The 1,153,433-nt window shown below is 38.0% G+C and overlaps 1 protein-coding gene and 2 pseudogenes across 1 annotated transcript; 2 read left to right on the top strand and 1 right to left on the bottom strand.

Moving 5' to 3' along the window:
* The first annotated feature begins 221,861 nt into the window (after window positions 1–221,861).
* On the top strand, window positions 221,862–844,727 carry ROBO2 (roundabout guidance receptor 2). Its single transcript, XM_062175939.1, has 29 exons — window positions 221,862–221,922; window positions 285,136–285,462; window positions 672,548–672,705; window positions 676,048–676,168; window positions 691,097–691,235; window positions 719,195–719,322; window positions 724,399–724,410; window positions 739,860–739,984; window positions 744,622–744,793; window positions 750,341–750,546; window positions 755,399–755,480; window positions 756,607–756,769; window positions 758,357–758,523; window positions 761,957–762,078; window positions 770,002–770,233; window positions 773,597–773,721; window positions 776,025–776,196; window positions 787,234–787,416; window positions 795,467–795,509; window positions 796,956–797,083; window positions 802,092–802,373; window positions 802,794–802,919; window positions 808,240–808,396; window positions 816,167–816,427; window positions 819,456–819,661; window positions 830,677–830,850; window positions 836,675–836,947; window positions 839,110–839,310; window positions 843,315–844,727. Coding segments are annotated over exons 1-29 (4,548 nt in total). The 3' UTR covers window positions 843,317–844,727.
* On the top strand, window positions 278,673–278,773 carry LOC133752769 (U6 spliceosomal RNA; annotated as a pseudogene).
* LOC133752352 (U2 spliceosomal RNA) lies at window positions 564,430–564,586 on the bottom strand (annotated as a pseudogene).
* Window positions 844,728–1,153,433: the final 308,706 nt, after the last annotated feature.

A 1,153,433-nucleotide genomic window follows, 5' to 3' on the forward strand; every position in this document is an offset into this window, starting at 1 on the left:
ACATCTAAAGTCAGGACAGGAGCTGATCAGTTCATTGTTGCTTATAGTGTCCATTTCACTTAACAGGTTTCCCCTTTGGCGCTCAGTTGTCACCGATCAGGGAAAACAAATGATATTTTTCTCTTTGGGACTGGCTTAATTCACTCAGCATGATGTTTTCCAGATTGCTCCATCTTGTTGCAAATGACTGGGTTTCGTTGTTTCTTACTGCTGTATAGTATTCTATGGAGTACATGTCCCATAATTTCTTTATCCAGTCTACTGTTGATGGGCATTTGGGTTGGTTCCAGGTCTTAGCTATTGTGAATTGAGCTGCAATAAACATTAATGTGCAGATGGCTTTTTTATTTGCCAAATTAATTTCCTTTGGGTAAATTCCAAGGAGTGGAATGGCTGGGTTGTATGGTAGGGTTATGTTCAGGTTTCTGAGGAATCTCCAGACTGACTTCCATAGTGGCTTAACCAGTTTGCATTCCCACCAACAGTGGGTTAGTGTCCCTTTTTCCCCACATCCTCTCCAGCATCTGTTGTTGGTAGATTTCTGAATGTGAGCCATTCTCACCGGGGTGAGATGGAACCTCATTGTGGTTTTGATTTGCATTTCTCTGATTGCCAGTGATTTTGAACATTTTTTCATGTGTCTGTTGGCCATTTGGATTTCCTCTTTCGAAAAATGTCTATTGAGGTCCTTGGCCCATCTCTTAAGTGGGTTGTTTGTTTTGTTGTTGTGGATTTTCTTGATTTCTTTGTAGATTCTGGTTATCAATCCTTTATCTGTAGTATAGTTTGCGAATATTTTTTCCCATTCTGTTGGTTGCCTCTTCACTTTCCTGACTGTTTCTTTTGAAGTACAGAAACTTCTCAATTTGATGCAATCCCAAATGTTAATTTTGGTTTTGACTGCCTGTGCTGTTGGAGTATTTTCCAGGAAGTCTTTGCCTGTGCCTATATCTTGCAGGGTTTCTCCAATGCTCTCTAATAATTTGATGGTTTCGGGTCGTAGATTTAAGTCTTTAATCCATGTTGAGTGAATTTTTGTGTAAGGTGATAGGTATGGGTCTTGCTTCAAGCTTCTGCACGTGGAAATCCAATTTTCCCAGCACCATTTATTGAATAGACTGTCTTTATTCCAGGGATTAGATTTGGATCTTTGGTCAAATATAAGTTGGCTGTAGATGTTTGGATTGATTTCTGGTGTTTCTATTCTGTTCCATTGGTCTATCCATCTGTTTCTATACCAGTACCATGCTGTTTTGATAACAACTGCTTGTAGTATGTCCTAAAATCAGGTATTGTGATGCCTCCGGCTTTGTTTTTGTTGTACAGGATTGCTTTGGCTATTCGAGGTCTTCTGTGTCTCCATATGAATTTCAGCATCATTTTTTCCAGATCTGAGAAGAAGGTCTTCGGGATCTTGATGGGTATTGCATTGAATGTATAAATTGCTTTTGGGAGAATAGACATTTTGATGATATTGATTCTTCCAATCCATGAGCATGGAAGATTTCTCCATTTTTTGGTATCCTCTTCTATTTCTTTCTGTAAGGTTTTGTAGTTTTCATCGTAGAGATCTTTAACGTCTTTGGTTAAGTTTATTCCAAGGTATTTGATTGTTTTTGTAGCTATTGTGAATGGGATTGATTTTAGAAGTTCTTCCTCAGCCGTGGCATTGCCTGTGTATACAAAGGCTGTTGATTTTTGTGCATTGATTTTATATCCTGCTACTTTGCCAAACTCTTCGATGAGTTCCAGCAGTCTCTTAGTAGAGTTCTTTGGGTCCCCTAAATAAAGAATCATATCATCTGCAAAGAGGGATAGTTTGAGTTCGTCCTTCCCAATTTGTATCCCTTTAATTTCTTTTTCTTGCCTAATAGCTCTGGCCAAAACTTCCAGAACTATATCGAATAGCAGTGGTGAGAGAGGGCATCCCTGTCTGGTACCAGATTTCAGTGGAAATGCTTCCAACTTTTCCCCATTCAATAGGATGTTGGCCGTGGGTTTTTCATATATTGCTTTGATTGTATTAAGGAATGTTCCTTCCATACCCAGTTTGCTTAGAGTTTTCATCATGAAAGGGTGTTGTATTTTATCAAATGCTTTCTCTGCGTCTATTGAGAGAATCATATGGTTTTTCTTCTGCAGTCTGTTAATGTAGTGTATTACGTTGATTGTTTTGCGAATGTTGAACCATCCCTGCATACCGGGGATGAATCCCACTTGGTCTGGGTGGATGATCTTTCTGATGTGTTGTTGCAATCTATTGGCCAGAATTTTATTGAGGATTTTTGCATCTATGTTCATCAGGGATATTGGTCTGTAATTCTCTTTCAATGTTGCATCTCTTTCTGGCTTAGGAATTAAGGTGATGGTGGCTTCATAGAAAGAATTTGGGAGGATTCCCTCTTTTTCGATTGCTCTGAATAGTTTGAGAAGAATTGGAGTTAGTTCTTCTCTAAATGTCTGGTAGAACTCAGCAGTGAATCCATCTGGCCCTGGGCTTTTCTTTGTTGGGAGGGCCTTTATTACTGTTTCAATTTCTGTGTCAGTTATTGGTCTGTTTAGGTTTTCTATGTCTTCCTGGCTCAATTTAGGGAGGTTGTATGTGTCCAAGAATCTGTCCATTTCTGATAGATTTCCCTGTTTGCTGGCATACAAGTCCTTGTAGTAATTTCTGATGATTCTTTTTATTTCTGTGGCGTCTGTTGTTACGTTTCCCATTTCATCTCTGATCCTATTGATTTGGGTCTTTTCTCTTCTTTTTTTAGTTAGTTGGGCCAATGGGGTGTCAATTTTGTTTATTTTTTCAAAAAACCAGCTCCTCGTTTGGCTGATTTTTTGTAATGTTTTTTTGGATTCAATCCTGTTGATTTCTTCTCTGATTTTAATTATTTCTCTTCTCCTACTGGGTTTGGGTTTGGTTTGCTGCAGATTTTCTAGATCCTTGAGATGACTTGAAAGCTCATCTATTTGGTGCCTCTCCAATTTCTTGATGTAGGCACCTATTGATATAAACTTTCCTCTTAACACTGCTTTTGTTGTATCCCATAGGTTTTGGTATGTTGTGCTGTTATCCTCATTTACTTCCAGAAAATTTTTGATTTCTCTTTTAATTTCTTCTATGACCCATTGTTCATTCAGGAGCATGTTGTTCAATCTCCATGTGTTTGCACGTGCTCTAGGGATTCCTGGGTTGCCAATTTCCAATTTCATTCCTTTGTGGTCTGAGAAGCTGCATGGTATGATTCTAATTCTTTTGAATTTGCTGAGACTTGCTTTATGGCCTAGTATGTGGTCAATCCTAGAGAGGGTTCCATGTACTGCTGAGAAGAATGTAAAGTCCTTAGATGTAGGATGAAATGTTCTGTAGATATCTGTTAGATCCATTTGGGCTATAGTGTCGTTTAAATCTACTGTCTCCTTGTTGATCTTCTGTCCTGTTGATCTGTCTATCTCTGAGAGTGGAGTATTGAAGTCCCCCAGTACTATTGTATTGGGGTCTAAGTCTCCCTTTAAGTCCCTTAACAAGTCTTTTAAATAAGCTGGTGCCCTGTAATTAGGTGCATATACGTTGATAATCGTTATATCTTCCTGTTGAATGGATCCCTTAATCATTAAATAGTGCCCCTCTTTGTCTCTCCTAACAGTTTTTGTGGTAAAGTTTATGTTGTCCGATATTAAGATGGCTACGCCCGCTCTCTTTTCATTTCTGTTGGTGTGGTATATCTTTTTCCAGCCTTTCACTCTCAGCCTGTATGGATCATTGTTGGATAGATGGGTTTCTTGTAAGCAGCAAAAGGATGGGTTTTGTTCCTTAACCCAATCAGCCAATCGGTGTCTTTTAACTGGACAGTTCAAGCCATTAACATTCAATGTGACTATTGAGAAGGAGTAACTTTGCCCTGCCATTAGCCAAAGATACTTTCTAATATATGGATTGAGATTCCTGTGATCTTTTGGTGTGAGGTTTCCTACCTTTACCTTCTTTCATATTGGTGACCGTGTTTCTGTGTTTCTGTGTGTAAGACATCTTTAAGCATCTTTTGCAGGGCTGGACGAGTGGCGACAAATTCTTTCAGTTTCTGTTTGCTTTGAAAGGTCTTTATTTCACCTTCATTCATAAATGAGAGCTTTGCAGGATATAATATTCTGGGCTGGCAGTTTTTCTCTCTTAGCACCTGGGCTATGTCTCGCCATTCTCTCCTAGCTTGCAGGGTTTCTGAAGAGAAGTCAGCTGTGAGTCTAATTGGAGATCCTCTGAGAGTAATCTGGCGTTTCTCTCTTGCACATTTTAGGATCTTTTCTTTGTGTTTCACTGTGGTGAGTTTGATTACGACGTGTCGTGGTGAGGATCTCTTTTGGTCATGTTTATTAGGGGTTCTATGAGCTTCCTGTATTAGGATGTCTCTGTCTTTCTCCAAACCTGGGAAATTTTCTGCTAGTATCTCACTAAAAAGGCCTTCTAATCCTTTCTCTCTCTCCATGCCTTCAGGTACTCCTAGCACCCGAATGTTGGGTTTTTTAAGAGTATCCTGTAGATTCCTGACAGTATTTTTTAGATTTCTGATTTCTTCTTCTTTTCTTTGATTTGATTGTTTCCTTTCCTGTTCTCTGTCTTCTAAGTCTGATATTCTCTCTTCTGCTTCGTCCATTCTGTTTTTAAGACTCTCTAATGTGTTTGTCATTTGATCTATTGAATTCTTCATTTCATTATGATTTCTCATCACTATCACCATTTCTTGTTCCACTAGTTGTTTCAATTCATTTTGATTCCTCCTTAATATTTCATTTTCACGAGAGAGATTTTCTATCTTGTCCATGAAGGATTTCTGTAGTTCAAGAATTTGTTTTTGAGAACTTCTTAATGTTCTTAGCAATTTTTTGAGATCTGCTTCTTGCATTTCTTCAATCTCCTCATCTTCATAATCTTGAATTTGGGTGTCTTTTTCATTTGGGGGCGTCATAGTGTCTTCCTTATTCTTGTTAGCTTGGTTTTTGTGTTTGTTGTTTGGCATGTTGGAGATATTTGGTTTCTTCACTGTGGTGTTTTTTCTTGTTACACTATGGCTCTATATTAAGTGGACTGTCTGCTTTCAGTGGAGCCTTAGAGGCTTGAGATGAGTGTGGACTGAGAGCTGTGTTTGGTTCCTCAGGGCTGAGGGTGTGTCAAAGATGACACTCCCAGGTTAGGTGTGGTAAATCTCTCTCTTTTTTGATTCAAAAGGGAAGTAATTCCGCACAGCTGAACGTAATTGGAGGTAGTTAGCAGGCAAATGATATACCCACAGGAGCCAGAGATCGGAAGCTCTTTCCCAAGGACCACACAGGGAATCTCTGCTGCCCTCAGTGTGGGCTCCAATTCTCCTGCAATCTCCCACTGGGTTGCCAAGTTAGATGCTAATCTCCTGTTATTTCACCCCTCCCCCCAGAGTCAGGTTTTTCTGCTTGGCTCAGGGCCAGTGCAGACCTGAGGTCGCCCAGCTTATGACTTATGTCCAAAATGGCGCCTGCTCTGTCTTGCTCGCCTTTGAGAGGTGAGCGGAGAGAGAGAAACTTGTGTCCGTATCAGTCACTTTTTTTATTTTTATTTTTTCTCTCTCTTCTAGTTAGCCTGGTGAACTTTTCCCCACGGAGTTTCAAGCCTCGTTCCCTCTAGCCTCCTCTTTCCGCTTGCCTGCTGGTATCTCGGGCTATGGAGGTTCGGCTCACCTCGCGTTCCAGCGCTGGTGTGTTGATTCTGCCGCTGGTGTCCCGAACTTGGGCTCCCACGCTCTCCACGCAGGTCCACTGTGAATCACTAGTTCCGGAAGAGTTTCCTCTGCTGTTTCATCCCCTACTCTTCCTTGACCCTGCAGTATCTCCACTTATATTAAACTTTCTCTCCCCCCGGACTAAGTGTGCTTCTGCCTATTCCGCCATCTTGCCCGGAACCCTATATTTCATATTTGTTAGAAAAATTCAAGTCAATCTAGGCTTTCACAATTTTACACAAGCAAAAGGAATTATATTTTGTAAATAATGAATAATTTTTCTAAATTTATTTGGCAGGTAGAGTAATAGACAGTGAGAGAGACAGAGAGAAAGGTCTTCCTTCCGTTGGTTCACCCCCCAAAATGGCCGCCACAGCCGGCGCAGTGCTGATCTGAAACCAGGAGCCAGGTTCCTCCTGGTCTCCCATGCAGGTGCAGGGCCTAAGCACTTAGGCCATCCTCCACTGCCTTCTTGGGCCACAGCAGAGAGCTGGACTGGAAGAGGAGCAACCAGGACTAGAATCCGGCACCCATATGGGATGCTGGTGCCACAGGCAGAGGATTAACCAAGTGAGCCACGGCGCTGGCCCCAAATAATGAATAATTTTTCAAATCACTGTCAATATAGAATGCAAGATTTTGGCATAAAAGAATACTCAATAAGCATATAATTGAATCAACCACCATAAAATGCTTTCTTGCAAATAAAAAGTCCTTTAAATGATCTCTTTTAAATATTTAAAACTGACACAAAATAATGAAAATTGAGAGTTTTTATGATAAAAAAACTGAAACTCAAAGTTTTTTCCCATAGTGCTATGCTATTGGCGAATGTTAGTGAATTGCCATATATGTATGTCCACACACATACATACACATACATAGAAATACATGTAGGCACAAATGTCACAAATTTATGCTCCAAAATAAATTTCTTACTTTAGCTTTTAAAAATGCATTTCTTAATCCCATTTTCATTTATTACAAAGGGTCATTGATGTTTGTCAAATACCGCATGGAGTCTTAATTGTAATTTCTCCCAAAATCTCATGATTTGCATCCAACCTGTTAGTATTCATTTTCCCTGACCTGTGTCTGCATTCAACGCAGGATTTTTCATATTATCAGTCCTTTTTCAAGTGGGCTAATATATTTTTTAAACAGAGCTCTTTTGTTTTTGTCATTCCCACTTTGTTCATTTAAAGTAGTTTCTGAAAATTCATGGTTCCTAATTTAAAGAATAAATTATGTTTCATCTGGAGTTTACATTCAACAACCCTGTGCCACATGTAATACACATAACACACACAGCATTTTGTGTGTCTGCTTATGAGAATTCTTATTGCAATGGGATAAATAGACATGTTAGATTGCTGATTTTAATACTAAAGTGTGTATGCAATTTAGGACCATGTTTTAGCTCTATCCCCACTGACAGATGGGTTCTGGGAAGAATCCAATTACACACTATACTTTGTAATGATGATACCATAGGAAGATTTGTATTAAATTATTAGCTGTGTATGATATTTATTTGAATAGAGCTTCTGGTCACTCAAAATGTATTTGTTATATTCACAAATGAATGTGTGAATTTGAAGATATAATAATTAATAAATTACTTAAGAACAGGTATTGATGAATTATAGAACTATACTTCAGGTCTACCTAGTCTACAGTTTGATAACTACTGTTTTTTTTTGTTCTAATATGTTCTTTTTTAAAGAAGATCTTATTTATTTATTTGCGAGGTAGAGTTACAGACAGAGAAGGGGAGAGACAGAGAGAAAGGTCTTCCATCCGCTGGTTCACTCCCCAAATGGTCACAATGACCAAAGCTAGGCTGATCTGAAGCCAGGAGCCTGGAAATTCTTCTGGGTCTCCCACATGGGTGCAGGGGCTCAAACACTTGGGCCATCTTCCACTGCTTTCCCAGGCCATAGCAAAGAGCTAAATGGTAAGTGGAGCAGCCGGGAATCAAACCAGTGCTCACATGAGATGCTGGAGTGGCAGGCAGAGGCTTAACCTACTCCGCCACAGTGTCATCCCCTTTAATACATTCTTATAAGTTGAATATTTTATAGAATTCCTCTATGTGTAAGAAATTGAATTTATTTCCAGTGCCTTATTCAATTAAAATTAACATTCTTAATTTGGGTCATTTTATAAGTGAATTCTTATCCTCTTAACTGACTGTTTTGCTCATTACTTCCCAAATATGGGTTCCTTTTTGGTTGTTTTATATCTTGAAATAAAAAGAAATTGAGAGAAGGGGATAATAATTGACTTTTAAACATAGCTTTATTTTGTTAAGCTATTTACTTCTGTGCTCTGTTTTCATTTTTACTCAGCCTATACACTTCCTAAGTTCTTCTTGAGAGTCCAAATACTTTCTAATTTCTCCCTTTGATTTTATTTCACACAGATGTTTAGAAATGTATTATTTGATTTCCAAATATTTGAGATGTTCTAAACGTCTTTCTCTTGTTTGTTTCTAATTTAATTTAATTATGGTTGGAAAAGTATGTTGTAAGTCTTGAATCTTTTTAAATGTATTCAGTCTTACTTGAGGGTGCAGGATACATTCTTTCTGAATAAATGGTTCTTGTGCACTTGAAATGAACTGTATTCTGCTGTTGAATGGAATGTTCTACAGATTCCAATTAGCTCTATTTAGTCGATAGTGTTATTCAAATAATCCATATCCTTAGTCATTTTCTATCAATTATGAATTATGAATTATTACAAAAGGGGTGTTGAACTCTCTAATTTGAATTGTACATTACAAATGATTTTATGCTATTTTTGTTATGCTGCTTTATATATACTTTTTATATTTTTATTTTATTTCATGCTTTTCCATGTTATGACATTTGCATATTAATGCTACCATCTATATATATATTGTATTTTCATATTGATTTTTTACAATGTTTTCCTATAGATTGTCATGATATAGCTTGCAATTGAAGCAATTTTACAGAACCAAGGAAAAGTGAGTTGAAAAATATGGACGATGTTTTACACTAAATATTTCATTTGCTACATAATTCAACTATTTTAGATTTATAGAATATTTAAGGCATTACATAATGCACACACTGAAAATCATTCACTAATGTGCTAACCCACTTCAAATTAAACATTAAGGAATTTATAAGGAAATGCCACAATAATCAACTGACTATGTAATATAGGTATTTTATTAATATAAGTGAAGTGTTTTTATGTATTAAAGAAATTGCACTTTTAAACAATTTCCTATTTCTCATAGTTGAACCATTTTTTACAACTATAACTTAACTATTTAAAGTTTTAAAAGCTTCCAAACTTATAGGAAGTTTACAATAGTGTTGAGAGCTCACATTCAACTTTAGCTTGGATTCATAGGTTAACATTGACCATATTTTTTATAGTATCCTAGGATCTAACTCTATCCTTTGAAGTGATTTCAGGTACAACAGCTCTTTCTATTATGATTAATATTATTATTAATATTACTATTGCTGTTTACTCTTTTGCAAACTGCAGACACAGCATATCCCCTGGTATAGGGAACTCGGTGTCTATCTCCTAAGACTAAATGTAATCTTTTTTCATAACCACAGAGTAGTTATCAAATTCAGTGGTTTGCTATATATGCCATACTATCTAATATACAGTCCATACCTAGAATTTACAAGTTTTCCAAATAGCATTTGGAATGCTATTTGGAATGGCATTTTATTTTCATGTAGAATCCACTTGGGGATCAGATTGGATTTGGTGGTCTTGTCTCTTCAATGTTTAATTTGTAGCCTTTTGTTAACTTCTATATGCAATGGTCTAAAAGCTAAAGAGGCAACACTATGAAGTCTAATATTTATGTGCTTGGGATACTGTCTGAAAAGGAAGAGTTTAGTGGGGTCCTTAGTATTTGATCATGGACCTGCATTTGTGTCTTAGGAGAAGTCAGACTTTCTAACTCCTTTCAAAGTTATTTGGTATAGGTAAACACATAAACTAATGTTTTTATGGAGTCATTAAGGGTAATAGTAGCTTTATTTCATGATGTATTTTTAAAAAAATTTCTTTGTGTTCTGTATTTATAAACTGCAACACTGCTACCATGATATTGACATTCCATTTTGGAACACTGGAGATAAAACTCTGGTTTATAGCCTCTTCTATCAATTGGAGATATGAATAGGCTCTTCAAATTCAATTTCATTGTCTTCATCAGTAAAATATGGTGAATAAACATAGTACCTTCCAAGAAGGATGCTGTGAGAATGTAATGGGGTCATTGCATTTAATCCATATGAAACTAATAGACTCTTTTCGGCACTTGTATGTGCTTAATAAAAATTAACTACTGTTGGTCGTAAAAGTACCAAGGTGTGGTCATTTCTTAAATATCTGAATAGTCTTTATCACAAGTGGAAGTCACCAATTAAACGCTTTAGGTGTTTCTCAAAATAAAACCTTTTATGAAGGCAAGCAACATCAGTACAGAGATGACCAAGCAAAGGAAAGAAGTCATTCAAATGATTACTTTCTACAATAGAAGAAGGAAAAAGACTCACAGCAAGAATTCTTCAAAAATAAGAAGAAATTAGTATTGAGACACAAGATGCAAATTTAGTAATTAAAATATTTCATAAGGCCAGTGCCGCGGCTCACTAGGCTAATTCTCCGCCTGTGGCGCCGGCACCCCAGGTTCTAGTCCCGGTCAGGGCGCCACATTCTGTTCCGGTTGCTCCTCTTCCAGTCCAGCTCTCTGCTGTGGCCCGGGAGGGCAGTGGGAGATGGCCCAAGTGCTTGGGCCCTGCACCCACATGAGAGACCAGGAGGAAGCACCTGGCTCCTGGTTTAGGATCGGTGCAGCGTGCTGGCCGTGGCAGCCATTTGGGGGGTAAACCAACAGAAGGAAGACCTTTCTCTCTGTCTCTCACTCTCTCATTGTCTAACTCTGCCTGTCAAAAAAAAATATTTCATAAGATAACATGTTAAGCACTGGAGGAGTTCAATAAGATATGTGCCATCAACCCAACCACAATAGTTTCAAATACAGTTGGTGAAGGAGGCAAACAAGAAAATACATAAAAAAAATGCATTGAATTCACAATGCTCAGAATCCTATTGAATATTAGGACTACAAAGTAATAATTATCAAAGCTCAAAGAGGAGATACCATCATAGGTTAGTATTGAATAAAAAAAGACCCTGCAAGAGACTTGGAAAATTGGCTTGGGCATTGAAAATAGTTTAAGATTCGAATTAGCAGAGAAAGAGGTAGTTTAGGCTGGCACAGGGTCTGTGTGTTCCATTCAGGTGAGTAAAGATAAGTCAACACACACACACACACACACATACATACACACACGGAAGCATTCACGAATGTGTTAGTTCAGCTTGAGGAATATGTTTGCTTGGATAAAACACCTGGCAATATTGCAGAGTAGAAATGATCCAGATTCTAAGGAGTTGATATTCCATTCTGTAGACAATTGCTCTAATTATAAACCTCAAAGTAAGTGCATGTTATCATGTAGAGTTTTTTAGTTGCAAATACCCAAAGTTTTTGTTAAACTCTTACTAAACTAAGTGGAGGAAAAATATTGTAATTATAGCCAGAGCTCAAATATGCAAAGGGAAGCCAGGATAGAAGTGGCAGGATTTGGGCAGCCCCAGGAAAAGGAAGGGAAGAATTTGTGAGAGAGGGCTCATGGGAAAAATGCTCTAGATGGGGCTCTCCTTTTACTGGGAACCTCTAAAGAAGAAGAAAAACTATTTCTCCAACACTTGGGACACTCCTTCAAGATTCTTAGGTCCTCAAAGGAATGTCTTAAGGGGTTAATTATAAACCACATGTCCCCTCCCTGACTTGGTCTGGGTGGTGAGTGGAAGGCTCTTCTGAGCTTTTCCATTGTTGCAATAAATGTAAATACCTGGATATCCACAATACCAAGAGTATACACTGAGGCAGAGCTTATTCTCCCGGCAGAAATAGGAGTGCATTTAGGAATACAGGCCTAGAATATGCTGAAAAAATCCATCATTTTAAAGAACTAAAATTGGAAGCTAGTAGCACTATACCAGAGCCGTTGAGTTAGAGAGGCACCACAATTGCATCATTAGTCTTGTAGCATCCCAGGTAGGTGTCCATACTTTCTGGTCTCCAGGATAGATGTGGTCAGGAGACCACTGACAGAGCTTCTGACTTCCATAGATGGAGTGTTAGCGTTCCAGTGCTGCAGCTGAATAGAAGCCTCTGCTCTTTCCAACGACCCCAATATTTGGTTTATAGAATTCGTATAAGCTAAAACCACAAATATAAAAGAGGATACAAGATGAAGATATACAATGCATAGTGCTAGAAACACTTTGTACTGAACCGGCCAGCCTTTGTGGAATTTGCTTGGGTGAGGGCTGATAAGTCGCATTTTAGTTTGGGAAAGAGGCAGACAGCATTAGCTTGCCTTCTCTTTTTTGATGTACACATAGTGAATCAAATTTCATCAACTCTAAAGCTTTTAATAAAAGATAAACAGCAGACTTATAAAAATCACCAGTATTAGTAACCTACTACAGAAAGGGCCATTGGTGTTTTCCTCATGCCATCCAATTCAACACCTACGAGAAAAAAGGGGAAATATTAATTAGACATTTCTAAATACTCCAAGAAGGACAGACATCTTTCATATCTCAGTCTAAAAATACTCTCTCAAGGAGAATTGAAAGTACCATTTAATACAGATTTGCGTCTGGCAGCTCGCTGGAGCAGAAGTTGTCTATTTGCAGCAGCTGACGCCTATCAGACTCCCAAGACGCGCTGTGTACCAGCTGAAGTCTGTCAACAGGGAGATCAGTGTAAGGGCAACACGATAGTCAAAACAGGATGAGGCCACAGTCTAAACAAGATGACATGAGCATTTGTGCAATTAACAGCATCAGCAAAAGCAAAGTTGCGTTTGGAATGCTCCGCCTGGAATCCGGAAAAAAAAAGGCAGAATGCTTATTTTGCCACAATAGTGTCATGTTATAGTCAGCTAAATAGAATCAATGGCATGATGGAAGACACCACACAGACACTATTAATGGATGGAGTAGAAGCTGGTGACAAAGTCATCAGATTGAAAGCCTCACCATGGCCGCTGCAGTTAAGCAGAGCCTACCCTGAGTCCAGTATTCAATTTTATACCCACCCATGTATGCATTCGGGAACTGTCGTCAATTAACTTCGTGCAAGGCATTGGGCTGACTTTTTATTACTCATTATTTGCTTTAATTTTCAAAATAAGAGTGTTTGGGCCACAGTATTAATCCCATGTCACAGATGACAGAAACACAAAGAGAATTTCTAATTGCCTTATAGTAGCAAAACTAAATACTGTAAGGTTAGACAAATCTAAACTGAAATACAGTTCTGTTCTTTATAAACTTGTAGAGACCTTAGGCAAGTAACATATATTTTTTCATCTTGATTATTATAGAAGGTGTAAACTTCAGACATGTCTGATGATTCAGTGAGATTATTCACTGCTTATTACATGATGCTTGGCATAAATTTAATAAAGGGCAGATTCAATATGCCTATCAGCATTCTCAGGAGTTACATGGTGAGTGTTATTTGGTACGTATTTTATTATTTATGTGACTTTTACTGTAATTCAAATTACTTAGTTTCAGCTAATGATTACTGGCTGCTAACCAGAGGCAGGCCCTATTCATTTCCATTCATTTCCCTATTCATTTCATTCATCACCCAGTTCTACACCAGTTGGGATCCTCATTTCTCCCCTCACAAAACAGAGGCTTATCAAGGTTTCGATCACACGGGTAATCATTGTACTTCAGAACTTCGTTTCCAAATCTGATGCCACTTCACTGTTTCTTATAGAAGCAAGAATTTTTAAGTCTCATTGTGTATTAACAGCCCAAGAAGCAGAAGGTGGATCAATCTTTTCATTAGTGCTTTATAGATCTTATAATTAGTGTTATTTGTTCTTTGAATGCCATCAATCACAGCATCTGCTCACAATTTAGTCCTTTAGGATGGTTGGTTTTCTAAACATAATAGGATTTTATTTTAAAATATATTGAGTATAATTATATAAAATAAAAATTATATAATTGATATATATCAATAACAAAATCAAAATCTGTCCCTTGAGGTAGGTTTGAAAGGATCATGTAATTAAAGATAGAATACTAGTGAATGTATAGTACATTACATTTTTGGTAATATTTTACCAAAATATTGGTCATATTTTATGACCGTGATGAGAAATTTACAGGATTACTGCCTTTTGACAAGAATGCAGGGTGCTATCTTTTGTGATTGGTGCCATTTTCATTAATTTTCCTCAGCTACTTCTTCATGGTATCCTCAATGAGTTGTCATAATGTGCACTACACTATATTTATTACTTCGTCGAGCTATTAGATTTGCATGATTTCACATCAAAATTTTGGTGGTAATTTAAGTATTTGGTGACATAGCCCTTCTCAGTGTTTTCCAGGACCTTAGAGTAGTAGAAGGGTTGTTACCCAGTGACTTATATGGAAATCTGGGGCTCCCCCACCAGACCTGCTTAAATAGATCTGCAGTTTTACAAGATCTCCAGGTGACTTGCTTATCATTAATTTTGTATTAAAAAGCTAAGATTTTGCTGGACATAGCACCTATTTCTAGTGAGAACAAAAGATGAAGATTATTCTAATCTCATGGGAAGCAAATTGGAATCACAGCAGCCAAAAAGTAAATAAAAGCTGATTTTTTTTTAGATGTAGAAAATAAGGTGTAATTTTTTTTTAACTTTTATTTAATGAATATAAATTTCCAGTGTACAGCTTATGGATTACAATGGCTTCCCCCCCCCCATAACTTCCCTCCCACCCGCAACCCTCCCCTCTCCCGCTCCCTCTCCCCTTCCATTTGCATCAAGATTCATTTTCAATTCTCTTTATATACAGAAGATCAATTTAGTATAAAGATTTCAACAGTTTGCACCCACATAGAAACACAAAGTGAAACATACTGTTTGAGTACTAGTTATAGCATTAAATCACAATGGACAGCACATTAAGGACAGAGATCCCACATGAGGAGCAAGTGCACAGTGGCTCCTGTTGTTGACCCAACAAATTGACACTCTAGTTTATGGCGCCAGTAACCATCCTAGGCTGTTGTCATGAGTTGCCAAGGCTATGGAAGCCTTCCAAGTTTGCCGACTCTGATCATATTTAGACAAGGTCATAAAAGACAGAGTGAGGATAGTAACCAATGATCCTAAGAGTGGCATTTACCAGGTTTGAACAATTATACAGCATTAAGTGGGGAAGAGGACCATCAGTACACACAGGTTGGGAGTAGAGCCATTGGTGGTAGAGTAGAGGTTATGATTACAAAGAAATGAGGCCCAAGTGCACTAGACAGGGCCTAGAACAGAGTCATTATTAGAGGAGCTAAGAAAGGTGCTGTCTAAGCTACAATGAAGTTTTCTGATTGAGAGGCAAATAGAACCTGATAGAAGGGGCTTGATAATAATCTGGTGGGCTTTAGGCCTTGTAAATTCAGAGGCCCAGACCTATCTATCTCTTCACATGGGGTATATCCTAAGGGAGGTGTGAACCTCCTAGGGGAAGGCACTCTGTTGACTTTCATTACTTGGCTGGCCTGGGAGGAGAGCTGGCCAGGTAAAGGCAGGTGGCATCTCTAACAAGAAATTTACAGTTCTGCCTGCAATGTTGCTGACCCTACTTGACCATCCCCTCAGCTGCAGTGGTCACTTTGGAAGTTGGGCTGAGTGAAGGGCTTTTCAGCTTAGAGCCAATAAGATCTGTGGCTCTGACCTGGGCATCCTTCGACTCCAGGGCAGGTCCATTTCCAGTGATCCAACTCTTGGCAGAGCTGCCAGGGCTCTTCACAAGCTGACTTCTGCTGAAGCCCAGGCTTACCACATTGAAAGCCACTGCAGTGGACTGGCCTGTTGGGTCTCCTTGAGGGCAGATCACTGTACAGATCAGCCATTAATAGGCCTGCCACCCATTGCTTCTGATGCCGAGCTTTCTTTTCCTCCTGGTTTGTGTTAAAGCAGACCAGAGGATGCAAGTCAAGGGAGTGCCCGTTTCCCATCTCTAATCTTCGGTGGCCTGAACTACAAGTCTAGAGTCACAGGCATGTTCTGTAGTAGTTTTTCTAAGGTAGACAATGCCCATGAGGAAAATTATATTCTCACTTTAAAACTTTCTTTCCCTTTGGTCTGAAAGGGAGGTTTTTTCTACTTACTGTATACTTCGCTGATGGCGAAGTGAATCTAGCTATGAGATTATTATTAGCACATATTTAAATAACCCATAGCTCTTAATAAAAGTTCAGCTGTTTTTGAACAATTAGAATTTAACAGATATCAAGAGAACATAATAGATTACTTTAACACATTGCTTTAACAGAGCATCAGAGTTTAATTCTATGTCAAAGAGAAATTGAGCTTCCTGTGATCTTTTGCTGTGAGGTTTCCTTCCTTTACCTTCTTTCATATTGGTGACCATGTTTCTGTGTTTCTGTGTGTAAGACATCTTTAAGCATCTTTTGCAGGGCAGGATGAGTGGCAACAAATTCTTTCAGTTTCTGTTTGCTATGAAAAGTCTTAATTTCACCTTCATTCATAAATGAGAGCTTTGCAGGATATAGTATTCTGGGCTGGCAGTTTTTCTCTCTTAGTACCTGGGCTATGTCTCGCCATTCCCTTCTAGCTTGTAGGGTTTCTGATGAGAAGTCTGCTGTGAGTCTAATTGGAGATCCTCTAAGAGTGATCTGACGTTTCTCTCTTGCACCTTTTAGGATCTTTTCTTTATGTTTCACTGTGGTGAGTTTGATTACAACATGTCGTGGTGAGGATCTCTTTTGGTCATGTTTATTAGGGGTTCTATAAGCTTCCTGTACTAAGATGCCTCTGTCCTTCTCCAAACCTGGGAAATTTTCTGCTAGTATCTCACTGAAAATGCCTTCTAATCCTTTCTCCCTCTCCATGCCTTCAGGAACTCCTAGAACCCGAATGTTGGGTTTTTTAAGAGTATCCTGTAGATTCCTGACAGTATTTTTTAGATTTCTGATTTCTTCTTCTTTTCTTTGATTTGATTGTTTCCTTTCCTGTTCTCTGTCTTCTAAGTCTGATATTCTCTCTTCTGCTTCGCCCATTCTGTTTTTAAGGCTCTCTAATGTGTTTGTCATTTGATCTATTGAACTCTTCATTTCATTATGATTTCTAGTCACTATCAGAGTTTCTTGTTCCACTAGTTGTTTCATTTCATTTTGATTCCTCCTTAATATTTCACTTTCACGAGAGAGATTTTCTATCTTGTCCATGAAGGATTTCTGTAGTTCAAGAATTTGTTTTTGAGAACTTCTTAATATTCTTATCAATTTTTTGAGATCTGCTTCTTGCATTTCTTCGATCTCATCATCTTCATAATCTTGAATTTGGGTGTCTTTTTCATTTGGGGGCGTCATAGTTTCTTCCTTGTTCTTGTTAGCTTGGTTTTTGCGTTTGTTGTTTGGCATGTTGGAGATATTTGGTTTCTTCACTGTGGTGCTTTTTCTTGTTACACTATGGCTCTATATTAAGTGGACTGTCTGCTTTCAGTGGAGCCTTAGAGGCTTGAGATGAGTGTGGACTGAGAGCTGTGTTTGGTTCCTCGGGGTTGAGGGTGTGTCAAAGATGACACTCCCAGGTTAGGTGTGGTAAATCTCTCTTTCTTTTTTTGATTTAAAAGGGAAGTAATTCCGCACAGCTGAACGTAATTGGAGGTAGTTAGCAGGCAAATGATATACCCACAGGAGCCAGAGATCGGAAGCTCTTTCCCAAGGACCACACAGGGAATCTCTGCTGCCCTCAGTGTGGGCTCCAATTCTCCTGCAGTCTCCCACTGGGTTGCCAAGTTAGATGCTAATCTCCTGTTATTTCACCCCTCCCCCCAGAGTCAGGTTTTTCTGCTAGGCTCAGGGCCGGTGCAGACCTGAGGTCGCCCAGCTTATGACTTATGTCCAAAATGGCGCCTGCTCTGTCTTGCTCGCCTTTGAGAGGTGAGCGGAGAGAGAGAAACTTGTGTCCGTATCAGTCACTTTTTTTATTTTTTTTCTCTCTTCTAGTTAGCCTGGTGAACTTTTCCCCACGGAGTTTCAAGCCTCGTTCCCTCTAGCCTCCTCTTTCCGCTTGCCTGCTGGTATCTCGGGCTATGGAGGTTTGGCTCACCTCGCGTTCCAGCGCTGGTGCGTTGAGTCTGCCGCTGGTGTCCCGAACTTGGGCTCCCACGCTCTCCACGCAGGTCCACTGTGAATCACTAGTTCCGGAAGAGTTTCCTCTGCTGTTTCATCCCCTACTCTTCCTTGACCCTGCAGTATCTCCACTTATATTATACTTTCTCTCGCCCCGGACTAAGTGTGCTCCCTGCCTATTCCGCCATCTTGCCGCCTTCCCATGGTAGAATCAAAAATAAGGTGTAATTTTGAAATTATATCATCATTAAATACCTGTGTTCTAACTGTAATGTATCTAGGTTATTTTAGTGATGTAAGGGATGTCAGTCTCCTTAGAAGCATTTTGGTTCCTTGTTGCTAAGGGACTTTGGCATCAGTTCTTTTGTTTCCCCAACACTTACATTATTTGACTAAATAGAATGTTTATTTGGGGTTAAGATGCAAAGAGTTGGTTTTCAGGCACCTGTTACAAATAATGGTATATAGAGAATAGAACATGATTTTCCAATCATCCTGGACAAATTTCACATTACTAGCCAATCTTAAAACAAATTGCTCTGGATCAGTGAGGACTTCTTAATCAATTAGAATAAAAAGAACTATATTTGTAGCAAATCACACATTCTAATTAAATTATTGCATCAGAAGTGTTTTTTCAGATCATGGAGCCTAGTAGATGAATACCTTGACCAGTTTGTTTTACAGTACTTTTGATCCACAAAGAAAAATGTAATGGACAGGCTGAAGGAGAGCCTTAATTCTACATTTGGAGTTCAATCACAAATAGTATTTTAGAGAAAATACCATTTTAAATATTGTATGCTTGAGCTCTTGCATTCACCTCCATGATTCTCACCTCTCCCAGCCTCATTTCTACCCTAACCCCATCAAAGCATAATTCCAGGGCCATTGTTGTGGCAGAGCAGGTATAGCTGCCTCTTGCCATGCCAGTATCCCATATCAGAACTGGTTTGTGCCCTGGCTGCTCCACTTCTGATCCAACTCCCTGCTAATAGCCTTGGAGAAGCATCATAAGATGGCCCAGTACCTGGACCTCTGCACCCATGTGGGAAACCCAGATGAAGGTCCTGGTTCCTGGCTTTGGCCAGTCCCTGCTCTTGTGGCCATCTGGGGAGTGAACCAGCAAATGAGGATCTCTGCCTCTCCCTCTCTCACTGTAACTCTGAGTTTCAAAATAAACAAAGTAAATCTGTAAGAAGTAAAAAATAAAAGAAAGGCTTAATTCCATAAATGCTGTATTCAAATACAATTTTGTGTGCATAGTTTCTATACTTTCAAAGTTCTCTGTTTCTATGGGAAGCAGAAATAGCCATAGATTTGTGTAGGATTCTGTTTTCCTATTCTAGAGGTTGATCTGGAAGTTTTCCTTTCAATTCCTGTTTCTATCTAAGGCCAAAAGGAGTAAAAACTCAAGTCTTTATAAGATAGAGAAATAAAAATCAACAAAGTAGTAGAGACTTCAGATTAGTAAAATAAACAATTGAGGTTTCGTGGCTAGCAAATTTAACAGGGAAAAAAAGGACCCAGTAAATCAAGGATGCCCTCTTCAAGATGTTTTGGTCAATATTACCTAAACTATTTTTATCCTGGACCTTATTTGAACACTCTCAGATCAAAATGTGGTTATACTTCTCTTTTTGAGAATTAAAGGTGGGAGTTTGGCACAATGGTTAAGATGCCATTTGACAGCTGTGTTTTTGTTTTTGTTTTTTTAGATTTATTTACTAAGAGGTAGAGTTACAGAGAGAGGGAGACAGAGAGTGAGGTCTTCTATCTGCTGGTTCACTCTCCAAATGGCCACAATGGCCAGAGCTGGGCTGACCCAAAGCCAGGAGCTAGGAGTTTCTTCCAGGTCTCCCACAATGTTCCCCAGCTGAATCAGAAGCAGAGAGCTGGATCAGAAGAGGAGCGTCTGGGACTTCACCCAGCATTCATATGGAATGCTGGCGCTGCTGGTAGCAGCTTTATCCACTACACCACAGCGCCAGCCCCCAACCACTTGGCATCACACACTGGGATGATATCCCTGTTCTTCCAATTCCAGCTTCCTGCTAATGTGTACCCTGGGAGGCAGCAGATGATGGCTCAGCAGTTGGGTTCTTGCCATCCATGTAGGAAAGCTGGATTGAGTTCCTGGTCTCTGGCTTTGGCCTAGACCAGCCCCAGCTCTTACAAGTATTTGGGGAGTGAACCAGCCAGTAAAAGACATATGTGTGTCTGTCTCTGCCTCTCTCTCTGCTTCTCAAAGAAAATGAGAATAACTGATTTTTTAGCAAATTAAAAAGATTTCACAAACTCCTAGAACCTTCAGTTTTTGGATTAAATCAAGATTTTTTTTTTTTATTTGACAGAGTTAGACAGTGAGAGAGAGATAGAGAGAAAGGTCTTCCTTCCGTCGGTTCACTCCTCAAGTGGCTGCTACAGCTGGTGCTGCGCCGTTCCAAAGCCAGGAGCCAGGTGCTTCCTCCTGGTCTCCCATGCGGGTGCAGGGGTCCAAGCACGTGGGCCATCCTCCACTGCCTTCCTGGGCCACAGCAGAGAGCTGGACAGGAAGAGGAGCAGCGAGAACTAGAACCGGCTCCCATATGGGATGCCAGCACCGCAAGCATGGGATTAACCAAGATTTAAATCTCAAAATACCATAGTTATATGGCTTATAGTTATATTTGCTATATGTACATATAATTTTAGATTAATGAGGGATTTTTAAATGCTTCCTTCCCATTCATATTCTAGTAATGTGTTCTTCCTACTTTATGGTTAATAAATTTTAAAAAAATTGATATGATTTAACATCTTCTATGAGATGTCGCCCATGTCCTTTGTATTGTTTTTAAACTCTTAACACACATTTTGAAATGAGAATAAATTATGTGTAAATTGAAACTCATCAGATTTTAAAAGTTATTTTCAATGGCTCTCACAACTTTAGTGATTTAAGATTCACTGTATATTTTGATATAAGCTACCCCCATTATTTTTATTCAGTTGACTTGGGAGCTCCACCTTTCCAGAGAAACAGAGAATGAGTGTGATTAAGCCCAAGTCTCAAGGTTGGGAAGAAAGGAACATGATTTTAGTCATAGGCCTCCTGTTCCGAAGGCATTGTTTATGACGCCACACTATCATGAACTCATTCCAGTAACTCGGACTCTGTCTGTCTGCAGGCCTAGCAGGACATTTTGTGCCCATATTTGACTTCTCTGCCCCTCTCTCTGTAATGCTTCCCATTTTCTTACATCGTGATCACAGCATTTTCCCAGTTTTATACTCCCTTTTTTTAAATAATTAGCATGGCAACCTTCATTTGTCCTTCTTAAATTTAATCATAATTAAGACCAACAATTTGTGGAATATTTGAAGCTTGTTTTATATTCTCATTCTTTTCCTCTGGGGTGCTGGCATGTCACTCTCCACAACTTATTTGCAAAATTAATGATCATGTTCACAATTCAATCATCAAAGTCCCTGATTAAAATGCTCAACAATAGGTCTGGAACTAACCGCTGTGGAACATTACTTATGTCACCTGAACTTGGCAGTGGCCCATCAAATACAAGTCATTCTATAATCCTGTGCCTCTGTGCTACACCCTAATGGTGGCTGAAACAAAGCAATACATCCCAATTTATTGATGACTTTTGGCATGCGGTAGAGAACCAAAATCTGTGTGAAATAAAACCGTATTGGGTCTATTGCTTTTCCCTCAATTTGTCATGTCTGTCATTTGATCATAAATGTAATTGATCATAAAGGATATATATGTGACTTAGTGGTAATTAACAAAGTAGTTACCCTTCTGCACTGATAATTAGCAGAAGAGTTATTCTTCTTTGCATATATATCCTAGTCTTTGAAAGATATTGTAGATACTTGCAGTGAAATAAAATATTCTGCCAAAATTTCATTATGTAGACAGTGTTATCAATTATAATAACTGAATTATGTTCACAATGTGCATATGATAAACATCAAAATATTTAAGTAATCTAAAAACCTAGAAGATGAGTGGATTTCTTATTTTCCTACCTTTGTATATGTAAAGGATAGTTTTCATGTTAATAATTGTTGATACATTGTTATTCTTCATATTTAATACTTGTTGTCTAAGTTAGAAACAAGAGGAACTTCCCTCTTTTTCATTTGTATCAATTTGCTGGCTTTTCAGAGTTCACATAAGCTAAAATAGCTATGATTCCTTATCCTTGTCTAAAAATATTTTAATTGAGAAATCCAAAGTTGTGCACATTTTCATTTATCAGTAATAGGTGACAAAGAGAGTTAATCTATATGAGTATTAAGCACTCATTGATCATTGTAGTCTGCTTTTTGACCAATATGGGTCTATTTCTATAATTCAGTTCAGATGCTGGCTGACCTTGTGATTCACATCTTTCCTGGAACTTAATTAGATAATTGAACAACAATCAACTTATTCACTCTCATAGCCCTTCAAGCTGGAAATGTCAATAACAATCCCCTCTTACAGAAGCAAACTCTGAGTTGATTTAGAGCTATTGGTCTGCTTTGTTAAATATGCCAAATGCACAGAGCCTACTTTGTTGATTTGCTACTGTACAAGAGTTTTACAGGTTTTTTTGCTCATACATTTTGATTAGAAGGTAAGGTGACATAACACTGCCAATGCTACATTTTTATAAGTAGAAAAACACATTTAAATATATTTGAAACAATATTGCAGAAGTAGTTATATAAAACTTAATATCTAGTCTCATTTTAGAAGATGTATGCAATGTTCAAACCAATTGAAATGATATTTGTTAAAAATTGATAGGACATGGAATAATGTTTATCCTCAAGCTGCTGTCAGAGAAGTTTTAATCAGGTCAGGCCGAAACTAGTTTAGTTGTCTCTGGGACCTTTTGTTTATTTGCTCATTCTGGAACTATGCTATCAATAGCTAGGAATTACCATGATAAGTGAAATATACAGGAAGCTAATTGGTAAGTCGGAGTGGCACATTATTAATTTTAATGAGTGGCAACTAGTAAGAAAACCACATCCTTGTGTTTGAAGATCAGCATATATTCTTTTGAGAAAAGTAATATTGAAAAAAAGAACTCTTGAAAGACATTTACTCATGATCATGGAGAAGGAAGCCAAGAATTTAGATAATCTGAAAAAGTCAGCCTCAGCTAAAAGAGCAGTAGATACTCTACAGCCTTTGCCAGAATCACTGGATGTTCTCCACTCCCTCAGCACTGCAGAGAGGAAATTATTACTTTTTCTCGGTACATGCTTCTGTCTTCTTCTAACGATTTCTTTGTTAAGAAAAGCTAATGTAGCATCTGTTCAGCAGATCCAAGGTGCCTGTCCAGCTGGTGGCAAAGCTTTTACTGAGCCACTATAAAATGGTGATGTAAGGATGTAGATTTTTATTTCCTAGAAAGGACTGTAATTTTTTTCTGAGATTTAGTAATTTTAGAGGGTTCAAATATTCTTAGTCATGAAATTAAGATAAGAAGAGATGAGAAAAATATGTTAAGGATTTTATCATCAAAATAAAATTAGAAACATTTAGATGACCCTGAAAGTAAAAGAAACGTTTTAGTTGCAATTAAAAAAAAAAAAAAAAAAACCTCAGGATGGAAATTGTCAGTCTTTATCAGTGCTTTCTCATAAGGCAGATCAAGTGTTTGTGTAAAATGCCACCTCATCTAATCGTGCTGTTTGTTCTAGAAACAATTAGTCTGCTGATTGCAATATATTTCATAGGTAATGTGCTTTCATAACTAAATCTTGAATTAAATGAATTGTAAGTTCCAGGATTTCTCATACTCTTTTCTATACTGGAACAGTGATAATTGATGCTGATAAATGTTTAGCAAGAGGGTAGAGGAACAACTTGTTTCGTAACGTTTCTGATCTCTGTGTTATAAATACTCATGCACTGATGGATTTCTAGCCATCAACATGAAATTTCTTCTGAGCTTTGGGATAGTGCTGAATGTAGACATTCCATTGAACAGACCAAGCTGATCCAAGCTTTGGCCATCCACTACCCCACTATATCTTTCTACTTGTCTTAATCCATCCAGGCTTCAATAACAAAATCCCATACACCAGGTAGCTTATAAGCACTAGCAATTCGCTGATTACAGTTCTGAAGGCTGAGAGGTCTGAGATCAAGGTGCCAGCAGACCCAGAGCCTAGTGGGGATTGATGTTCTGGTTGGTGGTTCATAGATGGTAACTTCTTGCTCTGTCTTCACATGGTGAAAGGGGGAAGGTAGCTCTCCCAGGTCACTTTTATAAGAAGAACAATGTCATTCATGAAGCCCTGCCCTCCTGACCCAGTCACCTCCCACTATTGCAACCTCCTAATACCCTCACATGGGGGGTTAGGTTTGAAGAAGAATACAAACATTCACAACATTGTGCTACATTAGCTTTATTAGAAGCATGTCATGCCCTACAAAAAAAACCCACAAATTTCTTTATTTGTTAATGTGTTTTATGATGGACGTCCACAAATGAATGTAAATTAACTGTAAGAAAATTATAGAAAGTGATTTGAATGGCTACATTAGAAAATGTTTTTGCCCAAGTTTCACCTTATCTGTTTTCTAATGCTTCTATACTTAAGGCCATAGAATTGACGAAGATACTTGCAGTTTTGCTCCTTTCTGATTAGTCTCACTAAACTATAATGTAGACATTAGATATGCTCTATGTAACATTAAATCTTAAGGGTTCATTTTTATTTATTCCAAAGGCAGAGTTACAGAGAGATAGAAAGAGAGAAAGAGAGAAAGAGAGAGAGAGAGAGAAAGAGAGAAAGAGAGAAAGAGAGAAGTGGTGGTGGCAGTGGAGGTAGAGGTAGATTTAGAGGTAGAGGTAGAGGTAGAGGTAGAGGTAGAGGTAGAGGTAGAGGTAGAGAAATGCTCCATCCACTGGTTTACTTCCCAAATGGCTATAACATCCAGGGCTGCAACTGGCTGATGCCTGGAGCCAAGAACTTCATCTGGGTCTCCCATATAGGGGAGAGGAGTCCAAGCACTTGGGCCATCCTCTACTGGCTTTCCAGGTGCCTTAGCAGGGAGCTGGATTGGAAGTAGAGTAGCTGGCACTAGAACCTGCATGCATATGAGATGCCAGGACCACAGGTGGCAGCTTAAGCTGCAGCACCTGAACACCAGCCCCACATTAGTTTTTCATAGGGAAATAACTTAGAAACCTTTTCTAAAGCCAAAGAAACAAGTTCTCTTACACAGTGCATGTAATACAGCTAAATAAAAAATGATTCCAGGGGCCAGCACTGTGGCATATCAGGTAAAGCCGCTGTCTGCAGTGATGGCATCCCATATGGGCACTGGTTCGAGTCCTGGCTGCTCCACTTCCGATCCGACTCTCTGCTATGGCCTAAGAAAGCAGTAGAAGATGGCCCACCCGAGTCCTTGGGCCCCTGCACCTGTGTGGGAGACCCAGAAGAAGCTCCTGGCTCCTGGCTTCAAATCAGCACAGTCCTGAGCATTGCAGCCATCTGGGGAATGAGCCAGTGGATGAAAGATCTCTCTCTCTCTCTCTCTCTGCCTCTGCTTCTCTGTAACTCTGCCTTCAAATAAATAAATAAATAAATAAATCTTTTTTAAAAAAAGATTTGGATATAAATGATCTCTCAATTACAAATAATACATTAAATTATAAATGCTAATTTATAAATATCATAATTCTTTATGTCTTTTTCCCAAAGAAAACTGAAAAAACAACTTTTTCTGCTTTGATTTAGTGTGATTTTATGGTAACAAGTAGTTCACAGAGTGTAGTAGTATAATGAGGAATAATGTGAACATATTTAGAAGCAGATAATTGACCCTCGATTCGTATGTATTGCTAAGAGGAATAGGATTAGCACACTATCAAACCAATATGTACTTTATTCTACCGTCTTGAGACGATTGTATTAGATTTATGTTTTGAAATTTTCTCATTCTGTGCTAGGCATTGTGCTATCTTCTGGAATACAGAGATAAATAAGGATTTTAAATAAAGTGCTGAATCTAATACCCTGAGCCGTTAAAACCTAAGTCCTGACCCCTTGGTAGCAGAGATTCTCCATGGATGAGGGATCTCAGTATTTTCTAGCTCCATGGTAATTATGTTGATTTGCCCAAAGGAGTGCCCTTGAAATCATGATGTCACCTCAACTGTAATAGATGTAATAGATGCTTGAGGGTGGCTGAATATTTAATTTGTCAGAAGGGGTCAAAGAGAAGAGATGGTGTGCTACTTTTCAAATGTTTTAAGTGAAAGATAATTAGACGCTCAAACAATCACATAAAAATAACAGGAAACTCACAGATACACAACCCCAATCTGAAAGGAGAACAGCATTTTCATGTTAAGGATGATATATATATAAGGCAAAGAAACATCTTTCACCATTTTGTAGTATATGAAATTTACATTAGCACATACATTGTCCATGCATGCTAACTTCTCAGCAGTTGATATTGTATTCGCTACTATTTTTAACATTATGACAATTATTGTAAATATAGTAAAAAAGAGAAAATTTATATACATTTACATGAAAGCATTATCAAACATCTTCTAGGAAAATATATATATATATATAATTGTTTTTAGGAATTGAATACAAAGACATGTTATGTAAGTGACTACTCTTATGGGTGATATTGTCTAATTTTTAATGGATATATGTTGAGATTTACAACATAAAGTAGCATCAGGCTTTATTACACACCTGGAATAAGTATTAAGTAGTTTTCTAAAGCATGTAATCCTGATACTGTTCCAATTTAACTCTTGGATTATAACCGAGATTTCCTTATACTTCTTTTTTAACCCACAGGCTAATATTTTTTTTCAAAAAAATACATTCCAGTGATGATGGAAATGCTGCCAAAATACAAAATAATTAAGCAGGAGTTGGTACAATTGCCACTTGGGATTCTTAATGTATTGCTTTTCCAAGAGTTACTCAGGCTTAGAAAATAATCACAAATTTCAATCTAGCACATGTATTTATTTTAAAAGTCCTGTTCAAAGTGATGATTAAGAGTTTTTCTTCATACATGGTTTAAGGTTGAGAATGAATGGTTATTTAGTTTCTACATTTATGTCACAATATAAATCATATTTTTTATTCTGAGATTCAGGGAACACTAGGGATCCCTGGATGACCTTGGACTGTATGGAATAAATGAGACTCCTGGGTTTATTGCAAATCTGTGGGCCTGTGTGTGTGTGTGCCGTGGGGAAAACCTCTGAACTTCATCAACATTTGAAAGTGTGGCATTGGACCCACAATTTTAAAACATAGATGAAGCACAGATGATTGCATAAGCCACAAACAATTTCAAAGACCACCAGAAGAACATTCTCTAACTGTGCCTAGGATATATAATCTTTAAGCCATGGTCATTTATTCTATGTCTATATTAACCCATAATTTTCATAAAGTAGCATAATTTTGAAACAGTTATTTACAATTAAAATTTCATTTATAGAGTTTCTTCATATGATATAATTCATAAAAAATAAAAATGGCTTAAAATGAAAAGTGTGCTGTGTTCTTAGCCCAGTCTTCTGGCAAATGTCATCACTGTTTTTTCTCTTTCTGTTCCTCTGGACAGATGCATAGATGAATGGATAATGAGAAATATAGATTGTAGACTCTCTCTCTCTCTCCTTCATTGTCTCTCATATCAAAATTATAGAATGCTGTCTTGCTTTTTAAATTGAGTATGGTCAATTAAAAAAAAAGTTTGAGCAAGCAACGAAAACATTTAAAGATCATTCCACATCAGTACATATAGAAATATTATACCTCACTCATAATATCTCCAAGTAATCTATTATAGGGATGAACCATGATGAACTTACTCTCTTAATAGACCTTTAAAGTGCTTTCAGTAATTTGGTCTACAGTGATGCAATGAATACTTTTGAACATGGTGAAATTATGAAGGTTCAACTCCTAAAGGTAGAATTGGTGGTTTAAATGGTACGTGCATTTTTATTTTCATAGATACTTGCAAATGAACTTGTATAAGCAACACCAAGTTACACTTCCAGTGAATGGTGATGTAAATGTAAGTGATTATGTAAATTTTTGAGTACTCACTATTGCTTACTTTAGTTTGTCACTATGACTCAATGGGTAGGGGGTATATTTAGATAAATCTTCTGATTTAACTTGTGGGCATGAATGAGGAGCAGTTAGTTCCTTGTTTCTGACTTCTGAAAACCTCCTCCAATTTTGTTGTAAAAAATAATGCATACATTGCCAAGTATACAGTTGAAGTCTTAAGATTGTTGAGTGTAATTAAACCCTAATTATAGGGCCGGCGCCGTGGTTCACTTGACTAATCCTCCGCCTGTGGCGCCGGCATCCCATATGGAAGCGGTTCTAGTGCCGGTTCCTCCTCTTCCAGTCCAGCTCTCTGCTATGGCCCGGGAAGGCAGTCGAAGACCAGGAAGAAGCACCTGTCTCCTGGCTTCGGATCGGTGCAGCACTGGCTGTGGCGGCCATTTGTGGGGTGAACCAATGGAAGGAAGACCTTTCTCTCTCTCTCTTGCATGTCTGTAACTCTACCTGTCAAATAAATTAGAAAAAAAAAAAAAACCTAATTATTCTTGGCCTAACAGTTCCACTACTATATCACTCAATTAGATAGCATAGAAATGTTCATTATTATTTAATATGTATTTACTTGAACTATACTTTAAAAGAGGAAACTCCTATACCTATTTAAAAGAACAAAGATAATACCTATTGTTGAAGTCTAAAATGTAAGCCAAAAAGATCTGAATCAAACCAGAAGCATATTGTATTCACATATGTGAGAATAATCAAGTATTATAAGTGTAGTTTTTGTTTTTTAGATTTATTTATTTATTTATTTGAAAGGTAGAGTTACAGAGAGGCAGAGAGAGAGAGAGGTCTTCCATCCACTGATTCACTTCCCAAATCGCCATAACAGCCAGAGCTGGGCCAATCCAAAGCCAGGAGCCTCTTCTGGATCCCCCATGCATGTGCAGGGGCCCAAGAATTATGACCATCTGCCACTGTTTTTCTAGGCCAAAGGAGAGAGCTGGATCAGAAGTGGAGCATCCGGGACTCGAACAGGCGCCCATACGGGATGGCAGCACTGCAGGTGGCAGCTTTACCTGCTACACAGCATAAGGCCCCATAAGAGTAGTTTTTATTGCTTTTGTGCATTTTTCCCTTGCCTATAAACTAAAATGCTGAACTGCTGCAGGAAATGTTTCTGTAGCATTCCAATCCTAGTAGTAATCAGGAAGCACTAAGAATTATTGCTCGTGAAAGCCATTTTCCTTTTGCACAAAATGAAGTTCAGAGATGGATAGACAAGTAGCCTATCATGCCTGAGTGAACATTCTGCATGGCTTCTCATGACTACATCTTCAGAGCATATCTGTTGGAGCAGTTTTTTACCCATTCAAATTATACCCTCACATCTAAACACATATTTTTGTTAGGGAAATAGTCCAATGTGGATGTTGATATAAGTGATGCGTAAGGAGTGGGGCAGACCTTTCCCTTATTACTCTTAATGAGTTTCCTTACAGGTGGCTTTACCATTGACAAGGTGATAGATATCTGGTTATCTGACCTCCATACCCATGCTACTGGTTGCTGAGTTCAAATTTCCGATCTTTGCAATCTGCATGCCTGAAACAAATGTTTTCACAATATAAAGGAAATGGTTCTTTTTTGGTAAAGTTGCATAATTCCAAGATCAGCATCCATCTGTGTATATACTTTTTCTTTTAGCTTATGTTAATGGCTTTATTTGGCAACTTAATGTTTTCCTTTTTCCTCCTAACAGCAGGTGAAAAATTCATAAATCTGCCATGAACAGTTGCCAATGAATATTCATATCTAGAATGTCTGATTGCAGCAGTTTGACATTTTTATTTGATTTCCATCAAGAAATAGAAATGCTTTGTTTCTTAATTCATAATGAATTCTAATTGGTTTCTGCACATTATATGACTGTTAAGTTATTGCAATTGTCATTATCAAACAACTAATTTTATAAACTAAGAATATTTGGTATTATCTTAAAAAAACACAACTAAGATTTAGTCTCATAAGCTCATTAAAATCTTTGTGTTCTGTTGCAGAATTTGTAAAAACTAAAAATAATCCACACACAGCACCTTTATTTCCTGTCCCAAATGTGTGGTGCTGATTCTATGGTATGTGATGGATGTTGGATGAGCTGATCAGGTTCCTGCAGATGCAGAAACTTCATGAACAGAAAACATAAGCTTCCTGGGATAGATTTCCAATAGATAAGTTACATGAAAAAGATCTAAGTAGTTCAGCCATAATCAACATAGGTTCAGCACAATTTTAGTGGATATTTGTTGTTATTTGTCCAATGTCCAAGGCATTCACAGCAGCAAAATTAACTCTTCATGCATGAAAATCTACCTTTAGATTCTTTTGCCTTTTGATTGGTCATTTACTATGTTCTTCTTAAATTAGGGATACATAAAAATCAGCTGCAAAGCTTCTAAAATTCAGACTCTTGGGCCACATACCCACAGAGTCCCATTCAGTATTGTTTGAAGTAGGTCCTAACAATTTTCATTTGTAGTAAGTTCCTAGGTAGAGATGCGGTTGCTCTGTCACACTATACTACATTGTGCAGACTATCTATAGAAGACCTTCTATAAAATATATACAAATCTAGATGAAAATGGCTTGGAAAATCATTAAGAAACTGATACTGTTAGACAAATTGCAAGAATTATATAGGGAGGAGGGGATTCAGTACAGTATACACATTCAATGAAATGCAACAATAAGTATTTTCTCTAACCCTATTTCTAAACAAGTTATATGAATGATATGAATTAGATCATTATGATATGAATTATATGACTTTTTCCTCCATTTTCTCATACCTTATTCACTCTTTCAAATAATTTATCTGTTTATTTATTTATCTACCTATTTATTTATGTATAGATTATGTGAAAAGTAGAGACAAAGCCAGTGAGAGAGCTCTTCCTTCTGAAAGGAGCTGAAAACTAACCAAGAATGTATGTTTTTTTTAATCCTCTTATGAAGTAAAATCAGCATATCTTAGCTTCACCGTTTCTATTTAACAACTAAACATAACATAAAGGTGAATTCATGCATTTCTATTTTTAATCACATATAAGCAAATACTGAAGAAAAATATATAACAGATTAGAAAATCATTGGAACTAAAGGTCATTTTCCTAATCTGTTCCTGAATTCAAAACATTTACTTTTAGCAACTATTTATGAAATGCTGATTTCCATGTTCTTGCAGAGTGAGCACATATTTTCCTTAAATATTTTGTATTTTAATATATTTGCATGAGCAAAAACAATGTTGATGACTCCTTGGGCTTGTGGTGGTGATGCTCAGAGATGCTTTTCAGCAGTAACTGCTCTTCTAACTCCTTGTGAGTGACCAAACATTTCCTAACTTGTTTCCTCTACTTCACACTTACTCCCTTCCAAGCATTTTCAGTTTTGCTGCCAGGCATCTTTCTGAAACACCAATATGATCATGCAGCTCATTATCTTAATTAAAATATTTCTACAACTTCCCAATATGTTTAGCCTAAAACAAGCATTTCTTAGTCGTGTTCACAAACCGCTTCATTATCTGACCCTAGACTACCCTTTAGCTTTACAGCTATCTATCGTTTTTACTCCAGTCAGTAAAATGCCTTCATTCCTACCTTTCTTAGTGAATTAATTCCATTTTACCCTTCAAGAATCAGCTCCTTCTTACCTTTCTTTTGGAAATTCTTCCAGTGGCCCTGGTCTCTTTTAAATTCTTCTTCTCTACATCCCAATTGTACACCTTACATAGCTTAGCTCTAGCTACACTATTCATCTGCCTCTCCAGTAAGTCACAGGTTCCTAGAGGATAGGATTGTGCCATTTATGTTTATATTTAGCACAGTGCCAACGCATCCTAGGAACTCAATAAGTAAATTTTTAAAATTCAAATGTGAATTCAATAAGTTACTACTTAAAAATTACTTTACTAAATATGTCTTGGGTAATGCGTGGGAAGATTTGCTAAGTCCAGTTATAAAAGATTTGCTAAAACAAAGAGGGGGGGAACTTGATTTTTAACATGTTGAGTAGAAAACTTTTGTGATGGATTGATTGGATGAGAAAATGACACAAGGGAACGGTTCAGGAAAATTAGGCAAATATCTCCAAGCTGTCACAAGTGTTCTGGTATGGAGTAAAGAAGACCTTCATGTGTGTTCTGTCAATGTTGATAGAGCAGTGAGAGAGATGTTGAATGTGGGCCTTGATCCCTCTAAGACTGCTATTCTGAGTTGAAAACAGCGTGATGAGAAGGTGAGCTATTGTCATAGGAAGGGTGACAGGAATATTGTAAGATCATTTTAGGTAAAGGTCAGCAGAAAATAAAAACCTGCAAGCAATTAACACAAGAGTCCATCCTGTACTGGGGTTATGGGGCCGGCATTTTGCATGTGGGTTTTGGTAGAGTAAACGTGAAGGTTGACTTTCTGAATGCCCAATATCCACTTTGTCCGAGAGAGAACCAGAGCAGGAGTCGGGGGGGGGGGGGGGAGTGTGACAGAGAAGGAATGTAAGTGAGAGGAGGCGTGGCTTCAAAGAGAGGAATGGTCAAGAGTACCAACGCAGGAGCTAATCCAAAGCCTCTGCACCTCTAGTCATGCAGAAGGGAACTATCGCTGTGAACCGGCCACAGGGTCACCGCGGAGGATGGGGTATTGAATGATTTGTCAGTTGTTCTATCTGGGCTTTCCATCAAGTCTGCCAGCCCGGGAGCAGCATGTGCGGCAGCATCCTCTGATGACCAGCTTCTGTCTCCATCTCTGTCCCTTGTTTCAGACCTTGTCCTTGTCCTCTTCATCTTTCTGTCTGCCTCCCACCTCTGCTCATCGCCTTCCATCTCTCCCTGAGAACCCCAGCCTAGAGGACCGTGAGAATGTGGTGAGACCACACCAGGAGAGCAAAAGATTTCCCATAACTAGACTGCACCTCCTCTGCCACAACCTCCAGCAACATCTTTTCCTCCTCCGGCCAGTGGTGGCCACAACTCATCTCTGCGGGAGAGCACATGACAGTGAACCATTCTCTTCCCACCAAAGTCATGCTCCCCCTAGGCGTCTTCCATTGTTCATAGGACTGCCTTGCTGTTTAAGATTAAGTGTGACTCACAGGAACACTAGGGAAACCAGATGTGACATCTGGAGCAAGTGTACCTCTCTCCACTGCTGAGCAATTCGACCATGAATGCTGTTCCTTACCTGTTGGTGCTGTTATTATCGTCAGTTGCAAATGATATTTCATGATGCCCAAAAGAATTTCTTGTCTTTGTGTCATGATTTGCATTATAAAATGGTTTCATATAAGTCATTTAGTGTGACCCTTAAAGGAGTCTTTGATCTAAGGACAATTAGCGTCATTTTACAAAGGAAGTGATAAAGATTCAGGACAAACTGAGTGATTTACAACAAGTGACAGGGCACAGTTGACTCATGTCTGATACAATTCCCACTGCACGACATGATGGCTTTCAGCTTCTTCAAGTTTCTTCGGATAATGATAAATTCATGGAACAAACCCTTTTCTCAAAGACCTTTTTATCTCCATTTTGTCACCAAAAAATATTGTTTCAACAGGGCCCTTTGCACACAAAAGTAAAAATATTGGCATTCTAAAGAATACACTTTCTCTCAACTAATTTGTGGCAGACCTGATAGTAGGAGTCAGCCTGTGTGCCAATTATTTCCGTATCAGTCTTCGAGCAAATGCTCTTTTATGATCCTTTTGTTTTTGTTTCTTTTCTTTGCTCTCAGATGATACAGGCGAGTGCATGGCTTTCGAATTTTCTTTATTTTACACTAATTTCTACTAAAACGTGAGGAAATCTGCCTTCCTTTGTGGTTGCCATCACCGGCCAGCTTTTCTTGTAATTTTGCCCAGCAATTTTAGGTTGCCTTCTTGTATTTGCACACAGTACATTTATTGTCTTCTTCATTACAGTATGTGATAAATTGCACCTATAGCTAACTACAAACAAAACACTCTTACGTATGTCCCTAGGTGCTTCACAAGCTTACACATTTTATTCACAAACAATATAATTTTTCCTCCACTTCCTCATACCTTATTTACTTTTTCAAATAATTTATCTATTTATTTATTTATCTACTAGTTATTTATTTGTGGATTATGTGAAAGGTAGAGAGATAAAGCCAGAGAGGGAGTTCTTCCTTCTGCTACTTTTTCCCCCAAGAAACCTGCAACAACTGGGGCTGGGTCAGGCTGAAGCCAGGAGCCTGGAACTCAATCTTGTGTCTCCCACATGGATGACATGTACTCAAGTACTTTGAGCCATCACTGCTGCCTCCCAGGGTGCACATTAGTAGGAAGCTAGAAATGGAGGAGGAGGAGGAGGAAGGGGAGGAGGAGGAGGAGGAGGAAAGGAGAGTGGGGAAGAGATTAAGGAAGGGAGGGAGGGACAGAGGGAAGGAGGAAACACGTCTCTGTCTTGCAGATAGGAGCGCTTTCCTAAAGCTACTATACAATGCACTTTATTTTACATTTTATTAAGCAGAAAATAATCGATCATATGGTGACAAATAACTGCAAAGACTGGAAAATGACTTCATCATTCCGAACCTCTTTTCTCATCTCAAAATTGCAGGAGAGGAAAAGATCTTTCTCCACCCTTTCCGGATGCCTAACTGATTCTGAAAAGAAAGGTTACAATGACAAATTAACAGGAGAAAAGAACACAAATACATTTAGCAAGTATTTTTTGATAGGAGAAATTTCATAAAGAAATGGCCACCCAAATAAAAACAGTTAAATTTGTGAGTTTTATCTAGATTTGATGAAGAGCCAGATAGGTTTGTTTTGTTTGGAAAGTATGACTGGGCAAAGGGGTGAGGTCTAATGGCAGCAAACGGGGAAGGGGAGTTAACAAGGCCTGTGTTTCTTCTGAGTTCCTTTGTCTTCAGAGATGAAGGTACTGAATTCCTTCTGGTAAAGCAAATGCAGTCTTCTGACCGGTTTAAGGGAAAGTCAGAAAACTTCCTAATTTTTGTGATCTGCTACAGGGGCGATGTTTGGAGAATTCTTTCTATGTTTTATAACCTGCTTCAAGGAAGAAAGGGCCAAGGAAGGAGAAAGTGAATTTCCTGATTCTGCTGTTTTCTCAATTGCCAAGGTGCCAAATTATGTGCTAGTGTTTCCTGGACTTCATCAAAATCACTATAGATGAAGACAATATTTTAGGGAATTTAATAATTGGTTTCTAATATCTATTATTAATTCTAATGTTCTCAATTTCACATCCTTTTCCTCTTATTCATTGTCATTGGCCACTATTAGTTTAATGTGCTGTATGTAATTCCAAAAGCAAACGCAAAGAAACTCTTCATATTGCTGATAAAGAACAAATACCGGATTATTTAACTTCTCGCATTATAATTCTTTCTTAATGCTCCCATCCTGTACTATCACCGATTCTTGGTGTAACACAGAGAGCAATAATTATATAGCACTAACTCCCAACAGCATCTTTGTTTGTTGTCTTCCAGCCACATCAAATTCTAGGCGATTTCTTGAAGTCGTTGTTCACTTCTTTGTCCTTGTGGATTTGTATGTGCCATCACCTTTGCTTGAAGTATTTTCCATCCTTTTCAATCTGATGAATTCTTATACATCTTTCAAGAACCATTTCAGAATAAATATTATCCTGTTCAGTGTTTGTTTCTGTTTATGTTCATTGGCTTTTGTTGATCACTTGTTCCTTGACACCCCCATAGAATACTGTATCATATATACATCATACATTCCAGAATATTCTGTGGTCCTGTAAGTAGAATTTTATTTATCTGTCTTTTCTATGAATGCCATGGGAGCTTGTTGGACAAATCTGTTTCTCTTCAGTACAGATAGAAATAGTGTAAATTAATGTCTAACATTCAATCAGTGTTCATTGAATTGCTAACTATATGAAATTAAATATTTAACCTATGTATGAATTGATATGAGAATTAGTACTATAAAGACACTACAGCTAATAGTCAATATATTATAAAATAGAAGTCTTGGGACTAGCATTGTGTCATAGTGGGTAAAGCTGCCACCTACAATGTCAGTATCCCATATGGATTCTGTTTCCAGTCCCAGCTGCTCCACTTCTGGTCCAGCTTCCTGCTTGTGGGGCTGAGAAAACAGTGGAAGATGCCCAATTGCTTGGGCTTCTGTACCCACATGGGAGACCCAGAAGAAGCTCTTGGCTCCTGGCCTTGGCCTGGCACAGCCTTGGCAGTTGCAGCCATTCGCAGAATGAATCAGAGGATGGAAGACCTCTCTCTGTCTCTGTCTCTCTCTCTCTCTCTCTCTCTCTCTCTAAATATCTGCCTTTCAAATAAATAAGTCTTTAAAAATAAAGAAATAAATAAACAAAATACTAAAATTTATAGAATGTGTAAGTTAATCTAAAATTCCAGAGTATAAGTTATCTAATTTATCTTCAATTTCCTAAATAATTGCCTTTTCTTAGTTCTTAACAAGATGTTTTTCTTTAAATACTGACAATCCTGATGAGAATTAAGGGATTTTACTGCCATGAAATATAAAGTTTTCTTATTAAAACACAATAGCACCATTTTTGGTGAGTGAGCATTTCTCAGAGGCAGCCCCATGTAGTCCTGCAGCCATCTGCTACTAAGTCAAACATGGTCCTACTCCAGGATCACTTCTCTTGTTTAATAGGACCTGGGAGGTAGGTTTTTCAAGAGAATTAAACTCTTATAATTCCTAAAGTGTTTTTCTTAAATTCATATACCTCTATAGATTTGTTGAAAATCTAATTTTTACAATGATGATATTTTCCTCAGTTTGTATTGTCAGTAAAATATTCAACCCTATATGCAAGAAAGTGGGTTGAATAATTTCTCACTTCATTTCATTTTGTTGCAGAATATCAGTTCAGGTACCACTTCCTTCACTTTTCTTGATGAATAGGAAGATTATTCCATAGACATCACAGAACTAATCATGAGAAACCTTCAGTTTCTGAATTGCATATCCCATGTTCAGTTTTTCCTCAACCGTTAAGTCTCTAGGGTAGAATTGCCAGAAACTCAAGTTGACATCATGGCATTTCTTGCTGCAAGTATGAGATTTTATTTTGACATTCATCAAAAAACTTTGTCACTGTTTGTCTGTTGGTATATGGAGGTCTTTTTGGATGAGCATCAATTTGTCATAAAGAAAAAGTGTTTTATCCATCCCTTGATAGCAGTTGTGTTTAAATATGACATCTGCAGCCAGAAAGATAATGCTTTGTTGTCTAACAATTAGTTGAATAGATTATCAGTGGTTTGTGTATGTGGGATACAAACAACTAAATAAAATCTTTATGATGATTTAAATGTCAGAAACACTATTTTCCAGTTGTAAAAGTGAGATAAGAATAGATTTGTAGTAACATAATTAAAAACAACAAATGACACATTGTGGGACTACGCAGTTTTTTGAAGGTCAAGACAAATTTCAATAATGCTCAATCATACTTGTCTAACTTGCAGATTTAGTGTTGCTAAATTGAAAGCTCTGTTAAAATGGAAGAAAATAAGAATTTAAATTATTGAGCAATAAAGTTGCCATTAAAAATGTCAAGCATGAAGTTTATTTTCCCTTGGGACATCTCAGGGAATAGTCTAGTTTCACCTTATGTCTTTTCTTTATGCTGTGTTTCACATATCCAAAAGAGTATGCAAGCCCATCACATATCTATTGGTTATCAAACTACCAGTGGTGAAGGATTATGTTTTAGTTTGTAATTTCATCTTTCATTCACATTATATTGTGGCCCAATAATTTTTTATAAAATACAGGAAAATGAATTACTAGAAAAATAAAAAGCCATACAAGATTAGGAAGTTTGATAATTATTATTGGATTTAACAGCATTAACTAACTGTCCAATTGTTCGTAATGCTTACTCTCCTGTTTCGTTCTTAGCACTGCGTAGACAGGTAGCAAGTGATTTGTGGATGAGCACTCAACTCTGCACCACACTTTGAGTAGTATGGCCTTACACTGTCACTAGTGCAGAACACATCTTTCTGGCCTGTACCAGAAAACATTTTTAGGCAGTCTTTATTCTCCCACAGTCCAGGTTGACTTAAAAGTGAAGATCACCAAGGCATAGCTAGATTTGTTGCACTAACCTCACCATTCACTCCAGGTTGTAAAGCTAGATTTACCGCCCTATGTGTCACTAACGATATTGGTTGGCCTGGCCACATGGTGGGCAAACAAAACCCTCTTTAATTATAGGTATTGAGTGAAGTTTTAAGAGCTGGGAGGAATATACTGCTTTAACCACCGAGATTCTATTAAAAGAGCTGATCGCCCCCATTCTCTGTTGAAATGCTGTATTGGATTTTGAATGGCACATTTCATTTCTGCAGATAGAGTTTTAGGATCAATTATATCTGGCTGCTATTTTAGTAGGTACTTCAGCGTGATTATATTCACTTAAACATAAAAATCGGGCTACTTAGGCAGGACTTGAAATACGAGAGAGCTCCTCAATCGTTCCTTAGTTTAAGCCTTACCAACCAAATTATAGGGTAATTGCTTTTATTTGATCTTTTCCTATCTAAAAACCGCCTAGAGGGTGCATGTTTCAGTCCATTTAATTTGATCAAAGAAAGAGAAGTCCATGAGTTTTTCAAAGAACTTCCAGATTTGAAGTGCCAAAGAATATACTATGTATTTTTACTACCCCACTAGACAAGTAACACAAACTGGTTTTAAAGGAAAGAAAGGAAGAGAAGAAAAGAAAGTGCATAATGATAAGATTTGCAATAGTTGTTTTTGTATCCTAAAGAGAAAACATAATATTTGGAACAATACCACTTACATTTGTCATGGCTCTGTTATTATCAACCACTTAGAGAATTTACCTTATGACTTAGTCTATCTATAAAAATACCATCTTTGTTCCTATTTTTATTCTAGACCTATTATTTTGAAATTGTATTGCTTTCAAATTATATATTAGTTATTTGGTTTTATTAATTTATGTGAAAACAAAATCAATCTATTTGAAAACTAATACTGATAACTGTAACACTGTTTAAGACTCCAAGCTCAGAGACATACACACTTATGCCTCCTTTTGTAAATTAATTATTCTAAGTACATCCTCTACAATAGTTCTTTACATTTAATTTTCAAAAATTGTTTTTAAGTGTTTAAGCTCCAAATCAGCATTCCTTTTCTTTGGTGCTATAAATCTGTCATTGTATGTATTTTATTTTATATTATTTTATTTCATTATTTCGTCTCTGGCAAAGAAGAAGCAAGTGGAAAACCAGGATGACTGTTTACACGTAATCAGGTTGGCTAAGAGAAGAGTAGGATAATTTTCGTAATCCACACCAGCTGTAAGTAGTCACACCTGCACATCTCAACCACTACTTCCCAGTGCCCTGGGATTTTTCTCAAGGGTCTGCTCTTACTCATTTAATAACCTACATGTTAATTGTTCAGCCATTTCTAGTGTAGGGTGAAATCACTGAGTGACATGGAATATATTAGTAAGCTGTCTCATGACCAGATAGTAGCTACATTTTAACTCAAAAGCATTAACATCACTTATTTTTGAGCAAACAAAGGGGAGGGCTTTGGTTCAAGTTAGTGGCATTTATTAAATGCTGCATGTTGTAGAGTATTAACAATAGCCTAGATCACTATTATTTTCTAGGACAGGATAAAATGGCATATAATGAAGTGACAACTTGAACTTTGTTCTCCAAGGAAGTCTTAAATAATAATAATAATAAAAAAAACCTATTTACTTATTTATTTGAAAGTCGAGTTACACAGAGAGAGATGCAGAGGCAGAGAGGGAGAGAGGAGAGGTCTTCCATCAGCTGCTTCACTCCCCAAATGGCCACAAGGTCTGGGGCTTTGCCGATCTGAAGCCAGGATCCAGGAGATTCTTCCATGTCTCCCATGTGGGTGCAGGGGCCCAAGGACTTGGGCCATGTTCTGCTGCTTTCCCAGGCCACAGAAGAGAGCTGGATCAGAAGTGGAGTAGCTGGGGCACCAGCCGGTGCCCATATGGGATGCCAGCACGACAGGTGGCAGCTTTACCTGCTACACCAGAGCACTGGTTCCTCCAAGGAAGTCATTCCATGAAAAACTTGTCATCTAGGCTCTGATACCCACTTATTCTTTTAGTAAGGAATATAGGTTAATTGAGCCTTTATATATTATATAGTCACCAGTCTTGGTCTCGATCTTGTGCAATTGAAGTGTGCATACTCAGGGATCATCTTCAAGATAATATTATGTGTGTAAATATATGTGTATATTTATATATATGCCTTAAACTTAAACACAGTCCAGGTCTCTGCGTGGGAGGCAGGATCACAATTACTTGAGCCATCACTGCTGTCTCCTGAGGTCAGCTTATCAGGAAGCTGGACACAGAAAACCAGAGCTGGAGCTGAACCCAAACATTCCAATGTAGGATGCAGACATGTTAATTGCTAATCTAAATTCCTTCTCCCAATAAGACTATTTTATGTTTATATGATGCTTTCTGTGATGTTGTACACTAATTTTCCTTGTATTTTTTATTTATTTTAATTGCCAAAGCTTAGATTACAAAAAATAGCCCATAGAAATTTTTACCTCAAAAGGCCACTATTACTAAAATTGAGTTTGAGGGTACATTGACTTAACACTCCTCAATGGGAAAAAAAGACATCTAAGATGAACTCTAGTATATAGATTTCCTTAATAGAACATGTTAGCATCATTTGCCAATGGACTCCATCAGCAGGTTCATTCTTGTATGCAAACTGTTTCAATTCAGAAAAGATTTCCAAAATTAAATGTTTCTTTAGGGAAAATGCTATTTCTGTTCTCCAAAACCATTCTGTTTTTGTTGGGAAATTCTAACTCATTGCATGAGTCTCGGAATGGTAAATGTACAAGTGCTTTCTACATCATTTGTTCTATAGAATCTTGGATGCGGCAGCAGGGCTGCGGGTAATTCTTGAGGCTAATGATCAAGATACCAGTTGTGCATTTCATACTAGGGCCTCTGCTAAACATGCCCCCAATGGTTTATGATGTCTCATGACCCTAGAGGCGTGATAATATCATCCCTTGTTCTCTAATATGAAATCATTTTTTCATTATAAGTCATCCAATGACATACATTAGTCCCATTTCATTTTTGGAATGTCCTGGGCAAATACAATAGTCCACATTTCATAGTCAATGGGAAGAATTTTTGGAATTAAGACCTTTTTCAGACATGATAAATGCGCACCTGCCTCAGTGTTGTAAGTTATAATTAATTTTTTATGAAATATTCTACTCAGCCTCCTGCTTAATTTCAAAAATTTTCCTGCTTCCCGTAAACACATATAGTTCTTCTGGAGTTTTACATTACAAATTTACAGTCTGTCTATTCAAGAACTCTGGTTTTCTAAGTAGTTGTTTCTATTCCTCTGGTTTTCGAGTTCTTTCTTTGTTTGTCTTGATTCCTTGCTCCTAAAGGAACAAAAACTGGCCAAATAGTTCATTGGAGATACAGCACCATGATCAAGTATGCATTTATTACATTCATTAATGCACTGAAATTTATACACAGTCATCTCTTTAAACAATCTCACAGATTTCCGTATTAAAATAGCATAAATTGCATCTGTATGTTTTTGATGGCGTCTTATCAAACTATATTAGACTTTGATCAGATGGTACTCTAAGTTGTTTCTGTTGATAAAAATCACTTACATATCAGTAAGTAAATTGAATATAAATTAACCATAAAATCACCTTGTAAAGTGAATGTAAAATCACTAAGTAAATTGATTACAATAAGGAATCATTGGAATTAAAGTATATTTTGTAACAATAAATAAACAATCACAATACAAGAATAAAGAGAAAGTACTTAGATTCTCTTTAAATGTAATATTATTATTAAGAGACAGCTAAAATTACTCACTGATTTTGCATCACAGAGTAGTAGGAACTCAAAAAAAAAGCATTTGTCAGTTGAAATGACATGTATTGTGCTAATATGAATTTCTTAGGTATATCAACAAATGGCATTAGAAATAATTATCCATATCAGTGTATGATGTCATGAAAATTTTGACTTCAAGCAAGACTGTCTTAGACAAATAGGTGTTCTGCTAAAAAATAGGTTTCAGGAAAAAGTGGTTACTTGGTGCTTACAAAGGACTTACTCTGTCCATGGCATTTCCCAACCCCTTGGGTGTTCTACATTCCTTAAAAATTTAATTGTTACCAAGCCTTATGCTTATTTTAAGGTGAAGAAATGGAGACATGTAGAACTTATGTAAGCTGCTAAAAGTGACACAAATCATAGAGTTAGAATTTGAAACAAAGAATTGTATACAATGCCTCTCAGTGGAAATGTAAATCTATAAACCCACATTGTTATGAAACAACATTTTTTTTGCAACAAATGAATATGTATAGTATTTGCTGGATATTTGATGGGACTGGTTTCTACTCGTGTTTTTTATTATCCTGCATTTTATCACTGAAACCAAGAATATCAGTTAGAAAAATCCTTTAAAAATTATTACACTGCCTGCATTCATATAGGAAAATGCAAGAGTCTCTTTATAACCGTTTGTCACTTTCTAGGGCTCTTTATCTCTTTAAGCCTCTAATTATACTTCTACACCTGAAGCTAATAGTAAGGAGATTAATGGGGGAGGGGTGGGACATTGGTTTCAGTTTGGCTGATTCTAGTGTACACGTATCCTTAATTTTTTTCTGTTCCTCTCATTTGGTCTTCATGCTCTGTGCCAAATAGTCAAGACCTATAAGACTTCCTGCCTATTAATTTACTATACTCTCATAGGGATTAAAAATATCTCAAACAATCCATCCAATTCCCTAAGAATCTAATGGATTAGGATAAATTTGGGTGGAACTTTGACCACTTGGATTAGGACATGAAATGCTGACCTCCAGGCTAAAGAATGTGGTAATGGCCCTCAACATCCCTAGATACTAAAGGTTTCTACTAGAATTTGCTAGTTCTTACGACATTTTCAGTGTCGTGGGTTGAACAGACGTAATACACCCCTAAACAAACTGAAAGTTGAGTGTAGCCTTTTGCACAGACAGATTAGGGGAAAGATGGACCTAAAATATACCTGTAACTGGTTATCCACCACAAAAAGTATTTATTTGATGTGTTAAAGACATTTTTGTGTGGAAAGTTTATCATATACATACACATTTAACAAGAGAAAAGATTTTGTTGAGGATATTACTGATTGGTTGTGACAGGTCCTAATGACTATAATGATGAAAGGAGGAAGATGTTAATTTTTGATGGAAATAAAACACTAAACTCAATAATTTCTTTTTGATTGGAATTCTTTGGTACTAAGCAAACTTAGTATTCTTTGGTACTAACTTTTAACCTGTACACGGAATTTGTACAGGTTAAGCAGTGAGCAGCAGTCAGGATAGATTTAATCAGTAATGACAAATGCCAGTTTTTCATCCCAGTTTGTACAGAAAACTTGTCCTTCCTCACATTTTATAGCTCACAGACAAGATTAACAATTCCCTGTTTGGATACCCAGCAAGACACAGTTAAGAAACTGTGAGAAAAAAATCATATATATATAGTTATTAAGTATCATATTATGCTTTTCAAACACCTAAAATCCCAAACTGATTTTGCAACATAGAGTGGCAGGAATTTAAAAAGCTTTTCTTGGGTTAATAATTTGTATTCTGTTAATGTGTACTTCTTGCCCAGCCCTGGCTCTTGTAGTCATTTGGGGTACTGAACCAGTAGATGGAAGATTCTCTCTCTCTCTCCCTCGTTCTCTCTCTCTCTCTCTCTCTCTCTCTCTCCCTCCCTCCCTTACTCTCTCTCTTTCCCTCACTCTGTCTGTGTGTGCCTATGTCCTTCTCTCTCCCTGTCTCTCTAACTTTGCCTTTCAAATAAATAAATAAATATTGTAATAAATCAATTAAATTACTAACAAATCAATATAACTTTGTAAATTAAGAAAAATGTTATCTCTTCTCATATCCCCAAATTAAGAGGAATGCTCAAACAAAAACATTTTGTGAAGATGAAAATGAATCTTGTTTATTTTGTGAAATGTCAGTTATTTTGAGAATAAGACAAAATGACCTAGATATACAACATCTTAAAAGTCTATATACTGTGTCCAAATCTTCAACTTGGGTATCTATTTTTCCTCTCCTATACTTTGTTGTATCCTTCAATCACCTGCCTAGTGATTGCGAGTTTTTTCTTTCTTTAAGTTTAGAGACTTAATATAAGAGAAAATTTCTTTTGGCATTTAACTGATTAAATATTAAAGAAACTCCATCAAATGCTTCCTTCTCACCTACCACATTAAGAAATAAAATATGTTCAGTTCTTTAGTTTTCACTTTATTAAGTGTGGAAATTAATGAAATTAACTAAGGAATGTTGCTAAAGGATTGCTAAATCAGACATTTCTTTTTAAGATTTCTTTTTATTTATTTGAAAGGTACAGTTACAGAGAGAGAGAGAGAAAGAGAGAGAGAGAGAGAGAGAGAGAGAGAGAGAGAGAGAGAGATGGCCATAAGGATGGGGCTGGGCCAGGCTGAAGCCAGGAGCCAGGATCTTCTTCCAGGTCTCCCACTTGGTTGCAGGGGTCCCCAAACCTGGGCCATCCTTCACTGTTTTCCCAGGAGCATTAGCAGGGAGCTGGAGCAGAAGTGGAGCATCGGGGACTTGTGCTAGCATGAGTTTGTCAACACTCACCGCTTTTGTACAATTATTTATTAATTAATTTGAAAGGCAGAGAGGCAGGCTCTCTCCTATCTGCTGATTCACTCCCCTGCCACCCACAAGAGCTGAATAAGGAATTCAATCCAGGTCTCCCACGTGGGTGAGTGGGACCCAACTACTTGAGCCAATATTGCTGATTGACAGGGTGTGCACTAGCAGGAAGTTGGAACAAGGAACAGAGTCAGAACTTGAACTCAGCCATTCTTTTAAGGGATGCAAGTATCACAAGTGATGTCTTGATTTTTACCCCAAATGTTCGTCCCCTTACTTTTTTGAATTTTCTAGATAACTATAACCTTCAGTTTAGTTTTTCATTTCTCTGTGTTTCATGGAAAGTTATTGAACTCAATCCACTATTTTGTCTTTGAAAAATATCTGTTAAACTAAAGATCCAATTAGCCACTGAGTCACCTTAAGAAACAATTAGAGGGGCCGGAGCTATGGCACAGCTGGGAAAGCCTCAGCCTACAGTTCCGGCATCCCTTATGGGCGCCAGTTCGAGTCCCGGCTGCTCTACTTCTGACCCAGCTCTCTGCTATTACCAAGCAGTAGAAGATGGCCCAAGTCCTTGGGCCCCCGCACCCACATGGGAGACCCAGAAAAAGCGCCTGGCTCCTGGCTTCAGATCGGCCCAGCTCCAGCCGTTGCGGCCATCTGGGGAGTGAACCAGCGGATGGAAGACCTCTCTCTCTCTCTCTCTCTCTCTGCCTCTCTGTGACTCTGCATTTCAAATTAATAAATAAATCTTTAAAAAAAAAAAAAAGAAAGTGGAATCCATAAAGAGAAAACACACAGTTTTCACGGAAATGAACTCGATTGATTGGGAGCCGAGAAACATGTCTGTGACTGTTACCTATTATCTGAAGGTTTGTGACCGTGAGTAGCAGCCAACTGGTTTCACAGAAAGTCTGGCTAACGGGGACAACAGCGGTTCTGAGAGCGCCTTGTGGAGACCAGCTCTTGCTCTGCATCAGAGCTGGGCTGACCATGGATGCAACTGGCATGGAAGGGCTGTGGCTACAGATGGCTGTAGGGACATAAACCTGGCGGAAATAATGACAGGGCTGCACTCAGCAGTGAGTCTTCAATTTTTTTTTTTTAATTTTATTTTGTTCTTTTTTTAGTGAATGCTCTAAACTTAGAAAATTGGAACACCTGGAGATTTCTCATCAATGTTACTGACATATTATTCTAGGCACCAACCCAGCATAATGACTTTTGATTTTCTTTTATTTTACAAAGATTTTCTCTCTTAGCTTTTAGGCACATAAACTTCCCCCTGCTCCTCCACCTCCCAAAACGGTGTTTATCAAGTGAGCAATAAACTCTGCCAAACTAAAACGCTCTTGTGAAGTTTTTTTTTTTTTTTTTCAATTATCTTCCAGACCAGAAGCCAGTCTGTTATTAGAGGAAACATTATAATATGACTAAAATAGGATGCTTGCTTCACACCTGGAAAATTTGTATTACACACACACACACACAAATCAGATTTGTTGCAGAAAATGTAAAAAAAAAAAAAAAAAAAACCAGAAAATACAATGAAACTATTTGTTACCTATAACTCGAATACTCAGGGGAAAATATTCCTTTATAATTATATTTTTATGCATTAAAAGTCTTTTACTTCCATTTTAGGTATTAGAAAAGGGACCCCATACATTAGAGATATAAAAATGATGAAATCAATACTTTTAAAATTCTTATGTTTTCAAGTATTTTATTGCAGTCCAAGAAATTGAGTAGTCAACCTCTTCAGAAGGTGAAATAGAAGACCAGCAAGGCAGCAATTCTGTGTGAGCTTTAATGAGACAGAAACTATGACTCAGGGTCTATTTTTTCTATATGTCGTACAAATCTTACATTAGATCTAAGTGCCATTTCATCACCAAGTTTGTTTGCATCAAAATACTCATCCTTGTATACCTGAGGTTTGAAGTTATATATATTTCTGCTTCTGTAAAACAGGAACATTTTCTCCTGAGACTTTTTACATGCCTTCTTTTGCATCTGTCAAATATTTTATGCTTATGTAGGTCAGAGTCATTCCCTGAGGCTGGGTAGAAAAAAAAAAGAAGAAGAGAAAAGAAAAGAAAAAGAAAGAAAAAAAGAAAACTGATAAAAAAAAAAAACCCACATTCATTATAGTAAAGTGGACAATGGCACATGAAGGTCTACCTAGGATGATGACAATTTTCAAGAATGTTGTATGAAAGCAGGGTCCTGTTCCAAGAATTCATATATTTTGATATTTTAGAAATCTTGTATAGGAAAAACAATTCTTGTAGTTTTAACTCTTGCTTAACAAAAAAATCTCCAGTAACTTTTTATTCTTCAGAAGAATAAGGTTAAACCAAGATTACATTTGGTGCACATTAAACATTACAAAGGTTAATAAATGTCACATTGCAATGGATCGGTCAATGTTTAAGCCTCTTCTAAGGCAAAGTTCATGTGCTCAAGGGCAAAGAAAAGGGCTTCATAAATATTGAAATTATTTCAGATCTGGTGCAAGGGTGGATTGAGTGACTTGTAAACCATAGGAATTATTTTATTGTTTATGTACTGTCTAGAACTGATAGAGACTGCTGAGAGAGAGCATTCAGCTTAGAAATAGCAAATCAGTAATCAGCAAGGAAAAGTTTCCACTTGACTGTAATTTCTTTTACACCAAGTCCTTCGAATTCTGGATTGAGCTGGAACCCTGTGGCATTTCTCTTGCATAGCTGTGTCTAGCAGCTGCAGAGACGGAAGGAGAGGACAGAAGGAGCAGCAGCATCAGCACAGCCTGTAGATGTCCACTGGGCTCTGAACTCACACAGTGTGCTCACTGGACTGCAGAGCTGCTCAAGCTACGAACAGTGTCTCTTTCCCTTCCTTCTTTCCTAACGCCACAGGCAGACAGGTATCCTGATGTTTACCGCCCAGGAAGACGAGCCTTGGGTCTCCTCCTAATTTGATTATTGACCTGGTGGCCCTGAAATAGAGAATGGCACTTGCTAAGATAAATAGAATGGAGAGAGAACCAAACAGAAGCATAACAGAAATAAGCTAAAGAATGTAAATTTCTCTCAGACTTCCAAGTTAAAGAGGGGAGCAGGTTAGTAGGCCAGCCACACTTGATTGGCTGAAGAGATAAGTCACCCTGGGAATTTTCGAAAAGGAATTTAAGTACCATTAGGTTAAACAAAGGCTTTAGGTTAAACACTTTATGTAAAAGTTGGTTGTTTGTTTTCAGACCAATAAAAAAAGTGCCTTTGACTTCCAAAAACCATTAACTCTGTTTCTGTCAGCCCATACTTCATCTCAACCACTCAGAGTCTTCCAAAACCAAACAGCGGATTAGCTTTTCCTCTTGAGGCTACCATAAAGTTTCTTGATTCTTTTTCCCTTTCAGCCCAGAAAGTGCCCTAACACATCCTAAACATGCTCCTGTTTGCATCTCAAACTTCCTAAGAAAAATTCCAGGGGTTGATTCCATAGTTTTGTTTGGAATCACAAATTTTCAAAGCAAGAGGGTCCTTCCAATTTGGAGGGGCCCCTAAGTGCTCCACAGCCTATCACACAAGTTCATGGAAACCTAGATAGCTGAATAGCCACGGAATTCATAAAGAAAATTCGAGAGATCATCCCGTTTAACCCCTTTACAGTTCATGGAAGAAGAGGGTGCCTGGTCCAGACAGGTCAAGAGATTTGCTAAATCAAAACACGGTGGGTCAGCATCAGAGCTAAAGACTAAACCCGGGTCACCTGACACAGCGGGAGTTCGTGGTTGAGATGATCCACGCGTCAGGGAAATCAGCCTGTGAGTTAACTCCAGAACCCTTCCTTGATGCGATGGTTGGAAGGGTCAGGTGTTGAAGCTTAATGGCCATGCCAACAGCACTGAGGCGAGGCTACCACGGGATGAGGGCACGAGGACTCGTGCTTCCGGATGGCCGTTATATAAGGAGACGCCGTGAGGCCGTGAGTCCTCTCCCCTGGTCCTTCCCTGCCTCTACGTGGGGACGCCGCTACCTTCCACTCCCGAGGAAGCAGCCACATTGCGCCGAGTTTGCAAGCAGAGAGCAGCCCTCGCCAGGCCACCGAACCCGCCGGCGCCTTGCTCTTCGGCCTTCCCAGCGTCCAGAACTGTAAGCAATCGAGTTCTGTTCTTTACTAACTCCCCTGCCTCGCATAGTTTGTTATGGCGGCCCAGATACACAACGACGCTGTGCACACCTAGTGTTTTGGTTTCTTATGGCTGCTGTGACAAATGACCATAGCCTGGTGGTTTAGGACAAGAGAAACTGAACATATTAGTGTTCCGGCGTCCAGAAGTTGGAATGGATTCCGTGGTGCTAAAATCCAGGTGTCAGCCGAGGAGCATGCCTTCTGGCGGCTTTGGGGGGATGCGTTCTTCGCTTCTAGCGGCTTCTAGGGACCCCCTGCTTTCCTTGGCTGGCGACTGCTTTACCTTGAGCTCTACCTCGGTCCTCAAGTTTCTGTCTGGGTCTCTGGCTGTCCCATCACCCTCCTAGGAGGACATGTCTAATTACCTTGGGCCCAGGAGGCTAATCCATTGAAATCCACCCACTTGAAGATACTTAATTTAATCATGCATGCAAAAATCGTGACATGCCAGTTTAAGTTATTCACAGGTTTGGGCAGTTAGGTCGTGGGCATGTCTTCGGGCCTTACCTGTGTGTCATCTGTTGTTGTCAACAAAAAACTAATGTGAAGCTGAAAAACATGAACTTGGCCAAAAGTTTTTCACTATAATTTTAACTGATACCATTTTCACTACATTTACACAAAAACTAAGAGTAACAGAAATTTTCTAAGAACATGGTCAGTTATCAAGTGAACCTGTTCCAATTAATGGGCAAATGAGAGATTCCTGCGAGTCATTTTTTGCAGTTGCTTTGTGCCGTATAAGAGCATTGTAAGAGTTTATTCTGAGATTTCAAAGGCTCTATACAAAAGAAAGCTTATATAATATTGCAAAATCAATGCCTACCTGTTTACTAGAATGAGATCCTAACTGGACAATGTACATACAAAGATAAAATTTAAAAAGAAAAAAAGAAATTGCTATTCACTGAAATAGAAACTGCTAGCACTTTGTTCTAGAATAACAAACTTGGCATAATCAAAGTATGGAAAGTTACTTTCTAAACATTCTAAAATGTTAATACATGTGTTCTTAGAGCATCCTATTTTTGGAACACAATTGAGTTTAGATAAATATATATTTACAGATTATATGTGTGTATATGTATGTATGTATAAAACTCCCAAGACCAGGTAAGAGGATATTTTATGCCTTCCATAAAAGTTTAAAAAAAATTGTCCATCTTTTCCAGAAATACACTAATGTTTTATGCAGGCACATGTAAAATAAAATAGTATTATTTTACTAGAATTTGAAAGATAGAACTTCTAATACCAGCAGGAAATATCATAAAAATTTCTCTGTACAGACCTGTTTAATGTTAGTTTAAAGGTTTTTTGTTTTGTTTTTAACATTCTGGTTCTGGTCAAAGGATGACAGTCTGAACCTCACATACCTGAGCTCATTTTTTCTTTCGGAATAGCTTAAGTCCTGCAACCAAGCCTAGTTAGTTTTCATTGTATATTTCAAAATCGTAGAACTTCTAGAATTCTAAGCAGCCAAGAAAGGAAGAAAACAAATGTTTTGGCACTGTGAGATTGGGGGAAGTTGATAAGGAAAGTGATAAATGGGACCTAGTGTTTTATACACAACTTTTATATCCATTTTTCTCCTAGGATAAGGTAACACAGGACACATTTCTTTAACCACTGTTTTCCAAAGTTCCAAGATGTGCTGTAGATACTGTGTATAACCTGTTGTCTTACAAACAACCTACAGTCTTGTCTCTAGCTCCATAGCAAATGACCCTAGACTAAGTGGCTCACCAACCAGAACTGTGAACAAGGTTCTAAGATGGGGAGGCCAAGATCGTGGTGCCACTCAGACACTTTAAAAAGTAGGGCTAACAAAGAAAAAAGGCTTAAAGGGGTTGCAACATAGCAGTCCAAAATCCTATGTTCAACTTTAATGTTGTAAAAACCTACAGGATAAATGTTTTAATCTGCTGAAAAGCTATTGCATGTTTCTTCCTTCTTGGGTGCTTACAAGTAGAAATAATATTAAAGTTTTAAAATCAAAGGAAAAATTAATATATTCAGCTTGCATAAGAGAACTATGGGTAGATTGAAGTTTTAATAATGTTTATAAATATGTTAATTCATTTTGAATGCAAATACCAGTTAAGCAAAACCAGCTGTGTATTCAGCAAAAAGATCCATCAGGCGATTTCTGTAATTGTGCTTTTATGTAAACTTTGTTCTACTGAGCTTCTGTGCTATTTCTAATTGACCCTTTATAGGAAAAGTGCAGCCCAAGGAAATTTGTAGGCAGTTTTTCCTAATCCCCACTTTCCATGAACTTTTGAAGACCACTCCTAGAGCAATGTCATTGTATATACCATGTTTATTCATAACTTGGATTATAGGTATCAAAAATTTGAACCCTACTGTTTTAAATTGTGCAACTTCTATATCTCTCCCTCTCCACACAAATTAATACTAATAAAAAGATGATATGATGTCTTTCATATTTGAGTAAGCAGTGTAGTAGGATATAAATACCTTGGGATTCTGGTACAAATTACTCATAAGGCAAAGAAAAATAATAGAAGTAGTTCTTAAAGTAATGATGTGGCACTTGAATTTCCATTTTTTTCCAAGAGCCTTTATGACTATACATAATTCATGGATTTGTGTTTCTCTAATGTTTGAAATTTTCCCCTCCAAGTGTGTTTTTAATGATTAGGTCACATGGCCAGCGCAGTCTTTTAATATCTTTAATGTCTCTTTTTCTCGGCTTATCATTTTGCTCAGGAATGTATTAGGCTTTTTTTTTTTTTTTTTAAGCCTTTGCTACATACCCTCAAAACATCTGTGTTCATAGCAGCTTGAACCAGAAGATGAATGGCGGGACCTAATGGAATATTATGTATTTGAAATGGCTAAAATGAATATAATTTTGAAATGTGTATGTGTATACAAAATGAAGATGAAAAGCTGATCAGCCCAAACAGGAATGTATTGTAGCTGGGCATATTTCCATGCATGGGCACAAGGACTTTACTGAATACCAAAAAAAAAAAAAAAAAAAAAACAAAACTGTCCATAAGATAGAAATGTTTATTTGAAGAGCGAAGTAGTTTCACATGTTAAACATTCTCATTTATAAATATAGTTCATTAGACGTGCATGGTTCTTAACTTTAAAATCTTGATTTGGGGGCGGTATTCTTAAAATTCTGTGAAGTGCGATGTGACTTCAATGATGATGGCCTTTGTTTTGCCTGCTAAAGCATTCCTGATAGTTCTGCCTGATGATCGCTGGTCCCAAAGTACTTGATACTCAGTTGGCAAATGCTGTAACACGGTCATTCTTGATTATGCTCAATAAAAACAGGAGTATAGTGAGTTGGCAAGAATATGCTACAAAAAGAAAACCTAATAGGCATTTTAATGTGTTCTTGAAAGTTTGGACTTCGTGAAACTGCATTAACGCGGACTTCTAAAAACGGGGATTTGCAAAGAGTCTTGTGTTTATGATTCGGCTTCTTCTCTCCTGGGAGAGTGTTCCTGTATTAATTGCTTCTGTGCTCAGATGCTACTAATTATTAACCTGCAGGTGTCTCTAATCACGGTGTTCCAGCAGAGTTTTGTTCGAGGGCCGTTAGCTGTGATGCTTAATTACAACACACTGTACCTAGTTTTGTGTGCTGTTTGATCTTTCAGATGGCTTCCCAGATCTCAGAAAACAGTTATTGGCAATCATTTTCTTCAATTAACCACTGGGCCCAGAGTCTCTTCGGCCAATATAAAGTTGTATCAGAGTATCCAGAATTATGCAAGAGCTGATCTTTAAAACTGAAGATCCTAAGCTCTTAAGATACACATAATGATACTTGGACTTTAGAACATCATCACCGAAGGGTGGAAACTTATTCTGCTATTTCAGAATTGGAAATCTAAGCTACATATAAAGGTGTAGAAAGTCCAGAATCTTAAAGTGCATAGGGTCCCTCAAAATTCTCTTAATTCTTCCATTGTAAAGTGAGAAAAGCAAAGTCGTAATGGATGGTAGCCGAAAAGACACTTTTCTTTTGGGGGTCTCTTTGGTTGCATTGCACTGTGTGGCTACTCACTTTCACACTATTTTTCAAGCATTTCAGGAATACAAAAAAAAAAAAAAAAAAGAAATAATTGGAATAGTAACTTAGGACATATTCCTGTAGCGAAATTACTCTTGAGCTGTAAACCATGTGTTTTTTTTTTTTTTTAATCTCAACTTATGTGCTGCATAAGAATCGGCATGCAAGATGCCCATAGATGAGTAGTTTTCTGACTTGCAGTGCTGATTTGGATCTGGGAATGTCTTCTGACCCAGACGTGGCATCTAAAATGGGGCACTGTGATTGTGGCTTGACTGTGGCAGCGAGCTTGCAGGCATGGGCTGATGCTGTGATCCGACAGAATTCAGTCTGGTGCTTTCTCTGCCTGACCTCATAATTTCTCTTGGCCTTGGCTCAGCCAGCCCACCAGAGCATTTTCTGGGTGGTAGGTTTGAAATTTTAGGAAGTGATGCTTATTTTGTTTTTGATTTGTTGTAGGTCTGGAGTTTGTTACTGCTTTGTTGTTAGTCAGAATCCTGGATCAGGTGAAAACAAGTATCTAGTGTCTGTTAAGGGCACATTCAAAATGAGAATTATTGGACAGATTATATAGCCTCATTTGTCTTAGCTGTACCTATTACTATAAAGTTAATCTTGCATATATTTGGAAATACAATGTCATCACTCCATCCCAGGAATAACTCCTTTTCCCACCTCCAGTCCTGTATTACAAACACTTTTTTTTTTTTGAGTATTGAAATAGCTTTTAAACACACCTTGGATTTCTTTTTCTTGAAAATAGCATTAGTGATTTTAGCACTTTGAGCATGTGTTACCTATATTCGTCAGTGTACTCAGCAAAAACTCTTAAGTAGCAACCAAATTAGGAAAAACATACAGTTCTAATATAAATAAAGTTTAAGGATAGGGTTTTATGATTTTTAAAGTCTATCAATACCTTACTGGGAAAATAAGTCACTTCTGTTTATTTATTTGATAATCTTTATTCATTATTCAATTCTTCTGCCCACCTATGAGATTGAAAGAAATTTGTGTCTGTACTTCTTTGCCAGGAAACTAAAATTCTTATACTGGAAACTCAGTTCTTTTTAAATATAAATTTTTATTTACTTAGGTTTGAAAGAGAGGGATGGGGAAGACAAAAGGACATCCAGAAAGATCTGCCATCCACTGGTTCACTTGCCAAATGTCCACAAAAGACAAGGCTGGGCCAGCCTGAAGCAAAGAGCTGAGAATTCAGTCTTGCTCTCCCCTGTAGATGACAAGGACCCAACTGCATGGCCATATCCTGTTGCCTGTCAGGGAGAATGTTAGGGTGTTGCAAACAGAAGTGGAGCCAGTGGTTTAACCCAGGCAGTTACAGAAGAAGCAGGTGTCCCAAGTGATATCTTACGCTGTGCCAAATGCCCATCCCTGGCAACTCAACTTTTGTAGAAGCATATGCTTAGTTATTAATTAGGTATTTTAGGATTGTTAACTTGGTAAGGCATTTATCAAACAATGATTTAATAGGAATTTCATTAATGCTTGAAATAATTGCCTGCAATCATGACAGATAACTATATACTTTATTCCATTATATGCATAAGATATAAATTTCCATTAAACACATAAGAAATTTCAATCCTCATTGAAAAAATTCTCATATTTTGCTTTAACTCACTATAAAAGTCCACAGCACCAAAGCCTACTTAGCCTGCAGAAGGAAACTATAATTATGTAAGAAATTTTAAAATGTGATTGCAACATTCTTAATTACTTTGCATTTCTATCATGTTCACATTTTGTGATTTATGTAAGTGATCCTAAATTAACGAAGTCCTATAAAATGCTGGGAAAACAGTCTACAGACCTGTTATCTCAGTTCTTTATTCTAATCTTCCTGAATAATGAGGGGTCTTCAGGATATTAATGGTGTCATTTTCTGGTTTTTATCCTCAACAGAAGCATATGATGGAAACCATTTATCTCAAACCAATTTAGTATCTCACTGTAGAAGACAGTAAATGGAAGAGGTCTTGTATTATGATTTATAATTTCATGCCACATGATCTAAGGTTGCTAACTATCCATTTGCCTTATCTGCTGTCCAATACAAGATTGTCTAATTAAATTCTGATGTCCAAGGAATAGCTATTATCAAAGAAATGGTTTCCTATGGTTGCTAAAAATATTCAAGTAGAGTTTATGCTTGAACTTGTTGTTCAACAGTATTCTCTTTAGAGATTCCATTAGACAGTTTTGCTTTGGAGTGTTCTCAATTTAATTATTCAGGTTGAAACTGTATTCAGCAAAATTCAGCCCTGGAATGATACCACATGATTTAAAATGACCATTTATATTTTGCCCTTTGTTATCTATTGCACATCCATAATAATAAGCATTTATCAACCCTCTATGTAAGCACACTAGGGAGTTTAATTATCTTTCCTTGCTTAGTCTGGGCATAAACATTATTATGAGTCATCTAAGTACACATCTTGCTTTATTGCTGATATGTAACAAGCTTGTTAGGATTACGTTTAAATGAAGCATCTGTTTTGCAATATAGCAGTTACAAACAAAAAATGTGTAGAAATGATCCCCATTGTCAGTTAATGAACTCTAATTTACTTGAGATTATGAGTTAATAAGATTTTGTGTGTAAACATAGGTAACTTAAAATTTGTCATTCTTCAAAAATTGAAGTTGTATTTTCTTTTTTTTCTTATTAAAAACTTTTATTTAATGAATATAAATTTCCAAAGTACAGCTTATGAATTACATTGGCTTCCCCTCTCCCATATCTTCCCTCCCACCCGCAACCCTCCCCTTTCCCGCTCCCTCTCCCCTTCCATTCACATCAAGATTCATTTTCAATTCTCTTTATATACAGAAGATCAGTATATATCGAGTAAAGATTTCTTTATGAAGTTGTATTTTCTAAAGTGTGCTATCATCTAAGGGTACAGAGCAAACAAGAAATGGTTCCTGTTCTTCTGGAACCGGCTTTTTGTAGGGGACCTAGTGTGGAGAGAGCCAAAGGGAGCTCTGTGACAGCTGTAGGGTAGGGTAACTGAGAAGCCCTTTGCAGAGGCTGGCTGCATTCACTCAGCAGGAGCCCACTAGGTCTGTGGCCACCAATGGGCTCTGTTTACAGCTCTGCAATCACAGGATACTTAGCAACAACCAAAAGCTCAAATCAAGGAACTAGATCTTGCTTAGCTAATTACTGGAAAACTAGGTCTTTTCAGCTTTTCTTTATGTTATTCCTTAAACTTTCCAGATTATGTATTAATTGTTCTAATAGTGGTGCATCTGCAAGGGGACAGAGCATGATAACTCAAATAGAAGCCTGTGCTGGGTGAAAGCTCTTTTGTCACATCTTTCCAAGTAGAAGTGACTAATACAAATATAGTAAGCTTCTTGCTAATAGCATAAAGATAGTGAAAAAGACACAGAGGTGAGATTGTTCATCTTTTTGAATGGGTCTGGGTAAGGAACCTTGACTCTTATTCCTACTTGCATTCTGTTAAATAAACAATGGATACGAATAAGCCTAAAGAGGTCAAGAGGAAAAATGATGGAAGGAGTGAGACTTGGAACTGAATAGAAGATACGGACTAGCCAAGACACAGGATTCTGTACAGATTTGTACAAACTATGTATATATAATAGTATTTCTGATGGAAGATTTAAATGACATAGGTAATTTTTGGGTTGCGCTTAGGTTTTGCCTTATGAAATAACTTAAAAAAGATTCCACTGTAGAACACAATCTTCAGAGAAAAGGTGACTTTTTAGCAGAACCTTGAGAATCTATAAGATTTTATCAGATGGAAAAGGCAAAGGGGCACTTCAGGTTGACAAACCACACACTTATCAGATAGAAAAAGGATTTACGTAGGGATAAGACTTCAATTTCAAGCTGTGATATAGTAAAGCTGGTATGGCCATCTCATGATTTATTAATATTAGAGTTAGTGAGCCAGACCACTATCCCTGTGCAAAGTATTCCAGAATATGTGTTATCTAAAAATATCGATGTTCATACCCATGAACATTCATTATCCATAATTACCCCATCACAAAAATAGAATTCAAATTAGAGGCTATAATGCAAACCACCCTTAAGTGCTAAGGTCAGAGAAGACAGGGTGAAGTGAGAGGTGCTTGCAAACTGTATCAGATACCTCTTATTGCTAAGAACCTCTCAGCAGGCTCACTTTCTGGGGTCCTGAGACACATCTCATTCCAGAAAATTCACCCACTGTTCTCTCATGGGCCAATGCTGCTGTATCTTTCTTAGTCCCTGTGTGACACAATTTGCCTTCTTCCTTGCTGTTTTCCTATTTTTCCTGAGATATTAGATAACAAGGGATACATTAAGACCTGTGCTACACTGTGAAAGTGGGGGGAGTGGAGAGGAGGGCTATGCTAATAGGCTGTGGAGCAAATCTGCAATGATGGATATGGGAAAAGATCAACTCTGTTTCTTTCCCTTAAAATAGATGGACATCTAGTAGTTCATAATGTCTCTTATAGATGGAGTAACTGATTTAAAAAAAAATAGGGGCCAGCGCCATGGCACAGTAGGTTAATCCTCCGCCTGCGGCACAGGCGTCTTTTATGGGCATCGGTTCTAGTCCTGACTGCTCCTCTTCCAATCCTGCTCTCTACTATGGTCTGGGAAAGCAATAGAAGATGGCCCAGGTGCTTGGGCACCTGCACCCACGAGGGAGACCTGGGAAGAGGCTCCTGGTTTCGGATCAGCACAGCTCTGGCTGTTGTGGCCATTTGGAGAGTAAACCAATGTAAGGAAAACCTTTGTCTCTTCTTCTCACTGTCTGTAACTTTACCTCTCAAATAAAAAATCTTAAAAAAAAATCTTTAAAAAAAAGCAAATTGGTAATACACTTCCCTGGTTTTTCTCTAATTTCTTCATTTTGACTTCCTTGGGAGAGCATTTCATAATAAAGTGTTAAAGTGTACATTTTCGCTTGAGCTTCTATACCTTTGGCTAATACAATAACCTGTCTCTTTCTCTCTCTATATATATATATAGAGAGAGACTCCTTGGGCTATGGACCCCTTTTAATTACCCATAGCTTTGGAAAACAATGACAAATATTTGTAATTCCATCCAAATTATTGGTAATAAGACTTAAGAAGTAAACATGTAGCAGACTTCAGCAGACTCCAGACCACTAACTGTTTTTTTTTTTTAATCACAAAGATCAAGACTACTTTAATAGCTATTTTTTTGGATGGAAATCTAGTCAGACTTACCTGCGCTATTGCATACACCATCACGTGGACATTCATACTTCACGGGGAATTTGACAAATTACAAAAGAAGAGAGGGACTTTTAAAACCACATCTCGGCCGGCGCCGTGGCTCAACAGGCTAATCCTCCGCCTAGCGGCACTGGCACACCGGGTTCTAGTCCCAGTCGGGGTGCCGGATTCTGTCCCGGTTGCCCCTCTTCCAGGCCAGCTCTCTGCTATGGCCCGGGTCCTTGGGCCCCGCACCCACATGGGACACCAGGAGAAGCACCTGGTTCCTGGCTTCGGATCAGCGCGGTGCGCCGGCCTCGGCGGCCAATGGAGGGTGAACCAATGGCAAAGGAAGACCTTTCTCTCTGTCTCTCTCTCTCTGTCCACTCTGCCTGTCAAAAAAAAGTAAAAAACAAACAAACAAAAAATCTCCTTTTTAATACAAAATCTGGTGCACTCTTACCTAGTGACTCCTCCTCACAGTTTAGTATCTTCCATGAGGGAAGGGTAAACCTGTATTTTCATTGTTCGCTCAAAATATTGCAGACCACTAACTTAAAAAGAAAGAGACCAGCTTTCTGATGCCAAACAAAATAAGAAACAGACTAGTCTCGCAGTTTCTGCTCTGTCTTTAACACAATCCACTGGGTACTTGAGAGGAATGGGAATGTCAGCGTTTGTTCTCTGCATATCTGTAAAAGACCAGAGAAAGAGCTTTGTCACAGGTCACTCACAAAGAGGCTTTCCATCTAAACTTCATTTTTCTTTCTTTCCAATAGGCTGTCTGCAAAGTCCGTACTTTTAATTAACCCTGTCCCCCTTCTTTGAACATTTTTATTTTTCTCATACTTTTAGAGAGTTTGCTGGCATTTTTCACTTTGGTTTGGCACCTAATTTAGATATATTAAAGACTGGTGTCACCGGTTTATTTTCTTAGGCTCATTCCCACCAAAAGGTCAACCAATCATATGCCTCTATCCCCTATCTGCTACAATCAGCCCGACTGCTCATGAACTCCCTCCGTGGGCATGCATTGTGCTTTTACTTCACTCCTTTTCCATTGCACTATCAGAATTGTCGATCAGTTTTGTCATTCTTTTTATTTTACTTAATTTGAGGGAGTTATAGACAGAGGTCTTCCATCCACTGGTTCACTTTCCCAGTGACTGCCATGGCCAGAGCTGTGCTGATTGGAAGTCGGGAGCCAGGAGCTTCCTCCTGGTCTCCCATGCAGGTGCATGGCCCAAGCACTTAGGCCATCTTCCATTGCTTTCCCAGGCCATTAACAGAGAGCTGGATCGGAAGTGGAGCAGCTGGGACTTGTCCCAGCACCCATATGCAATGCCGGTGCCCACAGACAAAGGCTTAGCCTACTATGCCACAGCACTGGTCCCAATTTTGTCATTTCCAACATCCCAAAACTTTTTAACCCCCAAATATAGTATGTTTATTTCTAATTACCATTACCTATATTTCTTGTAAAGGACAGCTGGAAGTTGTTCCAGATTACTCAGTTTGTTTTCAGCTCTGTTCACCCAGTGTTCCGTGTCTTTTAGATAGGAAACTTTGTTTCCACATCTACTTCAATAACCCTAGTCAAAACCATCATCACATCCTAAGGATCAGAAGGGAATTTAAGCAATATTGCATCTAAGCAGTTCACCACATTGCTGTCAGACTAAAGTTTGGAATTCTCTGACCTGACAGCCATTCTGTATGTTGTATCTGTATTTTACTGGGTAATTTTCATGAGCATTTAATGCAATTAGCTAGACATTTGGCCATTCACTTATTTAATCATTTGTTCAAAATAGATGTATCTTATCCCTGGCATAGTGGTTTTTGTTTTTTGTTTTTGTTTGTTTTGACAGAGAAAGGTCTTACCTCCATTGGTTTACCCCCCAAATGGTCGCTACAGCCAGAGCTGCACCGATCCGAAGCCAGGAGCCAAGTGCTTTCTCCTGGTCTGCCATGCGGGTGCAGGTGCCCAAGTACTTGGGCCATCCTCCACTGCTCTGCCGGGCCTCAGCAGAGAGCTGGACTGGAAGAGGAGCAACCGGGACAGACCCAGGTGCCCATATGGGATGCCGGCATCACAGGTGGAGGTTCAACCAAATGAACCACGGCGCCAGCCCATGGCATAGTGTTTTACCACAGATTTTTTGCAGTTTCACAGATAGAGATCAGTACAAATAGAATTGCAATAGGGTGGGCTATGTGCTGTCTACCAGAAGTAGATGTCCTCTACACAGGATTAAGATAGAAGCTGGAGGAAAAGGAAACCTTCTCTGAGCAAGGCGTTAGCCAATCAAAACACAAAAGTTGAGTAGAAATTGACAGGAGTTAGGAGAGCGCAGTTGTATTACCAGCACTGTTATTCAGTATGGTCAGGACATAACAAGAGAAAGGTCTGGTGGGAGGTGAAGCTGGAGGGGAAAGGATTAGGTCTGGGTGGTTTGAAGTGTTAGCATTCAACCACTTGTGGCTACAGAAGTGTAAAGTAACCACACTGAAACAAAATGAGGCATTTCATTCCCAGTCACATTAGCCCATATTTGAAGCACTCCGCCTCCAGGTATAGTAGCCACCATATTGGACATAGTAGAAACATCAGAAGGATTGAGCAATACCAAGATAAATTTTGGACAGTGTACTAAGGTTGCTCCTATTTTTTTGTAATAGGATAACTTTTTGCACTTATTGATGGTGTTTAGTTTAGTTTTATTCTTGTTTATTTGAAAGGCAGAGCAACAGATCCATCTATCAGTTCACTCCGTGAATGCCTGTAACAGCCAGCAGTAGGACAGGGGTGACTGGCAGTCTGGAGCTCCTTCCAGGTTTCCCACATGGGTGGCAGGGACTTGGACACTCAAGCATCATCTGTTTCCCGGCAATGTGCATTAACAGGAATCTGAATGGGAAATGGCAGCAGGACTCCATCCAGTGCACTCCAGCAGTGGGATGCGGGCATGTCAAGCCCTCTATACCACATGCTGTTGGTAGGTATTAATGTAGTGTTACTTTGAAAAGGAAAAATATTTTTTTTAGTAGTAGTGGGACTCTCTACCCTTTGTTCAAGAAGCATTTTTTTCTTGTTTTTAAGGATTGGCATAGATTGATATAGTAAGAAACACACTGGAGAAGATTCTAGACCAGAATTAGTCAGTCATGTGATCTTAGGGAAACACCTGACTTAAACATTTGTATGAGTGAAGTTGAAAATCTTTTCTTTTTATGTGATTATTGTTGAAAGCTCTTGCCTATTTTCCTGCTCAAATTTTTATTTGTTGAACTCTTTATTGTAGACCATTAAGCTTTTGACAAATACAAATATAAACAATGTTATCTCAAAAAAGAAACTTGCATTATGAAATTCAGATTTTTAATATTGCTGAATTGAAAACTCTTCTGTTGATAAACCATGGACCATTGTTGCCTCCACAATATTTCCTTTCTGTGATTCAACAGAAGTTGAATTTTAACACCAACAATTGCCTACAGTAACATGGCTGAAATCAAGTATGTGGTATCTCTGGTGTGCTTTCACTTCTCAAACCTCAGGAAGGCATATTAGAAACATACTCTCAAGCAAGATCCTTATATGCCTGCTCTGGTTGCTACCTGCCTGAAGTGGAATCTAGATAGTGGTTTAAGGGATACACTTTATTAGAGAATACAACTAATACATAACCATCTCTCAAATTCTGTAAATGTAAATTTGTATCTATCCAACTGTAGGGAGTTTGAAAGATTTTAGTGACTTTATCTACATTCAAATTAAAATAGCATTGTTAATGGATAATAAGATCCAAAAAGAAGCCTTCTAAATTAATTCATTAAAATGATCCTGACCATCAGTAGAACGTGTTACCAATTATTCTCTAACATGCTTTGTGTGCATTTAGAAAATGGGTATGAAAATTAAATATGAATAAGAATTAAATGGAATTTCATAGCTACTTTGATGAATCCAGTATGTATACTGCATCAAGATATGACTTAAACAGTATATGGGAAGGATGGCATTGCCTAGGTTGTGTTTGCCATATGACATCACAGTTTAACCGTTCATAAATCACCAGCTACCCATCACTCTAAAGAAAATCCTTTGGATTATCTCATGCCACTGGAAGACTTTGTGCTCCAGGTTGTAATCAGTGTCAGCAAGACTTAAGGATGCTGATATATTGATTTATTGTCTGGTGTGACTGTTCACATGTATGTAATGCTTAAAGGCCTCTAATCTCTACACCCTCTTGTTCATGCTTCCTCAGGAAGTGGTATTTGTTATGGATTAATAACCCTTACCAATAAAGCCAGTTTCTCCTGGAGCTTGTGGGCCTTTCAAAAGTTGACAGATTGCTTGCTTCAAATTTTGAGAAAGTTCATTTTTATTCTTGCTCCACACTATTTTTACACGACAGTGGTTCTTCTGTTGGAACCTGGCCTACACAACTTCCTCTGAGTGTCTCCAAATTATAGCTGTGCCCCCGGAGCTTGACTGATGATGGGTGTTGAGAATCAGATTTGTGTTTGCAGTGAAGAAAGAAGACCTTTCTTTCCCAAGCCAAATTGAGTACTGAGGTGAACTGGATTCACTTGCACAGTGCAGGTGCTGTCTATAATTCTTACTGTTGGCATTTGCTTCCCAAAGTAACTTGTGAGAAGGAAATTGGAAACATAGGCATTATTTCTTAACATTGTTAAGGTGTGAGATCTTAGAAGAAACATATATCAGTAAGTGTTGGAGGTAAATAAGCCTGGGATACCAATAAAATCATAGCTCAGGATAATCAAGGCATTTCACTTATGGAAGATAGCTTCTCTGTATAACGAATTAAGGCAAGCAAAATAATACCATACTGATCCTATTTAATATGTAAATATAAGCAATTGAGTATGTGAAAATAAATTCTGTAGCTTTATTTTATAGTGGTCATGTTGGGATGATAATAGTTAGACTCATGTCGAGAGTGAACAGTTGACCCAGGGGTTAAGATGACTGTGTCGTATATCAGAGTGCCCGTGTTGATACTCTCATTTGTCTCTAGACTCCAGTTCTTGCAAATGCATGTTCTAGAAGGCAGCAGTGATGGCGGAAGTAATTGATTTCCTACCACTCTCCTGGGAGACCTAGATTGTGCTTCTGGTGCTAGCCCAGTCCCAGCCATTTGGAACCTGTCTCTCTCTCCAGTTTACCCACACTGCCCCAATGAAGTTCAAAACAATTAAAGTTGTCATCATGTAAGAAAATATTTTTTGAATGTAGTCTACTTTATTGTTCTAGGTACTAGGAGAAAGAAAACAGCCAAAAATGCCAGTATAGTTAATGCTGTGTTGAAGGAATTATAATACATATTTGTGTGACTTATAATGCCTGTTACGTAGTTATAATGGAAAGACATTTTTAAAAGGAAATGAGACTAGCAGGGCTCAAGGTAAGTGTTGTGTGTATTTCAATTCTAGATAGATGTTCGAAGAGATGTGTTGTCTCTGTTTAGACAATAGTCAGCATACATGGATAGAAACATCACAATGAGGTTTTAAATTTAAGAAAATGACATTTGAGCAGAGAAAGGAAGGGGTTGTGGTAGCAAGATCAGTGCAGAGTGCTCAGAGTGGAGCAAACAATTTTTGCAAGGACTTCAGAGAGAAGCAGAAGCAGAATGGGGATAGAGAGGAAACTTTGGATCAAAGAGAAAAGGAGCATTTTAGCCACTGCGAAGATTTTGCTTCTACTCTGCATATAATGTGATGTCATTGAAGGATACTGAGCCAAATATTCTTATCTTGGATTTTTCTGCACTGGGAGCATACTGTACAGAATCACAATTGTAGTAGGGAGGTGAATTAGGAAGATACTGCAATACTCCAGGAGAGACATGATGGGGGATTGTGGAACTAGCACCATGTGCCAGACATTGCACCAAGAAATTTACAAAGTGTAATATTTAAATTTCCATTATATTCTTAATATTTATGAATACTTTTATGTACTTATAAAGATAATAAATTCTTTTACAGAAATTACATTTAATGTAATCTAGTTATGCTGTTTTGCAATAGAACACCAGAACTTCTTACTCCTTTTTTTTTTTTTCTTTTGACAGGCAGAGTAGATAGAGAGAGACAGAGAGAAAGGTCTTCCTTTTTGCCATTGGTTCACCCTCCAATGGCCGCTGCGGCCGGCGCACCACGCTGATCCGAAGCCAGGAGCCAGGTGCTTCTCCTGGTCTCCCATGCGGGTGCAGGGCCCAAGGACCTGAGCCATCCTTCACTGCCTTCCCGGGCCATAGCAGAGAGCTGGCCTGGAAGAGGGGCAACCGGGATAGAATCCGGCGCCCCGACCGGGACTAGAACCCGGTGTGCCATCGCCGCAAGGTGGAGAATTAGCCTGTTAAGCCACGGCGCCGGCCCTTCCTACTCCTAACTATAAGTTGGTACCCATTAATGCATCTTTATCCCTCCCTCCTCCTTCTCCCCACCTTCTGATAATCACCATTATACACTTGTTATGAGATCAGCTTTCTTGTGTTACACATGAGTGAGAGATTATGCAGTACTCCTCTTGCTGTCACTGACTTATTTCACTTACCATAATGGCCGCTTGTCCCACCCATCTTGTTGCAAATGATAAGATTTTATCCCCCTTAGGGCTGAATAGTACTCCATTGTGTATATGTAACACGTTTTTTAATCGTTTTAGCCATCAGTGAACACTTAGGTTGTGTCCATTTCTTGGCTGTTAATAGTGCTTCAACAAGCAAGGGAGGGCAGATGTCTCTTTGACAGATGGACTTCAGTTCTCTTTGAAGTATATCAAGTAATGAGGTTGCTAGATCATATTGTAGTTCTATTTTAAGTCTTTTGAGGAAACCATGATATCTTCTACAAAGAACTGTACTTCAAAGATTCATATTTTTGTAAAGATTTGAGGCGCAGAGTTACAGAGGGAGGGGGAGAGAGAGATCTTTCATCTGCTAGCCCAGTCCCCAAATGGCCACAACTGCCAGGGCAGGGCTAATCTGGAGCCAGGAGCTCTCTAGGTCTTGCACATGGGTGCAGGGACCCAAGTTGGGCCATCTTCCACTGCTGAGCCAGGTTCATTAGCAGAGAGCTGGATTGAAAGTGAAGCAGCTGGGGATTGAATACACACCCATATGGGATGCCAGCACTGCAGATTAAAGCTTAATTTACTGGGCCAGCACCACGGCTCAATAGGCTAATCCTCCTCCTGTGGCGCCAGCACCCCAGGTTCTACTCCCAGTTGGGGCACTGGGTACAAGTCCCGGTTGTTCCTCTTCCACTCCAGCTCTCTGCTGTGGCCCGGGAGGGCAGCAGAGGATGGCCCAAAAGTGTTTGGGTCCCTGCACCAGCATGGGAGACCGGGAGGAAGCACCTGGCTCCTGGCTTCAGATCGGCGCAATGCGCTGGCTGTGGTGGCCATTGGGGGAGTGAACCAGCAGAAGGAAGACCTTTCTCTCTGTCTCTATTTCTGTCTATAACTCTACCTATCAAATAAAAAAGCTTAACCTACTGTGCCATAGCACCAGCCCTTAAGATGACTATACTAACTGGCATATCTCATTTAATTGAAATAATAGTCCAGTAAAGATAGGTGTTATTATTAGCCACTACTAAGAACTTGCAGTTAAGGCTCAGAGTGAAATCAACAAACATTTAATGTTGCAGTCAAGATTTGAACCCAGTGTGCTGCTTCAGGAATTCTCATTATATTATTCATCATCTTATTTTATTACTTAAAATAAGGTCAAAACTAGTAGTAGACAAAGTATCTAGAGTGGAAGTATCAGTTATGCAACAGGTTATGCTGCTGCTTGGGATGCCCATATCCCAGATCGCAGTGCCACCTCCACTTCCAATCCAGCTTCCTGCTCATGCACCTGGGAGGCAGCAGATAATGACCCAAGTAATTGGTTTCCTGCCACCCACATGGGAGACCCAGGTGCATTTCCTGGCTCCCGGCTTTGACCTGATCCAGCCCTGGCCTTTGCAGCGATTTGAGGAGTGAACCTGCAAATGAGAGTGAACTCTATCTCTCTTTTTCTTTCTTTTTTACTCTGCCTTTCAAATAAATAAATGAACTTAAAGAAGTGGGAATACCAAGGGTGTTCAACTCCAAGAGCAAATGCCTTCCCTTAAGATCTTGTACTTCAGGTTCTAGGTTAGCTGTTTCCAAGGTGCTGCTACGAAGCTTACAGTTTTCTTAGGACGATTTCTATTCATTTCATGTGTGTTTATGCGCCTTGCTATAGTGAATTAAATATTTCATCATTACAGTTCATTTTTTGGATCCTTTATAACAATGATACTTTTTCTGTATTAATCTTGTAACTTTACCATGTACTGGACACTCCAGACAGTTTTGATAATAAGAATCTTTAATTGGTTGTATTTTGTTATTCAGTTGGCCGCTATCTTTAAATAATGACAATTTTTGTGTCTGCCCTTTTGTGACTTGCTACTCATTTACTCTTGCCGGTTGCAGTGGGGGATTAGTGACAGGGGCATCCTTATCTCGTTCACCTTAGCTGTAATGCTCCTAATCCTTCACCATTAAATATGATGTTTGCTAAAGGTTTCTGGTGACTCCCCTTATTGAATCAAGATAACTCTCTCTCTTCCAAGCCCATAGAGCAATTTGAAAGTCTGGTATGGGTTTGAAGTTATCTAATGCTTTTCAGCATCAATCAAAATCTCATGGTTTATTGTTTGACTTTTGACATTTATATAATTGAAGGAATTTCCATAATTCCTGGTATTTAATTACTTTTCAATGACTCAAAATAGATTTTGTCGTATGTTTGAATTCTACTTGCCAGTATTGTGTTTACAATTTTGCACGTGTCTTCATTTCTGAGACAGTTTGGTTTGTGCCAGTACTAGTCTGAATCTTAAGAATATTATGGTGCTATTAAAAACAAAGAGGCCAGTGCCGTGGCTTAACAGGCTAATCCTCCGCCTTGCAGCGCCTGCACACCAGGTTCTAGTCCCGGTTGGGGCGCTGGATTCTATCCCGGTTGCCCCTCTTCCAGGCCAGCTCTCTGCTATGGCCCGGGAGTGCAGTGGAGGATGGCCCAAGTGCTTGGGCCCTGCACCCACATGGGAGACCAAGAGAAGCACCTGGCTCCTGGCTTTGGATCAGCGTGGTGCGCCGGCCGCAGCGGCCATTGGAGGGTGAACCAATGGCAAAAAGGAAGACCTTTCTCTCTGTCTCTCTCTCACTATCCACTCTGCCTATCAAAAATAAAAACAAACAAACAAAACCCAAAAAGTCTCCTACTGGAGTTAGTGAAATACTTAGCACAGGCTTTCTTTATAAAGTGGGTGGAGGACTGTTCATAATGTTTTTTTTTTTATTTTTACCCTTTGTTTTCATTTCAACTATAATAGTGTTTTAAAAGTTAAATGAAGAGGGGACAGTGCTGTGGCACAGTAGGTTAAAGCCCTGGCCTGAAGCATCCATATCCCATATGGGCGCCAGTTCTAGTCCTGGCTGCTCCTCTTCCCATCTATCTCTCTGCTGTGGCCTGGGAAAGCAGTTCCAAATGGCCCAAGTGCTTGGGCCCCTGCACCAGTGTGGAAGACCCAGAAGAAGCTCCTGGTGCCTGGCTTAGGATCGGTGCAGCTCTGGCTGTTGCGGCCAATTGGGGAGTGAACCAATGGATGGAAGACCTCTCTGTCTCTACCTCTCTCTGTAACTCTTTCAAATAAATAAGTATTTTTAAAAAGTTAAAATAAGAATCAATACAACTGAAATAGTTCAACAAATATTACCCTGTAGAAGAGATTGGAGGGATTTTTATATTTTCCGATGCTCTGAAGAAGTTTAACCTGGGAATTAATAGGTTTTATTTTAATAAAAATCCACATGAATAAATCAGAACCTAATGCTTTTTATGAGACTTCCTTCCATTGACTGATTCATTCTGCAAATGTCCACAGTAGTCAAAGCTGGGCGGACTGAAGTGAGGAGCCAGGAATCCCATCCACATCTCCCAGGGAGGAGGAACCCAAGTGTGTGGATCATCATCTGCTGCCACCAGGCATGTGAGCAGGAATCTGCTTTAGCACTGATATGGATTGCTAGTATCCCAAGTGAACTGGCATCCCTGTAGCACTCCAGCAACTGCCCCTCAGGTTACATTTTTGCTATTTTCTGGGGTGATGAATCTGTTGGTTTTTTTCATCTCTTCTTGAGTTATTATGGATTTGACATCCAAGCTTTGTGAAAGATGTGGTATTGAAGGGAGAGAGGGTACTTGTGTGGGCCCTAGGTAATACTATTTAAAGGCACAGATACAGTATTCTAAAAGTCTAAAACCAAGGACTCTTGGGTGGGTGATCCTAATGTGTTAAACTTTTTAAAACTGAAAGAAATTGGGGGAGAAGACAATGGTTTCAGTCTCCATGAAAATGAAGATCTTTGCCAGTTGGGGCCCCAAAGGGGATGAAATTTCCCCCCATTTAGGAAAGCATCACAAGTAGCAATATTCTAATCAGATAGAGCAATTGTTCTGTAACATCCAGAGAAGAAAGTGATGAACCAAGAGTGCAGTAATAGAAGGCACTGTGAATCAGGAGAGGTGGTTTATTAGGTGAGTTTGAAGACAGTGTATAGAAGAGTTAAAATCTATGGATAAGCAGTGACCTGGCAGTTAACAGGAATGGACGACATTGATCTGATGAGAAATGGATTCCTAGGAATACGGTGACAAGGAAGCTGTATATAATGACATTTGTATAGGGAATAGGGAGACATGGGATGTCTTGAAGGAGTATTCAGGTCTCTGCTTCAGTCTCTGGTTCACTCCCACAGTGGCTGTGTGGACATCATGCAAGTGACAGGGTACAAGAGATTTCACCAGAAGCGCTCATGACTGTCTTCAACCTCTAATAATAATATTCACAAATAAAACACACCTGGAGCTGTAGAGTCATGGTTTTGGATGTTTTGGCTCCAATTATTGTGATTTTTTTTTCATCCCCATGATTACTACTATAATCTCAAAATCAAATATTCCATTCTTAAGTATCATTTTCTATCTGTCCCATTCAACCAATCCAGTCAGTGCAGATGCCAACACCTGAAAGGCTTTTGGATTTCCCATTCATGGACACAGTACTACCATCTTCATTTAATCTCCTCACTAGACTGAAGATCTCTGATCCAACATAATTGTCACCTCCTGGAATATGCCCTCTATCTTGTTTGCCATGTCTCGCATCTCTGCATCTGCCTTACTTATCCAACTGAAAATGCAACTCTGTCCTTCACTTGCAGAGTTGGAAAGAAGCATGCAACCAGTCTGACTGGCTTCCTTTTAGATTCATGACTAATGACTTCCAGCAGAGCCAGGAACCTGCAGTGGAGCCGGGAACTCCTCTTTCATTTCTCTGGTTAGTTGATTTTCTCTCTTGCAAAGCCAGACATTTCACACTACCTCTCCTTTCCTGGGACTGAAGCATCCTCTCTATCCCTTCTCTAAGCTGCTTATTTTCTTGTAATTTCACTGGAGAAATAGAAACAATTAGAATTTTCACATGCTTTAGCAACTCTTCAATCTATCTTCCTTTCTGCCTGCATATTTTGATCAACTTTAGACTTTAAAGGTTAAATAACAGTTTTTGTTTTTTACCCAAGACCATCTCATCCATTTAGAAGTGTGGATAACATCCTATCTCCTGTAATATCTCACAGTTTTATCAGTTAATTTTTGACTACAATTTTGAAAATGTTAAGCACATCTTGTGAAATTTTCAATGATCATTTCTCCCCCCTTTGACGAGACATGTGTGTATGCGTGCACGCGCACACACATACACACAAACACTTCTCCACATGCGTCGTGGTAGCTAACTGAAAGTGAATGGAGAAAAATGCACAGCCTAGCTGAATTCCTTTGGTTCAAGTCTGGAAAAGATGGCCACAGATATTTTGGAGCTGACAAACAAGAAATCCTTAAGTCATGATGTCTAATTGAGTATATTGATTATTTCCTATGGGAAGCAATTATACTTCATTTTTTATTTTTATAAGTGAAAAGTAATTATCCCTATAAATGAAGCCCACAAGATGATAGATGATTTTATGTACCTGATTTGAAATGGTTTTACTTTTTCAGTAGTAGGAATGTATGATTTCTCTAAAAGCAATGGTATTTCTTTTTGAACTCTAGGTCTATCCTTTTTTATTTAAACAATATTGTCAATTATCTCTGGACGAAAAATCTGCTTCAGTAAAACTATCGCCTGTATTTTTTTTTTTTTTAAGATTTTTATTTGAGAGGTAGAGTTACAGAGGAAGAGACAGAGAAAGGTCTTTTTTTCCATTGGTTCACTCCCTAAATGGTCGCAATGGCCAGAGCTGTACAGATCTGAAGCCAAGAGCCAGGAGCTTCTTTCTGGTCTCCCACGTGGATACTGGGGCCCAAGTCTTGGGCCATCTTCTACTACTTTCCCAGGCCATAGCAGAGAGCAGGAAGATGAGCAGCCAGGACTAGAACCAGCGCCCATATGGGATGCAGGCGCTGCAGGAGGAGGATTAACTTGTGCCATGGCGCTGGCCGCTGCCTGTACTTCTAGAACTTGTTAATTAAATTCATTGTGGATTCCACTAGGCTTTTGGTGTACATAATATGACTTCATGTTTTGATTAACTGAAATATCATCTTGTATCAAAAAATTACTAAATTACCTATCATGGATACTGTGGTAGATTTAGTCGTCGTTCTCTTCTAAAATGGATAAATGCCTATTAAAAGTGTAGGCACCTCTGATTTGGTGCGTCTTTCTATGTGAAGTTAAAAAGTATAATATAACTTCATTGTGAAGGTAAAATTTTCTGTGGTTATTATGTGATTTTGTTTCCATTAAATGAAATATAGCATCTTTGAAAACGGGTAACTTTAATTTGCCTGTTATTAACAGTGTTATCAGATGAAGAAAAATCTGAGAATAAAATATTTTACAACTTGTACTACAATAATCTTAGTAAATTACCATGGTCAATTTCCATTTTGATAGTGCAAGGCTTTTGAATTTCTAACTGAAAAGATTGTGTAGCCTTTTTTAAAAAAAAAAAAAAGTTGTCTGTGGACATGAAAATTATTTCCTCTGCATGTGAGAGTCAGAGTTCATGCACAAAACATTTGTCTGATTCTAGTCACTTTACTTTGTTCTCAATTACATAACAGCTTTCACTCAATCCAAGTGCATGAACTCTGAGAAACCTAATTTTTCATTTCAACAAAAAATAAATGGAATTGAATTTCTAGAGCCAGCGTGGTTTTCTTTTAGGTAATCTTTAGTTTTGATTTTGTCGTTTTAGAAAATATATTGGAGAATTATTTGTAGTCCCCCTACCCCGGGAAGTCCATTAGTAAAATTAAAATATTAAAATCAGATTTTTTAAACTTCAAATTTAGTAATATCTAATCCTGTAAATTTTTTTTCTCATTTATATTTTGCTTCTCCATTTTCTCTTATTCATCTTCTCTTATTTCTTCTTCTGTCCCTGAAGTAGCTAGCGATGAATTAATTCTTCTCTAATTTGACTTTAAAGAAAAGCATATAAAATAACCAAGCAGCCCCCTCAAACAAAACATGTATGTGCTGCTTGTTACCATGCTCAATATCTTGCTGACTTTTTTTACTTGAGTTGTAATATACCCACATCATAATAAATTTTTAAATGAATTGAAATTCATGATAAGTCAAAGAGGCCAGAACATTACAGGTTTGATGCCATAAAATATGTGTATATAATACTTGAAATTATTTGTTAGTAAGTTTTCTCATAGTATATGTTGGTTACTCAGTGCTATTTAGTATCTTAGTAATTATTGGGTGAAGTCTATATTATTAGAACCAAGACTCAAACATTTATATGATAATCTTTTAAAAATAGTTTGGGAACATTAGGATAAGCTTTCAGAAAAAGGAAACCATTTGTCCCTTGGATTCATAAGTGTCAAAGCTAAGTTCTTGGTATTAAGCTCAAAACTGCTAAAACAATTTCAATATTACCTTATAAGCTTAAGAAAAATTTTCATGGTCCTGTTTAGAAAGAATATTCATATATTCTTGTTAGGATATCTTATAGTTTATTCATTTTGAATTGGAGTAAGTCTTTTTTTCATTTCATTGGGCAGTTTTCAATCTCGTCTGTGCTTTGTATTCTACCCTGCACTTTTTGCTTATTTGATCTTTTGCCCTTGAGATAAATGGAATCATTCTTTTTGCTCCGTGGATGTTTGACTTGCCTTCTAATCTGTCATAACCACACATGGGACGTCTGACCTCGGTTTGGAATCTTGTACCTGACCTGCCCCAGGAGCTCTGTGCTTGGCTTGCAAGGTCACTGCCAATTTGGTGTGTTTGAGTTGGCTGTCTCTTCCATCTCTGAGAGAGAGAGAATCCCATTCCTAACCTTGCACGTATATGTTAACCTATTTTTCCTACTATAAACATTGTGTAGCCTCTCAATATCTGAGGATGATACATCAACATATTAACTCAATCCTTAAACATAAGAGATTAAACTATAATATCCACCTGCAAATCCAAATGCAGTATCTTTTCAGAGAAAATATTAAACTAGGCTGTCTTTGAACTTTTAATCTTTTTAATTTTGATTTTTAATTTTATTATCTTGATTTGGATCTTTAGAATTTTGCTTCTTGAGGTTGTGAGGGCCTATTGACTAAATTCTGCAGTGAATATAAAGATTATGCACATATTAATACAAATAATAATAAAAGGAGATATATTTCAAATGATTTTGTGAATAGAAACAATAAAGTTGATGAAGTTCTTTTACATATTTAGATGATATTATCTTCAATTCATAAGTCTTAGAACGAGAACCATTTAGTTGATAAAATTATCAGATTTTTTCCAGGCCCATGAGTTACAATTAAAATGTTAAGATATGGCCACATATTTCTTACTTGATAAAATTCTCTTCATCTAATAATATTGGGGTGACCAAGAATTCTTCATATTTTCATTAGACAAGAATGATCATGATACAGTTATTTCTGGTAATGAGGTCCAATGATTTTGATGGTAAATAATTGAACAGTCAAATTCTTAAAATTTTGGTGAACTTCTGAGTGCTTTTACAATAATATTTTAGCCTCTGAATTTTGAAGTATATTATCTTGTTTTTCTAAATCCAGTACCTGTAGTGACTGGGACAGTGAAGGGATAAAGTTTGCTTAGGACTTACTGCATGAATGTCCATGGAAAGAGTTGTCAGCACTGTATGTGACAACTAAGCACTCTGCCACTTGGGTCCTTTTCAGAGTCTTTAGTTACAGGAGGGTCTTAAAAATATGGACTAAATGTCCAATATATGAGTACCTAGTTTGCATAATATACGTAAAATATGCAAAGCAGTTTTCTTTTTCACTTTACATTTATGATGGGTCTATCAGTAGTTGCAATAGGATTGAAATTTAAATTCACATTAAAAATGCTGATTATATTCTTGTAAAACTGCATAACAACATCAGGAACCAGCTGTTTTCACAAAAAAAAAAAATCTAGCTTAAACTTCCATTAAAGAGAGTTTCAGCAGTTTTGTAAAACTTTGGAACATCCCAGTGCATTTTATGATGATTTGTATGAGGCCTGGAAAATTTATCCATGAAAATGTCTTAAGGCACAGGAGGCTCATCTCGAGAAAGCCAAACAGAGGGGTAGATATCGACAGCAATACCAAACACAGAAAATCACGCTGGAGAGCGAGTGCAGCTGTCCACACAAAGTGCAGACACAGTAAACCAACCTACATGACGCGATTGCAAAGTGACAAGTGCTGGAAGAGAAGTGCCTCAGTTAGACACAGAGGACCATGTTGAATAGCAAATGGATCTTTGAGCTTTCCCCTCGTGAATGCTATCCCAAGTCACCTCTCTAGAATGCAATTTCATTAAGGATTGAAAGACTTTTTAAAGAGTTGAATATGAAATGTTTGTATTTGAATGTTGATAAATTAATAATTACGACAGGGAAGCTTCCTGTTAAGAATCCACTGGATATACCCAATATCAGTACTGAGTTTCATGTATTTTCTTCCAGTTACTGGAACACTTAATCGTCACCAACAGAAACTGATCCTAACCGATTCACTGTTAATAGACTTTTCCTCTGTAGTTATTCTGTCTTCATTACACTTGGTTTTCTGAGGCATATTTTCTTTTTTTTTTTTATTTTTTTTTATTATTTTTTTTATTTTATTATTTTTTTAACTTTTATTTAATGAATATAAATTTCCAGTATACAGCTTATGGATTACAATATTTTCATGTCGGCACACTTCTCATGGTGAGACATATATGTAATTATTGGAAAGTATGAGTAGAAGTTTGTGCTTGTACCTATTAGTGGACTAGAGGATTAATTCATTTTACCCATGGAATTAACAAGAGAAGGTACTATGTATTGTCTCTTTTGGTATAGTATATAATTTAATTCAAAATACTACATCATGAAAACAAATAGAACAGCCGGCAGGCACCTTGGCTCAACAGGCTAATCCTCTGCCTAGCGGGGCCGGCACCCCAGGTTCTAGTCCCGGTCGGGGCGCCAGATTCTGTCCCGGTTTCCCATCTTCCAGGCCAGCTCTCTGCTATGGACCGGGAGTGCAGTGGAGGATGGCCCAAGTGCTTGGGCCCTGCACCTCATGGGAGACCAGGAGAAGCACCTGGCTCCTGCCTTTAAATCAGCATGGTGCGCCGGCTGCAGCGCACCAGCCGCAGCGGCCATTGGAGGGTGAACCAAAGGCAAAAGGAAGACCTTTGTCTCTGTTTCTCTCTCTCACTGTCCACTCTGCCTGTCCAAAAAAAAAAAAAAAAAAATTCATGAAATAAACATAACCTTGACAGTTAAATGTAGATCTTTAAGAAAAGACTATTTTAAAAGTGTTTTTCTACAATTTTAATTACTTCTATACATTTAAAACAGTTTAAATGCAATTATGTCACATAAGCCATCCCAAAATTCAAGCAAGCAATACCACTATGTCAATTCAATAAACCCAACTAATAATAAGTATTAAATTTTTATGGTAAACCCATACTTAAGAGCTGGTATATAGAATTTGCAAATATGCACAAATACCAAAAATTTTACACATATGAAGTCTAACCTGTAATATATATATTCAGTTATGGTGTTCATAGAGCACATTATGAAGCACTAATAGCTTACATGATAAGATTATAATAGTCAGAATTTTGCTTTATCAATGAATGCTATGAATTCTCCATTTAAGATCTCAAAAACAAAGGACTACCAGTTGACAGACCCTCAGTTCGTTTTTCGGAGGAATTTTACTTAGTCTTAATTACTTTAGTGACCATTCCTATGTTTGAGGACAGCAAGTGTTCATCCTCTGTTATGGTGGTGTGAAGAATCATTACATTAAATTTCTCTGTATTTAAGCTTTGAAGTTTTTTCTTGTATATACTTAAGTTTTCTCTGTGTATTTAAATTTCTCTAGTTTTTTAGCCATATTAATACTTAAGTGTACATGCTACTCTTGATACAATCCAGAAAAGTGTATTTCTAGCTGATAGTTATTTTATCCCAGTTATGGAGGGGAACTCGAGGCAGGAACTGTGCCATTGAGACAGAGTCCTTCTCTCCAGGTATTTGATGCTAGAGAAGAGTGGGTCACAGGACACTCTCAGAAGTGGAAGAAGAGTAATTGGACACCTGAACTGTGTGTTTCCAGAATCACGAAGGCCATTGCTCAGCTTTATCCGAAAGGGAAATTTTTTTATAGCCTATCTAATGTAAAGCTGAGTTTTCCCTGAAGGGGAGAGAAGGAAGCTTTGATAAGAGCTCTTGATCTGGGATTTTAAATCCTGTTCACAATTTTTTTTCAGGTGTCCCTAAGAAAAATTGCAGTACTTGAAAACTCAAAACCTAATCCATTTTGATGTGAAAAGGATGCGAGTTCATATATGTTGAGATGATTATTAAGTAGCTGACGAAAATATCACAGCATAATATTGTAAAGCATGAATCTGGATTTAAATAATGCATCTCTGGGATCTGGAAACTGTTTATTTAGCTTATGCCTTATTTTGCAAACATTTGATAATGCTCTTACTGTATAGCACTAACATTTTTAAGGTAAATCATTCAATTTCTTTGATAGTTATTTTCTTGCTATAGAAAGGCTAATCCTTTAATGTACAAGGACGTGACCTTAATCTACAAGTTTAACAGGACAAGAACATTTTTGATTTATGAATTAAGTATTGAATACATTTTGAGTGTCGGAGGTTGTCGGTGGTCAATGACTCGGACAAAATCCCACCTCCTATCAAGTTCTCATTCTGTTCCTTTCTCTTACACTGGTTTTCACTTTAAGTCTCATTGTGTTAAAGTCACGTGCCCCAAATTATTCAGAATGAGATGAGTCTTATTTCCTGTCCTCCTGGGTATATATTTTGTGCTCTTTTAGTGTTCATATTTTAACCTCCTAGGAGAATGTATATTCCTTTAGGAAGCATTTATTGGGAGCATCTTGTCACCCTCTGTCACAAAGCCGAAGCGTCGTCTTTGCCAAATTTCCCCAAAGTTTGACTCTGCTTGTTAGTTGGGGAAAGTCACTGGCCTGGCAGTTCGAGCTAGAATTCAGGACCATTGCTGCTGACCTCCATGTAAAAACATAAAAACACACACTAGGAGAAGCTGCTATTAATTAATAGGAAGTAAGCATTCCTGTGGTTCATTTGAAGGCAAATCTGTTGGAGTCAGCAGCGGCTGCCTGTGACCACATCTGAGGCCTGGGATTTTCGAGTTCCTGTGTGCGATGAGAAACGGAGTGGCACAGCGACGCTGATGACGAAAAGAGGGTGTTAAACTGCTTCCTTCCCATCTGGTGTTTTACAGCAGCTACACTCACAGTTATGCTCCAAGGAAAATAGAAGGAAGAAAAATAAATTCTCAGTCTTGTGGTGTTCGGGCTGAATAATCTAAGCCTAATTATTGCTCAGGAATAAACTAAACACTGAATAAAGCTAAGGCCAAGAATAAATAAAATGGACTCAAGGTAAACCTCTCAGTTTAATAAGATTCTGAGCTAATTTGACTTGCCCAAAAGCAAGCGCGTAAGGATTCCAGTTCCAGATGTGACTATTAGTATGTGTGTTGTCATTTCCATTGTCTACCTTGTATTAAAGCATAACATTCCGACTATTCTGTACTGCTCTCTCTATTTTTATCTACAGAATGTACCCCCAAAGAACATACTTGGTGACATCAAAAAGTTTGTGGAATGAGAAATGGAATGAAAAGATAATTTTATTTTGGTGCAAACAATTTTTGAAATCCATGCACAGTTTTCCATAATAAACATTCTTGTGAACTATTCAAAGACCCCCTGTGTTCTGAGATTTCAATTTTTTTACACCAAAATAAACATCGTTTGATTCCGCTTTTCACAAACTTTTGAAGTCTATGGTATTACGTTGTATTTTTAACTTTTTATCTTTATTCTTTCTCTGATGCTGGAGGATAAGCTCCACAAGGGCAGGCTTTGTGCCATTTAAAGTCCTTGGCCAGGGCAGGCACCCAACAGTATCTATTAAACAGATGATGGGTCACTTTTTTATCTTCAAATCTGATACAGGAGGCTCATAGCTACGGGTAATAATGTGACATATATTCATTAAACACACCTTGGGGTACCAAGACATTTTTAAGTCTTAAGAAGTCTGTTTTTCTTTTTTTAACTAGATGCTTAAGAATTATGACTATATTATTAAAACATTTTTTTCATCCAATTTAATTTCTTTTTTTTTTTTGAACCATAGCAAGAAGGTTTATTTCTTTTTTTTTTTTAACTTTTATTTAATGAATATAAATTTCCAGTGTACAGCTTATGGATTACAATGGCTTCCCCCCCCCCCCAATAACTTCCCTCCCACCCGCAACCCTCCCCTCTCCCGCTCCCTCTCCCCTTCCATTTGCATCAAGATTCATTTTCAATTCTCTTTATATACAGAAAATCAATTTAGTATAAAGATTTCAACAGTTTGCACCCACATAGAAACACAAAGTGAAACATACTGTTTGAGTACTAGTTATAGCATTAAATCACAATGTACAGCACATTAAGGACAGCGATCCCACATGAGGAGCAAGTGCACAGTGGCTCCTGTTGTTGACCCAACAAATTGACACTCTAGTTTATGGCGCCAGTAACCATCCTAGGCTGTCGTCATGAGTTGCCAAGGCTATGGAAGCCTTCCAAGTTCACCGACTCTGATCATATTTAGACAAGGTCATAAAAGACAGAGTGAGGATAGTAACCAATGATCCTAAGAGTGGCATTTACCAGGTTTGAACAATTATACAGCATTAAGTGGGGAAGAGGACCATCAGTACACACATGTTGGGAGTAGAGCCATTGGTGGTAGAGTAGAGGTTATGATTACAAAGGAATGAGGCCCAAATGCGCTAGACAGGGTCTAGAACAAAGGACAGAGTCATTATTAGAGGAGCTAAGAAAGGTGCTGTCTAAGCTACAATTAAGTTTTCTGATTGAGAGGCAAATAGAACCTGATAGAAGGGGCTTGATAATAATCTGGTGGGCTTTAGGCCTTGTAAATTCAGAGGCCCAGACCTATCTATCTCTTCACATGGGGTATATCCTAAGGGAGGTGTGAACCTCCTAGGGGAAGGCACTCTGTTGACTTTCATTACTTGGCTGGCCTGGGAGGAGAGTTGGCCAGGTAAAGGCAGGTGGCATCTCTAACAAGAAATGTACAGTTCTGCCTGCAATGTTGCTGACCCTACTTGACCATCCCCTCAGCTGCAGTGGTCACTTTGGAAGTTGGGCTGAGTGAAGGGCTTTTCAGCTTAGAGCCAATAAGATCTGTGGCTCTGACCTGGGCATCCTTCGACTCCAGGGCAGGTCCATTTCCAGTGATCCAACTCTTGGCAGAGCTGCCAGGGCTCTTCACAAGCTGACTTCTGCTGAAGCCCAGGCTTACCACATTGAAAGCCACTGCAGTGGACTGGCCTGTTGGGTCTCCTTGAGGGCAGATCACTGTACAGATCAGCCATTAATAGGCCTGCCACCCATTGCTTCTGATGCCGAGCTTTCTTTTCCTCCTGGTTTGTGTTAAAGCAGACCAGAGGATGCAAGTCAAGGGAGTGCCCGTTTCCCATCTCTAATCTTCGGTGGCCTGAACTACAAGTCTATAGTCACAGGCATGTTCTGTAGTAGTTTTTCTAAGGTAGACAATGCCCATGAGGAAAATTATATTCTCACTTTAAAACTTTCTTTCCCTTTGGTCTGAAAGGGAGGTTTTTTCTACTTACTGTATACTTCGCTGATGGCGAAGTGAATCAAGCTATGAGATTATTATTTGAGTTCTTATTTTGGCTATGCTATTGCAGAAAAATGTTAGCCATCTCTTTTATAAGGTCTAGAGATTAAATTGTGCATCCTACAGATTCCTTCATAATAGAATTAGTTTCCTACCTTGAAGAGAATAGAGAAATGAAAGAACAAGTTGGGCTTAGAATAGAGAAATGAGGGAGCAAGTCCTAGATCGCTTGCTGACAATAGCAATATCACATGAATACTTAGCAAACCGTTTCAACCATTAGATAACAACTTAAGAAAACATTTAAATTTACAATTTAATTTCTTAAGAGTCCAGTCTGTGTATGTAATTTACACACATACATACATGCATTTGCTCACTTCAAGTTTTTAGTACAGATTTTTATTTTTCTTCCAATTTGGTTGACTCAACCCTTAACTTCCTCTTCCTGCTCCATGGTCCCCAGTATCATACACACCCAAGGCCATCCATGTTTCAAACCTAAAACATGTCCTGCCACATAGTCTTTAAATACACATTAATCCTCTGCGTTAAACATTTCTTTCATAAAAATGGAGGACTAGGAAGCCTACATTTTGCAAATTGTGTGTCTCACTCAGCAGTCACAAGTCTACACAATCTCTTGATGTAGATTAATTTTATTTAAAATCTTTAATATACTTAGTAGAGGTATTAAAATCATTTCATGATTGTTAGACATTTCTATATACCTGCTTCTTCCTTGTATGCACAATAATGTGATAGATCTCTGTATTGATATCGATGTATAAGAGAAAGCGAGATCCTTCTTGGATCTGCTGGCTCATTCCCTGAATGAGCAACACAGCTGGAAGCTGGGATCCAGGAACTCCATCCAGGCCTCCCATGTGGTGGTAGGGGCCCAAACACGTGGGTCATGTTTTGCTGCTTTCCTAGGCACATTAGCAAGATTGGAAGCAGAGTAACCAGCACTCAAAAGGGATGCTGACATTGGAAATGGTGACTCCCTCTGCTGTGCCACAATGCGAGGGCCTGAACTCTTGTTTTAATTGCTGTGTTTTTTAGCACTTCATCACTGAAGATATTTTCTGTTGAACTTTGATAGACTATTCATATGATTCCTATGCTTATTTTATAAATATTATCAACAGAAGTTCAATTTGATCACATGATTTTTAATATTATAACTTGTTAAAAATGTCATTTGTAAAAAAATACTTGCTACTGAACAAACTTTGCATTTCCAAAATTAACTGATATTTCTCATTATGTTAAACTTTTTGCATTCACGTGCAAAGTTTTTCCTTTTTTATAGTGCCAACTTTATGACATTTGATGGTATACCAATATGATAAAATAATTAAGAGGTTTTTCATTCTAATATTTTTTAAAGATTTATTTGAGAGGCAGAGTTAGAGGAAGAGAGAGAGAGAAAGGTCTTTGCATCTGTTGGTTCACTCCCCAAATGGCTGCAATAGCCAGAGCTAGGCCGATCTGGAGCCAGGAGCTTTTTCCAGGTTTCCCATGGGGATACAAGGGGCCAAGGACTTGGGTCATCCTCCCTGTGCTCCCAGACCATTAGCCAGGAGTTGGATCTGAAGACTAGGAGCAGGGACTCAAACTGGTGCCCATATGAGATGCCGGCGCTATCTGTGGAGCTTAACTTCCTATGCCACAGCGCAGGCTCTCTGTATAATTCTAGTAAGTCTTTGCATGCCCCACCTTTGTTGGCTTACAAGGTTTTCACCTGTCTCATCAGCTCCATTCTTCAGAGCCAGTTGTCTTAGACCATTGCTTCTGACTGCCAAGTGCATGGAAATTTTCGGATTTATTTCTTTGATGTTTCAGTGAAACTCAGATATGACTCTGAGTACCCTTCAGCAGTTCTCTCCGTGGTACCATTCCAATGTCAGTAGTTGCTAAGTGAACAGGTTCCTTCCTCCTTCCTACCTCCCACTCTTGTCAGTCTTCCCCATTTGCCATGCCCCAGTGGTGGGTAGAATTTACTCAATTCACTTCATCTTTTATTCCTTGGGAACCGGGAAGACTAACCATTGCCAGGGGATCAGCATAGAACAGATCTGGTGGAATATGGCACAAAACAGGAGTGAAATTGACATGTTGGGGTTTGATGGCTGTGGGTTGCCCTAGTCTATACTCCTGCTGAACAGGGCTCTTCCCACTTCTTAGCTGCTCAGCTCTTTAATTAGTGCGGCATTAGGACTGTGACTATAAAGTAAATTAAAAATGTCTCAAACTAGAGGGAAGTATCATTAAATTCTTAGAATTATATCTGAAATACATAAAATTTGTCCTTTATATAAATAAAATATTTTAAAATTCCTCTATACCTCTGTTCTTTTGCATTTTTGCCCTCATTTCCCCATTACTTCCTCACTCTGCTTTTTCTGGAGAGAATAAATCCATTATCCTTTGAGACCACTTCACTTAAGACACGAAAGTGCTTGTACTTGGAGAAGAAAAAAGATGACAAGGAGAAAACAAGCAACGTGTTCTTAGATTTTATCACATTTCCAGAGTTCTCTACTTCACTTCCAAAAGTCTGTGACTTTAAAAAGGCCTTAAATCTTTTTTTTCTGATCATTTCCTAAAATTCTTTCGACCATCCCCATTGGCCCCAAATACAGTATTTTTATGGAGAATATCCATGTAGTTTTTATTAAATTTCTTAAGGTTTGCCTTTTTTTAAAAAAGATTTATTTTTTTATTTATTTGAAAGAGTTTTGGAGAGGAGAGGCAGAGAGAGGACATCTGTTGGTTCACTCCCCAGATGGCCGCAAGGGCCGAAGCTGTGCCAATCCAAAGCCAGGAGCCAGGAGCTTCTTCCAGGTCACTCACGCAGGTGCTGGGGCCCAAGGACCTGGGCCATCTTCTGTTTTCCCAGGCCATACCAGCGAGCTGGATTGGAAGTGGAGCAGCTGGGACTCCAACTGACATCCATATGGGATGCCAGCACTTCAGGCCAGGGTGTTAACCCGCTGCGCCACAGGGCCAGCCCCAAGGTTTGCCTCTTAAATGAATTTGCTGTACAAAAAGAAGCACTGTTAATTTTATCCCTAAAGTTATTTGCATATCTGTACAAGGAAAAGACATGACTCAGTAATGGAAGTATGGAAATGGTCTGTAATACCAAGACCACAACATGTCTAGGTTATGGAGAGAACTGTTCCTCAATTTTTTATTTTTCAATCTCTCTCCACATGATAATATCACTTCATATAGCAATTCATTTTACTTGTAAATTAAAAACCTATTGAGCCAGTACCGGCACCGTGGCGCACTAGGTTAATCCTCCGCTTGTGCCACCGGCATCCCAAATGGGCGCCAGGTTCTAGTCCTGGTTGCCCCTCTTCCAGTCCAGCTCTCTGCTGTGGCCTGGGAAAGCAGTGGAGTATGGCCCAGGAGCTTGGGCCCCTGTACTCACGTGGGAGACCAGGGAGAAGTACCTGGCTCCTGGCTTCAAATCAGCACAGCTCCATCTGTCATGGCCATCTGGAGAGTGAACCAACGGAAGGAAGACCTCTCTCTCTGTTTCTCTCACTGTCTATAATTCTGTCAAATAAATGAATCTTTAAAAAAGAAAAACCCATTGAGCCAAAATAATTGAAATAATTTGCTCTATTCCTAATGCACTTAGGTAGATGTTATAGAATACATGATGATTATCAGTTGTGGTACCAGCCTGTGTCTAATGATTAAGAGTAGAATAGAATGGGGTGATTCCATTCCTTTTCACTGCCTCCACCACCTGCTGTCAGATGATCTGGCTCCGAGAGATTCATTGAATCTCAAGATACAGGAGTTTGATCCAGAATTGTTATATTCATGAATTAAATATATAGAAAATGATATGAGTATTTAAATCATGAATATTTATATTTTATATATAATATTTAACTCACACCCTTCATGGTCAGAGTGCATCTTATTTTCTATCCCTGAAAGATGAATAGTTTGACTAGATGTTCTATTTATTCTAATGCCAGCGACTTTTATTTCTTTTTAAAATTAATTGATTGGAGAGGGAGGGAGGGCAGGCAGGCAGGCAGGTGTCAGCAACAGCATACTCCCATCTCCTGGCTCACTCCTGAAATGCTGGCAGTGTCTAGATGGGCTGATATCAGAGCCAGCAAAATCCCCCATGAATGGCAGCCGTAGCTGCTGCCTGAGGAAGCTGGGGTCAGGAGCTAGCACCCAAATCGGATCCAGGCATTGTCATATGGATGTGGGTGTCTTAACCGGGTCTTGACTGCTAGGCCAAATGCTCCCCCCCCCTGCTATAACTTCTCTTGTCCATGATTAAATTTTTTTTACCCTCTTTTCTTTCAAATTGCTAAAGACTGCTTCTATAAGTGATAAACAATTTTTAGAAAACCTGCAAGCTACCTCCAAAGGTTGACTTGCTCTTTATTGAGAATATGACTAGAAGAAGGATAACGTTGCAGAGTGAGTTCTCCTAGGTATGTTGCAAGGACTGAGATGAATGGCGTGGGAGTGTGCAGCAGGACGTGCGTGTTTGTCCAGCCACTGGGTGTGTAGGAGGACAATTGAGCAGGTGGGATGTCTACGTTGTTCTTAGCACCTATCACGGGGCCTACAGGCTGAAGTGGAGGCACCATGCTTGAGAAGAAGGAAGGAGAGTGAAAAAGCAGGACAGCCAAGTCGTGGACACAGAGGAGAAGGGAGCCGGGCGGTATCGGAGAAGGATCAAGTAGAGTTCCAGGCGGTTCTGTGATCTGACATTTTAATATAAAATACGTATCTTCAGCACTTATGTCTTCAAATGTTAAACTATCTTGAAAATGGTAGGATTCATTCCCACTTGTCCATATACTAAAACCTCATCTTACAGTAAAAGCACAGCCAGGCCACCACCAAACTAGAACAAGTGCCAGCATCCAAACCAGTATTTTCAGACTTCCATTGATGCCTTTGTATTGTCCTGACCCCTGCTGAGTATTCTCCAACTAAAAGCCATCATCATTATCTGTGCTCCAGGGTACTGCCGTCACTGAAAAACCATAACTCGCATGAAAGGTTTCCAGAAAGTTCATAAAGTGCAAGTTAGGAAAACCTGGCCATGGATTTCAAAATTTTTTTGCACCCAAGTAACTTTTAATTCAACTTTTCCAGAGACTTTTTGAAGTCTCTTTGTATATAAAAATCCAAAGTTTTATTTGGAACTTTTTAAAATATTATTTGAAAGGCAGAGTTACACATAGTGAGACAGAGCCAGAGAGAGAGAGAGCTCAATCTTTTGTCTGCTGGGTTAGGTAAGACCTAACCAAGATGGCCACAGCAGCTGAGGCTGGGGCAGGCTGAAGCCAGGAGTGAGGAACTTCATCAAGGTCTCTGACTTCAGTGGTAGAGGTGTCAAGCACTTGGACCATCTTCTGCTGTTTTTCCCAGGCCATTAGGCGGGAGCTCGATTGGAAGTAGAACATTGGGGACTTGAACTGATGCCCTATGGGATGGCAGCATTGCATGCTGCATCTGTGCCCACTATGCCACAACACCAGCCCCAGGACTCTCTGGTTCTCCACATGAGTTGCTGTGGTTGATTGCCATGCTTCTTAGATTCCTCATTCAGTGTTCATTTATGAGTTCGGAGTCGTCAGAATGTTTCTGCAAAGACTCGTGTGGAATTATTCGCAAGTATCAATGCAGAAAAGATCCGGCATCCACATCTCCCAAATAGTTTCTGGAGTTAAGTCAAAATTGTTAAATTAAAAAAATTTTTTTATTAAACTTTTATTTAATGAATATAAACTTCCAAAGTATAGCTTATGGGTTACAATGGCTTCCCCCCTCCCATAACTTCCCTCCCGCCCGCAACCCTCCCCTTTCCCGCTCCCTTTCCCCTTCCATTCATGTAAAGATTCATTTTCAATTCTCTTTGTATACAGAAGATCAGTTTAGTATATATTAGGTAAAGATTTCAACATTTTGCCCATATAGCAACATCAAGTGAAAAAACTACCATTGGATTACTAATTATAGCATTAAATAGCAATGTACAGCACATTAAAGACAGAGATCCTACATAATTTTTTTTCAAATTAATTAATTTTCTATGCCATTTCCATTTTAACACCAGGTTGTTTTTTTTTTTCATTTCCAATTCTCTTTATATACAGAAGATCACTTCAGTATATAATTAGTAAAGACCTCATCAGTTTGTGCCCACACAGAAACGCAAAGTATAAAAATACTGTTTCAGTACTAGTTATAGCATCACTTGGCTTTAGATGACACATTAGGGACAGATCCCACATGGGGTGTGAGTACACAGTGACTCCTGTTGCTGACTTAACAATTTGACACTCCTGTTCATGGCGTCAGTAATCTCCCTAGGCTCTAGTCATGAGTTGCCAGGGCTATGGAAGCCTTTAGAGTTCGCTGACTTTGATCTTATTCCGCTAGGGTCATAGTCAAAGTGGAAGTCCTCTCCTCTCTTCGGAGAAGGGTACCTCCTTCTTTGATGGCCCCGTTCTTTCCACTGGGATCTCACTCACAGAGATCATTCATTTAGGTCTTTTTTTTTTTTTTCCATGATATCTTGGCTTTCCATGCCTGCTATACTCTCATGGGCTCTTCCGCCAGATCCGAATGCCTTGAGGGCTGATTCTGAGGCCAGAGTGTTGTTTAGGACATCTGCCATTCTATGAGTCTGCTGTGTATCCCACTTCCCATGTTGGATCTTTCTCTCCCTTTTTGATTCTATCAGTTAGTATTAGCAGATACTTGTCTTGTTTGTGTGATCTCTTTGACTCTTAGACCTATCAGAGCTATCAATTGTGAGCTGAAATTGATCACTTGGACTAGTGCGATGGCATTGGTACATGCCATCTTGATGGGATTGTGTTGGAATCCCCTGGCACATTTCTAACTCCACCATTTGCGGCCAGTCCGATTGAGCATGTTCCAAATTGTTCATCTCCTCCCTCTCTTTTTCCACTCTTAGATTTAACAGGGATCACTTTTCAGTTAAAATTTAAACACCTAAGAATAATTGTGTGTTAATTACTGAGTTCAACCAATAGTACTAGAACAACAACAACAACAACAACAAATAATGATGTAGGCCATTGCTTGTGAGGCTACCATCCCAAATGGGCGCCAGTTTGTATCCCAGCTGCTCTACTTCCAATTTAGTTCCCAGCTTGTGGCCTGGGAAAAGCAGCAGAAGATGACCAAGTATTTGGGCCCTATTACCCATGTGGGAGACTTGTATTAAGCTCTTGGCCCTGGCTTCAGTCTGGCCCAAGTGCTGGGAATTCTGATCATATGAACCAGCAGGTAGAAGAATGATTCTCTCTGACTCTGTCTCTCCCACTCTCTCTGTGTTCTTGACTTTCAAAGTGGGTAAATAAATATTTTTTAAAAAGCATTTTTTACAATAAAAAGTCATTGAAGCTAGTATGAAGAGCAAAAATTCACTATGTCTACTATAATGGAGCAGTCAAGTGGGAAGCAAAGCATTAATTAGATGACTAAAGCAAATGAACCTCACAGATATTGTACACAGTGTCTGTATTTTTATATCATGTTGCAAATAAGTCAAACAGCAAAGAAAAATTGTCCATCCTAAATTTTGAAGTTTTCAACTGTTTCTTTGTCTCATTAATTCCTTTCTGGAATTCAGTTTAGTGTTTATGGACAGGAATCAATATTGAAAATTTAATATGTAATTCTGACATGTAAGCACAAACACTTTGGTCATGTTCCAACTTTATTCTTGACTAAAATGATAAAATGTACTTCACCTACAAAACAGCATTCTCGGCAGAGAACCAGATACATCATTCATTAAAGTGACACCATGTAGTAGAAAAATCTTGGTGATTGGTTTGATTAAATGTCAGAGTAGAAGGATTCTCAAACTACAGTCCTGCCAAGTTTGTCAGCACAAAACCACACTTTTTTTTTTCTCTTGCAGCAGGTCCTCTCCACACTGTGCATTAGGCAATTTACTTAGATAATCCTTTCATGAGCATCTGCCTCTTCAAGAAGCAAGGAGAAATCGCTTCTAGAGGTGAGAGATGAATTGTGGAAAAGAACACCAGAGAAATCATGAACCCAAGTTCATGATTAAGTGTAGTTACAATTAACAAAAGCTGTTCTGAGCCGAGTTGGTGGTTCTGTTTTAGATATACTTTCTTGAGTGAAAGTTGATGAGAATTGTGCCTTCCAACATAGTGTTGAGATGAAGGATTTGACACATAGTCTCCTGCAATTTGAGAATACTAATGTCAATTCTAGGAATCCTTAAGGAACTTTCCAGTTTAATTTTCCTTAATTTTGAAATAGGAACCATGAATTATTTTGACCTCAAAACCTTTGAGACATTAGCATTGCATCATGTTCTACCTAAGCAAACAGAAATCAACCAACAGGATTTTCATTCGTTAAAACATTGTGCATGCATACACATACACAGAAACACTCAAAGTGATGGTTGTATGTTAGGGCAAGATGTCACTGGTTAATGCCCAGAAGTCTTTATTTTGACTTTATTCTGCTTCAGGCAGCTGTTTTCCGAATTTTTTTGTTATTTAGGTTTTTATTTATGTTCCCAGGAGAGATACAGTCACCAGCCACCCTGATTTAGTCCAGGCCTCCTGCAAGTGTGACGCCAGCAAAGAAGGATCAAAAAGTGTCTAGAGGCCATCCTTTGTTTCATTTCAAAACTTGGATCCCCACTGCAGGAGGTTAAGCCTTTTTGCATGTGTACATGTTTTTACACTGTACCTTCATGATCTTGTGCTCATCACTAAAATATTTCTCTTAAAAGATGCCCATTTCCCTTTTCTTAGGGAGCCTAGGTTTTGGAAATAATTTCCTGTGATCTCCTTGTTTGCCACAGATAAATTACTTTATGTGACAATACTTTCTGATATGTTTGACTGAACTTACTAGGAAGTGGGCCTACAGGTTTTGCTGGTTGACAAAGGAAAATTTGGTAGAATAACAGAACCTCACCTCAGCAAAATGAATTCTCCTTGCAGTGACCCTAACTGTTCAGTAATTTGTCAAGGATTATTTTTATCATAGATATTTTTAAACCATCTTCAGAACCATTTTAAAACTTGAAGTCTTTTATTTAAAATTGTCTCCAAAATTGCCCCAAATGGTGGAGTTAGAAATGTGCCAGGGGATTCCAATACAATCCCATCAAGGTGGCATGTACCAATGCCATCTCACTAGTCCAAGTGATCAATTTCAGTTCACAGTTGATCACACTGATAGATCTAAGAGTCAAAGAGATCACACAAACAAGACTAGTGTCTGCTAATACTAACTGATAGAATCAAAAAGGGAGAGAACGATCCAAAATGGGAAGTGGGAGATACAGAAGATTCATAGAATGGCAGATGTCCTAAACAGCACTCTAGCCTCAAAATCAGCCCTTAAGGCATTCGGATCTGGCGGAAGAGCCCATGAGAGTATTGTAGGCATGGAAAGCCAAGACACTCTGGCAAAAAAAAAAAACAACTCTAAATGAAAGATCTCTGCAAATGAGATCCCAGTAGAAAGAACAGGGCCATCAAAGAAGGAGGTACCTTTCTCTGAAGGGAGGAGAGAACTTCCACTTTGACTATGACCTTGTCTAAATAAGATAGAAGTCCATGAACTAAAAAGGCTTCCATGGCCTTGGCAACTCATAACTAGAGCCTAGGGAGATTACTGACGCCATAAACAAGAGTGTCAATTTGTTAAATCAACAACAGGAGTCACTGTATACTTACTCCTCATGTAGGATCTCTGTCCTTAATGTGTTGTACAATGTGAATTAATGCTATAACTAGTACTCAAACAGTATTTTTCACTTTATGATCTGTGTGGGTGCAAACTGTTGAAATCTTAATATACACTAAATTGATCTTCTGTATATAAAGATAATTGAAAATGAATCTTGATGTGAATGGAATGGGAGAGGGAGCGGGAGATGGGAGGTTTGTGGGTGGAAGTTATGGGGGGGAAAAAGCCATTTTAATCCATAAACTGTACTTTGCAAATTTATATTTACTAAATAAGTTTAAAAAACAAATATTTCCCCCAATTGGACAAGTGACCTTAACATTAGTAATAATAAAAATATATGAGAAGTGGCCGGCGCCGCGGCTCACTAGGCTAATCCTCCGCCTTGCGGCGCCGGCACACCGGGTTCTAGTCCCGGTCGGGGCACCGGATTCTGTCCCGGTTTCCCATCTTCCAGGCCAGCTCTCTGCTGTGGCTAGGGAGTGCAGTGGAGGATAGCCCAAGTGCTTGGGCCCTGCACCCCATGGGAGACCAGGAGAAGCACCTGGCTCCTGCCATTGGATCAGCGCAGTGCGCCGGCCACAGCGTGCTACCACGGCGGCCATTGGAGGGTGGACCAACGGCAAAAAGGAAGACCTTCCTCTCTGTCTCTCTCTCACTGTCCACTCTGCCTGTCAAAAAAAAAAAATATATATATATATATATATATGAGAAGTAATAAAAAAATTCTCAAGTCTAGTCATTACACTCAAAAATTTAAGGAATATTTCATCTTAAATAAAATTTCCATCCTTTCTAGGAGACTAGTAAAGAAGACTCAGGGAGGGAAAATGTCTATATATTTCTTCTAATTCTCATACAATTAGGAGAATGGATGAGAAAAGGAGTGCTGGACTTGAAATTAAAATATTGGATTCCAGGTTCTCCCTTCAAGGGATGTGTAATCTTGAGGAAGTTAATTAATGTCTTTGAACATCATTTTTCCAATTATTTATGTGAAGACCTAAAATCGGCATGGAATCATGTTTACAAAGATGTGAAACTAACATGTATTCAGTACTATTAGTATTAGTAAAATGTATCCAAGCATAGTTGAAAGTTATTGTAAACTTTCCTTATCTGAGGTACTCATTGGTCATCTCAGAGAAGCATTATTTCATTGCCCTATTCAAGGTCTCCTTGTTGGGAAACTCTTCTAAAAAATTTGCTAACTCATTCTTACTACAATAAGCATTTAATGTGAAGAGACGAGTACATCCTCAATAACTAATGTGTCTTGAACTTGATAAGCATGAGCCTATTTAACTATTTAAGTTGTATTTATTTAAATATTTAAAAAGCATGGTGCAGGGCCTGTGTTGTAGTATGGCAGGTAAAGCTGCTCCCTGGAATATCAGCATCGCATACGGGCACTGCTTCATGTCCCAGCTGCTCCATTTCTGATCTAGCTCCCTGCTAATGGCCTGGAAAAACAGCAGAAGATGTCCCAAGGGCTTGGGCCCCTGATGCCCACATGGCAGACCTGGATGAAGCTATTGGCTCTAGTGTACCCCAGTCCCAGTTGTTGTGGCTGCCTGCGGGGAGTTAACCAGTGGGTGAGAGATTGTGCTCTCATGTGTACTCTCCCCCCCACCCCGCCGCCATCTCTCTGTCTCCCTCTCCCTCTCCCTCTGTCTCCTCCTCTTTCAGTATAACTCTGTCTTTCAAATAAAAAGCAAAGTGACCAAGATCTACTCATAGAAGTTTCCAAATGCCTACAACAACCAGAGCTTGGCCAGCTAGGAGCCAGGAACTCCATCAAGGTTTATCATGTGAATTATGCTAAACAAAGTATGTAGGCCATCATCTGGCGCCTCCCAGGTGCATTCGCAGGAAACTGGATTGGAAACAGAGTTGGGACTCATTCTTGGTACATCTTGGGATGCGGGCATCAGAAATGGTAGCGTACCCTGCTATGGCACAATACCCACTGCTATTTAAATTATTTTTATACATTTAAGAAATGAGAATATACAACAATTTTGGTTTAAATGGACTGTGGAAAGAGTAACATTTAGAAATTGTATACAATTATTATGAGTCAATAAAATATACATTAAATACACTTCCCAGGCATCAGTAAAATACCTTTCATGATATGTCCTTTTGAGAAAGGGCAAGTGCCATGTATTTATTTCAAAAAGTGACCTTGAGAAAGAAGCTCTCTTTTCATTGCTTCCTAATGCTTTAAGTAATCTATTTAAATATTCTCTACAAAACTGTTTCCTAAATGATCCTGAGAAAAATACATGGTTTTAATAGAGTCTGTGTTGGCGGGCATTTGGAAAGGTTCTGTGAAGTACCATCTGTACTTCTGAGATAAACAAATGAGAGAGATTGGTTTAGCAACTAAACAAGAACAGATTTTGAGAAATGAAAAGGTGTAGTGCTTGCTGATTATCTTATTTTCAGGTTCAAAAACACAGTTGTGGCAAACAACAGGGGATCCTTTCCAAAGAAATGGAAATGACTATCAACAAGTGTTATGGATTTGTTGCTAAGCACAAGTTTTACTGATCTGTAACCTTTTCTTTTTATCATAATGATTTATTTGAGCTTTTGTAAAATGCAACATAACTTTGTGTTTTCAAAGAGAATTGGAAATCTTTTTGTGAAAATATTTCTACATTTGTGTTTGTGTCCCATAAAACCATGAGAAAAGCATGTTAGTGTCTTTGATTCTAAACAAGAACAGGAAAATTAGGACAAAAACTGAATTAGAATTGTGTCACGCAAATCTAATGAAAAAATAACAAAGGAGGCTACAAAACTAAGGACAACTACTGTTTTATACAGGGATTAACTTTTAAGGTTTATAAAATTGAACTTTTTTTTTCATTTTCAATTCTCTTTATATACAGAAGATCAGTTTAGTATATGTTACGTAAAGATTTCAACAGTTTGCCCCCATATAGCAACACAAAGTGAAAAAAATACCGTTGGAGTACTAGTTATAGAATTAAATAACAGTGTACATTAAAGACAGATATTGTACATAATATTTTTTTAAAATTTTCTATGCCATTTCCAATTTAACACCAGGTTTTTTTTTTTCATTTCCAATTATCTTTATATACAGAAGATCAATTCAGTATATAATTAGTAAAGACCTCATCAGCTTGTACCCACACAGAAACACAAAGTGTAAAAATACTGTTTCAGTACTAGTTATAGCATCACTGCACATTAGACAACACATTAAGGACAGATCCCACATGGGATGTAAGTACATCCCATAAAATTGAACTTTGATACAGCCATTCTGAAACTCAATGAAGGATGACAGCAATCCTTACTACTCTAAAAGTACTTTTTCCAGTTTCTTCTATGTCCTCAAAATATGTGCTTTTATGGTCAGGTCCAGGCCTAGCTGTTATAGGTACTTGGAGAGTGAACCAGTAGATGGAAGATCTGTCTGTCCCTATCTCTCCTTCCTTCTCTGTTACTTTGTCTTTCAAGTAAATAAATATTTTTTTAAAGAATATGTGCTGTTAGTTTCCAATTTTGAAAGACTTTAATTCTCAGAATTGAAGGATTATTTAAATATCTATTAACTTTTTTAAACTTTTATTTAACAAATATAAATCTCCAAAGTACAGCTTATGGATTACAATGCTTTTTCCCTCCCCATGACTTCCCTCCCACCCACAACCCTCCCATCTCCCGCTCCCTCTCCCCTTCCATTCACATCAAGATTCATTTTCAATTACCTTTATATACAGAAGATCAATTTAGCATATATTAAGTAAGGCTTTCAACAATGTGAACCCACACAGAAACACAAAGTAAAAAATACTGTTTGAGTACTAGTTATAGCATTACTTCACATTGGACAACATATTAAGGACAGAGATCCTACATGAGGAGTAAGTGCACAGTGACTGCTGTTGTTGACTTAACAAATTGACACTCTTGTTTATGATGTCAGTCATCACCCTAGGCTCTAGTCATGAGCTGCCAAGGCTATGGAGGCCTTTTGAATTCTCCAACTCCGATCATATTTAAGACAAGGTCATAGTCAAAGTGGAAGTTCTCTCCTCCCTTCAGAGAAAGGTACCTCCTTCTTTGATGGCCCATTCTTTCTACTGGGATCTCATTTGCAGAGATCTTTCATTTAGGGCTGTTTTTGTGTGTGTGTGTTTTTGTTTTTTTTTTTTTTTTTCCCAGAGTGTCTTGGCTTTCCATGCCTATAATACTCTCATTGGCTCTTTAGCCACATCCGAATGCCTTAAGGGCTGATTCTGAGGCTAGAGTGCTGTTTAGGACATCTGCCATTCTATGAGTCTGCTGTGTATCCTGCTTCCCATGTTGGATTGTTCTCTGCTTTTTAATTCTATCAGTTAGTATTAGCAGACACTAGTCTTGTTTATGTGATCCCTTTGACTCTTAGACCTATCAGTGTGATCAATTGTGACCTGAAATTGATCACTTGGACTAGTGAGATGGCATTGGTACATGCCACCTTGATGGGATTGTATTGGAATCCCCTGGCACGTTTCTAACTCTACCATTTGGGGTAAGTCCTATTGAGCATGTGCCAAACTACATCTCCTCCCTCTCTTATTCCCACTCTTATATTTAACAGGGATCACTTTTCAGTTAATTTAAACACCTAAGAATAATTGTGTGTTAATTAAAGAGTTCAACCAATAGTATTAAGTAGAACAAAAAAAAATACTAAAAGGGATAAAGTATTGAGTTCATTTACATTCTTTTTTTTTTAAGGAACAGATTTATTTTTATTTTTCTAAAAATACCAGGAGTTATGAAAAACAAGCTGAATATTTGGCCATACCAAAAGCAAAATATAAGTAAAAATCATGGTTAGCCCTGGAAAAACATGTTTCGAAGACCAAGTTTAACACTGTTTCCTACATAGAGCAACGCAAGTATACTAAACCAAAACATTTTGTTTTGTTAACTTTTCACTTTTTAAAATAAACAACTGAACAACAACCAGAAAAAAGCACTCAGTTCCTACCCTGGAATCTTGTAATTTATAAAGTAATACACTGAGACGTCAATGAAAAGAAATAGTTGACAAAGCCAAGAACAATCTTTCAGTGAATAAAGTTGTTCATTAACATTCTAAGCCAATCCCAAAGGAACAAATATCATATGTTCTCCCTGATCGGTGACAACCGAGCACCAAAAAGGAAACCTGTTGAAGTGAAATGGACACAATGAGAAACAATGACTGGATCAGCCCTTGTCCTGAATATATATTAACTCTGACAATATATGTATAATGCATATATGTAGGTTTTGAAAAAGGGCAACAAAAACACCCAATAGAATTTTCAAGCATAGGAAGATGTATCATGTAAATTGCACTTAAGAAGCCAAAAGCTGGGCTGATATTGTAGTGCCCCAAGTTAAGCTGCCATCTGCAATACCAGCATTCCATTTAGGAGCCCCAGTTCAAATCCCGGCTGCTCTGATTCTGATCTAGCTCCCTGCTAATGTGCCTAGAATAACAGTGGAAAATGGCACAAGTGCTGGGGTCCCACATGGGAGACCCAAATGGAGTTCCAGGCCATTAGGGGAGTGAACCAGTGGATGGAAGATCTCTCTAACTCAGCCTTTCAAATAAATTTTTCTAAAAAGCTGAAAGCCAATTCTGAAAGCCTAGTGAATATGATATTCAGCAGTAGACATAAAACTGTTTTCTAACATGTATACTGTACTGATCAACTTGGATTAATTACCATATTCATCACCTTATTCATTAATTAGTATCCCATAAGTATATACAATTACTATGTGTCAATTAGATAGGAAATAAAAAAAAGTCCATTTTCATATGCTGATCCAGTCACTAGTTCTGTTATCTTGAGCAGGTTTCTTTATTATTTGCTTTTTTCTGTTAGGGAATAGCTGAATTAGCTACTGCCCCAAATCCCTTAAATTAACAGGGTTTGCAATTCAATAGTCCCACCTGCAAATCACAGGAGGAATTATTTTAGTTACAGTGTGTCAATAAGGTTTATAGTCAAAAATGAAATGGAAATGAACATTAAATTTATTTCTGTTGCATACCAAGGCTCCTCGTTCTCGTGGTTTTCTGAAATGCTAGTCTCAGATCCAAACCAGCACAAATTGTTCCATACTCCTCAAGGACCGTACATGGTTTAGAAAGGTAAAATTCCATTTTGTAGATAAAACACTTTAAAAACCTGTCAAGTTTATCAACACAAAATAATCAGCAGCCAATTAACTTCCTGCCTGTTCTTATAATTCTCAATCGATAACAACTAATTGCTCCATTGTCCAATTAATGACTCCCCAACTAATAAGCCAAATAAAACTTGAAAAAGAAGTGAAAATTATCATATCAGAAACAAATCCCATAATCATTTCATAAGAGGGTAATGTTCTAGATAAAATTTTAATGTCGCTGAAGTAAAGTTAATTAGGTTGCGTTCTACTTGGGGCAATGACATCATTTAAACAAAGTATTTTTTTTCTAAAATGGGAGAAGGGGATGGTCCTGATGAATTACTATGTACCCTGTTCACTCTGATTTGAAGTAGAGAAATACAGTGATATAATCCAGAACGCTGTCAGTTAAGATTACATTCTTTGTATGGAGGGAGTTGTTTTTTTTTTTCTTTTTTTTTCTAAATAGGTCTTATATATCCAAAGAGCACACAAATAGCTTCGGAGTAATTCAAAAATAAACAAGAAAGAAATTTGATAGCAAAGCTTGATGGAGGTCCAGGTCAAGTCTACTTACAACTCTTTCTTGTGAAATTTTTTGAATTATTAAGGTTGGGAGGACAGCAGGAAGGTGAGGCATGATGAGCCTTCCGACTTTAAAACCTGAAACCTTGACCCTCTCTCAAGTTGTGTGTCTGCCGTGAAACTGCCTCAGCTGATGTATGAACGAGTATTAGGCAGTGGGAGAGGTCTTGCAGAGGCAGTTCTTTGGTTACTTCCCTGTGCTGAAGATCATCCTTAGGAAGGGAGTCCCGCTCTCCCCACTTGGGAGAACATGCAAGATGTTCTCGGGACACAGCATTCAATTCCTCTTTGTTACTAATTGAACTAAAAAAAAAACAAAACACTCCACATCTGTTGTTTAGCATCAACCAGGGACATTATTCCTCCTGTATTTGTATTTTATCTGTGAATATTTCCATGGAAGCTATTTTTGTATGTTATCAGTACTACCATAAAATCCAGAATTGTTTGACTCAACGTCTTAGGAGCATTTTTTTTTTCTTTTTTTGTTACAAAGCTAGTTTCTTAGATGTATTCAGTCTAGAAATCCTGTGGCAATTACTTCAATTCTGCCACATGCTTCTTGGGTCCATTCCAAGCTCTTGTGGGTGAATGATGTTAGTACCTGCAAAATGTAGATTGAAATTCTGTTGGGTTCCTGATGGGGGTTTGCAAATTAAAGTAATAGCTTAAAAGAGAGAAATAGCAAACCAATTTGTGTTGGGATTTAGTAATAATTACTTCTGAATATGTATATGTAATCATGAAATCTCTAAAACATATCCTCAGTTGTATGGAAAGAGTACGCCTTATGGATAAAACACTGCACACAGCTCCAAGGTTATCAGCATTACAAAAATTTCCCATTAACTGCCTACCGAATTTACCACCAAGAAGAAAAGCCTTCTGTGTTAACTAATCCTTTAGCATTAAAGCACAAACATAGTATGTAATCTCAGAATCCCCCAGCTCAAATATATATGAGAGAGAGAAATAGTGAAAGTTAAAAGGTCCTTTTCTAGTATATCAGAATCCACAAGCATATTAACATTTTTTAGGCTCATGAATAACCACTACCTATATGTACTACATCCAAAATGTTCACTTTTCTCTAATGCCACAGTAGTAATATTTCTTAAAACTTGGTGCTAGGTAAATCTGCCATTTATCAGTAGTTTGTATACTTTTTACTTAATTTTTGCTCACTATTTTTCTTTACCAGGGTTGCTAAATAGCTGGAGCAGTTATTGGATCAAATGTATTTAATATTTCAGTAACTTTGTTATGCATTTCAATGTGCTGATATTACAGTGGTTACATCAAGATCAAGAGAAAATACAGACAGTGTTACAAGTCGTCCACAGATATGGGATTAAAAGATAAGTTTATTTTGGTGCAGATTCATGCATGATCTTTTCATAATACATATTTCCCATGAAGTTTTTTAGATTCCCTATATGCAGGGATTTCGGCATATCTTGTACCAAAATAAGCTTTTTAATCAAGTTCCTCAATTTGGTTAGAAAATACCAAGCTAGTAGTTGCATGTGTTGGAGAAAAGAGGAAGCAAAAATCAAGAATTTCGAAGAAGACCGTTGTCTTCAAGTTAAAAGGAAAGTAGGTTCAGAATTGCATTCTGATTGGGGCAGTTTTCTCTTGAGTACATCAGACTTGACCACAACCAAGTTGAGGTGATTCTGAGTGGAAAAGAAATGTATTCCTTCTAAACTTCAGTAGAAACTTAGCAGATAAATTGTACCTCTCATCCACATATAAAATACTTATTTATAGTCTTGTGACTGTGGCCCCTTAGGCTCTGTTTTGATAGTATTCATTTCAGGTTGTAGTCTTACTCTTTAGGTGGTGGTAGTGGTGGTGGTACTGTTGGTTTCCCTGCCAGAGGGTATGTTCTATGGAGTCTGAGACTGGGCCTGGTTGGTTGCTTTGCTTTTTTGTAAGATTTATTTTATTTGAAAGGCAGAGTTACATAGAGGCAGAGGGAGGGAAGGAGAGAGAGGTGTCTTCCGTTTGCTGATTGACTTCCCAAATGGCTGCAAAGGCCAGAGCTGCACAGATCTGGAGCCACGAACTTCATCCGGGCTTCCATGTAGGTGCAGGGTCCCAAGGACTTGGGCCATCTTAAACTGCTTTCCCACGCCATAGCAGAAGTGGAGCAGCTGGGATTGGAACCTGCATCCATATGGGATGCCGGCACTGCAGGTGGTGGCTTTACCCACTACGCCATAGCGGCTGCCCCAAGACTGGGCCTGTTTGATTCACTCTACTCTCAGTTCTTAGCAGTGTCCAGCAATGAGCTTGCCATGAAATGAATGAATTAAATACAAAAGTGATATGCTTTCTTCTTATAAAAGTAACCCATTGAAGCTTGATGATAGAACATGAACTGGGGAACTGGCATTGGCACACCAGTGAAGACACTGCTTGAGCTGCCCACATCCCGTATCTGAGCGTCTGCTACTATTCCTAGCTCTGCTCACCATCCAGCTTCTTGCTGATGTGCAGCCTGGGAAGACAGCAGATGATAACTTAAGCGCTTGTGTCCCTGCTACCCAAGTGGGAGACCTGGAATGATTTTGGGACTCCTGGCTTCAGTTTGTTGTGGCCATTTGGGGAGTAGAGAAGTGGATGGCATATTTCTCTCTATCACTCTGTCTCTCAGCCTTTCCAGTAAAATGATAATAAACAAAAGTCTAAGACTGTGAAATGGTTCCAGTATTAATCCTGTTGTGAACAAAGCTTAAAGAATAAGCAGAATAAATGGAGTAGAAAACATTTTGCTGTCCAAGCATATGAAGGGTCTCTAAAAAAATCATTGAAAAATGTGTATTATTGGAAAAACCAGGCATAGACTTAAAAAATTATACTGAAATGAACTTCTCTCTGCCATTTTCCCATGGGGTGTTTGAAGTACTTTCATATAACAAAAATACTATAGACTGTGTTTCTTAAACAGCAGCCACTTCTCAGTTGTGGAGGAGGAAGCCCCAGATGAAGGGGCTGGTGATTCCAATGTCTCCTGTGGGTCAACTTCATGTTTTGTAGACAGCCCCCTTCTTGTGGCTGTGTCCACTGGTACAGAGCAGAGAGAAAATGCAAGTTCTTTTGTATCTTCTTTTAGGGCCATTATTCCATTCCCCCACATACCATTATATTGAAATTTAGACTTTCAACATTTAAACTTGGTGTCGGGAGCAAAGTCCGTCCCCAGTGGATACAGAATAAGTGAGAAATGTTATGAAAATTAGTTCATATTAAAGCAACCCTGTTAAAGTGTTCCTCTTTTGCTTTTTTTTATGTGAATAACATGGACATCTGTACTTGAATGAGATGTGCTTTGCAGCCATCTTCATTTTGGCTAATGATATCTGTGAGAAGATAAAATAGTTAGAAAATGGAAGGGCACCTAAAAGGTAATCTAGAGAAGTGAAATTGACACTTTGGGATGTGATGACTTTAAACAGCCTTTGTCTGAACTGTTGAGGAACAGGTTTCTTTTTTTTTTTTTTTTCCATACTATTTGTTGAACTCTTAGTATAGGGTTAATCTTACATGTATAAAGCTAATTGAAAATAGATCTTAGTAGAAAATAAGAATAGCATAGGAGAGGGAGAGGGAAGAAGAGTAGGAGGGCGGGTAGGGTGGGATGAATCACTATGTTCCTGAAGTAGTATTTATGAAATGCATGAAGTTTATATACCTTAAATAAAAGGTTAAAAGGTAAAAACTTTATAGACAGACACACTCTATGCATAAACAACTTTTGTGAGTCTTATTATCTTGAGACATATGTGAGAGAGTAGTCAGAGTAATGTTATTAAATATGAAGAATAAATCATCTACAACCATGACAGTTCCTTCTAAAGGTTTTTCCAAAGGGAAAAGAAATTATGGAATTCTTTGGGTGTACCCAAAGATGTAAGAACAAGTGCTTTGGTCTGCTTCATTGTTATTGTAGGCAGCTAGGTACGTACTTTGTTAATTACTGGTGATTACAATGAGGAAATTGGTGATCCATTTCAAGAGCTGGAGAGATGTTTACCTAGAAAATCTTTTATAGTTAACTGTCAATCCATCCTGTCTCCAGGAAGACACTTTGGCCAAAAGAGAAGGCAGATTTAGGTTGCAAAGAGGTCCGTCTATTTGCTGTTAAAGGCAGGCATGGATTCTGCTAACTGACAAACCAAGATTGAGCTCAGGGGACAGGGTGGCATTCATCCCCAGAGGGTAAGCGCAGCGCAACTTGGCGTCAGTGCAGTACCGTCTCTGCTTCATTTTTATGGCCTGCGTATGGTAATCAAGAGTCCCATTAACAACAAGAATGAAGTCTGCTAGTCTGTTGCTTTTATGCACTGGGATCATTGCTGTTTGCTGTTTCAGTAGGAGCGGCTTCTTTTCTGTTGAATTAAAGACTTTTCCATGGAAATTCTTATTTGAGAGGATTCAGAAATGGCAGTACCTTCGGGCAACACTTAACGGGGACACACACACACACACACACACAAATGAGGTTCATAGTGACAAGAAAAATGATTGATAAGTGTATGCTGAGAAAACTGCAAAAACATTAGGAAACCCAAGAAAACTATTCAGTGGAATCAGCTCTATGCAGATGAGTATCAACATTTGCATATTTCCTTTTCCTGCTTCGTACATTAAGAGGCCCCAGGTGGTGCTGAAAGAAGGGTGCAGTGCGGTTTTGGAATCTGTAACAATTTGTGTCTTGTGCTCATCTACCAGCTGTGTCGACTATGGCAGTAAATGGTTGAGACCTTTCCGTTGAAGGAAAAAGAAAGTTATTTTTAAATCTACTTTTGAACCGTCATATGTAAGTAGATAATACCTGGTGGACTAGAACTATGGCTATGGTCTTAAATTGAGGGTTTTACATACATATACACATATGTATATGTGTATATGTATGTATATAAATATATATGTATGTATATATGTATATAGAAATATGTATGTATATATGTGTATATGTTACATATACATATATGTATATGTGTGTATGCATGTATATGTATGTATATATGGTTGCTTATCTCTGAAAAACATGTCCTCAGACAAAACATGTTATCTGAGGACAGTTATCTGGCCAAGGAGAACCAGAACACTAGGCAAGGGCAGAGAATGATCAGATGAAAACAATATGTTTTCTATACATCATAATGAACAAAAAGAAAATCTTCCCTCTTTAACATGTTTTAGCTAAGAAAACTTGGTATAAATGACAGTGATGAGGGGTTGGTAAACAATTTGCCCAGTACAGAATGAAAGTGTGAATATCTTGTTCAAAAACTAAAAAAAAAAAAAATAGCAAAAGGAACTAAAATATGAAGTATCTTCCTTTAGATATTTTCTTTCATTTCTGTATCATAAGGGCTACTATGAAAAATAATTGGCTTTCATTAATTTTATAATACAGCGACACTTTAATATGATGTCTTGATTGTGAGGCTTTTCTTATTTTTCTCCAAATTTATCAAGGCATCAAGTGTATACCTTTAACAACTTCATTTTCAAAAAGCATAGTTGAAAGTTATGTCAGGGGCCAGCACTGTGACGCAGCGGGTTAATGCCCTGGCCTGAAGCGCCAGCATCCCATTTGGGCACTGGTTCTAGTTGCTGCTGCTCTGCTTCTGATCCAGCTCTCTGCTGTGGCCTGGGAAAGCAGTGGAAGATGGCCCAACTCCTTGGCCCCTGCACCCTTGTGGGAAACCTGGAGGAGGCTCCTGGCTCCTGGCTTCAGATTGGCACAGCTCCAGCCATTGCGGGCAATTGGGGAGTGAACCAGTGGATGGAAGACCTCTCTCTCTCTCTCTGCCTCTCCTCTCTATGTGTAATTCTGACTTTCAAATAAAAATAAATAAATCTTCAAAAAAAAAGTCATGTCAGTCCTTCTTGGCCAACAGTTGACAGCAAACAGTTTTAAATTTTTACTGTAAGATTTTATAGGCCATGATAATATTGAGAAATTCCTGATAAACTGTCTGAAAATATATTTTAATACATTTATAGCTAATGATCCTTATGGAAAACTTTTCTAAAAAATTAATCACTTCATATAAATATATTTCATATTGGTCATAATTTATCCTAAAATGCAAATTTAATGACATTTTCATGTTTCCTTTGACATTTCCTGTTACTTGTGGGACAATTGCACAAAAACCAAAGAGGCTTCATGGTTTGTACATAATTAAAAGCCCTTGTTTATGTAACTGTATCTTTAATTGCAAGGAGGAAAAAAAAAGCTTTCCTATAATTGATTCATCCAAAATAATATTCTTTTCCACTGATGCATGAATCTTCAAATTTAATTTGTATTTCTAAACCTGCAGCTATTTGCTTTGAATGTGGCAGCAGTTATAAAAACCAGAGATTATAAACTCTTTGAAGAATTCTAATAACTCCCAGATATGCTTTATTGCAGTATCAAGTATAAGTTTTGTTTTTGTAATAACTTACTGAAAAAGTTTATTGCCTAAACAGTTATCTTCTAAATATAAACAGGAAAAAAAATACCCTTCCCACTTGTTTATTTCAGTTTAAAAAAATTAAACATGCTAGACTTTGATCAGGGATGATATAATTTGTAAAGCCCAGTGCAAAATTAAAATATGGAGCACCTTTTTCAAATAGCAGAGAAAAAGGTGCAATAACTCCAAATTTAGTAAATCTGGGTAACTATTACCCATAAATATATCATTTGGATTTTTTGCTGTTTTATTTTCTGATTTAATTTTTTGAGAGAAACCAACTTCACCAACAAAGGATGCCACATTATTCGAAAATCACATAGAAATAAAAACTCACTTCTGTTCATTTATAAAACTTTCCCAGAAGGAGACAGTTTAGAAGAAACATCATTAATGAATATGCTGTCATCATGTATACAAGATTTTACCTAGGAAGAAAAGTTAACTGTTAGACACTTTAGGATCAATAGAACAGCTAAGTTTTGATTGTCTGTGTAACGGGGGAAATATGAAAGTTCACCTTTTTCTGGTCTGAATTTGAAGTTTTACTGTTTAAGGTTTTCTGGCTTATAGAATAAACCAAATTCATGATATCTACACAAAACTATTCATTTGCTTCTATGGATACTGCACCAAGTTAATGCTTTTGAAACTTGACTCGATGTCTTAAACACTTCATCTTTCAAAATTGTCTTGCTTAAACACATTATGTAGGAAAGCAACATGCTCTTTGGCATTAACATGAATACAATTTTCAAAGTTTATATATTACATATGTTCAACATTAGTGTCAATTAATTGGACTACTTCAGTCCAAACCCTTTGAGCAGAAGATGCAAAATGACTTAACATGTATTTCCAAATCAAAACTCAAGATAAACTGTGATTACATAAGTTAGACAAATTTAAATAGAATGAGTTTTTTAAAAATGCAATGGATGCAGTGAAAACTAAAACAGAGCAATGGTTTTAATAAAGCCTCATTAAAATGTGCGATTCTTGGCAAGCATATGCATTACTAAGTTAAACTATAAAATCTGTATGTTCAGAGGGCAAACAGTATTCTCTTTGTTGAGCCAGAGAATAGAAGGGGAAAAAAACTATGTCAAGCTCCACTAATAAAATTTTTAGTGAGTCCTTTCAAGTATCTTGCCAAGACATTAGACAGGTTTAGGAGAATGCTTGACTGCAAATTGATCTGTAATAAATTGATTGATGTCATCATTCGAATGTATGCTTTCCATGGTTGGTGATTTAGGATGCATTACAGCAGGATATATGTGTGACCCATCAAGAATTTCTCTTGTGAATTTAGTTTAATTATAACAAATAAATGAAAAAGATGTAAATGAGAAATATCCATTAGAGGAGTACTCAGTCTTTGCAATGTACCAACTCAAATATTTGCAAAGATAATTTGTAAAACATTGCAGGATTTTTACATGCCAAGCTTCAATTTCTGGGCATGTCAATGGACAAAACAGACAATAAGTGAATCATAAGAGTCATATTTCTGCTGTAGATGTAAATGGAAATGAAGGCTTTAACAGGGTTGTTTAGAATCATATGTAACTTTCTAGGACTAGGTGAGCTAATTACCCAAAATTTCTCTCTTGAAATGTATTGAGATGTGAATATCCTAGAAGAATCCTGAAACCTCATGATTTCATACAAAGCTGAAGGAAATGAAGTCAGATACTTTACTGTTAGTAGATAATAATATGAATGGAACTGAGCCCCAAGAAATTACTCATCCACTACTGAATGCCTGTGTTGCAGGGGAAGATGATGCTATAGTGACCTATAAAATAGAACAGGATCCTAACATTCAGGTCATTGAGAATTTACTCTTCTACCAAAAATGGGGAAATAATCAAAGCTTTAGGTAGTTTCCTGGTATAAGCAGTAAAAATCAAAGCCCAGCTCAAAGCATTCAACAGGAAGAGTTTCATGTCTTTGATCTTCAAGTACGGGAAGGGCAGGGAGGCAGCCCGGTGTTGAAATGGAAGCTTCTCTATTTCAGGAGCACAGACAGTGTTCGAGGGCAGCCTAACTAAAATTAAAAAGAGAAAAAAACCTGTGTTACTGGTACTAGCCTACTTCAAATAGGAAAGTATCCACCTGTCTCAGCATCTCATGGATCAGGAGGCAAAGCTGACAATCATTCTCCATTATTCCTCCCACCCCCAGATTCTGATGGCTTGGCTTTGGGTCAGGAGCCTTCCAGAGTCCCAAGATACATTCGAAAGGGCTTCACACTCCATGCATGGTCCTTTGTTGCCTTAGAAGCCTTGGATGGGTCAGCACTGTGCACTGGGCTGCATTGTTTCATTTAGTCACTGACGGAAGTCTTCCAAATTTTCCCGACAAGGTGCAAAAGTAGCATGTCTTCAGTCTCTCCTAATTGGAAGTTCATTTTATTCTTTGTCAAAAGAACTTGGTGAAATAAAGTTTGTTTCCTGAACAGTACAACATTAGTGGAGATAGTTACGTTTACTTCCAACTGTTATACAGTTGCCTCTGCCATAAAGGGTAGAGTGTATGGGCTCCAGTCCTCCTGGTGCCTCAGGGTTTATATATTCCTCCAGGTATAAAAAGGCTGCTGTGTCAGAAACAAAGCTTAACTCACCCAGAGCTACCAGGATGATGAGCCATTGCTGGCAATGGCACCCTGCTGTCATTCAGCTTTTGAACACCATTACGGTCCTTTCTGAAAATCCTGGATGTTGTTCCCTTATAAATGTCAGCTTTGCAAAGTCGATGTCTTTCTGTATTTTAAATGTTACTATGATTTGCTTTAGTAAGATACACATGTATATAAACAGACATTTAATAAAAGTAAATAGAGCTAAAATAGCATGTGGATGCATATGTATATAGGATTATGATTAGCAATGATACAGTCTCTTTTTCATCAAATAGGTTCTATTCAAACTCAGTGAACTGAAGGAAATGACCATACCAAGAGAAGGGAAATGCTAATAGCTCTAGCCCATTTTGGGTTTTCAATCAAAGTTCTTCTGGCTCATTGGCCGAACTCATTGGCCAGGAATGAGGGGAAAAAAGCAAGTAACTACTGGTAATCGTTCTGTTCTGCAAAGTATCATTGGTACATCAGAAAGATTAATTGCAGAATCACTGTGTCCTGTCTCCTACTGTGCCGAAAGCCTGAAATAAAGCAGTTGTGCTACTGAATCACACTGAACGTATTTCTGGCTGCCTAGCCCTTCTTTTTGTGCTTTGCTTGAGTTCAGATTTAAAAGATGAATGAGAAAATACTACAGCAGGGAGGACTTAAAAATGTGAGCATGCATGTGTGTGACCTGAATGTGGTCCATTTTTCTTTTTAAAGATTTATTTATTTATTTGCAAGAATGTTACAGAGCAGGAGAAGCAAAGGCAGAGAGAGAGAGGAGCTTCCATCTGCTTGTTCACGCCCCAAATAGCCTCAATGGCCAGAGCTGGGCTGATCCGAAGCCAGGAGCCAGGAACTTCCTCTTGGTCTCCCAAGTGGGTACAGGGACCCAAGCAGTTGGGCCATCTTCCACAGCCTTTGCAGGCCATGAGCAGGGAGCTGGATTGGAAGTAGAGGAGCTGGGACTTGAACCAGCACCGATATGGGATGCTGGCACCACAGGCAGCAGCTTTATCTGCTGCAACACACTGGCAGCTCCCAAGTTCCATTTTTATAATGCACTGCTCAGAAACAGAAATGAAGAAATGATAGAGTACTTTATATCATAAATAGTATCTGATTTGGAAAGCAACTTATTGTCACCTTTAAGGTTCAGTCATCATTTTTAAGAGTTAACTATTTTTAAATTTGGACAAATATATTTGGACTTTCAAGCTATAACTTTATCTAATTTATTTTATACAAACTGTAATGGATCTATATCTATTCTTGTTCCATAACATTCTGCCTTGTGCTAATATATCCAAGGGGACTTCAAGAAGTTCATAGAAAAGTAGAATTAAAAAAATAACTGTATTGTGGTTAAAAGTTTTAAACCTATGCACTTTTAAAAATTCATGTATATCCATTTTGCATTAAATTTTTGAAGATCCCCTCATTTGCATGAACTTGAAAATTTTTGCACAAAAATAAACATCTTTTAATTCCGTTTTTCACAAACGTTTTGAATTGTCCTTGTAGATGTTATGCACTGCTCTGGTTTGAATGCTTATGTGCCCCCAGGATTCATCTGATAAGATTCTAAGGCAGTGTGGCTTTTGGAGATGACCGGGTCATAAGGGGAGAGCTTTCATGAATATGGGTGCCAGGTTCTAGTCCTGGTTGCTCCTCTTCGAGCCCAGCTCTCTGCTGTGGCCCGGGAAAGCAGTGGAGGATGGCCCAGGTGCTTGGGTCCCTGTACCCACGTGGGAGACCAGGAAAGAAACTCCTGAGTTCGGATTGGCACAGCTCTAGCCGTGGCAACCATTTGGAGGGTGAACCAATGGAAGGAAGACATTTCTCGGTCTCTCTCTCTCACTGTCTGTAACTCTGCCTGTCAAATGAAAATCTTAAAAAAAATTCTGGTTTTTTTCTCATTTTCTAAATCTCAAATTTTTGCATAGAAGGATATGAGGTCTTTCAAAAGTACATGGAAGATTCATATTAAGAAAAAAAACATGCACGTATTTCCACTGCCATGTTTTTGCACCAAGAATATATTTTTCTTTAGTTTTCATGAACTTCTTGGGCTCCCTCATAAGTGAAGGGCGAAGAAGGCTTATAGGTTCTGATTAATCCTTGAGTTGGTTCATGTATTTGCCTAATAATAGTCTATGAATGTTGAGTTTTGGAAAAGGTTCTTTCAAATCTTGACTTCAGGAAAGCCATAAATATTTTTGTAACTTAATCTTACTAAAATTAAAGGATATTAAATGTCATCCAAACTTAACGCTACCAAAATATTAAAGCTATCTTGTACTTCTAGAAGACATACTAAAGCAGCACAGCCTAGGTGTCTATAATTGAATAAAAAGTATTTTCATATTTACAATGTGTTGAGCATTCTCACATGAGCTCTTAAGAGAAGCTAGGGTGGTGCTAAATCCGGCAAATAGAACCTCAGAAAACTGAGCCATCTAAGAAAAAGAACTAACTGAAAATACAAAGATAACTGTGACTGAAGCAAGTACCATCAGATTAGAGTGGATTCATTTGTTCAAAAACTACCAGATGACTGCCGACTATGTTCCATTGACTCACATGGATAAAGCCAGTTCAGAAAGAGTCTATGATCCTTGGGATAAAAGAAAGATTGCACTGTGCTTCCGTTCCCAGATGGAGCCAAGAGCATTTAAAACAGGCCTGATCTGAATGGCCGTGCGGTTCTATCCAGCAGTGATTATCTTTAAAACTATGCCGTGCAGCCAGCTGGTTGCAAGACGGAATCCGTCTCTCCATTTGAATCTGTCTCTTCATTTCCATCTCTAAAATACAGCGATGTTCGCTAATTTTTGAAAGTTTTAAGTTTCTCCAGTTAGATTCAAATCGTTTTCCCTTCTGTGTTGTCCCAGAGTTACTGTCCTATGGATTGATGACCATCTCTAAATGATACGGAATTCCCAGCCAATATGACTGCAGTTTTGGACTACTGTTTCTGATGTCCGTTGGTTGTACTAAAATGTGAGCTGTTTGTTAAGCCTGGGAACACTTAGGCAAATAGTCTAACATGAAAGGTTAATAGCATTTTAATGGTGTGTGAATCATCAGAGAAAACTGATCCTAGGAAAGAATTACAGAAACAGATATTCACTGGAAAGAAGATACTCGGGTCTTTTTGGAGATTTTTATCTTTGCCTTGGTTTTCTTCAGAAGAATTATCAGGACACTGTATCTGAAGAACTTTTTTGAAGTACATGGTCACCAGTAGCTTCCCTAATCATTTAAGAAAACTCATTTTCTCTTATCCATCTCATACTTGGGAATAAATTCCCTTCACTGACATCATCATCCTTTAGATGAGATTATCAGGTTTAGTGACTCATTGTGCACACAAGATAGAGAGGTTTCCTAAAGAGATAGTATTCCTGAAAAGATGGGGCTAAATCACATCAGAGTGCAAAAAGTTTGATTAATTTGACTATTAAGGAACAGTTTCCCCTTTTTTATTATGTTTTTTTGGTATTTTTTCTTATACTATTTGTTAAACTCTTTATTTAACAAAGTTAATCATGTGTGTATAATGTCAATTGAAAATAGATCTCAGTGAATCATAAGAGTGAGAATAAGGGAGGAGGAAGTTTGTAAAGCTGCATAGCTCTGCATACATTCCTACAGACTTCTAAGGGTACAATTTAAAAACTTGTCATGGGACTTCAAATCCCATTAAGTTTGGTAAAAATGCCACTTTGATTATTAAAGTGATCATACTAAATTTTAAAGTGAACATATAGATAGGATGAAGTGTTAAAAAGATCATATAAATATGATCAAGGGCTTAGTAATAATAGATTGAATTAAAAAGGAGAGAATGTCCAACTTGGGAAGTTGTCCACACAGCAGACTCAAAGAATTAAAATTGCTTTAAGTAACACTGTGACCTCAGAATCAGCCCTTAAGGCTTCCTGATCAGGCTGAAAAGCCTGTGAGAGCATTTCAGGCATGAAAAGCCAAGACACCATTGCAAAAAATGTTCTACATTAAGGATCTCTGCGAGTGAGACCCCAGTGGAAAGAAGTGGCCATCATAGAAGGAGGTACTTTTCTCTAAAGGGAGGACAGAACTTCCACTTTGCTAGTGGCCTTGTCCAAATACTGATGGAGTTTGTGGACTCAAAAGGCTTCCATAGCCTAGGCAGCTCATGTCAAGAGCCTCAGGTGATCATTGACGTCATACATAATATTCAATTAACAACAGGAATCACTGTGCACCAACTCCCCATGCAGGACCTGTTTTCAATGAGTTGTATTATGAGAGTTAATCATAAAACTAGTTCTCAAACAGTTTTGTGTGTGTGTGCATGTGCACACACAAATTCTTAATCTTTATTTAGCATAGAGTTCTGTGTACAAAGTTAATTGAAAATGAGTTAATGGAGACTGGGACTGGGAAGAGGAGAGGGAGGAGGAGGGCAGGTATGGTGGGAAGAATAACTATATTCCTAAAGTTGTACTTATGAAATTTGTATTTTTTAGAAAAAGTTTGGGCTGGCACTGCGGCTCAATAGGCTAATCCTCCGCCTGTGGCACCAGCACCCCGGGTTCTAGTCCCGGTCAGGGCGCCGGATTCTGTCCTGGTTGCCCCTCTTCCAGGCCAGCTCTCTGCTGTGGCCCAGGAGTGCAGTGGAGGATGGCCCAAGTCCTTGGGCTCTGCGCCCGCATAGGAGACCAGGAGAGGCACCTGGCTCTTGGCTTCGGATCAGCGCAATGTGCCGGCCGCAGCGGGCCAGCCGCAGCGGCCATTACAGGGTGAACCAATGGCAAAAGGAAGATGTCTCTGTCTGTCTGTCTGTCTGTCTCTCTCTCTCTCTCTCTCCACTCTGCCTGTCAAAAAAAAGAAGAAAGAAAAACAAAGTTTGAACTAAGCCTAAGATCTGCAGAGGAGGCCTAATTCCTATGTCAGGGTAGGCATTTGGCATAGTGGTTAATATGTCTGTGTCTCCTGTCAGAGCACTTGAGTACAAGTCCTGGCTCCACTACCCAATTCCAGTCTCCAGCTAATGCACATCCTGGGAACAGCATGTGGTAGCTCGTGGAACTGGGTATCTGAATGTGGGAGACCTAAATTGAGTTCTAGGCCCCTGACTTGGGCCTGGCCCACCTATGGTGGTTGAAGGCATTTGGGGAGTGAAATAATGGTTCTGAGTTTTCTCTCTGCCTTTCAAATAAGTAAACTTTGAAAATCTTAAGTAAAATAAGTGTTTATGTACTTATCAGTAGTACTTTCCCAAATAATCAACTGTTGAGGATGACTCAACTCAAGCTCAAAGAAACATTATAGTGAGCTATTTGTTAATTCCTTTCAAAACCAAACGAGATGAATTTTTTCAAGTATTTGTGCAGCAGCAAATAATAGAAACAAGTAATTAGTTTTTATCCTAAATTCACTGTAACAAGATCTGTCACTCCAATATCACATTTAACTAAATCTTTACAATATTATGGAATGATCTGTGAGTTCATTCCTTAGCTCTTATATTATGGAATGATTTGTGAGTTCATTCCTTAGCTCTTGATGGGTTATTCCAGTTTTTTTTCTTATTCTATTCATAGATGGAGATTTACTCATAATAGTCAACCTATTTCCAATTGATTAAATGAGTACAACTCTGTGTATTTACTATTAGCATTGTTGAATATATCTCCATTAAATTTGTTAGAAAAAACTATTATGCTCTGTCCTATGAAAGAGATTTTTGGGCTCAGATAATTTTTTTCCAGGGAATTTTCCCAAGTGTATACGGAACTGCTGTGGAAATTCCCATACAATGTAAGTTCTTCTAGGGTACACATAGTTTTCTTCCAAATGTTTACTGTTCCAAACAGCATTGTAATAGACACCCTTAAACATAAATCCTTAAAATCTCTGATTATTTAATAAGGGATTTCTAGAAGTGGGATTACTATGACAACATCTATAAATAATTTTTAAGGTTCTTGCAACATACTGTCAAGTTGTTGTCCAGGAAGGAAATACCATTCTGACTCAACACTGGCTAAGAATGCATTTTTCCATCAAACCTCAACTTGGTCAAGAAATATAGTACTCTTTATAAACATTTCTCAAAAACCTATAAAAATGTAAAAGAAAATGTATCAAAGTTAGTGATTATCATTGAATTGTGAAATTACATAACTTATTTGTTTTTAAAGGAATGCAAATTTCATAAGTACAACTTCACAGTTCTTCTTCCCACCATACTAGCCCTCCCACCCACACTTCCATCCCTACTCCTCTTCGCTCTCCCCACCCCAATACCATTCTCCATTAAGACTCATTTTCAATTAACTTTGTACACAGAAGACCAACTCTATACTAAGTAAAGATTTCAACAATTTGCACACACACAAACTGAGAACAAGTTTTACAGTTAGCTCTCATAATACAACTCATTGAGGACAGAGGTCCTGCAGGGGGAATTAGTGCACAGTGACTCCTGTTGTTAATTTAACAATTAACACTCGTATATATGACATCAGTGACTACTTCTTATTTTTGAATCTTGAATGAGAGCAAGCTTATTATATGATAAATAGCATCCTGTCTCTGTGCAGCCAGTTCACCTCACCCACCACAACTCCATAATTGTTTCTCTATTTAATTTTTTTGGTTACGTTTTTACATGTCCTCACATTCACCATCCAGATGTCAAGTTTGAATATCACTATTCAATTTTATCCTTTATGTATTTAGACATATTCAGTTACCAGATTCTCTTATTGTTTTCAGTTCATACTCTCTAGTGTTCCTTTAGTTCTGTCTGTTGCTTGAATTCTTTTAAACTGAGTGATTCTCTTTAAATTATCATCTTGAATGATTGAAATTTTACCGATCTTTCTTACTTTATTCTATTTTTTGTACGATGTACTTTATTTACTCCAGTGAATTAATCTCCTTCCAAATAATACTTTCATAAAATGACAATTGTATGTATGGGATATTATAATTTATTACATGTATACATTGTATAATATGTAGAGTGAATATATTTATCTTTTCAAGTATTTGACATTTCTTTATAGTGAAAGCATCAGAAATCCTATCTAGGTATTTTTCAAGGGAGAATTATACAATGTGTTAACATTATTTTTGTCACACTACGATACAATAGAAGCCTAGAATTTCTTACTCCTAACTGTAAAATTGTACTTTCAATCAACTTTTCCCCATACCTCCCACCCCACTGCCTTCCCAAGGCTCTGATAATCACCATTATATTTTTAATTCCTATCATATCACCTTTTTAAGACTCTGATTAAGAATGTGATATTTGTCTTTCTGTACTTGGAATATTTCATGATCTTAGTGACCTCTTGTTCTCTCTGTGTTGTTGCAAAAGTCAAGATTTTTTTTATGGCTGAGTAGTATTTCATTGTATACATGTATCACATTTTCTTTATCCACTCACCAGTGGCAGGACCCATAGGATGTTTGTTTCTTGGCTATTGTAACTAGTGATTCAGTAAACTGGATTACATTTTCCTTAGTTATATATTCAGGAGTGGTAATCCAGGATCATATTGTAGTTCTGTTTTTAGTTTCATGACGAAACTTCATACTGTTTTCCACAATGACTACTAATTTATGTTCCCACCATCACTGTATCATGATGCCTTTTTCTCCATATCCCTGCCATTCCTTATAATTTCTTGTCCTTTTGATAATAGCCAAATAACACTTTAATCATCTCATTTGCCCTTAAAAACTCATAATGACTCACTCTTACAGAGTCCATACTCAGACTTAAGCTTTTTTGTCCAGTATAAACCTGATTTTCATTGAAGTTTCCCAGTATGATCCTGTATATGAATTTGCATATGCATTTTGTTAATGTGTTACTGTTCGGCATTTGCCTATTTAGTATTTTCATCTGTTTATGCTATTTCAACACACAAGCTGAGAACTGCTGAAAAGCAGCATGTTTATAATGTGATACAACCTACCATTTTACATTTTATTTGAAAGCCAAAGGATATTCCTAGAAATTGGAAGCATAGACTTTCTATGGTGTAATTCCAAGCTGCAGTTGGAAGTGCTAGACAATTGTTAAAAACATGACAAATTGTCAACACCACAATATACAACAAAGCGACAGCCCCTGCTTTCTTGGGTCTCTGTGATAGCTTCTTGGTTGTTTTGCTTACTCCCATTATTGCCCTCTGCTCTTTCAAAATGGTAGACAAGCGTGTGGATGTTTGGCAGAACAGTTAAGATGTTGCTTGGGTCACCCACTTGCAATATTGGGATGCCTGGATTGGAGTTCAAACACCATCTCCACTATAGCCTTCTGCTAATGCGCACCCTGGAAAGTACCACATGAACCTAAGTATTTGTGTCCCTACAATCCACATGGGAGTCCAGGCTTGAATTCCAGTCTTCTGGTTTCAGCCTGGCCCAGTCTTAGTTGTTGCAGACATTTGAGGAGTTAACCAGTGGATGGAAGATCCCTCTCTCCATCTCTGTCTCTCGCTGTGCTTTTCAAATATAAAAACTCTTCAAAATCAGCAGCTAAGTTAACACCTTATAAATGTGCATCAATACAAAACACTGCCCAGAATACTCTAGTCACCTCACATCTCACGTGGAGTAAAAGCAGAATCCTTTGTCATAGCCTCCCTTCCATCCTCCATACCCTTCTCACATCAACTGCCTCTCACTCCCTCCACACTGGCCTATTTACTGTTCTTTAAATATGTCGGGCACTCTTCAGTCACAGCAGGTAAAACTGTGGAATTTTCTCTACTGCTCTTTGTGCACAGCTGTCTCTTCCTTCCCTCAAAACTGTTCTTAGACACCCACAATGTCTTGCCTACCTTCCACAAGTACAGTTCTAATTGCTGTTTCCAAAACACTTCTTATCCACCTTCCCTGCTGAACAATTTTTTGAATCACCCTCTATCTCTCTTCAATTTTCCTAATTATCAAACTTATAATCTGTGTTAGTGTTCTCCAGAGAAATGGAAATGGGAGGAAATGTAGAGATATATGCCAAGAGATTTATCATGAGAGATTGACTTACACAATGAGGGAGGCTGAAAAATGCCAGGATGTGCCATCTGCAAGCTGCAGGCCCAAAAGAGCCAGTGGTGTGTTTTCATTCAAAACAGGAGGATTTGAGGACCAGAAGAGCCCACGGTGCAAGTGCTAGTCCAAGTCTAAAGGCCTAAGAAAAAGGAGCTTCTGTGTCAGTGAACAGCTCAAACAGGGAGAACACTCACTGTCCCTCTACCTTTTCATTCGATGCAGGCCCTCAAGAGATTGGGTGAAAGATGCCCACAATGGTGAAGATGCTCTTCTATACTCAGTCTATGAATTCCAATGTTAATCTCATCCAGAAACACCCTCATAGATACATCCAGAAATAATATGTTCCAGCACCTGAGCCTGGTCAAGTTGAAATATGAACCCCACCATCTTATAGTCCACTAGAATATCAGCTCTAGACGTGTCGGGGTCTTATCATGGGTGAACGAGAGCAAGGGCAAGGACTGCATGAAGGAATACAGAGTGGACAAGTTTCGTTGCTGTTTTACAGAGCTCACAGTTTCTAGTTTTTGCACTAGCCTATTTTTTTTTTGTTTAAAGATAAAATGTTTGAAATTAAAATTCACTGGTTTATTCTTAGTTTTTTTAAATTTTAACTGTAAATCAGTTATGCACAAATTTTGTGGTTGGTAAAATGGATAAGTAGAACTGGAGTCAATTTGTCTGTATTTAGAAAAATACAGGCCAAATTTGCAGGTTCAACATACTCAGAGCGGAAAAACATGAAAGCGATCAGTTTTCGTTTGATTTACGTTCAATGCATATTTACTGTAGGTCAAGGCTGTGCCTCTTTCCCACCCAAGAAAACATGTAAAATTTTTGATTCTTTTAAATGTGCATAATTTACTTAAATATTTGTATTACATTAAAAATAGTATGCCATTTCTTTTTATGCCTCATAAAACACACATAAACACATATAAGAACATTTAATATTAAGCTTATTATGTTGTCAGTGTCGTCAGCAATATTTTCAAGTATTTTTATCAGCCTAGTTCTCTGTTTATAGGAATGTTAAACACATAGTTTAAGCTACATATAAATGCCCAGGACTCGATTTGGAATCATCTCGCTGAATTTAAGATTGTTTATGTGGCTAGACTGACTCTCAGCACCAATTTAGTCAACTTTTCTCAGAACTTCTAAACATAGGCTGTAAATAAAAACTTTAAAACATATAAAAATGTAAAGTCTAGCAGCACTCTGACTTTCAATTAGTATTGTTCTAGAACACATGGGAAAAAATAACTTTCGCCATGACAAAAGATTTCAGAATTATTTTATTCATTCACTCATATTTAAAACATCTTAAAATTAATTTAAGAATTTTATGCTATTAAAAGTTATGTAAAATTAATAGAAATAATACATCACCACTTAAAGGAAATATCTTTTTTATTGGTATGCTTATGTTCAGGAACACACACAAACACACAACATTCAAAGAGAAATGTCAGAGTCTATGTTGTAACTATAATACCCAGTGTATTTATATAATACCTTTTTAAAAATTATTTATTTATTTGACAGAGTTAGTGAAAAAGGGAGAAAGGTCTTCCCTCCATTGGTTTACTCCCCAAATGGCCGGGACGGCCGGAGCTACACTGATCTGAAGCCAGGCGCTTCCTCCTCCCATGTGGGTGCAGGGCCCAAGCACTTGGGCCATCCTCCACTGCCTTCCTGGGCCACAGCAGAGAGCTGGAGTGAAACAGGAGCAGCCGGGACTAGAACCTGGTGCCCATATGGGATGCTGGCACCGCAGGCAGAGGATTAGCCAAGTGAGCCACAGCTCCAGCCCCATAATACCTCTTTATATACAGTAGTTATTTCTTATTTTGGCCAAAGAAAGGACCACTTAGTCTTGATTGTTGTAGAAAATCACAACCATGAAATCATCAATTCAAAAGAAAACGGACCTCTGCACACAGAAAGAGTTCTTAAAAGAGCTACTTAAACAAAATTACCAAATTTTCAGTGAAGTAAATACTTCTATATTGTTCTGTGCACAAGAAATGGAAAAATTAACCTTTTACATTTTACCATTCCCAGAAAGCTGAAACCTAGACATTTTTCTGAGAACAACCTTCTAGGGTTCCTCCCTTCTGAAACTTGGCTACACTCAAATGTTCACAGAAAGAAGGCTCGTAGAGAATGAATCCAACACCCTGAAAACCCTGTTATCACTGTCCTTGTTATTTACAACTTGGTGAGAGATCTTGAAAGACTTTTCATAAGGGTGTTTTACACTTTGCTGAGTGAAGATACCCTTTTTTTTTAAACCTCTATTGTTGAGGCCAAGTTTGAGAAATTGGATGCAACATGAAACATCAAATGCTATTTATTCAAACACAAAAAGTGTTAAGAATGATCTCATAGTATCAGCATAACCACCAAGTATGCCACAATTCTTTCTAAGTCTCGTGAATTTCTTCTTCTGCACTATAGCCAAACGTGTTAATCTAAAATGGGGAATATGTAGTTCCACTAATGTATTACTTGTGATTTAGTACTACAGCAAACTTACCACTTATCCTGGCATTCCAGATACTAAGTTTAAAACATTTTTAAATTTTATAAAGTAATTTACTGATATCAGTTCTCATGGTGAACATTACAGTCAAAATTGTAAATACCACTGCTCAAAACAAAATACGTAAGTAACGCTATAATTGATAGATGGTCATATGTGATCCTGGCTTGATTTTGATTAAATTTCAGAAGTCATATTTGTAGCAATGATTTCACAGTTGGCTAAAAAGCCTTTCCACCTCTAACTTTGGATTGTCGGACTCATACATTATGTATTTCCTTTAATGATCCACAGAGCCAACGGATGGCACTTTAAATTGATGAGGGTTATATATTCATGTGTAGAACAAATTAGTTTAGGGACAAATGAAGAATAGATATGCAGTTGTGCTAGCATGAACTGTTACAATTATAGTGATTATTATACCCACAGTCTAATACCTTCCAGACATCAGCTCTCATTACATGTGTGTCTATCGTAGAAACACAGTCTTCTCCTAAGAAGATTATTTCATTATAGGGCTTCTATTTGTATAAAAATAGTTTAGATACTGCCAGAATTTCCATGTCAAACCACTGTTTGCAGGAGTTTAATATTCAGTGATTACAATTCATCTCTTCAAAAGCTTCTTCTGTGTTCTGGAAACTTTGTTTGGATGAAGATTATTGAACGTAATGACAGGTTTCTTCATAGTTGACAGAAATTGCTTTCTCACTGTTGTGTTTTCATATTCCAAGCAAGTGACCGGTATATGCCATGAGACCAAAAATAGGGAAAAAGAAACTACATATTAAACTGTATTTTAAACAGTTATGGCCAAGAACTTATAGACTTTTAAAGACTTTAAGGAAGTTTTCTTTCAACATGTGATGATTATATACATTTTATACTTTATGAAGGTTTAGAGTATCTTGCAGTTTTTGTATTTGTATGAAAATACACATAAATAACATATTAATCAGGCTCCCATTGACAAAATGGTAAGGAGAACTTCAATTTAGAAGTAACAGGATTACAAAATTTCATTAGTTAAAAATTCCAGGAGTTGTAGGAATTCTTAGTCCTCTTTTTCATAATTATAAAATGAATATTTGGTATGTTGGGCCCAGAATATAGAATCTACTTTCTTACTGTATTTGGAAATAACTTATGTTTACAAAAGCTTTCTAAATTAGTTTTCTTGTGCTTTTCACCCACTCGCCCCTTCTTTCCCTAATATGCTTGCCTAATGACTTACAAAGAACAGATCGGCAGAAGTAATTTAAATTGTGCCAGTTGTACTGCTAATGTCTTTGTGGTCCAGGATCTAATCCAGTACTAGCTTCATGAGATCTCATGTCTTCCAGTCTAGGGTAGTCCCTCAGCCTTTCCTAGGCTTTCATTACCATGTCACTTTCTTTTTATTCATGATTTTTCTTTTTAAAGATTTGTTTATTCATGCGAAAGCCAGAATTAAAGGGAGAGACAGAGAGGGATCTTCCATCTGCTGTTTCACTCTCCAAATGGCCGCCACAGCTGGGACCGAGCTAGCCTGAATCCAGACCTGGAGTTCCAACAGGTCACCTATGTTGGTGCAGGGGCTCAAGTACTTGGGCCATTTCTGCTGCATTCCCAGGTGCATTAGCAGGGAACTGGATCAGAAGTGGAGCAGCTGGGACAAGTGGAGCAGCTGAGACTCAAACTGGGACTTATGTGGTATATGGAATGTTGGAGTCACAGGTGTGCATTAACGTGCTACCCCACAATGCTGGCCCCAAACCTGTCACCACTGGTTGTTTTAGTTCATTTTTTGCTTCTATAACAGTACTATTTGGACAGCACACGTATTTCCTATTGTTCAAGAGGTTAGGCAGTCAAAGATCAGGATGCAGGCAGATTTAGTGTATGGTGAGTGCCACTTTCTTATCCCTAGATAGGGCCTTCTAGCTGTGTCCTCACATGGTAGGAGGGTGAGGCATCTCTCTGGAATATCTTGTGTAACAGCACCAGTCCCACTTCCTGGATCATATATGGCAGTTATTTGGCTGTGTCCTCACATAAAGAAAAAGTGTGGGGATATTCTCTAGTGTGCGTCTTATAAGACCACCAGTTCCATTCACGAAGGCAGAACATGCCAATGGCCCCACTTCCCGAAACCATGGCATCGGGGATTAGGTGTCACTTGTGAATTTTGTGGGGAGGGACACTAAAATAAACATTCTGTCACACCAGACAATTATTTTGTTCACTATTCTTTAATTTGAGCTGAAATTCTCTCATGATGAGATCTAGGTAATGTATTTTTCAGCAAGAACATCACAAAAGTGATTTTGTGCCCTTTATCATTACACCCTATGAGAAGGTACAAGATGACCATATGGGGAAAAATGTTAAATGTGTAGAAACTATAGAGACAAAACATTTAAGTGACTTTGTTAAAGAAATACACATATTTTCCAAGACACAAATTGAAGCTTATGGAATCATAGATGTATTTTACCTTTGCAAACTAATGTGAAAACCTCTTTCATACAAAAACAGTGTTTATCTTCTTCATCCCTGATTTATATACTTATTATAAATCTCCATTGGATTTTTAATTACATCTAGATTTTGAAAATAAAGTACAAATTGCATTTGAAATTGACAGTAACTTTGAGGATTTCAAATGTAGCAACTTTGAGGCAGAAAATGAAAATATCTGAATAGTGTTGCTGCTCCAAGTCAGTGGAGCTGTGGTTTGAGAATTTATGAACTATTAAAAGCTGGGACTGATAAATTAATTCTTGGCTGGAGCCAACACACTATAATTAGCAGCAACATGTTGACACTGGTAGCCTTTCTTTATAAATGCAAACGCCTATTAAACATTATTATATCAGTTGTGAAAATGGGATCATTCTTTTACCACCAGTCAAGAAATGGTTCTGGGAATTCATTCTGTTGACTGCAGCAGGGAAATTTTTTTTTTTTTTTACTATATAGTAACTACATTTTTGGTGTTTAACTTAATGTTAGTATTTTATATTTTTTCTTTAGCCTTAGTTCTTTTTGTCAAACTATAATATCTCGTTAAATGGAAACCTCTTAGGAGTGCATTTGATCCTGAGCTGGTTGTTGAAAACATTATTCCAAGACAGTTCCTTAGGATGCCATTGAGTGTGGCAATGACGGCTAGCACCTAGATGAGCCAGCATCTGCAACGTTCATTGACTATAAACCAGAAGTCATTATTGACCTCCCCGTGTTATCCTCAACCCACTTGAGTTGATTGATCCTCTACTTCTTTGCTTAGTAAATAGCAAAAGTAAAGGTAGGCATGAAATGAGCTATTTTTGTCATACTTAATCTTTATAACAAAATAAAACTTAGTGGCAGCCGAAATATACAAGTATGGCAGTGCATCAAAGGGCTGAGTGATTTTACCATAACATAATCACAAATGTCTGATCCAAAGTCTACAGTTTATGGACCAGATCTGTGGCGGATAATGCTGCCTGTTCAATGTTATGAGAGAAGCTTTGTAAAACAGTGGACTACCAAATAAACAAAAAACCTTGATCTGTCACCATCAAAATGTACTAGAATCAGGATAAGTTTTTGGCACAGCAGTTGAACCAGGAGTGCTGGTTTACTTTCTACCTATACACCTCTGATCTAGCTTCCTGGGAAGCATTTGGAAGGCAGCAGATGATGAGTCAAATACTTGGGTCCCTGTCACCCATGTGGGCTTTGAGAATTCCTGAGCTTAGGACTGACCCAGTCCTGGTTGGCTGTTGCAAGCATTTGGGGACTGAAACAGCTAATAGAGGATCTCTGTCTCTGTCTTGCAGCCTTTCAAATAAAAAAAACTTCAAAAATTAATGAAAAATTAACTGAAATACATTAAAATATGTACTTCTAGGTGTTTAACCAAGTATTCTTACCATAGGCACTATTCTACGTTCACTGTAATCTGTCCTTTGGACTTGAGAACATTTTACTTTTTAAGATTCTGTTTATCTGAAAGACAGAGTTATAGAGCAAGGGAGAGAGAAAGAGATATCTTCCATCCTCCCAAATGGCCACAATGTCCAGAACTGGGCCAGACCAAAGCCAGGAGCTTCATCCAAATCTCCTACAGGAATATCAAGGGGCCAACCATTTGGGCCATCTTCCACTGGTTTCCTAGACTCATTAACGAAACTGGATCAGAAGTGGAGCAGCTAGGACATGAGCCAGTGCCCATGTAGGATTATGGTTTTGCAGGTGGTGCCTTAACCCACTGCATCACAGTGCTGTGCCCTAAGATACATTCTTTTTCACATGTGGCTTATTATTCTGATTAGAAAAATAATATGTGCTTATTTTGGGTAATTAAAAAGTAAAGATAAAACAGTAGCTTAGAATCCTATCAATCAAAAAACCACTTTGCACTTTTGATCTCAAAGAGATACACAGCTTTATATTTGGAACCTAAAGATGTTTAGCCTTTATTTGAAACACAATGCACATATGAGCAGTGCATATACAGATGTTTTACTTTGTAACTTGTAAGAGTGATTTATACTGACTTCAATTTCTCAGTATAACATATAGAACTGGAATACCTTACACAACATTACCCAACCCTCTATTCACTCCACACATTTGGGAACATTTGTTTGTGGGAGTTTATTGTCCTGTTTGAAAATCTTAAACTCTGGAGGGTTCAACTAAAAACTCAGGATGGTCCTAGCTGCTGTTGCTTGTATCATAGAACCCGTAGGTGGGAAGCAGAGGCAGGCCTCATAGAACAGATGACTAGAAAGAGGGGAGTAATGGAGGTAGCTTTCCTTGAGCCCACACACTATCCCGTGTCCCTCTTTCTCTCTGCTTTTATTTCCCTACTTCATCCATCACCTGATGATTCTGCTTGTTCTTTTAGGGAAGAATTCTACAAATCCCAGTCGCCTACATTCTGCTTCTCTCAGCTAAGCTACTGTGTCTAAGTGTTCAGTCTATAAATGAGTAGATGGCCAACTCACACGAGTCAGACCACATGTACCACAAGTGGCTGGCTGGCTAATCCCTTTGGAACTGTTGGTTATACTTTGAAGTTCCATCAGTGGTCACCTTTAAATGCAAAATAGCCCTGTGGTCTTTCTCTTCATAGCAGGTAATACAGAACTGCTTAAGCCAGGAGGGGTGTGGTAAGACAGAAAATTGAAAGAGGATACCCATTTTTGACTTGCTATAAGAAGTTGCAAACCTCTGTTTTAGATATGAGAAAAACATCAAAAAGGGAATGGAATCACCCTGTGTTTAGCAATAATTGGGCTTTTTTTAAAAAAGCTTTTATTAATAAAAGAGAACAGACTTCATGTCTTTCATAGGCACAGTCCTAAGATGGTAACCATATTTATTTTCTGTGAACTTTTCTTGATATTTATTGATCTTTAAAATTGTTTTAATTGCATTCAGTGTAGTAGAATAATGCTTGCTTGTCATTTACACTGACTCTAGTTTACTCCCCATTACGACAACAGGCGTCAATCTGTGAAGTTCTAATACTTCAGATTTGAAAGGAGATGGATATCTTCTATAACATACGAAACAGACGTCAACTTTGTAGCTGATCTCAGTAATTCAGTACCTCCTTTCTCTCTCCTCAGGCAACCTCCTCCCTCCAGTGGCTTTCAATCCCATGAATAGGCTGATGATGCCCAAATGGTCAGCTTCCATCCAAACCTGTTCTGGTTTCAGATTTGTATGTCCAACTTCCTCCTTGACCTTGAATTTGACGTTGGATTTTTCAAAAGGCACCGCAAGTTTAATGCAGTGAAACTGAAGCCCTGATATTCCCCTCCCCCAAATATTTTCCATTCTTTATCTCTACTCTGCCATTCCTATGCTACCTTCTCTGCAGTTCCTGCAGTGTCTCTTTTCCCAAGGCTCAAGCTTCGGTGTCGCCTTCAAAATGTCCTTCTCCCCCATCACTAAAGCCTATCCATTCGTACTCCAAACTCTCTGCATTAAAGGCATTTTTCCTTGATTTTATTTTGCCACTACCTACTTCAAGTCAGCCTGCTGTTTCACTTGAATTATTCCCAGAGCGGTGTAGTTGGTTTCCTTGCTTCTAGTCTTGAACTGCTCCACTACTTTCTTTTCTGAGCCAATAAAGGGAGAATATTTTAAATTGAGACCCATTGTCATTGCAGCATTTTAAATGCATCTTGTTTCCCATTTATATTAACTGCTGAGAATATACTCTCATTATAATAGAAATGCTTCCATGGAATTCGCCAAGCCCTCCATGCCCTGACCGATGCCTTCCTGTCCAGGACACTGCTATGTCATTGTCCCTATCCTCTAAAGTCTTAAAGTCGTACATCCTGCTCCCTCGACTACAAAGGCTCCTTCCTTACCTGGCTAACTCCTGAATTTTGTTATAACTGTGTAATAAAAATAATCACGCCTGAGACCCTGCAGCTTCCCCGTCAAACCACTTATCTCTGCATGATAACTGTGTCTCTCTTCCTCATTTGTCTGTAATTTTTATGAGACTTTTGCTATAGCATAAGAACTTAATCACTGCTGAAATATTGGAGCATAAGCCAATGCTGGATACATAATAATTGGCTGAATTATACAGCGTAGCTCAGCAGGGAGTCAGTTGAACTGGAATGTTTGCCAGCCCTCAATGTAATGTGATCGTTCGTCAATCTAAAATGCCCACCTTCCCAGGATACTCTTCTGTTCTATCTGGGACCAAGGGGAGGATGCACCATGATGACCACATGGACTTGAAATCCTCCATGGAGGTGTCATGAAAATCCCAGAGAGCTTCACGAGTGCTAGCAGCCCATCCTGTTTATTCAATTAAGGCACCACCCCTAGTTCATAAAACAGGCTAGCAGGGAAGGTGGATGCCTTTCTTTGCCCCTTTCCATGGGTGGGGATTGTGCTCCGTATGTCTCTATCTCCAAGCGACCCTCTGGCTCCTTCATGACAGTTATTTCTCTGTGTGGAGTGGCCTGAAGGTCTGTTTACTCGCCCATTCAACTAAGTCCTGTGTCCTTTCTATGTGCCTCTGCCTAGTTTCCTTACCTCTGTGAGGGGAAGGGACCTGGATTAAAAGTTCAGGTACACAGGCCCATGTCATAAGCAGCTTCTTTTGACTTACTAGCAAAACTTAAAAATACATAATTTTTAATTGGAAAATAGGATTGTAGATAATTTAACAAATGGACCATCAGGTTTAGGATGTAATCTATCCGTGACTAATGATTAAGCACTAGATTAATGATATCATCACTAAAAGTTATCTACAGAAAACATTTCCTTGACTTATTTAATAAAAGTTACAAGGCCATCTATTAGAAATGTCCTGCCGCCTATTTTTATTTCTTGAAGTTATACCAAGTCACGATGATATGAAAGAATTCCGTACATAGGAAGAGTTATTTAGACCATTGTATAGCAAAATTTAGGAATGGGAGCTTTTCAACTACTTAGTTTCTGCTTTAAACTTTTTCCTGTTGAAAATCATTGATTTGTTTTCCTTTTCATCTTTCAACCCAGCAGCTCGAAGTTTGACATTTTTATCACTCCAATGGAATGCCTGGTTTTCATTTGCAAAACACAACTTACTTTTACAAGTGAAACATGATGAGTTAAGACATACATGCAAAGCTCACCATTAGCTCCTCATTGCTGGGCTTCCTCTGTGTTTCCACAGACCTGGATTTCTCATAAGCTAAATCTGCTCTGTAAGTGAAATCCTTTTCACTTTAGAAAGTGAAGACTGTCTACTACACTTGCTCATGATTTTTTGCATGGGAGAAGCCAACAACATTTGATGAGTGATCAGGAAACGCAACCATTTATCAACATGCTGATGACAGCCATCCAGGGAAGAGCAGATGCTCGTGGGTGCCTGGGGATGCTTTTCCACACTTGGCTACATGGGCTGTAGACAGCCATATCCCTGACCCTGGATAAGAGACAAACTAGAAACACAGCAATGTGGTTTAGAGAGAACACTGGCCAAGTCTGGTTTTAGTTCTGATTGCCACTCTGGTTTCATCTTTAACATTGAACAGTTCAGTTAATTTTCCATTTTAGTCCTGTTAGCTGTAAAATACGGAGTTGATTTAGATGAACTCTAAAATACTACTCTTGCATCTCTGTTGCTCTAATTTTCTACCTTGAATGAAAAAAAAAACATAATTGAAATATTATGTTTTATTAACATGTTACACACCGAATTGTAGCTAAAAGATCGTATTCTTTATTCATTTAGATCCCAAAGATTTATACCTTTTTATCATGTATACCTTTGTGATAGTATGAGGGGATTTCAAATGATTCATGGAAAAAATGAAATTAAAAGATGAATTTGTTTTGGTCCAAAAATCTTGATCTGTGCATAGTTTTTTTCATAAAATGTACTTCCTATGAACTTGTTTGAAGATTCCTTTTATTCTTAGCTGACTACTCATGTTATAGACATAGACTTTAAAGCAGTGGTTTCCCTTCCATGTTTTTTTAACCTCATGTGAATAACTCACTTGTGTATGGAGAGCTAGAGAATATATTTTAAAATGTTAGTAACAAAATACACCTTCAAATGTATTTTATATTTTCTTGGTAGATTGGGTTATGAGTTGGTCATCTATGGGAAATCAGTATCAAGGCGAACTGAAAGTATTAGCTCAGAGGACTGGCATCTTTGGGGAATTCCCTTGCTTGCTCCTTCGACCTCCTTTATCTTGAGCTATTGCATACCACTCATTGCTATCTGTGTTAGTAGCTGTGTCTACAGACCTGGCAAGAACATTGAGAAACTTCTTGTTTATTATTAAGGTTGTCATCCAACTATAATTGTTCTCCTGGTATTACCATCCTACTTGCTAGAACTCCCAAAATTCCCAGAGACTGATCTTATGAATTAGATCTTTAAAGAAGGTTGAAAAATACATATTTTTTGGAAGCACTGCTTAAAATGACTGATTCTCTAAAGTTAATTAACAAATCAGAAAATATTGATGATACTGTATACATGGGCTTTGCGTAATAAATTTTGATAGCTAAGCTAGATATTCACAGTTAAGCTAAAGGAGAGAAGTCATTTTTTATATCAGTCCTTTTTTTCTACTGATTCCTTAAGATGTTTTAAGTTTACCAGGGCTTGAATTATTTTTCTTTCTTTAACTTTATAATACATGTTGTCCAACTGTGTACTGACTGTTGGTAGGTGATATACGTAGACTGCCATTTCATTCTGATAGTCACATGAGAACAAGTCTAGCTCCTCTTTTGGAAATTAGGAGAAAACTGAAATTGGAGTTGTATGATTGAAGCTGAGCTTATTTATCTAATTCACAGTTGATTATTTTTCTCTTTAAATAGTAGTTTGGCCAAATGTGAGAAACACCTCAGAGAATTTACAGAGTCAAAGTTAGTAATTTTAAAGGTTTAAAGTTTCAAATTCACAGAATTAACCTAGCAGTTAAAGAACTTTCCCAACCAAGAAAAAAAAAAGAAAACATGTTAAATCCCCCAAGTGTCTCGGTGTGAACAGTTATTTCTATGGTCTAGGTCAGTAAAAAATAATACTTTTCTAAGCATTTTGTGGATATACTGCAGAGTTCTGTTTTACTTTATTTACCAATATGTTTTTATAGCTGACAAAAACATAAATGCTAGCTTGGCCCTGAAGAAATTATCACAACTTTTAAAAGTCCTAACAAAAATAATTATTCTCAAAATTAAATACTTTGTAATTAATCCACAAAGAAAAATATTTGGTATTTTCAAATAAATTTTCTTAAACAGTTAATCTGTACTCCCAGCAGTACAAATCACACTGAATTTTCTTCGTTCTCTGAGGAAAAAAGTTTTATGAATGCATAGACATTTTCCTAATCAAGCCCCAAACCATTTTATTTATCAAAACCATTATGTTTTAAGAAACTGTACTAGCTGGCACCGTGGCTCAATAGGCTAATCCTCCACCTGTGGCGCCGGCACACCGGGTTCTAGTCCCTGTCCAGGCACCAGTTCTGTCCCGGTTGCTCCTCTTCCAGGCCAGCTCTCTGCTGTGGCCTGGGAAGACAATGGAGGATGGCCCAAGTCCTTGGGCCCTGCACCTGCATGGGAGACCAGGAGGAAGCACCTGGCTCCTGGCTTCGAATCCGCGCAGCATGCAGGCCGTAGCGGCCATTTGGGGGGTGAACCAACGGAAAAAGGAAGACCTTTCTCTCTGTCTCTCTCTCTCTCACTGTCTACTTTGCATGTCAAAAAAAAAGAAAAACTGAAAACAGAAAAGGAAAGTATAAGTCTTAGTAACACAATCTTTTTGTTGTCTTTCCTATGGATTTTATAAAACCCAGCAAATAAAATGAATATTCCAAAGGCGCTATGAAATCAGAGGTACAGGCACTAATGTTTTTGAGAACCAGTGATAAAGTTGGACATGATTATAGAATAGAAGAAATTATTTTGTGCTGATTAACTATATATAGCAAATTCCAGAACTTAGAAATGATGAGGATTCTAATAGCCGCTGTGACTCTTAAAAGGTAATGTAGACAGACAGATTAAAGATGGCCGTGTGCTCTTTTCCCACCAGGAGGTGAGAGCTTAAGTCTCCATCCTCGAATCTGGGTGGAAGCTGTGAGGGGTGAGTCCAATCTCCATGGTCCTTTAGGAATCATTTCTGTGTTTTTATTTCTATCCAGAGTCTACTCATTGTGGTTTGAGTCTTTTCATGTGCCTTAGTTGTGGGTTAAATTTATCAGAATCCTGCAAGGCCTATGTTGAGTGTTTTTCCTGGGGATTCAAGCCATTCCCTTTCTCCAGCCCACACTAACAATGAAGACCATTTCATATTAATGGATTTGACTTGTCCTGAATGAAGCAGAAGGAGTAAATTTGAATTCCAAGCTAGAATATAGTAATCTATTTAGGAGTTCTCAGAGGTGTTTTGCCTTTGTTTTTAATCTAGAGGTTAGGCTAAATGTGATAAACTTCCAACCTATTTCTGACTTTTTTCTATGTTGGCTGTGCTTCTAGTATGTATTTTTTAAAATTTTTTTAAGGAATACAAATTTCATAAGTACAACTTCAGGAATATCTAAATACTTTTTCACTGAGGGTATAGGTCCTTAAGTGGTTGAGAAAGTTTTGTAACCAAGTTGTTTACCTTGTAAAATCCACCACTGCTTTGTAATGTCTCCATAATGTTTGTTATGTTAGCTGTAGCTCCTATGAATAGATTTTTAATTGACTTTTCTGCTATTACATTGTTTTTGGTTTTGGAGAACTTCCCTTGGCTCTGATAGGCATTTAAAACCACCATAATTATATTATTTCAGCACATATTTCCCAAGCTTTTATAATGGGAAAGTTTTTCAGGTTTGCTAGCCAGAAGTATTGTCCTATTTTCCATAACATCTTTCAGGTTAATTGGGAATGTACTTACTGTGACAAAAATAAAAATAAAGTACTATATAGCAATTAAGAATTCTCTACTGCTTATCAGTAATTATATTGAATTAAAATGGGATTAAATTGATTTAAAAATTTAAATAGGTCCATTCTGTTGGTTTCCTGTTCATGTAATTGTTTTTACATTCAACTAACGTTATGTCATCTCTTCACAAAATATAAGCAAATGAATTACTGATGTTCAGATGCACTGGGTGTAAATCCAGGATTCTATCAATTTAATGATAGAACCCCAAATCTAATTATATTCAGCCAGGAATTGAACTTTACTGAATTGAAAAGACCAGAAGCTAAAATAGCCATTCCAGGTGGGCTAATGATGTCATCAGAATCCTCTTTGTGTCATTCTTCCCCGAGTGGCAGAAGGTCACTCAACTTCTCACAAGCCTGGCAATCTTGCCAGAACTGGATTCTCTTTTCTAGAAAAGAATTTTCTATCATTCCAGCAAGTAATTTCACTTTCCTTTCTCAGTTGTTTGAATAAAATAGTCAACCTTGAATCCAGAATGTCATTTTCTCTTAAAAATGATAGGAATTACAAATGAGTGAAGGGCAGCCTCCCAGCAGGGGTGGGGAAACTGTTCTGCCAGAGGCCATTTGGGTATTTATAACGCCCTTCACAGGCCATACAGAATGATCCGCTGAAAAATTAGCCTGCCACATATTTAGCACATTTTGAGTCCCCCTGAGGATGCCTTGAGGAGGCCAGACTAAATGATTTCACAGGTCTTCTGTGGCCTGCAGGCAAGACATTCCCCAACCCTGTGAGAAATGAATAATATTTCCTGAGTAAGAAATACTACGCAGTCAAAAACAACAGGTTCCCATTGCATCTCGTAGTCTAGTCATCTAAAACACATTGAAAAACAAGAAATTCAATAAAATTGTTTCTTATTGAATCATGCTGATACAGAGTAACCATTGCCTTTTCAATAAGTTCATAAACCACCTCATATGACTAGCTGGACCTATTCGTTATTAAATCAGAATGACACATCCATTTTCGGCAGTCCTGTTTTTGTTATGAATTCTCCAAATTCTCTCAATTTGGCTTGGTAATCATCTTTCAGTATCCTGAGATACAATCACAAAGACTCAAGAATTGAATTAACTTCTACTGATTGGTGCTTTCTTTATGATTTCATAATTTGAGGATGGGGGAGGTATTAAAATCCCTAATGTGAACATTTGTTCTACAGTGCTCATTTTGACCGGATATTTCACAGAGGTAGGAACGTAATTGAGAAACTTTTTCCATCAGCGTTCTTTATCTCTTATTCAAGGAGACTGACAGCGTTTTCCTTGCTGCTTTCTCGAACGGAATCAAATCAGTGGTGATATCAGTTTGTCACTTTGTAAACCTCAATTCGCACACGAATGACAAACTTGGGCACAAAACCCTCATTTTCTAGGATAATGATTCTCATTCCAATGCTGTCTTTGATGAAGTTTTATTATTTTTTCTTAATTTATCACAGATTTTATAAGATATTTTAACAGTGGATCATTGGTAAAATGCTAACATGTTAGGAACTCACAGCTGTTTCAGTTGCCATGAACATTGCTAAGGATTCTTACTTCCTGTACTGTCTCAATAGGCAGTGGTACACTGTCTACACTTCTGATAGCAATGATCTAGAATGTCCATCTGACTTTACCTGGTTACATACATATATAAAAACTTGAGGATATGGTTTAGTTTTCCTCATTGCCATTATCTGAAGGATCTGACTTTACATTGGGCCTGGATTTATTTCATTACCTCTGATAATGGAATTATCATTAAGGTAGTGAAAAATCAAGACATCAAGATTTTGTAGGTATTTGGAAAGTTAAAATCACTCTTACATGTGGGCCTCAGTTCTCTATTGTGATCTAAACTTTACTGCTAAAACTTACATTGTCTTTTCAATGCGTTTCCACTCAGCTTTTCGTGACCACTGTTTATACTGTCTGCCAACACAGCAGATCTTTCTTTCTCTTAAAGTGGTACGACCGTCAATCATTTCATTCTAGTCTTTAGGTTCATTCAACATTGTCTCAGTGATATATTTGAAATTATTTTTACTTCCATGCATTGTATATACAACCTTGCAGTAAAAGTAAATATAAGAGAAGTGAAGTTGAAGTTATGTGTGCATGTATGTGTGTTTGTGTTTGGATTTATATAAAGATGAGAGAAAAGAAATGAAGATAAAAGTGTTTCCATTGCTTTCTTGACTTTCTTAAATGACTTATTTTTAAGATTTATATAACAGCAAGCATGTTCTCTGTGTTTTCTTTGTTCTTGTTAAATAAAAATTTCTTAGTAAGCATAGCCCCTTAAAATAGGTTCTTTTTACTTTTCGATGAGATTTGAGCCATTCCCAGGCTAACGTAAACTATATTACCGTGAAACATCTCCAGTCTCACTCTTTATGTAGCAGCTTTTGTGTGTGTGTGTGTGTGTGTGTGTTTTAATGAAACTCTCAAAGTTTCAAACTATTTCAGATTTTCACTGACAGCCTTCCCCAAATCTGTCATGTAAGATAAGAAAGGTATTCTTTGGTACACATTGTCCGTGATTACATGTCTTTGCCATCTTTGGTGAATTATGTAGCTTGTTTTGTAAGTAATGTATTCTTGTGTATCAGCATAAATCAATGGCTTGTGAAATTAATGACCATTAGCAGGTTTCTCATCCCATAATAGACATGTTCTTTGGAAAGTCAGCCTATGTCCTGATTGATTGTGTCTACTGATTCCTAAGATTATTTAAAAATCTACTGTGTCAGTGGACACAAATCCTGTATTCTAGGCTGCTTTTGTATCTAAACTTTTGTACAATCAGGTACTTCTATCATGTGGCATAATTTCCTCTCTTCGATATCTTTAGTAACCGTGTTTCTGTTTATTTTATATGTATAAAATATTCAGTAGTTATACTTGTAATAATGATGCAATTCATACACATTTGTTTCTCATTCCTGGCATATTCAGCAGAGAGAATTTTAGTTAAACTGAATCTTCAGGTTTTATCTTAATTGTACAGATGTTAATTATTGTTAATTGCTAAAGTTTACACACATAAGTCTATCAAATGGTAGTTGGTGACATTTTAATGCCACCAAACACCAAGAACTTTTGACAGTATTCATCACCAAACCTGTGGGAAAAATTGCCATTCTGTGCACTCTGACAAAAATTGTGACAATGTACTAAGCTAAAATTTTCAGTGTCATGATAGGAAATTAAATAAAAATGTTAGCCACTCCTTTATTTATTTATTTCAACATCAGAGGTGAGAGAGAGAGAGAGATTTCATCTGTTGGTTCACTCCTCAGATGGCAACAATGGCTGAAGCCAGTAGTTTCATCGGGGACTTCCACATGGGTGGCTGGGGTCCATGTACTAAGTCCATCCTCTACTGCTTTTCCCAGGCCATTGGCAAGGAGTTGGATCTGAAGTGGAGCATCCAGCACACGGACCCCTGGCCATATAGGATGCTGGCATCACGGGAGGTGGCATTACCTGATGCAACACAATGCTAGCCCTTAGCCAGCCTCTTAAAAAGCAGTTATAAATTAGTATCTTACCACTTTTGAAAAAAAATGTCATCTTAGTATCCACAATCTCATCTAGTCTGGTAGTACTAACAAAAGCTATCTACGGCTTATGAATGCCTCCTTTTCCAGAAGGTACCTATGATGTTTTAGTAGATAGTTTCATTTGACGAAAAAAGATACCCTGTCATCAAGAAAACTTGAATGATCTAATTGATTACAGTAAGCGGCACACGCACACACACATGCACACACACAAAACTTAGTTAAGGGACAAGTCTGATTACTGATGGGAAGCAATGGATACAATATGCCAATGCTATTATAGCATAACTGGAAAGCCCCAAGGAAAGCCAGGAACTGAGGACATTGAACATGAACTTAATTTTGTCCTGAACAACAAGAACCAGACCCAAAAAGATAACAGTCTATTCTATATACTCAAGGACCCCAGTGTTTTGCTGGTATTCATGTAATTTAATATACTTCCAATTCAAGAAGCACTCTGTCCTGATGAAATGCTGAATTGCGCTTTGGAGATGAACTTTTACAACCAAATGGTCCTTTTGATCTATAGTTCTGGTTGAGCAAGTATCGAATATACCAAACATCACTTTGTGTTATGTTTCAGAGCACATGACTAGCTGTGAATGGAATCTGTCCCTAGAAGTGTGCATACACACACACACACACACACACTGCTGACTCAGCCTTAAATTTGTAGGTCAACATAGAAACCCACCTGCTCCATTTTTTAATTTGTATGGATTTGTGTGTTCACACAGGTGAGCCTGTGTGTGGATTCTACATTTAAAGGCTGGCAGCTTCTGTTCCACCAGACTAAGTCTATAATTTTGTTACAGGGAGTTTTCAAATGCCATATAGCTGTGGTCTTAACCTTGAGTGTCTTTCATTCTCAAATATCTATTCAGTTGCATGTGCTGAGTGACTTAACAGGGAAGAGAGGAAATTCAGTGACTTGATATTTTCAGGTCCCAGCTGATTCATTTATTTATTCAACAGAGTAAATATTTAGTCGACAGAATTAAATTGGAAAATGTTTATCAAGTTGGAAACCACCTTTCTTTCAATATATAAAACATAAACCAAAGGCATAGGTGAAGGCAAATTTCCCTACCGATGTGTCCTACAGAGAAGGGCACATTTCAATGTCCCAGTAGGCTTTCTTAAACCACTAGTTTGGTTTGAAATTTTCTCCAAATGTTTTAGGACACTGCCACGGAAACAACACCTGTTAAACTGTAACTAATTTTTCACTATGCTCTACTAGCCATTTTGTATATCCTATAATACAAGCAGCCTTCTCCATCTGCTTTCATGTTCTATTTCAGTTCAAAATTCTGAAGCATTTTGTCACTCAAATGGTGTATAATTCTCTCATCAGCTGCAATACTTTGTGTCTACACACAGGAGCAGATCAGCTCACAAACTTATGACTTGGGGTAGACATTTGGCATAGTGAGCGAGATACCAGTGATAACACCTGTAGCCCTATACTGGAGTGCCTGGGTTCACGTTCTAGCTCTACACCCAATTCCAAGCTTCATGCTAACTTAGACCCTAGGCAGCAGTAGCGATGGCACGAGTGCTCACTTATATGGGAAACCTTTATTGAGCTCCCAGTGACCAGGTTTGGCCTGGCTTGGCCCCTGTCACAGCAGGCATTTGGAGAATGAACCAACCAGTAGATGGAAGTAACGTCCTCCCTCAAATAAATAAAAATATCAGTACCGCCCCTATGACCACAGCAGGAGGACAGACTGGCAGCAGTGTGTCAGCACAAAAGCCTCTGAAAACAGAAACAGAGGCTCAGAGTTCTTGCTTACAACAACATGGCTTCGAGAAACTAACAAAAAAGAATTATCCAGAAAATAATTTCCAGTGGCTCTCAGAATGCTTATATTGTCACAGGACAGGAAACAAAATTACGTAACCAACTGACCTTTGGAATGGGCAAGGTAGTGATATTACATTGTCACAGTGAGTAAGAGTTACAAGCCTAGCCCTTGCATCAGTCTAGGAAATCACATAATCCCAGTATCTGTGTAAATATGCAAAATTTATATATAAAATTTACCATTTCAGTCACTTTCATATGTACATTTCAGCAGCATTAACTATATTCACAATGTTCATTGTGTACCACTGTTTGCAAATGCTTATTTTACTTAGAAACTATGTACCTGTACCCATTAACGATAACTCCCTATTCTCTCCTCCCAAAGCTCCTGATTCCCTCTAATCCCCCCATCATTTTGGACATTTTGGCCATTTTAGTTACTTCCTATAAGTGGAATCCTAACAATAAATGCTGCATCATGTCTGGATTATTTCCCTTAGATGACGTTTTCAGGGTGCATGTTACTCTAGCATGGTTCCCCTTTATGCCTGGTTTCACTAACTGCAGGTTCAGGTACCCATGGTCAACTGAAAATATTAAATGGGAAATTTTATAAATGGCTTAGGCATTTCGAGTTGTGCTCTATTCTGAGCCGTGTGGTGGGATTTCCCAGCATGTGGCTCTGTCTCACTCAGAGCCTGAATCTTCCTTTTGTCTGGTGTGATTATGCTGTGTATGCAACCCATCCATGAGTCATTTTTGTAAAGGAACTATTTCAACTGTTAGAAAAGATGTCAGGGAATCCCAATGCTTATATTCAAGTAACCCTTATTTTATCCAGTAGCCCCAAAGCACAAGAGTAGTTATGCTGGAAATTTGGATATGCCATAAAGAAGTCACAGTGTTCTTCCTTTCAGTAGAAAGGTGAAACACAAGAAAATATTTAGAGAGAGAGAGACCACATCCATATAACTTTCATTACAAAATGTTGTAATGATTATATTATCAGTTATTTTTAATCTCCTGTGTCTAATTTATAAATTAAACTTTATCATAGGTAGGTAATAAATGGAAAAAAAATTCTCCATGGTGCTTGGTACTACATTCAGTTCTGAGCATCCACTGGAGTCTGGGAATATACTCCTGTGTTTGAGGTGGAGCTGCTCTCTGACTATGCCATTGTGTGTGTGTACCACATTTTGTCTCTCCCTTCACTGCTTGGGTTGTTCCTGCTTTTTGGCTCTTATGAATAATGCTGATCACAGGTGAATGAATGCTTGCGTGAAGCTTTTTTATTTTATTTTATTTTCAAAGTACCTGGGGAGAAAAATGGCTGGGTCTTTTTGTGTTGAGCCTTTTGAGGAACTACCAAGTTAGTTTCCACAGTGGCTGCACTGTTTTACATTCCAGCAATGTAGCAAAATTCTAGTTTTTCAGATCTTTGCCAAAACGTGTTATTTTCTGGTCTTTTTTTTTTCCATTCCAGTCAACATGAGGTGGTATTTACTTTAGTTTGATTTGATTTTTCCCAGTGATTAATGATGTTGACCATATTTTGGAGTTGTTAATGAAAAACATTCAGAAATATTTGATGCATCAAGACATAAAATTTGTATCCTGATACCCTTATATAATAGAAGGAAGTCTAATTGTTTATTTTAGCTGGGAATATTACAATGTAAAAATATTTGGAAAACATACTTTGATATATAGGCATTTTGTTTTGTTTTGATTTCTACTGATTGAAACGTGGCTTTAACTTGAGAAAATGATTCATTTAACAAATAAGCTTTGGTATATACCTAACCTAAAAGGAAAATCCCTCCCCAATATTTGTGCTTTATGATCTTATGTTTTAAGTGTTCAACATCAATAACCAACATGAAAATCACAGGAGTTTCATTTATGCATTACTTATTCTCTGCCAATATTAATACACCACCTAAGATCAGTGGCAACTGGAGAAAGTAAAAATATATTTAGTACTTTCTATTGAGATTTCAATTGCCTTTACATTAGAATATGTTAATAAATCTAATGAATCAACATTTCACTCATGTTGGAATTTTCCTTGAAGAATCATGCAAATCCATGGAATTATTGTGGAGGTAAAGTATATTAGCATATTGTATACATCTATGCATCTACCTAACTCTACATGGGTATTCGGTATATATCTGTGTTATATCTATGGACATATCTAGGCCAATGTTTTCCAGACTTGCCTTCTAGATATCACTTGGAGCACTTGTTAAAAGTGCTGATTCTTGGCCGGCACCACAGCTCACTAGGCTAATCCTCTGCCTGTGGCGCAGGTACTCTGGGTTCTAGTCCCGGTTGTGGCGCTGGATTCTGTCCCAGTTGCCCCTCTTCCAGTCCAGCTCTCTGCTGTGGCCTGGGAAGGCAGTGGAGGATGGCCCAAGTGCTTGGGCCCTGCACCCGCATGGGAGTCCAGGAGGAAGCATCTGGCTCCTGGCTTTGGATCGGCGCAGCACGCTGGCCGTGGTGGCCATTTGGGGGTGAACCAACGGAAAAGGAAGACCTTTCTCTCTCTCTCTCACTGTCTAACTCTGTCAAAAAAAAAAAAAAGTGCTGATCCAAGAACTTGACCCCAGGACCACTCAATGAAGACTTACATAACATCACCAGAGAAGACGTAAATGGTAAAAAGCACCACAGAACATTCCAATAAGTTTAGGAAACAGAAATGGATTAGCCTGCACAAGCATCTCACAACCTAACTGATATTTATGTAATTCCCATGTCATAGATTTAAAAACAAAGTCTTCACAAGATTAGCAAGAGTGCCCTGAAAACAGACTAGGTTTTATTGCAACCTTCTGATGTTGAAATACATCTATATTTAACATCTAAATCTAAATACACCACCTCCTTGCAAATGATGATATTTTTGTAAAGAAACTTGTTGAAATATTTTATTCTGTTATTATGGGGATTTTTGTTTCCATAGAAGTGAAAATTTATATTTAGCAAATAACTAGTGGAATAGTCCATCTGTGTCATGGTTTTTGCTTATGATATCAAATTTTTTTCCAATACCCTCTGAGTCAATTAAGTTCCCTTCATATTCTGTTTCTGTGACTCTCCTTGCTTTGCCATAGTCTTATCAGTGTTATGTAGAATAACTCTTAGATGTTGTGCTAGTCCTTGGCATATTTCTGTAATATTTAGGTTAGCACTGTTTTTCTAAATCACAAAAAAATCAATAGTAGTTCATGTATGTGAGTATTTAATGCCTCTCATAGATTCAATTATTTTGACTAAGAAAGTAGTAAAAGTAAACTGTAAGTGAACTTGAAATGAGCCTGAGGATGTTAAAGTCATGACCACAGATTAGCTTGAAGAGCAGAATGTATCCATGGAAGTTCTCTGGGAGGATCTGAAATCCAAATGGAAAATTTTTTTTCCTTTTACTTTTCTTCCCTCTCTTTTTGAGAGCCTTTATTGAGATGTGGAATTATAGATGAAATGTTTCTCCTTAGATTAGGATAAAAACTGAAAGAATAAGTTGATATATGAGTAAAATAAGCTTTCAACAATAAAAGGCACCTCAGCTTATTGCATGTTCTAAGGTCTTGAGTCACTTCACAAACTTTCTTTGTCACCTGCTAAATGAATAGGGGTGGCCTGGGGTTCTGAATTATAATCTGTTCTCTATCGCTGTACCTCTTTTCATATTAAAACAGAAATCATGGTCTAGAGGTAAAGACACAAGGTTGATTGCTTTCATCCCACATGAGAGTACCTTGATTCAAGTCCTGTCTCTGGCTCCTGATCTGAGTTTCTTACTGGGGTGGACCCTAAGAGGCAGCAGTGATGGCTCAAGTAATCAGATTCCTGACAACCTCGTGGGAGGCCTGATTGAGTTCCAGGCTCCCAGCTTCAGCACAACTCTGTCCTGGTTTTCGTAGGCATTTGGGGAATGAGCCAGTGGATAGAATCAATCTCTCTCCAAAACAAATAGATAAATACATAAAAGCAAAGTTGAAAATTTACAGAGAAAAAAATAAGAAGAAATTCATCTTTGTTTGGGATATAGTATGTGATTTTTACCTATCCTTCAAGTTAAATCTAGTCATCAAATTGAATGAAGACTATACACATTTAATTCCTGTCCAAATGAGGCAATGGTACTATAGTAATTCAGTCTGTAGTGCTGTTTAACTAGCTTTTTTTTTTTATTTTTTTACTTGACAGAGTTATAGACAGAGAGAGAGAGAGAGAGAGAGAAAGATCTTCGTTCTGTTGGTTCACCCCCCAAATGGCCGCTACGGCCGGCACTGAGCTGATCCGAAGCCAGGAGCCAAGTGTTTCTTTCTGGTCTCCCATGCGGGTGCAGGGGCCCAAGCACTTGGGCCATCCTCCACTGCCCTCCCGGGCCACAGCAGAGAGCTGGACTGGAAGAGGGGCAACCAACCAGGACTAGAACCTGGTGCCCATATGGGATGCCGGCGCCCCAAGGCGGAGGAACAACCAAGTGAGCCATGGCGCAGGCCCCTTGACTTCTTACCATGAGTATGTACACTGTGAACTCTCAGCTGTCTGTTTTAAGAAGGGCATGTTTCATTACTACAACTTTCTGAGGTTGCATTTGATCACATCCCTAATATGAGGCAGTTGCTCCACTGTAGCTTAGTAGTTGGGAGTGATTTTTGAAGCTATGTGTTCAATTTACTTCCAATTCACATTACAATGGGAGTGGTCAGAATTTGTCCACATGGTTACTTCATGAAATGTGAATATAAAGCCAATGCAAGTGGTAAAGCCAACATTCTTTTTGTGTATCATGTGTTCATATGATTTTTTTTTTCAGAAGTAGCTGTGGATAAGTTGTTTACCTTTTTTGCTACCTTTTCAATTATTGGCATAATTGATATTCTCCCTCCCTTTGATGCAGTTCCCTCCCCATCTCATCTCCTAGGTCAGACTTTTACAGTTATCTCCATAGCAACATTCACATCTAATAGGAAGATACATCTTCTGAATGGCTAGCAATACAACATTAACTGTTAGAACAAAACATTTTTCATGTTGGAAACATCTGGAATTCACAACCAGCCAAGATGGATAAAAATGTCTGCGACTCTTTAATAGTCACCCAAGGCTGAGCTTGCTTTCTTTATTAGAATTCATTTACAAACAACTTGCATTATGCTATGTAGCATGATAAAAACCTAGCTTTATTTCAACATCAAAAAAAAAAGTTTAATTTACAAGTGAAGTTGCTTATAAAGGCTCCAATTGCCCTTTGTAGAAAAGAGTTTATGGTAGATTTGGGCCATATTACCAACCTATTACTAGGGCACTAATACCTCTATTTACTGGCTGATTATGTCCTCTGGCAAAATTCGGAACTGTCTACTACTCTGGTGCAAACTAATCAGTTTTCAAAATTAGTTATTGATCTCAGACCCATTGTAGAGGACCAATTTAGTGGCTGGTTCATTGAGTACTGAAGTGATGCCGTTTGTGTGAGTAACAGAGAAGTCAGAGCAAATTTAGTGTTTAAGGACGGTGCTTGAAGGTAGTTTTCTATTGCAAAGTGTTGACAAATCCAAGTATTTAGGGATGCCAAGCTCCCTCATTAGTTTAGTGACACAGGTGCATCCCAGCCAGTCAAATGAACTTAGGCTTCAAAAATGTGCACGTTTTGTTATTCATATCTTAAATAAGTGGATTTTAAATAATTAAACATTTTACCCTCTGTTCTTCAAGCTCAGTTTTTTAATTTGAACTTAGGAGTAGAGGAAGTCACTACCTTATATAAAATCTAAATCCAAAATTTCTATAAAGTGCTCCTTTGCTCATCAGCATAGGAAGGAAATGCTAGAAAAAAGTAATCCAGAAATGATGAGATCATCATGTACTCCTCTTTTGTTTGTTTCATTCTCTTTTGTATATTTGTCAATGATTTTTAAAATAAAATTATCTGGTAGGCACAGTAATGGGAGGGGGGGAGAGAAAATCTTCCGTCCTCTGCTTTACTCTCCAAATGCCCACAATGGCCAGGGCTGGTCCAGGTTGAAGCCAGGAGATGAGAACTCCATTCTCGACTCCCACCTGGCCGGCAGGGATTCAAGCACCAAGGCGCTTCACTGCTTTCCCAGGGAGCTTGATCAGAAGCAGAGCAGCTGGGACAATGACTTGTTTTCTATATTTTGTTTCAGGAAATATTAGGGACAGCTTAGATATGACATTTCTGCAGATCTTGGGAAAAGAATTACAAATTATACCTCTTAGCTACCTATGAATTATTATTCAAAAACTGTCATCGGGTTTTCTGATCAACTTGACATTTCAGAGAAAATATTAGAAATGCACCAGTATTCACACGCAACCAAAGTAAAATTTGCTTATTCTTAAATTACCTTAAAAGTATATTGCAAGTAGGAAAGATAAAAATTGACATCTACACTGTGAACCCAGTTCAATATTGAGAAAAAACTTGGAAGTGGCTATGGCAGAAATATATTTTTGTATTTCTTATTGCTGAGGTTGTTAATCATTTTCTACTCAACAATCATCAACACTGATATTTTTCCTTCTCTCAAGCCCCGTATAAACATGCGTATACTTGTGTGTATCATGTAAAATTAAAATATAACCTTTAGTGATTAAGTATTTTATGTATCATTTTTAAAGTCTCTAGTTTCAAGAGTTAAGATTCTTTCAAGTGAGAAAAAGAAAAAAGGCACTCGAATATATATTTGGAGGTGAAATCTCACACCCCACTAAAGACAACCTCATATAGTGTTCCTGTGAATTAAGAAGGCGTGAATAACTCTCTAAGGTGTAAAAGTGATAAAAAGTGTGTTGGCTTATACGTTGTCATAGAATTCTGTTACTCAAGAAATCCACTTAAAGTTCTCTCCTTATAATTACATTTTTTAATACCTAACATGTAATAAAACAATGGTAGTTCTGTTTACATTGTAAAAACATAAAACAATACCATAATCCTGGAGCAAGGGAGGATGACAAAGAGAACTAAAATGAAGTATTGTGAATTTATTCAGGACTTCATATTAAAATCAAAACTTCCCTGCACATAATAAAAGGTATAGCACTTGTTAGACAACCTGTAGGTTCTCTAAAAGCACAATTTGAGCATCCAATTTTATTTCACATTATTTTAAAGGCCATGGATACCAGGACCCATGAACAAATCTATGAACATTCATTCAGTACAATTTTAACTTGGGCCAGAGTTAGGTTCCATTTTCAATTGGATCATTTCATGAGGCTGTGGTTTTTAACTGTGGAGAATCAATGGCATTGGCTCCAAGGTTATTAAGAAACACAGGCCCCATGGAATCAGTATTTCCATGGATAGTTCTAAACATTTATGAAGCTAATATGCCACAAAGAAAAACCAAGAGTTTAGGTTTTGTTAACGCTTCAAAGAAAAAATGTCCTAAAAGTTCAAGTATAGGATAGCTAAAATGGTACCCACATTACAATTTTTCATGGACTTCACACAGGCTTCTTGGAGCACCTACTGCCTTGCCTGTGACTAAGAAGACATCAGCATGCAAGGCTGTCAACCATCAACTTAGAAATTAACAAAGCATTTTCATATGTTTTGCCTCACATTGATCTAGAAGGTCAATCTCACTGCTATTTGCAGTTTATTTCAAAGTGGTTACGTGGAGGTGAACACATCAAGGAGTGAACATGAGCTATATGTTCACATAAACCGTGGTTTGAACCCAGCTTGGCCATTTTCTAGTTATGTGGCCTGGGTAATTACACCTCCAGAACCTCATATGAAAAAGCAAAAAGCTATTCCCTCCTGGTAGATTTAAAGTAAATACAGCTCAAATTTTCCCAGTCCTCCCCAGTCAACCGGTTATATATATAAATACACACACACACACACACATACACAATTTTATGTAACCTACAGGTTCTTTACTTTTTTAATGACATTAGTGAAATTCAGTTCATGTTGTGTTGGTCAAACTTGTCTAGCTGTGACAATATAGGAAATAATTATTTATTAGTATAACTCCATTTAAATTGTAAAATCCATACCTTATCCCTATTCCTATCTGTGATCTTGAACTTCTGCATGGTTCAATGCATTGTACTATGTGCTTTAGTCTCCAAAACAAGTATGTCATTGATATACCAAATGAGTCTTAAAAATAATTTACTTTTTAATTTGGTAGGAATGATTGTTAAAAATTAAGTTCCTTTCTGAGTAGCTAACAAAGAGTAACTTTAAACAAATATGTCAAAAGAAGAATTAAGGGAAGGATGAGAAAGTGAGAAGAAAGGAAAGAAGAGATAAAAGAAAGAAGTAATTTAAAACGTTAAATTCTATAGGTTGAAGTCACAACAAAATGTTCTGGCCCCTTTAAAACAGATTATTTAGAATTAAAATATACACTGTCAGTAAAATGATAAAACACATAAAGAGCAGGAATAGAGGACTATCATTAATAGTTCTCTTCCTGTGTATATATCTTCAAAATACCTTTGATTAATTTTATACTTTCAGCTAACGATTATGAGATTTTATGTAAAATAAGTGAAGAAATAGTTTCAGATGACAGTTTCAGAAAATACCTAGATACACAGTAGTTCACATTAGAGGTACTCTTCTCCCACAATGGAGACACAAAGGTGTCCTTGACACTGTATGAGTCTGAATAAAAAAGTTAAGTTGTGTGGAGCACGGTCTTCCTCTTTACATCTGTTCTGATTCAGATATTGTAGAGAATTTACAAACTCTGTCACTTGATGTTTTATCTCCATTCCCATGTTAGTACCACTTAGACTTTTACAGTGAAGCAGTGGATTTTATCCAAAGCATGAATAAAATTGTCTTGGTAAATTTTTATTCTGCCCATATTTGTTTCCTTTGTGTATACAACTGGTCACTAGAGGGAGAGCCTGCCAGTCAGACCCAAATTATCAAAGTGATATCAAAAGTTATAAAGAGATACACTACTGGAAAACTGGAAAATGGCCAGCTCTAAGCAGAAAGTGTATGGGAAGCAGCCAAGGAAATGGAATGGGTTTCTGATTTTATCAAGTGACTCTTTTCTCTTCCTGGCCTCAGGACCAACTTAAGTCTAATTATAATACAGAGAAAAAAGGAGTAGTCACTTCGCATGGAGGGAAAAGGGCAGAACAAGCAAATATAATTGAAAGTTCAACCTGAAGGATGAGCCGCAGATTCAACAACTCCCCTACATGGGAACTAAACAGGGAGGTGAGCATTGTGAAAGGTTCTCAAGAGTGTTGAGAAAGCTTGAATCCTTGAAAAGAATAGAGAAATGAAAGAACAAGTTGGGCTTAGAATACAGAAATGAGGGAGCAAGTCCTAGATCGCTTGCTGACAATAGCAATATCACATGAATACTTAGCAAACAGTTTCAACCATTAGATAACAACTTAAGAAAACATTTACCAGAAGGTCCAATGCCTTCTATAAATTTTAAGAATAATGTATTTGAAAACACCTCTTAAATATCTAACATGGTGTAGTTTGTTTAACCAGTAAACTTAAGCACAACCATATAAAATGTTTTTAGTTTCTTTCTACAAACATGTTTAAAACATATGATACACAGATTCAGGTCACACAAAATGTATCTTTGCTAAAGCAGCTTAAATTTATGGACAATCTTATCTATAAGTCATTTAAAATAAAACTCTTAATAAAATTTCCCCATGTGGACATACAATATGTACACACATATAACATAGCATAATAGACCAATATAGCAATTTTAATAATAGCTTTTAAAATCTTTAACTCTTCTTGTAGATTGCCAATTGATTTGAATTGCTTTTTTGTTTTTAGTAACCTCAGTTAACCATACTTTCTCTCAGTTGGTACTGTTAATACATTATTGGCTTCATCTGTTTACAGAGCCATCCCAAAGTACTGAATACAATAGAAGTGGCTGGAAAAAGTCCATAGGAACCTATAGGAGGACAGCTAAACACAGAACCAACAACGCTTTAGTTTTATGAGCAGCAAATCATTTATAACTGTGGATGACAAAAGACTTTAAGTCGCCATGTTTAAAATTATAAACTCATCAACCAACAAGAGGCATTTGCTTACTTCACAGTATTTTTGAAAGCACCTGCAGGATTTTACAAGTATTTAACCCTTTAGGCCTCTGGGGCTTTCTCATTAAGATAACTATCATGTCTAGTAACACAAGACCATTAGACTTTTTAATTCTCAACAATTTGTATTAATAGCATTTTCCATTATAGAAACTTAAAGTTTGGTACCACATCACATCTTGACAGTACTTCTAATATAATCCAAATAGCCTGATTAGTTGGTGTCTCTATAAGATGAGAGACATAGGTCCTTCGATTTTTTCAGTTGGGCCCAAACTGGAAAAACCAAAGTCCAGGATTTACTGGAAATTTTAGAGACCAGACTGTTTGAAACTTTTATTTTTTGAATGCCTGTCAAGAATGCCAAGAAGGCTCAAAATCCAAAATATCTGGTTGAAAGAAGATTCCTTAAAACCATGACATAACATAGACCAAATTTGATCATTGTTACAAGGTGATTATTCAAATCTTTGAAAATAAGCACATATTTAAATAACCCATAGCTCTTAATAAAAATTCAGCTGTTTTTGAACAATTAGAGTTTAACAGACATCAAGAGAACATCATAGATTACTTTAACACATTGCTTTAACAGAGCATCAGAGTTTAATTCTATGTCAAAGAGAAATTGAGCTTCCTGTGATCTTTTGCTGTGAGGTTTCCTTCCTTTACCTTCTTTCATATTGGTGACCATGTTTCTGTGTGTAACACATCTTTAAGCATCTTTTGCAGGGCAGGATGAGTGGCAACAAATTCTTTCAGTTTCTGTTTGCTATGAAAAGTCTTAATTTCACCTTCATTCACAAATGAGAGCTTTGCAGGGTATAGTATTCTGGGCTGGCAGTTTTTCTCTCTTAGTACCTGGGCTATGTCTCGCCATTCCCTTCTAGCTTGTAGGGTTTCTGATGAGAAGTCTGCTGTGAGTCTAATTGGAGATCCTCTGAGAGTAATCTGACGTTTCTCTTGCACCTTTTAGGATCTTTTCTTTATGTTTCACTGTGGTGAGTTTGATTACAACATGTCGTGGTGAGGATCTCTTTTGGTCATGTTTATTAGGGGTTCTATAAGCTTCCTGTACTAAGATGCCTCTGTCCTTCTCCAAACCTGGGAAATTTTCTCCTAGTATCTCACTGAAAAGGCCTTCTAATCCTTTCTCCCTCTCCATGCCTTCAGGAACTCCTAGAACCCGAATGTTGGGTTTTTTAATAGTATCCTGTAGATTCCTGACAATATTTTTTAGATTTCTAATTTCTTCTTCTTTTCTTAGGTTTGCCTGTTTCCTTTCCTGTTCTCTGTCTTCTAAGTCCGATATTCTCTCTTCTGCTCGTGCATTCTGTTTTTAAGATTTTTTATTTTTAATAAGATTTTATTATTTATTTGACAGGTAGAGTTACAGACAGTGAGGGAGAGACAGAGAGGTCTTCCTTCCATTGGTTCACTCTCCAACTGGCTACAACGGATGGAGCTGCACTGATCTGAGGCCAGGAGCCAGGTGCTTCTTCCTGGTCACTGATGCGGGTGCAGGGCCCAAGCACTTGGGCCATCCTCTACTGCACTCCCCGGCCACAGCAGAGAACTGGCCTGGAAGAGGAGTAACCAGGACTCGAACCCGCACACATATGGGATGCTGGCACCATAGGCGGATGATTAACCTACTGCGCCACAGCGCCGGCCCCAGCACATTGGTTTTAGTTCATGTTCAGGTTTAAACAATCAAATTATGTGATGACGTTTTAAATTACAACCACTTCTCAACATATGCCAAATATTTCATCTGCATTGCCTTCGTTGTTACCTAAGTAAAATCATCAAGTTTGGACAACTGATCTAGGACATTCTAAGTCTCAGATTTTCTGTTGCGCTGACTTGACACTCCGAATGTGCATTAACACAGGTTCTAGTATTTCCAGGGTTGTTTTTGTGCTCTTGGAAGTAAAACACTGGATACCACCTAAACTCATGGGTATCAAGTGGGTCAGACTTACTGCCTTTTTTTTTTTAACTTATTTTTTTTTTTTTGATAGGCAGAGTTAGAGACAGAGAGAAAGATCTTCCTTTTTCCGTTGGTTCACCCCCGAAGTGGCCGCTATGGCTGGCGCGTTGCGCTGATCCGAAGCCAGGATCCAGGTGCTTCCTCCTAGTCTCCCATGCGAGTGCAGGCCCCAAGCACTTGAGCCATCCTCCACTGCACTCCTGGGCCACAGCAGAGAGCTGGACTGGAAGAGGGGCAACCGGGACAGAACCTGGCGCCCCGACCGGGACTAGAACCCAGGGTTCTGGCGCCGCATGCAGAGGATTAGCCAAGTGAGACGTGGCGCAAGCAGACTTACTGCTTTTAATAACTTAGGGTTTTCATGTTAACTTAGAAATTGAGGCTTGCCACCTCAATGACTGGAAGCATTTCCATGGGGCAGTTTGTAGCTAATTTTGGATTCTTCAGGAGTTTCCTCCGTTGTGCACAGCTCAAGTGTCACATGAGAGGCAAGAGTAAGGAAACAGGATCACTGCATCAGCAAAAGGCAGGAACTGACAGTGTCCTTGGGAGAGAATAGGGGGCCAGGAATAGAAAAGAGAATTGCCAGCAAATTAGGAGGGAACCACGTATCTTCAGCGTTATGGCTGGAAATCTCTGACTCACTGCTAAGCGAATCCTCACATTACAGCCATGGATGGAGAAGACTTGTGTTGAGGCAAGCTGTCCTCTGCAACTGCTGTTAGAATATGCATGGGTAAAGTCACAGTTTGGCAAGTGGTAGGCGCTGGCTTTCCAACTTCCTGCCTTAGCATTTGAATTGCTTCTAAAGACAACTGCAAATGCTACAGTTTCTATTACCCATGATGCCTTCGGATTGTACAGGAGAGCCAGTGTCCTACTGAGGGGAAGGATTGTGGATCTGTATCTTTGCCAGGACAAAGGTTGGAGCAGTAGAAAGGACATAAGTTTCCTGCATTCAAATCTAAACTTTTATGCTCAATATCTACAATATCTATAGAATCTTAGGCAATCAAATTAATTTATGTCTTTGATACCTATAAGAAGTGAAACAAAAACAATATTTTGTAAGTTGTTGTAAGAACTAAAGATATCTGTAAAGACAGTTTCATAAGGTCATTAATCAAAAGGGAGTTGCCATGTCATTACATATGAAATATACACATATAATTATTTTATAGTGATTATTCTTTTGTGGAAACTGTTGAAGGACCTTCTATATTTATAAATTTTTCCTATTTGTCCTTTTTTACATTTATTTAACAATACAAATCTTTTATTTGACTCATGAAGTTGACTTAAAATGCAGACACTCATGGTTTATTCATATATTGCTATAAATGATACATACATAACATTTATTGAGCCACCAACATGTTCTAAGCACTGTGCTCAGACTGTTTTTTCACTTTTTCCCTTATTTTACTCAGTCACGGTGTAGTTAAATAAACTTCCTAAGATCAGAAATGTATAATAGCAGAGCCCAAACTTGAGACCAGGTATGCGTTCAGTTTCTCATCAAGAATGCCTCTATGTCTAATACTGGGATTTTAATAACTGAGCAAGATTGCAGAGAAGGGAGAATATGAGCAATTGCGTAGCTGATGAATCAGGGCACACGAGGTAGAAGAGTTTGTGCTCTAATAGGAAGAGCTTAATCACTGCTCTTAGACTGGGTTCAAATCCTAACTTTTCCCTGCTGGTTCTGTGACTTCAAGCTAAACTTTCCACCTCTACTCAGCCCTTGTTGCCCTTGTCTTTAAAATGAAGCTAATGATAGAACTGCTGTCTTGGGATTCTTAGGAGAATTCAATGGAATAACATGCCTGGTAATCAGTAAGCATTTAACCAATATAGAATATGTTCCAATGGCCCTAAAAGAGGAAGTTTAACACAAAGTGGGGAAATTGAATATGCACATCACGATTTTGCTTGAGATTCATTGGCAATAAGCTTTGAATTAAGTGAGAAGTTCTCATATCGGCCAGCATACTCAAACATAGCCAGCAAGTAAAAATGTTATCTGATAACTACCGTTTATGAAGCATCTATCATAGTTCAGTTTTGCTCGTCACTTCACATACAATCCTTGGAATCCTCACATCAAACTGCCCATTTTACAGATGGGGATACTGATTGTTGTAAAGGTTAAAGGAATGCATTAAGAATTATATAAGCACAGTATATTGGCAAAACCGAGACGTTGAGGAATGCCTCAATTTAAAATGTACATCTTTTTCACAGTACTTTTTCCCTATTGATAAGACGGCTTATTTCCATTACAGACACTGAAAGTTTATAGAAAAATAAAAGGACTTCAAGAGTCTTACTTTATTATAGGAGTCACAGATTGTGCCAGGATTCTCCCAAGTCTTGACTTTGGAAGGTTTACATATTTTGTTTCTTGGCTTGTTTTTTATGTTGTGTGTGTGTGTGTGTGTGTGAGATATTTGGAGTGCATTAGAATGTACTTGAGAGAAAATGAGTAACAAAATTTCTTATGCACTCAGGCATCATGTATAAATTTCAGGGTATTTCCACATGAAATGATTATCCAGCAAGAACCTGTCACAAACTGATTTAAGGTAAATCTTTCTAGAATATACGTGAGGATTAGTTGTAGATTGGCCGTGTAACTGCCTTATATTTATGAAATATCTCACATTGTCACAAGTAACTATATGTCCTTAGAACCTCTATAATGTTTTCAATTTAACCTTAGCTTATGTTACTAACATGTATTGCTAAACATATATAGCATATATTAAGATAATGAGAGATTCACACAATGGTCTAACCAGCATCTCTTTTTAGGGAGTTTATGTGAATACAATATGCATGATCCCAATAGTTATTATTTATGAAGTTGTTATGGATCTTATATATGTGTATGTATGGAATTTGAGCAGCAAAATAACTAATATTTTAGTTGATTACCCTAATAATTTAAATTTGTACAATTCCTAGAAGTTTTTCTTGTTGTACTAGCTTCTTTGAAGGGTAAATGACGATTATTTCAATTTTTAAAATTTGGGGTAATAGGCTATTACATGCAGGCTTGTATTGTTTGCCAGAAAACCATCATAAATATTATAATTTCATCAATGATTGATGGGTACTTTCAGCATAAGGTGACATTCTCTGTTGCGTAGGTCACTTTTTATGATGAGGTTTATATTTTGGGATGTTGTTTCAGTGGTTTACATTTCTCAAGATTATTCTTTAGTCGTTTTTAAAAGTAAATTTAGTGACAGCTGCATATGTATGCAAACAGTCTCATTTAATTCCACTCAGCTTAACCTGGGTGATACTGTCTTGATTCTACAGCATTTGGAGACATAGATATTTATTAAATAAAGACTTGAAGGAAGTGAAAGACATTTCTTTAACTGTCTGTAGGGAGGAGCTCTCACCTGGTTCAATGAGCTTTGAAAATCAGGGAAAATTGAGAATTCAATCAGGTGGCTGGGAGATTTGACCTTAGCTTTTGCAGATTTCAGAATCAATATGTTAAATGTGTTAATATAGAAAAAATGCTAAAGTATCCCTTATGGGAAGTAATGAAGCTTTAAAATTTAATGACTAATTGAAATACCAGGCCCCTTTTGTGTGACTATGGCTTCTCTCATTATACTAAACCAGAAATTGAACTAGACTGCAAGACACAGAGAGGGTCTTTGAGAGACTGATCTTTGCTGCAAGAGACTATTTGCTCCAATAACTTAATTTTATTATTTCTAGAGCATCTCATGTACTCAGATTTCCTAAGTACCAAAGAGTCACAAAACCCATGAAACAGTACATTTGCTGAATCATATCAAACCGAGAAGAGATTTGTTAAAAATAATTCTTTTGAAAAATATATTCAGCCTCCATTGTATATCCTCAGCTGGCCACATGCTGTTTTTCTCTCTTGATTTCTTCCCTTTTAGCTTTCCCTTTATGTCTTTTTCCTAGTTACAAAGAAAGCATTCCAGCCTCCCATAATGACTTACAAGCTTTATTATAAATTATTGGTGCTTTGGAGGTATAACAAAGAGGTTATTTTTTTTTCTTAAGCTGTGATACAACCAATCATATCAGAAGGGTTTTTGTGTATGTGTGTTTGCGACTTCTAGAATTTTTTTTGAAGCAGACATTTTTTCTTTGAAAATCATTGTATCATTAATTTTTAAGATGAGAATTATAGCGAGTGACATAAGAGTACCTTGCCAATCTCTCCAAAGGGACAAGATAAAGCCAACATGGTTCAAAAGTTCAGAATTCAAAGCATCAAAGTGTGAGGCTGGACGAAAGGACATTCCTCTGGGATCACTGTCATTTTCTTACATTGCCACCAGTGCTTTGCTGGTTTGTTCTGAAGAACCGTGCTCCACAGACCCCTCATTACAATTTCTGCTGTGACTAGCCACAGTCACTTGAAACTGGAGTTAAAAGGCATGGCGTTTATCCACATTGTCATTTTGCTGCTCTGTGGCCAGGGGATTAATCACTTTCTCAAGGGTCCAACTCTACCATTTCCTTCACTTTCGGGAAAGGAGATTTTAAGAGAATGCCACCGTGTGACCACAGCCGATTCTCTAAAAAGAAACACAATATATCATTTAAAGAAGGAAAATTACTAGGAGATAATTTTAGACAGAATGCTGTTATTGAATGCATATTTGAGAGGTGACCTCACTTCATGGCCAAATCAGCTCCACAAATACCCTTTCTAAACACGATGCAAACTAATGTCTTCATACAAGTGAGCCTTGTGGGCTGGCGTGGTGACAGGCACTTGGTTGGCTTCCATTTTTACCAGCTTAAATCTACAAGCTGGTTAAGGGATAAATGGAAAGTGACAGAAGAGTCTTTCCAGGAAACAAAACTGGTTAGGATACATGACAACTGAAGCTCAGGCAATGTATCAATGCCTTGAATGTGGGAATTAGCATTTTAAATGACTCGGAGAGAATGTTTAATATACCAGTAGTGTTGCACTAAAATATAGAAATGTCAAGTGAGTATTTAGGACCAGATCGTTTTTAAGAAAAACTCAGCACTTGCAACCTGTGTGTTCCTTTCTTTAAATTCATTTTTGTCTGAGTCCCTTCCGTTCATCACAGCATCACATATATCACTTTGTTCATTTCCATATAAAACTTGGAAATACAATTTTTTATTTTCATTTTACAGATCAGAAAAACAGAAAAGAATGAAAGATCTTTGACTCATATTACATGTTTCTCAAATTTATGACTCAAAAATCAAGTTCACATCTTGATCCATACCTTCCCTATTACACTTTGAAGTTCTGCCTTCAATTTCTATATATAAAATTAATGTGTGTGCATTTATTTGGTTATAATGACTTATAAGCTACTCAAAAAATTACATTTGAACATTTTCTATGCCTTCAAACTAGTAACAAAACCTTTTTTATTCTAAACTTAATTTTCTGTGATAATTGCTTACCATTTTCTCAGGGGCTTCCCTGTCTCTCAAACTGACATGGATGTGTTACTTCTAATAATATGGAGATGATTGCAATAGGATATAGAGCCTTTCTGTAAAAGAAAATCATGCTAAGCATTCTAGAATGTTTTTATCTAAACATACAGAATTTGTAAAAGCTTCGATTGCCCAACACCTGTATAAACTAAATGTACCCAGGTTTATTAATTTAGGTACAGTTGAATTAACATAGGTTAGATTTTATATGTGGGGTGTATACGAAAACATGAAGCACAAACACATATATTTGAGGATAAACATCTCCATTTCTTCTAGGAAAAACAAGCAAAACTGAAAGCCCACATGTTGTGAACCTACCAATTTGTCTTTAGTTGTCAAAATAGTGTTTCATCAAGTGTGTGGTGTTTGCTTTAGATTGATAGACACATACTAGTTCAGACGATTCAAAGGAAAACCATAACATTGACATTTTTTGTATGTGGTTTATAGTTCAAAAGAATACTACTTTAGAAGCAAATTATTGAGCAAAATGAGGAGATGTCAGTTTGAGTCAGGAACCTTTGAACTTGCTTCAACTCGACCAATAATTGTGTACCACTACTTCTGCTTAGAGTGTGCAGCAGGGTAGCCCATGTGGCAGATGGTGTACAGGTGAACAAGGCTTATTCTGGCAGTGAAGTTACAATGATTTACTTGTTCAGATAACACCCTTACTTAGTTCACTTTGATCTGTCTAAATACAAGCTCTGCAAATTCTCTGCTTAGGATCTGATATGTGTGCTTGCCAAATAATTTTGTTAGAGACTACATTTTTCTTCTTGTAGTCTTGAGCTCATTGGTCTTAGAAAAATCATAACAATACCTTGGCAAATTCTGTAAAAAAAAAAAAAATTCTAAGAGTTTTGTTCCCAGTGGTCTATCCACATCTCCCTCCAAACCTCTTAGCTGATTGGTTGGGCCCTACTCCACAAAGCATTTTGTTTGGGAATGAGCCAAATTGCCCTACCTGCCAAGAAGAATCTATATTCCTTTGTGGGAAGTGGTTGTTAGTTCAGAACTTTTGTTGTTCAAGATCACAGTAATATGAAACCTTCTTTGATTGGCTAGTTCTTGTTGACTTCAACATTTTTTTGAATATATAAGAAGGTGTTGATAACATTTTACTGCTAGTAAGGAGCAATAGGAGCTCTTTGAACAGATTTACTATCACATTTGCATATATGGTTACATATCATGTATATAAATGTGGGTGATATATTCTTGCATTAAGGATGAATTGTTTAGCAAAACAATGTTCTTGACTGAACAAGACTTTTTTTTATGTTTTCTTTTGCTTGAAGTTTTTTTCAGGGTTTCTTAGTACTGCTAAATATAGAAGCTATGTTTGTAATTCACAAGATACAGCCCAAATACCCTGATAAGTAAAGTTGGCACATGGCCCTACAAAGACTCTGTGAATAGAGTGTATTTGTCTGCTCAGATCAGAAGATAAGCTCAGATTCAAGTTCAGCTGTTAAAGTCTAAAATTTGCATCTCCTCAAGCTTCGATTTTCTTTCCTCCTCTATTTGCTTTTCCATTTGTAACTAAATTTGGCTTGGCCAGTCCTACTGGCTATTTCTCCAGCCAAATCCTAGCAGTTCAATGGGCAACATGCTTCAGTTTTCCACTAATTATTACCCTTTTACCTACTACCTGCTTCTATATAAAATTTTTGCTGTAGATCTTGAAAGAAGGAAAGAAGTGTTAAAAATTCTTGGAAAAGAATAAATTGAAGTAGGCAGGCAATCAGGCTAAAATTGATTAGGTTTGTGAGCTGGAAGACCATGCCTTTGCCATGCCCCTGTGTGATTTCACACCCTACCGGATACCTTGGCCACGCCCCCACGTGACATCAGGCTCTACCTGACCATACCTGAGCCACCCACCTGCCTACAAGCCACTCTCCTGTGGAAAATACATAAAAAGGCAAGGAGTGTCCCAAAATGCTCTCTGCCTCTGCTTTGCTGCTGATGATAAGCAGTGGATAGCAGCTCAAGGAGCTGGCTGCACGTGGCTTTTGGCCTGCTCTCTGCTTGGTATGGACGCTACCCTAGTTCCCAGACTTTCCCCTCTCTCCAACCTGAACTAAAGCCTTCACTTTCCTAGATACCTTTCACACTAAATAAAAGCTTTAAATGTACCATGCTGCCTCGTTTATCTGTGCCGGTATTTAGAATTCTTCTCTAAATATTAGGCAAGAACCCTCTCAAGCTTATTAATATTGGGGATTTAGTAATAAGCCCATGGTGAAATCATATGGCACCCAAATTCCGGTAGCATATGTGGCATCCCAGATGGTGCTACTGGGGAACTTTAAAGGACCACATTTTTGTGTAGATTTTAGGGGGTCATGTTCGATTTCAAAATCATTACCTACACTAGTGATAAGAGTGTGATATGAATAATGATTAAAACAGTTCACAGAATGTAAGGACTCATGTAATCAAACACTAATGTAAAAGAAAAAAATCTCCCAATGTTTTATTTTTTTAAGATTGATTTATTTACTTGAAAGGCAGAGTTACAGAGAGGAAGAGGCAGAGAGAAAGAGGTCTTCCATACACTGGTTAACCCCCCAGATGGCCGCCACAGCTGGAGCTGTGCTAATCCGAAGCCAGGAGCTTCTTCTGGGTCTCCCACATGGTTGCAATTCCCAGACCATAGCAGAGAGCTGGGTTGGAAGTGGAGCAGCCAGGACTCGAACCGGTACCTATATGGGATGCTAGCACTACAGGCGGTGGCTTTACCCACTACACCTCAGTGCCTGCTCCTCCAATGTCTTATAACTTATTCTCCATGTCATTGTTTCCATATATGACGGATGCCATATTCAAGCATGCCATGGATAATTAACACCTTATCAACTGACTATACATGTAAGGGACATGACATGATTTTTCTGAACATAAATCTCCACTTTCAATGTTACAATGAACATTCACTAAGCTCTGATGTCTGAGATCTTACAGAAAGAAAGAGTAAGGTAAATGGCAAAGTAGACTCATCACCCCAACCCATCCCAAATAGCTTAAGCACTAGTTAAAAACACAATAGACAGCATCACCATTTGAAAGGGTTTGGACCACATTGGACATCTCTGAGTAAAGAGGGGTGAGGGTAGGAATGAGTGATAAACCTTAGGAGAAAAGAACATGCCAGAATGATGAATTTTCAATGAGCAATGGCAGTACAAGTGGTTCTGAGGCTCTGTTGATCAGATAAGAGACTGACCACATTCTATAATATTTCTTGTACAGATTAACCTTTTCAAACTTGCACATCAATAGGAAAATTTTGTTATGTGGAAGACAAAATTCATAGTAATCGTGAACACTCAAACATCTATTTTTGATACAAGTGAAACAAAAATTCACAGTCTTGAAAACATGAAAACTTTAATAAACAAGCCACTTTGGATATAGGCAAAATTTTTGGAACTTTAGCCTTTCCAGCTCCCTTTCCACTTTTTAATTTTTTTCTTCTGAAATTCCATTATTTAGAAATGGAAAGAGTGCTGCATAACTAACCAAACGCTGTCCTGATTGGATCAACTCTCATCAATAATTGTATCTTTACAAAATAGAAATTGTTTTACCCTGCATTTACAAATGAGGAAAGTACCTTGCCCAATGTCAATAACTTTACAGGTGGAGCCTGACGGATTGTAGCCCAGATGCTCTGGTTACCCAGTTCATGTTTCTCAAATACTTGGTGGTGTGTTCCCTATGTATTCTTCTCTAACATGACTTTTTTTTTTTTTTTTTTTTTTTTTGACAGGCAGAGTGGACAGTGAGAGAGAGAGAGAGAAAGGTCTTCCTTTAGCCGTTGGTTCACCCTCCAGTGGCGGCCGCGGCCGGCGTGCTGCGGCTGGCGCACCACGCTGATCCTAAGGCAGGAGCCAGGTGCTTATCCTGGTCTCCCATGGGGTGCAGGGCCAAGCACTTGGGCCATCCTCCACTGCACTCCCGAGCCACAGCAGAGAGCTGGCCTGGAAGAGGGGCAACCAGGACAGAATCCGGTGCCCCGACCGGGACTAGAACCCGGTGTGCCGGTGCCGCAGGCGGAGGATTAGCCTAGTGAGCCGTGGCGCAGGCCTGACATGACTCTTGCAGGGTTAGGGACCTCCTGCTACTGCATTGGTCTTTTCTGACCTACTCTGTAGACATCACTTGCTAAATCTCTACAAAATGTGTTGCTTGAAATGTGCATTTTGGAGTTTGTGAAACCATCTATTCTTAGAAATGCTTTTGGCCTCTCTTCTCCAGCTATTGGTAGCCCTCCCAGGGTTTTGTGGGATGGTAATTGTTTACTTCAGTTGGCTGAATAATACACTCAAAAAAGCAGACATAGTTCATGGCTCATCATCAATTAGGAAATGGCCTCATTTCCCTATTTTCCATATTGGCCCATCCTCACTCTGTATGAGGATTCCATTTTTAATTAAGATTAAGTTAAATTAGCCCTCCATTTATTGCAATAGTACTTTTTACAAAGTAACAAGACACTAGGAATACAGACACACTTTAATATGAATTTATCATGTACATCTGGACACAATTGAAAAACAGTGAGGAAAATACATTGCACTTTCAGTACCAGTCAATGTTATGCCTTTCTTCTTTTTTCATTTTTTTTCAGATTTTTCTTTAAATTTTTTTATTAATATAAAGAGAACAGATTTCATGCACTTCACAAGTACGATTCTGAGAAGTAACCATACTTGCTCCTTCTCTCCCTCCCTTAATCTCCCTCCTTCCTGGATCTTTCCAAAGCTTCTCAGCACTTCTGCAATAGGGCTCTCACGCAGTATGTGAGGAAGGACACTTGCAGACAGCTATTACTTAATCACGTGTTAACATGCTTGACAATCCATACAACAGTGACATTAAGATTGCTTCCTTTATTTCCTTCAAACTTTTTCTTCCTAACTTAGTTTTGGAGGAAATTATTAATCTTAACCTTGCAAAAGTGTCCTCTAGTTTATATTAATTTCCGCCATTTAACTTTATGTTGCTCTAGGACTCTCATTGTGAAAACATGATTTTTTTTTTAAAGCATCATTGTGTTTTAATTGTTTTGTATTTATTTCAAAGTCAGAGACAGAGTGATCCCACATCCACTAATTTACGTACCAAATCCCTGGAACAAGAGAAAGGCCAGGCCAAGGCCAGAAGCCAGGTGCTCAATCCAGGGCTCCCACGTGGATGACAGGGACCCAAGTACTTGATGTTTCCCAGGATGTGCGTTAGCAGGAAGGTGGAAGTGGAACCAGTACTGGAATTGGAACCAGAACTGAGGCACTCGGATACGGGTTGCAGGCATCTCAACCTTCATCGTAACAGCTACACCAAATGCCTGCCCCCTCGAGCATAATTTTTTGATTGTTAGTTTTCTTTACCTTCTTTTAATATTTCCAAATTATATTCCTCCAAAACTTTGACAGATGGGCTTCAACTTATGTGTATTGATTATGAAGATGAAGATGAAAGTATGATTTAATGGTGATACAGCTACGTGTCAAATATGCTAGAATGACAATGGAATGGAATGACTATTAAGAATTTAGGAATGACAGTATTCCTAAAGTGGGCAGGAAATAAGTAGGCTTATAGTCTTTTTGGCTGCTAAATTTAACCCTTAGGAAAGAAACTCAACCTGCTCAAAGGTGTTATTTTTTTTCTTGATGCTTTACATAGAAGTGCATAGAGAATATAAACTGACACTCTCTTCAGTATCTACACGGAAGTCAGTTCATAGCATGTGAAGAAAAGGAGCATAAACTGAAAGAAGCAGTTAGACTGCTCGACAGATAACATGCAGGACAGACGTTGCTTTCCAGATCGATGAAATATTGAACTGGCAATTTATCTGTTATTTCTGAGGCTGTGGCCCTATATCTCATAATGTTAGGTTGTCATGTTATAATATTATAAAAGAATCTTGTAAAACTGAGTAACATTTCCACAGAAGCATACAGATGTTCTGTGATATCTTTGTGATTTTTATTTGTTTTAATCATGGGAAAAGTGTAGCTTTCCCAAACCATACTGGATGGCATAGCAGTGACGGTAATCATGTACTTAATCTTTGGGTTGTGTTTTCAGAGTTTCTGCTGAAATGTTACTGAGAATAGGAGATGTGTAGGTTCAGTGTGACTTGAATGGGGACATTGTGTAGCAATTAGTAACATTATCTATATTATGAAGCCCTCTGGCCCCAGACAGGACGCATCATGGTTCTCTTTATATTGATTTTGGTTGAGTCACATTGTGCCTTACCACCTGGCAAGCTGTTCAAATTAATGATTCCTCTGAAAACATGGGAAATATACTCATTTTAAAAAGTTAATATATGAAAACAAATAATTTTTGTTTTGTAAATCCTATTGCTAAGAGGAATTCCATGTTAGGAGATGCAAAATATGTGAATATTATGTTGAAGATTCTGTTGCAAAAGAATTAATGACTATATCTCGTGGTATCACTGAAAAAATAACAAATTATGACACTGATATAAATTCAACATTGGCTTTAATAATATATGATTCACACTTAGATCAGCATTTGCTGAACAACACAATTTCTTTTCCAGAGTTTGCGCTGTATTTTGATACCTTCATTTGCTATTCATGCTGGAAATGACATCCCTATGTAAATGCCTTCATGCAAATTTGAAACTGGAGCCAGCAGCAGAAGGGAGAGTAAGCAGCACATGAATTAATAAGAGTTAAACTACCCCAGTTAATTTCATACAATGCAGCCCTGTGTGCCTCAGCAATTTTGGCAGCCTATAGCATAGACTTGGTGCCACACCAGTTTCAAGTTCACTGCCCATCATGGATTGCATTTTAACCATCATTTTAAATGAGAAAAAAAAATTCATGGAGTAATAGAGATTGAGTCATAGTGAACAAACGTGTTATTTTTCAAAATCTTAACTGATCTTGTAAGCGGATGATTGGTCAACATTTTTTTTTTTTGTCTGCAAAAACTTATCAGTAAATTGTAAGGAATTTGAGGTTCTTTTCATTATAACTAAGTAAAAATTGGAAAATGATTCTACATATAAAAAGCTACATTACCCTGGAGGCTGGTGCGACAAAAAACTTGGTAAGGGATTGATAGGTATTCTTGAGGAATATTTGGAAAATGGGAAAGATGTTAATTGGGAGCAAGCTTTGTTTCATCAGAAAGTCAAGACAACGAACCTCATTAATTTTTAAAAATTCATTATAAAACTTCCAATAAAAGGAAAGCTTTAATGTGACTAGGTTTCAGCAAGATATCTGAAATTTTCTCCTGCACTGGAAAATTAACTTTCAGATAATATTTCTTCATGAGAGCGTATGTGCAATAATTAACAACTTGAGCATATACTTGTTCACACTTACAAGTTATCCTGAGATTCATTGATTACCTCCTAACATGTGTGAATTTCTACATTTCCATGCACAGTCCAAGATTCCAATGTTTCATTTGACTATGAACTTGCAAGTATGAATTATAGATGACCCTGAGAACACTCTCGGTGTTTCTTATGGTTATTTGTGCACACTTTTAAGAAGTTAGACATGAATGAAAATACACTTATTTGAAACAAAGCACTCTGCTGTATTTTCCTATCCAGATACATGTTGACATTCTTTTCATGTGAAAGAAAATGTATGAAGGGTGCCCTTAGTGACTTGAGATCTAGAAGAATGTACTTGGGTATCTTTTAACAATGAATGAATGCTATGGGTTCCTCTAAGTAGCTCAGTTTAGTTCTCTGTTGCCAGATAAGATCTATGTTGCAAAATGAATAACCAGAGAAATCAATACTTCTTGGACTTAAAAAACAAAAGCCTCATTATAAAAGATACTGTTAAGGTTCAGAAAACATAAGTTGTCTATGCCTCAGAAAAATAAAATAGGTAGGCAGATACCGCATTTTGGGAAGACACTGCCTGATAATCAGTAATGAAAATAAAGTATGTTGTTATCATGCTGCCATTTCACACACAAATATATCCAGTGAGCACATCGAGTTTTTAAACAAAATTGTCCAGGCAAAGGCTTGGAAGGATATCTCCATTATGAATGATTTGTTCAGTTGTTCCAATTTTTTTTTTAAAAAAGATTTATTTATTTATTTGAAAGGCAGAGTTACAGAGAGAGAGGTCTTCTATCTTATAGTTCACTTCCCAAATAGCCAAAACAGCCAGAGCTGAGCCATTCTGAAGCCAGGAGCTTATTCTGGGTCTCCCATGCCGGTACAGGGGCCTAAGCACTTGGGCCATGTTCCACTGATTTCCCAGGCCATAGCAGAGAGCTGGATCAGAAGAGGAGCAGCCAGGACTAGAACCAGCATACATATGGTATCCTGGCACTGCAGCACTACTGACTTTCATACCTTGGCCAACAGTAGCGATGCTAGCTGTGTGATTCTATACAAATAGCCCAAGATGAAAACTCAGAAACCATCAGCTGCTATATGATGTTAAAGCTGCACTAGAAAGGAGAAAACTGAACAATGAACCATTCCATCCTAGTTTTTAATGCCCTGTACCAAACTGATTCCCAAAATAGGAAAGGGATTCATGGTAAGACAATCAAAATACTGTCTCACAGATAACATTAATATGATAATGTAAATCACACAAAATTGTTTACAATATATATTTAAAAGAAAGTGCCTGTTCTTGTAGTATGCAAGTAACTTGCGCTACACTAACTTGGAAATGGGTTTAGTTAACAGCATCATTAAAGCACTGTTTCCAGTATAAGTGATTGGTGCAGTGGCTAAGATGTCACTTGGGTTGCCCGTGTTCTCTATCTGAGGCCCTGGTTTTGCATCAAGCCTTCATTTCCAATTCAGCTTCCTGTTAATGCAAACCCTGAGAGGTAACAGATGATGGCTCAAGTACTTGGGTCCCTGCTACCCACATGGGAGACCCATTATGAGGTCTGGTTACCTGACTTCAGCCTGGCGCCGCCCTGACTTCTGTGGGCAGTTGGGGAGTTGAAGCAGTTGATGGAATAAATCTGTCAATGTCCTTTTGTCTGTCTGCTGTTGCTTTGCCTTTCAAGTTAAAATTAGTTACTTTACATAAAATCACTAAATTGAAGGAGGATAACAGTTGTTATTGAGATATAATTCACATGCCATAAAATTGACCTATGGAAGTATATAATTCAATGTTTCTGAGTATACTGTACAAGATTATTTCAATATTAGACCGTTCTCACCATATCTCCAGTGGAAGCCATCATCCTTCCTAGCCCCAAATAACTTCCAGTATTCTTACTCTATATATAGATTTTTCATTTCTGAACATTTCATGTAAATTCATATAATGTTTTGTCCTTTGTGACTGGATTATTTCACTAAGAATTTCTGAGAGCCATCCATATTGTCTCATATTTCTGTACTCCATTTAAAAAAAATTTTTAAGGTTTATTTATTTGACAGGCAGAGTTAGAGGGAGAGACAGAGACATCTTCCATCCATTGGTTCACTACCCAGATGGCCATAATGGCTAGGGCTGGGCCAGGCTGAAGCCAGGAGCTTCATGTGGACCTCCCATGTGGGTGACTTGGGCCCAAACATTTGGGACGTCTTCCGCTGCTATTAGCAGGGAGTTGGATCAGAAGTGAAGCAGCCAGGACTCGAACTTCCTTTTTATTGACTAATAGTGATTTCTTCACATTCTTAACAATTTTTAGTACAGCCATCCTAGTGGATTGGACATGGTGTCTCCTTGTGATTTTAGATGCATTTTTCTGGTAGTTATCATGTTAAGCAGGTTTGCATGTGCTTATTGATTGCTTGTATATGTTTAGAGAAAACCTATTGAGATATTCCGGTTGCTTCTCAAGGGTTGATCTATCTTTTTATTATTGTTATATACTCGAGATATGCCACTTAACACATTTTTTGATTTTGAAAAATTTTCTCCTTTTCACCTTCTTGATAATACAGTTTGAGTAAACAACTTCTTAGTTAAAATCTACTCCAGCCAGCGCTGCGGCTCACTAGGCTAATCCTCTACCTGCGGCATCAGCACCCTGGGTTCTAGTCCTGGTTGGGGCGCCAGATTCTGTCTTGGTTGCTCCTCTTCCAGTCCAGCTCTCTGCTATGGCAGAGAGCAGTGGAGGATGGCCCAGGTCCTTGGGCCCTCCATGCGCATGGGAGACCAGGAGGAAGCTCCTTGCTTCGGATTGGTGCAGCGCACCGGCCGCATCGCACGGGCTGTAGCGGCCACTTGGGGGGTGAGCCAACGGAAAAAGGAAGACCTTTCTCTCTGTCTCATTCTCTCACTGTCTAACTCTGCCTGTCAAAAAAAAATCTACTCCATGTACATTTTGTTACCATTCTTTGACTTTACCTAACAAACTACTGCCAAATTAAAGGCCACTCAGATTTGCCTCTTTTTTTTTTTTTAGAGAGTTGTGTAGTCTTAAATTTGGATTTTTAAACAATTTTGAGTTGGCTTTTGTATATGGCATGAGGTAAGGATCCATCTTGTTCTTGGCTATGTATATATAGTTCTCCAAGCATCATTTCTTCTGAAAAGGCAGTATTTTTTTCAGTAAATAATAATAAAGTACCATTGTTGAAAATTAGTTGACTACAAATATGAAGGCTTACCCTCAGACTGTGAAATATGTCCATTGATTTATATGCTTATCCTTATGCCAGTACCACAGTGTCTTGACTAGTTTAACTGTGTAGTAAGTTTTGAAGTTGGGAAATGTGAGCCTTTTAATTTTGTTCTTTTTCAAGATGTATATGCCTATTCTGGGTTCCTTGAATTTCAATATGAATTTTCAGAATAATTTGACCATTTTGGCTAGAGTATATTTTTATTACATGAAGGTATATTGCATTGTGAAATTAGATAAAACAAATAGTGGGTCAAGGCTCTACCCACTTAATTTATATCTGTATATTTTGTGATTGTATATGAAAAATACAGAATTTTTAAGCATGGTCATTATATAAAACCTATTATCAATTATTTTAAAAATGATGTCTTATATTATGTGAACCAATAAATGAGTTTTTATTTTGTTCATTTCATTATTCATCATTAGGAGAGTCTCTAATAGTTTCCACTATAATTTTATTTATTTTAATTAAATTAAAATTAATTAAATTAATTAAATTAATTAAAAGCATTCAGGGTCAATAATTCTTAAGTAATGAAAGAAACTGCAGCTCTGCTGTTTATCTCAACTCAGTATTTAAGCAATGTACATGTTTAATATTTAGAAAAGAGATTAAAAAGGAATAGGTAAACAATTGACACTTCTCAAGGATTTGAAATTCAGCTTTTTTTTTTAATAGAAAGCATGATTTAGTAACTACATTTATCTAAAACAAAAAGTATAAACTCAACGTATTTATGTACTTCATTGTTCTTTTTTTCACAAAATCTGGAACCTGATCTTTTGTTGGGAACTTAGTTCCTCTGAGTTCAAGCAACTTAATCAAAATCAACTAAATAACTGATACAGTTAGGATTTGAACTCAGGTCATACTATTGCATTTGTAGTTACCTTTGCATGTACCATTTTGTCTCTCCAATCATTGTATTTCTTTTCTCATTTTAAATTAGTAAATTAGAACTTATCATTTGTTTTAGGCCATTACTTACTGCTGGATCACACCCTTCTGCTAACACCTAATCAGATAAGATACCAAACTGTTTAAAAAAGAGACTTGAAGAAAGATTAGAAAATACTAAAAAAACAAAATCAGACCCACAACCTCAGCAAAGGTTACTGTTCTCCAGGGACACAATCACAGGTATATTTGCATTCTGTCAGACTCACAAGTATGATTTCACTCCGGGTAAGATAGAAGCTTTCACTGTAAACCAAAAGAGAATGTTGGCTATGAAAATTATAAAAATAATGTAGAAATGTAAGCATTACGTTTTCCTCCAGGGGCACATAATCAATTTGATGATTATGGCCCATGATAGCTAATGTACTTTAGACATCATTGCATTGCCTATTCAACTTTAACTCAACAGGTGGGATATAACTCAAGCAACAGTGAAGGAAGAGAGCAGAACTCTTGCCAATATACAGTTTCAACAATAACACGTGAGATGCCAGTGTTTCTTGAGGATTAATGATCAACTGGAAGAGCCTGTAGTCGGGGCCATTAACTCCATGCAGCCATTAATTCTGTTAGAAATATCTTAGAAGAAGGATATTTGTAACAGTTACTTCCTCTCTTTTAATAAAATTTTTGGACAGGAGTTGTATCATTGCTTCATTTTTGAAGAATTGAAAAAATGTAATGAAAATATAGAAATAAAAAATTACATACCTACAACAAAATCAGTGACTTTATAAAAAGCATCTGATGCAGATTGATTATGGTATTTTATATGTCGTGTGCTTTGGCACTGTTTTCTTTCATGTAACATACCACTGGAAGAGATGTTTTGTATCCTTTGGTTCCTAGTAATATAAAGTCAAAACTCCCATTGAAATGGCTGGCAGCTTACTTTACATTGCAATTATGAAATTTATAAAATCCAAGTTGCAGAATGTCGAGTATTTATCTTCAGGACTATATCATAGATCAAATTTCTAAGGAGTTGCCACTGCTGTGAGATTGATTAACATTGAGATGGATTACTTACATTGATGTTCTTAAGATGCAGCTCAGGTTTACAGTGCAATTGTGAAACTTTATTTGGGTTCTATAAAACATGATTTCTAACCAAAATATATACTTTAGTTATTCACAAGCAGGAAACTGTCTCTTAGTTTCATCTAACTCATTGCCATAATGCCCAGGAGAGAATTAGTGTTCTACTATAAATTAAATTTCCTAATTCTCAGCAGAAAAAAATTTTACTTATCACTAAAAGGAATTAAGAATACCAGCAATTCTTTAAAATAGAGAACTTAAATAAAATTGTAAAATTTGTATGGACATGTATGAAAATCCTGATCATTATCAATAAAAATATGAATATAAAAGTGTGTAAGTGTACTTACAGTACTTATAATTTTGAGCTTGGTATTAGCAAATTTAATATTACACATTTATAGATAATTAATGCCCATACTTAATTGACATAGATTGAAACCAAAAGGAACTAAAATAAGCAAACCTCTAGCTGGGATTAGATGCAGCAAGCAACTAAAAGCCCAGTGCCAGATTAAGGCAGGATGAATCCCACATTGCCCAGAATGCACATGACGATGTAAAACAACCAGTGTCACATCTTATTGACAATAAAAGTGCCAAAAGCATGCATATTAGATTAGAGTTAACCTAATTGGAGGATGTGGGATGCTTGAAGTACAGTAATAGAGGCAGGCGCTAATCTCTGCCGTGATACGCCATGTCACCACTGCTCGAAATTCCATTGGGCAATATTAATTCAAGCAGAAGTCTGAGCTACTAATAAATGAGGCAAATTGAGTCAATTACTAATTTCATGCTTTTATGATTTGGGGTTTAGCTAGATAATATGTGCAATTTAATCCACTGCCCTCTGGAGATCTTGACCATTTACAAAGAACATGCTTTTACCGACCTATTTGCACTGTTCATTTGGTTTCAATTCCTCCCTTCCAGTTGGTGGGGGAAGGGAAATTAGGCCACAATGTTACTCGCCTTCTCAGCGCTCCATGTGTGGCTTCCCTTTGATTGAAATCTTCATCAGGGCTTAGAGCTGAATTCCTTGCCTTCTATCAGTATTTATTTGGCCCTATTTCTCTTGAGGGAATACTAATCATAGAAGAGAGACCAAAACCTGAGTATTAATATTTCCCTGGGATGCTACAAAGGGTTTTATGCTATCAAGAATGCATGTGTTTTTTTAAAAACTAACCTGGTCCTCCACTTGCAGTATTAAATGAATCTGTAAAAATCATTTGCAAGCCTGCAAGCCTTTGTTTTTGAAAATTATTTTTTGAAATGTATGTAAGTTATACTTTAATTGGCTACAAGGTAATTAAAAGATGAAGTGAAATTTTCTGCCGTGTTTATTGATATGATCATTCCAGCATTGCTTATCTTAATTCCTGTTAGAAAAGCTTTTTTAAAAAAATCCTGTGAAGCACTCATTTGTGTCCACAAGAAGATAAGGCTGTAAGCTTGCTTTGCCCTGTTTCACCAAGGACCAGCTGAAGCCACACTTTAAATCATGTCTTCCCAGCTGTGGCTAACCTGATTAGGAAGAGGGCAGTAGGGAAATGGATGGTTGCCAAAAATCCTCTTTGGCCGGGTCCCTACCACCAAAGTGAAGTAGTAAATTGAGAATTGAGCCAATTATGTGAATAAGTCGGGATAGAAAGCACTTTCCATGGAACTCTGTCAGTAATTCACCTGACTCGTATTGTTGGAGATTGGGCCAGAACCAAGGGCAGAAAACCATGAAAGCGTATGCTTTCCCTTCCTCCTTTTTCTCCCTTCTTCCCTTTATCCCTTCTTCCCTCTCTCCTTCCCTCTTTCCCTTTCATTTCTTTAGTCTGTCTTTCCTTTCCTTTCCTTTGAGTCATTTCAAGAAGTGTATTTATTTCCCAAGTCACCCAGCTAGTATAGGCCTGGCTTCCAGTACCATTGTTATTCCCAATGGAGTAATTTTCTTTGTTTTCAGCAGAACTAAGACATGCATGCGTCTGAGCCTTTGTTCTGACAACAAAGCATAAAACAACTTCCTCCCTCAACTGCAGTTTGTGCTCTGAGAGGTTTAGATCAAGAAGTGAATAGATATTGGCAAAACCCAGCCTCACACTACATTTCAATGGATTTAGTGTGGAAAAGAAGTGATTAGCCCAGCCTTGCCCTGATGTTGCACTCAGAGAGACATTCCAAAGAGAAGCTTAAATTTCCCCACTGTGCTATTTAGAAAATTAATGTGTATAGTACAAAATAATACGCCATAACTCATAGAAGAGATGTTAGTCCTGGCTCTTTGTATTATTTCCCTAAAGTCCTTATTAACATGATAATTAAACACTTTCTGAATATCTACCTTTCCATTTTCACTTGCAGTGAAGAATTGGTAGTTTAGTGATAGAGAAAGGAAGTCATTTAACATGAAAGTGATAACATTATTACGGAGATAAGTTGCAAAGAACAGATACTAATAGGACATGTTTCTTGAGAACGTACTGATGCCATTTTTGAAGCACCCTCTGCGAGATATATTGTAAAACCTATTTTATGGCTTTGTAAATTTAGGCACCAAAAAGTTACATGAATTGACCAATGAAACAGGGCTGATGAAGAATTGCTTTCGAATCAGACTGATTCTATTCGTCACCACTCCATTGTGGTCTGTTGTATAGAAATAATATGTCATAAGCTAAGACTAAACATTGTAAATTCCTATTGTGGTCTTAGTAGTTCGGGAGTTATTTTGTTTGACTTAATTTACCTATTAAGCATCCACATAGCTGAAATGTCTGTTAAAATGCCACTTTTCTAAGGTTGATATTTTTTAAAATACAGACAAACCTAGTGTCATTTTATAGAAACAAAATTTAATCATTATACCTCCAGTATAGAGTGTTTCTTGTTACATAATTTTCACCTTGCTACAGTTTAGTTAACTAGGTATTTGGACGAGGCGCGTTCAGGGTGGTATGGCCGTAGACATAAACTAGGTATTTAGTACAAGAACGCTAAAAGAAGACTGAAGTGAAATCTGGTAGGATGTTTGGGACAAGGCATTTCACCCAATCGTAACAATAGATGAAATCAAATCTCCTTACATCATTTCTGTGTGTATATATAGATGGGGGAGGGGTGTCCACAGGCAGATGGGCAAGAGGGCCTGTGAGAACAAGGACATGCTTGTGTTTCCTTTATACCTAACAGATTTATTATTTGCCTGAATCCTGTTATTAGCATTAACCCATGGATTTAAATTAATGAGTGGTTTAAATGTATGCTGTTATCTTTAGAAATCTATTAGGGCTCCGACTGTTACTTTCCTTCCAACTTCAGTAACATTTTATAAAGCTTATTGAAAAAAATCTTGTTTTATTTCCTTTTCTCTCCTCCTTTTATTTAAAAAGTAAAATAAAATGTAAAAGGTAATCAGTGCAATAAGAAATTTTAGAACCCCTCTTACAAACTCTGTGGTACATTTCCACTTATTTTCTTAATCTCTGTTAACGTTACTGTTCTGAAAGCCTTAGATAATCTTTCTTCCACTTAAACAGGTAGCTTTCTTGCCTACTTATTTTCAGTTAGAAAATATGGTCACAGGAATATAGTACATAATGTCTACAATAGTTTCAAGTAACCTAGTGTTTAAAACATTTTGTGAATGTAATGATTTCAGAAATAAGCATAAAGGTAATAATTAGTAGCTCTACTCAGTGTTGACAATTTTTTAAAGCCATGATACTTGGTGTAGAATTCAATGCTTCTACATTTTCCAAATCGGAGTCAGTGAAACTTACGGTTTTTTATTTCGTGTGAGAGAAAATGGCTAAGATTTATCTCAAACTGTTGTATAATTTGCTGTTGCCTCATTCTCAATCATGTATGTAATTAATGTAAATACAATATCATCACACAGTTTGCATGGTTTCTAGTTTCCACTTTCTGTGTGCAGTTGGAAATCATCAATACCAATTACAGTGGGATGTTGTTGATATTTTTAAAGCCACTTGCAGCTAGAAATCTGTTCAAGGAAGCTATGTAAAATCATGGTTCCACAACATCAGTGAATTTAGAGGACTTTGAAGAGATAATAAATTGGCAATCCGAGAAAAAAGAAACAACATTCTTTACTACGATAAGTATAGATAAAACCCTAATGTTAGAATAACATGCAATGAACATGCAATGCTTTAGTGTATTAATATGCACAGTGTGAGTATCTGGACATTTATTGATTTACAATAAGAAACCAAGTGAATAGATCATTAGTATGAGTAGGAAGGCTTCAACTCACAGAGAAAAGAGTACAGCAGAGTTCAAAATGCCCTGAATTCATATTTTTCATTTGAGTAAGGCTATGGACCCCAATTTGGAGAACACACATCCTCAAGTGAAAGGTAATATGAAAAGCTCTTAATAAGATAGAAATTCTGCTGCACCTGTGGGAAGTTGTATAAATGTAAAAGCATTTCCTCTCAACAAGCAGACCCTCTAGGTCTTCCTTGCTGTTGTTTTGTGATTTTGTTGTTGTTCTGAGTGGGAAATTCAGGCCACCCGGAACATAGACCTTGTTCCAAGAAAATCCATTTACCATCGTGCAGTGTAAGCAAAAACATCTTGTTAGCAACTTCTTCACCTTCCCACGGAATGATTCATTTTAGGCTAAAAGTAAGTCAGATAAGGGGCAAAGGGGTGGACTCCATGGAATTAGTGCATTTAAACTCAAGTATTATTAACCTCTTTTTTTTTAACTTTTATTTAATAAATATAAATTTCCAAAGTACAGCTTTTGTATTACAGTGGCTTTTTCCCCCCATAACCTCCCTTCCACCCGCAACCCTCCCATTTCCCGTTCCCTCTCCCATTCCATTCACATCAAGATTCATTTTCAATTATCTTTATATACAGAAGATCAATTTAGTATATACTAAGTAAAGATTTCAACAGACTGCACCCACAAAGACACACAAAGTGTAAAGTACTGTTTGAGTATTAGTTATACTGTTAATTCACATTGGACAACACATTAAGGACAGAGATCCTACATGGGGAGTAAGTGCACAGTGACTCCTGTTGTTGACTTAACAATTGACACTCTTTTTTATGGTTTCAGTAATCACCTGAGGCCCTTGTCATGAGTTGTCAAGGCTATGGAAGCCTTTTGAGTTCGCCAACTCTGATCTTATTTAGAAAAGGTCATGGTGTTATTAACTTCTAATGCCCTTGCATCCTTTTTCATTTATTCTAAAGAAGCTATTAATATCTGTGTATTACTAAATACATGTAAAATCCAATCTTTGTAAAAAAAAATATTAAAAGCACATTCAAATCTACTCTTTGAAATGACCGTTACGTATCACCTTTGTGAGACTTATCATTTTTGAGGAAGACTTAATGCCACCTGTAAAAATAGCAGTGGGTTATTGAAGATCACACATTCTGAATTCTCACTCCATAATTTGATGAGAAAAAATGCTGTGCCTGGACCAATTTTTTATGAGAGAGAATTGTATGAAATATTGGCACAACATTAAATTTTTCCTACGAGTAAGGAAAATCTTTTTTTTTCCCCTTTCGTAGGGTCTGATGACCTCATTGCTGAACAGAAATTTATCTTCCCCTGACAAAAAATAGTATCTGAGTCACAGGAAATGATATTGCCTTACAGGTATAGACTATCAGTTTTAAAGAGACCTATTTTCTACGATGATCTTTCCAAAACACTATGAATGCAAATATTTACTAGCTAGAGAAAAGTTTTAAGAAAAATAAAAATCTTCCTTGATTTTAAAAGTTCTGACTTATGTTCAATCTCTTGTTTATCAGTTTTTGTTCATTTTTTTTAAACGAGCTATCAGTATAACTTAATTTGGAGTGTTGTTTTAAGATATGATAAATCTAACAAATTGAAGCTTTTTGCAACTCTATCTTGAAAAGAGAAAAATAGGGATTCATGAAATTCAGAGTTAGAGGCAGTGATCCCTAAAGTCACAAGTAATCCATTCAAAATAAACCCTTAGGAGTTCTCAGTCACTACACCATAAATACCTTCATCCTATTGTCCAATGTGGTTGTAACACTACTTTCACATAGAAATTCTTCTAACTAGAGCACAGTTTTTACTGACCTCCTTAAAAACAAATATCTCTCTTGAATCTTGTTTAAAATCTTTATCATTCGTACCTCAGTGTGAATTGGTTTAATTAGCATGTTTGCATTCACAGCATTGCCCTATGTAAACAAACAGGAAGAGGAAATAAAGATAACCCCTTTGATGGGAAGAGTTCCTGAGGCTTCTTGGGTCCCTAAATTGGGAGAAAGTTGTTTTTTTTGTTTTGTTTTGTTTTGTTTTGTTTTGTTTTTTGAAAGGAAGCTGATAAATGAGCCCATGGGTAATCCATGTATATTTTTAAATGTAAACATGGGGTAGCTCTGTGCATGAAAAGGAAAATACGTCTACTTGTTTTGCTGTGGATTCAAGAATTGAAATTGAGAGTTGTCCCATTATTTAGCTACACTAATAGTCAAATAGGAATGTGTGTTCTGGCCTGCAAACCTAATTATTTCTAATGTTATTTCTGTGGAAAACCATAAGTTTAATTCCCAGATACAAACTTTAATTTTTTTGAAGGTTCATGTAAACTGAACAGTGCTTCCATTGGCTACTCTCTTCTTCCCTAAATGGCTCTGAAATGACTACAATGGGAAATAGTTCAGTAGTAAAACATCTCTTATAATTACCCCTGGAAATCTAATCAGAAGCAAGACTAATGACTTAAAAGAAAAGAGCTAGTAAGAAATTCTTTCTTTTAGCAAATTTTTAAAAGATTGATTTATTTTGAGGCAGAGGCATAGAGAGAGTGTCCATCTGTTGGTTCACTCCCAAAATGGCCACAACAGCTGGGGCTGGACCAGTCCGAAGCCAGGAGCTTCTTCTGGGTCTCCCATGTGAGTGCAGTGGTCCAAGCACTTGGGCAGTCCTCAGCTGCTTTCCCAGGCATGTGAGCAGGGAGTTGGATCAGAAGTAGAGGAGCTGAGACTTGAGCTGGCACCCATATGAGATGCCAGAGCTGCAGGGAACTGCTTAACCCACTATGCCACCACAATTCCAGTCCCTAGGAAACCTTTTTTTTTTTTTTTTAGGTTTATTTATTTATTTGAAAGTTAGAGTTACACAGAGAAGGAGAGGCAGAGAGAGGTCTTCCATCCACTGCTTCACTACCCGGTTGGCCTCAATGGCTGGAGCCAAGCTGATTAGGAGCTAGGAGCTTCTTCTGGATCTCCCACGTGGGTGCAGAGGCACAAGCACTTGGGTCATGTTCTACTGCTTTCCCGGGCCATAGCAGAGAGCTGGATTGGAAGTGGAACAGCCAGAACACGAACTGGCACCCGTATGGGATGCCGGCACTGCAGGCAGTGGCTTTACCTGCTATGCCACAGCGCTGGCCCCCCTTGGAAATTCTGATCAAGGACATATTAAATGCAAGATAGTGTGCAAAGTTCTGGGGACAAAAAATACTAAGAAATAGGTAAACTTGACACCTGGACTTAGAGGTGTTACTGTCTTATGAAAATATACCGTGAGTTTTCCTGGAGAAACCCAGGTTAATACTTAATCACCTATATAACCAAAGAAATATGCTAGAAATTTTTGACACTTCACCAACTAAATAAAGTGTTATGGTGAGCAATGTAATAAAAATATTCTTAAGTTGGCAAGACCCTATGTTAATCAGTGAATTCCATTTTTCCCCCATTTAAAACCATTGTTGGCAGTGCTGGTGTTGCAGAGCGGATTAAGCTACTGCCTGTGGTGCTGGCATTCCCAGTGGGTACTGGTTCAAGTCCTGGGTGCTCTGCTTCCGATTCAGCTGCCTGCTAATGGGCCTAGGAAAGCAGTGGAAGATGACCCAAACCCTTGGCCCTCTGCACCCACAAGAGAGACCTGGATAGAGTTCAGGCTCCTGACTTCAGCCTGGCCCAGCCACAGCTGTTGTGGCCATTTGGGGAATGAACCAGTGTGTCTATGTGGCTCCCTCACTCTGGCTTAAAAAAAAAAAATTGTCAATTCTCTCCCAGATACAAATTTCTTCATTAGTTTTAGAATGAAGAATAATTTGAATGTAAAGCTGAGGTTTATTTATTTATTTTTTAATTTTTGACAGGCAGAGTGGACAGTGAGAGAGAGAGAGAAAGGTCTTCCTTTTGCCGTTGGTTCACCCTCCAATGGCCGCCACGGTAGGCGCGCTGCGGCCAGCTCATCGTGCTGATCCGATGGCAGGAGCCAGGTGCTTCTCCTGGTCTCCCATGGGGTACAGGGCCCAAGCACTTGGGCCATCCTCCACTGCACTCCCTGGCCACAGCAGAGAGCTGGCCTGGAAGAGGGGCAACCGGGACAGGATCGGTGCCCCGACCGGGACTAGAACCCGGTGTGCTGGCACCACAAGGCGGAGGATTAGCCTAGTGAGCCGCGGCGCCGGCTGAGGTTTATTTTTTACACTAGGAATAAAGCAATGGACAAAGTAAGTGAAAAAGCACATGTTTACAACTATCTTTGAAGGAGGATTTGTAAATTATATTTGGCCTCATTCTGGACTGTTAAAAGCATGTGAAAATAACCTCTGACAATAATTTATAAAATCAGCCATTGATCATTCAGACTAATCATTCCTTGATGTCAAATTTTTATTTTTATTCTGTTTTTATACTATGTTGAGTTATGAAGGAGAGTTTAACAAAATAATTATTTTATTCTAAGCATGCAAAAAAACTTTCCCCCAAAAACCTTCTATTTAAGGAATACAAACTCCATGCATTTCAGAAATATAACTTTAGGAACATAGTGATTCTTCCTACCATACCTTCCCTCCCACCCACACTCCCACCCCTCTTCCTCTTCCCTCTCCTATTCCCATTCTTATTTTTACTAAGATCAATTTTCAATTAACTTTATACACACTGTATGGGAAAAAAAAAAAAAAAAAAAAAAACCTTGTTCCTTAACAGTAGAGACAAGGGCTGTTCAAAGTCATTGCATCTCAAAGTGTCAATTTCACTTTTATAGATTACCTTTTAGGTGCTCTATTAATTATTATGGATCAGGGAGAATATAGTGGTATTTATCCTCTTGGGACTGGCTTATTTTGCTAAGTATGATGAAGTATGATGTTTTCCACTTTCATCCATTTTGTTGCAAATGACTGTATTTTATAGCTGTATAGTATTCCATGGTATACATATCCCATAATTTCTTTATCTAGTCTTTAGCTGATAGACATTTGGGTTGATTCCATATCTTAGCTATTGTGGATTGAGCTACAGTAACCTGTGGTACAGATAACTGTTTCATGTGCTGATTTCATTTCCCATGGGTAAATTCCCAGCAGTGGGATGGCTGAGTCTTATGGTAGGTCTATATTCAGATTTCTGAGGTATCTCCATACTGTCTTTCACAGTGGCTGCACCAGTTTACATTCCCACCAACAGTGGATTAAGGTACCTTTTTCACCACATCCTCACCAACATTTGTTGTTTGTTGATTTTCATATGAAAGCCATTCTAAAGGGGGTGAGGTGAAACCTCATTGTGGTTTTGCTTTGCATTTCCCAGACAGCTAGTGATCCTAAATATTTTTTCATGTGTCTGTTGGTCATTTTGATTTCCTCTTTTGAAAAATGTGTTAATGTCATTTGCCGATTTCTTAACTGGGTTGTTTGTTTTATTGTTGAGTTTCTTGATTTCTTTATATATTCTGGTTATTAGTCCTTTATTAGTTGCACAGTTTGCAAATAATTTCTCCCATTCTGTTGGTTGCCTCTTCATTTTTCTGATTATTTCTTTTGCAGTGCAGAAGCTTCTCAGCTTGATATAATTCCATTTGTCAATGTTGGCTTTGATTGCTGTGCCTCTGGGTCTTTTCCAAGAACACTTTACTTATACCAATGTCTTGCAGGGTTTCCCCAATGTTCTCTAATAATTCGATGGTATTGGGTCAGAGATTTAGGTCTTTAATCCATTTTGAGTGGATTTTTGTATGAGGTGTAAGGTAGGGGTCTTGCTTCATACTTCTGCATGTGGAGATCCAGTTTTCCCAGATCATGCAAAATTATCCGTTTTGGGGCTTTTTTATTTGATGGTATTGTATGATTAAAGAAAGCATTGCTTCTGCTCTGTATTATAATTATTAACTTATAAAATGGCTGTCACATTAGATTTTTATCTACCCCACAGTACTGATCTACTTTCTGTCTTTCTGTGAATAAGTCAACAAGATGAGTAGAAACAAGTATGAAAATACAATTGGTATGTTCAAGCCATTTGTGTAATATACATTCTTCTTATTGTGAGATAGCTATTTCAAAAATCGTTAATTGTATGGTTTAAATCCTGTGGTTATATGTGTCATATTTTATAGAAAGTTGTTAACATACAAAATAGGAGTTGTTTCCTTTTTCTAAGCAAGCATGGAAAAATTTTTTCATATGTATTTCTTTAAATGTGGAAACTGTTTTAAATTTTCATTATTTTTAAAAAAGTTGCTTGAAAGGTAGAGAGATAGGCAGATGGACAGATTTCCCATGTACTGGATCAGTCCCCAGACGCCTGCATTAGCCAGGACTGGACCAGGCCAAAGGCTGGTGCCTGGAACTCTATCCAAGTCTGCTTTGTGGGTGACGGGGAATGAAGCACTTGGGCTGAATCCCTAGGTCTGTTGAATTGGAAGCAGAAGAAGGACTCAAATCCAGGAACTCTGATATGAGATGTGGGCATACCAACCAAAATCTTAACTGCTGTGTTAATGTAAAGACCTGTCCCACAAATGTGAATACTCTCTACATAAGTATTATATATCTAGATACACATGTATATCTGAATTATAATATAGATACATGTTATACACATGTAGACATAATGCATGTGTGCATTAAGGCATGTAAAAATTTTGATGTGGATCTGATAATAGAGTTGATAATATTATACCTTATGATACATTTTTTAGTTTTCCTATTACGACAGTTTTCCTGTTAAATAATGCTATTTATTGAGTAGCTCAATATATGAGGTCAATCGTGGAGTGTGATGTTCTTGAATATTTGGATGAAGGCTTTTGCTCAGCAGTTGAGGACATGTACATTCTAGAGGAGCTTACATCAGAAGAGTTTCCTACTACTGTAGAGGACATACAGAGCATTCAAAATCTCTTCAAAGACTAGAGAAATGTTTCACGAAAGCAGTGTACCTTGTAACTATAAAGGGACAAGTGAGAAAGTGGTACCGATAGTGTAAAACGTAAAAGAAGGTTACCAAATACGTTGAACTTTTGATGTCTCAGTTGTGTGCAATGTATCATCAGTAGGCCTATCAGTTTTGCTGCATACCTCTTGGCAACAAAACGTAGTGGCTTACAACAATAGTAATCATCCTACATTCATTCTGAGGATCACCAAGTTGGTTTTTCTGGTCTAGGCTGAGTTTTCTCAGATCGTAAAGGCAGCTTCCAAGTCAGCTGGGAAATGGCTTCCAGTGGCCTCAGGTGGAAGGACCTATCTTGGTCCCATGTGTTTTCTGAGCCATGAGATGAGCCAGGGCTTGTTTGCATTTTGGTTGAGGATTCAAGAGGGAGCAGAAAAGAATGTAAAGAATTTGAGTACTGGGCTCCAAATTGAACATAACTTCCATCATATAATGTTGGTCCAAGCTAATCACGAGATCAGCTCAGAATGAAAGCCTGGAAGATTCCTTCTGTCCATGGGTAACTGCCAAAGAGTGATGATTACTTAAAAAAAAATTATTTATTTGAAAGGCAGAGCTACAGAGAGGCAGAGAGCGAGCGAGCTAGGTCTTCCATCCACTGGTTCACTCCCCCAAATGGCCACAATGGCCCAAGCTTCGCCAATCTGAAGCCAGGAGCCTGGAGCTTCTTCCAGATCTCCCATGCGGGTACAGGGACCCGAGACCTTGGGCCATCTTCTGCTGCCTTCCTAGGCCATAGCAGAGAGCTGGATCGGAAGTGGAGCAACTGGGACTAGAACCGGCATCCATATGGGATGCCGTCACTGCAGGGGGTGGCTTTACTCTCTATGCCATGGCACCAGTGCCACATGATGATTACTTTTATACTCTGACACACAAACTTTTATTACACTTGGCTACATGTTAGGGACTATTGAGCATTGCTTACTTAAGGGGGGCAATTTGCATTCATTTACCACCATACATAATGAAGATGACAAGGACATGGAAAAGAAAAGAAAAACTAAATCATATAAAACATTAACCTAAGAGAGTGAGAATGAAAGAAACTGAGGGTATTTCCAGGCAATCTGCACTGAAAATTTAAAAACAAAGGTCCTAGACTTAACTAATACTAACAGTGCTTAACATGCATGTGGTACTTGTAGAATTTCCAAAAACTGCCACACAGTCTAAATTGTCACAAAGACAAGAATAGCAAGCATGTGACCCTTATAGTTATTAGTAAAACAAATATAAATAGTCATCATTTGTAAGTGTGGAAACTGAAGGCCATAACATACTGTGCATAGTAGTTATTTTAAACCTGGTTGTACTTCTTTCAGGGAGAAACCCTTACCTCTTGATATTCTCAAGTGAGTGCACAACTAGCCTCTGACTGGTTTTCATGCTTGGGGAATTTGGTGATTAATGAAGCCAGTGTGCTGGCAGTTGGCTGGAAGGGTTGAATTAAGTGCACCTTCTCACGCACCACACGATTTACCAAGAATATCGAAGGTGTGAACCTAACTGTAGGAAAACTTTAATTTGCTTAATAAAACAGCTTTTAATGGATCTTAATAACCGTATCTATTTATTGAAGCAGTCCCAGCAAGGTTTTAACATGTAAGCATTTTATTAGCTGTTAGCTCAAATTAATATCTATATTCAAAATCAATGGGACTGCATTGCAGTTCATACTGGCCTTCTCCCAAGTTAGTACAAATCCGCAAACGTTTCTGTGTTTTGGAGTCAGGAACACTGCTCTGAGGGATGTGATGGCATTGGTTGTAGCATGCACTTCCCATCCTCTGATGGGAAGATGATGATTTTGTTTTATTGCAGAATGAGAAATGATCCCACACACCCATTTATTTATCAGAGACTACCCCTGTTTCTTTACTCAGACCCTGGCTTGGCACTTTTACCTGCAGCCTGGGTTGCTCTGAATCTGCCCATAAGAATAAAGCGCACTCAAGGTTATCACAAATAAAGGCAATAACCCTCTTGTAGATAAGAGGGGGTTTCTATAAGACCTGTATTCCAGATAAGAGCTTCCTTTAACTTAAAGTGGAAAATGTCCAGCAGGCGCACTGTTGACACATGTTTTAAGCGTATGTCCTTACAACTCAACAGAGTTGAATGCTTTTGTCTCATGACTCCTTGTTAAAATAACATTACACAGTTTAGAACTGTCAGTCATGTTTTATCCCCTAGAGAAATTATCTTCTGGTTAAAGGTACTCACTCCAGTAATGATTACAGGAATTCCAGTTCTTGACTACGTACAGAAATACCCACATTTAGTAAGAAATGTGTGTCAAGACTGATAACGCACATGAAAAGCCTTTGAGATTTGTGAAAATACATTTTTTTTTTTTAAAGTTGAATGCTGTCTGCCACTGTTAAGGCTCCTGATGCCAGCTCCTTTCCCAGGCCTGAGTTTTGGCATTGTTGAGTGTGTGTTTTTCAGTTCGGTACTGAAACATACACATCTTTGTGTTTTCTGTTTCAGAGGTTACAAAAAGTTGAAGATGTGGATTCATGTTCATTGCTTTGTCTCCTCCACTGCAACTTGCATAATACATGATATATTGTAGGTTGGTCAACATATATATCCTGATAAATTTCTGGCCATTTATTACTCCCAGCCCTGACGAAGTGATTACTGTCCACTGAGAACACGAAAACTGACCCTGGACTTTGATCACAGACACCACCCGAGATCTTCCAAAACCCTTCCACTAGACACAGTCCAGGAAGGAATTTGTTTCAGAAATGACATGTGGTCAGACATGGATACACTTTGGAAACCTGAGTGACTCATTTCCACACTAGGCTTGATTCAGAAAGGTGCCTGGTAGGTCACTGAGAGCTTTTGGCTTCTATAAAAATCATTTAACCAGCAGATATTAAATGCACATAACTTGCTTTTAGGTTTCCTCCATTATCAGATACTCTGGCATGCTCCTTCTCTTTGTACTGATTCTACATCTCCTGTTAAGTCCAACTGAGCCAAGTGTTTGTTGATTTCATGCAGAGTGCTCTCTTCCTCTTCTGAACCGTTTGCAAGCAACCATTAGGAAATTATTTATGGATAGATGGTATTTTTTGGTCTTTTTTCTATGTAAGCCTTCTGTAAATATCTTAAATGGATTAGAATAAAGTAACAAAATCATAGCTCTCACACCTGAGTACTTTTTCATTTAGAAATTTCGTCAGAAATACTATCTCAGTTGTTATGTATACTTAAGAAATCTGAATAAAGAATTGCATTACATGCAGGGGAATTTCCAAAACATGGCCATGACACGTTATGGGGCTTAATTTATCCAATTTAGCACCATGCATTTAAAAGCCAGGACTAAGTCTGACAAGTTTACCCAACAGACGTTGTTTGAAGCCTGCTAAATCTCTAGAAACAAAAACAACATCTGAAACAGTGAATGCTGGTTTCACCTAATAACAACGAAGAAATAGTGCGGTCCTGCTTTTTCCCTCTAAAACTCTGCTCTGTAAATGAAATCTGAGACTGCACTTTGAGCAAAAGTAGGGCAGGAGTGGAGCTGTTGCTTTAAAACAGACTCATTTTCCAGCAGAAATCCAAATTGGAATGTCGGCCAATGCCAGTAGTAACAGAGCTCTGGCTACAAAACAATCAGTTTATGGACTTATTAACAGTTCATAAAATGTATGGCATTCTTCTGGTTCTTGTCACTGGTGAACATATGCTCTGAATTTGCAACAGACTGAACCACCATTCCATAAATATTAAAAATAGTTTGTGAGAATCACAATGGAAATACCTCAAACCGCTGTAGAAACATGATGCTTATTCAAAGAACAGCAGAACATCTCAGATATGATCAGCGGTGGTCAGTGCTGCCAGTGCGTACAGAGAAGGTTTTGAGAAGGGATTTTCACTGGAGATTTTCAAGGTCTTCTAAGTGGTGAAAATTGTTAACTTTTCCATTTCATAAGGACATGATAAACGCCATCCTGTTGCAAGCTATGATTCTTTTGTTCTGTAATTCAAAATGGGTTTGTGATGCCAAGATTCTTTATGTGTGGGCAAGGTCGTACTCACATCAAACTCAAATGATAATATCATTATAACCATCTTTCTAATCATTGATGAACTAAGTTTTAGAAGGAGACAGTTACTGTTTTCTTTCTTGTTCCAAAAGTAGGTATACTTTATGTATATTGTTGTACACATGTGGTTGTCTTTCTGTTGAGAATGTGAGCTAATCAGCATTGGAGATCCAGTCTTCCACTTTGCATTTCCTCTCCTTAGCTACTTAACTGATCTCCATAGGCACCTGGCATCATATCTAGGCTAAATACATACACAGTGAATATTTATTAAGTGATTGAAAAGATTTTTAAACCTATTTCATCATTACTACAAATAGGTAAATACACTTGTAGAAATGTGCCTGTATAAGGAATTTCTTTTACTGAATATCATTTATCATAAGTTTATCTTCTAAAATAAATCATACTTTTCAACAATATCAACATCATGATTAGGAAATGCCTTGGTGATCCAATTGCTACTTTATTTGTCCTTTGATTTCTTTCGAGCTCTTGGAATGACCTTATATTGCCTATCATAGGATTGATGCAAAATAATTCTAAGTTTATGAATGTAGTCAGCATTTACATCATTTTTTGACAAAGTAATATATTTTTCTGAACATTTTATTAAAACACATTCTTTAAAAATCTAAATCTTAAGTACTGTGTCTATATTTAAAGGCATGCATTTTATTGATAAAGCATTATTTTATATTAAAATGTGTACCATATTTGGTTATCATCTGTTTTATAACCAGTTATTTGAAATTCAGATTTTTGCTCTGTTAAAGTAGCTTAAAACTATTCAAAAGTGAAATAAATATTAAAAAGGTTGTCACAATTTTTTTTTGACAGGCAAGTGGATAGTGAGAGAGAGAGAGAGAGACAGACAGGTCTTCCTTTTTGCCACGTCACAATTTTTATAGTGTTAAAAGGTATCTCTTTAATTAGACCTAACACAAATATAAGAATTCATTTAAGCTTTGAAGTTTCTAGTCTTGTTTAAACACTGGCAAAGGATTCCAAGTTGGATTTTTATCTTCAATGATATCTTTTTGTCTGTTTCAAAATTAAATCCATAAATAATTATTAATTTAGTTGTGGTTTATGTTCCCTTCTTATGTTTTTCTTTTGATCTGGCACACCGTGAAAGTCAGAAAGGAACAGTACAATGTTTATTTAGTACATATTCTGAAAACATACTAAAGGAGGAGGAAAATGGCTCCTCAAACAATCATGGATAAAGACAAGAACAAAGCTTTCTGAGGAGTGGCCAGGGAGCCAGAAATAGACCTAATTATGGTAGGTACACAGAAATACACTTGATGAACTTCTTATATAACCGCATGGAACTATAAAAGAGGTAATTTATCTCTTATATAAATTGATTATATTATTCTCTACTTTCTGTCTCCATATAGAGGGTGTCTAGTTGTCCCTGTGAATCTAGGGATTTTAAATGGCTCATGAATGCTCTTTGTTCTTAGTTCCTTCACTTACTTAGAAGCAATAACCTCTTGAAAATAAGAATCAGCACATGGTATCTGATGTTCCAGAGGCACAGCGATCCCTTGCTAATCACTGTCCCTATAGCTGGAGAACATTGAGAAGCAATAGACCTTCATATCCAGGAAGAATCCACAACAGGCAATAAGATACAACAATAAGATACGCAATTCCATTCAGGGACCGCTTTAAAGATCTTACCAAGCTCGTAGTGGTTGTAATGATAAATGAGATAGTATGGGCCACATAGTAATGCTCAAGAAAAGGAAAAATTACCATCAGTCTTTGTTTCCTGTTTTTTTTTTTTTTTAAGATTTTATTTATTTGAGAGGTAGAGTTATAGATGGTGAGAGGGAGAGACAGAAGGGTCTTCCATCCACTGGTTCACTCCCCAAGTGGCTGCAGTAGCCATATCAGAATCAGTGGATCAGAAGCCAGGAGCTTCTTCTGGGTCTCCCAAGTGGGTACAGGGGCCCAAGCGCTCGGACCACCTTTCACTGCTTTCCCAGGCCATAGCAGAGAGCTGGATCGGAAGAGCAGCAGCCAGAACTAGAAACAGTGCCCATGTAGGATGCCAGTACTGCAGGTGGAGAATTAGCCTACTGTGCCACCGTGCCAGCCCCCAGTCTTCGTTTCTTTTCAAGCCTTTATTCACAGCCACTTCTTTGCCCAGTTAGAGGTTTTCCAAAGATGGAGATTCTTTAATCAGATCCAGTGGATCTTTTCTTAAAAAATTGTGAAGTACATCTTTTTCTCTCTTAACCTAGAATGTATCTAGCTGGCTAGCCCACTAGCCATTCATGAGCTTGATAGACTCAGAATATAGCCAATGGGGCAGGTGTTTGCTGCAGAAGTTAAGCTATTTCTTGGCATTCCTGCATAGGAATGTACCTGGTAGGTACATTAGAGTACCTGGTTCAAGTCCAGGCTTTTGTCTCTCTGATCCAGCATCCTATTAATGCATTCCTTGGGAGGTAGCAGACAATGGATCTTGCCAACCCCATGGTAGACCCAAATTGTGTTCAGGAACTATTGTCTTAGTCTTCTCACAGGCCCAGACCTGACTGTTGTGGGCATTTAGGGAGTGGACCAGCACCCTGTTGCACACTAGTTCTTTCTGCCTTTCAAATAAAGTGAAAATAAATAAATACAATTTTTCAAAAAATTAAAAATTAAAAAAATAGATAGCCAGGCTTGTTTTTATATAGAAATTCATGCTTAATTATGTTTAAATTTAAAAATTTTGGAAAATTTTTCTTATCTGAGTCAGATGATTTGAGTGTGCTTATAAGAAATATCAGTATAATAAACCCTGAGAACTTTTAAAAAATATTCATCCATGGAAGAAATATTTTGTTATCATGCGAATCTTTTTTAAAAACCTAAGATTTAGTGGCTATTGACAAATCTTAATAGCTCTTTTGATTTTGTTCGAAAGTCTAGGAACATGCAACGTGAATTGTAGTTCTGACAAAGGTATGAGCAGCAGAAAAACATGCAAAGAAAAGCCATAGGCAGCCATGGTTCCTGCTTTTAGTTCTTTGTGCCTTGCTGGCAACACAGTTGGGCTGGAATGAACGTGGAAGTGGGAATGAAAACAAAAGGAGAGGCTGTAATTGATGCTACACGTATTCCCAGTTTCCTCTCTCTGAAAGCAGGAATCACCATTAGGTCGTTCACTTGCCTTGAGCTGTACAACACCCATGGTGTTTCTAACTTAGCCAGGGAAGCACACTGAACCAAATGTCTAACTGCAGTTGACAGCTGTTTATCATCAAAATCCTCATTCACGCCATGGGGACCAGACTGATTATCGAGAGATTTGTGGCAGAGTCAGAAGAAAGCTGATTTTCTAGAAATTGTGCTTTCAGTAAAATGCTTTGGTGCTGATACTTGTTTCCTCCAATACTTCACAGATAGCCGCCTAGAGTAATATCATGGTGGTGACACAAACCCTGCCTTGTGTGAAGTTAGGCTCCATCCACCTTGACAGCCTTACCAGGCTTATCTCTATGCAAGCCCCATCACGCAGACCTCAGATGCGACTTCCCCAGAAACAACAGGCCTTTTGCTTAGGCCTTTCCCTTTGCCTGTGTTCTTTTCACTGCCCAGATCTTTTCGGCCCTATCCCCACTCAAAGGGCAACAGCACTGGGCAGCTCTTTTTAACTCCCTAACCAGTGACTCTTTTAGGTATCTGATAACTTGGTTTGTCTCCGGTCTCTCTGGGAGTTTGTTGAGGAATGCAGAACTCGGGGCTTTACGTTTGGGAAGGCAGCAACAGCAACAGCAAGCAGAGTTTCTGGCGTGCATTTAACCCTATTCATCTGTTAAGTTATCAGTGGCTACGAAGGACCCTTTGACTTGGGGTGTCATCAGATCATCAGCCTCAAGCAGAAGTAGCTCCATGGATAGCTTTGTTTACTTGTGACAAGTAGACAGTGGGAAGAATTAGTTCCCTAAAGAAATTAGCTCTTGGTTAGTGTTTGGCTCAGCAGTTAAGATGCCACTTGTGACGCTCACGCCCCATGTGGGGTGCCCGATTGAAGTATTGGCTCTGCTTCCCAACCAGCTTCCTACCGATGCACATCCTGGGGGGCAGCAGGTGATGACTCAAGTCCTTGGGTCCCTGCCACCCATCTGGGAGATCCATATGGAGTTCCTCCTTCCTGGCTTTGGCCTGGCCCAGCCCTGGCCAGTGTAGCTACTTGAGGAGTGAACCAATGGATGAGGGATTCTTTCTCTGTATGTTTGTCCCTTTCTCTGTCTCTCCACTAGTTAGCTAGCTAAATAAATAAATTTTAAAAATTAAACTCAAGCTAGTAATTGTAGCTTTGACTGTTCCATAATTTCTGGTGCTTGGGCTGCTCTGAGTACAGTAGAGGAGATGTTTCCTTCTTTCCAAGAACATCCTCTGAAAAAGCAGCTCAAGCCAGTGAAAGGCTTTAGTGTTTGTGTGTTCCTTCTTGGCTAAGTCTTGCAGTCTTGGTTGCAAAGTGACAAGAGTGTACTACTTGTTTGGCATATGAGTCCTTATAATCATTGTTAAGTATGTTGTATATGTCATGAGCTTAGGTTATAAAGTCAGCTATTATTCAGTATAAATGGACTAATTTCATCTGAGATGTATTCTATATTTTGAAAAGCGATAAGCAACATAGAAGAGAAATGTCTCCTGAAGGTAGCAGGTACACATAGGGATCCTCTGAGGACTACCAAGAATGCTATGAGTGTGCTGCCACATGTTCATGGGAAATGGAATTGAAACATAAGTTTATTCTGGTACAGAAATGTTGGACTTCCATGCATAGCTTTATCATAATATGCATTTTCCTTGAAATTTTTGAGGACCCTTCCTCATTTAGCAATAATCTGCCATTGTTTATTTTATATGAAAGAATATTCTTACTTGGGCTATAAGTAGATTTGATTGCAAACTCTTCTCAGATTCTTTTGATTACCACATGAAGGGTATGGATAGTGACTCATGTGGTCACCCACATGGGAGTAGTCTGAGCAGTCTGCTCTGATTGTTGGTTTATGAGTCACTGTACCTTTAAGACTTGAGCATTATCCAACAAGGATTATGTATATACGTAATAGGAATATAGAAAACACATATGTTATATATGATGGCCAAATATTGATGATAGAAATTTAATGAGGCTCTATGGGTATGTGTTCAAGATAACTATACTTTAAAATTTAGAATATTGCAAAGAACTGATATGTGTGTGAATTTGGAGAAAACCAAAGGAAAAAGAAGGAAGTGAGAGAATTGCCATAGTAGATTAAGACTTTCTAAAAAGTTATTTTAGAAGAATATCTGTGAAAGTGATCAAAAGGGACAAGTGCTGTAAACATTAATCAAATCTTAAAATGTCGATTTTGCTCATCCACATTAATGTTGAATTCTTAATGGAGGGTTAAGCTTATGGTTATAAAATAAAGTATGCCATTATAAAAATCGAGAAAGAATAAGGAAAGAGGGGGTATGAAAAATTAAATCTGAGTATAAACCTGTATATAAATGTTCCTAAATATGTATATAAATCTGTATATGTGAAATACATGAAATTTATTCACCTTATAAAAATAAAAAAAATTAAAAAGTGATAAAAAGAACAGGAGGTACAATATAATGGGGGCAAAGAAAGTGATTCAGCTGAAAATAAGCTGAGTTTTCTACTTACTGACTAATTAGATAAAAGTCTTTATTTCTGAGTCTCGAGTCTCATTTTTATTTTTGATTTATTTATTTGTTTTGTTAGAGCACGCAGAGAGCTTCCATCCATTAGTTCCCTTCCCAAGTGGCCTCAATAGCCAGGGCTGGGCCAGACTAAAGCCAGGAGCTTCATTCAGCTCTCCCACTTGGGTGCAAGGCCATTTTTGCTGCTTTCCCAAGCACATTAGCAGGGAACTGGATCAGAAATGGAGCAGCTGGAGCCGGCGCCGTGGCTCACTAGGCTAATCCTCTGCCTTGCGGCACCGGCACACGGGGTTCTAGTCCCGGTCGGGGCACCTGATTCTGTCCCGGTTGCCCTTCTTCCAGGCCAGCTCTCTGCTGTGGCCAGGGAGTGCAGTGGAGGATGGCCCAGGTGCTTGGCCCCTGCACCCCATGGGAGACCAGGAGAAGCACCTGGCTCCTGCCATCGGATCAGCGCGGTGCGCCGGTCATTGGAGGGTGAACCAACAGCAAAGGAAGACCTTTCTGTCTGTCTTTCTCACTGTCCACTCTGCCTGTCAAAACGAAAAAAAAAGAAATGGAGCAGCTGGGACTCTAAATGGCACCCATAAATGATGCCAGTGGAAGTTTAGCTGCTGTGCCACGGCACTGGCCCCATGACTCTGGGTCATCTGATAGGCCTTGTACAAATATTTCATGTAAAAATATCTAGAAATGGAGACTCCCAGGTCAGTGGCAGAAACTGCTACTTGAGCCATCACCACTGCCCCTTCTGGAGGCTTCATTAGCAGGAAACTGGGGTCAGCAGCTGGAGCCTCAGGTACTATAAGTTGGGAAACAGGTATGTTAACCACCAGGCTAAATTCTCTCTTGTCCCTTGTCTGTATTTTGACTGGCTTCCTTTCAGGTTATCATTTTTGTATTTATTTATAATGCAGACACATATACACACAATGACATGGTTTACAACAAAATAGAAATTTTACTATAGACATTATTCCACACTTTTGATTTGCTTAAAGGAATTTTCTATATTTAAAATATTTTCATGAATACATATACACATATATGCCAATTTGATTTTAAGTACCTGCGTAGCATTCTGTATCATGTATATATAATATTTACTCATTGTCATGCATCTTAATATTTTAATCCAGTATTCTATTCTGCAAAGAATCCTTAAGCATCTTTGTACACACCACTTTGAGCATATCTGAGAGAGAATTTCTGTAAGATACATTCCTAGAAGGAGAAATTCTTGGGTCTGAAACTAGGCACTTCTTTCAAAATTTCTTGGATCCTAAAATTACTCTTAAAAAGTGCTTTACGAATTTACTTTAGAATGTTTATGTTTACTTAAAGAATTATTCAAAATATTATTATAAATGAATTTCAACACTGCATGAGTTCATCAGATCTGATATGTATCATTATCTAAATATATGGTTTATGCTAAAATTACATAATTTGAAAATGTTCAATTCATAGCTCATTATTTCCCATTAGATACCATCAGAAACCTCAAGTTCAAGTTCCTGGTATTTCATGCATACTTATAAAATTGTATTAATCACAATGTTTTAAAAATAATATTTTCTTGAGGATTCTAGGTAAAAGTGATAAAATATAATTTGACTAATTTATTTTAAATTTGGGTAGATTTTTAACAATAAATTCCAATTTTAATCCATGTTTTAAGAAATTAGAACTTCAACCTAATGTTGTTGATACTCTTGACAGTTGTCATTCTTCTCTGCATAAAAATCATATTTAATATACCAAGCTATTTCAGCGATAACATTTAAGTACTATATGATGTTTATAACATTTGGTCATGGCTACTACTCACAATTCTGTATGTTTGAAAGTATAAAACCATTACATGAGGCCGGCACCGTGGCTTAACAGGCTAATCCTCCGCCTTGCGGTGCCGGCACACCGGGTTCTAGTCCCGGTCGGGGCGCCAGATTCTATCCCGGTTGCCCCTCTTCCAGGCCAGCTCTCTGCTATGGCCCGGGAAGGCAGTGGAGGATGGCCCAAGTCCTTGGGCCCTGCACCCGCATGGGAGACCAGGAGAAGCACCTGGCTCCTGGCTTCGGATCAGCGCGATGCGCAGGCCGCAGCGGCCATTGGAGGGTGAACCAGCAACAAAATGGAAGACCTTTCTCTCTCTCTCTCTCTCTCTCTCTCTCTCTCTCTCTCTCTCACACACACACTATCCACTCTGCCTGTCAAAAAAAAAAAACAAAAAAAAAAAAACAAAAACAAAAACCATTACATGATAGGATTCATAATGTACCATTAAAAATGACGCTTTTGTAATCAAGTTAGATCTTAGTTTGATCTTAGTTTATAGACATATTCAGCTTTTACATTTAATTGGTAACAATTCAGAATTCTATAACTTAATTGCCACAAACTGTTTATCCAAGCACAATCAGAAAGCTTACTTAAAGCAAGCTGTAAGATTGGGTTTTTTTGTGGTTTTCTTTGAACTTGGTTGATTTTGGAAGGAGAACTGACAATTCACAATTCGTGTTAGTTTGATTTCAATAAATGGAAATATACACAGAGCATTGACCTTCGGTGCAGCGTTTGTATCTCATTCTCCTCATGCTGTCTCCCTGCTGCCAACCCTCACCGCAGTGAGAGTTGGCGGACAGTGACTACTTCTATACTTTCTTTCAGCTTCTGCTGTTGACGGAAGAGTGGCCAGAGTGCTCGAACCCTCCTGCTTCACACTCTCCAAAGACATCTCTATTTTTACAATAAACGATGATCACTCCCCATGTCATTAGGCTGGATCTTGCCATCCCTGGCTCAGCGTCCAGCAGATTCCCTCAGCTCGCTGGCTCTTTGTGACCCTCTGTCTTCCTCCTTGAACACGCTGATCCTGCTCGCTGATCTTTCTTGCTGAGCTGCCCTTCACAGTGTCCCATGGCCAGGAACGGTCAGTTCATGTGATTATCAGGGAGGCTTTTCTGAAATCTGTAACCACAACAACCACTCACTCCTACATACTTTGTCTCCATGCTGCCTTGATTTCTTCATGAAAGCTATAGCCGCTGAAATTATTTTTCTCTCTCTACCATTTAAATACAGAGGATAAGCCCTCTAAGTATAGCAGTCTGTTGTGTTTTGTTCATTGTTGTATCGTTAGTACCTATTACAGGATCTTCCCCACAAAAGGCATTCAATAAAGATTTGTCAAAGGAATGAATGTCTGTATTTACATGGAACTCAATAGGTACACACACGCACATTTATCAGTAACATCAAAAAGACTTATTTCTGGTTTTATCTTCTGCATGCTTCTCTCAAATCCACCCTGGGGAAATAGATACGTGTGGTCAGTTCAAGAAGTTGGCTTCTGCTTGAGTGTGCCCACTGCTAAGCACTTGCAAATGATTGTAAGGCAAGGGGAAGTTTAGTCTGGGAATTGTCCCTTGTGTTCTTTTTCAGCCTGATTGATCCATGTTGGCAGCATGGCCACAGCCCTTTACAGAGACCTCCTTCCTATCGGAGAGACATGTCTGTAGCTCTCTTTTTCAGGCATAGTAATGGTAACAGCTCTTCCCTGTGACTGGCCTTAGGGTAGTTTCATTTACACCTTGTGTGAGTTTTTGTATCTAGCCCCTTTATAAAACTTGTCTCAGAATATCAACACATGCTATCTAGGTCCTGCTAGGTCCCTTATTTTGAAACTTCATGGAAAAGATTTTTCCACCCAGATTTCAAAAAATAGTTGATTCATTATTTGGGGTGGCATGAGTGAAAACAAGAGATGAGAACCTGACATAAAGCATTTTATGAATACTCAAGCATTCTCTGAAATGGATTCATTCTTAATCATCTAAGAATATTAATATAAATGTGACTGAGAAATTAATGCACACAGTATCTTACACTATAACATTTGTGAACATTAAAATGTAAATAAATATAAATACATTTGAGACTTCAGGAATTTGTACAAAGTTTTCTATACCCTTGGGTCCACCACTGCAGTTTGAAATAATTGACTTCAGAGCATACAGGCTCCAGAAGATGGGAATGTGCAAGCTTGTCTTTGGGATCTTACCTCCTTTGTTGGCTTTTTAGTTCAAGGCTTCTTGAAACTCCCGGCATAAAGGATATTTCCCCAGATAGAAAAAGTCAGTGCTAATAAACATCAAAAGTTAGATGATTCCATGACACTGTCAAACCAATTAGAGTAACGTGCAATTTACTCTCCTGGAAACAGTATATATACTTTCTAAGGAGTCACCTTTTAATGGGAATTTTAGTTACATGATAAATAGAAAAATAACCACTAGATGAAAATTTTATCATCAAAGTTTGTCTAATGGGATTTTGCAAATCATAGTTTCCAAATTTGGCTGATTGTCAGATTATTTTAAAATTTAACCTGTCAAGCACAGGCCCAGAACTACGAAGTCAAATATCTAGCAATTATGCTATAGTGATCTTTGTTTCAACCATTTCAGGTTGTGTTGATGATCAGTTGCTAAGAATTACTCTTTGTGGCATCTTCCTGAATCTAGTTCAGTTCTTTTTTTTTCCTTACATGTGAAATATGCATGAATTCCCTTTGCATTTTCAGATTTGTTACTATTCCATTTCACCACATAGTCTCAGTTTCTTTAATAGCACCAATTTTTGTTGGAGAGAAGTGTTTCTGTTTTGATCTTGGGCGTTAAAACTAGAATCAGAAAATATAGTTGACTCATGACAGATTAGCTTTAAGACACGGAAATATAAATTTCTATAAACCTTTTTATCTTTAAGCATTAGCTAATATTAGTGTCTTAGTACAATTTGCAATCACTAGGCATCGCATCCTGAATCCAATAAGAATTAAGATATTTTTAAAAGAAAGTAGAAAAATAATGATAAAATAAATTAAATTATAGGTGAAGTTTAATTTATAAGATAGATGTGTTTCTGAGAGATTGGCTGTTGAGGTAATTTCTATTAACTAAATTATATTTTCCCATTGACTGGAGCTTATAATTGGAAAGGCATGACTCTTAACAGTGGAATACAAAGGAAAACATGGACTACAGCTTTTATTTTAAGAGAAAGATCCTAAGGTTATAACACTGTTCTGATGCCTTGATCATTTTCTCTTGCTGTTAATATGCAAGATTATCGATACTTAAGAGGTATCGTTAAAAACCGTGCTTCTATGTGCTAGACTTTTAAAAATGTACTTTCAGGAACCTGGAACACTTTGTAAGTTGTCCAGATTAAGTATTCTGACAAGCATTACTTTCACCATGGTTAATTTCCTCTTAGCAAGGTCTGCCCAAATACTTTCAGGATAATTACAGTTGTGTGAAATCTCGTTTTCTTCATTTTTTAACCAAAACTTTAGAGAGTATAAACATTGAGTCTCGCAGCTTCTAAACTCTTAATGCACTCCAGTTTTTAATGGCTGCTACATTTGCCCTCTTGGTTTTCATTCCCCACGCTACCACCTAATGGATTCCTGCTTCATTTGCCATTCCTCTAACCAAGCAATATAGATAATATGTCCACTGGAAGACTCGAGTAAAACTGAGTAAGCTCACAGCAGCAGACAGTGGAATTCAGTCTTTGCTCAGCTAGCGTTGGGCTTATGGGGTATCTGACTGGGAGGTTCCCAAGGTGGACTGCTGAGCCCTGCATGCCTGTGAATGGGGCTGAAACCCTGTGTTGGAGAACCCAGCGCTTTGCACACTCACTTTCTCAGATGTGAAACCTCTGAGAACATGGCACTGGGTGGGACGTCCTCACTTTCAATATCCTGTATCTCTAGTGAAATGGTAGAGCTGTCTCTTGAATTACAATGCAAGATGCTGCCTCAGAAAAGACCTGGTTTTGTTGAGGCAGTGAACTATCCCAGGCAGCTGGAGACTGGCGGGGGTGAGGGGTGGTCCAAAGACCACCTAAGTTTTATTCTGTTCTAATAAAGAGAGAAACAAAGGAGCTGCTGGTTGATGGTGGCCATTCAAAAGAAATAGGGAGAAAGCAAGCTAGCCTTAAGGAACAAAGGGAGCAACATGTACATCCTTGCTCTCTTAGACTAGTGCTGAATAATGAATGCTTCACTCTAGTAATTGTTTTTATTATTAAATATGTCATATTTCCATTATTTAGAACCATATATTATACCTAATAAATTCTGATAAGCTTACCTTTAAAGATAATAATTTGTTTTTGAAATAGTATCATTCCTACATGTGCATATTCCAACATGTTGAAAGTACAACTTTAAAAAGTTTCTTTAAGAAAGTACTAATTAAAGAAAAAAAAAACTAAAACATTAATTCTAGCCAGTGGTTCAGAAGTCTTGTCATTTCCCTCCAGTGCAGCTCATCATAAAAGCTCTAAGGAAATAGTGTTTAAAATCAATTAACCAAGAAGGCCAAAATCAATTTAACAAGAGTTAGCTAATGTTTTACTAAAGTGAACTCTTTTCTTTAAACATGATTAATATCATTTAGGGGTTGTTATTAGTGGTGTCACTTCTAAAAAGTGTGCCCAATTTGTAATGAAAGGACCTTTGTGTACACATTGCGATTTATGGGAAGTACAGAAATGTAACACGGTATTAGTGATTACATCTTTTCCTTGCCTTTGATATTTTAAGAGAACACTCCATTTTTACTCTGTCTCCTTGGAATGTCTCTTGAAAGGTCACAGAAGGATCAAGAAATATTTAACCTGTAACCATGCAAATTAGAGGTGTGTTATGCATATTATGTTCCAGGATGACATTTAACCATGTGGGTATGGGATAGAGCCATAAAAATCAATAGATGTTACCGTTGGACGGGGCTAGACAATATTGGCCAATACTTTTCAAACTACTTTTACAATTTCTTGTCTTGTAAGAACCCCAGTATATCCTAGTGTTTTAAAATGTCTGTGCTGTGACTGAAAGGAGAAGCTAACGAACTGGGGCCCACTGGATTTCTCCAGCATCATAGTTCCTGGCTGCAGCTCAAGGGCCACAGTGAGAGAACCAGACACCTCCATACTGCTTTATCACAAGAGGGAACTGAAACCCGGCATTTGAATGACTTGTCTATGTTAGCCCAGCATATCCATACATTTGAAACCCGGGTCAAGCCATACCTTATTAACATTATAGTCTCTTTTTTTCCTTTTCACAACCCCCATGCTAATATGATATACTATACTACAGAATTTCAGAATTTTGTGCTTTCTTTTGCTTTTTCAGATCATGGTTCTACCACAAATTGGATCCATACATAAATCCATGTCTCCCCATTATAAAAAAATTAAAATACTCTATTGTTCCTGAGTAACAAAGTTCATTGTATTCATGTGCATCAAAGACCCACCAAAAACTGTACTATATTTGTCTTTGTAAGTCCAGCTCCTGCCAATGTGAAGCTAATACTGGTAGTAGTCCATTCATGTAAATTAGAATCATATGCAACTGCTAATATTTGAACTTTTTATCAATGAAAACAGTTTCATGCAGCTTAACATAACTTGGAATCCTTTTCAGTGGCTCTTACCACCATTCTATAGGTGAGGAACCTGCAGTTCAGAGAACTTTACCCAAGACCATAATGACAGGTGTGCTAGGATAAGGATTTGATCCTACACATCTCTATAAAACCCATGCCTTTTCTCTTGAACCATGATGTACTACCATATGTTAAGATTGTTTGAAAATTTGAAGAGTGATGTTGCACAAAACAGAACTTACTTCCATATGTACATGAAAATAGACAACATGTATGTCGGAATCCATTTCTTCATGAAGTAAGCTGTATGTATTAAATTTACAAAAATTGTGGCCAGATGCTTTCAGTATGGATTGTTTGAGACTTTTCTGCTACCTTTAAAGCCCTCAGTAATGTCAGCAGTCAATCTTACTTAATGTAGTATAAACCTCATACCCCCGAGACAGTAATCTCACCACTAGTTCTTATCAAACCAGGAGATTTTGATTTTGTCTAGAATTGTGAATGAAAATAAAAACATGAGGCCAAACACAACAAAAGAATGTTATTAGGTAGTAACTATGTTGCCTTGAGTTTTGTTTCTAATTTCAGAAACTCTGAGGTGGAAGTCATTAGCCTTTGTGGCTGTAATTTTCCATCTTGTAAATTCAAAGAAAATCACTTAAAACCATACACACACACACACACACCTTGTATTGTAAAAGGAAGATAAACTAAAATGATGGGGGAAGTAATAGTGATTTATGAAGAGATGATTTGACCCATCAGAGATATACTCAAATACCTATCAGGACCTTAGAAATTAAGTGTATGTGAAATAAATTGGATATGATTTTGTTTCACAATCAGTCCAGAGTATTAACTCAGAAAAGGTATACTAGAGTTTCTTAAGGTGAAACAAAATGAGAAAATGTTAATATTGCATTTGTTTCTAGTCCTTGAAAAAGACTTTAAGCATCTAGTATGTTACTCATTTTAGAAAATGAAAAATCAAAAATGAGAATAATCAGATAGGAAAATAGATCTGTTAAGATGCCCATAATATGTACTATACTTTTTGCATAATTTTATTAAATATCTAGATATTTTCCAAATCTTAACACATTTTTTAAAATTTTTCTCACTTTTTCTTGTGCCACAATTTATAACCCAAAATACTTTCAGCAAAAGGCTTTATATTGTAATATTTTGTTTTGTTTTAATTTATGTTGATAGTTAGAAAAATATGGTTCAAGTTCTATGATATTGCCTTCATAGACAAAAACTTAATGAACATGATGTAGGATGTAAGAGTATCTCACCATATCTCCTGTCACCCAGAATTGTCAGGGTTGATTCTACTGTCATGGATTACCAATTCCAAGTAGCTCCACCTGTCTGAAACTCCAAGAAGTTAAGTGCCAATGATTTGTCTTATAGACCATCACATTGTTATAACAAAATACTGTAAGCTGGGTAGCCTATAAATAACAGAAATGCATTGCTTAGAGTTCTGAAGGCTAAGAAGTTCAAGATCAAGGCACAAGCAGATTTAGGGCCATTTCCCTTTTTATGGATGGTATCTTCTACTTACATCATCATCATGGTAGAAGATATAAGGCAACACTCTGTGGCCAGTCTAATGACCTAATAACCTCCCCAAGTCCAGCCTCCTGATACTGCCACCTTGAGTTGAGGATTTCAACATAGGAACATGGGAGAGACAAAACAAAATGCTCAGACCATAGCATGAGTGATACTCCAAATAAGTATTTTTTTAAAGTTTATACATTATTCAATTCAAATATAATTTATCTGAATTTTTAAAAAGATATTTGTTTATTTAAAAGGCAGAGTGACAGAGACAGAGGGGCCTGTGTTGTGGCACAGCATGTTAAGGCATCGCCTATGACACTGGTATCCTATATGGGTGCCAGTTCAAGCCCTGACTGATCCAGTTCTGATCTACTGTCCCACTAAAATATCTGGGAAGGCAGCAGAAGATGACCCAAGTACTTGGGCTCCTGACATCCATGTGGGGGACCCGGATGAAGATCCTAGCTTCAGCCTGGCCCAGTCCAGACCATTGCTACTGTTTGGGGAGTGTGGACTAGCAGATGGAAGATCTCCTCTCTCCTCCCCTCTACCCTACACCCTTTCCTCTCTCCCCTCTCGTTCACTCCCCAAATGGCTACAAAAGCCAGTTCTAGTCCAGGCCAGTGCTGGGAGCCAGGAACACCATTCTGGTCTCCTACATGGGTGGCAGAGCCCAAGCTCTAAGGCCATCTACCACTAATGTCTACCACAGACATTAGCAGGAAGCTGGAAGGGAAGCAGAGCAGCCAGAGCTTGAATTGGCACTCCCATATGGGATGCTGGTGTTATAAACAGCAGCCTGTCCTGCTGTATCACATTGCTGCCCTCCTTCCACTATTAAAGAGGAGAGTCCTTGGCCGGCACTGTGGCTCAATAGGCTAATCCTCCGCCTAGCGGCACCGGCACCCTGAGTTCTAGTCCCGGTTGGGGCGCCGGTTCTGTCCTGGTTGCTCCTCTTCCAGTCCAGCTCTCTGCTGTGGCCCGGGAGTACAGTGGAGGATGGCCCAAGTCCTTGGGTCCTGCACCCACATGGGAGACTGGGAGAGGCGCCTGGCTCCAAGCTTCGGATCAGCGCTGTGCACCAGCCACAGCACGCCAGCCGCAGCGGCCATTGGGTGGTGAACCAACGGCAAAGGAAGACCTTTCTCTCTGTCTCTTTCTCTCACTGTCCACTCTGCCTGTCAAAAAAATAAATAAAAATAAAAAAGAGGAGAGTCCTCTGAGTCTAAGGACATGAGGAAATTCTTTACCAGCTGTAGGCCTTGAAGGGAGCAGAGGGGAGAAGGTATATGGAAAGGGTGAGAAGGGAATTCCAGGAGTGGACAGGTGTCCCATGGATGAAAGCAGAGTTAGAAATTCTCAAAGTAATAGATACTTGGTTTTCAGGATTTTATCATTTTAAGTGACTTTTAATTGATCTTTTCATCTGTAGGCAATGCAATTTAGAAATTGGAAACCAATTTGCTCCAAAACATCTACAGAAACATTTGAAAAAGATACATAAAGAGACTACTGGTTACTACTGGTTACAATAATGGCTCCACATTGTCTCTGAAGTTTAAAACTGGATCCTAGATTTAGACAGATTTGGGTGTGAACCACAGCGCCACTACTTGTAACTGGTTGACTTGGTGATGGATTAACTATAATAGGGACTTGGTTATCAGGTGGCAAAGGTTATCAAAGCCAAATGAGACATTATATGTAAAATGCTTAACACTGTATACATAGAGCTCAATCTCATTGATCCTAGTCTTTGTGATATCCAGTGTGGGTTGATTTCATGTCTTAGCTATTGTGAATTATGCTGCAGTGAACATGGTGTTAGAGATAAATCTCTCATGTGCTGATTTCTTTTGGTTTGGGTAATTCCCTAGGAATGGGATGGCTGGATCATATGGTAGGTCTATATTCGGATTCCTGAGCTATCTCCATACTGTCTTCCACAGTGGCTGCACCAGTATACAATCCCACCAGTAGTGGACCAGGGTAACTTTTTCCCCACATCCTCTCCAGCATTTGTTGTATGTTGATATCTGTATGGCAGCCTTGATAACTGGAATGAATGCAACCTCACTGTGATTTTGATTTGCATTTCCCTGATGGTTAGTGATCCTGAATATTTTTTTTTCAAGTGTCTGTTGGCCATTTCAATTTCCTCTCTTGAAAAAAGCCTGTTGAAGTCATTTGCCCATTTCTTAACTGGATTGTTTGTTTTGTTGTTTTTGAATTTCTTGAACTCTTTATAGATACCAGATGTTAACCCTTTATCAGTTGAGTAGTTTGCAGATATTTTCTCCCATTCTGTAGGTTGCCTCTTCACTTTGCTGAGTATTTCTGTTGCAGTACTGAAGCTTCTTAGCTTGATGCAATCCCAATTGTCAATTTTGGCTTTGCTTGTCTATGCTTCTGGGATCTATTCCAAGGAGTCTTTGCCTATTCAAGTGTCTTTCAGGGTTTCCCTAATGTTCTGTAGTAATTTGATAGTATCTGGTACTAGATTTAGGTGTTTGATCCATTTTGAGTGGATTTTTGTGTAAGGTGAGAGGTAGGGGTCTAGTTTCATACTCTGTACAACAAGATCCAGTCTATGAGTCTGTTTTTGTGCCAGTATCAGACTGTTTTGATTATAATGGCTCTGTAATATGTCTTGAAATGTCTGTAATATGTCTTGAAATCAGGTATTATGCTTCTGGCTTTGTTTTTGTTGTGTAAGATTGTTTTAGCTCTTCAGGGTCTCCTGTGTTTCCAAATGAATTTTAGCCTGGTTTTCTCTAGATTTGCTAAGAATATCATTGGTATTTTGATTGGGATTGCATTGAATCTGTAAATTGCTTTTGGTAGTATCGACATTTTGATGATGTTTATTCTAATCCATGAGCATGGAAGATTTTTCCATTTTTTAATGTTTTCTTCTATTTTGTTCTTTAGTGTTTAATAATTCTCATTATAGAGATCTTTGACCTCCTTGGTTAAATTTATTTCAAGGTATTTAATTATTTTTGAAGCTATTGTGAATGGGACTGATCTTAAAAGTTTTATGCTCCTCTTCCAATCCAGCTCTCTGCTGTGTCCTGGGAAAGCAGTAGATGACCCAAGTCCTTGGGCCTCTGCACCCACATGGGAGACCAGGAGGAAACACCTGGCTCTTGGCTTCGGATCAGCATAGCGCTGGCCATTTGCAGCCAACTGGGGAGTGAACCAACAGATGGAAGACTTTTCTCTCTCTCTCCCTCTCTCTCTTTGTAACGCTACCTCTCAAATAAATAAAATTAAAGAAAGTTTTTATCAACTTTGGCATTGTCTGTATATACAAAGGCTATTGATTTTTCTGTGTTGATTTTATATCCTGCCACTTTCCCAAATTCTTTTATGAGTTCCAATAATTTCTCAGTGGAGACTGTTGGATCCCCTAAATATAGAATCATGTCATTTGCAAATAGGGATAATTTGATTTCCTCCTTTCCAATTTTTATCCCCTTGATTGCTTTTTCTTGCCGAATGGCTCTGGCTAAAACTTCCAGGACTATATTAAATAGCAGTGGTGAGAATGGGAATCCTTATCTGGTCCTGGATATTAGGGGGTGTGCTTCCAGCTTTTCTCCATTCAGTAGGATACTGGCATGGGTTTGTCATGAATTGCTTCAATTGTGTTGAGGAATGTTCCTTCTATACCCAATTTGCTAAAGGTTTCATCATGAAAGGAAGTTGTATTTTAGCATTTGATAAAATGCTTTTTCTGCATCTATGGAGATAACCATATCAGTTTTGTTCTTCAGTTTGTTAATGTGATATATCACATTTTTTATGACCATTCCTGCATACCAGAGATAAACCTCACTTGGTCTGGGTGAAAGATCTTTCTGATGTGTTGTGGGATTCCATTAGCTAATATTTTGTTGAGGATTTCAGATCTATGTTCAGCAGGGATATTGATCTATAGTTTTTTTTCTCTGCATCTTTTTGTAGCTAGGAATTAAGGTGATCCAGACATCACAGAATAAGTTTGGGAGGAGTCCCTCCTTTTCAATTGTTTTGAATAGCTTGAGAAGAATTGGAATGTCTGGTCCTGGGCTTTTCTTTGTTGGCAGGGTCTTTATTACTGATTTGATTTCCATCATGGTTATTAGTCTGCTAAAGTTTTCTGTCTTCATGACTCAATCTTGGTAGATTGTATGTATCTAGGAATCTATCCACTTCTTGTAGGCTTCCCAATTTGTTGGCATACAGCTCTTTGTAGTAATTCCTGGTGATTCTTTTTATTTCTGTGGTATTTGTTAAATTTCCTTTTTCATCTCTGATTTTATTGATTTGGGTCTTCTCTCATTTTTTTTTTGGTTAGTTGGGCCAATGTTGCATCAGTTGTGTTTATTTTTCTTCAAAAACTAGCTCTTCATTTCACAGATCTTTCACTTTTTTTGTTTCAATTTTGTTTATTCTCTAATTTTAATTATTTCTTTTCTCCTAATTTTGGAATTGGTTTGTTTTTGTTTTTCTAGGTCCTTGAGATGTATTGATAGCTCATTTATTTGGTACTTTTCCCATTTCTTCATGTAGGCACTGATTGCTATAGATTTCCCTCATAACACTGCTTTTGCTGTATCCCATAAGTTTTCATATGATGTGTTGTCTTCATTTGTTTCCAGAAATTTTTTTGATTTCTCTTTTGATTTCTTCTGTGACTCACTGTTCATTCAGGAACATGTTGTGCAGTTTCCATGTGTTTTCATATGATCTAGAGATTCCTGAATTGTTGATTTCCAGCTTTATTCCATTATGAGAGAATATGCATGGTACAATTTTAATTTATTTGAATTTGCTGAGACTTGCTTTATGGACTAGCATATAGTCTATCTTAGAGAAATTCCATACACTGATGAGAAGAATATGTATTCTGCAACTGTGGGGTGAAAAGTTCTGTGGATATCAGGTACATTTGGTCCCTAATGTCGATTAGCTCTGTTGTTTCTCTGTTTTCTGTCTAGTTAATTTGTCCATTGGTGAAAGTGGGTGTTGAAATCCCTTGTTACTATTATATTGGAGTCTATGTTTCCCTTTAGATCAATTAACAATTTTTAAATGCCAGGCACCCTGTAATTGGGTGCTTATGCATTTATTACAGTCACAACTTCCTGTTGAATTTATCCTTTAATCATTACATAGTGCCCTTCTTTGTCTCCTTCAACAGTTTTTGTGTTAGTCTATTTTGTCTGATATTAGGATGGCAACACCTGCCCTTTAATGCTTTTCATTAGCATAGAATATCTTTTTCCATCCTTTCACTTTGAGTCTGTGTGTATCTTTGTTGGTGAAATGTGTTTTTTGTAGGCAGCAAATAGATGGGCCTCATTTTTTAATCCATTTGGCCGTCTGTATCTCTTAATTGGAGAGTTGAGGCCATTTATATTCAAGTGACTTTTGATAAGTAATGACTTCGCCCTGCCACTTTTCCATTAATATTCCTGTTGTTCACTGTGTATTTCTTTAGTACTTTTACTAGGTGATTTTCTGCCTTCACATTCTTTCATCATGGTGGCTATCTTTCTGTGTTTCTCTGTGTAGCACATCCTTAAGCATCTTTTGTAAGCCTGGACGAGTGGCAACTAATTCTTTCAATTTCTGTTAGTTATGGAAAGTCTTTATTTCATCTTCATTCATAAATGGGAGCTTTGCAGGATACAGTATTCTGGTTGACAGCTTTTTTTCTTTTAAGACTTGGACTGTATCTTGCCATTCCTGTCTAGCCTGTAGGGTTTCTGATAAGATGTCAGCAATGAGTCTAATTGGAGATCCTCTGAAAATAATCTGGCATTTCTCTTGTGCACATTTAGAATCTTTTCTTTATGTTTTACTGTGTAAAGTTTAACACGTGTCATGGTGAAGATCTTTTCTGCTCTTGTCTGTTAGGAGTTCTATGTGCTTCCTCTACTTGGATGCCCAATTCTTTCTCCAAATTGGGGAAGTTTTCTGTAATTATTTCACTAAATAGGCCTTCTTGTCTATTCTGTCTTTCTATACCTTCAGGAATTTCTAAGACCTGATAGTATCCATAGATTTCCAATACTGTTTTAAAGTTTTCTAATTTCTTCTCCCCCTCCTCCTCGTCCCTCTCCTCCCTTTTCTCCTCCTCCTCCTTCCCTCTCTCTCTCTCTCTCTCTTTTTTTTTTTTGGTCTAACTGTAATATTTCCAAAGATTTGTCTTCTAATTTGGATATTCTTTCTTTTGCCTCACCAAGTCTGCAATTATGACTTTCCACCACATTTTTATTTGATCTATTAAATTCTTCACTTCTAATATTTCATTTTGATTTCTCTTTAAAATCTCAATTTCATGGGAAAAATGTTTATTCTTGCTTTTAGGCACTTGTGGAGTTCATTTTTTCTTTCTCTGATGGCTTTTATCTTTGAGCTATGCCTCTCTGGCTTAGTAGAATGTACTTGCAGTGAATGAAGAGAGATGTGGTGGGTGTCACCAGGGAGCTGTGGTCAGTGCTCCAGAGTGGGACAGGTATCCATGATAGCACTCAAATTGGGCATGGCAGATCTCAATGCTCAGGTGTTATCCCCCAGTGTGTTCAGCGCCATCGTATGAAATGCACAAATGTTCTGTGCAGTCTTCGCTGTGAGCACAGTTCCCACTGCAATGACCTGCACTAGGCAACCAAGGAGCTCCGCACATGTGGAGCTGTACCCAGTGATTGCCCAAACCCAAAATGGCACCTTCCGTTTCTCAGCCGGGCAGCAGGTGCTATTTTGGGGAAGCTGGGGCGAGAAAAATGTGCCCTCTCTTCTTCCACTGGGTCTGCAGGCAACCACTAGCAATTGCTAGCTCCCAGGGCTCAAGTTTGGCCACATCTCCTTCTGGCTATATCGCAATGGGTTGCTGCAGTCCGGTCTTACCTATGTTTCCAAGCTGCTGCCCACTCTGGCTCTCAGTTGCTGCAGTTGTGTGTTGGGGAGATTCCAAGACATAGGAAGTGCACTCTCAGCGGGGAATTGGAGAGAGAACTGCATTGGAAATCCTACACGAGAAAAGAGAATGCTTGTGGACTGTGTGGAGGGTGTGGACGTGCAGCACAATCATCTTGATTTTATAGTTAAATGTAAAAATAAAGCCACAAATGAAGTGGTGAAATCTGAGCAGTGACTAATTTATCAAGTACCTAGATAGGGAGACATGTCTAAATACAGAGGCATTAGTGAAATAGAAGCTTATTCACAGCTGGTGAGAATGTAAACATTTTCTGTTTTTCCCAAATAATTTTGCAGTGCAGTTAAGCAACTTATATCTTTTGTGTCAGTCTATCAATCAATTTAAGAAAATTTGAATTCTGGTGAAGCAATGAAAAATTTGCACAGTGGCTCAAGGAAAAAGATGTTTAAGCCAGTGTTATTCATTTAGGGAAATAAAGAATAATCCTGCAAATAACCAAAATGTCCAACCATTTGGGAATATTAAATGTGGCATGTCCACACTTTGTAATATCACAAACCATATAAAATTGTGCTTATAGGTTTAGTGACATAGGAAAGGTTTATTTATCAACACTGAATGAATGAGAAATGGGATACAGACTCAGAGTAAGCTTGCAACTGTAAAGCAATATGTAGAAATACTTGAATATTGATTAAGTAATATGCTTATTTCTTGACTAGTGAGACATGAGTTGTATGGATTCTGTACACTTTTAAGCACTTCAGCATTGTTCTATATTAAATGTGGTAAAAGGGACTTAACAAATGACAGAATTTTTTAATACTTATATAACAAAATTTACATTTTTACAATTTTAACTATGCAATTCGTTAGTATCAAATGCACTCACATTGCTGTGCAACCAACATTCCCTTCCACCTCCAGAATGTTTTTCATGTTCCCAAATCAAAATTTTATACCCACTGGGGCCAGCGTTGTGCCACAGAGGATTAAGCTGCTGCCTGCAATGCCAGTATCCCATATGAACAGTGCTTCATGTCCTGGTGGCTCCACTTCCAATCCAGCTTCCTGCTAATGTGCTTGAGAAAGCAGCAGAAGCTAGCCCAACTACTTGGGCCCCTGTACCAGATGAAGACGAGACTCCTGGCTTCAGTCTAGCCCAGCCCTGGTCATTGCGGCCTTTAGTGAACCCGCAGATGGAAGATCTCTCTGTGTCTGTCTCTGTCTTTGTCTCTCCTGTGCCTCTACCTATGTCTTTCAAATAAATAAATAAATCCTAAAAACCTCTGTACCCACTAACTAGTAAGTTTCCTTCTCCCCTCTGTTTATCCCTGGGCAGCCACCATTCTGTTTTCTGTGCTGTAAATTTGACTGTTCTCAGAATCTCAAGCAGTAGAATCCTATAGTTTTTTTTTTTTTTTTAATTTTGTGGCTGTCTTGAGAATTACAAATTTTGTAAGCCTTTTTCTTTTGCTTGAAAATACTGGAAAGCTAGGGCTGGCATTGTGGTATAGTTGGAAAATCCCCATACTGGGGCCAGTTCCTATACAAGCTGTTCCACTTCTGATCCAGCTTCCTGTTAATGGCCTTTGAAAAGCAACAGGAGATGGCTCAAGTTCTTTCCACAAGGGAGACCTAGAAGAAGCTCTTGGCTTCACCTTGCCAAGATGGCCATTTGGGGGAGTGAACCAAAGGATGGGAGATTCTCTCTCTGCCTTTCAAATAAATAAATAAATCTTTAAAAACATGTAAACCTAGACAGAAAAATTGAGAATCTACCTGTAATAATAAAATTCTAATGTGTAAATATGAGTCTCTAATTTTAATGAATCTGTTGGTATCCTATATCTACAGTCAAAGCAGTATTTAGACATTTTCTGATTATGTTAAAGCCAAAATAAATGACACAATAAAGGAATCATGTATAGTTTTGAAAACCAAAAGTATCTACAGTGTGTTGTATGATGACAGCAGCCTTAATTGAAGTACTGGAAGTATCACAATGTGGTATTAGCATTAATATAACATTTTCTTCAGTGCTAATAATTCAGATTCTCCTTATATCATGTACATGCCTTCAAACTTATGCACAGGAAGTCAAACGTACATGGAAGGAACACGCAAACCATCCTGGATTTACTGAGCTATTATGTGTTCTTAGCATGACCTCTGAATGTGGCATTGTGGGTTGATTTAGTATCTTCCTGTCCAGTTAAACTTTAGAATTTACAATTTGTGCTAATATCCCATCGTAGATTGAATGGTCATCTTAAAAACTGTTAAAGAGGCATCAAATTGAAGAAGACACTGGGCAATCATGAACAGCAGGTGAGAAGACCCTAAGTGTCTAGGGTTTACTGTTCTGAACTTAGTTCCCATTCAGAAACAGGTCTGGCACTGAACTAAACTGTGTCAAAAGTGAGGCGGTGAAATGTAGAGCCTGCATAGTTGATGGACAGGAGTCAAAAAAAAAAAAAATGATCATCTCAGCTGCAGCAGGAAACTAACTGTACTCTGTTAACCTCAATCGAGATCCGCTCTTCAGGAAAGTGATGTGCTTACAGTGGATGCTTGAGTTGGGAATCTGTAGACTAAACTGTACTGAGAGAAAGGAGGAAGAGTTAGATTTTGAACTCCACAATGAGAGCAGTAACTAAGGGTTCAAGATTTGGAGAATGTAGAAGTCAGTTGTTTTGGATTGTATTTTAAGAAGCCATGAAATAATTGAGGAGAAGAGCGAAATTTGCTGTTTGCTATCATAAAATGAATCTTGGTATCATCATTTTTGGAGTATTTCATGTGTTAACTTTTATCTCCAAAATCTGTGTCTGTCTGTTGAATGGGTGACTTAATTGGAGGGAAGGGGGAAGAAAGACATGTTTTGGAATAGATAAGTAACATAAGTGAAGGCATTGAAATATTAGTGAAGTGACCACTTGTTTGACCTTTTTCTGTTTTTTTTTAAGCTTTTTTTTTTTTTTTTGGAAGACAGAAGGGCTGTCGCTTGGCAATAAATTAATTAGTATGCCTTCTTTAAAAAGGCAAGAGATCAGGAGACAGGGTGGCTAGCTCCTCCCTTCAGCATGTGTGGTGGCTGAATCTAAAGGAAGTGGCCATAAACTTCTAACACAAAAATGTTTCATTATAAGGGGAAAGTCATATCTTTCCATTTTGCTATTAGACATTTAAGGTCGATTAATGTCACTTGCATTCCAACTCAGTCACTGCTTTAGACTTTGTCTACTAAGGGCAGCTTTAACTGGCCATCAGCTCATGAGACTCCTCTAAAATTGTTTCTTTTTGTTAGGGTTTAGTTAGCATGTTGAACCTTGAAAACAAAATATAATAGAACCTGTCCCAAGTGGCATGAATAATTAAATTTCTGAAAGCTTTCCAGGTTCTTTGGTGTAACAAATTCAAATATAAATTTATTGCTCAGGGCAAAACCAAAGTAATGTCCTACAGTGACTTGGAAATTTAGTTAACATGGAAACTAACAAAAGTTTCTGAAAGAATAGACAAATTGCTCCCAAGAGAACATAAAGGAGGATGACATAAGGTTAGACAAAAGATTCATGTTTTAAGTGAATTTCTTTTGAAATGCAAACGACCTCAAAGAATCTTTACAGCTCTCTTAGGAAAAAATCTCCTGGGTGGTATCATTTGTGCTGAAGGATTTTAGAATGGGTTGGTAGGGTGCTAATGGGAAAGCCTAGCATCTTGGCATTTGGGGATTTACATGAACAAATCTCCAGAGCACTTGCTGAAGATGTTCACATAAATCTGTGCACCCCTGCTGGAGAGGCTTTTTCCTTATGGCTGTCTTTAGCTCAGTGTTTCACACAGCTTTGCTTCTGAAGAGATCCTGATAAGGAAACAGCCTCAGTGCTATCTGCAGGCAGACACAGTTCTGCTATGAGCACCTCTGTGTTTCAATACATTTGATTTTAGCAGCTGCGTGCACCATGAGTGTCCCTGCCACCATGAAACCAAGGGTCCACATTAAATGTTCACAGCCAGGCCATACTCAAATCACAGAAAAGTATGAGTATCTTCAAAAGATGCATGGGAGAAATCTAGTATAAAAATCTATGGGTGGATTTCAAAGTTTCTTGGTGTCAAACTCAACGTATCTTTTAATTGCAATTTTCCATGAAATTTTTGAAGGCCCCATATATTTACGTTTTGATGGTTAGTACTAAGCATCTGTATTAAGTCTATTTCTTGTTTAATTACGAAAACCTATGATAGTTTCCTTAAGTCCTATTGGTTTTTGATAATATACTGTAAAATTCCTATAGAGCATTTACTATCCAGGGATACATTGTGACCTTTATGATAGCCGTGTGTGTATCATTATAAGCTGTGGTGTCAGGGAAGCAAGAATGCAATTTATTTTAAGAGGATTGTGATATTAGAATAAGACAGGCACATAATTCCTATGGAATATATGGTTGAACTGGCATCAGTGATGACCACAACTTATAGTTTACACTTGCCCAAGAATACTTACTAACATTACTCACTGCAAGGCTATCAAAAATACACACACACACACACACACACACACATATATATATATATATATATATATGGCACTTCACATAATAACTCTTCAGTGTTAGTTTACAGAATCTGAACTTGCAGCAGTGATTCCTTTTATTATTTTTTAAAAATTTGAGAGTCAGAGGCAGACAAAGAGAAGGTCTTCCATGTGCTGGTTCACTCCTCAAATGTCCAAAACAGCCAAATCTGGGCCTGGCTGAAGCGGGGAGCCTGGAACCCAATCTAGGCCTCTAAGGTGAGTGGCTGGGAACCAAATACTTGGCTCATTACCTGCTGCCTCCCACTTTCAGTATTAGTAGGAAGTTGGCAGAGCTGGAAGTGAACCCAGTCATGCCAGTATGTGTCATGGGCATCCCAAATTGCAGCTTAACCACTGTGCCAAATGCCTGCCTCATGAAACAGTAAGTGTTTATCTTTTGCAAAGACCTATTATTATTACAAAAGGTGAATAATTATTATTACAAAGGGTGAATTCTTGGAAATGTCTTGTACCTTTGCAAAATAAGAAATAGGATTTTGTTCTTGAGGGGACTATACCTTAGAATTCACTAGTCTAATTCCATCATTTTGCAAAAGAAGAAAATAAAAAACAGAAAGTCAGGATGTAGGGGCAGGCATTGTGTCACAACAAGTTGGTCTGCTGTGTGTGACACCGGCATCCGATATTTTAATGATAGCGTGAGTCACAGTTATCCACTTCCTATCCAGCTTCCTGCTAGTGTGCCTGGGAAGTCAGGAGATGATGGTCCAAGTACTTGGGCCCCTGCCACCCATGATGGAGACAGGGATGCAGTTCATGGCCCCTGGTGAGAGCCTTGCCAGCCCTGGCTGTTGTGACCATTTGGATAGTAAATGAGCAGAGGGAGGATTTCTTTCTGTCTTTCCCTCATTCTGTCACTTTCAAACAGACCAATAAATCTTTCTAAAAAGAAAATCAAGATGTGTTTATAAGACAAGTGTTACTCATGTAATAGCCTGGCATTCACGATCACTCAATAAAAATTTGTTGAGTGAATTTAATAATTCAGCCATTATTCCCTGATATTTTTTTTATTCTAGCTACTGTAGCTTCTCATATCTAGGAGTCAGATCCACACATAAGTACAGGCATTTTGACTGAGACAATATATTTTGGTGTTGGTCTTTGGCATAACAAAGCTGGTGTTATTAAGGCAACAGGTTTTTTTTAGGGGGAGGTTAATGGATTTGTAACTAGAGGAACAGAGGCATAAGGCTACTTATTGAACATTCAGATAAAAAACAAAATTACATCAGCAGTGAAAAGTCATGTAGCTCAAACATCAATTCTAATTTAAAAGCATTTCTGGAGAGGGGCAAAATATAATTCCATTCTACAGTTGAAGAAATACTATTTCAAGGAAGATTAATATAAATCTGACAAACAGTATCATTAATAATCCCCTTATATGTTTTTCTGATGACAACAGTGATGACAACATCATATCAGAAAAAGAAATCTGGGTCTGAGAGCAGTAAGTCAAAAGATTCCTCTTGAAGCCACTAATGCAGTTAGGTCTCTTATTAAGCTGATGACCCAAACACCCATAAAGCGACATCTGGTCTTGTGTATGTGAGAGAGACTGCTATTTGGATTGCTTTCAAAGTTCACGCAAAAGCATTAATAGACATCAGAACAACAGAGTCTATGTATACCAAGAAAATTAATTTGACATTAAATATAAAAATCAATTTTTTTTAGAACATGCCAATTGCTAAGTTCCTTTTAATTTTTCAAATATTAACAGATAGGAAGTTTTAAACGTCTTTGACATATGCATGTCAGCATGGTGCTTTATTGAGCTAGAGCAGTTAGTAGAGTCCTCTTGGCATTGAGAGCTAACCTAAGGACCACGAAGGGTCCAATTCAGAACTCTGTCTAGTGAACGCAGGTACTCCAGCACTGCTCTCAAACACTCTTAGCATCTTCAATTGATGGGGGTGGGGAAATCCATCGCTTAGCTGACACTAGGATGTGAACTAATGAGGCCACATTGTCCTACGTCCTAGATGCAGACCCTAAGACTGTTGAATGCCATGGTTTTCTCTAGCGTTTGTTTCAAGGACACCAAGCGTAGCCAACACTCCTCGCCAGTCTTCACCCTCCTCCTGTTCCATCGCCCTCACCTTTGTTACCCCTTCCTCTGTTTTAGTTCCTTACTCCCATCCACAACCCGTTGTGGCAAATAAACCAGGACTTGCTCCTAAAATCCTAAGTTCAATAACTGCCAATTGTTCTCTGAAGCTAAAATGGTGCTGCACATCCTTTCTATAGCCAGAAAAGGATGACTCATATTAAATCAGTCCGCACAGAGTTGTGGAAGGAAATGGACTTCAAAGTGATTCATGTCTCAGTGCACTTGTTTATTTTTTATTCTCCCAATGTCACTTAATTTCTCAACTTTTAGTATTAATAATGAATATTTCTTTAATCTCTGATCTAAGGCCTCAAAATTAACATCTTTTGTCTACTTTTTTCCCTGATTTTGTAGATGTGAGTCTTCACTTTCTTGTTTGACTTCAAGTCGCCATGGACATGGCTGTGTATTTGTGGGATGTGCTCTTCACACTCAATATCTTTTCATATCTACCTTCTTTGAACCCTATTTTGGTGACTACAGTGGCATTGGTGATTCCATTCTTCTTCACAACACCTGCCTTTTTTGGGGGCGGGGGGCAGGTGGCAGATAGGACTGAATACAGTGTACAGTGTATTTGATCAGCATATTGGTGAATTTTGTTCAAGATGTTGCTCTGGATTTCTTTTTTTTTTTTTTTTTTTTGACAGAGTGGATAGAGAGAGAGAGACAGAGAGAAAGGTCTTCCTTTTTGCCATTGGTTCACCCTCCAATGGCCGCTGCCGCCGGCGCATCGCGCTGATCTGAATCCAGGAGCCGGGTGCTTCTCCTGGTCTCCCATGCCATGGGGTGCAGGGCCCAAGGACTTGGGCCATCCTCCACTGCACTCCCGGGCCATAGCAGAGAGCTGGCCTGGAAGAGGGGCAACCGGGATAGAATCCGGTGCCCTGACCGGGACTAGAACCCGGTATGCCGGCGCCACAAGGCGGAGGATTAGCCTGTTAAGCCACGGTGCCGGCCTGCTCTGGATTTCTTGTTTCTCTTTTTATTATGAATGTTGCTTTAGACTGAAAGTCATAGATTGTGTAGACTATAGTCCTTTAACTCTATTTAAAAGGATGTATGTGTGTGTGTTTGTATTTATAAAAGATTATGGTATTGATGACCTCAGTTTAGGCTTAATACACATATGAAAAGTTACCAAGAAAGCATATATTGTATATTTAGGGAAGCATCCCAGTTTGGAGAGAGTTTTAATTTATTATTTAATAGAACATAGAAGAAGACTGATGGTTAAATTGGAGCAGTGATACAGAAGTTGAAATTTGGCTAATTCTTTTTATTTTAAAAGAGGAAAGCTGTAAAGATGAGAGTTAAGACTTCTTCCTCTCTAAGACTTTATAAATTAAATCAACAGAGGAAGCAACTTAAATCTTCTGTTTGCTGCCACAGGCAGTTGTGTAAATCTGGTTCTATGATAACCTTTACTACATTTTGCAAGAGGCAGTCTGTAATAAACATCCATAAAACAGGGGCTGAGTATTAACAGTTCTGCACAGAGATTATGGTTTCTTGTATTTCTTCTAACACTTTAATGGTATAGAATTATTTTAAAATTTTGATGATTCTAATTACATAAAGAATTAAAAATGTGCTTAAATGTAAAGAATTAAATTTTAATCAGAAACCACTGATAATTGCAGTCGCTATTAACAAAAGACAATATATAATTACTAAAGTTGTCTTGGTTAAATTAATATAAAAATTTAAATGGCTAATTTATGAATAAGGAGCCTATTATTAATTTAAATTGGCCTCTTATCCTTAAGCGATATTATGACAAAATTATAATGGATGATCTTCAAGATATCATTCAGTACTAAAATTCTCACATGAATCTCTTAAATTTTTTAAATTTAAATTTTTCTTCTACTTTAGCTTTCTTTGTGTTGCTATATGTATATTTGTATGTACACATATGATAAACTTTTAATTTAAACAGATATGGGAAACACATTTTGATTTCCCAGGACTTGTACTAATTTATCTTTCATCCACTTGGCTTTTAGTCAGTAAAAAGTTATTTTCCCATTTACAATTTATCAAAACACATAATGGCTTTAAAAGTTTCCCAGAACCACTATTAACAGAGTGTCACAAATTTAGTTCTTTGAAACCAGTGAAATTTATGTTGTCACCATTCTAGAAACAAGAAGTCCAAAATCAAATTTGGCTGGGCAATGCTCCTGTAGAGGGTCCCAGAGAATCTTTTTTGCCTCCTTCCGAGTCCCGATGGCCTCCCCACATTTCGGCTTGAGGCAGGCTACCTCCAGACTCTGCTGCCGTCCTTACATACCTAACTTCGCTCCGTGGTTTCCTTATCTCTGTGTACAAATTCCCTTCTTCTTGTAAGGATGCTAGTCTTTGGATGGCAGCCCATCCTCATCCTGTATGAACTCATCTTAATGTGATTACACAGGAAAAGACCCTATTTCTAATAATAGCACATTCTGACATTCTAAATAAACATGAATTGGGGGAATTTTACTCAGCTCATTATAAAACACATAATAGTGAGTCATTGCTCTTTAGCCTTCAGTAACCCATATATTCACAATATATTTGCATAATTCCTTCCAAAAGTAAAGAAGTTTGCAATAGGAGAATGTGTGTGATAGTAGATACACCTGATAACAAAGATATCCAGTTTTCTGCTACCATGACAGGTGGGTAGTGAGGTGGGGCTTGTATCTTGCATAAACAATGAACTGTATGAAACTATCGTTTCCACTCATAAAATTTTACAGCCATAGTCTGCCTCTCCATTTGCTTAGAAAAAATAAATGAGTGCCCCATCAGCCTGGATCCTGGAATAAGAATGATGTGGAGGGGTCTGCAGCTAATTCAAAATATAACAAGAAATAATATTTGTTGCTTGAGATCTTGAAATTGTATTTATTTGTAGAATGTTTATTCTCAATGGAAGTGATGGGAAAATAGCTTTTGGGAGCAAAAAATATTTTTATGTGGAATTATAATGTAGTATATAGTTCTATAAATTATATATATGTAGGGGGAGAGAGAGAGAACATAAACATACTACAGTTTACAGTCGCATTGAAATTCCATGGGGAAGTGATTAGGAGGAAGTCTGAAAATGCTCCCGTCTTAATTCCTTTGAATCATAAACTGGGTGGCTTGCAACATAAATTTATTTTTCACAGTTTTGGAGGCTGCAAGTCTCAGGTCAAGGCACTTGGAAGATTCAGTGTTTGACAAGGGATCTCTTTATTTTTTAAGATTTATTTATTTATTTGAAAGTCAGAGTTACACAGAGAAGGAGAGGCATAGTGAGAGAGAGAGGTCTTCCATCCGTTGGTACATTCACCAACTGTTCGCAGTGGATGAAGCTGTGCCAATCCAAAACCAGGAGCCAGGAGCTTCCTTCAGGTCTCCCGTGCAGGTGCAGGGTCCTTGTGCCATCTTCTTCTGCTTTCCCAGGCCACAGCAGAGAGCTGGATAAGAAGTGGAGCAGCCAGGACGTAAACCAGTGCCCAAATTGGATGCTGGCACAGCAGGTGGCGGCTCTACCCACCATGCCACAGCACCACCCCCCAATTTATGGTTTTTATATATTTATATAGTTCTTTCTCACTGTGTCCTCACATTAGAAGGGACTGTATAAATCTCTGGGGTCTCTTTTATAAGGGGACTCATCCCAATCATTGCCCCTATGATACCATCACTGCCCTGAGGCTCTACCCTCTAATGTCAGCACCTTGGAGGTTAGGATTTCAATACATGGATTTCAGGAAGACAAAAACATTCAGGCCAGGACAGCAAATGACAATCAAAGCAAAATGCTGAGAGGCTCTGTTGTCAAGTATCTGAGCTCATCCTGGGTCTACTGTAGGCCTTGTTGGAATGAAATACAAGTCTCAGCTACGAATTCTGACACGTTCAAGGTTTCTTCACTAATTTGAGTTTTTTTATAATTACTCTAAATGATGGGGCTAATGACATCACCATCCTATGTTTTGTGAGAAATAAGAATCAGTATAGAAGATATATTCCAGTACTTGCCATCTTGTAATTGCTTCCAATTGGAGGCATCATAATTTGTTGCAATATTAATCAAAGTTTAATAGCATCTGAAGAAATATCACATTGTCATTAAAATTCTAGGCAATATTCGAAGCAGTTGGCTGGGCTGTGTTGCATAAGGCCTGTGAAACCATTTGGTCTGGTCCTACCAAGGCATACTGCAGGTAGGCCTTGAAACTCAATAAACCTATAGTGGGCTAACTTCTAAACTGATAATTTTTTATGGCCCAAACATGATGTTATAAATATCCAAATGGACCTTAGCAGAAAGAAGGTTTCCCGCTCCCAATACTAAGAATAATAGAACTTCAATAATTGAACATAATGTTCTCAATTGATAGCCCAAAATATTCAAGAGAGTGAGATAGTGTGAGTTCGCCCTCACTCACTGTGGGACTCATTTATTGCATCCAGTAGCTCAGTGGTTTCCACAGGATTTGGCCATCCAGTGACTGAAGAAAGACAGCATTCAGGATGATGGTTTGGGAGAGACTTTAGAGCCAGATCTGGAAGCATCTGCATTCCACCTGCCATAACTCAGTCAAATGGTTCAGTCTAATGGCAAGAAGGGCTGGGCATTTTGTCCAACCTCTGTGTGGAAGAAGGAAAGGAAGTTTCTCCTGGTTAACAAATAGTATGGTCTTGGCCATCATCATGGAGGCTTGTTAGAACGTTGCAGTGACCCTCAGTATTAAGAACCAGTTACAGTGTACACTGTATCAAGTTATTTAAATGTAATATACAAATGCCCTTATGAGTTGCTACTCTTGTTTTGTTGAAGAAGTTGTTAAGATCACACTGTAAATGGTAGAACCAACATTAGAGCATAGATCTCCTTTCCAGGTCTGAGTCCAGAGCTCTAGGTTTTAGCCAGCATACTTTATCATTTTGTTATATTGGAACACATTCATTGCCCCTTTTCCTTGCAAAGGTAATGGAGGGGCAATATGGCCTCCATGTTAGAGAAGACTACAATTATCCTGGCTATAAGGAAATGGTTTACTTAAGACTGTAAAAAAAAAATTTTTCTGGCAGTCTTTAAAATAAACATTTCTTTTTGCTAGTTTCAATATGATCCAGCTTGAAGGCAGGGAAATAGACTACCAGAATCCCTATAAATATTCCTTTACCTTTCGCATTTAAATTTTTTTTTTTACCATGAATGCATGGTGGGGAGTAGAGAAGAAATAAATTAAAAAGTAAGGAACACCTGGAATTTAGACAGCTATAGAGACAGACAACAACCACAACGCAACCAGAACCAAAGCTGGCACCACCATAAAAAACCCTCAGTTCTCATCAGGCTATATCTTTGTCATGGACTTTGTCCACACTAATTCTACTTCAGTAATGTTTGCCAGAGTGCTGCCAAAAATGACTGTGTGAGGGTACATGAAAAAGTTCATGGAAAATGGAATCAAAAGATACATTTGTTTTAGTACAAAAAAATTGAAATCGGCCGGCACCGCGGCTCAATAGGCTAATCCTCCGCCTTGCGGCACCGGCATACCGGGTTCTAGTCCGAGTTGGGGTGCTAGATTCTGTCCCGGTTGCCCCTCTTCCAGGCCAGCTCTCTGCTGTGGCCAGGGAGTGCAGTGGAGGATGGCCCAGGTGCTTGGGCCCTGCACCCCATGGGAGACCAGGAGAAGCACCTGGCTCCTGGCTTCGGATCAGCGCGGTGCGCCAGCCACGGCGGCCATTGTAGGGTGAACCAACGGCAAAAGGAAGACCTTGCTCTCTGTCTCTCTCTCTCACTGTCTACTCTGCCTGTCAAAAAAATAAAATAAAGTGAAATCTGTATAGAGATCTTCAAAAAGCTCATGAAAAAAAATTTATATTATGGAAAAGTTGGATCAATTTCAATTTTTTATATGAAAATAACTTATCTTTTTACAAATTATTAAGGCAAGTGAGCAAGCGAGCAAGAGAACTCTCATCTGCTGGTTCAGTACCCCAGAACCAATATTTCTCATTGTCTGCTCTCCCCAGATGCCTGCAATGGCCGGGGCCAGGCTTAAAGCAGGCTCTGGGAAATCAATCCAGGTCTCCCACATCGATGACAATAATTCAGTTACAGGAGGTATCACAGCTGCCTCACGAGGTCTGCATTAGCAAGAAGCTGGAGTCAAGAGCTGAAGCTGAGCATCAGACCCAGGCAGTTCAGTATGGGAATTGGGAGTCTCAGTTGGCATCTTAACAAGCTGGCCAAATGCCTGCCTCTCATATTTTTTAGCAAAATTATACTATCAGGATACCTTGCTAGTATCCAACAACTAAAACCCTGGCATTCTTTGTAAAAAGAACTTTGGGTACTCTACAGCAGTCAATTTCAATCTCAGAATTTATTTGATCAGGCATGTTAAAATAATCTGGATATTGGAAAAGAATCAGAATGTGTTTCCAAACAGATTAGTTCTTTAGTATGGTAGAACCATAGGCAGTTCAATTGGATTACATGTGCCATTGGATTAATGCCATGGTATTATTGTAAGAAGGAAAAAGCAACTTTTTTTTTTAATTTGAACTAGCCATTATGAAATGTGTCTAATAGATGCTTGAGTGAGCAGAGAACCATAAATTCTAGGACCTCTGAAAATAAGGAACCTTTCCTCAAATCTGTGACAACCCATTGTTTTTAAGAACAATAAAAATTCTGTTTTGGGTTTACAATATTTTTTCCTATTAGGATTACAGATATGTGCTGCTAAAATTCAATTATACAAAGTCCAGATTGGAACAGATGGACTTGGAAGAGTTTGGCAAACAATCAAAGGGATTTTCTTGGTTTCAAGATATTATGGTACAAAAATAGCAAAAACTGTAGTATTTTTATGTCATTGAAGTTAGGCTATAAACAAAAACAAAAGCTTGAGGTCTTTAAAGAAGAAATGATAAAATAATGAGCAGGAAAAAAATAAAAATCCCTGCACACATACATGGCCTAGGCCTTCCAGATAATGACTGAAGTTGCACTTTTGGTTGATTTGCACTTTTTTTGTTTGGCAATTTTGCTTATTTTGTGAAAACATTAGCCTAACCTATATGAGAGGTTATCATCTCTGTTACTGAAGAGTTACTTTTTAACTTTTCTTGGGGGTTTGGGTTTTGCATTTGATTAAGATGCATGTGTGTGTTGATGAATGACTTGTCCTAAAATGATGAAGATACAGAAAATATCAGTGGCTGAGATACTTTTGATTTGAAAAATTTCAAATTCTAAGATGTACACATTTGGAGGAATTATGCTTCAGTGTTAAATACAACTATTGTGGTATTTCTTCAAAAGCTATGTTAAGTTTGGAGCTGTCACTAAACTTTTCAATCAAAACAAAATTATTTTCCAAATTGATTTTAATAAAGAAAAATATTTTTCTCAAAAGCAGGTGACTTTTGACAGACAGATTTTTAATGAAATATTACTAAATTTAAGTCAATTTCAACCTCAGATTTTTAAAGATGGAATTTCAAAATATATCTAGGTAATATACCAAAAATATTTTTTACAAATAGATACATATTTATAGGTAAATTGTAGAAAATACTTATATTATCTGTAATAGAGAAGTATTAGTGAATACTTCAAAGCGAGTTGGTTGATGTTTGGAAAATATTTTGAAAGAATAATATTCACTTTATTGTGGCTCCTAAAAATTGTTTTTGGAACAAGGTGGGGTATAGTGAAAAAATAATGTAGGAATGAATGAGTCATCCTTCTCTGATCAGGATTTTTAATGCTTCACTTATTTTAATTGTTGTGCTCTTTTGTAGATAATAACTCATGCATTTATTAAAAAGTGGTATCTCTATAAAACATGGTAAAAACATAAATAGAAATATTTGAGTTGAGCAGGTAATAGATGCTTATCTTTTAGGTTTGAAAAGATTATTTAATTTTTGGAAAAAAGGCCACATATTTATGTTTTGATGCACAAATCTATGTGCTTTGGTGCAAGTATTTTCTTAAATTGATCAATGAAAGCAAATTATTAAAGTGTTAGAATATTTTTTCAGGGTAGAAGATATCTTAAGTCAGTTGCAAGAAGTACTACCTCATCTGGAGAATGTGGGTTTTGTAGTCAGATCTGAGTTTCAAAGACAATTTTGCCATTTATCAACTTGAGTTAGATATCTTCAATGTTCTCTGTGCAATGCAAATAATATCAGCAACATAAAGCTGTTAGAGCAGTTTAACAATACAATAAAGTTTTAAAAAATAAAGGATTCTTTAAAGTGGCAGATATTAGAATAATCATTGTGGATCAAAAATTTTTTTAGATTCATTTATTTATTTATTTATTTATTTGAATATAAGTTTCCTTTTATTTTGAAATTGAAACAGCGGAATGCAGTGGTTTGTCACGGGGAAGAGAAGCGGAGGGTGTGCCCTGCGAAGGTCAGAGCCAGCGGCCCCAACCCCCAGACAAGCACAGAACAGACTCAAGGCTGGGAAGAGAGGTACAATCAGAATTGGGGTGGCGATGGCTGGCAGATTTCCAGCCATGTACAGTTTTCAAAGTTATCGCGATTACAGAGTAAGGTAGCGCTTGTTCTGAGAATCACAAGTCACAAGAGGGAGTGCTCAGCCCTCCCCTCCCCCCACATTCATAAAAATACACCTGCCGCTCTCCCGCGTCAGGAGGAGATGCACACCAACCCCCCGACATCAGGAAAGGGGCTCTTGTGACACATTCTGGCTTCAGATTCTGGAAAAAGAGCGAGAACTCACAGAGAAACAGAGGTGGTTCATTCATGCCAACTCATGAGCTGCTGAAATTCATTCCGAACACCCTCCCGGAGCAGTGGCTTCCAGGAAATCCACACAGAAATGTTACAAGGGGTCCCCCAGCCCCTCCGGAGGCAGTGCAGGGTCCAGACGTCAGCGCCCACGACACACACATACACACACGCCTTCGTCCCTGGAGAGGCCCCGGGAAGTCACCTGGCTGGGAGGGGGAGGAGGTGAGGGGTCCAGGTAGGGCTCCTTGGAACGGGGTACCGGTGAGAAGCCAGGAATCAAGAGCTTCTTCCGGTCTCCCACATGGGTGGCAGGTGCCCAAGCACTTGGGTCATGTTCCGCTGCTTTTTTATAAGCCATTACCAGGGATCCGGATTGGAAGTAGAGCAGCCAGGACTCAAACCAGTGCCCATCTGGGATGCTGGCATTGCAGGCAGCTGCTTTATCCAGTATGCCACAACGCCAGCCTTCAAAATTTTGATTTTTCTATGTATGCTGGCTTATCACAAAGGGCATACTGGGAGGAGTGAAAAAGGGATTAGAGTTTTGCAGTTTATACCACATTCTTGTGAAACCTAGTATAAAAATAAGTCTTAATACTTTATATACTCCTTTGTGCAGGTTGCCTTCCTGTGGCTATGTCATAATTCTCCCAGAATGCCATGTCAGAAGTTCAGTCACAAAGAAGACCATCTGATCAGCTTACTCAAATTAGAGTTAATTATAGTCTGTTACACACCATTATCTTTAGATGGAGTAAAATATATATTTATCTGGTAGGCTCGTTTTGAGTACATAATAATACTATTCCACGTTTTACATGAAAGAACCTAGATTTCTATGTTCAGTCCTGTATTCAACTGCCTATTTAGCTAAGAAAATTCTTATCTGAATACATGTGAAAACCAGATCCCCATTTGATTTCCTGTATACTTAAACCCTCTGATTTGGTGGAGGGAAGCCTCATTGTTCACAATCATTTCTGGCTTCTTAATGAAAACCTAAGAAAAACTTTTTTTTTTTTTTTTTTTTTTTTTTTTTTTTGCTAAAGCCCTACTAACATTGAATTTCCGGCTTCTACTAGGTTAAGGTTTCAACACATCCCTTTAATTAAAACAAAAATTAGAGTGAGGAATTCCTGTCTTAGACCAACAGTGTTAACTAAAAATGTGTTAAATAAATTGAAATACACATATTAAGTACAGATCTTAGCAAATCTGTCACAAGTTGGTGTCTCTATTCTTCTTGAACTTAATGTTTTTCATATCAAATTTCCCATTGATGGCTGATTATTGTTGGAGTTTTAGTATTACTGATTTGGTTATAGTCCTAAATTATCCTATGGGATGAGATTATTTAAAAAAATATTCATTTATTTTATCAGTTTGAAAGGCAGAGACAGAGAGGAGACAGATATATCTGCCACGTGCTTTTTCACTCTCCAAATGCATGATAACAGCCAGCGTTGGGCCAGGCGGAAGCCACAAGTCAGAATCTCAATCCAGATGTGGCAGGGAACAGACCCTTTTGGCCATCACCTCCTGCTTCCAGGGTATGCATTAACAGGAAGCTGAAACCGGGAGTGGCACTAGGACTCAATCCCAAGCACTCCCAGATGGGATGCAGGCATCCCAACAGCCGCTTAACCACTACACAAAAATGCCTGCCCCTGGGATGAGATTCTTAGGAAATCATGTTTTCCTTGGTCATATTTCATATTAAATGAGATACTGACAGAACATTCTCTTTTAAAAAAATCATTTATAAGCTCGTTTTCATGAAAAGCAGAAAACAGAAACTCAAACTCCTTCCTTGCAGACACGATTGTATAATGTAATAGCTGATTGCAAAAGGAGATGGTAGCAGTCTGAAATCACTGACTTGCTTTGTCACTTTCAATAGGTAATCATGAATATAAAAATGATTTTTTGGCCAAAAAAAGGCAATTAAATGTAACAACAGATTTCCTTTATATGAACCACTTCTCTGTGAGATCATTTATCATAGTCCACATAAAGAATCTTCGGGGAGATAAGCAGCAGCATGTTCCCAGCTCTAGAGCATGACAACAATTGGTGGGTCAGTGGCCAGCTGATTCTTCCAGCTCCCCACACACAAAGGCTTTCTGGCTCTGTGAGCGACTTCATAGGTTACCCAAGAGCAGGCAGTATAGGTGGTGAATTTACCAAGTATAAAACTGAACCTCTCCCCTGCTTGATTAATGAATGGCCATAAGAAAACTCTTCCAGGTGAAATATTCCAGTATGTTCCTTTTTGAGATCAATCCTAAGATTAAAGGTCTGGGAAGTCTATAGGATTTGCTAATTCCTGCAGTATTGGAGACAATTTTCGGAACACCTTTTACTGCACCCATGTAAGGAAATTTGAGATGGGGGGGGGAGTATATAATTGAGAAGAGTGAGGTAGATTTTGCAATTGCTGAATTTTGACCTAGTCCAAATGTTTTAAATCAAAGTTTTAAGAATTATCTATTATCTTTCAGTATTCTAGAGGTATGAAATAGATGCTAATCCAATGAATTTGGGGGTTTTTCTAGACCGCAGAATTACATAATTTAGACTTCTTGACCCTTTGTCGTAATGCGTGGCAGTGGGGAGTATGAAAACTTGTTTCCTTTTGACGGTGTAGCCAGTTATTTTAATATGATGCTCAAATAATACCTCATTGAGAATATTGTCCGATTTGAAATGGTTTAACTTGAACACACTAATGCACCTTTTCCCCACCAGCTACATACTGTAGATTCGAAGTGTGCTGAGATTGCTCTCAATGCTTGTTAAGAAGAGTGGTGTGTTCATGTCATTATCTTAATTGTCAAGCACGCCAATGCGTCCTAAGAACTCTAACTGCTGGAAGACGACACAGGGCATCATGCCCGGGATTGTTCAGGGTGAACTAAGTTAAGTAGCCGCACCACTCGTTTATCCAGCCGAACAAAAGGCTCTCAAACTGAGAATCTTTCCCAGTATTTTCCAGTAGGGGGAACTAAAGACTCACCATCCAGCGTTTGGCCAGGAGCAGGGACGCGCGCCGAGTCCCTCTCTAAGCCGCCTTCTAATCAGCCGAGGCAGCATCAAACAGCTCCCTGCGAGCCTGTGATCACACGTGGGCCGGCCACACCGGCCAGGCCGGGGCGCCCAGCCACTGGCATCCCTTTGATCTAACGTGGGCTTCCTCCACCGTCCCGGGTCCCGAATGGAATCCGCTTGGCAGCTTTTGCCTTTACGCTTGGGGGAAGGGGGGGGGGGGGAGGCTGTCCTCTTTGGGCGGAAATCTGACTCTTTCTGAGCGTTTATGAGTCCAGTTGTGTTATCGGTTTCCGGGATCAGAGCCTTTCTGCATTTCCTTGCAATGGTGCTGCTCCCTGGAGGGCGAAGGCTTGGGACATCCCCCCTCCCCAGGGGTCCTGGATCCCGGCTCCCCACTTTCCCCATCCTGTGCCTAGATCCCTGAGCCCCTCCTCTCCAAAGTCACCTTTGAGTGGTCAACAGGCAACTGCGCAACGGAGGAGGGGATGCCCCTTCCCTCCAGCCCTCCTGCCCAGGGGGGTCCTAGGGGAGGGGAGGGTGGCGCAGAGCTGGGCTGCACCGCGCAGGGAGAACTTGGACATTCCGGTCCGACCCCCAGCTTTTATTTATTTATTTTTAAAGCCCATAGGAAGCACCACAGGCAGGCTTTCCGCTCCACAGGGCGGTTTTATCCCGTTCCCTTTCCTTTCCCGGCTCCCGCCCAGCCTCTCCTTTTGCTAAGAGGTGAAGACTGAGTGTTGGTGTGATTTTAACGGGTAATGAGGCTGCGCCCCGGGAGCTGGAGGATGATCTTTTTCCAGAAAGCGCGTGCAGCTCCGGCAGACGGATGGATGAATAATTAGGAAGGGCTTCCATGAAATCACTCACCAAGAAAATTACCTGCCCATTAAACGGGCCGCGGCGAGGAGCTGGAGGCTAGAGCCCACCTATCCCCTCCGGAGGCGGGAAGGAGCTGGGGAAGCCAAGGAGGGGCTGGAGGTGACCAGTGGCTTCGGCCTCCGGGCAAAGCCGGTGGGGGGCTCCCGGATTCGTTCTGACTGGTGCTCTGGGGCTGGCGCCCCCTGCCCGGCAGGGTGGAGGCGTGGGGAGGTGCAGGGCTCAGCGCACCCCCTGCAGCCCCCGCCCCCTCTCCAGGGCCGACTGGGAGCAGCTTTCGTTCCTCCCCTCCCTGCCCGCCTCTTCGCCGCCTTCACTCTTGCAAGTCCTGCCACCCGCGGCAGCTGCAGGAGGAGGCACACGCTGCACTGCTGGGCTGCCAGAGCCGCGGCCGCCGCTTGCACCCGGGCGAGCGGCTGGAGCGCGCTCCAAAGCTGCCCCGCTCGTGGCTGCCGGGCTCCCGCGGAGGCTCCGCTCCGGCCGGCAGGCGCGGGGCGCCCCATCCCCGAGAGGCGGCACCGCGGGGGTGGCCGCCAGCCTCCGCCCGGCCCCTCCCTCGCTCCCTCCTCCTCCTCCTCCTCCTCCTCCTCTCCTCCCTCCCCGCAGCCTCACCACGTAGGAGTTCGGATTCTCCACCCGAGTCGTCCTGATTTCTCTTTTCCTCTCTCTTTGGAGGGAGGCTGCCACACAGAGGCCCCGCCGCCGACGGGGCTGCCCGCCTGCAAAAGTGTGGCTTTGACACATGCTGCTTAGGGAAGTTCAGTGAGAAATAATCCCCATAAAATTCCCAAACTCGGGACGGAGAGCTGCTACGGAAGCGACCGGGGGAAGCCACAACCCGTAGGCAGGCCAATGGTTTTTCGGCAGCGCGCTGGCAAGTTTGGGGAACACTTTCTAGGAATTAGGTCTTTTTTCTCCCCCTTCATCATCTTGACTTGTGAAGGAAGATCTTGGCTTTGGATTGCCATGGAGCCCGAGGAGAGAGGGTTAGACACACTTGAATAGTCCCTCCGGCTGGGTTGAGTTTGTGGGAATTGAAGAAGAGTTGGAAGCGCAGCGGCCTTTTGAAGTGCCCTCCGGGACTCCGGCTGGATCTCCATGTGCCCCGCGGAAGACCTGTCTCCACCAGCCCTTCTGCTCCGGGGATCTGCGCATCTTGACGTCGGTCCCCATCTAGGAAAGTCTCAACTTTGGACCTACCTCTTTTTTTGATACTTATTTTTGTACTTTTTTGCTCTCTGGGATTGGTTTCTTAAACGATCTGGATCCTTTTTAATGTGTCAAAATGAGTCCGCTGATGTTTACACAAGTACTGCTCTGTGGATTTTTATACTTTCGGGTGGACGGTAAGTTAAAGATGCTTTTATCCTTTGTGTCCCCCTCAAACCTCTCCCCCCCCCAAAAAAAAATCCACCTCATTTCTTTCTGAGTCCAGAGTGCATTGTAAATAAAATGTCATTACGTCTGTCAGTCTGTCTTGGACAGGCGCTGGGTCTTCCAGGATAGAGGATTTGAGGCTTTTGTTTCCTAAACTGCTGCAAGGGGAACATGTTAGTAATCACCTATTGTTATTGCTGTTGTAATTTAATTAATTGAGTTGGGTAATAAATGATGGGCTTCCAGCTTTGTTAGAAATGCTAAAGTGAAAAAAAATTTTTTTTTGAAAGAGCCCAGTACTCTGATGCCTGCTCTCTATTTGATGTTTGCTGCTGTGTTTGAACTTTGGCTTTGAAGAAATACAGTCAACAGACACTCCAAGGAAGATTCAGTGGGTTAGGGATGTGAGACTGGGTATCCTTGGGATCAATATCTATCACCTGTGTGCCAGAGACAGCGTCCTAGCGTGAAATCAGAAGGAAGACTTCAGGTCATAGGGAGAAAACTGCCCAAAGTGAGACTGGGCGAGGCTCCAGAAGGTGGTGGCAGCCGCTCTGGGATGGCTGCAGGCATAGAGCACTCAGCTCTGTCCCCAGTGGACGAACAATAACGGGACCTGAAACAGGTGCTGTAGGTATCTCCCTCCAGGTTGAGTCTGTATGTCAGGCAGACAGCGTTCAGACTCTTCTTCTCCTGTCTTTTGTTTGGATTTGGTTTCCCAGGATATTTTCACAGGATCTTTCTTAGTTGCTAGTGAGATGATTTCAAAATCCTTGTGGGGAGCTCTTTTGGTGGAAGAATGGAAATAATCATTAACACGCTTTTTTTGTTTCAAAAGAAGAATGTCAAAGGGATGTTGGTATTAGTCTCGAAGAGACTTAGAATTTTTAGTCTAAAGAAAGGATTAGTAAAAAGAAAACTAGCAGTTCCCCACCCCCAAAATTTGGATTATAGTGTGTCAGATTTGTAATTTCTTTACTTACAAAGAATCTGAGGTATATGGGTCTGCATATTTGAGCCATCACAATAGCTTGTGGCTACATAAACTTTGCTCCAGCATTTGCATTGTGGACAAATTCATTATTTGGGACACTGCCTGTTTTCGCCCATCTGTGGGAGCTAACTTTGTTCTTGGCAGCTGCTGCTGTGTAGAGCCCAATGTATGGGACTCAGGAAGCTTCTCTATAAACATGAGGCAATCCAGATGAGTTTACCTACTGTCAAGTGGCTGTTTTCAATCACGGATACATGAGAATCCTTGCCCCCTGGTGACAGTAGGCAAGGGACGCATCTGTGTGCCCTGCTTCTGTCTTCCTTCTAAGTAAGTAGATGTTGAGGAATCAACCTTTGTGAATTATACCATGGAGATGTCTATAATCATATCGATTATCATTCCCCACATATTTTCTTCTACAGTATAGGGTACATGTAGCTTACCATAAGCAAAAGGTTTGCATATTTGTCTCAACTGTGTTTGGTTATCATGATAAGCAGACTTTGGCATTAACTCTTAAAATAATAGGTTTTCATCAACCGTGAATTTACATATCTTAATGACAGAAATGCATGTATAAACTCTTTATTAGAATACAGAGTTATTGAGATTTGCTTTTCTTTTTTAAAAATAACTGTCACTAGGAGGAATACAATTAAATTGCTCAGTGGCAGTGACAGAGGGAATCAGAAGAGCTTGGTGTTACAGAATGTAATTAATGTACTAGGGTGGTTGGAGATCTTTGAAACAAATGCAATTAACCAGCTTGCTGGGACAGCAATAGCAAGATATCATTTCTCTCTTCATTCCATCCCTTCTCTTCTCCCGTCCCTCCCTCCTCCCTCCCTCCTCCCTCCCTCTCTCTCCCTCTCCCTCCCTCTCTCTCTCTCTCTCTCTCCCTCCCTCTCTCTCTCTCCCTCTGCCTCTCTCTCCCTCTCTCCCTCACTCTCTCTCTCTCCCCCTCTCTCCCTCTCTCCCTGTCTCTTCTCTTCCAGATCACCATTCTTCTGCCCAAAAGACACACTTAGGACCTTTGTTCTAATTGAATGTTAGTGTAGGGGAGAAATTTGTGTCTGGACCACAGTTATGAAGCAGAATTCATAATTACATAGTGAAAAATACCTGCGATTTAAGGAATTGAGGCTGAAAGGGCAGTCCTAAATTTTATGTGTGAAATGAGTTGTGTAGTTAGCATCTACTGTGTCTTGCCAAAGGCTTAGGAAATTGAGGATGGTCTTCCTGAATCAGTGTGGTGATCATACCTTTGACATTGGGTTGCCTTTGGATATTTCAGAATGATGACAGCCTCTTCATGGGAATTGTTGAAAATTTGGGATGTGAACAACACTGCCCTCTAGGCTGCTTCAACACATTGGGGCTGAGCACTCAATGTACATGATAAGTGGGCTGGTTTGTAGGATCTCTAAGCTTTGTTACCCTTCCAGGAATCTGTGATTTCTATTTACTTATTACCTTTCTTGGAGGTGTGTGCCTACTCTCCATATGAATTTCAAATTTAGAGAAGCTTGTACCATTTCAAAGATATACTGACTATCCTTGTGCTAGACACAGAAATTAATTTTATTCAGTGACAAATGATACATAGATTTGCATTGAAATTTGCTTGGTGGGTTATTTATATGTGCATTTTTATGGTGTATGAAAAAAAGCTAGAGTTTGGCCTCCTCGTAGAAGATACATGCTAATATTATTTATGATTTTTCAGTATCCTGCCCTTGTAGCAACCCATAGAGAATAAATGTTAAGTTGGTGAAGAACTACAGGCAAACTTTTCTGTTTGGGATGTAAATAGAGATATTCTCATCTGGCACAGATTGATTAACCACATACATATTTTTCTCTACAATTATGAAAGAGGATACATATTGAGTTTAGCCTTTGCTTTCCAAAATTCTCTACTTTAAAATAGGAATAGGGCTTTTCAATCATTTATAAAGAGCTAATCAGAGCTATCACAGCTGTATTCCATACAGTATGTCAGTCTGATAATTTTATAATACTGTAAAGAGATGTCTTAAAAATGGGGATGGTTTTCTTGCTTGTTAACAGTTCTGAAGTGAAAATGGCACATAAGGTATTTGGAGAGAGGAAGATAATGCATGTGCATAGTGCAGATGTATAATCTTCCATAGGTTTATACATTTTGCTAAAGTGCTTCTTTCAGTAATGGGCTCATTATTGTAGCCATATGTAGTCTATTTCAGATCGTAAATTGCATATAAGTAACCTGAAATTTGTTCTTGGAGTTATGCAGTAATATCATGTCTGAATTGGCTGTGTTTGAATAACCTTTGATTCTGTGCAACATGTGAACCATAAAACAAAAGGATTTCTTAGGACATTAAGCAGGAATATCTTAAAGCAAATGAAAGTCACAGAACAGTTCTGGTCATCTTATCCCCGAGCAGCCTATGCAGCACAGCATCTTTGCTAAGAAGAATAGGGATGTATAAGCGCATTGCTGTAATTTGGGTACATATAAATAAAAGGGTGTGTGTGTGTGCCTGTGCACGTGTGTGTGTGCAGTAATGTCTGGTAAGTAAGTTTCTGCATTCTCTAGGAGATATTTACTTGCCATGTGCAATCTGGTCTTGAGCATTTTCTCCTTCTCTGTTTCCTTCTCTTCTCCATCTCTTCCTTTCCTCCTTTTTCTCCTCCACTTTCTCCTCTTTCTTGTTCTTTTTTTCTGGGGGGAGGGTGAGGAGCTCATGAAAGGAAATAGAGAAATATTTGAAGAGGGAAGAAGATAGGTGATGATGTTTCTTTAATATTTATAAAATCAGCAGTTAAAGGAGATATGTTAATACTTATAATGTTTCACCTTTTGATTATATCCAATTGGGGTGTTTTACTTCTTCACTTTTTTAAAAAAAAAAGATTGATTTGTTCATTTGAAAGAGCTACAGAGAGAAAGGGACAGAGATCTTTTATCTGCTGGTTCGCACTGCAAATGGCTGCAATGGCTAGGGCTGGACCAGGACAAAATTAGGAGCCTGGAGGTCCATCTTGGTTTCACAAGTGGGTGGCAGGGGCCCAAGCACTTGTGCCATCCTCAGTGGCCTTCCCAGGTGGATTAGCAGGGAGCTGGATCAGAACCAGTGCCCATATGGGCTGCTGGCATTGCAGCTGGTGGCTTAGCCCACTGAACTACAACATTGCCCCCACAATGCATTTTCTTTTAAAAAAAGGGTCATAATTTTATGAGGACTTGCTTTGTGTAGGTCCCATCTGTCTCTAGTTTAGATAAACAGAAGTCTTAAGTTTTATGTTCAAGAAGTGGAAACTTAGAGTACCATTTCATAGATTTATTTTTAAAGTATTGTTTCTTATAGTATCTTCAGATATAGACCTCTTAACCTAAATCAATACATTTACATGGATATTGGATTTTTAATTTAAAAATTAAAAAAACCTTTTCTGTTTAGTTAAAGACAGGGAGACAGAGAAAAGCAGAAACAATCACAGATGCAGACCTACAGAGCTCCCGTCTCCTGGTTCATTTTGCAAATGCCCACAGAATCCAGGGCTGCCCTGGGGTTGGAATCAGAGCCGGGAGCCAGGAATGCAATCTAGATCTCCCACATGTTTAGGAGGCACCTATTTCAATCATCACCATTACTTCCCAGTGTCTGAATTGGCAGGAAGCTTGAGTCGGGAGTCAGAGCTGGGAACTGAACCCCAGCAATTCTGTTGTGGGAGGCAGATGTCTTAACTGCCAAGCCAAACACCTTCTCCCAATTGTGTGTGTGTGTGTGTGTAATGTTGATTAAAGAAGGACTGAGGGATTACATAAAGTCTTTCAAGGAGGAGTTAATAAAAACTCCTTCAGTGTTTTGACATTGTATTGTACCATAACAGAGATGTTGTGCAATATGTAAAGAACAACACCCTCACCCAAAATAACTACCTCTAACTCAAAAGAGTGTGAGTAACATGGACTCATTCCTTAGCGTTTTCCCCAACATTTGCAGCTAGTCCTTGGGATCATTCATCTAATCCCATTGGTCATAGTATCTGTTTATGAAAGTACTTCTCACAGTGCCCCAGTTGCCTGGGGAGATATAAAATCCACCAGGGCACAACTAGTGACTACCCAACATCTTAGGTTGTCTAAAAAGAATATATTAAACTCAAGCCCTGGATAGAATCTACTCCTTGTTCCAACCATTTCTATCTGTTAAACCACATCATTCTTTTTCATGCCCCCAGATTAAGAATCTTTCTTGTTCCTGAAGCCTATATCCAACTTGTTAATAAACTCTTTGTAATCTATCCTGATATTAACCATTTTGTGTGTGTGTGTACGATCCTTCCTCCCTCACCCCAATGTTGTATTATGCACACTTGCAAACATGCAGTAAAGCTGAAAGAATGTTACAGTGAAAGTCCCACCCGCATTCATTATTTTGCTATACTGACTACTAAATATTTATCCATATTTCTGTTCCTCTATGCATGAATTAACTCATCCTTTTATTCTGATAGTTTAAAAATAATTAAATGACAAGTTTCTTGTTAATTTAACCACTCCTGTCTTGGTTATACCCTGAAGTATTATAACAGACTGATTAATGATCATCCTACATCCATTCCTGTTCCTTTTCTCACACTTTACCCTGATCCTAGCTCTCCTAACAGTAGCTAGAGGGACTTTTAAAAACTATGTAACTAGCATGCACGTTTTCTGGTAGCCCGGAACTCTTCACGTTGGTTCGCAAGACTCTGCAAGGTGAGGTTTCCCTAGCTCTCTGACTTCACCTGCTCCTACTCGCTACCTAGGACCTGAATTTATAACTTTTGATGTGCTGCTGACCCTGACCTTTACATCTGCTCTGTGCTCTACCAGAGGTGCACTTTCCCAGATCTTTCAATCGATTGAATAAGTCCCTCTTCCAATATACAATATTTTCAGAAACATGGGCCACCCTATCTAAAATTTCTCCTCTTGATGCACATTACCAGGCCACCTCATTTTATGGTCTTAAAGTTGTTGTCATAGCACTTATAATCTTATGGAAAGGGTGTGTGTGTGTGTGTGTGTTTGAAGAAGTATAAAGGAATTGACATTTTTTTTTTAACTTGAGAGGCAGAGAGACCGAGACAGAGAGCTCCCATTTGTGGCCAGGGTGACATCAAGCCAAAGCTGGGAACTCAATTCAAGTCTCCCATGTGTGTGGCAGGGACTCAGCTTCTCTGAGTCTTCATAACAGGGAACTGGAGTGACAAGCTATAGCCTAGTATGTGTGTCAGGCACTCCAGTGTGGGACATGAGCATTTTAACTGCTAGGCGAAACGCCTGCCCCAGGAATTGTCATCATACTAGCAAGTGGAATAGAGAGACTGTCGCAACTACATGAGTAGTAGAAGAAAACATGAGATTCTTGGGTGCGAGATGAAGAATTTCTTCAGCCATGCCACAATAAACAGCACAAGTTATGTTTGTATTGATTTATGTAGCTCTGAGAGTCCCATAACGGCCACGAGGCGGGGCCCAGGTATATGAAATACTTGTGGTGGGTTAGTGCCATAGCGCAGGGACCCTGATCTTGAGACCTGGATATTTTATAATGGGTAATAAGATAACTTGCCTAACCTTTGCCCTAGAAGAAGACATTATCTTTATTATATTCGACACTAAGCAAATTTGCCTTCTGCTCTCAAGGGATATTACCTATATTTTCTAAGGCTGTTGTGCTGTATAAATATCCTTGGAAAGATAGTTTAGAATAAAGGAGTAGTTAGTGCCTCTGCTAGCATGATGCACAGAAACAAGAGAGACGTGCAGAATGTTCTGCCAACAATAGATAGATAGAGACATTGTCTTGTTTATTGTCTGTCTCCTTCACTAAACTCCTATGGCAGGGACTTAGCTTTGGCTCTGGTGTTTACCAGTGTACTGCCAATGCCTAGAACACCGAATGACATGGAGTAGATAAGCAAATATTTATGAAATAAATAAAAATGTGCTTACGGAGTCCTTTTGAGATGTTGATTTTCATGCCCTAGCCCAATGTATGAAACTCACCGTGTAAACTAGATTATGAATGTGTATGTTTGTTTATAGGGAGACAGAGACAATATCAGTCATGCTTTTTGTTTGTTTGTTTGTTTGTTTGTTTTTTTGACAGGCAGAATTAGAGAGAGAGACAGAGAGAAAGGTCTTCCTATCCGTTGGTTCACCCCCCAATGGCTGCTGTGGCCGGTGTGCTGCACTGATCTGAAGCCAGGAGCCAGGTGCTTCTCCTGGTCACCCATTTTGGTGCAGGGCCCAAGGACTTGGGCCATCCTCCACTGCACTCCTGGGCCACAGCAGAGAGCTGGACTGGAAGAGAAGCAACTGGGACAGAATCTGGCACCCCATCTGGGACTAGAACCCGGAGTGCCTGCACCGTAGGCAGAGGATTAGCCTAGTGAGCCGCGGTGCCGGCTCATGCTATTTTTTTTTAAAAGATTTTTATCTATTTATGTGAAAGAGCTACAGATAGGGAGACACACATAGAGAGAGGTCTTCCATCCACTGGTTCAGTCCCCAGATGGCTGCAAAGGCCAGGACTAAGTGAGACTGGAGAAAAGAGCTTCATCCAGGTCTCCCACATGAGTGGCAGGGGCCCAAACACTTGGGCCACTATCTACTGCTTTCTCCATGCATCAGCAAGGAGCTGGATCAGAAATGAAAAAGCTGGGCCACACACCAGTGTTTATATGGGATACTGGTATCACAAGCAGCAGCTGTACCTGCTGTGCTACAACTCTGCCGCCTTCCAGTCATGCATATTTTTACTCAAATGACATCATGGGTACTAGTCATTTTTTTAAAAAAGTTTGTTTTTTATTTATTTGAAAGAAAGAGTTACAGAGAGGAAGAGGCAGAGAGAGAGAGAGAGAGGTCTTCCATCTGCTGGTTCGCTCCCCATATAGACACAACGGACGGGGTTGTACTGATCTGAGCCAGGAGCTAGGGGCTTCCTCTGGATCTCCCAAGTGGGTGCAGGGGTCCAAGGACTTGGGCCATCTTCTACTGCTTTCCCAGGCCATAGCATAGAGCTTGATTGGAAGTGGAGCAGCCGGAACTCAAACCGGTGTCCATATGGGATGCCTGCACAGCTCTGGCCCCGGGGGGGTACTAGTCATTTAATATTCTGCCTTTCACCTGGGAAGAAACACAAACTAGACCATTTGCTCTGATATAGCCCTTTTCCGTTTAAGAAAGAACAATTTATCTAATGTTGATTTTCAGTCACTCGCACCTGATCCTCACCCCGCCCTAGGGCACACCGTTGAGTGGGGTGTAAAGTTTTGACAGGGCGCTTCCTCGAATAATTAATAGAATCATTGACCCTCCCCCACACTGAGGAACATTGACTTCTAGCGTGATATCTCGTCCAGGAATTGTGACTTTTCTGTATATTTAGGGCAGTTTTCACTTTCCGTTTACACATTAACAACAAACTAAGGTGATGACTCTGTCTCCCTCAGAGATAGAATAAAATAATTCTACAGTGGTCCTCTAATCTCCAGCTGCCTAAAACTTGAAAAAGAAAAGGTAGATTCAAAGGAATAGCCCTAGTATCAGGCACTGTCCTGCCCTACCTGCTGTCGCAATCGGCACAGCCATTGCCTTGTTTACCATCACTGACACTTACCTGACATAAAGTCAAGAATTTGACAGGTGGGACTTCTCTGTAGACTGACTTTTGTTTGTAAGAAAATAGGTTGGAGAAGTCTTAAGTGAAAAACTAATTTTTCAAAGTTGACAGGGTGGTATTTGGCACAGCACTTCAGTCGCACAAACGTCAGTCTGTGACCCACCTTGCTTATGGGTTGGACCGTGGAGAACTGAAGCGGGCAGATTTCATATGCCTTCCAACAAGCCCCATTGCCACTTGGAGCAGTAGAGCTGAAACCAGGGTCTGGGGGTCCTTTACTTTTGTTTTAGGCTTCTTCCTATGTCCCCGACTCTTGTTACTAAAAGCAGCCAGTAACATGTTTCCTGATCTTGTCCATGAGAGAATTCACTTGCGTATTCTGATGTTACCCATTTGATTCAACACATGGTTACTGAGCACCTGTTTATAGGCAAGGCACTTGCTAGGCTTTGTGAGGTATATAATGACCTTTTACATGGCTCCCACTGTTCAGGAGATTACAGCTTGGTAGGGAAGGGAGCCCTGGTTCTAGTCACTGAAATAAAAGTAATGTCTGGAAGAAGGGGAACTTGAAAGTATGTACAACAAAGTCTGGGCCCTCAGAGGAGAGAGAGCTGGTACAATCCGAGAAGAATCATCCCAAAATGGATCACTTAACCCAGACCTCAGTGGGACAGGCAGAAAGATGGGAAAATGCGTTCCCACAGAGGCGATAACTTGAGAAGTGGCACTGAGATGAACAAGGTGTGCAAAGAGAAAGGCAACACATCTCATTTGATTACAACTGTAGTTTGTCCCCAGGGAAGAAGTGGAAGGTAGTTACTGAAGGACAGTCAGTAAACAGTACCGAGTGAGTCTGCCCAAGTACTTGAACTTAGTGCCTCAGCGACCTTTGCTCTAAAATGGGACTGATAAGAATATCTATTACATACAGCTGGCATGGGGATAAATGAATATCTGTATAATATAGATATAGAAATATATGTATGGAACCAGTCAGTCTGTCTACCTAATTCTCTGAACAATGCCTAGTACTTTATAAGCACTGTGGAAGTACTACTTAGTAGTAGTAGTAGTATTTTTGTTGTATGCTTATTCCCTGCCTAATATGAATAAGGGAAAGGACTAGAAGGGGGCTTTGGCTATCAGACTAATGATGAACCACATTTAAAATGCCTTTTACGACAATGTTCATGTGATTTCATAAGCGTGAGTCTTCAGGTGACTGAGAATTTTATTGCCTCCTAAGGGGCCTCATGTGTGGCCACACCTTTGCAGCTGTGACAAACATGCTATGACATGTGTGTTTCCATTGCATCATATGCTGATTACAGAACAAATGCGATTCTCAAGTGAGCAGTGTTGTGAATGAAAGCAATAAACAAGAAAGACATACTGCAAATGGCAGCTTGTTAACAAATACACCGTCCTTGTCAATCCTGCATTTAAGTTCATTTTGAATGACCTAAATTTATCTAGAATGTTCTTTACTTGGTACTTTTGATATCAAGTACCATGAAAATAAATCATGTCTGACGAACTTCCTAAGTTCTGAAAATACTCTTAGTACAGTTTGCATTCAGTTTATTTTTCTAGATATCCTGCTTATCTTTTTCTCATCTAATGTAGATACTGACTCTAATAACTTTTTATAATTATTCATTAATCAGGTATGTGTAATAAGGGATTATATATATATATATGAATATATATATATACACACACACACACACCAGAAAAGATAATCTGATTAAAACTGTGTCATGACTTTTGTGAAATGGACAAACCTTGGGTGCTCAGAAACCAGTTCCCAGGTTTGGTTTTTCTACTTATTTATTGTATGATTTTAGATCTTTACCGAAGAAAGAAGAAAAATCGTAGTGGCTTCTAACCTGGCAGTTAAGATACACACTTATATCCTGAATCACTATATCCTGTAGCAGAATATAGGATGATTTTGATGTATAACTCCAATGCAGAACCTGGGAGCAGCTGTTTTAACTCAAGTACTTGATTTCCTGCCACTCAGATTAGAGATCTGGAGTGAGTTGCTGGCAGCTGGCTTTGGCCCCAGTCTATCCTGAGCTGTGTGGCCTTCTGAACTAGTGAAAGGGAACTCTCTGTATAACTCTTTTTCTCTCTGTCCTTCAAATGATAAATAAAAATTTAAAAATAAAAGGGAGAACTTTTGACTCTTAAGCATTTAATAAAAAGTTTCTTTGTAAATAAAATTTTATAAATCTTTATTACAAAGTTAGAGCCTCATTTTAAAGTTTTACAATAAATGTAAATATTAGTAAATGCTACAATAGTATTAGACTAATTTACTTAGATATATGATAACTATAGAATATATGAATATACTTTTCAGGATTTTATGGGATTCAGTGAAATTTACAAAAACCTAGCAACAGATACTGGAAGTTGTATTGATATCTTTATGTTAAAATGAACTTTATTGTATTGCCAATTAACAGTGTAGTTGTTGAAAACCAAGTCCTTTGTAATCCGTTCAAGTATAGAAGGTACTTCACAGCCTGTATCCTCTGAAATGTTTTGGCTGTCAGTAATAGCACAAGGCCATTTGTATTACAAATTAATACAAATGCCATTTGTATTACCCTGGCCCCTGCCTTTTATGTCTGTCAAGGATTGGAGCAGAAATAGAAAGTAACTTATTTTTATTTTAAAATCAGAGAGACAGGCATAGAGTTCACTCCAGGTCTCCCGCTTATGTGGCAGGAACCCAGTTATTTGAACCATCAGTTACTATCTCGCATAGTCTGAATTAGCAGGAAGCGAGAGTCAGGAGCCAGAGCTAGGAATTGAACCATGATACTCAGATGTGGGACACAGGTGTCCTGACCAGTCGCCAGACCAAATGCATGCCCCAGATAGTTACCTTTTAAAAAGGAAATGCCAGGGCCAGTGTTGTGGCACAGAGGATTAAACTGACGCTTGTGATGCTGCCATACTGTATTGAAATGCATGTTCAAATCTTGGCTTTTCTACTTAAAATCCAAGTCCATGCTTATGTTCCTGAGAAGGCAATGGAAGATGACCCAAGTCATTGGGCCACTGTTACCCATATGGGAAACCAGGATGGAGTTGCTGACTCCTGGCTTTAGCCTACAGCAGCTTGGGCTATTGGTTGTAAGCATTTTGGGCATGAACCAGCACATGGAACACCCCTGCTTCTCTGGTGCTCTGCTTTTATAATAAACACATGCATCTTAAGAAAATAAAAGTCAATGAGCATAAAAGAAAAAGTAAAGGCCAGGTACAATGTTCTTCAATATTTTAAAAATGCAAAACGGATTTTGAAGACTTAGAACATTTAATTTGATGGGCTCAAAACCAATTCTTACTACCTTTTTTTTTTTTTTTTTTTTGGTTAGTCTCAAGTGAAAAGCTAACTCTTCCACTTTATCTCAATGGTACATGAGCCCTGCACTCATGCATCTTCAAGCTGTCATTCAGTTGAGGTTTGCAGCCAGCCTCCTTTTCTGCAGACAGCATGGCCAGGGCTGTTTAATAACTTCACCGGAAAAGAAGTGCTAACAGATTTAACTGGGATGTTCCTCCCGGGCTCTCATGGAAACCTGTAAGTGATTCTGTTGCTAAGTGCTTTTTTAAGGGTTTCAATCCCACCATTGTGATTTTTGAAAGCCTGGATAGTGTCAACTTTTAGTGCAGAAGGCAAGAGAAAAGAATCATGAAAATATGTTCAACGTGTGGGTACATATTTATCCCCTCCATACACATGGCAATAAGATATAAATAAACAGTTGTTTGATGAGTCTCCTCTGCTCACAATCCAACAGACAACTTGTATTTCAAGAGCCCTTCCCAGGTTATCAGTCCTTATTTTATTTTTCTGTTAAACTCTCATGTTAGTGATGGTCATCAGTTAGAGCTTATGAAAGTATAGATTTTTGATGCTCTGAATAACTGTGTCTCATCATGTATCAATTTAAATTCTATGTTTGTTCAGCTTTTCTTTTCAAAAGGAATTTTTATCTTTCCAAGCAAGGCTAAAGATAGTATGCAAATAAGCAATTGCTTTTATAGTCTTAACTCCATCAGGATTCAATTCTAAGCTTTCTGAATGTGGAGCTCTATAGGAGTTTCTGCATAATCTTTGCATTTGAAATGGTCCAGAGATGCAGAGGTACACCTGGGAGGGGCCATTTCTATGTACTAGAAAGGGGTGTGTTACAAAAGTAGAAAACTAATCTTTTGAATGAAGTGGTTTGGACCAGCACTTGACACTCAACTATATAGCAAGCGAACAAGCTGATATTTAGTTCTATGGATTGTTAACATTCACATAAAACAGAATTATTTAGCATTTACTGAATCCTTTTTGATAATCAATTTGGGATCAAATGCAAAAGAACATGTGTCTGCTTTGTATGACCCCAAATTCTTCCGTTTTTCCCTTTGAGCAGATGACATGCCTTCTTTGCTGACTGACATTGGTTGCTAGGCGAAGTGCACTGGTCTGGTGGCGCCTCAGCCAGCAGTAAAACTAAAGAGTGTATTGAGTAAGAGAAAGAAGCCGAACACAGCACAGGCCATGAATCATGACTTGTCTTCAATATGTCCACTTTGCTCCCCGTTTTTTCCCCCTTTACAAACTTTTGTTTTTACCAATGATGCTTTCTCTCAGCCATTATCTCTAATCCTTTTGGAGCCTGAGGGGACGAGGACTGCTAAAAGAGGCTGGGCTGCTAAGAGTCCACTCAGAGCGGTAATAAAAGCCTGAGAGTTATTCATGGGGCCACATGAGTGAGAATGTCCTCCTCGGTGAATAGCATCAGTCAGCTTGCCTTTGAGACTGGGTGATTAATACCTTCTGTTTTTAATGGGGGGAAAAGGCAGACAAGAAAGGTCTTCATACTACTTGGGCTATTTTGCAAATTAGGTCTTATACATTGTCAAAGATGTGGACAAAGAAGTTGCTAGATTTCCAAATCCCCCCCCCCCCCACTCTGTTTTTCTAATAGTGCTTGATGATCTCTTCCTTGTGGCTATCATCAAATACCATTGAAGTGATAAAAACACCCTAAATGATTGCTTTTTTAAAAAGTCGGTCAGCCATTGGTGCATTTTGGTGATGTTTCTGATGGCTTCAAACTCAAGTCCGGTTGTTGGTGATCGTAATCTGAATGTTGTCTAGGCAGATCTGTTTCACAAGATTCAAATAGGATTTTTGTTTGTTTGATAAAGAACCTAATTACAATACTCTTGAGAGTTTGGAGAAGCATCTAATGAGAAAGTGTTAAGGGTGGCAGGTGTTCGTTTCCCATGAGCACTTGGATGTGAGGGGATGTCTGAGATTTACAAAGAGGTTGGTGTGTGTGTGTGTGTGTGTGTGTGTTTGTATCTATAGGCTAGTTTAACAGGAGGGGTTAGGTGCCATATCATTACAATGGGCATTACCTCTCTTTATGTCTTTTGGTGACTTTGGTACATGGCACAGTTCTAATAAAATTGCCCAAGCTTTAGGAATCTCATCAGTCACGTGAGAGGTCCAGGTAGTGATCTCCTGGTATGGGTAGCTCCAGTGTGGCCTTTAGGAAGGGTGAGGTTGTGGTCTTCTTCGGTGCTTCACTTTGTGAATATTTACATGATAACGAGGTGAACCGGAGTGATTTTTTTTTAAAAAAGAAAAATCTCGTTTTTACTCTGTATTCTGCATTTTAACCTTGTTTTTGTTGCAGCAGCCTGGGTTGGTCCCTCTATATATACTCATGTTCATTCAGAAGTCTGACTGTGGGAGCAAGCAGCATTCTAAAGCCTCTGCGTGGTGCTTCCTATAGCCTGTTTTTCACTCTGTGGAAGTGAAATATCTTGTTAAGAGGTGGCAATACCCAAGAGCCAAGAGCAATCAGAGATAAAAATGTAACGATTCCGTGAGTGATGTCTAGAGATTGGCTTTAAGTGAGGTCTGATTTAACATCTTTATTAGTGGTACAAAGGAGAGAACAAAATGATGGAGAATTGCCCATCTCAACACTGGAAGACCATCAGCGCCTCTTCCCTCCCCTGAAACTGCATAGAATGACTTAGAGAAAATTTTAGGCAGGGAAAAAAAAATTCACAGAGTAAGAATGAGTGCTTTATTTAGTATATAAATGTAAACGAATTCTTAAGGGAAATGACCAGAAATCTAGATATCTAACTAGTGGTGGGGCAGAGGAGGGGAAGCCAGCAAAGCACAACTCTGAAAGGGCTCCAGGAAAATAACAGAAGGCGGGGCCAGGAGAGCATGGGATTCAGGGTAGGATTGGTTTATCCCAGTTGAAAGGTTCTGAGATTATGGTGCCCATTCAGGGGGTATTGTGTCACCTACCGGAGAGGGATTAAGTGCATTAGAAATCCTTCCTTCATTTTGTACTTTATTGTCAGAACATGAGAGAAACTTTGCTAACAAAAAGCAATTGAGTACAATACAGGTTGTATGAGAAGATGCCTGTCTACTTCAAACTAAAGTAGGATGTGTTTCCAATCTCGTAATCTGCCCTACAAAGATGAGCAACTATATTAAGATGGTGCCAGTGGCCGGCACCGCGGCTCACTAGGCTAATCCTCTGCCTGTGATACCTGCACCCCCAGTTCTAGTCCCAGTCGGAGCACCGGATTCTGTCTTGGTTGCTCCTCTTCCAGTCCAGCTCTTGCCTGTGGCCTGGGAAGGCATTGGAGGATGGCCCAAGTGCTTGGGCCCTGTACCCACATGGGAGAGCAGGAGGAAGCTCCTGGCTTAGGATTGGCGCAGAGCACTGGCCACAACACGCAGGCCGTAGTAGACACTTGGGGGGTGAACCAACGGAAAAAGGAAGACCTTTCTCTCTGTCTCTCTCTCACTGTCTAACTCTGCCTGTCCAAAAAAAAAAAAAAAAAAAAAAGAAAAAGGATGGCACCACTGAGACCTTTTTCAATATTGAAGGAAAAGAGTGGCAAAAATGTTCCCATTGCGACATTTCACCAATTTTCATGAATATACACCAGATAAACTTGGAAGCAGTGACCTGCATTTAGGTTGAAAATACTCTTATTTCAAAATTATTGTTACTTTACATTATGGGACATACTTAATATAAGATTAGTTTATATTTCAAAGGAAAAGTAATGCACACGATGAGCTCACCATAAAAATAGACAAGAATTGTAATCAGACACATTGAACAGAATGCAGAACAAAATCCTTTTACTACTTTCAACATTAACAAGATCCTGTTAGACAGACATGTGCCCTTTGGGGCTATACAGTTTAAGAGAAATGTGAATAATTTGATAGTCTCTGTTCTATGGGGAGCTGCAAGATGATAACAAGAGTGGAAAATAATTCCTATGGTTGGCTATATGAGTTGGAGTCCTTTTTTGTGTTTTTCTCCTTGTCCCCTTATTTTGAATAAATTAATAGTGGGCAGAACAAAGTTTTACAATTTCATTTTAAAATCATCTTTGTTTTAAAGCATGTTTGATAGGCATTGTATGCTCCCTGGTATCTGAGCTTTGGCTATTATTCTGTACCATTGATGATAAGCCCAAGAGAACAGGAGGAATGTGGAGCTAACTGCCAAAGCTCATCAACTCCATCCTGTACCTGTGGTCTCCAGGTCCCTCCGCTAGTCCGTAAGCGAAGTGTAACACCACAGACAGAGTTTCTCGGAACTTTTCCATAGAGAGAAAAAGCAGAAACTAGTTTTGACTTTGTCAGTCATAATCATTCTGTCACATTTACTTATCTTTGTTTTCAAAAGGACAGAGCAGCCATAGACAATACGAAAATGAACAAGGATGTGCAATAATAAAATACTTATATACATAAAAATTGGAATTAAATTTTTTTTCATGCCCCTTTTAAAAATGAGGAAACCTTTTTTGAGCCATATTGGGCCTGGGGGTTGTAGTTTGCTAGACAGAACATCAGCTAGTTCGTTTCCTTAGGAGAACTGAAGGAAATGTGTGCTGGGTTGAGCTCAGTGGCAGAAGAAGGTGGAATCCTCCCATAGTATTGCTCCAGTGTCTTCGCTGTTCTTCCATTCTTTAAGCAAATGTTGATGTCATTTGCTTGAGCTCTTTAAGTCCTGAGCTGACTTTGCAGAGGTCACCTCTCTCAAAGCTCACTGCAGTTGAGGCACTTGCACAGTGCATTGCGGACCTGTAAGTCTGCCTAGGGTGTGTGAGAAAGCTTCACCTGGTGGGTAACTTGAGCACAGTGTCAAGAAGAAAACCCGGGTTGCAACTGCGGTTGAAACAAGCCATTGTGTTGTGGAGGATAAAGTGGGAAAGGATGTTTGAGGTGTGAGGCTGATAGATGGGCTGTTAGGTTGAAGCACGGGGCAGAGAGGATGTTCCTGGAAATGGAGTTGGAGATTGTCTTGAGAAGGACTCGGGCATGGGAGGAAAGCAATGAAAATCCTTAAGAGGTTTTTAAAAGTCGGCTAATTGAATTAAAAGTTAGAATATGTGACCTCTAAGATGGTGCTATTCACAGTGAAAAGGCCAAAGGCAGAGAAAACCCTTCAGGGGTAAAAATTATGAGGTCAAGAGAAGACAAATTATCAGTAGTGTGATGGTAGAGAGACTGATTAAAAAACTATAACAGAGGTAGAGTGGAGAGGATTGGAATGGATGCTGCCAGTGAATGAGTGTGTGCAGAGCGTATTTCGGTGAGTTTAGGTTGACATTAGGCATGTGGCAAAGTGACTTGTGATTCAGACACCTGCAGATATATTTGCCTTTTTACATTTCAGACTGTACCGGGGTCTTCCCGTGATGTTCCTCTAAAGCTGGAGGTACTGGCAGTTCTGGTGCTGGGTGAGATTTCACCTCTCTCCATCTCTATGGGCTAGTGCAAATCTGAACCCAGCTTTCAATTTGCATATTTTTAAAGTATAACTTCAATTCCTGTATACATATCTTCCATTGCAAAGTTTAATTTTTTTCAAGAAAATATGATATCTTCAGTTTTCCAAGAGAAACTCCTACTTGCTGTCAGTGTCTGTTTATGTCTTAATCCATTTTATATAATTGAATCAAGCAGGATCAATTCAGATGGGATAACTTTATCCATTATTAATAGTTTTCATGCGAAAACCTATACAGTTTATATCGTATGGCCCCAAGTAAGTTCAAGAGTAAAACTCCTGTTGAAGTGAACTGCTGAGTGTTGGCTCCTTTTCTAGATTCCACAGATAGAATTCTTCAATTTTTCGTATTTTTTCCCTGATGTAAGAGAGTGATAGGTAGAATGCAGGAGCAAAAATCAGTAGGATGGCAGTGAGAAGGAATCGAGGCTAATTCCTAGAGTTTCTGATTGGTTTTATTTTGTCATTGTTAAGTTGACTGTCATTCTGTGGGGCCACCTTGTTGTCACCAATGAAAGCATGTGGGCACAGAGCCGTATCATCATTCAGCTGGGGACTGAGTGGAGCCTGGACTTACCAACTGCCATCATTTTGTATCTGTGTGTGTGTGTTTAGAATATGTTTAAGATTTAATAAATCAGTAACAAGACTAGGACAACAATAATTCGGTTATTTTATTTGTTTTTAAAAAATTTATCTTTCTGGGCCAGCGCCGTGGCTCACTTGATTAATCTTCCACCTGCAGCGCCGGCATCCCATATGGGTGCCGGGTTCTAGTCCTGGTTGCTCCTCTTCCAGTCCAGCTCTCTGTTGTGGCCTGGGAGTGCAGTGGAGAATGGCCCAAGTGCTTGGGCCCTGCACCCTCATGGGAGACCAGGAAGAGGCACCTGGCTCTTGGCTTCGGATCTGCATGGCGCCAGCCGTAGCGGCATTTTGGGGAGTGAACCAGCAGAAGGAAGACCTTTCTCTCTGTCTCTCTCTCTGTCTATAACTCTACCTGTCAAATAAAAAAAAATTATCTATTTGAAAGGCAGAGTGATAGAGACAGAGAAATGGATCTTCCTTCTGCTGGTTTACTTCCCAAATGACAGAAACAGCCAGGTCTGGACCAGGCCACAACTAGGAGCCACCAGCTCCATCCTGATCTCCTATTTGGGTGGCAGGGCCACAAGCACTTGGGTCATTTCAACTTATTTCCCAGGCATATTAGCAGGAAGCTAGGTCGAAAGTGGAGTGTATGGGACACCAACCAACACTACAATATGGGATGCCAGCATTGCAAGCAGTACCTTAAGCTACTGTGCCATGCCTTCCCCTCTTGTTCATTTTAGTTATAGTACTGGAATAAGTAGAGAAGCAGTCATTCTTTTTTTAAGAATAGAATTAGTATTTTTAAAAATAGCAGGTATAAAGTGTACTCACCTGGACCTTACCCACCTATGATTTCTGTATATTACTTTTATAATTCAAAATTATGTTAGATTTTTCTCTTTAATTCAGTATCCAGTGCATCTTCGCACTGACATCAAACTCTTTTGCATGTAGTGTTCTTCATTCTGTAGCAAAGGGTGTACAAGTATTGAAAAGGATGGCCCTGATATTAAGAGTCTGTGCATAAAAACCATTCTCTTGGCTTGGAGATTAGGCCAGTAAATTTTATACAGTATTGGTGAAGGGGCTTTCATTCTCATAATTGTCTGTGAACTCAGAGGGGACTACTTCGCTGACAAGGCATATATAAATGACTGGAACCATATAGAACCTCATAATGCATCTCTAACAGAAATGTAGAAAGAAAATGTTTGACTCGTTCTTTGTTTTCTTCATGGTGATTCCCTAACACCTGAGCCTTTCATAACATTTCTGAGTACCTTCAGTATCCATTTCACATAAGCATTTTAAGGGGTTTGAGAAACATATGTATTTGGAGAACTCATTTAAGTATAATATATCCACATATAAGCCTACAGCAATTGATTGGACTGTAATTTGTGTGATGGAAATATAAACAAGCTTTGTTTTTGTACCCAGAGGAGCTAATCAAAATCGGCAGGGTAACTTCATCACACCCCATTTTGATAAGTTTATTTTTGTAAATGAATATAATTGCCGTAACGCTTTTTTTTTTCTCCTTCTAATTTTATGTTTCAAGTTAACCCCTCCAAAATGTTTATAACATGAACAATTTTTCTTTTTTTTTGGCAAAATGATGATTGTGCTAGAACATAGCTTTTTAAGTGGTTAGGAGACGCATTACATTTAAAAGGCAAATACAGAAGTTGAACCGTTCTTATAAATGACTGTAAAGTACTAATATGACTTTGGAGAAAGGATTTAGGACATACTTTGTAGGTATTTATCTCACACAAAGAGAAACGTTTTCCTTCCGTGGGAAAACATGAGATCAGAGGGAGGCCTGAAACATTTGAATAGCAATTTTGTGAGGCCACACTCAGGCTGAGCAAGTTCCAACAAGATCAAGTCCTTAGAGTAAGAAAAAGGGATGATGGCCACAATGATCTGCCACTGTGTTTCCCAGCTTGTCTGTTTAATGCAGCTGAGATTGTCTTTGATTAAGGCATCCTTTCTTGGACCATTTGTGTAAGGGCTTGTCCTTTCTCCCACTTCCTGCTTCTCCTCACCTCCCCAGCCTTCTTTTTTTCTTCTTTTTTTTTTTTTTCAAGAGAGGCAGTATTTCATAAATTCGGTAACTCTTACAAAGACCAGATTTTGATGAGATTTTCTGGAATTTGATAATAACAACAATAAAAAGACAAGACATATTTGTAAATGCAAGACTCATTGCTTATTAATATTTAGATTCATGTGTTTTCACAAGATGCAAATATTGTATAATAGTTCATTTTGCATGGCGAGAGACTAGTGACTTTTCATTTCTACAAAATTAAGTGGGGAATTAAAAATTGACTAATTCTAGGACCTGAGCATTGAGAAAAAAATTAAATATTTGGCATAAATTTCACAGCATCAAAATTACAGAAAAGTCCAAACTCAGGAACAAAGTACCTATTTATTTTGGCAATTTGTGTCAAGGCCTACCATTCTAATAATCAAACAGTATTTGTGTTTTTCTAATATATTGATTAGTATTTCTAACATGAAACCTAAGACAGATGAAGTGAGGAGATAAACATAATCCACATAACATGTTTTATAGATAAGGAGTATACATATACAAACACATGTATGTATACATGCTCATGTTAGAATGTGTGCACACATATACTTTTGAACTATTCAAAGACTTTGAAATTCAAAGAGTTTGACACTACTATCCTTTTATCTTACTCTTGTGAGGTACTCATATGAAAACTATACTTTTTGGATGATATGAGATAGTTAAATATATATAAATGTGTATTTTTGGAATTTGATTATATTTGGTGTTATTAAGGGTGTATGTACTTACCATCAAAAGTATATATTCCTAATTTTCTGTTAAAATCATAGAATATTGGAATAAAAAGGGTCTTCAGAGTCTTTTAGTAATCTTTCAAATAGCACCTGAGTGAAATAAGTGAATTAAAAATGCTGTGATTAGATGTTTTCAGCATGGTAACTACCTAGCTATATTCATTTACATTAAATCAAAGCACAAACATTACAAGTACAATATTTTGATGCTTTTTTACCTGGGAGATTCCAACTAAATGTAGGTAAAATTCACCATGGCCTCATGTTGTGAATGGAAATAAAAGATTTTTTTTTTTTAATTTATCTGGTGTAGCCTGTCAAATTCTTCCTTAACATCCTTAGAAGTTTCCCATCCATTTCAAAGTTAGTGAAAGTCTCAAGTGATATTGTTAGCTATTGAGTTGGTTCATTGCCCAATAGTACAAAGCTGAATCTGTGACATTGGACTTTAGGGAAGAGAAAAGCCTTATTTGTATAGCCTACCATCAAAGGCGACAGGAAGCATTGCTCGAATCTGTCCCCCTATCCGAAGTTTGGAACAAGTTTTATGGGTTAGTTAGGAAGAGCTGGTTTGTGGAAACACTGGTGAGGCAAGCCCTGAATGGAGGGGCTTGGAACCAGGCCATTTATGTTAAAGGTTAGAGGGATTCCAGCACTGCGGTTCCCTGGTCTGTGGACCTCTCACTTCTGAACAGGCTTTAGCATTCAAGTCCTGCTCCTGCTTTGGTCTCTTTGTTCCATGAGTCATGTTGTTTTCTTCGGCATCTGTCTAGGTTGCCTGGCTTGCACTTGGGGCTCTGTATTCCTTTTGTGATTGCATAACTAAGTCTTAAGCAGCTCTCCTAAGAAATCAGGAATTTAATAAAGATATGATCAAACCTATTGTTGATGCACAAGGTGGTGACATACAGGAAGAGCCTTTTGAATGTGAGGATATCAAAAGGAAATTCGGTAAATGGGTGCTCCATATCAGTATTGTTGTTAATCTTGAGAAAGTAATGGCCAAAATTTAATTGTGTAATATGGCACTAAAGGAATGTTGCTTTTAAAATGGTTTAGCTATTTCAAAGTTTATGATGGTTAATATGAGCCTAGAGGGCCGGCACTGTGGCGCAGTAGGTTAATCCTCTGCCTGCGTTGCTGGTGTCCCATGTGGGCTCTGGTTCTAGTCTCGGCTGCTCCTCTTCCCATCCAACTCTCTGCTATGGCTTGGGAAAGCAGTGGAGGATAGCCCAAGTCCTTAGGCCCCTGTACCCACAAGGGAGACTCAGAAAAAGCTCCTGGCTTCAGATTGGTGCAGCTCCGGCCATTGAGGCCGTTTGGGGAGTGAACCAGCGGATGGAAGACCTTTCTCTCTGTTTCTCCCTCTTGCTATCTGTAACTCTACCTCTCAAATAAATAATAAAAAAAAAAACTTACACAAATTTGTGTAATTTATTAGTTCATTAACATAACTGAACATCTGTGTTATGCTAAGTTCTTGTAATAGTGTGGTAAGCATTTAGTTTGGTGGGAAGATAGATAATAAATAATTGCATCCTGTAATTTAAGTGTTATGAAAGAAATGTTCAGGGTTATAAATAGCTATACAGATTTTTATTTTTTTATAATATGTATTTATTCATTTTTATTCAGAAGGCAGAGAGAGAGAGAGAGAGAGAGAGAGAGAGATACCTTCTATTCACTGGTTCACTACCCAAATGCCATAACAGCTGGGGCAGGCCAGGCTGAAGCCAAGAGCCAGGAGCCTCATCTGAATCTCCTATGTGGGTGATAGGAACTTAAGTACTTCAGCCACCATCTGCTGCCTCCCCGGTGCCTTGGCAGGAAGCTGGATGGGAAGCAGAGCAGAATGGGACTCAATCGGGATGTGGGTATCCCGAGCAGTTACTTAACCCATTGAGCTATGATGTCTTAAGCCCTGAAAACTAGACTTTTAAATCTACAAACATTAGTCTGTTGAGTCTGGAGGCCTCGTAGGGAAGTGCCATTTATGTTGAAGCTTTGAGGATTAGAGATAGCTCTCAGAGGGTGGGAGTGAGGAAGGGCCTGCCTGGCAGATAGAACAACCCAGCACCTTTGAAGACCTGGAAGAAAGATCTAGCAGCTGGGAATGGTGTGAACTAGCTAGGTCTGGGTGATGGATTATGTATGATGGAATTTGGAATTTATACCAGAGGTGATGGAAAGACATTGCAGGATTGTTAGGTTCCTAAGGGAGTGTTTAGGCTGATAGAACCCACAGATGTGTGAGACTCCTGTAGAGCACAATCAGTTGTTAGCAGAGAGGTGGCGTTGGGGGCATAAAAACATATTGCATGGGACTCAAAACCATTCTGGGCATGAGGAAAGGATCCAGAAGAGGAAATCTTGGATTGAGCTCCTGCAAGTGGTTCTTGATGTGCACCCCAGGTCGGCATTGAGAGGATGGTAAGGAATAAAATAAGAGGTTGCAAAGGAAGTGGAAGTCAGTTAAGACTGGAGCGAACGTGGGTGAAGAGAGGCTGAGTTGAGAAAGACATGCCCAGGAGTGTGATCAATCAATCAAAAGTTTCACATGCACATTGCAAGACAGGGAGGCTCGTCAAAGTCTGACAGGCTCTCTTAACATCATCAACCCCTGCAAACTCCTCTTCTGCCCTGGATTAGATCTTACTTGACTTGTCCGTAGCAATTGATGCATATGCTTTATGAATCATGCTTCGTGTCTGGTGCTGTTTCCTCCTTACTTGTTATTGCATGTAGTGGTTTGCAAAGCATAAAAAGTAAAAACGTAAAAGGCTGTTTGATGACTACCTATTGATTTACAGTAAGATGATCCAGGAATTTAGCCCTACTTTGTCCCTGCCTGTTCTGTGCTGAGCAGAATTTGCTCTTTTGCCTTGGTTTAACCAGATACATTGGTAGTCTATACACATTGTTTAGTCTGTTTCTCATTTTCTAAATTTACACAACTTAAGTATTCTGAATCATGATTGGGCTTGCTCCTATCTGTACTTCTGTGCTTAAAAAAAAACCTCTCACTTAAGAATATTCACCATATATACTCTGCATCATATTTATTAGTTTTCTTATTCTGATGGAAGGGCCACCCTATTTTCTTTACGTTAACTTTTAAGCCTGCAAAAACAATGAATATGCTCATGTTGCTATTTTTGAACTTTCTATTCTGTAATGTCCTAAAAGAAAAGTACTTGGGTTCATTGTTTTCATGTAATTATCACATTCATCCTCACAAATAGTTGACTTCACTGTGGCATAGTGGGTAAAGCTGCCACCTGCAGTGCCAGTATCCCATATGAGCACTGGTTCAGGTTGCAGCTGCTCCACTTCCGATCCAGCTCTCTGCTGTGGCCTGGGAAAGCAGTGGAAAATGGCTCAAGTCTTTGGGCCCCTGCACCCACGTGGGAGACCTGGAAGAAGCTCCATGCTTTCGATGGGCACAGCTCTGGCCATTGCAGCCAATTGGGGAGTGAACCAGAGGATGGAAGATTCTCTCTCTGCCTCTCCTTCTCTGTGTAGCTCTGAATTGCAAATGAATAAATAAGACTTTAAAAAAATAGAAAAATAATTGGTGGAGAGAAAGAAGAGCAAGCTCCCAATTGCTGATTCGCCCCTCAACTGTCTGCAGTAGCTTCAGCTTGGCCAGGCCAAAGCCAGGAGCTAGGAACTCAACCCAGTTCGCTCCCATGAATGGCAAGGACCCAACAGTTTGAGCCATCTCCTCCTGTCTCCCAGTGTCTGCGTTAATGAGAAGTTAGAAGGGGGAGCTGAAGCTGAGTATTGAACCCAGGCACTGTCATATTGGTCTCAACATCTTAACTTCTGAACTGTTAGACTAAAAACCCCCCACCCACATATTTTAATGTAACTTTAAAAGGGAAATAATTTATATCATTTATTCCTTTCAAATAAAGGAAACTAAAATGTAAAAATTAGTTTATAATATGGGCTCTGGCATTTGAATTGGCACCCATATGGGATAATGGCACAGGCAGCTGCTTTACCCACTACAGCACAGTACCAGCCCCATGTTTTATACCTAACACCTGCAGTGCCGGCATCCCATATGGGCGCCGATTGGAGACCTGGCTGCACCACTTCCGATCCAGCCCTCTACTATGGTCTGGGAAAGTAGTGGAAGATGGCTTAAGTCCTTGGGCCCTTGAATCCACGTGGGAGACCCAGAAGAAGCTCCGGGCTCCTGGCTTCAGATCAGCCCATCCCCAGCCCTTGCATCCATTTGAAGAGTGAACCAGTGGATGGAAGACCTTTCTCTCTGCCTCTCTAACTCTGCCTTTCAAATAAATAAATAAATCTTTTTTAAAAAGTGTGTAAAACAAGCTTCCAGCATATGAAATTTAGTTGTAAAGTATATGTAAATTCTGGTTTCATAGTATAAGCAAAATTAAATAATTGGATGCTAGTTAAATTTAAAACAATAACAACCTGTTTCTGGGTAGGTGTTGGTTTAGTGGTTAAAGACAGGGTCTGGGCTCCCACATACTGTGTTGAGTTGCCTAGGTTCAAGTCCCAGCTCCACTGTCTATTCCAGGTTCCTGTGGATGTGCAGTCTGGGAGGCAGCAATGATGGCTCAAGAAGCTGGGTCCCTGCCACCCACATGGTATTCCAGGATTGAGCTCCTGGCTTCCAGCTTCAACCCGGTCCACCATTGGCTATTGTAGGCATTTGGAGAGTAAACCCATGGGTGCAAACTCTGTCTGCCTCTTAAATAATAAAAACACATTTAAAAAATTAAAGTTAAAATGTTATCAGTATAAAATATGTGGATGTTTGTAACAATTTAGAAATTTGGTGCAGATAAGTACTTGTATCTGAAGTCAGTCTATATAGTAAGGATTTGTGCTTTCTCACATATTCTAAATTTTTCCTGGGGGGAAAAAACAATGAATTATTTTTCATGATAAAATATTTGCAGTAATGATTCCCTGGTGTTCTTAGTCTCATTATTCCCATAAAGTTGATGACCACTAGAAGGATATAGATTCTAAACTTCATGGCATTAATTCAGCTGAAGGCAAGAAATGGATTTCTGGAAATTGACCAGAATTGTGTCACTCTGCAGATTTGGAAGAGAAGGATGCTTGCCAAGTGTTTTTATTCTGTGATTCTGAAGTAAGGTGGGTCTGGCTTAATCAAGGCTACTAACCAAATCTGTTTAAAAAAAGGATTCAAGGAACTTGCATAGGAAATAATAATAACCACAGTAGCATTTAGGGATATTATCACAGTCTTTCCCCAAGGAGATTCAAGCGCTTAGCAATCATCTCATTAATTCTCAGAAGCTCCCTAGGAAGGAGTAGAGCAATAAATCACATACTGAAGAGATGTTTTAAATAGAAGAGTCAATTGAGTTCCTCATAAAAACAGGCTGGTCAACGAAGGTTGCAACTCACTTTTAGGGAAATGAACTTATTGTTTTTCTTGGCAAGAAATGAATGCCCAAGGAAAAACTTCTATCCAAGTTAATTGGGAAAGATAGCTCATTGTTTGCCTCTGTATTTTCATCTGGACCCAATTACCTGTCATTCCTATGACATATTTTCAAAATTCCATTAAAGTCAGCAAGTAACAAGATTCTTAGTAATCTTTAGTCAGGTGTCATTTGACTATTGGTGACCAAGATTGAGAGTACCTTAAATGAGGAGTTTCGATCAATGGCCATCATCCATACTATTGATTGAATATTTTGTTACCTTAGTAATGGCCCAAATTTTTAACATTACTTAGAATCAGTTAATTTTAAGGAACAATTAAATCATAAAATAATATCCCTGTTTGCATAATTGGAAAACTAAAGGAATATGAGGGTAAATATGTATGTTTCTCTTTGAAAATAGTGCCTTGTGCTGTTATTGGGTATACAGATGACCTTTCCCCTTTGAGGTCAGAGTTCAAATTAAGCCTCCATCCTAAGTAAATTGAGATGAATGGTTTGGAGTTTGTCCCTGGTGTAAAATAGTCCATATCACAAAATCACCATACATCTGTTTTTGCGAAATTGGCATAATTGGCATTCTCCTAGGACTTTGTTGGCATCAAAGCTAAAGCTATTTCTTACTACAAAGGAAGATTCTTTTCTAGGTCAGGGGTTTTTCAAAAGAATGTGTGTGAAAGTGGTCCAGAATATATCTGTTCACTTGTGACAAGGGAGAATTATGTCGCATCATAATCAATTTGGTAATTGATAATAGCATAGTAAAAACCCAGTGTGTTACTAAGATGAGTGCACCTACGGGGAATGGCGAGATAAACAGTTGTAGTGACCTTTGTATCCACCTTCAGTCATTTATATTGAGAAACTCAAAACGCTAATGAATTATATTCTAATTGTTATTTATATTTACTATATGCTTTTATTTTTAAACTCATTGTTATGAAATTAGATGTGAAAAGATAATTTGGCAGTGATGACACTGACAGTATTACCAGGAAGTAGTAAACTGATTTCAACTTTTTTTCTTAAATTCCTTTGTTAATATAATTTATATAATCTCTCAAATATTGATAGTGATATCTGTTTGAAAGAGTTCCTTTATCAGAAAAACTCCATGTGATAAAGCACTTGGATGTAGTGCTGCCCAGGAAATCATACAACAGTGTGGGTGCAATACATCAAAGGAATAAGTTTGGGGAGCTAGGTAAATGAAGGAGGTACACACAGTACAGGCCACAGACCTCCAGAAAATAGGTCGGAAACCCAGGGCTGCTGTTGGCATGGATGAGTCTTCCCAGAAAGGAACCTATCTTTCAGATTACCAGGTTAGCCTCAGTTTTTAACGAGGGTGCAGAGGATACTCAAAAGACTTTTCTCCTTTTTTCCATTTGTGATGACTACTTCATATATTGATTTTTAAAATCATTGTTTCTTATAAGGTCTTCCTGCTGAAGGTATAATCTTCAGCTCTGAACAACGTGCCTAAACTTTGGTTTGTGCGTGTTTATATGTGTTATCTTTTTTTTTTTCTTGGTGCATTTTTAGTTTTCCAAATAACTGTTAATTTGCAATATTCTAAAAAATACTGTTAACCAGCCCTTTCTCATTCTTGCTGGGAAGTCTTCCCTAGAGGAGCGTTATTTTGGGGGGTTGGTTCCCTCTCATTACTGGAGTTCTCAGGCTTTTGGCTAATGTGTATGTCAGGGGTGTGAACCTTAATTTGATATGAAAAAACATTTTTGTGATGAAAGAAAGCTGGAAGTCTTACATGTTGGAAACAAAGAGTGCAATTAAAACTGCTTTTGCAGTGTTGTTTCCTTCTGTTTTGCTATCATTTTCCCAGTGGGAGTGATACATGCCATTTTGTTTTGACTCTTTTATATGAGGATGAACAAATCACCATGGTGAGAACAGTCTTTTCTTAAATGAACATGGTATAGAATTAAGCATAATCAGGTTTTATTTCCATTGCAGATTTCTGAAACTTCCTAACCACTAGTCAGTTTACAGTCAAGTGCAAAAGTCTAAAGGGAAATATATCTTGAGAGTGCAATTGAAGCACATGATGCATTTATGGGAAAGGGTGAATGGCATAAAGCAGTGTGAGGGGACATGAAATTGGAAGTGGAATATGTGAATGAGGACCTGCATGTTTTTATGAACATTAAATTCAGTGTAATTCAACAGCATGCTGCACATTCTACTTCCACATGCTCCTCCATATCTAGACTCAAAGAATAGACTCATTATCTAAAATTGGTGGGCACTTGGCAGCCCCTGGGCCACATTCAGCCCATTGCCTGTTTTGTGTGGTCCACAAACTATAAAAATTGTTTATTAAAATATTTATTTATTTATTTATTTATTTGAAAGTCAGAGAGGGAGAGACACAGGGAGAGCTTCTATCTGCTGGTTCACTTCCTGGATAGGTTCAATGGCCAACGCTGGGCCAGGTTGAAGCCAGGAGTCAGGATCTTCATCTGCGTCTCCTACATGGATGGCCAGGGCCCAATCAATGGGGCCAACTTCTGCTGCTTTTATCAGGCTATGAGCAGGAAGCTGGATCAGAAATGGAGTACCTGATCACAAGCAGGCACCCGTGTGGGATGCCAGCATCGCAGGTGGCGGCTTGATCCTCAATGCCACAACGCCAGCCATAATAATACCTTTTTAACATTTTAAAACAGCTGACTATAAATCGAGGAGAATAATATTCCAGGATGCGGAGGTTTTATAAAACTGAATTTTGTTGTCCATACAAGTTCACTGGAACACAGCCCTGCTGATTCATTAATGCATAGCCTCTGGCTACCTGTCTGCTGCAAAGGCAGAGCTGAGGAGCTGCCACAGATACGGTGTGGCTCACAAAGCCCAGAAGTTTGCTATCCTGCTCTTGCAAACAAGCTTGGATGATCTCTGATCTCAAGGAACAGGATAATACTGTGCTTTTGTGTGTGCTGTCAGGTCGTGTGTGAAAATGTTAAGATTTAAGACATAAATAGATAAATAGATGTTGATTCCCAACATCTATGTGAAAAATGCAGATGGAGTTCCTGGCTCCCAGCTTCGGCCTGGCTGAGCTCCAGCTGTTGCAGGCATTTGAGGAGTCAACCAGGGGATGGAAGAACCCTCTCTCTCTCCTCCTCCCACTCCCTCTTTTAAATAAATAAATAAATAGGCTGCTTTACCAGGCAAATAACTTGAGTAGGATCGGGATACTCTTCAGATTCCCTCTATCATGCGGCAGAATGATTGGTCATGTTATATTTAACATGGGGGGGGGGGCTCAACTAAAACATAGGCTGATCCATGGCTCAAAATAGGAGTCGATGAATAAAATTGTATTGCAATAACATCTTTTCTTAAAAGTTTGGAACTTCAAGTAATTGATTCAAGCATAGATCTTTTTTTTTTTTTTTAAGCAATCTGGTAGATTGAATTACTTTCTTATTCTTTAATTCATTCAGTAAATATGTATGCTGCACCTCCTTTGTTTAAAGTGGTTTTATTTATTTATTTGAGAGAGAATCTTCCATCTGCTGGTTCACTCCCTAAATGGGCTTACTGGCCAGAGGTGGGCCAAGCTGAAGCCAGGAGCTTCTTCTGGGTCTCCCACATGGGTGGAAGGGCCTAGGAATTTGGGCCATCTTTACTGCTTTCTCAGGTGCATTAGCAGGGAGCTCGATCAGAAGTGGAGCAGCCAGGGCTCAAACTGGTGTCCATATGGGATGCCGTTGTTGCAGATGGCAGCTTTACCTGTTATGCCACAGTGCTGGCCCCTGAAGTGTTTAAACCCTGGGATTAGAGTGGTGAGTAGCATAGACCAAGTGCCTATTTCTGTCAAATGGACTTGCTGGAGTGTTTGAGGTGGAGAGAGGCAACACCCAAGGGGGAAAAAAAATCAAGATGTCAGCAGGGCCACTCTAACTCTCAAGATGTTGAGGAACAATTATTTGCATATGAATTGAAATGGGTTTCCCCAAAAACCACTTGTTGAAATCTTAACCTCTAGTTCCTCATGATATGATCTTATTTGGAACTAGGATCTTTATAGTGATAGTCAAATTAAGATGAGATCAGTAGGGTGGAGCCTGATCTATGTTGATTAGTGTCCTTATAAAAAAGGGGGAAACTTAGACACAGAGGCACAGATACTGAAGAACGCTTAGGAAGATGTGGCGGATCTTGGAATAATGCATTTGTAAGTCAAAAGATTGGCCAAAGATGGCCAGCAAAGCGCTTAAATTGGGGAGAAATGCTCAGAACAAAGTCTCCCTCCCAGCCTGTAGAAGGAACCGGTTCTCTCAACACCTTGGATTTGAGCTTGGAGCATCCAGTCCTGTGAAATAATAAATTCCCGTTGTTTATGCCGTACAATTTGTACTGCTTTGTTGAGACAACCCTAGGCAATTAGTCCATGCACAACTTGCCTGCTTCTTCCAGTGTCTGGTGGCCCCAGGTGTTCCTTGTCAAGTGACACCATAACTCCAGTCCCTGCCTCCTCCTTGGCAAGGACAGAAAGTCCCCTGTTTTGTGTGTAATTTTCTGTCTCATGAGAAGAGTGAATTCTAAACTCTAAAACCAGGATTAAGTTACATTGAAGTATAAATGTTCCTTATGATTGTTGAATAATGAATAGCTGTGAAGTTAGCTAAAACTGCAATGGCCTAGGGTTTTTGTTTTGTTTTTCTTGCATTGAAAAATAAGAAAGGCCTCTCCTCCCCTATTGGCAAAATTCATAAATGAAAAATGGGATGGAGTCTGTCATTCATTGTTTCCCTTCTCTCTCCTTTGAAATGAGTGATGGTGTTTTGGAAAGCACGGTCATTAAGCAGCTTGCCCGAGGGACACGGAAACCCTTGTAGAGCAGAGTCCATTGAGGTGAAAGCTGGGGTTGGAGGGCTCTGTAGATGCTCCCTCCTGTGACCCACTGCTGTTTTTGTGCAAGGTCTTTGTAGGCCATTTAAAAAGCAATTAGGAAATTATTAGCTTCCTGTGACAAAATGATTGAACATAACAGTGCATGAAGCCGACCTATGTCCTGTGTAGTAGTCTACCTCCCCACGCCCCAAAATAACAAATCTACCCACTCGTCCCATAAGTGCCAGTGCAGAACTATCTGGTGCCTGCACTTCCACCTGAAGCTTCCAAGGGAAAGTAAGGTGGTTTTGGACAATGTGAGTCAGATCATGTTAAGTGTTTAAAACACTCCAGTGCTTTCTATTGCATTTATTATGGGGTTGTAATCATTAACCTGGCCTTATAAATTGCTACGTAGTCTTGTCTGTTGCTACTTCCTTGTATGCTTTATTCTACCATTCTTCCCCTTTTTCTCTACTCCCGTTCACTGATGTTACTTCAGTTTCTAGAACATGCCAAAGTCTTTCCCACTTGAGGGCTACTTTTGCTGGATACTCTGCCGAGAACTTTCTCATCCAGTTCTTACCTTGGCTAAATCCAATTATATTTCAGGACTCTGTACAGGTCACATTACTGGAGAACACTTTCTTGCCTGATAATTCACGTTAGTTCGTCCTGTGTTGCACTCTTTTGTTGCACTTATCAGAGTTTTTAGACACATATGCTACACAAAATACATATATGTGAGAATATACACACACATAATACTAGCTGATAGTAGGTGCTCAATCTATGTGTTCATGAATGAATATATGTTATGTCTAATATGTAGTAGAGATCGTAAAGTTTAGTCACGCTTAATATTAGTGTCCTTTGAATTTTCTGTCATGTATTAATCTCTATTTAAATTCAAGGTGGCTTGCTCTTATATTCAGTTATCAAAGCTATAGCACAATGAAGTTTCTATATTTCTTTGGAATTTTCAAACTGACATTCAGTTCAGTGCAATGATTAGCAGAAGTGGAAATAATTTTAAGAACATGAATAGGAAATGAATCTGCTAAACCTTCATTATGTTTCTAATAATACAGTTTTTTGAGTGGTTTGTAGGTAGGTTTTAAGGAAAATGCATAATAGATATGAAAACAATTGCTCTATAAAAATTAAAGCAAGCAAGTATTTAATCCAAAGGAGGTTAATAAATTGCTCAAGAGAAGGGAGTTGTAATTATATGCAATCACTATCATTAAAAATAGTATTTAACAGGTTGAATGCTTTTAACTCAGTATTCTGAATACCAGGTAAACATCCACCAGTATTTTTCTGATGTTTTCCATAAGAGGAGCACAGTGAGGGGAACACATTTTTTAAGGGGAAATTCTCTTGATAATTGTGTAAAATTCATCAGAAAGATTGTTTTCCGTACAAAAGAAGGGAGAAGGATGTGTGGAGCACATTACAGGAAACAAAGATCAATGGACAATATGATTAATCTGAAGTTAAAGTTGGAAAGGTCTCCCATTTGTCACCCGTTGCCAATTTGCAGTAAACCTTGGCGTTCATCAGAGGTTTGCTGTGAACTACTTTAAAGCAATCAGCTTTGCTGGAACTGGAACCTAGGCCCTCCCTGAGTCTGCCGTGAGAGCCCAGAGTCCCTGCGATTAATCTTGTCTTCTTTTCTGTCAGCATGAATATTAAGCGATTTCCTCCCTGGTGCATTATTAAGTTGTCTTATTTAATGTTGCTTTCTGGGGACTACACAGCTTGACCTTCTTCCCGAAGGTGAACAGATAGCATTGTCCTGTGGGCCTGGGCAATTGTCCATCCTTCAGTGAGAACTTAACACTGAGCCATGAAGCTTTAGGTCTTGGATATTATGGTCTAGATTATTATGACCTAAAAACATACTCAAGATGGGAAGTGAATGAAGTTTTTTAACTAAAACAAAACAAAACAAATACACCCAACATTAAAAAAAAAAACTAAATGAAGTGTCAACTAGACGATTTGTTTTAATTAAAAAAAATATATTTTGCTAACCATTTTTGCTACATGTTGCTTAATACAAGTCTAAGAATATGTAATATTTTACAAATCAAAAGTGAACACACATCATATTGTAATGTTAATGTTTCATTTTTGTCACCAGCACTGTGAATGTTTATGAATTAGAGACTCAGATTTAAATTTAGAATTAGCATAAATATTCAGATATATTTTGATGGTTTCACAGATATCTGTATGTGATGCAATTGCATATTCTGTTCTCCATACTTGTGAGGACTACTCTTAAAATGTTACAGTGTCATCCTAATCTATATTCTGTCATCTTCCTTTGCTCTCAGGTTCAGTGTTAAAATAGATACAGTTCTACTTGTGCTGTAACTTTAGTACAGAAAAGAAGTCGTTTTGAACAGATGAGTTTTTCTTGCAAGTGCCTCTTAATGCAATTAGGTGTATTCCTGAGGAGGTCTTGTATTTATCTATTGTATTTGGGGCAGATCAAGGCTTAGTCTTTTTTAACACAATGCATGTTTATTAGTTCAGCTGGTTTGCTGACAGATGTTTCCCTAGGATGGAATAACTAATTCAGCTAGTACAATGAAAAAAAGTCACATCCTGGGTGAATTCACCGCCTTGTATTCCTTTCCCATTTTTGGAGTTACCCTTCCTAGAGAAAGCACCACCTTTATTTTTTTTTGTCCCCTTCTGTGATGTATATTAGTCATTGGCACATTTCCTATGAATCAGTAAATGATGAATGAATGAATGAATGAATGAGTGAGTGCCATCCTTTGGAGAAATAATCTTATTTGAGCACAGCGTGACTATCCCTAAGGCCGGGGTAGGATGACAGTGTGACAACCTTGCCCTCCAAAACTTCAGGAGTGTTTAAAGTGCTTATGTAGGATGTTGCCTTTTTTAATTTTTAATTTTATTTATTTTATTTTTTGACAGTGTTAGTGAGAGAGAGAGAGAGAGTTATAGAGAAACAAAGAGAAAGGTCTTCCTTCCATTGGTTCACTCCCCTAATGACCGCTGCGGCCGGTGCTGCGCTAATCCAAAGCCAGGAGCCAGGTGCTTCTCCTGGTCTCCCATGCAGGTGCAGGGACTCAAGCACTTGGGTCATTCTCCACTGCCCTCCTGGGCCACAGCAGAGAGCTGGATTGGAAGAGGAACAACTGGGACTAGAACCCGGGGTGCCAGCGCCACAGGCGGAGGATTAACCAAGTGAGCCACGGCGCCGGGGCAAATGTTGCCTTCTTTTTATTTATACAGTCTTGAGAGGGAAGAGTTGAAAATGTCACATTTCATATTCCACCGTTTTCAAATAAAGATTTTATGGTTCAAAATTTCCTAGTTGGAAAGTCTGATACACAACAAGCTGGCTTGTAGAAAATGAGCCATAAACTGAAGGGGACTTTCTCCTTCCTTCTGGTGAGTGGAATGTGTAAACACATACACATAACCTGCCTCCTTTTAGATAATAGCATTATACTTTGTTGGCATTCGATGTTAGCATTATAGAATGGCCAGGCGGGCCTATTAGGGGTCCTAGCTTTTCTGCAAATTTCACTTGAGAAGGTGTTTTATTTGTCTTTATATCTGTATGTGAAGATACAATATGGTAGGGTTCTGTATAGAAATAGGAAGACCACAGAGGAAGATACTGGTGAATTTCAGTAAGAACTTGAGAACATCAGTAAGGCTCTAAAGTTACAGAGTAATAGTTTCCCTCTCCACTGAGGTTGGGCACTCTGCTATAATTTTGTGTTCTTGTCCCTCTGTATTAGCAACTTGGAAGTGGGGGAGATTGGGTGCTTTAAGATACTGTGGTAGGATTGGCCTTTCTTCTTTCCTTTAATCAGTAACTTCCTGATAAGAAGAACTAAGTAACTATTTTTGGATTTTTATATTATGTACAACAAAGTGTGGTCTGTGTCTTTTCAAAAGATTTTATTTATTTACTTGAAAGTCAGTGTTACAGAAAGAAGGGGGAGAGGGAGGAAAGGAGAGAGGGAGAGAGAGAATGAATCAGAATCTTCTACCCACTGGACCACTCCCCAGATGGCCACAGTGGCCAGTGCTGGGCCAGGTGAAGACAGGAGCCAGGAGTTTCCTCAGAGTCTCCCATTTGGGTATCAGGGGTCCAAGGACCTAGTCCATCCTCTGCTGCTTTCCCAGGCGCATTAGCAGGGAGATGGATCAGAAGTGGGCTTGAACCGGCACCCATATGGGATGCTGATTCTGCAGGCAGTAGCTTAACCCACTACACCTTAGGGCTGTCCCTAAGGGGTTATGTATTTTGTACAGGAGAAATGCATTCGTTACATTCTATTTCTATAGTATCCTTGTATGATTTATTGATTTAAAAAATATTTTTTTCTTTTTATTTATTTGAAAGACAAAGGAGAGAGACGGAGATTTCTCATGTGCTGGTTCACTCCCAAAATGCCTGCAACACCTGGGCCTGAGCCAGGCTGTGGCCAGGATCCTGGGACTCAATCCAGGTCTTCCACATGAGTAGCAGAGACCCGACTGCTTGAGCCATTACCTGCTGCCTCTCATAGTACACATTAGCAGAGAGCTGGAATCAGGAGTGGAACCAAGCCTCAAATCTGGGTATTCTGATTTGGTGTCCCAAATATTTCCAAATATATGCTTCTTCCTGCTACACTAGGGTGGGTTTAAAATGACAGTATTCTTTCCTGAAGTCAGGAATTTAATGGACATGAGTGACATTGACATCTTGGGAGTTGATTATTGTTTATAGCCCTTGTCTAGACACCTGCTGAACAGTGATGTTTCCATTTTTTTTTTTAAATTGTTGAACTCTGTAGTGAACTGTTAAGCCTTTGACTATAAAGTGAGTTAAAAATATGTTATTGCAAAAATTGAAGAAAAAAGGAAGAAGTAGGGAGGGAGAGAATATAGTGATATTCTTAGAATTGTACCTGTGAATTACATAAAACCTGTTCTCTTTATATTAATACAAATTAATTGAAAATGTTTGAAAACAGTTTAAAAATCTCAGACACGTTTCATTATCTTGTAGTTTTATTTACAAGGAGCCACCATCTTTTCCTAATTTTTTACTCTAATATGTTATATACAAATCTTGTATTATTTTATCTTGTATTGATAACTATTTGACACATTTTTCTTGTGGCTTTTTTTATTATCCTAATTTTGTCTTTTAAAGACTTTAATTTTGGGGGCTGAAGATGCGGCATAGTAGGCTAAGCCTCTGCCTGCTGGCACCCCATATGGTTGCTGGTTCGAGACCTGGCTGCTCCTCTTCCGATCCAGCTGCCTGCTAATGGCCTGGGAAAGCAGTGGAAGATGACCCAAGTGCTTGAGCCCCTGTACCCATGTGGGAGACCTGGAAGAATTTCCTAGCTCCTGGCTTCAGATCAGCCCAGCTCTGGCCATTGCAACCGTTTAGGGGGTGAACCAGTGGATGGAAGATCTTTCTGTCTCTGTCTGTATCTCTATGTATCAAATAAATAAAATCTTAGAATTAAAAAAAAAGATTTTTTAAGTTTTTTTAGGCAGTGTCCGTGTGTGTGTGTGTGTGCGCGCACGTGTGGAGAGAGAGAGAGAGAGATCAATCTTGCTGTTTCACTACCCAGGTGGCTTCAATGGCTAGGTCTGGACCAGGCCCCTGGAACTCCATCCAGTTTCCCACATTGGTGACAGGGGTCCAAGTACTTGGGCCATCCTCTGCTGCCTTCCCAGGTAAACTAGTAGGGAGCTGGATTAGAATTGAAGCAGGCAGGACTTGGAAAGGCACTGCAGGTGGCAGCTTAACCTGCTGTACCACAATGCTTGCCCCAGACTTCAATTTTTTAAAATTAAGAGTGACTCTTAAATTATCAACTGGATTTTCCAGTCTTGTCTAGATTTTCAAAACTTTGATTCTTCAGACTAGTGTCTGGTCCTCTTTTTAAAATAAGCATGGCCTGGATAGGATAGTCTTTGGGGGAACTGGTAGTTCAACCAAGAACAGGTTCATCTGTGAATGTTCTAGAATCTACCAATTTCTATTTTTATTTTCTTCTTGAGGATAGGATTTTGAAAGTATAAATATAGTGTATGTTCTCTCTGATATGTGGAAGCAAAAAATTTTAACTCCATAGAAGAAGAGAGTTGACTAGTTGTTACCAAAGCTAGGAATAGTGGTTACCAGAGTTAAGGAGTAGAAGGGATGGACAGAGAATGGTTAACTGGTGCCAAAATACGGTTAGAAGAGGAGGAAGTTCTCTCATTCCAAAGCACAATACGGTGACTATACCTTATAACAATTTGTTATATACTTTCAAAGTACTATAAGAAGGGTGTTCAAAGGCTCCAAATAGGACAAAATGATAAATGTTCAAGGATCTGGAAGTGTTAATTAATCTGATTGGATCACTATGTGTTCTACACATGTATTCATTTATTGCAATGTACCCCATAAATATATACAATTGTATGTTGATTAAAATTAAAAAAGGAAAATGGATTGTTAATCAGTACTTTCACAATTCTAAGTCACTTTTATGAGCCTCCTCAGCATTCAAGAAGGTACATGGCAGCTCTGTTTCAAATGTTTTACTGCTCAGAGGGGACAAGGGTTTAATCAAAGTGGAGAGCCTGGGATTCTGAACTCTGTGAGGTTGGGACTCCTTCCTCCTATGACACTGCTGTGTGGTATATAGTATTACAATAAGTGTCTAAGTAATTAATAAAGTTAATATCATTGAGGTCACTGGTGAATGGTCAATTAAAAGTAGTTTATAGACTATATTTTCTTTGCACTCAAATAACTAGCGCCCCTTGTGTTATGCGCATAGTGTCTTAATTTGTATTCTGAGTTCTTGCCCCCACAGAGATCAAAATTCAAAGCAGTGGCATACATAGAGTGCACAAGTGAGAACTGAGCTTATTTCAAAGAAAGAGTTAGGCCACACTGAAAGATACCCATCATCAGCGGGTCCGAGAGTTGCATGTGAGGAGAGAGGGAGGAGGCCAGAGGAGGACCCGTAAGCATGGTCCAGAAGCCAAGAGCAAAAGGACGGACCGCTGTCACAGGGTTCAGTTTTTTATGAGATAGAGGATGGTGCCTTAACTGAATGTGTAAATAGGGTGGAGTTTAAGGTGTGTGAGGCTTTTTGGGAGTTTCCCAGAGACTCCACAAGGAGCTTAACTTCCCGTGGCTAACTTCCCCCATATCAATTGCAATACCTCAAATCATGATATTTTACAGCTTTGTTTGCTTTAATTATTGAAAAGTAAAAGATCATTGAGAAAATATAGCTACTCTTTAGCTACTGAAGGGTTAATGCACATCAGACATATTTGAGAACTCATAGCACAAAGATAAAACTTTGTCAGCTATTATCCATTGTCTGACACTTAGGTTTTCCTCAGACACTTTGTCCCAGGACAGGCACTCAATAATACTAATTTATTTTCTTCATATAATGGGATAGGAAACATTATCATAATAGCATTTTATACCAAGGAAGCAAGGACCTTAGTGATTTGTCCACAACTATCCAGCTCCTGTTTATGGATCTCAAATTTGAGTTCAGAATCCATGCTCTTCAACGTTGATAAAATATTTTGGCATTCAAAGACATGATTTTTTTTTTTTTTTTTTTGACAGGCAGAGTGGATAGTGAGAGAGAGAGACAGAGAGAAAGGTCTTCCTTTTTGCCGTTGGTTCACCCTCCAATGGCCGCTGCGGCCGGCGCATCTTGCTGATCTGAAGCCAGGAGCCAGGTGCTTCTCCTGGTCTCCCATGGGGTACAGGGCCCAAGGACTTGGGCCATCCTCCACTGCCTTCCCGGGCCATAGCAGAGAGCTGGCCTGGAAGAGGGGCAACGGGGACAGAATCTGGTGCCCCAACCGGGTCTAGAACCCGGTGTGCCGGCACCGCAAGGCGGAGGATTAGCCTGTTAAGCCACGGCGCCAGCCCAAAGACATGATTTTTAATGTCTGATCTTATGACATCCTTAAAATGGGTAGGGAAAAGCAGATAAACTTTTCAGTCCATTTTACAGATGAAATAACTGAGGCTCAGGAATGTGTGTTAGCAGCAAATGCGAGGACCAGTGTGGTCCAGGGGTAGTTAGCCTTCCTCACCGAGCACTGTGTGCCACTCGTGTCTTAGCCTGAGCTAGAGATTGCTGCCGCCACGGTTGGCTCCCCAGTTACCAGTGATCCACCACTCTGATTTCTTCCACTGAGTCTGCGGCTGTCTGGCACACTTAGAGACACCACCACCCACAGATTTTGTCTTCTCTATCGTACTCTAGTCACAATTGTAGAAATAGATTCTCCATTCAGTTGTTTGAATCCATCCCTCATTATCCTCTGCTCTGCATTATGAAGGCATCTTGCTGTTCTTCCGTGTTGTAATGAGACGGACTTACATAAGCACTGTTCATTCTAAGACAGACTATGTTCTAGATTTAGTGCTTTTCGTGGCTAAGTTTTAAAGATTTTCTAACAGCAAAAGCTTAACTGAGATTAATTTCTCGTGTGGCCTCATCAAATATTTTAAGATTCCTATTTCTGGTGCCTCTAAATTAAAAAGCCACAAAACAATTAAAAATATTATAAAGCGTACTGTATAAAGCCATGAAAACAATTAAAATATTATGAAGACATACTATATAAGAATTATGGCTATAAATTGATAAGAGCCATCTTATAAATCTCCTGAGAAAAATAATTTACATTTAATTTTGTCTTGATTTGTCCTGAATAGTTTATTTACTAATTTTTCCTAATTACCGTGCTTCCAGAATGCTGTTTATTCCACAGGTAATGCTGTCCAGTGTGCTCATAGGGGGACATTCAATCTGTGACCCTAATTATGGGTCACAGTGCAACTTCCTTGGGTGTGAATGTCAGTGCTAGCCTGGGGCCTTATTGTTGATATCACCTATGCTCCAGTGAATTAATTGGTGCACAGTTCTGAAATTCAGAAGCCAACTTGAAGAATATGTGAGTTAACCAAAATGGGTCTCCATCCGACTTTGTGGTTATTAACCGGACTCCTCTCGTGGCGTGGAGTACAGAGGGTAGCTCTTTAGATGAGAATCGGATGATGTTCTCACTCTGTGTGTGTTAACCTAAACAAATGACAGATTGAATTATAAAGCTCACTTGACAAATGAGCACATTTTGCTCTTGGACTGTAGTTTTCTTCCCTTGGCTTTTGTGTCCTGTGTTTCTGCTCAAGCAGTGTTATGCAAATGAGCCAATTAATGGTAGATAAAATGGTCTTCCCACCTTGCAGTGTTGGTAACTGGACGGGCGACACTGTAAGTCACGTACCTATTCAGCAGCTTCTATGGGCCACTGCGAGGGTCTGATTAGCTTGACTGTGGAAGACAATCGCCGAGGCATCTGCTCGGTTAATTTTGAGAGAAAATTTACCAGATGGAGGCTGAAGATTTAAGTGATTAGAAGGTAGTAGATTGGAATACAAATTGGATTAAAAGAAATTAGATTGATATAAATCGAATTGAGTCACAACAGTTTGTGTTGTTGGTACCAAGGGCCAGTGGATTATGGGAGAAGCAGATGCTCCAATGAGATAGGAATGAATGTGGCTGTGACAGTCCATCTGCGAAGGTCTGCAGATCGAGTACATCCCTAATCTCTCTCTCCATTTATCAATGCCATAATGTTAATTAGGACTTCATTCATTAAGTTACTTACAGGAGAAAAAAATCTCACCCCTAGCCCCTCTCCGCTCGAGAATTTGTTATTCTGCCAAGAACTGGAAGGCTCTTTTCAGCTGAGCTAGCTACAGTTGACGGTGGGGTGGACCTGGTCCTTACCCTCACACATACACCTGCCTTTGGTGTGCGTCTAGGACGCTTGGAAACATTTGCTCATGTATTTCTCTCTATAAATATGTAGTAATTTTGAGCCTTGGACTAATGTCTAGTACAGCTCCACCAAAAAAAAGACTGGATATGTTAAGCTGAAAATACAATTTTACCTTTTAGACTTTCTACTTTTATAATCACTGGGATTACAGATTTTAAGAGCTCAACTGTTTGTTATGAAAATTAACTGGCAGATACTTCCTTGTAGGAAAGAAGTGAGAACAATTTTGTTCTTAGGATTTTGTGAGTGTATTTGCACTCGTGTGTGTGTGTGTGTGTTTGCTGTCTACGTATAGCTTATTCTTTTATAGAAACTCAGAGGTTACAGACACTATCATATATTTTGATGTATACAGCGTGTGACCCTGATTGTCAAAGGAAAAATTGAAATGAAAAGCGAAACATCCATTTAAATGTTTGTGCTTGTATTGGGAATATGATTCTTCGAAACCCAAGAGTCATTGACACGCAAGCCTCATTATTACACCTTTGACAGTGACATTCAGCACAAAGAAGGTCTGTCTTGGATCCCATCCAGGAGAACCGAGCCAGTGGAGATCTGTAGGTGATCTCACCTCTAAGGCAGCCTGAGACCGTGGACTCGGAAGATAGCCAGGCAGAAATGCCCCTGGGTATTATTAATAACCAGGCACATAGAACCTCTGCAGACTACAGCGGTGAGATGGGCAAGACTGCAGGATGGCATTCTGTGATGCAAGAAGCATGGTGTTAAAGGTTGTGCCAAGTCATTCAGAAACAATCATGCTTGCAAACATTCGCCATCCGCCAGCCAGCGCCTAAGCTGCAAGCAGTTCTGCTTTTGTTCTGTGAAGAAAGGCAGTGGCTTGTGCAAACACATATTAAGTGTTGTAAAACTTTGCATTCATTCAAGCAAATTCTATGGATCATGAGCTCTTCCCATGAGGTGCTCAATGTAGGAATAATACCTGTCTATTTCACACTCAAGCTGATAGGGGGTTTTGGTGCAAACTCCCAGGTCTCTAACACTAAGGAGGTTTTGTAATCACTCTTACCGCTTGTAAAAAAAATTTGTTGCTTTTAAAATCCCTACTTTGGGAGGTGGGGGTGGGAGAGAGGTTGCAGGCATTGTGGTATAGCAGGTGAAGCCATGTGCAGTGCTGGCGTCCCACGGGGATGCTGGTTTAAGTCCGGACTGCTCCGCTTCCTATCCAGCTCCTTGCTAATGGCCTGGGAAAAGCAGCAAAAGATAGCCCCGGTGCTTGGGCCCCTCCCACACAAGTGGGAGACCCCGATGAAGTTCCTAACTTCTGGCTTCAGCCTGGCCAGCCCTGGCTATTGTGGCCATCTGGGGAGTGAACCAGCAGATGGAAGATCTCTCCTTTGGTGTTTCTCCCTCTCTCTTTCTTTAACTCTGACTTTCAGATAAATCAATAAATAATTCTTCCAAAAAAAAAAAAAATCCCTACTTTTTCTATTTCAAGAATTACCAGCCATTTAAGACTCAAGACTGACCCTAAGGTTTTCTGAATCCAGAATCTATGCATATTCTCTGCTTAGGCCCTCTATTTACCATTAGATGTGGCTCATTTATCCAGTTGTACACTCATACCCCTTAGTTGATCAGAATGAGTGTATCGAGCTAGAATGAAAGTGGGGGGGGAGGGGAAGCTAACATATAAGTCTGTAAAACAGCAATACTCATCATAGTTAAGAATAATCACAGAAAATTGGTCTTTTGCTCTTGTGGGAGTAATTGTCACCTAAGATAATTTGGTATTCAGGGGTCAGTCCCTTGATTGTGTTTTGACACTTCAGGTTCCAACCCAATTGTCAGTTTTCTGATTGGTTGTGGTTGACTTCCTTAAGAAGCATCAATACGTCAAGGTGGTGCTGATTGAACCTGGCCAAGTCATACCCTGTGCTCTTGTTCGTGCCTTTATTTCTATGCCTGGTCATTGGGTGTTTAATGTCTTTTTGAGTCCCACTGAGAATAATTAAAGTGATCACTTGCTTGCAAACCAATGACAACAGGAATACAGGCTCTTCCTTTGCTGATTGCGGACAGAGTTAAAACAGTTGATGTATTTTCCCTGTGAAATGTGTTTTCATTCTTTTTGATTGTGTATGTGTGTGCTCACATGGGAGCATGTAGGTTCAAATTCTGCATAGCAGTCATGTAAACAATGAGGCTGGTGAATACATGTCAATTTCATAGGTGCTACTACACTTTTTTTAAAAAAAATATTTGCTAATGAACTTAGCAAGAATGCTTAGAGATTGTATTAAGGCCCCTGTTTGATAGGTGATAATTCTTTATTTATATTAAAACTACTCAGAAGTCAAATGGTGAAAAAAAAAAGAAAAAGCATCCAGATTGTATCAACACTTGCATTGTGTATCGGGGTTCTTATCAGAGGCAGTTGACCCATGGTCTTGATTTCAATATGGGCAATTTAGATAAATATATCAGGCACAAGTTACCTCAAACAGAAGGTTCTGCATCTCATTTTTCCCCTGCTGTCGATGTGTGTGTGTTTTCATATTTTCCTTGAATGCAGAAAATGAGAAATACTGCCAAATCTTGATACAGGGAGTGATACTCCAGTAGCTTTCATTATCAATCCGTGTCACAAGGGCAGCATGGCAGCAGGAGGAAATGCTGTCCAAAGACATGCTCAGTCTTGGCACGGTGGTTGCGGGCTGTGTGTACCATCATAAGACACTCAAGGCAATTTGCTTCATCCTTGCCGCATAACCTAGATTTACAGAAGTCCAATCTGTAACTCAGCTAGCCGAATACGTGGATTTCTTGTGGACAATGAAGTGGGAATTTAGATCATCCCATGAATGCTTGAGAAGATACGCTTGGCTTATATGCTCCTTTGTTTCAAGAAAAGCTATACCTAGTTGTCCTAAAATCCTTATATATTTTGCTAGAAATAGATGAGGAAAAGGAACGAACACATTTGGAAGGGAGAAATTCTGAGGCTTTTGGAATCCTAACAATACAAAGTTGTAGTTAGAGAAATGGTGCCTGTGGAACTGAGACAGACAGATGTGGAGGAGGAAGGAAGAAGCCACAGCAACCTCTGCCTCAGTGGATATCAAGGAAATCGAAGAGTTAAGTGATACAAATAGGCTTTCAGCTTTAGGAACCTGAAGACAGAAGAAAATGAAGTCTGCCAGAAGGAAGAGTGAGGTCTGGGAGGAGGAGAGTGGTGAAGGATCCAGTCTGAGATACTTTCTAGCACCTGGAGTGATGACTGGAGCATTCTGTTGGGCACTGAAACAATACCTATGACTTTCATTAACTGAAGATACTAAACTAGTGATTTTGACTGTTGTCCTCAGAGGGAGAATACCTGACAGGGAGAGGGAATGAGCTTTCTGTGGGAAGCATTGAAGGAAGAGACAAGGCAAAAGCACACACACTCTGAAAGGCATGAGATACTGGTTTGGAAATTATTAGACTGGATTTTAACTTTTAGTTCAATAGTTGACATACAACTCAAAGAATTTTACATTTGTGTTTTCTAGTATTTATAATGGAAATTTACAACACAATTTAACTGCTAACAATGCTCTGTTTTATTAAAAAAAAAAAAAGTCTACAGCAGTGTATATAGCTCAAAAAAAAAAAAAAAAAGTTAAACCCAAAGCATAGTTTTTATTACCTCCTTTGAGAGCAAGATACCTGCATGGAATATGAAGCAAACATCATTAACTCGTTTACAATTTATACACTTTACATTTTCTCCCAGATTTTTTCTTTGCTGCTTGTTTATCAAATACAAGTTGTCAGAGTTTGATGTATTGAATACTTGACTGTAAAAGGAACTACTTGCATTTTAAAACACCACGCTCTTCTATGCTACTGTTATTCTTGTCTTTCACAATTACCATACTGCTATACATTTTTATTCGCCCTCCTGTCAGCGTTATTATTTTCTTTTCCTTTCAGCATAATCCAGAATAATTTTGTGTGTTCCAGTCCTTTTGCTTTGTGGCAAGAAAGCGTTGCCTTTTGAGAGTGGCTAGAAGGAGGTTAATTCCATGTCCACATGGTAATAACCTGGGGAAACCTGGTGATGATCGGTTTCATTTGATCCCCCATCTGATAAGACTTCAAAAGAAATGGACTGAGTGGAAAATAATGTTTTTCATAAGTTTTTGAGAAGGTGCAGATGTTTTTGAGAGATCCAAGGAAGTGATGCTCATATATTTTAGTGAAACATAATTCAAGCAGAAAAAGCACATTTTAAACCATTTATGGCATTCCCATTTACTGCTATTCTCCATTCAGCAGAAAACTAAGCTCTTTTTTTTTCCTGTGTACACAGAATCTTTTAACTGAAAGCTACACTCAGTATTTTTGTTGCAGCCGTGATGTTATCTGGTGGTCATTTTACTCTGAAACAGAAGACATCTCTTGAAAGAAAATGTAAAGTTTTATTACATTGCCCACTTTTAAAAGACATCATAGATATCACAAACAGACAAAAATGAAGAGAAACTAGATATCTGAAGGAGAACAGCTAATGATTTGGGTAACTCATATTCCGTATCTGCTCGAGTCACTCCAATTTGCCATTGAATTTTTTTTTTTTTTTTACAGGCAGAGTGGATAGTGAGAGAGAGAGGCAGAGAGAAAGGTCTTCCTTTTGCCGTTGGTTTACCCTCCAGTGGCCGCTGCGGCCGGCGCATCTCCCCGATCCGAAGCCAGGAGCCAGGTGCTTCTCCTGGTCTCCCATGAGAGTGCAGGGCCCAAGGACTTGGGCCATCCTCCACTGCCTTCCCAGGCCATAGCAGAGAGCTGGCCTGGAAGAGGGGCAACCGGGACAGAATCTGGTGCCCCAACCGGGACTAGAGCCCAGTGTGCCGGCGCCGCAAGGCGGAGGATTAGCCTGTTGAGCCACGGCGCCGGCCTTGCCATTGAAATTTTACCAGCCATTTGGGTAGCCTTGTGAATGTCATATCAAAATCACCACAATTTATCAAAGAAAAGTAGAAGGAAATTTACTTTAAAATTAAATTTATATTTATTTTTAACTGTAATGTATAAGATAAGGGCAAAATTCACTCAGAATGTATCCATAGGATCCTGAAAATTTGGAGACAGCATTTATTCCAAGCTATTTACAGCCAATTAAATATGGGTTCCTTTTCAGCCTACTTTGTGTTAGAGCACTTGTCTACAGTGTTTAGAAGTGAACACTTTACTCTCTTGTATAAAGGGAAAGTGAATTCAGGTGTGTATTCTACAAATACCGCAGCAGAAACGTGATGCTATTGCCTCCTTGGAGTTTGGTCAACTGTGAAAACCTATTCATTCTGAGTGTGATAGTCAAAGACAAAGCAGTAAGTACAAGTTGTATTCAACTACCTTTATAAACCTTCTTTGCTCCCTGTGTTCAGCTTCAGAAAAGGATTCCAACAGAAAGAAAATTAAATCTAATATGACTGCTCCTACCATGCAGGAGAAAAGCCTTTCTTTTCATCTTTAAGATCACTGCACTCATCTGTGACTTGGATATTTTCCAGCCTTATTTTAATGATGAACAATCTAATACAATTGTGATCTGTAGATTTCAAGGAAAAGTGTATTGGTTAAAAGGGAGAAAATGATTTTGTTTTGAGCCACCCCCCACCCCACCCCCTTTTGTATCAGGGAATAACAACTCCAACTCTGCTCTTTTTAAGATTTATTTGAAGGTTAGAGATACAATAGCAATATTACATGAATACTTAGCAAACCGTTTCAACCCTTAGATAAGAACTTAATAAAACATTTACCAGAAGGTCCAATGCCTTCTATAAATTTTAAGAATCATGTATTTGAAAACACCTCTTAAATATCTAAGATGGTGTAGATCTAAGATTGTTTAACCAGTAAACTTAAGCACAACCATATAAAATGTTTTTAGTTTCTTTCTACCAACAAGTTTAAAACATATGATACACAGATTCAGGTCACTCAAATTAAAATGTATCTTTGATTGATTTTAGCAGCTTAAATTTATGGACAATCTTATCTAAAAGCCATTTAAAATAAAACTCTTAATAAAATTTCCCCATGTGGACATACAATATGTACGCACATATAACATAGCATAATAGACCAATATCAAAATCCAAAATATCTGGTTGAACTAAGATTCCTTAAAATCATGACATAACATAGACCAAATTTGATCATTGTTACAAGGTGATTATTCAAGTCTTTGAAAATAAGCACATAATTATATAACCCATAGCTCTTAATAAAAATTCAGCTGTTTTTGAACAATTAGAATTTAACAGACATCAAGAGAACATAATAGATTACTTTAACACATTGCTCTAACAGTGCATCAGAGTTTAATTCTATGTCAAAGAGAAATTGAGCTTCCTGTGATCTTTTGCTGTGAGGTTTCCTTCCTTTACCTTCTTTCATATTGGTGACCATGTTTCTGTGTTTCTGTGTGTAACACATCTTTAAGCATCTTTTGCAGGGCAGGATGAGTGGCAACAAATTCTTTCAGTTTCTGTTTGCTATAAAAAGTCTTAATTTCACCTTCATTCACAAAATACAAAGAGATAATGGGAGAGAGAGACAGAGATCAAGGGAGCTGGATTGGAAATGGAACAACTGGGACTCGAACCAGAGCTAATATGGGATACCAGCATTGCAGGCAGAGGCTTAACTTTATATACATGCCATAACACCAGCCCTCTTGATTTCCCCTTAAAGCTACTAATATGAAGTAATTACAGTCAATATTCTGATAATATTCCTGCTCCTGTCATGACATTTACCTTATGTCATGTTATTGTGATGTCACAAAATTTCATTTGCTATTCTTTAACCCCCTTTAAATTTGTAATGAAAAGGCAAATGGAAAATACATATAGATACTTCCTATGTATTTATTGTGCCATGATATCAAAATTTTTATTAGGTTCTATAAACACTGATACTTTTTACTATTTTTTAAATAATTATTTATTGATTTTTGAAAGGCAGTGTGACAGGGAGATAGGGAGAGATAAGATCTAACTTTTATCTGCTGGCTCTGTTGACAAAATACCTGTAGTAGTCAATGCTAGGCCAGGTGAAAGCCAAGAGCCAAGAACTGCATCCAGGTCTGCCACATGGGTGGCAGGAGCCCAGCTACTTGGGCCATCATCTGTTGCCTCCCAGGGACATTATTAGGAAGATAAATCGGAAGTTCACAATAACCAGGACTTGAATCAAGCATTTGGTTATGGGATGTGGATGTCCCAAGTGGTGGGCATGCATTGCTACACCACAATGCATGCCCTCTTATTAAGAATTTCAATACAATATTTTAGAGGAGCTAAACAAGTGATTAGACATCAATATTTACTTAAATTTCTATGAATGTAATTTAGAAGTTATTTCTTCAATGTGCCTAGGCAATAATGCCTCTTACTAAAGTCCTATGTAACCAATTTGTCAGGAAATGTGATAGAAGTGTTTAGTTGTGATGGACTTTTTATAGGAAATTTTTTTGAGAGGCAGGAAGTGAAAGGTAGAGAGAGGTCTCCCATCTGCTGATTCACCAACAAAATGCCTACCATAGCTGGGACTGGGCCAGGACAAAGCTGGGAGCTAAGAACTCAATCCAAGTTTCCCATGTGGGTGAGAGGAACCCAATTCCTTGAGCTGTCATCAGTCTGGAGTCGGTGCCAGGGTTGGGTAATGAAACCATGTACTCTGGTTTGGGGTTCCGACACCTTCACTGTCATCTTAACTGCTAAGCCAAACACCCAGTGCTGATTAGATTTTTTATCAAAAGGTAACTACTCGTAGCTCCATTGTCAGAATAACAGAAGTGATATGTTTATCCATGCATTTATATAACATTGAACAGCATATATTTCTAGTGCTACAACTTAATATGGCAAAACTGAGTAAGGTGCAGAGCTATGAAAAACTCGGACCCTTGGGGTGGGTATTTGGCATAGTGGTTAAGATACTGTTTAGACAGCTTGCATTCCATACTGGAGGGCTTGCTGATGTGTGTTCTAGTCTCAGCTATGTTCTCCACTCCAGTTTCTTGCTAATACATATCCTGGGGGTGGGTGGGAGGGAAGCAGCAGGTGATGACTCAAGTGGTTTGGTCCCACCCACGTGGGAGACCTGGATTGAGTTCCTGGCATCTGGTTTCAGCCTGCCTAAGCCTCATATGTTGCAGGCATTTGGAGAGTGAACCCATGGATGAGAGATCTCTGTCTCTCTATGTGCCTTTCAAATAAATAAGTAAATGAGAATTTAAAAAGCTTAGACCCTTCAGATACAGATAAAGTCCTTTAATTTGCTCCACAGGAACAGGCAACAGCAAAAAATCAGAGATAAGCAGAAACTATTTTGAATTCTCTGTTGTCAAAAATGGCCCATACCTTGTAGAATGGTGGTACGTTGTCTTCATGGGGTCATAGACTCCTTTCAGTATAATGATAGAACCTATACTGGCCGGTGCCGTGGCTTAACAGGCTAATCCTCCGCCTTGCGGCACTGGCACACTGGGTTCTAGTCCCGGTTGGGGTGCCGGATTCTGTCCTGGTTGCCCCTCTTCCAGGCCAGCTCTCTGCTGTGGCCCAGGAAGGCAGTGGAGGATGGCCCAAGTCCTTGGGCCCTGCACCCACTTGGGAGACGAGGAGATGCACCTGGCTCCTGGCTTCGGATCGGCGAGATGCACAGGCCGCAGCGGCCATTGGAGGGTGAACCAACAGCAAAAAGGAAGACCTTCCTCTCTGTCTCTCTCTCACTCTCACTATCCACTCTGCCTGTCAAAAAAACAAAACAAAACAAAACAAAAAAACCTATACTAAAAAATTATGCATTATCACAATGCTAATAATAGTAACACTTTCTTAGTGCATATTGTATGTTTGGCACACGAAGGAATCTCATTCTGTTTTTCCAGCCGTGTTACTGGGTTGATACTGCTATACTTTATAGATAAGGGAGTCATTATATGGAGAGGGTGAGAAACTTGCTTGAGTTCATACTCCTCTCCAGCATTTGAATAAGAGCAATTTCGAGTCAGACTCCCTGGACTGATGGAGAATCTATATTAACTCTCAAAGATATGCCTTATCATTTCCTAGGAACTTTCAGGCATATGAACACAATTTTGCATACAACTTCTGAGGTATCATCCCTTGCTTCCTTTCTTCATAAGGCGATCCATGGTTTCAGAACCATGATAAAGAAGATAATGGAGTGGTGCTGTGAGAATCAAGGTAGCCCTACTTGCTCAAGAGTTGACTGCTAATTAGAAGTGAACTGGATTCAGTCATTGTGTGTGTCACTTGTAAATGATGTGATTAATGCCCTTGACACATGACACTTTTAATTTGTTTTGGTAGTGAATTGGCCATTATTCCTTTAACAGACTACTTGGATTGTACTAATATTTTCAATACCCTCAATATGCTATTTAGCAAAAGAGCTTTGCCTAGAATTTTAACTAGGGTCATTGAGCCTTTCTTTAATTTTATAACACCACATTTTGGATTAGAGGAAAAGTTTCAGGCAAATTTATCAAAAGTTAAACATTTAACAAAGCTTAGCACATGTGTTAAAGTCTCAGTGTAGATGGGAGTGGTATTTTCTAGACATTGACACTGGGGCCTTTGGCATTTACAATTACTAAGATGAATGCCACTGCTACCGAATTTTCAGAATATGTGAATACTCCTTAAGAAGAATAGAAGGCCAAATGTTATCACTCGATCAGGAATTTATCTAAGTAGGATTCCATTTTCTGGAGACTTGTTCATAGATTTGACCAAATAAATGTCAAATGGTTTTTAGAAAATGATACATTATTAAACAATTCAATGAATTTGGAGATTATTTCATTGCATCATCGTTTGTAAAACTAAATAGAACTTTAAACCATATCAAAGTATTATGAATATGATAATATGAAGTTAAATTTCAAAGATACCATTCCAGGAATAGCGATTGTTTTTGTTACTGTGAAGCAAATCTACATAACCCATGAAAACCTCTGATTTGGTGGCAAATCACCCTTTAAAGAATGCCTTCAACCATGGAAGACGTAGCAAATTGATTTGAAATAGTATTGGATGAATGTCCAGGTTAATACATTCTCTCCTCACTGAATTCTTGTGAAATGAATTTATAAACTAGGGGATTAATTTGATATTGCTTAGAAGGAAAATCATCCCTAAAAATTATCAGAAAAGTTCTCAGTGGTTTCAGACTTTGTTTTCAATGTTCTGTGTATGTTCCCACCCTTGTGCCCCTGGATTCCTTAGCCTTCAGCTACTGATCTGACTTCAGAAGCCAGTCCTGCGTTTTCCCTGGAGTCTGGAGCTTTGTCAGCAGGGCACACCAGTTCAGGGAACATCAGTGACTCAGTGCCTTGGATAAGGGTGGCAAGAAAATAGAATATTTTCAGAAGCCATAAAGCTCATTTGGTGAAGGCACTTGAATAATCTAGAGCCGTACAGAAAAAGAAGAGGGAAGAGTATTCCAGTGTTAATGTTTTCAGTAATTTCCATTAACAATAGAAAGTTAAAAGTGTAAAGTACAATTGTGAAATTCAGAGGAAAGTTTTGTGACTCTTAGTTACCTTCTCCTAAAATTATAACCAGTAATCCTGAATCAGGAAGGGAATTTTGAAGACCTCTGGTGAAGATTTATTTGCAGTATTGGATCAAATATTTACCTTTAGCAATCCATATTTGCCAGTTGGTGTTTAGTTAAAATCATTTAAAGAGTAGTGTATTTAGTGGCAATGTGATAAGTTTCATAGACATTGAAGAATAAATTCCAGGAGTTACCTTGCTGCTTAATGTCTTTTAGAGGCTGGTGCTGTATCATAGTGGGTAAAGCCACCACCTACAGTGCCAGCATCCCATATGCCGTCTACTCCTCTTCCAGTCCAGCTCTTTGCTCTGGCTTGAGAAAGCAGTGGAAGACGGCCCAAGTCCTTGGGCTCTTACACTCACGTGGGAGACCTTGGAAGAAGGTTCCTGGTTCCTGGCTTTGGATTAGTTCAGCTCCGGTTGTTGCGGCCATTTGGGGAGTGAACCAGTGGATGGAAGACCTCTCTGTTTCTCCCTCTCACTGTGTGTAACTCTACCTCTCAAATAAGTCAATAAAAATCTTAAAAGTCTTTTAGAGGCTGGCACTGTGGCACAGTGGGTTAAAGCCCCAGCCTGAGTGCCAGCATCCCATATGGGCACCAGTTTGAGTCCTGGCTGCTCCACTTCCAATCCCGCTCTCTGCTATGGCCTGGGAAAGCTGTGGAAGATGGCACAAGACCTTGGGGCCCTGCACTCGCATGGGAGACCCAAAAGAAGCTCCTGACTCTGGTGGTTGCAGCCAACTGGGGAGTAAACCAGTGGATGGAAAACTAACACTCACACACACACTCTCTCTCTCTCTCTGGCTCTACCTCTCTCTGTAACTCTTTCAAATAAATAAAATAATTCTTTTTTAAAAAAATAAAGTCTTTTAATTCATTCCCTTTTTGGAGATGTGTTGATACTTGCCACTTCTGCTAGCTGGCACAAAACTTTGAAGAGCAACCATTATGAAAGTATAGTTTTTTTTTTTATTAAAAGTATGAGCATTACTCTAAAGTGTGTGCCATTAAAAATTTTACTTTATATTCACAGATTTAAATTGCTATTCATTATCTTTTCTTTGAGATGTGTCCTTTACTACATCTTTGACGTGACTTAAAGAGAGCCTTAAAGAGTGAAAGGGTATTATGGAGTTAGTAGCAACTTACTTTTCCATCTGCCTCAATTTTCTGATGATGAAATACTACTACTAATTTTTTTTATTCAGAAATAAAATCAACTCCTGTCATTTAGTGCACGTGGATGGTGCTGGAGGACATTATGTTAAATGAAATAAGCCAGGCATAGAAAGAGAAATACCACATATTCTTTCTCATATGAGGAAGATGTGAGAAAAGAAAGTTGATTTCATAGTAGAGAGAATAGTTATTACCAGAGGCTGGGAAGGTTAGGGAAGAAAGGCAATTTAGTGAAGTTGGGTAATGGATACCCACATAAAATTACATGAGAGGAATAAATACTATGTTCAATAGCATAGCAGAGTGACTACAATTTACAGTAGTCCATTGTATGTTTCATAAAGGCCTAGAAGAAAGGAGTTTGATGACTCTCAACTAAAATAAGTGTTTAAGGAGATGGAAACACTCATTCTGATTTAGATCATTACATATTACATGCAAGTAAGGAGTTATCACATAGATCGCCATAAACATGTACAAGTATGTGAATAAAGTGGGTGATTGCTAAAGGTCTTATAATTAATCATACAATGGTTTAGGGAAAAAACAACCCAAAGAGCAAAAATTCCTATTGCTTAGGACTTTCTATTTCAGAATTCCCAAATATGAGTCAGAAGGTGGGATGACAGTAAGAAAAGACACCATGAAAACAAGGCTTGGACCTGTGTTCAAAACTGAGAGAGAAACTTCAGTTCATGGATAATCTGCTTTTTCCCTCATTCCAAAAATGGGGCCCTGGGAGAAGATGATCTTGTGTACTTCAGTTTTATGTCTGTTGAATCTTGGAAACTAAGTAATAGGGACCTGCTGAATGCTGTGTTGTATAACCAGATTTCAGGATCAGGGCAGTCTTTTGAATTTGACAAGAATCCTCTTTTACCCATATGAATTCCCTTTCATAATCTTAAGGTTTTGGGGCTAGGACATGGAAAAGCTATATTTACATTTTATAATAAGTAGTATTTCTAGGCCTTAATTTTTTTTGTCATTTCTAATTTGAACATACTTTTGATAACACTACACTGCTGTGCTTCTGAAAATTTGGGAGTTTTATAAATTTGTTTAGGCCATTGGCAAATCAGAAAATCTCTTGAGAATGTTTTACCAATGCTCAAATAAGTTTTCCAAATGTTGACCTTCTTACCACATCTAATCACATTGTAGGAGTTATAGGATAATCCAAATAATGATCTCATAGCCCTTTCCTGTTCTTCCTTCTTCATAAGCAGTGTACACAGGAATTTCATAATCATAAAGAGTTCAATGATGGGAAACTTGTAGAGACAGATTTGATGGAGTGATGAGTCCTCCCTTGATTCTACTCCGTTTAAAATTGTCTTAGCTTACTGATACCTGTGGTCAGCATTTGCCGAGCCCTGACACAGGTTTCTTTGGGTGGAGGAAATTTTGAGAAAGATTTTTTATGACAAAAGGGAAAGCAGTAACAAATTTTAATTATTTTGAAATCTAATGATAAGCTCTCAGCCTGGTGTAGGTTAATCTACCAACCAGTGAAACATCAAGAAAAATGACCCTCAGGAAAAGTAAACACTTGTCAATGTGTCTAGAGTTTTACCAGCTACATTTCAGAAAGAATATTTGTAATAGTTTACAGAAAGGGGGGGAAAAAGCTGTAGTAAATGTTTATTACCTACCATGGTAATCTCTATATTTTAATATTGTAACATTGTTATTTGATTTATGCCTGATGTAAGTCCGATTCACTAGTTAATAATAATGATATTGATAAAATAAACTACAGTACTACAAAGTGCTTCCTCTTACTGTGGCATGTTAGGGAGTCTTTAGCTCTTTATATAGTACCTTTGTATGTCTTAAACTAGTACATGAAAATGTCACGCAGTCTCTCTGGGTGCTTTTGGGACTGGAGCGATCAGAATCTTCTGGAATTAATTTGACTAGGATAACTTGTGGAGAAATATTTCTTTTTTTACAAACTTTTATTTAGTAAATATAAATTTCCAAAGTACAGTTTATGGATTACAATGGATCCCCCCCACCAACTTCCGTCCCACTCGCACCCCTCCCATCTCCCGCTCCCTCTCCCATTCCATTCACATCAAGATTCATTTTCAATTATCTTTATATACAGAAGATCGATTTAGTATATATTAAGTAAAGATTTCATCAGTTTGCACCCACACAGAAACACAAAGTGTAAAATACTGTTTTAGTACTAGTTATAGCATTACTTCACATTGGACAACACATTAAGGACAGATCCCACGTGAGGAGTAAGTATACAGTGACTCCTGTTGTTGACTTAACAATGTGACATTCTTGTTTATGGTGTCAGTAATCTCCCTAGGCTCTAGTCATGAGTTGCCAAGGCTATGGAAGCCTTTTGAGTTCGCTGATTTCAATCTTATTCCGACAGGGTCATAGTCAAAGTGGAAGTTCTCTCCTCCCTTCAGAGAAAGGTACCTCCTTCTTTGATGGCCCTGTTCTTTCCACTGGGATCTCCCTCACAGAGATCTTTCATTTAGGTCTTCTTTTCTTTTTTTTTTTTTTTTTTTTTTTTTCCCCAGAGTGTCTTGGCTTTCCATGCTTACAATACTCTCATGGGCTCTTCAGCCAGATCTGAATGCCTTAAGTGCTGATTCTGAGGCCAGAGTGCTATTTCTTTAAAAACACCTACTTTATTATGAAATGGGACTCACTATGATATACAGTTTTAAGAAATAAAAGCAGACCCTGCATAGAGGTTTTGCTGAAGAAAGTGAACTTTACATTTTGTCTCTGATTTGTTAAGGATTTTTTTTTTTTTATTTGATAGGTAGAGTTAAAGACAGTGAGAGAGAGAGAGAAAGGTCTTCCTTCTGTTGGTTCACTCCCCAAATGGCTGCTATGGCTGGCGCTGAGCCAATCCAAAGCCAGGAGCCAGGAGCTTCTTCTGGTCTCCCATGCGGATGCAGGTGCCCAAGCACTTGGGCCATTCTCCACTGCCCTCCCAGGCCACAGCAGAGAGCTGGACTGGAAGAGGAGCAACTAAGACTAGAACCTGGTGCCCATACGGGATGCTGGTGCCACAGGCAGAGGATTAACCAAGTGAGCCAGGGCACCGACCCCATGTTAAGGATTTTTTGTGCCATCAGAGAAGTCTGAAATACATTGCTTGACTTGTGGAGAAACTGAAAGTTGATAGGGCTATCTAATTTGGGAACGAAAGGCAAATCTTAGTTTAAGGAAATGCTATCTTCCAGTTGAGCCATGAAGCAGGAGCATGTCACTTCGAAACACACGAACTGAAATCAACAAGTGTCCTTCTAGGTGCCTTAGCTTCCTTTACTATACTATGTAATTGAAATCACTTCTTGAAAACCAAAGTTTTGTGGCACTCTGCAGATGAATGATTATTGGCCCAACAAAACTGCATGTAACTGTGTTCATGCATTATGACTTACATTGCAACTTCAAAAAATTTGAAGTGCTAATAAACCATTCAGCATTTTGAAAATTAAATATTTTACCAAAAGTCATTACAAAGTCATTGTTCGAGGATCCCTGAGAAGCAGAAATAATCCATTATGTAAATGTGAGTGCTTAGAACATTATTCAAAGATGCATCTGCATCCGGCTGACTAATTGGATGTTGCTGTGGAATGCCTACATCTAGCCAAGTCCAAGTGTGTGATGATCTCTGGAGAAGCGTGATAGAATGCAGCTTTGTTTCTGATGTAACCTGTTCAATATGAAGACTAAGAAGCCATATTAAAAATATCCCAATGCTTTGACAGCATAGATATTAAATTTAGAACAATGCAGAGATTGGTATGGCCCTTGGGCAAGGATGACAGTACAAATTTGTGAAGTATTCTATATTTTTTTTTTAAAAAAAGTGACAGGCAATTCTGACATAGTCTGAGAATCATACTTTGAGAAGCAGAGAAGATGGTTTCTTATAATTACTGGCATTCATTTAATACATTTTACAGAAATCAACATTAGAAGTGGGGTTTGGGGGATTAGCCTAGATACTTTGTACTTTTCCATTTGTTTTTGGAGAAGTATGGCACATTCTGGATTAAAGATAATGAGTTTTAATTCTACCTTAATTAACTATGCTAGAGAAGTCATGTGATTATTTCATAGCTTACTTTCTTCAGCAATCAAAATAAGCATTTGAATGGCATCTTTAGTGTCCTTTAATTTCCATTATCTTTCTTTTATAATAGATAAGAAAAGTTGAATAAAATGTTTTTAATTAAAAGCGGACCAATTCCAATTAATACTTGAATATAAAAAGATGCCAAGCTTTTTTGTTTTTTTTGCTATCATCTACAAGTGAAGTTAGAAATTGTAGTTTTTCTGAGACATTGTTCTATCTGTTCGTATTGGGGTCCTGATTATCATTGCATGTTTGATATTAATATTACCATCAAAGTAGTTCTTTATTGGAGAAAAGAGTTTTGCGATCCTAATAAAATAAATATAAATTGAAATGAGGTGAGCATTGGAATGTCATTGAACAGGTGCTCTAGAGTAGGGATGGCAAATTTTTTGTGTAAAAACTTAGATAAGGATCTCAGACTTTCTAAGCCCCAGAAGATCTCTCTTCCTCTAGTTCCTCTTCCTCTCTTTCCTCTTCCTGTCCTCCACTGCCTTCCTTTTTCTTCTTTGCTCCATTTTCTTTCTTTGTCCTCCTCCTTCACTTTTTCTAAAAAATATTAGAAATCTAAAAGTATTCTTAGCTCAGTCTCAGGCCAAAACTAGTTAGAGCTGTAGCAGTGTTCACAGAATTCAGTGTGCACACCCATCCCTGGTATGAAGTGAGTCTTGTTAAAACTCAGATGCAGATTTCACAGGTCTTGGGGTGAACCTCAGAGCCTACATTTCTAACTGTATTTGGATGAAATGGGTGTTGCAAGTTGGGAACCACACTTTAACCATCAAAACTTTTCAGGTTCAATGGTTTTATGGCACTCTGTGTGATGAATAGCCCTCTCTTCTGCTTGGAATTTGAATCCCCCAATGAATTCGACTGACAACTCAGCTTTGTGTTTTTTGACCAAATAATGGAATTAATTTGAACAATTTTGTAGAATTCCCAGTAGTTTAGTGGCCCCCTGATAATTTTAAAGGCTTAGACCTCTTTAGACATTTGCTGAAAGCTATTCCACCTCCCTTCCTATTCCACCTCCCCTCCTACACAAAAACTAAATTTCAAGGAATTCATAGACTGATCTAAGGCTTATCCATTGGCTCCCGTCCTAATCATCACTGTGTAATATCTAAATTTAAGGAGGTACAGAATTAATTCCCATGTCTTTAATTGCATTTTAAAATTTAGATTGGGGCTGTATTTTTGTACACATATGTCTTTCTGTCTATCTGGGTGATGAGACCTTTCAGTTTTATTTTAAACATTAATTAGCTCTTGTAGGCCTGATGATGACATTTCACAATCTTTATAGTTAGAAATGAACTGCTGTTAGGAATGAACACACATTTACTTGGTTGTGGTGTCTTTTTCCTTGTTACCTTTTAAAAACGTTATTGAGATATAATTCATACTACAAAATTAACTTCTTTAAAGTACATAATAGTTATTATATCAACAGAGTTGTGCAACCATCACTGCAATCAGTTTTATTTTCATCACCCCCTAAAGAAATCCCATCCTCTTTAGCAGTAACTTCCCAATTCTCTTTCTCCCTCCAAGCTGTTTCCATTCTCCAGTCCTAGGCATCCACCAGTCCACTTTTTATCTCTATTCTAGACATTTCGTAGAATTGGAATCATAAAATAAGTGGCATTTTTTTGACTGGCTGCTTTTGTCTTCAATGTTCTTTCATGTTGTTGCATATATATTAGTACTTTATCCCTTTTTATCACCAAGTAATATTCCATTATATGGTTATATCTCATGTGTCTTCATCATGGACATTTTATTCAGTAGATGGACTTTTGGAATTTTTCTACTTTTATGAACACTGAATAATATTGTTTGAACTTTCTTGTAAAAATTGTGTGTGAATATATGATTTCATTCTCTTGAGGATATAAATAGAATTGCTGGATCAGAAGATAAGTATTTTGAGAAACTTCCAGATTGCATGCCAGTGTGACTGTCTAGCATTCCTTGAGGCTTTCAGTTTCTCCATATCCCTGACAATATTTGTTATTTAATATATATATATATATATATTTGAATTTCACTATAACCATTTCAGAAGACTGAAGTGAAAATCAGTGTGGTTTTTTATTTGCATTTTTCTCATAGCTAATGATACTGAGCATCTTCAATTCTTTTTTTATTTATTTGAAAGAAGGAGGTAGAGATTGAGGCTGAGACAGACAAAGATTTTCTGTTTGCTGGTTCACTGCCTTAAATGCCTACAACAGCCAAAGCTGGACCTGGCAATTCAATCCCAGTCTGCTGTTGTGGGTGACAGGGACCCAACTTCTTGCGCAATCCTCTACTGGCTCTCAGGGTATGCATTAATTAGCAGAAAGCTGGAAATGGGAGCCCACACTTGAACCCATGCACTCTAATATGGGATGTTGGCATCCCAAGCTGCATCTTATCTGCTTTGCTAACTCATCCTGTTGTTAAGTGTCTTTTAATGTGTTTATTGATTGTCTAACTCCTTTGTCTATTAAAATCCTTTATTCATTGAAAAATTTTGTGTGTAATTGATTATTGAGTTCTTTATTCTAAATACGAGATTACATCAAAACGTTTGTGGAAATTGGAATTAAAGATGAGTTTCTTTTGGTGCAAAGAATTTTTGAAATCTATGCATTTTTTTGGTAGTATTCATTTTCCATGAATATTTTGGAGACATTTCTTTGCCTGGATTACAGAAATTTTTGTACTGAAACAAGGTTACCTTTAATTCTGTTTGCCATACCCTCATATATAAGAACAATTATCTGAGTGCTTATTGCGTATGTGTGTTTTTCTTTTTTTTTTAAAGTTGATTTCCATGTATTTGAAAGACTAAGAGAAAGAGAGGGAGATCTTCCATCTGCTGTTTCACTTTGGAAATGCATGTAATAGCCAGGCCTGGGCAAGGTAGAAGCCAGGAGCACAGAACTCCATCCTGGCCTTCATGTAGGTGGCAGGGGCCCATGCACTGTAGCCATCATCTGCTGTCACTCAGGAGGCATCAGCTGGCAGCTGGTTTGAAAGCGGAGTAGCCAGATTTGAATGGTTCTCTGAAATGGGATGTGAGCATCACAAGTGGTTGCTTAACTGCTGTGCAACAATGCTGCCCCCTAAATCTTATTGCTAAATTGTTTATGTACTTTGTCTCTTTTTCTCTTCTAAGGCTCTTATTTTACATTTTATTTAATGAATATTAGTGCATTTCAAGTAGCATTTTGTCCTTATCCAGGCCCACTTCCAAATAAGGTAGGGTACTATAAGATATAATAAGTAGCATCTGAGTTGGATAGGACAGTTGATATCCTTCCTTTTTATAATGAAGCAATTGCTTTTTTTCAGTAGAGCAATGCAGATCACTCATCTAGGAGTTTAGACAGAAATGAGATGGATGTCTAAATCAGATAGCCGTTCCATGAAAGGTGACATATAACTCTGGATGGATTTTAGGATGAAGTTCTATGGTGTGTTCAGACCTCTACATTTGAGAATACCACATTTCAGATCATGATGAGCCATTCATGTGTAAATAACTTTGGAATATGTTTTATGATGTCTTTTAACAACAGTGGTTACTTTCTATATGCTGTAAATTCATGCTGTTTTAGGGACCCAGTGCATATGATCTGTCACCTCCATGACACTGATGCTCAGTGTGAATGCCCATCATTTTGCTTTGGTTCACTTCTGTTCATTTGAAAATGTTGACCTTTGTACTGCAGATGACTCTGGCTTTGGCACCTAACACTTGTAATGTGTATGGTTTTTTTGTTTGTTTGTTTGTTTGTTTGTTTTTTGTATCAGAAGTGATTAAAAAATGGAAGTTGGCAACCTTTAAAAGTTAATCATCATCAGAAAACAGAAGATTCGTTCACAAGCAAATTAGCTTCCTTTTATTAAAATAGCATTTTCAATTAGTAGCGAAAGTGAACTGAAGTAACATAGAGGAGTAAATATTACTGCTGTTTATTGAGCAGAAATGTGCTAATATTAGTTGATTGGTTTGGAAATTGGAAGACATTCTTGTTCTGCTCATCATCCTACCCCCAGTGAAGGGGATTTTTCTCAGCAGTATTTGCCAGGGTATTTCCAGAAATAACGAGCGCTGATACTGTAATATGTTGCTTGGGATATTTTTAACTTATAAATGTAATTTTGATCTTGGTATACAAACAGGCTCTGCTCTCCCCATATCTTATACCCTTCATGGGCCTCTCTATCTTTGTAATCACCTGAAAGTCATTGCTCCCTGTCAGGCTTCCTCACAGTATGGTGTGAATCTGAATCCTGTCAAACATTTGTACTATGATTTGCTTTAGGGTTCCCTCTATTTTCCTATCTTCAGTGCTGTTTCTCCAAATTAGATTCTTTTTAATCTTCTCTTGATCCATTTAAGGTCCTCTCAACTGTCTTTTTGTCTCTATTGCTATACATCTTGTGTACTGCAGACCAAAATTTCTTGCAGTGCAGATAGTGGTGTCAGCACCTTGTCAAAACTCTTGGAGTCTTACAGTATGAAGGCTCCACTCCTCAGCGTGGTATTGAAGTGCTTGGATACCAGACCAGTCTCGGGCCCTGAGACTCCATTGCATCTGTACCACTGGAGCTTCCTCCCTGACTGTGGGTGACCATGCACCTATTCTTATTTCTCTGCCCTTTTACCCATCATGTCCTTGCAGTCTCAGTACCTCTCCCTCAGTTGTTGTCTTCTCATTTTCTTCATGTCCACTCACATCTACAGCTTATGGGTTACAATGGCTTCCCCCTCCCAAAACTTCCCTCCCACCCACAACCCTCCCCTTTCCCGCTCCCTCTCCCCTTCCAATCACATCATGATTCATTTTCAATTCTCTTTATATACAGAAGATCAGTTTAGTATATATTATGTAACGATTTCAACAGTTTGCCCCCATATAGTAACACAAAGTGAAAAAAATACTGTTGGAGTACTAGTTATAGCATTAAATAAGAGTGTACAGTACATTAAAGACAGAGATCTTACATAATATTTTTTTTAAAAAAAATTAATTAATTTTCTATGCCATTTCCAATTTAACACCAGGTTTTTCCTTTTTTCATTTCCAATTATGTTTATATACAGAAGATCGATTCAGTATATAATTAGTAAAGATCTCATCAGTTTGTACCCACGCAGAAACACAAAGTGTAAAAATACTGTTTCAGTACTAGTTATAGCATCACTGCACATTAGACAACACATTAGGGACAGATCCCACATGGGATGTAAGTACACAGTGACTCCTGTTGCTGACTTAACAATTTGACACTCCTGTTCATGGCGTCAGTAATCTCCCTAGGCTCTAGTCATGAGTTGCCAGGGCTATGGAAGCCTTTAGGGTTCGCTGACTTTGATCTTATTCCGATAGGGTCATAGTCAAAGTGGAAGTTCTCTCCTCCCTTCAGAGAAAGGTTATGCTGAAAGTAGAGTTCACTTTTTCTTTTTTTTATGCATATTTTATAACTCTTTGTGGCACTCATTGCATTTTAACATAGTGACTTATACTTTGACCCACACCTTGGTTCAAATTCCATTTCCAATGCTTACTTCTTCTGCATTCCTGGGCATGCAGATCTGATATCCTAAGCTTTGTCTTCATCCATTATATTGGGACGATACGTGTACATAGTTTGCAGGTCTTTTACACTGTATAACACAGTGCCAGCTTGGTAAGTGGAATCTATGTTTTCTGAGTTCTTGCCTACTAGACTTTATTCCTCAGTAGGTTAAAGTTAAAGGTAGGAAATTAGTCTATCACATCTTGGTATCCATCCCAATACGTTGGTCCCAGATGAAAATCTCTTTTACTTTGGCTTGGCATGAATCATGGAACATGCTAAACTCCTGTGAGTTAATATATTAATACGTTGCTATAATGCATCATTCCACAGAGAAGTTGGAATGGCTTATGGGGTGCACAAAAAAGAAAATAAGATATAAATGAAATTAATAGCATTCAATTAAATAATTGAAGCACTTCATTTCACCGTTAGAAACCAAAGTGAAACAGTAGATATAGGAAGGAAATGTTAACGCTTGTCTTCATTCTGTCCTGTTGTAGGATCTCGTCTTCGCCAGGAGGACTTTCCCCCACGAATTGTGGAACACCCTTCAGATGTCATCGTCTCTAAGGGTGAACCAACCACTCTGAACTGTAAGGCGGAGGGCCGACCAACACCCACCATTGAGTGGTACAAGGATGGGGAGCGCGTGGAGACAGACAAAGATGATCCCCGATCGCATAGGATGCTTCTGCCCAGTGGATCGTTATTCTTCTTGCGCATTGTGCATGGACGCAGAAGTAAACCCGATGAAGGAAGCTACGTGTGTGTTGCAAGGAACTATCTCGGCGAAGCAGTGAGTCGAAATGCATCTCTGGAAGTGGCATGTAAGTCAGATCCTCGTTTGCACGCTCACTTTTATTTATTTTTAGGAGGCTTTTGTTCTCATAGATACTTCACATGGAAAGACAAAAAAGCATACTGCCCAGTTTTACTTTGCCCTTTCTGAGGCAATCTGGTCAAACTAAGGTCAAGCTACGTGTTGCAGCCAATCTGTTGGTAATAAATTAATGTGAGGATTATGTTAAATTAAAGCAGGATGATGCTGTTCATATTTAAAATTTGAATTATTAATGAGAGATATAATCAAATATTAAAGTTTGATGTTAAATGAAAATATGTGTAGCTCATCTTCACATACAAGGGATGAATTTAATATTGTACTTCTCTCTGACAGCTATTTATAAATAACAGTGTGTGACAATTACGTGTATGTGTGTGTATGTGTTGTGTAATTTGCTTGTAAAGCTTTTATCAGACAACTATAAAAAGAACCTGTTCTCTTATTCTTTAGATTATTTTCATTCTTACTTCCTAGATGAATTCAGGAATCATTTCCCTAGACATGAAGGGTTGACTATAACAGCAACAATAGCCACTACTTTTTTTTTTTTTTTTTTTTTTTTTTTTTTTTTTTGGGGTGGTAAAACTTAGAAGAGATCTGCTTTCTGTGAGGACAGAGTGTTGATACTTAGGAGGGTTTCTCATTTGTTCTCAGTCCTGGAAATCGGCAATAGCTAATGATGTGCTCTGATTGTGGTGTTTTTCATCAACTCATTTACTCATTGGATATCCAAATAGCAGTGGTACATCAACATATCAGTGTGTTGCATCTGTTTGAACTTTGGCTCCATATATCCATGGATTGTTTCTAGCACAAATATAAAAATATGATATTTTTTTCTGATGGATTGGTGAAGATTTGGGATCATAATTTAAATACCATACAATGCTGGTTTTAAATGGTCTATTTTGAGGATATATTCTATGTGGAGTGAATTGTAAACATAGTGAATAATTTCATTTGTACCTAAAATTATTTTTACTCTTTAAATTTCTAGTTGCAGATTAGGTCTTGGTAGAGAACATAATTTAAGGACATCAGGATGCCTGGAGTTTATTTTTATAGCTGGGAGGGAAAATGATAAACATTAGCTCATGGTCTCATGTCTTCAGTTGAAGTTGATATTTATCACATGCTACATGATATCATACTAGATTACAAAACTTTTATAGAGGTGTAGAGAAATCCTCAACAACATAACATTGCCATTTTATATACAAGCCTCTTTTGGTAAAAAAAATTATACTATTTCTTATGCTGAAACCCCAGTGAAAGCTGGTTCTTAAGCAGCCAGTCTTCTGATTTCTGATTTCTGTCAGGAAATTGGGAACTCAATGATGCACGTAAAGAGTAACTTCAATAGAGAAAGACTAGATAAATCCTAAGGATCCACATTTTTTGTGAACCTTGAGATAAGGACATTCTGATGTTAACTAGCATTGGCAATTTGGAACCAGTTAACTTCATTTTTATAAAATGATACTTCAGATAACACTTAAGTGCAGTTTTGTGAGATTTTTAAATACATTCAAAAAACCTCTCGAATGGAAATATTCCTAATTATTCCATTTTTATTTTGAAATATCTTATTTCTGGAACCATTTAAACATATTGAAACATTTCGATGCCATATTCTATTGATTTTTTTCCTACAACAAATCTCTTTGTGGTGAATAATGGCAGGCATTAGTCTCCAATTTTGTAGATGAGGAAAATGAAGTCCATGGTATTTAAATGAGCAGGATTTTGATAACAAAAGGGAATGTAAGACTGATCCTGATTCTTCCAATGTTTAGTTTTAGAGAGTTTCTTTTTATTAAGAGAAATGATGTAAAATGAAATCTTTTCTGTTTGCTAATAAACTTTTTTATCTACTCAACAAAGAAGTACTTGAAATCTAACAAATTTTACTTTATAAAATTAGAGTTTATCTAAGTTGGTCAGTGATTTTAATCTTTAGTCGTTATAAACTTATTTTTCCCTGAGTCTTAGATTTAAGTTTCTCCCAACACATCTTTTATTTTATTTCATCTAAAAGGAGTGCTGTATTTCCTAATTGCATCATTAATACTGAATCAGACTGTTTCAGGGGGAAATTTACATCATGGTATTTTTTCATGTAATGCAACAGAAGCATTTTTTTTATTTTGAAATAAATGAGCTTTAAGAAATGCATGACCTATTGAGGGAAAACAAGAAAGGTTCCAAATTGGATTTAGCTGGTGAATAAAATTCTTCTAATGCTATGTCAACAGTTCATGCCATTTGAGGCAATACAAGATTAAATAATACTCACTTACATGTTGCTCATCTTTTTCCATTAACTCATCTGTCTTCGTTTTCCTTATGTATTCCATAAAACATTAATATGGAAATTTGTATCTAAGCATTGGGATTGTCCAGTATTTATTGGTTACTAAGGTACATTTAAAAAGTTATAAAGGAGCAACTGCAGATTACACAGTTGTTTGGCCTTCATATTTTAGAACAGTGAACATATATGCTCAATCATGGTGTCATGTCTTCACATACTAACAAATGGAAAACGGGAATCTACTGGAAGAGCTGTTAAAATACAGTAATGAGGAAGGCACACTGTAATCTCAAAGAGCTCTGCCTGTCAGAATGATGCATATGTAAGCAAATAATTTTAATCATAAATTAAAGAGACAAGCAGTACAGCCCATTATAGAGACCTCTAAAAGATAGTAAGAAACTCAGGAGGGAGAATATTTGATGATCTCTACAGAGATGAATATGACAAGGTTCTAAGGGGTACATTATTTGAGCTCTAATATGAAGGTGAAATGAGAATTCTCATGTGGAAATTGAAGTGAAATATCACTCTGGTAGAGAGACTAGAAATCTAACTGAACACTGTGTATTTGCAGAACTGTGGGTACCTCAATATGAGATTGGTGGATAGAATATGTTAGGAAATTAAGCATGTGCAGAATGATAAAATTTGGACATTTCTTATGGGATAAGAAAATCTTTGAAAAAGAATTGCAGATTGTGTTAAAGGGATGATCATTGAAGTCAGAAGTAAAGAATTTGTCAAAAATTCAGTATGAGATCGATGCTGGATTGTGAGCTGAAAACAGCAATGAAGATTGACAGGAAATAATTTGAGACATATTTATGAATTGTAAGGAATATTATTTTGGTATCAATTTTGGGAGATAGAAGGTGATTTATGGTTTTTTTTAGCTGAGTAACTGGTATATATTGCTAACACCCATAAAATGAAAGGTGAGAAGAAATAAATATAGTGGGAATAGGAGAGTGTGGTCAGCTTTGACTGTACTGTTGACTTATCAGCAAGATATCAAGATTAGGATGTCTCAAAATTCTCAGATTGATGTCACGAGAATACATTGAAGTAGAGGTTTGGGAAGAATTAGCAATGGAAGAGGCTAAGGCTTAGAAGGTATCAAACTAATAAGATATGGCTAGCTATGTGGTAAGAAGAGCAAAGAAATATTTTTGCTACAGGTTTATGTATGTATGTACGCACGTATGCATGTGTTTGAAAGACAGTGATAGCATGCGTGTATGAGAGAGACATAGCAAGAGATCTTCCATCTGCTGGTTAACTCCCCAAATGACTACAATAGCTGGGGGTGGGCCAGGCCAAAGCCAGGTGCCTGGAACCCCATCTGGGTCTGCAACATGGGTAGCAGGGTTTCAAGCATATGGACCACCTTTTGCTCTCTTCTAAGGCCCATTAACATGGAGCTGGATTGCAAGTAGAGAGCCAGAGTTCGAATGGGTGTTCATATGGGATGCTGAAGTCAAAGGCAGAGACTTAACGCACTGCATCCCAATGCTAGCCCCAATAAATATCTTTAAGAAAGAAAATATGATTGGCACAATGTAAATGCAACAAAATAGTCAGATAAAGGAGCCGGCATTGTGGCTTAGTGGGTAAAGTCACTGCCTGAATGACGGCATCCCATGTGGGCACCAGTTTATGTCCAGGCTGCTCCACTTCTGATCCAGCTCCCTACTGGTGGCCTGGGAAAAAAAGCAGCAGAGGATGGCCCAAGTGTTTGGGCCTCTACACCTACATGGGAGACCAGGAGGAAACTCTTGTTTCCTGGCTTTGGCCTGGCCCAGCCCTTAGCATTTCTGCCATCTGGGGAGTGAACCATCAGATGGAAGATCTCCCTCTCTCTCGTGTCTGTCCCTTTCTCTCTCTTTCAAATAAATAAATAAAAATCTTTTAATAAATGGTCAAATAAAAGGTTCAGACATCCCTTCATATTCATAGGGGTATTGATTCACCAGCTACAGATCATGTGCTACATAGTTAGTCCAATGATGGTTGTATCTGTACTGAACATGTACAGATTTTTCATGTTATTCCATAAAAAATACAGTATAGCACCTATGTACATAACATTTACATTGTGTTAACTACTATAAGTACATAGAGATGACTTCAAGTGTTTAAGAGGATGTGCATGGGTTATATGGAAATACTACACTGTTTTATGTAAGGGACTTTAGCACTGTAGATTTGGATATCTTTGGGATGGTCCTAGAACAGATCCCCCAGGCATACCAAGGGATGACAATACCTGCGGTCTCCAGTGATAGAGGGCACAACAGCTAAAAAGGTGGATAGGTACACCATCTGGTGTAGTCAGCATGGCAAATGCTATCTGTTCTTTCACTGACATAGATGAGTGGCGGTGGTGGTAGGGTGGTTGGTGGGAGGGGACAGGGGAGATGAGGACAATCTGGAAGCCCATGCCCTTGTACTGTATGGGATTAGCTAATTCTTCACTGTGGAGAACTTGTGCTGCATGCTATAAGGTGTTCGGAATCCTCTCTGGCCTTTGTCTAGGCTATCCCAATCCAATTGTGACAACCAAAAATGTCTACAGATGTTGTCAGTTGTCCCATGGAGGATAGTCATGTGAGGACCACACCGGATCTGGGCTTATCTAAGCCATCGAGACTGTGTCAATCTGATAAGTAGGAAATAAATTTGCTAGGACTTTTATAGTGAAATAATAATTGATTAAGATTTGCTTCATCCAGGCTTTCATTTTCTTTTATTTACTTAATTTTTATTTATTTTTTGACAGGCAGAGTTAGACAGTGAGAGAGAAAGAGAGAGAGAGACAGAGAGAAAGGTCTTCCTTTTTCTGTTGTTTCACCCCCAAAGTGGCCGCTATGGCCGGTGCGCTGTGCCAATCTGAAGCCAGGAGCCAGGTGCTTCTCCTGGTCTCCCATGCAGGTGCAGGGCCCCAGCACGTGGGCCATCCTCCACTGCACTCTCGGGCCACAGTAGAGAGCTGGACTGGAACAGGAGCAACTGGGACAGATTCCGGTGCCTCAACCGGGACTAGAACCTGGGGTGCCAGCGCCACAGGCGGAGGATTAGCCAAGTGAGCTGCGGCACCGGCCCAGGCTTTCGTTTTCACTTGAAAAATCTCAGATTTTGCTGTAGTATGCCATATGAAATTTAATTTCCTGCTGCCTTGGCTGGTTGTGTGGAAGTCAGCCTCTTCTTTACCCTACCATTATTCTCTTTTTCTGTAGTTCTTGTTCCTGTAACACTCCCACATTATCCAGTGGAACAGCACAGTGAAGTGGGGGAAAACATTCAGGACCAGTCACTGCAATGGAGATTGAATCCCTTATCACATACTTGATATTTTTTTTTCCTTCTTGATTTGGGAGAAATTAACAATCCAGAAAGTAGTGGTTCTGGAGACATTTGAAGTTATGAATGGTCTTTAGACAAAAAGTGGTGTTTAATAGTTAGGGAACAGGATTGCCAGGCACTTGCCTAGCACTCAAAGTTAATAGGTAGTCCGATGGGACCACCAAGGGAGCAGCAGAAGAGCTGGTGTGGATCGGGTTTCAGTTCTGAACACCAGTGCACCCTGGGTCTGGAGCAGCAGGAGTAGTGCAAGGGGTCCTCACGCAGACTGGCGGCTGGGCTGCAACCAGCATCAATGGCAGCCTCTAGGGATAGCAGCTGTAGCCCCAGGTGGTAAATATATGACAGCAGCTTGATCTATCGACCAGGCTAAGAGGGGGGTTCTGGCCTAAATGAAAATTCATGAAAAATTGATGAAGTCCCCAGATTATTTTTTCCGTTTCCTTTTCTCCTCACTGTGCCAGTGCAGAGAGAGGAGATTAAATGAGGTGCTGAACGCTGTAGGGGCAAGGAGGTTGTGGTTCAAAGGTCAGAGGTCACAACGAAACCGATCCTTGTGTTTCTTGCCTTACTTCTAAAGCAAAACACAAGAACTTTTCAGATTAGCTGTGGTTTACTTTGGCTTTGATAAAGAAAATAGCGACATGTTCGAAAGTTGGCTTTTGATGCAACTACAAAAGACAGAACAGATGTGATTCAGAATTCAATGGGTGTCTAAAAATAGATTGAATTCCATAAATGCAGGGTGATTTCGTTTCTTTTTCTTTTTTTCCCCCTTTCCATGTATTAAGACTCAAGCTATAAGGAAGTCATTTAGAGAAAGAAAAGGTCTTGCATTATTTATAGGTCACAGATTGCTAGAGTAGCAAAGCTATGGAACACTCTACAAACATAATGATCCTGTTTGCTTTAAATCCAAAACTAAATTGGTGTTTTATCTGTACAAGGAAGAGAGGTTACAGGCGCAGACTGACTTTAGTGGGAGAGGGCACGAGTGCCATTAAAAATGAACACAAGGTAAATAGTTTTCTTGCTATCTTCAAGTTAATAAATATGTAAATTTTTGTGTTTTGGTTTTACTGTATGTTGGCAATCAATGAGTCTTATCCAGACAAAATATATTTATCCTTCAAAAGAGATACAAGATGAATTAAATTTCAAAATATCTTAAGCCATGGAAAGCTTTTATTTGTAAAGCTTTATTGAGATACAGTTTGCATTAACATATAATTTGCCCATTTAGGATACACAGTTTGGTGTTTTTGAGTCTATTCACGAGGTTGTATAACCAATGCCACACTTTATTTTAGGGCCTTTTTATCACTCCTCAAAGAGACCCTGAATCCATTAGCAGTTGATTCCCATTCTTCCTGGATTCTCCAGTCCCTGTCCTAAGTAAACGCTAACCTACTTTCTGTCTCTACACATTTTGCACATTCAGGGTATTTCATAAAATGGAATCATAGAATGTACAGTCTTTTGTAATTGGGTTTTTTCTCCCTTAGTACGGTTTTCGCGGATCACCTTTGTAGCAGTTATAAATACTTATTCCTTTTTATTGCTGGATAATATTCCATGGCATTGATATACAAAATTTTAATTCACTTATCAGTTGATTGACATGTGGGCAGTTTCCACTCTTTGCCTATTACAGGTAATGCTTCTATGACTACTTTTTTATGTGGACATACATTTTCATTTGGATGTTTTCTTGTGTATATACCTAAGAGCAGAACTGCTAAGTCATATAGTTACTCATTTTGAAGAGCTTATATATGCTTTTAGAGTATAGATTAAGTGATATTTATTAGTGCTACTCTTAGCTGAATCCAATTCCCCTGTTAGTATAAAGCACAATCAAGAAATGTTTTTAGTATTTAATAAATATTAATGAGTATCATGTTAGCCTTCTTCTATCATGTATCCATACACAGTTAAAATATGATTAGTTATATTACAGCATTGAAGAGTCACAGAAGTTATGTGTGTGTGTGTGTGTGTGTGTTTTCTTTGACCAATTCATTTGATTTAAGTAGATATGAATTGGTGGAATGAATCCTTGAGTAACTCAGCTATTTTAACTCTGGACCTAATTACGTTGATTGATCTTGCTCTTTGAGCATTTACTTAATTCTCTATCCAGTTTTTATTTATCCTGGCACCAGGCAGTTTTCTGTCTTAGGAGACTATGTCACCTTTTCTCAGCATAACTGATGCTACCTTTCCTGCCTCCAGATGACTTTTTCCTCTAAACCTCTGAAAGATTTTGTCCTTTGTTTGGAAGGTTCAGAATAGGAAATGAATGCATGATTATAATAGAACTTGGTTAAGTTACTCCAAGAATGGAACAGCAAAGAACAGCCATTCCCATCCTGTGTCCTTTTATTTTTTTTTAAAGATCTATTTATTTATTTGAAATAGTTACACACACAGAGAGAGAGAGAGGTCTTCCATCCGCTGGTTCACTCCCCAAATAGCTGCAACAGCCAGAGCTGGACCGATCCAAAGCCAGGAGCCAGGAGCTTCTTCTGGGTCTCCCATAACGGTGCAGGGGCCCAAGAACATGGGCTATCTTCTACTGCTTTCCCAGGCCATAGCAGAGAGCTGGATCGGAAGTAGAGCGGCTGAGACTCGAACCAGTGCCCATATGGAATGCTGGCACTATAGGTGGTGGCTTTACCCACTTCGCCACAGTGCAGGGCCTCCTATGTCTTTTTATAAGCAAGTGTGCAAACAAATACATCTACTTAAAGGCATAAATGATAATGAATTGGACTAGAATGGATATCTACAAATTTTGTTCAAAATATGTAACAACTAACTTTTTCACAATGTCTACCACTTGTATTTCTACAAATGTCAGGAGAGATATCAAATTTGTTTTGGTGGCATTGTGAGGGGGTTAGGAAGCCTACAAAAAGAACTAAGAAACACTTAGAGTTCAAGGTACTCTGTGTAATAATTTGTATTATTTGTGCTTGTTTGTGTGATTTTAAATTTTGTGATACTCTCAAATACACAAATTAAAGTGTGCAATTGCAATTAATGGGGAACATATTTGAGCTTATGACATTTAAATGTATATAATTAGATACATACATATATATTATTTTTTATGTGAAAGGCAGAATTACAGGGAGAGACAGATTGAAAGTGGAGCAGCCAAGAATCAAACCTGCGCCCCTATGGGATGTCGGTGCTGCAGGCAGCCGCTTAACCCACAGAGCTACAGCGCTTGCTCCATAAACGTGCATAATGATGTATTTTGATATCAGGTTTCTTTCTGTTGATTGAATTAACTGTATCCAAACCCTCAGTGTACATCTCCAGTTGCCATTCATCAAGAGCCTGAGCTAACTCTGATTATAGGGAAAGCACATAAATGAAGAACAAACTGTTGATATCCTCTATTTTTTCCAAAGATTGTTCCCATAAATGGTGTAATCTTGCACGTGATTGTGAGATCTGCAATTGCATAAATCTTAAAAGAATGACAGGAAATGTATTTATGGGTGGTAACAAGACACACGGTGTGGTGTTGGAGTCTGCTTTGGTTTTCAATTCCGAGAGCCTTTATTTTTCAAAAATACAAAGTTAAGAAAAAATACTTAGTGTGTTGAAGGGTTTTCCTGCAATAAGCCTTCAATTGATTCTGTTCCAGCTGCTTTGCAGATGCAAGCTGATTTCCCTGCGAATGTATGTAGGTTGACACTACTGAGGCAATATGGTTTTACAGAGCAACGTGTGTGCTTTTCTCTCAAGATTTATATTTCAGCAGAATGACAGGCCTTTAATTTTCCTGTTGCAGATTGAATTTGTTTCTGATAATTATAATACACAGCTCTCAGTTCTGAAGCAGCTCCCACAAGGTTTCGACAGGAGCTGTGCTGCTTTTATGCATCACTCAGTGCATAGGGCAAGTCCTTCCCACAAGTGCCGCAGAGAACACAGGTGGGGAGATGCTTCTGCATGGAGGTGGGCAGCCATCTGAGGCCTGCTTGCTAAGTGAGGGTCAGGGGAGTATTGGCACTGTCTTTCCTCTGTCACCCATTCAAATTGATTTTTCCCCTTAGGAAAATTTTCAAAAGCAAAAATAAACTCCGGTCTCCCATTTCTTAATTAAGTGACAGTCACATTTTTGTGATAGGAGATATTCATACGCTTTTGTGTCAATATAAGAAATAATGCTTCCCAGTACCCAGTAGTTCCTGTAAATTCTCTGAGCTAGCCCAGCACTTCCCTCTGGGAGCTGCTTAGGTGTCTGGGTATCATAGTCTGTTTAGGCTGATATAAGAAAGTACTATAAAGTGGGTGACTAAGAAACAACAGAAATGTATTCCATACAGTTCTGGAAGACGGAAGTTCGAGATCAGGGGGCTGGAATTGTTGGGTTTTGGTGAGGCGCCACTTCCCGGTTCATAGAGGATGCTACCTTGCTTTGTTCCCTCACAGTGGAAGGTTGCTATTGCCATTCAGGAGGGCTCCCCCTTGTTAACTAATCACCTCACAAAGGCCTCATCTCCTAAAATCATGACCTTGAACCTTAGGATTTCAAAAAAAATTTTGAGGTGATGCCTTCAGACTTTAGCTCTGTCCCTTAAAGAGAATTCAGCTGAGAGTTTTTAAAAAGGCAGGTGCTTTGGTGGTGTGACAGACCATGGTGATTCTGTGTTTGCTTTCTTTTGTGCTTTTGTGTTTTCAGAAACTACCACCTAAGATAGTTGTTGATTGCTTACTTGTTGGCTGGTGTAAGAGGGTCACAAAACTGACCCTCTAAAAAGGCAGACAACCAAGGCTGTCAGACTGTGTTGTGGGTGGCAAGCAGAGTCTGGCTGACTTCTGCCATTGGTCTAGTGAGTCATGTCCCAAGTAGGGCCTGTAAATTGAGCGTAAATTAACATCAAAGTAGACAGAAGGGATTCTTGTTTATCACTCATACTTCTTTCTGAGAAATCTGTCTGTTGCCCTGTGAAGGAAGTATTTCTTATATACAAGGCGAGCCTTGTGTTGTTTTGTGTGGTTGTCTTAACATTTAAGTATGCACAAATATTTTGGGATGAATTTTTGAGTTTGTTATATGAATGAATGAAAACATAATGCATTGATTTCTTTCTATAACATAAGGTATATCTGCTATAAACTTACCTATATCTACCTACCTTGTATTCCTTTTTGCTTTTTCTGGGTATTCATTTTGAATGAAGAAATTCAGTATTTTTTCTTAAATTGATTTGAAAGTCTTTGTTGAGTTTCCTATTTACTTAAAGGGAATTCTGAAGTCTGTGGCACAGGTATTGTGTTGTACATGGGCAGCCTCATCAAGTGACAGCAAGAAGTCCACTGTGGCTCAGGGTAATGGCTTTCAACAGGACATGCCAAGGAGCTGAAAGGAGTGACCACTAAATGTGTCTGGATGAGTATGAATAAAAGATGGCCTTAGTAACCTGGAAGGCAGTCCAGAAGCACAGACTTTGGATTTCGCTTGCCCAGGATTGGATTGGAGAGAGAATGATAGATTAGTTCAGTTGGAGAATCAATGTAGGAGAGCATTGGTAATCATTTAAATAGGAAGTAGAGCTTGATAATTCCTAAATAGCTCACACCGTAGGGTAGAAGACCTCAGGGGATCATTTTTTGCTTGTTCGGAAGAGAGGTTTGAAAGCAGATACGTTGAATACAATGTGAGGTGGGTAAGAGCTTTGAGGGGTTGAAGGGAGAAGACCCACTACAAATGAAGATGTGGTAGAATGAGAGCTTAATTAAAATCAGAATTCAGTCACTATTAGGAAAAGAAGAGATGATATTTCAGAGGAGGGTTGTCAGAATTTTTTTTTAAATTTTATTTAAGGTACACAAATTTGATGTGTACAGATTTAGGAACATAGTGATACGATACTTCCCACCCTACCCTCCCTCAACATAAATTTAGGTTGCTATATTTTGTACAGTATTTTCTAAATGCTCAGCTGGTTGTTGATATTTGTTAGAAACTTAGAACACAAGTTGTTATTCATTGAGTGTAGCATTTTAGTTTTGCAAGATGACAAAGTTATACTAGGAATCTGTTACACTAATGACCTGTGCACTTACACATTGTTAAAATGCTAAATTTTATGTAATATATTTTTTAAAAGATTTATTTTACTTGTTTGAAAGGCAGAATTACAGAAACAGATGGAGTGACAGATAGAAATTGTACATCTGCTGGTACATTCCTCAAACGGCTACAATGGCCAGGGCTGCGACAGACCAAAACCAGGAGCCTGGAACTCCATCTGGATCCCCAATATGGGTGACAGGGGCCCAAGAACGTGGGCCATTTTCTGCTGCTTTTTTAGATGCATTGGCAGGGAGCTGAATCAGAGGTGGGGCAGCCAGGCTTCTAACTGGCAGTCATCCAGGATGCTGGCATTCAAGGCATTGGCTTAACCTGCAGCACCACAACCCCAGTTTCTTTGAAATGTATTTTTTTAAACCACAATTAAAATCAAAACCAAGAGGAGACATGGCTCATACTATCAAAGAGTGTTCAACATGAAGATGTAGAATGTGATAACTATAAGAGCAAGCCAAGAGGAGCTTCCATGTTGTTAGAAATTCAGAGGAAGAGGAGGCTAATTCTGACAGGACAGGTGTAGAGCAGGTGAAATTATTTTTCTATGCAGAAAATGAGTCATAATAACCACTGGTGCTTAAGTGCCAGGCTTCTTTGTAAGTGTTTTACACATGGTTTATTCAATCCTCAAAATAATCCACAGATTTACATATGATTGATTTGGTTTATCTGAGGCACAAAAAGTTAGCATCGTAATTTGTATGCAGACAATAGCTTCAGGATTTCAAGTCAGGCAGTCCTGACTCTCAAACCTGATTTCTTAACCACTATGCTAAGCATTTTCATAGTTTAAACAAACAAAATCATTTGATGTTTAGGAGAAATAATCAGTGTTTGTTTTAGGTATTTTACTCCAAGATAATGAATCATTTGTGGACAATTTTCTTTTGTTATTTAAGGTATACAGATTTCATGCATTTCATATTTACAGATTTAGGGACATAGTGATACTTCCCCACCCTACCCTCCTTCAACATAAATGTAGTTTGCTATATTTTTGTACAATATTTTCTAAATGCTCAGCTAGTTGTTGATACTTAGATGAAAGACATTTAGAATACAAGTTGTTATTGGGCGGTCAGTGATGTTGCTGAACTAGTTGAAATCTAAAGCATCATTTTGATGTTAAATTCTGTGATTCATGGGATATTACAGGAAAGAAACAGCAAGTGTAATCTTTTCTGTTTTTAAAATCTAGCTAGATATTGACATTCAAGAGCTCATTAGTTTATTCAAGTAATTTGATTTTCTCTGTACAGTTCCTAGTTGTCAAATATCAGCATCAGGAAAATCTATCACTTTCACTTCTTATTGATATGCTTGCAGGCCAAAGCAGCTTAGAGATTAAGAATCCAATTTATGAGATGAGTCATCTATCATTTAATATCTAAAGATAACTTGGCTAAGTTTGCCGAAAAAGGAAGATGATAGTATCAAAGGTACTTTATAATACTTTAGAGAGTTTTTTTGACAGTGATTAGCATATGTGCATGTATTATTTCATTGCTGTATGTATTTGTAGACATTTTCTTTCTGAGTTAAACCTATGGTATCATTGATGTTGGTCAAATTTGACTTTCATATTTCTATATATATTTTGTAATTTTTTAAAAAAGATTTATTTATTTGAAAAGTAGAATTACCCCAGAGGCAGAGAGAGGTCTTCCATCTGCTGGCTCACTCCCTACATGGCCTCAATGGCAGGAGCTGGGCCATCCGAAGCCAGAAGCCTGGAGCTTCCTCCAGGTCTCCCATGTGGGTGCAGGGGACAAGCTCTTAGACCATCCTCTACTGCCCTCCACGGCCATCAGTAGAGAGCTGGACTGGAAGTGGAGCAGCCTGGACTAGAATTGGAAACCGCATGGGATACTGGCACCGCAGAAGGAGACTTCACCCTCTGTACCACAGCACCAGCCCCTATTTTAGTAATTTTAAAAACAAAAGAGGAGGATAATCTCTTTAATAAATTATGATGAATCAATTATGTATCTGTAGGCGAAAAAAGATGAACCTTGACATTAACCTCACAAATTATACAAAAATTAATTAAAAATGGATCATGGACTGGCTGGCGCCATGGCTCAATAGGCTAATCCTCCGCCTGTGGCACCGGCACACCGGGTTCTAGTCCCGGTTGCCTCTCTTCCAGGCCAGCTCTCTGCTATGGCCCAAGTCCTTGGGCCCTGCACCTGCATGGGAGACCAGGAGAAGCACCTGGCTCCTGCCTTCGGATCAGCGTGGTGCACTGACCACAGTGCGCCGGCCATAGTGGCCACTGGGGGCTGAACCAACAGTAAAGGAAGACCTTTCTCTCTGTCTCTCTCTCTCTCACTATCCACTCTGCCTGTCCAAAAAAAAAAAAAAAAAAAAAAAAAAAAAAAAAAAAAAGCCAAAAAAAAAAAAAAAAAGACACTACTGCATACTGGTAAGGATGTGGAGAAACTGGATCTCTTGAAGATTGCTGATGAGAACGTGAAATAGTATCACAGCTTCTAGAGTACTAGCTGTACACTTTTCGCTTACGTGTGTTCCTTTACTGATCTCAGAGAAATGACGGCATACGTGTACACACACACAAAAATCCTGAGTATAGTTTTCCCCAAATGGCCACAACTTCCAGAACTGAGCTGGTCTGAAGCCAGGAGCTTCTTCTGGGTCTCCCATGTGGGTGCAGGGGCCCAAGGACTTGGACCATCCTCTCCTTCTTTCTCAGGCACACTAGCAGGGAGCTGGATTGGTGGCAGGGTGCTGCAGGCTGGGGTTTTAACCCACTGCGCCACAACTCCAGCCCCCCCAAGTATAATTTTTAATAGCAATTGTATTTGTAGTAGTCAACAGTTGGAAACAACTGAAATGTCCCTCAGCAGGTGAATGGTTGAAAAAACTATACTGTATCCATACTATGGAATACTGTTGAAGAATGTAAAGAACAAATTATTGAAATATATAGTAACAGGGGTGGATCTCGGAGGCACAATGCTGCATGCAAAAGGTCATTTTAATAAACATTGCAAAATTTTTCATTCTCATGACATTCTCCAAATGATAAAATTATAGTGAAAAAAATAGGTTAAAGGTTGCCAAGGATTTAGGGACCCAGGGAAAGAGAAATGATTTTGATTATGAAGGGGTAGCATGAGGTGATGAAATAGGAGGGGTCTTCAAAACATTCATGGAATGATGGAATTAAAAGATAAGTTCATTTTGGCACAAAATGTTTGAAACCCAAGCATAGTTTTTTCATAATACATACTCCTTGAACTTTTGGGAGACCTCTGTAATTATGTAATTAAAATTTTTTTTTATTTGAAAGCCAGAACAACAGAGAAGCAGGTAGGGGGTGGAGAGAGAGAGAGAGAGAGAGAGAGATGTTGATTGAGAGAGAGAGATTGAGATTGAGATCTACCATCTGCTGGTTCACTCCCCAAATGGCTTGCAACAGCCAAGGCTGGACCAGGCTGAAGCCAGGAGCCAGGAACTCCATCTTGGTCATCCACATAGGTGGCAGGGGCCCCAGCATTTTGGCCATCTTCCACTGCCTTGTCAGGCCATCCTCTGGATCTGAAATAAGGAAGACAGGACTTGAACATGCACTCCAGTTAGGGATACTGGCATTGCAAGTGGTAGATTAATCTGCTGCCCCACAAGCCAGCCCCTAATACTTCATCTTGATTATGATGATAGTTACATAAATATACATGTGATAAAATGAAGTAGAACTACATACCTGCGCATTGTACCAGTGTAGAGTTGTTGGTTTTGATATTGTACTGTAATTATCTAAAGTGTAACCATTTGGGAGCAGTGGGGTAATGGGTAGACATCTCTGTATTATCTTAATTCCTGTGAATCTGTAACTATTTCAAAATAAAAAAAAATCAGTTATCAGACTATCTTGGGAAGACATTCACAGTATCAATAAAAATGACCTTACTAGGAACTGGATAGTTTATTTGGGTATTATGTAGTGTTTTTCTTTAACATTGATGAATTTGATGTTTTATTAAATGTCCATGATCTCTTTAAGATCCATTTATTCAGATTTATCAGTTCAGTTTCAAATTAAGCTTGTGATACATTCTCCATCCAGTTCTGTGAATTTATCTCCTTGTCTGTGACTTTTGATCTATTATGTATTTTTCAGTTTAATGACTTTTTTTTTTTTTGAGAGGAACAGGAAGTTGAAGTGAAGTGGGGTGGTTGTTCATGGAAGTTAAGACACAGTGCTCCATACATGACTTGATGAATATGGTGCATTATATACCTGCCAAAAAGCATCTGACTGTAAACTACCTCTAACACTTTGCTTTAGGAAAAGCAATTCAACCTGATTCTTTGTTGCTAAAATTTGCCTGGAATATTGTTTGTAGTTCTGGGTTTCAGGTTAAATTCATCATTAAAACTGGAATGCCAGTGAAAGAGAAGAATCAAGGACTGAATACTGTAAGTTGGAAAACCTGAAAAAATTGGAGTTACCCAGGAGCAATAAAAACATTGATAAGTTCTATACTTCCAGCCAAGCACTTCAAGAACTGTCATACTAAAGTCAAATCGGGTGTTCCATCTGACTCTATGAGAAAAGCAAAGGACCAAGGGATGGAAGCTGTAGGTTTTGCCTGAGCTTTTCAGATGGTTGTGTGTGTGTGTCTGTGTACATTCATGGGCTCTTAAGGAATTGTAGGCAAACCAGAGCTAATGGGTTATTGTGGTCAGAAATGCAAACAAAATGTTAGACAAATTTGGCATAGACTTGTCTTACGTTTTCTATCAAAGGGAAATTTCATCTCCAAGATACTGAAACAAGGTAACACAGCTTTGTATTGGTACCTTTTTCAGTTGTAAAATAATTTGCATCACTTTTCTGTTCACAAGGAACCCCATAAAATAGAAATAATTTCCTTACATTTAGTATTACCATGCTGTGTGAAAAGTCCTTGGAAAAATTTGTGCATACATCTTATACACCTTATTTGGAAATCCTTTGAGATTATAAGCAATTAAATTAATTGCATTTTGTAGGCCAACCCCTCATTTATAACAAATAATTCCCCAGGACCCACATGTCCAGACTGATAGCAAGGCTGATTTATTTTTGTTTTCTTGCTGAATCTATTTTGAATATTCTTAAAAGGAGGAAGGAAATGCTGTGTTTAATATTCATACAGGATTTTCTTTTAAAAGCAGCTTCTCTCAAAAGCCTGTTGTTAAACAGGACTACCTATAAACGGGTCAACTTCCTTAAAGCCTTCCTAAGTACTTATTTGGTTCTTTGGGATTGATGGATAAGCTGATGGGAGTCTAATCTTCCAATGTGGACGTTGTTAATGGAGATGTAAGAATCTCAATTTGCTTTGTCTTTTCCTTTTCTGACACATCCTAAGGAAAAGCCTTACTAATGAAGTACCCAATGGTAATAACCCATTATATGCTAGACTCTTTTTCTATCAGATGACATGCAAATGAACTGTTCTATTTCTGTGGAGAAGGAGAGACAAGGAGTGGTCTAGTTAATCATACTTGAGGGCTGCCATGGTTGTCTTCTGGGAAATATTATCATTATTCATTCTTATTTAAGGGTCCTTACTCTGTGCATAAGAGAATCTCCCATTCATTCCGTTTGAGTTTGATGTTAATTACAGGGGCATTAATGGAAGCTTTCTCATCAGAAATGAATGTAGGATTAAATCAGGGCTGGGGAAGGAGGCACCTTTGGGTGAATCAGGTCATCGTAATCTGCACATGTGGAAGCTTCCAGGGTGCAGGAACTTTAAGATTGTTAGCAATCGTGTTCTTCATATAGGGAAACTGAGGCCAGACAAATGAGTTAATCAGAGCCAACAGATGATGAGAGGCAAGCATGAGATGATAAATGAGGTAGCCACAGGGAGAAGAAAATCCTGGAAATTTAAGAGACCAGGTCTGACTTGCTCTGTTCTGAAATTGACTAGTTCTGTGACTTTTGGTGAGCCTTCATCCTTCTGGATCTGTTTTTTCAAGTTGAAGGTGAAGGGATGAGATAAGAGGAAATCTAAGTGAGCTCTCAAGGGCATGTGTACAATTAGACTAATTTCATTGGAAGAAAGATATTTCTTTTTTTTAAAAAAGAATATGTATATGAAAGGCAAATTGAGTGAGTGAGTGAGAGAAAGAGAGAGATCTTCCATCACCTGATTCACTTTCCAGTGGCTGAAAACTGAAACAGCAGGGGCTTGGCCAGGCTGAAGCCAGGAGCCCCGAACTCCTGCCAGGTCTTCTGTGTGGGTGGCAGAGAAACATAAATTCTTAGTACATATTTGAATTAAATGTATATATTATGTATAAAATATATGTATATATATAATTATATTTGTTTCTCTGCAAAAGGCAAAATTAAAAAAGAAAACCAAAGGAAGAAGTTGATTTTTTTTCTTTTTTAAAAAAGGTATTCCTTGTTATTAAATTTTTTTAGAGTCAGAGAGATAGTTCACTCCCCAGATGCCTACATGGCTGGGGGCTGGGTTGGGCTAGGCTAGGCTGAAGCTAGGAGCCTGGGACCCAGTCCAGGTCTCCCACATTGGAAACTGGAACCTAACCACTTGAGCCATCACTGCTGCCTCCCAGTTTGCCTTAGCAGGAACTTGAAGTGAGGCATGGAGCTGGGATTCAAACCGAGGCACTGTGATGTGGGCTATGGGTGTTTCAGCTGGTGTCTTCATCACTATATTACATGTGTACCCTAGAGGTTAACTTTTGACACACTGCTTTGTGTGTTAAATATTTCTTGGGTAAAATGCACTCTGTGTATTTTCACCTAAATAACACAGTTTTACAAAAGCAGAAAAAAGACTGCTACCACATTTCTCCTCATTGGACCCATGTCATCTGAACTACTGGAAAGACTTTCCCACTGTGTTTTTTTTTTATCATTTTAATTTTTTTATTTTGTATATTTTATGTATTTTCCTGATTATATGTAACACTTAGAAATGTTGCAAACTACAGAAAAGTTAAAAATTATCAGAAATAAACATTTTTCACTAAAAATTTCCACATTTTTTCCAACAAAAATTTATTTAAATTTTTGTCACCATCATGACAATAATAGATGATCTGTGAAATGAAGCATTTCAGTACTTCAATAAAAATCAAAGATGAAAATACTGCACATGTAGATCAATAACGCTACAATTATTAAGTATACAAGTAAACTTGGAAAAGCTCCTGGTATATGGAATTAAACAAAAGGTTTATTTTGGTACAAAACATTTTTTGAAATACATACATACTATGGGGTGTTCAAAAGTGCATGGAAATGCATATTGCAGGCAAAACTATTCATGGATTTCAAAATTTTTTGTTTTGAAGTTACCTTTTAATTCCATTTGTACATGAACTTTTTGAAGTATCTTCCTATAATTAACATTTGTTTAAATTAAGTCAAGCTAGATAAACTAACAGAATTAATTTCCTTTAAGAACAATTAGAAGGGGCAAATAATTATCTTGCACATATACTCAGACAAAAAAATCTGAATTGCAAAGTTATTTAGTAATTTCTGCTAAATTTGAAAATTGTAATATCTCAAATTTTTGTGTAATGATCTTAGTGCCAGATAATTTATAACATCTCTGTGAAATAATTTGAAATAATCATTTTTATAGCAGAAAAAGGTCATCTGTTACCTTTGTAGTTTTGTGATACCTTGTATGAATACTAGCTATTTCCTCCAGCTTTATAAAGTAGTTAACGTATACACAAGTTAGGATAGTAACTTAGGATAGTAAAAATCGGCAGTGTGATCACTAATTTATGGACAAACTAGAATTTTTGGTCCAGTTTAGTATTTTTTTCCTTGAGAATTTTGAGGTAGCTTATTCTACATTCCATAAATTTATTTATTTCAATAAATAGACATTTGAAACTAAAAAGCAAGTTTAGAATAGTTTTATTTTCATATGTGATGTCAGTTCTAAGAAAACAATTGCTTTATTTCTCCCGGTCAGTATTCCTTTACCCATCCCAGAATTCTCAGCTGGAATGACCTTTAGAAAGACTGGTGTCTTGAGTGATGTAGTTAATGAGATCTAACGACATGGTGACCCTGACCTCTCCATGGCCCTGGCCCCTCTCATCCATCTTCTGAACCCCACAGGCTGTGAGTCAGTATGTAGAATCAGGATTAAACAAGTGTGAATAAACAAGTTCAAGAGTTGTCTGTCATGGTTGCTGGCACACGGTAGTGGCAAAGGAAGAGACAGAGAACTTCATCGTGAAATGCTCTCTGTGCACCTTGGAACCACGACTGTTTGTGGACAGTTCAGTGCATCTAAACCCCCACCCCCACCACCCACTGGTGCGGGACAGTGATGGTGGTTGGTCTTTATTATCACAGAGCTGTTGGCACATTCACAGAAAGGATGGCCGATCTATCACTTACACAGTGTCACACGTCGCTAAAGCTTTTATCTCTTAAACTATGATTAATGTTTGTGTGGCGTAGGCTTGTCTTGTAACTGTGTTCAGCAGTTTTGAATCCCTTAAGCTTACTTGGGGAGTGAAGGGTATATCGCTCTGGAGAGGAGAATGGTATTTTAGGGGCTGATTGACCTTACTTGCAAATCACCATTGCCACGTGGCTTGATTACTGTGTGTTGCTGCTCTTCTTTGGCTCGTTCCCTGTCATTGGCCTTGAGAACATGTGTTACTGAATGTGGAAAAATCTTTATATAACTGTAGTCTCCTGGAACTCATCTAATGGCTCATCTAGAAAAAGAAGTAATACAATAGAACTTTAAGGAAGCATTTGATGGACTTTCTTCATCTAAAAGTTGCTTCCCTAATATGATATCCACTGACATGGGTTTCCCCAAAGTTAATGGAAAGGTGTTAGAGATAATGGATAGTTTCTCGCCTGTGGCCATGGTTCTTGCTTTATCTGTTCTACATTTGACAAGTCCTTCCCTTTAGCCCAGGGCACCATTTGATAAGTTGACCAGTCAGTGATTAAACATACTTATTTAGTTCAATGGGTCAGAGCTTTAGCGACAGATAGAAAATTACTGATGGATTATCAATTTCAGCACCTCTGACATCTGGCCTCAGTGTAGTTCATCATCTGAGGAACCGTAACACATTTGTTTGGACAATAACATGCTCAGCTACCTGTGTGATCACAGAGCTGGCTACTGGAAATGTTTTGTTCAAAATTAATGAGATAGAGATTGCGAAAATTACGAGAATCCTACACCTACACGTGGCAACCTGAAAACATCTGTTGGTTACACCATTTAAAGCTGGAGTGGGAACTGATTTGTGCTTTGCTGGGTTTGGTCATGTTTTTACCATTTATTTGACAGGCACATTTTGGATTTTAGGAAATAATTACTTGGACATACTTAGAAAGCATTGTTACGTAGAGTGACTATGTGTGTCAAAATGCTATGTTTAAAATTTTTAATGAATGAAATTATTATGCTTAAGTTTTTGGCTTCCTGAAGTTGGAATTTCCAAAATAAAAGCCCAATTCAAATAACTTACTATCCTAATTATTTTAAATGTAATGGCTAAGTTTTAAAATGGTATTGGTAAAACTTTTTTTCTTTTTATTGTTACTGTTAAGTAATTCTCTTACACTGAGTTCTAATAATAAGTAATGAAAGATTTATAAAAATGTTAACCCAGCATAGAGGTATGCTCTTCTATTTGACTAAAATTTATTCTAATGGATCTGCTTCATAACCTCATTTCAATGTTTAAAATTTAAGGCGCTGGCCCTGTGGTGTATAGCCCATGGGTGCTGGCATCTCATATGGGCACCAGTTGGAGCCCCAGCTGCTCCACTTCCAATCCAGCTCCCTGATAATGTGCCTGGGAAAGCAGGGGAGGATGCCCAAGTCCTTGGGCCCCTGCACCCACATGGGAGACCCAGAAGAGGCTCCTGGCTCCTGACTTTGGATTGGACCAGCTCTGACCATTGAAGCCACTGAGGAGTGAATCAGTGGATAGATCTCTCTCTCTCTTTCAAATAAATAAATAAATCTTTCAAATTTCAGAATAATTTTATTAATTTTTCAAGCATGTATTATTCAAGTTAGTGGTTTATTTTTAAGATACTTCATGTCTTTTTTTTATTTTTTAAAGATTTATTTATTTATTTTAAAGGCAGATTGCCAGAGAAGGGAGAGAGATGGTGGTAAGGGGAGGAAAAAGAGTGAGACATTCCATTCCATTCCATTCCATTCCATTCCATTCCATTCCATTCCATGGTGCACTCCAGAAATGACTGCAACTGCCAGGTCTGGGCCAGGAGCCATCCTGGTCTCCAAATGGGTGGTATGGGTCCACGCTCGGGCCATCTTCTGCTGCCTTCCCTGGCATATTAGCTAGAAGCTGGATTGGAAGCATAGCAGATGGAACTCAAAGCAGCAGCTCTCTCCAATATGGGATACTGTTGTTGCAAGAGACAACTTAACCCACTGTTCCAGAATACCGGCCTGTGTTCATGGCTTTTAACAGTTGTTCATATTAATAAAATTGTGACTGAAAATAATTATTTTTATTTGTAGATCTTCTTTGTAATTATTCTTCCATCTTTGTTTTCCACAAAATTAATAGCTTACTTCATGATGTGCTGATATAAAAATATTTGTGAAGCTGAAAATAACTCTCAATCTTCAGCAGGCTTATTTTCCCACATTCTCTTGGATTCTCTGGTAAGACCTAAGCAATGTTACCTTTGTTTACCATGTGAAGATCAAGTTCTTTGACATTAGAGTTTACTTGTACATTAGCATTATGTGCCGTGAAATTGCCAGGTGATTTGGAATGCCCAGTGTTTTTATCTGTTTGTTTACTTTTGCTGTGTGACATAACTTGACAAAAGCAGTTCATTGTGGGTCATTGTTTTGAAGACCTCCTGACTTATCTTAAAATTCAGTGACATTTCTGTGGTAATTCTGCAGAAATCTTCAGCAGCTGTCTGCATAGCATTTTTTCAGTTCAGCTCTCCTTAGACACCTGTGAGTTAGCTTGGAAAATTTTGGGGATGAATCCTCATCAAGATTTCTCTCTGAAATCTAGATGTATTGATTGGAGAACCTGCTATGAGTGATCAGAGGAGACACAATTGAAAACTCTGGGAAGGTCGAATTAGGACAGAGATTGATTTGCAAAATTTTGCAAAATTATTTTAAGCAGTCATAGGGATGCTGTTGGAGCCATTTCTTTCTTTCTTTCTTTCTTTCTTTTTTTTTTTTTTTTGACAGGTAGAGTTATAGACAGAGAGAAAGAGAAAGGTCTTCCTTCCGTTAGTTCACCCCCCAAATGGCCTCTATGACTGACGCTGCGCCGATCTGAAGCCAGGAGCTACGTGCTTCCTCCCAGTCTCCCATGCAGGTGCAGGGACCCAAGCACTTGGGCCATCCTCCATTGCCCTCTCAGGCCACAGCAGAGAGCTGGACTGGAAGAGGAGCACCTGGGACAGAACCCTGGGCTGCTGGCGCCACAGGTGGAGGATTAACCAAGGGAGCCATGGCGCTGGTGAAGCCATTCTTTAAAGACCAACCCCTCTATTGAAGTGTTACACATTTGTCATTAACTTTCAATCCTTCACTGTGATTCCTGGCACTTTATTGCTTTCTCAGATGTGTCATGTGCTTGCTGTGCACTTTATTAACAGTTAAATGCCTAAACTTTACTTTTCCTTTTACTCTAGACTATTTGCTTTTGACTGCAACAATGTGTGTGTGTGTGTGTGTGTGTATCTTTATAGTTGTTGTTTGCAAGTTCTGGCGGCCATCAAAAGCTTTATATGACATGCTGGGAGTATGTGACCTGATAATTCTGTATAAAATAACAGTGACAGCTTAAAAATGTTATTTTGGAGTAATGATCCCATGGACCAAACCACTAGCACAGAATGTTATCCCATCAAAATGATTGCGGAGATGGCTACATTTGTTAACGTAGCTTGATGTGTGTCAAGTTTGTTTTGATAGAAGAGCATGGTTATGTTAAGTGGCCAGGTGCTTTCACATGGATAGGGACCTTATCTGTTACCTCACTGGGAGAGTGAGAAAGGAAACAGTAATACATAGGCACTGTAAAGTGCACTAACAGCTTGAAATACTTGAATGCTGTGTGAGTTTGTTGGCATCGACATAGAAAGGTAGAATACAGACCAATCCATTTTTAGAGGTTCCTGTGCTGACAGTTAAGAATTACAGTTTCACAGAATTCATACTGACATGTAATGATTTTTCACGTGAGCACATTATCATTGACTGAAATGTAATACGGGAAGATGCTAAGAACTATAGTTTTAAGACACCATTTTCTTTCTACATTGTCCTTTAGAACACACAGTTCAGTAATTTTGAATGACTTTTATGCTAGACTACTTTTAAAAAATAAATGCTACTAAACATCAGTTTTTTTTTTTAATTATGCTGTTTGGATTGGTGTTTGAAAAGTCTTTAACCCTGATTTGTGCACTTAAGTTCCATTTTTAAGTGTTGTGATGAACACTTGAGTTGAAGTTACAGTTTAGCTTTCATTTCCCAGTCCTTTGTCATGGGTTGAAATAATTAGTAGGTAAACTCTCTACTAGTTTTTATATTGAAAGAGTATATAGAAATGAATAAAGTTAGCTAAATTAAAGTCCAATTATTACTACGCTAGTTGTAAGCTCATGAGAACGTCCACTCAAAAGGCTGAAGTCTAGTCGAATGTCTTCTTTATGGGAGATGGCAACATAAAAAATGGACCCAAGGCTTCCTGCTCAGATTCATTCCACATGTGGTGGTGTGGTTATAGCGTGAGCACTGACGTATTAAAACAGTTTTGTCTTGTGTTCTTTCACTCTGACAGGCCAATGACATAATGCCGACCAGCCGTGTCTGACAGATTCCAAACTAAAAGTGCACGCCCTGCCTTTTTTCCCTAGCTCACAACTCCTGAACTTGGAGGCCGTGCACGGTTTCTCAGCTTCTGACACCCAGCCTTCCCTGGCTAAGTCTGCAAGCAGCTTGTGAGGGCCTGTCTTGAAACTGCAAGGGATGGTTTGGTCAAAACCATACTCCTTTGTTGTGAAAGGAGAGAGAGGGAGAGGGATCAACAGCAGTGAAGGCCATCTCTGAATATGTCCCTGAAATGCACTTCAATTAAAATACTGCTTGGGACACTGTATGTATCACATGCAGTGATACATACATATTGGGACACAATATGTATCACATATTGGAGTACCGAGGATCCAGTTCCAGCTCTGCTTCCAATTCTAGCTTCCTGCTGATCCCTACTCTGGGAAGTAGCAGGAGGTGGCCTGAGTATTGGAGTTCCTGCCACCTACCTGGGAGACCTGAACTGAATTCTTGGCTCCTGAGGTTGGGGGAATGAACCATGGATGGGAACTCCCTCTGTGTGTGTGTGTGTGTGTCTGTCTGTCTCTCTCTCTCTCTCTCTCTCTGTCGTCTCCTTACCTTCTTCTCCATGTCAGTAACAAATAAATACATCAGTAACTGTTTTCATAGTTTGTTTTTGGGGAGATGGATTTTAAGTTGAACAAAATTTGAAAAATTGGAAGAGAAGAAAATCGGGCATATCAAGAAGGAAGAACACGGAGAAGGCAAAACTGAGCTGGGAAAGAGGAATTCTTTTTTTGCAGGATTGTGAGAGGAACAGTGAAAGGAGTCATAGACTGTACTAGTTTTTTAAATTATTATACATGTTAAGCTCTGAAATAATAAGTTTATATCATCAAGATACAGGGCCAACAGACTTGAAAAGAGGGAGGAGAATACAGACAGTTTGTAGACATCTAATTTAACGAACAGCAGGTCTCTGCTTTTGCTCAATTTCCAGGTGGTGCTAAGATACAACCTTTATTTGCTATGAAAACTGAAACTGTAATAAAAATTCAGGCCAGATATCCACACTTAGTGGAGAAACCAGATTAATGGTAACAGCTGTGGGCTGTCTGTACCGTGTTACAATCACAGTTACACAAATGTTTCTGGATTTCTACTTTTTTTTTTTTTAAGATTTATTTTACTTGAAAGGCAGAGTTGCAGAGAGAGAGAGAGAATCTGTTTTCCTTCCATCTGCTGGTTCATGGGCCAACCCGAAGCCAGGAGTTTCACCAGGTCTCCCATGAGGATGCAAGGGCCCAAGCACTTGGGCTGTCCTCCACTGCATCCCCAAGCACATTAGCAAGGAGTTGGAGTGGAAGTGGAGTAGCTGGAACTTGAGCTGGCCCCTGTATGGCATGCCAGTGGTGCAGGAGGTGGCTTTACTTGCTATACAGTGGTGCCTCTGGATTTCTGATTCTAACAGTGCTGGGGAGGTAGGTCTAGGTGATCATGCTGAAGGAATGTATTTCCCTTTGAAGTGCAAATCACTGCACATTTTTGAGCTTTTTAGTGACTTTTATCATCTTGTGCTTGTTGGTGTTGTAACTTGCATTTCATTTGCTATAGTACTGTTGCTTTAGTAGGATAATATTAATTATACTGAATTTAGGGGCTTAAATCTCTATCTGGTGCTTCCATGAAAGGTGGTCACCACTCTCCTTTTTTTCTTTTAATGTTTTTAAGAATTTATTTGACATAAAGATATATACTGACCAAGCTGCAGTGTGCTTGATCAAAGGTGTAATCTGAATGAATCTAAAAATATGATATAAGAAATTTGGATGAAGAAGGAATTTATTCACCATAATTATGCTTTTTGAAAATATGCAGTCACTACTTAGTGCATAACATTTAGATGAAATTTTTCTGAACTATGTTAGTAACATTTCATAGAATGTATTTATTCATAGTTCATGTCATAGAAGGAAATATACATGATTGTCATAAAAACAGACCTGTTTGTAGTTCATTCTGTTCCTGAAGTACTGTTAGTTGTTTCATTTATGTAATTAGGGAAAGAAAAACATCGTTGCAGAATCTACAGCCTACAAATTCAAACCAAGTTATTATTATTTATTCAGCTCCCAACGATCGCACACATTTGACCCTAAATGACAAAGTAAATGAAAGCCCTTTTTCAAAGTAATACAATCAGTTCAAAAAATATTGTGCTAATAAAGTTATACATTCTAATTGAAAGATTGATGGCAATCCATTTAGTTGTTACTAGGTTATTTGTGACAGATAGATGCAGAGTAACCTCATTACAGTCAGAATTGTGATGACTTGTAGCTGAAGAGAGAAATAAAGCTTTAAACCATTGTCACAGTCCATTTCCAAAATGTATTCAGAAGTAATTTAAAAGAAAATATATGACCAGTAAATATGAGTTTGACTTGGTTACCTGGGACTGCTATTATAGATGCAATGAAGTAATCATCTGTTTGATCCCTAATTGGCCTACTTAAAATTCACAAATCAGATTTACAGATTCCAATTTATGTTAGAGGAATACAACAGCAAGCAGTGGATTAAAGAGATTATCCCTTGAGGTTTGATATTTTCTGTTCATATTTTTAGTTGTTTTCCTTTTGATCATTAAGTCTATCATCAGTTTATTTTAGACGTTTCTGTCCACAGTCGCCGGGTCGTGATAAATTATTCAGCACGATTCATTTGTCTGTTCCCTCGTAGTACAGTGGCAGGCTTTCAACACAAGCACTCCAGGGGCTGCTAGCAACATCTGAAAGTTGTGGACTTGAGGCAGAGGAGGGATATGGATACACGTGGTTATTTTTTCCCTTTGAAAGATAGTAAAATCTTTGTAAGATAGGTTCTTGGATATTTGATTTGAAACTTGTTTTTCTAGATAGATAACAATAATGTAGAACTACTGACCTACAGAAAACTAACTTCTCATCGTCTTCGTATTTATTGCAATGTTTATATGTTCCCTTAAAACTTGCTTACATTCACAAGTGTCCCCTCCAGACCCTCTCTTTGTTTCAAGTGGCACCATTGGGTGTAACGTCTTGCACCTAATGCCCATTTCACGTCATTTCTCGTTTGTGGAGAAATCTCTTTAACAGTTGTCCTTGCTTCTTGCCTCGCTTGGCATGTGTACTTTCTTTGATTCTTTTACATCTTGAACTTGTTCTCTGATCCTCATAATCACTGCTGTAGCCTTCACCATGGCTTGTATTTTCATCATGAATTCTGAAATTCTCTTATGTTGACAGAGGCAATCTTCTCAAATGATGTAAGGCAAGCCCTAATGGTTTTTTTAAAAGGTGCATTTTGGAATAGGTTTTTGTTATGTGGCTAAGTCAATTAAATATCTGCTGGATAGCTCTTATCTGCTTGTAAGTTTAGCATACTGTTTGTCCTATGAGAGTTTTCCCTCATAACGGTGATATTATGTGAGGTTTGGTGTGGTGCCCTCTTATAGGTGTATTACCAGCTAAGGCTAACGATTCGATTTGTTGGGGCCAGCATTGTATTGCAGGGGGTTAAGCTGCTACCTGTAATGCTGGCATCTCATCAGAGTGCTGATTTGAGCCTGGCTACTCCACTTCCCATCCAGCTCCCTGCAAAGGCATCTGGGACAGCAGCGGAAGATGGTCTGTGTGCCTGGCCCCCTGCCACCCATGTGGAGACCCCGATGGAGTTCCGTTTTCCTGGCTTTGGCCTGGCTCTGTCATGGTCCAGCTCTGGTGGTTGAAGCTGTTTGGGGAGTAAACCAGTGAATGGAAACTCGCTCACTCTGTCTCTCCCTCTCTCTATAAATCTGCCTTTTGCTTGCTTGCATGCATGCATGGCTAAATAAATAGTTTTTTAAAAGATTTGTCCAAGAAAGTAAATAAAAAAAAATATAGAATCCCAACCAATAGAAAACCAGTCAATTGAAGGATTGTGTGTTGGAGCTGGTGTTGTAGTACAGCAGGTAAAGCCACTGCCTGTGAGGTCGGCATCCAAGTACCAGCTGCTCCGCTTCTGACCCAGCTCTGTGCTGATATGCCTGGGACAGCAGCAGAAGATGGCCTAAGTTCTTGTTTGTGAATGAAGCATAATTAACATATTCAGTCTAGATACTTGAAAAATATATGAATGTAAATATGCAAAAACAGAATTACTCAAAATTTTGTCATTAACAATTTGAGGGAGCTTAGTTTTCGTCATGTTTGTGTGTTTGCAAGTTTTTTCAAACAGTCATTATAGCCATTTTGGTTTATTTAGATATCATATTCCTGTTCAGCATAATGTTTAGTAGTTCACATTTCATCTCATTTTAACTTTCTTAATTTTTGGTTGTTGGATATTTATTTGTTGTCAGTTTTTTAGGATTATATATTAATAGTTCAACAATACATAAAATATATTATGAAAGGAATCCTTTACCGCTTCTCTATATAAATTCACACATGGAATTTATGAGTCAATGAATTTGTGTGTATATAGACATAAACACATACACACACACTAGGTTATTGTGACCTAAAGTCACACAACACTAGGAAGTTATTCCTTGTATATAATTCTGATTTGGTACCTGTTTTCCAAGCCCCCCTTCTCTCACCTCAATCCCTCCCAGCATCTTCTGTCTGCACCTTGAGTTTTTTTGTTGTTGTTGTTTTTAGCTTCTACCAATAGGGGAGAATGTACAACATTTGTCTTAACACGACTATGTTTATTTTGCATCTTTTTAAAAATATTTATTTATGCATTTATCTATATATTTACTTGAAAGGCAGAGAAAAGAAGAGAAGGCAAGAAGAGAAACAAAGAGATTTTTCCATCTGTTGGTTCACTCCCCAGGTGGCTGCAACCACCAGGACTGGGACAGGCTGAAGCTGGCAGCCACACCTTCATCCAGGTTTCCCACGTGGGTGGCAGGGGCCCAAGCACTTGGACCATCTTTCACTGCTTTCCCAGGTGCATTAGCGGGGACCTGTTTCTGAAGTGGAGTATCTGGGACTTGAGCGAGAGCCCATATGGCTTTGCAGGTGATAGCTTAACCCACTAAGCCCCAGTGCCAGCCCTGTTTTGATCCTTACTCTGGTTTAATTGACAAAAATTATATTTTATTTAAAAGATTTATTTATTTATTTGAAAGTCAGAGCTAGAGAGAGAGAGAGAGAGCCTCCATCGACTTCTTCATTCATCAGATGGCTACAATGACTGAGGCTGGAACATTACTCAAGTCAGAAGTGGAGCAGCTAGGACATGAAGTGGTATCTGTATGCAGTGCAGGCATTGCAAGCGCTGACTTTAATTGCTACACCACAACACTGGCCTCAAAATTTGTGTATTTTTGTGGTGGATGACATAATTTTTTGATATGTGTGTATGTGTGTAGTGTAACGATTAAATCAAGCTGATTGGTATATACCTTATATACTTAATATTTTGTGGTGAGAATATTTGAGATTTACTCTCAGCAGCATTCAGGTGTACATTACATTGGTATTAACTAATATTATTAATTATTAACTAGACTATACACTGCTGTATGGGATGATCTCTTTTTACTGATATTAAGTTCTTGTTATAAAATACATTGTCCTCTTTTCACGTACCTGTGTGTGCAACATAAAAATCTTCTATCTTTCATAGGAGAAGAGAAAATGGCACTAATGGGACACAGATGTACAGATCTAGTATACTGTTTACTTGGCTGTTGTTTCTACCTTTCTAATTCTGTTAATCTGATGGAACCTTAGACCAACACTGTATCTTTGACACATGATGCCTTCTACACTGGCACCACCACTACACATACATTTTCCTCAGAGAGGTGGACTTTGTCTTATTTTTCATATTTTGGAGCAGGCAGCCATAAAGGCTAAATAGAGGTGGGCTCTGTTAAGATTCACAGTGTTTTATTATCGTGTTCTGATGACATTTACTGCTTTCATGTGGGTCTTGTTCTCTCCAGAGCTCCATATGCCCTACAGAGCATCCTTTGTAACAACTAGGATGCTTTATTCATGCAAATTACTTGGCTGAATTCAGTTGACATGTAAGTTTAAGTTAGCTGCATAAGTGGTTAAAGACTCTTGGACAAAAAAGCATCAATAGTCAAAAGGGATTTAAAGCCTTATGATTTAGGAGCTATTACAACTGTCAATAACAGGAGGGGAAATATATGACCTTGAAGATCCATAACTGTGAAAAATAAATTTTGGGTTTGATCTAAGTCAGTGAGGGATGAACTACATATTTCTTTAAAATTTTTTTTAATCTGTAACATGTATCAAAGTGCCCAACATGACTGTGAATGCTCAATAAAATTTGCTGAGTGAGTGTAATTATAATGTAGCTTCCATGCTCCTTATAATAATTTATGTGACACCAGGGAATTTAGGGGAGATTTTATAGTTTATCAGATTTGACAGGTTAGTAAAGGAAGTGCTAAATTAATTGGAAAACAATTGCTCTCCCTTTCTAGTGACATACTTATTTATATGTTTCTATATGTGGCTATGTTTTTAGAATAATATTCTAAAATTTGGCCATTGAACATAGAGGGCATACACTGTTAACTTATTAGGAGAATTTATTTGAGATCAATCATGTAAAATGTATTTAAATTGGATTCATCTGAGTACATGGTTTCCTTTGGGATAGGACCTAAGATACTGCTGTGACTCACTTGTAAAGTTATAAAAGTTGGAGTAAGAATATTGTAAAGTTTCCCTACACAATACTCACACATTTGATTTATTATAGAATTCTGGTTTTCATCTAGCACCCTAGTGTTGAGTGATGATGTTTAATAATACTGCAATACTGTATGTCAGAGATTTATTGTAGTTTTAATTTCTCTCAGCCAAGAGACAGAGAACTTGAGTGTGCTTTGGTGATTGTTGACTGATAAGCAATCAAATGGTCCCACATAGAGCTCAGTGGCCAATGTTGTTCCAACTCTGTCTGATTAATAGGGTCGTCTGGGGATAGAAAGTGTCAATTTTATCAGATTCAAATTTATCATCAAACAAGCTGTAGTAGTTTCAACTCACAGAAGAGCTATTGTGACTTACCTATCATTATATTCGTATGTACAGTTGTTTATACCTCAGGAAGGCCCTTGTGAATAAGGTACTCTTGGTGACTATTTGATCAGTCAGAAATACTTATATGCAAGTTTTAATGATCTGTGATTATTTTAAAACTTGCTGTATATATGTGTGAAATTGTCATTTTTGCATTCAGTTATTGTTTATAGCCAGTTTCAATATTCCTTTTGCTTTCTACTTGTTAAACTTTTTATTCGGTGAACTATTAAGTCTTTTTACTATAATGCCAATTTAAAATATATTATATCAAAAACTAAAAAAAGGGGGAGAAGTGAGGGGGGAGGGATAGAGGAAGGGATTAGCATCGTGTTCTTAGAATTTTACCTACAAATCACATTGCATCTGTAATGAACTAATTAAAAATTAAAAAGTTTTTAAAAATCATACATCATTATATGAAATAATTAGCTATATCTGTAGAATTTGAAACTTGTAAACATTGCTAACAGACTGGTAGGCATTTTCATCAGGTCACTGGCCATCTTTGGACCGCAGACTTTTGAAGTATAGGAGGCTTTATTCTCCAGCATAGGGAAAGGTTTCCAAGAGTTAAGAGCACTAGAAAAATTAGGACAACAGACAGAGATATAAACCATCTTTGGTATGTTTATAGTATATCTATTACAATTCATCCAGCAAATGTCTTTTGAACATCTATGTACTAGGTGGTATGCTAGGTTGTTGAGGTTATGAAAATAAATATATCTTAAGAGAGAGATGAATGGATGGATGTGTATAAATCTTTTCTCAAATTTTGCATAGGAAAAAATCAAAGATGGGAGCTTATAAATAACTTTTAACTCCCTGCTTTCTTCTAATTTTGTGATGCATCTCTGTGCTTATTTAGTTAGACTGTAAAATGCATCGTTGGGATGTTGTGCAGCAATTATGGTTTTTAAGTGCAGTGTCATTTTTCTGGGCCACTGAGACTGAAGAACCATTAAAATGAGAGTTAAAAGGTGAGGGAAGATTGTGAGATAAAGATTTGCCTTCTTATTTCAAGTAATGGTTTGAGGAGGATACTAGTGTTGAAGCTGAGAGACTGGGAGAATTTAAGACATATGATTTTCAAGGTAACACAACATTATGGAATCCAGACTGTCCTATTTTTAAGGTTTTAATTTTTCCTTTGCTAAAAATAATTGTTCTAATGGTAAGATTTTACGCAGAGAAATCATATAACTCTAGTAAGAACTTTGAAGCCATCAAAACATATCTCAACTTCATATTTCTCAAACACTTGAAATCTATGTGTGAAACACAAATGTACGATTATCAAAGGAATTGTGTGTGCATCTAATGGTTGTTGTATTTTGCAAAAGGAAAAGAAAAAGTTGTTTGGGGCTCTGCTCTGTGAACAAGTATTCTGTCCTAGGATTCCTTTGTGTTTGTTACGTTTGTTCCTAGCAAACATCCAACCAATAATTTCACTTGACATTTTGCAATACTACTGCTGAGAAAATGTGTACACATTTGGTTGCACACATGGTGAATGACTAAAATACAACTATTTACAACTGATGGGAATTTTTATGATTGTGCCATTGTTAGCTCTCATATGTTAGAGGAGAAATCGCTTCCTCAGTTTTGTTGTATTCAGAGGGAAAGAAATCCGATCCTGCTCTTGGGTTTGCAATATTCCCACCAAAACTGCTCAGAAAAGCAGAGTGATAGCAACTGAGGTCTCTTCTGTTTTGGTTCCCAAACTTTGCTTCCTGGAAACAAGAAGGCAAGGACAGGTGATTCTTGCCGGAAAAATGCCCAAAAGTTTTTTCCATTAAAACTTTTACATCTTTTGTCTATGTAAAAACAGAGTTAAAAAATAGGCCACATTTGACTGTTTTCTCTACTACTTATTTCAGCCAAAGCATTTTTTAACTTTTATTTAAAAATATACATTTCCAAAGTACAGTTTTTGGATTACAGTGGCTTTCCCCCCGCCCCATAACTTCCCTCCCACCCACACCCCTCCCATCTCCCGCTCCCTCTCACATCCCATTCACAAAAAGATTCATTTTCAATTATCTTTATATATAGAAGACCAATTTAGTATATACTAATTAAATATTTCAACAGTTTGCACCCACACAGAAACACAAAGTATAAAGTATTGTTTGAGTACTAGTTATAGCATTAATTCACATTGGACAACACATTAAGGACAGGGATCCTACATGGGGAGTAAGTGCACAGTGACTCCTGTTGTTGACTTAACAATGTGACACTCTTGTTTATGGTGTCAGTAATCTCCCTAGGCTCTTGTCATGAGTTGCCAAGGCTATGGAAGCCTTTTGAGTTTTCTGACTCCGATCTTATTTAGACAAGGTCATAGTCAAAGTGGAGGTTCTTGCCTCCCTTCAGAGAAAGGCACCTCCTTCTTTGATGGCCTGTTCTTTCTACTGGGATCTCACTTACAAAGATTTTTCATTTAGGTGTTTTGTTTCTTTTTTTTTTTTTCTTTTTTGCCAGAGTGTCTTGGCTTTCCATGCCTGAAATACTCTCATGGGCTCTTCAGCCGGATCCAAATGCCTTAAGGGCTGATTCTGAGGCCAGAGTGCTGTTTAGGACATCTGCCATTCTATGAGTCTGCTGTGTATCCCATAGCCAAAGCATTTTTTAAAGATCAATATCTCCTATGTGACATTTACCTATGGATCTATTCCTCCCAGCCAGCACAGCCCAACAAGGTACCTTGCTTTTCAGGTGTCTGGGACTATGGTGTCCGGGAACAGGAAAGAGAAACTGAAGAACAGGTGTTGACTTAGGATAGAATTCCTTCAAGAAGTTTCCAATGCTGGCAGGGAGATGTGCTTTATCTCTGCCCTTTCAATTATAAACAAACAGTTCTGCAGTGAAGATATTGTGAATGTTCACATCTCTTCCTGTCAACACTTCTGAAACCCTTTCAGCACCCTATTTCTCAGTCTCTTTCTGATCAAAGCCTTATCTCTCTACAGCTTCCATAAGATAATAATTTAATCACAAACCCCAAGCCAGGAGACAAACAAAAGGATTGTGTAGGAGGAGGCCACCGCTAATTTCCCTCTCAACGTAATCAAATCAGTACAGCTATCCAGCCAGGACTCATAACCCTTAATAAGTCACTCTACTCGATTAAGAGAAATTGATTTTCCTCTACCGTGGATCATGGTGATTATGATAAATTTGGTATCTGCCTTTCTCTGTGCTCCCCACTTGGCTGCCAGTGTCCATTTGTTTGGAGGGCAGCAGGTAAACCAGGGAGAGGGATGGTGCTCTGTCCTTGTCCGCAGTTGGTCTCAGTGCTATGACAGCTGTGGAACCGAGTGGTTTCCTAGGTGAGCTTTGAAGCCAGCTCCAAGATCCCTGCCCAGCAATCACAGCCTCCTGACAACACTGCCCACAGCTTTCAGCATGCAAAACTCTGGCTTGTGATTTTTAATTGGAAAAACGGGACCAAGCACAATTGGTGGGGTGACTGTGGTTTGAACTCTTGTTTTATAATATGATGAGTGCTATGGTAGATGAATGGCAACAGGGTGCCCTTCCTAGGTTATAGCTTCATCCTGAAGTCGTTTGAGAACTATGGTGGGTGTGTCTTCTTGCGATCTGTAGAATCAAATCAAGATTTCCAGAAGAAGCAATGTGTTAAAATAACAGTGCTAGGGGCCAGTGCCACGACTCACTTGGCTAATCCTCCGCCTGCAGTGCCAGCATCCCATATGGGCGCTGGGTTCTAGTCCCAGTTGCTCCTCTTCCAGTCCAGCTCTCTGCTGTGGCCTGGGAGGGCAGTGGAGGATGGCCCAAGTGCTTGGGCTCCTGCATCCCCTTGGGAGACCGAGAGGAGGCACCTGGCTCCTGGCTTTGGATCAGCGCAGCTCTGGCCATAGCAGCCATTTTGGGGAGTGAACCAATGGAAGGAAGACCTTTCTTTCTCTCTCTCTCTCTCTCTCTCTGTCTGTAACTCTGTTTGCCAAATAAATTTAAAAAATATATGAAGCAGATGCTTAAAAAAAAAAAACAGTGATGGTTATGAATGCTTTTGGCTCCTCTACCCTTCTGCCGTCTCTTGTTTGCATAAGCAATCTTGAAGAGGTTGGTTCAAATGTTGAGTTATTCTTCATTGCTTTACCGCATTCAATGGCTCTTGATAGTCTATTTTACCATTAGTGTAAAACAAGGAAAGGCAAAGCAAATATTTGTCAGGGCAAAATTATTAGAATTACTGAAAAGTTTTCATATAAACTTTGTGTTATGCAATTTGAACGTGTGTTTCTATAGTTCAAAGCACCCGCCTTAAGGGTGATCATTTAGCCTAGCAATCAAGATGCCCATATCTGTTGGAGCTGCTGGATTTGATTCCTGCCTCGGCTTGCTGACACCCATTTCTGGTACTGTGGACTCTGGGAGGCAGTGGTGATGACTCAGGTAGCTGGGTTCCAGTCACCTATTTGTGAGATCTCTGTTGACTTCCGATTCCTGGCTTCTGTCCAATGCAGTCACACATGATTGTGGGCATCTGAGGTGGGAAATGATGGCTGGGAGCTCACTGTATGTCTCTCTCTCTCTCTCAAAAAATTAAAAATTAAAAAAAAAACACAAGGCATTAAAAAGATGTTAGTGTCTGGAAGAAGTTTGATATAATATGGTACACAAAGACATTAGCAGAAATAAAAAAAAATGGCTTTTTTACTAATTTTCACCTTTAAAATGCTTTGAGTTTGGGACTTTGGGGACACTGTTAGCTTGTAAGAAATCCCTTATTTCTATGTTCGAAATAGAATCCAGGGTGATGGATTACACAAAGATATACTATTTTTTTTTTTTTGACAGGCAGAGTTAGACAGTGAGAGAGAGACAGAGAGAAAGGTCTTCCTTCCATTGGTTCACCCCCCAAATGGCCACTACGGCCAGCGTGCTACGCCGATCCGAAGCCAGGAGCCAGGTGCCTCCTCTCGGTCTCCCACACGGGCTCAGGGCCCAAGCACCTGGGTCATCCTCCACTGCCTTCCTGGGCCACAGCAGAGAGCTGGACTGGAAGAGGAGCAACCAGGACAGGATCTGGTGCCCCAACCGGGACTAGAACCCGGGGTGCCAGCGCCACAGGTGGAGGATTAGCCCAGTGAGTCTACTCTTAACTGTGGTGGGATTATGATGATATGGGCTTCATATTTAATATATATTATGTACTGTTTTCTATTAGAGTACACGAAATTTTTTTTTTTAGATTTTTTTTTTTTGAAAGGCAGATTTAAGAGAACAGAGATTGATCTTTTTTCCATGGGTCCACTCCTCAAATGGCTGCAATGGCTGGAGTTGAGCCAGACCAAAGCCAGGTGCTTTATCTGGGTCTTCCATGTTGGTAGCAAGGGCCAAGTACATGGGCCATATTCTGTTGCCCTTCCAAGCACATTAACAGGGAGCTGGATCAAAATTGGAGCGATATGGGATGCCAACATTGAGAATTGTGAGTTAATCTGCTATGCTACAGTGCCAACTTCAAGTTTTTATTGCTTAATTGTTGCTCCTTTTGAGTATATATTCTTAATGGTTTTAGGCAAAATTAGTCCTTTTAATTGATATCTTGATACTTTCCGTTTTTTTTTTTTAATGATAAAAAAGGATCAATTCCTCCCCCTCTTTGCTTTTAAAATGAATTTGAATTCTCACTAGCATTTCTGTTTTTAGGGTGTCATTTGTGTTTGTTTACGTTTTAGCTTTTCCCAAGCAAAGAAATCCATCACAGTGCAGTTTAATATTTTTCTATACGTAATGTCTCGGCTTATGTAGCTTCCCTCTTACTTGCATTTAACTTTTGTCATTGGAGAAACAACACACACAAGGATGATGGAAGTTGTTAAGGCTCTGGCTCTGCTCCCGCTGCTTTGGAGAGAAATCCTCCTCTGGTTCTGCAGGGGATTCTAATTGTGCAGTCCTCTGAGCACAGCAAGCCTGTGCAGGAGAGAAAACTCTGACTGCCCGTCCCTAAGAGCCCTCCCTGGCCAGCCAGGAAATGCCAGGGAAGAGATGTGTTTTGCTCAGTGCTATCTGCCCAAGCTGGAAAGTTAATGAAGATGGCCCTATGTATTCATAACCTGCTCTCTCTCCGAGCTGGATCTACAGTTCCGTGACCTTGGATCTATGGTTCTGTGTCCTCGACACAGAAAGTCCCTGCTGCTGCCCTTTCAAGCAAAAGCAGTTAAATTTTCCCCATTTTTTTAAAATTACACAATATTGCCGACATCAGAGAAAACTTGGAACACCATGATGGCTGGGACAGCAGTTTAAATCTTGTCATCATTCAAAGAATTTCCTTTGTAATTTGCAGTCTCTCCACTTTCATAATAGTAGGTTATGGGGCCAGCCCTGTGGTATTTAGTAACCATTTGTAAATAAACAAAGGATTCTGCTAAAGAATGAATGCTTTGTCCCTCCAAAATTCATACATTGCAGCCCTAATTCCCCATGCGGTGGTAGCTGGAGGTGAAACACCTGGCAGGTAGTTAGGTTTAGACCAGGTCATGATGGGAAGACACCTTGCTCTTGGCTGCATACTCCAAGGATACAACCAGGTAGCGGGCTCCTTCCATGACCCTCACTTTGCTGCTATCCTAATAGACTTCCAGGCGAGGACTGTGAAGAGTAAACACTTGTTATTTAAGCCACCCAGTCTACGGTAATTTGTTTAGCACCTCAAACTTATGGGGACAAATTCCATTTGGTGAATTAGTGAATTGAGGGCTGGCACTGTGGGGTAGTGGGTAAAGCTGCCAGTGCAGCACTGGCATCCCAAATAGGTGCTGCTTCGAGTCCTGGCTGCTCCACTTCCAATCCAGCTTTCTGCTGTGACCTAGGAAAGCAGTAGAAGATGGCCCAAGTCCTTGGGCCCCTGCACCCGCGTAGGAGACTTGGAAGAAGCTCCTGGCTCCTGGTTTTGGATCCAGTCAACTGCGGCCATTGCAACCATCTGGGGAGTGACCCAGCAGATGGAAGACCTCTGCCTCTGCCTCTTTATAGATCTGCTTTTCAAAGAAATAAATCTTTAAAAAAATAGTTGGTTATTTGACAGTCCGGTCCATTTTGCAGACCACCACTATGAGCACTGCTAGTTTCTTCCTGCTCTTCATTGCTCCTGATTTTTGCCGTGACACAGGGTCTATGACCAGTCCATATCCATCATGATTCTGTGTTGTGAAAATTCACTTAAGTGCTCAGACTGCCTGTGATAGTACTGTATTTAAAATCCTCTGGAGTCTCTTACTAATAGTTTAAGGGCTCTGGTACTTTCAAGATAGGAGATTCATGAAGAAAAAGTTCTTTTCAAATTAAAAATATAACTGTCACAGAATCTCTTGTGTGTCCAGTTTAGAATATTCAAAAAGATGATAAAATATTAGCATGAAAGAGAAATACTTGTCATGCTAAATAAATGAAAGAACCAACATTTGTCTAAAAGCTTTTTCCAAAGTATATATAGTGAATGTTTAAACTGTTTTTTTTTTTTCTTGTTTATCCTTTAACTTAAAGTTCTGTTTAAGGTCTAAGTCCACATGATAATCATGATACAGGATGAAAAGACTTTGTGTCCTGTTTTGTGCTATCATTTAAAGCAGCCAAAAGCAAGCAAGTAGAATGTGAAATTCACAGTTGATAGAGAATTAGGCTGACTTCAGGCTTTCACACTTAGGAGAAAAACATATTCATGGATATAAAATTGGAAGTGCCTGGCTGTGAAAAATGAAAGAAAAAAAAAAATAAAGACCTTGTCTGTTTTGAAAAAATACAATGGTTTCTAGGTGAGACCATGAGGTAGTGATCTAGCTGTATTAAAAAGGATGTGTGATATGAGAATTTATTATAAAATTATATTTTTAAAGATTTATTTATTTGAAAGGTGGAGTTACAGAAAGAAAGGGAGAGACAGAGAAATCCTCTATCCACTGATTTACCCCTGGGTGTCCACAATGGCTGGAGCTGGGCTAGGCTGGAACCAGGAGTTTCCTCCAGGTCTCCCACATGGGTGCAGGGGCCCAAGCCCTTGGATATCCTTCACTGCTTTCCCAGACACATCAGCTGGGATCTGGATTGGATGTGGAGCATCTAGGACATGAACAAACCCCATGTGGGATTCTGGCATCGCAGGGAGTGGCCTAACCCACTATGCCACGTGCTGGCCCCTATAAAATTATATTTTGTTAAAGGGAAGAAGATCAGGAGCAATCTGAGTGATTCTGTCTCTGAATCTACAGAAAAATGTGAGTAGAGATTATACATTAAGGATAACATGGAAAATGGTAAAGTTCACATTCAAAGTGTTACTGAGAGTTCTTAAACTGCTTCTTGTTTTAAAAACATTAAAATTTTAAAATGACTAATTATTTTAAGTTACTAAAACTTATTAAATATTTTGGGATAATTGCATAATGAGTAAATTTCAGATGTTTATTAGATGCCTATTTTTGTTTCATACCAATAATTTCCTGCTGATGAACACCTGGTATTACATAGGAATATTCTCTGAGGTTTTTTTTTTTTTTTTTTAGGTTATTTAAAAGTCACAGAGGAGGAGATCTTCCATCTACTGGTTCACTCCCCACATGGCCCAATGGCCAGGGTTGGGCCAGGAGCCTGGAACTCCATAGGTTTTACACATGTGGGTGGCAGGGGCACAAGCACTGAGGTTATCTTCTGGTTTCCCAGGCTCATTATCAGGAAGATGGATTTGAAGTGGAGCAGCCAGATCTTGGACTGGTGCCCATATGGAATACTAGCCTTGTAGGTGGTGACTGAACCTGCTGTGTGACACTGTTTGCCCCTATAAATATTTTAATAGAATCAAAACTCTCCTGTGTAATTCTATTTTCTTAGTATACTCCATATTTTTGAAACTATTGAATTTCAAGTGCAGTAATGGCTTATAATTGGGACAGTGCTTGATTCTATAAATTACCTGGGGAACATTAATGCTTAGCAGTCTTATGGCCACTAGCATTCTGAGAGTCTAACAGTGAAAATCCAATTTGCGGCTTCAACTTTGGTTTAGAATCCTGCGTCACTTATTTAGTATATGCCGCAGATAAAAAACCGGTCCAGTAAGTTAACCTTTCCTAGCAATAAAGATCAGTACATCCTCATAGCAGAACTGTTTTCAGAGTGCATTGGTACTGTTACTGTTTAGCACTTTCCAACAAAGCTTCATGTTAATGTAGGCTGTGTCTGCTGCTTTCAGGCTTTACAAAGACCTTTGGACCCACTTTCTCTGAAGTTGGACAGCAGCCGCGGTGGCAGCTGCCTCTCTAGTCACTTTTGGTCCCCTTGTTTTGATAATTATGAGCAAAGGTCAATCATTTTCCCATCAAGGCAAATCCTGACAACCGCACGTGTCAGAGCCGAAGCTAGAGATGATATGCTTGTCAACAGCAAAGGACTGGTGGTGTATCCTTCCTTCCTCATAAGCAGCTGAGAGTCCAGACCCTGCTGAAAACCAGAGGCAGGAGGGCGTGAGGGAAGGGTGGCTGCTTGCCCTGCCTTTGTCAACTGCAGATAAATAGTTCTAGGGAGATTTTTGTAATGTTAAGCTCTACGAAGGGACAATTTCATTCCGCTTGTTAAACATGGACTATGAGCATCCTGATATCATGCAAATGCTTCTGTTAATGACATGACCTTGTACTGCCGTGGACAGAGATTTTAGTTTTATTGTGGCTTTTTTTGTTGTTGTCCTTGAACTCAGCTTAGTGTTTTACATGAAGATGAAATGTTTTAAAGCTGAGAGGGGGACACATTATGCTTTATTTTTTTTTTTTTTTAAGAAAACTAAATTCTGCATACACTGAAATCCTGGCTAGGACCATTATAGGGATAAAGACACTCAATCCTGTTCCCTAAATAGCGAAGGGCAATGATAGAGATGTTTAATTTACATTATGAAATGCGATATTCAGTTTGTGCTGCTCAGTTTATGTCAGGTATGTATTACATTTAATTACATAGTACCTCCCAGTGCCCCTGGAATCAGTATTCATGGAAGTATGCACTACTGAGTTTGCTGATAACTGGACACTGAAAGCAAAGTGGGGGCAAAATGCTCAACTGCCTGCAGTGAAGAGCTTATGCTCCAGTGCTCTCTGGTAGTTAGCGTCCCCACCTTTTCTGAGCATTGCAACCACTGTGCCTTCCTTCATCCCAGCATCATTACCTAAGAGAATAGGGTATGGAGGTCAAAGTTAGTCCCGGGTCCCAGTTTAGTTTCTGCTCATGGTGTATCTTCTTAGATCTAATCATTTTCCTGAAATTCTTTGGATAATTTTATTGTTTTTCCTTTCTTGTTAATTGATGCATAACAATGGAATATACTTTTGGAGTAGAATATTTCAGTACCTGTATTGGTGTGTAATGACTAAGACAGTTGGCTTATTTATAACCTCACACAGTGGTCATTTCTTTATATTGGCAACATTCAAAATCCTCTCTGTTATTTTGAAATAAACAACTAATTGCTGGAGAACATTACAAGTTACTCATCCGATCCAAGGGCTGCCCTGTATCCCTTACCCAACTGTGTTTTCCTGCCCTCATCTTCCCGGCATCTAGTAACCACTATTCAGTCTATTTCTGTTGGCTTTTTCAGTTTCTCCATGTAGGTGAGAATGCGTGGCATTTGTTTTTGTGTGGCTGACTTATTTCTTTTAGCATCATGTTCTCCAGACACAGCCATGTTGCCACAAATAACAGGATTCCATTCCGTACATAAACCACAGCTTCTTTTTCTGTGCATTCTATAGGAGGTCACATAGGTTGATTCTATATCTTGGCAATTGTGTTTAGTGCTACGATAAATATTGGGGTGAAGCTCTCTCTTCAACCTACTGATTTCCTTTTTAATGTACAATTGTATTATAAATACTTCAACAGCTTTCTGTTTCAAGGAACCTTTAGTATTCTTCTAGTCCTCTTGGAATGATAACAAATCCTTCTACTCTATATATCATTACTTCCTCACTTTCACTTGTTTAAATCAATTTTCTTTATTTACTGCATTTTAGGAGTTTCAGTGGGGTTACAGAGATAGGTATGCTGTGATAAACTGATATTTATCAGATATTGATTCTCAGAATGAAAGAAAATATTACTTCCCAAGAGAGTTAGGACCCAATAGTATAATTCAGGATTAAAAGGAGGGTATGTGATGAGAGAGGCCTCAAGGCAGAGTGGGTTAAGTCACTAATTGTGATGCTGGCCTCTCCTATTGGAGTGCTAATTCAAGCCCAGCGTCTCCACTTCTGATCCAGTGCACTGCTAATGCACTTCTGGAGGCAGCAGATGATGGCACAAGTGCTTAGGCCTCTTCCCACATGGAATTCCTGGCTCCTGGCTTCGACCTTGCACAGTCCTGGCTGTTGTGGCCATCTGGAAGGTGAACCTCTAGATGCAAGATTTCTGTCTCAATTCCCACTTTCCTCTCTCTCTCTCTCTCCCCCCACTTCCTTTTCCTTTCTCTGATGCTCTGCCTTTCAAATAAATAAATAAATAAATCTTTTTTTTTAAGTATATGAATTTTTTTTTTGAAATGACCAAATCTAACCTGGCCATAGGATAAGTATCCCAAATTTTTAAGCATTAAAGTTTGCATAGTATTGTGATGAGTTGTGGATATACAGTGCTGTGTTCTGGCCAAGCACGCCTTGCGCACTGCTTTATAATGTAAAATGAAATCTATAAATCCTTGTCATCCTCTCATGAGAGGCGTCCTTGTTTATACAGTCAGTCCTTCCCTTGAAGACCATTGCTGTGCTCAGCTTCTGTTCTTGTCCATTGCTGTGTTGCCTCCATTCCAGTTGTTAACCTCTTGTGGGATTTACAAGAAGGGAGTTCAAGGGCTGGCAAATATACAGGTGTTTTTTTTTTTTTTCATTAAAAAAAAATCCCCCACCCCAGTTATTCATTATGGTAATGGCACTTTGTGATGTGTAGTTTCTGGATTTATGACCCATTCTTGATAACTGTGAATCTGGACTGCATGTGCATCTTTGATAAGGTTCTAATTGGATAGCGGTGACCTTTCTCGATGTAATTCAGGGAGGAAGATTAAAAAGCAGTCCAGGAAGTGACAGGTTTGGGACAATAACATATGAATTCGCCTCTGCTGGCAGGCAAGAGATGTAAGCTGTGATAAATAGAGGGAGACCAAACAGGCTTACTGAATGATTTTTCATTTTTGCTTCATCCTTGGGTAAGAATCTATTTATAAATTGTGCTAATACTACCGTATCCCCCTTGCCTTGTGTTACACTACTTGTTTTTCGGTTGGGGAAGCTGGCAAGTTTTTTCAGCTAATGTAATTCCAGAGCGAGTGAGGACTGAATTCCGAATTAAACATGCCGACTCCAGTTAACACTCCTGTTAAGTGTTCAGATAACAAGTTAGTAAGTGTTTGGAAAAGTTAAAAAATGTGGAAGAACCTCTCTTTCTCTCTTCCCTCCATTTTTCATATTGGTGTGAAAAGCCTGTTTGACATATCCATGGGTATTTGCACACCCAGATTCTCAGAACAGCTTTGTCCAATTTTAGAGATTTAAAGATGGATTTTTTTTAAAAAATCAGTATAATAAGGAAGCGCATCATTAAAAATCGGTACGTGGTGAAGTCTTAAACTCTCATTCTAGCTTTCATTTTGAGAATATATTCTTGTGCATCCATGTATTCTCTTTGCTGGCGGGGGGGGGCTGTTGCTTATACACATGGAATAAAATACATCTTCCAAGTAGCAGGCAAGTTGACTCCGATGTACCCATGAAGATTAATCAAGGGGTAGGTTCTGTCCTCTCTCAGTCCCTTCTCACACATGGGTGCATTTCAAGGAGAACGGGACTGTAGAGGACTCCCTGTCCACACATGGAGTCCTCTACATGGGTTTGGAAAACTGGGAAGCCTTATGCACTGTTGGAAAGAGTGTGCACTTGTGCAACCATTCTGGAAAATGGTCTGAAGTTTCCTCAAAACGTTTAAAATAGGACTAGCATACGATCCAGCAGTCCCACTAAGTAAATTTGTGAAGGAACTGAAGTCGTCATATTGAAGACATACCTGCACTCCAGTGTGTGTCACAGAGCTTTTCACAGTAGACAAGACATGGGATCAGCCCAGGTATCCTTCAGCAGACGGAAGGGATAAAGAAAATGTGATATGTAAACAGAATAGAAGACTCTTCAGCCATGGAAAAGAATGACACGTTGTCATTTGTAGCAGCAAATGAGCTGGGAGAATATCATGTTCAGTGAAAAAAGTCGGGCATCGAAAGACAGTGCCACATGATTTCCCTCATTTGTAGAATCTAAAAAAGTTAATCTCATAAAAGTACAGAGACAATATGTACCAGAAGCTAGGGAGTGTAGAGGGAGAGGTGAGGATGAGGAGAGATTGGTCAACAGGTACAAGATGACAGCTGGATTCGAGGAGTAAGTTCTGATGCTGTGGTGCACAGTCGGATGACTGTAATTTACTATTCTTATATTTTGTTTTTCAAAATAACTGGAAGAAAGGAGTTTGAGTCTTCCCACCACGAAGAGATGGTAAATGTGGGAGGTAAGGAATATACTAAAGAACCCCTTTGATTATTACATGAAATATACATTTATTGAAATATCTCACTGTATCCCATCAATAAATATAGTTATGTGTAAATTACAAATCAAAATGATACTTAAGGAAGATCTGTGGAACTTGCCATCATAGGGGGAGGAAGGCAGCTGCCTTTTCGAGGGCCTGCGGTAAGTCAGACTCCATGCTAGGCATGTGCACAGGTAGAATGTATTCTGGGATGTGTTGCCATTAGCCCTGTTGTTACAGGCAAGAAGTGTGTTTCCCCAACAGTCATTCAGCACAGGGCCTGGCCTCCAGCAATTCCTACATAAATGGAAAACAAAATGAGTAAAACCTGCAGAAGTGAAGTAACCGGCCCACCATTCCGCTAACTGAAACCCAGCAAAACCAGATTTGAGCCTGGGCTCTGTGTGTCCTCCCACAACAGGCAAACCCACAAACAATAGCAGGCTTCAGCTGTGTTGCTTCATGGCAGTTTTGCAATCCCCTTACCAGACAACGTGTTAGATTTGTTTTAAAGATTTATTTATTTATTTGAAAGGCAGAGTTACAAATAGAGATACAGAGAATGAGAAAGAGCATCTGTTTGCTGGTTTATTCCCTAGATGGTCACAATGTCTGGTTTTTAATCTAACTAAAGTAAATGAGAGGTCCAGAATATTTCCCCTTTTGAATTCAGTAGTACACAATTTTGACAAAGTTTTGGAGACCTAAATATTGATATTCTTCCAGAATTTCCCTGACATTCATCGTGTCCTGACCATTTTTTCATCTTTGCCTTTCTGGTCCTGTTCCAGGCATTTGACTTATTTCTAGCAGCACTTGGTTCTCCTCTTTCTAGATTTCTTGCTATTCCATCCTGTAAACACATGGACAATATAATTATTCTACAAAAGGTACTTTCTACAAAATACTTGACTATTCTTAAAAGCACACTGTCTATCAGTTTGATAAGAAAGACTACACTTGTCTGGGTGACTGTCAGTTGGGTCATCATCTACTGCTGTTTCCAGGTCATAAGCAGAAAGCTGGATCGCAAGGGGAGCAGCAGGGACATGAACTGGTGCCCATATGGGATGCTGGTGTCTCAGTGGCTTTACCTGCTATGCCACATCATTAATTTTTAGGATTATAAAATTACATTACTAATTAATAAAATTGCATTATAAAATAGTTTTTAAATTATAAAATTAACTTTTAGGAATATAAAAACCTAATGGGGGAAAGCAGTAGAATAAGTACAAAAGGACTTTAAAAAGCTTGTGGAAATTGGGATTAAAACTATCAGTTTATTTTGGTGCAAGAAATTTTATAATACGTAGTTAGAAAAAATATACAATGTTTTCAGTTTTTTTCAGAAAAATAAACACTTTTAGTTCCATTTGTACACAGACATTTTGAAGTTTTCCTATAGAGTTTTCTTCAATGCCTAGATGTCTGCTTTTGTGATAAACATAATTTGGCTCTCAGTCAGGCCTCAATATCACAGATAGTTGTGAGCCTTGTGAAATAATCATTAATGCCTTGCTCAGTGAAGAGTGATGAGAAAAATTGGCAGTAGTTACTTCTCTGATCATTTGTCTTGTTGTATTTTAATCTCTTTAAATTAAGAATGTGGATCGTGATAGGAAACTGTCAGTGGCTCTGTTACATTTATCTTTGGCTATTTGCTTTCAAAAGTTATTATCATATATAATGAAGGTGCTTTGATTCAAACTGAAAATGAGGAAGTTCACTGTCTTAATAGTTTAGGATCCAAAGTGTCTATAGTAGGATACTATATATAGCAGCAAATGGCCAGCGTACCCTAGCTAGGAGTCCATGGGCAACTTGGGATGCAGTACAGGTACCATTTCTGCAAGAGCTATAGGGAGTCAAACAGTGAAGTTCTAAAAAAAACATGGTTCATGAGCTTTTTTTTTTTTTAAAGTATTTAGTTATTTATTTAAAAAGAGAGGAGAGACAGAGATCTCAGTCCACTAGTTCCCTCCACAAATGGCTGCAACAATGGGGCTAGGCCAGGCCAAAGCCAGGAGCTGTCTCCAGGTCTCACACGTGGGTGCAGGAACCCAAGGACATGGGTAATCTGCTGCTGCTTTTCCAGGCGCATTAGCAGGGAGCTGGATGGAAAATGGAGCAGCTGGGACTTGAACCAGCTTGGTACTGCAGACTGTGGCATTATCCCGCTATACCACAATGTCAGCCTGGTTCATTAGATTTTCAAAAGTATTTTAAAAGAATAGGAATACTGACTCCAGAGCAATATGTTTGTGAATGGGATATTCTGCCTCACCCCTTAAGGTTTTACAAAACGTCTGTTTACATTGTCATGGATATAATGATGATTTGTTGTAGCTAATTTTCTGATAGAACTTCCATGTTTTAGTTCATGTACATGTGGGGTTTTTTAGATAGAGAACATTTTATAACAGCTTTATAAAGTTGAGAGATGGTTAACATTAATAAAATATTGCTTAAGCATATGTATGTCACAATTTTCCCACATATTCTAAAAATTAGACCAATTATAGAACCATGATGGATTTTTAAAATTAAGCATAAAGCAGTGGCACTTCTCTTGGTTTAAGTCTGTCATTGTTTTTTGTTTGCATCACTCATCAAGTTGACAGCATGAAGTCTGACATAAACCTGTGTTTGGATGTTGATGGAACAAAATGACTTTTTCTATCACAATAAACGGCATGATTCTACTCTAAGTTTCTCAGTTGCTCTCAGTCACTGCTCCAAACTTTAAAATTGAATAGCATGTTTGCCCATTGTGTTTATGTCTTCAGCACAGAGATTGGTGTTTGTTCCTTGAGGGTTCTGATGAAGAGCAGGGACTTGGGGCTCTTGATGGCTTGAGTTTCTAAGGCAATGCTCTCAAGCACCTACCTGCTGAAGGTGGTGTTTGGAAAGCACAGCCCCTGCTGCTACTCTAACCCTCTAAACATTTCATTCTTGCTACTTACATGTTACAGAGTGGAGGACATTAGCTCTCGTTCAAGCTCCCAGCCTGCTGCCATGTCAGGGAGCTGGAGAAATCAAAGAGACACCTCCTGACCCTCCCTATTGTCTGGGCTTGTCGTCTTCTATCAGTAGTGTGCCACAGTCAGCAAGATACACATGTACCTCCTGCCTGCTCTGGATTTGGCAGCCCGGATCCCTGCACCTGTTTGCTTATACATGAGCTGTGTGTGTTTGAATTTAAATAGGCACAAAGGGGTGGAGGAAGGGGGGAAGGGCGATGCCTCTGTCAGAAGTGGTTCATTACTGTGTGCAGAAGAGCCAAACCCAGCTTGTAGGCAAATAGGGAGGCATCCTCATACAGAATTGGTTGAGAAAAGATGAGTTTTCTCCGTGCGAAACGTTTTCCTCCTTTTAAAGTTGGATGGGAGAGGGGTTCAGTTAATAATTATTTTGATCATCCTATCAGTAAGCAATGTCTTCAGTTTTATAGGGAATTATAAATAAGATAATGAAGTATTATCTGGAGTCTTTTCTAATGTTGTTGTTCCCTGAAGTCCTCAAATGATGTCATTGCCCTAAGAAGTCAGTCTAATTCTTCACAGAAATAACATGAAACTCAAGCCTATGTGTGGATGAATTAGAGCTAGTATTTCGTAAGTTTACATATGAGGGATCCTCAAAAAGGTCATGGAAAATGTGCATTAAGAAAAAAGTATGCATGGATTTCAGAATTTTTGCACCAAAATACTCATCTATCAATGCCCTTTTTCTGTGAACTTCTTGAAGGTATCATTGTACTGGAGGCCCACATCTAGAGAATATGCAGTATGTACCTGTTTGTATTAGGAAGTGATTTTTTACAATTTTTTTAACTTAACCAGAAACTATGTTGTTAGTTTTCCTTTCCAGGCTCAGTTTTGGTTCAGTATCTTTGCACCAGCTGTGGCATCCAGCATCCAGTCTACTACTAGACCCTGGGCTTGCTTTCTGCCTTGGGTGTGGATTGGTCTTGTGACCTTAGGTGGCTTATTTGAGCAGCCTGAGGCTCAGTATCTTCATCTGTAGAGAGAGAGTACAGCCCCTGCTTGAGAGGTCTCTAAATGGAAATGTAATGACTTAGTAACTGTGTGTGCTTTTCCAAATTACATATGGTATATACACATTGGATATTGTTACTATTCCTGTTGATGTTGTATCAGAGTTGCTATGGCCTCTCTAAGATAATTATTCCAACTCTCATTACTAAGAAACTTGTGTGGATGTCATATTATTTCTTACATAGTTACAAATAGTGCCTCACTGAATCACACCATGTAAATGGCAATGTACTCTACTTTCCCATGTTAAAAAAAAAAAACCAACAACACGGAGGTGGGGGTGAGGTCTCTTGGGGTACTAGTAGTATTGCGTTCTTAATTTGGATGTTGAGAATGAGTGTGATCAGAGCACTGAAATCTTCATTGTGTGCATTTCTTGGTATGTATATTGCATTTCAATAAAATGTTTGAAACAAGCAGAATTCAGTATAGCTATGCTAGTGGTTGATAAATATTTATTTAAAAACTAACCCTTTAAAAGGATAGAGTACTTTCAAAAACATTTTATCACCATGATACTAAAGCTATCTTAGAAACATTTCCTGTGTACAGCACGGCTTTGTGTGTATAAGTATTTTCCAACCATTTATAATTGATAATTCTAGAGCATCAGAATGGTATCTTAAGATGATATTATTTCCTAACATCACATTTTCATCAAATTTTATTGTTCCAGTAGGACAAAAGTTATACAGCCTGATTTATCCTTTTTATAGCATTTAGTCTAAGGGCGGAAGGAAAGACAGACTTGGGGGAGGGGCTGACATTTATAAATGCATGTTCCCTGTGTCTTCCGCATACTTCCCTAAAAGTTACAGAAGATCTGTTGAAGTTGGGGGCTACTTTGAAAGACTTCAGCTGTCACCATTTCACTACCCCATGCCGCTTGAGCAAACGAGCAGCCTTGAACTTTGCATGCAGAGTTCCAGGGCCTGGGCAGAAGGCAGTGCATCTGCAGGTCCTTGCATGACTAATTTCCTGTCAGCAAGTGATTTTATTATCATTTAAATAAGAATTTATAATAATAGCAGTAAACTTGCCAGATGGCTGAATTCGTAAATTTTAAAGGATATAGGTTTAAGACACTTCTGTGCTTCCTCCTCCAGTGCTTTCTGCTGCTCCTCACCCCAGTCACAATCGACTCTTTGGGTTACCACTCTTGAATTAGCCACTTTCACTGCCGCTGTGCAGTCAGTGGATTTTAATAACACAATACTTTGTGTTGTTTTAGCTGGGGACATATTGAGTTTCACTGCTCCTTGTTTACATTGGAAATGGGGGATTCGACCGGAGGTTTCTTGTATCTCTTGATAATTTCTGCATGAGAAATTTTGTTTTCCTCTCAGTCACCCAACAGGAAAGACAAAAAAAAAACCTACCTGAAATTTAGTTCTTACTCCTCCTACAAAGTTAAAATAGTGCATAAAAAGAGCTTGTGTGTATTTTTCTCTCTTGTTCTGTCTTTTCAATCAACACAATATTTTAAAAGTGGCAATAAATGAACACAAATTGAACACAGATAAGAGATTGCTAAAATTGAAGCATTTTCTATTTTTCTAAATGAGTATAGGAACAAAAATAATGTATATCAAATAATATCTTATACCTATTAAATATAATTTTGTCAAATGCCCCAAATATGAAACAAAACACTAACTGTATTTGATAATATGGTTAACAAAATAAATCCAATAGAGAATTTTAAACTACCAATTTGCCTTAATTAAAAGGTACAATTTCCTCATCCTTGATTAAATAACAGTAAAAGCATGATATTGAATTCTCTTCATCTGAGGTTTTCGAAAGAATGAGAAAGTCTAGTGTTGGAGTTAAAATTACACAACAGTGATTCTCTGGACTCCTTTTGATGTACAGTGTTAAGATCAGTACCAACCAAAATTCATTAACTGAAAGTTTGGAGACAGCGTGAATTTTAATGGTATCTTCCAAATATATGTATGTAGAAAGTAGTATTTAATGTAGACTAAAAATATTAGCTTGGGAATTAGTATCCATGCATAAAATCATTGTTTTCTTCACATTTAACAAGTTAACTTGCAACCTTTAAGACAACACAATTGTCAAGACTTCCTGACTTGTCAGGGTAAATTCTATTGATTATATTTGCACATGTCAGTAGTGGCTTATATAATGTTTTTATTTGTTAATTTTATTTGAAAGGCAGAGAGAAAGAATGAGAGCAAGAGCAAGAGACAGACAAATCTTAACAACTCCTGGTGCATTTGGCAAATGCCTGTAACAGCTGTTCCTGGGCCAGTCCAAAGCTGGGGACTGGGAACTCAATGCAGGTCTCTTTTGGGGGGCGGGGCAGGAATCCAACTACCAACTACTTAAGTCATCACCCATTGCCTCCCAAGGTGGACATCAGTAAGAAGCTGGAATAAGGACTCTAGCTGTGACTTGAACCAGGCACTCTGATCCCAAATGCAGATGTTCCAAATGGAATCTTAAATGCTGTGCTAAACACGGGCCCCAGTAGTGGCTCATATATGGGACACTTAGATACTACTGGTGACATTAGTCAGCTTCAATCATCCCTCCTGTACAGATCACAGCTTGAAGTTCTTTCCCTACCAATGTCTGAAAAGCAAACTGTTGAGCAACAGCTTTGGAAAGAATAGAGTATTGACCCGGTTCCATTGAGCCTTGCCCCTGATGTGATCTACATGAAATATTTTGGTGACTAAACCTTACGCCACTTTGCTTTTTCTCCTGCTTTTGTGATTCTGCTGTCAATTAGTGTTGTGGTTCTCATTTCCCTTTTCTTTAAATTCTGCATGTTTACTTCTGAACTGTGTACTGTTTAGGTGAGGTTACAGTTAATTTGTGAAATAACTGGAAAATCGATGAAAAAAGCAAAGCAAAAGAAAATGCTTCATCAGGAAAAATGTCACACTTGGATGACAATTTTATTTTTTTGTTCTTGATTATTTTCTTTTCAGTGGTTGTATAATTACATCATTGTTTCAGTGATGTGAAACAAAAATTAGATGTGGAGGAAAACTCAAATAGGGAACTGTAATGTCCTTATAAAATGAGGAATTTTACTATACCACTCTGAGCTCCCCTGCTGGGCTCAGGCAAGCTGAAATTAATTCAAGACGGCAGATAAAATTTTTAACCAGGCCGAGTGGAGATGACGGATGTGACAGCTCTCAGTTAAAATGTCTTTTAGTGGCAAATGCATGCGTATTAGTCAAGAGATGTGACATAACTGTCCCCGGTGAGAGAAAATGAACCAATGACCATTTGCATTGAGAACAAAAGAAAAATTTTTTATGGTAAAATGTGGAAAAAGATGGACCAGTAACTTGAGGTCTCAAGTTTATTCATTCATGTTTAGAATTTTTTTGTAATCTTTTTTTCAAGCTTCTGGAAGTTTGGAGAAAGAGTTTATCTTAAAAGCAGTGATGTGTTTCTTTTCTATTTATCAAAAAAGAGAGGATTATTGAATGAATTGTTTATGCCCAGGAAAGCCTGGTAACTGTTTCCATTTTTCCTGCCAAAAACAGCAGAAATGTGTTTGGAGAGTCAAATTTCAAAATCTGGGCTAACATTTATGCATTGAAAATTCAGGTTTTGCTACATAAGTGAAATCTTGCTATCAGAATCTTGTTCCCCCTGAAGGATGCTGACTCCTTACTGCTCCATTTCCCAATTTGGTTTGTATAATATGAAGCTAAGCAAACAAAACAAGCATTCAAGTGATTCTTTTGAAGAATGTTATGGGGAAGGAAAATTATTTGGAAACTCCAGTTGGCAAGGATTCGACGATATAAAAGTCAAGTTTAATTAACGTTAGGAACAGATGCTTCCAAGACATAGTAGTTACCAGTTAGAGCTGCAAGTGTAATTGAGTTTCTAGTATAGAGTTTATTTTTACAATTAAAATCAAATTGTATTATCATAATTTTGTTATTGGAACATGTGACACTCTGCTTTAAAGGGGCATTCAAGTATGAATGTCAAATTTGTCCTCTTTTAATCAAAAGGAAAGAATGGGCAAATCCATGTTTTAGTCTCAAACCTAAAACTAATTTCCAGTTAGAAGTTCATTGCTTTTTCTTTCACTAACCTGTTAATCTCCTAAGGATATGTAAGAGTATAAAAGTTTGCCACAATATTACATGGGAAAAATGGAATTGAGAATACAAATATGAAACAATGCCGTATGGATTAAGAAAATTGCCACAGAAATGAAGTGGTAATTTCTGTGGGCCATCAAGATAAATACAAATTTCCCATTGAAACAAAGTGAGTTTTCATCTAGATGAGGTGAATGGAGATAGCCATTTTTCTCTTTTATCTCTGGCCTTTCCTTGTCTCTCTCACTTCCAGGCTTGTCAAGGTTTCATTCATTCATTTTGCCAAAAATGAATGCATTTGAATCTTCTCTTTCTGATCCGTAGCATAATTTTCTGTGGACAGCTATCTGTCAACATACACTATTTTGACAGATTACAAGTGATTTTCTGTTCAAGCTGTCTTTGACTAAATTTGTGACATCACTGGAATGTTTTTCTTTTATACTCATTTACTGATACATGTGGCAACACAACTTTAAGTCAGAGTAAAACACACAACAAACTCAATCTGTCTGCTATGCCCAGCCCAACATGTAACAATGCTGTTCTCATCTCCGAATGACACACTTGGGTGAGGTTGAAGAGATTGAACAATATAAATTGTACTTTCCAAAAAATAAATAAATTGTACCTTTCCATATTGTATATGTAAAATTTCTCACAGCATAAATGCATTCTTTATTTTCATGGAATTTCTGCCATTTAGTTTCCATTTACATTTTTTTTTTCAGTGCAGTGTCTTTGTTGTTCTTTAGTGTACGCTGTCTGCTATTCTTTAGCACAAACCTCAACAAGTTTACATCTTTTTTTTAAAATTTATTTATTGTTACGTAGAAACCTTTTATTTAAGGTATACAAACTTCATGAATTTCATAAATACAAATTTAGGAACATAGAGATTCTTCCCACCCTACCATCATTTGAAGACATGCAATTGTGTAACTATTTCTTCTGCTCTACTCTTGATAGCACTTCTTAGTATCCCTTACCTATAATATTCTGGACATACATATGACATCGACCTATTATATTGAATTAAGGCACATTTGTGCTGCAAGTGTGGACACACCTTTTTACAACTGTAGACAATACAGAATCTTCCTTATATTGATAATATCATTATAAAGCCACACAGTGTGCTAGTGATACTAGAGAAGTACATTGGAATAACTCTAACCAAGTTATAATATAAATCACATAATTAATAAAAATAATTTCTAGGAGCTGGCGTAGGCTTTCAGCACAGTGATGAAGACAATGCATGGGATGCCCACCTCCCATATCTGAGTACCTGGGGTCCAGTCCTGATTCCTCTTCTAATTCCAGCTTCTTAGTAATGTGTACCAGTAGAGGCAGCCAAATATGGCTCAAGTGGTTGAGTCCCTGCTACCCATAGAGGAAGCATGGGTTGACTTCCCGGCTCCCAGGCATCTGGGGAGTAAACTAACAGCTGCAAGATATCTCTGTCTGACTCTCAAATGAATAATAAAAAAATTTTCTAGGAACCATATGAAAAAATGTAAAAAGTGAAATCAATTCAATATTATATTTAACATGGTTTCTAAGATTTTCTGTCCATTATGTAACACATATAATATGTTGCTATGATAGTTTAATTTTTAGCTTTAAAATCCAGTGCATACTTTTATACTTGTGACACTAATTTTAACTATTCACATTGCAACACATAATAGCCACATGTGGCTGTCAATACCATACTGGACAGTGCCCTTCAGTGGCCTTCTCAAGTGTGCTTAATGAGCCAGCAGCCCTTGAATAACCTGTGTGCATACTACAGGTACAGAATCTCTGGTCCCATCAAAGACCTTCTGGATCCAAATCTTCATTTGACCAACATCCTCATGTTAGTGTCTGCATTAAGGATTGACAAGCACAATAGAACATTGATGGGTTTCTGTTTTCTCAGAAGTATAGAAAATTAGTATCAACGTTAAAAGTTAACTATCGCTTGCTCATCTGAAATGCCTGGGACTAGAATGCTCTCTGATCTCTGAGTTTTTTTGATTTGGGAATATTTGCTTGGCCTTTACTGTATGTTGAGCATCCCCAGGGCTGCAAAATGGGTTGACATAGTGCTCCCGCAGTTCCTGGTTTCAGAGCTCCTCATATCTTGAATTTTTGCACTAAGAGTTCTATCTACTCTCCCTGTGCTTCTTTAGTAGCTTTGTCAAGATAGTGTTCAAACACCAAAAAAAAAAAATTGCCTTGAAATATATAAAAAAATTCAGGGTTTTTCAGTGCGTTCACACTTGTGCAACCACTGCCGTTATCTAATTGTGCAAGATTTTCTTCACCCTAGAAGGAGAACCTGTAGTCATTAACAGTGAGTACACTATTCACCATTCCCCCTGTCCCCAGCCACTGGCAACCTTTAGGGTACTTTCCATATCTATGGAATTGCCTCTTCTAAATATCTCCTGTAAAAGGAATTGGTCAACATATGGCCCTTTCAGACTGGTTTACCTTATCAGCAATGATTTGTAAATATTTTCTCCTATTCTGAGCATTGCCTTTTAGCTTTATTGGTGGAATTATTCAAAACGCATCACCTTTTAGCTTGAAGTCCTATCCATCTTTCTGCCTGTCTCCCCCGTCTACCTCCATCCATGTCTACCTGTCTATGCATCTGTCCCATCAACCCTCTGGTGCATTTGATGTCAGGTCTAAGAACCATCGTGAAATTGAAGGTCAAGACAATTTACTTACATGTTTTCTTCTAAGAGATTTATAATTCGGTTTTTACATTTGGACTGTGATTATTTTTTTATTTTTTTAAATAATTTTTTGCTTATTTTCATTTTGCTTGAAAGACAAAGGGTAGAGAAGAGAGATCTTCCATATGCTGTTTTACTATGCCTACAGCTTCTGGAGTTGGGCCAGCTGAAGCCAAGATTCCAGAACCTAATTTGGGTCTAGTAGGTGGGTGTCAGGGACTCAAGCCATCATCTGTTGCCTCCAAGGGTGTACATTATTAGGAAGCTGGAATTGGAAGCAGAGCAAGAACTTGAACCCAGGCACTCCAAGAAGGGATGTAGGTATTCCAAGTGGTGTCTTAACTGCTGTTCTTAAATGCCAGTCCCGTGATGCATGTTGAGTCAACTTTTGCATAAGGTGTGAAGTAAAGCCCCAAATTCACTCTTGTAGATGTAATATCCAACTGTAGTGCCACCATTTGTTGAAAACACCATTGTTTGCTTTAAGGTTTTTCAGATTTTTTTTACTGGGGCCAGTGCTGTGGCGTAGTGGGTAAAGCTGCCACCTTCACTGCTGGCATCCCATATGGGCACTGGTTTGAGTCCCAGCAGCTCCACTATTGATCCAGTTCTCTGCTATGGCCTAGGAAAGCAGTAGAGGATGGCCCAAGTCCTTGGGCTCCTGCACCCACTTGGGAGACCCAGAAGAGGCTCCTGGCTCCTGGCTTCGGATCAGCGCAGCTCTGGCCATTGTGGCCAATTGAGGAGTGAACCTGCTGATGGAAGATCTCTTTGTCTCTCCTTCTCTCTGTGCAACTCAGACTTTTAAGTAAATAAATCTTTAACAAAAGATAAATAAACAAATAAAAAAAGATAAAATAAATCTTTTGTTAAAGATTTATTTACTTATTTGAGAGGTAGAATTATAGACAGAGGGAGATATAGAGAGGTCTTCCATCCACTGGTTCATGCCTCAAATGACCAGAACCGCTGGAGCTGTGCTGATCTGAAGCCAGGAGCCAAGAGCTTCTTCTGGGTCTCCATGTGGGTGCAGGGGCCCATGGATTTGGGTCATCTCCCACTACTTTCCCAGGCCTTAGCAGAGAGCTGGATTGGAAGAGGAGCAGCTGGGACATGAACTGGCACCCTTATAGGATGCAGGTGCTGCAGCATGAGGTTTAGCCTACTATGCCACAGCACCAGCCCCTCCCATATTGAGTTTTCTTCTCATTAGTGTATATTATCAGATAACTGTTAGTATAAAGGTTTATTTATGGACTTTGAACTGTACATGTCTGGTTTTTGTACCAGGGCCATACTGTTTTGATTATTGAAGCCTTTTGATTGAGATGTCTGAATCATACATCTTTGCCCTTTTACAAGATTGTTTTGGCTTTTCTCAGTGCCTTACATTTGCATATGAGTTTTAGGATCAGCTCATCAATTTCTAAAAAAAAAAGTTGGTAATGTTACAGAGATTGTGTTGCATCTATAGGTCAAGTTGGGGAGTATTTTCATTTAAAAATATTCCAATTCGTGAATTAAATATCTTTACATTTATTTAGATCATCTCATATTTCATTCGGTGATGTTTTTGTATTTTTGACATACATGTCTTATGTGTCTTTTGTTAAGTGTATTACTATGTATTTTAATATTTTTGATAGAATTGTAAATGGAGTTTTGTTTTATATTCTGATTTTTAAAAAAGATTTTGTGTATTAATTTGAAAAGCAGAGGGAGGGAAAGGAGAGGAGAGGAGGGGAGAGAAAGAGGGAGAGAAAGAGGGAAAGATAGAAAGATTGAGATCACGTGTATACTGGTACACTCCCCAGATGACCACAATAGCCAGCACTGGGAGAGGCTGAAGTCAGGGAATTCTTGGAGGTTTCTTTTTTTTTTTTTTTTTTTTTTAACTTTTATTTAATGAATATAAATTTCCAGTGTACAGCTCATGGATTACAATGGCTTCCCCCCCCCCCCCATAACTTCCCTCCCACCCGCAACCCTCCCCTCTCCCGCTCCCTCTCCCCTTCCATTTGCATCAAGATTCATTTTCAATTCTCTTTATATACAGAAGATCAATTTAGTATAAAGATTTCAACAGTTTGCCCTCACATAGAAACACAAAGTGAAACATACTGTTTGAGTACTAGTTATAGCATTAAATCACAATGTACAGCACATTAAGGACAGAGATCCCACATGAGGAGCAAGTGCACAGTGGCTCCTGTTGTTGACCCAACAAATTGACACTCTAGTTTATGGCGCCAGTAACAATCCTAGGCTGTCATCATGAGTTGCCAAGGCTATGGAAGCCTTCCAAGTTTGCCGACTCTGATCATATTTAGACAAGGTCATAAAAGACAGAGTGAGGATAGTAACCAATGATCCTAAGAGTGGCATTTACCAGGTTTGAACAATTATACAGCATTAAGTGGGGAAGAGGACCATCAGTACACACAGGTTGGGAGTAGAGCCATTGGTGGTAGAGTAGAGGTTATGATTACAAAGGAATGAGGCCCAAGTGCACTAGACAGGGCCTAGAACAAAGGACAGAGTCATTATTAGAGGAGCTAAGAAAGGTGCTGTCTAAGCTACAATTAAGTTTTCTGATTGAGAGGCAAATAGAACCTGATAGAAGGGGCTTGATAATAATCTGGTGGGCTTTAGGCCTTGTAAATTCAGAGGCCCAGACCTATATATCTCTTCACATGGGGTATATCCTAAGGGAGGTGTGAACCTCCTAGGGGAAGGCACTCTGTTGACTTTCATTACTTGGCTCGCCTGGGAGGAGAGCTGGCCAGGTAAAGGCAGGTGGCATCACTAACAAGAAATTTACAGTTCTGCCTGCAATGTTGCTGACCCTACTTGACCATCCCCTCAGCTGCAGTGGTCACTTTGGAAGTTGGGCTGAGTGAAGGGCTTTTCAGCTTAGAGCCAATAAGATCTGTGGCTCTGACCTGGGCATCCTTCGACTCCAGGGCAGGTCCATTTCCAGTGATCCAACTCTTGGCAGAGCTGCCAGGGCTCTTCACAAGCTGACTTCTGCTGAAGCCCAGGCTTACCACTTTGAAAGCCACTGCAGTGGACTGGCCTGTTGGGTCTCCTTGAGGGCAGATCACTGTACAGATCAGCCATTAATAGGCCTGCCACCCATTGCTTCTGATGCCTAGCTTTCTTTTCCTCCTGGTTTGTGTTAAAGCAGACCAGAGGATGCAAGTCAAGGGAGTGCCCGTTTCCCATCTCTAATCTTCGGTGGCCTGAACTACAAGTCTATAGTCACAGGCATGTTCTGTAGTAGTTTTTCTAAGGTAGACAATGCCCATGAGGAAAATTATATTCTCACTTTAAAACTTTCTTTCCCTTTGGTCTGAAAGGGAGGTTTTTTCTACTTACTGTATACTTCGCTGATGGCGAAGTGAATCTAGCTATGAGATTATTATTTGAGTTCTTATTTTGGCTATGCTATTACAGAAAAATGTTAGCCATGTCTTTTATAAGGTCTAAAGATTAAATTGTGCATCCTACAGATTCCTTCATAATAGAATTAGTTTCCTACCTTGAAGAGAATAGAGAAATGAAAGAACAAGTTGGGCTTAGAATAGAGAAATGAGGGAGCGAGTCCTAGATCGCTTGCTGACAATAGCAATATCACATGAATACTTAGCAAACCGTTTCAACCATTAGATAACAACTTAAGAAAACATTTACCAGAAGGTCCAATACCTTCTATAAATTTTAAGAATCATGTATTTGAAAACACCTCTTAAATATCTAACATGGTGTAGTTTGTTTAGCCAGTAAACTTAAGCACAACCATCTAAAATGTTTTTAGTTTCTTTCTACCAACAAGTCTAAAACATATGATACACAGATTCAGGTCCCACAAATTAAAATGTATCTTTGATTGATTTTAGCAGCTTAAATTTATGGACAATCTTATCTATAAGCCATTTAAAATAAAACTCTTAATAAAATTTCCCCATGTGGACATACAATATGTACACACATATAATATAGCATAATAGACCAATATAGCAATTTTAATAATAGCTTTTAAAATCTTTAACTCTTTTTGTCGATTGCCAATTGATTTGAATTGCTTTTTCTTTTTAGTAACCTCAGTTAACCATACTTTCTCTCAGTTGGTACTGTTAATACATTATTGGCTTCATCTGTTTACAGAGCCATCCCAAAGTACTGAATACAATAAACGTGGCTGGAAAAAGTCCATAGGAACCTAGAGGAGGACAGCTAAACACAGAACCAACAACGCTTTAGTTTCATGAGCAGCAGATCATATATAACTGTGGATGACAAAAGACTTTAAGTCGCCATGTTTAAAATTATAAACTCATCAACCAACAAGAGGCACTTGCTTACTTCACAGTATTTTTGAAAGCACCTGTAGGATTTTACAAGTATTTAACCCTTTAAGCCTCTGGGGCTTTCTCATTAAGATAACTATCATGTCTAGTAACACAAGATCATTAGACTTTTTAATTCTCAAACATTTGTATTAATAGCATTTTTCTTATCTTATGTGGGTGGCAAGGTTCCAAGCACTTGGGCCATCTTCTGCTGTTTTCCCTGGCACATGAGCAAGGAGCTGTATAAGAAGTGGAGCAGCTGGGACATGAACTAGTACCCATATGAGATGTCAGTGTTGCAGGCAGCACATTAACCCACTGTGCCACAGTGCCAGCTCCCATTCTTTGCTTATTTTTATCTTGTATCCTGCAGACTTGCTGAAAACTTCTGTTAGAATTGTTAATCTTGTGTGTATGTGTAGTGTGTGTCTTCCTTAATATTTTTTATATGTAGGATCATATTATATAATTGTTACTTTTGACTTGTGTTTGTATATAGTGTGTGTGTATTCCTTAAAATTTTCTATACAGAGTGTCATGTTTTATATATATATATATATATGAGTAGAGATGCACTTTTTTCTTCCAATATCTATGCCTTTTATTTCATTTTCTCATCAGTTGTCCTAGCTTGAACATCTAGTACATTATTGAATAGAAGTTACAAAACTGGAATCTTTGTCTTATTTCTGATTTTTTAGGAGAAAGTGATTGATTTTTTGTTATTAAGTTGATGTAAGTTGTGGGATTTTCCTAGATGGCTTTATCAGATTAAGTTAATTTTTCTTCCTTATTTATTGAGGGTTTTTAACATGAAAAGGTATTGGATTTTGTAAAACTCTTTCTCTGCACAAAACAATCATGTGGTTATTGTTCTTTATTCTGTTAATTAGTGCATTACATTAATTGACTTGTATATATTAAACTTAACTCTTGGATTCCTGAAATCAATTGTACTTGGTAATGATATGTAATTCTTTTAGAGTGTATTGTTGGATTCAGTTTGCTAGTATTTTGTTGAGGATATTTTCATCTGTATTTGTAAGAGATATTGGTCTGTTTTTATTTTTTGTGATTTTTTTGTTTTAATGTTAGATTAATATTTGCCTGTTAAATAAATTGGGAAATATTCCTTGCTTTTCTAGTTTGGAAGATTTGGGGAAGAATTGGTGTCCAGTCTCCTTTAAACATTTGGTATATTTCTCTTTTTTTAAAAAAATAGTTTTATTTATTTATTTTAGAGGTAGAGTTATTGACAGTGAGAGCGAGAGACAGAGAAGGATCTTCCATCCTCTGGTTCACTCCCCAAATGGCTGCAACAGCCGGAGCCAATCGGAAGCCAGGATCCAGGAGCTTATTTCATGTCTTTCATATAGGTGCAGGGGCCCAAGCACTTTGGCCATTTTCTACTGCTTTCTCAGGCAATAGCAGAGAGCTGGATTGGAAGAGGAGCAGCCGGGACTAGAACTGGTGCCCATATGGGATGCTGGCGCTGCAGGCAGGATTAACTTACTACACCACAGCTCTGAGCCTGGTAGATTTCTTTAATGATGGTTCAATGACTGGGATTTTATTATTATTTTTTTTTTTTTAAATTTTTGACAGGCAGAGTGGACAGTGAGAGAGAGAGAGACAGAGAGAAAGGTCTTCCTTTGCCGTTGGTTCACCCTCTAATGGCCGCCGCGGTAGCGCGCTGCGGCCGGCGCACCGCGCTGTTCCGATGGCAGGAGCCAGGTGCTTATCCTGGTCTCCCATGGGGTGCAGAGCCCAAACACTTGGGCCATCCTCCACTGCACTCCCTGGCCACAGCAGAGAGCTGGCCTGGAAGAGGGGCAACCGGGACAGGATCGGTGCCCCGACCGGGACTAGAACCCGGTGTGCCGGCGCCGCAAGGCGGAGGATTAGCCTGTTGAGCCACGGCGCCGGCGGGATTTTATTATTTTTTAAAAATTTTTCTGAAATTATTTTTTAATTTATTTATATTTTTACAATTTTTTACTTATATAAGGTGAATAAACTTCATGTATTTCATATGTATAGATTTAGGACATAGTGATACTTCTCTCTCTACCTTCCCTCTTCCATTCTTAATCTTTTAATTTTATCATGACAGACTCCCAGTTTATTTTATAATCATAAGATTAACCCTCCACTAAGTAAAGAATATGTGATTTTCTTTGTGAGAAGTTTTTTGGAGTATAAATTAAATCTCTTTACCCATTTTTTTATCTATTCAGATCTTTAATTTTTTCTTGAATCAAGTTCAATGGATTATCTTTCTAAGAAAATGTTCTGTGAATTAAACATATTTCCCTGAATGAAATGTGGGCATTAAGTGATTTAAGAAGTCAAACATGTTTCTGTTCCAAGTTTTCCATGTATTTAGCAGTAAAGATCATTCCCTGTAGCTACTAACCTGACAGTTTAACCAAAATGAGCCTTGAGAAGGTGTAGAGCTTCTGACGTTTAGTTCATCTTGATGAATTTTCAAGCAGGGTCATTTATTTTGCCATCATTAACTTCCGAGTCCCTTACAGTAAACACAGAACTTTTAGCTAAGGAGCCAGGAGCAAGATAGAAAAATGATGATCAAAGTTGTAAAATAGTAAACATTAATTGTCCCTCCCAACTCCTAAAAAATTAAATTTAGCAATTTATAAAATGCTACATGTGCATTTCATTGTATACATCACATCTATGTTAAATTCACATATGTTGTATTGGAAGGAACTTGGTATGATTCAATCCAGCCCTCCACTCAATCTGATTCTTTCAGATTCTTGTCTAATAGGTTGATAGCCCTTAACCCTTTGACTGAATACTGGTGGTAACAAGAATGTCACCTCTCAAGAAGTAATCCATTGTATTTTTCGACCTGTCTAACATTTATGAAGATACTCCTTATTTCCAGAAAACAGTGTTCTAATCTATTCACATTTGTCTTGTCAACATGAGCCTTAGGCAGCAAGTTTACCTCATCTTCTGTTTGAGATCCCCTCAGATATCAGAAAGCAGCAAAGAATTTTCTTTTTGGTTGATTGTAACAATAGTGTGATGGAATCAAACTGAAATGTGTGAGAAAATAATTGACACTTATAATAATTCCCTATGAAGTTTCACTTGAATCAATACACAGAATTAAAAGCATCTCCTATAATTTTCTAAACACAAGTCTTTTATCTCGTTTTTATAATATGAAATAGTCAAGAAATTTAAGTATCTTCAGAGAAAAAGCAGATAATGCAGTATGCCTAGCAACATAGTGCCTCAAAGTATTTGTTTTAAATGACCTGATTTTGAAACTGTAGGGGAGATTCCTAGGCATATGGTCAGTGGTTACTGTATTGTGGATGACTGCCGTGTGGAAGATAGACTAAGGTCCCTCAAAGATATTTATGTCCTCATTCCCTGAACTTGTGAATCTGGCAAAAGGGAATTACATTGGTAGATCATATTCAAGTTGAAAACCTGCAGAGTTTAAGATATGGAGTGTATGCCTAGGGCTTAGGGTCCAAAGAACTAGCAGATCCAGATTCCCACAGGTCGGATAACAGCTCAGAGCGGTTTGTAGTTTTATATCTCCTTTACTCACAGTGGCAGTGAGAAATGCACAAGGAGCAGCCACTTACCCTGACCACAGTGGAGCCACAGGAGATACCTGCATGTCCATGGCGGCAGTCTGTTTCTCCCTCCCTTCCTCCCTCCCTCCCTTTGTCTCTCTCTCTCTCTCACACACACACACACACACACCCCTACTTATAGCCACACCTTTGTACATCCACAAACAGTCACACCTCGCCATGGCCCCTAGTTGCTTACATCAACCTACAAACAAAAGGAGCCCAAAGCCGAACCATTACATAACAAGACCATGGGCAGCTAACCAAGCAGGTGAATCTATCAGTAACTAAGACACCAGTTACCAGAGAGGCACAGAAATATGGGAGCAGAGAGATCAGGACGCAAGGGCGAAAGGCATGGGAACTTGATGTCTTCACGTTCACAAGTTCATCTCCTCCTATAGGAGATTATCTTGCATCATCTCTTTGGACTCAATGTAATCAGAATTTAATCTTAACGGAAGAGGAAGAGAGAGGAGGGACTCAGACTTATCTAAGAAGGACTTTACTTGTTACTGCCAGCTTTGAAGATGGAGGGTTGCGGTCACCAGCCATGGACTGCAAGTGGTTTTGGGAAGCTAAGGCAAAGGAATAGGAACTCCAGAGATTCTCCAGCAACCTTTCTCCCTTCTGGATTCTAAACTGGTGAGACTCATGAAGATGTCTACAGATTTCCACCACAATATATTTGTGTCATTGTAAGCCAGTGATCACAATAGAAAACTAGTTTAAAAACATTTATCGTTTCATAGGAAACTAACACACATATTTGGATCTGGATTCGGGTCTCACTGCTCTGTAACACTGTTCTGCCTTCATTTTATTTAACCTCTCAGATTGTTCATCATTTCCCATTTCACTCCTTAAAACGCTTGTTTTCTTTTCCTCTCATCACCTGGCTGTGTTTTCTTTCCAACTGCCTGACTTCTTTTTCTTGGCCTCTTGTTCAGTTCATTCTAGTCTACCTTAATAAGTTTTGAGACTTCTCTTTCTTGTCGCTCAGGAGCTGTCACCTCTCTCCACTGATTCACTTGCCTCTCCTTTTAGGTATCCTACAAATTTCTATTGCCAGTGCAGGCCTTCTTTGTGATCTCCATCAATGTAACCCATTGTCTGTGTGAATGTTGGCTTTGTTTCAAAAGCATTTCACCTCAACATCCTCTAAATCTTAAACATTTCCTGTCCACATGTCACCATTCTCCTGCTTTCATATCCATGATGTTCCTGCAACCTGCTAATGTTACTGGTTTAGGTATTTCTCCAGCTGGCCCTCTCATTCCCATTCCACTTGGATCACCCTAATCCAGCTATTAACATCTGGACTACTCCAGGGGCCCACCTGCACCCATTCTGGACTGTGGTCATTGTATTTTCCACAGGTTAGCCAGAGTTATTGTAAAGTATCAATCTCACTATGTTACAGCTGCATCACACACTGTTGAGTGGTTTCTACCATCTTTAGGACGAAGACAGACCTCTTCCAAATGCAATATGTAATATTGCAGTTTGCTAAAACATTTCAGTAGCCCTAATGGCAAGTGAAGCAATCCTCCAGTATCATTTTAGAATAATTGCAGTCTTAATCATTATTTTTTTTTTACTTCAGAGCATAGATATTAGGAATCAGGGACTTGAAAACATAGAAAACAAACAATATAGAATGAATAACTCCTAGTTTTTTCTCCTGCTTTTCTCCTTTGGTCTTGTCATAAATCGCATATCCTTCTGACTGGTTGAGAAGGTGGTGGATAAGATTCAGTTGGGAATGATTCATAGAAGGGATGCAGAGTAACAATGTTTTAGAAATGCATTCAAGCTTTATTTAACTTCACATTGTATAATATAACATTGTATGTTTATGCATATATATCATTTTAAATACTTTTAACAATTAGAGTTGAAGTCCGTGCCAATTTAATTGAACCCTAGCATTTGGGAGGTTCTGCATTCACTGAACTATTAGTGTAATGATCTACCACAACATTAGAAAAGTATTATTAGTTAATGCAAGTATCACACATACCAGGTATTTGAAATTCAGTAGAAAGAGTATTTTATCTGTTCCAGGTTGCTGTGAGCAATTAAACCATTGGTTTTCAAGGATTTCAATAATATCTATGAAATAAATTATTAACATTGGTAAAGTATTGCAGATCATAAAATGGTAAATAAACCTCATGTAATCTTAACCAATTTATGTTGGTGTTTAGTATCTCATTTTATAGATTCATTAGAAGTCAAAAGGATTAAGCTAAGAAGTGAGTAAAAGCCCTGGGATTTGAACAGTTATTCTGTCTCTAAAGTTCGCACTCTTTCTTTTCTTTGAGTGGTTCCCAAAGAGTAGTCCTCATACCAGCACTGTCTACATCACTTTGGAACTTATTAAAAATACAAATTATCAGACTCCATTCCAGACAGACCTACTTAGTCAGAAACTCTGTGATAGAGCTCAGTAATAGGTGTTAATAGCCCCTGTAGGTGATTCTGTTGCACACTAAATATTGTAAACCACAGAGTTAAACCACTCAGAATCACAGATGTGACAAGACAGCTTGCTTTCTTTCTTTCTTTTTTTTTTTTTTTTGTTTTGACAGGCAGAGTGGATAGTGAGAGAGAGAGAGACAGAGAGAAAGGTCTTCCTTTTTGCCGTTGGTTCACCCTCCAATGGCCACCGCGGCAGGCGCATCTCGCTGATCCGAAGCCAGGAGCCAGGTGCTTCTCCTGATCTGCCATGGGGTGCAGGGCCCAAGGACTTGGGCCATCCTCCTCTGCCTTCCTGGGCCATAGCAGAGAGCTGGCCTAGAAGAGGGGCAACCAGGATAGAATCCGGCGCCCCAACCGGGACTAGAACCCAGTGTGCCGGCACCGCAAGGTGGAGGATTAGCCTGTTAAACCACAGCGCCGGCCAAAGACAGCTTTCTTATTCTTGTTTAACTCAATAATTTCAGCCACCACTGCAGCAGAATAGGCAAATAATTCTTGATTCCAGCTTACTATGAGATTATGTACTGAAGAATTAGACTATGTATATATAGGTTAGTATATAACTAAAAAGTCATATTTCTAAAAAGTAATCAGATGTCCTAAAAAACTATCTGGGTACTCAAAAATTTAGTGGAAAATGGCATTAAAACGTGTAGTTATTTTGAGGCAAATTTTTTTTTAAATTCATAGGGTTTTTTTCCTCCAGAATATACATTCTCCATGAATTTTTGAAGACCCCCTTACATTTAATTTCATTATCCTGTGCTGAAAATTTTATTTTACCTCATTATGGGAACTTAGTGATTCTCCAAGGGTGAATTTCCAATTAAAGAAACTTACAGCAAATTTATACTTGGGAAAGTCTTCTACTTTCTGTGTGGGAGCAGAGTGCTTGTTCATCTACCTCTACTCCTGTTTCGAAGTGGATAAGATAATCCTAATGGGTAGGAGAGTCCATGGGTAGGGAGAGTTAGCAGTTAGTAAGATGAAGATGCTGTATATTCCCTGCTTTTTCACATGCTGATCATGAATTGACTTGAACACCCTAGCTTCACTGTATTGTAGGTGGAAAGGAGCTTTTTGCTCATGAAGAAATTCATTCTGTGTTCTCAAACCAATCCACAGTGAGCTTTTGGGACACATTTTATTTCTGTATGAGACATTCTGTATATTTGATTGTGGGGTAAAACATTACTACTAAATATTAAATTTCAGCTCATTCATATTTACTAAAATTCTCATGGGACCTGTGGGAAATAGGCAGTAACAGTATACAGTAGATGTGGCCCTGTTTGCCCCTACAGTTAGCCTAGGGCTTTGTAATTTGGTTGCTCACTTTTTAAAAAGTAGAAAGGAAATATGACAATTCTCACTCCAAATGTTCCCATGAAATGAGTCTCATTAAAGCTGCTCATCCCTACGTACAGTCACTGAGAGTGACTGTAGGTGCTGTTCTCCCGCGGCCTGGCCCAGGGATGGAAAAGATTTGTAGTGAAAACTTTTGAGACCTAAGTTGCTAGTATACAATACGTGAATGAGACGCAGGTCAGGGCTCAGGAAAACCCTCATGCTAATATCGGATAGAACATGCTGACAGCCAAAAATTCTTAGCAGAACCTCTTCCAATAAATGTGTTGGTCAATAGACTTGATAGGAATGGCCCTGGCTGTTGTTTTCTGAAGGCTATTACTTGCACTTCAACAGCTATGATTTACAAAACTACCCACTGAGGCACTCATGTAGTTCAGTGTGTGAAACACAGGCCGCCTTCCATGTGAGGTAAGTTAATATATTGGAGACATGGAGGAGAGAGTTGAATCCTTTGGAGGAAGAGTGGTTTACAAATTGAATATATTAATAATGGATATCATTACTGGTCTGCTCATGACATAAAGAATGGGGCAAAGCAATAAAATGCATCTGGAGCATTTGTGAGAGACATCACGAGGTGTTTTTCTAATCTCTGATAATAAATACTTGTAGTAGGTATTAGGTTATAACTAAAAGTATGTGCTAAGAGACTCCCCCAGAAGAGTTTGTCTTCTGACATGCTGAATTACCCCAGGGTTGGTGGCAGCTTAATAAAATATAGGAGGTTCCAGTGTGGAGCTGTGAAGTTATTTATTCCACTTGGATACTGCATGCATGAACTGCCACTGTTTGATGAATCACTGAAGAGAATGGGAACTGACAAACAGCTCTTCCTTTTGCGTCTGGTCACACTGACAGCATCAATAGAAAAACACATCATGGGTTCTAAAATGCCACATTTTCAGCATTTACTCTGAATAAGACATGAAGCTTTTTAAGGAAAGCAGTAGTACGTTATCATTAAGGGCCAGCTGACAGAGAGGCGAGTGTGCGTTGAACTCTCTCAAGTCATCATTCTTAATTTCTTCTCTTCTCAGATGGAAGGCCCACCCACATGGGCTGTGTGCAAGGCAGGGACTATTGCACCTTTTAAAACCTCATTGATAGATTGGTTTCATCAACACCCATCCTGGCTCCTGCCCGTTGGAGAGAAGCTCCTGTTCTCATTAGGGTCCTGTAAATGTCTGTGTCTAACATTGTTCTCATGCAAATAGCATGACACAGAAGATAAGTGCCATGAAAATTCAATTTCCCTCGACCATCATTACCCTTTTTCTTTTAGTTATTCCCACTTCAATCTGCAGGAGGTAATGTGTGCAATCTGCTGGTGCTTCGGCAAAATGATTACTACGTTTTAGTAATGAATTTCCCAGCACCGGGGGTGTGTTAGCAGGTTCCCTGGTTTACCTACTGTAGACTTGGCAACAGTTCTTATGTGGCTCTTCTGAATGCCTCATTAGCAGAACTTGTCTCCAATACTTTTCCTTCTTTGGTCTCCAATGGCATTTGTGGAAGCAGAACAGGTGATTTGTTTAATGTTTAGAAAACAAAAATAAGATTTATATGTTTGCCTATCCAAAGTAATCCTTTTCTGTATTCTCTGACACAACTTGGATAATTTCTTAAGGTTGTAAAATTCAGAGTAGCTCATATAAATACATTGAAGTCATAAAAGTATATAAGCTTAAAAGAACCCGGTTTTAGAACTGTGGAGAATTCTTACTGGTAGTTACCTAAAAAAATCTACATGTCAAATTCCCATATTTGTAATACTCTCCTTTATATATTTTAAATTTCTCAACAATACGATTCAATATGTAAACATTTTATTTTGAAGATTTATGTTTTAGAGGTACTTTGCTTCTTAAGAAGTTAACTCTCTACCCTTGCATTGGTTTGGGTATTAGCTATGAGAAAGGGCTTAAAGAGGGAGGAAAAAGGAGAGAAGGAGAGAAGAGAAAATTGTAGATTTACCAGATACTTTATATTTGTACATATGCATGTACAAATTCACCACAGAAAATGGAAATTTTGCTTTCCCCGATGATTTTTATTCTAATAGTAATTGTGAGGGAACAGCTGCATCAGCACAGATTTTCAATGTTGTTTATGTAAAAATTGTTTCCTAAACAAGTGGGGATGATCTTTCCCAGCAGATAAGAAAAGCACTTTACGTATGGTAGCATTTTATGTATGAAGGGAACTAAAGGAATTCAGAGTTCTTAACACCTATTTGAAAGTAAAATTGATAATTATTTTCTATGAAGTTTTTCTTGGGGAAAATACTTTTTTACAAGTGTGAAACATATTTTTATAGAGTTTAATGCATTTATGCAATTGCATGTATATGAACTTGAGATATTTTCATTGTGTTGATGCACTGAATATATTAGAATATTTTTAATTAACTGAAATTTACTCATTTTACAATGTTCCCCCCCCAAGTTGGAGATGTTGATGTAATGAAAAAAGTGAAATTTTTTTGTTATCTGAATTGTTTCATTGTATAAACTGATACATGTCATGGAGTTCGGTAATTATGAAGAAACATTTTAGAATGGGACACACCATGCAGTTTCCATGTGACTGTTTGCCAACTTGCAGTACAAAAAATCATATTTGAACTACTGTTTGAGTTCTCTTGCTTCCAGTTTGATACCGAGCATATAATTACTGCCTTCTTGGCATGTGATTACCCAGGAGTTACAGTACACATTGACCTCGAGAAATACTGATATTATAATTTTAACTAAGAAGTAGAACTTGAGTGTGGAATTGTATGTTGATTGTGAACTGCCTGCATTGTGTTTGCCCTCCTGAAGAAGCATCTATTACTATGATAATTTCTTCAATTTCCTATGGTATTAGAATGTGTAAAATATTATGAAAGCATCTTTTAAGTATGAATGGGTAGCTGGTGACTCAAAAGAAGGAGGACTCCAATAGGTTGGAAGAAGCTGCTCATTGCAACCCTCCCTCCCAGGAAGCTTCATGATGGGCACTCCTCAGAGAGAGAGCCAGTGAAGTGTGACTGCCCAAGGCACTGGGTCTCAGGGGGGTTAGTTGTTTGTTTAGGTGTTGAAAAAAACACATTATGACTGTAATAATAATTATGTATTTGGAATTGGATTTTTGCATCTGTAACACAAAGTTCTGTCTTGCATAAAATGCAACCTCAGCACCATTTAAATGATGCTTCATTTGCATGTGGAGTAGTGTGGGACTATTCAGATACAGGGTTCATTTGACTGTGGCACCACCATTGTGAATTTAGTGTTGTAGTAAATGTTTCTAGTGACCAATCTTAAACCATGTTTGGACTCTTCATTAAGGACAAATGATTGTATACACTCTGCAGTTGATTTTAAAACTAAAGCTACACGATATTAAATTATTTTCAGTCCTGGGTTAAGAGCATGTAATTTTGCTTAACATAAGGAAAGTAAAGCTGCTGATTTTTAGATCACGATTTCATAGCAGTTTGTTTTTATTTTCTTAAATATAACTCAAAGGTATTCTATCTTTGGCTCCTTTTAAGAAATCAGATTTGGAAATACAGAATTCATTTTGAAAATTATTAAGTTGCCTTTTGTCTGCTTCCAGGTACTTTCTGAAAATGGTCTTCGATTTGTCTCTGAAACCACAAGCAGCAATCATTTGATTTCCCTTGTTGTGTCCTACGTCCTTCCTCTTTCTTGTTTCTTGCTTCATTCTCTACCGTCCTGGTTCTTTACTGAAATACATCATTTACTTCCTGGACAAGAATACCTCATATAATTTTACTAGGATACCTCATAATTTTCAAATTAGGAACTGCATACAAATTACATATGATGTTGTGGTCTGATAACAATACAGGGATGAAACTTCGCTGATGCAAATTCAACTGCACTAATAATGCACTCAAAAGAATATCTTTGTAAAGGAGACACGAGCATAGTCCATCTCTTCTTGAATCCAATCTGTTAAAACTTGAAAGTTAGCGTACCCAATTTTAACTTGAGATATTTGCCATCTTGCTTAAGTCACAGCTTGCCAGTATGAAATAAAGGACATGTGATAAAAAAGAATTTGTGAAACATAGCTAAAATGAAAAATAAAAACCACTTGGAAATGAATAAAAGAAAACAACTTCAGAAAAATCGTATGTCCATACTTGTATTAGCAATATACTACATGTTTGTACTATGCTTTAACTTTCACCTAAATTTTGTAATCGTTAAATGCTTTAAATACATAATTCTGATTGGAAGATGGATATTAAGATGATACTTGGTTGAACAAGTATGGACCTAGCACCCGTACATGTCCTCCTTACAAAGAATGAATATAAAGGTATTGTGCTAGGAAAAGAGTGACTATTGTGTTCTGTACTTAATTAAAATGCATTTCAAGTAGATAAAAGACTGTTTCCATGGGCAAGATCCAAGATACACTGTTTTGTGTTTGCCAAGTTCAGTGTCCTAATGAGTTCTTGAAACTTGGCTAATGGAAACAGTATACACCTGCCTCTGTGTCAGTCTCTCCCTTATTAAAGGTGATATGTCAAAGATCATTGAGAACACTCTCTCCTATATGACTTAGTTAGCATATCCTTGATAAATGGTATGTGCTTAGTTTCTTCTATTATAAGCATGCAAAGCATTGAGGAGCTTGGTACTAGTGGCAGGAGACACACTCTGAATCCCACAGTTCAGGTTTAGGATAGTACTTTAGAAGTTTCAGTGAAGTTAGTGTTACAAACTATAATGTTTCTTTTCTTTTTTTAAAGGATTTATTTATTCTTTACTTAGGAGTCAGAGTTACACAGAGAGAGGAGAGGCAGAGAGAGAGGTCTTCCATTCCCTGGTTCACTCCCCAACTGGCCTCAATGACCGGAGCTGTGCCGATCCGAAGCCAGGAGCCAGGCGCCTCCTCCAGGTCTCATACGCAGGTGCAGGGGCCCAAAGACTTGGGCCATTTTCTGCTATCCCAGGCCACAGCAGAGAGCTGGATTGGAAGTGGAGCAGCCAGGAGTAGAACCGGTGCCCATATGGGATGTCAGCGCTTCAGGCCAGGGTGTTAACCCGCTGCACCACAGTGCTGGCCCCACAAACTATTTACAATGTTTCAATATTTCCTGACATCATGATGTGATGTATACCTCCTTTTTGAAAGTACACAATGAACATCTTGCCATCTCGACACACGTCAGGAATAAGGCATCTATACACAGATTTTGCATGTGTTATTTTACATCATATAAGTCATCCACAAATTTCTAATGTTTGTAATAAGGCAGAGGACTAGCTGATTCTGACAGTATCCCTGCATTTCATTCAAATAGTAAAGAGATTGAATAATTCAATGATCTATATTGTGTTCTGGGCCATTCATTTTACCACAGTGTTTATTTTTTTTTCTTTATTTTTTTTTTTACTTTTATTTAATGAATATAAATTTCCAATGTACAGCTTATGCATTACAATGGCTTCCCCCTCCCATAACTTCCCTCCCACCTGCAACCCTCCCCTCTCCCGCTCCCTCTCGCCTTCCATTCGCATCAAGATTCATTTTCAATTCTCTTTATAAACAGAATCAATTTAGCATATATTAAGTAAAGATTTCAACAGTTTACACCCACATAAAAACACAAAGTGAAACATACTGTTTGAGTACTAGTTGTAGCATTAAATCACAATGAACAGCACATTAAGGACAGAGATCCCACATGAGGAGCAACTGCACAGTGAATCCTGTTGTTGACCCAACAAATTGACACTCTAGTTTATGGCACCAGTAACCACCCTAGGCTGTCGTCATGAGTTGCCAAGGCTATGGAAGCCTTCCAAGTTTGCCGACTCTGATCATATTTAGACAAGGTCATAAAACACAGGGTGAGGATAGTAACCAATGATCCTAAGAATGGCATTGACCAGGTCTGAACAGTTATACAGCATTAAGTGGGGAAGAGGACCATCAGTACACACAGGTTGGGAGTAGAGCCATTGGGGGTAGAGTAGAGGTCATGATTACAAAGGAATGAGGCCCAAGTGTGCTAGACAGGGTCTAGAACAAAGGACAGAGTCATTATTAGAGGAGCTAAGAAAGGTGCTGTCTAAGCTACAATTAAGTTTTCTGATTGAGAGGCAAATAGAAGCTGACAGAAGGGGCTTGATAATAATCTGGTGGGCTTTAGGCCTTGTAAGTTAAGGTGCCCAGACCTATCTATCTCTTCACATGGGGTACATCCTAAGGGAGGTGTGAACCTCCTAGGGGAAGGCACTCTGTAGACTTTTCATTACTTGGCTGGCCTGGGAGGAGAGCTGGCCAGGTAAAGGCAGGTGGCATCTCTAACAAGAAATTTACAGCCGGTGCCGTGGCTCGACAGGCTAATCCTCCGCCTTGCGGCGCCGGCACACCGGGTTCTAGTCCCGGTCGGGGCACCGATCCTGTCCCGGTTGCCCCTCTTCCAGGCCAGCTCTCTGATGTGGCCAAGGGAGTGCAGTGGAGGATGGCCCAAGTGCTTGGGCTCTGCACCCCATGGGAGACCAGGATAAGCACCTGGCTCCTGCCATCGGAACAGCGCGGTGCGCCGGCCGCAGCGCGCTACCGCGGCGGCCATTAGAGGGTGAACCAACGGCAAAGGAAGACCTTTCTCTCTGTCTCTCTCTCTCTCACTGTCCACTCTGCCTGCAAAAAAAAAAAAAAAAGAAATTTACAGTTCTGCCTGCAATGTTGCTGACCCTACTTGACTATACCCTCATCTGCAGTGGTCACTTTGGAAGCTGGGCTGAGTGAAGGGCTTTTCAGCTTAGAGCCAATACGATCTGTGGCTCTAACCTGGGCATCCTTCGACTCCAGGGCAGGTCCATTTCCAGTGATCCAACTCTTGGCAGAGCTGCCAGGGCTCTTCACAAGCTGACTTCTGCTGAAGCCCAGGCTTACCACATTGAAAGCCACTGCAGTGGACTGGCCTGTTGGGTCTCCTTGAGGGCAGATCACTGTACAGATCAGCCATTAATAGGCCTGCCACCCATTGCTTCTGATGCCGAGCTTTCTTTTCCTCCTGGTTTGTGTTAAAGCAGACCAGAGGATGCAAGTCAAGGGAGTGCCCAAGTCCCATCTCTAAACTTCGGTGGCCTGAACTACAAGTCTATAGTCACAGGCACGTTCTGTAGTAGTTTTTCTAAGGTAGACAATGTCCATGAGGAAAATTATATTCTCACTTTAAAACTTTCTTTCCCTTTGGTCTGAAAGGGAGGTTTTTTCTACTTACTGTATACTTCGCTGATGGCGAAGTGAATCTAGCTATGAGATTATTATTTAAGTTCTTATTTTGGCTATGCTATTACAGAAAAATGTTAGCCATGTCTTTTATAAGGTCTAAAGATTAAATTGTGCGTCCTACAGATTCCTTCATAATAGAATTAGTTTCCTACCTTGAAGAGAATAGAGAAATGAAAGAACAAGTTAGGCTTAGAATAGAGAAATGAGGGAGCAAGTCCTAGATCGCTTGCTGACAATAGCAATATCACATGAATACTTAGCAAACAGATTCAACCATTAGATAACAACTTAAGAAAACATTTACCAGAAGGTCCAATGCCTTCTATAAATGGTAAGAATCATGTATTTGTAAATACCTCTTAAATATCTAACATGGTGTAGTTTGTTGAACCAGTAAACCTAAGCACAACCATATAAAATGTTTTTAATTTCTTTCTACCGACAAGTATAAAACATATGGTACAGAGATTCAGGTCACACAAATTAAAATGTATCTTTGATTGATTTTAGCAGCTTAAATTTATGGACAATCTTATCTATAAGCCATTTAAAATAAAATTCTTAATAAAATTTCCCCATGTGGACATACAATATGTACACACATATAACATAACATAATAGACCAATATAGCAATTTTAATAATAGCTTTTAAAATCTTTAACTCTTTTTGTAGATTGCCAATTGATTTGAATTGCTTTTTGTTTTTAGTAACCTCAGTTAACCATATTTTCTCTCAGTTGGTACTGTTAATACATTATTGGCTTCATCTGTTTACAAAGCCATCCCAAAGTACTGAATACAATAAAAGTGGCTGGAAAAAGTCCATAGGAACCTAGAGGAGGACAGCTAAACACAGAACCAACAACGCTTTAGTTTTATAAGCAGCAAATCATATATAACTGTGGATGACAAAAGACTTTAAGTTGCCATGTTTAAAATTATAAACTCATCAGCCAACAAGAGGCACTTGCTTACTTCACAGTATTTTTGAAAGCACCTGTAGGATTTTACAAGTATTTAACCCTTTAGGCCTCTGGGGCTTTCTCATTAAGATAACTATCATGTCTAGTAACACAAGATCATTAGACTTTTTAATTCTCAAACATTTGTATTAATAGCATTTTCCATTATAGAAACTTAAAATTTAGTACCACATCACATCTTGACAGTACTTCTAATATAAATCAAATAGCCTGATTAGTTGGTGTCTCTATAAGATGAGAGACATAGGTTCTTCAATTTTTTCGGTTGGGCCCAAACTGGAAAAAACAAAGTCCAAGATTTACTGGAAATTTTAGAGTCCAGACTGTTTGAAACTTTGATTTTTTGAATGCCTGTCAAGAATGCCAAGAAGGCTCAAAATCCAAAATATCTGGTTGAAATAAGATTCCTTAAAATCATGACATAACATAGACCAAATTTGATCATTGTTTCAAGATGATTATTCAAATCTTTGAAAATAAGCACATATTTAAATAACCCATAGCTCTTAATAAAAATTCAGCTGTTTTTGAGCAATTAGAATTTAACAGACATCCAGAGAACATAATAGATTATTGTAACACATTGCTTTAACAGAGAATCAGATTTTAATTCTATGTCAAAGAGAAATTGAGCTTCCTGTGATCTTTTGCTGTGAGGTTTCCTTCCTTTATCTTCTTTCATATGGATGACCATGTTTCTGTGTTTCTGTGTGTAACACATCTTTAAGCATCTTTTGCAGGGCAGGACGAGTTGCAACAAATTCTTTCAATTTCTGTTTGCTATGAAAAGTCTTTATTTCACCTTCATTCACAAATGAGAGCTTTGCAGGATATAATATTCTGGGCTGGCAGTTTTTCTCTCTTAGTACCTGGGCTATGTCTCGCCATTCCCTTCTAGCTTGTAGGGTTTCTGATGAGAAGTCTGCTATGAGTCTAATTGGAGATCCTCTGAGAGTAATCTGACGTTTCTCTCTTTCACATTTTAGGATCTTTTCTTTATGTTTCACTGTGGTGAGTTTGATTACAACATGTCATGGTGAGGATCTCTTTTTGTCATGTTTACTAGGGGTTCTATGAGCTTCCTATACTAGGATGTCTCTGTCCTTCTCCAGACCTGGGAAGTTCTCTGCTAGTATCTCTCTAAAAAGGCCTTCTAATCCTTTCTCTCTCTCCATGCCTTCAGGAACTCCTAGAACCCGAATGTTGGGTTTTTTAATAGTATCCTGTAGATTCCCAACAATATTTTTTAGATCTCTAATTTCCTCTTCTTTTCTTTGGTTTGGCTGTATACTTTCCTGTTCTCTGTCTGCTAAGTCTGATATTCTCTCTTCTGCTTCGCCCATTCTGTTTTTAAGGCTCTCTAATGTGGTTGTCATTTGCTCTATTGAACTCTTCATTTCATTATGATTTCTCGTCACTATCACAGTTTCTTGTTCTAGTTGTTTCATTTCATTTTGATTCCTCCTTAATATTTCATTTTTGCAAGAGAGATTTTCTGTCTTGTCCATTAAGGATTTCTGTAGTTCAAGAATTTGTTTTTGAGAACTTCTTAATGTTCTTATCAATTTTTTGAGATCTGCTTCTTGCATTTCTTCTATCTCATCATCTTCATAATCTTGAATTGGGGTGTCTTTTTCATTTGGGGGCATCATAGTGTCTTCCTTGTTCTTGTTACCTCGGTTTTTGCGTTTGTTGTTTGGCATGTTGGAGATATTTGGTTTCTTCACTGTGGTGTTTTTTTTGTTATACTATGAGTCTAGATTAAGTGGACTGTCTGCTTTTGATGGAGCCTTAGAGGCTTGAGATGGGTGTGGCCTGAGAGCTGTGTTTGGTTCCTCAGGGTTGAGAGTGTGCCAAAAGTGACACTCCCAGGTTAGGCGTGGTAAATCTCTCTCTCTCTCTCTCTCTCTCTTTCTTTCTTTCTTTTTTTTTTTGATTCAAAAGGGAAGTACTTCTGCACAGCTGATCAGAATTGGAGGTAGTTAGCATGCGAATGATATACCCACAGGAGCCAGAGATCGGAAGCTCTTTCCCAAGGACCACACAGGGAATCTCTGCTGCCCTCAGTGTGGGCTCCAATTCTCCTGCAGTCTCTCACTGGGTTGCCAAGTTAGATCCTAATCTCCTGTTATTTCACCCCCCCAGAGTCAGGTTTTTCTGCTAGGCTCAGGGCCGGTGCAGATCTGAGGTCGCCCCGCTTATGACGTATGTCCAAAATGGTGCCTGCTCTTTGTCTTGCTCGCCTTTGAGAGGTGAGTGGAGAGAGAGAAACTCGTGTCCGTATCGGTCACTTTTTTTTTTTTCTCTCTCTCTCTCCTAGTTAGCCTGGTGAACTTTTCCCCATGGAGTTTCAAGCCTCGTTCCCTCTAGTCTCCTCTTTTTGCTTGCCCACTGGTGTCTCTGGCTATTGAGGTTCGGCTCACCTCGCATTCCAGCGCTGGTGTGTTGAGTCTGCCGCTGGTGTCCCGAACTTGGGCTCCCACGCTCTCCACGCAGGTCCACTGTGAATCACTAGTTCCGGAAGAGTTTCCTCTGCTGTTTCTTCCCCTACTCTTCCTTGAACCTGCAGTATTTCCACTTTTATTAAACTGTCTCTCCCCGGACTATCAGTGTGCTCCCTTCCTATTCTGCCATCTTGCCACTCCCCATAGTGTTTATTTTAAAACTCTGTAATCAACAGAAGTTAGCTAGAATTGCTGGCATCCTTAGATCTTCAGATTTTTTTTTCATAGTGCCCTGTCATATTAAAAAACACTAGAGTATAATCATTTGAAATTATATGTTCATTTCTTTAATCTGTGTGTTCTCAACTAACAGCTCTGTTTTATTCACCAATTAATTTTTTAAAAAGATTTACTTATTTATTTGAAAGTCAGAATTACAGGAGGAGAGGCAGAGAGAGAGGTCTTCCACCTGCTGGTTCACTTCCCAGTTGGCCACAGTGGCTGGAACTGTGCCAATCTGAAGCTTCTTCTGGGTCTCCCACGTGCGTGCAGGGGCCCAAGGACTTGGGCCATAGTAAAGAGCTGGATATTAAGTGGAGCAGCCGGAATTCTAACTGGTGCCCACATGGGATGCCAGCACTGCAGGCAGAGGCTTTACCCACTGCACCACAGCGCCGGCCCCATCATTCACTAATTTAGAGTTGATATGCCCATGTGGATATAGGACACATGCTGTGAGCACAAGAAAAGCATGTTAAATGCCTGTGGGTTATAGTCATTTCACTAAATATCTCACTTTCTTTTTCTTTTAAAGATTTATTTACTCTATGGAGTTACAGAGAGAGAAGGAGAGACAGGGAGGGAATATCTTCAATCCACTGATTTACTCACCAAATGGCTGCAATGCTCAGGGCTGGGCCAGGCCAAAGCTGCGAACTGCAACTGGGTCTCCCACATGAGTGATAGTAGCCTAAGCAGTTGGGCCATCTTCCACTGCTTTCCCAGGTGTGTCAGCAGGGAGCTGGACCAGAAGTGGAGCAGCCAGGTCTGTAATCAGCATACATAAGGGATTCCTGCTTCACAGGTAGCAGTTTGACCTTCTGTGCCACAAAGCTGGCCCCTTACTGTTACTTTCTTTTTTTTTTTTTTTTTTGACAGGCAGAGTGGATAGTGAGAGAGAGAGAGACAGAGAGAAAGGTCTTCCTTTTTGCCGTTGGTTCACCCTCCAATGGCCGCTGTGGCCGGCACATCGCGCTGATCTGAAGCCAGGAGCCAGGTGCTTCTCTTGGTCTCCCATGCGGGCGCAGGGCCCAAGCACTTGGGCCATCCTCCACTGCCTCCCTGGGCCACAGCAGAGAGCTGGCCTGGAAGAGGGGCCACCGGGACAGGATCGGTGCCCCGACCGGGACTAGAACCCGGTGTGCCGGCGCCGCAAGGCGGAGGATTAGCCTGTTGAGCCATGGCGCTGGCCAGCTTACTGTTACTTTCTTACAAAATAGTTCTATGCATATTTTAAACTTATTTTTAACACAGCAAAAATGGTTTATTTTGGAGGATAAACTACTATACAGACTCTCAACATAGATAAATATAAATACACTCACATGTTTATAGAGTTCTGATTTTTTTTCATGTTTCAATTTTTTTTTTTTTTACTGTACTGCTATTGTTCACTTTGGTAAATTTCCATGCCATTTTTTTAAAGATTTTATTTATTTATTTTAGAGTGTTACACACAGAGAGATGGAGACACAGAGAGAAAGGTCTTCTATCTGTTGGTTCACTCGCCAAATGGCCGATCTGAAGCCAGGAGCTTTATCCAGGTCTCCTAAGTGCAGGGGCCCAAACTCTTGGGACATCTTCCACTGCTTTTTCGGGCCATTAAGCAGAAGCAGAGAGCTGGATTAGAAGGGGGGCAGCCCAAATACAAACAGTGCCCATATGGGATGCCACACTGGCCCCTCCATCCCAATTTAAAATGCCTCTAAACAAATAAAACCTTGTTACAAATTCAATTACAATATTTTAAAATGTGCATTTTATGCACAGAACAGCTACACAGTAGAGTTACTGTAAAAAATGGAAATATTCCTGATGCCCGGTGCTAAGTTTTTAGCCTTGCAATAGATTGAAAGAGACATACTCTTGATCAATCACTTGGGGATTGTGTTTTCAAAGTAATTTTGTTAGTAATTTGTTAGTAATTTCTGTTATAATGGCTGAATAGACAGACCAGTTAATCACATCTTCATATTTTTAATCTTAAAAAATTAATTTATCACTACCCTTATTTTAAGACAGCATATAATAAAATATATTCAATGGTATTTGTGTCAGAATATATTTACAAGTGGAAATCCATTCAAATTTAATGATGCTTCAGGTTTTGGAGCTACCATCTGTGCATTCCTTGCTGAGAAGTACAGAGGTTATTGGAGGCTCCGGTGGTAATGGTTCAGTCTGACAACTGAAACAGCAATACTGGTGACATTTACACATCACAGAGAACTAAGTTCTCCTGAAAGTTTTAAAAAACATTTATTTATTTAATTCATTCATTTATTTGAAACTCACTGTTACAGAGAGATCTTCCATTCACTGGTCACTCCTCAAATGTCTGAAATAGCAGGCACTGGGCCAGGCCAAAAACAGGAACGTCTTCTTGGTCTCCCACTTGGACAAGCCCAAGCACTTGGGTATCTTCTGCTGTTTTTGTGAGGCCATTAGCTGGGAGCTGGATCAGAACCAGTACCCTTATGAGATGCTGGCAATGTAGTGGCAGCTTTACCTGCTGTGTCACAATGCTGGCCCCAAGATGCTCTTTAAGATACTTTCTAAAAAATTATTTAAAAAAATTTTTTTAATTCTTTTTAAAAATTATACTAATAAAAAGAGAACAGATTTTATGTATTCCATAGGTACCATTCTAAGATACCTATACTCCCTACCTCCATCTCTGCCTCCCTCAATCCCTCTCTTTCCCTCCTTGATAGTTCTTACACTATTATGTGCATTAACTACTTATTTAATCAAGTATTCAATGTGGACAGAGAGTTTGGTAACAAGACATATTGTCATACAGAAAGTACAAATAGATGAAATTCTGGGTGAATGTCATTCTGGTAGTGATACTGTACTATAGTCTTGCAAGGTGTACCAGTTGGTGAAAGGGTACAGTAGTATATTTCTTTTTTTTTTTTTTTTTGACAGGCAGAGTGGACAGTAGAGGGAGACAGAGAGAAAGGTCTTCCTTTTTGCCGCTGGTTCACCCTCCAATGGCCGCCGCAGTAGGCGCGCTGCGGCTGGCGCACCGCGCTGTTCCGATGGCAGGAGCCAGGTGCTTATCCTGGCCTCCCATGGGGTGCAGAGCCCAAGAACTCAGGCCATCCTCCACTGCACTCCCTGGCCGCAGCAGAGAGCTGGCCTGGAAGAGGGGCAACCAGGACAGGATCGGTGCCCCGACCGGGACTAGAACCCGGTGTGCCGGCGCCGCAAGGCGGAGGATTAGCCTACTGAGCCACGGCGCCGGCTTTTTTTTTTTTAAAGATTGATTTATTTATTTGAAAGGCAGAGTTACAGAGAAGCAGAGAGGTCTTCTATCCACTTATTCACTTCCCAAATGGCCACAACAACTGGAGCTGAGCTGATCTGAAGCCAGAAGCCAGAAGCTTCTTCTGGGTCTCCCACGTGGCTGCAGGGGTGCAAGGAGTTGGACCATCTTCTACTGCTTTTCCAGGCCATAGCAGACAGCTCAATCGGAAGTGGAGCAGCCTAGACTCAAACCAGCACCTGTATGAGATGCTGGCACAGCAGGCAACGGCTTTACCCACTACGCCACAGCACCATCCCACTGTATTCTTTCTTATAACTATATGTGAATCTAAAATTATCCCCAAAAGTTTAACTTTTTTAAAAAAGATATTTGGTATTTGTGTAAGAACTGAATCACATGTAACAGGTGAAATATTTCTTTGATATTATGCATATTGAAAGTGTGCATGTTTAAAGAGTTGAGCATTTCTAGAACATTTTTAAAAATCAGTAATGATCTGTTGACACATTTTCTACATTGCCTTATTGTATTTTTGTAACTTTTAATTGAAGTATATTGTACATACAGAAATGTAAAACAAAACAAAACAAAACAAAAACCCACTTAAGTATCCAGCCTCATGAACATTTACAAACTCTAACCATCTATGTCCCCAGCAGTGAGAACATGAAGTCGACCATAACAGGTCTGCAGAAACCTTCTAGGGCCATCGGAATCCCTATCTCCCGAGTACCTCCCAAGAATGCCCCATCTCTTCAAACTCTATAGACTGAGCCTTCCTTCATCTGTATTTTGAAAAATTGAAATTCCTAGAAAAATTCAAATGCTAGTGGAATGTAAGTAGTGGCAAGCATTGCCATTCGTCTAGATGCAATATTCGTTAATATCTTGCTGAAGTCCCCTTATTTCTTTCTTTGCATATTCACAGACTATTAAATGTTTGTCACAGGTGGTGACACTTTACTTCTAAGTACCCCAGCATGTATTTCCTAGGAGCTTGAGCATCTCTTGTACAATAACAATTTCACAATTAGGAAATTTAACATTGCATAATGTTATTTAATTTTAAAAGTCCATATCTGCAGTGTTGAGGTATTGTGAGTTATGCCATTGCCTGCAACACTGGATCCCATATAGGCGCCAGTTCAGGTCCTGGATGCTTCACTTCCATCCAGCTCCCTGCCATTGCACCTGGGAAAGCACTGGAAAATGAAAAATGGCCCAAGTCCTTGGACCCCTGCACTAATGTGGGAGACCTGGAAGAGGTCCCTGGCTTCTGCCTGAGCTGGCTCTGGCCATTGTAGCCATTTGGGAATGGAAGATCTCCCTCTGTCTGCATGTCTGTGTCTGTGTCTGTCTGTCTGTCTGTCTCCTCTCCCTCTCTCTTTCAAATAAATAAGTCTTAAGTCTATATCCAAATGTTTAATTGTTCTGATAATATGCTTTGTAGTTTTGACACAAGATCTAGTTCAAAATCATGCGTTTGGTTATTCAGTACTTCAGCTTCCCTCTGTCTCTATTTAATTTGGAGAATTCTCTAGAATATTTTTGTCTTTCATGGCACAGAAGTTTTAAGCAGTTTAAGTCCATTGTTTTATACAATGATGTTTCATATAGAGTTATATCATAAAAAATTACAAATTTGGGCTGATTACAACATATGACACTTATTTTGAATAACTGACATATCTTAGGAAGTAGAAGTTTGTTGGACTTCAAGTTAAAAAGCTGTGCCCCACCTCTGTGGTAAATGGCATAGATTTCGACAACTCTGTTGTCTTGAGGACTTAAATACTCACCTGTGATAGAAACTGACTGAATTCTTTTCCATTGCTAAAATGATTCATGTAATTTAAACATTATATTTGACCACATTACAATATTTGAAGTTGATATTTCTGCCATGGAATGTGATATCATACTGATACATCATCACCTACCACTCTGAGTAGGCTAGCAACTCATCAGCCAGTGTTTAAATGTGATGCATGATTACCATGAAATTTCAGAGCATTCTTGGTTGAAAGAAAACTACTAAAATTCTATGCAACTTGCCTAATTTAAACTTCCAAACTGTTGGTGCTATCCCTCATAGCCTATTTCAGAGATGTTCTTCTTTGCTTTAATTCTAAGTGTAAGAGGGAGTGGCTGGGGGCCAGCGTTGTGCTGCAATACTGGCCACCTATTTAGGCACTGGCTTGAGTCCCAGCTCCTCTATTTCCAATCCAGCCCCCTGCTAGTACTCCTGGGAAAGTAGCAGAAGACAGGAATCCCTGATACAGTTCCTGGCCTTGGCCCTGCCCAGCCCCTGCTCTTGTGGCCATTTGGGGAGTGAACCAGTGGATGGAAGATCCCCAACCCCTCTCTAACTGTGCCCTTTCAAATAAATAACAACATCTTTAAAAAAAAAAAAAAAAGGAGTGGAGGCCAGCACTGTGGTGCAGTAGGTTAATCCTCTACCTGTGGCGCCGGCATCCCATAAGGGCACCAGTTCTAGTCTTGGCTATTCCTCTTCCGATCCAGCTCTCTGCTATGGCCTGGGCAAGCAGTAGAAGATGGCCCAAGTCCTTGGGCCTCTGCACCCTCGTGGGAGATGCTGGAAGCTCCTAGCTCCGATCAGTCCAGCACCGGCCGTTGTGGCCATTTGTGGAGTGAACCAGCAGATGAAAGACCTCTCTGTCTCTTGCTCTCACAGTCTGTAACTCTATCAAATAATAAATAAAATCTAAAAAAAGAGAAGTGTTTGTTAAACCTACATATGTTTTCCTATGTATTTCACTATGTGAATTAGTATTTTTCTTCCAGAACATTCAGTTTTCTTATCATCCAGGAAACTTCCTTAAAATTTTGAGAAAATCATGAAGCAATAAGATCCAAGGGCTAACAGCATAGTTTTGAAAGACTGTGTTTGCCATTATTTCAGTGCTAGTGAACTCCACGAAAGAGCTAACTTTTGTCTGACACTACCCTAGGTTCTTAAACCATAAACACTTAAACCAGGAGGAATATGAAATCTCAAATCTGTTTGGAAAATTTTGTCTACCTTTTCTTCTTTCCGTTACCCAAGGGACCAAGACAGTGGAGCTAGTTTTTGGAAGTAGCCACGATTCTTAACATAAGTCTGGCAGTCCTTGGTTTCCATCTCTCATTATATTGTAATTATGTTGGCCTTTTGCTTTCTTGTCCTCTTACTGGAGCATGTTTATAGCACATAGCATTCCAGTTTTAGTTTTTTGTCTCAGCTCCTGGTAACCCATAGTAGGGAATTTAAAACAAACAAAACATCTGCTTAGTCAAGGAATAGTTCAGTGATTTGAATGAACAAACTAGTGTTATTTGCCCTTCATAGAAAGGTGGTTCTGCTTTCTACCACTTGTGAATTCCTCCCCTGCCATCTCCAGTCCACCTCCAGGAAGGACCCACGAGAGGCTGCAGAGGGCAGAATTGGCCGTCTTTATCTTCTCTCCGCTATGGAAATGTTTGCTCCAGGCTTGAGTAGCTGTGTTTCTGTGCAAAGGTTATTTTTATCTTTAAGTGCCAACAGGAAGTGAGAGCAACTGTCATTCTATTTCCAGAGTTCAAAAAAGCCTAAAGTGAATACAGAATGAGATTCTTCCCCTCCGTTTTTGCAATGTTCTGATTGTGTCTACACATATATAAATGGAAAACCTCTCGATTCCCCCTTCTGAAATATGTGAATAAACAACATATGTGTCTGTGATTTTCTTTCTTTTTTTTTTAAAGATTTATTTTTTCTTTATTTGAAAGGCAGAATTAGGGAGAGACAGATCTTCCATCTGCTGGGTCACTCCCCAAGTGGCTGCAACAGCTGGGACTGGGCCAGGCTGAAACCAAGAACCAGGGTCTTCATCTGGGTCTCCCGCATGTGTGAAGGGCCCAAGGACGTGGGCCATCTACTCCTGCTTTCCCAGGTACATTAGGGAGCTGGATCAGAAGGAGAGCAGCCAGGACTTGAACCAGTGCCCATATGGGATGCCAGGGAAGCAGGCGGTGGCTGAACCCAGTACACCACAATGCTGGTCCCTGTGATTTTATTTTCTAAGCGAGTTTAGGATTAGATCATTAGAATGTGTAATAAGTACAGTTGTTATTTTATATTAGTGTGAAATCTCTTGGATACATGGATTCTTTTTGTAAATTATCATAATGGGTGTGTTAGATACCTATGACTAACATAGCCCTATGAACCTGGGTTCCAGCTCTGGCTCCATTCCTAATCCCAGTTTTATGCTAATATACACCCTGGGGAGGAGCAGATGAAGGCTCAAGTAATGGGATCTTTGCAACCCCTATGGGATACCCAGATTGAGTTCAAGACTCCAGGCATCAGCCTTGTCCAGCCCTGGTTCTTATAGGCATTTGGGCAGTGAACCAAAAGATCTCTGTTTCTCACCACCTCCACCTTTTCAAACAAATAAAATAGTACCCTATTTCAGTTTAAATTTGTCAAACTTTAATAAACATTCATCATTATCTGTCAGGCTAAACTTCTGAATTTCAATAGGATAGAAAGCGATGGAAAACCCTGACCTGACAGTGTTTGTGATTCACCCTAGTCAGGTACTAGAATTGGATTAAGCTCCTCGGAGTGCTTCCATTGCTGTCCACACAGTTTCCGTATCCTGCATAGAATTCAGCTGCGAAGAGTTCTGCTAACGGAAAGTGCAGTTCGTGGGAGAAGGATGCATGGATTTAAAAATTTTTTTTGCCCTAACATATCTTTTAAATCCATTTTCCATGAACATTTTGAAGGCCCCTTCTATATATAGTCTGGGAATTTTATGAACATTGTTTCCGAAAATCACTTTCCTCCTTTAAACCTACTTCCTATACTGTTTGGTGAAAACTTTCCTCTAGCTATGAGTGCTTACGCTGGAAATCTGCTTTGGTTGTGGCTGCCTTGATGATCGCCTTTTTTCTCCTTTTTTTTTTTTTTTTCTTTTTTACTTTTTCATTTGAAAGATAAAGGGCACTCTAACAGGGTAGTTCCCGAGTTCAAAGTGTTCTGGAAGGTTGGGGATTACAATGGACACAGACATGGTTCCCCACAAAGTGGACAGTAGTAGGGCCTGAGCCTTCCCACTGTGGTTCCCCTGGGGTCTCCGGGGGTTGTGATGGGATCTGACAGTGATGGGCTTCCCTTGACTGCTTCCTTTCTTTGTACCTAACTCTGGTCTGTAAATAGAGTCGCACATCATGCTTGGAGACTGACACTGGGGAAGCTCCATAAATCAGCAAGTGAGTGTTCCCGCATGATCCTGTGGCCGCTGCCTTCCCTCCAGAGCTGACACCTGTCACCTTGTAAAGAGTGTGCATTCTCTGTCACTGTAGTGGAGGCCTGTCTTTTTTTTTTTTTTTTTTAAAGCCACTCATGCATTCTGCCTAGGTGGTATTAACTGGGTGGCTGCCTGTATACTATTAAATCACTGCTGTTATAGTTTAGGTAGGTTCTTATTTGAGCCTAAAAAATTAGGAATTTTCAGATAGTCATTGAGTACACAACTAAGAACATGATAGAAAAGACATTTCAGTTTAAATGAATGAAAGGTTTAAAGAATGTAAGTATATGTATGAAAGTAGTCTAATAATGTGCCTTTATAACACCTGATAGAATATTGCATTTATTAGGCATCTGTGATAATTAATACTTCAAAGGACATGAAATGATAAGAATTAGGGAGGTAAGTAAAAGGGTTTTAGACATCATCAAGCTATAACCTTCTTCATTAAGTCAGTAACCATTGGCTATTTGTTTTTCTTAAAATAAGTGTGGTGTCTATGATAGTTCTGTCGTTACTAGAAAGCTATATGTGAATCAACTGTATGATTAGTTGCTTGTGTTTTTTTTTTCCTACTTGTAGTTTCTATTTAAATAGTATTATACAGTCCCTTTACTTAGAAAGTGGTAATGGAAAAGATTTGTAAAATTTAGGTAGGCACTGATCTATATGAGTAGAAATTCATGTCAGTTTAATGTGCACATATTAACGGCATTGTAAATACACTAATCAGCATATATTGGGGGTTCTCTACTCCCCCAAATGAATGTTTCATGGCTCATTCTGAGTCCTATTGAAGCAAATGAGTGCCACAAGGTGTTTGTAATTGGAGGATATTAAGTGCAAAATACAAGCAGAGGGTGCTTAAATGGGACAGAAAAAGTCAGCTTCCTATTGATTGGACTGAGGTGGGATAAATGTGTGGCTTTTGCCCTTAATGGAAGCTGATTGTTCAGGGATGTGCCGGCGAGACTGGTCGATTCCTGAGCTGTTGTTTACTGGGAAGGACAATATCAATTTTCCAGAAGGATGATTGGTGGGATGTCAAGGCTGTCACCCCTTTCTCCTCGTCACTGACAGACAGCCCAGTGACAATTACCAGTGATGGGACATTGCCTGCCGTGGCATATACACTAGAGGATATAACTGGCAAACAAAAAGAGGGAGACACTCTTGTAAAAAAAGATATAATCAGCAGTTGTCAGGAGTGGTTACATATATGATGTCTGAATAACAGAGCCCCAGCATATTACCTTTGCCACTGAGGTGACATGTAGCCTGCTTAGAACACTAATCTTGGATTTTTTTTTTTTTTTCAGGGGAAGAGGAGTAGCATTAATTGTTGGCCTTGTTTTCACTTGAGAGTTAGTATCAGAGCAAAAGCCTTTTAACCTATATATTGTTTTGTAATTGAAACAGACGAGAATTTGAGTGGGTACTTTGATTCTGAAGAAATGATTACACTTATGGGATGTTTCCTCATGAGGCATAATAACTTTTTTGAAATTTCCACCTGGATTTGTATTCTTGGCAAAAGTACAAATGCACAGCTAATGAACTGCATTTGAATGGGAGACTAAATTCCAGAATATTCCCAGAAAAACATCACTTAAACTGTGGAATCTGTTCTGTGCGGCCTAAGTACACATGCGTATCTACCAGATTTTATATCAACTTTCCTCTGTTGGTCTCATGTTTTCCATTTCCAATGCTTAATAATTTCAAATACATTTAAAGAAAAAGATCAGTATCTACAATGCCTACCTTGATGTGTAGTGAAATTAGTTACACCACCTGCAGGGACAGAATTGTCACGTAGCTGTATTTCTTTCTCAGCAAGAGACAAATCTTTGTGTTAATTTGTAAGTGTAATTTAAATTCATTATATTCAGCCTAATAACTTCTTAGAGTCACTATTATCTGCTGGAAATGTACTGTTTGGGAAAATCCAAAGCGATGTTAGTTTTACATAGTCAAACTTACTATGTTTGTTTTGTAGGAATTAGACATCTCTCTCTACTTAGAATTTCTTAAGCCTCAAAGTGAAAATGTTTGCTCATGCTGAGAGAAAAATTCTGGTCAGCCTCTCAACAACAAGCATGCATTGGGAATATTTTCCAGGCTCATATTCAAATGCTTGGATGAGGATTGATTTCTATAGAATTGGTCGCTGTAGAGATGAAAATAATTGGATATGTTAATTATCTCATTTTTGTGTCACACAGAACAAGGTCCAACATATTTATTTTTATGCAAAGATTTTTTGAGGAAAACATTTAAAAAGGCATATCAATTTATTGCAGAATTTGGCCAACCTATTATTAGAAGAATAACATTTTCACATTTGTCCACTTTGACTTTTGTTAGAAGATATTAAGTGTTATCTGAATATGTTCTCTCAGGTGTTTGTCTTACTATCTTCCAGTTTGATAAATATACAGGGAAACCAAATGGTTTTAGTGCATGTATTTTGATTTTGGCTAAGTAGGTTTCAATGCTGCCAAGTGATTACATATGGACATTATTTGTGATTGCGCTTGTAAGATGTCATACAAAAGTTATCATTAATTTCCTCCCATAAACCATGGGCTAATTGATTTTCCATTGAACTCATTAAAAATAGATTCTTAGCTTTTCAGAAGATTGTCTCAGAAACCCAAGGCAGGACCCAGGTCCTCTGGGAAGTCATCAACTGACCAGTGTGTCAGGCCTAGGAGAGTGGTCCTCCTACTTGTCAGAACTGAAGTATTTATCTCATTTCCCAGCAGATGAACATTTGCAAGGCAAATAATAAATTAGCCATTAATCTGAAGAATGTTTGCATTCGATGAACTCTGAATGGAGTGGAGATGTCAGGTAGATAGACAAGGTAAATCAACAAGGCAGAAGCAATTACCAGGAAGAGACACCCATAATTTAGAAAACATTGGCCCTTATTTTCATAGGCTTTGGAAGAAAAGCTGTTTAGAAAAAGAAGTAGGTAAATTTTCAGAGTAGTCAGCAAAGCAAATATGTTTACATATTTAAGATTGCAACATAATGTTATGTCATTTAGAAATTTGGAGAAGAAAAGGCTGTCAGGTATTTCTTTTTAAAAGCTATATGTATTTAAAATATGAAAGGGACACTATGAGAAACAGTGACTTGATCAGTCCTTGTCCTGACTGTTGATGTATAATTTAATACTTTATCTCTTTTAGTATTTTTTTTGTTCTTGTTAATACTATTGATTGAACTCTGTAATTAACACACATTTATTCTTGTGTTAAAATTTAACTGAAAAGTGATCCCTGTTAAATATAAGAGTGGGAATAAGAGAGGGAGGAGATGTACAATTTGGGACATGCTCAATCGGACTTGCCCCAAATGGTGGAGTTAGAAACGAGCCAGGGGATTCCAATACAATCCCATCAAGGTGGCATGTACCAATGCCATCTCACTAGTCCAAGTGATCAATTTCAGTTCACAGTTGATCACACTGATAGGTCTAAGAATCAAAGGGATCACACAAACAAGACTGGTGTCTGCGAATACTAACTGATAGAATCAAAAAGGGAAAGAACGATCCAACATGGGAAGTGGGATACAAAGCAGACTCAGAATGGCAGATGTCCTAAATAGCACTCTGGCCTCAGAATCAGCCCTTAAGGCATTTGGATTTAGCTGAAGAGCCCATGAGAGTATTCTAGGCATGGAAAGCCAAGACACTCTGAGAAAAAAAAAAAAAGGACCTAAATGAAAGGTCTCTGGGAGTGAGATCCCAGTAGAAAGAATGGGCCATCAAAGAAGGAGGTACCTTTCTCTGAAGGGAGGAGAGAACTTCCACTTTGACTATGACCTTGTCTAAATAAGATCGGAGTCAGCAAACTCAAGAGGCTTCCATAGCCTTGGAAACTCATGACTAGAGCCTAGAGAGATTACTGATGCCATAAACAAGAGTGTCAAATTGTTAAGTCAACAACAGGAGTCACTGTGTACTTACTCCTCATGTGGGATCTGTGTCCTTAATGTGCTGTCCAATGTGAATTAATGCTATAACTAGTACTGAAACAGTATTTTACACTTTGTGTTTCTGTGTGGGTGCAAACTGATGAAATCTTTACTTAATATATACTAAATCAATCTTCTGTATATAAAGATAATTGAAAATGAATCTTGATGTGAATGGAATGTGAGAGGGAGCAGGAGATAGGAGGGGTGTGGGCGGGAGGGAATATATGGGGGGGAAGCCATTGTAATCCATAAACTGTACTTTGGAAAATTATATTTACTAAATAAAAGTTTAAAAAAATAGAAAATAAAATATTTCTAAACCTTGGAAGAGCCATCCTGAAAAGTTTCCACACCACCATACTTTGAAACTTGCAATTCAGCGACAGGTGTACTGTTTTAAAAATAACAAGTGACCTTGATATTTTAATGTTCTTTTTGTTCTAATTGAGTTTACCCTTTTAACGGTATGATGGAAAGGCTTTCAGATTTGGAGACTGAGAGGTGTATGTACCTTAGTATTGCTTGGCCAGTTACTGCAGTTGTTATAACCTACCGTTTCCTCATTGGTAAAATAAGGCCTGGTACTGTTCCTTTTCTTTTTAACATACAAAGAGTATGTATGCATATTAATTTATTCTAAAGCATTATATATATATTTCATAATTTCACCAAGTCATTTATCATTACATATCTTGTTTGTGAAGATTACACCTAGTCACTAAGCCATGCCTATCTTGTTTATGAAATGTTATGTATAAAGGGACTAAAAGGCACAGTGGTTTAAAGAAGCAATATTATCCTCTCTAATTCTCTTGAGGTCAGAAACTACAATCTTTGTTTTTCTTAGAATTGACCACTAGGGAAATTGTTCTTGATTCCAAACACCTACCATCTGGCTATCTAGTCTGTCTTCATATTGTGATGTACCATGCATTAGGCATTCTAAAAGTTAAATTTATCATGTATCCTGAATTCTCCAAGTATATGTTGTTCATTAATTTAACCAAAAGTCCAATAAAGAACCAAAGTATATGGAATAATGATAATCTTCAGCATTATGTTTTTAACTCTCTTTTTTTCTCATTTATTCTCTGACTTCCCTTGGGTATAATTCTATCCTTAAATTAGGTTTCCTAGACTTGGTATCTTATAACATAATGACAGTTTTTAACCAAGGTATTAACTGAGTCAGAGGCATCCCATTTCCATAGTTTTGCTTAACTAAGAAAATATTAATAATCAGGAATTTTAGGTGAATACCTGTGGTATTGATTAATATTGTCTTAAACATAGAAAATAAATTTTATATGTTTTAGCATATATAAGTAACTCTTGCAAAGGAAAAAATTTGTTTATATAATTCAAAAATTATTAGATTTACTAATCTCCATTAATAGATCTAAAAATAAAAACATTCAAACCAATACATTTTAGCTAGGCTTTAAATCACTTGCTATAATTTTTGTTTTATAAAACTCATCTTTAATTAAACCCCCTAGCTCTGTGCAACATTTGCTTTTCATTCTTGGTGGTAAAGTGGACTGATTTGTATGAAGAAATCTGAAGTTATTATATGTGAGTTATTTGTTTTCCTCAAATCTTCATGAATCCTTTGTTTTTATTCTGTACTCACATCTGAGACTATTTGCTTATGATCATATTTTTCATTTACTTCCAATCTATATGTATCAAATATCTACTCTTTTGATCTAGTTTGTTACTAAATCTTTCTTAAAGTGAAAGCATACTCACCTCTCCTCCATCATAAACACAGAATAAGTAGAAAATCCTATAGTATTTCTTAAGGGAGAGCAATTCCATTTAGATTTTAATCCAAAAGATTTCCTAAAATCAATGGTATTTCATGATATCCTTAAATAGTAAAATTGTAAAGCCTATCACAGCAAATTCTACTGATAATCATTATGAAGTATTTTTCTTAAGATATAATTTACTTTTTTAAAAAAGATTTATTTATTCATTTATTGGAGAGGTAGAGTTACAGAGAGAAGGAGAGACAGAGAAAAGTCTTTCATCTGCTGGTTCACTCCCCAAGTGGCCACAACAGCTGTAACTGAGCCAATCAGAAGCCAGGAACAAGGAGCTTCTTCCAGGTCTCCCTTGTGGGTGCAGGGGCCCAAGCACTTGGGCCACAGCAGAGAGCTGGATCGGAAGAGGAGCAGCTGAGACACAAGCTGGCACCCATATAGGATTCTGGCGCTGCAGGTGAAGGCTTAGTTCACTACACCGCAGTGCAGGCCCCTATAATTCACTTTTAATGGCTTATGCTATGAGTTGAATAGTTTTAATGGCTTCAACTGACAACTCAAACTTTTCATGACAATTCTGTGAGCTAAGTCCTACTGCTGTTTTCCTGTAGATATGGAAACTGGGTCGATAAGAGATGAAATAACTTGTCCGCAGTAATCCACCCAGTAGCAATGGTTAGAGCCAGAGTTTGGACTTAGTTGGCTCTGCATTCTGTGCCTAACCAATCTACTCCCTGGCTCTCTACATAGTACTTGTACATATTATTCATTATAAAACTGATGGCTCCATAAGCTTTACAGATGTGTTTTCAAAATTAGTGGTGTTTTGTCCATTTAAAGGAAGTAACATGAGATAGGAAGAGAACTGTTGATTAGATTCTATACTGAGGACTTCTAGACTGAAGAATTCTGATGTGATTTAAGTGGTACACATTGAATCAGTAATCCAGAGGTCTGAGCTTGGTGTGACAGTCTAGAAGCTGCACACATTAGCAACTGTGGGATAAACTGAAGCAGGAAACACGGATGAAATGGATGATCACTTGGGAGGTCTTGCAGCAGTAGGGCTGAGGAACCATGATGCCTACACCAGGAACACGACTGAGAAGAAGAGAAATTTGTGAAAAGGGTTAGGTAGACTTTAGAGGACTTGGCAAGTTATAGTAGCCATAGTTATCAGGTCAACAGCAAGAGTGGAGGCAAGCAACTCCAAGACTTTACAGCCATGACAAAGAACTTAGAAGAGGGACTGGTGCTGTGGCATAGCAGGTAAAAGCCATCACCTGAAGTGCCGGCACCCCATATGGGTGCCCGTTTGAGTCCCAGCTGTTCCACATCTGATCCAGCTCTCTGCTATGGCCTGGGAAAGCAGGAGATGGCTCAAGTCCTTGGGCCCCTGCACCCACATGGGAGACCTGAAGAAGCTCCTGGCTCCTGGCTTCAGATCAGCCCAGCTCCAGCCATTGCGGCCAGTTGGGAAGTGAACCAGTGGATGGAAGACCTCTCTCTTTCTCTGCCTCTCCTCCTCTCAATGTGTAATTCTGACTTTCAAATAAATAAATAAATCTTAAAAAAAATAAAAAGAACTTAGAAGAAACACTATTAAAAATTGAATCAAATCAGAATGAATATGTACCTTGGCAAATATTTGATTTGATATGTTCTGAATTTGATGCATTAATAGAAAATATGATAAAGCAGGGAGAAAATTCAGAGAAACAGAATTTTCAAAATTATCTGAAGGAAGGTGAAGCCACTTAAGTAGATGAATTCATTAAAGAAAACAGTACAGAAATGACAGAAAGGAGTGGACAGGGATGGTTGTGGTGTTACTGTGCGACAGCACCCACAATTAAGAAGCTAGTGGCAGGAACAGAAGGAAGAGACTAGCTAAGGAGAGCTTGAAAACCTTGGTTAAGAATGGCGAGTCAAAAATAATGGAATAATAGAGAGTCAGAAACAGTGAGAGCCAGGAGAGCTTCAAGAAGTCAGGGATGGTCAAAAGTCATACACTTCACACTGTACTGAGAAAAAGATACTTCATCCAGAGTTTCTAGAGTGTTTTCTGTTGATCTCTACTGGGAACAGTGAGCAGAGTAACTGCTTAACTGTGAATGAGCCAATTAAAATGCCCAGTAAAACAGATATGTATATGATGTTCATGTGGGTGGCTATTCATTTGTATACTTCCAGGGATTGTGTGGGAGAAATACTGCTTTTTGACTGTTCATAAACACACACTGTCTAAATTTTGGGGTTTGTATGGATATTTTCAAATGTATCTAATATTTTAATGGGAGTCAGTATATAAATATGACTTGCTATGCTATGGAAGGGAACCTCAAAAAGGTTCATGGAAATAGAATCTTACATTTATTTTGGCACAAAAGTTGGGAAATCCATGCATATGAAGGGTATGCAGAAAGTTCATGAAATGTCCATGCTATGAAAAAACTATGGATTTTAACATTTTTGTAAGAAAATAACCTGGGGCTGGCGCAGTGGCATAGCAGGTAAAGTCGCTGCCTGCAATGTAGTCATCTTATATAGGTGCAGTTTGAGTCCTGGCTGATCCACTTCTGATCCAGCTCTCTGCTAATGGCCTGAGAAGGCAGCAGAATATGGCTCAAGTGTTTGGGCCCCTAAACACATGTGGGAGACCTGATGGCTCCTGGCTTCGGGTTGGCTCAGCTCTGGTCATTGTGGCTGTTGAGGGGAGTGAACCAGTGGATGGAAGATCCTTCTCTCTCTCTGCCTCTAACTCTTTGTAACTCTGCCTTTCAAATAAATAAATAAAGCTTAAAAAAAAAATCTTGTCTTTTAATTCCTTTTCCATTCAATTTTGAAAGCACACTAGATTTTTATTTACAAAACATTTGATTTTTTTTCTTTGAATCTGTAGATAATTTGTGTATTCATTAATTTTTTTGTGAAAAATGTGGAAAATGTAAAAGCTGTATACATACACAGATCTCTAAAGGGGTATTGTAGCCTCTGGTTATTGTTAACTTCTTTTTCTTTGTACTTGAATTTTGGATGTAGTTCATTAATTAGAATTTTGAAAATGTAAAAATGCAGGAAGAACATTTTTAGTTTTATATTAAACAAAACTTCAAGTCCCAATTCTCAGAACAATTTTCTCATCAACATCAACAGGTTAGAAACTTGCTTCTTTGTCATTGTACTCTAAGAATCTATCTCCTTTAAATACCAAACAATATGTCATTGTGTTCTATGATTTTTATTATTGGTAGTAGTTTAAAGGGCCAGCTTTTTGTTTTTCCAATGAAATAAATATGAAAATTAGAGTTTTAATCAATAAGAAACAAGAGAAATGCCACATTCCCTACAAAGAACTTAGTAATGTTTCCTGTTTTATGTTTCCAAAGGAATCAGCACAAATCTCCCTTCCATTCGTTAATACTATAGATACTTGTGTCATGTGCATTTGAGAAAATAAATGTGCTTACTATCCCATACTTCTCCATCTCCTTCAGTGTTTTCTAATTTCCTTATCCAGCTAGCATTTATTGAACCTTTTTGTGCTCAGAAATATTTGGATTCCTAGACTGAGCAATGGACAATGGAGAAAAACACATGTCCATGGAATTTCCATGTGAAAGAGGCAGACAGGTGGTAAGCCTATATAAACAACATAAAATTTAATGTCAGGTGGATAGAACATTCCATCGATGTGGAGACATTAACCTAGATAGGCTAGGTGGAGACAACTATTAGAAAAGACAAACTGGTGCCGGCCGCGGCAGCCATTGGAGGGTGAACCAACAGCAAAAGGAAGACCTTTCTCTCTGTCTCTCTCTCTCATTGTCCACTCTGCCTGTCAAAAAAAAAAAAAAAAAAAAAAGACAAACTGTTACACACTCTTTCACACACACAAAAAACAAAACAAAAACCTCTAGTTATGTCTCCCATCTTCCAGTAATTTTGCCCTGTAGAGCTGGAGATCTGAATGCACAAAGATTTGGGGTACAAGGGCACAATTCCTGAAAAGCTCTCTGCCATTTAGAACTAGATGTTGAGACCCACGTGGTTGTTTTGATTGTTAAGAGGGAAAAGTTCTCTTTCAGTGTGTTTGCCTTCAGCTCAAGCTCCACAGCATTGATCTAAAATCCCCAGCATTCTTTTGGCCACAGATTATGAGCTTGCAAATAGATTTCAGTGCTTTAGGTTAGTGCAAGGATACTCCTGTATACTGAAAAACTGAATAGGTAAGCTCAAGAGAACTAGCAAAAAGTAAATTTTGAAAAGTCTAATGCATGAATAATAGCACTTTGAATAAATGCCATTTTAAATATTTGAAATAAATTTATGCCCTCAATTTGTATGCAATTATATATCGCCGTACATATCTCACAAATGATACAGAATCTGTTCTTCTCGTGATCATATTTATGTTTTATTTAAAATGCTCTTTTTAAGACATCAATATTATTTTTTTTCCTTTAGTGCTTGACAGGAGTTCCATGAAAATAGGAAGGCTGCTCAAGTAACAGCACAGCGCTTTTTTCAAAGTGTCAAGTTCGAGTTTGAGTTGGAACAGAAATACTTAGGTTGTTTTCACTGTTCCTACTATTGTTTAGACACTACCATGATGAAAATCAGCTGAACACTGATATGAATGCAGATACCTTGGGCATCTGCCAGTGGTTCCGAGGTAATCCTTTGTGATGTGGTTAGTGTATTTTGGTATATGGTTACATATTATAATACATGGCTGCTTCCTGTATGTCTGCTTTTTAATTCTAAATTAGTTATTCTCATTGCCAACTACAGAATACTCTAGAAACACTAAAATATGGTTTTTAATCTATCTTTTGCTTAATGAAAATCCAAAGCACTTCAGAATTTAGTAACTGCTTTTAGATAGAGTTTATCAGTGTCCCTTCCACAGTTAATAATAAGTTCAGAACTCCAGGTCACTTGTGTATAACTATTTCTTAGGAGATTCAATTGCTATAGGCTAGTTTACTTACTAAATATGCTAAGAAATGAGTTAAATTAGAAGACTCGTGCACATGTCTTCTCAATTATTTTGCTACAGCATGGTGGAAGTATATTTTGTTTTTCATGTGGTTTATGAATATGTGCAGATGCATGCACATGTATCTATTTTTTTTTATTTCATAAATGTGAATTTACAAAGTGCAACTTTTGTATTGTTGTGGCTTCCCCCCCCCCCAACCTCCCTTCCTCCCGTGGCCCTCCCCTCTTCCTCTCCCTCTCCCATCCCACCCTTTATCGAGTTTCATTTTCAATTACCTTCATATACTGAAGATTAACTTAGTATATACTAAGCAAGGATTTCAACAGGCTGCACTCACACAACCGCACAAGGTATAGGGTATTGTTCGACTAGTAGTGTTTTTAAGTTTCATAGTAAAACACATTAAGGACAGAGATCCTACATGGGGAGCATGTATCCAGTGACTCCCATTGTTGATTTAACAATTGGCACTCTTATTTATGACATCAAAATTTATCTTCTGTGGTAGATAAATATTGTAAATGTTTTGCATGAAAATTTAAGGAACAGGACAATATTTGTCAAATGTAGAAGTTGAGGAGGAAAGTCATACTTTGTATATCATCAAGATAAAAAAAATAGCATTAAAAGCAGTGTACTAATAACTTTTTCTGTTGCTAACTGCACCCAGTCTTATAAAACTCTGGTCATAACACATACTATTAAGTCACCTATAAAATTTTAGTTGCTTTCCACTAAAACACATTTGGGCAAACATAACAAAAAAGATTGACTCTTCTTGAAGAATTATATGCAACTGTAAGAAGGGACTTTCAACTGTAGAGTTGGGTTAAATAGACGCTTACAAGTTGCAGCCCAGAGAGTAGTCCATTGAGATAGTTTGATGAGAAAGACTCCGTTTGTAATTAGATAAGGAAAACTGACAGCCGCAGTTGAGTTAGTGGCTCCCGTGGAATGGCAGGTATTGACTGGACCCTGGGTTGTGTTTGAGATGGGGAAGGAGTCGATAAAAGCATCAGGACTTGTTTGGGGTAACACTGCCAGCGATGCTTTAATTTGCTGTCTGGGAAAGAGCCACAGACATTCTCCCCCCGTGTTCAGTGTTGATGAGATCTAACACATGTAATCTTCTGTTTACCACTAAGAACGCTTGTAAGTGGTATATGGCATCACAAAGAGGATATAGAAGAGGGGAGTATATTTGGTAGGAGCTCCAGGCCATAGCCCAAGTCTAGAAAAGTGAACTTCTTTTGAATTATTTAACTAAATGTTTAAGAAAACTTTGAACAAATGAAAAAATACCAATTAAGAATAGAAGTATTAACTGATCTTCAGGTAGAGATAAAGAGTAAAAAAATATTTTAAGCTATTTTTTAGGAATCTTAAATGTATTTTTCTCTGTTCTATCTCAGTCAAATGAAAGAAAATGAATTTTTAAAGATATGAAGTTCATAGACATATATATGAGGGATGTATTATCACTCTATAACTCAAAGATCCTATCTCATACTTCTGTTTAAAAGCTAAACATATCCCTTTTATAATATTTCTCAGATATTTTCAAAACTTGTTGAAATATCAAATATAGAAGTATAGAATATAGAAATATATTCTATGTATATAGAATATAGAAATATCTGTCTATATGTATATATAGAGATATTTATATGAGCTATGCAACATACAATGACTTTTTCTTTCAGCGATGAACCACATATATAAAGGTGGATCCATTAAGATTATGTCACCAACCATTATTGTAGCCATCTGAGCTTGTGCAGGTACACTCTGATATTTACACCATGATCAAATTATCTGACATTGCTGTTCTTAGAATAAATCTCTTTTGTTATTAGATACATGTCTGTATATAAATTTTTTGATAAAACATTTTAACGCACGTGGCATGTATTTTGACCTATGATTTCCATGCATAAAAATCCGCACAATCATTGGGATCTTTATACTCCATTGAGCACTGAAGTAAAATGATTACTGAAAAAAAGGTATTTCTGGTCAGGAGTCAATGAAGATATATTTTGCTTGTTTTGAAGTTACTGCCAAGACTGGATGGACATATACCACTCTTGAAAATGGTTCCTACTTACAGCTACAAGTTTATCTGATCTCCTAAATGTGATCTTTTGTACCTAATTAGATTAGGGTAGTATTTAAAAATGCTAGATTATTTAAATTTCGCTTGGTTGCTAGTATTTAATGTTTCACACCTGTGGTAACTTAGGAGATGCCAAAGATCACTGACCTGCCTTTTGATTGTATTGGGAAATTTCAGCACCTTAGGATGTCATAGTGAATCCATCCTAAGCTCTGTTATGCTTGATTAGATGACCCACCAAAATTATCTGACATGCTCAAGGAGGGGGACTCTTTCCTCACTTCCGTATATGCTGCAATGTTGGTTTTCTGTCTCAGAAATGAATTTAGCAGCAGCTGAAGATGTGGGTTGGATTTGCTATGGCTAGTCACAGTTAGCATTTTATCTCAACATATAATGCTAAGCATATGAAAAGAAAAAAAATCAAGAGATGTTCAGCAAACACCATCTCCCACATGCCTGGGTATGCAAAATGCATCTCCTTTCTAGATATTTTACAGAAATTAAAGAGAAAAAGATTGATAACGTAATCATATAGCAAAACATAAGATGTTTTGAATCATAAGATAAACTGGAAGTGCATTGCTGAATATGCTAACTAATAAGTAGAATGATGCACAAGTGAGCTGGGTTTTTATGACTTTGGGGATGTATGAATACTGTGTAATTTTAGTATTTGAGTACACATACATTGTCAAATGTTTGATTATACTGCAAATGTTTAAAATGCAGTCCCATCTAAATTTCGTAACAGAATTTTGTGGGAAGCCCAACATTTGATTCAATCAGGCATCATCAAAGTAGGAGCAGTGACATCACTCTTACTGGTGCAGTGATTGACCTTAGAATCACCTTGAGTCTCAGATTAGCCTTGCTTGTATGTACGCTGCTGTTATGAAGATTGTCAGTCATTTTCTGATTTTTGAGCATGGTTATTTCTTTGCAGATGATTATTCCATGCACAACAGTCTGATTCCTGTGAAAAGACTTAATTTCTATTTGGCAGCTCTTGTAACTATCCTTAACCAGACTAATTGAGATTAAACTACTGCCTATCGAGAAATTTCCAACAGCTGGGACCAAGTATGTGGCCATTTCATATTGGTATCATACAGCACTAGACACTTACATGTATCACAGTGGGAAGAGCCAAGCAATCTAGAGTTCACTTACTCATTCTACTTTGAGAACTGTGGTTAGATCGGAAGTGGAACCGTGAAGGTATGCACAGTGTTAGGATCTGTGTTGTCACGCAGCGGGTTTTAACATATGTTCAGTGTCTGTGTTAAAGGTGTCCTCGGGTCCAAGAAAGGGAGAATGACATGTAAATAAATGATTGTCATGTGGTAAAGTACAGTGTGATCAGCACACTAATAGAGGTATGGACAAGCCTGAACAGTAATTCTGAAGGAGGGCGTGATTAATTTTATCCGAGGTGGGATAGGAGAGGGATTGAATCTGAGCCCCTTCTAGTGAATAATACATGAGAGAGCACCAGTCCAGCCTCCTAAATTGAGTAGTTTAGCCAAAGAGAGCTGCCAGCCAATCGATCAGCTGACAAGAAGACAGAACTTAGACCTCACAGGCCTAAATGAATAGTGGGCTGACAGCAACAGGGCTCAGTGCCATTTGTAGCTTTATCCCTGGAAGGACAATGAGTTGTGTGCAGAGCAGTCTCTCCATGAAGAAGGGTCTGGTCCCACACCTGGAGAAACTTGTAAAAAGGTATTGGTAAAGAGTAGCCAGAGGAAACACTCAGTAAGTCACTGTTGAGTTGATGAACTTTCTCTTCTTGTTTTGAAGTGAAATAGAATTCATAAAAATCTCTGCTATTAGTGTTGATTTGTACTATGCTGTTTATCAGATGAGTATAAGTGCTAATTTTTTGATGTATTTAACTATCATATATTTCACATTAGATTGAGGTTTAGTGGCTCTTCCCTTTTGGCTCTGGATTTCACCAGATCCCATTAAGCACAAACTGAAGCTCCAGCATCAAAGTATTTATGGCTGTGTTCGTTAAATGATTCAGAGCATGTTTGTAAGATGGATGCAATGAATGAAGCTCTAGAGAATTTCCCCTGCTGGACAACATAACCCCAATCTCCAGAGTTGGTTTGTATTAATTATAAAGTGCGTCTGTTTTCTCCTTATAAATCTTGCATCAGCTTCAAGTGTAAATCCTGCAGTTTGTGGAATATTGGGTCTTTTGGTCAGGAATGCAAAACTAAAAATACAGTCATTTAGTGGCGAAAAAAAAAAAAAAGCAAACTGGATGCATCCAGGCAGGTGGTACTGTGGGATATGAGAAGATGAATTTGTTATAGACTTTGCTGTTAATGCTCTGACATTTTAGTAAAGCAGTATTATGTAAGGCTAAGGAACTATGATAGAGTGGGAAAATATGTGGCCTGGAAGTGAATCAGATAGAGTGTTAAGAGTTCAAAGCATTGCTTCAGCCTGTGGGAACCAAATAATGACTCAGGAAAAACTGAACATTGATTGTGGCCTGTCTACAAAAGAGGATGAGGTTTGGGTTTACACATCAAGGAGATGGTAAGGGGAGGGCCTTTCCGGCTGATGGGACAAAGCAAGTCAAAGGAAATATATGAAAATCCCATTTATCTCACTTAAAAGACAAGATGGAAACACATTTACTCTATATTAGGTATTCCTGCAAGGTTAGTTCAAAGAAGACTTGGATTGGAAGTAGGTCTATGTCTACCATTGCTAAGTATGGATTTCATATAAAACTATTAAGATTCTCTTATATGAAGGCACTTCAGAAAGTTCATGCAAAAATGAAATTATGAGATGAATTTATTTTAGTAGAAAAATTTGTGACATCCAAGCCTAGATTCTTTTTTTCATAATGTGCATTTTCCATGAACATTCTGATGACTTCTGTATACAAAGGACCTCAGGGGAAAAGCCTTGAGGGGTATTTCAGGATCTTTAATTGGGTACACAAGAGTGAGATAATATAATGCTTGTTTTACATCCTCAGATTCTATCTTAATGCCTGCAATGTAGTATTTTACAGAACTTGTTGATGGATTTATTTGTAATCATAGCCTGTGAATAGTTAAGTGGCCATAGAAAATAGGCAAGATGAATGGAAGAGATATTTGAAAACACAGCCTGCAAAATTTCACAAGTTTTTGAGTGAGTGCAGGGTGGCCATAGAGAATATTCTCAAATATGACTTTCAGGCTTGGGACTGAGATGAGGGGGTAGAGTGATGTTCCTTCAAAAAGAATGAGCACAGGCCAATTTGATCAGAAGAGATCCTTTTCATTTGGAAACTCGCCATTGGGAAATACATGAGATTTAGATAGAGAAAAAGTAGAAGAGTTATCTTTTTGGAATGGTAATTAAAGACATGATTATTAAGGGAAAAATTGTAGGAAGACATAGACACATCGAATAATAGGTTTTTAGGGAGTACATACTTTTGGAAGAAAGAAGAAATAGAACCCACTAAAGTCAACAAGGGAGTAGTCAGACAAGTGACACCTGCTTGTCACTTTCGCAGAGATTAAGGAGGTAACAAGTAGACTATTAACATTAGGCAATATTAATTATTAATGTTAATTGATTATATTGTGAAGATGAAATTAATGCCATGAGGAGATAGAATTAAAGATAAGGGACAAAAGGCCAGTAAGTTTGAGGGCTACAAGCTTGATTGGTGGTCTCGTAAAGTGTAGAATTGAGGTTAATAATTTTTGAGGCTAACTTCCAAAGGGAGTAGGAATAAATGAATGGCTACTTGTTGACTAAGCACTGATGGTTTGAAAGTCCAGTTGGATAAGAGGAAGAAACCTTTAAGAACAAGGAGAGGATGAGGGTGAAACTGAGAAATTACAGAAAAAAGAAAACTGTCTAGTGGAGCCAAGAGCTAATGCAGATGTCAGTGGCTTTATCCAGAGAATAAAGGGCAGTCTAGGACTTTTGTAAATTGAGAGATTTGGGTTTTTTGCCCCTGTATGATAGAATGACTTGTAATCGTGATTTATTTATCTACTTATTTATTTGAAAGGCAGAGCAACTAAGAGAGAGATCTTCATCCACTGGCTAACTCCTCAAATGGCCTCAGTAGTCAGGGTTGGGCCAGGATGGAGAAATTCCACATAGGTCCCTTACCTGGATGACAGGGGCCTATGCACTTGTGTCATCATCTGTTGCCTCTCTAAGCACGTTAGCAGGAAACTGGATATGAAACAGAGCATTTTATTGGTGATTATCTGAGACTTCTAAAACATAAATGAGTGGGTATTGTGCCTATTAATGTAGAAACTTTCAAAGAAGAGCCACCTCCTATGTATAGGGTGTGTACTTGGTACACATTTAGCTGAACCTAGGAGAACTATGAAATAAATCTTTTGTTGTACTCTTTCCTGTAGCAGCTCATGTATACAGAGATGCTAAAACTCACTCCAGGTTCTGTGGGCAGTGGAGGTCCTTTTTCTCTCCAGGGGTCCTACATGCTCCGCAGCTGAGTTCAGTGTTCTTAATGCTGTGAGCTGTTTCGGTCTCAGTGGCGACAGCCTTTGGAACCATGGATATTGTAAAAACCAAGAACTCTTGGTAATTGCACAAGGCAACCTGCTGGAAGACTACATTAGCTCTCTGGTTTTCCTGCTGTAACTCTGAGAAAGAGAACCTGCCAGCCATGTGGCCACTCTGGTCACTGACTCAGGTTATTTTCAGGGAAGGCAGGGAGAAGTGGTTTGGTTAGTTTCATCACTAGGAAGTGTAAGATCAAGACATAAACCAAATCCCTTTGGTTATATAACTCTCTGTACGTTAACTTTGGCAACACTAGAGTACAGTGGTCTTGAGGGTCTGCACTAGCGAGAAATGCCAGGAAGGGTTGGTGTTCCATAAGCCTGTCCCACTGTCGAAGGTGTTATGTGGCCCACTAGTGTTTATCATAAGCAGGTACAAGCTTTGTGAACTTTGCTTACCAAAAGTAGAATGACAAAGGTGTTTTAATAGCAGGTGAGACAATTTTTGGGTGAATTCTCCACTGTTGATTTCACTTCAAGACATATAGCAAGAGAAGGCTTTTTCTTTTAAACATTTATTTATTTACTTGAAAGAGTTACACAGAGAAAAAAGAGAGAGAGAGAGGTCTTCCATTCACTGATTGACTCCCCAGATGGCCGCAGCAATTGGAGCTGCACCAATATGAAGCCAGGAGCCAGGACCTTCTTCCGAGTCTCCCATATGGGTACAGAGGCCCAAAGACTTGGGCCATCTTCTATTGCTGTCCCAGGCCATAGCAGAGAGCTGGATCGGAAGTGGAGCAGCCAGGACTCGAACCGGTGCCCATATGGGATGTTGGCACTGCAGGCCATGGTTTTAACCACTACGCCACAGTGCCAGCCCTAAAAGGTTTTTTCAACACAAGGTTCTAAACTGGCATGACACACGCTTCATTGACTTCTAAAGAGGCACAAGCAGCCTGCCTGGGGTTCCACCGCATGCTTTGTTTCACGTTGTGGGTGAGAACCTACATTTCTTTTTAAACCTTCCTCCAGTAAGGCCAATGTTGTCTTCACTAAGAGTTAGTGCCTGCATGCTCACGCTGTGGCATAGCATCTAAAGCTGCTGCCCGCAGTGCCAGCATCCCACATGGGCGCCGGTTCAAGTCTCGGATGCTCCACTTCAGATTCAGCTCTCTGCTGTGGCCTGGGAAAGCAGTAGAAGATTGCCCAAGTCCTTGGACCCGTGCATGCTCATGGGAGACCTGGAAGAAGCTCCAGGCTCCTGGCTTTGGATCAGCACAGCTGCGGCCACCTGGGGAGTGAACCACAGATGGAAGACCTCTCTCTTTCAATCTCTGTAACTCTACCTTTCAAATAAATAAATAAATATTTTAAAAAAAGTTATGCTTGATATTTTCTTTTGGGAAGAGGTAGGAGTGAATGTATCCAGGATGGGAGGGAAGCAGAAGAAACTGGGTGCATGAGTGTGCACCTGTCTGAAGCTCACCATGACCCCAACCTGTATCTTGCAGAGAGCAGGTGGTGGGTGTATTTGCCCATGACTGCGATGTACCTGTATATTGTTTTCTTCCTTGGTGTTTTTTACACTCCCACTAAAAGGATCCATCCAATCATCCTGTTCATATGGCTCAGGATTCTATTTCTTTGGCTTACCCTGTGCTCTTGGTTTCAGCAGTGTTTCTGTAATTGTGTAACAAGAATAGTGTTGCACTGTAACCTATCACATAGACCTCTAGGAATGGAAATTTTGATCAGTTTTTTAAGAAATATATCCTGTTTGCAAAGGCACAATAAAGTTGCCTATTGTAGACCATAGACAGTAAAGCTAACAAAAAAACCTTATTTCTCTCTCTCTCTCTCTCTTTCATACACACAGAAGCAGAGCTGTGGGGATTCAAATCAGCACTCCTTTATAAGAAACTAGTGTCAGAAACAGTGGCTTAACCCACTCTACCATAGTGTCAGCCCCTGAGAACAATCCTTGAAGGCCATTTTACAGACAATGAAACTGAGATTTTGTGACATGAAGTAATGTGATTCAAATCATACAGTTACTTCTGGCAAGTTAGACTTCTTTTTTATTTTAATTTATTTGACAGAGTTATAGACAGTGAGAAAGAGACAGAGAGAAATGTCTTCCTTCCATTAGTTCACTTCCCTAATGGCCACTATGGTTGGTGCTGCGCCAATCCGAAGCGAGGAGTCCCGGTCTCCCTTGTGGGTGCAGGGACCCAAGCACTTGGGCCATCCTCCACTGCCTTCCTGGGCCACAGCAGAGAGCTGGACTGGAAGAGGAGCAACCGGGACAGACCCTGGCGCCCCAACCGGGACTAGAACCCGGGGTGCCGGTGCTGCAGACAGAGGATTAGCCAAATGAGCCACAGCGACGGCTGGCAAGTTAGAATTCTAACTTCAATCCATCTGGCTTCAAATCCTACAGCCTTGCTATTATTGCCATGCTGCATTTTTAATCATTTTCCCTACTAAAAAATTTTCTTAAATGCTTCAGCCTTCTTTTGATTGGGCACTACTGTTTATAGGTTCAGCTGGCCCACTGAATCGTCATACCTGTGTAATGTAATATGAACCATGTCACTGTCAGCAGATTGGAAACCTGGACGTTTAATGTTTATGAGACAGGAAGTAAAACCTAGAAATTCTGATCATCATCATAAATGAAATCATAGCTATTGTTTCTTTTACAAAATTCTCATGGAAGTAAATGAAAATGAAGACAATAAGGCCCATCCTTCATTATAAATAAATAAATAAATAAATAAATAAATAAATTCTTAGCAACTAGGATTAAATAGGCCATCCACATTAAACTATTTCTTGCTTAGAAGAAGAACCTAAAATTATTTGTCTTACTAAGTTAGCTTGTCTATTTATATTAACTTTGTACATTTAGCAGAGTGTAAACTACTACAAAATGAAATATGTGTAAGAGTTTTTTTTGTTTTGTTTTTGTTGTCTTAGACATCGGGAAGTGATGGTTGGTGTCCAAAGAGCCCATTTAATCAACATCCCAATCACATACAAAGTTATGCACCCCATGGGAGACCAGGAGAAGCACCTGGCTCCTGCCTTCGGATCAGCACGGTGCACCGGCCACAGCGTGCCAGCCGCGGTGGCCATTGGAGGGTGAACCAACAGCAAAGGAAGACCTTTCTCTCTGTCCACTCTACCTGTCAAAAAAAAAAAAAGTTATGAGGATAGCTTAATGTAAATATTCTTAAAACTCACAAAATCAATTTCAGAATAATTAGGAAAAAGTCCATATGTGAATGACGATTGCTGCTTCTTACAGTTGATCTTGGTGTTGATTGGACAGACAAATGGATACAGTGAGTGTCGCACTTTACAAGTAATTGAGTCTCATTTTGCAGGCTGTGGATCATTTCCTTCACTGCCTCAGGAACAACTCTATGTATTAATATTTTAATTACTTTGTTTATTTAAAATTAAATAAAACTCACCCCACTGTTTCACTTCCCAAATGCCCCCAGTGACTCCGCAGTCAAAGCTGGGATCAAGGTCATCAGTGTGGAAGGCAAGAAGCCTGTAACTTTGTCTATCACTGCTGCCTCCCAGGGTCTGCCTTAGAAGGAGGCTGGAACCAGGAGCTGGGGCTAAGAGTGGAACCCAAGGACTCCAGTGTGGACTGCAGATGTCGGAGCCAGCAGCCTAATCTCCAGGTCAAATGCCTACCACAATTTTTTAAAAAATATCTTGGCTCATCTCTTCAGTTCTGTTTATTTCTGCATTTGACATTTCTCTTTACAGTAGAATGCAGAAAAAGCAGCTCTGTAACTTTTTTTTTTTTTTTGACATGCAGAGTAGACAGAGAGAAAGGTCTTCCTTTGTGCAGTTGGTTCACCCTCTAGTGGCTGCCGCGGCTGGAGCATCTCGCTGATCCGAAGCCAGGAGCCAGGTGCTTCTCCTGGTCTCCCATGGGGTGCAGGGCCCAAGCACTTGGGCCATCCTCCACTGCCTTCCCGGGCCACAGCAGTGAGCTGGCCTGGAAGAGGGCAACCAGGACAGAATCCGGCGCCCCGTCCGGGACTAGAACCCTGTGTGCTGGAGCCGCAGGCGGAGGATTAGCCTATTGAGCCGCGGCGCCGGCCTGTAACGCTTTTAAGTTACGAAAATCTCAGTTGTTTCGAGAATAAAAAAAGAGTGTTATATTTTCATTTATGAATTTATAATTTGTGTGTTTGTGTATTTTTGCATCATAACCCATTAAAACATACTATAGGATGACTTGACTTCATTTTAAAATCAAAGGGTAAAGTTAGTAATAAAGTGCTAAATGTAATGAATTGCCTGATCTAACTACAATAGTAATACTGACTGAATCAAATGTATATTACTATAAAATATTGCTATAGCATTTTCCAGTGGATAAAATGACTAACAGTATACTTTTTATATCATTGAACATGAGAAGTTCCAGGTCAGTTATGTCTTATTTGCATGTCAGTTCTCTCCAAGATTGTATGAAGTCTTCCTTTGAATTATCAGTATCCCTTAAAAAAAAAGCAAAGAGAGACAAAGATTTAAAAGGAAGTGGACTTAAAGTATTCACATACCTGTGTTGTACTCTGAAAGGTAAAAGTCAGCTAAGTGGACTGCCAGGGATATGGGAAAGTTAGTGTATGTGATGTTTATTCCAATGAAAGCATTCGTATGAGAGGAAACTAATAGTTGTCAAAGCAGAGTCACATTTGCCGTAGAGAGTTGTTGACGCTTAGATGTATAAAAATGGCCTTATCAGGATTATGGGGGAAAAATCTGATGCCTGTTCATCATCAGTGCTCTGGAAACAAAGGTGAAGAAATGGGTTTCTGGGGACCAGTGCTGTGGCATAGTGGGTGAAGCTGCTGCCTATGGTGCTGACATTCAATATAGTACAAGTCCTGGCTGTTCTACTTTCAAGCCAGCTCCTTTCTAATGGGCCTAGGAGAGCAGTAGAAGTTGGTCCAAGTCCTTGGGTCCCTGTACCCACGTAAGAGACCCAGATGGAGTTTTTGGTTCCTAGCTTCAGCCTGGCCAAACCCTGGCCATTGCAGCCATTTGGGGAGTGAACCAGTAGATGCAAGTTCTCTTTCTTTCTCTCTCTCTCTCTTTTTTAAAGATTTATTTATTTGAAAAGTCTGAGTTACACAGAGAGAGGAGAGGCAAAGAGAGAAAGGTCTTCCATCCACTGGTTCACTCCCCAAATGGCTGCAAGGGTCAGAGTTGCACTGATCCGAAGTCAGGAGTCAGGATCCTCCTCCAGGTCTCCCATGCGGGTTCAGGGGCCCACAGACTTGGGCCATCTTCTGCTGCTTTCCCAAGCCACAGCAGAGAGCTGGATTGGAAGTAGAGTAGCCAGGACTTGAACTGGCACCCATGTGGGATGTTGGCACTGCAGGCCGTGGTTTTACCCATTACGCCACAGCGCCGGCCTCAGTTCTTTATCTTTCTCTCCCTCCCTCTCTCTGTAACTCTGTTTTTCAAGTGAATAAAAATAAAACTTTAAATAAATAATAAGAAATGGATTTCTAAGCATGGAGTTGCATTGCTTCCTGAGTCTATCTGAAAATACATGTGCTTCTCCACCATGTCTTCTTTCTCATCTCTTACTGCTTGGTCACTTGAAGCCAAAAGGGTATCATTAAGAATAATGTGTAGTGCTAAAACAAAATTTCAAAAAATGCACTTGATTTGGGATAAAATTGGTAATTAGTATTTTGTAAGGTTGTAAAAGAACATGTAAACCATGTATCTTTACAGCAGATAACATCCCTATATTCTATATGGATAGCATTTTGTATTCATCAAAAATATGCTAGCTTTGAAATATTTCTGTTACAACGATACCAGTATTTTACTAATGTATTTTTAGTGCTGTAGTCTTATTGAGAGCCAAATAGCTGACTAGAAAAAAGAAGGATTCTTTTAATGCCTTTTTAAACAAATGCATAGTTTGAAATAATGTTTCTTGTACAAGAACAAATATTTAATACTTGAAGCCAGATTTTATTCATATGTATAATCTTGTATATGTGTGTGTGTAGGAGACAGAAACTTGGCTTTCTGATTCAAATTCAGAAAATTTCCTTATAGAAAATATTGAAGTGAAAATTACCTTTAAAAGGTTGGTGTGGGTTATTGTAGCTGGATTAAAGTACTTCTCACTGGTTTTCACATTCATCTGGCCTCCTAAGGAAATGTATGAGATTTCATTTTTCTGGTTATGATAAGTTTTATGAATTCTGATTGAGCTCATTTGTTTGAGTTTGATATTGTGAACTCTTGCAACTGGATTTGCAAGGGTTAAATTGTGCTGGGTCTTAAAGACTATAGGGAAACTTAGGGAGTTACAGGTTTGGGAGACTAGAACACAAGAAGATAAGATTGGTAGCAAACCTCTTAGAAGTGACCATGGAAAGATGACAAATGATATTTACCTCATGTGTCATGATAACTGTTTTTTAAAGAAGATATCTGTGCCCTCTTTTATCAGGGGTATGGGGAAATGCATCACCTTCAAGTACTCAATCACCATGACATAAAGAAATAGCAAACCTTGAACATGTCAAAACACTGCCTGTCCAATGTGCTTCTTTCTCCTGAGTACTGAGTTGATTATTAATATTGTATTCCACAAGTGACTGGTCTTAAAAATACGATGTTTGTTTTCCTGCTGAGATTCTTGTAAGACATACAAGTGGCCATGTGAGTATGCAGAATACAAAGCAATTTAATACAAAATAGAGTGATGTCTGTTACCTGTGTCTTTTTAAAAAATTATAAATACTTAATGATTTCCATATGCCTAATTTCTCTTCTGAGTGCTCAGAGCAAACTCACAATGGTACTATCATTCTTCCCGTTTTATGGGTAAGAAAATGGAGGCGTGAAGAGATAATGTAAGGTGTTACAGGCAGTTTTATTTCAAGAAAAATATAAAGCCATTTGTTTAAAATGATAATTATCTGCGTTTTGTGATACTAAAATTGGGTTTGGTCACAGGCCTCTAGTGCATGTTCTTTGTCAACTATACGTTTTAGAGCTCTGTGAAGAGGAAGAAATAGTTTGGCTTCTTTTAAAGTATCCTATGTGTTTTCTGTAGTCCTGAACTAGTTTTTGAGGTATGTGTGTGTGTGTGAGAAATTTGGCCTTTTATTCTGAAGACTGCATGAAACGTTTGCAAAGAAGATCCCTATCTACATTAAACATTGATTCTATTCCAGACGTTCATGGAAGAGTAGAATAGAATTTAAGCTGGACCACTAACTTAAACATGCTGGCAAATTCCAGCCATGCTAGGAAGTTGTGCGGTCATCTGCAGCTTTCTCATGGTGGCATTATCTGTGTATAACATAGTAGGCAGGAATTCTGACCTGCACTGTTGAACTGCCTCTCCAGATGTTTCTCGAAATCAGATGCTGTCTCGGAGAACTCCATAAACAAATCCTGACTGCATGCCTCTGTTAGCATTCCTCCCGCTTTATCAGATTAAAAAAAAAAAAAAGTGAGCTCTCTTTTCTTTTCAGACAAACCTTTGTAACTTATTTTAAAAGGAAACAGTGGAGTGCAGCATTGCAATCTATGAAACACACACAGGATCTTGGCAAGCAGAGAATAGTGAGCAAGCATTCGAGTTTGGCTGAACATGCGTTGGACTTTTATCTTGACCAAAGCTTTACAAAAGGAACACGGCTTAGAAGAATTTGTTTCTGCTGTTTCTGTGCTTGATTTCCAAAAAGAAGAGTTCCATTCAGTGGCAGAACTCTTTAAGGAATGCGACGTTTGTGCACAATCCCATTATGTTGATGAACCTTTAAGGAACTTCTGAAATGGTAATAAATCTGTGTTCTTCACAAAATTTATAGAATTGTGTACAAACATGCTAAAGTAGTCCCTCTTTAAGCCCTCCTAGTAAAAAGTATAAATATGAAGGTATTTTAAAAAGATTGTGGAAAGAGGATCAATATATAACTTGATTTTGGTACAAAAAGAATTTTGAAATCCATGGGTAGCTTTTCCATAGCACACATTTTTCGTAAACTTTTTGAAGATTACTTGTGAGTCTGGATATGAACCTTTTTTTGCACCAAAATAAACTTATCATTTAATTCAGTTTTCCACGAACTTTTTGAAGTACTCTATGAACCTCTGAAAAATGCATCTGAGAAGTACGTTTTGTATAAGTGCCCCTGGAAATATTTCAAATGCTGTAAGCAAAAAATCAAAACCAAGACACAGAACTCCAGGAAAATATAAACAGTTCAACCTTGCTTTTCCCTGTACTATCTCATTAAATATTAAACAAACCTATTATACTTGTGTGGTTTCTTTGTTGAAGTTCATGTGATCAGTTATTAGTAATAGAAGATAAAAAATATGGCATAGAAAATTCTTTAATATTAACTGCCGGTATTTATGAACTTCCTAGGTGACCAGCATTGTGCTTTGGGTGGATTTTTCATTTAATTCTTAAATAGTCTCCATAGGTAATGTAAGTTTACAGTAGGAATAAGTTAGCAGGAGCGCCTTAATTTTTTGACCTGTTGGCATTGGCTGGTCCAGTTGAGAGCCATAAATTGAGCAGAGAGTCTTAATTGTTCAGGGACTCAGTGATAGGGCTAAATACTCATGAGGGATTTTGCTAGATCATTCAACTCTTTAAAATTGTGACCTAAGACTGATAGGCACCATGATCCCCAGGGAGAAGAGGCTAATGCATTAAACTTGTGTGCCATCTTGCTTTTGTTATTTACCATTTTGCCCTCCTTTCCTTTTTCCCTAATACAATTTAGTATGGTAGAAATGTTTTTAAACAAATACTGCCGAAAGCTTAATCTAACTGGGCAGAGCCTACAATTTATGATTTGCTTGTTAATTAGACTTGAAGAACAAAGCTAATGCTGTTCCATTTAGTGAGAAGGGCCTCTGAGGACTGGAGGACTGACCAATATTGGTTCTCCTGCTGGGAAAACACTATGCACAAACCAGTCCCCAGGGCTTCATTACTGAGCCTTTTAGACAAACACAAGATGCATCTTAGTTTATTTGAAAATCCTTACAATGAGCCTTTATTGTATATCTATAAATTTTTCACGTTGATGTGTCAAAGCCTTGTAAAAGTATACTGGCAAGAATGATAAACGTTATAAATAGCACTCTTCCCTTAAATGTAAGATGACTGTAGGTTGTACACAGCATAGTCACAAAAGAGAGATGATTGGGGAGGCCACTGTGGGAATAAGAGGTAAAATGTGAACAGAATGACAAACTGTATTAAAAAGTAAGCAGTTCAGTATTTATTTAATGAAGCTGAGTATTCAATAGTTGATGTTTAGCAGAGATGGGTTATTCAGGTTTGGTCATCATTGGAAAGCTAACATTTCGGGTTACTGGTCAACTAATTTGAAACACTGGGTGCATGTCCTAAGCTAATAATTTTCCACAGTATTGTAGACAATACTCAAATAGATCACAAATGTGTTTCTCTAAACTCAGCTATTTCTCAAGAAATTTGAATAAAATTATTTTGCTCTTTCTGAAATAATATCCATTTTTGATGGATACACTGCTTTACCAGTATTAGAATATGTTTTCACAATATGTTCCCAGAAATGCCTGGTTTGTGAGTGGCATGCCAACATTAAAAGTGTCCATTGTGGTAGGATGAATGGCTATAAGGAGAAAAGTTGTGGTGGTCTAGTTTCTTGTTGACATCAGAGAAGAGACCAACTCCCAGGCAGAGTCCTATCTGATGCTGTGAGAAAGTTGTGAAGAAGGAATCCTTAACTTGAGGGTCACCTTAGAAAGGGGACCAAGGAAATTCTGAGGACTGTGTAGACCTTCTGTGTGTTCCCTACACTTTTAACCAAATAATTTTATAGACAAATTGCTTTCATTTTGCTAATCGGACCGTGACCTTAGAGTAGCAGAAGGTGAGGACACATCATGGCCTGATCAGCAAGAGGAATAAAATTATGTCATCACCCTGACCTAAGCATTTGCACCACAGGGGATTCTTCCCCTAGGGGTTTCGTGCATTGACTGATGCAAAACCCCATATATTTCTTTAAATTTATGAAAACTTTCAACGATGGAAAAATTCAGGAATGAGTGTGCAGTACCTCCTCCTCCTTTCCGTAGTTCTGATTTCTGAGTATATCTGTTCCAGGAGTTATCTGACCAGTGTGTGTGTATGTGCTTGCTTTTCTGAAAATGAGGACCTTAGGTTTTCAGAAATTAGATTAGTTTTCTATCGTTTTGTTGGTTCCTGGGAGCTGTGAAAATCAAAGGCAAATAAAAACCGAAGGCAAAGTAACTTGGGTGAGATGATGGCTTATGACATGTACCCAAGGGTATAAAATTCTGATTGAAAGGTTGCATTTTAATTATTTCATATCCATCCTAGAAAAGTTTCCTAAATATTATGGCTAGTTCATAAAGTAATGATTGATGGTAACATCAGTGGCAGCTTAATCCAGTGAATCAATTGACAGCCTTCTCTTGGGGACGTTGCATTTACCCTGTCTTCTTGATATTGGCCACATTTATGTTAGTATCAGACTGTCCCTGAACCTGCTGCTCGTGATATAAGCTCACTTGTCCCAAATATAACATGGTTAATATTTACCTTTGGCAGCTCTTTTCTCAAGATGTTGATCTCATCTTCACATTTTGTAGGCATTCAAGCCTTCAGACTCCTTTTACGTTAACACATTCTAGTTGGATGCAACTGAATATATTTAAAATATCTTTCACTGATTATATTAGGCAGGTTTTCATTGCTACAGTGAAATATCTGAGACAGACTACTTGTAAAGGAAGGAGTTGTATTTTGGCTCATGGTTCTGGAAATCCATAGTCCAAGATAAAGGGCCTTCAGTGGTTTGGCATCTGATGGCATTCTTGCTAGCAAAATCCCAAGCATCACTTCACAAGAAGGAGCGATTGTGCCCTTCTTTCTATATAAAGCAACCATGGTGTGATCATAGGTGCTATACTCTAACAACCTACTTCAATTTAGTCACTTCCCAAAGGTTCTACTTGTCCATTCCATAATTGGATGAAGTTTCCACCCTGTTAATACCATATTAAGACTTTGAGGACCAACATGTAACACATGGGAATAAAAGGAACACCCAAACTCCTATCCAAACTATGGCACTGATTGCAGAAAATTGAGTTCATTTGTTCAACTGAGCATTTTTGATGAGAATTTTTAATTGCCACATCAATGTGGCAAATTGAGTATATTATGCTTACATTTTTTTAAATAAAAAAATTTTGTAGTTATCAGCATTAGGCTAACTATAAATATTAATTTCTATTGTCTGTGACCTGCATCCTGTATAATTTCTGATACAATGACAAAATTTCATCTATCAAGCCAAAGATAGAGTAAAACTGTGCTATAGGGTTGTTAGAAACTTGGTATTTGGTGAAGGGATAATTTTTGTTTAAAACTTGAGTTGCAGTATTTGATATCAGAAAATAGTTTTATAGTGATCTTTACAATTGCTTGGAAGTTGAATATTAGGTACCTCTTGGATGAAAGAATGTTGGAAAGTAGGGGCAGTGTTATGATATCCCATTGTTGGAAATACTAACATCTATCAGCATCTTTCTCTCCCTGTACTCTTACGAGATGTTTGGTAGGGTGTTTTCTTTTCCTCCCTCAGTGCCTAACTACTTTTTTGCCAATTTCATTAAATTCTCATAAGCACTATATTATATAAGATACACATACAATCTCCTTTTTTCCCTATTTTATTTCCCAAACTAGCAAACTGTCATTGTAGCATTTTATATACTTGGCTTAGTTACAAAACATAGAGCAGTTTCTACAGACTTTGTTTTTTTTTTTTTTTTTTTTTTGTTGTTGTTGTTTTTGTCTTCCAACTGGAAATAAATACCCTGATGATCAAGTTCAAGAAAAATTCTAAACTTACTGTAAAATTATATAAGAAATCAAGGAAAAGTTTCAAAGAACATAAAATAGTTTTAAAGCTTATATCTACTTCATTTGGGCAATCAGGCATTTAATGTTTCTGGAGATACTCATAACAAACACTTTAAATCTGTTGTATCTATATTAATAAAGCATTCTAGGCTTGTTTTATAAGTAAATGTTTTAGAATGAATATAGGCAATTTTAGACTTCCAAACATAGCTTATAATAATTGCTTGCACTTGCCTTGCAAAATTACATTACAAAAAGTAACACACTTGGTAAAGAAGTGCTAAAATATATAGTGCCTAAATTTCCCAAGTTAACTGTCTTCAGTGTCTCTCGCCTCACCTACCAGGCCTCATTAAATTAATCTGAGAAGAACACTATCTCTTTAAGGCTGGGAAAGTATTGCGCTGATGAGCCAGGGGCGGCCCACCAATTGGCAGACCCATTGGGTGATAAATGTCCAAGGACCTCTGGGCTGACGACACATTTTTCATCATTAATCCAGCCCATTGTAACTGGGCCGCTCACATTGATTCGTACTAGGGGGCATCATCTGTTGTTAAGAGGGTGATGACTCGCTAAAAATGAAGGGCTGAAACTAATCAAATATATTTAGAGCTGCCTCTGGCAACTTGCTGGGAGGGCTGCAGTAGCGAGCTAATAGGGGGATGACAGCCAGGTAGTGGGATGCCTTGTTTACTTTGTATGGGAATGTGAGAAACTCCTTTGGAAGCCTGTTATGTAATTCCAACTGCTAGCCATGTGACAACTGGTGTATGGTGGTTAATCCGATAGCACCTGAAGATTTCATTAACAATGTGGTTGGCAAATACCGTGCTTTTATCTGGAAAATGGAAGAATTTAGTTACAAAGAAAAGAATTGTTAAGCCCAGATCTCTTTGGAATTGCTAAATTATTCTTGTGCTTTTATACATTCGTAATAGAAAGTTTGCAAAGGATGCTTAATATTTATTTTACTGAATTAGAAAAGTTTCATGGGGAAGAGATCCTTTTTCCCCCTGCAAATCTCAGCAAATAAGCTTGACTCCTTTGTACTTTTTTGCCTAATACTTTATTATGTACTTTTATATAATATAGTTACATAAGTATAGTCGTTCAAGGGTATGCATGCATATTATGTGTCAACATTATACTATTCATATGTGCATGTATATATACATGTGCATATATATACATTCTGTTATTGTAATTTATATAGATGAAAGATAGCTCCAGTTAAGTCATAACTAGAAATCCTAAAGGTAATAGTTCGGCAAATTTGTATGCTTCAGGTAAACACAGAAAATCACTTTATTAATTTCCTGCTTGCACCCGAGTAAGCAAAATCAGATACAAGCAGAAATAAATGGAAATGATCAGACTTATTCCTTGGAAAAAAATTAAATACAGAGCAAAATAAATTTTATATAGTAGATTCCAAAAAGGGCAGAATTTGGGATAAATGTGGCTTACCTATGAAAGAAAAGAGAGATCTAATGGAATTCCTTTTCAAATTGAATACTGCAGAGGGAATTGTGAAAGATAGGAAAAAGACAAAGTCAGGTGAATCATGCAAACTCTCCAATTGTTCAGGTTGTTCCATTGTTCTCTCATGTGTCACCATTGGTTATATCCTAAAACATTTTATGATACCCGGAGAAAATATTTCTGCTGGACAGAAAGGCTTCCAAAGGTTTCCTCCGGAGGAATATCATCAAGCCCGTTTTGAAATCTTATTTCTTCCAAGTTCCAAAGCTGAAATTTCACACTTCCCACATTTGCAAATTTTAATGAGGATTGTATATGTAGTTAGCAACTGCTACTAGTGTTGGCTGAACTTCTGTGGAGAACTTCATTAATAAGCAACAGACGGCCTGGCTCTATCTACCTTGTGATGAATATTTATAATCTGGAGTTAATCTTAACTGGATCTCTGTGACATAGTGCCCCAAAGCAACTTGTTTTTAAGGATTATGCAGGAACAGGGAAGAGAATGGTTAAATACTTTCCTTCTTTGAAAACCAAGTTTGATTACAGAATCCATCTAGGGACTGTTGCTTCCGGTGAAGCCAAGTGGTCACCAATCAGAAGATGGCTGGGGGATGGCCAGCCTTGTGGCACAGTAGGTAAAGTTGCCACTTACAATACCTCTATTCCCATATTCATGCTTCTTGCTAATGCACCTGGGAAATCAGCAGAAGATGATGGAGCACGTGCCCCTGCCACCCATGTGGGAGATCAAGATGATATATCAGGCTCCAGGCTTCAGTCTGGCCCAGCCCTGGCTGCTGCAGCCATATGGGAGGTGAACCCTCAGGTGGGAGATACATCCTATGTCTGTCTGTCTTTGCCTTTCAAAAAAATGTAAATCTTTGAAAAAAGAAAGTTGGTGGGGAAAAGAGGAATTGGTCTGAACACTACTGACCTTTGTGTCACTGTGTGTGTGTGTGTGTGTGTGTGTATATATATATATATATATATATATATATATATATATATGGTGAAAGTAGTCAAGCATCCGAACATCCAATGAGAAGTAATTTAGCTTCCACTGGCAGGCAGAATAACAGTCTGTAACTATGTCCTCATTTTGCAAGTCCCAGCAACTGTTAGTCTATATGGTGAAAGGGTGTTAATAGATGCAATTAAATAAGGATGTTGGGTGAAGAAATGATCTCAGACAATCCAGGTAGGGCAAGTCCAGCCACATCAGTCCTTAAGAGTGAAGACCACTTGCTTTCTTTACTGAGAGGCAGGTGTGACTGTGGAAGATGGGTTAGCAAGGTGCTGCATAGTTGACTGTGAAGATGAATGGGCTTGAATGAATGGGCTCTGAGCTAACTCTGTTGCTTTATCATCTGGCTCCCAAAAAACCAAACATCACAGAGGCCAGCAGCTTGTCTTGGTCACCAGGACAGCACCTGACACGTAGCAGGCACTTAATAAACTTGGGTACTTTGTGGAATGAGTAAACTAGTGAACAAATGAGCCAGTGCTAGAATACATGCCTTTTAAAATTGGATAACTCAGTGTGAAAGATACTTGGATCTCCTAGCTATTACCCTTATTTACTTAGAAATAATATGTATTCATTCAACATTAAAGTGATGAGAAAACAACATTTGTTTCACCCTTTGTAAACTCTTCTGAAACCAATCAAGGATTATCCCTTGTTTACCTATGTGCAACCGTTTGCCCTTATGTTGCATGCAGAGTCTAGCTGATAAGGAAAGAGAGAGATAAGAATACATCAGAAAGTTCCTGGGAAAATGGAATTACAAGACAAATCGACTTTGATGCAGATATTTTTAAATCCATGCATAATTTCTTGACAAAATATATTTTACATGAACTTTTTGAAGTTCCCTTCTATAGACCATTCATTTGGAGAGTACATATTCTACCCATTGATTGAGTCAAGGCCTCAAAATTGGAAGTACTGAATTCGAGCCTACAGTTGATTATAGCTAAACGTTCAACAAGGCACTTAAAGTCCATTCCCTCACGGGGTTTGCTTGAATTCTTCTGGAGGAGACACAGAACAAAAACAGTCCATCTCCAGAAGAGAGGTTAGGGTAAGTGCTAGGAAGAAATTAACAGCATCCTGTGGTGGAGAATAGTGTGGAGACATGGTCGGAGCAGTCAGCTCTAAGGAGGGAACATTAAAATTGAAACTTGAGGATCAGAAGGAATCAGTCTCCTAATGACTCAGGGAAAGAGAATTCTAGAGAGAGGGAACCACCAGCCTGAAAAAGAACATGGGCAACTTAATAGGCAGAAAGAAAACCCATGGCTGGAGAGGAATGAACAAAGGCTGGAGACTTCTTAAAAAAGATTGATTTATTTGAAAGAGTGACACAGAGGGAGAGAGGAAGGCAAAGAGTGAGGGGGGGGGGTGACAGATATTTTCCATCTTCTGGTTTACTCCCTAAAGGCCTGCAATACCCAGGGCTGAGCCAGACCAAAGCCAGTGTCCAGGAACTCCATCCAGGTCTCCCACATGAGTGATGAGAACGCAACTGCTTGGGTTGTCACCTGCTGCCTCCCAAGTGCATTAGCAGGAAGTTGGATCAGAAGGTGGGTAGCTGAGACTGACACCTGTACTTCAGTATGGGATGTGGGAGTGCAGTATCACAGCTTAATCACCTGTGTCACCACACCCACCCCAGACTAGAGATATTTAAAGGGAGGGCGTCTGATTCTGTAGTGGAATATTTGAGAATCAAAATGTAGTTTAGATTGCCTATGGCTTCTTTTGATCAGAGCCCACAATATTTCTTTAAAAAAAAAAACTTATTATTTGAAATTCAGAACTGCAGAGAGGCAGAGAGAGAGAGAGGTCTTCCATCTGCTGGTTCACTCTCCAGATGGCCACAATGGCCAGAGCTGCGCTGATCTGAAGCCAAGAACCAGGAGCTTCCTCTAGGTCTCCCGAGAGGGTGCAGGGGTCCAAGGACTTGGGCCATCTTCCAGTGCTTTCCCAGGCCATAGCAGAGAGCTGGATCAGAAGTGGAGCAGCCAGGACCCTAACCGGTGCCCTATGGGACGCCGGCACCTCAGGCGGTCACCTCAACTGCTTTGCCACAGCGCTGGCCCCCACAATATTTCTTAAGCATTTCATTTTAGCAGGTGTTTCGTAAAAACATGTTCTATGCTTAAGTGCTTCACATTCAATGATAAACTTTAAATGGTCCTTACTTTTAAAGAATCCAGACTCAAGGGAGATAGATGTGTAAACAGTTAGAATACAGCACAATACATATAAATGGCATGATAATCAATAGTAAGGATTCCCAGCAGGGTAATAGTCAGTGGTGGATAAAGTGTCTGTCCTTCTGGGAAGAGGTACTTTATAATATCTTTGAAGATTTCAACTTGTGTTTTCATCTCTGTGGCAATGCCCATCTCTCGATTCTTCTTTTATGGAAATCTTTGCCCTTTTGTTTGTTGTGTGTTGCGTTTTTAATATAACAACGTGAATTGTCAGAACTGTGCCTAACTTCTTTGGAAACATGTGTAAAGAAAATGGTCGATCACTAGTCAGGGAGCCAAAACGTCAGCTGAGTTTGTTGATGGTGTGGGGCACTCTGTCCTTGGCTTCTGAATGCAATTGCCTAGGTGGGGCAAAGGCAGACACAAGAGCATGGGGGTCTGGGGACTGGACTTAGAAAGGCTAAGTCACCTGTTTCCAATACAGGGCACTGGTTCCTTCACCAAACGGTTAACCCTTTGTTTCCCAGCCATTTCATCTATTCACAGAGGGCAGTCAGTGACTCTGGCTATTCCCATTGAGATAACTCAACTGCTGTTTACATCCCATTAAATATTTGGTGTACTTTTATTAGAGATTTATGAATTGATGTGAAAATGTTCCCATTACTTTTTGCTAAATTTAAAGAGTAAGTAGAAAAAGAGCATGGGATTTTATGGATTTAGATTTTAAAATTCTGTATTTTTAGATAGATATGTGTATATAAAAAGGTATGGAAGGACACACTTTTAAAGGGGATTGCATTTAGAGGTTATTATACATGGCTTTCATTTTAACACTATTATTTTTATATTTTACCATGAGATAATGATAATGAAATATATGCAAATAATTAATTTGTGTGTATTTGATATAATGTATTATTGCATGTCATAATTTATTACAATCTACATTATCCAATGTATGAATATTTGATTAATGTTGGGTAGAGGTATTAAGTGGAAACATTTCCAAGATCCTAGACATGATCTCTTTGGGTGGAGTTCCTAATTGTTAGATCAGTTTCAAAGTCATGAAGAACAACAAAATACTACAACTTTAAAAAATGAGGAAAGTCGGTATTATTCCTTCAGGGATTATAAAAAAAAATTCAGAACCAGTGTTGTACTGTGCTGTGCTGTAGGCAAGTTGAAGGTTATACTAGGTTTTTAGTTTGAGTGAAGATGAGGATCTCAGTTATCAAATGAATGGGAGCCAGTGTTTGGCTTAGAGGTTCAGATGCTGTTTAAGAGACCTGGGTCTCACATTGGAATACCTGAGTTTGATAGCCACCTCCAGATCCTGAAACCAACTCCCTGTTAATGCAGACCCTGGGAGGCATCAGGTGATGGGCTCAAACACTTGAGTCACTGACATCCACATGGGCTACCTACATGAGTTTTAGCCCAGCCCTGGCTATTGTAGGTATTCGGGGCGTGAAACCAGTGAGTGGAAGATCTCTGATTGCTTTGTCTCTGTCTTCCTAATAAGTAAAACAAAATAAATAATAAACATATAAAGGGGAAAAAGTAGTTTTGCTTGCTGCCTTTCACCTGTGTGTGGCAAGGGAACAGAACATTTATTTTTGTATTTTCTAACCTGTGTATATTGAACTGAACACATGTACAGTCCCTGCATCTGTTCCCTAAAATTTACCTAATAGCTGGATCTTGATTTTGGACTCTGCAATTTTATTTCTTTAATTGAAAAAAAAAAGCATTGTATTCTAAAATTTATGGTAAGAAACAATGAGGTGTAACTGCCCACAGCCAGTTTCCTAAATAGTGTTTATCTTGAGGTTGTGCCTTGATGTTCCAGGGCAAAACAAATTATGGATGGTCTAATGGATTTTATTAACTTAAAAACGGTACATCTAGATTACTCACCAATTCCTAGGATTAAAACAAATTACATATGCAAGCTATTTAGAGCTAATTGACGAGTGTATTTGGGTCCCACTTAATCTACATTTTTAATTAAAGCTGTAGCTTTAATTCTTGCATACCCAGAGAGGTATGCAGTGTATTTAGAAAGCATAGAAACAAGTCAAGAATAATGTCAGAGATCAGAGGGAAGCCAGCTGACTGTGAAATTACTGGTCACTGGGCTCTTTCTCTGAGTTTTGACCATATGTTACAACTGCTCCAGACACTTGTTCTGCAGTGCCCAATACTTCTATCTTGTGATACTTTATTCTAATTTGCTCCATCTGATTACACCTATTGCCAGTCATAAAGAAATGAAAGGTGGTTTGAAAACAGATACACAGTGCTGTTTAAGAAGGGATGAGACAGTAACAACTGCTGATCGTTTTTAGGTACCCTCTGGATCCTTTTCTTCATAATTTAGGAAAATAAGCTTCTCGGGGAGCTTTTCTGGAATGCAGATATTCCAGTCTTTGTAAGTTCATCATTGCTGTAAAAAGGATTCTTCATGGCCAGTTTGATTTTCCCTTGCAAGAGTCACAGGATGGAGCCAGTGTTGTGGTGTAGCAGGTAAAGCTGCCACCTGCAATGCCGGCATCTCACATGGCCAACAGTTCGAGACCCAGCACCTCCACTTCTGATCCAGCTCCCTGCTAATGGCCTGGGAGTGCAGCAGAGGATAGCCTGAGTGTTTGGACCTCTGTACCTGCATGGGAGACCTGAAGCTCCTGGCTTTGGACTGGACCAGCCTCTGACCATGACAGCCATCTCGGGAGTCAACCAGCAGATGGAATATCTCTCTTTTTGTCTCACTCGTTCTCTCTGTAACTCTTTCAAATAAATAAATAAATCTCAAAAAATACCATGGGATCATTACATAAGAAATCCCCCAATGTACTACTTGACTTACTTCTTCCCCTCTTTCTATTCTTCCTTCCTTCTCTTGTGCTCCCCATCTCTCCCTCCTTCCCTCCCTCCCTCCCTCCTTCCTTCCTCTCTCTCACCCTCCTCTCTCTCTCCCCCCTCCATCAACTTCTTTCATTCATTAAATATTTATATTAGTGCCAATCAAGTGCCTCCTTGGGTGACTGTGGCAGCCCCAGGAAATCAGATGAGCCCCCTTCTGTGGAGCCCACCATCACATTTAAGACAAAGGCTTTGCGATCAAAAAGTGTTAAGCAACGATGATGGTGAGCAAAGCTGTGGTTCAGAACTTCCCCAGCAGAAATGTTTTCACACACAGTGCCTTTTTGCATGGAGGGCAACGTAACCTCAGCTGGTTGCTGACAGGAGTGGAGCTGGAGTGGTTGGCAGTAGTTTCGAAGGCCGAGTCAGGTGGGATTTGGAGGAACTTATGTCCCCCTTCTGTGGCATTGCAGAGTGTAGCATTGTGTCCAGGGAGTTAAATACTGACAGTAATTTATTTTTCTGTTCAGTATTTGCTGAAAGATAAAGCAATATACATAGAGGTGCTACCCTAGGTATAGGAACTGTTTATGTGATTTGTAGAATATCTTCTCTGAGAAGGTCACCTTGTTTACTTTTCTGATTATGTTAATGAACAGGATGAAATTATCTTTGTGCGTATGTGTCATAAAAATAATTGTTCACATTCATTGCTTGAGGGTGGATACTAACAGTTTATGGCATTTTGAGAGTTTCAAAGAATCTTAGGTTAGCAGTCTATTTTTCCTATAATGCTTATGATGTAAAAATAAATCAGATTCTACATCTCTTGGGAGGGAAAATCAGAGTAAGTAAGATTGATGTGTAAGTAAGGAATTGGAAACCAGTGATGGTGCTGACATTTTAAATGTCAACTTTGAAGTGTTTCTATATACTTTCCTTATAAAATTTAGTGAATCAAATTTGTCTTTTTTAAGAAACCAAATGTCATTTTATTGTTTACATCTACTTCTTTTTTTCTCTTACTACTTCATGCTTTATTGATAGAAGATCATCTGCTTCTCATTCTGATGTTGTTTACACATTTGCAAATGGGGAGAAAAATACTAAATTATAAAAAGTGCTGTCAACTGGATCACTGGATATCAATTAGAGCTCAAAAATGAAAAATAAAATTTCATATTTTTGCAAAATTAACATTGCTTCTACTTTTTATAATAATTGAAAGGACTTCTCATGAGTTACTTTGGTGGTGGTTATGTTGGTAGAGGCAGTTGGAATTGCCACACTGAAACTGACCACAAGTATTTTCTTATTCAGTCCTCATAGCAACTCTGTGAGGTACAAACTGTGATCATCCCTATTTTGTAGATGAAAAAACTGAGGCCTGAATAAACTATTAATGTCTTCAAGAGCATACAGCTTCCAAAGCCTGTGCCTTTAACTGCAATGGAATGCTGTCTCTGCTCAAAATTAAAAAAATGGCTTAAGTAAAAGAACAGTGATCTGTTGACCAATCTCTTTCTTAGGACAAAATATGATCCACAATTTGGCCTATCTTCAATCTCAAAATGTGTATATAAAGGGTGAACCAGTCTTAAAATACAAGCTAAATAAGAGTTATTCACAGCCCTAGTTATGGTGGCCAGATGAACCTGGCTTAATTCTGCAGGATCCCAGTAAGATGTAGGACCACCAGCCAAGCCACTCTGCCTTTAATCCTGTACCTGCTTCATAACAATTCAATAATAATTTCCAAGGTTACTTTGATTTTAACATTGCATTCAGTGGATGCAATCAAATCTACATTTTATTCAGAAAAAAATATTTCTCCACTTTATCCAGACTCTGAGGATTTTTTTCCTTCAGATAAATTATCTTTCACAGTGAGCTGATAAAATAGCATTGATTTAAATAGAAACTGGTTTTCTTCTAATAGATACATGACATCTTTAGAATTCATTTGTGACAAGAGCTAGCTTTGTAGCATTCAGTACAAAGTTGTTATGGAGTTTGTAATTTAAAAAGATCTATATGTTTAAATCTGAATTTCAACTTTTATAGACTGCTAGTCCTTTCAATTATTATAAAAATAGAATCAATGTTAATTTTGCAAAAATATGAAATTTTATTTTTCATTTTTGAGCTCTAGTTGACTATCCAGTGGTCCAGTTGACAGCACTTTTTATACTTTAGTATTTTTCTCCCCATTTGCAAATGTGTATACAACAACAGCAACAACAAAGGCAAAAGAAGCTGCAAAGCAAATTATCCACAGTGACCCTCCTGAAGAAAAGTCTGATACTGGTCATTTGAACTAACTAGATTTAGGTAAGAATTCTCATGGCAGCAATTCAGTTGCATGGAGTCTTTTTTTTTTTTTTTTTTTAAGATTCACTTTATTTATTTGAAAGAGTTGCAGAGAGAGAGTGAGAAGTCTTCTATCCCCTGGTTCACTCCCCAAATGTCTGCAACAGCCAGAGCTGAGCTGACCCAGAGCCAGGTGTCAGGAGCTTCTTCCGGGTCTCCTTCACAGGTACTGGGGCCGAAGGACTTGGGCCATCTCTACTGCTTTCGCAGGCCATCGCAGAGAGCTGGATCGGAGGTGGAACACCTGGGTCTCAAAGCAGCGCACATATGGGATGCTGGTATTATAAGCTGGGGCTTTAATGCACTTTCCCACAGTGCCAGGCCCTGCATGTTGTCTTAAAAGTAGCTTAAAACAAGTTTGATATGGAGAAATTCTTTTACTTTTTCAGTGTATAAGCAAAAAATATATTGCTAGTGATAACAAACACTTTGAAGATAAGGCAAATATGGAAATAACTTTTTTTTTTTGACAGGCAAAGTTAGACAGTGAGAGAAAGAGACAGAGAGAAAGGTCTTCCTTCTGTTGGTTCACTCCCTAAATGGCCTCTACGACTGGCGTGCGCCCATCTGAAGCCAGGAGCCAGGTTCTTTCTCCTGATCTCCCATGAGTGTGCAGGGCCCAAGCAGTTGGGCCATCCTCTATTGCCTTCCCAGGCCACAGCAGAGAGCTGGACTGGAAGAGGAGCAACTGGGACAGAATCCGGTGCCGCAACTGGGACTAGAACCTGGTGTGCTGGCATCGCAGGCAGAGGATTAGCCTAGTGAGCCACAGCGCCAGCTGGAAATAACTTATATAGATGGGATACAACTTAAGATACAGAGTATGGGGAATGTGTGCATTGGTTCCCCAGGGTACCCATAATCCATTACTACAAAATGGGTGGCTTAAAACAACAGAAATGTATTTTCCCTACCAGTTTTGGTGACTGGGAATTTGCAATGAAAATATTGCAGGGACACATGCTGTCTGACCCTTCACGGGACGGTGCTGCTTTCTCGCTCCAGTGTCTGGTCATGGTGGGTGTTCCTTGACTTGGCTGCAGGAATCTCACTGTTGTGCTCTCTTTCCATCTGTCTGCTCAGGAGTTCCATCCTGGGCATCTCTCTGGGAATACATCATCTCTGGGAATATAGGCCCACCCTACTGCAGTGTGACCTCATCTTAACCTGATTATATTTTCAAAGCCCTGTTCCAGATGAAGCTGCATTTACAGATACGTGGGGATAGAACTTCAAGCTAGTCCTTATTGAGGAACTCAGTTCAACACATAGTTGAGAGAGAGAGAGAGAGATGTTGGCCCATATGCTGCTTCACTCCCTACACGCCTGCAGTGCCTGGAACTGGGCCAGGGTGAAGCCTGGAGCCAGGAACTCATTCTAGGTCTTCTTATACGGTGGCAGGGACCCAGCTTTAGCCATCATTGTTGCCTCTCGGGTCTGAATTTTCAAGAAGCTAGACTCCCAGGGTGTTAAACCTAGGGACTGATATGTGGATGTCAAATGCCCACCCCAAGGATACACATGTTTAAGATAGTGATATTATTTCCCTTGTGAAATTAGATAATACTAGTGCTTGTCTTTTACATGGAAATGCTTAGTGTAGCAGTACTCTCATCACAGTATATTTATTTAATCCTTTTCCTTTCTCATGGACGTGTTAAACACCCTGAAATACTCTTAGGCTGGTTCATGATTTGCACAATTCGCTGGTGATTTGCTCATAAACCATAGCAGTTGGTTGGGCTGTTCATTTTTTTTTCCTTTCGTCCATGGATTGGTGATTTGAAGTACTCTAATGCTTACATAGCAGACACTTTGTTCCTGCAAACTACAAATATAGCACATAGTTAAAAATCTTATTTGAGTGTGAATATTATATTTAGTCACACAAACTACAGTTAGAAATAATGTAAGGAATACTTCTTACCTGTGTCTTATTTTTCTCTCTCCAGAAGTTTGAGGTTCAGTAGGCATTTGGGATATGATTAATGGGATGATTATTACTTTTTCCATCATTTTAGTAAGATTCACTCTAAATGAAAAGCTTTACATGATACAAATATTAATCCATGTGGGTCGTCACACTATTTGTAGAATGAATAAATTTTAAGTAAAATCTTAATAAATCAGCATTAGAGGTTGATGTAAATGTTTATATCTTTAAATAAAGTACCCATTAATTACTAATTTAACTACTATTTCTCCTTTTTGTTTACCCTTGCCATTGTTGCAGCTTTAAAGCATGCTTTTAGAAATGTCCACAAGTGAGTTACTGTCTCATCATTTTCAGGTAAAGGGAAGGTTAAGAAATGTACATAGGACTTAGGTTTGAAATTCCTGTGTGTTGTGCCTGTACAAAATCTCTACAATTTTCACTGTACACTATGGGTGATGAGCAGCTCCCAAAATGCAATGAGAACTATGGTTCCAGTGATCTAAAAAAGGACACTCATAGATCTCAGTGTGCAGCAGTGTTAAGGGTATCCTCAGTTAATGTAGGCAATTAGAGATTCATTGGCTTGGCGTTTAAACCTTTAACTACATGGAGTGAAGTCTATTAATGATATGCCTTACATGCAGCTGGCATTTTAAAATCCTTGCTGCTTTTCAAAAAGTGCGGATACCAAGGATGTCGTTTTGCTCACGAGAATTGATCTCATACGCAACAGGAGCTTGTGATGGATTTGCTCCCACTGTGGGAATTGTCCATGAATATCCCAAGGCACGCATTGGTTTAAGGAATCTATCAGAAGCTCTCTCCAGTGAAGAGGAAGCTTTGTATAGTAGAACTAGGTGCTGTGTGTTTAATTCCTAGGTACTTTTGTGATTCTAAACCAATTTAAAGACACTACCTAGTGTGGGCAGACTGGTCAGGAAAAGTATTAATTTTATCCTTGCCCACTCATTTATAGCTCTTAAGAAAGTACCATACTTGGAAATTAACACTCCAGAAGAAATTAGAAGTTGTGACTATAAATATATTTCTCTCAAATTATAAAAGTAGGTTTTGCATTAGATATCTAGCACTTGGGGGAAATTTTGTTTTTATATAATTGTTCAAACTCCAGGTTATATCCACAGACACATTCATAAATTCATAAATTGTTCTTATCATAACATTTTGTTTTAAGGGATGTGTAGATTGAATTGAAACCAATAGACATAGTCCCATAGGCTGCCATGATGTACTGAATGTTGATGATTGATTGTGAATGGTGTTAGAATTGTCAATATGTTTTCATTGACTTCTGACCTAATACAGCTTAGCTCCTGAGAACCTGTTAGATTGGAGGAAATTAATAGTAACAGCAGACACTGTTATTTTCTTAGGAGATTTATTCATTTATTCATACATAAGGCAGAGTTACAGAGAGTGAGAGAGAAAGAGAGAATGACCTTCTATCACTTGGTTCACTTCCCACATAACTGGGATACCTGGGTCTGAGCCAGGACAAACCTAGAATCCAGAAACTCCACCTGAGTTTCCCACATGGGTGACAGGTTCCCACAAAATTGCTTGGGCCACTTCACAGGCGGAGAGCTTTTTCTGTGGGTGAAACAGCCAAGGCTTGAACTGGCATTCTGAGAGGGGTTATGGGTGTCTTAAATAGTGGTGTAACCTGCTATGCCAACTTGCCCTCGCCAGACATACTGTTATTATACAGCCATAAACGAACAGCCCTTCTCATGTTTGTTTAAAGATGGATCACAAAGATTATGGCCCTATGGTTTATGATGCAGTTGCTGACTTATTTCTGTAATCAAAATTTTGGGTTTTGTTTAACCAAATAGTATTTTCATGTATTATATGGAATAGGTATGTCTTGGATAACTATTGCATTTCTTCTTAGTACAGATTTAAATAATATATTTCTTGGGGCCAGTGTTATGGCATAGTGATTAAACCTGCCACCTACAGTGCCAGTATCCCATATGGCCACCAGTTAATGTCCTGGCTGCTCCACTTCCAATCCAGTTCCCTGCTAATGGCCTGGGAAAAGCAGTGGAAGATGGCCCAAGTCCTTGGGCCCCTGCACCCCCATGTAGGAGACCCAGATGTAGTTCCTGGTTCCTGGCTTCTACCTGACCCAGCTCTGGGGAGTGTATCAACAGATGAAAGATCTCTCTCTCTCTCTCTCTCTCTCTCTCTCTCTCTCTCTCTAACTAACTCTGACTTTCAAATAAATAATCCTTAAATAATAATAACAATAGTATATTTCTTTCACATAGTGAAAATATTTAAAAATACAGTATTGGATACAACACTTTGTCAAATCTTTATTTGAATGCAGACTAATTTATTCATTCTTCCCAACAACTATTTATGCAAGCCCAAGTGTGAATAATCATTAGATTATGAAAACTATTATGGAGAGAGTTCATAATTGCTACAACCGATGGTCACTGGTGACTAGTTAGAGATGGTTCTCAGGCAAGGTCTCTCTGAAGGGAGAGCAGCAGGCAGAGAGAACCAAGTAGGTTGTTGGTACAAGAGCAGATACTATAGCTTGCTTCAGGAACCTGGCAGACTTGAGGAGGAGAAAGAAATGATTATTTGGTCAGTGAGTAAAGACAAAAACTGAAGAAGATAGGTTCTGACAGAAAGGCAGGTACAGACAGCACCAAGTGTAAGCTAGGAAGGCCCTTGGGTTTCACTTGAAGTGCACAAAGAAGCCACTGAACCCCAGTAAATAATAGACTGATTTTTTTCATGTACTTTGAGAGCTCATTATGGTTGATGTATTATAAAACATTCTATTTTTGGTGAATTTTTTTCTTAGAGAAGCAGGCATGACCTTGTAACGTTAATAAGGATTTTCATATGGACATTCATCTATTATTTATAAACAACTTTATTCCAGAAATATTAAGTAATGTTAGTTTTATGTGGTAAATATGAGTAGTACTGAAGAGGATAGAACTCAATATTTTTATTTCATGGTGTATGAATCTAAGACCAGATACATTATAGAAAAATAGATATTTTTTGCCTTAGACAGTAGATGCAAAGTGATGATCTAAGCAGAAATGACAGACTGACCTCCTCAAAACCAATTCTGTGTCTTTCAAATATCATCGTGGCGATTCCACACTCAGAAATACTAACTTACTAATGTCCAGAGTGGGGCTAAGGGATGGGCATTTTTAATATCACCTTGGGTGATACTGATGTGTGGGTATCTTTTAAACATCTGGAATAAATGACTCTCCTTTCAAGAACCTCCTTTTAAAAGAAGGAAAAAACTCAAGTCTGAATTCTGAATTCTTTGCTCCTCTAAGCTGTTTTCAAAAATCGTTACAGGTAAGTTAGGCCACCTTTACAGATATGCTCCCCAGGTTCACAGGACTCAAGCTTTGACCTTCCTGTAGGTGAACAGCATCCCATGCAGATGTTTCCACCAAGATCTCAAAATATCACGTTCCCCCTTCAATCTGGAAAAGGCCATACATTTTGCTTGTTCATGTCTAGCCATTTTCTTCGAGTAATTGATCCTAAATTTTAAAAAATTATGTACAAGGGTGTTCTTCCCAATATCCTTTGTAATAGAAATTCATCTAAAGATCACAAACATCCCAAGGCTTGTTAAAATAATTTTGGTATAATCCTACAATATTATATTATACAAGTGCTAAAATTTCTGTTCTAGGGATGGGTCTTTAGCCTAGCAATTAAGACATCTGCATCCTACATCAGAGCTCTTGGGTTCAATTCTGGGCTGCAGCCCCGGACTCCAGCTTCATGCTGTTGCAGATCCTAGAAGACTGTGTTGATATCTTATGTAGTTGGGTCCCTGCTGCTCACGTGGGAGACCTAGATGGAGTTCCTGCTTATTGCCTCCAACCAGGACCCAACCCCAGACACCGTGGACCTTTCAAGAGGAAACCAGTGGATGGATTCTCAGTCTTTCTCTGTCCCCACCACCCCATCTTTCTCTCTAAAATAAATACACAAATAAGTAAAATATCTAACCTCGAACTGTATTTTTTGACAACATAACTATTCAACATATACTGCGTAGTAAAAGAAAAATTACCCAATAGTATCAGGCAATGTTGGTAAGCAAGCAAAAGATGAAAAATAAAGTCTCACATATGCAAGGCTTTTTTCCCATTTGCCTCTACTGTGGAAATACCTGAATATTGAGTTTTATTTCTAATTCTAAAAAGATAGGATGACAAAAGATTATTTTGTGGTTTGCTTTGTTTAGACTGATACACATTTATTCAACGTGTATATTTATTACATGGTATTATTTAAAAAAAAATCATTCCTACCTGGTGAGAGATAGAATGGGAAGACCTTGCTACGTAGGCAGATTTATTTTTAGCCCAAAAATCTAAAAATCTGTTTCAGGACACTATGCAACCAACTTTGGAGCTCCATGATGTAGGATATAAGCTTGTCAAGGACAATCTAGGGCAATCAAGCTGTTAGTCATATATCCATATGTGCGTGGTCCACTTCATATGCCCACACTCACCTTAAGGGTGAGCACACTTAATAGTCAATGTGCCCTGATTTAGCTCTGCATCACATGGCCGATGGAAAAGTATGCTGAAGTTTTTCTGATCATCTTTTGCCAATAACTATTTTGCACAAGTTTCATGTTGTAAATCACAGAATTATATTTGAAGAGCTGAAAACTAAATGCTTAATTATATCCCACTTCAATTACAGTTATTAATTGACCCAAACTTATTAGCATGATACCTGAAGGGAACCAATTCCAGAAAAATTGTAGGAGGCAATACTATGGGTATTATACTCACATGAGCTAGCAATCTAGATGAATTTTCTTTTGTTAATTTAATTAGGTGTCATATATTTGGAGATTCATACTGGAAACCTAGGGTTTGGATGAAACCCTTATTTTATAAACAATGATAACCAAACCTGAGAAAATAAATATTACATACAGAAATAGTTTCCACTCTAAATGAGTTTATGTCTCAGTAGTTTGAAGTTAGATAATTTAGGCCACTTTGGATAGATTGTAAACTCCTCACTATCCATGCCAAAGATAGCCTTAATTTTTTTTTTTAAAGAAAAGATTATTTATTTGAAAGGCAGAGAGAGAGCGGGAGAGAGAGATTTCATTCACTGTTTCACTCCCCAGATGGCTCCAATGGCCTGGTGAGCCAAGCCAAAGCCAGGAGTTTCAGCCGGGACGCATACATGGGTGCAGGGTCCAAGGACTTGGGCCATCTTCTGCTTTCCCATTCACCTTAGCAGGGAGCTGGAGCAGAAGCGGAGCAGCCAGGACTTGAACTGGTACCCATGTGTGATGCTGGCATCACAGACGGTGGCTTTATCCTCTGCCACAATACCAGTCCCTTTAGTCTCTTCAGCATTATACTTTGTCATCTTTTTAGAAAGTCTGACCATTATTGCTCTTTTTTTTTTTTTTTTGGTTTCTTTATTTTGATCTTCCAACTTCATTATCTATTTTTTTTTCAAGTTGGTCAGCTGATTATGATCAATTCAACAGTCTTTATTTTGGAAGTAAAATATTTGGAGAATCATCTTGTCTACTGAAGTGTATGCATACACACATCACATTGAATGCTTCCTGTTTGAGGTGCTGAACTTGAGGGAGACTCTAAAGATCTGAGGTGTGGTTCTGTGATTGTCTAATGAATCTGAGCCCTGAAGAAGTCACTTAGCTCCTGTGAGCATCCATTTGCTGTTTTATAAAATGGTTAAACAGTATCACTTGCCTTCTGGAAATCATAGAGCTATTGTTAAGATGGAATTACATGCAGCATTCAAACATACTTTATAAATGTTAAAGAAGCTAACTAAATTCCTGCCATCTTAAAAAAAAAAAAGAACTCTAAATTTTGTAGGATTTTTTTTTTTGCATCTTTGAAGCTAAATAACTTTTAAAATGTTTGTGAAAGACAGCTGAATTATAGGTTTGGATTACTTTAAGACAATGTCCTTAAGTAATATGGGAACTAAGACATATTCAGTTAGAAGTATAAATAACAATAGAACATGTTCAGAATGTGATTTCAGGAAGCATGCTCATATTTGCTCACAAATTGACATCTTCATATACAAAAATTACATTCCAACATCAATTGAAAAAATATAACTTCTAGAGCATTTACAGCAGTAGGATTGCCATAATGCTATTAGTTAATTCAAAATTAATCATTTAACTCAATGCTTTACATAGGTTAAAAAGTGTTCATGTGTATATCATTTTCCTTTCAGTGTAAAGTATTAAAATATTATTGTCTCTACTGTTTTAGTGTAGTTCAATTAGATTCTTCATAGAAATTATAAATGATTCTTTAAAAATAAAGGCATTATTCTGTCAAGATGATTAAAGGGTTATTTTTCCTAATCTTCTAGTTGAGCCATCGACTCTTCCAGTGATATATTCTTAAAATCATTTAAGTTATGAATAAACTTTCATAGTAGGTGTAACTAACATCACCTGACTAATGAAGAGAGATTAGTATCTCTTTTATCATTTAGACATTAATGAACTTTCAGTCTTACACAGCAGATTTCCCCATTCATCTTTTCAAAAAAGATTAATTATTGTTTAACTTGCCTCCTGAGTATTACTGTGTTGTGTAGTGGCAGAAATCACACATTTTCTATTACAAAAACAAATAGATTAAGTAGATTCATGGAAAATGCAGTCTGAGTGATGGAGTCCAAGTTGGCTTTGGGCATTCTATACAATTTTCAGAAGATGATAAAGCTGTCCTGTGTACCTCTGGTTATGGGATCTAATCATTTTTGGCAATGAAAACATCAATTACATGAGCACTGCAGACTCAACAAAGCTGGTGCATACCTTGTCATCCCGTGGCTGTACTGGTTCTCACCTGTGCTGTGCTTGTTCTTGGCTCGGCTCCCCTGCTCCTTCTGCTACAGGAGGTCCCCCCAGCTCTGCTGTTCAGCACTACTTGGCTCTCCTGAGCAGCAGGTGTTCACGCTTTCAAAATGCATATTATTAGATTGTCTTACATTATTTGATAGACTTTTGGACTATATCATCAAACAGTTTAAACTAAAGAGGGTCTTTGGCTTTGAAGCTAGAACTGGTCTTGGTACATTGAAAGAATGCTGATCTGAACACCAGGGTCTGATGCCATATTTTTTTTCTCTCATATCTACGCCCCAGCATTTGTTCATATTTCTTGCTGTCTTTCTTGCTCAACCTCAGATTGGTCACCTTATATGTCTTTTTGTAGTTATGTCTACAGAATGCTCTCAAATGAAAAAATACTCACTGTCCAATTTATATTGAGAGCTTATCCATGCCACAGTCTACTAAAACATGTGAAAAGGCCACGTGGACAAGATTTGAAGACCAGAAATGCCCAAAAGATGGCGAGTCCTGTGAAGATAGACCTTCCTTGTCCCTCCGTTTGTGTAAAAAATGGCTATCTTCTTAGTATTGCATCTATTAAATACATGAAATCTATTCTCTTTATGCTGACAAAAATTTTAAAAGGACATGTTGAAAAAATTGATGTCCCAGTGAAATCTTAATATGCTACTCCAGTCAGGCCTCATATCCAAAATTTTAACTGAAAAATAAAAGTTATATTTATTTTAAAATGTGTAGACATATTTAGATATAAATATAGGCATAGCTATAGATTGTATTCAAAACCTATATAGAATTGTACTGAGTCTCAGTGCCAGTGTGAAGAATTAAGTATGGTCCCTATATAAGTATCTTTAATCTAATTGATTTTGTGTAGGTATTTTCTCACTGGGTTGTAGGTTACAAATAGCCTATCAGAAAATCTGAATATTGCAGAGAACTTGCCAAGTAAGAAGTACTGAATAATAAAAGATTTTTCCAGGAGATTTTAAAACAATGGACATTTTTCAATATAAAAAAATATAACAATTTGCAAGTAAGATTCCCTCATGTCGTCTTTATTGGTTTATTCTCTTCAATTATTTTCTATGGTGTTTTTAAACAACTGCTACTTGAAAAGTCTGTCTTTGTATATATGCATTTACTATAAAATTTTGATGCTTTTGAAACACTTATTAAACTTTTTTTTTTTCATGTTAAGATGATGATGAGAAAGAATAGTGAAATGTCCATTTGCTTCCTGTGATGTGCACATTTGTTCTATGGGAAAATGTGGTCTACTCCTAATTTCATTTTCATTTCCTAAATCAGAAGACCCATTAAAAGCAGACATCTGGTGTACAAAGCACTTAAAGCTGTAGCTCCCAAGGAGTGCTTTCTTTCCTCTTTAAATATGTATGAGCTGTTGTTTTGGTAATCCACTTCACCCTGTCAAAATAGAATCAAATAGAATGTATGTGTGACCTCTTCCCCTTCTACCCTGGGAAAATGAGTTCCAAGATCATTGAGGTGTACGAAATTCAGAAACCTTCACTTTCTTTTTTATATACTGTCAAAGCTCTTACAGTTTCAGAAGCTGAAAGTTTAGCTGGATCTACTTGATTGGTAACTATATGGGTTTACTAATAAAGAATGGCTCTATGAGCTTTAAGTAGGTTAACTATAAAGAATAAATTTTCAGACCTAAGCCTTTGAAGAGTTTCCAAATATCTCTGCCTTCGTTGATATTTCATATCAGGAAGGATTAAGTCAGTTACCTGAACACTTCTATCTGTTAAACACTCAAATGTAATAGAAACTAAGACTAGGTATTGCCAACTTCTAACCCGCCAAGAAGATATCAAGTATATTGCTCATGTGTGCACCATTTTCTTTCTCATGTGCTACACATTTGATGTCATTTTACTTCCTCAAGCTTTCAACTCACTTTTCCTAAGATAGAGTCCTGCACAATAGCAGTTGTCTGTACCTCACTCCTTTCTTACATGGTCAAATGCCACACCCACCTTCAGCTGTAGATTCCTGATTGAAATTTACATATTGCACTCTCTAACAAAGCCTACAGCAAGGATATCTGTGCACTTGCTTCAAGTGAGTTGTCCAAGTTTCTTTAGCTATGCTTCAACTGACTTGTCTGAGTTTCTTTAAATATTTTATAAAAAAATCACTTTGGGAAACTAACTTAGACCATGTTTATGTGTAGATCATATGTAAGGTCAGAATTAGGACCAGAAAAGAGAAAAACTCCATTTTGCCTTCTTTCAAGTTTTGTTTGTTTCAGTGTAATTATATGACTTGGTAAACTTTGAATTTTGTTGTTCTATGAATAGCTGGGTTTTCTGTAGCAGTTCATATATAACAGCATCTTCTTTGCTGTTCAAATATTTTCAGGAGGGAAAAGTATAGGTTCACTAATAAAATATATTTATAATTTATCTTTCTTGAAACTTGTATAAGTGAAGCTGTGCCACTCCTGATTTAAGATCTTCTGTTCTAGAGTACTTCTAAGCAGTGATCTTAAAAATAACAGAACTGTTTGCCTACTCATTGTGAACCATATTCTCTGACTTTCTATTAGCATGTTTTCCACCAATGTGATGCCTGGCAGAAAACAACTCCTTTGCTAGAGGAAAATAAGAAGAATTTTGAATCCTCTTATAAATTTATAAATAAATTTCTCTATTTATTTACCCTAGAGCCCCAATCCAAAAGTGCTGAATGTGACATTTCATAAACCACATTGTTTGAACATGAGAGCTGAAAGATTGCCTAATTACGTAAAATACAGTGCATATAGGATGCATGGGGAAAAGATACCTGATTAATTTAAGACTGTAACAAATAGAATTTTTTCTTATCCATTTTCAAATAAATTGCCTTTAGAAATAAATTACGGAGAACAACATTGGACATTTTTTCTTAAGATCTTACAGTGTTTCAATACTATTACTATGGATATTAATGGTCATTATATCCTATATTAAAACTAAGATTTATCTTAAAATTTCTTGTGATATTTGAATGCTATGGCAGGGTGTTTTATGTTTTCAACTAAATGTCTCTTAGGAATTTATTTACTGGTTATATGTCTGTTTTTCCTAGAACAATGGTGAGAGTCATAGTCAGGGAATGGGTAGCATAATACTGATGGTTTGAAATTCTTAGCTATATGGATTATAGATAAGATACACTTCATGTTATTAGACATTTATTTCTCCCTTGGGAAGACTGCTGATTGTGGACAAAGATTGAGGAATAATTTTTCATGGGAAAGGTTTGTGTCAAATAGAGAAAGATTTAAATTTTAGCTACAGATTTAACATAAATAATCTAATTTATTACCATAGGGTTTTTATCTGCTTTTTTGTATTACAATTTACATGTATAAAATTAAAGAAAACAGCAATCATGAGTATATGCAACATTAGAGAAAATAGCATAATCATCGAATTCGTAATTGTGACATACATTCAACCATCAGAAATATTTTGCTACAATTTTCTTCCCTATCCTTTTTTTCCTTCTGAAGTATAGTAAAGCATTTTAGTTCAGCACTACATACTGTATCTCTTGAAATACATATGTACTTTTCCTTATAACATTAATAGAATTTATTTTAGGCATTTGGTTTCTTTGTTGGAAATTATAAAATAATTGAGGTTCCCAAGCTCATATTGTTTCATTACTGAAAACAAAAAGTGATGAATTTTTACAAGGATATTTCTCCTTATTTTGCTATCATGAATACATTCTAATTCAGTTAATGTTGCATAATCGACCATGATGAAAAATCCCCTTTTCATTCATTCTAGCAGCTTTTGGAGTCCATGGCTAAGAGCAAACATATATCCAACAATATGCCAGGGTTGTGTGAAGTCTTGTAGTATTTTTTTCCCTCTTGTTCTTCAAAGTGCAATTTCTTTAATATACCAGCAGCCATGCATTACCAGAAAATATACTTTATAAATTATATAATAAATTAAAGCAAGCCCTGTGTGGGTCATTTCTGATTAACCTGATTTAAAATAAAATGATTTACTAGAGATAAAGGGAGAAGACACTGTGCTTCTAAATCAGTTATTAGCTTATTCATTGTCAAGCAATTGTGTGTAACAGTGTATTAAAATGCACTTAATAGTGTAAAAAATGACTCTTTCATTGAAGTTGTATTGATGTAATAGTGTTTAAAGTCTATAAACATTTAAAGAAAATTCTTTGTTTTCAGCTAGATATATAATTTCCATATATGATTTCATGCTGTGCAAATTCCATCACAGGCTTAGAATTCTGCCTATGAAATACATGAAATTTATTATCTTTAAATGAATAAAAAGTAAAAGTATCATCACAGGAAGATATTCAAGATTTAAGACAACACTTCTTGTGAAGTTCAGATTTCAGGGAGAAAAATTTTAATTAGAATAGTGTCATGGGGTCAGTGCTGTGGCGCAGCAGGTTAAAGTCCTGGCCTGCAGTGCTGGCATCCCATATGGGCTCCAGTTCAAGTCCCAGCTGCTCCACTTCTGACCCAACTCTCTGCTATGGCCTGGGAAGGTGTACAAGATGGCCCTACGTCCTTGAGCTCCTATAGCCACGTGGGAGACCCGGAAGAAGCTCCTGGCTCTTGGCTGTGGATCAGCGCGGCTCCAGCCATTGCAGCCATTTGGGGAGTGAACCAGCAGATTCTTTGTCTACCTCTTTCTGTAACTCTTTCAAATAAATAAAATAATCTAAAAAAATAGTCACGATATTCAGTTAGTCATATGATATACATGTTGCTACTGCCCTTCTCATCTGGAAAATGAATGAAATGAAATCTGGAGATACGGAAGTTCTCCAGTTTATGCAAGAAATAATACTGCATGGATTCTAATTGTAAGAATATTAGCCCCAACAAAATATTGGCATACGTTTATATCAAACAACCACCAACACATTCAGTTATGGCTTTTTGACTAAAATAGTTTACATTCTCTTAAAAAACTGCTAAGCAAGCAAGCAAGCAAATGAAAAGCAAGAAATGACTATCACTGTAGATGCTGTATTAGGACAGGTGAAGGTGTTTCCTTTTAGCTTTCAGATTTTTCAGTATAATGAACATTTCAATCCAGTTGTGGAATTCATTTGAGATCGTTTTTCTCATTGCCCATTTCCTGACCATTTTCCCCTATTCTTTTTTCCTCTTTTCAGCTATGTACTTTTCAGCTATGTAGTCTATTTTTAATTTTGTTTTTGTTTGACAGATGAGTTTGAGAGAGAGAGAGAGAGAAAGAGAAAAGTCTTCCTTCCTTTGTTTCAGCCCCAAATGGCCACCAAGGCTGGAGCTACCCCAATTCAAAGCAAGGAGCTAGGTGCTTCTTCCTGGTCTCCCATGGGGTGCAGGGCCCAAGGACTTGGGCCATCCTCCACTGCCCTCCTGGGCCACAACAGAGAGCTGGACTGGAAGAGGAGCAACCAGCACTAGAACCAGTGCCCATATGGGATGCCAGTGCTGCAGGCGGAGGATAAGCCAAGTGAGCCACGGCGCCGACCTTCAGCTATGTACTCTTTAGCGCTTCTTTGTAGCTAACAGTTGCATAGAAGTAACCCTCCACTTCTCATCTAGCTTCCTGCTAATGCTCCTGAGAGGCAGCAGATCATGGCCCAAGTGCATGGCTTTGGGCCACCCATGTGGGAGACATGGATGGTTTTCCTGGCTCCTGGCTTCAGTCTGGCCCAGGGCAGGCTGTTAAGGTAATGGGCATTTGGGAAGTGAGCCAGTGAGTGGTTGGAAGACATCTCTCTCTTTCTCTCTCTCTCTCTTTCTCTCTCTTTCTCTCTCTCTCTCTCTCTCTCTCTCTCTATTTCTCTCTTTTCCTCTCCTCTCTCCCCTCCTTCCCCTCTTCTCATTCTTTCTCTTTTCCTCTCCTCTCTCCCCTCCTTTCCCCTCTTTCCCCTCTTCTCTCTCATTCTCTCTCTCATTGTCTCTCTTCTCTCCCCTTTTCTCCCCTCCTTCCCCTCTTCTCTCTCACTCTCACTTTTTTTCTTCCCTTCCCTTCCCCTCCCCTCTCCTATCCTCTCCTCTCCATCACTCTGCCTTTCAAATAAATAAAACTTAAAAATATCTTTAAGGTTATTCATATAAGATACCTATCACTGTACAATTTTGTTACTTTGCCTTATGTCTCTGATTCCATTTAGGACAGCCAGGAAAAAAAAAAAAACTTTCACATAGATTATTTATCTGACAAATGAGCTTGAACAGATTTTCTAAAAGATAAATATTGAAAAAGCATGATGTTACATTTTTGTGATGTTGATTCTCTCTTCCATAAGAACAGCACTCAATAATTCTGCTGTAGCCAGTGCCTGAATACAAACTTCCTTGCATGTAAAGACCTTGACAGGTTGGATCCAATTGACATGCGTGGTTGAGGGGAAGAGGGAAGGAACAGGTTATACTATCCACTGATGTCAATCAATAACCTGATTGTTCTTTCTACTTCCTTACCCTGTCGTGAACTGCCAAGTCAGTCAAAATTGTGAAACTAGTTTTGCTTGTTTACTGGGCTTTATTTTATGAGCACTATTATGTAACCCTTGTAAATACAGACATAGCAAATACTGCATTGTTGAAAACTGTGTACAAATATTGCTGATGTTTAGGGATTTGGATGTGTGTAGGAGAAAAGCCATAATGAAGTAAACTTCAACACTGTGTATTCTTAATATTTAATTTATTATTTGACAAGGACTTAATTGGTAAAGTGAATGCTAAGATGCTTCTGAAAACATTCAACATTTTTTCTGTATTATTTGATCTAAACTAGCCACAATTCCAGGAATTTGATTTGAGGGTATGCATTAAATAACAAGATGAGCAGATAATATATTACATACATATGACACACAATTTTTGATATATATATTTAAAGTGAAAATATTCATTGAAATATTAAAAAAGACAATCTTATCAAAATCCAGTAACACTGAAGTTAATACGAGGATCTAATTATTTCTATTCTCTTAAAGAAGTTCCTTTGTTGAAATACTCAAATCTTGATTAAGCACATCAGTCTAAACAGATTAGCTGATGGAACACATATTCAAAAATAATTGGGCTTACCATTTTGGTTCACTTGCAATTTATGTGGCTAAACATCAGATCAATATGCTAGGTTCATTTGGAATATTTTGTAAGATATCTGCTAAAAACAATGAAATTAATCTGTAATAAAGTATTTGTAATCTTAAGAACTTATTTTGATTTCTAAACCTTCGCTGTGGTTTTAGTATCATATTTTTCAAAAATGACATGGGTGTGCCTATTCTTGAGGGAGAGATGGAATTCAATACTAATCTATATATTATAGCTGTATATAGTGTTGAGGTTACTATATGTATATCACAGAACTTGCTCTTCAGAGACATTCCCAGGGAAAAGAGTCATGGGTATTGTTAAAGCTATTGAACAGGTAAATAAATGGGTGCTTTAGAAAGTTAATTGGGGGCAGGTATTAGGCCTGGTGGTTAAGATGCCGGTTGAAATGCCTGTATCCCATATTGTAGTGCCTTGGTTTCATTCCTGGCTCTAATGTGGGCCCCAGAAGGCAGCAGACGATTACTCAATGAGGTAGATGCCTGCAATCCATGTCAGATACTGGGCTTCAGTTCTTGGCTCAGCTTTGTCCTGGTTCAGCCCTGGCTGTTGTGGACATCTAGGGAGTGAACCACTGAATGGGCGTGCACTCTATCGTGCTTGCTCACTCGCTCTCTTTTGCTGTATCTTTGCCTCTGCCTTTATGTCTCTTTCTCTGTATCATTGCCTCTTAAATAATGACAAGATGAATGAATGAGCCAATCTAGGCTTTCCTGGTGCTATAGATCTTTATTTCTTTGGGTTGATATATATATTTCAAAGTGTTAAAATCAACAGAACAGTACTTTTTCTAACAATTTGAATTAAGAATTCTCTCTGTTAAGGAAGATCTTTTTTTAAATTTTAGAGGTATCGTTTAACCCAGTTGTCATAAACTTAATAGTAAAAATATAAAGTAGTTTATATAAAAGTAAAGTCATTGCTTTATCTGGTGAACAAAAAGCTTGAACTTTATTAAATGATTTTCCTCTGATGTCAGAAACTATGTTTTTTGGCTGTGTCAAACAGTTCTGGAATTGTCACTTGAGTTGTCCATGCTAGACTATTACTAAAATCCAATAGTGATAACATAAACAAAAGCTGCTTTTCAAATGTATTATTAACCTGGATTTCCTTGAGTGTAAAAGTGAATGCAGGCCTTTCACTTGGCTAATCCTCCTCCTGCAGTGCTGGCACCCCTGGGTTCTAGTCCCAGTTGGGGCGCTGGATTCTGTCCTGGTTGCTCCTTTTCCAGTCCAGCTCTCTGCTGTGGCCTGGGAGTGCAGTGGAGGATGGCCCAAGTGCTTGGGCCCTGCACCCGCATGGGAGACCAGGAGAAGCACCTGGCTCCTGGCTTTGGATCGGTGCTGTGCGCCGGCCGGCCATCGCGGCCATTTGGGGGGTAAACCAACAGAAGGAAGACCTTTCTCCTCTCTGTCTCTCTCACTAACTCTGCCTGTCAAAAAAAAAAAAAAAAAAGTGAATGCCTAGCATCTGCCAAAGGCAATGAGAGAAAGAAAATTCAAAGAATATTTTTGCTAGTTTTCTTTTCTGTTAGAATCCTTCAAGGAAATTCTAAAGTACTTATGTGAAAATTGTTTCATGTAAAGTTCTTTTCTTTCCTTGTTAAGATTATTGATTTGAGAGAGAGAGACACACACATACACACACAGAGAGAGAAAGCTTCCATCTGCTGGTACACTGTACACTCCACAGATGCACCTGTTGGGAGCCTTGATGCCCTAATTCTGGTCTTCTGCTTGAGTGGCAGGGACCCAACCACTTGAGCTGTGACCAGCATCTCCAAGGTATACATTACGGGGAAGCTGAAACCAGGAGCAAACCAGGGCTGGGAAGTGGAGCATTCCTGATATGGCATATGAGCATCCTAATCAGTGTCTTAAGAGCTAGACCAAATTCCTTCCCCTTTCATTTTGTTTTTGATGAAAATCACCAAGTTAGATGAGCTTTTACAGTATCTAGATTTTAATAGTTTATTTTAAGCATGTTTCTAAAATATTTGCTTAATATGAAATTATTTCTCTGTTAATAAAATAGCTTGTGTGATTGAACACATGCTTGAAAGTTTACTAAAATATTACTTACAATTCTGCATTACTTTCTTAAGGGTTAAGAATGATTCTGAGGACTGGCATCATGGCATAACTGGTTCAGCTACCACCTGCAATGCCGACAACCCACAAGGGTGCTGGTTCAAGTTCTGGCTTCCCCACTTCCAGTCCAGCTCCCTGCTGATGCGCCTAGGAAAGCAGTGGAGGCTGGCCTAGGTCCTTTGGCCCCAGCACCCATGTGGGAGACCAGGATGAAGTTCCTGGCTCCTGGCTTCAGTCTAGCTCTGTTTTGGCCATGATGACCAATTGGGGAGTGAATTGATAGATAGAACTCTCTCCCTCTCTCTCACTCTTCTTCACTCCCTCCCTCTCCCTCTCCCCTCCCTCTCCTTCTCCCCTCCCTCTCTTTGCCCCTCCCTTTCCCTGTCCCTCTATCCCTCTCTCTGCCTTTCAAATAAATAAATTAACCAAATTAATCCTTAAAAACCCTAATTATAAGAATGATTCTGTTCAATAGGATCAGGTTATTTGTTTGATGATGGTAAGGACTGTAGCGTGAGGTAAATGCCTTCTAATGAAGGAAAAAAAAAGGGAGGGGGATTGAAAGTATTTAGGATCTCTGATCAAATTTTCTTTATTGAGTGCTTTTGCCCTATGTCCTGCTGTATTATGTATCTTTTTATAACCCTATGTCCCACTTAATGAAAACAATAGAAGCACTCATGCTGGAATCGTATCTTTTTTTTACCCATATATTCTTTATTTTTAAAATATCTATTTATTGGAAAGGCTGAGTTGCAGAGAGAAAGGGAGAGACAGAGACAGAGAAATCTTCCATCGACTGGTTCACTCCTCAAATGGCCACCATGGCCAGAGCTGGGCTGGACTTGGTGGAAGCCTGGAGCCAGGAGTTTATTCTAGATCTCCCATGTGGGTGTAGGGATCCGTGCACTTGGTCCATCCTCTTCTGCTTTCCCAGATGCCTTAGCAGAGAACTGGATCAGAAGTGGAGCAGCCACAGCCCATATGCAGTGCCACTTTGCAGGTGGCAGCTTAATCTGCTATCCCGCAGTGTTGGCCCCAGTTTGCTATTCTTAATGATATCTTAATTTTTTTCTCATTCCTTAAAATATCAGGACAGACTTTTGCTCCTTTCTGAGACTCAAGTCCTGAATTGATGTTTTAATTTCTCATCCTGTCAGTCTTCTCTGGAGTGTTTGCCCTTTGCAACTTACTGTCATATCTCCACTTGTTTTCTCTGCACTGATGCTTTGTCTCCACGTACTATCTTTCATCAACAAAATCTGTAGGTAGGTTGTCCCAATCCTCTCTTTACCATGGAGTCTAGGCTTTATCTTTGTGTATCTCTTGTGGAGACTACTCTATCCAAAGTCTTTTAATTCTTCACCCAGTTTTTGTTTTATGCAACTTTCAAATGATTGAGTGCTTTTTCCTCCCTTGGTATTCTCTCTCGAATTCAGTAATATTGTACCCAGTTTTCTTTCTGTCATCAACCTTGCCTTATGGATTCTCCTTCCCCCAATTCATCGGTGTTGTCTTCCCATCACTACTTACTGTGTGCCTGCTATGAGTCACATAGTCACATAGCTTTATAGTCAGTAAGGTACAATAGTGATGAAGAAAAATGTTGTCCAGCTCTTCTGGAGCTGCATGCTGGTGGAAAAAGAAAGAAAATGCATTAGAAGACATATAAACAGTAGGATTTGAAGTGGTGGTTAAGTCCAGTGGAAAAATAGAACACAGCAAGGATGTAGAGAGAAGCTGAGGCAGAGAGAACGATTTAGCTGGCTCAGTTCTATCCTCTGTAGTGGTGGTGTATAAACTGAGACCCTTTTGGCCTGTTTTCATGCTGTGCTACAGAGACCAGAATAGGAGCATTCCAGGGACTGGAAAGAGCAAGTGGAAAGGCTCAGAGTGAAAAGTGGTGAATCTGACTGGTGACTCTGTTGTGTTGGAACGTGGACTGAAGCAATGGGAAATCAAAAAGATGCAGACAAGGAGTGTGAGTTCTTTCCAAAATTTGACACTACCCTGTGGAGCTAAGAGACACGTTGTGACACATTTGTATGCTTCAGAGAATTTTCCAGGACTAAGGGAATCCCTGCTGGTGCAGGAGGGAGTGGGAACTATTGGAGTAAAATCCAGCCATCTAAGTGCTCTTGGTTCCGTGCTCTCTCTTGCTTAGCATGTGCGTCATTCTCTTGGGGCCTCTATCTTGGGAGCTGTCTTCTGGACAAATGCTAAAGCATCATTTTTTCCTTTGTTGTTTGAGTCAACATTTCCAATTAGATTGCCTGCTAGATTACTACGTGTCTTAGTCTACTTTGTGCTGTGTACAGAACATGCAGTCTGGAGAGTTTATAGTAGAAATGTACTGACTTATGATTCTGGAGGCTGGGAAATGCGGTCAAGGCGCCGGTGGGTTCGGTGTACTGTGAAGTCATCCTCTTCTTCCAGGATGGTGCCTTGAATGCTGCATTGTCATGTGGTGAAAGGTGGAAGGGAAGAGCTGAAGAGAGTAGACCTCCTCCACTGAGTCCCTTTTAAAATGTCGTGGATCTGTTCATGAGGGCAGAGTCCAGATGACCTGAAGACCTTCCATTCCATTCTCCCTCCCTCCACAGTCACATTGGGGTTTAAGGTTCCAACATGTGAATTCTGGAGGACACATTAAACCCTTAACACTATCTTGCCTTCCCTTCTAAACATTTTCCATTGTGTGGGATCCATTTCATATTGTACTATCATTGTCCCTTTTGTTCATGATCCAAACTCCATGAAGATATTTGGTTTTTCCCTTGCATTCAACATTCAGTCAGGGTTCCTTGCCTCTTCGAGGTGCACATACTCAGTAGCCAAGGCCTCTGTCCTTTATCTCACATCTCTCTTCTTCCTGGTTTTGCCACCTCTTCCTTAGTCATGCTTTCATTAACTGTGGCCTGGACTGCTGTACACATGGCTTTCCCTTTCTCCAGATTTCATTCTTCCAATCTATTTATGTCCTGATAGTAGATGTCTTAGTCAAAATCATTCACCAGCTTCAAGTTGACTTGAGACTCACAGACTTCCTAACCTGGCAGCTGAGATTCTCCATGCTGTTCCCACCAGTCTCCAAGTACAACTGAACCTCGTAACATATTTTCTGTTTCTGAGTTTCTGTTTAACCTATTCTTATGCACCCTTACTTTTCCCTCTCTGGATGTTGCTCCCTCCTACTTAAGGAATTTTATCACTCTCATCCCCTTAGTGTGTTAACTTATCACATGTCATTTTCTTCCTCATAGTTTTGATCATTATTGACATGTACTTAACTTTGCCTGTAGTGCCTGAGGATAGGGCCTATATGTTTATCTTTGTAGCCTAAATAATAAACATAATGATGTGATTTGTTGATTGGACCATCCTATTCACAGTCCTTTCTTCCAATGTCTGATTGCTTTATACATATACAAATTTCAATTGGCTATCTCTGCATACATATGCTATAAATATTTAATCAGTATATAGACATTTAATGAACATTCATGAACTCAGCACTGTTCTTCATAGCTGTTCTTTATAAGATTATCACTGTAATTGATGACATTGCCATCCCTTCTGCAACCTAAACTAAAACGTTCAGGAAATCCTTACATTGAGTCAATTACCAAATGTGGTTTATTTTTTACAATTCTCTGGAGTCTGCTTTTTTTCTTTTTCTTCCTTCTGCCATTACCATAGCAAGCATATTTTTTTTCACCCTTTTTTGATCTGGTAAGTTTTTTGTTGTGTTTTGTCAGTAATGCACCATACACAGTACATGTATACTTCATGACTTCCAGAAGATTATTAGTGTTTCTTCTTTGTCCAGCCCTGTCCTCCTTCTCTAGTCTGTGGATTTGAATTGCCTCACAGTGCTTCTGAATATCTGTCATTATCGAATTATATTATTTCCTTTAAATTAAATAATGGGTTTTATGTTAGCAGCACCAGTTGCATTTGACACCTATTGTACACTTTCTAGATCCTAGTTACTGCATGATTTGCAATTGCTTGCAATATGAACAGTCAGAATACATTTATTCTACTTATATGAGAACTCTAAAGGGGAAACACGTCTTGACTAATACCATATAATAGTTTTATGCTATCTTCCTTATCACTTTTGATCTCTGCATAGCTAATCTGATCGATTGCTACCTCATCAATTAAGATGTCTGAAAAACCCAAGTCAATAATACCATGAAGAGTTCAGCAATAAGCATGAGATGAAACCTACTCATATTGTTTTCGAGTGTGGTTTTAGACACGTGAAAGAAGTAATCCTTGATTTTTGTGTATGACTTCAGCAGTTCTGTGTATACAGGTAACAAATCTCGAGCAGTTACGCATTGTTGAAAGCAGTACAGATTACAAGTCTACACTCTTAGCCCTGGTGATTTTTGACAAAGGCGACATCTGCTTTGTAGGCTTTGTGTGTCACAGGAGAGAATCCCCACCTATCACTATATGCAAAAGGACATTATCCAATGCATGGAATGCCCATATTAATGTCTCAAAATTAATGGAGATTTAACTGGCTTTTAAATTTTAATATAAGACTCATGTAATATGTGTTTGTCACTGTCTTAGGTTAACTATATGTACATCTATTTCACATATTTAAGAATTAAAATCAAGTTTTATTTAAATGTTTAGATTTTTGTTTCAAATTTGTTATTTATAAAAAGGTATTTATAACAAATTTTGAAAGGAAAATGTGATCAGTGAATTCTTATCATTGAGTTTGTTTTTCTTTCAAGAAAGTGATATTTAAAGGAAACTAAAATTCACTGAGCCCTTAAAGACAATAAAAAATAAGATTTGCAGTAGTGAATCCTCCTCGTGTATAAATATATGTATATGTTAATATTTACAGATTTTTAAAAATATGCATACTATATGCTTCTTTTAAAAAAAAAAAAACCTTGGAATTATAATATTCTTGATGAAATACCCCGTGTTTTATAGCCAAATTAATCTGTAGTTTGTCATTTGCTTTTCCTAGGTTAACTAGAGAGAGGACTGTTAGCTTTCCTGGAGCTTGGGGACCTTGGGTTTTTGCCTTTGGAAATTAAATATTTAATATTGCTTTGTCTGGGCTGGCTTAAAACAGGATCCTTCCTTCATTCCAGGGCCATGTCAAAATTCATAGATAAGCAACAGCTCATAATGTCCATTGAAATCAAACTTGATTCTCTCCTCTCGCCTGTCCCACGTCTGCCCTTGGGATTGTGACATCATTACCATCTCCAGAAACCCTAGGGTTGATGTTCCTGTTAAAATGAAGTGAGATTAGGGTTCTAGGGGAGAGCGGTCAAATATTTGAGCACTAATCATGCCTAGATGTCTTTTATTACTTTTCAGGCAGTGGAATTCGTTTGGCTTGAAGAATTATACAACACAGCTATTTAATATGAATGTGGAAGTAAAAGAATACGATTAGACATATCACAGAGATAATTTATGTCTTGAAGAATTTTTGACATGAAAGATGCATGTATTTAAAGGTTATCTGTTATATGAAGATGATATTTATCCCCCAAGGAGAGAAGGGAATTGCTTAATAAAAGGAATACGGCTTTAATTAATATTTTTCAATTAAATGTTGCAGTCTCTTTATCCTTTTTCCTTTTGTAATCTTCATGTTGATCTGAGTCAGTGCTTTGTCCATACAGCAGCCATCCTTTTGGGCAAGTCATCAGATGGGATGAGTTTATTGAAAAAGAAACAGAATTAAAAATTCAGTGACACAAATTCAAATATTGTCTGTTTAGAGCTTATCTTCTTAATGTTGAGGCTTTTGTGGTTATTGGTTGGGGACTTTTGGGATTGATTCATTGATGCTCGGGTGGGTGATATCAGTATCAAGGGAGGCAAGAATCTTACTTTAATTCTGGTAGTTTCTGGTAATTGCAACAGGAGCATTGTGGTTATGTATTTTTTTTTTCATTGTAACATTCACAGTGGCACAATTTGATTGTTGAAATATTTGAATTACAAAAGATAGAAAAACTCTAATCAGAAAAAATAGAAAGGGCTGTTACGTATTGTTCCAAAAAAATAACTAATGGAAAAACAATGACTTTTTGGCATATTGGGAGATATTTTCTAATTTTATTAAGCTAAATAATATACAGTAAGCTTCTTTAAAATATATAATGTATGTTGGAGAAAAAATATTATAGAAAAAGCAGTGACTAACCCAGAAAAAAGAATATCCTAAACACTATTTTTAATCTAAAAAATGAAGAAATATTACTTGACCTGGAATTTGTTTCTTCTGGGTCTCCCATGTGGGTGCAGGGGTCCAAGGACTTAGGCCATCTTCTGCTTTCCCAGGCCATAGCAGAGAGCTGGAATGGAAGAGGGGCAGCTGGGACTAGAACCGGTGTCCATATGGGATGCCCGCGCCACAGGCAGAGGATTAACCTGCTGTGCCACAGTGCAGGCCCCAGTTTGTGTAGTTTTTAAACATTTCAGGCAAACAGGACACGTTGGCCAGCACAAGTTACTTCCTGCCACTGTATATTCAGTATCTACTATGTGCAAGGTGCAGATCTTATGACATAGACCTTTAGACTGGAGTAATCCTTTTTTCTCTTCTACTTATAGATGAAGAAGTGACTGAAATCCTGTGAGATTCTGTGATTTTCCTAGTATCCCCATAACAGAGTTACTTGACTACATTTTGTGTTTATTTTCTGACCTTAGTAAATGTTGCTTTCTGGTGAATATGGGGCATTTTCTTTACCTTCAGAGAACTGGGAATAAAGGACCTGAATGGACAAGTTTAGGGAAAGTGCATAGTCTGACTTTTCCAAGCTACCCAGAGCTCAAGAGAAATTGAAATCAAACCAACTAAAATAAAATAATGCCAGACTCCTTAAAGTTTCAACTACAGTATTCAGTAATTCACAACTTTGCCTTGATTTTTCTTTATATCTTGTTAGCTGAGGGACCCGGGATGATTGACAAGTATAACAATACAAATGAAAATATTCATAAAACCCCTCCTCCTAAGCATCTCTTGATAAACAATAACGTTGAGTAGATAGTTCTTATTTTTTATATATAAACTTCTGTACTTTGTACATATATAATCATTTCTTCATCAGCTGACATTCTGTAGACAGATGAATTCACCAGACTTACTGTTGGATGCCAAGATAGTAATAGCAAAATGTCAAAGGATACCAGAGAGGAATTATTCAAATAGGTGTATATACTTATAAATCAAGTTTGACCAGGCCACTGCCCCTAGGCTTTTAAAAGTAGAAAGACTGTTGTGAAAATCACACTTTTTTGGGAGGATGATCACGAATAGCCTCATCTTTCTATTTGTAATTTTGAGTCAACCCTTAAAGCACATAAATAAAGTAAAATAATGATAGTAAGGAAGTAGCCACATTTTATTTTAGTGTTCTTGTTTCATTCAAATTCCGTCTATGCTACTCAGTGATAACACTTTTCAATAAATATTCAAATGCTTTTCTATAGTTCACCTGCCTGACAAAAAAATGGCACTAATTCATTTTAGCACTATCCATGAGACTTCCATAGAATATAGGTAGATCGATAAGAGCCCCAGCTGACAGAGGAGGAAATGGGGGTGCAGACCAGTCATGTCAGGTGGCAGGCTCACACAGGAAATAAATAGTGGCTAAAGGTAGCAGGAAAACATTAATCTTCTGACCTCTAACTCAGGGCTTTTCCGCCACAGCAGTATGATTAATCAATACCAGAAAGCCAACTAGGTATCAAGAAAAGATCATCCATTTCTATCAGTCTTTCATCTGTGTGGGCAGAATCTAAAATACCAAGTGGATCAGGGATCAAAAGTGGAAGCTGTGGCCATCTTAGTGACTATTGAGTAGTCTTTTAGTTATTATCGAGAAATTTGATGATAAACAGACGTTTTCCAAGCCCAAATTGTGAAGTGCACTACTTTGTAGACATTTTGCTAACGTGTAGAAAATACTCCCTTCTTTTAGCAACTTTGATTTTCTTTTATTTTTGTGCTGCTAAGAAAGCACTCAGATACATGCTGAAATATGTATTGCCTCACGGATTGCAGTTGGCAGGAGCTGTTAGTGGTAAAGATTCACACGTTTCAAGTAAGATTAGATACATTTATATTTGTGGCAGGAGAAAAAAAAGAAAATCGACTTAGAATCTAAGAACCTAAAATATAACCAAAAAAGGTGAAATGATGGCATTTGGATGAAGAGATAGTAGGATCTTTCTTTGTTGAGTTGCCTTTTTTCTTTAAGACTTTTTATTATTATCATTTATTTATTTGAAAGCCAGAGTTACAAAGAGGGAGGAGAGATGAGAGAGAGGGAGAGAGAGAGATCTTCATCTGCTGGTTAATTCCAAAAATGGCTGCAACAGCCAGGGCTGGGCCAGACCTAAGCCAGGAGCTAGGAGCTTCATCCGGGTCTCCCATGTAGGTGGCAGGGGCCCAAGCACTGGGGCCATCCTCAGCTGCTTTCCCAGGCAAATTAGCAGGGAGCTGGATCTAAAGTGGAGCAGCCCGGATTTGAACCAGCACCCATATGGGATGCTGGCATCATAGGTGGTACTTTTCCCTGCTATGCTATAATACCATGAGTTACCTTTAAAAAAAAAAAAAAAACTAAAGCTTTTTAAATTAAGTTTTCCTCTTAGAAAAGCTTAGGTGGCCGGTGCCGCGGCTCACCTGGCTAATCCTCCCCCTTGCGGCGCTGACACCCCGGGTTCTAGTCCCAGTTGGGGCGCTGGATTCTGTCCCGGTTGCTCCTCTTCAAGTCCAGCTCTCTGCTGTGGCCCCGGAGTGCAGTGGAGGATGGCCCAAGTGCTTGGGCCCTGCACATGCATGGGAGACCAGGAGGAAGTACTTGGTTCCTGGTTTCTGATTGGCGCAGCACTGGCCGTAGTGGCCTTTTTGGGGGTGAACCAACGGAAGGAAGAGCTTTCTCTCTGTGTCTCTCTCTCTCACTGTCTAACTCTGCCTGTCAAAAAAAAAAAAAAAAAAAAGCTTAGGTAAATTTTGGCAAATAAAAATTCTTTTTGGGGGGATGTATTCTTTAATGTGTTTGCATGAGAGGAAAATATAATGAATAAAGTGATTTAGATTGAGGCTAAGGTATCTAATGAAGAAGCAAATGGTCCTTTACTGCTGCTGTTATCCAAAGTCCATTCTCTTATCGAGTTACTGAAGCAATTTATTCAATGTGTGGGAATTTCCTTTGCAGCTAGCTTCTATAGACATGGCATCACATCAACAGTGACATGACTTGTTTGTAAGAGGGTGGTATAAACAGCAAATGTTCTCCTTTAAGCCAGATTTCCTGTTGGACTTCAGAAGCAAAGAGAGAATAAATGTAGAAGGGAGAACAGGAGATAACATATAGGGTAAAATGCTATTTCAGCAGAGGAGAAAGACTGATGCTGTCTTGATGTGTTTGCTTGTTTATTTAATTTTGATTCCTACATTTGATTTGAAAGGGGAGAGAGTGAGAGAGAGAGAATGAATCTCCTATCACTGCCCAAGTGGCTGCAACAACCAGGTCTGGAGCTGAGAAGTAAATCTGTTTCTCCCACATGGGTGGCAGAGACCTATCTACTTGAGGTGTTACCTGCTGCCCAAGCCAGGGTGCGCATTAGCAGGGAGCTAGAGCTGAGACTAGAACCCTGGCCCTCTGGTGTGGCATATGGACCTGTCATCCCAAGCAGCATCCTAACCTTTGTACCACACATTCACCTCCACCCCCCCCTTATTTATGTTTTTATTTTTTAGCAATAATTCTACTTTTCCATATCCAATCAAAGATTTTATTTAAATAAAGATTGATAAATCTTGAGATTACACATGGTCTTCATATGGAACTTATAAATGACTTATTGTTGTGTGCCTTAATAGTTGAAGGTATGCTCTGGTTTGATATGAATAAAATGAAAGATGGAAGACCATAAAAGTAGAGAGAACCTATCTCAGTGACCTAGAACATTGTTGCAACAGCCACTCTCTGAAGCAATTCTGCTGTAGCAACGCCTCTCCCATCTTTTTGATCTGTGTTAGCCTTATTTCTTTCCCTAGAAGTGATAGTTTTCATAACACAGTTCAAATCCTTGTTGACTATATTACCAAATATTCATTTGTCTCTTGGATGAGAAACATTATTTAGAAAAACAGTACTAGGCAAAAGTAAAATAAGCTAAATTTTAGCTATGGAATCATCATTTATATGAGGATTACTAATTGAACCCTGCTAGTGACTAACCACCTACACATGATTAATTTGGGGGCTTGGGAAACCTTCAGAGTTAACTTCACACTCCTGTCTGAAAGAGGAAGCCTCTCCCAGGGTTTCCTGGAGCTGAGGGTGAAGGATGTCCATAAAAGAAAATCACTGGGGTTAGCATTTTGGCATAGCAGATTAAGCTGCCTCTTGTGACACTGGTTCCAGCTGTCCCACTTCCAATACAGCTCCCTGCTAATGTGCCTTGGAAAGCAGCAGAAGATGGCCCAATTGCTTAGACCTCTGTCGCGGATGGGAGACCCAGATGGAGTTCCAGTCTCTTGGCTTCAATCTCACCCAGTGCCAACCATTGAGGCCATTTGCAGAATGAACCAGTGGATGGAAGAACTCCAATTCCGCCTTTCCTATAAATAAATCTCTAAAAATAAGAAATTATCTGGGTAAATTCATGAGAATATTCTTGATAGAGTCATGGCTCTGCTATTCCACCTCCTCCAGTTTCCTTGGGAGGTAATACGGGTCTTTTGTGAACCTGTAGTGTAGTTGAAGGTATACAATACTGTTTTTGACATTAAAATACCTAAAGCTTGAACCTTAGTGCTGGCACTTATTGACATGTGACCTTATGCAAGTTATTTAACCTCCTTGAGTTTTAGTTTTCTGATCTATAGCACAGGCTAATACTGACACCTTTATAGGAATGTTGATTAAATTCTATTTTAAAAGCATTTTAGATAGCATTAATATATTATGTTCCATTGTCCTATATAGGACACTGCAACACTGAGTAATAACGCACCTGCCAGGGTAACTTTGAAGTAAAATTTATGTCACTGAAATATTTGCAGAATTGAAAACTTGGGACTTAATAGGCAAATCCAAGGCAACTGTTGCTTCTTACTCTTACGTGGTTTGAGGCAGAGAAGTCTCCCCAGCATCTCCTCTAACTCTAGACCCCACACGCCACCTTAGAGTTCCTTGAAGACAAAGACTAGATCATGAAATTTGCTTGTGTTTTCATAGTCCAGAATCTATACATTTTGGGACTGAAAAATTGCATTTATTCTTGGTAGCAAGTATCCAAACTCCTCAGATTTATGATAGTGAAGAAACGATAGTGATGGTGACTGCTGGCTAGCTGTGATAGGTTGTGTAAGGGTAAATAAAAGCTATTTTCCTTAAGAAAGAAACCTGCTGGAAAAAAGTGTGTGTTTCCAGAAGAGCAAATTTACTATGGAAACTAAGTGAATTAAGTGGTGAATAAAAGAGCAAGAGACATACTGTAAGAAATCAGGAGACCTGGTTACTTACAATGATAGTGTGATTAGAAGAGGGTGTTTGCCAAGACAAGTTGGTGAAAATCAAACTGTTGGACCTCAGTAAGATTTAAATAGTTCCAGAGACAGAAACAAGGCAGGAAAACGTATTGCATGCATAAAGTCAGGTCTCCATAAATACCATTTGGTTTGTCTATGGAACTGTTAGTAGTTGGGTGGAGGATGTTAAAATAAGTGAGAAATCATGTGTAAGTCTTTTTCCTCCATAGCCTGACTTCCAAATGTTGATGGAGATGTTTTAGAAAATCTCAAGTAATTGTGAACAAATGAATAGCTATTTTTTGTATCAAAAAAGCCAACATCTTTGAGCTAATGTTACTAAGTTTATGCTAATGAATATTATATTTCTGTTTTGATTTTAAAAATGATGAGGATGATGGCTAAAAATAAAATGAACCAAGTTTTATTCATGTTGCATTTTAACAAGTTAGATGTCTCATTGGAATGCTCTGCCTCCTTGTTCCACATTTATTTTTGGAATTTAATAAGGCGCCTGTCATATCTGCCTCAAGGCTAAAAAACATCATGGGGGAGATATCCAAAAGTCCTGTCATGTTTGAGTGACATGGGGCCAATTTTATTTTATTTCCTTTTCATGGAGGGGGGGTGGCCAAAATTAGCCAGTCTCACTTCTGAGCATGCATCACTATAGCATCTGTTCTAAAGGAATTGTGCTGGTTAACTGATAATGACATTGCCCAGTGACATTTGTCAGGTGGATTTGACTCAGCCAATGGAAGACTTTCATTAAAAAATTAATTCTGTTCTTTTTACTGCAGAGCTCATTCTCATGATAGATTCTGGTACAGTGCCACATATTTCTAGAAGTGGGTCTCATTACCTGAGAAACTTGGGAAGGTAACAACTTCTTGATTTCTTCTTTGTGCTCCCAGAGCACATAATTAACATACTGACTCATTGAGTGCAACTCTCCATGGGATGAGTCTGTATATACAGTGGAGATGCAGATAGACTGTGGCAAACAAGGATGGTTTCTGACTCTCATCCAGGGCGAAGGCAAAACTCATCCATTTTCTGCTTTCTTTTATGTTTATGTTTAGTACGTTGCAACTATTTTTCAAATGAATCATAGTATGTTTAGATTTACATAGAGCCATAATCCTTGAAGGTATTTTCAGAAATATGGGATGTGTGTGTGTGTGTGTGTGTGAGGGGGGATTGTTAATCATAGAATCAGTTTGCCATTGCTGAGTTATTCATGAAATTAGAAATCAGAGCTGAAAGGTCTGAGGCATAAAAATTGTGTACCATCCAGTGAACATGTTATTATAATAACTAGGATACGGTGATTGTATTAAACTAATTTTACTAATCAACCTTTAACATTTTGATAATTCAGATTATGATCTATTTTTTTTTTACTAGTAGTGACTGTTGGGAAGTAAGTAGCTTAGCCACTGCTTGAGATGCTCACATCCCATATCAGAGTAACTGGGTTCATGTCCTCACTCTGCTGCCAAATCCAGCTTCTTGATAAAGTGCACAAAGGAGGAAGCAGAGGATGGCTCAGTTACTTGGGTCCCGCCAGCCACATTGGAGACTTAGATTGTGTTCCTAGGTCCTGTCCTTGGCTTGGTCCATCCTGGCTGTTTTGAGAACTTACACAGTGAACCAGTGGATGGAAGCTCTCTTTAGCTCCCTTCCCTTTCTCTCTCTGCATTTCAAATAAAAAGCATTTAAAAACATGTAGTATGAACTGAAAGTTGTAAACATAGCACTGTGATGTTAACTAATGTACACTATGAGCAGGATCAGCAATTTGTAGCTAAAAACCTTTATTTTCACTATTTTTTGGGGTTTTCAGCTCTGTGGGTAAATGGAAAAATAACAAGTCTAAACCACTTTTTAATGACTTTGCACCTTCTTGGGCACCAAGAGTTATCCATGAGCTCCTCCTTGCTTTCCCCTGAACTGGAACTGAGAATAGAAAGTTGGCATTATCCTGCTTTGCACACACGTGTTTGTGTGTGTGTTGTGTTGTGTTGCTGCATAACAGGAAAGAGACAAACTGTAGGAAAGTTAAATTGTAAGTTTGTGTACCTGCAGCCGCTTTAACATACTGTATGAAAGATGACTTGGTGGTAATGCTAGATCTAAACCATTAGGTCTTAAGCCACTATGTATCAAATAAATGTGAAATATAAAATAGCAAAATTAACTCTGCCCCAAGTCAAAGACGTTTAGCATTGGTTAGCATTCTTAAGGAAACATGAGTCATAAGTATTCAGTGAGGGGCCAGCACTGTGGCTCACTTGGTTAATTCTCCACCTGTGGCACCGGCATCCCATATGGGCGCTGGGTTCTAGTCCCGGTTGCTCCTCTTCCAGTCCAGCTCTCTGCTGTGGTCTGGGAGGGCAGTGGAGGATGGCCCAAGTGCTTGGGCCCTTTCACCCACATGGGAAACCAGGAAGAAATTCCTGGCTCCTGGCTTCAGATTGGCACAGGGCTTTGTCAGCCATTTGGGGAGTGAACCAATGGAGGGAAGACCTCTCTCTCTCTCTCTCTCTCTCTCACTCTCTCTCTCTCTCTCTCTCTCTCTCTCTCTTTTTCTCATTAACTCTGTCAAAAAAAATTCAGTGGACTTTGGATGTGTTGGTACTCATCATTTTATTTTCCTTTCTTGTGGAACTCCAAAGTAATACAGTTGAAGTTCCTTACTTAATATTACTCCAAAAGCTGTCCCAGAATCAATTTAGCACTTTTTTAAAATAGAAAATGATTTAAGTTAAATAAATACCCTTCCTTGGAGAGAATGTATCTCTTAATTACAGCTGGACTCAGCCTTATTTTACACAGGATTTCTCTTGGGGGCATAATTTCTCAAACTGGAAGATCTATTGACTGTTTAAGTGTTTATTGGGCTCCTCAAACATTTGATTGCTTAACTGGTCATTGACAATTAGTGCAGAAAGTAGAAGAGGCGTGTGTACAATATTCATGTTGCAAGATTTAAGGTAAATTCCCCTGAAGGGGAATTTTTTATTTTTACTTTCTGTAAACAATTGCACATATCATTTTGGTAACTATCTCCTGAGAGATGAATCATTCCAAACAGATTGAAGTCTTTAGTCCATGTCTGGTGAAGTATTCCATGCCTAGGACTGCTATATTTAACTTAAATGCATCACTAATGATCCGGCTATGGAATTGTGCAATGCTATTCCCATGAGCAGCTCAGAATAACTCCCAAGCATTGAGTCTAATCTTTATTCCTGGAGTGGCAAGAGTAGGTTGTCATGGAGCTAGGAGAGAAATCAGCAGACTCTATTTATGGTGGAAGTGAGAGGATATTCTCTCTCTCTCTCCTGTAAAATTTTAGAATTAGGCTATTCTGCATGGGCATTAGTCTGGGTGCTTAACATAGTGAACTCCACACGTGTTGTCTCAAGAACATTTCTTGATAGTGATGAGGGAAAGTCCATATTTATGTCTTGAAGAAGAGTCCAGTTGTCATTTTTTTGTTATTCTTTCATGAATACACTGGTTCATAGTCTTTTGATTAATAATAATTATGCTACATTTATAGTATATTTTTCCTACTACCAGGAATTTTGGGTACTGGAATCTTCTTCCTTGACGAAAGGCATGGTATTGCAGACTTTGCAAATACAGAGGCTCCATGTTTTCCTTTGGGTTTCTACTGTTTGTGGACCATTCCCCTTAATGTCTCACAGCATTGAAGTGATATAAATTTGAATCTTAGGTCTGCCACTCACGTTTTTGAAGTTAGGCAAGGAAATGTACATTGTTAAATTCCTGATATCACTTCATTCAATTTTCTGTGAAAGACAAAATTACACGATAGCATGAGTTTGGGAGATCACTTAAGGATACTGGTGGGTATTTCTACAACTTCAGTCCACCCAATTTTTTCCTATAGGTTTAAACATTCATTAACAGATTTTTCTAAGTTTGGAATTTTGTCTAAATAAAAGTGAGGGGGGAAAGGAACTTTTGGTGACCCACCTGGAAATCTCCTCTGACTTTATATTCTACTGGGACTTTCTGTGTCTGATGTTTCATTGCAGTTGTTTTTATTCCAGATAATGTTTATTGTTTGTGGCTCACAGAGAAATAAGCAAAGATAATAACCCTATGAGGCATTCATGAAATGCTCAAAGATGGTATAACATCATGACATGCTGTAAGAACAAAGCTTTTGCAGGAGTTTGCATAGAGAAAGGTGATTGGCCCTCACAGGGTACTTGACAGTTCCTTTAGAAGTTCCTTAGCGATGGTGGTAGCTTTGTCTTCATATTGAAATTGCTATTTAATCTCAGCTGAATGTTATCACCTGTCACATTAAAATGAGCTTCTTAATATAAATTTTAGAAGTTTCAGAATTTAATATTTTTGTTTAAAAATTTTATCATTGCCCAGAGACATAAACATATGTAACCGAGAGCTAGTTTTACATTTATGTATTCATATTTTCATTTAGGTAATAGAAATATGATCACTATTAGGAGTCAGAGTGCTGCTTAAATCTTTCTTGAACATAGCTACCTTGTATTATTATATGTAGGACCTATATTCATAACCACAAAAAATGAAGAGCTGACTGTGAAACGTCTAAGTATTACATTCAGTGGTTTTTATGATTTTCTGTATGACTAAATTTTAGATGAGGAGTCCTTCAATTATGAAAGCATCCCAAAGACTTTTTTTCTCTACAAATGCAGAGAAACTATTCTGCGGCACACTAACATTATGTGAGGGCATTTCAGAGAGCTCATGGAAAATGGAATAAAAGTTAAATCGATTTTGGTGCCAAAAGTTTTTGAAATCCATACATATGAGATGTCTTCAAGAAGCTCATGGAAAATACATTTTATGCCAAAAACTATGCATGTATTTTAAAAATTTTTATCCCAAGTAAACTTGTCTTTTAATTCCATTTTTCCACAAACTTTTAAGACTGTTACTATACCAGTAGAAAATTATGTTATATGTTTACACTATTGCTATTATATTTTTAATAAAGTCATAAGTAAAATGGCTAGCCTACTTCATAACTTAATATCTAATTTAGTTCCCAGTTCAACTATAATTCAGCTCCTCCAGTGAAATTCAGAGTAGCATCTTAATTTTAGTTCTAAAAAGGCCTAGAACTGGTTCTGCTCAGCTTTTGATTGATGCACATTATAATCTTGCTGTAGTTCTTTAACTTGAGTGAATTTTGTGTCTCCTCATCAGTGAAGTAGAAGCTCTAAGCTCCTAACTTTGAACATTCTCTGTAGCAAATGTCAAAGATGTTTTCTCTGGGTTGTTCAATATTGGCCTTTCAGACAATGCCCAGCTTCTTCTCTATCTCCATTACTCTAGAGGGAGAAATGCCTTCTTCCTTAGACTTCCTGCTGGTGGTAAGATATTGCTGGGTGTCATATACCTTGCCAGTCACCATACCATCTTTGTGTACCACACTTGAACTGTGCACATAGAACAGCTGCAGGAGCAGACACCAAGTGTTTTCCTTCAGAATCTGACATGAAACAGGTACTTTCTCTGATCTCATCCACCTTGTGGTCCGTTCACTTCGCGATACACCTGGGTCAAGTCTTCACCACCACTGAGTACAGATGCCTCTGAGCAGTTGTTGATTTTGCAGCTGGGATTCATAAGCAGTGGGAGACTGCTCTTTGAAGACAACAAGACCTCTAAATAGGGACGACAAATGCAGCCTGTTAAGCATGCAGAGCTTATTGACAAATCCATTCATTTTAAATGATGCTTCTTTTGAAACAACAAGCACTTTATGTCTTAATTTTAAGCTCGGAATAATAGAAAGTTTTCATCAATGAACGTCTACTGGTTTCCTATTTAGAAGGACTCAGCTTTTAAGGTTTAAAGATCATCCAGGTTAAGTAAGTTGACCAATAGTACTATGTGAGTCAATGAAAAGCTGAGAGTTTAAAAGGAGTTTGGCATTAAAGATGTGTGCAGAAGATCCAATCTAAAGAGAACCAGGAAGTGTGTGAAATAAATTTCTGAGAAGCAGCACAGGGTGGGTGCTCTTAGCTGACCTCTCTGTATCTCTAAGATGGATTATTGATGTATTTGATGCTGTAAGAAGTGGATTGCCTCGGAAGTACATGACAGCAACACTAAAATTTTGTCTTTTATGAGATTATTTGAGAGATAGTTGTGGTTCACAGCAGACTTTTTAAAAGCAAAAATTTATATATTAACAGTAAAAGTGCATGGAAGCCAAGCACGTGTTTGTACAAGTTCAATATTTAGACTTATTTGGGAATGGATATTTAAAGTAAATTGGAGAAAGATGGTTTCTCTAGGAGCGGTTCACATAATGAGCTATGTGATATAAACTTCAGAAATGTTTAATATTTAATTTGAATATCTGTACTCCAAAAACAATCTTAAAATTGGTCTTTTTAGGCCAGCACTGCGGCTCACTAGGCTAATCCTCCACCTGCAGCGCCGGCACCCCAGGTTCTAGTCCCGGTTGCTCCTCTTCCAATCCAGCTCTCTGCTGTGGCCCGAGAGTGTAGTGGAGGATGGCCCAGGTCCTTGGGGCCTGCACCCGCATGGGAGACCAGGAGGAAGCTCCTGACTCCTGGCTTCAGATTGGCACAGCGCACCAGCCACAGTGCGCTGGCCATAGCAGCCACTTGGAGGGTGAACCAATGGAAAAAGGAAGACCTTTCTCTCTGTCACTAACTCTGCCTGTCAAATAAATAAATAAATGGTCTTTTTGAACATCAATATCCAGTTTTCTCAAATTGTTTTCCAAGCTGGGAAGAATCTACATCTAATTGAGCAGTGACAATCATCCAATGTGAGTAGTGAGTCTGGATGCATTTGAAATGGTGAAGGCCAGAATTATTTTCTTTTTGCAAATGAAAATAGCAACTTATGCCCTCAGAAGAGCAATGGCATATTCTTCCCTCCAAACATTTGGATCGGGGCAGTACCTGATACACTGCTTGGGATGCCCACACTTTGTGTCAGAGTGCCTGGGTTTCTAGCTTCCTACTGGTATACACCCTCAGTCAGAAGGTGATGGCTGAAATACATGAGTCCCTGCCACTCACATGAGGGACCTGGGTTGAGATTTTGGTTCCTGTCTTCAGTCTCGCCAAGTCCTACTAGAATTTGTGAGCATTTGGGGGAGTGACTCAGTGGATGGGACATTCTCTCTCTCTCTGCTGATCTGTCTCTGTCTTTCATATGTAAAGGGATACATACATACATAAGTTAAATATTTGGGTTATTTCCATAAAACATTGTGGTTTTCAGAGGCGAATGTGGGCTCTGAGATGTAGATCTCAATATGATAAACTAATCGTGAATAGAAACTAATATTTTTTTAAAAATCAACTGATTCATAATATTTGCAATTTTTAGGTGACAATAATAAAAATGACACATATAGGACACATATAGGATATGATTTTTCAAGTTTGATTTTTATACTTTGTATTCACTGTATTTGGGGTAATACAATACAGTAGTTTTGGATTTTGCTTGAGAAGTGAATGAAATATTGCCTTGCGTTTTTTCTGAAAGACATAACTTTTTGCTCTTGGAGTGAATAAAGTTTCTGTGTTATGTCAATGTATTCATATTTTAATCAAACTGATACAAAAATATAATTTCTCTAATAGGGTAGACATTTATCAGAGTGGAAATGGAGGGTTAAACCTTACAGGAAGTTTTTTGATGTATTAGTGAATAATTTTTTTTTTTTTTTTTTTTTTTTTTTTTTTTACTTTTTGAGAGAATGATGATTTTGGCCCCCTTCTCCAGCTGGGCTTAAAACCTGAGAAGTAAATTATTGCATATTCTGACTCGGGACTTCTGATGTTGGAGTTGAGTACCATTCAGAGTTGTTAGGAAAAGAGGCAAAAAATTTACCTACTTTTTACAGTTAGTTTTTCTTTTAAGTTCTTTTTATTCTCAATAAACTTTGCTTCTTGCCAAATGAGAATGAGAAGTCAAAGCAGTCTGCTATAACTTTGTTAAAGACCCAGTCTGTCCTAGGCGCTTATTTCACTTACCTTTATTTAACTCTTATTTCTGTATTGAACCTGCATTTCCAGTTGACGAAAGCGGCAACCAAGGGTGAAAAAGGTTAAGTGTCTCGCTCCAAGTTACCTAATGTAAAGGAGGCAGAATAAGAACAAGGTTCCAGGTCTTCTGAAACAAGGACTAATGACTTTTCGTTTAAATTCCAGTTGCCAGCATCGTGTGTAAACAGGACAGATTACTATAACATTCCTTAGAAAAAGTATTCTTAAATGCAAAGTATAACCTGTATTGTTTAAGGAAGAACTGAAATAAGGAAGAATTTTCACCAAGATCTAAAACATCCATGACAGCAACATTTATAGTAAAATTAAGAATATTGGATCTTCTCTTGGTAGAGAAATATAGAAGTGGGACATTACCTACTGAAATAGGAATTGGGGGGAACAAAAATCTTTTTGCAATCTAAGTTCCCTGACTCTAAAATGTTGAGGAAACACCTGTAAATTTAAAGAAATGAGTCATTAACTTAAAATGTATATGAATTCTTAAAACAAGTCTTGTGTAAAATGTTTCATGTTTTACAAACAATTCATCTAGTAAATATAGGTAATAGAGAAAGTGAACACATTTAAACTCACTCTTCGGAGTTGCTAACCATGTGACCACAAATCTCTCCTGCCACCTTGTGGTCATATGAGTATTTCAGATTGGCTCTATGAGAAAAATTAACCTCTGAAGTGCTGAGTACAATGAAAGATGTCTGGTGGTAACTAACCTCCAATTTCTCAACTGATGAACAAACAGATTTATTTATCATGGTATACCTCTTCTGGAATTACTCTCAAAATTCTTGTAGTAGCAATTAAGGAATACCACATATTTGGAGAACTATTATACACAGTGTGAAAACCATGAGCAAGATCAGGAATTGAATTTCACTTCAATTTTTTTTTAAAAGATTTATTTATTTATTAGAGAGAGAGAGGGAGAGAGGGAGAGAGAGAGAGATTGATCTTTTATCTGCTGGTTCATTCCCCAGATGGCCACAATGGCCAGACCCAAGCCAGGAGCCAGGAGCTTCATTGTAGTCTCCCATGTAGGTGGCACAAGCCCAAACACTTGGGCCATCTTCTGCTGAGTTTACCAGGCCATTAGCGGGCAGCTGGTCTGGAAGTGGAGCAACCAGAACACAAACCGGTGCTGCAAGTGGTGGCTTTATCCACTACACTACAGCACTGGTCCCTCATTTCAAATTCCTTCGTGTTCGTGGTAGAAGACGACACTCAGTTTTTAAGAGGATTGTAAATGCCAACATAATTTTCATCTGGAAAATACAATCGATTCTGAATAAAGCAGTGAGAAAAAAATCATGTTTCCAAAGGAAATCCTCTGGGTGAATGAGAAGGAAAGACTTGTAGTTCTTCTTTGCATTCGGCTGCCTCTGTGAACCTGGCCGATGGGGTTTCTGTCTGGAGGCTGAGTAGTCACCTCAAGTAGTAAAGCAGCTTTCTTTTTCAGTCCTGAGTCCTCAGTCCTTTTATCATATCAAAAATGCCGATTCCAAAATGATTAATTAGGGAAACTCTGTATCTACTACTTACTGGGTCTGTAAAGTTACTAGCTAAGGAGGCTAATTCCTTATCAGCAGTTGATCATAGTTTTGTTTGTCTTTAGGTGTCAATGATCCTCCTGGTTAAATTCCATTAATAGAAATGCAATTAATAGATGAAATTAGACAACAACCAAACATAAATGTAGAATAATTTCTACTTTATCCTTATATAAGTGTTTTTAAAAATTAATACCAGAGTGTTATGACATTTTATGTTTTGCAATGCTCAAGAATATTTTTGAAATGTGTCCTTGTGATAATAACCAGTCTCTGCCAATAACTTGGAATTTGATTTGTTCAAGTTAATTAACCTCTATCCTTGTATGCGTGAAGAAGATAGCATCATTATAAAAATTAAATAGGGGACATTGGAGTAAAATGTTTAGTTTTCAGTAAGTGTGCATGTTTCTAAAAATAAAACAATAAACAAAATGTGAAAACAAAATAAAAACATCTTGCTCAACAGAAACATGTTGACATCTTATGCTTAACTTAAATCTGGTGAGGGTGCTCAGGCGTTAGCACAAAAACCTATTATAAATGTGTTGTTTGTGGAGCACATTGATGGAGAAAGGAGTATGTTGGACAAAACCTGGTCCCTGGAGAGGCTTTGGCTAAGAGCAGAGTATGAAACCAAAGCTCTCAAGGAAGAGCAAAACAAACAAACCCTGGCAATGTCTGGGTAAGCCGGCCATCTCTACCTCAATAATTTTCACGGTGCACCTAGTGATTTCTCAGGCATTCTTTAGAGCCTTTGGAAAATGCCCTCTGAATTATGCACTAAGGCAACACTGCTAATGAAAGCCCTCATAGAATACAACTCATTAGATCTCACGTTTTGCTAATCCACGAATTCTATCCTCCCGCCTGGCACCTGGTGGCCCACTGCCCACCTGCCACCCCCAAATCTCAGCAGAGATGAGACTGCCAAGGATGGAGTGAGGCTTCATGTTACCTAGATGTGTGGCTTGTGCAGGCTCTTCCATGCCACTGTTGTCAATAATTAAGAGCTATCAAAACACGTGGCTCATTTACCCTTGATAATCTGAAGTGAGGGTCTCTGTGATCACTGGCTTCTGTTTTATTATTTAAATACATAAAGTGCCAAAAGCACACCAGGGCCTGAGAAAACCTTATCAGGAAAAAAGACTGGCTTTTTGGCAAACAGGGTGTAGCCCAGAGGTTAAGAGAAAGTATCACACAAGGCGGAGAACAAACACCGCCCATGAATGGACTTTATGGCAGAGAAGCTTCCCAGAGCAGGTGGGATTTCAGAAGAGCCTTTGAACGCTGAGACAAGGGGACTAGATTTAATTGGCAAGCTGTCACAGTCCAAAGCAGAGACTGTGAAAATGGATATCCATATTGAACTTGAGTAGGGGACTAGAACAATATTTCAAAAGACTGATTGCTGGGAACAATAGGGAATCGCTGTGTATTGACTGAAAAGAAATAAAAAAGTGTTAATTTTTAGAAAATGTATGTTGGTGAAAATAAAGACAATGGAGTCTGTATATAGGCATTAAAAACCAAATGGCAAAACAATGGTTGAGCTGGGATTTTTGACAACATTAGTTTAGCAAAAGATTGACTACGTACCTAATCTATTCATAAAGAATTCAGAGAAGTTGTAATTTTGTGATTTCTATTTACAAGATGAGAGATTACAGTTATAATGAAAAATATTGTATCATTGTGATATTCAAGTTATGATATGGAGTAAGATCAGAGGTATGTGTTGAGAAGAGAAATAGGATGTTATAACAACAATGCTATGAAAACTTTTTATTGTTTTTTTTTATTATTATTAGAAAGGCAGAGTGAAGGGGAGAGAGAGAGAGACAGACAGACAGGCAGGCAGGCAGACAGACAGACTTGTCTGGTGGTTCACTCCCCAAATGATTGAAATAGGCAGGGCTAGGTCAGCTTGAAGCCAGGAACCAGGAGTTCCATGCAGGTCTCCTATGTGGTGCAGGAATCCAAGTACTTAGGCTATCAGCTGCTGCCTCCCATGTACATAAGAAGCTGAATCGGAAGCATGGAGTAGCCAGAATTGAAGCAAGTACTCCAATATGGGATGCAGGAGTCCTACACATGGCCTTATCTTGCTGTGCTACAAAGCCCACCCTTGTGCAAACTTTTTGATAGTGATATATAAAGATAAGCGATTTGAACTTGCCTCATAAAATACTTTGTTACATGCCATTTAAAAATTTCTTTAGTGAAATTACTCAGTGGGGGCCGGCGTAATGGGTGCCGGCATCCCATATGGGTGCCAGTTCCTGTCCCCGCTGCTCCACTTCAGAGCCAGCTCCCTGCTGATGGTCTGAGAAAAGCAGCAGAAAATGGCCCAAGTACTTGGGCCCATGCACCCATGCCGGAGACCCATGGTCCAGCCCTGGCCACTGTGGCCATCTTGGGAGTGAACCAGCAGATAGAAGATCTTTTTCTCTCTATAACTCTGACTTTTGAAATAAATAAATGTTTAAAAAACAAGCAAGCAAAAAGCTCAAATCTTATGACGCAGTGGAACCTCAGGGAAAAAATGTGTATGAGACTCTTCTATGCAGGAAAGACATTGATTTCATAACTTATCGATGAGACACATTCTCCTGTGAATGAAAATCCATGAGCCAGAAAGTTTCGCATAATGTGTTGGCATGTCAAAAGCAGTTCACCATATTGTGGAAAGCGTGCATGAGAGCTTAGAAAGTAAATGTAGTTCGAATTCACTTGCAATGAATTTCAAGTTAAAATTTAACTGGATATTTTTGTCAACCCTAAAGTTAAAAGCAGAATTACTGCTGGTTGAAGGTGAAACAAAAATAACTGCTTGTGAAAGGGGAAAACATGGGTGGTTTTCAAATTCAAAATCTGAGTTACTTCTGACCCAGTCATCTCGTCTTCCTCAATTTTGTTAATTTCTGGAGTTGAGGAATTATACTCAGGTTTTCTCCGAGGGCCAGATTATTTGAATGGTCCAAGTAAGAGTCTCAGATGCTGCACTGTTCCCCTCTGCTGGGTGGCCTATGATCCTCTTCTTAGCCTTAACTTGACCAGCACAGTGTCTCCTCAGAGACCCTTATGTTATCAATAAGCTCAAGTTCTCTTTTCAACTTCCCAGTGTATCATTGTTTGGGCTTTAATCGCTTGTTATTGATATACAGATGTTTATAATCTCCCCAGTCAGGTTGCTTTAAGGATTTAAGTTTCTTTGTTTTTTCTTTTTAAAGGATGACATTTCTTTTAATTCCTGGGTGATTCGCAAGGTGGTTCTTCATACAAAGATCTTCTCATTGGCCACTGCTGCCCACCCTACCTTTATTTCTTTTGAGTTTCTCCTTCCACTTTGCACTCCAACTCTGCTCAACCATTGGCTGAGTTCGGCATACTCATCCTCTTTTCTCTGGTTGTTCTTTCTCTACATATTCCATTGGCAAATTTCTTCTAAGCCTTCTCAGTTGAGGCCTCACTTCCTTGTGAAAATTCTCCGATATTGTCCTCATGTTCACAGACAATTTAATGACCCTTCTCCGTGTTCCCAGAAAAGTATTATCTAGGGTTGTAGTCAGCATCGCACATGGCTTTTTGTTGTCTGTTTCCTTACTGGCTCCTTGAATAGAATTTCTTCTCTCCTTGAGGTGAGAATTGTATACATAGGAATGTGCAGTAGTAGAATGTTAACATTGTGAAAGTTGGAACTTGGTTTGGTATGGCCCTGTAACTCTATGCTTGGAAAAATACTCACCCCATAGTAAATCTTCAATAAAACCATGTTTAAATGAGTAAGTGCATAAACACATTATGCATTTTAAAAATGAAACAATCGCTATTAAGAGATTGGTATCTTAAATAACTATACCTGAATGTAAATGGTAGCAAAAATAGATGCGAATAATTCTTAATATTTGAAAGTAAAATAAAGAGCAGAAACACAAAAGATTGTGTACTGACTGCTCTTGTTGAGGAATCTGTATTCTCTGAAAGTTTACCTTAGCATTTCAGCAGCTGACTATAATAAAAGGAGTAAGGGGTATGAAAAATCACATGCCATTTCACAGTCACTTCCGTGCTTTGTCTGTTTGCTCCATTGTGATGGTTCAGATGGTTCCATTTGACCCCAACCTCTAGCTGTTTCAACCTCAGAACCAATATTTATTGCCACATATGGGCTAGGCATGGCAGCTGCAAAATCCAGATGCCAAGCTTTGGAATGTATTTTTACAGCGGCACCATCTGGGGCTCTGGCCAGCACTCTTTATTGTCTCTTGAATGCTTACACTAATAGCTTTGCTGGGCCATGGCACTACCTGTGGGACATGCTGAGGGTCAGGCCGTTTATGAGATCCTCTTGTCTTTCCAGTTAGAATTTCCCTTTAAATGGCTCTCACATGTTACCAGCTTATTCCTCAATGTATCTGCAGTGTCCCACAGAAGTAATAAAACAGGTGGTCATCGAGACTAGGAAAGAAAAGGACTATTTTCCTAGCAGTAGGTTAGGATGTCATGCATGGATACGCAGTAGACCATTGGTGTATTGTGGGTGGGGGTGGGGATCAGAAGAGTATTCCAATTTACTGAATATATTAGTTTGCATATATAGCATTGAAATGAAAGACATACCCCATTATATCCCTTTGTTAAAATAGCATATTGATCTCTAATTAAGGTGATCATTTCCCAGAGCATTTTAATTCCTGTGATTTTTGTTTTGTTTTGTTTTGTTTTTGTTTGAAAGGCAGAGAGAGATCTTCCATCTGCTAGTTCATTTACCAAATGACTGTAACAGCCAGGACAGGGTCAGGCTGAAGCCAGGAGCCTGGAACTACATCTGGGCCTGGGATGTGGCTGTCAGAGGCCCAAATGCCTGGGTCGCCTTCTGCTTTCCCAGAAATATTAGCAAGGAGCTGGATCAGAAGTGGAGCAGCCAAGACTCTAACTGCTGCTCCAATATGGGATGCCAGCGTAGCCAGTTAATCCACTGCACTACAACACTGGAGCCTGAATTATTTTTGTGTTTGAAAGGTTTATTCTCAGCAGTCAATGAGCTGAGTGGTTTGCAGATTCACTCACAATTTAGAATGAACAAAGTGACTATTTCTGATTCTTAGGACAGTGATTTAAGGAATTCCTCAAAGGCGAGCCAAGTTGATTCACTGCTTCGACTTGCCGTTGATTCATTTTAAATGAAGTAATACAGCTCAAGGAAGAGACCAGAGTTAGTGATGAAAGGAGGGACTCCTGGCTCCTGCCCCCTTTCTGAGGGGGCATGGCAGGGTGATGCTCGTGCACGGTGAAGCAGTTTCCTTGGATATCTGCCTCTGCTGGCTTTGCTGCAATGGGTGCTTCATTTTAAATAGAGCCAAGTACAGAGACAGACACAACTTTCATGTGTATCTGTACAAAAATGGCTAATGTGCGCTTGGGGAAGATACAGGAGGTTCACAGAAGCAGCCTGACAACTTATGTAGCCACTTAACAAAACAGCCACAGTTACGTCCGGGGAAGAATGATATTCTCTCTGAAGACACTTTAAATAGGAATGAGCTGTTAAAGCTTTTCTGTAGACTGAGGATAGACCCTTTTAAAGGATGTTTAGTCTTGGAAAGAATAAGACATATTGCTACATGGTGTTGCAGTTCTCTAAGGAAATGACATAAAAGAGAGCTTTTATTGAAGCTCAATCCTTCGTTCTACAGTCTTGGCTTCTATATGTGCTTCTAGAAACAATATTTGCTTCTATCTGTAAGAATGTATTTCAATCAAAAAAATTTTTATTAAACTTATATTTAATGAATATAAATTTCCAAAGTACAGCTTATGGGTTACAATGGCTTCCCCCTCCCATAACTTCAATCCCACCCGCAACCCTCCCCTTTCCCGCTCCCTCTCCCCTTCCATTCACATCAAGATTCATTTTCAATTCTCTTTATATACAGAAGATCAGTTTAGTATATACTAAGTAAAGATTTCAACAGTTTGCAAAATTTTAGTACTCAAATGTGGATGGTGAAATACAAGAGTACTTCAAAAAGTCCATGGATAGTGGAACTGGAACATAATTTTATTTTGGTGCAAAATTTTAAAATCCAATCATAGATTCTTTATAATATGCATTTTTTTACAAACTCCTTGAAGATCTGTTATACATGAATTTCAAAAAAATAGTGGCTTTGAGCTTACCACCTACTATTTTTTGCTATTTAATATTTGTGCATTCTTTTTTTGTTGGAAAATAAGTCTTTCAAGAAACTATTGTAGTTGAACATACATGTGTCACCAACTCTGTCATTTAAACCGATACCTAGAGGATATCTTAGAGAAGAAACTCAAAAATTCTCAAATGAAACAATAGTTTATATATTGTAGATAATGTCCAGAGATTGAAAAACACATCATAGGATGCTACTATTTTGTGTTGATTTTGAAACTCAGATTTCCCAAATTGAAAAATAACAACATTGGGGTACTTAAATTGCTAGAGATTTGTAAGTGGTCAAAAAAAAAAAGTTAAATGATCAAACCAAGCTAGCTCTGTATTGAATAGAGCACTCACAAATGGGTATTTGTGCTGATAGGTGCACTGGGAGTTGTGCATTCACCATAGAGAGTGTTCCCTCCATAAAATCTGGATGGACTTTGCGCATCCTTATAAGTAATGAGTTACTACTGAAGGAACTCCTGAGGGCATTCATGTTGAACCTGGAAGTGGAGAGCAGGCATGCTCTTCTTCTACACCTGCACACACAAAATCTAGAAATAGGAGGGATGTTCAAAATGTCCACAGAAAATGCATACTATTAATAAACTATGCACATATTTGAAATATTTTGCACCAAAACAAACATTTTTGATTCTATTTTCTACAAACTTTTTGAATTATCCTAGTGTATAGCAATAGCTTTCCTAGAAAAAACATTGTTTTAAATACTTACAAACTATCTAGAAAGTCAGGTATTTGTTTATCCTTGTCATTTAATATCATAAATCAGAGGTGAAACAGAATAAAATAGACAAGTCTGATTCTCTCTCACCCTTTATATAATAGTAAATCTTTGAGGAGCAGATGAGGTTGATGGTGATAATGATGATGTGATTATGAAAGGATAGAAAAGTTTTATTGAGTGTTTGCTATGAACCAGTACCATTCCAAATTCTTTAGTTATCGATTCATTTAATCTTCCCAGCAGTTCTATATATCCCCACTTTACACCTGAGAACATTGACACACAGTGCTTAGAGTGTGTAAGATCACATAGTAAATAAATAGAGGATTTTGTTTTCTGTGTTGTAATGGAATACCATGGAACCCAGTTGAACAGGTTGCAAAATGAGTTGTAGGGTAATCAAATCAGGTACAGAAATTTACAATTCTGAATTATGGTGGTTTTAAAAAAGCCATTGTAATCCATAAGCTGTACACTGGAAATTTATATTCATTAAATAAAAGTTAAAAATAAAACAGTAAAAAAAAAAAAAAGAAAAATCCCCATTCCAAATACACATGGCTTGAAATAGGCAAAGCTAAAATAGAAGTGATTTACCAGCCATTTTTAACAATTTAATTTCTTCATTTTCAAATTTAGTGCTTAGAACAAATGTGAAGAAGTGCCATAAATTATTTCTAAAAGATTGTAAAAACAAAATTATATAAAACATATGTAAAAGAGAGAAGATTGTTTATGTGATCTAGATATAAACTGAAAAGTAAAAGATTCAGGGCAGTTGCACTTCTCAGATTTATTAGTTGATCTCTAACACTGTTTACTCTTGATCAGTCCATCCCCAGCTGCTCTTATTCCACGTCAAATTGGTTTTGCACAACTGCTGTTTCACAGGAACTTCTAGATTATTTTCTTCTGCTTTGTACATTTGAAGAAAAGTTGTTGTCATTTCTACCCAGATTCATTAAGCTCTACTCAGGTTTATTCCCAGCCAGAATATTACCTGTATAATTTTTATTATACATGCAATATAAAATTTACATATATGTAATATAATGTAAATATTATATATGTTTTCCCCTGTTTTGGAAACAGGCTGTCTGCTTGGAATAGAAGTGTCCATCAGTTTCTCAAGTTGGTCCTTCTAGAAGATTGTATGATATTTTAGTTTGTTTTCCTCCTCATCATTTTTTTATGATTTATTTATTTATTTGAAAGAGTTAGAGAGAGAGAGAGAGAGATCTTACATCTACTTGTTCACTCCCCAAATGGTTGCAGTGGTTAGAGCTGGGCTTGGCCAAAGCCAGGAGCCCGGAGCTTCATCTTTGTCTCCCACAAGGGAAGTAGGGACCCAAATTATTGGACCATTTTCTGCAGCTTTTCCCAGGCCATTAGCAGGGAATGGATTGGAAGTGGAACAGCCAGGACTTGAACCGACGCCCATATAGGATGCCAGTGTCACAGGCTGCAGCTTTACCCGCTATTCTGCAATGTCAGTAGCCCCATATCTTTTCCCCATCTTCAATCACCATTCACAATCTTATAGAATCACAGTCTTTTTTTTAAAGACTTATTTATTTATTTGATAGCTAGAATTATGGGGAGGGGTAAGGGGTGGTGGAGAGGAAAAGAGAGAGAGAGACCTTTATCTGCTGATTCATTCCCCCAAAATGGTCACTACAGCTGGGGCTAGGACAGGGTGAAGCTAGGAACTAGGAGCTTCATCCAGGTCTCCCACATGGGTGTCAGGGGTCCAAGTACTTGAGCCATCTTCTGTTAGTCTCCCAGGGACATTAGCAAAGAGCTGGATAGGAAATAGTGTAGCCGGGACTCAATCCAGAGATCGTATTAGAATCCAGCACTGCAGTACCGACTCCTAGAATCAAAGCTCAGTACTATGGTTATTCGTGGTACATAGTCAATATGGCTTTTCTCTCTTTGTCCCTTTATTGCTGCTGCTTTGCTGTTTTTCTTACTCACTGCAGTACTTCTGACTATGAAATAAATGGAGAATGTAATTAACATATTCCAACATTTTAAAAATTAAAATGGCATACAAGACAGACTATTACTTCAGGTATATCACTGTATAAAAATCCCCTTGTCCTTTTCCTCTCAAAATACCTTGAACAATTAGGAAACTGTCTAGAATGATGATTGCCTATTTGACTCCTTAAAGACAGAATTTGGTCACTTAATCAGATGGAACTGGAATAAGACGTCATTAAATAATTATTGTAACTCAAAAACCAATTTCTTCTAATGTGCTGCAGAAGCTTCATCTCTATTATCCGATTCATTCCTATGTCCCTGCGGCATAAAAGAAGGGCATGCATCACGTTATCCACATTTTCCAGCTGAAAAACTTGAGAGAAGGAAACGGAAGCACTTGCCTTTGATTACCCACCATGAGAGAGGCAGGAGTAGTTGAGGATGCTCTGTCTGCTGCCAGTGCTCCTTTCTATCCATTAGTTCCCAACTCCTTATTCCTTAAGGTGTAGGCCATTAGGGGATTGATCTCATGGGGAAAATAACATCTCCTTTAAGATTGGATCTCTCTTACAAGTTTATGTGCTTTGATATAATTTTAATAAGTATATCATTGCCTGCTTTTCATTATGAGAGATGATGTAAAAGTGAAAAAATACACTTACAGAAATGAAATGAAAATAATAAATAAAGCCCTCTTCCACTTCCATTATTCTAAGTCATGCTCCTTGAGACTTCAATCTCAATATGATGTTAATAGAACCATTAGATATGATTCATACCGTACATAAGACACTTCTATTGACAATTCCATCTTGACCAGGGGTCAATGGATCCATTACAATGCAAATCTTACTGTATACTTTCCATCTAAATCAAAAGAATTTGGGCTTGTGTCCACTCTAATATGTTTCACAAACCAGAGTCCAATCTCAGATGTGAAGTACACATCTGTGTTTCTCATACTAAATCATGACTGTGCCTACTTGCTCTCAATTTAAAAGGTAATTAATTAAGTTTTACATCGACAGACTACTTAGGAGTGTTTAAAGAAATACATAGGGTTATGGGGATCCAAGTCTGCACTTTAAATACATACTAATGTGTAAGAAACATTCCTCTGAGGATTTTTCTCTCAAATATTCTTGATACATGTGGTTACTACATATATGAGAGTACTTCAAAAGACTTATGGAAAAATAAATTTAAAAGATAAGTTTATTTTTGTGTGTGTGTGTGTGTGTGTGTGGTTTTTTTTTTTTTTTTTTTTTTTTTTTTTTTTTTTTTTTGACAGGCAGAGTGGATAGTGAGAGAGACAGATAGAAAGGTCTTCCTTTTTGCCGTTGGTTCACCCTCCAATGGCCGCGGCGGCCAGCTCATCGCGCTGATCCGAAGCCAGGAGCCAGGTGCTTCTCCTGGTTTCCCATGCAGGTGCAGGGCCCAAGGACTTGGGCCATCCTCCACTGCCTTCCCGGGCCATAGCAGAGAGCTGGCCTGGAAGAGGGGCAACCGGGATAGAATCCGGCGCCCCAACCGGGACTCGAACCCAGTGTGCCGGCGCCGCAAGGTGGAGGATTAGCCTGTTAAGCCACGGCGCCGGCCAAGATAAGTTTATTTTTGTGCAAGATACTTTGAAATCATGCATAGGAGGGATCTCTAAAAGTTCATGGAAATGTGCATTATGAAAACAAAATAGATGTCCAAAATTTTTTTACCCCCCAAAAAGCTTACCTTTCCATTTTCCCACAAACTTATTGAAATACACTCAAATGTGTTACATATGTAGGATCAGGAAAGTTTCCAAAAATATATCCAACCCAGCTTTTTAATCTGTAAGAAAAACTCATTTTTCAACCTGTTTTTCAGGTAAGCTGAACAATACCTCATTAGGCACAAGAATTTCTCATAATGTCCTGTGTTCCCTCCAAGCTATTTGTTTCTAAGCCCTTCTATCTTTGTCTCTTTGGCCCAGATCTCCTGGGGGTCCCTCAGAATCCTTCTGTATTTAGCACTCTCCAGCACATGTGAGTTGAAAGCAGTCCTTGGCGTGGGCAATCACTCAGCCTGGTCTTGACTGCACCCAAGCTCCTGGGTTCTCCTGACATCCAGGATTCTCTTTGCTTTGCTTGCCTGTATTATTTTTCTTCCTGAAGTGTGCTGCTGCTTTTCTCCTTTTTGGCAGCCTTCAGAAGGAAGCACTGCTCACAGAGGCTCCCATGACAGAGGAGTGTTTGGGCAGATCTGTCCTAGGACTGCTGATCACACAGCTCTTCCCACCTTCCTTCCTCGCAAAGTTGGGTGAAGTGAACAGTGGACCCTTCAGAGCTCTGTAGAAATTCCCCTTCTGTCTGTTCACACTGTGTGATCTTAGGCACATACCTTGGTCTTTTGCAATCTTTAATTTTGGCATCTATAAAACAATGATAGTGGTTACCCACATCGGATGATTGTTGCAAGAAAGAAAGTAATTATTTTACATGAGGATTACAATGTCTGGCCTAAATTGGCTTCCAAACATTTTATTGCCTTACCCTCGCTTCACTTTCTTTTCCATTTTTCCCCTCATGGCCTGTTTTTGTGGGAAAAAGGTTGACTTTTCCTCTCTACTGCCACTGACCACATGGCTGCTAAATGCCAAACATTTCCAGTGTTTATTCTGTTTCAGAAGTTTTTGTTTATTTGGGGGAACCAAGAGCTGTGTATTTTTAAAAATCTTTTATGAAAAAGATACTCCAATTCACAAATCTTTAACATTTTGTGCAAAAAAAAAACCCCACTGAAACATAAAAATTTGTAGATCATACAGTAATAATGAATTCATAAAAGAAGCATCTTGGATGAGATCTGTTTTATACACTGCTTCAAATATGCCCAGACTACCAACATCAGAGAACCTCTCTAGTTATAAGAGGTAGTCTGAAATACTAGTTTCTGCGGCAGGCATCAGTGGGTGGCTATCACCAGGGGCGCGTCAAGGTCCAGTGGGTTAAGCTGCCACTTGGGACTCCTCAATACTTCCACGTCTCATGGTGGAGTACCTGGTCTCATTGCTGGTTACTCCATGCTTCCAATCCAGCATTTCTGCTCATATTGCTGGGATGATGGCTCAAGTTCTCAGGTCCCTAAGATCTATATGGGAGACTCAGATGGAGTTCCTGGCTCCCTGAGCCTGGCCTAGCCCTGGCTATGATAGATTTTTTTGGGCTGACCCAATGGATGAAGGATATCTCTGTCTCTCCCTCTCTGTCATTCTAATTGTAAATAATTAAATCTTAAAAGAAAAAAAAAAACTAGTTCCTTTAGTGAGAATAATCTTAATTTGTAAATGGACAGCATCTAAAAATGCAGATTGCAATATACTAGAAAAATTTCCTTAGCAATCCAGCTATTGGATATCACAGGGAAACTCGGCAGAAAGAAGTGATAAATTAATAAGATCAAATGTTTCGTGTTCCCAGGTTCAGTTTCTCATAGGCATTCTGACCTGCTTCACCTGCCCCTCAGCTACTATCTAGAATAGATTCTATTAGTCCAGAAAAGGCAAATGTATATTGTTAGTGTGTTGACTTGAGTATGGCAGGAAATTCTAGTGTGGAAAGGATGGGTCGCAGGATGGGGCAGAAGTGAACAAGAATAAATAAAACAGTTTATTTGTAAGTGGGGCTGATCCCTCTTGCTCATGCATTAGTGCTCAGCTACAGGAGAGTAGTAATTTATTGATGCAGATGGCTATGTAAAGTGCATGCAATTTGTGAGGGGGCTTGACCCTTGACTGATGGGCCATATGTTGTAAAGCCCTAGGGGCGTCATTTGCCTCAGCTCTCTTCCTCTCTCTGTCTCTGCACCCATGGTCCTTGTTCAATCACCACATATTGAACTATAGACTTACTAACTCCCCCAATAAATCTCCAACTAATGGTTCAAAAAGGCCATAACTTAACCCTTTCTACATAACAGAGCACATTATTTTGCATGATGATCACACTCAGTGAAATAAAAGATAAATATTATATGACCTGCCTAGAATAGGAAAGAAAATTGTTGTAAAATGCCATTCCCTTCTGGGTATTCACCGTGTGTGCATGCTGTAGAATTGCTTGGAGCTTACTGAATTCTATTGTTGTTATTGTACCATGTTATAATTACAGTTTAACTGTTGTAATTCTTAAATACTGTTAATATACCACACTAGAGAAACATTTAATGTGTTTTAATTAGCTTCTTTTGTCTAGGTCTTCTTTTTTTCTAATAAAATATGAAACATGTGCTTAATGAAAAATGCATGTATTTTAATTTTCATGTAGTGTCAGGTTTTAAAATATCATCAGGCATTTTTATGGAATCTCAGAAAAAAACCACTAGTGGATGTCTGAAATCCTTAGTGTGCTTTGATTTTTCAACAGTCATTGCCAGTACAAAGACTTCATACCATAAAATTTTCAATTATTACCTGCAGCACTGGGATTTCCTTGTCATGTAGATTATTATTATTTCCTTATAATGTAGGATTTCCTTATAATGTAGACTTCCTGGGTCCTATATGTTACCTGAAAAAGAGCTTACAAGACTAAACCTAGATAAATTTCTACCTTTTAGCTTGTGTTACCTGTTATTTCTCTTTAAATAGAGAAAAACTGAAGAAATGATACTCTTCAATGCTAGGTAGATAGCACAGGTTCCTCAATATTAGGAAAAACGGTCATTTCTTACACACTCTTTTCAATCACTTGTGAAGGGAGGAGAGGCTGTCTTTCCTGGGTAGACAGCAGGCAAGAAAGATTCCCTTTGCTCGCCTAGAGTCTCAAGTCACATTTTCACTATCTACTCTTCTGGTCACAGCTATTGGTAGATTTGACCATGACTAAGAGAGCCTGAAAGTGTCTAGAAATTATGGAAAGAGCCCCATGCACTTTGCTGGCCCTTTAATTTCTCCCAGGGCATAGGCCATGTATAAAGCTAGTAAAAGATATGAGTATACCTGGCTATATTTTGTGCTTGTAATAATAGACTTTCCCATAAAACAGTTCATCTTCTGGATAGATTAGTATGATAGCATTCATGATACGTGCATAACATGTTTTATATAATAGCTCTGACCACATATAGGTTAATATATAATGTTTCATGTTAACCAGATATGGTTTCATTTCTTTTATTAATATTTTAAAAAGTTTCATAATTTTCCCTATTCCAACTAATGAACACTTTTTCTCATACACCTCTGGAAATCCAGCTCCCTGAGTCAATTAAAAGGAAGATGAGAGGAAAGTTGATTCTCATTTAGACACACGCTGTGTTAGAATTTTTCATTTTTGAATCACTGGTCTTATCAACGTGGACAACTGATGTAGAAAAAATATTAAAATATTCAGAGAAGTCATTGTCTTCCATCTTAAGCCTGGTAGACTTAGCACATACAGGGCAGCAGGAAGTAAATCAGCATAAAGAAGCTATGCATCTACAATTGAATTTCAATAATTTAAACATAAATCCTTTCGGCTTGGATACATCTTTTCACACATGGACTTTGCTTTTGCATCTTGGCACTCCTAGCATTCATTTAGCATTCATCTGTAAGTCACAAGTTAAAAACATGCACAGAAACTTCTAATAAGCAATTCTCTTTGAGGTTATTCTATATTTTTCAGAGGGTCCAAGGAAATCATGGATAGCAAGAGATTTCCCAAGATGGGAGTCAATCTATCTGGCTAGAAAAGGAACCAACATTTAAAGCATAAACTGCCAACTTTCCTACATGTAGTATGTGCATGGGATGACTGTATATTATATACATTTCTGAGATTTGGAGCAAGCAGGGATGAATTGCTGATATTCTGATTCTGGCTTATCATGAAAAAGTATTGTTAGTTTTCAAAAAATGTGTTGAGAGAATGTTTTCCAGAATGATGCAGTTTATCCTTAATTATAATTTCACAGCTAGAATTCATTGTTTTTTTGAAAAATAAAACTGCATGGCAAATTCTAGTAATTTTTGATTTTAACATTTTAAGCCCCTTAATTAAGATTTAAACTTAATAGCCAATCACACATGAAACATTTCCACATAGAAAATTACGGGGCAAGTTGAATGTGTCAACTGGAGTTGGTGCAAATGAAGCTGAAGGCAACAGTTACACTCATTTCTCCTGTGCTTCAGAGTTCTTCACTTAGGTAATATAGCCATAATATCAATTCTTTCGAAGCAGTGAATAGACTAACATTTTCACTTGATCTTAGCCAAAAGGCCGAGAAACGATAGACTAACATTTTTTAAAGACCATTCTAGTAGGCTCAAATTAATAACATTTCTTAAACTTTCTTGGCTCCCATTAAGTAGATCTGTGGCTGTTAGCATCATTTTTGTTTGTTTGTTTGTTTTTAATTTTTATTTTTGATGAGCCGGACACAGAGGAGAGGGAGTGACTTCTATAGAGATCTGCCACTTATAGGTTCACTCCCCAAATGCCTGCATCAGCCATGACTATGCCAGGCCCACATTCTGTGTGTAAACAGTGTACATTATGGTAATTATTTAATATCTCTTGTTTCATATATATAATAACCCAACAGATGTTTATTGAGAACCTGTTCTGTTCTAGGTGTTGGAATGAGAATATTGAACACAATTATTTCCTCTGACATAATAAAATTTATAGTGTAGACTACAGTGATATTTACCTGAACATTTTCAGTGTTTCTGTAACAGTTTCTAAGAATTCTGTAGTTAGAGGATCTCTAGAAAAAGAAAGAAAGTTGCTGTGAAATAATGATAGAAGAGCATACTATTTTTGTGGGGGTGAAATATTTATGTTGTTGTGTTTGCTTTTTGTGATTTTTTTAAAATCATGGCCACACAGCCTGACAGAAGTGAATTTGTCAAGCATTAACATTGTATGTGAAAGTAACAGCTGAAAGATTCAAGAAGTATCAGCATTGAGTGACTGAGTGAGCATAAACTGTGATTAGATCCTCCACAGTGTTCTATTCTTAGCTGATCACTCAATACAAAATCACATCCATAATTTTTAGTGACATTTTCATTGTCCTTATACAAAGGATAGTAAAGTAGAAGAAAATAAAATCCTAAGTGAAAAAAATCCAACTCCTCCTCAGTTGTGCTCTGGTCGTCTTTGGCTTTTCGTTTTGGTTGCCCTAATTACATATTAGCATAGAACTGCCTTGTAGCAAAATTAGATGCCCCCACGGGCCCTGACTACTTTTTCCATGTTTCGTCATTTTCAGAATCTTGTCTTATGGTTAGCCAACAGCTCTTCTAATCAAATTGATACAGAGAGAGGGTGCACGGACTGTTTTTAGCATACCTCTGTGAGTGTGAGAGAGTAGCTGAGAATTTCTTTGCCTGCTGCACGAGTATCCTCTCCGGCATAGTGGACAAAGAAGCACTTAATGTCCAGTTTTTCATTTCGGTGAGCAACGCTGTGAACAGTGTAGGTGGTTATAGCATCACATCATGTAAGTGAAAACATTTCTTTTATTTCCCCTTCAACCTTCTCGTTTGGTCATCTTAAAGCAACAAGATGGAGAATGATAGAAATGGATGCTCTCAGGCAATGACCTAGTTTAAAAGACTCTGAAAAGGAACCAAATATTTTATAATTAAATTGTAAAGTTGTTAGTGATGGGGAAAGTTTTATAAAAGAAGAGTTCCCAAGTTAATGTAAAAGTAGTCGCAATCTCCAATAGTGACTGTTTATTGAAACTGTATGCATATGTTTATCACAGTTATCATAGTGATAAATGTGCCTTATATTTGTAAAAATGCATTTCCAATTAAGTTATAAGATTTTGCAAGCTGGAAATTTAAATTATACGTAGGGATGTGTGTGTGTGTAAAGTTTTGGGAGGCAGATACACACACAGGGCGAGAGGGAGAGGGAGAGGGAGAGGGAGACAGAGCCATTTATCTACATGTTCACTCTCCAAATGCATACAGTGGCTGCAGCTAGGCTGGAAAGAAGTTGAGGCTGGTGCTGCGGCTCAATATGCTAATCCTCCGCCTAGCAGCGCCGGCACACGGGGTTCTAGTCCCGGTTGGGGCGCCGGATTCTGTCCTGGTTGCCCCTCTTCCAGGCCAGCTCTCTGCTGTGGCCCTGGAGTGCAGTGGAGGATGGCTCAAGTGCTTGGGCCCTGCACCCCATGGGAGACCAAGATAAGCACCAGGCTCCTGCCTTCGGATCAGCGCGATGTGCCGGCCGCAGCGGCCATTGGAGGGTGAACCAACGGCAAAGGAAGACCTTTCTCTCTGTCTCTCTCTCACTGTCCACTCTGCCTGTCAAAAAAAAAAAAAAAAAAAAAAAAGGAATGAAGTTGAGAGCTGGGAACTAAAATCAGGTCTTTCACATGGGTGGTAGGAACCCAGTTAGTTAAACATCACTGTTGCCTCCCAGGGTCTGGATTAGTAGGAAGCTTAGGGTCAGGTACTGAATCCAGGTAATGAATTTAAGCATTCTAATGTAGGATGTGGGAATCTTCACTGCTAGGCTAACAGCCCCAATAGGGAAATTCTGAAGTCTTTTCCTGTAGGTACAAGGCGTCTTTGAATGGCTTTTCAGAAATAATCAATCATAGATCTTTACTGAAGTTCCAGAATCTTCACTAGCTACAGCTGAAGAGTGGTTATGAATCTGAATCTTAGATACAGAAAGATAAAAAGAAACCTGGCAGTTATATTAAGCTGTTACCAAAGTGTAGATAATACAAGTGCATGAAATTATAGCAAATAATATAATTTTCTCTTGGCTGTTTGGCTTTTCTTTTTCTATTTATTGTTTCTATTCTTGTTCAGGCTTTTCTGCCAGTTTTTAATCTGCCCTAACAGTGTTTATATCTATTCTTACATAAGTCTTGTTTCCAGATTTCTATTGTTAATTGCTGTGGCTGTTTTGTCTAAAATCCTCAATGTGGGCATAGAACCGACTTTCTGTAGGACATAATGTTTAACTTATTTTTCTTCATAAATGTGTATGGCTGCCTAATGGAAAATTTTAAATACATGATTGGGAAACAGCAAAGTAAATTATCTTTTTCAATAAAGCATAATAAAAATTTCAAGGTAAAATTTTTAAGATTTATTTATTTGTTTGAAAGAGTTACAACAGAGAGAGGAAAAGACTTGAGAGAGAGGTCTTCCATCCATTGGTTCACTCCCCCCAAGTGGCCCCAATGAGATTAAGCAAGGTTGAAGCTAATAGACAGGATCTTCATCCAGGTCTCTCTTGTGGGTGGCAGAGGCCCAAACACTTGGGCCATCTTCCACTGCTTTTTCAAGAGTATGAGCAGGGAGCTGGATCAGAAATGGTGAATCTGTTACCTGAACCAGTGCCCATATAGGATGCTAGCATTGCAGGCAGCAACTTAAGCTGCTGTGCTATAATGGTGTCTCATAGATAGTTCTTAACTACTGAATGAAACAATTCTTCATTAAAATAACAAGCACAATTAGGAAGTAATATTATCTAATGATTTAAGGTATGTGAAGTGGTAGTATATAAAAATTCATCTCACTAAGTCTGCCAGAATAATGGTTCAGATTTATCTTTCTACCTTATACAACTAGAAAATCAGACAAACTATATATGAGAGCATGGTTTGTAAGCATTGAATAGCAGGCAGTTCAAGGCAGTAATTTGTGAGAACAGGTAAGCAAAATACATGAGTCTTAACATTTGGTTCAGCGTGCTTCTCAGAGACGTTCCAATCTGTTCTGTAAGAAGGCTGAGACTAAATTGAGCCTGGTGGCCCCATAGTGTGGACAGACTGGCTAGTATATCAAGAATGTGCAGGGTAAGAACTGGAAAAGAAGATGGAGAGAGGGAGAGAAGGAGGGAGCGAGAATGAATGAATGATATAGTTCTCTGGAGACCTGCAGAGAGACCACTCAAGTCTTGAGCTGAGTATTGATCAGTTCATAAGGCAAGCAAACTACCCAAAACTGGAATATCAGTGCTCACACAGGGCTGAAGAAGTTCATATTCCCATCCGTGAAGACAATCCTTAGAAAGCTGTAGTCTTGTTACTGGAGCTAAGTTAGCCCACACTAACAACTCTTTCAGATTTTCTCTAACAGAGTTTAGAAGCACACCTCAAACGGATCTAGGAGATTCTCCGCCATTGAACTGTCAGCACAATAACGTGCAGTGTTAGTTCAAGAAATGCAATGAAACTTTAGCAGTACACAATGCAAGTTCATAATGATCATCAGTCCGCCAAGAATTATCTGACCTGATAAGTGAAACAGAAAATATGAACATTATCCAGGGTAAATATGACTCATTAGAAGTAACAGGAGAGATAGCACAGCTGATGGAACTAACAGGTAATTGAAACAGTTATTGTAAACAGACTCCATATCTTCAGAAAGGTAAGCAACACATAAGCATGACGAGGAAATTCTTGAAACATATAAAAAGTCATGGCTGTTAGGAAAAATATATCTGACCTGAAAAGTACACTGAATGAGGTTACAGCAGATTAGACAAAGAAGTAGAAAAGATCAGCAAATAGAAACACCTGGGATATGAGACTATCCAGAATTAACCATAGAGAGAAAATACTGGAATAAATGAAAAATGAACAGGTCACTTGACAGTAGGAAAATATCAAATAATCTAACATGTAGATATGTAACTAGAGCCCAACATGTATGTGCAATTGGGGTCTCAGAAGTAGAGGAGAGAGAACAGTAGAAGACATATTTGAGAAAATAGCTGGAAATTATCCTAATTTAATGAAAACCAGAAACTAACAAACTGAAGGGAGTTCAACAAACCTAAAACACAATAGAACCAAAAGGAATTATGGCAAGCCACTTATGCATAATCAGATCGCAGCAAATCAAGGTTGAAGACAAATATTCTTTAAAAAAACAAAAGAAATAACAATATGTAATACTTTTAAAAAAAGATCATTGATAGGAATGAGAGTAAATTCTCTCTAGAAATTCTGCAAGCTATGTGATTATAGAATGAGTTTATTCAAACCAAGAAATAAAGTCAATGAAGGATGATATACCCGGCCAATGTTTAAAAAATATAAAGATGGAGGGGCCAGCACTGTGGCACAGCAGGTTAAAGCCTTGGCCTGAAGCGCTGGCATCCCATATGGGTGCCGGTTCTAGTCCCGGCTGCTTCTCTTCCAATCCAGCTCTCTGCTATGGCCTGGGATAGCAGTGGAAGATGGTCCAAGTCTTTGGGCCCCTGAACCCATGTGGGAGACACGGAAGAAGCTCCTTGCTCCTGGCTTTGGATTGGCGCAGCTCCGGCCATTGCGGCCGTCTGTGGAGTGAACCATTGGATGGAAGACTCTCTCTCTCTCTCTCTCTCTCTCTGCCTCTCCTCTCTGCCTCTCCTCTCTCTGTATAACTCTGACTTTCAAGTAAATAAACAAACATATATATATAAAGATGGAAACACATACCTAATTTAAAATTATATGAAAACTGTAATATAAAAATTATATGAAAACTATAATAATCAAGATTATGTAGTATTGATATAATTGCCATAAAGATATGAAATAGAAAAGAATCCAGTAATTTATCCATGTACATAAGGTCAATTGCACTTATTTAAATTTCTTTGAGAGGCAGAGCTGGAGGGAGAGAGAGAGAGAGAGGTCTTCCATCCACTTTTTCACTCCTCAAATGGCCACAATGACCAGAGCTGGGCTGATCCAAAGCCAGGAGCCAGGAGCTTTGTCCAGGTCTCCCACGTGGGTGCAGGGACTCAAGCACTTGGGCAATCTTCCACTCCTTTCCCTGGCCGTCAACAAGGAGCTGGATTGGAAAAGGAGCATCTGGGACAGGAACCTGCACCTCTATGGGATACCAGTGTGGCAAGTAGACTCTTAACCTACTATGCCAACCAGTCAATTGAGTTTTGACAAGCATGTGAAGGCAATGAAATGCAGGAAAGAATAGTACTTTCAACAGATGGTTCTGTCATGTATGAACAAACTTAGAAACAATTGAATGAACCTTTACCATAAGTGCCATACACAAGTATTAACTGACAATGAATCACAGATTTAAATGAGAGAGCATAGTACTCTAACTCTTCCCAGAAACATAGGAGAGAAGCAACTTTGGCATAAATGACAATTCCTAGTAAGCCAAAAAAATATAGATTGGATTTCATCATTTAAAAACCTTTGTTCTTCAAATAGCTATTTAAAAGAATATATTGAATAAAAGACAAATGAGTGTACTTAATATGTAAAGAACTCCTATGTCTCAAGAAGACCTAAAATTCAATTTTTTACATTAAAAGTAATTTCAGTAAAAACCAATTTCTGTACAAATGAACAATAAATACAAGTAAATAGAAATTAAACTAAATTGATATAGTCTCTGTTCTCACTAAATTGGCTAAAATACTGACAATGATAAGAGTTGAAGATTTGGAGCAACTGGAATGCTGATACTTTGTTAATGGAAAGGCAAAATGATACAATAAGTCTGAAAATTTTCTAGTTACTTATTAAAGTTAAACATGCCAACCATGTAATTCAACGTTCTACTATTCATTTCTAATGGATAGATATCTATGTGTCTATACAAATACTTGTTTGTGAAAGTTACAATAACAGTTTCAAACATCATAGTAAGAAACTAGAATTAACCTTCTGTAAATGGGTGAGAAAATAACTGGTAGCATATCTAAACAGTAAAATATTACCTAGCAATAAAAAGAATGAACACCTGACATAGGATGATAATGTGGATGACTCTTAAAAATTTATTACTAAATAGAGAAGCCAGACTCAAAAAAAGCAATGTGTGCTATGGTTCGATTTATGACTTTGTGAAAAGGTAAACTTTACTGATAGAATGGTGGCCTGTGGATTCCAGTGGCTGGGTTTATAGAAGGAATTAATTGCAAAGGCCGGAAGGAGCCTCTGGGTGAAATGTTCACCCGAAGTTGAATCATGACAGTGGTGGTGATGATTACTTGACTGCACACATTAAATGCTTAGCCAGTCCTTTTTTTATGATTTATTTATTTATTATTTTGAAACACAGAATACAGAGAGAGTTAGAAGGGGAAAAGGAGAGAGAGAGCTTCCAATCCTGGTTCACTCACCAAATGGCTGCAATGGCTGGAGCTGCACCTGTCAGAAGCTAGGAGTTTCATAAGGGATGCTGGCCAAAGCAGCTTTACCCACTGTGCCACAGCATTGGCCCCTGCCAATACGTTTTTGAGCTGATGAATTTTATTGCATAAAAATTAAATACAAAAAAGTTTCTAAACTTTTTAACTTTGATATGATTCTAAATAAGTTGACTTTTTCCCCAATTTTTCCATAAATTAAAGCTATGTTAAAAGCTTATTAATGCACTTACCTATTGAATCATTGGTAATGCTAATATGTTCCTAGTTATCTAAAAGTTGACTCTACCTCTAGTTGCTGTGTAGGCATTTGAGTAAAATAAATGGATGTATACATTTCTAACCAAAATAAACACTTCTCCCTTGCCCTCATCCCAAGGAACATTCATCACACAAGTGCATATAAAATATATGCATTTTATATCCAAATTTGCATATAAAGTGTTGTGGGAAAATTAGAAAGCATATGGTCTTTTTTTCTTTTTTATTGTCTAAGAAGCACTAAAGCCAAATAACTTGGCATGATTCTTTTAGTTTGACTCTTTTTAAATGGCTTTATTGTCAAGCAGATGGGGAGTGCTAGCCACTTATTAAAATTGTACTTGTATATATTGTTAGAATGTTTTATATTTATTCTTGGAAATAAAATTTTTAGGATTGGCATTTAAGACCAACAAAACCTATCTGTCAAAGGGTTGAGTAATAACTGCATTTGTCATTTCAAAAATACTTTGAAATATGTTGCAGCATGGATTTCTGTCTAATGAATATTCTGAGATTTAGGTTCATTTTAACAATGCTTTTGAAACATCTCTAGCCTCGAAAGTAAGAGAGCATCATGGACTACAGGTTGAATTACAAAAAGTAGAGAATAAGCTTTATGTTGGAGTATGTCTTCCAAACTATTTTGAGAAATAGATGTGGGAAAACATTATCATATTTTATTGTATTTTTATTAACATAGAGAACAGAGTTCATGAATTTTATAGATACAATTCCAAGAATACAATGATACTTTACTTTTCAATAAGTACTTTGTTATCTGTGTGAAGAATTTACAAATCAGAAGTTATAGTGCATAGTCTTCAAGCATCATATTTTCGATTACTGAAGTGAGTTGCTAGATTGATTTAGGGCTACATGTTGCAGTCTTTGAACATTGAGAGTTAAAATATTCTATTTTAGATTAGAATTAAGAAAAGATTGACTCAGGAATAAAAACTGGATATTTGTATTTATCTCTCAGAATTTGGTAAAAAAGAATTTGGAGAAGTGAAGGAGGCTTTCCTTTTATACATTAAAGAAAAAAAAGTTCACCAAGACATGGCTATTATTGAACTATCTGAATTGCTGTTCGATGTTTTAGATTCATCTTTCAGCAAGAAAACTGATTGTAAATCATTAGGACTCCCATGTTCCACATTGTAGTGCTCATGTTTGAATCCCGACTCCAGATCCTGACTCTGGCTTCCTGCTAATGCAGACCCTAGTAAGCAGTGGTGATGGCTCAGGTGGCTGGAGTCCTGCTCCCCACATGAGAGACCTCAGTGGAGTCCCTGGCTCCTGGTTTTGGCATTAACCCCTTTCCCCTCTCCTTTCCTCTCCTTTTCTCCACTTCCCTCCCCTCCCTCTCTCAAATTAAATACATATACATGTAATTGAATATATTGATGTACTTCAGTAAATAGACATCTAGACAAAAGGCAGCCTACATACTTAACTAAAAATTTGAAAACCAAACTTTTGGCAGTTTTCAAGAAACACTGTTAAAAGGCAAATTTTATGAAGTTGAAACTAAGCTTTTTCAATCAAAAGTGTCTTGTGTCAAAGTTTTTCTGGAAAAACTTTAATAGAACTTTAGCATCTCATAATGTCAGCTCCCTGAGAAACTTAAGTGTATGCAGAAAACCTGCCAAAACATGAGCACATTTCTGAATGATTACTTTGGGACTAAAGATACTCATCTCTCATTTCTCACCACAATATGGCTTGCTGTGGCCTATAGCATATCCTTACAATATGTGCAGCAAGTAAAGAAATAGCTTGGAAAACAAATCAACTGGCATATAAATGTAAGTAACTTCCATTATTTAAAAAGCTCTTCTTTAGCCTGATTTATTCTTGTCTTATTAAACAAGACAATATTAAACAATAGAATTTTTCTTTCTGTGGTTGCAGCATTGAAATAGTGGTTGTTAAACCATATCTCAAATAATAATAGATTGTTTTAAGGTATACATTTCAAAACAAAAAAAGGATATAAGAGTTTTTCTAAGGTTGTCACAGTTTGGTGTAAAATATGATGAAAAAGATGTCTTAAGATTATTTTCTCTTGAGTTCTAAATGAAATACCAGAAGCTATGTGGTGCTAGAAGGGCTGTTTAAATCATCTTGGTTCATTGAAAACTTTACCTTTGAATGAAGCTATTAAAGCTAACTGAAGTATTTCCTAAAGGATATCTAATTGGCTTTCCTTTGTATATGGTGCTATGAAAATAGCCCATAAGACTTGCAAATATAACTGTGCAATGTTTATGCATTCAATAACTTGGATTTATTTCATAATCTATGGAGAGACTGCAGACTCTCTAACCATACTACATAAAATTTATGTATTTGCCCCTCAGCTCCTCTACTTAATGTAGTTGTGACCCTACATTTTTTGTTGTGTACCTTCATGTTACTAGTTAATGAATTGTAAAAGACAAAAACAACAATCAAATTGGAAGATGTCCATTTCATTCCTGTTCTTTTTTTGTATTCTATATTGACTTTTGCTTGTCAGAGGAAACATATCTGTCTTTTTGGTACTGGATTATTTCACTAAGCATAATGGTTTCTAGTTGCATCCATTTTGTTCCTAAAAGCAGGATTTCATTCTTTTTTATGGCTGAGTTGTCTTCCATAGTATATGTATATACCACATTTTCTTTATCTGGTCACCAGTTGATGAACATCTGGGTTGATACCATATCTTAGCTATTGTGAATTGAGTTGTGATAAACTCGGGGGTACAGATAACTCTTTCATATGCTGATTTCATTTCTTTTGTATAAACCTGTGATTACAGAGTAGATAGAAAATATGCTTTTGTAAAAATTGTCAAAAAACTAGAAAAGAGGGAGGGAGGGAGGAGGAAGGGTAATACGGCTATTTCCTTAGAATTGTACCTATGAAATACATGAAGATTTTTCTGTTAATAAAAAAAATTTTAAATGATATAGGGTTCACTGTTCCCTGTTGCCTATAGCCTAGCATTTCTCAGCCACGTCGCATTACTACTTCTTCCCCATGAAATGTTAATGCTATAAACTGTGTGTCTCTTTACGTCTTGTGTCTGTATTCTCATACATAAAGAGAGCTGACTTTTTTTTTTTTTGTTTAAGGGAAAGAGTTTATTGGGGGAAACCCAATAGACTGGAGGGAAGGGGCAAAGAAGGAAAAAGAGGGAGAAAGAGAGGGTAAGAGAGACAGAGACAGACAAAGTCAGGAGACGGAGAGAAAGAGAGAGCGAGCCACATGCTCTGGAACATAGGTTCTTTTAAAACTTTGCAAGGGGGAAGAGAGGGAAGTAGGAGCAGTGAATCCCATTAGGCTGGGGGTAGGGCTGACACCAGTGGTTGGGCCATGTGGCCACCTGGCCTGCAGCAGTGACAGTGGGGGCTAGAGCCTGGGATGATGTCAGGGTGTAGATCACTCCATAGATAAGGCTGTGCCGTTTTACTAACATTCCCCCCTTTTGTTTTTTATGAAGCAGGAGTTGTACGGGATTACAGTAGTCCCAAAGTCCAGGAGGGGTAGAGGGACGATGATCTGTCTTTAGAGCTGCTTCCTGCTGACGTGGGGTGACGAGGTACTCCTTACTGCATGGGGCAATGTCTCAAGCCGCTCTCTCCTGGGTTGGGGCGTCGAGTATATCAGCATGCCAGGTTGCTGAAGGTCTTAGTTCATTCCATTATCAACTCTTTTAAACGCTTGAACAGACACTGTAGTATAAATGACAGTGTGAGAATAGCAACCAATGATCCTAAGAGTGGCATTAACCAGGTAAAGGATTTCATAGAGGAGAGGAAATGGGGGAGGGCAGACGGCTTTTGCGGGTAGAGGGGTTTGTAGAGAAATTGTAAATAATCATACAACATTAAGTGTGGGAGAGGACCATCAATACACACAGATTGGGAGTAGAACCATTGATGTTAGAGTAGAGGCTAGATTACAAAGGAATGAGAGCTGATTTTGCCTCTCCTTTCCCATGTCTGTTTTTGCCTGCTTGAAGCTGGCAGTGACTCTACTCTTCTCCCTTGAGAATGATGCTGAGGTAGTATCAGGATGTCAGCTGTACATAGGGCAGATTCTCGTGCTTTGGGCTTGTTTGGCTACTCTGTGCTTCCTCTCCTGATCTCCACCTGGAAAAGCCTTAACAGTTACATAAAGGAAAAGAGTGCAGTCGTCTTTGTCCACTTTAGAAAAAGCGTGGAAGATAGAAAAAAGAGAATACACCCTTTCCCTTTAAATAGAGAGCTGTCTTTCAGTTCTTATAATTAACACACACAGAGTTCATATTTGTTCTATGAATGAAAAGCCAAGTAAATCGATTTGAGAAGCCATGCCAAAAGTCTAAGGTTACCTTTCATTTTCAACTTCAGTAGCTCCCCTCAACTTGCACTGTTTATGATAATTTGAGTATTCTGTATTGAACCTGGGCTCTAGCCTGCCCAATACACTAATAGTACTCAAGTAATTTAAATAGATGCTTATGCAGGTGTTATATTCTGGATTGAGGAATAGTTTTATTAGAAAATAAATATAACCCAAAGCTACAAATCTTAATTTTATAAATGTATGAAAGATGTTGACACATGATTGGTTAGAAATTACCAATTTTATACATATATGTTAAGTGGTTACTAGAACACAGGTACGGCGCTATGAACTTTACAGAGATTTTCTAATTTTATCTACCTATAGGTATTTATACCTATTTTGTGTATAAATAAAATAATATCCAGGCTACACTTGACAATGTGTTGATTTATTATTATTTGAGAGAGAAAGCTCCTGTCTGCTGGTTCACTCCTCAGATACCAGCCACAGCCTGGAATCTGGGAGTGGAGCTGGGACTTGAACCGAGGCACACAAATATGGGATGTGAGTGTCTTAACTGAGAGGCCGCATGGCTGACCCTAAACTGCATTTTGAGAACTGACTTGAATGGCTACTTTTATTCATGGTTATATTGGAGATTATAAAAGTAAGAGTTAATTATTTTGTGGTTTACTTTTTTTGTGATGCGTTTCTACCTTTCCAGTTGTGGAGATGTGAGCAATCAGTACAAAAACAAAACAGCATCAGGACTGGAAAAATCACACAAGAAACGTGACTTAATCTCAGAACTTCGTTATTTTGAAATTAACTGCTATCACATAATCATGAATACAGCTGGCAGTAGTTAACCACTTACTAAATCACCATCACCTTCACACAGTAGCACTTTTATCTGACTGAAGAGGAGACAAAGGTTCAGGGATGGTAATTATATCCTTAGACTCTAGACTCCAATATTTTGTTCATGAGGCTGTTGATTATTTGTTGGTGTGAGATGTGTTAAGGATAATTAAATATTCCTCCATGGAAGCTGAAAATGCCTTATGCACATAAATAAGGATCACAACATAAAAGGAGTAGAGTGTACTGTTTATGATTTTAAATGCTTACATTTTCAGAACCTTATATATATTGTAAGTATAATTGCCCATCACCATGAACTTAATTCTTTTCAGTTTAAAAAAAATGTATCTTTACATTTGAAAATTCTCACTTAATGATGGCTTTGCTTGTACCGGGAACATATTATGCAAATGGCTCACAATGAGGTCTATGAGTTTAGTTAAGCTTGAGAAAAAGTTTGTAATTAACAAATTAGCATTTGAAAAAGACATTTTGAATTTGCATAGTAGAAAATTCTGCTTAACTTGTGGGGTGTGTTCATAATGATTATTTCAGAATTCATGCATATGCATCTTTGAACATGCAAGTATTTGAAACCTTAATGGACTGGTCCAGATCTGGCTCTTTCTGTTTTGGGGAGTTTTTTTTTTTTTTTAAAGTTAGATGACTAAAATTATACATTAAATCTTTATGTACACGTAATAGCATGTAGTCTTCTACAATTTTCTTCAATATGGTATCTTCTCAAGTATTAACAACACAAAATTTAGAATATGCATAAAATGTTTCTAAAAAAAATTTTGGTACTGCTCTTTCCTGTTAGAATGCTATAATTGTGGCTTAATTTACTTTTATATTAAATTGTACTATTGGGAGTTGTTTAGATTTTGGTCTCTCACACACATGCACACACAGACGTGATTATTAATGGAAAGTAGACAGAATTATCTGATGATAACATTTAACTATCTTACATATTTGCTTCAGTGTAGAGGATAATTTCTTAACCATTACTTACATATGTCATACTGCTCTTTTTTTTTCTAAGGAAATCTAATTCTTGATTAATTATCACATATGATCCCAAATCTTTAGCTTTGAGGTCTGTTCCTCAATACAAATCATGTCTTTCACTACTCCGCACATTCTCCATTATCATCTGATTTATATATAAGATTTCTTCCCATAAATTCATTGATTATTCTCTCCCCCTGCCCAAATATTTAAATGAATCATTGAGGTGCCAGTATCTCTTACCTAGTCTGCTTTGACCACATGATATTTTCCATTGCTAAACTCTTACATTATTTATGGTTGATTTATTTGATGTTCTCTACCAAAAAATGATTATGTAGAAAGGTATAACTAATGTAAATATGTAGCTGATAGATATGTGAATGCTTTGTTTTTCCAGCTAGAGGAGAAAAATCATGTCTTCTATTGGCTTGGTTAATTCCATGATAGCTAGTAAGTGGCTAAGTACATAAGAGTTGGCTTGACTTAGCCTATGAGAAGATGCACACTTCTTTCCAATAAACATTTAATTCTTGCCCTGTCTTGCAACTGAAAGCAATCCTCAGCCTATAATTCCCCCCAGCAAATGAGTGGAATTTCATTTTTCACACTGGTACAATCGTAATCCTATGTTAGAAAATAAGATGATTTTTCCTAACCCTATGAGTTCAACTATTTTAATTTTTTTTTTCCATTTCTTCATAAGCGGGTTGTGGTTCTTAGACACTAGTACTTAACTTTGCTTTCAAAGTTCATCTTTGAGGTAGTTCATCTTCTTTTCAATGTCACTTCTTATTTTTTTATGTTATTAACAATCTACCTTGTCCCAGGCACTCATTCGAGTACCAGCGACTCAAAGCATTAATATATACATTAGGAAAGAGGAGTAAGAATAAAAATGAGGGTGTACCTGATATTAGCTTCAAGGACTAGGCAAGTGACATGTGAACTCTTGTAGACAGAGTGGAGCATGGTTGATGGGAAGTATTTCAGGCTTAGGAGTTTAGGGGACAGAATATTCAAGAGCATAAGAGAGTAAATGTCTCTAAGAAATGAAATGAAACATAAATCTAGCTTCATTACTAGGTGTCAGAAAAGCCTTATGGGCCATACTTACCCTTTCCAACCTACTAGAAAAAGCAGTCATTTGATAGTTGAAGACACACACTTGCAAATGTTCATTTTCCTACAAACATCATCTCAACATACAGTGATTAAGTCCCAGAGTTATGCTCTGTGGCCTGAGTTGTACAGATTAGATTTGCTGTTTAGGAATTTTTCAACAAGTAAAACTAATCTCCTGTTCTTTGGTAACATGACAAACTTTGACTTGTTAAAAAATGATGTTTGCACAAGAACAAAAGGACAAAGATTTCATTATAGATAGTTTTAGTGTAATCTTTTTTTTGACCTCAATATAACAAGTTTACAGTTAGGCAACCAATTTCCTCAGTCATTATATTAAGTTTTTATTTTGCTAAGTATAAAACAAGTGTGATTTGTATTTTATTAGCTCTTTCAGTTTAGTGGTTTCAGTTTAGTATTTCCCGTGTCTTTTCCCTCTCTTTAGGACTAAATCTATTTTTTTAAATAACTGAATGATTGCATGAAAGTATAATTATTTTTGTAACTTACAAGGGTTTGTGGACTACAATATGGCCATTGAATGACTGCTAACTATATAGATGAAGTTTGACTAAGTGACCAAAATGGCAAGACTATAATTCTATAAGCCACTTTAGAGATTTTATTCTATTTTTCAACATTTATCATAGTTATTAATATAAATAGAAAATAGATATAATAGATGCAATGAGGACAGATTGCATCTTGCAAAGCAGAAGTGAAAGATTTGTATTAAAGGCCATGTATATACTATAAGATATGTTTATTAAATAAATGGATTATATATGCTTATACTATACTATATATACTTATATACTATAAGCATATATACCTGAAAAACTTATAAACTAAAAGAATTTTGATATCCTTATTATAAACATACCTTGATCTTAAGTCATTATTGGCCTCAAATCATAATATGATAATAAGAAAAATTTGAAGTCTCATCAACTAATTTACAATTTGAAATTATAATTTAAGCACATCGAATGCTTTGCCAGTATATTAAGGGCAATTTTATATATGAAATAACATTGTAAATATCTAACTATTTGGCATTTTTCCACTAAACATTTGATAGTTGGGAAACGCCTCCTGCTTTTTAAAAAAGTTTCACTTGCTGTTTTAAACTTGAGTATTTAAGTAACAATTATGGAGATTGAAATGTGTTTCTGATAGCTTTTTTTAATATTTGATTTAAGTTATATGAATTTCATGTATTTCCTATATACATATTTAGGAACACAGAAGTACTTTCCAGTGTACTCTCCTTCCTGCCCAGGATCCAACCTTTCTTCCTTCCTTATCCCTCAAAGTTTAAGGCATCATTAACACAGTATCTACCAATCTTAATACTTTTATCCATCATGCAAATCATTGATGAGTTTTTTTTGGTCTGCATATAGACCAACCAGAAAAACATGTAGAATATATGTATCTAAAAGGGAAATGAAAACGCATGAAAATATCTAATTGTGAATACTGTTAAGCTGAGAATTAAAGATGATAACCCCTTTTCACCATTCAGCAGAGCGTGAAAGAGCAAAAGAGATTCAGAGTTCATTAACTGCGCTCACACAATGTTACAGGCCACCTGCACTTGAAGGAATTTACATTGGAGCAGATGGATTGCTGAATACGGTATCAAAGATTTGAGAATGTTTATTTTAAAAATAAACTGGATTCTAAGGCAGGGATAAGCAATGCATACAATTTGCAAAGAACAGAGAGCTTTGATTAGTGGAGAATTTTAAAAATATGAATAAAGGCATATTTTTATTTTAAAATAAAATTATATACAACTACTCTTTAAAAATGATGAAATTTACAAATTTAAATTTATCGATGACAATATATTCATGTATTTTAATTTTGCTGTGTTTTTAAATGGGCTTTGGCTCCATGTGGCTGGTTTAGTAACTCCTAGGTTAATGAAATCCAGCCTTTGCCCAACTTAACTGTTTTCACAATTCTCTGATTATGAAACCCTTGAATAATGACTGTTCCAGAAATGAACTACATTTTTAAAAAAGGGTTAAGTTTAACTTATGTTAAGGAAACCATTTTCACTCTGATTCTGACTCAAGCTCTTGCATTGTTCATCCAAGATCCAAGCTCTTGCATTGTTCAGGTCCAAGTCATCCATTGTGGAAAAGCTAGTAAAAATGGAACAGAACAAACCTAAATGCTTTTGGGTGCAGATATATCATGCTTCCCTTTGGCAACATATTTTCATTTTTATGTCCTACAGGTGTTTCTGTGGCTTCACCCATAAATTAAGTTGTACTTGGAATTTTTGTTATTTTTCAAGCATCCTAAAAACACTGATTTGCCAAGGGTCAGAAATCTGCAGCCAGGAGACTGAATCTGACTTGTCCACTCCCACTGGTTTTTTTTGTTTATTTGTTTATTTTTTGAAAAAAGGTTTTAGTTTAACACACTGAAGCTCATTCACTTACTTACTGTCTTTTGGCTGCTTTTGTACCACTTTGGTAGAGCTGAGTCATTACAACTGTGGATGGCTTACAAAGCCTCAAATGCTTGCTATCTGGCTCTTTACAGGAGCTTGCTAACCCTGACGTGTAAGCATACTGTGTGAGCTTGGATATTAGTTTCTGAGCATTCGTTTTTTCATCTGCAAAATCGGGATAGTGGTGGTGTCGGCCCATACCTGCTGAAATAATGACACACCTCTCTTTGGTGCCAGGATTATCAAACATAAGAGGGATAATGATGGTGCCCTATAACGATGATTAGATGAGATAATATAAGCCTTTGGGAGAAGGCCTGGCCCGCAATGGGTACAGTCAGTGTTTCTCAGCATCAGCATCATTTTCTGAGGAAAATTCTGGGTCAAGGAGACAGAGAAACATTTTAAATTACCTTGCTTATTCTGCATGCGTTCCCTATTCAAATAATGTAGATAGTATGGTTTTATATTATGAACATGTACTTGGGAGGTAAAAGCCCTGAGGGTGTGTGATGATTTACCCTCTTTCTGCTGGAATAAGACCTCCAGCCAGTCATGCTGTAGCACCCTCTTCTTTTTTTTTTTTTTTTTTTTTTGAGACAGGCAGAGTGGATAGTGAGAGAGAGAGACAGAGAGAAAGGTCCTCCTTTTTGCCGTTGGTTCACCCTCCAATGGCCGCTGCGGCCGACGCATCATGCTGATCCGAAGCCAGGAGCCAGGTGCTTCTCCTGGTCTCCCATGCAGGTGCAGGGCCCAAGGACTTGGGCCATCCTCCACTGCCTTCCCGGGCCAGAGCAGAGAGCTGGCCTGGAAGAGGGGCAACCGGGACAGAATCCGGTGCCCCGACCGGGACTAGAACCCGGTGTGCCGGCGCCGCAAGGCGGAGGATTAGCCTGTTAAGCCACGGCGCCGGCCAGCACCCTCTTCTTTAGCTGTAAATTTATAATAATCAGTTCTCCAAACAGCCTGCAGACTGTGCGGCGCAAATGAAATAAAAAGCCTGCATCTGAAGCAGAGTAACTGTGAAGTGTAACACAAGTCAAAGGTTTTAATGCTAATCAATTGCCTTACCTTGGGTCCACACTTTAGACTTTGGGTTGATGGATATGCACAATTGTGTAGCCAGGGTGGCTCGAGATTATGCCTTTTGGTCAAATATTGCCACCCACATGAACATAGACGAAAGCTGCAGACATAATGAAAGAAGCCAGACTCCAAGAGCACCCCAGTGTGCTTCGCTCTTCCCGACTTTCCACAGTCAGAAAAACCAATCTTTTACAAGGAAAAGGAATGTTGGTTACTTGTAGGATGTGTTTCTGTGTGTGTGGAGGGGGAGAGGCTAGGGTATTGATAGTGACGCTAGCAGACTGGGAATATTGTGGATCTTCATCATCGAATAGGTTATACAGATGTGTTCATTTTGTGTAAGTTCAGCGACTCACACATTTAGCATTGTGCACCCCACCATGGGTGTATTCATCCATGCATCTAAGTAGATTACAAGAACAAGGAAAGAACAAGAAGAGAGAGAGAGAACAAGAAAAAGAAATAAATGCAGCCACCTACCCTGCTTACAAAATCATTAAAAAAACTAAAACAAAAAACTTCTACCATCTGATCTGTTTACCTCATTCTAGCACTTCCACCCACATCTCTCTCCAGTGCCAGACAATCCACCAACACACACACACACACACACACGGCCCTATAATAAAATGGAACTCTGTTTTGGTCTGTATTGAAAATATGACTTTTGAAAGAACTGATCTTATGGTTTTTTTTTATTACATGAGTCCTATGATCTCCACCTTCAACTGAAACATTTTCTTAATTACTTTAAGACAGTATGGCTTTCATGAGACTTGTAGATCTCATTCCCTCTTTATCATACACTTATGCTATTTTCCAATGATGTGTTCAAATTTAATATATGTATCCCTCATTTTCCCAAACTATATGCATGTTCAAGGAAGACAAGGCAAAAAAAAAAGGCCTTGGAGAGGTAGGTTTATAAAAACAAATATCTTTTTTAAACTAAATTTTATGTAGTTCTTTAAACATAACACAAAATGTATAAAAACGATGAAGGGAAAATCACATCTCTAATATCACTTTAACCTTTCCTTTCTCAGAAGTGACAAATGTTGCTACTTTTCTTATGGGAACTTGAATTAATACCTTTGAATAATCTGTGCACATGCATATTACTTTACAAAAATGGTAGCTGGCTATAGGCTTTATTTTTTGTTTTTTCTTTCCTGAAATGAATCACATTTCTTGAACATTTTTCATGTTGTTAAATTAAAAATATCCAAAGAAGTTATGAAGCATTGAAACATGAAATTATGGAATAACGTATTTTTAACTGAATAACTATGCAAATATTATGAAATTGCCTTGCTCACTTCTCCCATGTAACCTCTTGTGATAATCACTTTTGCAACCTTGAGAAGGATTAGAATAAACAAAACCATGTTTATATATTAGATGATCCTGGAACTGTCTTCCGCTTTGTCCGTATGTCTTTCCTTTTTTCTTCATATAAATGTATTGATAAATATTTAGTCTATTCTTCTTGATGCCTGCACTTAAAATATATGAAGCATACCTATTTCTTCCTATTTGTTTGTTGCATTCTGGCCATGAGTTTATATAAGTTATGGTCCAGAACTTTGGACTATGCCAGATGTTGGGTAATATGCTGCTAAGATGTTAAGTGCAAATGGTTTCACTCTTGATTTCTTTGTACAAGTGAAAGACAACTTGGAATTCTAAACAGATTAAAAATAGAGGTTGCCATTCATTTGGGCTCTTAGAAAAGAAGGGTCTCTTTGACAAATCCCTGTGCTTATTAGACACAGTGCAAAAGCATTACATCTGGAGTTCATAAGCCATTGTTTGATGGAATTGATCCATCATGCAATCCCTTCTCCTCTTGAAATAACCCCATGAGAATTTAAGATGCTACATGCACACTAGCACACATGCACTTGTGTGTGTTCATGTGCACACACACGGCGATGTGTACACACATGTGCACATTAGAGACTCGGCTTCCCAAAGATCTTCTACAGTGGAATTACCATGTGGTTTCAAATTATTGAACAGTAGTTATTTGAACCTTACTAATTTCTGAATCCATTTGAAGGAATCATTTATTCAGACTGATAGTTTTTATTATTTTATTCAAAAGGCTGTTATGATACATCATTTCTTTTTTGATTGAAAAAAAAAAACTGAAATTATCTATGAAACATACCACCCCCAAATATGTCTGAATTTATTTTCTTTCCTCAAGTCTTGAAGCACATGTTATTTCTTTCACATTTTTATGCTGTCAGAATCCAAATTGTTCATTCTGTGAAAATAAAATTTACAGAAACACTGAGCAAACGGCTATGTAATCAGGAGATGGGTTTTGCTAGGTTTCTAGTTATTTGAGAGGAGTTGCTCATAGATTCTGCTGCTTCCAGAATTCCTTAGGAGGCCGTTGTAAAGAATGACTGCAGTTCAAACCACTGAAGTGCTTTGATGTCTTATTTTTTCCTTTGCAGACTGGAATCCACACGTTCAGAAGGCCTCTCCCTAGAGTATAATTTAATATAATTGACCATCATTGTTCCTGGAAAAGTTTGAATTAAATTAACATAAGCATGAATGAAATTGGAAAAATAACTACCTACAGACTTCATTTTTTTTTTCCTTTAGGTTCAGTAACAATATTAGGAAGAAAATTGGCGTTTCCTATTAGAACCTCATTGAATCACTCCAAATTTGATTAAAAGTGGATATCTCAGTGTACAGTAATTTAGGTTCCTGAAAAATTCTGAGGTTTCCCATTTAAGTCTTAGGTTTGTTGAGGAACATGGTAGTTTTTGTGTGTAGTGATGAATTTCATTCTTTTTCTTTTTACACGAGGATCAAATACAGACTGCCAAACTGACCGAGCATGAAATTGTTTTTAGAAATTGCGAGAGCTACTGTACATGGCAAGAATCAGAGGAACCGTTGTTAGTAAAAATGTGTATGGAAAGGACAATGGTAATGGGTCAGGGGGAATACACATAGGGAAATATTAGGGTAGGGCAAAAACATTTGACTGGCAAACACATCTCTATATAGTATTTTGTATGCTAAGATAGCACCCATAAAAGCATACAAGTTTGGGGGTAAAAATCTCTGCTCTTCTGACTTTGTTTTCCTGGACATATACATGGGAGGTAGACTGGTGTGGGTTTTGTGTCTTATAGGAACTGCTTTTGCAAAGCAATTAGACTTCATTATGGCTGTGCTTATGCAATACTAATTAACATGCCTATTGTGCTGTTTTCCTTAGTTGAACATGTGACAGCCCACAGGTCTGACACCCTCTGGGAACCAACAGCTGAGAAAATTTTCAACATGGCAGATTTTTTAAATAAAATACACCCAAACAAAAAAATGTAATCACACTTTGCCTGAACAACTGCATTAACAGAATGTGTTATAGTGCATATACAATGAGAGCATTGCTTTCATTTGCACCGGGGAGAGAATAAAGGAGACTAGAGACTATTCAAGTTTGTGCATACCAATGATTGTGCCTTGAGTCTAGTTACATAAGTGTAATTATGTATTATCATGACGAATATCATTTTGCCAGTTCAACCAGATCTAGTAAAATGATCATTAAAAATAAGATGCCAAGTTACCAATATATTTATGGACCTTTGTGTTGACAGGCTAATTTATCAGGTCTTACATGTTCGGAATATAAGAGGCTGGACGTTGGTGACTTTTGTTTCTGTTTGTTTGGTTTTGTTGTGAGTGAGACTGGGGAATACCATGCTTGGCAAAATCCGATACAATCAGTGTTTTCATGAATTGTCCTAGTAGGTTAGGTTGAAACCAACATGTAAAATCAACACTATGAAATGAGGCAGTGTGCTTGGTGCTGTGAGATCATCAGTAGAGGTTTTAGCCAGATTGAGCATTGAGGAACATTTGCTTTGGGAAGTTGGAACTGAGCAGACACACAAAGTAGCATCAGAGGTTAAGCAGACAGATGAGGCTGCTAGAACCCCAGGTTACACACATTGCTCTATAGGGAAAACCCCTAAGGAGTTGTTTTTGTGTGTTTGACATTTTTGTTATGTATTCTCCTTACTAATGCCTGGGTTCTAGCACCAGAAAACCAGATTTAAATGCTCACTGTGTGTCCTGGGCCTTGAGAGCTTTGGGATATCCTCAGATAAGTTCAATGTGCTGTACAGTTTTTTTTTTCCATTTAATTTATGATTGTCACATAATAATTGTGGGAAGGCCCAATATTTACACACACGTGTGGAATAAACTAATCAAACTAGTAGGCAACTCAAACCTTTCAACTTTCTTCCCCTCCCCCCCCCTTTGGAGCCTACCAGCTCACCTGCTCCAGTTGTTTGTATAGGATATTATATATTATTATTGTGGTCTGTAGTCACCTCACTGTGTTGTGGTATCTTGTGACTCTGCTTTGGTGCCTGTTTTCTTGAGCTCCCTCAAGCTCCTCCCCCACTCTTCCCAGCCTCTGATTGTTCTAATTTCAGAGTGACTGTGTATGTATGTGTGTGTGTGTATTTTTAAGTTCCAAACTAAGAAGCTTCTTCACAGGAAACAGTCAACAGAGTAGAGATCAGTGGCAGAATAGAAGGAAATATTTGCAAGCTATTTATCTGAATATCCAAATATATAAGAAACTAAAAAAAAAAAAAATCCTCAGCAACAATAACAAAGAAACCAGTTATCCAGTTAAGGAATAGATGAAGGATCTGATAGACATTTGTCAAAAGAAGAAATACAATTGGGCAGTGAAGTTTGAGGCAGGTGGGCCTGGTCTTGTGAGAAGACGAGGTGCCGTCAAAATCCTTGGAAGGCTGAGAGGCCAGTTGCCAGACCTGCAAGGAAGGCCGAGAGGGCTGGAGGGAGGCAAGTACAGGTTGAGGCAGAGGGACTGTGAGAGAGGCCGTGGCGGCCATGATACAGATTGGGAATTTTGCTGAGTAGTAAAGGCAGCCATTCAGATCTTCAAGTTACCTTCAGATCTGTGTTTCCCATGAAGAACATGGGGCGTGTTGATTTTGCTTTCTGCATATATGAGGCTTCATCTAAAATGTAGTGGTGAGAATAGAATCTTAAGATAACCTTTTTGGGGTGCAATTTTTTTAATTCCACAAGTAGTTTTTTTAATAATGCTAAGTTTCCATGAACTTTTTTTTTTTGAAGACTTCATATTTTGTTGGATTGACATCTATGTGCCTTTAAATCAACAGGTGTTTTTGGAGATCAAATGGTCCCTGGATAAGCCAAAAGCCTTTCTCTTCTTTTTCCAAGTTGGAAGTTATTGAAAAATTGGAAAATGTATAAAAATCAAGATAGTTCTTAAAAAGCCATCAGATCAACCACCAACTCTTCTGATCTCCCAGCCACCAAAGGTGGATCTGAACTGGACTTTCAAATTCAGATGCACATGGTCTCCTAGGAAAATTTTCCCAAATATTGATGCCCAGCCCCAAATCGGTCAATTTAGGGTGTTATCCCTGGGGTTTCCTTCTTGGTTCTAATGTTTTCCCTAAGTTAAAAGCCACTGATCTACTGGATATATCTCTTGAGTTCATTAAATGTGGGCACATTGATGTTAGTACTAAACTTGAATCCCTTGATTTTTGCAAATGAGAGGACATGAAAATGAAAACCCTGACTGCCCAAGTGTGCTTTGTTCACAGAATAGAGATGAGTCTTTTCCATGCACTTAAAAGAAACAGCCTCCAGAAAGTTGGATGATGAGGTGACAGAATCCTTGCCGCCTCTGGAAGTTTGCCATGGTCTGTGTCACATTCCCCACGGTGCTTTTTCAGTAGTCTGTCATCTAGGATCTAACTTTAAACATCTGTACTTCTATCCCTTGGTTTTGATGATTTTCCCACAATTGTGTCAAGTCCACACAATACTTCTGCATGTCTAGACTGAAGTTAGCATGCGGAGTTTGTACATTTAAGGCAAGACAAAGGAATTGGCACACCAAAGAAGTAAAGGCAGTTTGTGCGGGATAGAAAGGGAAGGAAGCAGGCCTTGAAAATGGGTGGAGAGGAGAAAGACCACGTCTGGGATAGGAGGCCCATTGACGTGAGGAGACACATTTAAAGAAGTCCGAAAGGGGGAGAAGACGATCTGGATCAGTGCCAAGAATGTTGAAAACCAGGCAGCAGATGAATGAGTTTGTGAATGAACGGGCCGCCTAAGGAGACAGGGCATTAAGCTGGTGGGATATTCAGCACAGCCCCCTCATCCAAATAATGAATGGCATTAGAACCATCAAAAGATTCAGTGATAGGGAAATGAAACCTTCTGGGTGAAGAATGGTGAGGAAATGCTGAGGGCTGTGACACAGATGGAGGAAAATTCTCAGCATGAATTGCATAATATTCCAACAAATTTTCCAAGTTAGAGCTTTGAGTATTAGAGACATACAAACCATAAGCAGGGGAGACAAAGGGCCATTAAATTATAAGGATCTCTGTCCTTAATGTGCTGTACATTGTGATTTAATGCTATAGCTAGTACTCAAACAGTATTTTTCACTTTGTGTTTCTATGTGGGTACAAACTGTTGAAATCTTCACTCAATATATACTAAACTGATCTTCTATATATAAAGAGAATTGAAAATGAATCTTGATGTGAATGAAAGGGGAGAGGGAGAGGGAAAGGGGAGGGTTGCGGGTGGGAGGGAAGTTATGGGGGGGGGGGAAGCCATTGTAATCCATAAGCTGTACTTTGGAAAAATAAATGTTAAAAAAAAATTATCACTCTTAGCAACTCAAGTATGCAAAATGATTTTCTAAAGGTTGAAGATAAAGATTATAAAACACCCCAGAAATCTGTATAATTGTATGTGTCAATTAAAGATGAAATTGATACATGATTAAGTTATGCACTAAGGGAACCAAATTTTTGTTATTTCTCTTATTCAAACACAGATTGTGCCTAGGATATTATCATTTGCTATGCTGCTTTACACATTCCAAAATTTTTTCTAAGAAAGATATAGAGAGTTGATTTTGTCTGAAGAGTAACCACTTGGAATTTAAAATAATCGATAGTATATTAAGATTCAGGCTTTGGAGGGCCATTTAGAGACCAAAAATATGTTATTCCTTGTAGCTGAATTTAGTTAGATGTAGGGAGCATAAATGGCAGTAGCCCTACCCAACTGTTCTTTCTTTCTAAATTTGAAGAGGTGGTTTTTGGAATTCTTAGTGGTTTGTTTTTTCTGTTATGCTACAAAAATATCGATACAATTGGGTTGAAGTGGGAAAATTGATAAGAGGAAGAGGAAATTGTGGTATATTAAGCCTAGTCATTTTCCCACTTAGATAATATTCCTTACTTTTTATATAAACAGAAAGTATGTCAATGTGAGAATTAAAAAATAAGAATGGAGGGAGGAAGGAGGATGGGAGCATGACCAGGACAGAGGATAGCATGGGAAGTACCATACTCTTAAATCTGTATGCAAAATACATGAGAGCTGTTTGCCTTACATAAATAAAAAAAATTTAATTTCCAGAATTGCTATTGGAGAGGTTTTGGTGCTGTAGTTTGGCTAAAATAAAGGAATTGGGAGACCTACTTCAAACATAAGTTGTAATACTAGATGCATTTTTAAATATACTTATTGTTTATTTATGTTCTTTTTATTTATATGAGGTGAACAAAGTTCATTTGTTTCATGTACCCAGATTTGGGAGCACAGGGATACTTCACAACTTCCCTCCCTCCCCCCCATCCTCCCACCCTCCTTCCTCCTTCCTTTTAAAATAACATGTAAGTACTTTAAAACAGTGAAAGTTTTTTAAAAAAGATTTGATTCTTATTTTTATAAGATTTTTAATGAGTTAAATTTTCAAACATGATTATTACTACAGGATAATTATTGATAGAGATTGAAAGACTAGTGTTAAACTAAGTTCCACCAGTGTTGGTAATATAATAAATTGCACTGGCAAATTGTAGTTTCCGAAACAATACTTGGCGGTGGCTTCGCCCACCTGCCTGCAGCCTGCCAATCCATCTTCTGTGACTGCATGTGCATGTAGGCAAGGCTTGCAAAATTCAATGAATAGAATTCAAAGATAAGTGTATTTTAACCATTAAAAATTTTGAAATCCATGCATAATTTTCTTGTAACACACATTTTGCATGAGCTTTGGGAAGACCTCCAGGATTGCTCCAAAACTGATATAATAATATAAATATTTTATATAGGATCCACGTGTGCACTCACATATTAACTCATTCATTTGTCAAATATTTATTTAATGAGTTCGTATCATGTTCATAGTTATAGGTACCTAATTTTCTACATAAATAAAAAAATCAGATTTATGTGCCATTCATTTGCAAACTAAGAGCATAAACACTCTAGTAAAATAAAAACTGTTTAATTCTCCTTTTCCCCTTACTGATAACTAAAATGATGCCCTCCTTTTAGTTTACAAGCCAGCCTTCAAATTATAACCCTTTTTGCTAAAGAAACAGCTAATTTGGTAGTTAACTATATGACCCTGGAGCGAAACTACTCGATTTTGTAAAATACTTGCTGTGTGTGAACAGGTAAGTTACTTGACCTCTCTGAGTCACCAATTTCTCATTAATAGAGCCAGGATAATAACAATACCTACCTCTAAGGTTGTTGTAAAGTTTTGTGGAACTGATACATGTAAATTATTTAGAACAATGCCTGTTCAGAATGAGCACTTAATGTAGGTTTTACTATAGTTCTTCCAACTAAAGCCTTATTCTCTTCCATTCTATCTACATAAGCATTATGCTTTCTTTTTAAAAAAAGTTTGATGTGTTTATTGATTTCAAAGGTGGAGTGACAAAAACAATCAAGTCTTCCACTTTTTGGTTCACTCCCCAAAGGCCCACAATAGGCTGGGCTGGGCCTGGCCCAAGTCAGGAGCCAGAATCTCCATCCAGGTCTCCCACATGGGTGGTAGGAACCCAAGTACTTGGGTCATCATCTCTGCCTTCCCGTGACCATTAGCTGAAAACTGGATTGGACGTGGACATGGGACTCCATCCCAGGCATACTGATATGGGACTTAGGGCTCATAAGCACGCCTTATTGTAGCACAGCACTTGCTCCGAACATTAGGCTTTTGTACTATATCAAATCGTCCCTGATTAACTGTGGGCTATACTAGCTACGCAAATAAAATTTATGTTTATCTCTAAATATTTAATGTGTATTCTTGGACTAGAAATACTTAGTATTGTCTTGATGTGGATACCAAATCTAGATGATAATGCAAATTTCCAAATCTGTCCTCTGCCATATTCTAGCTCAGTTATTATTATAAAAGATTTTAAAATAAACTTTTAAAAAAATGTTAAGTTATACAACTTTCATGTATTTCATATATACAGATTTAGGAACATTGTGACACTCCCAGCTCCCCGCCATCTGCCCACCTGCCAACCCTTACTCCTCCTCCCTCTCACATTCCCACTCTTAAGTTTTGCAAAGATCTATTTTCGGTTTACTTAATGATCATATAGTTACCCTACACTAAGTAAAAGAGTTCACCAAACAGTATGAAGAAAAAAAAAAAAAAAACACACACACACACACACTGTTCCTCAATGGAAGAGATAAGGGCTGTAAACAATCATCAAGTCTTAAAATGTCTATTTCACTCTAATAGACTACATTCCAGGTACTCTATTGGTTAATTGCAAGTTTCCTTTGGAAACTATATTAAACATTGTCTAAATGATAAAGAGAAAGAAGAATACTTGAATATAGCAGTAATATATACTTGGAGGGCAGCAACAGCAGCTCACCGTGACCTTTTTATTGAGAAAGTGACCCAGAAAATGGCCAAGGAAATTTCATCACGTGTTTTCTATTTATAGACCAAGTCTCAGATGCCTATAAATCCCCATAGGATACGGTTGGCTTTAGGTTGTATACAAAATACAAATTGAATAAGGGGCAGTTTCATCTTTACCGCTCAGATTTTTTCTCATTAGCTTCTAATAGAAAACTACACTACTATTCTTAAAGTGTGCAAATCACCTTTAATTATAATCCCTCCATAGCTAGAGGGATTATAGCTAGCAACCAAATGCAAAGATACTTTGCTGATTCCCTAAAACTACGTATTTGTTTCTAGGAATATATATACCATAGCACCTCTGTGCCATGTTCTTTCTCTGTTGCGACAAAGCAGTATGGATGAAATTTTATTTATGCAATATCATATTTACTTTAGAAATTAGAACTGTTACAGTGTATCCCATGTTTGAATATGGATTGCACAGAAATGGCACTCCTTGAATGAGGTGTTGAATGTGTGAAAAAGGACAAGATAAATTAAGCTCTTTGATAAATTGTGGAAGGTAAAATAGCCAATCAATTTAAGTATGTGATGATATGATTCTTTTGATATCACATTTATTCCAATGGAAATGTAAATATTCTGTGTTTAAATCAGAATGAAAATGTGTATATTTGGCCAGCGCCGTGGCTCAGCAGGCTAATCCTCCGCCTTGCGGCGCCAGCACACCGGGTTCTCGTCCCGGTCGGGGTGCCGGATTCTGTCCCTGTTGCCCCTCTTCCAGGCCAGCTCTCTGCTATGGCCCGGGAGTGCAGTGGAGGATGGCCCAAGTGCTTGGGCCCTGCACCCCATGGGAGACCAGGATAAGCACCTGGCTCCTGGCTTTGGATCAGCACGGTGCGCTGGCTGCGGTGGCCATTGGAGGGTGAACCAACAGCAAAGGAAGACCTTACTCTCTGTCTCTCTCACTGTCCACTCTGCCTGTCAAAAAATAAATAAATAAATAAAAAAGAAAATGTGTATATTTACTCATGCAACTGGTATTAAAAAACATCTATTATGTGGATTTCTGAAATAATCTATGTCTTCGTTACCTAATGCTTATATTTGAGTAAAAAGGCAATTAAAATATAGGGACATCGTATTACTGAAATATAGGTAACCTTTGACCCTATCTTATAGATGATGATGGTGATGGTTGTATTAATTTGAGGTAGATATTACTAAATATATACATATGTATATATAGACCCACATGTGCATGTATCTCATATCATGTGTTACACACCTTAAATATATTCTATCTTTATTTGACAATTAAATATCTCAAATACACGCACACACAAACATGAAAGAACTTCAGAAAGTTCATGGAAAATGCATATTATGAAAAAACTCATGCTTGAATTTCAAAGGTGTTTTGCACCAAAACACACTTATCTTTTAATTTCATTTTTACATAAGTTATTTTGAAATACCCTCTTAGATATGGACAAGTGCTAGGGACAAGGAATAAGCAGAAGTTTCTCTGGGGACACTGTGGGGGACACTGTTTTGAGAGACACTGAAGTTGGACTTGATCTTTGTAAGGAGTTGTAGAGTGTGGCTTCCTTTGCAGGTAAAAGGTGGGCTGTCAGAACATAGACGGGATTAGCTGTCTTTAGTGGAGTAGCTTTCCCTCTCCACATCAAGAAACATGTCTCCTAGGTGTCCTTAAAGTTTCACCCTATAAATATTCTAGCTCATTAAGCATAAGGACCAGCTATGGACATATGCCACCAGTGTCCACTTTCCTTCAGAGATTCAGGGTGATGAGCAGATAAAGGGTTGGTTTACCAGATGGAGCTTGTCAGATTAGCAATTGGAACAGCGTAAATATCGCTGTCATATTGTTGTTTTTTTTTTTTAAAGCACAAATAATCCCCTTTGTGTAACGCATGTGCATTTTTAATAGTTTAAAACAAAAAAAAGCCCAGCAGAAGGTTGGCCGGTGGTTGTACCTCTAGCCGAGTGGCTATTGCCTGAAGGCATGTTTCTGCTTTCCTCATAATAAGGAACATTAGCAACCAGTAGCTTGAGAAAGGCAGAGCCCAATAAGTCTCTTGGGGGCCCAGTGGGCCACATGAAGTGAGCAATGAGATTACTGCTCCAGAAAGGGTTTAGCACATATATTACCACGTGGACTTCGCCGGGCTGCCAGCTCACTCAACTTACCAGTGTCAAACATGATTTAAAAGGTTATTATACAATCCAGAGGAAGGAAGATGATTTTCCATCACTGAAATTTCTATTTCATTCTGTTGCACATACTGCGTCCCATGAAGTCCAATATTGGTAAATAACCTGCTTTTATCTTTAATAAGTGTTTTATGGACCTTAAATTGGAAGAACCATTTTCACTTTATTTCTAGTAGAAAATCTGATCTCTTCTAGTTGAGAAGCAGTATGATAAATATAGTATGCCTGTCTGGGTATTGTGTTTAGCAGATTGTGCTTTGAGGGGAATGCTTTGTTTATAATGTGTTAGGGAGGAAATCCAAAGGTGAATTGTGAGTCTGTACGTCTGCAGTCTTTCATGCTAAAATGATCAGATACAGTTGTGTATATTGCATTATTTATTTCTCTTTGAGTTTTCTGGTAACTGATCTTTACAAGAATTCACGTTCCCAGCTCTGTAAGCCCTGCGGTAATGTTTACTTCTCTGAGAACTCCATTGGTTGTCCTCAATCCTAAGTTCATGGAGCACAGTTATACTTGAAGAGTTGCTCAATAAAAGTAGATGACGATTTTTCTTTGATTTTAAGGAGATTTTGACTCTTGCTTTGCCTCATTTGGAAAATGAACAGTCATCAAATGTAGCCATTGAAGTATACAACAAACATCACATTGCTAATGTATAATTTCTGTACATTGCAATTGCATTCAAAAGACAGGGTCAGGAAAAGGATTTCAGCTCCCCATTCTGTAGCTTTCTTTGCTGGATTTCCTAGCAAATGTCCCCGGTTGTTTTTTGCTGAGGGTGAGATGATAGGACTGCAGCTTGCCTAAGTGTCTGTGTCCTGGAATGTGCCGTGCACAGCGAGACATCAGTATTCTAAGCTGACACATGCGGGGAAGGTGTTCTCAGGTGGGATATTAGGAAGGATCGTAGAGTCTATGGGCTTGAAATATTGTTTGTTTCCCCTTTTTCTGCAACTCTGAAACACTAAATTAAAACCTGTGAATCCCCCGTGCTCGCATGGGCATTGTCAAAATTAAATGGAGTTTATGAAAGAAAGTATTTTGGCCTAAAGGATAATGTTTGCTCCAAGTTTTGCAACAAGTTTGATCATGTGCTAAAAATACACTATTGTGACTGTTTTTTGACAATTTACCACACTTCTCTATGAAAAAAAAATATTAAACCTTAATTATATTTTTCATAATTCTCCAGATAGAGAATAAAATTAACTTTATAACATTCAGACAAAAATGAACCTGAGTATCTATGTAAGGATTAATGTGTGTGTATGTGTGTGTATATGTCTATACCTTTTTTATTTTGAAGGTAGTACGTAGTATGCATTTATTTCAGATAATTTCTTTACTCACATACAAATAAATTCATAAGATACAGAACTATTTTAGACTTGGGAAATAATTAGATCATCTTTTCCCTTTCACACAGTTATAAGAGAAATAGATGAATCATTTAAATATTGACTGAACATAAATGCTTTTGTTATAGTTTTTAAATTTGCTCAAATAGTATATCTACAGTAATTGTTCATTTATTCAGTTACTAATGATATATTTATGTAAGTATTGGATTTTAAAAGACATTAAAATTTCAGAGAATTATCATTTTTCTATATGAATAAAAACTCAATCTCTCTTGTTGTTTCGTTTATTTTTTAAAATAATGTGACTTCCCAGGCACATTAGCAGAGAGTTGGATTGGAAGTGGAGCAGCTGGGCCTTGAACCAAGAGCCCATGTGGGATGCCGACACTGCAGACTGCAGTTTAACCCACTACACCACAGTGCTGGCCACTCTCATGGATTCTCTTAACTGAATATTCTAATGCATATGAAATGCACTTTATTAAAATATAAATTCATGTACAGCTTTTAAAGGATTCAATTATTTGAGCAAGGCGAATGATTCAGGGACACGTCAAAAAGTTCATGGAAAAAGATTAAAAGGTTTATTTTTGGTGCAAAAACATTTTGAAATCTATGCATATAAGATGATCTTTAAAAAGTTCATGGAAAATGTGTATTATGAAAAAGTTATGCATAGATTTCAAAGTTTTTTATGCTAAAATAGACATCTTCTAATTCCATCTTCTATTAACTTTTTGAAGGACCCTGATACATGTAATCTCAGTTATAAGTATAATTGTTAATATTACAAAATATGTCACACATTAAATTGTAATATGCAGTGTGTTCCTTTGATAGCAAAATCCTCTTTTAGAAGCACATATTTATAAAATGGTAGGTGATACTATCTCAAGAGGCAAGTTCACTAAAAACCAATAAACTATACCTGAAAACCAAATTGAGTTTTGAAAATAGATCAATCTCATAAAAGGATGAAGTTGTAAGTCACCTAAGATAAAACATTTGTATGTCAGTATGTGAATGGCAGGAATTATCTTCCTGCTGTGGTTGCATAGTAATTCACATTATGAATGATATCTCACTGTTCAGTACAGGTATCAGAAGAACGAGTAATCCTAGAACCTTTGTTTTCAAAAGTTGTCAGAAATCTTTGCTTGAAAATCAGATGTCATGCCGATATTGTTTTGCTTCCATCAGAAACAGAAATGTATGAAAGGTAGGATCTTGGCATTTGACAAAATAACACTTTTCATTGTAGTTATCTTTGAAAAATATTCAATAATGCATACTTGCCATCATCTCCTCAGTACCAAAATGTCTGGTACTTCAAAATACCTTCTTTCACAAACTAATTGCAGCCTTGAACGTGTGTAACAAAGCTGTCCAGAAAATAGAGCATTACTAGTGTTTTGAATCTAAGCTTCATTTGATGAGGAACTAAGTTCTCCCAGTCTTCTCCTGGCCCCCTGGCTCTATTTTGTTAATTTGATGGGTGGTATGAAAGTGATGCAAAGATGCCAAGCTGGGGAATTCTGGGTTTCCAGATAGAATTAAGTAAGTACTACTCCTTTGTATTGAAAAAATGAAAGATTAGAAAATGTCCTAAAGAATTTGTCAACTATTTCAAAATAGACTTTATCGTCTTGCCGAAGGGGTTGCAAATTTGAAAGCATGTTTTGTCAGGTGAATAAAGTAAGTGCAGATGGATTTCATGCCATCACCAAAGATACATTTTATTCATATGTTTTTTAAAGATTTGTTTTATTTATTTGAAAGAGTTACAGAAAGAGGTAGAGACCGAGAGAAAGAGAGGTCTTCCATCCACTGGTTCACTCCCCAAATGGTCACAACAGCTGGAGCTGGGCTAATTGGAAGCCAGAAGCCTGGAGCTTCTTCTGGGTCTACCACGTGGGTGCAGAGGCCCAAGGACTTGGACCATCTTCTACTGCTTTCCCAGGCCACAGCACAGAGCTGGATCTGAAATACAGCAGTCGGGTCTTGAACCGGTGCCCCTCTGGGATGCCAGCACTGCAGTACAGGGCTTTAACCTACTGAGCCACGGTGTGGCCCCAGACACATTTTCTTTAAATATTCTTGGCAACTTTACCCATGGCTCCCACTCCTGACTTTGACATGAAGGCATAACCACTTTGTATACTAAATAACAAACTTTTTAAACTGGTAGGGATGATGATAGCATTGTCAACTCTGGTACCCATGAAATTTCTTGGTGAAATAACCTGAGTAAAATTAAAAAATAGTTTCCCTATAAGACTATATTTTTTATGTGGTGAAAGGAAAATAATTTTTAACTGAATTACTGTGGCACAAATATGCATATTCAGTATGTTTACAAGAAGTGTTGAAAACAAATATTAATCGAAAGTTTTCAAAGTAAATGTGGTATTCATGCTTTCCAGGCTAAACAAGTATAAGTCAAATACTAAGGCATGTTCTATTTGGCCAGGGAAATCTTACATAAATTCCCAGGCCATTATGAGTCTCCTTGGGACCCAAATCAAAGTGTCTAGGACTCCAAAAGTTGTGCCAGTGACACTGGACACATTCAGATAGACTGAACTGAAGAAGACCCAAGACAGCTAAATGAGAAGCATGGATTCTGGATCCCAGATACAGAAACCATTTGTTTGAATCTTCAGATGCATAAACTGCAAATAGGATGGTAATTCCATTCTAACCATTCCTGTGGTGTCATAACTTTATGGAACTGCAGCATGCTAGGAAGGATATCCTCTTGTCAACTTCAGAGCAATGGGTAGGAGCAGGGGATTCTATGTTAATATTTAAATGTCTTCATTTATATATAAATGCATTATTTCACTCCTGATGAAAATTTATAGGTAATTTGCAAATACTCTATTCTCAGATTAAGAAAGACATACCTAGAATGGTAAAAGGAGCAATACATACAGAAAATGGCTGACAGCAGATTTGATCCAAGATTTTAGACTTTTCGAGCAGTAGTTTTTGCTCCGTAAATCAGAAGATTAAATGAACACTGAATCCTAATTCAATACCCGCATTATGGAACTGGCATTAAATCACCAACTGCTTTTCTTTGTTTTATATATTTTTCTATCTCAAGTAATTCCGATTTGGGGCTAGGGATGATAACCACTGACTTTACATCTAACATGCCAAACTTTCTTTTCCTTTTCCTTTAGTTTCATGCGTATTCTAATGGATGCTGGTTGCTATTAAGACACACATCTGTGTTTTCTCAAGATGTAAATGCGTATATAATATCATTGACTGAACTGTAGTTTCTGTGGTTAATTATCCATCCCTGAAACGGATATAGAGAATTCAGGGAAAGGCAGAATGTGATACCAGTCAGAAGAAAAAGTTGGAAGGATGTTTCTTTTGCTGTTTTTTTTACTAGGTGTGGGGGCTTTTCTGTAGAGGAAACACACAGAGCTACTATAGATTATCTGTTATGTGCCTTCTTGCTTAAGGAGTTTCCTTCATTCAAATAATCCTAGAGAAAGCTACTGAAGGATGATGAAAGGGTTGTAGTTAGGATCACCAAGTTTGTATTCGGTGTGGGTACCTGGCAACCCTCCTAAGAACTGAGCCATCAGGTACATCTCTGGGCCAATGTCTTGAAATTCCTTTGCAGGTAAAGGAAGGGAACTGCCTACCCTGCAAATGACAAAATATCATCCTCTCTTCCATGCTGAAGGTTGGAAGACTTCGAGTTTGCTTTCTTGTACTGGCTAAGATGGCCAGAAAACCAGAGATTCTTCACTCACAGCAAGATGGCATCTCATAATTCTAGTAACTGAAAGAGGACATTTTCCTCTTTAAATTTCTTCCAATGGGTCGCATACCAGATTTTACGTCCATGTATATTCAGTTCTAGAGTCTATTTATATCACATTAACTGTCTTTTTAGAAATCAAATATTAATAAGACTGAGTCCTAATTATAGCCTGAGAGTCTCTGAGAAAAGTCTGAAGTGTTATTCTCCACAACTCTAAATAAGTAGAGTGCTGCCGCCAATTGACAATCTATGAGAGAGTAAATCGAGAACGATGCTTTCCGAGACCCTTTTCAAGAGATGGAAATTTCTTTTTTGTACCTTCAGAACACTAAAGCAGTTAAGAGAGCAAGGCAGTGGCTTTAATTTTGTTTGGAGTATAAAATCTCTGCAGTTGAGGATAGAGGAAAAGAAAGGATTTGTCTTTACTTGTTTTACCATCAGTTCAAATCTGGTTGTAGAAAAAAATGACAAATATTGATATCTAGAAAGAGAGCGAGAGAGCACAAGTGCCCGTGTATCTTTCAGAAAAATTGTACTTTTCTGGAAAATAGAGATGTCCCAAATTAAATGATAGCAGTGGGCATTTGGAACAGTGAGTAAATTACTGCTTGGGATGGTTGTGTCCCATATTAGAATGTGTGGTTCTGGTCCAGCTCCTCTTCTGGTCCAGCCTCCTGCTTTTGAACATCGTGGCAGCAGAAGATGGCTCATTGCTTGGGGCCTTACTACTGGCATGGGAGACCCAGTTGGAGTTCCTGGTCCCTTGCTTTGGCCTGGCACAGCCCTGTCTATTGTGGGCATCTGGGGAGTACACCAGTCAATGGAAGATCTCTCTCCATCTGTCTCCCCCTTTGAAATAAAACAAAAATAAATAAAAATTTAAAAATGATATGAAAATTTACATAACCTCACCTCCCATAAGACTCAAACTCTATTTTTTCAGAATAGTTAGATGTTATCCTGATAGAGCAAAAAAATGTAAAACAATCTTATGAGTATGACCACAATTTCCAAAGTCGATGTCATACTATTTAAATATGGAATTCAGTGTGGAAAGTAATGATGAGCTTTCTGGAGTGGGGGAGCCCATAATGGATTAGGCCTGATAGAGCCTTTTTCTCTTGAGTGAAGAGGCTAATGTAATAGAAGCACTCGTGAGTAATCAGATGTCTTCTGGTGAGTGAATTGAAATGTCATAGCAGAAGTAATCCACTACACGTTTATTATGAATTTTTGTGGGCAGATTTAAAATCATCTTCTGATTCATTTAATTTATTTAATCAAAACAATTTAAGATGCATGAGAAAGATCAATTTTGGTAATAAAAGATTTACTCTGATGTATTTATTCATTTTTAATTTTTCCTGTTCCTCATCAGTTGGATGGCCTACAATGTGTGCAATCATTCTTTGCAGCTTTATTCCTGTTTGTCTTTTTTTTTTTTTTTTTTGCCAAAGGCCACACAACTGGAAACATCAAGAGTTTCCTACATTACTGTATGTATAGCAGAAATACCTTGATATTTTCAGTAGCTCTGATCAAGTGTGTCTTGGCCATGGTATATCACATTCTACAGATGAGCTTTGTTTTTGTAAAACTGTTTTTTTTTTTTTTTTTTTTGACAGGCAGAGTGGATAGTGAGAGAGAGAGAGACAGAGAGAAAGGTCTTCCTTTGCCGTTGGTTCACCCTCCAATGGCCGCTGCAGCCAGCGCATCTCGCTGATCTGAAGCCAGGAGCCAGGTACTTCTGGTCTCCCATGCGGGTGCAGGGCCCAAGCACTTGGGCCATCCTCCACTGCCTTCCCGGGCCATAGCAGAGAGCTGGCCTGGAAGAGGGGCAACCGGGATAGAATCCGGCGCCCTGACCGGGACTAGAACCCGGTGTGCCGGCGCCGCAAGGTGGAGGATTAGCCTGTTAAGCCATGGCGCCGGCCTGTAAAACTATTTTATAGGGAACAGTCAGCTAGAAATGTATGTGGCTACATAACTGACTTCTGTTGTTGTGTTTCTTGCTTATGTAAGATCTCAGGCTATGATCATCATGGATTTAGTGAAAAACTAGTTGCTGAGAATATCTTGAAGCCGCTGGGTCATGATTAAGAACAAGAGAGACAGCATTTAATGAAAGTCATCTTAGAGCAGTCATCATGACTGTTATTATTGCCTACAGGAAATTAGACTTCAAGTGAATTCACTTGCAAAAAACAGAACTACTTAATTTCTCAGGGTTATTATTCTATGTTAGGAAGTAGGATATTCTTTCATTTATAAGACTAATTTAACTTCTGTAATCAATTGTTCTTACAAAGAACTACTCATTCCAGGGTCCTGGCTTTGGCCTGGTCCAGCCCTAGCCTTTGCCACCATTTGGGGAGTGAACCATTGGATACATCTTGATTCATTCTCTGTCTGTCTGTCTCTCTCTCTCTCTCTGTCTCCCCCCCCCCCCATCATATCTCCCTTTAAAATGGATAAGGAAAAAATTTTAAAGATTTCTTTATTTATTTGAAAGACATACAGAGAGATAAGGAGGGAGGGAGGGAGAAAGAGAGAGAGAGAGAGAGAGAGAGAGAGAGAGAGAGAGAGACACCTCCATCTGTGGATCACTCCCCAAATGGCCACAGTGGCTGGAGCTAGGGCAGGCTGAAGCCAGGAGCCAAGAGATTCCTCTATGTCTCTCATGTGAGTGCAGGGGCCCAAGCTCTTGGGCCGTCCACTGCTGCTTCCCAGGTGCATCACATGAAGCTGGATCAGAAGCAAAGCAGTCAGGACCCAAACCAGCCCCCATATTGGATGCTGGCACTGCATGAAGAGGCTTAAACGTCTATATCACAGTGTTGGCCCCAGAAATCTTTTAAAAAGAACTACCATTCTCTCCTTTTCATGCCATCAAATAATGAACAGAAAACTGTTTTAGCTTGAATAGCTCTTACCCTCCTTAGCGTTTATTCATACATATGAAAACCAATTGAATTGTGGATTATTTTCACATTATTTCTGTAATGAACATTTGATATTTCATAAATTTTTTAAAAAGGCACAGAACTGTTTGTTCACTGAGTATTTTATTATTATATACATAGGTGATTTGTAAATGTATATATTTACTTAGTTATTTATTTGAGAGACAGAGCGTGAGCTCCCACGTGTTGGCTCACTCCCCGGATGCCCATGACTGCCAGGACTGGAGTGGGCGAAAGCTGGGAGTTGGAACTCAGTCCAAGTTTCCTGTGTGGGTATCAGGGACCAAATTACTTGAGCCGTCACTTCGGCCTGTCAGGGTCTACAGTAGCAGGACGCTGAAGTCAGGAGCCCGAGCAGGGTAGGAAACACAGCTACTCCAAATGTAAGAAGGGAGTCACTGGTTCCAGGTATGTTTTGGTCTTCATCTGGTTTCATTCATGTATTGTTAGCAAATGATAAGCCTTACCTATATTATCCAGACACATCTTATGAAGCCTGTTTTAGAAATGCCTTTAGAATCATTTTAGAAACTAAAGAATAAAACAAAAAGCCTCACATTCCCTTCTGTAACTCTGACCGAACAGAAAGTTGAATGAGTTCCTTCTGTCTTACCTTTCAATTCACACATAAACCAATATGGAAGTTGAAATACCTTATGTAGTAAAATGGAAATGTGTATCTCTTTTTTAAGATTTTTCTGTGAGTGTGACTTAGACATGTCAGATAATTCATCATTTTTCCCTCAGACCATAAAATATGAGATAGATTCCTCTCACAAGTTGACTCCATATTTTCTTAGCTTTAAACTTTCACTGTCTTGAGTGAAAGGTATGTAGCTTGTAGGAATAGTGAGAGAAATCTCTACAATGAACAAGACAAGATGGTAGTTCTTCCTTATCAGGACACTACAGTAGAAAATCTGTACATCAGAATTAAATATGCCAGTTACTCATGAGAATGATTCAGCATACACATTTTTTTAAATTCAGAAGTCTTAATGATCATGAAATTTATTAACGCATGACCTTTATCCACTGAATCTGATGGCTTTCTGTGTCGTGCTCACTTTCATAGCCAAAAAGACCAAGCGTGTCTTCATTTTTCAACATGTCGAGTTGTAATTGGAACCTAATTAGCAGCTGTATTCCATAAAAGAAAATGCATTTTTTGTGAAAATGGTGTAGTCTCCTCTGCCATCCATCAGGTAAAGATTAAAGGGACAGGACAAAGCCTACATGCACACACATGACTTCAAGTACCAGTTAGTGACTGAGATAAGATAGGTTAGGGATCATGTGGTAACAAAATCACAAAATGTTAATGATTTTGAAAGAAAAACAACAAAACAAATGGCTGTCACTCCTTGAGCTTCATACCTGTTGTGGGTGCCATATTCTCCCACATGTGCCATATTCTCCTACAGCACATCTGTGACAGTAAGCCGAGTGGCCACACAAAACCACAAAGAAGTCAGATGGCCCTCTATGTATGCTTCTGGAACGAGAAGACAACCACACCCATTCGACAAGTAGTGGTAATGACTATACAGATATTAGCTTCAAATACATGACACCTGTGTGGGCTATAATTCCTACCAGCCTTATTTACACTGGATGCTCATCTGATTCCGTATTTTGCGTGTTGATCTTCTAAGAAAACCTCATCTAGCTTTGGCCCCCCTTTCTTTTAACATTCTCTTGTATGTATTATTGATGTGTTTTTGTTTTAAAGTACTTTGTCTTAAGTCAAAACAAACACTGGTGACTAGGCCATGAATAGCTAAGCCTAATAATTATAACATTGATTTCACAGGATTAAAATTTATGCATGAGATTGTTATCCAAGAGTTCAGAGATTTTTCTGACAATTCGTGGTTATGTACATATATTAGATTTCAATAAGATCGTGCATACGGCATTGTATATCAAGCCATTTAGGGTGGGAGGGTAGACAGAAAATGTGTGCTCGGAATTGTTTTGTTCAGTTCAATGGCAGGCAAGACTATCACATAACACTGTGGTAGGGGATGAGAGTGGATTTATTTTTTAAAAAATAAGCCAATAATTTGGCCTCCTTTCTGGCTAAATTTCAGCTGCATATTTTCTCCTCTACAATAATTTTGAAATGAATCTGCTTGAAAGTTAATATATTTATCTGATCGGCAAATGATTGTTTTGCATGCTCATGGATAGTCTGAACAATAATGAAATAGCAGGGAAGAGTTTTGTTCCACATAACTGTGGCTCCTGAAGTCTGTTCATGTCCTCAAGGCCTCAGTTTCCTTATTTATACAATGGGGAAAACAAGATCGACCTTTGAGAAACCAGTAATGTGAACTTGGAATTGCACAGAGGTCTTCTTTGCAAAACATGCTTAGCATGACTACATAAACAGAAGCATAATAGATGTGACTGTATATGAACAAGCACACAATTTTAAATGGAAATTAAATTTCATTATTCAGACCTCATTGATTTTATCTGATCAAAATGCTCTCACGTAGTTGAGTTACGAGGTCTAAGAATGAATGCCATTTTGTCATGAATTCCAACAAGTCTGTGCTCTACTTAATCAAATTGTGCAGAGTTGGACCAAACAGTACAATGTTTATGAAGGTGATTTGTTCTTCTATCCTTATCTTTGAGATGTTTAATCAAAATAATAAAATTTAAGAGCTAGAACTACCTTTGGGTATATATCATGGAATTCCTTCACTTACATTAAAAAAAAAAAAAACTGATGTTTTATCAGATTTTACTCAACTGCTAGTTAAAATCTTTCTAGAAGTTAGTGAAGTATACAAATTGTAGATTTATGCAGTTGATGTTTTCACAATTTTCTTGAAATTCCTCTCCTAATTGCTTACCTGGTTTGCAATAAGGCCTGCATCTCTTCTCATTTGTATAATATTAAGTAGGATAAAAGGCAAAAGGAGAAGTGGCTGTTGAGTCTGTCCCCTTTTAAAAAGAGATGATGATTTTTTAGTTATAATTTGTTGCCAGCATTTTATATCAAGGTGCCACATTGCAAGGAAGGTTGCACAGGGTAGTGTTGAGGCTGATCGCATGATCACTCCCTTCCTCCCACCCCAGTAGATAAGTTCTGTTACTTACATTTGCTGTTGTATATGGACTGCAATCTCAGCAAGCCAGAGTTGTAATTATCCAGGGAGCGTATAGATGAAAATCACTTTCTAAACTAAAAGTGGTTGCCTAACGCACTGACCATCTTCAAACCTTGGTGCTCTCACCTGTAAAATAAGGATGACAACATTGTCACAGGGTCAGATGATACACAGAAAATACAAAGCTATTGACACAGTTTTTGTCCCTGTAAATGTTGCCATGAACCAGGCAATGGTCTTCCCTATGCTTTTCTAATTGACTAGAAATGAACGATGATTGACAGTTTCCTGTAAATCGATGTCAAGATGATATTATTTACCAATTTATTTTGCTTTAGGGCATCAGAATTTCTTTAGTGCCTTTGAGGTACTTTTCTCAGATGATAATGGTTATTGTTTGTCTTCTGTCAGACTTTGTTTTCAAAACTGGAAGATCCATCTTTTAGAGATAATACCAAGTCAATGATTTGGATTAGCCTACAGTGTTTATCCAATATTGTAGTGATGGTTCTATTTTTCTTTTTAATCCACTTTTACCATATTGACAATAGGGGCAATATCTAATACCATGATGATCCTAGTTGCTTATGTGCCAGGTGATCTGAAGTCAATTCTTTGAATCTAAAGGAATCAAAAGATGAAACCATGAACCTCTGATATACTGTATGCATTCATTGTTCTAATTATGTGTAGAGAAATAACTATTATATATTTTAAATTTCTCCAGTCTGGAATGAAATCTATTACAGTGACTTTAGTCATTGACCAAGTGCACCTATAGTATGTTTTAATTATTTATCTTTTGGCCAGCCTGGAGTCACTGCAGTCTGATAATCTAATTGCCCAAGTTGGTTGACAGAACAAGCATTTAATGTCTAAGTAGTGCAGATCTTTGTTCAGTCATTGATATTTGTCCATTTGAGGTCTATTGCCTGCTAAATTTATACTACAACTGATTGTGCTGTGGGTCATACAGATTCTAATGAGGAAAGAAAAACAGAAAAGAAGACACTCAAGTAGATTTTTCCATTATCAGTAATACCTGGAGTTGATAGTGGTAGTGAATGACAATATTGAACATGGCTTTTTTTAATCATGTAAAATTGCAACATGAAATTATTAAAATTATGCTCTGAGTGTATCACTGTGTCATCATTCTCCAGGTAAAACTGAAATAGATTCAAATGGAATTGAGTGACTTTCTTTCAGCCATTCATATTTTTAAGAGCACTTAGGAAATATATTGAGATTGTTATTCTGTTGTTTATCTTTTCTTGTTGCTGTTCAGTCTGCCCCCAGGTGGTGAAAAGGCTAAGAACCCAAAAGATAATGGGATCTGGCCATGACTTACTGCTGTACTTGGGTGTCGGATTGATTTTTGGTGATATACAGCAGCTGAAAAATTCGTAATTTATTATACGTATTATGCATTCACCTCTTCAAATCAGAGCAGTATGTCAACTATATGTGTTAATTCAATACACTGAGTGAGTAAACATCAACACATAACAGCTACTCTTCATGAAATAGATTTCTGAAGGTTTATTTTGAATACATTCTGTTGGCTTCCCTGCATGTTTTTAAATCCCTCTTCATGCCATGGGCCTATATTGGAAAAAAAATTCTTCTCTTGATTTCCACAATTTGCTAGCTGGTATTGTTCAGTTTTAGTATTTCAGTGTGTTTCAGAACTCTTTATCGTTTCCAAGTTCTTAGGAGCTCTCTCTCGTCTCATTTTTAAACATGGCCTTTGGGGAATGACAGCGATTGTGACAGATGGTAAAGGAATAAGATTGCACTTTGGCGCTGTTTCTGTCTTTGCCTCTCGATCTCTTTCCACTTTCTCAAGGCAAATTATAGATTTCCTTTTGCCTCTAGAGGGACGCAAATTGCAGTTGCCAGTTACATGGTCCTTTGTTTCTAGCTCATGGAGAAAAAAGGGACTCTTAGTTAATTACACATTACCATTACAGCTACTGTTTATGAAGGGTACTGGTTAGTATGCTGACCGAATACCTGAGTGGACAATGGAGGGCACCTGTTGCATCACACACAAAAAGGAAGTTTTTCTTCTTTGTTGAGTTTGAAGGTAGATTCCCTCTAGTGGCCAAAAATGGTACTTCACTTACAGACTATAATTCAAACTTACTTTTGAGAAAAATTCCTTTTATTATCTTTTTTAACATTCTCTGATATGTGTAGCTTTTTTTTATCATACATATTAATGACTGTCTCTTGCAACTAAGATTGAAGATATTTCAAAATATTTTATGGAGCTCAATTATTAAACTCATAATTTCAAGATGTTGGCAAGGTGCTTTACTGTGCATTTTGTTTTCAGTAACCCACACAAACACATCACATATTTCCAAACAAGAGGATTCTAGTTGACTGATAAGATCATTAATAACAGGGGTCTGGAATTTTTCACATTTTTTAAAGTCTGTGTAAATTTGAATGATGGATGTTTTTCCTGTACTTCTCTATGTGTTAGAAATATTTCAAAGCAGGAAAAATGTAAAGAGAAATAGTGGAATCACTACGTTGTTATAATTAAAGTATTGGAATTTGAATGGCACTAGAGGGGACTTAAGTTTTATAACTTTACCTTGAGCTTATTTGCTCACATGCATTTATCCATTTGGAAAGAATCTAGGCAATTGCAAAACCAGGCAAGACATGAAGAGTAGAGGGAATAGACAACTAAACAATGAGACGAGTTTCACTAGAAATCTAAGTAACGAACTTGGGGACCACACCAAAGACTGAGTGACTGTCTGCAAGAGTATAGAGGACAGTGAAATGCAAAAGATTGTAAAGATCAAGAGATTTGGCACAGTGCATAGGTACACATGTGCACACTATACTATGAAAAATGGTTCTGGACAGTTAGGGTATTCAAGTACAGTGGACTCACTTGGGCCAAACTGAGGGGACCTTATTGCATAGTGATATTCTGAGCGCAAATTCAAGCAGGCATTTATTCTTACCATGATGAATTCTCACATGAAGAAAGATGAGATTTTGATTCTTCAGTCACACATGTGAAGGCGAATAATCATCCAGAATAAAAGGTTGATTTTCATATTGCCAGGTAGCTCAGATTTATCAAATGAAATGGTGTTTTTATGCTTAAATTTCATTTATTACCATAGTGTTCCTTTCAAGAATTATGTTGGGCAGTCTTTTGTGGACTTTAAGGAAATACATAATGAAGTGCTGATCAAATTTGAAAGTATCACTGAAAAATAATTGATTCAGTAGAGGTTGTAGTGATGGTCGAATTAACCATAGTCAAAAGCTGTGGTTTCATTCTGAAGGCAGTAGAAGTTGTCAATTCTAGTTGGAAATGCTGTTTGCCTAACATGCTTAAGAAACTTTTGGGTGGCACAATTTCCTAGTATCTTGAAGCACCATGAGCTCTGAAGATGAACAGAACAAATTTAGCAAACTAATGATCAACACCTACACAATCATAAATAAGGGAATAAGGATTCCAGGAGAAACATTAACACTTGTTTAGAAAATAACTGGTTGAAGAAGGCATTGTGGTGATGTTTAGCAATGAAACTGAAGCAAGGAAAATATAAAGTTAGTTTAGTGAAAATTTTAGTAAAACTTTTGCTATCTATGTAAAATGAATTCTGTAAGTAATGCTATTGATCTGTTTAAGAGAAATAAGGGTGTAATTTTCCAGTTCAATTGATCTTCAAAAGATCATGAAGGGGATTGCTGGGTCTCCTAGAGTGGTGAACATTTAAGAAGTGCAGGGTGGGAAGTGGGGTTGGGGCCATGGTATGGCCTCTGCATTACAAAATAAAGCCCTGGGTATCCTCATTTCTCACTGTGAATCTGTAGGGTCCTGAACTGTCATTGTTGCCACCCTGAAGTTGCTTCTGTTTGTTCATGTCCTTTATCCGAGTGTGAAAGGCAGATCTTCCATCCTTGTAACCGTAACACTGAACAGTCTCAGCAAATATTAATAGTAGATAAATGACAAGAGCAATGCAATTTACAATGTTTCCAATGGTATGATAGGGATGGGCATTTGGTCCCCACTGTAGGCTATTGGCCATCTGTAAAAAACTAATCTTTGGTGTCCTGTACCTTCAGAAAATAAAACTGATTTGAAGGATGGCATGCAAACAAACAAGAAAAAATAACTGGTTGAGTGGCCATTTTTAAAATTTTATTTTGTTATCAAGAAATAATAATTATATATGTCCATGTATTTGAGGGTCCTACAAAAAGTTCATGAAAATGTATATTATTCAAAAAATGTATGCATGGATTTCAAAATTGTTTGCACCAAAATAATGTCCTTTTAATTCCAGTTTTCCACAAACTCTTTAAAGTTCCTTTGTGTATATGAGTTACATATTAAATATATACAATTACAGTTATAAAGGTAAGTATACTTCTACCAAAGGATGTCTTATCCCTCATGTCCATAAACACATTCCCTACTGTGGCTATCAATCATTCTCACTCCCACCTTCATATACAGAAACGCCTCCAACTTCCCAGCACCATGGCCTTCATACTCCAAGCTCATCTACTCTTCCTTGGCAACGCCCTCATGCCACTGACATGCTCTCCGGAGTTGAGACCTAATTGTATCTAAGAGTTGTTATCATAAACCCCTGATGTCAAGTCTGAGATGAGATCAAGTATATAATCTGAAAAACTACTCTGTTAATAGAGTCCCTTGTGTGAGTTTTATCCTGGAATTGAACCCAATTCCAAAATTGACAGAAAGGAAAAGCTTTTCTATGGAAGATGTGACATTTGCTAGAGAAAACATATGTTAAATAGTTTTTGCAAGACTGAATTACACCAAATACTTGCCTTTGAACTCAACTGTAGAGGAGAACTAGAACTTATTTTGGGGAGTTTCATGTAGAAACTATTTATTATTTACAGAGCACATTGCTTAATCATACACACACACACACACACACAACACAACCACACACTATTTCAAGCTCTGAAAGGCTCATGTGCTGGACGACATTGTGAGTAGGCTTAGAAATCATTTGGCATTTTTGAGATTTGCCAAACAGCTTGAGATATTTTAAAATATTTTTATTTGATCAAATCTCAAACATGTTTTTTTTTTTCCCAAGTACGTTTTTTAAGGTCAATTTTTATAACCATGTGTAATTTCAAGGAAATTTAACCCATATGTTTGTTTCTGTTACTGTATATTCAAACTGATTTATAGCACAGATGTAAGTATTTCCTTTGACACTGGTATATGAAGAGGGTGAGAGAGAGACTCGAAATTTGCTGCTCGGGGAAGTCCGCAGTGATACTTTAGATTAATGATCGTGGACTGTAATCCAGTCCTAACCCCAACACAGTCTTCATGATAAAAGTCACAGGGGACTGCCTATAAGTGTCAGCGAAGGATGAGATCCAGGTATTGAGGTTGTTGATGAATGTGTGTTCCTAGCCCGGATCCAAAAGCTGGAACTCCGGTGATTGTATAGCAGTGTGGGATTGAAGCCCTTAAAGGCTACTAAAGGTCTTAGCCAACTGTGATGAAAAACTGGATCTCTGAGCAATGATACTTACTGGCAAAATAGGACTGAGAACTGCCAATGTATTCTATTACCTTTTGTGGCCCGGAGCAGAAAAGTGGGCTGGTTGTTCAGAAAGTTGAAACACATGTCAGGGTACTACTATACTATGGGGGGGATAGCAAAAAAAAAAAAAAAAAAGGCACATTTAAACCAGCATCTGTGTTACCTGAAAGCTATTCTTGAAATTAGATGGAAATAGAAAATCTGTGACAAGACCCTTGGATTCAGCCACAGTGCCCCCTTAGAAGTGGGAGATTCCAGCCATGGCAAAGATGCTGTGGGTGAGAATGGGTCATAGCAGGATGTCAGAGTAAGTGCCAGGTGGGAGCGGTTGTGATGTCACAGGAAGACTTAAGTCATTCTGAAACTCAGAGCCAAAACAAAAAGTAAATAAGAAATGATTAATAAGCAGTCCTTGAAAATGCAAACCCGAAGTCAGTGAGCATTTGCAGAGTGATGTCTACTCCTAAACAAACAGCACTAGCACCCTCAGGGAAAAAGAAATATGCTCTCTGATCCTAAATGTTGTGCCTGCTAACACGGGAGAGGAAACGAACGCCCCTAGTGTAGGGAGAAATCCCAGTGATGGAAGAAGTCAAACAACTTATTGAACTCCAAGAGCCACCTTAGCTGTTCTGCTTCAGGGTTTGGGGGAACATAACAGTGTCTTTATGAATGTTCCCTTATACAGTGTTAGTTATGCCAGGGCAGACACAACTGGGGATTTGACAAACCCTCACACTTTGACTGGACTGACATTTCCTTAGCAGTAACAAGCTGCTACTGTCTGGTGCCGTGGGGGCCCTTGGGCTTGATTTAGGAGCTGACATTGACTGCTTGTTATTTCATATCTTAGAGCTGTCAGGAGGCAACTGATGTCAGCATAAAATTATTTGATAGCTGTACATCTTGGGCAAAATGCCAATCTATTGACACCAATAAAATAAACATCAACATGGTAGATTTGAGAGAAGCGGATTGAGAATATGAACTTGCCTGGTTTGTTATTATGTGATCCTTTGTTTTAAATTTATTTGCCTAAATATAAATTGTATCTTTTGGGTATATGCTGGGCAGCACTCATTAGAATACATGCTCATCTTATCATAACAACCGTCTTCCAAGAGGAACCATATTTTGTTGATCTTCATTTACAGTACAGATGCGGTACGTGGAAGGTGATAGACCTGGAATTCACATGTGGACAGTCTCATTCCAAGGTCATGCTTTCACCTTGAGTTACACTGGTTCTTCCATGAAAGTGTGGGTTCCCAATTGATGGACTTTTTATTGAACTCAATTTTTTTCTTTTGTTTTGACTCTAGACAATTTTTCATTTTATTGAAGAAACAAATAACAATTGACACCTTGTACTATCTGACAATGAATGAATGTTGGGATTTTTTTTTTATCACCCCTGCGGTTTTGCTAGAGGGAGTATGTTTATCTAATGGAATGATTCTAATAGATGAAGTTGGTCATTGACAAGTTCTTTCATTACTGACTTTGGGTTTTTTGTGTTCAAGCAATGCTTATTAAACATTTCTCAGGATTCTTTCATTAGTTAGATTAACATGTTCTTTGAGAATGCTTTGAAAATTTGTAGAGCAGTAGATTAATTTAGGGAAATTTTGTGGTTAATAAAGAACCTCAGTAGCTTGCAAAGAAAGCAATATGTAATCATCTAACTTATAAACTGTTCTTCAGTTTACCAGTCTATATATTAGATCACTTTTTAAAGATTTATTTATTTATTTGAAAGACACAGTTACGGAGAGAGAGGAAGAGACAGAGAGAGACATCTTCTATCCACTGGTTCACTCACTAAATGGCTGCAGTGGTCAGGGCTGGGCCAAGCCAAAGCCAGGAGCCAGGAACTTCATCTGAGTCTCTCACGTGGGTGCAGGGGCCCAAGCACTTGGGCCATCTTCTACTGCTTTCCCAGGCTGTTATCAGAGAGCTGGATTGGAAATGGAGCCACAGGGCTTCAAACAGGTATTCATATGTGATTCTGGCAACACAGGCAGCAGCTTCCCCTGCTGTGCCACAGTGCCAGCCCCAGGTCACTAATTTTTAAACCGTAGTTATCTTAAAGGGTAGCCGTGTTCTGAAGAATGTTTGCCTACTTCAGAAAATCACCTGCAAATTCTCAAGTGCTGTGTTTTGACTTCTAATATTTTATACGTAGATTTATATTGTTTTGTGTTATTTAAAAATACAACCCTTTTAAATTTCCTAGTTAATCTGAACTTGTGAAGATGACAGTTTAATTTTTAGAATGCATATTTATATGTGAATGGTGCTTGGTTCCCACCCCCCTCCCCATCAAATCACAGAGATCTGGGGGAATTCTGATTCTCTAATTCTAGCTCAGTGTATAGCAATTGAAAGCATTTAGTTGTGATTAAAACAGATTGAAGGAGATAATCCCTCTGAGAAAGCAGCTTCAAATAGCTTAGCAGTGCTGCTTCAGGGATCAGAACTAACACAACACAAGCTAATTCCTGCAAAGTCTCCCTGGTGGTGCTGTAGACATACCCTTCATCTGTTGTTTTTCCTCCTTGTAGGGTTCTATTTGAATTCCTCCTCAACATGAATTCTGCTTTGAAGATGCATTACTCATTTTGTTTTCTAAGAACCAATGTTTAGCTTTTTGCTTTCACTGATGCAGTGAAACACACTTCATATCATGCAGGAATTGAGCGCAGGCAATTTCACAGTTTACAATTCAATGATGCTCTGAAAGTCCGTTGATATATCAGACAATTTTGGAACTTGGGATGCAATTCACCATATACACGTTGTTCTGTAAGAAGGTTAGGTTACCTGGTCGAGTGCACTGTAATGAGGGCTATCAGATGTGAAGCCTCTTTGTGCCGTAAGAGTTCCATGACAGCCGTTGTAATCCATGTTCTGGGTTCAATATTGGTTAGAAAAGCACCTTTGCTTGGAAATGTCCCCAGACTTAATTCATTCACAGTGAGTCTCTCCTAGGATAAGAGAAACAGGAAGGTCTATACCTTATGGGGTTAGGGTACTGGAGACACACGGAAACAGGGCTTAATAACTAGTTACATGTTAAGATTTTCTTTATTTCAGAATCCCCTTCCCATTGCTGTAATTCCATTTTACAGTTTAACGCCATACCCTTGAGAAGAGGAAGCATGTTTGGGGGTGGTAAGTTTAAAGTACAAGAGTGGACCCCAGTTTTCACAGCTTAGGAGAGGGGAAAGTGGGAAGGAAATTTCTGGTTACCATAGAAAAGAATAGCTCCTTTAGCCCATCCCATTTGCTGATAAATTGTTATAAATCCAAAGTTCCTGGGTATTGGATGCCCAGGGTGCAATGGCATTTCTGAAACCATTCTTAGTATCTATCCTTAATTGTTATATTAAAAAGGTAAAATAAATGTTCCTGCTATCCTACCTCCTTCTCTGCCTTCTCCACTCTTTCCATATCCTTCCGCCTCCCACACTCACCCTCCCCTGCCAAAGCCAGCTGGACCATTCTGCTCTTGGTGCACCCGTAATGCTGTGATGGTGAGACCATAGTGAGTTATGCTAAGTACCTACATGAGAGTTGAGTAATTAGCCAAATGCTACTACTAAACTTAATAATAAAGTTTAGGTCCCATTTTGAAGGGAATTAAAATTGGAGACACAAAATACATTTTTCTATGTAGATTTTTATAAGCTTTCGCGTGCACAAGGCTGAATGCAGCGACTGCCATCAGCTCGCCAAATCTAAACTTTTAATCCAGCTTTTCTATATGGATCACCTGCCAGCATTTCATCATTTTTCCGTATAGCCTCTGCTATGCCATTATGTGGTGATTGATCGGCTGTTGAATTTATAGTAATGATGATGAGCCGGCTTTAACAATAATGGCATATGTTAAAAATGTAACAGGGCACCTCATTGCAATAAAAGAGATAGATATATAGTTTGAAACCTTTTAACATTGTGTTGCCCCTGCTAGTGTTTCACAACATTTTATACTCTGGAAAAAAAAAAGAAAGCTGCATAAAAATAGCATGTAAAGTGTTATTCCCACATGCTGTTCTTGGTCTTGGCATGCCTGTTTTCTCCACGTTTTCCAAAAATGACAAGAATGCATCCCATCCTGTGAAAAATTTAAGAGCTTATTTGAAAACACAAAATACTGTTTTCATAAACTGCAGAAATCTGTGATAGTTTGGCAGTAATCGCAGGAACAATGCCGGCACTCAACTCTATTTTTTTTTCTTTCCCTTGCATTCTCTTGTCAAACCTACTGAATTTCCCTATGCTGAATTATTGCTTTTGGGTGTGTTGATGCAAGTCTCTCTAACACACGCACGTGAGTGCCTAAGCAGAGATCTGCAGTGAGGTTTTTCCCTCCTTAATTATCAAATGTTGATATTGATGTCATGTCTTTTAAGGATAAAATAATCTGAAGGTAATTTAACATTGTGTAAATTAAAACAAAGCTTTTTGGAAGAAGAGAAAAGTTAGGATTTGGTGATACCAGATGTGGGATTCTCTAGATGTATAGTTCTTTGAAACCAGGATTGCTGTAACTCTGGAAACTTGATCGTACCCTCACCTTGCCTCTATGCCAGCAGAATCTGAGATCCACTCCTTGTTCTGCATGGCAGAACAGAAGAAGTGCTGTCCAGCATCCTTTCCAGACTAATAGAATGACATTTTCACTTGTGATCAGTGATTGACTTTACCTTAAGGATGACCTGGTATCGTTTACGAATCAAAACCATCCTTCCTGGTTGCTTTTTGGCAACAGATATAGCAAAATCCATTCAAAAAGAAAGAGTTAAAGAGTTCAGTGAGTGAGAGAGAGAACTGTGGTGACTTCTTCAACCATTCTCTCCTAGGATATTCACTTCAGTTCTCATTTTATTTCCCTCTGTGTCTTAGTGGATGCACATTTCCCACAATGCACAAGAGAGATGTATTCATTGTGTCCTCAACCTAAGGACACACAGAGACCACATGGTTGTTGATGTGTACTGGCTGAATTAACCATATCATAACATAAAGAAGCGATAGAGGGTCAAAAGGAACGGTGGATACTGTACTTGTCACAAGAACTCCCTTAATTCTCAAAGCCCTGAAGCTTGAGAAGCAAGGATTCATAGAGATGATAAAAGTTCAGTAAGGCCAGCCAACGCCATGGCTCAATAGGCTAATCCTCTGCCTAGTGGCGCCGGCACACGAGGTTCTAGTCCCAGTTGGGGCGCCGGATTCTGTCCCGGTTGCTCCTCTTCCAGTTCAGCTCTCTGCTGTGGCCCAGGAGTGCAGTGGAGGATGGCCCAAGTGCTTGGGCCCTGCACCCGCATGGGAGACCAGGAGGAAGTGCCTGGCTTCTGGCTTTGGATCTGCACAGTGCGCAGGCTGTGGCAGCCACTGGGGGGTGAACCAACAGAAAAGGAGGACCTTTCTCTCTGTCTCTCTCTCTCTCTCACTGTCTAACTCTGCCTATCAAAAAAAAAAAAAAAAAAAGAAGAAGAAGTTAAGTTCAGTAAGGCCAAAGACTTTAGCATTAGACGAACTCAAAATCAGTACCGTTGAAAAATTATTTTCTACCACTCAACATAAATTAAACCATTTGCTCCCTCACTTTTTCCCCAAAACCAATGGTAAAGCATAATTCTAGGTGTTGCTTAGTCTTGATTCAGTGAGTATACTCAGTCAGATAATGGCCTTGAACTCGATGTGCTTTGTCTCCAATAATCCCTCAATACATTGTTAGGATCATATTTATGCTTGAGTGGCAGCCAGTTGTGAGTGAGTTCTTCATGTGGGGTCATGAAGCTATGTAGACAGACGAAGAGGGGTGAACATTTGTTATTTGTGTTTAGGGCACTGTTAGAAACTGGATTTAGGGTAGAAGATTCAAGGTGGAGAATAAAGAATGAAGAATTTCATGGGAGTTTATGCAAAATCTTGAATGGTAGCAGAAGAGGTATGGGCTTTTATGTGATCATACATTGTATGTTATACTTTCTTTTGAGGTATATTATCAAATACTGTATTGTCCCTCTTAGTAATATCCTTTGTTCATTTGGTAAAGTCTTGGGCTTTTTTCTCTTCTGGTATACAGAAAAAGAGAGAAACAGAAAGAGAGAGAAAGAAAGAAAGAAAGAGAAAAGAGAGAAAAGAGAGAAATAGAGCCATCATCTGGTTCATTCCCCAAATACTCACCGTAAGTCTGGGACTGAGCCAGAATCAAAGCCAGGAGCTGGGAGCCCAATTGGGGTCACCCTTGTCAGTGGCAGGGACCCAGTTCCTTGAGCCCTTGCTGCTGCCTCCCAGAATGCACTAACAGGATGCTGGAGTCAGGAGATGCAGTCAGAAATCCAACCCAGAGACAATGATGTGGTACCTGGGTGTCTTAACTGCCAGGCTAAGCAATCAACCCAAGTCTTAGTGTTTTTAAAAATGTGCAACTGATTCTGATTTTCGACGTGAATTAAACATCATGCCAGACTTGTTTCTCAATATTTGATTGACCAGCTATTTTAAAGAACACATAAATCATAGAATATTTATGATGTACACTATGTCACTCAATATGATAACGTTAGCTTTGTCTTCCATCACATGAGGGTTTGCTGTTGAATCTGACAAGAGTGCCAGGGCCTCAGAGATACATATTTTCCAATTCAGATTTTAAAATGTACGGTAGATATTTCTGGTATGACAGAAAAATATTAAGCCTCTTACTATAATTTTCCAGCGTATTTCTTTGCTTTCATACTGCCTGCACTACTACATAAACAGGACTCAAAATGTGAACTTTTGTGTTTAGCCAAAGTGCCAATATCTGTGGCTGAATTCATAATCGCCATTTGAGGAACCTGGCAATTTCTGTTTACAGCCTAGTGCCTTAGGGAGACTGTTTAATGAGGAGATGTGAAGCCTTTTACAGTTTATTGTTGATGACATTTTGAGGACACTTGCAGTTGGGTTGACTGCAAAACAATAAAGCTGGATATTTTCTTGGATGTGCTTTATGTGCCCCAGAGTGTGATATCAAATTCTATCAGTAATCAAATTTCTACTTGATAGCAAAGAAAAAAAAAAGAAAAACAACCGCCCATTTAGCCACTAAATTACATATATTTAAGACAAAGCAAAAAAACAATACTATTGAAAATATGACATGGGTGTTCTGAGACTCAAAGAATCTCAATTTTGCTAGTTAATCGAACTACCACTTGGCTGTTTTTCTAGTTTGACATTATATTGACATAACTGTGGACATTGTCTGTATTTAAAACCTCTGAAATGGCATGAACACTCCTAAGATAGCAATTAAATGGGCATTGGTATTCAGATAACAACTCTGATGTTGTATATTGTATTCCTAGACATTTTCTCTTCTGTTTGAAATCTTTGTGGCCCATCTGTAGTCATTAAAATTGTAAGAATACAATGTGGATGTTGCCATGAGGTGGGTTAAGTCATCACTTGAGATGCTTCTATCCTATATCCTATATCAGAGTGCCTGAGAGCAAGTCCCACCTCCACCTTCAGATTCAGCCTCCTGCTAATGCATACCCTGTGATGCAGCAGGTGTTGGCTCAAGTATTTGGATCCCTGACACTCATGTGGGAGACCTGAATAGACTTCCTGGCCCTTGGCCCAGCCCCAGTTGTTGTGTGCATTTGTGAGTGTGTAGATAGAAGGTTGGTTGGTCTCTCTCTCTCTCTCTCTCTCTCTCTCTTTCACTCTCTCTCTTTCACTGTGCCTTTGAAAAAACTAAAATAAATAAACCTTAAAGTATAGTAGGAATATGGCACAAATACAAAATAGGAAGAGGAGCCAGCCGAGTCCATTGCTGTGTGCTTATGATATCCACTGGTCCTTAGCTGTGCAAATGCCTTTTCATGAGGGGCTGCTACAGAGTGTGTGGGTAAAGACTCTAGAATCGAGGCTGGCATTTTGGCACAGTGGGTTAAGCCACCCCCTGCAACGCCAGCATCTCATATGGGTGTTAGTTCAAGTCCTGGCTGCTCTACTTCTTGTTCAGCTCCCTGCTAATGCACCTGGGAAGGCTGTGAAAGTTGGTCCAAGTGTTTGGGCCCCTGCCCTCCCATGGGAGACCTGAATGAAGCTCCTGGGTCTAGGCTTTAGCCTTGCCCAGCGCTGGTCATTATGGCCATCTGGGAAGTGAATCAACAGATGGAAATTATCTGTCTCTGCTACTCTGCCTTTCAAATAAGTAAAATCTTTTAAAAACAAATTTTGGAAGTGAACATTGTGGCCTTGAATCTGACCTTGAGATTTATATCTTAGTTTGTATTTTGATACAATTAGGTAGCCTCCTTAGACTTTAAAATGAGCAGTGAATTTTGTACCTTTTTGAGTTATAAAGACAGATAATATGTTGGGGGCGGCATTGGGGTATAGCAGGTAAAAGCCCAGAGCTTGAAAAGACAGAGCCAGAACAGTAGGTGGGAGGAGGGTAAAGTGATTGCAGTTGCGTGATTCTGCTATGTACACAGATGACCCTCATCAAGCTAACCAATATGATCTCCATTAACATTTTTTTCCTTAAGCAATCCAATCCATTAAAAAAAAATGCCATCTGTCTTTTCCAGGTCTAAAAAAGGATTTTTTCATTGTTTAATTGGCCCTGGCCTAGAATAAAAGGAAACATTAGCTGCTGTCATTCATTCATACTTCACAGGGATGCTTTTCTCCAGCCCCCTCTCCCTCACTCCCCATCATACACCAGCATTTGTAAAATTCTGGACCATTCCTTCCTATCCAGCAGAAGAAGAGGTCGTAACTCTGGTAGTGCTCAGAGGAATGACAGAAGATTCTTAGCCTGATGAGGGAAAAGAATGACACAAGCTGTTTTTCAGGAATTCTTTTTTGATGGTCCATGTCTTAGTGAGACACAAAACTGTAGCTAAGGTGGCAGTTACTAGCTCAGGTTACCACATGGTCCAGAAGACTCTCTACAACCTGTAAGAGAATACACCTTAACTGTATTATAAGCTCATCTTTTCCATTACATTGGACATTTTCAAGTGTGTGGCAATAGATAAGAAAAGTTGAACTGCAGGAAGATACTGGTCACACAAATGAAAAGGAGTTAACACTTGAGCTAAGAGGCCAGTGTTGTGGCATAGCAGGTAAAACCACTTCCTACAATGCCGGCATCCCATGTGGGTGCTGGTTTGTGTCAGGCTGCTCCACTTCTGATCCAACTCTCTGCTAATGGGCCTGGGTAAGCTGCAAAGGATGGCCCAACTGTTTGGGCCCTTGCCGCCCACGTGGGAGACTCAGATAAAACTCCTGGCTCCTGCCTTTGGCCTGGCCCAATGTTGGCCTTTGCAGCCATCTGTGGAATGAACCAGTGGATGGAAGATTTCTCTCTTTCTCTCTCCCTCTGTCTATGTGACTCTGACTTTGAAAAATAAATAAGTAGATCTTACCAAAAAAAGGCAAAGTTATAATTTATTGTTCTCTTCAATAGTTGTTTATACATGTGAAGTCTTAGAAAATGTGTATTATAAAAAATGCTCAAAATTTAATAAATTTTGGCACAATAAACTCATCTTTAGTTCCATTTTTCACAAACTTTTTTTTTTAAAAATAAGGATTTATTTATTTATTTATTTAAAAGTCTGCATTACACAGAAAGAGAAGGAGAGGCATATAGAGAGAAGTCTTCCATCCGCTGGTTCTCTCCCCAATTGACTACAATAGCCAGAGCTATGCTGATCCTGAAGCCAGGAGCCAGGAGCTTCTTCTGGCTCTCCCATGTGGGCGCAGGGGCCCAAAGACTTGGGCCATCTTCTGCTGCTTTCCCAGACCATAGCAGAGAGCTGGGTCAGAAGTGAAGCAGCCGGGACTTGAAGCGGCGCCCACATGGGATGCCGGCACTTCAGGCACTGGTTTTACCTATTAAGCCACAGCGCCAGTCCTTCCACAAACTTTTGAAGCCCCTTTATATTTACTAATATTCTCCCAGCTTACAGAGATACTGTGGATGATAGCTGACAGGGGCCAATGTTGCAGCACAGCTTGTTAAGCTGCTAGTTGGGGTTGGCGTTCAGTATTGGAGTGCTGGTTCAAGTCCCAGCTGCTCTGCTTCCAGTTAGTCCACCGTCCTGCTACTGTGTCTGGGAAGGCAGCCGAGGCTGCCTCAAGTTCTTGGGCTTTGCCACTCATGTGAGAGACCCAGATGGAGTTTCTCCCTCCTGACTTGAACCTGGTCTGTACCTAGCAGTTGTGGTCATTTGGAAAGTGAACCAACAGGTAGAAAATCTCTCTCTTCTCACTCTACCTTTGAAATAAATAAACAAATAACTAAATAAATTTTAAGTGTAAAAAAAGAGATAAAAACATTTCTATCCTTTCATATAGCTAGATCTACAGAAGAAGTTTATGAAAAGTTTTGTTTGGTATCAGAATATAAATGAATGGCTTAATAGGCTAATCCTCCGCCTTGCGGTGCCGGCACATCGGGTTCTAGTCCTGGTTGCCTCTCTTCCAGGGCAGCTCTCTGCTATGGCCCGGGAAGGCAGTGGAGGATGGCCCAAGTGCTTGGGCCCTGCACCCCATGGGAGACCAGGAGAAGCACCTGGCTCCTGGCTTCAGATCAGCGAGATGCGCCAGCCGCAGCGGCCATTGGAGGGTGAACCAACGGCAAAAAGGAAGACCTTTCTCTCTCTCTCTCTCACTATCCACTCTGCCTATCAAAAAAATAAATAAAATAAAAGAAAGAACATAAATGAAAACCTTAAAGTTACGTGTCAGTGTATTCATTGGTATGATGATTTAGGAGATCCCAAGGAAGCAAGAATATTGTCATTCTCACAACAAATTATGTTACTAATGTAGACAACTTAACTCTAACACTATCTGCTAAAATAAGCTTTATGACCTATAACTTAAAATCTGTTTTTATGTGTGCCTGTGGGAATGTGTGCCTGCGGGAGTGTAAACCTCAAAATGTTCTTGGAAATGGAATTACAGGATAAGCTTACTTTAGTGAAAAAAATTTTCACTGTCATCAGCTGCCTCCCAGGCACAGTAGCAGGAAGCTGTAGAGGAAGTGGGGCAGCTGGGTTTCCACCCAGGCACTCCATTTGATTTGTGGCCACCCTAAGTAATGGCTTAGCTTGATGTATCACAATGCCTACCCCAGAGTTTATATTTTTAAACCTTACTCAGTATCAAACATTTGTGAATTTTATTCCTTAAAATTCATTTTTGCATTGAATATATTATGTGAATTGAATTTAAATTCATTGTAATTTCAAAAAAAGTATTATAGCACAACAAAACATTGTCTGTAAGATAGCAGTACTCATCATTTTTCCAGTATTTTTGCTTTATTTTCTTCGACCCTACAAATGAACTCACAAGTTGCATATCCTTCCCAAATAAGCTATTGCTTTAGGCCCACACAAAACTTAAATTAGAACAATACAAAGCTAATTGATTCTTGGATCACATAAGCATTCACTCATCTTAGGACTGAATTCATTTCTTTTAAGAACACATTGTAAAAATTAGGAAAGAAAATCTTTTGAATTACCTTGCCATATGAAATGGTAGTCTTTTAAGTGTGCATATAATCAATAAAAGGCATTTATCCCAAATCATTTTATTAGTCAAGTTTCTGTTTCCTTGGCAGAAAACCTTGACACTTGGCTCCATAAACCAAAATAATCAAATTTGTTGTGCTAAATAACAAATCGATAGGTATCAGTTGAAGTCTAATCCCAGTATCCTTGAAACATTCCACTGAGCTAGCTTGTTTCCAGTGAACAACTAGAATCAGTAATAACCTGCCCAGGGAAAACCAAGAAAGCATGTTATTTTTTTTCAAATTCTAAAGCTGAGTTTGAGAAAGCAGGCTTCAGAGAAAATAAATCATAGACCTGTTTTAAGTTTCATGTAAGCCCGAACTTATATTTGTTTTTGATCAGGGGGATTTAGAACAAAACTTTGGAGGAAGCGGTTTACTTTTGGAGTTTGCATGTTGGATTTCTTTCTGTTTCCCCTTCTTGGAGATATTTTTATGGAAAGTTCACTTTGTTTTGTAGATAATGTCAGCTCCTCCCTTGTTTAGGCCAGACCCCTACCATCTGGTAGCTCTGGAACTGTTTGTGGCAGCTAGGGCAGGATCACCATGACCTCACTTGAGAACGGTTACAAAAGGAGCGGGTAACCATCATGAGAACCAAGCTCATGTTTCTCTGACAAAATACTTCAAAAAAAAGTTGCAGAAAGCAAAATATGTGAGCGTGGTTGATACAGAGCAATCAGACACCATCATTCTGATAAGTTTTAAGAAAGTTGTTATATAAAATGAGAGGAGGAAAAAATGGCAAAATTTTGAAGGAACCACAGAATGCAGCTGTTGAACTAAAAATGGATTTGAACATACCTGAATGACTAAGTATCGGCAATCACATTCACTACTCTTATAAACATGTTTAGGTCAAAACAATTAGGCATTGGATAGCAAGAAATGCCATTTTTTTCCCTGTTTGCTTTTCTATTGAATGAATTGTTTAAATAATTGCTTTATTCCATAGTTCGTAAATAAGGCTAAAATAATAAAGCCAGTGCGCTGACAAAATTGTTTTCTTTAGGACTGTGTGTATTAATAGAAACAGCTATGGGAGTGAATCCGTACTCCCATCCTGATGGCATGACTGTCTATATTAGCGAAGTATCCTGGCAGAAAAAATAAGACAAAGAACATTTTGTTTAAGTTATTGGTTACTCAATTGCTGTTAATGTACCCACCATTTCTGAGTGCACAGTGGTTGGGAAGGATGAGGACTTGGAGATTGCTTTTGTTCCCCTTGTTCAGTAGCAAATGATGAAAACCAAACCTAATTTGTTTGCTTTTTTATATCACTTTTCTGTAACATAGGTGTGGTCTGTGTTGTTAGAGTAGCCACCTTCAGGATAAGGTTAGAATTAGAAGTTTCTTGCAGTCGGTCTAATAAATGCTGACTGTGATTAAATTAACAAGGAGAATTTGACCAGGGACCCATTATCCAGCTCATTTCAACCAAAGATATGGTGAAATGCTCAGATAATAAAGAACCATGTTGTGAGCTTGAATGTTCCAGTTATTTCTTATTATCCTCTATTACATGGGAAAACACATTTTAGGTGCTTGAATCCCAGCCTTCTCAATATTACGACTTGGGAACAGCGTTGATGTGTGCAGTAGGAAATCTGTGCACAGAATCAGTGTGCCTCAAGATGCAAGGAACGATCTTGGTCAGTTTAGCATTAAAGGGACCCATTGAAATGAAGGAAAAGTCATTCCTCAGTAGTCTTGTGTCTCTGGGTAGCCTTTTAAAATCTATGTCATTTTTAGATCTGCAGGAGGAAGCCATTATTACCATGGCCTTTTCATAGAACTAAAACATATATTTAGGGGGAATGTTGACCTCATGAATTACTGGCTTTAGGCATCACAATATAAATTAAAGAAGGAGTTGGAGAGACAAGCAAACAACATGCAAACACTTTGTAGGGCTTTTTTCTTTCTTTCCACTTCAATGCATTTATTTGAAAACTGCTTATTTGCCTGAATTTGCCCTGCTGGCAAAATTTTTATACCAGACAGCTACTTTTTATTGTTGCTGCACATCATGAATAACAGCTTTATTTGATGGCAAATGAGATGCCCCAAGTCGCAAGCTTTCCATAAACCTATCTGAATTGTTCAATTTCCTTCTCATTGTATAATTTCCACCCTGGCCCTTTGCCTGCTGATATTCAGATAAAGATTTCATTCAAGTCATTTTCAAAACTGTCCTGTGTTCCTTGCTATCATGAGTGGTAAGAGTGCTCAATTCATATTAGCTATAATACAAGTGCTATACAGATTTTTATCAGATATTTGTAATATCATTTCTTTATAATGAGTGGTAATAAGAAATACAAAAAAAGAGCTCCAGTTGGGGCTTCCAAATACTGGCAGTTTATTAGCAATAGAGCTAGCCATATAACTGCAATGTCACTTTTTAAAAGAAAATAGCTTAATGAATTTTTTTCTCCTTTTCTTTCATGTCTTCTAAAATGGACTTGGAAATTATGATTCACGTTTAATTCCAAATGACTTGGTCCTCTGTTTCTCAATTAGGTAAGTGATTCTGATTCTTTGAAACTCTTATATGTCATTGGTTGTATTGTAAAATCTTTTTTGATCGCCAATTTGTACTATTGAATTCTCTGGCATAATAACATCAGAATTAGAACTAGGAAGACAAAGCATCCTTTTAGAAATATGAACGGTCTAGTTCATCAGTTGGCTTAGGACGTGTACTAACCCCGTTGAGGTTGTTGTTCATAGGAATCATGTGTTCACGTTGACTGAAATGCTGTTGTTTTTCAACCAGTTCTGCCAATCTTGCCCCAAAAGTTCCAGGTCACTCTGGACTAGTTAGTAATCATTATAGTACTTACTTGGCTGTAAGAATGTGTTCTATGCAGCAGCCTGGGACAGTCTGATATGACATCAACAGTGAACAATGTGGGTTCTCCCAATGATATGCAGGTGGGGAAAATTTCAGCATCCTCTTCTGTTGTATTGGAGCACAGCTATGCTGATTACTTATATCATCTATAATTACTTTCATGCTACAGCTATGAGGCCCACAAGTCATAAAATACTTAGATTCCTGCCCTTTGACAGAGTAAGTTTGCATTTCCCATTGCTTGTGCACCAGTACACAAGGGGTTTATTCCGCAAACCTTCCTCTCTGGATATACTGATGAGAACAGAGGGGAAATCATTATGTATCTGGCCTTTTCGTCAATCACCAGGGAATCTGTTGTATCTAAGATGACCAGATCAGACCACATGGAAGAATAAAGCTGGAGTGTAGATTTAAATTTTCCTGAAACAGCCTTTTACAGAGTTATATTTCTCATACATTTTAAGCTCAACATTCAACCCATTAAGTCTCATTTATTTTACTGCTGATGGGTCTTTGAGCTTGCCCACAGACATTCAAAGTTTGGTGACCGATGGGAAATGGGGAAGTGGCATTTTGTGGCCTGCGAAGCAGAAACACATCCTTTAATGAATAATAATTTCCTGAAACTTTTAAATAGTTTTTAAGACCTTGTTTCCCTTAAGAGAATACTATCATTCCATAGAAATTGGCTTTTCTTCACTTCATGTAGCAATGTTGGAAAAGTAAAATATTAATCATTGAAACCTACCTTAGCACCTTGAACAAAACAGGTAAGCATGGCTGTGCTTTGTGAAATGGATTTTGCAGGATTTTTCAGAGACAAGGTGGAATATGAGTGGTTACATGCATATTCTGATTTTAAAATTCTTAAATAATAAATATGCTTAGTTCTCTTTAACTTTGCATTCATCAGAAAAGGGTGCATTTGTTCTAAGAAAAGAATAAAAGGGAACAAAGAAAGCTTGTTCTAGGAATACTGCAAGAGAGAGCAATGTAGAAATTGCTGGATATTAAGAATATGCATTATCTTCTAGGTTTAGGCCACTGGGAAATAAAGCTTCCGTGCGTGTATTTGATATATAATGACAGGCACAAAGCAAAAGGCAAACGTACTATGGATGTTCCAGTATGGTACAGTTATAAAGTGTGTTTTCTAACCCTGTTCATGAAAATTTGACATTACTGTACCTCAGATAGAGGCAGCGGGAATCACCAGGGAAAGAACAGCTGGATACTTTATTAGGTTTTATGTTGTACATAAGGAGACCATGTTTTCCATTGTCAGTGTGTAAAAGAAAATGAAAGCTCGGGGCATCATTAAAGTCTCGAAAGCGTAGGATGTGTCAGCTCTGTTCTCTCAACACCTGGATTGAAAGCACAGTGTGAGGTCACTGTAAAACAAAAGCAGCCTGTCCTCTCCGAAATTTCGAGAGTGGGTTTTAATGCCAGAGAGTGCAGGATTGCTGCAGAGAGAACTATTCCTTTGTAACTAGACAGTTATGTGGATGGACAAAAACATGCCTCTCCTTGCGCCCATGTGCTGCACCTGAGTATCCTTGCGCGCGTTTGCTGCACCTGAGTATCCTTGCGCGCGTTTGCTGCACCTGAGTATCCTTTTCCTGCCCCTGAAAAGGCAGCAGAAGGCGCCTTGGGGGTCCACAGCTGGAGGACTCCACTTGCTGGCTCTAACAATGCTGCAGTTTTGAGAGACAGGTCTATAGCTTCCCACTTGTCCTCTTTTGATGAGACATTTTTGTTGATCCCCAACCGCCACCCAAACACACAAATTATTCTGACTGATGGATTTGTTAGCTTGTCTTTATGTTGGGGATCCTTTTACCATGTTTGCTGTTTTGCCCATAACCTCTCTCTGTGTTTCTCATCATACAGTGGTTGCCTTTAAAGTGATGGATTAGTCTGATTGGGCTGCCTTAACAAAATACCATAGACAGAATGGATTCAAAAAGAGACAGTTCTAGAGCTGGAGGTCCGAGATGAGGGTGCCAGCACGGGCAGGTTCTTCCGTGTCTCTTCTGAGCTTTCAGAAGGTTACCTTCTCTCTGTGTCCTCAGGAGGCAGGTGAGGGCAGGGAGAGGAGGACAGGTAAATGAGGGAGGGCAAGAAAGAGGCAGAGATGGAGAGGTGTCTTCTCTTTAGGCCATAATCCTATTAGATGACTGTCCCACCTTTATGCCATTTAACTGTCATGACCACCTAAAGATCCCATCTCAGTATGTGGTCACATGAAGGCTTTTAATATATGAATTTTAGGGGAACACAGTTCAGTTCAGAACAAGTACCTTTGATACAAATTGATAGGAGAGAGGATTTACTTTTTTCTCTTCCCATTACCCTGTAAGAGTTCTTTGTCTATAGATTCAGGCCAGCTGTGTCTATTGTACAGTTTTTTTTTTTTTAATTTGCATCATACAATAGTACTAAGTATTGTAACTTGCAGAATGTGAAATGATACTCTGTTATGGTGGTAACCTCTCTGTTTTTATTGTTTTTAAATAAGCATACAACAAACTGAGTGCCAAATCCACTGATCATTTATGAACCCAGTTATTTATATGTTTAATATTAATAAGTTGTCCAGCCATATGCAGGCAGGGTACAGACCAGGAGGCATAGGTTCTACAAAATAACCTGCCAAGGCTCTGTCCTTTAGAAACTCACAGTTGGCAAGAAAGACAGCTTCAAAACACTATGTGAAGTAATGATAATAATTTTCTGTTGCAATGAAAACAAAGCAATACCTAAGGTCCTTTATAAATTGGGAACTTTTTTGATGATAACATCTGATCTTGATCTTGACAGCTGGGGAGAAAGAGAGTAAACACCAGGCAAAAGGAATGTCAAGTTTGAAGCAAACATAACAATGGGTCAAAGAGCTGTACCCTTTTTGGCAAACTATTGCATTAAACAAAATGAGACAATGAAATGCTCTTAAGATTTTGTTGTGTTTTTCTGTAGTAAACTTCTAATGTGTGTTAGATTTCAGGTTACATGAGTCTCCATAGAGTGATAAGCAAGAATAAAATCCCTATTTTTGAGCTTATTTTCTAGGGTAAGAAGATAATTCATAAATAAGTAAGTAAATCACCAAGGGATATAATTGCAAAAAATGATATAAAATGGGAAATAATGACTATTTTGGGGTTCGGTGAAATCAAAAGGCTCTCCCCAGGAAGATGATGAGAAGGTGATATATAACTTGAATTTAGAATAGAGGAAAAGAGTTAGCCATGGAAAGATCCAGGTAGATATAAAAAAATTCCTTCATGTATTAAAGTTATTCTCTTAAAAATATTAATTAATTTTATTTATTTAAGAGGCAGAGAGACTATGAGAGAGAACTCATCTCCTTGTTCACTCTCCAAATGTCCACAATGAGGGACCAGGGGCCAGGGCTGGAGCCAGGAGCTAGGAATGCAATCCAGGTCTCCATATGAATGGCAGGAACCCAGTGACTTGAGCCATCACTCCTGCCTCCCATGGTCTGCATTGGTAGGAAGCTGAAGTCAGGAGCTAGAGCCCAGAATCACATCCAGGCATGCCAATATTAGACACAGGTGTCTTAACTGCTACACTAAACACTACTCCCAAATATTTATTTATTTGAAAGGCAGAGAGAGAGATGGGGGGGGGGGGACAGAGAGATCTTCCATCCACTGGTTCGCTCCCCAAATAACTGCAATAGCAGAAGCTGGGCCAGTCTGAAGTCAGGAGCCAGGAGCTGCTTCTGTGTCTCCCATGTAGGTGCAGGGGCTCAAGGCCTTGGGCCATCTTCAGCTGCTTTCCCAGGCACATTAGCAGGGAGCTGTCTGGAAAGTGGAGCAGCTGGGGCTTGACCCAGTGCTCAAGTTGGATGCCAGTACCCTTTACTTGCTATGCCACAGCACCGTCCCCTGCTGTAAGTTTGCTTTAAAACATGCATAATTGGAACAAGGTTTTGGTGTAGTGGTTAAGATGCCTACATATCACTTCAGAGTACCTGGGTTCAATTCTTGGCTCCAGCTCCTGACTCTAGCTCTCTGCTAATTCAGACCCTTTGAAGTACTGATAATGGATCAAGTGATTGGTTTCCTGCCACCCTCTTAAGAGACTTGAATTCCTAGCTTCTGGCTTTGGTTCTGGCAAAGCATAGACCTTTGCTGGCCATTAGGGACTAAATTAGTTCATGGGAGCACATGTGGTCTCTCATTCTCTTGGTGTATGTCTGCCACTCAAAAAATAGAAAATTAAAATTAAAAAATAAATGAGTAAATGTACATAAAATGTGCATAAAATATAGGAGGATGTGATTTACTGAATATTTTTGTTCCTCAAAATTCATACTTCATACATTGAAATCTTAACCTCCAGATTGATGCTGTTTTGAGTCTTCGACAGATTATTGAGCCATGGGACAGAGAACCCATGAATGGCATTGATACCCTTATAAAAGAGACCAAGGAAAGCTCTCTAATCTCCTGGCCTCAGTTGAGGACACAGTGAAAGACACCCATCTGTGAATCAGACCACTGGTCCTCATCACACTCTAAATATGCCAGTGTCTTCATCTTGTGCTTCCTAGTGTTCAGAACAGTGAAAAATAAATTTTTATTATTTATAAACCACATTGTATAAACAGTCTCGGTTATAATAGCCCAAATGGACTAAGATAGGGAATAAAGGAAATGAAATAAATCAATAAATGAGAAGTGGAGGAGTAGCAGATCAATAGTAAATTAGATGGCTATTAAAGATGGGTGATAGGTAATCAGGAAACCATTATAGGATTTTCTCTAATTTCACGAACATTTGAAATTATACATATTAAAAGCCTTTTTTTTCCCCTTGCAAGTGCTTCTCCACTAACTCTATTTTTGGTATTATTCCTTACTCATTAAACTAATATTCTAAGAACATTATGATCAACTATCTTTGAGAGAATTGCATTCATTACCTATTGCAGCATGACAGATTATCCCAACTAGAATAAACATTCATTATTCTTCACAGCTTATTGTGTCATGAATTTGGGGTTCTGGCTTGGGAACCCCCACTCCACATATACACACACAAAAAAACCATAAAAAGTCTTTTGAGATTTGAGTATAGATGTCAGGACCGTAACCATCTAAACGGACTTGACATAGTGCTTCTGCATCCAGGGAGGTTGACTTACAGGACTGATAAGTCAGCACTGCTTGTTGGCCACAGGCTTTGATTCCTGCCTGCTGGGTCTCTCTGCAGGGCCGTTCCTGGGTCCTCACAATACAGCATGGATTCTGCTGGACCAATCCAAGAGAGGCAGAGAAAGCAATGACATTTATGGCAGGCTTTGAAGTTGCATGCCTTTACATTACATTGCTATGTTGGTCACAGAGGTCAGCCCTACTCAGTGTGGAATGGGCTGCGCAAGGACATAAGTGCTGGTGATGAAGATAATTGGTGGCCATTTTGTACTTAAACAGATAATCTGTTTTGTGTGTCATTGAATCTATGACCAAAAAAAAAAAAAAATCCAGTTAATTTGTTGTTTCCAACTAGTAATTGGCATAATTATCTTTGAACCTTAATATTCATATTTGGTTTTTCTAGAGTGTACACTTATATAATGATGTCTTTCTTCTGATCATTTACCTAAATTAGCTCCATTTAATGGAATAATCATATTAAATAATGTTGTGAATCAAAAGGTGAAAATATCAGCCTAGAATAAATTATCAAGACTTTGTCCAGCATAATTGATGGTGATTATTTTCCAGTGTACTCTTCAGTTCATTACTATAATCTTTCAACTAATTCACAGACAAAATGTCTGTTATGTTAAAATGTTAGTCACATTATGTGTTAGTGTAGGTTAAATGTTAATTATGCTGCCATCCAGTAGGTAAAATGGCACATCCTGAAATCACACGTTATTGATCAGTTCTTTGGCTGTTGTGTATTAAAATGCATCGTTATTATTGTGCTAATTTTAGTCACAAGAACATCACCTTCTGCATTGCTGAAATAAAATCCTCCATCTTTTATTGCCTTAGCCAAATATTAGGCACTTTGGGCTGTATGAGTTAGGAGTAGTTTACATGAAAAATAGCTAATGGTATTTAACTCTTCAGCTTGCATTTGATATTTTTAGGCAGTATTGTTTGATATATTTTAATACTTGTAGGTCAAAGAATAATCCTCTTTGCAAATGTAAGTCATGATTTTAGTTAAATGCATGCAGCTTCAAGGGTGCTATGATTATAAATATGATTATGATCATTCTGCCAATTGTACTCTTAATATAGTGGCATAGCAGCTTCCTTCCCCATTCCAATTTCATTACCCCTTATTCCAGTCTTTCAACATCAGCCATTGTTTTGTGCCAGTGAGCAGCATTTAGCAAACAGGGATTGCTGTTTCTATTGTTTTCTATTGTGTAACCTCTTACCACACAGGTACTGACTTAAAACAGCACTCACTCATTATCCTACAGTTCTGTCGCTGACAAGTCCAGGCTCAGCTGTTTTTCCACTCTGGATTTATGTGGGTAAAATCAGGATGTTGGCCTTTCTGCAGGTTCTAGGGGTGAATCTGCATTTTAGCTCACCGTGATTGTTGGCAGAATTCAGTCCCTTGCAGTTGCCGGACTGCGATTGTCCTTTCCTTGGTAGCTGTTGGCCAGGGGTCTTGTCATCTTGGAGAGGCTGCCTGCATTCCTTGTCTTGTGTCCCGCTTGGGACATTTCCAAGTCCCCCCATAGGAGTCAAGTCCTTTTTAAGCTTAACTCGCTCTGAATTCTCTCCCTCCTTTTCTTTCCCCCCTCTGTAAAGGGAAGGATCTCTCCTCTTTAGGGCCTCTTAGAATGAATTGGGCCTACCTAAGAAATTCCGAGTAATCTCCCTACTTTAAAGTCAACTGATCAGTAATCTCAATTCCATCTGGAAAGTCCATCCGTGGTAATACCTGACTGAACAACCAGTTCCTGGTTGAAGAGAATCACTTAGGGATATCTGGAATTCTGCCTCCCCCAAGGCTTTTTCATGGATTAGAAGTTAGAGTGATGTGAGTTGAGTGAGCCCTTTCAGGAAAAGTTACATTTCAGTCCTCTTTAGCTATAGAAGAGACCATAAGAGAGAAAATCCAGGAAAAGACTGCTATAATTCCAAGAACACCACACAGCCTCAAAATTCATGTTTGACTTATCCCATGACCTATCAAGAAAAACAGACACTAACTCAAACCAAAATGACAGCAATATAATTGTCTTGTGTTTCAGACTTTCATATATTTCCGAGCATATATTTTTAAATAGTCATCTTAATTCCACTCCCCACTGTGTTTTAAAAGTCCTTGTTATGGCAGTGTTCCCTCTATCTTTTCTTCTTGTCTAAATCTGAATAAATCTGATGAGCACCCTCTTGTTGTACCACATCATTGTGGAAAGCATCACATATCAGAGAACACGTGCGAGAGGGAGGGAGCAACGGAATCCTGCAGAGCAAGTGCTTGCTTCTAGAACAAGGCCATCTCCCTTCACCTCACCACCGTAATTAACCCACTCTGGAGATCACATCGTTAATCCATGCAAGGGGATGGGGCTCTCATGGCCTAAACATGTCTTAACAGCCTCACTTCCCAACTCTGCCACAAAACCAATTGCATTTCAACATGAGTTTGGGAGGGTACATTCAAACCTTTGTACCAGTATCTCACGATCTGTCTTTTCTACCTTCAGTTTCTTTCTGTGTTTGTGTTTGTTTAATTGAACTCATGTAAAATTGAGACTTTCTCTCATTTTACCAAACATACACCTATCATGAACATGGATGACTTTCACATCTCTATAATATGGGAACCGTACCTGAGCAGTTGTCTTGATAGACCAAAAATCAGCGTTTCACGCAAATGAACACTCTCTTAGCCTTGATACAGTTTCTGCAACAGGACTCTAGAAAGCTATCCTTGCCTTGTTTTTTTCCTATGTGCCAGGCCACTGTTTCTCTGATATGTGCCATTTCTGTGTTCCTATATTCATTTCACCTGCAGATAAACATAAAATTTCTGTTTGAATCCTGCACATCTCCCTTGAACTTGGAAAATTCAATATATTGAGAATGTACTAAAGGAATCTGAAATTGAACATGCTCCAAACTGAACTCCCTAAAACCTGCTTCTCCTGCAGTATTCTATTCCATTAGACCTAAGGTCTTTGATTCCTTTGGTACACCTACCTTTCTCTAATCCCTTAACTATGTTGAAAACCTGTTTCTTCCAACTTTCAGAAGATAGCCAGATTACAGTCTCTTCCTTTGCCACTGTGCAAGGTACAGAGATCACTATCTCTCACTTGAATTATGGCAAAATCCTTCTTAAAAGCTTCTTCTCACTCCAGCATCAGTGCCCACTACCTCTGATCCCTCTCCTGTTAGTGCCCCCATTGCTAAGTCTTCTTTGTGTCTGCTTTTTCTGGCAAGTGCACTGGACATTGGCTGTGCCTCAGTAGCTTTTCTATTACATACTCATTTTTCTACCTATCCCACTTTCTTCATTTTTTTCCCTTAAAATTCTTCTCAGAGAGACTTTCCCTTGTCACCCTAGTTTAAATTTTAATCCTCCCCCATTCCCACCTGATGTTTCTATTTCTTTTCCCTGCCTGCTTTCTTTTTCTTACTTTCCTGTTGCTATAGTTTGAATGTGTCCTCCAGAAGTTCAAGTGTTGGAAGTTTAGGTCCCAAAGTCTCCTATTAATGGTGTTTGGAGATTGGGAGGTCACTAGGTATAGATGAGGTCATGAGGATAGGGCTCTCTGGATGGCACTAGAGACTTAATAAGATGAGATATCTGAGCTAGCTCCCTGGCTCTGCCTGGCCATGTGATGCCCTCTGCCTTCTGTGGTGCAGCAAGAAGCTCTTGCCAGATACTAAGCAGATGCTGGTAGGCTCTTGGGCACCCCAGGGTCCAGAAGTATGAGCCACTTGTATTTCCATTCTTTATACATTTTCTATAAAAATAGAAAACAGACACCTATCATCACCCTAGACTATCAACTCTCTGTGGTAGGTATTTTTGTCTGCATTTTTTTCCCTCATTGGATCAGGCCAAGATCAAGGCCAGGATATAGTTTAAGGTCAATGAATATTTAATAGTGGGGAAAAGAAGGATAAATACATGAAAGTACAGACATGCATTTCTTAGTGACCAGGATACTTTCTGAGGAATCCATGGCTGGACAATTATGCAAACATAATGGAATGAGCACTACACAAATGTAGACGGTATAACTTACTACACACTTTGGCTTTAGGATAACAAACATCCCTGAACTCGGTAGAGGAGGTGCAGTGAACACCAAAACGACTAATATGGTGGTGGTGGAAAGATGTAGTAATGTTTATTGCTAAGTGTAGAATAGGGAGTCTTCTTGTAAGGAATGCTCAACTTCCAGACTCCTCCAGGGATTTCAGGAAGTAAATTGTATAGTTCAAAGCTGAGGATGAGAAGTGAATGATCGGCTCACATGTGGGCCTCTCATTGGGCCACAGTCTGTGAGGCCCTCCTTTGATTGGCCAACATGTTTTCTGGGGTATGGCAAAGGTGGGCTCCAGGCTGTCTGGTTCCAAGGTAGATTGGATATTACCCTTTTTTTTTTTTTTGTCTTAAGCTTGTTAAAAAAATTTCTTATTAATATAAAGAGAATAAATTTCAAGTAGTTCATAGATATAGTTCTAAGGATAAAATGAAATTCCTTCCCTGCCCCTCCTTCCTTTCCTTATTTCTTCACTTTTGATTTTTGCGATAATGTATTCTTAATTTACCTTATAAATTCTATAAACTCAGGCTTAATGGTCCACTAAATTAAGAGTTCAACAAGTAATAGTGTATTGCTTTCTTAGACCTGGGAGTTCCTCCAAAACTCTTAGAATAGGCAAGAGCATTGAGATGTTAATTATGTGAGCTAAAAGGGCCATTGGAGTCTTTATAATTCAGGGTCTCTTACTCTAGGGTTACTGCCTTAATTTAATGGGTTAATCTCTACAGAGAAACTGCAAGTTAGGGAAGAGATATTGGGTCTTGACAGAGTACACATCAAGGGCAAAAGGGGATTGGTTTCAATATAACCCATTACTCCTAGGCCAACAAAGCTGAAGAGCATTTTATTGTACTCAATGCTGTAGACAGTTGGGGACCAATCGTAATTATTGATGTATCTGTAATAGTAGTATTTATGTATGTAAAATAAAGATTTTAAAATAGAAAAGATGCAGTAAAAATACTACATAAAGGATAAAAGTAATGATACATTGGTGTAGGGCATTTACCATGCGTGGAGCTTGAAGGCTTGGAAATTACTCTGGGTGAGTCTGTGAGTGAGTGGTGAGGGAATGTGAAGACCTAGAACATCACTATATACCACTGTAGGCGTCATAAACACTACATGTAGGCTATAATGCATTCATTTTAAAAAAATATCTTCCCACTAATGAATTTTACTAATTTATTGTAAATTTTTATGTTATGTGCTTTTTAAACTCTTTAAAAGTTACGAGAGTTTAGACTCACGTATGAACACTTTAAGTTTTAGTTTTTATCTACACAGGGTCAGAATCATCAATGTCGATGTCTCCCACCTGTATCTGTTGACCCAACTGGGAGGCCTGTCTTGAGAACAGTGCCTTCTGTTGGAATAACTCCTGAAGGTTCTGCCTGAGCCTGTTTTACAGTTAGCTTTAATTTAAAAAAAAAAAAAAAAAAAAGGCAGGTAGAAGGAGTACTCTCTAAAATAACCATAAAAAATATATAGGATAGTAAGTATGTCAACCAGTAACAATTGTTTTGTCACTATCAAGTCGTAAATTCTGTATATAATCATATGTACCACACTTTTATTTGACTGACCATACAGTTGGCTCATTTATGCCAGTATCACCACAAACATATGAGTAATGTATTGTGCTACAATACTAGTGTTAGGGGTATATGTTTCTTGGTTTCTATTGAAGTTTTGACCCTGCATGAGATAAGAATTCAGAGCATAGGTAGCATGCAAAAATGACAGCAGGATTTATTTCAGTGGAGAGAGAGTGTGAGTATACATTCACACATGAGTGTGGGCAGCACCACCAAGAGAGATAGCTGTTATTAGAGGGCCAGAGAGAAGCATGAGAGGAGAGAACAAGAGAAAAGGGGAGAGAGGACCGAAAGTAAAGACAAAAAGCCAATAAGGGCAGATCCCATGTGCAGTAGTTCCCTTTTTTAGGGTAGGGGGCCATCCCCTAACTGAATACAGACAAGCAATGGAATTCAGTCATCTTTCAATGTGTGTGAGGTTTTCTGTGAGTTTTATAGTTCTTCCACATGGAATTTAACTTCCATATGTTCTGCATGGTGTCTCTTCCTACCCAGTCTTTGATGAGACCAAGATGCATCATGGGAAAGTGAGTGTACTGGATTGACATATTGATGGGATGGAGCTACAGTACAGGGCTGCAGAAACAAAAGTAGTGGGAAAATGCATTTATATCTGTGTAACTTCCTGCCTAGTTCCTTCCATCCCTAGGAGCACAGGGAAGTCACTGGGCAATCGGAATGTTCAGCTTCATTATTTTCTGATAGGACCATAGTCTATCAACTAAACTGGTTTCATGCAGCACATGACTATACATTGATATTTAGTATACTTTGCAATGGCTATAATCCTTTGAAGTAGAGAGTACAGGTTATTATTTTCTTTATTTTTCAAATGAAGGCAATTATATGCCTTGCCCAAGGTCACAAAACTAGTTAAGTGTCAGAGATTAAACCCAAACTCAACTCTCCTGATTCCTAACCCGGTTTTTGTCCCTCTACAATAGGTGCTAAAAATATAGTGTTGTCTGTTCTTGGGAGCTACAGGGCAGAGTCCCCCAAGAACCTGGAAATAAAGAAATAAGATTGCCTTCTGAGAGTTAACACCGTGAAATCCAGGAATAATGAATCAGGTACCTTAAAGAATTGGAATTGCTTTTAAGCCAAAGGGACCATTACTGATTAAATGGTTTTATGTTTCTAAAGGAAGAAAATCTTAATAAGAAAAGGGAGACTTAGGGGCACTTTAGAAGGCTACTGAAAATCCAGAGATGGGCAAGGGCATCCCAAGTGCTGGAACCTCAGCCCAGGACTGAGAGTTCCAGAACCTCTTGTGTCCATAGATGCATGGGACTGTCCTTATTGATGCCAGTGAACATTGGCTATATCTCAGGTTTTTTTTTTCTAATTGATGATCACCAAACAGCCTTGTGATTAATCATTGGCTTTCCATGCAGGTTTGCCTCCTTATAGAAGAAAAGGCCCTGGCAATGTTTACTTTCAGCAGGCTGGTCCCCATGCTATTTCTTATTCAAAATCAATACATTGACCTTATGATTATCACTTGATTCTGTATAGCATACTTTTGGATGAGAAGACAGCTGATTTTGTCACCGGAGAAAAGAGCTGTGAAAGCATTGGGAGATTTACTAAGCCGAGTGGGCACAAATTGTGTTTTATGTTTTTATATTAATTGTATTTGTTTCAAATGGGGAGAGAGAGAAAATGATATCCCATCTGTTGGTTCCATTCCCAAATGCTCACAACAATGAGGGCTGGGCCAGGCTAAAGTCAGGAGCGAGGAACTCCATCTCCAGGCTCTGTGTTGAAAGTGTAGTTAGAACATGTGAGTGGCAGTTAGTGACCCAACTAGTTGAGCCATTGCCTGCCTGCTGCCTCTAGTGCACATATTAACAGAAGCAGAAGTATCAAGCCTCACACCAGGCACTCTGCTATGGGCCATAAGCATCCCCATGGCATTCCAACCCCTGAGCAGATGCCTGCCCCACACAGTGGTGTGTGAATACTCACAGTTATGCCTTTGCATATGCTTCAGTTTGTTATGTTTTGCTGGCTTCTTCATTTTGAAGCATTGAATAGTAGCAAACAAAGTGCTCAGGGCAAAGATTTTATTTCGAGCAAGACAGCCTCCTTTCTCTTCTTTGGTTTACTCCTGATTTGCTTTTTTAATTTATTTCACCTCAGAAGACAAATGTAAGGGAGGTTTATTGTGACAACTTCACATTTCTATTGTGCTATAGTCAGATCTTGAATAAATAATTAATTTTAGGGAACAAAAGAGCAATGTACATGTACCACAACATTACTGGCATGTTGATTAAATAAAAACACCTGAATTTTAGTTCTTAGAGCTAAAAATTACTCTTTAAAATCAAGATTCCACTCAATTACCACAAAAATGTAAAATAAGTAGCTGAAGGTAGGTAGGAAAAGAGTAACACTGATTTTACAGAGGGAGCACAAAGCAAATCGTGAGGGCAGGTGGAAGGATTAACGATAAGAAGGGAAGCTGTCCCCCACCTAGGGACTGGGATGGGGGTGAAAGAGGGGAGCAATCTCTCATAAAGTAGTCTGTGGTTGAGAGTATTTAAATTGCCTCACCATTTTAATATTTCTTTCAACAGCATGGTAGGATTGTCAGTTTGAATACATACGAGTACTTTGGGCATCAAAGAGGTGTTGGTGATCAGCATGTAGAACTGAGGTTCACCATTGTTTTCTAATCAGCCTCCAGCTGTTGAGCTGATTCAGGAAGGGACCTGCTATGTCAACATTGTGAGTGGAGGGGTCCCCACATGGTCTGGAGTCCCCAGTATTAACTGTTGGAGCTTTCAGCATGTCATACCAGCATGTTGGATGAGCTTGTTTTAAACTCAGTCCAAACACACTACAAAGCTGTTTAATAAGAAAAAAAAAAATCTGGGCCATTTTTTGTTTGTATTTCTTTTCTGAAAAATCTATCAAAGGCAGACTGGGTTTTGAACATTTAGATAGGCTTGACTGTACAATGTTGTCAAGCTTCTTGACACGTAGGGTAATGACAAGGGCATGTTTACAAGTTGTACATCATTTTTCTTTGTGTCTTGCCTTGCAGTATCATCAAAAGAAGGAATAACAATTATAAAAAAAAGTGCTTTTTTTTTTTTTTTGCTAACTCAATGACATCCTGATGGTAGGGATTGCAAGGTTATAAGTGCTTTCCTCATTTTTATTCAATAAACCATAAAAATTTAGGGCATGTTTTTCAAATTATTTATTTGGAAGGCAGAGTGACCGTGAAGGTGATAGAGAGGGAGATAAAGAGAGATTTAGAGAGATCAATCTTCCCCGTGCTGGTTCACTCCCCAAATGGCTGCAGTGGCTAGGACTGGGCCAGGCCAAAGGTAGGGCCAAAAACTGAGTCTGGGCCTGAGGACTAAAGTATTTGCGCCATCATTCACAGCTTCCCAGGTGCATTAGCAGGGAGCTGGATTGAAAGCACTGATATGAGATGTGGGCTTCCTAAGTGGTGACTTAACCTGCTGAGCCACAAAACCCACCCAGGACATGATTTATTTTATTCATTTTTTTTTTTTTTTTTGAGGGCTCAACATTAGCGCCAAAGTCAGCCAGGAAGTATCCAACGGGAATGACAACTTTTTCCTGAATGGATTTCTGCGTTCACTCTAGACACTGGGTGGGAATTTCTTTCTGTGACATGATGACCACATAAGGAGGTCAGAAAAATGCATGGACTATGTGGTTCTGGCTTTATATGACTCATTTGATGTGGTCCCTTTCAAAATCCTTGTATATGAAATAGTTTGCATTTGTCTCAATAGACTTATTAATCACCTGGGCCAGCCGTGGCTTGTGTTCGATTGACACTCAGTCTTCAGCAGTCAGTAACACGCTGCTCAGAGCTGCTGCTTTGAATTCTGTGATGAAGGAAGAAATGCTCCCGGGCTCAGACCTTTTCATAGGGCATTATCAGTTTACTGTTACTTGGAAAGAACTCTTAAGAGCCTATTTTTGAGCTGTCTGCTCAAGTTCTCATTGTAACTGTGCATTCTCTCTAACAAATTCCTGGAAATGAGGGTCAAGCCAGAAAATACAGTACTGCAGTGAGTGCCACAGAAACCTTGTGAGGTTCTGCTGATGACATAAATGACTTGAGAAAATGGCAGTATCTCAGGTCCTCATTTTAAGTTGGAAGAGAGCATATTTCTGGATACGATTGAGGGCAATGAAAAGCATGATACACTTCCAGTTCAGGTGTATACCTTTAGTTTGGCAGTTCTAGACCTGGGTAATTAGGCCACATCAGAGGGCCTGAGTTTAATTTCCATTTCTGGCTTCTGACTTCAGGTTCCTGCTAATGCATACCCCTTGAAAGCCATTTTAAAATAATTGGATTTCTGCCACTCACATAGGAGAGCTGGGTTGAGTTCCCATCTCTCAGCTTTTGCCCAGGCCCATCCTTAGCCATTGCAAGCATTTAGGGAGTAAACCAACAGATAAATATGCTCTCTCCCTCTCTCCCTCTCTCCCTCTCTCCCTCTCTCCCTCTCTCCCTCTCTCTCTTTCTCTCTTTCTCATTCTCTCTGTCTTGCAAATAAATAAGCAAACGATAACAGAAAGATTAATAGTTCTGGAGCAAAAATGTTTAAAGAAAGAAGAGGTTTGGTAACAAATTTTCAATATGCCTCAAAAGAGCATTTTCAAGCATAAGGAACCATTTTCCCCTTTAATTCAGTAAGAATTAAGTCTGTCCAGACTTTACAATGGAAAATATTCCTCTAGATATTTTGAAATCACTTCTTGGGCTAAACTGGAAGTCTACAGAAATGTGTAAATGAATTGCATTAATCACCGCCTGTTCCTGCCACCCCCTCTCCAAGCAACTCCATGCCCTGAACTGTCTTTACTGAATTAGGCTTTGGAATTGTGCCCTTGGGCCACATGGAAGATCATTAAAAGAAACAGCCCTGAGAAACTCATTACTTTATTTACTGTGAGAATTGTGTTGAGGATGTTGTTTTCTGCATTGCCCAGTGGACACCTCATGAGAACCCCTAGGAGAAATAGATCTCAAGGGGCAGTGCCAGAAATAGTATTCTCTGTGCTCAGCCCACTGGAGCCTCATGGATACACAGAATTGCAACAATGATTGCTGTTCAGTTTTACACTGCAGACTAGAAAATGAAAAACAATTTAGGGCACCTCTCTATGAGTCCTACAGAGTACTGGAGTTTTTCTTTTTGTCTGTTTTTTGTTTTCCTGTTCTCACTGCAGGTTTCATTTTATATTTTCAATATAAATTTCTCTTCATCTTAATGTATCTGTTCAATTTCTTTTTTAATAAATATTTATTTGAAAGGCAGAGAGGTAGAGAAAGAGAGAGAGAGAGAGAGAGAGCGAGCTTCCATCTGCTGGTTCACTCCCCAGATGGCTGCAACAGTCAGGGCTGGATCAGGCTGAACTCAGGTGCCAGAAGCTTCTTCTGGATTTCCAACATGGGTGCAGGGGCCCAAGTACTGAGGCCATCTTCCACTGCTTTCCCAAGTGCATTAGCAGGGAGCTAGATTGGAAGTGGAGCACCCAGAACTCAAATTGGCGCCCATATGGGATGCCGACACTGTAGAAGGAGTCTTAATCTTCTAGCCACAGCGCTGGCACCTAGTTTCTTTGTTTAGAGTATTTATTTTATGTTTTGAATCACAGAGTTACAGAGAGAGGAAGAAATAGACATTTCTCCGATTCATTGGTTCACTCCCCAAGTGGGCCAGCCCAAAGCTGGGAGCTTCATCTGGGTCTTCCACTTGGGTGCAGGGACCCAAGCATGTGAGTCAACTTCTGCTGCTCTCCCAGATGCATGAGCAGGGAACTAGATCAGAAATGCAGCTGCTGGGTCTCCAACCAGTACCCTATGGCCCTCAAGTGACTTAACCTCAAGTGGCACAATGCACGCCCCATCTATTTAGTTTCAATCCTGCTGATTGCTAACCTGGGTAGCTGCAAGTCATGGCTCGAATATTTGGCCACAGCCACACACCTGGTCGACCTGGATTGAGTTCTGGGGTCCTGTCTTCAGATGCCATTCGGATTAGTGTGCAACCCTGACTGTTGCAGCCATTTGGGGAGTGAACCAGCAGATGAAAGATCTCTCCAGGCCAGGAGAAGACCAGCAGATCGGAGCTCTCTCTGTCTCTCTGCCTTTCAAATAATTAAACTGAAAATGGGTGTTGTGTGAGTCAGAATCTCTGGAGTCAACACTTGAACAGAAGCACTTTTTAGAAATTCTGAAATGGACCCTTCTACTCAGAAGAATGGCATTTGTGGTATAGAGAAGAGCAAGTGCAAATGCCCTGGAAACGTAACAAGTTTGGCATCGTCCTGAGTGAGCAAAATGCCCTGCATGGCTGGGTTCCCAGGGAAGGCAAGGGAAAGGCCAGCAGATAAAGCTGAGAAGTGCATGGACCAGATTTCAAGCAGAGTCTTTTATTTTTAATTTTTTTAAAAAATTTATTTATTCTTTGAAAGGCAGAATTAGAGTGAGTGAGTGAATGAGCAAGCAAGCTTCCTTCCTCTGGTTTACTCCATAAATGGCTGCAACAGCCAGGGCTGGGCCAGGCCAAAGCCAGGAGCCAGGAACTAGGAGCTTCTTCCTGGTCTCCTACATGGGTACAGGGGCCCAATTGCTTGGGCCACCTTCCGCTGCTTTCCCGGGTGCATTAACAGGGAGCTAGATTGGAAGTGGAGCAGCCAGGAATTGAATTGATGCTCATATGGGATGCCTGGTATCACTGGCGGTGGCTTAACCCTCTATGCCACAACACTGGCCCCTAAGCAGAGCCATTTAACATGATGAGAAGTTGCGTTTCATTCCATATATAATAGATGCACCGGAAAGTTTTTGTTAAGTTTCTTGAGATAAAATTGGCATATATTAAAATTCAGTTTTTTGTGTGTTCTATGAGTTTGGACATGCATGTAGAACCCTGCGACTTGGCCATCAGCACACAGAAATTTTGTATCACTCTAAAAGTTTCCGTTACATCCCTTTGAAGTCCACCCTTGTTCCCACCAATTTTCCATAACTCTGCTCGGGCCCCTGTAGTTTTCCCTTTTCCAGAGTATCTTCTAAATGGTCCTGTGCTAAGATAGCTTTTTGAGCCTGGCTTCTTTCACTTAGCAAAACGCATTGACCATTCATTAACACTGGTGTATATCTACTGAGAGCTTTGAACAGGGAAGTAAGTGATAGTCTCATGTGCTGTGGTGTCAAGAGGTGATGATGGTGGCTTTCATAGGCAGAAACAGTAGATGCTGCTTTTTAACACAGTTTAGGAAAAAAGTTTGAATATAAAACAGTAAAGGGTGAATGCTTTAACTAGTTGCTTGAGATGGTTGCCTGGTTGTTTAAGATTCCCACATCCCATCCTGGAGTTCTTGGGTTCAAGTCCTGGTTTTGCCGAAGCTGGCACTGCAAAAACTCAAATGACATTTCCCAAAGGAGTGGCACACAACTAACTGAGCCATAAGCTGCTACTTCCCACTTGCCTTTATTTCAAACTTATGGTGTTCCAAACACTTTGCAAATGACTGCCATCTATTTCATCATCTAATTTCCACAAAAGCTCTACTAACCCATGTGACAGATGTGGAAACAGACCGAGATGGGCTTAGAACCCAATCCATGGTCATGCAGCAATCACCTGATAGAATCAAGATGTTAATAATAGTTTTCTGATTCCTTCCAAAGTCCTTACTCTTATCCCTCCATATGCCATCACTAACTGACATTTTTCTGTTGGGAAAAGAAATGTGGAGAAGCCCAGTACTAACCCTTAACTCAGGTGAGCTATTTGGAAATGAGACAGGGATATGGAAACATGAGTTGAAAAATAGCCAAGAAGAGGTTCAGGCCAAAAGCTGCCTTCCCTATGAGAATAAAATAACTAGAGAAGGATCCATAGACTATCGTATGAAACTCTTGTCTTTCTACTTTTGAACTGTTCATTCAAGCATAAGAAATGTCAGCAAAAATCCACTAGAAAAGAATGAAGATGAAAGACAGGCTGTATTTCTAAAGACAGTTTGCAGACTGGGGAGAGGCAGCTTTCAGTAGGAACCAGAGGTGCAGTGTGTTCTTCAGGGACTGAGGGGCTGTCTCCTACAGCTCACACCCAGGTTCCCACTTGGATCCTCTATGCACATGAGGGCTATGAGCTTGCAGGAAGGCACCCAGTCCTGATTCATTGATTTGTCAAGTTGACCACAGACCACAGTTCGTTGGCCAGGTCCAGGTGGCGAAATGGGACTTTCCATCTGCTGTTCATCTCAGCGGTGGAAACAGGAACATGCCCTGGCTAGGGTGCAAAGTGGTTTTTCCAGGAACACAGGGCGTAACTGAGTGCATGTGTAACCTCAAGTCCGCAGAGGGCTGCTTGGCTCGGATTTTTGGGCTTTCAGGTCCAATGAGCTGCTTAGGAGCCATCTTGAACATTCTGCTTCCTCCCAGAGTTCGCAGAAAAAGACAACAGTGTATGCTCAGAAAAATTCTGTTTGAAATGCTATCACTTTTGGAAGGGGGGGAGGGGATACAGGTGTGTTAGTTTCCACGGACTGTCTGTCGTAACCAAGTACCAGAAACTGGTGGTTTGAAACACATGTCTTCTCTCACCATTCTAGAATCTAGGGGTCTGAAATCAAGGTGCAAAGCCATCCTGCCTCTGAGGCTCTGGTAGAGCCCCCTCTGCCGCTGCCGCGATACGGCCATGGCTGTATTCCTTGTTCCCTGGCGTGTGCTACAGAACTTCGATCCCTGCCTCCAATTTCCCATGACCCTCTTTCCTTGCATCTTCACATTGTCTGCTGACAAGGACACTGGCCATATTAGGGTAGGAATCCACCCTCGTACAACACAACAGTATCTTAATTAACTGCATCTGCAACAAACTTATTTCCAAATAAGGACACATTCTCAGTTACTGACAGGACGTCAACAGTATCTGTTGTGGGACACTCTTCAACCCATAACAATAGGAAAACAAAAGACTGCAGTCATTATTAAGTTTTAGGCTTCATTTTTGAATGTGGTAGATATTGAGAATTTTTAAAAGGCTAAACATAGGAGATTTATAAATAATTGTGTTTCTACAAGAGTGCCTCAGAAAGGCCATGGAAAATGGAATTAAATATTTTTTGTACAAAATTTTTGAAACCATGCAGTTTTTTCCACTGTATGCATTTTTCATGAACTTTTTGACTTTGCATGTCCATATGTGTGGATAGGTACTGTTTTATTTCTGATAAGTACACAATTTAAGTAATTACTAGTTACTGTTATATACATAGACTGTCTTTAGAAAAAGAGATTTCCGATTATTGCCACAATAAAGAAAGCAGTTGTGTAAAAGTACTGGGTCCTATATTATCTTTCCTGAAACTCCCAATTCAGGATAGCTTTTGGTGTTAGAATCCAACGCGTTATTGCATAAAATGGACCTTTTGGAAAGGTTAATCCTTAGAGAAGTTCTGCAAGACAAGGAAAATCATCCTAGGAGAAGCTGCTGCCCAGTATGCTCCATGTTATTTTTATGTAATTGTTCTGTTGTGTTTTGTTTTATTCGTTGGCTGAAAGCCTTAATGGAACCAGAATTGTTTTTCTCATGCGAAATGATTAGCAGTCTTTCTCACCCTGACTTCCTGCCCCATCATGAATAGAAAGCAGTGCAGGAGTATCTAAGAATCAAATATTCTCGGGAAAAGATGCAAAAGAAACAAGAAAACAACTGGATTTTATTCACTTCTCAGGGACATGTGCATTGAACTGCAAAAGCCAAAGCACCTGGGAAAATCTGCCTAGGCAGGCAGGGGCCTGAACAGTAATGGAAAATGCATTTCCCTGTCAGCTTAGAGAGGGCTGGAAACCAGTACACACTGTGGTTGGAGTGTACTCAAGTGAAATTCTAAAGAGAGATTATTTCAGAACCATGTAGCATAAAAATAATATATAGAAAATATAAATGTGTATGTCTATCTTTTCAGGCAGAAAGCATCTGTATTAGAAAAATGAAATTTACCTATGCTTGATTTAAGGACCTCAAAAACTCTCTCTCTGCAATGCTTACAGGGATTATTGTCCAGCGAGCCTCCAGAAATCAGCATTACCTGTAAGACAACATCAGCAAAGAGCACCATTACCTATAAGAGTATGAATGTGCCATGGGTTTGCTTGTCTACCATAGGATGTAGTGTGGAAAAAATGGTACCTATATAAGCTACTGGAGGAGAGAATATTTTCAGTAGTTTTTATAATTTAGTCTTTTAAAACTTTTTTTTTTTCTGTTTTGAGAAGAGATATAGCTACACGCATGCACACACATACACACACACAGATCTCATTTGCTGGGTCACTCCCAAATACCTGTAACAGTTAGGCCTAGTTTGGGAACTTGGGACTCCATACTCCCTTCTTCCATGGGTGGCAGGAACTGAGATACTTGAACCATCACCATTGCCTCCCAGGGTCTGCACCAACTGGAAGCTCGAGTCAGGAGCCCCAGCCAGGAATTGAACCCAACGTGTGGGATAGGGGCCTTTTAACAACTAGGTTAAACATCTACTCCCTTCTATTCAGTCCTGTAATAAAAGAAATCCTAAGCTGTGCAAGTCCTAAGTGTAGAAATCAAACTACTGGATGCCTGCTGCATACTCCACGTTGCTAAATATGAATCTCCCAGTTTCCCATTTGCACTTAAGGTATTGCCCACTGGCATCCAATGGTCTGACCAACTCTTCATTAGTTATCATTGTGCAGAGAACAGGATGCTGAGAGAAAGGAGGTGCCGAACTATTCTGGTTGCCAATGTAGTAAAATGCAATAATTAGAATGTCATTAAACTCTCCAAAGTTTAGAAGATCTGTTCGATGAATTTTACGTGTAAGTGATGATGAACTTGACACCTGAAGAAAATTATTTTGTGTAAAACAAAACCTCACTGATCACAGATTTGGACTTTTTGAAATGGAGAGTGGAAAGGGAGGTGAGGAGTAGATAAAAATAAATCTACCTTGGTAATTAAAGTGAATGAATTTTGTCAGAATCTATTATCATCAAATGCTAGAAAGGTTACCTTGGATTTGTACAGGATAATGACAACTATCTGGATTTTATCAAAAAATTCTTTGTGATAATTTAACACAAGTCTTGTATGCATTGAAGATGCTGAAAATCTTTTTTATTTTTCTTTACTTTTTTTAAAAGTTATAAACTTAAAACTATTACCTGTGGTGTGCCGTGTGCTTTCATTTCAAGCTAAACATATATTCTAAAAAGCAGAGTGATTTTTGTGCACACATAATTTTGTGCCCCTGTCATCTCCCTTTTATTCCAAGGGAATTGTCAGGACTGCCTCCCCCCAACCCATCCTCTCTCCTTAATCTTAGCACTTTCATATTACTAGGGACTCTGAGCTAATTGCTAAAATGTTTTAATACACATGTTCCTTGGATTTGTTTTGGTTTGTTTTCTGATTAGATTAATTTGGTTTTGGCAGTAGCTTCTTTTCAGTACTGGTGACTTTAAAAAATTTATTTTTATTTATTTTAAAGACAGAGTTGAGGGGGAGGACAGAGAGAGAGAGCGACAGAGAGAGAGAGAGAGAGAGAGAGAGAGAGAGAGAGAGAGAGAGAGAAATCTTCTACCCATTGGTTCCCTCCCCAAATGGCCATGGGACTAGACCAAAACCAGGAGCTGCTTCTGGGTCTCCTGCGTGGGACCCAAGCACTGGCTTGTCTTCAGCTGCTTTCCCAGGTGCATTAGCAGGGAGCTGGATGTGAAGTGGAGCAGCCAGGACTTGAACAGGCACCCTTATGGAATGCTGGCATTGCAGGCAGCGGTTTTACCTACTACTCCACAACGCCAGCCCCCAGTTCTGATGACTTTTCCTTTCAAATATTATGACCCTCTTATTTGCATAGGCAAATATCATTAGTTTAAAATGCTTTATTCTTTCATTTCTGGCAGGTATCTTCTTTGATAATTTTAGAAATATTTATGCTAATGCATGGTTAGAACTTGAACAACAAAAACAAATTTACTTCTCACTACAGGTACCCTTTAAAGTAGGGTTCCCAGATTAAATGTGAGTTTAAATCTGCATTTCAGATTAGCAGCAAGATTTTTTTTTTTTTTTACTTTTTTTTGGCATGAAACATACCTATACTAAAAGTGTTTGTTGTTAACCTAAAATTCAAATTCAGCCACTCAATATCATTTGTTGGTATATATGGCAATACTGCTTTAAAGGAAAACTGCTGGAGAAAGCATTGGTTAAGAAATATTGTTGGGGCAGGCGTGTGACTCAGTGGGAGAGATGCTGCCTGGGACACCTACATCCCATGTTAGAATGCCTGGGTTTGAGTCCTAACCCCGAGTGTTAATTCTGGTTACCTACTAATGCACGCCCTGGGAGGTGGCAGTGATGGCTAGCATAGGTAGATTCTTGGCACTCGTGTCAAAGACCCAGACTAAGTTCCTGGCTCCTGGCTTGAAGTTGGCTCATTCCTGGCTATTGTGGGTATTTGAGGAAGATTCTCTCTCTCTCCCCCTCCCTCCTCCCTCCCTCCCTCTCCCCCCGCCCTCCCTCTCTCTCTCTCTCTCTCTTCTGCCTTTAAAATAAATAAATTTTAAACTATTTGTCTTAGCATGCTTGAACTTCTATAACAAAATATGCCTCCTTGCATGGTAGAAAGGAATACCATGTTCCTTTGAAGCTGTTTCACAATGACATTAACCTATTCTTGAGAGTGGAGCCCTAAAAACCCAATCACCTCCTAAATGCCTACCTCTTAATACAGCATCATTGGGGATTAAGATTTTAATATGTGAATTTTGGGTGTACTCTAATGTTCAGACCATGGTGCTATATTTAAAAATTCAATTTATTGACATAATTATTCTTTAATGATCAGGGGTAAATATAAATTTAGGATCTTGTTCATGTTAGTTAATTTGACAGATGTTCTCTGAGGGCCTAAGATGCCTTAGAAATAAGCAAAATACACATAACCATTGCCTTCATGAAATTTCTCACTTCATGGAGAACATTAATCTGGTAATATTATCAATGTATAGTGAACTGTAATAATCATGACAAAGAAAAAAAGCATCCTCTTCACTAATAAGGGGAGCTGCTAATGTTAAAGAAAAGTAGAATCAGAAAAAATATCCATGGAGATATGAAAGTTGTTCTGTTTGAGAAAGAAGTCATTTGCTAACACTTGTTTAAGTATGGTAAGGATCATCGTAATAGATATGAGAATAGTAAAATGGGAATTTGCAGTGGGAAAGAGATTGAGCTGAACTCTAGTTACAGCATGGGCGAGTGGGAATTCATTGCCATGGGACATGGTCGGGGCCAGTACATAGAAAATTACTTAGATGCAACATCATGGATAAAGGGGAACCCTGGCTAAGCCAACCTAACAGGATTCTTACAAAGATAGACCAGGGTGATGAGGTACCCATTGGAATGGTGGAGAATGGGGGAACTGAGCAGATATGGGAGTGGGTGTTGCTAAACTGACTTCTTTATCAGAGTTGTTACTAAAACTAGATTTTTGCAAGAATATGCACACATGGGCTTAAGAGAGAGACTGGCCGGCGCTGTGACTTACTTGGCTAATCCTCTGCCTGCGGCGCTGGCACCCGGGTTCTAGTCCTGGTTAGGGTGCTGGGTACTAGTCCTGGTTGCTCCTTTTCCAGTCCAGCTCTCTGCTGTGGCCTGGGAGGGCAGTGGAGGATGGCCCAAGTGCTTGGGTTTCTGCACCTGCATGGGAGAGACAGAGAGGAAGTACCTGGCTTCTGGCTTCGCATTGGCACAGTACTGGCCGTAGTGGCCATTAGGGGAATGAACCAATGGAAGGAAGACCTTTCTCTCTATTTCTCTCTCTCTAATTCTGCCTGTCCAAAAAAAAAAAAAAAAAGTGACTAAACTGGGACCAGACTAGGCAAGGGTCACACATAGAGGAAAGGAAGAAGCTTTCCAAATTGATGAGGCATCAGGAGCGTAGGAATTGAAAACACGTGTGTGTCTGTGGCTGAATCCAGACAGCAGTAAAAGTGGGACTAAAAAGGCTAACAAGGAAGTCTGTAACCAAAGTGGGACCAGGCAGGGCATTCTGATTATTGTGAACAAACAAAAACAATGGGATGATCTTGCAAGGTTTTAAGAGAATAGTAAGATTTTCGTTTGAAAAGATGAACCCTGTTGTTCCCAGAGAATGATTAGTGCTGCCTGTGAACCATTTCTTGGGAAACCTGTCCATTCCTTTAGCAAAACATCCTGATAGATCAGTGCACACCACAGGCTGGCAGACTTTTTCTGTAAAAAATCAGATGGTGGGGCTGGGGCTGTGGTGCTGCGGATAAAGGTGCCTCCTGCGGCTCCAGCATCCCATGTGGGCACAGGATCTAGTCCCAGAAAAGCCCTCCGTCCCTGTCTCTCCCTCTCTCTCTCTCTGTAGCTCTGCCTTTCAAATAAATAAATAAATCTTAAAAAAGAAATTATTTTGTTTCAAGATAAACTTACCTTTTAGTTCCATCTTAAATGCTTCCATATTCTCAAACTAATCATTTGCAAAGATTATCATTCCCTTCCTGCAAACCAGGAAACAGAAGCATGCTGGCCCCTGGAAGCTTAGGGAAATTGTTTGCCCACAGTCATATCAACCAGTATGTGGTGGAAGCAGAGTTCTGACCCTAAAATGGTTCTCCTTGAAATACTTACTTCTTCATCTACAGAGTCTCTGTTATGATTCTTATTGACTGTCTCCCTTTTATGCTTTCTAGATTTTCTGAGTTAAGGCACAGAAACAAAGTGATAATACATTGAACCTACCAAGAAAAGTGAGAGAGACCACTTGTATCCCTAGGTGATGAATTCAGCCAGCTCACATGAAGCCTCTTCAGACCTTTCCCCTGGTATCCCAAGGCTAACAACACCCATTCGTGAGGTCATGCACTAGACTAGGTCGTATTGAATATTATAGGTGCTGCAGTCCAATTAGAGGTAACAGAGAGCAATGCTGAGAACCTCCCAAAGATATACAAATATACTATAAAATGAGGTTGTTTACCTGAGAAGAAAAAGAGTATTTAAGATCTACCCTAAATGGGGAGGTATTGGAAGATTTCCAAAAGTAAGTATGACAGAAGTCAGCTACTGCATATTTCCAGTGTCTAAAACTACCCTACTGATTCTTATTTTTTTTAAAGATTTTTAATTTATTTATTTGAGATTCAGAGCTACAGACAGAGGGAGAGACAGAGAGAAAGTTCTTCCATCTGCTGATTCACTCCCAAAGTGGCCACAATGGCCAGAGCTGAGCCAGTTTGAAGCTTCCGGGTCTTTCAAGCAGGTGCAAAGGCCCAAACACTTGTGCCTTTTTCTACTGCTTTCCCAGGCCATAGGCAGACAGGGAGATCAGAAGAGGAGCAGCTGGGTCATAAATTGGAACCCGTATGGGATGCCAGCACTGCAGGCAGAGGCTTAGCCTACTATGCCATAGTGCCAGCCCACAAAATAATTTCAAAATACATGCAATTGAAGGGTTTTCAAAAAAAAAAAAAAAAACCAAAAAAAAAAACCCTGTGTATTATGGAAAACTGCATGCATTTCAGGATATTGAAATATCCAGTAGTGAACGGTTTGTTGTATCATAGGTTTTTTATGCCACCCTAACAAAATTGGAGGGCAGTGTAAATTCTCATGGTAAAATATAGAAAGTTCTGTTGGGTCTTTTAACCCTGATGCTAATGTGCAATTCCTTCCTGGTTGAAAGCCTCCTCTGGAGGAAGGTGAATTCATATCCCTTGGTGGTAAGGGTCAGTTGTCTCCCAAGCAGGAAACTCCCGTTGTGGGGAGGAGGGGATTAATGGCAGCTATATTACTGGGAGCTCTGTTGAAATTTAGATAAGATTTTTTTTTTCCCCTGCAGCTGCAGTTTGTTCAGATGTTTTCAGTTTAAAGTAAGCTCTATACCAGTGTGGTGGTCTGTTTGTCCCTTCAGTGACTAGAATATGCCTTCGTCTAAGTAGTTTTCCCATCCATGCACGTAGACTGGAGAGGATTATATTATCTTCTTAGAGAGATTTATTGCTTTATGTAACATTCACTTTGCATAACACCAATGAAATTCAGCAGATGAGTTAAGTATGGAAAGATATTCCAGATTTCCTGACTATATGCAAACAGTGCATAGGCGCAGTCACAAAATTCATGATAAGTTAGGAGTCATCTGCGCTGATAGGAGCATACTTTCATGGTGTGGGTCAGAGTCAATTAAAATATCTTTAATGGGTTTTTCTAGCATACAAAAGGGAAGGGAGATGTAGATAGAAGTTATAGACCAAAGATTAGACAACAATCTTATTGGGAAGGAATGAAAAGCATTGACCATTGACATTTTACGTGTCTAAAATTCGGAGTTGTTTTCAGGGAAAAAAAAATACTTTTGAGTGAAAAGAAAATTCTCCCTCCCTCCTTCCCTCTCTCCCTCCCTTCTTTATCTCTCCACCTCTTTTTTTTTTTTAACTTTTATTTAATGAATATAAATTTCCAAAGTACAGCTCATGGGTTACAATGGCTTCCCCCTCCCAAAACTTCCCTCCCACCCACAACCCTCCCCTTTCCCGCTCCCTCTCCCCTTCCAATCACATCATGATTCATTTTCAATTCTCTTTATATACAAAAGATCAGTTTAGTATAAATTAGGTAACGATTTCAACAGTTTGCCTCCATATAGCAACACAAAGTGAAAAAAAAAAATACTGTTGGAGTACTAGTTATAGCATTAAATAAGAGTGTACAGCACATTAAAGGCAGAGATCCTACATATTATTTTTTTAAAAATTAATTAATTTTCTATGCCATTTCCAATTTAACACCAGGTTTTTTTTTTTTTTTTCATTTCCAATTATCTTTATATACAGGAGATCGATTCAGTATATAATTAGTAAAGATCTCATCAGTTTGTACCCACGCAGAAACACAAAGTGTAAAAATACTGTTTCAGTACTAGTCTCCACCTCTTTTTAAAAATAGCTCAGCATAAAATAATCAGATAGACAGTCAAAACAGTCCAGGTGATTATATTCTATTGTTATGATAACTGAAATGAGAGTAAAACCAAGGTAATTTTTTTTTCCATTGAGTTTGTGAAGAGAAGTCTGCAGCGTGATAAATTCAGTCATACACCCATGCAACTTTAGAAAGGAAGAGTTTGTAGAGTTGCATGTATTCTAGAAAATGTAGTCTGGCTTACTGCTATGGGTAGGATGTTTGTGTCTAGTCAACATCTATTTGTTGAAATCTAATTTCCAGTATGATTAGGGGTGGAGTTTGGGGAGGTGATAATTTCATTAAGGTGAAGCCCTCATGAGTGGGATTAATGTTCTTTTAAAAGAGGCCCCAGAAAGGTCCTCTACCCTGTTATGCCAAATGAGGACACAGTGAGAAGATGGCCATCTGTGAACCAAGAAGGGCACCTCCCTCCAGACTCCAAATCTGCCTACATCATAGTCTTGGGCTTCTCAGCCTCCAGAATTGTGAGAAATGAATTTCTGTTGTTACAAAACCACCTTGCATATGATACATTGATTTAGCTGCCAAACAGACAGATAGTTATCTTGAAACTCTACACTCATGCCCTGCTGATCTTTATGCTTTTACCCATTGTTTATTCCATATACACTGCACTTTGGGGTTGAAAGGTGACCAGGGTACTGAGTGATCATGCTGCACTGTGAATATATACATGAAAAAAAAATTGCAAGATAGAAAGCTGTGTGTAGTTCTTGAAATAGTGATTAACCAAAGTGAAAAGGTGATCAGTTGCAAGTGTCCAGTAAGTGGTGTGTTCTTGTATATTTGTAGTTTTGTGAGTGTTCCTGGAGTGCAGCAGCTATTCCCCATCCCCTACCCCTCTCCCACCCAATAATGCATGGTAGTTTCTAGAACATACGCTGAGAGCTGTCTCTCACTTTGGAAATGGTGATAACTCAGTAAGGCTAATAACTGAGATCTTGATAGTTTTCTTAGGTAACTAATAAAAAAAGACATTCAACATGAAAAATTTAAGGTGTTAAGAAGATTCCAGGAGACATATTCTTCATTTAACTATAGAATTGTCAGGAGAAGATGAACAGTCCCAACCTTCCAAAACAGGCAATAGTAATTTTGTGTGATTCTGTGGGACACACTATGCTTAGCAACGCAACTGTGTAATAAACTCTGTGGTTGAAATATTACCTCGAGCTTCCAGAACTTTATTCTGTTTATCCTCTCAAAGGCATTCTGCTCCCATATTAACTCTTAAAATGCTAAGGTTTACCAGTGTCTGACACATCCTGTATATTACTTATGGTTCTTTATTGTGACTGTTTGACTAGTGAGCTTCAGAACTTTATAAAATGCCTTCATGGAAATGGAACATGAATTAGTGAAAAGTATGGCCTTTATAGTGTTATTTGTCTTGTCTGAATTTTCTCTTCATTGAACATTTTCTTAGAGTGTTCATGTTAATTATGACAATTAACAGAGTTTAGTTATAATTATAAAGGATTCGCTATATAATTCTTAAGTACCTTGATTCCCTTTGTTTTATCTGTACTAAATTTCCATTATTCTTTTCCCTTAGTCTTGTTGCAATCTCTGTGGGGTTCAATACGTTTTCATTGTTTGTCATTTTTAAAAAGATAAAAACATCCAAGAGTACACATAAGGCGTATTGTTCATGCCTATGCATTTATGTATGCGCAATGTAGACACTTAATATGTGCCTCTATCTTTGAAAGCTTTGTTCATATGATATTAGGCTTGGGAATCTGAGGTGAATTTGTTCCTGATATGAGGTTGAAACAAAAAGGAAAAACTTGAGCATCAAATCTGCTTACTGGGGGTCAGCAGCTTTGTAGAGTTCCGCTGAGTTTTCCTCGTTAGCTGATACTTCTCCGAATATATTACACTCAATGTTATACCTTGCTAGACATACTAGTGTTTGAGAAGTACAAGAAAATATACCCAATTAAGGTCCAAACACATCTTTATATGTATGTGCCTACTCCCCACGTTGATGGGCGCATGGTAATGCTTGTTTATAATTTACGTCCTGCTTGTATCTTTTGTAATCATTTCAATACATTTAGGTATTTATATGGAAAATGCGTCTCTATCCATCCTCAATTTATTATTTAAGTTTCTCAGTGCTCAGTATAATTTTTTTAAGAATTATTTGAAAGAGTTACTGAGATATGGAAAGGGGTTGGGGGGGAGAGGAAAAGGGGGAGGGGGAGAGGGAGGGAGGGAACATAGCGAGATCTTCAATCTGCATGTTCACTTCCTCCAAATGGCCTAAACAGCTGGGACTGGGCTAGGCTGCAGCCAGGAGCCTGGAATTCCATCCCTGTCATGCATCCCTCACATGCATGTGCAGACCCAAACGCTCCAACCATCTTGTACTGCTTTCCCAGGCACATTATCAGTGAGCTGGATCAGAACTAGAGCAGCTGGGACATGAACCGGCGCTTAAATGGGTTGCTGGTGTTACAGGAGACAGTTTAGCCCGCTGTGCCACAGCAGTAGCCCCACTATAGATGTTAAACTGTGTCTTGATCTTATCCAGTTGCCCCTTGGTATCTAGAGGGGATGGGTTCCAGGACTTGCACAGATAGCAAACTCTGTGGGTGCTCAAGGCTTTCATGTATACTGTGTAGAATGTACACATTATTTACATACATCATCTGGTACAGTTTAAATTATCCATAGATCACATTTAATAGCTAGTACAGTGTGAATATGAAGAAACGAGTGGTTACATTGTATTGTTTTGGGGATACTAACAAAAATACATGTTCAGTGCAGATGTAACTTGTAGTTTTATTGAATAGTTTTGATCAGTGCTGGTTCAGTCTAATGGTGCTGAACTTGGAGATATGGAGGGAAGACTTTTTTTGAGTTTTTGTTTTTTAAATTTTATTTAAGGTTTACAAATTTCATGAATTTCATGTATATAGATTTAGGAACATAGAGATTGTCCCCATCCTATCTTCCCCCTGCCCACACTCCAACCTTTTTTCCTATTCTCACTTTCAATTTTTACAGAGATCTATTTCTCACTTTACTTTATACTTATAAGGTTAACACTACACTGAAAGTACAACAAATAGTGGACTATATTTAACAATTCATATATACAGATGTGACATGTGTATTGTATCTTTTTCCCAGAGAACACCCATAAAATCACCTTATATTAGTTGATTAATTAAAAGCTATATATTTAGTACCTATAGGGAATTTTAAAAAAACTTAATCTTGTGGCTTTATGATGCAGCATGCAATGCCAGCATCCCATATGGGAGCCCATTGGACTCCTAACTGCTTCACTTCCAATCTAGCACCCCGAGAAAGGAACAGAAGATGACTCAAAGCCACCACCCACATGGGAGACCCGCCTTGAGTTCCAGCATTGACTATTAAAGGCATTTTGTGAATGAACCAGTGGATAGAAAATCAATCAATCAATCTCTCTCCCCGCTCCTTTCCTCCCTCTCTTTCCTCACTCTCTTCCCCCCCCTCCATCCCTCCCTCTCTCTCTTTTCCCTCCCTCTCTTCCTTCCTCTCTATTCCCTTCTGTCACTCTACCTTTCAAATAAATAAATATAAAAATTTGGAAAAAATGTATCTTGTTGTGCAGTGAAGCTCTAGCTACAAATCCTTAAACACTGGCTTAATTTCATTTTAACATGTAAAGAAGATTGTTGACATCCAGCTTCTTGATGAAGACATCAGAAAAAATGATAGCACTATTGTCTAAGGTTGCCCTGGAATGTGGCCTGGAAATGCTGTCACTGGAATGAGGCATGCGCAGTGTCTGCGATCATTTCACACTTGTTCTTGGTCTGACCTGAGAGTGAGCACCCACTGAAGAATGAAATGTTTAGTACTAATTTTAATGCAGTCCACATTCTCAAGGTCCCTGGACTTTTCCCCCTCAGTGCCTCACTTGCCACACGCATCCAAGTCCTGGACTGCAGCAGGTTTTCACAAAACGTGTACCAGGGTGTCCCGCTTGGAGTTGCTGAGCTGTAGTCTGAGCTGAAGAGTCCTGGCAATGAATGAGAGCCTATTGAAAACCAAGTTATAGACAAGCGAAGCCATAAGTGATGCCAGCAGAGATGCAGATAAAAGGTCATGAATGAGCACTTTTTTTTAAGATTTATTTATTTATTTGAAAGTCAGAGTTACACAGAGAGGAAAGAGAGGTTTTCCATCCGCTGGTTCACTCCCCAATTGGCTGCAACAGCCAGAGCTGTGCCCATCCAAAGCCAGGAGCCAGGAACTTCTTCTGGGTCTCCCACATGGGTGCAGGGGCCCAAGGACTTAAGCCATCTTCCACTGCTTTTCCAGGCCACAGCAGAGAGCTAGATCAGAAGTGGAGCAGCCAAGACTTGAACTGGAGCCCATATGGGATGCCTGTACTGCAGGCAGTGGCTTTACTCACTATGCCACAGTGCTGGCCCCTGTGAGTGAATGCTTCAAAGTGGGGGGGCCCTTTTGTCATACCTTTCCAGGGATAACTATGAACAAATTTAGAGGTTGAAAGTAGTGCAGAGGAGGATGGCCCAAGTGCTTGGGCCCTGCACCCCATGGGAGACCAGGAGAAGCACCTGGCTCCTGGCATCGGATCAGTGCGGTGCGCCGGGTGCAGCACGCCGGCCGTGGCGGCCATTGGAGGGTGAACCAACGGCAAAGGAAGACCTTTCTCTCTGTTTCTCTCTCTCACTGTCCACTCTGCCTGTCAAAAAAAAAAAAAAAAAAGTAGAGAATTCAAAAAGCTCAGGGACCGCAAAACCAGAAAACTATGCTTCAGAAATAATTTACACAGGAGAGTCAATTCTGTGAGGCCACAGACATGCTGCGCATTTATGACAGTTGGATCCCCTACCAGAGCCATGCTCACATATAGGCGGTGAGAGAATTATTTATTCTCTCAAGTTTTTTTGAAACATGGTGTGTGAATCCCTATAGGAAGATACTGGGTTGTTCAATGGAGAGGCTGACTTACGATTCTCTGGACTCAAATCAAAGGAAGGATGAGATTGTCCAGTTACTAATAGTGTAGTGTTTGCTTTGTCCCAACAATTAAATTACTACATTGGGTTGATCACTGGCAAATATATAAGGATAAAATGATGGGCATCAGTGGCTGAGATACTGAATGTTACTACTAGGAAATGGTGATATTTAACAAGGGTCATCTGCACATCATGAAACCATTAATAACTGATACCTAATAAAGAAACTTGGCATTCTGCAGAGCCTCCTAAAACATGATGTTTAACTCCACTGTGGATGTAGCAGAGTGATGAGTGTCAGATAAAGACCACACTGTTTCCTAGAAAGCCCAAATGTTCTCCAATGTATCATAACATTTCAGAGGTAATGCGTTATCATAACAGAAATGTGGTGTCTGGAAAAGACACACAAAGGAGAGTCAAACTGTTGAATTGTTAGCACCTATCCATGAAATAGCAAGGGTTTTGATTCTAGGTCTGGATAATGGCTTTGTTGTCTTTGGCTCGTTCTAGCCTTCGTATATCAATGGTAGTAATCATACTGCATTGCTCAAAACTGAGTTCAAATATCTTTTATATCTCATGCTACACTGAAGTCTCTAGCAATATGAAAGAACCTGGTCACCTTGAGCAGAAGGTTCTGACCTTGAGCTACCAAGGCATGAAAGCCATTTCTGAGTTGCCACACTCTTTTTTGTACTGTTTCTGTCACTGCAGCATTTTTTTTTAATTGTTCTTACTGCTTTTCTCCTTGGGTGCCCGTCAGCTTGATATTTTACAGGCTCGTTCTCCTGGGTTGTCTAGTGGGCATCTTCCATCATTCCAAGTGCAACATTACAGATTAGATCAGGAGTCAATAAACTGTGTCCCCCTGCCAAGTCTGCCCTCTCCCCAGCCCTGCCATTTTTTTTTTTTTTTGCTATGGCGTATGCATTAAGCATAGTTTTTGCAGTTTTAAATCACTGAATAAAAAACTTTAGAGGGAATAATATTGTTAGACAAAGGAAAATGTGCTGAAAGTCTAGTGCCAAGGTCCATAAATAAAGATCTATCACTCATTTCTCTCTGACTTTGGAGTACAGCAACAGAGCTGAGCAGAGACAGGGTCAACAAGAGACTGGATGATGCACAAAATCTCCAATATTTGCTGGTCCACCTTTGTGGGACCTCTGCCTTAAATACTGAATGGAGTAGCCTGAAAAATATTTGGCAAGTATCTGACGTATTTGCTTTTTTTTTTTTAAAGATTTATTTATTTATTTGAAAGGCGGAGCCACAAAAATGTAGATGTAGAGGCAGAGAGAGAGAGAGAGAGGTCTTCCATCTGATGGTTCACTCCCCAGATAGCCACAACGCTGCGTGGATCTGAAGCCAGGAGCTTCTTCTGGGTCTCCCACGTGGGTGCAGGGGCCCAAGGACTTGGCCCATCTTACAGTGCTTTCCCAGGCCCTGACAGAGAGCTGGATCAGAAATGGAGCAGCCATGACTCGAAACAGCACCCATATGGGATGCTGGCACTGAGCACTGCAGGCAGAGACCTCACCTGCTACACCACAGCACCGGCCCCCATGTTTGCTCTTGTAGTGTATTTCAGCCATCAGCAGGTTGATGCTGTGCTGTGGCAGTGAGTCTTAGGACAAGGAGATGTTATAAAAAAAAAAGTAAAGGAGTAAAATAAGAGGTATTATGAGGTTTTATTTGTGGGGGAGGGATCAATATTGATCGTTAAGTTGAGAATTAAGGTTCTTTAAAATGTATCATGTTCCAGATGTCAAACTTGGTGAATTCACATCTGTGGTCACTTTATGAGAAAACTCTTGAGGACATTCATTCACAAATGTCATCTCAAAATGTAAACATACTTTTCTTAATGATATGTTTAATGGTTGTCATAAATGTTTTTTTACAATTACTTTTTAAGAGACTATAGTATAAAACCTACGTACAAAATCCTTATCTGTCCTCTCTCTGTCTCCTTTTCTCTCATTCTCTCTATCTTTATCTCTAATTGTATACAGATAATATGAGTATTGCATGATGTTCAAAATATATACATTGAAAGCAGATAGTCTTAAATCTATTTCAATTCTGCTTTTGCCTCATATCAGATGTGAAAAATTGGAAAGATTATTTTTATAATATTTTTATTTCTGGCACTTCCATGCTAGGACTGTTTATTTTAATGATGTGTTTATTTGAAAGATGGAATGACCTGGAGAGAGTGAAGCAGGAGGAAGGGGAGATATCAACCCATCTGTCTGCCAGTTTACCCCCAAATGGCCACAACAGCCAGGGCTGGGCCTGACTGGAACCAGAGTCAGGAGCGAGGAGCCAGGTCTCTACATGTGTGTATGGGGCCCAAGTACTTGGGCCATCTTCTACTGCTTTCCCAGGTGCCTTGGTGGGAAGCTGAGTTGGAATCATAGCAGCTAGGACTTGAACTGGTGCTCCAGTGTGGGATACTAGCATCATAATGGCAGCTTAACTTGTGTCAGAATGCTGGCTTCCGCTAGGGCTTTTTAGATCCATAGTTGCAGTGTATATATAACAGGCTATACTGGAAAACTTTGTTTCCTGCAGTGGACGTCCTTTTATGAAACTAACCAAAATGAAAGTGATTTAAAAGTACTATTTCAACAAAGAACAAAAAAGTTCAAAGTATAATTTCTGTTCTATGACCACGTAGTGTTTATAAATAACCTGGTAACTATTTTGGCTAACAAACCTACCATCTGCTTATCCATTTGGGTGGTAGTTTGTATTCTGGGGCATATATGATCTACCATCAAACATTTTCATTAATCTCTTACGAGCTTCAAGGCTGATCTGGTTACTTCATGCAGAACCACCAAATTTGTGTGGTAGTTATTTTTAATAAATAATAGGATACAGCACTAATAATAACTACAGATGATTAATATGTTAAGTCCCCATTCCAGGATCTGAGTTGAATGGGTAACTGGAGTGTTTCACCTTCTATGAACAGGAAAATCTGAATCCATGTCACAGGTACTGTATTGTCCTTCTGTGCACATCCATTGGTATAGGAAGAATTTAGACTCAACAGACTGTGCTAAAGGGGATGGGACAAAAGAGAACTGACAAAGGAAAGGATAGAAGGAGCAATAGAGTAAAAGCAGGAGGAGAGGAAGGAGGAAGAATGAAAGGAAAGGAAATAATTATTTAAAAGTATCTGATTCATGCGTAGTCAATACACAAAGAAGTGAATTCAGGCAGAAAAGAAATGCACAAGTCAACGTTGTCTGTGTTCTGAGAGTTACTAAAAGAAATCTAAAATTTCTATCTCTGGGCTTAATGATAAGATTCTTCCTCAAATACTGTATTTTATATGAACAGATACTACACTTGATCTTAGCCAAAAGCCCTAGAAGCAATCAAATACTGTATTTTAAGTACATTAATAGTTTGTAAGAGAAGGAAACAAGTGGTGAGACCCTGTAATAAAGCTGAAAAGTTTTAATTTTGTGGACAGCACATAAAAGTGTCATGGTGAATGAAATATAACAGTTAGCAGTCAATTTATAAAACTTTCTCAAAACTACAGGATGTTTCTCCAAACTTTGTAGAGAGCAATGCACTAGTTGTACACAAAATGGAAATTGAAGTTGAAATTTTGTCTGCCTTAAATGGAAATACACAATTCTATCTCAGTAGAAGGATATCATTCTGGTTTCTTGTGGTTTGGGTGAAAACAGTTATCATTGAATTTGCATTAAATGCTGTCTCTTCCTCTTCAGATAGGATGATTGGCAGGGATTAAGGCTGTATTACTAAGAGTTCTAAGCCAAGCTTGCCTTTTTCATGAATAATACCTACTCCCTTATTTTTAATGGTGTTTTAGCTGACAGTTCAAGAAATATATGTCCTGCTGTGTTAGCAATTAAAGTTCACTGTTAAAAAAAAGATCGGGGTGCCATAAACATTTGCCAGTTACCTAATTATGTTAAAGCACAAGGTGGAATAATTGGGAAAATATTCAAAGATTTTCAAATCATGTAATTACACCTTTTCCAGGATTATTATATCAGAATGGTTGCCTTATATGTTAATGGCAAATCAGTTAAACAGAAATGAGATTACCTCTGAATTTAATTCTCTGTTGAATTTAAATAGTTCATGTAAATATATGTCTGTACTTTTTGGCTTAGTTTTAGGGGAAAAAGGCTTTGCTTTTGTTTTCCATTCATTTAGGTGTATCCTAGCATAAAAAGAAATTACCGTCCTCAAAAATAATAGCTCTCATATCAAAATTGCAAGTGAATTCAGAGAGTGTCATGTCCAGTGAATTATTTCTCCCCAGAATGGCTGCCTTCTGGTGAAAAGGGTGCCTGAAAAAAATGTATATTTTGATTGTCTGGATCAGAGAAATTATAGCCGCCAGCAGCTTTCTCTACGGGGAGACAGTCACAGTATGGGTTTACTCATTGGAAGGAGGAAGGGTCATCAGCCCTGCCTTGCTCTTGTCTGGGCCTGTACTTGGCATTCTCTCATTCACTCTCACAGGAGTGATATTAGAGAAGGTTAAAAAAGATTAATTTTTAAAATATCAGAATACCTCCTTCCATATTATGAAGACACACATGCTTCTGTCTGTTCTTGTAGTGCATTTTCAGGAAACAAATATTATAATCCTCCAAGTTGGAATCAGTAATGAAATATTAACTTGGAGGGACTAGAATAAATTCAGTGAAAGAAGGGAACTGAGATACTTCTTGTTGGGAAATTGATTATGACTGAAAAGTTAAATAGTTATTAAAATGCATCTGATAGATTAGGGGATTTGGCCTAGCAATTAGGATGTCCATGTACCACTTGGTAATAGTTGGGTTTGATTCTTGCTCTGGCTTTTGCCACCAGCTTCCTGCTTATGTAGACCCTGGAAGGCGGCAGATGGTAGCTCAGGTAATTAGGTTCCTGCTACCCACTTGTGAGTCCTGGATTGAGTTCCTGGTTCCTGGCCTTTGACAGGCCCAGCCCTGGATATTTTAGGCATTTGGGGAGTGAAACGGCAGGTGGAAGATCTCTCAATCCCTCACTCACTCCATGAGTCAGTCAGTCAATCTAATCTCCCCCCCCCCCAACTTCTGCCCCTCAAATGAAATTTTAAAAAATTAAGCAATGTATCTGATTGAATTATCAGTAATTTATTTACTTTTAATTAAGGATCTATTAACCTTTTTGAATCCTTTAAAAAATGTGTCCATTGGAAACATTTATACCTCTATAGGTTACTGTTGGTATCCTGGATTGTTCTGGATTGGGCTTCCTTAAAGTATCTATGTGTTTAATCTATGGGTGTGTTCTTCATGCTTTGATTCTCAAGTTGGTCTACTGTTATTTCTTGTTTTGCTTACAGATTTTACTCTGTTGATTTAGAATGTTCTTTGCTGCCAATTAACCAAAGGGTGGCTGAAATGCGTAGAATTGAATTACCTTTAATATCTTTTTAAGATTTTATTTATTTATTTGACAGAGTTACAGACAATCAGAGAGAGAGAGAGTCAGAGAGGAAGGTCTTTTTTTCCGTTGGTTCACTCCCCAAATGGCAGCAGCTGCCGAAGCTAACAGATCTGAAACCAGGAACCAGGTGCCTCCTCCTGGTCTCCCATGCGGGTGCAGGGACCCAAGCACTTGGGCCATCCTCCACTGCCTTCCCAGGCCACAGCAGAGAGCTGGACTGAAAGAGGAACTAGAACCTGGTGCCCATATGGGATGCTGGTGCCACAGGCAGAGGATTAACCTAGTGCACCACAGCACCGGCCCCCCTTTAATATCATTTTTTAAATAAGATTTTTTTAGAAAATTTTGACAGGTAGAGTTATAGACAGAGAGACAGACAGAACGATCTTCCTTCCATTGGTTCACTCCCCAAATGGTCGCTATGGCTTGCGCTGCACCAATCCAAAGCCAGGAGCCAGGGGCTTCTTCCTGGTCTCCCATGCGGGTGCAGGGCCCAGGCACTTGGGCCGTCCTCCACTTCTCTTCCAGGGCACAGCAGAGAGCTGGACTGGAAGAGGAGCAACTGGGACTAGAACCCTGCGCTCATATGGGATGCTGGCGCCACAGGTGGAGGGTTAACCAAGTGAGCCACAGCGCTGGCCCCCCCCCTTTAATATCTTTAAACTTTAAATGTTGTTTGTATCCTAATGATACTATCCTCTACTAATACAAAAATAATTTAGCAACAATATTGGACTCACTAACTTATGGATTGTTGTTTTAAATATTGTATTTTACTATATTTTTGTTTCCACAAATTATCCTTGCTCTCAGGAAGAATGGTGCATGAATCGAACTAAAATGTTTTTTGGGTGTCCTCTTTGAGTAGATCTTTTCTTTAAAAAAATTATTTGAGAAGCAGAGTTACAGAGAGAGAGAGGGAGAGACAGAGAGAGAGGTCTTCCATCTGTTGGTTCACTCCCAAAATGGCTGCAATGGCCGGAGCCGAGCTGATCCGAAGCCAGGAGCTTCCCTCCGGGTCCCCCACATGGGTGTAGGGGCCCAAGTACTTGGACCATCTTCTGCTGCTTTCCCAGGTAATAGCAGAGAGCTGGGTGGGAAGAAGAGTAGCTGGTACTAGAACTGGCACCCCTATGGGATGCTGGCATCACACGGTGCTGTGGGCTAAGCAGATTTATTTAACCTCTGTTCACTTGTGATAGGCTATCTTTTTCTTTTTCTCTTTGTATTTTGCCTATAACACCAAGCAACTATCATATGAATAATAGGAAGAACCTTGAAAGGATACATGTTTTAATTTAAAAAGTTTATAATTTGGTGCCAGCATTGTGTTGCAGTGGGTTAAACCACCAACTGAAATGCTAACATCCCTTAAGAGAACCCATTGCTGCTCCACTTCTGATCCAACTCCCTGCTAATGTGCCTGGGAAAGCAGTGGAAAAAAAAAAAAAAACATTTAAAATACACTAGAATTGCACCTTTAGTGCTTGCTAGATGATAGAGCTGATCTCATTTGAGTTTCTCTCTTTACACGTGATGACTTCATTCATGATGACTAGCAATTTTTGGCTTAATCTTTCCCATTAGAATTTCTTCATTGTGAGGATGTCTGAGCTATGAACATTTTTGAGATAGCCACAATGAAGTGTTACCAGGTTATTAAATGAGCATCATTAGTATGCAAAACATAAATTCTCAACTATTTCTTCTTTTCTCTCAGAGACACGCATTTATATGTGAGCCATCCCTATGCAATTCTTATTGAAAGGCAGAGTGTCAGAGAAGATGAGTGAGAGAAGGGAGAGGGGGAAGATAGGGAAGTGAGGAGGGAGGGAGGAAGGGAGAGAGAGACAGAGAATGAATTCTCTTCTATTCTACTTTCCTCTGGTTCACTCTACAATATCCACATAAACCAGCCAGGGATCTGCCAGGCCAAAGCCAGGAACCTGGAACTCAATCCAGATCTCCCGCTATGGGCAGAAGGGACCCAGGTATTTCAGACTTTGCTGCCGCTCAGGTGCATGAGGAGGAAGCTGGATTGGAAGCAGTGGTGAGACTCAGCCTCAGGCATTCCAATGTGGGCCCCAGGCACCCTGAGCTGCAGTTTAACAGGCTGCACCACAAAGCCTGCTCTCATTCCCATGCATTCATGCAGACAACTGGCGTTGGACTGTGCTGAAACCCTGTTCCTTTCCTGCTTAGATTCCCTCACCTCTCAGAACACCTAGAGTAGTAGTATTGAAGTGCTCAGTAGTAGCTAAGAGCACTTAGCAAGTGCCTGATGAACCAGCTAGTATTATAATACCTTTTCCAGCCAGGAAGGCCTAAAGACAGCCTGGGAAGCCAGCTTCCACCACGTGAGACCTTTTGTAAATAGGCCATCTTTGTCTCAGAATCCTAAGGCTCTTTATTTTGTTGAGTTGATGTGCACCAGCTAAAATTCCTCATGCTTTTTTTGAGTAAAGCTAAAATATCGCAAGGCTTCATTCCAGACATGTAGGTGTTCAGTTCCTGAAGACTGATACAGATCCACTTCCCCAGAAAACCTTTAATTTTCTCCTTTGACTGGTTACATACCCTGCTGTGTATGCCCAGAAAGTCCAGCACTTCACCTGCCTTGGTCTTGCTAAATTTCTCTTACTTGTGTATTTATGAATCTCTTACTGCCCCATCCCACTAAGTGCTTGAGGATGCACACTCAACACAAGCATAGTGCTAGGCCTATCCCTCAAATCCCATAAACATACTGACTTCAATATCATAATACCCAAAGATCATCCACTTGCCAATTTTACCGTTCTGTCATTCAATTAGTCTGATCCTACTTGACAGCCAGTATTTTAACTTAAATGTCATTTCTTCCTGAAAATAATCATACTATATCTCTGAGAAAATGTCACTCAAAATGATTCCCTATTCTCTTTAAGCAAGAATTCCTAGGCCATGTTTGTTCACTTGTAAATCTAATCTATTTAGGATAAAAGTTCTTAGTTACTAAAATTATTTTTATAGTGATTTATGAAGCTGGTTTCCTACATTATTTTAGAAAATATATCATAAGTTAATATGTTTTTGGATATAACAAAAATTGGTATGATTCAAACTTCCAAAATGTGAAAGAGTAAACAATAAAAATCATCTTGTGTTATGTAGCCTATCCAGTGGGAACCCATGTTTTAATTTCTTCATTATTCGTCCTAAAATAGTTTTTAAATATGCACACACACACACACATATATATATATATAATGTTGATTTGCTTCTCCCTTTTATAAGCAAATGTTAAGTGTCATGCATGACACTGTTGATCCTCAAAGTCTACGCTTAGTACATTACAGTGTTTCCCCTGTAGCCACACCAGAGAGGAGTCTCTTTCATTTTTAATGCTATATAAGTGTTCCATTAATGTTGTATACAAGCTGAGTTTTGTTGGTTGCATTTCACTATGGAATACAAATCCAGCAGACATTTGCACCCAGGTCAATAATGTCCCCAAGACCATATGAAAGATACAAGACCATGATCCATGGGAAAGCCTGTCGGGGCATCGCAATATGTTGTTAAAGTGACCGAAGGTTATTAACTTACTGTAATAGGAGTCAGATATCTGATTTAGTTGGGTATATCCATTTCAAAAGGAAAACCCAGGATATTTGGTGTTTAATCCCTTGTGTACTTTAACTTAACCCTTTGTCATTAGGCTGGACATAACTATACTTAATATCAGTGACTTATGGCAATAGTTCTTTAGCCTGGCGGCAAAACAAAGCAGTTCAGAACTAATCAGCAAGATACAATCAGGTACATGCCAGAGGTGAAGGATAATTTTTATTTGCTCTGCTCTGACTCTCTGGAGTTTCCTTTCTGCAGTAATTTAGGTCATGTCTCATTTACCGGAATGAAGCTTTATCTGTTGCGTTCTTTAAATGCTGGCACCAACTAAATCTGGTTCTTTGTAGCAGAACTTTGGGAAGATTAGTAAATCTTAGGACTTTAATTTGAAGATAGCAAAGATAGGACCTGTCTTTCGTTATTTGAAGTTACAAGGGAAGTACCACTTTTAAAAATTACCATAGTCTTATTGGAACTCCACAAGTAAATATTTATTGAAAGCTTCTTTTGGCAGATATTATTGTAAGAGTCCTATATTTTTTAAATCTTGGGTCCTTCTGTAGCAGGTAATCTTATTATCTCTGTTTTATAGAACAAAGGAACTGGGGAATAGAACTTAATAACTTGCTCAGGAAAACCATAGAACTAGGAAACAGTGTTGCCAGACTCAAAAACAAGCCAACAACAACAATGAACAGGAAATTTGATTCCAATGATTGAATTTTTTACCACTGAATTTCTGTAGCCCCTTTTGTTTTTTAAAAAAGGTTTATTTATTTATTTGAAAGAGTTACACAGAGAAGGAGAGGCACAGAGAGAGAGAGAGAGAGAGAGAGAGAGAGAGAGAGGATTCCATCTGCTGGTTCACTCCACAAATGGCTGCAACAGCTGGAACTAGGCTGATCTGTAGCTAGGAGCCAGGAGTTTTTTCCGGGTCTCCCAGGCAGGTGCAGCAGCCCAAGGACTTGGGCTGTTGTCCACTGCTTTCTCAGGCGACAGCAGAGAGCTGGATGGGAAGTGAAGCAACCGAGACTTGAACCAGAGCCCACATGGGATGCCAGCACTGCAGGAGGCAGCTTTACCCTGTGTGCCACAGCACTGGCCCCCTATGTAGCCTCTTAGATGACAAAAACTCTAGTTCCAAAAGCTCAAAGCCATGAAATTGTCAAATGACAATGCCATGTTTTGAGCACAAACTCGATATTGAAATGTGTGTAGTCTTATTTATTTGATTGATAGATTGGTAGACAGACAACTATGGATCAATAGAAGCAGAGATACAAAAATATATGTAAAAATATTTGAAGTAGGGCATGCAGTATTGAGGTGAGTGAGTTTTCTCTTGTGCCTTCCTGGAACCAGTGCTCAATTCCTTGAACTGTTTTATAATTCCACAGCATGATAAAAAACTCAGTTGCTTCTGTGTATATTCTGGAAAAATCTCTACTTAAGATCTGTTTCATTAGTGTTTCTTCTGGGCAGGTTTCTCTGGCTATCACTTCCCCAAACCAGCATGCAGAACAAGTCTAGGATATCACTGGCTTCTTGGTGTTATCTGTGGATCTTTCTATACAGAACTTAGTTAAGGGACACTTACAGCATGATTTTATATGCATGTCTTTTGTTAACTGGGATACCTTTGAATAAAATAAGTTGATGATTCTCATAGTGTCGTACGTTGTCTAACTTAATATTTGCTTAACTGCAGTAAAATAAATGTAGCTAACTTAGAGAATTATGCTATTGCTGGATAAAGTAAAACATAAAAGTAATACGTTTGCACATTCTTCACCTGGGTGAAAATTTTGCAGAAATAGTAACTGAAGAGACAGTTTTATCTCAGCACCAAACGTGAATCCACCTGATATGCCTGTAAACTCTGATGCTCTGAAACGCCTCTTGCTGGCCTGAGATCTTTTTCAACCCCCTTCTTCAACGCTACGGAGCCTGCTCTGCATTCATGGAGGTGTCCTGCTGCTCTAGCCATCAGCCCTTTGCCAGTTTTGGAGTTCTGAACTCCCCTTAGCTGACAGTCAGCTCCACACTCTGTTTGCCTCGCCTTTCTCGGTCCCCTGAGAATATCCCCATCCTCTGTCTGTTGTTAGAGTTCACCCTCCACCTCTCTGCTCACTAAATACAGGTGGAACATCTTTTTCTTTTTTAACTCCCAGGGAAAAGCAAAGTTATTTGGATTGCCCTATGGCACCCAAGAAGGACTTAATAGATAGTGCCTTGTAAAACACACATTCTGTTCCCTCACTTTTCCTGTGGGCCTCTGTGTGTGTGGAGAGAGTCTACTGTTAACTGTCCGAAACTAAGAACATTTATCAAGGTGAATGTCATCAGGGAGCCATCTGCATTTGATTATCCTTTCTTTTAATTTTTTTTTTTTTTTTGTATATCAGCACCAACACAATCTTGTTTTTTGGAAAAAAATAATACAAAATTTTACTTTAGAAGATGAAGCACAGTAGCAGAGTGGGCTGTCTCAGTATTATCTCCTTTTTGCTTATCCTTCCTACTTGAGGTCTATCAAACTGTCCTGGAGATGCTGACTTTGTGGAAAGCAGGCTTATTATCTCACTGTCTGTCACAAGGGAAGAGAGGCAGGGAGTGGTTGAAAAAAGGTTAAAAGATAGAGGACCCGGTAGCATCACGTAAAGGCATTGTTTTCTCAGACTTCATGGAGAGAAATAAGTACAAAAGGAAAAAATGAAATTGAAGCAATAATGATATAGAAAATGGCCCCTGGGAAATTTTTACAATTCAAGAATTAATAAAATTGTACCACTTTATTTCCATTTTTATGCAACAGTTTCGTGGAGTAGTTAGACTAATGTGCTGGCTTGCTTGCTTTTTCTTTCTTTCCTCCTTTCATCATGAGCGAGGGCTACAGAGACCCTTCCAGTGATGAATCTGGATGAGAATGAATGGATATTTCATTCTCACCACTGATGAGGGTAGTCCCAAATGGCAAGTGTTTTAAACCTCAAACTTTTGATGCCTTTCCTGATCCCCACCCCAGGCCCAAATTCAAAGACAGTGACATCACAGCATTGCTTTTCCTTTTTCTCCTTCTTCCTACAGCAGGCATTTAGAATAATCAGACAGCGGTCTTACATTTCCTGTTTCCATGGAATCTACAGAAGCTGTGAAGTATCCAGGATGCCCTGTTAGCCCATCAAACTATTATCAGATTTCCAGTCTCTTGAGCCAAGCTTAGATCTTCAAGAGTATAATGCAGGCCAGTTTTCAACAGAGAAACGCTGCATGAAGGGCCTTTGGAATGATAGCGTCTCAACTTGCAAGAACCCCTTTGATGATTTCACATTCTGACTACTTTTGCATCTTCCTGACATTTGCAGTTCCCTTGAGGCGTATATTAGCAGTATACATACTACCCATGGTTAGATAATCACAAGTTTAGATATTTGTGAAGAAATAAAAAAAGATGACTTCAGGCAAGAGTAGTTATCAACACGATCATAACAACATCAGAGAAAATTCCATTTGCATGTGTCCCCATATGTGTGTGCTTAGCTGTTTACCACCCCCCCCCATACGCTTCTTTATTTGTTCTGTTGTTTTGTTTTGTTTTGCATGCCGCCTCCTATTCATTTAGCTGTAAACCAGAGTAAATACATCAGGGAAGTGTTCTGATCCTTATAGGATTAGAGGCTGGATGAAACTTGATACCATGTGACATGAAATTTATTTTTGTGGGCTGAAATTTGAGGTGTCTGGGAGGTTATATTTTTAATTTTTCCACCCTGGATAGCATGCATCAAATGACTAAGAAAAGTTTGTCCTTAATGCTTTGAAAAGAACTCAAAATCTCTGGTGCCATCAGAGATTCTTAGGGATATAGCAGTAAATGAACACGTGAAAATGATGCTGTTTATATCTAAACAATCTCTCGCATGTGGAGGAGTAAATGACAGAGCTGTCAATTGAGTAGAATATTGTATACCACAAGGTTGGACCTGAAATTGTATGTGGAAAAATTATAATTTCAAATTACACTCTGTGATTCAGAATTGAGAAAATTTGATAGGCACTTCTAAAAATACCATTTAACATCTAAATGTATTCTGGATTCTAAAATGAAATGAGCAACAAATATCCCCTGCTTTAAAAATGATCTATTATTTTTCATATTTCTTCCCGCATTGCTAATATGAGAACAAAACAATTAATGTTTGTTTTTTAACATTTTTCGGAGCATCTGTGAGTAATTTATTCAGTAACATGCTGTTGTTTTAGCATTTACGGTTATTATCATTTTAAATCTTTTCAATATTCCATTGTAATATCATCCATATGACATGGATCTAGAAAATTCATCTGGCAATATATAACTTTGAGTGGAGTTGAACAATGATGAAGAGCTGAAATGTTAGCCTGACATGCAAACCTAACACCCATTCTGATATGAAAGGGAGCCCCTAGCCCAGACAACTTTTACACCTGTCCCTATGGCGCGTTAACGTTCTACACCTGCACATCCTCAGAGTTCTTCGGAATGGCTCGGTCAACAGAAGTGAGAGACCTTCATTTTCCACATATCAGTTATGTGAAGTTCTGATCACATAGTGAGACCTGGTTTGTCTCCTTGTGCATCCAGGATGACACTTTTTTTTTCCTGGAGTTGCAGAGTTTGGATAAATTTCCCACAATCCGCAGAAAAAATGAGCAGAAGAACATAGGCATTGAGTCCAGAGAGTTTTCTTTTTTTTTTTTCATATCACCTTGAATCTTAAATCTAAAAATAAAACCTAATGACAACAACTGCAACAACACAGAGAAATAAAAGTGCAAAAAAAAATAGAATAAATTACTACGAAGTGACTTTGTTATGGCATTTCTACAAGAGGCCTTCCGAAAGTCTGTGGGACATGCATAATATGAAAAAGGTATGCATCTATTTAAAGCTAATTGTACCAAAATAAACTTACATTTTAATTCCATTTCCCACAAACTGTAAATACTCCTTGTTGTCTCCCCTTCAAGAAAATGATGCCAGTGAAACTCTTAATTTTCTAAAGAATTTTAAAAACATTTTAGAGTGTGCAGTATAATACATTTTCAGAGATTTTTCTTTTTAATTAATTTATTTTAAACTGTTTGAAACGCAGAGAGGGGGGACGGGAGAGGGAGTGCATCCATCTGCTGGTTCACTCTTCATATGCCTGCAACAGCTGGGGCTGGGCCAGGCTAAAGCCAGACGCTGGGAACTCGGACCAGGTTTCCCATGTGGGCAGGGATCCAACTACTTGAGCCATCAACTGCTGCCTCCCAGGGTACACAGAAGTAGGAAGCTGGAATTGGAAACAGCCGGGACTGGAACCCAGACACTATGATACGGAATGCAGGAACCCCTATTATTGTATATTAATAACTCAGACTACAAGTATTCATGGTAGCAGCATGTGTTTCAGTGTTAAATCAGCCACATTGTAGTAGTAGCATTGGAGAATCACTGGTATCTTAAAACTAGTTTCTTAAGCAAATTAAAATGTGGTCAATTTCTAAAACTCAGAGTTTCTTTCAGGAAGGCAACTCTTTTTTTTTTTTTTTTTTTTTTTTTTTTTTTTTTTTTTTTTTTAAATATTTGACAGGCAGAGTGGACAGTGAGAGAGAGATAGAGAGAAAGGTCTTCCTTTGCTGTTGGTTCACCCTCCAATGGTCGCCGCGGTAGGCGCGCTGCGGCCGGCGCACCGCGCCGGTCCGATGGCAGGAGCCAGGTGCTTCTCCTGGTCTCCCATGGGGTGCAGGGCCCAAGAACTTGGGCCATCCTCCGCTGCACTCCCGGGCCACAGCAGAGAGCTGGCCTGGAAGAGGGGCAACCGGGATAGGATCGGTGCCCCGACCGGGACTAGAACCCGGTGTGCCGGCGCCGCAAGGCGGAGGATTAGCCTAGTGAGCCGCGGCGCCAGCCAGGAAGGCAACTCTTTTGTGAATTAGTTTTGCTTGCTTGAATGTGACAAACAAAGGCCAAATTCGGAATGATTTTCCTCTTGATTATTCTGTTTCACCCTTTGCCCTGCTGAGTGGTCGGATATTACAACAAATTTATTTATATTCTCTCTAATATCCACAAGCAGTCCGAACTGTTTTCATACATATATTCTTGCTCACTCACTCTCTCTTGCTCACACATTTTCCTGGAAAGGTACCATTTTACTAAAATGTAAATGAATGCATCTTCTCTCCTTATTTTTTATGGGACACATGAAAATATTTTTGAATATTGTCCCTTGCTCTGCTTCTTTTCCTATTCCTTATGTTTCTACTTAAAAAAAAAAAAAAGTTTCTGGCATCTCTATGTTTAGATTAAAGAAAACTGTATTGTGTTTTTCTTATTTTTTTAAAAAATATACATTTGGGTATACAGTGTAATATTTTCATGACTTCTCATAATTAATGCCACGTTATAGTTTGTGCTGGGAAGGAATGATGTGTCTTAAGTATTTTATCAGCTCTTCAATTTGTGGCTTTTTACAACCATAGTAAATTGGCTGTAAATCAGGAAGGAACCTTAATACACTAATAAAATGCATCACAAAGGTGTCTGAAGGAGTCTTGTTCTCTGGAGGAAATTTTTAAATAGACTCAGAATTTGGAATTTTAAGGTCCAGAGTATAAGGCAAACACAAGATCTGCTGAGGATTTTGTAACTCCCTGCCCCCTTCACACATCTGTGTTGCCAGAACAGTGGCTATTAACTGCATATGCCATTTGACATTGCAATTATTAGAAAGAAATCCATTTCCTCATTTGGACTAGCCTTGTTTTAACTGCCTAAGAGCCTTGCCTGGCTATTGGCTACTTTATTAGACAACGCAGATGTAGAACATTTTCATCATCATGGGAGTTCTATTGAACAGCTCCATCCAATAGAGTTGAATATATAAATATCTAGGAAAGTCAGAATTATTACAGTAATATTCCTTAAAATTTTAAGTATGGGGGGGGGCAGTGTTGGGATGTAGTGGGTAACGCCACCACTTTGCAACATTGACATTTCTTATGAGCACCAGTTCATGTTTCAGCTGTTCCACTTCCAATCCAGTTCCCTGCTAAGGGTCTGGAAAAGCAGCAGCAGATGATCAAAATGCTTGGGGTCCCTGCTGCCCATATAGGAGACTCAGAAAAAGCTCCTGTCTCTTGACTTTGGCCTAGCCCAGCCCTAGTCATTGTGGCCATTTGGGCAGTGAACTAGTGAATGGAAGATCTCTCTCCCTTTCCCTCCCCATAGCTCTGACTTTCAAATAAATAAATAAATCTTTAAAAAGTAGAATGTGGCTGGTGCTGTGGTTCACTTGGCTAATCCTCCGCCTGCGGTGCCGGCACCCCGGGTTCTAGTCCCGGTTGGGGCGTCAGAGTCTGTACCGGTTGCTCCTCTTCCAGTCCAGCTCTCTGCTGTGGCCCGGGAGGGCAGTGGAGGATGGCCCAAGTCCTTAGGCCCCGCACCCTCATGGGAGACCAGGAGAAAACACCTGGCTCCTGGCTTCAGATCGGTGCAGCACGCCGGCCACAGCAACCATTTGTGGGGTGAACCAATGGAAGGAAGACCTTTCTCTCTCTCTCTCTCTCTCTCTCTCTCTCTCTCTAACTCTGCCTGTCAAAAAATATATATTAAAAAAAGGTAGAATGTAATGTGGACATTGTGGCACATTAAGTTAAGCTGCTGCTTGGGATGTCAGCATTCCATATCTGATTGCTAATTCAAGTTTGGCTCCTCAGCTTCTCATCTAGCCTTCTGCTTCAGCATGCTGCGGCCAGTGAATGATGGCCCAAATGCTTGTGCCCCTACCACCCAAGTGGGAGACCCAGATGGAGTTCCCAGCTCCTGGCTTTATCCTGGCTCAGTCCTAGCTATTGTGGGAATTTGGGGAGTAAACCAGTGGATGGAGGATCTTTGTTTTTCTCTTTCTCTCTGTGGCCCTTTCAAATAAATAAACCTTTTTAAGAAAGAAATTCAATTCCTTTTGACCTAAGCCATTCACTTATAATTTTTTTTAAGTGGGTAACATTCCTTTCCCTTCAGAAGGGAATAAAAAGAGGCTTGTAAATTGTGATTTTACCTATAAGTGGAAAATAAGTGAAAGATTGGTGTACAGAAGAGAGGAAGGAGACTTTACCAAAATATCAATCTTGGGACTGCTTCACTTTTAGGCGACTGGGTTGTTGGGATGAGAGTTGTAAGACGCAGTTCCAGTCTCTGAGCTACTTCTTCACACCAGCCTTATATCTTTGAGTGCATTGCAGGCTCCTGTTTTTACACAGCCTGTATTTAATTTACATATTTGTTCATCACCTTCTGAAAACTGTAGCTGCTGTATTAAAAATTCCACTGAGGTACTTTGGAATTTTTTTTTCTTTTTAATTAATTAATTAATTTATTTATTTGAGAAGCAGAATTGCAGACAGAGAGAGAGATAAAAAGAAAGGTCTTCCATCCACTGGTTCACTCCTCAAATGGTCGCAACGGCCAAAGCTGGGCTAATCCAAAGCCAGGAGCCTGGAGCTTCTTCTAGGTCTCCCACATAGGTGTAGGGGCCCAAGCACTTGGAGTATTTTCTACTGCTTTCCCAGGCCATCAGCAGGGAGCTGAATTACAAGAAGAGCAGCCAGAATACAAACTGGCATCCGTATGGGATGGGCAGCACCACCGGCGGAGACATCACCTACTACACCATGGCAGTGGCCTGGATCTTTTCTTGACCTGTGGCATCTATAATAAAAATATAATATGAAACAAGTGAATCTAGTAATTAAAAAAATTATTTCCCATGCATTTAACAGGCAGAGAGACCAAGAAAGAGAGAGCTCCCATCTACTGCTTCACTTCTCAAATACCCACAAAGGCTAAGGCTGGGCCTGGGCCAAACCCAGGAGCTAGGAACTCAACCCAGGTTTCCCATGTAGGTGACAGGGACTCAACTACTAGAGCCATCACCTGCTGCCTCTTAGGGTCTGCACAGCAGGAAGTTGGAGTTGGGATTGGAGCTGACAATAAAACCCAGGCACTGAGATGTGGGATGCAGATGTCCTAGGCAGCATCTTAACCATTAGGTCAAACAGCTGTCTCTGAATTAAGAAAGAGAGAAAAAGGAAGTTCCATGTTTAAAAGTCAGCACTTTTTAAATAACATATGCACATAAATATTACTTACATATTTGACACAGAGTGGTCTTAGCTATGTGTGATTCCTGAAACCACTACATTGAACACACCCAGTGCCCAAAGTAGTTCTTAGTGGGCTCTCTGCCTCACCCTGTCCACAGTATCTCCACAATTCAAGACATCCTTCAGCTTCTCTCTCTTATTCGAACCATTTTCAGAGAAGTTAACACAATTTTTTCCTCTTCTCTGGCTTTCTGTATGTATTCCAGCCCCTTTGGATTCCAAGTGTGAGCTCCGAGTCCCGCACTTTCAATGCTGTTGTATCCCTCCAAAAGTCATTGATCTCACTCCCAGATTGTTCTCACTATTGAACACCAATAGTATTCTATACTTTTAGAGGAGAGGTTTTCCTATTGTTTATTTTTAGTGCCAGGTATTGTACTAAACGTCAAGAAAGGAAGAATTATGACAAACCAGTGTCTTAGCAAATTGCTTATAACTGGCTGCATTTATCCAAGTTTAAGTTTCCAGTAGAATTCCCTGAATTTTCATGACAATATGATTTATAAATGTCAAAAGAAAAATCACTGCTTGTGAAGTGAAAAGTCTATGTCCCTTTGGTGTTTTTGGATCCTCTCTGAGTTCTAAAACCTATTGTCCACATCCTTTCTAATCCCTTAAGATTGAAATCTTTCAAAATCTTCATTTTAGCAAGGCCATGCGTAACAGATTTCCATCTGTGGAGGAGATTGCAGTGTGAAAGAACTGTCAAAGCAGCAATGTGTAAGAGGAGCTTTCATGCAAAATTGAAGGTCTGCACATTGGTTTAGGACTGTGTGCATCTGTTCTTCAACTTCATAAATCATGTTTAAACTGTTAGTGGCCGTGGTCATGAAGTTACTGGGGATTATAGAAATGAGGTACTGCCGCTGTGGTCTCACATGCATCTTTAATGGACTCTGTTTTTGAATTGCTAAAATTCAACCAATTTGACTGTGTCAGAAGAGCTTTAATGTTCTTCGTTGCACAAACTTTGTTTCTGTCACCACTGACAAATCCTAACAGGGATTAATTTAGATATGGCTGACGGAATAAGCTGCAGCCGTAACCCTCCATTCTGTCCTGGATTCAAACTAGCTCTTCCCTCTGCTTCTCTCGCTGCAGGCAGAAACTTTGCTAAATCTCCACTGGACCAAGCGATACCTCTCTCTGGTCCCTTCTTGTTCTTATTTAACTTAACCCCTTTCTTTCTTGCGTGGCCCAATTTAAAATTATATATTGTGGAGGCATTTGAAATTGCAGTAATAAATATGTGTTCTACACATTTTTAATCACTTGCCAGTCTGCATTAGCCTTTTAATTATTAATAAAGTGAAATCCATTGATTTCCTCTGGTTGTTCGAACATGAGTCTGACCTAATCCTGCCTCAGGCTTGAGGGGTTTTGAGATGAACAGCAAATCCTTGAGCTAAACATTAATTTTGTGGGATTTAAACATAGTACTATTTTTTTATTCCTAAAGGAGGCTACTGCTTTGTCCTTTTCCATCTGAATTTGCAGAAATATTATGAACTTTGGTCTGTTCATATTATCCATACAAAGCAAATCTTGGACAAAACAAGTTTGAGATGCCACTAAAATATAGTCTTTCTTATTATTTTGTGCTGATATTAGAAATTTTACCATGGATGCTCATAGGAAAGTAGGTCCAGGAGACTTTAATACCATCTTCAATTTAAATTGAAGCACCATTTAGTAGAGCAGTTTTGTCTTTCCTGTGTTAGAAAGAGCCTTTTTCATTTACATAGTTATATTTCAAACCATGTTCAATAACACATTTGTATTTCTTGTAAATTTTCTTACTGAAATTTTATTTTTGATTTTCCTTTGTTCATTGATGAAACATCAGTTAACCTATTTCCATTTCATCTACCTATAGAAATTGAACAACATATCAGTTTTCTTTCTCAGTTTCCTCTTGTAAAGGTAGGTTGAACAGGATTAAAAGTTTGCTTCTGATTGGAAACTTATAATTGACTTGTGAAAACATGGTTTAGAACTTGAAAAGTTGGCAAACAGCTAGATCTGAAACTTCCACAAGGCAGGTCCTAAATGTGAGCACTCTATCTTGTTCTCCATGCTTAAGTTGTTTTTTCTCAAAGGAGAAACACTGCCTGTGGCTACAGTAGCACACAGTGACCAGCGTGTGGTAAGTTAATTATAGATATATGAGTGAATTAACTGTTATATTCGACAGTAAACTCAAACCATGATGTTTAATGATGGCAATGCCTTTGCTGGGACAACCTCACATACTTCAGAATATTCATATTTGGAGAAATTTATTATAGTTCTTACATTCTGTATAGACTGATCTAAATGTCATATATTATCCAATTGTCACTATTTTGATTAATTTCATTATTATTATTCCTTATTATTCCAACAGATTTGGGGTTTCTCCTTTACTGTGACAAGCGTAGAGAAATACACACACACACATTTGAGGTATATGAGGATACTTCATAAAGTTCATGGAAAATAGATTTAAAAGGCAAGTTTGTTTTTTGCTACAAAAAAATTGGAATCCATGCATATGAGGGATCTTTCAAGAGTTTATGAAAATGTACATTATGAAAAAACCGATGCATGGATTTCAGAATTTCTTTAATCCAAAATAACCTTATCTTCAAATCCCATTTCTGTGAACTTTTTCATGAATTCTCCTAAGTGTGTATGTGTATCTGCTAATCTAATAAAATCTAAATCAGAATTTATTAAATTTAGAGTTAATTTAAATATTTACAATTGGAAACATAGACAGGGAAGCTTGCAAGTGTTTATTTCACCAGTTGCAAGAATATGTTGATCTGCATGCGCGTTCTTTCCCTGTGTAGCGAATCCTCATAACTGCCTCTAATCCCAAATCTCAGGGAATTTGTTTCCAATACCATAATAGTCTTTCAAAAGCAACCGTGATTATAGTAACTTCAAAGCAGCATGCGTCTGTACTTTAAGATGGGCCAATGGAAGCTAGCATCCGTCTTCCATAAAAAAGCAATCGTGCTTCTCCCTGTTGCCACTTAGAAGAGCTTCCTTGGGGACCTTGTTAGATGCTTTCATGTGAGGACCATTTGACCCACTTCTGATTAGTGTGCAGGTTTTCATGGCAGTGGCTTCTAGGGGGAGATGCCTTCGGCTGGTCGTCCCCTATTCTTGAAGTGAAAGAGAATTCTCAGTGGAATATATTAGGGATAATAAAGGGAAGAAGAAACACCAGTTAAAAGTCGGGTGAAGTATTGAACTACTATTAAAAAAATCCAACAAACACATATTTCTATACTAATTGTTAAGGTAACAAAGCTACTATCACAGTTTCGTATTTTGTGTTCAGAAGAATTTTACTTCTCCTTTTATTTTTCTTGCAATATTTCAGAAACATATGTTTTGGTGATGCCAACAGTAAACGATTTTGTAACTTACTGCACCTGAATACTCATTTGTACATTTAGAATAACATTAGACAATTTTTAAGTGTAATAATGAAGAATGTCTGAATTATTAATTTTTCTAACAATTTTCATTCTAGTTTTTTATAGTATTATATTTATTAAATATCTCTCCATTCATCTAATTATTTCTTTCTTGTGGCCTACGCATCAGCAGTAGTGTTGATCTCAAGGTATCAACAAGCTTCTTCCCAAATTACATTGTCTTTTAAATTCAGTGCCAGTTATCAGGAATAATTATAGACCTCCAGCTAAATAGGCCAACAATTCTCCATTTCTCCTAACAAGGTGCTTAAGTTACCTTTAGCAAACTATGAGGAAAATGATTTACTTAAGGATTAGTCTTGCGTTTTTAATTATGCACATATATGGAAAGTTTATCCATAATCCCACATTTGCTCTCTTCTAAACACCTCTCTCCAAGTTGGATTGCCACAATCTAATTTTTCATTAAAACAGGCTAATTGTAATGCAATTCGATACATATGACAGTAGATACCGCACATTGTGTTCAGGTCTCTTCATTTTTAATTTCTCTGACTTATCCCTTTAAAAACCACAGCTGTTGCTAGGATAACAAAAATGATGTTGAGCAACTGCTTACTTTTCCACTTTCCCGGAGGGGTGGGGGAACAGCAGGTAGCATAGCCTCAACCCCAAACCAGATGTTACTTTATTAAAAATTGAACATTTTGGAGGGAGTAGAAGGAGATTTATGCTTTAGAGAGCAGTGGAATTAGAAGGGGTAAGAATATGAGAGAGTCCAATTCAGCTTTTGAATTCAAGCTTTGCTTATGTTTTGTTGTTAGTATTTTTTAAAAAATCACATCTTGGATGTTTGGAAAAATAAAACACCCAAAGTCTAACCTCATGCTCAATAATTGTAATCATAATTAGTCAATTCAAAAAGTTCTTCTAGAGTCTTCATATAAAATGGCACTTGGATAAGTTCTGTGGAAGACTGAAATGTGTTAGACCATGATAAAGTATAACTCCTCTCTTACGAGAGTATAACTGATACATGACATTTTACCAAATTGTACAATTGTTATTGGAACTTTGAAAGGAATTTAATATGTGATGAATAATGTATTGATTCTGTGTTTATTTTTGTATAATTTGTTGGATTATATTTTACATAGATTGTTTTATATGTTTTTTTAAATGTAAAACATGTTTCTATGGCATAGGCAAGCCATAGCCTTGCAAGTATCATAATATTGTTAGTATTCAGAACTTTTTTTTTTTTAATTCACTTTGGAAACACACTGAAAACTTCAACTTCTGGGAAATCATTCTACAATAACTGAATTTTTCAGTATCCATATACTCAATAAAATTGTATGTTCTGAAATCTAGCAATGAGGTTTAAAAATTACCTCTGAGACACTTTGAAAGCATACATTTCAGCCATTCTCACTTGTTTGCATTCATCTCCAATTAAAGTTCTGAAGACTTTCATGTTATTTGCTACCTAGACTTGCTTTTTGAATACCTATTTATATTCCCTGCTGCTACCTTATGATGACAGCATCTTTCAAGCAAAAGTTTCATGATTTATAGGAAATTTGTTGAAAAATAACTCAAATTCCAAAGTTGAGCAGTCTATTATACAGTGTAAGTAAAGTTCTTCACTGTTATATTTCTGAATTATTTCATTTTTTAAATAATTGAATTACCAAGAGCCTCCTAATCAGCGTCTAATCATAATGTAATGACCAGAGAGTGAGTACATGAAACATTCTGATCATCAAAATTGTTATAGCCTTAACTTGAATTACTGTTGTGTCTCTATGGCCGCTTGAGACTAATTGAGGACAATTATGTGGAATCATTGATTTTTAGTTTATTGTACTTAAACACTTGTTTCTCTTTGCAAGTGTTGATATCTATTTCAGTTTTTTTTGTTGTTGTTGTCCTAGGGTGCTAAATATCTTTGCAATACGACCGTCCTATTAGACTCCACCTTGCTTAGATTGCTGTTGAATGTCTCAGCTATACATGTCTGTCAATCCAGTGAAGATGGCTAGTTTAAACCTTGCAATTAGTCCGTCAGCAAAAGTACATCAAGTCATTTGTCTTAACATTGTCAATTTCATTTATATCATTAAGTAAACAGAGGGAAGAAGTGCACTTATCTGGTCAACTTATCCCATGATAATGTGAACCTCTACGTAGAAAGATTATTGGTTTTTTTTCTTAGTGAAAGAAATGAGGATTTCATCCTTTGACATCTTAAGTAAAAGTAAATGTATGGAAAAAACAATGGCATGTGTCGATTAAATACAAGTATTTGCTAATCATCCCAGGTTACAAATATTTAAGCATATTTAGTGGTATCTCATATCTGGATTTCAGAAAAGATCTAACTGTTGGTAATATACATTTTATTTATAGTATCCAGTTTTTCAAAGCAAGTAACATAATTATAGAAGGAAATGAAGCTTCCTCTTAAAAAAAAGATTTATTTATTTGAAAGGCAGAGAAGCAGAGAGGTAGAGACAGAGAGAGGCCTTCCATTCACTGGTTCACTCTCCAAATGGCTGCAATGGCTAGAGCTTGGCCTTTCTGAAGCCAGGAGCCAGGAGCTTCTTCCAGGTCTCCCAGGTGGGTGCAGGGGCCCAGGCTTTTGGGTCATATGCTGTTGCTTTCTCAGGCACGTTAGCAGAGAGCTGGATCAGAAATGGAACAGCACCTGTATGGGATGCCAGCACTGCAGGCAGAGGCTTTACCCACTAATGCAACAACACCAACCATGGAAATGAAATTTCTTGAAAAAAATGTTCTTTCCCCTAAAGGGAATCCATATATTCGTATTGGGGAACTGTGGGTGAACAAAAGTCTCAGATTGGTCAGGCCTGTTCATCTGTCATGCATGCTGTCAACAGATTGTGAGAATGCAAACTACCTACAAATCTACACAGTGGAAACTCTTTTTGTGAAAATGTATTTAGGACCAGCGCTGTGGCGCAGTAGGTTCATCCTTTGCCTGCAGTGCTGGCATCACATATGGGCCCCGCCAGTTCTAGTCCCAGCTGCTTCTCTTCCAATCCAGCTCTCTGCCATGGCTTGGGAAAGCAGTAGAAGATGGCCCAAGCAGTTGGGCCTCTGCACCCTCATGGGAAACCCAGAGGAAGCTCCTGGCTCCTGGCTTCAGATCGGCTAAGCTCCAGCCATTGCAGCCATTTGAGGAGTGAACTAGCAGATGGAAGAACTTTCTCTCTGTCTTTCCTTCTCGCTGTCTGTAACTCTCTCTCTCAAATAAGTAAATAAAAACTTAAAACTTAAAAAAAAACAGAAAATGCATTTAAACCTGCTGGGCCAGAAAGTAATGATAAGCAGCGTTAGTTTCTACAGAGCAATTCTTCCAGAACAATATCATCTTTAGGAATTCCATCATACTGTCTACTCTTTCCCAAAATGCTCTATCCATGTTCTGGTTGGTAGTCCAGGTTAGACATGGGATCTTGTCGGTGTGGATACAATCAGTTACTTTGCTTAAAATATCCTGAATAAGAAATTTCTTGTTGGACCCCTGTGTATTTATTTTGTAGCCACATCTTTTGGTGTCATCTTTTGGCATTGTATGATATTTATCCATAAACACAACCTATGAGTATTCTGTATCATTCATTAAATATTTATTTTGATAAATTTGGATTTACAAAGTGCTTTTTTCAAGTTTGTTTTCAGTTAATGCAAGCTATAAAATTTTGTGGATCTTAGTCTGCTCATTCTTTCTCTCAAAGATTTTACATCTACATAAGTAGAAACTTGAATTACCTTCAGAAATCTGAGGTACCAGAAACCCTAAGTCACTGCCTAAGTCACACAGCTCTGGGAGTCACACTGCTGAAACTGAACCTCCATCAGCCTGAGTGGACAGTAAAAATTGAAATCACATCAAATCACATGTCAGAGGATATGGTTTTAAAAAGCACCCAGTCAATTCAGTGAAGACATTAAAATTATCCATTGTTTGTGAAGAGCCCCGGCAGCTCTGCCAAGAGTTGGATCACTGGAAATGGACCTGCCCTGGAATCGAAGGATGCCCAGGTCAGAGCCACAGATCTTATTGGCTCTAAGCTGAAAAGCCCTTCACTCAGCCCAACTTCCAAAGTGACCACTGCAGCTGAGGGGATGGTCAAGTAGGGTCAGCAACATTACAGGCAGAACTGTAAATTTCTTGTTAGAGATGCCCCCTGCCTTTACCTGGCCAGCTCTCCTCCCAGGCCAGCCAAGTAATGAAAGTCAACAGAGTGCCTTCCCCTAGGAGGTTCACACCTCCCTTAGGATATACCCCATGTGAAGAGATAGATAGGTCTGGGCCTCTGAATTTACAAGGCCTAAAGCCCACCAGATTATTATCAAGCCCCTTCTATCAGGTTCTATTTGCCTCTCACTCAGAAAAATTACTTGTAGCTTAGCACCTTTCTTAGCTCCTCTAATAATGACTCTGTCCTTTGTTCTAGACCCTGTCTAGCGCACTTGGGCCTCATTCCTTTGTAATCATAACCTCTACTCTACCACCAATGGCTCTACTCCCAACCTGTGTGTACTGATGGTCCTCTTCCCCACTTCATGCTATATAATTGTTCAAACCTGGTAAATGCCACTCTTAGGATCATTGGTTACTATCCTCACCCTGTCTTTTATGACCTTGTCTAAATATGATCAGAGTCGGCAAACTTGGAAGGCTTCCATAGCCTTGGCAACTCATGACGACAGCCTAGGGTGGTTACTGGTGCCATAAACTAGACTGTCAATTTGTTGGGTCAACAACAGGAGCCACTGTGCACTTGCTCCTCATGTGGGATCTCTGTCCTTAATGTGCTGTACATTTTGATTTAATGCTATAACTAGTACTCAATATGTTTCACTTTGTGTTTCTATGTGTGTGCAAACTGTTGAAATCTTTATACTAAATTGATCTTCTGTATATAAAGAGAATTGAAAATGAATCTTGATGTGAATGGAAGGGGAGAGGGAGCGGGAGAGGGGAGGGTTGTGGGTGGGAGGGAAGTTATGGGAGGGGGAAGCCATTGTAATCCATAAGCTGTACACTAGAAATTTATATTCATTAAATAAAAGTTAAAAAAATTATCCATTGTATTTTATTCTCCTAAGTGTATCACCTTACAAATAATTGTTCTAAAATACTTAATTTTTATATCTTTCCTCAGAAATATAATATTAAACTTTTTTCTGCAGATCATTACTTTGTTAAACTCTGTGTGATTCACTTGCTGTGTTTCTAGAACATGTTTATACTGGCTAGCAGAGGGCTTACTGTGCATTTAAAAGTGAATTGAATGCAAATGCATTTAATAACTCATCCCAGCCCTATAAGGAGATACTAAGATCTCCATTTCATAGATGAGGAAAAAATGAGTGGAGCAAATGAGTTCTCAAAACTTAGTGAGGGGTAAATATGAAGTTACAGTTGAAATTTTGCAGTTATAAAAAGTTTTACTCCTGATCTTTATGTCTCATTCTGTTTGAAGTAATATTTAGCAAATTGTAGACAATTTTTGTGTGCTTTTCAACTCTCTGGGAGAATCCTTGCAAGAATAAAAATAGAGGGCAGGATGGGATTTTCAGATGGTTCCTTTGATTTCTCCTTAGAAGTCGTGGACATTGTAAAAAGAATACAAAAGCATTGTAGAACGAAATAAATCTGTTCGGAAATTTCATACCACTGTTTAGATAGCTTCCTTACAAGCCCCTGAAGTTTATTTTAAAAAAATCCAGTCCTGTGTGTATGGCTTATGAGTTTACATTTGATTTAATGTCTGCTGTTCATGTATTATTACAGTACTGTTTGCGTTTTTTTTTTTTTTTTTTTAACTTAAGGAGAGAGATTCCAGCCCTTAAAAGGCAGGACTTTGTTTACCCTTCTAGAAGTCATCTACTGTTATAGAGCCTTTCACAAGTCCAGAGCTCTTCTTCACCACTACGTTTGAAGCTTTTTCAGGCAAAGGAAAGTGTGTTGCTCTATTGCTTTGCATATATGCTGGATATGACTCAGAATTTTACCAAATGTTTCTTGAGTTAGATTTTACACTGCCATTCATTTTGAAGCTGTCAGGTCTCTTTAAAAATTAAAACACAATTAAAATCAGTGTGCATGTGAAAGCAGGATGTCCTTGAAAAACTTCGTAGCCTGATGTCCATCAGAAATTCTCGAATGAAAGCTGTAAGATGCAGATGCTATGAAATTAGTAATCACCGATAGACCAAACACCTTTGAAATTAATTAATTGACATATAACAATTGTTATGTATTTATGGAGCACAACATAATGTTTTGAAATATGTATCCATTGTGAAATGGCTAAATCAAGCTAATATGTGTTGTCTCACTTTTTGTGTGTGTGTGGTAGGAGCACATATAATCTACTCTTGGCATGTTTTTTAAAAGATTTACTTATTTATATGAGAGGCAGAGGTAGAGAGACACAGAGACAGAGTTTGTTCTTCCATTCGCTGGTTCACTCCCCAAATGGCTGCAACTGCTGGGGCTGGGCCAGTCTGAAGCAAAGAGCCAAGAGGTTTTTCTGGGTCTCCCACATGGGCACAGGGGCCCAAGCATTTGGGCCATCTTCCCAGGCAACTAGCAGGGAGATGCATCCGAAGTGGAGCAGTTGGGACTCCAACTGGCACCCATATTGGAGGCTGGCACCACGGAGAGAGGCTTAATCTCCACATCACAATGTTGACCCCAGCTCTTGGCATTTTTCCAGAATAAGATACATTAACTTCAGTCATCTTGATAGCAGATATCTTGAACTTTTTCCCCTGACAAATGAAGTTTTGTATCCTCTAATCAGAACCTCCCCAGTGCCCCCCACATCCTTTCCTCTGATAACCACCATTCTGCTCCCTGCTTCTTTAGCTTGACTTTTAGATTCCACATACAAGTGACTTCATTTACTATTTCTCTGCCTGGTTGAATGCGTATTATATGTCTTTCAGGTTATGTTGTCAAAACTGCATGACTTCCTTCTTTTTTAATGCTGAATAATCTGTAGTGTCATATATATTCATTCCTCCACTGATGAAGACTTTGGTTAATTCCATATCTTGCCTTTTATGAAAAGGGGAGATTATGTATCTCCTTCACATACCGATTTCTTTTTCTATGGCTATATATCCACTAAGGGATGGTTGAGTCATGTGGTACATTTTGATGTCTTAAACATTTCAATGGAATGATAAATTTGAACATGAATGATAGAGCTTGAATCAGGCCCATGGAATAATTTTTTTTAGTTGGCTGCTGGACTTCAGGCCTAGATTGCGTGGAGAAAATCATTGTTCCAAATTGTCACTGAACTTGCAAGTAGTTGGCTTTTCAAATTGGAATTTTCTTGAATAAAACAGTACCAGCCAATAGGTGTATCCAGTTAAAGGTACCCCAATTCCACAGTTCCTTTACAACCAGGAAGACAAAAATTGAGAAATGGTAATGCCTCAGTACATTGAAGCTGCAGCTTCTTACATGACAATTCTATATAGAATATCATTACTCATGCTTCTTTGTTTGAAAGTAAGCATTGGGCATGGAGAAATCATTAGACTGGAGCAGAGTCTTATGAAATACCATATCTCCTGTGTAAGTCTGTGTATATGGTCCCTCTATGGAAACATTGTGTGTTCACGTGTAAGATGCAAGAAGACAAAACCTTTTTAGTTGTGTTTATATAAGCAGATAGTTTCATGATGACATTCTTTATTCTTTGTCACTTACAGTATTTCTTCTCACAGTTGTTGAACAGCCCACTTGGACATTTTAAGAGCCTACAGATGTCATAATTAACTTTAGTAATCAATCTAGAGGTAAACATAGAAATAACAGTGCATCATAAAGGTCAGTAATGTGGCATAGCATAAACATTGAATCCTCTTGCATGCTTTTAATATTAAAAAATGCAGTTTTTGGTTCAAAGCTTGTCATTCTTTGCATATGTTCAAATGAAACAGGAAAGAAAATTCTCCACAAATGATTAATGTAACATTTTTCAGGAGACATATGAATAGTCTTAGAACTTAGTAGGGGAAGGGGTTGTACCTGGAATCAATTATAGAAAATTTGGCAAAATGGAAGTGAAATATTCATTTACACGTCTTGTTATAATTACTTTTATTATAAACTTTAAAGAACTGGAATGAGGATAATTTCAATCAATGGAAACTAATTGTGTTTAATTAGTAGCATGACAAAAAGATGCCACCAGTTTGGGAAATGATTTCATTATTCCCAGAAACCTTTTATTTATGGTATACAAACTAAATGTATTTCATAAAAACAACTTTAGGAACATAGTAATTCTTCCCACCGTACCTGCCCTCCCAGCTGCGTTCCCATGCTTCTTCCTTCTCCCTCTCTTCAGTGTGTGTCTTGTCTCCCTGAAAATTATCTCATTCTGTCCCCAAGGGATGTTGTGTTTCCCATGTCTTATGCTTTGTGCAGTAAGTTTGCATGTGCATATTGGTCTCAGAGCAAAATTCACAGAGTTGTTTACACACCTATCCCACCAGACTACAAGTTTCATAAGAACAGTGACCTCTCTTGTAATACACCTTTCCATTCCCAGGTATTCTCAACACATCATGACCTTCCTCTTTGATTCACTGCTAGCTCAGGGCAGTGAGTATACAATGATGCATCAAAATTGATAATTCAGTGAAAATAGAAATGACTGAGTATGTTATTAGAGGAATATGACATATATTTGCTTATTTTGATTTGAGACCTGCATTTTAATCGCTAGAGAATGTAGATAGAGGTTATTATTTTTCACAAGAATAAACTATTAGAGCTTTCTTTGCAAAACACATGCAATGTATTTCAATACTAGAGATAGGCATGAATCACAGTAAACCTAAACTTTCTATAATACCTTCTATCTTCATATTCTGATAATTAAGCCTTAAAAAGCAATTAAGCCTTTAAAGTGAATTCAGCAGGATTCTGCCTTAAATTATAAGCTAGCATTGTAGGTTAGATTAGGTAATCATTGGTATTATGCTATTATGCAGAAGTCAGAACTGCAATTACTCAGTTTGAGGAGATAGAAGGGAAGGATATTGAGATGTAAGACAAATAATTCGTTGGTGTAGAGGTTGATTTTCTTGGGCCAAATTCAGGTTTGCTGACTCCTCTTTGCCGTGAAAAGATAAACTTGAATTTGGCCTGAGTGGCAAAAATTAGCTGCACAAAGTTGTTGGGAATTCCTCCAGGACACTTGTGAGCTGTTCCATATGTTAATATTTACTTTTCACATAAAAATTAGAATTCAAATAACAGAGTCAAAATCAATGGATCAGTTCTTTTTATTGGCTCCTGTCACAGGTTTGAGGTTACTCATTGAAATTTTTTGTAAGCAATCTCATAGTCTGTGTATTTGGTGCCACTAGAAGGCTGATTAGACAACAACTGTGACTGGTACTGCTTGTTAATTGGATGTTAATCATCAACCTTGGTTTGCTTTGTTTTTCCAAGGAAGATTTTTAGAAGATTTTATTTCAAAGTTGAACAATAAAACGATATGACTGCAAGGGATTCCTTTGGTTTTCACAGATTTCTTAAGTTCTAGGCTTCAGTTCCCTTTCTGGTTCTCACTCTGCATTGTACCACTTCTCAAAATCAAGTCACAGTTTCCCAAGATTCTTATTTTTCCTCCAGTGAAAATGCATAGGGCATGATGTTCTCTAAGTTTGCATTTTAAATTTACTTAATGTTTGCTGTTGTATTTAAAGTTTGAATTGCAATATGATGAGTGCTCACTAATGAGGTTTCTTTTTGAGCAAAGGCAGACAGAAGAATGACTTTTGCTAGTTATAACTCATTCTGTGTTTGTAAGCACATTTCAATCTCAAGTGACAAGGAAGTGGGCCTATTCACATTGCCTTATGCTGTCAAGGAATGTAAGGACATCTGAAAAATGGGTGTGAATGGATTCAGGACGTGCAAATATTTTCTGATCAAGTATTTTCTGAAATAAATCGTTACGGAATAGTTGGCTCTGGGCCTTTTTTAGAAGAACTTCTTTAGGTAGTTGTTTGGGCTCTAAAACAAATATAATAAAAGTATTCTGACAATTCTCTAACTCATTGACTTCTAGAGCTTGTAGTTTCTGTGCTGAGAACAAATTTGAAAACTAGCATTTATCTCTGTGGCATAGCAAAGCACCATGCAATGGGTGTCCATCAGTTGATCTTTTGGAGGAATTAAGGGAAAATCAAAAGAAAGATTATCATGGGCAAACAAAGAGAGCTTAGATATCTTGCCTCCTGGCCTAAGGTCTCTCCATTATTCCTGGAGCATTTACTTTTTGTATCAGGAGTTAATTAAGGTGAAACATGAGATAATTAGGGCTGATCCTCCAGGCTTCCTGCTGGCCTGTTGCCTCCTAGGTCATCGCATAATCCAACTGTTTTCACAGTTTTAATAGAAAAAAAATTTGAAAAATAATATTCTTGCCTATTTTAAACATGATTTCTTATCGTTTAAGGCTGTCACTAATTTTTAAATACGGCTATTGTGTGGAAAAAGTATAAAGAATGATCAGACTCTTCCTTAGCTTCATAGATACTTGGTCACTGACAGGGTCACCAGCTCACATCCGTTCACTTTACATTTACTAGCAGATTAAATGAAATGTGTTGTAGTATAAAACATTAGCTTTGATTATGCTGGAAAGCTAAGCCCTTTGCAAGAAAATTATATTTCTTATACAGGTTTGCAGATGAATATGCATTTGTTACTACATAATAATAATTGGAGGAGAGATTTAAAGCAAAGCAAACTTACCTGAATTGCATCCCAGTGTTGTACCTTTTAGGAACAGACTAGTCTTTATAATGCAATGAATGTATCCGGTTCTCTTTAGAGTAAATGCACCATTGAGTGTCAAGCATGTGTAACTCCATGCTAAGTTTTGTATGGATGAGAATGTGTGTTTGTTATTTATAATTTTCATTTTTTCAATGGAAGAAAGGAATAAAATTTACTATCCTTTTTAAGCTCTCTGAATAAAAAGAAAATTACATGCTTTTTTTAAAATAGATAACCCAACCCAACTTTTAATTTACCAACCATGATAGAATCTACTCTTGCCAAAAGGCATTTTATTGGGATATTAAGATTTTAGAATTGACAGTACCTACTCACATTAAATTAAACAGCATATTGCCGGTAAGCAGGCATGACATTTGTAGAGGAAAGAACTTACAGAAGGAGTAAAATATATTTTATTGTATTTTGTCATACACTATCAGGTCTCAAGCTAAAAATTATCCCAATAGCTACTGGAATTTTAAAGTTCTATTTATCTTGTACTGTTTCTTCTTTTAAATCTTTTTGGATGTGCTTTTTGAATACATGTCTGTGCTAGCATCCTGAATGATGCATGGGTACTTCAAAAAGTTTGTGAAAAATGGAATTACAATTTTGGTGCAAAACATTTTTGAAACCCATGCATAGTTTTAATAATACATAGTTTTAAGAATGTTTTGAAGTTTTATATATATTCAAGCAATACTTGTATTTAGTGTCTATAGGCTTAAAATTGATATATAAATTGTATATATATATATCTTTATGTATATTTAATAGATTCACTTTTACTGATATTAAAATCACTTCTTGAAGTAAACCAGTAAAGATTACAGAGTAATTATATGTAACAAGTTGCTAATTAGTATCTTCTCTTTGAGACACTGAAGTAGTTAGTATTGTCATTTGGTCAAATCATAAACTCTTTTTCAGTAGTCAGTTTCAAAACCTCCAAATGTCTGATTCTTACTTTTTTAAAAATAAAACTAAAAGAATCGTTTTTACTCTGTGGGCTTCAAGCATAAAGAAAGCCTAGAGTAGCATTGTTTGTGTTTAGAAATTTTAATGTCAGTTCCTTAAAATGGAAGTGGGCCTTGATTCTTGCAAAACTGCGAAGAGAGCATTTGCGCCACGGCATTTAAGAATATATCAGATGAGATTTTCTATTGATCCCAGTGGCGGGGATGAGTGCCCCAGGAGAATAAATGAGCTGCCTTTATGAGGCCCCCTGTCATCAAGGATTTAGCTGTTTCATTTGCAGATTCCTGTAAATGTTCACCAGATTCATGACCAGTAATTTTCAGTGGAGAAGGACTGGACCGTGGGTAAGCGAATGACTCTTTGTCATTAATGGTTTCAAGTACCATTAAAAATGTTCTGGCAGCTCAATTGATTCTGATGAAGCTATGGAGCCCAACTGCAATGTGTCTCTAGCTAATATTTCCTGTGATCAGGCCAAGGAAGGAATCAAAGTGAAAAATATGTAATACACGTAGACACATACTTATTCTGATCACATAGTTTTTCTGTATAAAGATTTAAATTGAAATCGAAAGATGCATTTAGAATAGCACAATAAAAATACAAGTTAACCAAAAACTACTCCTTAAGTAACTACATTTATATCTGTGAATCTTCACTTCCATAACTGCATGATTTTCTAAGTGATCAGCAACTCGCATACAGTAGCTGATTTGTATGTCTTAGAAATAGCAGCTACCTGATGATTTTACACATAACTACCTGAAAGTAGACCATAGTTGGTATTGACTTAACATCCAATGAAAAATTCTTGGAGAATTCTTGAGACAAGACAGATAAATGGGGCACTTTGAGGTTATTGTTTGTGTCTGTGGAATCTCTTATGGATGAAAGTTTTTATTGTGTACATTAATATATTAATATATTGTGCACATTAATATATAAATGACCTACTCTGTTTCTAAAAGTCTGCTTATTATTAGTTTTGGAATTTAATTTGGAAACATTAAAAAGTCTATAGCTTATTTTCATGGGCTGTGTTGGCTCTGGTATGGACTCACAGAGAGACGCTGTATTTATACATAAAATTTTCTGTAATTTGTAACTTCTCATAAGCACAGAGCAGACATAAAAATAACACCACTTTTACGTTCTCTTAATTCCTGTTGCTCATTCATCCCTATCTTCCCCGAAACAAATTACCCGTCTGTTTCCATGCTTATGCAATCCTCATAGGACCCTCTCATACATCACTACTGTGGGTAAAAGGCAATAAAGTCTTTTTCAAAAAAATATTTATTTATTTGAAAAGCAGAGTTAGAGACAGAGAGAGAGATCTTCCATCTGTTGGCTCTCTCCTGAAATGGCCTCAACAGCTAGAGCTGGGCCAATCCAAAGCCAGGAGCCAGGAGCATCTTCTGGGTCTCCCACATAGGTGCAGGGGCCCAAGCACTTGGGCCACCTTCCACTGCTTCCCCAGGCACATTAGCAGGGAGCTGGATCAGGAATGGAGGAGCCAGAACTGGCACCCATATGGGATGCCCGCACTACAGGCAGAGGCTTTACCTGCTACATCACTGAGTAGGCCCCAATAAAATCATTTTTTTTTTTAAAGATGCATTTACTTATTTGTTTGAAAGCCAGAGTAACACAGAGTGGGGAGCAAGGGGGAGAAAGATCGATCTTCTATCTGCTGGCTTACTCTGTAGATGGCTGAGACAACTGGGGCTGTGCCAAGCCAAAGCCAGGGACCAGGAACTCCATCTGGGTCTCCTATGTGGGTGACAGAAACCCACAAACTGGATCCATCACCTGCTGCTTTTCAGGCACATTAGTAGAAAGCAGAGTAGCCAAGAATTGAACAGGCACTCTACTCCAGAATGTGGGTGTTGTGAGAAGCGGCCAACCCCAATTAATAAAGTCTTTATTAAGGACAATTTAGCAATATTGCTAAAATTAAAATCCATGTAGCATCAAGCCTAGCTGTTTAATTTCTGTATTTCAGGTAAATTTGTGTGTGTGTGAAATATCCACATATGTGTAAACCTTTGCAATATATACTATTATTTTAAATAGTAAAATATAGGCATCAAGTAGGATCTAGTCTGTAGCAGACTTGGTAATAAGTTTATGATATCTCTTATTTCATGTCCTGATAAAAGAGTAGAAAAGCCTTTATGCACTGTTACCACAAGGTCACCAAGATACTTTATTAAGCTGAAAGAATAAAAGTACCGATTTGAAGTTTCCCATTTTAAATATTGTTTACAAATGGCAGAAGAGCATATGTGTACATGGATTTGTGGATCTATACCCAGTAGCTCAAACATGGATAAGCCATGTTGGTCACTACCGGGGGGAAGATTAGATGAAGCTTAGGCACACATGTTGGAGCAAGGTCTTTGACTTCAAGCAATCTAAGAGAAGTTTTTATACTACTAAAATATTAATAAACATTTTCATCTTTTCCTGTGCCCTTCCCAACCCACCCAACATATCAAGTTCAGATAGTCACGTTGCATTTTTCCTCTTCCCCTCTTTTAAGTCACTGCTTTACGGCAGTCAATTTAGCTATTACAAAAACAGTCTCAGTTCTTAATAATATGTAGGTGACTGATGGCCTCATACTTCCCAGGCGTGTTTCCTATTTAGACGAGAGGCGTTATTACCTCCCACAGAATTCTGACTGGTTAAATTTCAGGCAGTTCTAAGAGAACTTTGCAGGCTATACTCCATAATCATTTGATTAAAGCGAGGCCAGCGAGCCAAAGACATCTGTAGGTCCTTGAGTTCCCATCTCTGACAAAAGGACAGAGTGTTCACTGCCTCTCAGGCCAAGTTTCCACCTGCAGATGCATGCCTAGGGGCTCCTGGGTCTTGCATGTCAGAAAACTCCAAGCCCAGAAGGGATGGAGATGCTGAGCTCTGAGCCACTGCATTTCAATGTGTGGTCATGTGTATTATAAAGATACACAACATATGGCATGTGCTGTGTGCTGGAATGTTTAAGAGAGATGCCAGACCACCTCCTTCCTCAGGATCCATTGAATCAGACACTGCAGGAAAGAACCCCTAGGTTGAACATTGCTGCTTCATAACTCACTCACCAGATTGGCTGTATCCAGGATTCCAGTGACTGATCAGAGAGGGATCTCTCTCAATTAAGACTAATTTATTCTCAGAGCACCCAATCTCTGGGCAGTCTCTGAGCAGCCAAGCCTGGGTTAAACATCTGAAAGTCATTGTGAAGGGCTTTAGATTCTTATCCTGCCAAGACTGATCCCAAAAATGCTTTCCTAATCCATTTCCTGAAGGCTCATGGGTGCCAGCCCCACACTTCCTATTTTATACTTATAGTCTCTGTCCTGGGGCATGGAATAGTGAGGTGTATTCCTTCCCTGCCCATCTCACTTCTCTGGGTTTTTGGGATGAATCATTGCAGCAGCATATTCTTGAGAGTATATCCTTTTATTTTTTAAAGATTTATTTATTCATTTGAAAGTCAGAGTTACAGAGAGGCAGAGGCAGAGAGAGAGAGCAATCCAGAGGTCTTCCATCCACTGGTTCACTCCCCAAATGGCCACAACAGCCGGAGCTGGGCTGATCCAAAGCCAGGAGCCAGGAACTTCTTCAGGGTCTCTCACATAGGTACGGGTACCCAAGGACTTGGGCCATCTTCTGCTTTCCCAGGTACATTAGCAGGGAGCTGGATAGGAAGTACAGCACCCAAGATGTGAGCCTGTGCCCATAAGGAATGCTGGCACTGTAGGCCACAGCCTTACATGCTACACCAAAGCACCAACCCTGTACCTTTATTTTTAAAAATGTATCTATTAGGCATAGTGTTTGAGCCAGAACTCCTCTGGGCCCTGAGGATTCAGAAAGGAACCACAAAGAACAAATTATCCCAGTGAAACTTCCTTTCTGGAAATAGGTAGAGAAAATAAACAAGACAAAAAAAAAAAAAAAAACTGTTTTCAGTAGTATAGTTACACAACAAGAGAAAAAGCATGAAAGGGGAAAATGTGTGTGTGTGTGACAGAGAGAAATTGGGGGGATAGTGGCTGGAGGTTGTAATTTTAGGCAGAGCACCCCGGGCACATTTCTCAGAGAAGATTAATTTCCAGTAAAAGTCTTAGGGGGGAAACTCAAATGACAAAACAACAACAAAAACACAGCTATGTGAGAATAGAGGTCTGGTATGAGGTTTATTCCAGGAAGAGGAAAGCAAGAACAAAGGTCCCATACTCGGCCGGCGCCGCGGCTCACTAGGCTAATCCTCCGCCTTGCGGCGCCGGCACACCGGGTTCTGGTCCCGGTCGGGGCACCGATCCTGTCCCGGTTGCCCCTCTTCCAGGCCAGCTCTCTGCTGTGGCCAGGGAGTGCAGTGGAGGATGGCCCAAGTACTTGGGTCCTGCACCCCATGGGAGACCAGGAGAAGTACCTGGCTCCTGCCAACGGATCAGCGTGGTGCGCCGGCCGCAGCGCGCTACCGCGGTGGCCATTGGAGGGTGAACCAACGGCAAAAGGAAGACCTTTCTCTCTGTCTCTCTCTCACTGTCCACTCTGCCTGTCAAAAAAAAAAAAAAAAAAAGGTCCCATACTAGGAAGAGCAAAGAGGGAATGTAAATGGAGCAGCTTGAGCAAGGCTAAGCTCTTCTGAATAGGATGGGGTCAAGTGAGAATGGTGAGTAGGCGCACAGAACTTTGGTTTCTGGGCTAAGTATGGAATCCATTGAAAGGTTGTACAAAACTACTCTTGGTGTTTCAGAATTTTCCAAATGGTGGGAAGACCTGAAATAGAGAGATGAGTTACAGTCATCTACCAGGTGAAGGCTAAACAGGTGGAGGTAGTAGAAGTGGTGAGAAGTAATTGGAATATGGTATATTTTAAAATTAAATCTGTCAGAACTAGATAATTTTATGTGAGGTTAGGGGAGAAGGTTGAGAGTCAAGAATGGCTCAACATTTTTTAGCCTAACTGGAAGAATGGAATCGCTGCCTGTCGGTGGAAAGGTTGAGACGTGTAGGTTTTCAGGGCAATGTGGCATCATGTCTTTTGACATCAAAAAATGGAAATGTCAGCCAGCGCCGTGGCTCAATAGGCTAATCCTCCGCCTTGCGGCGCCGGCACCCCCAGTTCTAGTCCCGGTTGCCCCTCTTCCAGGCCAGCTCTCTGCTATGGCCCGGGAAGGCAGTGGAGGGTGGCCCAAGTGCTTGGGCCCTGCACCCCATGGGAGACCAGGATAAACACCTGGCTCCTGCCTTCGGATTAGCGCAGTGCGCCAGCCACAGCACACTGGCCACAGCGACCATTGGAGGGTGAACCAACGGCAAAAGGAAGACCTTTCTCTCTGTCTCTCTCTCTCACTGTCCACTCTGCCTGTCCAAAAAAAAAAAAAAAAAAGAAATGTCAAGCAAATTGTTGAATGTATGAGTCTTATGAGAAGCTGTGTGGTTGCATATAAAATTTGAAATTTTAGTTCACACTTAGTAAAGTTGTGAGAATTGATAGACTGTGAAGGCAGTACATGCTGACAGAAGAAACCCCAAGACTGAGGTTTCTCCCACTTAATTTTTAAAGGGTAAGAAGATAAGTGGAACTAGTGAGGGAGACAGTGAAAGCATTGTTAGATAACAGACAGACAATGGAATGAGTGTGCTATCCTGAAGGTCAAGTGTAATAAAAACAAATAGTCTGTTCAACTGTGTCGGATGTTACTGAAGGATTGTGGATGATGAGATACAAGATCTGACCGTAGGAAATAGAAGTTAACTTCAAAGAGTTTGTGGGAAAATGGAATTTTTTAAAAAGTTTATTTTGGTGCAAAATAATTTTGAAATCTATGTAGAGGTTTTTTTTTCATAACACTCATTTCTTTTAAAAAAAAACTTTTATTTAATGAATATAAATTTCCAAAGTACAGCTTATGGATTACAATGGCTCCCCCCCCATAACTTCCCTCCCACCTGCAACCCTCCCCTTTCCCGCTCCCTCTCCCCTTCCATTCACATCAAGATTCATTTTCAATTCTCTTTATATACAGAAGATCATTTCAGTATATATTAAGCAAAGATTTCAACAGTTTGCCCCCACATAGCAACACAAAGTGAAAAATACTGTTGGAGTACTAGTTATAGCATTAAATAACAGTGTACAGCACATTAAAGACAGAGATCCTACATGATATTTTTAAAAAATTAATTTTCTATGCAATTTCCAAGTTAACACCGTAACACTCATTTCTGAGAACTTTCCCATGTACCTTGGTAGCAACATGGAGATCAGTGGTCACCATTACAAAAGCAATTTTGATAGAATAGTAAGGGAACAGACTTACTTCAAGGTTCAGGAGAGAATGGAAAAGAGAAATTGGAGATAAGTTATGATGTTACTGCTAGTGTCCTGACTTACACAGAAGAGATAAGTAGGGTGTTTCTAGGGAGCAATGTGGGCACGTTAGGGAGGTTCTGTTTTTGTTTGCTTTTAAAATGGGATAAATAAAAACATAAGCATGTTGATATGCTTTTGTGAATCATCTAATTAAGAGAAAAATTGATGATACAGCAGAGAGGAGGGGAAATTGCTGAAGCAATGGACAAAAGGAAACAGGAACCAAAGTGAAATTGCTCAGACCTCAGCACATAGATAATCCAGAATCATGAGATGTTGGACATGGGCCCACATGCAGTCGTGTGTTATAAAGGAGATAGAGAATCCCATATATGTGATCTATATACTCTACCATTCATGTTGCACTTAGATTTTCACATGAATGTTTGGAACTGGATTACGTTGTTTAGTGGAGGAAAAATGAATTGTGTTGCGAGAGAATGGATTTCCAGACAGTGTTGAAGTTTTTGATAATCTATTACATATGGCCACTTTTGTAGCCAATTTAGATAAATAGAGAATTCCTTTTCCAGGTTGGCTTAAGTAAATAAGACATTGAGTGCTCATGAAGATTATTAAGACCCACCCCTGCCTTCAGGGAGCTACCTATCTGGTGGGAAAAGCCCAGTGGTATGGTAACCATATTTTCTAAATAAAAAATTCGAGTTGATTATTCCACCCATGGCCTTACAAAGGGAGGGAGTATTTAACATTAGGGCCATCCAGGAATGTTCAGGGCATGTGTTTGCCATTGCTGTAATTTGTGTCAGATGTTTATAACTAGAGAAATAAACAGTGGTGTAGAGGACAGGATGCACAACTTTGCCTGACAGGTGTGGGAAAGCAAAGCTAAGACTTTGAAAATGAAACAAAAGGAGATGCTGGAGTTAACCCTGGGTGGGAAGATAAGGGTCACATTGAATGAGAGTTATTCTAATGAGAATGGACATTATTCTATAAATACCAAGGGTGACATAATGATTGCATTTGAGAGATAAATCTGCCAACTGTTTGGAGCAGAGACTGGGCAAGATTGAAAGTCATAACCGAGTAGGAGTACTCCAGAAGTACTAGAAGTAGTCTAGGCGAAATAAAATGAGGAAGTGACAAGGACAATAGAGGAGGAAGTGGGTGCTAAGAAGCCTTAAGGGAGGGAAAAACAGGAATTTGACACTTCTGTGGAACATAAGACAAAATGCTCCTATGCCATTTCTGAAAAAGTTATATACTTGGATGTCATTTGTCAAGCTGTAGAATGCTGAGGATGAACTGTTTGGGGTAGATGGTGAATGAACACAGAGAGTTCATTTTGTACATATTGAGTTTTAGGTAACATCAAGCAGCAATAAAATCTGGAATTTGTTTCCTTGACATCCTTCCTTCAATAACAAAAAGAACACTGAGTTTTTCATTTGAGCTCAAAAGAAGGGTAGGGAAAATTAGGTCCAATTAAAAGGATGTGAAGAACATTGAATGCTACAGGACAATTTATTATATACCTGGCAAAATTAAGGGTTCCTAATATTTTCAATGCAGGCTAACCTCATTTGGGGAGGTGGTATTGATGTAATTTTGCATAAGTTGTAAGCTTTGCCAGAAATATTTTACTTTCATCTTGTTATTTTATTGGCATATTCTCATGCAATCAATTCCTCAATAAAGAAAAAAATCAAGCAAACAAAAATCCAGACAGATGGCTATAAGGAAGGGTTAAGATAATACAACCTACAGAGAGGGTTTAACCTCCAAGAAGGTATATTTTTCTTCTGTGCCAGAGTGTAAAATGCTTTGGGGTGAGGATGCAAGATTTCAAGAGCTTCAATAAAGCACACATAATAAATGTGGATGAGCTCCCTACTGCATTGTCTGAGTCATTAATTATACACCAAGACCATTTAATGACTGAATGCAATGCTTATCTGACCAATCCACAAAGACACCATTGATTTCTGCCTCTGGTCTGTGAATTCAGTATGTTGTAAAACTTTAAAAATTTAGTAAATTCATTCTTTAACAAACCGAAGAACACCATGAAATGACACAATGATTTCTCCTGTTTTTCTAATTACACTACCATAGTGCTCTTAGAAAATGTTACCAGTGGATAGATTATTCTTTTTTTATTACCATTTTTATTAGAACATATATACACAGTGTGATATTTTCCTGGAAACAAATTTAATGATGGTCAGGACATACACATTAATTAATTTTACTGTTAATTCATTTACAGTTTTCTTATTTTACATGTTTTTAAACTTTTAGTATTTATGTTAAATCATTATCTGATGGAAACTTCCTTTTAGGTTGCAGTAGAAATAGAGGAATTAATGCATAGATATATCAACTGATCTAACAAGTAAGGCTTGTTTGTTACCTCAGGAATGTTTGCTTTTAATCTCACCTTGGACAATGTTAGTACTCAATGAAAGTGACTTCCTTATATGATTTTCTCACCTGCAGCAAGATATATGAAAATGTCACAGCAGCCTTGTTACTTGAAAATAGGAGAGAGAGGTAGAAAGGAAGAGAAACACACAGAGAGGGGGCCAGGGGAGGGAGATCACATCTGCTGTATACTTTTTAAGATTTATTTTATTTGAAATGCAGAGTTACAGAGAGGCAGAGGTAGAGAGAGAGGAAGAGAGGTCTTCCATCCACTGGTTCACTCCCCAAATGGCCACGACGGCAGGAGCTGAGCCAATTGATGCCAGGAGCCAGGAGCTTCTTCCGGGTCTCCCACGCAGGTGCAGAGGCCCGAGGACTTGGGCCGTCTTCCACTGCCTTCCCAGGCCATAGCAGAGAGCTAAATCAGCAGTGGAGCAGCCGGGGCTTGAACTGGTGCCCATATGGGATACCAGCACTGCAGGTGGTGACTTTACCCACTATGCCATAGCACGGCCCCTGCTGTATACTTTTCAAATGCTCATAATAGCCAGGGGTAGGTCATATTGAAGCCAGAGTGAAGATCTCAACCTGGGTCTACTATATGGATAGCAGGGACACAAGTACTTGAGCCATCATTTGTCGCCTCCCATTGTACACATCAGCAAGAAGCTAGAATTGGGAGCGCAACCAGTACTCAAACTCAGGCACCCTTGCACTGACCTCGAGGCATAGTGGGTTAAGTTGCCACCTGGGACGCCGGCATCCCTTATGGGTGCCTGTTCAAGTCCCTGTCACCACTTCCGATCCAGGTCCCTGTTAATGGCCTGGGAAAAGCAGCAGAAAATGGTTCAAGTGTTTGGACCCTGCCGCCCACATAGGAGACCCAGATACAGCTTCTGGCTTCCGTTGGTCCAGCCCTAGCCATTGTAGCCATTTGGGGAGTGAACCAGGGGATGGAAGATTTGTCTGTCTCTGCCTCTGAAATGAATAAATCTTAAAAAATACTCAGGCGCTCTGGTAGAGAATGCAGGTGTCCCAGGCCAAACACCCTCACAGCAATCTTCTCAGTACTTTCTGTTTTTCTTTAAGCCATCCTGGCTGTGTTGAGCAAGGAATGGATTCTCTGCTTGAGCAAGAGTTGTATTGGGTACTTTTCAGATAAGCTGCTTCCATCTATTTTTATTATTTATTATTTTTTTTAAAGATTTATTTTGTTTATTTGGATGACAGAGTTACAGAGAGAGGTAGAGACAGAGGTCTTCCATCCACTGGTTCACTCCCCAGGTGGCCACAACGGCTGGAGCTGCGCCAATCTGAAGCCAGGAGCCAGGTGCTTCTTCCATGTCTCCCATGTGGGTGCAGGGGCCCAAGGACTTGTGCCATCTTCCACTGCTTTCTCAGGCCACAGCAGAGAGCTGGATCGGAAGAGGAGCAGCCGGGACTAGAACCGGCACCCATGTGGGATGCCGGTGCTGCAGGCCAGTGCTTTAACCCACTCTGCCACAGCGCCGGCCCTGAAATATTCTTACCATATTATTCTTTGCAGCATATTGAATAATGCAAATCCTAAATCAATTCATATTTTAGATATAAATGGTACCACTTTAAATTGCAAAATATTTTTATTATTCATGACTAATTGAAGATATTTTAAAATATACTTCTGCTGAATTTTATAGTTTACAGTTTATTTCATTTATGTCATACATTTTTTAAAAAGGCTTCATTTATTTGAGAGGCAGAGTTAGAGAGAAGGAGAGAGAGAAAGGTCTTCCATCCGCTGGTTCACTTCCCTAATGGCTGCAATGGCTGGAGCTGGGCCAATCTGAAGCCAGGAGCCAGGAGCTTCTGGGTCTCCCACATGGGTGCAGGGGCCTGAGCACTTGGAGCATATTCCACTGCTTTATCAGGCACATTCGCAGGATGCTGGATCCGAAGAGAAGCAGCCAGGACAAGAACCAGCACCCATATGGAATGCTGGTGCTGCAGGCAGAGGCTTAGCCCAGTATGCCACAGCGCAGACCCCAGTATCATATCATTCTAAAAGTTTTGTTAGAGATTGAAAATTCCAACTATATTTTTTGTGTTTTTCTTTGTTTTTTATCAATCTTTAAAATTTATGTAAGGTGAACTAATTTCATGTGTTTCACATATACAGATTGAGGAGATTCCTGCCCATGACCCCTCCTTCCTTTCTTATTCTTTTAATTTTTACAGTGACATACTTTTAGTTTGTTTTATACTCTTAAGATTAACCCTCTACTAAGTAAAGAACTCAGCAAATAGTAAGAAGAAAAACAACACTGTTCCTCAACAATAGAGACAAGGGCTGTAAACAATTCTCATAATGTCAGTTTCACTCCTTTACATTACACTGTTCTCTACTAGTTACCAGAGTCATGAAGAAATGTGTTGTAATTCACACAGTCATATAAAACTTATATACAAATTACAATTTTACTAGGATTATCAGATATAGAAGGGAAAGGCCCCACCTGCTTCAACCAATATCCAGTAATATAATAAAGGCATTTATACAACAGACCAAGAAAGAATATAGTACTTTATGTTATAGACTCTTTAAGCATTCTGAGCAGTGGAATCACCAAGAAAAAAATGCCAGGGATCAAGAAAGCCTCACTTCCCCTCCTCCCTGTCAGATTTGTTTGTTTATTTGAATGGCACAGTTAGAGAGTTAGAGAACTTCCATCTGATGCAACCTTCCTAAAATTGGCACTTCACGTATGCCTCAAAGGATGAAGGAAGAGCTGTGTAAAAGTGCATGCAGGATGGTTGGAAGAAAGGAATAGTGGGCATTCAAATTTCCTAGGACTGCATGAAAGAGTAGTGAAAACTTGCGCTTTACCACGGAAATGGATTCCTTCTCTGTTCAAGAGGCCAGAAGTCCCAAAAACAAGGTTTGCTTCCTTCCAGAGAGTCTTAGGGAGAAACTGTCCAATAACTATTTCTTGGTAATTAACAATTTGTCATTGTTTGTTATTTTCATGCATTTCTGAAAAGGAAAGGTGAGATCACTGGAAAAATCTTCCAAGATATCAGAAACTCGTCTGTGTGGTTTCAATCATGTCCTAGGGCGGACACCTTGGAATCATAGTTTGTCAGCTCACGGACATACAATGCCCAATCTAGTAGAATAGCAACACATGATATTAATAGTAGCTACATGTCTTAAACACAGATAAGCGTTTCATTTAAATGTCTCAGTCCTTTCCTTAATGTTCGCACTCGTCTGCTTTTGGCAGAAACAAGACAACGGAAGCTTACAGAGGTTCCTTCCTGATGGTATCTGTAGATATCTACATGGGATAAACAGAGTAATAAAACAATTGAACATGAGAATGCTGATTACCATGAAAGCTGAAAAAATAGGACATGGACATAACTATTAAAATGATAGTGCAGTATGTGACATGGAAAATGGAACTCTGAGTATCACCAGCAACTTGCATTTTAGTGCTTTCTTCATCTGCCTTCTGTGGCAAAACCCCTTACACACTATAAAAATGTTATGTGGCCATTTACCATGACAATAAAAATAAAAGCCGTAGTACACATTGCTTCGAAACCCTACTGTTTGGGATTGAAAACTTCATGGGATGGAGTAGAATTTAATAGGAAGTGCCATTGTAAATAAATGGATATTTGTTAAAAAGGAAATAAAAGTGAAGAACTTCTCTAAAATGACTTGACTTCTGTGCCATAAGAGCCCGAAGTTTTTGAATTGCTTTGTCGGGCTGGAATTTCACAAGTGTGTCAGAGTCTTCCTGAAAATAACAGTTGGAGAAATACTAAAATTATTCCTGGATGCCGGCAGGTGCTGTGGCATAGTGGGTAAAGCCGCCAGCTGCAGCGCCGGCATCCCATATGGGTGCTGGTTCAAATCCCCACTGTTCTACTTCTGATTCAGCTCCCTGCTAATGTGCCTGGGAAAGCAGTGGAAGATGGTCCAAGTGCTCAGGCCCCTGCACCCATGTGGGAGACCCAGAAGAAGCTCCTGGCTTCAGATCGTCCCAGCTCCAGCCAATGCAGCCAATTTGGGGGATAGAATCAGCAGATGGAAAATTCTCTCTCCCTTTCTCCCTCTCTCCCTCTGCCCCACCCTCCTTCCTTCCTTCCATGCTACTCCCCTTCCCACTCCACCTATGCCTCTGCCTCTCTCTAACTCTGCCTTTCAAACAAATAAATAAAATCTTTTAAAAGAATTCCTCAGTGGGAGTGCTTGCTCCCACCCCCCACCCCCCCCCTCTGTAAGCTTCGGTTTTCTTGTTTCTGCCAAAAGTATGCTAGTAGGAACATTAAGGACAAGATTAACTGAGGCATCTAAATGAAACCTGGTGTGTGTATGTGTGTGTATCTCTGCGTCTCAAATCATTTTTTAAAATTTTGAGTCATTATACATAATTATGATACTGTCATGGAACTCTCTACCTTCTGAATCCAAGTGTCAGGTTTCAGGGTGAGGCAATCTACATTTGAAACCCATTTCTCTGATAATTGTTTAAAGCCAAACACCTGAGAACCATTGGTCTAGATTTAATATGAGTATTCACAGCATTCCTTGCAAAATTAAGAAAAGTCCTTGGTTTTGTTTGTGTTTAATGACTTCTGTAAGATGAGAGTCATGAAACCGAAGAGTGATTTCAGTGTGCATTGGTCTCCTAAGTTTTTAGTTCAAAAGAGTTTTGTATTAAGTAAATATTTAAGGTAAATATTTTACAGGCTACTTTTTTGGTTAAGTGTGCTTGCAAAAGCTGTTATCTGTGTGTAAATCCTTCTTCATAAGCCTGAATATGTGTATGTGGATGAGATACATGGTTGAATCTCCAAAATGAAATGGTGGGTTTGGGGTTGTTTTTTTCCTATTCAGAAAGAAGCCTTCATGCGACACGGGATTGCCTCTGCCCATCGGGCCAGATTTCCTGGGCATGCTTCCTTCTGGGAGTGGCTGCCCTCGTTACTTCCCATTCAGCAGCTGTACAACTGGGAAACATCCAAAAGAATCAGAGCCACCTGCTCCTCTAATGACTTCAGCCAGCCAGACAGGAATTGAAGCCGTACCAAATGTGTTGTCTGTCACTGGGATTCCGTTTTCAAAGGCAAATCAAACTGGTCAGATATTCACACAGAAAATAGGTGCTGTTGGTTAATTCCTGTAACGCTGGATGTTGCTTTCGAGTTCCCAGGTTACACTGATTTGGAAACACTCGTCTCAAATGCACGGCAGAGGTACTTTGGAGAGAGAAATTCAGAAAATGAATATTTCAAAAACGATTCTTTTTCTACACTGTTTTCTTCATCACATGCCGTATTATTGTACTTTGTAGAATGAGCAGACATAGGCATATTTTCTCCCTATTGGCATTTTGCCTGCAGTATGTGATCATGTATGTCCTCCGTCATACTAATTGCATGTCACACTCCCATAACATGTTCCCACTCCTTTCCTCACCTCAGTCTCCCTAACCCTTGTAAGTAACATAGAAGAACAGATAGCATAATTTAGAAGGAAAATCACTTTGGAGGGTAGAAATGCTTCCAAAATAATTTATGCTTTGGACATGATGTTTAATCTTTCTGATCTGTAGTTTTGTAACCTGTAAAACAGAATAACTTTATGGATTAGATGTACCTGAAAATGTTGTTACAGGACATTATTTTTATGCCAATATTGAGATCCACCTCTTACAATGTTATTTTGGTTTGTGTTTGTGTGAATTTCCACTCCATTGATATCTAAATCCTGATTAATATCTAGACAAGTTTCATTCCATTTTAAGCCTTCCCTTGTTTCACCCTAATTTGACATATATCATTTTTTTGCTATCACTATCTTTAAAATTACTCTGCAAGTATCAGTAGAAGGTAATGAACATCAATGTGAACTTGTATGTAAGAATATTTTGATAACGTAGATTATTAGTATTGTGTTAGCTCATTAATACCATAAGTAGAAAAATAACCCACAAATGTTTTTTAGTAACTTCAGGAAAATGTTCTATGTACACACTAGGTTATAATTATCCAAAACATTGAACTATGAGCACTTCTCCTGAGCATATACCTGCTAAAAACTGCATGGACATAAGTTAACTGAAGTAGATAAAAGGAAAGTGATAAGTACATAAAACTAGAAAGGTAAAAGTGAACCAGTAGCATTTAACAATAATCCATTGATACTCTTCCATATATAAAGTACAATGTTTATTATTCTGAGCAAGCAAAATATGTAAAGCTTAAATAACTTTCTGTTTAAAAAGCAAGATCTGCTGTTAAGAAATATCACCCCTCCTTTATACACTGCAGTATGAATGGAGACTCCTCTGATTTGGAGTTCATCAACATTTATTCAAATGAATTAGAAACAATACCATGAAAAATGAGAGTCGTGTGCTGATTTGTATTCTCACATTTAATGGGCACTTGGCTTTATACTCTTCTGGCAAATTTGAATGCTGAGGCAGCACCACAGAAAACACCAGCGTCGGCAGATTAGTCACAAAAGTCAAGGAGCCATTTACCTAATTGCAGTGTCAGTTTAACTGCACAAGCCACCCATGCGGGTTTCTCGTCCTGGTAACCTGAAGGCAAAATCAGACTCGTGGAGAATAGCACAGGAGATTAGTGCGTTCTCTGACATGTTACACCTTTCACTTCCCTCCTGTACCCACTGGGCTTGTGGTGCCAAGAGGAGCTTCCCTAGACGTGGGCAAATGGACATGCAGGATAAGAAGACAGTGCACTTGTACCTTCTGCCTACTAGATGAGTGTGTCATGGTTATCTTAGCATCCCAGATTGCTAATGGCACAGATTGTTACACATAGTGGGCATTCAGCTCACTTTTTCTTTTTTAAATCTTTTCCATGTCTTCCTGAGATGTTAAGTATGACTGTGGATTCAATCTGGTCCCAAACTGCTGTTTCATAAATTAGAGGCAGCTTAATGATATTGAACTGCAGAATTATTTAAATGGAGCTGCATTTCAAGCATGGATTTAAAATGATTATCTGAATATTTTGCTGCAAAAAACAGCTAATGTGTGTGTTTTTTTTTTTTTTTTTACACTTATTGAACCTCTAGTTGAATTGCTGTATCTTTATTGCTTAGGCACACAGTGGTGCCTGGACACTCACAGTGATTTGCACCTATTTTTCATGGATGTGTCAGCCTATGATTATATAATTATATGACTTTTTATAAAAGCATGGAAGGCTTAGAAAATAATGTGCCCTCATTTTATGAATACTCAAGTACCCTTTGAATAAAACACTTTGCTCACTTTTAGAGACATGATATGGCACGGGAAGGCAATCATTTGGTCTTTTATGTAAATTACTATTTTTCATTATTTACCAATTCCCAATTGCCCCATACGTAGTGTAAGTATAATCTCTGTGGCAGTCGGAGTTGTGCATTCTAGAAGTTACATGATTAAAAAAGCAGACTTCCTGGGATCAAATGCAATATAATGCTGTGCTGATATAAATGTTTTTTTCCTGTCTACTTATTATGCAAAAATCATCAAAATATATGGTAGCTATGTAAATGAGGACTCAACACATTTAACCAGTTTATAAAGCAGCATTTCTTTAATCTTCCTTTTTAGTCCTGAAAGATACTATTTGTATAAATTTATTAAAAATCCGAATTTTCCATAGAGAGATGTTTAAGTACTTGAGAATAAAGATATGTTTACCCTGATTTGAACATTACACAACGTATGCATGTGTCAAGACATCAGCACACATACATACAATTTTATGGATCAAAATTTTTAAAATTCTGAATAATTTCATTTTAATTACATGATTCTCTAGTAGCTTCTATGTCTAACTCAGTGATGCTCTCATATAAGAAGTGCCGGGCTGGCACTGTGGCTCAATAGGCTAATTCTCTGCCTGCGGCGCCGGTACACCAGGTTCTAGTCCTGGTTGGGGTGCCAGATTCTGTCCCGGTTGCCCCTCTTCCAGGCCAGCTCTATGCTGTGGCCTGGGAGTGCAGTGGAGGATGGCCCAAGTGTTTGGGCCCTGCACCCCATGGGAGACCAGGATAAACACCTGGCTCCTGGCTTCGGATCAGCGTGGTGCGCTGGCCACAGCAGCCATTGGAGGGTGAACCAACAGCAAAAAGGAAGACCTTTCTCTCTGTGTCTCTCACTGCCCACTCTGCCTGTCCAAAAAAAAAAGCCCATTTCTGCCATGAATATTCAAAGTAGTTGCAGAATCAAGACACAAATGTGAAATGCACAACATGTATTGCATTTAAAATTTCCATTAAATGTTATACTCAAAGTTGGGTAAAATTGCCAATTATCAACTATTGCCATCTATTATACCCTAGTACATTTGCAGTATAATTTTATCTAACCCTTAATGCCTTCCCTCTCAGCTTTGTGCCTCTGTTCCTGTTGTTGTTTTGCCTGGGAAACCTTTCCCATTTTTCTGAAAGGAACATTCACTTTTCATTTGTGTAAACTTATCAGGAACATTATATGCACTTAATATTTTCTCTGATATTCACAGAAAGACTTAAACACCACATTAATGTTTATATACAATGGCATTAAATACTTTAATATGAAGGGCATCCTATAGTTTATGCTTGCATTTTTTTTAGATTTATCTATTTTTTTTGAAAGTTATGGAGAAGGAGAGGCAGAGAGAGAGAGAGAGAGAGGAAGAGAGAGATCTTCCATCAGCTGGTTCACTCCTCAAATGGCTGCAACAGCCAGAGCTGGGACAGTCCAAAGCGAGGAGCTTCATCCACATCTCCCAAATGGGTGCAGGGACCCAAGGATTTGGGCCGTCTTCTGCTGCTTTCCCATGTTCATTAACAGGGATCCAGAATGGAACTGGGGCAGCCAGGACTTGAACTAGCACTCATTTGGGATGCCAGCACTGCAGGTGAAGCCTTTACCAACCTAGACCACAGCACCGGTCCCAGTATATGTCTTCATATACTTCTACCCCAAACTTGGTGCTTCCTGAACAATTATTCCTCCATGGTAATATCATAACTTGTGTCTTTGAGGGTAAATATATTTGTATTGATAGAGCTGATTCATGCCATTGGCATGTTTCATGTAAGTGTTGAATGAATGAATATATGAGTGTGTTTATAATTCAGTAATATTTTTTGAACCAGAAGACATCATAGAGAGATTTTCTACTTCTGTCCTCTCATTCTACTGAGATTCCGAAAAATAGCCAGTCATTACTCTACCACTAGCATAATTTTATGTTGTACAATTAAATTACATCTCTAATTTTGGAAATCATTAGTTAACAGTAAAGTGACAAAAACTCAAACTCATCTAGAAATATATGGGTTATCATTGGTACAGGTATTCAATCAAAGAAACTATAACTCAGATAATTCTAAGTGATTAAGATGAGAAAATGCTTTGCCAAAGAACTGGATTTAAATTGTATCTTGATGTATGGGTAGAATTTGGACAGGTGGAGGAAGTAGGGAAAAGAGTGAGATGGTCAGAATAAAATATCAGAGGGAGAAAGCCTAAAGCATTCAGAGAAGAGTGAGCAAAAAGAGTATTAAAATGCTTAACAGTTGTTGTGATATTTTTACAAAGTATATGGTTTTAGCCATAGCACATAGACTTACTGACTTGGATATAAGTCACTATATATTTGAATTTGTGGAGATTTTTTCACCTGGATTGGAAAATAAATGTAATCTTATAAAAATATTTTTTAATTTTTTCTTTTTTTAATTTTTAAATTTTTTATTTCATAAATGTGAATTTACAAAGTGCAACTTCTGTATTGTTGTGGCTTCCCCCTCAACCTCCCTCCCTCCCATAGCCCTCCCCTCTCCCTCTCCCATCCCGCCCTTTATCGAGTTTCATTTTCAATTACCTTCATATACTGAAGATCAACTTAGTATATACTAAGCAAGGATTTTAACAGGCTGCATTCACACAACCGCACAAGGTATAGGGTATTAGTAGTGTTTTTCAGTTTCATAGTAAAACACATTAAGGACAGAGATCCTACGTGGGGAGCATGTACCCAGTGACTCCCGTTGTTGATTTAACAATTGGCACTCTTATTTATGACGTCAGCAATCACCCGAGACTCTTGCTATGAGCTGTCTAGGCTATGGAAGTCCCTTGAGTTCACCGACTCTGAACTTGTTTAGTCAAGTATCACAGTAGAGGTTCCTTCCTCCCTTCAGAGAAAGGCGCCTCTCTCCTTGATGGCCTGTTCCTTCTGCTGGGGTCTTGTTCACCAGGGTCTTTCATTTAGATTGTTTTTTGCCACCATGTCATGGCTTTCCATGCCTGTGAGACTCTCATGGACCTTTTAGCCAGATCCGAATGTCCCAAGGGTTGATTCTGAGGCAGGAGTGCTGTTGTGGGCATTTGCCATTCTATGAGTCTGCTGTGTGTCCTGCTTCCCCCGCAGATCATTCTCTCCCTTTTAATTCTATCCTTCATGATTTGCTTACACTGGTCTTATTTGTGAAATCTCTTCGACACATACCCTATCTTTTTATAGTACAAGTAAGTACAGGACTGACCGTTAATTACAGTCAGACTTTGAAACTTAATTGATGCATAAATGTATTAATTTATTAAAACAAGCAGACTACACTATTGGAAATGTAGAGAGCTTTATACTTTTAATTTTTTATCCCCATCAAATAGTTTATAAAAACTTTAAAAAATGCTGAGGAGTTTTCTTTGACAAAGAGTTTAGTTCCCTTCTGTATGTGAATGCTGTGTACGTGTTAGACGCCGTCCTTTGATGGTAGAAGTTACAGTGAGTTGGCTTCTTGCTTTTGCCCACCTTTCCATCTCACCACACCCATAGTGGAAATATGGCTTTCTCCTGTGTATGACCTTGACTTTAACATTCTCCTAAACAAAAGCCACCACAGGTAGCCATTCCCAATTATTGTGAGTTGGAACAAAAGGAATATTTATCAATCTTGTTTAAGGGTGTTACTTCTTAAAGTTTAAGTACACTTTGACATAAAGAAAATTCACAAATCTTTTCTTAAAAAGTAAAGAATGGGATTTAAAACAGATGTTTGTTTTGAAGCAAGAATTGAAATCTATACAGTTTTTCTTTCTTTTTTTTTAATTTTTGACAGGCAGAGTGGACAGTGAGAGAGAGAGACAGAGAGAAAGGTCTTCCTTTTGCTGTTGGTTCACCCTCCAATGGCCGCCGCGGCTGGCGCGCTGCGGCCGGCGCACCGCGCTGATCCGAAGGCAGGAGCCAGGTTCCTGTCCTGGTCTCCCATGGGGTGCAGGGCCCAAAGACTTGGGCCATCCTCCACTGCACTCCCTGGCCACAGCAGAGAGCTGGCCTGGAAGAGGGGCAACCGGGACAGAATCCGGTGCCCCGACTGGGACTAGAACCCGGTGTGCCGGCGCTGCAAGGCGGAGGATTAGCCCGTTGAGCCACGGCGCCGACCTATACAGTTTTTCATAACATGCATGTCCCAAGAACTTTATGAAACTCTCTCAAAGATACTCATATACCCTTTCCTGTAGCTAATATTTGAGTAAAGGACAAATCTGTAAATGTTTCCTTTACTGAATCTTTTGTAATTCATTTAACAGCCATTTGCTGAATGCTCGGTGTGTGCCCAGCAGTGTGATAGTTGTCAGAGATGCAAGGGCAAAAGCAACAGATATGGTCTTTGCTCTTAAGGATCTTGGAATTAAATCAAGAAATAGAAATTTAAAGAACAGATTTGGATATTAAAAGTTATTGAACATGGCTTGAGGAAAGTTGAAGGATGATGTGGTCAAATAGTATTTGACCAGGTGGCCCAAGAAGCTCTTTCTAAGTGGGTGACAAATAAACAGATGTGAAGTGAAAGAATCACCCATAGAAAAGACAGGGAGCAAGTGCAAGGCAAGGGGACAAAACTGTATGTGCAGTGGACCTGGGGTGAAATCTGGTAGACTAAAGGAACCATGATGAACAAGTGAAGGGAATGAATGAGTCACAATGATTGAGGGAAGAGGTGGATATGAGGACTGGGTTGTCAGGAGCAGCTCAATCACACAGGGACTTGCAGACCATGCCAAGGCTACAGATATTATCCTCAGTGTGATTAGAAACCATGGAAGACTTTGAAAATACGTGCTCTATTTCATATTTTCCTAGATTCCTGAGATTATTATTTTGAGGAAGGGTTGTCAGGAAGGTAGAGAGAAGCATGAATTTATGAGGTCGTTCAGTTGTCCAGATAAAAAATAATGTTAAATCGGGCTGGGATGTTGGCAGTGAAAATGGAGAGAGTGAGCAGAGTCCAGAAATACTGGTGCCGTAGCTGTTCAAGTGCTGGTATTGTGATGTCAAGGAAAGAGACTGATCCAGGAGCGCTTAGCGGTTGCTGACTTGATGAACCGGAAGGATGAGCGAGTCCTTATTTGGAGAGGGAATGATTGTGGTGAGGTTTGTGGGGCAACAAAGTGAATTCAGCTTTGTACACGGAATTTGAGGTCCTCGATTGTAATTCAGTTGGAGACGCGTCACGGTGTTTAGAATCCGGTATGCGATTTAGGTGATAGACATGGGTTTGAACAATACAAAAATGTGTGAGGGCACTTCATTATACTTATGGGAAAAAAATTGAAAAGATAAGTTTGTTTTGATGAAAACAATTTGAAATCTATGCATAGGAGGGCCTTAAGAAAGATCATGGAAAATATATATTACAAAAATATGCACAATATAAAGTATTTGACAAAGATAAGGTTATCTTTAATTCTGTCTTTCCATGAACTTTTGACATACCTTCATAGTTTAATGAAGTTACAGAATTCTCCTTTTCTTGGTTATAAGGGGAAAAAAATCAAACTCTTTTTGAATGTGGTCCATGTTATATATGTATATATGAAATGCGAATTTATACACATTGTATATAAAGCCTAGGAAGTAAAAAGAGTAATTAATTTCATTCTTTAAAATTCTGTTTGTTTTATTGCTTTGAAAGGCAGAGGCAGATACGGAGCTCTCTATTGCTGGTTCACTCCCATATGCCCACAAGAGATGAGCTGGGACGTGCCAAAACCAGGAGCCAGGAACTCAATCCAAGTCTCCTATGTGGTTGACTATGCACCTGAGCCATCACCTGCTGTTTCCCAGCATGCAGGGAGGTGGGACTGAGAGCAGAGATAGTACTTGATCCTAAGCACTCAGATATGGGGTGCCTGTGTCCCAAGGGCTGTTCTAATCACTGTACCCAGTGCCTACTCAGATGACATTTTTTTTTAATATTATTTATTTCCTTACTTGGTACACAAAGGCTGAGAGAAAGAGAGCAAGCGAGCATGGGAATGCAGTGGCTCTCCCATCCACTGGTTTAATCCCCACAGGCCATAATTCTATTTGTTTATTAAAGAAGAAGGGGAGGAGAAAGGGAAGATCTAAGGGAAGATAGGGCCTTCATCGTGGCTCAATAGGCTAATCCTCCGCCTGCGGCGCCAGCACCCCCAGTTCTAGTCCCGGTTGGGGCGCCAGATTCTGTCCCGGTTGCCCCTCTTCCAGGCCAGCTCTCTGCTGTGGCCCGGGAGTGCAGTGGAGGATGGCCCGAGTCTTTGGGCCCTGCACCCCATGGCAGACCAGGAGAAACACCTGGCCAAGCGTGCCGGCCGCAGCGGCCATTGGAGGGTAAGCCAACAGCAAAAGGAAGACCTTTCTCTGTCTCTCTCTCTCACTGTCCACTCTGCCTGTCAAAAAAAAAATAAATAAATAAAAGATAATTTTGCTTGCCTGAAAATCCATGGTCAAATCAACTTTAAAAATTGAAATAATTTAGTAATTCAGTTTACCCCATATGACTGTTTATAAATATAAAAAAGGAGCTAATTAAAAATATGCATAAAATCAGCTCAGCTTCCAAAGTTCATGCAGAGCAAGTATTGGCACTGAAAATCTGTTGAGCTTATTTGAACTCTCTTCTCTAAGATTCATAGCCCTTTCATTATTTGCTAACAGCAAACTTTACATTTCAATTTAACCCTGAGCTGAAACCTCTATAAATGCCATTGGTACATGGGAGGTGTCCCTGATTCCAGATTTGGAGTGTGTGGGATATGGGGGACCTATTTGTAGGTATGTGGAGGCAGTCAAACAGATATGAGGTTATAACCTCTGGATTTGGGATTAGCTAGAATGGCTATCCCCTGCCACTTCTCATGAAATTATTTCTGATAGAAACATTGTCAGACTACAGAGTGCTTGCTACTGAAAAAACAGGGCCAACTCTATAATAAAATAGTTGATACCCATTTCGTTTTTAATGAACTAAGAAGCATTACAAACACTTAACAAATTAACTCATTTAATTCTCACAATACTCTTAAAAGGGGTGCAACTATTAAAACTATTTTATAAACCACGAAATTGTCCTGAGCCTAAATAATCCGCAGAAGTTCAGAGAGCCCTTGAGTGTTAGACTCAGAATCTGGCCTTCTGTGCCCACCAACCCTATATTGCACCTGAGTTGTTATCTGTTTATTGGGATGAATGTGTGTGGTGGCAGTGGAGTATAAAGGATTCCAATCTCAGAGGAAAGAAAGGCTGGCTGTTTCCTGCAGAGAATGGCTTGCTGACTCCCACTGGAAAAAAGGGAGAGAGGAAGAAAATAACAGCACGTTAATTCATAAAATGTCATTTTCCCAACTGCAAGGTTTGCAGTTTCTGCACCTGGTCTGTTGCTGACTCATCTCACCTGAATCATTTAGTCAGCTCAATTGTGTTTGCTAATTACCTCACTCGAATAATTTAAACTATCAATGAAGAATGCAATAAATCATTACAGATATGGTTAATAAGGGGAAATGATTTTGACTCTTTAGCTTGCATTGATCCTTGATATAAAAAGATTAATTTTATACTCTATTTTTAACCTTACAGTCAACCATTATCCACTTTTAGCAGAGTTGAGCTGAGCTGGTTTTTCATTAAAACCATGACATTTATCGTATCATTGAGTTCTTCCTATGATACCTCATTCCAGGAACAGAAAAATATTGTGACTCACCAAGAAAGCATAACAAGACAAATGGTACCTTTTTAATAAAGATCATTGCAGCAGAGTATTAAAACGCATAGCATTTTAGTGCTGTTACCGACATTTTCTTCCTTTTCAGTCTATCCAAAGACATACATCCTTATTTATGTTCATTTGGAAGATCAGTTTCTTTATCAGCTAAAACCATTAGAAGAATGGGATTTTTTTGTTACCGAAATTTATTTGGGACCTGATATCAACATTACTTGATCTGTATAGAATAAGAAACTTTTACGTTTGAGATATTCCCATCAAAGCTGAGGTAATATTTCTGGGTTAAAGCCCACTTGGTTGTTCTCAGAATAGTGGCTCATTTTCTATAGCTTTTGCTTTATTTTTATGTGGTGCTATGGCTATACAAAGTTGTGTCACAAGGAATGCTTGTACTTTGTAGTCATGTTGGTCTATTGCGATTGCATGATGGCATTATATTGCATAATGCACATATATAGGACATATAGAAATTTTAAGGTGAATATTTTCATAGTAACAGTGAGAACAATGTATTTTATGTCAGAACTCTTATAGAAGAGAAAGTCTGAACCACACTACATAGAATTTTGATTTATTTTTAAAGGAAAACTAAATGAATGATGCTATTCTAAAGTTAAGTAGGCAATTTTTATCTATGAAGTTGTTTTATTTACATAATATGTAAACATTAGAAACATGTAGTTTAGAATTATCCCATTATGTGGCAACTCAGTAACTTATATCAAAAATATGAATTTAAAAGTATTGTTGACTAGAATTGAATGACGGAGAATGGAAGGTCACAGATTCAAAGTCCTATGTTTTATTTCTCCATTAAGTGTTTCTGGGAGTAGGTCAGGAGCTACATTTTATTACCATACCATAAGTACTCTTGACTTGTTTTACCACATAATTTTATGCCATTAATATTGCCCCAACTGGTACCCACCAGGTCAGAAAGCACAGGTTCAAAATAAAGTAAAATGGTATTTATCCCTTTTTTCAAACTTGATGGAACATTCTCCTTTTATGCATTCAACCTATCAGTAACATCCTACTCTGTTCTCAGAAGGAAATCCATGGAACTGTGGAGAGCCAAGGACTTTGAAATTTTGTTGTGCCATGAACCTTTGGTTATAAGCAATAGAATATAGTTCAACATTGCTCTTAGAAAAAGCAGATATATTGAAAAGATGCTGCCATTATTTCATGAAATTATAGGTCAGGAAAGAAAATTCATGAGAATCAGGCCCAGAAAATGAAAAGTCAAGGTTGCTATTATCTTCTGTAAAGAAGAATGTTTGTTATCTCTGCAGCTTATTTCTCTCCGCTTGTCAGTGCGTTTTGTTCTACATCTGATACATGGCTTGTAATGACTCCATCCAAGACACAAGGCCATGACCTCTTAGCTCTGGTATCCATTGATGTCTGCCAACAATTTTGTAGCAAGAGAGAGAGAGAGCGAGCGAGCAAGAGAGCATCTAGATTCACTTGGCAGAACTCAAGAATGAGGACCTGATCTAGTCCACACTGCTTTGACCATGGGCTTAGAACTTGTGACCCCTTGAGTATTGCAAAGGGCAATGACAGGCATGGCTCTTGTAGCCCCATCCCTGAAAACCTGGCAGAGACACTGAATGATAGCTAGAAACCCAAATCAGGGTTCATTAGTGGTTCTCTATAGAGGAGGGAGGCTTGAACTGATTCTGGAAGGAAGAATAAAAATTGAGTGATGGGGAAGAAGACAAGACAGACTTGGGGAGAGGGGAAGCAATAGGAGTCAAGGCTAAAAACTGGAAACTGTAATAAAGCTTTGTTGAGTAGTTACTAGAAGGTTGAGTGGTTATGGATGTCTACTTGAAGAAATTGTGAAATCTTCAAAAGGAAAAATTCACAGAAAGTTTTGACTATCTTGGAGGACATTCTTTGAAGTGTTGTTATTGCTTTTGTATGTATGTGTTTTAGTAAGGAGTAGTTATTAGAGGTATACTGGTAAATATTTAACAATTTTTCAAAATAAAAATATGTGTATATATTAATTTATTTAAAACCTTATTGGTATAAAGGACTAGGAACACCTAATTTATAAATAAAATAACTTGCTATAGTTCAAATGTTTATTTCCTTCTAAAATTCATATGTAGAAATCCTAACCCCCAAGATGATAATATTAGACTAGCATGCCTTTTATGATGTAATCAGCTCAAGAGGGCTCTGTGCTCATGAATGAGATTAGTGCTTTGATAAATGATTTAACTGCTCCCTGCCACTACCTGAGGACACACCTAGAAGGCACCTTCTATTAGAAGGTGGGCCCTTACCAGACATTGGTTGTGACTTGATTTGGGGCTTCCCAGCATCCAGAATCATAAGACATTTCTGCTGTCTATAAGTCATTCTGTCTAGATACTTTGTTACAGCAAATAGACTAAGGCATTTATATCAACCCTTCATGTATATTTCCCTTAGTTTATTATCTCAGAATGCTGTCACTGATTTTTGTCAACCTCTTGTGCCTATAGTCAATTGATTATTGTAATTCAGCCATGTTTTCTAAAATGGAGGTGCATCACAGTCTATTCATTCTTTTCCCAGTATATTTATTTTATTTTCAAGTATTTTTAAAATCTCACTCTCTCTCTCCTTTCTCCTTCTGTCTCTGTATCTCTGCCTTTCAAATAAATAAGTAAATGCATCTTAAAAATAAAGATTTATTTGAAGGAAGATTTAAAGAGAGAGTGAGTGAGCGAGCGAGCGAGCGTGTGTGTGCATCCACTGATTCTCTCCCCAAATGACCACATCAGCGGGGGCTGAGCTATGCTGAAGCTAGGAGCCAAGAGCTTCATCGGGGTCTCCCATGTGGATGCAGGGGCTCAAGCGGTTGAGCCTTCTTCCATTGCTTTCCCAGGAGCATTAACAGGTAGCTGGAACAGACGTGGAGTAGTAAGGACTTGAACCAGTGCCTATATAGGATGCTGGCACTGCAAGCAGTGGTTCAACCCACTGTGGCATAGCATTGCCCCCCCCCCATTAGGTTTATTGTCATTAGTGTCACATGTGATCTGTTCAGTATTTTTCTCACTGTCATAAATTACATTCTTTAAATCGAAAACTTTTTCAGTTTTGGTCCCAATTACAAATGTATGCAATTCAATAATAAACTCAAAAGGTATCTGAAAATTTCACAGTTGGCTCTTCAGATCCTGGATGAACTGTCTCCAGCAAGCAAGTCCTTAGTGTATGAGAAGTGATGGTGACCTCACTTACAATGTCAGTGCAAAAGAAAGTTGCATGTGGGAAAATCTGCAGAATAATCAGTGCAATAGGATTGGACATGGGAGTAAGGTGCTGCTAAAGAAGATTTCAAAAACCTCTGCTCAGATAAATAGGTAATGAAAATCCATAGCAGTGAGAATATTTAGGAATCTGAACATTCAGAAATTATTTATGGAATAGAAAATTCTAACCAGGAAATGCTAAACATTCAATTTATTCTACAAGATGGTTTTATAATTAATTGTTGAAATCACCTACAGTTCAAAAATAGATGTAAATAATTATTGATTTTTATTAAGCCTCTCTTTTCAGCTTTTAGTGATGACCTTAACTGCACATTCTTCTTGAAATTGTACACTCATTGGACCCTGAGCCCCTCCCAAAGCCAGCTCTGTCTCATTTTCATCCTGTGTTCCCAGCATCCAGCTCAATGTTTGGCTCATCCTGTTCACTAAATGTGGCTTTTGTTAGGAATAAACAATCTATCATTGGCTCCATAAAAGAGAAAGGCTAGTCATTGATGAAAAGGGGCAGGCGGGTTGAGTGAAGTCTTTGCCAGGCCTAGCTAAAATGTTGACCAGTATAACTCTAGTGAGGCTCTTTTGTGTGTGTGTCTGTGTGTGCTGGTCAAACCCCAGGAAACTCTGTCAGGAAGTCTACAAGGAATATTCAAGAACAGACCTATGTGGTTTGACACTGTTGTTCCAACGTTTGCAGAGTGGATAGCTCAGCAGTCACTGTTTATAGGGATACTCTTTAATTCCAAATACTGGAGCTAGGGATAAGGCTTAAGGGACTAGTGCCAGATACTGATGTAGCTATAAATATTTAGCAACACTAGGCAAAACAGTTTTCTCTGAAGCTTATAGTTGACACAGGTATGTGTAGGCCTCTAACGTTTATTTATTTATTTATTTTTTTAGCGACTTAGAATAAAAGCTTTAAAACTTGTTTTAGCTCTTCTGCTTTATTAATAAAGACAGCAATAATACAGCAAAGAGAGCATTATAATACAAATCATTTGTATATTTAAGCTAGAGCTGTGGCATTTACAGACTTTTTATAGTAAGTGTAAGGAATGACATTTTATATACAGCCCAAAGAAATCTTGTATTAACAAAGTAAATTCTGTCGGAGTTAATGCAGGATACCCTCTGTTACTATCTTCTCAAATTTCATTGCAGTATGGCATATAGTTTTGTGTGGAAGCAATATCAAATATATATTTTTCATTATCCCCAAACCTATTTATCTAAGGTCCCCAAAACCTATGAAGAAGTGAACTAATGGTATTATAAACCAGGTTTTGGCAAGCTGTAGTAGGCCAGATCTAGTCGACCTTCTTATTTTGTGAAGATTTATTGGAAGACCATTTTTTCTTATTCATTTTCATATTGTCTGCAGTTAATTTCAAGCCATAATTGCAAAACTGAATAATTGCAACACGGATGGGTTTTGTGCTGCAGAACCAGATGTACAAAGTTTGTGCTGGCTTGTCCTTAATGACCACAGCAAAGAGGAACTTGTGGGGAATTTTATTCAGAGTTTTGACCTTAGAGATGGGATTGGGAATGTGTCTTACCTTAGTTGAGCTGAATGTTGGTTTATTGTGTCACATAGCATCTCTTATAATTTCTTGCCCTTCCTGACTATGATGACTGGTACAACTTCATATGACAGCAATTGATGCTCAATGCCTAATGAGGGGACTCTAGCAGGAAGGAGACTAGGCATAGAAACCTGAGACTGGATGCCTTCTGCTGTTGCAAGTTGAATGTAGAAGTGAGAACATGTGGCTTTATCTGGAGATAAATATGGGGGGGGGCGGTGATGAAAAGTCATTCAAGGGTTGAATCTCCTCAGCTTCCTTCCCTTCCTGTCACTGCACAACTCCCATCACTACCTCTCTGGATGTCAGCCTAGCTCAGGATGTATCTTGGGGTAAGAATGTACCATGTAGGGGACAGTGCTGTGGTGTAGTAGGCTGAACCTCCACTTGGCAGCACCAGCATACCATATGGGCCCCAGTTCCTCTCCCAGATGCTCCTCTTCCTGTCCAGCTCTCTGCTAATGCACCTGGGAAAGCAATAGAAAATGGCCCAAGTGCTTGGGCCCCTGCACCCAATTGGGAGACTTGGAAGAAATTCTTGGCTCCTGGCTTCAGATTGGCCCATCTCCAATGGTTGTGGCCATTTGGGGGAGTGAACCTGCAGGTGGAAGAACTCTCTCTGTCTCTCTGATAAATAAATAAAATCTTGACAGAAAAAAAAAGGATGTACCATGTGGACATGAGTTGAAAGATCAAAGATTTAGTCTTGGGAAAGAGACAATAGAGTATTAAAAAAAGAGAGACATCAGGTGGGTGCTATAGGGTGGAGGGAAGGAAAAAGGGGCTTTCTAGACCACTGGTATATTTTGGATAGTTTATTAGCCAGGAGAGATGACCATTAACTAGATATTGCCCATTCTGTGTAACACCTTGCTTAGCTGTTCTGTGTTGTGCTCAATAGTATTCACTGTGAAGTTATCAGTGTCACTGCTGGAGGACACTTAAGTTCTTTTTTATGGGACAGGCAAGGTGCCCAGTGTTCTTCATACACTGCTCTAAGGGTGTTCCTTCTCATCCAGGAACTTGTCTTGCTCCTTCTTAGATGTAATCTTCTTCATGTGATCTTCAAATGATTAAGTTCCTCCAAACTTAGGGGTGAGCTCTCTTAACTTCTTCTTCCATATTATCTCCCTAGACAATCACATCTACTTCATGGCTTCATTTACCTTTTATAAACTGATAACTCTCAAATGTATAACCTTCTCCTGAACCTAATCACTGAGCTTCAGATCTAGATATCCAACTGCCTACTTAGAAACATTTCTAGTTGGCGCTCTCACAGTATTTCCATCTTCCTGTTCTGTTACAGACTACCTTAGTAAATATATTAACTGTGAAATTTCAGTCTATTAGACTGTGTCAGTCTGATCCATTGTCTTTCCCTTATCTTTTGTATTTAATTACTAAATCTAGTATATTTCCTCTCCTAAACACCCATCTTCTTTTTTCTATTCACATTGCCACCAAGCAGCAGCAATGTGTTATTTGGTGTCCCTGAAGATACTCTAAGCCCTAATAATGTTACTTTTCAACAGGAAACTTTCATGACCTCCTTTTGCTTTTCAGGAAACCACCAGTGGCATTGTTGTCACAAGGCCCCATGTGATCCTTGCTCAACTCTGCCTTAGCTTTGTGCACTCATTCCCATGTGTCATTCTTCTTTCTCTCTTTGATTTGTTGTTCTTTTTATTGTGAAGACCACTGCTTCTTTGTCCCCTCCATCTTTGTTGGCAGAATTTATCATATTCTCAATATTAACCTTTAAAGAAGGATCAAACTAGGTGAGGAGCCCCAAATTTTCTATTTGCAACTGTAAGCATAGTTATAATGAACTAGATGGGTACATGAAATGTTTAAAAGTTTAGGATTGCCTCCTTAGAATGTGATCTGTAGGAGAATAAGGACTTTATACTCTGTTTAGATTTGTGGTTTCATATGCTAAATCAACAACTGTAATTATTAAAAGATCTGATTAAAATTAAAAGTGCTGACTGAATGAAGAAGCTCATTTAATACAGAAATTTGCAAGACATTTATTGTTCAATCCCATTCCTCGTAGCTAAGTAGAACTAAGGTACAAATATCAGCTATCAGACCCTCAATGTAGTCTACTATAAAAAGGGTTCAGGGTTTATTTGCTGTCTTCCTGCTTTCCCATTACTATGTATAATGAAAAGTTGATGAGGTCCAGCTACCGCATCCTAGGTAAGGAAAAGCAAATCAATATGGAGTAGTGTTTTTGGTGTTAAGGGTCAAACTGAATAAACTGTGTACCATATTACCCTTAAATAGATAATAGATTTGCAAGCTACCCTTTTAGTTTGAGAACAGTTATTCTGAGTATTATTATCTTTCATGTGCTCACATATCAAGTGAAGAAATGACTGAATAATGAACATTTGGTTCTCAGATTATGAAATCAATTTTAATATGGTTAGAAATTTTGATATTTTCTTAGTGCAATGAGAATGATGAAGTCCTGTTAATTAATGTATTGATGAGATTGAAGGAAAATGGGCTCAACAGTCTTTTGTCACTAGTGAGATGAATCCTATAATATAAACTAAGGAGTAGATAAAGATGAAGGAATGAGAGCGATTTTATAAGCATAAAAAGTTCATTTTTTTAACAATTTTCTGAAAATTTTAAAAACACTGTTTTGGAAGAGTAATTGAATAAAGCTGATTTTGTCACAAAATTTATCTAAAATTAATGCATTTATTTTTAAGTATTGTAAACTAAGAAGACTCCCTGAATCTACAGTTTCCATAGACTATAAACAAACTCCTTTTCCTGATATATAAATGGAGAGTGTTTCATATCATCTTTTTGTTAAGAATCTACTCTAAAGCTGGCACCATAACCTTTCTCTCTCTCACTGTCTAACTCTGCCTGTCCAAAAAAAAAAAAAAAAGAAAAGAAAAAAAAAACCTCTAATAAGAAAATGTTTGTTTAACTAAATATGAAGAAATGTGAAAAGTAGTTGCTGTTTTAAAGAAGTTTAAATTTTTTATTTTAAAAACATTCATATTCTGTGGGCAATTTTAAATACAATTGTAACAGTTTGAAAGGATTTTTTCCATCTAAATTATATCCATCATGCTGTATTCCCATGTTAACTAGCCTGAAGACAGATACTAATTGTACCCCTAATTTGTAATGCATCAGATTAGCACTATTGATCAGCTAAAAAAAATAAAAGTAAACTAAACAAGAGCCAGTCTCAATACCAAAGGAATGATATATTGATTCCATCTGGCAATGCTTTGTCTACAGATCAATGTGTATGTGTAGCATAGACCAGTTAAGAATGAAACAGTATGGACAAAGGTCATGAAAGAAACAGAATGTCCAAGATTATTGAGATCATGAAATGAGCATATCTTAAAGTTCATCTGACAGGTGTTTATAGGTTTGCTGTATACACACACACACACACACACAAATCATAACATACATATTTCATGACGAAGATACCATAACAACGTCCTAGGAGCCACTTTGTTGAAATTAAGACTGACTTCTTAATCAAGAATGAAATTGTATGAATTTTCAGAGTAAAGAAATGGCATGACTTCAGTCTTGCTCTCATTTCACCACCGGTGAAATCTTTCTGGTAAAATCCAGGTTTCTATTCTGTAAACCAAACACTTGGCAACATTCAAAGATGCTCTCAAGTCCAAAATCCTCTGAAAGCTCACTCTAGGCTTTGTGTTAGATCCTAATGGTTGGGAACTGGAAGGTTTGTTTACCTTTTGATCATTTACAGAATTTTATTAGAATAGGCATGACCTCCTTCAACCTGATGATGGAACTTAATGTGGAACATAAAATGGCACCTTAGTCAATGCATTTCTTGTGTCTTTGATGATATTGTGGTACCATCAGGTTGATCGTTTTCCAAGTAGAACTATTAATTTAGTTCCTAATTTCATTAGTTAATTACAGACTTTTCACTTTTGATTATCAATTCATTTCTTTAAAATATCTTCTCTCTTTTTAAAACAGAGGAAGATCTTCCATCTGCTGGTTCACTCTCCAGATGGCTGCAATGGCCAGGACTGGTCTGGGTTGAAGCCAGGAGATTGATCAGCTTTTCTCACATGGGTGGCAGAAGCCAAAACACTTAAGCTGTCATCCCCTGCATTTCCCAGGCCATTAGCAGGTGGCTGAACCAGAAGTGGAGCAGCCTGGACACAAACTGGCGCCCTTATGGGATGCTGGCAAGAGCATCAACAGGCAGTAGCTTTACCTAATGTTACACAGTGTCAGCTGCAAAATATTTTTTCTTTCTTACTTTGAACATGATGGGTATATTTTAAATTTGCATTTAGTTTCCAACTAATGCTTGGTCTACAGCTAGGCTGAATTATGATATAGCTGCTCTGTGGAATCTTTAGTTCATGTATTATATTATCCATATATTTCAGATATTTAAATTTCATGGGATGAGAAGATTAAGAGATGGAAGATATATTTCCTGACATAATCACAAAGTAGTAAATGATCAGACTATCAGCTTTTACCCTGTGGAATAAAATTTAATATACTATAGAGAAACTTATGCATTTGCAAAAAAAAAATCCCCTTTGAATAGTCTTAACAACTAAAATATCAGAACAGAACTGCATTAGAGAACTAGACAAGGCTAATTGTGACATTTTAGCCACAGAAAATGCAAACTACTTCAAGCTTTCTTTTTTCTTTTTCCCTCTTTCATTTTTTTCTTGGACTTGCTATATTTTGTGAGCAAAACCAGGTGTCAGCCAGTATTACCACTGCAAGTTTAAGAATAAAAATACTCTTTTATTAGTTACTCAAGTTAGGATGTCTTTGGGGAATTTTTGGTTTTCTAATATGGTCAGATATGACTTTCTGAGATAATATGAAAAGAACATAGAAACTAGTTGTGTAGAAATATCTAATTTTGGAATAAAGTAATATTTTAAAAATCATATACAAGAACATTAGCACAAAATGTATGTGTTGTATATTTTTCTTATGTGTTATTTTTGTTTTTTTAAACAATGTCAATGTCTATTTGAATTTGAAACTAAGGAACAAATAAAAACTACCAGAATGGCCTATAGCCAGAGGAGAAGTCTGCAAGCATAAAGTTTGGTAGCTGTGTAGTAAAGCAGAATGCATTCCTCCTTTGCTTATGCTGTTATTTTTAAAAGGTGATTTTTAAAAATTATGAATTAGAAATTTTTTAAAAGTGATGTTTATTGGAGAGATACAGCAAGAGCAAGAGAGAGTTCCTGTCCACTGATTCACTTGCTTAAATGTCTGCAGTGGCCAGAACTGGACCAAGGTCAAAGCAGGGAGCCAGAAACGCTGTCCTTGTCTTTGACATAAGTGGCAGGAACCCAATTACTTGAACGATCACCACTACCTCCCATGATCTGCATGAACAGGCACTTAGATCAGGAGCCAGATCTGGGAATCAAACTCAGGCTGTCCTGTGTGAGGGGAGGGCATCTTAACTGCTGTACCAAATGCCCACCCCTGTTTGTGCTAGCTTAGCCATAAGAAATGTGAGTCTACTTTAATGGCGATCCTTGGACTATTGCACGTATATTTGATTTTCTGTATTTGTTTACCTTCTGACTCCAGCCTAAAGAAATAGTTTTAATGCATGGGAATTGCAATTCTTCCACGAAAATGTATTCCTAACAAGAATCCAAATCTCCGTCACTCACAATTACGGACAGGAGATGACAGATTTTTGTTTTTAACCACTAAATTGGTACCACCTGTGGTAATTGCATAAACTCAATTCACCACTCACTAGATTTGCCAACAATGATATTGTTTGCATGCTTAAGGAATTATTTTTCAAATTTTTAATTTCTAAATTTGCATTCATAGCATGAAGATTTATCAGATAAGCTTACCATGGTATTGACCTATATTTCCTTTCATTTTATAATACTTATGCTCAAGAACTGAAGTTATGTGACTAAGGTCATGTATTTATGATTTTAAATACTATTCAAAAGATAAGCCATTGGATTCTGTGGAAAGACAAGTGATTATTATTATAAAATATATAAAAGCAATAGTTTATTTTTATAATTTACAAAACTTTAGTACCTTCTACTAAGCCTTCTAATTTTAGTTTGTTTCTTGTTTCTTATTATACTTACACTGAGGAGTACTTGCTTAGAACTGAGACATACCTAAGTTTCCTATGTGAATTGGAACTAGAAAAACTCCTTTGTTTACCATATCATTCGTCACAACCTTATAGATAAGTGAGGGAATTTGACATTGTTTTCACAATTTAGCCTAGAAAAGGACTGAGTTTTCTGGAGTGGTAATTACTCAAAATTCCTCCTGCAGAATCAAAGGACACATCCTTTAGAAAATGTCTATAGTAAGATATGACAGTCTCTGTGGATACACCCTGTCCTCTGGCCTGCCAATTCTAGATTTTTATGTCTAAATGCGAGACATCTATCAGTTGGGCGCCGGATATTTAAGTACGCAGACTTGGATAATAAATAAATTGCAGCTGTATGGTTATGAAAATCCATGTCTTGTAGCAACCTAACACATTTTCAAGATTTAGTTTATAATAAAAGAATAGAATGCAGGAGATTTGCATGGTCTTACAATTCACTCCTCTCCTCTTTGATATGTACTGTTTGATAGATTTAGACATTTTAGCCTGCAGGGCCTTGACTGGTTTGAAAAGTGCAATGGAACTCTGTGTCTGTCTCTCACTCTGTCTCTGCCACCTCCCTCTCACTGCCTTTGTCTCTCACCCCCTGGTGAGAGAGTGGGAAAGATAAAGAAATTGGATAAGGATAGGAGGGCAGGGAGGAGGAATGGAGTGAGTGAGGGAAAGATACACAGGCAGCCAGACAGAGCTAGTCTTTGAGGGGGGTGAGTACATGGTACCATCACCAAGAAGAAATCCAAACCACCAGACACATAGACTGATTTTTTTTTAAAACTTTTATTTAGCAAATATAAATTTCCAAAGTACAGCTTATGGATTACAATGCCCCCCCCCCCGCCCATAACTTCCCTCCTGCCTGCAACCCTCCCAACTCCCACTCCCTCTCCCATTCCATTCACGTCAAGATTCATTTTCAATTATCTTTATATACAGAAAATCAATTTAGTATATATTAAGTAAAGATTTCAACAGTTTGCACCCACACAGAACATAAAGTCAAAAATACTATTTGAGTACTAGTTATAGCATTAATTCACATTGGACAACACATTAAGGACAGAGATCCTACATGAGGAGTAAGTGCACAGTGACTCCTGTTGTTGACTTAACAATTTGACACTCTTGTTTATGGCGTCAGTAATCTCCCTAGGCTCTAGTCATGAGTTGCCAAGGCTATGGAAGCCTTTTGAGTTCACCAACTCCGATCTTATTTAGACAAGGTCATAGTCAAAGTGGAGGTTCACTCCTCCCTTCAGAGAAAGGCACCTCCTGCTTTGATGGCCCGTTCTTTCTACTGGGATCTCACTCACTCACTCACACAGATCTTTCATTTAGGTTTTTTTTTTTTTTTTTGCTATAGTGTCTTGGCTTTCCATGCCTGAAATATTCTCATGGGCTCTTCAGCCAGATCCGAATGCTTTAAGGACTGGTTCTTGAGCATTTCTTAGCTCAGTTTTACCAGATACTGGATCTGTGTATAATGTCTGTAGGTATAGAGAGAATATGCAATCCATGAAAGAGAATATATCGGCTGTAACAGTCAAGGGTGTTTAGGTTGAAAAGTGTATATTTGAAAATGAGTTTGATGATCGTTTGTAGACTTTGACTCTACTGTTGAGGCACAGTGTTTTTTTCTTCTGTTGTTTGAACTCTCACTTAGTATAGGGTTAATCTTATGAGTATAAAGTAAGTTGAAATTAGATCATTGTAAAAATTAAGAGAGGGAGTAAGAGAGGGAGAGGAAGAACGGTGGGAGTGTGGGTGAGTATGAGGGAGAGGGAGGAGAGTGGGAAGTATCACTATGGTCCTAAATCTGTACATATGCAGTCCATGAAATTTGTTTACCTGAAAATAAAAAAATTAAAAATGGAGTTCATATCAAAAGGAAGGGGATACAGTCATATATTAATATTTTATATAACATATAGTGTGGGATGATGTCATTAGTCTGTCTAATTTATCAACCTGTCTGTATATCTATCTAGAAGGAGAGAGAAAAAGTAGAGCAAGGGAGATGGCAGAGACAGAGTGAGACAGATGAAGAGAGATCACTTATATTTTTCAGACCACTCAAAGCCCCCAGTAAGCTGAGATGTCTGTATCTGAAACAGTGCATATCATATCATGTATATCTGTATGATATATTCCTATATAACATTAATATGTCATTATGTCTATTATATAGCTCAAGAATTTTATGTACATACTAATTTAAACTGTCTTTTACAAATGTAAATGCTATTCTTAGCTCACCAGTCCTACCAACAATAGGTAGCAGGCCAATCTGACCTACAGAATGTGATTTGCAGTGCCTTGTGCTAAACTATACTTTTTAGAGTGTATACTGTATTATCGTTTGTAGGATGGGTTACTGTGTAATTATTATAGAAAATTGAATAACTCCTTGGCATTGCAAAAAAAATGAAGTAGTTTCTTGTAATTTTATGAGTAGAGATGTTAAACCTTCAGTGTTCTGTATTTTCAAGGTTATTTAAAAGCAAAAAATCTCACTAGTACAAATGAAAGTCAAAATTACAACTTTTATAATTGGGGAGCACAAAATGCAAAATGTCAAAGAGCATTATATATATTTTAAATTTTTACAATTGCCATCCACTTTGGTAGCTAATTTTCTTCATGTTAATTAAACAGAATAGAACCTTCTGTTTACCATTAGACATTATCCATTGAATTAATAGCAAAAAAGGTGAATGATATATTGTAAGTCATTAAGAAGCAATTAGCATCTTAATATTTCCAGAATCTGGACTCATCCCTTTATTGAAACAGCACTTTATGTATTTTGCTCAGCATTTGAACATGATCAATGAATGATATTAAAGTATGAGGACTCAGCTGGCACCGCGGCTCAATAGGCTAATCCTCCGCCTGTGGCGCCAGCACCCCAGGTTCTAGTCCTGGTTGGGGCGCCGGATTCTGTCCCGGTTGCTCCTCTTCCAGTCCAGCTCTCTACTGTGGCCCACGAGTGCAGTGGAGGATGGCCCAGGTCCTTGGGCCCTGCACCTGCATGGAAGACCAAGAAGAAGCACCTGGCTCCTGGCTTCAGATCGGAGCAGTGCCACTGCAATGCACCGGCCATGGCGGTCACTTGGGGGGTGAACCAACGGAAAAAGGAAGATCTCTCTCTCTCTCTCTCTCTCTCTCTCTCTCTCTCTCTCCACTCTGCCTCTCAAAAAAAAAAAAATTTAAAAAAAAGTATGAGGACTGAATCATTTGCAAAATGGAATAATCTGAACACTTTTCCAGTGCACCGAATCTGAATCTGTATGTCATCAAACTGCGTGGCTCTGAGCCCTCATATCCTAGGAATTAGTAATTTTTATATCCACATTAGCTCCAGAAAAGATGAACTGCATTTTTTCTTCCCTTGTTGTCAGTTATAGCTGGAATAAATCTTTATGATGTATAGGTAGAATAGAACAAGAGGCACAAGAAAGAAAATCCTAGCAAGCATGAAGAAGTCCTTGCATTAATGCAATTCAGGAGAAGATAGTATCTTCACCACCGCCCGGCAGGAGTGCAAGCCAACCTACTAAAATGAGGGTGAGCATCAGCTTTGTAAAATCCCCTTTCCTTTTCCTCAATATTATCTGTTCCTTTCTTCCCTGTCTTATTTTGCTCTCATGTTTCTTCCTCTCTTTCCACTCTCTTCCATTCTTCCTAAACAAATGTATTTAACTGAATATTTCATGCTCCGTCATGTCTTAGATTCTTTCCAGATATATCGTACATAGCATCCTGCATCTTCTAAATGGATTTTAACTAAGTTAAACTTGGTTAAAAGTTAAGGCAATACTGGTCCAGCAGGCAGCCAAAGAATGTTTATCGACAGGTGAAGCCAAAATATGTGCAAATGGGAGCAGATTTTCTAACTTAATATGTAGTCTTAAAATCAGAAGATAGTTATTATTCATGGGTTCAATATGAGGAACAACATACATGTGGTTAAACACAGATGTTTCCACTTATGTTAGTCTATTGTGTGTTTAGAATCATAAAGAAGGATTAATAAAATGAGTATTGTTAATGCCATTTCTTTATTGTAATACTTTTTATATGTAATGCATTTTCACATTACTTATTATAAATTTTTTTCCATTTTGATTACTATAGTGTATTTACTGAATCTGTTCTTTTTCCCTATAATTACTTTCATATGCAAGTTTACATCTTTATTGTATAAATAAAATAGTAAATAGCAACATTCATTGATGGCTTGGGAGTCTATTGATCTAAATAAAAGTTAGGTTTTCAGAATTGCCTGTTGGCTGTTTTTCAAATAAATGTAACAAATTTGCATTTACATTAGTAAATATCTCTTTTTTCCCAAAGATTTATTTATTTGAAAGTCTGAAAAAAAGAGAGAGAGAGAGAAATCTTCCATCTTCTATATCACTCCCCAAATGTTTGCAATGGCCAGGGCTGGGCCAAGCTAAAGCCAAAGCTTCTTCCAGAGCTTTCTTCTTCTCCCACATGGGTGCAGGGGCCTGAGGACTTGTGCCATTTTCTTCTGTTTTCCCACGTGCTGGATCAAAAGTGGAGCAGCTGCATCTGGAATTGGTACCCATATGGTAGTAGCTTTACCCACTATACCACAACCCCAGCCCCACTAAATATTTCTTTGAATAATGAGTGGTGCATATGATTTCAGTAGTTATAATGTACATTGATTAAATATCTCATATGTATGGGTCATGACATGACGAATGGAAGCTTTTCCTATTATTTCGTTACAATCAACAGTAAGAATAAAGGGACATATTGAGTGTGTTTATCGTTAACATCTGATAGGTTTCCATGTTCTCTCCTTGGATATAATGTCTAGAAAGTCCCCTAAGTCTCGTGGCCCATTTTTGTTCTTCTCTATTGATTCTTGGGAAGAAAGAAAGTCTCAGCATAAAATAATGTATAAAAATTGCACAAGAATGGTTGTATTGAAAATATGAACACTTTTGATTTAACTTTGTGATAAAGCATACTTAAAAAGCATTTTGGAAGGATTAAAAGTAAAGGATACTTAGAAAGTATGTATCTACATGTTGGATTTAAATAAGAAGGGAATCTCAGTGGAATTAGTTGAATGAGGTACACCACATAAGAAAGCAGTATTCCAAAGGACATCTGTGTGAGAGAGGCCTTTGGAATCATGTTGAAGAAAAGTGATCATCCAGAGTGAAAGTTACAAGATAAATGTCTGCAGTCCAAGTTTTCAAAGTGACTTTTTGCCTCTTGTAGAAAACAAATTGCTTGTTTTTCAGCTTCAAAATTCAATTTCGGTGAATAAGCTTAATGATACTAGAGGAATGCTACTTTAAGTTATTCTTCTGTTCAATAAATCAATGAATATACACACTTAGAATGATCAGTTTTGCAGAAGCTTATCTACCATTCTGTTTATGGCGAAATGAATGCTTTAAATCATTTTAAATTTAAGAGGACTCTTTTGGGCTTGCATACAACACATTTTAGAATGACTTTCCAAGTGTTAGTCCAAATAGAACAATAATGTAAGTTGATAATCCTGAGTTGTTCCATGCTATTTCCAGTTCAAAAATAAAATTTTGCCACCATGCATAGCTATCTTGTTATGTAGGTGATAACACAGATTTTTAAACTTAATTTTAAAGTCAGGGAAATTTTTTTCAAAGGCAGAACTATATAATACATAGAGCATAACTAAATAATATTTATAGAGATATGAATGTAAATGTCTTGTGATAAGCATCCTTACCTGATGCAGATCAAGATAGTCTGTGGTACAATATCATGGTGACAAGACAGGATGTATCAGTTTATCAGTCAAATGACAATAGTACTGATATCGTTTATCCTGCTTAACAGATGTCCTGCGGTGTTGACTGGCACCACCAGAGTTCATATGTGTAACATTCTCATTCGCATCATTTTAAAGGTCAAGTTTTAAACTGAAAAAGGCCATAAGGTGCAGTGCTGAATCACAGCTATCATCCCAAGATCCATTGTGATATAATGCACATGACATCCCTTACAGAGTCTGAAATGGTTTTGCAAGCCTTATAGTGCTGTGCAAATATGAGTAATACCAAACACTTTAGCATATTCTATCTAAGCTCTCTGCCTGAAGCCAGTTATAAATTTGTAGCGCATATGGTGATTCTCATGTGGTAAGCTTAGAATATAATGTATTTGGGTGCATTGTTTTCTTTTATTGTATTTCAAGTTCGAAATCACATTTTAAATGAAATTAAGATCTGGTACTTCTGCAACCTTTAGACTTTTTGGTGGAATATGAGAATTTAATTAGATATAACTATGAGAACAATGGATATAAAGTTAAAGATCTTGTAATAACTACTTATGCTAGTTGTTTATAACAACATTTGTATAGGTCTGAGCGGTTTATAGAACTGTTACATATCACATCCAATAAATTTCAAATCAATCTTTTGATATATATCAATTTATTAACAGAATAAGAAATCAGACTTTAAAAAAGTGAGCTAGAATGAGTTGTTCTTTCTTTGAAATCTTAGATTTTTCAGAATTGCTTTACATAAAATCTTGAATGTGTATGACAACATGATTTACATAGAGTGGAATCAAAAATAGCCCATGTTTCACTCGTTGCCAAATGAAAGCATTGCAAGTTACTCAGTCCCATAACTACGAAGTTAATGTCAGTACCATGAAGTGCCATGCTGGAATAACACTGAAGGCTCATTGTGTGTGTTTTTAGAGTTCATGTATTAGAGGCAAGATGCATCTACTTACATTGCATTCTAGAAAAGAGTGAACAACTTGTGAGAAAACAATTGCACAATTCTTTTCACCTTCAGATCAGTTCTAATGTCCTTATCAGAGACTAGTGTAAATAACCTGTAATTTAGTATCTTACTCATTACTCCTACTAAGTGTTTGTATCCCTTGATTTCACAGAGTATCCTATCTTGTGCCCATGCAAGTTGTAGCTGTGTACTCAGTAGGTAAACATAGTATGGAGGCAGCTAAATTGCTGCCTTTATCACTAAAAAACTGATAATGGTTATGTCATGAGTTACTTAGCCTAGAACTCTTCCCTTATACCCGATCTTATTTCTTTTCTTGATTCTTAAGGCACTACCACTAACTATACTGCCTGCTAATATAATCAGCATGTATAATATTTCGAATGTTTGTAGAAAAAAAAAAGACTTAAAAGTTGTTTTGCATTAATTTTTTAAAATCAATATATGGTCTTTTAATTATATACATTTTAATGAACTTTTTGAAGTTGAGAGACTTCAAATGCATATAAAATATAAAATATTAACATGTTATGGTGCTTATTAAATGTGAGTGTAAAATTATATGTACTTAGGTGGATACATGTTTAGAAAGCTTTCATATTTTAATGGACATTTTGTATAAACTGCCTTATGTCTCCAAGTAAACATCTTTTTTTTTTTTGACAGGCAGTTAGTGAGAGAGAGAGAGAGAGACAGAGAGAAAGGTCTTCCTTTTTCCGTTGGTTCACCCCCCAAGTGGCCGCTTCAGCAGGCGCATTGCAGCGGTGTGCTGCACCCATCCAAAGCTAGGAGCCAGGTGCTTCCTCTTAGTCTCCCATGCGGGTGCAGGGCCCAATCACTTGGGCCATCCTCCACTGCACTCCCTGGCTACAGCAGAGAGTTGGACTGGAAGAATCTGGCGCCCCAACCGGGACTAGAACCCGGGGTGCCGGCGCCGCAGGCGGAGGATTAGCCTATTGAGCCGCAGCGCTGGCCACTCTCCAAGTAAACATTTGTAATAACTGTTCCATGATGTCTTATATCAGTTTCTGTCTGTTGATGTTTATTACTAGTCTGTCCTTTGACAGGAAAATCATAGTTGTCTAGGTTCAGTTGATTGAAACTAACTATTTGCTACCCTAAGAAGTTTAAAGAGGAAAAAATTAAGATATTCATGGAAATTCTTTATTTAGCTGCATTGATGTTTCCACAAAGAACAATTGCTGAATGTATAATAAAGACTGAGTGAATCAAATATAAAATCCTCTGTGGGAAAAGGGAAGCATGCTATTACCATAAAAAAGCATATATGTTCATGTCAGACTTTGGGGATTGGGTAAGTCTTTCATTTAAGCTATATAATGTATAAGACATGTGCATGGTTTTCGTATCTGATTAGCTGGTGTCTGTAACTGGGTGTTGTTGGAGGACAGGCAGAATTGTCACCCATGTTTGGAGTGTCAGGAGGCATCTTATAAGTTTCTGTAACTGAGTCAGCCTGGGACACCTGTTGACAGTGCATTGCAGTTCTGAAACCTGACATGCTTTAGTTTTCTCATTTATTCTTTAAATGGCACCTTACCTTTTTTGGCAAATAAATATAGGCAAGTGGTTGACAGGTCACACCAGTGTGCTGACATCTCTGCCAAATTTCTGACACATTTTTCCTTCTTCACAGATACAGCCTTTTCAAGGACTCAAATAATTCCACATTGTAGTGGGGATGACTGACTTGAGAGCAGAAAGTTGGGCTAGTGGCTTCAGTGTTATTAGCTACTCTGTGAAAAATGAAAAATACATTAGAAATTATTTTAACCTTTTTTAAAGAAAAATATGAAATTAAAATCAAGACTGTGATATTGTTTACAATGAGGTAAATAACTATGACATTCAATAGCAGCCTTTATGTCTTTATGTCAATGGAATATAGGCTGAAACAAATAGAACTCTTTTTTGGTATGAGCATTTAATTCCACACAAAAGATCCCCAACAGTGATATATATATATATATATATATATATATATATACACACACACACACACACACACACACATATACATATATATATAATATGCTCACTTAAGAATTTCTATCTAAAAATGATCACTTATGGTACCTAATATTTGAACAAAGCTTTTAATAGGGAAAAATATAATTCTTAAAATTACAAGTAATTTTACAAAACAAAATTAGGGATTTCATAAGTTTGGCCACAAAGCCAATAAAAATAAATGCAAAGTTTATTTTTTCCCTTAATTTCATGTAATTTGAAAGCAAGAGAGACAGAGCATGCGCTCCCATTCACTGGTTCACTCCCCCAAATGCCTGCAGCATCCAGGGCTGGGCTAGGCAGAAGTCAGGAATCCAGACCTATTTCCAGGTCCATGCAAATATCATGGACCCAACCACTGCTGCCTCCCTGATGTCTGTTAGCAGGAAGCTAGGAAGGAAGTGGAGGAGCTAGAACTCTTAACTGGGCACTCAGATATGAGATGAGGGTATCGCAAGTGGGGCTTCTCTGATGAGTGCCAACATCCACCGCAATATGCACAAGTTAAATAGAGACATCACCTTGTTAACTATGGAAGCCAGAATTTCCATGGTGGTTTCTTAGAACAAAAAAAGATACAAAACTTTGCTTTATCTAATTATATCAACATGTAAAAAAGTTTCTTTTTAACAACTTAATTGCAAAACAGCAAGAATAGATTTCCTTAAAATGTAAGTCATAGAAAACCATTCTGAAACAATGCCTAATATACTGCATAGGTGAAATAATTACTGAGGATGACATGTAGTAATTGGGTCTGTAACTCCAATTACCCTGAGGCATTGACTCATTTAGACTTATGCCTTTATTCATCAGGCTGGGGAGATAAGCTTTTCTGTAGAAATAAATCCAGAGCATCTTCCCTGGAATTCATGGATTCTGCAACTCTCCTCTCTAGAGAACCAGCAAGAAATCATTGAATTATTTGCTAATTGTGAGCAAAATTTGTATTGATTTTTCCTGTCTTTCTAGCTGATGTTAATAGCATCATACTTTAGGCCAGTAAACACTTTTCAGCACCATCTATTTGTCAAAGAATCACTTACTAAGATAGAATTGCAGATGTCAAAGCCCTATTGCATACATACACACACATTCACACATCCACACAACATCACATTAATATTTCCTTTTTTCTCTATATCATATAGAAATGTTTTGCACAGTTATATAATTTGAAACCAGTAATAAGCTGAAAGGAAATTAGAACTACTATACCACTCAGTTCTCTCTGTGTCTGATTTCACTGCTGGATACATATTATTTCATCATTGTGTCTCATTGGTGCTATCACTAAATAAGACAGCAAAAACATAGCATGTATCCCTATTTTGTCCTTTGAGGATATTAGTATAATTTTTTGTTTTTTTTAAGATTATGTACTTAAAGATAAACATTGCATGTTTTTGCTTGCAATGTTCAAAGGCTATATGTGATTTCTGATAAAATGGCTTTATTTGCATGTATTATAGTTTGTACAGTGTATTAGTAGAATGTTTATTTTATTAGAGGGAGAGAGAGAGAGAGAGAGACAGGGTTTGAGGGAGAGTGTTCCTATCCATTAGTTCTCCCCCTAAATGATCACAAGGATATCAACTGAACTAAACTGTAGCCAGGAGCTGGGAACTCAATCCAGCTCTTGAATGTGGATGTCAGGGACCCAGCTATTTGAACCATTGCCACCATTAGCAGAACTGTTTAAATTAAAATGCATGTCCATTCTTTGTACTGATTAAAAAAAACTATTGCTCAATAAAGTTGACCAAATCTAGTGAAATATAACTGTGGGAAAAAGTAGAAAAAAAACTTTGCATGGTTACAATAGACTCTTACATGGGAAAAGCTATTCCTCTCCTGGCCCCTAAATAGTTGTTAAAACCAATGTACCTCATCTTTGACATCTGTTTGAGCAGAGTGAATCCATTTTAAATCCCCAAATCACTTTCACTGTGACAGAATGCAGCAAATGAAGCAAAGTGGTTTGGGGAAATGAGAAGATGTAAACAAGCCAATCAGATGCTATTTAATTTCCTGGAGAGTGAGATGTTCTCTGAAGGCAAAGTGAGATCAAGGTTTGATCCAGGAAAATCTACTTATAATCCCTTGCTAATTGAAGGAAGTTCTCTCATGTTATTGAAATTTATATTGATATGACACCTGGAAATATTTCATTGCCCAGACAATACTAAGAAGTTGCTTAGCAATATTGCTAGATAGTCCATGAATAGCTCTTTTGGATACACAAGGACAAGGCACAATGAATGTGTTTTAGTCAATCCTGCAATGCACTAGGAAGTATGGCATTCTGAATAACATGTTTCAGAATACTCAGTTCTTGGGCTTTTATTTCTGTCCATTAACAGTGATGAGTTTTTTCAGTATTGCGGTTGGATTGTAAATGTCTGTTATATTCTGAGAACATTAAATGAATCTGTTGAAAATTAAATTTGGAGGGGGGTGGGCCTTCTGGTTCAGTGAATTAAGCTGCTACCTGGAACACCCACATCCCATATCAGAGTGCCTGGTTAGAATCCTGATGGCTCTGCTTTCCATGTAGCTTCCTGTGTCCTGCCTACCACGTGGGAGACCCAATTGGGGTTCCAGGCTCCTGGATTAAGCATAGCCCAGCCCTGGGTGTTGCAGGCATTTGTGGAGTGAGCCAGTGGATATAAGATCTCCCTCCCCTCTCCACAAGTCTTTCAAATAAAGACATGAATTAACATTAAAATTAAAGTTTATGTTTACTAAACTGAAACTTAATATAAAGGGAATCCTAATCTATATGACCCCATATTATATACTTATGAAATATCTCTAAAGATAGAAGAAGTTTCACAAGCTGGATCATTTGAATTATTTTTGAGATTCATATGATTCCTGAAGGAACAAGTGTAGTATTCCTTAGAACTAATGAGTGTTTTTCTTTAAATTCAGAGTATATCTAAGATCTCATCTGCTTCAAAATCATCATCTTCAAAATCATCTCATCTGTTGCAAAATCAGAGTTGAATAACCAAGAAGTTATAGTGCACAACACAATAAAGATAGAACCTATACTTTCATATTTGTCATGTTTATTTTAAAAAATTTTTATTCTTATTTTTTATTTTTTAACTTTTATTTAGTGAATATAAATTTCCAAAGTACAGTTTATGGATTACAATGGCTTTCACCCCCAATATTTCCCTCCCACTCCTGTTCCTTCTCCCATCCCATTCACATCAAGATTCATTTTCAATTACCTTTATATACAGAAGATCGATTTAGTATATATTAAGTAAAGATTTCATCAGTTTTCACCCACACAGAAACACAAAGTGTAAAATACTGTTTCAGTACTAGTTATACTTTACTTCCCATTGGACAACACATTAAGGACAGATCCCACATGAGAAGTAAGTACACAGTGACTCCTGTTGTTGACTTAACAATTTGACACTCTTGTTTATGGTGTCAGTAATCTCCCTAGGCTCTAGTCATGAGTTGCTGAGGCTATGGAAGTGTTTAGGGTTCACCGACTTTGATCTTATTTCGACAGGGTTACAGTCAAAGTGGAAATTCTCTTCTCCCTTCAGAGAAAGGTACCTCCTTCTTTGATGGCCCTGTTCTTTCCATTGGAATTTCACTCGCAGAGATCTTTCATTTAGGTGTTTTTTTTTTTTTTTTTCCCAGAGTGTCTTGGCTTTCCATACCTACAATATTATTATGGGCTCTTCAGCCAGATCCAAATGCCTTAAGGGCTGATTCTGAGGCCAGAGTGCTGTTTAGGACAACTGTCGTTCTATGAATCTGCTGTGTATCCCGCTTCCCATGATGAATCCTTCTCTCCCTTTTTTATTCTATCAGTTAGTATTAGCAGACACTAGTCTTGTTTGTGTGATTCCTTTGACTCTTAGACCTATCAGTGTGATCAATTGTGAACTGAAATTGATCACTTGGACTAGTGAGATGGCATTGGTACATGCCACCTTTGATGGAATTGTATTGGATTCCCCTGGCACATTTCTAACTCCACCATTTGGGGCAAGTCTGATTGAGCATGTCCCAAATTGTACATATCATCCCTCTCTTATTCCCACTCTTATATTTAACAGGGATCACTTTTCAGTTAAAATTTAAACACCTAAGAATAATTGTGTGTTAATTACAAAGTTCAACCACTAGTACTAGAACAAAAAAAAATACTAAAAGGGATAAAGTATTAAATTGTACATCAACAGTCAGGACAAGGGCTGATCAAGTCACTGTTTCTCATAGTGTCCATTTCACTTCAACAGGTTTCCCCTTTGGTGCTCAGTTGTCACCAATCAGGGAGAACATATGATATTTGTCCCTTTGGAACTGGCTTATTTCACTCAGCATAATGTTTTCCACATTCCTCCATTTTGTTGCAAATGACCGGGTTTCATTGTTTTTGACTGCTATATAGTATTCTATAGAGTACATGTCCCATAATTTCTTTATCCAGTCTACTGTTGATGGGCATTTGGGTTAATGTGCAGACAGCGTTTTTAAAATTTTTGTCTTTCAGAAATTGAAATACAGAAAAGTGTGAAGTGTTGAGCAATTAATGTTGCATGTGTGAAGAATATAGTTGAATATAAATTCTTGCTCACTGTACATAAAGATTATAAAATATCCTAGTAATAGTTTGGAGCTCTAGTAGAGCATTGAGAAACATAAGTACTATAATTCCTTCCATCTCTGTACTTGCACTCTTTGCAGTGTGATGTTGATGCTCCTCCACTCAAGTGAAGGGGCAATTTCTCTTCCACTTGAGTATGGGCTGCCCACAAATGTGACTTGCCTTGACCAATAGAATGCAGAGACACTGTTCTACTGAGCCTACAGCTCACGAGGGTCTTGTTAATACTCCATTTGCCTTCTTGGAACATTGATGCCGCTATGTGAAGTAGTTTGGCCAACAACCTTTGAAATCAAAGACCATGGGAGAGAGGGGCCTAGCTGTATAGCTGTACAGCAATGACAGTGACTACAATCAGTACCAGCTACCTAGAAACGGGAATGAGCCCAGCTTTGATCAATCAGGCCAGTAGAGCCCCCTATATTACTATGGATGGGTGAAAGATCAGCAGGGCTGTCCAGCAAAGTCAGCCCTAGAATCTGCCTCACATGAATGTGAGCCAATGAGATGGTTGTTGTAAACGATTGAGTTGGCTGTTTTAAGTCATTAAGTTTTAGGATGGTGAGACAGCAGTAGTTCACTGTTACATAAAGCTCTTAAGGGAAAGGACACACATGAAGTAAGTCTGTGTACCTTGCGCTGCCTGATACAGAGAAGATATAAAAAATTATTGAATCAAATGGAATCAAACAAGTATATAACTTTACTTCAGCACCTTGAAAACTTCCTTGCAGTACTGGGCAAAGAAACCATATCACTTAGTGAACTTAGACCTGTAAGAGTCACCTCCATCCTCTCCCTGCATTATTCTTTGTAAGAAAAAAAACTCAAAAGAGCCAAAGTGAAAAAGTTTATATGCATGTCATTGTGAACAAAAATTATTTGAGGAAACTTGAAAAAGTTTATTATCTATTTCAATTTGTGTGATTTTAGTTTATTTGAAGTAGAAAATTAAAAATACTTAGATATCTATGAGTTGTTTAATACTTCCTTAGCAATTTTTATAGAATTGCTAATCATCCGATGAAATATAAAGTATTCTAAGAATAGCAGATATTCAGGTTGGACGTTTGGCCTAGTGGTTAAGCCACAGCTTAGGCTGTCCACATCCCATAATGATGTGCTTAGTTTGATTCCCAGCTCTGGTTCCTGACTCCAGTTTCCTGTTAATGCATATGGTGGAAGACAGTGGTGGTAAGTAAGATATATGGGTTCCTGCAACCCATTAGATACAGAGTGAAATCCCCATCTGAGTCTGAGCCCTTGTGGTATTTGATTGAAGGGATCACTCACTCTCCCTCTCTCTCTCTGTTTCTGTCCATTTCTCTCTCTCTCTCTGTCTCTTAAATAAACTCATAAAATTTATTAAGAAAGGAAGAACAGATTTTCAATCAGACATCTCAGTAATCACATATAAAGGTGTAATTATAATCAGAAAATGTAGAATCAGCTTAACTGTTCTTAGGAATTAATATTTATTAAATACGCTAATCCATACCTCTATATAAGTTCAGGTATACTAAGGAGAACTTGAGTTCCAAGTTCATAGCATGAATTAGTCATTTTAGCAACAGAGGAAAATAGTTAAGGTTATTAGAAAAATGGTGAGAAGAAAGAAACGATAAATAATATTCATCTTTGAATTTTAAAAGATTCATATGGAGGTAAATTTTAATCTATTAGCTATGTAGTTGGGACAACAAATATAAGTTTAGAGATAAGAAGGAATGACACATGTGCTACAAGTCTGTAAATGTTTGAAGTGCACTCTAAAGGCCATCTTCTCCATTTTATACAATGTGTGTTAATTTTAATCACAGGACATTTTGGTAGATTTTCATTCAACGAAGGGAAGAAAGAAATCTGCATCTTTCATTAAAATCTCCATCTAGCCATGTTTCCATCAGAGTTCACTGAAAAATGACTCACAAAACCAACAATTTTATGCATCAGGTGACAGGTTTTGACAGAAACAGCATTGCAGTTTCTGCGATATGCTACATTTTGAATGTTAAACTGTGTGATTAGGTGTGCTTTATATGACTTCCATGTGCTTAGCTAGCAAAATCGGAGTTTATTTATACAAAATTATTCAAGTGCAAAAAATGGTGTCTCTCACAGTGAGCAAAGTCAGACAGACACCGAAAGGGGCCATAGGGGATTGGTTGGTGTTTTATTACCAAGCAGGTCTTGCTCTGTTAAAAGCAAGACACAAGCCCGCTAGGTCAGCACAATGGGCTTTTCATTTTGAACTGATCCAAAAATAAAGATAATGAAGCTTACCTCTCAGTCAACTAATTTTCATTCTCAGCTTCTTTTATTTCAGCTCTGGAAAAAAGAAAAATCTGTTAGTCTCTTGTAAATGGAAAAAAAATATGTTGTTCTAATGTTATAAAAAGTGTAGCAGGAGCTTCCATTTTCTGTGTGAGAACTATCTGCTTGCTAATCTTTAGGTACTTTCAAGATGTTTCTCTCTGCTCATATTTTAGAATAATTGCATTGTGGAATCAGCTATTTTCTATTTAGAATCGAGAGCCAGTTGTTAAAATATTTAAATAGACGTTTTTCCACTTTGCTTTTCAATGAGACACTTTACCCCTTGTTGTTAACATGGGCTACTGGTGATGCAATTTACACTAATACACACCATTATCTGGTAAGAGAAGTGAAAGAAGTGCATATTTTAGAAACAAAGAGCCCTGGATTTCTGTCTTTAAGCTGTGTGACCTTTGGAAAGTCACTTTTGGAAACTCAGAAAAATAGGAGTATTTAAACAAGGAGTAATAACCCCTTGAACAGTGTGGTTTTAGAGATGATGTATTCTCCATAGTATCTTCTGAATAATAGATACTCCAAGAATTATAAGGATTTTATTAGAACTGGTGTATATAATAAAATTTTTGTTTTCCTTGTATCTCATTTAATTTGAAAAATATTTAAATATTGTCTATGTAATTGTGCATGTGATTTATATTTTCTTAATATGAAAATGGTAGAATAAGTAGAACAAGGCCAAAATTTTATCTTTCAGAAAGACTAGAGAATTCCTTGAGATATTCATAAGTCAAGGCAAGGTCAGGTTGAAGGTAGTGGGAGGATGATTTTTTACTGTGTTATATATTTAGAATCATTTTTGAGATAATTGATGGTATTAAATCTGGGTAATTAAAGAATTAAATTTTGACCCTTATTAATTAAAGTCAGAGTGCAGTGAAATATATTAAAAATGTTCACATTTCATTGAATGCACACTTGAAATTCTACCAACTTAAAAATCATGTCCCAAACCCCATAGTTTTCTTTTATGTTTTATTACATTCATCAGTCAGTTTCAGAAGCTACATTAATTTAGCTGTCATACATAGACTTTCAAAAATTTAGATGCATTTGAAAACAGGCCTAATTCTCAAAGGAAATATGAACAGATGCTATGTAAGTAAATTTCTACCTCTTTTAAATTTACAGTTATATCAAAATTTATTTTACTAGCTTGACATTTAATATAAGCAAGTTTCACAAAGCAGCAATTAAAATTTCTAATTCTTTCCATTTCATTCCTTTGCATTTTAAAGTTTTAACATTTGTCCTTATCTACATTAAACCCAATTTTCCAATTGATTTATGCTGAAAGAATCATCTGAACATCAAAGAATGCTTCCCCTCATTCCTGCCTATTTCCTAAATGATTATGATCTTGTACTGCTATTCTTTGAATTCCTATGGGTGCATTTTTCCCTATCTAGATCATGCACTTTGGACTTAATATTCTCATTCTGTTCCAATGAAAGTCCACAGGGTTCACATATGTGTTGGCCCAGTATTTGCATCCCCTGATGCTAGCATAGTACTTGCTCAGATTTGGTTTTCATTTAATGTCTATTAAATGAAAAAGTAAGAAGATAATTTTAAGTTCTCAACCTCTACAATCTGGATTTTTTTTTACCATTATCACTCAAGACATGCAAAGTTTGTTGAATTTCCTCCTCATCTGTCCCCATTCTGCCTTACCTTTTTCCTTTATACTCTTCCTAGCATTCTTCCCACCCTCCATCTTTTCCATGTAGGACAATAGTAAACACCATGCTGAATTGTATTTTAAGGTTGAAATAATTTTGAAAGTTAGTTCAAAAGCAAAATGGTGCCAAAATGATACTTGAAAATCCTTGAAATAGGTATCATACTCATTAATCTCAAGCAATAGTGAGAGGCTCACACCACAGATGGAGACCACGACTAAGAAAACAGATTGATAAATCATACTTCGCAGAAGAAGTAGTTGGAACTGACTGAATTGTGAAAATATGAGGGGACTTCCAAAAGCTCAGGGAAAAGTAGAATTAAAAGATAAAGATATAAGTTTTATTTCTCAAAGAATCTTTAAAATCTAGACAATTTTGTAAGTGATAATACCAACCATATAGTATATCACTATAAAGTGATAAACTATATAAAGAAGTGATGGTCCTGGGGATTTAACCATGGCAATGCAGTCTTTTTAACATTTTTAACTAAAGAAAGGATTCCCTTTAAATATATATATATATATATATATATATATATATATATATATATATTTTAAAAGATTTATTTTATTTATTTGAAAGACAGAGTTACAGAGAGAGGTAGAGCCAGAGAGAGAGAGCTTCCATCCGCTGGTTCACTCCACAAATGGCCTCAACAGTCAGAGCTGAGCTGAGCTGATCCAGAGCCAGTAGCTTCTTCTGGGCCTCCCACATGGGTTCAGGGGCCCAAGAACTTGGTCCATCTTCTGCTTTCCCAGGCCATAGCAGAGAGCTGAATCAGAAGTGGAGCATCTGGGACTAAAACCAGTGCTTATATGGGATGCTGGCACTGCAAGCCAGGGCTTTAACCTACTGTGCCACAGCACCAGCCCCTAAATATATTAAGATTGAGAACAAAGGGAAGTCAGAAGGAGCTGAATCAGTACTGTAAGTTGGGTGCCTGAGGATTTCCTATTGAAGTTCTTGGAAAATGATGCTTGTTTGACAAGAGCAATGAGCAGGAACATAGCTGTGGTGGTTGGAACTCTCTGGTAACAGTTTCCTGGGTGTTTTTCTGCGACAGCTTTGGGGAACTTTCTCAAAGCACTCTGCCTAAGGAGCTGTTTCCTTCTTTGGCTCTCCAGAAAGTTGACGAGCAAAATGCCATAAACGTCCTCAAAACTTCTTGCCATGACTTTTATTCTTGTCCAGTCTGCTTTTGCTTTGGCTGGACCACTTACATCTGTAGGTAGCCATACCTTTGATTGTGCTTTAAGATAGTACTGGTAAAATGATGTTTAATATCCTCTTACAATTCTTCAAATAAATGCTTTTGGGATCTTTATCCCACTTATTTTAAAATATCCTCTGAAAGTTCTGCTATTATCTACAGCTGATCTAGACTGAACAGCTTTGGCATCCACAAAGCAAAAATATTCTCCACTTAAGTATTTTTTAGTCAGAATTGTGTAAATGAAACCATTGGAAATGTCTATTGAATGGGTTATGTTCTGCTATTAATCATTGGTTATCATCAATTAGAACACAAACTTAATTTTTACTTTCCTGATGTTATTAGCTTCATCTTCAACACAGTCTTGTTCTTTCTCAAAAAGTGCTGTCCATTTATTAGCTGCTGATTTTCTTGGGCATTGTCCCCATAAACTTTTTTCAAAACACCAATGACTTTACCATTTTCTCATACAGGCTTCACCATGAAGTCCATGGCTACTCTTGTTTCAATTCTAGCAGAATTCCTGTTGCTCCGATAGAGGTCCTTTTCAAGCTGATGCCTTGTCTTTCATGGTACCTTAAACTAGAGCATCAGAAATGGTAGACCAAGCTGGTATGAAGTATTCTGGGTAATTTTTTTTAAAACCATGAATAGCTTTCTTTTAAAAAAAATAATACTGGCTTTCCGTAAGATTTTTGGAGTTCTATCATGTAGTTCCTTACCCTCCTGCCTTTCTCTCCTTCTGAGTCTGTATAGCTAAATGCAGGTAAAATAACCATGTTTACATTTCATCCTTGTATGGTGAATACAAAGAGCCTACCTTTGGGTAAAACAGATACCCATTCCATTGCCCCCGAGTTACCCTGTATAATCACTGGAAAAGTGGCAAATTATTTACCTGGTCCACATTTATGTGGCTCAATATTTTCATTTGTAAAGTAGCATTGGCCCTGAAATATTTTTTTTTAAATTATACTTACTAAAAGAACTAGGGTGAACATTGTGGCACTGTGGGTTAAGCTGCCACCTACCTGTTAAGTTGGCATCCCATATGGGTGCCAGTTCTTGTTCCTCCTGCTTTACTTCCAATACAGTTCCCTGCTGATGTGCCTGAGACAATAGCAGAGGATGGCCCAATTGTTTGGGCCCGTGTCACCAAGGTGGGAGACCCAGACAGAGTTCCAGGCTCCTGGCTTCATGCCCAGGCCTGGCTGTTGTAGCCATTTGCGGAATGAACCAGATGATGGAAGATCTCCCTCTCCCACTCTCCCCCCTTCCTCTCCCTCTCTTACTCTCCCCCCTTCCTCCCTCTCTCTCTCTCTCTCTCTCTCTCTCCCTCTCCCTCTCCCTCTCCCTCCTTCCTTCCCTCCTCTTTCTGTGACTTAGCTTTTCAAATAAATAAATCTATAAAAAAAGGAATTAGGGGAAAGAATATATAAAAACAAATAGTTACAAATCACAACTAAAAGACCTCCTATTATAATCTGACACTGAGAATAGAATACAGTTAACTGGGAGAAAATAGGTAAATATGAAAATCAGATAAAAAAATCTTTTTTTTCTTTTAAAAAAGACTATTGTTAGCCATAGCCAATACTTCTTTTTTATTTATTACTATATATCAACTGACATTGTCATATATCCAGTTTTTTCTCTTTATAATATGATCACTTGAGTTTGACAGGAACTCAGGAACTTAGTGAAGTATCCCTAAATGTGAAAGGAATCTGCTAAATCAATACAAATTTTTATTTCCCTTCTTTAATAAAAAATCCAGCATTTCAAGATGATTCATGTCTTGTAGTAAATGCGGGATTTTTTAGATAATTTTACCGGTGTTTATATGTCACCTTGAATTCTGAGCACCCAATTCAATACTAGACCTTAATATAGCATATTCTATATAGAACTATTAAATAAATAGAATGCAACTGGATATCAACTAATAAAAAACAGTAACACTGAAAGCTATAATGTGTTTTTACTTGTAAGGTGATTTTTTTTCATAGCTCAACTTCAACAAAATAGGCATATAAGTCCCTGAGGAACCAAAAGTAAGCAAACAGGAGTTGTTGTCTATGGACATGAGACAAAACTCTTCATATTTTCTTAGGGAAAGATGAGATATTAAGGTTGGCCCTGCTTCAAAGAAAGAATACTGATAGGGAGGAGGTAGGGAATAATCTTGAAACATGTATATGGAAATACATTGATGATGTCTTAATAAAAGCTAAAAGATATGCAACCTGTTAGAGTCCATGCACAAACTTTGATTCTATTCCAATTAAATATCAAGTTCTTGTGTATGAAGTGAGAAATTCAGCAGCAAAACCAAAAATAAAACAAACAAGCTTCTTTTTATTCTGATGTGCCAAGGCAGCAGGCCAAGCAGTAGATGATCCTAGGTACCAGATGTCTGCTTCTCCTATGGGGATGATGTTTTCAACTTAAATGAAAGGACCAGCCTGGTTTGAATGCTGCCAGATTCTTTTTACTTCCCCTCCACACAAGTGGTCTCTTCCTTGTAGAACAGGATCTCAGAAGAATCAGCATTAATTGCAAAATAAGGGAGTCTATGCATGGCCAGTGTCTTCATGTCACTTAGCTCCCATCATGGAACACAACTCAGGGTCACAATCTAAATGTAGTGATGGGAGACCCATTGGGAGAGTTTGCATCTGGGCTCTGATTTCCCTGTCTCAGCATTACATACTTTTCTGTCTCAGGAGTGCTGAAGGATGATTTGTTGCTTTTCAGATAACCCGTGGTACTTGCTCCCACACTGAGTAGAGATTATGCTCTCCCTCAGCCTTTTTAAAGTCCAGCACACCCAGCTTTGCCATGTGTGAGCAGTCTGCAGGCACTATTAGCCCTGCTTGAGTAGCTCTTGATAACTCTCGCTAGGAAGTCAATTAAAGATGTCAGGGGGTGGGCTGGACTGGCTTTTCTTTTACTAACAGGCATTTGGAGAGTGGGAGATGGAACTGTCAAGTACAGGTGATTTGGGGTTCTTGCAAAACTAATAGACCCATGATTTGTTTTGTTTCTTCTCATTATTTCAACTTTTTTGCTCTTTCTGTGACCTTGAAATAAGCGGTTCTTTTTCAGGTTTTAGCCGTAGAATAATGAAGATCAAGTAGGCAATGTACTAAATGACAAAAACATTTGCATAGCATAAGTTAAAATATAAGGAGAGTAATGTCTTATAAATTTGAGCATAGTGAAAATCTGTATTAAGGAGATAGTTTTCATGTTACAGTAGGCATGAAAAACCTCTTGTTGGTACTTTACAATGATTCTTTTCACTCACTTCCTACCGTTTCTTTTGTCAAAAATCTTAAGTTTGTTGTTTCATGGGTTTCTGCTGAGAAAGACTATCCAAAAAGTAAATGACTATTTTTATGACAATATAAAGCAAAATTAAAATATCTAAGCCAGATTACTCATACCCAATAAATATTACTTTGCTGATGCAAAAGATTATTAAATATTACCAACTAAAATTATTTTTTAATGCAATAATAAAGAAATTGCCATTTCATTGTGTTTGGTCTATAATTTACTTATTCAGTTGTATACTCCACCAGGAGAATTTTCACTGTGGGGAGGAGAAGGCACCTACTTTATAAGGGGGAATAGAAAAGTTCAAACATTTCTGTCTTTTTGATTATGCAAAACCATGACAGAAAAATGAATACTTGCCCTTTGCCAGGTGTGTGCTAAATGGCAAAAATGCTTTCCCTTAATCCTCATTTCCACTTTAGATGATAGACACTATTATCCCCATTTTACATATGAGGAAGCAGAAGCTTAGGGGGAGAGTAAATTACTTAGCCCTAATCTCATCACAAGCTAACAAGCAACAATGCCAAGACTCAAGGCTTTCCCTTGATCAAACCTGTAGGCCTAATCTCCACAAGGGAGAGCTGATGATGCAAGGCTCTGTCTGTACTTGTAACTGCAAAAAACATAACCTATATAACTCACTCTGAGAAATGAGCCATCTCCAAGATTGTTACTTGTATATTCTAGTGTTGTGATAAAAGCAAACAAGAAGAGAGAAAAGGTTGAAGCTGATCAGAAGTTTACTTTTGCTGAAATATGAGAGAGGTTTAAAAATTTTTAAAAAGTGAAGGTTACAATCCTGGGGGCTTCAGCATACTAATAGACAAAGCTGGGATGGTTGATAAGAAAGACAGCAGTATAATACTGATCAGAAATTCACTCATCATTAGCGTTTGTTCTCCAGTTTTTATGAAAAAAGGAATTGTACAAGATCAAGATAATATTAGGGATTTATTCAGAGGTGGAAGTTTCATAATGAATTTTGAATTAAAAATAGATTTAAGCTAATGTTGAAAATCACCATCTCACAGCATGGTACAATAACTGATTACAATGAGGACTTTAGTTACCAAGTTAAATTATTATCAATATTCTTTGATTATTAAGGAATCACAAAATAGGTCTGTTATGCATGATTTTCCATCATAATATTTTTAAAATATAGAATAAAAGATAAAAATGATCTGTTTTCCAAGTCTGGCTTATTTTGTTAACTTGATGAGCTATTGCTTTTTCACTCATAAATCTACCTGCATGCCAGGGTCATTATGAGATTCCTATAGACTTTTTTAAGGCAAGCAATCTTGAGATTCAATAGGCACTAATTTATCCTACCCTACTGCAAAACGGAAATACTCTAAAGTAAACATTCAGAACATGATATTTAAAAGGTTATGAATGCGGTAAGCAGTAATGTAAGTTTTTGACATTTTTCTGACCTTTTGAATACTGTGAAATTTGTGTTCGTTTTAACTTTGAAAATAAGAAACTACTGGCATTTTATGGAACATCATTCCACAATTATGCCTCTGAAAGCATATTATGTGCTTGACTAAAACAAAGGACAAGTAATTTCCCATATATTTATTGAGTAAAATCAACGATTAGATCAAAATAGGACACTTTCCTATAAGATGCACAGTATTTCGCATATACAGTTTAGTACTGAAAAGAATTGAAATTCTTCACTTACCCAGTCATCAAATTAATATTTGCTGTGTCCCTTCCATTCTAGACCCTAAGGCTCTAACAGTAGAGAAGTTTAACTTGGTCCTTGCTTTCATAGAACTGGCTTACATTCTGTTGAATGCAGAAAGGTAGTGAATAAATAAGCCAGGATAATTGTACATAGTGATGCTTAATATTCAGGGGGCAAGAAATCAGAGAGGTGTGATATATGTAAGCTTCCTGCTCCTCTAGATTACCTAAAGAAGTAACTGCCTTGGGGCTGGCATTGTGGCAAAGCAGGTAAAGCCACCTGTAAGGATGCTGGTTCATCTCCCAGCTATTCCCTAAGCATTTTATATGGATGTGTGATGGAAGTATAAAGATAGGAAATACGGAGGAAATGAAAGGATTGTGTTGCAGACTCAAAAATCTAATTTTGGCCATGTTAAATTCACGATATTCTTAGACATTCAAAAGGCAATTTCCAGCAGAGATGTGGAAGCAGGACTGGTGTTTCAGGAACTCAGTCTGGAGGCATCTATTTTTGGGTCCTGAGCATGGAGGCAGATTTGAACTAAGAAAAGTAGGTAGCTGGGCATCTCATGTTGAGGGATATTGACTCTAGCAATGTACACAGATGAGTAATGTCTAGAGGGTTGTAAACTAAGAGACTATCTCAGATGACAAGTTAAGAAATGTACATTAAAAAGTAATTTTTTTTTCCTGTGCTTGAATGGTGTTAGTATTAGTTTCATCATACAGGATTATGTGGGGACAGAACACACAAAAAAATCATTATCAGAATTTTCACACATAAACTCTCAACAAGTATATATCAAACACTTACTATGGGATAAGAATATGAAATAATTACATCTGTACTGGAGATGTAGCGACTATCCAACATGATTTTTATTTCTAACTGACTCCTCAGTCTTATAGTGTATTGATATATTGTCTAGTGAAAGGCAATTAATCATATTTTATTAAGCCACCCACTATTGTATGGAAATTCCATTCTACCTAACCATTAAAAATATTGCAGAGAAACAAGACTATATGACCAAATGAAAATGATTTTCTATCACAAATAAACACCATTTCTACTATGACCATTTTTTTTTAAAAAATTATTATCTGAAAGGCAGAGCTACAGAGAGAGGGAGGAAAGGGAGAGAGAATTTCATCCATTGGTTCACTCCCCAAATGGCCTCAAAGGCCAGGACGGGAAAAGGTGAAAGCCAAGAGCCAGGAGTTTCTTCTGGGTCTTCCATATGGGTGTAGGAGCCCACGCTCTTGGGCCTTCTGCTGCTGCCTTCTGAGGGGCATGAACAGGGAATTGGATTAGAAGTGGAGCAGTCAGGACTCATATGGGATGCAGGCTTCACAGATGGTGGCTTTACCTACTATGCCACAATGCCGGCACCAACCACCATTTTATTTCTAATTGAAAATGAAAAACAGCCAAAACTGCCTAGCAACAGAATTATTTTTATAAAATGCATTTTCATTTATTGAACTGCCTTGTTTTTAGGCTGTTGAACATATAAAGTGAATCTTTTTATTATGTAAATATATTTAGTTTTAAAAATAATTAAGCGATATTATAAGCATTCTATTTTTCTTGATGTTATATTACAGTAATGAAAGTTACCACTCTATGCATTTTAATGAATTTTAACTGACAATTTAGCAAGGCAACATTATTATAAACCCAAAGATTAGACACAACTGAATTACAAGTAAGCAAAGGTCGATCTTGAGTTAATTATATTGTTTAAGATGGAATGCAATATTTTTATGTATATAACATAAACTATCACCCTTTAAGAAAAAAATATACTAATCAAATGAACAGTGAATAATGAATAGCATCATAATATTCAATATACATGTGTTTATCTTCTCTCATATATTTAAAATAAAAAATTAGCAATTGTTTTATATATTCTAATCATATGGAATAAAAGGCATAGGCTTATAATAATATGGCAAAAATATGTACATAATTTTTAAAAAGTTAAACATTTCTTATTTTTTATATTTCCTCTAAGGAAATTCCATGAAGAAGAGCCTTCCTATGGAGATAACTTTTTATTCATTTTTATTTCTTAATTGACACATAATTTTCATTCTTTATGGGAGGAATCACTTATAATCTTTTGATTCACCCATTTGAAGTAGTTTTGTAGACTCATGACTTTCTTTTTTTATTTGAGAGTTAGAGTTACAGACAGTGAGAAGGAGAAACAAAGAAAAAGGTCTTTCGTCCACTGGTTCACTCCCTTAATGGCTGCTACGGCCAGAGCTGTGCCGATCCGAAGCCAGGAGCCAGGAGCTTCCTCTGGTCTCCCACATGGGTGCAGGGTCCCAAGTACTTGGACCATCTTCTACTGCTTTCCCAGGCCATGGCAGAGCACTGGATTGGAAGTGGAGCAGCTGGGACTAGAACCAGAGCCCATATAGTATGCTGGCGCTTCAGGCCAGGGCATTAACCCACTGCGCCACAGCGCCAGCCCTACTCATGATTTCTAATTTGAGCGCAATTCACAACTTTTTATAAATAAATTTTATTTGGCCTCTCATAGAGTATGTGTTGACAGTAAATTTGATGACTTTAAACTACTTCCAAGTAGAGAATGGTCAGCATAACTACTCCTTCCTTCTCCTGTCCCCATCACTGTTTATCCAAGTTTGTGTTGAGAGATAGAAAAACCCTCCATCAAGACCAAATGTTTGTCATCATGTCCACCTTTGAATCTCCTATACCAAGCTCATTGGCCTCTGTTACTGATAATGAAAAGAAGTTCTCAATACTAATGTTCATGAATTTTTATTGTATCTTGAAACTAAAAGGTTAAGTTACATTTTTTTTTGACAGGCAGAGTTAGAGAGAAAAGTCTTCCTTTTTCCGTTGGTTCACCCCCTAAATGGCCTCTACAGCTGGTGCATTGTACTGATCCGAAGCCAGAAGCCAGGTGCTTCCTCCTGGTCTCCCATGCGGGTACAGGGCCCAAGGACCTAGGCCATCCTCCACTGCCTTCCCTGGCCACAGCAGAGAGCTGGACTGGAAGAGGAGCAACCAGGACAGAATCCGGCATCCCAACCAGGACTAGAACCCGGGATGCCGGTGCCGCAGGCAGAGGATTAGCCTAGTGAGCCACGGTGCCAGCCTAAGTTAAATATTTTAATCAGACTTAACATAAGGCTTACTATAATCCTACAGATAGTTGACTGACATTAATAATTCAAAGCAACATTATTCTATAAAATTGCATTGTGTGTCATTGAGTGACTTTTGTAAGAAACTGTACTTCTATACCCTGTTCACAACCATTTGTGCTGAATCCAACTGGACAGGAAATACTCTTAGTCAATTTTTCATCAATTTCTGTATTGAATTTATACCTTGTTAACTAAACATATTAATAAGTCATTAATACATACACAGGGTTCAAACATTAAAATATATAAAGCGGATGTAGTGAAATTTTCCTCTCTAATCCCTCACTTCCCACCATTTTTATTTCTGCAAGCACATTTATTATTGTTAGTTTTTTTTTCTGTCATTCCAGAGTGTGTCTTATGTACATGCAAGCACATTCCAGTGTGTTGCTTTCCTTCTGTAGTTAATTAAAGCACACAATGCATATTGCAAGCTCAGCTCTATGTTCACACCTCTAAACCCCTCCTTTTTGAAAATAGGATGTCTAAACATTGTACCTTGCAGCACTTTCAGCATACTTGTTCTCTGATACTCATAATGTTTTCATCCAGCTTGTGGATTTTGAATTATATATGGTAACTTTCCTAAATCTCTTTAGCATCAGGGGAGGAACTCTAATTGAAATATTTTGTGCTCTTAAAGGATGTCATATAGTGCCTGAACAAATAAAATGTGCCATACATAGATACTAAACTTAAAGTCAGTGACTTGTCCCTCAATATCAGTAGAGGATCAATCCAAGAGGTTTCAGAAGAAACGAATAAATTTTCCCCCAGCCACGTGGAAGGGAAATGAAAAATCTAATAGTGCAGAAGTAGGCATTTAGCCCAGCAGTCACAGTGCTGTGTCCTAACTCAGAGGGCCTAGGTTTAATTCCCAATTCTGGCTCCTGATTCCAGGTGCCTGCCAATGCAGACCCTGGGAGGCAGCAGTGATGGCTCAAGTAATCAAATTCCTGCCACCCACTTGGGAGGATTGGATTGCATTCCTGGCTCCCTACTGTGGCTCTTGGCTAGCCATGGCCATCCCAGGCATATCAGGAAGGGACCAGCAGATGAGAGGGCTCTGACTCTCTCTGTCTGTCTCTGCATCTCATTAAAAACAAAATGAAACAACAAAGAGAAAGCAAGCAAAAAATGAACTCTTCAAGTCCATACTTCATACCCAACACTGTTAATTGAGAATATCCTCAATTGGATCTGTCATCCAATGGCATATTTTTTAAGATTTATTTATCTATTTGAATGGCAGAGAGAGAGGTCTTCTATCTGCTGGCTCACTCCCCAGATGGCCACAAAGGCCAGAGCTATGCCAGTCTGAAGCCAGGAGCCAGGAACTTCTTCCAGGTCTCCCACATGGGTGCAGGGGCCCAAGGACTTGAGCCATTTTCTTCTGCTCTCCCAGGCCATAGCAGAGAGCTGGATCAGAAGTGGAGCAGCCAGGACGTGAACCGGCAGCTTTACTCGCTACACCACAGCACGGGCCCCCCAATGGCATATTGAAATCTTCTCATAGAAGCTCACTGAAGCAACACTTTCCTCTAAGTAAATATGAGGAAGATATGTCAAAGCAGAATGAAATGTGTACTTTAGACATCATTCAGTCAATATGTGTATCATAGGATTAGTTGGAATATACTAATTTGAGTTATCTCATTTGCCAATTTCAGATTTTCCTTTTGTTCACCTTTAAGACAATTTGTTTTATATTCAGAAGAGTTCTAATTTAACTGTTCATCAAAAATACCAAGAAAACAAGGTTTTACCATTTTTACCATTTTATCATTTTAAGTGGTTGTTAAGATAGTTGAAAATGGTTAATATTTGTTACATGAACTTTTTCAAATTTATAGATTAAGAAAATTTGTGAATTTAATTTTAATGAAGTAGAGTTATGAATTGCCATGTGTAGTTCAAAATAATGGATGTTTGGTGGCCTTCCTACTGTTTTCCAATTTTGGCATCATCCCATGTAAAGAAATTAAAACCATCCCATCCATCTAGGCCATTATCTCTACGTAGGGGATTAGTTCCTCTACATAGGGGATTAGTACCAAGAGTAGCTATGTCTGATTTCTTGCTTTTGATTTGGTTTTGTATCAGAGCATTCTGACAGTGAAAGTGTTGTAAGCACTTAGGTTAAGGCCCCAATGTGAGCACAAGAATAAAATATAACTCCAGACCCAATGAGCAATTTTATTTATTTTCTTATTGCTGAGAATAAATTCCATGTGTATACAAGTTTGACTTCAGTGTATATCACAAGAAGGAATTCTTTTTCTGTTTTTATAAAGATTTATTTATTTATTTATTTGAAAGCAGAGGTACACACAGAGAGGGAGACAGAGAGAGAGAGAGAGAGAGAATCTTCCATCCACTGGTTCACAGACCCATTGCTGGGCCTGACCGAAAGCCAGGTGCCAGGAGCTTCTTCCCAGTCTCGCATTTGGGTGGTGGGGCACAAAGACTGGGGCCATCCTCTGTTTTTCCAGGTGTAATAGCAGAGAGCTGGATGAGAAGTAGTGCATCTGGAACAAGAACTGGTGCCCATATGGGATGCCGGTGCTGTAGGTGGTAGCTTTACCTGCTGCACAACAGCACCAGCCTTGGGAGGGATTCTTTCTAGCTTCACATAAAACCTGATAGTTTGATTAAATCATACATGAAATTTTAAATGTTTAAAAAATTTGTGGGGAAAACACACAGGTAACTAGTTTTCATCATAATAACTCAGTATTACATACACCGTTTCAAAATCAGTATTTGTTGTTTAATATCAAGGCGGGGGCTGTTGAGTTAGCATCACAAATTCAAGAAATTATGTTTTTCATAGGTAAGCAAAAAGCGGTAAGTTTGTTTTCCTATCACTGTCAATATGAGTTTTCTGAAATAATTTAAATTTTGGTCTTTAGGACATTTGCATTCATAAAAAGTACTTGGATATGCTCCTTGCTTCCCCTTCTCATGCTTAGCTGTCAAAACATGGTGATGCTTTTGAAGATTTATAGTAGATGGATAATGAGATTGCTGAATGCTAACTGCAGCATTCAGAATTCATTTGATAGTAAAAGAAAGAAGATTCCTGAGGCTTTGGGAAAGAGGAGAGAGGTGATAGAGCTTCTTTTTAATCAGCCAATTTAAAAATAAATATGCTACATTCTGGATTAGGAGACATTCCAAGCTTCTTGTCATCTTATAATCAAATGGAACATTTCTTGAAGAATATAGGATGTCAAATTGCATCCATTTCAGCAAAATTCATGACAGCATAAAGCAATACCCATATTGTGTAATGTGGACATATGCAAATCTTAATATTGGATGAGTAAGACTGAAGCATCCACAGGCATGTGGTGCATGAATTTTTAACTTAACAATTCATGTGTAGGATAATGCAGTTTTGTATTTGGTCTATGTTCCTGCATAAAGGAGAAAAATAAACACACCTTCCAACTGGTCATTTTTTAGTTCATAGATTATGGTGGGATTTTATGTGTGCCTACTGAATTGGACCTTCTGTGGTTATGATTACAAAATGCATTGTTGAAGTAGTGAATTCAGCAGAATCAGGTTGAAAGCCCATAGTTCCATGATAATCATAGACTTAAAAAGCATGCCCAAGTGGCAAGATGGCAGAATAGGAAGGGAGCACACTGATAGTCCGGAAAGAGACAGTTTAATAAAAGTGGAGATACTGCAGGTTCAAGGAAGAGTGGGGGAAGAAAGAGCAGAGGAAACTCTTCCAGAACTAGTGATTCACAGTGGACCTGCGTGGAGAGCGTGCGAGCCCCTGATTTGGAACACCAGTGGCAGAATCAACACACCAGTGCTGGAACGCGAGGTGAGCCGAACCTCAATAGCCCGAATCACCGGTGGGCAGGCAGAAAGAGGAGACTAGAGGGAACGAGGCTTGAAACCCCATGGGGAAAAGTTCACCAGGCTAACTAGAAGAGAGAGAAAAAAAAAGTGACCGATACGGACATGAGTTTCCCTCTCTCTGCTCACCTCTCAAAGGCGAGCAAGACAAAGAGCAGGCACCATGATAATCTATATCCCTTCTTTCCGAGATCTGTTGAATTTCAGGTAGGGAGAAAAAGATAAAGCAACAGTAGTTTGGAACTAGCTAGCATTCTTCACAAGGAAGGTTGACCTTGACCTTCTTCTCCTCCCAATCCTCATCTCATCAGCAGGGGTGAGATTACTTTGAGACCCTGCCAATAGGTAATAAATAACACATAAATTCCAGGACACCCTTGCACTGTAGGGTGCCCTAATGTCTAATAATCCTTAGACTATTGAGTTTATAACTCATGACATCTGGCAGTTACTTGGCATTGTAATTCATGTTGATCATGCACATCAGAATACGCCATAGGAGAGAAATATTAGAGCGATAGCACGTTGATACTAGGAGAGGCTGGAAAGACAGGGAGATACTGCTGAGCCTGTCTACCTCTGTGAACCATGTGAGAAGGCAATACTATAAAAGCTAATGTCCTCACATGAGAACTAACAAGGTAGGAGGAAAGTGCTAATCTGTGGGGACCTAGAGTAAAGCAGCACATTAATATTTCCTTGAGAGTAATCTTCATTTGTAATATTCAGATGAGCAGATGTAGTAATAAATGATGGGCAACAATGAATCCTGAAGTTTGAATTTAAATATATACTTCATATATGTTAAGTAGTTTGAGAAGGTAGTTAAGTTTACCCTGGCTTGAATATTCTACAACATATGCACGTATGAAAACATCATATGGTGCTCCATAAATATTTAGTGCAACTTTTGTCAGTCAAAAATTAAAAAAAAGTAAAAAAATAGGTTGTACACTTAAATATGTTGAACTTAATTTTTATTAATTATGTATACATATATATATATGATATTTGATCCTCTCAAATTCTGTCATAGTGAAATTGTGAGAGTTAAGTGAGGGGAGGAAAACAGGGAGCAGTGGGCAATGAAGGCACCTGTAACACATCTTCCCAGTACCCAGCAGCTTAACTGCTTTGACTGAAGACTTGAGGCTCATGGGACACAAACCAGATTGAAAAATTAGAAGCTGACAGATGGCTATTTGCAATCCTCCTGTAAATGTAAATCCTATAAAACGGGTGTGCTTATTTATTTATTTATCTTGCAGAACCAAATATAAGGACCATAAGAAGCAATATTATAAACTTGAAATAATCTGCCTTTTCCCCTTGTGCCTGTCCTGAGCCTTTTTTTTATATAGCTAGATGGTGTTGTTCTTAATTTTAAATTCAATGTATTATAAATTCTAATGTCCAGAGTTATAGATGTTGCTGTGACTAAGAGTGGGATTAGTCCTAAGTGGGCAGGTGCTGGAAGGCAGCCTCTTGGGGAGCAAAGCGACCATTTCAAGGGGCATGGAGAGCAGAAGGTTTTTCTGCAGTAGAGGAAGGCAATGTTTTAAACATGTCTAGCTTAATAGTCACAGTTCCGGACACCGTCCTCCTCTTCACATCAGACTTCGTTTGGGCACTGTCTCTAGCTGACCATCCTTCCTTTGAACTCACTGGGATTCCGGAGATTTCGAGCCCACATGAACAATTCTGTGGATAGTGCCTCTTTAAGGGGGAAAAAAGGGGAAAGATGAAGCATTAATTAGCCTGAATCCACAACTTCCTTATAAGCTAACAGATAGGGTATGCAGATCCCTGTCAACTATCAGATGCTAGGTTGGCCAAAAATAGGACTTCCAAGTGTTGAAGGTTTGCCAAATGCTGGTTGCTTCACTGCAAAGCAAAGCAAATGATTGCCAGAGACAGGCCTTGAGTTTGCCGTGGTCAGATGTCACCAGTTTGCAGTGCTACATGTGATCCAAGAGTTTATGAATGATCTCAACACTTGGTCCCCAAGGAGAACATATGCATTACAGAGGTTATGGATACAAATTACAGAGAGCACAGTGTTTCCATGCAATTTCTAAGAATCCTTCAGCAAGTTTTAAACATTAATGGAAAACATTAAGGAAGACTTGGCACTCTTAGCAGGACTTCAAATTATACTGTGGGTGAGGACAGAACAGAGCTAAAAAAAGGATTCGAGAATAAAGACTTGGCTAAGGAACTCAGAGCTGGCCGTTTCTCTTGTGTGAATTGTGTGTTTGTGTGTTTTATTCCCTGCAGAATAACCAGGCTTCACAAAATGCTGTGGCTCGAAAATGAACAAGTCACAGGGCGCTCTTGTTTATTCGGCATGCTCCAATTCATACTGCTGGTTTATCGGGATCATTTGCTGAGTGCATTTGCTTGTACAGGGAGTCTGAGTGGAGGTGGGGGGGTGATAGCTTCTCATTTTGGAATTGTCAGCAGGCTGCAGGGGTGCCAGAGTGTCAGCTTGCACAGCGGTAGCAGGATGTCTCCCTACTGAGTTCTTTCTTTCCCATTCCCCTTCTGTGCAGAAGAAACCACTTACGATTTGTTCCCCAAATACCCAATTAGATTGTCTATTTGGCTGGAGGCTGACCTGTCCACTCTGACCATATTCTGTTTGATAGGAGCAAGCACAATAAAGTGGTTTCTTTTGAATGGTGACTCCTTCTTTAAATTTATTTGGCATTTTAGTAAAAAAAAAAAAATCCTGATGAATACAGAATTATTATGCCATGTCAGTGGGGGAGCTTTCAGTGGGAAAGGAAAACTTAATTTAAACTGGCGTTAGTATGAAAGGGAACATAACTAGAAAGGCCAGTATTAGCACATCTTTGGGGTTGACTTGGGCAACCATGTCATCAAGAACCAAAATTCTCCTAGCTCCTTCTCTAAGGCACATAATCTCAGGTTCATCGTGAATCTGCAGTTTCCTGTGAGTTCACAGAGAAGATGCCAACAACCGCTATTTAGTCCAGAAATACAAGTGCTTTTCCTCGCAGGTGGAGTGAAAGTTCTAAGCTTCATGCTATTGGGATTACACCTGATCATTTCTTCTGGAGAGGAGTCATGGTGGTAGTGGTGGTGGTGGTGGTGGTCTTGGGAGAGTTAGGAAAATAATGTGACAGTTATGGATGCAGGCATCACATTTTGTTCTTTTGGTCTGTTATAATTTTCACTGTGATAGAGTATAATTTGTGTTACCAATTAGGCTATTGAACGTGAATCTTTTGTTTCCTTGAGAGATTGATTTCCGATCATCTTGAACTATCTAGCTTTTATTTTCAAGGGTCTAAATAGTCAAGTGTACTCTGTCCCTTCAACCAGCTTGAATTGTTTTTTATAAATGATGTTTTAAAATCAATCAAACACCGTGGTCTAGATTAGAAAGGACTAAAATATATCCCTTGAAAAGGAGCTCATCAATTCAACCAAGTATGGTTGTTCTATGTCCATTGGTTCTGCATCCCTTGATTGAACCATCCACATATTAAAAATACTTTTCAAATTATGTCTTTACTGAACATTTATAAATATTTTTCTTTTTATTTCCTAAGCAATATGGCTTAGCAATTATTTACATTGCAATACATGAGTAATCTAGACATTATTTAAACTATATTGGTGGCTGGGCATTGTACAATTATATACAATTACATATAATTATATACAAATACTATGCCATTTTATATAAGGGGCTTGAGCATCCATGGATTCTGTTATAAGCAGAAGGTCCTGGAGTCACTTCCCATGGATACCAAGGAATGACTGTAGTTTATTAACTTCTCTGATGCCCTTTTTTTTTTTAACTTTTATTTGGTAGATATAAATTTCCAAAGTACAGTTTATGGATTACAATGGATTTCCCCCCCATAACTTCCCTCCCACCCGCAACCCTCCCATCTCCCGCTCCCTCTCCCATTCCATTCACATCAGGATTCATTTTCGATTATCTTTATATACAGAAGATCAATTTAGTATATATTAAGTACATATTTCATCAGTTTGCCCCCACACAGAACACAAAGTGCAAAATACTCTGATGCCCTTAAAGTGGAAGCTCTTTGGAGGGTTACCTAGTCCAACTTATAGAGTTTTCAGATGAATGAGTCTGAACCTGACAGCAAAGGAGCAGGGTAGAAGGGGACTTCAAAAAGTTAACTGAAAATGCTTCTAATGTACATGGGATTGCAAGATACATGACCCCAGCAATAGGTGCTTGGTGTTTCTCAAGGTAGTACATTCCATCCTATCAAATGAGTGAACCTTTTGTGTTATGACCAAAAGAAACTTATATTTTAGTTTGATTTTTCCATAAACTTTTTGTGTTCCATTCATATGTTTGAGGAAGGAATACACAAAGGTAATAGAATAAAGAGTGATCTGGGAGATATTTGCATGCAAAGAGGCCATCATATGCCAATGTGCAGGGCCAAGTAGTTGTTTCTTTATGCCTATGAATGAAAGTGGCAGAAGAGTCTACGATGAGTCTTGAGATATAAGCAGGGTCTAATTCTATACACATTTGAAATCATGCTAAAGAGAGAATTTACCCTAAGAGCTGATAAAAAAAAAGTGTGAGAAACGAATTGAGATGATTGTATTTGCATTTTAGCAAACTCATAACAACTAGAATGGAGAGTTTAAAAAAATAGGTCAGAAAAGGAGTCAGAGTATTCTCATACTAATTCAATGACCATAGGGGACCATTCTGAAGTAGAGCAGTGGGGACAGTATAAATGGAAGCAGACTATGTTACAGGTCAGTGTTGCATAATGATCATATGTGGATTCTAGTGTCAGACATACCGAGTTCAAATCCTGTACTGATTTAACACAATAGACAAAGTTGGAGTGACCTATTACATATCCATGATGTAGTTTTTTGGCACATAATATGTCCTCATTAGATTTTATCTGTTATTGTAAGGCAGTTATTTGTAAAACTGAGATAAAAATGTCCTTCAGTATGCCTGCCAAATGATCCAGAAACATTCTTATTGAAAACAAGCACATAATTTCATGAATTGTCTACCATACGTCTTTTTTTGTTTCAATTTATTTATTTGAAAGAGTTACATAGAGAGGAGAGGCAGAGAGAGAGAGGTCTTCCATCTGCTGGTTCACCTCCCAATCGGCCACAACAGATGGAGCTGTACCGATCCAAAGCCAGGAGCTTCTTCCTGGTCTCCCACAAGGGTACAGGGGCCCAAGGACTTGGGCCATCTTCTACTGCTTTCCCAGGCCATAGCAGAGAGCTGGATCAAAGTGGAGCAGCCAGGTTACAAACCGGCACCCAAATGGGATGCCAGCGCTTCAGGCCAGGGTGTTAACCTGCTGCACCACAGCGCCAGCCCCTACCATAGGTCTTTTAAAAAGTTCATGGAAAATGTGTGGTAAAGTGTGTGGATTTCAAAATTTTCTGTGGGATGGACATTGTGGGGCAGCAGGTTAAGCTACCACTGGGGATGCCTGATCCCATATTGGAAAGCCTGGTTTGAGTCCTGGCCACTCTGTGCTTCTGATCTAGCTTCCTGCTGAAGTGCCTGGGAGGCAGCAGAAGACGGCCCAAGTACTTGAGAGTTCTTGCCATTCACATGGGAGACTCAGTTGGAATCCCTGGCTTCTAGCTTTGGCTGTTGTGGGCCTTTGGGTAGTAAACCGATAAATGACATTATATCACTCTGTCTCTCCCTCTCTGTGTCACTCAGGTAAATCAATAAATATTAAATAATTTTTGCACCAAAAGAAACATGTTTAAATTCCATTTTCCTACAAACTTTTTCAAGTTTCTTCCTGTGTGCATGATTAGTGGCTCCTGAGTATCCTGCTAGTGTATCATGATTACTGAAATTTGGTATTGAAAAACTAAAATGTGCAGCAGATAAGCATCCACTTGGGCTGGATCTCGGTTTTCTTATCAGTCTGGATGGCACTGTGACACACAGCTTCCATATTTGGATGCATACACAGACATTCTGTCCAAGGAAGCCTTTGTTCAGTGCTGTTGTCTGTGGTTTTCAGTTGCTGTTAGTCATACATTTTATTACATTTCTTCTTAGATTACCTTTCTCATCATCAATCTGTTATAGCTGGTTTTCTTTATCCAATGGTGTATGTGAATACTTTTATCAATAATAGCTTTAGGAATTGTGTTTCAAGTAGCTACGCTTGAAAGCTTGTACATGTTGTTGCTCAGGAATAAGTCCTTCAGAAGTAATTTAATTACAGTCTCCCCTCATGGTTATTGCTAATGTCCTTTAATATGGAAGTGTTTGAGCAATGATTTGCAACTGACTTTAAAGATATCCTGAGAAATACTGGTTTAGGACAAGAATGGGGAAGGCTTGGTGTGTGAATGAATTTGGAGTTGTGAGGAAGCAGGAATCAAAGATACAAGCTGCAAAATCACCAACCACGAAGCTGTTTTATTGTTCACCTATTACTAAATTCCACAAAGTTTAGTGGTGATTTGGGATCCTTAAGGATTGATTGTTGAACTGACAACCTTAGTTTCTTGAAGGCGGGTCACAGGAAGCTACCTTCAGATCACTGAAAGAGGACATCCTCATTGGACAACTTGGCCTCTTACATGATCGGGAGAGTACATGAAGCAGGAAGTGGGAGGGGAGACAGGGAGCATGCCAAAAAGACAGAAGTCACAATATTTTATAACCAAATCTTAAATGTGATATCCTATCACTTTGCAGTATTCTATTTGTTTAAAAGTAGGTCACCAGGTTTAGTCTATGCTAAATGGAAGGGGATTTCTTTTTTTTTTTTTAACTTTTATTTAATGAATATAAATTTCCAAAGTACAGCTTATGGATTTACAATGGCTTCCCCCCCATAACTTCCCTCCCACCCGCAATCTTCCCCTTTCCCGCTCCCTCTCCCCTTCCATTCACATCAAGATTCATTTTCAATTCTCTTTATATACAGAAGATCAGTTTAGTATATATTAAGTAAAGATTTCAACAGTTTGCCCCCACATAGCAACACAAAGTGAAAACCTGGAAGGGGATTTCATAAGGAAACAAATGAAGGAGGGAAGGACCACAGAAAGTCATCAGAGAAAGGGCCAACTACAGGCGCTATCACGTTATTCTTATTTTATATTCTTTAGTTCATAGGACAGTGCTAGCATATTTACCACCATGAAGTACCAGAGGTAGGATGACTTTGTAAAGCAAAGAGGTTTATTAATTTGTCAAATTTTGGAGGCTGAAAGTCTACACTAAATAGCACAAGCTGTGGTGGTGGCTGTTTGGCTGCATGACCTCATGGCACTTGGCAACGGTGGATGTGTGTATGGTGAGAAGACAACATGTAACCAACAGGAAGCCGAAGAGCTGGGGATTGCACAATCCCTTCATGGGCCACACCACAGTGACCTAAAGACTTCCCCACTAGGCCCCACCTCTTAAGCATCCATCGTGTCCCATGGTTAATGGACTAAGTCTCCAACAGATGAACCTTGAAGGACAAACCACATCCAAACTATAGCAATGTTATGACTATAAACTAGGTTTGGCTAAGCATTTTAGTAATTCTGAATCTTCTCACCCATCAGAGCAACGTCTTGTAGTGCATGTCAATGCAAAAAGTCTGCATGTATAACCCAACTTTTATAATGACAAGTGAGGTGAACCATCATTTGTGCTCATGTACAAGAATGAACGTTTGGATTTTAGCCCTCTAGATATCCTTTTTGTTCCCCCATGAATATTTGAAATTTGTATTCTAAACTTGTGTTTGTAAACAAGTACTTTACTGAACTACATCTATTCTATCTTTTTTTCTTTAAAGTATAAATTCCTGCTATCCATTCAGCTTTTGTCATTTTCACCAGCTTCTTCAATTCATCTGGTTTATATCTCTTTGTATTTCAGGGTGGTATATTCTGGGGTTCCCTAAAAATTAAACAATGGCCAGATGATTTAAGCTTAAATGTGTTCTTCACAGGGGTGAGCAAAGTGGGGACTGTAGGCAATTTTAAAGAAAGAGTAGCTTTTAAAATTCTTTAGTATATTATTTTTAGGATAGATGAAATTACTCTGTGAAAAGACAATAGCCTGAGTGGGTCAAAGTTCATCTGGGCTTCTGGTGTGACTTCAAATCTAGTATTTTTGAGTCTGAATTAATCTCTTGAATCCAGCCCTTAGATTAGGAGAACTTCAGTGAAACCCCCTTCCTATGTTTCTGGAAATATATTAGTTTTCCATTGATATAATAAATGTACATACATTTATTTCATTCAGGGGTTTGGATACTAAAGTCCAAACAGCCTGAAGCCGGCTATAAGGAAGACCTTAAAATAGAAGGCATCATGACAGGATTGCATCCAAGAGGGAGACATCACATGATGAAACACGAAACCAGAGATTCTGGGGATGGATTGTCATACTCCTTTGTAGTAAGCCTCTTCAGAGAACCAACCAGAGTTCCATGAGAACTGCTTTGTTCCCTTCCAAGTGCTGTACCCACAGTGACCAAATGAACTCCCACTGGCGCCATCTCTGGGAGGCTTTCTCACCTCTAAACATCACAACAAGGAGGGCCAAGCTTCCAAAAAGTACACCCTTAGGGAAGCTATTCAATCCACTTTCAAAACCACAGCAGGAGGGGAAGGAGGAAATAAATGAGGGGTATGAGAGTGTCAGAGAACCTGGTTCTCTTTAGTTCAAGTTCAAAGCACTCAGCATACTTCTAAAGTGCCATACTTTGGAGTATTGTTTCCCAAACCCCAACACTGTTCTAGAACCTGCTGAAAATGATGTTTTCCTCTTTCAAGTTTTGAGACACACACACACACACACACACACATGGAGAGAGAGAGAAAGGAACACATTTTATTATTCTGAATGTCAAAGGTAAAAGAAATGGTAGCACTAATCACAGATCAATTAACTGAGTACTATATAAACTGCAAAGAGCGTATTACAAGTTGAAGAGGGTACAGTACCAATTATACCATTATCTCACCCCACTCTCCAAATGAATAGTCTGAAAGCCTAAAATTATAGTTGATGTTAGATTTCTTGGCTTCATTTGCAAATTGGAGTCATTTTCCTTTTTTATGTGAATGCCATAAACACATGTTATATGGTTCAAGAGTAGCAGTCCTTGGAGTGTGTTATGATATTTTTCTACTTGCTGTCCCCTGTGTCAAAGGGCCTTTTTTAAAAATTTGAATTGTTGTAAATTAGTCTAACACTGCATTTCTGAGTGATTAGCAATGATCTTTAAGGGCCATTTGAGCCGAAGCTTTTTGCCATGTCATTTGTTAGGAGACCAGTTCTGGAGAAGGCTTTTCAACTGGCCAGATGTGCCATTTTGGAACAGATTGAGAGCCTGCCAAAACACCATTTGTTGCCAGTACCGGATATTGCCAGGATGCTCATCACCCTGTTACCATATTTTTGCACTTCTCAACATTGCATAAATAGGCAGCTGTTCCATATTTAGAACATAAATAAGTCACCAGCTTGTTCTCCCTGGAGGATTTACCTGAAAGAGGGAACCACAGGGTTAACCCTTCCTCATCCCTTGCGTGAGTGTCATGTTTAAATGCACACTTCCCTCACTCCCCTCAGAAGCAAATCCTCATGCATATAAATCACACCTTTCTTGCCAGTTAGACAAGGGGACGAAAATGTGCAGTTCACAGTGCTAAAATAGAACACATTTCCTTAGCAGTGAGAGCAGCAAATTAATCAGCTTACAAGCCAAGAGCGAGCAATTTGCGCAGAACTCTTTCTTACTGCTCCTTCAATTGGAGACAAGTTCTCTAATCTTGCAAAGGGCCATGACTTCATTAAGATGGAAAACCCTGTTAAAGGATGTGTTGCAAGGCACAAGGAAAGAAAAGCCTTAAAAATCACTCAGTTGTCTCTCTGGACCTCTTTTCAGGACAGTTTTTTTTTTTTTTTAATTATTGTTTATTTGGAGAATGACAATTAACCTAGAGCCTTGGCACAACGAAGGAGCAAAGAGTTGAAGTAGGTCTCATTACAGGACAGCAAACACAGTTGGTTTGACCTAATCCCCATTTGCAGCACATGATTTACGTTACAGGATAACACAGGCTGCCTAATGATGATTTCAGACAGCATTACGCGCGTGCGCATACACACACACACACACACACACACAGTTTGCTAGAAGTTCATGGAAATGCATGCTATGAAAAGTCTACGCATGAAGTTCAATATTTCTGTGTCTAAATCAGCTTCCTTTATTATTATTTGTATGTGAGACAGAGCAAGTGAGAGAGCACGAGTGCACTCCCATCTACTGGTTCACTTCCCAAATGCCCATCATGGGTGGGTCTGGACCAGGGGCAAAGCTGGGAGCCAGGACCTTTAACAGGAAGTCAGAGTCAGTAGCCAAAGCTGAGATTGAACTCAGGAAATCCCTAGACACAGGTGTCTTAATCACTAGGCTAAACACTTGCTCTGAAACTTATGTTTTAATGACATTTTTCTACAAATTTGTTTAAGATTTACATATTTATTTGAAAGAGTTACAGAGAGAGAGAGAGGGAGAGACAGAGATCTTCCATCCTCTGGTTTAATTCCTAGATGGCCACAACAGGCAGCACTGGGGCCAGGCTAAAGCCTGGAGCCAGGAGCTTCTTCCAGGTCTCCCATGAGGGTAGCAGGGGCCCAAGCACTTGGTCCATCTTCCACTGCTTTTCCCAGGCCATCAGGAGGGAGCTGGATCAGAAGTGGAGTAGCCAGGACATGAGCCTGGGTCCATATGGGATGTCAGCATTGCAAGTGGCAGCTTTACCTGCTACACCACAATGCCAGCCCCCCACAACATTTTTGAAATGTGTGTTTAAACACAAGTTACATCCTATGTACGGTAGAACCAGTTGTCGCTGTTGGAGTAAGAAAAGTGAAGGCAGTTAGAAAAAGTGGAGGCAGTTAATGCAAGGTGTATATTAGCTTATCTGCAGTATTTTTTTGAATGTTTATCATACAGGCATAGCCCTGTTTAGCAAGTGAACCCAGCATTCTGCAGTCGGATGAGGCCAAGTCATTTCTCCAGGCTTTTCATCTTGCCAACAGCAGAAAAGCACTTGCTGATGGATAGGTGACATTTGGAGAGCCAGGCCTGCCAGATTTTTGGAGGTTATGATGGAGGTCCAACCTGCTGTTCTCCTTAATGAAAGCAGGGGAAATTCAGACTGGCAACACTGCTATAAGGCATAGCTCTGCTCCGAAAGTCGTGCTGCCCAGATGTCACTTGGCAGGTGGAGGTGGAGAGACAATGAGAATGTTACCCTGTGGATGTGGGTGCTGGTGCACTGCAAGTGTGAACAATAAGTCTATATTCTGAAGTATAATGAATACTGTGTGGGTCTTGCCATAGTCATGTCATGAGAAAGGCCCTTCTCAGAGAGAACTCCACTCCTCCTCACAGACTGACATGCATGTGTACACTCAAACCACGTGCATGTGACTTGTATCAGGTCCTACTACATGTTTAATACCTATTTTTAGTGTAATTGTGTGTGTGTGTGTGTGTATGAGTACTTCCGAAATTTCATGGAAATTGAAATTAAAATATGTTTATCTTGGTGCAAAGAAATTTTGAAATCCATGCATGTGAGATATCATAAAAAATTCATAAAAAGTGCATATTATAAAAAATTGTACATGAATGTCAAAATGTTTGGTACCAAAATCACACTTATCTTTTAATTCCATTGGCAATGAACATTTTAAAGAGCCTTGATATATATATTTTTTATGGAAAATAGAATATTACTTTAATAGTTTTGTAGCTTGCTTTTTCATTAAATCTAGAGACTGTTATAAATATTTCTCATCTTATTTTCCTTAGGCTTCTATGTTTTCACTGCACGTTAGAGTGAGGGTACATGATCTTATGGTCAGCCATTCCCCTCCTGATGGGCATATAGGTTGCTTCTCAGGTATTTTAAGCAGAGAGAGACTATGTTCTCAGTCAGCATCTAGACAGTTTTTACTAATGGACAGACTCAAACTTAACCTTTTGCAACACCTGGCCGAAGTGACTGACATGGAGTTTTCTTTTTCTTTTTAGTGTTACGAGATGACTTTCGGCAAAACCCCACAGATGTTGTGGTGGCAGCTGGCGAACCCGCAATCCTGGAGTGCCAGCCTCCCCGGGGACACCCAGAACCTACCATCTACTGGAAAAAGGACAAAATTCGAATCGATGACAAGGAAGAGAGAATAAGTGTGAGTTACATGAACATGATAGCTCAGAGAGCAGGAATGTTAAGTCTAGGAAGACGTCCTTGGTTTATAAATAAAATTGTATTGGATTGCTAATGACTGTTTACACTGAATGGAAAGGCTTTGAAAACATAAACTTTGGGATCAGGCTTCAAAATCCAAAAATTTATAAATCAGGTTATATGATATATCAGTCAGTTCACCAGTATGAGTATGTGTATATATCTTGGTTATACAATGTTGATGTCATGGCTGTTCTTTAAGAACTGCAAAGGTTTCTATTGATCAGGCAGTCCCTGGGTGTGAAAGTATCAACGCTAGTCATAAACCATATCACTGTAACATCTCATTTTGCCCTATTTCAGAACTACAGGAGGAAGTAATTTAAGATGAACATCTCAAATACTTATTTTAGATTTTCCAACTAAATAATACTTATGACAGTGAAGTTTTATATCTGCATTAATTGAGAAGTAAATGAATAGCTGTAAAATAAAATTAAATACAATGGGTGGCTGATTCTGCAGTTTAGCTCATATAGAGAAATGCTTCATTTTTCAAAGGAAATGGATGATCAGGCTTATTGTAATTCAAAAGGAAGCTCCCAGAACCTGCTAAATAGGTAGAGTGGGTAGATGGCATTTTATTTTTTTCAGAGGATCCACTGAACATCTGTATGTGAAGTTTGTGAGAATCCAGTCCAATGAAATACAACCTAATGCCTTCCATTGTTAGTAGTATAACTTTATATTAAATACAATAAATAAGAGTAGATTAAAAAAAAGAGTAAATATATTTTATTTAAAAAAGACCTCATTTGGTTGAAACAGTGTACCATTTTAATGAAAAATTCATATACTCTGGGTGGCTATTTTGTTTAAAAACATGTTTATTATGAATAGGATTTTCTTTCGGGCACATTATGATTACAGCATAATGCAAACTAGATAATGTTTAAGAGATCACAACATACATTCTTATGTTTCTGGCTTGGCTCACTCCGTGGGGATCTACATTCCGAAAGAGCATTTGCTCTTCAATGTTCTAAGGCTGGGCATGAAAATATATTCCTAATGATGGAGTAAGATCAATGTTCAAGGATTTCTAATTCAAGTTTGCAGTATTCAGCTTTTGCTTTGTAACAAACTATCCCAAAATATATAGGCATGTAGTAACCATCTTATTTAGTGTATGATTATGAGGGAAAGCTGATGGTTCTGTTCTGAACCATCTTGGTTGATCTGTGCTAGACCTTCTGTTTCCCCTGTGGCCTGTTTAAAGGTATATTACAAGCTACATGACCCTGGATGACCACAGGTCTGACAGTTAGGTTTCAGCTGGGTGATTAGACTACTTTCATAACTTTAACTAAAATATGCAAAAGAATCTTCTAAGGAAACACAAGGCTTATTTCAGCTTACACTTGAAGGCTAAAGTTCAGGATCAGGTAGCCCCATAGACCAATGTCTGATTGAGGCTGGTCATCGTGGGCACAGAGGAACAACCATGTGGTGACCCAGGAAGCAGAGAGGAGAGAGAGAGCACAGCTAGGCAGAAGTTCAATTCCAGTAATGATCAAAACTCTAAGAAGAACAATTTGCTATGGGCATGTCCCCAGTGACTCAAAAACCTCCCACCAGACACCAGTGTGAGGTGCTATAATAAGATCAAGTCTCTAGCCTTAACCCATCAGCTGTTATCGTTAAGATCTCAGAGTGCAGAAACATGTCTGAGTTTGGGGAAGACACGTCCTAGTTAACCTGTAACTCTTGGGCATCCCAGGCCTCCGTCTCGTGGCCTCTAATTTTCTTGCTGGCCAGCTAAGGTTAGTTCCCACTGTCTCAGGCTTCCAACCGCAGCGAGGCATGTGAGTTACGGAGTGTAGACATCTTTCCTATGAAATAATTGCCTTCATTTCATTGGTCTGATCAAGTCCTAGTGTGAAGATCAGCTTCATGGGAAAGAAAAATGGCCTCCATGGCCATTGTCATTACCTCCCATTATGCCTTACTATGTATAATTGAGACCCCAATAATGATCTTTTCCTCTCATGTAAAAAAAAAAAAAAAGGCAAAAATACCTTTCTGTGACATGACAAGTTTTAGAACTTGAAATATCTCTGATGAGAACAAACTTCCATGTATTTTATTTTCCTATGAAGTAAAAAAAATAGTGGAAGCAACCAGAATTATCTCACATCTCTTTAAGAACAATCAGTTATTGTAATGATTATTGAATCAGATTCAACCAAGACAGAAAAAAACAAACAAAACAAAACTAGAAAGGAAACTGTGATGCTGTACTTACTAAAAGCCTAACTCTGCTATAGTGTGATGTTTAGTAAATAATTTAATACTATCTCATTAATTCACTCAGTGAATAAATGCTTACTTTTTATTTTTTTAACTTTTATTTAATGAATATAAATTTCCAAAGTACAGCTTATGGATTACAATGGCTTCCCCCCTCCCAAAACTTCCCTCCCACCCGCCGCAACCTTCCCCTTTCCCACTCCCTCTCCCCTTCCATTCACATCAAGATTCATTTTCAATTCTCTTTATATACAGAAGATCAGTTTAGTATATATTAAGTAAAGATTTCAACAGTTTGCCCCCACGTAGCAATACAAAGTGAAAAAATACTGTTGGAGTACTAGATATAATAAATGCTTACTTTTTAAGCAATACCTAGGGATCCCCTATTAGTTCCAATGATTTGTTCCAGCTCACACTCATCATTTAATTTCTTTTTAATACAACCAGCTCTTTTCACCAAAGATTGTCACTTAAATGCAATGAAGATGAGACAAATTAACAATAACAAGTGAAATGTAAGGTCCACAAAGGCAGAGATGTGTGCTTTGGGGTTATTCCTGAGTCCCAGCTGCCTAGAACACTGTCCTACAGAGGTGTAAACTCTATGTCTTGCTGGATCTCTGTAAGTCAGCTGGATTTTGTGCTAGTATCCAAAATAGGCATACAATGCTCTTTTCTGATGATAAATGACAATAGCAGCTCTTTCAGTACAATCTCAGGGTGTGGACAGATTCCTAGGACTTAGTGGGCACAATTGTAAGATTCAGATATTACCAGGTAAAAGTAAGGAAGGCTGATTTGAAGACGCATTCTCCAAGAGGGAAACATGTAGACTGATGCTGTAGGTGAATTTAAGAACAGAAGACATTTTTGAAGATGCCAAGATAGACTTTCATGTCTTAGCTACTCAATTATTTTCTTCTGGAAAGAAAATTGTGTGTGTATGTATTCAAAATTATTTACTAGTGACCTTTGATTTCCATTTCTGTTTCTGTTCTTTCCTTTTTTTTGTTTTATTTAATTTTAACAGATTCGAGGTGGAAAACTGATGATCTCCAATACCAGAAAAAGTGACGCAGGAATGTATACCTGTGTGGGCACCAATATGGTGGGAGAAAGAGACAGTGACCCAGCAGAGCTGACTGTCTTTGGTAAAAACTCTCCTTTAAATGAGAAATTTCTAATTAAATCAGCTTTTCCTTTGCTTTTTAATATTTTTACATATTTAGATATTCCTAGAAAATATGTGGATAATTACTCATTACTTGTGATAAGCAATGACAGTTAAGAAGTGGTGGGTTTTTTTGTTTTTCTAATGAAACATATGATGTGAAGATAAAAATTTTGCTAAAACATTAGTTCACTTTCTTTATTCAGATTTTTCTTTATAGGATTTGGCCTTTCTTAGAAGTGTAAAGCAAGATTGTTTGAGACATTGCATCTGTCTGAAGTGCATCACTGGTTTTACTGTGATACAAGTAGCAGTTGTTACTACTTGCAAGATACAGGAGCAGGTTTTCAATATTAAAGACTAAGTGCAAAGATACTTGTTTTCCACTTCTTAAAGTTTCAGATTATGGTTCTTGTAGGTTTAAAAACTGTTTATCTTGTTATATGTATATATACTTAAGTGTATGTGTCTTCCTTTCTCTTATATACACACTCAGACACACAAGAATTGGCTATTGCCAATACTGTGTTGTTGTTTTTTTTTTTAAGGTACAAGAGATTATTGTGATTTTTAAATTACAGATCTTTGCTCATTCAATAATCCTCTGGTTCAGTGCATGATATGATAGGATCCCTTCCTGTTTCTGTCATTACTACAGGGCACACCCAAGTATAGCCCCCAAATCCTTTACAGATCTCTAAAGAAACCTCTGCTGCAGTTTGGGAATGTCTACACCATGGTATGAGATGAGGGCTCGGATCGAAAGAGCTGTGTTATGATTTCCATTATATTTCAAGAGTTAAGGTTGTGCTTTATGAATATGTACCAGAGTAGTGCAGGCCTTTCTTTTCAATCACTCTGAGTACCAAGTAATCTCTCCTAATACTCCCTGTGGATACTAAGCAGCTTGAAGTCCCAAATGACAAAGCCAGGAGAAATCCCATAATTCATTAGAGGAATTGACTAGTAAAAATAAAACTGTTCAAAGTATGCATGCAAATGTCTGTCCTGCAGAGCTCAGACAAGTATCAGTTTGCCCCTAAATTCCATGCTGTCATCGAGAAGAGTCTCAAAATGGGCTCCACTCTGAAATGAATTAAGTACAGCTTTGCCTGGTGACATATGAAATTAGTGGTCACCAAACATTGCCTCTGAAAACCCACAAGTGTAACTCTTCTATTTAAAGAAACACTCCTTGGTAGGTTTCTTTAACTACTGCTTGCTTTGGAATTGATGAAAACTGCATTACAGGCAGTGTAGACCGCCTTCAGAAGGAAATTAAAAGGATTTAATGTCGTTATCCAGGCTATTAGAATTACTGGTAATATGACTGTGTTATGAAACATTTACCCTACTTTCCCTAAAGACATGATGAGAACTCCAGGACATCCCTAAACTTGTCAAGCAGTATGGGAGGACTTATAAATTATTTTGGAAATAGCTATCAACGCAAGAGACTGAATTTGTCTGGAGGCAGTTCCTCTGGAAAAGTTGATTTAGAAAACTTAGAAACCTTTATCTGATGGTGAAAACTAGTCAGAACTGACTTGAGGGGTCCCAAGTACAAATTCAGTAGAGGAAGTTGCTAAAATTCCATTTTCGATAAGCAAACAATGTCTAAAACCTGGAGAAAACCAGAAAATAGAAGAGAGGCCCAAACAAAGGATGAAACAAGTATTGCATGAGAAAGATCCTACTGTACACTGACTCTGTGCTCTTGGACAGCATGAAATACATTGCATGATATTGATGGCGAGATCTCCTTTATTTCATGTTGGTGCTCTCATTTCCTATACATGTTTTCTAATAAACCTCTGATATTTCATCATTGTTAGGTATTTATATTTATGACCTAATGTTTATAAACCCGATTACATTTCACAGTCTTCACCCTTGCCATTTTTTTCATGTAGCAGCACTTCCACTTAAAAAAAATCTGCCTACCATCACCACTCTGTAGCTACTATAAGAAGGCTTTAAATTTTATTTATTTAGTTAATTTATTTGAGAGAAAGAAAGAGAGACATACAGAAAGACAGATCCCATCCGCTGGTTCACTCTCCAAATAGCTGCAACAACAAGAGTTTTGTTAAAACCAAAAGGAGCAGGGAGCTTAATCCAGGCCTCCCATGTGGGTGGCAGGGACTCAACTATTTGAGCCATCACTGCTGCCTACCAGGGTCTGAATTAACAAGACACTGGAATCAGGAGCAGAGCTGAGGCATGAACAGGTGCCCAATATTTGTATATAGGTATCCAAGCCAGTGTCTTCACAGCCACTCCAGAAGGAAGATTATTTTTTTTTAAATTTTTATTTATTTGAAATGCAGGGTTAAAGGTTACAGAGATATAAAAAGGGAGAGGTGGAGGGAGAGAGAGATCTCCATCCACTGGTTCACTCAGCAAATGGCCACAGTGGCCAGGGCTGGACCAGACCAAAGCCAGGAGCCAGGAACATCTTCCAGGTCTCCCATGTGGGTACAGAGGCCTAAGCACTTGGGCCATCAGAAGGATGGTTATTAAATGACTTTTACAACATCAGTCTTGACCTTAAAATGTGTTACACAAGAAAAGTAACTGATGATATTTAATTGTTCATGAATTATAGTTTACTTATAAACAATAAGAAAAGCAATGACAAAATAAAGGGTTTTTTTTTCCTGTTTTTAATTTTTACCAGCAATACCATAACCATTTACCTTCTAAAATCCTTTCTTGAAAAAAATTCATTCTCCATTTTTCAAGTATTGTGGTTCATTATGTAATTGACTTGGGCTTATAATTTTGCATTTGCAGATTTAACTTAGATTTTTTTTTTTATATTTTTTTAACTTTTATTTAATGAATATAAATTTCCAGTGTACAGCTTATGGATTACAATGGCTTCCCCCCCCCAAAACTTCCCTCCCACCCGCAACCCTCCCCTCTCCCGCTCCCCCTCCCCTTCCATTTGCATCAAGATTCATTTTCAATTCTCTTTATATACAGAAGATCAATTTAGTATAAAGATTTCAACAGTTTGCACCCACATAGAAACACAAAGTGAAACATACTGTTTGAGTACTAGTTATAGCATTAAATCACAATGTACAGCACATTAAGGACAGAGATCCCACATCAGGAGCAAGTGCACAGTGGCTCCTGTTGTTGACCCAACAAATTGACACTCTAGTTTATGGCGCCAGTAACCACCCTAGGCTGTCGTCATGAGTTGCCAAGGCTATGGAAGCCTTCCAAGTTTGCCGACTCTGATCATATTTAGACAAGGTCATAAAAGACAGAGTGAGGATAGTAACCAATGATCCTAAGAGTGGCATTTACCAGGTTTGAACAATTATACAGCATTAAGTGGGGAAGAGGACCATCAGTACACACAGGTTGGGAGTAGAGCCATTGGTGGTAGAGTAGAGGTCATGATTACAAAGGAATGAGGCCCAAGTGCACTAGACAGGGCCTAGAACAAAGGACAGAGTCATTATTAGAGGAGCTAAGAAAGGTGCTGTCTAAGCTACAATTAAGTTTTCTGATTGAGAGGCAAATAGAACCTGATAGAAGGGGCTTGATAATAATCTGGTGGGCTTTAGGCCTTGTAGATTCAGAGGCCCAGACCTATCTATCTCTTCACATGGGGTATATCCTAAGGGAGGTGTGAACCTCCTAGGGGAAGGCACTCTGTTGACTTTCATTACTTGGCTGGCCTGGGAGGAGAGCTGGCCAGGTAAAGGCAGGTGGCATCTCTAACAAGAAATTTACAGTTCTGCCTGCAATGTTGCTGACCCTACTTGACCATCCCCTCAGCTGCAGTGGTCACTTTGGAAGTTGGGCTGGGTGAAGGGCTTTTCAGCTTAGAGCCAATAAGAAGGACTGTCAAGATGTGATGTGGTACCAGACTTTAAGTTTCTATAATGGAAAATGCTATTAATACAAATGTTTGAGAATTAAAAAGTCTAATGATCTTGTGTTACTAGACATGATAGTTATCTTAATGAGAAAGCCCCAGAGGCTTAAAGGGTTAAATACTTGTAAAATCCTACAGGTGCTTTCAAAAATACTGTGAAGTAAGCAAGTGCCTCTTGTTGGTTGATGAGTTTATAATTTTAAACATGGCGACTTAAAGTCTTTTGTCATCCACAGTTATATATGATCTGCTGCTCATAAAACTAAAGCGTTGTTGGTTCTGTGTTTAGCTGTCTTCCTATAGGTTCCTATGTACTTTTTCCAGCCACTTCTATGGTATTCAGTACTTTGGGATGGCTCTGTAAACAGATGAAGCCAATAATGTATTAACAGTACCAACTGAGAGAAAGTATGGTTAACTGAGGTTACTAAAAAGAAAAAGCAATTCAAATCAATTGGCAATCTACAAAAAGAGTTAAAGATTTTAAAAGCTATTATTAAAATTGCTATATTGGTCTATTATGCTATATTATATGTGTGTACATATTGTATGTCCACATGGGGAAATTTTATTAAGAGTTTTATTTTAAATGGCTTATAGATAAGATTGTCCATAAATTTAAGCTGCTAAAATCAATCAAAGATACATTTTAATTTGTGGGACCTGAATCTGTGTATCATATGTTTTAGACTTGTTGGTAGAAAGAAACTAAAAACATTTTAGATGGTTGTGCTTAAGTTTACTGGCTAAACAAACTACACCATGTTAGATATTTAAGAGGTGTTTTCAAATACATGATTCTTAAAATTTATAGAAGGCATTGGACCTTCTGGTAAATGTTTTCTTAAGTTGTTATCTAGTGGTTGAAACGGTTTGCTAAGTATTCATGTAATATTGCTATTGTCAGCAAGCGATCTAGGACTTGCTCCCTCATTTCTCTATTCTAAGCCCAACTTGTTCTTTCATTTCTCTATTCTCTTCAAGGTAGGAAACTAATTCTATTATGAAGGAATCTGTAGGATGCACAATTTAATCTTTAGACCTTATAAAAGAGATGGCTAACATTTTTCTGTAATAGCATAGCCAAAATAAGAACTCAAATAATAATCTCATAGCTAGATTCACTTCGCCATCAGCGAAGTATACAGTAAGTAGAAAAAACCTCCCTTTCAGACCAAAGGGAAAGAAAGTTTTAAAGTGAGAATATAATTTTCCTCATGGGCATTGTCTACCTTAGAAAAACTACTACAGAACATGCCTGTGACTATAGACTTGTAGTTCAGGCCACCGAAGATTAGAGATGGGACACGGGCACTCCCTTGACTTGCATCCTCTGGTCTGCTTGAACACAAACCAGGAGGAAAAGACAGCTCGGCATCAGAAGCAATGGGTGGCAGGCCTATTAATGGCTGATCTGTACAGTGATCTGCCCTCAAGGAGACCCAACAGGCCAGTCTACTGCAGTGGCTTTCAATGTGGTAAGCCTGGGCTTCAGCAGAAGTCAGGTTGTGAAGAGCCCTGGCAGCTCTGCCAAGAGTTGGATCACTGGAAATGGACCTGCCCTGGAGTCGAAGGATGCCCAGGTCAGAGCCACAGATCTTATTGGCTCTAACTTAGATTTTAATTGCCGTTTTGACAAAGACATGATACGTGTAACAAAATTTTTAAAAAAATTATGGCACCATAGTCCATGAATTTTTTATTCTCTTTTTTTCTTCTACAGTATTTCCTGACCATGAAATAACATACTAATTAAGAGGGTATTATCAAATCTAAAAGTTAGGAGTTAGTATCCTGGTCTAAAATGACACTAAAATCTATGGCACTCTGGGTGACTTCAAAAAGAACACCCCTAAGCACTTTATATATGTTAAGTTTAGAATATCGTGAGAGTAGAGAAGCTAGAGTTGAAGTGCACATTTTTTTTTTTTTAATTATGGGTAGATTTGCAATGTCTGCTTGCTATCCAAATTTTTCTTTAAAATATAACCTGAATTGTTTCCAAATGATTTTGTAATGCTTGTCAACAAGAACGGAAAACATATTTAATGTGTAACATTTCAAATGCAGGTGATATATCTTACAATACTTCAAGGAAATACAGAAACATCTTTCTCACACCTTCCCAGTATGCACACATGGACACATCCTTCATCTTTAAACATTTCTTCAATTTTGTTTTGTCTTTTACTTGTAGGATTTATTTCCATATTTTATGTTCATTCTGCATTCATCAATATAACAGTTTTATACATTGTTTGACATACTGTTATGGAAGATAATGGATATCTCCTTCCCCATCTTCTCACATCCGGTTTCTTGTGTTTGTCTTTCTAATATACTAACTGTAGGAACAATAGTTGTATCAATATCTAGATTTTGAGTTATAACCATGTGACTTACTGACTGAGAGCTGAGTGTTATATGTTGTACTCTTAGATTATATTTCTTTTCTGATACTAATTGTGGTCTCCATTAATAGTTTTTTATTATTTTTTTACATTCATTTTTGTGTTTTGTTTTCTTTCACTGCCAAGAATTGTTAAAATCTCTTACAGGTATCCTATGATCTTCTGAATTCTGCCTTTCATGTTTTAGGTAGTAAGTCCTCCCTTACTCTGTCTTAGAGGCCTTAGACCTCTGATGGGCTACAAGTTGTTTCAGTCTGCTCCAGAAACTTTATCCTGCTGTCTTCCTTCTCTCTGATGCTGTATTCTCTGTTTCTTGTATAAGTATTTGTTTCTTTCTTGGTTCATCCCTCTATGCACAGACATTTCCTTTCTGCTTTCTGCTTCAAAAACAAGAGCCTAGAGAACATTCCAGATCAAAATGCTTTTATTCTATTCAGAATGTAGACAAAATTCTAGCTTATAATTCTATTTTGGTTATAGAGTTCTCTAAACATTGTTTTTGTTGAGACTATTGTGTCACCACTCCACAGTCAATAATTTCCCCAGGCACATCTTAAGTATACTGTGATTATAATTGCCGTGCCTTGATATCCAATGTTTTCTTTGTTTCTCTTTCCAGATTTTCAGTACTGTCTCTTTCCCTGTTTTCTTGACTGTTTTAATATTGTGGCTTGGATTGGCTTTTTTACTTTCTTGGCTATATAATTGGTAAACAATTTTAATCTGAAAACTAATGACAAAAACAATTTAATGAAATTTTCTCTATTCTGATTCCATTAAACATTTATCCACTAATTAAATGTTGAATCTTCTAGTTCTACATTTTCTCTAAAGTTTTTTCCTTTTCAAGATTTATTGGACTGACAGAGCCAGTTAATCCACCTCTTGTGAGGCCATCATCCTATGCGGTTATCAGTTCGTGTCCCAGCTGCTCTTCTAATCCAGCTCCCTTATATAAATAAATAAAAATGTTTTTAAAGAACTCAAACATAAATTGTTATTAAAATGCAGGTGATTGTTAGAACTAATGTAGTGCTTTTTTTTTTTTTAAGATTTATTTATTTATGGGGCCAGTGGTGTGGCACAGCGGGTTAATGCCCTGGCCTGAAGAGCTGGCATCCCATATGGGTGCCGGTTCGAGACTTGGCTGCTCCATTTCTGACCTAGCTCTCTGCTATGGCCTGGGAAAGCAGTAGAAAATGGCCCAAGTCCTTGGGCCCCTGCACCCGCATGGGGGACCCAGAAGAAGCTCCTGGCTCCTGGCTTCGGATTGGCCCAGATCTGGCCATTGCGGCCAACTGGGGAGTGAACCATCGGATAGAAGAGCTCTCTCTCTCTCTGCCTCTGCATCTGTGTACCTCTCTGCCTTTCAAATAAATAAATAAATCTTTTTATAAGATTCATTTATATATATATATATATATATTTTAAGATTTATTTATTTATTTGAAAGGCAGAGGTACACAGAGGAGAGGCAGAGAGAGAGAGAGGTCTTCCATTCACTGGTTCACTCCCTAAATGGCCGCAATGGCTGGAGCTGGGCCGATCTGAAGCCAGGATCAAGGAGCTTCTTCTGGGTCTCCCACATGGGTGCAGAGGCCCAAGGACTTGGGCCATTTTCCACTGCTTTCCCAGGCCATAGCAGAGATCTGGACCAGAAGTAGAGCAGCTGGAACTCAAACAGGCACCTATATGGGATGCTAGCTCTGCAGGTGGTGGCTTTATCCACCATGCCACAGTACTGGCCTCTGTGGTGCATTCTTGAGAGTATGTCTTGTACAATTATTATGTGCCAAACCCTATTTAAGTGTTTAAATATGGTGATGAAGTGTATGGACAAGGACTTCAGTTCTCAGATGGCCTCACGTATCATGTTACCAGATTTCACAGGAAGTTTTGTCTCTAAAATCTATGAACTGTCTTCATAAAGGTCATGGAAAAGAAATATTAAGATAAAATTATACATGCATTTCATTCTTTTCACCAAAATTAACTTTATTCTCCATAAACTTGTTGAAGTTCACTCGTATGGTGAGAGAGGCCTTCTTTTTCCTGTGAGAATATTTATTTATGTTTGTTTGGCTACATAAGATGACTCTTTTCAAACAAGTAAATCTCTTAGCAAAAATGAATTAATCCAACTGGCTTTATTTAATCCATTCAGTTGGCCTTACTTTTATCATCCAGCTTGTTGGGGGAAAGTTACAGAAATTCATATTCAAATGCTGTCCATCCAATCCTCCCTTCATGCATGTGTAGTTAAATAAAAGCAGACCTACTAGGTGTCACCATCTCACTTCCTAATTTAATAGACACTACAGAGTGCAGAGTCTTCCCAAGCAGCTGACATGGAGACAGTGTTTACACGTGGTGGTGAGCTTTTGTATACTTTTATTGCATAGGTTTGGTCTTTAAGGATTCCATCTGTGTAATTAATACCACAACATTACTTTTATAAAGTCAAGTTAAGTTTAATTTTAAATTCTTTAAGTTATCCTATAAGTAGATGGCATTGGCATGGCCATTGACAGTTATAGCCATTTTCTATGTCCAATACAGCTGAAAGAATTTTTTTCACTGGACACTTATTTTTCTTCTTTGTGGCATATAAGTAAGAAACAGAAGAGATATTATACAGATACACTTCAGATTTATGGCATTTTGTGATAAATTGAATATTTTGCCTTCTGAATATTGTTGACGTAGCAACCATAGGACTTGGCGTTTGATTTTATGATAGCCACATATAAAGTTGATTTTTTTGGAATGCCAGTTTGGCAATAAATTGACAGAATTACTACAGAACTGTACTTTTCAGAGTAACACGCTGGCAAACAACACTACTGTCTCGAGAGATTAACCTTTAAGTAAGTTATGCAGGTGATTCAAATCCAGTTAATCTCACAGGGAAAAAAAAAAAAAACTCTTAATTGCGTTGGCAAAGACATTGACTCTGATCACTCCACAGTTATATAATTAGGGATCAGCCTGTTCAGAGGGACTCCAATCTAATTGATAAGCAGTCAGCAAACAGCCTTTGAGATTTCTCCTCCTGTTTGTCAGTATGTAGTCAGATAGGAGGAGGTAACATGGCAAAAAACAGTGATCTGATCTGATTTTGACATGCCTTAAAACTAAGTGTGCTTGTTGCTCAACATTTTCATACATATTTAATTGTACAAAACTTCATGAATACAATCATTCTGAGGTTTAATGTATATGGAATGTGATCACTTGCCAGAAGGTTCTATTATTAACTTACTTTCTAACTCTTCTAACTGTCCATTTCTTGATCATGGTACTGAGATAAAAGTGGAGTTGCAGAGCACTTATAATATTTTGTGATTGGTGTCTCAAATGGCCTTGGCTTTGTGTTTGGTTTGTGAGAACAGTAGCTTCTGTAAATGCAAAGCATTTAAGATACATTTTTGGCCTGCATGAATTCTTTAGTCTTTAGTAGTCATGCTTTTGAGTGTCAGAGTTTCCAGAAATAAAGGCTAAAGTATGTGGAAAATAATTCTTACAACAATTTCCTTTCATTTAAATAAACGTTAGGCTACCCTATAGTTCTTACCATATTTTCTGGAGGCAGTCATGCAAACCAGGAGGTGAGTTTAGCATAATTAACAACAGACAATTGGGATCATACAGTTTAGAGGTAAACACTGGAAAGGGATTTTCAGAAATTATTAAAGTGATATTTAAAAATTTGTGACCAAACTCTAATAGATCTGTAAATTCCCTTGTTACTTTATTGGATGGCACAATCCAAGTTGCCTAGCTATCAAAACCATCTTGAGATATCACGAGAATGCAAATGACTTTCATCTTGGTTATTCTTGGCAGCAGGTTTTTTTTTTTTTAATCAACCATATTTTCTACCATGAGCCAATATCAGGCTTCCAAAAATTATGTGCCATACTCTCCTGTGGTTATCCTGTGCTAAGCAACTGTACTCTGCTTGAGGGCAGAAAGGAAGAGAGCAGATTCATTGTGAAGTCCCCCACCCCTGCTGAGTTCATCAGAACAGCAGCAGGGGAGCCATATCTTACTTTTTGAAATTATAAATTAGGTGTTTCCACGTGTCTTGTGTCTTCCTATAAAACATTAGGCCTTAGAACATGGATGATAACCAAAAACCCTTAAGGAGTCTGCTGGTGTCGCCTGGAGAAAGGGACAGCTTGGTTTTGTGACCTGTCTAATTTGGAGTTGGCCCTTCAGATTAATTACCTGTTGCAATTTTGTGACTGGTAAATGTTAAAGAAATCATTAAAAAATTGCCTGAAATATGTTTTTTAAGGAGTTGAATCTCACATATTGGTTTACGATTTATTTTAACTCCACTCACTGTCATGAAAATGCTCTATGCGAGGCAGGTAGCATTAGTGTTCAAATGACTTAACAGTTTTTCAATGTGTGAATTTGCCACCATTTTCCTAAAACCCTCCATTTTCTAATATTCCAGCATTGTCACAATGATTCTATACATTTCTTATTTTGTATGCAATTATAGGTTATTAAAGTTATTGTTCTCTGTTTTTGTGTATTTTATTATCAGATGTCTGCAAGGAAGTGTTATTTTGGTTTTTAAGTATTCCAACTTTCATTTTCTTACTGGTTACTAACATCAGTTTGTCCATCTTGTTCCTTATTTTTATGGGGATTGTTAGGAAAAGAGTTGCAGATTGGTGCCTCCTCACACGGGCACTGAAATATTAGGAAAAGAGGCACATAATAGGGAGGAGGCAGTATACAAATTTACAGCCAGACCGAATTTATTCAGAGAAAATAAATTCAAAGAGGTGGGTGACGAACTGCCTGTTGCTAGAGCATGTGGCAGAAGGCCCTGACTCTCTGGCCCTGGCCTTTTTAAGGAGGGCTAGGGATGGGGCTGGGGTAGGGGGCAGCAGGTGGAGAGGAATTCCTGAAACTGGGTGGGGCCTTGGGAACCTGGAGAAGAATGCAGGGTGGGGTATGAAGGCCATAGGGTGTGAGACCCAATTGAGATTCAAGGGCAAGGAATACATTCCAATTTTTATCTATCTTTGGGTAATGAGCAAGAATGGCTGAGGCTTGTGTCCTTGTTCCATTAGGCATGATTTATATCTTACTTTATAAAGTACCTTTTTCTTTGATCTCTGAAAAATATCTTCATAATGTTTAAGAGGACTATTTTGATTCTTGTTTTACTTAGATTTTTTTAATCCAGGAGCTACATCTCAAGGTGTTTGTATTTAATTTTCTTTCCATTCCTGTACATAATACCCTCCCATATCACATTATTTCGAAATCAACCTGTCTTCAAGAAACAAGCACAACTAATGATGACTTAAGCTTACCTCTGTGACAGCTATCATTTCATTTATACACACACACTTCATATCCTTGTTTTGCCTGCCAAATTGTTCCTATTTGTCAGAGTTCAAAATCTTCCCAGACTTTTCTTTCTCATTCTCTACTTTTGACTGTGAGTTAGTTTTACTCTTAAATCTGCAGTCTTTTCAAGTTGACCAGAACCACTATAGCCGTTTTCAGCCAAAATGATTTCTTAGAATATCCATTTGACTTAAGTGACTGCCTCGTGTTTCTCTTCAATTTCATCATTCATGGGTCTGCCCACATGATCTTTGTCATAAGCTTGTTAAAAATGTTGTTGTCTTGCTTACAGTCCTTTAACAGCTCCTCTCTGTCCACCTCAGGGCAGAGCTCATATTCGTAGATCTGGAGTATGACACCAGATCTAACACCTTCAGGGTGTTGAGACTCACTCTCTGGCTCGCTTCATTCTCTATCCTTTCCCCAGTGAAACCAAGCCGCCAACGACACAGCATCCACCCACCTCGGAGCTTGTAAGAGAAGCTGTGTTCACACTGCTGAATGAGTGAGCGGAGGAGGGAAAGACTTCTCTAGCTTAGTCATCCCGCAGCCAAGTCATAGTACAATATCCCGCTAAAATCAGGACAGGAAGGATCAGAAGTTCTCTTCACAAATCATTTCTTCATCTCAATTGAGTCCAGTCATGACGTAGCCCTCTTTAGCATTGGTTTAATACAGCATTTAAATGAATTGGATATACATTGGGTTAATACATCATTTAAATGTATAGCCTTGTGTGGAGTCTTAAAATGGATGGATACACAGGGACCAGTGCTGTGGCACAATGGACGAAGCCTCCCTCTGCCTACAGCACCAGCATCCCATATGGGCTCTGGTTCATGTCCCAGCTGCTCCTCTTCCAATCCAGCTCTCTGCTGTTGCCTGAGGAGCCAGTGCAGGATGGCCCAAGTCCTTGTGTCCCTAAACCCACAAGGGGGACCTAGCAGAAGCTCCTGGCTTCAGATTGGCCCAGCTGTGGCCACTGATTCCATTTGGGGAGTGAACAACAGATGGAAAACCTTTCTCTCTGTCTCTCCCTGTCTCTGACTATAACTCTACCTCTCAAATAAATAAACAAAATATTTAAAAAATGGATATACAAACAGAAGCAGATCTATATTTTGAAAAAGAATTTTGATTCTACTGTCAGATTCTCGTTGAAGAGATACAGTTGTCATTCTGAATGCCAGAGATGGTTGGCTTTATTGCAATAAAATATTTCTTTTGCAACTTATACATTTGCTTTATAAATATGGATCTTGATTTAGTCAACAAAATCTTATACTACCATTCCAAATTCTCAACATATGTTATTTAAAGTAATTTATTTTCTTTGAAGTTTTCCTTCAAAATATGTTCAACTATTTTTTGCCACTGTATTCAAAAGTGTAAATGTGAAAGTTTGAAACTACAGTCCTAAATGACTAATTATGCCAAATGGCCACATAAGTTGTGTTAACTCCCTATGGATCTCATCTTTCTTTACATTGATTTAGTTCTTTTTCTACTCTAATTAGCCATACTCAACTTGTCTATGATTTGAAGACATTTGCTAATAACATTTAAATGGTAGTTTTTCCAATGAAAGAAAAAAAAGAAAAAAAGCTGGCCAAGGAATGAAAGTGTTTAGAGATACATGAAGATGTATTTTTTTGTTGTATATTTCTCTTGTGTAGTAAGATTCTTATGGTAGGGATTTCATTTACCTCTACCATTATGTAAAGGAGGGCTAGAGTATAATTTAAAAGTACCAGGTACAGGTTAGTATAGAATAAAGGATAGAAATACCAAAAGAATGCTGAAAAAATGAAAAACATAAACAGCAAAGTAAAAATAAAAAAATACCAGTGCTGGCATTGGGTGCAGTGGTTAAGATGCTACTTGGGATGTCCATACCCCATGTTGGATTGCCTGGTTTCAAAAGTTCACTCTGCTTCCCATTCCTGCTTCCTGTTAATGTACACCTTGGGGAGCAACAGATGATAGTGCAAATACTTGTTTCTCTGCCACCCACGTGGAAGACCCAGATACAGTTTCCAAGATCCTGGCTACAGCCTTGCCAGCCATGACCTTTGTGAGCAGGTGGGGAATGAACCAGCAGTTGAAAGATCTTTCTGTCTCTGTCTGCTTTTCAAAAGATAAAAATTTAAAAAAAAAAAATCCATGAATAGAAGCAAATGGTTCAGACACTTAGGAGATCATTGGAGAAGACTTTAGAAAATAATGTGTGGTAGGGACAGGATTTGAGCTTAGTGGTTCCACATCACATCCCACATTGGTGTACTTATGTTGAATGTCCAGCACCAAATCCTGGCTCCAGTTTCCTGGGAGTGTAGCCATCCCATGTGTTTGGGGTTGTGAACCAACATATGCGAGTATGCTCTAGCTCTCTGTCTCTCTTTGCCTCTCCCCATTTCTTTCTCTGTGTTTCAAATAAAAAAAAAAGAAAATTCTGCATCACAGTCAATATTTTGTGATAACTAATGACAGTCTTTTAAGAATAGGTAGACAGCTTTCCATTATGAAGTGAAAATATTCATAGGAATATTGACTCCTTGTCAAGTAATAGTTTAAGTGTAAAAATTTAGTATCTTTTATATAAGTACAGATTGTTAATGGAATATTTTCTGTTTCCATTTAAAGTTTTCCAACTGTTTCGATTTCTGGTTTCCTACTCTTAACCATGATAAAACTGGAGGACATTTAAGTTAAAGGGAAAATGGATTAAAAGATAAGTTTATTTGGGTGCAAAAATTTTTAGAAATTGTGTACATTTTTTATTTTTATTTTTTTAATATCAAAATATATTTTATTCTGGACCTCTTTCAGATCTGATTCAAATTACAGTTGTCAAAGCAATACATTTTTTAATAGTACTCATTTCCACGTACCTTTAGAAGACCTTCATTATCTCTCCTTGTGTCTGTAGAACCCAGTGTTCTGATTCTTTAATGGTACAACCCACCTGCTTTGGCTAAGAAATTTTAATGCTTTTCTGCAAGTTTTCATGCATGGTGTTATGTACAAAATATTGTATTCCAAAATATTTCATTTTATTCAATGATATTGGATTACAAAAGCTTTTTTGAGAAAAAAAAAGCTAAGATTCAGAATTATGTATCTATGTACCAAAAGAGGGAAAATGTTTCCTTTGCTTTTATCATAATTTCCTTAAAACATGCATTACATTTCATCTCATTTTACTATTTTTTTTTCTTCCAAGAACGACCCGCGTTCCTCAGGAGGCCAATTAATCAGGTGGTGCTGGAGGAAGAAGCTGTAGAATTTCGCTGTCAGGTCCAAGGAGATCCTCAGCCCACTGTGAGGTGGAAGAAGGATGATGCAGAGTTGCCAAGAGGAAGGTAAGAGCACCATGTACATGGAAAATTATTAGATCACCACTGAATGTTTGAGATGAAAAATACACCCACATAATTCGTTTTTTACATATTCAAGCCTTCTCTCTACTATGTGTATATTACTGTTTTGTAGGTAACCTTTCCGTTAATATCTACCTTAGCACACCTGATCTGTCACTCCTGTTATTACCATTGGTTACCAAGGGTTCCTGAGCTGCTTTCTTTCCCATTGTCCCATTTAGGTGTGCATTTTTTGCTTGCTGTCTGCTTGGCCATCCATCCCAGGTACCTCTTTCAAAGACTTCTCTGTTTCTATGATGCTTCATTGCACACTGCACACCATTTGCCTTCCTTTAGCACCTGAAGCATCTCAACCATAAGGTTGCTGAGTGTAGGTGACTTTAAGGAATGGAATAAAGGAAAGATCATTCAGCACAAACTTGAGAAAGTAGCAAGTGGTTGACATCACTGTCATTAGAGGGGATTTTTCCCTGGGATGACTCTCAATTTCTCCCTTGCCGTCTCTTCATGGAGACCTTCTGCATCTATTTCCTATTCTTATCACCAAACTCTAAAATCCAATATTTCAGCTCTCTACAGTCTCCAAAAGTGCTTATCATCTTTGTAAACATAATTTTCACATTGTTATTGTCTATATTTTCCAATGTACGACTTTACTCTTTAGGATCAAATAAGCCATTTAAGTATTACTTTCTGTACTGCAAACAGCCTATCTGTAAAATTGGTTTTGCCTCCCTCCTGATCCTACCTGTTGGATCTATAGCTATCATACCTCCTATAATTGTTGTCTGCATGAAATGACAAATCATGCATTTTAAAATTTTTCTTCCTAAAAAAATAGGTTTAATCCAGCTGGTTGAAATTAGACACTCATTGGTAGAAGTCACTAGGCTTTTAGGCCCTTTCCCTGGCACCACTTTCACTTCTGTCTGAATTTATATATTCAGTCCAAAAATCTCAATTTGATATCGCCTTAGGTTTGTGATACTGTACTTTCCTTCCAAAGTCATGTATCAACAGCACTGGCTTCAAAGTCCTTGGTAATCCACATAGCACTGAAAGAAGCCGAAAGTTTGATTGACTTAGTTTTTCAATCTAAATGGTAGAGAGAGTTATCCCTGTGTCTGACTTTAAAGGGATGTCATTATTAGAACAAGCGTGTGATTCCCAAGTCCTCATGCTTCTCACCAGAGAATCAAGTTAAAAAGCAAGACAAGGAGTCCGCGTTGGTGCAGTGGTTAAGTCAGTGATTGGAGTGTCCGTAATCCACGTGGGAGTGCCTAGTTCCAGTCGGGGCTCCCATTTCCCCTTGCTTCCTGCCAGTGCGCGCCTGGGTGATGGCTCAAGTATGGGGTCCCTGCTGCTCATGTGGGATTTAGAGTTAGGCTCCTGATTTCACCTGGCCCAGCTGTGGCTATTCTATGCCTTTGGGGTGTGAACCCACCAGTGAAAGATCTCTCTCTGGCACTGTATGTCTGTTTCCTTCTGTCTCTCTTCCTGTCAGATAAGATGAAAACAAATAAATAAACGTTTAATTAAAAAGAAAACCAAAGAGAATGCACAGAATGGAGTTGCCGGTGTCTATCTTCTATGTCCTGTCAATAAGTTTCTTCAAACTCTAAGAGCACATCATTGATAATTTGTAAAAGTTGAACTAAAATTAAGAGATCAATCATGTGGTAATATGTACCCTCCTATAGAGAGCAGTTGCTTTTCAGTTACTAGGAGTACTTAGCCTTGTTCTCTTAAAAAATAACCTTTAATATTGGAATAATACTGGAATAAATTTGGAATAATTTGGAATAATTTATAATAATATTGGAATAATTAATATTGGAATAAATAGGAACGTTACAAAATTAGTGAAGATTTCCTTATTATTAACATCATGACAAGTTTGTCACAACTAGTGAGCAAATCTTGATACATAGTAAAGTAAATACATTGTTTGAATTTTATCAATTTTTCATTATTCTCCTGTTTTTGCTCCAGAGTCTGGTCCATGGCATTTATTTAGTTGGGTGTTGTAGGTTATTGCACTTAGCTGTCACATTTCCCTAGACTCCTCTGGTCTGTGACAGGTTTTTAGTATTTTCTAGATTTCATGACCTTGACAGTCTTGAAGTACAAGCTTTGCATGGTTTAGAATGCCTGCCAAACTTGGATTTCTCTGGTGTTTCTCAAGGTCACCCTGGGTTTATGGACTTTTAGAAAAAAATACTCCAGAGCCGAAGTGTTCTCATCACATTATATCGTGGAATTTATAATATTCACATAGCATGGCTGACCCATTAAACAGAACAGTTTGAAAGAAATTCCATAAATGTAAGCATATACTACATTATAATGAATTTATTTTTTAAGTAAGATGAAGTTAAAAAAAAAAAAAAAAAACAAAACTTAAGCCCAGTTTGTCTTTCCCACTTTGCTATAGATGTTAGGTCATAAACCTAGCACTTTAACTTCTATCTATTGTCCAAATACTGCCACATGCATCTGTTTCAAAGTCCAAATTACCCATACATCTTGAACAATAGCATTATTACTACCTTTTAGATTATATGACATTAAGGCCTCTAAAAACAAGGTTGAAGTTTTGGGAAACCTTACCTCCGCTGACCTTCTTTAAAATATTTTCAGAACTGTGTCCTCTTTATTATGAGCATGAAACTATCACAGTACTTTGTGGGAGCAGCTAGATATTTGTAAAGCATTAAGCAAATGGAAGTGCCCTGTAAGCTTTAAATTGTTCTGTTAAAAAGGCTTAAAGATCAATGCGAGATAGGAATTGAGGTCAGTATTTTGATCATGATAGAAGCCATGGGCTTTGTCTTGAATTCCCAACCTTTAAATGATATTACAAAGAAGCTTATTCATTCTCAGGTTTGTATGTATTAGCATTAGCTTTATTTATGCAAAATGAGGGAAAAAGAGTCCTCTTTACTTGGTGAGGAATAGCACTACTGATTTTAGCCAAGCATAGGCTAAATCAACACCATTGATTCTATTACATTATTTAGGTCTCAGACAAGGGAGCTGGCCATTGTTCTTGTACGCAGTTGGTGTGGAGGATGACATTTCTTTGGCTTAACGTTTAATTAAACTTGAATAAGGTTTGTGTAGTGGTTCATGTTTAACACATTTATAGTAACGCTTTGTAGGGCAGCTGCATAGCCTGTAATTACTATGTAAGTAATATGTGACTATTTTTCTTTTGGAGAAAAGAAGAGCCTTTCAATTCAAGTTTAAATCTGTGAAATGCTGTGATAGCTGTTTAAACCCTCAACATAGAAAAAGATAGCTGTGCCAAACTTTCATTAACCAGGGATAAACTCAGGGAGCACTTTTCTCTCTCGTCAGGAAAAGAGTTTGGGGGCTGCTTATGTATAGGAGAGAACTCTGACTTTCTTTAACATTAAACTCTTGACTTTTCTCAGTACCGACCATTAATGAAATTATAGCACACACTTGATGATATGCCTTCACAACAGTTTCTGACTGGTTGACTGTTCTGGTAAGGTAAGATGCGTAGCAAATCTAATGATTATCCTTATGCCCTACCAGAGAAGTTATTTCTGTGCATATTTCCCATGTGACAAAGTGACAAGCTCAGGAAGGAGCCTTTACATTATGCATGCTACTCTCAAAATGTGAATTTCTTGCAAAAATTTCTGAAGATACTACTATTTTTTCACAGTGAAATATTTCAGGGAAAATAATTTTTTTTTTTTTTTTTTGGTGCTGAGTTAACTGTCAATACTTTATTCTGCAGGGCCTACATACATATATGTTCAATAAAAACAGTCATCTGTTAGGTTTATACACTGTTAGATTTTATACATCGATAGAATATAAAGCAAAGATGGGGGAACAAGCAGTTTTATAGTTTATAGTGACTATGTTTTATAAAATGTAATTTTAAAAGCATAATTTAGCTTCTGGATGATACATTTTCAGATTTACCTATACTTATTTAGTGCCTAGTCTATAATTCTTGTGACTAAATTGTAAAATTAGCCATTTTAAGCAAGGTAAATATATTGTTGTTCTTATTTTTATGTTAACAATCTTGGGCCATGTAAGCAAGTATTTTCAGATAGAAAAAAGTTGAAGAAAATAAACCTAAGTAGCCCTAATTTCTTCTTTAGTTTCTACATCTTTTTATCTCAGGTAAACTTAGAAGATTTTCTTACTGGTATTCTTTGATTGTCAAATGACTTCAACAGATCTTTTCAATATTTTCTCTGATAAAAGTTGGTAGCATTTATCATAAGTGAGATGATATTCCATCATAATAGTGATATTGTATATTTTTATTATACCAAAAGTACATGCCAAAGTACTATAGAAAATATCATTTTTTTTTTACTTTTTTTATTTGTTTTTTTTTTAAAGATTTATTTATTTATTTGAAAGTTACAGTTACACAGAGAGAGGAGAGGCAGAGAGAGAGAAAGATCTTCTGTCCAATGGTTCAATCCCCAGATGGCTGCAACGGCTGGAGCTGCACTGATCCAAAGCCAGGAGCTTCTTCCAGGTCTCCCTCGTGGGTGCAGGGGCCCAAGGTCTTGGGCCATCTTCTACTGCTTTCCCAGGCCATAGCAGAGAGCTGGATTAGAAGAGGAGCAGCCGGGACTAGAACCGGCATCCATAGGGGTGCCGGTGCTTCAGGCCAGGGCATTAACCCTCTGCGCCACAGTGCTGACCCCGGAAAACATCATTTATTAATATAAATAGAGTAACTTTAAAACCAAGAAAATAAAAACAAAATTTAAGTATACCAACACTATAGTATGCTGTTCAATCTAATGTTAGTGAGAAGGATTCAAAAAATTTCCTCTCAGAATTTGGGAAAGAAGTAGTAGGATTAATACAATTGTAGTTTGTTATCTGGGCATGCCAGCAGTTTGTATTTTAGTTAATTATCAGCAGTCTTTAAAACTGTAAACATCCTTCATCAGTCATGTCATTTCCAACATTAGTTAGCTCCATTTTTATTTACTTTCTAAGATAACTCTAAAGTGACACTAACTTCCTCAATAAGGATCTATAGTAGAAAAAGGAATATTCACAATATCTTGTCAGAGAAAAAAGGAAATAAAATATGCCATTTACATTCTTATGTATGCTGGCAGATCCTAAATGCAGTTGATGGCCTGCACAGAGAGCATATAATTCATGAATATTTCATAAAAATAGAAAAGCGATGAGAGAATAGAGTTTCAAGATCTAGAGTGCAAAATTCTATCAATTTTCTTGAACCTCCTGACAAATTCCTTTTTGAAAAAGCACAAGTCTATTTTAAGAGAGACTTTGTAAGAGTTTTTAGTTCTGTGAAATGTGAGATTCACAGGAATTCATGATTCTTTAAGAAAAGGAACTGAATAGACACCTCTTGTAATTTCTCCTTTTGTGGCATTTTTACAGAGGGGCTCTTTCAACTTAGCCCTAGAAAGTGTTCTTACATTAATTGTTTGGAAGCTCCATTCTTTGGGGTTACTGAACAGGTGCTCTGCTGCCCTGCCTGGGAGATCCCTTCTTCATGTAGAGTGTATGCTTCAAGGGCATGTGGTGACTGGGCTCCTGAGAAATAACCACACTGATTGTGCTAGCTGGTAAAGATTGGACAATTAAAGCGGGTTTAGAAAAATGAGGAGAAAACTAAGGATAGGAGAAAAGGAATATACATGAAACCTTGTAAGTGACATCTAAAAAATGGACTTGTACCTATAACTTAGGAATATAAAGAGAAGCATAAATGTTTTTTTTGGTGCAACACAGATGTCGTATCCATTTCTGTCTGAATAAATTAGAAACCATGTGGGCAATTACTGTGACATCTTTTCATACACATGACAATAGCATAAAGAATATATAGGTCATTTTCCGGGATGTTGGACTTCAGGCCTTGTTCTGCCTCTGTTTGATCATTTATCTGGTTGGTTACATTCCCACCTTCTGAAAATTATGTTTGGCAGATATTTCTACAACCAACTAAGTGTAACCTTGAGGAAGCTATTTAAACCCTTTGTGTCTTACATCCTGAAGGTATAGACCCGTAATGCAGAAGGACTAATGATTATCCTATGCTTTGACTCATTTTCTACAGTGTGAATAATTATGACATACTTTCTAACTCAAAGGATTATTAAAATGATATAACTTTTCACTCACTATAAACATTGTAGAATGGAAGCACCTGCAAAGGGCTCCAGTTTTATAAATCAAACTGATTGGTGACAATTATTAGTTGTACAGATAACTATGAGGAAAAATTGATAGTGAGAGAAATTGGAAGTCTATAAATTTGACGTAATACTTATTCATTCTGCCTTCTTTGGCTAAATGATTTCTACAAAAAATACGCAATATATTTTATTTTGAAAACATCAGTTTTGCTTTTAAATTGTCTATAGATTTATTTATAAATTATGCCAGCCAGTTTGCCAAGTATGAGAATTGCCACCCACACCTCAACCTGTAGGAGGTTGTTTGAACTCCAGATAGTCTGTCCTAGCCACACTGCAATCAGATTTCTGGGTTAAAACCTTCACACTTCTATACTGTTTGCAGACAACGAGGATACCACTAGTTTTTATAGGAATATTGCATAACAATAAAAGCAAGTCTTTTTGGAAAACTTACCATGTGCCGTGCACTCTAGTAAATGCATTTTGCATACTTCCATTATTTCAAAGAGTAGAGTTATAGCATCATATTACTTCAAGCTGAGGGATATGCAAATTGAAGCTTATAGACATTAAGCTTCAAAGTATATATTAGTAAATCTTATGGCAAGGACTTGAGTTAGAATCCATCCAATATGAACCTTATATTTTAAGCTAATGGAATCCACAATGATATGATTATTATCTTTTGATGGTCTGGAGTCACAAACTGTATATTGTAGATTAAAATTTATATAATTGGCTAGGGAAAGCATACCATGAGAAACTATATAGAAATGCTATTCATCATTGTAAATTAAAGGTAATTTTTAGACCCATTTCACAAAATACTCATGAAATGTCTTCATATTTAGAAAATTTAAAATTGAATTACCTAGAAGTTGCCTTCTTAGACTCTGAAGGTAAAGCTTTTATTTACCAACAGTATTAATTGGCAACTTTCAGAGGGTTGCCAAGATGGTACTTTTTCTGTGTTTTCATCAAATAGGTGCTAATAGTTGCTGTCAACATAAAACTAATTGCCACCCAGGGTGAGGAGTGCATGTTGCCTGGTCCTAAGACCACATTTGCCCATCTGTTGAGACTCTCAGCTTGGGAACAATGCTGGAACTGGCATCCAATTTGGGCTCTGGCCAATGGTCAGCTAACAAGCTGGAACACACTTGGAATATGAAATGCCTTGGAGTTGGAGATGCTATGTTGTCCATTGACTGGCAGCTCTTATCTTGTGTGTGGGCAGAGCCAAGACCAGGTGCCAGTTTACAGAGCAAAAGAGTCTGGGTGCCACCTGTCATTGGCACGCGTGTATTGCCCAACACAGGAGCCATAGTAGGTGTGATTCTTCCATCAGCATGACACATTAAGACACTCAGGCTGAAATGCAGACCTGGGCAACATCCTCCCTGAGCTCAAACACTAGGAGGAGTCTGAGATTTACGGGAGATGTCACCAAATCATATCTTTTCACACAGGTTCAGTTCGTATCTAAACAAAATGTAAAGGAACAACTTGTTTAATTAAATATACTAAATATACTAATAAAAAGCATTCATAAGACAATTTGTGGTAGTGTCCTTCAATGATTTTTAGTCACCTAGGGGTTTCTCTTGAGATCTATTTCTGATTGATTTAGCTGTTATTCTTGTGATGTGGAGATGAGAGGTAAACTAGAATGTAGGAGGTCAGGATTCTTAGCTCTGCTGTAATCCAGGTTATTTTAAACCATTCACATAGCACAGCTACTGCAGAGTCAGCACCCGTGGATGGTTTCTATGGTATCTCGAGATTCTATGGCAGTGATTCAATACATTTAGAGAACTGTGATAATACCTTTTTTATTCTAGTAAGGGGTTAAAAAAAGAGCCAGAAAATTTAAATTGGCCTAAAGAAGGAAATCTCTCTCTCTCCCTTTCTCTCTCTCTCTCCTTCTCTTTCTCCCCCTTTCAAATAAACCAAATAAACAACTTTTTTGAAGTATATAACCTACTTCATTAAAGTCATTTGTTAGGAAAATAAAATCTGCATTAGCTCTTACATAGGAGTAACTAACTGGATTTGGATCTTTTTAATTATTTATTTGAAAGGCAGAGTTACATAGAGAGAGGGGAAGAAAAAGAAAGTTCTATCCACTGGTTCACTTCACAAATGGCTGCAATGACTGGTACTGGTTCCTGCCAAAGCCAGGAGCCCAAAGCTCCATCATGATCTCTCACATGGGTGGTAGAGGCCCAAGCACTTGGGACATCTTCAGCTGCATTCCCAGTAACAGTATCAGGGGACCAGAGTAGAATTGAGCAGCTGAGACTGGAACCAGTGTTCCAATATAGGATGCTAGCATTACAAGCAGCAGTTTAACCTGCTGTGCCACATCACTGACTCCAGAGCTAGCTGTTTCCAAGCCATATTTGGAGGTGAGAGGTTGATATTGGGGTGTAGTGAAATTTTCCGATAAATTAAAATAGTATAATTCTCCTCTAAAGAGGTGATTAATCATGCAGATCAATAAAATAGTACTGTGACAAGGCCTCAGTATAGAAATTGGCTAATTATTCTTATGTACACAATGTTATTGTTATGAAAGGTATTATAATCCTTTTCAACTCCTTTCATCAAATGTATATTATATGTAAAAAATATCTGGGAATTTTGTATCATTACAATTCAAACAACAAATGGTACTTGTTTTTTAAAAATTTGGTGAAAACTACAAACTTTCCACCCATAATCTAAATTTTCTAAGTTTATTCAAATATTTATACCGCAAATAAAAGAAACAAGAATGTAAACCAGACCTATTATATTTATTGGAGACATTGAAAAAGAGAAAAAATATTTTACCCTCTTGTTAACATAATTTATAATAAGAGGTCAATTTTCTCAAAATACTATTTAAAACCTTCAATGTAGAGTAATAAAGTATTTCAAGATTTACTTTAAAATAATCAAACACATTCATCAAATAGTTGGATGTGTTGATATTCCAACAGCTACAATGGATGAATCTGTTCTCATGGATTCAAGTAGAGGGTGTGAGACATGTATAGCGTTGAATAAATTAACCTATACCAAAATGATTATATACACGACTCCAGGGTTTCAGAAAAGAAAAGATACTTTGTACCCATGTAAAGCTAGAGATGGATCTGAAAAGGAAAATGGAATTTCCATGAGAGAAGCTGCAAACTATTGCAAGGGGAGGAATCAGGAGGGAAATGCTTTCGAAAGTGTAGGCCAACAATGAGTGGTTCCGTTTGCCTGGAGTGTAGGAGAGTGGCACTTAAAACCAAAAAGGTTAGGTGAGGCTCTTTGATGAAAGCCTCTAATTCCAAGTGAAGTGTTTATACTGAACACATCATGCAATGGCCCTTAAGAGAAATGTATCTTTGTCCCTACACTTAGAAAATTGATTCATGTAATTATACGGAGGATAACCTAGAGCCGAGGAAGTTTGGAGGTAGACAGATCTGGAAGGAAGTTATCTGGGAGATAGTTAGGGATTGCATTAGGCATTTCCTGTGAATACCAAAATATGGATATTAATATAAGTGCTGATACAAAGTAAACTTTCTTTTCTCAATTGGAAATTGTTCATATATCAAGCTTCATGGGAAAAAAACTTTAAAAGTAATACTGAAACTTACAATTTTGGTGCATAGATGAAAGGCATTATAATTAACAAATATACAAGTTAAAATATTTGTTGTTTAGTACCATTTTTAACCACATAATAGTACCTTATGTCACTGAATCCAAGATAGAATTGATTCTGAGATCCAAACAGTACTTTTCTCTTAATTAGGAAGAGAAAAGGTAACCAAATACGCTATGATATGCCATGGGTGTTAAGATGTTTCTAATTTCAGAGGTGCTAAAATATCTTAAGATGTATTAACTATAAGAGTAACAGTGAATATTTACAAGTGCTTGACATGCAAGTGACTCATTCTGTCTTGTTACCTGGTGAAACAAGGTTCTCATCATCCCTGTTCATCATATGAGGATCTGAGGGCAAATCTAAGTGGTAGAAAGGATTGGAATTTCAGCACTCCAGTTCTAAAACCGACTGTCGTCACTGCTGTTTGCAAGAATTCACTTCTAATGGAACCTACATTTTAAAAAAAATGAAATTGTTGAAGGCCCTGTGGTTTTGTGATAGGTGTTTACATGGTTTACAATTAATCTTATCAACAGCTTTGAAGTAGGAATCCTTTCTCTTTTTTAAACTTTTATTTAATAAATATAAATTTCCAAAGTACAACTTTTGGATTATAGTGGCTTTTTCCCCCCATAATCTCCCGCCCACCTGCAACCATCCCATCTCCCACTCCCTCTCCCATCCCATTCACATCAAGATTCATTTTCAATTATCTTTATATACAGAAGATCAATTTAGTATATACTAACATTTTAAAAGTTTGCACCCACACAGAAACACAAAGTATAAAGTACTGTTTGAGTACTAGTTATAGCATTAATTCACATAGTACAACACGTTAAGGACAGAGATCCTACATGGAGAGTAAGTGCACAGTGACTCCTGTTGTTAACTTAACAATTAACACTCTTGTTTTTGGCATCAGTAATCTCCCTTGGCTCTTGTCATGAGTTGGCAAGGCTATGGAACGTCTTGAGTTCGCCAACTCCGATCTTATTTAGACAAGGTCATAGTCAAAGTGGAAGTTCTCTCCTCCCTTCAGAGCGGAATCTTTCTAGTAGAGAAAGAAGCAGAAGCTTAGAGATGTTGAATACCATGCTCAAGGTCACAAGACCCTGGGTCTCAAAGCTGGTATCCAACACCAGGCTTCCCTCTGTGACATGAAGAACATGCGTTCATTTGCCACACTGGAACTGGAACATCCTTCATTACATGTTTCACCCATAGTCACATAGTCATTGAGTGTGGTTTTTTTTTTTTTTGTTTTTTGTTTTTTTTTTTTTTTTGTGGCCTTCCATGTAATTTTCTAAGTAAAAAAATAAATGATGCTGAGCTCCACATTTTTTGGATAAACTGTTTACCAACTCCCTTTACTGTATTTATCTCCAATTCAAATACCCAACCCTAGGGCTGACACTGGTCCTCACCAGTTGTGCATTTATTACAGTGACTCTCAACTGGGAATGGTTTTGGTTCTTCCATTCCCTGAGGGATATTTGGCAATATATGGAGACTTTTTTTTTATTGGATTGCTGGCATGTAGTAGATAGAAGCCCAAAACATCGGTAAACATCCTGCTTTGCAGACAGCAACTCCCCTAGCACAGAATAATATGACTCAAAATGACAATAATGGTGAGGCTGGTAAATGCTTATTTGGTGGAAAAGATGTATCAGGCATTGCCTGTTAATTGTCATTTGACATTATTTATCATTTTGTTTTTATTTTTTTAAAGGTTTGTTTATTTGACAGGCAGAGTGACAGGGAGGAATGATATATATAGATAGATCTTCCATCTGCGGATTCACTCTAAAAATGGTCGCAGCAGCCCGACATGGGCTAGGCTGAAGCCAGGAGCCAGCAAGTCCATTCAGGCCTCCCATTTGGGTGGCAGGGACTCAAATACTTAAACTTTCATTTGTTCCTGCTTCCCAGGTGCATTCACAGGGATCTGGATCAGAAGCAGGCTAGCCAGGACTCAGACTGGCACTCCGATTTGGGAGACGGGCATCCAAAGGGGCAGCTTAACCTGCTGTGCCACGATGCTGGCTCTCGTTTTGTATTTAATGATAAGGGGAAAATGTCAGAAAATTTAATGGAACAGGCTTCAAAAACAATAGTCTTTTTCTTACTGTCTTAGATATGAAGGTAACACCGAGTAAGTTGCACAAATAATTCCATGATTGGATTTGACATCGACATGTCATCATTAGAAGGCACTTTGTTTCCCTATGACATGAGATGAATGAATATTTTTGCATATTTCCTAAAGTAGCTAAAATAATTTTTCTTTATATTCTTTGCCAATGAAATAGTTGTTGAATTGATGGAACTGCTTAATAATATCTCAGATCATATAGATCTACTCAACCCTCAAGTTATGTGACACATTTAATGAGCAGAAGTGCCCTTAAAAGGCTCTGTAAAATTTCTAAATTATTCCCTAAGGACATTTCATGAGGAACATTCTGTTGGCAGAAGAAAGGAGAGAGTCTTTGGAATCTCCCACACCTTAGCCCAGGTGGACCATCCCTCTGTACGGGTCCCTGTAGCTTAGCAAGTTCTCAATTTGAACTTGGTGGAGACTGGTTTGAGTCTGTCTAGTAAAAATCCAACTTACCCCAGATTGACGATCCCTTATTGGACAAAGTTCATTTCTGACTCAGTGCAGTGCAGTATGCACATCTCTGAATGTGAGAAAACTTCAGGTATGAGCTGTGAGCTCTGTGGATTCTTCTAAACTTAATCCCTCCAGTCCTTTTCTAAAAGGATTTAAAATTTAGGGTAGTTTCTATCCAAGACATGACTGTACAGTATATCCACTTTTCCAAATGTGATGTCACAATTTGTAGTCCTATTATAAAACTAATTGTCTTCAAATAATTTAAGCCAATGAGATAATTATTTCTAAATAGAAGGATAATTGAACCTGTCTCCTGACTTTCTCCCATGTGTTTTTTATTTTTATTTTTTAAAAAGATTTTTGTTATCTATTTGAAAGGCCAAGTGACAGAGAGAAAGAGATCTTCCATCTGCTGGTTCACTCCCCGAATAGCCATAACAGCCAGGGCTGGACCAGGCCAAGGCTAGGAACCAGGAACTCCATACTAATCTCCCACGTGGTGGCAAGGGCTCAAAGACTTTCCCAAGATCATTAGTGGGAAGCAAGATAGGAAGCAGAGCAGCCAGGACTTGAATTGGCTGGCACCCTAATATTGGATGCCGATGTAGCAGGTGGCAACTTACCCTGCTGCACCACAACACCAGCCTCGTGGCTTTATTTTATCAACATACTCTCCTAATTGCAACATATTTGTATGTTTAACTATAAAACATTTTTAGGAGCCAGCACTGTGGAATAGTTGATTAAGCCTCTGCAGCGCTAGCATCCCATATGGACACCAGTTTGTGTCCTGGCTGCTCCTCTTCCAATCCAGCTCTGCTCATGGTGTGGAAAGGCAGTGGAAGATGATCCAAGCGCTTGGACCCCTGAACCGACATGGGAGACCCAGAAGTAGCTTCTGGCTCCTGGCTTCAGATCAGCCCAGCTCCAGCCATTGTGGCTGCTTAGGGAATGAACCTGTGGATGGAAGACTCTCTCTCTGTCTCTCTGTCTATAATTCTGTCTTTCAAATGAATGGATAAATCTTTTGAAAACAAACTTATTAAAAAAGATCTATTTATTTGTTTGAAAGGCAGAATTGACAGAGAGAGGGGGAGAGACAGAGACATTCCACCTGCTGGTTCATTCCCCAAATGGCTACAATAGCCAGGGATGTGCCAGTCCAAAGCCAGGAACCAGGAGCTTCTTCTGGGTTTTCCATGGGAGTGTTTCTCCCAGGCACATTTGCAGGAAGTTGGATTGGAAGAGGAGCATCTGGGATTCAAACCAGAATGGAATGCTAGCATAGCAGGTAGGGGCTTTGCTCGCTTCACCACAATGCCAGCCCCACTATAAAAACTTTTAACAGCCTAATAAAAATAGGGCCTATTAATTTTCCTTTTAGTTATTGTCTTCAGGAGAAGAAAATTCTATAGATTCCATTTGGACACCGAGTGACATGAAAATCAATAAAATCTGATTGTTTCTTATTTTGGTTTATTTTTAGGAGAGGGAGTAAGGAGTTCATTCAAAAAAATTCAACCACTCACTTTTTTGTGTCAGAGGGAGTATTTTCTGGAATGCCCGGGAAAACACTCTTTTCTTCTGTTCTTGCATCTGAGACCAGTAAACGGACTCTCAGGAAAGATCCAGAACACCATCAAAGCATGGAGGATAAATGAGGAAGACAAGATAATGAATTTTAGAAAACAGGAAAGAGACACTTCAGAAAGCACAGGGAAAACTTTTGTGGAGATGGTCACAAAAAAATTGAGAATTTATATGAAGGTGACATGAAGCTCTCTACAGGGCCAAACTAGGGAATAAAATGACAGAAGATGGACATGTCCCTGTGTGGGACCAGGGACAGTAGGCTGTGAACTTAAGTGTTGGCTGCAAAATACTCTGGAGCCCCCCACCATGCATGCCTTAGAAGCAGAAGATAGGGGAGACAGGGATTCTTGACGAATGGCCATAGCCTTTATGCATTCACACTTGGAGGGGGCTTGGGTTTTGAGTTAGCGGGATGTTTGAACTAGAGCTCAGTGTATCATTTTAGACATAGTAAGAGATTTACAGTAATGACTAATTTTAAATAGAAACTATTATAAAAATATACTATGATAAATATAACACGAATGTGGTCTCTTTCCCCTGTAAGTCAAGACAAATAATAATATTTTTGGACCTCAGTTAACAGTGGAAAGAAAAACTTAAGAGGGGACAAGTATACAAGGGTTTGTTTTTTTTTTATTTTTTATTTTTTTAACTTTTATTTAATGAATATAAATTTCCAGTGTACAGCTTACGGATTACAATGGCTTCCCCCCCCCCATAACTTCCCTCCCACCCGCAACCCTCCCCTCTCCTGCTCCCTCTCCCCTTCCATTTGCATCAAGATTCATTTTCAATTCTCTTTATATACAGAAGATCAATTTAGTATAAAGATTTCAACAGTTTGCACCCACATAGAAACACAAAGTGAAACATACTGTTTGAGTATTAGTTATAGCATTAAATCACAATGTACAGCACATTAAGGACAGAGATCCCACATGAGGAGCAACTGCACAGTGGCTCCTGTTGTTGACCCAACAAATTGACACTCTAGTTTATGGTGCCAGTAACCATCCTAGGCTGTCGTCATGAGTTGCCAAGGCTATGGAAGCCTTCCAAGTTTGCCGACTCTGATCATATTTAGACAAGGTCATAAAAGACAGGTTGAGGATAGTAACCAATGATCCTAAGAGTGGCCTTAACCAGGTCTGAACAATTAGACAGCATTAAGTGGGGAAGAGGACCATCAGTACACACAGGTTGGGAGTAGAGCCATTGGTGGTAGAGTAGAGGTTATGATTACAAAGGAATGAGGCCCAAGTGCACTAGACAGGGCCTAGAACAAAGGACAGAGTCATTATTAGAGGAGCTAAGAAAGGTGCTGTCTAAGCTACAATTAAGTTTTCTGATTGAGAGGCGAATAGAAACTGATAGAAGGGGCTTGATAATAATCTGGTGGGCTTTAGGCCTTGTAAATTCAGAGGCCCAGACCTATCTATCTCTTCACATGGGGTATATCCTAAGGGAGGTGTGAACCTCCTAGGGGAAGGCATTCTGTTGACTTTCATTACTTGGCTGGCCTGGGAGGAGAGCTGGCCAGGTAAAGGCAGGTGGCATCTCTAACAAGAAATTTACAGTTCTGCCTGTAATGTTGCTGACCCTGCTTGACCATCCCCTCAGCTGCAGTGGTCACTTTGGAAGTTGGGCTGAGTGAAGGGCTTTTCAGCTTAGAGCCAATAAGATCTGTGGCTCTGACCTGGGCATCCTTCGACTCCAGGGCAGGTCCATTTCCAGTGATCCAACTCTTGGCAGAGCTGCCAGGGCTCTTCACAAGCTGACTTCTGCTGAAGCCCAGGCTTACCACTTTGAAAGCCACTGCAGTGGACTGGCCTGTTGGGTCTCCTTGAGGGCAGATCACTGTACAGATCAGCCATTAATAGGCCTGCCACCCATTGCTTCTGATGCCGAGCTTTCTTTTCCTCCTGGTTTGTGTTCAAGCAGACCAGAGGATGCAAGTCAAGGGAGTGCCCGTGTCCCATCTCTAATCTTCGGTGGCCTGAACTACAAGTCTATAGTCACAGGCATGTTCTGTAGTAGTTTTTCTAAGGTAGACAATGCCCATGAGGAAAATTATATTCTCACTTTAAAACTTTCTTTCCCTTTGGTCTGAAAGGGAGGTTTTTTCTACTTACTGTATACTTCGCTGATGGCGAAGTGAATCTAGCTATGAGATTATTATTTGAGTTCTTATTTTGGCTATGCTATTGCAGAAAAATGTTAGCCATCTCTTTTATAAGGTCTAAAGATTAAATTGTGCATCCTACAGATTCCTTCATAATAGAATTAGTTCCCTACCTTGAAGAGAATAGAGAAATGAAAGAACAAGTTGGGCTTAGAATAGAGAAATGAGGGAGCAAGTCCTAGATCGCTTGCTGACAATAGCAATATCACATGAATACTTAGCAAACCGTTTCAACCATTAGATAACAACTTAAGAAAACATTTACCAGAAGGTCCAATGCCTTCTATAAATTTTAAGAATCATGTATTTGAAAACACCTCTTAAATATCTAACATGGTGTAGTTTGTTTAGCCAGTAAACTTAAGCACAACCATCTAAAATGTTTTTAGTTTCTTTCTACCAACAAGTCTAAAACACATGATACACAGATTCAGGTCCCACAAATTAAAATGTATCTTTGATTGATTTTAGCAGCTTCAATTTATGGACAATCTTATCTATAAGCCATTTAAAATAAAACTCTTAATAAAATTTCCCCATGTGGACATACAATATGTACACACATATAATATAGCATAATAGACCAATATAGCAATTTTAATAATAGCTTTTAAAATCTTTAACTCTTTTTGTAGATTGCCAATTGATTTGAATTGCTTTTTCTTTTTAGTAACCTCAGTTAACCATACTTTCTCTCAGTTGGTACTGTTAATACATTATTGGCTTCATCTGTTTACAGAGCCATCCCAAAGTACTGAATACAATAAAAGTGGCTGGAAAAAGTCCATAGGAACCTATAGGAGGACAGCTAAACACAGAACCAACAACGCTTTAGTTTTATGAGCAGCAGATCATATATAACTGTGGATGACAAAAGACTTTAAGTCGCCATGTTTAAAATTATAAACTCATCAAGCAACAAGAGGCACTTGCTTACTTCACAGTATTTTTGAAAGCACCTGTAGGATTTTACAAGTATTTAACCCTTTAAGCCTCTGGGGCTTTCTCATTAAGATAACTATCATGTCTAGTAACACAAGATCATTAGACTTTTTAATTCTCAAACATTTGTATTAATAGCATTTTCCATTATAGAAACTTAAAGTCTGGTACCACATCACATCTTGACAGTCCTTCTAATATACTCCAAATAGACTGATTAGTTGGTGTCTCTATAAGATGAGAGACATAGGTCCTTCGATTTTTTCAGTTGGGCCCAAACTGGAAAAACCAAAGTCCAGGATTTACTGGAAATTTTAGAGACCAGATTGTTTGAAACTTTGATTTTTTGAATGCCTGTCAAGAATGCCAAGAAGGCTCAAAATCCAAAATATCTGGTTGAAATAAGATTTCTTAAAATCATGACATAACATAGACCAAATTTGATCATTGTTACAAGGTGATTATTCAAATTTTTGAAAAAAGCACATATTTAAATAACCCATAGCTCTTAATAAAAATTCAGCTGTTTTTGAACAATTAGAATTTAACAGACATCAAGAGAACATAATAGATTACTTTAACACATTGCTTTAACAGAGCATCAGAGTTTAATTCTATGTCAAAGAGAAATTGAGCTTCCTGTGATCTTTTGCTATGAGGTTTCCTTTCTTTACCTTCTTTCATATTGGTGACTATGTTTCTGTGTTTCTGTGTGTAAGACATCTTTAAGCATCTTTTGCAGGGCAGGATGAGTGGCAACAAATTCTTTCAGTTTCTGTTTGCTATGAAAAGTCTTAATTTCACCTTCATTCACAAATGAGAGCTTTGCAGGATATAGTATTCTGGGCTGGCAGTTTTTCTCTCTTAGTACCTGGGCTATGTCTCGCCATTCCCTTCTAGCTTGTAGGGTTTCTGATGAGAAGTCTGCTGTGAGTCTAATTGGAGATCCTCTAAGCGTGATCTGACGTTTCTCTCTTGCACCTTTTAGGATCTTTTCTTTATGTTTCACTGTGGTGAGTTTGATTACAACATGTCGTGGTGAGGATCTCTTTTGGTCATGTTTATTAGGGGTTCTATAAGCTTCCTGTACTAAGATGCCTCTGTCCTTCTCCAAACCTGGGAAATTTTCTGCTAGTATCTCACTGAAAATGCCTTCTAATCCTTTCTCCCTCTCCATGCCTTCAGGAACTCCTAGAACCCGAATGTTGGGTTTTTTAATAGTATCCTGTAGATTCCCGACAATATTTTTTAGATTTCTAATTTCTTCTTCTTTTCTTTGGTTTGCCTGTTTCCTTTCCTGTTCTCTGTCTTCTAAGTCTGATATTCTCTCTTCTGCTTCGCCCATTCTGTTTTTAAGGCTCTCTAATGTGTTTGTCATTTGATCTATTGAACTCTTCATTTCATTATGATTTCTCGTCACTATCAGAGTTTCTTGTTCCACTAGTTGTTTCATTTCATTTTGATTCCTCCTTAATATTTCACTTTCACGAGAGAGATTTTCTATCTTGTCCATGAAGGATTTCTGTAGTTCAAGAATTTGTTTTTGAGAATTTCTTAATGTTCTTATCAATTTTTTGAGATCCGCTTCTTGCATTTCTTCGATCTCATCATCTTCATAATCTTGAATTGGGGTGTCTTTTTCATTTGGGGGCGTCATAGTTTCTTCCTTGTTCTTGTTAGCTTGGTTTTTGCGTTTGTTGTTTGGCATGTTGGAGATATTTGGTTTCTTCACTGTGGTGTTTTTTCTTGTTACACTATGGCTCTATATTAAGTGGACTGTCTGCTTTCAGTGGAGCCTTAGAGGCTTGAGATGAGTGTGGACTGAGAGCTGTGTTTGGTTCCTCAGGGTTGAGGGTGTGTGACAAGGATGACACTCCCAGGTTAGGTGTGGTAAATCTCTCTTTCTTTTTTTGATTTAAAAGGGAAGTAATTCCGCACAGCTGAACGTAATTGGAGGTAGTTAGCAGGCAAATGATATACCCACAGGAGCCAGAGATTGGAAGCTCTTTCCCAAGGACCACACAGGGAATCTCTGCTGCCCTCAGTGTGGGCTCCAATTCTCCTGCAGTCTCCCACTGGGTTGCCAAGTTAGATGCTAATCTCCTGTTATTTCACCCCTCCCCATAGAGTCAGGTTTTTCTGCTAGGCTCAGGGCTGGTGCAGACCTGAGGTCGCCCTGCTTATGACGTATGTCCAAAATGGCGCCTGCTCTGTCTTGCTCGCCTTTGAGAGGTGAGCGGAGAGAGAGAAACTTGTGTCCGTATCAGTCACTTTTTTTATTTTATTTTTCTCTCTCTTCTAGTTAGCCTGGTGAACTTTTCCCCACGGAGTTTCAAGCCTCGTTCCCTCTAGCCTCCTCTTTCCGCTTGCCTGCTGGTATCTCGGGCTGTGGAGGTTCGGCTCACCTCGCGTTCCAGCGCTGGTGCGTTGAGTCTGCCGCTGGTGTCCCGAACTTGGGCTCCCATGCTCTCCACGCAGGTCCACTGTGAATCACTAGTTCCGGAAGAGTTTCCGCTGCTGTTTTTTCCCCTACTCTTCCTTGACCCTGCAGTATCTCCACTTATATTAAACTTTCTTTCCCCCCGGACTAAGTGTGCTCCCTGCCTATTCCGCCATCTTCTAGATAGCACCAAGGGTTTGTTTTCACTAGTCAAGCTCCCAGTAAGGGAGCAGTCTATGCCTGGAGGATGGTGGTAACAAGGATAGTTTTGGAATTCAAGAATATTCCAAGAATATGCAAGCATACTCTGTGGTTATGTAAGACAGGCTGAATGCCACCATATTTCAAGTTTCATTTTGGCTTTCTAGGATCTTCTAGAAGGGAACAGCAAGTTTAATTCAGAGATGTCCTTGTCTCTTACTATTTCCCTATGAGTCCAATCATTCAGGATTTTTGTTTCCTTTCCTTTTCCAATAATGTTACAATTGACATTGATTTAAAAGAATATTTGCTGATTCTACTTCTCTTAGATGCCCTGCTCAGAAATTGCTTGTGACCTGATCCTTGAATGAATGGGTAAAGAGTTACTTCATCTAAACTGTAAATATTAGTTTGCATTGTAATTGTAGTAAAAAGAATAAGGCTTAGGGATGGATAGAGAGTTTAGAAGATGAGTCAACCTACCTTTTTTCCAGCAAAACAGTAACCTATTGTGCTTATTTTGGGGTCCCCAACCTAAAATGTGATTTGAGAGCTTTCTTTTAGGATACATCTTAAGTTTAAAGATTAAAAAATGTCATATGGGATTTAGGTTGCCAGGAAGTACTTATGTGAGTCTTAATAGCAGTATCAAGTGTTGTCCATAGAAAAATTTTGTTTGAAAAATTGTAAGCAGAAAGATTGTATTGAGAAAATTGAGCAAGTTTTTCTATTTTCAGCTGTTAAGCATGAAAGATGTGAAAAATTGTCTTATAGACAGGTGCCATGCCTAAATATTGAATTGAGATTTATTAAAATGTATTTTTGTTAGTAATGAAAAACGTTGTCTCGCAATCCTGAATGGATGAATCTCCATGTCTATAAGATAGTACCATGGATTAGTTTATAGGTGTGTCTGAAAAATCACGAAATGGTTTCTAACATAAAACTAATAAGTATTTGGGTCCTAAAAATTCTCATGTTGACTGCAGAGCAATAGAATATATGTGGATTTCATAAAGCTTCATAGCGAAATTTGTACTGGATTATGGAACTGTGGAAGGCTCATTATTAGAGACCTTTTTTTTTTTTTTTCCTTTTCCCTTGAAAGGGTCTAAAAGTGTAGGGTGATCAACTTTTTGGATGGAGTGGAATATTTTCAAAATTGAAAACAAATTTTTCCAGTCTCTGCCGTCTCTTTAAAAGCATTTATTCACGTAGACATTAAATGTTTCCTGTTTCAATTCATAGTCTTTACTATTGGTCCACTTAATGATTAATAAAGCAGATGCATAATAAAATTTTAAGTGCTAATTCAAAACACTTGTTCTAGAACCAGAGCCAACAATCTTATAATAACAAGTCGTAGGTGTTTTCAAAAACTAAAAATGTTGAGAAAGTAAATTTCCTTCCATGGAAAACAAAGGTGCTTTTGAGATGAGAATGGCCATTCAGGAAGTTTTATAGGATTCTCACATAATTCAGACAAGGTGATGAGATACACAGGCTTGAATTGATCATGGCAGGAGTCCAGTTTGTAAAAGAAATCCTAGTTTCTATTGCTTCTTTTCTTCTCCTCTCCAACTCTATAGCTATTGTGGAAGGCTTCAGACTCTAATTATCTGAATGATATTCAGAAAAGCCAGAAAATCATGAGAAGTGGCTACCTTAGTGGCTCAATATACACTGGGAATTGCAGAAGTATGAGTAATGAATGAACCGTGGTTATGTTACAAAAGTTTACCAGTTTTCAAGTTTTGTTCGATATTTTAAAAATAAATTTAGATTTATAGACAAATCTTCCTACTAAGAATGAGGTTTCTTTATGAAAAGTAAAGTAGATTTAAGTAAAATAGATTCATTTAAGTTAAGAAATGATTTTGGAGTGTAGCATTTTGCTTCTTAAAAAGTGAGTGCTATTTCTCTTTTGAAGCACTTTGAAGGTGATTCACTAGCCTAAAATCACACACAAATAGAACCTTGCCTACAATCTGTTGTCTTAAGCATTTAAGTAAGTTTATTTTGTTTTGTTTATTATTTAGCTGAACAGATGGTAATGATTTTGACACAAGTCAGTTTCTTTTTCTTCTCTCTCTCTTTTTTTTTTCCTTGAGAAAATAAAACCCATAAAAAAACCAGAGTTTCTACTCCCACTTTGTCACAGCTGGTTACCAATCAATCTCAATTCACGGTACAGTGACGATAGCACATGTTGTCTGGGGGCCAAATCTGATTGGGTTGCATTTTCAGCAGTGTTTCATATCAGAAAAAATAAGGTGTCTCTATGGTGGGGACTGGCAGCGCACGATTGTACTACTGTCATTAATCAAACCTGGCAACCACGACTGCATTTATATAAATCCGAGACTGGCAGATTTCACAGTGAAAATCACCCTGTTTCTATTAGAATTTGCTCATCAGAAATGCTTTCTCATCTGCTTCTCTTTTTCTTCTTTTTAGTTACAGTCGACGATATTTCCTACATGTTGATCACATATCATCTTAAACCACGTTACAAAGAAATTGTTTTATGCCAAAATGTTCTCTACATATTTAGAATTTATTCTGAACTATTTAAAGAAAGCTAAAGGCAATTAAGAGCACAATTTAAGTAACTTTGTTTAATAACAGAATAATGTTAAAGTTTGTACATATCAATAAAAACACTTAGGAACCTGCTAGAGTCACAGAATATTTTGGAGTAACATTGAAAAAAAAAAAAAAAAGAAAAAGCCACAGTGATTAAGATAATTTGTGAATATTTTGAAGCAGTGAAAATGAAATTGATATATATGTACTTGCCTAATATAATCACACACACAGCAATAAACACATGCATCAAATGGAAGAGGTGTGTTACTCTATTAAAAATATAAATCAGGGTGGGTATTGTGGTACAGCAGTGAATACACCTCTTGGGACACCTGCATTCCATATCCAGTACCTGGGTTCAAGTCTTACTGTACTTCCAATCCAGCTTGCTACTAATATGCACTTGGGATGCAGCAGTGGCAGGTTCCTGCCACCCACATGGGAGACCCTGATAGAATTCTGGATATTGCTGGCATTTGGAGGAGTGAAATAGCAGATGGAAGATCTCTGTCTCTTTCTTTCTGTAACTCACTCTTGTCTCTCTCCCTTTCAAAAACATAAAGTAAAAGAAGTGTACTTCTAAAGGTTCAAGACCACTTTTAACTTAACACTCATAGCACACTCTTCAGCAAAACTGCGTTTGGAAATGGGGATCTTTCTCTAAGTTATTTATTGTGGAAACATTTGTTAACTTGTTCAACACCGCAAGGATCTTTTTATATGTAAGGCATCATTATTCATAAATTTTCATATCACTCTGTCAATATTTGCTTTCAGGAGAAAAATGACTGTTTCCCCAGGTTTCTAATGCAATGATGTATTGCATCGATGAAATTACTATTAGACATGTACCAAATTATCCAGAAAGAAATGAGACCACATTTCTTGGACCTACAGAAATATTTGACATGTAACTTCTTGTCAAATATGCTGTTTCAGAAGGCTCAAAAAAGACTTAGAGAAAGAAGAGACTGGTAGTGGATACTCCTGAGAATGTTTTCTAACTGCCTCCATGTATGGTCTGGAAAAGGAAATTTGTCAGGTTTTGTCTGAGATTGCCTGAATGTGAAATTAGTAATGAGACACATATTTATTTTGTAGGTGTTGAAGTTAGACTGCCATAATTTTCTTTAAAACCTATCCTCATATTTCTTGAGCTAATTGATTACAGTCATGAGACTATCATTTCTGTTCACCTGAGACATTTCTTATGAGCATTCATATTGGCAGCAGGAGGTTCAAGCCAGAGTCTAAGATAGTGATGCAGCAATATTGTAAAAACAGTAGTGCCTCCAGTTGTAAGGTGTAGGATTGAAGAATTTCAAGTAAATTTTAAGAGTAACTGACTCAGTGGCCTGAGAGTTATTTACATTGCTTAGGAAGAAAAGACATCTTTGAAGCAAGGATATTTGATCCACCTTGCAAGACAAAAAGGATTAGCACTGGAAAATGCTGGGAGGAACAGTCCATGAATTTGTTACAGTAGAACAAAAACCTAGTGCAATTGACTACTTAGGTTGAGCAAGGACCAGAAGATCCATGAGGCTAGAACAGGGTGAACATGAGCTTGGAGGGAGCACCAAGGACCAGATTACCTAAAGCCTCAAACAACATAAAGAAACAGACTTTATTCTCAGTGACTGAATGAACAAGAAGCCATTAGATAGTTTCAAACAGTGGGGATATACAATCAGATTTAGATTTATCAGCACTGGCCTTAATAGCAGCTATTTCTAATTGGGGAAATAAAGGGCATGGTATTCTAAAACATGTGTGTGTCAACTTTTAGAGAAAATGTATCACCTGGAGAAAGCCCAAGAGGGGGTTTTAATCTACTTTGGTTCAGAGACAGACTGATTTCCCGGCTGAGAATCACTTCCCTGGAATCTGAATTCTATGAAGTCAGATAGGCTCCAAATTTTGCACAAGGTCTGCCATGTAGGAGGCAGATCATAAACATTTTTTAATAAAATAATGAAATCTTCATAATAATTTTCTCTCATTTCAACAATCATCAAAGGGAAATTAAAATGACACAATGCTAAATGAGAATCTAATAATTCCTATGAACTATTCTGAGCACTATAAAATGTAAAATCATTAAAATATGTTACTCAAGACCTCTGTGTACTCCTATGCATACCTGTCTCCAGGAAAATGGTTTCAGCACCCAGGTGTATATACTCTGTACCAGAAATATTGTATCAAGAATTTTCAGACCACCAGACCAACCTTTTCCATTGTTTTACAATCTCTATTTGAAAACCTATCTCTAGTTAGCAAAAAAAATTAGATCTCCTATTTGCTTGTGACAGTACAGTATCTTTGAAAAATGGTACGTTTTATTCATAGCTAAGAATAATTAATTTTATAACTCCCAAGTAATGTTTCAGTTTTTCATATGAAAAATAATTTGTAAAAAAACAAAATATAGTGTTTCCATTCTTTTTTTTTTTTAAGATTTATTTATTTATTTTAAAGTCAGAGTTACAGAGAGAGAAGGAGAGACAGAGAGAGGTGTTCCATCTGTTCACTCCCCAATTGGCCGCAATGGCCGGAGCTGCACTAATCCGAAGCCAGGAGCCAGGAGCTTCCTCTGGGTCTCCCATGCGGGTTTAGGGGCCCAAGGACTTGGGCCATCTTCCACTGCTTTTCCAGGCCATAGTGAAAAGCCAGATCAGAAGTGGAGCAGCAGGAACTAGAACCAGAGCCCATATGGGATGCTGGCACTGCGCGTGGCAGCTTTACCGGCTACACCACAGCGCCAGCCCCAGTGTTCCCATTCTTAATCTTGTTTTCATCCTCCTTAAAAAAAAAATGAACAATCTCAGTAAGTTATATTTAATACTAAAGTTCAAATATTATGTGTTCTGTAATTTTCAGCTAAACATCTTTTCCCAACAAAATAGAGATAAACAGCTTTCATATTGCATTTATCCTCCATTTAATGAAATGTCCCTAACATAACATGTTACCAGGCAGTATAACTAAATGTTTATGAATGTATAAATGTCTGCATATGCAAATGTATAAATTATATTTCTCATTTATATAACCGTGTCTTATATATCCTAAGTTAGCATTTAGAATTAAACTAATTATTTCTGTGCAGGTAATAGATTCACTTAGAATGTTGTAATGAAAGGCTTCAAACAGATTCTTGGCTAAGTCTTTCCGAATGACTTATGGCATAATAAATAAGTATAAATGTAAAACAAAACACACAGACAGCAAAGGAACCACATCATTAAAGGGTGGAGGAGAAGGGTAGTTGAGTTTAGTTGGCACTAGTGGTACATTGGCATAGCTTTTGTCATGAAAAGCTCTATAAAATGAAAGTGTAGTCTGCATCTTAGCCTTTAATAAAGTTGTATTGTTCTTACAGCTAAAGCTAGAAGACATCATCTTATAGTAGTCTTAAATACAAGCCTGAAAAGTCTGTTTTGCACTGAGACAATAGAAAATCATAGCTAATTTTGAGCAGATAGAAGCAATTAAGATAATATTTTGAAAGCAGGTATCAAACAGTGGTGTGTGGGTGGAAGAGAGGCAGTGTGACCAATCGGAAGCAACTGTAAAATATGTGTTTAAATAAAAAACAATAGCAAAAAGGCAAAAGAAAGGATCATACAAGAATAGAATGGAAAAATGCCTTCATTATTTTGTTTATGTGATTATCATTTCCTAGATTCCAATCAGAATAAATTCTTATGAAAGTAATCCTAAATGATTCATGTTACAATTTTTAAATTGTTCCTGAACCAGTCTGTGAGTCTACTTGTTAACAAAATGGAATTGAGACAATAAATATATGTGAAGGGGTTGAGGACTTAGGTTCCTAAAAATCACTCCAAGGTGGCTGGCGCCGTGGCTTAACAGGCTAATCCTCCACCTTGTGGCGCCGGCACACCGGGTTCTAGTCCCGGTTGGGGCGCCGGATTCTATCCCAGTTGCCCCTCTTCCAGGCCAGCTCTCTGCTATGGCCCAGGAAGGCAGTGGAGGATGGCCCAAGTCCTTGGGCCCTGCACCCGCATGGGAGACCAGGAGAAGCACCTGGCTCCTGGCTTCGGATCAGCGAGATGAGCTGGCCGCGGCAGCCATTGGAGGGTGAACTAATGGCAAAAAGGAAGACCTTTCTCTCTGTCTCTCTCAGTATCCACTCTGCCTGTCAAAAAAAAAAAAAAAAAAAAAAAAAAAAAAACACTCCAAGGCGTACTGATGTTTCATGAACTACTTACTATTGCCAATTTCAACAATCATTAGTTTTAACTAATATCCATTTTGTCAATTTGCCAACAAGTAAGAGTAAGAATTCCTCCTTCGATATATTTCAGCTTTCTTCTAATTCAAGATATCTAAAAAATAGCATTTTGTCAAACTTTGTTTTGGATCTTTGTCAAACAAATTTGTAGGACTCACCTGCTACTATAGTTGTAATGGTTTTGTAGCTTTTTTAAAGTTTACTTCATATGAGAGAAGTTGAACATCTTTTTTTTGGTTGTTGTTTATGGCCCTTGCCTAATTTCCTGCTGGACTATGTTCTTTTTTCCTTCTTAATTTGTTGAACTCTTTCTTTAGTAGAGGCAGTAAGCCTTTGACTGTAATGTAAATACAAAACTATGTTAACTAAAAAAAATTGAAGTATTAAGTTAAAAAATTAAATATTATATGCCACAATGCTCATGATAAAATTGGGTAAATGTTCTTGATTTATAGCAGTTATATTTAATAAAATTCTGATTATAAAATAAAAGTAATTTAAAATTAAGAATAAACCATTTTGCTGAACACAGTACAACTTAGCAAAAAAAAAAAAAGAATATAACTGATCAAGAAACAGAAATGTACACTGTTTGCCTTAGTAGTTAAAAGCCACCAAAAAGGTAGCAGTGTGGCCTAGCTAGTTAAGATGCTCTCTAGGAAGCCTATGTCCCACAGCAGACCACCTGGGTTCAATTCTTAGCTCTAGTTCCTGATTCTAGCTCCCTACCAGAGTAGAAGTGGGCAGGCAGCAGGTGATGGTTCAAATGATGGAATTCTTACAAATATGGGAGAACTGAACTGGGTTTCCCACTCCTGGCTTTGGCCCAAACCCAGTCATGGTCATTGTAGGCATTTGGAGAGGCAACTAGTAGATGGGAGCCCATTCCTCTTGGCTGTGTGTTTCTCTCTCTCTCTCTTTCTCTCTCTCTCTCTCTCATAAATACTTTTAAAAAAAAGCTACCCAAAGAAAAGCCAAAGTGCAAATAATGCCTTTGAGAATTTTGAAGTGACATGAGTTGTATACATTTACAAAGTATAGGCAATTGGTAAGCAACTAGGGATAAAATGTGAATTTAATGGCCTTATTGGCTACACCTTTAATCTAAATAATTGTACTGGTATAGTTGAATATTTTGGTGTGTGTGTGTGTGTTGTGTTTTAGACAAAATATAGCCTAAGAAGAGAAAAATACAGATGAATATTTGGTGTTATTGCTTTTATAACCAATATAATATAATGAAGCCAGTTCATATTCTACACAGGTATGACATCAGAGATGATTACACACTGAGAATTAAAAAGGCCATGAGTACAGATGAAGGCACCTATATGTGTATTGCTGAGAATCGAGTGGGAAAGGTGGAGTCCTCTGCTACCCTCACAGTCCGAGGTAAGAGGCTTAAGATGTCAGAGGTAATTGAACCAGGAGACTAATATTTGGTTTAGTTGGTAAGTGAATGCACAATCAAAATATTAGAGTATACTCTTGCTTTATTATTATATTAAATGCTTAGATTTTGTGTTCTATCATTAGTTGAAATACAATTACCTCCAAGTCTGAGTTCCAAATGATGATTTAAAGGTATTAATTCTAACTAGTAAATAGTTATGTCCACTGTTTAAAGCAGAGTTTATGCACCTTAAAGTTAAAAAGAGAAAGCCTTTCCATTAGTCTTTTACATTCCCATTGTTTTCAACAGCATTTTGCTTTTAAATGTCATCAGGTTCAAAGATACTCTATTGTTTTCTATTCACTAGTTTGTCACTTAGTACCGGTAGAACACAATTTTGAAATCCTTTTTTTATTTCAGCATTCAAAAAAGCGATCTGAGAAAAAGTAACAGTGCTTCCAAATGTGAAAAATGGACACAGAGGAGGTCTGGCCTTGAGATAATCTGATTTAGGGAGTGATTTGTGAAGTTCATTGACCTGAAATAATTGAAATTGTCAGTGCCGCTCTTGTAATAACTTTCACTTTCTGGGTGTCATGCACTTTCTCAATCACAGATTAGTGTTCGTTTATAGACTCTCTGGCATTGCTTATAAACGAAGGCATTACCACCCTAGACTTGGCTGAGGTAACTTCCTTTCTGGGGGTACATGTTGCTCACATGAGGGAACTGACGTGGTCCCAGTTACCAAGTCACACCATGTAGACTGCTACACTGACTCGTGCCACGTAGAATTCCTCATGGCATGTTTTACCCATACAAGACTTCAAACAGAGATGGCTAAGCTCATCCCCTGTTCAGTCTTTAAATCTCTCCTCTACTCCCAAGTGTGGCTCTTCCTCCCATCCTACAAGATAAGGATGCTGGCCACAAGTTCCCATTGATGTTTCACTTACATCTCACCCTCTTTAGTCATACCTCTTAGCCTTATGCAGCTTTGCTTCTAGGACTTTTCAGAAGATTAGAAGAGTTTGGAGCTGCAAGAAGTGTGTCAGGGATTCTCAGGTTGCTCCTCCACCTGGTAATAAAAATGATTTCAACCACAGTTAGCTGGTAGGAGACAAGCACTCTGGATTCTTAGAAAAAGAATGGCACATTTCATAATTCTCAGTTACTCCCTTCCTAATGCACCTAACCCATTTTCTTCTCCTCTAGACATTCTAGTGCAAATTTAAGTCTAAAACAAATGTAGACAAACTAGAAGCCTAGCTACTTCAAACACTTTCACTCCTCGTTAGTGAACAAGCCATAAAGGGCTATGATCACAGGAATCGAGTATGTGTACTGCTTCTACAGTACATCTCTATTCAGATTACATTCTCTGGGCAGACTTTGTGGTGCACTGGCTAAATTGCCTCTTGGGACATCTGTAGCAAGTTCCAGCTTGACCACTTCTTATTCAGTTTCTTGTTGATGCAGACCCTGGGATGCAGCACTTGAGTTACTGCCAACTACTGGGAAGACCCTGACTGGGTTCCCAGTGCCTGGCCTTGGCCTGGCCTGGCCTGGCCCTGACTGTCCTGGGCATTTGGGGGAGGGAACTAGAAGATGGAAAATCTCTTTCCAGCTCTCTCTCTGTCTCCCACTCTAACTCTAAATCTCTGCTTTTCAAATAAAAAATTGAAAAGTAAATTACACTCTCTATAGGTGTTTTTTTGTGTTTGTTTTTAACTAGGCAGCCATTTAAAAAAAATAATTCATGTAACCAAATTACCCCCAAGGTTTCTGGTTTTCTTTTTTCTGAAGCAAATGGAAACAAACAAGCCAACAAAAAACAACCAACCAAGAAATGTTCCATTCAAAAAATATTTGCTGACTAAACGAATGATGAGAAAATGGGAGGAGTTGTTTTTAGAAGCAGCAGGGTTCTTTTTATACTTGAATGCTTGGATAAATGGTACTTGAAATGGTCTGTTTCTTTCAGATCTTTCCCAGATAATTGTTTTCATAATTTGTTGAAAGTTCCATGTTTATCATTTCATTTAACATAGCATAGTCTTCATGCATGTATTTTTGAAGCTCATTTACAAATCTAATAAAAAGCATTACTTGTTTTTAATAACACATTTTTAAAAATCAGCAAATCTTACTCTTACCGTATCCTGTTGATGGATTAGAGTATTCTGTGTGGTATGTATTTATCACTCATCCAAGACTAAAACCTAAAAATGGGGTTAAAGAAAAAAAAAAAGAAAAACAACTGCATAACACTGTATCATGTAGAGTAAAAATGTTGTTAACATTTTTTACCATTAGGAAAAGCAGTTGGGATTTCTAATGCTAAGAGGTTAATAGGGGGAAAATGCTATTATCTACGACTTAAATTTTTTTCTGGGCTCATTTTTCTATGTACATAAATGAAGTGTTCAGCCTTTCTCTGGATTGTTTTATTAGAACAGGGTCAACTGACCCAAGAGGCCATGTCCATTTTCATCCATTTAATGCAGGGACACAGTTTAGTTTAATTTGCTGATTTTGAAAAGGCCCACCTGCTGGTTTTTTATTTTATTATTTTTTTTAGGGTGAAATGTTGCTATGTAACAATGACAAGAAGTTTTATTGGGATGCTTCAACTAAAACAGTATCTTAACATTCATTTTAGTCAATTGGGGAAAGATCAGGAAAGTTTTATAGTCATAATGTGAAAAGATCTACTCAGTTTCATTTTCTAAAAAATACAGTAAAAAATAAACTATAAAGTTGAGTTTAATATCAAGTAGCTCCCTTTGTTAGAAGCAAGAGTAGTGAACTTTCTCAGATTTACATTCTAATCAAATAATTCACAGGTAGAATTTTTTTAAATGGCTTGAAAATGACTTAACACAAACTGCATATTTATAAGTAGTATTTCCTCTCATATTTCCATTGTTTAATTGGCTCTGCATAATACAAATTATATTGAAACTTTCCTGGGCAATACAGATTTGATGCTTCTAAAACTTTTCTATATTAAAATAAAAGAGTAACATTTTGTTTATGTTCTATATGGTTTCTGTTTCTTTCTTTATTATCATAGAACCCTAGATGAAAGCAAAATTCTTTTTCCATTGGACATCAGCAAAATTAAGAGAAATTACATCAGTTAGAACAAGGCACAATTTTATGTTAGTCTGTTGTCTTGTGTTCTTTCCTATACCTTCTGCAAAAACAAAGAAATTATCATCCAGTAGGCAGTTGACTTTTTCTCTTTTCTTCTTGCTATAACCAAACCAACCATAGGACTTGGCTTTAAGAAGGTCACGGGGTGTGTGTATTATCTTTCAATTCCATTTGGCCACATGATTTTTGAAGCACCCCTCATAAGCTGAGGAGCAAAATAGGGTTTAGCTAAGCCAGAATGTTCATACTGCTGCTGCAATTGCCATTTTTTTCTTTCTTATTACATTATTTTTCTTTCTCATCCCCCCACTTTCTTGTTTTTCTAAAGATGTATTTATTTGAAAGGCAGAGTTATAAAAAGAGGAGAGAGGGAGACAGAGAAAGATCTCTGTCTGCTAGTTCACTCCCCAAATGGTTACAATGGCCAGGCCTGGGCCAGACCAAAGCCAGGAAACAGGCACTTCATCCGGGTCTTCCACATCAGTGCAGGGGCCTAGGCACTTGGGCCATCTCCCACTGATTTCCTAGGCGCATTAGCAGGGAGATGGGTTGGAAGTGGAACAGCTGGAACATGAACGCGTGCTCCTATTGGGATGCTGGCATCGCAGGTGGAAGCCTCACCTGCTGCACCATAGCACCAGCTCCGGTCTTCCCTCTTTTAATTGGGACTAGTACAAAAATAAGACTGTGACTCTCATTGTAGAGGGGTGTTGTCTCTAGAGCTTGCATGTGGATAATATTCTAATGTGTTTGAGTGAATGAATGAGCACCAATATGTTTTCAATGGGTTGCATCTACCTTGCCATGCCCAAAGAGTCATCAGCAGTAACAAACTATTCCTATGCTCTTAAGTCACATTATATCTGTGCTAGGGAGGGCTCAGTCCAGTGGGTTATGAATGAAAAGCTTGTCCATTGAAAAAAAATTATATTTTGGTTGTAAGTTTTCCCACAAATTCAAATGTTACTAAATATAATTCTCTTCATTTGGATAATGAGACCTTATGTTTCATAATACTTGTCAATTGTATTTTTGTAAAATGATTAGCTACCTAATTATTATTTTAAAATAGATCATACTTTTTTTTTTTAAAGAAAGCCTTCTTAGAGTCCATGTGTATCTCTTCCAGTTTCAACTCATTCATAATAAGGACAGCCCATGACTACTGATTTCCATGATTGAAAGTTATGGTATAATAAAAATATAATTTGTTGAAGTAGCAGTTTGAAAGCTATTCTCAGTGTGAACAAGAATCAACTTGTCAGTCATTGTTTCCTGCCCTCTGCCAAAAGAAGAAAGCTTAACAGGAGTTAGGGAGCTACTGAGTTGAAATCTCCAAGGATGTTCCAACCTATTTGTTATATTTTCATCTGCCCTGTCCATGGATGAAAAGTGATGTGATCTTAACCTATTACTGACTGAAAAGCGGCGTCAAGGGCTTTTCTATAGTCCTTGTAATGGTTCTGACTAACCATGCTTAAAATCCAATTGCTATTTAAATCAGACAGTGAGACCTCCTTGTATTGACATGACATTTGCTAGTCTGTGACTTGAATAGTTATATTCATCAAGTTCTTAACTTCAGGGTTGCACAAGGCTGCTTACCTCAAGATCTTTGAAATAACAACTACAGTAAGTGATGTTGATGATGGTGATGATGATAAGACTTTACCTACACTATCTCTCACATTGATGATAGCTCATTATGAGATTCTAAGTAATTAGTACTTTAGAATTATAAATTGCAGTTTTATCAAACTTGGACTCCCTGTTCATACTTGAATTATGAGGCTAGAAATCACTCTATTGCCCATACTTAAGTGTGACATTACACATCATGCATTCTGATAATTTTCTTTTTTTTCTTTTTTTAATTTCTTTTTTATGTTCTCACCACACCATTGTAATGTCTACAGCTCGCCCTGTTGGTAAGTAGCCATCCTTCTATCCATTTAGCATGGCTTTGCACAATGCTTCATAACTCATGCATAGCAGGATTTGATAGAATGAAAAGATTATTCACCCATGTTAAAATGTTACTATGGGGCTGTGCTCTACAAGTTGCTCTTGATTTTTTTCATCTCTTTGATAAACCGTTTTTTGATAAACCATGGTGATTTTTGCTACCTAGTCATGAATGGGTCATAATTTTTATATAGAAGAGTATAAGAATGATTAATGCTACAAACCACTAACTTTTTAAGGAAAAAATAATTTTCTGTTTTTCTTGAATGCATAAAATATTTATTTATTATGCTTGACATTAGTTAAAAGATTATAGCCTAAGTTAAGGAGTTCTATTGTTTTATGTACTTCTTTTATTTTAAGCTGCTCAGAGTCCTAGCCTTTTAGGAATATTTCCAATTGCTATATAGTTATTATTTGCATGCCTGTTTAAATAAAAATTAAGCAGAATGCTTCAAGTTATTGTAAGTAGATGCTTACCATAGTGGGGAAGGGAGAGCTGAGCTGTGTTGCTGTGAAAAGTTTGTGTCTGTGATGCTAATACATGTTGTCCTCCATTTGGCTTTGCAGAATTGAAGTAAGTTAGCAGCTTGTGCTTGCAGAAATTTAAGAGATGACTATTTGTAAATATTTGGGAGATAAAGTCTTTTCAATATATCGATTTATGATCTTTTATTTATTTTAGGTTTATTTTAACCTATCAATAAATATGCTTAAATAAAAAAAATCCTGATCATTGTGTTGTAAGCACATGAATATATGGATACATAAACAGACAAATGAATGAATAATTTAGTGCATTTCTTATTTAATATACCAAGTTATGTTTCAGTAACTCAATCAATTTTGAGAGCTGTATAAATTGTCCATCTTGCTTCAAACACTTTCTTGTTATACTGGTTTGACTAGGTTGACATTTGATGTATTTTGGTCCAAACCCAATGACACGTTTTTCCTCTTCGGTTACAAAATTCACAGACCTAGCGTTCTTACATGGACAGCAAGTACAGTAAATAGAAGTTTGGTTTCCCCATCTGAATTCATGGACTGCTGTTTCATTGAAGTATTCTCCTTAGTCATCTACTCTCCCCAGTCTTCAGCTGTTTCTTCTATAAAATGGAGAGATTAGTGCTAACTTAACAAAGCTATTACAGGAGTGGTTTGATTTCAGTTTGATCAAATATGTGAAATCTGTTTTGTACACCAAGTTGGTTGACATATTCTGAATTTCGGAGACATGTACCATTTCATATTTCAATGTTTTTGAAATGCAGTTATAGTGTACAATTAATTAAAACATAAGCTACAGGGTTTTTTTTTTTCCTTGTGATACAATTATTAACTCAGTTGTGCATTTTACAATTGATGTTTGAAAATTGAGGAATGTATTATAATTTTTATGGTTCATTTTCTTTTCTTTGTAAGGATTCTCATTAATGCTAACTTTAGATGTCTGTGGGGTGACATCTACAGTTAGAGACGGGAAAACAATGAGATGACACAGAAAAAGCAAAGGGAGAACTGACACAGTAGGCTGCATGACTACTGTGCCAGATGTCCTTCTGTCAACATCTGTGAACTAGGTCACAGGTCCAGAAACAGCCTCATTTTATTTGTCATCTACCAAAATATTCTCAATTTACATATATAGATATATAGATAGAATATCTATATCTATATAGATATATAGATACGTTATATATACATATAGATATGTTATATATAACATATATAATATATATTATATAATGTTATATATCTAGATATATACATTATATATAACATGTATATGTTATATATAGATATGTATCTATATATGTATATATGAGATACATTTATAATCTGCAGCAAATTATAGCTACTATGTAATAAAACACTTTCAATGGAAAGATTTATAAATCTGACCTGTTTTTGGAATTCTTAATGACCAAGCAATATAAAAATCTTCACATCATTATTTAGGCTTTTTTAAAGATATTAAACATTATAGTTTTATGGTAAATATGAAAAGAGGTAGGTGGTTGGCTGAGAACACTTGCAAATAGAATGGAATGAAGTACATCAAAATTACGGTTGGTTTAGCACTGGCAGCGATTGAAACCATGACATTACAGATGAACAGGAAAAATCACATTTAAATTATAAGTATAGAAATTTGTGCCAATGTACCATGAATTGATTTCTGTTATTTTACAAGTTCCCAGAACATAGAACAATGTCAATAATTTCCAATATATGTAAAACCTTTAAACAAAGAAAAGAGTGCATTTGTTTTAAAAGGTGATGTTCACAGAGTATTGAGATGTATCTGTCACCTACAAGGCATTTCAAAAAGTTACTTCTATTTGATTCTTGTTTGAAATGATTTCTTAAATTCCCATTGGACTGGAAATAAAGAATAGCTTCTTGACACATTGTACTTTATTCTGAGAAAGTCTGTCATTTCATAAATCTATCTCAAATGACTTATGACAATGTTCAGAAATATGAAGAACTATACTTTAAACTTGACAACTACTATTAATTTTGGAAACTGAACGTTGGATACAGTTTTGTTGGATTACCAAAGAAGAGACTGAGTATGAGAGAATTAGTATGCTTTTTCTTCTTCTTCATTGAGTATCAATTTTAATTCACAAACGACAGGTATTTGAACTCTTTTTGTAGGGTCAGAAGGTATAAGTTGGGTGAAATAATGAATTAAATATTCAAGTCATAGAAAAACTACATTATGCAAATCAAAGTTTTTAATTTCAAAGCTTTTAATGGTGACATAAAGGTCATTTTACAAGGTGGAGGACACAGGGGAAAAAAAGTAACTTCCGATCCCTATATAAAGTAAATAAAGAAATACCTACTGATACAAAATGTAAAGAAAATTCAGGAGGTAGTTCTTGTCCAAAACATTTGAAAGAAAATTGGAAAACAATACAAATTTTGGAATACTTATCATTTCCCTGAATGAAAATTCTTGGTAGTCTCTGTGGAAGGCTCTATCCTATAAAATCCAAAACTGGGAGTTTTTTTTCCAAATGTGTGACTCTTCTTTGCTGCATTTGGGTTAAAGAACTTGCAGCTATGTGCAAATTGCAATTGCAGCAAAACCTTCTGGAATGCAATTTTGAAATTTCAGGAAAACTTGATTTAGAGTATCCCCAGTATGGAACTGCTACTGGGAGTATTCAGGCGTGCCCTTACCAATGTCAGGTTCTACTACACAGCTGTAATGTCGACAAACCCTCAGAAAGAGCCCTTTAATCCAATTTCCCTACTTGGTTGTTATCACAAAATCTATAGTAAAACTACTTTGTTCATTAAAAATCCACCAGTCCTTCCTCTAGTTTTGACTTTTTACTGTTCTAAAGGCATTCTTTGTATGAAAAGCAAGAACATGTTCTGGGACGTAGTTAAGTAGGAATTGTGGAAATATTCATTTGTTTATTTGGAAAAATCTTCTGCTGAAGGAACTGACAGAAGAAAATGGTCTAAATAGGGATAAATATCGTACTTCCTATACCCATCTGTCTTATTTTTCTATTGGAAGCCTTACCCATGCTTAAAAATAAAAAAGAACATCTATTTTGGAAATGGGCAACACGTTTTTTCTAGCAGCAACTCAAAACATGATGAGTAATTTGGAAAAGAACTAACAAATCTACCAGCTGCCTTGTTTGTGAAGCTGTGCCCTGCTTCCTTTTCTATCTTGTATACCATATGCTAAGTGCTGATTGCCTTGGGTATAGAAACTTAAAAGCTGGATATATCAGGTGAAACTTATATAAAATATCGAAACCAAGCTGACAATGTACACAACCTCATGGAAAATTCTGGGTATTTCCGAATGTGACTCAAATCTATGTTTCTTTCTAATAAAAAAAGTAACTGGCTCCAAAGAATTTATATATATATACATTATATATAGCAAAATTCCACATTTTTAGATTATTATTTTAAAGAGGTAGCCACTACTTTAAATGGAAATCTCTAGGGACAGATTTTTCCAATGTTTCAACCACTGAAAGGCAAAAATTAAATATATCCTCCCTTAGAAAGCTTTTGGAAAATTTCATGAGTTGAAGTGGTATTTTGTTATAGTATGCAGTGAAGTTTTTTTTTTTTTTTCAAATTTGAGCCCACCAAGAAGTCCAAGAAAAAGTCAATGTTTGAAAGCTTAATTTAGGGGAAATTCTATATCAGGCATTACTTAAATAATGATGTGACAGATATTTTCAGTATTCTGTCTCCCTCTTCACTTTGAAATTTGGAAAACATAATGTTCTCTGTATAGTTTATTATTGGATATATTATTGTTTCTTTGTAATTAGAAAATATACTATTATTATGTATGAATCTCCATGTTGAAAAGGGTTTTGTATCATAGACATATAGAGTGAGGTTGGAATGAGAGCTAAAATTTGATTTCATGAACCCCTTCTTTGGACAACTGGTACCCTGTAATCTGATGGGATCATGTCTCTCCTTAGAGCTCTTAACTGCTTCCCACACTTGGCACTGATCAGCTACTTCGTGCAGGGTCTCATTCAATTATTATTAGGCATCATGTTTTTCCTTGCTCCATATTTTTTGATTAAATGGCAGGTTTAAAAAATGTGCTCGACTTGTATATCCCAATAGTTTCATAATGTGAAACATTTGAAATATCTTAAGTTAGCTCTAGTATTTAAAGTTGAAAACAACTACATGTCACTTTGCACACTGGGTTGGGTTTGGCCTGTGTGCTTGAACAATATTTGTCTGCTGTCTCTATATGGAGTCTAGGTGTAAAATATTGCCTTTTTTTCTCAGAACTGTGCAAAAATATTCTGTTGTCTAGATACTGAAAGGCACTGTGGTGAAATTTGAAGCTTTCACGCTATTTTCCTCTTTTGCTGGAATGTTCTTTTCCCATTTTAGTATCCATGTAGTTCCTTCTTCCAAATAACTTTGCTGTGTTATATCTTTGTGTTGATCAGGTTGCATTGCATATTCCTGGGACATATCCAATTCCTTGAATTAACACTTTCAAGATTTACTTTCCTTTATTTCAAGAATGTTTTATCTTGTTTTTATCTTTGAAGATTTGTTTCACCTCTTCAAACATATTAGTTGTGTTGGCTTTCTTTTGTCTTAATTCTATATTCATGTCTTTATATGTCTATATATGTAATATATATTAATATAACATATTAATATATATGTTATTTTTATTTCATTTAATATGATTTTTTAAAAGATTTTTATTTATTTATTTGAAAGTCAGAGTTACATAGAGAGAGGAGAGGCAGAGAGAGAGAGGTCTTCCATCCAATGGTTCACTCCCCAATTGGCTGTAATGGCACGAGCTATGCTGATCTGAAGCCAGGAGTCAGGAGCTTCTTCTAGGTCTCCCATGTGGGTGTAGGGGCCCAAGAACTTGAGCCATCTTCTACTGCTTTCCCAGGCCACAGCAGAGAGCTAGATCATAAGTGGAGCCGCCGAGTTATGAACCGGCGCCCATATGGGATGCCGGCGCTTCAGGCCAGGTCGTTAACCCGCTGTGCCACAGCACCGGCCCCAAGTTACAGCAGCTTGTAGACAGAAAGAGATACCATGATAAGCACACTATAAAATATGTATGTTATGATGTGCATTACAACTCAATATTATCTGCTTGGCACTACTTTTTAAAAGATAATAAATGTTTTACTCAAGGGATTAGTACGTAACTGGAATCATTAAAAGTATATAAACTAGGCCAGCGCCGTGGCTTACTAGGTTAATCCTCCGCCTGCGGCGCCGGCACCCCAGGTTCTAGTCCCAGTTGGGGTGCTGGAGTCTGTCCCGGTTGCTCCTCTTCCAGTCCAGCTCTCTGCTGTGGCCCTGGAAGACAGTGGAGGATGATGGCCCAAGTGCTTGGGCCCTGCACCTGCATGGGAGACCAGGAGAAGCACCTGGCTGCTGGCCTCAGATTGGCGCAGCGCAATCCATAGCGGCCATGTGGGGGGTGAACCAATGGAAGGAAGACCTTTCTCTCTGTCTCTCTCTCTCTCTCACTGTCTAACTCTGCCTGTCAAAAAAAAAAAAAAAAAGTATATAAACTAGCAGCTTAACCTTTGAGTTAAAATATATCTGAATACCTTTCTAAATCTCTCTCATGATAAGTTCAGCTTCCCAGATTTATTCAGGGTATTGTTTTCATTTTCTCTACAAAACTACTAGCTCTTTTTCCTTAGATATATTATGGTGCTATCTTTCAGCTGCCTCTGGGCCTAGCCTAACACTTCCGTGTGGTAGGGGCATGCCAAATGCTGGTGCAGTTAATTGATCCACACATATGCATACATAGGTAATACTTGCCTAGAAAATGTTTATGCAAGCAGCTGTAAATAGTGCTTTAAAAAGATTGAGCTACATTAATAGAAACAGACCAATCACATCTTCTCCATTCTGCTAGTAGGAGATAAAATACAACAGAAAGAAGGCACTAATGAGTTAGGATGGTGCCTTACTAAGCGTGTAATTAATGTTATTAAGAAACATTGCAGTTGCATATTAAAATTCCGTTAACTAAGCAACCCTTCAGCATCAGTACATTTGTTCCTTACTTGCAAGGTTTTTTTTTTTTTTTTTTTTCTTTTTCTGATTGGCGTCTTCATGCAGTCTTTCTCTAAAAAAATGAGATAATGGGATGTGATCAGCCTTCGTGTTTTAGCTGGAGTGCTGACATGACAGTTCTGGCAAGTTGACAGGTTAAGTGAGTGAAAATGGATGTCTCGTCTCACCATTTAGTTGAAGAGCTCTTTTTAAGCTATAGATTTCCCCTCCTCACTCCAACTTATAAAATCCCTTCTACCCAACATATGAGAAGGCTGGGTTTCCCAGTTTAGGAATTTTGGATCTTGAAAGGATTTATTTCACTACCTTATAAATGATTCCCCTTTTGCAGGTCAATAGTGAGTCAATATCTTTAACAATAGCATGAATATTGCCTTATTTAATAATTAATTCATTTTAAGTGTTTTCCTTGCCAATTAACAGTACCATAAATCAAAATTGTGCATTTTTATTTTCAGTATTTTAGCCAGGAAGGCACGTAGAAAAACAAAGCTTCTAAGGGTAAAGACAGAATAATATGGGAAAATGGTACATAGAAGTTCAGAATTTGTTCATTATTTTGATAGATTTTTCTAGGGTGTTCTCAGTAACATGTATAATTTAAAAGTTCTATGACAATTCTATGTTGAATCCCAGAATTCCTATAGTTATGTGATTTCCATTTTTACCTACAATTAAAAAGTAATCTGAAACTTAGTAAAGTTTAAAATGATGTATAAGCATGCCCTGCTTAGTTATATTTTGTTTTGTTTTATATTTATGACAATGCTAGCACTGTTTAAAACCATGATAGAATGAATGTAGATCTGCTAAAGCTAGTAGGGTCCATTTACATGGAAAAATACATGGTTCCACGGTGACCTTGATTGTCAAGTGCACAAAGATGTCAGGTAGGGTAATAGAGGCGTTTTCCTAAGTGTAGTCTGAAGTTTCTCAATTTTTACTGTGTTGGCTGTGTTTTCCCACCTGTGAGGAACAACCTCCCACCCTTTCCCTATGGCTTGAAGGAACAAATCAGAGTGTCACTTCTCTCTCCTCCTCCTCACCCCACTCCATTCCCCTTCTTCTCTGCTCCCCCATTTCCGTCTCTCTCCTTCGTCGTCCCTTCCTGCCTCTCTTACTTTTTATGTCGTCTTTTCTTCTCTCTCCGCACCTCTCCTACCCCACCGCCATCCTTCTCTTTTCCCTGCATCTTTATTTCTTTTTCTCTCTCCTTCTCCCTGATCTCTTTCTCTTTCTCCCTTCCTCCTACCCTGTTTGCATCTTCTTCTCTTTTCCACTCTCTTCTTCTCCCCTCCCCCTTTCCATCTTTCCCTCATGGCCCTGACTCCTCCTTCCCCGTCTCTGCTTTATTCCAGGCTAGTGTCAAGTTGCTCTTGCTTTGCCCAGTATACACTGCCTTGCAGCCTGTACTGGGATCATCATGCTATCACATGATTCAATTTCAGATGACATAGGCCTGAGATCTCTCAGACCATAAATCATTAAATATTTCTTTAAAATAATTGAATAGTGTTTTGAATTACAGTGCCAAGCAATATCTGAGTTCATTTCTAGCACAAATTTATTATTCTGGTGTTTTCAAGTAATGTATATTTAAAGAATACAAAGGCATTGACTCAAGTACAAAATGACTGTGTACTTATAGCTGTGTGTTATAACCCAGATTTTATATGCTTACCTATAAGATCCAAAAATGAAAGGTGTTGTTACCCGAATGTGTTCACTGTTTTCAAAGGTACTCTGTCCTATACATTTTATGTACTATTATAATGATTTCATTTGGATATTTACATTGTTATAGTTCAAAGAAAAGTATGTTATGTGTGAGTGTAAGTGAAAGAAACCACCGTAGCAGAACATATGCATACTTCTCTGGGTGAATACTTGCCACAATAAAACCAGAACTTTTAGCCTTTATTGGAATTGTTTCACAATTATAAAATGCAATTTCAGGACAATTTCTAATATTTTGTAGTCATAGTATATAATAATTAGGTAACTTCTTGGTCTGCTTATAAGCTTTTAGATAATTAAAAATCTTGGGTGGGAGAAGTCAGATACTGTGTAAACTCTTCTGATTAGTCTTACAACGATCATCAAATTCCCTAAGTATGATACGGATGTATAGAGACCGCAAGCTACATAATAGTGATATATGGGTTTTCATTCATGGACTGAATGTGATTTGTATGTATATAAGTGAAACTTTTCATAGGCAGACTGCCGAATGCAAAGCCTAACTAGATGCATGATGTAATTATCATGATTTCTTATAATCATCCTATTCTTTGAGAACATTTACTTTGTTTTTTCATATTTATGAAGGCAGTAAGCCATTTAGAACTTCTTCTTCATTTTGGTATTGAAACAACATTATATACTTGTATAAGATTATTATTAAAATAGATATAGTGATATCTTACCTTGAAATAAGAATTTTTAATATTAAATACAAGTTTAATAACTGGGAAAGGAAACAAATCACTCATCTAGAAAAGCTGTTGCCATAGTAAGAAAAAGTAGTTAGTTGGAAAGGTAAGTAATTTTAGCATTTTGATCATTTATATTCTTTGGAAATAATGGCAAGTAGCAAATGAATAAAATGTGATTAAATTGGCTTTATAAAAATGATTCTTTTAAATCCTCTATTTCTAATTTATATTTTCCTTTATAAAGATTTTGCTTCCTCTGAACTGCATTATATGTGAAGCTTTAGAGCAAATATTTTAAGACACATATGCATTCTAATATTAACTGATATGCCTTTAAAAATCAAATGAAATGTTAAATTGTTAAATAGTAAAGATTAAATAGAATTTAATATGTTGTAACAATACTCATTTATCAATTAGAAGCCAACCTGTTCTGATTATACTTTGAGTACATATTAATCTCGTACTAGTGGTGAATATACCATTGTAAGAACATGACTCATCTGTTTCTTGATTGGGAAAACCTGGTAAATAATTTTTTATAGCAACTTCTAGGATGGATTTTAACACAATTCCTGCATTTGTCTTATGTATTTTTGTTCTCCAGGGATAGTACAATTCACCTATAGTTTGGGGCCAGAAATTTTAAATTTGATATAGGGGCAGTCTCTACTGAAGGTTATATCAGAATTGCTTAGCAACCTTTTTTTTTTCCAACAACATATTTTGTCTTCACCCCATGTGAATTATTTCAGTAGTGAGTCAATATTGCTAGTGGGAATGTGTCATATCCTTCAGGTATAATGTGATGGAAAAAAATATTGAGTAGATCAAAAGTTTTTTTTTTGAAGTTCCTATTCTAAGAAATTCACTTAGTTCTTGCTTTTTGAAGAGTCTCGCCCCGTATCAGTCAGAGCTTACCACTGAAGAGAGGAAGGAAGTTGTATAGGCAGGGGGCAAAAATAGTGAACCAAATAATGTTAGCAAGGGCAAGTATCTTAAATCAGAAAGAATACAAAACAAATACAAGATCATTGTAGACAACATGGATCAAAGGATAGTGGATAGGTTAACCACAGGAACAAGCAAATGCATATGTGAGTCACTGGAAGAAAATTGGTCTGCTGTACCTAGTGTGGGAACAGATGAGTTTTGGGAGACTAAATCTTGATCCAGTGGGTAGAAGTCAAAATGCTATACTGAGATTAGACTGATAGTCTAATCAAGCCTTGCAGGTTTTCATCGCAATACAATATAAAGCATTGTAAGTTTGAATAAAGAGTTACTTGAAGAAAGTATATTTAAGAAATGTTGTAATACAGGTATATAAAAAGCATACACTTTTTTTGTAATTAGCTTAATAATAAAAAATTATTCTGAGAAATATAGTGTTATGATTTTTTGAATGTTCTAACATTGAAAATTGTTGAACAAAATGTTTACCTTTCCATTTGGTAATAGATAAATTATCAGTGAATCAGATAATGATTTGAAATGAACCAAATTAACATAACAACTCAATGTTAAAGAGATGTGACTGTTGCATTGGAATGAACCAAGCTGTCTGCTATTCTAACTGAGAACCTATGTACCCTTCAGCAAATTCAGTTTACTTGTCTTCACATCATAGATTTTTTAAAATTGTAAATGAAATACTGCCTAGGAATGATTTAATATATTCCCCAGCATTTAATGAGCATCCACTAAATGTTAATTATTATTATTGGAATACATAGTTTGTGACTAAGCTCATCTTCAACTCAAGGAAGTGTGGAAAGAGAATGTTTTAAAAATATGTTAATATTAACATTTAATAACCAAATACTATTAAATAGAAAAAACTTTCTTGCCACTTGAATTTGTCACCAAGTTCAAAATTGTTATTAATACTGAATAAAAATTTTATTCATTGAGGCAAAAAATTATACCCAAAGAACAAGAGCAGCTGAGTATGCCTGTAACCACCCTGTATCACATATTAATGTACCTAACCGCTGACTGACTCCATGTTAATGCCTGCCACACACAGTCATATTTTCCTGTAGAAACAACTCCGAACATGATGTGATTAACCTTTAGGGTCCTCCATCCCCTCGTCTCAAAGCCCACCTCATGCATGGCCTATGCTTCCTACTCATGTTCAGCCATCTGATTTCCATATCACCCACTCACTCTCACCAGCAGGCATTAGCATAACAGAGCTGTAGCGTGACTTTGATTGAAGCCAGCTTGGGCTCAGTGTAGTATCAAAGCATAATTTAGCAGAACTCAAATCTAATTCACTGTGCATTGTATTTAAAGTCTCAAAACACAGTTTCAAGTGAACTCTCCCAGACTTCTCATCTTAATTGACCTTGTTATATTTGGGTCTACTACTCTGGGTTATCACACAACATGCTTTTCTTAGAGAGCTCTTGTTTTTCAACCTGTGTTGATTAAACACTGAATTGTGCCACTGTGTTTGCTGAAGCTCATTTCTTCTTATAGCCAAAGCAATAAGGTATAATCACTCGGCAGATTAAGCAAGTATGTTATCACATCATAGCTAGAAAAGATTTGTCTAATTTTGCCGTCTTTTTTGAAATATATAGGAAAACTCCCATTTCTGTAACTAGTATATTTGTCTGCAGTTTATAACTCAATCTCTTTCATGCACATTGGCTTTAAATGTGTGTTTTGAATTGTTGTCTTGAGGACATAATTATGGTTTTTTATATTTAATGAAGGCCATCATAGAAAAATCCATTTTATGTATAGCACACATGGTACCATTGTGCTATGTTGATAAAATGTCACCTCAGTCTGCTCTCTCCCATTGGTGCTATCAGCCAAGGACTCTTTTCAAACCATTTCACTGCCACCTGGCAGAAAGACTGAAGCTGTAGTTGTGATCAGAGGAAATATTGATGTAGTTTTTCATTTTAAAAGCCTTAAAAATAAATTTCTGTAGCTGATATCCCTTCACTGAAGATTGCAGTGTAAGATGTTAGGGAGAGAAAGAGTCTACAAAAGCAAAAGTGATTGATGTAATTATTTTTGATGGTCCAACTTTAGGTAACAATAGGAAAAGACATACATTTTCAGAGACTCAGATACGCTAAACTTTTTGCTTTGTTAAATACTTCCACAGTCTTAATGTCCTGCTTTTTTTTTTTTTTTTCATTTTGAGAACAATAAAATGATTCACCTTTCAGTGAGGTCAGTTTGGCATGTGTTCTGATGAAAAGAAGCTATTGGAGAAGTTAAAAATAAAGCATATTCATAATAAACTGGAATAAATACTAGGGAGTATTTAAAAAGTTCGTAGAAAATGGGTATTACTGAAAAACTATGCATAGATTTTAAAATTTTTTGCACCAAAGTAAATTTTTCTTGAAATTCCATTTTCCTTAAACATTTTGATGATAGGTAAGGAACCAAATACTTAAAATTATAAAATGTTTTCACTGCTTTCATTCAATATTTGATGATTTAATCATATGTATGATCAGTTATTAAATTATAAAAATCGACAAAGGAGGACAGAATGGTCCATCTGGGACTCTAAAATTGTACTAAGTACTCATATGAGCTAATTTAAATTATTTCTGGCCCAAAGCATTGCAAGTGAACTGATAAGTTGAAAAGGTGACTTTTCTTAAAGACTATTAAATAGCTGATTTTTGTAAATTCTAGTGATAAGATACAAACTAAATTACTCAGTGTTTCTCCCTTAGCTGCTGTCCATATGGGCACTGTTGCTTTTCTTTTACTGGATTGATTACAAAGCACAAAGAACTATTCACTGATTCTTCGACTTTTCATGAGAGATAGCATTTTTCTAAAATATTATAGATGACAGAGACTAACCTTAAACCTTTAGTTTTTTTGTACAAAGGCCTAGTGGTTTCACATCTCTACTGAAAAATGGACACTATAGTATTTTAAGAGTTTCTCCTGAAGCAATTTTATAGCTTTTATTTGAACTATATCATTCCCATTAGAAAACATGGGTACAAATCATCAGTGTATTGGCTGATTTAGTAGAATTGTGTAGAAATACGGGGAAGATTGTATGGAGAGCAAGTAATATCATGAAAAAGCAATACAACATAAAGCACCCTGTGTTCAAATAGGTCCATAAATCTGGCTTCTCTGTACTGCTGGAGTGTGTCTTCTGTTATCTACAGTTATAAAAGAAAATTTAACTTAGTAGATTTATCCTTTTTGTCCCTGGGGTATGTGTTGTATGTGTTGAATTAGGAGGCAGTCTAACAGGGCACCAAAGACATAAGTAAATACAAATCTTGCTGAATGTTTTGGGGAAAAAAAATCCAAACCATGCTGTTGCTTTGTCAGTGCTATCATTCTTATAAGGATGAATAATTGGCTGTGGACTTGGGCTACCCCATATTTTACTCCGAGCTTGAATCTACACTCATATACTGGGTGAAGGTCTTTACAGGACATTATTGTTAGAAATCTTTACAGTTTGGATTTTAAGACTGTTGCCATGTACACCAGGTTCTAATGATTATAGCTAATTTTAAAGTGTTTTCTTGTTCTTGTTTTTCTATGTTTTCTATGTAAGTGACTGGTTAAAGTAGAAACAGGTGTTTGCAAAAATCATCAAATTTTTTTTTTTCTGTAAGAGAATTGGATATTGGTATAAAAATGACCATGTGAAAACTCATTACACTGTGTACTAGTTTTCACTTTTTTCTCTATCATTTAAATCTGAACCTCCTTGGGATTTTTGTCCCTATCCCTTTCTTTTCATTTCTTCTGAATGACTTGCGTCTTTGTCTCATTATGTTTGCTTATAGCACTTTACTAGTCTCCCAACCAAATCCCTTATTTAATTGCTTAAACACCCCACCTACCCATACTGTATGTATTGCAGGGTTAGAGCATCCAAAAATTCTGATTGTCTATCCCAACTTAGGAAGAGGCAGAATAAAAGCTTTGTTTTATAACCAGTGATGTTGATATAACTTGGGCCCTCCATTGTTGCCAAGTTACATTCTGCATGTTGCATGTGTTCTTCTTGTATTTTGCTCTGTGAGCTCTTTGCTTGGAATTTGTTTACTTTCCCACTTATCTGAATGCTGCTGTTTTGTCAAAGCTTCCATAATGTGCATTTCCTACACAAAACCTTTCCTGGCTACCACAACACAAAAGACTCCTCTCTCTCTCTTAAACTCTATCACATGTATTATATATACTGTAACTTAAGTGCTTCTCCACTGTGATCTGAAAATATTTCTGTGGTTTCACTTACCATCATCTTATATAGTTGTTGGCACAGTTTTGTGTAAGTTGTCATTGTCTTCATGTTTGTTTGTCTTTTTTTAAATTTTGAAGCCTTTTTAAAAATATTTATTTATTTGAGAGATGGAGCTACAGTGAGAGGGAGAGACCAAGAGAAAGGTCTTCCTTCTGTTGGTTCACTCCCCAAATGGCCACAACGGCCAGAGGGGCACTGATCCGAAGCCAGGAGCCAGGAGCTTCCTCCAGGTCTCCCATGTGGGAGCAGGGGCCCAAGGAATTGGGCCATCTTCTACTGCTTTTCCAGCCCATAGCAGAGAACTGGATGAGAAGAGGAGCACTGGGACTAGAACCGGCACCCATATGGGATGCTGGCGCCGCAGGCAGAGGATTTACCTACTGCGCCATGGTGCTGGCCCCTGTTTGTCTTATTTTCCATTAGATTGTGCACTACTTGATGGCAGTAGGATAAAAGCTTTTCATCCCTCTGTCTTTGGTGCCCAGTAGAGCTTTGTAATAGTTCACTAATGCTTATCTATCTAAATGAAATACATTAAACTGAATTAGCCGCTTAAATACATTTCTTGTTAGTTATTTTGTATGCTATACTGCTCTTCAATTCTTCAATGTATTTAACCCTTCTCTTCTTGAATTCTAGAATATAAGCACTTTACGAATAGAGTTCATATGTTACTCCTTCTGGTATCCTTGTACCTCAATATTTTGCAAATATTGCAAGAAAATCCATTTTGCCAATAGATTGATTTTAGACAAAGGAGAGTTTGTGTAAAGGAGTGATTTTATTTCTGTGTTTATTCAATAACCAGAACCCATGTTTTTTCTTAGAAATGCTAGAATCATAATAAATCTTAATTTCCTATGCAAGCTTATAGGCCACAGGATTGCAAGGTACTATGCTTAAGATATGTCTGCTAATAAGTTTACTTGTTTCTCCACATTTGATAGAGTCTTCTTTCTTCATTTCTTTTGTGTTTTGAGAGATGTGTGGAAGTAAATCAAAAGCTGTAGCCTCTCTCTGGCTCTGAGCAATCCATTTAGTACCAGATTTCCTCTTTGATATCTTTTTCTTTGTCAACAGTTGATACTTACACACTTTCTTTCCTTTTAAATTATAGCTCCCCCACAATTTGTGGTTAGGCCAAGAGATCAGATTGTTGCTCAAGGTCGAACAGTGACATTTCCCTGTGAAACTAAAGGAAACCCACAGCCAGCTGTTTTTTGGCAGAAAGAAGGAAGCCAGGTGAGTGTGAGGCCTGTTTACTGAAGTCTCTGTGCTTCTCCTCTCTTTGGGGCTCCTTACAGTTTGCCTTGCTTCGGTTGTTATCGATGTTAAATTTCTCTTCTTTGAAAAAAAATGAGAGAATTCTAAAACAAGCGGATATCCGATGTTCCAGTACAGCATTCTTTATGTGCTAATGTAAACTTTGCGAAGTTCTGTGTCTTATATAAAATAGGTTCAAACCAGTGTAATGAAATTATTTTGAAAAGTCCAACCAGAACCTTTGTATCTATTTAAAATTCCTGAAAGTAAAGATAATTTTGCTTTTTTCCAGTGTGTTGTTTTGTATGATCAAGTGAGTTAATGTATATAAAATACTTATAATAATCCCTGGTTCCTGAAAAAAAGTGAAAATCTATTCCCTTAATTGACCTAGAATGTCAATCCCCACTCTTAGCATAAATGACTTTTCAAAAATCACTAATTTAGTTATGCTTCCACTTAAGAAGGGTATTTTTTCATTGTTGGTTTAGACGGGAGATAACACATTGTGTACCAGAAAGAGCCAACCCCTGTCTTGTTTTTGCAAATGCTTTGGTTTGTCCTCACTAGTGCAATGATATCTCTTAATTTCTGAAAAAATCTTGTTGAATATGTTACATTAGAACTTGGCTAAAACACGGACAGGTGCTTAGGTTTTGAGACAGTGAGTAGAATTTCCTCCTTAGTATAAATCGGAAATTGTGCCCTTTGCCTAAAACTGTATCTGTGTGCTCCCGAGGAACCCATACTTTCGTTCTAGGATCCGCAGAACTATTCCTGAGGAGACATGTAGTTCAACAAGAACTCTACTTGTGTTCTCCCTCAGCACATTTTGTTGTTAATCCATGTTCACTTTCAATGGAAGTCAATAAAAATTCCATGAAATCCAGAAACTATGTCAGAGCTGGAAAATATGTTAAGATACATTGAGAGATTAGCACTCACATATGTCTATCTCACTAGAGCAGCCTTAGAAAGTTTTGGTCCACCATCATATCTCATTGTGGGTTCCTATATATTCCTGTACCATCCCCAGTCCCTTTTCCTTTCCACACTCCTCCTCACTGGAATCATTTCCTCTGTGCTATGGGGGAGATGAAGTTGGTGATTAGAAGTTAAGGGAAGATGGCATCCGCCTTGTCCAACATCAGACCTGTTCCAGACCATAAGTCCCAATTTTTTTTATCATTTAGCAAGTATGAGATTTTTACTTAGAATTCCTTAACTTTTCAATTAAAACTTCATCTCATATAAAAGCATCCATGACTCCAAAGTGAGTGTGAAATCACATTACATAAACACAACCACCCTGAAGAGGAATTTGAAAACCATTTTCCTCATATGACTCGCACAGTCTTTATAGTTCTATTTACCTTTGCTGAAGCTCATTTTTTCTTAATCTAAAACATGAAGATAAAACCCCTTTCTTTTAAGTCATGGAGATTACACAAATAAGTTGGTTTATATGTACAAATGCTTTTCATATTATGAAGTTGAAGATGCTGTGATGTACCTGATAGTAAATATAATGATGTAAAACAGTTTGATTATTGCAAATTTATTCTTTAAATCCATCCATGTATTTAGTGAAAGCCATCATCATGTATCTTATTATAACATTTCCACATTGCATGGAAGATATTGTATAAAATACATCTTGATCCTATAGTCCAATAAGCAGACGATATGCAAATGGGATACAGTATTTTAAAATGATGTTGAGAAAAATAATGATGAAGTAGTATTCCTTTTTTCTGTTGACAAATTGGCATGCAATTCTAGAAATACTGCTGCTCAGAGTTACACAAAATTTCTATTTAGGTTTAGTTTGATTTAATTATAATATTAGGTCTAGTTTTCTTTTCTTCACCATTTCCTCCCCATCAGAGAGAGAGAGAGACAGAGAACAGACTGAGAACAAAAAAAGAACTGCTTGAACAAATTTTAAATTTTCAAATCATGAACCAGGATGTTAGGAAAATAAATTGGTCTTACTGTCTCCAGCATCCAATTTTTGTGGTGATCTATGACTTTCCAGCAGTAGAAAGAGTTAAAAGCCTAGACTTAATGGTCCATATTCCTCAATATGTGCTGATAATGCCAATTTGCACTAATAGGACAGCCAGGCACTTCAAGGCAAGAAGAGCTCTATGGAGTTCCTGGGTTTTGCTTGTAATCCATTTTCTTTGCCTATGTCATGCAAGCAGGGAATAAAGATGATGGGTTAACCTCAATCAAATGCCATTTTCCATGTCAACGAATCATTTAGAAGGTGGACTTACAATACATTGTAGAAAGGAAGAGATCCCAGGGAGAATTAAGCCCATCTGATGTATTAGTGCTATGTAAATTAGTATTCTAATGGCTAATTGTAGGAAAGTGCACACTTTGAGTTATTGTATCATTTTCAAGTGGCTTTAAAATTTAGACCCTTCTCTGTTAGATGGTTTATTTCAGTAATATATTTGAACTCCACAGGAGAATTAGCTTGTTCTCAAATTATGTTTCATATATAGGAAACGTCTACCCTTAGATAGGAATACAAATTTTAGAAGAGAGCAACAGCATTTTGAAATTATATTGCTGACATACTAGCAAACATCACTCCTTTTGGAAGGAGTTTAATAACATGGTAATGTTTATGTAAAGTGGGCTTATAGTGTCACACTTGAATATAATAAAGTGGACATCCATCATGTTGCAATAAAGAGAAGAGCTTCTAATTAAAGTAGGACATCATTTGCAGGATTAAAGTCATTTAGTGTAATTGAAAAGTGTTAATACCCTATTTTATCCTCTTCCATTGGTATTACTTCAAGGGTAAAAACATTTTAAGGTGAAAATGTGTCTTGTGCCTTTAATTGAATGTTATTACCTCCTGATTGCAACTTATTGAAACTGTTTAATTATAAACCTGGAAAATTAATTACTATATTGAGAAACATATCCCAGAGGGTTATAATGTTCTTTTTTGTAAGTAAATACAACATAAAAATTGATATGTCCTTATTTATAATCCTGCTTGAAAACATATCTCAATATGATTTATTATACCCAAATGTTTTTCTTAATTGAACACTAGTAAAGCAACAGAGGTCACCCTCAGTAATGTTACTGCTCTCATGTAAGAACATTTAAACGTTTGTAATTAGGCAGTATATACAACTTAATATGAGATATATAGTAAGCTAATCTTTACAACACCATTATGAAATTGTTTACATTCACAAGTATATTTTCAGAAACATTCTGCAGCTTCTTTTTAGTTTCAGTGATTTGTAAAATCTTAATTAGATTGCAATGTTTGTTCATTGCTCCTCTTCAGGCTGTTACAGACTGCAGAAACCTTATACCAGAGGTACCTTTGGCTATCATTGTGTCAGTCTCAGTCACACACTTCTGAATATTTTTAGAAGTATTTAATTTAGAAGTATTTAGTTAAATTTAATTGAATCCACCAAGTATTCAGAACAATTATCAGAAGTTGTATTTTGCATTTTAAAACATTTATTTTTGTTTACTTGAAAGGCAGAATTAGAGAGAGAGAGAGAGAGATCTTCCATCTACTGGTTCACTCCTCCAAATGACCATAATAACTGGGGCTGTGCTATACTGATACCTGGAGCCCAGTGCATTTTCTGGGTCTCACACATGGGTGTAGGGGCCCAAGCACTTGGACCATCTTCCCCTGCTTTCCTGGGCACATTAACAGGGAGCTGGATCAGAAGTGGAGCATCCAGGACTTGAACTGGCTGCGATATGAGATGCTAGCATTATAGTTTGAGGCTTAACCAACTAAGCCACAATGCTAGCCCCTATATTTTACATTCCTTACTACTTTGAAGTTTATAAAGCATGTATATAGGTAAAGCATCAGTCTGGAACATCTCAGTATCTTAGGAGATATCAGATATGCATTATTCTATTTTTATAGAATTAGAAATCATATTCCAAAGATATTAATCATTTAGTAGAAAGTCCAGGAGAAAAAATTGTTGAGGTAAATACCTAGATTATTTTTTAAAGTCTTGAGACAAACACACACACACACACACACAGTGAGAGAGAGAGAGAGAGAGAGAGAGAGAGAGAGAGAGATGTCATTTACTGGCTTTCTCCTGAATTACTTTAGTGACAAGAGCTGCCTGGACCTCAAGCTGGGAGCTGGGAACTCAACCCAGGTGTTCAGGTCCCAGCTTCTGGAGCCATCACCTACTGCCTCCTGTGGTCTGCATTTGTGGAAAACAGGATTTGGGACCCAGAGTCTTGAATTGAATGCAACCACTCTGATGTGGGACTTGAGCATTTGAAACAGTGTCTTAACTGCTAGGCCAAACACAGAACCCAAATACAGAGAGTATTTTTCAGAATACAGGCATTTATCCCTTCAACTAGAGCATGCAAACTTCTTGGAACATACTATTTTCCTATGATATGGGAAAAAAAATTTCCCAGTGAAATCCAGTGGGTGTCATTTAGTTATTTCAGTACTATACAATTTTAAATGCATGTACTTTCTTTTTTCTAGTGATTGTCTCTTAATTGTAATAGTTGCTGCTAGCATTATTTTCCTTTGAGTAAGAACAGAATATTGATGAGATTCTTTGCTTCCGTAGAACCTACTTTTCCCAAACCAACCCCAGCAGCCCAACAGTAGATGTTCAGTGTCGCCAACTGGAGACCTCACCATTACCAACATTCAGCGTTCAGATGCAGGTTACTACATATGCCAGGCCTTAACTGTGGCAGGAAGCATTTTAGCAAAGGCACAACTGGAAGTTACTGATGGTAAGATATTATTGTTACTAAATTTGTCTGATAAAAATTTTGACTCTAATTTCATATGGATTTTCTGATTTGTTTATTCACTTAGCTCAATGTTTGTCTACTGAGTTTCAATCAAGGAAAGGTAAAAATTTTGTAATGGTTTCTGATTTTCCTAATTTAATTTCATTTTTTTCCCAAAGAAAAACATCAAAGGCATTCAATTTTATTCTTAAAAAATATAGGAATGCACTATCTTAAAGATATGATATCATACTGGGACCAGTGTTGTGCCATAGTGAGTTAAGCCACCCGGTCCACAGTGCACGCATCCCATATGTGTGCTCCTTCAGGTCCTGGCTGCTGTACTTCTGATACAGCTCTGTGCTGATGTACCTGGGAAAGCAGCAGAAGATAGTGCAAGTACTTGGGCCCCTGCCAACCAAGTGGGAAACCGCAGTGGAGTTGCAGGCTCCTGGCTTAGGCCCCAGCCATTGTGGCCATTTGGGGAATGAACCCAAAGATGGAAGATCTCTCTCTCTCTCTCTCTCTCTCTCTCTCTCTAACTCTGCCTTTCAAATAAATAAATCTTAAAAAGAAGGAAAAAATGACATCACATTTACTGGTGTTTAGAACGGTAATCTATGTATTTTTATTTAAACTTATACTGACATGATTTCTTCTAATACATATTAATAATTTTAGTTTACTAGAGGAGGAGTTATTAAAATTAATATTATCAGTGAAACAGAGATTAATTTTAGTTAGCTAATCACATTATGACATTCTTATTACTTTAATTATACATTCACTAAGTTAAATTAATTAAATACCTTCCAAAGTGCCAATGGATGCCAAAATTACTATTTTTTTATTTGCACATATGTCCTTGGAATCTCAACTGAGGCACCTACATTCATGGATTGAAAAGTTGAAAAGGATGTAGGGCTGTGCATAGCCTGCTTTTTAACAGCAGCTTATTTGTTACAACTAACGGCTTGGGAGTTTTGGTATTTCATGAACATCTGAGCATAAAGTTGATCACTTTTCTGTGATGTCTTAAATTGAACGTGCTTTCTTGCTCTCCTATATTCATGAGGAATTTTGGTTTTGTTCTTCCCTCTACGTCCCTCAGTGCTGGCTTCTGAGATATCAGAGCCTTAGTCTGTGGTCTCTCTGATTCTTTTCTGTCTGTGCTGGTGAAATATGATGTGCTTTCATGCAGTTCAAATTTACATGTAGATTAAAAGGTCATTTAAAATTAGTAGAAAGGCAGTACTTCTTAATATCTGTTCACGATAAGGCCTGATTCAGCACCATGTCAAGAATGGGAATAAATAGAAGAGACAAACAGTGGCTGTGTGGATAGTGAGTCGTTGACAGCTGCACCTGCTGTTGCTGCAGAGACTTACGGCTAGGGGACTGAAAGGAGAAGTCAGGTTCAAGGGTAGCAGTGATGAGAAATTCTTCTTTAAATGGACAAGATCTTTGATCTATCATACCTGCGTAGTTCTTTAAAGAATAAAATGTAATTTTTAAAATCTTTTTAAAGTTCTCTTTTTTATCTTTTTAAAGTTCTATATATTCCTCTATCAGCAAAAATCTACAGATAGGTCTACACGGAAAGTAAGATATTCTGGACAAAGTCCAAGTTTTTTTTAAATTTATTTATTTCAAAGCCCAAGTTTTATTCTGTATTAGTCTGAAACATTCCAAATATAATGCTTAAGATATCTACTGTCATCTAGCTCCTTATAGTATTTTATAGAAAATAAACCCTGAAGTCCTTCTAAGTGAAGAAATAAATTGTTATTGGAAAGACAAACTGTGGCTGGCACGGTGGCTCACTAGGCTAATCCTCCACCTGAGCACCAGCACTCCAGGTTCTAGTCCCAGTTGGGGTGCCAGATTGTCCTGGTTGCCCCTCTTCCAGTCCAACTCTCTGCTGTGGCCAGGGAGTGCAGTGGAGGATGGCCCAAGTGCTTGGGCTCTGCACCCGCATGGGAGACCAGGAAGAAGCACCTGGCTCCTGGCTTCGCATTGGTGCAGCGCACTGGCCGTAACGGACATTTGTGAGGTGAACCAACGGGAAGGAAGACTTTTGTCTCTGTCTCTCTCACTGTCTAACTCTGCCTGTCAACAAATAAATAAATAAATAAATAAAAAGACTAACTGCTTGTAGAAAGCAAACAGTTAAATTACAAGAGGCAGTTTATGTGACTGATGTGATTCATGAAACAGGTAGATATTCAAAAGTATGTCCGATGCAATGAAAAGGAAACCATTTGAAAACTTAGTTGGGAAAATATCACAAACAGTAGGCTTTATGGCTTTTCTGAAGTCAAAATTAAAAGAGAGATGATCAGGTTTAAATTTTCTGAACAATTTTTTACAACAGACTGAAATATTCATTCCTACATTGATTTGTATTTAAGTAACCATCACAGAGTCAACATAGTCTTGTAGAAACATTCACATGTGTAGGAGTGAAATGGACATTTTTTGATATGATTGTTTTTAGTCCTTGTTTATAATCCTGTGAAACTGCGGACTTCCTACTTGTTACTTGTTGAATATTATGGTTAGTGGTAAATTAATCCTGTGAATGTAGAGTGGATTAAAATTATGTCTTTGGAAAAACTGATGAAAGGAAGAGAGGGAAGGGAGAAGAGGATATTGAGGGAAAGGGGTAAGGAGGGAAGTGTGGTTGTCTTCTTGGAACTGTACCTATAGAATGCATGAAATCTTGTCTACTTATAGTAATAAAAAAAGACAAAAAAACATATGGTGGAAATTAGAGTTGTTGATTTTTACAGTAAAGAAATCCAGCTTCAAGAACCTAAATACACACACAAATAACTCTAAATGTTACACTGCCACATTAGATGTTGACTTCAGGTTCTATTCAGACTAGTCATTTTGATTTTTAGGCTTATTAATTATTTAATAAAATGAGAGCCATTATTTTCATTTTGAACATATTTTTGGTATGATTCAGGGTAATCCAAGCCAACAGAAATTCCATTGTAGAATGCAAGCATATGCCATTTTCAGAGAAACAAGTGATTATTCCATCTACAGCAATATTTCTGTTCCATTTTTGCACTGAGACTCATTTTCTGGAAATATTTTTAATTCAAGTGTTCATATGAGATTGCTAGTGATGATGAGAGGTGCTATGTTGAGTGATAATTTTACTGATTATAGACTGAGCTAAGATATTTCAAATGTACTTGAGTTTCAAAATACTCTAAAAGACCTCATTAATTCATGAGCACTGTTCTTCATTTCTTCTTTTTTTCTTCAGCTTTATCATTTTGTCTCCAAAAATTAGAAAATTATATTGAGAATTCTGTGAGAAGAACCAATAGAATCTAACAGGACAGAGGAGGTGAAATGTATTTATATTGACAGTAAATGTCATGGCATGATCATATGCGAACAGTTTATTGAAGATTTATAATGCATATTTAGAGAAGATCATGGAGTTGTTCACAGATCACTGGAAACCCTAAATGTTCATTTAACCTTTGGCCTTAGTGTCAGGGAAACATGTGGTCATCTTTCACCCATCACATCCTTGAAACTGAAAATTCCTTCTGGCCAGGAGGTTTTCAATTACTTTATTGATCAAATTCATTCCAAAGATGATGAGCTACTACTCTTTTGGACAGTAAAACAGAGAAGAAAAAACTAATTCGACAACCTTTGGCTGCATCTAATGATTTCAGTGACATGACAATAAAAAGTTATAAGAACTTACCTGAATCTGTGTACCTGTTTTTTTTTTTAAACAAAGAACAAACATCATTTAAGATAATGCAGACTAGTATTCCCACTAAATTGAAAAAAATTGTAGCATTTTGTGCAGTGGTCTATTTTTGACCCAAAAGGAATTAAATGCCATAAAACTTAGAGAGTTTCTGTTTTCCCAATTATTGCCAGATGTATCAGAATTGTTATACTATCATGCTTCCACATTCTTTTAAGAGTATTTTACTTCGAAAGTGAAGAATGCTACCAAAAAATCGGTGAAATTAATAGCTCTTTTTGTTTTGGAAATAAGCATTTTTTTTTAATTTTCCTTAGAGTTTCAGAATGATGTCATAGATTTAGAGAGATTGAAGTTCACAATATCATGATTTATGGAGGTTCTATGTCATAACTACTAATTAAAATTCAACAGCTTTTTCATAGAAAGCTCTGAAAAGCCTGATTAATTTTAATGTTGTGTTTCCCAAAACTGTGAATGCTGATAAAGCTGGTGTGTATAGATTGGGAAATAGAGCACTGTATAAACTGGGGTTTACAGAAGCTCATGACCAAACAAAAATAGAGCCTTAGGCCAAGTGACTTTTTAGATTATGTAGATTGTAATACAAGATAACCTTTTCAGAAAAGATTATTCTTATCACAGTTATTTAACAATAATTAAAAACCATTGTATTTGTTTTCCTTTCTGAGAAATATGTATGCTTTTATGTGTTGTGCATTATATTATTTGTGTAATATATTAACTACACATACATATAGTAAGTGGCATATTTTGGATAATTAACCGAGGTCTGTGATAAATTTTATAGAATATTTTCTAAGATAATCTTTCTTGGACCTGGACATGTAAATTTCATTCTCAGATGGTCTTTTAATGAGTTCTAGATGAAGTCTCACCTCCAACTTACTCCATATTTCTGTCAACCTTTTAAATTATGCCGTACATTCTGGTGTGCTTCTTAAATCATTATTAAATACTTCTGAAGGTACTGAAGATACTGTTACAAAACGGTATCTCATAAACAAAGAGCACACTGAACCAAAAGCTTATGAAATTATGGAAATCTTACCCAGATGACCACAGGAATGAATATATAGGTAAACAAAGATTTTGCATGTAAAATCTATTTTTGTCATACTATAAACAGCGTCTAACTGGACTGCTTTTCTTTATCAGTTATAGGTACTTGTTAGATCCACATATTCAAGTGATATGACTGTAGTTGAAAACTCAATGTCACGAATTTAGAAATAAATTCTTCATTATCTAGTATTTTAACATCAACAGAAAAAGTTTAGCTTATATAAACACAGCACATAACTGGTACTGTAAAGGGTGAAATTGTGTATTGTATATATTTATAATAAAAGTAAAAATGAAATTTGAGTCTATGCATATGATGCTACACAGGCTTTCACAAATATGCATATGAAAGAAAATGAGCATTTTACAACAGTCTACCATAAGTTATCTGTATTTTATTTTCATTTTAATAAAGTTAAGCTTTTAATATGATTATTTTCCTAAAATGTTAGAATTTATGCCAATATCATTTTAATTATCAGTAGTACAGAATAAGCAATAAACAACAAAATGGCCTTAGATAGTGTATACAGATGATGTGTAGTGTGAATAAATGATCGATATGATCATATCGATATATGATAGGCACAGAATATGCAGGGATGAGTTGTAAGTAATATGTGTGTGGGTTTTACCTTACTTTCAGTTTTGTATGTCAAAGCTACTGGATTTCATAGAAGTTAAAATATCCTGAAAATATCTTTGTCCTTTAGTTTTGACAGATCGACCTCCACCCATAATTCTACAAGGCCCAGCCAATCAGACACTAGCAGTAGATGGTACAGCATTACTGAAATGTAAAGCCACTGGTGATCCTCTTCCTGTAATTAGCTGGTTAAAGGAGGGATTTACTTTTCTGGGTAGAGATCCAAGAGCGACCATACAAGAGCAAGGAACGCTGCAGATTAAGAATTTACGGGTAAGTAATATACAGTTTCTATTTGGGTATTCTTCTTAACCTAAGTATTGCCCTAGGGAAAAACTGGGGTGAACTGAAAATTTTACATTCCAACATGATTGCTATACATTTTATACCAGGAAATATTTTTCATAGTTTTAAAATGATGCATTGAAATTAGAGGGAAGGTCATTGGACTTAGGTAACTCATAAATCCATAACAGACCTAGAAAGTTCCTACTCCTGCATCTACTCCATATGTAAGCAGCCAATGATACTAGCAGTCTTCAATACATAAAGTTATGATAGTAATAGGGTGTTTAAGATAATTTAAAAGTGACAAATGTTTCCGGTTTACTCTCATTAACAAAGAGTGTAGGAAAATGTCAATAAATTGGCTTGGCCAAGCATGTTTGTGAAAAAAATAAATAAATAAAGTGATGAGCCTGAGCATACAGGAGACAGTTTTGCCTTGCCGGTGGAAAAGCTTATATTTTAGATTAAATTGCAATGGAGTTTAAATTTCAATCTGTGAATAAGAACAAGCCATGGTTTTTCTTTTAACTGAAATTTACATGATAATGACTATTCCTGGAAACTTAACCAGTTGGATATGCCTCAGGAGCCATGCAAAATAAAATGTCTATTTCTGAATATTGTATTAGTTATGTATAGACTATGTAACAATATTAACAAATTTATAACAAGTTAAAGCAACATCCATTGTCTCACATTTTCTGTGAGCTGGAAGCCTGTGTGGTTCTTGTGCTTCAAGGGTTCACTAGCAGCAACCAGGTGGCTCTTTGGGTGTGGCCTTATCTGAAGATTGGCTAGTGACTGATCTGCTTCCAGGCAACATGAGTGTCACAGCATTCAGTTCATTTGGCTACTGAACTAACAGCATTAGCTTTTTGAGGACTGTTTCCTGGAGGCTGTCTTTAGTCCTTGCCATGTGGTTCTTCACTAAAGTATTGGGTGCTTTCTCAAGTCAGAACAAAGCGTCTTCCGGCAAGGTGGGCATTACAGTGCTGTGTAACAAATTACAAATGTGACAACCTGACACTCAGGAAACATTCTGTTCACCAGATGCCAATCAACATGTCGCACTCACATTTGAGGTGGATTCCATGAAGTGTAAATGCTAGGACTATGTGAACATGAGGACAGCTTGTCCTCGTCCTCTATTTGTTTCTTCTTTCTTTTTTTTTTTTTTAATATTTATTTATTTGAAAGGCAGAGTTACAGAGAGGCAGAGACAGAGATGGGGGGGGGGGAGAGAAAGAGAGAGGTCTTCCATCCGTTGGTTCACTCCCAGTTGGCCACAATGGCTGGAGCTACGCCAATCCAAAGCCAGGAGCCTGGAGCTTCTTCTGGATCTCCCACACAGGTACAGGGGCTCAAAGACTTGGGTCATCTTCCACTGCTTTCCCAGGCCATCACAGAGAGCTGAATCAGAAGTGGAGCAGCCAGGACTCGAACCAGTGCCCATATGGCATGCCAGCACTGGAGGTGGCGGCTTTACCTGCTATGCCACAGCGCTGGGGCCCTATTTGTTTTTTCAACTCATTTAACTAAGGATGGCAAATCTCCCTATCTCCCAACCTCAGACATCAAATGCTATACTAAGGCAGGATAGTATATTATGGAGATCATAAGTCTGGGCATCAGAGCCATAACTAAGATAGCTGATGTCATAGTGTATGAAGAAAAATTGATTGAAAATTACTCTGTGCAAGAACAGTATTGGAATCTGGTGTCCAGGTAGAAATTGGGGACTAAGATGAAGCAAATCAGCATAAAACAGTATTGTTTAATTTTCTCATTCAGAAGCCACAGAGGAAAGTAAAAATATTTTATGACATATTTTTGATCAAAATTTGGAGAGTTCTTCTCTTAGGATAGGAATATATTTGCAATTACATGTTAATCTGGTTGTTTATTTCATACAGTTACATATGCCAAAAAGAAAAATGCTTCCATTTTTGCAGCTGCTCACACACACATATGTAGTAATAAATGCTTCATTTATTACGATAACATACATAATTTAACTTTAATTTTGAGACACAAGCATTTACTATTGCTCCAAGTAGAAAAAAATAAGATGCCAAGTTCAATTAAAAGAAAAATATATTGCTGCATTGAGCCTGTCATTTTATTGATTGTAAATTAATTGTTAACCTTCTTTGAACAAAATGCAAGTTATTAAAACATTCAGGCCAACTGTCTTTGTGTAAATACTGTACCCTCTCTCTCTGGGCTGAAGGCAGACATGGGCCATGCAGGTTAATGTGTATTCTCTGTGTTGTGCAGTTAAAGGGTGTACTTGAATAGTCAAGATCTCTAGTAGTGTTGGAAAGAAGCAATCGAAGGTGGGTACTTGTTGATGTCTAAGAAACTTTGAGCCCTGTGACAGGCTTCTGAGTGGTCTCTGTCAGATGCCAGCCCCTTAGGGGCCTTTCTGCAGCCAGCTGTATGAGCACAGTAGCAGATGACAGAGTGTGCCAGACATTAATCTCCTTTTATGCCATTAGTTCTGGACGAAAGGGAAAGATGGCGAGGCATTGGGGCCCAGAAGAGACATTCTTTAAAGCCAAAGAGATGAAAAGGAATGTAGTAATGATGACCGTGATACGACAGTGCATTTGAGCAGTGATATTTAGACTTTTAATACCACTTTTGGTGAAGTCCAACAAGAAAATGTTGTTCTTTTTCTGTAAGATGATTGTCTCCAACGGGAGATAAAAATGGGTTTTCCAGCAATCACTCTTACAGCCAAGAGAGATTTTCTGAAGGTCGCATTCCTTTGTGTCCCACTATTTCTTTTTCAGTACTTCATGCAAGGGGAAAAAAATAACTTGATGTATATACTGTGTTATAGTCCAGCTAATTGGTAACTGAATCTGTATCTTATGAGACGTGGAATATTGCAATACTCATTAAAACACACCTACCACCGCTAATGTCAGACTTGTATCTCCATACAATGACAAGGAGATGCAGTTAAGAAGCATTACCTACCCACTCTTCTTTTAGCGTTTGCACGTAATAACAAGTGCTACATTTTAGTTCAACAGCTATAATAAAATGCAAATTCTTTTACTCTTTTGAGGACCGTATTCAAATGAACATCCCATTAGAATCCAACCTCGGCTCATTATATTTAGTTTGTGAGTGATGCTTCTTAAATGCAAAGATTTTTAATGACTATAATGTGTGCATAGCTGCATTTGAAAGAATGGCTTTTTCTACAATAGCCATTCCCATCTTCCCTCTGTGAAATATAAGACAATTGTGCCAAGATAAAATGGCCAAGAATGATGGGCCTGAGCCATTTGAGACTTAAGGTAAAATACATAATGACATTAAAATCAATTAAAATGGTGGAAAGGCAGTAACATCTGAGCACAAATAATTTACCTGAGAATCAATTGTGAAAGCAGGAGTTGCCGATGCACTTACGTTTTGAATGGAGCAGATACAATTTTCCATGAACTCCCATATTTCACTAACAATTAGACTCATGCACATCACAGAATTTTAATTCTATGTCTTCTCCCATTGTCTTTTTTTGCTGATCGTTGTCTCCTCCCTGTCTCACTTTGCCTTCGCCCCGAAATTAATGTGAAGAATATTGTCTGCTGTGTATGAGATTTTGGGGGTTGTATCTTTTACTGATCTTGGGGCTTTTATCCAGGTCTAATCATGAAAGTTTTTGCCTTCGATTTTTGCAAAATAGAACTGTTAATGGTATTATCAACTCTAAAAGGTTTTGCCACATTTCACTGAATAACAAAAACATTTGAAGTGGCTGATGCAATGGCAACTTCTAAGTATGAATAAAAGAGTTTATATATTAGATAATTTTTACAATTCCTTTCAGCTGAAAATTTCAGTCACTAGATAACATGTGTTTGCTTTTAGTGATATAATTTGATTTCATTCATTGTCACACTGCTGCAACTTATATGTAAGTGAATGACAGATTCTATAGCAAAACTTTAATTTTTCTTTTTTTCAAAAAAAATTTCTTTCTTCACTTTTCTTTGCATCTTTCAAAAAAGAGAGGAACTGTGCCCCTCCCTGTTATCTCATATTTACTTGCTACTAGATACATTTTATTTATTCAAATACAGTTGAGACAGAAATGACTGCACTCATGATTTTCTGTAAGTTGATAGGATTCTGCATAAACCTGATCCTGGAATATCTGTATCTAACCTCACATAGTAAAGCCCCAGCATAAAATGCAGTTAAGAAGGGGTCAGCGCTATGGTATAAAAGGCTAAGGCTCCACTTGCAGCACCCGCATCCCACGTGAGTGCCCATTCATGTTCCAGCTGCTCTCTTCCAATCCAGTTCCCTGCAAATGGCCTAAGAAACTGTAGAAGATGGCCCCGGTGCTCAGGCACCATGTGGGAGACCTGGAAGAAGCACTTGGCTCCTGGCTTCGGATTGGCACAACTCTGGCTGTTACAGCCATTTGGGGAGCAAACCAGTGGAAGGAAGACCTCTCTGTGTTTCCACCTCTCTGTCTGCAACTCTGCCCCACAAATAAATAAATAAATAAAATCTTAAAAAAAAAAAGGCAATTAAGAGATGAGAGTATTCCCATGGGGAAGGAGACAACTAGAGCTTATCAAACAAGTAACATTCAATTATAGAAGTGCATTTTTAAACACTCTTGAGTTAATCTTATTAATAGAATTATCTGCATTTATGTTAACATTTTATGTTTACATATGATTGATTTTAATGCATAATTCAGACAATGATAGCTCACATTTTATGAAATTCATTATTACCTAGTTGAGAGTGAATAATTTTTCTACAAATTGATTAAAATAATTAAATTCTCTTTGTTGTTATCTAGAATTCAGATACTGGCACTTATACCTGTGTGGCTACAAGTTCAAGTGGAGAGACTTCCTGGAGTGCAGTGCTGGATGTGACTGGTGAGTTCTTTGAGAATTGTCTTTCCTTGTCAATTCTCTTGTTTGATTGTTTTTTAATTTGTTTTACATATTTGAAAGGAAGGGTGACAGAAAGAGGGAGACACACAGAAGGAAGGGTGGAGATCTTCCATGCACTGTTTTATTCCTCAGATGGTTACAGTTGCCAGGCTCGAGAACAGGCAAGACCCAGGAGCCTGGAACTCCATCCTTGTCTCTCACATGGGCAGCAGGGACCCAGAGGCTGAGGCTGTCCTCCACTGCTTTCCCAGGAGCATTAACAGGGAGCTGGACACAAACTGGCACTCTGATATGGAATACCCACACTGCACCATATGCTTGGCCCTGTATCGATCATCTTAACAGCAGAAATCTTGAACTCCCTTTAGTGATAGCACATTATCAAATAACAAATTAAGTGTTTTAAATTCACTTAATATAAATCTAAGTCCTGACAGTCAGTGCCACACTTAATAACTGTACCAGTTGGCACATAAAAATGAATTTGTGGGTTTTACATATTTTTGGGGGGATTTATGTATTTGAAAGTCGGAGTTACAGACTTACAGAGAGATAGAAAAGAGAGAGAGATTTTCCATCCACTGTTTCACTCCCCAGATAGCCACAATGGCTCGGGCTGAGCCAAGTTGAAATCAGGAACCAGGAACTTCATTCAGGTCTTCCAAGTGGGTGGCAGGGACCCAACCACTTGCCCCCTCTTCAGCTACTTTCCTCAGACCATTAGCAAGGAGCTGGACCAGAAGTGGAGCAGCTAGGACACAAACTGCAGCCCGCCCGTGTGGGATGATGGTGTTGCAGGTGGCAGCTCTCCCAGTTATGCCACAACAGTGGCCAAATTTGTGGATTTTATTAATTCATCCTTGATAACCTTGCTATTTAATTTCCTCTAATGTAAGCAGTTGCAGTTATCAGAAGTAGCAGTAAAGTTTACATATATTAACATGTTGGTGAGGCAAATATTCATTTGTATACTTCAAATGCATAAGACAAATTGTTCACTGTGTAATTCATGTTCTTTTAACAGACTCTTCGTTTCCTTCTTTTAATCATCATTGTCAACATATGAGATCAGGAATAAAGATTTTTTTTTCCTGTTTTTCCTCTGTAGAATCTGGAGCAACAATCAGTAAAAATTACGATTTGAATGACCTGCCAGGGCCACCATCCAAACCACAGGTCACTGATGTTACTAAGAACAGTGTCACCTTATCCTGGCAACCAGGTACCCCTGGAACCCTTCCAGCAAGTGCATATATCATTGAGGCTTTCAGGTATGAGACAATTCCTTTTTTCTCCATTGGGTTTTTGCTCTAGCTTCTATATAGTAAAATCCCACCTAAGCCATGCTATTTTTTATTTGAAGGACATGTCCAATCAGTGCACTCCACGAATTTATATTTTATAGATGGCTTTAATCAAGAACAGACTTTGATTTTTTATTAATAACTTAGTAAGATTAAATATGTTTTATCCATGCCTAAGTCTGTGGAGATCTAATTCAAGACATAATCATTTAGCTCCTCTCTTTTTCTTGATCATTGAAAGGATCTAAGATAGAAATCTGGGCTTTAAAAATAGGCTGAAAACTATTTAATTAGGCACAAGTATTTTGAAGTTTTGTGATGTTTACTGAAGCAGGGAACTCTAGAATATTCCTAACAATTAGAGCAGAACTTAAAATGATTCCAATGGTTATATGCTATATATTTAAATATATCTCTTGCCTCTGTCTGAGAGAAAACTGAAAACCAGTTAGGAAATTTATCCCATGTGCTTCCAGTACCTGGTAGGAAAAGATCCTCCCATGTGTTACTTGGAATAATTGTCATTGATTCAAAGATTTGGACCATGACTTTCAGGTATCATTAGAAAGAGTATCTTATGGGAATTTGATAAAATTACACAAATAGGAAAAATATTTTCACACTCAGTTTTCATGGGTTTCTATTTGATATTATAAAATTTGGAGGGGGAGCCACTGACCTTTGGAAATATTAGGACAAATGGTCACTTTCATTTTAGACTTCTATCTATATTTAAGTAATGACAGAAACATAGCTTTCAAATTTCAAAATTCTGTGTTTCTATATTTTTATGCTTTGATGCTTCAGGACATCTGAGAAACAAACAGCCCAGAAAATCACATTTGCTGCACATTCTGAGCGAAAGTAGCATTTGACTTTAGACAAAGTGTCCTAAAATGGCATCCATCTGTGGCTGGCAGTAAAGGGGTCCACACACACTAATTCAGAGATATTTCACTATTCTGAGATGAGAAATCACAATACTGTGTAATGTAAAATTTTATTAAAAATGTAACCAAGGGAAAATATTCATTACATGCTTCCTTTCTTCTTTTACAGATATGTAGTTTTAGAAGGCTCTATTGTAATATTGCATGTGGAATTGATGCAAAAGAAAACACACCTTGTAACAGGAAAATGTATTGGCATAATTTACTCTGTAGTCCATTTATTCTTTCTACAGGTTAATTCTTTTCAAGGTATATATATACATTTATGAGGACCATACTTATTGTATAAACTTGATGTTGTGATCTTGGCCTCTGTTCCTTTTACAGGTATTCATTTAGTGGGCTGCTGTGCGTTAGCAAAGGGCTGTCACATCTCCTGGGCTGAGTTTAATTTTGTTGTGCATGGCACTTCCGTTAGGTGGGCTCGGCTTTGTTGTTGAATAAACTGAAATCATCCAGATGTTTCATTTATTGGGCTGAACACTCCAAGTGTTGTGTGTGTATGTGTTTAATTTTCAGCCATTAACCTTTGTCATTGATACCCAACTCCATTTCTAACATCTTTATGACTGTTCTTTAAATGAATTCTCTGCTCATGTTTCAGCCAATCCGTGAGCAACAGCTGGCAGACAGTGGCCAATCACGTAAAGACCACCCTCTATACTGTGAGAGGACTGCGCCCTAATACAATCTACTTGTTCATGGTCAGAGCAATCAATCCCCAAGGTCTCAGTGACCCAAGTCCTATGTCAGATCCTGTCCGTACCCAAGGTAATTTCAATCGCTGTAAACTTGACTGGCTCTAGAAGGAAGCATCAAATAGATGCTTAAGAATAAGAGGATTGCATGAGGAAATGTAAATGCATATTGATTGCTTTTTCTGATTCACTACACTTTATCCAGTGAAGGAGAAACTTGCTGTTCACATTGTTCAGGCATGCCGTGTTTTAGGGTGTAGTCTATTCAACAATAGCATTTTTAAACTAAATTAATGAATTTAAATTTACTTTAAATTCATTAATTTAAACTTAGGTAATCCTTCATTATATTTCGAAGGCAGGAAACATGTTTCATCTTCCTTTGAAATAATTGTTTTACAATAGCCAACAGTGATCTTTAGTAGGTAGATGTTCAGAGTTATCCAGATGACTTCCAGTTCAGCAATTCTGTGTTCACAGCACCCTGGTCCTTAAGAGAACTACCTGGGTAGGCACCACCTACACCACCTGAAACTGCTGGAAACACAGATCTTCAGGCTACAAGCCACACGTTCTGGCTTTGGGCCCAGACGTTGTCGTCATCCCCTCCCAGGGATGCCGGGGTTCAAGTTTAACAATGTGGTTTACAATGTATTTTGTTAAATCAAGTGTTTAAAGGAGTGATTTATTTCATAATGCAGTAAATCAAATTTTCTTCCTGAGGCATGCTATTCTTTTGAGTCATATATTAAAAACCCAAAATATTAATGTATTATTGAAAAATGGAAGATTTATTAAAGTCATCTGTAGCAACTTGTCCTTTCAAAATGAGAAATCACTGGAATCTGAGGTTTAATGATAAACTATGATGATGTTACGTTATAGCTTCCTTTCCTACTAGTAAGTGACAGGAATTAATAAAAGAAATAGTGCATGTGTTATTTGTTACAACCTACTTCCTACAGAGTTCTTGGGAAAGGGTTAATTATTTCTTATTTGTAAAAGTCTTTGAACAAGATATAATTGAAAGTAGTATTTTATACTGTGAAAAGCACCATACAGCCATAAAATATTATTATAATTACAATGTGGTTCAATGATAGTAACTAACGTGCTATTATAACGGAGAAGGGTGCCTTAAAGGAATCAAGAGAAATAAAGTCACCACGTGACTTTGCAACATTGCTGACATGATGACAGTCAAGGGAGGAGGGACTGCCATTATGCTATTGTTCTCGAAGCAGTAATGTGATTAATTTTCCACGATGATAAAGGGCCTGTAGGTAAAGAACCTGTCTTGGGAGAAAGAAAAGCACAACAAGAAATGTGAAGACCTGAAACTCTATTTTACTTTGCATAGTTGCAACTGCTTTTAGTGTGCCTGCATTGAATGAGTAAATGAAATTATTGAACTTGAAATGAGAGAAGTAGGTGATTTTAAGTTAGGAAATTATAATACCTAGATCAGATAGTACCTGTATAGATAGAAGGGTTTTGTGTATAGCTCTGAAGTAAAGGGGAATACTTCTGATGCGATTAAAGCCAGCTGACCTCCCTAATCATTCAATAACTATGCTAGTCACTAAATCTTGACTCATAAAATAACTCTCGGTGAAAAGGTCAAAAAAGATTAATGAAAAGTTGTTTGTGGACTTGCTTGTTCCAGCTGAGAGACTATATACAGCAAAAGACTTATGTTCTCTTAACAGATATTTAATAGAAAAGCTCATGTTCTGTGTCTGACTGTCAGAATCAGTTTTTGACACCATGTTTTCAAAAGCTTTGCATTCTGCAAAACATTTGTTTTTGAAGAATATTTTACTTTGTGAGCTCTTATTTTTTCACAGGTATTAAATATCACAAAATTGAGGATTTATTTATTTCCTTAATGCTACAGATCTTATACCATGAACATCACAGTTGATCTCATATATAAACAAAGTTTAATATTCACATAAAGGGACTTTTTAAATGTTGTACATTAAGTAAAACTTCACTTTGCTGTTTATCTTATATAAGAGAAGGGGAGCTAAAAGGAAACAATCTAAGTTTATGTTCCAGTTATTTATATTCCAATTTACATTAATACACCCAGTCTAAGTGGAAACTGAAATATACACTTAAAAATACCTTTGCAGAAGTGTTGCATTGTGGTTTGACAAAATAGGAGAAAACAAGATAAAGAAAACCAATGATTTTAAATGGGACTTCTTTAAATAATGTAGCTGGAGAACAGAACGCATCATCTTAACATTGAAGTGTACCAGTTAAAGATGTGAATTTGAGTATGTGTGAAATTCAGTGTTTGATACTAATTTGATATACTTAGCTGTATATAATCTCTCACTGGTTTCTTAATGGACACATGTATTATAAACCATTGTATGGGCAGCTGAGTAGTGTGTAGGTGAGTGGTGTGGAAGGAGACAGGAAAATAGATGGCAGAAGGTCTATCACTCTGAACATCACAGCCTTCTCTTTCTTCCCTACTCTACTACCCGGAAAAGCACCTGCCTGATCTTCTGCCTGATGTTGGAGTCCTGCTCAAAATTCAGCACTTGATCCATTTTATCACTTCGGGTCCACGATGGTTGTGTGATCTTTGAAGTTTCTTCCCTTCTCCCCACTGCTCTGTTTACCTTTAATGATACAACTCATTTCCTCAATGCTCTAATTTCTTTCCTTTCTGTGCTCCCAGGCTGAAATAGGTCAAGGAGTTGGCAGGGAAAAAAAAAATATGTTGTTAATTGAGACAAGGGATTAAACAAATTCCTCAATGGCAGTTTTCAGATATGTCCCACTTTACTGGCAGGGAAAATCCTTCAATCCACCACCATCTGTAGAAAGCTGAACTTTCCAGAGCAGTCTTATTTTACAAACTTTATTCTTCAGTCAGAAAATAAATGATCTTCAACAATAATGTGTCTGTATTAGAATGAATATCATACATTAGAAACCTTATATTGGTATATTTTTTAGCAAAAATAGATATTATTTCCCAGTTATATCCTACCATTATTTAAGCACATTTACTTGTGCATAAATGCTTTTTGTCACAAGAAGGTTTTAATTTCTCCCTTAAAATTAGCCTTTTTGCTACTCCTCCACCTTGCGGCGCCGGCACACCGGGTTCTAGTCCCGGTCGGGGAGCCGGATTCTGTCCTGGTTGCCCCTCTTCCAGGCCAGCTCTCTGCTGTGGCCCAGGAGTGCAGTGGAGGATGGCCCAAGTGCTTGGGCCCTGCACCCCATGGGAGACCAGGATAAGCACCTGGCTCCTGGCTTCGGATCAGCGCGGTGCGCCAGTCGCAGCGCGCCAGCCGCGGCGGCCATTGGAGGGTGAACCAACGGCAAAAGGAAGACCTTTCTCTCTGTCTCTCTCTCACTGTCCACTCTGCCTGTCAAAAAAAAAATTAGCCTTTTTGGCATAATATTCACTTATATACAATAGGTTGGGATTTTAATGTGTGATTTTTAAAAATAGAAATGATTGTCTTCTCTCCCTACAGACATCAGTCCTCCAGCACAAGGAGTAGATCACAGGCAAGTCCAGAAAGAACTAGGAGATGTTGTTGTTCGTCTTCATACTCCAGTTGTGTTGACCCCAACCACTGTTCAAGTCACGTGGACGGTAAGCTTTCCACAGCCACGTTATTGGGGTTCTCTTCTATTCATTTAAGGAAAATGAAACAACAACAAGTCAAAGCTAAATAAACATACCAAACCTGATAATGAAAAATCTCTTCATTTAAAATAAACTAGTAGTCAAAGACAATAAGGAAAGACATTCTATAGCCAAAGAGAACATGGAGTAATAAGAGTACAATAAAAATATGTTGTGATATAAATGTGACATGTTTTGTTTTCCGAATTTGCTAACAGCTTTATTGATATATAATTAATATACCTTAGTGAAAGGGCATCACTCAGTATTCTTAGTGTAGTTAGAGAGTTTTGAAGTCATCACCAACATCTAACTTTAGAATATTTCATCATCCTAAAATGAAATTCCATGGCATTAGCACTCAATATCTCATTCCCTTTACCTTAGCCCTTTGCAGTCAAGAGTCTTTTCTATCTCCAATATATCCTCCTGTTCCAGAACTTTCCTATGAATAGAATCATGTAACATGTGATCTTTTGTGTCTGGCTTCTTTCACCCAGCATAATATTTTTTAGGTCCATCCATATTGTTGCATGTCTTAGTAATATGTTCCTTTATATTATCAAACAATATTCCATTGTATAGATATAGCACATTCTGTTTAATTCTCTCATTAGTTGAAGGACCTTCAAATTATTTTTGTTTTGTGCTTTTATGAATGATGCACCATGAACATATGTGTACTAGTCTTTGTATAAACATATATTTTCATTTCTCTTGCTATTTTATTTCTTTAGGGATTTTTGAATAACACAGTAAGCCACATTGAACATTTCAATGAATTGCTGAAAAGTTTCTCCAAGTAGTTTTACCCTGTGGTATTCCCACTAGCAATTTCTCAACATTTCAGTTTCTCCCAGATCCTTAACAGTTTTCCTCATAACCTCACTATTGATTATTATTATCTATTTTTGTGTTTGTTTCAGCCAGTCTAGTGAGTGTATAATGTTATATCACTGTGGTTGGACTTGAAATCCTATGGTGACTAATGATGTGTTCATCTTTTCAATATGCTTATTGGGCATTTATATCTCTTCCTTAGAGAAATGTTTATTCAAATTCTTTGTCCATTTTTTGAAAATATGCATTTGTTGATTTGAAAGGCAGAACATTAGGGAAAAGTGAAAGAAGGATTTCCCATCTGTTGGTTCTGTGCCCAAATGACTGCAACAACAGGCTGGTCCAACTTGAAGCCAGGAACCCTGAGGTCCATCTGATCTTCCACATGGGTGGCAGGGAAGGGCCCATGCACTTGAATTATCTTCTGTTGCCTTCCTTGGTGGATGAACAGGAACCTGGATCCAAAGTAGAGAAGCTGAGACTCAAGCTGGTTTTCTGATGTGAGATGGCAGAATCACAGGCCGCAGCCTAATCACTGTACCACAATGTCAGCACCTCTTGTCTGTTTTTAAGTCACATTGTCTTCTTATAGATTTCTAAATATTCTTCATATTCTCTGAATACAAGATCTTTATCACAGGGGCTGGCACTGTGGCATAGTAGGTTAAGCCTCCGCCTGTGGCACCAGCATCCCATACGGGTGCCAGTTCCTGTCCCGGCTGCTCCACTTCTGATCCAGCTCTCTGCTATGGCCTGAGAAAGCAGTAGAAGATGGCCCAAGTGCTTGGGCCCCTGCACCTATGTGGGAGACCCAGAAGATGCTCCTGGCTCCTGGCTTCACATCAGCACAATTCCAGCCGTTGCAGCCAATTGGAGAGTGAACCAGCAAATGGAAGAACTCTTTCTGTCTCTCCCTCTCTGTCAGAAACTCTGCCTCTAAAATAAATAAATAAATAAATAATAAATCTTTTTTCAAAAAACACCTTTATTAGCTATATGATTTATGAATATGTTCTCCTAGTCTGTAGGTTGATTATACATTCTTGATGTCATTTTAGGCACAACAGATTTTAATTTTTAATAAAGTTATCTACTGAATTTAAATCAGCCATTGTTATATCCTTGTGGCTGAATATTATACAGCAGCATCAAAACATATATATATATATAATTTTAATAATTTTACATTTGTGTAATTTTCATAATTCTAAATGTGTAGCCAAAAATTAGTGGACTTTAATAAACAATTTTTTAGTATATTTTCAGTATTAAAATGCCACCCATTACTGTGTATGTTAGAATATCTACTGTTATTTCAAAATGCAAAATGCTTGGATCAGATGTTGGCTACTGTGGTAAAAACAATAAATAGCATGGAACTAGTTTTATTAGAGAATATTAATACATATTTTTATCTACACATATGTATATATATATTTGTTTTAAAAGAACTTAGAAAACTTTCCTTTATGTCTATTAAAGTTACCACCAATTTCTCAGTAATGCAAAAGCTCTCTCCATTATAACTTCTAAAAATCCGTAAGAAACTATATTAGAATGAAAGAACACATCGATTTAAAGCTCATTGTTTACATGATAGAACTTTGTATTATGTCTCAATTGTTGTTGTTGTTATTGTCATTTTACTGTTATATAAATGGAATGGGTACTATATGTATAAAAAGTTGGATTTTTCCTCTCTTGAAGTCCAAGGTACTTTTCAGAAAACAACCATATTACCCTTTTCCCTCAACTCCCTCAACAATGAAGGTTAATGAAGGAAAACTGATTAATTTTCTCCAGATCTTGAGTACTTAATATCTGAAGTACAAAACACAATGAAGAGAATTATCCTCATGTCTTCTCAGTCATAATTGCACTGAACAAATCAGTTTCAGCAAGCATTTGCTGAGAACCAATTATGTTCCCTAGATGTGGGGGAGAACTAAATAAAGAGACACAAATTTAGTTGAGAGAGACATGGAAATTCTTAATCAGAATACACAGGGATAGGTGCCATAATGGGTCTGTACACTCTGTAGACAGCACTTCCATCAGAGAGGAAATAATTAACTCTATTCTTAGGTACCAAAAGAGCATCATCAGTAATACACATCTATATAGGGAAATGTGGTAGTGTTAATGTCTGAGAAACTAAAGTTACATACAATACTGTCTAGTCCAATTCTGTCCTTTTATAAAAAGTCATTAATGCAGACAGGTTGAGTAATGTTCCCAATTTCACATGTATGTTTATAGGCAAAGACAAAATTAGAATATCCTGCCTTTAAGCTGCTTATTTTTGTTTTTCAGTTTAAAGATAAGCTATAGATAATTATTGCACCAAAAGGAATCTTTCAATTGTTGAATTTTCATATATGATCCTGAGTAGGGCATCTTGTCAATTCTAACACCAGACCACATAAAATTTTTTGACCTATGAGAACTCAATTGCTAAAAGTGTAATGAGAATATGACTATGTTGATAATGTTTAAAGAGTAACTATGATTATTTAGGATTACTTTGTCTCCAATTCCATTAAAGTCATTTTGCACAAACTCATTCTGTGTCCTACATATAAGAATTTCCATTCTTATGTTCCCGTGAAGAGCACATACTTCCCTCGTCAGTTTTCCAGTAGCACAGTAAATGGTGTTACCTGCCATGCTTCTTCCATCTTTGAGCAACTTACATTGTAAGGGAATAGTTGTATTTTTCAAAGCAGATATTTCCTCATTTTGATTTCAGAAAGTCTTTTTGAGATAAGTCTCACCTCTTTTTGAGAAGATTTCTTTGAGAAATTTTATTTACTTATTTTTATTTTATTTGAAGGCAGAGACACAGAGAGAGGTAGATAAAGAGAGTGATCTCCCAGCCATGTGTTCACCACCCAAATACCTGTAAAAGCCAGGGTTGGGCCAGGCCAAGCTGGATCTCACTCAATCTGTTCTGTTTGTGACAAGGACCCAAGGACTTGAGTCATCACCTGCTATCTCCCATGATGCACATTAGCAGGAACCTATAATCAGGAGCAGAGCAGGGACTCACACCCCAGGAACTCTGATGTGGGATGCAGGTGTCCCAAGAGGTGTTTTAACCACTGTGCCAAACACCTGCTCCTTGCAGGGATTTCTTTTAAGCTGGTTTTAAATGTGGGAATGATTGGGTTAAAAAAATCTAATACTACATTATATTTGTGAAGTCAAACATGTTATAATCCACTGAGTTGAAAGAGTAAAAAAAAGAAAAGTAGATTAAAATTGTATGTTGATAGACCAGAGTTCTTCCAGGAATGAAACTTGTCAGATTCATCTCTGTGTCCCAAGAAATGTGTCTTTGCTGGTTTTCTTATCCCTCTGATGGTCTGTGGCTTTTGCTAGGCAGAAGTCCCTGTCTTTCACTTCCATGTTTCCCAAGCAGAGTGTCTATTATGAAATACCTTTTCAGTAACTGTGTGCTGAGTGATCTAGTTTACTCTTTTCATATACTCCAAGTTTGAAAACAAGGAGAGAATACATTAACATCACAGTATATTACTCCCTGTATGTCTCTGGTTACACAGGAGATAATTACGTATTCCAGAAGTAAAATAAAGTCTGATGGAGGGTGGGGCTGCTTGCCAAGGAAATTGTAGCTATTTTATTTTTGTATAATATTTTCAACTTTTTATATATGTAGGCTATTTTAATCAGCACACTTCATTAAAATTAGCATTCAAGTTAGAGATATGTTGGGGCTTCAGGGTAGATATGCAAGGCTATTGCAAGATTCAGGGAAAACTGAATTAAAAATAAGTGGATTTTGGTGCAAAAATATTTTAAAACCCATCTTTATAAAAGGTCTTCAAAAAGTTCGTGGAAGTATGTATTATGAAAAAACTAAGCATTAATTCCAACATGTTCTTGCACCAAAATAGACTCATCTTTTAATTCCATTTTTTCCCCACAAATTTCTTGAAGTACCCTTCTGCTTTGCTTCACTCATGGGTTTAGATTTGGAGCCAGGTAAATGTTTCCCCAGTGACAAGCAGGCTTTGTTATCAAATGCATGTGATTGAACTGAAATGACCATGCTCCTGCCCCCTCCAAGCTAAGCTTGAAGCCACAATGGATAGCCATGGCTACTTTCCACAAAATTATGGCTGTTATAATGAGAATAGGTAAACGTGGTAAGGTAATTGCTGTTCCATGAAAGAAAGTGTCAGTAAGTCACCTTTTGAAAAATTAGCATTCTAGTGCTTGGTTTTGCCATTTGTTTTGTTGTTACAGAACAAAAAGAACCACAGACCTTTGCCTTCTAAGCATCAGGACAATGGAGTTGAAGAGAGTGCTTTTCAAAGGAGACTTTCAGGGTTCAACTAAAACCCGTTCAGTGAGGCCCCCAAAGAAAATTCTATTTGAATTCTCGGGTTAGATGAAGGTTTTGTTTGGTTTTACATTGAAAAAAATATATATAAGTAAACCACTTCATATAGTGGAAAAATGCTGTGCCACTGCAAAAAACTTGAAATCTATGCATATATTTTCCAAAAAACATATTTTCCATGAAATTGTTGAATGCCCTCATTTAAGCATCTCATGAAAACAGTTCAATGAAACTGCCGATTTGAAGGCCACATATGGTCCCTTATTTTTAGCATGTACTTTCCTTAAGTTTTATCATTTCGTATCAAACACTTGCAGAGTTCTTACATTTATATCAGTCATTTGATTATTTCTGTGCTCCTCCGGATGGGTATTTTTTGAGCCTTTTATGTCAGCTGAGGCTCAAGGAGTTTGAGAGGCTGAGATGCAATTTAAATGGAGGCCTTATGACTGGAAATTGGAAGTTCTTCCTTGACAATTATTTTTTATTTATATGTCAAAAAAAAAAAAACCACTAGTGTTTTAAATTATGTAAACCTGTGGATTTGTGGCCAGACTCTGATTGTAATCAGTGCTAGAAGAAAATCTGCCTTCTTCTAATTAGAAAGGTAACAAAACTAGTAACAAACATATGCTTTAACTTGAAAATGACCACCTGTCAAAATGAGCTTTAAAAGTTAGACCTATAAAACATACAGCCAATAAAAATCCAGCTATTTATTTTTAAGGTAGTATTCAGCATGTTCATTCTGGCTTCCACCTGTAACAACACATTTCAACAGCACAAAGTCAAGTTGAACTATTTAGTTATTAAGTGGTCCATTACTATATATGGGGTGAAGGCCGTGTACATTGATACAAGCAAGGCAATGTTGTGTAGTAAACATTAGCTTCATAAAGTCCCTAAAACACTTAATTAATGAAAACCAAACATGGATAAAACCAATTTACCCTGATTTACAGACTCCCTTCATCTGGAAACATCTGCTTAATGTTCTTCTTAAAAACACAGCTTGCTTCTTTCAGTATTAACAAGCTATTATTGTGAATTATGTCTTTCTTTCAGTATATAAATTCACTTAAAGCAAATGCAGCAAAGTTTATAAAATGTGAGCTTGATGTTGTTTTAACATATGCTGCAAGGATTTTTTTGAACATTGACGGTTTTGATGCAAAACATCTCTCCTGGGCTCTCATGAATTTAACTTTTTGATTCTTGCAGGCCTTGTTGTATGATGTCACAACAACTGCTGCAAAAAACATGTCAGTTAGGTCCCAAAGTGGGAGCTTGGAGAAGGACTCTAAGACCATGAGCTTCCACATCAGATGTGGGCTCACTTTTTCCTGATCTAACTTCATTCAAGTGTACTGCTCATTTCAGAGAGTCTGGGAGGGTGAGAGAGCTGTCATGCATGTGAGAGACTTCATATTTATTGAGGCTCATCTAGAAACTGGAATTAAATATATACAGAAACACAATTGTACCCACCAACTACATGGGACATTTTCAACAGAGAAAAAATATATTCTTTCATTCTATATATTTTGATGGAGATTCTGCATAATAATATTCTTGAGTCAATATTTTAATCTAATATTCATAGCTTGACCACCTTCAATTAAAAAAAATGCTACAACTAAGGAAGAATGGTAGAAGCTAATGCATGAAAGAATACCTTTTGTTTTTCCCATGCTAACAGTTGGTATAAAAGAAGCTTTTAAACAGGTGAAATCAATAACTATTTCCTTCATCACTTTCTCTATTTGCCCCTCTCTCCTGCATTCCTGAAATGAAGGTATTCCATTTCTTTTCAGTGAATCTTTACACATTATTTGGCAGGGAAATGTGTCAAATTTAAGGCCTCTTAGGATATGACTGTTAAACTATGATATGGGTTATTAACTGGGGAAGATGCTGTAATAATTTATGTTTACAACAACCATTTCTAGAGATACAGCAAGACATCTGAAAGTATTTATTTTTGAATTGTTTAAAAAGAAAACTGGAAGTTGTTTTTTTCCTTGAAAATGAAACAGCTGTAATCCTCCATAAAGATGTTTTAATAAATGTATAAAGACAAAAACATGTTTCACTTTTTATCTTGCACTTTATTTGATTTTTGTACAGTTATAAGAGTGAACAAAAACTCTTTTTTGATGGCTCTGATATGAAAGACACATACTCACTGTATCTTAAATAAATAAGAGATCCAGAACGTTGCAAAACTTTGTCAAGAGTAAGACTGTTGAAGGAGTCAGAAGTTCGTAAATTAATAGAAGTTTTCTACATGGTAATGGGTGTAAGCTTTCACATGCATTTAAAACAGATACTGTAACTCCCCAAATTTAGTCTCTTTCCTATGCTTCTTCTGCCACAGGGATGTGATAACTTCTGTCCCCACACTTTATCCCTTGTGTAAGTCCCATTCTTCTTGCAGATCTTAGCATTTGTGACTCCATCAGGGGAACCGAGTCGCCCCTCTGACTCAGCCAGCTCCCTCCACACTCTAGGAGCTTCTTAACTGCCAATATATTGCATTCCTACCATTTGCTTACGATTTGTTATGTGGCATCACTTAGGGTAGTGGTGAGGACTGAAGCAGGAGGAATAGTCAAGCAAGTAGAGCCACTGGGATATCCGAACACTTCCCTTGAGATTCACTTGCCCTTGGCTGTGTTTTTCAGGTTGATCGCCAGCCCCAGTTTATTCAAGGCTACCGAGTGATGTACCGTCAGACCTCAGGCCTGCAGGCTGCATCTTCATGGCAGCATCTAGATGCCAAGGTCCCGACTGAGAGGAGCGCCGTCTTGGTCAACCTGAAAAAGGGAGTGACTTACGAAATTAAAGTGAGGCCATATTTTAACGAGTTCCAAGGAATGGATAGTGAGTCTAAATCAGCCCGCACAACCGAAGAAGGTCAGTATTCAGATTTCTCTCTATTTTTTTTTTTAAATTTTGATTGATTTATTTACTTATTCAAAAGGCAGAGAGAGAGAGAGAGAGAGAGAGAGCTCTCCCATCTGCTGGCGCACTCCTCAAATGACTGCAACAGCCAGGGTTGAGTGAGGTCAAAGCCAGGAGATAGGAACTTCATCCTGGATGGCAGGACCTCAAGGACTTGGACTAGCATCCACTTCTTGGTGCATTAGCAAGAAGCTAGGTGGGAAGCAGATGTGCTAGGACTCAAACCAGCACTCCCACTTGGGAGGCAAGCGTCACAGGTGGCAGTTTAACCTACTGCTCCACAGTGTTTGAACCTGAACTGAACTACTACCGTAATGAAACACATTGCTGTTACAGTTGCAGTTTGTCACTATGCTTAGTTGAAGAGAAAGAGATCATCTAAAAGTGAATTCAGGCAATATCCTTCTATGCTGAAAATTCCATAGAGTCTGACAGTTAAAAAGATACAGGTACTTTGAATATTTCTAAGTAAACTAAGCCCCAAATCTTATATTTTTCAGTGCGTTTGAATTTGGTGATCCTGTAATCCCATTTTTTTTTTTTAAACATAGATTTAGCTCACTTGGCTTCTTGAAAGAACAGTCTACTGGAAACTTGAAGAACATAGGCTGTTCATGGTGGCTGCTTTTTTATTTTGGATATAAGGAAGTGTGACATTTTCTTTATAAATGCTTTTCCTCTCTGGGTGCTACCAGTCTTACTGTTATTTCTGATTTGGAAGACCATTTGCAAGTTTGCAATAGCTTTCTTCTTAGTCATTTTGCCTCCATTTTGCCCTTTGGAACTTTTCTTACCTACAGATACATTCAAGTCAGTCTGTGATGGACACGAGATTAACATCTGTCTTGGCTATTCCATGTACTAGTGTCTCCTTCACTAAATAAGAGATGTATTATAAATGTTGCTATCAAAGTAAAAAAAAAAAATGAGATGCCAAATAAAATAAATCCCCACCCAGTCTTCTTTTGCACTAAATTTGAATGCAACACTGCTGTAAAAATAATTTCCTTTAAACATATTTCCTACAAAATTATATAATAACAGCCTTAAAAAACTATAAAGAGGTTGTGCATGCTACCAGGGAAATGTCCGTATTTAAACAATGAGCTTTTGAGTTATCTGTTCCTGCAATTACCCTCAGCTTGGTTTACAGTGGAAAACATTGGCATGGGCAGAAATGTGCATTTTTAAATGCATCATCAGTCTACTTTTGACTATGTAAATAAAAGAAAAATTACTAAAATGTAGTTATAGTGTCTTAGCCATCAATCAGTTATGCTTCACGTTGTGAAATGGGAGTCTAATGAGTCGGGTTAGTACCGTTAATATAGAAGTCTCCGTTGGAAGCTTACTTCCAGAAATCTATTTCTCTTCCACTAGATTCTTCCTCTGGATTAGACATTTGTCACCGTGCAGCATACATTCATCTCCGACTTCTGTGGCCTTGTGAAGACAACAAATAGAACTCAGCTGGGCTATGTGTAGGAACAATGAGTGGCGATTTGGGTTCTTCCACATCTGTAGAAAGAAGCTGAGCACTGAAATAATTGACCTGTCAGGGAGCGGGCCTGGTGTTCTCACCATGCCAGCCGTAAAGTGGATGAGAAACCAGTTTCAAAAGTGTTCTTTCTCAGTGCAGCCTACTTAATAAGGCTCATAGACAAGTCATTAGTTTTTTGTCATTGTGCCATATTTTGGAGCAATATTGTCACATGGAGAGATACTAAAAAGCAGCATTGTGGTAATATGTGACTGCTCTGGTTCTGTATCCCAATGCAGATATGGCCATACCTCAGTGAAATACATTATGACAAATTTACCAAACAAGGGAGACCTCCCTCATTGGCAAGCTTTTAAAATGACTCTTAGGGTATTTAGAAAACTTTCCAAGGACTTAACAGTGTAGAATTATGAAAGCATTGATTTTATTGGGAAAAAAATCCTTTAATAGCATAATATTCTTAGATTTTTTTTTTCAGTGTCAAGGAGGATTTTTTGTAGTACCTTGATTTGACTCCTCCTACTTTGAACCCAAATTCAGAGACTGACTGAGGATGGCTGAGTTTTTCTGCAGAATGAGTATTCTGAGCTTTCGGATGCACGGCGTGGGAGACGTTGCAACCTACACTCCGGAATTGCCATCCATCTCTTCTCAGCGTGGTTATAATTATTTATAGGAAAAACTGTAAAGGAAAAGAATTATTGTAGGAGATCAAAATCTGCCCATTTCACATTTGACCCTACATGAACTCTTTTCATTTTTATCATCAGGGTTCCTTGGCCATCCACATAAAATAAGTTTTAAATCTTAAATTGGGGATCAACTTATAACAGATTACTTTTCCTAGCATGCCAAGAAAATTATCTTTTTCCATGTTGGGACAATAAATAACTATGTTTCTATTTTTATTTTGTGAACACAAACTAAAACAATAACATTATTTGCAGAAATAATGCTTGACAAAATTTTGGAATATATCCTTTCAGAATATTTTTGGTTGGGAGAACTGGTTATTTTTTCTTTCAGAAAGATGACCTGCTAGAGTCAGAATAATCAATGTTCTAGACTTGGACATGCCCAAGTTTGTGTTTGACTTCAATAACTTTCTTACAGTAGCTGTGTGTGTTCAGATCTGTAATACTAAGATAAGAGTTGTGTTTACCTCCCAGATTATTGTGAGTATCAAACCTGACACTTAGTGCTGGGCATATAGCAAACACCCCTAAGAATGTTAGCTGTTGGGGTGGGTGTTTGACCTAGGGGTGAAGGCATGTGCCTCCTAAACTGGAGTGCTTGGGTTTGATACCAGAGTCTAGCTCCTGACTCCAGCTTCCTGCTGATGCAGATCCTGGGAGGCAGCAGTGTTGGCTCAAGTGCTTGGATTCCTGCCTTCTACAAGGGAGTCCCGGGTTGGTTCCCTGTTCCTGGCATCAGCTCCCTGGCTGTTGAGGGCATTTGGGCATGGGGGAGCTCGTGCTCAATATCTCTCTCTCTCTTTCTCTCTCTCTCCTCCTCCTCCTCCTCTCCATCTCCCTCCTTGTGTATGTGTATATGTGTCTATCTTTCTGCTTCTCAAATAATTTTTTTTAAAGAGAACATTAGCTTTTGAAGTTATTATATGGCTCATCTTACCCTAGTGGTTACATTGGCTTTAAATCTATCCATTGAATTTAAAGGTTATATTTCAAAGAATTGCTACGGCAGATCACCATACACAGATTCAGATCCTTTGTCTTCGTGTTCACATTCTGTAAGCAACATCAGCGCACACCAAGACATACAGTTTGCATTTATTCTGATTACTTCCTCTGCAGCCCCAAGTGCCCCTCCTCAGTCTGTGACTGTACTGACCGTCGGAAGCCAGAACAGCACAAGCATTAGTGTTTCCTGGGATCCTCCTCCTCCAGATCACCAGAATGGAATCATCCAAGAATATAAGGTAAAGCCTGGGTGAAGAAGGAAGACTCTAAAAAAACAAACAAACAAAAAAAAAAAAAAACAAGAAAAAGGAAGAGTCACAGTTTAATGGTACCTGCAAAAATCTCAGTGTCCCATGAATAGGACCTATTGTTAAATGTTCTCTTAGAAAGTCTAAGTGGAAAATGATTGTTTATATCTTTCTGTGTCAGATTCAGAAACAAATACAAAGGGGCTGAGAACCTGCCCTGAAGGTCACAGATGACACAATCTTAGTTGGACAAATTGAACCAGAGCAGCTGAGTGGTTTTATGAAAAGTGTATTTTGAGAACCTTAAGAATTTAGAGAGATTGGGTAGAGGGTAGGTAATGGAGTTACCAGAAATCGCCTTTATCATTGGTACTAGAATTCTGTGTAAGAGGCTTCAGGGCAGTTGTCTGAAGTGATATCCCCAGGAACGAAGAATCTTCAAGGGTGTAGAGGGAGGGGTTGGGTGGGACGGGATAGGAGATGGACTGTACCAACTGCTCCCCTAAATTCTTCTTTTTATCTACTTATTGAGGTTTTATACAATGTCGAACTTGAACAAAAGGCAGACATTGACACAGCAAACTGAAAAACTGACCTGTAAAAAACAGTTGTCTCTCTTTTCAACTGGTGAGCGTGTTACAGTTTAGAAGCAGCATCTATGTATTGTCTCATCCCCATGATTGCTGTTTGAGAAACAATGTATGTCTAATTTTCTGAAGGTTGTGGTCAATTGTTCTGTGACTAGAACACAGACAAGTCTCAAACTCATTAAGCCTTGGAAGATTTCCTATGAGTTTTCTGTTAATACATATTCTTAGAGTTCCCCAAAATAACATACTAGGTAAATCTGATATGATAAATAACTAGACATTTCTATCTCACTGCCCAATTACGTAGTTGGTATGTGAAATTAAGCTGAATAATTCCACCAAAACTTAACAAATTGAATTTATTTGTAAGAAAGAATTGCTAAATAGAATTTATTAAAGGTCAATATGCTGAAGCAAATTGGCAGACTAAATGCATAAGCACTTATTTAAAATGATTCCCATTACATTATAAAAAACCATCTGTAAGGAATAAAAAATAAATGTTTTTACAATAGCATAATTCAATAATTCCTAAAATTTTACAAGTGTTGGAACATTGTTTTAACAGCCAAGAATCCACTGTGATGTGTGCATCTAAGTTTGATTATGTGCATGTGTGTGTGTGTTTTAATGAGGTTAGGAATTTACTTTAAACCATCTGGGACTGGTTATCTTAAATTTCCATTTTGTTAAATTTTGATATATTTTTACAAGATGAATTTTTTTTGTATGTTGCAAAGTTTCTTACTCATATGACCTGTTGTATTTTGGTAACAAAGTGTAAGTTTAGGGGAGAGATAATATTATTATGTTAAGAATACATGTCAAATGGAAACAAAAGAAGCATATAATTCACAAGAATTATTTTACTGAAAAAGTTTCAGCAGCGTACCTGCTTCAGAAACAAACCACATATATTCCTATGTATCTCTATGTAGATTATGAAATATTATATAAGATGAATACAAATATAAATACACAGCGGAGGTCTTGGAACACTTTTTACAATAACACATTTCCATATCCCAGAAGATGATATGCCCTAAAATTTGTTTCCTATTTGAAGTGAAAGCCTAGAATCCCTTACATCAGTGATGAAAGACTTTCCCCCACTTTGCTTTCTTGCACATGTATAAGATTTATTAACGTCAAGGTAAATATTGGCTTTAATTTCATTGTAGTCAATACCTATAACTTACATGAATTAATCTTGTTAGATACTGTATAAGTTAATATTTTCTTAAATATAAAATTCTTAGATTTTACTGTATACCTTTGATATAATAAATGCTAATATTTTAATAAATTTGATGCATGATGCATGTTGATAAATTAAACAGAGGAAGTTAGGTGTTTTAATCTATACTAAAATTCCATTTGCAACCAAAGGATGCTTTCAAGAGGTGTTAAAGGGATCATTTTGCCTTCTAAGTTACTCAGTATGAGCAGTCAGTGCTGATAATAAGATATAAATGAACATAGCAAGTTTTATCTTCTGTAATTGTTCTTTTAATACATTCACACTCACACATACATGCATATGTATGTAAACTAACAACAGAGGTTGAGGTTTAGAAAACATCACAAACACTTGTATAAACCTAGAAAATAAACTGGACAGTATTGAAATAGTTGATCAATTATAATAGTCTATGTAAAATGAAAATTTTATATCAGTTTGTTATTAACTCTCCATTTCTGTAGATTTGGTGTCTGGGAAATGAAACACGATTCCATATCAACAAAACTGTGGACGCAGCCATTCGTTCTGTAATAATTGGTGGATTATTCCCAGGTATTCAATACAGAGTAGAGGTTGCAGCCAGTACCAGTGCAGGAGTTGGCGTAAAAAGCGAGCCACAGCCAATCATAATTGGTGAGTATTTACCTATTGTTTTTGCTTTAGAATAATCAACTAACAACAAAGTCCATTATGTTTCTGAATCTATAGTCTAACAGTGTATATACACTTATGGGTATGGGTGATAGGGTTTACACATATCATAAGCAAATGGATTATCTGACTAGAATTTCTTATAAAAATGCTTGGTACAATAGCTTATGATCTTAAGAGTCCCACAATCTTCTGCATATAGCCAAGAGTTCAAATTCTGAAAGGATATTTTTAATTAGTAGATGCATTAGCCTTTTTGGTGTCATTGAAATGTAGAAAATGAAACAGTTACTAAAGAGAATATGTTGTGTTTTGAATCTATATGGTTGCTCTTAGCCAGAACATGTAAAAAGTTAACCAGAAACAGGCCTAAAGAGACCTTGTAATCCAAGTGTAGTATCCCAAAGAAGAGATTCATATTAACTCTGTCATCATCATAAAATTGCTTTCCATCACAGTGGATTATATTGGCTTGTTCTCGAAATGTATATCAATGAAATCATATAGAATATGATATTTTGTAGTTTCTTTTACTACATATAAAATTTTGATATTTGTGCATCACTCATGTTTGTTTTATGGGTGGGCAGTAGTCACTTGTGTAATTACTCCATAGTTTCTCTGCTTTTGTCTTGGGAAAATGGTCATTCCTGTGTGTCTTTTTGAGGCTACCTGTTTTATTTCTTTTGGAGAAATACCTACTATTGGAATTTCTAAGCAATAACATCGAATGGTTTGACTTTATAAGAAATTGCTGAACAATTTTCAAACTGTTGTATCACTTTCTATTCCCACTGGCGATGAAAAGGATCTCTGAGGTCACCATGTTGTCACCAGCATTTCATGTTGCCAGTCTTTACAGTTTTAGCCTTTCTAGTGGATGCGAGGCAATATCTCATTGTGATTTACACTAGGACTTTCTTTCATGACAAATGGCGTTAAGCAACTCCACAAGTGCTTATCGGACATTCACATATTTTCTTCTGTGAATTAACCATGTCTCTGTTTTAAAAATTAGGCTGTCTCTTGTTACTGTGTAGTAGGAGGTATGTATACACTCTGAATAGAAGTTCTTTGTCAAATATGTGTTACAAATATTTTTTTGCCTAATCTTTTTCTTCCCTAATCATTTTATATTTAATAGGTCCATCTGAGCCGGCGCCGTGGCTCAACAGGCTAATTCTCCGCCTTGCGGCGCCGGCACACCGGGTTCTAGTCCCGGTCGGGGCACCAATCCTGTCCCGGTTGCCCCTCTTCCAGGCCAGCTCTCTGCTGTGGCCAGGGAGTGCAGTGGAGGATGGCCCAAGTGTTTGGGCTCTGCACCCCATGGGAGACCAGGAGAAGCACCTGGCTCCTGCCATCGGAACAGCGCGGTGCGCCAGCCGCAGCGGCCATTGGAGGGTGAACCAATGGCAAAAGAAGACCTTTCTCTCTGTCTCTCTCTCTCTCACTGTCCACTCTGCCTGTCAAAAATAAAAAAAAATAAAAATAAATAAAAAAAAATAGGTCCATCTGATGAATAAAGCTTTTTAAATTTTAATGAAATACAATGTATCACTTTTTTTTTTCATGTTTTGTTCTTTTTAGGAAATTTTGGCCTGCTTCTAGGAAGATAGTTTCTTATATGTTCTTCTGGAAGCTCTGAAATTTTGGCTTTTATGGTCATGTCTATGATTTATATTAAGGCAATTACATATAGTCCAAGGATAAGACTTCTTTATTTCTGTATGTACATCATAGTGTGTAGGCACTATTTGTTAAAAAGGGCTAGTTAACATTATATATGTGAATCCATCCCTGATTTCCCATGTTGCTCCATTTGTTTATGTAGTCCACTCATATGCCAAATCACCGTGTATTGATAGCTCATATGAGTGTTGCATCTTGAAATCATTCAATGTGAATACTCAATCATTTTCTTCTGAAAATTGTTTGGGTTGTTACAAGCCTGCTGCTTTTCTATATACTTTCCAAATCAGCTTGTCAGTTTCTACAAAAGACTGTTGGAATTGTGATTGACAATGCAATGAATCTCTGCATCAAGTTGGGTAGCGTAAACACTTCCGTAGTGACTCTGTCTTTCCAGGAACATGATATACCTCTGCATCACGTCAATCTTCTTTACTTTGATGCAACAAGAGCTTCCAGCTTTTACTGTATGATCTTATATGCTTTGATAAAATATTTCCTGAGCAGTTGGTGTTTTTTACATTAATATAAATCAATTTTAAAAAATACTTTGTACAATTTTTATATTCTGTACAAATTTTATATTGCCTTGCAGTTTGTGACTTTACTAACTCTACTTATTCATTTTAATAGTTGTGAAATCGCTTTTCAACTTATGGCTAAGATCAAGAGTAGTATCTATTCTTATCAGTTTGCTAGTTATGAAATGCTTTTTCTGGATTGTTTCAGATAATCATGTTTTTCTCTCTCCTCCTGTAAACATGGTGAATTCTACTGAATAGATTTCAGACCTAAATCAACTTTGCATTCCTGGAATCAGTTACACCAGATCATGATATATATTATCTTCACAGATGTTGCTGGACCTGAATTACTGACACTTGGTGAAGAATTTTACATCTCTGTTCATGAGGGTTATTGATCCATAGTTTTTTTTTTTTTTCATTCCTTGTTAGGTTCTGAAATCAATGTGTACAGCTTCATAAAGGAGGTTGGGAAGTATTCTTCCCACCTATATAATTTGAGTTTTTGTAGGACTGGCATTATCTTTTCCTTAAAGATTTTCCAGAACTCAGTGACGATATCTCTGCCTAGAGTTTTCTGTTTTACTTGTATGAATTTAGACCTATTCAGAACTTTTATTTCTTCTTGATTATTTAACAAATGGATTATTACTTTTGGCCACCATTGGATTTGTCTGATCCTTCTAAGTTTTTGAGTGTTTGTGGTTGTTTCTAATGATCCCTTTAATTGCTGTAATGTCTGAGGATACAGTGGGTAATGGAATATCCCCTCTTTTATTCCTACATGCTCAGAATTTATGTGTTCCCCCAACTCATTTCCATGTTCCCATTCTTTATTGTTGTTTTGCTTCTCTGTAAGAGAGATTTTAAAAGTTCATTGAAAATGCACACTATTTCCTAATTCCATTTTTCAGTGGACTTTTTGAAGCCCTTTTATGTAGTAAACACCAATCAGAAATTATAGTATCATTATTGTTATTTCTCTAAAGAATTATCTGTCCAGCAAATTAGAAATAGGAACAAATATTTTGTGTTTCTGATTCTCCATAAATTCAGTTCTTGCAGCCTTCTGAGTGCTTAGATGTCTTCAAACAGGCTGCTTGGCAGTGTTTGTGTTTCCATTTAATGCATCCCATTTTCCAAATTGTCTCCTGTGAAAATAGGAACATTCCCCTTGTTTGTTTCCCCCTCTCTGTATAGCAATATTCACTTTTCCCTTTTCTCTCACATGTTTTGCCCAGTGCTCTACTTGTTTGCAGTGGGAGCACCTGTCTCATTCCTGTCATTCCATTATGGCAACAGGTGGAAAATCCAGAGAACTATTCATTTCATATGTTACACCATTAATTCTACAGTTTTCATTTTGTTTCCTTTATATTTTCATTTCTTTCTAGTATTTTTCTCTATGTTCATTCATTATAGCAATATTACCTTTATGCCCATAAACATACTGTACTTACTGCTTTAAACTCCTTTTCTACTAATGTCAATGTCTGTGTTTCCTCCTGGTCTATTTCTGTTGACTATTTTTCCTGTTGATCGTGGGGCATATTTTTATGGCTTATCTGTTGTTCATTTATGTTTACATGCCCAGTAAGGTATTTATCTATTTACCTACTTAGTGTATAATGGGCATTGCAGATGAGAGACTGTATTTCTGATATTGTGAAGAGTGTCGTTTGTTTGTTCTAACAGGCAGTGGCATTACCAGCTGATCACTTTGAACTTATGTCATCTTGGTTTTTCTATTTTGTTTGTATGCAACTGCTTATGGTTTACCCTTATTCTGAGGGAAAAATCATGACTCTCCTAAGTTTGTGGATTGAGAACTCTAATGGGAAAGAAAATAGTCTCAGAAATGAAGATTTTGTTTGGTAGATCTCCATTCACTCCAGAGGCAGGACCCTTTCAGTTCATTAAGCTTTTATTTGCTTGGAAATGCATTTTAAGTTTGAAAAAATATTTTTAAATATTCTTCTCAGAGTTTTCACATTTTTAAAACATTTGTCTAGAGTTTTATACAAGCTATTCTCATTATTTTCTAAAATGGTGCATACAGAGTATAGTTTCTGGATAATAATTTCTGTTACAAACTATTTATTATGTATGGGCAGATCTAGCATTTAGTCATGATGGGAATGATTTTTAGATAGTCTAGGTTTTCTTGGTTTTATATGTTAAAAGCATTGAGGAGAAAAAGTTACAGTATTACCTTTTCTTTAAATTGCCTTCCATTTCTTAATTAGCCATTCAGACTGAATTAATTCCTTAACCTGAGGGAAACCTACAATCTTGCCCTTCTGAGATTTTCTAAAATAAATTGGAATAAGAAAGAAATACAGGTATACCCAAAAGGATTTAACTAATATCTATATGTATGTATGAAATATATATGTATATTTGACACATGCATTTCTTATATACTATTTAGAAATAAGTAATTCATTTTTCACTTTCAAACTATATATGAAAAGTGTTTGAAAAGTATTTTTTGCTATATGCGAGTCCTAGATAAGTAAACGAAAGTTTCCCTTTTTTCTGTCTCTCTGGTATATATGTATGAAATGGATTGATTGATGTAATTATTCTATTTCACAGTAAGATTGCCAAATAACTGTATTTTCCATTCCCATTTTAGTTTTCTATTATCTTTAGTAAAATATATATTTCTCAATGCCAGAGAATCTTTTTCCCCTTTTCCTAGTAACTATTTGTTTCACAATGTTTTGGAGATTGTACTTGGAGTCCAGTAAGACATTACAAGCACTATATAACCAAACTCATGTCCTAACTGTCACAACTAAATACAAAACAACTGTATGGTAATTTAAAATAATGAAGTTAATTTAGATTGTTTTAAATCAAAGAGAAAATTTTACTTAACTCTTTTTTTTTTAATAAACGATATATATATTTATTTGATAGGCAGAGTTACAGTGAGGCAGAGAGAGAAGTTTTCTCCCCCAAATGGCCGCAATGGCCAGAGCTGCGCCCATCTGCAGCCAGGAGCCAGGAACTTCTTCTGGGTCACCCACGTGGATGCAGGGACCCAAGAACTTGGACCAGTTTCTACTGCTTTCCCAGGCCACAGCAGTGGAGCAGCCAGGACTCAAACCAGCACCCATATTGGATGCCGGCACTTCAGGTGGTGACCTTACCCACTGTGCCACAGTGCTGGCCCCTCTTCTTTCATTTGAAAGACTGAGTCTTCAAATGGATGATCAGTAGGTCTTAATTTATTGTTTAATGTGCCATAGACATGCTTTTCAATTTTTTTCTCTGAAATAAAGCACAGTTTAGTAAATGACATTCAATATCTCCTATTAAAGTCATTAGCATGTGCTGTGTTCAAGATGTAATCTTAGAAAAGAAACTGTAGCACTTAAAATGAGCACATAGGCACAAGGGCACCGAAGCACAATTCAACCCAGAAAACCTTATTTGCCCTCTAGAGATTTATTTCTTCTTAATGTCCACTGTTGTAGTGAGAAGGCTTCTAATTGTTTCTTTAATTACCCCTGCATATCTACCTTCAAATCTTGTCTGATAACCTTATCTACACAAATGTTATTCTTCAGTTGAAAGGTGATTTAGTGATAACTAATCTTTTCTGTTTCACTTATGCTTTCTCTATTGTCTTTTCCATACTGGCCACAGCTCTTGAAGTGACTCAAGCTCTACCTCATTCTCCTTTGCTTTAATTACATCATGCATTGACATCTGATGTAATTTATGGTTGATAATTTTAGATGTGTCCTATACCAAACCATGTACTGTATCATCTATCCCTGTCAGTTTAGTATTCATTCTATAAAGTTCCATGAAAGGGCTATTCATTGAAATATTGTAAAAATATAATATATAGGCTTAATAGGCTTCAAATGAGTGTTCTTTTCTTTGCAGTTTCCTATGATAAGGTTACATTTACACCAAAATTTCAATAATCGTAGACACAAAAATACAACCAAATACATTCACATATACAAGCTTCAAACAATCGTCTAGTATAATAAATATACATTGACTTAAAATTTTCGGTATATATTTGATAATATAGTAGTGTTTCTCTAATCATTTGGTCTTTTCACGCTTACATTACATAGTTGGTAATAATATGTGGAACAGCTGCAAACTTTCACAGTAATAGGTACAATCGAATCTGATGTGTCTAATTAATTTTTAGTCCAACAAATTAGTTTTGTTCTTCATTACTCTCCAATGGGAGGGACACATTATATTTCATTATATTTTTTGTCTGCAAGAACAATGGAGCGTTACAGGTCACACACATCCATGTCTATGCTCTAATTAGTCCAGTTGACAACATTGTTTCAAAAATACTAACAGCATAAAAAATAGTAATGTACCTTGAATAACATTAATACTGTACCATACTAAAATGTGATCTTTTATTTTATAAACCCTTTAAAAATGAGAAAAAGAAATTTCTATTTGTTCTGTAAGCTGTTTGTTTTCTCTTTTCAGTAACTGTTCATACTTGAGAAGTTCATCAGCTAGGTCTGTTAGCATTATAAAGTTACTTTAAATATGGTTTTATTCTTATGCATGTATAATTATAAATGGTACACGTATTGAGACAATGAGTGAGGTTACTGCACAGAGAAGCTGATTTTTAAATCTGGAATTTAACACAGGAGTGGAAAATGAATACGGTTGAGGAAACACTAGCTTTCTTAACAAACAAGCCTGCATTTTGATTGGCTTGACAAAACAAGTTTCTTTCTCATTCAGCGATTAGTCTTACATGTGTCAGCAGAATGGGGAATGGAGTTTCACCCCATGCAGTCATTCAGGGAATTAGTTCTTTCCAGACAACATCTCTACCACATCTTAGCCTCTCAGTATCCTCCTACATGTCCCAGGTTTCTGCTAAATGCATGAAGAAAGATTGTCCTGTACTGTCAACTCAGTGTTATGGGTCAGTCCTTGAGAGAGTGTGCATGACATGTGCCCATGTCCCATTGGCTAATACTTAGGCACTTTGTTGTATTCAGCTGCAAGGAATAATGAGAAAGTAGGCTCATTTTCTGTCCTCAAAAAAAGGAGAAGCAGGGTTTTAAACAAGTCACATGTGGATTAGAAAAACTTAAAAATATGTTTGTTCCTGAAGTTGAACAAAGAGCTCTTCAGGTAGCCATTAGCCTTACATGGATCATAATTTTCATCCAAAAAGTGTTGTATTCCCAACCTCTTTCTCATCATCACTTCAATTACCTTCCCAAAATATGTAGACAGTACTGTTGCCAAATGATTGAAGCAGGGTCTCAAAGATTAAGTGCCTTGTATTTGCTTACTGCTTATTTGATTAGTAAGTGACAGAAATAGTACTCAAATCCAGGATGTCAGACTATACTCATTCTAATATATTACTGCACCATGATTCTAAAACAATGAGAATCTTATGTCTTTCTTGATATGAAATACTGAATGTATCATTGATATTTTCCATGCCTTTTTAATGTCTTTGATTAATCACTTACTGATATTGACATTGGAAATCACTAATTCCCAGTATCTGCATTTCTTAATGTGTGAAATAAGCACCTAAATCAGTGTTCTTTAATGATTTTTATGATTCCATGACTTTAAAACCTTATATAAAATATGGACTAAGATTTTCATCATTGCCTCTGAGAGGTCCAAGTTTTCAAAAACGTGACCACTTCAAGAATAATCCTAGTTTAAATATAATTTTTTTTTAGTTATGGAGAACATAAAATTAATTTTACAGTTATCTGTTATATTCAGATTTCAAATGAATTTCAAATGAATTTCTTTTTTTAAGGTTTTTATTTAATGACTACAAATTATATATGTAAAGCTTTTAGGGATATAGTGTTTCTTCCCCCCATTCTTGCCCTCCCACCCCCACTCCTATCCCACCTCCTATTCCCTCTCCCATTCATTTTCTATTAAGATTCCTTTTTTTATATACAGCATACCAACTCTAAGTAGAGATTTCAACTATTTGCACCCACACAGACACACAATGTTGATGATTTAATAGCTGACACTCTTATTTACACTGTCTGTGATCACCCAAGGCTCTTGACATGAGCTGCCAAGGCTATGGAGGCTTTTTGGGTCCACAAACTCCATCTGTTTTTAGATAGGGCCATATGCAAAGTGGAAATTCCTTCCTTCAGAAGAAACTACAGAGAAACTACATCTTTTGACGGCCCCTTTCCACTGGGGCCTCACTCACATAGATCTTTCATGCAGAACCATTTTTGCCACTATGTCTTGGCCTTCCATGCCTGAAATGCTCTTATAGTATTTTCAGTCAGATCCAAATGCCTTAGGGGCTGATTCTGAGGTCAGAGTGCTGTTTAAGGTATTTGTCATTCTATGAGTCTGCTGTGTGGACTGCTTCCCATGTCACAACTTTGTCTCTCCTTTGTAATTCTATCTATTGTTATTACCAGGCACTTGATTTTTTTTTTTTTTGACAGGCAGAGTTAGACAGTGAGAGAGAGAGAGAGACAGAGAGAAAGGTCTTCCTTTCTCCATTGGTTCACTCCCCCAAACGGCCACTATGGCTGGTGCATTACGGCTGGTGTGTTGCAGCCAGTGCGCTATGCCAATCCAAAGCCAGGAGCCAGGTGCTTCCTCCTGTTCTCCCATGCAGGTGCAGGGCCCAAAGACCTGGGCCATCCTCCACTGCACTCCTGGGCCACAGCATAGAGCTGGACTGGGAGAGGAGCAACCGGGACAAAATCCAGAGCCCCAAGTGGGACTAGAACCTGCGGTGCCGGCACCGCAGGCGGAGGATTAGCCTAGTGAGCCATGGCACTGACTGGCACTTCGTCTTATTTATGTGATCCCTTTGACTTATGGTCCTTTCTATGTGATCAATTCCATACTTAATATGATCACTTTATCACATAAGATGAGATTAATATCACCCAGCTAAATGGGATTTGTAGTCCGATGGCAAGTTTTTAGCTTCATCCTCAGGGGTATGTCTGTGGGAATGTGTGCTGATCTGTACAGCTCCTCCCTCTCTCATTCTCATTCTTATTTTTAACTGGCACATATTTTCATTTAATCTAATACATATATGATTAATTATTTGTTAAGTAAAGAGTTCAACCAATGGTATTAAGTGGAGGAAAAAAAAGAATAAAAAATAAATAAAATAATAAACTGTTTCTAGGCAGTCAAGACAAGGGCTGTTCATTAATTGCTTCTCATAGTGTCAGTTTCACTTTACAGGTTTCCTTTAGGTGCTCTGTTAGTTGTCACAGATCAGGGAGAACATATGGTATTTATCCCTTTGGGACTGGCTTATTTCACTAAGTATGATATTTTCCAGATTCATCCATTTAGCTGTAAGAGACCGGATTTCATTTTTTTTTAACCACTGTGTAGTATTACTTAGAGTACATATCCCATAGTTTCTTTATCCAGTTTTTCGTTGATGGGCCTTTAGGTTGATTCTTGGCTATTGTGAATTGAGCTGAAATAAACATGGAGGTGCAGATAACTCTTTTATTTGCTGATTTAATTTCCTTTGGGTAAATTCCGAGGAGTGGAATGGCTGGGTTGTATGGTAGGACTATATTCAGATTTCTGAGGTATCTCCAAACTGTCTTCCATAGTGGCTTTACCAGTTTGCATTCCCACCAACAGTGGATTAGGGTACCTTTTTCTCGACATCTTCCCCAGCATTTGTTGTTTGTTGATTTCTTTATGAAATCCATTCTAACTGGTGTGAGATAACACTTCATTGTGGTTTTGATTTGCATGTCCCTGATGGCTGGTGATCCTAAGCATTTTTTTCATGTGTCTGTAGGACATTTGGATTTCCTTTTTTGAGAAATGTCTATTTAAGATCTTTGCCCACTTCTTGACTGGGTTGTTTGCTTTGCTATTATTGAGTTTTTTGATTGCTTTATATATTCTAGTTATTAATCCTTTATCAGTTGTATGGTTTGCAAATAACTTCTCCCATTCTGTTGGTTGCCTCTTTACTTCCCTGAATGTTTCTTTTGCTGTACAGAAGCTTCTCAATTTGATGTAATCCCACTTGTTAATCTTGGTTTTAATTGCCTGTGCCTCTGGAGTCTTTTCCAGGAATTCTGTGCCTAGGCCTGGGTCTTGCAGGATTTCCCTAATGCTCTCTAGTAATTTGATGGTATTGGGTCATAGATTTAGGTCTTTAATCCATTTTGAATGGATTTTTTGTGTAAAGTATAAGGTAGGAGTGTTGCTTCATATTTCTACTCAAATTAGTTTCAAATACTTTAAGGGAGTACAGTTTTCCTTTTTCATGAAATTTTATTATGCAGGCTGATCTCTGTGAAAGAATGCTTACATAAGTGTCATTGTTTTATGTAGTATGTATTTTCCAGAAAATTAAAGTATGCTTGACAAAAAATAACTCATTTGGTAGAATATTAATAGTATCAAGTTATATTCTTATGATTCATGAACATTTGAATAATGGCAGTGCCATACCAGAGAGGCGATCTGTAAATACCTTGTACTAAATGTAATTTTTAGGGAGAACTGTATTAAAATCAAGCAAAGTTGCTGATACTTCAGTTCCTAGCACAGGTGGTAAATCAGGAAGTAGTTATGGATCTCAGTTGAAAACCAAAACATAAGGTAACCACATTCTTCTAAATTTATGTTTTGATGTTTCCTTTGAAATATCTAACATTCTTATCAATAATTGTGACAGGTTTGGAACAAAGCAAATACCTGCCTTTGAAGAAATTGTGCCTTTGGTGCGTCATGTATGTGTTCTTGCATTTATTTTACTATTATTTTTTTTCCATAGGGGGACGTAATGAAGTTGTTATTACTGAAAATAACAACAGCATAACTGAGCAAATCACTGATGTTGTGAAGCAACCAGCCTTTATAGCTGGGATTGGTGGTGCCTGCTGGGTAATTTTGATGGGTTTTAGCATCTGGTTGTATTGGCGAAGAAAGAAGAGAAAGGGACTCAGTAATTATGCTGGTAAGAGACAATTTCTGGCTAAAAAAGAAAAACCTCTTTCAGAATGTAATGAAATGAATGGAAGGAATGGAATGGAATAAGAAACGAGGGAACTGGGCTTGTTTTGAAATCCTGCCCTGTAAAATGCAATTATGAACAACATGCTTTAGTTCACTGCTCTTGACCATAGTGCTTTATGACCAGAAGGCTATCTTTTTGCTCATATCTCCAGTGAAGCATTACAGGAGTACATACTGATAAGATGCCTCACTGTTTTTCTCAACTAGTTCTTCAAAACCATACAAGACTTTACAGGTTAGGGAGCCATTGTGTGAGAACTGGATATAGGCAAGGACATTGCTAAAATGCTTAGGAAAAAGAAAAGATTTGAAACATACTTTCCCGTGGGTCAGGATGCATATTGCAACAGGCAGTGTCCCAGATGGAAAATATAAACCCGCAAAATCTCACCAGAATTAATAAGACTGATGAGGCATGAAATAAGTGATTTACTATTCACTTAAATAGGGTGTCTTTGTCAATGCAAACAAGCAGCCGTTTATAAGGAAGCAAAAGGAAAAGAAGGAAAAACAACATAATAAAAAGATGATCCTGGGTGGTTTAATGTTTGCAAAAATGTTTTCTTCTTAAATTCCAAGGCAAAACTTAAATGACTTCAGAATGTATGGCCTTCAAGATATCTCCCAGGCAGAGAGAGAGAAGATATAAATGTATAAAGTCAGTCTTTGAGAAAATGAACTTAATGCTGAAGTGTCATTTAGTTATATCTGCAATTCATTTTAAATATCTTCTCCAACAATGGCGATAAAACAAAACTGCCTCACAATATTCTATACTTTTAGAATTCATAAAGAAGGAATCATAATTTTACATTATCCAGCAAATGCTTTTGGAGATTGTTGAAGCTATATTTAATCTTGTAATGTTTTGTAAGATGCATAGATATCAGCATAACTGATTTTGACAGGGGCCTCTTTACTTATTAAGCTTCTAACCTGCTGTATCTTGTAGGAATCTATGCTACTGAGAATGTCTACATAGTACAAAATGCAAAGGATAGCACTAACTTGGTCATCTTCCTAGTTATTTGACAGCATTTAAATATCATTTGATGATACCATTTTGTCTCATGTTTATATTTTACAAAGATAGAATTTCTTAATTATTGGTTAGAATACACTGGGAGAGTGAGAGGAAAGTGGGATAGCATATCCTTTGGCATGGAGTGTCTATGTGTGGTCATGCACTGATATTGCCATTCTCGTTTCTCACTGGTTGCTGGCTGCCTGCTTCCTTTAGATCTGTACCTAAGTGCCCAGTCGTTTCACGTCAGAAAGGGGTGCTTGGAAATCACTGCTGAGTTTCAGAGGTCCAAACCTTAACAATACTTCAGTACACCTTCTCATTTTGAAGTCCCTCTCTCTACCTTCTCCCCTCTGCCTTCTTCTGACACCCATCTGTTTTGTGAGTCACCATGTTACGTTTCATCTCTGTGACACACTCGTATAAATCATGTAAAACATCAGGAAGAACTAATTTAATTCAAGGACTATTTTGTGTTTTATCCCTTCACTTGACTTTCTGGACAATAATAAAAGATGACTGTGCAGTCACTTCAGTGCAGAGTTCCAATACATCCACATTTGGGAGGGTGCCTTTGATCCTCCATGCTTATTCATTCACTTGCTCTTTATAAATAAAATAGCTCTCACAGCTAGTAGGCTTGCACTGTTAGAAATTATAGCAGACAGACTTTTCTTTTTCAACAGCAGTTCTTTGAAAACTCTATGCACTTAATTGGAAAATATCTGTTGGTCTTTGAGCTTGACAAGAATAGTACATTTCCTATCTTCATTTCTCATTGTGATTGATAGCAGTCTGCTTGCTGAAGAACTGCTAACTCAGAAGGTGATACGCCCTTCAAATATTTTGGAAGAAGGCCAAGCCAGGGAAAGGGCTTTCAAAACTTTTATACTTAATTGATAGATGGCCGACTCTCAGAATGGATTTCCTTTTGACAGATAATTTGCCTTCTAGCAACTGATGTTCTCTTCCAGATGAAAAGCAAATGAAAACCCAAGCTGCGGGTACCTAGCACTGCATCTCACATGTGGTGAGACTTTCTACACATTCCCTTCCAAAAATGGTCTCTCCTCCAAGTTTTAGAATTTTCATGTTATTATCCTTATATATTTGAAAAGAACAGAATTATTAGTAGGAATGGTTATCAAGATTTATGATATGTTTCTATTTCTGCTATTTTAGGCATGAACAAATAATGCATTTTAAGAACACAAAGATTCTGTATCTAACCATTTTCCTTGGAAGAGGGAAAATACTCATATTGGTCCTCTCCATATGTTGGTTTTTGTAAATATTTATCAAGAAACCTTATAATTTTACAAGTATGAAAACTAAATCCAGTATAATTAAAGTAATGTGATTTGACTTACCAGATGAAAAGTCTAACATTCCCACATTGTCACCACATGGTCATATCTAGACAGTCTCAAATCATTGATTCAGGAAAGCAGAAATAAATATTTTTTCTAATTAACAGTCAATTTTGGCACTAGTAGATAAATCTTTATCACAGGATAATTCACTTATTTAAGGCTTCAATTGAAATTATAGACACACAACTTCATATAGTAGAAGATATGATGCAATTCACATATATTTAATAAAGTTAGACTGACCGAAGTAGTATTGTAAAGCCAGTCACCTTTGTTTTCAGCACTCCCTTTTTCTTATTTCTTCATTCTGAATGTCTTCTTAAGCACTACAGTAGGAAGGGGAAGATATTAACTACTTGGAAGACATAAGAATACCTTGCAGGGTGGAGTTTCTAACTTGGGCAGGATGTCTTCCATGCACCGTACATAGGCAAAAATGTATCCACTCTTTTTGAAAAAAGGTGTTTGTTTTGTTTAATCTGGAGATGAGAGGGGAGAAAGATGGGAGAGGAAGGAAGAGAGAGAGGGAAGACTCCTAACTTGAGGCCTCCCACATGTTACAGAGGCCCACCCAAGCCATCAGTGCTGCCTCCCAGAGTCTACATTCACAGAAAGAGATAGTGAGGAAACAGAGCCGGGTATCCAATCCAGATGCTCTGATGTGGTATGCAGGCATCCTAACGAGAGTCTCAACTTCGATAACAAATGTCCACACAGAATTACTTTTATAATGGCTGCTCTTTTATTTGCTTTCATTTCCAAAAATGATATTTGAACACTTAGAACTAAATATATATATATTTATATATATTTAATATGTGTATATAATATGTATGTATATTTAATATGTATATATATATATACATATTAAAAAACCTGCTACACATTGTTGATTTCATTCTTTGTGTGTCAGAGGAATCACCATATTTATCAGAACATGAATAAATGAGATTATATATGCAATATGACTGTCAAGAGTCAATTCAACCTTTACATGTAGATGTTCTGGGAGCCTGGGGGCCAGCATTTGGTGCAGCGATATGTGGGACACCTGCATCCCATAGCCTGGCTCCTCCACTTCTGATCCAGCTTCCTGCTAATGTATACCTTGGAAGAAAGCAGGTGATGGCTCAAGTCCTTAGATCCTTGCCACCCATGTCGGAGACTGAGATTTGAGTTCTGGCTACCGGGCTTCAACCTGGCTCAGTCATCTCTATCTTTGTTCCTCTTTTTCAATCTCTCCCATTCAAATAAAAGGAAAATAAATGAATTCAAATGAAATTACTTGGGAGTGATAATTCCCAGGTAATGTGAATGTGTTCTGCTTCTTTCCATGGCAGAAAGTAGAGAATTCCCCCGGAACAGTCTGACACACTTCTGTGTTTTTCATATTTATTCTTTCTTTAACTGCCATGGCCCAAACATGGACAACTTGAACACAAAAAGTATCCCTGTATCTCATGTTCTATATGAAATCATACTCTTTTCTAGAACAACACACAATGTTATTTACCCTAAGTCTCATTGACTGCTATCAATCCACTGCCTGTGGGGTTCCTCACTGCTAGACATTGACTACTACAGTTGTTAGAAAGGGAAGAGTAATTGTAAAGAGATTTGGGCAGAAAATAATAATTGAGTAAATATTTGATTATATCTATAATAGTGTTTGTAAATAGAAAATGAACTTTGTAAGCTTGAGGAAAAGCCATGTAGCTTTCAGATGGATTACATATAGCTATATTCTATGTTATCTATAACTGTATCATGACCTTTATGAAGGCTGCATGATTTCTTTTCAAAGCAGTTCTATTGATAGTTCCATTTACAATTTCTGAACTCATCAACTTTTTAATGAAAGTAAATTTACTTTTAAAAGGGTAAGTTACGTTTTATGAATATTGTCCCTGTGAATAACAAATTTTATGACACTCAGTACACATGTATAACTTAATATGAGTGAGTAAATTATAGAATGTTGAGCTCTTCACATACAGAGTTTTAAGGCCACTGATGAAACATAATTTTTTTGACTAAACTCTCCAAAGGCAGCTTAAAGATTTGATGGAATTTTTATTCTCTGATTATCTGGGCTGAGTTAATACTTATTAAAGAGGATTAATCTACATTCATTTTGATACATAGCTTATCAGGGAAGGGAATGGAGCTTGGGCACTACATTAAAGTTTCCATTTGGAGTGGGAAAATGTGACCCACTAGAGATAGGCACTTTGAAGTCTTCCTTTCCTCAAAATGTCAACTTGCCATGTAGCTATGTTCCCATCCCTTGTCCCCCAATTTTAGCTGGCATAGATAATAATTAATCCTGCTAAGTCATATTAGAGGTACTTTGCCTATGATATAACCTTAAAAAATCTTTTTACTTTGTATCTTTTATAAAATTGCAAGAAATGCAAAATATTTCATGCAATTCTAAAACATTTTGCATTGTCATGTCTGTGGAAACCTTAAAAACTATTCATATAGTTGTAGGTAACATCTCTAAATGGTATTCCATGCTATTTCTTATTTTAGATACTAGCAGAGACCCCTAAGATTCACAGTTATTACAAATTACCTCTGATCAATTGTCATCAAAATTGTGACAAAAATAAGATTATCCAACCACCTTCCCACCCTACTTTCCTTTTACTTCAAGGCAAATGTTTCTTTGAAATTATAATCACCTCAAAATAGTTTTCAGTTTGCTGTGGCATTTGTTTTTGCTGATCAAAGTTCCAGATTTAAGTTCCATTTTAGGAATTCTAATTGTTTATTCTTATTTGTAGTCTGCTTTTAATCTCAAGATCTAATAGAACTCAGTTACTTTTGCTCCATTTTTCAAAATCTGAAAGTTTTGGAGCACAGGGTAAAAAGGAAACTTGAAAAAGTGTCCCCTTTTTACCCTGGACTTAAAAAAACACAACTGAACAACTCAGTATGATAAAATGTGTGTTGTGGGTGTTTTTGGACAGAAACAGAAAATGGAAGGCTCTCTTGTATACCAAGTTGTGTAAGGCTATTTAAGTTAGTCAAACATGTCTACAATAAAAATGCCAATGAATTTTTGCCTTTGTGTAGTTGATAAACAGAAATACAAAAATAAATGTGTTTATAGAATAATATAGAATATTATTAGCAGTCTAGAACTATTTGAAAAAAGTTTTTAATGATGATCAGAATGGAAACAGAGAATAAAGATGTCCTGAATACTGAATATTAAAAGCTTTGAAATTTAAATTAGTTTACTCATTGCATTCAATTCTTAATAGACAAATATGGACTGTACCACATGTCCTGTATTCCAACATGTCTACAAATCAGCCTTAGTAAATAAGACTTTTTTGTAAGGTTTTCAGTAACATCCTAGTACTTGAAATTTTATATTTTATGGAGACTTTGCCTTTGAGTACTTTGTAAATGTTTTGTACAACTCAATTTTTCTACCTCTGCTGTACTGGTGCTCCTTTCTTTTGATGTTATTCATTGCTTTGGCAGTGCCATAAAGTTTGAGTAGGGAAAAAGGAGCATTTAAGTGAAAGAGAATGGTTTAGTTCTTCACACATCTACCAAACAATACATTTTGAGGTGTAGCCCATCTGAACCTGCTAATTTGCATATTCTCAATGATATTCACAGCATCAGCATCCTCTGAACTCTTCTCTTAACAGACTAAAACACTTACTTGATAGTCCATTAAAAAAACCACATAAGCAGAAAGTCACATCAGATGGAAAGCTAATTAGTTGTAGTGTTTTTGCATTGTGTGTATGTATGTGTCCCCTAATAAGGCCTTTGTTTAATACTGCCAGTGCTCAATTCTTTTCATTAATTGTTTCAGATTAATGCTTTTCTGTTGAAGGATTTTATTGAAGGGGTACAATGTGGTACAGATACAGTGCTGATCCTAGATTCCCAGCACTTCTGTGAGCCTTTAGGGATAGTATTTTTCCAGATGCTGTAAGGAGTTATTTGGAACAAGCCCCAGACAACTGCAAAGATTATGTCAGGGTTGTTTTACAATTCATTTGGGATGCTACCTGAAATGCTGACTGGGGCAATATATTTTGGGTACTAACAAGACGTTGCTGAAAGTCCTGATAGACTTCAGAAATGGGATCATATTGCCTATTATGGTATAGAGATAATGTATTAGATGGTCTTAAACAATGAACAGGAGAATTGATTTGAAAATTTACAAAATTTAGAGTGTATGTGTTTGACAGCCCAAACTTGAGAAACAGAAGGATTATGGAGTCATTCACTTAAAGAGTACTAACTATGCATGTCAAGTGGGGATGTACCCTCAGTTTATATAAAATATGAATCAATTAATAAACCATTTATTTTTTCCCTTACTCATCTGATAAAAAAGTCATAGTAAATATAATTAGTATATTCCAAAGATAGGGTGTTTGGCTTCACAGTTATGAAAATGGTACATAATTTTTTCATCCCTAGGCATCAGTTTATCTAATACATGTTAATTTTGGTCAGAACTACAAGTTCACTGCCATTTTGGCATCTATGAACTTCCAAATAAATTTCTTTTCCATAATTTTCTGGGTAAGTAATTTAGTAACAAAATCTGATCCAAACTTAAATGAAGCTATTTATAGACTTTATCCCAGTAATGCAGATGTTCACATTTCATTACAGAAATACTAAATAATTTTCAATAAAATCTGCTGACTCAGACCCTGTATGTCGTATGTAAAGTGTATTACCTTTATCTTATATGAGTCATTTTGAAGTCCAAATACATTTAGCTGCAAATGTATGGATAAAGGATAATGGACCTGCTATATAGGTTCTTTGGCCAATCCTTGAAATCTACTTTCACATTATTGGCTTTGTGGAGTGGAAACTATTGGCCTTCAGAGTGGATTCACTGACCATGGGTCTAACTAGATGTTTGTTAGTGTTGCTAATAAGTTCCATGGTTTTAGAAAGAGTTGAGCTTTGCAATCATCACATACAATTATACAATGCCCAGTATCAAGTATTTGAAAATTTAATTTTTATGAGTACCTTATTCTCTATTAATTATAGCTCATGTCTATTGTAATTATTACTATTCAACTCATTGTGCTTATAAGAGTCTGAAAGGATCTGTGATGGTGAGAAATATGTAATCAGTAAGTATCTGTTTCCCTTGTTCATTGGAAGCACAGTACCTGCTTGAACTCCACTTTTCCAATTTCGGTTATGTGTATTATGCCTGATGCCTTCTAATTAAGATAGTGTGTGTCAAGAATCAACATGTTGATTTGATAATTACACATTAAGGTTAAGTCGATCTTCTAATACCTCTATACATATATAGTACTTGTAACCATATTACACATCTAAAAACAAATTGCCACTTTAACTTAACCATGCATTTGAGTTGAAGAATCTTAAAATAGCCTCCTAATGTTGGAGTAAGTAATGGCTTTACCCTGAGTCAAATCACTGCTTGTTGCTCTCTGTACAATTATGTTAATTATATTTTGTTAAAATTCCCAGAGGCCTCAGTTCAAGACTAAGTCCAATATGTAGCTGTTATTAATTGTAATTAATATCGACTATGTGTGTGTCTTTTTTTTTAACAGTTACATTTCAAAGAGGAGATGGAGGACTAATGAGCAATGGAAGGTAGGTTAAGGAGATTTTTTAAAAATTTTTATGTTTACTTGGGACTGTGGAAATTCTATAGTAAGAGGCTATTACTGTAATAAATGATCACTTATAAGTCTGAGAATTCTAGGAGGAATTAAATGACTTACCGTGAGGTTTAGTGATCTATCTGTTGTGCACTTTAGAGGAATCAAATCCAGATGTTTCATATCTCCCAGATGCCCCTGAAGAAATTAGTAGTAAATATCACAAGGAATGTGTTCATTTGTTAGCAGGATGTTTATTGCATTAATTAGACATTAGCAAATGAAGTTGCTGTTGTTTAAGACTCCTTATTGGCTCTCACTAAATTGCTGTGAGTGAACAATTACACATAATCGATCACAAAGTAAATGATTCATGGATGATGAATAGGCTGTGGATTGATAGGACTGAATTCCACAACTTTGGATACTCAATTGAAATTGATAAAAGCTGATAACAAACCCATATATCCTCATCTATTTTCTCTTTGCCAATATGGAGATTGTAATTAGGCTGCGGTAATAACTTCCAATCTCCCATTTAATCAATATTTTAGCAAAAAGAGATTAAGTCTAATGAGAGCTAGTGACTGTAGCGAGAAAACAGTCGGATCCCCTTATTGCAGTTACCATAGAAACACATGTTTCTCTTAGGGATTCTACCAGAAGGGGTTTACCAAAAATAAATAAATAAAAAGTACAATGATTATAGATGTTGTATTTCTTTGTAAATATTCTAATAATCTGGAAAAGTATCAGGTCTCATCGTTTATATTAAAGGAGGAGTTTTTTATTAAATATGATGGGGCAACAGTTTCCCCTTTGCACTATACTCACATGTAGGATCTGATCACAGTGGATCTTTTATTACCTTTAAGAAAAACAATTAAGACACTCTTGATATTTTGCAATGTAGACAACTTGGAAATGTTCTATTGATGGAACAGTATACGTAGTGTCCATTGATTTCCTTGAAGTTCCTTGCCTCTGATTTAAGCATGAGAGCTCACAACAAGGGTTACCACCTAGTGGGGACTGATTCATATGGGGGCTTCAGGAATTATGGAAGGAATCGTCCGAAATCCTGGAAATGGCGGATCCTGGAAAGTCACTCTGAGCAGTTGTTCCCTTGGGACACCAATTTAGCATCACCCCATAAGTGCTACTATGTAACTGATTCCCTCCAATTTCAGGGCAAACAACTGAACTCCTTGGGCTGTGGGCAGAATCCTAAACAAGGTCTCTGTGCTTCCACTGACGGTTGATCTATATATAGCCTTAATGAACTGCTGAAGTTCCTTAATTCTTGGGAGCTTACACATTTTAATTTGAAGTCAATTAAAATCTTCTTAAATGCCTTAACCTGTTTTAGGGCAAGAGCCAGGTGTCAAAAACTTGTGTTGAGTTCAATATGTTGATTTCCTTCTAATTTCTGTCTTAGCCGCCCAGGTCTTCTAAATGCTGGTGATCCCAGTTATCCGTGGCTTGCTGATTCATGGCCGGCCACAAGCTTGCCAGTAAACAACAGCAACAGTGGCGCAAACGAAATTGGGAATTTTGGCCGTGGAGGTAAGCTGTGTTGGTTTTCAAAATGCTGTGTTTTAACTCTCCTCTATTTAAATGTATGTATTTATGGTTATATATATTAAGGAATATTTTCTCCCATATTTAAAGTTCATGAAGCACAGATACTAAAGTCCTACACATTTGCTAAGAAATACTGTCTTGATATTACCTTGAGTGAAACCAAGTTCTTAAAGAAGTGATTACCATATAAGAAGATAACAATTCATGATACATTTTGTTTTCTGCAATATTAGTACAGGGTTACTGAGATCAAAAACTCTGTTGATAAATTAGGGCTTATACTTTTGATCTAGACATTTCACATCTCTACGTTATCATTCAACAAATACTTATTGAGCACCTCCTCTGTGCCTAGTAATATGGCAGACATAAAAGTGTAATGTAATTATGTTATATAAAGAAATGATCTTTGTTCTCATGTACTACATCATGTAAGGAAAAGATAGCCAGGTCAGTATGACCACAAGTTGGGAGAGATCGTTTTATACTTCTATAACTGACAACTGGTATCCCAAATGAAAAATAATAATAAATAGCTGACATGTGAAAACTTCCAAAATTGGCTGTTGTAATCTTCTTGATAGGATTTTATAAGGAGATGAATTTGGACCCCCTGTAAATAACTACCACAGCCCACTGACCCACTCACTGTTGCATCCAGGTAATAGGAAAGAGATGGGATTAGAGAAGGATGGGCAGAGAAGGAAGCCTGTCACTCCCTTGGTTGGCTTGGCAGGTTCATCTTAATTTTCCATCATTCAATGATGGAAGAGACAGTGAAAGGACTTGCACTGCCTTGCCAAAAAGGCTACCATTGGGAGTCACAGAGCTCTATGAAGGAAGAATTATGTGGATGTCTGAAGGGGAAATAGAAATTAATTGAAATATGAAAAAGTGTGTGGAGAAGAAATTACCATATTTTAAAGTCCAGGAATAAGAGAGACATTGAGCTATTTGAGGAATGGATGAATTTCCTAATGGTTCAAACATAAAGTACAGGCCACAGAGGTGGTAAAAAAAATGCAGATATATGGATACCAGAGGACATTCTAAGTCACAAAAATAGTTTAAACTTTGTTGAAAGGGTAACCAGAAACTGTTGATGAATCCTTAAGAGGAGAATGCTGGAGTCCATGCAATGTTTAGGTCATCCAGTCTGCTGCTAGGTAGAGAACAGAGTAAGAGGAGCAAATTGGGCTGATTAATTAGGACAGTGATGTAATCCCAGCAAATTTGGATCATCTCACTGGAAGAGTTTACAATTTCTAGAGTTAACTCAGGAAAACCAGGGCAATGCTAAGCCATTCAGAGACTGATGTAAGCCTCAGGGTATGCGTTTCACATGTATCTCAGCATAACCATATTGACTTAGAAAAATAATTATGGATACTGGCATTGTCTCCTTAAGAGTGAATTACCAATACATTTAAATATAATAAATGTGGTATTTCAAATAGTGGAGTTACTAATATCGCGTTAAGTCTGCATTCTGTCAAAACCAACTATAAGAAGGACTCCCTCCTCTTCTCCAAATAAAGTATAGACAATAACCATCCCTAGCTTGTAGGTGTGTAATAAGGATTAAAAAGATGATTCTGCAGGTTCAGCAGAGTGGGGCATGCAATCAGTGCTTAGTCGGCATAGTGGAGTAAGTGAGAGACTAGAAAATAAGTTATTGACTCCATATCTTCCTGTTCCCTCTGCAAACCTGCACACCTCAAGTAGGATTTTTCACTTGCCCAGAAACTCTGAACGGTAGCCTCCCTGGAGTGACCGCACTTGGAGCACATGTAGGCTGGTACTCAACCATGGTGGATTTCTGTAGCTGAGCCTCTCCTCACTGAGAAAGGCACATGCCCCGATTTTGCCAAAAACAATTCTGTCCCCAAAGCTTTTACCAATCAAGGACTAGCTGCTGCTTTTATCTGTTGTGTCAGAATAGTACATTATTTTATCTTTATATCAAGAAAGAAATGCTCAAAGATGAAAAAAACACTTTTTTAAAAAAAGTTTTTAGTGGCTACATTAACATCCAAAATGTCTTGGTTTAATTTAAACTGAGGATACTTTTTGTAAATTTGCAAATTTTTTTCTCCTATTTCTACCTCAGTTTCATGACATGAAATAGTTCATGGGTGAACATGAAGGCCAGCACAAAATCTTTGCACAGTTTATTATATCTCTGTTCAGTGTTATAGCCATTTTAAGCATTTACTATTTTCCAGAAATATTGTCGAAATTTTTTGCAAGATTTCTTTTGATTTGCTTTGCATAATTTTGCATGACACTGATAATCATTTCCATTTTAAAAGTCAAGAAACTAAAGTTTATCAAGAAGAATAACTTGAGATCTGGGTGCAGGATGCAGGTCGGCTTTCCGAGCCTAGACTCCTCTGTGCTCAAAGATGAATTAACGTGGATGACTGTGCAACAGATCCAATTAGAACCACATATCCTACATTTTCCCTTTTGAGTAGAATACCAAATGCATGTCTGGATACAATGAAAATTGTATTTGAACAATAAATTTATTAATTATTGTATCATGATTTGCCAATGCCAACTTAACAAACTCACGTAACCAATCAACAAGTGCTTACTCTCTTTGCAAGAACAGGTGAGGAATTATGAAAAATGCAGACATAAATGCCATATATTCCTGTCCTCAAGTAACGTATAATTCAGTGAAGAAGGCAACTATTCATAAAAATAACTGTATGAGGTCAAAAATAATAAATGCATAAGAGTAAGGGTAACCAAGGGGTTGACAATTACTGACCAAATGAGTCAGTAATTCCGGCTAGAGTGTAATGTTTCTATAATTGCGAGGTTTCAAACACCAGTGTTAGCAAGCCTCAGTCAGCCAGCCTACAGCATTAGATGGGGAATTAGAACTGGGAGAGATGGAAAATAGAAAATCCTGCCTAAAGATGGCAGCACCTATTCAGGTCCAGCCTTCTGACAGGAAAGCTGCCCAGAGTTCCAAACCATCTGATGCTGAAGAACTTTCCTCCACATCCAAATATTCATGCATAATCTTCCAATATTTCAATTTTTGCATATAATTCAGTTTCGTTTTTGAAAACGTGGGAGTGATCAAATAATATTTGAAGAAAATGGGTAGCCCCCAAATCAATATAAAGCACTTGGATTTGAAAACTGTCTATAATTTAATGCAGCAGGGAGAGAGAGATTTGGCTTCCAGAGCTGTACTAGCTTTGGCTTTTTAGAGCGGTACTATGTGGAGTTACATTCTTGAACCAGTTTACTCTATAATTTATCATTTGAGCACACAACTATTTTATGCAAAAGCTTGCAGCTAAAGTATTTTACAATCTCAAACTAAAGCTTTGGAATCCTCAAATTCAAAGAATCTGAAACTGGGATCCAAGTTGGAAAATCATTTCTAGTTACTATTTATTCATCATCAAAAAAATTGGTGGAAATGTCAAAAAGAGAAGTCTGAAAACTTACCCAGAGTGAGGGATCTATTTTGTCCAATCTTAATGTAATAAATATTAAACATTTTAAGAACAAAAGTGATACTTACACTGGAAAGTGAACTATGCTTGTTCAACATCAAATTTTATAATTATTTTATACTTAAAAGAAAATGAGCAAGAAGGTAGTTGTGAAATTCTGAACTCCAAAAGCAAGTTCACTTGTTTTCAACCTGCTGAAATGTTATAAATTTGGATATGTTTAACAATCAAAATGATAAGTGTGTAAAATATTTATTTCAACAGAATACATATCCACTTAATTGTGAAGCAAATTACATTTCTTGATTTCAAAACCATCAGAAAGATTGAAATTATAGTGTACAAAACATAAATTTCCTGTAACTGATGCTAAAGAATACAAATTTTAGCTTTTATAAGATGAAAATACAAAACCAATATTTCTGTGTGAATCTTTCAGATGCTACTGAGTATCATCAACTCTAAAAGTTTTAAGGTAGTTTAAAATTTTTTCTAATGAAGTCAAGTAGTTAGATGACCTTAAGTCCCATGAAGTGAGGTTTTAGAACATACATGATTAAGGGATGTACTATAATTAGTGTCACTTAACTCTACAGGATTGAAAATAGTGTTATCTAGTGATTTCCTTTTTAGATTCACTTAGAAGCTTTATTCTGAAAAGAGAAAGTAAGAGCTCAGGAGAAAGGTGGCAGATCTGAATTATAAAGTATCGTGTAAAGATAATTCAGCATACCAAAATGATAAATGGACTGATTTATATTCACTGTTGTTCCTGAAGTTTAATTTTACTCTTGCTGTATTACAACGTGAAACTATAATTCTCCACTTCTAAGAGTTGATAGCATAAATTAAACTCACTGATCACTCAGATTGCTTTTTCTATAGTTAAATCCTGCCGTATTGTGAAAATGACTTATTCATGAAAATTTTCCTTTGTTATCCAAGAAAAAAAATGTTTTCTACCATTAGTTGTTTTCCCTGTCTGGAGCTATGACATCAGATCATATGAACAGCAAGTTAAAACTTCAAAAAAATGTACATTCTAGTCAAGATAGAGTAGTTTTGGAAATCTTTGCAACTATTCAGCAGTAGCAGTCCGTGTGTTTTGGGGTAAAATGAAAAGAGATGTTTTCATCTCTGATTTGTAGAGCTTCTTTTATCGCTGTTTCTGGGAAACGCTAGCACTTTTGTTGCTTCTGAAACAGAATGAACACCTGAATGCATTTTGCAGTAGTGAAATATCCCAAACTTCCCATTCATGGTTGGAGCAAATGGGGGAAGGGGTCCGTTAAGCAGTGAGACATGAAGGGCGAGCTGTAGGCCTGCCTGTCACCGAGCTGATAGCTTGGCGATGGTTGTACATCATCTACCCTTCATTGGCTCATGAAGCCCGTTTCAGCGGAAATGCAAACGTGCTGCATGACACATGTATTTTTCATCCTCAGTCCTGATAGTTTGGGGCTTCCTGTGCATCATTAAATTGTTTCATTCCCCTGTGTTCCCCACAGATGTGCTGCCACCAGTTCCAGGCCAAGGGGATAAAACAGCAACAATGCTCTCAGATGGAGCCATTTATAGCAGCATTGACTTCACGACCAAAACCACTTATAACAGTTCCAGCCAAATAACACAGGCTACCCCATATGCCACGACACAGATCTTGCATTCTAACAGCATACATGAACTGGCTGTTGATCTGCCTGATCCACAGTGGAAAAGCTCCATTCAGCAAAAAACAGATCTGATGGGATTTGGTTATTCTCTGCCTGATCAGAACAAAGGTAACAATGGTGAGTCAGGTCCTTGTGTTCCTGCGGAGTTGTTTTCATATCATTTGTGCATGAGATAGAAGTTGGTGTCTGTTGTTTGACTATGTGACTCATTACCAGGTTTACTTCCTAAACCAAAAAAGATATACCAGCATGTATTCAGTACCTTGAACAATCCCTACCACCACCACTACCACCACCACCGTCTTCGGCCACCACTGCCACCATCACACACCAACACCTATCGGTTTCATTCCTTTAGCTCTTTTCCAATATGATGACCAGCAATCCATCTCTACTTCCATTAGGACAGGATAGACAAAAACATTCCTCCACTCTCCCCGACATCTGCTTCTGAGTTGCTAACTGCATGTTCTGCATGGGCTTGTGCTGTGAACTAATCACATAATACCACTATGACCTCTGCCCTTTAACCCTTAGCCTTACTTTACATCCCTGACTACCGATTGGCTGAGGGATTGTCTAATAGAATGCCACACAACCAGTCACAGGATTTCAGCACCACCAGCTCTCACAACAGCTCAGAAAGGAGTGGCAGTCTCTCAGGTTGGTCTCATCACAGTAAGGAGAACTATTTGTTTGTCACCAGCATATGACCTGTGTTCCTAATCGTCATGAAGAAGGGCAGAATCACTACTCTATGTCAGGCATTTATCTTTCAAATGAAGATAGTACTTTATCCTAATTAAATCATGCTCTGGCGAGGTGGCGGTAGAGGGAATAAAACTCACTGTCACCTTTTTATTGTGCAAAGATGTCTTTAAAGAAAAATATTCTCTTTTGTGAGTACTATTGATTAAAGAGCAGATGAGTCTGATCTGCCTTGAACCTACCTAAGAGTCGAGAGAACTTTATAATGACATCTTACATGAAAGTCAGTTCCATGTTATGGGTACTGAAATCCGAATTCAACTGAAATGAAAGTGAATTAGGGGCTACTCATAATATTAGGATCCCAGTGATATGACTTCCTATTTTTTAAACATCTATCCAAAATATCATGTAATAGAATTTAGTGTACATTGAATGGCATAATAATGCACTAAACAGGATTATTAACATAGGGAATTGCTATCAATATTTAATAGCCAGTAAAATCCCTATAAACTTTGATATTGATCATTATCTTATGCTGTAAATTTTAATATATATTTGAGGTATATCATATAAGTGATAATCTATAACATACATATTATAAAGTACATGTGCAGAATGTTACTGGACAGAAATGTACACCAGTTGTAATGTCAGTGACACCTTTCTTGCTCAAAACTGATGCCTGTAAAATAAGGCAACTGCAGTAGACTCACTCTACCTTCCAATCATAACATTCACACTGGAATACTCACCAGGCATAGAGGGCTTTATCTGAATATTTCTAATTAATTCTGTGACTCTGATTACTAATGTGTTCAGATTCATTGTATGCTATTTTCTTTAATTTCAGGTTCCCAGTAAAAGATTAGAATGTGTTAAATGTGACATGTCACAGGCTACCAGGCATCAAGGCCATAATGAGTTAACTTTTTTTACATCACTAGGGTAACATTTACTACATTGCTTTTCCTCAGGAGATAGAACCCTCTAAGACTGAAATGTTAATGCTCTGTCTTCCCTTCAAAATGAGTCAGTCACTCTCCTTGCCTATTGGCAGGGATACATTATAGAATCAAGGAAACTTTAAACACTTGTTATGAATTTAATCTGGCTTTATCATATAGGGAACTTTTTTAATGACCTTATATGTCAATTTTACTGTCGATTATTTGTAAAAATCTCATGATTTTTCTGAATAATTAAAATTAATTTATCCTTGACTTCCTTCTTATTTCATTAAAGATATGTAAAGTCTCAGGAATATATCAAAAATCTGTATGCTATAATCAATGGTTTACAGAAGACCTGTGAATCTGTCATTAAATATGTGTTGATTGACATACCATTTTAAAAGTTATCTTTGAGTAATTGTGAACAGAACATTGCTTACAATAGCAGTTGCTGCTTTTTGAATCTATTAATATCCTGAGTGACACACACACACATATATATATGCATTATATTAACTAGTTCATCTGCATTTGAATAAAAATTACTTAAGTTGGTGATAGAAATCATTCTTCAATACATGAGAGTGAAGTGATTACTCCCTTTTTAATTTGATCCAATAGAGTTTATAATCACAGAGCTTTTGTTTTATTCTTACAATAAAAAATATGCTTCTTGTGGCTCAAACTTAAGATATAACTGCCCTATGGATAACTAATTATATAGGGTTACAGATTATCTTAATTTAGTACATCAATGTAATCAATTTCACATAATCACAATGATAAATAGGATGCTTAGGAATTGTTTGCATGTTTCAACTTCTTTGAATTGCTTTTATGATTTATTCATTATATAGGTTCTACGCATGTCTGTTCTAAATCCTATAAATCCAACCACTAAAACATATAAAAGAAAACTTGTTTCAAAATGATATCTACAATGATAATTTTATCTGTAAATATTATATAGCTAGATAACAAAACTGGTAACAATAACTGTATCTTAATACACCAGTGCTTTTCAATAGTACACTATATGTTAAATATTCAAGCAAATTTTTTCCTAATTTTCTTTAATTGGAAGTGATTTGCTAGATTTAAACAAGATCCAAATATTTCCATTTTGAGTTGAAAAGAAAGGAGTCAAGTATGTTTACAAGTCATCAAAATACACGGGGAAGAGAGGTGAGGGCTGATGAGTGGCTAATGTTAGATAGTAGAAAGAAGTTCTGGTGTTCTCTTGCATAATGTGTAATTATAGTGACATTAGCACATTTTTTAAATAAAATAAAGCCTGGAAGAAAGGATTTTGAGTGTTTTCCCTATAAATAAATGAAAAGTGTTTGAGGAAATAGATATGGTTCCTCTGTTTTGGGCATTACACAAGGTACACATGTATGAAACATTACATGGTGCCCCATCAATATGTACAATTTTTATGTGTCAGTTAAAATATTAAAACAAATATTAGAGGCAGTTCTCTCTTTGGTTGCAATTGGCAGCATCAGACTGGTGATTTCACTTAATTTTCAGTTCTCTAATACAGAGTTGAGTTGCCTTAGATTGTGTCTCCTGTTCACCATCATGCTAAGAGCCCATCACTTAGCTCATGGCTTGGAGGAGATATGTTGAGTAAACTAGCTTAATGATTTAGGGAAACTTTTGAACGACCTTACATATTTTATATTGTAATTTATTTATGAAAAGTCCTAAAATTGTTTGATACTCAGTGTACTAGCAATTTTATACTATCATTATCCTACCCTGAGTGCCCACAATGAAAGAACAGAAATTTCAATGAAAGAGGGGAAAATGGCTGTTGAATGGAAAACCCTTACAGATTCCCTGTGTGAATCAGCTCTGTTTTGAAAATACATTTTTCAGAATGTTAGCTGGAAGAGTTGATCATGAATCTATTTCTTGGACTTAGGGAAGGTCTTCACTGAGAGCTCTAGAAAAAGTCATTTTCAGTAAAGGCACTGCATTCTCAATTCCGAGTTCTCTCTCCCACTGGATGAATGTGAACCACGGAAGACGTAGAAAGAACCTCAGAACCTCATCTATAAAATGGAGATCTAGGACCTTTTCAGTTTCTGTCACTCAACTCTGGTGGTGATCACATTTCTAAAAGAGTTATGATGAGTGTAAAGAATTGTACACATGTGGCCGGCGCCGCGGCTCACTAGGCTAATCCTCCGCCTTGCGGCACCGGCACACTGGGTTCTAGTCCCGGTCGGGGAGCCGGATTCTGTCCCGGTTGCCCCTCTTTCAGGCCAGCTCTCTGCTGTGCCCTGGGAGTGCAGTGGAGGATGGCCCAAGTGCTTGGGCCCTGCACCCCATGGGAGACCAGGCGAAGCACCTGGCTCCTGCCATCGGATCAGCGCGGTGCGCCGGCCGCAGCGGCCATTGGAGGGTGAACCAATGGCAAAAGAAGACCTTTCTCTCTGTCTCTCTCTCTCACTGTCCACTTTGCCTGTTTAAAAAAAAAAAGAATTGTACACATGTAAATATACAAGAAACAAACAAGGTACAAGTAGGAAAGCACAAATAGATTATTCTGATGCTATAGAAGAAGAAACTCAGTCCTTGTTTATGATGTTTGATGAGTCATTAGGAAACAAAAGATTTAGTTTTATCTACTTGAAAGAAAAGTCACAGACTTTAGTTCAATCTAATTTGTTATTCTGACAGCCACACCATTTCTGGAATACTCAATAGGCATAGAGAAGAAGTTGGGAATGGAGAAAGATTGTGAAAACTACAGAAGCTGGGTTTGCTCTAAGATAAAAACGGCAGGCAAGAACAGCAATGATTGGCATTTACTGAGCATTCTGTACATTGTGAACACTTAAGCATTATTTCTTAAAATTCCACACTAACTCAAGGAAGTATTAATTTGATATCTTACACATATAGAAATTGAGGGGATTTTTGTTGAGCCACTTGCCAAGAGGGGAGCTAGTCTTCATACCCAAAGATCAAGCCCTAACCTATGCAGAAGATATCTCCTGTCCTGCCTTTTTATAACTTTTCTTTTCCCAAAGATAAGCAGTGAGAGGAAAGGTGAAAGCAGTGGGTTTGCACGGATGCTCTTGTAAATATGTATGGATTTGTGCATGCTCTAGAGAAAGCATAACAGTTTCATTATGGGCCATGCTGTACATGTCTTGTTTAACAATTTTTGTCATTTCTAACACTCAAATATACTAGTTGTAAATTATCTAATCTTTTGATTTGCCTAATGCAGATTAGTGATAGTAGAAGAAGGGATAAGTGGAACGCATTGATATTTATATGACTTGAAAGGCTTGCTACAAGTATCTTCTGCTCACAGCTTTTAGTTCCAGAAAGATGAAGAACAAGGGGCAAATACGATGTTTTGGGCAGAGATAGCTATAGTCCATGTTGGAAGCGGCAGAAGTCACTTAGGTTCATTCAAGAAGTACTCATTCCTGTTACCCCCTTTTTATAAAGAAGTATCATCTGCTTAATTTTGGAAGAGTAAAATGTACAAAGCTGCATAAAGGATCAATTTTATTTTTATATTTCATTAAGTTCCATGTTTGCCCCAGTATCTGGCTTACAGATTGCTGACTTAATTTCTGCTAATGCTTTGCGCATGGATTCATTTGTATTACAAGTAGTACTGAGACTAATTATTGTGTTTCCATTAACTTTCCTCCTTTTTGGAATTTTACAAAATGTTATGCTAAAAAGAGCTGGGAACTGTACTGACTATATGCCAAGATAATTGTGCCACTCATATTTAACAAGTCTAAGAAAAATATCATTGTGAAAGATTTGCAGGTATTCTCAAGATTGTTGTTGATTGATTTTTATCAGTGACTTTTGAGAGAAAAATGTTACTCTCTTGGATTAATTAAATTGAGTAAATTCTAATGGAACAGTTTAGGCTGTATCCTTAGACACTGCATTTTCCACTGAGAGAGATTATGCAAAAGAGCATTATAAACGCACTAAAATCTGACATTTAAAAGAATTTGTTATGGACCATTATTTCATCTAACAATGAAAACGTGGAAGCAGCAGACACGAATAAATCAATAAATGTGCTTTTGATTCACAGCCATATTTTTGGTTTATTCAGGCCTGCAGTTAATGCAACGAGAAAGAAACAATATCAATTTGAGTGATTTATAAAAATGTTCTTCTGATTATATCATTTCATTGTTTATAGCTTTTACCAACTCGAACATACTGATTCTGGTGTTGGGAAAACATAAATACATCTTCCCATCTGATTTACTCTGTTTCTTCTGATTGTTGGCATCTCTGAGTAAATGCACTCTTACTTTCAGGTGGAAAAGGTGGAAAAAAGAAGAAAAATAAAAACTCTTCTAAACCACAGAAAAACAATGGATCTGCCTGGGCCAATGTGCCTCTACCTCCTCCCCCAGTTCAGCCCCTTCCTGGCACAGAACTAGAACACTATGCGGTAGAACAGCAAGAAAATGGGTAAGCATATTTTATATACCAACATACCAACAAAATGGCCAAGGCCGCATACCTCTTTCTCATTCATTTTTGCCCTGTGTTCAGTTACTGTTTCTTTGCTTTCTTCCCACCCTGTTTGCTGCATTTTTCTCTCCTTTCATGTTGGCATGGTCTTTCTGTGTTTTAGCTGATAAATACAAAAACAGCACGTATTGAGGACTGAGCATCCTTGGCCTTCAAGTGCCTGAGGTTGCCTGCAATCATGATAATGCAGCCTCCATTTATAATATTGCTTGTTGGTTTGAAAGCAAGTACCCACAGCTCTGTGAACTAAAGAGCCACTCCTGAGATGCTGAAAAGGGAATTAAAATAACCTGCTTCATCATCTTGTGCCGTTCCCTAATGACTTGATGCCTGGCCATAGCAGGGCGCCGCTGTAGAGGGCTGTTACAATGGGATAATTGTAGGGACCTGGCCAGTGGGTAGAACTTTAATCATCAGCTCTGATGGGAATTTAGGGGCCAGAACAATCAAAGAGGTTTAAGCCAATGTACACCCTATAACAAAACCTTTTTAAGTGAGAAAATTCCTTTTGAGGGCCTTTAAATGTGACCAGTTCCTAATTCTTTCCCAAACATCTCTCAAAAGTTAGTGTGTTGTCTGCTATAAAATTTAAGTGTTAATTGATTTTAAACACAAAGACATGATTTTTTTTTTTATTTCCAAAACAACAGCAACAAAAGAAAATGGAAAGAAACATGCTCAATGTCTTTTTCTATTTTAATAATTCTAAATCTCTTTCTTATATTTTCCAGGTCACTTTATTTTGACTAAGCCTTTATTGAACCCTGAAATACAGAATGAAGGCAGTTTTCTCTCATAGGTTTTCTTTATTAAGAACTATTTAGATATTAAAACATCTCAGTTTAAATGGATAATGTTTTTTGTTCTTTCTCAACAAAGACAACATGTACAGGCTTAATTTTTTTCTCCCTATTCTCTTCGTTCTGTATACTTGAGGTGTCCAGATTCATTTTCCTAACTGCAACTCTCTATTTGCTTCCTTCCAAAGATGTCATTTGTGTTTTCATCTTGATAGGTTATGCACACACACACACACGAGGGTACTTCAGAAAGTTCATGGGAAATGAAATTAAGTTTGTTTGGATTGAAGACAATTGTGGAAACCATGCCTACATGAGGTCTTCCAAAGTTCCCTGGAAAGTGGGTATTATGAAAAAACTATGCGTAGATTTCTAAAATATTTTGGAACCAAATTAAACTTATCTTTTAATTCAATTTTTCCACAAACTTTTAAAAGTACCCTCATACATCATATATGTAATATGTATTATATAGATATAAAAATACCTGCAAGTATAGGTAAACACACATATACACACAGATTTTTTTTGTCAATGTCTTTCTATCCCCCATATGGACTTCATTCTTTTAGGCTGGGATTATAATGCCCATAAACATGCAAATGACTATTATTTTAACATAAATAAAATGCTTGGAATAGGAAACCAAGAGCATACCCTGTTTCTCTGAGTTTAAAAAAAAATTAAAACTCTCTATACGCTGTTCCTTTATATCATGATCTCATTTTATAGCAAAGGTATAAATGTGTGTCACATGAATCCTGAGAAAAGAAAGACCAGAGAAGTGTATTCCACAAGGAAATGTTAATACAGGTTTGGAAATCTGAATTTTAAAAGGTATAGTCAGAAAATGGGGAAATGGAACTTGAAAAGAGCGAAGAGAAAGCAGTGCTTGTTAAATCCTTATAAGCATAAAGCCTTGAACTCAGATCACATGAAAATTGTGGGTAATTGGGAATCATTTCTTTCTGCTGTTTCCATTCAGTCTACTGACAAAAACATAGAGACTGTAATAATGCCCATTACCCACTGAAATAAAACTAATCTAATTAAAATAAATGCATACTTCTCAGGTGATTTTATTACTCAGCAGTACAACTGGAAGTATTAATAAGTGAAATGATAATGTTGGTAAGATTTTTATTTTTTGACACAAATAATTTTCAGTATTTAAAAGATAAAATTATTTCTACATGTGAGAGAATTATAAATTATTTTAATATTGTCATAATGGATGATGTTAGAAAATTTTTGTTTCTAAAGATTTTTTGAAAATGGATGAAAATAGGGAAAATTGGATATAGTTCATCCATTGTGACAAACACTAATTTGAGATATTAATAGGAGAAATCAGATTAAGGTCATATGGAACTCATCTGCTTATATGTACATTTATATATACATATCTGTGTATATGTACATACACATATACTCACATATTCATAGTGTTTTGTGAATAGTTGATTTCTTATTTACCTTTCAGTTCTTATTTGCCTATATACCTAGTATTTGCTGAAAAGACTTACCATTCTTACCAAAAACCATGCTCAGTTGTCATTTAACCTGTCTACTGAAAGAAAAATTCAGTTTCTTATACTTCAGTGTCCAATTGTAAAGACTAACATTTGTAAGATCTTATTTTGTTCATAATAAAAACACATTTAAAGTCAATATGGCAAGAACAAATAAGTAGATTTGGAGAGAGTTTAGTCTATTTCTTGATATATTATTTATATATTTTTCTCATTATCTATTATGAGAAGAAAAGGCAAGATTATTGATCTTAGATTACACTTTGCTATTTATGATGTTATCATGAAGTATTTTACAAAGAGATCTTTTATAGAATCTTTTATATGCTTTATTTTGAAAACTACACAATTTAAGCTTAACAGTTTCTCAGTATAAGAAATTCAAAAACTTTAGGTAGTTTATTTTCAATAATTTTTCATTTGTGACAATAAAGGATTCTACAGTTGTTCTTCCTATGCTGACATACAATTTTTATGTGTTTTTTTTTAATATATCCTAAAGAGAACTTAAGCAATTTTCTTTCCAAAAACATAGGAAGTGTTATGCCCAATGTTAGGAAAAGAATCAGCAGAAAGCACGGGGGTGAATACTCAACATAGTAAGTGATCCCTTACCCAAGCAGCCCACAGGAAAGGGAGGCAGAGCAAGACAGGAGACTAACTACACACACATGCATTGTTGTACACTCACACATGCGAATGCACACACACACACTGTTGCATAAGGTCTGCATGAGCAATGTATACAAAAGAATAAATTGACAACAGAAAGAGGCAACTGCACTTTCCAGGAAAGCCAGGGTAAAGTTCCTAGAAGTTGATTTTTGAGGTGAGTCTTGATTTGTTTAGTCACAAAATATTGAACCCATAGTTGGGTGACTTAGGATGCCAAGCACTGATAGAAAACAAAGGACAGGGATAACAACCAGTAGTTGCAGTAGAATTGATTGCAACAACCAACAACTAAAATAAAACGTTACTAATGTCACCTTTTCTATGCAAATAGAATATTCCCTGACCAAAGACAAAAAATAAATACAATAAAAGATGAGAAAATAGGGAATAACAAATAGTGTATTTCTCTTCCCTCCAAAACTCTACCCTATTCTAGTCAAGGTTATTTATCTTTGCTTTCTTTTTCATTATTTCTTAAACTTAACTCCTCCTCTTGTAGTACTTAACACATTATATTTGAATTATTTGTTTCCTTCAGCAATTGGTAGCTTCTTTATGAGCTTTGTTGAGTTTGAACCCTGCACAAGTTAGGAGATAATGGAAGAACGTGTCTTCAGGCCAGCTCTGAACCACGTATGTCATTGAAGGATTCCGATCTTTCTGAGCCTCAGTACAGGTGGAATATTGCAGCACAATAACCAGGACCACGAAAATGTGGAGTGTAGACTGTGCTAATGATGGAAGGAAAGAGGGAAAAGGGAAGATTTAGGAGATATTCTGAAATGAGAATAATGATAATCTTGAAAGAATTGTCGCTAGTTTTTTGTTATTATGTTTAGGATTGTTCCTAAAATCTTCAGTATTTTTTTTTTTTCTGAGCCTTTCTTAGTCCACATTTACCTGCAACAGCTCAACAGTGCAAATTATTGTCCAAAAAATATTTAATTGTTAATTCAGTAATATAGCCATGATGATAAATGTTTTTTATCAGCCATAGGTCTCTCTCAGCCTGACAAAAATGTGTCAAAATACATTAGTGTCTAGTTACTATCACGCATTTTATTATAGTCATATGATGCTAGGAAGAATTCAATACTAATTAAGTGGAAAACAGCCTCTTTGTCTTGTTACTATAATTAGAGCTGGGCCAGCTTTTGTGGGTGTTGAACTTTATTGTATTTTTATTAGTAATTTGGTATTTGTGTCTGGCCTTTAACAAGTTAGTTCAGATGCAGCATTGATTTGTTGTCATTTTTATCCTTATTTGTCAGGCTTGGCAGATAATATGATGTCTCTCGCTTCACTGGCAATGTCAAAGAACAAAAGCTTCTCTAGGAAAGGTTGGCTAAAAGACCTTTGCTTGGGAATTAGCAACATTTTCATAGTCTTTTTTTATGTTGCTGTAAGAAAAGCTGAAATTCTATCATTCAAATAAGATGTAAATACGAAACTATGAAAGAACCCATGAACACAGAACTACAGTTTTTCATCACATTTAACCTCTTCTGTGACTTGTTCATCCTTCTGCAGTATTTGCATGAAGCCTAAGTATCTGTTTCCTTGGAATGAAGGAAGGTGTAGATACCAGATATGTTGAAGGATCTTCTCATCATCTGCTAGGCACCGTATCCTAATTTCACTTCTGTTCCTTTATAAACCTCGCCTGGTGCTCTGGTTTTTATCTCTCTCCATTTCTCCTCTTTTGGCACCAACCACTTACATAAATCCACAGACCTTTCTCAGTGTTACCCCATAGGAATACAGTTTTCTTACTCCTGTTCTAGATTGTCTTGCAAATAAAAAATATGGGACAATTGGTGATAACATCTTTTGTTGTTTAGTGGAATAGCTAAGAAAATTAGCTTTAGACAATTAATATATTATGCAATGTGTCTGAATGATGTCAATAGCAATTATTATATTGAAATACTCTCCTTTGCCTGAAATTATTTGAAGAACAAAAACTGAATCAAGTTTAAGTAGTTCCACGTTGTCTGTTCTACCTTCATACGTGATGCATGCAACATCCATTTTTTCTCTTATATCCTCTATGCATTTTCATTCCCAATGTATAGCTCTATTAAATTATTAGAAATAAAATTAGTTTAGCACTTATGGAGTAGGGAAGTTTTAAGAGATAACTGGCTGTTTGCATAGGAAAGATTGAATCTATAAACATGTGTTTTCTTTATTCAAAGGTGTAATATCCTTGGCGAAAAGCCAGTGTAAGTAAGGAAAGTTAACCTATTAAATTTCTGGTGCACAAAAAAGTGCTCTTTTGTAACAAGTTTTATAGAGTAAATTTAATTGTAACTATTGATGAAGTATAACGGCAAGCACATATTGAAAATAAGCAGTTCTTTTTAGACACCTTTTCTGTGTGATTTAATTATATGATGTTTAAAGCCAAATAAGTAAGCTAAGGAAAGAAAGCTATGCATTCTTATTAATGGAGCAATTTGTGTGTTTTCATCTCTAATCCACACATATGCTTATGACCTATGATTTTTAAATAGGATGAATACTGTACCTTAACTGTGGTATAGTTAAATCCATTTGTGCAAAAGACACCAAGAAATGTAAAAGTTAAACACTGAGATAAACCAGACAACAGTTAAGGGATCCAATATCCAAAATAGCATAAGACTGTATGCAATCAACTTCCAAATAAATGTGCAAAACTATTGTCATAGACATTCAGGAGGGTAATCTATCAGCACTGGTTGGTCTCATCAGGAAATTTTTTAAAAGATATGAGATTTTGCCTATAGCTAGGAGGACTTTGAAGATTAAGATAGGTAAAATTGGAGAATAGCTTATTTGAAATAAGTTGAATTCTGTAGTTGAATGCACCCAGATGGAAAAGAACAAATGAAAAGAAACTAAATATTTTGAGCAGGAGATTCATTTTGATAATTTATAAAAACTATCTGGGGGCTGGTGCTGTGGCGCAGTGGGTTAAAGCCCTGGCCTAAAGCACCGGCATCCCACATGGGCACCGGTTCAAGACCTGGCTGCTCTACTTCCGATCCAGCTCTCTGCTATGGCCTGGGAAAGCAGTAGAAGATGGCCAAAGTCCTTGGGCCCCTGCACTTGTGTGGGAGACCCGGGGGAATCTCTTGGCTCCTGGCTTCAGATTGATGCAGCTCTGGCCATTGCAGCCATTTGGGGAGTGAACCAGTGGATGGAAGACCTCTCTCTGTCTCTGTCTCTGTCTCTCCTCTCTCTGTGTAACTCTGACTTCAAATAAATAAATAAATAAATATTTTAAAAAACTATCTGAAGTGGTGTCAGCTTAGCCATATTTGATGCACAGAACAGATAGAAGAAAGTAGCTGTTTTATTGAGGTCATTCGAGCATTTTCACAGACAAATTATTGAGTGGTAGGCAAAATTGAGAATATGGGGAGAAACTAAAAGTGATACATCCAACCAGGACAGTCAATTACAAGCATTCTAGGTCATAGAGTTCTTTTTTAAAATTTAATCTGGAGGCCAGTGCTGTGGCATTGCCAGTAAAGCCGCTGCCTGTGTCGCCAGCATCCCAAATGGGTACCAACTAAAGTCCTGGCTGCTCCACTGCCAATCCAGCTCCCTGCTAATGTACCTGAGAAAGCAGCAAAAATGGGCCAAGCACTCAGTCCCCTCCCACTTTGTGGGAGACCTGGAAGAAGCTCCCGGCTCTTTGTTCTACCTGGTCCAGCCCTGATTGTTGCAGCCATTTGGGGAATGAACCAGAGAATAAAGGATGTCTGTGTGTCTGTCTGTCTCTCTCTTTCTCTTCCCCACTCTCCTCCACACTGTAACTCTCTTTCAAATAAATAAGTAAATCTTTAAAAAATTAAATCTGTGATTTCCAACACTTGAAACAGATAAAAATGAAATCATTTTACATCAATATATATGTTTTGCAATTGTGATTAGTACTCTTTTGTAAAATCAGTTAATGGGTATACAAGTTTAGTTGAATTAATTTTCTGCATTTTGGACCAGACAGTGTTTGTTTTAAATGTTCAAATGTATTAAAAATGATTAAATTTTTTAAAAGGTGTATGTCATATTAGATGTTCTACTATAGTAACAAGATTTTTTTTTAGGGAAAGATTTTCAACTTCTGTTTTCTGATTTGAAATCAAATGTCAATCTAAAGACAGACATTACTTTCTACTAAGAATATTAAAAGAATCAAAGGAATACTGAATCTATTTTTATAATGAAGTCTTAGTGGCATATCATTTGGAATAGTTGTCATGGATCTCAAAAAATAATAAAGAAAATGCTCCAACATTTCCTTAGCCTATCCATTTGAAGCACAGGGATGAACAACAGGAGGAAGTAGTAACATCTCTATGCACTAAATTCATTAATTTTCTTTAATTAGCAATTTGGTTTTTCTACATGGGCAACTTCCGTGGAAAGTTATTGCCTTTTGTAACTGTGGGGTAACAATTAGCTAAGAAGATCTTTTAAGACTAAATGGTATACTGAGATAACAGATGTAATTACAATTAGAAATTAAGATAACAGCCAGGTGATTTACCATGATAGCACCAACAATTTGATTAGGAGGAAATAAAGTGAGGAAATGTTTTAGATACTACATATATTGTTACTGTTTCCTGCCAGTGTAATTGTGTAGGGGTGTGCGGGCATACGTGTACATGTATGTCAATGTATATTTTTCCTCCTTTAATTTCCAGCTATGACAGCGATAGCTGGTGCCCACCATTACCAGTGCAAACATACTTGCACCAGGGTATGGAAGATGAACTGGAAGAAGATGATGACCGAGTCCCAACCCCTCCTGTCCGAGGCGTGGCCTCCTCTCCTGCCATCTCCTTTGGACAACAGTCTACTGCAACACTCACTCCATCCCCACGGGAGGAGATGCAGCCCATGCTGCAGGCTCACCTGGACGAGTTGACGAGGGCGTATCAATTTGACCTAGCAAAGCAAACATGGTAATTATTCTCATTAAGAGAAGCAAGCCTTCATGTAAATATCGAAGAGATTCTATGGAACTATACATCTGGGGCTAAAAATACTTTTGTGTGACTTTTTAATCATTTAGATAAAGAAATTGAGTACACAGATGTTAAATAATTTGACCAAAGTTTTATAACTAGTTAGTGATACATAGCAAGAATTCAGATCTGAATATCAAGGATAAAGTGCTTTTGGCTATACCAAAATATTTTCTAATTTACAGTTTAGCTTCAATTAGCTTAGCCTTGAACTTACTTCCAAAGCCATAATAAAGGACTCTCTTTAGATTCTTCAAAGTGCCTGTGATTAATTCTGTATGTGGTTATGAATATGTAAATGTAGCCTCTGCAAATCACTTATGGTCAGTGTCAGTATGTGTAGGAATGAAACGGACATTTTGTGATGCGATTCGTATTTTTAGCCCTTGTGTATACTCCTGTGGACTGTGGTCTTCCTACTTTTTACTTGTCGAATATTATGGTTAGTAGTGATTTAAGCCTGTGAATATAGAGTGGATTAACATTATGTCTTTGCAAAAACTGATTAAAGAAAGAGAGGGGAGCGTGGAGAGGGGAGTGGAGGAGAAAAAGGGAAAGGAGGGAAGTGATGGTATCTTCTTGGAACTGTACCTATGCAAGCATGAGATCTGTTCTCTTTATATATTAATAAAAATGGGAAGAAAATAAATAGATAAAAGATCCTCTTTCAGTTGAATTACATGAGGCAGAAATAGAAACAATATTAGTACAAATAAATGTAAAGCCCTCCAAAAATAAACAAGAATAAGTTAAAAATCCTAAATTCCTTTTTTAAAATAATTCCATAAACTTTCATAAACTATAGAAGACAATATGCTTAACTATTCAGAGAAAATTCACAGAAAGACAAATGAGATCAATTCTCATGATTTTATACAACTTTCCTCTTATCTTAAGGTTTTTCCCTTATTTATTTTCTTTTCCCAAATAATGATATATGAGAGTCTAGACTTAAAAGTGAAATTTCAGTGACATATCTCCAGTAATCTTCTTTTGATTAATACTTTGTGCTTAAATCAGAGTATATTTTCTAAAAATAGTATTTGCTATATATACATAAATATATATATATATATGAGTTGATAAGAGAATGAGATAATGAGATATATATTTATATGAGTTGATAATGAGATGATTCTTATTTTTGGTGTTAATGTTTAAAATTTTATTTTTAAAATAATAGTTTTAGTTCAAAAGCAATCTATCAGTTTTAGATAAAGCTAACTATACATACAAAGATCCCTAGACCAGGAATATCACTTAAAGCTTGTTACAAATAGGCTGGGGTTTATTTTCAGAAAGGGACAGATTAGAAGTTCTTAAAAATTTTCCTGAACAGTCATCAGATGTTTTTTTCTAAAAGGCCAGAGATGACCTATTGTTAAAAAGGATTGTTTTGCATCAAGCATCATGTTATAAAACATCACTATTTTTAGTGGAAGTCAGCTACTTAAAGAGCCGTAGAATCCCCTTTGAGTCCATTGATGGAGTTCTACATTGTATTCATTTAAAGCACAAATTCTATCTCATGGGTTCTTAAATTTGGCTGCATTTTGCAGTCAGGTGAATAATCCTAAAACAGCATGATACTCAGGCCACCCTCAGATTCTTGACTAAGGATAGCCATGGAAGTAAACCTGGTCTTACTTGCTATCTGATCTTGGGTAGCTTGTTTAACATTTACATGCAGTAGTTTCCCCATCTGTAAAATGATGGTGACAATGCTAAGTTATTTCTTATGTGCAGTTAGAGGACAGTCCCCAAGATTAAGCACCTTGTGACACCAAGTACAAGTTAGAGGTCTCTAATCCTACCCTAAATTTCAAGAATTCACTAGAAGTCTTGTAAGTAACCAGAAGTTGTAAGGGTAAGAGTTACAGTTTTTTGCAGTAAAAGCATGTAGATTAAAACCATCCAAGAGAAGAAAAGTATGAAGAATAGGCCAGGGAAAGTCCAAAAGCAGGACTTCCAGGTGTCTTCCCTCAGTGGAGGTCATGGACAAGTTTACCTTCTTGGTAAAGAGCATGGCATATGCTCAGAGCATTGCACCTCTGCTCCAAGGTCCAGAGACTTCATTTGGGCTCTGTCACATAGATTATATTGTCTACCAACATGGCTGACCTCAATCTCCAGCCACCTCACAGGCAATACCATGTGAATCAAAGCACCCCCCCCCAAAAAAAAAAAAAAAGTTTGACTTTCTGGAGTATACTCAGCCAATCCTCCAGACAAACAGAGACACTATTGTCAAACATTCCAAAGGCTTAGAGATTACTGCGCAGTAGTACATGGCAAAGGCTAGCCTCTCTTGAGTCAAGGATAAATTCTTACTTAGGATCATAGTTTTTGTAAGAACTAAATGAGCATGTGGTTGTATAGAACTTAATAAAACGCCTGACTGCCTTCTAGCTGTTACTTTTCAGAAAGGCTTGGGTGTTCACTTGAGTTGTCCAGTGCTACCCACCTTTCAACACTTAGCAGTATCTTATTTAGTAACTGTATGATGGATGCTTGTTAAATAGATGTACAAACTAGTTCTTCACCTGCTGTGAATACCCATACATCAGGTATGATACTACTCAACCCAGCAATCTTCCAGAATGCCCCAGCTGACTCCACATGTGGGAGTTTGGAGCCTCCATGGGCTCACACAAGACCTGGCCCTTCTTGTTTGGAAGTGCCTCTCCATCCATGTTGCATGAAAACATCATGGGAGAACTGTTATTTATACAAAAACAATGGTTCTGTATTTTTCACCTATAGATCACCAATAGAAGCATTTGCCAGTCTGTGCCAGGGCTGTTGTTTGGTGAGGCAGGTGTTCATAGCCCATTGTGTAAGAAAGTGTGGCAAGTTTCGAATTTAGTCAGTGGAGAGGTAGAAGACAGTGTTAGTCCCTATAGCATACCATCGAATTCTAATTAGTCTTGCCGAATGTTAATGAATTGCTCTCCTTGAATCCTAGGCACATTCAAAGCAATAATCAACCACCACAGCCACCAGTACCACCATTAGGTTATGTGTCTGGAGCCTTGATTTCGGACTTGGAAACAGATGTTGCAGATGATGATGCTGATGATGAAGAGGAAGCTTTGGAAACCCCCAGGCCCCTGAGAGCACTAGACCAGACACCGGGATCCAGTATGGACAATCTAGACAGCTCTCTGACAGGTAACGGACGAGATTTAATACAAATAACTGACCTATTTGCAACATTAAAATGCATCAAATATCAAATACTTTCTTATGGAAGATTTATTGCACTCCATCTATTTCTGTAACATTTTAAGTATGTTAATGTTTAACAGAAAATTCAAAAAGGATTTGGAAATACTTTGCTTTGCCACAAAAATGATAAGAAAATTCATGAATTTTAACAAGCTTTAAAGACATGAAAGAAAACTCAATTATATCCAGGGCTTTCATGAAAAGTTCACTCTACTGGGGAACTAAGTCTATTACATAAAAAAAAAAACCTTGACTTTTAGAAATGATATATTTTGTGTATCAGGAGCAACATATAGAGTCAATGCAATCTTAAAATACTCCTTGATATTCCTCTGTAAAGTCATTCACTGATGAAAATAAGCAAGTCTTCAGAGTAAGCCTCTGTAAGGTTGCACAAGCTTTTATTTATTTATTTTTTTGGAGTAGAGAAAACGTGTAGCAAGATAAACCATGTATTTATTGCTGAATACAATCACTGCTCTTCTCCAAGAAACACAGTTATTTTTACTGTGGACTCCTCTGATTTCCTCTTGCCTTCTTCACCAAGTAACAGATTTCAGTTGGTACTTTCCCAGTGATCAGCCCACCGTGGGCGGCATATCCTGTTTCCAGTTTTTCAAATTGATCAAATTTGGTAAGAAAATGTAAAGCCCTAATGTGTGCAAGGTGAAGAAAAGTGAACATTGGGGTCTCTCTGTTCAATTAGATATCCATTCCTTGATGTAGAAAACGTGCCTCTTCCATGGCTGTGAAGACATAGCTACTAAAACTGAGGTCTAACCTTTGCATTTCACTGCATCTTCTCTGAAAACCACCATGTCCACATATCTTGTGGAGGATGTGCTTTATCACGGTCTCATTTAAGTCGTTTCTGGACTGACAGCTTCTGAGCTTCCACTGGGTTTGCACGACATGTTAGAATTCTGCAAATACTGATGCACGCTGCTCTGAGATAATGATAAAGCAGCATCAGCCCCTAACATCATCTCTGCATTCCTTCCTGAATTACCCAGTGTGTGATGTGGAAATGCACATTTCAGTTTCTCATCTTTCCCTGGAGGCTGGTCTATTTGTCATACTAATTAAGATTTAAAAACTACAGGTATACTGGTATGGTTTGAAACCCAGATCCATCTAATGGTGATGGAGCAAAAGTTAAAATCTTTGAAAGCAGAGAGCTGACTTATTAGTGCTCTGCTATATTAAGTCCCTTTTGCTTCAATTTCTAGCATAATCTCCTTCAGGGTAAAATTCTGCATATTTTTGCATATTTCACTAATGGTACTGAACTCTTTTCCATTAGGAATGCAGTGAAAAATAGTGATAACTTATGTAGTTCTTTTATTAAATATTATATTGTCAAAGATTATGAATGGATCTATAAATTAGGAGATTTGCCATCTTGTGTATTTGCATGTTCACCTGTTAGTAACATGTTAGGCTGTCTAATCTGCATTTCTCCTGTAACTGGGGTCATGTTCATTCCAATGAAGATTTTTATTGCTAAGAAAGCAAAGTCTGTTTTCCTACTTGAATTCACTGCTTAATTACTGCCATATAAAAAACCTCCATGTTTAGGTATGTATTGCACAATGATTTTATGCAATGAATAATACATCTCCTTAGTCGAAGAGTTGCAGTCTACACGAAAGTAGTCAAATAGGAATCTCTTTCTTTCTTTTCATGCATCAATAGCTTAGTGAGAGTATGTGATCAAAGATATAATTTGCTTTCTCCTGTATATGTAAATGTGCATATGTACACAGGGACTGTGAGTGTAGGGGTATTGTGTGTGGAGTGTATATAAAGGTGTGAATGTAGACAGGTTGTGAGTATATGGAGAGGTTGTGTATGTAAACAGAGAGTGTGAGTACACCTAAGGTGTGTGCAGGGTATATGGGTGTATTACAAGTATGTGTGCTTGTCTGTAGGATTATGAGTGTGGGTTTAATGTGTGTCAGGGATAGGGTTGTGAGTGTATAAAGGGACTGAGTGTTTATAGGTGTGTGTGTGTGTGAGTAGTTAGGGTAGGTGAGTATAGGTAAGGAGCAGTTATGTGTGTGTGTAGATAGAATGAATGTGTTTGTAAGTATTGGACAGAATGTAAAAGATTGACAGTGTAGTTGTGCATGTGTGTGTGTGTGTGATTGTAGAGAGTATATTCAGGTGTTTGTGTGAGAGAGTGCAGGGTTTGTGAAAGTGTAGGAGTATGTGTATGTGTATTGTTTTGTGCAAGTATAGGCACATGTACCTTTGCATGGTAACAGCCCTAAGGGTAGATTTTTTATGGACTGGATGGCATAGAAATGAACATGGTGATGACTGTTCTAATGTGCTTCTGTTTTCTTCAGACATGTAAGGCTAGTTCAATAGTACTGAATGAAATGGACAACCAAGAAGGCACTATTCCATTTGGCTTTTTTGTGTTTTTTTTTTCTTAAGATATATTTCATTTATTTGAAAGACAGAGTGAGAGTGAAAGTGAGAGAGAGAGAGAGGAAGAGAGAGAGAGAGAATCTTCCATCTGTTGGTTTTTCTTCCTAAATTGTCACAGCAACCAGAGGTAAGCCAATCCAAAGCCAGGAGCCAGGAACTTCCTCTGGGCCTTCCAAGAGGGTGCCAGAGCCCAAGGATTTGGGCCATCTTCAGCTGCTTTACCAGGAGGATTAGCAGGGATCTGGATTGGAAGTGGAGTAGCTGGGACTCAAACCGGCACCCATATGGGATGCCAGGGCCTTAACCCACTGTGCCACAGCACCAGCCCCAAGAAATTTTTTTTTTTACATTTCTTTTTTAAATTTTTAAAAGGCTTAAAAGAATAAATGATAAAGATGGCAACGGCTAAAATATTAGCAAGTGGCACATATAGAAAAGTTTTCTGATCTTGTTCCAATGTTTTACCATTAAACTAACTGATGTAATTCTCACAATCCTACCAATATGATTGATGTCATTTTGTAGATCAAGGAATTTGTCACAGAGCAGTTTAAAAGCTTATTTCAAGGTCACCCACCTGATAAGTAGCAGAAGCATTATCAAAATCAATTAGTCTTACTCTAACAATAAATTATCATGATATCTGCTCTGGAAATGCCCAAGTTTCTTGCAGTCCCTGGAATTAGCATATTTAAGATTAAAATAATCTTTTGAGTCTATATATGTATCTACAAGTAGATATTTTTTATGAACACAACATTATAATTTGAATTCTGAAAACAGTAGTCCTTACCCACTCTGAACTTAATCAAGACACAAGTATTAATTTTTCGATGTAACATTTATATTTTCATATTTCCTTCTATATTCGATCGCGGTGACCCATGCTAACAAAATTCAACTGTGTCAGCATTTTTAGTATTGAATCTCATGTTTATCATTTTTATTTTTAAGCTGCCCTCATAATAGCACTGATTTGGTTGTAATAGACTATAAAAATGTCTTTATTACAACACATCACACTCTGGGACCAAAATGTCTACCTGCAGAATCGTTTGAGTCTAGGAACATGCTTGCCATATCGTCCTAAATGTCAAGCCCACAGTCGTTTGGTAATGGGGGAGGAAGCAGTCAGTCATTCTTGCTATAACTTCCATAGTGGGAGCCCAGGGTAAGTGTTGGTGGCACCTAAGGACACTACCAGCAAGAAGGCAACAAGAGGCCAGAGGAGAGAGGGCAGGAGCAGTGCATGGGCCACTTGGCCAAGATCCTCCCTGCCTCAGTGCTCACAGAGGGTCAGACTGAGAGTGACTGCTGTTAAGAGAAATGAATCAGAGTTCCCCTGGCTGCCAGACCACACGTGGGCACTACAGCTCAAAAACACTGCCCTGTATTTTCTCCTTGATGTGTTCTGAGGTTTCACTGGAACTCCCACACCAGATCATTCGGAAAGCAATACAACCTGGCAACCACCCCACCTGCCTTTATCACACAGCTTTTAGATTGAGCTCTGGGCACCAAGAGGTTTGACCTGAAGCTTTGCCCCTGCTGCAGAAATTAACAGAAAAATAATTGTAATCTTAACGAAAGTTTCAAGGATAATGCTAAAAATCATTAAATACTTTTTTTTGAGACTCTCTCAATGATGTCTTCAAGGAGAAATTAAAATTAAGTATACACTTCAAAATGAACCACACAAATAGAGGAATATGATGTGTGTTTTCATCTGAATGAAATGTCAAGAGGTTTCATATGTCAAAGAATTTTTTTCTTAATATTTTGCTGTGCCTATTCCTTTCTGTCTGAGAAAAGTGGGTAGAATTTTTGTATATTTAATTTTTTTGACAGAATAGTTCTGAACATTAGACAAGCTTTTCTTTTTTTTTTTGAAGCATACAAACTTCATGCATTTCTTATAAACAAATTTAGAAACACCATGATTCCTCTCCCTCTACTCTCCCAAGTTTATCAACACCTAGACAGAGGTGAATATTTGGGTTGATTTGTCCAAAGACTTTTATAGCTGAAGATGTTATTCAACACATAGTTAGACAAATAGCATTTAATAGGAAGAGTTCCTAGATTAAATATTGGCTGAAAAAATTGGGGGACAGCTAGTTTTTGTATCTCATAAAAATGGTAATGCAACAATTAGCAGGGTCATATTATAAAGCACAGGCTTTACTCAAGCTTAATGGATCTAAGGATAAGCATTTATCAGCAAGGAAGGATTTAGCATAAATGACATGTAAATGAATTGATGACTGATCATAAATTAATTTTAGTGCTGAAGATGTAATAGAGACACAGCAAGATGCCACTTTATCATGGTATTTTACTGCTTGGTAACGTTTGAGCAACAACTTAATGTCTTATGTGCAGTTCTTTCTTAACAGTTTGAATAAATTTGGGATTTTTTTCTGTTCTTTTAGCAATTTTAAACCTAAGAAATTTGGAAACACTAAACATGTAAACATAAATAAATTTAACTATGTGACAAATTCATTTTTCATTAAATGCTTAAATATGTATTGATTATGTTTGGAGCAATAACTTGTCCAATGGAAATGGATTGCTTATAATTTGTAAAGCCTCTAGCTGAGCTATTTTTACCTGGTGTTCATTTTTAATTTTCATGTTTGTATTTACATTTTTTAAAGAAAGCCAGTTATCAAAATTTAATTCATGAATCCATCTTTTTCCTTTTCATCTAATCATTGTCTTCTACTCTTTTTTGTTGGGGAGGGAGGTAATTGTACACCAAAATCTTCAATTTATTCTTGGTGTTTAAACGGGAAAAATGGTAGCCACTGAATGGTGAATCAGTAAATGTTACATAAATTACAGCAATTTTATGGGAGGAGTCTTAGTATATGTTATATGCTTTATGTTTTTTAAAAAATATTCCCCAGTAATGTACCTGTTCTATATCTCTTAGGCAAACTAAGGGAAGTGAGGTATGGAAGCTATAGCACAGAGGGGCAGGAAGACAAAGGGAAACAGAGAGAAAATGTATTTTCCCCTGTTTTTTGTTCCTTGCTGTCCATCTTGAAGACATGAATACCTGCACTAGAAGGAGGAGGCCCTTTCCTCTCCTTAGCTTGGGGTCTTGGGTTTCCTACTGCCCTGGGTGGCCAAGTATCTCTGACACATGTCTCTTCAACTCAGAAGCCATCTCTTTAGTCTCTTTGCTCTTTTGGGAATATTACATATAATGCATTATATATATATATATATATATGTATATATAAAATATATATAAAATAGTGTTTCCTATGTAGCTGATGTCCTTTCTGCATTGAACGATCCTCACTTGAAGCACTGTCTGCCATGTTGCTTTCTCTTCCCAGAATAGAGAAACAAAGCATCAGGAAATCCTCATGAATAAATGGATTTCTATAGTCCTGGCAAGATTGGTTCAAAATGAAGAGAAAGATCAAAGACATAAAGGCAGGGAAGTAATGAATTTGTTTAAGGTATAGCGAATGTGTGTGTGGAAATCCTCAAATGAAGGATGCACTGTCGCACAGAGTGTATTTTTGGGGAAAGTTAGGCTAATTCTCTGTTAGGTGGTCCCAAAGGATGGCATTTCTTTAGGGAAGAAATCACACCCAAAATATTAATTGCCACCTAATGTAAATTTATTGTCTTAACTTGAATAAGACATAGCTAAATATAATTATCCAAATGTATCAAAGCATAGTCAAGATACATAATCAGGTATATTTTATTATATAAACGATATTTCATTATATAGTAAAATTATATACTAGTATATTATTTATTATTGTTTTCTTCTCCATTTTGGATGCTTTTGTCACTGCTTCTATCATTGTCCAAGGAATCAATGAGTTGACTAACATTATATTCTTTGTTTAATAATTTTCTTGGAGTTTTTATGAGGATAGTCTTCCTGTAACTAAAATAAGTTCCTTTCTAGGAAGTTATACATCAAATAGAATCACACATAGAGTTTACAGTGAATAAGGAAAATATTTCAGACACTTAATCCAAGATGTACTTTATTGGTTTGATTTCTACTGTATAGTGTATTTGTATAAGAAATATGAAACTGAATGAAAGTTTATCTCCTATTATACAAAATTCTGTGTGTTGAAGAGGAAATATATAAATGCAAGGAAGTGTAATGCAAGGGAAGAAAAACTAATGTGCTATTGCATTTACAGTGTTTAGGAGGAAAAGGAGGGACAGAGATTGATTTTTCCCAAGATGAAATTAAAGGTAGGGTAGAATTAAGATAATAAAGAAGATTGTATTTCTTTTAGAATTTAGTGATTGGAGGTTTCTACTGAAGTTGGTAGCAATACAAGTATATCCAAGGAGTGTGAGGTGATGTGTAGGTGAGATCAGGAGATTGCACTAGCTGTAGGTGGAACTGCAGCTGCAAAGGTAGACTGGGCTGGATGCTTAAGGGTCCCAAATACCTAACTGGGGGTTTGGGCATTGTATTGGCAAACTAGGGAAGGCCTTAAACAGTGGAACAAACGTGCATGATACATGCTTCTGAATGATAATTCAGAAAACAAAGGGGAAGACAGAAGGATAGAGAAGGAAGTCAGATAGGAGTTTAGGAGTGAATTGGATGCTAAGAATAGAGAGATGCTTGTTTGGAGAGTTAAGAGCAGACATTTAGAAAAGCAGAAAAGAGCTCATGGAAAGGATTAAAGCTGAGCTTGTCAGTGTTTCCAAACTATCCCCAGTTCTAGAGTTTCATATTCTTTTATGACCACTCACTGAATCACGTTGATTTTTTTCTTATCTACCAGAGCTTTATATTGCAAGGCCTACTGCATCATTTCTTCTTTCATTTGGGGCTGTTGGTCCTTGACTTGTGATTATTAACTCAGAAACGATTCTCTCGGAGGAGGCTCAGTTGCTGGTGTTATCTCAGCTTCCTTGCAGTGGTCTGTGTCAAGGGAATTTATTTGGAGAGTAAAAAGTGTATCTTTGTACTTCTAGCAAGTAGAATCAGAATTCTATCTTTTTCTGCTACACTTAACACCCTTTTAACTTCTCGGATCATTCTAACCCCTTCAGTTTCTGTTTTCTCTGCCTTGAAAGTGCATGGAGCCATGTTATTGTATCTTGGTCCCTTGTCTAAAATTAGAAAGACTGCATCATGGCAACAGGCCTAACTATACTGTTGTCTTAAATATTGAAGAAAATAGAAAAAAATCCATAACATTTGACTTACATGTCTTTCATGTAAATACATATTTGCTTTACTTAGAAATCTTAAATTAGCTTTTTATAAATGTTTCTGCCTTTCTAAAAAAATGAGCCAACTTAAGTATTATTATTTTTATTATTTTTATTTCGTAGTTAAGTACATAGTATGTTCTTTTCTAAGCAAAAATATAATCTTGCAAATGACTTGCTAGAAAATTAAGAATAAAAATTATTTCTCCTATCTTTACAATTTGTAGCAATTTACATGTAAAGCTGTCATTGCTTTCCTCTATTATGTTGCACTTTGTGGAAAAAATATCGATGCTGGCAATGTTCTTTATAAAGTTTTTTTTTAACATAAAAATGCACTTCTTAAAATAATTAAAAAGAATGATCATTGAGATAAATACAGCTTTTATAAAAATGTAATTCTTGTGTTGTAAGTATGTTTGATTTTGTTGATTTATTTACTTGCAAATTTTTGTTGTTACTTTATGAGCAACTTCATTTTAAAATCTTGAAATATTCTAGCCCTTCTATAATATACGCATATCTACAGTATATGAGTATATGGGTTTTCATGGAGATTATTACTGAAATCTGAGTTCAAGCAAAATATACTGTTTCTTCATGTAAGTCCTAAATTGATTTAAATGCATATAATTTCTTTCAATAAAGGTGTTCTTTGAATTATAGGAAATGAAAGTATATAATCACAGTTCTCCTGGAAGGTGATCTTGTGGTATAATTTGAACAATGTGAAAATCATACCATATGAAACAGGTTTTGTTCTTGGGCTAAAAACAGATAACAGGTTTTATTTTAGCTTCATTCTTCTGCACTAGCCATGTTTAAAACAAGGAGGTCATGATGATACTTCAGGGAAGAAGCGAGGAGTTAAGGCAGCCTACTTGCTCCTGAGTATAGTGTGTACAAGCAGATGAGATATCCAATATGAAAAACTCACTAGACAACTACATTTGTTTTTAGGTTCAATGGTAAATGGATGGGGCTCTGCATCTGATGAGGATCGTAACTTTTCTAGTCATAGATCTAGTGTAGGTAGCTCCTCAGATGGCTCCATCTTTGCCAGCGGCAGTTTTGCACAAGCACTGGTGGCAGCAGCAGATAAAGCTGGTTTTAGGCTGGATGGAACCAGCCTTACAAAAACAGGTTGGTAGACTCCCAAGTGAACACTCTTTGCATGACAGAATCTTGTCCTTTGGGCACTCACCCCCCTTTTTTTTCTCTTGTTCTTTCTCCTCAGTGAGTCTAACCACAGGGCTTTCTTTAATGTGCATGGCCATGGTTTGGATGCTCTAGTATCAGAACTCCCCTCTGCTGCTAGTTTTGCAGAGCCAAGAACAGGCTCCTGTTCACCACCTAATCTCCCATATTGCCTTTTTCCTTCAGAGCTCTGCTGATTAATTGGAATATGCTTCCTTTTTATATTACAACAAAGCCGCAACTAAGATTGCCATTAAATTTTCAATAACTCACACTTTTCAAAATCCTCACACAATCAATAATGTGCACAGTGATTAAAATTGTTCAGCTTTTATCTCCAGTGCCTTCCTTTGCCCCATCTCTTTCTGCAAATGCATTTTCTGGGAAGGCTTTCTCAGCATGAGGTGCTTGGGTCTAAGACTGTCGCTCTGTCAGTTCAAATGGCTGATGGTCTTATTAATTGTTTGGCTAAGATTTTAATACAATAATTTATTATTTGTTTTAAAGGATGCTAATTAAAGATACACCTACTGCATTTGCGAGTTGAATAAAATGATGACTAGATGTGTATTACTCTTTAAAGTAATTTAATTTTGCTGTCTGAGAGTAATAAGTAACAATATAGAAGACTAATTATGTAATTTTTCATGTGCTGCTAAGTAATTTGTAATCATTTATTGGGCTGAAACAGAATAACTTTGGCATGATACATGCTCTTATATTTGTATGGATACTTATTAACTGCACATTTAGGAAGGTTCTAAAATGAACTGAGCTACCATACAAAACAAGCTAATGAAACATTAAGTACATTTTTGAAGTCTTAATAGTGTTCAAGTAGTAAAGAAAAGAAAAATGATTTTGACCCTTCACTAAACTCCCAGGTCATAAAAATGAGTCTGGGAAATGTTATTTGGATCATACCATCAATATTTCTTTTTAGCATGCATTAGGTATCTTCAAATGAGAAACATTTTCCAAGCACAAGCATTGCAAAGGTTTATTTTTCATATAGCATCCAAACTAAAATATGTTGTAGTATACTGTTATTTGAATTTTCTTGCTTTAAAAGGCATAAGTCAGAAATTTTATATTGCCTGAATGCTTTTTTTGTAGCACTAGCTGTAAGAGGAGCAGTAAGAAAGTGCAAGGAAACTAATAAACTCCTAAGTGTGTTTGTTGCATGTATGCTGATAGCTAATAAAGCATTAAGCAATATCATGTCACATTGACTTAAGAAAATATAACTACATATAATTGTGTGTGAAATGAAAACATGCATAAGAGAAAAATACAGGAACATAAACCAGACATCTCTCTCACCGTAATAAACACAGTATTAAAATCATAATCTGATTAAAATTTGTTAGCTAACCTTTTCCCAGAATAAATTTCCCTGCACATTTACACTCAACCACAAGACAAGTACATAGCACATTTTTTCATGAGAATTTGGAATTTTCTTGGGTACGATAATTTTCATCAGAAAACACCTATTGCACTTTGAATATACAAGGTGATTTTATACTGCTATAATGTTATTGAGTTTCTGCTAAAAACTAAAGGTAGAATTCATCATATAGTGCATAGGTGATAAGGTCAATTTAATAGATGTTTCTGAGCAGACTTTTCTTGTAAAATTTCAAATGTAATTACTACTGGGCATTTTTCAGAGAAAATTTGCCAAATTCCAAGGTGAAAGTTGATTAAACAAATAGCACAGTACACAATTCACTTCAGAAGTAGCTTAATTTTAACAAGTGAAAACTTCATGAATGTGCAAAAGTCTATGAAAACATCACTAGCACTGTCCATATTAAAGAAAGCCATAATTAAGCAAGATTGAGTTTTTGGTTGCTGGTTGGTTTTATGTGGATTTGTCTGAAACTTCTTGATAAATGGGTGGTTGCTACCTTATCAAAACTGGACAAAATATCTGCAACAGAGTGTATTTTTTATAGAAATGCACCAATATTTGATATCTTCAAGTGGCATCTGCAGATAGGCTTATAGGTTAGTCCTAGAAAGAGCAGAGGCATCAGGCAGCAGAATCAGTGTATTGTAATGACATTCTCTGTACCCCATCCCCCTTGTTTTCTTTCTAGGAAAAGCTTTTCCCTCCTCTCAAAGACCTCGACCCACCAGCCCATTTTCTACTGACAGTAATACCAGTGCAGCCGTGAGTCAAAATCAGAGGCCTAGGCCCACTAAAAAACACAAGGGAGGGCGAATGGACCAACAACCAGCAATGCCTCATCGAAGGGAAGGAGCGACAGATGGTAGGTTCACTTCCTTTCCTAGTGTTTCCTCACTGATGAGATGTGTACCCTGTGGCCGTTAACTTCCATTAGAGTAGCGATGGCAGACTAGGCACTGTCTCCTTGTACAACATGGCAGACACCTGGCAATGCGGTCTTGCTTAACTAAAACACCCTCACACTGGGGTTCAGGATCCCAACATATGGATTTGGAGTGTACACAAACATCTAGTCCATAACCAAGGGGAAGCAAACTTCTCTTAAAAAACCAAATGGTTTTTGGCTTTGGGGGCACATGATCTCTGGCCCAACTATTCAGTCCTTCCACTGTTACAGGAGTATGACTAAAAAATTAAATGAATGGGTATGAGTGAGTCCTATAACACTCTACTGACAAAACAGGTAGTGGCTGGATTTGGTCTATGAGCCATAGTTGGCTGAACTTATACATAGCATCCAATCTTTGAATGTTTGGTCAAACACTACTAGTTTCAGGAAATACAATATTGCTAGAAAAGGACTATATTCAGTAATGAGTATTTTATACACAGCATGATCCATTTCTCATATTTTCAACTTAATTCTTCTTTTTATTGTTGTTAATGTTTATTTAAAAATCAGAGTTACAGAGCAAGAGCGAGAGCAAGAGATCTTCCATCTACTAGTTCACTCCCCAAATGGCTGCAATAGTCGGGCCTGGGTCAGACGAAAGCCAGGAGATTCATCCAGGCAGGGATCCAAGCACTCAGGCCATCTTCTGCTGTTTTCCCAGGCACATTAGCAGGGAGTTGGATTGGAAGTGGAGTATCAGGGACTTGAAGCAACACCCTTATGGGATGCAAGCTGTTACGGGTGGTGGCTTAACCTGCTGTACCACTACATGGCCCCAATTCTTGTATCTTTTAAAATATGAATACAACTATTTACACTGAAATTTTAAAGATGTTACCTAATGTACTTAAAATAGTATAATTTCAGACCCAAAAGTGAGTTTATTCCCCCCATCTCCACAATTTCCTCTACAGGCACACAAATTTATCCAGAAGTAGTTCTACAAAATACTAACCTAACTGCACATTAGAACTTTCTGAAGATTTGGATTTAATTGTTTAATTTTGAAGCTTCCATAGTGAATCTAATGTCCATTTGGTTTGCGGAATCCATGACCTGATACTTAGCACTCTTCAGGCTTATTATAGGACAGAATGAGGCTCAGTTTGAAAAGATAAAAGTATTTGTGCTTCAGTGGTTTACAGAGAGAGAGAGAAAGAGAGAGAGAGAGAGACTTTGGCATTTTTATTTTGCTTTCTTTTGTCATCTGATAATGCTAGGAAAACTTAAAAAAACAAACAACCTTGTTTTAAAAGCTTTCAGGCTTATGTTTTCCTGCTTTATTTCATTGGGAAGTGTTTTTCCATGGAATATGAAGGTTAGGCTACAACTGAGATTTTGATTCCTTGTAAATAGGTCTCACCTGGTGAGCAAAAATTTACACTTAAAACAGTTTGTAGTCGCGACCTTACTCTTTAGCTTAAAAGGACTGCTATTCTAGCTATAAATCTGAAAGTCAATCGTTTTATATGTTTCCTGCTCTGAATATTGTTGAATGAGAAAACAACTTAGGTATATATTTTTCTACATTTTTTCAGAAATATTTCAACACCATATGTAGAATATGTGGAGATATAAAATGTAAATCAACAAAATAGATCACTCTCTTCCTAAAATACTATTATTTCAGGTTTTTTTAGAATGTCTGCTTAAAGCAGGTTGCCTCCTACTTTATGGTATAAATATTATATTTCATATCTGCTTTTAACCTAGAAACCAAATTGCATCTTTTAAAAAATCAAACAGCTTCCTAAAATCTCAAACTTCCTCAAATTCTAAAAAGGGCTTATGTATCGTTAGCAATTATGTTTTGGAAATAGTGAGATTTTGAAGGAAATTTTGGCTCATATATCTTCCCAAGTGTTTGATCCAAAGGCATTTTATTTATGATACAAGCTTTTGAGTGGAACTGTGCAGATTATCCTTAAAAATATTGTGATTTTACAACAAATGCATATGCCACAGCATTCATGTGATATGAATCCATCAGTCAGGAATAATTTTGTAACATTTTACAGGAAGCATTTGCATTATAGATTTTACAATAGTGTTTTATGAGTATATTAATTAGGGTAATTATTGCTAACTGCTCTACCAAAGAACCTTTAACCTTTGCTTGGCATGGGGCAATTTTCTCTTTCATTGACACAATCATCTATAAAGATCAGATGGTTCCTCTCTAAACAGTAATGTAAGGCCATAGGCCTCTTCAGTATTCAGAGGCTATCATTTTGAAGGTCAGAAACTTTCATGATTTCTGAGCTAAGGGAAGCAGAAGCTGGGTGGCCACTGGGCAGTTCTAGTGGCAATGGCACATGTCGTTTCTCATGTGATTGCCAAGAATTCTGTCACATGTTGTCAAACTATCTTCCCTGTGTCCAGTAAGAAGAAATGCATCTCAAATGCTATGCAAGACGTCACACAAAACACAGGCATGATCTTCTCCCTTGAGTAGTCTCTCCTAAGTAGGCATTGATGAATACAGATCTTTGTCATTTGCATAGTAAGTCATATCCTACTCTTTGGAGCAGATACACTGACCAGTGCTTAACAACAGAAGGCACATCTCTACCCCCATCAACCTGCTTTCCCTAGATTAATTCAGAAAAAGTGCTATGTTTGCAGCACTGCCACATATTAGTTTTATCTTTGAGCAAGTTTTATATATATATATATATATATATATATATATATGTGTGTGTGTGTGTGTGTGTGTGTGTGTTTATATATATTATATATTATATATATATAATTCACTCATTACTCATGTAAATATTTATTAAGTGTATACCATCTGGTAGGCATCATGGACCAAACAAATGAAATCCCTTGCCCTCCAGGAGCTAACAGTTTAATGGGAGAAGATCAGTAAAGACCAGCGTAAACTCATGAGTGAAGGATGCTCAGTCCCATGGGGATAAATGAAAGGGAAGGACTTTCAGAAGACAGGGCTAAGGAGAGGGTACTTCTACATAGGATTCTCAGGGATGGCCCTCATAAGAAGGTGACATTTAAGTGAGGATTGGTAAAATATAGTGAAAGAACAATGGTGATATTTGAGAAAAAGTCTATCAAGGAAATGAGAACAAAAAGTGAAAACCTAGGGCCTAACAGAAGAAAAGGAAGGGGAGCAGTGTGTGGGGAGCCAAGAGAGCAACAAAATAGAATACAAAGGCAAACATGCACCAACGTTTGGAGAACCTGATAATGATGTTGTCTCATGCAGTACTTTAGTGTGTATACTTGGATTATGTGCATGTGCTTTAAACAAATCAGTCTTGCTGTGGTGTTGTGATATACAAAATGGGGCAAAGCTGTAAGCATACAGATCACATAGGAGATTATAGAGGCAACATAGGAACTAGATGATGGTCACTCGTACCAAGATAGAGTCGGTGGAAGTGATGAGAGAGATGGGATTCTGGGGAGAGAGCTAACGGGATTTGTGGATGAAATTAATACAGGTTGCAAAGCAAGGATGTTAAGATTATGCTGAGGGTTTGGACAGCTTGAAGAATAAAATTGTTGTTAACTGAGAAGAAACTACAGAGAAAATATATTTCAGAGATTGTCATTGAGAACTTAGTTCCAATGTGTGAAATTTGGAAAGTTTGCTAAATATGTAATCGAAGTGTTCGGTGTAGATTTGGTTATCTAAGTCTAGCGTTCATAGGAAGAGAAAGGCAGTCTGGAGATACTTGCATTTAATTTCATCATGCTTCCATTTTCTTACTTAATAATGAGTACAATAATGACACCTGTGCCATTGTGTGCCTGACAGTGGCTAATCCTGAGTAGGCCAGTAAAAGATTCTTTAGTGAATTGATTTTTGTTGAAATGAATCCACATGGAAATGAATAGTAAATTAAATTTAAGTTAATGTATTTGATTGTATACTTTATTTTTCCAACAACCATTTTTAATTCTATCTTTTTCAATTTTTTAATTCATGGTGCATGCAATATCTTTTCTTCTTAGAAGATACAAAATCCAAGGCTATTATTTAATTATTAAGCTATATAATTTTGGATTAAATTAAACAGTAATCAGAATTTTAGCTGGCATAAGCAGATGGCATTTTGGCCATTTTAAAAATTAATCTGCCCTAATGGAGAATAAAAATCAATCACAGTATCTGTTATTTTGGAAACAAACATAATAATTTCTTCTCACTGGCAGTCCAAGTTCAATAATTCACATGAAATAGTTCATTTGAATTTATAATAATACATAGTGAGAGAAGTCAGTATTGAATAGAAAGGAAACACTAAGATCATTTTATTGCCCAATAAACAGATTTCCTCAATATCGGGTTAGTGCACTGTTCTAGTAGAAATATTCTGAATGCAACTTTGTTGTCCCAGAGACCTTGCTGCCTTCAATACTTAGTAGAATGAGGACATCCAGAACTGGAATGCTGCTCCAGAGAGCTCCCAGAGCAGATGCTGGAGAGCATCATTGCCAGTTTCATTGTGAATAATATCATTTTGTTCTTCCATAAGAACAGAAAGCTTGTTAAGAAAGTCTTTAACAGGTTCATCTTAGCCTTTCTTTAATGAAGCTACCTTTTTTATACACAAATCTTATTGCTTTCCCTTTTTAAATTCCACAAACAAAATGTTCTTATAAATAAGAGTGCATTTACAAAATGTCCTGGCATGGTAATAATTGCATATGTTATGTATAATATCCTCTACTACAGAATATATTATAAATGGGGTTAGTTTTTATGAATAATAGAATAACCAAAACTGAAGGTGAGCAAAGATGTGGAAGAAAATTTCAAAATCTTCAACAGTGTAATTTCAGAACTAGTCTAATACTTAGGGGAGAAAGAGACAACTATGGTCTCACAACAGAAGACACTCAAAATAGAAAGGTAAGGATTTGAAGAGCTAGTTAAAAAGAACATGAGAAATTAGCTGATACTTAAACTTTTAATTTTTTTCAAATCTGGTATTTAACTTGAAAAGCTTTTATAAAATTATCTGTTCCACTAAATCTCAAATTTCCATGATACATTATCTACTCTAGTACCATAAAGCATATTCAATCTGTACTCTGAACATTGGTTATTATTAAAATTACTACATTGAAAGATTATAATATATTAGTTGTAACTCATTAGCTAACTCATGAAATGAACAGCCAGAATTAACTGTCAAGCAGAATGTTAATTACATTTAATAAATGCTGGCTTAATCCTTTGCCTGTTACTAAATGTGCCACCTGCATGGGTAAAGGCAGTCGTACATTGCATATGATATGGCCTATAGTTCTTAATTTCCCCAGGGTGTTAGTGCCCACGGAGTTGGGCAGGAAAGCTTTGGTTCTCCCTAGGGCCTTTTAGCACAGTTGCTAGAGTTTTTAGTGATCTTGTGTCATAGTGTTTCTACTTGGGTGGGTGGGAGTGAACATAGACTGCAAATGGAGAAACCAGAAAGTGCCCTTTAACCTTAAATGTGAGCCTCAATGTGCAATTGAAAACACTGTCCACATTTAGCAGTTGGATAAAACCAGTCAGTTTTATCTCAAAGATGCTGTGACCAAAAGGCAACAGAGAGGTTGATAATATGCATTCTTGATATCAATAGTTGATTTTTACTTTTCTAAACTTTCTTTTGCATGGCTGATAACCTGTATGATGAGGGCAAAGATTTTCTTCGACTTGAACTAAAACCTGTATTTTTTCATTAAATTCTAGTCCATTCTAAATATTATTCAAAATTTTTAGATCTTCCACCACCACCAGACCCCCCACCAGGTCAGGGTTTAAGGCAGCAAATAGGCCCGAGCCAGCATGCTGGTAACGTGGAAAACTCAACAGAGGGAAAAGGAAGCTCACTAGAGAGACAACATGCAGCCAACTTAGAAGACACAAGGAGCTCCTTGGAGTGTCCAGCTAGAGCCTCCCTAGACTGGCAGCGACAAACCCAGGAGTGGATAAGCTCTACAGAACGCCAAGAAGATATACGGAAAGGCCCACACAAACAAGGTGTCGGAACAGGTGTGTTCTGCACGGTCCCCAGGAAGTATGGACTGTTACCAATTTCTTTCCCTCTACCAGGTATTTTAGAAATGGCAGTTATTTAAGGGCATCTGAAATACAATTGCCTTATGTCAGTAACCAAGGTGGGAATTCACCAGCAGAGCTAACCAGCACATGCCTAAAGGTGAATTCCAATAAAACCTTCCTCGGGTTAGCCTCTTCATGGGGTCTTTGAGCTTCAGAGACTTCCAGGCCTCATCAACAGTGCCCAGGAGACAATTTGATTCTTTTGCTTTTTAATATTAGACCAAGTATTTTTAAAACTACTACGTGGTCCCCACAGCGGCTCTGTAGGCTAATCCTCCACCTGCGGTGCTGGCACACTGGGTTCTAGTCCCGGTCAGGGCACCGGATTCTGTCCTGGTTGCCCCTCTTCCAGGCCAGCTCTCTGCTGTGGCCCAGGAGTGCAGTGGAGGATGGCCCAAGTGCTTGGGCCCTGCACCCACATGGGAGACCAGGAGAAGCACCTGGCTCCTGCCTTCAGATCAGCGCAGCGCGCCGGCCGCGGTAGCCATTGGAGGGTGAACCAACGGCAAAGGAAGACCTTTCTCTCTGTCTCTCTCTCTCACTGTCCACTCTGCCTGTCAAAAAAAACCTACTACGTGTCACCTTTTGTGTCAGTCTAATCTTGGTCTCCAAGTAATTTGTTCATTTTGGCTGAAGTAATGAGTTGTTTGCAAGGAGAACTCAATGCAGTCGTATGGGTGAATTAACTGAAATTATAGAGTTTCAACTAAATGCCAAATCACAGAATGCTCAAGCTAGGTTAAAATGGACCTGCGCTTTCTCCAATTGAATAAACACAGTTGATTGTTAACACTGAGATGGGAAAGCTCCGATTTATAAATCAAGCTTCCTGAAAGTGTTACAAAATAAGTTACATGGTTATTGGTTGAAAAAAAAAATGTTTTGGAGGGATGGGCACCATGTGAGACAGATGTAGACATCCACTTTCTGGAAGATCTCTTCTCACTTTAGATTTCTTTGAGTGTTCACACACACACATATACAACTTTTGAAATGTTTTCTTTATTCATGTACTCATTGGGACCCAATCTTTTCTAGCTATGTTTTTCCCTCATGCATTTTCCACAGTTAGGTTATGGAATTCAAGTTTATTTGTGCAATTGCCAAAGGATGGTAATTTCAGTATCCAAATTTAGTGATCTAGTAAGGGGGGCAAGGATTTTCTTCAACTTGAACTAGACCCTGTATTTTTCATTAAAATTTAGTCCATTCTAAACATTATTGAAATTTTTTAGATCTTCCACCATCACCCGAATCCCGACCAGGTCAGGGATTAAGGCAGCAATTAAGGCTTTTAGAGAAAAGCCCCTGTGATCCTTATCATTAAAGACAAACTAAGGAGAGAAATAGTAAGTTTAGCCTACGTTTTATTGATCATCTAATCACTTAAGCATAGCCCATACTTGAAAAGAAAAAAGCAGAGTAATGAGGTTGATTGAATGGGAGACAAAAGAATAAAGACAATTTTTTCTTATTTCAAAGCATAAAATTAGTATTCTTTTTATGTATTGTCTCTACAAAAATCTCAATGCATAATATTAAATAATAACAATTATTATAAAAATGTGTAGGTTTTTTCTTTTAACCCAATGTGGAGAATCTTATATTTGTGTCCCAAGAGAAAACAGAAATACAAGAAGCTTACTTTATAGCTCTTCATCTAAATAGAGAAAATTTCATCATCATGTAAATTAAAACAAAAAACTATGTTCCTTCATACTTAATGGGAAAATTAAATTGGAGCCTTGTTGAACTCCAGAAAGTATTCTGATATACTTTTACTAAGCAAACTATGGTTCATTATATGCAGTGCTGTTTTATAATGAATTTAAATTTTGCAAATAATATATAACAATGTACACTTATCCCAAGATCTCTTTTCATTTAATCCTGCTTCAGTTCCTATTGTAGGAAATGTTGTTTGCACATGGAAATTCCTTTAATATCCGGGACTGATTACAACTTATGATTTTCATTTTACTAAAGCAAGAAATGGTAAAATAGTCTCTGAGATCCACATTTTTGTGTTTTCAGTGTGTGTTTCCTGCCACGGGCAGTACGGCTTACCCGTTGGTGTTTCTTTTCTCTTTCAGAGGAGGCTTTGGTGCCCTACAGTAAGCCCACCTTCCCATCTCCAGGCGGCCACAGTTCATCAGGAACAGCTTCTTCTAAAGGATCCACTGGACCTAGGAAAACCGAGGTGATGAGGGGAGGCCACCAGCGTAATGCCAGCGACCTTCTGGACATGGGCTATATGGGTTCAAATAGTCAAGGACAGTTTACAGGTGAATTATGTAAGTGCTTTCAGCCCTTTAAGAGGCCATTGTGATTCAGAAAGAATATTTTATTAATAATAGTGCCCTATTAAATGAAATCAAAATAAATTAAAAGCTTCCTTTATTAAAAAAAATTCCTAATTTTGAACAAGTTTTGGCATTACTTAGACCTTTGCTATCCACAGCTGTTAGTTAAATAAATATTTTTGGTATTTTAATTGTTTTTCTGCTTGTTTTTTAAAGTTATTTTTTAAAAGGTTGAGTTATTTTATTTGAAAGTCAGAGTTACAGAGAAATCTTCCATCCTCTGGTTCACTCCCCAAATGGCAGCAACAGGCCGAGCTGAGCCTGTCTGAAGCCAGGTTCCAGGAGCTTCTTCCAGGTCTCCCATGTGGGTGCTGAGGTCTAGGCACCTGGGCCATCTTCTGCTGCTTTTTCAGGCGCATTAGCAGGGAGCTGGATTGGAAGTGGAGCAGCCAAAACTTGAACCAGTGCCCATATTTTGTTTTTAAAATAAGAGTAACTGACAAGCAGAGTGACAAAGAGAGCAGAAAAACAAAAATCTCCCATCCACTAATTCACTTTCCCAAAAGATTGCAGCAGCTGGACTGGTCCAGGCCAAAGTCAGCAGCCCAGAACTCCATCTGGATCTCCCACTTGGGTGGCAAGGCCCAAGCACTTGTGCCATCTTCCACTTCTTTCCTAGGTGCATTTTCAGGGAGCTGGATCAGGAGAAGGATAGCTGGGACTTGCACCGGCACTCTGATATGGGATGCTGGAGTTGCAAGTGGCACTATACCCAGCCCCTCCAAATTTGTTTCATACTGTAAAAAAAATGACCTTAAATCAGTTAATCTGTTAAATCACAGTTAACTGTAATTGACAGCAGTTAAAAATAATCTGCTTTGTGGTTTTCTTTGTCTTTTTTTACTCCTTATGCCACAAAAAAGACTGTGTGTGAAGGAATTTCTCTCCTGTTAGCTGGGTTAGATAATGCTGGCTGTAACAATCATGCTAGATGGTTTTCATCTGGGCTTTAGGGTACAGTGATGCAAAGGAACGATGATGTTGGCAAAGTCTCATCAAGTACAATTAGCACTGCCTGAAAACCGATTCTGGCTGTTCGTTTCATGAGTTAGCTAATGAATTACAACTAATATAATCTTGTAATTCTAGTTTTAATAAGTCATAATAAGTAATAACCAGTGCTCAGGTCGAATATGCTTTATAATCCTGGAGTAGATGATGTATCAAGGAAATTTGAGAGGCCACTGCTGTGGCATAGCAGGAAAAGCTGGTATTCTGCAGGTCCGGTATCCCATGTGGGTGCCAGTTCAAGTCCCAGTTGCTCCAGTTCTGATCCAGCTCTCTGCTATGGCCTGGGAAAGCAGTAAAAGATGGCCCAAGTCCTTGGGCCCCTGCACCCTGGTGGGAGACCTGAAAGAAGCTCCTGGCTCTGGATCTGCACAGCTCTGGCCATTGTGGCCAACTGGGGAGTGTACCAGCTGAGGGAAGGCCTCTCTCTCTGTCTCTGCCTCTCTAACTCTGCCTTTCAAATAAATGAATGAATCTCTAAAAAAAAGAAAAAAGAAAAATTTGAGATGCAGCATAATAGATCATTTTTAGAATTAAATATTGGATGTGAAAACATTGAAGGGTAAAGCATCAGCTAATTTCTTTCAATATCTGAAAAATATGTTGGCCTTTTGGTCATTTAAAAAACCATCTTAAGATTTCACTATGACATCTTTCTTGCTGCTCATTTTTTTTTCCTTCTGGGAATCAACATTGAAAAATTGATATTTGATTTTACTTAATTGGTAGCATCTTGATTATAATGTACTATGTATTTATAGTTTTGAATAAAAATTGGAATGTTGGTAGCTATTCTATTTTATAAATATAAAAAACTAGATAGCAGCCGGCACCGTGGCTCAGTAGGCTAATCCTCCGCCTTGCGGCGCCGGCACACCGGGTTCTAGTCCCGGTTGGGGCACCGATCCTGTCCCGGTTGCCCCTCTTCCAGGCCAGCTCTCTGCTGTGGCCAGGGAGTGCAGTGGAGGATGGCCCAAGTGCTTGGGCCCTGCACCCCATGGGAGACCAGGAGAAGCACCTGGCTCCTGCCATTGGATCAGCACGGTGCGCCGGGCGCAGCGCGCCTACCGTGGCGGCCATTGGAGGGTGAACCAATGGCAAAAGGAAGACCATTCTCTCTGTCTCCCTCTACTGTCCACTCTGCCTGTCAAAAATTAAAAAACAAACAAACAAACAAAAAAAACTAGATAGCAATGATAGGACTATCACAGTATGTCAAATTAAGGTCATAGTGGTTAAAACACTATTTTAGAATGCTCATATACCAAATGGTTATAATTGGCTTAAATCCCCAGCTGCAACTTCTAACTCCAGCTGTCTACTAATGCAGACCCTGGGAGGTAGAGGTGATGAGTCGAGTAATTGGACACTCTAGATGGCCAGGTCAAGGCCAAAGTGAACCAGAGAGTGAACAGAATATGGAAGCTCCCTTTTCTCTCCCCACTCCACTTCTCAGATAAATAAATCATTGAAGTCCTTTGTCTTAATTTCATCAGGAAATTTACCAATTGCTCTATTCAAAGGAAGAAGCTGAATATTTGCTTTTGCCTCTTTGAATTCATCTTAAGAAATACCATTGAGAAAACAGTTATAGGTTCTAATATTCTCAACCACTCAACTGATTCTATGACCTGAGAAAGCAAAGTTCCTCTGGAATCTATATTCTCATGTTACAAATCAGAATTCCTATTACGTGCACATCACAGATCATTTGAGGGATTGTGAGAGACAATGAAAGGAGAAATACTTCCATGTACGGAGTCATGACACGGCAGGTAAAGCCGCTGCCTGCAACATTGTCATCCCTGGGTTGCAAGTCCCTCTGCTTCACTTCCGATCCTGCTCCCTGCTAATGCACCTGCGAAAGCTGCAGAAGATAGTCCAAGTGCTTGGGCCCCTGCACCCACGGGGGCGCCCAGAAGAATCTCTTGGCTCCTGACTTAGTCCATTTGGGGAATGAACTAGCAGATGGAATATCGATCTGGATCTGATTTATCACTATAGTAGGCAGTCGATAATCTGATTAGTATAGATTTGTTTATAATTTTTAATAAGGATATATTTATTTATTGGAAAGGCAGAGTGACAGACACTGAGAAGCTTCCATCTGCTGATTCACTTCCCAATTTGCCCACAGGTTGGTATCAGTTATAGGGACACAAGTATTTCAACCATTGCCTGCTACCTCCCAGGTACAATAGTGGGAAGCTGGATTAGTAGTAGTGAGGACTGGAAGCAGGCATTCCGACACAGGATGTGTGTATCCCAAACAGCAGCTTACCCTACTGTGCCACAATTGCCACCTCATACATTTTTTTAGGATTTTCTTATTTATTTGAAAAGCAGAGAGAGAGAAAGAGGTCTTTCAACTACTGGTTCACTTCCCAAATAGCCACAATGGCTGGAGCTGAGCCGATTCGAAGCCAGAAGCTTCTTCCAGGTCTCCCACATGGATGCAGGAACCCAAGGACTTGGGCCATCCTCCACTGCTTTCCCAGGCTGTAGCAGAGAGCTGGATTGGAAGTGGAGCAGCCAGGACTCAAACCAGCGCCCAAATGGGATACTACAGGCATGCAGGCGGTGGCTTTACCTGCTACTCCACTGTGCCACCCACCCTACCCCACCCCTGCCTTGTAATTTTTGACTTGTAGCTCCTTGGATTTTTCTTTATCTTATATTTTGAAATATGGACTCTCAAAGAGCACAAAATAGCTCTTTCTGGAGGTTAAAGAACCTAATTCTATAGTGTTTTTTTTTTTCTTACCCTGTTCAGTTCCTTCAAGGAAAATTACTTAAATTTACAAACTCATAAAATCTGTTTCATGAACTTCTCTTCATTTATCACCTACATGCTTTGTTCAGGAAAAATGGAGTATTTTATTTCAATGTAAACTTGATTTCTGATTTTTTTTTTTATCTCTTTTTAGAGTAACTGAGAGGAGACATACGAAGCTGCTCTGAAGGACCATCAGGTCCGAACTCATGGAAGTGATGACACTAAACAGTGCAATGAACAATTTCTTTATTTATGTACTATTGAAAGAACTGCAAATGCAATGTAAAGACACACAGCCACACATATCCCACAGATATTTTACTTGTGTTCTTCTCTTAAGTACACCACCCACCTTAAACTCTTTCTTGTCAGGAGTATATAAAAAAGAAAGAAAACTCGCCCTCCAGGAACAAAAGGATTTCCCTCTGTATATAATTTTTTTTTGTGCATTGCTATGCAAGCTCACTCTTTTTAGCTCGGTTCATATTATTGTCTGTTCTTCTTGGTCTGTTGTACTATATGTGAATTAATAGGCTGTGGTGCCATATATTAACTTTTAATTGTGTAACTTTTATGTTTAAATTTTGCACTGCAATTTTATTTGGTGATAAGCACAAATCTCTACTCCTCATGACATGAAGAAAAAGACTGAATGTGAAGGGAGTTTCTGTACTGTAAGCTGGGTTGGATAATGCTGGCTGTAACCAATCATGTTCGATGGTTTTCATTTGGGGTATAGAATAGGAAGATGCAAAGGAACTATGGTGTTGGCAAAGTCTTCTTGGAACATTACAGACTGAAAGGTGGCTTTTACTATTGACAAAAGCAGGGGTCAAAAGAAGGAAGTTGAAGTCTTTAGACTGAATATGCATTAAAAGACACAGGTAGTAAAGATGTACTAAACTTGCTAAAATAAAATAATTAAAGTTTTATTCAGAATCAGCTTTACTGGTCATTGTGATTGACCCATCTGAGAATTGCAACAAGCAAAAGGAAATTATGGTATTTCACAAGAGCTGTATTTAAATACAGTTTTTGAAAATGCTAATGCTGAATTACCATAGTTACTCTCTCCAACTCATTAAGTCAGAAGATAAATTGAAGTTCCCCAAGGAAACAAGCAAAATGAACTCTAGAATATCTAGCAAATAGTTGAACCATTAGGACATACTCGAGCTGCTTCCAAGTGTAAACTCTATTGGAATATCGTGTTTCATCATTCTAATACATGTACAGTATACACTAGAGGATAGAGCTGCATCACTTAAATTCTTGACTTTCTTAAAAAAATTGCCATCTATCTGCAATTCTGTTTCATTCGATTAAGAAGTCAAGTTGATGCCACCAAATATTTAGCCAAATTGTAAGTGCTTAAAAAGCAGTGCTCAGAGTATGTTCAGTTCTCAGTAAGTAGATTTATTGAAATATTTTATGGTACATTCTCAGAAATTGGCTACCAACTAAAATACAGCTGACCCATTTTTTGAATGAGTAAATTGGAAAGAAAAATTAAAAAGGAGAAAAATGCATGTTTATACACTTTTTAAATAAAACCAAACCTTGTAAGTGGACATTAATGACAGCGTCCTGCCTCATTTGTTTTCACGACTTTGAAAACAAGAAGTTCCTGCACATCAGTCATGTATGCTCAAAATAAATGTGACTTTGAGAATGTTAGCTACTGTACATGTATAGTCAACTAGTCATGTAGAAGAGAACCTCCCTGAGATTTCCACTTGTGACATTTTCCCGTGTGCTACCCACACAATCTAAATTCAGTTTCCGTCTTTCTCCTGTTTTTCTTATGATATGTTTAGTAGTTGGTATTTGGAAAAATATTCAAGGTCAAATTCTAAAGTAGGTGACCCCTTTCGAAAGACAACTCACACTACCTGCGTTATTGGTTCGTCACCAATTTATGCCATGTTGTTGTAGCGAAAGATTACATAACTAAGTGATTCCACCTTTTTACCTGAGACTGCATCAGCACAGGCAAGCATGCAATGCCATGCTCATTAAGGGCCCCAACAACTTCTTGGTGCCATGTAGTTCATTTCTTCAATGAAGGGAAAATACATTCTGTGACACACTTATTAAACCCTTTATCAACTTTTCTACCATTAGTGCCTGAAGTTCAATGCAGTTTGATTTCTCTGGGACAGTGACTGGTAGGGGAGAGAGAGTTGCAAAGTTTCTGGAAAGCATGAAAATATACTTAGTCACACCTCTGGGAGGTGAGGGAGTCCTTTTTTTTTTTTTTTTTAATTTATGCAGTTCCGTGCTTTACCTCTTTCTATTTGAAAGCAAATTCTTAAGATCTTTTATTCATTTGTGTTTCTACTTTATATACCTCTGGAACCCTATTCAGCCTAAACCTTTAGTTCATTACACACTTGGCACATAGCCTTTGACCCTGACATCTGTAGATGATTCATCAACAAAATTTTCAAAAATGAAATTTGCATATGCAGATGACTTTTGGAATAACGAGGGGCATAGCATCATACTTCCTGATTGTTGGCAGTACTAACAGTTAACCCTTACAGTTAGATTGGATCAGTGCAGACCTTATCATTACTTGGAATGTTCTTTAAGAATAATCCTGTTAAATTAGCTGTTAATACCTTGGGCAGTGAAATCATATACTTCAAAGGATCATCTTCACAGATAGAGTGTGAGATAATGCTCCAACCAAACTAATTCAGGATCACTATCAGAAAGCAAAAGCCTTTGTTGACTTGTTATATGTAAAAAGCTACTCATGGATAGAAGTCAGAATCTCAACAGAACACAAACACATATGAAAGCCATTTTTATGATTAAATGAATGTGACTACAAATTCTCAGAGCTCACTCTTCTGCAGATCTAAACAGAGAACATGAACCTTCAGAAGGAGATCTGGGTGGGAGAGAATGTAAAGCTATCTTGTACTGCCAGGCAACATGACTTCATTCACAACAGGCAAAATCTCTTTTGGGAAAATAACTGAATCAGTGTCCAAACTCAGGTATGCCAGTGTATGCAGGTGGAGTCGCCCGACTGCTCCTCCCAATCTTTTCCATACCATGTTATAAATATAGTGGGAGAGTTCAGGGGCATAGAAACAATGGATTCATTCACAGAATGAATGAAGAACATTGGAAAATAGAGACCAACATGTAAGGTATCACACAACCAAAAAGAGAAGTCAAATAATTGCAAGTTTTCTTGCTTTGACTGACAAAACAGATTTAATGGTGTTCTATGTCATAGTTCAATGCTCTGGGTATTTAAGTATATTCTCAATGGGATTTAATAGTTTGTATGTGCTTTGGTGGAAAACCTTTCAAATTCTCTTCAATAAATTTGTGTGATTTTCCACTGACAATATGGTGATGACAATACCAATATGCTCTAAATTGTGGATTATCTCCACTGGAAAGTGATTGTGTGTCAGTATTAAAGATATGCAGAACCATAACATTCACTAATTTGTTCATCTGCTTCTGTACATTGTGTTTATAGAATTTCATGACAAGAATTGGTGTAAAGCAACATGTGTTTCCACATTATCTTTGAGGTGAAGTTACTTTTATTTTGCTTCTCTATAATGTGTACTTCAGATGAAACACCGTATTTCTTTTTAAATGACTTTCGATTTACTAATTATTTTAACCTCATAATTTCAAAAGCATTTATTGTGATTTTAAAGTGTTCAAAATAAGGGATTTTTGTGGCCGTGGGTAGACTTTTTATACTTTGTTTTATAGATGGATTTTTTTTTTAACTGTAGTTAAAGTCACCAAACAGCGTCCAAAATCTTTATGTGTTTCATTTGATGTTGTTAGAACAGCAAAGAAATTGGCATAAAATTGGTTAATAGTATTGTCAAAATTGTGTATTGTGTACTCACTGGGAAAAAAATAAAATATATTCACATTTCAAATTTGTAAAAAAGCCATTTATGTAAAACTAACTTGCTTGTAGACAAACCAAAACTAGACCATTCTGTCACTTTGAGCCTTTTACATTAATATTTTGTGACCAGAGGCATTCTGTCATTCCCTTATTTAGTTGTAGACTGAACTAAGTATGAATTCTTATTTGTTGGCAGTCAATAAGACACTGGTGACAGTAAAAAGAAGCTGAAATTATCAGTCCCCCTCTGTCTGCACTAATCTACTGAACTGTTGGCTTTCCCACCAGAAAGATCTGTTTACATGTATATTTGGGAAAGTGTCTCACAGACTGAGTAGAAAAGAAAAATATCCAATTGTGATATACTTAATAAATATTTCATTCTTTTACACTGTAAGTTACAACTATATTTCTCTAAAAATTAAAAGAAGTAATTGCTGTCTTCTCTAGTAAAGACAGTATAAAAGGATAGAGGAAAAAAAGAAAATTATTTAATCCTGCAACATTCACTTAAAAATCTTTTTCATGGCCAGTATTGTGGCACAGTGGGTTAAGTTACCACTTGCAACACCAGTATCCCATGCCAGAGTGTGATAGGCTGCTTCGCTTACAATGCTAGTGTGCCTGGGAAGAAGAGAAGATAGCCCAAGAACTTGGGATCTGTCACCCATGTGGGAGAGACCAGGATGGACTTTCTGAATCATGGCTTTAGCCTGGCCCCGCCCTGGCTGTTGAGGCCGTTTGGAGAGTGAACCAGCAGATAGAAGATGTCTCTCCCTCTCTCTTACCTGCCATTCTCTCTCCCTGTCTCTCCAATTCTCTCTGATTTTCAAATAAATAAACCTTAAAATATTTTAAAAATACATGTTAAATGAACAATATCAAGAATCTAGATAATTAGATTAGAATTTAAAAAATAATTTCGCATTAATATAATGACCATATGTGATATAAATGATTAAACTGTATCAGTGTATCAACATGAAGAATTTTAGAACTGCAAAACAACCATTGCTTTATGGAATTTATATATAGTATGAAAATATTCTTGGGGCACAAGTATGCAAAATAATCAGAAAGGATGATTAAAATAATACACTATTGTGGGGCTTACATAGTGGCAAAGCAGGTTAAACTTCTGCTTGTGATGCCAACATCCCATATAGACAGTTGTTCAAGTCTTGGCTGCTCCACTTTTGATCCAGCTCCCTGCAAATGTGCCTGGGAAACCAGCAGAGGTTGGCGAAAGTACTTGGGCCACTTCCACCCATGAAGGAGACCCAAGTGGAATCCCAGGCTCCTGGCTATGTCCTGGCCCAGCCCCAGATTTTGTGGCCACTCTCTATATAATTAGGGCTCTCTATATAGATAGATAGTGTGCGCTCTCTTGCTCTCGCTCTCGCTCTCACTCTATTTGTAACTCTGAAATAAATAAATCTTTTTAAAAATGCACTATCCTTGCTTGAGTATATATTACTGAATTCTCTATTCTCTCAAGTATATAGTAAATACTAGTGTATTTTGCTACAGAAAAATATATCTGTGTTACAGGAGAGTATTTACACACTTAATACCATCAATGTGTGCAAATTCATTTTTACTCTTTCACAGAGGAGAGAACAAGGTTCACAATAAAATTCATTTCACAGCAGATGTGAAATACAATAACCCAGCAACAAAAAACCAAGCTTAAGAAAACAAAAAACAAAGCCAATAGAAAGGCTGTTAGGAGGGGAAGACACAATGTTGTCTCAAAAGCTCTTACCTTGGCAATCTCGGTGCAGTCTTAGCTTCGGCCTTGAGCTCCATCAGCATAGAGAAAGTACACATGGGTCTTAAGAAGCTACCAAGAAATGTAGATAAAAACTCTGAAGGTGATTTACCTTACATCTTGTAGTCCGCACATTTTCTCCTTGCAGTAGTCAAGCTACAAGAAAAAGTAAATACATATTTCCAAGAATTCAGATATTATAAGATATTACTAAGACATTTGATTATATATATATATATAAGTATATATAATTAAGTGTATAAAACCTGTTATGAAATTTGTGCATGGTATGTTAGTAATCACTGAAAGCTACATTTATGTTTAAGATACAATGGCATTGTTCTTATTCATTTCATGCCACTGTTAAATGCCCTTATTGTAGCTTCCTTTGCCTAAAAAAATTCTTTCACAGATACTGCATCTAGGAAGAAGACAGTAATTTTCATATTCAAAACAAATTCAAGAATTTTAAAACTTTTTTTTTAGTTAGCTTTTAACAGATGCAATACAGTTCATAGGTAAAATTCTGAGAATATATGGAATTCCCTTCCTCCTACCCTCCCTGTTTCTTTCTTCCTCCTCTCCTCTCCTCTCCCTCCTCTCCCCTCCCCTCCCCTCTCCTCCTCTCCTTTCCCTTTCCCTTTTTAGTTTTTGAGATAACATTTTAAATTTACAATACAAAGACTTAATGGTTCACCAAATGAAAAGTTTAACAAGTAAAATTAAAAAAAAAAATCAAAAACCTGGTTTACCTGGAATATAGGCAAGGGCTATCAATAATAATTGAATGCCAAGCTGACCATTTCATTCATATACAGCAAATTTTAAAGTAACCACAGATCATTGAAACTGTCATCTCTGGGGTGGGTTGATGCCAGGGCCCTGACTGACTGGGGAGCTGCTGAGTATGTAAGTCTGAACACTACTGCTGCTGGGGAAAAATCCAATCGATGCCTCATTAGCAGCAGAGGCGGGAGACAGGTAGGGAAACACTGGGCATCCATACTATGGTTTTCCAGACATAGCTGAAAGTTTTTTTCTGACAAACCTGTTTTTCCTTTTAATTTGGTTATTCAAAGGAATGCTTTGCAAACAAGCATTGAGACACCATCTTAAGAATTAAATATTCATGATAGCTAAAAAAAATAATTTTTGCTTTCATAAATAGAATAATATTTTCTGTTCAATGTTGCCCCAATATTTAGGACAGCATCTTTTTGATTAATGTTTTTATGGTGGGGGGAAAAGGCCAAAAAGCAAGGCATTCAAGTATGTTGCCAAGCAATACGTACTCTACAAGCTTTATTCCTATCTCCTACCTCATCATCTCATACATTTTCTTGTCTTTCTCAAAATGGTCTATAGGCTATTCAAAGGTATTTAAAAAATAAAGAAGGATGGGAGCTTCACACTGAATATGTAAAGAGCTTTGTATACTATTTGACTTCTTCTCACTTCGGTTCAAATCTTACAAGGTATAAAAATCCTTTATCCTGGGGCATCATAGGAGCTTAGTATTCTGTGAAACTGACTGAAAAATACTCTTCTAGAAACTGCCATTCCTCATTCTCCCCCTAGATTCTACTTTAGTGTCTTCAGAGGCACTGCATGCCACGACTTTCTGTGGCTTTTTAAATCTATATAGTCATTGGAAAAATCATGTAAAACACAAGCATTTGGCAGAAATGGTAGAAAAAATATGCAGTGAGAAATTTATTTAATTACATTTTGAAAACTTAGCTGAGATCAGTGTTCAGAACTTTAGCAACAAGTATCGTTGCATCATTCCCTTTAGCTTGTCAGCATTTCTTTTATGCACTGTCAGCTCTTGCAATTATTGAGCTAAAATTGGAGCATGAAAATATATTCATGTTGTATTCCCACCCCCAGCTCACAACTCCCACAAAAGGGTAATTATTTTTAAAGACTACTATCTGGTTACTACCAGGTTTTACTTCAAGTGGAACTTTGCTAAAAATAAGAGTAGAAAACACAAAATTCAGAGATTGGGAGCTTATAAATGTCCCAGAAATATAATCTAGGTCTAAGTCCCAGTGAAATCTGAGATATAGTTATCTAGAAATGATGAAAATCAGGATAGTCAGAAATAGATGTAGAATCACAGAAACAAAAACAGAGGGTTACTACTACATGATTTTTCAGTGGAAATGAGTACAATGTTATGAGAAAATAAGATGGAATAGAAGCAGTTAAGATTTAAACTTATTTGAGTAATTTTGAATGATGGTGGCGTGATGCCATCAATAAATTAAAATACCCAATAGAGGTTGATTTGAGAACAGCTGCCAATGGGTAATGGTTATTCAAATAAAATTGATGGGACATGGAAATGGAAGCAGCCTCAAAAAAAGACACATGAGAGTAGTGAGTGTTCAAATTAAGAAAAGGGATTAAAACATTTGCAACAAATATATACAAGCATTTCTTGTGCAAGTAATTAACAAGAATTAAATCCTTGTTTTTATCAGTGCTGGTCATGGTGTTTTTTCCCTACCATTTGGAGCATACTACAATTATACTTAAAATGTCTCATATAATACAAAATCTGATATCCATATGATAATAAACTTTAAAGAAATATCTGTATCCAATGTCAAATATCAACTAATTCCTAATCAGATCATCTGAGCAGTCATTTTAAAAGTTGAAACTCACGATCTTGATGAAAACCCTTTTTATCATTAATACTCCAGTAAAAAGATATTTTGTATTTAGCCTAATAATATTGCAAACAAAAAGAGTTATAATACTTGGATATATTAATTTGTGAGTAAACATATTAGGAGATAAACACACATACTACTGAACACAAATAACATATTTATATGCATATTATTTATAACTAATTGGGGTAATATAAGGCATAGAATGAGTATTAGAAGTAGATAGCAAAGCAAATCATATACCTGTAACATTGTTAATGTTTCAGAAATCAATTATGGAATTTTGGAGACAGCATTGAGGGATTAGTATGATCAGGCAAAACTTCAGTGATAAACAGAAATGTGTTTGGTTTGAATGGGAAAAATTGAGAGAAGAAAATTTGCAGGGGATGAAGCAGGCACAATGTAGTCGTTTGCCTGCAGAGAAACTGCACTGTAATGAGGAAACCAGTCATTTGAACCAAGATTTAATTCATGGGAATCCAAGATATGAAAATGAATTATATGTTGCTATAGTAGGGTAAGGTTGGCAGGCACCTAACTCAGACTCTAGGAGTCAATTCAGGCATCACAGACAGAATAACACCTTAGAGAATGTCTGGTTCTCCCAGACAAAAGAGTCAGAAGAGTGCTTCCCTTTTCCTGTGCAGAAGCACTGATCCATGAGACAGCACAGCCTTATAAAATACAGAATAGTAAAGGGTAAATGAAATAGTCAATGGTGCAGAATGTTGAGAAAACAGCAATGAAATATAATGGAGGAAAATAGCAGAGAAGAAGGTGAATGGAGCAAAAGAGGTAAACTAATGATGCATCAACTGAGGAAGGACCTAAAAGAATGTAGCCAAAGGGTGTACTATGCTCACTTCAAATGCTGCTCCTCTCTCCTCATTCTGAAGAGCAAAGGACATCTCACCCTATTCCATGGAGTTGTCCTTTGGGAAATGGAAAAAGTCATTTCACCTTCAAATTCTATGCTCAAACTGGCTATGTGTATGGTAAAATTCAAAAGAGAGTGGTATATAAGCACAAATCTGCAGCTTCATTAAATATCATAATTATAATGATGCATGAAATACTCCTACTTAGAAAGTGTGCAACTTCATGTAAACAATAACAGGAAATACCAGACAAAATACCAGACAATTCAGACTTCAGTGGTCAAGTAGAAACTTCATTATTGAAAATTAAGAACTCACACAGTGATGATAAATCTCACAGCAATAATCTGAACCAATCACAAAAGGAGCACAAATAAAGGTACCTCTTAGAAAGAATAGATGAATGAAACAAAGATAATGGTGTGCAATAAAACTTCCTACAGGAAAGTGGAATTGAAAGCAGAACTTGGTCTTTCTGTCTTTCCTCCCTCCCAGCCCGCCTTCCCTCGGGACTTCAATGACTTGTTCATTAGCTCTTATTAAAGACTAACAACAGAAAAGCTTATAAACATAAAAAATAATTATAGCATAAGACTAAATACTCATAAAATTGCAAAGTATAATTAATCATCCATTTCCTGCAAATATCTCTTCTAAAATGACTCCATAGTTATAAATATACAAGAACTCTATTTTCTTTAATACCCATATACTCATACACACACACACATACTGCATACAAAGCTATTTGCTGACAAAATAAACTGCTTTGAGACTTAGGGCGATATTCAGCATACACTTGAATACAGATTTGCCAGATCAGCTCTCCAGGCATGAATTTCACCTGCTCAACATTTTATTTGATATCTTTTTCAAGTTATAACTTGTTATCGGGGATTTCAAGTTTTCCATGTCAAAAATGAGTGCTATTAGAAATGATGCTTTCACCTTCAAAGACATGTATACATTTTTTTCCCATTTGATGTGTAAAAGAGCATTTCTAAATAAAGAGTATGGATTATTTAAAACTGCACACCACTAAGACACTATGTCTTTTTCTCCTTTTGCATCTGCTTGCCTCTAACAAAACCCTGAATTGAGGGGCTGACAAGTATTGAATTGATTTGAATATAGTGGTACCCACTATATTATTTTTATCATATTAAGTTGAACATCATTGTAACTTTACTTGTAAAAGCACCCATTGCATTTGACTGAAGAGCTTCAAGTCTCCACGTTTTGTATAATAATCTAATTATTATTGGAAATAAAGCACAGTGCATGAAAAATATATTTAGAAACTATTGAGTGCTAAGTTACGAAACTGTAAGTTTCAGGCTTAAATCCAACTAAAATAAACAATGAGGTGTAAAGCATCATTTTCCCTCCTTTTATCCAAGTAAATATGAAATTCCTCTGTAGAGGCAAACAGTAAAATTTAAAAGAGATTTTACTAAAATCTCAACAAGCAAAATGTTGACAGGAGATTCTTTTGTACAAATGCTGGATAAGAAAATAGTCCCATCTTCAACTGCAGCTTTGAATGTCAGGAGAGTATTTTTCTAATACATCATTTTAATATAAACCCTCTATAAAAGCTGAGGATTGGAGCCATAGTAAATATTACCTTATCCAAGGGGAATTTTATTGGTGGTGTAAAAGTGGAGGTTGTAGACTAATGTTGTGTACCTGGAGAGGTCAACCCATTTAAGCAACATACATTTAAGGAAAACATATGTCATTTTTTTCCTGTTAGAAGATCCCTGGATCATCTTAGGCATTTAGCTAATGCTTGTGTGCTGTGTCTGATGGAAGAAATTGTCTTTAAACTTAAAATGGTTCTTACATGTGCTCTCATAAAAGAACTTATGCTAATGCTGTTACAGAAAACCAGATTGGAAAAATTCCCTTAGTTCAAACAGGCACCAGAAGCTGGGTGGAGGATCAGCAGAAGCAGTTTATTAACATTGATGAGCCCAGTGGAATCACTTCCCAAGACTGGGTGGCCAATCCAGGTTTCTTACAATATTTATAGGTTCATCTGCATCACACATTAACAGTGATAGCAATGGTGGGCTTAGTTACAGTCTGTGAGACTCAGGACCACCCCTGAGACCACACTTATGGGGAACTTGAATGGGGGAGTTTCAGAAAACTGAGATTAGGACACCTACCCAGACATTTTAGCACCTACGGGGAACAGAGATATGGATGACTGCCCAGACATGCCAATATCCACGGGGAACTGGAACAGGGGTCACAGTAAACAGAGATTAGTTTATCTGACCTCCTTAGGGGTCTTGTCTCTTCCTTGTCTCTGTCTCTGGTCACGGCTTAAGTTCCTCTTCCATACTATGAACATGTGTTTCAATCTGTTGAGCCTACCACACAAGTCACCCAACACACATGACAATCAGGTCCATCTTTTTGCTTACTGCACAAACAAAACAATTTGTCATACTGTTCTTTTGAGAAGAGGAAAACTTCATTACTGGCCAGTAAGGAGAGCAAGAGATATGACAGAAATCTATATCCCCAATCTGGGGGAAGTTTTATAGATTAGGTAGAGAAAACTGGTATGCAGAAATGCTGGCAAAGCAAGTTCTGGATGGGGAGGTTTTGAATCCGGGCAGCATAGAATGATCGTGTTCTAAGCAGCTCTCTAAGAAAACACGGACTTAAAAAGTAAAATCAGCTTAAAAAAGTAAAGCACAAGATGGGGAAACTTTCAGGAAAGGAATGGGGAGATAAAACAAGTGGCAATTAAGTTTGGAATGTGAGGGTAAACTCGTTCAACAAGCAATCCAACCCAATATCAGATTTTTATGAAAAAAGCAAATCACCAGTTCAATGAGTAACTCTAAGAATTCCCACATTAGTTGTTGATGCATGTTCAATATACACATTTGTTTTGCTTAGTACACTGACTACTCAGCAATAATCACCAGAGAAAAATAGATGACAGGCTTCACTTCAGTTCTGCTTTTCTTGTTTACTAAATAAGAGGATATGCTTTTTTTCCTTATCATTGATCCAAGTTGTTAAGGTTCATAATCGAAATAAAAGATTAACTAAAAGAAAGTATATTTGATTAAAAACTATCATTAGACTACTCCCTGTTAATCTTGTTGAATAAAAGAAACAAACTTCTCCAAAAATATTGGTTTAAAGACACAGATTTACTATAAATTAGCAAGTTGTCAGTGGTAAATAGTTCCAGGATGGTTGTGATGGATAAATTGGAAACAAAAAATGCACAATTAGTTGTAAACTAATTTCATCCAAATTCTACCCACCTCTTATGTTGAATTTGCTCAAGAGAAAGGGCGCATTGTTTTGAAATTATGTTCAAAACTTTTTTTTTCATTAAGAAATATTGTCAAAAAACAAAGGAAACATTTATATAAGTAAATTTTTGAGAAATAATGCTTTATGCGGAGTATTAAAAACTCCATTGGAAATAATTATCTGGAGATCTTTCCAGTCTTATGTAAACTATCAGATACATATTTTAGAAAAGATGAGGTAAACAGTTCCCAGATGGGATATACAGAAGTAATAATCCTAAAATAAACTTTATATTCTGGATAAAAAAGTGATTCTCCTAGCATCTGCCTAATACTTTGAATGTCCTCGACATTTTCAAGGATATCTGCAAAAGCAGATACGTCAGACTGCACCAAACCATACTAACAGTCAGCATATTAATTGTATGTTTTCTAGGATTGTCCTTTAAAAACTACCACAAATAACTACATTTAAACACCATCACAATACCAGATTTCAAGGCATACTAAGGGACAGTGATAATCAAAACAGCCTGGTGCTGGCACAAAAATAAACATGTAGACCAATGGAACAGAATAGAAACTCCAGAAATTAATCTACAACCAACTAATCTTTGACAAATGAGCTAAAATCACTCCTTGGAGAAACGACAATCTCTTCAACAAATGCTATCAGGGAAATTGGATCTCTACAGGCAGAATTATGAAACAAGAACTCTACTTACACTGTATACAAAAATCAATTCACAGTGGATGAAGGATATAAATCTGTGACCTGATACCATCAAATTACTAGAGGAAAATATGGGAGAAACTGCAAGACATTGGTATGAGCAAAGGCTTCTTGGATAAGACCCCAGAAAGATAGGCAATAGAAGCAAAAACAGAAAAATGATATTACATCAAGCTAAAAAGATTCTGCTTGGCAAAGGAAATACTCAACAAAGTGAAAAGGCAACTGAGAGAATGGGAGAAAGTCTTTTAAAACTATACATCTGGTAAGTAATTAATATCCAGAGTATATAAGCAGTCAAGAAACTCAACAACAACAAAATAAACAATCCTATTTAGAAATAAGAAAAGGTCATGAACAGACATTTTTCAAAGGATAAAATTCAAATGACCAATAGACATATGAAAAGATGGCGAGAATCTCAAACTTTCAGGGAAATGCAAATCAAAACCACAATGAGGTACCACCTCACACCCACCAATTAGGATGCTGGTGAGGATGTAGAGAAAAAGGTACCCCAATTCACTATTGTAGGAAATGTAAACTAGTACAACCATTATGGGACACAATATGGTGATTCCTCAGGAATCTGAAAATAGGTCTAATATATGACCTGCCATGCCACTCTTAGGAATTTACACAAATGAAATGAAGTGAGCATATGAAAATGTTATTTGTACCTCCATTAATAGTAGCTCAATTCACAATTGCTAAGATATGAAATCAACCCAGATGCCCATCAACTGATGACTGTATTAACAAAATGTAGTATTTTTACATGTAGGAATATTTCTAAGCCATAAAAAAGAATGCGATCATGTCTTTTGCAACAAAATGGCTATTACTGAAGACCATTATGCTTAGTGACATTAGCTATTTCCTAATAGTCAAATATCATGTTTATGCTGATTTATGGGAATATAGAATACAAAAAATAAACACAACATATAAGAATGAAGCTGATATCTTATGATTTGATTATTATTTATAGTCCTTGTCTATATTCCTGTGAACAGTGGTCTTTCTGCTTTTTACTTGTTGAACATTATGGTTAGTGTGCATTAAACATCTAAAATCAAGTAAATAGAAAGTATGTTATTGTAAAAATTACAAAAGGAAGGAGGAGGGGCTGACGGAGGGAGGGGATTGAAGGGAACAATGGTTATATTAGAATTGTGTCTATGAAATACATGAAATCTGTTCTCTTTAATATTAATAAAAATTTTAAAAATAGCAAAAGTTATTTTGTCACAGTTCTGAATGCTACAAGTCCAAAATCAAGGTGTCTGCAGGTTTAGTTGCTTCTGAGGATACTATCCTTAAGTTGCAGATGAAACTGGATAATGGGAGGGGGGGAGACTGGAGGGGTTTTATGAGGTACTAAAAAAAGCCAAGACTATGTAGAAAGAGTACCCATAGAAATATGGACATTAAAAGCAATTCTGGTGAAACCTCAGAAAGAAAAGAGATAATGGAGAGAAAGTCTCCATTTTTACACATAATACATCCATTCTCACAAATGAAATGTTGACCAAACTGTGAGTATTACAAGCCACTCTAGGGAGATCTTAGAAATGAGGCAATAGGAGTGTGTTGAAAACTGGAGGACACGAGATCCTTGTTTTAAGTGTCACAGACATCATTTGCATTGTGTGCTTCTTCTTGTGTTTTGAGGAAGGTAGAAAATGCAAATGATCAGAGGAGCCAAGATGGCGGAATAGGGATGGAGTTTACTGAGAGTCCAGGAGAAGACAGATTAATAAAAGTGAAGATACTGTAGTCTCAGGGAAGAATTAGGGAAAAAACAGCAGAGGAAACTTTTCTGTAATTAGAGGGACATGGTGCATCTACGTGGAGGACATGGGCACCCATGACTTGGGACCCCAGCTGCCAAGACTCTCCGCACCAGCACTAGAAAGAGAGGTTAGACAAAACCGCAGTAGGCCAAGACACTGGCAGAAAAGCTGCAGGAAGAGCCTAGAGGGAATGACGCTTGAAGCCCCATGGGAGAAAGTAAACCAGTCTAACTAGAGAAGAGAAAAAGATAAAAGGGAAAGTACGGACACAATTCTCTTTCTCCAATCACCTTACAAAAGCCTATGAGCCAATAGAGCGGGTGCGATTTTGGACATATGTAATAGCTACGCCAGCTCGGGGCTGCACCTGGCAATCAGCCAAACAGAAAAACCTGACTTTGGTGGGGAGTAATAACAGGAGACTAAGACCTAGTGAATGTGTGGAGCTTATGAACTGGGACTGTGGAAAAAAAAAAATGAGGGTGTGAGGGAGAATTCACAGTGTGGCTGAGACTTGAGTAGTCTCGGTGAGAGACTCCACAAGCTCGGATGCTCCTGGCTACCCAGTGAGAAACACTGCAGGGGAATCTGGCTCGGGTAGCCCTGGCTACTGGGTGAGAGACATAGCAGGGGAATCTAAGCCTATACTGAGGACTGCACAGATCCTTTGTGTGGTCCTTAGGACAGAGTAGGCGAATATAATACCCACTGGGGCTAGCACTCAAGCACTGATTGCCATCGAGGAGAAGAGCTCAGCTGAGCAGAATTACATCTCTTCTTAGAGAGAGAGAGAGAGAGAGAGAGAGAGAGAGAGATTTACCATGCTAAACCTGGTTGTGTCATTTAGGCACATGCTTATCCTTGAAGAACTGAACAGAACACTCTGGCCACACCTACCACAAGCCTCTAGAGAATCACTGAAAACAGACAGTCCAATTACAAATGCCAAACAAAAAACGCAACAACCAAGGAAACAAGAATAAGGAAGACAACATGATGTTCCCAAAAGAACATGACACATCAATACAAGATTATGAAGATGATGAGATAAAAGAAATTCAAGAAATGAAACTCAGAAAATTTATGATGAGAATATTTAGAAGTAACCAAAAACAAATGCATGAACTACTAAAATCCATGCAGGACATGAAAGAATCTCTCTCTGATGAAGATAAACTTTTTTTTTTTTTTGCAGAGTTCTGGGTGAAGGAATCAAAATGAAATGAGGAATTTAATAGAACATGAAATTGAGGTATTGAAGAGAAATCAAAATGAAATGAAGAATTCAATAGAACAAATAAAAAACACAGTTGAGAGCCTTAAAAACAGAATCAGTGAGACAGAAGAGAATATTGACTTAGAAGACAGAGCATAGGAAAAAAATATAGTCAAAACAAAGCCAAGAAGGGGAAATTAGAAATCTAAAAAATATTGTTGGGATTCTATAGGATTCTATTAAAAAAAAAACAAAATTTGGGTTCTAGGAGTTCCTCCAGGCATGGAGAGAGAGAAAGGATTAGAAGGCCTTTTTACTGAGATACTAGCTGAAAAATTCCCAGGATTGAGAAAGAAAGAGACGTCCAAGACAGGAAGCACCCAGAACACCCAATAAACATGACCAGAAAAGATCCTCGCCATGACACATTGTAATCAAATTCACCACAGTGAAAGAATTTTTCACCATTCGTCCAGCCCTGCAAAAGATGCCTAAAGATGTGTTACACACAAAAACACAGAAACACACTCATCAATATGAAAGAAGGTAAAGAAAGAAAATCTCTCAGTAAAAGATCACAGGAAGTTCAAAGTATGTATTAGAAATATCTTTGGAAAAATGGCAGGGCAAAGTTACTACTTATCAATAGTCACATTGAATGTAAATGGTCTCAACTCTCCAGTTAAAAGACACAGACTGGCTGAATGGATTAAAAAACAAACCCATCTATTTGCTGCTTACAAGAAAAACATCTCTCCAACAAAGGTGCATGCAGACTGAAAGTGAAAGGTTGTAAAAAGATATTCCATGCCAACAGATATGAAAAAAAAGCTGGCATAGCCATCTTAATATCAGACAAAATAAACTTTAACACAAAAACTGTTAAGAGAGACAAAGAGGGGCACTATATAATGATTAAGGGATCAATTCAACAGGAAGATGTAACTATATTAAATGTATATGTACCTAATGACAGGGCACTGGTTTATTTAAAAGATATGTTCAGAGACTTAAAGGGAGACTTAGACTCCAATACAATAGTATTGGGGACTTCAATACTCCACTTTCAGCAATGGACAGATCAACCAGACAGAATATCAACAACAGCAGATTTAATCAACACTATAGCCCAAATGGATCTAACATTTATCTATAGAACTTTTCATCTTACACTTGAAGAATACACATTCTTCTTGGTAGTGCATGGAACTTTCTGTAGGACTGACCACATACTAGGCCATAAAGCAAGTCTCAAAATTCAAAAGAATCAAAACCATACCATACATCTTCTCAGACCACAGTGAAATGAAGCTGGAAATTAGCAACTCAGGAATCCTTATGGCATATGCAAACACATGGAGACTGAACAACATGCTCCTGAATGAACAATGGGTCATAGAAGAAATCAAAAGAGAAATCAAAAACTTTCTGGAAGCAAATGAAGATAATACAACATATCAACACTTTTGGGATTCAGCAAAAGCAGTGTTAAGAGGAAAGTTTATAGCAATAGGTGCCTACACCAAGAAATTGGAAAGGCACCAAATAAATGAGCTATAAATGCATCTCAAGGATCTAGAAAAACTAAAGGAAATCAAACCCAAAACCAGTAGGAGAGGAGAAATAATTAAAATCAGAGAGGAAATCAATAGAATTGAATCAAAAAACATTACAAAAGATCAGCAAAATTAAGAGCTGTTTTTTTTTTTTGAAAAAATAAACAAAATTGACACCCCATTGGCCCAACTACTAAAAAAAGTAAAGGTCCAAATCAATAAAATCAGAGATGAAAAAGGGAATGTAACAACAGACACCACAGAAATAAAAAGAGTCATCAGAAATTACTACAAAGCATTATATACCAGCAAACAGGGAAATCTATCAGAAATGGATAGATTCCTGGACACATACAACCTTCCTAAATGGAACCATGAAGACATAGAAAACCTAAACAGACCCATAACTGAGTCAGAAATTGAATCAGTAGTAAAGGCCCTCTGAAGAATGAAAAGCCCAGGACCAGATGGATTCACTGCTGAATTCTACCAGACATTTAAAGAAGAACCAACTCCAATTTTTCTCAAACTACTCAGAACAATCAAAAAAGAGGGAATCCTCCCAAATTCTTTCTATGAATCCAGCATCACCTTAATTCCTAAAACTGAAAAAGATGCAGCACTGAAAGAGAATTACAGACCAATTTCCCTGATGAACATAGACGCAAAAATCCTCAATATAATTCTGGCCAACAGAATTACACATCAAAAAGATCATCCACCCAGACCAAGCAGGATTCATCCGTGGTATGCAGGTATGGTTCAAAGTTCGCAAATCAATCAATGTGATACACCACATAATCAAACAGCAGAAGAAAAACTATATATTGTCTCAATAGATGCAGAGAAAGCATTTGATAAAATACAGCACCCTTTCATGATGAAACTTCTAAGCAAATTGGGTATTGAGGAACATTCCTCAACATAATCAAGGCAATTTATGAAAAACCCATGACAAGCATCCTATTGAATGGGGAAAAGTTGGAAGCATTTCCACTGAGATCTGATACCAAACAACGATGCCCCCTACACCACTGCTACTCAACATAGTTCTGGAAGTTTTAGCCAGAACAGTTAGGCAAGAAAAAGAAATTAAAGGGTACAAGTTGGGAAGGAAGAAGTCAAACTATCCCTTGTTGCAGATATGATTCTTTATTTAGGGGATCCACAGAAGTCTACTAAGAGACTATTGGAACTCATAGAAGAGTTTGACAAAGTAGCAGGATATCAAATCAATGCACAAAAATTAACAGCCTTTGTATACACAGACAATGCCATGGCTGAGAAAGAACTTCTAAGATCAATCCATTCACAATAGCTACAAAAACAATCAAACACCTTGGAATAAACTTAACCAAGGACGTTAAAGATCTCTACGATGAGAATTCAAAATATTAAAGAAAGAAATAGAAGAGGATACCAAAAAATGGAAAAATCTTCCATGTTCATGGATTAGAAGAATCAATATCATCAAAATGTCCATTCTCCCAAAAGCAATTTATAGATTCAATGCAATACCAATCAAAATACCAAAGACATTCTTCTCAGATCTGGAAAAAATGATGCTGAAATTCATATGGAGTCATAGGAGACCTCAATTAGCAAAAGCAATACTGTACAACAAAAGTAGAGCCAGAGGCATCACAATACCAGATTTCAAGACATATTACAGGGCAGTTGTTATCAAAACAACATGGTACTGGTACAGAAACAGATGGATAGAGCAGTGGAACAGAATAGAAACAGCAGAAATCAATCCAAACATCTATAGCCAACTTATATTTTATAAAGGATCGAATCCCAATCCCTGTGGTAAGGTCAGTCTATTCAACAAATGGTACTAGGAAAACTGGATTTCCACATGCAGAAGCATGAAGCAAGACCCCTACCTTATACCTTACACAAAAATGCACTCAACATGGATTCAAGATCTAAATCTACAACCTGATACCCTCAAATTATTAGAGAACATCGGAGAAACCCTGCAAGATATAGGCACAGGCAAATTTTTCTTGGAAAAGACCCTGGAGGCACAGGCAGTCAAATCCAGAATTAACAATTGGAATTACATCAAATCGAGAAGTTTCTGTACTGAAAAGAATCAGTAAGAAAAGTGAAGAGGCAACTGACAGAATGGGAGAAGATATTTGCAAATTATACAACTGATAAAGGATTACTAACAAGAATGTGCAAAGAGATCAAGAAACCCCACAGCAACACAACAAACAACCCACTTAAGAGATGGGCCAAGGACCTAAATAGACATTTTTCAAAAGAGGAAATCCGGGGGCTGGCTCCGTGGCTCACTTGGCTAATCCTCCTCCTGTGGCGCCAGCATCACATATGGGTGCCGGGTTCTAGTCCTGGTTGCTTCTCTTCCAGTCCAGCTCTCTGCTGTGGTTTGGGAGGGCTGTGGAGGATGGCCCAAGTGCTTTGGCCCATGCACCTGCATGGGAGATCAGGAAGAAGCACCTGGCTCCTGGCCGGCACAAATCTGGCCATAGTGGCCATTTGGGGAGTGAACCAACTGAAGGAAGACCTTTCCCTGTTTCTCTCTCTTACTCTCACTGTCTATAGCTCTACCTGTTAAAAAAAAAAGAAAGAAAGAAAGAAAAAGGAAATCCAACCAGCCAACAGACACATGAAAAAATGTTCAGGATCACTAGCCATCAGGGAAATGCAAATCAAAACCACAATGGGGTTTCACCTCACCCCAGTTAGAATGGCTTACATACAGAAATCAACAAACAACAGATGCTGGTAAGCATGTGGGGAAAAAGGCACACCAATACACTGTTGATGAGAATGCAAACTGGTAAAGCCACTATGGAAATCAGTTTGGAGATTGCTCAGAAATCTGAATGTAGCCCTACCCTACCACCCAGCCATCCCACTCCTTGAAATTTACCCAAAGGAAATTAAATTGGAAAATGAAAGAGCTGTCTTCACCTCAATGTTTATTGCATCTCAGTTCACAATAGCTAAGACATGGAATCAACCTAAATGTCCATCAAGAGAAGACTGGATAAAGAAATTATGGGATATGTACTCTATAGAATACTACACAGCAGTTAAAAAAAAAAAAAACAACAACGAAATCCGGTCATTTGCAACAAAATGGAGGAATCTGGAAAACATCATGCTGAGTAAATTAAGCCAGTCCCAAAGGGACAAATATCATATGTTCTCCCTGATCAGTGACAACAAACTGAGCACCTAAAAGGAAACCTGTTGAAGTGAAATGGACGCTATGATAAACAATGTCTTGATCAGCCCTTGTCCTGACTGTCAAGGAACAACTTACTATTTTATTCCTTTTAATAATTTTTCATTCTACTTAATACTATTGGTTGAACTCTTTAATTAATACATAATTATTCTTAGGCATTTAAATTTAACTAAAAAGTTATCCCTGTTAAATATAAGAATGGGAACAAGAGAGTGAGGAGATGTACAGTTTGGCACATGCTCACTCGGACTTACCCCTAATGATAGAGCTAGAATCATACGCAAATGGTGGAGTTAGAAATGTGCCAGGGGATTCCAACACAATCCCATCAAGATGGCATGTACCAATGCCATCGCACTAGTCCAAGTGATCAATTTCAGCTCACAATTGATAGCTCTGATAGGTCTAAGAGTCAAAGAGATCACACAAACAAGACAAGTATCTGCTAATACTAACTGATAGAATCAAAAAGGGAGAGAAAGATCCAACATGGGAAGTGGGATACACAGCAGACTCATAGAATGGCAGATGTCCTAAACAACACTCTGGCCTCAGAATCAGCCCTCAAGGCATTCGGATCTGGCGGAAGAGCCCATGAGAGTATAGCAGGCATGGAAAGCCAAGATATCATGGAAAAAAAAAAAAGACCTAAATGAATGATCTCTGTGAGTGAGATCCCAGTGGAAAGAACGGGGCCATCAAAGAAGGAGGTACCCTTCTCCGAAGGGAGGAGAGAACTTCCACTTTGACTGTGACCCTATCGGAATAAGATCAAAGTCAGCGAACTCTAAAGGCTTCCATAGCCCTGGCAACTCATGACTAGAGCCTAGGGAGGTTACTGACGCCATGAACAGGAGTGTCAAATTGTTAAATCAGCAACGGGAGTCACTGTGTACTTACACCCCATGTGGGATCTGTCCCTAATGTGTCGTCTAAAGCCAAGTGATGCTATAACTAGTACTGAAACAGTATTTTTATACTTTGCGTTTCTGTGTGGGCACAAACTGATGAGGTCTTTACTAATTATATACTGAAGTGATCTTCTGTATATAAAAAGAATTGGAAATGAAAAAAAAAAAAACAACCTGGTGTTAAAATGGAAATGGCATAGAAAATTAATTAATTTGAAAAAAAAATTATGTAGGATCTCTGTCTTTAATGTGCTGTACATTGCTATTTAATGCTATAATTAGTAATCCAATGGTAGTTTTTTCACTTTGTGTTGCTATGTGGGCAAAATGTTGAAATCTTTACCTAATATATACTAAACTGATCTTCTGTATACAAAGAGAATTGAAAATGAATCTTTACATGAATGGAAGGGGAGAGGGGGGCGGGAGGGGGGAGGGTTGCGGGCGGGAGGGAAGTTATGGGAGGGGGGAAGCCATTGTAACCCATGGGCTATACTTTGGAAATTTATATTCATTAAATAAAAATTTAATAAAAAAAAAAAAGAATCATACCAGGGGATTCCAAATCAGTCCCATCAAGGTGGCGTGTATCAATGTCATCTTACTAGTCAAAGTGATGAGTTTCAGTTCATAATTGATCATAATGATAGTAAAAAGTGTCAAAAGGATCACATAAACAAGACTAGTGTCTGCTAATAGTAACTGATAGAATTAAAAAGGGGAGAACGATCCAATATGGGAAGCAGGATACATAGCAGACTCATAGAATGGCAGATGTCCTAAACAGCACTCTGGCCTCAGATTCAGCCCTTAAGGCATTCGGATCTGGCTAAAAAGACCATGAGAGTATTTTAGGCATGGAAAGTGAAGACACTCTGGCAAAAACAAACAAACAAACAAACAAACAAACACCTAAATGAAAAATCTCTTTGAGTGAGATCCCAGCTGAAAGAACAGGTCATTTAAGAATGAGGTACCTTTCTCTGAAGGGAGGACAGAATTTCTACTTTGATTATGGCCTTGTCTAAATAAGGTCGGAGTTTGTGAACTCAAGAGGTTTCCATAGCCTTGGCAGCTCATGACAAGAGCCTCAGGTAATTACTGACATCATAAATAAGAGTTTCAATTGTTAAATCAACAACAGGAGTCACTGTACTTGCACGCCATGTATGACCTCTGTCCTTAATGTGTTGTATTATGTGAATTAATGGTAAAAGTACTACACAAACACTTCTCTATACTTTGTGCATCTGTGTGGGTGCAAACTGTTGAAATCTTTGCTTATCATATACCAAGTTGATCTTTTGTATATAAAGATAGTTGAAAATGAATCTTGATGAAGAATGGGATGGGAGAGGGAGATAGGATGGCATGATTGCAGGTGGGAGGGAGGTTGAGGAGGAAAAGCTGCTATAATCCTACAGGTGTACTTTTGAAATTCATATTTATTAAATAAAAGTTTAAAATAAAAGTAACAAAGAAAAAGAAAATGCAAAGGATAACATTGATACTTAGCTGAGGAAACGTCTAAGCAGTGTGCTAAAGGAGTGGCGTGGATACTCCTGACTGCTTACATAGCCAGCCCTCCATATCTGTGCATTCTCCACCTATAGATTCAACCAGCTGGGAATTAAAAATTTATAAAAAAATTTCCATCTGGGCACACACTTTTTGTTCTTGTCATAATTCCCTAAAATATATTAAAACTATTTATATAGTTTGCTTTAAGTATTATAAGTAATGTAGAGGTGAAATAAGTACATGAGAGAATATACACAGTTTATATGCAAATGCTATGCCATTTTATAAAAGAATTTGAGCATCCTCAGACTGTGCGACCTGCGAGAAAACCCAGAACCAATCCCTTACAGATGTGGACAGCAGGTTAGTCAACTTTTTGTTGCTGTAATTAAATACATAAAAAACAGGCTAAATAAGGAAGGCAGGTTATGTTGGCTCCTTTTTTCAGAGGTTCATGGATGAGATTGGGCAGTCTCCACTCTTTTCATCTTTTGGTGAAAGTGCAGCTCCTACAGAGGAATGATCACATAGCAAGCCAGGAAGCACAGAGAGCTGCTGGGCCTGGCTTGCCCTTTCATTATCAATTCTGTTCTAAGAACTATCTTGCAAGGGCACACCCACAATGACCAAAGGACCTCCCACTAGGCTCACCACCTAGACGCTGTATCTGGATTAAGTTTCTACCCACTTAGTTTATCAATTTATGATTTGGAATTCATCTATGTGAGTTCAGGGGTCATATCTTATTAAAACCATAAAATACAGAAATTGTAAAAAAGAGGGTTATGAATAAACTATAAAAAGAGTATGAGAGATTAATCGAAGAAGCAATTTTTAAACAAAATGGAATCAGAGCTTGAAGATTTGGAAAATTCTCAACCTACTTATTTGGAAAAGCTGAGAAAGTTTATTCTGAATAGAACATTAAGGGTGTGCCTGATCATCCATTTGATAAGGAGATTATCATGGGCATGAAAAAAATATATTTAACTAACCATATCAACAGAAAGCCAGGATTATGCTAGCAAAAATACTGTCTGTTAGGACTAAAGGAAACAGAGAATATAGAATAGTGAGAAAGAAAGTTGCAAACGTGTTAACTTTGAAGAAAACAATGACTTTAAAGGTGATTCAGGGATCAGCAGGGTTGACACTCCTATCATTGGTCCAGGGACATGGATGTTTCCTCCTCCAATATAGCAGACCAAGCATCAACCCACAAAGAGAAGCCCTATGAATCTGGGGGTTACTGGACCAAGAAGAGCATGAAGGGCCAGGGTTGCCCTATAGAGTTATGGGCTGATACTCCAACCACAGAGCACTGAACCAAAAAGGATTATCGTTGATCCTGAAGATCTAATGGAAAAATCTCTTGCTAGGTTTTAGATTTGCTTAGGACCCATTACTTCTTTCTTATTTCTCCTATTGCTATAGGAAAGTTTACACTGTGCCTGTCCCTCCATTGAATTCTACAAGCATAAAATTTATTTGGCTACATACTTTAACAACTGGAGATAAATATTTCCTACAAAATAGCAGAATTCTGAATCTTACCCATTTAATAGACATTTGTATGACATTTCAAACTTTAGACTTTAGAATGGATTCTGGAATGAGGCAAAACTTTGGGGAATTTCGGGTTGAGATAAATGTATTTTGCATGCAAGAAGGATAAGAATTTTAACTTATGGGTTCCTTTGTGTCTCCCCAAAATTCATATGTTGAATTCCTATACCTCAGTTTGAAAATATTTGGAGATGAAGCCTTTAGGAAGTAAATAAGATTAAGCAAAACAAGTGGGTGGAATGATGACTTGATAGGATTGCTGGCCCTTTGAGAGGAGGAAGGACAAGATCTTGCTTTCTCTCCATGCAGAGACACCGTGCAGAGGCCATATGAGGATGCCACAGGATGGCAGCTTTCTGCAAGCTGGAGTAGGAGCATTATAAAAATGTGACCCTGACGGATCTTGATCTGAGGCTTCCAGCCTTCAAATCTCTGAGAAAATATATTTTCATTGTTTTAAGTGACATAGTCTATAGGATTTCATTCTAACAACCTGAGCTAATAACAACTGCTTCAAAAATTTGAGGAAAAAAAACTCTTTTCTCCTACCTTAAGACACCTAATGTAGCTTTTGCCTTTCTTTTTCAGTTGAATCTCTTACATGCTTAATTCAGAAGTCTGAGTTTGCAGGGTAAGGAAGCATGGGAATAAAACAGTGCATTTCCCAGGCACTGCCAGTCTCCCATTCATGAATGGTGCAGCTATAGGACTCTGGGTGAAGGCTATTGTCATCCAACCCATCATTTGGCAGTGGCCTTTCTTCCCCATCACCAGTTGCTAGGGGAACTTGAGTACTGATTGCTGTATTTTTGTTTCTGTTGTTGCTCTTTGCCCTGTTTTCTGAGTTTGATGAAATAAATTTTTATGGAGGTGATGTGTATGTGTGGGTATATGCATATGTATGTGTAAAAGGAGATGCTTTTATAATATACTGATATTACCCAGAACTTGTTTTTCCTCCTAGTGCAACTAATAGGCAACTCTTTTGGACCCTGTAAATTGTTTGGCAGAAGCAGAGCTAGACTCTACTGTGCTGTCCAGAATTATCCATGGCTTTTCAAGGTACATGGTACCCTAGGACTGTGATGCAGAGCGTGAATCATGTATAGGAGAGGATACGCTCTTCCTTTTCTCTCAAACAGTAATTCTGAGATGTAGCTGCAAGCAAGAGATGTATGTGTGGTAGAAAAATGTATCTACTCGTAATAACCCAAATCTCACTACAGAAGAAATGAGTGTGGGCTTGAAAGTCAAAGAAGTGTTCACTAGTTCTAGCTTGCCCAATAACTAGTCAGACAGCTTTAGCCCTTCTCAGCCTGATGAGTTCATTGAATAAATGCTAACCAAGGACCCACTATATGCTACATGCGGTACAAGGAGATAGAAAAAATAAATGAAAACAAACAAGCAAACTAAAATAAAAACATTGGAAACCATGGCCTATCTTTATGTGAAATGTGTGGTTGAGAACACAACTACAGTTGTCCAAAATATGTGAATTCCTTAGTAGTAGAAAAGAAGGGGATGAAAGATTTGTGCTGGCATCACAAGGGACAAACAGGAGATAGAGCAGGCCCAATTGGTATCTGGTTTCCCATTCAACTTCCCATGGAGCTGGATCTGTGCTTTCAACCTGTAGAGAGTAACGTGACTGATGCTGCTGTCTCTTGGACAAAACGCAATCTGATCACTGGTGCCTTTACAGGTTTGGATTTTCCTGAATTCCTGTAGCCAGAGAGGAAACTTCCGTTGCACACAGGGTAGACCAGCAAGATACACATTAAACCAATGTCCAGGAGATATTAAAATTACAAGTAGAGCTCTAAATCTGGGACAGCCACACTCAGAGGCAGGGTCTCCTCCTTGCACACATTTGATTCCTGTAATACTTGAGAAATAGGTGGTTTGTCTTTCCTTGAAACTGTCTTTTTGAGTATGGAAGGAATTAAGGCAGCTAAATAAATATAAATGCCCATATAACCTCAAAGTCTTTGCAGTCTGAATGGGGACAAGCAGGCTATTTATAAAATTATAATTAACATATTATAACTAAATAGCACATGTTGGTGTAAATCACAATGAAGACAGATGAAAGCATGGAATCATTAACTCATGCAGGTACTCGAGGAAGAATTCTACAATAAAAGCTACGGTTGAACATGTTTTTGGGTAGAAAACAATTATAGACAATTCAAGAGGAAACATTCATATTAGAAGGACAAATATATGAAAAAAATCATGGAGAATTAAGGATGAAACCTTGAGAGAAGGAATCAATCAGGAATGCAATCCACTGAACACAGCAGAAAATCTGAAGGCAATAATTTCAACAGTGAAGAGTTTATTTTTATCACATAACAATAAAACTCACAATAGGCCATTGTTAGTCATGGTTCAGGGGATCAGTTATGTCTTTGCTTCACCATTGCAAGGTGGCTGACTCAACCTCGACATGCCTTACACATATGCTTCAGATAGGACGAGACAGAGGGGTAAGCAGGACAGCCATCCTGGTTCATCTGGAAAAATATGACTTTGCCAAAACCCTCCCCTGTGACTACAGCTAAGTCTCAGCCAACAGTGGCTCATGTCCCTTTTCACCCTCCCATCCTCCTCCATCTCACTCCTACAATAAGTGGATCTGGCAAAACAAATATTCAGCTGAGAACACTTGCCGCTTTGCTAAGCCCCCATAGAATTCGATTACAGATAAAAGGATGGATCAATAAGGATTAGGGAGAAATTACTTATGGAAAAACAACAAAGAGTTTGCAAGATGGGCTTCTGGCAAGGCCTTCAAGAGAAGCTTAAGAGTAAAGGTGGGGCCTGATTTTTGAGACTCCTTTGGGCTATGTTTAAACATCTTTGTCTTTCAGTCATCACCATAGATAAGGCTAATAATCTAACTTTAGAATCTGCAAGATTCCTTGTTGATAATCCTTAGCATTCTATAAAATGTCCTTATTGGAACTTTAGAAAGTTTTAGTCCATCATAAAGCCTCCTGCTTACCCTACTCCATGGGAAACTCAGTGAATCTAGAATGTATGTATTCCTCCTCCTTCTCCTCCCTCGTCACAGATGCTGGGACTGGAGACCCCAAAAGGCGAGGATAACAGAAAGCAGCTGTTACTTAAGAGCATGCATCTGCAATATACCTGGCACCAGGGAGAAACAACGGGGTGAGCTGAACACCTGTAGATGGAAGTCTCATTCAAGTCTTGACTGCACTGGGTGAACTCTGTGGCCTCATGCAGCTCATGGTCTGGGTTCATGTCATTGAGAATAAGCTAAAATAATTGGGTCAAACAACTGAAATTCCAGGATACCTCATAGTTCTGTGATTATTTATTGATTTGTTTCCTTCAGCTTCCTCATTCATCCACATATGCCATGGCTATATTTTTAAAAGATTGATAGGATGACATTTAATAGGAAAATGATCAAAGCTAAAGACACTTCCTTAATTAGGAGATATGGGGGTATTTCTGAAAGTTCTTAGTAAAATAAAATTATGAATGTAAGCTTAGGGGTGAGCATTTGGTGTGCTGGTTCAGATGCCACTTGGAACACTCACGTTCCTCTTCAGGGTGCATGGCTTAGAGTCCCAGTTTGGTCCTCAGTCTAGCTTCTTGCTAATGGACATCCTGGGAGGCAGCAAATGATGGTTCAAGTACTTGGTTTGCTGCCACGAACATGGGAGACTCGTATGAGGTTCCTGACTTCTGGCTTAGGCCTGCCTGGCCCAATTCCAGCTCTTATGGGCACTTGGGGAATGAATCAGTGGATGGAAGATCTCTCTCTCTCTCTCTCTCTCTCTCTGTCAAATAACATAATTTTTAGAAGATAAGCTCATTTTGGTGCAAAACATTTTTGAAACCCATGCACAGTTTTCTCATAATGCACATTCTCATGAACTTTGTGAAGATGTCTCATGTGCATAGATTTCAAAAAGTTTTGCAGCAAAATTAATTTTTCAGTCCATTTTCCACAAACTTTTTGAGGTGCCCTCATGTTTAAATCTCTGTCTTAGCTAGATTTATAGTATTCATGCAATTAACAACTTAGCCACAAATAGGCTTACCAAGCAATATTTCCTCTAGTTTGGAGTCCTACCTTTCTGTGAATTTAATATTTTTTATTTCAGTGTCAAAAGTTTGGAAACCTTGGGTTTTGGGTTAACTCTCTCATTTCCATCAGAGACATTTCTGCTCATTAAGTTGGAGCTGTAGCTTTAGTGTAGCTAGACAATTACCATTATCTTTAAAAGTTTTCTGGGCACGACTGTGCTTATAAGAATGAGGAGGTTTTACAAGTGGATTCCGGGTAATAGTGACTGCTCTGTCATTTATGATTGACAAGCATTTGACAGTAGTCTGTACAGGCACTCTGCTGGACATAGATCCTAGGCCAGGCTGTTTGACTCACATCCAGGATATGATTGCTTTCCTTGGACAAGTTCCTTTACTTAATATTGGCAAGTTAGTAAAGTTAGATATTTGCTGCTGTTGTGAGTGAGAGCAGTCTACTGTCCAAACAGACCGATGGTATGATTTGGGAGGAAAGCTCTCAGTACTTGGGACCAACAGCAACAATGTTGAAGGAGGAAAACTGTATTAGCATCAGTGTAGAGGCTGCTGCTGCTACAGGAAAGCTGTGACATTTTTCTGAGTGGATTGCATCTGTACTTTTTTTTTTTTTTTTGGACAGGCAGAGTGGACAGTAGAGGGAGACAGAGAGAAAGGTCTTCCTTTTGCCGTTGGTTCACCCTCCAATGGCCGCCGCGGTAGGCGCGCTGCGCCGGGCGCACCGCGCTGATCTGATGGCAGGAGCCAGGTGCTTCTCCTGGTCTTCCATGGGGTGCAGGGCCCAAGCACTTGGGCCATCCTCCACTGCACTCCCGGGCCACAGCAGAGAGCTGGCCTGGAAGAGGGGCAACCGGGACAGAATCCGGCGCCCCGACTGGGACTAGAACCCGGTGTGCCGGCGCCGCAAAGCGGAGGATTAGCCTACTGAGCCACTGCGCCAGCCAGCATCTGTACTTTTAAAAGACAGACAACCGGAGTATCAGTTGAGCTAATAGGATCTGGGACTGAAAAGCCTTCATATTTTATTAGGACTACATTGATTCCATTTCTTTAAGTCACTGGAGTGTTATTTCACATTCTGGTGTCTGTATAACTGTATTGCCTTTGTTTCTCAGTTCCATTTAAAATTCCCTGGCATAGCAAGGCTAGTGAATGTCAGTGAAGATAACTGTCAGCACGTGATAACTTCCAACTACAGGAGTGTGTGGCCTAAAGCAGGTCTGTATATAGTAAGTGGGAGCCAAGGGAGGACAAATTAACTCTAACCATGGTATGTGTGTCAGATTTAATTTGAGTATTGATTCTACCTAGACATAGACATTCATTGCAGATTGCCATAAAATAGGCATGTATTCTAATGAATAATAAAGCTTTCACAAACCAAATGAAAGACTGATACCCTGTATCACAGAGTCTTTGTAATAACTCGGGAACAGGGGCAGGTATTGTAGTATAGCAGGTTAAGCTACCCCTTGATTGCAGGCATCCTATATTGGGGTGTCTGGTGTCAGCTCATCTACTTCCAATCAGACTCCTGTTAATGCACACTCTAGGAGGCAGTAGGTGATAGTTCAAGTATTTGGGTCTCTGTCACCCAAATGGGAAACACCAATGCCAAGTTCATGCCTTGGCCTGCTCCAGTCGTGGTTGTTACAAAGATCTCTCACTCGCTCGCTTGCTCTCTCTCTCTTCCTTCTCCCTCCCTCACATTTAAAATAATAGAACATAGGAAAGGATGTAATGTGCACTGGTTCTATAAGGATATCCTATGATAAAAACCTCATTGAAAAAAAAAAATCCTGAGTGGGCAGGTTTATGTATGAATCACCTTGTCCTTCCTGTATGAATTGTAAGCAGCTGAAATATTCATTGATTTAACCTTTTATTTCTCTTTTAGTAAATTTGGCTCTTGCTTTAAAATTACAGAAAAAAGTAGGGGCAAAATAACTGAAAAAATATTCCCTGTATTTCATTATTAAAATGTCAAGGGAAAAATGAATAAACATGAAAACTTTCACTGCTAAAAAAAATAATAATAATTTGGATACTGCTTTGACTTTATTTTAATTTGTGGTATTTAAATATTAAACTTATCTTTCACTAATCTGGTGTTTTACAAGATGTTGCAATTGATATTACAGACTGTAAACCACACAAGTATTTGTTTCAGTGAATTTTACTTTTACACTTGTACTGGACCAGGTCCTTTCTATTTTACTTGGTCATATTTTAAATGTTTAGCTTTCTGTTGGATAGGTAGTCATCTCTATTTTGTTTCAAAATATTAAAAATTTAAAAAATATTAAATGATGAAATATTTTTAAAGATATCAAATTCTAGATAAAGAAAATATTGTATATACACACTATGGAATACTATTCAGCCATAAAAACATGGAGTCTTGTCTTTTGCAACAAAATGGATGCAACTGGAAACCATTATGTTTAGTGAAATAAACCAGCCTCCATAAGACAAAAAAGAAAAAAAAAAAAGAACCTCATTGAGTAAATTGCTTAGAACTCTGTCTACCCTTGCACAACAAACTTGGTGCTTTTATCCACAGTTTCTTATTAGCTTCACTCATTCTGAGAGTCCTATGTGACTGCAGCCAGATGTCTATAGGGTCTGGATTCTTCTGAAGGCTCAACTGGCTGAACATTTGAAATATCTTCTTCAATCACAGGTCTGCCTGAGACAGAAAAACTTAAGGCCATCCAGACATTTTTCTCTTTGTGCTCTGTCTATGGCTATTTGGGGCTACCAAAGAGTGTGATAGTGTCAGGAAGCTGACTTTCCCATAAGTGTTACAAGAGACCAAAGTAGAAAATACAAGGTTTCTTATGACATGACATCAGAAGTCAGGCGGTATTTCTTCCATCACATACTATTTGTTACTAGTAAATAAAAGAGTCAGCCTAGGTTTAAGGTAAGAGAATTATAAATGCACATGACTATTGAGAGGCTTGGTCCCTTGAAATTCATCTTTATAGAACAGCTACCAGAATGTGGTTAGCACACTAGCTGAGTGAATTATTGTAGGTCACTATGTACCAAGTACTATGCTAAGTCCAGTGCTTCCAGTGCTCCCAAGCTTTTGGTATCATCATGTCCTGCCAAACCCACAGTAAGTTGAAAACACATTCAATATACCTGTCCTCCTAAGCATCAAGCTTAACCCTGATATCTTTAATTTGCTCATAACACCTACATTATCCTAATGTTGGGCAAAATCATCTCATACAAAGCATATTTTATAACAAAGTGTTGATAATTTCACATACATACAAAAATGGGAGTTTTGTAGAAATTATGAGATGCAAAAATGCAATCCTCAAGGAATTATGGCAACACTATACACTGTAGAGTGTTGATTATTTACACTTATAATTATGTGGCTAACTGGAACCTGCAGTTCATTATGGCTGCCCAGCATCCTAAGACTATGATATTATAGATTGCTAGTCAAGGAAACTTCAAAATTCAGAAAAAAGTTTGATTACTGAATACATACAACTTTTCCACCACTGTAAAGTTGAAACACTATTGAGTCAAACCACTGTAACCAACTTCTCTGCACTACTACATAGATTTTCTCTTTCAATTGTTATATTCGAGTGAGTTAGGTATTATTATTAGTAGTATATTTTACAAATGAATCAATTGATTCAAGTATTTACTATGTGGCAACTCTGTAGCTAACTATTATTGTGGACAAAATTCTAAGATGGCTCCATGATCTCTGCTCCATAGCATTATTTTCCTGGCACTGTTAGGTTATAGAACAAAGGGATTTCCAAGATTTAATTAAAGTGCCTTAAGTTGACCTTATTACTAGGTCAATTATCAAGGTAGGCCTAACTTAATCACAGAAGCCTTTCAAAAGTGGGAAATTTTTTTCAGTTGGTAGCAGAAGGGAAAGAGAGCTCAAGGCATATGAAGTATTCAAGGGGCTATTGCTATCTTTGAAAATAGAGGAGTTGTACAGAATCTATAGAGCAGACATTCAAAGAGGTGAGTGATCCCAGACCAACAGCAAACAAAGAAACACGGACTTCAGTCCATAGCATCAAGGAACTATACTCTACCAACAACTGAATGAACTCTGAGGCAAATTCATACCCAAGGTCTCTAGATAAGAACTCATCCAGAATGCCATTTTGATTTTAGTCTTGTAATCCCCTAATCAGAAAACCCAGTTACACCCACTTTGGGTGCAGTTTTGACTTACAAAACTGTGAGCTAATAAATGTATATTATTTTTCTTTGCTAAGTGTGATAATTTCTTAGACAATAGAAAACTATGTTGTTCTTGGGATCTTTCTTGTATATTATGCCCTTGCTTGATCACTATCTTAGTTTGTTTGTGGTGCTAAAACAAGATACCATTAACTACATAGTTTTCAAACACAGAAATTAAAAATTTTTCACAGTTTCAGAGGCTAAGAAGTCCATGAACAAGGTTCCAGTTGTCTGATGAGGGCTGCATTCTCCAAAGGGAGGGGTGTTTGTGTCCTCACATGGCAGGAGGCAGAAGAATAAGTACACGAGCCTCTTTTATAATAGCTTCAATCCCACTCACAAAGGAGAAGTCATTGTGGTCTATCTCTTAAAGATGCCACTCCTCATATCATCACATTAACAAAACCTGAATTTCTGATAGAACACATTCAAACCATAGCAGCCTCCATTCCTTCCAAGTCTTATTTGCCCATGAATGTACCATTTTTCTTTTTTCACTGAATTCTTTCTAATTCAATTTGCACAAATCCTAACCTCAGGATTTGATTCTGGAACATTAAATTGAGTCGTTAACCAGGGATGTCCTAGAAAATAGATAGGATAGAATTCTAGAGCTAAGGTCATTTACAAGTCAGATGGCCACCAAAGTGCAATGACTGGTGGAAATTGGATCAATGGTTTCCTGGAATAATATAGCCTTACCATTGTCAAAATCTTCCTTTGTGGTGAACCAGGTTGAGTTACAAATTTTTTTTTTCTGGATGTCCTTTGGGTCCTTGCTGAAGAAAGTGAATGACAAACTGAAGAAATGATGTGGAAGTAAACAGGTATCTGTGCTAGCAGAACTCATCACCTGTCACAAGATTTTGTATAGCTACAAAGAATGGGAAAGAAGTTGGATCCCAAGACTTCAGATGGAAATAATTGGACCCTAAGATTACCTTGAAACCTCTATGTCTGCAGAATTGCCTACTTTCTGAGCTTGAATATAACATTATCCTCTTTCCTAAGAACTATACTGCTACAATTCTTTGCTGAATATTATGCTGACCCTTCTCCTGGAAATTAGCCCTTTTGGCTTAGTCACAAATAAGTAAGGTCAAGCCTTAGGATAGCACAGTTGGGAAATACTGACTATGCTAAGGAGTGATAGGAATGACTCAACAAAAGAACTCTAGAACTCAGACAATATTTCACAGCTGGAATCAAGAAAGCATGACTAGGGCTGGTGCTGTGGTACAGTAAGCTGAGCTTCTGCCTGTGGCACCAGCATCCCATATGGGTGCCTGTTCGAGTCCCGGCTGCTTCTCTTCTGACCCAGCTCTCTGCTTTGGTCTGGGAAAGCAGAAGATGGGGCCCAGCACCCTCATGGGAGACCTAAAAGAAGCTCCTGGGTTAAGATGAGCTTAGTTCCAGCTGCTGTGGCCATTTGGTTAGTGAACCAGCAGATGGAAGCCCTTTCTCTCTGTCTCTCCCTCTCTCTGTAACTCTACCTCTCAAATAAATAAAATATTTTTTTAAACAATAGAAAACATGACTTGGAGTGGACTTTCACAGTGTTTGGATATTTCTTCCATGTTATAGCTCTGCAAAGAAGTAAGAAGCAGGAGTAACAAGAAATTCTCCTAGTAGGTAAAACTTGTATGGGACATCTTCCATCTTAGTGGGGAAAGGACTAAATTGTAGTAAGAACATATTCAGACTTCTGGCCAGTGGAAAATGGCTTTGCAGGTTTGTCAGTGCCTTTGAAAGTATATGATTGGTAGATAAAGTCTGGAGAAAAGACATATGGATGGATACACACAAGTGGCATGAACTGTGTAAAATTTTATATCCCACATTTTTATTTTATGAAGAAGAAGAAACGTCCGGCACGGAGGCAGTAAAAAGCAGGTGGCTAGGATGACTCAACCCATATATGTCAGCCACCCTCTGTACTCATTAATGGGAATGTTCACATAGTAGAGTCATATTTACTAGCCCTAGTAAAAGAGATACTGACTAAGCATTGGTCCACAATCATGGTTTCAGTCTAACAAGGCAGACATCACTGCTCTTGTTGCTAAATATGCAACTTGCCAGCAGCAGAGACTGATGCTGGGTCCTTGATGTGTTATATACTCTCAGGAAACCAATCAGCCACTTGGGAGGTAGTTGATTACACCAGACTCCATCAACAGGAATGAGCAATATTTTATAGATATTCCACATTTTACAGAAAAGTGGATTTCACATTGATCATGTGCCCGAGGAACCACTGGCCCTATTATTTTCTCTATTACTCAGAGCCCTGTCAGTCTGAAAAAAAAAGTTGCAATGACAACTCCAGGACTTGGAAAAATTGCCTTCAGATGTGGCATACACCTTTGATAAATGTCAGCTTGATTTTGGACTTCCAAGCCTCCAGAACCGTGAGAAATAAATTTCTATTATTTATAAATTATCTGGTCTGTGGCACTTTGTTGTAGCAGTAGGGAAGGACTAAGACATTCTTCCGCCTCTTCTTCCTCTCCCTCTTCCTCCTCCTCCTAACCCACCTTTTCCCTCTTATGATATTTGGGGTCAACCATTTGTTTGGTGCTGCTCTACTAAGATTCTACCTACATCAAGTATTTAGTACTTTATTCTGAGACATTTCCCTCATAGGGTTTTAAGGAGAGGAATGACATGATTTTTATCATCTGGATATTTTGTGAAGAAAAAGTTCTGTGGAGTGAAAGTGCAATTGAGGAGACTAAGAAGGAGGCTATTACAGGTAAGAGATGATGATATTTCAGGTGAAGATGATAACAATAGAGATTGGACTAAAGTCATCAGTCTCAAGATGGATTTTGTAGGTAGAACTCAGATTTGTGATTAAATGTGCACGTGAAGGAAAAGGGGACCCCAAGATTTCATCCTTGAGAATTGGAAAATCAGAATTGCCATTTAGTGAAAAGAGGATACAGACAGAGATGTTTTTTAATGCATAATTATATAAATAAATAAATGCGATTGGAAGTAGATTAAAAGCAGGTGAAACTTACAGGGTAAAAGAGTCTAAGATGGTTCTCTTCTCCTTTTTCATCTCTTGTTTACAGTAAGATCAGGACTAGAACACCTACCATTCATACTTTGCTATATCATTGCTGCTCATTCTCATTACTGTCTAAACCAAAATTCACCATGCTATTTGTGACTACTTTTTAAAGAAAGATATCTCCTCCATATCCAGCCCATCATGGCAGCAGCTGATCCTTCTTGGTGTTGCCACTATGTCATGCTTAGAGCCCTGATTCTGGAATTAGATTGAATTCAAATTTGGCTCCAGCACCAATTGGCTTGGATAAATCAAAAAAACTTCTAAAGAAGCCATCTATACAAAGAGGATAATAACAGTATCTAACTCATGGCTTGAAAAGAAAATAAGATTATAGGTTTTAATGATTTAGGCTGTGGTGTTCTGTGAAGTTTATAACAAACAGATCTCCAGATTTTTTTTTCCCAAAGGATGCAATTTTTTTGTTTCATGAAGTCACTGAAAATGAAGTTATAAATTCTGTGCCCAGAGCGCTCTTGTATGCAGATATCACTTACTGGATTAAGTGCAGTGTTTCACACATAATGTTCATAAACATTAGCAATTAGCATTACTATCTGAATGTGCAATTCATATCCCCATAGTACATTGTATGTCCACGTGTCAGTCTCTCTTCCTCTACTGTATACATTTTGATGATAGGGATTATAGTTTAGAAGCCCTAACAAGATACTCTAACTTCTTTCCTTTCATCTTTTTCATTTCCATTTTGGAAGTAAAGACCTTCACTATGGTACACAGAAGTGACCATCCTGTTTACCTCCATTCTTCCCAAGGCTGAACTGACTAAATCATCTTTCTTATGTCCATTACCATGTTTCTTGTCTTTCATTGAAGTCTTCTTTCTATATCTCTTTTGAAAAACATTAAAATCACCATGAATGGTTTTATGAGTGAATGTTGAACTAATGAACTATGATGGAGGAATATTGACAGAAAATCCATCTGTGGTTATTTACATGTGAACTTGAGCAGCCTAAGAACATCTGTTTGCTGATACACAGGCCCTGTTCATTGGGCCCTGGAAGTTACAGTCTGCAGATAATTAATAATGATAACTTGTACATCTCCTCCCTCTCTTTTTCCCCACTCATATTTAACAGGGATCACTTTTCAGTTAAAATTTAAACACTTAAGAGTAATTATGTGTTAATTACAGGGTTCAACCACCAGTACTAGAACAAATCGGACTTGCCCCAAATGGTGGAGTTAGAAACATGCCAGCGGATTCCAATACAATCCCATCAAGGTGGCATGTACCAATGCCATCTCACTAGTCCAAGTGATCATCTTCAGTTCACAATTGATGGCTCTGATAGGTCTAAGAGTCAAAGGGATCACACAAACAAAACTAGTGTCTGCTAATACTACCTGATAGAATCAAAAAGGGAGAGAACGATCCAACATGGGAAGCGGGATACACAGCAGACTCATAGAATGGCAGGCGTCCTAAATAGCACTCTGGCCTCAGAATCAGCCCTTAAGGCATTCGGATCTAGCTGAAGAGCCCATGAGAGTATTGTAGGCATGGAAAGCCAAGACACTCTGGGAAAAAAAAAAAAAAGACCTAAATGAATGATCTCTGCAAGTGAGATCCCAGTGGAAAGAACGGGGCCATCAAAGAAGGAGGTACCTTTCTCTGAAGGGAGGAGAGAACTTCTACTTTGACTATGACCCCGTCAGAATAAGATCAAAGTCGGCAAACCCTAAAGGCTTCCATAGCCTTGGCAACTCATGACTAGAGCCTAGGGAGATTACTGATGCCATAAACAAGAGTGTCAAATTGTTAAGTCAACAACAGGAGTCACTGTGTACTTACATCTCTTGTGGGATCTGTCCTTAATGTGTTGTCTAATGTGAAGTGATGCTATAGCTAGTACTGAAACAGTATTTTTACACTTTGTGTTTCTGTGTGGGTGCAAACTGAGGAAATCTTTACTTAGTATATACTGAATCGATCTTCTGTATATAAAGATAATTGAAAATGAAAAAAAAACTTAGTTTTAAATTGGAAATTGCATAGAAAATTTAAAAAAAAAGAAAGAAAATTAATCAATTTTTTTAAAAAAATCATGTAGGATCTCTGTCCTTAATGTGCCGTGCATTGTGATTTAATGCTATAACTAGTACTCCAACAGTATTTTTCACTTTGTGTTACTATGTGGGGGCAAACTGTTGAAATCTTTACTTAATATATACTAAACTGATCTTCTGTATATAAAGAGAATTGAAAATGAATCTTGACGTGAATGGAAAGGGAGAGGGAGTGGGAAAGGGGAGGGTTGCGGGTGGGAGGGTAGTTTGGGGGGGAGCCATTGTAATCCATAAGCTATTCTTTGGAAATTTATATTCATTAAATAAAAGTTTAAAAAGAAAGAAAAATAATAATGATAATAAGAAAAGAAAAATTATAAATACAGATATTATTGTGAATACTTGCTATTAGAATCATTTACCTAAGCATTTCCCATCCATTCTTTGAGTTAATCTTCACAGCAACCCTATGGATTTCTATTATTTATACTATAGAGAAATTGGCAGCAAGAGATACTTGGTGGAGAATTAATCCCTGGGCCCATAATGATAAGTAGACAAACATAACAATTTAAAGCCCCATTGGATTAGGCTGGAATTAAGGAGAGGCTTATATGGTTGCTGTGGGAATAAGTTCTGGCTCCACTGTGATTAATTCAGGAAAGTTGGGCAGGCTGAATCTGCATAAGGAAGAAATCAGAGGATCTATATATGAACAGCTAAAGAAGAAACAGAAGTAGCAGCAGCAGCAGAGGATGACAGAGAACACAGAGCTTCCAAATCCGCACAAATATAAAGAAAGGGACTGTGTGGAGAATGATTTCACCAGCAGTTAGCATGCACTGTGTATCTTTTCTGTGTGAGGCCCCTTCCTGAATTAGAATTTCTTTCATTTTCACAATTTAACTCTGGTAGATGGGTACTCTGCTCTTATCCCCTGCCTGATATTTTCCTCCTGTTTTCTTCTTCATCTTCCTCTCCTCCATCTCCCACCAACTGAATACAAAAGAAAGTGAAGAGCTAAATCTGAGCTCCTTTTTAAAAAAGATTTATTTATTATTTATATGAAAGGCACAGAGATCTTACACCTAGTGGTTTACTCCTCAAATGGCCATAACAGCCAGGGCTAGGCCAGGCTGAAGCAAGGAGCCAAGAGCCTCCTCCAGGTTCCCCACATGGGTAAAGGGGCCAAATACCTGGGCTATGCTCCACTGCTTTCCCAAGTGCATCAGTAGAGAACTGGATCAGAAGTAGAGCTGCCTAATCTCAAACCATTGCCAGTATGGGGTGCTGGCATCACGGGCAGCCGCTTAACCCCCTAAGTCCCAGTGCTGAACTTCTGACATGAAGTCAACACCCACTGAATACTGCCTCTGATACTCTTATGGGAAATAAAGAATTTGTGGAGGAAGGAGCTCTGTGTGTTAGACAAATTTCTGATATATATACAGAAGAAATAAATTTTTTAAAATGGAGACTGCAGATATAAGGAAAAGAAGATCCTTATTCCTATAAAGAAAAAGAAACTGCAGCTTCTGCTTATCATGTATTTGGAAAAGTAATGCCACTAAATACACTTGTCCTCAAACAACACACAAAATCTGGAATTATATAACAAATTCAATAAATTTATTTTTCTTGCCTTATTTTAATGAGTGTCTTAGACTCTTTTCTTCCCTCGATGCGGTAGTACTAGTATGATCATTTCTTCTTGCACTACTTATGACTTGTGTCAAACATTCTTATCATATGTGTTGCTTTCATCATTAGTCTGTTGGCAGTGACTTACTATTTTTCCCAATTTTCACTACAGTTAACCTCTTTCAAGTGGTTACTATGATCATAAACAACCTAATCAATGACACTTACAGTCAGCATTTCTTGACTCCTTCCTACATGCATAGAACTGTGCCACATGAAAACTCCAAACGGAGGGGTGCTGCATGATGTTCTATTTATAGATCAGTCACTAGTCCCATGTGGCTATTTACATTTCAATGATCTAAAATAAAATCTGTTTTATCACTAGCCACATTTGAAATGTTCCATATCTCCATGTGTTTAATGGCTACAATATCAGACAGAACACATTATAGAACAGGTTCTTATAGAAAGAAGGTTCTTACAGAAAATCCTTCTATAACTTGGGGATTATCATCTTGGAAGTTTACGCCTTGAATCTGTGCTGTTTGGATTCACTATTGCTGTCTTTCAGTAGACTCTGAGTTCCATGAGCAGTGCTTGCTACATGATAGCTGCTCTATCAATAAACATGAACACAAAGAGAGGAAAAGATCTTAGAACTTGCTGTACAAGATTAACAATTCAAATCTGTTCAATTTTAATTTCTCATGTTTATTTTTTAATTAGTGTTCATCCAGTTAAAATTTCCCTAATGTATATAGAAAACTTACAAAGTTTTTTAGTGTACTAGAATAAAATGAGTAATGATTATCTTGCAGTTGACATAATCACATAAAATAGGATTAAAATTGGATCTGCTTATTTGAGTCACACTTAACTATTAAATGTTCTTCAGGATTATAAAACCTCTAAATATGGTCCATATAAGCGATATAATTAAGAAAAATTTAATTTGGGTCTATCCCCTACACAAATCTGGTATTGTAATTCTTTGTACATATCATGGTTCATATATAACAATGTTGCTTTCAGGATGCCTGAACATCATTTTCATCAGAAATTAATTACATTGGTTTGGACTTCTGGTTGCAAGTGACAAAGTCCAACTTTAAATTAGACAAATTAGGAATATTTTAGCTCAAGTATTATAAGAAATAGATTGACACCTAGTATGAAAGAAGGGCACTAAAGAACTCGTACGAACATGGCTTGAAGGAATATAGGGTTATATTGAGTTTCTTTGGTCTCCTGATACCATTTTTTGATATATAAAGATATAAAGGCTTTCTCTATATGGCAGACACAGTTTTTAATAGCTTCTGTGTGAGTGTGTTTTTATTTATTTGAGAGGGGGAAAGAAAGGAAGAGAGATGCAGGAAAGTGGGTAGGAAGAAAGGAGGGAGGGAGGGAGAGAGTGAAAAAGAAAGCTCTTTTCTGATGGTTCACTCCCCACATATTCACAGTGGACTGGACTGGCCAGACTAAAGCCAGGAGACAGAAACTCAATTCACAGCTTTCACGTGAGTGGCAGAAACCCAACTACTTGAGTCATCATCACCATCTCCCAGGGTCTGCATTAGCAGGAGGCAAGAAGCAGAATTCAGGACCTGGAGGTAGTAATTGAATCCAGGAACCATCATATGAGAATTGGGTGTCTTAAACACTGTGCCCAATGCCTGCCTTGCCTTTTTTTTTTTTTTTTTCATTTTAAGATTACAAATACTGGAGATAGACTCTTCCTAATTAGTCTGACATAGGTGAGTTTCCAAGCCTGGACTAATAAATTTCAGCTGATAATAAGGGAACTATATTTTTAGCAATTTTGGTGAGATTTTCAGCCCTGGATCAACGGTGCTTAGATGATGGAATCATGAAAACATGGTCATTAAGGTGAAACTTACAGATAGGGAGAATTTTACAGGGAGTCTTGGACTGATCAAATAACAGATGCCCATGAGAGGAATATTAAGTGGCAGTAGACTGTTTTTCCACCAAATTTTTTTGGGAACCCAATAACCTCATTCACATGATTCAGAATAATCCTTGGGTGCCAATGCTCAGATTTCTACAGGCTCTTTAAGCAGATCAGATCTATCAGGCACAGTTCTCTGTCATTTGTTATCCTTAGGGGTACTGTTAGCATTCACAACACACTTGCTAAAATGAAATCATTTATTTACTCAACAGCACAAACACTGTTACATATTAATTAACCTTTATTGTTGCTAGAGGAAAGCAATGATCACAACAGTTCTGTCTTTCATTATTATGACTGCAGTTTAGTGATAGGTATGTTCCCGACTCTCTTTCTGTAATGGACCGTGACCTTTAACAAATATCTACAAATAACATGAATATTTTCATTCTCAATCCTTGCCCTCTCCACCCGTTGTCTTCACTCTGTCTTTCAAATCACATTGGGTCATACAGAGGACACAGGCGAGATGTTTGGATTCCAGAATTACAAGCTTCACAGCCAGTGTGGATTTGCATAAAAGCAGACTCCCTTTGCAGGCATTAGACACACATAGCAGCATTCAGCCTGCCAACTTTATTACTGTTCATTTCACCATCCTACTGTAGCTCTTGCTGAAAAGAGTAACATAAATCTCAGCAGCATAAAGGTAGTATTCCATAATCACTCACCAAAGAAAGAAGATATCATTCTATGCTACACATCGAGGAGGTGGCATTTGTTAAACATTTTGTGATTTGAGAACAAAGCATGATAAAATCTGAATATTTGAGCCTGGTATTTTAAAGTATAAAAGTATAATGCAGGAAAAAATATACATAAATATACATATATATATATATGTATACACACAGAGAGAGTGAGAGAGAGAGAGAGGAGAGAGAGAATCCTTTATTTTGGCTGGAAGCTATGCAAGCAATATTGTCAAATACCTGGGTACAAATGTGGTGGCATAATGAAAATGCTTTGATATGTAGAGACTATCCCATGTATTTTACAACAGACAGACAAAAACACACACCCTATATATAATGTGCTCACATTCCAAGGCCTGTTGTGACTTACTGGACTAGCTAATGGGTTACTCCATATTTGAAGATTTACACTAAGCTTTTTCTTTCCAATTTTCCTTGTACTGCAGGAGTCTCTGATGCTGATTGAATCAGTGGCTCAATAAACAACTTTGCTATCTCAAAAAATACACCCTCTTTGCCAGCAAGATGTTTGGAGTCATTCCAAGAAAAAGAAAAAAAAAAAATCGTGCTCAATGGAGAGAAGGGACCACATTGAAAGGTATGCACTCCTATTTTCACTCTGGCCATAAATCATTATCCACTGTGGCATTGATTAATTGGACTTCCTTAAATCCTGCAGAATTCTTATAAAAACCCAGGATAAAAGACGATTACACTATTAGCAGCAGACAGAAAGGGATACATTTTCAAAATGTTGTCTGCAGATAACAGTGCATAGAAAAAAAATGTGCAACATTTGACACAGCTTTGGGGTTTTTTATTTACATTTTTAAAGTGATTTAGTTCCTTTTGTCAAAGTCTTCATTCACCTCCTTGCTTATCTCAGGTCTACCACGAACCCACAGAAAGTAACACTGCCATACTCGACATAACTCCACCTGTCAGTGTGACACCAAGGCATCCCCTGGCCCCACTGAAAATATCCATGTGATGATGTCTAATTCTTCAGGGTATATTCCCAACAATCAGCTTTTGCATTGTTAATTTAAGGTAGTATCTTAAACACATTGGAAATGGGCTAAACCAGTTGTCTGAACATCACATGTGGTCAGTCTTGTGAAGATTAGACTCAAAATTCTAATATTTCTATTTTGAGAATTAATAAAATTTTAATTTGAAGACTAACATTTGCTGATCATCTACTTTGTTCTTGCTTTATCTCACTCTTCCATGACTGCATTTCTTACACCTTGTGGTGTGTTGTTTTACAGAACACTTGTCATTATATTTTACGGGTTGGTAGGTATTTTCCTAAGTGACACATGTTGCTCAGTGAAGAATGGCTATTATAAATTTTTAGAAATGAAAAGGCAGATAAAATGACAAAAAAACCAGAGCAGCATATTTCATTGAAGAGTTCAGATAGAGATACACACACACACACACAGACAGACAATTGGGATATGACAGTGATATTGTTGACCAAGGGAACTCCATGAAGTTTTTGAAAAATTCAATTAAAAGTAGTTTATTTTGGTGCAAAACTTTTTGATAGCTATGCACAGTGTTTTTTCTTAAGATTTATTTTGTTTACTTGAAAGGCAGAAATACAGAGAAGGAAGGAGAAACAGAGAGAGAGAGAGAGAGAGAGAGAGAGAGAGAGAGAGAGACCTGCTTTACCCCTCGAAATGGCCTTACTGGCTGGGGCCGGGTCAGGCCGAAGCCAGGAGCCAGGAACTTCATTTAGGTCTCCCACATGGGTGGTTGCAAGGGCCCAAGGTTTGGGTTGTCTTGTGCTGCTTTCCCAGGCACAGTAGCAGGGAATTAGATGGGAAGTGGAGCTCAAACTGGTGCCCATATGGGATGCCACCATCACAGGTGGCAGCCTAACTCTCTATGCAGTGACAAGAGTCCCAACGTGTTTTCCTAGTACACATTTGCCATGAACTTTTCAAACATACCTAATAAAATATATGTAGATTTTAAAAAAAGAACTTTGCACCAAATATTTTGAATCTCATTTTCCATGAACTTTTTGAATTACCCTTATATAGGGATAATTTAAGAGACAGCATTGGTAAGACTGGCTAATTATAATGATAATCATAAATGTAGATGTCTATATTACACCAAACAAGGAGTTTTAATTCAGGTAGATTAAAAAATTACAAAGATAATAATGCAAATCTAATCAAAATTAAAATAGCTACATACTTTCCCTGGAGTGAAAAGTTCTCGAAGCAAAACACTGGAATATTGAACTTAAGTAGGACAGATTTAAATGAATAGTATTGTTTACAATGAAATTGTTGAGTTCCACAATTTTAGAGGATTTGTTTTTTAAAGAAAGGAAAAGAAATGGGTAAATTACTTTTATTCCCTAATTAATTCTAAAACATTTTACTCATCAATTTAGAAAGAAATTCAAGTAAATTCACTGAACTGAGATTTGTAGTCATTTTTTAAAAAGGAAAATAGTTAAATATTATATATCCATACTTATAATTAACAAACGCTTATGTGTGCCAGCCCTGTATCAAAACATGGTTCTATGTGCTGTCGCAGTACTAAGTGCTTTACATAGTATTCAAAACACTCAGTACTATTTTGAATTCTCATTTTAAAAATGAAAGATACCGAAAGAACTTGTTATTCACCCAGGTAAGACAATGAGGAAATGAAATCACTATGGTATGAACCCAAGCAATTCAGCTACAGTGTTGCCCTGTCAACCACTAACTGCTCTGTATTTCTTTCCTGAAAATGTTACATGAAATATCAGTGTAACATTTGAATGCTCTTCCTTCTGCAAGAAATTTGCCTCTTGCTTCCATTTTTAAAACATCTCATATATTTTTGTTACAAAAACAGGAAAAGAAAGTAAATATTCTGCTTAGTGACAATTTATTTCCAGGTAACTGATGAAACCTTGTGAACAAAATCCCTATATCTTTCTGTGGTTGCAATATTTCCATTCTACTTCCTTCAATGTTTTCTTCTAACCAATCTATTCTTTAATAAAAATATTCAAATCATTATTACCTTTCTCAAATCTGTACACATGCATATAAAGGAGACAAGGATAACTATACAGATTAAGTACGATGAAAGTGCATTTGGGAGAATATGTGCTGGATGAGATGAAATGAATAGACTTTGTTCCTTAAATGTCTGATACATGGAGCACACATGGGCTCCCAACAAATATCAATAGAATGAATCAGTGAGGACATAAATGCATGTTGCAGCTCTCAGTACCTTTGGAGAAGAATTAAGAACTGAAATACCATATTTAAAATTATATAAGCATATATAATCTGGGAGACAGAAGCCAAAGCTTAATAAATGTGCTATCAGAAACACCCTTATTTCACATAGGTATACAAACACATGTCCTTTTAAAACCATAAAATTAGGGTTGGCGCTGTGGTATAGCAGGTAAAGCCACTGTCTGCAGTGCCAGCATCCCATATGGGTGCTGATTTGAGTCCCAGCTGCTCCACTTCCAGTCCAGCTCTCTACTATGGCCTGGGAAAGCAGTATAAGATGGTCCAATTCCTTGGGCCCCTGCACCCATGTGGGAGACCTGGAAGAAACTCCTGGCTTCAGTCTGGCCCAGTCCCAACTGTTACAGATATCTGGGGAGTGAACCAGCATACAGAAGACCTCTCTTGCTCTGTCTCTCCCCCTACCTCTCTCTATAACCCTGCCTTTCAAGTAAATAAATAAATAAATCTTTAAAAAATTATAGAATTAAATAACATCTGGGTATTTTGTTTAAAAAAAAAAAATCCAACCCTTTGCTCCTTTATCTATACTCCCCTGTAGGAAGAGCTCTGGAGTGAGGAACCCTAGAAACCTGCAGCATTGAAATGGTGCAGAGGGAAATATAGCCGAATAAGATTCAGCTCACTTAGTTCTAGCTCAGCTGGGGAATTTAGGATTGGAGGAATAAAGCTGTTAACTTTGTTTGTTCCACGTCTTTCCTGGAAAGTCAAGGAATTAAACATGATTTCCCCAAAGCACAACTCTACCAATATTAAAACATTCTCATTTTATGACTGACTTTTGATAGATTTTCACTATCAAAGTCTTTCTCGGGGAAGGTGGTTTTGGTGCAGCATTTTAGACACATACATCCCTCATAGGAATTCAAGTCCCCTGATACTGCACTTCCAATCCAGCTTCCTGCTAATGTTCCTGGAAAGCACTGAATGATGGCAAAGTACATGAGTTCCCTCCACCCATGTGGGAAAACCAGATGGACCTCCAGGATCCTGGTTCTAGCTTGGTCCAGCCCTGTCTATTGTGGCCATCTGGGGAGTGAATCCGCAGTTGGGAGATGTTTGTCTCTCTCTCTCTCTCTCCTCCCTCCTCTCTCCTCTCTCTCTCATTATCTCTTTGTGTCACTTCACCTTTTGAATAAATAATTTTTTAAAATATTTAATTATTCATTTGAAAGTCAGAGGCAGAGAGAGGGAGAGATATAGATTCTTCCATCTGCTGGTTCACTACTCAGATGGCCACAATGGCCAGGACTGAGCCAAACTGAAGCTAGGAGCCAGGAACTTCATTCAGTTCACCCAGGTAGGTAGTGGGGGCCAAAACATTTAGGCCATCTTTCACTGCCTTTCCCAGGCCCGGTTGGTGGGGGACTGGATTGGAAGTGGAGCAGCCAGGAAAAGAACCTGCTGTTGTCGTAGGCAGCAGCTTTACCTGCTAAGCCACCATGTCGGCCCCTAAATTAATCTTTTTAAAAAATCTTATAGTCACCTTTTTACACACACACACACACACACACATACTCTTTAAAATGTTGTGCCCTTTGTTCTGGCTATTTCTTGAGCCATAACAAACCATTCAAAACTTAGTGGCAAAAACCAAAAATTTTGGTCAAGGCTTGACAGTCAAAAACTTGTTTGTTTTACTTGACTTCAGTTTGGGTTGCTCAATAAAAACTGGGATCCAAAATCTCATCTGTTAATAGGTCTGATGGGTGACTTCTGACTTGGGCCTTTCCTAGCTGGGGCTGGAAGCCAGACTACTTGTTCTTGTGATCCAAGATTCATCCCTCACAAAATATTCACTGGCTTCTGTGGAGGTCCCCTGGGCACTTGGCAATAAGGAAATCCCTAGTGAAAAATCTGCAACAATAAGGAAATCACTAGTGACGGAGAAGCCCCTAGCCAGCGGTAACCTGTCTCAGATATGGATCTCCCAGATTATAATCCACTTTGCACCATTAGTCAGCTTCCAGCTTCTGGCTTGCCCACTGCTGCAAGTGGATGTGATATTAACATTCAAACACATCCCCTTGTGGCATGTTTCAGCAGCAGTCGGACCCTACCTGACCTGCCTGCACAGCGCTGCTCCCTTCTAGTGCATTTTAATAACTTTAACTCTGCTCACTTCTCAGTGTGTTCTGCTGCTGGTGAATTGCTTCAGCACCCACGATGCTGGCCTCCATAAGTCACTTCCTATGGCAGGTTCCTCAGATGATCATCCCAGACACACCTAGGGACCCTCTGTAGTCCTATATGACCTAGCTCGGGAAGTCAGTGTCACTTTTTCTTCAATATATCCCTAAGAAAGAAGTCACTGAATTTGCAATGGATTCAAGGTGAGTAGAACCATTTTTCTATCAGTGGGAGAAGCCACTATCTTCTAAGCAAAGCCTTTAAATTATTTGAATATTAATATCACATTCTCTGTTTCTCTTTGCTAATGTGTGGTTCTTTAAACTTTTCTATCTGGCTACATTTGAAAGTTCCCTGCACCATCTTTGAGACGTTCCTTCAAAAAAAAAAAAAAAAAAAAAAAAAAAAAGAGCTTTCCTATTGGCTTTGTTAAACAAGACTGCTCCTCGGAAAACATGAAGCAGGACCTCGTTCTTTCAATATGATTCTGAGATCCCTGAGGGCCTCAAAGTTACTTTCAGATGTCTGTAAGGTTAAAGCTATTTTCATAATAATTTCATAATAATACTAAGTCTTTTTTTTCTCTTTTGCTCTCAATATTTCAAGAGTGTACTGTGGAGTTTTCTCATCATATATAACAAGTGCTAGCAAGGCTAGCAAATATTTTTCAAAAAAAAGGCAAAATTCGGCTCTCCTTTAGATATAAAATGATCACGCTTTACAGATTTTACTCTAACCATTAACCTGGGAAACCCAGCATATGATGGAACCAATTTAAAGGAAAAGTTAAAAAAGCTCAATTTTACAGGGAGTAAAGGAATGAGGAACTACAAATGAAAGCAAATCTCTTTTTCCACAAGGCTCTAGGGAGGACATTTGAACATTTATCAGACAAGACTGAATTTGCACATCTTTCCACTATCTATAACTACCCACAAAGCAGTAAAACAGCTTCCACAGAGTCTGACCCCTGGATGAAAGGTTGGTGGTGTTGACAATGCATAGTGTGCTTTTTCCCCCTTGTGTCAAAGCAAATTCAATACACAAGCAGATGTAAGAATCCAGTTATCTTTAAATAAAGATAAGAGATTTGCAAAAATGAAAAGCAAGTCACCTTTACCCCTCTAAATTTTGTTATGAATTGTATAGTTATTAAAAAACAAATAGGGGCCAACAGTGGGACACAAAGGATTGAGTAACTGCTTGCAATGCTGGCATCCTATATTGGCACTGCTCATGGATCTAGCTCCCTACTAATTTGCCTGGGAAATCAGTAGAGGAAGGCCGAGACACTTGGACCCCTACCACCCGCATGGGAGGCCAGGATGGAGATCCAGGCTCCTGTCATTAGCCTGAACCAGTCCCAGTCAATAGGCCATTTAGAGGCTGAATCAGCAAACACTCTGTTTCTCATTCTCTGCACCTTGTATCAGGTTACCAATGAACAGTCCAAATCTCTCTCCTGATCTTAGGCAGTTTCTATATTTCTGTTAAATTCATTCCAATTTCAAAGGTCATCTTTGAATGTGGTAAAGATTTAGTGAATAATTTTGTTCATTTTAGGCATAACATTTCTGATTTGAATCTTTCCTATACTACACTTGGTATACTGAGGTTGCCATCTTGTGTTTTTTTTTTTTCCTTTTCTTTTATTATTATTTATTTGAAAGGTAAAGAGAGAGAAAGAGAGAGAGATTTTCCATCTGCTAGTTCATTTCCTAAATGTTGGCAACAGCTGAGGCAGGACCAGGCTGAAGCCAGGAACCTGGAGCTCAGTCCAGTTCCCCTAATTGGTGGCAGGGATCCAAATAGTTGAACCATCACCTCCTGCCTCCCAAGGTGCACATGAGCAGGAATCAGAGTCAGGAGCTGGGCTGAGACGCAAGCTCTTCAAAATGGGATACAGGTGTCCTAATAGCATCCCCCTACCCATAGAAACCTTTTATTTAAGGAATACAAGCTTCATGCATTTCATAAGTACACCTTTAGGAATATAGTGATTCTACCCACCATACCCACACTCCCACCCTTCCTCCTCCTCCTCCTCCCATTCCCAGTCCCATTCTACACTAGATCTTTTTTCAATTAATTTTATATGCCTTAACCACTACTCTAAGCATCCACCTGAAACCTTCCTTCTCATCTGTGATGGTTCTAGATGTGTACCATTAAATTCTCTATCATCTTCAGCCTTTCACTTTTGAAGTCCTATGAGAGACTGCTTGTACCTCCAGAACACTGATTTTTGCAATGTGTTCCAATTACCATTGAAATTAGAAGTCCTTATTTTGCTTGCTAAAAAAAGTGCACATTCTTGAAACACATCAGAATAACTAGTTTCTGTTGCATTCTGTCATTTGTAACCCAAGAATTTCTAAGAGACATTCTTATAAGACCTTTTAAGAGTTTTAACTATCCTACTCATTGAGTTCTCATAAAACCTTATTAGCCCTGTTTTATGGTTGAGGATAATCAAGAACTAGCTCAAGGTCACACAGCTAGTAATTGTCAGGGCCTGGAATCAATTCAAAGTCTTATTTGTTTTTCTCCCTCTGAATATCTCATAGGCAGATTAAACACCTGAGGTGTTCTGGGAATGGTTTGGTGACCAAAAATAACTCTCATTGGCTCTGCCTCAGATTCTGAAATCCTCAGCATTTCCCAAATCTTTCAGTTAAAGGCAGCTGTTTAAATGCAAATTTTATCTGGGAAGGGTATCACTTCAATAGCTACTGCCAGCTATTAACTGCTAAACACAAATCAATGCTCCTGGTCTCCAGACTAGAAAGTACTCTAACAGAAGGCAGTGTTGGAAGGAAATTTTTGAGCTGAGATTGAGAGGAACGGAAAGATGGGGAGTATAAGGATGTTGTCACAAAAAGGGGCTTGGGCTCCTGACAGACCACAAGTGCTGGGGACTGGACAGGCTATGACAAGCGTGTGTAAGGTGGGCGGGGCACGGTGGAGAGGGTGCTAGAAGGGGTGATAAAAGCAGACATTGCCTGCTTTGCGTTCTTGCAAGCAACCACTTCAAATGCTGGCAACCATTTTGCTCACGTTTCAATCTTTATGATAAAACTCAGGAAATTACCCTCCCCCCTGAGTGTATAGTGTGTGTTAAATATGAAGAATTAATCCAAGACTGCCAAAGCTAATTCACATAAGGTCTCAGCATGAGCTCACATTTGATGATCATTAACATCTTTAACCTATTCTTCAATTTCTTTAATGAATAAGTGTATCTTATTTCCTTAGAACATAGGACAATTGGCTCTTTCTTCTTCAGAATCCCATAGATATGTAAATGTAAAATATGACATTGAAAGATTCAATCATACAATAAACATTCTGTTGCTTTGCTAGTCAAATTCGTAACTAACAGAATGACGTTGGAAAGGTATGGAAAAAAAACAGCTCTAGATTTATAATTTCCCCATAAATTCCTCATAAAAGCAGACCTCACAAGCCCAGAAAGTGTTTCCAAGGCTGCATAAATTACTAAGTGACTTGTTAAGAAACAAAGCGACAGAGCTGTTTTGGGCTAGCGTGGCTCCTGTCAGTGCCTAATAAATTTGTTATAAAATGTTACAGAATATTTTTTTTTCTTTAAGAAAAGATCATCACTTAGGTTTACATTAACAGTAATAATAAAAAGAAGCAGGAGCTTTTTTGTAAAGCTGTGGGTGAACAATGGCACTTGAAAATGAAACACTGGCAAATTGCCCATCTCCTGTGGGAAAAGGAGGAAGAGGCGGCTGGAGCTTTGTAAGCAGTCACACCAGAACAGGCAGGCTCCTTCCTGGGGCATTCCCAACATCTCAACAGGACTCAGAGATTTTTGTCAAGAGCCACAATTTACACAATAATTACACTCATTGGAGCAAAAACTGATCCCAAATTGCCTCCTACTTGTCCTTTCCCAAATCAAATGTTTTGTCCATGTCCCCAAGTTGTTTTAAAGGATTAGTTTATGCCTTTCTTCATGTACCAAATAATAGCTTTGTATGTGTGTGTGTGTGTGTGTGTTATGTGTGTTTTGTTTTTCCAAGCAATCAATTCATATAGCTGATATTATTTACCTTCTATTAATGCAGGGAAAGAAAAAAAGGAATATTATTATAAAAGCTCTTGCCATACTAAAGTATACCTCTCGTATACAAAAAGGAGACAATTTTTCTTAAGTGTGGCTAAACTTGCTAATCAAAATTTATTAAGAAACACAAAACCAAAGGTAATGAAAGACAACTTGGATTTATGTAGTAATGGCAAACATTATCTGGTGCATTTTACAACCCAAAGGTAGTTTTTCCAGACTATTAGTTGCTGGTTTTTCAAGGACGGATGTAAAGCTATCATTTTTTTAGATGAATAAGATGAGGGAGAGAGATGCATTTGCTGTAGCTGAAGCTCGTCTCCTCACCATTGTTGTTCCCAAAACACTTGGCTGTGTCTGTCTCCACAACATGGGAATTCAGTGAACCTGTGATCAGACTCTGCCTTCATGGTGTCATGAAAGAAAAGTCACTCTGGTCCATCATAGCTCCGACTATTGATGGCCCTGCTCGGTATGCATTATTAACTTCTTTATGGTGTTGGGACACCAAAGAGAGATCCTGTTAAGAAGCAGAGAGTGCAAAACAGGATCAGTGGGATATTGTAATCAGGTGGAGGAGGAACTAAAGTGCCTGGGAAAAAACCTCCAGATGGTGATGAAAAAAAGATGACCTCCAATGGTGATGCTACACAAACTCCTGGAGGGGAGCCTCGTGGCCACAAGCTGGGAAGGGAACAAGAAGACGAAGAAAGAACAGCCAATTTTCCCTACTAGGTGGAGATCAGGTCAGAAGCTTCCTTGGGGATAAAATGCAAAGCCTTGAAGGGGAAGGAGTTTGTTGATTATCTGCAGATTTCCATCATTCATGCACACTCCCCTATCCTGGCCAGCAAGAATTAGGTGTTGTGTAGATGCATTAAATATCCATACCCATTGAGTTATGAATCTTGGCACATTAATTTGTTGAACCTGGGTTCTACTGGTTCTTTCAATGTTCTAAAGAAGCAAACTTAATTTACATGCCAGAAACACTCAGAGGCAAATTTCATATTTTTGCATTAAAGGATTTTTTTAATTTCAGCTGTTGGGAAAAACACTATTGATCCCTCTATTTACTTACAAACAGGTTTTATATCCAGCCTCAATGACATATCTTCTCATAGGGTTATGAGAATGAAATTAATATTTGTTTTAATACTTAAAATTCTATATAAAGTGAATTACTTTGACCAACTTGATGACATAAAATTCATGTTGCCTATTAAACTATAAAATTTCCACTCTGAAATGGTGATGTAACTGCTTAGCATTAGACCTACTGCTACCCTCTAGATTTCCATATTGCTCACAAAATTCCCCAGAGCCAGAAAATGAGATGATTTTTCAAAGAGTGAAATTAATAATTGATACGTGATTGTTAAAATTAACCATTAATAGTATTGCACCAACCTAAAAGAAATAGTAAACAGGGTCTTAAAAGATCTAAGATTTTTTTTTTTTTTTGACAGGCAGAGTGGACAGTGAGAGAGAGAGACAGAGAGAAAGGTCTTCCTTTTGCCGTTGGTTCACCCTCCAATGGCCGCCGCGGTAGGCGCGCTGCGGCCAGCGCACCGCGCTGTTCCGATGGCAGGAGCCAGGTGCTTCTCCTGGTCTCCCATGGGGTGCAGGACCCAAGGACTTGGGCCATCCTCCACTGCACTCCCTACTTGAAGGTATAATCATATTAATTAATCTTTTTTCCTAAATGAAGTGTTAATGTAAACTGATCTACTCTAATTACAAATTATACAATTATGGGTAAAAGTATAAATTAAAAGTTCAGAAGTAAATGTATTCCTAAGATTCTACTTTATAAGCATGCTATTTAGAAACTTGGGTATTCAATGGTAAGAATTATAAAAATGTACAAGGATACAAGGATAAAGTCCTTTGATCTGATTGCTAAGATTTGAGTTGGGTTGTTGGGTTCAAATTATCACAGAAACCAGAATGAATTGTGAGGTCAAAAAACTAAATCTCTAGGCACTGAACTTTACTTGTTTTATTTTTTAATTTTTAAGATTTTTATTTTATTTATTTGTTAGGGAGAGTTACAGACAGTGAGAGAAAGAGGTAGAGAGAAAGGTCTTCCTTCCATTGGTTCACTCTCCAAATGGCCGCAATGGCCAGAGCTGCATTGATTCGAAGCCAGGAGCCAGGTGCTTCCTCCTGGCCTCTCATGTGGGTGCAGGGCCCAAGCACTTGGGCCATCCTCCACTGCTCATTCAGGCCACAGCAGAGAGCTGGACTGGAAGAGGAGCAGCCGGGACTAGAACAGGTGTCCACATGGGATGCTGGCACCACAAGCAGAAGATTAACCTAGTGCACCATGGCACGGGCCCCTGAACTTTACTTGTTATTCTCACAGTGTATACATAGTAATTCCACAGACAGCACAGTTAGTGGCTGTGTGTGTGTCTGTGTGTGTGTGTGTGTGTGTAAACAAGAAACATGTGTGACAGGAACATTTTGTTCATTATATTGCATCATATTCTTTGGGAAAATGAAACAAGTAAGGGATAAGATGTGTGACTACCATGATAGTTTGGAAGAGTAGGACCATTCTTATCTCCCTGGGACACTGCTGTAGCTGTGAGTAATTGTGTGAATGCAAGAAAGGAAGAAGAAGCAACTCTTGATCTGACTGGAGAAGCAGATTGGGCAGTCATTATTTCACAAGCAAATCTTATCTCCACGCCCGAAGAATAGCTTTTTTTTTTAACTTTTATTTAATGAATATAAATTTCCAAAGTAGAGCTTATGCATTACAATGGTTTCCCCCTCCCATAACTTCCCTCCCACCCGCAACCCTCCCTTTTCCTGCTCCCTCTCCCCTCCCATTCACATCAAGATTCATTTTCAATTCTCTTTATATACAGAAGATCAGTTTAGCATATATTAAGTAAAGATTTCAACAGTTTGCACCCACATAGTAACACAAAGTGGAAAATACTGTTGAAGTACTAGTTATAGCATTAAATCACAATGTACAGCACATTAAGGACAGAGATCCTACCTGAGGAGTAAGTGCACAGTGACTCCTGTTGTTGACTTAACAAATTGATGCTCTTGTTTATGGCATCAGTAATCACCCTAGGCTCTTATCACAAGTTGCCAAGGCTATGGAAGTCTTTTGAGTTCACCAACTCTGATCATATTTAGACAAGATCGTAGTCAAAGTGGAAGTTCTCTCCTCCCTTCAGAGAAAGGTATCTCCTTCTTTGATGACCTGTTCTTTCCACTGTGATCTCTCTTGTGGAGATCTTTCATTTAGGTGGGTTTTTTTTGTTTTTGTTTTTCCAGAGTGTCTTGGCTTTCCATGCCTGAAATACTCTCATGGGCTTTTCAGCCGGATCCGCATGCCTTAAGGGCTGATTCTGAGGCCAGAGTGCTGTTTAGGACATCTGCCATTCTGTGCATGGTCAGAATATGGTGCCCTAAAATGGGAAGCATTGTTGGCTTGAAGACAATTACCAAGAAACAGGTGCAAGAAAGCTCTCTGCCTCCATCCATTTGTCTAAAAGGAGGACATAGATTTAAAATGACAAACAGTAACCTCCCTCCTCTTCTACTAAGGAAAGCAAAGGTTAGCCATTGAAGGCATTGTGAACTTACTGGCCTAGATACAGAGAGGAATCTGCACTAACAAGCTTTATTATCTAGCCTTTACTTGCCAATTATTTGCCTTCCCATGAATTGCTATACCAGAGACTCAAGATCCTTTTTCTTTTGTTGTCTTGTCACGCCTCTAAAAATTTAGTGCTTCAATAAAGATGGTGTATAAAGTATAATTCAAAGCCAGCACAGATCTACTCATTCCCTGGTGTCTCCATGTATGTAGGAACTACATATGTTCATAAACTTTCGTTTAGGGCAGGCATTTGGTGCAAGGGTTAAGATGAGTCTTAGGACACCTGCATCCCACGCTGGAGTCCCTGGTTAGAGGTTCAGCTCCGCTTTCATTTCAAGCTTTGTCTAACATGCACCATGGGAGACAGCAGGTGATGGCTTCAATACTTGGTCCCGACCCACCTACAGAGTAGACCTGGATTGAACTTCAGTCTCCTATCTTCAGCCTGGCCCAGGCCTAACTGTTGCAGACACTGGAGGAGTGAACCAGTGGGTAAAATATCTCTTTCTCTCTCTACCTTTCAAATAAAATGAAAATAATATGAACTTAAAAAAATAAACATGTTTGTTTTTCTTCCATTAATCTCTTTTGTTATAAGAGTTTGTTCCAACTAAGACCTTGTGATTAATAATTTTTTTCTTCCCCTTTCTCTTATGTTACTGATCCATAGTTAGAGCTATTTACTTGTTAATTTATTGAGGGCATTTCACTTATTGAGGGAATCTGTCCCCCTCTGCCAGGACCCATATCAAGATTCTTTTCTATGTTCACCTTTAGAGAGGTAATACCAATGGCAAACAGGGATGGTGCCTGAAGCTGCACAGGACTGGGTACAAGACTGGCTATTCTCATGCATTACTGCTTAACATCAGAGTACAAGGGACCCTGTACCTGAGAAATAAAGGGAGAGGATGCTGAATTGAATCTGCCCCAGGTCTATAAACTCTGCCTCCTCTGACATTCTAGGTCTATATCCAATTGCATATTGGTTGGCTGCAGGCACCATTATTGATGCTTAATGATTTCATTAACAACAGAAGTCTCATTAGAGTAAGGTTCTAAAAATGATATGCACTATTCCTTAATAACCAGCTGAAGCATGGGACATGGGCTTAATTTAATTTAGCTTTAAGGATCTGGAGGCTACCTAGCAAACTATGAAGAATCTGCCTTAGATCACTGCAGAAAGTGGTCTGTATTCAACTGGGGAAGAGACAATATTTCAGTCTCAGATTAGCGTGGTCATTAGCACAGCTTTATAAATGCACCAGTTTAGGATTACAAAAGGCTGGAAGGTCGCATACTAAAATGTCTTAAAGTGCAGCCTACCGGAGCCCTTTCAGAAACAGTTTCAGAGTTTCTCCTTGAACTCATGTGCCTTTTGCATTAGACTATTTACATTTTTGACACACACAGTGTCAGTCAAGTGAGAGAAGATAGACATCGAGTGCTTGAGGGCCCTAATATACCATTTAGGAGGGAACCACCAGCTGTGGCAATGAAAATGTAAGGGAAGAATACAATCGTTTTTAAAGAACGCTTTGAAACATAAAAGAAAAATTACAGTGTGCCTTGCTGCTTGATTGTCTCCTGTACAAAGGCAACTGACACTGACTTGAATCCTTGGCCTTGCCGCCCATATGCCTTCCAGATGATCTAAGTTACTCAGGCTTGAAATGAGAAAACTTGGGCTTCGTCTTGTATGTAGACAGAGGCAGGCATTTGGTTGTTTTCAATCAAACTTCTATATGCGTCCCTCAGTCTCTCTGCCCCTCACCATCTTAAAACAAAAACAAAACCTGACACGAAAAATACTCTTGATTCTTGAACAGTGGCACTTGAAATTGACAAAATAACACTCATAAAAATATATGTACTGGTAATTTTCTGATGTTAATATTATTATTGAGCCTCAACAGTGTCATTTATAAACTTGTCACCCATTTTGATTTGGGGTTGGATGTAATTAAGATCTGCTAGCCAAGTATTCCTTCAGGGTCTTGCTGTTCCCATGTAAGTATAGGTTTTAGCTACTTCACCCACTTAATGCTAGTTGCCAGCTTTGCTGATTAAGTGAGATGCAATTGTTGATTTTAACTCATTCTTTGCTACTTAGAAGGTGACAGTTCTAGTTACCAAATTCTATATCCCATCCACCACTTCCCTGACTAAATTGCTTAGCCAAGATGAGTCACATGTGTGAGGTTTTGTGTTATTTTCTACCAGAGTATTAGTACAAACATCTGAACTAGAGATGTCTTGCTCATTTTAACTCAGATGTATGGGAAACAGGTAGCCAGCCTTTACTTAGGCCCGTTAGGATCACAGTGATGCCAGGAATCCTGGTTGGCAGTGTTCTCTAACTTTGCTATATACCAGAGTCCTCGGGTAGTTGGTTATTAGAAACGCAGGTGCAAGGACCTCTACTCATATTCACTGAACAATCATTCTAGATGTGGGCCTGAAACTCTATTGGAAAGCAGATCCTGATGTAACAAGTAGATCTGGGTCCGTATTTTGGAAACCTTGGGATATGGCATAGACAGACTGTCAGCATCAAAAGTTGAAAAATATGATTTGTAAGCTTATTACCTTGGTTCCTGTCTTAGTCCCTTGGTTTGTGCTATAGCTTGGACATGGTTGAGGGTCCCCCAGGGTTCATGTATTGGAAAATTGTCCTCAGTGTAAAGATGTGAAACATGGAGGAAGCTTTGAGAGATGGAGCCTCATGGGAGGTCCTTACTAGGAGCCTGCCCTCTGAAGGATTTTTTAAAAAATATCATGTAGAATCTCTGTCCTTAATGTGCTGTACATTGTGATTTAATGCTATAACTAGTACTCCAACAGTGTTTTTCACTTTGTGTTACTATGTGGGGGCAAACTGTTGAAATCTTTACTTAATATATGCTAAACTGATCTTCTGTATATAAAGAGAATTGAAAATGAATCTTGATGTGAATGGAAGGGGAGAGGGAGCGGGAAAGGGGAGGATTGCGGGTGGGAGGGAAGTTATGGAGGTGGGGAAAGCCATTGTAATCCGTAAGCTGTACTTTGGAAATTTATATTCATTAAATAAAAGTTTAAAAAAAAAGATGCTTTTATGGAATCCTGGCTAAGTCTCAAGATGATTGTTTTAAAAAGAGAAAGTATCTTCCCTCACTCTGCCTTCTTGTTGGGCAATGCGGTCTTTCCCTCTTGTATATGATGCCAGCCTCCATGATACAGCACAGCCAAAGAGGCCCTACCAGAGCCAGTACCACACTATTTGGACATTCAGTGTCCAAAACAGTGAGGAATAAGCCCCTTTTATTCATAAACTATCCAGCTCCTGGTATTTAATTATAGTCAGAGAAAACAAACTATATAGTTTGAAGGTATGTTCTTGTCTTCTTAAATTAGCATCAAAAAGCCGAGTTTCTTAGTAAAAACAAGAAGGGACTAAGATAGTATATGTTTATCATTACAGATCCATCTTTAGTAAACAGTCCGTTTTTTTAAAGGTTAATATTCTTTTTCTAAAGATTTATTTACTTATTTATTTGAAATGCAGAGTTACAGAGAGGCAGAGGCAGAGAGAGAGAGGAAGAAACAGAGAGAGAGAAGACTTCCATCCTCTTTACTCTCCAAATGGCTGCAACAGCTGGAGCTGGGCTGACCTGAAGCCAGGAGCCAGGAGTTCCTTCCAGGTCTCCAATGTGGGTGCAGCGGCCCAAGGACTTGGGCCATCTTCTACTGCTTTTCTAGGACATAACAGAGAGCTGAATCGCAAGTAGAGCAGCTGGTACTCAAACTGGTGCTCATATGAGATGCTGATACTGCAGGCAGTGGCTTTACCTGCTATGACACAGAGACAGCCTCAATCCATTTAGTTTTAAAATGTGGGGGGCAGCACTGTGGTAAAGCAAGTTAAGCCACTCCTTATGACACATAGGTGCTGGTTCCAGTGCAGGCTGCTGCACTTCAATCAAATTCCTTGTTAATGTCCTGGGAAAGGCAGCAGAAGATGGCCCAAGCCCTAGGGCTCCTGCCACCCATGTGGGAGACCCAGAAATGCCTGGTTCCTGGCATCAGCCTGGCATAGCCCTGGCTATTGTGGCCATCTGGGTTACAAACCTGCATATGGAAGATCTCTCTCTGTTTCTCTTTCTTTTTCTCTGCCTTTCAAATAAATAAAAATAAATCTTTAAAAAATGCATTTTAAAGACAGTTTTGCTGCCACCTTCTCAACCCCCCCCCCTTTTTTTTTTACTATTTTTAGGTTAAAAAAATCTAGATTAATCTAAAAATTTTTTCATTGAAATGATAATATTCACCCTACTATGATCTTTGAATCACTGCAGATCAAAAGTAGAGATCAAAAGTAAGCTCATGAAAATGAGCTTAAGGTTTATTTACATAAATTTGAAGTGAATCAAAATTTACACTATGTTGTGCAGCCGGAAACGGGCTCTGGTAAAATAAACAAGTAAGAAAGCAACTCATCTTTGGTCACAGAAGAAATAACATGACACAAGAATTTGGTAATGATATCCAAAGCATTTGGGGCTTACACTTAGTTATAGCACTTAGATCCTGATAATTTTTTACCTTCTTTCCCTAACATCAATGATAAATGTCAGAAGAAAAATATGTCCTATTTTCCCCAAAAATTATAATCTTTAAAACCATCCCAACATAATTGTAACTTGAATTAACAATTCATGTTGTTAATGTAAAGAAAATATTAGTATGTATTTAGCTATTATGGCTATTGTCAGGGAGAATATTATGCACATTGCATTTCAAGGAGGAATTGAGGTTCATTGCAAGGAGAAATTAAGATACGTTTCCCCGCCCAACAAAAAGAACATTCTGGCCAAACACATTGTTTATGTACTATATTCATGTCTGTTTATGTCAGAACAATTAGTCATGTGGCTGGAATTTTAAGTGCCATCTTTGCAAAAGTGACATTGTATATGCAACTTGGCAAGGGTAGGTTTTCTAGTGGGGTAAAGCATCAGAATAATTTATGATTTTCTACGATTTTTGTCAATTTTGTTGAATATCCTTTGTTCCTATGTTTTCAAGAAATTAGATCTCACCAAAAGTTAATAAAAACCAGGCCAATGGCATTGTCTTCAGAATCAGAGGAGTATAAAACTAGGCGTCTGGCAGCTCATCTGTGGCTTCCTTTTGCACCTGCATGATTCTTCGCTGAGTTAAGTACTTGGAGGCCTCATGCCATGCCTCAAGGGTAGATCAAGGTGTGCCCTAGCAGCAACTGTCTAAGTGCATTTTCCTGCACCTGAAAACCTTGTTAGGTGAATTTAGACAGCTGAAGTAGGCAAGTATTTTTTCCTCTTTTCTTTTATGTGGGTCCAATCACAATTATGAGTAACTAGATGGTATTTGACATTAATAAATGCAAATGTACTTCTGGGTCAGGTTAGTTTCTACAATATTGAAGACAGAAAATGATAGTCTCTTTAACTGGTGATTAAAATTAAAATTTATTATAATTATCATAGAGAAAAAATTACTGTTAAACATCAATGATGATGCAGTATGTAAGGTGAAATTAAATACAAAAATGCATATGTAAATTCCTACTGACACTGGTAAGACTTTCAAGTTGAGAAGCAGATGGAGGTGAGGAGGCCAGAAGTAAACTGTGTATGGAGAAGACTAGAAATATGATGTTTGTTTCTCTTGTATGAATGATAACTTGGTGGATGTTAAGTCAGTGAGTCTTGGATGGTTGTATCTACTGAGGGGCAGGAAGCAATGCTGAACCAATGCTCTTTTTTAATAATTTTCAGCAGTCAGCACAATGAGTAGTACAAATTAGAATATCCATAACTATTTGTTGAGTAAATGAGTAAATTAAGAATTTCTTGGCTGGCAACGCGGCTCACTAGGCTAATCCTCCGCCTTGCTGCGCCAGCACACTGGGTTCTAGTCCCAGTCGGGGCGCTGGATTCTGTCCCGGTTGCCCCTCTTCCAAGCCAGCTCTCTGCTGTGGCCAGGGAGTGAAGTGGAAGATGGCCCAAGTGCTTGGGCCCTGCACCCCATGGGAGACCAGGATAGGCGCCTGGCTCCTGCCATCGGATCAGCGTGGTGTGCCGGCTGCAGTGCGCTGGCCGTGGCGGCCATTGGAGGGTGAACCAACGGCAAAGGAAGACCTTTCTCTCTGTCTCTCTCTCTCTCACTGTCCACTCTGCCTGTCAAAAAAAATAATAAAATAAAATAAACAAAAAGAATTTCTTGGAGGCTCACTTGTCTCACTGTCTGCCTCCGGTATCAGAGCACCTGAAGTACTGACTCCTATGCTTTGGACTTAATTTCCCACTAAGGCTTGTCCTGAGAAGCAGCAGGTGATGGCTCCAGTGCTTCGGCCTATGCACCGGTGTAGGAGCCCTGGATTGCATTCTGGGCTAGCGGCTTTGACTGAGCCCAGTGCAAGCTGTTATGGGCATTTGGTGAGTGAATCAGTGGATGGAGACATCTCCCTATCTCTTCACTTTTCTTTATTCTTTTTGCTTTTTAACTGATACACAATCAGCAGAAACTGAACTTTTTAAAAATAAGTTCTTATTTATTTTATTTGAAAGGTAGAGTTACAGAGGCAGAGAGAGAGAGAGAGAGAGAGAGAGAGAGAGAGATCTTCCATCTACTGGTTCACACTCTAAATGGCTACAATGGCTGCAGCCGGACTGGTCTGAAGCCAGGAGCTTCTTCCAGGTCTCCCATGTGGTGCAGGGACCCAAGGACTTGGGCTATCTTCTACTGCTTTCCCAGGTGCATTAGCAGGGAACTGGATTGGAAGTGGAGCTGCCAGGACTTGAATGAGCACCCATAGGGGATGCTGGCATTGTAGGTGGTGGCTTTATCCACTATGCCACAGCACCATCCCCTTTACTTTTCCAATAAAATAAAAATAAATACATAATTTCTCAACATTCTTTTCTGAAACTAGTGGCAATTCAGAGCCTGAAAACATGAAGATGAAGGGTTTTCCTTCACATTCCAAATATATGAAAACATTTCACATTTCTTATCGAGTAATTACATTTTATTAACAAATTCTTATATTGCAAACATTTTTAAGAATTAAATTTCAACATGGGGAAGAAGAAAGTAGTGCATTTTCTAGAAATCAGGATAGGTATGAAGTATTCTTTTGTGAGCTAGACACCATCTTTCACATTTTGTAGATCATGAAACTGTGGCTTGAAGAAGTAGACCAGCCGGCCAACAGATGTTCTTATGTTAAATGGCAAAATCTACACTCGGCCTTTCAGGAATGAGGCATTTAAAAGCAGAACTAGCTTCAATAAAAACAAAAACAAAATCTCTTTGAATCACTCTTTTATGTAGTCTATGATGGACTACGGTAGAACTAAAGTTTACTTGTCCTGGAGTTCGTGTTGGGCTGCAGTGGGATCAGCTGCCACCTGTGATGCTGGCATCCTATGTGAGTGGTGGTTAGAGTCCTGGCTGCTCCATTTCTGATCCAGCTCCTTCATAATGCAGCTGGGAAAGCAGCAGCAGATGGCCCAAGTACATTTGGACACCTACCACCCACCTGGGAGATCTGAATGGCCTTTGTGGCCATTTGGAGAGTGAACCTGTGAATGAAAGAACTCCTCTCTCTCTCTCTCTCTGTAAATCTGCCTTCAAATAAATTTTAAAAAGTTTTAAATATTATACACCCTTGTTTCTGTTTCTGTTTTTAGTCCTATGAATGTTTTTTAAATTAAATTTCTGTTTGTTTTTAGTCCTGTAAATGTTTTTTAAATTAAACTAGTACTTAAAATTAAATGTCAATGTATATGTATGTGTATATACAAATATAATGAACAAATGATTTTGTAAAGAAATCCTGTATTATTAACTCACAAGATTCTACATTTCCCATAGAACCATTCACTTAAGAGCAGAGTTACAGTCTCAAATGAGTAACTCTGCCTTACTGTTGGGCTTGAAGAAATCAAGATGAGAGACACACAGAAGAAACTGCTATACCAGGTCAGGAGGACTACCACAGGAGTATAGAAATGCTCTACTTAAGTAGAAGGAAGAGACAACTTTTCCATCAAAAGGGAATGTGAGGAGGAAAATGCAATCAGTGGAATAATCTGGTATGTGGACATACAAACATGTATACTACACGCTTGATATTTTGATTAGTGCTTACTATTTTTCTCAAGTGCATTAAAAATTGAAAGCTGCAGTGCCCCATTATACAGTTATCAAATACAACTCTTTCATAAGATCAAAATAAAAAATGTCCATATAAAATATTTGCTGTGGAGGCAGCACTGTAGCATCACAGTAAAGCCGCCGCTTGTAGTGCTGGCATCCCATATGGGTGTCAGTTTGAGTCCCGGCTGCTCCACTTCCTATCCAGCTCTCTGCTGTGGCCTGAGAAAGCAGTAGAAGATGACTCACGTCCTTGGGGCCCTGTACCCACATGGGAGACCCAGAAGAAGATCCTAGCTCCTGGCTTCAGAGCTGCCTAGCTCCAGCCATTGCAGTCGTATGGGGATGACTAGTAGATGGAACCAGCAAATGGAAGACCTCTCGCTCTCTCTGTGTAACTCTGACTTTTAAATGAATGAATGAATAAATAAATAGTTGCTGTTAAATAGTTACTATTTACCATATTAAATTACAAAATGAGTCACATACAAGATAGCAAAGACTTTCTTTTTAAAAAACAAAATGGTCAATAGTCTGGTGAGCTTTGTGTCTTTATGAGATTATTCTGGGGTGGAGCATTTGGTGCAGAATTTCAGACTCCATTTGGGATACTCCCATTCTTTCTCAGAACCACTGGGTTCACGTGCTAGCTCTGCTCCCACTTCTAGTTCCCAGCTAATGAGCACTCTGGAGGGTAGCAGATGATGTCTCATGTAATGGGGTCCCTGCTACCCATTAGGGAGATCCATATGGAGTTCCCTGCTCCTCCTGCCTTTGGCCTGGCCCAGCCTTAGCTGTTACAAGCATTTGAAAAGGGAACGAGCAAATGAGAGATCTTTCTGTCTCTATGCCTTCTCAGGATATAAAATAAATAAAAATAAAAGATTATTGGTTGTCTTTGTAGAGACAAACCTGAGCAGAAATAAAATGATCCCCATGCAATGATCCAAGCAAAATAGGACACGTGTCTCAGAAAGGAAGCCAGAAGGGAGAGTAAGGACCTGCAGAAGAAAGGTAAGGTTAGGGGGAGTGAGCCATGAGTATCAAGGACGATTTATAGGAGGTTGGCTGAAAAGAAGCCACTCTATGCAACAAGGCAAATCTTTCTCACTATGCACAAGGACTTCAGACTACACCACGAGAGCACTCAGTCTCGCCACTTTAGCATGAAGAGTCTTAAAGGAATAGGTTTTAATGTACAGTTTTGGAATCTATGACACAATCAGTATCATAGACCTTTCTGGCTGCTATAGCAAAAGTGTCATACCATGGGAAGTCTACACAATACTTATTTCTTAATTCTGAAGACTGGAAGTCCAGGATCAAAGCTCCAGCAGGTTCAGGGTCTGTGAGGCCCTCTTTTGGATTCATCAGTGGTGTCTCCCTTCGGTATTCTCATGTGGGAAAAGAGGTAAGGCAGATATCTGCTATTATTTTATTGCTTATGAATTTTCGACCATTTGAAAGGCAGAGCAACACACACAGAGAAAAAGAGAGAGAGAGAGAGAGAGAGAGAAATTTCCATTCACTGGTCCACTTCCCAAATGCCCACAAGAGCCAGGGCTGGATCAGGTCAAAACCAGGATCCAGGAAATCCATTCAAGTCTCCCACATAGGTTGCAGGGGCCCAAGCATTTGAGCCATCATCCACTGCCTCATAGGATACATTAGTATGAAGCCAGATCAAAGCAGAGTAGCTGGGACTCAAACCGGGTACTCCAATTTGGGATAATGGTATCCCAGTGTATCACAAAGCCCACCCCTGGGGTTTTATTGAACACAGTCATCAATCCAATCCATGAGGGCTCCACCTTCAAGACCTTTTCTCTGGGGCTTGCATTGTAGCACAATGCATTAAACCTCTACTTGGGTGGTGGCCTCTCATTTTGGAGCCCTGGTTTGAGTTCCATCTCCTCCACTTCTAATTCAGTTCTCTGCTAACCACCTAGGAAAGCAGCAGCCAATGGCCCAACTGTGTTCTAGACCCTGCCATGAACACAGGAGACTCCCAATATAGTTACTGGTTCCTAACTGCAGCATGGCCCAACCTCAGTGGTTGTAGCCATTTGGGTAGCAAACCACTGCATGGAAAATCTGTCTCTTCTTTTTCTTTCTGTCACTCTTTCAAATAAATAAAATAAACGTTTAAAAAAACTTCAACCTACCCACCACCCAAAATCCTGCCTCTCATTATGATCACTCAAAGGGGTAGTGTTTCAACATAAGAAGGTTGAGGATGACACAGACATTCAGTCCCTAACAGCCAGTTTGTAGAAATGTCTTCCTATTTGTAACACATATTTTCTACATCTTGTTTACCCCTCCAGACTTGCTTCCCTCCTTCTGGGTCCACTCCTGCCTTGCCTTAGTGCCTTATGATGCTGACTTTTACAGATACCTTTTCCCTCTACTCAGGTCAAGTTCTAGTCCCCAGATCCGCTCCACTGCCGCACTGGCTTTCCGGTGTAGCCCTTGCACTACAGAACACTCTTGTGTTCTAATGAGTGTGGAGTCAGATCTTTACTGCCATTTCTGGCCACAAATGCCCTCTTTTGGTGGTGTGCTTTCCTTCAGATCCCTCAAAGGCTTGTCCCACAGAGTTTTGGCTCACCCTACAAAGCTCTTTGCCTGCAACATGCAGTTTCACCCTCGATGCTGAAACTATAAACTATGGAGCATGCATGACACACTCTGCAACATGCAACATCAGGGAAAGTCTAAAGCAGCCTCAGAACCTCCAGATTCTTGAAATAGAGCATCGCTTCATAGTTTCACAGGCTTTCTATGGAAATATTTTGTGAAATCAAGACATCTGCTTGTTGTGAAGTTGTGACCAGCTTAGGTAAAGCACTTTTTAAACACCCCCCCTCCTTTTTTTTCACATCATTCTTCTTTCTCTAACTTTGGTTTTCCTGCCATTGTATACCCAAATAATATGTTTGCATAGGATCTGTTTTAAATATAATTGTTCTGAGACACCATCTGGCTCCCAATGTGTGGCAAGGGAGGTATGGGAGGATATTGTTGGTCACAGGAAAGTAAGTTTGCAGCTTTTATTTTCCCAGCTTCATCCTTGACGATGCCACTCTGGCCTGCCCCTGGCACTGTTCTGCCTGTGTCCCTTGATCTGTTCCATCCCTGTCTCTTCAAATTAAGGGGACAAAAGTGTTCCAAACGACTGGGCCATCTCTTATCGCCTTCTCTTCTCCCTACCCAAACTTTTGTCCTACATTACTTCATCATTGTAATTGGCAGCTCTTCATCAACATAATTTAATACCCAAGGCAGGCTAGTAATGAGGAAAAATCAGATAATTAATTCATCTTTTGGAAAGTTCAAAGTTCAACATACAGGCAGCCCCATGTGTTCCTCTTCTGGTGTCAGCCAAATGACACAACTGAAGCAAGAGATTGCATCTCAACCAGGAAGCCAGGGAGAAACTGCATGGAGCCAGGCTCAGACTTTCATTAGCAATTCACTCTCTGGAGAAATCCCCTAATCCCTTCCAAGGACAACACCCTCAATGGCTTCAGGCCCTCACACCTAGGAAGGTCCATCCACTTAAATGTGTGCATCACCTCAACAGCCCCACACTGAGGGCCCGATCTCGGGGAACCAGAGCTCCACCCAACACATGAACCTTTGGGAGACAAGCCACATCCAAACTACAGCAATGACATCACCTTAATTATCCTGTAGGTTTGTCCAACATGTTCCTTGAAAGCATTTGCAACTGACCCAGAGACAACACCTCATAAGAAAAGTTGGAAAGGGACATGCTGATCATCAGAACAGGAAGAATAAAGAAGGTCTGCCAAACTTATAGAAAGTCTACGCCAAAAGAAGATTTGGCCAACCTGGTGCAGGGTTTGAACTACCTCATCTTTCGCGTCTTCCAAGTTGAACATTATACCCCTTGATGTCAGCCTTATCTACTGAATGAAATAATAGAGGGAAAATTTTGATAGTTTCTCTTTCTTCTAAATTTGTGTCAGTAAATGACATAAAACAAGCAGGAAAAGTTGAGATGTACTGAAACAAAAACAAAGAAGAAACCCCCGAACACTCGGAATATGAGATAGAGCTGTCACTGAGGGACTTATTAACCATGTGAGTCATCATTTCCACTCCCTGAGTCTCTGAGTCCTAATATGTAAAAGAGGAATTAAAATGCCATAGCACATAAGTCACATGGTTGTTATAAACATTAACTAAGCTGAAACATGTACAAGTATATTATTTTGCAGGAGCAATTGTGATATTATAAATGGAATTGCAAATGTTTACCATCCATGGAAATAGCCTAACGTGTATGAAGGATTGAAAACTAAAATTATGAAAGAAAAAACTCTGGACACACACCCAGCCTTTGTGAAGAGAGTAAGCCTTTGGCTTATCCATGATGAATTCACCTTTTTGATGCCAATTTATACATCTTTGCCTAAGTAATGCACTTAAACACGAGAAGGAAAAATAATCTCTGTTTTATATTGTTTCCCAACAAAAAATATATTTTCTGATCATTATTTTACAAAGTTGTTTGCCTAGCCAATGCAGCAGGAGATTTTGGATACCCTTGAGCATTTATTCACTGTTGTAGAAAAACATTGTGAACTTTTCCAAACAAACAAATGTGTGAGTTCCAGGAAGACACCACAAGCAGAGATGAAGCCTGAAGCAAACCAAGGTCCTAAGGTCAGCTTCAGAGCCAATTCCTGCGGCTCTGTAATGTTTCCCCTCACTCTGTAGATGACGCCAAGTAGCTCGAAACCACCTCTCCATGGTTTCAATGTGCAGACTCTGCCTGCAACTGCAGCATAGGTTGCTGCAGACTCTGGATTCTGACTCTCAGAGTGATTCAGAAAGGGCATTCATCAACTGTTTCCGCTTTCTCCAGTTCCTGTGTTGTAGTCTTGCTGACATCCATGGCAGAAATGAAATCAGATTCAATATCCTATCAATTTTCAGCATAGAAAGCAAGCACATTTCAGCTGTGTCACTGCATCAGCAGTCAACATGTTTAATAATATCAATTACTACCTGCAAGACTTTTATGACCTGGAAAAACATACAGCCTCTTGGAGGAGATCGGGTCTTCTGTAACTAAGAGAATAATTCATTCATCATATAGGATGGTGTAAACATTTTCAGTTGACGCTAACTCTGTAGCTCCAGAGGTCATATAAGCCTTTGTGACTATTTCTGGGACTAGGCACAAAATAGTTCCTTTAGATAAAGTTCTTCAAGAATTCATGGAAGTATTTTATAAGAGCTGTATTTAAATGTTCCAAAGAGGCAAATTAATTAGATTTTTTTTATTTTATAAGAAATTCCACATTGATTCTGGGGAATTATATGTAGCTGGTTTCAACACAGTGATAAATAAGTTGGTTTTTGTTGCTATTATTTATCATGATGGTTGCCATACTCTATAAGTTGCTTTATATGTTTTCCATTTTATGATGTCAAAAATCATATGAAGTATGGCCATTTTATAGAAGAAGAAACAAAGACTTAGAGATGGTAAATAATTCAAGGCCAGAAGCTGGTAAATGAGAGAGACAGATTTTAAACCATTTTCTGCTGATTTAAGGCTAAGATCTTTCAACGACATTCTACTGCTACTTATTCCACTCAAGAAGCTATTAGGGACTGCTGTCTTTAAAATCATGGTTTCTAAGTATACAAAGACTATTCTTTCCAAGAAGTGAAAATTTCTCTACTATTCTCCTTGTGACTCTGTATTAATGCTACTTGATTGGAAAAATTATTTCTGGGGCCAGTGCTGTGGCACAGTGGGTTATCTCCCTGGCCTGAAGCGCCAGCATCCCATATGGGCACCGGTTTGAGACCCAGCTGCTCCACTTTCGATCCAGCTCTCTGCTATGGCTTGGGAAAGCAATAGAAGATGGCCCAAGTGCTTGGGCCCCTGCACCCACATGGGAGACCCGGAAGAAGCTCCTGGCTCCTGGCTTTGGATCGGCACAGCTCCAGCTGTTGTGGCCAATTGTGGAGTGAACCAATGGATGGAAACCTTTCCCTCTCTTCTCTCTCTCTCTCTCTCTCTCTCTCTCTCTCTCTCTCTCTCTCTGCCTCTCCTCTCTCTGTGTAACTCCAGCTTTTGAATAAATAAATAAAATAATAAAAAATAAATAAAATCTTTAAAAAAATTATTTCTGATGCTTTCCTCTAGAATGGTCATTTCAAAATGCCTTGTTTCACTGTACAAAACAGGGATAGGCCACAGCCTGTAGTGTTGGCATCCCATATGGGTACTGGTTTGTCCTGACTGCTCCACTTCCAATCCAGCTCCTGCTGATACACCTGAGAAGGCAGCAGAAGAGGGCTCAAGTGCTTGGAGCCTGAACCCATGTGGGAGACTCGGAAGAAACTTCTGGTTCCTGGCTTTGGCCTGGTGCAGTCCCAGCCATTGCAACCATTTTGGGGGTGAGGCAGCAGATAGAAGATCTCTTTCTCTCTCCTTATCTCTCTGTATTTCTGCCTTTCAAATAAATAATTTTTTAAAAGCCTAGTTGCAGTCTTTTGCAGAATTTAAGGTACTTGTTTTGTATGCACATCCCCCCACCTTATGGAGGCAACAATTGAATGAAACTCCAAAATTTAAGACAGATTTTTTAAAAAGAATAAATCTTTTCAGGAGACAGAGTCCTGGTCTTGGAAGACAGCCATACATCCAGAAGAACTCCACTCTTCTTTCCTACCACCTTCTCTTACTAGGTTTGAGGAAATGTGTTCCCATTAACTGGGTAAACCAATTGGCATTGGACTAGCAGTGATGGTGTCCTTGGACCCCCCTGAGTGGGAATGTGATGGTCTATTAAGCATCTCCAGATGGCAGGGAAGCCACATGTGCAGGACTGCGCCTTCAGACCCACAGAACTGATTCAGAAGTTGGTTGGCTAAACTTCAGCTGAAAGTCATGTCTCCAACCTCTGGTGTCAGAAAGGCAAGAAAAGCTATAAGGAGTTTTAGTCCTATGAGTGGTCAAAGGCAGGGCCCCTGGGCTCTTGCAACCAGTCCAGTTCCATTATGGATGAAAACCTCCCCAACTGATGAGGAAAATGGGCTGGTGAGTGGGTGAGTCACTTCTCTGTTTTTACAGAATTGCAGTCACCAGGCCAAATCTCCTGTGGCTAGTCTTAGAAAATTCAGCACCAGGGGGAAGTTTCTTCAGGAGAGCAGAATAGTAGGAGTAGCTCCCAGATAACAGAGGGTATGCAAAAAACAAAAAATGGCAGGGGATTAGCACAAACCCAGTAAGCCTGATGCTTTCTAAGGCAGGATGAGATTTTCAGTCCCCCTCAGACTTTCTATTGGTCATCTTTTACCCTGCTCTCTGTGCATATCGGTTAATTTAGTCCCCAGACAATATAATAAGGAAGAGAAAGATGTTACACACTGTCAAAATACTGCCTCCAATCCAGGCATCCTGGCTTCAGAATCTGTGAGCTGGACCATTTTGTTCTACACTACCAGTCTTTGCCTATTACTGTTAGGAAAACATTAGACAAAAATAATAAATAAATAAAATTAAAAAAAATAAACTTAATGAGATACCATGGGGGAACTTTTGAAAGTATGCTGATAGTCAAAGATGTGTCTTATAGCTTCTCCATTCTGAGGAATCCAAAGGACTTCTGCTTCCTTGTATGAAGGCCAATAAGGATTCTAGTGACACCTTTTCAGGCTGGAGCCAGGACCCTACAAAAAAGTCCAGTTGGGTTAAAAGGATGCAGGGCAATGGCAGCAGAGAAAAGGTGGATAGAGTTGCTAGGAAAAGGGAAAGACACCTGGAGGTCATCTGAAAAAACCCTAAAGGGCCTGAGCATTTTCTGTTAGATCATACAAAATGTTGTATCATATTCTTGACTTTATTTTGTTCAGAAATGATTAATAATAAGTGTGATTTCCTTCTATTAATGGACTGTTCATCCTGCTCTTCCCAACAATTTGACTGCATTGAAGGGATATATTTATTAATCATATAATTATCCTCAAGTCCTCACTTATACATCAGTCTCCCTCAATAGACTATGAGTTTCTCTAGGGCCACTCCACATTCATTTTATCCTGGTCACTGGTACTATTGAATAAACGAGAGAATGAATGTTAGTTTTGTTCCTGGATGTTCAGTCTCAGTCTCTAAGTTGAAGTACCCCTTTGTTAGTAAACTTTTCCATCTAGCAGCTCTTGGGAGGTTAGAATGATTTCAGTCCCTAAAATAAGTTACCCTTGACCCTGTTTGATAGCGAAATTTTGGAAAAATGGAAACTGAGGCCTTCCTGTTGTGAGACTAACACCTCTAAGGACATAGTTGGGGATAAAACTTTTCTTCCCTTACCCATTTCTAGGTTCACAGCTGAGGCTCCTACAAGAAAAGACAAAATAACAATACAAAGTACTGATTATACATAGGAGCCTTCAGAAACAAAAACCTACAGGAATAGGGAACCCTGTGTGATCTTACGCTTAGGTATGATGAGGGGTGGATAGCGATGCAGAAGACATGCAGGGGACACATGATTGAATGATAATCAATGGGGGAATCTTAGCAAGGCCTGTTTCTGCCAGTTCTTCCCTGGCAGTTCTTCTATATCTTAAGAAATAAGGACATTTCTTTGCACCAGGAATAGGGAGGGATCCCTGGAATGAGAGCTATATGACCTGTTCCAGGGGAAGGAGTGAGGGAAAGGTGAGAGTGGCCCTGTCTTCCTGTTCTTGGTGTTTTCACAAAGACTCAAGTGCCATATTATGGGGGTGGCATGTCCTGACTCCCATAGACGTACTCTAGTCACTACCATCAATCAGTTCTACAGGGGATTTATATACACATAGAAATAAAATTGGACACACGTTCCCTTGAAAATGAATCTGAACATTGCTGAGTGGTGGTGGGGTGGGTAGCAAGAAAAGATGCCAGGAACAGCATGGAGGATGGTATGATTCCTGCAGCTAATAGGTATACAGGGATACTGAACAATTGGTGTATTTAGAAGTTAAATAATTTGTATGGATTTTCTTTAACTTTTAAAAATAGACTATCACTTGAATATTAAACACACTTTGATTCTCTGAAACTGAAACCACTCTAATTTGCCACATTTTATATTTAGAACAATATGGACATATCAAAGTAAGAAAATGTCATATGCATATTTACTTAAAATTCAGACCTATTAATGACTTGTGTATCAAATATTATAAAAAAGTTGATTATCTTAAACACTTTCATCCAAATCAACAGCCAGGTATATTTTTTGAAAGCTATAATCATTTGTTAGGAACTAGATTTAATCAATTTAACTTGGATTTTGCTCTAAGAAGGGGAAGGGGAAGGAGAAGTATGTAGTTATTGGGATGATATTTTATCATATTTTTTAGTTGATCAAATAGTTCACATGACAACATTATTCTCTGTGTGATAATTTTTAAATATTTATTTATTTTGGAAGTCAGAGAGAGAGAGAGAGAGAGAGAGAGAGAGAGAAGGACACATACACAGAGAGAAAATGAATGCATGCACGAATGAATGAATGAATAGGAATCTTCCATCCACTGGCTCACTCCCCAAGTGGCCATAATGGCTAGAACTGAATCAGGAAGAAGTGAGGAGCAAGGAGTTTCATTTGGGTCTCCAACAGGTGTTGCAGGGGCCATAGTCGGCTGCTTTTCCCAGGTCATTAACAGGGAGCTGGATCAAAAGTAGAACAGGTGGGACATGAACTGTTGCCTGTATTGGATGCTGGCCTCCTGGGTGGTGGCATTAACAACTATGCCACAATGCCAGCCAAAGTAATTTTTGTATTTTTGGCTTTATTTATTTATTTTGTGTACGAATGTGTTTGTCAGTGGGGGGTGGGGAGAAAATGGCAAGAGAACAGAATGAAATTAGCTTTCTGTCTCATCCAGAAAGTGCATTTGCTGCACTGGTTAGTGATCAGAGAACAAAGTCATTCTGCAATTTAATAGGCTTCACTCTCAATTAATTATTTAATTAACTGCTGCAAAATCTGCCATTATTCTGTTTAGAACTATGCAACCAATGAATCCATAGCATTCTATCTAAAGACAAGCTTGTCCAGTTCACTATTTCTCCTCTCCTCTGATCACTCTGTGGTTCTGTACTTTTTTCTGTTATCTTGTTTTAGATCTTGTTACTAACAATTTGGAAGTTTCTGGTTCACTGACAACTAAGTGACTTGTCTTTCCATCCCTCTACTTGAATGACCTTCCCTGCATTGCCTTAAATCTGGCTCTCCTCTAATAGTGTGGCCCTCCTTTTATTTATTTATTATTTGAAAGTCAGAGTTACACACACACACACACACAGAGAGAGGTAGAGAGAGAGAGAGGTAGAGAAAGAGAGAGAGAGAGAGAGATCTACCATCCACTGGTTCACTCCCCAATTGGCTGCAGCAGCCAGAGCTGAGCTGATCCTAAAGCCAGGAGCAAGGAATGTCTTTGGGGTCTTTCATGTGGGTGCAGGGTCCAAAAAACCTGGGCCATCCTCTGCTTCCTTCCCAGGCCATAGCAGAGAGCTGGATCAGAAGTGAAGCAGCTGGAACTCAAATGGGAACCCATATGGGATGCTGGCACTGCTGACAGTGGCCCCACCCACTACGCCACAGCACCAGCCCATGACCATCCTTTTCAAGGCTTCTTAGTCTTCCCAGACCTACATAGCAATATGACATGGGGAGGAGATGCTGCTGCCTATCTACCAATTGCAGGTGCAGCCATTGCAGGCCTAGAATCATCTTAAGTGACTTCAATATCCGAGTACATGAGTCTCCAATTCCCTTATTTAGTTGCTCAGACATTACTAGATATGTTATCATCTTTAACATACTAATTTCTATAAAATTAAATATCAGTACATCTAAATGCCACACTCTAAACTGCTAGCTCTTTATTATTTCCATTTCATTGCATTGCATATTTCCATTGGTATCAAATATCTTGATGAGATATTTGTTCTCTAAACATATTGATCTCTTGCATGTGAAACCTTAACCTTGCCTATTGAAGATGTTTAGTGAATACTACTTTGTTGATGTTGTTGTTATTATCACTGAAATAAATATCTACATGGACCCCATGACTTAACATTTTTGGCAATTTTCTCATTAGTTCTTTAGATTATTTGATGTCATTCTCCCTCTGGTTTTCCTATCTGGCAAATTTCAACATGGATTAATAGAATCCATCATTTTTCTATTTCATTGGCACTATCCTAGTCTCCTCAGTCAATTATTCCATACATTTGTTCTCCTAATGCTCTTAACAGGTACTTTTTTCAGTTCCAACCTTGTTTCTAGTTCACATTAAGAGATAGATACTGACAGTGAAATAATACTCAGCAATTAGAAGCAATTGACTAGCTGTTCATTTATCAGCATTGATAGATCTTGAAAACATAGTGCTGAGTGAAAAAAAAAAAGGCAGGAAAGAGAAAGAGATATAGAGTATGATAATAACATTTGTGCTGATTAAAAATACATGAACATGGGATGACACTGATGCTATACCTCCTTTACTGTATCTACTCTGGTTTGTTGTCTTGCTCTACTGTCTTCCAGCTCATGTCCCATTACAATCAGTTTGCTACAATTTCTGCAAGAATTCATGCAACACACAGAGTAAAACTAAAGTTCTTTGACTGTTAAGGCACTGTGTGATTGTTGCCTATTGCCTGCTTTGCTCTCTGGATTCCTCTGTCCTAGCCACAGTGGCTCCTGACTATTTGTTGAGTGAACCAGGGGCTCCATTCTTCTGATTCTTTCCTCAGGACATCCGCCTTGCAGATATCCCATGGTTTGCTCCCTCTGCTTGTGTATTTCTCAAATATTTATTCAAAGCCTACTGTGAAAACTCGTCTCTAGGTACCGCAGGGAAGGAGGAGAGGTCAGTGAACACATTCGTGAATGTAACAGAAAAGAAAATTCTTGCCCCTGAGCAGTTTGTGTTCCAGTGTGCTGCATGCTAGTGGTAGTTGGGAAACAGAGAAAATGTCTTAGAGCATTTTAGAAAGTGAAACTTTTATAAAGTACAGTTAGTTCTGGGAAGGAGTATAGACTATAAATCTGGGTGGGTAGAAGGTATGTTAACATTTTTAAAACATGCTCAGACAGAGTGAGAGGCAAAGAAGTGAGCTCAAATATTCAGAAGAACTCCAGCTGATGGAGTGTGTAGGCCCTGGGGCTAGGAGGAACCGCATTATTCTAAGAGTGGGCCAACTACAGAGCCCAGAGGTGACATAGAGTAGGGGTTGTGGTTAGAGAGGTGGCCATATGCAGGTGTGAAGGGCTGTCTTGATCTTCCTAGGTCCTTTCTTCAAAAGTGTGGGGGTTATCTTTGGAAATTTTGAGCAGACGCATAATCTGGCTCAAGTTGTTCAAATGTCACTTTCTCAGTGAGATAACCTCATTACCCCAATCAGAACTTCAGTTCCACCTTTAATGGTCACTTCCCATTCTTGTTCTTGACTTATTTTTTCCCTCATACACCAAGGAGCACCTTAGCCTCATGCTTTGCTTATTTAAAATTCCTTTTCTATCTCCCAATTCCTCTTCTTGTATTAGAATGGAAAATCCATAGAAGCAAGAACTTGTAACAGAACACCGAATATGTGGGAATGCAGGTAGCTCTTGGCATGCCAAACAAGTTCAAGTACAGCCATCCAACTCAGTAATGATGTTTCTGCATTATTTCTATCCTTAACTGTGAAACTTGCTGCTTGTCTGTACCCTTGAAAGTTAATAAAATTTCATGAGACTCCTTGCTGAAGGAAAAAAAAAAAGAGCTTGTCTTTCTATTTTGTTCACTGACATATTCCCCTAGCCATCTTCACATGCAAGGGGCTGAGAGTAATGCATGGTTGGATGGATGAATATCACAAATGACAGATGCTGGACGAAGTACCCATGGTGCTTGGTAGATGAAGGAAGGCAGAAATAGATTTTTATCTATTTTTATCAAAATGATGAACATGCTTTTTTTAAAAAAAAAAGACAGGGGACATATATGGGTCTGTTGGGCCGTCCTCTACTGCTTTCCCAGGCCACAGCAGAGAACTGGATGGGAAAAAGAGCATCTGGGACTAGAACCAGAGCCCATATGGGGTGCCAGCACCAAATGCTCTTACAATTATCATGTGTTAGTATTTTCCATCATTTAAAAGATGCTTACATACCACAAACACAATACATATTATGTGTGATAATTTTGTTATACATTAGAAATACAAATTTGGTAGAATTTACTCAGCAATCTATCATTACCCACATCTTGAACATAAAAAAATTTACACCACAGCCAATGCTGTGGTGTAGCCAGTGAAGCTGCCATCTGCAATGCGAGTTTTCTCTCTCTGAAACTCTGCCTTAAAAATAATTAAACACATTAGCAGTGATGCTATAACTAGTACTGAAACAGTATTTTTACACTTTGTGTTTCTGCATGGGTACAAACTGATGAGATCTTTACTAATTATATACTGAATCGACCTTCTGTATATAAAGATAATTGGAAATGAAAAAAAAAAACCTGGTGTTAAATTGGAAATGGCATAGAAAATTAATTTTTTAAAAAAATATTATGTAGGATCTCTGTCTTTAATGTGCTGTTCACTCTTATTTAATGCTATAACTAGTACTCCAACAGTATTTTTTTTCACTTTGTGTTGCTATATGGGGGCAAACTGTTGAAATCGTTACCTAATAGATACTAAACTGATCTTCTGTATATAAAGAGAATTGAAAATGAATCATGATGTGATTGGAAGGGGAGAGGGAGCGGGAAAGGGGAGGGTTGTGAGTGGGAGGGAAGTTTTGGGAGGGGGAAGCCATTGTAATCCATAAGCTGTACTTTGGAAATTTATATTCATTAAATAAAAGTTTAATAAAAAATAATTAAACAAATCTTTTTTTTTTTTTTTTGGACAGGCAGAGTGGACAGTAGAGGGAGACAGAGAGAAAGGTCTTCCTTTTTGCCGTTGGTTCACCCTCCAATGGCCGCCGCGGCCGGCGCACCACGCTGTTCCAATGGCAGGAGCCAGGTGCTTCTCCTGGTCTCCCATGGGGTGCAGGGCCCAAGCACCTGGGCCATCCTCCACTGCATTCCCTGGCCACAGCAGAGAGCTGGCCTGGAAGAGGGGTAACCGGGACAGGATCGGTGCCCCGACCGGGACCAGAACCCGGTGTGCCGGCGCCGCAAGGCGGAGGATTAGCCTAGTGAGCCGCGGCGCCGGCTCAAATCTTTTCTTTTTTTAAATATCCTTTCACTTCTGGTTATACATCAACATAAAATAAAAGTATTATCATTTGAAATACAAATAAAAGAGAGAAGATTCTCTCCATATACAAGATCACAATAGATATGAAACAGAAGATTGCTCTTGAAATGTAAAAGACAGAATGTCTGCAAGATATTTGATCCTAAGGCTGAAACAGTAATTTTTCTCAATTCTTTCTCTATTATTGGAGATCCAGTGTTTCTCAATGTTTTTAAAGATAAAAAAAATTAGACCCAAGGGCCAGTTTGGCAACCAAAGTAAAGTTTGCAGAAAAGGTGGTTCCAAGATACAGGAATCATGGAGCAAAAATTATTTAATGGCATCAGTGACACAGGTAAGAGGGGAAATTAGGAAACACAGTAAGAAGAAATCTCCAAGTGTACTAGGAGTTGAGAGTAAGAAGGAATGGAGTCTGCCACAGCCAAATAGGAGCTGGTGGGGCAGGATGAGTAGTCTTTGTAAGCCTCCTCAGGACCATCTACACTCAGTATGGAATTTATATTGAAAAGAACTGGACCCAGGAGAAAGGAACTCTGCAGATTAATATGAACTTGAATGCTTGACTCATTGTCTACCATGGACAGGGTACCTGATTTTGTAAAGAACTTTATTCATGGCTCCTTCCTAATTTAACAACATTATATAAAAAGTAAGACACTGCCTAAGTTCTTTAGGATCTCTAGCCCACAGCAGAAGGACAATTCCAACAAATGGCTAGAACTAAGTAGGACGATTGCTTTACTGATGTGAGTACCAAGTGCAGCAAAAGGAAAAGAAGCTCCCAAATCTACCTGAAGGTGTCATATTCAATGTCATAGATAATGCAGTCTCTGAGTTGAGAGATTTAAAATGTGAGAACAGCTGGTTAGAGTTAGAGTAAAAGATGATCCCAAGAGACCAGAAAGTGCATAGTGTGAAGGTATAGGCGAGCAAGGTTTGTTCCAGAAGTTATAGGTAGTTATGTGTTATAGAATTCAATGTAGGAGAGGCTGGCACTGTGGCACAGCAGGTTAAAGCCCTGGCCTGAAGCACCAGCATCCCATATGGGTTCCGGTTCTAGTCCCGGCTGCTTCTCTTTTGATCCATCTCTCTGCTATAGCCTGGGAAAGCAGTAGAAGATGGCCCAAGTCCTTGGGCCCCTGCACCCACATGGGAGACCCAGAAGAAGCCCCTGGCTCCTGGCTTCAGATCGGCACATCTCCAGCCATTGCCGCCATCTGTGGAGTGAACCAGAGGATAGAAGACCTCTCTCTGTCTCTACCTTTCTCTGTAACTCTTTCAAATAAATAGAATAAATCTTAAAAAAAAGAATTCAATGTAGGAGTTGATATTTAGGAAGGGAAATTGTAGCATTATTATGAGATTGAATCAGGAGGTAGGATTTGAGTGTGGAAAAGCAATTTTAGGACATGTCATAGAGTTTAAGATTTCAATCTTAGAAGCCAATGGAAAACCAATGAAGAATTCTGAGAAGGAGAAGAACATGGTATGAAATACATGATGGCATGATTATCCTCTCTTGTGGCAAGTAGATTTGAAAAAACTGAAGCATTTCTCAGTCACACACGGAACACAAATCTTACATGATTCTACTCAGAGTAAGTATATTGTATTCTACAGGAAGAAATAAATATAATTTGTAAAAAGATTCAATAAGGTGTTATTCAAAACAGAATATGAGTCATCTAGACCCAGGATACACAAACCCCATGACTTTCAACAGGTCTTGGAAAGTATTTCAAAGTGGTTAAATTCTTTCAAGAAGCAATTCCATCACAGTTAATCTGTGAGCAAACATTGGCTTTCCTGGAAAGGTAGGCTTTAGGTAAGGGGATAGTGAACTTTTCATGGGTTAGAAATTACTTTTTTATTTTTAAAGATTTATTTATTTATTTGAAAGTCAGAGTTACACAGAGAGAGGAGAGGCAGAGAGAGAGAGAGGTCTTCCGTCCAATGGCTGCAACAGCCAGAACTTCGCCGACCTGAAGCCAAGGGCCAGGAGCTTCTTCTGGGTCTCCCACACAGGTGCAGGGGCCCAAGGACTTGGGCCACAGCAGAGAGCTGGGTTGGAAGAGGAGCAGCCGGGACTAGAACTAGTGCCCATATGGAATGCTGGAACTTCATACCAGGGCGTTAACCTGCTGTGCCACAGCGCTGGCCCCATGATTACTTTCTTTAGAATACAACTGACTGCAAACACCTTGTAAGACAGGTATAGCATTGCCTTCAAATGGAGGGTATTGAAAAGAAGCCTACTGAATGATCTTAAGGTGGAAATTTCTAGAAATAGAAAAGCAATATATAGATAAAGAACCAACGTTTACGCAACAGTGCTCAAGGTGTCTAAGACAAACAGAACCTTTGTGCACATAACATGTCAAGTTGACCTGGTAGGAATCCAGCTCTCCTCAAATAAGTCTCAGAATGTGTTTCTCTTGAGTGGCTTGCAGACAAAATCTGCAAGGGATGATTCTATCTCAATATATTAGGGGAAAATTTTTATGCTTTTTGATCTTAGAAGTTTCCAGTGCCCATTAAACATGCTAAAACTGTCTTTAATAAAAATAAACAGGGAGGTTCCATGATGGTGGAATAGGGAGGGAGCGCATTGATAGTCTGGGAAAAGATAGCTTAATAAAAGTGGAGACACTGTAGTCTCAGGGAAGAGTTAGGGAAAAAACTGCAGAGGAAACACTTCTGGAACTAGTGGGACATGCTGGACCTACGTGGAGGGAATGGGCACCCATGGCTTGGGACTCCAGCTGCTGAGTCACTGCACCAGCACTGGAAAGGGAGGTAAGGCAAAACTGCAGTAGCCCAAGACACTGATGGAAAAATGGCAGGAAGAGCCTAGAGGGAATGAGGCTCGAAGCCCCATGGGGGAAAGCTCACCAGGCTAACTAGAGGAGAGAAAAAAAAAATAAATAAAAGGGACTGGTATGGACAAGATTCTCTCTCTCCACTCACCTTACAAAGCCAAGTAAGACAAAGAACAGGCGCCATTTTGGACATATGTAACAGCTGTGCCAACTCAGGGCTACGCCTGCCTTCAGCCAAAAAGAAAAATCTGACTCTGGTGGGGAGAAATGACAGGAGGTTAAGACCTAGTGAATGTGTGGGGCTTATGAACTGGGACTGTGGAAAAAAAAATCTGAGGGTGTGTGGGAGAACTCACAGAGTGCCTGAGATGTGAGTACTCTCGGTGAGAGATGCCACAAACTCAATAACCTTGGCAACCCAGTGGGAGACATTGCAGGGGACTCTGAGCTTACACTGAGGACTGCACAGATCTTCTGTGTGGTCCTTGGGACAGAGCAAATGAATATTATACCCACAGGGGCTAGCGCTCAGGCACTGAAAACCTTCAAGGAGAATAACTCAGCTGTGCTGAATTACTTCCATTCTGAATAAAAAGAGAGAGAGAGAGAGAGAGGTTGATTTACCATGCCAAACCTGGGTGAGTCACCATTGGTACGCCTTTAACCCTGAAGAACTGAACAGAGCTTTCTGGCCATAACCACCACAAGCCTCTATAGATTCATCAAAAGCAGACAGTCCACTTAATCTAAAGTCATAGTATAACAAGTAAAGCCACCACAGCAAGGAAAATAAAAAAAAGAAGAAACCAAAGAATATCTCCATAATTCCAGGCAACAAATGCAAAAACTGAGGCAACAAGAACAAGGAAGACATGACGATCCCAAATAAACAAGACACTCCAATTCAAGATTATTAAGATGATGAGATAGAAGAAATGCAAGATATGGATTTCAAAAAATTTATGATAAGAACATTTAGAAGTTATCAAAAACAAATTCATGAACTACAGGACTATTGGACAGGACAGAAAATCTCTCTCATGAAAATGAAATCTTAAGGAGGAATCAAAATGAAATGAGGAATCTAGTAGAACATGAATTGTGATATTGAAGAGAAATCAAAATGAAATGAAGAATTCAATGGAACAAATGACAAATGCATTTGAGAGCTTTAAAAACAGAATCAGTGAGATAGAAGAGAGAATATCAGACTTAGAAGACAGAGAACAGGAAAGCATACAGTCAAACCAAAGAAAAGAAGAAGAAATTAGAAATCTTAAAAATATTGTTGGGAATCTACAGGATACTATTAAAAAACCCAACACTCGGGTTCTAGGAGTTCCTGAAGGCATGGAGAGAGAGAAAGGCTTAGAAGGCCTTTTTAGTGAGATACTAGCAGAAAACTTCCCAGGTTTGGAGAAGGACAGAGACATTCAAGTACAGGAAGCACATAGAACCCCCAACCAAAAGAGATCCTCACCACGACACGTTGTAATAAAACACGCCACAGTGAAACATAAAGAAAAGATTCTAAAATGTGAAAGAGAAATACATCAGACTACTCTCAGAGCATCTCCAACTAGACTCACAGCAGACTTCTCATCAGAAACCCTACAAGCTAGGAGGGAATGGCGAGACATAGCCTAGGTACTAAGAGAAAAAACTGCCAGCCCAGAATACTATATCCTGCAAAGCTTTCATTTGTGAATGAAGGTGAAATAAAGAACTTTATAGCAAACAGAAATTGAAAGAATTTGTCACCACTCATCCAGCCCTGCAAAAGATGCTTAAAGATGTGTTACACACAAAAACACAGAAACAGGGTCATTAATATGAAAGATGGTAAAGGAAGAAAACCTCACAGTAAATGATCACAGGAAGTTCAAATCATATATTAGAAAAAACTTCGGGAAAAAGGAAGGGCAAAGTTACTACCTATCAATAGTCACATTGAATGTTAATGGCCTCAACTCTCCAGTTAAAAGACACAGATTGGCTGAATGGATTAAGGAACAAAACCCATCTATTTGCTGCTTACAAAAAACACATCTTTCCAACAAAGATGCATGCAGACTGAAAGTGAAAGGCTGGAAAAAGATATTCCATGCCAACAGAAATGAAAAAAGAGCTGGCATAGCCATCTTAATATCAGACAAAATAAACTTTAACAAAAAAACTGTTAAGAGAGACAAAGAGGGGCACTATATAATGATTAAGAGATCAATTCAACAGGAAGATGTACTATTATAAATGTATATGCACCTAATGACAGGGCACTGGTTTATTTAAAAGATATGTTGAGGGACTTAAAGGGAGACTTAGACTCCAATGCAATAGTATTGGGGGTCTTCAATACTCCACTTTCAGAAATAGACAGATCAACTGGACAGAAGATCAACCAGGATGCCCACTCTCACCCCTGTTATTCAATATAGTTCTGGAAGTTTTAGCCAGAGCCATTAGGCAAGAAAAAGAAATTAAAGGGATACAAATAGGGAAGGAAAAAGTCAAAATATCCCTCTTTGTAGATAACATGATTCTTTATTCAGGGGAAGCAAAGAACTCTACTAAAGAGACTATTGGAACTCATAGAAGAGTTTGGCAAAGTAGTAGGATATAAAATCAATGCACAAAAATCAACAGCCTTTGTATACACAGACAATGCCATGGCTGAGAAAGAACTGCTAAGATCAATCCCATTCACAATAGCCACCAAAACAATCAAATACCTTGGAATAAACTTAACCAAGGATGTTAAAGATATATACGATGAAAATTACAAAACCTTAAAGAAAGAAATAGAAGAGGATACCAAAACATGGAAAAATATTCCATGCTCATGGATTGGAAGAATCAAAATCATCAAAATGTCCATTATCCCAAAAGCAATTTATAGATTCAATGTGATACCAATCAAAATACCAAAGACATTCTTCTCAGATCTGGAAAAAATGATGCTGAAATTCATATGGAGTCATAGGAGACCTCGAATAGCTAAAGCAATCTTGTGCAACAAAAAGCCAGAGGCATCACAATACAAGATTTTAGGGCATACTACAGGGCAGTTGTTATCAAAACAGCATGGTACTGGTACAGAAACAGATGGATAGACCAATGGAACAGAATAGAAACACCAGAAATCAATCTAAACATCTACAGCCAACTTATATTTGATCAAGGATCTAATACCAATTCTTGCAGCAAGTACAGTCAATTCAGTAAATGATGCTGGGAAAACTGGATTTCCACATGCAGAAGCATGAAGCAAGACCCCTACCTTACACAAAAATCCACTCAACATTGATTAAAGAATTAAATCTACGACCCAACACCATCAAATTATTAGAGAACATTGGAGAAACCCTGCAAGATATAGGCACATGCAAAGACTTCTTGGAAAAGACCCCAGAAGCACAGGCAGTCAAAGGCAGAATTAATAATTGGGATTATATCAAATTGAGAAGTTTCTGTACTGCAAAAGAAACAGTCAGGAGAGTGAAGAGGCAGCCGACAGAATGGGAAAAAGTATTTGCAAACTATGCTACAGATAAAGGGTTGATAACCAGAATCTACAAAGGGATCAAGAAACTCCACAACAACAAAACAAACGACTCATTTCTGTGTGAGTGCAAACTGTTGAAATCTTTACTAAATATATACTAAATTAATCTTCTGTATATAAAGACAATTGAAAATGAATCTTGATGTGAATGGGATGGGAGAGGGAGCGGGAGCTGGGAGGGTTGCCGGTGGGAGGGAAGTTATTGGGGGGAAAAGCCACTGTAATCCAAAAGCTGTACTTTGGAAATTTATTAAATAAAAGGTTAAAAAAACAGAATAAATTTAACCTTGTGGTTCTAAAACTTATTTGATGCATTAGAGAGCAGTGTTTCTTATCACAAAAAATATAAGCCACTCTAGATAATTTAAGTAGAAAGATAGTTATTTAAGCATATGAAGCATATAATTGGTGCTCTAAGTGGGCTTGAAAGTCAGAATTGTATAGAGGAGTGAAAACTTTCATTACCCTTTCAGTGTTCAATATTTGAGTCTATAAAATGACAGTGGCAATATTAATAGGAGAAAATTCACTTTTATTGCATGCATGCACACCGACTCTCACAAAATATGAAATTTGAAGAAAGGCCAGATGATTGCAATTTACATAGAATTCTGAGCTAAGTAAAGGAATAGGGTCTTCGGGATTTTTAGGAGTGGAAGGGCCAAGTTATAGGAGGGTGAGAGGAGGGAACATATGATGACTAAATGTTGTCTTGTTAAACACATGCAGTCTCCCAGGTAATAAAATTGTCTTACAGTAATTCTAAGACTAATAAGATATAGCCTGTGACAAAGCCTGCTAGGCATGGTGTTGGTCTTCTATCTCTTCTCCTATGATACAGTTAATCTCCCTTGATGGATGAGATTCCCAGGGAGGGGTCTCATGACAATTATCTATCTTTAAGTAGCTGGATAAAACAAATTCAGAGAAATTCCGTTGCTGCTTTTCAAAGAAGAGGAGCCAGAGTTAGGAGTGTATGAGGTCAAAGATACCATCCTTATGAGACCTCTCCATTCTCTTTTTCAAAAAATTTTAAAAGGCAGAAGGAGGGAGAGAGAGAAATAGGGAGAGAGAGAGAGAGAGATCCCATCTATTGGTTCTCTACCCAAATGCCTGCAACATTTGAGCCAGGCCAAAGTCTAGAAACTGGAAGTCAATCTGAGTGTCCCATATGGGTGGAAGGGATCCAACTACTTGAGCCATCACATGCTGTCTCCCAAGGTGGCATTAGCAGGAAGCTGAAACTCAAATTGAAACTGGGACTCAAATCCATGGACTGTGATAAGGGATGCAGGCATCACAATCAGAATCATAATCACTACAGCAAATACCTGTCCCCTTTCCAATCTTTTTTCAGTTCACAGTACTCAACATGCCAAGGAACCATACTTTGGCGGGGTATCACATTCTGATTCCTAACAATTATAAACCCTAAGATGAGAACAAACCAGGACGCTTTCTAAGAAGAACACGGCTACTGTCACTCAAACCCATCGCCTCAGTTCACATGGGTGAGAACTGAAACTTGCTGTTAGAAATTCTGCCCTGAGAAAGCTGGTCATCTCCAATGTCAAGCTCAATAGAATGTTTTTCTGTGCCATTGCACTTTGTTCAAGTTTGAAACTATACGAGTATAACCAGTTAGCAGAGTTAAGGTAAATGCTATTTGCAAGGAGACTGAGAAGCTGAATTTAGACTTTGGCAGAAAAAGTAGGAATTACATTGAAAGAATCTTAAATATAGACTCTTGAAAACATGATGAGTACTCAAAATCTTATAAATATTCATGAAATATGGGTGCAGGACCAATTTTCTACCCACTGTCAATTTATTAGGTATTTTTGGGGGGACCAAATATCCCTTGCTAATCCAATTTAAGAAGCATCGAATCAGAAGCAAGGAGGCATGTGAAAAGTCTTGGATAATTTAAAATCCTTAAATTTTCAATTTTATAACACAACATTTCCAATTAAAATTTTCTGATCTTGTATGTAGGTAGCCAAAATTATGATCATGGTGGCATTCTATTTTATCATGGATATCCAACAACCTCAATATTGGTTAAATATAAGCAGACATGCTAATGGTGTCTGAAATAAATGATAATTTTAGATGGAGAAGCAACATTTTAGAATGAAGCTACATTCTTTGCTCTTGGCTTTAATGGAGTCTCTAACTCCATTACCAAACCAAACATATAAAAAATAAATAAAATAAAATAGTGGCTATTGAATATAGCAGATTACCTCCATAATTTTTTTGGGTCTTATCCTATTGGTCAAAGGCCTTGACAGAACAAAGACAGACCCCCTATACCAACCCCAATATGAGATTTCAGAATCTGAAGAGGTTTCTTAACCTCTTTGCCAAATGCCCACCCCAATGTCTAATGATTTAAATTTTAATCTCATCCAAAAAACACCTTCAGTGAAATAACCAGATTAACATCTGATCAAATATCTAGGCACCATAAAACAATCAAGAATACAAAAACAAACAAACAAACAAACAAACAAAAAACACCCAAAAAAGCAGGGATAATTCTAAAACCAGGAACTAGTGTCTTCTCCTTGCCTAGAATGTTCTGAAGGCAGGGGTTCAATAAAGTATACTGTCCAGAGAGCATGAGGATATATATAGTGTGTTTGTTTAGCTAACAGGGCCTGGAAGACACACATTTCTCTCCTCTTTCCTCCTGCCAATCATACCAGGACATCAGAATGCAAGAATATAATTTACTGGGTCCTGGGGAAACCGACAGAATAGAGTTAGAGCCAAAAGTCACCTGGCTGCCCAGTGATGGGGTATTAAAGTTTCCTGGGAGTCCAACACTTGTTGCTGATAGAAGCAAAAAAGAGAGAGACAGAGGTGAGGATCTTCTGAAAGCTGAGGAAACTGATGTTAGACCAGAGATCAAGGCCATCAGAGCAAATCAGATGTGTAACACGAGCACTCATCTTTCATCCACTGGCACCAACCTATAGAAACAACAATGGCCTCTACCAGCACTGGGGGCCAGAGGGCAGAGGATACGGGTAGCATGAGCAAGCAGAGGAAGATCACCAGCCCCTAATATTAACATTAAATTTTATTGCAAAAATTTGAAACCCATCAGAATTGTTTTACATTATGCATTTTCTATGAATATTTTAAAGACCTTCATATTCTTAGAGTTCAAAATTCACTGTGCTTGATTTTTATTTATTTCTGCTTTATCTATGTTCTATAAAAAGAGTATTTTACAGATCCTTTACCATACAAAATTTGTTTGAATTATATCTGTTTGAAGTGGTAAGATCATGGTTAGAAGGCAGATTACATCATAACAAACTACACGAACCATAATAAAAGTATTGTGTGTGTGTGTGTGTGTGTGCTACATTACACTTTTTTCCTTTTCAAAACTAACATAAAATACAGAGCTACATTGATTAGTACTTTGCCTACTCCTAAATTTGGGATTAATACTTCCTTTTTACAAAATCATAAATCTTATAGGAGGACAAATTCCCACACCCTGATGATTGCCACCTGACTTACCTTGCAAACTACATGAGCATTTTCTACATTGGTGATGAGAGGAGGAAAATGTAAAATTATATTTTGCATACACATGGGTGGAATAAAATCACATCCAACTTTTTTTTTTCACATCCAACTTTAATATTCAGTCTTTGTTGAATATGCTTTTACATATATATATGTAAAAGTTCTCCTATATACTATATATATATATATATATATATATATATACTTATATCTAATCACAACTTGTGAATTGATAAAGTCCATTCTCTAGAAATGATCAACTGCTTTCCAAAGCATTTACTGATGATGAATAAATGGAACATCTGCTCTTCATAGAGGGAATTTTTAAGTAACAGAAGAAATTTTCAAATCCTGTTTTAATGGTTCAGTTTCATCTGTCCAGCAACCATACCTATGCTCTTTGTGTGCCACAAGGCTTTCCCATGGATCACCTTGGGTTTAAAGGCTGCTGAACTGTAATTTTTTTTTTTTTTTTTTTTTTTTTTTTACTTTTTGACAGGCAGAGTGGACAGTGAGAGAGAGAGACAGAGAGAAAGGTCTTCCTTTGCCGTTGGTTCACCCTCCAATGGCCGCCGCGGTAGGCGCGCTGCGGCAGGCGCACCGCGCTGTTCTGAAGGCAGGAGCCAGGTGCTTATTCTGGTCTCCCATGGGGTGCAGGGCCCAAGGACTTGGGCCATCCTCCACTGCACTCCCTGGCCACAACAGAGAGCTGGCCTGGAAGAGGGGCAACCGGGACAGGATCTGGCACCCCGACCGGGACTAGAACCCAGTGTGCCGGCGCCGCTAAGCAGAGGATTAGCCTGTTGAGGCACGGCGCCGGCCGCTGAACTGTAATTTTTAAAAAGGATTTTTTCTATGCCTAAAATTGATTCCTGTTTTTCCAATAGCACTATTTTTAAGCTGTTCAGATCTTTGATTTAGAATACTTTTTGTGTGTTATATTTTCATAGCTGTTTCCTATATTAATGGGTAGTGCACTTTTTTTTTTTTTTTTCATTTTATCTTAAGCTTCTGTTAAAGACACAGCTGTATGATCTATTGTCCCCAGGAATGGCTTCAAATTTTCTCATTACTGCAAGACATTAAGTTGCCAAGATATGATTTACTTTATTAAGTGCCTTTTATGTCATCTACGTTGGAGAGTTTTTGTGACTGTTATTTAAATTTCATTGCCCTGGTAATTTGTCTCAGTGTTCAAAAACAAAGGAGAGGCTAGATGTTGGAAGGGACTAAGACGCCTAAAACATTAGCTAAGTGCCCTGCCTTGCTAGGCAGACACCACCACAAGAGACCACACACTGCACGCAGCCAGAGCAGCCACCTGGAAAAGCAGAGCAGGGGCTGTCCTTGGCGCTGGCTTTCCAAATTCACTCCTATCAGCTGCACACATTTCTGAATATGTGCAAGCACACAGAAGACCACAGAAGTGGAAAATTGGAAGGGGAGAAAAATATTCCCTCAGGCAAAGATTTAAAGTTAATTTTCAAGAATGCTTAGGTGGAGAATGCTTGCCGGATTTCGATAAAGGTAAAGAGTATAATAGAAGGCCTCTGTTTCCATGCTGGGGACTGTACTGAACTGGCTGATAAGAAAATGAAATTATGTACACAAATTTAAGGCAATGACGAAGGAATTCAGTCATGCTAAGCAAGGAAAACTGTCACTGTGTCTGAGAAACTGATTTTTTACATGGTTGTGTCAGTATAGTATTGGAATGAAAAAATAAGTTAGATAGAAATGAGATGATTGAAATCACTGCTCCATTTGGTGGAAAAATATCCCAATATTTATACATAATGTATTAAGCAAGAGTGGATAATTTAAAACACTGGATTAGAACAAATGTTTTGCAGAAGCAATAGAAGCACACATTCTATATATTAGTTCCAAAGTTACTAAGATAATTTAACAGACATATTTTATTTGCTGATAAGTTCTGAGGCCATTATTTTTAGTCTTTTGATTTGTAATGTGCACTTAATTTTAAGATTTATAGGTGAATGAAAAATCCTAGATGATTTAAACTATGGCATCACTAACGATGTGTTAGCACTGCAACATCACTGTTATTCAGCTTAGCAGACTTTAGGTATGTTGTTTCAGAAGTTACATCATGGAATTATCCAAATTCTTGTCATCATATATATTTCTGTTTGATGGAATTAAACTAAAATGAATTTCTTTAAAAAGAAGTGAACTTTTAAACTATGTTTTCCAGAATGATTTCTGATAATAATTTTTTTTCTTTTTTTCTTTTTTGACAGGCAGAGTGGATAGTGAGAGAGAGAGAGAGACAGAGAGAAAGGTCTTCCTTTGCCATTGGTTCACCCTCCAATGGCCGCCATGAACAGCGTGCTGTGGCTGGTGCACCACGCTGATCCGAAGCCAGGAGCCAGGTGCTTCTCCTGGTCTCCCGTGTGGGTGCGGGGCCCAAGCACTTGGGCCATCCTCCACTGCACTCCCGGGCCACAGCAGAGAGCTGGCCTAGAAGAGGGGCAACCGGGACAGAATCCGGTGCCCTGACCGGGACTAGAACCCAGTGTGCCTGCGCCGCAAGGTGGAGGATTAGCCTTTTGAGCTGCAGCGCCGGCCTCTGATAATAATTTGATAGCTCATCTCAGTTATTTTTTTCCTCCAATTACAACATTTTCAAAAATTTTCTTTGAAGAACAATAACATGCAAGGGACCATATGCTGTATTAGATAATGTATTCATCAACAATCTATTCAGATAGAGCTATTGGGTAGGCAGCAGAGGTCCAAGTACTTAGACCTCTGCCCATACACATGGGAGATCTAGATGGAGTTTTGGGCTCCTGGCTTCAGTTTGGCCAAGCCCCAGTTGTTGGGGCAGTTTGGAGAGCGAACCAGCAGGTAAATGATCTCTTTCACTTTCTGTCATTCTATCTTTCAAATAAACAAACACATCTAAAAAGTTTTCTACATTGTCATATTCTTTTTATTTCTGCTGGACTAATTAATTTTTTAAAATTTTATTTAAGGTATATACATTTCCTGCACTTCATATATACATATTTAGGAACACAGTGATTCTTCCCACCATACATTTTGAATATTGTAGCAAGGTTCAAATCCAAGCTGCCTTGGCTTAGTTTTGAAACAAAGGAATAATGCTTTCCTCTTTATAACTGGCTTTTAAAGATTAATGTATTTCATTTTTATTTTTAAAGGAAATAATCACTATAACCTATTCATTTCTTGTCCATGGATTGAATTGTCAATTGCAACACACAACATTTAGAAACATTTGTATTTTGGACAAAATTTTCAACCTTTTGTTTGTGTTCTTGTCCTTCTTTGGACTCCAACTGACAGTAGGGTCAAAGAGAACAGATGAGTCAGAAAACTAGGAAAAGTCAGTGAAGCAGGCAATGGAGGAAGCTTAGGCAACTAAGTTGTTCTGCAGTTAAAGTAGGCAGATGTCCTGGAAGGTGACACAGTTGGACACCGCAGTCCCATGAAGCCATTAGCATAAAGATTTCTTCAGAAAAAATTTCAACTCCAGCTAAATGAAATCCAGAGGTTTGTGGTCATAGCACAGAAGAATGGGACAATTGAACAGTAAACAAAATCAAGTAAGATACTGGGATCCAGGATATAAAATAAAAACTTGAGACTTGTCCCATAGACTTCTTTGGAGCAGATCGAATGATATAAAAGTAAAAACCAATCCTGCTGATGATAGGATTTCAACTCTTTTCCAGTGGATCAAGGTTGGAGTCAACAGAAAACCAAGCATGTGAACGAATTATACTCCAAACTACAGGACAGTTGTAAAATCACTTGCAATCCTCCTTCAGAGCGGTTGCTACTTTCTTACCTCAGCCCTGTTTCATTTCTCCCACCTCTTGAACAAAGGAGACAAACATTGAGTTGCAGAACTGTTCCACTTCCTAGCACATTCATCTCAAAATTCTCTCCCCTCTGCCCACTTCAGTATCCCTCTAGAATCAGCTAACTCAAGCCAAATCCAGGCAACAGATCCTCTCCTCCCCCATACCTCATCCCCATCTCATTTTCCAAGTTATCCCCATAGGAGCTCTGGTATATGCTATCCCTTATGCCAGAAGACTAATAAGCTCTACTTTGTATAACTCTGTGTTTCTGGTTGTTTTCTGTCAATGGGATATAATGAAGGAAAGAGACCAGTTCTTAGGACAAGCATGGTTACACAATTAAGATTTGCTGCTGGCACAAAACTGGGTTATAGTAAACTTGACTATGGTCAGAGTTTGGTCCAGAACCTTGGACTAGTACTAACTCACAAGGCTAAGTGGCCCCTGGCTGCATTGTTAGGAAAGATCTGAGGCTAGGAGAAGATAACCATACACAAAGGCTAAATGTATCGTAGTTCTCTAGCAGCTTAAGGTAGTCTTTTAAGTAATACATTGTGAAAATTAGATCCGTAGTGTTTTTGTTTAAGTATTTAATCTAGTGTTAATTTTGTGATACATGTATTTAAAAAGCCCTAAGTCTTTTTTATATTAATGAATGTTTTTTAAAGTTTGTCTCTGTTTTGTTCTAAAAAAGAAAATCTTGTGCTTATAATCATTATCTGGAAAATCCTCTTTGATCCATGAACACTTATATTTACATTTGGTATAAATTTCCTTAGCTAAGCTTTCATGTGCTGTTCAGAGTTGTTATGAAAACAGTGTGAGCATAGAGATGCATTTCTTTCCCCTAGAAATTTCATTAGGAAACATAAATATTCTACACCATTGTAAACCAGAATGTAATCCATTGCAAAGTCTAATCTTGAAGATTTGTCCAAGCCTCCCTGTTTGTTTACCAAAATATAAGTGAAAAGAAAAGAAAAACAGTACCTAAACCTCATTATAAATTCCTGACTGTGCAGTAAAGGTACAGCTGTTAGCTATTCATCACCTAAACTTCACTTTGTTTCTATTGACAGAGCATTTTAATAACCACAATTCTCCAGTTGATGTAAAGTATTCCACATTTCTGTGCTCAAGCAATTTATTATTTAACTGCCTAAAATAGGAAGTTTTATTTTCTGCAATTCTTGGCAATTCTTCTTCCTTGAAGGATTTTTTTTTTTTCTGAAAGTGAAACAGAGTAACAATGATTGCATTTTCTAAAAAATTTTACTCTGGCAGTGTAGCCAGATGTGATAGATAATACAAAACAATTTCAGTAGAAGAGGCTTGGTGTCATGTGACTGAGAATACTTGAGCTGTATTAAGGGTGACCATAATATTGATCTCTTCTGTCTCAGTTTTGAGACTCTGAGTAATTTTTAAAAATGGAGGAAAAACTAACATATATAAATCAGAGACAATGTCCAGCGTTGTATAGAATAAAAAGATCAATGTTTGCCCATCTGATTCTGCCTCCCATTTTCCAGTTGCTCAGCTACACTCCCAAGTCCTCTGTCCCTTTTGCTTAATGAAAGGTGAGATACAGTGCTTTGTTTTAAAATCATGGTTAGTCTAATAATCAGTACTACAATGAGATTATTTTTAATAATGAACTATCTCTCCCATATTGTACTTTATGCTAATGATGTGATAAGATCTAGAGAAAGTACACTATGGTTTTGCTTCTGACAGCAAACAAGGCTTGGGTTGTCAACTCATTCACATTAGGTATTGAGCGATGGGGGTGAAAAATTACTTACACATGAAACAAGAAATAGCAATGTTTTACAGAGACATGCTTTACCATGTTTCTTTCATGCTATTACTTAACTGATAGGAAATTGATTTGAGAACAACCTGACCAAGTTTATGTTTCATTTTGTATTGATATTCTTTTAGTTATATGTTTTATATTTTAGTCTGAGGGAAAGAAAAATGATATCTTAAAGGCGATTTTCATGGCCCTTGATGATTTTGTTCCCCATTGCATTTCCTTATTCTTTCTAAAGCTATTTTGCTAAAGGCTACAATATACTAAGAGTTAGAGCTAGTGGAGTGGAAGTAACTTGGCTTTGAAGCTAAGTGTCCAGACTACCTCCCTCCAGCAAAAGTAATTCCTTATGATAAAGCAGAATTCCTTTCTAATAGGCCTGGTGGACTTCTAAGAGTTCACCTTAGTGTCAGCCTGGGTTAGAATGTATTTAGGGTGCCATCATGAAGGAACAAAATACCGTTTGTTCAAATAAGACATAAAAATAAAACTCAAGCTTTACTCCCCCCCCTCCCCCCCGCAGGCAAAGCAGGATGGAATTAGGGATAGGAAAAAAAATTGTAATTTTTTTTTTAGGGAAAGGGGTCATGACTGTAAGTATTGGCAATGCAATTTAAGAAACAATTTGAGAAACTAATATGTTTGGCTTCACCAACTTCAATGAATTATAAACTTATATGTCTTTTAATATGAAATACTATAGTTTCAGTCTGCATCCTATGAATTGAAGGGAATCTCATACTGCTCCTCAGGTCTCTTCCTGAGATATTATCCGAAACCCAGTGGAATTAGTGTTGAGCGAATCAATGCTGGTTACTGTCACTGGACAGTCTTGGTTGTCTGAAGATGGGCCCATAGACACATTAGCCTACTGTCAAGACCCAGGCAGACTAAGTAATTTGGATCAATGTTTACTGACCACATTGCAGTACTCCATCATAGTCCTTCAGAGTGCAAGGTGAGGAGAAATTGAAAATCAATTACACACTTTGCTGGTGTTCTTTGCTATTTTTAAAAAATGTGTAATGGGGGTCCTCTATTCATGGGGACATTCATCCAATGAACAAGATAAGACAATAGTGCAAAGGGAATTTTTCAAAAATGTCTACTCTTTCTCCAAATAATCCATGACAGAGGCCATCAGTGATACAGGTTACATATTAATTTCAAGAAATGAATTTTATGGTTTATAAGTTTGTTATCTGGCCATAGAATTATTCAAACTTACATATTCATACAGAATCCATAAATATGTACATTCCAATTTAGACGACTTCAACTTCTTTCCCTGAATGATAGGCAGGATTTATATATGTGCAACTAAAAGGCTCATCCGGGTCCCTTTCTTGAGAGGAGGATTAGTAGCAAAGGTAAGTATACCTTCTAGAACTCTGTCTTACCAGACAAGTCAAAGAGGCAAGTCTTTTATTAAAAACCCAAATAAAGTAACAAACCATATCTCAAATTTCATTTGTATTGAGTACTTATCTATGAGGGTCCTTTGAAAAGTCTGTGGAAAATGCAATTAAAAGATGTTTATTTTGATGCAAAAATTTTGAAATCTATATATAGAAGGGATCTTTGAAAACACCATAGAAAATGTGTATTAGGAAAAAAGTGCATGGATTTCAAATTTGCGCTTGCTAAAGTAAATATCTTTTAATTCCATTTTCCCATGGACTTTTTGAAGTACCCTCCTATATAACATAGGCTTGTTATACAGCTTAGTTTTTAGCATAGGGCATGTGGGTTATAATGGGTACACTCAGAAGTGAGGCAACTCCTGGATGGTATAATTATGATCTAGAATTTTTTAAATGTGAAATTTTGAGTAATTTAATTCATATATTCTTATCATAAAACTTCTTCACTCTTTTTTATCATTTTAGTCACAAAAATATCTCCTTGACTGTAGATGTTATTCAGTCTGTGTCAAATGTTAAATAAATTCTAGATGAAACTCACATTTTCAACTGATTTGGGTCTAACTGCCCAGTTCTAATTAAATTTTCCTCTCCAGATAGACTTTCAAGGGGGAACCTTGAGTTTTCACCGTAACTTCAAGACATGAAGAGTAAAACCAGTGGAGTGTCACCTTGAGCTTCATTGTGGATACAGATTAGGAAACACACTAGCACTCTTTTCTGCTTTGGGGACAGTGTTTGGCATATGTTAATGGAGTTCTATTAAATGTTTCTAATTTTTGGTCTTCAGAGCCATAAGGAATTGACCTTGACTTTTTTTTATTCTTGCCAATTGAAACACTTCCCCATAGTAAACATAGCAAATTCTCAAAATTTCTCCCTTGCTCAGAATGCAAATGGCGTAGAAAATTCACAAAGAGAAAAAATCTTCCTGTGTCATTCATGAGTGGAGACTTTTTAAGCTTAGTGGAATATACTGTGGTTATTCAAGTGGCCTGCCAGGTGCCACAGTAGATTACTGAGCTTATGCTGTTTAGTTTTAAAGACAGAACAACTGGGAGTTACTGTGTAAGTAAATGCTCTTTATTTATCTGTTATGATGGATTTTGGACAAGAAAGAGTCAGAATTCCTAACGTTGCAAGACTTTCTTGGAGAGTCAGGTTTAAAACTTGCCTGTGTTCGATATGAAAATTAACGCTACTTGCTATAACATATAACTCCCAACCCCCTACCCGCCAACACACACACACACACACACAATTTATTCCACACTCACATCACAGTGTAGTGTAGACTGGGTGTCTTTCCTGAGAAAGGTTTTCCTCCAAGGTTCTGACTAAAGGATTCTGGTTCTTTCCATATGTTATCCTACCTTGTCTGATTCTTTCACGTTCAACCTCAGAGCAAAAATAGAGAGCTTAGTTGAATATCTGGGAGACTACAGCATATAGGACAGGAAGAAACAAGTTATCACTTCCATTCCCATATTTTAACCTAAACTTAATACACGGATTCCCCAAGCTGACCTCCAGAGAGGCTTGTAAATGTTCCTTTTGCATGTTTGACAACAGGAACTAGGCTGGTGAGTATGCAACCGGGCTCTGCTACCGTGCTCTTGACAACAGCAGTGTCAGCTGCACTTGTTTTTGTAAAGTTTATGAAGCTCATTCTACTCAATTTAGGATGGCAAAAGCCTGAGGTAACTTCCATCCCCATTCACTTCTGTACAATTTCAGAGACACTGTTGAGTTTCAACAAGTCTTATAGGTCATCTGTTGACTCTGCAGCTGAATCGTCAAACTTCTCCCTGGTTTGACCTCGACTGAGAGATGCTGGGTGTCTGTCTATTCGATGAGGAACAGATTGTGTGAGAGGACCTGGCTGGCTCTGGTCTGGGATTCTCATCTCCTTTTTTTAATAATCCTTTGAGAATATTATCCAGCAGTAAGAAGTAACTCCTGAGAAGGTATGCTATTTGTGATATGTTTGCCCAGCTAACTTCAAAAATAAAATGCAGTGACTCTACTCAGATTCTGTAACTTTGGCTTTTGCTTTTCATCTCTGTCATCTAAATTGACACCATAGTTAGTGAGAACTAAAGAGGAATTTTAAACAAGTCACATAATTCCCAGATACAATTTCAAAATGGCCTAAGCAATGCCTTGTCTGGTGTTATTGTCTCTGAATATTTATCTAAAAAATATAAGAAAAAGAATGTTAACAATTGTTTCCTTGGTCATTAATAAATTGGAATTTTCTTCCTCTTATTCTTGCTTTCCTCCAAAAATCTTCACTTTCAGCCTAGTGGCATGGAGTACATGGAAAGAGGCATATTCCAGGATTTCAACCTTACCAGAACTTCCAGGACAGGGAAGCTTGTGTTCTACATATTCCATGTTCTTTTCTGAAATTTTTATTGAGCTCAAATGCAAAAAGTTTTAATTTTTATAGCCTGGTTCCATCCAAAATATGCTGCTATGATGGGACTTAATCCCAAACTACTGGTCTAGGGGATGGTTTTGACAGGCAGAGTGGACAGTGAGAGAGAGAGAGACAGAGAGAAAGGTTTTCCTTTGCCATTGGTTCATCCTCCAATGGCTGCTGTGGCCAGTGCACTGCGACCGGTGCACCACGCTGATCTGAAGCCAGGAGCCAGGTGCTTCTCCTGGTCTCCCATGCGGGTGCAGGGCCCAAGCACTTGGGCCATCCTCCACTGCACTCCTGGGCCACAGCAGAGCTGGACTGGAAAAGGGGCAACCAGGACAGAATCTGTCTCCCTACCGGGACTAGAACCCGGTGTGCCGGCACCGCAGCCAGTCTGGGGGATGTTAAGGATTGAATATTTGTGTACCCCCAATATTCGTATTTTGAAGCCTAAATCTTTAATGTGTTAGTATTAGCAGGTAGAACCTTTGACAAGTAATTAATGGAGTCCTCATGTATAGGTTTCAGTGCCCTGAAGGCACCCAAGAGCGTTCTCTCACTCTCTTTTCACCATATAAGAATTTGTCATTCTGTAATCCGGATGAGAGTCATAACCAAAACCCAACCATGTTGGCACCCTGACTGTGGTCTTTAGCCACCAATGCCTAAGTTCTGTTGGTTCTATCCCTGGGAGTTCTCCCATGGATCTCCCTCTCTCTCTCTCTCTGGAAGTGTTCTTTCTTCCAAAATTTTGTTAAAGAAGTGGTCTCCCATGCTCATTTACAGAACGTGTCTCCTTGGTATTTTTAGGATGTCTCTCTTGGGAACCATCCATGGTAATTCCACATAAGATACAGTTCTCTCTTTAGAGTAGGGCTCTTATTCTGTGGTTTGGAGGCCAACTCCAGTTCCCTCTGTTGCATTTCCTTTGAGACAACATTGAAACAAATAGTACTTTACAAATATTTTTTTTTTAAATAAATGAATAGTAAGTGCTAGGTATATTTTAAAAAATTTTATATTAGGGGCTGGCACTGTGGCGCAGTGGGTTAAAGCCCTGGCCTGATGTGTCGGCATCACATATAGGCACCAGTTCTAGTTCCAGCTGCTCCTATTCCAATCCAGCTCTCTGCTATGGCCTGGGATACCAGTTAAAGATGGCCCAGGTCCTTGGGCCCCTGCACCCGCATGGGAGACCTGGAAGAAGCTCCTTGTTCCTAGCTTTGGATCAGTGCAGCTCCAGCCGTTGAGGCCATCTGGGTAGTGTACCAGTGGATGGAAGACCTCACTGTCTAATTCTAACTCTTTAACTCTTTCAAATAAATAAAATAAATCTTTAAAAAAATCTTACATTAACATTTTCATTCTTATATTACTTGCTAGGTTTATTTATGTGGTATAATTTGATGAAGGCCTAGAAAAATATTGCATCATATATAGCAATGTCAGATAATGTGTTTTCCAAATTGCAACTCCAGTAGGCAGTGTAACCTATAACAGTTTCATTATAAGCAAGAAATTGTAGAAAATTTAGTGATTACATTTACTCAAGAAAAAACATTAAATTTCTAACTGACATGGCAGCCTTATTCCTAGAATTTCAGAAAATATGTGGATCCCTCCATGTTAAAAACAGAGCACTCCTTTTACATCCTATTCTTTGTCTTCTCTCAACATCATTTCCTGCTCTTTTTATCCCATTTATTCATATCCCTAAACTTTCATCTGCTCCTAGTGCCTGGCCTCTGATTTGCATTATCAGAGATTTTCTCTTTCATTGATATCTGTTTATTCATAGAGGCAGGGGGAGAGGGAAGTGGACAAAGACCCTCATGGATGGGAGTATTTAGCAAAGCATACATGCCACGAGGAGCTTAAATATTCACGGTGCAAAATGATTTCCTAAACAACCTATTGTGCAGAAAGTAGATAATTTATTAGAAGAAAAGAGCATCTGCCCCTTTCCCAACTTTGAGATGTCTTATAGAACAAAACTCTCTAATACTTAAGGCTAAGAAGGCAGCTAAAAGGAAAGAGGATGGATGGAAGAATAGAAACACAATGATAATGACTGCGTGGGTTGTGACTATTATACTTGACTCATGGTTGTTTAAAGCAAAGGCAGCCACATGCTCATTAAGCTGTATGGATGGTCTTATAGACAGAGTATAAACTTAGAGAAGCGGTGGGGGTGAAAGCTAATTTGAAATACCTTAGACGACCATGAAGTTCTTGGTCCCAGACATTATCTTTGACTAGCATTATCAAAGGTAGAAGCTAAAGTTTCAGTGGGAAATTGATAAATGTAGGTCAGTTTCATTAACTGAGGCAAAGATAACTTGAGCATTTTATATTTTATGTAATCAGAAAATATTTTCCTTGGCTACATATTTTGGAGCTACTGCTACCTACTGGGAACAACAGCCTAAGCAATAGAAGAAAATAACAGTTCCCCAGAAGTTCCCATGCATTAATTTTTGCATTATAATCATCCTGCCTGAATCAGATGATCTATCTTGATTTTCCTCTAGAGTAGTGACATTACCAATTTGAATTGTTTGTTTATTTTGGCTAGTATTTTATTTTGGTTGAATTATTTCCCAGTCATTCTACCATTCATTAATATCCTCTTTCCTAGATGAGAATGAGATAGAAGTGCAGTAAAAACAAGAGGTTCAGCTTGAATGAATCAAGTTTGTACCTTATTAATAGCAAACATGGTATCTGATTTTCAAAAAGAGGAGTATTCCAAGGACAAAAACCAGTGAGCAGTTATCTGTGTTCTTCATCTATTTTTATGTTTTCTTTCAATTATATGTACTACATAGTTTGCATTACATTGGATGAGTATCTTAAAGTATATTGTGCTGTGTCTTTCCTTGCCATTTATAACTATGAATTATTCCTAATATAAATTTAATGGAAATTCCACATAGTTACTTTATTTAATAAACTACACCCATACATTCAGTAATTTTTGACATAAGTACTTTAAATTCAATGGTAAAGTTAGTGAGAAAGAATATTTAATAACCTTATTTTTGAAAGAATTATTATGTGGGTACTAATATTTGTGGAACAGAAATTAACATTACCCAAGAAGCAAACATCAAATAGGTGGCTCAAGCACATAAAAAGTGCTTTACTGGTACTTTAAATAGCACACATCCAAACTAATTATCTGTCTCCACATTCTGCATTTTGATACTGGATCACTACCAGGTGTCTTATTTTGGCTCACAATGTTGTACTTCTACAGTAGAGCCATTGTTCTATTCATGCTATTGTCTCTAGAGACATCAACTACATCCTTTTTTCTTTCACCCTTTTCCCTCACCCAGGCAAAAACCACCAAGACATATCAATGTACCAATTAGGGGGCTGGCATCATGGCATAGTAGGCATAGCCATTGGCCGTATAGGCTTCAGTTCATGTGCTGGCTGCCCCAACTTCAATCCAGGTTTCTGCTAATGGCGTGGGAAAAGCAGTGAAAGATGGCCCAAGGGTTTGGGCTTCTGCCACCCATGTGGGAGACCAGGATGAAGCTTGTGGCTCCTGGCTTTTGGCCTGGCCCAGTGTTTCTGTTGCAGCCAGCTAGGGAGTAGACCAGCAAGTGGAAGATTCATCTCTCTCTCCCTCCCTTCCTCCCCCCCTTTCTCTCTTTCTCTCTTCCTCTCTCTCTCTCGCCTTCTGAAACTCTGATTTTTAAACTAAATAAATCTTTCGTTAAAAAAATCTTACCAATTGGAACCTTACAATCACGTTGTTTTTTTCCTCTTTTACTCCAATGTTCTAATTCAAACCTACAATTCATTATGTCTTGTCAAAATTACCTTAATGTAAATTTCTTCTTTCCACCTCTAGCCTTACCCTCTGTCATCCACACTACAAACAGCTACCAACATCCTAACATAGAATTACAATAGCATCAGTCCTCTTCTAGAAATCCCTTAGTGGATGACCTATCCTATCAGTCAGGGCTCTTGACTGCAAACTCAGAAAACAACCCTAGTTCGCCAGCACTGAAAATTGAATATAATGACAAGCTTAATGGTAGTCTAAAGTAGTAGTTTTGAAAAATGCATATGGGAAGAGGTCAGTTGGGATGGCTTTCCTGGAAATATAATAACTGCATTTCAGCAGGAACTGATTAGCCATGATATCACTGGTGATGCTGAGAGACACCATTAATGCTGGACAAGAGAAGAACCTTTCCCTTTGTCTTCTGTCTTGAGCCGTGCACTGCTTCACAGGGATACTACCTGCAATGAGGAACCAGCACTGAATCAGGAGGGAAGTTGGATGCTGGCCAGCTCTTCCAAAAGATGCCTAGCAACTACTGCTACCAATGTCAATTAGTCACACAAATGGGGCTTCAACCTGCCGGATTACACTTAGATCTCTTCCCAAGGTGACTTTATACCACCTTTTCTAAACAATTGCTTCTTGTGGTCATGTCTTCCAACACATCAGTGATGTAATTTCAACTTGGACAGCTACTTCTTCTCTCAAACTGCTTAACTTTCACACCTTCAATGTTGTTCCAGGTTGTTTCCTCCACTTTAGATATCTCAGCCCTGACACTGTTGATGTTAGGGGTCAGATCATCCTTTGTTGCCAGAGGCTGTACTTTGATTTAAAGGACATGTAACAGTATCCCTGACCTCTACCTCAAAATATCTCCAGATGCTGATCAGTATTTCCTAAGGAGTAAACTCACCCCAGCTAGAGGAGGACTCAAAGTGTGACACGGGATCATAGAGAAAGGATGCTTATGAGAAAACCTGTAAAATGCACAAAAGGTTACTAGTTAATAGTATTATATCTATCCTATTGTTTTATATGTTTGAATTCTTTAATCTGAGAAGTCTAGAGTGGGGTGGATGGAGAGAGAGAGTGAGAGAGCTGCCATCCACTGGTTCACTCCCCAAATGCTTGTAACAGCCAAGACATATCGGCCAAAGCTTGAAACCAGAAATTCAATATAGGTGTCACTTAGGTTACAGGAATCCAATGAGTAGTTCCATCAATTTTAGCCTCTCAGGGTCTGTAATAGCAGGAAGCCGGAAGCAAAAGTCTGAGCCTGCTAGGATTGAAGGCAGACACTCTGGAGTGGGATACCAGCATCCTTTCCAGAGTCGTAACTGATAATCAAATGCTTGGCCCTAATTTGCTAGTTTTGATGGCTCACTGTGGTTCTGTAAGGATATATTAGATGAGGGATATGCAGATGGCCTCTCTACTATTTTTACAATTTTTTGGTAGGTTTTCAAAATAAATAGGTTGAATTATCTTCACCAATTCCTCCAACAATATTCTTCATCCCTGTTTATAGTACTGTAACTCCCTCAACCACTCAATGTCTTTCTTCCTATGAATTCTGAATGCAATAGATTGTGTTTATGTGCTATATTTGTGTTTTATACACTGAGAAGAGCTTTTTCCTTCTCCCCCAGTCAGAAACTAACTTTTTCCTCCTTTAAGAGTGCATTTCTCTAGTCAGAAACAGTGAATCTCTTCTATAACCTTCCAAACTTCATTGCATTCATTGTTTAATTATGAGAAACTGCTACATTTGACTTTAAAAATACACAGGTGTATGTACCGGTATATGTTTCCCACCCTACCCATTAGCTTAAGATCAAAGGTACCACATCCTTTCCCTTATGTCCCTTTTGAAATGACTGATTCCCAAGGCACCTCACAGTTGTCTGAAAGCACAGGTTACATTCAGCTAAGATGACTTGCACGAAACTGGGAAAATATGCAGGAGACCAATTTAAGATAATAAAGTGAGTGAGAGAGCATGCATGTGTGTGAGAAAGAAAGACAAGAATATGAGAGCAAGTTTGTAAATGGTAGCGCTTATTTAAATAGAGTTTTAAACAGTGAGGAATTAGAAGGAAAGACAGGTGTATGGATTTGTAATAAATTCATTTACAATGTGGTTTACTGAAAACAGTGTAACATTTGTAGATTAATAATATAAAAACAGAGTTACTGACTTTGTGCCTGTGGACAGAATTTTAAAGTCATCTGGGTGAGAGTACTATGTATGCAACCTACATAGTAAAACGATTTGGCCTCTGTGTGCTAAGAAAAATCACCTGCAGTCCCGGGTTTGCTATTTCTTCCTCCTCCATGACAGTCATTCAAAGCCCAGTGCTTTTCCTGACAATTTCAAGTGCTAAATGGTATTAAAATTCTTGCTGAGTCTCAGATGAAAACTCAAAGAACCAACCATTCACATTTCTCTCCTCAACCAGCTGGTCTGACCTCAGCTTGGAAAATTTGCGTGAAAAAGCCACAGCGCCTCTATTAGAGTATCCAAGGGTGAATCAGCCATCTATCTGTTATGCTTCAAGGAATACATATGGTACACTCTAACCATCTCCACGAAGTCATCACTTAGATTGAGAGAAGTGAAGGGCTTTCTATCCCTGCACCATTGAAGGGGATCTGCACACTGACCCCTCCCTCCAATGAATCCTTAACTACTGCTATCTTCAATTGCTTTTCACGCTTGCCTTCCTTGTGTAGAGGGTGGAAGCAGGTGATGGGCTAATGCTGGTAAATACAAGCATTACACCAGTTCTACAGAGATTACAGAGGACTCAATTTAAAACAAGAATGGTATGGACCTTCACATGTATGTTTTTCTGGTCTTAGAAATAATGCAGTTATTGTGGCCGGTGCTATGGTATAGCAGGTAAAGCTGCCACCTGCAGTGCAGGCATCCCACATGGGCACAGGTTGGAGTCCTGGCTGCTCCACTTCCGATCCAGCTCTCTGCTATGGCCTGGGAAGGCCGTGGAGGATGCCCCAAGTCCTTGTGCCCCTGTACCCGCGTGAGAGACCCCAAAGAAGCTCCTGGCTCCTGGCTTTGGATCTGTGCAACAGCAGCTGTTAAGGCCAACTGGGGAGTGAACCAGTAGATGGAAGACCTTGCTCTGTGTCTCTACCTCTCTCTGTAACACTTTCAAATAAAATAAATGATGTGGTTATGGAAAAAAAAATCTAGCTATCTGGTTATGTTTGAAAGCATGACTACTATATCTAGCACATACTTGGTATAAGTAAATTCAAGTGCCCTGGATTACCCATTTCACTTCTTCCTTTTTATTCTCTCTCAACTATTCCTTTCCGGTTCACCAATTTAATTCTGCAAGTATCTTCTTCCATAAATACATCACACTGCAGATTCAACCATGTTTTTATCAACCAATAATGAAAAAGTGAGTTGGACTTATGTAAACATCATGAAAGAATGCTAATGAATAAGTATATGGAGACTTGAAAATTATGTCTTTCAAAAACAATTAAAAATAACTGTATTGAATATTAGCAGAGATTTCAGTTTGTCCCTCATTTTCCTGAACTGTAATGAGAGATTTGAGCCAGATCATATTATTAATTTATGGTTGAGAACAAAAAGATGTCACGGTGGGTGAGAATATGTTCCATCTCCTCAGTGCTCATGTCTGTCCACTGAGAGGTGTTTTATGAGAATCTCTAACATATTAACAAGGGATATTCACATTTTCTTTCTTCCTTTAAGTATTTCTATGGATATTCATAGATAAGAGACACCAAACTTTCTTGAATCTATTTATAGTTTTAATACATATTTTTAAGATTTATTTACTTATTTTTATATGAAAGGCAGAGTGATCCAGAGAAGGAAACAGAGACTGACACAGACACACACACACAGCGAGAGAGCAAGAGAGAGAGAGAGAGAGAGAGAGAATCATCTACTTGTTTACTCCCCAAATGCCTGCAAAAGCCAGGACTGGGCCAGGTTGAAGACAGGAGCCTGGAATTCAATCTGGGTCTCCCACATTCATGGCAGGACCCAAGTCCTAGAGCTAACAAGGCTGCCACCCAGAGTGCACATTAGCAAGAATCTGGAAGCAGAGCTGAGCTGGGACTTTAATCCAGGCACCTCTGATTCGGAATTATGATATCTCAAGCAGTGTCTTAAACTGCTTCGCCAAACCCCTGTCCTTGTTTATAGTTCTATATTCTATTACTTAAAGAATAGCTTGGCTGTCACGGAGAAAAACTTCCTGTTTCTTGAATGAAATCTCTGCTTTAAGGTCCACAGAGCGCCTTTAACTACTCACTCCAAGTCACCAAGCAGCAGGAGCTGAAGTGACCTGAAGGAATGTCAGAGCAGGTACGTTGCTGGGGTCTGGGCAGTTGTCAGTCCCAGATCAGATAGGCAAAGTGCATCAGTAGAGCTTGCAGTTAGCAGAGGCATAAAGAATGTTCAAAGTCCAGCTCAGCAGTTGGAAATGACTGCCAGGCAGCAAGAGGCACTGAGAAAAGCAGGTTGGAAGGATGAAAAGGACAGGGACCAGGGGATGGGGAGGAAAGCAAAGAACTTTGATACAGAGCCAGCTCACTGTCTCGGCCTCCCCCGCCTGTATGCTCCTTTCGCTTGCTTGAGATTCGTGTCTGACTGAAGCTGGTTTGGAGGTAAGCCCTTGATAACTGCACACAGGTGTTTGGCTGTCTGAGAGCAGACGCTGGGGTCGCAGACAGACATACTTCTCCAGCTCAGGCAGCTCCCTGACACTGACATCAGTGAACATGCGTCTCCACGCCTTTCATGATTTTATCAACCTTGATCACTGTTGCTTCATCTGTCATTTAAGCTGCCTGAGCGATCCCTTCGCCCTTCCACATGGAAAAGTCCCCCTTTCCCTGCAATAATTTAAGATGATTATCCTCCAGGCTTTCTTCAACTCCGTTATGTCTGGAGGAGGTCTGCATTTCATTTTCCAGGTGCGGATTCTCCATTATTTAGAACAAGGGTAAAATAGTAATTTCTATAGTCCCAAAATACTTTCTGATCCCAGTGGGCTTTGGTCTCCAAATGCTTATTTAGCAATTGTGTTCATGGATTTATACAGTTCCTCTTTAGTTTCACTCAAGATGATACAGATAGTGGCAATAAATTCAACTACCTCACTGCTCTAGCAATTGCTGTTACCAGAACCTAAAAATCCTAGTATATGATTGCAGAAATAAGGAAGTGGCTAACAATCTAATCTTAGTGGGCAACACAGGCCTAAGACTCATTGCTCTATCAGAAATTCTAAATTACAATCTAAGGTAAATGAGTTCAAAGTAAGTCACTTCCTGGAGTGCAGGATGGGAGAGGAGCACAGCTCCTTAAAGCTGGACCTACTGAGGAGATAATATTGAGCTTCACCTAAAGTTGTTTAGTAAACTGCATAAGTCCTTAAATCACAGATTACATCATTACTGTCATTCAGAGAACTCCAGAAGGCTGATTCCAACAGAAAATGTGTCTTTGAATCCTTATGTTTCTGTGGCTATGAATTATAATGTTTATTAATAACCATCTCCGAATTAAGATGTGGGCAACTTGCCTCGAGAAAATTCGGACTTCCAACTTCATTTTATTATAACTGGATCATTTTTGAACCCAATCTCTGCAGCTCTCAGTTATCTGATCTATAAAGAGGGAGTTCAGAGATCTATTGAATGCTATAAAGCAGAAAAATGTGTCATCGAACAATTCTCTATGTAATATAGCAAGCACTGAAAAAATATTAGAAAAATAAATGCCATTAGAAAGATAAATGACATTGCTTTTGAATGTATTTAAATTGCTTCTCTTTATAGAAAGCTGGAATTAAAGCCATCTCTTCTCTCTAGAAATGCTATTACTGCTTATTTATTGGGTCACATTTTTATTGCATACTATAACATGCACTTTCTTCTAGAGTGAATTTTTGCTTATAGATTAAAAATGGATCATTTTTACATATACAGTCTGTGATTGGTTGAAAGTATTTCCTTGTCACATAAGGATCCTTAAAAGTGAATTACGTTTATATCACTTGTGTAGTTCTTTTTAACAATGTAAATATCACCTTGTCATATTGCTACCTATCTTTAGATTTATTACTTTTAGTTACACCAAGTATCAAGTAACATTTGTTAGCCTACTTCAGTAGAGATACTTTTAAAATGTCAACCAAGCAGATGTTCTACTATAAATATGAATAAAATGAGGGCATAGTAATAACATAGTATATTTTATTATGCTAATATTAATGTTATTTAAAATCCAGTAGTGACAAAATTTTATTAATTAATGCAAATGACAAGAAAATACCAAAGTTCATGATTTCCAAAAAAAAAGGTCTGAGGGCTTTCACTTTGAGAAGTGCATTATTAATTTTTCCTTTTAATTTATCTGTTGATTTGTATTTATTTGAAAGAGCTATTAGAGACACAAAGAGAGAGAAAGAGAAAGAGAGAGAGGGGGAGGAAGAGAGAGGGGGGGGGGAGAGAGAGAGGTAGAAAGAGAGAGAGGAGCTCAATCTAGGTTCCACACATGGGAGGCAGGGACCCAAGTACTTGGATCATCACCTCCTGCCTTCTGGGGTATGCACTAGCAAGAAGCAAGAATGGAGAGCAGAGCCAGAATTAAAATTCAGGCACGCTGATATGGAATGTGGGCGTCCTAAGCATTGGCTTAATTACTGGAACACACATCTGGCCCTTGATTTTTTAAAACAGCAAGATTACAGGAGGGCTGGTATTGTGGTACAGCAGATGAAGACGCTGCCTATGACACCTGCATTCCTTTGAGTACTGGTTCCAGTTCAGGTTGCTCCGCTTCCTATCCAGCTCCCTTCTAATATGCCTGGGCAAGCAGAAGATGGGCCAAGTACACATAGGGCAGATTGGCTGGAGTTCTAGGCTCTTGGCTTCAGTGTTTCCCAGCCACATCTGTTGCAGCCATTTGGGGGAGTGAATCAGTAGGTGGAAGATCTCTCTTTCTGTCTCTGTAACTCTGCCTTTCTAATAAATAACTTAAAAAAGTTATAGGAACAAAGTTACAGAGATATGGGTTGCAGTATTATTCTGATGATTTTTGATTCTGCTTTGAGTGTTATTCTGATCCTGCTAATCTCAGTACCATCCCAAGTTCAACATTCAAGTGGTTGTCATATATAGTTAGATGAACAAGAGTGCTTCAAAAAGGTCATTGATTCCTGCCTAGGGCTTCTGATTCTAACTTCCAGTCAGTGTAGATTGTAGGAGGCAGTGGTGATGGCTCAGCTAGTTGGGTTCATGTCACTTACATGGGAAACTAGATTGAGTTCCAGACTCCTGGCTTTGGCCTCTCCCAGCCTTGGCTATTGCAGGCACTTTAGGACTTAATCAATGAGCTCTGTCTGTCTCTCAAATACATTAAAAGAGAAAAAGTTTTAAAAATTCATGGAACAATAGAATTAAAAGGTAAGCTTATTTTGGATGATAAATTTTGAAATGCATGCATTATTCTTTGCATAAAGCTGATGACAATTTTGAACACCCCTCATACAAATCTCTTAGCACTACCTATATATATGATATGCATATGTGCGTGTTTATCAAGTATAATAAAAAGTGGGAAAGAGGAAAACTCATGCTATCTAAGAACACACAAATGCCATTTCCCCGTTTTGTATACATCAAACACCTAAATATTTTGAATTTTTAAACTGTGCCACTAGGTTTTTAACAATAAACTAAATATTTTTTAGCTAAGTATCACATTAAACAATTAAATTGCTTCTTTAAAAACTGTGATTCTTTGGGGCTGTGTTAAAAACATGTGTGAGTGTGTGTGTGAGTGTGTGTAAACATAGTCTTACTCTTATATCTGTGTAGCTTTGTATTTAAAATTTGGCTATTTCCAAATGATAACATTAATGATAATGGTATGATAACATATTGAAGCTACAAATTTATACTTTAATACAACAGTTTTCATTTTATGAATGCCTGCTAAGTATTGAGGATTTGGGAGTGGGCCTTATATATTTGATCTTACTTAATATGTCTTAAATGAAAACCAAACTTATAATAATTTTATCTTAAGCAGAATTTTTTCTGATTCAAGGGAGAAGATAAAGTGTTTAGATTTTAAATTTCATTGTATATGTACAGAAAATTTAGAGGCATAAGAGAAGCAACTCTAGCACTTTTAATAACGTGCATTCCCATGAGTATTCATTATGAGCTAAATATAGCCTTTGTATATATACATGTGGGGCTTTCTTCAAACTGAAGAACACGTACATCCACGGAAAGAAAATCCATTTGTTTCAGAGGATGTCTCAGAGTCTCAGCCTAGTTCTTTAAAAATACAGTATATAATTATTTCCCACTGGTGACTATTCAGAGTTCTTGGGTGATTCTTACTTCAAGTAAATATTAACTCCATAATCTATTTTGCAGGTAGGGCTGGGAAGTTAACACTTAAGCCCCTGCACCTTCATGGAAGACTCTGCTGAGGCTCCTGGTTTTGGCATGGCCCAGCCCCCGTCATTGCTGCCATGTGAAGAGTAACGCAACAGATGGGAGATCCTTCCTTCCTTCCTTCCTTCCCTCCCTCCCTTCTTCCCTCCCCCCTTCCCTCTCTCTCTCTCTCTCTCTCCTTCTCTCTGTAACTACAACTTTCAAATGAATAAATTTTTTTAAAAAAAGAAAAATTCTGCTAGAACCCTTTTTGACAAATTTTCAATGAAATCACCATCTTCTATTATTTATTGTTTAGAAAAGCCATCAAATATAAGCATACGATTATTAAAAGTTTTAAAGCTTGCTCGCTGGTTACTAAGTGCTGCTATAACAAACTGCCACAAAATCAGTGGCTTAAAATGAAACATAAGCATTGCCCTATGGTCATGAAGGCCAGAATTCCTGACCAGTCTCCCCTGGTGGATGGAGAAGAATCTTGCCATAGATGGAATAGGCCTAGAGCTTCACCTGGGTCCAATTTATGTGACTTAACTAATGAGAAATGAGATCTTTGAGCTGATGTGATTTATGAGATTTTTTATATTGGAATTGATGCTTCATTGCTTGAAAATTTTTAAGACTTTTGCATAGGATGAGTGTATTTTTCATGTGAAATGGATACAAACCTTTGTGTATCACAGTATGTATTCCGCTGAGATGCCTAAGGGAATCCACGAGTCTCACACCTAATCACAGCCATAGCACTCTGTGACTAAATCATTTTACATTTTGATCCTTACAAGGTACTAGCAAAAGATTATACAATCACTCCTGTGGCTTTGTCTCTATAGCCAAACTGCTTCCTGTCAGTAAATCTCTAATTTTTAGTGTCTTCTGAACACCTACGTAATGAGAATTTCTCCAATTATCAAATTCTGTTTTTTTTGCTTAACAATTATTATCCCAATTTATTTGTATCCGATCAGAGTTTACTACAAGTAGCAAGAATAATCCAAGTTGCACAGCCAACACATCCTAAGAAATCTCCTCAGCTAAATACCGGTGTTCATCACTTACAAAGACTGGCTTCTGCAAAACTATAGAATACATTTCTCCTAATTAAAATTTCCCTAGTATATAATAAATATACTCATTCCTCAAGCCTTCAAATAGCACATTCCTCATTTTCTTATGAGATCTCACAAGCAGTGCCTTGACAATCCGTATTTCTAGCAATGCTATATTTATTAAAATTTAGGTATTCTCATAATAGACATTAACAACCATATTTCCATTTATTGTGTCTTCACAGTAATTTAAGCTATTTTTACACACACACACACACACACACATATCATAATTCTTCCACCTCTTTTCACTAGCCAATTCCAAAGCCTCTGCACGTTTGGGTATTTCTTACAGTATCACCCTACTTACAGATATAAAAGTACATACTAGTTTCCTACTGATGTTCTAAAATGTACTACAAACTCATTGGCTTAAAGCAACACAAATGTATCCTTTCATAGTTCTGAATTTTAGAAGTCTAAAAATAATCTTTCTTAGCTAAAATCAAGAAGTCAGCCAAACTGATTCCTTCCACAGGCTACAGGAGAGAATCTGTTGTTTGCTTCTTCCAACATCTAGAGCTAGCAAGAGTCATTTTACTCCTATTTCTGCTTTTGTTGTCACATAACCTCTATAGTAAGATACCTTTCTGCCTCCTCTATGTAAGAATGTTTGTGACTGCATTGGGCATACCCTATAATCCAGGATAATTTTACTGTCTCAAAACCCCTGATTTAGTCACACCAGGAAAGATTCTTTTGCTGTGAAAATATTTACAAATTCTAGGGAGCCAATCACAGTTTCACATGGTCCATCATTAATTTTTATGTTTTAGTTAAACACATACTTAATACCATGCTTACTACTGACTATTTAAACTTTGAGCTGTTTTTTAGTAATGCAATTTAATGTGTATAATACAGATGATTTAGAGTTTACCAAACTATAATTAATATCACATAGAAAACATTTCTATCATGGCAAAAAATGTGAAATTATCATGTTAACAATGATTCATTGTGCTCTTTTTACAAGTACTATCTGTTGGAATATACCATGTTTTGTTAGACAAGGAAGAAGAAATAAGATGAGGTCAAAAAGTACCTGTGAGAAATGACCTCATCTTATTTCTTCTTCCTTGTCTAACAAAACATGGTATATTCCAACAGGTAGTACTTGCAAAAAGAGCACAATGAATCATTGTTAACATGATAATTTCACATTTTTTGCCATGATAGAAATATTTTCTACGTGATATTAATTATAGTTTGGTAAATTCTAAATCATCTGTATTATACACATTAAATTGCATTACTAAAAAACAGCTCAAAGTTTAAATAGTCAGTAGCAAGCAATGAGTTACTTGTTCATTGTTTACCATTGACATTAGCTAAGAAAGATAGTGCCATTGTGTACTCAAGCTTGATTTTTCATGCATTTGAAAATCGCACTCCCTATGTAAGCCTATATTGATAGGAAGTATATGTCACACATTTAAAAAGAGACTTTGTACTCTCAGAACAAAGTGATTTTCTTACACATAAAGTCACAAAGTTATGAGTCTAGCTGGTTTTGTGGACCTGTAATGTTGTATGTAATTTTCAAAAGTTATCATCCTATCATTACACTCAATTATGAATTGAAACTGATCACTTTGACTAGTGAAATGGCATTGGTACATGCCACCTTTATGGGATTGAATTGGAATCCCCTGGCACGTATCTAACTCTACCGTTTGGGGCAAGTCCGATTGAGCATGTGCCAAACTGTACATCTCCTCCCTCTCTTATTCCCACTATTATATTTAACAGGGATCACTTTTCAGTTAAATTTAAACACCTAAGAATAATTGTGTGTTAATTACAGAGTTCAACCAATAGTATTAAGTAGAACAACAACAACAAAATACTAAACAGGATAAAGTATTAAGTTGTTCCTCAGCAGTCAGGACAAGGGCTGATCAAGCCATTGTTTCTCATAGTGTCCGTTTCACTTCAACAGGTTTCCTTTTTGGTGCTCGGTTAGTTGTCACCAATCAGGGAGAACATATGATATTTGTCCCTTTGGGACTGGCTTATTTTACTCAGCATGGTGTTTTCCAGATTCCTCCATTTTGCTGCAAATGACCAGATTTCATTGTTTACTGTTGTACAGTATTCTTTAGAGTACATGTCCCATAAATTCTTTATCCAGTCTACTGTTGATGGGAATTTAGGTTGATTCCAGGTCTTAGCTTTTGTGAATTGAGCTGCAATAAACATTAAGGTGCAGACAGCTTTTTGTTTGTCAATTTCCTTTGGGTAAATTTCAAGGAGTGGGATGGCTGGGTTGTATGGTAGAGGTCAAAGGGATCACATAAACAAGACTAGTGTCTGCTAATACTAACTGATAGAATTAAAAAGGAGAGAACGATCCAACATGGGAAGCAGGATATACTGCAGACCAATAGAATGGCAGATGTCCTAAACAGCACTTTGGCCTCAGAATCAGCCCTTAAGGCATTCAAATCTGGTTGAAGAGCCCATGAAAGTATTATTTTAGGCATGGAAAGCCAAGACACTTTGGCATAAAAAAAAAAAAAAGCCTAAATGAAAGATCTCTGTGAGTGAGATCCCAGCGGAAAGAATGGGCCATAAAAGGAGGAGGTGCCTTTCTCTGAAGGGAGGAGAGAACTTCCACTTTGACTATGACCTTGTCTAAATAAGATCAGAGTTTCAAAAGGCTTCCATAGCCTTGGCAACTCATGACAAGAACCTCGGGTGATTACTGACACCATAAACCAGAGTGTCAATTGTTAAATCAACAACAGGAGTCACTGTGCACTTACTCCCCATGTAGGATCTCTGTCCTTAATGTGTTGTACTATGTGAATCAACTATATAACTAGTACTCAAACAATACTTTACACTTTGTGTTTCTGTGTGAGTGCAAACTGTTGAAATCTTTACTTAATATATACTAAATTGATCTTTTGTATATAAAGAGAATTGAAAATGAGTCTTGATGTGAATGCGATGGCAGAGTGAGTGTTGTGAGTGCGAGAGAAGTTATGGGGGGTGGGAACCACTGTAATCCAAAAGCTGTGGTTTGGAAATTTATATTTTTTAAATAAAAGTTCAAAAGGAAAAAAAGAAAAAAGGAGATTTAAATCTGGAACCCTATATTCTCTACCAAATATTCATTTAACTATATATTGACCCTTAACTACGTTGCCACTCTAAGCATCAGTTTCCACATATATAAGATTGTCCAACTAAGACATTAATTTCATTCTAAAATTCAATTTGATTCTAACTTTAGAAAACTTTTTGAGTATTTGTATTTAGCATCATAAAGTGAAATATAGTGCCTGTTTGTGGCACTCTTGAATTATATGAGTTTCACTGGTTATGTACCTTGTATTTTCTTCAGAAAAAAGTGTTTTGTTTTCCCCTGTACAAACACCTTTACACATTAAAAATATTTCACTTAAAACAAAAAAAAAAAAGTTATCATCACTCTTAATGACATACTTACTAGGCACGGAGTAGAAATGCAGTATTTTGGAAAAGGAAACTTACTAGAGATGTTGAATAGCATTTCCTTGGTCTACGTTTAAGTAACAGAACCCGGACATATTTAACTCTTCACTATACTTCCTAACTTTCTATAGTTTGTGAATCACCAAATCATTGTGTTTTCATTTATTATGGTACTTAGCATGATCCTCAGTTAGTGGCTCCTTGGGGGAAAAATCATGTTTATATCCCAAGTATATAATTGTATCTGGCACACAGCTAGGTCTCCAATGCTTGTTGTTTCAATAAACATTTTTTTCTTTTTGACAGGCAGAGTTAGAGAGACAGAGAGAAAGGTATTCGTTTTCCACTGGTTCACCCCTCAAATGGCAGTTACGGCCGGTGCGTTGCGGCCAGCGCGCTGTGTCGATGCGATGCCAGGAACCAGGTGCTTCCTCCTGGTCTCCCATGCGGGTGCAGGGCCCAAGCACTTGGGCCATCCTCTGCTGCACTCCCCGGCCACAGCAGAGAGCTGGACTGGAAGAAGAGCAACCAGGACAGAATTCGGCGCCCCAACTGGGACTAGAACCCATGGTGACGGCGCTGCAGGCAAATGATTAGCCAGGTGATCTGTGGCGCTGGTCCTGAATAAACATTTTGAGAACTGGTTTCTCTCTGAATGACAATGTAGCCAGAAAACAGTAATTTGTGTATTCAGGTATGGAAAGGTACATAAACAAAAGGATGAAAATGAACAAGGAGGACCCAAGTGCTAAGTCCATCACTTATAAAATGTAGATATAATATGTCCTATAGTGGTTAACTGTTTCTTCCTGGATTTTCTATTTTCTTTTTTTTTTTTTTTTTTTTTAATTTTTGACAGGCAGAGTGGACAGTGAGAGAGAGAGACAGAGAGAAAGGTCTTCCTGTTGCCGTTGGTTCACCCTCCAATGGCCGCCACGGTAGCGCGCTGCGGCCTGCGCACCGCGCTGATCCGATGGCAGGAGCCAGGTGCTTCTCCTGGTCTCCCATGGGGTGCAGGGCCCAAGCACTTGGGCCATCCTCCACTGCACTCCCTGGCCACAGCAGAGAGCTGGCCTGGAAGAGGGGCAACCGGGACAGGATCGGTGCCCCGACCGGGACTAGAACCTGGTGTGCAGGCGCCGCAAGGCGGAGGATTAGCCTAGTGAGCCGCGGCGCCGGCCTAGATTTTCTATTTCTATAAATATCAACAGAGAAGCAACCACTATGCCTTGAGGAGGTGGTGTGATTCAGTTTTGACATAGAGAACTAACAAAACTTATATTAACACATTTTTGCAGTCAATGTGTGTGTGTTTAAGTGTACAAAGATAAAAATAATAACCAATATTTATAGAATCAATTTGAGATAAAAAGCAACCAATTGAAAATATAAATACTGCAAATTGGCCTTATTGATAAATTTCTCCAAGAGGAAAACGTATTTCAAGTAGTTGGTAAGGACAAAATAGGTCATCAATACATCCAGGGAAAAAGAATTTAGCTCTCAAAAAATTTGTAGGGAAACAGACAAAATAGAAGGCAGAGCAGGAAGAATTATGGTATATCTCGATTTTTCTTTGGCTTTTTTGAGGAGGGGGAAGGTACTGAGGCAATGAAATGAGTGAAGAACACAATGACTCTATCTAAAAAAAGGTTAACATTTCATTAAGGTTTTTTTCTTTGTGATTAATGCACCTTTTTTGGTTTATAGTTACAGGATGAACGCTTTATAAAAATGGCATCATAGTGATAATTAAAATAAAGGAAGAAAATTGTAATTAACAGTAGAGCTGTATGTTTTCTAGTTATTTCTGCCTTTGTTGAAGGTCTGGAGAGGATCTGGGGTGAACTTTCATTGTGGATTGGATTTTATTGTTTACAAAAGGGCTCTTTTTACCTACTTGCTAGAACATTTTACCAGGTACAGTACCTACCTGATGTTTCTCATAGTAGCATTGCTAGAATTAGGTATAGAAAATTAATCATGTAGTTGCCCACCAAATATCTCGTGTCCTATTCTAGATACTTGATTCTTTCCCTAAAAGGAATTTGGGTCTAGAAAATAGGCAGCGTCTCATTCTCCCTATATTTCATCAAGGTGGTATGTGATGGGATAACTACAAAGGCCAGTGCTGCCATGCTTTAAAGCCAGCAACCTTCCAGATGGTGGTAGTTCTTTGGGACTTGACATTATTCAAAAAGGTCACCATAGGCACATTATAACAGGCACCTCATTCTTATCAGAGATAAAACAGCTGTGAACTTGCTCTTGTTTGGAATCATCAGTGGAGCAATGTCCCATGGCAGCTATGAGCTGACTTTCTGGGTAAACTGTTTATTTTTCCTATTACAAACGGTCGCATACTTTCTAAAGACAGTCCCACAATGATCCTAAAATATGAGTTGAGAGATATTGGATTTTTAACTTAGAATCATGCAGTAGATTTACAATAGCATGAACAGTTAGGAAATATTCCTATATAAGATGTATTTCCTTTCCTGTAATGTCACTACAACCCAGGAAACTTACAATATTTATTCTTGTGTCTCAAAGCACTATATATGCAGATAATAAATAAGTAGATAAGTAAATACGAATATATATATATATATATATATATAACCAGAAGTTTAAATTGTATGTTTGAGAAGTACCTTTCTTATCTCAATATTAGACAGTAAAATATATTGAACTTATTTAAGTTGTATACTCTCTCCTATTTTTCCTGATGCTCTCATCCACATATATGTAGATCTGTTTTATTTTCTGCTTTCTACAGGCATTTATTACATGTATATTCTTTGGGAAGAATAAGGTAGGGGAATGGCAAGTTATCTTTTATTTCATCACCTTGATGTGTTTATTATTACTTTGCTAAGCCAGTAAAAATCCTCATATTGAAGATTCAAGGGCCATTAATTATGAATGAAAACTTAAATTATATTCAGCATACTTTTGCATATAATGAATGTTATATTAATTTTCATGATTCTATACACCTGCTTGAGTAATTACAAAAAACCCTATTTGGTAGTAGGGTCTTCTGAAACTCTAGTTTAATACCTAAAGCCTGGCTTCTTTGCTTGGCATGTACAAATTAGCTCTCCTACCATTTATGAAGAGATGCCTTGTGTTACTTAGGCTCTTGTCTTGTTAACATATTTCCTTGGTATAGGAAGCTCACCTACTTGACTTTCAAGGATAACTCATGTTGTAGAGACCATTTGGAGTAACTTCTATAAAATTAAAAGTTAGATGTCCCCAATATCTTCAGTTGTTTTTTGTTTAAAACTAAGTTGAGAATACCTTAACTGTAAGAAATTTTCATAAGATACAGATGATTTAAAAAAAAAGTACTAGACAACTAACTGACACTTGGTTATGCAGATAAAAACTAATAAAAATGTACATATATTTATGTCAAGTCATGTGTATTTCATGTCTTGTTATTACAAATTTTAGCTTTTATGTCTGTTTACCACAAAGTAATTTTTCTACAGTACTGAAAATATTTTCATTGCTAAAAAGATAATTGATTTTTTAAGAATATGTTTGAAATCAGAAGTTTAATTCACAAAAATGCAATCTGTAGGAAACATGTTTGCTTATTTTAAATCACGTTTAGCAAATAAGATTGAATTTCCTCAACATGATTGCATTGAATAACCTGTGAACCAAAACTTCATTGAAAACCATTCTATTAAGAAAAGATACTAAACTAATTTTAAATCATAATCTTAAAATCATGCTCTTTCTTCTTTTCCTTTGGAATGGCACAAACTATGAAATTTTGTCTAAGGACTACTTTTTTTTCTAAGATTTATTTTTATTTATTCAAAAGACAGAGTTACAGAGAGCAGAGGCAGAGGCAGAGAGAGAGTCAGAGAGTCAGAGAGAGAATGAGAGAAAGAATTCTTCCATCTGCTGGTTCACTCTCCAGATGGCTGCAATGGCCAGAGCTGCACTAATCCAAAGCCAGGAGCTTCTTCTGGGTCTCCTACATGGGTACAAGGACCCAAGGACTTTGGCCATCTCCTGCTTTCCCAGGCCACACTCTCATATACATGCTGGGTTCTTGAAGATATACTTTTATTTTATATTCATGGTTTACTCAATCATTGCAATATACGTGACTCTAGCTAGTCAATCCAGTTTTGTTTTTTTTTTTTTTTTTGGAAACTTGGAAGTGGGGCTCTGAGACATTAATGCATCACTGAGACCATTTAAATATAAAAGATATGTCCTGGGCATGGAGAAGCAAGAAAACTGGTCTTGGGAATACAGAAGAGACCACAAAGAAAGCAGAGATAAACTATCATTTGGCACTAAGAAAGAAAAAGGAGAGTGTTACCCCAAATCCTTGTTTCTTTCTGGCTCATATCAAAGCCTAGGCACTTACTCCATTCCTTTTGTTTTATGAGATATGCTACGATTTTTCTACTGGGTTGTCTGCTTTTATTTAATGTACTTTGAATGCAATTCTATTTCCTGCAAATTATGACTCTGAATTTGCAAATATTTCTGATCACATATCTTGCCTCTCTGGAACCACTGCTGCTTGATGCTAATTATTTCTGGAAATGTTACTGAGGTTTTGTGTTTCTTAAAACTTATCTCAGGTAAATAAAAAAAAGTTGACTTAATATCACCAGTTGCTCTCACTTTCTGTATTCCTTTACTACCCTAGTATTTGATAATGAGCCTAGATTGGGTTCCCTGCTGCTGTCAGTTGCATTACATTGCTATTTTTTCCTTAAATATGCTGTATCATGATCATTCTCTGTACTTCTTTGAAGATTCTCATGGTTTGTTTTATATTAAAGTTACTAGGATCAATTCAATGTCTGTAGCAAAGATTGCAGTTTGGAATCAACTGGATATGTTGTAGAAAAATTTGGATGACATGCAATTCATTATTGTTTATAGAACCTGAAATGTACCATAATTTGAGAACCAACACATACTACTAGAAAGTAAGATCTTCAAAAGGACACACAAATACATGCAACCCTTGGTGATATTACTGTCTTTCTACCTCCCCATTCATAAGTTCATCTTCAAGACCTCAGTGATACATTATACAGCTTTCATAGTAAGGAATCAGGATATCTATCTCAATCATCAGGTGACCATTGTTTTCTGTTTAGACATTTCTTTGTTTATCTTTCTCTCTTAGAATCATTAGAAGTAATTAGGGATAATCTCCAATTTCAGAAGGAACCTTCCAACCACAATTAACTTATAGACTAGAACCTGGTGTGCCGGCGCCGCAGGCGGAGGATTAGCCTATTGAGCCACGGCGCCAGCCTAAATCTACAAGTTTTTTAAAAAAGATTTAATTAAGTAATTAATCAATTTAAAATTCAGAGTTAAAGAGAGAGGGAGTGACAGAGAATGAGAGATCTTCCATTCACTGGTTTACCCCTCAGATGACTGCAATGGTCAGGGCTGGCCAGGCTGAAGCCAGGAGCCTCATCCTGGACTCCCACGTGGGTGGCAGGGGACTAAACCCTTGGGCTATCTTCCACTGCTTTTCCCAGGCTATTAGCAGGGAGTTGAATTGGAAGTGGAACAGCTGGAACATGAACTGGTGCCCATTGGCTATGCCACAATGCTGGCCCTCAAATTCACTACTTATTAACATAGTGAAATTTAGAGGGCAAAATATGTTAGGGAGAAGAATGTTAGTTTCTTTCTCCTCCAATACAAGTTCACAAATGGTTAAACCCAGTTTGCTACAGAAGGAAGTACAAAGAAATTTCAAGGCAAATCATGGCCAATAATCAAGTTTTTCCAAAAGTGGCTTCCACATAATTGGAATAGTTCTCATAGTTGGGAATTGTCTGCATCTTTATAGTAGCACAATGATCTCAAGAATTTGAGATTCAATCATCTTTATTTCTGTTAATTAGACATTCATCTAATATCTACCATACTACCTTATACCTGTGCCTATACTTTTTCTGATTGTATGAAAAATTTTTTTCTATATTAAGTCTTTGTGTGTAATGTTCTTGAAGTTTTAAAAAAATGATTCAATTCATTGAAAAAAAAATGAAGTCATAACTTCTCTAATTGGGCTCATCCTCTCTGTAAGTTGCAGACAGGCAAGCTTCTGCATACAGCTTATGATGGTGACACACATTGTAAATCCCTTTTAGTTTTTGGCATCTATCCTACCATATTTTTTAATGTGATTAAAAACAGAAAAATATGGAAACTAGATAACTAGTTTGGGAAGTTTGGCCACAGCATTCATAAAAAGATATCTGATAATCTGGCAGAGTTCAGATTCTTGGTTGAAAACAGTCATAGTTTGTGTCAATGCATTAGTAAATCTGTTGTTCAAAGACAAAACATGACCCACCATTGTGTGTAATTGGTACACAGATGGGAAGGGATTTTATGCCCTGCTACTTTTTTGGTTTACTTGTTTTCCTTTTAAAGAAGAAAACAATCTTTTTCTTTCCCCAAATTAAGGTGGTAGAAAGCTGTGTAACAGATGTGGGCAGTTTCATCTTTTGGAATATTTTTTGGAATACAAAAGATGGAACAAAAATATTTACACAAATATTATCCTCATTCTATGTAGATCATTGCTAGAATTTAAAACAAAATATATTCAAAAACTCCAAAAGAAGAATTTGACTATTTAAGAATGTGATCTTACAAGTATGTAAAAACTGTGTAAACAAGAAATTCAAAATATATCTATAGGTTTTATTGAAGACAAAAGTTCTGTGATCAAAAAATTTGGGGGAAATTGGTTTAAACAAGTCAAATTTCTTTACTGCAGTATTTCATAGACCCTTTACAATGCAATGTGGACTGTGACAGTCCTATATATGAGGGGCCTTGAAAAGCTTGCGGAAGATTTACATTATCTTTTAATTTTATTTTTCCTCCATCTTTTGAAGCATATACATTATGCTTTTATATATATATAAGTATGTATATATAAGTATATTTTCTAATATATATATTCTAATATATATTCATATATATATATACATATATATATTAGACCCGTATTTAAATGCAGAATGATTTTTATCTCCTTAGAGCATCGTAGGGAGTAAGGTTCTATAGAAATATCTTTGGATATGGAAATCAATATTTCCCACTGGTCACTCTTGAATACTCAGTAAGTCTTCAAGTTAGTGATTATGGATTGATATTTATTAATGAGTAGACCACAAGGTATTTAACTGGTCTGATAATGTTAAAACATCTCAAATAAATTAACCCTTACTGATTTCTATCTATATAATGGTTAACTTTTCCTTTTTGTCTAATACATTGAAAAAGCTCATTATTAAAATGTGCTGCATTTTTAACTCAGAAATCTTTGTTGGCAGAGGGTAAAATGTGCTCTATTTTTCTTAAAATTAGACCAGTCTTTAACTCTAGCTAATAAAATACTTAGAACTTTGATGAAACAAATCAGTGTAATAGTATTTATCATCATTATTAATTCTTCAGAAAGAGAATTGGCTTCTGGGTATTCTTAGGCTGATTCCATCTGCCACCACAAAATTTGGACTTTGAAGCAAAAACATTATCTCTTTCCTGGATCACATCCTTAGATAATGAAGCACTTCATTAAATATAGAAAACTCTCTATGGCCTCTGTCTCCCATTGGTTTAATACATACAGTTTTGTTCTAGATTCAGAAATCATATTTACATTTTCAAATTCACACAATTTGATAGCATATTGTGTGAGAGAGACCAAAGGTCACTCCAGCAAGTAGATGACAAGGGCTAATGTTTGGATTTGACTTCCTTATTTGCTTGATTTCAATGAAAAAGAAATAACAGCAATAATAAAAATGACATAAAACACGTCAGACAGTATTCAAGTAATGACAACTTGTAACTGCTGCAAGAAAGCTGAGCTGTTCCAAATGAATGTACGATACCAGCAGCTCCAATGTTCTTTCACATCTATCCAAAGTGGAGATGAGAAAGCCATCTTGAAAAGGATTTCCTCAAATATGAATCATAAACCTATGTAAATCTGCTATGGAAAATTACCTGCTTGTAAAAAGTAGTAATCTATAAACATGAATTAAACTAGAAAATCAAGTCAAGCAATCTGCTCTTCTACCTGCCTGAAAGTGTAGCCTTAATTAAAAGTCTGAGAATTAAGGCCAAGGAAACAGGCAGCCACCTATGAGAAAACACTTGGTTTGACCATGGTGCATATTTTTCTGTATATCCTTCACTGTTAGCTTTGAAATTGCCTTTTGTAACTTTTCTAATAATCTATGTTAACTGAGCATGTCTCATGATCTATTAAAAAAAAGTATATACCTTGGGAAGTTTCCATTAAAGAATCTGCAAATTTGGCACAGAGCATATATATTGAACTTGTCAAGTTGATAATATTGTATTGTTTTGACCCCCAAAATTTCAGTTTTAAAATTGTTTAATATAATACTTGCAGAAAAAATTAAGTTTTTTGATGGAAACTACCACAAACTGAAATTGCATGTGTTACTCATTTCTCCCTTTCTGAATCTTAGCACATGATACTAAAAAAAGCCAGTTTACATTATTGGCTCTCTATCTGTACGTTTCCTTTCAGATCCAAGCAGTATTTAGTTCGGCTAGCATTTAATAATGAAATTGAAAAAGTAATTCCTCGAGACAACAAAAAAACAAACCTTCATGGACATATTTTGATAAACTCTATTGCATTTAATTAAAAGCATCTTTTCACTTTTTGTTTGTTAGCTCTTTATCTCAAAAACTAAATAATTTTTAAAATGTGTAAAAAATTAAAGGCATATGTTTATCAAAAGAGCCATAAACAAAGTTAAGAGATAAATGATAGGCCGGCGCCGTGGCTTAACAGGCTAATCCTCCGCCTTGCGGTGCCGGCACACAGGGTTCTAGTCCCGGTTGGGGCGCCGGATTCTATCCCGGTTGCCCCTCTTCCAGGCCAGCTCTCTGCTATGGCCCGGGAAGGCAGTGGAGGATGGCCCAAGTCCTTGGGCCCTGCACCCGCATAGGAGACCAAGAGAAGCACCTGGCTCCTGGCTTCGGATCAGCACGATGAGCCGGCCATGGCGGCCATTGGAGGGTGAACCAATGGCAAAAGGAAGACCTTTCTCTCTGTCTCTCTCTCTCACTATCCACTCTGCCTGTCAAAAAAAAAAAAAAAAAAAAGAGAGAGAGAGAGAGAGAGAGAGAGATAAATGATAGAGCTAGAGAATATTTTTTTGTGATAGGTACAAGAATACTTTTAAAAATTCATGGACATGTGCATTGAAGAGTTTAGTTTCGTTTGATGAAAAAAATTGAGATGTATGCAGAGCATTTTCATAATGCTCAATTTTTTCATGAGCTTTTTGAAGGTACCCTGTACATTAGAGATAACAAAAGGGATTCTTACACAAAATAAAAAAAGCATTACCAATGAAAAAAAATTCAACAACCTGATAGAAAAATGAACAAAATGATGTGAACAGGTAACAAAAATAAATGCTAATGCCAAACTTTTACAGTTGCCATAAAAATTACCACAAACTTAATGGGTTAAACCATATACATTTATTAGCTGACAGTTCTGTAGGTCAGAATACACAAAAACAAGTTTTCAGCAGGCTATATTCCTTACTAGAAGGCTCTAAAGGAGTATCTGATTCTACTCATTTGGTTTGTTGGTAGAATTCCTAGAGGTTGCAATATTGGTATCCTAGTTTCCTTGTAGGCTGAAACTGGGAGTCATTCACAGCTTCTAGAAGATGCTACATCCCTTGGTCATCTATCTTCAGCATCAGAAATGGTAGATAAAGTTCTTCTCACATTGAATCCCCTGTCATCTTTATGCTTTTAAGAGCTCATTAATTGGATTGGAAAAACTCAGATAGTACTGGGTTGTCTCTCAGTCTCAAGACCTTTAATCTTAACCTCATCTGCAAAATATTTTTTAACCTATAAAATAACATATCTGCATGTTCTGGTGATGAGGACATGGACATCTCGATGGAGGGAGTGTTGGAGAAGGTGGGGAGGATGCGGCATAATTCTGTCAATAGCTTATAATTAGTTTATACTTGTCTATAATCTAAAAATACAGATTTAAACAATGACATTGAATGAATGAAAAGATATTAAAGTGGAAATAATTAAAATTGAATTTTGTTTCTTCCACTGAATTGACAAAGATTAAATATATGACAACATCAAGTGTCAACTAGGATGTGGGACAAACTATTTTATACATTACTGGTATGGGTATATATTGATATAGGTAAGAAAAAGCAAATGAATAGCAGATGGTCACGTCCACATATATCAGTATAATTAAACATATTATAAATATATTATAAATATATTTATATTCATAAAAATATGTATCTTGAATACTTTAAAAGTCCTAAAGTATAGTCATTAAAAGTCACTACAATGATTACCAAAGAGACTTTGTTTAGGAATTTTGACTTTATTTCATTTGTAGTTTTTTCTGCCTTTTTTAAACCTAGAATTTAATATATATAATGACAAGATACCAATTTGTATTTATTGTGACAAGTGAGATTCAGGATTGTTTTTTATCTATCTGGATTTTTTTAAACTTAGGTTTTAAAACAAGAAAAAAGTGATCTGTTTAGATTACAGACATAGAGTCATCAAAATATTATCTAGAATTTATTTACTAGAGAAGTTGCCAGGAGGTGGTAATTGTGTGATGGGTACAAATATGCTGGATACCAGCTGATATAATTTATGTATATTGGACAACAGCCATTGTTAACATATTGACTATGGCTATTTTCCCAATACAATGGCAGAGTTGGGACACTGCAACAGAGACCATATGGCCTACAAAGCCTAAAATATTTACTATTTGGTCTTTTTTGTGCTTTTTGTTTGGAAAGGATTTCTCATTAGAGCTGACCAGAGGTTGTGTGAATCTAGCTCATTGTCTAAACATGGTTGTATTTCTATGGGTTACATAACTATTTAGCATCAAGTAACCAGGCAGCTCCCTAAGAGCAAAGATGATCCTGGTGTTTTGGTTGAGAATCAGTGCTAAAGGAATTAAATGTATAATCACATCTTTATATTCAGCCACAGATGGTTCTGCTTAAAGGTATACATCAGAGGACAGATTTTTGTTTTGTTCCTGGCTGGAGACAGCTACTAAGTCAAATAATTACCCATTGTGTTTGTGCACAGCCTCTACCCAAGTCTTGCGAATATGGTATCCTTACTTCTTTCCATATACTTACTTACTTCTTTTAAATCTCAAGTGTGACTTTAGCGTTTCTGTTTTACAGCAGAGGGTATAGAGGTTTTGAGAAATTGGCTAAAATTATTTGCTTAGAGCATGACAAAGAGGGAGTAGAACCTTCAGTTATTTTTACCCACTGTGCATTTCCAAGTCTAGAAATTGCTTTCTCTTCTCTTGAATGAGGACATACAATGAATATTTGATGAATATACACTGTTGCTTCTTTGAAAGATGAAAAAAATCTATGTAATATGTGACTGAGACTGAGAAAATAGCAAATTTGGAAATCACATACATATCCTTGGTAAACCAAATCTCCTCAGCCCTCCAATTGTGCTTCCCATAGGCACACTTAAATAATCTTTGTGCTACTGCCACAATTGTGCTAATTTCACCCCCTATTTGGACACATGGGAGTCCTAACCCCCATCACAGATCCCTGCTAGTATTGCTGGTTTCTCCACATTGATCACAAACAAATCTATGCTTATATGCACTATGGCCTTCTTTTTTTTTTATTTGACAGGTAGAGTTAGACAGTGAGAGAGAGAGAGACAGAGAGAAATGTCTTCCTTCCGTTGGTTCACCCCCCAAATGGCTGCTCGGGCCAGCGTGCTGTGCCAGTCCAAAGCCAGGAGCCAGGTGCTTCCTCCTGGTCTCCCATGCCGGTGCAGGGCCCAAGCACGTGGGCCATCCTCCACTGCCTTCCCGGGCCACAGCAGAGAGCTGGACTGGAAGAGGAGCAACCGGGACAGAACCGGTGCCCTGACTGGGACTAGAACCTGGGGTGCCGGCGCCGCAGGCAGAGGATTAGCCAAGTGAGCCGCAGCGTCGGCCCCGCCATGGCCTTCTACACATAGAATCTCCCTGGTCTTTTGGGAACTAGTACAGTCTTTGACTGCTCCATTGTTCTACTCTCCTCTGAGCCCTATCAACACTGCTGGCTTCAAATTTCCCCTTCTAATTCTGACACAGCCTGGTGATCTCTTGAGAAGTGGTAAAATATGTCTGGCTTTCTTCTTATGTTCTTGTAGTAGGGTTTCTAAGATACCCAAATAAAATAGTTCTTTGTATTCACCTGCCTGGTCCTTTTCTCCTCAGCACTTGCACATGCTATCAGATTATCAGATTGCAATAGATTATTATGTCTCCCACTTCATTCTCTTATGAATCCACCATTCGCTGCTAAGTGCCTAAGCCTTACAGGTAAGTTGGTTGATAGTATAGGCTCTTATTTCTCTTTAGATAATTTTCTCCTTAGACCCTTCTGGATCTTTCTTGAAATGTTGCTTCTGTTTTCTTCAAGCTGAGAGTCATAATACCTATACCATAATAATAGATGTGAGTATAAACTATCTTTTTAAACTCTGGAAATGACCCAAAATAACTTCCCTACCATCTCTAAACGGAAAGTGAACCTCTATAAAAAGACAAATCAGTGAATACAGATAGATACTGGCATAGGAAAACATTCTAAGTAATTACGTCAAAGTATCCTAACTCCGTTCCTAGCTTCTACATAGATATAGCACTGATAGGATGTGATGTTTAATTTTACATGTCAGCTAGCGGGATACTGTGTGCAGATATTTGTCTAGGCATTACACTAAATGTTTCTGCAACACAGAGCATTGCATGGCAAGAGAGGAAACATGTCTCAGTCTCTGTCTGACCTTATAAAGCCACTAGGATCCAATCACGGGCATTCTACATAATGACCTAATCCAATCTCATTACTTGCCAAAGGCCCTATCTCAATTAAGTTTCCACAGTTTTTTAAAGATTTTATTTATTTTTTTTTTTTTAATTTATTTGAGAGTCGGAGTTACACACAGAGAGAAGGAGAGGCAGAGAGAGAGAGAGGTCTTCCATCCACTGGTTCACTCCCCAATTGGCTGTAACAGTTGGGGCTGAGCCAATCCAAAGCCAGGAGCCAGGAACTTCTTCTGGATCTCCCACTAGGTTGTGTGGGCCCAAGAACTTGGGCCATCTTCTACTGGTTTCTCAAGCCATAGCAGAGAGCTGGATTGGAAGCGGAGCAGCCAGGACTTGAACTGGCGCCCATATGGGGTGCCAGCAACACAGGTGGTGGCCTTACCTGCTATACCTCAGCACCGGTCCCAAGTTTCTACCTTCTTACTTCATTTAGCATAAGAAATTGCAGCGCATATTGCATGAGTTGGGGTCTAAATTATACTGGTATTCAAACTATAGTATTCTGCCTCTGGCTCCCCTATAGTTAATCTACCCCCATAGTTTCAAAGCCTTAACTCAGTTGAACATTAATTCAAACATCTGAGGTCCAGGGGATAGTATGTGGCACAGTGGGTTAAGCCACCAGCTGTAACACTGGCATCCCATATGGGTGCCTATTTAATTCCTGGTTCCTGCATTTCTGATCCAGCTCCCTGCTAATGGGCTTGGGAGGGCATCAGAGGATAGTCCAGGTACTTGGATCCCTGCCACCCATATTCAAGACCCAGATGAAACTCCTGGCTTCTGGTTTCAGTCTGGCCCAGCCTCTGCCATAGTGGCCATTTGGGGAGTAAATTGGCAGATGAAAAATTTCTTTATTTCTCTTCCTCTAATTCTACCTTTCAAATAAAATGAATAATTTTTTAAAAATCTGAAGTCCAAAATCTTATCTGAAACTCAAAGCAAAATCTTCCAACTATAAAAAGCCAAGTTACATACTTCCAAGATACAATTATGGGAAAGGCACAAGTATATACTTCCATTTCAAAAGGGGCAGACTAGGAAGTAGACCATAGGAATAATTGGCCAAAACAAATCTGAAACTCAGCAGAGCAAACATTAAATCTTAAAGCTCCGTGTCCAGCATCCAGGTCACACATAGAAAATGCCAAGGTCTGCCAGCTGTGTGAATTGTGTCTGAGTTTGCTTGAAACACAGACTAAAAGCAGGGAAATTAAGCTCTCCAGGTATCCTAGGAAAGCTTGTGGGAAGAACTCCAGGTTCTCATGAAATAGTTCCACCCTTCTAGGATTCAAGGCCTGTGCTGAGTTGCTTTTGAGGCCTTTTTTGCTATTGTGTTGTCCATTAGCACATGGTTGTCTTTTATCTGTGCTAACAGCAAGTGGTTTCCTAAACACACTTTCCTGTCCTAAACAGATATTTTCTTTGTTCTCTTTTGGGTCAGGCTGCAAAATTTCCGAATCTTTCCACTCTGCTCCTTTTGGCCCCTGATTCTGTCTGTAAAACTTACTGAAAGTACCCAATAACAGCCATGCTACAGCCTGAATCATTTGCTGTTTTCAAATTTGCTAAATAAACTAGGTTATCACTTTTAAATTCTGCCTTCCACAAAGTCTCAGGGCATGGATACAATAACTCCAGAGGTTCTTTGCATCACAAGGATGGCCTTTAACCTGATTCCTGATAGCATCCTCATTTTCTGAAATCTCACATCAGCATGGCCTTTGCTGTCCACATTTCTATCTGCACTCTGGTCTTTTGAGTCTTTATCAGCATCACCCATACCACTCCACTTGATAGCATTCTAGACTTTGTCCAGCCTGCTCCTTCAAACTCTTCCAACATCTTTACATTAACCAATTCCAAAGACACTTAAACAGCTTCAGGAATAGTTATTTTAACAACCCTATGCTTTTGGTTAATAATGAAATATCTAGGGCAAATTGCTTGTAAAACAAGAATGTTCATGTGGCTCATAGTTTTGCAAGTTCAAGTCCAAGACTGAGCAGCCACATTTGTTTGGTTTTGGTGTTGGCATTCCTGTTGGCTGAGTCCTAAGGCAGCAGATAGTATCACACAGTAAGAGACAGGGAGCACACATGTCTGTTTATATCCTTTAATAATAGCAAATCCAGTGGCCAGCATTGTGGCACAGTGGATAATGCCGCCACCTGCAATGCTGGCATCCCATGTAAGTGCCAGTTTGTTTTCTGACTCTTCTACTTCCTATCCAGATCCTTGCTAACTGACTGGGAAAAACAGCAGAAGACAGCTAAAGCCCTCTGCCACTCACATGGGAGACCTGATGAAACTCCTGGCTCCTGGCTTCAGCCTGCCTAATGCCTTGAGGTTGTGGCCATTTTGGGAATTAAACTATAGATGGACGATCTCTTGCTTTCTCTGCTTCCTACCCCAACTCTGACAAATAAATGAATCTTCCAACAATCTTTCAAAGGAAAGCCTGGTAGGCCAGGCAGAGTTGTACCTAAGGGTGGGGCCCCTGCACAGACCGTGTGATCTCATGCCCCTACCTGACCCCACCTGATAGACTACTAACCACTCCCCTTTGGGAGTGAATGAGAGGCCTGGAGAACCATGGGCGCTTCCCTTGTTGTGCACCCTTCTTGTGCCCTTGTTGCCACATGACTTCGGGGCACATGGCCCATTGGCCTCTGTCCTGCCTCTGCTTTCCTGCTCCTGGCCTGCTCTCTGCCTGGTATGGCCCCAACTTAGTTTCTGGACTTCTTTCTCCCCTAATTAAAGCCCTCACTTTCCTGTGCATTTTTTTCACTGAATAAAATCCTTAAAAATCTTACTATGTTGTCTGGTCTATTTGAGCCAGTATTCAGAATTCTTTTCTGAATGCATGGTAAGAACCCACAGGATTATTAATAATGAAAATTATTGATAAGGATGGACAATATCATAATGGCAACCCAGATGGGACCCTCAAAAATGGAGGGATTCCCCAGGGACTATTTATTAATATTTGTTTGATTGGTTTAAAAGAAAAAATATGGCGACATGGTAAAAAACTATTTCCCTTGGTTTCTAACGTTGCTCATCTTTCAACACTCCATTCCCTCCCCTATCTGTGCTTGCGGCTTTCCCTTAGATCAGGGAGTACACACTCACCCTGTGTGTCCAACCATAGCTGAATGCCATGGCTGAAGGAGGGTTCAGTGGGTTCACATTCCTCAGGAGGTTGCACTTTCTCAATGCTCCCTTGCTACAGCCCTAAGCAGCCCAGCTGCCAGGGTGGGTGCATTCCTGGGGGAGGGGTGGGAGCCAAGGCAGAGAAGGTGAGAACTGAAGCCATGATCAATCTTGTCACTGCCATTGGTGCGCAGTACATGTGTGAGACTACTGCTGTTTGTGTGGGGGCTGGGCCACCCCTAAAATAGCTGCCCGCGAAGTCGCACCCATGCAAACAGTGGAAACATGCTGGTGCCGCCTGCCCCAGTAGGCACCACAGCAGCAGCATAGCTCATCCATAGCGCCATGACTCTAGCTAGCGCCATCCAGCCACAGCCCCTCGGCTGGTATTTTCATTCCAAACCAGCAAAGGACAGAGCTTAGGCAGCTTTTCTTTGAGTTTCAGTGCTTGTGGTTTCTGGAAAATGCATGGATTGGTTTCTTTTTGCTGTTTCTTGCTTTGAATATGTGCTGCTAGTGCTAATGGAATTTGGGCAGAGAGATAAGGATTTTCACAGTGGGCTAGTTTTTGAGAAGTTGTGAAAGCTTTTCAAGTTATAAAATTTCTAAGTTGTTTGTAAAGTGTTTTAAAGACAATTATTTTATAGGGTAAAAACTTAAAAGGCTATGTTTTTTTTTTGGACTAGTTTAAATAGTAACAAAAATTCTGCTTTGCCTCTGGGTCTTTGACTTTCAAATCAAGCATGCTTTCAATTGTTAATTTTGAGCTGGGAACTGGTTTGGTTGCCTAGAAACCTGATAACCTTAAACATGGCCAAGGCTCCACTTTCTGCCACAGAGGGTGGGACTTGCGTTCCAAGATGATGGTCTCCCATGGGAACTTCCACCCTTACTGGAGATGGGCAACATATTCTACCCGAAGATGGCAGCCCTCTTGGCCTGCCACATGCCTGATTGATAGAGTAACTTTTTATTTAGTTAGTTTTTAAAGTATAGCTTATTATTATGGCCTCTGTGCTGGTCTTTATTGTTTTAGCTTACATTGGCAGCTTCCACACTGGTCTTTCTTGTTTTGGCTTATGCTGGCAGCTTTAATGCTTGTCTTTATTTTAATTTTTTCTTTTAATTATTTGTTTTGCTTTACAAAACAGCATTTAAAAAGACAGTAATAAAAAGGAAACAATTTTGTAAACCCTCTTACCTGGGCTTGGTAAAATAATGGACCCCATTTGGTACATAGAGACTCTAAGGTATCAGAATTGCAATTAATACAATGCATGCAAGTCACATGCTTCAGGAACGATAACTAATGCAGTGGATCCATGTCACATGCTCAAGGATAATTAAGCTTGTGAAGAGCTGTGTTTGTTTTTATCTTCTTAGGTCCTACAGAGAAACTGTAAGCCTGTATAGTTCTGCATACGTCCCCACAGACTTAACTTCTAAGGGTACAGTTTAAAAACTTGCCATGGGATCCCAAACCTCTTGAGCTACATGATAAAAGTAACATCTTGAGTGTTAAAGTGATTATATAAATAGGACTGGGTGTCTGGTAATAATAATAAAATGGATTAAAGAGGAGTAAATGCTCATGGAGAGCAGTCCATACAGCAAACTCATGGAATGAAAATCGCTATAAGTTGTGCTCAGTGGCCTCAGAGTCAGCCCTAAAGGCATTGTGGTCCAGCTGAAAAGCCCACAAGAGTATTTCAGACATGGAAAGCCAGGACACTCATGCAAAAAGTGTCCCACCATGGAGGAATTCCTAGGTGAGACCCCAGTGGAAAGAAGTGGTCATCAAAGAAGGATGCACTTTTCTCCAAAGGGAGGAAAGAACTTCTACTTTGCACATGGCCTTGTCTGAATACTTACAGAGTTGTGGATTTAAAAGGCTTCCATAACCTAGGCTGCTCATATCAAGAGCCTTGGGTGATCACTGATGTCATACATAAGAGAGTGAATTGTTAAATCAGCAACAAGAGTCACTGTGTACTAATGTCCCATGCAGAACTTCTGTCCTCAAAGAGTATTAGAATAAGTGGTAAAACACGTTCCCAAAGATTTGCTTTGTTCTAGTGAGTTATAATCTCATGTATCATAAGTTTTAGTTATGTCTAAGTGTCCAACTCCATTGCCTGTATTCTTAGGTGTTTCTTTAGAGTTAACTAAGTGTCTCAAACATGGAATCTTAAGTCTATGTATGCCTGTGATACTCGTATCTCATATGTTTTAACATCCAGTCAAATGAAAAGTACAGAATGGTTCAAACCCTCAGAACTACTAATGGGACAGATGTTTCAATGCAGGTTATTGTGTGTTAAACCCAAGGGATAATTTCTTCTGCATCCCATTAAACCCAGAATCTCGTAAAGTGAGGATACAAAGTTTCCCAAACCAAAGCTCAGGTTTCTAAACAAGAAGTAGATTACCTGGGATATGTTCCAACCCCAGAAGAGCATGCTCTTTCAGTCAAGAGAAGGGAAACTGTCATCACAGACCAAAAAGCAGCTAAGGACATTTCTGGGAATGGCAGGACCCTGTGGAATATGGATCCCAGGATTTGGATTCTAAGCTTTTGTATAGAGCTGTAAAAAGCCCTGACACAGACACACTGTGCTGGACAGAGGAGCTACAAAAAGTGTTCCAAAAAATTAAAGAGCTTTTAACAGAAGCTCCAACATTATGCATTCCTGAGGAAGCCATTCATAGAAAGATCCTCTTCAGATCAGTTTCAGTACTGAGTAAGCCCACCTCAGTAAAATTAAGGTTAAACTTCTACCTCTTCAGTCTTCACACGTGAACTCAAAAGACATGCTCGATTATTCCTGGAAGCCAATCAAAGATCTTAAATATCTCTTCAAAAATAAAAGATAAGTAAAGCTTTTGCTTTTGTCACATCAAGACTGCTGTACTTTAAGGCAACCATGCTGTATCTGCCATATCTGCCTTTTTTGATTCTCTCTCGGAGATGTTATTGACAATAAAACTCCTTAATGGGTTCTTCTGTTATAATTCTCTAAGTTCAGACTAAATGGTTTTATAATCTGCATAAGGGTAGCCTATCGCCACTCGCCACTCACTATCTGGGAGATGGTGAAATATTTCCATCTTAAGGGGCACTCCACTCACAGTTGATTTTTTTCCCAGTTTTGCTTATGCCAGTTGACAAACTTTTATGTTGCAGAACTCAACAACTAAGAATAATTGACCATACAGAGGTCACAGCCATTGATGGTGACCAAAAATTCTCCAGCTCATAAAGTAAATTGTTAGATGAGATAGACCAGAGACTTTCAGACCCAGGATAGGCAGGGCCTGCACTATGCCCAATAAGCAGGAAGCAGCTATAGAAGATATGATGATTCTATGCCCTTCAGCATCCCTTAAGATGAAGGTCTGGAATCTCTGATGGGGGAATGATATAGCTAGACAGATAAGATAAAATCAATCAGATTTGTGAGCTGGAGACAACACCCCCTGTGTGATGTCACGCCCCTTCCTGACCCTACATGTATGCCCAGCTGCCAATCAAACTATGTTACCACTCCCCTTTGGGGGTGCATAAAAGGCCTAGAGAACCATGGGCTGTTCCCTTGTTGTGCACCCTTGCTGCCCTTATTGTGCTTTTGTTGCCCGGTGTCTTTGGGGAACCTGGCCTTATGGTCTCTACCCTACCTCTGCTTTCCTGCCCGCATGCTTGCTCCTCGTGCACTAGGCCTGCTTTCTGCCTGGTATGGGTTAGCTTAGCTTCTAGACTTCTTTTTCCCCTAATTAAAGCCATCACTTTCCTGTGCATTTCTCTCACTAAATAAAAATTCTTAAAAATGTACCATGTTATCTGGTCTAGCTGAGCCAGTATTCAGAATTCTTATCTGAATAGATGGCAAGAATCCACATACTGAAAATTATTAATAAGTCTGGATGATATCACAAGAACTGATTTCTTCAAATCTCTGTCTCACTCTTCACACATGACACATAAATATATCCTATTCTTTCTGTTTTTCTGGAGAACATCTACTAGCACATATGACTCAAAGTATGTCACTAATGAAGTATATTTACATTTACAAATTGACAGCACACACGGGCAGGCAATAAGCTGTTAGGATACAGTATTTAATAAGAAATATGCTATGTTTTATCTGGGAACATTTCAACTATTTAAAGACAGACTTCCAGACAAATCCCAATGATTCCAGATTCCCAAAGGTATACTTTTGTGTAATTCTTCCATGTCATACCAGGGTTAGTTTACATGATTGATACAACCTAACAAAATGATACGAACACAGAGGTCCTATCATTAAACAGGAGCTTTAAGAAGCTTAAGGACATTGTCCTGCAGCAGTTTTAATTGACGCCTAAAGAAAGGAAGGAATTATCTTAGAGCAATTTGTGTGTATAGCTTTATGTAACATAATGAACCCCCAAAAAGATTCAGAGACCAAAATTTTTTATAGAAAACTAAATTCCAAGAATCAGAGAAAGGGAAAAAGAGTAGGAAAAGGAAGAGTTTCAGATTTTCAAATTTCTGCAAGCAAGAAGTAGGGGCAAACATGTTTCCTTTTGTGAAAAACAAAGTATAACTTAACGAAGAACCAAGATTTTGAAGCACAGAGCCTAGAACTATGCTTGTCATTTGCAGGGAAGAGTTGGACTGAGTCCTAAACAAGGTACTTTCAAAAATATGTCTGGATAAGGTTTCAGACCTGGGCCACTGCACATGTCTTCTGTTTTCTCTCTTTTGAAATAGGAAGTGCTCTAGCAGTTATGCTAATCCTGCCCAGCACTGTTATTTTGTGTGTGTTGTAAGGAGGGGTGGGGAGAAAGTCACTTGTCTCTAGCTCACAAGTCTCCAAATAGAGAGGATCGGACTCAAGGTGCTTTCCTTAAGGCATTAATGAAAAAACTCCTGTGTACCTGGACTTCATGTGGATGACGACATTCTGGATGTGTGCATTCTGGAAGCTTTCATAAAGTCGGATTTTGGTGTTTTTAGTTGAAGAGAGTGAGCTATTTTGCCTATGAATTATGGGTTAGAAAGAGGGCCAAATGTGGGAGCCAGCCCCCAAGACGATTGTCAATCATCCCCAAGTCTTAGAATTCAGTCCATTTGTAGTCTCTTCCCATACTGTATGTCACTATTCTATTTGCTCTGTGACAAATAGAATATAGTAGAGGTGATGGCATTGCATTTCTGAGATGGATTAGAAAAGTTATTGACGTTCATTTTGGTGCTGTCAGTTCTTGTTCTCTCTCTGTCCCCCTCCCACCTTCCTCCCCACACTGTCTCCCTCCTCTCTTCCTTTATAGCACCTACTCTGGCACAAGTCAGCTGTTATAAGCATCAGAAAAAAGAGGTCCATAAATTGAAGAACTGAGGCCTGTGATCTATGACCAGTAAGAAACTGAAAGCTACTGTCAATAGGCACACATGTGCAATGGGCCATGGGTCCTCCAAGTCTCAGCCAAGCTTTCTACAGGCTTCATCCAAAACCTTGACTGTGGAGTGGGTGAGTAGTGCGGTGGTTAAGTCACCACTTGGAATGCCCACAGCCTATACCTGTTTTGTTCAGGTTTCTTGTTAGTGGGCACCTTGGGGAGGTAGCAGAGATGGTTCAAGGACTTGGGTCCTTGCCACCTATGTGGGAGACCCAGATGGAGTTCCAGGCTCCTGGCTTTACCCAGTCCAGCCCTAGCTGTAGCAGAATTTGGGAAATTAATCAGCAAATGAGAGATCTCTATCCCCTTCTGTATTTCTCTCTGCCTTTCAAATAAATACAAAATGAAATATTTTAAAGCTGTACAGCAGAATGAGCAAGATAGTACGAAAAACCCAACAGCACAGTCACTGCTGCTGCTACTGATGCATGTTGGTCTAAACCTTTGGTCAGATGGAGAATGGAAATGTTATCGTACAAAACCTGCATATGGCTCCAACACTATAATCAAAGATGTGCAAAAAAAGCTAAGAAAAATTAAAAAGTCTGTGCCTCATTCCTACATCCTAATTCTGCACATAAATCTATTTAGTAAAGCGTGGTTCTCTTTTGAAATCTCAGTGGCAGAGAAGGATTGGAACATTTTTAGCTTTCAAATTTCTTCCATTTGAAAGGAAGCAGGATGGAGGTTGAGAGCCAATTCTCACTCTCCTCCATAGTGTGTGCTCACAAGGAGTTTGCAAGCTGAATGGAATGACAAGATTAACAGAGTATGACAAGATTAGAGGTAGGCATGTGTTAAATCGACTGTTACAGCTTAAGCTCAACAGAAGATCAGAGAAAAGGATTAGTATGTGATGGCATAGAGGGTTTCATGGAAGGAGCTGGCTTGCGGTAGGGACTTGGAAAGATGGTATTCAATGCAAGTAGATGAGAAGAGTAGAGTAAAGGAAGGGATGAGTGCAGGATGAATGCGGGTGACAGCACAGGGAATCATGAAGCACACTGCTGATTGGGAAGGGTGGTGATAATAATGAACTGTGAAACATGTAGGATTTTAAAAATTCATGTAATATTTAAATACATTGCATGTGGGTATATATGTACTGAATGTTCACAATGTACTTTTACATAGTTATGTAGGATTACATGGCTTATGATCATTGAGCAGATTTGATTTTCTTTCCCAGCTACTGATGGTTTTAGGCTATCCTACATGAAATACATACCCAGAGATATCTCAGCATTTCCTTTTCCCAGTCCTGGTCATATTTAGATACGATGAAAGAACTTAGACTTGATTTCCTGATTTGTTCTTTGGATCTCTTACTACAAAAAGCTTTCTCTGAGGTCCCTAATTGTTGTCACTTTCTTCTTTCTTGAGAGACTAGATCCATTTTGTATCTTCCTAGTTATGGCTTCTGGTCTTGCTTTTCAATGAAAAATGTTGCACATTGTCATGTGGACTTGTCTAATTTTAAGGATGAGATGTACCTGGAAATTGCCTGCTATTATGACTCCTCATTAAGAGCAATAGCCTCATCCATTTGATATATTAATAATTACTTTATTGAATTGTGTTATATTCCAGGAAATGTACTAAGTGCCTTCCAAATGATTTTCCAAATCTAAATATGTGTTTTTATGCCCATTTCATAGATGAGGGAACTAAGGAGATTTATTGAACCTAGAGCCTGTATTCTTTCCAATATATCACAAAAATCAAAACCTAAAACATTACCTATTTAAGATAGTATCACAGATCTCACAGCTAACAAAGTTTTGCTGTTGTCTATAGTTTCATTTGATCCTAAGAATCAGCAACGAAGTAAGAATGGTAGGGAAATACTTTGTCCTTTTTATTGATTAGTTAGGAGAAACAACTAACTTCTAACTCATCTGCCATAGCAGGTCAATGTCATTATATTTTGACCGTCTTATTTGAAGAAACTCTTAATTCCACATGTTAGACAGATAGACACATACAGGCAGATTCTCATCAGAATTTGAAAACTAGAGAATTACGTTTGCAGAACCTCCTATTTTACAAAGAATATGTGTTTTTGCCACACCACAAACTGGTAAAATATAGTTATGACTCTAATGATTTTTCTGATATGATTGTTCTTTTTAATTGGAATATTTATTTGATTTGTTTACTTAAGTAGAACACAGAGTAGAATGAACTAGAAAATATCACAATACACTCCACATAGCAAGGGTAAATATTGCACGAAATCTTTGCTTCAATTCTGTGTGTGTATGTGTGCGTGTGCGTGTGCATGTCATGAAATAAATGTATTTCTTACCACACTCACCCTGAAGATCTAAAGCTCAGGACCATGGACACACCATGCAGAAAGAATGGTAAGATCACATACTATGAGTGGAGATGATTACTTTTTTTCCATTTTTTTTTATTTTTATTTTTTGACAGGCAGAGTTTTAACGCCACAGCCAACACCCACAATCACAGATGGCTCCTTCATATGACTTGATCTTTGGGACTAGATTTTGTACAGAGTCACTAATGTTCAGAAGCTTATGAACAGCATGTGCAATGCTCCTGCTTCTAACACGGGACAGGGACAAGACCCCTACCTCCCAAAGCACTCTTTATTCTTAAATAAAAAGCTTAATTAGCTTTAGCCTCAAAAATGTTTTAATCCCAAATCCTGTAGTATTTTCAAGGGGTGTGCTCTTTACCTCGGGTCAGTTGAGACCCCTGAGGCTGTCCTTTTCACTCCTTCAGATAACACTAATCCATATTATGCACAACTAGGTTTTCCTGGGCAGGGACCTCATATGACAGAGAACCACTTTGGTGGTACTGCACAGGATCATGCTTCTGTGCTGGATTTTAGTCCTGCTTCATGGATCTAGATGCCCACAATATCTAGATTTTGGGTAGTTAAGCCACACATGGTGATCCTTCTATTTGGCAACAGATAGATGTGCTTTTTGTTAATTAAATATTCAACCTGATTGGGGTTTGCTCCGGTGAAGTTGAACATGCCAATTTGCTCAGTGATGTAAATTCAGGTCCTAAGAATCCTGAGGGCTTCCAATTGTGCTATTGGGGTTCACTATCCATGTGTTCACTATACCATGTGTTAGAGAGTGTTAATGCATAAGCTAACCTCGGAAAATAAAGTTTAACCTCAAATTTTTAAAAAATGGAACTTTAGTTATTTGTCAGGATGTGGGAAAGAATTATAACTTCAGAATGACTCCAGTTCTTAAATTCCATCTTTCAGCAATTAGATCTCACAACCAGCCTGCCCTTTTCCTGATCTAGAAACAAAAATTTATGCCTATGTAGCATCAAAAATTCCTTGGTTATAATCAAGAGGAACATAAAGGTGAACATTTTCATTAGTGCCTGTCATGAACATTGTAGAGAAAAGAATTATAACTCACCCTAGTCCAATCCATCTTTCCTGAGGAGTCGTTTAAAGGAAAAAAAAATCCTTGATTTTCCAGTTACTCTAACTCCTTGAAATAAGTTTTCAAGTTGTACAGGAAGAGTTCTCAAGGAGTAGCAAAGGCTATTTGATCTTAGTTGGAGCCATAGGGGAAATTTGCAAGTTAGGAACTAATGATTCTATGTCAGGAATAATGATACAGTCCTAAAATCAGAGATATTGATTGAAATCCAAAATGTAATTCGTAAGACTGTGGAAAGAGAGTTAATACATTTTTCCATATATTTAATTAATCAACCATTACAAGAAAAAGAATGAAAGACAAATGCCTCATTTAGGGCTTATTGAAAACTTCACAATTGCATGAAATCTATATGAGAATTTTAAATATTTCACTTTCAGACCACAGAGAAGGAACTTTTTAGCTCAAGACAAAAATTTAAAAGTGAATGGGCAAAAATCAATTATTGGCTGTGTAGTAATAAATAATTATTCTTGTAAGACCACAAAATCACCTTTGAGACTAATAGATTTATTAATACATGTCCAGGTTGCTACTGTTATTTACCTAAAGTAGTAAAATTTCAAACTGTAAACTTCTAAACATGCCACAAGCAATCATATTTTTAGCTTTTAGTAAACCAAATTAATATAAATTTGATGTTACATAGGACATGCTATTTCAGATCAATATTTGCTTATGTATGCTGATAGGCCCACCAAAATACCTATATTCATGTTATGGTAAAAATATATGTTTTCCACTATGCCAGCATAATATTGAAAAGCTTAGAAATGTCATATCTTTGGAGCCAGTATTGTGCTGCATGCAACACCATTATCCCATATCAGTGCTGGTTCATGTCCTGGCTGCTCCACTGGGATCCAGCTCCCTGCTAATGGCCTGGGAAAAGTAGCAGAAGATGGCCCAAGTGTTTGGGCCCCTATAACCCCCATGGGAGACCTGGAAGAAGCTTCTGGTTCCTGGTTTTCACCAGGCCCAAACCTGGCCATTGTGGTCATTTGGGGAATGCAACACTAAGTGGAAGATTTCTTTCTCTGTGTCTCTGATTCTATCATTCTGCCTTATAAAAATATTTTTTAAAAAATGATGTTCTATTCAAGCTTCCAACATTTTGTTACGAATATGCAGTAGTGTACCTTTTTCTGTAGGGCATTTATCCCACGTTCCTAATGGATGCCTGAAAACTTGAACAGTACTGAATCACACATATACCATAATTTTTCTATATCTACATACCTATGATAAAGCTTAATATATAAATTAGTCATAGTAAGAGGTTAACAAGTATAATAAAATGAAAAAATTATGAAAGTAAATGTGTGTGTGTGCTCCCTCTAAAAATATCTCATTGTACCGTACTCACCCTTTTTTTCTAGCAATGATATGAGATCATACAATGCCCACATGACAAGATGAAGGGAATTGAGTGCTGAGGCAATGTGACATAGCACTGGTTCTTACTGACCTTCTGACAGTACATCACAAGGAGGATGATCAAGCCATGAAGATGTTCTTTGACTACAGAGACTTGAAACCAAGGAAACTGATACCTTGCATGAGGTCAGAAGGGGGGACTAGGAATAAGTTTAACTCTGTGTTAGGCACAGTTCACAACAGTCTCATTTAACCCTGATAATTGCCAAATAATTTTATATGGTAGCCATCACCTAGCTAGAATTTGGCTGGATAACCAGTTACTCTCAGTCCAGTTTCTGGCTTTTGGTAGGTTGCATAGCTGACTTAAAATCTTTGCATCTCCCTGAGTTCACTCCCCATGTAGTGCCCTCCCACTATTGCTTGGTAACATGAGTTTACTCATGGGACTTTCGTTGACCAAAGTCTTTATAGGTATGACATAAGAAAAAGCTCGGAGTTTGCATAATGGGACTTGGTCTGTTGTACCTCTGCCATTGCCCTGAGAAACAGCAGCCTCTGGATTCCAGAGAAAGAAGAAAAACATATTGAACAGAGCCTCCTAATATAAGTTGTCCAAAGCAAGTTGGTAAAGAACAGAACTCCCTCTAGCCAGAAAACAAGATGAGCACATTTCAGACAAGACCAGCTAAGTTCAACCCAGACCAATCAGGTCTGAATCTTTTCCACGTATGTAAGCTGAAATGGTAAATGTTTTTTAAGTGGCACAGCGGCTTGATATACAAGTGACAACCAACACAGAATCATAAACTCTTTCCCCTGCATTTTGAAGATAATGAAATGAAATATAATGCCTGACAGGAGATGCTTAGAGAAGTATTAGGGTATCTTTGCTGTCCTTAGATAATGAAAGTTCAACATTGATGATGAGAGGCAGGAAAGAATGGGAGTAGAGAGTATATTATTTTTTCTATTCAAAAATGGTGCTTTGTGACCTCTATTAGCCTAAGGTAAAAGAGAAGTACCAGAAGGGGGAAAAAAAGAGCATACTATGCTTTGATGTAAGGTACAGTCTCACCAGTATACTCCTGAATGTATGTACTCGTGTATCAATAGCAGGTGCTCCTGACTCTTGTACTCTCTGTGTAAACACTGATGGAAGAGCTATGATTACAGGTAAGATTCACTTCATAGTTAAAGCAACCATGGGGAGTTTGAATGTTTCATCAGGGATTGGCAAACCATGGCCCATGGACCAATGCTACTCTTTGCTTGTTTTAGCAAGTTAAATTTTATTGAACACTTCAATATTTATTCAATATTGTCTATTGCTGCTTTTTCTTTGTAATTATCAGTGCTGAGAGAGATGATACAACTTACAAAACAACATATTTGATATCTGATAAAGTTTAAAAAAATCACTAAGGTGTTATAGGATGATCTATTAGCAGATGCTAGACCAGATTAGGAAGGTTCAGGTAACTGCTCTCAGGTGAAGATGGTGAACATATTCATAATTACAGTGATCACAGTTAACAAAATGAGAACGGAGACATAATTTCCAGGAATTCTCACTAGGGCTCGCAGTGAGGATTTGAGGTCAATACTTCTGTCATTTGCTTGTTGCAGGAAAATATTTTGTGCCTTAGCTACTTCAATAAGATTTTATTGTGATGCAGATTTACACTATTCATAACAGATTTGGCTCAGATTTTTAGGTGGAAATCCGAGCCAAATTAGGCTCCCTTGAAAAGTAGCTACATTCAGATGCATTCTCTATAAAGCATCTAGCATGTGTGTTTAAACATGTGCATGTATGTTCAAACATATTTCTCAGACCTTGTTGTAAAAATATAGATTTTGCTTTAGGACAAAGCATATGCATTAATGCAAGGCAAATGCTATCTGACTATATTCGTGGGCACTGTTTATTTGTTGTGCACATCCTCCTTCCCCTCCATGCCTGACAGATCCTGAAGGACCAAATAATTACTATACTCCTCTCCACTTCTAAGTTCCTCTGAGTTCTTGCTGTTGAGATTACCTTGGCGGCTGCTTTGCCCCTTTCCATTTGCTTGTCCTTTGTCTGTTTTCACAGTCCTCCTGGCTGTGTAATCACTCATTCTCTCTCATTTATCACAGCCTTTCCTGGGCCTGACTATGCTATCTCCCCATTTTTGTCACGGTGCACTGGTACATTACAAATACAATTAAAGCTCTTACGATACAGCAGCTTTTGGCCAACACATCCCAGCTTCAAGGTTGAAAGATTTCTGATATTACCTCCGATATCAGCGCTTTCCCATTTATCGGCAGTGTCCGGATTAATGCAGTAGTGTTGCATTAATTAAAGGAAGCATCTTGTAGTACTGCTGTTTTTGCCAGTCTGACACTGACTCAGGAGTCTGATGCCTGCTCATGTTTTAAGAACCATTTATCACCCATGTCATCCCAAAGCAGCCAGCTGTCGGAGCCAAGGCTCATTTGCATTTCATCAACCACAGGCTCTCTTTCTCTATCTCACTCTCAAGGCTTTGTATAGCAGCTTTAATTTTTTTTAAAGCACATTTTTCAAAGAAGGAGCCTAGCAAAAATTAGTATGCTACATAGAAAGATGGTTTGAATACCAGACACAAGTTTCCTTACTGATTGTGGCCAAAATAAGTAACAGAGATTTCTTAGTGGATCTGTTCTTTCACTTTGGTGAGGTTGTGGGGAGGTGAGGAGAGCTGTAATCATGACCCTACTCCCCAACATTGCCATGTGATCATCATCAATATTCTTACTCGACAATGAACAGAGATTCAATTTCATTTTCTGATTGTGAAAACAGATTATTGTTGTAAGAAGTGAAAGGTATTTTATTCTATTTCATCTTTCATTTTGCATGGGGCCAACTGTTCTCCCTACTCTGTCCAGTCCCAAATTCCATAACCTTCTGTATTTACCAACACTTTTAGACATATCTGGGAAAATGAAAATTTCCCAAACCAGAGGAAAATGAAATGGTGCACCTTGTGTTAAAGTATGTTTTATATTTGTCTTGATATTTTCAACACTTATGTAATTAATGCACATGTTTTCCTTTCATATGTAGGTCTTTTATCTATCACCTGCTTATTTATCTAAGTCTTAATGCATCTTGAGAAATTTTAATTTTTCCTTTCCAAAGCAGAAATCTTTCCCCCATCCCTTGAAACATTTTCATGATAAATGCCTGTTCATGAAGCGTAAGTGTGTGGGACAGTGGGGGGTATCGGTGAGGGTAGGGCAGTGGAACTTGTTTGGAGAGAGAGAGAGAGAGAGAGAGAGAGAGACAGAGGGACACAGAGAGAATTATGTTAACTCATTACACCATGGACTTGTCTGCCCTGATTGCTTTATCTAAACAAAATCTCTGGAGTTCTTTTTAGGGGTAATCATACCCTTTTATGTTCTTGCATCTTAACCCAGATGGTCAGTAACACTGTCCACCTGTCTTCCACTGAGGTCATTTGATAAAGGTAATTTAATAGCCTTTCCTGATAATACCCTGTAGTCACTGTGGGGCTGGTTTCAGATTCCATTCAGTGACCTAGAAACTTGAAAGTCGTGTATCCATAACTAATCCCTCAGGGTTTCTAGTCTTCAATAGGTAATTATTTCAACAAGTTTCTCTCTAAAAGAAAGTAATCTTTTGGAATTCCTGCTAAATAGGAAAATAAGAAGTCTGTGTATATTAAATTTAGTTTGTAGTCAAAGCACATTTTAAGATTAATATCATTTAAATTTTAATCAGCCGTATATCATTTAAAGAAAATGAACAAATACTTTTCTAATAAGCCCTGTAAAATAGTTTAATTTGATTTTTAGGATAAGTGTTTGTGATTTATGAGTATGTGTTTGATAATCTCCTTAATCCATTATCAAACACCTTGCAATTTTAAAGATGCATAATGTTTCATTTTTTTTTAAAAAAGTATGCTCTTTGATTCAACCAGGATGCCATAAGGTACAAACAACACGGGTTTTTTTTCTATTGACTTGAACATGTCATGTTGATACATTTGATCTCAGATCATTCTTGCAACAATAAACTAGTTTCGTAGAGTTTGATAATGCTATATATTAAAAAAGATGCATGGAGAGATATTAATCCCACACAACTTTTCATTTTTTCCCAATGCCTTTATTTTCTATTTCCCTTCATATTTTTGAGCTAAGACTTTATATAGGTAAAACTTTTTTGCTCAGCTTTGATGCATGTAAATCTCTCATCACATTACAATTATTCCTGCTATGTTCCAGGTTATTAAAATATGCTCACATTGGTGTAGATGGATTGTTTTCTTAGTAATGCTTTTGTAAACATCCTCTCTTTTTCTATTTTAATTTACTCTTCTGGTTTTTCACAACCCTTATAAAATTATGAATTTTTAAAAGATGGTATTAGGGCTCTTGATATTAAGAAGCATGGGTTAACAAAGGTACCTGCAGACTGAAAGGGAAAGGTTGAAAAAAGACATTCCATGCCAACAAAAACCAAAAAAGAACTTGTGTTGACATCTTAATGTCAGGCAAAATAGACTTTAACACAAAAACTGTTAAAAGAGACAAAGAAGGGCACTATGTAATGATTAAGGGAGCAATTCAACAGGAAGATATAACTATTATCAATGTATATGCACCTAATTACAGGGCACAGGGCTATTTAAAAGATATGTTAAGGGATTTAAATGGAGACTTAGATTCCAATACAATAGTACTGGGGGACTTCAATACTCCACTTTAAGCAATGGACAGATCCACCAGAAAGAAAAATCAACAAGGAAACAGCAGACTTAATCGACACTATAGACAAAATGGATCTAACAGATATCCACAGAACTTCCCATCCTACAGTTGCAGAATACACATTCCTCTCAGCAGTACATAGGGCTTTCTCTAGGACTGACCACATACTAGGCCATAAAGAAAGTCTCAGCAAATTCAAAAAACAAAATCATACCATGCATCTTCTTGGGCCACAATGGAACAATGGAATGAAGCTGGAAATCAGTAACTTAGGAATCCCTAGAACATAGGCAAACACATGGAGATCAAACAACATGCTCCTGAATGAACAGTGGGTCATAGAAGAAATCAAAAGAGAAATCAAAAATGTTCTGGAAGCAAATGAAGATAACACAACATATCAACACTTATGGGATACCGCAAAAGCAGTATTAAGAGGAAAGTTTATAGCAATAGGTGCCTACATCAAGAACTTGGAAAGGCACCAAATAAATGAGCTATCAGTGCATCTCAAGGATCTAGGAAAACTTCAGCAAGCCAAACCCAAAACTAGCAGAAGAAATAGTTAAATCTAGAGAAAAAATCAACAAAATAGAATCCAAAAAAAATTACAAAAGATCAGCAAAACGAAAAGTTGGTTTTTTGAAAAAATAAACAAAATTGACACACCATAGGCCCAACTAACCCAAAAAAGGAGAGAGAAGACCCAAATCAATAAAATTAGAGATGAAAAAGGGAATGTAACAACAGACACCACAGAAATAAAAAGAGTCATATGAAATTACTACAAAGAGTTGTATGCCAACAAACTGGGAAATCTAGCAAAAATGGATAGATTCCTGGACACAAATAACCTACTTAAATTGAACCAAGAAGACACAGAAAACCTAAACAGACTCATAACCAAGACTGAAATTGAATCAATAGTAAAGGCCCTCCCAACAAATAAAAGCCCAGGACTGGATGACTTCCTGCTGAGTTTTATTAGGCATTGAAAGAATGAACTCTAATTCTTCTCAAGATATTCAAAACAATTGAAAGAGAGGGAATCCTTCCAAATTCTTTCACTTTAATTCTTAAACCTGAAAAAGATGCAGCATTGAAAGAGAATTACAAACCAATTTCCCGATGAACATAGAAGCAAAAATCCTCAGTAATTTCTAGCCAACAGAATCCAACAACACATAAGAAAGATCTTCCACCCAGAGTGGAATTTACCCTTGGTATGCAGGGATGGTTCAACATTCGTGAATCAATTTGATACATCACATTAACAAACTGCAGAAGAAAAACCATATGATTATCTCAATAGATGCATAGAAAGCATTTGATAAAACGCAACATCCTTTCATGATGAAAACTCTAAGCAAACTTTGTACAGAAGGAACATTCTAAAGCACAATCAAGGCAATTTATGACAAACCCATGGCCAGCATCATATTGAATGGGGAAAACCTGGAAGCATTCCCACTGAGATCTGGTACCAGACAGGGATGCCCACTCTCACCATTGCTACTGAATATAGCACTGGAAGTTTTAGAGCCATTAGGCAAGAAAAATAAATCAAAGAGATACAAATTGGGTAGGAAGAAGTCAAACTATCCCTATTTGCAGACAACATGATAAAGACCCCACTAAGAGACTATCGGAACTCATAGAATAGTTTGGTAAAATAGCAGGATATAAAATTAATACATAAGAAAAATAGTCTTTTATACACAGACAATGCCACGGCTGAGAAAGAACTTCTAAGATCAATCTCATTCACAATATCTACAAAAAAAAATCTAACACCTTAGAATAAACTTAACCAAGGATGTCAAAGATCTCTATGATGAGAACTATAAAACTTTAAAGAAAGAAATAGAAGAAGATACAAAAGAAAGGAAAGATCTTTCATGTTCATGGATTGGAAGAATCAATATCATCAGAATGCCCATTCTTCCAAAAGAAATTTACAGGTTCATTGTTATACTAATCAAAATACCAGACATTCTTTTCATATCTGGAACAAAATAATGCTGAAATTCAGACGAAGGAATAAGAGACCTCAAAAAGTAATCTTATACAAGAAAAAAAAAAAAATAGAGCCAAGGCATCCCAATACCAAGTTTCAAGACATACTACAATGCAGTAACAATCGAAACAGCTTAGTACTGGTACAAAAACAAACAGATTAACGGAACAGAATAGAAACACCAGAAATCAATCCAAACATCTACAACCAACTTATATTTGATCAAGGAGCTAAAACCAATTCCTGGAGCAAGGATAGTCTATTCAACACATGGTGCTGGGAAAACTGGATTTCTACAAGCAGAAGTATGGGGCAAGACAACTACCTTACACCTAAAAATGAACTCCACATAGATTCAAGATCTAAATCTACGATGTGACACCATGAAATTATTAGAATACATCAGAGAAACACTGCAAGGTATTGGTAAAGGCAAGGAATTCTTGGAATAGACCTCAGAGGCACAGACAGCCAAAGCCAAAATTAACAATTGGGATTACGTCAAATCGAGAAGTTTTTGCACTGGAAAAGAAACAAACAGAATAGTGATGAGGCAACCAAATGAAAGGGAGAAAATATTTGCAAATTATGCAACTGATAAAGGATCAATAACCAGAATCTACAAAGAGATCATGAAACTCCACAACAACAAAACAAGCAACCCACTTAAGAGATGGACCAAGGACCTCAATAGACATTTCTCAAAAGAGGAAATCGAAATGGCCAACAGACCCATGAAAAAAATGTTCAGGATCACTAGCAATCAGGGAAATGCAAATCAAAACCACAGTGAGGTTTTGCCTGGCTAGAATGGTTTTCATACAGAAACCAACAAACAGATGCTGGCAAGGATGTGGGGAAAAAGGCACATTAATCCACTGTTGGTGGGAATGTAAACCAATAAAGCCACTATGGAAGAAAGTTTGGAGATACCTCAAAAATCTGAATATAGCCCTACCATATGACCCAGCCATCCCACTCCTTGGAATTTACCCAAAGGAAATTAAATTGGCAAATAAAAGAACTATCTGTACCTCAATGTTTATTGCAGCTCAATTCACAATAGCTAAGACATGGATTCAACCTAAATGCCCATAAACAGAAGACTGGATAAAGAAATTATGGGATATGTACTCTATGGAATACTACATAGCAATAAAGAAAAATTAAATCTGGTCATTTGCAACAAAATGGAGGAATCTGGAACACATTATGCTGAGTGAATTAAGCCAGTCCCAAAGGGACAAATATAATACGTTCTCCCTGATCTGTGACAACTGAACACCTAAAAAGAAACTTGCAGAAGTGAAACTGACATTATGAGAAGAAATGATTAATCAGCCCTTATCCTGACTGTCAAGGAACAGCTTAGTATTTTATTTATTTATTTTTGTTTGTTTGGTTTTTTTATTTAGTAAATATAAATTTCCAAAGTACAGTTTATGGATTAAAATGCCCCCCATAACTTCCCTCCCACTCGCACCCCTCCCATCTCCTGTTCCCTCTCCCATTCCATTCACATCAAGATTCATTTTCAATTATCTTTATATACAGAAGATTGATTTAGTATATATTAAGTAAAGATTTCATCAGTTTGCACCCACACAGAAACACAAAGTGTAAAATACTGTATCAGTACTAGTTATAGCATCACTTCACATTGGACAACACATTAAGGACAGATCCCACATGAGACGAAAGTACACAGTGACTCCTGTTGCTGACTTAACAATTTGACACTCCTGTTCATGGCGTCAGTAATCTCCCTAGGCTCTAGTCATGAGTTGTCAGGGCTATGGAAGCCTTTAGAGTTCGCTGACTTTGGTCTTATTCCAACAGGGTCATAGTCAAAGTGGAAGTTATCTCCTCCCTTCAGAGAAAGGTACCTTCTTCTTTGATGGCCCTATTCTTTCCACTGGGAACTCACTAGCAGAGATATTTCATTTAGGTCTTTTTTTTTTTTTCCAGAGTGTCTTGGCTTTCCATGCCTGAAATACTCTCATGGGCTCTTCAGCCAGATCCGAACGCCTTAAGGGCTGATTCTGAGGCCAGAGTGCTATTTAGGACATCTGCTATTCTATGGGTCTGCTGTGTATCCCGCTTCCCATGATATATCGTTCTCTCCCTTTTTGATTCTATCAGTTAGTATTAGCAGACACTAGTTTTGTTTGTGTGATTCCTTTGACTCTTAGACCTATCAGTGTGATCAATTGTGAACTGAAGATGATCACTTGGACTAGTGAGATGGCATTGGTACATGCCACCTTGATGGGATTGTATTGGAATCCCCTGGCACGTTTCTAACTCCACCATTTGGAGCAAGTCCGATTGAGCATGTCCCAAATTGTACTTTTCCTCCCTCTCTTTTTCTCACTCTTATATTTAACGGATTACTTTTCAGTTAAAATTTAAACACCTAAGAATAATTGTGTGTTAATTACAGAGTTCAAAGAATAGTACTAGAACAAAAAAAAAATACCAAAATGAATAAAGTATTACATTGTACATCAACAGTCAGGACAAGAGTTGATCAAGTCACTGTTTCTCATAGTGTCCAATTAACTTCAACAGGTTTCCCCTTTGGTGCTCAGTTAGTTGTTGCTGATCAGGGAGAACATATGATATTTGTCTCTTTGGGACAGGCTTAATTCACTCAGCATGATGTTTTCCAGATTCCTCCACCTTGTTGCAAATGACCGGGTTTCATTGTTTTTGACTGCTGTATAGTATTCTATAGAGTACATGTCCCATAATTTCTTTATCCAGCCTACTGTTGATGGGCATTTGGGTTGGTTCCAGGTCTTAGCTATTGTGAATTGAGCTACAATAAACATTAATGTTTATTGAATAGACTGTCCTTACTCCAGGGATTGGTTTTGGATCTTTGATCAAATATAAGTTGGCTGAAGATGTTTGGATTGATTTCTGGTGTTTCTATTCTGTTCCTTTGGTCTATCCATCTGTTTCTGTACCAGTACCATGCTGTTTTGATAACTACTGCCCTGTAGTATGTCCTGAAGTCTGGTATTGTGATGCCTCCGGCTTTGTCTTTGTTGTACAAGATTGCTTTAGCTATTCGAGGTCTTCTGTGTCTCCATATGAATTTCAGCATCATTTTTTTTTTTCTAGACCTGAGAAGAATGTCTTTGGTATTTTGATTGGTATTGCATTGAATCTATAAATTGCTTTTGGGAGAATGGGCATTTTGATGATATTGATTCTTCTAATCCATGACCATGGAAGATTTTTCCATTTTTTGGTATCCTCTTCTATTTCTTTCTTTAATATTTTGAATTCTCATCATAGAGATCTTTAACGTCCTTGGTTAAGTTTATTCCAAGGTATTTGATTGTTTTGGTGGCTATTGTGAATGGGATTGATCTTAGCAGTTCTTCCTCAGCCATGGCATTGCCTATGTATACAAAGGCTGTTGATTTTTGTGCATTGATTTTATATCCTGCTACTTTGCCGAACTCTTTTATGAGTTCCAATAGTCTCTTAGTAGAGTTCTTTGGATCCCCTAAATAAAGAATCATATCATCTGCAACAAGGGATATTTTGACTTCTTCCTTCCCAGTTTGTTTCCCAATTTGAAACCCTGTGGGGAAAAGTTCACCAGGCTAACTAGAAGAGAGAGTATTTTATTCTTTTTAGTATTTTCTTTTTCTACTTAATACCACTGGTTGAACTCTTTACTTAACACAGAATTAATCTTAGGTGTTTTAATTCAATTGAAAATTAATCCCTGTTAAAAATAAGAGTGGGAATAAGAGAGAGAGGAGATGTACACATTCCCTTGGACTTAGGCCTAATGGTAAAGCTATAATCTTGCCATGGGACTCCAAGTCCTATTAAGTTGGCAGGTACCGATGCCATCTTACTAGTTAAAATGATCAGTTTAAGCTCATAGCTGATCATAAAGATAGGATTAAGTGTCAAAGGGATCACATTAATAAGACCAAGTGTCTGCTAATAATAATAGATAGGAGAGAATGGTCCAACATGGGAAGCAGGACACACAGCAGAGTCATAGAATGACAAATGCCCTAAACAGCACTCTTGTCTCATTATCAGCCCTTAACGCATTTGGATCTGGCTAAAAAGCCCATGAGAGCATTTCAGGCATAGAAAGCCAAGACACTGTTGCAAAAAGTGACCCAAATGAAAGATCTCTGTGAGTGAGATCCCAGTAGAAAGAAGGGACCATCAATAAAGGAGGCACCTTTCTCTGAAGGGAGGAGAGAGCTTCCACTTTGATTATGGCCTTGTCTAAATAATGTCAGCGTTTGTGGACTCAAGAGTCTTCCATAGTCTTTGCAGCTCATGACAAGTGCATTGGGTGATTACTGACATCATAAATAAGAGTGTCAATTGTTAAATCAACAACAGGAGTCAATGTGCATCTGTTCCCCATGTAGCAACTTTGTATTTGATGTGTTTTACTATGAGAATTAATGGTAAAACTAGTCTTCAAACATTATTTTGTACTTTGTGTGTCTGTGTGTGGGCAAACTGTTGAAATCTTTACTTAGTATAGAGTCAATCTTCTGTATATAGAGATAATTAAAAAATGAATCTGAATGAAGAATGGGATGGAAGAGGGAGTAGGAGGTGGGATGGTTTGTGGGTGGGAGGGCGGGTATGTGGGGGAGAACTGCTATAATCCAAAAGTTGTATTTCTGAAATTTATGTTTATTAAATAAAAGCTTTATATAAAAACATGGATTTAATAAAACAAATTCATATGGTAACTGAATAAATTATGCACATAATTTTGACTGAATTCTTCATATTTTTGGTGAAAATAATAGTGTCTTGTTTTAAATTTTCATTTATTTATTTTCATTTTAAAATATTTTTAAAGATTTATTATTTATTTTAAAGGCAGTGTTACTGAGGAAGAGAGAGAGAATCTTTCATCTGCTGGTTCATTTTCCAGATGGCCACAGCCTCCAGGACTGGGCCAAACTGAAGCCAAGAGATAGAATCTTTTTCTGATCTCCCATGTGAATACAGGGGCCCAAACATTGACTATCATGACCATCATCCACTGCTTTCCCAGGTATATTAGCAGGGAGCTGGATTAGAAGTAGAGCAGCTAGGACTTGAACTGGTGCCCACCTGGGACTCTGGTACTGCAGATGGCAGTTTAACCCACTATACCACAGCACCAGTGCCTTGTTTTCATTTTTATCTGTAGGGCACAGAGATTTTCTTTTACTCCCCAAATGTTCCCAATAGCCAAGGCTAGACCAGGCTAAAGAGAAGAGCCCAGAACTCAATTTAAATCTCCTACATAGGTGGCAGAAACCCAAGTACTTGAGCTATAATTTGCTCAAGTGTGCATTAGCAAGAAACTGGTTCTTTTTTTTTTTAACTCAATCTCTGTGAATTTTCATTTCCTTATTTCTTTTTCTTTAAGCTTTTATTTAATGAATATAAATTTCCAAAGTACAGTTTATGGATTACAATGCCCCCCCCACTTCCCTCCCTCCTCTTTCCCATTCCCTTTCCCCTTCCATTCACATCAAGATTCATTTTCAATTCTCTTTATATACAGAAGATCAGTTTAGTATATATTAGGTAAAGATTTCAACAGTTTGCCCCCACATAGTAACACAAAGTGAAAAATACTGTTGGAGTACTAGCTATAGCATTAAACCACAATGTACGGCACATTAAGGACAGAGATCCTACATGATATTTTTTAAAAAATTGATTAATTTTCTATCAATTTCCAATTTAAAACCAAGGTTTTTTTTTTTTTCATTTTCAATTATCTTTATATACAGAAGATCGATTCAGTATATACTAAGTAAGGATTTCATCAGTTTGCACCTACACAGAAACACAAAGTGTAAAAATACTGTTTCAGTACTAGTTATAGCATTACTTCACATTGGACAACACATTAAGTATAGTGGAGACTTCAGATGGGCATACTGACATGAGATGCAGGCATCCTAAGTCACAACTTAATGACTATGCAAATGACGGCCTCTATTACAGAGTTTTGATCTTCAAAGTTTTGTTTTACCATTTTCAAAACAGTGCAAGATTATTGTGGAGTAAAAACTTAAAATTTCTGATAAAACATGGAAATGATTTCTTTTTTCTAGTATTTTGTGAGTGCAACTACTATGCATTGTGCATGAGCAAAATCTAACATGAGTGAACAAATCTGTAAGCTTCCTACTGTTCTTAGATTTCTACCATAAAGCCTCAGAGAAAGGATTTGCTTATTTTTTCACTTGTCTTTGAAGAAATATGAGAGGAAAAGAAAATTAAAAGAAACCAAAACAAAAGTTTTAAAGGGCTGAGTTTTGATAATGGCATCAGACAATGATGCAAACGTTTTGAAGAACAGTTATATTAGTAAGTCAGAAAATTGGTGTGCCAAGAGGAAGGATTTGTTTTTACGCATAAATTTGATAGCCATTCAAACATTTTTCCAATATAAGGAATTTATAAATTATGCATTGGAAATTACGATTTTTAAAGAAACTCAATATGTAGTCTACCCCAGGATAAATGTTACAATTTGCACAGATGCCTAGTTGAACATGTCTTTGTGCTTTTTCATTTCATAACAAAGAGGATAGAAGTAATTAGAGTCTGCATGAAGCATTGTGCTAATGAAAATATTCCTGGTAAGAGCAGAGAAGTGATTACTTATAAGCAAAACTGAATGTAACCAAACTTTGGGTGAGCTTATTTGTATTCAGATTTTATAGCTATAAAAAACAGTTCATATCATTGAAATTTCTATAGTTTTTTTTTAAAAAAAACTCATTTGGGAATTGGTGGTTGTTACAGCAGTTATGATGCAGGTTGGGATACCACATCTCTCATGGAAGTGCCTGGTTTGGTTGCTGGCTCTGCTTCTGATCCAGCTTATTGCCTATGAGGCCACATATGATGCCTCAAGTATTTGGGTCCCTGCCACCCACATGGGAGACCCAACTGAGTTTCAGCTTCTTGGTTCTAGGCTGGTCCAGCCCTGACTGTTGTGGGCATTTGGGATGTGAAGCAGCAGATGAAAATCCCCTTTTCTCAATAATCATATAAAGTGAGAAGAAATAAATAAAAACTTAAAGAAAAGTGCATTTGTTACTACAACTCCAAATTTCTCTAGACTACAAATTCTTTTGATATAGTTGAAAATGTAAATATTGACTTTTTTTGACAACTGGGTTGACTTCTTGCAAATAGGAATGAGGGTGCCCTGATCAAGCTGTAGTATGAGATTCTGTTAGGTATCTGCCTTTTCTGTCTTTCCTTGGGCAATTATCTTACAAACCATGTGAATTCCTTCTATCTTCGTGCTAGAAAACTGCTTATTTAATGTCCACAAACCTCAGATATAGAATGTTAAATTCCTACTGTTGTTGTAAAGTAGTGTAAGTTCATTCAACACCAGAAAGAATTTCAGGAACAGCAGGAACTCATCGATGGATCAAATTATTATTTGAAGGGCATTATAAGAAGTGAGAATTTTATCAAGTTTATATGATATTTTGTTTGTGCACATACACAACCTACAGTATTAGTTTGATCTGCGCATTACTGAATAAATGAAGGAATAAAGTGAGGTAATAGTAACCATCACAGGGTACCTCTCACACTTGATAATTTTTAAGACATTTGTCTCTTCATTATTCCATGTGTGTTGATGAATGATCAGGACTTCAGATGTAATACAGAGGACAGATGCTGTACCCATCTTGCCATTAGTTTTATGTTCCTTTGCCTTCTCTCACTACTTAAAATTTCTGATCTTTTTATTTCCAAAATATTTATTTATTTGAAAAGTAGAGTGACAGAGCAAGAGAGTGAGATTGGGGGGTGGGGGAGAGAAAGTCTTCAACACACTAATTCAGTCCTCAAAAGGCTGCTGACCAGGGATGGGCCAGGCAGAAGCTAAGAACCAGGAACTCCATCTGGGAGTTCCATGTGGGTATCAGGAGCCTAAGTAATTGGACCATCTTCTGCAGCTTTCCTGGGCCCGTTAGTAGGAAGCTGGATCAGAAGCAGAGCAGCTGGAACTGTCGTGTGATAGGGGATGCTAATATGGCAGTCAGTGGCTTAAGCTACTGCGTCAAAATACTGGATCCCTAATCTTGAGTTTTAAAATCATACATGATTTTACTCATGTATAGTTTTACCTGGAAACCAACTAAGTAAATTCATTCCACAAGGACATTTCAGAAAGTTTTGAGGAAAACTGAAACAAAAAGATAAGTTTATTTTGATGGAAAAAATTTAAAATCCATGCATAGCTTTATCATAATTTGAACTTTCCATGAAATTGTTGATTATTCTTTGTATTCGTATTGGAGGTATGAAAGGATATATACAAAAACCATTAAAACTGCTTATCTCAGTGCAAGTGGGCTCGAAGGAGACAGAAGATAAGATTTCAAACAACCTTACATCATTCGTGCTAATATAAGGCTCAAATATTACTTGCAATTAAACACTCAAAGATTCTTAAACACATGTGCATTCTATTTAGTTAGAGAAAAATAAAATTACAAATGCAAAAAATTTTATTCCTCAGATTATTGGCCTTGATAAATGTAAAACCACTTAAAACTTGCATGCAGATATTTAAACTAAAACAAATGAGAAAAAAGAAACAAGCTGAATGTATTTTTCTTCATTATATAATCATTGATGATAGATGGAAGGCATCCAGTTTACAACTCTTGAATTAAATTTGATCTTTTCTTGGAGAAGAGTGAGCAATAGTGAGGATGGATAGGGAATAGAGTGTGTTTTGAAAGATAAAAAATTCAGAGAAGCCTAATTTTAAAGCTCTTGTGTGTCAAATAGCTATTAAATATAATTTTCAAGAGTTTAATGTAAGTGGATCTGAACTAGCATATGGGCAAAGTTTCTTTTAAGTTGCACATGGATTTAAAATGCAGAGGGAAGAGATCACTTGGCAAATGTGTTTTTGGTTTTTGAAAAACTTCCAAATGTTTAAAAGTAGTTTCAAATCAACCACATCCATATGCATCCAGGTTTTCTCATCCTTGCTATTGAAGGATGAAAAGACCAAGAATTGGGGCAAAATGGATGGCGATATGATACATATGCTGCAAAACTAAAAATCAGTTCAGGCTCCAGAAACTGGGTAAAAAATAAATCTGGTCCTTATGGCAACTTAACCCAAAGAATCTAACACTTTTATTCTTAGCGATTTAGAATCATGAATGATATTAATCTGTCACAAAATGATCCTATGACCACTTCCAGAAATGGAAAATGAAGAAATAGAAAATTTATATAAGATTGCTATTTTGTTTTGGCCCAAGACCTGCTACTGTCTTCGGAAAGCAATGTGTTCCAACAGAAGGAACATTTTGATGAATTTTGACATGAAATCGTTTTCAAAGCTTTATGCATAGCTAAATTGATAATAATGGAAACATTTTGGCATCTGGCTTCCAGATACAATGAAGATTCCCTCATAACATCTAAAAATAAATACATGTGTACAGTTTTTAAAATATAAAGACATTAAATTCTTATTTTAAAATAAGTCAGAAAAAAAAAGAAAAAAATAAGTCATTCTTAAAATAAGTGTCTTTCTAACCCAAAATTTTAAAATAGGAAACTCTATTGGAACAATTAATTACTAATCATTTTCCAAATAACACACATACAACCACCCACCCACAGCACACACACACATATCTGTACATCCGTAGTTTGTTTTTTTAGGTTAATTTCAATATGTATGTGCAAAACAGATCAAACATTTCTACAAAGACAGTATGTGTGGTGTTAATAATTCCCAAACGTTGAACAATATTCAATGAACTTCCTTCTACTCATGAATTTGGTGGTCCATTAAAAGTTATCTTATAGGGGCCAGTGCTGTGGCACAGCTGGCACAGCTGCTGCCTGCAGTGCCAGCATCCCATATGGATGCTAGTTTGAGTCCCGGCTGCTCCACTTGTGATCCAGCTCTCTGCTATAGCCTGGGAAAGCAGAAGAAGACAGCCCAAGTTCTTGGGCCCTAGCACCCCTGTGGGAGACCTGGAGGAAACTCCTGGCTCTTGGCTTCAAATTGGCCCAGCTTCGGCCGTGCAGCCATTTGAGGAATGAATCAACAGATGGAAAACTCTCTTCCTCTCTTTCTCTCTCCCTACCTCTCCTTCTCCCTCTGTGTAACTCTGACTTTTAAATAAATAAATAAATCTTAATAAAAATGTTACTTATAATGAATTTTGGATGAGACTCAGAAATGAGCACAGAATTTTTCCCATCTTTCAGTTTTTGTTCTTTTTTTCTCTTTTCTCTATGTGAGTTAATTAATAGTTAAGCATGACTGCAAATTTTCAGTTATTGTACCAAATTTTCAACAAATCTCTTTTCTGCTCTTCTAGCCATGTAAAAATTTTCAAGCTGAATGAATATGGATCCTATGTAATCCTATTTGGAAATGAAAAATTTTTGTATTTTACTCATCCAACATCAAATATGCTATCTTGCAGGTTTAATCAAGAAGATAATGTTTTAGAATGAGAATGAAAAGTCCATGAGGCAATGTAACATTTTATAGCATCCACATTTATAATCCAAATATTACTGTACCCTAATTGCCCTTTCCTTTTAGGAGAGTATGAACACAAGGTTTCACTGCATGCATTTTTATTCATCATAACTTTAACAGAGCAATGCACATACACATACCCTGTAATATACTAAAGAAAAAAAAGCAAGCACACAAAACCAATATGCAGGTAGTACCTGAGGAGGAGAGGAATCAAATATAGGAAAACCTTAATATTGACTTTACATGCACACCAAAGTTGTGCCTTTAGAAACAAGGAAAAGTGATGTAGATCCTCAGTCTTTTATTAAGACATGGATCCATCTTTGAAAGAGAGGTAAAGGGTACAGGATGGGGGTCATCTTAGATTTCTGCTGGAGTTGAAGGGATGTAGTTGACCCACATAGAAGTCTAACTTTCCTAAAATATATTGCCTTCTGTTACATTCATTTACCCTTGTAAATTTAACTGCTCCACAAAGAGATACTGAGTTCCTATTATGTACCAGATATCATACTGGGAAGCTGGACATATGCATTAACAAAACATATCATCTCTGCTTTTATAAAAATGGTGAGCATATCCCTCACTCCTATTTTACTTTTCCTTTCCCTTTGCTCTGGGCTTCTTGAGTCTTGGTAAATCTACTCTTAGTGTTGTTCTTTCCCAACTGACCCTAAATACCAGCATCCCCTTCATCATCCTGAAGCATGCTTTTCCCCTTAGGATTTCCACAGATTACATTTACATCTAAAACTCCTTATAAATTTAGATTATATTTTACCTTCTCCTCATTATCAATAGAATCCGTAACTGACTTACTTTTCTTACCTCTCTTTACCACAGTTCCCAAACTTCTCTATTTCCAGCTGTACTCACTATCCTGTACATTCCAGCAACATAGGGTTTATATTTATCAGTTTATCACCTATGTAGTATGCAATGAGCATGATAAGAGTCCTGATATGTAGATGACAGTTCTGTTTCCCTGACCTTAAAACAAAATGCCCCCAAAATGCTTAACACAAAAGCACAATTTTACTCCTAAATCAGCATTCAGCAATGGAAATGGGTCAACAAGGGCTGGCACTGTAGCACAGCAGATAGAAGCCATCATAGATTGTAATGCTGGGATCCATTATACGTTCTAGTCCTGCCTGCTCCACTTCTGATTCCAGATCCCTGTGAATGTGCCTGGGAAAGCAGTGGAAGATGGCCTAAGTGCTTGGGCCTTGAACCCATACAGGAGACCCATATGGAGTTTGACTCCTGATTTCAACTTGACCTAGCCCTGGATATTATGGGCATTTGGGGAATAGATCATAATAAATAAATATTAATATTTCTCTGTGTGTGTCTTTCTCTCTGCCTTTCAAGTAAATAAATAAGTCTTTAAAATAAAAAAAAAAATCAATAGAGTTGGTTCATCTCTATCCCATGCTGGTACAATTATAAACTGGAGATCTAAGAAGAATGCCCAAGTTGGCTAGCCTACATGGCTAGTATCACTTGAATTATTCTTTTTTTCCCCCACAAGAGCTCCTCCACATTGTTGCTTTGGTATCTTCACAGTATGAGATGTGGTTTAAGGGCAAGTAGTCCAAGAGATGGAAGGGCAGACTCCCAGTCTCTTAAGAAATGAGTGTAATATAATTTATGCTATATTCTATTAATCAAAGCAGTAGCTATTATTGGTTATGGCTCTTGCCTATACTCCTGAGGAACAATGACTTTTCTACTCACTAATTGCTGAATTCTTTTTTAGTAGAGGGTTAAGCTTGTGGTTATGAAGTAAATTGAAAGTATGCAAAAACTAATAGAAAAATAAGAAAGGAGAGGGATGGTGGGAGTGAGGGAGGGAGAGTAGGTAGAGTGAGAAGTACCATCATGCTCTTAAAACTCTCTATATGAAATACCTGGAATTTGTTCCCTTCATATAAATAAAAATTATTAAAATAGTCTATTAGCAAAGGGAGATTCAGAAGAAAAGTATCAAACTCTTTGTATTCATCTTTAATCTGTCACAGGATTGCTTGAAATTTATTGAGTGAATGATTATTTAATGTCTTCAAATACTTCTTGCATGTCCCACATTGTTGTGTCTCTGATCTTCGATTCCTCCTTCTAGATCTGACTATACCTTTCTTAACCCTTCAAAGAATACTATTCTATCAACTCTGCATGCCAAAGTCCTACATGTGATTATTCCTACCACGAAATGGGTCATATTATCTTATTCCCTTATATTCTTATTGCTAATAACTATCTACACTGCTAAGCTTTGCATATGTACTGCACATGTACTCATCTCTCCCAGTAGATTCTGGATTTCCTGAGGTGAGGAACTATGTCTCATTATGTAGGTATGCTTAAATTATTGGAAAGTCAGGGCTTCAAGCAGAAAACTAGGAACAGAATGAGGCTGTACACTGTCATTCTAATTTTTAGGAGCACCTGGAATAGAATTTCTTCTGTCTGTTTAAAAGAGGTAAACTTCTTAAACAAATTCTGAAGACTCTTCTACCCTTCGTGGTTAAAAATTGAATTTCATTACTATAAAATACAAGGTAAGAATCATTTCAGTTTATTGACTTAATCTAATTATCAATATCATTTGAACACTTTCAGCCAATACTTTGATGTTCTCTAATTCTTGTTACAGCTAGGTATGAAGTCTTTGAAAATTAGCTAACCCTTTTCTTTCTCTTTCACTGTCATGTTGAAAAAATTTCTCCAAAGTCATGCAGTCACATGGTTTCCTAGAACAGTTGATCAAATTCTGGTTTGTCCAAGGAAAAGGAAGATGTGTCACACAGCAAATGGCTGAGGTAGCTTTTTAACCTGTAAGGCAACAATTCCAGCAGTCACTTGGCACAATTGACCATTTATAGATAGTCACTTCCACATCATTATTATATAAACTGCTGGACTGGGAGAGTCTAGATATTTCTGAGAGATCTAAGGATATGCATGTGGTGGAGATTAGGTTAGATCATGGCTGGCACAGGGATGGGGACTACAGAGACTCACAGAAACAACTACTTTCTTCATGTGTTAAATATAAAGTAAGTTGTTTTAATTGTACAATTGAGGTGGAATTCTCCCTGAACATTAATAGCAGCAAAAATGTTTCAGGAAAAAAAAAATTAAAGAGCTAGGAGCTATCCCTTTGATTTCTCTCTCTCTCCCTTTCTCCCTCCCTCCCTTCCTTCTTTCCTTCCTTTCTCCCTTTCTTGCTTTCTCCCTCCCTTCCTCCTTTCCTCTTTCCCTTTCTCTTTTTTCTCTTTCTCTCCCTCTTTCTTTCTTTCCATCCAACTATCATATAAAAAATAGAGAATAAAAATACAGAGAAGAAATTCGAGCAATTTTATTCACTTCCTAAAATATATAGACACAGTTCAGACTTTGCAGCAAATGTTCTATGAAATCAAAGTCTTCGCACAAGCTGGTAAGCTCTACAGGTGCTGACACTGATACTTCACTCTGCAACTCTGCACTTTACTATATGGAGATCCTGGGTTTCTAACTAAAAAGAAAAACACAGTTGCATTATTTGCATTTCTTAATTTCAGTCTTTAATCTAGAAGGATGTGCTGGCTCACGGGCATTAATCTAGGGTTTGAAAATTGTGCCTGACCTTCCTTTGGATGTCTTGGATGCCATACAGACAATATTTAAACCACATGGGCTCAGGCATGGCAAATGAAACCAAGAAATAATTGGTTAATTACAGGTGAAATTGGCCACTCACCTCTTTTTACTGAAAGAGCAAGTGACTAATTGCATTTGCAAATGCTCTAAGAGAACAAATTGCTACTCAATTATGGAGTACCATAAATTTGGTGGACATGTAAAAGCTCTTGTGAAAAACAAAAACCATGGTACCATGAGTGTAAAACACCTATATGAGGGGTCTTTGAAAATTTCCTGGAAAATATATATGAGGAAATAAAAGCTATCCATGGATTTCCAAAATGCATTTGTGCCAAAATGCACTTGTATTGACTTATTGTAACATATTTGGGCAGATTCTAGTCTGAGGTACAAAGAAGTGTAAGACATAATTTGAAACAAGCCCCCAGGGCCAGTGCTGTGAAGTAAAAGGTTAAGTCTCTGCCTGTGCCACTGGCATCCCATATGAGCACCAGTTCAAGTCCTGGCTGCTCCACTTTCAACCATGCTCTCTGTTAATGGCCTGGGAAAGCAGTGGAAGATGGCTCAAGCGCTTGGGTCTCTGCACCCACGTGGGAGACCTGGAAGAAACTCCTGGCTTCTGGCTTCAATCAGCGCAGCTCCAGCCACTGTGACCATTTGGGGAGTGAACCATCAGATGGAAGATCAATCTCTCTCTCTCTCTCTCGCTCTCGCTCTCCTTCTCTCTGTATCAAACTCTCTCAAATAAATAGTAAATGTTTAAAAAAAAAGAAGAAGTAAGTCCCTTTGAGAGTAACTTGAAACAAAACAAATTTGTTGATGGTGAAACTGGGGTGAAGAATGGTGAAATCATTGACACTTAATGAAAAAGATGGAACTCCATTGACACTTAATGAAAAAGATGGAACTCCAAAAAAATCAGTTTACAAGTGAATAACTAATTTTAAAAAGGAACAAGATGATATCAAACACAGGCCTGCAGTGACAGATCATCTGAATTAACTTATGAGGAAAAAATCAATCTCTCTCATATCCCAACTGAAGAGGACTAGCGATTAGCAGCAGAAACAACAGCCAACACCGTGGACATTTCTATTGGTTCAGTTTATGTAACTCTAACTGAAAAAGGGCAGCAGAATGTCTGCTCCGTGGGTGCCAAAACTGTTGCATCTAAATCAGCTGCAGACAAGAGCAGAATTTTCAATGGAAATTTTCAAACAAGTTGGATCAAGATCCTGGAACGTTTTTCCAAGAATCATGGAAGAGATATAATATGGCTTTACTGATGGCATTCCTGAAGACAAAGCACTGAGAAATGATGACAGACAGGTGGAATGGCTCTGTCAGAGTGAAAGCAGACCCATCAGAGCAAAGGCCATGGCAAGAGTTTGGGGGATGCTGAAGACATTTTGCTGGAGAATTTTTTGGAGGACTGACAGACACTAACAGTGCTAAGTCAGACAGTGTGTTGAGAAAGTTAACCAAAACTTTAACAGAAAAATGCTTGGGATAGCATCAGAGAGTTCTTTCTCACCAGGACAATGGTTCTGCTCATTCCTGTGATCAAATAAAGGCAATTTGTTTCAACAGCATCATATTAGGCATCCACCGATGCCTAGTCCTGGTTTGTATTCTTCTGACATTTTTGTCTCCTAATTTAAAAAATCTTTAAAGGTACACATTTTGTACAGTCAATAACAAGAAAAAAGATGACACTGACCTCGTTGAATTCTCAGGATCTCTGTTTCTTTAGGGATGGGCTATCATCAAGAGTGTACTAACTTGGTGGAGCCTACCTTGAGAAAAGTGTACATATTTTTAAAAACCTTTCATTATTCTTGTTAGTTAGAAAGGCAGAGAAAGAAAGAGATTCTTCTGGTTCACTCCCCAAATGCCCACAATAGCTAGGGCTGAGTCAGACTGAAGCCAGGAGCCCAGAACTCAATCCAGGTCTCCCACATCTGTGGCAGGGAGCCATACTTGAGCCCACTACCTCCCAGGGTAAACATTAGCAGAAAACCATAATCAGAAACTGAGGCAGGCCTCAAACCCTGTTGAAGGCAATGTTACAATGTTGAAGGCAACATTTTAACCACTGTGTAAAATGCCTACCCCCTATATTTCTTATCCTTTAATTTCATGATTCTATTAACTTTTTAAACAGATTTATTCAATTATTTGAAAGTCGGAGTTAGAGAGAAGGGTGGAGGTAGGAACTTCATATGAGTCTCCTACATAGATAGCTGGGGTCCAAACATATGGGTAATCTTCTGCTGCTTTTTCCAGGCTATTAGTAGGGAGCTAGATCAGAAGTGAAACAGCTGGGACATGAACTAGTGCCAATATGGGATGTGGGCATTGTGGGTGGCAGCTTTACCAGCTAGGCCACAATGCTGGCCTCCATTTCTCAAGTGTCCTCATACATACCTCCTTACTGCAAGAATGCCTATGTTCCCTAGATCTGTCTACCGAGAAGACCTAGTGCTAGTGATACATGTACAACATGAACCTGGGCCTACCTTATTATGGCAGGCTATTCTGACATGCTTATAGAAAAGTAAAAACTCCAAAAACTAACGGGGCAGATGGCAAATATTATAGGCTTTGTAGGCCAAAGGAGAGCTCTGCTGAACTACTCAATTTTGCTTTTGTAGTGTGCAGGCAGCCACAAGAAATAAAGAAAGGAAATGCTGTGACTAGGTTCCAAAAAAACTTTATTCATAGGGGCTGGTGCTGTGGGGTGGTGGGTGGAGCTGCTGCCTGCAGTGCCCATATCCCATATGGGCGCTGGTGTGAGTCCTGGCAGCTCCTCTTCCCATCCAGCTCTCTGCTGTGGCCTGGGAGGGCAATGGAGGATGGCCCAAGTCCTAGGGGCCCTACACCCACGTGGGAGGCCTGGAAGAAGCTCTTGGTTCCTATCTTCAGATAAGTACAGCTCTGGCCATTGTGGCCATCTGAGGAGTAGACCAGAGGATGAAAGACCTCTCTCTCCCTCTCTCTCTCTCTCTCTCTCTCTCTCTGCCTCTCTGTTACTCTGCCTTTGAAATAAATAAATAAGCCTTTAAAAAAAAAACTCTACTCATAAATACTAAAATTTAAATTTTATGTCACAAAGTAGTTATCTTTTCATTTTTTCCACTATTTAAAAATAAATTAAAAAAATACTTAGATTTCAAGCCCTACTAAAATAGTTCCTAGTGTGCCAAATCCTGCCCTTGAGACACAGAAGCTAGTCCTGGAAGTGAGAATGGTGTTACAGAGGTGGAAAAGAATCACAAGAAATCTGGCTCAACAACTTATGCAAGTCAACCATTTTTAGTGCTTCAGTATTTTAACTGTTGAAATAAATGAGCACTAGTCTCTTCTCGCAATAACTTTTCTTTTATTCCTGTATTACTAATCACTATTTGAGTTCTAGTATTTGCAAAGATCTCTTCTTCAGACAAAAATGTTTTGCATCCCTTAGGCGTGGAAGTTCCTCCTTTCAGGCTCTTTAGGAAACTGGTGTCCCGATGATCTCATCGACTCCTTGCTGGAAAATCCCTGATATGGCTCTTTTCAAGTGTTACATCATAGCCTAACGACTGACAGGAGTTTGTTTCTAAGTGAAAGCCATTCTTCAGTGGCGGGTGAAAACTCTCACCCATAACATTTTATCTCATTCATGCCAGGAGATTTTTCTAAGACACCAGGTGCAATGGGATTTGGCTGTGCAATGGGGAACACACGCTTCTTGTGGAGACAGCTTTCCATACACTGCTTCAGGGCAATGAGAGTGTAGATTCCAACTTCCTACGTGAATATTTTAAAGGCAATTTCAAATTCATATATGTAGTAAGCAACTATTGGAAAACATAACCCTCCTCTCTTTCAGGAAATAATGTAGGTGTTGGCTAATATAATTTTAATGTCAATTCTGTAAAATAGAGAGCATTGTCTGGTCACAAATCAGAAAAATACTAAACTGATATAGATTGTTTACGTATGGCCACGGTGATCTGTCCCATTCCACTCCCACATCAAGCTTCAGAATCAGCTACTGACTCCCCCGGAATCTGGCCTCACTAGTGCCTGGCTTTGGTCAACAGAATGCAGTGGAGATGACTCTGTTAACCTTTAAAGCCAAGTCTTGTCTGAAGCTTCCAATTTCCTTCTCTTTGAGTCCTTTGCTACCCTACTCAAGGGATGACAGGAAGGAGGAGGGGGAATGAGGTAGCAAGGGATAGAGGGAGGAGAGAGGAAGGGAGGGACAGAGGGAGAAAGATAGGCAGGGGGAAGGGGAGGAGAAATGGGAGGAAAAGGTAGAGGGAGAGACACCATAGAGGAGAATGAATGCTTTCCACCAGTTAGTCCAATGCCACCGTGAACACCTCCAGCTGGTAACCCCGCTGAGAAACTCAAGGAAACGCTAGAAGGAATAAAGAAATGCCCACAAAAGCACACCTGCCTCCTGCATTCCTGACCTGTAGTGTCTTCAACAAACGGCACAATTCTGGTTTTAAGCCACTAAGTGTAGTTTGCGGAGCATAAATAACAAAATTACTCCACACTAATTAAGTCTCATAACCATCACTTATACCGTGCCTACACTTTAGGTGATCCGTACACAACTTCTCATCAGCTAGCTACTCTATGCTGCGATCTGTCACCCTATTGGCCTTCCTTCTCTTAAGCATCCATCATTCTTGAGACAATCTTTCTTGTTGGTTAATATAATTAATTAAAAGTGAAATATAATTAATAAGGAAGTAGCATACATAAAATCCAAAATTATCTGCAATAATTCTAACATGAACTAATTATGTTTTATAATGATTCGATTCAGCTATTTGATCATGCCAGAGTAAACACAATTACAATGTTCTGTAGAACATAAAAAACATATTTTTATAAATAATTGGTGAATCAGAGAAAGATGGAAATGTTTTAATCTATATGCTACTGGAATTAAAAGAATTTTTCTTACGGTAGGAGTAAAGTTATTCTCTATAAAAAGTAAAATGGTGTGATACTTTTTTTTGGTTTCAATTATAGCTTATTTGAGGTAGGTCTAATGTTTGGGTGATGCTTACTCATCAAGACAAAAGAGAATAACTACTTAAATGGTGACACAAATTAATATTTATAAATTAGTCCACTCATAAAAGGACCCCTGATCTTACTGCTAACAGCACACCATTCTGTGCAGCATTTTGGCCTTTACAGGGCACACTGATAAGTGCCTGTATTCAAATCCAGTCCCATGCCCTTTGTGTTCTTATCTTCGCCTGGCCAGCAGACAATCCTGCTTTTCACTAACCTTTGGCACTCCACCATCAGCAATAAGCTGAGAGTGCCTTCGCAGTCCCTGAGCTTCCTTAATTAGCATCACCTGTGGTATGTTCCATTTGGAACAGCCCCATCAGCAGCGCGCACCTGCTCTAGTGCCTACAGGTAGAACAAGACTCAGTTTCTCAGGGCTCTGGGGAGTCCATCTGGATGCCCTCAAGCAATAACTAAATCCCCATCATCTCCAATGAGTTTACTAATCCTGGCAACTGTGCCTCCCTCCGTTCTATCAGGGTGAAATGATAAACAACCCCCTGGACAGATCCAGAATACAGTAGTCTAATGACTGGAGTAAAATGCTCCCTGTCAAAAGGAAAGATGTTAGTCTCTACCCCAAAATAGAGTGAGATCTTGTTCCACTCTTTCCAGATGAAAAATATTTGCTTTTATATTTTGATTTGCTCCAAACCTTCTCTCACAAGCCCCAGAAGTTGCAAACATTTTTTTTTTCCCAATACGTTTGGTATAGTGTATGGATAAGCATAACTGTTTAAGTAAGTCTCTGAAATGCTCAAAGTCATGTTTTCCCTTAAAGCATCTTAATTATATAAAGCATCTCACACATATATGAGAAGGGTAAAAGTGACACATGTTTAAAATTTTAAAATTATACCAATGAGTCATAAAATATGTAGTGAATGTCTTTTTTACTGAATAATGAAGGAAACACGAGCAGTTAAACCAAAGGAATTTTAAGAGGCTTACTTTGCCTGCTTCTCATGAAATCACACTTCTCTTTTTCATAGCTTTTTTCCTTGCCAAGAAGAATTGAGCTGTGACACTTAATGGGTATATTGTGTTGAAGCTAAGTTCTTTTAGTGTCAAGCTATTATATCTTCTATATATGGAGGAGAGACGGTGCCAAGATCTCTAACAAGTAGGTACACATTCTTCTTTAAGCAAAAAGGCACTAAAAAAGTATTGTGTTGGTAGATTGATGTGTTGAAAGATATATAATGCAATTTCAAATCTATTAGATTAATGACTGCCTTTTTGGGGGAGAAGCCTATAGATTAGTGCTCATGCTAAAAACACAATAAAAAGTCTCTCTCTCCTTCCCCAATTTGTAATAAGCCCATGTTATTTACCTACAATAATTTGGTTAGGAAGGTAATGTTGCCTTAATTGTACTGGATCTTACTAAACTGATTTATCATATTATAGTTTTCCTGCTTATCTATTTTTAGGTTAAGAAAAAGGAAATAAAAGTTTATTATTAACTGACTTATATTTGCAGTAAGAATGGTTCATGTATGTAACAAAGAAACAAATAACTACCATAACTTAATCCTTATATAGTTCTGATTTCCCCTCCTGTGCTCAGAATATATGAACCACACACTCTCCACCTTATATAGCAGAAACTCGGGCCCTGAAAGTGATGTCCTAAGGTTACACTGTTCTTAGTGAAGAAAATAAGGTTCCCAGATTCTCAGTCTAATGCTCTTTCCAGTACAATGTCACCTTCCATCACTGACCTTGAGTATCTGAATATTGAATAACAATGTATATTTTAGTAACTGCCTCTCATGATATTTTGATAACAGGGAAAGCTGTGTGTGGGCTATATGAGAGATATTTGTACAACTTCCTAATTTTTTTTATAAATTTAAAACTATTCAAAATTTATCTAACAAATAACCTACCCACCCACTCCTGGAATGAAATGAAATCAATGAAATTAACATATGAAAGTTATCTGTACCCACACATTTACTGAAGCTTAATTCACAATAGCTAAGATATGGAATCAACCCAGGTGTCCATCAACAGATAACTGGGTAAAGAAAATGCGGGGTATGTATACTACGGAATATTACTCAGTTATCAAAAGGAATGAAATATTTTCTTTTGCAACAAATTGGATGTAACTGGAAACCATTATACTTAGTGAAATAAGTTAGTCCCAAAAAGATGAATACCATATGTTTATTCTGATCTATATTAAAGGAGAAAAAAAGGCAATGTGTAATTATTTGCATTGTAAACTACATAAAATTATTCCTGTGCATAAGCTATTGGGAGGAAATGGTTTGAAGCCTAAATGAACTTAATTATTATCATGTAATCACATAGGAAATATTTAGATGTTACATTGTCATTGGTTCTATTTAATTGGTAGAAATTATGACTGACAAAAATGAGTGATATGGTCATTTTTTCCAATCAATTATTGTTTATAGGCATTGTCTATCTTCCCACTAAACTAGGGTCTTTTTGCTCTTGTTAAAATTCTCATTTGGTGAAGTGTTGAACATTTTTACTGCAATGTAAATTTAAAATACTAAAAAACAAAAGAAAAGACCTATCATGTTCTTAAACTTTTATCTACAAATCATTGAGTTTATTAAGATTAATTAAAATTAAAAAACCTATTCTGAAATATAAAGTGAAAAAAAAAATAGCTACCAGTCTAAATTGAACTTGAAAACTGCATATTGCTGAGGGATGTATTTCTCTAAGGAAATGATCAGGAAATAATCCAGAGTTCCACATTGCTTAGCATAATCAATGCAGTCACACTTCCAAGTGAGTTGGACTTCCTTCCACCTATGTCATTTTAATTACCAATGATCATCAGCCTGTTTTGATTTTCAGATAAAGAGGCAACTTAGACAATAGTCTAATGCTATAAAGCTGCAGAATGAAACAAGCAAATATCTAAACAAAGTGATATGCATAGATCATAGCATCACACTGTATCATAATGATGAAAATAATGGTTAAAATATAAAATCAATCAAAGATTCACATGGCACTGTGAGCAACATTAGGCTGGTATTTACATTTTACATTTTTCACAGTATGGATTACAGAATCCAAGTTGCTCAGGGTATTAATTGGTTTTGTGTGAACATACAAGTTTCCCATTTAAATATACCTCAGAAAGTTGCATACAATACCCTTGATATTTACTACGCATGGCATGTGATGATCTGAAAGTTTCTGCAAAATGATACAATAAGGAAATCTTTTAACTTTGATTCCCCAAGTGTTTCCCAAACTCATCTGAGCAATCACCTCTCTTTCACATACTGGCATTTTATAAAACATAATGAGAATCACTGACTTACTGTGTGGCTTGTGTTCTGAGAAGCCAATGGGGAATTCTATTATCTGTTCTCAGGTAGAAGTATCTCAAATATCTTTCCTGAGGATAAAAAATACACAGAATATCATCTTATAATTGGTATCACTCCTTTGGTTTCCCTTTTTCTGAGTCAAAAATTTTTAAACATTAAAAACTCACAAAAGATTAAAACAAAAAAAGCAAACCTAACATCAAATGTGGCTCCTTCAGTCTGTAAAAGTATGAAAAGTACATCTTGGTTTCCTTTCCTTGTAACGTTCACTGCATCCATCATGAGGACCAATAACTTTAAGGATAATTATGGGCTGGTCCCCACTCCTCCTCTCTCTCCCCCTACCCCTCCCTCTCCCTCCCTCCCTCTCTGCCATACACACATATGTTTTATGGTGATATAAAATTAAATTGTGGAAGGAATGAAGAGAGGTGGGTGCATGAAATGTCATCAGGGTACTTTTTTGCAGTTTTATTTCACTTTCTGCCCTTCCCTCGATGAATATGGAAAGAGAACAGATTCTTCACCTAACAGTTAAGGACCAGGAGCAAAACCAAACAACCTAACAGAACAGGGGGCCTGAGGAACAGACATTTTCATATGAAGAAGATAAAGCAGAACCTGGCACAAGGGATCTTTACGTTGGCTTTAAAGGCTGGCCACGTTAATCTTGCTGCTAACAATTCTTACCCCTTGCTTAATGTGAGACCTTGTCTAGCAGGACCTAAGAATTTAGCCTTACTCCATATAGGGTTATGTGAGGATGGATAAAGTAGGGTGGGTGAGAATTTTTCTTTCTTCGACAAGCTGAAGGTGGGGACTCCTGTTAACACAGAACATGATAGGTAGGAGAGGTAAAACTTGCTGGCTATTTCTTCACATGTTAATTTAGTCTGTTCAATCCTAATATTGACCATAAAGACACATGGAGTGACCTTAGAAATATGACTGGAGCAATCACTCCCAAATAATTTACTGTCACCTCAGTATTGATGTACGAGATTCAAAGTCAACCAAATCTTCACGAACAAACCCATCAACAGTTTCTTTCCTCATTTGTATATATTTACATTCTCAGCAATTCACTGAGCACAGAGCTAGAGCTTTGTTTAATGCAAAATCTGGCCACGGGAAAACTACGGGCGCTGAAGTGGAAAATGTTTTTGCATTCTTCCATGCCGGCATCACCCTTTTCTGTCAGCTTGCACAAGCACGTGTCCACAAGGGGACCACTATTTACAAGCTGCATTTTATATCGTTCTAGGGAAGGACCATCTCCTCTTCCGCAGAAGAGAATTCCCTTGGCACCCTTGCTTGCCATTCAGTCCTGCTGGTTCGTTTGTTCTATTGTATATCCTGCAGAGTGATACATTGCTGTATCGCTGCCCGCTATAGCTGAAGTGGAGTCATCCATCATGGCAATCACAGGAACTGAGGGCCTTATGGACTGGGAGTAAATGATGAAGCGATGAGGAAGGTGATCATTTTTGCAGAAACAGCTATTTTATGTTCCTATTCTTGATACCATCCTTCCCTTCTTGTTTGGGATAATGAAAGAGTGAGAGCCACAGGACCAGTTTTTGTTCCTTGGATGCATGCTGAAGAAAGAAAATAGAATCAATAAAAATGCACTTAACAAGCCTAAGATCGACTGGTCTTTTTTTCTTGTTTATTTTGAATTTCAGATGCGATTCTCTGTTGACCTGCTGCTAATGCTCTGGAGCTGCAGATTTCTCAAGTTTAAGTGTGTTATAAATGGATAAACTTCACCATGTGGGATGATTTAAACTAACCGATTTGAGATGTAGGCTGGCACTACAAAGGGAAAGTTGTCAATTTTCTTTAGTGAATTTCAGTCATGTAGTCTCAAACTGGCTAACTGATTCCTTTCCTACTCTCTCATCCCTCTCTCTCTTCTGCAGTGGAAGCATCAATTAAAGTCAGAAAATACAGTCTAAATTTATAAGTTACTTGGAAATATAATTTTGCATCACATAGTTTACATAAATCTTCTTTTAGTGAGTTCAGAATCATTTAACATTCATAATATGGGAAAACATGGTTGGATAATTTCAAGAAAAGATGACTTACTTCCAAAATATTAAAGATAGAAATTAAAAATTAAATCATAACACTTAATAATTCTAATACACGACCAATTCAGCTGAATGTTTGCTGGTCCTTCAGTTATTCTGTAATTAAACAGCTCGATGTTTAAAAATCAGCCACTACTGATTTGCTTGGGTTTATCTTTTTGCATAAATATTTATTACTTTCTAGTAACAGAGTAACTATATTGTTATCATGAACACTTACTACTTCTTAAATATAGTGACATTTTCAAATCAAAAAAGTATTGATTTTCTTTTTTAGGGAGGGCTAAATAGCCTCACTATGTGGACTTTCTTTCATAATAAACATAATGACTTCAATATTGTTGCCTAGAAATGACTTAAATAGTGAAATTATTTGACACATAAATCAACAACACAGTACATGGAATCTAAATTAATATTTTATATTTAGAGGTGTATTTTTTATGGATCACAACACATTAAAGGAAGTATTGTTGTTGTTGTTGTTCTAGTACTAGTGGTTGAACTCTGTAATTAACATACAATTATTCTTAGGTGTTTAAATTTTAACTGAAAAGTGATCCCTGTTAAATATAAGAGTGGAAAAAGAGAGGGAGGAGATGCACAATTTGGGACATGCTCAATCGGACTTGCCCCAAATGGTGGAGTTAGAAATGTGCCAGGGGATTCCAATACAATCCCATCAAGGTGACATGTACCAATGCCATCTCACTAGTCCAAGTGATCAATTTCAGTTCACAACCGATGGCTCTGATAGATCTAAGAGTCAAAGAGATCACACAAACAAGACAAGTGTCTGCTAGTACTAACTGATAGAATCAAAAAGGGAGAGAACGATCCAATATGGGAAGTGGGAGTCATAGAATGGCAGATGTCCTAAACACACTCTGGCCTCAGAATCAGCCCTTAAGGCATTTGGATCTGGCTGAAGAGCCCATGAGAGTATTTTAGGCATGGAAAGCCAAGATACCATGGAAAAGAAAAAAAAAAAAAGACCTAAATGAAATATCTCTGTGAGTGAGATCCCAGTGGAAAGAACGGGGCCATCAAAGGAGGAGGTACCTTTCTCTGAAGGGAGGAGAGAACTTCCACTTTGACTATGACTCTATCGGAATAAGATCAAAGTCAGCGAACTCTAAAGGCTTCCATAGCCTTGGCAACTCATGACTAGAGCCTAGGGAGATTACTGATGCCATAAACAAGAGTGTCAACTTGTTAAGTCAACAACAGGAGTCACTGTGTACTTTCATCTCATGTGGGATCTGTCCTTAATGCGTTGTCCAATGTGCAGTGATGCTATAACTAGTACTGAAACAGTATTTTTACACTTTGTGTTTCTTTGTGGGTGCAAACTGATGAAATATTTACTAATTATATACAGAATCGATCTTCTGTATATAAAGAGAATTGGAAATGAAAAAAAAAACCTGGTGTTAAATTGGAAATGGCATAGAAAATTAATTAATTTTTAAAAAAATATTATGTAGGATCTCTGTCTTTAATGTGCTATACACTGTTATTTAATGCTATAACTAGTACTCCAACAGTACTTTTCACTTTGTGTTATTATGTGGGGGCAAACTGTTGAAATCTTTACTTAATATATACTAAACTGATCTTCTGTATATAAAGAGAATTGAAAATGAATCTTGATGTGAATGGAAGGGGAGAGGGAGCGGGAAAGGGGAGGGTTGCGGGTGGGAGGGAAGTTATGGGAGGGGGGAAGCCATTGTAATCCATAAGCTGTACTTTGGAAATTTATATTCATTAAATAAAAGTTTAATAAATAAAAAAAAATAAATGCTAAATGCTGGGAGGAGACTTCACTTAAGCTGCATCTGATTGCTGGACATGATGAATAAATATTTAACACAAATTTAACTTTTATTTTTGAAACAAATATTTACCTTTTAAGATGACCACACACATTTTTTTTTTGCACTATAACTACTGAATGTTCATGTAAACTGCAAACAGAGAGAGTAGTAACAAAATACAGTGGAAATCAATGTTGAGAAAGAAATTAAATTTTCTTTGTGTGGGAAAGTTGTTTTTTAATATGAACCATAGCAAAAACAAGCTAATCAGAGCAGGTTTTTGATAGCTTTTCACTTGAAGCAAAGTAAGTTAATCTTACTATGTTTCAATGCAAATTCTGTTGAGAAAAATCAAAGGCAAAGGCAGGCATAGTAGTTCATTCTAGTTTTAACTCCTTTATTGATTTCATCTGCAGTTTTTGAATGAAATCTCTTATATTTAACTGGCAGCAGCATATGCTCAGCCTGTCACTATGAACAGAATGTTCACCATCCTGAATAAGCCTACTACAATCCCACCTTGCAAAGTTAGGTGCAAAATAAGTGGTTACTCTGCATAAGAGAAAATGTAGATTTTTAGTTAAAAGTCCAGAAATTTTGGTGTTTTTGAAATTACAGGAGCACTAAATATAGATGGCTCTTGAAACACATTTAAATGTTTCACCCATAATTTTCAGGTGAGTGGAGAAAGCTATCCAACCAAGGGTAGGCTGGATGGGATACATCAAAAATTTCACAATGAGCCAAATTCAGGTCTTAGATAGACCAACCTTCTAAGATTTCACAAGGCCTTGCAATGAAATATGGTGACTCCTATTTCAAAGATAGATTTATAGGCTTGTATGTAAGCTAGTTTGCTCAAATTTCACATGAATATCCCAAACCAGATTAAATTCATATGGCTTTCTGTATGAGATACAAATCAGCTTTGGGTGTACCACCTACATGTGTCTGCTTTTACTAAAAAAGCTTAAGTTGCCTAATTTGTAGTTAGTGACCTCTGATGCTCAGGAAGTGCCTTCACAGTTTCTTGTAAGACAGCTTCTTGTTATACAGTATAATTTAAAAACAATTTATGTAATCGACAGTGCAAAAGAGTCACATGTCATCCCTTTAACAGTCATTTGGCTGACAAGTAGTCTAACATGAGTAAACTCTTCTGTAGCATATTAATTTGCTGTATAAAAATTAATAAAATGCATTGTGAACTAGTCCCAATTAGAGAGACAAGTTAATCTCATCTTTGGCTCACACACATTTAATGTGCATGGATTATAAAGTATGGAATGTTAGGCAGATAATGTAATGTTCTTGAATATCACTGGGTATCATTCATTTAGAACTTAATTTCCACATGCAAACAAACTAAAAAGTTATACAAATTTGACAGGAAATACATGTAACATTCACAACAGAAGTATAAAAGACCATATCCCAAAAATACTGCTGCTCAATACTGTTTGAACTCTACTGTTTCCTGCTCAAAGTCCAGAAGCTTCACATAGTAGGTTTCTGGGCTGCAGAGCCCTATAATGTAGCTCAACTCTGATATAAATCACAGAAGCACACATGGCTCTTCTTTCATCAACTCATTTGAAAATGTCTTCAGAAAAATAGCCTTTAACTGTTACAAAACTTGGTTTTTACGTTCCCAAGAGGAACCTCATTTTCTGTTTGAAGAACACCAGGATTGTTATTTCATAGGCCGTGCCTTTAGCACCTGTGACTGATTTTCTCCATTTACATGTTCCTACACATTGTTAATCCATCCCTTGTGCACCAAAAAAGGCATCTGGCATTAGTCACTAGTGGAGTAAATACCTTTTATTTGCTTCAAAGATAACTTTAAGATTCAATATCTATTAAATAGAAAATACATGAATCTTCAAATAAATTACATAGCAAGCTCTAAAAATGAAGTTGTTTTTCAAAATTGAACCATTAAAATATAAATGTAAGCTAGGAAAAGAAAAATAACTTTTACATAGCTATATAATATCAAAAGATTCCTATCAGCAGCTAGTTGAAATGCTCAATAAAATATATATATATATATATATATATATATATATATATATATATATATATATATATACACACACACAAAACCCAAGAATGGTGCTTGTTTTGGGATCCTGGGCAACAATAATATAGAAATCAGAGTATCAGAAGGTTAGAAATATCTTCAGGACATCTCTGGATGATGAATAAGTTTCCAAATACTCACTGTTCATTGGAATACAAGACTCCTCATTTTGACCAAGTAATTCACAGTGCTTAGAATCTCAAGCTTTATTTCCCCTGAATATTTCTTGAACTTTCTATGTGATCTTAGCTCTATTAATTTTTATATGCCCAATAATGGTAAGGCAGATCAACTCTCAGGAGTCAAAGGTTCAATGAGAGCTTATTTAGTTTTAATTCCTGAATAGTAAGTTTTGCACCTCCTGGAGCTGGAATCTGTTTAAAATTGCAGTAGACATTCTCATATGTTTGTAACACATATGACAAGAAGTCATAATCAGGTCAGCACAAAAGTACAATGAGCTTAAAGGTTGAGAGATGTAATCATAAAAAAATCAAGAACCCAATAATTTTTGTCTTAAAGCAAGATATGTGTAGAGCAACCATTAGAATTTAAGTTCTATAAAGGCAGTTCTGTGTGTTTATAGAACATCAGTTCTTATAGGGAAGATATTTTCATTTGCTTTCTTCACTGCTGAAAACAGAATGGAACCTTAGTTGGCACCCAATAGACACTTCTTTAATGAATGGATGAATCAATAATATATACAATGTAAGAACAAAAGAAAGGCAGGGCTGATAATAGAAGAAAGGAGGGGAGCTGAAAGTCATATTAATAAAATATATATGCAGAAGCCACCCAGAAAAGCAGCAAAAAAACCTTGAACTGTAAGGGAAGACAGGTAATAAAGAAACAAGTTAAAATAAAGTTTTTTTTTTTTAGCACTTATTGTATTAGAGATAATGTTCATGTTTTACATATACCAGTGTATTCACACAAGTTTGTGGAAAATGAAATTCAAAGACAAGTTTATTTGGTCACAAAAACTTTAGAAATCCATATATGTGATGCTTTTCAAAGAGCTTGTGGAAAGTGAATAGTTACAAATTCACAGATGCAGTCTTTCTAAGTACCCTCAGATTACCTGTTTTTGCTCTTCACATTGTCATCACACTACAGATAGGGATACAAGTCACAGGAATGTTAAACCTAGATAAGGTATTGCCTTTAGAAAGTGGTAAAAAAAAAAACTCATCTGAATTGTATAATCTGTATTTTGTTGTATTGCCTCCTCTCAGACTCCCTAGGTAATAAATATTGGGTGAAGAAGCAGAATGGATGCCCCCAACATTAGGCAGAACACCTGATTCTGAGCCAAATATCTAGGGCAGCCAGGAAAATAAATAAACTGCATTGCAGTTTGGTCAGACAGCAATCCTGAGGCTGAACTGACCCAGGACTTCATATTGGAACAGCATGTGGAAACCACATAGCAAGATACGAGCAGGTTATGACTGCAGAATGTTTGTGCCATTAATGTTCCCAGTCCAATAATTCTCATTATTCTTAATGTCAAAATCCTTGGAATTATCAAATATTAATAGTTTAGTACCTAATCTCTTGTTTGATGAAGTGTGCCTGAGAAAATGTAACTAAAGGGATGAGTATTTGGAACAGCAGTTAAGATACCACATCCCATATCTGAATGTCTGAATTGAGATCCAGCTCTGTTTTGAATTCCAGCTTTCTGCTAATGTACATTTTGGGAGACAGTAAGTGTTTCTCAAGTACTTGGGTTCCTGCCACCTACATCAGAGACCCAGATTGAGTTCTGGGCTTGTGGCTCTAACCTGACCCAGCTCTACTTGGAGAGTGAACCAGTAAATGGAAGTTATCTCTGTCTCTTGCTCTCTCTCTCTCATTCTCTCCCTCTTCCTCTGCTGCTCTTTCTCTGCCTTTCAAATACATAAAATTTTAAAAAACAAAAATTCCTAAAATGAGTAATATTTATCTAAGCATTGGCATTTTATTTATTATCCAAATACAAAATAATACATCTGAAATACATTCTTTAATTAATTAAAAGCTATGATCCTGTGAATTTAGATTGCCAATGTACTCAGACAGCCACAGAAATGTAATCTGAAATGTAGACTTTAACATGAATTAAAAACCATTTATTAAATTCTTATTGTAGGACAGGTTTTCTCAACTCAGCACTGACACTTTGGAGGGGCTAAATCTTTGTTGTGGGAGACTGAATTGTAGGCTGTTTAACAGCATCCTTGGCCTATACTAGATGCTACTAGTGAGGACCTTACGGGTACAGAATGTAATGCCTTTTTAGGATTTACCTCATTTCACCCTAATCTCAGCATAGATTGATATGTCCAATACACCTAAGTAGGTTAGAGCAATAGTAGCAGTTTCAGCATGTACATTATCAAATGTAGAAATGGGCTCAATAATATATAAGCTTATTTCTCTAATAATAGTCCAAATGTATAGTACTTGTTCTGAAAGACATTTTCCATATGATCTTTCAGGGACCTAGGACTTTTTTTTTTTTTTTTCCCCCACATTGTATCTCCAGCATCTCCCAGAACCTCTTATTCTGTGATCAGTCAGTAGAAAGAGAACACATGGAAAAGGGAAAAATGGAACTGACAGCTGTGGCACAGATATGGCCAACTTTGTCCCACCTGCCATTGGCTGACATTCAGTCACATGGCTATGTTGAAGAAATCTGGGAAATGTAGTCTTTTTGTGTGCTCAGTATAGAGGAAATGCATATTTAATTACCAGTTTGTAAATACTCCCTGGAGAACATACAAGCAATGTGCATGTGAATGTGTGAGAGAAACTATGCCAACCCCAACTGAAAATAATTCAAAAGCACATTGACAAGAAAATGAATAAAGAAACCGAAGGGCATTCACACAATTGAATACACACAAGAGGAAAAAAGAAATGAACTATAGCTGAACATGACAGCAGGGATGAATCTTTGGAAATATATGAGAGCAAAATAACAAATCCTAGATGATCTCATACAGCATTATATCTGAATACAGAATATCAAGAAAACCAACACCATATTCTAGGTATATAATAAATAGAAAAATCTAGGAATCTGAGATCACAAGATGGAAAATAATGGTTGTGTGTAAAGGAGACAAAGCAGGAGCAGGATAGAATTGTGTAGAAGCAGAAGCAAGGTTTTGGAAATGGTTGAGTTTTAGAGTTGGGCAATCAGTTCCTTTTTGGTGTATTTGTATTTATTATTGAACAATATATATTTACTAGTTTGTTAGTGTCAAAATTATCTGTATTGTTCCAGCTTTAGCAATTGCACTTCCAGATATTTTAAAACCCTTCTTAAGCAATGATAAAAATGCAATTACACTACTGTGAGTTTTTGGTACCAGAATTCATTTTTTGCTTTAAATACTGTTATTTTGTGATTTACCTGAATTACAACACATTAGTTTTAATATTAAGATCTTTTAGTGCACTATTTTGAATAACTTGAAGAAAATTATTTTGACCATGCATTTGAAAATGTGATTGTATTATTCCAAAGAAGTTTTTTTTTTATATTTTAAATTTGTAATGAGATCCAAGAGCAAAACACAGAAGTATGTTTTATGATTAAACTCTACAAGTATAATCTATTTCATTAGATGAAGAATACTAAAAAGAAACTCAAAATATCTTTTGAATATGCTATTAAAACAGCTTGTCTATATAATAGCAAGTTAACTTATATTGGAATGATAAACCCAGAAATTATCTTTCTGTTAGTGAAGAGAGATAGCAATCATTTATCAAGATCAATATTGTTTCTGAGGCCAGCACTGTGGCTCACTTGGCTAATCCTCTGCCTGTGGCACCGGCACCCCGGGTTTTAGTCCTGGTTGGGCTGCCGGGTACTATCCTGGCTGCTCCTCTTCCAGTCCGGCTCTCTGCTGTGGCCAGGGAAGGCAGTGGAAGATGGCCCAAGTGCTTGGGTCCCTGCACCAGCATGGGAGACTGGAAGGAAGCACCTGGCTCCTGGCTCCTGGCTTTAGATTGGCGCAGAGAGCCGGCTGTAGCAGCCATTAGGGGAGTGAACCAACTGAAGGAAGACCTTTCTCACTGTCTCTCTCACTGTCTATAACTCTACCTGTCAAATAAAAAAAAAAAAGAAAAAAAGATTTAGTATTGTTTTTCTGTGGCACAATTAGTGGACAAATCCTTTTTACATACAAATACTCTCAACTTAATTATAAAATCAGAGTGTGGACTTTGATGATGTCCAAATCTAGGACTTCTGTCACCTGTCAGGTCCCTGTGCCATGTATTCTTTGGCCTTCAATCTAAAATTATCTGATTTGGATCATAAATACTCATCAAATTTTAGAGCCCAGGGGGAGGAAAAAAAGCAGCTTAAGAAATTCACTTAAAACTTCCTTCTCTCTTTTGTTTCTCAAGATCACAAGATGAATGCTTGTAGGCATTCATTTAAAGTACAGCATCAGAGAAAAACAATCTCATTATCTAATCAGCAATGGATGACTGGTGGAACTGTATTAAGGACTTAATGTATGTGAAGATATTTTTAAAAGGATTTAACAGGAAGCCAAAAATACTCACTTAAATTCAGTTTCATTGTTGTCATTTCTGTTTGCACACTCCTAGATAGACATATTGTTCAAACATCTTATTTTTGTAAAAGCACTTACAAAATATCAAGCAAATAAATTTTCATGGAGTGGTCACGATATTTTGACAAGTTTAGGATGGCTAAATGTAAAACTGACACAGAAACTGTGATGTCTGACAGACATCACTGGTGTTTGGTGCATTATTGTCATGGAAATTGAGTACAAAAATAAATTTGACAAGCTTTTGTTATGTTTGGTGCAATTGAAAAAAGTTGTTTGTGTAATTCCTTTGAAGATTAACTGACTAGAGTTTTAATGATGCCATTGAAGAGAAAAACAATGAAGCATCATTCCTACCAACTGGTAGCCAGCAGCACAGACAATGATTCACATTTGGCAAATTTACCTTGAATACAGCTGTTGGGTGAACACAAAAATTTGAATAGTTGAAAGAAAAATGATATAGAGGCTGGCATTTATAATGAATTATCCACTGTGAATAATTGTACTCAGTTGAACCAAAACACGGAACTTTTTGGAGCTGACTCATCATTTTAATAATTTCCTTTTAAAAGCTCTTTTAGGCATAATAAACCCTTTTAACACCAAACTGCTTTGGAACACAAAGTGGTGTTTCTTTCATTAGATGAAGAAGGAATGGGCCTTAAATTTTTTCTCTTTAAATAACTTTTTGTTCATAATTTAGGGATTATTACACTAATTCTGACCGATTATTACACTAGTTCATGATCTGACTTGACCTGGTGATAACTATGTCATTTACCCAGGCACTTATTCAGACAAAACTTTGTTTACAGAATCAAGAAATTGACCGAAGATAAAGGATGGGGAGTGGACAGAGGGAAATTTTTGATTTCACTTGATAAATGCACTAGTTTTCCAAGATCATGACCCAGAGCCTAGAATCTCTAAACTTAAATTCAGGTGTTGTAGAGAGCATCATGGAATCTGATCTTACTACATTCAGAGGAGAAGCAAATGAACACTATGTAAAGAATAAGTGGTATTAGCAGTTACTGACTTTTTATAGAATTTACAGTAAGCCACTAGAATCTTATTTGATGTGACTTTTACATTTTCTATTTTCAAAATTTCATAATTTTGATTTCCTCTTCATGCATAGCACTTACTGAAACAACCATGTTCCATTAAGTAGGAAGAAGGTTTTTTTATAAGTAGAGACTCACACTCTTACATCTTAGTTTGCTTTCCAGGAATGTAGAGAAATAGAATAAAATAGTACATAAGAACTGGAAATCTTTGGGGAATAGTATAGTAGGTATAGTATAGTATACTCACAGTATAGCAGGCTGTGAGGCATTTTGGATTTTCAGGGACACTAGGAAGTTGTGGCTAATATGAAGGGACATGCCTATTTATTGGTAAACAACAGCCCAGTAAATGTAGGTCTTTGGAGCTTTGTCAGATTCATGCTTGTAATTGTTTTCATTTTACAAGTTTCACTGTATATGTTTCTATACTTAATAGATATTTTGCTGTTATGCATGTTTTCAAATGCATATAAATGAGATCATACCATAAATATTCCTCAGAAACAAGCCTTTTGAACTCATTGATTCTGGAAATAAAGCAAAATAATAGCAAAATAAGAAACTCCAGTGATTATCTCCTAACAGAATTATCAATCTGAACAGCCATTCACGTATGAAACTACTTGTATAGGAGCAAAGGAAACCTATTAACGACATAATAGGAAAAGATGCATTGAAAAAGGAGAAGAGGCCTGCATCATGGCTCACTAGGCTAATCCTCCGCCTGCGGCGCTGGCACACCGGGTTCTAGTCCCAGTCGGGGCACCAGATTCTGTCCCAGTTGCCTCTATTCCAGGCCAGCTCTCTGCTGTGGCCCGGGAAGGCAGTGGAGGATGGCCCAAGTGCTTGGGCCCTGCACCCGCATGGGAGACCAGGAGGAAGCACCTGGCTCCTGGCTAGCACGAAGCACAGGCCGCAGCGCACCAGCCGCGGCGGCCATTGGAGGGTAAACCAACGGTAAAGGAAGACCTTTCTCTCTGTCTCTTTCTCTCTGTCCAATCTGCCTGTCAAAAAAATAAATAAAAAAGAAAAAGGAGAAGAAAATATTGACCCACATCATTTTTCCCCAACTCTCTATACTGTGTTGTGAAGAGAGATACCTCTTGCTTGGAGGAGAAAAGGAAATCAGGACCCTGCCACCAGACCATAAATACGGATGGAATCCCTGGTCCTGAATTAGCAATGTGACCAAAGAGCTGCTTCTCCCAACCTTCCTCCATCTTCAGCAAAGCACAGAGAAAGGCTGTCCTCTATGGTTTCAGTCTAGGAAGTAACCAAAGGATATGGCCTTGAAACTCAGGGCCAGGCCTCCCATGGTGAAAATCAACACTGGCGTAACTCAACAGCTCCTTCCTTGAGGCCAGTGTCTGTAGAAAGATCCTTTGGACCTACCCCAGCAGCACACAGAAATATGAATCCCTGGTATATAGTTTTATAGTCTAGTCAGCATCAGTACCAATTGACGTCAACAGTCTTGATCCATGAACATACCATAGACAGGGTGGAGCAACGTAGAAATTTGTCCTCCTCTGTGCTGCACTGTTCTTCAGATGATAAAACTGCTGTGGTCATGGAACTAACTACTTAATCCATATGCCAACCCCAAATGGCACAACAGGGAGTCACCATGTACATGGTGGGGGGGGCAAGAGCAAGACCTACCCATTGCTTATTTTACGCCTGGCACCTCTGATGTATGATCCAGTGCTGTCCAGAATCTACAAGCTGGTAACCATAGATTAGGCATCTGGGCCTAGCCCAGCCCAGGACAGATGATTGGATCAATTTTAGGCACTCCCCTCAACCACTGTGACTAATATACCAGTTGTGGATTTGCAACAAACCTGGGCTTGGGGCGGTTTCTAGTATCAAAATAGTGTCAGCACACCAATTGCAAACTTGTGGTGAACACTGACAAAAGGTGCCATCTAGTACTGAAATTATAATGATTACCAGCTTAGAGAAAACTAACTCCTAGTTCAGAATTTCTCAAACAATGGGCACAAAGTCAGATTATGAAGATTGGAATAAATATCTATTTTTTCAGTGTGCAGACATTGTTCTATGTCATCAAGTATCAAAGGCATTCATGGAATTATAACCTCACCTAACAAACAAAATAACACATATGAAACAATGTAAAGCAACTAATGTGTGTTAATTCATAGAGAATTCAAAGTAACTGTTTTAAGGAAACTCAGAAAACTTCAAGAAAGTACAAAGAAACAATTCAATACTTTGCCAGAGAAACAGGGAAATTTAAGTGACTTTTAAAATGAAATAAAATTTGAAACTGAAAAAATACACTAATCAAAATGAAAAATACCAAGGTAATAATAGGCTTGATCAAACAGAAACATCAGTGAACTCAATAACAAACTATATGAACATAGAGGAAAAAGAAAAAAAAGAATAAAGAGGAATAAAGAAAATTTATGGAAAAATAAAATAAAAAGCAAATATTCATTTTCAGGGCTCAAGAAGGACTTGTAACTATAAAAGGAATAAAAAAAGCTTAACAGATTAAAGCAAGTAAGTTCCCAAACCTAGAGAAGTATAAAAATTTCTGGAAACAACGATAGCCAAGGTCCAATCAGATTCAACTACACCGGGTCTACACCAAGACATTTCATTATCAAGCTCTCAAAGGTTAAAGGGGCCAATGCTGTGGCTTAGTGAGCTAAAGCTCTGCCTGCAGCTCCGATTTCAATTATTCTCCCTGCTAATGCACCTGGGAAAGCAGCAGAGGCCTCCCCAAGTGTTTGGGCCCCTGCACCAGGGTGAGAAACCTGGAAGGAGCTCCTGACCCTCGACTGTAGATCAGCTCAGCTCTGGCCACTGCGGCCATTTGGGGAGTGAACCAGGAGATTGGAAAACCCTTCTCTCCATCTCTCCTTCTCTCTCTGTAACTGTGCCTGTCAAATAAATAAATCTTTAACAATAACCTCAAAGACAAAACAAAACAAAAACACTTTGAGAAAGAGTTAAAAAGGATTCTCAAGGAGAAAGAAATGACCTCTAAGGCTGTTAGAATTTGCCAGCCGACAGGCTTCACAGCAGAACACTTACAGGCTTCTGATGCACAAGTTCTCAGTTATTCCAATTCTTTTTCTCTGTAGGGCTCATGTCTCCTGTCCTCAAAGAATGAAGAGCATGGACAAGGAAGACTGTGCAAAGCAGACGTAGCTTATTGAAAGAAAGCAAAAGTAAAACATAAAGCTCCCAGCAGTGCTGAGGAGGATCCCTGAAGAACTGAACTGTTGAAGGCTGATTAGGGTTTTTATAGGCTGTAGAAAGAACCATTCTAGTGATTGGTCTGGGAGATGGACTGCTTTGATTGGTGAATTGGATGAATGTTCCAATCAAGGCTCAATAAAGACAACAGAAAACACATGAAACGTCTCCCCAAGACACATAAAATTCTCATTACTTAGTTAACAACAGCACAGAGAAACCTCGATTACAAGGACTAGCACCTGTCATCAACATTCTTCACAGAAACTAGATTCTTCTCCGGTCTTCTGAGACCCAGATGAGGGGGGTTCCCTGGTCACTACCTGCCTAGCCAGGAGTCTCACTCTTTATCTCCAGCGCTATTTTCACAAAGCTATTCTTTACAAGGGAAGGACAGATACAAACATTTCCAAACAAACAAAAGCCAGCTCTGTCCTAAAGAGCGCTCTTCAAACTGAAGAGACTCCAGTGAGTAACAAAAATAAAATAGTGTATGGTATAAGAGAAACTTTATGAACAAATTCAGAATGCTCTATTACTGTAAATAGTATGTAAGCTATTCATATTTTTAGTATGATTAAACAATAAAACAATTAAAATAGTAACTACATTAATATAAATATAAGCAGTATGAGGATGTAAAATGGGATACAAAATGACGGGCCGGCGCCGTGGCTTAACAGGCTAATCCACTGCCTTGCGGCACCAGCACACGGGGTTCTAGTCCTGGTTGGGGCGCCAGATTCTGTCCCAGTTGCCCCTCTTCCAGGCCAGCTCTCTGCTATGCCCCGGGAAGGCAGTGGAGGATGGCCCAAGTCCTTGGGCCCTGCACCTGCATGGGAGACCAGGAGAAGCACCTGGCTCCTGGCTTCGGATCAGCGAGATGCGCCGGCCACAGCGGCCATTGGAGGGTGAACCAACTGCAAAAAGGAAGACCCTTCTCTCTGTCTCTCTCACTGTCCACTCTGCCTGTCAAAAAAAAAAAAAAAAAAAGAAGGGGGAATGGAATATAAGTGCACAGGGTTTTTTTATTGTTAGTATTGTCTATCTCTAAATTTCTTGTCCTATCTTTACGATTAATGTTGTTATTTCAAAATTCCTTGTTATTAGGCGGGTGCCACAGCTCAACAGGCTAATACTCCGCCTGCAGCGCCGGCACACTGGATTCTAGGGTTCTAGACCCGGTTGGGGCACTGGATTCTGTCCCAGTTGCCCCTCTTCCAGTCTAGCTCTCTGCTGTGGCCCGGGAGTGCAGTGGAGGATGGCCCAAGTGCTTGGGCCCTGCAACCTCATGGGAGACCAGGAGAAGCACCTGACTCCTGGCTTCAGATCAACACAGTACACCGGCTGCAACACGCTGGCCGTAGCGGCTGTTGGAGAGTGAACCAACGGTAATGGAAGACCTTTCGCTCTGTGTCCCTCTCTCACTGTCCACTCTGCCTGTCAAAAAAAAATTCCTTGTTATTATCAAAAGAAGTTTTTTTGAAAGCTTCATGGTCAGCACAAAGCAAAAATCAATACTAGGTACACCAAAAAATAATAGGCTGAAAATTAAAATGTATTACTAGAAAAATCTTGTAAGCATAAAGAAAGACCATAAGATAAGGAGAAAGTACCTGCACAAATGTTAAAAACCAACAAAATGGTAAAATTATAACCTTATCTATCAATAATAATCCTTAAAGACATGTGGACTAAATAATCAGTTAAAATACATACAATGGCAAGATGGATTAAAAAACAAGATTCAACCATATTTTGTGTGCAAGAAACTCACTTCACCTCTAAGGCCATGAATAGACTGAATGTGAAGAGATGAAAAACAATGCCATGCAAAAGAATCCAAAAGTAGGAGGAGTACTCATAATTACATTAGATAAAATAGGCTTCAGGTCAAGAGAGGTAAAACAAAAACAAAAAAGGTCATTATAGAATGATACAGGGGTCATTTTATCATGAAGAAATGACAATCATAATTTATATGCACCTAATATCAGAGTTTCCAAATATATTAAACAAATATTAATAGACTTAAAGAGAGAGAGATTTTAATGCAACAATAGTAGGGGATTTACTAGCCTACTTTCAGCAATGGACAGATGATATCCTTAGAAAATGAGCAAAGAAACAATACTACATGCTAAATTAAATGGTCCAAACAGACTTCTACAGAACATTCCAGTAACAGCAGAATATGCATTCTGTGGGACAGATCATGCTGCAGGCCATTTAGCAGGTCTCAATATTTTTTTAAAAACTGAAATCATATAAAGTATGCTTTTTACCACAAGGCAATATAACTAGAAATCAATAGCAAGGGAAACATTAGAAACCTTATGAATACATGGAAATTAACATATTTCTGAATAATGGGTCAATGAAGAAATTGAGAAGAAAATTTAAAATTTCATGAAACTAATTATAATATACCAAGATTTATAAGATTGCAGGACAGCAAAAAGTAGTAAAAGAGGGAATTTTATAGTAAACAACACCTACACCAAAAATGCAGAAATTATCTCGAATAAACAACCCATTGCTACACATCAAGGAACTAGAAAACAAGAACAAACCAACCCCAAAATAGGGGAAGCTAGGTGTGATTCATTAATTGTGGCAAATGTCATATGAGATGTTAATGGGGAAATGTGGGGAGAGATATATAGGAACTTGCTGCTTATTACTTCACAAGTTTTGTTTTGTAAATTTAAAATTATTAATAAATAACAATTTATATAAAAATTAGTAGAAGAAAATGAGATCAAAGCAAAAATAAATGAAATATAGACCACAAAAAAAACCCAAAATTCAAAAGATCTACAAAATGAAAAAATGGTTTTTGAAAAAAGAAAATGGATAAAATCCTTACCTAGATTAAGAAAAAAGGAGAGAAGATAAAGAAGTACAATCAAGATGAGAAAGGTAATATTTCAACTGATACTGCAGAAATACAAAGTATCATTAGCCTATTATCAACAATTACATATAAAAATTGTTGGACACATATATCTTAATAAGACGGAAACATGAAGAAACAGAAACTTAGAACAATAATAGCTAACAAAATTAAATCAGTATTAAGAACTCTTTCATCAAAGAAAAATACAAAACAAGATGGATTCACTGCTGAATTTTAAATACATTTAAGGAAGAATTAATATCAATTGTTTTGAAACTACTCCAAAAGAATTGAAGAAGAATTAATTCTTCTAAACTTGTTCTACAAGTCCAGCATTATTCTGAAACAAGGCAAAAACACAACAGAAAAGACAACTTAGGGGAAATCTCTTTGATAAATACGGCTGCTCAAATCATCACCAAAACCACTAGCACACTGGATAAAAGGGCACATGAGAATGATAACTCACTGTGGCCATGAAGGGTTCACCCCAGGAATGCAAGGATACATATGCAGATCACTAACATGATAATATCGCATTAAGAAAATGAAGGACATTTAGGTCTTCTTTTTTTTTTTTTTTTTTTCCAGAGTGTCTTGGCTTTCCATGCCTAAAATACTCTCATGGGCTCTTCAGCCAGATCCGAATCCCTTAATGAAAGATCTCTGCGAATGAGATCCCAGTGGAAAGAATGGGGCCATCAAGGTAGGAGGTACCTTTCTCTGAAGGGAGGAGAGAACTTCCACTTTGACTATGACCCTGTCAGAATAAGATCGAAGTCGGCGAACCCTAAAGGCTTCCATAGCCTTGGCAACTCATGACTGGAGCCTAGGGAGATTACTGACGCCATAAACAAGAGTGTCAAATTGTTAAATCAACAACAGGAGTCACTGTGTACTTACATCTCATGGGGATCTGTCCTTAATGGTTGTCCAATGTGAAGTAATGTTATAACTAGTACTGAAACAGTATTTTTTATACACTTTTTTTTTAACTTTTATTTAATGAATATAAATTTCCAGTGTACAGCTTATGGATTACAATGGCTTCCCCCTCCCATAACTTCCCTCCCACCCACAACCCTCCCCTCTCCCGCTCCCTCTCCCCTTCCATTCACATCAAGATTCATTTTCAATTCTCTTTATATACAGAAGATCAATTTAGTATAAAGATTTCAACAGTTTTCCCCCACATAGAAACACAAAGGGAAACATACTGTTTGAGTACTAGTTATAGCATTAAATCACAATGTACAGCACATTAAGGACAGAGATCCCACATGAGGAGCAAGTGCACAGTGGCTCCTGTTGCTGACCCAACAAATTGACACTCTAGTTTATGGTGCCAGTAACCACCCTAGGCTGTCGTCATGAGTTGCCAAGGCTATGGAAGCCTTCCAAGTTTGCCGACTCTGATCATATTTAGACAAGGTCATAAAAGACAGAGTGAGGATAGTAACCAAGGATCCTAAGAGTGGCATTTACCAGGTTTGAACAATTATACAGCATTAAGTGGGGAAGAGAACCATCAGTACACACAGGTTGGGAGTAGAGCCATTGGTGGTAGAGTAGAGGTTATGATTACAAAGGAATGAGGCACAAGTGTGCGAGACAGGGCCTAGAACAAAGGACAGAGTCATTATTAGAGGAGCTAAGAAAGGTGCTGTCTAAGCTACAATTAAGTTTTCTGATTGAGAGGCAAATAGAACCTGATAGAAGGGGCTTGATAATAATCTGGTGGGCTTTAGGCCTTGTAAGTTAAGAGGCCCAGACCTATCTATCTCTTCACATGGGGTATATCCTAAGGGAGGTGTGAACCTCCTAGGGGAAGGCACTCTGTTGACTTTCATTACTTGGCTGGCCAGGGAGGAGAGCTGGCCAGGTAAAGGCAGGGGGCATCTCTAACAAGAAATTTACAGTTCTGCCTGCAATGTTGCTGACCCTACTTGGCCGTCCCCTCAGCTGTGGTGGTCACTTTGGAAGTTGGGCTGAGTGAAGGGCTTTTCAGATTAGAGCCAATAAGATCTGTGGCTCTGACCTGGGCATCCTTCGACTCCAGGGCAGGTCCATTTCCAGTGATCCAACTCTTGGCAGAGCTGCCAGGGCTCTTCACAAGCTGACTTCTGCTGAAGCCCAGGCTTACCACATTGAAAGCCACTGCAGTGGACTGGCCAGTTGGGTCTCCTTGAGGGCAGATCACTGTACAGATCAGCCATTAATAGGCCTGCCACCCATTGCTTCTGATGCCTAGCTTTCTTTTCCTCCTGGTTTGTGTTAAAGCAGACCAGAGGATGCAAGTCAAGGGAGTGCCCATGTCCCATCTCTAATCTTCGGTGGCCTGAACTACAAGTCTATAGTCACAGGCATGTTCTGTAGTAGTTTTTCTAAGGTAGACAATGCCCATGAGGAAAATTATATTCTCACTTTAAAACTTTCTTTCCCTTTGGTCTGAAAGTGAGGTTTTTTCTACTTACTGTATACTTTGCTGATGGCGAAGTGAATCTAGCTATGAGATTATTATTTAAGTTCTTATTTTGGCTATGCTATTAGAGAAAAATGCTAGCCATCTCTTTTATAAGGTCTAAAGATTAAATTGTATGTCCTACAGATTCCTTCATAATAGAATTAGTTTCCTACCTTGAGGAGAATAGAGAAATGAAAGAACCAGTTGGGCTTAGAATAGAGAAATAAGGGAGCAAGTCCCAGATCGCTTGCTGACAATAGCAATATTACATGAATACTTAGCAAACAGTTTCAACCTTTAGATAACAACTTAAGAAAACATTTATCAGAAGGTCCAATGCCTTCTATAAATTTTAAGAATCTTGTATTTGAAAACATCTCTTAAATATCTAACATGGTGTAGTTTGTTTAACCAGTAAACTTAAGCACAACCATATAAAATGTTTTTAGTTTATTTCTACCAACACGTTTAAAACATATGATACACAGATTCAGGTCACACAAATTAAAATGTATCTTTGATTGATTTTAGCAGCTTAAATTTATGGACAATCTTATCTATAAGCCATTTAAAATAAAACTCTTAATAAAATTTCCCCATGTGGACATACGATATGTACACACACATAACATAGCATAATAGACCAACATAGCAATTTTAATAATAGCTTTTAAAATCTTTAACTCCTTTTGTAGATTGCCAATTGATTTGAATTGCTTTTTGTTTTTAGTAACCTCGGTTAACCATACTTTCTCTCAGTTGGTACTGTTAATACATTATTGGCTTCATCTGTTTACAGAGCCATCCCAAAGTACTGAATACAATAGAAGTGGCTGGAAAAAGTCAATAGGAACCTATAGGAGGACAGCTAAACACAGAACCAACAATGCTTTAGTTTTATGAGCAGCAAATCATATATAACTGTGGATGACAAAAGACTTTAAGTCGCCATGTTTAAAATTATAAACTCATCAGCCAACAAGAGGCACTTGCTTACTTCACAGTATTTTTGAAAGCACCTGTAGGATTTTACAAGTATTTAACCCTTTAGGCCTCTGGGGCTTTCTCATTAAGATAACTATCATGTCTAGTAACACAAGATCATTAGACTTTTTAATTCTCAAACATTTGTATTAATAGCAAAGGAGACCCAACTGGCCAGTCCACTGCAGTGGCTTTCAATGTGGTAAGCCTGGGCTTCAGCAGAAGTCAGCTTGTGAAGAGCCCTGGCAGCTCTGCCAAGAGTTGGATCACTGGAAATGGACCTGCCCTGGAGTCGAAGGATGCCCAGGTCAGAGCCACAGATCTTATTGGCTCTAAGCTGAAAAGCCCTTCACTCAGCCCAACTTCCAAAGTGACCACCACAGCTGAGGGGACGGCCAAGTAGGGTCAGCAACATTGCAGGCAGAACTGTACATTTCTTGTTAGAGATGCCACCTGCCTTTAGCTGGCCAGCTCTCCTCCCAGGCCAGCCAAGTAATGAAAGTCAACAGAGTGCCTTCCCCTAGGAGGTTCACACCTCCCTTAGGATATACCCCATGTGAAGAGATAGATAGGTCTGGGCCTCTTAACTTACAAGGCCTAAAGCCCACCAGATTATTATCAAGCCCCTTCTATCAGGTTCTATTTGCCTCTCAATCAGAAAACTTAATTGTAGCTTAGACAGCACCTTTCTTAGCTCCTCTAATAATGACTCTGTCCTTTGTTCTAGGCCCTGTCTCGCACACTTGTGCCTCATTCCTTTGTAATCATAACCTCTACTCTACCACCAATGGCTCTACTCCCAACCTGTGTGTACTGATGGTTCTCTTCCCCACTTAATGCTGTATAATTGTTCAAACCTGGTAAATGCCACTCTTAGGATCCTTGGTTACTATCCTCACTCTGTCTTTTATGACCTTGTCTAAATATGATCAGAGTCGGCAAACTTGGAAGGCTTCCATAGCCTTGGCAACTCATGACGACAGCCTAGGGTGGTTACTGGCACCATAAACTAGAGTGTCAATTTGTTGGGTCAGCAACAGGAGCCACTGTGCACTTGCTCCTCATGTGGGATCTCTGTCCTTAATGTGCTGTACATTGTGATTTAATGCTATAACTAGTACTCAAACAGTATGTTTCCCTTTGTGTTTCTATGTGGGGGAAAACTGTTGAAATCTTTATACTAAATTGATCTTCTGTATATAAAGAGAATTGAAAATGAATCTTGATGTGAATGGAAGGGGAGAGGGAGCGGGAGAGGGGAGGGTTGTGGGTGGGAGGGAAGTTATGGGAGGGGGAAGCCATTGTAATCCATAAGCTGTACACTGGAAATTTATATTCATTAAATAAAAGTTAAAAGAAAAAAAGAAAAAAAAAGTATTACCTCAATATAAAAATTTCATGGCAAGGATATAACAAAAGATGGGAAGAAATAAATGGAGTTAAAGTGATGCAAAGTCATATTTTTTCAGAATTTGTAATAGTATTAATGTATATGACATTAATATATTAGAAGAAATGTTGAAGTCAGTAGAATGACATTAAATATATATTTAAAATATGAATAGTTTAATAGCTAAATGGGAAATATGGAATTTAAAGAATGAATAATTTACAAGCTATATGGTAAATATGGAACTACACTAAGTGTCATGGTATTTGGTAAAATAATGAAATGCTTTCCTCATTAATTTAAGAAGAAATAAGGATTTTCTCTATCCCACTTCTTTCTAACCTTGTGTTCACTGTATTCAACATTGTAGTGGAGGTGCTAGACAATGTACAACAGAGACAAAAGATATAGAAATGAAAAGGAAGCAAACAGTTATTTAAAAGTGACACAATTGTGTATGTAACAGATCTAAATGAATTCATATATGAACATAGAATTAATAAGTACGTTTAGCAAGATCAGTCAGTGAATGCAAGAGAAATATATAAAAATTAATTATACCTCTATATTGCCAACAATGAACAAATGAAAAAAAGCTTTTAAAAATTATACCATTTAGAGTGGCATAAAATGATATATAGAGACATTGGACGAATACCCACCAATATGATTTAGATGTAAAATATTGACAATACTGTCAGAAAAGATGTAAAGCAAGTTGGATTCTTCTATCCAGTAGCAAATCCACTACTAGTATATACATAAAAGGGATGATTATAATAGCTTACCAAGAGTTTACAGTAGTATTACTTCTAATAGCCTCAAACAGAAAATAAATATTCATCCATTAGTATATGAAGAATAAGAAATAAATATGGCATGTTCCTAAAACGCGATACTAATTAGCAATGGAAATAAATATACTAGTTTTTCCTGTAGCAGTATTTATTAATCTCACAAAAACTTGTTAAAATGAAGACCCATAACAGAAAAAAATGTAGACTCTGTGATTCCATTTTATAAAGGCCCTCAAAATTAATATGTGCCAATAGATGCCAGGATAATGGTTAATCATCAGGAGGAAGTTTGGAAGTAAGTCATTAGTGAAATTGTTTTTTAATCCAGGTGAATATGGGAAAAACTGAAGGTAAATTTTCATTAATATTATATACTCATGACTAGAGCCTAGGGAGATTTCTGACGCCATAAACAAGAGTGTCAAATTGTTAAGTCAACAACAGGAGTCACTGTACACTTACTCCTCATGTAGGATCTCTGTCCTTAATGTGTTGTCCAATGTGAATTAATGCTATAACTAGTACTGAAACAGTATTTTACACTTTATGTTCTGTGTGGGTGCAAACTGATGAAATCTTTACTTAATATATACTAAATCAATCTTCTGTATATAAAGAGAATTGAAAATGAATCTTGATGTGAATGGAATGGGAGAGGGAGCAGGAGATGGGAGGGGTGCGGGTGGGATGGGAAGTTATTGGAGGGAAAAGCCATTGTAATCCATAAACTGTACTTTGGAAAATTATATTTCCTAAATAAAAGTTTTAAAAAAATATTCTCTATTCTATTTGCTCCCCCAACTACATCCTTTTGTCAAGTGACTTTGCAATTTTTCTTATAAAAGTCAGATTATGTCCACTGATATGATTCATATGATTTCCTTTGATTAATAAAATAATGCATACAAGAATGTGTACCAGTGCTAAGCCTGTATTTCAAGGCCTTCGTGCATTTCTACTTGCTTTGATTTCTGTATCCATTGTGAGGCATGCCTGTGTCACCCTCCCAAAACAAGTATGAATGGAATGAGAAGTGGAGGCAGAACAAATAACTTGCCCCAGTTGATACCCCAACAGCCCTTTGTATTGTGAATACATGATAAATCAGCTAAACCACAGACACAGGACAGACGGCAAGCACGAGCTCTGGTATAGGTTCATTTATCTGGGGAGGTTCTGTTCCATATATTTCTCATTCTCCTCCACAGACTAATAGACTGGTCAGGCATGGCCTTCTCATGATGACATCAACATATACAGACAAACAAACATACAGGAATTGAGGGTCCTTGACTTGGAAGTATCTTCCTACCACTCTGCCTCATTCTACTGGCCAAGGCACATTAGGTGGTCAAATTCAAACTCAAGGAAAAGAGAAATATCTCCTTTTTTTGAGGAAGCAAATGCAAAATCATTAGGTAAAACATTCGGTTAGAAGGATTGTGAAATATCAGGGTCATTAATATAATCTACAACTGCTAAAAGGATATTAGACAGTAAAGGAATAATTCTATGTATAACTCATTAGTCAAAATTGTATAAATTATTATAAAAAATGATATGGTGTGCTAGGAACAGAGAAAACAAATGCTGTCCATCCTCATTATCGGTGGAGGCCACCTTTCCCCTGTCAAATACCAAAATCTGAGAATGCTAAAAGTTCCTTTAGTAAGATCACGTATTATTTGCATGTGATCTATGTAATCCTCCTACATATATTAAACCATGTCATGTCACTTAAATTCCTAATACAATGTCTATACATCATTTTATTCATGTGAATTCAGTATAGTATTTATTGAGTGAAAAATTTATGTTTTGCTCTTCAAAACTTTCCACTATATTTTTTTCCAGTACTTTCTAGCAGAGTGGGCTTGAATCCATGGATGTGGAGCCAACAACTACAATGGGATAATGGTATATAGCTAAGCATTTCTATTTTAGGAGTGCAACTTACCGGGGCTGGTGCTGTGGCATAGCAGGTAGAGCTGCTGCCTGAAGTACTGGAATCTCTTATGGGTGCCAGTTTGAGTTCCAGCTGCTCCACTTCCAATCCAGCTCCCTGGTAATGTACCTGGGAAAACAGAGGAGTATGGCCCAAGTCCTTGGGCCCCTATTACCCACGTAGGAGATCTGGAAGAAGCTCTTGGCTCCTGGCTTCAGTTTGGCCCAGTCCCAGCCATTGTAGTCATCTGGGTAGTGAACCAGCAGATAATGTAAGATCTCTTCCTCTGTCTCTGCCTCTCACTCTGTGTAACTCTTTCTAGTAAATAAATACATTTTTTTAAGAAAAAGAATGCAACCGAGATCATTACAATATTGGCCACCAAGTAACTACAGTAAAAGCCAATTAATAATGCACCTGCTTTCTATTCTATATTTTGATAAACGTCCAAAGATAGACATTAGGTAAAATATAATGAATAATATCGTGGTTATGTATATGGTTATTTTTCTATTTTACTTGGAGATCCAAGTAAACCAGGCTATTTCTGTCTCCTCTGATTTTGAAAAATAATTATACTGATTGGAATTATATCCTATCTGGTAGTCATCTTAAGGTTTTGAAATGCACACTTATGGGTAAAGGTTCACAAAGGAGTGATAAAGGAAGCCATTGTGAAAAAGTCTTTCTTTCCAGATGTCTTTGCCTTTGTGGATATCTTGTGGAAGACATTTTTGCCCATCTTTCTGCTGTCCAATCCCCTTACTTGTGGAAGGAGGAGTTAGCTTATAATCTGTCAACTATATTAGTTGGTGTCTGAAAAGCTCTCTCCCCTGCCTCACTTGTTTTCCAGCAAACTGAACGATTTCTTTCGCAGTGTAGTGTTTTAAATTTTCTGTGTTCTCGACTCCCTGACATCAAAGTGGATAGACAGAGATGAGATTGTCCTAGGTTGGCAAATTCAAATAAAAATGGGAAGCAGCATATATCCCTGCTGTATTTTCTATCTAGTTTCACCAATAATATGTACTTGGATTTTCATTTGGCTTCTATGTGCCATTTCACTTCATTGGATTTGAGATGATTGCAAAGTCCCTGACATTCCTTCCATTGAGACATATAGTCTTTATCCCCTCCTCTCTACATTGAGTAAGGAAGTGATGCTACATAACTTATAAGCCTAGGATATAAAATTCCCATTAACTTCTACTTCTCTCTCTTAGAACACTTACTTGCTTGTGTATGTCTCAGATCAGAGATGTCAGATTAGAAGAAACCAAAACCACCTAGGAAGGTCGTGTGAGGGTACCTTGCTAAGAATTCCAGCTGAGGCCAGGATTAAGTCATCCTACACCAGCAACCAGAAGTGTGAATGAAAGAGCATCCAGATAGGGGCGGAGCCAAGATGGCGGATAGTGAGGACGTGTGCCTTAGTTTGGGAAAATAAACTCTCATAAAAGTGGAATTACTGTAGCCTCAGGAAAAGACTCAAAAAAAAAAAAAACTGCAGAGGAGACGCTTCCGGACCTTGTGGATGAGACACGGAGGACTTACAGGGAACCCACCGCGTGGAAAACCAACCGAGACGAGCCGAGCGGGAGAGGAGCCAGAGCCACAGAATCTCGCCAGCGCGGGAACGGAGGTCGGTAAGACAAAGACCTGAGAAGTCCGAGACACTGGGGGGAGGGGGAACAGAGGCCTCTCCCTTCACTCACCAAGCAAAACAAAGAGCACCGCGATTTTACATATGTAAAGCTCAGCCAAACTCAGTATCATTAGCGAAACTGGAGAACACATTGAGGGCTGCATAAACCCTGTGTATGTTCCCAGGCATAAATCAAACGAATACCCACAGAGGCTAGATTTCAACTACCCTCAACTCCACTCCCAACTGAGTCAAAAGAAAAAAAAAAAAAAAAAAAAGAGAGAGAGAGAGAGAGAGAGAGAGCGAGCGTCCCAGCAAGGAGCAAGTAATCCGGGAGAGTCGCTCTTTACACAGCCTTAAACCTCAAGAAACAAGCATAGCTCTCTAGCCACACCCATCACAGCCCCTAAGGCTCCAACAAAACAGACAGCTCACTCAGAGGCACAGTATAACGAGAGAAAAAAACAAAAACCAAAACCAAAACCAAAACAAAAACAAAAACACCACAAACTATCTCTAACATGCCAAGCAAGAAACATAGAAGCGGAGGTACCAAAGATAAGGATAGCACTATGACGCCCCCAAGTGAACAAGACACGCCAATGCAAGATTATGAAGAGGAACAGTTAGAGCAAATGCACGAAGCAGATGGCAAAAATTTCATAAGAACATTAAGAAGTTCTCAAAAACAAATTCTTGAACTACAGAAATCCTTAATGGACAAGATAGAAAATCTCTCCCGTGAAAATGAAATATTAAGGAGGAATCAAAATGAAATGAAAAAATTAGTGGAACAGGAAACTGCAGTACTGGCAAAAAATATCAATGAAATGAAGAACTCAATAGATCAAATGGCAAACACATTAGAGAGCCTTAAAAACAGAATGGATGAAGCAGAAGAGAGAATATCGGAATTAGAAGACAGAGAACAGGAAAGGAAACAGTCAAATCAAAAAAAAGAAGAAGAAATCAGTAATCTAAAAAATACTGTTAGGAATCTACAGGATACTATTAAAAAACCCAACATTCGGGTTCTAGGAGTTCCTGAAGGCATGGAAAGGGAGAAAGGATTAGAAGGCCTTTTTAGTGAGATACTAGCAGAAAATTTCCCAGGTTTGGAGAAGGACAGAGACATCCTAGTACAGGAAGCTCAGAGAACCCCTAATAAACATGATCAAAAGAGATCCTCACCAAGACACGTCGTAATCAAACTCACCACAGTGAAACACAAAGAAAAGATCCTAAAATGTGCAAGAGAGAAACGCCAGATTACTCTCAGAGGATCTCCAATTAGACTTACAGCTGATTTCTCATCAGAAACCCTACAAGCCAGGAGAGAATGGCGAGATATAGCCCAGGTACTAAGAGAGAAAAACTGCCAGCCCAGAATATTATATCCTGCAAAGCTCTCATTTGTGAATGAAGGTGAAATAAAGACCTTTCACAGCAAACAGAAATTGAAAGAATTTGTCGCCACTCGTCCAGCCCTGCAAAAGATGCTTAAAGATGTGTTACATACAGAAACACAGAAACACGGTCACCAATATGAAAGAAGGTAAAGGAAGGAAACCTCAGAGCAAAAGATCACAAGAAGCTCAAACCAGATATTAGAAAATATCTTTGGCAAATGGCAGGGCAAAGTTACTCCTTCTCAATAGTCACATTGAATGTTAATGGCTTGAACTGTCCAGTTAAAAGACACCGATTGGCCGATTGGGTTAAGGACCAAAACCCATCCTTTTGCTGCTTACAAGAAACCCATCTATCCAACAATGATCCATACAAGCTGAGAGTGAAAGGCTGGAAAAAGATATACCACGCCAACAGAAATGAAAAGAGAGCGGGCGTAGCCATCTTAATATCGGACAACATAAACTTTACCACAAAAACTGTTAGGAGAGACAAAGAGGGGCACTATATAATGATTAAGGGATCCATTCAACAGGAAGATATAACGATTATCAACGTATATGCACCTAATTACAGGGCACCAGCCTATTTAAAAGACTTGTTAAGGGACTTAAAGGGAGACTTAGACCCTAATACAATAGTACTGGGGGACTTCAATACTCCACTCTCAGAGATAGACAGATCAACAGGACAGAAGATCAACAAGGAGACAGTAGATTTAAATGACACTATAGCCCAAATGGATCTAACAGACATCTACAGAACATTTCATCCTACATCTAAGGACTTTACATTCTTCTCAGCAGTACATGGAACCCTCTCTAGGATTGACCACATACTAGGCCATAAAGCAAGTCTCAGCAAATTCAAAAGAATTAGAATCATACCATGCAGCTTCTCAGACCACAAAGGAATGAAATTGGAAATTGGCAACTCAGGAATCCCTAGAGCACGTGCAAACACATGGAGATTGAACAACATGCTCCTGAATGAACAATGGGTCATAGAAGAAATTAAAAGAGAAATCAAAAATTTTCTGGAAGTAAATGAGGATAACAGCACAACATACCAAAACCTATGGGATACAACAAAAGCAGTGTTAAGAGGAAAGTTTATATCAATAGGTGCCTACATCAAGAAATTGGAAAGGCACCAAATAGATGAGCTTTCAAGTCACCTCAAGGATCTAGAAAATCTGCAGCAAACCAAACCCAAACCCAGTAGGAGAAGAGAAATAATTAAAATCCGAGAAGAAATCAACAAGATTGAATCCAAAAAAACATTACAAAAAATCAGCCAAACGAGGAGCTGGTTTTTTGAAAAAATAAACAAAATTGACACCCCATTGGCCCAACTAACTAAAAAAAGAAGAGAAAAGACCCAAATCAATAGGATCAGAGATGAAATGGGAAACGTAACAACAGACGCCACAGAAATAAAAAGAATCATCAGAAATTACTACAAGGACTTATATGCCAGCAAACAAGAAAATCTATCAGAAATGGACAGATTCTTGGACACATACAACCTCCCTAAATTGAGCCAGGAAGACATAGAAAACCTAAACAGACCAATAACTGACACAGAAATTGAAACAGTAATAAAGGCCCTCCCAACAAAGAAAAGCCCAGGGCCAGATGGATTCACTGCTGAGTTCTACCAGACATTTAGAGAAGAACTAACTCCAATTCTTCTCAAACTATTCAGAGCAATCGAAAAAGAGGGAATCCTCCCAAACTCCTTCTATGAAGCCACCATCACCTTAATTCCTAAGCCAGAAAGAGACGCAACACTGAAAGAGAATTACAGACCAATATCCCTGATGAACATAGATGCAAAAATTCTCAATAAAATTCTGGCCAATAGAATGCAACAACACATCAGAAAGATCATCCACCCAGACCAAGTGGGATTCATCCCCGGTATGCAGGGATGGTTCAACATTCGCAAAACAATCAACGTAATACACTACATTAACAGACTGCAGAAGAAAAACCATATGATTCTCTCAATAGACGCAGAGAAAGCATTTGATAAAATACAACACCCTTTCATGATGAAAACTCTAAGCAAACTGGGTATGGAAGGAACATTCCTTAATACAATCAAAGCAATATATGAAAAACCCACGGCCAACATCCTATTGAATGGGGAAAGGTTGGAAGCATTTCCACTGAAATCTGGTACCAGACAGGGATGCCCTCTCTCACCACTGCTATTCAATATAGTTCTGGAAGTTTTGGCCAGAGCTATTAGGCAAGAAAAAGAAATTAAAGGGATACAAATCGGGAAGGACGAACTCAAACTATCCCTCTTTGCAGATGATATGATTCTTTATTTAGGGGACCCAAAGAACTCTACTAAGAGACTGCTGGAACTCATCGAAGAGTTTGGCAAAGTAGCAGGATATAAAATCAATGCACAAAAATCAACAGCCTTTGTATACACAGGCAATGCCACGGCTGAGGAAGAACTTCTAAAATCAATCCCATTCACAATAGCTACAAAAACAATCAAATACCTTGGAATAAACTTAACCAAAGACGTTAAAGATCTCTACGATGAAAACTACAAAACCTTACAGAAAGAAATAGAAGAGGATACCAAAAAATGGAGAAATCTTCCATGCTCATGGATTGGAAGAATCAACATCATCAAAATGTCTATCCTCCCAAAAGCAATTTATACATTCAATGCAATACCCATCAAGATCCCGAAGAACTTCTTCACAGATCTAGAAAAAATGATGCTGAAATTCATATGGAGACACAGAAGACCTCGAATAGCCAAAGCAATCCTGTACAACAAAAACAAAGCCGGAGGCATCACAATACCTGATTTTAGGACATACTACAGGGCAGTTGTTATCAAAACAGCATGGTACTGGTACAGAAACAGATGGATAGACCAATGGAACAGAATAGAAACACCAGAAATCAATCCAAACATCTACAGCCAACTTATATTTGACCAAAGATCCAAATCTAATCCCTGGAATAAGGACAGTCTATTCAATAAATGGTGCTGGGAAAATTGGATTTCCACGTGCAGAAGCTTGAAGCAAGACCCATACCTATCACCTTACACAAAAATTCACTCAACATGGATTAAAGACTTAAATCTACGACCCGAAACCATCAAATTATTAGAGAGCATTGGAGAAACCCTGCAAGATATAGGCACAGGCAAAGACTTCCTGGAAAATACTCCAAAAGCACAGGCAGTCAAAACCAAAATTAACATTTGGGATTGCATCAAATTGAGAAGCTTCTGTACCTCGAAAGAAACAGTCAGGAAAGTGAAGAGGCAACCAACAGAATGGGAAAAAATATTCGCAAATTATACTACAGATAAAGGGTTGATAACCAGAATCTACAAAGAAATCAAGAAAAACCACAACAACAAAACAAACAACCCACTTAAGAGATGGGCCAAGGAACTCAATAGACATTTTTCGAAAGAGGAAATCCAAATGGCCAACAGACACATGAAAAAATGTTCAAGATCACTAGCAATCAGAGAAATGCAAATCAAAACCACAATGAGGTTCCATCTCACCCCGGTGAGAATAGCTCACATTCAGAAATCTACCAACAACAGATGCTGGAGAGGATGTGGGGAAAAAGGGACACTAACCCACTGTTGGTGGGAATGCAAACTGGTTAAGCCACTATGGAAGTCTGTCTGGAGATTCCTCAGAAACCTGAATATAACCCTACCATACAACCCAGCCATCCCACTCCTTGGAATTTACCCAAAGGAATTTAATTTGGCAAATAAAAAAGCCATCTGCACATTAATGTTTATTGCAGCTCAATTCACAATAGCTAAGACCTGGAACCAACCCAAATGCCCATCAACAGTAGACTGGATAAAGAAATTATGGGACATGTACTCCATAGAATACTATACAGCAGTAAGAAACAATGAAACCCAGTCATTTGCAACAAGATGGAGCAATCTGGAAAACATCATGCTGAGTGAATTAAGCCAGTCCCAAAGAGACAAATTTCATTTGTTTTCCCTGATCGGTGACAACTGAGCGCCAAAGAGAAAACCTGTTAAGTGAAATGGACACTATAAGCAACAATGAACTGATCAGCTCCTGTCCTGACTTTAGATGTACAATGTAATACTCTATCCTTTTTAGTATTCGTTGTTGTTGTTGTTGTTCTAGTACTATTGGTTGAACTCAGTAATTAACACACAATTATTCTCAGGTGTTTAAATTTTAACTGAAAAGTGATCCCTGTTAAATCTAAGAGTGGAAAAAGAGAGGGAGGAGGTAAACAATTAGGAACATCCAGATAAAACTATCCCCAAAGTATGTGGCTCACCCCCGCTCATTTCAACCTATTCAATTGTGCCTCCAGAATCATGGAAGAGACATTAGCTATCTTTGCAGGGCTCTATCTGAATCCCTACTCACAGATTCTGTGAATACAAGTGGTGTTTGTAAAGGTCCACAAGTTAGGGATGGTTTGTTGTATAGCAATGACTGGGAGATTAGAGAAAAGAAAGTGGGTAAATAGAAACCAAAAATGATTTTGCAAGTCTTCAATATGGCCAAGCAACTAGTGAGTCATAGAAAGGAAAAAAGATAATCCTTGGGAAGAGAATTCTCAGAAATGAAAATCATTTTAAGGAGTTATTCAAGGCTCAACTGGGTCTAAATGGCCGGAGTAAATTGTTCTCAAGAAAACCCCTACATTTCTTTCATTTTTGAAAAGAATTTTTAAAATTTACTTTATTTATTTGAAAGGCAAAGTTACAGAGAGAGAGAGAGTGACAGAGAGAGAGATCCTCCATCCACAGGTTTACTCCCCAAATGACTACAACAGCTGTAGCTGGGCCAGTCTGAAGCCAGGAGCCAGGAGATTCTTCCAGGTATCCTACATGGGTGCAGGGCCCAAGCACTTGGGCCATTAGCAGAGAGATGGTTCAGAAGTGGAGCAGCTGGGACTCTAACCACTGCCCAAATGGGATGCCCATGCTATAGGTGGAGGTTTAACTTACTAAGCCACAGCACTGGCCCCTCAAGTGCTGCTTTAATTCCTGTGTTCAAATGCATAACTCTAGTCTCCACTTTTGAAAAGCAGCTATTGGTGGGAGTTTGGAAGGGCTTTGAGATTTTGGAATGACTGAGGCCCATTGTAATAGATTACCTACCTGGCCAGGCCTGTGTCTGAGTCCTAGAATGTAAATATCTATCTATCTATCTATCTATCTATCTATCTATCTATCTATACTACTCTAATTATAGAAAAGTTTAGCATATCTGTGTCTTAAGAAAAAAATATGGGACAGTGCTGCAGTGAAGCAGTTTAAGCCAGTATCTGCAATGACAACATCCCATATGGACACTGGTTTGAGACTAGGCTGCTCCACTTCTAATCCAGCTCCCTGCCAATGTGCCTGGGAAAGCAGCAGAAGATTGCCCACATACTTGGGTCCTGCATCCATGTGTGATACCCAGAAGAGGCTTCTAGCTTCTGGTGTCAGCCTGGCTCAGCCCCAGCCATAAAGCCATCTGGGGAGTGAACCTGCGGATGGAAGCTCTCTTTCTCTGCTTCTTCTGTCTCTCGCTGTAACTCTGCCTTTCAAATAAATCTTAAAAAAAAAAGAAAAAAATAACAAATGACCAGAAAATAAATTGATATCAGAGTTTGGGTTCTGTAGTACATGTGCATTTTCAAACATATATATAAATATAAATATTATATATATAATATATATAGTATATAATATATAATAATCATATACTATACTATATAATAGTATATACTATACTATATAATTATATATAATTAATATATTATTAATATATGATATATATCATAGATTTAGTGTGAACCTTGCACTAACTCTCATATTGTTTATATTTGTATCTATATTTCAAACAATGGTAGTTGATATTTATTCAAATCAAAGATTCTGAGAAATGAAATATTTTCTTTAATATATATTACCAAGAAAAAGGTATGTTAAGAAATCAAAATTTGAATACCAAAGATAAAACAAAAGTAAGCATTTTTTAGGCCATTGAAAAATAAAATTAATAAAGTTAATGTCGAGGTGACAGAAACCATGTTAATCCCAGAACTTAATAATCAAAGCCACTGTGTCTTTTGTAACTGTAAGAAGGTTGTGCCGGCGCCGCGGATCAATAGGCTAATCCTCCGCCTAGTGGCGCCGGCACACCGGGTTCTAGTCCCGGTCGGGGCACTGGATTCTGTCCCGGTTGCCCCTCTTCCAGGCCAGCTCTCTGCTGTGGCCAGGGAGTGCAGTGGAGGATGGCCCAAGTACTTGGGTCCTGCACCCCATGGGAGACCAGGATAAGCACCTGGCTCCTGTCATTGGATCGGCGCGGTGCGCCGGCCGCAGCATGCCAGCCGCGGAGGCCATTGGAGGGTGAACCAACGGCAAAGGAAGACCTTTCTCTCTGTCTCTCTCTCTCACTGTCCACTCTGCCTGTCAAAAATACAAAAAAAAGAAGGTTGTAAAATTACATAATTTATGACATTTTAGCGCCCAATAGCAACTGTCTTAATTCAGGAAGTAGAAAGTTTTCATAAGTCTTTGTATCTGTTTCGAGTTATCCCCTGCCAATGATCAGCGTATTCTACTTTTCCTGGCCACGCAGTAAAGCAGCACCACCACCAACACATAGTTTCATCATTGCTGATGAAACCCCGAGTTGACAGTTGCACCCCAGAGCTGGCTTTTCTTTCTCAGTTCCAATTTCAAATTCTTCATGAGGGAACCATCTACAGCTTAGGCTAAGTGCTCACCTTTGAGTTATGAAATCAGATGGTCCAGGCTGACCTGGCTTTGCCAAAGGACAGAGTTGTGTTGTCCCAAAGAGCTGCCCAGACTGATCACTGCCATCCTGTGGCACAACAGCAGTCCCCAAACCAAGGTGTCATGCAGAGACTAGGGGAATAATTTCCCACGTGGAAACGATGATGAATATAAATACTGTATTTGGAAACTCAAAAATGGTATTGAGAAGGCAGAGAGCTTAAAGATTCTTGCTGTGTTCACAAATGTGCATTCTGTACTGGAATGTATTAAAGCTATCAGTTACATTGATCCCTGTGAGAAGCCTCAAAATAACTGCCAGATTAGCATTTATCTTGCCAAGTTCTGTTCCCTTTCCACAGGCTACATGGTTGGTTTCCAAGAGTTTACTGCTCACCAGTCAATGAGGTAACCACAGGAGGACATTCTATGACCAGAGGTGTACTTTGCTGTAAAGTGGTGACCAACTCATCAATGTATCATTTCCAAGGTAGATTTGAATTGAAATCAATCACCTCATGCTAGAGTCAACACAGGTGTAGCAGGTTCAGCACAGCAGCCGGGTATTGATTGGCAGAAGAATTTCTGTAGACACCAGGCAATACCAGCTTCTGCAGAAATGACCGCCAGAGGTGCTTCTGAATGAATCAAAGTACAGTCAGACCAACAGAATTAGGGTTGTGTGGAGTAATTTTGAGAAGTTACATCAAAGATATGGAGGGGCTTCTAAAATCATTTCTTATTTTAACTTGCTTCTTCATATAAGGTTAAAATAAGCTCCTGTCACCTGAGCAACACAGAGTGTGGTTTTGTATTATGGAACCCACCAGATTCTAACCAACACACTCTTCAGGATACAATTAGTAACACTGAGAGTGAATGAGATTGAAATGACACTCAGGGTAACACAAATAATTTTGAAGTATTTTATTAACAGTAATAATGCCAGCAAAATGTACTAGTAAAGGCAATGCCAATGATACAGCTACTTTTTATTGAATGGTTACTATGCACCAGAGAAAAGCACTTGACAGTTTTTATTGTGATCTAAGCAGCAGCATGGTCTTTTGGGGTTAACTTCATTGTTATCATCCTCATTCTACAAATAAAGAAACTGAGGTGCAGGGAAATTACGTTTCCCAAGATTCCATAGCAAGGAAATGACAGAGCCAAAAATACGACACAGAGCCTGAGTTCGTAACCACTTTGCTGAAATTCTTCTCGTGTGGGATTTTTAAAAAGATGGAGTATTGGGAACAGATTTAACTTTCATTTTGAGAAATGAAGTGTAATATCAATACGCTTCCATGGAGGACCCCCAGTAGCAAATGTGTGGTTACCTTTCCACATATTTGCTGAAATATTTGTCCTTAGATACTAATCCTAAATTATTTCAACATCTGGTTCAAATTTGGTATTTTGCTTTATCTATAAAACTGCAAAACGTTATATCATTAGCACTAAGCAAACATGTGTTCTTCATTAAGCTTTATTCTATTCATATTGAAATAGTTATTAAAGCAATATGGCACAGTTTCTCTATTTTCTGTATTTACTGGTTCTATTTTAGTAGCAAATAAAATGTCTTATTGTTAGCATAAGGATCCATATTGAAATTTTTGGGAATTTTATTCTTGTGTTTTGTTTTTGCACATCATCCACTGTGATAAAATATAAAAATATTGTAACCCAGAATTTAATAAAAATAGCTGTCACTCTCATAAATCCGTACTTCTAAAAGCAATTGATTATTGCTTAAGAGAAATTGGAGAGCCCTTTCAAATAACTTGTATCTACTCTCCATTTTAGGGTCCTTAACACTGCGGACCTTCTTCTTTTTCTAAACAAACTTCTCTTTTTGATTTCTTTGATGTTTTGTTGTAGTCCATTTACCCCTCTGATTTCTCCACTCCTTCCTTCTACTTGATTATAGATGTCTTTCAAAGTACTGTCATTACTCCAGGGTTTTGGATGTTTCATACTCATCCAGGAAAGCATAAAGTATGGCTTATGATTGTCATGCTGACTGTATGTGTCCAAAAACAGCTTGGATCTGGACTTGGACTAGTATCTCTTGAGTTACTGGACATGAGACATTGGTCAAAAACCTAATGTCAGGGCCAGCGCTGTGGCGTAGCAGGTGAAGCTGCCTCCTGCAGTGCCAGCATCCTGTATGTGTGCCGGTTTGAATCCCGGCTGCTCTACTTCCAATCCAGCTCTCTGCTATGGCCTGGAAAGCAGTAGAAGATGGCTCAAGTCCTTGGGCCCCTGCACTTGCATGAGAGATCTGGAAGAAGCTCCTGGCTTCTGGCTTCAGATTGGCTCAGCTCCAGCATTGTAGCCATCTGGGGAGTGAACCAGTGGGTGGAAGACCTCTTTTTTCTCTCTCTGCCTCTGCCTCTCTCTAAATCTGCCTTTCAAGTAAATAAAATAAATATTTAAAAAATAAACCTAATGTCACTAAATAGCAATTTCCTTATAGGTAAAATTTTGCAAATTATAATGCCTTACCCTTAGGGACATTGTGATCCTGGAGATAGGAATATCTGTCAGATGGCTGCTAGAGAAATTTGGACATGAAATGGGGGAGGTAGGCAGAGTCTGAGTTAAGAAATGATAGGAGCCGCAGGTTGACAGGTGTTTTGGAAATCAAGTTACATGGATTGTATGTACAGGACAAGGGAAAACAAGTAAGTGGTGTGACTTCCAGTGACTGAATTACTAAATTAATTGCTTGGTAACTCAATACCGAAAATAGGGGTTGTGGAGGATTGCAGTGAGAGGGATAATGAAACAGTTAAGTTCAGTTTGACATCCTGGATGTCTTTAAGAAATTTAGTTAGAGCTATCCAAATGCTTATATATAATATGTACATAGAGTGGTGTAAAGCTTAATAAAAGGTATATGGGCTATAGATATACATTTATTGATTATTAGCACATGGGCATGCATACAATCAGTTAAGGACAGTTTGGAGACTAAGAAAGAAATTAAGCCAAGGAAAGAATGCGATGCAACATCAGCTGTAATTGACATATGGAAGAAGAACCCAGAGAAGTAACAGAGAAGCAATGTCTATAAATATAGGAGAAAAAGCTTAAAACATTAGTTTAATGAGACACGAGTGTCAGTCAAGGATTCACACATTTTAAGAATCAGAATGCGAGGCAATGTAACAGCACTAAATGCCATCAACAGACAATTCCAACTTGAAAATGTTCCTGTGATTCTGGAACACTTGAAAGACACTTGAAATTCTCTAAGAGCATTATTCACTTGAAGAGTTGAATTGGAAGCCATACTGCTTTGAACAGATAAGCAGTGGGAACAGGAATAGGAATGGGAAATGAGAAGAGGAAAATATTTGGAATCCTGGCTGTGAAGGAGAAAGATGATGAAGCCATAATAGATTACAGGTACAGAGAGGCCAAGCAAAAATGATTAGAGTGATAATTTGGTTTTTGAGGTGGTGTACATGTTGGAGATGTTTACTTTCTGATAGGTATTTTGTGTCTCAGATGAGGTAATGGATAGCCTGTGAAGCAAGAATCATGACAACGGAGGAGATGCAAATCTCTCCATCCCTCAAAGGCCAAGCATTAGGTTTTGAGATAACCTGTCTGATGCCTACAAATGAAGGAGGGAAGACAAGAATGATCAATACAAATACACATAAATGTATTGACTGTGACAAGGAGACAGTGAGAAGTGAAAACCTCTCTTCTAATATATCACTCCTCTTCATCCTAAATGGGGACTTCAAATGCTTTATGGAAAACTGAATTTAAAAATAAATAAAATTTTTTTCTCAACATAGGCTCCATCACATTCAAGACACTGCTGTGAACACTGATATCAGCCATTTAGTCCATTCCCAAAGCAGTATCAGTGGAGGGATTTTTGTACATAATTTACTGAAGAACAATGGGTTTTCTTTAAAGATTTTTTTAAAGATTTATTTATTTATTTGAGAGCTAGAATTACTGACAGAGAGAGGGAGAGACAGAAAGAAAGGTCTTCCATCCACTGGGTTACTTCCCAAATGGCTGCAGCAGCCAGAACTGGGCCAATCTGAGGCCTGGAGCCAGGAGTTTCTTCTGGGTCTCCCATGTGGATGCAAGGACCTACTCACTTGTGCTGCCTTCCGCTGTTTTCCCAGGCCATGGCAGAGAGCTGGTACAGAAACATAGTAGCCGGGACTTGAACCAGTGCCCATATGGGATGCCAGCACCACAGGCAGAGTCTTAGCCCATTATGCCACAGCATAAGCCCCTTAAGATGTTTTTAAGATTAGGAAACCAAAAGAAGTCAGATGTCACCAAATGAAGACTATAAGATGGGTGTTTAATGATTTACCATCAAAACTCTGTTTTCTTTTTCTTTCCTCTCTACCTTCTCCTTCATGTTATTTTACTTCTTCTTCTTTCTCTCTTCCTCCTCTTTAATATTTTACTCTTGAAAACTATCTAAAATTCTTGGCATCCAAACACAAACAGCATGTTGCTGAGAATACAAAGTTATCAATTTGTTTTCCAGGTTGAATAGTAAAATGATTTTCTGTGTGTGTTGTTATGGCAAAACTCATTAAACTACCAACTACAATGTCAGCATCCCATATGAGCACTTGTTTGCATCCAGGGTGCTCCATTTCTAATCCAGTTTCCTGCTAATGCACCTGGAAAAGCAGCAGCAGATGGTCTAACTACTTGGGCCACTGCCAACCACATGGGAGACCCAGATGGAATTATATGCTCCTGGCTTCAGCCTGGTCCAGCCTGGTCTTTGTGGCCATTTAGGTAGTGAAACGGAAGATGGAAAATCAATCTCTCTTTCTTCTCTCTCTCTCTCTCTTTCTCCCTCCCTCTCTCTCTCACTCTTCCTTTTCAATTAAAAATAATTTTCTATTATTTTTGAAATGTCAAGAGAAAGTAAGATAATGAATCAGACTGGACTGAAGAAACCTTTGCAAAAAGAAATGTTAAACATATATTATCTTGTCCATATTTTATTTTCTTCCATTATATGAAAGTTAAAAAAATACTCAAAATCCATTGGCTTCATCTTGACATAGAAGGGCTTATACCACTGAACATGAATAGCTTCACCTGGGATTTAAAATCTGGACTCTTGGTTAAATGGGTCTGTTGGATACCCATTCTTTCTTTCTAAAGTTTATTTTGAAAGTTTATTTCTTAATAAAAATTTGTAACTGTAGTTTGTTTTGATTCTTGCTATTTTGGGGATTATTCTAAAATTAGATAACCTGGAATGTTTTCATTTTAGTTTGGATAAGGAAAAATAGAATGATCATCATGATGAATACATTCTTTGAAATTCTAAATTACTTAGTTTTATCTAGTGTGCTTTGAGGATAGTAAAGATGAAATTTAAAAAACTAAAGATAATTTACACACAGTGGAAAAAAAGTCCACCAGTTTTGGGTTCATGTAAGGTCCTTTTAGAATTTTTTTTAATCTGAATACATTTCAGGCCAAGTCCCTTTAACCAAAAGGTTAACTTCACTACCATTAATTGAAGAATTGAAGAGAATTATACTGTTTTTTGTATATTTGAGGCTTTTTTGTCCTGCTCTTTGCAAATGTTCTTTTAATTTTTGAAGTTTCCATATTCTAAATAGGTCAAGAAAGGACATATCTGAAGGCAAACAAACTTCACATATATCCTAGGACACCTTTCCTGGACGTATGAATTGGTCAGATAACTCTTGTACCCAAAGTTAAATCCTTACTTAGGCAACAGTTAGCAGACCAAATAAAATGCATTTTATTATTACATGTAATGTTAGATTTTAGAAAATTGCATAATATTTCTAAAATTCTTTATTTAATCCATCTAAAGTTAAGTATTATCTATGTACATTGTATTGTTCTTTTGGAAATATTATGATTCATCAAATTATTTGGTTACTTTTGCTACTTGGAATCATATAAATCTTTCTTCAGATAATTTTTCAAAAATATTCCAGGATGAAATAATCAAACAAATTAAAATGAGATGTTGTGAGAGTACTATGAACTGAGTTGACATTTACTTCAATCTCTTTATAATGAAGTTTCATGGACTGAAAAAGTTGGTAAATTAAAAATAAATTAGGAAGTCTTGGATGGATAGATGGATGGATGTGTAAATAGACAATAAACATTCTCCGATGCCCTCGCAGATAGTTGTCTATTTAACCATGGTTCTTCTAAGAAGTGAGCAAAGGAAGGAAGGAAGTAAATTGAGTAATATTGGTCTTTCTTAGAAGCATGATGGCAGGGGTCAGCGGGTTGTATGTTGTACTCAGCTCTGCTAGAAATTCAATTATACAGTCCAAGCATCCTGAGTGACTTGTAACCGTAAGTAGTACTGGAGTGTTCCTTCCTTAGAAAAGACTTAAATATGACTGAGCATTTTCCCAATTTTTATTGTTGCTGGATTTCTTACAAATTCTTGCAGCTTTCTAAAGCTCGCTAATAGATATCCTTCTACTTAAGATAACCAGACAAAGATAAGCTAATTACAGATACTGGTAATGAAAGAGGAACTTATTTAGTTTAAAACTACAATCGAGTTAAAGAAATATCCCAGGGACTGGCACTGTGGCATCGTAGGCTAAACCTCTGCCCATGGTGTTGGCATCCAATATCAATGCCAGTTTCTGATCCAGATCTCTTCTTGTGGCCTGAAAAAGCAGTGGAAGATGGCCCAAATGCTTGAGCCCCTGCATCCATGTGGGAGATCCGGATGAAGCTCCTGGCTCCTGGCTTTGGATCGGCCCAACTCTGACCATTGCAGCCATTTGGGGAGTGAACCAGTGGAAGGAAGACCTCTCTCTCTGTCTCTCCCTCTCTCTGTAACCCTACCTCTCAAATAAATGAATCTTTAAAAAAAATAAGTATTCCAAATTAGTACCTAGAGACATGGTGATAACATGTAGGATAGAGAGAGATGTAGAGATAGAGGCAGAGGTAGAGGTATAGGTGGTGGGGTGGAAAGAGGAGAAAGAGAAAGACTGGTTAGAAGCAAAAAGGGATGCACATAATAGGAACCATTCTAAAAAATATCATTGGAATTTCCCAAATCATTAGCACTGACTGCTACAATTGACAAAAGCAGACTGGCTTGAAATAGTGTCACACGCTATTAGATATTACTGTGTCTACAGATGCCAACTGTATTACTTGTATTTTCCAAAGATGTCCAAAGTCTAGCCTCTGTACCTAGCTCACTAATTTCCACTTTTAATGTCCCACTACTTCCCAAGAATGCTTATTCTCATTTGAACAATAAAAATTCAGGTATAGCCAAATTTCATCTTAGATAGTAGATACCGTCAGTGTTTTTAAGGTGCACAAAACAGAAGTTGTGAGGTAGTACAACAAGGAGTTCCAGTCTATCCCTTACCTGATCTCTCCTATTAACATCTCATATTACTATATTTGCAATAATTAATGCTTTAACCATTTTATTTAAATACTTAAAACATTCGTATAATTTCAAATTATTTACAGGTGCATATCTCATTAGGCCTTCGTTTTTTCATGAGATAACTTGCATTCATGTCTACCCTACCTCATGGTGGTATCACTCTGTCTCTTTGGCCAGGTTTTCCATTTCCTTCCAGCTGTTTTAAGTATCTGTCCTTCATATAACTCTCTCTAAAGATTCATTTCCTCTGTAAAGACTTACAAGGTAACTCCAGCAGGGAATCTTCATATTCAATTGAATTGTCCTGGAGTACTGATTGCCTGACCCACCTTACTTTTTATATAAAAATAGAGCACTTTTGTGTTTTAACCACTGCATTTTAAACAAAGAATTCATCATCTCATCAAACAGACTTTGAGCTCCCTAACAGCAGAGATAAACAACACTTTAACTTTCTTTTAGGTTGCCAACTTCAAAAGTAATGGATATAACACAGTTGAAATGAAAAAATAACTCACCTAAATAGTAGCTCACCATGATGACTGGAAACAAGCCATAATGATCTACTTGGCTGTAACCAAGAGATCCTGGACCTAATGCCCCATGCAACTGTACAAGAACTCAGTGTTGTTTCCTTTGAGGAATGATTCTATGTTTCCATCCTAATATGGAGAAAAAAATGTGTGCACTAATGTTTGGGTGGACAAAATGATTATTTTTTAATGTCTTTTTAAAAATTTTTAAATGTATATAGAGTTTTTCTTTCTGAATGTTCTGAAACGTTCTTTTCACTCGATTACTTTTTCCAGTTCTCACTGGTGCAAATCTGTGTTCTTGAGCATAACTGAGTTTGATGTTAGAGGAGGGGCAACATATTTCCCAGAAGATTGCAGGAAAGTAAAAAGAATTATCTTACATTATCTATTAGCTGAATATTATTCATAAGTACATTTTCTATCAAATAGCTTTTGTGTTAAAGCTCCTCTGCGGTGCAATGAAAAAGTAGTGTTTAAATCTCAGGAATATTCTAGTATTGCACTTAAAATTTAAAACAGTAACAATGACAACAAAACTTCCCTGTAGCTAAAAGTACAGAGATCTCAAGGAGATAAGCCAACAATAATAAAAGCAAACAAACATGCAAGAGTCCACAAAATCAACGTACGTAATGAATAAGTTTAAGTGAATGAAGGGGCAGGTGGCTGAGGCACTGTACCTTATGGTAGAAGCAAGGACTTCCAAGCTCATTGTTAACTAAAGGCTAAGATGGTCAATCAGAGTTTGCTTTTCTGAACTGCAGATATATACTCTCAGTTTCTCGCATTGTCCCTTTAGAGTAGAAATTGACTTTCTGGAAACTTTTCAATAATATCTATGTTGCTCCCTCTAGAATATGGTAGCAATCAGTAACTTTGTTTTTGCAAGTATCTTTCTGCATTTTCATTTAATTTGTAATGCAGTTTTCTTAATTTATGCAATTTTTTCTTTAAATAAATGCCTTTAGTTTCACGACAGTCTAAAAGATGTTGTAGCCATGTTCCAATAATATAAAGTCTATATTTGAACTACCTGTGTTCATTGATAACATTTAAAGAAAATTTTATACAAAGAGTGTGCCTTATTTTGTGAAACACTCAATAGAAGTTGAAAATGTGTGGGAAAAATGAAATGCAAAATAGGCCCCCAAATGGCCTAGTTTTTGGAAGATATAAAGGTCAACTGTAATGACATGCCAATATATTTTGTAAAGTATACTGAGGTGTACTGAATTTAGAAAAGCTAATTTGAATAACTAAAATTGTGACAAGAACACAAAGTTGGCGTAAAAATCAATACATTAATGTGGCAGACATTGAAATAAATAATGGAAAAGAATTGGATGAATTAAGGCCAACTTTATTATAAATTAAAGTGATATTATTATACTATTGGCTAAGAGTAGCGTGTTCATGCAAATGCAGAAAATGACAAGCTGTACTTTAAGTAACGTTAGTACTTGATCATTCTCAAAAATAACAACCGAAAAATGCTTTTGACCTTCACTTCTATATGTGAGATTCCAGACCAGCATGGATCTACAAATGGGCTAGTTTTTCCATAACATAAGAATAATTGGGTTGCAAAATGCATAATGAGGATGCACTCAGCGTGTACATCACATTTCATCAAGAAAACTGAATTGCAGCTCTGTCCCATGGGACAGGCTTTATTTTCATACTACATTTCCCAAATAAGGAAACTGAGGCATGAAACAATTAACCTACTTGGTGTAGGTCACAAGGGAAATGTGCTGTAGGTATCAGATTATGATTCCTGGCTGTTAGAAGGAGGATTCAAGACCAATCAGTCTTTTAACATCCTGAACTTGTACTTCCTGGGTCATGTCACAGTGGATATAATTGCTGATGTACGTAGGCTAAGGGATTTTCTGTCAGAGTCCTTTTACCAATTTTCAAAGATTGCAGCTATGAAAACGAGCTTCAGTTCCCAGAATAGCATTTCAAGGGCTTGGGGACATATGGGTATGTCCACAAATGTATGCATGGACATTTTTCAAAGTTAAAGGAAATTAAGTGTGTGAAAAAGAAAGCCCACACAGAAACCTAGAAAAGCAGACTTTCTTCTATGTATAGCTATGAGGTCGCTCTGACCTTGTCCAGGGTCATCCTTGTAGTTAGAACATGTAATCAAGCATAGAAACAGCTATTGTATGTTTTGGATTGTTAGCATAACCCTATTATATGAATATAAAGAATATATAAAGAAAAGAAAGAATAGCATTATATTCTTTAGAAAATAGTTCATCATACATGAAAGCATATGTGGCATCTTAAAATTTAAATATCTTTATGAGGTTTTCCTTTTGCATAAATCTATTAATAGCTTTCATAAAAATTATGACTAAATTTTATGCTTATTGTTAATGGTAAGAACTGAAGCCATGGAAATTGCATATTATGTTTTCAAAACTCCCAACTATATTTTAATCGCTTTGAGTAAAATCAAGACACAGTCTTGGATTAAAATTATAGACACCTAAAAAGCAATTAAAAGGGTATATGAGTGGAATGGAGAAAGGATTACCTTGGTGACTCTGTCATGGGATATTTTGTGATATTTTAATTTAACAGCAGCTATCTCATAGTGTATGGTATCAGAGATAATGGGTCACAAATATTTCTGGATAAGGGCATTCAGTGCAATATAAGTTATGAAAATGGTGTCTTAAATTTGAAAAATAATCTAGGAATACTTTTTCTTACTATTAGAAATTAAAATTTAGACAAATATAAACATATTTATAAAATCAGGTATGTATATAATTTCCAAGACATGTCTATGGATAGATGAATACAGATAAATACAATTTAAAAGGAGACATTTTCATATATACTTGCATATTAGGACACATACGTAAAACCTTATTTTCAGTTGGCATTTGGTGTACAGTAATTACACTTTGAGATTTGTATTCTTTCATTTGGTGCATTTAACTAAATCGTAATAATGCTACTGCTAAATGCCACTCAAGCTGAGGCAAGCGTATGAAGGAAGAAAGACAGAAGCTTGTTGGCAAGAATTGCTCTCTGTTTCCTAACAACAGCTTGCTCCGTTTAATTCCCAACAAGGTCATCATCTAATCTTCAGTCCATTTGAAGTCTTGACGCTTTTAAGAGTCAGGCGCAGATGTGATGTGCTAACTGCAAACTTGCTCGCTTTGTGACTTGCCAGACTAAGGCTGAATTATTTATGCATCTATTAATAATTTAATTAAATAGAGCCTTTTCTTTTACACTTGGTCAGTTACCACTCCTGCCTCCCCTGTTGCTGTGAGGTGGTGTTTACAGTGAAACACCACTTGGCACCATGGAGAGCAAGGGCAGCAGCAGCCAGGGAGACCCAGTTAGATCCATTCTTTGAGACCCAGTTAGATCCATTCTTTAACTCCAACAAAAGGATCTCCCTGCCTGGCTCAGTTTTATCTATTTATTTTTATTTATTTTATTTATGTATTTGAAAGACAGAGGTACTTAAAGAGAGGGGGTGGGGGGACTCACAGAGAAAGAGAGAGATCTTTCATCTGCTGGTTCACTTCCCAAATGGCTGCAATAACCAGGTGTGGGCCAAGCTGAAGCCAGGAGCCATCCAGGTCTCCTTCATAGATGGCAAGGGCCTAAGTACTTGAAAGATCTTCCACTGCTTTCCCAGGCACATTAGCAGGGAACTAAACTGGAAGCAGAGCAGTGGAGATGCAAACAGGAGCTCTGATGTGGGACGACGGCCCTGCAAGCAGAGGTTTGATTATGTCTCATTGCTGGCCCCCAGTTTTATGAATAAAAAGAACATTGTCAAAATAGACTGGCAGGCTGATCAGAGCTCTCCTCCCATTATCTCTTCTCGTCTCTTTCCACCTCCTTTTCCCCATCCTTTTCTGTGATGAGTCCCTGGGGTTCACAGAAACCCTAAAGGGCCCCAATAGGAACTGTGCTCAAAAGTGAAGAGGTGGCCAGGGCTGAAGCACAATGCACAATTTAGGAGAGAGCCGGCTGCTCAGGTTGCCCTCTGCTTCCCTGCCCTCATTCCCATTCACCTGCACTGTGCAGCCTCTCCTCTAGCATCTCTTTTTTCCTCTTTAGGGATCATAATATTTCTTTCCTTCATATTGGATCTTACAAGCTTTTTAAGAATATAATCCTTGGGTTTTTTTTCCCTCAGTAAAAATCCACATCTTTCTCTCTCTCTCTCTCCTATATTTTGTGTTTCCATCTTTCAAGTCTGAGATCAACTATTCCCTTTAGCCAATCTGAATTGACAAACTCCTCCATGAATTCTGGAATCCATGAATATTAGGTTTAAATAAAATGTACTATTTTGTACTATATATTACTGTGTATTAGCTTAAGGTGCCAGATGCGTTTGGTATTTTGCTAAAGTAATACACAGGAAAAAACTAGAGGCTACTGTTTAGCAAAAACTGGATTTTTTTTTATAATTTTGTGTCCTTTAAAAATGAATATAGGGCCCAGTGCTGTGGCATAGTTGTCTAAGCCTCTGGCTGCGCCGGTGGCATCTCATATGGGTGCCTGTTCTAGTCCTGGCTGCTCCTCTTCCAATCCAGCTCTCTGCTACGGCCTGAGAAAGCAGCACCCACATGGGAGACCCAGAGGAAACTTCTGGCTCCTGGCTTTGGATAGGTCCAGCTCTGGCCATTGCAGCCATTTGTGGCATGAACCACAGGATAGAAGACTTTTCTCTCTGTCTCGTCCTCTGTAACTCTACCTCTCAAATAATAAGTAAAATATTTTCTTCAAAAAATGAATATGTAAAATGATGGTGAAGAAAATATGTTGAATCTTAGTTTATTGCAATGCACTTCATATCTTCATACTAGAAAGTTTTGATCCAGGTTGTTTTCTGATATTTATCATACCAGGAATCACGGAACCTCAGTTCTCATTTTACACTTATCCACAGCTTTACCACATTTGGACACGTGATTGTGTTGTGTGCAAACCTTGACAATGGGTTTGGCCTTGGGACTTGCTTCCGAATGTGAGCAGCTGTGATTTATAAGGCATAAAGAAGAATCGGGACTGAATCTGCCAGGGTGTCTTCTTTGGGATGCTTTTACAAGCTTTTGTCAGCCTGAATCTTCAAATAAACACCACGAGTGAGTCCCCTATAAGCCATATGGGACAGTGGGTCACATGAGAAAGAGAAATGACCGTTCGTGGGATCAAACCAATGGTAATATTTGAAGACTAAAATAAATATCCTAGCAGTCAAAAATAAGTATTCATGCTAGACTTGCAATAAATGCTTAATAAATGTATTTTCTCATTTATCATTCAAACAACATATGTTATTCCAAAGCTAAGGAGAATGTAGATACCAATTCTCAGTCCTAAATCCTTTTATATAATATAAAATGGGCAAAAACATCTTTTAACTTACATTTTAATAGCTTCCACAAATAAATCTCAATATTGTAATGTTAAAACATTGAGAAAATAATGTCTAAGTAGAATTCCAGTGATTTTACTTTAGACAACTTGACTCTGGTTTTTTCTTATCCACAAAGAGAGAAGAGATTGTTGTGTAAGACCCCTAGCAGAAATCTGCATGTGTTTTCCATTTCTATTTCCTCTGCAAGAAGCAAAATATTCTCCTCCTTGCCTGTCCTGTCACCTACATCATACTCATATACGTTTTCAACAACAGCTAAAACTAATTCATCCTTTAAATTTCAGTTCAGATACTAATTATTCAAATTTTGTTGTAATCAGATCACCATCCCACACCAATTCAGATAGTTTCATATTGTCTTTTGTCCCACAATACCTTGCCATACAGGTCCTTCAGTATTTGTCACAATAAAGTTGTCATTGATTTTCCTTTCTTTCTTTTCTATTTTTTAAACTGGGTTCTTTGCTCCTCTGAGAGCAAAAAGATATGTGTCTAACACATATCTAGCAAACAGTAAACATATAATAGATGCCACTTCAATGAATACATATTTTTCAATTGTCATCTGTTGCCTTTCAAGTTCCTTTCAAATCATCAAATCACTTGACATTAAATTGCTTGAATACTATCTGCAAAGCTTGGAGAAAGAGAATCTGAAAAATTAATTTAGATTAAAATATACCTGGCATTAATTTTCATATTCTTTCAAGTACCATTAGTTGAGTCTCTCTATGTGGAGGACCCTTTTTGAAATGGAAAAAAAAAAGTAAAAGAAAAAAGAAAGAGAAGCAATGCTCCAATGAGTGCATAGCAGGCATGATGGAATTCTTAATAACTGGATTTCTATTGTAGCTCATGGTCATAGATGAAGAACTTCCCATCTCTCTAGTTATTGTCTGGGGCTATGTTAACGTTTTAATAGTTATACTCAAGTAGCTAGTGTTCAGTCTTCAAATAGAGAGAGTCTGTCCCTATGGTTTAAGTCTGACTTTGATGGACCAGTTCTCAATTAATCAGGCACCCGTGAGTTCCATTCTTATGCTTTAAAGTGTTGGCAGCCTTCCAAAATTGGAACAGATAGAGTCCTCATTAGGCTGGTGGATAAGAATTCCTTCCAAGCTGTTGATAAAATGTATGAAAATACTGGGTCTTAGAACTGACACTCGGAGGACAGCTCTCAATATGTGACCCTCGTGTGTCACATAATCATGGGCCATCACCTGTGGGTATGACCTCCTCACCAGTTACACATTGACTGTACCAAAAAAGATCCCAAATTTCTTGGTGAAGATGGCTTTTGAGTCTGTATCAGAGGCCTTACTAATGCCAAGATACACTAAATGTTTTGCTCTTTCTTAGTCTTTACTGTTAGGTGAAAGTTTAAATTGTTCTGGGATGATTAACTTTCATAAAATAACATTAAGTTACGATGAAACAATTGTGCTTTTCTAAGTATTTGTTAGCTAATAAATGCAGGAATACAGCGAGCAAGAATCCAAATATCCAGAAGAGGCTGGTTAACCTCTATTTAGGATAATCTATTTATTTATTAATCTATTATATTTGAAGTCTTATTATTTACTTATTTCAGAGAGTGTGCATGCATGAGAAAAACATAGAGGGAACCATCCCATCTGCTTGTTCACTCCTCAAATACCCCCAACGGCTGGAGCTAGGTCAGGCTGAAGCCAAGAACTGGGAATTCAATGTGGATGGTGGAACCCAATCAATTGAGCCTCTGCTACTGCCATCTGGGGTTTTCATTAGCACAAAGCTGGAATCAGATGTGGTACTGGGTACTGAACCCTGGTACTCTGATATAAGACAAAAGGCATTCTACATGTGTCTTAACCAGTAGGCCAGACACCCATCGTATATATTTTTCTTTCACTTGCAACACGTTCATCGCGTATCCTCCTACTTCCTAAGCTACAGGCTTCCTCCTCCTGCCCTTGCTAATAGCTTCTCTCCAAGACTGTTTCCCTCCTTGATCACAACTAGGACAGCTCTACTATCAAGCTCATTTGGTTATCGAGTGTTCCTTCATTTGCAACCCTTGGCAATCCTTGTTATTTTGAGCATGGAAGCACTTGTATGTTCATAATGCCTAAAAATTAGTGTAGGCACTGCATCAGTAAATACATAGCGAGAAAATTTATTTGACATTTCCTTAAATATCACTTCAATTTTTTTCTCCTAAAGTTTTTATCTGGCTGCTTAACAAGCTTCCCAGAAACCCACAGTGACTGGGAACATTTGCACATTCCTTTCTCCTTCCAAGTAGCCATTTCACCCTCTTATTCTTTTCATCAACTCATATATTGGCAGGATTTGCTTTCTATTTTTTAATACAGCCATTTACTCAGATACCCAGACACTTTTCTCTTTCCTTTGTGATTTCCACACCTTGTCTACCTTTTTGTTCTCTGTAAAGTTTATGCCTATATTGCATAATTCAATCAGTATCATAGTTCTTCAACCTTCTTGACTCTAGTAATTTAATTTTTGGCAGCCATAAGTACAACTATATAACCTTCCAAGTTCATGAACACAGATATTTTCGTTCTTCATATATGATGCATTCTTTTTCTTTTTAAGATTTATTTATTTATTTGAAAGAGTTACACAGAGAGAGAGGAGAGGCAGAGAGAGAGGTCTTCCATCCAATGGTTTACTCCCCAAATGGCCGCAACGGCCGGAGTTACGCCAGTCCAAAGCCAGGAGCTTCTTCCAGGTCTCCCACATGGGTGCAGGGGCCCAAGGACTTGTTTTTCTACTGCTTTCCCAGGCCATAGCAGAGAGCTGGTTGGGAAGAGGAGCAGCCAGGTCTCCAACCAGCATGCATATGGGATGCCAGCGCTTCAGGCCCAGGCGTTAACCCACTGCGCCACAGCGCCGACCCCATATCTGATACATTCTTACTCTGTATCTAACCATGCAGATATAAATATTACTATGCATAGAAATTTAGGCAATAATCTAACACGAAGAGTGTCCAAAGAGGGCTTAGATGGTCATTGTGCCAGTAGAGAGGCTGAGTGAAGAGATTTGACTAGAAAGACCTTAACAGTGGTTCCCATGCCAGTGAGGGCTTCACAGATGCCTTTTGTTTTATCTGAATCTTTTCCCACCTCCCACTTTAACCAAAGAAATGTAACATTATTTCCCTGATGTTTAATTTAATTTTACGCATATTTATTTAGCATCTTTGAGTTTTGAATTACAGTTCTAGGAACTTGCCATAAATCATCAACCTAAATAGCTAAAGTTGCCTGCCCTTTTGGCACTTAGATCCTTGATACATTGAGAATGTCTCATTTTGCTGTTTTGTGTTGTATCAATTGTCTATAATATTATGGGTTGCTGAGTCAACAGCCTCCTAGAAACAAACCCTTTCATTTCTAACATCAATCACATCTCTCTTAGTTACTTCTTTTATGATGAGAGCACCTAACCTCATAGTCTTGTTTGTGGACAAAGATAAGATTTGGAGTGTATTGAATGATGTCTAACACAGTTTTCAATTTTTTTTTGCTATTAGTATTTATATTTTAGAAATTTCAGTAATTATAAGTGCTCAATAAATTATAGTATTGTGGTGTCAGTATTTTTGCATAGCACCTCTTTATTGAATAATAATCTTAAAGTCACACACTCTGCCTTTCAGTGACCTCTTGTGAGTGGCACATCTGCTGTATTGAATTTAATTTTAAAGCTATAATTTCATTTTTTAAAAATTTTTAAAGATTTTTATTTATTTGAGAGGCATAGTTACAGACAGAGACAGGCAGAGACTGAAAGTTCTTCCATCTGCTGTTCACTCCCCACATGGCCACAACGGCTGGAGCTGCGCCAGTCCAAAGCCAGGAGCCAGGAGCTTCTTCTGGGTCTCCCACATGTGTACAGGGGCCTAAGCACTTGGGCCATCTTCCACTGCTCTCTGAGGCCATAGCAGAGAGCTGGATTGGAAGAGGAGCAGCCAGGACTCAAACCGGTACCCATATGGCATCATGAACCAAGGCAGAGGCTTAGTCAACTATAACACAGTGCCAGCCACCTATAATTTTGTTTTAACTAGCTTCCATGTTTTAATTTGCTCTCATTCTTGCCCAAAGTATTCTGTTTTAATGCCTATAAGTTGCTTTAAAAAACAGAAAAGCAAATTATAAAACATAATGGATCTAAAATGTTAGCAGATTATGAAAAAATATTTCAGAGGGGTGGCACACTGGCCCAGCAGTTAAGCCACCACCTACAATGCTGGTATTCCATATTAGAGTACTAGTTTGAGTCCCAGCTGTTCTGCTTCCAATCCAGTTCCCATCTAAGGTGGTTTGGAAGGAAATGAAGATGACCCAAGTATCTGTGCCCCAGCATCCAATGTGGGAGCCCTAGAGGGGTCTCAGACTCCTGACTTTAGGCTGGTCCACCCCTAGTTGTTGTGACCATTTGGGGAGTGAACCAGGAGCTGAAGATCTTTCTCTCTATCTTACCCCCTCCCTCTATCACCTGGCATTTCAAATAAGTAAATCAACATTTTTTAAAAAGAAAGAAATTTCAAATTACACTGATATATTTATAAAGTTCTAATTGACTTTTATATCATAATTAAAATTTACATTTATGATACACATGAAAGTTTCAGTTTTGTTCATTGCATGGAGTGTGGAATATCCTGTTGTCTAGACCTAGATTGTCACTGAGAGAGAGGAGGCAAAAGAATAGTTTTTTTCTTTTTTTTAAATACAAATCATCCAGTTTGAGGACAGTGCAATAAATCTAGCTTCCAACCTTTCTAAAGCCTGGATTTTCCATATTTGGAATGCTAATTATTAATCAAATCACAATCAGTATGCATTTTAAATCACAATGCAAATGCTGAACTTCATTTGGTGATATAAATACATGATAATAATTATGTAAATTTCCTTGGGTGAAAGGCAGCAAATATTAGTACAACTAATATGGTGCTTATTTGTTAGGTTCCAACTGCCTCAAACTGATACATAACTGCTAAGAAAACTGACATCGTTGTCTTATTCTTTCATTCCCATTGTTAAAAACCTGGAATAGAACATTATTCATTGTACTACTACTTTTACAGTCTGTCACAATTTAGCTTAGTTTTTGTAGATAACTTTACAATAACTATACAGCTTTATGTCTCAAACCATCTTGTCTTGCTAGGTCATCAATATGAATATTCAGAAGCATCTCACACATGGATAACAAGGCAACTTGAATGAATGAAGGAAGAATCTGATGGTCACTGTTGTCTGGGAACATTCCATTGTTGAATGGGACCATTCCTTAGAATTTTTCAAATGTGTGGTGAATGAGCTGTTCTTTTAGAAAGTGCAGAATTTATTCTGCAATGCTGACTGATGATGGCTGTGTCAGAAGGGGTTAAATCTGCCTGCCAAGGAAGTTAGTGTTTTATCTCTGAAAGCATGGTCTTCCACCTAGGATTAAAGGTGGGCAAGATAATCATATCAATAGTTCAAAGCAAATCCATCTTCAGATGGATTTCAACTTAGGAGACAGTAGTATACACTGCAGAATGTTCTACCATGCATTATTTCAAATTATTTCCACAATTTGATAAAGTAGATTAGACATTTGTGAGATTGGAAAACTGAAAGGTACACAGTTAAATTGCCTTGGTTATTGACCTTGACAGAAAAAGTCTCAAATTGTTCCATTTATGTTTGAGACAGAAAACTAATTTTTCTTAAGAGATGATATTAATATACAGCAATATGTTCAATAAATATAATAAAATATATAATAAAGGAATAAAATCACCTTCTCATTTCAAGAATTGAGTTTATTTTCTTCAAACTTCTTTCTATGCATATTTTCTACTTTTTCATTTTCTTACTATTAACAAAATGCAACAATAACTTTATTCTATTCTTTATATGCTACGAAAATTTGTTTTCTCCTGTTGTAATAATTTGATTATGCTTATAAAAATGTTTTCAGATTATTTTCTATTTTAATAACAGTAATAAAAGGTTGCAATAAACATTCTAGTTTATATTTTCACTCAAATACATTTATTTTTGTTTGATTTATATAAAATGAGTGATGTGTTATGTTGAATAAGTATAGTTACATACATACTCATATATGAGCATTATGAGGGCTCTTCAAAAATTCATGGAAGATGAGTGTATTTTTGCTTTCAAACTTTTAATATTTCTTTATATTTAATAGAGAGAGAGAGAGAGAGAGAGAGAAATCCTCCATTCCACTAGTTCACTCCCCAAAATGCTTGCATAAGCCAGGGTTAGGCTAGGCCAAAGCCAAGAGCTACGAGTTTATTTTAGGTCTCCCACTTGGGTTTCAGGAGTCTAAGTACTTGAGCCAACCCCACTACCTCCCAGGGTGTGTGTTAGCAGGAAGCTGGATCAAAAGCAGAGATTGATATTGATCCAAGCCATCTGATATGGGATATGGGCATCCCAAGCAATGTCTTAGCTCCTGTTCCAAACATCTGCCCCACATTATCATTTAATTCCATTGTTCCCCATGACATCTCTAAAGTACCTGACACTCTTTTTACTACATCCAAATCCTATCAATACACAGTAAATATTGATGAAAGTTGACAGACAATTTGAAAAATTAGGGTTATATTTTTTCTAAATTTATCTTGTGACAATGCCTTTACAATCCATTTCAAGTAAACTGGTCAGTTCATATGTATTAGCTGGTTACTAAAAACGTATTGATTCACAGAGGAATGAAGAAAAGAAGAAATAAAGGCTTATTTGATCTCTATTATGCTCCAATCATTGTGCTACACATTTTTTTCCCTGCCATCTTATTAACTTAGATAAATCTGTATGTTAGGCTTAGCCGTTTTTTAATAGTAAAAAATAATCTAGCGCTTGTGATGGTAAAATAAATGAATATGCAGATAAAAAGAAGTATACAATGTTGGTGGTAAAACTGGATTTTAGCCACAAATCTCTGATCCTAAATTTAATACCATTTTTATCACACCAAATGGGTATTGCACATGATGTGGGGGGAACATTAAGTATTTTCTGTATGTATGATCTATTATCTACTTGTTTGTTATAAATAGTATATCTGCACAGCGACATACTGATATACAGTTTCTTATAGCACAGTGAACTATCAAGAATTTCATAAAACATTTTTCTATAAAGAGGAATATAGTTTAGTTGGTTGATTTATTTCCATGGGATATATCAGATAAAGGTGTCAATGATGCAAACTCAGACTGAAATATCTTAGAATCCAAATACTACGTTTCTATGAAAAGCTAAATGTGAAATGTACTCTTTTTAGTAAGTCCAGCCTGCTACTCACATTGTGGAAAATGTGAACAGTGACATTAACCAAACACTTTGCAGAGCAAAACAATCAAGGAAAATTTGCTAGGAATTAGAGTCACATGATGAAGCATAACATGGATAAAAATCACAAGACAAAATTACAGGAGTTGGTCATATGCTGTGTCATCTGTTCCATGACAGTAAATGGCACATTCGTGTGGAATTAACTAAACTAGTGCAATGCCAGAAGGTCATGGAATGAAACTTTCTGTGCAAATGCACATTCATTTCAAAGATATGGGCAACTGATTCCCAGGAAGTATTATTTATCACAACATCAGGCTTTGTTAGAATAAAACACAGTATTCAAAGGAAACTTAACCCCACCACTATAAGTTAGGAGCAATTAACCTTGGGTATCTTTTTGAAGGAAAGGCATTGAATGTTCTTTTTTTCTTTTTTTTTTTATGATTTATTTATTTATTTGAAGGGCAGAGAGAGAGAGAAAGAGAGAGAGAGAGACTGACTTTCATCCCCTGGTTCACACATTAAATGGCCTCAATGGTCAGAGCTGGGCTGATTTGAAGCCAGGAGCTTCTTTCGGGTCTCCTACATGGGTGCAGGGGTCCAAGCACTTGGGCCATCTTCTACTGCTTTCCCAGGCCATAGCAGAGAGCTGGACTGGAAGAGGAGCAGCTGAGACTTGAACTCTTGCCCATATAAGATGCAGGCACGGCAAGCAGCGGCTTTACCTGCTATGCCACAGTGCCGGCCCCTGAATGTTCTCAAACTAAGGGAGAGTCACACGCATCTGCTTATGACTAAATTAAATAACCTTCAGTTGTTCTTCCCTTGCGTGACTTTTGGGAAATGCAGCTAGACATAGGAAGCAATGGCATCAATGCTTTCTTAAAATTCACCTGGGCTTGCTTCTTCTAGCAGAATGAAATATTAGCCTTGAATGTATCCATTTTAAGCAATGAGTTTATCCTGGCCACCTGTGGGCATTTTTGGTGTATTGTCAAGCCCACAATTTTCACCCACCTAAGCCCCTTCCAACATAGATGAATATTCTGGAATGGGGCAGCAGCATCAGGTTTTTATTTGTTTTCATGGGAACTGATCCAAGAAGTAGGTACATAGGACACTGTTTACATGGTCATGATCTCTTTTCTTTTGTTCTTTAGATATTTTCACTTGAAAAATCTGCCACTCATAAGGCTTCCAAGTGAACACGGGACACAATGGGCAAGGTAAAGCAAAGAGATCATGCTATAATCTGTAAAGCATTTAGCACACATTTGACTGGTTCAAGTAGAAATTTAATTTAAAAAGGATATAAAAGGATTCTAATAAACCAATCTCATGTTACACTGTAGTAAAGGAAGTCACGATGAACTCAGTATATTACTAAAGTATGTGTTAGAAAATATCTTCAGTGACAACTTTGTCCTTGGGGGAAAAATAGTCCTTGCTTCTCAGGAGGTCATTTTGTTAGGCCCAGGGATTATAAAATAAGTTGCTTGAAATTATGATGTAAGTTGTGTATTACAAGTTCCAGTGTTATCAAATTAATTGATGGAAAAAGAATGCTTCTTTGAACTGATGTAATAACAGTCTGTTAGTTTTATCCTTGAAAATAATTTCATCCAGGGGGATTTTGCATACACAAAGTAGAATGAATGGTTAAAGATGCCTAAAACTGAGGGATGGTCATCCGAGCTCTTGCAGCTTTTGTCTGGCAGCAGACCTCTCTGAGAAAATGCATAGAAAGTCATCAAGTGTCCATTCCAAATTGACTATGTTCCAGAGTCACCTGACAGTCCAGGTTGGTTCTTTCTATTAAGGTCTTGGGTCGTCCCCAGCCACCAGCTCTCTTTCAGCCTACAACAATCACCCAGTGACTGAGGTCTCAAAAACCCAGAACACTGTCTCTAATCTTTACATCCTGTTGAATTGAACCAGGAATAAACGTGTGAAGAAATGTGTAATGTGCCCCAAATCTTCATTGCTCTCTAGAGGATCCTGGGGTTATGGGCAGTAAGTAGCAGAGAAATAAATGCATGTACTTGAAAATCAAGGCAGCTTATTTAGACAACGCCCTACAGTGACAAGGCAGATAGCAGCAGAGACATGAAATTTAACATTCAAGAAACTTCTGCATCCATTTGTCTCCTGGAGGACTGCCTATATAACTGTGCAACCACATGGCCAAAAACTTGTGATATGAACTGAAGTTTGAACACTTTAAATAGAAAACATTGGCATTGTTCCAACAGTTCTGGGATGGGGACCTTCTTGAAGCAATGTAATATTATGGGTTGTAGTTACCAATGCATGCAAGCAATATATATCTGGTCTTCCCTAAGCCTCAATTTGATAAAGAGAAATAGTCTCTCACTACTTACTTCTTTCTGCTTTATCAATTATTTAAAATTACTTAATTATCAGAAATATAAATGAATAATATCATTATCATAAGTACAATGGAATCAAATTTAATTTTAATTCCATTTTACCCAGTTTGCTAAAGTCATGATTAAAGAAGGGTTTGGTAAGATATTCAACAGCTCAGGTATAAAACTGACTGAGAGGCCAGCGCCGCGGCTCACTAGGCTAATCCTCCACCTTGCGGCGCCGGCACACCGGGTTCTAGTCCCGGTCGGGGCACCGGTCCTGTCCCGGATGCCCCTCTTCCAGGCCAGCTCTCTGCTGTGGCCAGGGAGTGCAGTGGAGGATGGCCCAAGTGCTTGGGCCCTGCACCCCATGGGAGACCAGGATAAGTACCTGGCTCCTGCCATCGGATCAGCGCGGTGCGCTGGCCGCAGCGCGCCAACCGCGGCGGCCATTGGAGGGTGAACCAACGGCAAAAGGAAGACCTTTCTCTCTCTCTCTCTCTCTCTCTCTCTCACTGTCCACTCTGCCTGTCCAAAAAAAAAAAAAAAAAACTGACTGAGAAATAAGCTAAGGATGTTTGTTTTAAATATCGCTTGGTACTGAAAAGTTTATTTGCTTGCTTATTCATCCACCTAAGAAATAATGATGGGGGGAATAGGGCCTTTGTTAAAAATGTAGCACCAACCAATACATCATTATTTCTTTGCTACATCAAAATAATGGGAGCATTTCTTTTGGCCAGTGGTTGTACCTATAAGAATGTATTGTTATAAGAGAACTATTGACCAGTATCACTGATGAACAAAATACTAACCAATTGAATCCTACAACACATCAGAAAGATCATTTACTGGGATCAAGTGGGATTTATCCCTGGTATGCAGGGAGGGTTGAACATATGAAAATCAATAAATGCAATAGGCTACATTAACAAATTGAAGAACAACAGCCATATTATTATTTCCAAAGAAGCAGAGAAAGCATTTGATAAAAAATAACATTGTTATACTAATCATATTGGGAATAGAAGGAGCATTCATCAACATAATCAAGGTAATTTATGACAAACCCACAGCCAACATCTTATTGAATGGGGAAAAGTTGCAAGCATTCCCACTAAGATCTGAAACCAGACAAGGATGCCCACTCTCACCATTGCTATTCAATACAGTCCTATAAGTTTTAGCCAGAGCCATTAGTTAAGAAAAAGAAATCAAAGATGGGACCATGGGCTGGTGCTGTGGCTCAGCAGGTTAAAGAACCAGCCTGCAGTACCGGTATCCCATATGGGTGCTGGTTTGAGTCCTGACTGCTCCACTTCCAATCCAGCTCTCTACTATGGCCTGGGAAAGTAATAGAAGATGGCCTAAGCCCTTGGGCCCCTGCACCCACGTGGGAGACCTAGAAGTTCCTGACTCCTAGCTTTTGATCAGCTAAACTCTGCCCATAGCAGTCATCTGGGAAGTGAATCAGCTGATGGAAGACCTATGTCTCTCTCTTTCTCTGGCTCTACCTCTCTCTGTAACTCTGTCTTTCAGATAAATAAAATAAAATCTACAAAATAAAGAAATCAAAGGGATACAAACTGGAAAGGAGGAAGACAAACTATTTGTATTTGCAGATGATATGTATATAGGGTAACCAGAAGACTACACTAAGAGATTACTGGAACTTATTACTGGAACTTATAAAAGAGTTTAAGTGGCAGAATATGAAATTACACACAAACATCAATAGATTTTTTATTCACAGCCAATGCCATGGTTGAGAAAGCACTTTCAAGATTAATCTCATTCTCAGTGGCTCCAAAATAATTTAAATACCACAGAATGAATTTGACCAAGGAGATCAAAGCTCTTTTTGGTGAAAATTACAAAATATTAAAGGAAGAAATATAAGACAGAAAGAGGCCACAAAAAGCTAAAGCAATTTTATACAACAAACACAAAGCTGGAGGAATCACAATACCAGATTTCATGATATACTACAAGGCAGTTATATCAAAACAGCCTGGTACTGCTACAAAAACAGATGGAGATACCAATGGAACAGAATACAAAGTGCAGAAATCAATCCAGGCATCTACAACCAACTTATCTTTAACAAAGGAGCTAAAATAATCCCTGGAGAAAGGACAGTCTCATCAACAAATGGTGCTGGGAAACTAGGTCTCCACTTACAGAAGTAGGAACCAAGATTCTTTACACCTTACACAAAAATTCAATCAAAATGAATCAAGTACCTAAATCTACAACCCAATTCCATCAAATTATGACAGAACTTTGGGGAAACTCTGTAAGACATTGGCATAGGCAAAGACTTCTTGGAAAAATATCCCAGAAGCACAGGCAACCTAAATTGTCAAATGGGATTACATCAAGCTGAGAAGCTTCCGTACTACGAAAGAAGTGCTCAGCAAAGAGGCAACTGACAGAATCAGAGAAAATATTGCCAACTATGCACTTGATAAAGGATTAATATCCAGAATTTATTAAGAGCTCAAATTCAACAATAATAAAATAAACCATCCAGTTAAGAAGTAGGCAAAGGATTTGAACAGGCATTTTTCAAAAGAGGAAATTCAAATGGCCAGCTGGTACATGCAAAAGTGCTCAGGATCACTAGCCATCAGGTGAGTAGGTCATGAGCTCATGAACGGGATTAGTGGTCCTTATAAATGAGATCCCAGAGCACACCCACTCACTTCTCACTATGTAAGGATATAGTGGAAGGAGCCATGTATGCATCAGGAAGCAGAATCCCACTAAATGTAGACTCTGTCACCACTTTTATCCAGGATTATCCAGGCTCCAGAACTGTGAGAAAAGCATTTCCATTGTTTATAACCCACCTAGTCTACAGAATTGTGGTAGAACAGCCCAGATGGACTCTTTCAAAAAAAATAAAATGGAAAGAATCAATAAGCAATGCTGCTTGTAATAGGTAAAAATTTATCTAATTTAAAATACTTCAATTATACTTTCTAAAATTTCCATCATTCAAAACTTTTGGTCTATTCCCAGACCCTAAGTTTAGTTACCCATAAAAATACAGGTTCTAGGTAAAACACAGATATATTTGTGTAAGAAATTTTAGGATGCAAAGAAATAGATTTTTCACCAATTAAATCTGTTTCCATAGTGACTACATTAATCTGTTTAAAAATTGTTCTTTGTGGCTGAAATTAGAAAGTGTAATTACTGAAGCAAGGCAGATTAAGCCTGCTGCTTGCCATATTAGCATTCCATATCCGAGTGCCAGTACAAGTTCTCGCTGCTCTGCTCACAATCCAACTTCCTGCTAATGTACTTAGGAAGGCAGTGGAAGACGGTTCAAATACTTGGCCCCTGCTAAGCATGTTGGAGATCTATTAGAGTTCTAGGCTTGTAGCTTCTGCCTAGCCAAGTACTAAGTGTTGCAGGCATTTGAGGAGTGAACAAGTAGATTGAAGACTTCTCTCTCTCTTAACCCTCTATTTTTATCACTCTCTTTTAAATAAATAGTACAATTAGTCATTTTTTTTTATATTTCATATTTTGTTCATGATAGTAGATAGTAGGTAATCTATAATAGATAACTTTTATAACTATACCCTATAAAATTTGCTGTGATTTAACAGGCTGATTTTAAATAATGACTACTGTCTATATGTATATGTGTATTTGTGCCTATATATTATACAAAAAGTATACATGGATTTGTGAGTGTATAAATAAATCATTAATAACTAGCCTGGAGATCAATTTTAGGGTACTAAGAAATCAATTTCTATTAAAAATGCTTAGTACATAAAGAAGATGAGGGCATTATTTCTATGGATAAAGAAGATAAAATTAATGAAAACTAAATTTAAAACTTATTGAAATTCAGAAAAATGTAATCTGGCGGTGTTTAAGACACAAACTTGAAAAAAGAATAAATTCACTAGCTCAGTGAAAAAGAATTACAATTATTAAAACTATACTGACATGCTCAAATGAAATTTGATGTACCATTAAGGTGATATAAAACATTTTAAACCATAACTCCTAATAAAATTGCCACAATGTTTTAGTATGTTTTATGCAATTCCTAATATAGCTAAGATTTTAACCTATGCATGTGAATATAAGAAAAGCCATGAATTTTAACTTTTAGCTGTATACTTAATCAAGTTATTTTCCATTTGGAACTGGTTGCTTGTAATTTTTCATCATGAACTTATAATTCAATGTTGGACATATGTACCATTATATTTAAGACATGCTATGCCTCTTTGCCTACATTTCATTATTAGAGGACTTAGATTTTCATGCATACTGTGGCTTATATTTTCCAGTATGTAGATAGATATGTATTTTAGTCCCTTGAGGTTCTTACAAATGCATCTTGATGATAAATTCTATTTATATTTAGGCCATGCTCATTTCACTCAGAAGTATCAAACAGAATGAAACTGTTATTCAATGTGTGAAAGCATATTATTACCAAGAGATAAGAAAGGTATTATGTTCTGGTGGTAGAACAATCATTAACATGATGGTGACAATGTGTACAGACTAAATGCCAGATACACAACAATCAGAAGATAAAAATGTATGAATGCAGATGCTCAGCCATGAGGGAATCTCATAATAAACAAACAGAAAACTGGCCAAATGTATTCATCGTTAGGGAAGAGGGTAAAAATGCTCAGTAAAAGAAGGAAACAATGTACTTTAAATGCAAACACATAAACAATGTTAGTTGTAGAAAGACAGAAGAAATTATACCATGCAGACTCTAAACATAAGGGAACTGAATTAGCTAGCTTAGGATCAAAATCAATTTTGGAAAAGGAACATAACCAGGGATAAAGAGAGACATTTTATAAAGATAAAAGGATTAATTCATCAAGAAACCCTAAATAGCATGCATGGAAAAACAGCTTTAAAGTACAAGAAACAAAACTTGACAGAGCTGAAAGGAAAAAGAGACATTTCCGTAATTAGAGCCGGAGACTACAGCACTCCACTCCCTCTGTAATTGACAGAACAAGCAGGAAAAAAAAAATTAGACTCTAGAAGATGTGAACAACATTATTACCTAACACGACCCAACTGCCATTTGGAGACCACTTCATCCAACAACAAACCTGCATCATTTTCAAGAGTAAGTAGAACAATCACCTTATTAGTTATCTAAGGAGGCCAGAAAACAAACCACAGTGAATTTTGAAAATGTGAATCGCAAGGAATTTATTCTATGGCATAAACATCAAAAGAACACAGATTGGAAAGGATGAAGCAAACTATTATTATTTGCAGAAAACGTTATGTGTGCACAAAAATTTTAAGGAATCCAGGCAAAAAGACAACCAGAACAAATATTTGAGTAAAGCAAAGTAACTCAATAGATCAATATACAAAATTCAATTAGAATTTTCATATTTCAGCAAAGATGGAAAACAAAACAAGATGATACTATGTACAACAGTATCTTAAAATGAAATATATAAATTTTAAAAACCCTGAAAATTCGCCAACTACTTATAAATTAAAAATTGCAGTTCAATAAAAACTCAAGGATAAGGAGATATCTCAAGAAAGATTAGAAAATATTTTACCTTCAGTAATATTGAACAGCATATCAAATTCTGGGATGTGGTTAAAATAGTGCTTAGGTGTTGCTGTGGATTCGTTCTGAGAGGAGGAGTATGTCGGGGGAAAGAGGCGCAGAGTCAACACACAGACTCTGTGAAAAGCAGGAGGCTAGTGAAAGCAGGCCAGAAACGAGCAGCCCACAGACTTGTTTATTTCAGTTGGTACAGTAGCTTATATAGTCGAGGCAGCCAATCCGGTCAAGGGGCAGTTTATGCCCTAACCAACCACAGCCTGTTGCCAGGCAGGCTCCGTTGCCAGGTGGATTCTGAAGCCATTCCTGAATAACTGACACTGGCTTGCCAGCTGCCATCTTGGCATGGCCTTCTCATTCCACCACGTACAAAAAGGGGAAATGTGGCACACTGCTCTTAAGTGCTCAAACATGGGAAAGATACTCCCCTCTCAGACAGTGAAAATGATATGACATACCCCCTCTCAGACAGTGAAAATGGCAGCAAAAATGACATGACAGCAGACAACGTAGCAATGCCTAGTCAGCCACACCCTAAATATCTGTGGGATGAACTTAGACAACCTCAAGGTGATAACCCATGTGAGTCATCCCATCTGCACCCAGTAAGGATCGCCATGTTTGTGTCAGTCCCCAGGCACCCCAGGCTCTCAGAGCAGCTGCTAGACCCCATCCCACCCACATGTTTACCTTTAATCTCGAAGTGGACACAAAATTTAGGCCCTGGATTCCAATGCCCGTAAAAAGGCTTCTGCTAACCAAGGGCCGAGGACATGCTTGTGTCTTTCCAGAGAATGCGGGACAGCCCATTTGGGTACCAGCCAGAAACATTAAGCCTGTAATTGACAGTCAACCAGAACCAGTTGAACAACGCTGAGAGCCTGCCTTGTTAGCAGACCCACCTGCCTATCTTCCTACTCTGAGAAACTGCCCATAGCCACATGCACTACTGCTTTATACCCCACTTAGGTCTGGTCAGCCACTCAAATGGCCCACAGCCTGTGTGCGGTCACGCCATTCTTGATTACCATTATTCCTCATTCCTACCCCCATCTGAGCAAGCACTCCTGTGGTCTCCTGTTTTGAGCGCTGGTTAGTCAATGATGGGTAAGATCCCCTGGGGGACAACCTAAGACAAGCATAGCTGCGTATGGAGACCACATGGAAATGGGGTCAACCATGGTATGGCCAAGAATCATGCCTCCTGTTGCTCAAAAATAAATGAAAGAGGGAAATGTGGTGGAATGAGAAGGCGATACCAAGATGGCTGCTGGCAAGCCAGTGTCAGTTACTCAAGAATGGCTTTGGAATCCACCTGGCAATGGAGCCTGCCTGGCAACAGGCTGTGATTGGTTAGGGCATAAACCACCCCTTGACCAACTGAAATAAACGAGTCTGTGGGCTGCTCACCTCTGGTCTGCTTTCACCAGCCTCCTGGGGTCTGTGTGGTGACTCTGCGCCTCTTGTCCCCACCACTCTCCTCCTCTAAGAACGAATCCACAACAACACTTAGGGATAAATTTAAATATTTAAATAATTATTAGAAAACATAAGATGTCTAACAATATTCTAAGCTTTCAACTTCCCCTTGCCAAAAAAAAAAAAGGGGGGGGTGGGGGGGGTAAAGAAAAAAAAAAAACTCTATATGAACAAAAAGATAAAATAGTGGCTGTTGTTTTCATTCAATGGAGTCTGCAGTGTCGTTCCCCCTCTCTCTGTAACTCTGCCTTTCAAATAAATGGATAGATCTTTAAAAAAAAATCTGATATGTAATGATAAATATGGATACAATGAACTCAAAATGTGACAAATAGAAAAAGTTTATTAAACTAAATTTGGCTCTACACAAAAATGAGTACATTTGACTGTACATACAGAAAGATGAAGACAAATAAAACCTCATGCTTAAATTGGTTTTATGACTATGTGTTTTATAATATCATTATACTGCCTTTCATGAACTACGATGCAACTCAATATTGGAACTTCCACTTCTTTCTAACTTCCCACATTTTCCCATTTAGCACCTAACTCCCATCAGGACATGTTTGTGTCTCAGGCCAGCCTCCTCTGCACACCACCATCCCAGTTGGATTCCAACACAGATGTGGCAGAAATGACAGCTAGGGCTTTTGTTACTTCTTAAGATGTGAGTATTAAACACTAGTGCTTAGTGGATGGAATATTTGTAAAGAATTTGATGGGTTAGTAGTGACAAAATGCTTTTGCATATGTGTTTACTGAAATCACATAGGAAACATCATATTATCTTATTTTGTACACACGAAAAATGGGGCTCAAGAAATTAATGATTTACTCAATGTTGATGAGATAGTAACTAGAGAGAGCCAATGTGGTTTGTAAGTGCAAGCATTCTTCTCTTTCCATTTTACTTAGTGATAAAGTTTAAAGGATCATGAACATTCTTTTTTTTTTTCTTTCAGATGAATTTATTTGAAAGGCAGAGTGACAGAGAAAAGGTATCTTCCATCTGCTAATTCATTCTCCAGATGGCCAAAACAACTGGGCCTGGGCCAGGCTGAAGCCAGGAGCCAGTAACTTTATCTGGGTCTCCCATGTTGGTGACAGAAACTTAAATACCTGAGCTACCATCTGCTGCTTCTCAGGCATATTAGCAAGAAGCTGTATCAACAGCGGAGTAAGCAGGGACTCAAACCAGCATTCAGATATGGGATGTGGGTGTGCCAGCAGATGACTTAACCCATTGTGATATAATGACAACCTTTCTGATCATCCTTTATGAATCTTTATTGAAAACCAACCAGAGTGCCGGCGCTGCAGCTCAATAGGTTAATCCTCTGCCTGTGGCGCCGGAACCCCGGGTTCTACTCCCGGTCAGGGCACCGGATTTTGTCCCGGTTGCTCCTCTTCCAGTCCAGCTCTCTGCTGTGGCCTGGGAAGGCAGTGGAGGATGGCCCAAGTCCTTGGGCCCTGCACCCCATGGGAGACCAGGAGAAGCACCTGGCTCCTGGCTTTGGATCAGCACGGTGTGCCAGCCGCAGTGCGCTGGCCGCAGCGGTCATTGGGGGGTGAACCAACGGAAAAGACGGAAAAGGAAGACCTTTCTCTCTGTCTCTCTCTCTCACTGTCCACTCTGCCTGTCAAAAAAAAAAAAAAAAAAATGCCAGGACCATGAAGCTTTTATAAGGGAACAGTATTTTCTATTCTTCAGAGTTTTAGATTCCAATTGGATACTTATGCTAAAATCACTGGAAGGATGGTGGAAAAGAAATATTCATCAAGGACACAGGAAGCCTGGGGGCTATTTTTCATTCATTTGTTTAACTTTTCTCCCTTTCAACAACTTGCCTACTATTATGCTAAACAGCATGGGAGAACTTCACAACTGCATTGAGCCAAAGAAGCTAAGCACATAAAATACTTTCTATATGATTCTATTTATAGGTGAATGTTTTCACCATAAGGAAATAACAGATGTTTGAGGAGATGGATATATTTATCCTCATTTGAACATTACATATGGTACACATGTATTGAAATATCACATGGTATCCTATAAATAATATCTGATTTGCATGAATTAGTTATAATAAAATATACATGTTTATATATACACAAACATATACATGTAAGTACATATATGCATGAATATATAATCTTTCTTTATGTATTGCAAAGGCAGCCTGATAGGAGAAGGAGTGGAAAAGGGAGAGGGAGGGAGTGTGAGAGAAATAGATGGTGGGGGTGGGAGAGATTGATTGATTTTATCTGCTGTGTTTACTCTCCAAATGCTACAACAGCCAGGTCTGGAATCAGGAACTCCATCCTGGTCTCCCACAAGGATGGCAGGAGCCTAAGTACTTGGGCCATCATCCTGTGCCTTCCCAGGAACATTAGCAGGAGGCTGGATAAGATGAAGAGCAGCCTAGACTCACACTGGTGGACTGATGCTGAATACTGGTGTTGGAAGCTTAGACTTAACCCTCTACACAACAATGCCAGTCCATATATATATATATATATATATATATATATATATATATGATTTTAAAAGTTAGAAGGGTGGTTAACACTGGACAGAATATGGACAGAATATGGACTGCACAATCATAAGAAGGAGTTTTCTGATTGCTGATGATACTCCGTAAGTCTGAACTGGGGCCGGCGCCGCGGCTCACTAGGCTAATCCTCCACCTTGCAGCGCCGGCACACCGGGCTCTAGTCCCGGTCAGGGCGCCGGATTCTGTCCCGGTTGCCCCTCTTCCAGGTCAGCTCTCTGCTGTGGCCAGGGAGTGCAGTGGAGGATGGCCCAAGTGCTTGGGCCCTGCACCCCATGGGAGACCAGGAGAAGCACCTGGCTCCTGGCTTCGGATCAGCACGGTGCACTGGCTGCAGCGTACCGGCCGCAGTGGTCATTGTGGGGGTGAACCAATGGAAAAGGAAGACCTTTCTCTTTGTCTCTCTCTCTCACTGTCCACTTTGTCAAAAAAAAAATAATGTAGCAATAACATACATTATGGATGAATATAAAAATTTTCTAATTACCCAACAAAATATGATTATTCAGAATATACAAGGAACTCAAAGAAATCAACAATGAAAAGCTACCACTCCAGTTAAGAAATTGGAAAAAAACCTGAAAAGTTATTTTTCAAAGGAAGAAATATAAATAATTAACAAACTCATAAAAAAATGCTCAGCCCCAGTAGCTATTGGTTAAGTTCGTATCAAAACCACAATGAGATAACACTTTACCCCTGTTAGGTATTGTCAACAAGACAGAAGATAAATGCTGGCCACGATGTGGAGGAAAGGAAATTCTTATGCACTTTTTGGAATGTAGATAGTGCAGACACTATGGAATATAGTATGAATAGTCTTTTAAAGACTAGAAATATAACTGCCACATGATCCAGCAACCCACTACTGGGTATATATCCAGAAGACATGAAATCATTATGTCAAAGAGACACCTGCTCTACCATATTCATTGCAGCATTATTCACAAGATTTGGAATCAATCAAGGTGTTTGTCACCAGGTGAATGAATAAAGAAAAAGTGGAACTTGTGTATAATGGAATATTAATTAGCCAAAATGGAATGAAATCCTACTATTTGCATCAGATCAAGTGAAACAAGCCAGACACGGAAAGAAAATTCTCCCTCATATGTGGAAGATAATTAAAAAACGAATCTGAGTACACATTACTAGAGTTTGGGAGGAGTGAGTGGCGAGAAGAGAGGGAGTTTGAACAAATACCAAACCAGTTCAATGGGAGGAATGAGCTCCTAGTGTTACCCAGCATAGTGGGGTGACTGTAGTTTATAATAACCTGGTAGATATTTTATGAGCAAATAGAAGAAAGGAGCTCCAAAGCTCCAACCACGAAGTAGTGGTAAAGAAAGGAAAATACTGATTACCATGATTTGATCAAAACACACTGTACACATGTATGAATCTTGCACTATTGTCCATAAATATGTACAATCATTGTTAATTAAGTTTAAAATATATTATTCTAAGCAAAAGAAGTCAAATACAAGAAAGTATGTACTATTTGATATTATTTTTCTAGAAAACATAGATCTGACAGACACTGAACTAACTAAATCTGTTGTTGGCTGGATGTGAACATGGAACAGGTATGGAATGAAAAGAAACATGACAGAACACCTTTGGGTAATGGAAGTATTATAGATCGTGGTAGAGATTACCCAGTTGTATAAATTCCTCAATACTCACAGAAGTGTACTCTGAAAATGGATACCTTTTATCATTGATAAATTACCCCTTAAGAAAATGCATCTGAAGTGTGTAGAAGAAAAATGAAATATTAAAGATATATCTGTAATTTCATTTAAAAAGAAATGAAGTCATATGCCTTTCAATTCAAAAGATAAATTAAGTAAAGTTTTTATTTCTAATTTTTTAATTTTACATTTGTTCCATTATATCTGAAAATGTAGTTGACTACTTGTGATTTTTATCTTTATTAAAGGGCATCCAAGAAACTACTTTATCTGTGTTTTAACCACACATGTGAACATTAAGTAATGGCCAATAACAATTTTCAGAATGATTTATCTTTGGTAATTTTCAATAGACTTGGAAGATACGAATTTGGTATATACGTAGGAATTAGAGAGATCACTATCTTATGAAAAATATATCCTACCTCCTGAAAACTGAATCCAGCAAAGGCAGGCTGAATTCTGCCCTTGTTAAAACAGGTGAGAAAAGGTGTTATATCTAATTCTTCCCATGTTCTTTTCTTTGTTTGCAGACTGCACAGAATCAAGCAACCTGGTGATATCACAGCTATTTCCTGGAAATATAAATTTGCCTGTTACATAATGTAATTCTGTTTATAACTTCAGCTTTGTTCTAAAACACAGTTAACTTTACAATAGTTCAGAAGGGTATGGCTTTTGTAGTATCTGTGAACTGGGGAGCAAACCAGTGTGGCTAAAAATTATGGGTTGTGCTAGGCTTGAGAAGTAATTACTTTTAGAAACCAAGTAGAGAAATCAAACAGATCGTATATCAAACCAAAGCCAACTCCAACCATGAACATGGAAATAGAAGTACTAATTCAAATGTGAATCTTTATTCTCGTGAATGCTGGATACAAAGACCTGTGGCTCCATTCAATACAATTTGATCACTATGCTTGATTTTAAAAAATGGAAGTCTTTGCTTCTGTATACCAAATCTGAAGTACAATAGAATTTTTACAGAGAATGGAAAGAAAGAACAGAAAGATAACCAAGCATTGTAGGAATGATGAGATAAAAACTTTTAACTGGAGTCCCTGATGATAATAGTTTTAAAGTATAGACTATGAGCAGACACTCAGATGCACTGTCTGTAATTTTACAGTCCTCACAGGCAATCTATGTAACAGGAAATTTTATAATCATCATCCCCAATGGCACAAAAAGGCTTGAGGTCATATAACTATTCCGATGTATATCTGGGATGGGAATCTTGACGGTGCAGTCCAAAGCCTACATGATTAATATCAGGCTTTATTTTCCTGCATCTTCCTGTGGGACAGTCCTTTCGGTGGTACTGGACAAGCCTGGTTCTCCATCCTCGCTCACTTACAGTTCTCAAGAATAGCTGTGGAATGTGCTAGGAATATAACATCTTGAGACAGGGAGTGGACAGACTGAAACATCTTGGGCTTTGTCACAACCCTCTCCTTAAAAACAGGATGTTCTGAAGTGCTTTATCCCAACCAGTCATTTAACCATCAGATATAAAATCCAGGGTAGGCTGCTTTCCAGGATCCCACAGCTGTGATTCAAGCATCTCACTAAGATGATATTCCACCCACTCTGGGCATCTCTCTGAGCCTTGGCATAATGACTCATAATGAACCCCAGTCTTCTGTTGTCAATTGTGCTCTCTCTGTAAACTAAATAGTGAACACTTTTAGGCAACAGGCTCTAGGTAGAGGTATAAATTACCTGTTAAGATCAGTATCAGAAAAAAATATTCATCATAATCCATAAAGATTTACATGAGGACAATAATGAGGTCTGTAGTTCTAAACTGACACGACCATGCACATGGGTACTACAAAGATGTATCCAAAATGGATAGCAAGCATAAACCTTGTTAAGATTTCCCACTTATTTATCCTGACTTGCATGGGAACAAATTCAATGTTTTCAGGAGTCAAAGATGCATGCCTAAAGATTTTTGAAGATGTGAATGAGAAAGTAAAACTTTAAAATCCAGAAAGATTTTGTAATGCTATACCAATAGGATCAGTCAAATTTAGCACAATTATTTATAATAACTGATTCATGGTAAGGGAAGAGGTATAACTTCATAGACCTATGGGAGAATACTTTCCCTTGCACATGAGCTTATTTCCCTTATAATGACTAGGATATGACAACTGAACAAATATGCTATTTAAAACTTGGGCATATTAAGATAGGAATTCACCCTTTCCTAAGATTTTCCTATACTTTAGTATAGGAAAAAATGCGGGTGAGGGTATTCTGAAATATGAAGGTAATGGATGGGGTATTCCTGAAAGCATTAATAAAAGTAACACTGAACAATTTCTTGAACCAGGGACTCTTCTAAATAATTCACAGAGATTATATTTATAAAATAATCTTCTTATAACTATAGTTATCTGTCGGTGAATAACAAATCACTCCAAATTTAGTGACATACAACAAAAAACTTTGTTATGCTCATTCATGTTGTTGGACCAAACTTGTATAAGACACAGTGAGTTTGACCCAAACAGAGCATCAGTTTGGGAGACACAAATAGCTGGGGACTGTAGTCATTGAAGGTGTTTGTACCCATTGAGAGGGCTCAATGCCTGGGGACAGTTGGAACTGTCAACTGTAATGCATGCCTAAGACCTTTCTCTCAGCATGAACACCTCAGAATTTGTCAGACTTCATCATAGCTCAAGGACCAAAGAGAGAATATTCATGAAAACCCAACCATGACCTGCTGTTCAAATCAGTTATATCCCAAATAGGCAACACACAACAATATTGAAAGATTTCTCTGATATACCTACAATACTTAATCCCAATTCTCATATTCCAGAGAAAGATATCCAACAACTTGAAGTAAATCTGGAGAAGGTTCCTCTATCAGTAATTATGGTAGCAAGACCCAGAAAGTCTTTAACTCCTGGATGATTCTAACTACAAATGGAATAATGTCATTTTGATTGTTTAGAACCTATCTTTAGACATTTATCTTCTCTCATTGTCCTGGTACAAAATTGTACCTTGCCTCCTCTGAGATCCTCAATCAATGCTAAATTTCAAAAGTCCACTACTAAGCTGTATTACTTTTAATGTCACCTCGTAAAAACTTTTCTCAAATTTTAAATTTTTAAAATATTAAATTATTTTTTAAATTGATTTGAAAGGGAGAGCAAGAGAGAAAGCAGGAGATGGAGAGAGAGGGAGAGATCTTTAATCTGCTGATTTACTCCCCAGATGGTTGCAACAGCCAGGTCTAGTTAGGCTAGACCAAAGTCGGCAGCCAGAAACTCTGTCCTGGGCTCCCACAAGGGTAGTAGTGGCTCAGGTACTTGGACCATCACCTGCTGCATTTCTAGGGTATTGGCAATGAAATTAGATCAGTAGTGGAGTAGCTGGGACTTGAACTGGCAATCTGATATGGAATGATGGTGTCACAAGCCATGGTTTAAACTGCTACAGAACAATGCCAACCCTACCTGGCAAAAACTTATACTTCATCGAGCAAAATCCAAATCTGTAAAGTTTATTTTATTTATTTGAAAGGCAGAGAAACAGAGAAAAAGAACACAAAGAGAAAGCATCAGACAGGCAGAGCTTCCACACACTGGCTCACTCCCCTAATGTTCACAAGAGCAAGGGCTGGGCCAGGCCCAAGTTGGGAGCTGGAAACTCAACCCAGGATTCCCCTCTGGGGACAGGGAGCCACACACTTGTGCTGCTGCCTCCCAGGTTGTGCATCAGCCAGAAGTTGAAATCAGGAGCAGAGTCAGGACTTGAATTCATTCACTCTGGCCTGGAGCATAGGCATCCCAAATGGTAGCTTAACTGTTAGTCTAAGTGCTTGCCCTGAGGCCCAGTTTAATGTCACTTATTCTATGAAATTGCGCTCATCCTTGCCAGCAAACACCATCTCTTGAATATATCTTTCTTTTGTGTTTGTGAGCAAGGTAATTTTAAATAATAAAACATTGTTCTTCATCCTTTATTCTCAGGACCAACGGAATGCACCATGTATAGCATATGTTCAAACCTACCCAGCTTATAGCAAAAATAAATGGAGAAATAAAATAGTTTGGAAATGAAAACCAGAAATTCTGAGGAAGAAGATTTAAAAACAGAAAACAGTCTCTGAACGGGAATGGGGATCCATACTTCCTTCAGGTTAAATAGGACAAATATTTGATGAGTACTCATGGTTTTTTGTTTGTTTGTTTGTTTTGTTTTTGTTTTTTTGCTGCAACATTTGTCCTTATTTTATTTATATATAAATGTCTGCAAACTGTTTAGTGAAATCAAAAAGTACTCATGTTATAACCCCTACTGTGTCATGGAATTCACCAGCAAAACTGAATAAGTCTTTTATTACTGTAGAGGCTGTGGACAGTGAGAGGTGAGGCAAAATGCATGGAAGATGGTCAGCCAAAAGAGAAGCAGAGAAATCCACAGAGTTGTGAACTTGGTAGGCTAAGAGCTGTTGCTGGCTGAGCTCTGTGTTTCCCACTGGCAGACTGCCAGAAATGCAGAACATCAGGTACCACCTCACACCTGCTGAATCACAACACGAATTGCAACAAATCCCACAGTAGTTGGTATCCTCATTCACTTTCATTTTATTTTTGACACATTATAATTATGTATATTTATGAGGTCAAGTGTGATTTTTTTTTAAATCTATTTGAAAGGCAGAGTTAGAAAGAGAGGGAGGGATAGAAGGAGGGAGAGACAGAGAGACAGAGAGAGGTATCTTCCATCAGCTGGTTCACTCCCCAAATGGCTGCAACAGCAGTAACTGTGCCAGGCTGAAGTCAGGAGCAAGGGGCTTCATCTGAGTCTCCCACATGGGTGCAGGGGCCAAAGTACTTGGGATATCTTTTACTACTTTCTCAGGTGCACTGGTAGGGAGCTGGATGAGAAGTGGGCACTTGAACATGTGCCTATGTGAGGTGCTGGAGTTGCAGGCAGTAATTTAACCCACAAAGTCACAATGCTGGCCCAAAGGGTGCTATTTTGATATAACTTTTATATAGCATATAATGATCAAATTGGTATAATTAGGATATCTATCACCTGAAGCATCTATCATTTCATTGTGATACAAGAGGATTTGAAGTACTCTCTTCTAGCTACTTTATAATATACAATGAATAATCTAATTCATGCATGGTTTTCAGCTTTTAATGGCTAATGAGAAAGTCAAGTAAAGTAGCCAGTCCCACAGATGGCAATAGTTTTCTCAGGCTACAGACTTCTTAAGCTGCTATGGAACCTCATGCTTTACCTCCTGAAGTTTGATCGATTTGCATACTAGGCTGTCCAGTTTTGACATCTGATGAGGTTAATCCAAGAGACATTTCCTTAAAAGGATCAGTCAGTTGCCTAACAGCTATAGACACTGAAGCATAAGTTGTCATTTGCAGGGGCATAGAATCAGAATTGTGGCTTGTTGTCTTCTGTGTGAAATTGTCCTCTGACAGAATTGGTTGGGGGAACACATTCCAGCTGTAACCAAATCATTCCATACTATGCTTTAAGCAATTGTATTTCAAAATTTGTGGTAAATCTCACAAATCTGAAAAAAATCCCAAGTTTATGATTGAGAAAATTAATCCTCATGGAAAGTAACTTGCATATTTATAAAAGTATGCAATTAAATCCCTACCTCACATTTCATATGAAACTTAACTTGAGATAGGTCAAATTCCTAAATTTAACCTGAGACTAGGATTACTAGAAGAAAAGTAGGAAATAATACTTCAAGACGTTGATGTAGATGATAATTTGTTGGATAACATCCCCAAAGTACAGGCATAAAAAGCAAAACTAAGCAAATGGGATTCTATCAAACTCAGAACCTCTGCACTGACAAGGAAACAATCAGTAGAAAGAAGATAAATCGTTCAGAACAGGGAAAATTGTTTTTAAGCTACTTATCCAACAAAAGATTAATATCCAGAATGTATCAGCAACTCAAAAACTCAACAACAAAAAACAGAATGTGTGAAGGACCTGATTTTACAGTTCCTAAAAAAGAAGAAATAGAAATGGCCAATATTTTAATAAATGCTCACTATCACTTGCCATGAGTGAAATGGAAACTAAAAACAATGAGATATTACCTCACAACAATCAGAATGGCTATTATCCAAAGGACAAAGGACAATAAATGCTGGCAAGAAGGTGGAGAAAGGGGAACTCACATTGTTGGTAAGAATGTAAATTAGTGCAGCCATGAAGGCAAACAGCATGGAGATGTCTTTGAAAACTAGAAAAAGACCTGCCATATGATCTAGCAATCTCACTACTGGTTATGTACCCCAAAGACATGAATTCACTGTATCAAAGGAATACCCATAGAGCAGCACTGTTCACAATAGCCAAATTATGGAATAAAGAAAATGTGATAGATATGTATACACATATAAATATAATACATGCAATTGAATATTATTAAGTTTTTTAAAAAGAGTGAAATTCTTTCATTTGCAATAAAATTATTGGACTTGGGGATTGTCATAATGATTGGAATAATCATAATCCAGTGTTACATTCTTTACTAAAACGGTATAACTCTTAGCATAATTTTATCTACAATAATACCAAAGCATTTCCTAGTACACTAAATGTATTTAAAAATCATCAATGATATTTGGAAGACATACTAATACTTCTAGGCACCACTGTTAAAATTTATTTTGGAAATGAAGAACTAATATCTAAAAGATTATTCTTTTAGAATAATCTCATTCTTAAATTCTCACATTCTTAAATTACTCTAGAGTAGCTGTTAAGAAAGCTAAATTATTATATTTTAATATTGACTCTACCCACAATGCACTTTCTAATTACCAAATGAGACCTAAGTTCTCATAGCATAGATCTTGCTGTGTGTTATTACATGCTAAACAGATAAACTTGGCTTTACAGTCTGTGATGTTGCTCTGTATTTCCCCTTTCCATTTTCTCTCTCCCCATGTAGGGGGTTTGGTCAGGGGAACAGGATAATGGAATGATTCCAGTGGACTCTTTATTTCTACTCAAAGAAGGGCAGATAGCTACAAAAGTCAAGCACTGATATTTCCAGGAACATCATTATTTTCCAAGAGTTGACTCAACAGCTCAGCAGGCATTTTTAGTGCCATCTTGCCAGGTATGTGATTTATACTTGATAAGTCATTTGGATCTTGGCCTCCCACTCCATTGCTGTCAGAATGTGGAGACTGCCTAGAGCAGCAGATTGCTCAGATCCTAGAGGGAGAGGAGTGATTCCCATCCTTCAATAGGCCATTAAAGAAGCAGCCCCATCTGGTAGACTCTGTATCTCTCTATGTTCCTGTAGGAAGCAGGATGGGAGGACATTAGCATGGTGGCAAAATTAATGAGGATTTACTGAGGCAAACGTGCCTTTCAGTGGTAACTGAACATAATTGGACATAATTCAATGACAATCAACATAACTAGAAATGTGTTCTTTTGCCTCAGAAATACAATAAAATTTTAAAATGAGCCAAAATTACAATAAAATTCTTATCCTTACAACTGAATATGTATGCTTAAAGAATATGCTTATAGCCTTCTCTTCTTCCCTGGCCTCTTCACAGGAGGGGCTTGCTGTATCCCTGCGCCCCCAGGGCGCATGGCCTTCAGGCCACCCGCCCTAGGCTTCCTGGCCTAGATGCTCCTCCACGTGGCTGGTTCTTGGTGCTCAGTATGAACACAGATTTACCTCTCTCTCTTAAATAAAGCTCTTGCTCTCCTATGATTTCGCTCACTGAATAAAGGCTTAAAATGTAAAAAAAAAAAAAAAAAGAATATGCTTATATTGTATAATTTTTTCTATTGATTTCCATACCAAATGAAACATGTATTATAAAATATATTTAATAATGGATTAGAATCTCCTTCTATATTTGATTACAGAAGGCTATTAGTCAAATGGAAAGATTTCATAAATGGGATTTTTTAAATTATCAAGAATAGAAAAAAATAACTCCAGGAGACTCGAGAAAGGGTTAAAATTTCTGAATGCTAACAGAATGCCTAAAAAGTAGATTAACTTTGCCATGTAAGGATAAAATTAGTTATTTTGTCTTATTTTGTGAATATATTTTTATAGTAATGCAACAATTCTTTTCAGAAAGTGTTAGAAAAAGTTGAAAATTAAAAATATTCCAGGCACCACTGATTAAATTTATTGCTATGAATGATAAACATACATCTGAGAGATTACAAAATTTCTCACTTAGTTTTTCATGAGAAGGTGCTAAGGGGAAAATAGCTAAATTATTACTATTTCATTTTTTAACTTTTATTTAATAAATATAAATTTCCAAAGTACAACTTTTGAATTATAGTGGCTTTTCCCCCCATAAGCTCCCTCCCACCTGCAACCATCCCATCTTCCAATCCCTCTCCCATCCCATTCACATCAAGATTCATTTTCAATTATCTTTATATACAGAAGATCAATTTAGTATATACTGAGTAAAAATTTCAACAGACTGCACCCACAAAGACACACAAAGTATAGAGTACTGTTTGGGTAGTAGTTTTACCATTAATTCACATAGTACAACACATTAAGGATAGAGGTCCTACATGGGGAGCAGGTGCACAGTGACTCCCATTGTTGATTTAACAACTGACACTCTTATTTATGATGTCAGTAATCACCCAAGGCTCTTGTCATGAGCTGCCAAGGCTATGGAAGCCTCTTAAGTTCACCAACTCCAATCTTGTTTAGAGAAGGCCATATTCAAAGTAGAAGTTCCTTCCTCCCTTCAGAGAAAGGTACTGCCTTCTTTGATGGCCCATTCTTTCCTTGGGATCTCACTCACCGAGATCTTTCCTAGTTTGTTTGTTTGTTTGTTTGTTTGTTTTTTCCACAGTGTCTTGGCTTTCCATGCCTGCGAAACTCTCATGGACTTATTAGCCAATTCTAAATGCCTTAAGGGCTGATTCTGAGGCCAGAGTGCTATTTAGGACATCTACCATTCTATGAGTCTGCTGTGTATCCTGCTTCCCATGTAGGATCATTCTCTCTTTCTTAATTCTATCAATTATTATTTGCAGACACTGGTCTTATTTATGTAATCCCTTTGACACTTAATCCTATTTTTTAATCAATTATGAACTGAAACTGATCACTTTAACAAGTAAGATGGCATTGGTACATGCCACCTTGATGGTATTGAATTGGAATCCCCTGGCACATTTCTAGCTCTACCATTAGGTGTAAGTCTGAGTGAGCACGTTCCAAACTATACTTCTCCTCCCTCTCTTATTCCCTCTCTTATATTTAACAGGGATCACTTTTCAGTTGGATTTAAATGCCTAAGAATAATTGTGTACTAATTAAAGAGTTCAACCAATGGTATTAAGTAGAACAAAAATATTAAAAAGAATAAAATAGTAAGTTGTTCCTCGACAGTCAGGACAAGAGCTGATCAAGTCATTGAAACTCATAGAAGAGTTTAGCAAAGTAGCAGGATATAAAATCAATGCACAAAAATCAATAGCCTTTGTATACACAGGCAATGCCATGGCTGAGAAAGTACTGCTAAGATCAATCCCATTTACAATAACCACAAAAATAATCGAATGCCTTGGAATAAACTTAACCAAAGAAGTCAAAAATTCCTACAACGAGAATTATAAAATCTTAAAGAAATAAATAGAAGAGGATACTAAAACATGGAAAAATCTTCCATGCTCATGGATTGGAAGAATCAATATCATTAGAATGTCAATTCTCCCAAAAGCAATTTATACATTCAATGCAATACCAATCAAAATACCAGACATTCTTCTCAGATCTGGAAAAAAAATGATGCTGAAATTCATATGGAGACACAGGAGACCTCGAATAGCTAAAGCAATCTTGTACAATAGAAACAAAGCCGGAGGCATCACAATACCAGATTTCAGGACATACTACAGGGCAGTTGTAATCAAAACAGCATGGTACTGGTATGAAACAGATGGATAGACCAATGGAACAGAATAGAAACACCAGAAATCAATCCAAACATCTACATCCAACTTATATTTGATCAGGGAGCTAAACCAATTCCTGGAGCAAGGACAGTCTCTTTAACAAATGGTGCTGGGAAAACTGGATTTACAAATGCAGAAGCATGAAGCAAGACCCTTACCTTACACCTTACACAAAAATCCACTCAACATGGATTAAAGATCTAAATCTATGACCCGACACCATCAAAATATTAGAGAACATTGGAGAAACCCTGCAAGATATAGGCATAGGCAAAGACTTCTTGGAAAAGACCTCAGAGGCACATGCAGTCAAAGCCAAAATGAACAATTGTGATTACATCAAATTGAGAAATTTCTGTACTGCAAAAGAAACAGTCAGGAAAGTGAAGAGTCAACCAACAGAATGGGAAAAACATTTGCAAAGTTTGTAAATTATTACTATTTCTAAAGAAAGCAGCACAGTATCTAGTCTACCTTATCATTTCTAGGTTCCAAGACACAGGTAATATTGAATCAGATGTCAAGCTCCACAGCTCTGTGTTCTGCTGTCCATGTTCTTCTGCCTCTTCAACACTGTCTGCTTTGTAACAATCTCCATCAACTCTTCATGGTATTTATTTTATAGATTTCAAACCAGGAAGCATCATTTGACCAGCCTCATTTGCATTACTGATTTGAGATCTGATTATCTGTTTTCAATCTGGTCCTCTGAAATGTTGCATTGACATTTGTCATTTACAGCTCCATGCTTTTTAACTCCAAGTCTTGTACTCGCCAATCACCCAAGGGAGCTTCTTGGCTAATAGCTTCATATGTGGTAACAGGGAAGAATGTAAAACTCTTGCCAGTGTTTTTATTTTGCCTTAATGACTGTGTGAGCAAGTAAATGGGAAAATGATGCTCCTAAAATCTTGCTTTTTGTAGAAAGTTTAATGCTGTAATATAGGAAGTATCTCAAGGGATAGTCTATGTTTAAGTTAGCAGCAGCAGAAGTATTTCTCTTTCTATCAGACACACAAAAAACTAAAACACCATCATTTCTAGCAGCAAAGAGGAATCTAGTAGTCAGAAGATCACTGTGCAAACATAGTTCAGATTTGGACATGAGATGCACAGCCCTGTACACCTATAAGGATATATTTAGTGAAATTTAAGATCAGTAAATGTATATTTGGAATGAGCAATAAGGAGACTCATCAAAGACTTTTTTGTAAATAAGGAGAAGTTTTGAGCAACAATGACTGATATGCAGTCACTGGAACAAGGACAAACTAGATGTAGATTATTTTATACATATTGGCTAAAAGTCCTCTGCCATTTCTCTAATAAATGGCTGTCATGGTTTTGTACCAGAATTCCATAGTACATCCTTTATAAACTTAGTATATAATAATACTTAGATTCATGGCACAATAAATTGTTGGATTCAACCATCTTCTTTTTTTTAACTTTTAGTTAATAAATATAAATTTCCAAAGTATAGTTTATGGATTACAATGGCTCCCCCCCCATAACTTCCCTCCCACCCACAACCTCCCTCCCACCCACAACCCTCCCATCTCTCACTTCCTATCCCATTCCATTCACATCAAGATTCATTTTCCATTATCTTTATATACAGAAGATTGATTTAGTATATATTAAGTAAAGATTTCAACAGTTTGCACCCACACAGAAACACAAGTGTAAAATACTGTTTGAGTACTAGTTATAGCATTAATTCACAATGTACAGCACGTTAAGGACAGAGATCCTACATGAGGAGTAAGTGAACAGTGACTCCTGTTGTTGACTTAACAAATTGACACTCTTGTTTATGGCGTCAGTAATCACCTGAGGCTCTTGTCATGAGCTGCCAAGGCTCTGGAAGCATTTTGAGTTTGCCAACTCTGATCTTATTTAGACAAGGTCATAGTCAAAGTGGAAGTTCTCTCCTCCCTTCAGAGAAAGTTACCTCCTTCTTTGATGGCCCGTTCTTTCCACTGGGATCTCACTCGCAGAGATCTTTCATTTAGTTTTTTTTTTTTTTTTTTTTTTTTTTTTTTTTGCCAGTGTGTCTTGGCTTTCCATGCCTACAATACTCTCATGGGCTCTTCAGCCAGATCCAAATGCCTTAAGGGCTGATTCTGAGGCCAGAGTGCTGTTTAGGACATCTGCCATTCTATGAGTCTGCTGTGTATAATTGAGATGGGGAGATTCTTGCTTTTTTTTTCATCATATTACTATCATTATAGAAAGTAACCAAGAAACCCTAGAAGGCTAAAACACTGTGAACACAGTGATGGTAACTCCAGGCACACCGTTTGGGTTATGATTTGGGTGGCAAAGAGCTTGGGCATTTGAGTGAGATTTTTGGGGTTAGGACAATGCCCCATTGCTTTGCTTTGTCATTTGTTGGGATGAATTATCATCTATCATTACATGTTTACATGTTCTTTTCCTATATATTTTTATAAATACATTGGGGAGATCCAAAATCTACCTCTTTATAGTACCATCTCCCTAGATGCTTTTGCTTTTGAAGAGAAATGATGCTTATTAATACATAACCTTTCTTATCTTGATAAAATATCATCCTGGTTATTTTAGGAAACCTTTTTGGGAAAGGGGAGGGAAAAGTTTGGAAACCAGATAATGATGGAGATTTTATGGCAAATGCATGTGTGCATGTATGCCTGTGTGCTGCCTTTGAAAGATAAGAGTCTAGAGCCTTGTGCTGAGTGAATCACAGGATCTAGGGGATTGTCACTTTGTGTCTGAGTCCTCAAATCAGCTTTCTCATGGGGCAAAAGCCTTGGTCAAGAAGACCCTGCTGTGCTGGGCCACTGGGTACACAGTGTCCTCTATAGGCACATATACATCATGTCACAGCCTCTCCTAAACAATGACAGGAGAGGCTCTGTTTTAAACTTGTGAGTTTCTTTATAAGCATGCATGAATTTCAAAAAATTGTATACCAAAATAAACATCTTTCAATTTCATTTTTCTGCAACCTTATGTTGACCTATCAACTTTATAGCTTAGTATTTGTTTCAGTTTCTATATGCAGGTGTCACACATATTATAATGAAAATGTCCTTAACATAAACTCTAGTTCAGCTAGAAAACAGGCAAATATGAGGCAAAAAAAAACAAGAAAATTGATATTTCTATGCATATGTGGTAAGAGAATATAAAAGACTGATACTGTTATTGGAAGAGCTTATAAAATAAGATATCCAGTAGAATAAATCACTCATAAATGACCGTGTATTTCCAATGCTATGGAGATTTAGATTAGCCTTTTCTTAGTTTTGTTTATCCTTTAAATAGTAATAGAGGTAATTTTGTGTTGAATTAAAATAAGCTGTTGGCACTTCTCCACGGATCATAGTACACTTTAATAATAAGGCCCATTATTGTTAACAGGAGAGAGTCATTCTATCAGATGATAAAAATGATGCCTCCCTTGGTGCTCATTTATAGTGGTTAAATAGGATTTAGTGAATTGTTATCAAACTGATAATAATATGCATAGATGTATTTTATCACCACTTTTAAAATAAAAATATTTTTGTAATTTGAATTTCTAATATTTTAATCCTAATTTATACATTATCATTTTGTCAGTAATTGATCCAAGAATTAATGAAAAAGGTTGAAATGGGGTAGCTTTTGACGAATAAAGAACCTAAAAATGCCTAGCATTATACTAAAGTGGAATGTCACACCAAAACCATATAGTGAGTTTTTATCAATGGCCTGAAAACAGTGGTAGGAAAAATATTTGATGTCGGACAGTAGCTAAGATGCCATTTGGAATGCCTGGAGTACCTTGGTTCAAATCCTGACTTCACATTTGATTCAAATTTCCTGTTAACGACAACCATGGAGGCAGCAGTAATGGCTCAAATACTAGAGTACCTGTCACTCAATTTGGGAGACCCAGATTGGGTTCTGAGGTTCTGGTATCAGCCTGGCTCAATCTTGAATGTTGCAGGCATTTAAGGAGAGAACCAGCAAGTATGAAGTCTGTCTGTCTTTCTCTGCCTTTCAAATATAATTAATTAATTAATTAATTTTTCAAAAAATATTTTTATAAATGATTCATGTACCTTAAAGAGACATGAACAAGTTATCTTTTAAAGTATTTCTGGTGAATTTGGAGTGCAATCATTTCATGGCCATGTTTGAATCCATGCCAAGAGAGTATGCCTAAGTTACTGTGGCATAGTTTATGATGTTGCTATGATTACAAAGTTGTTACTTTTCATGATAAATGTAATACACATTAAAAAAAGACATTTATTGGTGAAAAAGCATACAAGCAACACAAAGGCTATTAAGTAAATAATATTACATGTCCCTCTTCCTCATTCTCATTTTTAGAGGTAGACAGCTTTAACCATTGCTGAAATCAATGCAACAGATTGTCTATATTTGTCTATATGTCTATATTTATTCTTTATAACATTTATGTATTTTTTGTTTGCTTTTCTGTCAAAAATTATGAAGTATCTTTACTGCTCTCTCCAAATCTTAAATTTTATGTATTATTTTAATATTTGTTACAATTTGTTATAACATTGAGTTTTTTCTCCATTAATTCAAATTTATTTTAATTTTAAAGATTTATTTATTCATAGAAAAGACAGGATTATAGAGAAAAAGAGGGAAAGACAGGGAGAGAGATCTTCCATCTGCTGGTTCACTCCACAAATAGCCATAACAGCTGGGTCTGGGCCAGGCTTAAGCCAGGAGCCAGGGATTTTTTCCAAGTCTCCCATGTGGGTGACAGGGGCACAAGGACTTTGGACATCCTCTGCTACTTTCCCAGGCACATTAGCAGGGAGCTGGATTAGAAGTGGAGCAGCTGATACCCAAACCAGCTGCGCTTATGGGATGCCAGCATCAGAGGCGATAGCTTAACCTACTGCACCACAGCACTGGCATCTGCTCCATTAATTTTAAACAAAGTTTTTTCTCCCACTTTTACACTTGAGTAATCACCTTAACTTTCTTCCTTATACTTCTACACCATCAAAGTTTATAGTAGTCTATTCTGTTCCTGTAATTAATTCTTCTGTTCTTTGCCTATAGATAGTGATAATTAAAATTCAATAAACTCTGATTTAAATTTGATGTTTATTTACATGCCTTTCACTGCAACTAAATAGAGTGATTGGATCTGAGGGGAAATTACAGTATCCTATGTGCATTCAAAGAGAACGTTGCAAGTTTCAAGGTCAGATTTATTTTATCCTTTCAAGTGCTCAAAATCATTCTTGATTTGGGAGATGAAAGTCTCTAACACTCAGTAAAATTAATAACATTTTTCTTTCTCATGGCAGCAAGCAATATTGAAAATGAAAACCACTTATTTGAAAAAAAAGTCACAGTAAGATCTATTTATTCCCACTCCAGAGGAAATACAATGCATTTTGTAATGAGGAATGAGAAGAATAAAAAAACAATGGGGAATTCATGTGAAACATTGTCTTCTTTTCAAACATTATGCTTGGATTCTTTTTAAATTTTCTAGTAAAGAATAGAGAGGGGTTTTCACAGTGATACTACCTCAAATGAAGACTGAGAGCTGTGGTTGGGCATCATCACGGCTCATCACTGATGCTCCAAGGAATAATAAAAGAAGTTAAAATAATGTCTCTGTGTTGGCAGAATTGACTGCTTGATCTTCCAAAGCTCAGTTTGAAGATAAATCTGTTGGTCTCCCTTTAAGACCCAGTGAGCTTTGCCACTTGGTGATTCCTCATGAACTATGGGTTGTAATGAATACAGATAAGATGATGACTTAACTTGGCATTCGTAGCCCTTCCTGTCATGTTTACCCTCTTCCAAGTACTTTTTGAGTTTGCTTGACTATGGAAGTCAGTGGAATGTGACCAGAAGTGATGGAACAACTTCTAGGACAGTCCCCTAAAATATCCTGCACATTCTTTTCCATTGTCTGTGCCTCTGTAAACCAAGGACTCTGAACTTACACAATGGAAGAGGCACGGTTCTGGGCTACCCTTCTATTTGCTGTAAAGTGCACAGAAGAGCAATTTCCCAGCACTCATCTGTGATAAAATGAAGAAACAGACTTTCACTGTGTTGAAAGTCATGATATTCTAGAGTTTATTCGCATGGGAAAAGTTGGTCTATCCTGACTTTTACTCCATTGTTTTATGTCATTGCTGTTTTTTGATGTTTTGAAAATCCTATTGCATTGTTTATTTTAAAATAATCAAACTAAGGAATTGCCTCCTAAGGTGACTTAAACTTGATTTTAATGCCAATATAATTTAATGCACATCTGGGCAAATTCTCTCTTGTGCAGAGTTGTTCTGGAGTCTATAAAAGCTTTTCTTTTTTGTTGACAAAATTATATTTTGATTTCTTCACTTTGCAAAGAAATTCCATTTTTTTTTTTGGACAGGCAGAGTGGACAGTGAGAGAGAGAGACAGAGAGAAAGGTCTTCCTTTGCCATTGGTTCACCCTCCAATGGCCGCCGCAGCCAGCGCACCTCGCTGATCCGATGGCAGGAGCCAGGTGCTTATCCTGGTCTCCCATGCGGGTGCAGGGCCCAAACACTTGGGCCATCCTCCTCTGCACTCCCTGGCCACAGCAGAGAGCTGGCCTGGAAGAGGGGCAACCAGGACAGAATCCGGCACCCGGACCAGGACTAGAACCCGGTGTGCAGGTGCCGCAAGGTGGAGGATTAGCCTATTGAGCCGCGGCGTCGGCAAAAGCCCATTTTCTTAATCATAAAGATTTCTTTGTAGATTTCATTCCTGTGGACATACTTCCCTCAGCCCTTGATTATAGTTCATATTATTTAACTATAATTTAAGCGATTTGCTTCTTAACTTTTCTGTCTCCTGCATAGCTGTCATTCCAGTTTCCTATCCAAACATTAGATCCACAATTCCTTATTTATTATGATTTCCCTTTTGACACTTCTTGTGCATTTTCTAAAATATTATCATTTAGTTACATTTTAAAACAAATTCTCAAGATGGATTGAAGTTTTGACTCATATTTATAAAGCTATTCATAATTTCTCTTCACAAATTTGAAAGGCTTGCAGAGATACAGAATTCTAGACTCAAAATCATTTCTCTCAGATCGTAGATAGCACTGTTCTACTGACTTCTGGAATCTCCATTGCTAATCTCTTGCCTATTATATTCTAAGTTTACCTTCTTTTGGATGAAATCTGCTCTTGCTCTCTAAGTTTTCTAATATTCTCATAAGTGTAAGTGGCATTAAAATTCACAGTGATGTGTCCAGTGTTGGATATCTAAAGGTTTACTCTGCTTGGCACTTAGCAGGGTCTTTCAACCTGAAAGGTCATTTTCTCAGCTCTGGAAAATCCTATTTTTCTTGAATCACTTCCTCATTTCCATATTTCAGTTCCTCTCATAGCCCTAGTACCATCCAGAATATACCCTAAATATGTTCAATATCCTGATTTGAGCCTCACGTCTCATTTTTTTTCTATAAATTCATATTATTAGTTACTATGTGATATTACTTCTTCAGAAAGCATTTTTCTGGGAGGGTGGGAATTGGGTTCAGCAGTTAAGATACCCCTTGGGATTCCCACATTGCCTATCATGGTCCCTGGGTTTGTGTCCCAGCTCTGCTTCTGATACAACTTCTTGCTAATGTGCTCCTGACGGGGAGGGTACAGTAGACAATTTGATTTGTTAGGTTCCTGGTACCAGTATTGGAGACCTGGACTGAGTTCCAGGTTCCTCGCTTCAACTTGGTGTGTCCCTGGTTACTGTGGGTATTTGGATAGTGAATCAGCAGATAGAAGATATCTCTCCCAGTCTGCCTTTCAAATAAATTTAAAAAATGAATTAAAATTTTAAAAAATCATTTTTCCTCTACAATATTTAAGCCTCTCACTGTAGAGATAAAGCATAAAGACATATATGCCCGTGGAAAAGGATTATTACATCACTAGATTATGCATTAGGATATCTTGAAGCTGTACAAACTCTTTTGAGAATTCGTAAAACACCACCGGATGTACCATCTGGAAAAAATGGGGAAGATAGACCCTTAGATCATCTCTTTCTTTTATAAATTTCATACCGATTATTGATTCTCAAAATATGCCTCCAATATTCAGAGATTTTTAATGAAAAGTTTCTAATCTTATGCCTCTGATACAAATATCTCCAAGGTAACAATTTTTCAGTCTTGATATACACCTGCATCCATTAGTTTCTTAATTTTATCTCAAAGGTAGACAATATGTTTCTATGAGATTGGAACCATGTCTTACCACATTTGCATTTTCCTGTAGACACTAGTTTCAAACATAGATGATAGAGCGAGAGTGAGAGCGAGAGGAGGAAGGAAGGAAGGAAGAATTAAACAGAACAAACTCTAGGTAACTCTGAGAAAGAACTATTATCCACACTGCATTTCTGCAGCAAGTTTCCACTAAATCAAAAGGCTCTAAACTTTCCCATTATGTTTTAACATAAATGGCTATAGCTACAAAAATTATCATTATTATATCACCATTGGATAATGTGAATGATATCATGAGCAAAAACTGATTTTTCAGGAATGTCTGCAGCATTGATATTGCAAATTTAGTACTTAGCTGTCAGGGTTGTGGTGCAAGCAAGATACTCACATTGGAAACAAACATTTTCCTTTCGGCAGGAGGGTGTGTGTGTGTGTGTGTGTGCGCAGGTGCGCACGCACGTACATGCGTGAATATAGACTTTCAAATATCTGGCTTCCTCTGATTGAACAGGGGTTGTGATGGAAGGTAGATGGATCTTTAATAAACATTTGGAATTGATTAGCTAAGAGCACAATTCATCTTCTTTCAAGTCCATATTATAGTCACTTCCAAATTTCAAGATCATATTCTGATGAGTTTCTACATTATGCTTCTGTGAGATAAAATACTGAATCATTAGATAGAAAATAGAAGGATGACATCATTTTCATCAGCCTGGGCTTATATAGAAATTCTATCCAGGTCAAGTTTCTCAGGTTCACAGACTGCAGAAACACCTGTTTATTAACAAGTGTGCAAGTGATATGCAAAATTTAGAAGGCAAACAGACTGTAAAACAATCACAATTTGAAATATCCTTTTTATTAACTAACTGGTATTTAATCAAAAGACAAGCCCTTAATTTTATAAAGCAAGAACTATTTATACTTATTAGCCAAAAAATATGTGCATAACAGCTCTAGAAAAAAGAAACTCAAAGATTCTTATTTACATGCATTATAGATGAGAATATAAAACCTGTCTATAAATCAGGTTTTGAATTTTACTATAATTGTGCTTTTCAAAGTAGATAATTAAATTGCTATGTCTTTGGGAAAAGGTCAGCCTGTTGGGATAGCACAGATTAATCTCTCTAGGGCATTTGCTCTTAATAACCATGAATCGTTGTTTCATAAGCTTGAAGGCTTGGCGAGATTCCATCCAGCCTAAAATATGTTCAAAATGACAAGGATTCACTAAGAAGCATTCTGATAGTTTTATTTAATCACCAATTAACCTGCATAAGTACTTTTGTGTTATCATCCACTAGTTAACCTATGCTATGATCAGATATTTGGGAAAAAATGGGACTATGAATTCAAGTTTCTTTATTCCTTCCTCTATTTAGTTTGGTGTTGGTACTCTGAGCTAGACATGGAAAACTAAAGACATGAACTCAGGTTCAGACAGAATAAAACTTGTAATTCCATAAATTATTTTTGAATACCTACCCCTTGATTTTGTAAATTTATTATAATGTACTTGCTTTTCCTCCCTGGATACTAAGCTTTTTGGCAACATTATCTGATTTTGTTTTGGTGGGGTGGGATTATTTAAGGTTTTCCTTGTCCTGATATTTGAAGACAAAAATCTGTCCCTCATCCTAATGTCTTCAGATTATGAGACTGACGGTCTCATAGGTGCTAATTAGGCTCCTAAAGTCTTTAATATGTGATTACATCAACGACCTGGATTCCTAAGGGAAATGTGTTTATGGTTTGGCATGGCAGCATTTAAGGGGAAGCAGCAGAAATGGAGGCTATTTGCTAGGAGAAAAGCCACAATTTTGTTTTACCTTTGTTTACAAGGTTCATAACAACAAAAACATGCTTGTAACTAGTTTCTTCTTTGGGTTACTAAAGACTCTTCTTGGCTATCTCAGTTTGTTTGGGTTGCTATAATAAAATACCATGTAGTAGGTAGCTTCTCAACAACAGATATGTATTCTCACAGTTATGGAGGCTGGGAAATCCAACCTCAGACTACCAGACTTGTGTCCAGTGAGAACTCAATTTCTGCCTCCTAAGTGGCCATTTTCATGGTTCTTCATATGGTGGAAGGGGTGAGGGAACTGCCTGCAATCTCTTTTGAAAGAGCATTAATACCATTATGGGTGCTTTAACTTCATAACCCAATCACTTCCAAAAATCACCCCAATGGAGTTTAGTTTTTCAGTGTATAAATCTGGTAGAGACATATCCATTCAGTCCATTGCACTGGCAAACAAAATCACACTTTGGCTTTTAAAATAACTTTGTTACTCAATCTTGATTTAATTATCTTTCCTCTTGTGCATGAACTGTCAAATGCTATGTGTCATGCAATTTCAAAAATAAAGGGATGACCATTTTTGGTAAGTGAATATATCAAAACATGTACTTTTTGGTAAATTATTCACTAGTGGTGCATCTTCTCTGAACCACAAAGAAATCATACAACAAGGTGTAGATGAATATTTTTCTTAACAATAGTAGTTGAATTAACCACTATTTCATATTTACTCTATTGTGTTATTATTATTAACAAGTCCTTTTATCACCAGCTGACAGAATAATTTTTAAATAAATATTTAGTGCTTTTAAAAATCATATTATTATTCATTTGCCAGTACTATACAACTGTTCTAACTAAATGTTAAACATTTTAAGCATAAATTTATGACACTAATGGCCAGAAGCTATAGCTCCAAATAAACTGTTCAATTATAGTTTCACCTAGTTAGTGTAATCCTGCACACTACCAGCTATTTTCCTCTTAGTGTTTTCTCAGAATTCATATCTTTCCACAATTAGTAAGATATTTGTTCTACATTTCAGATTTAGTAACATCTCACAAATTTATCTGTACATGAAAAAGTATTTCTAAAGTAAAATTATGATAGTTTTCCATGGACTACAAATTACACACATATTATAAAACAATATAGTCATTAGTTTTGTCTTTCTTTAAAATGATTTATTTATTTATTTGAGAGGCAGAGGTACAGATAGAGGGAGAGACAGAGATGTCTCCCATGTACTGATTCACTTCCCAAAAGACCACAATGGCTGGAGTTGGGCTTATCTGAAGCTAGGGGCCAGGAGATTCTTCCAGGTCTCCCATGTAGGTGCAGGGCCCAAACACTTGGGCCATCTTCCACTCTGCTCCCAGGACATTAACAGAGAGCTGGATTGGAAGAGAAGCAGCCAGGACATGGACCACTGTCCATGTGGGATACCAGTGCTGCAAGATGATTCTTAACCACAACACCAGCCCTGTATGTGTCTTGTTAAAATATATAAAAGGTATCTAACTTTTGAGAAGGTTTGTAAATTTTTATGGTCATCTATGTAATTATGTTGGATTTTAAAGAATTCCTACTTTTGTTTACTGCTTGTTTATTTAATGAGCTGAACAGTCTCATTCATGCTAGCCTATCCTGTCTAATAAAATGGCAAAAAGTTATTATACCCCAAGGCTGTTGGATATGAAAATTAATTTTATTTCCTTGTTAGATCATTTAATACTGAGTCCTTTAAATTTCCTCCACTCTGTTCCAGATCGTTTGTTCCTTTTACCATTAATAACGTCATTAGCTTAGGAGTATATTTTAAAATGTTTTCATGTGATGAAAGCAATCCACAAAATCATTTGTTGTTGTTATGTCCAAAATTCAGTTATTATCCCTGAGGTAATCACTCTGCCTTTAATTACGCTGCCTACAAAGGCTTACAATAGTTCCAGTTCTGAACAGAACACTCCTTAAAGCAATTCATCTCAAACTATTAAATGAAGAAATTAATGGTTCTGTCTACCATGGCTGCTTCTGGCAGATTACTTGAATAAGATAAAGTTTTGTGTGAAACACATTCTTTTCCTCTCACTCTTGGCTTGCAATCTATCATGAAGTTTGATGACCTTTCCCCAACTCATCATTCTGATGAAACTTTCCCACTTGTACATAAAACTCTTGGCATTCGTTGTGATGTGCACAGTAGTTGGTGGATATATGTGTGTGTGTGTGTGTGTGTCTATAGAGAAGGGAACTTGTTGCAGTAAATAGTGTCTTAAGGAATCAGATAGCAACGCTGAAGTGTAGAGACACTAAAGAAATAATGAACTAACTTTTGGTCTCTGGTTATTACCTTTTCTGACACACACTGTGAACCTACTTTGTAGGTTCTTTGTCTTTTTGTCTACTCCAACCTTGCAGAACATACTTTAAGAAAGAAATTTGACAAATTTATTAACATTGAAATTGATGTGAACTATGAAAAGTTCAAATAATATTAGGGGACAGCACTTTCATGTTATATAATTTATTTTTGAAAATACATCTTTAACTGTAAGATATTACATTTGGTTAAGTGGTAGATTCATACTGCTTTTTCTAGGATATTAGCAGTGCTGGCCATCATACATCACTTATTAAATATATGTGTAGATACAATTATATGCATTGTATATATATTATCCCTTTTATTTTAATAACAGTTTAAAGTGGGTAATGTTCTTTTTTGTAATTGGCATATATGCATCCTTGTAAGTCTCCCTGAAATTTCTGTAGTCTTTTTTTTTTTTTTGACAGGCAGAGTGGACAGTGAGAGAGAGAGACAGAGAGAAAGGTCTTCCTTTTGCCATTGGTTCACCCTCCAATGGCCGCCGCGGTAGGCGCCCTGCGGCCGGTGCACCGCGCTGTTCTGATGGCAGGAGCCAGGTGCTTCTCCTGGTCTCCCATGGGGTGCAGGGCCCAAGTACTTGGGCCATCCTCCACTGCACCCCCTGGCCACAGCAGAGAGCTGGCCTGGAAGAGGGGCAACCGGGACAGGATCGGCGCCCCGACCGGGACTAGAACCCAGTGTGCCGGCGCCGCAAGGCGGAGGATTAGCCTAGTGAGCCGCGGCGCCAGCTTGTAGTCTTGGTGCTGAGGCAATTAGTAAACTCTTATGTCTCACCTAATTGTTTGTGGGGGGGAAGGGAGTGAGGCTTGCCTTCATAAATAATACTAAGTATTTCAACTGAGAAAAATTCCGTAAATAATAGATTCATATGATCACAGGCATATATTAAAATGTTATGATGCCTATAAATTTGGGGTGGGGGGACACTACTTTAAGGTACTGGTAAACAAGCAAAAGTTGGTAGAAATGCAATAGGGATACATTCTTGATAAAAATATATTTGGTGAGTCCATCATTTAATGTGCTGTACACTCTTATTTAATGCTATAACTAGTACTCCAACAGTATTTTTTTTTTCACTTTGTGTTGCTATATGGAGGCAAACTGTTGAAATCGTTACCTAATATATACTAAACTGACCTTCTGTATATAAAGAGAATTGAAAATGAATCATGATGTGATTGGAAGGGGAGAGGGAGCGGGAAAGGGGAGGGTTGTGGGTGGGAGGGAAGTTTTGGGAGGGGGAAGCCATTGTAACCCATAAGCTGTACTTTGGAAATTTATATTCATTAAATAAAAGTTTAATAAAAAAAAAGGTCAAAAAAATATATATTTGGTGAGTCCGTCCATCAAACACGTAGTTAGAGTCCCCAAAAGAGAGAAGATAAATAATGAGGGGAATATAAGAAATAATGGCAATATTTTCTCTCCAAGTTGGTGAAAATCAAATTGCTGCAAATAAAACAAAGGGAAAATTATAAAATCAGATACTAAATTGATGCATTAAAATCTTGGGTTGGCATTGTGATATAGTGTGTAAACTGTCACATGAAATAATGGCATCCCATATGGATGCCAGTTAATGTTCCGGCTGCTCCACTTCCATTCCAGCTCCCTGTCCATAGCCTGGGAAGGCAGTAGAAGATGATCTAAGTGCTTTGGCCCCCACTACCCACCTTAGAAAACCCAGATGAATCTCATGGCTTCTGGCTTCAGCTGTTGCAGCAATTTGGGGAGTGAATCTGCAGATACAGGACTCTCATTCTCTCTTTCTCTCTCCCATGGATTTTCCAATAAATAAAATGACAGTGAGACCAAAAATACATGAATTATAGATTTTTCATCTGATGAAATGGAGGGCAAAAAAAAGTGGAAAAATAGTCTAAAATACTGAGCAAAAAAGGTGGAAACCTTTTTACGTGTTGAAAATAACCTTCAAGAAGGAAAATTAGATACAGACTTTAACAGACAGCTGTAAACTAAGACAATTCATCAGAAGATGGGGAGCACTACAAGAAATACTGTAGGAAATTCCTTAGGATACAGATAAATTATACCATATTAAAACCCATATCTTCATGAGTGAACAAAAAGCACTGGCAATGGTAAATATGAGGGTAAATGTAATACATGCTTTTTCTCTGAATTTCTCTATATATGATTTCATTTAAAAATAAGAAAACTTGTGCTATGTCATTCATAGAGCTGTAACACCTAGGAGAACCAAAGCAAAGAGAATGAAAGAGCAAAGTAATTGGAATCACACAGCTTCTGATTTCTTAAATTTTACATGAAGTGGTACAACATTAACACAAAGTAAACTGTGAGATGTTAAAGATATATATTTAAACTACTCAAGTAACCACTAGAAAATACTGCAAAGGGGTTTACCTAAACTAAATAGATAAATAAAAACAGAATTATAAAACAATACAATTAATATAAAATGGTAGAAATCTTAGATTAAATGGATGAATGCTTAAAACTTATATCAGTAGAGAATTGCTGTTTATGCCATGTGATAATGATCATGTTGATGATGCACTGTGTGTGCTGTGAATGTCCTATAAGATTATTTCTCCTAGTGACATCAGAATCGTCTTCATTTTTGAAGTAGGTCTACAATGCTCACATAATGATGAAACTGTCTAGAAATGTATTGTCAGAATGTGTCCCTATTTTACAGCCAACATATAATATATATATATATATATATATATATATATATAAAGTTTTGCATAAAGTAAACTACAACCAATGATGAATTCATTGTTGAATTCTATCAGTCAAATAAAATACAACTCCTACACAAATGTTAACAAAATTAGCTGAAAAACCTTCCAATGTATTTAATAAAACATTAGCTTCCCTAATAACAAAACTGAAATCACTGCAAAGAAGGAAAACTACAAACCAACATCCCTCATGAATATAGATGACAAAAACCAAAATATCAGCAAAGGGAATTCAGCCATGTGTGTCAATTCACTATGATGACTAAATGAGAAGTTATACCAGGATTGCAATGCTGACTTAACATTAAAAAAAGTGTCAATGTAACTTCATCATAACAGAATAGTAGGATCATCGCAATGAAGAAGGAGACTAAAACTATTCAATATCTATTTACCTGATATCTCTCAGCAAATAGGAACAGAACATCTTCAATTTGATGAAAGGAATATATACCTATAAGTCACATATTTAAAGGTCAAAGACTTATTGCTTTTCTCATAAGATCGATGATGTGGCAAGTGGGTCCACCTGTCTCATATATAGACAAAAATATTGGAAGTCTTTCTCAATACAATAATGCAAGACAAAAAATACAAGACAATTAGATTAGAAACAAGATAGTAAAGCACACTTTATCAATGAATTTTATTGGAAATAATATATCTATAAAACATGTACTGGAACTTAATAAGTGAATAAGCAAAGTCACGGAATACAAATTCAGTATAAAACCTAAGTTTATATATACTAGCAAAAAATCGAAAATTAACGTTTGAAATGCAAAAAGTATAGTATCATCAAGCACACACTAAATATTAAAAATACATTTAATAAAAGTGCATAACTTTACACTGAATACTACAAAATATTTTTGGCAAAATATCAAAGGATGTCTAAACAAAGAAATGATTGTATAATAATAAATGAGCTATGATGAGATAAAATATTACTGCTCAATAAAAAATGTGAATCCGGTATAAATGGACAAAACATTTGACTTGATATTACATCAAAGAAAGTGCATAGATGTCCTATAAACACATGAGAAACTCAAAATAATTAATCATCAAACAAAAGCAAATTAAAACCATTATGGGACACTATTGCCAGCCACTGGTATGACAAAAATTCAAAAGAATGAAAAAAACATGAATTGTTGAGGCTGATGAGCAGCTAGAAATCTCACACACCATTTGTAGTATTTAAAAAAATAATAACAAATACCTGTGAAGAAGATCTGGCGATTTCTTACAAAGCAAAACATAAAATATGTGATGACCCTTGCCACTTACTAAACCAGGAGAAGCAGTAGGTATATCTCTTGTTTACTATTTCTTATTTAGAATACATTTAAAATCACTGCTTTTATGCAATGCTTTGCTTTTAAATTTCATGACAGTCCTCACAACACTTACTTCCATATAACTTCACTGCTAGATGTTCCCTGATGATGTCATTGATGAGTTTGCTCCTCTATGTCTTCCTGCCTAGTGATTTAATTGATGACTTTGATTACCTCTTTGGCATCCTGGCACCATGATTTCTTGACCTTCTTAAGGGCAATGACCTGTAATTAAAGTTGTCAACTGGCTAAGCCCCACCTCAGACCCAGCCTACAATTGGAACTTGAAATATTTCTCTGTGACTTAAAGTTCTTGAATTCTCTCTTCTGCTTTCATGTCTGCTTGAGGTTTTATGTTTTGACTCTGCTCTGTGATCTCTGATCCTTTAACATCTGCTCCTTTTCCTTTCTTCAGTAACTGAGGCCTAACCAGGCCTGGAAACTGGAGACCTCGCGTAGTGTTTGTTAAATTGAAGTGAATCTAGTCACCTCTCTGGTATAGCTGGGATTTGTCATCCCAGGAGTCCCTTTATGATACCCCAGAGTCATAAATGCCTTCTGCCTAGATGCTTAACCAAGCATCTGTGGGGTTTCCTCTGCATTTTCTACCTTGTTGAAAGTTGATGTGGAAAATCCATACACGTGACTGATTATAAGTAATCACTGTAGCTAACCTCAGACAACTCTTCCTGTAACTCAGTGGTTATATCTATCTTGTGTTCCTTCTTCACTCTATCATCCACAATAGCTATTCCAGTTTTTTAATGGCTTCAAGCTCTTGTCCCTATCCTTTTCTCTTCAGAGTAAAATATTGACCTTTTGCATTCGAGCATAATATTTTACATGCTTGGTCCCTTTCTTGAAATAATATTCTAAATTTCTATCCCCTGGCCTTCTAAATTAAAAAAAAAAGTTTTATTTTCATTTTTATTTGAAAGGCAGAGAGAGAGAGTGAATTCTGTCATCCATGCTTCACTCTCCTAATGTCCAGAGCTGGGCCAGGCTAAAATCAAGAGCCAGAAACTGTCTGGTCTCCCACATGGATAGTAGGGACTCAAGTACTTGAGCCATCATGTGCTACCTCCCAAGATGTACATTAGTAGGAAGCTGGATTGGTAGTGAAGCCAGAACTTAAATTAGGCACTCTGATAAGGAATGGAGACGTCGCAAATGTCCCAAAGCTGTATTTCAACTGAATGCCTGCCCCTTGATCCCTTTTTATATTGGCTTCCACAGAAGAATGAGTTTTATCAATAACTCCCCAGAACTTGAAAGCATTTTCAGTATCTTTGGCATTAACTCCATTCTCTCTTTCTGTAAGCTTCCTTGTACCTCCTGTTTTCAAAAAATAAATATTCGTTTTTTCTTCAAAAAATAGTTTTCATTGTATTCCTAAGACTATTATCTCTAATGCATTACAAGACAAGTCTGCATTCACCATTTCTATTTCTTCAATTGTAAATTCCTAGCCCCCAACCCCTAAACCACCATAAGTATCGCCATTTTTGGTAAATGCTCGCAGGAGAGCACTTGTATTCTTTCAGAAATACAAAGGCTTTTTTTTTTTTTCCATTTTGAAATGCCAAGGTATGAGACACTCTCACTCCCTATTTCAAAATTTTAGCTTTGACATCGTTTCTATGACCTTGCATTACAGTAATTCTAATTCACCTTATATTTTGTCTTTGCATTATCTCTTTACTGATTTTCTTTTCCTTCCTCACTTCCTTCTCTTTCATCTCACTCCTATTTTCGTAAGGGATAAGGGATAGCCACAGCAGCTCAGCTCACCTAATTCTCACACCTCTCTCTAAAAATAAATGAAGTTCTTTTCATGAAGAACTTATTTAAAATGCTAGTTCAAGATTTATCATATATTTTGTTTTCTGATTGTTTTAAGATAATATTTCTGTCTATATACGTGATATATATACACATATGTATATACTTAAAGCTAACAAGTTATTTTGTATGCTTGGCCATAACACTAAAATAATTCAACTCTACAATATATTTATCTCAGCTTGGTACCAGTGAAGTTCATTCTTCCTAACAACTGGGCCCCAGTTCTTCTGTGTCTCCATATTCCCTTATCCTGTTTCCTTTGTTCTATTTTGTTCACTTTTGGGAGATGTGTTAGTTCAAACTCATTGGAAAACATTTTAACTGGAAATTATAGAATTTCAGTTCTTAAAATAGAGCTTTTCCCTCTGTATCTCATGCATGCATTTCTAGTACCATGGCCATTTCTGTTTATAATTATTACTGAACAACCCAAGAGATTTCTTCACTGTAGTTTTCCATCCCTTCTGTCCAAATGTTTAGTAATAGAAACTAAAATATAAAGTTCCTTATTTAAAGCAAAGCTGTCCCACTTTTTCTTTGCTTTCCAACTCTTCTTTGCCAACTGTACATGGTTTACAACCACATTCAGGTTACCTTCTATTCAGTGAATTACAATTTCATTGATCCACCACATTAACTCTAAAATCTTCAAAATTTTTAAAATTCCCTATGAACTGGAATCACATTACTTCTCTTATTTTTATCCCTACACACCGTGCTCCTTTTGTCACATTGATATCACTGTCCTGACACAGCGTGACACCTTCTGTCAGCACACTTCCTTTAATGGGGTTTACTTCACTTCCATGGCTCTTCCCTTTTTATCTCCACCCTTATTAGTTCTGTGTATTATTCATGGCCAAACTCTGGTCCTAATCCATCAGAGAACTGTGACCCAATTACTATATGTTCATATCTTCCCCCTTTCTATTAGCATTTACTAGGGCTATCACTAGGTATTTGAGCACATATTTTATTTTATTCATTCTATTCAACTAAATTTTAAACTGCCTGCTTCAAAGTGCATTATTAAATAAAATGACTTATTGACAGATGGGAAGTAGACTTATATTTTAATTGTACATTTACAGGACTTGAAATAGTATATATTCATTGTTTGCTGAATGCCAGATGCTATCCTAAATTCGTTTAATCCTCACATCCTCACTCTGCAGTTGCTGTTATTAAATCCATTTAATAAATGAGAACTGAGGTTCAAAGAGGTTAAATCTCCAAGGTCATATAGCTAATCAAAACCAGATACGTTTGATTGTAAAGCCCATAATCTGTCCTTTATACCTGGAAGATTCCAAATACTTGTGAAGTGAATCTTTAAATGAAAAGACAATTGAGTTGGTTTTGTATGATGTCAAATATTTATACATAAACCCTCTATCTAACTTTTAGTTTGTACTCCTGAAATAATCCTCTTTTCTTCTGCTATTATGTATTATCAGTGAATATCGTTTCTCACCAAAAGTGCCAAAGCAACCTATGGAGTTCCACATAACTGAAGTTCAGGTTTACATTATTCAGTAAAGAAATCATAAGATTTCATGACTGGTAATAAGAAATTGTCAAGATGTCCTTGAAATTTTTATTTTGTAACAGCAAGCAAAAAGTATAAAAGCAGAAAATCTTGAGAGTTTGGTATTAATACTTGGATGGGATGAATACATTTCTAGCATTTAGTAAGAAGGTCTTTTTAAAGGAACTGCTGCAATGTTCATCCAGAGAGAATGTTAGGAACAATAGCAAATGGAAATGAGTTTAAAGGAAGTCATGCAAAAACTTCCAATTACACTTTGTGTAAATTAAATGTGTTCCCACGCTTAGATTGAGAAAAAAGTGAGAGAACGTCATATGCCAAGAAAAAAATGTAAGCAGCGAAAACAAAACAGACTGGGTCAGGCACATAGTAGTCTTTTTTGATTGTACAATCAAGAAATATTTCTGAGAAAAATACATGAAAATAAACCATGTAGAATATAAGTAGTTTCACCATGGAATTATTATTAGGTTCAAAACCTTTCAAATCAGATATCAGTAAATCTGAATGACATTTAACTCCAGACTCCTAAGAGGAAATGCAAAGAATGAACAAAAGAATTTAGAACTGTTTTGAGGCTATATTTGGCTAAGAAACCCCAGTAGGCTCATCCTTAGAGTGGTTGGTATCATGCATTGCCATTGGAGCTTTATAAAAGAGCAAACTCTGTTTCTCTTGCCTTTTAGCTGCATGCCTATTGGGTTATTAGTGATTATGCTTGAGTTCTCTTTGCCTTACCTTGGTTAAGAGTCTTAAGGTGTCTGGGTGAATGCTTTGTGTTTGGCTTGGAAACATTCCAGTTCAGAAGGCCTCAGGGGTTTTCTAACACCTGGAACATTTGCCTCACACTCCACACTCATGGTACCAGGGCACCTCACCAAATCCCCTCCTGTGTGTTGTTTCCAATGACTTCACAGCAATCAATCCAGACATGGGGAGCTGCTGGTACCTATCGTCCTCTAACATGGCCATCACTCTGATAACTGCAGTGGACTTTTTTTCTTCAAATAGAAGAGAGGCTCAAGTTAGAAAGAGAAAAGCAACCTAACTGACATCAAGGGACTTTGAGGCAAACAGGAGCTTTATGAAAATAAGGAAAGAAACATGATAGAGATGACAAAAAGACGCATCTAGTTGTCAACAGTCTTACTTTAGTTCCACTGAGATCCATTAGCAGCTGTGCAGTGTGAAAATTAGGAGCTAAAGTACAGAGGATATTTTAAGACTGAGAATGCAATAAGCCTTCCCATGTCCCTATCACATTCCTTTTTTATTACATTGAGCATGTTATTCATGGTATTTTTTTCGAGCAATTTCTCAACAAATTCAAATGTTGCCCCAGAATTCTGATAAGGGAACTGACCTGGTTCAGTGTGATAGCATCAGGGCCCTTTTCCCCAAGAGACAGTTTCAAGGGTACTGGGGAGGAAGCAGATGTTTTCCATCAGCCACTGATGCTGGAGAGCTCCCACCACTCCCTTGCTAGCCACATGCTCTAGGCTGTAAGCATACACTCCCTTCTTCTGCTTTCATAGACACGGCAGCAAGTAATAATTCAAATTCTGTCTTGTTGACACAGCTTGCTTCAGCTGTTCACATAGCAAATTGTTTGTTCCCTGAAACCGAAGACACAGCAGCTCTTTGTGGAGTGACTAAAAGGAGCTGTAGATTCCTGGATGTTTCAGTCAAGGATACTGCTGTGTGGGGTTCTAGAAACATGACACAGATTTGCTTACCCTTTCAGTCCCAGCTATGTATGGGGTATATCCAGTGCTGAGTTAGCTAAAATGGGGCTCGTGCATCGTTTCGTGAAACTTTCCTAAAGCCCCAAATCACTACAGAGCAACGGATCAAATTCCTCTCTGGAACAAAAAAATACAACTTGTTTTTCGAATGAAGGAACAAATATAAAGCAACAAAGACAGTCATTGCTATCATAGGAGACAGGAAATCAATCTCGTAGGTAAGTGGCATTGCCTTAACAGAACAATTCCTAAACAATATATGTTTACATAATAGTAAGGGCCAAGCCATCCAAGTTATTTACCACCATTTTATTTCAGGTTTTCACCACCAAAAACCTGATCGGCACTGGTATGTTCACGGGAGCGAGGGTTAGTGTCCAGAGAATTGACATGGAAAGTCATATGCCTGGTCTCATCACAGTTGCTTGCAAATTATAACACCTGAACAAATTCCCTTTAAGGTATAATATATAATTTCCTTATCTACAGAGTAGATCTAAAGTATGTCAAAGACCTACTTAAGTTTTTAAGTTCCATTTTCTCTAAATTAATGCTCCATAATCAAAGCCATAAATCAGTACGTTTGCAATCTAATCATCTTTCCAAATGATTACAAATATTTTTCAGAGACAAAGTTCATATGCCTAATTTTCTCTGCTCTCTTCAAGGTGATACATTCACAGGGAAAATAGTCTTCTGCAAAATGGGAAATCTTTTTTTTTTTCCTTTTTGACAGGCAGAGTGGACAGTGAGAGAGAGAGTGAGAGAGAGAGAGACAGAAAGGTCTTCCTTTTGCCGTTGGTTCACCCTCCAATGGCTGCTGCGGTCGGCGCATCACGCTAATCCGAAGGCAGGAGCCAGGTGCTTCTCCTGGTCTCCCATGGGGTGCAGGGCCCAAGCACTTGAGCCATCCTGCACTGCACTCCCGGGCCACAGCAGAGAGCTGGCCTGGAAGAGGGGCAAGGGACAGAATCCGGCACCCCGACCGGGACTAGAACCCAGTGTGCATGCGCCGCAAGGCAGAGGATTAGCCTAGTGAGCCGCAGCGCCAGCCAAGGAAAATCTTATATAATCAACTCACTTTCTTCCTAGTCGACTCTGACTGTTCACGTCCAGAACTTTTGACATATTTCGGTTGGGGTTCTGACCTCAACATATCCATCTGCGCTCCCTCTTCTCCCCAGTCCTTTACATCACAGCTAGGATTAAGTTAAAAAACCTGTCAGCATTTCGTTTCCCTTTTCCTAAATATCATTTAATTCTTTTGTTGCCTATCAAGTCAACCTTAAGTTTTATCTACCTTGAGATGTTGCTGTGGCGTAGCAAGTAAAGCTGCTGCCTCTGGCTCTGGCATTCCATATGTGTGCTCCACTTCTGATCCAGCTCCTTGCTAATGCACCTGGGAAAGCAGCAGAAGGTGGCCCAAGTCCTTGGGAATCTGTACCCAAGTCTTAGACCTGGAAGAAGCTCCTGGCTCCTGGCTCCTGGCTTCAGCCTGGTCCAGCCCCAACTGTTGCAGACATCTGGGGAGTGAACCAGCATAAGGAAGACCTCTCTCACTCTGTCTCTCCCCCCACATTTCTCTATAACTCCGCCTTTCAAGTAAATAAATAAATATTTAAAAATAAATAAATAGGGGCCGGTGCTGTGGTGCAGTGGGTTAACGTCCTGGCCTGAAGCGCTGGCATCCCATAGGGACGCTGGTTCTAGTCCTGGCTGAGCCTCTTCTGATCCAGATCTCTGCTGTGGCCTGGGAAAGCAGTGGAAGATGTCCCAAGTCCTTGGGCCCCTGCACCCACATGGGAGACTCGGAAGAAGCTCCTGGCTTTGAATCAGCGCAGCTCCGAACATTGCAGGCATCTGGGGTGTGAACCAGCGCATGGAAGACCTCTCTCTCTGTCTCTACCTCTCTCTGTAACTCTTTCAAATTATTAAATTAAAGGTTTAAAAATAAATAAATTTCACCTGAACTTCAAGGCCTTCACGTCCATGTGATCAAAGTAAATGTCCCAGAATGGTCCACCAGGACCAGGTCACTTTCCTCCCTGACTGGGATATACAGAGTGAATATCCCTTATGCAAAAGTCTTAAATTCAGAAGCATTTTGGGATAGGATCAAAGATGGCTGAGTAAGGTGTAGCCACACTGACTTCAGCTGCCCTGGGATATGAAAATAAAGTGGGGCCGACATTTCTGGGGGCCTGACAGAAATTTCCAGTGGAGAAGTGATGAAGACTCCATGAGGCAGTGAGGAGGCAGGGCAGGGTCACCTTTGTGGTCACCCACTCTGTACAGCAGCTGCCGGCCTGAGAAACCTTCTTGCCAAAGGTAGGAAGAACTCACCATGCACTGTGCACACACAGTTTCAGGGGAGAGAATTTCACAGCAACCCACCGACTGTCACTCCAGTGTTGGGAGTTGACTGGGGTTTGAGCAATGGATTGGCTCTGAGAAGCAGAGCCACGTGGCCTCCCTCCCAATCCCATCCACGCAGAGTGCTGGACTCTGAATAGCTGTGGAGCAGTTCTCTGTAATGTTGCTACAAGAAATGAGCAGAGCCGGAGTCAGGACAAATTGCAGAGCAGATAAATCCCATACATCCTGAAACTGTGGGCGTTTGGGGACATTAGCCCTGGAGCTGCACCCACTTATTCTGCATGATTCAGGGGAGTTTCCCCTTAGCTCCTGGGGAGTACCATCAGCAGCAGTCCATAAAAAATCTACCCCCACCCTGAGAGATCTGGGTAATGACCTCCCCTGAACCATAAAATACTAGAACTGTAACAGTCAGTTCTAACCTCCTCAATCCCTCTATACTCTGTCCAGGGGACCTAGGGAAGAACCTACCTGCACTTCACCATTCAGGACTCATACCCACCAGAGCAAAACTCTCCTGTGTACCTTGTGGCCACCCAGTAGCACTGGAGCAGGGTTCATTTCATATCCCCCAGTACTGGGTAGGACTAGGGATGTTGGTGTTTCAAGCCACAGTACTAGCTACAGTCCTAGTAGGATCTGAAGAACAGCCCATCAGCAACACATTGTCCTAGATTCTTAAGAACTGGTGTCCTGAGCACCAGCATCATGTAGGCTTACCAGTAAGATCAGGGGACAGCCACCTTTATCTCTCTCAGTGCTAAGAACTAGATCATAATCCCTATGGTAACTGACACTTAACTCTGCGGACTGAAGATCCACACCCTAGGGAACCCACATTCATTTCAGAGCCACACTTTTATCCGTATGAACTGCAGCAAACTAGACCACTGAGTCACTTTGTCACTGTGTCACATTGATAAAAGCAAAATAAATCACCCACAGACTACACTTCAGGGCTCACCTAGAACCAAAGACAAAGAAACAAGCCAATTAACACCCAACATTCCATCAACACTGAAAACTCTTTTCTAATAAACCCTGCTATATAAAGAAGGGAACATTACCCCGGATATTCAGATGTCAACTTAGGGGCACAGGAGACACAGAGAAGCAAGGTAGAATGACATCCCCAGAAGGACACGATGATTCTCTAGATTTAAACGCTGAACTGAAAGAAATCTATGAAATTCCAGAAACATAATTGGAAATAATGACTGTAAAGAATCTCAATGCAATGCAAGAGAATACAGATAGATTAAGGAAATGAGGAAATCAATGAGTGACATGAATGAAAATATTACTAAGGAGACAGATATCATTAAGAAGAACCAAGTAGAAATTCTAGAGAGGAAATCTTCAATCAGTAAAATAAAAATATGATTGAGAGCTTTAACAACAGAACAGACTAACTAGGAGAAAGAATTTCTGCAGGGGTTTGTGCTGTAGTATGGATGGTTAAAGCTTCTGTCTGCAGTGCTGGCAACCCATATAGGCACTGGTTCAAGTCCTAGCTGTACCACTTCTTATCCAGCTCCCTGGTAATGTGCCTGGGGAAGCAGCAGAAGATGACCCAAGTCCTTGGGCCCCTGCACCCAACTGGCAGACCCAGAAGAAGCTGCAGGCACCTGGCTCTGGCCTGGTCCAGCTATGGTCACTGAGGTCATTTGGGTAGTACATCAGAAATTGGAAGGTCCCTACCCTTCCTCTCCCCTCCCCTCACTTCTTTTCCCTCCCCTCCCCTCATTCTCCTTCCTTCCCTCCCCTTACTTTCTCCTCCCTTCCCTTCCCCCACCCTATTCTATATCTCCGCTTTTCAAATAAATAAATAAATCTTAAAAAAAGAGAACCCAATCACACAAAAATAAAGATAGAAGAATTAAAAAAGGAAGAAAGACTATGTTGAATGTGGCACACCATTAAATGACCAAATATTCATATTATATATAGGTTTTCCTGAAGCAGAGGAAAAGGAAAAAGGCATTGAGAACCTGCTAAATGAAACAATAGTTGAAAGTTATCCAGGTCTTGAAAGAGATATTGACATTCAGAGTTTCAGATTTGGAATTTTTTTACTGATTTTGGCATATTTGCATATACATAAATGTATAAGCAACCAAATCTATGTAAATGTAAGTGGCAACCAAGTCAAAACATGAAATCATTTGTTTTACATATATATATATATATATCATTTGTTTTATATGTACTTTATATGAATTGTCTAAAGGTAATTTTATGCATTATTCTTAATAATTTATACATTATTCCTAATTTGAGGCATACAGCAACATTTCATGGTGTGGAATTTTCCACTTGTGGCATGATTCTGGTGCTTAGAAATTTTCACATTTTGCAGTATTTCAGATTTGGAGTCTTCAGATTAGGGATGTTCAACCAATATCATTTTCATTTCTATCTCTCTCTCAATATTCTTACCCCTACCACTTATCTACCTTCTTCTCATCCTTTAGAGTCCTTCAAATTGACTTCTCCTGCCATCACTTGGGGCTCTCTAGTTTCTGTTACTTATTTTCTTTTTATTTTAAAGACTTATTATTTGAGTGGCAGAGGTACAGACAAAGAGAGGGAACAACAGAGAGAGAGGTCTTACATCTGCTGGTTCACTCCCAAACTGCTGCAACAGCTGGAACTGGGCTGATCTAAAGCCAGGAGCTTCTTCCAGTTCTCCCACTGGTCTCTCCCCTCAGTGCAGGGGCCCAGGCACTAGGGCCATCTCCTACTGCTTTCCCAGGCCATTAGCAGGGATCTGGGTTGGAAGAGGAGTGGCTGAGATACGAACCAGTAGCCATATGGGATGTTGGCGCCACAGATGGAGGTTTAACCCACTTTACCCCAGTGCCGGCTCCTCCAATAGTTATCTTTACATTAATAATCAAAGGTAGTATTTTAGAGTGACTTCTTCCCAACAGGTTTGGAACCAAATGAGATAAATGTACTTTGATACAACATCTTTGTTGTAATAAAAGATTGAATTAGAAGTTCTGACCTAGATCTATAATGAAAAAGAGATTAGCCAAAGTTGGATAATCACTTCCCAGTCTGGCAAAGGAAGACCTAGAGTACAGACTCCCTGCCAGCAGTCTGGTGGGATAAGATAACACAGGAGGAAGGGACTGAGTTCTTTCCAGTTCCCGATCCAGATGAGCTCTCATCTTCTCCTGGCACGAGAAAGAAATTATGAACACTATTCTATGTGAATTTCCTCCATATTGAAAATGGAGCTGGCTATTTCTAGGTAAAAGATTAAACACGTCCAATTTATTAATCCTTTACACATGTTAAGCATTCCCCAATTTCATCAGAAGCTTAAGGAGGATGTGAACCACTCTGAATTTCTTTTTATTTCTTAATATGGTAGGCACATAACACTCAAAGACTGACAGCTGCCTGATTGCTTGAGAAATCAGGTATTCTCTGTTCACTGTTTTTACAATTAAAATTAAAATTAAAATATATATTAAAATTAAAATATATATTATATAATGCGACATATAATATATATAATATAATATAATAATACGATAAAGAGAAAAGTCAAAAATTTTTTACCTGTCTTAATGAAATAATGTTATGGATGCTAGAGAGGAAGAGGGATTCAAACTTTTACCAAAATATTACAAACAATCCTAGTATCATAAACTTTAAATAAAGCTAGAAAATAGTCATATTGACTGATACTCTTGGAAAATAAAATTAAATATTATTCAAAATTTTTCAAGACAAAATGGCTAATGCCACGCAAAGATAAAAATCATAGCTAATACATATTAAAATAATAAAGTTAGATAGCTTTGAAAAACTCATTGTTCTTAGCGAACTTTATAACTACCATTTAAAGATTTTTGGATTCTCTCCCTTTATACTTGAGTTTGACTTAATTTTTCCTGATATTTTTATAGTACTCAATGAGAAAAAGAAGGAAACTGTAAAATATCACATACATTTTTATATGTTTGTGTATGTGTGCATATAATCTTCCCTTATTATTTTTTTCCCTTTGGTGTCAATGCACAAAGGAACATTTCAACAGTTATAGCGTCCTGTTGGTAATACACACAGAAGATAGCTGGGGAATGTGTTCTAACAGACTGTGCTATAGAGGAGACTCAGGTGTCTTGATTTCAGGATGTCCTCAACAGGTCTTTATTTCATAACCAAGGTGTCTCTAATTGATCTTCTGGTAAATGCAACTCAGAGTTAAGCTGCCCTGTTGCACAAGACAACATAAAATTGATTCCCCGACAGTAACTGGAAATAAGATTAGTGAAATATTATATATTAAGATGGGCTGTGGATGAATTTTTTTTTTCCAACGTAGGGCTAAGAATGCTGTTTAGGAGGGTGTGATCATAGGTCATTTACACATGAACTTTTGGAGGAACTTTTGTACGTACAGCCATGTAAAAAGTGATCTATTATGAAATTGGCTCATGTGATTTTAGATTTTGTACATTTAACATTTGTAATCCCAATTGTTCATTGGTGAGGCAGAGAAATTTAATTGATTTTTAAAAAATATTAAGTTTATATACAACTTTTTTTTTTTTTTTGACAGGCAGAGTGGACAGTGAGAGAGAGAGACAGAGAGAAAGGTCTTCCTTTGCCATTGGTTCACCCTCCAATGGCCGCCGTGGCCGGCGCACCACGCTCAACAAAGGCAGTAGCCAGGTGCTTCTCCTGGTCTCCCATGTGGGTGCAGGGCCCAAGCACTTGGGCCATCCTGCACTGCACTCCCGGGCCACAGCAGAGAGCTGGCCTGGAAGAGGGGCAACCGGGACAGAATCCGGCTCCCCGACTGGGACTAGAACCCCGTGTGCCGGCGCTGCATGGTGGAGGATTAGCCTAGTGAGCCACAGCGCTGGCCAATACTACAACTTTGTTAAGCTCACTTAATTCTAGTTCTTCTCTGTAGGCTATTTGGGACTACATACATAAACGATTAAACTGTCTTTGAGTAGAGAATGGTATGATTTTATTTTCTGATCTGGATGAGTTTATTTTCATTGGCAGCCTTATTGCATAATCTGGAACACCCAGTATGATATTGGGTAGGAGCAAATTCCCTTATCTTGTTCCTCTTCATAGGTAAGAAGAGTAAGTCTTCGCGTCTCATACTAGCTGTGGGCCCCTTGTAGTGACATTTGATCAGAATGAGGATATCATGCCTAGTCCTAGTTCACTGAGAGATTTTTCCACTTTTGAAACATGGGAATCTTTCAAATACTTTTTCTGCCTTTTCTGAAATAATCATGTTGCCTTTACTTCTGCTAATAGAGTGACATTCATTGATTGATACTCAAATATTAAACCAGTTTTTCATTCACAGAATGTACCTCACTTGTTTGTGAAATATTACATATATTTCACTAATGTGTTGCTGAAATTAGTTTTATAGTGTTTTAAGATATATATATATATATATATATATATATACATATATATATATGTTGTGTGTGTGTGTGTAGAAATAATACTGATCTATAATGTTGATTCTTCTAATGTCTCTGTTTCTGACATAAATGTAAATATGGCCTCCTAAAACAATGTAAAAAATGTAATTTAAGAAGTATTCTCAGGACTGGCACTGTAGCACAGCATGTTAACACCCTGGCCTGAAGCGCCAGCATCCCATAGGGGCACCAGTTCAAGACCCGGCTGCTCCACTTCTGATCCAGCTCTCTGTTGTGGTCTGGGAAAGCCATGGAAGATGGCCCAAGTACTTAGGCCCCTGCACCTGCGTCGGAGACCTGGAAGAAGCTCCTGGCTCCTGGCTTTGGATTGGCATAGCTCCAGCTGTTGTAGCCTGTTGGAGAGTGAACTATCTGATGGAAGACCTCTCTCTCTGCCTCTCCTCTCTCTGTGTAACTCTGACTTTCAAATAAATAAATAAATCTTTTTTTTTAAAAAAAAAAGTATTCTCTTCATTTTCAGACAAGACAGTGTAGAATTTGATTTTTTCCTGGAAACTTTGGAAGATTTTACCAGTGAAACAGTTTTACCTGTAATTTTCTTACATTAGAAGATTTGAAACTATTACTCCAACTATTTTAGCATTGTAGCAATGTTTGGGTTACCTTTTTTCTTGGGTGATCTCTGCCATTTCACATCTGCTTTGGTCAGTTTATGATGCTAAAACATGGTGCCACAGACTAGGTGGCTTGTAAACAACAGAAATTTCTTTTTTTTTCCCAAAGACTTATTTACTTATTTGAATTGTAGAGTTACAGAGAGGGGGTGGACACACACATATCTTCCATCCTCTGGTTCATTCCCCAAAAGGCTACAAAACCAGAAGCAAGGAACTCCATCTGGAGCTCCCACATGAGCAGTATGGGGTCAAGCACTTGGGCCATCTTCTGCATACTTCCCAGGTACATTATCAAATATCTAGATAGGAAAAAGTTCATCTCATACTCAACCTAGTGCTGTAATATCGGATAGTGGCATCATAAACAGCGCCTCAAACTGCTATGTCAGCTCTGAACTTTATTTCTTTTTATAAAAAAAAAAGATTTATTTATTTTTTGAAAGAGTTACACAGAGAGAGGAGAAGCAGAGAGAGAGTGAGTCTTCCATCTGATGGTTCACTCCCCAATTGGCCCCAATTGCAGAAGCTTCTTCCGGGTTTCCCACGTGGGTGCAGGGACCCAAAAACTGGGGCCATCTTCCACGGCTTTCCCAGTCCAAAGCAGAGAGCTGGATCGGAAGAGGCCAGAAATCTAGTTAGGCTGCCAGGATGGTTAAATTCTGGGGAGGGTCTAATCCTATTCATGAGGATCCCACCCTTATGAACTAGGCTGCACTTCTAAATATCATAACATTAAATTAGGATTTAACACATGAGTGAGTTTTAGGGGGATGGAAATATTCAATTCAATTCAGTGTCTTTCCAGCATTCTTCTTGCTGATCCCTTATTATCAGTTTAATGTCCACAAACTCGGTCAGATAACTTCTTCTTCATTCCTAATGTTGGTATATATGATTTTGCCCTTTTTTGATCCATCACTCTAGAGGTTTATTACGGTTACTATTACTTTCATAGAATTTTTTGGTTTACTTTCTCTTCTTTTTGTTTTAAATGTATTTGATTCTGTCTTTAGCTTCTTTCTTTCTTTCCTCCATTTGCTTAGCTATTATTTGCTTTTACTGTGTTTTTCCTGGTTTCTCGTGGAGTATATTTTTTAAAGATTTATTTATTTATTTATTTGAAAGGTAGAGTTACAGACAGTGAGAGGGAGAGACAGAGAGAAATGTCTTCCGTCTGCTGGTTCACTCCCCAAATGGCCACAATGGCCAGCACTGCACCAATCCGAAGCCAGGAGCCAGGAGCTTCTTCCGGGTCTCCCACGTGGGTACAGGGGCCCAAGGACTTGGGCCATCTTCCACTGCTTTCCCAGGCCATAGCAGAGAGCTGGATCAGAAGTGGAGCAGCCGGTTCTCAAACCGGCGCCCATATGGGATGCTGGCGCTTCAGGCCCAGGAGTTAACCTGCTGTGCTATAGTGCCGCCCCCAGCATGCGATATTATAAATTTCTCTTTGAGAACTGCTTTGAGTACATTCCACACATTTAGATATAGCTTTCCTTTCACTCGGTTCATAATATGTTTAAACTTTACCTGGGAATTTTCACTTTGACCCATAGTAGTATGAATTATCTATTCATTTTTAATTATTTGAAAGGCAGAGGGGAGAGAGAGAGAAAGGGAGGGAGGGAGGGAGGGAAACTCTCTCATCCACTGGTTCATGTTCCAAATGCCAACAGCAGGTGGGGTTGTGCCAAGTTAAAGCAGGAGCTTGGAATTCAATTTAGTTCTCCATTTGGCTGGAGGGTCCCAAGTACTTACGTCATCTTTCTGCCTCCCAGGGTGTGCGTTAGCAGAAAGTTGAAATCAGAAACAGAGGCAATCAGAACTCAAACCCTGTTACTCCAAAATGGGATATGGGCATCCCTAGCAGTGTCTTCATTTCTGCACCAAATGCCTGCTCCAGTAGTGCAAGTTTTGAAAATTGCAAATATTTGGGAACTTTTCAGACATCTTTCTGCTCTTGATTTCTAGTTTAATAATGTTATGGACAATTGAGTTCAGTTATGACCTGAAAATACTTAGTATGGTATCTATATTTTTAATGCTTATTAGGATATGTTTTATGAACCTTAATATATGGGTTTTGGCGGTATTCCAAACACACAAAATAAATACACATTTTACTGTTGTTACATGGAATATGATCAATGCTGTGATGATTGATGGAGCTGTTAAGATCTATAGCCTTGCAGACATTCCTCCATTCCTTGTGGAATGTACTTTTATGTCTGCTTGTACTATCTATTGAAACAGAAATACTGAAGTCTTTTATTGTCTTTGTTATTTGGATACATTCTCCTTTCAGTTCTATGAGCTTTTATGTGTTTTGAAATTATATTGTAAAGTGCATACACATTTAGGATTATGTTTTGTTGGAAATCTGGCTATGTTATTGTACAATAAGCCTTTTCCCTCTTTAAGTCTATTTTGTCTGACTTGAATAGTTACTCCAATTTTATTTTCAATTGTGTTTCATAATATGTATTTTCCCATAATTATAGTTTTTTAGATTTATTTATTTATCTGACAGGCAGATTGAGAGAGTGAGAGAGAGAGAGAGAGAGAGACAGAGAGAGAGAGAGAGAAAGAGAAAGTCTTCCATTTGCTGGTTCACTCCCTAAATTGCTGTAAGGCCCCAACTGGTCTGATCTGAAGCCATTAGCCAGAAACTTCCTCCTGGTCTACTGCATCTATGCAGGGGCCAAAGCACAAGGGCCATCCTCCACTGCTCCCCACTCTCAGGCCGTGAGCAGAGAGCCGAATAGGAAGAGGAGCAGCCTGGACACAAATTGGTGCCCATATGGAATGCTGGCACTAAAGGTGGAGGCTTTAAATTATTATGCCACAGTGCCAGTCTCCATAATTTTACTTTTAACCTATCTGAACCTCCATTCAAACCAAAATCTTTGTAGATAGTATACATTTGTGTCTTACTTTTTAGATCAATCTTACAACTTGTGACCTATAAGTGATGTTTTATAGCACTAATACTTAATGTAATTACAGATGAATTTAGAATAAAATTACAGTTCACTAGTTGCTAACTATTCAGTTCAGTCTTTGTTTCATTTTCTCAACTTTCTGCTGCTTTGAATGATAACCAAGCAGTTTTTGTGACTCAGTATTAGCTCCTTTAGTTGCCTATTATTTATTTATTTATTTTACTTTTATTTAATGAATATAAATTTCCAAAGTACAGCTTATGGATTACAATGGCTTCCCCCCCATAACTTCCCTCCCACCTGCAACCCTCCCCTTTCCCGCTCCCTCTCCCCTTCCATTCACCTCTAGATTCATTTTCAATTCTCTTTATATACAGAAGATAAGTTTAGTATATATTAAGTAAAGATTTCAACAGTTTGCCCCCACATAGCAACATAAAGTGAAAAAATACTGTTGGAGTACTAGTTATAGCATTAAATCAAAATGTACAGCACATTAAGGATAGAGATCCTACATGATATTTTTAAAAAATTTATTAATTTTCTATGCAATGTCCAATTTAAAACCAGGCTTTTTTTTTCATTTTCAATTATCTTTATATACCGAAGATCGATTCAGTATATACTAAGTAAGGATTTCATCAGTTTGCACCCACACTGAAACACAAAGTGTAAAAATACTGTTTCAGTACTAGTTATAGCATCACTGCACATTGGACAACACATTAAGGACAGATCCCACATGGGATGTAAGTACACAGTGACTCCTGTTGTTGACTTAACAATTTGACACTCCTGTTTATGGTGTCAGTAATCTCCCTAGGCTCTAATCATGAGTTGCCAAGGCTATGGAAGCCTTTAGGGTTCACCGACTTTGATCTTATTCCGACAGGGTCATAGTCAAAGTGGAAGTTCTCTCCTCCCTTCAGAGAAAGGTACCTCCTTCTTTGATTGCCACTTCTTTCCACTAGGATCTCACTCACAGAAAGCTTTCATTTAGGTCATTTTTTGCCACAGTGTCTTGGCATTCCATGCCTAAACACTCTCATGGGCTCTTGAGCCATATCCGAATGCCTTAAGGGCTGATTCTGAGGCCAGAGTGCTATTTAGGACATCTGTCATTCTATGAGTCTGCTGTCTATCCCGCTTCCCATGTTGGATCGTTCTCTCCCTTTTTAATTTTATCAGTTAGTATTAGCAGACACTAGTCTTGTTTGTGTGATCCCTTTGACTCTTAAGACCTATCAGTGTGATCAATTGTGAACTGAAGATGATCACTTGGACTAGTGAGATGACATTGGTACATGCCACCTTGATGGGATTGTATTGGAATCCCCTGGCACATTTCTAACTCCACCATTTGGGGCAAGTCCGATTGAGCATGTCCCGAATTGTACATCTCTTCCCTCTCTTATTCCCTTATCTCTCTTATACTTAACAGGGATCACTTTTCAGTTAAAATTTAAACACCTAAGAATAATTGTGTGTTAATTACAGAATTCCACCAATAGTATTAACTAGAACAAAAAAAAATACTAAAAGGGATAAAGTATTAAATTGTATTTTCTCATTCCACGGTTTCCAATTTGGGGGCTTCACCAAGGTTTTATCTCTGCAGACACACAGAGTGCATGAGCCAGAGGAGCTGGAATTAGTCAGATATTCATGACTATAATAATAAAATACCTGAATCAGGCTACTTCATTTAGAAAAGGGATTTAATTTAGGCCCATATTTCTGGAGGTAAAGAGTCTAGTGCCCTCACCTGTTGATGATCTTCTTGTTGTCAGGGTCCTAAGGTAGCACAAATCATCTCGTGGTAGGAGATAGGATAAGTGCATGGATCTCTGTATATCTATCTGGTCTCTCCCGCTTCTTATAAAGCTACCAGGATTCAATTAAGGGAGCTCTCCCCTAATGATCTTACTTAATCCAGTTATTTCCTAAAGACCTCACCTCTAAACACCATAATCAGATGAACTTTCCACCTTCTTAATAGCTAACACTGAGGATTAAATTTTAACATATGAGGCCTTGGGGGACACTCAAATCATATCCAAATGCTAATGGGGCATACCTAGCTCCACTTAGAAGTCAGAGAATGGAACCTCCTAGGGCCTCCAGTGTGTGATCCAGCCTGAGGGCTATCACAAGGGCAGGACTAATGCAGAAGATCTCTATCATAGCATTGCCTACAGACTTGTAGATGTAGAGGCTTGCCTGAACACCCAGACTGGTACAACCACCAGCATATGAGAGCCTGGGAGAGCTGCAGGCATATGACTGTAACCTTTGACACATGTGTTACACACTACAGCCAGCAAAGCCATGCAGGCAGGATTTACCAGAGGCTTTGGGCACAATCTCCATCCCAGTGTGCCTGGAAAAGGGCACATCGAGTCAAAGAAGGTTATTCTCAAGATTTAGTATTTAGAAGGTGGCATTGTGGCACAATGGGTTTATCCATTTCCTGTGACACTGGCATCCCATACAAGTGCTGGTTTGAGTCTTGGCTGCTCCACTTTTTTTAAGAACACATTTATTTGAAAGGCACACACACACATGCACACACACAGAGTGAAGGAGGAAGGAAGGGAGGAAGGGAAGGGGTAGAGAGAGAGAGAGCAAGAGAGCACACTATCTTCCATCCACTGGTTCACTATCCAAATGGCTGCAACAGCTAGGGCTTGGCCAGACAATATCTAGGAGATAGGAGCTTCTTCCTCTGGGTCTCCCAAGTAGGTGCAGGGGCTCAAGTACTTGGGTCATCCTCCAGTGCTTTTCCCAGGTGCATTAACAAGGAGCTGGATGGGAAGTGGTGCAGCTGGGACTCAAACTAGCACCCATATGAAATGCTGGCTTCACATACCATGGCTTTACCTGCTTTGCCACAATGCTAGCCCCATGGCTGATCCACTTCTGATCCAGATCCCTTCTATTATGCCTTGGAAAGCAGTAGAAGATGGCCCAAGTGCTTGGACCTCTGTTACCTATGCTGGAGGCATGAGTGGGGTTCTAGATTCCTGGCTTTGTCCTGGTCCAGCTCTAGCCATTGCAGCTATTTGGGGAGTGAACCAACTGAAGAAAGATCTGTCTCTCCCTCTTTCCACCTTTGTCTCTGTCTCCCATTCTCTCTGTAACTCTGCGCTTGAAATAAATAAGATTTTTTTTAAAAAAATAAAATATTTAATGTTATTTACTTTGTTGGGTTTCCAGACTTACTTGGCGTCTGTTACTCTTTTTTTTCCTTCCTTTTTGGATACAAATGCCCACCACTGTATTTTGAAAGCACATAAAATGTTTGGTTTTAGAGGTTCACAGCTGGAAGACAATTTGTTTTAGGATGCATTACGTCTTGCAACTCACTCATATTTGAATTAGATGATGTTTAGACGAGATTTTGGAATTTAGACTTTTGAGTCAATGCTAGAGGAGTTGAGACTTTGGGGACTATTGAGATGGAATGAATGTATTTTGTGTAAAAGAAGGACATGAACCTTGGGAAGCCAAGATAAAATGCTATTGTCTGAATCTTCCAAATTTTATATGTTGAAATCTTATCAGCAAAGTGATGATATTAGTGTGTAAGGCATTTGGGAGATTAAATCCTAACAGCAAGGTCCTCATGTTTGGAAGTGTTCTTATGAAAGATACCCAAGAACTACGTTACTTCCTCATCCATGTGGTTACACGCCAGGGGTAGTTCTATTACCCAGAAAGTGGTCCCTCTTCAGACACAGAATCCGTTGCCAACTTTTACAAATATCTCAGCCTTCTGAAATCAGCTTTACTTTGATTAAAAAAAAACAGAAATGACATAAAAACTACAGACTTAAATTCTTAAGGAACATAGATGCAAAGATTCTCAACAAAATACTAGCAAATCAAATCCACAACCACATCAAAAAGATCATACATCACAATCAAGTGGGATTTATCTCAAATATGAGAGGGTGGTTCAACATTTGCATGTCAATAGTCATAATTCACATTAATAGACTGAAGAAAAAATATGTGGTCACCTCAATAGATGTAGAGAAAATGTTTCATAAAATGTAATACCACTTTATGAAAAAAAAAAAAACCTTCACAAATTGAGTATAGAAAGAACATTCCTCAAAACTATAAAGGCTATCAGTGAGAAACCAACAGTCAATATCATACTGACCAGGGAAATACTGAAAACATATCCCCTTAGATCTGGAACAAGACAAGGATGTCCACTTACTACTCTTACTCAATGTAGTTCTAAAAGATTTAGCAAGATCAATTAGAAAGAAGAAAGAAAGAAAGGTAACCAAAATTGGAAAAGAGGAAGTCAAACTATCCATGTCTGCAGAGAAACCTAAACACTCTGCCAAAAAGCTGTTAGAACTTATAAACCAATTCAGTAAAGTTTCAGGTTACAAGATAAATAATGCTGAACCCACAGAAAGAGAAATCAAGAAAGAAATCCAATTAACAATACAAATACACAAAAATCAAGTATTTAGGAACAGATTAAAGCAAAGAAGAGAAAGATCTCTACAATGAAAATTATCAAACATTGATGAAAGAAATCATCAAAGACACAACAGAATGGAAAGATGTTCCCTGCTCATGAATCAAAAGAATCAATATCATTAAAATGTCTAGACTATCTGAAGCAATCTATAAATTCAGTATAATTCCTATCAAATTGTTAATGACATTCTTTACAGAATTAGAATAACCGATCCTAAAATTTATAAGGAATCACAAAGTACACGGAATAGCCAAAGTGATCCTGAACAAGAAAAATCAATCTGGAGGCATCACATTATCTGACTTCAAATTATACTATAAAGCTATAGTAACTAAAATAGCACACCACTGTCATATAAACCAATACATAAATCAGTGGAACAGAATAGACAGTCCAGAAATTAATCTACATACATGCAGCCAACTAATTTTTGATAAAAGTGCTTAGACCATACGGTGGAGTAAGAATAATCTCTTTAACAAACGGTGCTGGTAAAACTAGATGTACACTTGTAAAAGGATGCAATTAGATTCATACCTCTCACAATATATGAAAATCAACTCAAGATGAATGAAAGATCTAAATTGAAGACCTGAGTTTGTGAAGTTGCTGCATGAAAATGTAGCGAAAACACTGCAAGACATTTGTGTAGGGGATGACTTCTTGGACCAGATCCCCAAAGTACAGGCAACAAAAACAAAACTAAACAAATGGGAATATATCAAACTCAGAAGCTTTTGCACAGCAAAGGAAATGATCAATAGAGTAAAGAGACATCCAAAAGCATAGGAAAAATATTTGCAAACCACTTTTCTGACTAAGGATTAACATCCTAAATATAGCAACAACTTAACAATAATAAAACAATTCATCTAGTTAAGAGATGGGCAAAAGACTTGAACAGACATTTTTCAAAGGACAAAATTCAAACGACCAATAAACACAAGAAAAAATGTTCAGGATTACTAGCTATCAGGGAAATGCAAATCAAAACCACGAGATATCACCTCAACCCTGTCAGAATGGCTAAATTCCAAAGCACAGGGAGTAACAAATGCTGGTGAGGATGTAGAAAAAGGGGAACACTTATACACTGTTGGTGGGAATGTAAATTAGTACAGTCACTGTTGAAAACAGTGTGGAGACTTCTTCAAAAACTAAAAATAGACTTGCTGTATGATCCAGCAATCCCACTACTGGGCATATGCCTACTAGACTTGAACACAGTATATCAAAGAGATACTTGCTCCATCATGTTTATAGTAGAACTGTTCATAATAGCCAAAATTTAGAATCAACCAAGATGTCCATCATCAGATGAATGGATGAAGAAAATGTGGTATATGCATACAATGGAATATTATTCAGCTACAAAAAATAATAAAGTTTCCTTTTGCAGGAAAATGGACACAACTGGAGTACATCATGTTGAGTAAAATGAGCTGGACCCAGAGAGACAAATACTACAAGTTCTCCCTCATTTGTGGGAGCTAAAATTTAAAAAAGAATAGAAAAAAGAAATATCCGTGTGTATCAGAACTGCTGCAAATATAGTTTATAAACTTTGTTTTATACCTTTATCAAACCAATGGATAAGTATATTATACTGCTATAGTTCTAATGATCTGTGATTACTATAAAATTTACTGCATATGGGTAATATGGTCATCTTTCCATTAAATTACTGCTTATAGCCATTGTGTATATTCCCACTAAACTAGGGTCTTTTTTTTGCTTTCTACTTGTTAAACTTCTTATTTGTTGAAGTATTAAGCCTTTTTATTGTAATGTAAATTTAAAATATGTTATCTCAAAAACTGTAAAAAGAAAGAGAAAAGGAAGAAGGGTGAGAAGACAGGGAGAAAGAGAATATCATCATGTTCTTAGAATTGCATTACAAATAACACTGAATCTTTTAAAACTAATTAAAATTAAAATTAAAAAAAGAAATCAGAACTTATGTGTTCTCACTACATTGCCATTAAGTGTGAGAAGTGATAGATATGTTAATTAGCTTGATTTTAATGTTCATTTTGCAACATAGATATGCAAAATCATCAGGTTGTACGCCTTAAAACTGTATGCATACGGTTTTATGTCAATGAACATAGAGGAAAAGGATAAAAGGCTCAGGGAAGAAAACAAAAACATAAAATTTTAAAAATGAGTCAGTTTATGGCAAATGCTAACTGTCAATTGAGAAAAGAAACAGGGCAAAAGGCTGTTGATCTTCTGGATAAAGACTTTGTTAGCAATAGGCAGAAAAGTAAATTCTCATCTCATTAAATATGAATATTCGTATTCTTATACCTTATTAAATACGCAAGTTCAAGTGCAACAATTGAACATATTTTAATTTAGCAATATATGTGTAACTTCCTATAAGGTTTACATTATGCGTGCTAGTGTCATGGCACAGTGGATTAAATCGCTATTTGCAAGGTGAACAACCCATATCACAGTGCTGATTTGAGTCCTAGCTACTCTGCTTCTGTTAATGTGCTTTGGAAGGCAGTGGGAGATGGCCCACGTATTTGGGCCCCAATCATCCACATGGGAAATTTGGATGGAGGTCCTGGCTCCAGACTTCCCCCTGACCCAGTCCTGGCTATTGTAGCCATTTGAGGAGTAAAAGAGTGGTTGGAAGATCTTCTGTCTCTCCGTCACTTTTCATTTTAAATAAATACATAAAATACATAAACATTTTTTTAAAAATACATTATGCATAAATGGCGGATACTTATTGATATGCAAGGTAAAATTCATGTATTTTATTTTCTGTTTTGGGCCCCAATTTTTTAAAAAAATGTACATACAAATGGAATTTATTTCAATATTTTGAGGATTAATTTTTTTCTTTCATGCCTTTGTTATTTTACTGGAATTTGTCAGAATATGATATTGTTGCAAAATCATTTTTTTTCATTTTTTCTGAGCATGAGGTAAATGCCTCCTTTAGGATTTTTAAGTTCATGTTGCCTTGTTCAGAGTTTTATTTGCACAGACATATTTAGCTTCCTTGTTTAGCCAGTCACATTTCTGATTTCAGTTGGAATATTGGCCACCAAATATCACATTATGTTTCCCCATCATTTGTGTGTTTGTTTGTTTGTTTTTTGACAGGCAGAGTTAGACAGTGAGAGAGAGAGAGAGAGAGAGAAAGGTCTTCCTTCCATTGGTTCACCCCCCAAATGGCCGCTATGGCCGGCATGCTGTGCCGATCTGAAGCGGGGATCCAGGTGCCTCCTCCCGGCCTCCCACGCGGGTGCAGGGCCCAAGCACTTGGGCCATCCTCCACTGCCTTCCCGGGCCACAGCAGAGAGCTGGACTGGAAGTGGAGCAACCAAGACAGAACCGGCGGCCCAACTGGGACTAGAACCCGGGGTACTGGCACTGCAGGCAGAGGATTAGCCTAGTGAGCCACGGCACCAGCCATTTCCCCATCATTTGTATCACTTCTTTTGGCTTCAAGATTGATCATACTAAATTCACCAAAAGCAGAACAATCTTCAGCAAGTTCAAGCCTCAAAGGGTTAATTTTCAAGGCTTACTGTTCCCATAGTTTCCATTGTAATTGCTGCTGATTATTTTTGTGTTGTAATGAAGCAATAATGATCAAAGCACAAGGCATTTCTTAGGGATTCATGACTGGCTGGCTTCGCCTCGGGCCATTAACCCCCACCATTAATTCCCCTGGAAATGCGTTTGTGTTGAGGTCATTATTGTTAATAACAGAACTGTATGAAAACATTGGCACACACTCTAGAGTAAAATTGTGGATTATTTTCTGCCAGGACAAGTTTTGTGATTGAAAAACTGAACAGTAAGGAAGAGTAATGAAGGGAGAAAAATTATTGTTCAGTGGAGAAGAATATGATGTACATGTGCTTTATATATCTAGACAGGTATATACATATGCACACAGATGCTTTATAAGATGGGTAAAAACATTCTATATATTTATCCTTACACTATAGATGTCCTATTTTAACTTGTCATTATATTATAAATTTATTGGAGGTTTTAAAGACTATCACTTTTATTCTTAATTATGAAAAATATTCTGCAAATATACTCTTTCTCTCCCACTATACAGCTGTTCCTCCTCAGTATCACTGAGAGAATGAACATGAACAAATTTTCTTTGACAATAATTTCCTATTCAGGAACCAATCAAAAGTCCACTTTTGTTTTCCTCCAGATAAGGTAACAAAAAGTAATGACAGTGGTGCCACTGTAATTATCATACTTACAGTGATGTTTCTGATTTTACTTTTTTACAAAAATATCCCACATACATGTCACTAAACTTCCCTCCAGAAGAGTGGTCATGGTGTGAGATACGAAGCTGTTTTTGGAAAATTAAACAGTAAAACTATCTAAACCCTTCAGGAGGAATTGGGGATCCTTTCTGCCAAAGAAGCTTCTCTTTAACTTGCCCATGCAGCATGTGTCTGTCATACACATTCACCATCCTCAGTAGTGGTGGGGCAGACGTAGGGGTAATCATTTTCTATTTAGAGGGACACCTTGGATGATGTCACGCGCTCTGTTGTTTCCAAAATCTCTCCTGTAATGCAGCTTTTCAGATGAAAGATAGGAGAGATCCTCCTTCTTAGGAGTAGATACAGGTGGAAAGCAAAAGTCTGCAGGGGGATCCCGCCTCTATAATTATGTCACAGAATAGAAAAACGGCAGGGCTCATCTTCATCATTTTACTTTGTGTAGGGCCTTTCATAGGAGCTCAGTTTGATGATTTGATGATAAGTTGTGACGATGATCCATTAAAAGCAAAGTATTATTCATGATAATTGAGAGACAAAAATGAGAAGTTTTCATTTCAGAATGATGCCAGAAGCAAAATTTTTCATAGATAGCCTTATCCATCCTTAGCTTAAGATGCAGGCATATTCCAATGAGGATATTTTTAAGCAATATTTATTGTTTGATGTTCATTTCACAAATATAACAAAGCTACATATAAGACCATCATCCCAAAATATAGTATAAATTTTGTCTACTTTCCAGATTTACATATTTATGGCTAACAAAAATGGTACCAAGAAAACTATTTGAAAACACTATTTTAGACATTGTCTAGTGGAAGAATACTTCCAACACAGACTAATGAGACCCTTTTACTAACGTGTTTCTTGAATACACTGTGGCACCTCCAGTGGAAGTTCAGTTAGCCCATTTTTGCTTCTATTTTTACCATAAAGTATAGCTTCTGATAGTATTTCACTTCTAAGAGAGAGCTCTACCACACTGTATCTCATTTTCTCTGGTATCACATTCTTGCAAAATTCTTGATCTCTGAAATTGTAAGATTCATAGTTTCTACGATCTCCAGTGTACCTACACACTTATGATCTCTTGTTCTCTGTTTTACTTAAAAAATCAATGAATCATTATTCCCTACTTTTTAAAAGATTTATTTATTTATTCGAAATGCAGAGTTACAGAGGGGTCGAGACAGAAAGAGAGAGAGGTCTTCCATCTCCTGGTTCACTCCCTAAATGGCCACAATGGCCAGAGCTCCCTGATCTGAAGCCAGGAGGTTCTTCCGGGTCTCCCACACAAGTACAAGGACCCAAGGTCTTGGACCATCTTCTACTGCTTTCCCAGGCCATAGCAGAGAGCTGGATCAGAAGGGGAGCAGCCAAGACTTGAACTGGCACCCAAATGGGCTGCTGGCACAGCAGGAGGTGGCTTTACCTGCTGTGCCACAACGCCAACCAACAATTACTTCCTACTTTATGGTTGTAAACATTAAGCCGCATGCAGACTTGGATAAATTTAAACATATAAAATGGGAGTAGTTCAGCCTAAGTCAAAACTTCAATTTTAGGAACACACACACACACACACATACACACAAGTCATATGTTAAATCATGAATTCCTAAGTTTATTCATACAATAGCTCTCAGCAGTGATTTTACAACTGGAGAAAATTTTAAATCTGTACTTCCAGGTCACTGTTAGCTTCCTCTGCTCTACCTCTACATTTTCTGTTACAATGGGACTTTCACTGGTGCCAGGACTTTTGATTCATGCCTCCAAGCATTTATCATCATTTTAGTACTCTAGCCTGAGTATCACATTATGAATGTCTCAGCTCCTCCAAATTAAATGCAAGTATTTATTTTCTGGTGCATCTGTTTGTTTAATGCAAAGTTTCAAACAATAGTATCTAAACTCAACAACCACTGGACTATGAACCAGTCAGATTAAACAAAGTCAGTGCTTACAGAAGGAAAGATGGCAGCAGAGAGGAAGGCAAGCAAAGGTGAAAGGGGGAATGGAAAGAGTAATTGTTGGAAATGATACACTAACCTCGAACCTTAGGCCCCTTAACTTCTTCTTTTTAAAAAATTATTCATTTATTCGAAAGTCAGAGTTACGGAGCAGAAGACACACACACACAGATATCTTCATTCCACTGGTTCATTGTTACTGTGTAACAGCCAGAGCTGGGCCAGGTCAAAGCCAGGAGCCAAGAGCCAGGAGCCAGGAGATTCATCTGGGTCTCCCACGTCGGTGTCAGTGTCCAAACACTTGAGCCATCTTTGATTGCTTTTCCAGAATCATTAGCAGGGAGCTGAATCAGTAGTGGAGCAGCCAGACACAAACCTGTGCCCATATGGCAGAGACTTCACCTACTATGGCACAACACCAATCCCAGGCCCCTTAAATTCTTAATCCAATGGATGAAACCCTGATTACTATTATATTCAGTTACCCTCAGGTTGCCATCTGGACCAATTCTTTTAGAAGAAGACCAGAGCCTTTGGAGTAGAAGCCTAACAAACTCTGAGTCAAATAATATGCTTCATTGCTAGTGCTCCTAAATAAAATTGAGATCTCCAGTTTTGGGTCCAGGCAACAGGGCATAATTCCATCAGAGGAAGTTGATCTTCTTCATTAACTTCACCAATAAGGCTTCAGAGTAGGGCATTCTGGAGCAGTGGAATAAACCACTGACTATAATGCCAGTGTCCCATTTGGGTACCCGTTGGAGTCCCAGCGGCTCAACTTCCAATGCAGCTCCCTGCTTATGTGCCTGGGAAAGCAGCAGAAGATGGCCCAAGTACTTGGGCCCCTCCAGCTACCTGGGTGCAGTTCTAGGTTCCTGGCTTTAGCCTGACCCAAACTGTGCCCTTGCAGACATTTGAGGAGTAAACCTGCAGATGGAAGGTCTGTTTGTGTGTATGTGTGTGTCTGTTTCTCTCTCTCTCTCTCTCTCTCTCTCTCTCTCTCTCTCTAACTCTGCCTTCCAAATAGATAAATCTAATAAAACAAAACAACAACAAAAAAACCCACACACCAAAAAACACGACTTCATAAAGTAATGCAGGTGGAGACATATAAGGCACTAATGTCAATGGATGTCCCACTAGCAGCTCTAGACTGTGAAGTTTTCAGTGGGTGATCGGATCAAAGCAAACCCTTCCTAGAAGTAGACAATGAAACACACTCCACAGGTTCATCTCAGAAGGGGGACTTTATTTTCTACAAGTGAAGGGAATAAAGTGATTTTCTGCAGCCTGAGAAGTGAGAAGTTCTGTTACATATGAATTAGACATCTAACTCTACCTCTGTAGCAGACTTGCAGTCCAGATTTTGGAGACATATAAATAGGAAAAAATACAAATTCCTTTAGTTTAAACAAAGGTACTTAAAATCTAATTAAGTATCAAATAAAGAGGAATAATCAGAAGATCAAGGTAAAGAAATATGTACAGAGAACTGAGGGGGCAATCAACCTGGCAAAAAATAACCTTTAAGCTGGATATAGAAGAGGAGCCGATTTAAACAGATGACTACATAATTGGACATCTGAGTAGATTCATAGTGACCTTAAGCATGAGTTGTCTTGACTGTCCTAACATTTGGGTGAGACCCTCAGACTCTATGGAGAATGATCCCAAAAATAATCCTGTGAAATTTGATATCAAGTCTCCTGTGGATTGTGGTCGAGATTTCCTTTTCATAACATTTCTTGAGGGAAATTCTTTACTAGTCTTAGAACCAGTAATAGTTATAGCTAGTAATTGGTTTTGTTGTATGCCCTGTAAATTGTGTAACTGAGTTTTCCCTTTTTAACATAGGCTATTAAAAAAGAAATTCATGTCTATACATAGCTGATGCTTCATCTGATGATCCTGTTTTCATTCTGCTTTATTCTTGTCTCTGATTCTTAAGTGTACACATCAAATTTTATCTAGCTTGTGTTTAATTCTTACTGGATGAAGTATGGTTCATAACTACAGAAAAAAATGGTAACATGTCAGCTGTGATGTCAGCATCTTGTATGAAAAGTGATTTGAGTCCTGGCTATTCCGCTTAGGATCCTGCTCCCTGCTAATGTACCTAGGAAGACAGCAGATTTCCCAAGGGCACGTAGAAGATAAAGCTCCTGGTTTCCGTTTGGCCCGCCCCAGCCATTGCAAGTCCTTTGATGAGTAAACCAGCAGAATGAAGCGTGTACACGTTTTCTCTTTCTGTGTTTAAAATAAACGATTCTAACTCCACCATTTGGGGCAAGTCAGCTTGAGCATGCCCTAAATGGTGGAGTTAGAAATGTGCCAGGGGATTCCGATACAATCCCATCAAGGTGGCATGTACTAATGCCATCTCACTAGTCCAAGTGATCAATTTCAGTTCACAATTGATCACACTGATAGGTCAAAGAGTCAATGGGATCACACAAACAAGACTAGTGTCTGCTAATACTAACTGATAGAACAAAAAAGGGAGGGAAGGATTCAACATGGGAAGTGGGATACACAGCAGACTCATAGAATGGCAATGTCCTAAATAGCACTCTGGCCTCAGAATCAGCCCTTAAGGCATTCGGATATGGCTCAAGAGCCCATGAGAGTATTGTAGGCATGGAAAGCCAAGACACTCTGGCAAAAAAACAAACACACACCTAAATGAAAGATCTCTGCGAGTGAGATCCCAGTGGAAAGAACGGGCCATCAAAGAAGGAGGTACCTTTCTCTGAAGGGAGGAGAGAACTTCCACTTTGACTATGATCTTGTCTAAATAAGATAGAAGTCGGAGACCTCAAAAGGCTTCCATAGCCTTGGCAACTCATGATTAGAGCCTAGGGAGATTTCTGACGCCATAAACAAGAGTGTCAAATTGTTAAGTCAGCAACAGGAGTCACTGTGTAATTACTCCTCATGTAGGATCTCTGTCCTTAATGTGTTGTTCAATGTGAATTAATGCTATAACCAGTATGCAAACAGGATTTTACACTTTATGTTCTGTGTGGGTGCAAACTGATGAAATCTTTACTTAATATATACTAAATCGATCTTCTGTATATAAAGATAATTGAAAATCTTGATGTGAATGGAATGGGAGAGGGAGTGGGAGATGGGAGGGTTGCGAGTGGGAGGGAAGTTATGGGGGGGGGAAACCATTGTAATCCATAAACTGTACTTTGGAAATTCATATTTACTAAATAAAAGTTAAAAAATTTAAAAAACCAATTCTAATAATAATAATAATAACAACAACAACAACAACAAGGAGGAACTTTAGTCATTAAATATAGTTTTAGCATTAGAGATAACCAGAGTTCTGAATTAGATGCTCAGGAAGCAACAGAAGTAGATCTGGAGATTAGAGCAATATTTTGGGTTGGGGGTACCACTGAGCTACTTGAGTTTCTCATCTCAGTGTCTGCAGGCACAACCCTAAGAAAGCTGTTTCTCAGTTGAAGTCAAAGGTCCAAGATGGAAACAATAATTTTGTAGTTCCCAAGACTGCCATTCAAAGTCCCAATGAGACTGCTTAAAACAATAACAATCAGTGGTCTCTCAGTGCCAGGGCCAGGAAGTCTGAAATCAAGGTATCTACAGAGTCATGCTGCCTCATCATCCGCCCTTCTTCTTTGCCTCATCCTGTATCCTGGTGGTTGCTGCCAATCCTTACCATTTCTTGGTTTGTGGACACATCACACAAATTATCTGCCTCTATGGGCATGTAGCATCTGCCTTATATGTGGGTCCTATGTTCCCTCTGCATTCCAGACCCGTTATTATAAAGACAGATCTTTATCATAAGCAAGCAGAAATGTGTGTTTTAAAGCATATTTACAAACTCTTGAAGATAATATCTGAATTTGGAAATCTGGTTATCTCTAGGAGGAAACTTTTTATGACAATACTTCCCCTACTTTCTTTTTATTAAGAGTATATTTTACTGTGTATATTTGAAGTTTTACAACATGATGTTATGAGGCATATGTATTACATATAGATAGTAAAATGGTTATCACAGTGAAGCAAACTAATACATTTATTGTCTCTCCTAGTTACACACAAGCAGGCAAAATCTACTTATTTAATAAAATTCTGGAATACAATTTATTAACTATAATCCTTGTTATAGATCTTTATATTAGATCTCCAGACTTGTTCATCCTATATATCTGCTAATTTTTGTCATTTGAACTACATTTCCTCACTTTCTCTCCCTATCACCTGCCCTTGAAAACCATTGGTTTATTCTATATATACTTGAATGTTTTTATTTTTAGATCCCACATATGAGAAAGTGTAGGATTATTTTTGTGTATCTAGCTTATCACACTGAGCATAATACACTCTGGATCCACTCATGTTGTAGCAAAGAGCAGGATATATATTTTTACCAGTTGACTTGTATAGTAATAGACTATCCATTCATCTATCAATGGACTTTGTCTCCATATCCTAGTTATTGTTAACAATGCTGTAATGAACATGGGATTGCAGATATCCTTATGAGGTAGTGACTTCATCTCCTTGGTTTAATATAATGAAGAAGTGTTTAAGGTCATAAGGTGGTTCTATTTATAATTTCTTTATGAACTTCTATACTCGTTTTCATAGTGGCTGCATAAGTCTACTTTTCTGCCAACAGTGTACAGGGGTTCCCCTTTCTCCACATCCTTGCCAACATTTATCTTTCTTTAAAGACTTATTTACTCATTTGAAATTCAGAGTTACAGAGAGAAGTGAGAGCCAAAAGGGAGAGAGCAAATTCTTCAATCTGCTGATTCACTCCCCAGATGGCCAGGGCTGGGCCAGGCTAAAGCTTCATCTGAGTCTCCCATTTGGGAAGCAGGAGCCCAAACACTTGGGCCATCTTCTAGTGCTTTTCCCAGGACACGAACCAGGAGCTGGATTGGAAGTGGAGTAACCAGGCCATGAACTGGCACCCATATGGGGTGCCGCCATTGCAGGTAGATATTTTGCCTGCTACACCACAAATCTGGCCCCATCTTAAATTTTTTTTTTTGCTATTAAGAGTTCTTGATTTGATATTTGATTTTTTTAAACTTTTATTTAATAAATATGAATTTCCAAAGTACAACTTTTGGATTATAGCAACTCCCCCCCCCCATAACCTCCCTCCCACCTGCAACCATTCCATCTCCTACTCCCTTTCTCATCCCATTCACATCAAGATTCATTTTCAATTATTTTTATATACAGAAGATCAACTTAGTATATACTAAGATTTCAACAGTGTGCACCCACACAGAAACACAAAGTATAAAGTACTGTTTGAGTACTAGTTATGCTGTTAATTCACATAGTACAACACATTAAGGACAGAGGTCCTACATGAGGAGTGAGTGCACAGTGACTCCTGTTGTTGACTTAACAACTGACACTCTTATTTATGATGTCAGTAATCACCCAAGGCTCCTATCATGAGCTGCCAAGGTTATGGAAGCCTCTTGAGTTCACAAATTCTGACCTTATTTAGACAAGGTCATAGCCAAAGTGGAAGTCCTCTCCACCCTTCAGAGAAAGGTAACTCCTTCTTTGATTGCCACTTCTTTCCACTGGGATCTCACTCACAGAAAGCTTTCATTTAGGTCATTTTTTGCCACAGTGTCTTGGCATTCCATGCCTGAAATAGAATCATGGGCTTTTTAGCCAGAACCAAATGCCTTAAGGGCTGATTCTGAGACCAGAGTGCTGTTTAGGGCATCTGCCATTCTATAAGTCTGCTGTGTATCCTGCTTCCCAAGTTGGATTGTTCTCTCCTTTTTAATTCTATCAATTATTATTAGCAGACACTGGTCTTATTTATGTGACCCCTTATTATATTTTCACCATTGTGTCCTTTTGTGCTTCAGGCAAATATTTTACCATATATGTTTGCACTCATATGAGCTTTCTATTTTGTTCCATTTTTGTTTGTCTTGAGCCCACCTTAATGCAGTATGGCCATATCCTAACTTGATTTCTTGTGCAAAGACTCTATTAGTTCCAAATAAACTATATGCTCAGGTACTTGGGATTAGGATTCTAACACATCTTTTTTGAGGGGATAGAGTTGAATCCACAACAAGAAATAATACAGCAATAAATACACTATAAACCATCTTGTCCATTAATTCTCATCATTACACTATCCACTGCTTGGATCAAGAGTTATACAAGTTTATACCTACTACCCTCCACTTCCAATCAGTGAAATCTGGCCTCTACTTCTGTGTATCTGTACCCAAAATATCCCTCAGCACCTTCAGATGGATGATTCACTGGATGGGAAACCATGATGATTATTTCAGCTGTCAACAATATTCTTGTTGCTGCTGATCCATCCTGAATTCCAGCACAGCCATCTGTGAATAAGTGTAATGTTTCCTTAAAGGACTCAGCCTCCTTAGAATGACAATACTTGTCCTTGGATTTGTCTCAGAAAGAGGATACTCCACAGAATAAAAAGTCTTTTCCGATCCCTGTTCTGGAATGAAACATAACACATTAATATTCACAGAACTTGAGGCTAGTTAGAAATGAGTTCCAATTCTGGCTTTGCAAATGCTGATTGGGACACTTAGTTCTATGGATCCTTTGGGCTTAGAGAATCACAACCATGCAGAGAACTGAACTCCAGCTTTCTAACTTTCCAAAGCCAAAACTGAAGCAATTAATTTCATGATTCCCATCTGTTGCTGTGGATTCATTCTGAGAGGAGGAGCGCAGTGGGGACAAGAGGTGCAGAGTCACCACACAGACCCCGGGAGTCGGGTGAAAGCAGGCCTGAGGCGAGCAGCCTGCAGACTCATTTATTTCAGTTGCTACAGCAGCTTATATAGCCAAGGCAGCCAATCCAGTCAAGGGGCGGTCTATGCCCTAACCAATCACAGCCTGTTGCCAGGCAGGCTCCAAAGCCACCCAATCACAGCCTGTTGCCATGCAGGCTCCATTTGCCATGTGGTTTCCAAAGCCATCCAATCACAGCCTGTTGCCAGGCAGGCAGGCTCCATTGCCAGGTGGGTTTCAAAGCCATTCCTGAGTAACTGACACTCGCTTGCCAGTGGCCATATTGGCATGGACTTCTCATTCCACCACACCTATCTAGCTGCACAAAACTTATAAATGCATCAGACTAGATAAATCTTGTTCACATGTCTCTCAAACAAAATCTACATCCTGGTCTTGTCACTTTGGAGGTGTCTGAATTCATACATTAATTCAACTCAGAAGATTGCTTCATGTATAAAATAAGGAAAAATAGCTCATGGTTTGATTGAGATAACAAATAAATCAATCTAAGTATGGATTCCTGTTATATGACACAATGGGTAAGCACACTGGGGCCCAGACACATTATTCCAACACATGGCATCTTGGTAACTGAGAAAAGAGCAGAAGGTAAGCCATAATGCCCTCATGTTACAGGTGTTCTGCCTTGTGCCTAAAGGCCAAGAATAATCTGAGCAGATTGGCCATGCTCCCTTTTCTCCAGTTTATTCCCTTAGGTCATACTCTATCCATTCACATTTCAAATCTAAGCATAGAAGTACCATTTCTCCTGGGTCTTTTGGTCTTCATTTCTGAAGACTCTCATGTGACCTAAAACATTGGCTGGATAACATTATGTTCTTAAGTTGTTATTCTTTCTTTTGTTACAGGACTATTAGTCAAGAACATTGCAGCAGTTGTGAAAAAGATTCTTCTTCTCCTCTGCATTTAGCAAATATTATTTGCTGCACCTCCTAAATAAACTTCAGTGGAACTTACAGAGGCATAAATATCATCTTACGTTCTGCTCTGGGCTTGATTTATATGGAAAATTAAAACTGTTTTGTGAAATCATTATGCGTACAGTATCACAAAGAATTTTCCTCAAGAATATATTTTTGCTTACACATCTAGTTGTTTTCTCCATTACCCAAATTAGTTGCCAATCTTTGCACAAGTTTTGTGAGCCAGATCCCTAAAACTAACCTTTTCCTCTGTAGCCAATACAACATTTTTTTCAATAAGATGGTGCATTGAATTAGAGTAAGCATTTTTCCCTTCTTTTAATTTTTAAGTCTCCAAAGTTTCCATGAACACCTATTGTGAACCAACCCATAGGCAAAACATAATCATTTACAATATGCAACATTCTCCATTTGTAGGCCTAACTTCTCATTTCAAAGACAAAAACTGCAAGAGCATAGCAAAATCAGAGAAAATTAATCTCAAAATTTTAATTAAAGAACTGCTTTTCTACACATTTGCAAAAGCTGACTATGTATTTCACTGATTGCACATAATTTCCAGCAACACAACATATTCAGGTTGAGATCAATCTGCCTCATTTATAATTTATGATTAATGATAAAATAATTGCAATTCAGTAGGGTTGATAAAAGAAGTAAGCAACTAAATATATATTATGAAAGCAGACTCACTTTCAGGTAGTAAAAAGATTTGAAAATAAACAAATGAAACAAAAAACTTTTCTACATATAGAGCATTTAAACAATGCTGCATTGTTTAGATGAACAATGTAACAGTGACAATAAATGAATTATGATGTACCCATGGATGTTTATTTGCTTATAATTTCCCCTGCTTAATGGATATTATTTTTCAGTTACCCAAATGCTGAATTTAGTACCCAATAAAAATGCAACAATACTTCTATATTAACACTGACACAAGTGAAGTTGTATGAATTTTTCTCTCTTGAAGTTTGTGTTTCCTGCTTTATGAAATCAGGATAAAGTCTACTTTCAATGATAAATTTGATATATTAGGGTCAAGACATGCTGAGATTCAGAGTGACAGCTTCTGAGGAGTTAAACAAATATTTCAGGGTTTTAAATAATTAAGTTAGGCATGTGTGTTCCAGAAACAGTGGAAATGTCAAAATAATATTGATATATGCTTCTCTAACTTGTTGCAGATTTTTAGCAACTTCCTCAAAAAATGTTTTCCTTTGTGCAATATTTTATTTTGTCTTGCATTTTAACCCACTGAGGTTTTTTAGTGTTGGGTTCTTTCATGAAAGCATGCTATGTTGTAAGAATGCAAGTATGGTACATTTAGGAACACATAAAAAATCATTACTATTAGAAGGCAGTACACACTTCTTAAACTCACTCACTCACACACTCACTTCACATTTGTTTGGATGTCTATTCTCGATATGTCTGATAAATCAAAATGGTTCATTCCCCAAATGCCTATAATAATCAAGTTGGACCAGTCCAAAGCTAGGAGACCTGAACTCCATACTGATATACCTCATGGGTGGTAGGGACCCAAGTACTTGAACCGTTATTTGCTATGTCCCAGGGTCCACATTATCAGAAAGGTGGATCAGAAGTAGAGGAATTAGTATATGAATAGGTGTTCTGACAGGAAGCAAACATCCCATGTGGTGACTTCTGCTCCCCATTATTTCTTTCCACTTTAGTTTCTGACATGACAAATAATTCCAGATTCATCTTCATCATCCCTGTTATATACCATGAATTTGGAAGTTCTCTGAGGACTCCTGTTTATTTTCTCATGGGGAGTGTTGCAGAGGTTTGTTGGTTCTAGACATGTTCATTGTCACTAGAGATTTTACTGCTTGGTTTCTGCAGACAGAAATGTTATTTATAGCATAAATTCATACTTCCTCCAACTATAATCCATCCCAACGTGGTTTGTCAGCCACTCCCTCAATTACATATTTATATTTCCCATCAACCAAAGTAAGAACTGCGGCTCCCACTGTTAGCAATATATTTACTTATTTGCTCCATTCTACAAATCACATGTTATAATTTGAGAGTTGCTACATGCATACAACTAAAACAAGAAATTCTGCTAAAATAGTTCAGGCAGTCATTACATTTCTCTCCTAACTCCCATTTGTGACTCCAGGCTTGAAAATACATAGCCAGAAACTGTATTCAAAAGTTACTTTGATTGAACTTTAATTTCTTTCAGATTTTCTTCATCCATTTAGTATAATGATTTTCTATTTTTAAAATACAATTTGTTTCATTTTTTAAAGATTTTATTTATTTATTTGAGAGGTAGAGCTACAGAGAGAGGAAAAAACAGAGAGAAAGGTCTTCCATCTGCTGGTTTACTCCCCAAATGGCTGTAACAGCCAGAGCTGAGCTGATTTGAACCCAGGAACCAGGAACTTCTTCTGTTCTCCCATGCAGGTGCAGGAGCTCAAGCACTTGTGCCATCTTCTGCTTTCCCAGGCCACAGCAGAGAGCTGGATTTAACAGGAGCAGCTGGCATAGGAATTGGTGCCCATAAGGAATGCCAGCACCACAGGCGGAAGCTTAGTCTACTATGCAACAATGCCTAAATGGTTTCATTTGTCTAACTTTAAGTTATTTTCTCATTTTTATTTAATTTTTGAATATGTAAAATATTAACCAAGAGTCAAAACTGTAAAAGGTAAATTGAGAAACAGCATCTCTGTTCCCTTCTCCTGTGCATTTTCTAGTTTTCTGGTCTCTCCTTCCTGTATTTTTTCCTTTAAAAGAAGATCTATGCATGCATTATTTTTAATCCTGTTTTCATGCAAAAAATATTTCCATCTCTCCATGCATCTATCCCATCCATCCATCTATCCCTCCATCTCTCTGTCTTCCCAATCTTTCTTCCATTCTTCTCCCCTCCTCTCCTCTCTTCTGCTCCCTTCTCTCCTTTCCCTTCTTCCCTCCATCCTTCCCCACCCTCCCTTCCTTCTTTCCTTCTATCATATCTATCTATTCACCCATCCTACCTAGCAACCAATCAATCTTGCCCCTTGCTCTTTGTTATCTAACAACATATATGCTTTTTCTCCTAAGTTTTAAAGGACAATAATAGCAAATACCTAGACTGTGTAAGTAACAAAAATTGAAAATATATGCAAAGGCAAGTAATGCACAGAGAAAAAGTGTCATTGAGGATGGAAAGGCATCCCAACCTTTTCATCAGCTCACACTGAACTACGTACCCCCTTCAGATGCTCACTGTGAACACGAAGAATCCATCTTTTCAATTTTGCCCCCTGTTATAAGGGGGAAGACTGTTCCTTCTTCTCTGAATGTTACTCTTCAGTTTCTGTCTATATTTTCTTTCTTCCACTTCATTCTACGTTTTCTATTTTAGCAATATGATTTTCTCCATTTGATTATTTGCCTTGTAATACCTGTTGTTTCACCATATCCCTGTCCGAATGACCTCCATTATTTCATATCTCCTTCATGACAACTTAGCCTTTCACTCCATCTTCATAGTAAAACTTCTCAATGGATATATGGCTCAATGATATTTCTTCACCAGGCATCTCTTTCTGTCACCCATTTCAGTGTTAATTCTCCTGTCACACTGACCAAATTTCTCTTTCAAAGGTCATTGATAGTAACTATCATGACCATTATATCCTTGCTACTTAATGTGTGGTCAAAGAGAAAGAATAATAATATTACTTCAGAGTTTATGAGAAACACAGTACAGATAAAAAGGGACAGAAATAGATACCTTTTCTTACTAGCAGAACTGTCAGTGAAGCTGCCAGGCTTTAATCTACCACTGCTTGAATTAAAAGAATAGACACCTCAAAAGAGGACATTCCAGCCGTAGGTCCCCACACTGTGGCACACTGGGTTAAGCTGCCACCTGGGACAGTGATCCAGCTCCCTGCTAATGCGCCTGGGAAAGCAGCAGAAGATGGCCAGAGTGCTTGGGCTCCTGGCATCCATGTGGGAGGCCTGGATGGAGTTCTAGGCTGCTGGCTTTGGCCTGGCCCAGCTCTGACCCTTGGAGCCATTTGGGGAATGAACCAATGGATAAAAGATCAATCTCTCTGTCTTCATCTCTCCTCTAACTCTGTCTTTCAAATACATATATTGATATTACAAAAAAAAAAATTTTAAGAGTGTGTTCCTTTGATAGTTCCCAAATTTGAACTCACCTACTTAAGCTTATATTCTGAGTTGCATGGTCTCTTCTCTCAGTGAGTTTGGGAGATGGAATTTTTCTTCCAGATAGACCTATTCAGAACTAAAAACTAAGATTGTATTGATTTGGGGAAAAGGGGTTGTGAAAACTGGAGCCAACTAACATTTTAATTGGTTCTGGCTACTGCAGACTAGATGCCTTAAACAAGAAATATTTCTCAAAGTTCTAAATGCCAGAAGTACAAGATCAGGGCGCTAGTATAGTTAAGGTCCTCTTTCTGGTTGGCTTGCCTGTGTCCTTATTCCATTATCTCCTTCCAAGTTCACTAAACCCACCAGGAGGGTTCCACTTTCATGTTCTAATACAACCCTAAATTTCCTCCTGAAGGACCCATCTCCAAATACCGCATCATAACATTGGATTTTAGATTTTCAAAATCAGAATTTTGGGGGGACACAAACATTCAGCCTATAGCAACCAGTAGTCTTAAAATCCTATAAACTATCGGCCGGTGCCGCGGCTCAGTAGGCTAATCCTCCGCCTTGCGGTGCCGGCACACCGGGTTCTAGTCCCGATCGGGGCACCAGATTCTGTCCAGGTTGCCCTTCTTCCAGGCCAGCTCTCTGCTATGGCCCAGGAGTACAGTGGAGGATGGCCCAAATGCTTGGGCCCTGCACCCCATGAGAGACCAGGAGAAGCACCTGGCTCCTGCCTTCGGATCAGCGGGGTGCGCCGGCCGCAGCGCGCCAGCCGCAGCGGCCATTGGAGGGTGAACCAATGGCAAAAGGAAGACATTTCTCTCTGTCTCTCTCTCTCTCACTGTCCACTCTGCCTGTCCAAAAAAAAAAAAAAAAAAAAAAAAAAAAAAAAAAAAAAAAAAAAACCTATAAACTATCAAAATTGAAAGATTTGATCTTCCTTCTCCAGATATTCGAAAATAAGAAATAATTTCCTACCCTAGTCTTAGAATTCACTTTTTTTTTTTTTTTTTTTTTTTTGGACAGGCAGAGTGGACAGTGAGAGAGAGACAGAGAGAAAGGTCTTCCTTTTTGCCGTTGGTTCACCCTCCAATGGCTGCCGTGGTAGGCGCACTGCGGCCGGCGCACCGCGCTGTTCCGATGGCAGGAGCCAGGTGCTTCTCCTGGTCTCCCATGGGGTGCAGGGCCCAAGCATTTGGGCCATCCTCCACTGCACTCCCTGGCCACAGCAGAGAGCTGGCCTGGAAGAGGGGCAACCGGGACAGGATCGGTGCCCCGACTGGGACTAGAACCCGGTGTGCTGGCGCCGCAAGGCGGAGGATTAGCCTAGTGAGCCAAGGCGCCGGCCAAGAAATTCACATTATCTTTCACATCAGTTTTCATTGTTGATTATTTCTTTTCTCTTAACTCTCAGGATTTATCCAAAGGCCTATTCATATCTAATACATATCTACGTCTACATCCACCTCCACAGCTGCCTTCTTGACCCAAGCCACTGTGATCTTTTTTCTGGTTTTCTATAATTTTCTTCTACCTGGTCTCCATGTCCTCATATTAATTCATCTACCACCTATTCTCCGTACAGATTTCAGAGTAACCTTTAAAATATATAAAATACACTATATCATTTTTTTATTTATAACTATCATTGTAGGGGTCTGTTCTGTGGTACATTGGATTAAGGTGTCACTGGTGATACTGGAATCCTATATCAGAGTGCCAGTTTGAATTCCAGCTGCTCTGTTTCCTATCCAGTATTTTTCTAATGCACCTGGAAGGTGGCAGAGGATGGCCCATGTAGTTGGGCCATCTATATGGGAAACCAGGATGGAGTTCTAGACTCCTGGCTTCAGCCTGGCTGGGACTTGATTTTATAGACACTTGGGGAGAGAACAAGCCTATGGAAGATCTGTCTCTGCCTCTCTCATTCTATCACTTTACCTTTCAAACGAATAAGTATTTTTAAACAAAAAGCCTCACTAGAGAATCCGACACCTCTGATTTGAGTTTCCTCATCGTGTTCCTCTTCAGTCTTTTTTTTTTTTTAAGATTTACTTTATTTAGGGGCTGGTGCCGTGGTTTACTTGGTTAATTCTCCGTCTGCAGTGCTGGCATCCTATACGGGTGCCGGGTTCTAGTCCTTGTTGCTCCTCTTCCAGTCCACCTCTCTGCTGTGGCCCGGGAGGGCAGTGGAGGATGGCCCAAGTGCTTGGGCCCCTGCACCTGCATAGGAGACCAGAAGAAAGCACGTGGCTCCTGGCTTCAGATTGGCGCAGCACAGGCCGTGGCGGCCATTTGAGGCATGAACCAACGGAAGGATAACCTTCCTCTCTCTCTCACTAACTCTATCTGTCAAATAAATAAATAAAAAAAAGATTTATTTTATTTATTTGAAAGTTAGAGTTACAGAGAGAAGTAGAGACACAGAGAGAGGTTTTCCATTGCTGGTTCACTACCCAGATGGCCACAACAGCTGGAGCTGTGCCGATCCGAAGCCAGGAGCCAGGAGCCAGGGGCCTCTTCTGGGTCTCTCACGCAGGTACAGGGGCCCAAGGACTTGGGCCATCCTCTACTACTTTCCCAGGCCATAGCAGAGAATTGGATCAGAAGTGGAGCAGCTGGGACTAGAACCGGTGCCCATATGGGATGTCAGCGCTTCAGGCCAGGGCTTTAACCTGCTGTGCCATAGCGCCAGCCCCCCATCTTCTGTCTTATATCATTCGCTGATCAGACCTCAGCCTCTCAGGTTGTTTGTTGTCTCCTCCCACAAAGACACAGGACACTTTTATTTGAACTTATTCTTTTTGCTTGATAAAATGTGGGTTTTGATTTTCTATTTTTTTTTCATTAGCATTACACATGATGGGCCACAGTAAGTTTCTTGGTATCCTATCTCAAACAATTTCAAATCTCCTCTTCAGAAAATATTTCCAGAAGAAATGTCTAGAGGGACATTTCTCTCTGTCTCTGTCTGTTACTCTACCTCTCGAATAAATAAATGAATTCTTAAAAAAAAAAAAAGTTAGGCTTACCCTACCACTTACAATGCCTTTCAGAGCAAAATTATTAAGTACTGTATATTCAGATTAAATGAAGTTTTAGAGACCTCCATTTCCATGCATCCAAGTTTTAAGAATCTTCTCACTTTGAATGACCTACTTTGTCTAGATAGAATTCATTATATGGCTTATTTGTCTAAGGAAATATCACTTTTCCTGTTTTATTTTTAATGTTGTAAATTACCTGATGCTTCAATTATGGTAAATATATATATAATGGAGAAAGACTGATTGGGATCTTGTGGAAATTTAAGAACTGATAAAGGGAATGGGGCTAACATGTGAAAGTTGTGAAAAGTGGGTGCTTCTGACTGAATTATAGAAAAGTCAGTGCAGCATTTTTTGGATCATCCCAATTCTATGAAGAGAAAAAATTACCTTTCAAAGAGGTATTATACATTTCACTTTTCCTTTGATGTTTTATATTCATTGCTTAATAAGTCCTGCTGAAAATTAAAAATTGAAAATAATACCCTGTGATCATAATAGTATTTTAATAATAGGGGAAATAACCATAATTTTTATTTTTTTAAATTATTACTTTCATAATTAAGGACATCAGACTCCAAATCCGTATTTTCCTTCTGAAGAAAACAAATTCATTTGACCTTCTTAGAGTTGCTACTTTCTTTGAAAGGAAGAGAGGGCCGGCACTGTGGCCTAGTGGGTAAAGCTACCGATTACAGTGCTGGAATCCCATATGGGCGCCAGTTGGAGTCCTAGCTGCTCCACTTCCGATCCAGCTCTCTGTTATGGCCTGGGAAAGCAGTAGAAGATGGCCCAAGTCCTTGGGTCCCTGCACCCAAGTGGGAGACCCAGAAGAAGCTCCTGGTTCCTGATCCACGCAGCTTCAGCCATTGGGGCCAACTGGGGAGTGAACCAGTGGATGGAAGACATCCTCCCCCCACCACTCTTTCTCTCTGTAACTCTGACTTTCAAATAAATAAATAAATCTTCAAAAAAATTAAAAAATAAAAGGAAGAAAGTTTGGTTCTGATTGACCTAAGGATTTGTCAAGGCTTACTGAAAGTCTATAATTTAAAGACACTTGCCAACCAATATGCTTTTATCAGAATTTTTCAGAAGTCAAATTTTAGGAAATTTAGTTCACAAATTGAGTTTGCTTTCACTACAGCTTTCCCAGGTGGCTAGCCAGGATCCAAGTGTCACTACTTTAGGGAAAAAAAAAAAAAAGGAGTTTTGATGTGGCATCTGATC

This window comes from Lepus europaeus, chromosome 2 (genome assembly GCF_033115175.1).
Source record: "Lepus europaeus isolate LE1 chromosome 2, mLepTim1.pri, whole genome shotgun sequence".
Taxonomy (NCBI): Eukaryota; Metazoa; Chordata; class Mammalia; order Lagomorpha; family Leporidae; genus Lepus; species Lepus europaeus.

Excerpts from the sequence above, each read along its gene's own strand:
- ROBO2 (XM_062175939.1), top strand. The coding sequence starts at position 221,862 with ATGAGTCCGCTGATGTTTACACAAGTACTGCTCTGTGGATTTTTATAC. Across the intron at positions 739,985-744,621 it reads GGCAGAAAGAAGGAAGCCAG|AACCTACTTTTCCCAAACCA; the intron begins GTGAGTGTGAGG and ends TTGCTTCCGTAG. Across the intron at positions 808,397-816,166 it reads GTAGAACAGCAAGAAAATGG|CTATGACAGCGATAGCTGGT; the intron begins GTAAGCATATTT and ends TTTAATTTCCAG.